General features: G+C 41.7%; 1 protein-coding gene and 1 long non-coding RNA gene across 2 annotated transcripts; one reads left to right on the top strand and one right to left on the bottom strand.

Moving 5' to 3' along the window:
- The first annotated feature begins 285,598 nt into the window (after positions 1 to 285,598).
- PLXNA4 (plexin A4) lies at positions 285,599 to 1,096,439 on the top strand. Its single transcript, XM_040413397.1, has 32 exons — positions 285,599 to 286,004; positions 404,385 to 405,607; positions 445,170 to 445,352; positions 707,995 to 708,126; positions 768,191 to 768,291; positions 863,987 to 864,110; positions 877,620 to 877,773; positions 898,332 to 898,431; positions 906,426 to 906,540; positions 940,338 to 940,538; positions 955,710 to 955,806; positions 959,145 to 959,335; positions 964,522 to 964,673; positions 966,571 to 966,688; positions 972,545 to 972,681; positions 975,844 to 976,011; positions 978,536 to 978,629; positions 984,553 to 984,792; positions 986,535 to 986,681; positions 991,076 to 991,310; positions 994,790 to 994,932; positions 1,006,460 to 1,006,728; positions 1,012,583 to 1,012,649; positions 1,015,661 to 1,015,807; positions 1,021,178 to 1,021,337; positions 1,026,767 to 1,026,870; positions 1,034,161 to 1,034,260; positions 1,069,810 to 1,070,000; positions 1,074,959 to 1,075,128; positions 1,081,821 to 1,082,033; positions 1,087,522 to 1,087,672; positions 1,093,750 to 1,096,439. The coding sequence occupies exons 2-32, from the start codon at positions 404,441 to 404,443 to the stop codon at positions 1,093,843 to 1,093,845; spliced, it is 5,667 nt and encodes a 1,888-aa protein (XP_040269331.1). The 5' UTR covers positions 285,599 to 286,004; positions 404,385 to 404,440; the 3' UTR covers positions 1,093,846 to 1,096,439.
- On the bottom strand, positions 465,732 to 484,884 carry LOC120984624. Its single transcript, XR_005775275.1, has 3 exons — positions 484,667 to 484,884; positions 476,735 to 476,746; positions 465,732 to 465,745 (listed from the first exon to the last, which is right to left on the bottom strand). It is a non-coding gene; the product is annotated as an uncharacterized LOC120984624 (long non-coding RNA).
- Positions 1,096,440 to 1,153,433: the final 56,994 nt, after the last annotated feature.

Raw genomic sequence — 1,153,433 nt, 5'->3', positions numbered from 1 at the left:
GTGCAGCGGCGCTCCTCTCTGCCCCAGCAAACGGAGTGGATCGGCGAAACGCTCTGTATCTCCCTACTTCCACTATTATCCTGAAGTCCTGCAGTGGTAATCCTGTTAGGAGCCCTTATATATGAAAGTTGCAGAGTTCACCGCAGTTTATATGAAAGTTTAGTGGTGGTGCTGGTGTACTTATCCCCCTCCCCCTGAGGAATGTAAAGATATCTGGCAGTCTACTTGGCTGTGTGGCAGGACTTGCTGAATTTAATAAAGCCTCATCTTGATTTGCTGCATGAGTGACAAACCCCAGCAGATCTTTAAAGTGTCTGTGGACTATTTCTATGGGCCGCAAAACTTCTTCTGTGGCTCCATCATCTGCTAAACGATTCATGGACGCCATGAGTCAAACTGAACAGGAAAGTGAGGGGTCTCCTGTCCCTGGTTCATCTGCTGAAGCCTCTCAAATTATGAAAGCTATAGCTGCCTGTCAAGCTGCTCTTACATCAAAGATAGACCATTTACAGTCTGACCTTAGCTGTTTGCGACACGATTTTGACAAAATACGTGAAAGAACATCTGCAGTGGAGCAAAGAGTGAGTGATGTGGAAGATGCGTCCAGAGCAGCTGGAAATGACACTAGGCAGCTGCTGCAACAGGTACAGATGCTGCAAGCCAGGGCGGAGGACGCTGAGAACCGCAATAGACGTAACAACGTCCGTATCCTGGGCTTACCGGAGCGAGCAGAAGGGTCTACCCCAGAAATTTTTGCGGAACAGCTCATAAAAGAAGTGTTACATCCCATCTCACTTTCCAGTTGCTTTATTATAGAAAGGGCACATCGGATTCCAACCAGGCCCTTACCGCCGGGATCCCCTGCTAGACCTTTCATCATGAAGATCCTGAACTACAGGGACAGAGACGCTATTTTGCTAGCTGCTCGACAGAAGGGGAATGTCAGCTATGAGAATGTCCGTTTGTCCTTTTACCCGGACTTTACCGCAGAGGTCCAGAAGAAAAGGAAGCAGTTCACTGAGGTCCGAGCGCGGCTGAGGGACAAAAATGTGAAATATGCCATGATCTACCCTTCTCGCTTGAGGGTGCAGGATGGTGAAACAGTCTGTTTTTTTTAGTACTCCTGAAGAGGCTACTGAATGGATTGAGAGAAATCTAAATGCAAGGCCTCACCGCTGATGGTTTATACTATAGTGTTGGCAGCTGAAGCAAATAATACTTGATTAAATGTTAAATTGTTTTGCTGACAAGATGGTTGGGGGAGGGGGGGAGTATCTGGTTTAAATGCACCATTATTACTCCTGTTAGATTCCCTGTTCTTTGACTTTGTCTATTGATCAGATGTTTAACCCCATATTGGTATGCTGGGTGGCAACACCCTGTATGACTATGCACTGTTGTGGGTAGACGTATATACTTGCTTCCTATCACCAACGTACCTATATGGTATATATGTTCTAATGAGTTAGGGTAGGTTATCGTACCCAGGAGTTGCTAGTTTGGGGTGTCAGGCTCAACCATGTTAGGGAGGTTGGGAATGGGTGGGTTGAAGAGAGTTTCTCTGTTGAGGGGTTCTTTGATGTGGATTGTGTGTGTGCGTGAATGTGCCTTCATTGGTCGGACACTATGGAGATGTTATCTTTGGAAGAATAAATGGCGGTAATTAAGCTACTTTCGTGGAATGTTCGGGGTCTGAATGATAAGATTAAACGGTCTTTAGTGTTCAATTATCTGAAGAGGTATAACCCTGACATAATGTTATTGCAAGAAACGCACCTGCAGGGCCAGAAAGTACTAGCTTTGCGGCGCCCATGGATAGGCCCCACATATCATGCGGTTTACTCAAACCACGCTAGAGGCGTGTCTATTTTAATTGCTAAAAGTCTTCCGTTTCAAATACTGTCTGTACAGCTGGACCCTTATGGTAGGTATGTGATTTTACATGCTTGTGTCAGAGGCCTGCAGTACCTATTTGTGGGACTATATATTCCTCCGCCATTCCGCAGAGACGTCCTAGACTTAATTACAACTAAAATAGCAGGATTTCCAGCAATACCTTATATTATTATGGGTGACTATAATGCCACTTTAGATCCTATACGGGACAGAAGGGTTCCCCAGGCCTCACACAGCAATGTCCTATCACATTGGGCTAATTCTTATGATTTAGTAGAGACGTGGCGCTATTTCCACCCCACAGATGCGCAATTCTCTTGCTATTCAGCTTCTACTGGCTCACTCTCTCGTATAGATCTGGCCTTTGTCAGCAGAGACTTATCCCCCTATATCAAGTGTAGTGATTATCTACCGAGAGGAGTTTCAGACCATGCCCCCCTCCTTCTGATACTGTCACAGCCGCTGGCTTCGACTGATAAGCAGTGGCGGTTAAACCCTATGTGGCTCGAGGTATTACCTATGGTGAGCGAGAGTCTAGATGCAATGGGGAACTACTGGGCAGAAAATGAAGGGTCTACGAATCCTCTGGTAGAATGGGATGCTTTCAAGTCAGTAATGAGAGGGGCATTGATTGCTGCTATTGCAACTCATAGAAAGGAACTGAATATCAAACGGATAAAACTAGAGACGGAACTAGCTGATAAGGAGAGGTTATATATACTAGATCCGTGCCCTGAGAAGCAGACTTTGTGGCTTGAGGCGCAGCGTAGGTTTACTTTCCATTTAACTGAATATACTGAGAAGAAACTCTTAAATCAGAGGCAAACTATTTTTTCAGATGGTGATAAGTGTGGCAGGGCCTTGGCGTACTTGACTAGATCTGAGACACAGCAAACGGTGGTGGCGGGAGTTCTGAATGACCAAGGGATCTTATTGAGGGAGCCTAGAGATGTCTGCCGACAGTTTGCCTCCTATTATGAGACATTGTATGCCCCCAAGATCACGTGTACTTTGGAGGAAATTGTCAATTTCTTAGCAGGTATTAATATTCCTTCTTTGGACAGAGATGACAGGGGAACCCTGGCGGCAGACATATCTGACCTGGAGATTAGTTCCTTAGTTCCTTAGCAACCAAGAAAACCCCGGGACCCGATGGATTTCCTGCTGAATGGTATAAGCGATTTTCTAAAGACCTGGTTAGTAGATTCGGGAAGCTGTTGAGGTATGCACTTGAAAGTGGTTCGTTGCCACCGTCCTTTCTGGAGGCAACGATAGTAGTGATTCACAAGTCGGGGAAACCATCTGACCAGTGTAGCTCTTATCGACCTATCTCACTTCTGAATCTTGACGTCAAAATCTTTGCGAAGGTACTGGCGTTAAGATTGCGGGGGGTAATTCTCTCCTTGGTTGGGGTAGATCAATCGGGTTTTATGCCAGGGAAAACCACAGATATTAATTTAAGGCGATTGTTTACTAATCTTCAGGTCAAACATGATAACAGAGGTATGAGGGCTCTTGCGTCCTTAGACAATGAAAAAGCATTTGATTCAGTAGAATGGGAATTTATGTGGGCAGTGCTGACTCAAATGGGCTTTCCGGAGAAATTTTTGTGCTGGTTACAAATGCTTTATAGATCCCCTTCGGCGGGAGTCAGGGTGAATGGGTACACATCGGACTCCTTCCCCTTGGGTAGAGGCACTAGACAGGGCTGCCCTCTCTCCCCCCTGTTATTTGCATTAATTATGGAACCTTTGTCGATACTCATATCCTCTAATTCAGGTATAGAAGGCTGGGAAATAGCTGGAATATCAGAAAAGCTTTCATTATATGCTGATGACATGCTGGTTTACCTAGCAGATTCAGGGAAATCCTTGGATACCCTTTTAGGTGTTGTTGATCAATTTGGGTGTTTCTCGGGTCTCCGTGTGAACTGGGCTAAGTCTAGTCTATGTCTGGTTGATGATGTTGACCCAGCTCGCATTTCGGTGAACAATAAGCTTCAGATTGTGGAGCAATTTACATATTTGGGGATTATTGTTCATAAAGAAGTGGCAAAATTTTATGATTTGAATGTTGCTCCTACAATGCAATCCATTACTCGAAAGCTAGAGGCTTGTGAAAACCTTTCTTTAACTCTGATTGGGCGTATCAATGTGGTAAAAATGATTCTTCTCCCAAAATTGCTATACTTATATAGGGCTGCCCCAGTGTTACTCCCCAAGAGACATTTTGTTACTTTGGATAGAATAATCGCTCCCTTTCTATGGAATAAGTCTTCTCCCAGAATAGCGAGATCCACCCTCCAGGCGTCTTACCTGCGGGGGGGGGGTCTTGCCTTGCCAAACCTGTCCATGTACTATGTAGCGGTGCAGCTGAGCTATGTGGCGTGGTGGGTACGGGCTGACTCAGGTAACCCGGCAGTAGTGTTGGAGGCAGCTTTATTGGGGTCCTATGAGGCACTTACGAACTTGGCGTATAGGAGGGGGGCTAGGTCTACAATACACTACACCCAATCGATGGCTGCTGCAGTACAGATGTGGGTCAAATGGGGTCAGAAATGTAACCCTGATGAGAATGATATTACTTGGTCGCCATATTTGCCTTTGTGGAGAAACAGAGTGCTTCCGGAGCTGTTCTCATTACTGGAGTTTGAATTTTGGCCTCAGAGGGGGGTGCGCTACCTTACCCAACTACATGATAAGGGCCTATTTAGAACCTTTAATAGTTTGAAACAGGAGTTTAATTTGCCCCAGCGTTGTTTGTATAGATATCTTCAACTCAGGCATGCCTGTCAGGCTCAGTTTGGTAGAGAACCTTTAAAGCTGGAGTGTTGTACAGTTGAGGCAGCGATTAGGAGGGTTCCGTTGGTCAAACCAGTGTCGACACTGTATGCGTCGTTGATGGCGTTGCAGGACTCCCCCCTAGACAGGGCATTTGTTAGGTGGAAAAGGGACATTGAAGGTTTGGAAGATGTTCATGTTAAAGAATCTAGCTGTACATGGAGATCTACAGTGGTAAGTGCTAGGGATCAGTTGATTCAAGTTAAATGGCTTCATAGGATTTATTATACTCCTGTGAGACTATTTAAAATGGGTAAATTGCCGAACCCTCATTGTACAAGATGTGGACATGAAAACGGTTGTCTTATACACATGGTTTGACAGTGTCCGATTATTCATGGCTTCTGGGAAGAGATCTATAAATATTTTAATGACAAACTAGGCTTTCCTAACGTCTGTACTGAACTCACTAGTCTGTTGGGAGTAGCCAATGAGATTGTTCCAACCAAATTTGGCAGGAAGCTGTATAGAATACTCTTATATTATGCTAGGAAAACTATCCTTCTCAACTGGAAACCTCCTAAGAATCCTACTGTGCAACAATGGGTACATCTAGTTAATGCTGATCTTGAATTATACAAGTTTGTGTATGAGAGAAGAGGGACCCCTGATCGCTTCATGAAGATATGGGACCCCTGGATTGGAGCCCAGACTCTAGTACCATAGATGACTGAAAGACTGTTCTGACCAATGAAGGCGTGTGTGAATGTGTGTGTGTGTGTGTGTGTGTGCAGTACTTTTAATCTTCCTTAGGATTGATATGTTGGGTACTGTTCATCCTGAAAGTGATATCTTTTTCTTCTGTCCTAAACTTGGGTCATGAGGAACTGTTATGATTGATCCCATGTATTTGATTTGTACTGGACTCAATTGATGATTGTCTGTATTTGATGTGTTTGTTATGCTTTTTGCTAAATTAATAAATAAAAAGATACTACAAAAAAAAAAGAAAAAAAAAAAAGATTGGAGCCTTAGACCCTGGGCTCAGTCCACTCTGGCAATTAATGTCATTGACCTGATAACACCTAGTAGCTACTGGCACTCAATCCATCTTCATGCGCTACAGCAGATGGGGTATGGAGTGAGACCAGATACATAGCTACATTGTATATTGGCGTGCAGTGTATCAAGTATCTATGCTGCGGTCACAACACACAGTAGCTATTGGTGCCTCATCTGCTACAAAGAATTACAATAGGTAGATGGGAGTGTAGGACAAACTACATAGCTACAGTGTGTAGGTACTTAAGGTCAAGAGTAATTTGTTTAGTGTAGGTACTTAAGGTCAAGAGTAATGTGTTTAGTGAGATACATAGGTCCTCCTGTCATTTTTTCTTTTAATGTATACCTAATAAAGTAGTGTTTTTAATTCAACGTTTCCCGAGGCAGTGACATATTGTAATATTGAAACGTAAAGTCCATTATCAATTTTGTCAGTGAATCCCTGGCATTAGGAATGAGACTAACCATCCCATTCCTCCCCTTTTGGTAGAAGAGGGCTGGTCCTGCTTCCTGCCAGGAGGAGGAGTTTAGCAAGACTAATGAGGAGGAAGGAAGCACGTGTTTGAGCTCCTGCTCCAAGGGTCTTAGGGACTAGTTCTTGGTCCTACTCTTCTGGGAGATCACTACTCCAGAGAGACTGCAAGAATAATAAAGATACATAAACCTGAAAAGCTACAGCATTTTACAGTCAGCAGAGTGACCCATCACCTAGATTACATCCAAGCCAGACCAAGTCAAGGCCTACATTTTCACTCAGTGGACACCCTGCCACAAGTGCCAGCTTATAGCTGTTAGCCACAATTTCAGGACAGAGACATCAGAAATATTGCATACCAGAGGTGCCATTATCAGCTACTTTGCCAGCTGCCTCATCTTCTGGGGAGAGAAGTTGCACTGTGTACAACTACTGCTGGATGTACTACAACTCCTATTCTGCACTCCTATTCTTCAAGTAAAGAGAGACACTGACATATCATCTCATCAGGGCCATTACCGCTCCTACTCCTGTACACAGGCTCCTCAGGGGCTCGATGTACAGGCCAATGATAACTACTAGGGAGAGCAGAAACAGAAAGAAGACTTCAGTGGTTGTAGTACACATTCAAAGCAAAACTTTAGGAAAGATCTAAAAATTCAGCTTTTAGCTTTTGATGCATCGATACAAAAAGAGTTACTTTCTGACCACCACTGTTCAGATATCCTCCACTCCACTGCACCTTGGAGCCGCATTGGAGTGCTGAAAATGAGGTATCATCAGAGGAGGAAGGCAGTGGGAACAATAAAGAGCAGAAATGATGCCCTGCCACAACCTCCCAAAGTACTGCCAGGGCCAGATCTGCTTTGGAAACTGAGGATGATGCTAATACTATGGGGGCAGCAGGCCCCAAATGTGCCAGGTTTACGGCAAGCTTTGTGGCAGCTAGCTCTATGTGAAGTGAGCAAAACATCTGCCATCGTTTTTTCCCCCATGCTGCCGGAAGACAGCAGCATTGCCATGTGCAAGCTCTGCAAGAATAATATACGCAACATTAAAAAGCACAGTGTGTTTTTAAACAGGATGTTTGCTAACAACGTCAACTATGCGTTTATCCATAGCTATATATCTCATTGGCATTTTGAAATTATTAGCTTTTGCTTTAATTGAGTTCAATAGCTTAAAAGGGGAGTGGTGAGAAAGAGCCCTGGGAGAGTGTCATATATAGGGTTGAGCGAACCCGAACTGTAAAGTTCGGGTTCGTACCAAACGTTAGTTGTTTTTTTTTTATCATCTGTGTTTTTATTGGTTTGGATATGCATAAAAGATACCCATTGTGATCAAAGCAAATTACAAGTCAATCTCCACACGGGGTAAAAATACATCAATGGGTGACCATTACACATCAATAAACAGTGTAAGACCAGTATTACATCATACCAGTACATAAGTACAATTTAACAGTGTACTAAATAACATACTCATTATACACTCACCTAAAGAATTATTAGGAACACCTGTTCTATTTCTCATTAATGCAATTAGCTAGTCAACCAATCACATGGCAGTTGCTTCAATGCATTTAGGGGGGTGGTCCTGGTCAAGACAATCTCCTGAACTCCAAACTGAATGTCAGAATGGGAAAGAAAGGTGATTTAAGCAATTTTGAGCGTGGCATGGTTGTTGATGCCAGAGGGGCTGTTCTGAGTATTTCACAATCTGCTCAGTTACTGGGATTTTCACGCACAACCATTTCTAGGGTTTACAAAGAATGGTGTGAAAAGGGAAAAACATCCAGTATGCGGCAGTCCTGTGGGCAAAAATGCCTTGTGGATGCTAGAGGTCAGAGGAGAATGGGCCGACTGATTCAAGCTGATAGAAGAGCAACGTTGACTGAAATAACCACTCGTTACAACCGAGGTATGCAGCAAAGCATTTGTGAAGCCACAACACGCACAACCTTGAGGCGGATGGGCTACAACAGCAGAAGACCCCACCGGGTACCACTCATCTCCACTACAAATAGGAAAAAGAGGCTACAATTTGCACGAGCTCACCAAAATTGGACTGTTGAAGACTGGAGAAATGTTGCCTGGTCTGATGAGTCACGATTTCTGTTGAGACATTCAAATGGTAGAGTCTGAATTTGGCGTAAACAGAATGAGAACATGTATCCATCCTCTGATGGCTACTTCCAGCAGGATAATGCACCATGTCACAAAGCTCGAATCATTTCAAATTGGTTTCTTGAACATGACAATGAGTTCACTGTTCTAAAATGGCCCCCACAGTCACCAGATCTCAACCCAATAGAGCATCTTTGGGATGTGGTGGAACGGGAGCTTCGTGCCCTGGATGTGCATCCCTCAAATCTCCATCAACTGCAAGATGCTATCCTATCAATATGGGCCAACATTTCTAAAGAATGCTATCAGCACCTTGTTGAATCAATGCCACGTAGAATTAAGGCAGTTCTGAAGGCAAAAGGGGGTCCAACACCGTATTAGTATGGTGTTCCTAATGATTCTTTAGGTGAGTGTATAACAGAAAGCAAGTAAATTGGGTGCACAAGGAGTATTGGGGAGAGTGAAAGAAGGGGGGGTATGAGTGAGAGGGGTGGTGGAGGGGGATGGACAAATGAGTATCTCGAGAACCTGTTCAAACAGATGTTATCAGGCAGTGAAATTGGCACGTGTTGCTGCACAATATGTTGACTTGAACCAGGCATCCTATATTGTGAGAAATTTGTGGTGGGCACGACTTGATCTACTAGACATCTCTTCGAATCTGCATATTTGATGTATCTTTTCAAACCACTCGTTTATAGTAGGGGGAATAGTGTTAAGCCATTTCAGGGGGATTAAAGACTTAGCTGCCGCTAAAAAGTGAGTAATCAGGGATGAGGAGGATTTGACGAAGTTCCTGTGTAGGACAACCTAGTAAAACAAAGGCCGGAGTTAATTGTGGTCCCATGATTTCTCTTGTTATGCGTTCTACTTCAGACCAAAAGGGGCGGATAGCCGGGCAATCCCACCCTATGGGTATGGTGCCCACTTGTAAGTTGAACATCCAGCAAAGACTAGTGGAGGAGAGTCCATGCGCATGAAGAAACTCAGGGGTTTTGTACCATCTAGCAAGAATTTTATAGTGAGATTCTTGTAAGTGAATACATCTTGAATATCCGTGGGAATTTTGAAGGATCTGAGTTATCTCTGACTCAGTGAGAGAGAGAGACCCAGCTCTTTCTCCCAAGTAGCAATGTACCCTGGGTTATTCAAGTGTTTTTCACTTCTAACAACATTCAACACTTTAGAGAGCTTTTTGAACTTAGGGATCAGAGTAGACAAATCTAGTTCAAAGTCAGTAAGGTCCCTAAAAGGATAGTGTGCTTGTAAGAAGTCTGTGCAACATCTAGTAAAGTGCGAGACGTGCAGAAACGCGAGAGCGAGATTTGGAAGCAATGATTGTAGGTCTGTCAGACTGGGAATCCCTCCACTCGGGAACAAGTTCGAGACTGAGATGTGCTTTAGTTGATCCCACATAGGCTTAAAGGTCAGAGATTCTCTGCCTACGACCACAGGTATTAGGCTGGAAGGTAGTATTGGAGATATCTTAGGAGCTAGAGAGGGTGAGAGTAAAGCCCAAGTATTAGAAGCCCCTTTGAAAAGCAAGTTAGTGTCAGACGGATTATATGTGTTGTGCGTTTTGGGGGGTAGCCACATATCTCGTGTCAAATCTCCTTTATAAGCCTTTGTGGACCATCGAGATATGGTTTGCGAGTCAGAAAAAGCAGTTAAGTTAATCCATCTTCCCAATTGAATCACCTTGTATATTGTTTGGACATCTGGTAAGCCAATACCTCCCTTCTTCGTAGGCCTAGTCAAAAGTTCATGCGCCAGTCGGGGGCGTTTCTGTTTCCATAGGTAGTACGAGAAAAGGGATCTTATCTTGGTAAAGAAGGCTTGTGGCAAAGCTATTGGTAACATTTGCAATTTGTACAGAACTTTGGGAAGGACATATGTTTACAAACTAAGAAGACAGGTTGGCATTAGCAGGAGGTGCTCAAACCCACATGCAGTTGTGCATATATATAGGGGAGCAAATCCTGCACTTGTGGCCCGTTGCTAATGGCAATCCCCAGCAAAATGCATACAATGGAGGATTCCCGCGGCGAACCACAAGTACCACAATAGACATCCTACACAAGGTAACAAGTGCGGATGTCATAATTAATATAACAATATAACAAAACAATTACAAACACAGGTGCACTCTGCAGTCTCACTAAATCCTCAAACTGATTTTAAAATTGAGAGATTAGTCAACATGTCCTACGGTGTAGAACATGTCCAAGCCCGGACACCACGACAAGGTTTCTCAAGTAGCCCGGGACCCTACACTCTCCTACCTGAGCCGTATGGGCGATACCAGGAGCCAGTGGGCAAATTACAGGAGCATAAGGCCGACTCACAAACAACTCACCAGTTACCTCCAGCATGTGGCCATGCTTGCAATGGGAGGAGGGAGGAGTCTGTGAGTCCCACTCAAGACTTGCTGATATGTCCCAGGCCTCACAGGTGCACCTAAATGTGACCTGTAGATGGAAAACAGGCACATTTAAATAGGAGTTTATACACCTCCAGGAATCTATATATACAAACTAAGAAGACAGGTTGGCATTAGCAGGAGGTGCTCAAACCCACATGCAGTTGTGCATATATATAGGGGAGCAAATCCTGCACTTGTGGCCCGTTGCTAATGGCAATCCCCAGCAAAATGCATACAATGGAGGATGCCCGCGGCGAACCACAAGTACCACAATAGACATCCTATACAAGGTAACAAGTGCGGATGTCATAATTAATTTAACAATATAACAAAACAATAACAAACACAGGTGCACTCTGCAGTCTCAGAGCAACGGGCCACAAGTGCAGGATTTGCTCCCCTATATATATGCACAACTGCATGTGGGTTTGAGCACCTCCTGCTAATGCCAACCTGTCTTCTTAGTTTGTATATATAGATTCCTGGAGGTGTATAAACTCCTATTTAAATGTGCCTGTTTTCCATCTACAGGTCACATTTAGGTGCACCTGTGAGGCCTGGGACATATCAGCAAGTCTTGAGTGGGACTCACAGACTCCTCCCTCCTCCCATTGCAAGCATGGCCACATGCTGGAGGTAACTGGTGAGTTGTTTGTGAGTCGGCCTTATTCTCCTGTAATTTGCCCACTGGCTCCTGGTATCGCCCATACGGCTCAGGTAGGAGAGTGTAGGGTCCCGGGCTACTTGAGAAACCTTGTCGTGGTGTCTGGGCTTAGACATGTTCTACACCGTAGGACATGTTGACTAATCTCTCAATTTTAAAATCAGTTTGAGGATTTAGTGAGACTGCAGAGTGCACCTGTGTTTGTTATTGTTTTGTTATAAGGACATATGTTTGTATGATGTTTTTCCTACCGATCCATGAAATCAGAGGGATATCATAGTCTGTAAGGATTTTTTGGATTTCTGTAAGGAGTGGGCGAAAGTTCATGTCATATACTTTGTGTATGGAGGTAGGGATATGTACGCCTAGGTATTTGAGGGATGAGGGGACCCACGCGAAAGGGGAAGTTCCCTTAATTCTCAAATAGCTTTGTTTTGTGAGGGATATATTCAGTATTTCTGATTTTGCGATATTTACTTTAAAGTTTGAGGCTTCTCCAAATCTTTCAAACAGTTTAACCAGACAGGGGAATCCAACCTCTGGGTCAGGCAGTAAGAACAGGAGGTCATCTGCAAAAGCTAGCATTTTCAACTCGCCATCTGGCATAGGAAAGCCTTTGATATGTGAATGCTGTCTTACTCTCTGTAACAAAGCTTCCATTACAAGTACAAATAGAGTGGGGGAGAGAGGACACCCCTGTATGGTGCCATTTGTTATCTCGAAAGGGGGTGACAAATAGTCATTCACTAGGAGAGAAGCCGACAGTTGGGAGTAGAGCGAAAAAAATCGCTTTTATGAAGGTAGTTGGAAAACCGAATTTCAATAGTATGGAGTGCATGAAGAGCCAGCTAACTCTATCAAAGGCCTTCTCGGCATCTACTCCGAGATGGACCAGTTGTCTAGCTTCAGCATGTGCTTGATGGATTGCTGTGAGCAGTTTGGTCGTGTTGGTCCTTTCCTCCCTCCCCGGTACAAATCCCGATTGCTCTTCACCTATCAGGTGAGGTAGAAGCTTCTTTATTCGTAGGGACAGAAGCTTCGCCCAGATTTTAAGGTCTAAATTTAGAAGTGATATGGGTCTGTACCTTCCACATTCTTCTGGATTTTTACCTTCTTTGGCTATAAGGGTAATGTGTGCTTCCTGAGATTGCTTGGGTAGTGGGTCCCCTCTGAACAACGATGAGCAGAGTTCGATGAGATGAGGCATGAGCACGTCTTGGAATTTTTTGTAATAGAGCAAGGGAAGCCCATCTGGGCATGGGCTCTTTCCTGGGGGGAAGGGGGCAAGGACCATGTTCACTTCCTTATGTGTGATAGGGGTGAGGAGGGAATTTTTCATGGCTTGATCCAAGTTTGGCAGGGAAATGTCTTGTAGGAAGGCATCAATCAGGGTTTGCTTTTGGTTTTCTCCTTGCGCATTACCTATCTTATCAATATTATATACACTGCGTGCAGAATTATTAGGCAAATGAGTATTTTGACCACATCATCCTCTTTATGCATGTTGTCTTACTCCAAGCTGTATAGGCTCGAAAGCCTACTACCAATTAAGCATATTAGGTGATGTGCATCTCTGTAATGAGAAGGGGTGTTGTCTAATGACATCAACACCCTATATTAGGTCTGCATAATTATTAGGCAACTTCCTTTCCTTTGGCAAAATGGGTCAAAAGAAGGACTTGACAGGCTCAGAAAAGTCAAAAATAGTGAGATATCTTGCAGAGGGATGCAGCACTCTTAAAATTCCAAAGCTTCTGAAGCGTGATCATCGAACAATCAAGCGTTTCATTTAAAATAGTCAACAGGGTCGCAAGAAGCGTGTGGAAAAACCAAGGCGCAAAATAACTGCCCATGAACTGAGAAAAGTCAAGCGTGCAGCTGCCAAGATGCCACTTGCCACCAGTTTGGCCATATTTCAGAGCTGCAACATCACTGGAGTGCCCAAAAGCACAAGGTGTGCAATACTCAGAGACATGGCCAAGGTAAGAAAGGCTGAAAGACGACCACCAATGAACAAGACACACAAGCTGAAACGTCAAGACTGATTTTTCTAAGGTTTTATGGACTGATGAAATGAGAGTGAGTCTTGATGGGCCAGATGGATGGGCCCGTGGCTGCATTGGTAAAGGGCAGAGAGCTCCAGTCCGACTCAGACGCCAGCAAGGTGGAGGTGGAGTACTGGTTTGGGCTGGTATCATCAAAGATGAGCTTGTGGGGCCTTTTCGGGTTGAGGATGGAGTCAAGCTCAACTCCCAGTCCTACTGCCAGTTTCTGGAAGACACCTTCTTCAAGCAGTGGTACAGGAAGAAGTCTGCATCCTTCAAGAAAAACATGATTTTCATGCAGGACAATGCTCCATCACACGCGTCCAAGTACTCCACAGCGTGGCTGGCAAGAAAGGGTATAAAAGAAGAAAATCTAATGACATGGCATCCTTGTTCACCTGATCTGAACCCCATTGAGAACCTGTGGTCCATCATCAAATGTGAGATTTACAAGGAGGGAAAACAGTACACCTCTCTGAACAGTGTCTGGGAGGCTGTGGTTGCTGCTGCACGCAATGTTGATGGTGAACAGATCAAAACACTGACAGAATCCATGGATGGCAGGCTTTTGAGTGTCCTTGCAAAGAAAGGTGGCTATATTGGTCACTGATTTGTTTTTGTTTTGTTTTTGAATGTCGGAAATGTATATTTGTGAATGTTGAGATGTTATATTGGTTTCACTGGTAAAAATAAATAATTGAAATGGGTATATATTTGTTTTTTGTTAAGTTGCCTAATAATTATGCACAGTAATAGTCACCTGCACACACAGATATCCCCCTAAAATAGCTAAAACTAAAAACATATTCAGCTTTGATATTAATGAGTTTTTTGGGTTCATTGAGAACATGGTTGTTGTTCAATAATAAAATTAATCCTCAAAAATACAACTTGCCTAATAATTCTGCACTCCCTGTAGTGTTGAATAATACTTATGGAAAGCCTCTGCCATTTCTGGTAGGGAGGAGGTAGTCTACCTGTGTGGTCTCTAATCCCATGAATGTTGCTTAGCTCTTTCTTTCTTAAGTAAAGCGGACATAAGCTTCCCTCCCTTGTTCCCGTGGGCGTATAACCTATGTCTGAAGTGTAGGTAAGCTTTAGCTGATTTGTTTTGTAAGTGAGTTAGGAGTTTTTCTGTTAAGGTTCGCAGTTTTGTCTGTGTTTCAATTAGTCTAGAGCTTTTGTGTTCTTTTTCCAAAATAGTTATCTGTTCTAATAACTCGTCTATAGGTCTTTGTCCATCCTTCTTTAGTTTGGCTCCCCAAGAGATGAAAAGTCCCCTGACAAAAGCCTTGTGTGTTTCCCAAACTATTGGACTTGAGGGGCCAGAATTTTTGTTCTGCTCGAAAAAAACGGAGATTTGCGTTTGTATGTCCGAAAGTGCTTTAGTGTTTTCTAAAATCTGTTCGTTGAGGTGCCATCTGCACATTGTAGGAGGAGTGTTAGTTAGGGTAAGGGAAAGGTGGACCGGAGCATGGTCCGAAATGGCTATAACCGAAATACCTGTGGTCGTGACGCGTGACAATAGAGACGCATGAATCAAAAGATAATCAAGCCTTTGATGTGAGTTGTGCACTGTGGAGAAATATGAATAGTCCTGAGCGGAGGGGTTCTGCAGCCTCCAAATATCTGAAAGAGAAAGGTCAGAAAGTTTAGATCATAATTTAGCTAAGGCACGTTGAGAAATATTAGACTTGGTAGTTGAAGAATCAAGCAACGGGTTCAAGGTGACGTTCAGGTCGCCCCCCAGAATTACCGGACCGTCTGCAAACAACTTAAGTTTATCTAAGGCATCCAGCAACCAAGGTATCTGTGCATGGTTGGGGGCATATATATTTGCTAAAGTAAGTTTAGTTGTATATATTTGAGCCCTTAAGAATAAAATTTGGCCCTCTTGATCCATGTATTGTTGTAGTATTTTGATCGGAAGGGATTTATGGACGGCTATGGAGACCCCCTTAGAGGCTGAAGTAGCATGACATGAATGGTACCAATTTGTAAAGTGTTTAGTGGGCAATTTAGGTATTTTGTTTTGTTTAAAAGGGTCTCTTGCAGAAAGAGAATGGAAGCTTTAAGTTTCCTGAGCATGTCTAGTACATGATGTCTCTTGTTAGGAGTATTTAAAGAGGACCTTTCACTAGAATAAAACATCTAAACTAACTAGAGTAGTAGAGAGGGGAGTGTTTAAAGAGGGGATGAAGGGGTGGAAATAATAGTGGTGGATGAGGGTCAAGATCCCCCTAGCACCCGTGGGGACAGGAAGAAGGAGGACAGTGAAAAATCTAGGTGAGGGAGACAGGTTTAGTAAGTAAACAAAAGTATATTTTAAGGCTATGAAGCCAAGTAAGAGAGTGAATTAGTGAATCAAGGATGGGGGGGTGAGAGAAGTGTTCAAAATCTGAACAAGACTTGACCTGTGGTGCACAAACACATAACATTATGCATAACATGAAAAAAAAATCGCCAATATGCAGAAACCTAAACTGTAGAAACAGCAGTACTTCAGGGAAGAAAGGAGATGATGGCAGGATTGAGGGTAAGGGAGGGTGGGGGGGGGGAGAGGAGGGCAGAGTAGTTAACTGCCTTGCTTACAGGATGGTAACTGATATATGTCATACAGTTAAGTTCACATAGAGCTATCTACATATCTGCATGCACTGCATTGCATAGTCTAACATATTACTATTGAAATAACAGCAAGTAAGAGGGTATGAAGGGATGGGGAGGGGGGGGGAAGGGATACCTGAAACATAAATACAGTGGTCGTCAGCCAATCCATGATGCTCCATTCTTTCCTCTCAAGAAGCGGTAATTATAACCTTGGCCTAGGGGACATCCACAGCATACCAGTAAGCCACTTCAACTTGCTATTGTCTCCATCCCATAGCGATAGAGTGTGGATTTGAGGGAGAGAAAAAGCATCACTCAACTTTAGTACGTAGTATTCAGCCAAAAATTTTGTGACATGTTCTTAATCATTTCTAGCTTATTGCATATACATCCTATCCTCATTGATCTAAAGCTCAACATTTGCGGTATCATGCATAGGACGGTTCAAAATTGGCTACTGGATATAATAAGGCTCTGAGGCGAGAAAAAAAGGTAAAAGGAAAGGGATAGGGATGAAAGGACAGAACGGAGAAAATTGGTCGAGAAACATATCCCTGAGGTATTTAAGGGTTAACTACACATTTGCCTGAGAAGGACTCATTGCAGACGTTCTAGATGGATCCTCCTAAAGCTAGTAAAGCATGAAATCAACAGTGAGATTCAGGTTGTAGGTGTCCCGATCGAACGTGACTCTGGAAAGTTATGAAGGGGTAAGGTCCTGAAGTCAGCGGTGTGGCGAGCTGGTGTGGGCTGAGGCCCTCTTGGTTCTCTGAGGCTTCGGACGGGTGATAGTGTGCCAATCCTCTGATTGTGGTAAGGGTGGTAAGCGTACCAAGTCCGCAGCTGGTGACCAAGACAGTATTTCTATTGGTTCTAAGTCCAGGATAGACCATGCGGTTTCAAGATCAGCTGGGGTTTTTATGATGATTCGTTTGTCGTTCTTCATTACAGAAATTCCAAAAGGAAATAGCCAGGCATATTGAAGACCCTTTGCTCTCAGCTTATCCAGCAATGGTCGTAACAGGCACCTTTTCTGGAGAGTTGAGGGTGCAATGTCCTGATACAGGGATATCTCAACTCCTTCGTGGCAAACAGGGCTTTTTTCCCTGGCTGAGCGGAGGATTGCAGCTGTGTCCACAAATGATAGCAACCCACAGATTACATCACGGGGTGGTTCATTTGGCTTGGGTTTCGAGCGCAGCGCTCTGTGTATACGCTCGATTACAACTGTCATGGTGCGTTCCGGTCCCAATAACTCAGCGAATATCTCCTGCGCCACTTTAGGGAGCGCCTCCCCTACCCAGGATTCGGGGATCCCTTTGAATCAAATATTTTTGCGGCGGCTTCTATTTTCCTGATCTTTGATCAGTGTATATGCCGTGTTCACATGTGCTTCCATCTGCTCCATTCTAGCTGCTAGTGCGGAAGCATGAGAGGTAAGCTCCGAACATGTTGACTCCAAGGCCTCTGTCCGGAACCCAAGAGCATGTAAGTCTGTCTTTATGTCGGCCAGGTCAGCTCTTACCGGTCTCAGTGCCTGGGCTAAAGCTTTCTTCAACACTGCCGCGGTGAGCGTTTCGTCTGGGGTCTGTTCATCCTCACTGCTGGAGTGATGTTCCTCCTCAGATTCTCTCTGCTGGGCAAGCTCCGGCGCCATCTTGGTCTGTGAGGAGGGAGAATGCTTGTGTCTTTTGGCAAAGAGTTTTGTGACCGCCGCTTCATTTATCTTTGTCCTGTCGGGACCTTCACCATCTCTCGGCTGGTATCTTCCTATTTTTCCCATGTTTCCAGCGATTTAACATGGTATTTCAATGCTTGTGTGAGTACGTGGCAGGAGAGCTCTCTCTCAAGCTGCCATCCAGGCCGCGGTCAAGCTCCACCCCCCCAACTTTAGGTTTTTTTGTAAAAGTTCAGGTTCGATTTAATGCCACTTGTTGACAGGCTGCAGGGCAGCCAATCAAGAAGCGTTTAACTAGTGTGCCCTTAGAAGCCATCACATCCATGCCTACTAATGGCATGGCTGTGATTGGCCAAGTGCAGCATGTGACACAGCCTCTGTATAAGCTGGAGTCACGTAGCGCCGCACGTCACTCTGCTCTTACTAGTTGTAGTGATAGGATGCTGCTGTGAGGGAGAGATTAGGAAATACTCTGATATCTGCACTTGGTGTAAGTCAGCGATCTACAGCGTTTTTTGTTTTGGGGGTGCAATGCAACATTTTTGTACCCTGCCCTGAGCCCAGTGATACTGAAAAAAAAGATTGAATCCGTCTTTTAGTTAGGTGGGCATCGGTGGCCATTTTGTGCAACAGCAGTGAACCAGAACTGCATATGTGGCAGGGACAATCATTTAATCCTGTTCTTGTAGTTCAGTGACCGACATATACCCATTTTTGAAGTGCACCTGCACTAAATATGTGCCAGGGGAAGGGAAAATAATTCCGTCGGTGAGTTCAGGGACCCAGGGGATGACATATTCCCATTTTTTTCTGTAAAGTACCCCTGTGGTGCATTTCTGAGAGTGAAATATAACCAGTTAAATCCATCTGTTCCATTGTGGTGTGACAAATTTAAATTTTTTGTTGTAAAGTACCTCTGAGGCCTGTACTGCATATGTGACAGGCAGGCACATAAATTCAGCAAATCCATCTGTTCCATTGTAGGGGTGATGTATCCACAATTTTTTAAGTAAAAATCCCCAGTATTTAATTTGTGAGATTGAAATATAATCTCAGTTAAATCCATCTGTTTCATTTATGGTTAAAGAAACCTTTTTTTTTGGGCAATAAAGTACCGTTTTGCCCTGTACTGCATTTCTAACAGTCCAATAAAACCGCCAAATACTGCAATTACATTTTTGGGTGAAAAATTCAAATTTTTGTTACTAGAAAGTACATTTGCGGCCTGCGCTGCATTCATGTCAGTCAAATAAAACCAGTAAATACTGCTGTTACATTTTTGGGCTTCAAATTCCCATTTTTGGGTGTAAAGTACCTCTAAGGCCTGCACATGTGACAGGCAGGCACATAAATTCAGCAAATCCATCTGTTCCATTGTAGGGGTGACATATCCACCATCTTTTATGCTAAAAACTCCTGTGCTTCATTTGCGAAAGTGAAATATAATCTCAGTTAAATCCATCTGTTTCATTAAGGGTTAAAGAAACCCTTTTTTTTGGGCCATAAAGTACCGTTTTACTCTGTACTGCATTTCTGACAGTCCAATAAAACCGCCAAATACTGCAGTTAAATTTTTTGTTGCTATAAAGTACATTTGCGGCCTACGCTGCGTTCCTGTCAGTCAAATAAAACCATTAAATACCGCTATTACATTTTTGGGCTTCAAATTCCCATTTTTAAGTGTAAAGTACCTCTGAGGCCTGCACATGTGACAGGCCGGTACATAAATCCAGCAAATCCATCTGTTCCATTGTATGGGTGACATATCCACCATTTTGTATGTAAAAAAAACCCTGTGCTTCATTTGTGAGAGTGAAATATAATCTCAGGTAAATCCATCATTTAGGGTTAAAAAAACAACAACTTTTATTGGGCAACAAAGTAGCTTTTTACCCTGTGCTGCATTTCTGGTAGTTAAAGAAATATAATATAATATAATCAGTTTCATTGTGTATGAGAAAAAAACCTTTTTTTTGGCAATAAATTATCTTTGCTGCCTGCACTGCATAGCAGACCAAGCAATAAGTTTAAAAAACTTGTCTGTTCCATTGTTGGGTGACATTAACCCATTTTTCTCTTTTAAAAAAACTGCTCTGCCTAGGTGACATGGACGTAAATTTCTAAAATTCGTCTGTTCCATTGTTGGGTGACATTAACCAATTTTGGCCATCAAAAAACCCCTGCTCTGCATTGTTCACAAAGAACTTCATTTAGTAAAAATGTCTGTTACTTCGGTGGGTAGCCGCAAAAAAATTAGGAGAGCGTCAAACAAGGGATGTGGCCCTGGTCGTGGTGCTGCTGGAGTTGGTGGAGCTCCAGTTGCAGGGAGAGGTCGTGGTTGATCTGTGCAAGCTACACGCCCAAGTGAAACACCTTCCTCAGGTGCGAGTAGGCGACAGAACCTTCAGTGTTATTTGGTAGGGCCGAATGCGGCTCTACGAATGGTGAGGCCAGAACAAGTACAGGCAATAGTAGATTGGGTGGCTGACAGTGCCTCCAGTTCATTTACATTGTCTCCCACCCAATCCCCTGCTGAAAGATCAGAGTTGGCACCTGCAGCCCATTGCCGACAGTCTTTCACCTCACCCCCTTGCAAATCAGCCAAGCAGTCTGAGCCCCAAGTCATGCAGCATTCTCTTCTGCTTTTTGATGATTCTGCTGGCAGGGTTTCCCAGTGCCATCCACATAGCCCTGCCCCAGAAGTTGAAGAGATTGAGTGCACCGATGCCCAACCACTTATGTTTCAGGATGAGTACATGGGAGGACCACCGCAGCACGTCTCGGATGATGACGAAACACAGGTGCCAACTGCTGCGGCTTTCTGCAGTCTGCAGACCGACAAGGAGGGCAGGGGTGAAGACTGGGTGGAAGATGATGTGGAGGACGATGAGGTTCTCGACCCCACATGGAATCAAGGTCATGCAAGTGACCTGTGAAGTTCGGAGGAAGATGCGGTGGTCGCACAGAGCCACCAGCACAGCAAAAGAGGGAGCAGGGTGCAAAAGCAGAGAGGCTGTCCCCTAGACAGTATGCCTCCTACTGCCCACCGCACCAAGGGACTGAGCACACCAAAGCCAGCTCCAAGGAGTCCCCTGGCGTGGCAGTTTCTCAGACAATGTGCTGACGACAAGACACGAGTGGTTTGCAAGCTGTGCAATCAGAGCCTGAAGCGAGGCATAAATGTTCTAAACTTGAGCACAACCTGCATGACCAGGCATCTAAGTGCAAAGCACAAGCTTCAGTGGAGTAGACACCTCAAAAAACAAGAAAGGTCTCTGGCTCCTCCTGCTTCCTCTTCTGCTGCAGTCTCGGCCTCCTCATCCGCCTTTGAAATGACAGAGGCACCTGCCACCCTGCAAACAGAGGATGTGGCAGCAACGCCACCACCTCGGTCACCAAGCATCTCCACAATGTCCCATGGAAGCGTTCAGCTGTCTATCTCCCAAACACTGGAGCGAAAGAGGAAGTACCCCCCTACCCACCCGCAATCCCTGGCCCTGAATGCCAGAATTTCCAAATTCCTGGCCTTTGAAATGCTGTCATTCCATCTGGTGGACACGGACAGTTTTAAGAATCTGATGGAGGTGGCTGTTCCCCAGTACATTGTGCCCAGCCGCCACTACTTTTCCAGGTGAGCCATCCCTTCCCTGCACAACCAAGTGGGGGACAAAATCAGATGTGCACTGCGCAACGCCATCTGTGGCAAGGTCCACATAACTAAGGATACGTGGACCAGTAAGCATGGTCGGGATGTCATATCTCCCTAACAGCACACTGGGTAAATGCAGTGGTGGCTGGGCCTAAGGCGGATAGCAGTTTGGCACATGTCCTTCTACCACCGAGGATTGCAGGGCATTTCTCTTTGCCTCCTGTTGCTTCCTCCTCCTACTCAGCTTCCTCATCCTCTACCGCCTCCTCATCCAGTCAGCGTAACACCTTCACCACCAACTTCAGCACAGCCAGGGGTAAATGACGGCAGGCAGTTTTAAAACTTATCTGTTTGGGGGACAAACCCCACACCGCGAAGGAGCTGTGGACGGGCATGGAAAAACAGACCGATCAGTGGTTGGTGTTAGTGAGCCTCAAGCCCGGCCTGGTGGTGTGCCATAATGGGCAAAATCTCATAGCAGCTCTGGGTCTAGCCGGTTTGACGCACATCCCTTGCCTGGTTCATGTGCTGAATTTGGTGGTGCAGAAATTCCTGAAAATTACCCCAATATGTCAGAGCTGCTGCAGAAAGTGCGGGCCGTCTGTGCGCGCTTTCGCGGTTCTCACCCTGCTGCTGCTCGCCTGTCAGCGCTGCAGTGTAACTTCGGCCTTCCCGCTCACCGCCCGCCTCATATGCCACCTTGCACATGCTGGCCAGACTATGCGAGCAGCAGCAGGCGATAGTGGAGTTTCAGCTGCAGCACGCACGGGTGAGTCGCTCTGCGGAACAGCACCACTTCACCTCCAATGAGTGGGCCTCCATGCGAGACCTGTGTTCCTTGTTGCGCTGTTTTGAGTACTCCATCAACATGGCCAGTGCCGATGACGCCGTTCTCAATGTTACTATCCCACTTCTATGTCTCCTTGAAAAAACGCTTTGAGCGATGATGGAAGAGGATGTGGCACAGGAGGCGGTGGAAGACGGATCATTTACAAGGGTTTCCGGCCAGTCATTCACAAGTGGCTCCGAGGGTGGGTTCCTGCACCAACATACGCCAGTTACACAATTGTCCAGCCAGGGCAGAGTTCTGGAGGATGACGAGGTGGAGGATGAGGAGGAGGAGATGGAGGAGGAGGAACCATGTTCACAGCTGGGTGGCTCCCAAACCAGCCCATGGGCATCACTGGTGCGTGGATGGGGGGATACAGAGGACAAAGACGATACATCTCCCATAAAGGACAGCTTGTCGTTGCCTCTGGGCAGCCTGGCACACATGAGCGATTACATGCTGCAGTGTCTCTGCAACGACTGCCGAGTTGGCCACGCTGCTGGATCCCCGTTACAAGGACAACGTACCGTCCTTAATTCCATCACTGGAGCGTGATCGGAAGATGCACGAGTACAAGCGCACGCTGGTAGACGCGCTGCTGATGGCATTCCCACCTGACAGCGGGGACACAGTGGAAGCACAAGGCGAAGGCAGAGAAGGAGGAAGAGGTCGCCAATACAGCTGGGGCACCGCAAGCTTCTCAGAAGGCAGGGTTAGCATAGCCGAAATGTGGAAAAGCTTTGTCAGCACGCCACAACAACCAGCACCACCAGCTGATATGGAACGTCCTAGCAGAAGGCAGCATTTCAGCAACATGGTGGAGCAGTATGTGTGCACACGCCTACACGTACTGACTGATGGGTCCTTCCCATTCAAGTTCTGGGTCTCTAAATTGGGCACATGGCCTGAGCTTTCCCTTTACGCCTTGGAGGTGCTGGCCTGCCCTGCAGCCAGTGTATTGTCTGAACGTTTGTTTAGCACGGCAGGAGGGGGTTATCACAGACAATCGCAGCCACCTGTCCACAGCCAATGTGGACAAGATCACGTTCATTAAAATTAACCAGGCAGTGATCCCACAGGACTTGTCTGTACCTTGTGTAGAATAGACATGCATACTGGCCTCACCCAGTTATTGTTGTACTCCAGCACACTTTCTCTTTGATTTATTTTTATATTTCCTAATGTTTTGGGGTCTACCCAAATTTAAACAAAAAAAAATAAAAAATTTAATAAAATAAAAGAACAAAACTAAAAACCAGTGTTGGCTACCTTCTCCTCCACCGCCGCTTCCACCTACTCCGCTACATGCACCACCTCCTCAACCTCCTACTCCACATGGACCTCCTCCTCCTAGATCAAGATTATTATTTTAAATTTTTACGTATTTTATGTTATTTTAAGTCATTTCCCTATCTACATTTGTTTGCAGAGCACTTGCCATGCTCTTAACCACATTTTGCTGCTTTTTGCAGCCCTCTAGCCCTTTCCATGAAATTTTAGTGCTCCAAAGTTCGGGTCCCCATTGACTTCAATGGGGTTTGAGGTCAAGTTTGGGTCCCGAACTCGAACTTTTTTGCGAAGTTCGGCCGAACCCGTCGAAACTGAACTTCCAGGTGTCCGCTCAACTCTAGTCATATACCAATTTTCAGGCCATTTAGAGGACTTTTTATACGTGTAGAATTGATTCAGCCACAAATCAAAAAATTTTTATATATAAATTTCAAGACCTCTGCACGTTTATAGTATAGACAGAAGACTTTAGAATAAATAGCTGCTTTCTACTACATAGTTGCTTTCTATGCACAAGAGTTGTAAACAGCTTGATCCATTCATCACAAGAAAAAGCTGTAAAAAAAATCACTTTACAGGAACTGCTGAAGTACAGGACAGCTTAAAATGATGATTTTCATCTTGCCACTGGATATTAAGAAGGCAAGGTTCATAACCCCACTTTATAACTTTACACAATCCTTCCATGGAATTAGACAGAAAACAGCCTGTCAGTAGAGATAAGCGAATTTCTCAATGATTTGATTTGCCTGGTTTGACGAATTTTCGGAAAAAATTTGGTTCAATCTGAATTTATTCGTAGCCAATTGCGTTAAAAAAAAAGGCTATTTCATGCTGCATAGAGCCTTTTATAGTGGTGTAGAACACTGTGCCTTGCAGTAACATGCATAGGGAGTCTGCTGTGGTAGTGAAACAATACTGTGAGTCAGTATGACATGTAGATGACAGGCGTCACTCTTAGAATCACTGCACACTTCACTTATTTGGGCAGTTACTGGGCCAAAACTGACCAAATAACTAAAGTGTGAACTCAACCTTACTGGTCAATGTTAGCGCCAGGTATAAAGAACCATGCAGACGCCAAAGATCCTACTATAGCTTGAAAGAGCGCACTCCTTTTTCACCAATTCACTGATTCCACATAGATCTCTACAGAACATGTTCTATTAAATGCTTATACAAGTAGAGATCCCCCGACAGGGTGGAGTGGGTGTCAGCAGTAAGTTTGTGTTGACGTCACTGATTATTTTGCCCTTCCTCTGATCCGTCAGAACAATAACCCCCAAAAAACGGAATCTGTCTGTGGAGTATCCGCCTTCACTCAGTCAGCATTTGGTCAGTAAATCCATCAGTATTGCTAAAGCCCCAAAAAAACAGGAGTGGATCCAAAACAGAGATGACACATGAATTAAATATTTGCATGTCTTTTGAGTTTTGTACCCACTCCTGCTTTTGGCTACCAAATTATAAGCCAATTCTGAATTCAAATAGGGACCATGTCATGCAGGCCTTACAGCTGTTACATAGACAAGATCCGTTGTGCGTCTCATTTTTCCTTCCTTCTGACAGATCAGAAGAAGGGCCAAATAAATGATGTCAGCCAAGCCGAAAGGCAAAATAGTGGCCCAGTCATGAAGTGGGGAGGGTGGGAACAGCATGAAAAGTCCACAGAGTGGCCTTATGACATAGTGGTGAGGTGAAAGCAGCATGAGGATACCACAGAGTGGCACAATGACAGAGTCTGGAGGTGGCAGCAACATCAGGAGGAGGTCACAGAGTGGCACAATGACAGTGTGGAGGTGGCAGCAGAATCAGAAGGCCACAGAGTGGCACAATGACAGAGTGTGGAGGTGGCAGCAGTAGCAGCATCAGGAGGAGGCCACAGGGTGGCACAATGACAGTGTTGATGTGGAAGCAGCATCATGAGGCCACAGAGTGGCACAATGACAGAGTGTGGAAGTGGCGGCAGCAGCAGCATGAAGAGGAGGCCACAGGGCGGAGCAATGAAAGTGTGGAGGTGGCAGCATCATCATTAGGAGACCTGAGTGGTTAGGTGACAGCAGCATCAGGAGACCACAGAGTGACCCGTTGACAGAGTTGGGAGGTGGGTGGCAATACCAGTACCAGCTGAAGATGGTAGGTGAAAGAAAGAGCACTTGGCATCAGATGTGTGGCATCAGGAGGGTGTCAGCATCAGAATAGTAGCTGAGGCAGGTAGCCAGAATAAACTGGTCTCTTTTGTCAAAGTGTTGGTGTGGCACCATGGATGATCTAGCCTGATGCATCAGGCATTGGTGGGTGGAAATCCTGGCTGATCCACGCCTCATTCATCTTGACAAAGGTCAGTCTCTCCAATTTTTGGACAGGCGAGTTCTTCTTGGGGTAACTATGGCCCCCGATGCACTAAACATCCGCTCTGATGCCACACTACTGGCCGAGCAGGGCAAACTCTGCCAGTTGCAGCCACAAATCCAGTTTGGCTGCCCAGTAGTCCAGCGGATCTTCAATGTGTGGTGGCAGGGTGCTGTCCAAGTATGCCACCACCTGCTGGTTCAGGTCCTGCTCCAGGTCTAGCTGCTGCTGCTGCTGCTGGTAAGTAGTTTCTTCACTAGGCGTGTGAAGAAAGTTGCTCATCAGCGACTCTAGACTCAAGTTGCTTCTGGAACTGCTCCTACCCCCCACCCTGCCACAGCAGCCATGGCAGAGAAACGTGAGCTCAGAGGGACCCCCGGTCAGACCTGCGAGAGGATGGGGCGATGGCGCAGATAGGATATCTCTATAGTAGTTCATTTTCTTCTCCCTCTCAGCGGGTGTAAAAAAGGCCCCCATTTTGGACTGGTAGCGAAGTGGAGAGCCAGAAGTCATCCCTCTGCCGAATGCTGACAATTCGTTTGTCACTACGCAAACAAGTAAGCATGCATCGGTCCATTTGCGCAAGTGACTCGAATGGACTCCCTGCCTCCGTCTCCACTGCATACTGCTACGGTGTGTCTGGGTCCTCACCTCATCTTCCTCACCGCACTGTAGCTTCTCTGGCTGCTCCTCCTCTACTGTCACCTATGTATAAAAAACACCCATTTGGCTACACATTGCTTGTGTTCCAATGTCCTCCTCCTCCAGTTCAGCCCGCACAGGGCTCATGTGGCCATGATATCTAGGCGCCACGTCTCCAGTCCACTGACCAGCTAGATTTACTTGCATCTATTCCAGGACATAAAGCAGTGAAATTATGTTGTTCATCCCGTAGTCCTGACAAATAACGTGGCCTCCTCAAAGGGCCTGAGCAAACGGCAGGTGTCGCGCATGAGCTGCCACTGGCTGACATCGAAGTTACACACTGGAGTGCTCCTGTCCGCTTGGATCATCAACAAATCGTTTATGGCCTTTCTCTGTTCGTATAGTCGGTCCAACATATGGAGGGTAGAATTTCAAAGTGTGGAAACGTCGCCTATGTTGGGGGTTGCAGTTCTGCTGCTGCAGCTCAAGTAGGGTGTGCTTTGCTGTGCACGAGTAGTGTTGAGCGCGAATATTAGAATAGCGAATATTATTCGCGAATATCGCCAGTTCGAGAATTCACGAATATTTAGAATATAGTGCTATATATTTGTTATATCGAATATTCTGCATTTTTTTACCATCTGAACACATGATTCCTCTCTGCTTCTTGCTTGTGGGCCAATGAGAAGGAAGCAATGTCAAGTTCACAACAATACTTAGTGCACCAATCAGTAATCTGTAGTCAGACCTGCTAAAATGTGAAGTTGCAAGTAGTGAGAAAAAATATTCTAATCACTGCCGATTAGCGCAATAGCGAATATATTGGAGCACTTGACTCTATCTGCATATAAAGCTATTCTAATGTTCTGCCGTGCCAACCATTTTCTCCAGTCTCAGGAGAAACTCATGAAACTTCTAGCAGCTTGAAAAATGTAGCCAAAGTGACCCACGCCTGTATTTCGCGTTACGAAATCGCATTATGCGATTTTACATTGCCAATTTTTCGCATTCAATAAAATAATCTTGAATTCTCGAAATTCGTGAATATATGACGAATATTCTACAAAATATTTGTGAAATATCGCAAATTCGAATATAGCCCCTGCCGCTCATCACTATGTACAAGTGGCTGAAGTGCATGCAAAGTTTCCTGGATATTTTTAGGATGTCTTGCAGATGGGTGGAGACTTCAAGAACCACTTGACAACCAGATTGAACACGTGTGCCATGCAGGGCGCATGGCTCAACCCTCCTTGACGCAGCGCTGACACCATGTTTTTCCCATTTTCGGCCAACATGGTTCCGATTTTGAGTTTTCACGGAGAAAGCCAGGATTCGATTTCTTGATGAAGGACATGGAGCAGTTCCACCTGGCCAAGTTGCTGGTGTGGTTGTGCAGGAACCACATTCACACAGTGTGCGGTAAAGGACATGTATTGTCCCTGACTGTAGTTATAGCTCCACATGTCGCTGCTGCCGTGCACTTTGGCAGACACTGACAGGCTTAAGGACTGAACCACCTTCTGTTCTACATGCGTGTGCAGGGCTGGTACTGCCTTTTTGGCAAAGAAATGACGGATTGGTACTCTCCACCTCGGCTCGGCTCAAGCCAGCAGTTCTCTGAAAGGTGCAGAGTCCACCACTTGGAAAGGGAGGGACTGCAGCACCAGCAACTTGGCCAGGAGCACATTCAGCTTCTGCGCCATTGGATGAGTGCACACATACTGTTGTCTCTTGGCAATCGCTTCAGTGATCGATTGCCGACAGAATGACTGACGAGGAGTAGGAGGAGGAAGAGCAGGATCATCAGGACCAGCAGATGATGGGAAGAACAGACAGCTCTCTTCAGTGGAGCCTCGACTGCCTGAAATCGGGTGCGTGCCACTGGGTGATGCAGTGGTTGCTGCGGCAGGCTGGACCACCACATCGGAGCCACGGTTCTCCCAGGCCACTTTATGGTGATACTGCATATGTTGACGCAGGGCCGTGGTGCCAAAATTGGCACCCTGGCCACGCTTCACCTTCTGCCCACAGATTCTACAAATGACCATGGTAACCTCATCTGGCGGCTTAACAAAAAACTGCCATACCGCTGAGTAGGTCATTTTACCCCCAACACTCCACACGTACTGACTGCTACCGCCGCTGCTTCCATGAACCCCTGCACCACTACTTTCCGGACAGGTAGGCTCCTGCAAAGCGGTTGGTCTACCCTGGGAACGTTTTTCTCCCGACCTCCCACTGCTTCCACCTTGCTGACTCCCGGCCACGCTAGCGACTTGCTGGCTCCGCCACTGCCTCACGGGCAAGGTACCACCCTCTTCTCCCAATGATGATGAAGCCCCTACTTCACCCGGCTCCCAAGTGCGATCAGCTACATCATCATCTAGTACTGTCTGCACGTCACTGATGTCCTACTCAATGGTCTTTGCGTCAAGAGGCTGACCGCTCGCAACACCAGCTCCCACGCCACTCTCCTCATCACTACTTGCCAGCCTACCAGAGGAAGCGCCGGATGTCTCCTCCATATCTTGGCTGGCTAGTAGCTGCTAACTGTCGTCTTGTAGCTCATCCTCGCTGTATAGTGGAGCTGAGCCCACAGCATATAATACTTGTCTGGCTGAGGGAACAGAAATAGACAGAGACAGGTTGAGGACAGGTGAGGGCACAGGGCCTGCCCCGGGCCATGCCAATTTAGGGTTGTGTCTGACGAACCCATCCACTCTTGGCTGGGGGTGTCTGATGTCACTTGAGACGAAGTGGATGACCGAGTCAACCATTCAAGAACTGCTGGGTTGCTGGTCAAGACACGACCGCTAGATGACATCGGGAGCTCAGGCCTCTTGCTGCGACTCCTGCTGCCACGCCCCCCTTACTCTGCTGCAACCTGTGCCTGAGCCATAAACATTTAGGCCTCTGCTACTCCCCTGTGCAGGGCCTGGCACTTGTCTGTCTGACATACTGTTAGATCAAATAGATAAATAAAAAGGAAATTAAAACACCCCAAAAAAGTCAGTAATTTTCTCACTTCACCACACAACGGCTAATAAGCCTTTTTTTTCCCCACTATATTTTTTTGCCACTAATACACACCAAAAAGAGCTTTAGAACACATAACTGCACCTCAGAACAGCAAGTAATATATATTTTTTCCCACTTATACATGCCTAAAAGGGCTTTAGAACATATAACTGCATTGCTGAACGGCAAATAGGCCTTTACTTTTTTCCACTTATACACACCAAAAAAGGCTTTAGAACATATAACTGCACAGCTGAACGGCAAATAATATATATATTTTTGCAACTAATACACACCATAAAGGGCTGTAATTTTCTCACTTCACCACACAAAAGCAAATAACTTTTTTTGTGTCACTAATACACATCAAAAAGGGCTTTAGGCTGGGCTCACACCTGAGCGTTTTACAGAGCGTTCCTATGTGCTGTAAAACGCTCAACAGGCAAGAACCAATGATTCCCTATGGGAATGGTTCTCACCTGAGCGTTTTACAGCGCGTACGAACGCGCTGTAAAACGCCCTGCGCCCCAAGAAGTACAGGAGCTTCTTTGGGGCGTATTGTCGCTCGTTCCCATACATAGACTTCCGGGAATGCGCGACAATGGGCGTTTGCTTGTTGCCGGCCGCGAATAGTAAACGCCTGATAAAATCGTGCATACAGAGCGCTCCTTCAGTACGCTCAGGTGTGAACCCAGTGTAAGAACATATAACTGCACCGCTGAACGGCAAATATATATTTTTTGGCCACTAATACATGCCAAAAAGGGCTGTAATTTTCTCACTTCACCACACAACAGCAAATACCTTTTATTGTGCTACTAATACATGGCAAAAAGGGCTTTAGAACATATAAATGCACCGCTGAACGGCAAATAATATATATTTTTTTGCCACTAGTACACATCAAAAAGGGCTTTAGAACACACAACTGCACCGCAAAACGGCAAATAATATATATTTTTTGCCACTTATACATGCCTAAAAGGGCTTTATAATGTATAACTGCATCGCTGAACGGCAAATAGGCCTTTACTTTTTTCCACTTATACGCGCCACAAAAGGCTTTAGAACATAACTGCACCACTGAACGGCAAATAATATATATTTTTTGCCACTTATACATGTCTAAAAGGGCTTTATAATGTATAACTGCATCGCTGAACGGCAAATAGGCCTTTACTTTTTTCCACTTATACGCGCCACAAAAGGCTTTAGAACATAACTGCACCACTGAACGGCAAATATATATTTTTTGCCACTAATACATGCCAAAAATGGCTTTAGAACATATAACTGCACCGCTGAACTCCAAATATATATTTTTTTGCCACTAATACATGCCAAAAAAGAGCTTTAGAACATATAACTGGCCCGCTGAACGGCAAATACTTATTTGTGCCACTTCTACATGCCACAAAAGGCTTTAGAACATATAACTGCACAGCTGAATGGCAAATAATATATATTTTTTTTTACACTAATGCACGCCAAAAAGGGCTTTAGAACATATAACTGCACCGCTGAATGGCAAATAATATATAATTTTTCTGACTTCACCACACAACGGCAAATACTTTTTTTTGTGCCACTAATACATGCCAAAAAGGGCTTTAGAACATATAACTGCACCGCTGAACGGCAAATAATATTGATTTTTTTGCCACTAATACACGCAAAAAATTGCTTTAGAACATAAAACTGCACCACTAAACGGCAAATATAGATTTTTTTGCCTCTAATATAACTGCACCACTGAATGGCAAATACTTTTTTTGTGCCACTTATACACACCACAAAAGGCTTTAGAACATATAACTGCACCGTTGAACGGCAAATAATATATAATTTTTTGCCACTAATACACGCCAAAAAGGGTTTGAGAACATATAACTGCACCGCTGAATGGCAAATAATATATATTTTTTTGCCACTAATGCACGCCAAAAAGGGCTGTAATTTTATCACATCACCACACAGCGGCTAATAAGCCCTTTTTTCCCACTAATACAAGCCAAAAAATGCTTTAGGACATATATCTGCACCGCTGAACAGCAAATAAGACGTATTTCCTTGTAATAAACCCTGTTAATGGCTGTATCAGCACTTGCACCCCAATAACAAGAACGGTTTAACCGCTGGAATTACAATGCTGTATAATGGCAATTTAGATCCCCAGTCAGTGTAGCAAGGTGTAATAGGATTGTTCCTATTACCCAGGCTGTCACCTCCCCTACTGAACCCTGTTCTGCTTCAATACTGTGGATTGATTTCTCCCTATCCTTTCCCTGAACTTCTATTGAGCAAAATATTAGTTATCAAGTGTTTCCCAGCACTGTCGCTAGCGCCTGCTGACGTCTCTCCCTGCACTAAGTACGCTGTAAAATGGCTGAATCCAAGATGGCTGAGGCTATTTATAGGGCTGTGACATCACAGAGGCTTACTGGCTGCTGATTGGCTGCATGCATGGCACTGTGGGTGATCCCTCGTTCCCAGAGTTCCTTGCTCCATGTCCTAACACGTGTAGCAACCATTTTAAAATACGTCTTGTTACCACGAAGCGTGAGGAAATTCGGATTCAGTGCAAATTGTATTTTACCTGAAATTCGGATCGAATTCCACTTCGTCAGCTTTGATTCGTTCATCTCTACTTGTCAGCATTCACTGAAGTAATTTGGTCATAGTCACCTTGACTATTTCGGTATTCAGCATAGTAATAAAGACACTATAGTGTGTGTTCCTACATCGATGAGTCCAGCAAAGAAAGTGTTAATTAGATGTAATCATGGCAGTGCACCTTCGCTTTATGTAGAAGTCTGTTTTATATGATAAAGGTGCATTGGTTGTCTATTACTCTGTTCAAATTCACCAGTGAGCAGCGGCACAGGTAATGGTGAAGGATCTAACTCCTTGAGAAGAATGAACCATTTTTGGAGGGAAGATATTCTCCCATAACAGATTCTTCCATCTACATTTTCTTATCTACAACTTTCAGATTATTACTCGTAAATAAGACTGTTTATCATCATGATTTCTGCTTTTTGGTGTTCAGATTGAGAAGTACCTTTTTGAAGATATTGATCTATTTTCAAATTGGTAGCTCGTTATATCTATCTTTTTATAACATCTGCATAGAGAGACCCATGGTCAGGCATTACCTGCAAAATTATGGACCCGCTTGTTTTAAAGAACTTGCATTTATCATTTTGAGTAAAAGGTCACCAATTTCAAGGACATTTATTTTTTTTATACAAAGGAAATAAAATAGAAATGCTGGCAGTTTCCAGTCATGATTTAAGCTTTTTTTTTTTTCAGAAGCTTACCTGTATTTGACAAGGGACTACAATCCTCAATGGTGCTGAAAATTAGAAGACATGAGCATGACTATTTTCCCACAACCTATTAGGCTTTTATATTTTTTGTTCTTGAATTTCTCAAATGTATATATGAGATGTTCCCATTCTATGGAGTTGCTTCCTTTTAACGAGTTTTAGTCTGTTGTTCTAAGTACATTCGTTTCTGAGGATATAATAGGCATGGTTTATACTTGCTCTATTGTCTCAAGTGGCATTTTTATGCTGCACTTTTCCTAAAGGGATTGTGGCAAGGTCGGGAAATGGGCAAAAAATGTATTTTCATTTACTTCATTTTTTCTGGTGCAAAAGAATCTAGAAATCTATGGCAGAGCTGCTATATATTTCTAATTAGGCGCCTGCACTGCCAGAGGATGCGACTAATTTATGACGAGGTGTGCGCCTTATAAATTAGGTGCCTCCTCTGGCAGCGCAGAGGTTATCAAGACCGGCGCATCTGTTTTTATCTGATTTTCAAAGCACTCTTTTTATGTTATATGTAAGTGAATACTTAATTTCACTTTATTGTAATCCTGCTTCAGCAATAAGTAATTGAAAATATACTTGAATCCGGAGCAGCTGCTTCATCTTGATTTTTTCCACAACAGTTTGCAAGGCTGAAAAATGAGCATAGAAAGGGGGAAAAGGCTAAAAGGGTGTATAACAATGAATACAAGAGATTATAAAACACTGGACACAGCAAGGTGAAAGGTATATATTGGTGGTTAAAGTCACAGTTTGACAGAAATAAAGGCATTTTAATTAGACCATATGTATTCAAGTATGATTAAGGGAATAAGAGAAGTGGAGCTATCATAACTAGGCTTGAATCCAGTCGATTTGTTCAGAAACTTTGGTTTTAATGCTGTTTCCGTGCAGCATTAAAATGTATTGGCTCCGTGGAGCCAAACTTCATCTAGGACGAAGTGGAGGAATACCGAAGTAATTCACCAATTTCTCACGCCACTCCAGCCGACATGAAGTTTGGCTCCACAGAGCCAATACATTTTAATACTGTACGGAAACAGCATTAAAACCGAAGTTATTGAACGAATCGACTTCAGATCTATGATCCAAAGCTCATTTTGCTCAAGCCTGATCATAACCAAGGGTGCCAGGCCACAATAAATAATGAAAGTTATCAAGGCTCACACTGCATAAGTGTGTTGGGTGCCATAGTTGCTGAAGTGGGTAGAAGAGATAGAGTAGAAGACATCAGTATTTATTATGAGGGGTTAAAAGATCCTATGTTTCCTAAGGCTAGGTAACCCTTTTGTATTCTAATCTGGAATGGAAAGTCAAACCAAATTGAATACATATCTGAAGATGCTTTAGAACCAGTTATAGGTTCAGCCATTCTCTAAAGGTGAAGTATTTCTTGAGCCATTCATTTGTAAAGGATATGCCTTAAATGTTACCAGTTAGGTCTGCTTCTTTAACTCAGAAGACTTGGATAAGTTGTCATTCTCACTATATGTGAAGGAGATATTGAGTTAACTTTCCCATTAACAAATATATGGGTTGTAATTTTGATTAGGACCACATCATATGTAGGCATCGTGAAGAAAAGAAAAGTATGGCTTTCTAGTAAGAAGTGTTTGATTGCATAATTACATTTTACAAGCTTTTTATACATTACACAAGATACAGTCAGCACAGTTGCCAATACATTTGACCAAAGCTCTGAGGTGCCTATGTTTGCTAAAGGTCACCTGCAGTCTTGCTGTACAGATAAAGATTTGAGTTAAGCGGACACCTGGATGTTCGGGTTCGACAGGTTCGGCCGCACTTCACAAAAAAGTTCGAGTTCGGGACCCAAACTTGACCCGAACTTGACCCCGGACCCGAACCTCATTGAAGTCAATGGGGACCCGAACTTTTGAGCACTAAAATAGCTCTAGAAATGTCATGGAAAGGGCTAGAGGGCTGCAAATGGCATCAAAATGTGGTTAAGAGCATGGCAAGTGCTCTGCAAACAAATGTGGATAGGGAAATGACTTTAAATAACATAAAATACGTAAAAAATAAATTATAATCTTGATCTAGGAGGACGAGGTCCATATGGAGTAGGAGGTTGAGGAGGCGGTGAATGTGGCGGTGTAGGTGGAAGTGGTGGTGGAGGATGAGGAGGTAGCCTACACTGCTTTTTGGTTTTAAATTTATTTAAATTTTTTTAAATTAGGGTACACCCCAAAACATTGGGAAATATAACCTGTGATAACCCCCTCCAGTCATACTAAACACACGTTCAGACAATACACTGGCTACAGGGCAGGCCAGCAACTCCAAGGGGTAAAGGGCAAGCTCAGGCCATGTGCTCAATTTGGAGACTCAGAAGTTGCAGGAGCTGACCCTTGTCAGTCAGTTCGCGTAGGCGTGTGCACACTTACTGCCCCACCATGTCGCACGTCCCCGTGATGTTCACGATCCAATTCGATATCTGCTCTATCAACTTTCGATGTTCTTTTATGCGCCTTCCATGGTGATCACGGGTGGCGGGGAATCAGGGTTCCAGGCCGCAGAGGGAGCCTGAGAAAAGGATACCACATGCAAGGGAGGTCAATGAATGAAATTTAATTGTGATCGAGCGGAAATGTGGGAGAAGCTATTAAAACGGAAGAATTTTGAGGAAATTAGGGGGCACGCGGCAATTACCCACTCCCGACTCGGGGAGGTAGTGACGATAAATAACAATACAGGACTCTTAAGATGCCCTGTTATTGGAATGATTAATAGAAAATTATAGGGAATGTCACTGTGGTATTTTTGATTTGTAAACGTTAGGCAGGAGATGCCCTGCTGCCGCTTTGTTGACTCTAGATAACTTCTGCCTGATCGCACATCCCTGTGACGTCCACCATCCATTTGGATATCTTCTCTATCAACTTTCGATGTTCTTTTCTGAGCCTACCATGTTGATCACGGTTATCGGCGAATCAGGGTTCCACGCCGGAGAGGGAGCGTGAGAAAGAGACCACATCCAAGGGAGGATTAATTGTTTCAAATTTAAAATGATAGATCGGAAATATGGGACAACGTATTAAAGCTTAAATGTGGGACAACTTATTAAAGTTTAAGCATTGAATGAAAGGATGTGGTGTGCATCAATTAATGAAGAATTTCCTAAATTTTATTCCCTGTCACCTATGCAGAGCAGGGATTTCTATCCGGCAAAATTAGAAAATTGTCACCTGACAATGTAACAGACGATTTTTTTTTATATATGTTCCTGTCACCTATGCAGAGGTGGGGCACCTCTGCATAGGTGACAGGAACATAAATTTAAAAAAATTCTGTATATACAGAAGAAAATCACTACAGTAAAGGATTAACTATTCTTATCGTCGAAAGCTGCACCAAAGGAAATTGCAGAACAGAGTGGCAACTCCCGCGATCTTTGGAACTCCCGCGAAATTTAAACCAGCTTGCTGTATGGAGCGACTGAATAAGCCGGCAAATATTTAAAGCTCCATTGAAGCAATAGGGAGAAAGCAGACGCTAGACGGTAAGCCAAATATCGATTTAAAGTTTTCTTCAATCCAAAGCTCATATCGACCATAAAAGGATATGCTATAAGAGACTTTTCACATTATCAGGATTCCTGTGGACACTTTATGAACATATTGCACTCCCAGTGAATACACCTACAGCATTTTCAGTGACATTCAGTTTCCCAAATTGGGATAGAGCGCTAGAAGATAATACCCCCTCTTTCCCAAATAACAGCATATACTTGAAGTTTCTTGGTGTGATATATATTATTGAATTTATCGACACTATTGAGTCATATGAATATAGTGTTGATCATATCTACCACAATATATGTGACTGTAATGTTGTATATTATTGCTACATTGTTCTTATAAATTTTATTACTTGTATTTTATGGGGATATAATAAATATTTTCTGCACATGTCAATTTGGTTGCCAAGTGTATGAGTGCTCGCTCATTACTCTATTACTACATTTTTTTTTACCTGTCTACTAGGTATAGCAGTGGTACATCACACCGAAAAATTGGTGAATATCACCCGAAAATGTAACTGACAAAGTAGTGAAATGACATACCGTATTTTTCGCCCTATAAGATAGCAGTGTGTCTTATGGGGCGAATGCTGCATTTTGCTGAATTTTCAATGATACGCCGCGCCACGATGCCATGCGGCGGGTGTATCAGCTGAGAGGGAGGAGGGGCTGGGGGCCGGCATCTGGTTTTATAATGACAGCGGGGCCCGTGCAGTGACTGTATTCTACTACACGTATATAATCGTATCTGTAATTGTAGGCATTGTTAATGTATAAAAATTCTGGGTAATCAGCGCCTGTATTACGGTACTTACAAGCGCTCGGTAGCAGAGAGGAAGGAGGAGGCAGTCCGGGAGGACAGGCGCTGGCAGCGTGAGTCACTACATCGCGCGCCTGCACCGCCCACTTTATGAATGAAGAAGGCGGCGTGGGCGCATGACGTAGTGACTTACGCTGCCAGCGTCTTATGGGCAGGTGCGTCTTATAGGGCGAAAAATACGGTAAAATAAAATACGTACAAAAAAAATTATAAATTTGATTTATGAGGTGGAGTTCCATATGGAGTAGGAGTTTGAGGAGGCGGTGGACGTATCGGTGTAGGTGGAAGCAGCGGTGGAGGAGGACGAGGTAGCCAACACTGGTTTTGGTTTTAATTTATAAAATTTTTTTTTAATTAGGGTACACTCCAAAAGAGTGTGAAATATCCAAAATACAAGAATGAGCAATTGTGCTGCAGTATAACAATGGCTGGTTAAGGCAGGTATACATGTCTATTCTGCACAAGGTACAGACAAGTCCTGTGGGATCCATGCCTGGTTCATTTTAATGAACGTGAGCTTGTCCACATTGGCTGTGGACAGGCGGCTGCGCTTGTCTGTGATGACGCCCCCTGCCATGCTAAACACACGTTCAGATAATACACTTGCTGCAGGGCAGGCCAGCCCCTCCAAGGCGTAAAGGGCAAGCTCAGGCCATGTGCCCAATTTGGAGACCCATAAGTTGAAGGGGGCAGACCCGTCATTCAGTACGTGTAGGCGTGTGCACACATACTGCTCCACCATGTTGCTGAAATGCTGCCTCCTGCTAAGACGTTCCATATTAGCTGGTGGTGCTGGTTGTTGTGGCTTGCTGACAAAGCTTTTCCACATTTCGGCCATGCTAACCCTGCCTACTGAAGTGCTGGCAGTGCCCCAGCTGCGTTGGCGACCTCTTCGTCTGCCTTCGCCTTGTGCTTCCACTGTGCCACTGCTTCCACTGTGTCAGGTGGGAATGCCACCAGCAGCGCGTATACCAGCATGCACTTGTACTTGCGCATCTTACGATCACGTTCCACTGATGGAATTAGGGACGGTACGTTGTCCTTGTAACAAGGATCCAGCAGCGTGGCCACCCAGTAATCAGCACAAGTTAGAATGTGGGCAACTACGCGGTCGTTGCGGAGACACTGCAGCATGTAATAGCTCATGTGTGCCAGGCTGCCCAGAGGCAACGAAAAGGTGTCCTCTGTGGGAGGTGTATTGTCTGTGTCCTCTGTATCTGAGGAAGGTGTTTCACTTGTTTGTGTAGCTGGCACAGATCGACCATGTCCTCTTCCTTCAACAGGAGCTCCACCATTGTGTTTGTTAATTGCGTCACAGACAATGCCATTGTGTTTGTGGAATAGGGTTAGTTTTTGTGTTTAAACTGTAAACCTGTAAAGGATTGGCTGCTATGTCATGTCCTCAGTTCCCAACCAGGTCCACGGGGGTGGTACCCTTGTTGGAAAATGTGTATATAAGTCAATGCTGGTGTGTTCAATAAAGAGTTCCTGTTTTACCCTTCATCATGTTGAGGCTGGTGTTTGGGTAACTGATCGACACTGGGGATTGCTATACGCTGAAGATTTGCTATACTCCCCTGGCTATAACTACTAGCTCTTGTAAGAGTTGTTCCTGGTTCCTGTGGTGATTTTGGTGTAGAGAGGAGTGCTTGGAGTCCTCGGGAAGCACTCTGAGCACCTATCAACGGAGGTACCCGGTCGGGGTGCCAGGAGATCCGTTACACTCGTCATCCTCCAGAACTGTGCCCTGGCTGGACAATTGTGTACCTGGCGTTTGTGGGTGCAGGAAACCACCCTCGGAGCCACTTCTGAATGACTGGCCGGAAACCCTACAAAATGATCCCTTTTGCTCCTCCTCCTCCTGTGCCACATCCTCTTCCATCATCGCCAGCAGCGTTTTTTCAAGGAGACATAGAAGTTGGATAGTTACGCTGAGAACGGCGTTATCGGCACTGGCCATGTTGGTGGAGTACTCGAAACGGCGCAACAAGGAACACAGGTCTCGCATGGAGGCCCAGTCATTGGTGGTGAAGTGGTGCTGTTCCGCAGAGCGACTCACCCGTGCGTGCTGCAGCTGAAATTCCACTATCGCCTGCTGCTTGCACAGTCTGGCCAGCATGTGCAAGGTGGAGTTACACCTTGTGGGCACGTCGCATATGAGGCTGTGAACGGGAAGGCTGAAGTTACGATGCAGCGCTGACAGGCAAGCAGAAGCAGGGTGAGAATGCCGAAAGCGCGCACAGATGGCCCGCACTTTATGCAGCAGCTCTGATATATCGGGGAAATTTTTAAGGAATCTCTGCACCACCAAATTCAGCACGTGCGCCAGGCAAGGGATGTGCGTCAAACCGGCTAGTCCCAGAGCTGCTACGAGATTTCACCCATTATCGCACACCACCAGGCCGGGCTTGAGGCTCACTGGCACAAACCACTCATCGGTTTGTTGTTCAAGGCCCGTCCACAGCTCCTGCGCGGTGTAGGGTTTTTCCCCCAAACAGATAAGTTTTAAAACTGCCTGCTGTCGTTTACCCCTGGCTGTCCTGAAGTTGGTGGTGAAGGTTTAAAGCTGACCGGATGAGGAGCTGGTAGAGGATGAGGAAGCAGAGTAGGAGGAGGAAGCAACACAAGGCAAACTGAAGCGCCCTGCAATCCTCGGTGGTGGAAGTACATGCGCCAAACTGCTATCCGCCTCAGGCCCAGCCGCCACTGCATTTACCCAGAGTGCTGTTATGGAGATATAACGGCCCTAACCGTGCTTACTGGTCCACATATCTGTATTCAGGTGCACCTTGCCACAGATGGCGTTGCGCAGTGCACACCTGATTTTGTCCCCTACTTGGTTGTGAAGGGATGGCTCGCACGACGTACTGTGGGACAGCCACCGCCATAAGGCCTTTAAAACTATCCGTCTCCAACATTTCAAAGGGAAGTAATTTAGAAATTCTGGCATTCAGGGCTAGGAATTGCGGGTGGGTAGGGGGGTACTTCCTCTTCCTCTCCAGTGTATGGGAGATGGAGAGCTGAATGCTTCCGTGGAACATTGTGGAGATGCTTGGTGACCCATGTGGTGGTGTTGCTGGAAGATCCTCTGTTTGCGGGGTGGCAGGTGGCACTGTCACTCCAGAGGTGGATGAAGAGATAGATACTGCAGCAGAAGAGGAATCAGGAGGAGCCAAAGATCATTCTTGGTTTTTGAGGTGTCTACTCCACTGCAGCTCGTGCTTTGCACTTAAATGCCTGGTCATGCAAGTTGTGCTCAGGTTGAGAATGTTTATGCCTCGCTTCAGGCTCTGATTGCACAGCGTGCAAACCACTCGTGTCCTGTCGTCAGCACATTGACTGAAGAACTGCTGCGGTGGGCAGTAGCAGGCGTATTGTCTAGAAGACTGCCGCTCCGCTTTTGCACCCTGCTCCCTCTTCTGCTGTGCTGGTGGCTTTTTGCGACCACCGCCTCTTCGAAAGCCACAGCAGTTGGCACCTGTGTTTCATCATCATCCAAGACGTGCTGCGATGGTCCTCCCATGTACTCATCTTGAAAGATAAGTGGTTGGGCATCGGTACACTCTATCTCTTCCACTTCTGGGGCAGGGCTAGGTGGATGGCCCTGGGAAACCCTGCTAACAGAGTCATCAAAAAGCAGAAGAGACTGCTGCATGACTTGGGGCTCAGACTGCTTGGCTGATTTGCAAGGGGGTGAGGTGAAAGACTGATGGACATGGGCTGCAGGTGCCAACTCTGATCTTTCAGCAGGAGACTGGGTAGGAGACAATGTGAAGGAACTGTAGGCACTGTCAGCAACCCAATCTAGTATCGCCTGTACTTGTTCAGGCTTCACTATTCGTAGAGCCGCATTAGGCCTGACTAAATACCGCTGCAGGTTCTGTCACATACTCGCACCTGAGGAAGGGGTTTCACTTGTGCGTGTAGCTGGCACAGATCGACCACATCCTCTCCCTGAAACAGGAGCTCCACCAGCAGCACCACGACATGGGCCACGTCCCTTATTTGACACTCTCCTCATATTTCTCAAATTTAGGATCTTGCCCTAAATGGGTGTTTAATTAATAGCAGAATAGAACGACAGTATGTACAGGGTGTATCTCACACGCCCTGATCCAGACTAGGCCTCAATTAAATTAGTTTTCCCAAAATGGCTGTATTTCAAATACCCGAATAGAACCACAGTATCTAAAGTGTGTATCTCACAATGAAATATGCAGCAAAGGCTGCAAAATCAACTTTTTTTCCCCAAACGGGTGTTTGTTTAAAAACTGAATATGACAGCAGTATATAACCCTTGAATTTCACACATTCTGATGGTGCAAAGCCAGAAAAATTGTGTATTTTGCCCATAAAAAGGTGTTTTATTAATAGAAGAATATAATAACTGTATATAAAGGGCGTATCTCACACGCCCTGATCCACACTAGGCCGCAATTATAGATTTGTGCCCAAAATGGCTGTATTTCAAATAACTGAATAGAAACACAGTATGTAAAAGCTGTATCTCACACGCCCTGACCCACACTAGGCCGCAATTAAAGATTTGTGCCCAAAATGGCTGTATTTCAAATAACTGAATAGAACTCCTGTATCTAAAGGGTGTATCTCACACGCCCTGACCCACACTAGGCTGCAAATAAAGATTTGTGCCCAAAATGGCTGTATTTCAAATATCTGAATAGAACCACACTATGTAAAAGCTGTATCTCACACGCCCTGATCCAGACTAGGCCGCAATTAAAGATTTGTGCCCAAAATGGCTGTATTTCAAATAACTGAATAGAACCACAGTATGTAAAGGCTGTATCTCACAATAACATATGCAGCAAAGGCTGCTAAATCAACTTTTTTGCCCAAAACGGGTGTTTGTTTAATAACTAAATTTGACAGCAGTATATAACCCTTGAATTTTACACGTGCTGATGCTGCAACACCAGAAAAATTGTGTATTTTGCCCAAAAAAGGGTGTTTTATTAATAGAAGAATATAACCCCTGTATATAAAGGGTGTATCTCACACGCCCTGACCCACACTAGGTCGCAATTAAAGATTTGTGGCCAAAGTGGCTGCATTTTAAATAACTGAATAGAACCACACTATGTAAAGGCTGTATGTCACACACCCTTATCCAGACTAGGCCGCAATTAAAGATTTGTGCCCAAAATGGCTGTATTTCAAATAACTGAATAGAACCACAGTATGTAAAGGCTGTATCTCACAATGACATATGCAGCAAAGGCTGCAAAATAAAAAAAAAATTGCCCAAAACTGGTGTTTGTTTAATAACTGAATATGACAGCAGTATATAACCCTTGAATTACACATGTGCTGATGCTGCAAGGGCTGTAAAATTGTGTATTTTGGAAAAAAAGTGTGTTTGAAAAAACCCAGAAAAAAATGATGGCTGTATTTCTAGCTTAAATTGCACACTGACTAATCCAGATGTTGTATATTGCCCAAAAAGTGGAAAGCTGTATATAACGTTTGAATTTCACCCATCCAGATGCAGCTAGGGATGTAAAATAATGTATTTTGCACAAAAAGGGTGTTTTAAAAAACCTAGAAAATTATGGCTGTATTTCTAGCTTAAATTGAAATAGTCCACTGACTAATCCTGCAAATGCACCAGATGTTGTATATTGCCAAAAAAGGGTGATTTTTTTAAACCAGATTATTAGTGCAGTTTTTCAAGCTTGGATTTCAATGTCACAAAAACTCAGATGCAGTGCTGGTGTACTGAGCTTGCATATAATGGCGGCGGCCGCCACCCACCTAACTAACAGACGGATAAAAGTTTTATTTTTTCGGTCAATGGGCTCAGGGCAGGGTAAAAAGATTGTGCCCTGCACCCACACAACTAAATGTATGTCGATCGCTGAGTTAGATTCACGTTCTGAACAAAGATTCTCTCCTATTCTCTCCCTGAAATCACCAGCAGCATCCTCTCCCTACACTAGTAACAGCAGAGTGACGTGCAGCGCTACGTGACTCAAGCTTATATAGAGGCTGGGTCACATGCTGCACTGGCCAATCACAGCCATGCCATTAGTAGGCATGGCTGTGATGGCTTCTAAGGTCAGACAGTTAAACGCTTGTTGATTGGCTGCTCTGCAGCCGTTCAAAAATCGCCAAGAAAGCGCCGAACACCGAGCCCGAACTTTTACTAAAATGTTCGGCTTCGGGGTCCAAAAATACTAAAGTTCGGTACGAACCCGAACTTTACAGTTCGGGTTTGCTCAACCCTAATAAAAATGAAACAGCTGTACTGTCTGAAATGTTCTCTATAAATTCTCACATTTGCAGAATTGTCTTTACCCAGTGTCCTCTCCAGCACCAACGCTAGCCAATTAGAATCCACTGTCCATTACTCAGCTTTGACTGTCACCCTTCATACTTCAACCTACTTCCAGTCTCTCTTCTTGGGTCTAATCATGGACTAGATCTTCCACACCTCACCTGTAACCCATCTATCTTGTATTTGGATCCGCTTTATCATCTTGTTTTGAGGTATTCATAAGTAGGGATGAGCGAACCCGAACTGTATAGTTCGGGTTCGTACTGAATTTTGGGGTGTCCGTGACACGGAGCCAAACCCGAATATTTTCGTAAAAGTCCGGGTTCGGGTTCGGGTTCGGTGTTCGGCGCTTTCTTGGAGCTTTTTGAAAGGCTGCAAAGCAGCCAATCAACAAGCGTCATACTACTTGGCCCAAGAGGCCATCACAGCCATGCCTACTATTGGCATGGCTGTGATTGGCCAGTGCACCATGTGACCCAGCCTCTATTTAAGCTGGAGTCACGTAGCGCCGCACGTCACTCTGCTATGATCAGTATAGGGAGAGGTTGCAGCTGCGACGTTAGGGCGAGATTAGGCAGATTAACTCCTCCAAAAGACTTCATTCTGTGATCGATCTGCAGCTGTGGATCATTGAAGTGCTATTATTGACTTGCTCACTTTTTTGAGGCTGCCCAGAGCGTTTTTAGATCACTTTTTTTCTGGGGTGATCGGCGGCCATTTTGTGACTTGTGGTGCGCCAGCACGAGCTATCACCAAGTGTATTTAACCATCGATAGTGTGGTTATTTTGTGCTATATCCTAGATCAGCTGCAGGCTGAGCCTGTGTCACCGAAGTGCATTTAACCATCAACAGTCTGGTTATTTTTTGGCCATATACTACATCAGCTGCAGGCTGAGCCTGTGTCACCCAAGTGCATTTAACCATCAACTGTCTGATTATTTTTTGGCCATATACTACATCAGCTGCAGGCTGAGCCTGTGTCACCCAAGTGCATTTAACCATCAACAGTGTGGTTATTTTTTGGCCATATATTATATCAGGGGCAAGTTGAGCCTGTCACCCAGCGCCTAAAAAATAGACCTGACATTTCTATTCAACCAAATCTGCACAGTTTTAGCTGGTCAAGTTATTTGTAGTGACCGTAAAAGCAGACTTTTTGTTCTGGGTTGAAAAAGCATTCCCAAATTTGCCATTCTGAAAATAACTAGTTTGTGGTATTTGAGGCCTACTTGAAATCTATCCCAAAAAGAAAATCTTACATTGAAGGTATTGATAGTGTCATTCAGAAAAACCTAAGACACACGCTAGCGTGCTGATAGAAGTGTCATTCTGTGATTAAACCTATAACTGTCACACAGCGCAAAAAAAAACAGGTCTCACATCTCTATTCAACCAAATCTGCACAGTTTTAGCTGGTCAAGTTATTTGTAGTGACCGTAAAAGCAGACTTTTTGTTCTGGGTTGAAAAAGCATTCCCAAATTTGCCATTCTGAAAATAACTAGTTTGTGGTATTTGAGGCCTACTTGAAATCTATCCCAAAAAGAAAATCTTACATTGAAGGTATTGATAGTGTCATTCAGAAAAACCTAAGACACACTCTAGCGTGCTGATAGAAGTGTCATTCTGTGATTAAACCTATAACTGTCACACAGCACAAAAAAAAACAGGTCTCACATCTCTATTCAACCAAATCTGCACAGTTTTAGCTGGTCAAGTTATTTGTAGTGACCGTAAAAGCAGACTTTTTGTTCTGGGTTGAAAAAGCATTCCCAAATTTGCCATTCTGAAAATAACTAGTTTGTGGTATTTGAGGCCTACTTGAAATCTATCCCAAAAAGAAAATCTTACATTGAAGGTATTGATAGTGTCATTCAGAAAAACCTAAGACACACGCTAGCGTGCTGATAGAAGTGTCATTCTGTGATTAAACCTATAACTGTCACACAGCGCAAAAAAAAACAGGTCTCACATCTCTATTCAACCAAATCTGCACAGTTTTAGCTGGTCAAGTTATTTGTAGTGACCGTAAAAGCAGACTTTTTGTTCTGGGTTGAAAAAGCATTCCCAAATTTGCCATTCTGAAAATAACTAGTTTGTGGTATTTGAGGCCTACTTGAAATCTATCCCAAAAAGAAAATCTTACATTGAAGGTATTGATAGTGTCATTCAGAAAAACCTAAGACACACGCTAGCGTGCTGATAGAAGTGTCATTCTGTGATTAAACCTATAACTGTCACACAGCGCAAAAAAAAAACAGGTCTCACATCTCTATTCAACCAAATCTGCACAGTTTTAGCTGGTCAAGTTATTTGTAGTGACCGTAAAAGCAGACTTTTTGTTCTGGGTTGAAAAAGCATTTCCAAATTTGCCATTCTCAAAATAACTAGTTTGTGGTATTTGAGGCCTACTTGAAATCTATCCCAAAAAGAAAATCTTACATTGAAGGTATTGATAGTGTCATTCAGAAAAACCTAAGACACACGCTAGCGTGCTGATAGAAGTGTCATTCTGTGATTAAACCTATAACTGTCACACAGCGCAAAAAAAAACAGGTCTCACATCTCTATTCAACCAAATCTGCACTGTTTTAGCTGGTCAAGTTATTTGTAGTGACCGTAAAAGCAGACTTTTTGTTCTGGGTTGAAAAAGCATTCCCAAATTTGCCATTCTCAAAATAACTAGCTTGTGGTATTTGAGGCCTACTTGAAATCTATCCCAAAAAGAAAATCTTACATTGAAGGTATTGATAGTGTCATTCAGAAAAACCTAAGACACACGCTAGCGTGCTGATAGAAGTGTCATTCTGTGATTAAACCTATAACTGTCACACAGCGCAAAAAAAAACAGGTCTCACATCTCTATTCAACCAAATCTGCACAGTTTTAGCTGGTCAAATTATTTGTAGTGACCGTAAAAGCAGACTTTTTGTTCTGGGTTGAAAAAGCATTCCCAAATTTGCCATTCTGAAAATAACTAGTTTGTGGTATTTGAGGCCTACTTGAAATCTATCCCAAAAAGAAAATCTTACATTGAAGGTATTGATAGTGTCATTCAGAAAAACCTAAGACACACGCTAGCGTGCTGATAGAAGTGTCATTCTGTGATTAAACCTATAACTGTCACACAGCGCAAAAAAAAACAGGTCTCACATCTCTATTCAACCAAATCTGCACAGTTTTAGCTGGTCAAGTTATTTGTAGTGACCGTAAAAGCAGACTTTTTGTTCTGGGTTGAAAAAGCATTCCCAAATTTGCCATTCTCAAAATAACTAGTTTGTGGTATTTGAGGCCTACTTGAAATCTATCCCAAAAAGAAAATCTTACATTGAAGGTATTGATAGTGTCATTCAGAAAAACCTAAGACACATGCTAGCGTGCTGATAGAAGTGTCATTCTGTGATTAAACCTATAACTGTCACACAGCGCAAAAAAAAACAGGTCTCACATCTCTATTCAACCAAATCTGCACAGTTTTAGCTGGTCAAGTTATTTGTAGTGACCGTAAAAGCAGACTTTTTGTTCTGGGTTGAAAAAGCATTCCCAAATTTGCCATTCTCAAAATAACTAGTTTGTGGTATTTGAGGCCTACTTGAAATCTATCCCAAAAAGAAAATCTTACATTGAAGGTATTGATAGTGTCATTCAGAAAAACCTAAGACACATGCTAGCGTGCTGATAGAAGTGTCATTCTGTGATTAAACCTATAACTGTCACACAGCGCAAAAAAAAACAGGTCTCACATCTCTATTCAACCAAATCTGCACAGTTTTAGCTGGTCAAGTTATTTGTAGTGACCGTAAAAGCAGACTTTTTGTTCTGGGTTGAAAAAGCATTCCCAAATTTGCCATTCTGAAAATAACTAGTTTGTGGTATTTGAGGCCTACTTGAAATCTATCCCAAAAAGAAAATCTTACATTGAAGGTATTGATAGTGTCATTCAGAAAAACCTAAGACACACGCTAGCGTGCTGATAGAAGTGTCATTCTGTGATTAAACCTATAACTGTCACACAGCGCAAAAAAAAAACAGGTCTCACATCTCTATTCAACCAAATCTGCACAGTTTTAGCTGGTCAAGTTATTTGTAGTGACCGTAAAAGCAGACTTTTTGTTCTGGGTTGAAAAAGCATTCCCAAATTTGCCATTCTCAAAATAACTAGTTTGTGGTATTTGAGGCCTACTTGAAATCTATCCCAAAAAGAAAATCTTACATTGAAGGTATTGATAGTGTCATTCAGAAAAACCTAAGACACACGCTAGCGTGCTGATAGAAGTGTCATTCTGTGATTAAACCTATAACTGTCACACAGCGCAAAAAAAAAAACAGGTCTCACATCTCTATTCAACCAAATCTGCACAGTTTTAGCTGGTCAAGTTATTTGTAGTGACCGTAAAAGCAGACTTTTTGTTCTGGCTTGAAAAAGCATTCCCAAATTTGCCATTCTCAAAATTGTGGTGAACGGGAACAATGAGGAAAACATCTATTAAGGGACGCGGACGTGGACATGGTCGTGGTGGTGTTAGTGGACCCTCTTGTGCTGGGAGAGGACGTGGCCGTTCTGCCACAGCCACACGTCCTAGTGAACCAACTACCTCAGGTCCCAGTAGCCAGCAGAATTTACAGCGATATTTGGTGGGGCCCAATGCCGTTCTAAGGATGGTAAGGCCTGAGCAGGTACAGGCATTAGTCAATTGGGTGGCCGACAGTGGATCTAGCACGTTCACATTATCTCCCACCCAGTCTTCTGCAGAAAGCGCACAGATGGCGCATGAAAACCAAGCCCATCGGTCTGTCACATCACCCCCATGCATATCAGGGAAACTGTCTGAGCCTCAAGTTATGCAGCAGTCTCTTATGCTGTTTGAAGACTCTGCTGCCAGGGTTTCCCAAGGGCATCCACCTAGCCCTTCCCCAGGGGTGGAAGAGATAGAATGCACTAACGCACAACCACTTATTTTTCCTGATGATGAGGACATGGGAATACCACCTCAGCACGTCTCTGATGATGACGAAACACAGGTGCCAACTGCTGCGTCTTTCTGCAGTGTGCAGACTGAACAGGAGGTCAGGGATCAAGACTGGGTGGAAGACGATGCAGGGGACGATGAGGTCCTAGACCCCACATGGAATGAAGGTCGTGCCACTGACTTTCACAGTTCGGAGGAAGAGGCAGTGGTGAGACCGAGCCAACAGCGTAGCAAAAGAGGGAGCAGTGGGCAAAATCAGAACACCCGCCGCCAAGAGACTCCGCCTGCTACTGACCGCCGCCATCTGGGACCGAGCACCCCAAAGGCAGCTTCAAGGAGTTCCCTGGCATGGCACTTCTTCAAACAATGTGCTGACGACAAGACCCGAGTGGTTTGCACGCTGTGCCATCAGAGCCTGAAGCGAGGCATTAACGTTCTGAACCTTAGCACAACCTGCATGACCAGGCACCTGCATGCAAAGCATGAACTGCAGTGGAGTAAACACCTTAAAAACAAGGAAGTCACTCAGGCTCCCCCTGCTACCTCTTCTGCTGCTGCCGCCTCGGCCTCTTCTGCTGCTGCTGCCGCCGCCTCGGCCTCTTCCTCCACCTCTGGAGGAACGTTGGCACCTGCCGCCCAGCAAACATGGGATGTACCACCAACACCACCACCTGCGTCACCAAGCATCTCAACCATGTCACACGGCAGCGTTCAGCTCTCCATCTCACAAACATTTGAGAGAAAGCGTAAATTCTCACCTAGCCACCCTCGATCCCTGGCCCTGAATGCCAGCATTTCTAAACTACTGGCCTATGAAATGCTGTCATTTAGGCTGGTGGACACACACAGCTTCAAACAGCTCATGTCACTTGCTGTCCCACAGTATGTTGTTCCCAGCCGCCACTACTTCTCCAAGAGAGCCGTGCCTTCCCTGCACAAACAAGTGTCCGATAAAATCAAGTGTGCACTGCGCAACGCCATCTGTGGCAAGGTCCACCTAACCACAGATACGTGGACCAGTAAGCACGGCCAGGGACGCTATATCTCCCTAACTGCACACTGGGTAAATGTAGTGGCGGCTGGGCCCCAGGCGGAGAGCTATTTGGCGCACGTCCTTCCGCCGCCAAGGATCTCAGGGCAACATTCTTTGCCTCCTGTCTCCTCCTACTCAGCTTCCTCCTCCTCTTCTTCCACCTGCTCATCCAGTCAGCCACACACCTTCACCACCAACTTCAGCACAGCACGGGGTAAACGTCAGCAGGCCATTCTGAAACTCATATGTTTGGGGGACAGGCCCCACACCGCACAGGAGTTGTGGAGGGGTATAGAACAACAGACCGACGAGTGGTTGCTGCCGGTGAGCCTCAAGCCCGGCCTGGTGGTGTGCGATAATGGGCGAAATCTCGTTGCAGCTCTGGGACTAGCCGGTTTGACGCACATCCCTTGCCTGGCGCATGTGCTGAATTTGGTGGTGCAGAAGTTCATTCGCAACTACCCCGACATGTCAGAGCTGCTGCATAAAGTGCGGGCCGTCTGTTCGCGCTTCTGGCGTTCACACCCTGCCGCTGCTCGCCTGTCTGCGCTACAGCGTAACTTCGGCCTTCCCGCTCACTGCCTCATATGCGACGTGCCCACCAGGTGGAACTCCACCTTGCATATGCTGGACAGACTGTGCGAGCAGCAGCAGGCCATAGTGGAGTTTCAGCTGCAGCACGCACGGGTCAGTCGCACTGCGGATCAGACCCACTTCACCACCAATGACTGGGCCTCCATGCGAGACCTGTGTGCCCTGTTGCGCTGTTTCGAGTACTCCACCAACATGGCCAGTGGCGATGACGCCGTTATCAGCGTTACAATACCACTTCTATGTCTCCTTGAGAAAACACTTAGGGCGATGATGGAAGAGGAGGTGGCCCAGGAGGAAGAGGAGGAAGAGGGGTCATTTTTAGCACTTTCAGGCCAGTCTCTTCGAAGTGACTCAGAGGGAGGTTTTTTGCAACACCAGAGGCCAGGTACAAATGTGGCCAGACAGGGCCCACTACTGGAGGACGAGGAGGACGAGGATGAGGAGGAGGTGGAGGAGGATGAGGATGAAGCATGTTCACAGCGGGGTGGCACCCAAAGCAGCTCGGGCCCATCACTGGTGCGTGGCTGGGGGGAAACACAGGACGATGACGATACGCCTCCCACAGAGGACAGCTTGTCCTTACCTCTGGGCAGCCTGGCACACATGAGCGACTACATGCTGCAGTGCCTGCGCAACGACAGCAGAGTTGCCCACATTTTAACGTGTGTGGACTACTGGGTTGCCACCCTGCTGGATCCCCGGTACAAAGACAATGTGCCCACCTTACTTCCTACACTGGAGCGTGATAGGAAGATGCGCGAGTACAAGCGCACGTTGGTAGACGCGCTACTGAGAGCATTCCCAAATGTCACAGGGGAACCAGTGGAAGCCCAAGGCGAAGGCAGAGGAGGAGCAAAAGGTCGCCAACGCAGCTGTGTCACGCCCAGCTCCTCTGAGGGCAGGGTTAGCATGGCAGAGATGTGGAAAAGTTTTGTCAACACGCCACAGCTAAGTGCACCACCACCTGATACGGAACGTGTTAGCAGGAGGCAACATTTCACTAACATGGTGGAACAGTACCTGTGCACACCCCTCCACGTACTGACTGATGGTTCGGCCCCATTCAACTTCTGGGTCTCCAAATTGTCCACGTGGCCAGAGCTAGCCTTTTATGCCTTGGAGGTGCTGGCCTGCCCGGCGGCCAGCGTTTTGTCTGAACGTGTATTCAGCACGGCAGGGGGCGTCATTACAGACAAACGCAGCCGCCTGTCTACAGCCAATGTGGACAAGCTGACGTTCATAAAAATGAACCAGGCATGGATCCCACAGGACCTGTCCATCCCTTGTGCAGATTAGATATTAACTACCTCCCCTTAACAATATATTATTCTACTCCAGGGCACTTCCTCATTCAATACTATTTTTAATTTCATTTTACCTTTATATTGCGGGGCAACCCAAAGTTGAATGAACCTCTCCTCTGTCTGGGTGCCGGGGCCTAAATGTGTGACAGTGGCCTGTTCCAGTGGTGGGTGACGTGAAGCCTGATTCTCTGCTATGACATGAAGACTTATTCTGTGCTGACATGAAGCCAGATTCTCTGTTACGCGACCTCTCTCCTCTGCCTCGGTGCCTGGGCCTAAATATGTGACAGTGGCCTGTTCCAGTGGTGGGTGACGTGAAGCCTGATTCTCTGCTATGACATGAAGACAGATTCTGTGCTGACATCAGGCCAGATTCTCTGTTACGGGACCTCTCTCCTCTGCCTGGGTGCCTGGGCCTAAATGTGTGACAGTGGCCTGTTCCAGTGGTGGGTGACGTGAAGCCTGATTCTCTGCTATGACATGAAGACAGATTCTGCGCTGACATCAGGCCAGATTCTCTGTTACGGGACCTCTCTCCTCTGCCTGGGTACCTGGGCCTAAATGTGTGACAGTGGCCTATTCCAGTGGTGGGTGACGTGAAGCCTGATTCTCTGCTATGACATGAATACAGATTCTGCGCTGACATAAGGCCAGATTCTCTGTTACGGGACCGCTCTCCTCTGTCTGGGTGCCGGGGCCTAAATGTGTGACAGTGGCCTGTTCCAGTGGTGGGTGACGTGAAGCCTGATTCTCTGCTATGACATGAAGACAGATTCTGCGCTGACATAAGGCCAGATTCTCTGTTACGGGACCTCTCTCCTCTGCCTGGGTACCTGGGCCTAAATGTGTGACAGTGGCCTGTTCCAGTGGTGGGTGACGTGAAGCCTGATTCTTTGCTATGACATGAATACAGATTCTGCGCTGACATAAGGCCAGATTCTCTGTTACGGGACCGCTCTCCTCTGTCTGGGTGCCGGGGCCTAAATGTGTGACAGTGGCCTGTTCCAGTGGTGGGTGACGTGAAGCCTGATTCTCTGCTATGACATGAAGACAGATTCTGCGCTGACATAAGGCCAGATTCTCTGTTACGGGACCTCTCTCCTCTGCCTGGGTGCCTGGGCCTAAATGTGTGACAGTGGCCTGTTCCAGTGGTGGCTGACGTGAAGCCTGATTCTCTGCTATGACATGAAGACAGATTCTGCGCTGACATAAGGCCAGATTCTCTGTTACGGGACCTCTCTCCTCTGCCTGGGTGCCTGGGCCTAAATGTGTGACAGTGGCCTGTTCCAGTGGTGGGTGACGTGAAGCCTGATTCTCTGCTATGACATGAATACAGATTCTGCGCTGACATAAGGCCAGATTCTCTGTTACGGGACCTCTCTCCTCTGCCTGGGTGCCTGGGCCTAAATGTGTGACAGTGGCCTGTTCCAGTGGTGGGTGACGTGAAGCCTGATTCTCTGCTATGACATGAAGACAGATTCTGCGCTGACATAAGGCCAGATTCTCTGTTACGGGACCGCTCTCCTCTGTCTGGGTGCCGGGGCCTAAATGTGTGACAGTGGCCTGTTCCAGTGGTGGGTGACGTGAAGCCTGATTCTCTGCTATGACATGAAGACAGATTCTGCGCTGACATAAGGCCAGATTCTCTGTTACGGGACCGCTCTCCTCTGTCTGGGTGCCGGAGGCCTAAATGTGTGACAGTGGCCTGTTCCAGTGGTGGGTGACGTGAAGCCTGATTCTCTGCTATGACATGAAGACTGATTCTGCGCTGACATGAAGCCAGATTCTCTGCTATGGCATGAAGAGACTGATTCTCTGCTGACATGAAGCCAGATTCTTTGCTATGGCATGAAGAGACTGATTCTCTGCTGACGTGAAGCCAGATTCTCTGCTATGGGACCTCTGTCCAATTGATATTGGTTCATTTTTATTTTTTTAATTTTAATTTTAATTCATTTCCCTATCCACATTTGTTTGCAGGGGATTTACCTACATGTTGCTGCCTTTTGCAGCCCTCTAGCTCTTTCCTGGGCTGTTTTACAGCCTTTTTAGTGCCCAAAAGTTCGGGTCCCCATTGACTTCAATGGGGTTCGGGACGAAGTTCGGTTCGGGTTCGGATCCCGAACGCGAACATTTACGGGAAGTTCGGCCGAACTTCTCGAACCCGAACATCCATGTGTTCGCTCAACTCTATTCATAAGCGATGTTGGCCCATATTGATAGGATAGCATCGTGCAGTTGATGGAGATTTGAGGGATGCACATCCAGGGCACGAAGCTCCCGTTCCACCACATTCCAAAGATGCTCTATTGGGTTGAGATCTGGTGACTGTGGGGGCCATTTTAGTACAGTGAACTCATTGTCATGTTCAAGAAACCAATTTGAAATGATTCGAGCTTTGTGACATGGTGCATTATCCTGCTGGAAGTAGCCATAAGAGGATGGATACATGTTCTCATTCTGTTTACGCCAAATTCGGACTCTGACAGTCCAATAAAATCATTAAATACTGCATTTACATTGTTGGTTGAAAAAAAGCACACTTTTTGTGCTAGATAGTACATTTGCAGCCTGCGCTGCATTTCTGACAGTCCAGTAAAACCAGTAAATACTGCTGTTACATTGTAGGTTGACAAATTCCCATTTTTGTGCTAGAAAGTACATTTGGCGGTCTGCGCTGCATTTCTGACAGTCCAATAAAACCAGTTAATACAGCTGCTAGATTGGGGGGGGGGACGGGGACATTTCCACGGTTATCAGACCAGTTATTCACAAATGGCTTGGAGGCTGTGTTCCAGCACTTCATATCTGACAGTGAAGTAATTTTATAACATTCGTCTGTTGCATTGTTGGGTGAAATAAACCCATTTCTTGCTGTGAAGTACCCCTGCATAGCATAACTGACAGGGAACTATATTCAGTAAATCCGTCTGTTATATTGTTGGGTGACATAAACCCATTTCTTGCTGTGAAGTACCCCTGCACTGCATAACTGACAGGGAACTTAATTCATTAAAATTGGCGGTTTACTTGGTTGCCTGACATAAAGCCTTTTTTGGCTGTGGAGCCAAAGATAGTCGCCAACAACACAGTTTTTTGTTTTATTTTTATTTTTATTTATTATTTTTGCTTATAAATTGGGGTAGACCCCAAAACATTGGGAAATATAAAAAAGAAAATAAAGAGTAAGTGCGCTGGAGTATAACAATGGTTGGGTGAGGCCATTATACACTCACCTAAAGAATTATTAGGAACACCATACTAATACGGTGTTGGACCCCCTTTTGCCTTCAGAACTGCCTTAATTCTACATGGCATTGATTCAACAAGGTGCTGATAGCATTCTTTAGAAATGTTGGCCCATATTGATAGGATAGCATCTTGCAGTTGATGGAGATTAGAGGGATACACATCCAGGGCACGAAGCTCCCGTTCCACCACATCCCAAAGATGCTCTATTGGGTTGAGATCTGGTGACTGTGGGGGCCATTTTAGTACAGTGAACTCATTGTCATGTTCAAGAAACCAATTTGAAATGATTCGAGCTTTGTGACATGGTGCATTATCCTGCTGGAAGTAGCCATCAGAGGATGGATACATGTTCTCATTCTGTTTACGCCAAATTCGGACTCTACCATTTGAATGTCTCAACAGAAATCGAGACTCATCAGACCAGGCAACATTTTTCCAGTCTTCAACAGTCCAATTTTGGTGAGCTCGTGCAAATTGTAGCCTCTTTTTCCTATTTGTAGTGGAGTGGTACCCGGTGGGGTCTTCTGCTGTTGTAGCCCATCCGCCTCAAGGTTGTGCGTGTTGTGGCTTCACAAATGCTTTGCTGCATACCTTGGTTGTAACGAGTGGTTATTTCAGTCAACGTTGCTCTTCTATCAGCTTGAATCAGTCAGCCCATTCTCCTCTGACCTCTAGCATCCACAAGGCATTTTTGCCCACAGGACTGCCGCATACTGGATGTTTTTCCCTTTTCACACCATTCTTTGTAAACCCTAGAAATGGTTGTGCATGTAAATCCCAGTAACTGAGCAGATTGTGAAATACTCAGACCGGCCCGTCTGGCACCAACAACCATGCCACGCTCAAAATTGCTTAAATCACCTTTCTTTCCCATTCTGACATTCAGTTTGGAGTTCAGGAGATTGTCTTGACCAGGACCACACCCCTAAATGCATTGAAGCAACTGGCATGTGATTGGTTGACTAGATAATTGCATTAATGAGAAATAGAACAGGTGTTCCTAATAATTCTTTAGGTGAGTGTATATTCATAGTTATTAGATTTCTGAATAAGGGTTATTGATCCACTGAGTTATTTTGATTGCCTCAATGGAGTCGGGAAGGGAAAAAGATGCTTCTACCTCATGGAGTTTTTTGTCTTCCTCTAGATCAACTTTGCAGGATAACAGGCTGAATTAGATGGATGGATATATTTTTTTTTCAGACTTACAAACTATGTTAGGCTTCTTTCACACTAACGTTATTAGTTCCTAGTGATGAGCGGGAGGTGCCATATTCGATTTTGCGATATTTCGTGAATATTCGATTGAATATTCATCTTATATTCGTCGAAATCGAATATTCGTCATTATTCTATTTATCGCGAATAATATGCGATTTAATTATTTGTGTATTGCGAATCTTCTTTTAACTGTATAAGGCAACTTTCCTATGGCTATGGCTAGGCTAATATGTGTATTTTACGAATATTCACTATATTTCTATAACTTCGTCTTTTAGAATATTACTAATATTCTTAAAAAATAAGTTATAGCAATATAACGAATATTCGTAAAATACACATATAGACTAATTTAGCTAATATAGTGCTATAATCTTCTGAACTTCAGTTTTGGAAAAAATGTACACTATTAGAAAAAAATACTATAGCACTATATTAGCTAAATTGCAGTCTATATGTGTATTTTACGAATATTCGCGATATTGCTAGAACTTCGTCTTTTAGAATATTATGAATATTCTAAAAAAATGAAGTTATAGCAATATAACGAATATTCGTAAAATACACATATAGACAAATTTAGCTAATATAGTGCTAAAATCATTTTTTTGGTGAATTTTTTTTTTGCCTCTTCTGAGCTTCAGTTTTGGAAACAATTGACACTATTAGAAAAAAATTCTATAGCACTATATTAGTTAAATTGCAGTCTATATGTGTATTTTTTTACGAATATTCGCGATATTGCTATAACTTTGTTTTTTAGAATATTCGTAATATTCTAAAAGACGAAGTTATAGCAATATAGTGAATATATTAGTTATTTAGAATATTCGTCTTTTTTTCCCCCAATGTGTACTGTTATTCCACTTCGGCATACTGTCACCATGGGAACGCCTGTGAGTTAGAATATACAATCTGATCTAAGTTTTCACGATCTCAGGGAAAACTCAGATCCGATGGTATTTTCTAACCCACAGGCGTTCCCATGGTGACGGGGACGATTGTCGGGGAGGAGTATGCGAACAACTGTACAGATAGGAAAAAATAATGTGAAAATTCTAAATAACGAATATATTCACTATATTGCTATATATTCGTTTTTTACAATATTGGTCATTTTATTTTCCATATGAAAACATGATTCCTCCCTTCTTAAGTTGCTTGTGGGTCAATGACTTATTGACCCACAAGAAAGAATCAGGGAGGAATCATGTTTTCAGATGTTAAAAAATTACAAATATTCGATATAGCGAATATATAGCACTATATTCGTAATATTCGCGAATTTACGAAGTTACGATATTCGCGATTAATATTCGCTATTTGAATATTCGAGCTCAACACTATTAGTTCCTCCAGGCTGTTCCGGCAGAGAACAGCCTACCGGAGCTCTCTGGATCCGGCATTTCCAGATGTTACCACAATGCCTGCCGACCTTATTAACTGTAATGGGAACCGGCAGAGATCTGGCAGCTACCCGACAAATATACCGGGAATTGGCTGTACGAAAACCTCTGCGTGCAGGAACAGCAGGAACTGCCTGCCGGAATTCATAACAGTAGTGTAAAACTAGCTTTACTATGTATGACGATGGCTTTTTGCATGTATGATAAACTGAAGTGTTCAGAAATCCTGAAAAATTAAATAACCACCTGGAATTTTCAACACATGAAAGTAAAAGATATTAAATTAAGCAATTTTATATCATTTTATGCCATTTATCTTGCAGCAGACTCTATCAGACATTCCCAGTTTTTCTCTACTCTCTTGTTGGGCACTTGCATTCAGAGTAAACATAAAGCATGCCAGAAAATACATTTGAAATAAAGAGTGAGCGAGGGTGAGCTGCCAGTATTGAAATGCTAATTTTACTCATTACAATAGGTATTGTCATGATGAAAAAAGGCTCATAATAAGACAAGACAAACGCTTGTAATATAATAAAACCTTCTTTTGGTGAGAGAGGCTTTCTAAGCACATCCAGTTGTAAAGGCATACATTTCCATTATAGATAAGTCAGTAATGTATAGTGTATTACATACAATTATATGTTCCTCATATACAGTTGATATAATGATTTTCTCTTTCTGACAGGTCTACTCTTGAACTACAGCTCCCAGAAGCATCATCTCTACTTGTTCATAGGCTGTATAATGACTATAGAAATGTAATGTGAAAAAAAAGGCTATAACTCATCGTGAACAGTTATGTGGTGGATGGAGATAGAGACTGATTATCTTGATCCCCAACCCCCATCCTCTTACAGGGAAAACATTCACAGACTGGTCTTTCTGTGTCCCATAGTCCCACTAGTTCTAGCTAAGAGACTAAACCTATAGAAAAAATATATCGATGTGAAAGGGAAATAGGGAACACTAAAACTGTGACAGCTGAAGACAATGGTGGTAGCTTCACATAACATTACAGCCGTTCTTTCTTTTTTGTTTCTGGTGTTTTCATGGTTTCCTCCTATTTGTATCTACTTTCACTTGCCTAACACCTGATTGTGCACACTAGCTCATTTAGATCTCATTATATAAGTCAGTGACAATTCTTTCATCCATTTCTCCTAAATCCCCACTTCCAGCCAGGGATGCAGTCAACAATGAATTCTTGATTTCTGAGTAAGAATAAAACGACTGTGCAGTTATTACTATCCTTGATTGTATTTGTCCCCAGCAGTTCCCATCATGTAGTGTACAAATCTTGGCACAAATTTAACTAACTGCAATTATCTAGGAAAGACAGTCATGGACCAGTAAGCTCCGGACACTGGATATATTTATCATTTAGTACTTTTGTACCTAACTTCTAGTCTTAGCAACTACCTAAATTCAGCCTAGGTGGAGTGATCAAAAATCATCCCATAGTTTTAAATTAGAGGGGCAAAGGTTTAAAAGTAATATCAGGAAGTATTACTTTACTGAGAGAGTAGTGGATGCATGGAATAGCCTTCCTGCAGAAGTGGTAGCTGCAAATACAGTGAAGGGGTTTAAGCATGCATGGGATAGGGATAAGGCCATCCTTCATATAAGATAGGGCCAGGGGCTATCCATAGTATTCAGTATATTGGGCAGACTAGATGGGCCAAATGGTTCTTATCTGCCGACAAATTCTATGTTTCTATGTTTCTATCCCTAGTCCTATCAGTACTTAAGCACCTGAATAGATAATGCAACCTAGGAGTGAGTAACCAGTCGGAACCAAAGCCAATTTTGGTTCCAAGTTTTAAAGTGGTTTTCCCCTTTAAAAGTCAACTACTGCAGTTATTCAACGAAGTCACAAGCGACTTCGCTAATAACTGACTTCAGGTGATCGGATCCTATAAATTTTAATTCTGTATGGAGACAGATGTAGCATCGAATGTAGCATCTGAAGCTCCCTTCGCTCAGCCCTATTCCCAGGTTAAGAAGTTTAGATGACAAAACCCGTGATGACATCATCATCATCATTAAAAATACTGCACCATCTAGTAAAGGAACTGCACAGAGAATGGCGTAGTTCCCAATTTAGAATGATGCATCTGCCAGAACCTGTGATGACATCATCACTGGTCCTTCAACCCCCACCAGCATGGAGAAGAACTGCAAGATAAGCTCTCCATTGATTCTAGAATGGAGTGGTAAAAGGAGGTCCTCCACTTTTCTTCTCATTTTCCCCTCCATTCACTCTTTTTACTTAGCAGTAGTACCTCATGCCTGATTGATTCTCAGACCTCAAAAGTGCCACATTATACATTGTAACTGAGTACATCATATCTCATTCATATATAGTGCTGCAGAAAACTACAACCCAAAATATCTCATGTACCATAATGTATAACTGACCACATATATCTGTACATAGTGCATCTATTATACCTCATACCTTACATATCAGTGCACTGTAGTATATGCTATTAACTATATACCTGTACACACTGCATCTATTATACCTTGGACCTCTCACATCATTACACTGCTGCATATAATATATATGGGCGTAAAAGACACAGAAAATGGCAAGAAAACAAGGAACAGGCGACCAATAAAGAAGAAAAATTAGAAAACAAGGACATTGTGGTAAATATCTCCTCTCATGTTTTATCCTCAGTACAATTGGATGTACTAACCAAAGGCTTGAGTTTTTGCCCCAATGAGAGAACAGACTGGGTGCAGGTTGAAACTTATCTGCACCAGTTTTTTAGGAGGCTGAAACTCAAGATATGGTTCTCTACACGGTGTAGTCCTTTAAATACACCTAAGCTATCTGAATTGAGTCTTTCTCAGTTTGATTTGTTCAGTAGGAGTGATTTTACCCCTTTCATTTCATCACCTGACTTGTGACTCAACTTTTGTTGTTTATATTCTGTGGTGTCCATGCAATACGTGGGTGAGACGACCTTCGATTTTAAAACAAGATCTAATCAACATCGGTACACCATTTGTAAAAAACACATGTATTTGCCGGTGTACAAACACTTCACGGATTGTGGCCATAAGGAGTGTGACCTCAGGTGCATAATCATTGATCATGTCCCAGTCTCCCGTAGAGGAGGTAATAGAGTCTTGTCCCTTAAAAAACGTGAGATTTATTGGATCTCCAAACTTAATACACTAAAACCAGGAGGGTTGAATGTGGATTATAAACCTTGGATTTTGGTCTAACCTAATCCGCACTACTTTAGCATGATAATATTGTCTGTCTTTTATCTTGTTTTTTGGTGCTGTTTTGAAATTTATTTTTATTTTTCTTGTTTTACCTGCAGTGTACAGTTGAACTCGATGGGATCGACCGAGCTAGCATGGATCTTTTGTGTTTTACAAGCTTTACAAGTGCCCCATGGCTGCAGATTTCAAGCTACTTATATTTCAAGCTATCAACATATTGTGTTTTCTCCCATTTTTAATATAAAATATGGAATTTTTAACCTAGTGGTGATTGAGTTACGAGTAGAGTTGAGCGGACACCTGGATGTTCGGGTTCGACGATTTCGGCCGAACTTCAAAAAAAAAGTTCTGGTTCGGGACCCGAACTTTACCCCGAACCCAAACCCAATTGAAGTCAATGTGGACCCGAACTTTGGGCACTAAAATGGCTCTAAAATAGTCCTGGAAAGGGCTAGAGGGCTGCAAAAGGCATCAAAAGGTGCTTAAGAGCATGGCAACTGTTCTGCAAACAAATGTGGATAGGGAAATGACTTAAAATAACATAAAATACAGAAAAATTAATCTGGATCTAGGAGTAGGAGGTTGAGGAGGCGGTGGATGTGGCGGTGTAGGTTGACGGGGCGGTGTACGTGGAAGCGGCGGTGAAGGAGGAATAGGTATCCAACACTTATTTGTGTTATTTTTTATCTTTAAATTGGGGTATCCCACAAAATATTGGGACATATAACAAAATAAATCAAAGAATAAGTGTACTTGAGTACAATAATGGATGGTTGAGGCTGGTATAAATGTCTATTCTGCACAAGGTACGGACAAGTCCTGTGGGATCCATCCCTGCTTCATTTTAATAAACGTAAGCTTGTCCACATTGACTGCGGCCTGTGATAATGCTCTCTGCCGTGCTAAACACACGTTCACACTATACACTGGCTGCAGGGCAGGTCAGCACCTCCAAGGCTGACAAAGCTTTTCCACATTTTGGCCATGCTAACCCTGCCTTCTCAGGTGCTGGCGGTGCCCCAGCTGCGTTGGCGACCTCTTCCTCCTCCTCTGCCTTTGCCTTGTGCTTCCACTGTGCTCCCGGTGTCAGGTGGGAATGCCATCATCAGCGTGTGCTTGTAGTCGCGCATCTTCCGATCAGTAACAGATGTTTTCACTAAATTTTGTTCCCTGTCAGCAATGCAGAGCAGGGGTTCATTCACGGCAAAAGGGGGTTCATGTCACCCAGCAATAGAACAGACGATTTTGAGAGAACGAGGCCCATGTCACCCAGGCACAGCAGGGGTTCATTCACGGCAAAAAAGGGTTCATGTCACCCAGCAATAGAACAGAGGATTTTGAGAGATTTAGGCCCATGTCACCCAGGCACAGCAGGGGTTCATTTACGGCAAAAGGGGGTTCATGTCACCCAGCAATAGAACAGAGGTTTTTGAGAGATTTAGGCCCCTGTCACCCAGGCACAACGGGAGTTCATTCACGGCAAAAGTGGGTTCTTGTCACCCAGCAATAGAACAGAGGATTTTGAGAGAACAAGGCCCATGTCACCTAGTCATAGCAGGGGTTCATTCACGGCAAAAGTGGGTTCTTGTCACCCAGCAATAGAACAGACGATTTTGAGAGATTTAGGCCCCTGTCAACCAGGCACAGCAGGGGTTCATTCACGGCAAAAGGGAGTTCATGTCACCCAGCAATAGAACAGAGGATTTTGAGAGAACAAGGCCCATGTCACCCAGGCACAGCAGGGGTTCATTCACGGCAAAAGTGGGTTCTTGTCACCCAGCAATAGAACAGATGATTTTGAGAGATTTAGGCCCCTGTCAGCAATGCAGAGCAGGGGTTCATTCACGGCAAAAGGGGGATCATGTCACCCAGCAATAGAACAGAGGATTTTGAGAGATTTAGGCCCCTGTCAGCAATGCAGAGCAGGGGTTTATGTCACCCAGCAATAGAACAGAGGATTTTGAGAGATTTAGGCCCATGTCACCCAGGCACAGCAGGGGTTCATTCACGGCAAAAGGGGATTCATGTCACCCAGCAATAGAACACAGGATTTTGAGAGATTTAGGCCCCTGTCACTCAGGCACAGCAGGGGTTCATTCACGGCAAAAGGGGGTTCATGTCACCCAGCAATAGAACAGAGGATTTTGAGAGATTTAGGCCCATGTCACCCAGGCACAGCAGGGGTTCATTTACGGCAAAAGGGGGTTCATGTCACCCAGCAATAGAACAGAGGTTTTTGAGAGATTTAGGCCCCTGTCACCCAGGCACAACGGGAGTTCATTCACGGCAAAAGTGGGTTCTTGTCACCCAGCAATAGAACAGAGGATTTTGAGAGAACAAGGCCCATGTCACCTAGTCATAGCAGGGGTTCATTCACGGCAAAAGTGGGTTCTTGTCACCCAGCAATAGAACAGACGATTTTGAGAGATTTAAGCCCCTGTCACCCAGGCACAGCAGGAGTTCATTCACTGCAAATGGGGGTTCATGTCACCCAGCAATAGAAAAGATGATTTTGAGAGATTTAGGCCCCTGTCACCCAGGCACAGCAGGGGTTCATTCACGGCAAAAGTGGGTTCTTGTCACCCAGCAATAGAACAGAGGATTTTGAGAGAATGAGGCCCATGTCACCCAGGCAGAGCAGGGGTTCATTCACAGCAAAAGGTGGTTCATGTCACCCAGCAACAGAACAGAGGATTTTGAGAGATTTAGCCCCATGTCACCCAGGCACAGCAGGGGTTTATTCAGAGCAAAACAGGGTTCATGTCACCCAGCAATAGAACAGAGGATTTTGAGAGATTTAGGCCCCTGTCACCCAGGTACAGCAGGGGTTTGTATACGCTAAAAACGGTAAAATGTCACCCGACAATTGAAAATAAGATTTTTTTCAATTTAGGGCACTAAAATTGGCTTTTTTTGCATTAAAATGGCTCTAAAATAGTCCTTGAAAAGGCTAGAGGGATTTAAAAAACAGTAAAATGTGCTTAAGAGCATGGCAACCTCTCTGCAAACAAATGTGGATAGGGAAATAACTTAAAATAAAATAAAATAACAAAAAAATTTAAATGATTAACCTGCAACTCAGAGAAGAAGGTGGATATGGAGTCGGAGGTTGAGGAGGCGGTGAATGTGGTGTTGTAGGTGGAGGCAGCAATGGAGGAGGAGGTAGCCAACAATGTTTTTTATTTATTTTTTATTGGGGTAGGTAGCCCCCAAAATATTGGGACAAATAAAAAAAAAGAAAACAAAGAATCATTGCACTTGACTTGAGTACAAGAATGTATGTTTGATGGAGGTATAAATGTCTATTCTGCACAAGGTACAGACAAGTCTTGTGGGATCCAAGCCTGGTTCATTCTAATGAACGTGAGCTTGTCCACGTTGGCTGTGGACAGGCGGCTGCGCTTGTCTGTGATGACGCCCCCTGCCGTGCTAAACACACGTTCAGATAATACACTGGCTGCAGGGCAGGCCAGCACCTCCAAGGCGTAAAGGGCAAGCTTAGGCCATGTGCCCAATTTGAAGACCCAGAAGTTGAAGGGGGCAGACCAGTCATTCAATATGTGTAGGCGTGTGCACACATACTGCTCCACCATGTTGGTGAAATGCTGCCTCCTGCTAAGACGTTCCATATCAGCTGGTGATGCTGGTTGTTGTCGCGTGCTGACAAAGCTTTTCCACATTTCGGCCATGCTAACCCTGCCTTCTGAGATGCTGGCGGTGCCCCAGCTGCGTTGGCGACCTCTTCCTCGTCCTCTGCCTTCGCCTTGTGCTTCCACTGTGCGGGAATGCCACCAGCAGCGCGTCTACCAGCGTGCGCTTGTACTCGCGCATCTTACGATCACGCTCCAGTGACGGATTTAAGGACGGTAGGTTGTCCTTGTAACGGGGATCCAGCAGCGTGGCCACCCAGTAATCAGCACAAGTTAGAATGTGGGCAACCCGCCGGTCGTTGCGGAGACACTGCAGCATGTAATCGCTCATGTGTGCCAGGCTGCCCAGAGGCAACGAAAAGTTGTCCACTGTGGGAGGTGTATCGTCTGTGTCCTCTGTATCCCCCCATCCACGCACTAGTGATGGCCATGAGCTGTTCTGGGTGCCACCCTGCTGTGAACATGGTTCCTCCTCCTGCATCTCCACCTCCTCATCCTCCAGAACTGTGCCCTGGCTGGACAATTGTGTACCTTGGGTTTGTGGGTGCAGGAACCCACCCTCGGAGCCACTTGGGAATGACTGGCCGGAAACCCTACGAAATGATCCCTCTTCCTCCTCCTCCTCCTCCTCCTGTGCCACATCCTCTTCCATCATCGCCATGAGCATTTTTTCAAGGAGGCATAGAAGTGGGATAGTAACGGCACTGGCCATGTTGATGGAGTACTCGAAACGGCGCAACAAGGAACACAGGTCTCGCATGGAGGCCCAGTCATTGGTGGTGAAGTGGTGCTGTTCCGCAGAGCGACTCACCCGTGTGTGCTGCAGCTGAAACTCCACTATCGCCTGCTGCTGCTCGCACAGTCTGGCCAGCATGTGCAAGGTATTCCACCTTGTGGGCACGTCGCATAAGAGGCGGTGAGCGGGAAGGCCGAAAACGCTGCAGCGCTGACAGGTGAGCAGCAGCAGGGTGAGAACGCCGAAAGCGCGCACAGACGGCCCGCACTTTATGCAGCAGCTCTGACATGTCGGGGTAATTTTTAAGGAATCTCTGCACCACCAAATTCAGCACATGCGCCAGGCAAGGGATGTGCGTCAAACCGGCTAGTCCCAGAGCTGCTACGAGATTTCGCCCATTATCGCACACCACCAGGCCCGGCTTGAGGCTCACTGGCACAAACCACTCATCGGTCTGTTGTTCAAGGCCCGTCCACAGCTCCTGCGCGGTGTGGGGTTTGTCCCCCAAACAGATAAGTTTTAAAACTGCCTGCTGTCGTTTACCCCTGGCTGTGCTGAAGTTGGTGGTGAAGGTGTAAAGCTGACCGGATGAGGAGCTGGTAGAGGATGAGGAAGCAGAGTAGGAGAAGGAAGCAACAGGAGGCAAACTGAAGCGCCCTGCAATCCTCGGTGGTGGAAGGACATGCGCCAAACTGCTATCCGCCTCAGGCCCAGCCGTCACTGCATTTACCCAGTGTGCTGTTATGGAGATATAACGGCCCTAACCATGCTTACTGGTCCACATATCTGTATTCAGGTGCACCTTGCCACAGATTGCGTTGCGCAGTGCACACCTGATTTTGTCCCCTACTTGGTTGTGAAGGGAAGGTATGGCTCGTCTTGAAAAGTAGTGGCGGCTGGGCACGACGTACTGTGGGACAGCCACCGCCATAAGGCCTTTAAAACTATCCGTCTCCACCAGACGGAATGACAGCATTTCAAAGGCAAGTAATTTAGAAATTCTGGCATTCAGGGCTAGGGATTGCGGTTGGGTAGGGGGGTACTTCCTCTTCCTCTCCAGCATTTGGGATATGGAGAGCTGAACGCTTCCGTGGGACATTGTGGAGATGCTTGGTGACCCAGGTGTTGATGTTGCTGGCAGATCCTCTGTTTGCGGGGTGGAAGGTGGCACTGTCACTCCAGAGGTGGATGAAGAGACCACGACTGCAACAGAAAAGGAAGCAGGAGGAGCCAGAGACCTTTCTTGGTTTTTGAGGTGTTTAAACCACTGCAGCTCGTGCTTTGCACGTAAATGCCTGGTCATGCAATTTGTGCTCAGGTTGAGAACGTTTATGCCTCGCTTCAGGCTCTGGTTGCACAGCGTGCAAACCACTCGTGTCTTGTCGTCAGCACATTGTCTGAAGAACTGCCACGCCAGGGAACTCCTTGGAGCTGGCTTTGGTGTGCTCGGTCCCTTGCTGCGGTGGGCACTAGGAGGCGTACTGTCTAGAGGACGGCCGCTCCGCTTTTGCACCCTGCTCCCTCTTCTGCTGTGCTGGTGGCTCTGTGCGACCACCGCCTTTTCCTCCGAACTAAATCGGTCACTCGCATGAGCTTGATTCCATGTGGGGTCGAGGACCTCATCGTCCTCCACATCATCTTCGACCCAGTCTTCACCCCTGACTTCCTTGTCGGTCTGCACACTTTCGAAAGCCCCAGCAGTTGGCACCTGTGTTTCGTCATTATCCGAGACGTGCTGCGATGGTCCTCCCATGTACTCATCTTGAAAAATAAGTGGTTGGGCATCGGTGCACTCAATCTCTTCCACTTCTGGGGCAGGGCTAGGTGGATGGCCCTGGGAAACCCTGCTAACAGAGTCATCAAAAAGAAGAAGAGACTGCTGCATGACTTGGGGCTCAGACTGCTTGGCTAATTTGCAAGGGGGTGAGGTGAAAGACTGATGGACATGGGCTGCAGGTGCCAACTGTGGTCTTTCAGCATGAGATTGGGTAGGAGACAATGTGAAGGAACTGGATCCACTGTCAGCAACCCAATTTACTATCGCATGTACTTGTTCAGGCCTCACCATTCGTAGAGCCGCATTAGGACCGACCAAATACCGCTGCAGGTTTTGTCGCCTACTCGCACCTGAGGAAGGGGTTTCACTTGTGCGTGTAGCTGGCACAGATCGACCACATCTTCTCCCTGCAACAGGAGCTCCACCAGCAGCACCACGACATGGGCCACGTCCCTTATTTGACGCTCTCCTCAAATTTTTTAAATTTAGGATCTTGCCCTAAATGGGTGTTTAATTAATAGTAGAATAGAACGACAGTATGTAAAGGGTGTATCTCACACGGCCTGAACCAGACTAGGCCTCAATAAAAGATTTTTTTGCCCAAAATGGCTGTATTTCAAATGCCTAATTCAAACCCCTGTATGTAGAGGTAGTATCTCAGAGGGCCTGAACCTCTGTAGGCCTGAAGTAAATATGTCTTTGCACAAAATGGCTGTATTTCAAATGGCTGTGTTTTAAATGCCTAATTCAAACCCCTGTATGTATAGGGGGGATCATACATGCCCTGAATCAGTGTAGGCCTGAAGTAAAGATTTATTTGCACAAAATGGCTGTATTTCAAATGGCTGAATCAAACCCCTGTATGTATAGGGGGATCACGCACGCCCTGAATCAGTGTAGGCCTGAAGTAAATATTTCTTTGCACAAAATGGGTGTATTTCAAATGCCTAATTCAAACCTCTGTATGTATAGGGGGGATCACACACGCTCTGAATCAGTGTAGGCCTGAAGTAAATATATCTTTGCACAAAAGGCTGTATTTCAAATGGCTGTATTTCAAATGCCTAATTCAAACCCCTGTATGTATAGGGGGGATCACACACGCCCTGAATCAGTGTAGGCCTGAAGTAAATATTTATTTGCACAAAATGGCTGTATTTCAAATGCCTAATTCAAACCCCTGTATGTATAGGGGGGATCACACACGCCCTGAACCTCTGTAGGCCTGAAGTAAATATATCTTTGCACAAAATGGCTGTATTTCAAATGGCTGTATTTCAAATGCCTAATTCAAACCCCTGTATGTATAGAGGGGATCACACACGCCCTGAACCAGTGTAGGCATGAAGTAAATATATCTTTCCACAAAATGGCTGTATTTCAAATGGCTGTATTTCAAATGGCTGTATTTCAAATGCCTAATTCAAACCCCTGTATGTAGAGGGGGTATCTCACAGGGCCTTAACCAGTGTAGGCCTGAATTCAATATTGGTGCACCAAATGGCGGTATTTAAAATCTCTGAATGTAACCCAAATGTATTAATGGTGTATCTCACAATGACATCGAATCAAAGGCTGCCAACTAAATTTTTTGTGCCCAAATGAGTGTTTATTTAAAAACTGATTTTGACAGCAGTATATAAGCCTGTAATTTCACACGTGCTGATGCTGCAAGGCCTGAAAATAGTGTTTTTTGTCAAAAGAGTGTGTTTTTCAAACCCCAGAAAATGATGGGTGTATTTCTACCTTAAATTGCACACTGACTAATACAAATGTTGTAGATTGCCAAAAAAAACTTTTTTTGCTAAAAGAATATGAAAGCTGTATATATTAAACTTGAATTTAACACTTGCAGATCTGGAAAATACTGTTTTTTGGAGAAAAAAAATGTGTGTTTTTCTAACCCCAGAAAATTATGGGTGTATTTCTACCTTAAATTGCACACTGACTAATACAGATGTTGCAGATTGCCAAAAAAGTCTTTTTTTTGCTAACAGAATATGAAAGCTGTATATATTAAACTTGAATTTAACACTTGCAGATCTGGAAAATACTGTTTTTTGAAAAAATAGTGTGTTTTTCAAACCCCAAAAAATTATGGGTGTATTTCTACCTTAAATTGCACACTGACTAATACAGATGTTGTAGATTGCCAAAAAAGTCTTTTATTGCTAAAAGAATATGAAAGCTGTATATAAGGAGTTCTAGAGCTGTGTATGGTTTTGTGGGAGTGATTGCAGGTGGCTGAGTGTGGATTGCAGCAGAGATCATTGAAAGTTAAGTGTTTGTATTTTTGTACTTGCATTTAAAATCGTTTTTTTTTTTTTTTTTCCTCTGCTTAATTAAGGCGAGTGCCTGGGGCAACCAGGTGCTATAAATTGAGCCACTTATACTCTTCAGAGCCTGCTCTTTCTGAGGCTTGCTCTACTAAGTGGCTTCTTATTAAGTGGAGTTAAAAAATAAGGAGTTCTAGAGCTGTGTGTGGTTTTGTGGGAGTGATTGCAGGTGGCTGAGTGTGGATTGCAGCAGAGATCATTGAAAGTTAAGTGTTTGTATTTTTGTACTTGCATTTAAAATCGTTTTTTGTTTTTTTTCCCTCTGCTTAATTAAGGCGAGTGCCTGGGGCAACCAGGTGCTATAAATTGAGCCAATTATACTCTTCAGAGCCTGCTCTTTCTGAGGCTTGCTCTACTAAGTGGCTTCTTATTAAGTGGAGTTAAAAAATAAGGAGTTCTAGAGCTGTGTGTGGTTTTGTGGGAGTGATTGCAGGTGGCTGAGTGTGGATTGCAGCAGAGATCATTGAAAGTTAAGTGTTTGTATTTTTGTACTTGCATTTAAAATCGTTTTTTGTTTTTTTTTTCCTCTGCTTAATTAAGGCGAGTGCCTGGGGCAACCAGGTGCTATAAATTGAGCCAATTATACTCTTCAGAGCCTGCTCTTTCTGAGGCTTGCTCTACTAAGTGGCTTCTTATTAAGTGGAGTTAAAAAATAAGGAGTTCTAGAGCTGTGTGTGGTTTTGTGGGAGTGATTGCAGGTGGCTGAGTGTGGATTGCAGCAGAGATCATTGAAAGTTAAGTGTTTGTATTTTTGTACTTGCATTTAAAATCGTTTTTTGTTTTTTTTTTCCTCTGCTTAATTAAGGCGAGTGCCTGGGGCAACCAGGTGCTATAAATTGAGCCACTTATACTCTTCAGAGCCTGCTCTTTCTGAGGCTTGCTCTACTAAGTGGCTTCTTATTAAGTGGAGTTAAAAAATAAGGAGTTTAAGAAAAGGAGTTTGGAAACTAAGGTTGGATATAATTTCCTTTTGTGTTGTTGGCTTAATTTTACGTGGTCCTTCAACTACAGCAGACAGGGTCTAAATCTAAATCATTTATACTGTTTTACTTTTTTACTGTTGTAATCCCCATTTAGTATGTGTTGCACAATTTACAACGCAGTCCAGTGCACATCTTGCATGATGTATGCAGTCCTGGAACAGCCGTTCGAGGGTGTATATCTTTGTTCTAGATGTGAGCAAATTACCCGTTTGGAATCGCAGATCGAGTCTCTAAATGGGCAAGTTGCAACACTGAGAGGCATTGATAATTTGCAAAAGAGTTTGCTTCTCACCGAGCAAGCACTCTTTGGGGTAGATGAGGGGGAGGGTGACAGAGAGGAGGCTGAGGAAAGTGAGGTAGCTAGCTGGGTAAAAGTTAGAAAGCGGGGTAGAGGGAAGAGTGCCAGGGAGGCTAGCCCTGATCTGACACACCCCAACAAGTTTGCACGTTTGGCAGATGAGGGGGATGTCAGTCCGGGGACGGCACTGCTGCAGCCAGACACTTCCTCTGCCAGTCAGGGGAATGTCAGCTCCAGTAAGCAGGGAACCAGGAGAGCAGGGCAGGCCAGACAGGTGCTGGTAGTGGGAGACTCCATTATTAGGGGAACAGATAGGGAAATCTGTCACAAAGACCGTGATCGCCGAACAGTGTGCTGTCTTCCTGGCGCTAGAGTTCGACACATCGCGGATCGGGTTGACAGATTACTGGGAGGGGCTGGAGACGATCCAGCGGTCATGGTCCATATCGGAACCAATGACAAAGTTAGAGGTAGGTGGAGAGTCCTTAAAAATGATTTCAGGGATTTAGGTCAAAAGCTGAGGGCAAGGACCTCTAAGGTAGTATTTTCCGAAATACTGCCTGTACCACGAGCCACACAAGAAAGGCAATGGGAGATTAGGGAGATTAACAAGTGGCTCAAGAACTGGTGTAGGATGGAGGGGTTTGGGTTCCTGGAGAACTGGGCCGATTTTTCTATCGGCAACAGGCTCTATCGTAGGGACGGGCTGCACCTCAATGGGGAAGGGGCAGCTGTGCTGGGGAGAAAGATGGCTAGAAGGTTGGAGGAGTGTTTAAACTAGGGACTGGGGGGGAGGGTAATTACGTTATAGGAGGGGAAGATAGTGCAGATAGAGACCGGGGGCAAGGTAATAAGAATGGGGGAGGAATGGAAGGAGGGACTAGAACAATTCAGAAGGAAAGGTGTAGGGTAAAAAATATACATAAACCTCTCAAATGTATGTATACTAATGCCAGAAGCCTGACTAATAAAACTGGTGAACTGGAATTAGTGATGTGTGAGGAGGACTATGACATAGTGGGAATAACTGAGACATGGCTGGATGATAGCTATGACTGGGCAGTTAATGTACAAGGTTACAGTCTGTTTAGAAAGGATCGTCAAAACCGGAGAGGGGGAGGGGTCTGCCTTTATATAAAGTCCTGTCTAAAGCCCACAGTCCGAGAAGATATAAGTGAGGGACATGAACATGTGGAGTCACTATGGGTAGAGATACATGGAGCTAAAAACAACAATAAATTACTAATAGGAGTTTACTATAAACCACCTAATATACCAGAGTCCACAGAAAATCTACTACTAAACGAGATAGACGAGGCGGCAAATCATAATGAGGTGGTTATTATGGGGGACTTCAACTACCCAGATATAGACTGGGAAACTGAAACTTGTATATCTCATAAGGGAAACAGGTTCGTGGCTATAACCAAAGACAATTACCTCTCCCAACTGGTTCAGGACCCGACTAGAGGGACGGCCATACTGGACTTAGTATTAACCAATAGACCTGACAGAACAACAGACGTGCAGGTCGGGGGACACCTGGGAAATAGTGACCATAAAGTAATAACCTTCCAATTATCATTCAAAAGAGCGTTTCTACAGGGAGGAACAAAAATACCAAACTTCAAAAAAGCTAAATTTAGCCAACTAAGAGAGGCCATAGGCCAAACTAACTGGGACAAAGTCCTCACAAATACAGACACAAAATGGGATATCTTTAAAAACATCCTAAAAACTCATTGTCAGAGGTACATACCGTATGGTAATAAAAGGTTAAGGAACAAAAAGAAACCAATGTGGATAAATAGAACGGTAAAGAAAGCAATAAATGACAAAAAGAAAGCATATAAAACACTAAAACAGGAGGGTTGCACGGAAGCACTGAAAAACTATAAGGAAAAAAATAGAACATGTAAAAAACAAATAAAAGCGGCCAAACTAGAGACCGAGAGATTAATTGCCAAAGAGAGTAAAACCAACCCTAAAATGTTCTTCAATTATATAAATGTTAAAAAGTATAAATCTGAAGGTGTCGGCCCTTTAAAGAGTAATGAGGGGGGAGTCGCAGAGAGCGACGAGGAGAAAGCAAAGCTGTTAAATATTTTTTTCTCCAATGTATTCACTGAGGAAAATAAATTGTCAGATGACATGCAGAATGCAAAAATAAATTCCCCATTAAAAGTGTCCTGTCTGACCCAGGAAGAAGTACATCAGCGGCTTAAAAAGATTAAAATAGACAAATCGCCAGGACCGGATGGCATACACCCCCGTATCCTAAAGGAATTAAGTAATGTCATAGCCAGACCCTTATTTCTGATATTTGCGGACTCTATACTGACAGGGAATGTCCCACAGGATTGGCGCGTGGCATATGTGGTGCCTATATTCAAAAAGGGGCCAAAAACAGAGCCTGGAAACTATAGGCCGGTAAGTTTAACATCTGTTGTGGGTAAACTGTTTGAAGGTTTTCTGAGAGATGCTATATTAGAGCATCTCAACGGAAATAAGCAAATAACGCCATATCAGCATGGCTTCGTGAGGGATCGGTCATGTCAAACTAATTTAATCAGTTTCTATGAGGAGGTAAGTTCTAGACTTGACAGCGGCGAATCAATGGATGTCGTATATCTGGACTTCTCCAAAGCATTTGACACTGTACCGCATAAAAGGTTAGTATATAAAATGAGAATGCTCGGACTGGGAGAAAACATCTGTATGTGGGTAAGTAACTGGCTGAGTGATAGAAAACAGAGGGTGGTTATTAACGGTACACATTCAGATTGGGTCACTGTCACTAGTGGGGTACCTCAGGGGTCAGTATTGGGCCCTATTCTCTTCAATATATTTATTAATGATCTTGTAGAAGGCTTGCATAGTAAAGTATCAATTTTCGCAGATGACACTAAACTGTGTAAAGTAATTTACACTGAAGAGGACAGTATACTACTACAGAGGGATCTGGATAGATTGGAGGCTTGGGCAGATAAGTGGCAGATGAGGTTTAACACTGATAAATGTAAGGTTATGCACATGGGAAGGAAAAATGCAAGTCACCCGTACATACTAAATGGTAAAACACTCGGTAACACTGACATGGAAAAGGATCTAGGAATTTTAATAAACAGCAAACTAAACAGCAAAAACCAGTGTCAGGCAGCTGCTGCCAAGGCCAACAAGATAATGGGTTGCATCAAAAGGGGCATAGATTCCCGTGATATGAACATAGTCCTACCACTTTACAAATCGCTAGTCAGACCACACATGGAGTACTGTGTACAGTTCTGGGCTCCTGTAAACAAGGCAGACATAGCAGAGCTGGAGAGGGTTCAGAGGAGGGCAACTAAAGTAATAACTGGAATGGGGCAACTACAGTACCCTGAAAGATTATCAAAATTAGGGTTATTCACTTTAGAAAAAAGACGACTGAGGGGAGATCTAATTAATATGTATAAATATATCAGGGGTCAGTACAGAGATCTCTCCCATCATCTATTTATCCCCAGGACTGTGACTGTGACGAGGGGACATCCTCTGCGTCTGGAGGAAAGAAGGTTTGTACACAAACATAGAAGAGGATTCTTTACGGTAAGAGCAGTGAGACTATGGAACTCTCTGCCTGAGGAGGTGGTGATGGTGAGTACAATAAAGGAATTCAAGAGGGGCCTGGATGTGTTTCTAGAGCGTAATAATATTACAGGCTATAGCTACTAGAGAGGGGTCGTTGATCCAGGGAGTTATTCTGATTGGAGTCGGGAAGAAATTTTTTTATTCCCCTAAAGTGGAGAAAATTGGCTTCTACCTCACAGGGTTTTTTGCCTTCCTCTGGATCAACTTGCAGGATAACAGGCCGAACTGGATGGACAAATGTCTTTTTTCGGCCTTATGTACTATGTTACTATGTTACTATGTTACTATTTAACTTGAATTTAACACTTGCTGATCTGGAAAATACAGTTTTTTGAAGAAAAAAAAGTGTGTTTTTCAAACCCCAGAAAATGATTGGTGTATTTCTACCTTAACCCCTTAACTCCTTAAGGACACAGCCTTATTTCATCTTAAGGACCAGGCCATTTTTTGCAAATCTGACCAGTGCTGATAACTTTAAAACGCTTTGACTTATCCAGGCTATTCCGAGATTGTTTTTTCGTCACATATTGTACTTCATGACACTGGAAAAATGAAGTAAAAAATGTCATTTTTATTTATAAAAAAATTCCAAAATTACCAAAAATGTAAAAAAAATAGCTAATTTCCAAGTTTCAATTTCTCTACTTCTATAATACATAGTAATACCTCCAAACATAGTTATTACTTTACATTCCCCATATGTCTACTTCATGTTTGGATCATTTTGGGAATGATATTTTATATTTTGGGGATGTTAAAAGGCTTAGAAGTTTGGAAGCAAATCTTGAAATTTTTCAGAAATTTTCAAAAACCCAATTTGTAGGGACCAGTTCAGGTCTGAAGTCACTTGCAAGGCTTACATAATAGAAACCACCCAAAAATGACCCCATTCTATAAACTACACCCCTCAAAGTATTCAAAACTGATTTTACAAACTTTGTTAACCCTTTAGGTGTTCCACAATAATTAATGGAAAATAGAGATACAATTTCAAAATTTCACTTTTTGGGCAGATTTTCCATTTTAATATTTTTTTTCCAGTTACAAAGCAAGGGTTAACAGCCAAACCAAACTCAATATTTATAGCCCTGATTCTGTAGTTTACAGAAACACCCCATATGTGGTTGTAAACCGCTGTATGGGCACACGGCAGGGCGCAGAAGGAAAGGAATCCCATACGGTTTTTGGAAGGCAGGTTTTAGACTTTTATCTTTGGGGTCATCTGAAGGCAGTTGTCTATGCTGTGAAGATACGAGATGTGCAGCACCTGAAACTACGGATACTGGAAGCCTGTGCTAGCATTTCTCCTGTGGTGTTGCTATCAGTGTGTGAAGAGTGGGAGAAGAGGGTTGCATTGACAATCCAACACAATGGGCAGCACATTGAACAAATTTTTTAAGTGGTCAGAAACTTTTAAATAACTCATGAAAGAATAAATTTACGTTAAAACCAAGCACACCATTGTTTTTCTTGTGAAATTCCCAATAAGTTTGATGTGTCACATGACCCTCTTCCTATTGGAAAAACAAAAGTTGGATTCAAAATGGCCGACTTCAAAATGGCCGCCAAGGTCACCACCCATCTTGAAGAGGAACAAACAGGAAGTTAATATCACCAACCATTCCCATTTTATTAAGGTGTATCCATATAAATGGCCCACCCTGTAGATTCACACTGAAGGCATCAAAACTATGAATTAACACATGTGGAATTATATACATAACAAACAAGTGTGAAACAACTGAAAATATGTCATATTCTAGGTTCTTCAAAGTAGCCACCTTTTGCTTTGATTACTGCTTTGCACACTCTTGGCATTCTCTTGATAAGCTTCAAGAGGTAGTCCCATGAAATGGTTTTCACTTCACAGGTGTGCCCTTTCAGGTTTAATAAGTGGGATTTCTTGCCTTATAAATGGAGTTGGGACCATCAGTGGCGTTGAGGAGAAGTCAGATGGATACACAGCTGATAGTTCTACTGAATAGACTGTTAGAATTTGTATTATGGCAAGAAAAAAACAGCTAAGTAAAGAAAAACTAGTGGCCATCATTACTTTAAGAAGTGAAGGTCAGTCAGTCAGCCGAAAAATTGGGAAAACTTTGAAAGTAAGGGCTATTTGATCATGAAGGAGAGTGATGGGGTGCTGCGCCAGATGACCTTGCCTCTACAGTCAACGGACCTGAACCCAATCGAGATGGTTTGGGGTGAGCTGGACCGCAGAGTGAAGGCAAAAGGGCCAACAAGTGCTAATCATCTCTGGGAACTCCTTCAAGACTGTTGGAAGACCATTTCAGGGGACTACCTCTTGAAGCTCATCAAGAGAATGCCAAGAGTGTGCAAAGCAGTAATCAAAGCAAAAGGTGGCTACTTTGAAGAACCTAGAATATGACATATTTTCAGTTGTTTCACACTTGTTTGTTATGTATATAATTCCACATGTGTTAATTCATAGTTTTGATGCCTTCATAGTCATGAAAATAAAGAAAACTCTTTGAATGAGAAGGTGTGTCCAAACTTTTGGTCTGTACTGTATATATTTTAGTATTTTATGGATTGTTTCACACTAATTGGAGGAATTGATCTATTGATTACTGCACTCCATTACTGCACTCCCTTATATACTTGTACTGGCACCATTGTTTGTTATCACTGCTTAAATAAGGTTCCATGGAGTGAGCCGAAACGTAGCACCTTATTGGTGAATAAAGCACATGTCACTTTATTGGAAGTGCCGCGGTACTCTTATTTTTTATTATATATATGTATATATATATATATATATAGATATAAATATATATATATATATATTGTGGGGATTTGCTCTGGTAGACAGGCTTGCGGACGCAGTATAAAGGCAACGACAACGTCTTTAACGTAAACAGTTCGGTGTTTATTCACACATAAGCAAAACAAAAAGTCAGTTTCAAGGAAAACAGTCACTTTGAGTCTGGTGTTTGTTCACACCATGCAGCAATGCAAAAGTCCTTGGACATAGTAAAAACCACCTGCTCTCACGCCAACAAGGTAGCAGGCCTTTACGCAAGCCCAAACTCCCAGGTCCCAACATAGAGACTGACAGAGCTTCACTGTCAGAGTCAATTCCCACCACCTGACAGTGCTGCCTGTGTTTTATAGCCCAAACCAAGACCAGGCCTGGAATGTGGGGAGCAGCCAACCATACTGCACTTTGGCTGTTCCCAGTAAGAGCTGGCCCGGATCGGCTTTACTAAATAGCAAAACCATATAAGCCAGCACTAGCTGCCGCTGACACATGAAATTACCGGCTCTTACCTCAACGAGGCCAGGAATTTTGGTGACACATACCTTCCTTTAACGATGGACCCTTGCGCCTTCCTACATACCTCCCCCCTTTGTTCAACCCTGAGGGGGTGAACACTTGCCAGACAGTGCACCCAGGACAGGGCATCCGCGTTTCCCTGTAAGCAGACTGGAGTGTGTTCCACTGAGAACTTGAAGTTCTGTAATGACAAGAACCATCTGGTGACCCGAGCATTCCTCTCTTTGGCTTGGCTCATCCACTTGAGAGGGGAGTGCTCGGTCACCAGACGGAACTTTCTTCCCAACAGATAATAACGGAGAGACTTGAGTGCCCATTTGATGGCCAGGCACTCTCTCCACTATACTGTACCTAGTCTCGACTGGGGTAACCTTTCGGCTCAGGAAAACAACAGGATGTTCCTCCCCATTGATGTCCGGAGAGAGTACAGCTCCAAGGCCTAGTTCAGAGGCATTGGTCTGTACCACAAATTCCCTCTTTAAGTCAGGTGTCACCAATACCGGGGCAGACTTCAAAGCGGAGAAAGCCTTTTCCGCCTGTTCATTCCACTGAACCGTCATTGAAGGCCTGTCAATGTCCCCTGACTGTAGCAAAATTGGGGACAAACCTCATATAGTACCCCACCATACCCAGGAACGACTTTACTTGCCGAGTAGTGACAGCTTGGGGCCAATTCCTAATTGCCTCAATTTTGTTCACCTTAGGTTTGATCATTCCGCGCCCAATTACATATCCCAGGTACTTGGTCTCTTCCAACCATATTGCGCACTTTTTTGGGTTAGCGGTTAAGCCAGCCTTCTTAAGGGAGACTACTACAGCCTGTACTTTAGATAGGTGACTTTCCCAGTCGGTGCTATGGATAACGATATCGTCCAGGTACGCCAAAGCGTACCGACGATGTGGGCGTAGTACAACGTCCATTAGCCTTTGAAACGTGGCGGGAGACGATTTTTCCTTGCCAGCCTCCATCAATGGTACCTGCCAGTACCCTTTGGTGAGGTCCAACACAGAAAAATACCGGGCTTGGCCTAACTTTTCAATAAGCTCATCTACTCGGGGCATGGGATATGCGTCAAAATTGGACACCTCATTCAGTTCTAGGAAGTCGTTACAGAACAACAATTTCCCATCCGGCTTGGGTATTAAGACTATCAGACTGGCCCATTCACTTTTTGACTCCTCGATGACATCTAGCTGGAGCATTAGCTGCACTTACTCCGCGATGGATTGTCACCCAGGCTCGAGTACTCGGTACAATTTTAACCGGACTTTTGCCTGAGGCTCAGTGATAATGCCATGCCGGATTATGGACGTGCGTCCAGGGAGGTCCGAGAACACATCCGTGTTCCGACTAATGAACTCCCTGGCTTCCTGAGCCTGTTTAGAAGAGAGTCTGTCAGTAATTTTCACTGTGGCAGCCGCATCCCTTGCTACAGACAGAGGGGCCGAAACCGCTTTCCCTAAGAACCCTGGTCGTGGGCTGTCTTCCGTACAGGTTTCCCTATCTTTCCATGGTTTGAGCAGATTAACATGGTACACCTGCTCCGGATTTCGCCTCCCTGGTTGGTGTACCTTGTAATCTACCTCTCCAATTTTTCAAGTACCTCGTAGGGCCCCTGCCACCTAGCTAGGGACTAACTGTCTACAGTCGGTACCAGAACCAATACCCGATCACCCGGGTTAAAGTTCCAGACCTGAGCCTGACGATTTATAGACCCTACTCTGGGCTCGCTGTGCTGCCTCCATATGCTCCCTAACCAGAGGTAACACTGTTTCCATCCGTCCTTGCATCTGGGTGATGTAATCAACAACACTTTTGTGTGGTGTGCGTTGGTGTTCCCACACCTCTTTGGCGGCATCCAACAGACCGCAAAAGTGTCTCCTGTATAGCAGTTCGAAGGGCGAGAACCCAGTAGAGGCCTGGGGCACTTCTCGCACTGCGAACATGAGATAGGGAAGAAGAAGGTCCCAGTCCCTCCGATCCTTAGCCACCACTCTTTTTAACATATTTTTAAATGTTTGCTTAAACCTCTCTACCAGGCCATCCGTTTGCTGATGATACACAGACGTCCGTAACTGTTTTATGTGGAGCAACTTACAGAGTTCCCTCATGACATTGGACATAAACGGGGTCCCTTGGTCAGTCAGAACCTCCTTAGGCAGACCCACTCGAGAAAACATCTCCATTAAATCCTTAGCTATGAGTTTGGCTGATGTATGACGCAGTGGCACCACCTCCGGGTACCGAGTGGCATAGTCGAGGATGACTAAGATGTGTTGGTGCCCTCTAGCGCACTTCGGTACTGAGCCTATGAGATCCATAGCGATCCGCTAGAATGAAACCTCAATAATTGGGAGAGGGACCAGAGGACTACGCAAATGTGGCTGGGGGCTGGTTATCTGGCAGGTTGGGCAAGACTTGCAATACTTTTTCACCTCATTGAACACACTGGGCCAGTAGAACCGCTGTAGAATCCGGTCCTGCGTTTTCTGCTGGCCCAGGTGTCCCCCAAGAACATGTTGGTGGGCTAACTCCAACACGAGCTTGCAATACGCCTTGGGCACCACCAGCTGTTCAATGTGCTCACCCTGTAGTTGATTTACCCGGTACAGCATCTCCTGTTGAACCACAAAATGGGGGAACATACACTCGCTCACCCTCAACTACTACCACATTCTCCCAGGCTCGGGATAGAGTCAGGTCCTGGTGCTGTGCTGTACCAAAATTATCTCCGGAGACGTTGAGGTCTGCCAACTCCGGACCCGGCGGCAAGTCCTCCATGTCTCCCACCATCACAGAGGGGTTGTCACTCCTTCTTCCACCGAAGTAGCGGTCACCCTGCTGCTGCTTGTTAGCCTCCCGCTGCTGCAAGTTAGCCTCCACGAGGGCCTTCACGACTGCCTCCATTTTCTCAGTGGACACAGGTCGTAACCTTGCCGGCTTAATGTAGAACATGCACTTGTGTCGGGGAAAACAAAAATGCGGGCTGCAATACACGGGCGCCGTTCCATGGGCATTCCGCATCACGGATACTGACCCATTCACTTGAATGGGTCCGCAAATCTGGAGATGCGGAATGGTGCGGAACGGAACCCTACGGAAGCTCTACGGAGTGCTTCCGTGGGGCTTCGTCCCGTTCTTCCGTTCCGCAAAAAGATAGAACATGTCCTATCTTTTTGCGCAACGGCCAGATCGCGGACCCATTCAAGTGAATGGGTTTGCGATCCACTGCGGCTGCCCCACGGGGACTGTGCTCGTGCATTGCGGCCTGCATTTTGCAGGCAGCAGCACGACCACGGGCCGCACACGCCAGTGTGAAAGAGGCCTAAGGATAAGCAAAACAGAAAGTCAGTTTCAAGGAAATCAGTCACTTTGAGTCTGGTGTTTGTTCACACCATGCAGCAATGCCGAATATCACGCCGGCTCTCTCTGCTGTCAAGTGGACGCACGCTTGCCTGATGAAGGGCATTCAATTTGCCCGAAACGTTGTTCAGTGTACCACCATATCCGGCTAAATAAAGACTAATCAAGCATAACAACAATTGGTGTGCTGTCTAAATTGTTTAATACAAATTGAGTTCCAAGAGGTGGAGCCAGGAACACACCCTTGACAAACACCCACATCAGCCATAATAGATAGAGTGCTGTGATCACCTTGGATTACTATATTGCAGCAATGCAGAAGTCCTTGGACATAGCAGAAACCACCTACTCTCACGCCAACAAGGTTGCAGGCCTTTACGCAGGCCCAAACTCCCAGGTCCAAACACAGAGACTGACAGAGCTTCACTGTCAGAGAGTAGTGATGAGCGGCAGGGGTCATATTCGAATTTGCGATATTTCGCAAATATTTCGTAGAATATTCATAGAATATTCACGAATTCGAATATTCGTTAAGAGTAAAGTTACTTAAGCAGGGAGGAATCATGACTTCAAATGGAAAAAAGACGAATATTCTAAAAAACTAATATATTCGATATAGTGCTATATATTCGTTTTTCGAATATTCGTAATAGCAATATAGAGAATATTCGGAAAAAAACAAATGTAGAACAATTTAGCTTATATAGTGCTATAATCTTTTTTTTAATAGATGAACTTCAGATGAGAAAAAAATTACAACTATTAGACAAAGAAGATTATAGCACTATATTAGCTAAATTGCTCTATATTCAGATTTTTTTTCCCGAATAATCGATATATTGCTATATATTCTTGTTTTTGAATATTACGAATATTCAAAAAAAACTAATATATTTGTTTTTTAGAATATTCGTCTTTTTTTAAAAAATCTGTACAGTTGTTCCACTTTGGCATACTCCTCCCCGACAAGAGTCCCCGTTACCATAGGAATGCCTGGGGGTTAGAATATACCATCGGATCTGAGTTTTCACGATCTCATTGATTCTCATTACGAAAATTCTCATTATGAAAATTCTCATTCAAAAAATTTGCATTACGAAAATTCGCAATCAACACTACTCCTAAAGTCAAAGATATTGCAGCCTTCTCATTGGCCCACAAGCTAGAAGCAGGGAGGGATCATGTGTACTGATTTAAAAAAAATCTTGAATATTCGAAATTACAAATATATATATCACTATATTCTAAATATTCGCGAATTCTCGAAGTGCCGATATTCGAGATAAAAATTTCAATTCGAATATTCGTGATCAACACTATCAGAGAGGAGTCAATTCCCACCACCTGACAGTGCTGCCTGTGTTTTATAGCCCAAACCAAGACCCGGCCTGGAACGTGGGGAGAAGCCACCCACCCTGCACTTTGGCTGCTCCCAGTAAGAGCCGGCCCGGATCGGATTTACAGCCATACTAAATGGCAAAACCATGTCAGCCAGCACTAGCTGCCGCTGGCACATGAAATTACCGGCTCTTACATCACCGAGGCCAGGAATCTCGGTGACACATACCTTCCGTCAATGACAGACCCTTGCGCCCTCACACAATATATATATATATACACACACTGAATATATTATATGGTATAATAGATACAATGGGTACGGATATATGGTATATCCAGCAGTGGACTGATATGTGAGGTACAAGGTATAGTAGATGCAGTGTGTATAGATATATGGCATATACAGCAGTGTACTGATAAGTGAGGTACAAGGTATAATAGATGCAGTGTGTACAGGTATATAGTACATACAGCAGACTTATAGGGGGTCATATACTATTCTGAAATACACCAAAATTAGGTGCATTTCAGGTGAAGATGTCGTTACAGCGGTTAGATGCGCCTATGTGCGACTTCACCCCGCTCACACCAGGTCTAAAATTGTCGCGTGGGCGGGGAAGGTAACAGGCTGGCAGGCCCATCTCATTCATCATTTTTTACACCTGTTTTAGGCATAGAAAATGGTCTAAATGTAAGACAGCAAGGAAGCTGTCTTAAATTTACAATCAACGGTGGATACGCCGAAGTGGCCTGCACCAAAATAATCTAATCATGTACCACCAGCCTAAAAAAAAATCACAGACACATCTATTTTTTCATGGACACAGGAAAAAAGACACCTATTTTTACGGACTATCCAAGAATTTTTGGATGGTTGGCAACCCTGGTCTGACTCCTAGCTTTACCTTACCCCATCTACTGTATGGTTTGCACTGCCAGTGGCTGCCAGAAACAGCTGACCCCCACTCATTTGATATTGATGAGCTATCTTCAGGAAAAATACCAGAAACCCCTTTAAATGCCTTCTGTTTTAGGAACACTTGGGGTCATTTAACAAACTGGTGTAAAGTAGAAATGGCTTAGTTGCCCATAGCAACCAGATTCTATTTTCCATCGCCCAAAGGAGCTGTCCAAAATGAAAGGAGGAATCTGATTGGTTGCTATGGACAACTAAGGCAGTTCTATTTTACACCATTTTGTTAAATGACCCTAACTGTGCTTTTTACACTACAGTATATAAGGTTGAGGGGATTTCGGGTCCTATTCACCCTAGCCTTATCCTATACTGTATAAATTTAATATACATAAATGAATGGTAGAATTAGTAGAATATGGCTCATAATGGTAGGCCATACATTTGCTGGTGGTTAACTAAGTTAAGGATATGTAAAACGATCAAACAAATCAAGCAAGTAGTGAAAACAAAAACATTAAGTACAAGCATTGTGCAAAATAAATCTGAATGTCACAAGTCTCCTGAATGCAGGCGTGGAGCATTATGTCAATAACATTCAAGGCTGGCTGCTTCCCTGGGAGACTCTGCAATATTGAGAATGTATCCCTATGCAGCCATAGGAGCAATTTCCTGGAAATATTTATGGTCCGTGAGACACATTCGATTGTAGAGTTGGATACATTATAACCTGCAAGACTTAATTATATTGACAAAACCCCATTTTTAGATAGATTTAGATGTGATGATAACGTAACACTTTTGACTTACAGCTTAAGTATGGAATTCTACTACCATATTTAACACCTTCAGTGCATACAAAATACAGATCGATGCTATATCAATGCCTGTTAGGATATGACCACATTAATTGCTTCAGTCCCAGAATATTTTGGGTCTGTGGGACCAGACCCGGTTTAGTCCTTTTTAGCATGCATTAGTTTAATGGCAATAACATTTACTTTGTGCTATTTTATCATGGGAAATACAGGTTTCTTTTTTTATATCATATTTTGCACATAATATTAGCTTTTTATAAAATGTATAGGATTATAATGGAAAAATCAAAAAAAGTAAAATGTAAAAATTCTTTTTTTTACATTACAGTTGTTTTTCTGGTAAGCATATATGAGGTCATTTATTAAGACTGGTGTTTTAGACCCCTGTGTTAATACCCACTGCACTGGCAGTGAATGAGCCTAAGTTATGTAGAGGCTCATTCGGCACATCCACCTTCTGTCTAAATCTATGCCAGCTCCTTCACTGGCGTAGATTTAGATAATTTTCTATGCCTAAAACAGGCATAGAAAATGATAATTGAGATGGGCCTGCCAGCTAGCCGGCCCCCTTCCCCGCCTCCTTTTTTAGACTTGGCTTGAGCGAGGAAAAGTCAAAGATTTGTCCCCAAATCCCCTTTGCGACCGAATCTGTGACAGATATTGGTGTATATAGTGTTACCCAAAAGTTAGACTTCAAAATATTTTTGCCATGCTATACTGATGATCATTTTTAGGGTGGTATGTACAGCTACCAACGTGACTGATGAATCTGTACTGTTACAGTTACTAGAGATGAGCAAATCGAAGTTGACGAAGTGGAATTTGATCCGATTTTCAGGAAAAATTTGATTTGCACCGAATCCGAATTTCCTCACGCTTCGTGGTAACGAATCACATTTTTTCCTAAAATGGCTGCTGTACATAAGAACATGGAGCAAGGAACTCTGGGAACGAGGGATCACCCATGATGCCATACATGCAGCCAATCAGCAGCCAGCCAGCCTCACCCATCTTGGATTCAACCATTTTCTAGTGTACTTAGTGCAGGGAGAGACGTCAGCAGGCACTAGGGACAGTGGTAGAAAAGACTTGAAAACTTGTATTGTGCTGTATAGAAGTTCAGGGAAAGGATAGGGATGAATCATTCCACAGTATTGAAGCAGAACAGGGTTCAGTAGGGGAGTTTACAGCCTGTGTAATAGTGACAATCCTATTACACCTTGCTGCACTGACTGGGGATCCAAATTGCCATTATACAGCTCTGTAATTCCAGCAAACCGTTCTTGTTATTGGGGTGAAAATTACAGCCCTTTCTGGCATGTATTAGTAGCAAAAAAAAAAAAATTTTTTTGCTGTTTAGCGGTGCAGTTATATGTTCTAAAGTTTTTTGTGGCGTGTATAAGTGGAAAAAAATAAGGGCCTATTTGACGTTCAGCGGTGCAGTTATATGTTCTAAAGCCCTTTTTGGCGTGTATTAGTAGCACAAAAAGAATGATTTGCCGTTGTGTGGTGAAGTGATAAAATTACTGCCCTTTTTGGCCTATATTAATGGCAAAAATACACATCCTAGATCTGAATTAATTAAATATTCTTCTGAAATACTTTGTTCTTTACATAGTTGAATGTGCTGACAACAAAATCACACAAAAATAAAAAAATGGAAATCTAATTTTTCAACCCATGGAGGTCTGGATTTGGAGTCACACTCAAAATTAAAGTGGAAAAACACACTACAGGCTAATCCAACTTTGATGTAATGTCCCTAAAACAAGTCAAAATGAGGCTCAGTAGTGTGTGTGGCCTCCACGTGCCTGTATGACCTCTCTACAACGCCTGTGCATGCTCCTGATAAGGTGGCGATTGGTCTCCTGAGGGATCTCCTCCCAGACCTGGACTAAAGCATCTGCCAACTCCTGGACAGTCTGTGGTGCAACGTGACGTTGGTGGATAGAGCGAGACATGATGTCCCAGATGTGCTCAATTGGATTCAGGTCTGGGGAACGGGCGGGCCAGTCCATAGCATCAATGCCTTCGTCTTGCAGGAACTGCTGACACACTCCAGCCACATGAGGTCTAGCATTGTCTTGCATTAGGAGGAACCCAGGGCCAACCGCAGCAGCATATGGTCTCACAAGGGGTCTGAGAATCTCATCTCGGTACCTAATGGCAGTCAGGCTACCTGTGGCGAGCACATGGAGGGCTGTGCGGCCCTCCAAAGAAATGCCACCCCACACCATTACTGACCCAATGCCAAACCGGTCATGCTGGAGGATGTTGCAGGCAGCAGAACGTTCTCCACGGCGTCTCAAGACTCTGTCACGTCTGTCACATGTGCTCAGTGTGAACCTGCTTTCATTTGTGAAGAGCACAGGGCGCCAGTGGCGAATTTGCCAATCTTAGTGTTCTCTGGCAAATGCCAAACGTCCTGCACGGTGTTGGGCTGTAAGCACAACCCCCACCTATGGACGTCGGGCCCTCATATCACCCTCATGGAGTCTGTTTCTGACCGTTTGAGCAGACACATGCACATTTGTGGCCTGCTGGAGGTCATTTTGCAGGGCTCTGGCAGTGCTTCTCCTGTTCCTCCTTGCACAAAGGCGGAGGTAGCGGTCCTGCTGCTGGGTTGTTGCCCTCCTACGGCCTCCTCCACGTCTCCTGATGTACTGGCCTGTCTCCTGGTAGCGCCTCCATGCTCTGGACACTACGCTGACAGACACAGCAAACCTTCTTGCCACAGCTCGCATTGATGTGCCATCCTGGATAAGCTGCACTACCTGAGCCACTTGTGTGGGTTGTAGACTCCGTCTCATGCTACCACTAGAGTGAAAGCACCGCCAGCATTCAAAAGTGACCAAAACATCAGCCAGGAAGCATAGGAACTGAGAAGTGTTCTGTGGTCACCACCTGCAGAACCACTCCTTTATTGGGGGGGTCTTGCTAATTGCCTATAATTTCCACCTGTTGTCTATCCCATTTGCACAACAGCATGTGAAATTGATTGTCCCTCAGTGTTGCTTCCTAAGTGGACAGTTTGATTTCACAGAAGTGTGATTGACTTGGAGTTACATTGTGTTGTTTAAGTGTTCCCTTTATTTTTTTGAGCAGTGTATATATATTATTTGCCGTTCAGCTGTGCAGTTATATGTTTTAAAGCCCTTTTTGGCGTGTGTTAGTGGCACAAAAAAATGTATTTTCCATTTAGCGGTGCAGTAATATGTTCTAAAGCCTTTTGTGGCGTGGAAAAGTGGAAAAAAGTAAGGGCCTATTTGCCGTTCAGCTGTGCAGTTAAATGTTCTAAAGCCCTTTTTGGCGTGTATTAGTGGCAATTTTTTTTTTATTATTTGCCGTTCTGTGGTGCAGTTATATGTTCTAAAGCCTTTTGTGGCGTGTATAAGTGGAAAAAAGTAAGGACCTATTTGCTGTTCAGCGGTGCATTAATATGTTCTAAAGCCCTTTGTGGCATGTATAAGTGGAAAAAAGTAAGGGCCTATTTTCAGCGGTGCAGTTATATGTTCTAAAGCTTTCTTTGGCGTGTATAAGTGGGATAAAAAGAGCTTATTAGCCATTGTGTAGTGAAGTTAGAAAATTACAGACTTTTTTGGGGTGTTTTAATTTCCTTTTTATTTATTTATTTGATCAAACAGTATGTCAGACAGAGAAGTGCCAGGCCCTGCAAAGGGGAGTGGCAGAGGCCTAAATGTTTCTGGCGCAGGCACCGGTTGCAGCAGTGTAAAGGGGCGTGACAGCAGGAGTTGCAGCGAGAGACCTGAGCTCCCGGTATTATCTAGCGGTTGTGTATTGACCAGCAACCCAGCGGTTCTTAAATGGTTGACTCGGTCATCCACTTCATCCCAAGTGACATCAGACACCCCCAGCCAAGAGTTGGTGGGTTCGTCAGAGACAACCTTTAGTTGGCATGGCCCGGAAGCAGGCCCTGTGCCCTCACCTGTCCTCAACCTGCCTCTGTCCTTTTCTGTTCCCTCAGCCAGACAAGTATTATATGCTGTGGGCTCAGCTCCACTATACAGTGAGGACGAGCTACTAGAGGACAGTCAGCAGCTACTGGCCAGCCAAGATGTGGAGGAGACATCCTCCGCTTCCTCAGGTAGGCAGAAAAGTAGTGATGAGGAGAGTGGTGTGGGAGCTGGTTTCGGTGAGCAGTGTAGCTGATGTAGCTGATCGCACTTGGGAGCCGGGTGAATTATGGGCTTCATCATCATCGGGAGAAGAGGGTGGCACCTTGCCCGTGAGGCAGCAGCGGAGCCAGCAAGCAGTGGGAGGTCGGGAACCAAACGTGCCTGGGGTAGACCACTCGCTTCACAGGAGTCTACCTGCCTGGATCATAGTGGTGCAGGGGTTCATGGAAGCAGCGGCGGTAGCAGTCAGTCAGTGTGAAGTGTTGAGGGTAAAATCACCTACTCGGCGGTGTGGCAGTTTTTTGTTAAGCCGCCGGAGGAGGTGAATAGGGCTGTTTTTAGAATCTGTGGGCAGAAGGTGAAGGGTGGCCAGGGTGCTAATGTTGGCACCACAGCCCTGCGTCAACATTTGCAGCATCACCATAAAGTGGGCTGGGAGAACCGTGGCTCCGATGTGGTGGTCCAGCCTGCCACAGCAACCGCTACATCACCCAGTGGCATGCACCCGATTTCAGGCAGTCAATGCTCCACCACCTCAGCTGAAGGGAGCTGTCTGTCCTTCCCATCATCTGCTGGTCCTGGTGCTCCTGCTCCTCCTCCTACTCCTTGACAGTCATTCCATGAGCAATCGATCACCAAAGCAATTGCCAAGAGACAACAGTATGCGTGCACTCATCCAACGGTGCAGAAGCTGAATGTGCTCCTGGCCAAGTTGCTGGTGCTGCAGTCCCTCCCTTTCCAAGTGGTGTACTCTGCACCTTTTAGAGAACTGATGGCTTGTACCGAGCCGAGATGGAGAGTCCCAAGCCATCATTTCTTTGCCAAAAAGGCAGTACCAGCAGTAGAACAGAAGGTGGGTCAGTGTTCATATAAGAGCAGAATAAGGTGGCACTGCTATTGCATCGAGTACTATACCCGACAATCCCCTCAGGCAAATGAGCACATCACAGCAACGAATCTTCGTATGTGGTGCTTGGCAAGCAGTAATAGTGTGAGAGCAAAATCCAAATGCAACATGAAGAGAAGAAACAAAGTATCTTGCGGCACTCACCGAAGTTGAAACAGTATAAAGCTTTATTTTTCCTCTTTTCAGGATACTTGTAAGCGGGGTGCAGGGGCGGACAGCTGGTTACAAATGATCGGCGGCTACGGCCGTTTCGTGCGCAATGTCGCGCTTCTTCTGGCCGCTCAAAGACAACGCCCCGTAGCCGTGACTATGAGTAACAGCTGAGCGCATAAATTGGTGACGTTAAAATCACATACATGAAAAAGATTGTTACATACATATTCGTACCATATACTTAATTGTGCAATAATGATTATACTGACATATTCGTATCTCGTAGTTAGCTATGCGGTGATAATACTAATTTGCGATCTCCACTGATTACTTAATGTCAGATATACAGCACAGGTGGGCATGACTATCCAGGAGGGGATCTTCCTCATAAAGAGTCCACGATCTCACCATAACAGAACCCGACACAAATAGGTTTCATCATTTCATAATTCACATCTTAGAGGAACACGGGCATGTCATTCCTATCATTCAACCCCGCTGCTCCGGTGGCTCCGGTGCGCATGATCCACCTTGCCTCCCTCCGCAGGAGCAGCCGGTGTCGATCCCCTCCCCTAGGGATGGGTCGAACCTGTTCCACTCCTGCAAAGGAAAGGCAACGTGGATGTCTCAGCCGTCAGTTTATACAACACACTACTGACCAATTTGTCTGTAAGGGTTGAACACTTTCTAAACGTAACCAATGGCCGCTGGCTAGTGAGGTTCTTCAAGGCAGGATCCCCCTTAAGCAGATCCCAATTTTCATTTATTACCCGCTTGATAATGTCAGCAGCGGGACTATATTTAAATGCGAAGGCAAAACGGGGTTGTTCGATGCTTCTACCTTTCTCAACCAGCAACGAGTCTCGATCGAGTGCTGCTGCCCTCTGCAATGCTGTCGAGACTATTCTCGGTGGGTAACCCCGGTCCAGTATCGGTTCCTGAGCTCATTTGCCTGCCGATAAAATCCGCTATTGGTGTCGTTGATCCTCTGCAGACGGACGAACTGTCCATATGGGACGGCTCCCTTCACCGATGGCAGACGAAAGCTGGTCTGGTGGAGCAGCGAGTTAGTCGCCGTGGGCTTACGAAAGCCCGTGGTGTGTAATACACCGTCCTCTACTGCAATGATTTTACCCCCAAAATTGAAAGTGAATGGCATGTTCATCCAGTTGTGCTCGTTGAGGTAGTCCACGAATTCGCGATACAACTCCTCGCCACCCGACCAAACCAAAAAAACATTGTCGACATAGCGTAAAAATAAATTTATGAACCGCAGGAAGGGGTTACCCACCGAGAATATATATGTCTCTTCAAATACCGCCAGGTACAGGTTCGCAAAAGTGCAAGACACAGACGTGCCCATCGCAGTACCTAGTACCTGGCGGTAACACTGGCCGTCGAACTGGAACACATTGCTGGTGAGAACTAAGTCAAGTGCCTCATGGATGAAACTATTGAACATAATTCCCTTGTCGCTCCTATTCAGTATGAGATTAATGGCCCGGAGCCCTAAATCATGGGGAATCCTCGTATATGGACTTTCGACATCCAAGGACACCAGGCTAAACTCCCTCCGCCACTCAAAAAGCTGGAGTGCACGGAGGAAGTCGCCTGTGTCCTTGTATGTCGGAGTACTAGAGAGGAGCGGCCTAAGGAGCCAGTCCACATAGCCAGAAAGTGGCTCTGTCACCGACCCGATCCCGGCCACTATGGGGCGGCCTGGGGGTCGGGTCAGTGACTTATGAATTTTCGGTACGAAGTACCATATGGGAGCTTTGGGATGGGTAGGAATAAGCAAGTTTGCGCGATGACGTTAGAGCGGCCAGAAGAAGCGCGATATTGCGCGCGAAACGGCTGTAGCCGCCGATCGTCTGTAACCAGCTGTCCGCCCCTGCACCCCGCGTACAAGTATCCTGAAAAGAGGAAGAATAAGGCTTTATACTGTTTCAACTTCGGTGAGTGCAGCAAGATACTTTGTTTCTTCTCTTCATGTTGCAGAAGGTGGGTCAGTCCCTGAGCCTGTCAGTGTCTGCCAAAGTGCACAGCTGCGCCGACATGTGGAGCTGTAACTACAGACAGGGACAATATATGTCATTTACAGCCCACTGGGTGAATGTGGTTACTGGGCAGCCACACCAGCAACTTGGCCAGGTGACGCCGCTTCTACCTCCATTTTCTCACGACGTTGACCCTGCGACAATGTCCGCCTCTGCCTCCTCATCCTCCACAGTGTCCTCAGCCTCCACTGCGGGATCAATTCGCAATGCCCCTTCAGCATACCACGTGTACAGGGCACAGCGGTGTCACACTGTTCTGCACCTCGTTTGCCTGGGCGAATGAAGTCACACAGGGGAGGAACTGATCCGTGTCCTTCATCAAGAAATCGAATTCTGGCTTTCTCCATGGCAACTCAAAATCGGAACCATGGTGACCGACAATGGGAAGAACATAGTGTCGGCGCTGCGTCAAGGAGGAGTGAGCCATGTGACCTGCATGGCACACGTGTTTAATCTGGTTGTCAAGTGGTTCCTGAAGTCTTCCACCCATCTGCAAGACATCCTAAAAATGGCCAGGAAACTTAACATGCACTTCAACCACACCGCAAAGCACACCCTACTTGAGCTGCAGCGGAAGAAAGGCATCCCCCAACATACGCTGATATGCAACGTTTCCACCCGTTGGAATTCCACCCTCCATATGTTGGATACTATATGAACAGAGAAAGGCCATAAACGATTTCTTGATGATCCAAGCGGACAAGAGCACTCCAGTGACAGCTCATGCGTGACACCTGCCGTTTGCTCAGGCCCTTGAGGAGGTCACGTTATATGTTAGTCGCCAGGACTACGGGATGAACAATGTCATTCCACTGCTTTATGTCCTGGAACAGATGTTGGTAAATCTGGCTGGTCAGGGGACTGGAGAAGTGGCACCTAGATCTCACGGCCACATGAGCCCTGTGGGGGCTGAACTAGAGGAGGAGGAGGAGGACATTGGAGCACAAGCAATGTGTAGCGAAATTGTAGCGGATTGGCCGAGTGAAGTGCAGTATCTCCGCTGGTAGACAGGAACAATCAGAATGAAATGCAGGTAGCGTGTATATATCCCATCCCTCCAAGAACTAGACGACACATAGCTTGGAGGTGAACTGCCTGGCCGCTAGCTTGCAGCCCTTTTTATTACATGCTCCCATGAAGGAGAGGGACACACACATTATCATACATTAAGCAATAACATTGTAGTTACAACCCACACATATTCCTCCCCTCTGTCTAGGAGATAATTGAATCAATCACTGTATCTCCCCAACTATCTCCTAAACTGAAAAGTTACTACACAATGGGACAATAGAAACCCACCCAGCATATTCCTCCCCTCTGTTTGGAGCTAATTGAGTCAACCACTGTATCTTCTCAACTATCTCCTAAGCTGCAAAGTTACTCTTATACATTTTTACAACTTTGTGAGTTTACAGGTTACATACATAAAACTTATACCAATTTAACCCGTATAACTTGAGGATAACATATCCAAAACACAGTGGCAACTTGGAATAAATGGGGGGGGGGGGGGATTGTCCCAAATACAGTCCAACAGTTCTCAATGTGGCTGGTTTTGCCACAATGCTCCCCCAGAACCAAGCCGGCATACACAGTCTGATCCCAACGGATCGGCTTGGGGAGGTCCGGAAGAGTACCCACCGATCATTGTTCAAGGTCAGTTTGCCATTCTGCGTTGCCATTCTGCTTCCCAGGGCGGTAGCGAATTGTCAAGTCAAACGGCTGCAGCGCCAAACTCCAGCGCAACAGCCGGGCATTGTCTCCAGACACCCTGTTTAGCCATACCAACGGGTTGTGATCGGTGAGTAGCGAGAACTGTTGTCCATAAATGTACGGCTGTAGTCTCTTTAAGGCCCACACCACGGCCAGGCATTCCTTTTCGATGGCAGCGTAGCTTACCTCTCGGGGTAACAATTTCCTGCTTAAGTAAGCTACAGGATGCTCGCCGCCATCAGCTCTGATTTGGCTCAGTACTGCTCCCAATCCAAACATTGAAGCGTCTGTGTGGACAAGAAAACGTTTAGTTGGATCAGGAGCGGCCAAGACAGGAGCATTTATCAAAGAGTCTTTCAGTTTTTGGAATGCCTGTTCACACTCTGGGCTCCAGGTGACAATCTTAGGGAGATTTTTACGGGTAAGGTCAGTGAGGGGTTTTGCTACGGCGCTATAATTGGATACAAATTTCCGGTAATACCCAGCGGTACCTAAGAAAGCTAATACCTGGGTCTTGGTGCAGGGGGTTGGCCATTTGGCGACAGCCTCAATTTTAGCGGGTTCTGGCTTCTGTTTCCCACTACCCACCCTGTGTCCCAGATACTGAACTTCTGCCATCCCTATATGGCACTTGCTGGGTTTTAGGGTCAGGTTGGCTTCCCTGATCCTATCTAGGATAAACCCAATATGGGTTAAATGTTCTTCCCAGGAGCTGCTGAATATGGCGATATCGTCTAAATATGCGCACGCAAACTCCTGGGATCCTTCCAATAGCCGATCTACCATCCTCTGAAAGGTAGCCGGGGCGTTCTTCATCCCAAATGGCATGACCTTAAACTGGTACAGGCCAAATGGGGTGACGAACGCCGACTTGGGGATGGCATCCTCGGCTAGGGGAATCTGCCAGTACCCCTTACACAAATCTATCGTCGTGAGGTACTGACCACGGGCCATCTTATCTAAGAGTTCGTCTATCCTGGGCATAGGATAGGCGTCTGATACAGTCTTGTCGTTCAACTTCCGGTAGTCTACGCAGAAACGGGTCGTGCTGTCCCGTTTCGGCACTAGAACTACCGGGGAAGCCCAGGGGCTGTCGGAGTGTTCTATCACCCCAAGCTCTAACATTTCGTCAATCTCCTTACGCATGTGTTCCTTGACAGATTCAGGGATGCGGTAAGGGGGTTGACGCATGGGCAGCTGACCAGGGGTCTCCACTCGGTGAGTGGCTAGGGGGGTATACCCTGGTACATTAGAGAAGGTTTCGCTTTTCTCTCGTAAGAGATCTACAATCTGGTCCCTTTCCTGTGGGTTTAATCTTTCCCCCAATTGTACCTCTCCCAGGTCTTCATTCCGGTTCCCCATTCCCAGGAGATCAGGGACAGGTAAATTGTCCATATCTTCTGCAGCAGAGGCGCAAATAGCATTTACCTCCTCTGGTCGTTCATGATATGGTTTTAACATGTTAACATGGAGCATCCGGCTCACTCCTGCTCCCGTACATGGACTGATCACATAGGTGGTGTCACAGACTTGTTCCACCACCTTGTATGGGCCCTGCCAGGAAGCCTGCAGTTTATCATTCTTAACAGGTTTAAGGATCAACACCTTTTCCCCCACTTGAAAACTGTGGTCCCTGGCACCTCTATCAGGGAGGTTAGAGCGTACGGCCTCGGTTAGCTCCTCCAAGCGGTCCCGAAACTCCAGCACATATGGTACAACAGGGGTACCATCTATCGTGACTTCCCCCTCCCAATGTTCCCGGATTAAATCTAAGGGGCCCCTTACCCTCCTTCCGAACAATAACTCGAAAGGTGAGAACCCAGTGGACTCTTGAGGCACCTCCCTGTATGCGAACAACAGGTGGGGCAAAAAACGCTCCCAGTTCTTCTGGGTCTCCATGAACGTACGGAGCATTTGTTTCAATGTACCGTTAAATCGTTCACAGAGCCCATTAGACTGGGGGTGGTAGGCCGAGTTTATAATCGGCTTTACCCCACATGTTTTCCACAACTGGCGGGTGACTTCAGCGGTGAACTGGGTGCCCCTATCAGAAATAATCTCTCGGGGGAAACCCATGCGAGAGAATATTTTAATAAGGGCCTCGGCTACGGTCTCGGCATGAATATTAGTCAATGCCACTGCCTCAGGGTAATGGGTGGCGTAATCTACTACCGTCAGGATAAACCGCTTCCCCGAGGGGCCGAGTTTAGCTAGGGGTCCAATAATGTCAACAGCTACCCTACTGAAGGGTTCTTCAATTATAGGGAGGGAGTGTAACTTAGCCTTATATTTATCTCCTCGCTTCCCTACTCGTTGGCAGGTGTCACACGTTTGGCAATACTGCCGAATGTCTTTGGAGATACCGGGCCAAAAGAAGTTCTGCGTTAGCTGGTGTTTAGTCCGACTAACGCCTAAGTGTCCTGACAGGGGGATGTCATGAGCAATGCTTAGTAACTCACGTCGGTATCTCTTAGGTACTACTAACTGTCGCATAGATACAGGAACTGTACCGGCTACTGTCTTCTCTGCATATCTATACAGTAACCCATTTTCCCACCCATATCTCTCCCCCTCTAAGCCAGTTTGGCTTCCTGCTACTTTATCTTTATATACTTGCAAGGAAGGGTCATTAGCTACCTCACTACCAAACTCTAATGGGGGGGCCAAAGGGATAACAGGGGTATTGTTCCTTACCTGAGCCTCAGAGTGATTTGCCGGTGGGTTGGTGCGGGCCTGCTGCCTGGTAACAACAGGTAAAGCTTCCTGGAGGTTTAGTTGTGGCACAAACGCCGAAGTCAGCTCCCCCAAATCGTTGCCCAAAATAATATCCGCTGGCAAATCTTGCAGGAGCCCCACTTCCACATTTCCAGACCCCGCTCCCCAATTCAAATGTACCCGGGCAGTAGGAATCTTGTAGATATTACCCCCGGCTACTCAAACAGCTACACATTCACCGGTGAGCTGGTGAGCAGGGATCAAGTGATTCCGGACCAATCATATATAGAATACAGCGGCTCACCCCTATCTCGTATGGATAGGTGCTCACCCTCTGGTCCTACCCTCAGGACCTAGAGGAAAAAAGAGAATATGTAGAAAGTGAGGGGGCACACTCACACGGGAAACACCAGATGATTAAGTATATATCATTTAATATTCTAAAAACAGACCCCTAAAATAACATAAAATATATACCATATAATGTCACAGCCCCAAAGATGCAGATATATGTCAATACTAACAGATAAAAATGCGCTGGCGTGCTGAATTCACATATAGTCCATACAGTGTCCCAATTAAAGTGCTACAGTGTAGAAACCATATATACATTGACGTAGAGGCTACTATGAGTATAATGAGGTCACACAGAGTCCATCTACACACTGTCCCAATTGGTATAGACGAGTGATAGCACAATGTGTTCCAATGGCTGTAATGTTGAGTCACCGGAGATTTTATGGACTTGGTCCAATTTTAGTGAAACACTAATGTCCAATGTTCAGAGATCGGTAAGACGTAATTGGATAAACTTCCCAGTTACTTACTGTATCCAGCCGCTTGCGCTCCCCCGGTCTCTCCCCTCCTTACTATCTGACCGCAGCGTTGATTTCTCAGGTGGCCAAACCAGGCAGACTGTGGCGTCCCACGTCACCTGGTGGTATGGGGTTCCGGGCGGAAGCTTTGGTGACGTCACTGTTGTGCGGCGGCAATTTCAAATCTGGACGCTTTGGTGACGTCACTGTTGTGCGGCGGCAATTTCAAATCTGGAAGTTTTGGAAATTAATCTCTGAAGCGCTTACAGCTCGATGTCCAGTCTCTTTGGTCTTTAGCTTGAATCCACGCTCACTCTGTGATGCCAGACGCGTTTCAGAGAGTAACTGTCACTGCAGCAGCGGCTTGAAGCGCTTCAAGCCGCTGCTGCAGTGACAGTTACTCTCTGAAACGCGTCTGACATCACAGAGTGAGCGTGGATTCAAGCTAAAGACCAAAGAGACCAAAGAGACTGGACATCGAGCTGTAAGCGCTTCAGAGATTCATTTCCAAAACTTCCAGATTTGAAATTGCCGCCGCACAACAGTGACGTCACCAAAGCGTCCAGATTTGAAATTGCCGCCGCACAACAGTGACGTCACCAAAGCTTCCGCCCGGAACCCCATACCACCAGGTGACGTGGGACGCCACAGTTGGCCTGGTTTGGCCACCTGAGAAATCAACGCTGCGGCCAGATAGTAAGGAGGGGAGAGACCGGGGGAGCGCAAGCGGCTGGATACAGTAAGTAACTGGGAAGTTTATCCAATTACGTCTTACCGATCTCTGAACATTGGACATTAGTGTTTCACTAAAATTGGACCAAGTCCATAAAATCTCCGGTGACTCAACATTACAGCCATTGGAACACATTGTGCTATCACTCGTCTATACCAATTGGGACAGTGTGTAGATGGACTCTGTGTGACCTCATTATACTCATAGTAGCCTCTACGTCAGTGTATATATGGTTTCTACACTGTAGCACTTTAATTGGGACACTGTATGGACTATATGTGAATTCAGCACGCCAGTGCATTTTTATCTGTTAGTATTGACATATATCTGCATCTTTCGGGCTGTGACATTATATGGTATATATTTTATGTTATTTTAGGGGTCTGTTTTTAGAATATTAAATGATATATACTTAATCATCTGGTGTTTCCCGTGTGAGTGTGCCCCCTCACTTTCTACATGATTCCGGACCAAGGTGATGGTGGCGCCAGAGTCTCGTAATCCCTGGCGGCTCCTGCCATCTAGGTGGACGGCCTGGCAATGTCCTTGTCTGTTGTCCGAGGCTGCCTGTATCGGGTTGGCCTCGTGTAGAATGCCCAAGGGCTCCCCTGGAGGCATTGGTACCAATTGCTGCTGGGAAAACTCATTTTGGAAGCAGTGTACTGCCGCTGGACGATGAATCTGCTGGCTAGGGTTTCCCCAGTTGGAACGGTTTCGGTTCCTGGGACAATCTTTCTGGATGTGCCCCTGCTGCTTGCAAATATGGCATCTGACCTGAGGGCGAGACTGGTATCTGGGTGCTTGTTGGTAGTTGCCCCCACTCGATCTGTAGGGTGCTGGACTGGATACTGGAACGGGGTTAGTTGTAGGGGTCCCGGAAAGGGGTCGTTGTGCAACCTTCTGTGCCCGCCGGGCATCTTGGTACTCGTCTGCCATAGTAGCTGCCACATGTACGGTATTGGGTTTGCGATCCCGTAACCAGTTTTGTAATTCGTCAGACAGTCCTTGAAAAAATTGCTCCAGTAATAGCAATTGTAACAGCTCTTCCAGCTGGGTTACCTGTGCTGCTTGTACCCATCCTTTAGCAGCACGGGTCAATCTATGTGCCCATTCCGTGTGGGTATCTCTCTCGGCTTTCTTTAGCTCCCGAAAGCGCTGGCGGTATGCCTCAGGGGTAATGGCATACCGGGTCAATATGGCTTGTTTTACCTTTTGATAATCTGTGCTGTCCTCATCTGGCATAGTCCGGTATGCTTCCGCTGCCCTACCCGACAATTTGCCGGCCAATAGGGGTACCTTATCCGCAGGATCGATTTTATGCAGCTGGCATAATCTTTCGAAGTCATGTAGGTACCCATCAATGTCCTCGGTTTCCACATAGGTTTTAAATGCATAGTGCGGTAATTTCTGTTTTTCTGATATTACCGGATATGCAGGAGGGTTTGCTCCCCCAGGTAAAGTGAGGTTTGGTCGGGTGGCCGTTAGATATTCATTAATATCAGCTGATGTCCTTTCCAGAAATTCCTGAGAATGTGGCAACGGAAAAAATGCCAGCCTTATCCTCATTTCGTTGGCCCATGCTGAGCTATATGTTTCCGTGGCTGCTGGTGTAACTGCTGCTTGATGGTCCTCCATGAGTTCTGCAATAATGACTTTTTTTTGCTTTGTTACTGGCAATAATTCCTCTGGCTTCCAGTAATGCCTTTAACGTTTCTCTTTTCAGCCTGGTATAATCCGTCCCCATTCGTCATCTGTTCGCATAAAATCTGCATACTCACGAACGATGACTTTGTACGGATGAGGTTCCTTTCCGTTCGTATCAAATAAAACAGCTGAACGGTCTTCTGCTGTGAGATTCGAATCCCGTCGCTTGCCACCAATTGTAGCGGATTGGCCGGGTGAAGTGCAGTATCTCCGCTGGTAGACAGGAACAATCAGAATGAAATGCAGGTAGCGTGTATATATCCCATCCCTCCAAGAACTAGACGACACATAGCTTGGAGGTGAACTGCCTGGCCGCTAGCTTGCAGCCCTTTTTATTACATGCTCCCATGAAGGAGAGGGACACACACATTATCATACATTAAGCAATAACATTGTAGTTACAACCCACACATATTCCTCCCCTCTGTCTAGGAGATAATTGAATCAATCACTGTATCTCCCCAACTATCTCCTAAACGGAAAAGTTACTACACAATGGGACAATAGAAACCCACCCAGCATATTCCTCCCCTCTGTTTGGAGCTAATTGAGTCAACCACTGTATCTTCTCAACTATCTCCTAAGCTGCAAAGTTACTCTTATACATTTTTACAACTTTGTGAGTTTACAGGTTACATACATAAAACTTATACCAATTTAACCCGTATAACTTGAGGATAACATATCCAAAACACAGTGGCAACTTGGAATAAATGGGGGGCGGGGGGGGGGGATTGTCCCAAATACAGTCCAACAGTTCTCAATGTGGCTGGTTTTGCCACAGAAATATATATATATTTTTTTACACAGGGGACAGGAGAGTTGAAGCAGGAGCAGTCAGAGGAGCTACAGGGCAATGAGGAAGATGAGGCAGAGGACACAGACACACCGTGGCAGTTTCAGTGGAGATGGAGGCAGGGAGTCCCTCCGAGTCTCTTGCTGTCACGGATGGTGTACAGGAAACAAGACAATACCATATAAACAATGTCTCTCTGGATCCACAACTAAGGAACAAAGGGAGACCCCTGCAATAGAGCTGCCGCTCTCCCTCACTGCTCAGCCTATGCGAACACCCCAAAGGTGGATGGCCGCATATCCACGTTCCTCGGCTATCTATTACCTGAAGACCCTACAATAGTGAAGGGACACGACCACCGGCTCCCTACACTGACACGGAGGGAGTCAGGGTCACCTGGATCCAGAAAAGACAAAAACATAAATACATAAACAGCACTTATCTGCAGACGACTGAGGACTGAGGACTGGGAACAGCATGCACACACACTCCAGGAAGTTGTATCAGTCGCACACTACTGCATTATGGGGAGGAACTTAAAGGGTAGCGATCAGTCTGACTGCATGACAGCTGAGATAGACTAACGAGATGAGAAACTAAACCAAAACAAAGAAATTCAAGGAGGAGGATCTGAGAAGCTCCTGTGAGCGCTTCTCAGCTGTCTGGCTGTGACAGTACCCCTCCCTCTAGGAGTGGACTCCGGACACTCAGGGCCCACCTTCTCAGGATGGGACCTATGGAAAGCCCTGATGAGACGAGAGGCCTTAATGTCCGTCACTGGGACCCACATCCTCTCCTCAGGACCATAACCCTCCCAATGAACGAGGTACTGGAGGGAACCGTGGACAAGATGAGAATCCACAATCCTAGAGACCTGAAATTCAAGATTTCCATCAACCATAATCGGAGGAGGAGGCAAAGGCGAGGGTACAATAGGTTGAACATAAGGTTTCAATAAGGACTTATGAAAAACATTATGGATCTTCCAAGTCTGAGGAAGATTAAGACGGTAGGCAACAGGATTGATGACAGACAGGATCTTTTAAGGCCCAATAAACCTAGGACCCAACTTCCAGGAGGGAACCTTCAATTTGATATTCTTGGTAGACAACCACACCAGATCACCAACATTCAGGTCCGGACCAGGCACACGTCTCTTATCCGCCACACGCTTATATCTCTCACTCATGCTCTTTAGATTATCCTGAATCTTTTGCCAAATAGATGACAAAGACGAGGAGAATCTGTCCTCATCAGGCAAACCAGAAGAGCCCTCTCCCGAGAAAGTCCCAAACTGCGGATGGAACCCATATGCACCAAAAAATGGTGACTTATCAGAGGACTCCTGACGACGGTTATTTAAAGCAAACTCAGCAAGGGACAAAAAAGAACACCAATCCTCCTGATTCTCTGCCACAAAACAGCGCAGATATGTCTCCAGATTCTGATTGACGCGCTCTGTTTGGCCATTCGACTGCGGATGGAAAGCAGAAGAGAATGACAACCGAACCCCCAAGCGAGAACAGAAAGCCTTCCAGAATCTGGAAACAAACTGCGTGCCCCTATCAGAGACTATGTCTGAAGGAATCCCATGCAATTTGACAATGTGGTCAATAAATGCCTGCGCCAGCGTCTTAGCATTGGGCAAACCAGGGAAAGGGATAAAATGCACCATTTTGCTAAAACGGTCCACCACCACCAGAATCACAGACTTCCCCGAGGAACGAGGCAAGTCCGTTATGAAGTCCATGGACAGATGTGTCCAAGGACGGGAAGGAATGGGCAAAGGAAGGAGAGGACCTGATGGCCGTGAATGAGGGACCTTGGCACGAGCGCAAGTCTCGCAAGCTGCCACAAAACCCTCAACCGACTTACGAAGCGCAGGCCACCAGAATCTCCGAGCGATGAGATCCAGTGTGGCTCTTGCCCCCGGGTGCCCAGCAAGGACCGTGTCGTGGTGTTCTTTAAAAATCTTGTGTCTCAAAGCGAGAGGCACAAACAACCTCCCAGGAGGACAAAGATCAGGAGCTTCTGACTGGGCTGCCTGCACCTCTGCCTCCAATTCAGGAAAAAGAGCAGAGACCACCACACCTTCAGCCAAAATGGGACCCGGGTCTTCAAAATTCCCACCTCCTGGAAAACAACGTGACAGGGCATCTGCCTTCACATTCTTAACCCCAGGGCGGAACGTGACAACAAAATTAAACCTTGAAAAGAACAAAGACCATCTGGCCTGTCTCGGGTTCAGACGCTTGGCTGACTCCAAATAGGCCAGATTTTTATGGTCAGTAAACACGGTAATAGGGTGTCTGGCTCCCTCTAGCCAATGGCGCCATTCCTCAAAAGCCAACTTGATGGCCAACAATTCCCTATCTCCCACATCATAATTTCTCTCTGCGGAGGAGAGTTTCTTTGAGAAAAAGGCACACGGTTGCCATTTGGCAGGAGAGGAACCCTGAGACAAGACCGCACCCACCCCTACCTAAGAAGCATCAACCTCAACTATGAAGGGTAACGAAACATCAGGTTGTACTAGGATGGGAGCGGAAGCAAAACTCTCCTTGATATTAGAAAAGGCCTTTCGCGCCTCTACCGACCAGGAAGAAAAATCTACCCCCTTTCTGGTCATATCAGTGAGTGGTTTAACAACAGAGGAATAATTCAAAATAAATTTCCTGTAATAATTGGCAAAGCCCAAAAAACGCATCAGCGCCTTCTGGTTCTCAGGAAGCTCCCACTCAAGCACAGCGCGGACCTTCTCGGGGTCCATGCGAAAACCAGAAGCGGAGACAAGAAACCCCAGAAATTGGATTTCTGGAACCGCAAACACACATTTTTCCAGTTTCGCATATAATTTATTCTCCCGCAGAATGAGCAAGACCTGACGTAAGTGTTCCTTATGAGTCTTGAAATCAGGAGAAAAAAATCAAAATGTCATCCAAATACACTAATACAAATTTTCCCATTAAATGATAAAAAATGCTGTTGACGAAATGCTGAAAAACGGCTGGGGCATTCATCAAACCAAAAGGCATAACCAAATTCTCAAAATGGCCCTCAGGGGTATTGAAAGCCGTCTTCCATTCGTCTCCTTCTCTGACCCTAACCAGGTTGTATGCCCCTCTTAGGTCTAATTTGGAAAAGACTTTAGCCCCAACAACCTGGTTAAACAGGTCCGGGATCAGAGGAAGCGGATAAGGATCACGAATAGTGATACTGTTCAGCTCCCTGAAATCCAGACAAGGTCTTAAAGAACCATCTTTTTTCTTAACAAAGAAAAAACCAGCGGCAACAGGTGACTTCGAGGGTCGTATGTGTCCTTTTCTCAAACTCTCAGAGATATAAGCCCGCATAGCGACCCTCTCAGGTTGGGAGAGATTGTATAAACGAGATTTAGGCAGCTTGGCGCCTGGGATGAGATTAATAGGGCAATCATACTCCCTGTGCGGAGGCAAACCCTGAACTCCACTCTCAGAGAAGACATCCAAAAATTCAGAGAGGAAAGGTGGTACAGTCTTAGTAGAAACCTCAGAAACAGATGTTATGAGGCAATTCTCTCTGCAAAAGTTACTCCAACCATTTATTTGCCTCGCTTGCCAATCAATGGTGGGGTTATGTTTAGTGAGCCAGGGTAGCCCCAACACTAGAGGAGTAGGCAAACCGCTAAGGACGAAACATGACACATCCTCAACATGAGCATCACTCACAATTAAACGGATATTGTGAACTATGCCCTTTAATGATTTCTGAGAAAGTGGAGCTGAATCAATAGCAAAAACAGGAATATCCCTTCCCAAAGTGCATACCTGGAAACCATGAGTTATTGCAAATTGATTATCAATGAGGTTGACAGCTGCTCCACTATCCACAAAAATCTCACAAAAAATGCTCTTGCTCTCTAGCGCCACCCTAGCAGGCAGGACAAAACGGGAACTACAAGCAAACGGAAAACCTTCAATTTCCGCCTCAACCCTGCCAATAGTAACAGACGGAACATTTTTTAAAGATTTTTTCCTTTTTGTCTCTTTATTACTTCCAGAAAACTGCCTGAATCTCCTTGAGGGACAAACATTTGCCAAATGATTTATACCTCCACAACAAAAACAAACCCTCCCATGCGGGCTGAATCTTCTATTGTCAGAGGCAATCAACCCCAGCTGCATGGGCTCCTGCTCAGAAGGGGCTGACAGCGACTGAGACTCCTGCGCACAGAATGAGACCGCTGCACTGTTCCGAGACTGAGTAGGACAGGAAGGAGAGATCTCTCGTCTCTCTCTAAGACGCCTGTCAATACGAACGGCCTGAGACATAGCAGAGTCCAAGGAGATAGGCCTCTCATGAAAGGAAAATGCATCTTTCAATCCCTCTGAAAGACCATGGCAAAATTGACTTCGGAGTGCAGCATCATTCCAACCAGTATCAGCTGCCCATCTCCGAAATTCGGAGCAGTATATCTCTGCGGATTGTTTACCCTGGCATAACAGACGTAGTCTAGACTCAGCCAGAGCAATACGATCCGGTACATCATATATCTGACCCAGGGCTAAAAAGAATTCATCCACTGAGCGGAGGGGCCGTGCCCCCTCCGGTAGCGAAAAGGCCCAACACTGAGCGTTACCCCTGAGCAGCAATACAATAATCCCCACCCTCCGTTCTTCATCACCAGAAGAATGGGGAAGAAGGCGAAAATGGAGTTTGCAAGCCTCTTTAAAACGCACAAAATTCTCACTACCCCCAGAGAACGTATCCGGGAGCGAGACCTTGGGCTCAGCACAAACTCCATGAACGCAAGCTGAACCGGTCACTTGAAACTGAGAAAAAATCCTATGGAGATCAGCTACCTCCAATGAAAGACCCTAGAGGCGTTCAGCCAAAAGTGAAACCGGATCCATGCTTGAGACGGTTTTGGCGGCTGATAATGTCACGGATGGTGTACAGGAAACAAGACAATACCATATAAACAATGTCTCTCTGGATCCACAACTAAGGAACAAAGGGAGACCCCTGTAATAGAGCTGCCGCTCTCCCTCACTGCTCAGCCTATGCGAACACCCCAAAGGTGGATGGCCGCATATCCACGTTCCTCGGCTATCTATTACCTGAAGACCCTACAATAGTGAAGGGACACGACCACCGGCTCCCTACACTGACACGGAGGGAGTCAGGGTCACCTGGATCCAGAAAAGACAAAAACATAAATACATAAACAGCACTTATCTGCAGACGACTGACGACTGAGGACTGAGGACTGGGAACTGGGAACAGCATGCACACACACTCCAGGAAGTTGTATCAGCCGCACACTACTGCATTATGGGGAGGAACTTAAAGGGTAGCGATCAGTCTGACTGCATGACAGCTGAGATAGACTAACGAGATGAGAAACTAAACCAAAACAAAGAAATTCAAGGAGGAGGATCTGAGAAGCTCCTGTGAGCGCTTCTCAGCTGTCTGGCTGTGACACTTGCACAATTGGCCCGATGCATGCTCACTTGCTTGTGTAGTGACAACCAAATTGTCAGCATTCTGCAGAGGGATGACTTCTGGCTCTCCACCTTGTTGGACCCTCGCTATCGGTCCAAAATGGGAGCCTATTTTACATCCGTTGAGAGGGAGAACAAACTGAACTACTATAGAGATATCCTATTTAGTCAGTTGGCTGCTGCCTATCTGCGTCATCGTCCATCCTCTCGCAGGTCTGACTGGGGGAGCCCTCTGCACTCACGTTCCTCTGCCATGGCTGCTGCAGCAGAGTGGGGGGGGGGGTAGGTGCAGTTCCATCTCCAACAGCAGCAACATGAGTCTAGAGTCGCTGATGAGTAGCTTTCTTCACCCACTTAGTGAATAAACTACTCACCAGCTAGACCTGGAGCATGTCCTGAACCAGCAGGTAGTGGCATACTTGGACAGCACCCTGCCACACCACATTGAAGATTCGCTGGACTACTGGGCAGCCAAACTGGATTTGTGGCCGCAACTGCCAGAGTTTGCCCTGGAAAACTGTCCTGCCCTGCCAGTAGTGTGGCATCAGAGCTGGTGTTTAGTGCGGCGGGGGCCATAGTTACCCCAAAAAGAACTCGCTTGTCCACCCAAAATGAGGAGAGACTGACCTTTGTCAAGATTAATAATGCGTGGATGAGCCAAGATTTCCACCCACCAATGCCTGATGCATCAGACTAGATCATCCATGGTGCCACACCAATACTTTGACAAAAGAGACCAGTTTCTTCTGGCTACCTGCCTCAGCTATTATTATGATGCTGCCACCTGCCTGATGCCACACCTCTGATGCCAAGTGCTCCTTCTTTCACCCACCATCTTCAGCTGGTACTGGTATTGCCATCCACCTCCCCACTCTGTCAATGCGTCACTCTGTGGTCTCCTGATGCTGCCACCTCACCACTCAGGTCTCCTGATGCTGCCACTTCCACACTGTCATTGTGCCACCCTGTGGCCTCCAACCTCTACTCTCTGTCATTGTGCCTGTCTGTGGCCTCCTGATGCTGCTGCTGCTACCTCCACACTGTCATTGTGCCACCCTGTGGCCTCCTCCTGATGCTGCTGCTGCCGCCACCTCCACGCTCTGTCATTGTGCAACTCTGTGGCCTCCTGATGCTGCTGCTGCCACCTCCACACTGTCATTGTGCCACCCTGTGGCCTCCTCCTGATGCTTCTGTGGCCACCAACACACTCTTTCATTGTGCCACTCTGTGGCCTCCTGATGATGCTGCTGCCACCTCCATGCTCTGTTATTGTGCCACCCTGTGGCCTCCTCTTGATGCTGCGGCTGCCACCTCCACACTGTCATTTTGCCACCCTGTGGCCTCCTTTTGATGCTGCTGCCACCTCCACACTCTGTCATTGGGCCACTCTGTGGCCTCCTGATGCTGCTGCCACCTCCACACTGTCATTGTGCCACCCTGTGGCTTCCTCCTGATGCTGCTGCTGCCACCTCCACACTGTCATTGTGCCACCCTGTGGCCTCCCCTTGATGCTGCTGCCACCTCCACACTCTGTCATTGGGCCACTCTGTGGCCTCCTGATGCTTCTGCCACCTCCACACTGGCATTGTGCCACTCTGTGGCCTCCTCCTGATGCTGCTGCCACCTCCGGGATCTGTCATTGGGCCACTCTGTGGTCTTCTAATGCTGCTTCCACCTCACCACTATGTCATAGGGCCACTCTGTGGACTTCTCATGCTGTTCCCACCCTCCCTACTTAATGACTGGGCGACTATTTTGCCTTTCGGCCTGGCTGACATCATCATTTATTTGACCCTTCTTCTGATCTGTCAGAAGGAAGGAAAAATTAGATGCACAACGGATCCTGTCTATGTAACAGCTGTAAGGCCTGCATGATATGGTTTATGATTTGGTAGACAAAATCGGGACTAGGTACAAAACACAGAAGACATGCAAATATTTTATTCACTTGTCATCTCAGTTTTGGATCCACTCCAGTTTTTTTGGGCTTTAGCAATACTGATGGATTACTGACCAAATGCTGACCGAGTGAAGGCGGATGCTCCACAGACAGGATCTGTTTTTAGGGGGTTATTGTTCTGACGGATCAGTAGAAGGGCAAAATAATTAGTGAGTGTGATGTCAACACAAACTTACTGCAGAAACCCACTCCACTCTGTCTCGGGGGGGGGGGGGGCTCTACTTGTATAAGCGTCTAATAGAACAGGTTCTGTAGAAATCTATGTGGAATCAGTGAATTGGTGTAAAAGGAGTGCGCTCTTTCATGCTATAGTAGGATCTTGGGCCTCTGCACGGTTCTTTATACCTGGCGCTAACATTGACCTGTAAGGCTAAGTTCACACTTGAGTTATTTGGTCAGTTTTGGCCCCGTAACTGCCCAAATAAGTGAAGTGTGCAGTGATTCTAATAGCGACCTCTGTCATCTACATGTCATACTGACTCAGACTCCCTATGCATGTTACTGCAAGGCACAGTGTTCTACACCACTATAAAGGCTCTCTGCAGGCAGGCAATAGCCGTTTTTCAACCCGATTTGCCGCAAATAAATTCAAATCGAACCACATTTTTTCGGAAAATTCTGCAAACCGGGCCGAATCGAAGTTTTGAGAAATTCACTCATCTCTTAACAGTTACTATTGTCCTATACAGTTAGAAGAAACAAATATATCTTCCATCTTCTCTTGTCTCTCTCTGCATTTTTATGCTCAAGATGGCTCATTCCGCTATTTTCAGTGATAGCATTCTTTATGTAAGTCTATGTAAGTATGTGTGCATAGATAGCTGTCAATCACTGATAAGACGGCCTCTGTGTATGACTGAGCTCAAAAAGAGCAGAGACTTAATTGTATAAATTACAAGTTTCACTGAATATTTTCCCATGAAACTATATGTCAATCTGCTCAGCGCCTCTTGCTCTATAACATGCTGTCTGCCGATTGCACTGGATTTTGTGGTGACAGTTTCTCTTTACGTTATCCATAGATGCGAAATAAGAAAGGCATTTAAAATGTTTTAATCCATCTATCCATCAATTTCCTATTAATGCTATGGAACTGTGGACCGTGACTGGCTGCCAGGGACTTCTAGGGCCATTTATTTAGGGTCCATTCACACGTCCGCAACGTGTTTTGCGGATCCACGGATCCGCAAAACACGGACAGCGGCAATGTGCATTCAGCATTTTGCGGACCGCACATTGCTGGCACTAATAGAATATGCCCATTCTTGTCCGCAATTGCGGACAAGAATAGGACATGTTCTATTTTTTTCGGGAACGGAATTGCAGACCCGGAGGTACGGGACACATCATGCTTCCCCATTGAAATGAATGGGTCCACAATTCCGTTCCACAAAATGCGTAACGAAATTGCAGACATGTGAATGGACCCTTAGGAGAAAACAATTGCATCAGCACACATAACTGTATGGGTATCTATCTATCTATCTCAGTATCTATCTATCTATCTATCTATCTATCTATCTATCTATCTCAGTATCTATCTATCTATCTATCTATCTATCTATCTATCTATCTATCTATCTATATATCAATTATCTATCCATTTATCTATCTATTGTCTAATTATCCATCTATCATCTATCTACCATTTATCTATTATCTATCTATCTATCTACTGTATCTATCCATCTATCTCTCTATCTGAGTATCTACAAACTGGTACAGAAATAGCAGCATTAGAGAAAACAAAAAAAGAAGGTGAGGAGCAAGCCCAAAGGAAATTGACAAAATCCCAGTAGATAGAGCAGCAAAAGTCATCATACTCCAATCGTTAAAAGACAAAAAGGTCTTTTATTCACCTAAGTGATCACTAGGGTGACTAGAAGACAGTTTTTGCCTTTTAACCATTGGAGTATGCTGACTTTTGCTGCTCTAGCTGTCTGCCTGTCCATCTGTCTATCTATAGTTCACATCCATTTGTTCATACACACAAGTTTTAATAAAGGGGTGTTTATGATTGTATAATTACTATTTAATTACTATGTACTTTCCAGTTATTAAAGGCAATCTGTCATATCAAATATTTCCTGCAGGCGATATGCTATAGAGCAGGAGGGGCAGATCAGATAAATATATAGTTTTATGGGAAAATATTCAGAATTACTTTTATTTCTTTAAATCACTACTTTCTATACTTAGGAGTCATGAAGCGATATTATCAATAACTGATACCATTCTATGTATGCCCAGTCATACAGGGAATGCTGTCAATCACTGATACAACCACCCACATGACTCCTAAGTAGTGATGGACGAACATCAGGCGGGACTGTTCGCGCGCGCGAATTCACGTTTGCAAGCAAATGTTCGCGAACAGGAAGTTTGCCGCAGGCCCCATAGACTTGAATAACAGGAGAACTTGAAAAACCTCCAGGTCATAGTTGCAGGCACAAAATACTTACTAGATGTGCACACATCGCCCCACAACATCAACACTGACATACCAGAAGTATTAAGCGAATCTGCGATCTACTAGCATTATTTTTTATATGCAAAGTTTCGGCAAAGTATTAATCACAAGAGCACATGCGCTAGGAAGGCATGGCCTACAGAAACTGGTTTGCATCGACAAGAACTTACATGGATGCGATGGTTGGAACCAAGTTTAGCGACGAAGAGGAAGAACTCCTGGTGACTGTAAGTAATCTTACATTAAAGTAGTGTATTTGATTACATTTCACCTGCATGTCTGAACAATCGCTTTATATGCATAAAGAGTGCTATAAAAATATTAGATATTAGTGATTGTTTCTGTGACATCACACCCACTATGTTAGTAGTATATGTGTATGGAAAACAGAGAAATATCTTTCACATGCACATTGCACATCCATTGTCATGCCGCACACTATATACCGCACACACACACTATATACCGCACACACACAGACACACACTATATACAGTACCGCACACACACACACTATATACAGTACCGCACACACACACTATATACCGCACACACACAGACACACACTATATACAGTACCGCACACACACTATATACAGTACCACACACACACAGACACACACTATATACCGCACACACACAGACGCACACTATATACAGTACCGCACACACAGAGACACACACTATATACAGCACACACTCACAGTTTATAGATTATAATTTGTGTCCTATTGGTCAGGACTCAGGAGAAGCTTTCTTTGTCAGACCGCTAGTATTTGCTGGTTCATTTAGAGTTACCCAGAGTGCTCCACGGGGAGGCGAACCAGCTGTACACCCCATACCGTACCGTCACTTCACTAGACAGTTACATCTCTGCTCAGCTGGACAATATCTGATAGCTCAGACCCCACCCACATACAGTCGTAATACAATCCCATCTTCTAACCGTAAGTAAGGCCGCATGCACACGTGCATGATTTTTCACAACTATGGACCGTAAAAACCCGGGCTGCTGTCCTGCAGAGTCGACGAGCGTACGGCGTCATTGATTGCAATGACGCCGTGCGTTTCTTGCCACCACCGCTTTACAGTAATACATTTGTATAGATCATACAAGTGTATCACAGTCCAGCGGCGGTGGCCGGAAGCGCACGGCGTCATAGCAACCAATGACGCCGTGCGCTCGTCCACTCTGCAGGACGGGTTTTTACGGTCCGTAGTTGTGAAAAAACACGCCCGTGTGCAGGCGGCCTAAATCTAATATTTCCACTTCAAAGACTTAAATACTTTTTGCAGTTTACTTGAGTAAATTATTTTCAATACTTTTATGTTTAAAAATTGGGATTATATGCTTGCATTTTTATCTTGCAGCGGATATTGGGGCGGGGATACGACTGCACCCAGTCCCACGCCGAGAAGCAGCGGATAGTGCGGCAGCTGTCATTTGAGCTCTGGCACAAAACGGGTGTCAAACACCGACGTCTGGCCATCATTAAAAAATGGTCAGACATGAAGCGCAGACACCCCCGGTTTATAAAAATAATCTAGGACGAAAAATGCCCAGGTAGATGCGTAAATACCTTTTGTATGTTTTGCCAACACTCTGTAATGTATACAGTACTAACCAAAAGTATTCACCCCCCTTGACTTCGTTCTTTTTTTGTTGCCTCACCCCCTGGAATTAACATGGATTATATGAGGATTTGCATCATTTAATTTGTAGAACATGCCCACAACTTAGAACTTTTTTTAAATTTGTTAATTGTAAAGCATACAACAAATTGGACAAAATACCAGAAAAAGTCAATGTGCATAATTGTTCACCCCCTAAAGTCAATACTTTGTAGAGCCACCTTTTGCAGTAATCACAGCTTCAAGTTGCTTTGGATAAGTCTCTATAACTTTTCCACATCTTACTACTGGGATTTTTGCCCATTCCTCCTTGCAAAACTGCTCCAGCCCCTTAAGTTGGATGGTTTGCGCTTGTGAACAGCAATCTTTAAGTCTGACCACAGATTTTCTATTGGATTGAGATCTGGGCTTTGACTAGGCCATTCCAACACAATTACATGTTTCCTCTTAAACCACTCAAGTGTTGCTTTGGCAATGTGTTTGGAGTCATTGTCCTGATGGAAGGTGAACCTCCGTCCTAGCCTAAGATCACGCACAGAGTGGTACAGGTTTTGCTCAAGAATATCCCTGTATTTAGCATTATCTTTCCCTCAACTCTGACCAGTTTCCCAGTCCCGGCTGCTGAAAAACATCTCCCCAGCATGATGCTGCCACCACCATGTTTCACTGTGGGGATGGTGTTCTGGGTGATGTGATGTGTTGGGTTTGCGCCAGACATAGCGTTATCTTTTATTGTCGAAAAGTTAAATTTTAGTCTAATCAGACCAGAGCACCTTCCTCCATACATTTTGGTAGTCTCCCACACGCCTTTTTGCAAACTTCCAAATGTGCCTATTTGTTTTTAGCTAAAAGTAATGGCTTTCTTCTGGCCACTCTGCCATAAAACCCAACTCTATGGAGCGTACGGCTTATTGTCGTCCTATGTACAGATACTCCAGTCTCTGCTGTGGAACTCTGCAGCTCCTCCAGGGCTACCTTAGGTCTCTGTGCTGCCTCTCTCATTAATGCCCTCCTTGCCCGGTCCGTGAGTTTTGGTGGGCGGCCGTCTCTTGGCAGGTTTGCTGTTGTGCCATGTTCTTTCCATTTGGTTATGATAGATTTGATGGTGTTCCTGGGGATCATCAAAGATTTGGATATTTTTTTATAACCTAACCCTGACTTGTACTTCTCAACAACATTGTCCTTTAGGGTACTTTCAAACTAGCGTTTTTCTTTTCCGGCATAGAGTTCCGTGACAGGGGCTCTATAAAGGAAAAGAACTGATCAGGCATATCCCCATGCAATCTGAATGGAGATTAGTCCGTTCAGGATGCATCAGGATGTCTTCAGTTCAGTTATTTTGACTGATCAGGCAAAAGATAAAACCGTAGCATGCTACGGTTTTATCTCCGGCAAAAAAAACTAAAGACTTGCCGGAATGCCCGATGTGGCGTTTTTTCCCATAGGAATGTATTAGTACTGGATCCGGCATTCAAAATACCGGAATGACGGATCCGTCCTTCCGGTCTGCGCATAAATATCATTAACTAACGTATAGAGATTTAAATCGTCAATGTGTATAAAAGAAAAAAAAAAGGTAAAAAAATTGAAAAACAGACATATTTGGTACCGCCATGTCCATAACGACCGTCTCTATAAAAATATCATATGACCTAACCCCTCAGGTGAACACTGTAAAAATAAAAAAAATAGAAACTTTTAAAAAATAATAATAATTTTGTCACCTTACATCACTAAAACTGCAACACCAAGCTATCAAAAAAGGCATATGCCCCCCAAAATAGTACCAATCTGTCAGTTCATTTGGCCAAGAATGAGCCCCTACCATTAGACAATTGCCGAATAAAAAAAAAAAATATGGCTCTCAAACTATGGAGACATTAAAACATGAATTGTTTTTGTTTCAACAATGTTTTTATTGTGTAGAACGGAAATAACAAAAAAATAAGGAAACATATTAGGGTACTTTCACACTAGCGTTTTTCTTTTCCGGCGCTGAGTTCCGTCCTAGGGACTCAAATCCGGAAAAGAACTGATCAGTTTTATCCCCATGCATTCTGAATGGAGAGTCAGTCCTTCAGGATGCATCAGGATGTCTTCAGTTCAGTCTTTTTGACTGATCAGGCTTTTCAGAAAAACGTAGCATGCAGTATTTTTACCTCCGGCCAAAAAGCCTGAACACTTTGACTGAACGCCGGATCAGGCCTTTTTCCCATTGACTTGCATTAACGCCGGATCTGGCACTGTGTGTTCAGTCAAAACGGATCCGGCTTTTGCATGTTAAACCCGAAAAATGTGAAAAAAAAGTTAAAGTCCCTAAATGGCGGATCCGTTTTTTCCAATGCATTTTTTCATTGTGATCAAAATCCTGATCAGGATTCAAATGTAATCCGTTTTCACACGTTTTTCCGGATCCGGCGGGCAGTTCCGGTGTCGGAATTGAACGCCGGATTAAAACAACGCTAGTGTGAAAGTAGCCTTAGCTCTTGCCGCATCTGTAACAACCAGCTGTATAAAAATATCACACGAAGTAACCCCTCAGGTGGACACCTTTCAAAACAAAAAATATAAACTCTCAAAAAAATATATATTTTCTTTTTACTTTTATCACAAAAAGGTGTAATAGCAAGCGATCAAAAAGTCATATGCACAACAAAATACCACAAATCAAAATGTCATCTCATCCAGACCGAAAATGAGCCCCTACATAAGACAGTGGAGACCCCAAAAAATTTTTTTGTTTTAAAATGCTTTTTTATGTAAAACTGAACCAAACAACATAAAAATTAGACATATTTTTTTATTGTCACCTCCGTAACAACCTGCTCTATAAAAAATAGGCCATCATCTAACCTTAGCGACATTTCGACTTAAGGAAGTCTTTATCAAGCAGTGCAATAGTGTACGTTATCATCCTTAACCCCTTAACGCCCAGCGCCGTACATTCCCAGCGCAACTGGATGTGACTTAACGCCCAGCGCCATAAATGTAGGAGGTATTAATATCTATTATAAAAGTAGAGACATTGAAATTTGGAAATTTGAGAATTTGTTTATAAATATAAATGAAATATTTTGACTCAATTTTGCTATTGTCATAAAGTACAGGGTGGGCCATTTATATGGATACACCTTAATAAAATGGGAATGGTTGGTGATATTAACTTCCTGTTTGTGGCACATTAGTATATGTAAGGGGGGAAACTTTTCAAGATGGGTGGTGAGCATGGCGGCCATTTTGAAGTCAGCCATTTTGAATCCATTTTTTGTTTTTTCAATAGGATGAGGGTCATGTGACACATCAAACTTATTGGGAATTTCACAAGAAAAACAATGGTGTGCTTGGTTTTAACGTAACTTTATTCTTTCATGAGTTATTTACAAGTTTCTGACCACTTATAAAATGTGTTCAGTGTGCTGCCCATTATGTTGGATTGTCAATGCAACCCTCTTCTCTAACTCTTCACACACTGATAGCAACACCGCAGGAGAAATGCTAGCACAGGCTTCCAGTATCCGTAGTTTCAGGTGCTACACATCTCGTATCTTCACAGCAAAGCCAACCGTCCCATGGCAAATTGTGCCAGCTCTGGCAACAGGTCAAGCCTGCCTACCCAGTAGTCCAGGGGTTCATCGCTTCTCAGAACGTCCACATCGGCCATTAACCCGATGTAGTCGGACAACTGTCAGTCTAGGCATTCCCTGAAGCTGTTGATGGGTTGGCTGCAAGAATGATCTCATATCCGAAGTGACCAACACATCTTGCAGGCGCTGTTGGATTGGTACCCGCAACTGTTTCTCTGTGAGCGGAGATTCCTCTTCCAGCTCCCGCAAAAGCAGAATGCAGCATTTCTCTAAGCAAGGCCTGGAAATGCTGCATTCTGACAGCCCTCTGTGATGTTGGTAACATTTCCGCCATTTTTTGTTTGTACCGGGGGTTTAAGTACGTTGCCACCCAGTAATGGTCCTTGCCCTTTATGCTTTTTATACGGGGGTCCCTCTTAAAACACTGGAGAATGAAGGCCCCCATTTGCACTAAACTGGAAGAGGTGTAGTGGCCTGGCTGCTGCTCATCATCCAGGATAATGTCGTCCTCGGTCTCCTCCCCCCATCCACGGACAACACCAGGGATCCCAGAAAGGTTTAAAGCATGCTCTTCTTGCTCCTCCTCTGCCTCTGCACCATCCTCCTCTGACTCCTCTTCAGACTCCTGTTGTTGACTTGTCTTAGATGGAGTAGCCCCCCTGGGAATTCATCCAGCATTGCGACTTCCTCATCTTCCAGCTCCTGCTCCTCGACGGCTTGATCAATGACACGATGCAATGCACGCTCCAGAAAGAAGGCGTAAGGTGCGATGTCACTGATGGCACCCTGACTGCGACTGACCAGTTTGATGATCTTATCAAATGGCCGCAGAAGTCTGCATGCGTCGCGCATGAGCAGTCACTGGCGCAGTAAAAAAAAACAAGCTCCCCAGAACCTGTCCTGCTGCAGAGTATATACAGGTAGTCATTAACTGCATGTTTCTGCTGGAGCAGCCTATCAAGCATATACAAGGTGGAGTTCCATCGCGTCGGGCAGTCACAAATCAGACGTCTGACGGGCAGGTTGTGTCGCCGCTGAATGTCAGCAAGGCGAGCCATGGCCGTGTAAGATCTTCTGAAATGGCCAGAGATTTTCCTGGCCTGCCGCAAGACATCCTGGACCCCTGGGTATTTGGTAACAAATCACTGCACGACTAAGTTCAGGACGTGTGCCTTGCACGGCACCTGTGTCATTATGCCCTGTTTCAACGCGATCAGCAGATTAGCACCGTTGTCGCACACCACTTTACCAACTGTCAAATTGAGCGGGGTTAGCCACTGATCGGCCTGTGAACGCAAAGCTAAAAGGAGTGCAGGACCCGTGTGGCTCCTGGCTTCCAGGCACAACAGATGCAGCACAGCATGGCAACGTCTCACCCAGCACGTCGAATAGGTTCTGGGGATCTGCCCTACAGGTGGGAGCCCTACTTCTGCTATCTGCTTTTCCTCCTTTTCCACATCATCTAATATCAATGAGAATATGTCATTAGGAACATCCAGCTCTTCCTCATCTCTGAATCCTGCTGACTTTTTTAAGACATGGAGAATTTAAAGGATGATTTGGAAAAAGTAATGCCCTCAAAGATGAGGATGGTCATCATTAAAACCTGACCCCTCTAAGGAGTGCAGACTGGATGGTATTGGTTGGCATGTTGGCACGCAGTAGAATAATAAGGACTTCAATCTTATTGGTATTGAAGTCAATGTAGGAATAAAAAAATAAAACTGACGCAGAATAATTCTCCCTGCAGTCTCTTAATCATTATATTAATCATTTTCAGCAACACTGTCCCTAGCATATGAGCACTTGCATTGTCTCTCCCTATGCTCAGCTCATAGGACAATGGTGGTGTAATGACCGGCGTCACGCAAAGGGAGGGAAATGGGAAGGCCCTGTCCAAGGGAGAGGGAAAGATGGTGACCCCTGACTCACCTTGCAGCTAGCACCTGACTGCCCTGACGTCCCTAGACGGGTTCCTCACCCGTACGCCGATCATGTGCCTAAACCCTGGCTTTCCCTAAGATGAGCCCTATGTAGTGAACTGGGGCGGTGGGATCACTAGTCCGCACCACTAACACTAAGAGGAAAACACCAAGGAGAGGACAGACAATACAGACAAACATATAATCCCAGGTGGGCGACAACAGCAGACCACCAAGGCCCAACAGGGATCCGGAGGGTAAAGTTCTGGAACAACAACCAGGGAACACAGCTACACAGCTCCAGTGGGTCAGTATAGAAGTCCAGGCAGGAAGCTCTATATCTGGCAACCAGAGAAGTGAGAGATGGGAATATAAGGAGGTTGGGATTGCTGGACAAGAAACAGCTGAGGAGGAGAAGCTACGGATCCCTGAGTGAGCCAAAAAGGATTGCAAGGCAAACCCAGAAAGCTACCATTAATAAATAGCACTGTCTTTAGACATAGAGCGCGCAGCCACCCGCTGCGACTTCCTGACCCCGGGTGTAACGGAGTCAGGCGTGGCTCTTGACACCCTTGTGACAGGTGGAGACAGCGCGGGATGAGGATTTTATAGGGCTGTGACATCACAGGGGATGGCCATCTGCGTATTGGCTAACTGTACGACATTATGGGTAATCCTGTGTTCCTGGGCTGGTCTCTGGTTTTGCTTTGTAACACGTTCAGCTGCCATTTTAGGAAAATCTGTTTCATTATCATGAAGTGCGAGAAAATTTGAATTCTGTGCAGATCAAAGTTTTCCTAAACTTCAGACTGAATTCCGTTTCGAATGCTTCGCTTTGCTCAACACTAGTACTTACCATTGTCTGGTGTACTTGCTTGATTTTCAATACCAAAGTCAAATTTTCTTTTACAGATTTTTTCTGGTATGTTAATTTCCTCTTAATAGACATTAGCATTTATAAAGTGTACAGCCTCTTCTACAAATACAAGTCATTGAAATAGCAGTAAATGTTAATGTATAATTGCAGGTAGTTTTAGACACTAAGGGGGTCATTTACGAACAGATATAAGCCACTTAATAGAGGCTGGCGCCTCTACATAACTTTGGCAATCCACCGCTAGTGCATGGTCTAAAATTGCTGTGTTAATAAATGTTCCCCTAAGACCTTACATGATGGATGAATGTGGATTAAGTGGTTGTGCAGGTGTACAAATAATACATTTTCACATGAAATATCACAGTGCACACAGTTCAGTAAAACAAGTACACCATATGAGTGATAGACACACAATGTTGAAAGACAGGTCAGCTCAGGTCTCATCACCAGATGTTTGAATAGATGTTTTGAGGAACCTGGGAGGAAAATAATGGAGCCCTCAATACTTTATCTGTTATACTAATACTGTTTACATGTACACAATAATCCTGGTTTGAAGCCTATATCTAAGTACACATCATTTAGTTTTATTCAATATACAGTATTTTTTATTTAATTTATTATTATGCACTTATATAGCGCTGCTATAATCCACAGCGCTTTACAGACATTAGCATCCCGCTGTCCCCAATGGGGCTCACAATCTAAGTCCCTATCAGTATGTCTTTGGAGTGTGGGAGGAAACTGGAGTACCCTGAGGAAACCTACGCAAACACGGGAAGAACATACAAACTCCATGCAGATGTTGTCCTTGGTCAGATTTGAACTTAGGACCCCAGTGCTGCAAGGCACCAGTGCTAACCACTAAGCCATATATATTGTATACAATAGGCAAAAAAAATTTGGGGAATAATGTACTGAAGTATTATGGATTGACATACCTTACTGAACAATGGCTTTCTTAGCACATACAATAATAATGTTGTGTCTGCTTCCATATACGCAAAGTAGGCAGTTCTCTAAACTGGTACACATTACTGAATATATGCAGAATATGCCACTTAATATTTTTTTCAGTACCACGACTGACCAATAAATAATAAGTAAGGTCTTTAAGAAATGAAAACATGAAGAGCTCTTAAATTATTGCTGTGTTAAATTGCTCATATTGCTAAATTGCTCTGTGCTTTTCCATCATGGAGTCAAAATTATAGATGGGTTTCTAAGCAGAGGAGCCACCATGAGGGAAGAAAAGTTGTTAATTTTATTGGTGGTGACCCAGGGCAACTCAAAATAGTTGCAGAAGCAGCAATTTTGAGATTCCATTTCACGGGAGGTAAGTTTGAACAATGTTCTCTAAATAAGCCAGACCTTGTAGTACGGAATGTATAGGACAGGAATTATCGATAGCAATCATTGCCAAATCACATTTTAATCAAGGGAAATGATGCTGTCTAACCACAGAAGTGGAAGGAATTTTCAACACACAGTTGATGGATTATTGCCATTTAAATTATGATGTACCGCTTTCATTTTACCAGTCAGTTGATGTACTGATCAATTACTCATTTTAACTCTTCTGTAATGGCTGCGAATCAAGGAAAAAACAAGTTCTATATAACATGGCCTACATAAATATTGACTTATTTGTATAATGCATTCATGAGTATCAGAATGTATGAGAGATATTGAATAGAGTTGAGCGAACACCTGGATGTTCGGGTTCGAGAAGTTCGGCCGAACTTCCCGGAAATGTTCGGGTTCGGGATCCGAACCCGATCCGAACTTCGTCCCGAACCCCATTGAAGTCAATGGGGACCCGAACTTTTCGGCACTAAAAAGGCTGTAAAACAGCCCAGGAAAGAGCTAGAGGGCTGCAAAAGGCAGCAACATGTAGGTAAATCCCCTGCAAACAAATGTGGATAGGGAAATGAATAAAAAAAAAATAAAAAAAATGACCCAATATCAATTGGACAGAGGTCCCATAGCAGAGAATCTGGTTTCACGTCAGCAGAGAATCAGTCTCTTCATGCCATAGCAAAGAATCTGGCTTCATGTCAGCACAGAATCAGTCTCTTCATGCCATAGCAGAGAATCTGGCTTCATGTCAGCACAGAATCTGTCTTCATGTCATAGCAGAGAATCAGGCTTCACGTCACCCACCACTGCAACAGGCCACTGTCACACATTTAGGCCCCGGCACCCAGACAGAGGAGAGCGGTCCCGTAACAGAGAATCTGGCCTTATGTCAGCGCAGAATCTGTCTTCATGTCATAGCAGAGAATCAAGCTTCACGTCACCCACCACTGGAACAGGCCACTGTCACACATTTAGGCCCAGGCACCCAGGCAGAGGAGAGAGGTCCCGTAACAGAGAATCTGGCCTTATGTCAGCGCAGAATCAGTCTTCATGTCATAGCAGAGAATCAGGCTTCACGTCACCCACCACTGGAACAGGCCACTGTCACACATTTAGGCCCCGGCACCAAGACAGAGGAGAGAGGTCCCGTAACAGAGAATCTGGCCTTATGTCAACACAGAATCTGTCTTCATGTCATAGCAGAGAATCAGGCTTCACGTCACCCACCACTGGAACAAGCCACTGTCACATATTTAGGCCCCGGCACCCAGACAGAGGAGAGAGGTCCCGTAACAGAGAATCTGGCCTTATGTCAGCACAGAATCTGTCTTCATGTCATAGCAGAGAATCAGGCTTCACGTCACCCACCACTGGAACAAGCCACTGTCACATATTTAGGCCCCGGCACCCAGACAGAGGAGAGAGGTCCCGTAACAGAGAATCTGGCCTTATGTCAGCGCAGAATCTGTATTCATGTCATAGCAGAGAATCAGGCTTCACGTCACCCACCACTGGAACAGGCCACTGTCACATATTTAGGCCCAGGCACCCAGGCAGAGGAGAGAGGTCCCGTAACAGAGAATCTGGCCTTATGTCAGCGCAGAATCTGTATTCATGTCATAGCAGAGAATCAGGCTTCACGTCACCCACCACTGGAACAGGCCACTGTCACATATTTAGGCCCAGGCACCCAGGCAGAGGAGAGAGGTCCCGTAACAGAGAATCTGGCCTTATGTCAGCGCAGAATCTGTCTTCATGTCATAGCAGAGAATCAGGCTTCACGTCACCCACCACTGGAACAGGCCACTGTCACACATTTAGGCCCAGGTACCCAGGCAGAGGAGAGAGGTCCCGTAACAGAGAATCTGGCCTGATGTCAGCGCAGAATCTGTCTTCATGTCATAGCAGAGAAACAGGCTTCACGTCACCCACCACTGGAACAGGCCACTGTCACACATTTAGGCCCAGGCACCCAGGCAGAGGAGAGAGGTCCCGTAACAGAGAATCTGGCCTGATGTCAGCACAGAATCTGTCTTCATGTCATAGCAGAGAATCAGGCTTCACGTCACCCACCACTGGAACAGGCCACTGTCACATATTTAGGCCCAGGCACCCAGGCAGAGGAGAGAGGTCGCGTAACAGAGAATCTGGCTTCATGTCAGCACAGAATAAGTCTTCATGTCATAGCAGAGAATCAGGCTTCACGTCACCCACCACTGGAACAGGCCACTGTCACACATTTAGGCCCCGGCACCCAGACAGAGGAGAGGTTCATTCAACTTTGGGTTGCCCCGCAATATAATGGTAAAATGAAATTAAAAATAGTATTGAATGAGGAAGTGCCCTGGAGTAGAATAATATATTGTTAAGGGGAGGTAGTTAATATCTAATCTGCACAAGGGATGGACAGGTCCTGTGGGATCCATGCCTGGTTCATTTTTATGAACGTCAGCTTGTCCACATTGGCTGTAGACAGGCGGCTGCGTTTGTCTGTAATAACGCCCCCTGCCGTGATGAATACACGTTCAGACAAAACGCTGGCTGCCGGGCAGGCCAGCACCTCCAAGCATAAAAGGCTAGCTCTGGCCACGTGGACAATTTGGAGACCCAGAAGTTGAATGGGGCCGAACCATCAGTCAGTACGTGGAGGGGTGTGCACAGGTACTGTTCCACCATGTTAGTGAAATGTTGCCTCCTGCTAACACGTTCCGTATCAGGTGGTGGTGCACTTAGCTGTGGCGTGGTGACAAAACTTTTCCACATCTCTGCCATGCTAACCCTGCCCTCAGAGGACCTAGCCGTGACACAGCTGCGTTGGCGACCTCTTGCTCCTCCTCTGCCTTCGCCTTGGGCTTCCACTTGTTCCCCTGTGACATTTGGGAATGCTCTCAGTAGCGCGTCTACCAACGTGCGTTTGTACTCGCGCATCTTCCTATCACGCTCCAGTGTAGGAAGTAAGGTGGGCACATTGTCTTTGTACCGGGGATCCAGCAAGGTGGCAACCCAGTAGTCCGCACACGTTAAAATGTGGGCAACTCTGCTGTCGTTGCGCAGGCACTGCAGCATGTAGTCGCTCATGTGTGCCAGGCTGCCCAGAGGTAAGAACAAGCTGTCCTCTGTGGGAGGCGTATCGTCATCGTCCTGTGTTTCCCCCCAGCCACGCACCAGTGATGGGCCCGAGCTGCTTTGGGTGCCACCCCGCTGTGAACATGCTTCATCCTCATCCTCCTCCACCTCCTCCTCATCCTCGTCCTCCTCGTCCTCCAGTAGTGGGCCCTGTCTGGCCACATTTGTACCTGGCCTCTGGTGTTGCAAAAAACCTCCCTCTGAGTCACTTTGAAGAGACTGGCCTGAAAGTGCTAAAAATGACCCCTCTTCCTCCTCTTCCTCCTGGGCCACCTCCTCTTCCATCATCGCCCTAAGTGTTTTCTCAAGGAGACATAGAAGTGGTATTGTAACGCTGATAACGGCATCATCGCCACTGGCCATGTTGGTGGAGTACTCGAAACAGCGCAACAGGGCACACAGGTCTCGCATGGAGACCCAGTCATTGGTGGTGAAGTGTGTCTGATCCGCAGTGCGACTGACCCGTGCGTGCTGCAGCTGAAACTCCACTATGGCCTGCTGCTGCTCGCACAGTCTGTCCAGCATATGCAAGGTGGAGTTCCACCTGGTGGGTACGTCGCATATGAGGCGGTGAGCGGGAAGGCCGAAGTTACGCTGTAGCGCAGACAGGCGAGCAGCGGCAGGGTGTGAACGCCGGAAGCGCGAACAGACGGCCCGCACTTTATGCAGCAGCTCTGACATGTCGGGGTAGTTGCGAATGAACTTCTGCACCACCAGATTCAGCACATGCGCCAGGCAAGGGATGTGCGTCAAACCGGCTAGTCCCAGAGCTGCAACGAGATTTCGCCCATTATCGCACACCACCAGGCCGGGCTTGAGGCTCACCGGCAGCAACCACTCATCGGTCTGTTGTTCTATACCCCGCCACAACTCCTGTGCGGTGTGGGGCCTGTCCCCCAAACATATGAGTTTCAGAATGGCCTGCTGACGTTTACCCCGGGCTGTGCTGAAGTTGGTGGTGAAGGTGTGTGGCTGACTGGATGAGCAGGTGGAAGAAGAGGAGGAGGAAGCTGAGTAGGAGGAGGAGGAGACAGGAGGCAAAGAATGTTGCCCTGCGATCCTTGGCGGCGGAAGGACGTGCGCCAAACAGCTCTCCGCCTGGGGCCCAGCCGCCACTACATTTACCCAGTGTGCAGTTAGGGAGATATAGCGTCCCTGGCCGTGCTTACTGGTCCACGTATCTGTGGTTAGGTGGACCTTGCCACAGATGGCGTTGCGCAGTGCACACTTGATTTTATCGGACACTTGGTTGTGCAGGGAAGGCACGGCTCTCTTGGAGAAGTAGTGGCGGCTGGGAACAACATACTGTGGGACAGCAAGTGACATGAACTGTTTGAAGCTGTGCGTGTCCACCAGCCTAAATGACAGCATTTCATAGGCCAGTAGTTTAGAAATGCTGGCATTCAGGGCCAGGGATCGAGGGTGGCTTGGTGGGAACTTACGCTTTCTCTCAAATGTTTGTGAGATGGAGAGCTGAACGCTGCCGTGTGACATGGTTGAGATGCTTGGTGACGCAGGTGGTGGTGTTGGTGGTACATCCCATGTTTGCTGGGCGGCAGGTGCCAACGTTCCTCCAGAGGCAGAGGAAGAGGCCGAGGCGGCGGCAGCAGCAGCAGAAGAGGCCGAGGCAGCAGCAGAAGAGGCCGAGGCGGCAGCAGCAGAAGAGGCAGCAGGGGGAGCCTGAGTGACTTCCTTGTTTTTAAGGTGTTTACTCCACTGCAGTTCATGCTTTGCATGCAGGTGCCTGGTCATGCAGGTTGTGCTAAGGTTCAGAACGTTAATGCCTCGCTTCAGGCTCTGATGGCACAGCGTGCAAACCACTCGGGTCTTGTCGTCAGCACATTGTTTGAAGAAGTGCCATGCCAGGGAACTCCTTGAAGCTGCCTTTGGGGTGCTCGGTCCCAGATGGCGGCGGTCAGTAGCAGGCGAAATCTCTTGGCGGCGGGTGTTCTGATTTTGCCCACTGCTCCCTCTTTTGCTACGCTGTTGGCCCGGTCTCACCACTGCCTCTTCCTCAGAACTGTGAAAGTCAGTGGCACGACCTTCATTCCATGTGGGGTCTAGGACCTCATCGTCCCCTGCATCGTCTTCCACCCAGTCTTGACCCCTGACCTCCTGTTCAGTCTGCACACTGCAGAAAGACGCAGCATTTGGCACCTGTGTTTCATCATCATTAGAGACATGCTGAGGTGGTATTCCCATGTCCTCATCATCAGGAAAAATAAGTGGTTGTGCGTTAGTGCATTCTATCTCTTCCACCCCTGGGGAAGGGCTAGGTGGATGCCCTTGGGAAACCCTGGCAGCAGAGTCTTCAAACAGCATAAGAGACTGCTGCATAACTTGAGGCTCAGACATTTTCCCTGATATCCATGGGGGTGATGTGACAGACCGATGGGCTTGGTTTTCATGCGCCATCTGTGCGCTTTCTGCAGAAGACTGGGTGGGAGATAATGTGAACGTGCTGGATCCACTGTCGGCCACCCAATTGACTAATGCCTGCACCTGCTCAGGCCTTACCATCCTTAGAACGGCATTGGGCCCCACCAAATATCGCTGTAAATTCTGCTGGCTACTGGGACCTGAGGTAGTTGGTTCACTAGGACGTGTGGCTGTGGCAGAACGGCCACGTCCTCTCCCAGCACCAGAGGGTACACTAACACCACCACGACCATGTCCACGTCCGCGTCCCTTATTAGATGTTTTCCTCATTGTTCCCGTTCACAACAATTTTGAGAATGGCAAATTTGGGAATGCTTTTTCAAGCCAGAACAAAAAGTCTGCTTTTACGGTCACTACAAATAACTTGACCAGCTAAAACTGTGCAGATTTGGTTGAATAGAGATGTGAGACCTGTTTTTTTTTTGCGCTGTGTGACAGTTATAGGTTTAATCACAGAATGACACTTCTATCAGCACGCTAGCGTGTGTCTTAGGTTTTTCTGAATCACACTATCAATACCTTCAATGTAAGATTTTCTTTTTGGGATAGATTTCAAGTAGGCCTCAAATACCACAAACTAGTTATTTTCAGAATGGCAAATTTGGGAATGCTTTTTCAACCCAGAACAAAAAGTCTGCTTTTACGGTCACTACAAATAACTTGACCAGCTAAAACTATGCAGATTCGGTTGAATAGAGATGTGAGACCTGGTTTTTTTTTGCGCTGTGTGACAGTTATAGGTTTAATCACAGAATGACACTTCTATCAGCACGCTAGCGTGTGTCTTAGGTTTTTCTGAATCACACTATCAATACCTTCAATGTAAGATTTTCTTTTTGGGATAGATTTCAAGTAGGCCTCAAATACCACAAACTAGTTATTTTCAGAATGGCAAATTTGGGAATGCTTTTTCAACCCAGAACAAAAAGTCTGCTTTTACGGTCACTACAAATAACTTGACCAGCTAAAACTGTGCAGATTTGGTTGAATAGAGATGTGAGACCTGTTTTTTTTTGCGCTGTGTGACAGTTATAGGTTTAATCACAGAATGACACTTCTATCAGCACGCTAGCGTGTGTCTTAGGTTTTTCTGAATCACACTATCAATACCTTCAATGTAAGATTTTCTTTTTGGGATAAATTTCAAGTAGGCCTCAAATACCACAAACTAGTAATTTTGAGAATGGCAAATTTGGGAATGCTTTTTCAACCCAGAACAAAAAGTCTGCTTTTACGGTCACTACAAATAACTTGACCAGCTAAAACTGTGCAGATTTGGTTGAATAGAGATGTGAGACCTGTTTTTTTTTTGTGCTGTGTGACAGTTATAGGTTTAATCACAGAATGACACTTCTATCAGCACGCTAGCGTGTGTCTTAGGTTTTTCTGAATCACACTATCAATACCTTCAATGTAAGATTTTCTTTTTGGGATAGATTTCAAGTAGGCCTCAAATACCACAAACTAGTTATTTTCAGAATGGCAAATTTGGGAATGCTTTTTCAACCCAGAACAAAAAGTCTGCTTTTACGGTCACTACAAATAACTTGACCAGATAAAACTGTGCAGATTTGGTTAAATAGAGATGTGAGATTTTTTTTTTTTTTTGCGCTGTGTGACAGTTATAGGTTTAATCACAGAATGACACTTCTATCAGCACGCTAGCGTGTGTCTTAGGTTTTTCTGAATCACACTATCAATACCTTCAATGTAAGATTTTCTTTTTGGGATAGATTTCAAGTAGGCCTCAAATACCACAAACTAGTTATTTTCAGAATGGCAAATTTGGGAATGCTTTTTCAACCCAGAACAAAAAGTCTGCTTTTACGGTCACTACAAATAAATTGACCAGCTAAAACTGTGCAGATTTGGTTGAATAGAGATGTGAGACCTGTTTTTTTTTTGCGCTGTGTGACAGTTATAGGTTTAATCACAGAATGACACTTCTATCAGCACGCTAGCGTGTGTCTTAGGTTTTTCTGAATCACACTATCAATACCTTCAATGTAAGATTTTCTTTTTGGGATAGATTTCAAGTAGGCCTCAAATACCACAAACTAGTTATTTTCAGAATGGCAAATTTGGGAATGCTTTTTCAACCCAGAACAAAAAGTCTGCTTTTACGGTCACTACAAATAACTTGACCAGCTAAAACTGTGCAGATTCTGTTGAATAGAAATGTCAGGTCTATTTTTTAGGCGCTGGGTGACAGGCTCAACTTGCCCCTGATGTAATATATGGCCAAAAAATAACCACACTGTTGATGGTTAAATGCACTTGGGTGACACAGGCTCAGCCTGCAGCTGATGTAGTATATGGCCAAAAAATAATCAGACTGTTGATGGTTAAATGCACTTGGGTGACACAGGCTCAGCCTGCAGCTGATGTAGGATATAGCACAAAATAACCACACTATCGATGGTTAAATACACTTGGTGATAGCTCGTGCTGGCGCACCACAAGTCACAAAATGGTCGCCGATCACCCCAGAAAAAAAGTGATCTAAAAACGCTCTGGGCAGCCTCAAAAAAGTGAGCAAGTCAATAATAGCACTTCAATGATCCAGAGCTGCAGATCGATCACAGAATGAAGTCTTTTGGAGGAGTTAATCTGCCTAATCTCGCCCTAACGTCGCAGCTGCAACCTCTCCCTATACTGATCATAGCAGAGTGACGTGCGGCGCTACGTGACTCCAGCTTAAATAGAGGCTGGGTCACATGGTGCACTGGCCAATCACAGCCATGCCAATAGTAGGCATGGCTGTGATGGCCTCTTGGGCCAAGTAGTATGACGCTTGTTGATTGGCTGCTTTGCAGCCTTTCAAAAAGCGCCAAGAAAGCGCCGAACACCGAACCCGAACACGGACTTTTACGAAAATGTTCGGGTTCGGGTCCGTGTCACGGACACCCCAAAATTCGGTACGAACCCGAACTATACAGTTTGGGTTCGCTCATCCCTAATATTGAATACAACAAGGTTTATTACTTCACTAATAGTCTTACTAGTATTATAACTTCCTGTGACCAGGGCCAGATTAATGGTTTCAGGACTACGGAGCTCTCCATTTATTGGGGTCCATAAACCAATGTGAGGCCCTCCTCCACCACATACTGGAAGACATTTAGTAAGACTTGGAAACTTTTTTGGAGTAGACCATGAGGAATTTATGGTGCAGTGTGCACCATACTGTATCATACTTGCCAATAGGCTTGAGCGAATCGATCTTCGGATCTTAGATCAGAAGTCGATTCGTTCAAATACTTCAATTTTAATGTGAATTACTACTGTACTCCTATCTGCGCATTTAAAAACTATTTAAAATATAAATCCGAAATGGACTTTGGTACTGAGGTACCAGCCAGTACCAAAACCCACTTTGAATTCAGATCCAAGCCATAAATTCAGATCCATACCAAAAATACAGTGCCAGCCAAAGTACATAAATACAAGCATAGAAAATATAGGTCACATGTGGCATGTCAGATTTGCAAAAAATGGCCTGGTCCTTAAGGTGAAAAATGGCCTGGTCCTTAAGGGATTAAAATTGGACCTCCACAGCAGCCCACCCCCTTAGCTTTGACCTTTACAGCAGACTTCCTCTTTAACAGTGAGTTTCACAGCACACCATCCCCTTGACAGTGACCTCCACAAGGGCCTGCCCCCTAACAGTGGCCTTTACAGCAATCTGCCCCTTAACACTGACCTCCATAGCGGACCATCCCCTTAACTGTGACCTCCACAGCAGCCTGCCCTTAGGATGGCCAGAGATCCAGTTTAAGGCCGGACAGTCCGGCTTTCAGACTCCCTGTCCTCCGTCTGGTGGAGCGCCTGGATGGATACAAGGATATACTTTTGAACAGCTAACTCTCAGACAGCAGCACTGTGCTGTCTGATTGTGAGCTGCAGGGAAAAAAGTCACCGTCCCTCCCACCCCTGCAGCTGACAGAAGTTGATTTTTAACTTCATTATTTCAATCCCTGTTGGCTGAGGAGTGGGGGCATGGGCTAACCAGATAGGGGCATGTCCTTTTGAACAGCTCACTCTAAGACAGCAGCACTGTGCTGTCTGAGTGTGAGCTGCAGGAAGAAAGTCACCCTTCCTCCCACCTCTACCAGCTGACAGAAGTAGATTTTTACCTTCATTTTTTCAATCCCTGTCAGCTGAGCAGTGGGCGTGGCCTAACCAGATCAGGGGTGTGGCTTAGCGGGACCTGGGGGAGGGGTTTTAAGTTTGTCTTTTGAGGGTGGACACATTGTGGCAGGGGGCGTGTCTGGGCTCCTTCCTGCAAGAGTGACGCCCCTCTGGGCACCTTACTGGTTCAATTGCATAACAAATAAACTGGATTCGTGATTGTAAATGCGACGGTGCGGATTCCTTTAGCGGATATGCACACACACATACACTCAGCTTTATTATATTATTATATATTTCCCCTTGCCTGCGCCTCTTTATAAATATTGCCTCTTGCCTGTACGCACTTTATATATAGTGCCTCTTGTCTGTGCCTTCTTTATATATAGTGCCTCTTCTCTGTGCCCCCATTATATATAGTGCCACTTGCCTATGTCCCCCTTTATAATTAGTGCCTCTTGTCTGTGCCCCCATTTATATTTAGTGTCTCTTGTCTGTGCCCCATCTTGCCCCCCCTCCTTATACAGTGTTCATCTCTTTTCTGTGCCCCCTTTATATTTAGAGCCTCTTGTTTGTCATTCTATATATTGCTTCTTTCTTTTTTTTTTCGATACTCATCTACCCCCGGTTCCAAGATGCAACGATGCAGGCCTGGCCTCCTCTGGACAGTTCTGCGCCAATGGAATGTCGCAGGTGGCACAATGATGTCATTGCGCAGCCTAAATCATAAAAGTGCATCAGGATGGCAGGGAAGGTAATCAATGGTTCCGTTGTCCTGCTGCCAGATGTTCAATCGTGTCTGTGTCATTTGCTGAGGTGAAAAATGCCCTTTAACAAAGACTGGGAGACAATTGTATAGTGTTACACAGACCCTTAAACACTCAATAGTGATCTCACAGATTAGATTTTCCTTAAAATGTTGATATTTGTAGGTTGTTATTGGATCATTTCCACTGGGAGACGTTCCAAATGCAAATTTATGTTGCAGAAATGCTACTTGTGACATTTCCTAAGGTTTTCCTTAAAAGACTACTTGAATATATGTGCTGACTGCTATTATTAGCTAAGTCTGCAAAGAATGAAAACTAGAAAGTGCATGCAGAATAGCTAAAGGGTGAGCTTTCAAAAGAGTGTCTCATATTTCTTTGTTTATTGCAGTTTTTGCTGCACTCCTGTTTGTATAACAAGGATTATAAATCGTGCTAGGCATACAACAGTGTCAGCACCTAGAAGACAACTTGTTCCAAGGATAACCTTTTCAATGTGCTTAGCATCTAGAACCAGTGAAGTCATGCAAGAAAATAAGTCCTCTACCATTGCCTGTTTGGAAAAAGATGTCATTCTATGTTTTGTGGATACAAAGGGAATCAAAAGTCTATAGCCACTGAAATATCTAAATAATTAACATTAGAATGATCTCATCATTTCAACTATTGCTACTATTTCTCAGAAATCCAATGGTAAAATGTATATTGAGTGATATTGACAGCATAACTCCAGTAATCAACTTTAAAATCCCTGAGGTTAATATAATATTGATATAATATCATTCCTTTTATTCCAAATACTCTCGAGGCATTAGTGTGTATGTTCATAACCAGGTGGATTATGACCCAATAGAACAATTAATTGATCAAGAGGGTCGATATATCTTCCTTTGCTGTTACTGGCAGGGCCAAAGGAATATCCTTGCGTTTATTTACATCCCACCACCCTTTTCATCCACAGTATTGGGAAGATTGATGGATTTTATCTCCACAAGGGATGAATGCCCGGTGCTGGTGATGGGCGATTTCAACTCGGTCATGGATGTAAAGATAGATAGGATGTCCGCCATCACTAACTATGAACAAAATGCTAGATCAAGTACCGTACTTTATAGAATATGCAAAGAGATGGCATTAGTTGATGTATGGCGGTTTTTGCATGGAGATAAATGTGTTTTCTCGTGCTTTAGTAACACATACAGGTCTATGTCTCGAGTTGATCTGGCCCTCGCCAGCGCCGGGTTCATTGATAGGGTTAAGAAAATGAACTATGAAAGTCACGGCATCTCTGACCATTCTCCGGTTATGGTAATTATTGACTGCTTGAAGAAAAGTAATATGAATAGGAGTTTTATGCTTAATCCCCACTGGATAGCATTAATGGGTGACACAGATCTGATCAACACTGAGATTGAACACTTTTGGACCAGTAATGCCAACTCTACACATATCCACATGGTCTGGGACTCGCTGAAGGCCTATTTACGAGGCTTTTATGCCTAGCAAATTAAGAAACAAAAGAACATTTTTGCGCAAACACAAAAAAATTTAGTGGGAAAGATCACTCAGTTAGAACTAGAGATTATTCAGGTATACAACTTAGAAAAACAACAACAATTAAAAAACGCTAGAGACGACTATAAACAATAGTTATATAAAAAAGCCCAAAATAAAATGTTTTTTTCTAGGTCAGAGAAACTTTAGCGAGTCCGGAAGACCAAGTAGATTACTATCCACATTAATAAAAATCTAAGAGAGAGTAACAAAATTAACAGCATCAAGATCGGTTCAGGGAGGGTTCTGCGGGACCCTGAGGATATCCTAGGGGAATTTACCACATACTTCTCCAGGTTATATCATGCGGGGCCTGCAGACCTTGGAGAGAAAATGGATCAATATCTTAATAATATTGCGATCCCCGAACTTGATAAACAAGATACTGAATGGTTGAACAGACCGATTCATCTAACAGAGTTACAATCCACGTTGAGATCTATTAAGGGCAATACATCCCCTGGGGCGGATGGTTTTCCGTCCAAATGATATCGTAAGCACGAGGGAGTGATTCTTCCCCGATTGCTGGAAGTATTGAATCAATCTTGGAAGGGGGGTTCTCTCTCCCCTTCCTGGATGGATGCAATTATCACTTTAATCCCCAAAAAGGGGAAGGATCCACAACTAACAACATCATATCGTCCGATCTCTCTTGAATACAGACTACAAAATCCTAGCTAAACTCCTAGCCAATAGATAAAAAACCGTAATCCATAAAATCATTCACCCTGACCAAACTGGGTTCATCCCTAAAAGGAATCTACAGGACAATATAAAGAGAACCTTTCTGAATATACAAATGGGAGGGGGGGAGGACCTCTCCATCCTGTGTTTGGACGCAGCTAAGGCCTTCGACAGGGTGGAGTGGTCCTTTCTTTGGAAAGTGATGACCCGAATGAAAATTGGCAGTTATTTTTCTGGATGGGTTAAAATTTTTACCGGAACCCTGTATCCAGAATTCGAATCAACGGGGAATACTCACCGCCTCTCTCCCTAACAAGAGGAACATGTCAGGGATGCCCCCTTTCCCCTCTGCTCTTTTCGTTGTTTCTTGAACCCCTTGCATGCAAAATTAGAGCAGATGAGGAAATATTAGGCTTTGGGTGTGAGGGAGATGTTGACAAAATAAGTCTATATGCGGACGACATTCTGCTTTTTCTGAAAAAGGGATATGTCACCTTACCCAGGCTTATGGAAAATATAGATGACTTTGGATATCTATCAGGTTACAAAGTAAACTGGGAAAAATCTAAATTCCTTCCGTTAAAACATTCAGTTCCTTCGGGCCATAATTTTAGGGTTTGTATATTAAACCCAGCTGATTCTTTGCTGTATCTTGGTATTCACATCGGGACGAAATTGGAGCACTACACGAAATTGAACATCCTTCCAAGGGTAAATAAAGTAAAGGAGAAAATCAGAACGTGGCTAAAACACCCCCTGTCACAAATCAATCGTATGGCTCTTATAAAAATGACTCTACTACCAATGCTACTATATAACCTGAACGCAAGCCCAATAATGATAGAAGACATGTTTTTTTAACAAACTAGAGAGCCTCTTTAACGAGCTAATATGGGGTCGCAAAAGGGTTAGAATCAAATTACAGTATCTATATAATAAAGAACAAGAAGGAGGACTATTTGTCCCCTTTCTTAAAGGATACTATATTGCCGCTCAATTGAGATGGTGTATAAGAAATCGGAAGAATGACTGTGTTCGGCTAATCTTCAAGGATTGTTGTAGACCCCGGGAGGACATTTGTCATATCATCGAAACTGGAACCCCGGATAAGAGAGCACTAGAAGGCCCGTTTAGTAAAATGCTCAGGGGAATCTGGAAACAGGTGTCACGGATGGTGTACAGGAAACAAGACAATACAATATAAACAATGACTCACTGGATCCACAACTAAGGAACAAAAGGGAGACCCCTGCATGAGACCTGCCGCTCTCCCTTATTGCTCAGCCTATGCGACCACCCCAAAGGTGGATGGGCGCATATCCACGTACCTCGACTATCTTACACCTGAAGACCCTACAATAGTGAGGGGACACGACCACCAGCTTCCTACACAGACACGGAGGGAGTCAGGGTCACCTGGATCCAGAAAACAGAAAATCATAAATACATAAACAGAACTTATCTTGCAGACGACTGGGGACTGTGGACTGGGAACTAGGAACAGCATGCACACACACTCCAGGAAGTTGTATAAGCCGCACACTACTGCATTCTGGGGAGGAACTTAAAGGGCAGCAATCAGTCCAACTGCATGACAGCTGAGATAGACTAACGAGATGAGGAACTTAACCAAAATAAAGAAACTCAAGGAGGAGGATCTGGAAAGCTCCTGTCAGAGCTTCTCAACTGTCTGGTTGTGACAGTACCCCTCCCTCTACGAGTGGACTCCGGACACTCAGGGCCCACCTTCTCAGGATGGGACCTATGGAAAGCCCTGATGAGACGAGTGGCCTTAATGTCCGTCACTGGGACCCACATCCTCTCCTCAGGACCATAACCCTCCCAATGAACGAGGTACTGGAGGGAACCGCGGACAAGATGAGTTTCCACAATCCTAGAGACCTGAAATTCAAGATTTCCATCAACCATAATCGGAGGAGGAGGCAAAGGCGAGGGTACAATAGGTTGAACATAAGGTTTCAATAAGGACTTATGAAAAACATTATGGATCTTCCAAGTGTGAGGAAGATCAAGACGGTAGGCAACAGGATTGATGACAGACAGGATCTTGTAAGGCCCAATAAACCTAGGACCCAACTTCCAGGAGGGAACCTTCAATTTAATATTCTTGGTAGAAAACCACACCAGATCACCAACATTCAGGTCCGGACCAGGCACACGTCTCTTATCTGCCACACGCTTATATCTCTCACTCATGCTCTTTAGATTATCCTGAATCTTTTGCCAAATAGATGACAAAGACGAGGAGAATCTGTCCTCATCAGGTAAACCAGAAGACCCCTCTCCCGAGAAAGTCCCAAACTGCGGATGAAACCCATATGCACCAAAAAATGGTGACTTATCAGAGGACTCCTGACGACGGTTATTTAAAGCAAACTCAGCAAGGGACAAAAAAGAACACCAATCCTCCTGATTCTCCGCCACAAAACAGCGCAGATATGTCTCCAGATTCTGATTGACGCGCTCTGTCTGGCCATTCGACTGCGGGTGGAAAGCAGAAGAGAATGACAACCGAACCCCCAAGCGAGAACAGAAAGCCTTCCAGAATCTGGAAACAAACTGCGTGCCCCTATCAGAGACTATGTCTGAAGAAATACCCTGCAATTTGACAATGTGGTCAATAAATGCCTGCGCCAGCGTCTTAGCATTGGGCAAACCAGGAAAAGGGATGAAATGCACCATTTTGCTAAAACGGTCCACCACCACCAGAATAACAGTCTTCCCCGAGGAACGAGGCAAGTCCGTTATGAAGTCCATGGACAGATGTGTCCAAGGACGGGAAGGAATGGGTAAGGGAAGGAGAGGACCTGATGGCCGTGAATGAGGGACTTTGGCACGAGCGCAAGTCTCGCAAGCTGCCACAAAACCCTCAACCGACTTACGAAGCGCAGGCCACCAGAATCTCCGAGCGATGAGATCCAGTGTGGCTCTTGCCCCCGGGTGCCCAGCAAGGACCGTATCGTGGTGTTCCTTAAAAATCTTGTGTCTCAAAGCGAGAGGCACAAACAACCTCCCAGGAGGACAAAGATCAGGAGCCTCTGACTGGGCTGCCTGCACCTCTGCCTCCAATTCAGGAAAAAAAGCAGAGACCACCACACCTTCAGCCAAAATGGGACCCGGGTCTTCAAAATTCCCACCTCCCGGAAAACAACGTGACAGGGCATCTGCCTTCACATTCTTAACCCCAGGGCGGAACGTGACAACAAAATTAAACCTTGAAAAGAACAAAGACCATCTGGCCTGTCTCGGGTTCAGACGCTTGGCTGACTCCAAGTAGGCCAGATTTTTATGGTCAGTAAACACAGTAATAGGGTGTCTGGCTCCCTCTAGCCAATGGCGCCATTCTTCAAAAGCCAACTTGATGGCCAACAATTCCCTATCTCCCACATCATAATTTCTCTCTGCGGAGGAGAGTTTCTTTGAGAAAAAGGCACACGGTTGCCATTTGGCAGGAGAGGAACCCTGAGACAAGACCGCACCCACCCCTACCTCAGAAGCATCAACCTCAACTATGAAGGGTAACGAAATATCAGGTTGTACCAGGATGGGAGCGGAAGCAAAACTCTCCTTGATATTAGAAAAGGCCTTACGCGCCTCTACCGACCAGGAAGAAAAATCTACCCCCTTTCTGGTCATATCAGTGAGTGGTTTAACAACAGAGGAATAATTCAAAATAAATTTCCTGTAATAATTGGCAAAGCCCAAAAAACGCATCAGCGCCTTCTGATTCTCAGGAAGCTCCCACTCAAGCACAGCGTGGACCTTCTCAGGGTCCATGCGAAAACCAGAAGCGGAGAGAAGAAACCCCAGAAATTGAATTTCTGGAACCGCAAACACACATTTTTCCAGTTTCGCGTATAATTTATTCTCCCGCAGGATGAGCAAGACCTGACGTAAATGTTCCTTATGAGTCTTGAAATCAGGAGAAAAAATCAAAATGTCATCCAAATACACTAATACAAATTTTCCCATTAAATGATAAAAAATGCTGTTCACGAAATGCTGAAAAACGGCTGGGGCATTCATCAAACCAAAAGGCATAACCAAATTCTCAAAATGGCCCTCAGGGGTATTGAAAGCCGTCTTCCATTCGTCTCCTTCTCTGACCCTGACCAGGTTGTATGCCCCTCTTAGGTCTAATTTGGAAAAGACTTTAGCCCCAACAACCTGGTTAAACAGGTCCGGGATCAGAGGAAGCGGATAAGGGTCACGAATAGTGATACTGTTCAGCTCCCTGAAATCCAGACAAGGTCTTAAAGAACCATCTTTTTTCTTAACAAAGAAAAAACCAGCGGCAACAGGTGACTTCGAGGGTCGTATGTGTCCTTTTCTCAGACTCTCAGAGATATAAGCACGCATAGCGACCCTCTCAGGTTGGGAAAGATTGTATAAACGAGATTTAGGCAGCTTGGCGCCTGGGATGAGATTAATAGGGCAATCGTACTCCCTGTGCGGGGGCAAATCCTGAACTCCACTCTCAGAGAAGACATCCGAAAATTCAGAGAGGAAAGGTGGTACAGTCTTAGTAGAAACCTCAGAAACAGATGTCATGAGGCAATTCTCTCTGCAAAAGTCACTCCAACCATTTATTTGCCTCGCTTGCCAATCAATAGTGGGGTTATGTTTAGTGAGCCAGGGTAGCCCCAACACTAGAGGAGTAGGCAAACCGCTAAGGACGAAACATGACACATCCTCAACATGAGCATCACTCACAATTAAACGGATATTGTGAACTATGCCCTTTAATGATTTCTGAGAAAGTGGAGCGGAATCAATAGCAAAAACAGGAATATCCTTTCCCAAAGTGCATACCTGGAAACCATAAGTTATTGCAAATTGATTATCAATGAGATTGACAGCTGCTCCTCTATCCACAAAAATCTCACAAAAAATGCTTTTGCTCTCTAGCGCCACCCTAGCAGGCAGGACAAAATGGGAACTACAAGCAAATGGAAAACCTTCAATTTCCGCCTCAACCCTGCCAATAGTAACAGACGGAACATTTTTTAAAAGATTTTCTCCTTTTTGTCTCTTTATTACTCCCAGAAAACTGCCTGAATCTCCTAGAGGGACAAACATTTGCCAAATGATTTATACCTCCACAACAAAAACAAACCCTCCCATGCGGGCTGAATCTTCTATTGTCAGAGGCAATCAACCCCAGCTGCATGGGCTCCTGCTCAGAAGGGGCTGAGAGCGACTGAGACCCCTGCACACAGAAAGAGACCGCTGCACTGTCCCGGGACTGAGTATGACAGGAAGGAGAGATCTCTCCTCTCTCTCTAAGACGCCTGTCAATACGAACGGCCTGAGACATAGCAGAATCCAAGGAGGTAGGTGTTTCATGAAAGGCAAATGCATCTTTCAATCTCTCTGAAAGACCATGGCAAAATTGACTTCGGAGTGCAGCATCATTCCAACCAGTATCAGCTGCCCATCTCCGAAATTCTGAGCAGTATATCTCTGCGGATTGTTTACCCTGGTATAACAGACGTAGTCTAGACTCAGCCAGAGCAATACGATCCGGATCATCATATATCTGACCCAGGGCTAAAAAGAATTCATCCACTGAGCGGAGGGGCCGTGCCCCCTCCGGCAGCGAAAAGGCCCAGGATTGAGCGTTACCCCTGAGCAGCGATATAATGATCCCCACCCTCCATTCTTTATCACCAGAGGAATGGGGAAGAAGGCGAAAATGGAGTTTGCAAGCCTCTCTAAAACTCACAAAATACTCACTACCCCCAGAGAACGTACCCGGGAGCGAGATCTTAGGCTCAGAACAAACTCCATGAACGCAAGCTGAACCGGTCACTTGAAACTGAGAAAAAGTCTTACGGAGATCAGCTACCTCCAATGAAAGACCCTGGAAGCGCTCAGCCAAAAGTGAAACCGGATCCATGCTTGAGACGGTTTTGGCGGCTTATAATGTCACGGATGGTGTACAGGAAACAAGACAATACAATATAAACAATGACTCACTGGATCCACAACTAAGGAACAAAAGGGAGACCCCTGCATGAGACCTGCCGCTCTCCCTTATTGCTCAGCCTATGCGACCACCCCAAAGGTGGATGGGCGCATATCCACGTACCTCGACTATCTTACACCTGAAGACCCTACAATAGTGAGGGGACACGACCACCAGCTTCCTACACAGACACGGAGGGAGTCAGGGTCACCTGGATCCAGAAAACAGAAAATCATAAATACATAAACAGAACTTATCTTGCAGACGACTGGGGACTGTGGACTGGGAACTAGGAACAGCATGCACACACACTCCAGGAAGTTGTATAAGCCGCACACTACTGCATTCTGGGGAGGAACTTAAAGGGCAGCAATCAGTCCAACTGCATGACAGCTGAGATAGACTAACGAGATGATGAACTTAACCAAAATAAAGAAACTCAAGGAGGAGGATCTGGAAAGCTCCTGTCAGAGCTTCTCAACTGTCTGGTTGTGACAACAGGTCAGGCTCATGGTTGGACTATCTCAAGCGGTTCAGTTCACCCCGCTCTGGGGGAATGCTAACTTACCGCATGTTATGCAGTTATTGGATGTTGAATATTGGGAAAAACGGGGGATATTTTTTATTTCACAGGTTTTTCATAAGGGGCAGGTAAGACTATTAACTGAAATTCTCCCGGACATCACATTAGGATTCATCAATATATTTTGATATGAACAGTTAAGACACGCTATAAATTATACAAAAAAATAAAACCTACTTAATAGTAGCACATAACACTTTTTTAGATTTTTGTTATGAAACGACACTAAATAGCTCCGTCACATAACATATCTATGCAAAGTTAAAACATGAACACACAAAACTTATCACATTTAAAAGTGAAGCTAAATGGGAAAAAGATTTGCAATGTAATGAGCAGATCCCCTGGGACACCGTTTATAGGAATATAAAAAAATTCACAGTTTCTCTTGCTCACATGTGGACTCTTCTTAAAATAATACACCGTCTATATTATACACCACTTTTAATTTATATTATTTATAGAGATAAAGAACTAAAGTGTTATAAATGCCATATGGATAGAGGGGACTATAAACATCTTTTATGGGAATGCTCAGGTATAAAAGATTACTGGTTTAAAATATTCAGTAAAATACAGAACAGTTCCCCTTTGAAATATGAAGCCTGTATTGAATATGCAATCCTTGGCAATCTCCCAGAGATTAATAAACATAAAAAGGAGCAATTACTTTGGTTGAGGGGGATCTCCCTCGCTAAGATTATAATAGCGAAGTATTGGGGCTCGTGCAAATACCCATCTTTCCAGGAATGGAAAGGGTATATGGATAGGGTAATGGAATATGAACTTGGCCTCGCCCGGACAGAAGGGAAGAAATCAACCTGGTTACGGATATGGGGTAATTGTAATTAGGTTGCACTCAGAAACACGACGGTGGCTCCGCGAAAATGGGGGTTGTTGGGAGGGATAGTGGGGTTAAGAATAAGAAGAAAGTTCAGTCTGTGATGATATTATGTTGCAGTATGCTCGCAAAAAGATTTTTGTACACTGTGAATCAAGATTTAAAAAAAAAAAGACAGGGGTGAGGTGGGGTACTAAACTAGACCAGTTCATTAGAAGAAGCTGCATAATGTTTATAAACTGCTTTTCTTCTTCTGTATGTATTTCTTTCTTTTTTGCCTGAACATTGTGAATTGTGATAAACAAATAAAAATCCCTGAGGTTATGCTCCTTAGGGCTCATGCACGTCATATCCGTTTTGCAGTCCAAAAATTGCGTATCCACAAAACATGGATACCGGCCGTGTGCATGCCGCCATTTATTTTTTAACTCCTGCAGAAATGTCCTATGCTTATCCACAAAACGGACAAGTATAGGGCATGTTCTGTCTTTTTTGGGGGGCTGCGAAACAGACATACGGATGCAGACAGCACACAGTATGCTGTCTGCATTATTTGCGGCCCCTTTGAAATGAATGGCTCTGCATAAAATGCAGATCGGATGTGAACCGAACATATGGTCATGTGCACGAGTCCTTAGCATGTACATTTAAATTCCTATTTCAATATGGGGTACTAGTGAGAGACTTGAGTTACTGCAGACGTTTTTACTTTTTCTAACTCTTTCTTTTAATTCACATAGCGACATAGATAATATATAGTAACTAACTTGCTAGCTATTAAAGTCCTGTGATCACAGCAACGTCTGCACTGATACAAGCATGCCGTCTTTGTGTTTTTGTGAAAGGATTGTCATTTTAGTAAAATGACTATGCCAATCCACATACTGTACTAATTATCAAATGTCTATAATATTATTTTTATGCATGTTCCCAACTCATAAATACAGTACAAGGACTTGAGTTAAACAGTAGGTAATTTTCTGACTGTAAATTCTTTAAATTTATTGCATGCAATGATAACTCATTGATTGTAAGGTGCCTATACACCTTCAATAGCTGTTGGCTCAACACTTGGTTGGCCACCAACTATCTCTCCTGACTACCCCATTCAAATGCAAATCTATTGAGGTCATTAATTAAGACCGGCGTTTTAGACGCTGGTCTTAATACACCTTCAGCTGGCGGTGGATGCGCTGAATTTATGTAGAGGTGCCGGTCTCTACATAACTTCAGCGTATCCACTTTCTGCCTAAATATACACCAGCTCTTTTGCTGGCCTAAAACAGGCATAGAAAATGATAAATGAGATGAGACTGCTGGTAGATAAGATAAGATAAGATGCCTTTATTGTCACTGTACAATACAATGTAATACAATGTACAATACAATGAAATGTTGTTTGGAGCAATCCTAGATGCCATGGACAGAGGAACAAGAACTGACATTTAAACTAAAGCATTACACTAGAAAAAAATTAAAACATTCCACTAGAAAGTATTACTATTCACAGTTCACAGCATATATATACACTCACCTAAAGAATTATTAGGAACACCTGTTCTATTTCTCATTAATGCAATTATCTAGTCAACCAATCACATGGCAGTTGCTTCAATGCATTTAGGGGTGTGGTCCTGGTCAAGACAATCTCCTGAACTCCAAACTGAATGTCAGAATGCGAAAGAAAGGTGATTTAAGCAATTTTGAGCGTGGCATAGTTGTTGGTGCCAGACGGGCCGGTCTGAGTATTTCACAATCTGCTCAGTTACTGGGATTTTCACGCACAACCATTTCTAGGGTTTACAAAGAATGGTGTGAAAAGGGAAAAACATCCAGTATGCGGCAGTCCTGTGGGAGGGAAAAAATGCCTTGTGGATGCTAGAGGTCAGAGGAGAATGGGCCTGACTGATTCAAGCTGATAGAAGAGCAACGTTGACTGAAATAACCACTCGTTACAACCGAGGTATGCAGCAAAGCATTTGTATGGTGTGCCTAATAATTATTTAGGTGAGTGTATATAGCAAGAGCAAAGTAGTCCACTCCCTACCCCGCCCACGCCATGCCCCCTTTTTCTAGACCTGGCACGAGAGGGGAAAAGTCACAGATTGAGGCACAAATAACCTTTGCACCACAATCTGCAACAGATATATGCCAAAAAGTGGCTTATATCTGTTATGTGTTTTCAATTGGGCAAAAATTGGTATTTGCTTTCAGTTGGGCAAACAATTCTACCAGCTCCATTGATTAGTGTGTATCTTCTATAAATTTAATATCCCGTAGCTAAGGCTACAGAATTTTAATAAAGACTATCGATGTTGATGTCCTATGGTGTAATATGCTTAATCCTTCAATATGGCATTAATTCTTACTTGCAGCCTTTCACTCTAATTCCATAATGGGTTCTGAAGGAAGATCATTTGACCATTTCTTTCCATCAGCATCCTCTTTTGACTAAGGCTAGTTTCACATTTGTGGCATAGCTTTCCAGCTGATTGTTCCAGCAGATAAAAGCCTCCTGGAATTCTCCAGATGCGGCATTGCCAGATGTTATCAGAATTCCCACTGGCCCCTTGACTATAAAGGGGTTTGGTGGAGATCCAGCCATCACCCAGCAAATATGCCAGGATTCGGCCAGACAAAAAACGCTGCATGCAATGTTTTTTGTCTAACCGATTCTCGGCATTCTATGCTGGAATAGCCTGCCGGAGAGCACAGCTGCACATGTGAAAGAAGCCTTAGTTGCACTGTGTATTTGCAGAGCTAGTCAAATAAGACCACTGATGGACAAGACTGGTCACATGACCTTCCATCATCTTTCATCAGGAGCGGATTGGCCATAGACCCTACAGGGAAATTTCCCTGTGGTCCGATGCCCCAGGGGGCCACCCAAGTCCTCCTCTCTTCTGCTGACCAGGTACATAATGAGCTCTCAACAGTAATTAACGCTGTGAGAACCAGGTACTCATGTACCTGGCCAGCGACATGCCTTCCTGAATTCAACTATGTCCCGCATCTCACCTCCTAAGCCTCCTGCTCAATAGACAACTGGAGGAGGACAGAAGATGGTAGCTATTGATGGCCACCGCAGAGGGCCAGCTTTTGGGGCAGTATTTTGTGCTACACTGTGTTATTTGCACTATGGTATTGTTGATACTGCCTACTTGTGTTTCCCTGACTTCTAATTTGGACCTGCCTACAAAATGGGGCCACTTTTAGTTTTTCTTTCCAGGTCCACTTTAAGTTCCCAGTCCACCCCTGGCATCCATTTTGGGACCAGAGTTCTGGGCTGCAAATAATCGATGCCATAAACAAGGATTAAGCTTACTAAACCATCTAACATAGGCGGTAATCTATAATAATAAAATCCCTGTGTGAGTGCGCTGTGTCCGTGTGTGTGTCACCAGTTTTGCACTGGGTATTGCTCCACACGGACACAGCGCTACACACAAGTTTCCCTGCAGCCTGACTGCCCATAGATACCTCTGAGGCCACATCTCCCCCACCGCCCTCCGCTCCTGCCACAGTTCCCCTGCCACCGTCCGCTCCTCTCTTGGCTTAAGAGATATGCAGAGCGCGCAGCACCCCCCCCCCCCTTTTCAGGATGGCAGAGTGGCAGCAGGCAGACTGTTAGCTGTAATGTCCAGCTAACAATCTGCTTGAAACAGCCGACACCAATGTCAGCTGTTTAACCCTTTCCATGCCATGGTCCTTAGGGACCACTGTAATGAGGGGCTAACCATCGGGTTGCTGCTCTGCCCTGGCAGCGGCCCGATGCTTGAAAGTTTAATACCCCCCCTCCACACACAACATTCCCGCCTTCCCCCCTTTCAAAATGCCAAGATGCAGAGCGTGCAGCACTTCTGCCCCCCCCTTTCAAGATAGCAGAGCGCGCAGAACCCCCCACCCTTTCAGGATGGCAGAGCGGCAGCGTGGTAGAGTGTTAGCTGTAATGTACAGCTAACGCTCTGCTTGAAATGGCTGACATCGGTGCTGGCACCAATGTCGGCTGTTTAAACCCTTCCATGAAGTGGTCCTTAGGGACCGATGTATGGAGGGGCTAACCATCGGGCTGCTGCTCTGAACTGGCAGTGGCCCGATGCTTGAAGGGTTAATGCCCCCGCACACAACACCCCCGCCCCCCACCTTTCAAGATGCCAAGATGCAGAGCGCACAGCACCCCCACCCCCCCTTTCAAGATGGCAGAGCGCTCAGTACTCCCCCACACCCTTTAAGTACGGCAGAGCGGAAGCGGGATAGAGTGTTAGCTGTAATGTACAGCTAACACTCTGCTTGAAATGGGACCGCTGTATGGAGGGGCTAACCATCAGGCCACTGCTCTGCTGTGGGAGCGGCCGATGCTTGAAGGTTAAACTGAGGGAGGGAGCTCCCTCCCCATCAGGCTGCTGCGCTGTGGCAGTGTCTTGATGGTTACCATGGCAAAATAAAAAATAAAAATGTGGCAAAATTTATTTATTTTAAACCCTACCTAAGACAATCGCCTAAAAAATATAAAAATATGGCTTTCAGAAAATGGAAACATTATTTTAAAAAAAAATTCTTTTATTGTGTAAACTAAAATAAAAAAATGCACATATTAGGCATCTCTGTGTCTGTAACAACCTGCTCTATAAAAATAGTATGTGATCCAACCCGTCTGGTGAACGCCATAAAAAAATTAAACAAAAAATGTGCAGAAGTGTAATACCAAGTGATCAAGGCCAGCAGTCTCAGCCACAGCCAGTAGTCTCAGCCACAGCCACCAGTCAGTGCCAGCAGTCTCAGCCACAGCCAGCACTAAGTGCCAGCAATCTCAGCCACAGCCACCAGTCAGTGGCAGCAGTCTCAGACACAGCCACAAGTCAGTGCCAGCAGTCTCAGCCACAGCCGCCAGTCTTGGCAACCAGCCACAGCCACCAGTCTCAGCCACCAGTCAGTGTGGTCAAGTTTCCTTGCCATTTAATATAGACTGTTCCTACTAATGTTTATGCACTACTGTTCTAGCGCCCGTTATTGTAACGGGCTTAATGTCTAGTGGTGTAATAGCAGTCTTTCACTAGTTGCCTTTATGTGCTGTTACTAGCACATGTGCAGCAATATAGATGTAGTGGACAACCCCTTTGTTACACATGAAACCCCTATTTGGGACCCCCATGTATAAAGAGTGAATACAAACAGTGTCAACTGTAACCCATCGAGTTGTAGTTTAGGAAAAAGGGGTAAGAAGAATTTGAAAAACAGATTAATGTAGGATCAGACCACAGATATTTTTATAATGACTATATGCTAAGTTTCTTCATTTTTATTTTAGATTCCATGGGGCAAACAATACAATAGTTGTACCAGTGCATATAGCCTTTATACTGACATAGGGGTCCTGCTAGGTCAACTACATTGTGATATGTCATTTTTTCATTTAGCTAATGTAATAGGACAGTAACTACTGGCAATAATATTGACAATACAATTACATTGGGCATAGTATGATAAGCAATGACAGGACGCTCTATGGTTATTTCTGTACATGTAGTCAAACTTTCTGAAAAGCAAAAAGGAACCTCAGAGTTATGAGGAGCAACCTGGATTATGCAGCCTTAAAAACATTTTGGAAAAGTTGAATGTCTTTTAAAATGATTGCACATTGACCACAGAAGGAGACTTGTTTTGTCTCTCTTTACAGTATAGGTCAGGTAACATTTTTATAAGATACCATCTCAATTACTGATAACTGGATCAGAACCATATGCATGGCATGTATTCCCGGAAAAGCTCTCTGCATATCATCCTATGTATCCATAAGTCTTGATTCAGTCAATGGAGACAAAAGATTATCCTTTGGCCTCTGTTGGGCCACTGTATGTCGGTATACCTTTTTTCCTACTGTATAGACTGTGTAGGAAAGTGGATCACCACTAAAACGAACCTTGCCATTTCCCTTTTTTAACATTATGAGTTTATGACCAATAGGCAAAGTATGTCACTACATGCCTACAGTGAAATACGTCAGAACCTTCCATTGGAGGTATACCTTAGGGAATCTTCTCCTACCTTCCCAACACGTATCTCTGATGTAGGTTTAGAAACAGAGGGGGAGATTTATAATCTCCCTTGTGCCAGAAAAAATCCCTTTAAAAAGTTGCAAGCTGTGTGTTTGAGACTTTTTAAATATGACTTTTTGAAAAAAAGTCACAAGTGCCTTTTTTTACACCATCCACACCACTTTCCCAAAAGAGGCTTGAAAAGGACAGGAAAGGGGAGTGACCGATAGCCGAGACAAATGTATAGTATCTTTATTTAGCATCCATTCACACGTCCTTAGGTGTTTTGCAGTCCGCAAATTGCGGATCTGCAAAACACGGACACTGGCAATGTGCGTTCCGCAATTTGCGGACTGCACATCTCCGGCACTATAATAGAAAATGCCTTTTCTTGTCTGCAATTGCGGACAAGAATAGGACATGTTATATTTTTTTCGGGATCGGAATTGCGGATCCGGAAGTGCGGATCCGGAAATGCGGATGCAGACAGCACATAGCATCCGTTCCGGCCCCATTGAAAATGAATGGGTCAGCAAAATCCGGAAAGGAAAATAATTTAGGACATGTGAATGGACCCTTACACTAGTTTTCTATTCCAAATGAAGCCAGAAATGTACGGAAGCTCTGAGCTGTCATACATTTCTGTTTAGGTGCACTTACTGCCAGAGGATGAGCTTAATTTATGATGAGACCTGCACTTCATCATAAATTAGGCACATCCTCTGGAAGTGCAGTGGATATCAAGACTGCCGCAGAAAGCACCAGTCTTTATAAGTCTCCCCCAGTGTGCACAAAGACTAAAGATGGCCATACACATTACAGAAAAGAAGTTCCAGCATCCAAGGTTTATTTATCCTCGGTTAAAATACAAGTATACAGACATCAACTGCCTCCACCGCCCGGATATCATGTTTCGAACTTTCTTACTCATAACCTCATGTGTTTGTCCGGCTGCTGGGGTAAAATAGTCACCACCCTCCAATGGGAGGGAATTCAAAAGGGAGAAAATTGAAGGGCGGAGACAATACTCCCCAGGCCGGACTTCACACGGTGAACCACTTGTCATGTTCAAATTCATCAAACTTCACCCACATTTAATTGTTAAATACTAAAGTACATTTCATAAGGACATGCATGCAAAAGAATCCATCCCAAATATAACATATAACAGGAAGAGGAGTATATACCTGCTGACACATAAAAAAACAGCACCCCTCCCCTGGTCAGACATACTGGATCCAAAAACCGCATGGCGTGAACAAACACACAGCACAATTATACAAAAACAGTTAAATAAAAAACACCTAAAATTAATAATAATAGATTCTAGGTTAATAGTAACCAGTCCAAGTTGTCAAAATAGCTTTTCTGCATGATCCATCCCTTATGCAAAATGATTTTATAAATCAATTTAATAATCTAGATAATTGATTATATGTATACATAAGAAATTACTACACCGTCCTCAACTCATAACATACTGTTTTATGTATTAACTTGTTAACTTAGTATTGATATAAATACATAAGTTCCTTTTTTAAATTGAGCCCCATAGAATAACGAGTATTTAATTTGAGGATCCAGTATGCTTTGCGCAGGAGGATTTTATGCTTGAAATCACCACCTCTGGGTGGCATAGACACTTTTTCAAAAGCATAAGTACGGAGACTATCCGTCCTCCTATTATTCTTGTTAATAAAATGATTGGCCATATTGGAAACGCCCGAAGCTTGAGGATTAGTGATATAGTTCAAATGCTCACGAAATCTAGCTTTGAATTTCCTGCTCATACTGCCAACATACATAATATCGCAAGTAGTGCATTTAATCACATAAATTACTCCCTTCGTATTACAGTTAATACAACTTTTAATAAAAAAACTCTGTGTGTGTGTGTGGCATTGTCAAAAGCCTTTGTTGGTAGGGCAACGTTACATGTCTTGCAGGGATGTGTCCCGCAACTAGTGAAACCTTGGTACAGTCCTGATCAAAAGTTTAAGACCACTTGAAAAATGGCAAAAAATCATATTTAGCATGGCTGGATCTTAACAAGGTTCCAACATTTCTCCAAGTGGTGAAGACGGCCGCACGAAGGCCATCTACTGTCTGGAACTGTTGTCCATTTTTGTAAGCTTCCCTTGCCATCCATCCCCAAAGGTTCTCAATTGGATTTAGATCAGGGGAACACGCAGGATGGGCCAAAAGAGTCATGTTATTCTCCTGGAAGAAGTCCCTTGTCCTGCGGGCATTGTGTACTGTAGTGTTGTCCTGTTAAAAAACCCAGTCGTTACCACACAGACGAGGGCCCTCAGTCATGAGAAATGCTCTCTGCAACATCTGGACATAGCCAGCGGCTGTTTGACGCCCCTGCACTTCCTGAAGCTCCATTGTTCCACTGAAGGAAAAAGCACCCCAGACCATTATGGCACCCCCTCCACTGTGGCGCGTAGAAAACATCTCAGGTGGGATCTGCTTGTCATGCCAGTAACGTTGGAAACCATCAGGTTTTCTCATCAGAGAATAAAACTTTCTTCCACCTTTGAAGGTCCCATGTTTGGTGCTCTCTTGGAAAGTCCAAACGAGCAGTACTGTGGTGTTCAAAGAGACAAGGTCTTTTAAGACTTTTTTATTTTTGAAGCCCTTCAGTCTGATGGTTATGGGGCTGCAGTCAGCACCGGTAAGGGCCTTAATTTGGGTCAAGGATCGTCCAGTGTCTTGACAGACAGCCAATTGGATCCTCTGGCTCAGTGCTGATGAAATTTTTTTGGGTCTTCCACTTGACTTTTTTGTTCCATAACCCTCAGGATCATTTAAGAAATTCCAAATGACTGTCTTACTGCGTCCCACCTCAGCAGCGATGGCGCGCTGTGAAAGACCCTGCTTATGCAGTTCAACAACCCGTCCACGTTAAAAAAAGGGAGAGTTTTTTTGCCTTTGCCATCACAACGTGTGACTACCTGACAGAAAATGACAATGAATCCACATCTTTGCACAGATTTGGCCTTTTAAAGGCATGTGGTCCTAAACTTTTGATCAGCTGAAAAACAGCCTGTTTCAGTTTATTTGTTGTTTTCATAAAATTGAATGCTCAAAAAATGTTTTGTCTCACTCCCATTTCTTCTTGTTGCATGTTGAAGCTCTACTTGGAACCTTGTTAAGATCTAGCCATGCTAAATATGATTTTTTGCCATTTTTTAAGTGGTCTTAAACTTTTGATCAGGACTGTACCTTAACCAGGTGTCTGCATTAGGAGTATGGATGCAGGAAAAAACTGAAGGAGACAATCAATTTCCTAACGTGCTTGGTCGCCTGGACACAATTCTACATCCATTCCTGAGGATACCATATAAACTACTGTCCTCAAATAGGATCATCGGGGAGACACTTGCGTACCGCCTGTTCTATTTGAGGGAACTGTCTACTATAAGTGAGGACATGTGTGGGTTTCTCCATGTTCCCTGTTTCCTTTATAACTGGTACTTTCCCTCTCGGTTTGAATAATAGATCCCTTCTATTTTTGTTTTATGCAATGTTATGGGCTCTGGATAACATCCAATTAGCATGCCCTATATGCTTAAGGCGATCCCAAATTACTCGAAACATTCATTGTGGAATGCAGTCGCAGTGCCGCAATTCCTCCGTGCCCGAATAAACTCACCCACCGGTATGGCCTTTATTGTGTAAATAGGGTGGCGACTGGTTGCTTTCAAAATAGTATTCTCAGAGACCCCTTTCCAGTAAGTCTCAGTACAAATATACTGGTCTATAATTCTAGTCCACCTTAAATCTAAAAAACACACAGTTTTGATATCCACATGGTGGGTGAACTTCAAACCATATGGATTAATACACATTAGTCTAAAGTTGATCAATATAGACAATTTTAACCAAAACAATAATTTGTCAGGTGAAATTTAACATACAATTATCATCTGAAAATAAGTCTGCCATGTTTGAAATTTTTTTATGATATAAGGAAGAAAGACCTATTATTTAAAGTATCCTTGGTGGATGAAAGATCTTTCATTGAAAAGAACATTTACAGAAATATCTTTCATCCAGTTTCATTGAAAGTGTATGGGAAGTTTGCAAAACTGTAATGGCCAACGTGGAATCAAATATGTATGCAAAACAAACGTCCACCAGATAATTGTTTGTTCAACTGATGTTCAACCATCAACTGTCTTCTATCTAATGTGTATGGTCACATTAGGATTGTCATGAGTGTAATGTGACAATGTATAGTAACCCATCACTACAGTGATCATGGTGATATTTATGGTGTTTTTAGTCTTTCAAGAGAACACTTGACAATGACCATTAGCAGACCGGTATTCTATATTTTTACAACGTTTAGCCGGAGCTTTTCACTGAGCTAACCAAACTATATGGTGCAAATGGTAGGGAATGATTGTATAAAGCACATTAGCTTTCGCCTAGTATTACATTTTAAAAAAGCATCTATACACAAACAGTGTATAATGAGATTTTCTACAAGTTTATTGATTGCAGAAATAAAGGCAAGTCATCTTCAATAAGCTATATCTTTATGGGAAATGTCACTTTATAGAGTTTTGACAGGAAGCCTAACATCAGAAAGCAGCCGTGTCATATTCTGAAATGAAATCTGCATCAGGAAAGATGTTGGCTAGCTAAATATGACTACAGGATGAAAATAAGAATTAACATTGTTTTGTACGTCAGTAAGCCTTTTTTTTTTAGCTTAATGAATTGTAAACCCTCCTTCTACAATGATGACCAGTGTGTTTCAATTTCACCATTATGTAAAACATTCACTGAGGTGTATTCATAAAAAGATGTAATAATTACTTTAGCAGAAATGTTGCTTTTCTTATATATTTATGCAGCTTTTATTTCATGAGAGTGGCGGTGAACCTGTAGGTGGCACTAGGATGTAGGATTTCAGAATATTAGACTCGGAGAATGCTGTCAGAGTGCACAAGCAATGCACCAGTTTGCTTTTCCGCACAACCAACGACAATTTGATCTTAACAAGTAAACAATGGCTGCTACCCGTTTAAATGGTAGCTCAGTTTCCAGCCCTGTTAGTTCAGAAAAGACAAACTTCTTGTTGCTTTTTCAATTGACTCCTACACCCAGCAATTAGGGATAATTGAGACACGAGCTATGAAAATGTAATTTTATGAGCTGTAACCCAAGGTACAATTGTATAATGAGTGATGTGTACTGCACTGCCCTCCATGTATCTGGCTAAAACGCATAGGGAGAAAACAAGCATTTCATCGGCAGATTGTTACCAAGTAATCAGAAGAAATGTAACCGAGGATGGGCATGACTCTTCTGAGCCACTCAATGTATGGCATTTATTAGCAAGCTAAACTGTGTGTTTCTTCTGCATCATAAAGATCAGATAATGTGAGTTTATATCATGGAAGTAGACCTCAGGCATACAGATCCTTCTTATTATAATATACTCAGCCACAAAACAAAGGGAGATGTTTATTGACTAACACTTTCATCCTGAAAACCTGGGGAAATCCACTTTATTGAAGCTTCAGAAAGCTTATTAAAGAAAAGACATATTGAGTTTATTGAGATGTTTTTAAAAGTAATACAAAAAGTGAAGTGCCTAGGGAAATATCAAAAGTGGAGCGCAAGTTTACTTCTTCTGAATAATTTCATTTTAGTTGTAGAGTTAAAGGGGCTGTCTCACTTCAGCAAATAGCATTTATCATGTAGAAAAAGTTAATACAAGGCATTTGTGATTCTCCATATTGCTTTCTTTGCTGCCTGGATTCATTTTTCCATCAGATTACACACTGCTTATTTCCACCCTGCAATCCAGCAGCGGTGGTCATGCTACAGGAAAAAGCACCGCCCTATGTGAGCTCCCACTGTCTCGGCCACCAGAGAAGTCACCACTTTCTCCTATAGCGTGCAAGCACGGCCACCGCTGCTGGATTGCAGAGTTGTCATAACGATAGAAACAAGCACTTATAATGTGATGGAGAAATGAATCCAGCAATCAAAGGAGGCAATATGGACAATCACAGTACATTAGTAAATGGCTTGTATTAACTTTCTCTACATAATAAATATCACTTGCTGAAGTGAGACAACTCCTTTACGAAAGAAGTGCTAGCGAACAGTGTCGGACTGGGGTACCTAGGGCCCACCAGTAAAATTTATTTTGGGGGCCCACCATACGGATACATTCAATTATAATAAATAATTTAACAAGTTTTTTATATGATCATAGACTGGTTGAGGTGCTGCACATTGAATATATGTATGTAGTGCAGTAAGTCTACTGTGTTATGTGCCACTTGTGTAGGGGGTGGGAGACTAGGGGCCCACCTTGCTCAAGGGCCCACCGGGGGATTCCCCTGTTCCCCTGTGGGCCAGTCCGAGCCTGCTAGCGAAAGAGTCACTGTACAATAATTCTAGTAAAATGTCAGAAGGACAGAAATGAATATGGCAGCATTCTGGGGATCCCATTGAGTTACCTTTTTGGTTTATCCAATGTTCCAAAATCTAGAATAACTGAGAATGAAGAAATAAAATTGATCATCATTTGAAGAACTAGCTCCAGGCCAAATTCAGGCTGCAAATAGATGGTAAAATGGAAGTTGCAGCCCATATATTCAGTTGCACTTACATGCAATACTGTAAGAATGTCAATGAGTGACAATTATATCAAGGAAAAAATATAGAGGAAAATATATTTTCTTGCAAGTTGGTTTTAAAGTTGTTGTCCACAGTGCCATGATTTCTGTGTTTAGCTCCAACTAAATGTGCCAGTGGTAGAGAGCAGACATTTTATGAGTCCCTCCCTAGACCAACACAATCCACCTTTTACCAGATTTACCCTTGGACCTGCAGTTCAAGAAAAGAAACCACCCTGAATATCATTTTATGCTCCAAGAATCAGCTTCTCCTTTTGGGGGTGGGGTAGGGGGGCATAATTACCCTTTTGCCCCTATACATGGATCTAGTCTTCACTGCAGGGGAACCACCAGGCCTTTACCCTTTGAAGTAGTCTCCATTCAATGACAGCTGACCCAGGTGGGACAAGAAACACAGATGAGTGGCACCAATGGGACAGGCAGAATCGCAGTCAGTGGATTATTATTTATTATTAAAGCGCCATTCATTCCATGGCGCTGTACATATGATAGGAGGTATACATACATAATACAGACAATTGCAATAAGCATGAACAAGACAAGTTACAAACTGGTACAGAAGGAGAGAGGGCCCTGCCCATGAGGGCTTACAATCTACAAAGTATTGAGGTAGGACACAGTAGGTGACGGTGAAGCTGGTCATGGCGGTATAGAGGCAGCAGGGTCACTAGTTGTAGGCTTGTCTGAAGAGGTGGGTTTTTAGGTTTCTTTTGAAGGATTCCACTGTAGGTGAGATGTGTTGAGGTAGAGACTTCCAGAGTATGGGGGATGCACGGGAGAAATCTTGGAGATGATTGATGGAAGAGGTGATAAGAGGAGAGAAGGAGGTCTTATGAGGATCGGAGATTACATGTGGGGATAAGTGGATAAGCCAAGGTCAGAACAGGCAGAGTTTGTTTAAAGGGAACCTATCACCTAGAAAATGCATATTAACCACCTCCGGACCGCCTAACGCAGGATCGCGTTCCGGAGGTGGCAGCCCTGCGCAGAGTCACGCATATATGCGTCATCTCGCGATGGGCGAGATTTCCTGTGAACGCGCGCACACAGGCGCGCGCGCTCACAGGAACGGAAGGTAAGAGAGTTGATCTCCAGCCTGCCAGCGGCGATCGTTCGCTGGCAGGCTGGAGATGTGTTTTTTTTAACCCCTAACAGGTATATTAGACGCTGTTTTGATAACAGCGTCTAATATACCTGCTACCTGGTCCTCTGGTGGTCCCATTTGTTTGGATCGACCACCAGAGGACACAGGTAGCTCAGTAAAGTCCCACCAAGCACCACTACACTACACTACACCCCCCCCCGTCACTTATTAACCCCTTATTAGCCCCTGATCACCCCTGATCACCCCATATAGACTCCCTGATCACCCCCCTGTCATTGATCACCCCCCTGTCATTGATTACCCCCCTGTAAAGCTCCATTCAGATGTCCGCATGATTTTTACGGATCCACTGATAGATGGATCAGATCCGCAAAACGCATCCGGACGTCTGAATGAAGCCTTACAGGGGCGTGATCAATGACTGTGGTTATCACCCCATATAGACTCCCTGATCACCCCCCCTGTCATTGATTACACCCCTGTCATTGATCAACCCCCTGTAAAGCTCCATTCAGACGTCCGCATGATTTTTACGGATGCACTGATAGATGGATCCGATCCTCAAAACGCATCCGGACGTCTGAATGAAGCCTTACAGGGGCATGATCAATGACTGTGGTGATCACCCCATATAGACTCCCTGATCACCCCCCTGTAAAGCTCCATTCAGATGTCCGCATGATTTTTACGGATGCACTGATAGATGGATCCGATCCGCAAAACGCATCCGGACGTCTGAATGAAGCCTTACAGGGGCATGATCAATGACTGTGGTGATCACCCCATATAGACTCCCTGATCACCCCCCTGTAAAGCTCCATTCAGATGTCCGCATGATTTTTACGGATGCACTGATAGATGGATCCGATCCTCAAAACGCATCCGGACGTCTGAATGAAGCCTTACAGGGGCATGATCAATGACTGTGGTGATCACCCCATATAGACTCCCTGATCACCCCCCTGTAAAGCTCCATTCAGATGTCCGCATGATTTTTACGGATGCACTGATAGATGGATCCGATCCGCAAAACGCATCCGGACGTCTGAATGAAGCCTTACAGGGGCATGATCAATGACTGTGGTGATCACCCCATATAGACTCCCTGATCACCCCCCTGTCATTGATCACCCCCCTGTAAAGCTCCATTCAGATGTCCGCATGATTTTTACGGATGCACTGATAGATGGATCCGATCCGCAAAACGCATCCGGACGTCTGAATGAAGCCTTACAGGGGCATGATCAATGACTGTGGTGATCACCCCATATAGACTCCCTGATCACCCCCCTGTCATTGATTACCCCCCTGTAAAGCTCCATTCAGATGTCCGCATGATTTTTACGGATGCACTGATAGATGGATCGGATCCGCAAAACGCATCCGGACGTCTGAATGAAGCCTTACAGGGGCGTGATCAATGACTGTGGTGATCACCCCATATAGACTCCCTGATCACCCCCCTGTCATTGATCAACCCCCCTGTCATTGATCAACCCCCCTGTCATTGATCACCCCCCCTGTCATTGATCACCCCCCCTGTCATTGATCCCCCCCCCCCCCCCCCCCCCCCCTCTGTAAGGCTCCATTCAGATATTTTTTTGGCCCAAGTTAGCAGAATTTTTTTTTTTTTTTCTTACAAAGTCTCATATTCCACTAACTTGTGTCAAAAAATAAAATCTCACATGAACTCACCATACCCCTCACGGAATCCAAATGCGTAAAATTTTTTAGACATTTATATTCCAGACTTCTTCTCACGCTTTAGGGCCCCTAGAATGCCAGGGCAGTATAAATACCCCACATGTGACCCCATTTCGGAAAGAAGACACCCCCAGGTATTCCGTGAGGGGCATATTGAGTCCATGAAAGATTGAATTTTTTGTCCCAAGTTAGCGGAACGGGAGACTTTGTGAGAAAAAAATTAAAAATATCAATTTCCGCTAACTTGTGCCAAAAAAAAAAAATTTCTATGAACTCGCCATGCCCCTCATTGAATACCTTGGGGTGTCTTCTTTCCAAAATGGGGTCACATGTGGGGTATTTATACTGCTCTGGCATTCTAGGGGCCCCAAAGCGTGAGAAGAAGTCTGGTATCCAAATGTCTAAAAATGCCCTCCTAAAAGGAATTTGGGCACCTTTGCGCATCTAGGCTGCAAAAAAGTGTCACACATCTGGTATCGCCGTACTCAGGAGAAGTTGGGGAATGTGTTTTGGGGTGTCATTTTACATATACCCATGCTGGGTGAGAGAAATATCTTGGTCAAATGCCAACTTTGTATAAAAAAATGGGAAAAGTTGTCTTTTGCCAAGATATTTCTCTCACCCAGCATGGGTATATGTAAAATGACACCCCAAAACACATTCCCCAACTTCTCCTGAATACGGCGATACCACATGTGTGACACTTTTTTGCAGCCTAGGTGGGCAAAGGGGCCCATATTCCATAGAGCACCTTTAGGATTTCACAGGTCATTTACCTACTTACCACACATTAGGGCCCCTGGAAAATGCCAGGGCAGTATAACTACCCCACAAGTGACCCCATTTTGGAAAGAAGACACCCCAAGGTATTCCGTGAGGGGCATGGCGAGTTCCTAGAATTTTTTATTTTTTGTCACAAGTTAGTGGAAAATGCTTATTTTTTTTTTTTTTTTTTTTTCATACAAAGTCTCATATTCCACTAACTTGTGACAAAAAATAAAAAGTTCCATGAACTCACTATGCCCATCAGCGAATACCTTGGGGTCTCTTCTTTCCAAAATGGGGTCACTTGTGGGGTAGTTATACTGCCCTGGCATTCTAGGGGCCCAAATGTGTGGTAAGGAGTTTGAAATCAAATTCTGTAAAAAATGACCTGTGAAATCCGAAAGGTGCTCTTTTGAATATGGGCCCCTTTGCCCACCTAGGCTGCAAAAAAGTGTCACACATCTGGTATCTCCGTAATCGGGAGAAGTTGGGGAATGTGTTTTGTGGTGTCATTTTACATATACCCATGCTGGGTGAGAGAAATATCTTGGCAAAAGACAACTTTTCCCATTTTTTTATACAAAGTTGGCATTTGACCAAGATATTTATCTCACCCAGCATGGGTATATGTAAAAAGACACCCCAAAACACATTCCTCAACTTCTCCTGAATACAGAGATACCAGATGTGTGACACTTTTTTGCAGCCTAGGTGGGCAAAGGGGCCCACATTCCAAAGAGCACCTTTCGGATTTCACAGGTCATTTACCTACTTACCACACATTTGGGCCCCTAGAATGCCAGGGCAGTATAACTACCCCACAAGTGACCCCATTTTGGAAAGAAGAGACCCCAAGGTATTCGCTGATGGGCATAGTGAGTTCATGGAAGTTTTTATTTTTTGTCACAAGTTTGTGGAATATGAGACTTTGTATGAAAAAAAAAATAAAAAAAAAAATCATCATTTTCCACTAACTTGTGAAAAAAAATAAAAAATTCTAGGAACTCGCCATGCCCCTCACGGAATACCTTGGGGTGTCTTCTTTCCAAAATGGGGTCACTTGTGGGGTAGTTATACTGCCCTGGCATTCTAGGGGCCCAAATGTGTGGTAAGGAGTTTGAAATCAAATTCAGGAAAAAATGAGGAGTGAAATCCGAAAGGTGCTCTTTGGAATATGGGCCCCTTTGCCCACCTAGGCTGCAAAAAAGTGTCACACATCTGGTATCCCCGTACTCAGGAGAAGTTGAGGAATGTGTTTGGGGGTGTCTTTTTACATATACCCATGCTGGGTGAGATAAATATCTTGGTCAAATGACAACTTTGTATAAAAAAATGGGAAAAGTTGTCTTTTGCCAAGATATTTCTCTCACCCAGCATGGGTATATATAAAATGACACCCCAAAACACATTCCCCACCTTCTCCTGAGTACGGAGATACCAGATGTGTGACACTTTTTTGCAGCCTAGGTGGGCAAAGGGGCCCATATTCCAAAGAGCACCTTTCGGATTTCACAGGTCATTTTTTACAGAATTTGATTTCAAACTCCTTACCACACATTTGGGCCCCTAGAATGCCAGGGCAGTATAACTACCCCACAAGTGACCCCATTTTGGAAAGAAGAGACCCCAAGGTATTCGCTGATGGGCATAGTGAGTTCATAGAACTTTTTATTTTTTGTCACAAGTTAGTGGAATATGAGACTTTGTAAGAAAAAAAAAAAAAAAAATCATAATTTTCCGCTAACTTGTGACAAAAAATAAAAAGTTCTATGAACTCACTATGCCCATCAGCGAATACCTTAGGGTGTGTACTTTCAGAAATGGGGTCATTTGTGGGGTGTTTGTACTGTCTGGGCATTGTAGAACCTCAGGAAACATGACAGGTGCTCAGAAAGTCAGAGCTGCTTCAAAAAGCGGAAATTCACATTTTTGTACCATAGTTTGTAAACGCTATAACTTTTACCCAAACCATTTTTTTTTTACCCAAACATTTTTTTTTTATCAAAGACATGTAGAACTATAAATTTAGAGCAAAATTTCTATATGGATGTCGTTTTTTTTTGCAAAATTTTACTACTGAAAGTGAAAAATGTCATTTTTTTGCAAAAAAATCGTTAAATTTCGATTAATAACAAAAAAAGTAAAAATGTCAGCAGCAATGAAATACCACCAAATGAAAGCTCTATTAGTGAGAAGAAAAGGAGGTAAAATTCATTTGGGTGGTAAGTTGCATGACCGAGCAATAAACGGTGAAAGTAGTGTAGGTCAGAAGTGTAAAAAGTGGCCTGGTCTTTCAGGGTGTTTAAGCACTGGGGGCTGAGGTGGTTAAACCGCCAACAGTACCTTATTGCAGCCTGTAGCATGATTATTAAGGTGTCTGTGTCTTTTCTGTACAATACTCCAAAAGTCTGAAAAAAGACTTTTATTCAACTGGCCACGCTATGTAAACGATAGTCTTGAAGTCAAGGGGGCAGTGGATTTCTCGCCTGAAGTCAAGCGTGCCCCGGCCCCTTGCCCACCCCTAGTATTTGATTGATAGGATGTCCAATTCCTTCACTGCTGGGTACTTGAGCCCATTATAGTCTATGGGCCCGTGAAAACCACGGATGCCATCCGTGTAGCATCCGTGTTTTATGGATAATTAAGAAGAGATGCTTTGAAAATTATTTTTCAGCTGTTCAGTGTCAGTGAAACACGGATGGCACACGGACAGCAAAAAACGGACACACGGATCCTTCACGGACAGCTTCATGGATGCATCACTGCCCACCTGCTCAGGGATTTGAGCACAGACACGGACGTGTGAATGAGGCTTAAAACCTTAAGGGTACGATCACAAGGCACGGTCTTGTCTTGGTTGTGATCCACTAATGAAGACTGCATGGTTCATTAGGTCTGTATTGCTAATGGCACTGCGGCACCTTCAATACTGCGCTGCCATTAAAGAGGGTTCCTGAGATTTATTTTACTGATGCGATTTTGGAATCAGTCCTACTACTATATAACTTGTAGGAGTTACTCTCCTTACTTCAGGACTCAATAAGAGCATCCTATTTTTTTTTTACACATATGTAATAAAGGCATAAACAGCATCTGATCGGGACACTAGGAAAAGCAGACCACCGCCGATCAGCTGTTTGAGAAGGCAGCCTTTTCTCTGCTTTTCCTAGGCCAGTGACTACATGTTCAACGGTCACATGACCTAGGTGCAGCTCGGCCCTATTAAAGTGAATAGGTCTGACCACGATGCCAAGCATAGCCGCTATACAATGTATGGCGATGTGCTTAGTAAGCTGCGAGAAGGCTATATAACTTTGAAGTCTATATAAAACAGATGCAAACATAAAAAAATTAAAATACTGTAAGTTTTAATTTCCCTGTTCAGTCATCAATGTGGTGTCTTCTGAAGTATCGGTGGTAGCTGAAGCAGTTTTACGGTTTGGGTGATTAAACTGCAATTCAGCCTGTACAGCATGTTACTAATGAGTCCAGCCCAGTAAGTTTAATGGCCGCATGCTACACCTTGGAGAACTGCCATTTCAAGGAGCATGGGGCAGAAGCTTGTGCAAATTAACCTTGCTCTCATGCAAGGCGTGCAATGACGGTACTTTTATCTGAATCGGTTGCCTAAGGAACCTTGACGTCTAAAGATATAGGAAATGGTCCTGCAGGTCAATATCTTGAAGGATACTTGTCATAAAGTAAGTTCCAATCCTACTGCACATGACTTGAAAAGGAGATCGTGCGGATCTTTCCACTGATGGTATCGATGGCATAGCGTGAGGGAAGACCTGGTAGTGGCTCCGATCAGCTCTCTTATCAGTGTTTTAGAGAGCTGATTGAGACTCAACTATACAGCAACCTCCAATCTCTGAGGAACTTCATGAGTACATTTAAATGTCCTTGTTAAAGAGAACCTTTCCTGACACGTCTGTTTCTGTACATACTTGTATTCTTCATGAAATAATAAGACTATAGCGTCTTATATTTCTGTGCTGTGCCATTCCTATATTATCTCTCCTAGAAATGTATAAATACATTGACAACTGGGTCTAACACTGTCCAATCAGTGCTGGCCGTATCAAACTTTGTAGGGTCGCATCCTTTTGACAAGGTGAATGGTAACACCCAGTTGTCAATGTATTCATACATTTCTATGAGGAATAAAACAGAAATGGTACAACGCAGAGTTGGAAGAAAAGGTGCTCCAGAATTGTCGTTTGCTGGTGAATACAAACAGTTATTAAAATTGACGGCACAAGTGGTGACAGGTCCTCTTCTAAGTGCAATTGTCTAATGACAGCTGCATCTTAGGGTACTTTCACACTAGTGTTATTCTTTTCCGGTATTGAGTTCCGTCCTAGGGGTTCAATACCGGAAAAAACTGATCAGTTTTATCCTAATGCATTCTGAATGGAAAGCAATCCGTTCAGGATGCATCAGGATGTCTTCAGTTCAGTCACTCTTATGGTATTTGGCCGGAGAAAATACTACAGCCTGCTGCGGTATTTTCTCCGTCCAAAATTCCAGAACACTGAATTGAAATGAATTAATGCATTAATGCCTGATCCAGCACCAAGTGTTCCGGCAAAACGGATCCAGTTTTCCGGTCTGCGCATGCGCAGACCTTTAAAAATACTAAATAAATAAATACCAGATCCGTTTTTCCGCTTGACACCGGAGAGACAGATCCGGTGTTTCAATGCATTTGTTAGACGGATCCGCATCCGGATCCGTCTACAAATGCTATCCGTTTGCACACAGATTTCCATATCCGGCAGGCAGTTCCGGCGACTAAACTGCCTGCCGGATCTTCCCAACGCAAGTGTGAAAGTACCCTTAGGCTACTTTCACACCTGCGGCAGTGTGATCCGGCGGGAAGTTCCGTCGTCGGAAATGCCCGCCGGATCCGCCGATTTTGATGTTACTGAAAGCATTTATGAGACGGATCCGGATGCGGATCCGTCTCACAAATGCATTGCAAGAACGGATATGTCTCTCCGCTTGTCATGCGGACAGACGGATCCGTTTTGTATTTTTTTTCACATTTTTACCGGTCGCATGCGCAGACTGGAAGGACGGATCCGGCATTCCGGTATTTTGAATGCCGGATCTGGCACTAATACATTCCTATGGGGAAAAATGCCGGATCCGGCATTCAGGCTAGTCTTCAGTTTTTTTCGCCGGAGATAAAACCGTAGCATGCTACTGTTTAATCTTTTGCCTGATCAGTCAAAATGACTGAACTGAAGACATCCTGATGCATCCTGAACGGATTACTCTCCATTCAGAATGCATGGGGATATGCCTGATCAGTTATTTTCCGGTATAGAGCCCCTGTGACGAAACTCTATGCCGGAAAAGAATAACGCTAGTGTGAAAGTACCCTTAACGGTAATTACATTTTTGGCAAAAAGAATTATTAATCCCTTTCTGACAGTTTACAGACAGATGAAGGGATAAATAGTAAGGAGTTTGCAAGGAAATTGAGTACATACTATAAGCCAAGGCAGTTCTGGTTCAAGCTTGGTGCTGCAAGGCATGAATGCTATCTGAGCCACCATGCTGTCCAGCTGTGGATCCTGTCATAAATAATGCATACATCTAGAATCACTGTATACATTTCCTATGGTGTATTTCCAGCATATAGATGCGAGAGGTCAAAAACAACCAAAATAGAAGAGCAGTTGGAATAAGTCTTTGTGATAAAGAGTTTTTCCCTGTATTTTCACAGATATATTATCTGTCCAGTAGTAGGACACTTTAATGTACTGCTTCACTGTAGATTTAGCACTAAAGCCTATACAGCAATGGGCATGGTGGGGCTGTAAAACTAATGCTGCCTCTCGCTACATTAGGGTAGACTATTGATCCAGACTGAGGAATGTGGGAATTTATTGGAGTTAGAAAAGGAAAGCTTGTGTTAGATTGTATAGAGTGAATACCTGGAGTTAATTGCGCAGTATTTTCGGGATAATAACATCATTTTTATATGACATATTAAAGCCTATATGGGAATAGTCTACACAATATTTTTTGTTTAACCATGTTATAAGGGAAAATAATAAAATCTACACAACACCTAACCCAAACCCGGACTTCTGTGAAGAAGTCCGGGTTCGGGTACCAAACATGCCGATTTTTCTCACGCACGTGCAAAACGCATTAAAACTCTTTGCACTCGCGCGGAAAAATAGTGCATTTTCCCGCGACGCACCCGCATCTTATCCGGCCCTCACACGCGACGCCCTTGTGAAAGAGGCCTTATTGAACCTTAATCAGGTTCCAATGTTTATCATGTGAAATCCAAATTAGTAGAAAGTTACCAAGCTCTGAGAATAATTTGAGATACAAACAGTATGTGTCCTACAAGATCATTCCACTTTAATGAAACAGTGTGTAAGATTATATAATACTTACAGATAAAGGTGGCGGATACATACCAACCTTCATAAACCACAAACATTTGACATTTACATTGATTGGTACAGAAGGGGGACGATCCCTTATTCTCCCCTCATGCTTATCTATGTTATCTGTTCATAGATGATTGGTGGGGGTGCCAGAAGTTAGACCACTGCCAATCTGATATTGATGACCTATAATGAGGATGGGTCATCAATATCATTACAGTGCCGTAATGGAAAATAAAAATAGCCCAATTTTTTAAAATAATTGCTTTCTTTAAATATTCCTTTCTGGCCAAAGTGTCCCTTAAAGAGGAACTTTCATGGATCCAGATATTATAAACTAAGTATCAGAACATGTGCACTTAAAAAAAATTTTGGGTGCCGCACCATTCACCCACTGTGGCCCCCGTTGTATTCTCCCACCTGGTATGCTAATTTTATCATCGGTACAGGGATTGAGAAACAGGGCGAACGAAGCGGCGCCCAGAAAAATATAGTAAGTGCAGTTAGATCCCTGCACTATGCCCTACGTATCCTGATACTTAGTTTATAGTGTCTGGACCCATGAAAGGCCCTCTTTAAAGATTGCATTTGATGCATTGCTACAGATTTTCTGTATTTCATGTGGAAATCAGTCTCCATTATGAACAAATTATATCCTTAAGTTATCTCCTGTATTTGATCTGGTGAAAGAGCCTATAATTCAGCTGCTTTGGGGCCCGGCGCCCCGGCAGCGTGTGTGACAGTTTATTTTCAAGTTAGTTAACTATGATCGATTCTTGTTGTTCAGGGCCCCTTCACAGCAGCAGCGGCAGCGGACCAGGCCCCCTCGCTAATGTGATCTTAATGTCTCCTGGAGTCTCCTGATGTGTCTGGGATTCGAACCCACAACCTTCATGTATCAGACGCAAAGCATTTACCCACACAGCCATAAGGGCTGCATTGAAACTGAGTGAAAAAATATGAGACTTCTACTGTTGTAGCTGGCTAAGTGTGCATCTATACACATGACAGCTGCCCCAACACACCCAGCACTGCTATATCTCTATATATGATATCTGCCCCAACACACCCAGCACTGCTATATCTCTATATATGATAGCTGTCCAAGCACACCCAGCTCTGCTACATCTAATACACATGACAACCAGCACACTCAGCTCTACTATATCTCTATATATGACAGCCGCCCCAGCAAACCCAGCTCTGCTACATCTATACACATGACAGCTGCCTAAACACACCCAGCTCTGCTACATCTATACACATGACAGCTGCCCCAGCACACTCAGCTTTGCTATATCTCTATATATCTATCTACTGTATAGCAATACTTAGAGATATATAGATGTATCAGAGCTGGGTGTGCTGGGGCTGCTGTCAGATATAGAGATATAGTAGTGCTGAGTGTGCTGGTGCAGCTGTCATGTGTATTAGATGTAGCAGAGCTGGGTGTGCTGGGGCAGCTATCATATATAGAGATAAAGCAGAGCTGAGTGTGCTGTAACAGCTGTCATATAGAGATATAGCAGTGCTGGGTGTGTTGGGGCAGCTGTCATGTGTATAGATGTACACTTAGCCAGCTATAACAGTAGAAGTCTCATATTTTTTCAGTCATTGGCAAGGCTCCTCTTATGGTTGTGTGGTTAAGTGCTTTGCCTCTGATACAGAAGGTCGTGGGCTCAAATCCCAGCAGAAACTTTTCTGAAATACAAGCACTGACTCCATATATGGACATACAGGGCGGGACACAAGAAGAGGCTGCATCGCATCGCTGACATGGAGGTAAGTAGAAGTGTTTATTTTATTTTTTTAACACCCGACTGTTACTGCCATAGGGGGAGCGGGAGGCACTTGATACTGGCACATGGGGGAGGGGGGTTGGCACCTGATACTGGCACATGGGGGGGAGGGGGGTTGGCACATGGGGGGGTGAGGGGGGTTGGCAGAAACTACTAGCACATGGGGGGGGGAGGGGTTGTAACCTGATACTGACACATGGGGGGGAGAGAGGCACTTGATACTGGCACATTTTTTTTGGGGGGGGGAGATGGCACTATGATACTGGGACATGGGGGGGAGAGGCACTTGATACTGGCACGTGGGGGGGTTGGCACTTGATACTGGCACATGGGTGGGTTTGGCACTATGATACTGGCACATGGGGGGGAGGCACTTGATACTGCCACTTTTTTTGGGGGGGGGGAGGGGGGATATGGCACTATGATACTGGGACATGGGGGGGAGAGAGAGGCACTTGATACTGGCACATGGGGGGGTTTGGCACTATGATACTGGCACATGGGGGGTGAAAAGGAGAGAGGCACATGGGGGGGAGATGGCACATGTGGGGGGGAGGAGAGAGGCACTTGATACTGGCACATGATGGGGGGGCATCTATGGGGACACTTACTGGCACATTATTGGGGGCATTATGGGGGACACTAGGCCGGCAGCCTATCAGAGGCCGGACACTGAGGGGCATCTACTGGGGCACTATATATGGGGCATTTTATACTGGTACATTATGGGGGGCACTAGCAGGAAGGGGGGAGAGGATCACTATGGGGGAATTTACTGGGGGCACTATATAGGGGTATTTTATACTGGCACATTATGGGGACATTAGCTCAACTGGAGGCATTACAAGGGAGTATTTCTTGCATTGTCACATTATAAGGAGAATTATTTCTACTGAGGGGGCATTATGGTGGGCTTACTCCCCCATGGTATGACCCCCTAGTAGCAGCTCCAGCCTCTCCCTGCTCTGCTATCCCTCTGCCCTTTCTCCAAATCCTTATTATGAAATCTTTCTCATTAGGATAAAGCACAACATCAGCTCCGCAGAGCCCCCCAGCCAAAGTGTTGAAGTGGTGTCCGAGATCCCCAAGGGCCAAGCCAAGTAACTGTAAGTTTTCATATGAAATATGTTTATGTTATACACATATAGCCTACACTGTGCCCCACAAAATACAGTATACCGCTACACTGTGCCCCACAATATACAGTATACCGCTACACTGTGCCACACAATATACAGTATACCGCTACACTGTGCCAAAGGAGTGGGGTTTACACAGGAGTAGGGATGTGCGAAGCGCACTGGGGGGGGGCCTTACAAATATTCGCTGTGGGGCCCAGTCACTTCTAGTTACGCCCCTGCTTCTCTGCATTATGTCCTATACGGTACAGACCCCTATATAAAGTGCATTCATTGTTCAGTTTAATAGGATTTCAGGGTAAACACTGGGAATATGAAATCTTTAGCTTTCATGCTTTGTGTTTGGCTAGGGCATACTATGGAATTGAACATAATAAAATTCCCTAACCCTTAATATATTCGAGCTAAGACTAGAATGCGCATTGAACATTCCTTATGTGAACTGGAACATGGAAATGTGAACGCAAAGATCAGGAGTGAAATTTGTAATTTTCCAGGTGACAGTGATCTGCAGGACAACTGACAGTAATGATATGCAAATACGGGGTGTATCACAACTCAGGCTCAGCATACGAATGAACAGTATATACATTTTACAGTCAGGTAGTCTACCGAACAGCATATAGTACCCAATCTTTACTCATCTTCCTCACAGTAAGCTGACATTGAACCCTAGGATGGTTCAGAGGAAAGCAAAAACACACTTGAATACTGCAGATCAATGTGGCAACCAGATCTGCAGATAAATATTTGACATTAATACCGGTAAATCTTGGATATTATTGTAATTGCTTTGGCTTCCAGTCTATGTATTCCTTCATGACTGAAAGCACCCCCCAAATAGAACCCAATATATACTGCTGTATTTACCCACTGGGTGCAACACTTAGGCCCCTTTCACACGGGCTAGTATTCCGCACGGGTGCAATGCGTGATGTGAACGCATTGCACCCGCACTGAATCCTGACCCATTCATATCTATGGGGCTGTGCACACGAGCGGTGATTTTCACGCATCACTTGTGCGTTGCGTGAAAATCACAGCATGCTCTATATTGTGCGTTTTCCACGCAACGAAGGCCCCATAGAAGTGAATGGGGCTGCGTGAAAATCGCAAGCATCCGCAAGCAAGTGCGGATGCGGTGCGATTTTCACGCACGGTTGCTAGGAGACGATCGGGATGGAGACCCGATCATTATTATTTTCCCTTATAACATGGTTATAAGGGAAAATAATAGCATTCTGAATACAGAATGCATAGTACAATAGCGCTGGAGGGGTCAAAAAATAAATAAAAATAATTTAACTCACCTTAATCCACTTGCTCGTGCAGCCGGCTTCTCTTCTGTCTTCTTCTTTGCTGTGTGCAGGAAAAGGACCTGTGGTGACATCACTCCGGTCATCACATGATCCATCACCATGGTAAAAGATCATGTGACGGACCATGTGATGATCAGAGTGACGTCACCACAGGTCCTTTTCCTGCACACAGCAAAGAAGAAGACAGAAGAGAAGCCGGGCTGCGCGATCAAGTGGATTAAGGTGAGTTAAATTATTTTTTTTTTTTTTAACCCCCTCCAGCGCTATTGTACTATGCATTCTGTATTCAGAATGCTATAATACAATCTATAGAACACCGATCCCAAGCCCGAACTTCTGTGAAGAAGTTCGGGTTTGGGTACCAAACATGCCGATTTTTCTCACGCGCGTGCAAAATGCATTACAATGTTTTGCACTCGCGCAGAAAAATCAAGCATGTTCCCGCAACGCACCCACACCTTTTCCCGCAACGCCCGTGTGAAAGAGGCCTTAAGGTCACCTTTCTCAAGCTTGACAACCTCTATAATGTCCATATGCCCTAGGATGGCAAACAGTAAGGTGTTGCCATAGCAAGACAACCCCTTTAATCTAGCTTGGTATTTGCTTAAAGGGATTGGTCACTTTCTGATTACTGCTGACCAATGTGTATGTCAGATGACTATATGGCAATTACTTTGTTGATATTCCTTGCCATTTGCTATATTTCATAAACTATGTCCCTTGTTGGGTATATCTTCTGTGCTGTGCACATAGAGGTCCTATCCGAAAGATGGCCGCTGATGGAGGGTCATGTGACCAGACACGTCACTCAGCCTCCTCCATTCTAACACACTGCACCCACACTAAACTCCCAACAGCGCATATGACAGGTGCAGTGTATTGGATTGGACAGCTATTTTATGGACAGGACCTCCATGCGGACAGCACAAAAGACTTGCCAAAAAGGGATATACTGTATCAAATATAGAAAATGGTGTAGAAAATCAGCAAAGATCATAATAGTAAGTGCCATATAGTCAACTTATATACACATTGATCAACAGTAACCAGAAAGTGGCCAACCCCTTTAACATTGTCTTAAAGAATCAGAGAAACATAAAATGATGCAAACTATCCTCTTCCATATCGTGCAATGTATGTAGCATGTGTCATCTGTGAAGCATTTCATCAATGGTTTTCATAATGTCTTCAATGAATGAGGCCTAAAAGAAGAATATGTGGGATGGACTCACAGAATCCAGCAAAGTAAGGCCCCCTGCACACGAACGTGTGCTTCCCGTTGCTGTATTGCGGACCGCATTTGCGAAATCCGCAATACACGGGCACCATTCCGTGGGCATTCCGCATCACGGATGCGGACCGATTCACTTGAATGGGTCCGCAAATCCGGAGATGCGGAATGGTGCAGAATGGAAGCACGGAACCCTACGGAAGCACTACGGAGTGCTTCCGTGGGGTTTTGTCCCGTACTTCCGTTCCGCAAAAAGATAGAACATGTCCTATCTTTTTGCGGAACGGCCGGATCGCGGACCCATTCCACGGACTGTGTTCGTGCATTGCGGCCTGCATTTTGCGGGGTGTTCGTGTGCAGGGGACCTAAATCTGTATGTTATACACACCAATAGATACTAGCTCCCTAATCAGTAACTGCTGTGTGTGAACAACTCAATTGCAACCCCAAAAAAACTAAAAGCACACAGTAACACAATATATAAAATACATATTTTAAAATTATAGCAGCATACGTTTCGCAGTCGCTTCCTCAGGGGCTAAAGACGACTGAAAATGCTTCAGGGTCAGGACTGCAGTGGTCGGTATAATGCTATGTTATTACTCTGCGATGTGTTGTTCACTTTATTGTACTAGGCACTTTAGTAGTTATTTAATGTGGTAACTTTTCTTTGATTTGTACCCCTTTTGTAAGCAAGGTGCACTTGGTAGCCTGGGGTTAATGTTATGCCCCTCTTTTTCCTACTGTTCATGGTGTTCCAAGGGTGAATACATGTACATCTAGGGGTTATGTAGTTTGACTTATTACATTTCACATGCAGCCCTGCTTATCTTTCCAGTGTATGTATGCTGCTATAATTTTTTTTTTGTACAATTGAATAACAAAATATGTATTTTATATATTGTGTTACTGTGTGCTTTTAGTTTTTTTGGGGTTCCAATTGAGTTGTTCACACACAGCAGTTACTGATTAGGGAGCTAGTATCTATTGGTGTCTATAACATACAGATTTAGGCCCCCTGCACCCTGTGGTCGTGCTGCGGCCCGCAAAATGCGGCCGCAATGCACCAACATAGTCCTTGGGGCAGCCGCAGTGGATCGCAAAAAGATAGGACATGTTCTATATTTTTGCGGAACAGAAGTACGGGACGAAACCCCATGAAGCATCTCTTTTTCCTACTGTTCATAGGGTTCCAAGGTTAAGTATAACATGTACTCTACCATCTAGGGGTTATGTAGTTTGACTTATGAGATTTCACATGCAGCCCTGCTTATCTTTCCACTGTATGTATGCTGCTATAATTGTTTTTTTATTTTTGTACAATTGAATAATAAAATATTTTTTTCATATATTGTGTTGCTGTGTGGTTTTAGTTTTTTTGGGGGTGGCAATTCTGTGTTATAGGTAAGAGCCACATCCATTTTGAATGCATTGGAAGAACATGTATGATAAAAATACACTGCACATTTGCTCCTTGCCATATCTTTTACAGATGATAAGATATCATAAACCACAATATGTTACTTCCTTTATCTTTGTGTAAATGTCAACCTTGGTATACTGCTCCTGCTCCTATTGTATATTATACTTCTATGTGTATTTTTTTATGTTCTTAATGTTGGGTTATAATTTTGTATTCTTCTTGAGATCCAATTCATTTCAAATTCATCTAGTAATGTGGCCTGAAGGAATCACTTGACCTCCCAATGAATAGTCTCCCAATGTCCAACCACAATCAATATTAGAAATGAATCATTTGTATTCTAACACAAATTGATGGGTGTAAACCCTCTTCGTGAAATCATTTGACAACACATTGACACATCACCAGGTTATGTTTTTGTAGAAGCCATATTTACAGCTAATGACAAGATTGTATCTCATTCTTGAAAATCAGGTAGGACTTTGGGAAAGGGGTTGGTTTCCTGTCCTTGGCACTAACTGCCAACTGTTCTATATTGCTATATTTTGTATAGTTGTAGTATTTAATCTTAACCCTTTAGTGACCAGCCAGGTGGAGTGGTGTGGAACCATTAAACCCAGTAAGAAGGAGAGTTGAAATACCCCCAAGTTCATGTAGCGGAAGGGGTCAAATTAGCCAGGAACATCTAAGAGCCCAAGTAGGAGAACCAGCAGCTGGTATCTCTCCTTACCTCAAACACGTACCACCAATGCTATGAATATTTATCACAAGTGCTTGTCCTCTCAAAATAGATAAGTAATCTTTCTGCAATCTAGATATATCCTGACACTGCAATCATATGTGTATCTTGGGAACAACTATCACACATTCTGCAACCTGGGAACTGTTCAAGTATTTAATTAAAAGTGAAATTTAGTTCACCATTGCAATTGACTAAAAGTGCTTGTCCTCTCAAGTGCTTGTCCTCTCAAAATAGATAAGTAATCTTTCTGCAATCTAGATATATCCTGACACTGCAATTAGAGATGAGCAAATTTCTTAAAAGTTCGATTCTGCTGATTTGCGCATTTTTTTGTAAGTAGCAGGTGCAATGAGAGGGAGCTTTGATAGCGCCGCCCCCATCATTGTACCCCTTAGATGCCACGTTCATACATGATCGCGACATCTGAGTGTAAAATTAACAATTAAAAAAAAAATTAATCAAACTTACCGCCTCCATTTGCTCGTGACGGGCCGGTCGCCGCCATCTTGCTTAAAGATCTTGGCCGAAATCCTGTGCAGCGCGAGATTAGGTCATCACACCGGCTGGCGTGGTGATGTATGACGTCATCATGCCAGGCGGCGTGATGATGTAATCTCGCACCGCAAGGGATTTCGACCGAGATCTTCAAGCAAGATGGAGGCTGGCGGCCCGTCGTGAGCAAATGGAGGTAAGTTTGAATTTTTTTGTTTTTTACACTATTTGAGGTTAAATTGATTCGCTGACATGAAGCACAATGAAATTCGGCTTCTAGGCGAATCGTATTTATCCTGACTTCGTGGGATTCGATACGCTCATCTCTAACTGCAATCATATATGTATCTTGGGAACAACTATCACACAGTCTGCAACCTGGGAACTGCTCAAGTATTTAATTAAAAGTAGAATTTAGTTCACCATTGCAATTGACTAAAATTCATTTAGCCCCACCTGGTGCTACCACATAACTATATAGGACAGGGTTTCTCAACTCCAATCCTTGGGACCCACCTACCGGTCAGGATTTGGGAATATCCCCCAGAATGAGTACCTGTGGTAAATTCTGATGCACTGACACTACAGGGAGTGCAGAATTATTAGGCAAGTTGTATTTTTGAGGATTAATTTTATTATTGAACAACAACCATGTTCTCAATGAACCCAAAAAACTCATTAATATCAAAGCTGAATATTTTTGGAAGTAGTTTTTAGTTTGTTTTTAGTTTTAGCTATTTTAGGGGGATATCTGTGTGTGCAGGTGACTATTACTGTGCATAATTATTAGGCAACTTACCAAAAAACTAATATATACCCATTTCAATGATTTATTTTTACCAGTGAAACCAATATAACATCTCAATATTCACAAATATACATTTCTGACATTCAAAAACAAAACAAAAACAAATCAGTGACCAATATAGCCACCTTTCTTTGCAAGGACACTCAAAAGCCTGCCATCCATGGATTCTGTCAGTGTTTTGATCTGTTCACCATCAACATTGCGTGCAGCAGCAACCACAGCCTCCCAGACACTGTTCAGAGAGGTGTACTGTTTTCCCTCCTTGTAAATCTCACATTTGATGATGGACCACAGGTTCTCAATGGGGTTCAGATCAGGTGAACAAGGAGGCCATGTCATTAGATTTTCTTCTTTTATACCCTTTCTTGCCAGCCACGCTGTGGAGTACTTGGACGCGTGTGATGGAGCATTGTCCTGCATGAAAATCATGTTTTTCTTGAAGGATGCAGACTTCTTCCTGTACCACTGCTTGAAGAAGGTGTCTTCCAGAAACTGGCAGTAGGACTGGGAGTTGAGCTTGACTCCATCCTCAACCCGAAAAGGCCCCACAAGCTCATCTTTGATGATACCAGCCCAAACCAGTACTCCACCTCCACCTTGCTGGCGTCTGAGTCGGACTGGAGCTCTCTGCCCTTTACCAATCCAGCCACGGGCCCATCCATCTGGCCCATCAAGACTCACTCTCATTTCATCAGTCCATAAAACCTTAGAAAAATCAGTCTTGAGATATTTCTTGGCCCAGTCTTGACGTTTCAGCTTGTGTGTCTTGTTCAGTGGTGGTCGTCTTTCAGCCTTTCTTACCTTGGCCATGTCTCTGAGTATTGCACACCTTGTGCTTTTGGGCACTCCAGTGATGTTGCAGCTCTGAAATATGGCCAAACTGGTGGCAAGTGGCATCTTGGCAGCTGCACGCTTGACTTTTCTCAGTTCATGGGCAGTTATTTTGCGCCTTGGTTTTTCCACACGCTTCTTGCGACCCTGTTGACTATTTTGAATGAAACGCTTGATTGTTCGATGATCACGCTTCAGAAGCTTTGCAATTTTAAGAGTGCTGCATCCCTCTGCAAGATATCTCACTATTTTTGACTTTTCTGAGCCTGTCAAGTCCTTCTTTTGACCCATTTTGCCAAAGGAAAGGAAGTTGCCTAATAATTATGCACACCTAATATAGGGTGTTGATGTCATTAGACCACACCCCTTCTCATTACAGAGATGCACATCACCTAATATGCTTAATTGGTAGTAGGCTTTCGAGCCTATACAGCTTGGAGTAAGACAACATGCATAAAGAGGATGATGTGGTCAAAATACTAATTTGCATAATAATTCTGCACGCAGTGTAATTATATCACCTGCTCAATACTAAGGAAACCCTGAAAACATGACTGGTAGGTGGGCCCCGAGGACCGGAGTTGAGAAACCCTGATATAGGTGGACTATGGTCTTTTTATAACATTTATATCATATTATTTTACTGTTTTATTTACCACTGTTTTTAATAAACTTCATTAGTAATTTTCTATCACCTGCAGGGCCAACCGGGCTATTTAATATTATTCTTTGCTTCTGCTCCTGAGTACTGGGAGCTTTGGCTGTGCACTCCTTGTGTAGGCAGATCAATATTACGTGTGAGTGAGGCGTTCACTTTGTATTGTTGACCATTTCAAAAAGTAGTAGAACATTTGAAGAACTCCCTGCACATGAAAACTAAACCAGAACACCTCAAAACTGCGGTAACCAGCCAAGCAGGAGGGTAATGGCAGAGAATCTGTGAGGTATCACTGCATAGATAACCGACTGCTTTCATATATAGGGATGAGACAGGATGCGGCAGTCTGAGGCTCACAGGAAGAGGAGTTTTCCTGCTGGATTTGTATGAAATTTATGCATGCCATCATTTGAAATATGTGGCATACAGAAGTACAGTAAGGCCCCAAATTCAAATGTTGCATGCAGCAGCCATACATCAATGTAAATGAGACTCAGCTTTGTAAGGCTGGGGCTACATGGAGATTATGGGCGCAACACCTGTCGTACGTTCAAAGATAGTTGTGTAGTAGGGCAGCCGCTGAACTGAATGGGGTGACAGCATGACTCTCAAGTTGCTATGACCTTGACCCCAGAATTGCAAAAAATCCAGCCGTGTTGGATTCTTTTGTGATTCTGGGATCATGGTTTCCGCAACTTGCGAGCAGCACTACGACCCCATTCAGTTCAATGGCTGCAGTGCTCCACAGTGGTCTTTTGTCATACAACGGGTATCGTAGATCATCATGTAGCCCAGCCTAAATTTTAAGTTCCAAACTATTCTTGAAGGCAATATGCCGTTAATTGTGTTAAATACAGGTGAAACTCGAAAACTTTAAATATCGTGCAAAAGTCCATTTATTTCAGTAATACAAATTAAAAGGTACTGCATTAATGCAGCTTAAAATTAGAGTTTTGTGAAAAGGTTCAATATTCTAGGCTCAAAGTGTCACACTCTAGTCAGCTAATTAATCCATACCCCCTGAGCAAAGGGTACCTCAAAATTGAGACTTTGGGTTTTCATAAGCTGTAAGCCATAATCATCCAAATTATAACAAATAAAGGCTTTAAATATCTCGCTTTACATGTAATGAGTCTATCTCATATATTAGTTTCATCTTTTAAGTTGCATTACTGAAATACATGAACTTTGCATGATATTCAAATTTTTCGAGTTTCACCTGTACATTCTGACCTTAAATTGAGCATGTAGAGAACTTGAAGCTCTAACAATAGTTAATAGGTCTGGTCTTTTGATTTAAAAAAGCTACAGAAAATGAATTTGTCTATACCAACAAAACATGAAACAACTGTGGGGATTCGCTCTGGTAGGCAGGGTAAGCGGACGCAGTACAGAGGCAAAATACCAATTCTTAAATCAAACTTCAGTGTTCATTCACACAAGTTTATTCACACAAGTTCAGAAAACAAAACGTCACTTTGCAGTATTGGTGTTAATTCACACACAATGGCAAGTTCATGCAGCAAAAATCACCTTGTTGGCAGTTCTGCCTCCAGCAGTCCATAGCAGGCTTTAGGGGGGCCTCTTTCCCCGGCACGCGGGACTCAGCCCTCCAGCCTTACACACAAGCCTCAGATCCCAACACAGAGATTGCTGCTGAGCCCAGCTGTCTTTTAAGGACAGCCAGGTGCTGCCAAAACCCATAACGGCACTAAAAATCTAGACCGTTGTTTGACCCCACCTAGCTGGAAATCAGCCCAGCAGCACACGCTGGGAGGAAAATGCCTGTTTTCCCAGACCATACCCTTCACTGTGTCACATACCCCCACTTTGTTAAACTCTGAGGGGGTGAACACTCGCCAGACAATGTACTCGGGACAGGGCATCAACGTTTCCCAGTAACCTGCCTGCCCTGTGTTCCACTGTAAATTTAAAGTTCTGTAGAGAAAGGAACCATTGGGAGACCCGGGCATTTCTGTCTTTGGCCTGGCTCATCCACTTGAGAAGGGAGTGGTCAGTCACCAAGCGGAATTTTCTCCCCAACAAATAGTAGCGGAGAGACTCGAGTGCCCACTTGGTAGCCACGCTCTCTGTCCACTATACTGTATCTGGTCTCGGCTGGGGTGAGCTTATGGCTGAAGAAGACAATGGGATGCTCCTCCCCGTTGACTTCCTGGGACAGTACAGCACCGAGGCCTACTTTGGAGGCATCCGTCTGTACTACAGGGAGTGCAGAATTATTAGGCAAGTTGTATTTTTGAGGATTAATTTTATTATTGAACAACAACCATGTTCTCAATGAACCCAAAAAAACTCATTAATATCAAAGCTGAATATTTTTGGAAGTAGTTTTTAGTTTGTTTTTAGTTTTAGCTATTTTAGGGGGATATCTGTGTGTGCAGGTGACTATTACTGTGCATAATTATTAGGCAACTTAACAAAAAACAAATATATACCCATTTCAATTATTTATTTTTACCAGTGAAACCAATATAACATCTCAACATTCACAAATATACATTTCTGACATTCAAAAACAAAACAAAAACAAATCAGTGACCAATATAGCCACCTTTCTTTGCAAGGACACTCAAAAGCCTGCCATCCATGGATTCTGTCAGTGTTTTGATCTGTTCACCATCAACATTGCGTGCAGCAGCAACCACAGCCTCCCAGACACTGTTCAGAGAGGTGTACTGTTTTCCCTCCTTGTAAATCTCACATTTGATGATGGACCACAGGTTCTCAATGGGGTTCAAATCAGGTGAACAAGGAGGCCATGTCATTAGATTTTCTTCTTTTATACCCTTTCTTGCCAGCCACGCTGTGGAGTACTTGGACGCGTGTGATGGAGCATTGTCCTGCATGAAAATCATGTTTTTCTTGAAGGATGCAGACTTCTTCCTGTACCACTGCTTGAAGAAGGTGTCTTCCAGAAACTGGCAGTAGGACTGGGAGTTGAGCTTGACTCCATCCTCAACCCGAAAAGGCCCCACAAGCTCATCATTGATGATACCAGCCCAAACCAGTACTCCACCTCCACCTTGCTGGCGTCTGAGTCGGACTGGAGCTCTCTGCCCTTTACCAATCCAGCCACGGCCTATCCATCTGGCCCATCAAGACTCACTCTCATTTCATCAGTCCATAAAACCTTAGAAAAATCAGTCTTGAGATATTTCTTGGCCCAGTCTTGACGTTTCAGCTTGTGTGTCTTGTTCAGTGGTGGTCGTCTTTCAGCCTTTCTTACCTTGGCCATGTCTCTGAGTATTGCACACCTTGTGCTTTTGGGCACTCCAGTGATGTTGCAGCTCTGAAATATGGCCAAACTGGTGGCAAGTGGCATCTTGACAGCTGCACGCTTGACTTTTCTCAGTTCATGGGCAGTTATTTTGCGCCTTGGTTTTTCCACACGCTTCTTGCGACCCTGTTGACTATTTTGAATGAAACGCTTGATTGTTCGATGATCACGCTTCAGAAGCTTTGCAATTTTAAGAGTGCTGCATCCCTCTGCAAGATATCTCACTATTTTTGACTTTTCTGAGCCTGTCAAGTCCTTCTTTTGACCCATTTTGCCAAAGGAAAGGAAGTTGCCTAATAATTATGCACACCTAATATAGGGTGTTGATGTCATTAGACCACACCCCTTCTCATTACAGAGATGCACATCACCTAATATGCTTAATTGGTAGTAGGCTTTCGAGCCTATACAGCTTGGAGTAAGACAACATGCATAAAGAGGATGATGTGGTCAAAATACTCATTTGCCTAATAATTCTGCACTCCCTGTATAAATTCCTGCTTGAAGACGGGCGTTACGAAAACCGGGGACCCACACAGGGCCACCTTCAAAGCGGAGAGCGTCTCTTCCGCCCGATCATCCCAGTGAACCATCTCCCTTCAAGAGCCCTGTCAATGGCGCGGCTATTGTAGCAAAGTGGGGGAAAAACCTCATATAATAGCCCACCATCCCCAGGAACGACTTTACTTGCCTAGAGGTGACAGGTCTGGGCCAATTTCATACCGCCTCTATTTTGTTTACTTGGGGTTTGATGACTCCGCGCCCAATGACATACCCTAGGTATTTCGTATCCTCTAACCATATTGCGCATTTCTTTGGGTTAGCTGTTAGTCCAGCCTTCCGAAGGGAGTCCACTACGGCCTGTACTTTGGGCAGGTGACTTTCCCAGTTGGTACTGTGAATGACAATATAGTCCAGGTAAGTCGAGGTGTACCGCCGATGTGGACAAAGCAAAATGTTCATTAGATTTTGAAAAGTGGCGGGGTGCCATGCAGACCAAAGGGTAACACCTCATATTGATACAGCCCCTCAGGGGTGATGAAGGCAGTTTTCTCTTTGGCAGCCTCTGTTAAGGGCACCTGCCAGTACCCTTTCGTGAGGTCCAAAACAGAAAAATACTGTGCTTGTCCTAACTTCTCGATTAACTCATCCACCCGGGGCATGGGATATGCATCAAATTTAGATATCTCGTTCAGCTTACGAAAATCGTTACAAAACCGTAACGTCCCGTCCGGCTTGGGTATTAAGACTATATGACTAGCCCACTCACTTTTAGACTCCTCAATGACGTCTAATCGCAGCATTAGCTGCACCTCCTCCGAGATGGCCTGTCGCCGAGCCTTGGACACCCGGTATGGTTTTAACCGGACTTTTGCTTGAGGCTCAGTGTCAATGTTATGTTGGATTGTGGAAGTGCATCCATGGAGGTCCGAGAACACATCCGTGTTCCAACTAACAAACTCTCTGGCTTCCTGAGCCTGTTTAGAGGAGAGGCTGTCAGCAATTTTTACTGTGGCAACCGCTTCCCTTGCATCAGACAGGGGCCAGAACCTCTTCCCCTAGAAAACCTGGTCGCGGGCTGTTTTCAGTACAGGAATCCATATCTTTCCAAGGTATTAGCAAATTAACATGGTAAACCTTCTCAGGCTTTCGCCTCTGTACCTTGTAATTTACCTCTTCAACTTTCTCGAGTACCTCGTAGGGCCCCTGCCACCTAGCCAGGAACTTACTGTCCACGGTCTGTACCAGAACCAAAACCCGATCACCCGGGTTAAAGATCCGGACCCGAGCCTGCCGAATATAGACGCGACTTTGTGCTTGCTGAGCTGCCTTCATATGCTCCCTTAAAAGAGGTAACACTGTCTCTATCCGTTCTGGGTAACGTACTCAAGGACACTTTTATGCAGAGTGAGTTGCTGTTCCCACGCCTCTTTGGCTACATCCAAAAAAACGTGAGGATGTCTGCCATATAGCAGTTTGAAGGTCGAGAACCCAGCGAACATTAGATAGGGCAGAAGAATGTCCCAGTCTTTCCCATCTTTAGACACCACCCTTTTTAACATGTTTTTAATGTTTTGTTAAACCTCTCTACCAGACTATCCGTTTGCACATGAGAAACGTACGTCCGTAGCTGTTTTATGTGCAGTAACTTACAAAGTTCCCTCATAACCTTGGACATAAAAGGGGTCCCCTGTTCGGTCAGAACATCTTTAGGTAGTCCTACTCGGGAAAACATCTCCATTAACTCTTTATCTATCAGTTTGGCCGATGTATGTCGCAGTGGCACAGCCTCTGGGTACCGAGTGGCGTAGTCTAGGATGACTAAGATGTGTTGGTGCCCTCTGGCGGACTTCGCTACTGGGCCTATGGGATCCATAGCTATTAGCTCAAATGAAACCTTGATGATCGGGAGTGGTACTAGGGAACTACGGAAATGTGTCTGGGGGCTAGTTATCTGGCAGATCAGGCAAGACTTAAAAAACTTGCCCACCTCTCTGAATATACAGGGTCAGTAAAACCACTGTAGTATACGTTCCTGCGTTTTCTGCAACCCCAGGTGACCCCGAGAACGTGTTGGTGGGCTAGGTTTTCACACGAGTTTGCGATAAGCCTTCGGCACCACCAACTTTTCAACATGCTCACCCCGTAGTTGGTTTACCCGATACAACATATTCTGATAGACCACAAAATGGGGAAACACCAACTCGGCCCCAGGTTGTTGTGGTTCACCATCGATTAGTAATACATTCTCCCAGGCTCGGGATAGTGTTGGGTCCCGGTGTTGTGCTGTACCGAAATTATCCCTGGAGACATTGAGGTCTGCCAATTCAGGATGCAGCGGCAAGTCCTTCACGTCTCCCATTATCACACTCAGCGAGGTTGTCTCCCCCTCGTGGCGGTCACCCCTACCGCTGGCTCTTCGTCCTCGGGTTCTCAGGGTTCTGGCCTCCCACCTGAGCAAGGCCACTCTGCTGGGGTTACCACTGACTCATGGGTATTGGTAACTCTCATAGCGGGCCACAGGGCCAGGAAGCCCGGGAAGTCTCTCCCTATTATTAGTTCATAGTGTAGATTTGTGGTGATGGCCACCTTGTGGATTCACCTGTCGGCCACCATGGTTAGACACCAGAGCGGTGGGATAGTCTTTTAAGTCTCCATGGATGCACATCACCCCAACTTTCCGGCCAGTATACTCAGCGGGCCGCACCAGGGTAGATCTTACCAGGTACACCAGACTCCCTGAGTCTAGCAGAGCCACAGCCAGAGTGTCTCCCACTTACACCTGGCACAAGTGGTTATTGTCTAGACTCTTTGGGGTACCTGTTGCACACAGCTTGCTGGCATATAGTGACTGGCGGTAGCCATAGTTAGCATCCATGGACTCAACCCGATGGGGACAGTCAGCTCTTACATGGCCAGGCTCCTGACACTGCCAGCAGACTATCGGAGCCAGGTCCGCGGTGGGTACATCCCGGGCAGGTTTTATAGGCTCAAGTTTCCAGGTCTGGGGTGGAGATTTCCGGGGTTTGACTGCCCCCTCCCAAAAGAACCCCCATTTAGATTCCTGGTAGCCTTATAGCATTCTACCAGGTCCACCATCTCAAGGGGACACCTGGCCAATCCAGTGCTGGAGAGGGTATGGCAAAGCTCTCCAGAACAAATTGGTTAACAGACGGTCCAGCATAGCAGTGGGACTCAGCACGTCGGGCTGTAGCCTTTTTTGCAAAAGGTGAAACAAGTTATAATACTGGGGTCTAGCAGGCTCAGCCGGGTTAAACTCCCACTGATGCACCTGCTGGGCCAGGACTAACCATTCACCCCCAGTCTTGCAAGAATTTTACCCTTGACCTTCTCGTAATCTGCCGCTTGCTCGTCCGGTAAGTCGAAATACACCTGCTGGGGTCCGGATGCAAGGAATGGAGCAACGACCTCAGCCCATTGATCACGGGGTAGTTTCCCAATCATGGCCACCTTCTCGAACAATGCCAGATAAGTTTCGACGTCATCCGAAGGGGGTCATCTTGGGGATCGCCGCACAGACCTCTCTCCGGGCGAGGTGGACGCTCTGGGATGCTCCTGCCGCCTGTAAAGCCATCACATGTTGTAACAGCAGCAGGTTTGTTTCTTGCTGCTGCTAATTAGCCTCCCGCTGTTGCAGGTTAGCCTCCACGAGGGCCTTCATTACTACTTCCATTTTGTCGAGTGACAGGGGTTGGAATTGAGCTGGTTTGATCCAGGACATACAACCGTGCATGGAAAAAATGCAAAAACAAAAATATTTCGGCGTTTACACCAGCCTCACTGTGGTGCCCGCATCCTCCACCAATTGTGGATATTCGCTCTGGTAGGCAGGGTAAGCGAACACAGTACAGAGGCAAATTACCAGTTCTTAAATCAAACTTCAGTGTTTATTCACACACGGACAAGCTCACAAAACAGTCTTGGTGTTAATTCACTCACAATGGCAAGTTCATACAGCAAAAATCACCTTGTTGGCAGTTCTGCCTCCAGCAGTCCATAGCAGGCTTTGAGGGGCCTGTTTCCCCGACACACGGGGCTCAGCCCTCCAGCCCGGCACAAGCCTCAGATCCCAGCACAGAGATTGCTGCTGAGCCCAGCTGTCTTTTAAGGACAGCCAGGTGCTGCCAAAACCTGGACCGGCACTTAAAATCTAGTCCAGTTTTTAACCCTACCTGGCTGCAAATCAGCCCAGCAGCACACGCTGGGAGGAAAATACTGTACTTATTTTCCCAGACCATACCCTTCACTGTGTCACACAACATAATGTGCCACTGTGTTATAAAAGTATTTCTAGAAAAATGTCCATAGGGAAATACAGTACATGAAAATGCACATTGCTGATACTTACTGATTGCTGATACTACAGTGATTTAATAAACCGAACCTGCATATTTCAACTTTCTTTAAGTATTAGAATTTATATATAAAACCTCCCAAATTTCTTTCTAATATGTCTAAGTCTAGTGTGCTGATGACATAATCGCTTAAGAAATCAGCTCTTGAACTAACCGAGCCGATAACCTCTTTCTAATCTGATCATTTCAGTATCCTCTGAAATCCTGATTATCTCCGAGCTGTTCAACAGTCTAATTCTTCATCCAGAATTCTGCTCTGCTCTATATTAACTTTTCTCTATAATGATGGATTGTTAACCTTAAGTTATCTGCTTGAATTGTACTGAGCAAGGAGACAAATGCAGAATTGATAGTCCTGTATATTTCGCTTTCAAGAATCACTCAAACATTTGAATAGATTATACTTTATAATACCCAGGGGCTTGAAGCGTTGTTTCGCTGATTTATTAATCTGCTTCCTGCATTCTAATTTATTTTGTACACAAATTGTTTTATTGTGAATTGGAACAGGCTGGAAACCTGGCCCAATGTAGACTCTGGCAAACCTAAGAAATATGCTAGAATGGCAGAATTTCACGTAGAATATGAATACTCCATGCTTTAAGGGTATATTTAGTTTTGCAGGACAAATGCTCATGTATTGGAAAATTTCATAAAAGTTGGTTGTTAGAGTTAAAATAAAAATAGCTTAATTGCAAGAAAGAGGTTAAAATAATAAAACATTAGTGTTGAGCGAGGATGCTCAACCGAATACCAGTTTGGCTCGAGCATCGCTATGCCCGGTAGATGGCGGTACTCGGCCGAGTACCACATGTGCTCGAGCGCAATGCTTGAGTCTCCTAGCCGCACATTTCGCGGCTGCTAAGCAGCCAAAAAATGTGCAGGTAAGTACTGCGCTCACTGTAATGCCAGTAGCCATGTTGGCTACTGGCATTACAGTGATTGGCTGGCCGGAACGTGTCATTGGGTGCTATATAGCACCCAATGACGCGTGTTCAGCTCATTCTGAGTCAGGGAGACCTGAGCATAGGAAGGGACAGAGAGTGTAGGGAGTGTAATTGAATTTAATTTTTCTACTAAAACGTATCATAGACCCAAAAGTCCTTGTAAAGACTATTGTGTGTGACAGCAGCAATATACACCCACCTAAAGAATTATTAGGAACACCTGTTCTATTTCTCATTAATGCAATTATCTAGTCAACCAATCACATGGCAGTTGCTTCAATGCATTTAGGGGTGTGGTCCTGGTCAAGACAATCTCCTGAACTCCAAACTGAATGTCAGAATATGAAAGAAAGGTGATTTAAGCAATTTTGAGCGTGACATGGTTGTTAGTGCCAGACGGGCCGGTCTGAGTATTTCACAATCTGCTCAATTGCTGGGATTTTCACGCACAACCATTTCTAGGGTTTACAAAGAATGGTGTGAAAAGGGAAAAACATCCAGTATGCGGCAGTCCTGTGGGCAAAAATGCCTTGTGGATGCTAGAAGTCAGAGGAGAATGGGCCAACTGATTCAAGCTGATAGAAGAGCAACGTTGACTGAAATAACCACTCGTTACAACCGAGCTCTGCAGCAAAGCATTTGTGAAGCCACAACACGCACAACCTTGAGGCGGATGGACTACAACAGCAGAAGACCCCACCGGGCACCACTCATCTCCACTACAAATAGGAAAAAGAGGCTACAATTTACACGAGTTCACCTAAATTGGACTGTTGAAGACTGGAAAAATGTTGCCTGGTCTGATGAGTCTCGATTTCTGTTGAGACATTCAAATGGTAGAGTCCGAATTTGGCGTAAACAGAATGAGAACATGTATCCATCCTCTGATGGCTACTTCCAGCAGGATAATGCACCATGTCACAAAGCTCAAATCATTTCAAATTGGTTTCTTGAACATGACAATGAGTTCACTGTACTAAAATGGCCCCCACAGTCACCAGATCTCAACCCAATAGAGCATCTTTGGGATGTGGTGGAACGGGAGCTTCGTGCCCTAGATGTGCATCCCTCAAATCTCCATCAACTGCAAGATGCTATCCTATCAATATGGGCCAACATTTCTAAAGAATGCTATCAGCCCCCTGTTGAATCAATGCCACGTAGAATTAAGGCAGTTCTGAAGGCAAAACTCCAAACATTTTTCCAGTCTTCAACAGTCCAATTTTGGTGAGCTCGTGTAAATTGTAGCCTCTTCAACACCGTATTAGTATGGGTGTTCCTAATAATTCTTTAGGTGAGTGTATGTTTGTAGCGCAACCTGGGCTAAATTGCTCAGTGTTAGAGATAGCTGTTCATAGGAAGGGACAGAAAGTGTTGGGAGTGTAAAAGGAAGATTTTTATACAAAAAACTTTTCAGAGACCCAAAAGTCCTTTTAAGGACTATTGTGTGTGTGACAGCAGAAATATATATTTTTGGCGCATCCTGCGCAAAATACAGTGTAATACGCCGCTGCGGACAGTTAAATTATTCGCTCCACATCTCCTGTGTAAATTGTGCGCATCGCATATTAGTGACATCCAGTGCACTTTTTCCATAGACGGTGTTCGCTGCAGACAGTTATTATCCACACCACGTCTCCTGTTTTAAAGTGTGCGCATCCCTGAAATATCAGTGACATCAAGTGCAGTTTTTCCGTAGACGGTGTCCGCTGCGGACAGTTCAATTATCCGCGCCACATCTCCTGTTTAAAGTGTGTGCATCCCTAAAATATCAGTGACATCCAGTACACTTTTTCCGTAGACGGTGTCCGCAAATTGTGGAACGGTTGCGGACCCATTCATTCTCTATGGGGCAGGAATGGATGCGGAAAGCACACAGTGTGCTGTCCACATCCGAATTTCCGGAGCACGCCCCCGATCTTCCGGTCCGCGGCTCCGGAAAAAATAGAACATGCCATATTCTTGTCCGCAATTGCGGACAAGAATAGGCAGTTCTATGGGGGTGCCGGCCGGGTGTATTGCGGATCCGCAATACACTATGTACGTGTGAATGGACCCTAAAGTGCATCCCTAAAATATCAGTGACATCCAATGCACTTTTTCCGTAGACGGTGTCTGCTGCGGACAGTTAAATTAATCGCGCCACATCTCCTGTTTAAAGTGTGCACATCCCTAAAATAACACTGACATCCAATATACTTTTTCCGTAGATGGTGTCCCCTGCGGATAGTAAAATTATCTGCGCAACATCTCGTGTTTAAAGTGTGCGCATCCCTAAAATATCAGTGACATCCAGTACACTTTTTCCATAGGCAGTGTCCCCTGCGGACAGTAAAATTATCTGCGCCACATCTCCTGTTTAAACTGTGCGCATCCCTAAAATATCAGTGACATTCAGTACACTTTTTCTGTAGACGGTGTCCCCTGCAGACGGTAAAATTATCTGCGCCACATCTCCATTTTAAAGTGTGCACATTCCTAAAATATCAGTGACATCCAGTGCACTTTTTCTGTAGATGGTGTCTGTTACAGGGGCTATTAGCTATTGCTATTTCTGTAAATTTCAATAGTTAATATTCATAAATAGGCGTGAGTCGTCTTATGATAGCTCCGCCTATTTATGCCTTACTTAACAACAAATCGCTACTGATTGCCCTACGCTACTCACTAAACTAGCTGCATGCGCCTTACTAACTCGCTACCAAGTACACGCTACACAAAGGGTATAAATAACACCGTATTTATTAATTCTTACGGAACATAACACATGTAATACACAGATAATACAGTACAACAATACACTACAACTATTGCTGAGGCAACTTACATATATATATGGAATATAAAGATTTGTAACTATATATTTCTATATCAAGGGTATAGACTTATATAGTTACTGCGGCCCACAGCAATATGAATACACACACTATTACAACACACTAATACGGTTCTGACTACACTAACGCAGCCCCAAGTCCTCCCCAATATCTAACTACAATTGCACTAATACACATACATACACTTTACCAGCAACCCACCCAATCCTGACAATATACTATCCCTACGGGGAATGACCAGAGGTTATTACGGGCAAGGAGGGATGTTCTAGGGGAACACAGGGAATAGAAGAGGGGGGTACTTAGGGCTGGAGAAGGTAAGGGTAACCAAAGGGATAAGGGGTGTTTCCAGGGGGGGGGGTATGTGGTAAGGGTTAACAGGATTGTGTGGAGGGAAATAGGGGGTAGCAGGGGAGTATATAGATATCCCAAGAGAACAGGGGGGATATATATATTTAGGGTAGCAGGGGGGGAATATGTATACTTATAGTATATCTGGATAACAGGGGAGTATATATCGTTGGTGGTATAGGGTAGGGTTAAATACAGGGAATATAGCCGGGGATCGTTGGTGGTATAGGGTAGGGTTAAATACAGGGAATATAGCCGGGGATCGTTGGTGGTATAGGGTAGGGTTGTGGATACTTAGCGGTATAATGCTCGTTGTCCAGGGGGGCTCGTTTGTCCAGGGATGATCCTCTTCGGCTGGGGCTCCGTACAGAAGTGCCTCAGCGTAGCGCCGCCTGACTATTTAAGTTTGGCGGCGCTCGCTCCCGAGGCAGCACGTCCGGACGTGCACGTGCGCGCCGCCGGCCAGAACACGTGGGCCGGCGCGGTGATATGACGTCACCGCGCCGGCCCGCGCATCCCGGAGCGCGCTTCCAGGCGGAGGGTTCCTTTGATCCTCCGCCTGTAGCGCATCTGCATACCATGCGGTGCGATAATTATCGCGCCGGAGGTGTGCAGATAACAGAGGGAGGGACGTTTGTTCCTCTCTCTGTTATGTTAACTATCCCCAACGGTTGGGGATAGTTAAATACCAAAAGGCATCGGATCTCTATTGATCCCATGCCTTTTGAGGTCACCAGAGGCTGGACATAATTGTCCAGCCATCTGGAGACCTTCTCATCCCCTGCAGGGATGCATGAGGGGGGGGGGGGGGCGGCACGTCTGGTTCCTATACTATATGTGTATGGATGCTTGGGGCACATCCATACACATATATATACATATATACAGTTATATTATAAGTATATGCACAATCATGGATGTTTGGGGCACATCCACAAATATGCATACACCCACACGTGACAATAAGCCCATCCATACATATATATATACATAGAGATGTATGCCTGTCAAGGAGGCCTACATACATTTCCATGTATATCCCCTGGTCCCACCTGGACGGGCCCACAGTCAAGGGCCAATATACATGTATATATGTCAGGGCATATATACATATATATTTAAATATAACACTTCCTTCAACAATCCCCCTGTTGTCGGGAATACGACAATAAACATTTTGGGGGAAGGGTTGGGAGGTATTTACCCCCTCTCAATCGCACTCTAGGTGACAATTCAGGAAGGACTGAAGTAGTATGACCCTTAGGTACCTAGACATCACCTGTCATGACTAACATCTCCGACCTGCCCTTCACCAACGCCTCCGTCCACCGAATACACCGTCTTTTCCTTGGATAACTTCCTCGGCATCTTACATTATGTTCCTCAGGTGTCAGCCACTCCCTATGTAGTCTATTTCTGACTCCGGAATGGCTTCACCCTTGCCGTCTCTCTCTTGGCCAGTGTTGTTCTTCTGGCGTCCGTTACCCCCAATGTTAGTGCCGGTAATTCATGTAGCACCTCCTTATGGGGTATGGACGGCCGTACCTTTTAACACCAGTATGATTTTCATCTTAATTGAAGACTGAGTTGTTAGAGAGGTTCTCCCATGGACAGATACATAGGTTTTTACAAGGCAGGTCAGATTTTCTGGGGGGGGGAGGTGATGTCATAGTACCTAAATTCTACCTGCGGGAAAGAACCCCGCACTACCATCATTCAATCCAACCCCTACAAAAAGTCACCATTGTCGATATTGAAGCGGCAAATACTTTAGTAGATGAGGGGCCTGACCCTAGGGAATCTACTCTACCCCACTCACACGAACATGTCATATCCCTCCCAATACAGCCCAATTCAATTCAGTGTGTACCCATAGAGACTCATGCCTTGGCCTACTCTCTATACCTCCCAAGACACTGGTAGTTAACAGACCTTTGTGTCCTTGGGGAAACGACTATAGGATGCAAGTGTGCGTCCAGCCATATTGTAGTATGGCTGTCGCACATCTACACCTAGAGTGTCCATGGGTACATGAGGACACATATATACAAATAATCAATGTAAATCTATACACAATATGATGAGGTCACAGGATGGCTTTGGATGTTCACCCTGAACCCTCATAGGAAAAACCTACTACAACACAATATTTATATACACCCACCCCCACACACAATACTATGAGGTCACAGGATGGCTTTTGGATTTTTCATCCCGACCCTCATAGGAAACAGTATGTCCATGCGATCTCTGGCTCCAGGACTTTGTTGGAGCTAAGTCCTGAGCCTCCTACGATTAACTTCGTGAAGTTCTGTCTGGTTCTGGTTTAGTTGGTCCGCAAGTCTCTTGACCCTCCTGTAGATTAGACACAGTCCCGTGTACATGATGATTACCAGAACCAGAAGAACTATCACCGGATGAATCAATAGGTTGAAGAAGGATGTTGCCTTTGGACTGTAGCCGAACAGACTTTCCCACCAGGAGATCTTGGAGTCTTTGTCCAACGCAGTTGTGATTGCCGTTATTTTATTCTTGTCGTGCATCAGTTGGATGGTGGCCTGTTTCTCTGTTTCTCGAAGATTCTTAATTATTTCGTCTTCTTGGCTGAAGTCTAGCAGGAGATGTTTGAGTTCTATCCCAAAGCCAAGAGGGATCTTCTGGAGTCTCACGGGTACGTCAGGGCGGATGTCGAGTCTCTTCTCCGGGGTGATTGGTGTCCTTCCTTGTAACTCTGCGACATCTAAACCTAGGACGGGACTAAGGGTGCAATACGCTCCAGGGAGGAGCTCTCCTCTCTCAGTGCAGTTAGTTCCATAGATTGTATAAGACATGTTTTGCCTTTGGTACCAGCACCAATACCCCTGTCCCAAGTATTTAAGGGAGGAGGGTATTGGGCTGGCCTTCATCTCACAGGACCCCTCGGTGCTCCAACATTGGTGTCTTAACACCCGATCCTGACTACCTTGACAGAGGATAGCATCCTCTTTCTTCCAACATCCCTCTGTGTCTAACTGTCACGGAACCATGAACCAGACGTACAACAAGAGATAAGTGAAAATAAGAAGGCTTTATTGAAAATAAAGCTGTAAAGCAAAAGTCCAAACGGATGGTGAAACCGAGCAGAGTCTTTGCGAAGCCAGAGGTCAGGAACCAGCAGGGTAGTCAGACGAAGCCAGGATCAGGAACCAGCAGGGTAGTCAGACGAAGCCAGGATCAGGAACCAGCAGGGTAGTCAGACGAAGCCAGGATCAGGAACCAGCAGGGTAGTCAGACGAAGCCAGGATCAGGAACCAGAAGCAGCAGCAGTCTTAGAAGCATGTGAACACAAGAGGACCAAGCAAGGAACTGAAGCCACAGACCTCCTATATATATGAGCTAGGCATCCAGCTCCTCCCAGGGGAAGGAGGAGCCGCAGGGTGGAAGGCTACAAGAAACCCAGGACCCAAGATGGCCGCCAGCACATGTCAAACGAAGGAGAGCAGCAAGCAGGTAAGACCATGACAGTACCTCCCCCTCAAGGGCCCCTCCTCCGCGGAGCACAAAACGGTTTCTGAGGGAAGCGTGCGTGGAAGGCTCGGAGCAAGGCAGGAGCATGGACATCTGCGGAGGGAACCCAGGAACGCTCCTCTGGACCATAACCACGCCAATGGACCAAAAACTGCAACCGACCGCGGACCAGGCGTGAGTCCAGGATATTGCTCACCTCATATTCCTCACGATTGCCCACTTGGACCGGACGAGGCCGAGGAACCGAGGAAGTGAAACGATTACACACCAGTGGCTTCAACAGGGAGACATGAAACACGTTGGAGATCCGCATGCCAGGAGGAAGCGCAAGGGCATAGGCTACCGGGTTTACCCTGCGAAGCACTCGGAAGGGACCAACAAAGCGAGGCGCCAGCTTGGGAGTGGGCACTCGAAGGTTGAGGTTGCGGGTGGACAACCATACACGGTCTCCGACCTGGTAGGAAGGAGCAGGCGCTCGTCTGCGATCAGCCTGGAATCTCTGGCGCTGCGCAGAGACCTCAAGGGACTTCTGGATCTGTACCCAAGAAGCACGTAGGACGGAAAGGTGATCCTCCACAGCCGGAATATCCTGGGGAGAGAATACCTCCGGTAACACGGCAGGTTGGAACCCATAATTGGCCATGAAGGGAGACGTCCCAGAGGAAGAGTTCACCGCCGTGTTCCTGGCAAACTCAGCCCAAGGCAGGAGGTCAACCCAATTGTCTTGGTGATCGGAGACATAGCAACGAAGGAATTGCTCCAAGGCCTGATTGGATCGTTCTGCGGCCCCATTGGACTGAGGGTGGTAGGCCGAGGAGAAGGAGAGATGAATCCCCAACTGGGAGCAAAAGGCGCGCCAGAACCTGGACACAAACTGACTCCCCCGATCCGACACAATCTCCTTAGGCAAACCGTGCAACCGGAAGACCTCCCTGGCAAAAATCGTGGCCAACTCTTGTGCAGAGGGTAACTTCTTGAGAGGAACACAGTGGCACATTTTGGAAAACCGATCCACAATCATGAGAATGACCGTATGGCCTCGGGATGCAGGGAGGTCCACAATGAAATCCATCCCCAGGTGTGACCATGGGCGCTCCCCGGTGGCTATGGGTTGCAGAAGGCCCAACGGAAGGTGCCGAGGGGACTTACTCTGGGCACAAACGGAGCATGCCGCTACATATGCGGCGATGTCGGAACGTAGGGAAGGCCACCAGAACAGACGTGAAACAGCCCAGGACAGCTGATTCTTTCCAGGATGCCCCGCGGTCTTGGAGTTATGGTAGGTTCGCAACAACCGAGTGCGCAACTCCTCAGGCACAAAACATCTGCCGTTGGGTCTCCCAGAGGGAGCACCAGATTGAGCCGCCAAAATCTGCTCACCCAGGGGAGAGGTCAGGCTGGTGCGAATGGCGGCCAGGATCTGATTCGGAGGTATGACCGAAGTCGGAATCGACTCCTCCCTGGACAGCTCGGAGTACTGCCGTGATAAGGCATCCGCCCTGATGTTCTTGGAACCGGGTAGGTAGGAGACCACGTAATTAAAACGTGACAAGAACAGAGCCCATCTGGCCTGACGTGGTGTCAATCTCTTGGCCTCAGAAAGGTAGGTCAGATTCTTGTGGTCCGTCAGGATGAGAACCGGAACCACCGAACCCTCGAGCAAGTGCCTCCATTCTTTAAGGGCCTGCACGATGGCCAATAACTCCCTGTCACCAATCTGATAGTTGCACTCCGCGGAAGACAGTTTCCGGGAGTAAAACCCACAAGGAAGCAGAGGACCCTCTGGTGTTCTACGCTGAGACAGAAGGGCGCCTACTCCCGTCTCAGACGCGTCCACCTCGAGGACAAAGGGCAACCCAGGGTTGGGATGCGACAGAATCGGAGCCGACACAAAGGCGGACTTTAGGGCCTCAAAAGCTCGGATGGCCTCGAGCGGCCAGACCTGGGAATTACTGCCCTTCCTGGTCAGATCCGTGAGAGGCTTGGCCAGCATGGAAAAGTCCCTGATGAACTTCCGATAATAATTGGCGAAGCCCAAAAAGCGCTGCAGGGAACGAAGACCACTGGGCTGGGGCCACTGTAAGACAGCCGAAACCTTCTCAGGATCCATGGAGAACCCCTCAGCGGAAATGATGTAACCTAAGAAGGTTACCTGGGATCGGTGAAATTCGCATTTCTCAAGCTTACCGAACAGCTTGTTCTCTCGTAACCGTTGCAACACTCGTCTGACATCCAGAATGTGGGCCTCCATGGATTCAGAATATACCAAGATGTCATCCAAATAGACTACCACACACTGCTGCAACAGGTCACGGAAAACATCGTTGATGAATTCCTGAAAGACTGCGGGCGCATTGCACAACCCAAAGGGCATAACCAAGGATTCGTAATGACCGGTCCTGGTGTTAAACGCGGTCTTCCACTCATCGCCCGCCTTGATCCTTACCAGGTTATATGCCGCCCTCAGGTCGAGTTTGGTAAAGACCGTGGCCCCTTTAAGGCGATCGAACAGCTCGGAAATCAAGGGTATCGGGTAAGCGTTCTTGATCGTGATGCGATTGAGACCCCTGTAATCGATGCAAGGCCTCAACTCACCGCCCTTCTTTTTCACAAAGAAAAATCCAGCCCCTGCCGGGGACGAAGATTTGCGAATGTGTCTGCGTGAAAGCGCCTCCCTCACGTACTCCTCCATGGCCTCATTCTCCGCTACCGACAGTGGATAGACTTTGCCACGAGGAGGAACGGCACCAGATTGTAACTCTATGGCACAATCGCATGGGCGGTGCGGAGGTAGGGCAACCGCGCGCACCTTATCGAATACATCCCGGTACTCCTCGTATTCAGGAGGCAACAGAGAGTCCGAGGAAGTACACAGCAACTTGACAGACCCATGGATGCAACTAGCCCCACACTGCGGTGACCACGAGAGGATCTCGACCGATCTCCAATCGAAAGTCGGATTATGCTTCTGGGGTACCCCAAGACCACCGAGTAGTGTGGAGACGAAATAACCTGGAGGCAGACCGACTCTCTGTGAACGGCACCAATGGCTATCCCCACTGGAAGGGTCTCATGAGTCACGTGTGGCGGCAGAAGGGGTCTGCCGTCTATCGCCTCAAGAGCCAGTGGGGAACCTCGAGCCTGCAGAGGAATGGAATTGGCGGCAGCGAACACACTATCAATGAACAAACCACCAGCACCAGAGTCCACCAACGCCTGGGTCGTCACCGAGCCCCCGACCCAGGAGAGGACAACAGTGATCAGTGGTTTGTCAACACGGGAAACCGGGGACGAGGAGACTCCACCCAAGATCTGCCCCCGACAGGATCTCAGGGTACGAGCGTTTCCCGGACGGTTCGGACATGCCAACCGAAAATGCCCACCGAGACCACAGTACATGCATCGGCCCTCGCGTCTCCGGAGTGCCCTCTCCCCCTCGGACAGGCGAGCAAACCCCAGCTGCATGGGTTCACCCCCAGACAAGTCATCCCCAGGAGGCGTGGGAGGAGAGGGAGGCACGGGTGGGACAGCAAACGTAGGCACCAATCTGTTAGAAGACCTCCGCAGGTTCTCCTTAAAGGAAGGTCTCTCCCTGAGTCTGGTGTCAATCAAAATCAGGAAAGAAATAAGAGACTCGAGCTCAACTGGTAGGTCCTTAGCTGCAACCTCATCCTTCAAGGCATCCGAGAGACCATGAGAGAAAGCAGCGACCAGAGCCTCATTATTCCAGCCCACCTCTGCTGCCAGGGTACGAAACTCAATGGCGTATTCAGCTACGGATCGTGAACCCTGTCTGATGGACATAAGGAGCTTCGCAGCAGAGGCAGCACGAGCCGGCACATCGAATACCTTCCGAAGAGAAGCAACAAAACCGGAAAACTCGGCAACCACCGGATTGTTGTTCTCCCATAAAGGGCTGGCCCAGGCCAAGGCCTTGTCCGAGAGCAGCGAGATCAAGAAGCCCACCTTTGATCTCTCAGTAGGAAAGGCATGTGGCAGCAACTCGAAATAAATGCCCACCTGGTTAAGGAAACCTCGGCACTGAGTTGGCTCTCCCCCAAAGCGCTGTGGAAGAGGGGCAGAACCGGTCATACCCCGAAACACCGCAGGCGCAACAACAGGTGTCGGGGTAGACTCTGGCGCAACAACCGGAGCGGCAGTAGGAGCGAGCCCAGGAGCGACAACCGACCCATCGGCAACGGGAGCGAAATGAGCCGTGCGTTCAAGCAGGGTTTGCAACACCACAGCGAACCGACCCAACAGGTGATCCTGCTGATCAAGTCTGGCAACCAGCGTGGGTAGCGAGGATGGCCCTGTACCGTCAGAATTCATGGCTTGGTCCTAATGTCACGGAACCATGAACCAGACGTACAACAAGAGATAAGTGAAAATAAGAAGGCTTTATTGAAAATAAAGCTGTAAAGCAAAAGTCCAAACGGATGGTGAAACCGAGCAGAGTCTTTGCGAAGCCAGAGGTCAGGAACCAGCAGGGTAGTCAGACGAAGCCAGGATCAGGAACCAGCAGGGTAGTCAGACGAAGCCAGGATCAGGAACCAGCAGGGTAGTCAGACGAAGCCAGGATCAGGAACCAGCAGGGTAGTCAGACGAAGCCAGGATCAGGAACCAGAAGCAGCAGCAGTCTTAGAAGCATGTGAACACAAGAGGACCAAGCAAGGAACTGAAGCCACAGACCTCCTATATATATGAGCTAGGCATCCAGCTCCTCCCAGGGGAAGGAGGAGCCGCAGGGTGGAAGGCTACAAGAAACCCAGGACCCAAGATGGCCGCCAGCACATGTCAAACGAAGGAGAGCAGCAAGCAGGTAAGACCATGACACTAACAGATAAGGATGGCCTCTTTCATAGGTTAGAACGCCCGGGGGGAGCTGTGGATGAAGCACCGTCTGGTTATTTATGACAATCCCTAAGTTAATTGCACTGTAACCCTGTCTAAGATGGCCAGATACAGGAGCCAATGATGAAGCAGTGCAAGTGAGATTCCTACAGCCGTGCCACTGGACTACCCACCAGTTGGTGTGATTGGCTGCAAAAGGAGATATAAGAGGACTTACCCGTTGGCGGAGGTTAAATGGGAAGTGGCCGCCGTACAATGATGATACAATATGTTTAAGGTTGCCTGAGAGTTCACTCTGGACCTGCGTACACGCCAGAGCGAGCTGAGCTCTATCCTGTTCTTCCAAGAGACCCACAACTAACCTTCTAAACTTCTCTCGTAAAGCAGAAGATAGGGAGGTAGTGGCATCTATGTGCGAATGCTGCAAACCCTCTAAGACGTGGTTTACATCAAGCTGGGTCTCGAATCCTTCTCCGGCGTGTCGCGCAACATCCCCAAGTTTACCTCTCAGGACTTCCATATCCATAGTGTTCAGGGCGCCCACTCCCAATGCACCTCCGCCTAGTCCCATGGCTATCAGATCTCTTCTTCCCCGGTGATTTCTATGTATGAGATCGTCTTTTCTTACCTCTTGCCCTGCCTCTATCCAACCTCTTATCATGTCAATTTGGTTCCTCACAAACTCCCCACATCTGTGATCCCACTGGTCGACTCGGAAGTCATCTACGGAAATTCTCCAAGTAAATAGGACGAATTTTGTCCCCGTGATGATCTTCCATGGGGATGACAGTTGAGGAGCTATAGGATCTGCCAATTGATGGATAGGGGCGTTGCAAGAGTCTAAATGCATTTTTACAGGTTGGAGACCTGTCGCTTCATAGGGGATCCTCACCACCGTCACACAAACTTGCCCTCTACCTCTGAACGGATACCATTGGTCACTTTCTCCAACCTGTAGCACTAGTTTTCCTACGGGTTTGGATTTAGACAGATAGGCCCATTGTGTAAATGTCCAGCACCCTTCATCTACTGCCTCGCAAAAAGGCCATGTAAACGAACCATCTATATTGATGTCAAAGTTAATATCCCTGCCACTGGGGTCTTTCCAATCGGAAGACACATACCTACCCCGGTATTCCTCATTCATAGGGGTACCGTCCATCCATACATCCACTGTAGGGGTATCCACCCCATTGCACACTAAATCCCAACTCCAGGGATTAGTGTCCAAGGTTACCATCTGGGTATCTTGTTCCCAGTGGGCATAGGTGACGAAATAATATCCAGTCACCTCCTGAACACAATTGTCTCTCATGATGGTGATCATAAAGGACCGTATGGATGGAGATCCCCTTAACTGAGCATACCTGGGATCCTTGGCATCTGTCCGTACTTTTAAAACGGTGGCTCGGTAAAAGCCTTCCAGTTTTACCGGACCACTCTGGTCATTCCATAGGGCCTGGCCAGAGTTACTGCAGTTTAACTTTAGCATCACTATACTGGTTCGTATGTAATCTGTGGACACATGTCCTTGAACATAACTGGATTCCCTAGTGATAATCATCTGGGAATCTCTTAACATACAATAAGCTTTTAGGGTGCCCTTTACCGGAATGGGTCTGTCAAAATATGTCCTTACCCTCAGCCCATCTTGGCTATCCCTCCTTATGAAGGTAGCTTTAAGGATATACAGTGGGGGAAATAATTATTTGACCCCTCACTGATTTTGTAAGTTTGTCCAATGACAAAGAAATGAAAAGTCTCAGAACAGTATCATTTCAATGGTAGGTTTATTGTAACAGTGGCAGATAGCACATTAAAAAGGAAAATCGAAAAAATAACTTTAAATAAAAGATAGCAACTGATTTGCATTTAATTGTATTTGAACCCTCTAACAAAAAAAGACTTAATACTTGGTGGAAAAACCCTTGTTTGCAAGCACAGAGGTCAAACGTTTCTTGTAATTGATGACCAAGTTTGCGCACATTTTAGGAGGAATGTTGGTCCACTCCTCTTTGCAGATCATCTCTAAATCCCTAAGGTTTCGAGGCTGTCTCTGTGCAACTCTGAGCTTGAGCTCCCTCCATAGGTTTTCGATTGGATTAAGGTCCGGAGACTGACTAGGCCACTCCATGACCTTAATGTGCTTCTTCTTGAGCCACTCCTTTGTTGCCTTTGCTGTATGTTTTGGGTCATTGTCGTGCTGGAACACCCATCCACGACCCATTTTCAGTTTCCTGGCAGAGGGAAGGAGGTTGTCGCTCAGGATTTCACGATACATGGCTCCGTCCATTTTCCCGTTTATGCGAATAAGTTGTCCTGTGCCCTTAGCAGAAAAACACCCCCAAAGCAAAATGTTTCCACCCCCATGCTTGACGGTGGGGACGGTGTTTTGGGGGTCATAGGCAGCATTTTTCTTCCTCCAAACACAGCGAGTTGAGTTAATGCCAAAGAGCTCTATTTTGGTCTCATCAGACCACAGCACCTTCTCCCAGTCACTCTCTGAATCATTCAGGTGTTCATTGGCAAACTTCAGACGGGCCTGCACATGTGCCTTCCTGAGCAGGGGGACCTTGCGAGCCCTGCAGGATTTTAATCCATTGCGGTGTAATGTGTTTCCAATGGTTTTCTTGGTGACTGTGGTCCCTGCTAATTTGAGGTCATTAACTAACTCCTCCCGTGTAGTTCTAGGATGCTTTTTCACCTTTCTCAGAACCATTGACACCCCACGAGGTGAGATCTTGCGTGGAGCCCCAGAGCGAGGTCGATTGATGGTCATTTTGTGCTCCTTCCATTTTCGAACAATCTCACCAACAGTTGTCACCTTCTCTCCCAGCTTCTTGCTAATGGTTTTGTAGCCCATTCCAGCCTTGTGCAGGTCTACAATTTTGTCTCTGACATCCTTGGACAGCTCTTTGGTCTTTCCCATGTTGGAGAGTTTGGAGTCTGCTTGATTGATTGATTCTGTGGACAGGTGTCTTTTATACAGGTGACTAGTTAAGACAGGTGTCCTTAATGAGGGTGACTAATTGAGTAGAAGTGTCTAACCACTCTGTGGGAGCCAGAACTCTTAATGGTTGGTAGGGGTTCAAATACTTATTTCACTCAATGAAATGCAAATCAGTTGCTATCTTTTATTTAAAGTTATTTTTTCGATTTTCCTTTTGATGTGCTATCTGCCACTGTTACAATAAACCTACCATTGAAATGATACTGTTCTGAGACTTTTCATTTCTTTGTCATTGGACAAACTTACAAAATCAGTGAGGGGTCAAATAATTATTTCCCCCACTGTACCAGCCACTATACTCTGCACCCGTGACATCCTCGGGACTCAGAACCCCCTCCTTGGTACACATCACTGTGGTAGTGTTGGCTTCCACTTGTTTGTAAGGATGTAAGTGAGGGTCCTTAGACACCCATCTTAGGGATCTCATAGGAGTAGGGTCAGAGTCCCGAAAATGTCTGAATTCTTTGAGGCAGAGTGCATGTAAATCATGTTGTATGGCAGACACATTCTCCACAGGGGTATAATGTTGAATTACACCTTGGGCAAAACTCTCCCTCTGGAAACCATACAGATACCACTGTCCTGGTGTAAATGAAAAGTTCTCGTATGGTGTCAGGATTTTGCCCTCCAAACATTCCACCATTAAAAGGCCGGGTTTATTCATAGATATGTCAGCCATATCTATATTAACTCCCAGGCCCTCCCCCAAAGAGGTTGAACCTGCCATCATCATGCTTACCATCAGTACCACAAGTTCGGGATATGCCATGTTCAGAGGATTTCTATATCTTTTCAGGCTAGTCGTAACCCTGGTGAGTCTCCCTCCCGTGATCTGTTAATTCAATGTGAATGTAATTAGCTTCATGGATCCACCTTCGACCCCACCAAAACACCCCCCCCTCCCCCCGGTCACCCAACTCTGTGAGGGTTCATGTTATTGAGTTGGGGAGGCTCGGGTGGCTTTGGCCTGGTCGATATGGATCCATAAAACTCCCTGTCGCCTACGTGACTTTTTCTTGGTCGTCATCGGCCTTTGCACCTTTAGCATGGTGTCACCCATTACTTCAAGGACCTGATAGGGTCCTTCCCAGTTTGCATCCCAGGGGCCGGCCCGACGGAAGATTTTCACCATCACTAGCTCTCCTACAGAGGGCATTGGCGTTTCCCCCTGTAGATACGGTCTGTGTAGCCGTATCGCTGCATGAGGCAATAACTCCTTCAGGTTTAGTTGTACCTGTTGGAGAAACAGGTCTCTGGCGATGGCGTTCTTCACTGGTTCTGACACTAGGGGTTCATTGGGTAGGCATAGGGGCATTTTGCGTCCGGTCATTAGTTCAAATGGGGTGATACCGGTACTAGTAGCCTCGGTAGCTCGGATTCCCATTAGCACGGCTGGCAGAGAGGTTACCCATGAGGAACCTTTCTCCAGTAGTGCTTTAGAAAGTCGTGTTTTTATGGTCCGGTTCATCCGCTCCACGATGCCCGCAGACTGAGGGTGGTAAGGCACGTGAAACCTTTGCTTTATATCTAAAAGACCACAAAGTGCTTTCATTACCTTACCCGTGAAATGGGTCCCTCTGTCCGACTCTATCAATCTGGGGATACCCCATCGTGACAGAACCTGTTCCCAGAGAACACGGGCAGTGGTTGTAGCCGAATCATTAACCGTGGGGATGGCTTCTACCCACTTAGAGAAGACATCCACTACCACCAGTGCGTAACGATAGTTACGACTTCCTGTTGGTAAAGGTCCTATAAAATCTATTTGTAGTGCGGACCATGGACCATCTGCAGGAGGAACTCGCTGCAACACCGGCTTCAGGGCTGACGCCCTTGGGTTAACCTGAGCACAAACCAGGCACTGTTGTGTTACTTCCTCTACTGTGTTGGACATTCCCGGCCAGTATAATTTGTCTCTCAGGAGAGACAAGAGTTTATCCCGGCCCAGGTGTCCAAACAGTTGGTGGTTCAATCTGGTTAGCTCTGCTTGCAGATGCTGTGGAACCACGGGAAGAGGAAGTTGCTGTGTACCGGTATCGTAACACAGGATCCCCTGCTGTATTGACCAGGGATGCTGTGGAGATGTGAGGTGTGTCATTAGAAGAGGATCTTTTGCTTGTTCCTCCTCAAATGACACCGGGCCTTTACTCAGGTTGGTACGAACTGCAATCTGGTAGGCTGGTAACGGCTCAGTGTCTGTTTCCTGAAGGATCCCAGACACTGCCGCTAGTTTGGCCAATTCATCCGCCTTGTTGTTACCCAACGTCAAAGGCTCATCCCCTTTCTGATGCGCAGGGATTTTTATGATGGCTGCTTCCGCCGTGTGTGCCATGCCCCATTCCCAAAGTTCTTTCAGGACCGACAAATGAGCCAGAGGTTTGTTTTGGCTATCCACAAATCCTCGTCTTTTCCATGTGTCCAGGTGCAGGGTGAGAGAACGAACTACATATGAACTGTCGCTATATATAGTTCGTTTCCCTGGGGGTTGAAGAAGCAAGGCTTCCTTGACCGCCTCCAGTTCCGCCCGCTGTGCCGACATGTGACCTGGTAACTTGACCAGATTCTGGGTACCTGTGGTCTCATCCAGCACAGCAAAACCTGTGACATAGGTCCCATCCATGAAAAATCGAGAGCCATCCACAAAGATGACTCTGTCTTCTGGATGTTTATCGGTCCTGAAAATTTGTGGCGCGTTGATATGCGCTGGTTGGCCACAGTCATGTTCGGTGCCAGTTAGGTTCAATAACTGGGACAGAACATACTTGGCTTTGTGGTTCACCTGCAGACTCCGGCCACTGAGATCCATAATCCACCTCCCGAATCTCTGTTGGGAGACTCCAGGGAGTGTATCACGGAGCAAGAGGGCCAATGGAGAGTGTGGAGTCTGTAAAGTGAGGGGCCTGAAGCCTACAATATGCTCAGTGGTTTTGACGGCATAGTGTATGGCTGCCAGTTGTTTGGCACACTCATCGAACCCTCGTTCAACAGGCGAAAGTAACCTGGAGAAGTATCCCAGCGGTCTAGTGTCATACCCTATCTGCTGTAGGAGGACCGCTGAGATAGACTCCGTCCCTGCATGCGCCTGTATGGCTATTTCCCCTTCAGGATGGGGAGTGGCCAATACAGGGGCAGAGGAGAGGTCCCTTTTCAAAGTAGAAAAGGCCCCTTCCTGTGCATCAGACCAACCTTTGATTGAGGGGTCTTCTCCTCTGAGGAGTTCATAGAGGGGTTTTGCTTTGGCAGCAAAATCCTCTATGAACTCCCTCATAAAATTAGCAACTCCCAGGAATTTTCTCAAATCTTGTAGAGTGCCCGGTCTAGGTAACTTTACCATGGCTTCCACTCTGGCTGCCACGATTCCTTTGGCTCCAAAAGAAATTTGGACTCCAAGGAAAGTTACCTCTGTTCTGGCCAAATTTGCCTTGTGGGGACTCAGCTTGAGTCCTGACTTGGCCAGGAGTCCCAATAGTTCTTTTAACAGAACCAAGTGTTCTTCTATGGTTTCTGTGTGTAAGAGCAGGTCATCCACGTATTGCAGAAGGCATTCCGGCCGTGAGAATACACTCAGAACGGCCGCCAATGCCTGGTGGAAATACGTGGGACTACTGTGGAACCCCTGGGGGAGTACACCGAACATGTACTGTTCGTCCCCTACTGTAAAGGCAAATTTGTACCTACAGTTTTCAGTGAGTTCAATTGAGAAGAACCCATTGGCAACATCTATGGTTGAGAATATGCGACTTTTGCCGCTTATTCTGGCCATGATGTCAGGAGTCTGTGCCACCACTGGAGCGGACATTGGGGTGTATTTGTTGAGGACCCGGAGGTCTATGGTGAGCCTCCATGCATTGGTGTCCTTTTTCTTTACTGGCCAGAGGGCATTGTTGCATTTAGAATTGCCCTCTATGACCACCCCCCTAGTTTTTAATTCTTGGACGGTGTCCAAAATTGAATGGGTGGCTTCTGGCGGAAAGCGGTATTGGCGTTGAGGTGGAGGGTCGGGACCCTGTATGTCCACCTGAACACCAATCAGTCTGCCACAATCGTTTTTTTCCCTGGGCCCACAGATCGGGGTACTCATACACAATAGCCTCAAGGTCTGGATTATGTGAGATCTCAGGCCATTTGTGTTCAAGTACTTCAGTAGAGTCATCTATTGTTGGCAATGGTGGTCCCAGAAACTGGCGTTGGATGACAAACACCTTGGATTGTCTGGGACCCTTCCATACAATACTATTTGCCAGATCTAAGATCCACCCATTTTGTGTCATTACGTCGGTTCCAATAATGTTGTCAGAACCGGGGTAATACCACATGGGGATCCTAAGGGTCGTGTGACTGGTAATCTGGACAATTACTTCTTCTATTCTGTGGGCCCTCACCCCCCCTTGTTGGTGATCAAATCCGATCACCACACACTGAGGGCTGTTGGGATGTAAATCATGTTTGACATTGGTAATGGAAATTTCCGCACCAGTGTCAAGCATGATTTCGGCATCCTGATTTTTGATTTTGGCCTTTATGTGGGGTCTCCCTGAAGAATCCAGTATGATGGGACATACTGGCGCCAGATCTTTAGGGATCCCTGATCTTCAATCAATTTCTACCAGACTCCCAGTAGGTACCTGTGAGGTACATACTGCCACTTGTGGGTTCTTGCTATGAACCCTTCGTGTGGATTCCAGGGATTCCACACTCATTACCGAACGCGCTGGGTCATTCACAACAGCCACACGTTTTGGTGTCTGGACCTGTGAATGTCCCAGATATTCCCCCACTGGTTTGGCATAATTAGGTTTCATCTTGAAACCGTTATTATTGCCTGTTCTCTCAGGATTTGTCCGGTTGTTACGTGACCATTGTGGACAATTCCTCTTTATGTGCCCGTATTGTAAACATAGGAAGCATCGAATGCCTCCCATCCTTTCCAATGGCGGGGCTGTGGGGCGAATAGCCGAGTTCCCTTTTGTGTGCTGTACCCGTTCATCTTGAGATGTATCGTGTACAGGCGCACGCTCCGTCACTTTGACGGATTTCTTATTGAGCAGTGTATCCTGTCTGCACTGCTCAATAATCATAGCAGCATCCGTGAGGGATGGCTCCCTAGCTGAACTCAACCGGATTGCAGTGTCAAGGTATGGGAATTTTTCCACAAACATACGTATCATACCCTGTGGAATTCCAATACCGTGATCTTTCGTAACCCTTCTGTACATTGCTTCAAACCGACTACACATAGACAGAGGTTCGTCATGTATAGTGGGTTTGAACTTGGACAGGATATCCGGAGTGACGTCCCAATGGCCCGTTGCCAGTCTCATGAGTATGGAGAGACGTTCCTCCTTGTCATAAAACTGTCCATTCATGGGTTGCGTCCTCCCCGTTACCTCATACCTTTGGTTTAGGTGTGTAGGTAACCATAACTTGAATAACTCCATGCGATATTCGTGAGCCACTGAATACTTGTTACAGTGACCCTCGAAGATATCACATGAAGTAAACGGATCTACACTGGGATCGTATTTTGGGATCTCCTTGCAGATCCGTAACAGGAAGTTTATCCTTTCCATACTGGAATGGTTAGGATAAAAATCTTCCTGTCTTTCCGGACGCGTTGGCGGATTGGAAGTGGTAAATGGCCAACCACTTTCCTCTCTCCAATCGTTGCCCTGTTCCTGGGATCGGTTGCTACTATTCTCCCTGGGTGTGTGGGTGAATTGTAGCGTCCGTTCCACCTGTCCCCTAGTGTCTACTGTATCGGATGTTTGATCCGTGGAAGATCTTGGCGCTGTCGCCGCTATCTCCCCCTGTGCCGTTTCCGAAACACAAACCTGTTTCGTGGGCACCATACTGTTAGCACCAGGCCGTGACAGATTCGAGATGACCTGCTGCAAATCCGCAATGGTTTGCGTTTTTGCAGCCAGGTCCTCTCGAAGTTGAACAATCATGTTATCCATAGATACCGTATTGTTCCTGAACTGGTTTATCTCAGTGTACAGTCTGAGCAGTTCCTTATCCATGTCAGAGTAGAAACTCTCCTTGTCCGAGAGTCTAGACTCTAACACGCAAATTTCCCTGCCCCTCTCGACCGTACACTGGGATTTCTCTTGTAGTTGTGTTTGTAATGTGTGTAACTGTTTAATGTTCTCAACACAACAATTGCAGTGGAAGTTTGCAGTGTTGGAAACTTCCTCTGCCTTTGACGTGCTGTTAAGTGTTTCCAGATGTTCCGGCTTCCAAATGATATCCTCAAAGGTGTGAACCAATTTGGCTAACATTTGGAGCCGTTTTTTGGTTTTTTTAAACATGCTGCGATTAATGCAGAGTTTGTCATGAGCGTATGCCTGGTCCAATAAAGTGGACCATAGCAGCTCAGTGGATTTGTAGGTGGTGGGAATGATGGGGTTGTATGTGCTATGTTTGCTGAGGTGTTGCAGTGTGGCGAAGTTCATACTTACTTTTTGACGAGAGGCCATCTTCATTGGTGTCGTTTGTTGTGCTGTGTTGCTGCGTGGAGGAGGTCCTTCAATATTCGGAACGCCTTCTCCCGACCAGCCAGACGACTTATGTTCGACTTCAATGACGACGGTTCTCTCTTCAGTGGTGTAGGTGATGACTTCTCTCCAGTGGGCGTGTAAGGGAATCAGAAAATATTAATACAGAAAAATCAGAAAAGATTTTAGATTCTCTGCTGTAGAGATTGCTCTGTGTCTGGTTCTGATTGAACAAACCGCTTTACCTATACGAACTATCAGGCAATGGACGCTCAGAATCCACTGACCGCGTCCCTCCCGCCTGACTAGTTCACAGCGTAAGCGATTCTTTTCGCCAAAACCAAACACAGAAAACAAATTCTTAGCAGTGGGCCTGGCTCGCCAATGTTACAGGGGCTATTAGCTATTGCTATTTCTGTAAATTTCAATAGTTAATATTCATAAATAGGCGTGAGTCGTCTTATGATAGCTCCGCCTATTTATGCCTTACTTAACAACAAATCGCTACTGATTGCCCTACGCTACTCACTAAACTAGCTGCATGCGCCTTACTAACTCGCTACCAAGTACACGCTACACAAAGGGTATAAATAACACCGTATTTATTAATTCTTACGGAACATAACACATGTAATACACAGATAATACAGTACAACAATACACTACAACTATTGCTGAGGCAACTTACATATATATATGGAATATAAAGATTTGTAACTATATATTTCTATATCAAGGGTATAGACTTATATAGTTACTGCGGCCCACAGCAATATGAATACACACACTATTACAACACACTAATACGGTTCTGACTACACTAACGCAGCCCCAAGTCCTCCCCAATATCTAACTACAATTGCACTAATACACATACATACACTTTACCAGCAACCCACCCAATCCTGACAATATACTATCCCTACGGGGAATGACCAGAGGTTATTACGGGCAAGGAGGGATGTTCTAGGGGAACACAGGGAATAGAAGAGGGGGGTACTTAGGGCTGGAGAAGGTAAGGGTAACCAAAGGGATAAGGGGTGTTTCCAGGGGGCGGGGGGGTATGTGGTAAGGGTTAACAGGATTGTGTGGAGGGAAATAGGGGGTAGCAGGGGAGTATATAGATATCCCAAGAGAACAGGGGGGATATATATATTTAGGGTAGCAGGGGGGGAATATGTATACTTATAGTATATCTGGATAACAGGGGAGTATATATCGTTGGTGGTATAGGGTAGGGTTAAATACAGGGAATATAGCCGGGGATCGTTGGTGGTATAGGGTAGGGTTAAATACAGGGAATATAGCCGGGGATCGTTGGTGGTATAGGGTAGGGTTGTGGATACTTAGCGGTATAATGCTCGTTGTCCAGGGGGGCTCGTTTGTCCAGGGATGATCCTCTTCGGCTGGGGCTCCGTACAGAAGTGCCTCAGCGTAGCGCCGCCTGACTATTTAAGTTTGGCGGCGCTCGCTCCCGAGGCAGCACGTCCGGACGTGCACGTGCGCGCCGCCGGCCAGAACACGTGGGCCGGCGCGGTGATATGACGTCACCGCGCCGGCCCGCGCATCCCGGAGCGCGCTTCCAGGCGGAGGGTTCCTTTGATCCTCCGCCTGTAGCGCATCTGCATACCATGCGGTGCGATAATTATCGCGCCGGAGGTGTGCAGATAACAGAGGGAGGGACGTTTGTTCCTCTCTCTGTTATGTTAACTATCCCCAACGGTTGGGGATAGTTAAATACCAAAAGGCATCGGATCTCTATTGATCCCATGCCTTTTGAGGTCACCAGAGGCTGGACATAATTGTCCAGCCATCTGGAGACCTTCTCATCCCCTGCAGGGATGCATGAGGGGGGGGGGGGGCGGCACGTCTGGTTCCTATACTATATGTGTATGGATGCTTGGGGCACATCCATACACATATATATACATATATACAGTTATATTATAAGTATATGCACAATCATGGATGTTTGGGGCACATCCACAAATATGCATACACCCACACGTGACAATAAGCCCATCCATACATATATATATACATAGAGATGTATGCCTGTCAAGGAGGCCTACATACATTTCCATGTATATCCCCTGGTCCCACCTGGACGGGCCCACAGTCAAGGGCCAATATACATGTATATATGTCAGGGCATATATACATATATATTTAAATATAACACTTCCTTCAACAGTGTCCTCTGCGTACAGTGAAATTATCCGCACCACATCTGTAGCTGGCCAGCTAAGACCTGTCCTGAGTTGCTAATAAAGCTTGTGTGTTTATATAGCTAGACCTGCCAATAACCTTAATACAGTTCCTATATTTGTGTTTTAAAGACAAAAGCTGAGTTATTTACAGTGACTTCATGTTTGGATGTCATATAACTGTTATATATTGTGTTCACAGAAGCAGAAAAGATAATATGCTTTTAAGATTCATTATATGGATGTGAGGTAAGCTCAATGACACAGCAGAAACAACAGAAAGCATAGAGTTAAACGGTTGTTGCTGGGCAGGAGTCTAGACCAAGCACAGCCAGCCTCACACATAGCAGGAGTTTTTACCAATCACAGCCAGCCTCACACACAGCCTGTGTGGGAAATTTTCATAGCAGGAGCTGCTAGAATCATTACACCTGAGGAGAGGAGCTGAACAGACATTCACTCCACTAAGAGCTGTGTTTTATGGAAGCAGAGAGGCCATAATAGGTATTTAGAACAGTTATATAATGTTCCTATATTAATGTAGTGATTATAACTGTATACTGAACCAGTTATATGTGTGTTTACTTACAGTTCCACCAATTGCAAACAAACTAATTCAAATTCCATATTGCAATTCAAATTGCATACAACCATACCAGATCATACTCAACCAATCTGCAAATAGTTACTGCTAACTGCATACTGCAAATTGCGACAAAATTCCATACAAATTCCAAACAATCATATAAATTGCATACAAATGTGGAGAAGACCGGGGTCCACAGACGTCCTTTCTGGAATACGCCCTGTGGAACACCAAAGTGCGCTAATAGTGTGAATAGCGCTATATGAATCTTGTACTAATGCTCTATTATACTCACAAGTGCAAGAAGGTTGAGGCACATCGAATAGAGTCAGGTTTTCTTTCGCTTTGCATCCGCTCATGCAATAAATGCTCCTAGGAAGACTGTTGCTTCAATAGTGAAATACCGTCAGCAGATGTATAAAAGGTAATTTATTATACTCACGAGAGTCTTGATAAAACAGGCAAATAGTAAAATGGTAAAAAGTCCCACGTTCTCCTTTTTTACCATTTTACTATTTAGTACAAGATCCATGTAGCGGTATTCACACTATTAGCGCACTTTGGTGTTCCACAGTGCGTATTTCAGAAAGGACGTCTGTGGATCCCGGTTTTGGTGAGAGTGAATACACCTGGATTCTAAGAGGAGGAAAAACGTTCTCAATTGTTTACTTTTGTTTCATGTGAGTTGAACCCACATCACTTTGGAGACTCGCTGCACGTTCCATCTAGTAACGGACTGGAAGTATTGTTTTTGTTTCATTATTACATACAAATGCGAACTGCTCATACCAGATTATAAGCAATTGTATAGAGCAAACTGCAAACCAAGTAGAGAAAGTGAACTATGAGTTAGACCTCAGATATACCTCTCAGAGAGATCATAAAGTGCTTAAATAACTTAAAGTGAAAATACAGATACTGAAGAGAGAAATATATCCACCATTTTATGTTCAATGACAAGACTGAACAGTTGAACCACCATCTTATGCATGCTGCCATTTTATGATACTTTTTTATGCGATCTGTGATATTACCTGTGGTACCTGTCCTGTATAACGTTTCTTCATCACAAATACCTTTGTAAATTCTTTTGCATATACACTTCCAAATCCTACGCTACTGTATGTGTGACATACATTTAAGCATATATCACATTTAAAATGAAGAAGGCGAGCAGTAAGGGACAGGGAAGTGGCCGTGATGCTGATGGCGCACGCAGAGGCCGTGGCCCTGGGCACGGAGAAACAGTGCCTGCTGCAAGAGCACAAGAAAAACAATCATCCAAGATACCTAGCTTCATGTCCCAGTTTGCAGGGCAGCGCAGGACACCACTCTTGAAGTCAGACCAGTGCGACCAGGTGGTCGGTTGGATTGCAGCAGATAATGCTTCCGGACGGTTAAGCACCACCCTGTCTTCCACCAAGTCCAGTCTCAATAGCCAGGAGTCTGGCTAACAGAATCCTCACCTTGATTCTCCTTCCTTCCACCATTTACAGTCTGGCCAAACAAGTGATCCCACACTTTGATATTCCGAGGACCTCCTTTCATTGCCATTACTTGATTTGTCTCTCTCGCCAAGCACGCTTGAAGAGGGACATGAGATCTTGTGCCCTAATTCCCAACATCTTGAATATCCACAGTCACAAGAACATGATGGTGGGGAATGGCAACAACCCCTTGCGGAAATCTCCCTTGCCAAGGGGTAGATGTTCCGCAGTATGGCGGTTTTTTGAGGAAAGTGTGGACGACAAAAGAATAGTAGTTTGCAACCTGTGCCATACGAAAATAAGCTGGGGCGTGAACACTAGCAACCTCTTCACCACCAGCATGATCCGCCATGACATCCAAGCACCGTAATAAGTGGGACTACTGCCTGGGTCCACAATCTGTGTCTGCTGGTCACAGCACTGCCTCCTCTTCCCCTGTGTTACGTGCTGGCCAATCCTCTATTGAAGGCGCAGGCCCGGATGCATCCCGCCCTGCACCTGGACCTTCGCAAGCACCATCAGCGACCACATCCACTTCCGTGTCCCAGCGCAGCGTACAAATGTCTTTAACCCAGGCTTTTGAATGCAAGCGCAAATACCCAGCCACCTATCCACAGGCCATAGCACTAAATGCGCAACTTTCCAAATTGCTGGCCCTGGAAATGTTGCCATTTAGGTTTGTGGACACTGAGGCCTTCTGCAGCCTGATGTCAGCGGCCGTCCCTTGTTACGCAGTCCCCAGCCACCACTATTTTTCACAGTGTGACGTGCCTGCCTTACACTAACATGTGTCCCGTAACATCACACGTGCCCTGACCAACGCAGTTACTGGGAAGGTCCACTTAACCACAGACACATGGACAAGTGCATTCGGCCAGGGACATGACATTTCCCTGACGGCACAGAAGGTGAATGTTGTGGAGGCTGGGAGAGAGTCTTACCCTGGGATGGCACAGGTGCTACAGACCCCAAGGATTGTGGGCCCTACGTCAATCAGGGTTTACGCCAGCACCTACGTTAGTGGCTCCAACCCCCACTTCTCCTCCTTTGCCTCCTTCTCCACTTCCACCTCCGAATTATCTGCGTGCAGCACCAGTCAGTCATCAGTTGGTAGCTGGAAGCAGTGTAGCACTGCAGTGGGGAAGCGGCAACAGGCCGTGCTGAAGCTGATATGCTTAGGGGACAAACAGAACACTGCCGCAGAGCTATGGCAGGGGATAAGAGACCAGACTGAGCTGTGGCTCTCACCACTCAGCCTATGACCAGGCAGGATTGTGTCTGATAATGGCCGTAACTTGGTGGCGGCTTTGGAGCTCGGCAAGCTCAGACACATCCCATGCCTAGCCCACATGTTCAACCTTGTGGTTCAGTGGTTTCTCAAAACCTACCCCAATTTGACTGAGCTACTGGTGAAGGTGCGCCATGTGTGACATTTCCGCAAGTCATCGACAGCTTCAGCCGGTCTGTCAACCCTGCAGCAGCGCTTGAAATTGCCAGCTCACCGGCTGTTGTGCGACATGAGCACGCAATGGAACTCCACGTTCCACTTGTTGGCCAGGCCTTGTGAGCATCAGAGGACAGTAGTGGAATACCAGCTGCAACATGGTCATCTTTCCAGTAAGCTTCCACTATTCACAATCGAGGAGTGGGCATGGATTTCTGACCTCTGTGAGGTTTTAAGAAACTTTGAGGAATCAAAACAGATGGTGAGCGGCGATAACACATTATCAGCATAACCATCCCACTTCTGTGATGACGCTTTGCATGTGGAAGAGGTGGAAATGGGGGAAGACATTACACAGGGTGATAGCCAGCACACCCTCAGTTCCTCTTCTCAGCGCAAATTGGACGATGAAGAGGAGGAGGAGAGGATGAGACGGTTGCCTCCGCTACAGAGGATAGTACCCATGAAAGTTTAATTCCATCTGTTCTGCGTGGGTGGCAGAAGAGGAGGAAAAGGATTTGGAGATTGAGAGTGATCCTCCTGATGACGACAGCGATGTCTTGCCTGTTGGTACTTTGGCACACTTGGCTGACTTCATGTTAGGCTGCCTTTCCCGTGACCCGCGTGTTATACGCATTTTAGACAACACGGATTACTGGTTGTTCACCCTTCTCACCCCCACTACAAAGAGAACTTCTCATCTCTCATTCCTCTGGTGGAGAGGATGAGCAAAAAATTGCTCCAAAAATTTCCATCTGACAAACAGTGCCTGCTGCCAGAGCACAAGAAAAACAATCATCCAAGATACCTAGCTTCATGTCCCAGTTTGCAGGGCGGCGCAGGACACCACTCTTGAAGTCAGACCAGTGCGACCAGGTGGTCGGTTGGATTGAAGCAGATAATGCTTCCGCAGCTCCTTGGCCAACCGAGGAGGGGAGACAAGGGGAACACACAGCAGTTTAAACAGAGGCAGGGCAACACTCTCCAAAGCCTGGGACAGTTTCATGATACCCCGCCAGCACCCTCACCCTGTTGCGTGGCCTAGTGAAGAAGTACATAGCAGACCGTGTCAGCGTCCTCAATGATCCCTTAGTGCCTTACAACTACTGGGTGTTCAAGCTGGACACGTGGCACGAACTGGCGCTCTACGCCTTGGAGGTGCTGGCCTGCCCTGCCGCCAGCATTTTGTCTGAGCGGGTATTTACTGCTGCTGGTGGCATTATAGCAGATAAGCGTATCCATCTGTCAACTGAAAATGCTTACAGGTTGACTCTTATAAAAATGAACAAGGCCAAGAACAAGATTGACCATGACTTCTCGACTCCACCAGAGGAAAGCTGATGAACATAAAGGCACTTTAAATTTGTTGTTTATAATGTACTGAATACACCGTATTCCCATGCACCCCTTCCACCACAAACAATGGTATATGGTTGAATCTTCCTTTTCTCATCCTCCTCCTCCTCTTCCATCAAATCAACATGCTTATTCGTCACATATAGTGCCCTCGCATATATGCCCTTCACATGTAATGTTTTACAGAGTCAGCTCACCAGCAGGCCCTCGCATATAATTTTTTAGAGGGTCAGCTCACCAGCAGGCCTTCACATACAATCTTTTACAGGGTCAGCTCACCAGCAGGCCTGCACCTCAAATCTTTTACAGGGTCAGCTCACCTGAAGGCCCTTGCATTCAATTTTTTAGAGGGTCAGCTCACCTGCATGCCCTCGCATATAATGTTTTACAGGGTCAGCTCACCTGAAGGCCCTTGCATATAATGTTTTAGAGGGTCAGAACACCAGCAGGCCCGCACCTAAATTCTTTTACAGGGTCAGCTCACCTGAAGGCCCTTGCATTCAATCTTTTACAGGGTCAGCTCACCAGCAGGCTCTCGCATATAATTTTTTACAGGGTCAGCTCACCAGCAGGCCTTCACCTACAATCTTTTACAGGGTCAGCTCAACAGCTGGCATGCATCTAAAATCTTTTTCAGGGTCAGCTCACCTGCAGGCCCACACCTAAAATCTTTTACATGGTCAGTAGTGATGAGCGGCATGGGTCATATTCGAATTCGCGATATTTCGCGAATATTTTGTAGAATATTTGTCAAAAATTAGCAAATTCGAAAATTCGCGATTTTTTTTATACTCAAAATCGGAAAGGTAATGATTGTGTAATATGCGAATTTTTGGAATTTATTGCGAATTTTTCAACTTACAACTATTAGACAAAGAAGATTATAGCACTATATTAGCTAAATTGCTCTATATTCGATTTTTTTCGAATATTCTCTATATTGCTATAACTTAGTTTTTTCGAATATTCGTAATATTCTAAAACAAGAATATTTAGCAATATAGCGAATATTCAAAAAAAACGAATATAGAGCAAAATTCGCAAACACTACTACTCCTAAAGTCAAGTATATTGCAGCCTTCTTATTGGCCCACAAGCTAGAAGCAGTGAGGGATCATGTGTACTGATAAAAAAAATAAAAAAATTAAAATAAATAAATTCTAATATTCGAAATTACGAATATATATAACTATATTCTAAATATTCGCGAATTTTCAAAGTACGTATATTCGCAATAAAAATTTGAAATTCGAATATTCGTGATCAACACTAATGGTCAGCTCACCTGCATGCTGCCTTGCTTGGATGTGGTAGCTGTATCTGTTTCTCAGGCTCCCTCTCCGGAATCGAGCCATGATTCCCCCGTTACCAATGGTCTACATGGTTTGGGCTGAAAATAACATCGAAAGTTGATAGGGCAGACATCCGAATGGATCGTCGCCATCACGGGGACGTGTGATCGTCCCCAGGTTATCTAGAGTCATCAAAGCGGCAGCAGGCCCTAACCCATAATGTTTTAGATGGTCAGAACAGCAGGCCCTTGCTCCAAATGTTTTTGAGGGTCACCAGCAGGCCATCAATCATAATTTTTCAAGGCTGTGTATGATGCCCTACTTTATGTGTAACAAAGGGTGTATTGGAGTGCCGGTTCCTTGTAATTTTTGGCAGCCCTTTCACTTAGTGCATAGGCTTTAGGAGTGTAGGAGTCCCACTACATGAACAATTGTACCACAATGTGAATGAGGCCCTCCTTTATGTGATATACAGGTTGTATCGGAGTGCCTCTTACTTGTAATTTTTGGCAGCACTTGCAGTTTATATACAAGTAAATATGCAGGAAAGTATGCAGTCTGTAAAAGTGGTGTACTATTCGGACAACATCATTCCCAGCAGTGAACTGTGAGTACAAGATGCATCCAGACATCCTCCCCATGCTGTTCCCATTTCGGTGGTGTTTCCATCAATTTCTGACATTTTCCTATGAACCAGGCACCCTCCCCTCTTCAGAGCAGGCAGTACCTGGTTTAATGCTCAAGTTCTCCCATTGATTTCTATTATACTCGGGTGCTCCTCCTGTTAGCATGTGACCCTCCAAATTGAAGGTGCAGTACTTTTTTAACTTTTCACTAAATCTCCATATCCATATATGAAAGTAGATAACTGGCACATTATCAAAGAGTTCCCTGGCGTGGCAGTTCTTCAGGCAATGTGATAACGACAAGACACGGCTGGTTTGCAAGCTGTGCAGTCAGAGACTGAAACGAGGCATAAATGTTTTAAACCTGAGTACCACCTGCATGACCAGGCATCTAAATGCAAAGCATGAGCTGCAATGGAGTAGACATCTGTAAAACCACAAAAGATCTGAGGTTCTTCCCCTTCTGCTGCGGTCTCGGCCTCTTCCTCCCCCTCTGGAGCAGGGCCGGACTGGGTATGAAAACCAGCCCTGGAAAAAATTACATACCAGCCCCATAGCATTCTGTAATTATACCAGCAGTCCAGCACAACGTCATTTTCTTGTTTACCCGCATGGCATCTGCTCGTGTTAAAGAGCCCTAAGCCCAATGCATGTCTACACTCACCCAGTCCTAATAAAATCTGGTCCTACCTCTTCCAGAGTGTCGCTGGCATTGGCGTGATGGTCCACTGGATTCAGAACAAGGTCCCTGTGGTGATAGAGAAAAAAAGAATAATCACATAAGGAAGAGATGGTGACTGCCCCTGTGAAATCACCAGCAGGGGGCGCTGTGCTGGTCCTGTAAGACTGAGCCATGGCAATGTATAGAAGGGAAATCTAGGACATTTCCCCTAAGTGCTACCACACTGTACTAATGCCCACATTGTGGCCCCACACAGTACTAATGCCCACCTTGTGGCCCCTCACAGTAATTAAGCCCACCTTGTGGTCCCTTCACAAAAGTTATGTCCTTCTTGTGGCCCCTCACAGTAGTTATGCCCACCTTTGTTCCTGTCACAGTAATTATGCCCAGATATGTGCCCCTCACAGTAGTTATGCCAGATATGTGCCCCCTCACTGTAGTTATGCCCAGATATGTGCCCCCTCACAGTAGTTATGCCAGATATGTGCCCCTCACAGTAGTTATGACAGATATGTGCCCTTCACAGTAGTTATGCCCAGATATGTGCCCCCTCACAGTAGTTATGCCAGATATGTGCCCCCTCACAGTAGTTATGCCCAGATATGTGCCCCCTCACAATAGTTATGCCCAGATATGTGCCCCCTCTCTGTAGTTATGCCCAGATATGTGACCCCTCACTGTAGTTATGCCCAGATATGTGCCCCTCACAGTAGTTATGCCCAGATATGTGCTCCCTCACAGTAGACATGCCAGATATGTGTCCCCTCACAGTATTTATGCCCGATATGTGCCCCTCACAGTAGATATGCCAGATATGTACCTCCCTCACAGTAGTTATGCCCAGATATGTGCCCCCTCACAGTAGATATGCCAGATATGTGCCCCCCCCCCACAGTAGTTATGCCAGATATGTGCCCCAGGGCTGGTGCAAGGATTTTTGACACCCTAGGCAAAATAAAAGCTTGCTGCCCCCCCCATGTGACATCACAATGCTCCACCCATATGATCTGCCATATTAACTAATGCCAGTGCTGCAGTGCCGCCGTGTTTACATTAAAAAGCCTGCAGAGACAGGCTATAAAGACCAGAGCCACTACATTAAGCTGCAGTGGTTCTGGGCACTATAGTGTCCCTTTAATGTGAGGTAAATTAGAGATTAGTGCCACGAATAATATACTAGATTGCCTCCTTACAACCAGATGAGGATGATGATGGGCTCTAGGTGCAGTCTGGCTCCACTGGTCTTGTGTAGAACAGGCTCTCTGGAGGCTGTTTGTAACTGTGGTCACAAAAATCTATGTTCTGGGAGAACAGGAAGCAGCTCCATTTTTTGGGGCCCTTTACACAGCTCAAGATCTGGGCCCCAGGGCCTGACGGTGAGTATGCCCATGAGGCCCACCTACATGTTCCACCCATGAGTTTGTTCACACTGGGTGAAGTGTGTAGGGGATGTGTTATGTGTTGCTGTAGAGAATCTAATGTGTGTGCTTATGGAATGTAGTGTATAGGGATACCAGTTTGTGTAGATGATGCAGTGTGTTTTCGTGTAAGGGATAGAAAGAAGTTTGTGTTTGTGTATAAGGTATGTATTGTGTGTTTTTGAATGTGTGTACGGAATGCGTTGTGTGAATCTGTGTTTGTATGTATAAGGGCTGCAAGGTGTGTTTCTGTGTATGTAAGGGATGCAGTGTGTGTGTCTGTAAGCGGTGCATTGAGTGTGTATAAGAGATGCATTGTGTGTAAGAGATGCATTGTGTGTTTCTGTGTATGTGTGCAAGGGGTGCATTGTGATGGATGTCAATCTCTCCCCCCTTGTCACTCTCTTCTCCCCCCCTTGTCACTCTCTTTCTTACCCCCCCTTGTCACTCTCATTCTCCCCCTCCCTCGTCACTCTCATTCCCCCCCTCCCTTGTCACTCTCTTCTCCCCCCTCTAGTGTAGCGTGGCCAAGCTCTGTTTGGTCCGCGGTACAGGAGCATTTGTTTCCTGTACCCGTTCGGACTGAAAGGAAGTGCACACTAAGTGAGCACTTCCTGTCAGTCCGGCTGGGTACAGGAAACAAAAGCTACTGTACCGTGGACCGGACAGAGCTCGGCCACGCTACACTAGAGGCACTTCCGTCCTGTCAGTCAGTCCCTCTCTTCATGCTGTGCCCGGGCGGTGCACCCTCATGGACGCGCCAGCCCGGGCAGTGCGGCAGCCGCCTGAGGCTTTCGTCACCCCATCAGACTGGTGTCACGTTCACCCGATGTGGGGGAGGGCCCGCAGCCGTACTTTGAAAAAAACCTTGCGTCAGGACCGGCCCGCGCCCCTGGCTGGCGGCCTACCGGGAAATTTTCAGGTATCCCGGTAGGCCAGTCTGGCCCTGCTCTAGAGTGACAGGGCCACCTGGCACCCCACAAAGAGAGGATGTGACAGCAACGCCACCACCACCTGCAGTGTCACCAAGCATCTCGACATTGTCCCATGGAAGCGTTCAGCTGTCCATCCACCAAACACTGGAGATAAAGAAGAAGTACCCCTCTACCCACCCGCGAGCCCTGAATGCCAGTATTTCAAAATCCCTGGCCTATGAAATGCTGCCATTCTGTCTGGTGGAGACGGACAGTTTTAAAAACTTAATGGCGGTGGCGGTGCCGCAGTACGTGGTTCCCAGCCGCCACTACTTTTCCAGGTAGGCTATCCTTGCCCTCCACAAACAAGTGGTGGACAAAATCAGGTATGCCCTATGCAACGACATCAGTGGCAAGGTCCACATAACCACCGATACATGGACCAGTAAATTGGTTATATTGTTAAGGTGCAATTTTAATCTGTTCAAACCCCCCATGTCTGCTGGAAGTAAATGGGAGGTGGAGTCACCTTGCTCATTTTTGCCAGGTTAGATAACATGACCCTGCTAACAATTATTTTAAGGGGTGTGGGGTTTCGCTCTGGTATACAGGATTAGCGGACGCAGTATAGAGGCAACAACAAGTTTTTTGGATCAAACAGTTCCGTGTTTTATTCACACTTTAGGCAAGCGACAAAACAAGCAGTCATAATCGAACAAAAAGTCACCTTGCGGTGTTGGTGTTTATTCACACCATACAGCAATTCTGCCTCAAAGAGTCCTTGATCATAGCAACACCAACCTGTTTTCACGCCAAACAGGTAGCAAGCCTTTATCCAGACACAAGGCTCCCAGATCCCAACAGAGAGACCTTGCTTCTGAGCTCAGCTGCCTATTTAAGGACAGCCAGGTGCTGCCAAAACCCGGACCGGCATTTAAAATCCGGTCCGGTATTTGACCTCACTTGGCTGTAAATCAGCCCAGCAGCACATGCTGGGAGGAAAATACCTGTTTTCCCAGACAAAACCTCTCACTGTGTCACAGGGGTTTCCCAGGAATACAATATTGTTTACCTGTCCTCCCTGCAACCCCACCGATCGACTGTTTGATCTTTTAGGCTGGGTTCACACAGGCGTTGCGGGTGACGTGCGGGAACAGATACTGGGGCGTTGCAGGGAAATGCACAATTTTTCTCCATGAGTGCAAAGCGCTTTAATGCGTTTTGCATGTGCGTAAGAAAAATCGGCATGTTTGGTACCCAAACCCGGACTTCTTCACAGAAGTTCGGGTTTGGGTTAGGTGTTGTGTAGATTTTATTATTTTCCCTTATAACATGGTTATCAGGGAAAATAATAGCATTCTTAATACAGAATGGTAATAAAATTAGGGATGGAGGGGTAAAAAAAAAAAATTTGAATAATTAAACTCACCTCATCCACTTGTTAGCGCAGCCCTGCTTCTCTTCTGTCTTCTTCTCTGATGCCCAGGAGGAAAAGGACCTATGGTGACGTCACTGGATGAGGTGAGTTTAATTATTTATTTAGTTATTTTAACCCCTCCATCACTATTTTACTAAGCATTCTGTATTAAGAATGCTATTATTTTCCCTTATAACCATGTTATAAGGGAAAATAATAATGATCGGGTCCCCATCCCGATCGTCTCCTAGCAACCATGCGTGAAAATCGCACCGCATCTGCACTTGCTTGCAGATGCTTGCTATTTTTACGCAGCCTCATTCACTTCTATGGGGCCTGCGTTGCGTGAAAAACGCACAAAATAGAGCGTGCTGCGATTTTCACGCAACGCACAAGTGATGCGTGAAAATCACTGCTCATGTGCACAGCCCCATAGAAATTAATGGGTCCGGATTCAGTGCGGGTGCAATGCGTTCACCTCACGCATTGCACCGTGCGGGAATCTTGCCCGTGTGAAAGAGGCCTTAGGTCAGTGACTTCAAGTGAATGGGCCTAGGCTGCAATACAAAGCACAGCCTCTATACAATAATTGGTGGCAGTGGTGGGAGTTGGACCCCACAATCAGATATTGTTGACCTGTCCTGAGGACAGGTTATACATAACGTACTGCTGGAAAACTCCTTCAGACCATTGACCTTTCTTCCAGATCAGGCACGATTTCCATTTTTTCAGTACATTTGACTTTTGGAATCCATAACTTTTTTTGTGTTGGGTTACATAAATAATTACACCTTTTATCATTCATACATGAAGCTTAATTTATATGTCATTTTTATTTTAGTATTTTTTGTCTTTATAAACAAAAAAAGTAAGAAAAAAGGGGGAAATAGTCTGTTTTTCACTTTATTTAATTTCTTTTTTTATTGTTAATTGCACAACTTGGAAATAAAATATTTTTTTATTATTTCCCCTCTTTGTAAGCCGCTTACCGGGGTGGGCTCCCCAGGATACAGCGAAGTCACGAACGAGAAAAGCACCAGCTTTTGCCAAAACAAAATTTTACTAACACATGGTAATAAACACAACCACAAATGCTGAGAACATAAAATAAATTTACATACACCCAGCCCGAAGGCTGAGACCCCTGTGTTTCACAGCATGGCGCCCTCTAATAGATGCCGTAGGAAATTTTGCAGTAATTTACCTATTGGCGGGCACAACTAAAACTGCCTCGCCATACATACTGTTACCCTGAAGCAAACACTTAGTGCTTAGTACGGGTTAGCCTGCGGTACGACACACCAGTTTACAATCTTACCGTGCTCTATAGTATTCCCCCTCCCATAACTAGTCTGGTAGCACGTGTTTGAGTATTATTTCTGAGCAAAACTGGATTGAGATTGTGGAGGTGTTTATCAGCTCTCAAATGTGCAATGTCCTTTAAGTAATGGAGTCCTTGTTGCAATAGTAGCAACACTTTAGGCCTGGCACAAAGCAGAGACCCTAACTAGCTAACTACAGGCCTGGTCTCAGTCTCTAGGTGCCAACACTGCAGTGAGGTGCGTGCACGACCTTACCGACCCAGGTCTGCTCTTTAGCCGCTGTTAACTATGAGCCGAACAACCAGTCTCTCCAGCAAACATAAGGTCCAGCAGGGTATGCAGCTTTGTTCCTCAGCTCTCATCAGCCTTTTAGGAAACAATCCTCCTTTCCGTGGACAGGATCTGGGTCTTGAACAACGATCAGCTTCACTAAGCTGCAGCTGTGGTCACTGAGGGGTCCTCTCACACCTTGATCCATCAGATCCGCTGCTCACACACAGTCTCAGCTAGCTTCTAAGATGGCTGCTGCTTCTTCTAGCCAGTTCTAAAACCACACCTCCTTTGAATATTCAAATATCTGCAGTCTATTAGCTGTGTTTAAGAAACAGCTGCATCTTGTGGCCAAACAGCAGAACAACAGTCCTGATATTTAACTTAATCCACATACAAACAGTGTTCAAACAATAAGAGCTGTTTCTCAATCTCACATCTTTATATCGACCCTTTTGATATGTGGGATGAATTGGTTATGGTCGCTGGGGTGGGAAGTTGAAACAGCGGTTTGGCGTGCGGTGGTGCTTTTTATCTTTTTATTTTGTACTTTCTCTTTATTTATTTATTTATTTATTTTTATTTTACATGTTGCACCCCTCATAAGGTCATACAAGACCTATAGACGGCATTAAACTACACTTTTACTTATTTTATTGCTGATTTCTCCTGTAACTGGGACTGACATTTCAGCCCCTGTTACAGGGGAAATATAGCCCCCAGAGAGGTTGTGTAGCACTGTATGCTGATCTGGATTTAATAAGACCCAGCAGCTCTCCCAGACTCCCAGTTCTTGGCTGTCACATTACCGCTGGGTGTGCAGCAGGAAGTGGCATTGACGCTTCCTGATTGCGGTACGCAGAGCTCATTGAGAGCTGTGTAGAGTGATGGTAAAGGCAGGAATAATAAAAAGCTCCCCTATTATATGGCGAGCCCTGCTGTCATTGACAGTGGACTCCCCACTCTCCCAGCTGCACGAGTAGTGTGCGACGTTTAAAGAAAAAAAAATCTAGTCTTTGCCAACCACCAAGACATCTATAATTTATGGGTGGTTGGCAAGTAATTAATTTAATAAGAAAAATAAACATAAAAAGGCAGACTTCACAATTTCATCTCTACAGGTAAAATTGGATATTTTTTAATGTAGATAATACCACAGCCATAGTGAATGATTCTGATAAGGATGTTATATCAGGTAACTGGTAATAAAGCATTTCCCTGGTGTATAATTTATAGCTTAGATACCTATGGTAAAAAAAAATGATACATCTGGTAAATTAATAAGAATACAATCAAGAAGAGGCTGTGTCCCAGAAAATATTAGAGAACCTGTCACGTTGTACATGAAGTCCTACTGATGGTTTAGAGCTCAGATGCTGCAGATGTACAGTCACATGTACAGTCATCTAGGGAAGCCTGTAAATCACTGAAAAGAACCGCCCACTGGACTCCTAAGCGTAGAAAGAGTAGGGATCTTAAAAATAAAATACAGAATCTTTTCCCACAAAACTATATATCAATCTGCTCAGTTATGACGCCTTTACATGGCCCGATATAACAAGCGATTGTGGGGAAAGAAACTGAGTACCATAAAGGCTGGAACAGCGGATCATTATGATATAACACCGTATTACTCCAATGCTTAGCATGATCTAAAGAAACTAAATAAATTAAGTCTGTAACTGAAGAAAAAGAAACTTCTCTACAGACTAGACAATTGTAGGTCAAGTGGTCCTTACTTGCTAGCAGAGGTTATCATACTTGTCAGGTTGGTGAGCTGGTTTGATTAAGAACAGGTACATTTTTTCAATGATTGGATAAGAAGTAATTTGGATGTTTGACACTGACAATGAAAATCTGACCTGGTTTTGTTAGTGACAGGTTTGTGTGTTTTAACTGTTTCAATACAAGAGAACCAGTATAAATGGTCCTGATGGCTTTTCAGTAGAAGATAGGTGATTGGCTTTCTTTACTGTGTGAATTGCAGTGAATGAAATGTAAGATATGGGAATTGCAACCCCCTTTGTAATATACATAAAAAGAAAAAAAAACTGTGCTTTATAGGGCAACTCTTTTTGTACAGAAATATTGGAGGTAGAATTACCCCAAGAGATCCTCTACCTCAATGAGGCCCTGCAGGATTATGCTTGGGGTACAACACCTTATTCAGCTTTGAATGAAATTTGCATGCTGTTGCCTGCCTTCACTTGGGCAGAACACCCAAACGAGCAGACAGTGGTAGTCTTGACCACCATTCAATTGTTTGTGGCCCTTTGGGCCCCTTGACAGTCAAATCAGACATCGCCACATCTTTCAGCAGGACATGGGAACTTACAGCTCCTGTCCCTACTATTCACTATAGTAGGCCTCAGTGCATTTAGTCCATCTACATCCTGGCGCGGGCTGACACAGGCACCGCATCACAGAGGGTACAGTATTGGGGATAGGAGCAAGATAACACTATTGGTAACCAGGAAGGGGAAGATGATGGAAAAGTGAAGAATATAAAATGCCCGTTTGTCAAACTCTGCATAGACGAGATGCAGCTGAAATACATTGCTATGACACTCTGGTCCGAATGGAGAAGATGAGGAAAGAGAACATCTACATCAGGACACATCACTGAATGTAAAAGGTATGTGGTGCAATATGTGATGTCCAATTCAAATATGCCTTTAGCAGTTGGGCTGCGGGGAGAGGTTGGAATGGGAATTTGGCATGGGGGTGGAGGCGCCATTTCAGCTTCTACATCAGGCAGCAGAAAGCTAGAATTGGCCCAGGTCACAACTTTCAATTGTATCTGCGGCCTAAGGGTGCAGATACAGTTGTGGACAGATAGGACCGCTGCCGGGAATAGCAATTTCCGCCTGATTGTCCTGAATAGGCCCCCCCATACATAGTTTTGCTTGGGGGCCCAGAAATATCAAGCCCGCCCCTGCGCACAGAAGGAAACAGGAAAGAATGATCGGGTGGGGCTGCTCACAGATGACAGAATGATGGGGAATGAACAGAGCACTAACATATCCCCCTTTTCATCTTTTTAGCTGTAGGTCCCATAATTGTCTGTCTCCTCTTCTGCCATCCAAGATGGTCACACCGCTTCTCAGACTGATCTGATGCATGCTGAGCATCAGTAATGCAAGACACTTCCTACTTGTGAGCAATGCTGGCCAATCAAAAGGAAAGCAGGAAGTCTATATAAAAATTATATTCCAGCTCACCATATGTTTCCACTGCATGGAACAGACCGGACAAGTCCTTCATACAGATACATAAAAAAGAAGAGATTCCAGCATCCGGGATTGTAAATGTTGCCGTCGTCTTTATTTGTCTTCGGTTAACATGTTTCGAACTTAGTAGTTCTTACTCATAACCAGGTTATGAGTAAAAACTACTAAGTTCGAAACATGTTAACTGGGCAGTGGAGGGAGGTGATGTCTACACTTGTATTTTTAACCGAAGATAAATAAAGACGACGGCAACATTTATAATCCTGGATGCTGGAGCCTCTTCTTTTTTATGTATCTGCAGGAAGTGTCTTGGGCCACCAGTATGCAGCAGGCAGTCTGAGAAGCAGTGCGGCCATCTTGGATAGAAAAAGAGGGAATTGGCTGATCTGCAACTAAAAAGAGGAAAATCAGGGCACCATGTAAGTGTTCTGTTTGTTACCCAGTTAATGTAAAAAAAAAAATCTTGAGCCAGGTGGTCGCTTTAAGTAGTAGAGCTGTTATGGTTGACCAGTTATCTGTGAGTCTCTACAGAAAGAAAAATGCCTGCCAACTGCAATTTCGTGTGTAAAGTTTTGCCTAGATTTTGAAATGTTTCTTATTTTCATATACTGAGTTGTAACAATGAAGCACCTTAATTAAAGGTGGCATTGGTGGAAGTAATGGGCTCAGCAGGGTTGCCAACCGTCCAGAAATCTCTGGACAGTTCGTAGGCAACTTTTTTTTCTGTGTCTGTGAAAAAAAAGTAGACATGTCCGTGATTTCTTTTTTTAGACTGATGGTACTTGACTTGATTATTTTGATGGTAAATATCATAATTTTACTATTCACAGTAACTGCTGGTTATTGAGCTATAGACATGTATTACATACAATTTTTATCATTCATTATGGAAAAATTGTGGTTGGCAACCCTGGGACTCAGACGGGCACATTGTTTACATAAATGCATGGGCTTGTGGTCCACAAGAGAATGCAGTGCTATTTTTTCCACACATAGTGGCCTGAATTACTAATCCTATAGATGGAATAAACTTAGACCGGCTGCCTAGATCTGCACCACATTTATCACAGTGGCTCAGGCTGGATGATGAATGTGGTGCAGGGATAGACACTATTCTCTGACCCTATACCTACTATTGGTCGGTTTACTTTGAGATAGAATTTTACAACAGAATTGTGGCACCATTTTTTGGCTAAATGTTGCATATTAGGAACTTCACCTTGCTGGTAAGCCACTCCCACCTTTCTGATAAGCCATGTCCCCATGCTGAGCTAGGTGCACAGGATTTCTCAAGAACTAGATGAGCCAAATTCCACAAAAAATGTCCCAGTTTTAATCACATTGCACCAAATTGCGCAGTTTACAGCAGTGTCTTTGTGCACTGACATTAGTAAATATGCCAGTAGGTTGAAAAACGGCTGGGTATCTTGGGAATGTCATCTCACATCTATGTACCAGGGCTAGCACAGGTCCAGTGGCAAAAATAGAAGCAAAAATGCTGTGGTTTGATATTTGCTGTTAGTCAATAGGAAATAGGAAATTCTCAACAGATGCTGCATTTTGAATTGTGCCACTTATTTGACATTTTTGATCCCAGGGCTTTTTTTTTTTTATAAACTCAGCATGTTGTGTGGATTTTTTTTTTAGAACAGTTCCTCTCCATATACATGGCTGCTACCTGAGTGAATTATGTTGTTTTATTTTTAAGGCATTATGAAACAATCCTCAAAGCCACATGTAAATTGTGGAAAGGGGTACTGGTGCTCTGTAGGTAAAAGCTGTGATCCTTTGGATTTTTTTATTCATACTCATCTATAAGGCTACATAGCTAGCAGGGACACAGAAAGGGATGGTAGCCCTGGGCCCACTGGCATTTTAGGGTGCACCAGGATTGTAGCACCACTATCAACTAACTGTATTACGACAGGTTCCCTACCCTACCATTCTACTTCTTGTAATCGCCAGTCCACTTTAGGCCTTTGGTCTACAGGACGGCAGAACCCATAGAACATTAACGTCCCTGTGCAGGAGGCTCAATGACATCACTGCATTGTGGCCCCTGCATCGGGATGCTGACATCCTGTGTACAATCTGGCCTAAAGCCCTAAAGTTTCCTACAGTCTACAGAATGCCCAAAAACACACAGAATATCAGTGTTCCAGGACAGAAGACACAATAACATAACTGCAACATGCCACTTATTCTGCGATGTTAACACGCTAACGCTAGTTGAAAGTTGACTCATTTGGTTAGTCGAGAGATCGACATAAGGTAAGTGCAAGTTTGTTTTTTTCTGGAGCCAATTGTCTGTGGGAGACAAGTAGATTTATTATTTATTCAAGGGCACATGGGGGCATTATTACCTGCTAAGGAGGCACATAGGAAATTATTACTTTATAGGGGCAATCCGGAGACATTATTACTTTTTAGTGGGCAATAGGGGGGCCTTATTGCTTTTACGAGGCACTCAGTGGGCATTGTTATTTTTAGGGGCACTCATAGACCATTATTATCTTCTAAGGGGTATACATTGGGATGTATTACTGTATATGGGTCAAAGAAGAACACTATTACTTTCTAGGGCATTTCTTTAGTTAATTACTACTTTCTAGTGGGTAAAAAAGGGTAATATTTACTTTATTTTTGCTGTCTAGAGGGCATGAAAGGGGAATAAAGTCTATGTAATTAGAACAGCAGTGAGAATTATTACTTTGTTGTTGTTGTTTTTTTTTTTTTTGGGGGGGGGGGGGCACAAAAAATGGCACTGTTACTGTCAGGATAGGAAGGGAACAGTGCAGCCCTAAATTTTTCTCACATCATTGTCCCTACCCAATCTATGCTTTTAATCATCACTTTTTCCATGGATTAATAAAGGAATTTTTGAATTTTCACAACTTCCAGTGCTGGACCTTTTTGCTCTTTTGCACAATCTGCCTTAAATGGCGGCTCCCAACTGGGTAATGGTCCCAAACATGGCTAACTGCACAGGACCAAATAAAGGAGGGTAAACGGGTAGTTAGCATCTGCCACACTCACATGCTCCTTACAGCTCCACTCCAGCTTCTGTCAATGGTATTCTCGTCCTCCTCTGTAACCTTGATGAATGGGGTTGCATGCACCACTGCAGCCAATAACTGGCCTCAGAGGTGACAGGTCCCCAAGCAGCATGTCATTGCTTGGTCACTCAGCTGGTTACAATGCTTCCTAAGTTAATGATATTGGCTGAGATGAAGTAGAAGATAGTAGAATGACAAGACCATGACCATTCTCTGCAGTGACGTTGTAAGAAATATAACTAGATTTGGAAGCTGTGTGACGGGACATACATAATATTTTTTTTTAGCAATATTAATATTTGTTACATCTAGACATTAGTGTAAATTGTATTTACTTTGGTGAAAAGCAGGTCTCTGTGAATCCCTGAGTGGATGTGTGTGTTAGACTTCAACCAAGCTGGACTTTTTCATTTCCTGGTCGGTAGAAACTTCAAAGAATTGCGTTTTATAGACATTTTACCATTGTTTTCAAGTTCGGTGTACAAGGTTCGGGTTCAGGTTATCTAAGAACTCCGTTATGGATTCCGCAACTACAGACCATAAGTTATGGTACGCCGAACTTGAAAACAGAAGTTCGCTCAACACTATTTACCATGAATGAAACTTCTTCAGTTCTTGGTCTATACAAGCTTATGGCTACTCACTACTAAAGCATATAAACTTAGCATTTTAGTATGGGGTGTTCCTTCAGGTTCGCTCCTGTGACCAGGGGCGTAGCTATAGGGGGTGCAGAGGTAGCAGTCGCTACCGGGCCCAGGAGCCTGAGGGGCCCCAAAGACCCTTGTACCACATGAGAAGACACCTGTTTTATAGAAGGTGCAAGCTGGTCAAGTTACACCTCTGGCTGGAGGGAAGGGGTTAGGTCAAGAATTCGGCATGGTAGGGGGTGCAGTTTAAATTTTTGCCTCAGGCAGCAGGAAGGCAATGTGCTTCCCTGCCCCTGGGCACAAAGCAATGAGGAATGGGGGGCCCAAGCTAAACTATTGCACCAGGGCCCATGAGCCTTTAGCTACGCCCCTGCCTGTGACTGTTGCATTGCAGCAACATTACACTGCATCCACTTATGAGCAAAGTGCATCACTTTGCTTATGGCGGAGAAGATGCAATAACACCTTATGACTTTGTAGCCAAAGTCTTAAAATTCACATATTGGTAAGCAATCAATTTTTTCGTGTTACAAAACCTTCTGCTCCTGAACTTGCCAGCTATTTGCTATTGCAGTTACAAGTAACTTTGCTGAATTAATTAACTGATGTTCAAGACACCTATCACATCAATTACAGTAATTGATTCGTCACAGCTCCTCACACTAACAAATTAAGTGAAAGTTCAGAAACTGAGCATGTTGTAATAAGCAGAATTGGTCATCTTGGAGGGTCTAAATACTGTACATACGCAGAACTGTGAAAAGTATATACCTTAATCTGACATCCATATAACGGTGCTTAAATAGAATGTGTCACGAAACATACAGTATTCTAAATTTTTTAAACCAGAATCTGAATACTTTTGTAATTGTATGTAATGAAAAATGCAGTACAGCCAGCGAGCTATTCAATACAATATATCTGTATAGCACCACCTGGTGTTTGTTCTTTTCCATATTTTTTAGTCCATCTCACTGTGCTGGTCGAACATGCTCAGTTTAAATCTTCAACTGCATTTAGCCATCTGATCTGTTATAAGCTGCTACAGTTACATGGAGAGAGCTGCAGCAGAGAGGACACATCCCTGAGAAAGGACACCACTCCTGAGCTGCCAGCCTGAAGATAATGTAGTACAGCAAGTGGAGCAGTGAATGTGGAGATCTGTGGACCCATGGTTGGTACAGGACTGGTTCTAGCTTTGTTAGAAAGGTATTATCATTTTTGCATCGATCATGGCATAAACCCTTTAACTTTGCTTTCCACAACCCCAGAGACAACTAGAACTGTAATATTTTTAATCTTCCTCTTTGCCAGTAAATCAAGCACTGTCCCCTTAATGAGAGACTGTTGTAACCATTAAGTTTCCACATTGCAGAGATATGAAAGACAGCATTCACCAGCTGCTAAAATCTTTGCTTTATCATCCTTGAACAGCATGGGGTTCAGTATGCAAGGCCTGAGGAACCGTATTGATTTGAAACGGCTGTTGCCTTGCTTGTGTAGCGTACAGCACCGGATGCCTGTTCAAGGATAATAATGCAAAGATTTTAGCTGTTGGTGAGTGCCGTCTTTAATATCTCTACAACATTGATATCGCGTTGAGCTTCCTCGACAGAGCACCACCGTGTATGCTTGTTTTCCCGCAACCTTGTGGATCTGACTACAAATGCTGAGATTGACCCCTAAGGTAGTGCTATCTCCTTTATCTACTTAAAGGGGTTGTCCGGGTTCAGAGCTGAACCCGGACATACCCTTATTTTCACCCCAGCAGCATCCCTGAGCCTAGCATCAGAGCATCTCATGCTCCGATGCGCTCCAGTGTCCTGCGCTAAATCGCACAGGGCACGGGCTCTTTTGTTTACAATAACACACTGCCGGGTGGTAACTTCCGCTCGGCAGTGTGTTCGGTGACGTCACCGGCTCTGAGGGGCGGGCTTTAGCTCTGCCCTAGCCGTTTTACTGGCTAGGGCAGAGCTAAATCCCGCCCATCAGTGCCGGTGACGTCACCGGGGTTCCTGTCAGCCCCATGGAGAGCCCCGGTACGTCACCGGAACTCCTAAAAATGCCTTTGCCCTGAGCAATTTAGCACAGGGCAAAGGAGAGCATCGGAGCATGAACTGCTCCGATGCTCATGTCAGGGGGGTTGCCGGGGTCAAAATGGAGGGATGTCCGGGTTCAGCTCTGAACCCGGACAACCCCTTTAATAAAATGAAAGAAAGCGTTAAAATCTATAATTTTTTAGAAACACAAAGCCAAAAATTTAAAACATTGTATACAATTACAACAGTGTTAGGACAAACAATATGTCCAACACACATTCCTATAATCACCAAGTCCTAAATAGGGACATATATAAGCCGCCAAAGGAGTGCAAAATTCATGATATATAATAAATATGACATCAAAATAGTATAAATACTCATCAAATGTAGAGATAGGAGGACATGGTGTAAAGGTATAACGCCCCACGCGTATCGCCCGATCAACCAGCTTCCTCAGGGTTCTCTGAAACAAAGCAATTGTGTCCAAAGTAAATATATACTGTCGCAATGTGAACATTGAGGTGTGCAGTAAAGTCCCGGGGAAGCATGATGGAAGGGGTGTTTTTTGCACCGGGAGCATGTCACCAAGGGACCCGGCCTTGGTGGATTAAAGGCCCCTAGATAGGTGGCCACTAAGTTAGCTGGTGGACACCAATATATTTAGAATAGCTGGTTCCAGCTAGTCCAGGGCGGGCTTTTACTGGGAACAGCCAATGTGCTGGGCGGGTGCCTGTTCCCCATGCTCCAGTCCGGGACTTAGGGCATGCTCACATCTAGGGATTCCATTTAATCTGGGTGTGTCTCACTCTGGAGAGTGTGCAGAAAGAGGCCTGGTGAGGCTCTGTCAGTGTGGTCTCAGCTAGGCAAGGCTGAGGGGCCATGAGGCTATGCAACAGCCTGGACTTTGGGGGACTCAGCGACGCCCGGGAACAAGTGTTGAAAGGTCAGAGTCGGGAGAACTGCTAGACCACAACCCCTCCAAAGGTACTGCACTTGTTACAGCCTGAGGGCTGGTGGCCTGTATGTCTGGAGTAAGCCGCACCTGGTTCCATGTGTGAACACTATCGTATAGCCGAGTTAGGGATACAATGTTTATTATGTTTAGGTAGAGCACGGTGTCAAATAAATCGCACTCTTTGGACCTGAAACCCAGTGATTATAAAGATAATTCTGTGAGAATGACCCCCAAAAACAAATGATCCCTACAATACATAAACAAATTGAGGGAGGCAAGGAGGTGTGGTGATTGTAAATTGCCATCCCTGGTGCAGAGCCCACATTGCCGCGCTATAGAGCAAGATGGTGCTACCCTAGATAGGCCAGCGTGTTTAAAACAGAATTACGCATGCGCAAAATGGCGTCCAACCAGAAGTATGTACACAATGCGTTCCATACACCGGAAATGTATCTAGATTGCCCTACATGTCAATATTCGCATGCGCTAAACAGTGATGCGTTCCCCCATGCGCTCCAAATACAGGAAGATTGCTTTCCCCCATAATAGACAATATATAAAGCTATATTAGCATGCATATGCAAAAAATGACGATGGTGCGCTCCACAAAGAGCCCTATATACAGACAATGCAACCAAAGTTGTTTTCGTCCATTAAAAAAATAGAGTATTTGGCAATAATCGTCATTTTGGTCAATAACTAAAATATATAATTGGCATGTACGTATGTATTCACCCCCTTTTTTAGGAAGCCCATAAAAAGCTCTGGTGCAACCAATTACCTTCCGAAGTGACATAATTAGTGAAATAATGTCCACCTGTGTGCAATCTAAGTGTCACATGATCTGTCATTACATATACACACCTTTTTTGAAAGGCCCCAGAGGCTGCAACAACTAAGCAAGAGGCATCAATAACCAAACACTGCCATGAAGACCAAGGAACTCTCCAAACAAGTAAGGGACAATGTTTTTGAGAAGTACAAGTCAGGGTTAGGTTATAAAAAATATCCAAATCTTTGATGATCCCCAGGAGCACCATCAAATCTATCATAACCAAATGGAAAGAACATGGCACAACAGCAAACCTGCCAAGACAAGGCCGCCAACCAAAACTCACGGACCGGGTAAGGAGGGCATTAATCAGAGAGGCAGCACAGAAACCCAAGGTAACCCTGGAGGAGCTGCAGAGTTCCACAGCAGAGACTTGAGTATCTGTACATAGGACAACAATAAGCCGTATGCTCCATAGAGTTAGACTTTATGGCAGAGTGGCCAGAAGAAAGCCATTACTTTTAGCTAAAAACAAATAGGCACATTGTAAGTTTGAGAAAAGGCATGTGGGAGACTCCCAAAATATATGGAGGAAGGTGCTCTAGTCTGATGAGACTAAAATTGAACTTTTCGTCCATTAAAGAAAACGCTATGTCTGGCGCAAACCCAACACATCACATCACCCAAAGAACACCATCACCACAGTGAAACATGGTGGTGGCAGCATCATACTGTGGGGATGTTTTTCAGCAGCCGGGACTGGGAAACTGGTCATAGTTGAGGGAAAGATGGATGGTGCTAAATACAGGGATATTCTTGAGCAAAACCTGTCCCACTCTGTGCTTGATTTGAGGCTAGGACGGAGGTTCACCTTCTAGCAGAACAATGACCCCAAACACACTGCTAAAGCAACACTTGAGTGGTTTAAAGGGAAAGATGTAAATGTGTTGGAATGGCTTAGTCAAAGCCCAGATCTCAATCCAATAGAAAATCTGTGCTCAGATTGCTGTTCCCAAGCGCAAACCATCCAACTTGAAGGAGCTGGAGCAGTTTTGCAAGGTGAAATGGGCAAAAATCCCAGTGGTAAGATGTGGCAACTGCTCATAGAGACTTATCCAAAGCGACTTGGAGCTGTGATTGCAGCAAAAGGTGGCTCTACAAAGTGTTGACTTTAGGGAGGAGAATAGTTATGCACATTGACTTTTTCTGTTTTTTTGTCCTATTTGTTGTTTGCTTCACAATAAAAAATAAAAAAAACATCTTCAAAGTTGTGGGCATGTTTTGTAAATTAAATTATGCAAATCCTCAAACAATCCATGTTAATTCCAGTTTGTGAGGCACCAAAATACAAAAAAAGTCAAGGGGGGAGGGGGGTGAATACTTTTGCAAGGCACTGTATATATATACACTCACCTAAAGAATTATTAGGAACACCATACTAATACGGTGTTGGACCCCCTTTTGCCTTCAGAACTGCCTTAATTCTACGTGGCATTGATTCAACAAGGAGCTGATAGCATTCTTTAGAAATGTTGGCCCATATTGATAGGATAGCATCTTGCAGTTGATGGAGATTTGAGGAATGCACATCCAGGGCACGAAGCTCCCGTTCCACCACATCCCAAAGATGCTCTATTGGGTTGAGATCTGGTGACTGTGGGGGCCATTTTAGTACAGTGAACTCATTGTCATGTTCAAGAAACCAATTTGAAATGATTCGAGCTTTGTGACATGGTGCATTATCCTGCTGGAAGTAGCCATCGGAGGATGGGTACATGGTGGTCATGAAGAGATGGACATGGTCAGAAACAATGCTCAAGTAGCCCGTGGCATTTTAACAATGCCCAATTGGCACTAAGGGGCCTAAAGTGTGCCCAGAAAACATCCCCCACACCATTACACCACCACCACCAGCTTGCACAGTGGTAACAAGGCATGATGGATACATGTTCTCATTCTGTTTACGCCAAATTTGGACTCTACCATTTGAATGTCTCAGCAGAAATCGAGACTCATCAGACCAGGCAACATTTTTCCAGTCTTCAACAGTCCAATTTTGGTGAGCTTGTGCAAATTGTAGCCTCTTTTTCCTATTTGTAGTGGAGATGAGTGGTACCAGGTGGGGTCTTCTGCTGTTGTAGCCTATCCGCCTCAAGGTTGTGCGTGTTGTGGCTTCACAAATGCTTTGCTGCATACCTCGGTTGTAACGAGTGGTTATTTCAGTCAACGTTGCTCTTCTATCAGCTTGAATCAGTCGGCCCATTCTCCTCTGACCTCTAGCATCAACAAGGCATTTTTGCCCACAGGACTGCCGCATACTGGATGTTTTTCCCTTTTCACACCATTCTTTGTAAACCCTAGAAATGGTTGTGCGTGAAAATCCCAATAACTGAGCAGATTGAGAAATACTCAGACCGGCCCGTCTGGCACCAACAACCATGCCACGCTCAAAATTGCTTAAATCACCTTTCTTTCCCATTCTGACATTCAGTTTGGAGTTCAGGAGATTGTCTTGACCAGGACCACACCCCTAAATGCATTGAAGCAACTGCCATGTGATTGGTTGACTAGATAATTGCATTAATGAGAAATAGAACAGGTGTTCCTAATAATTCTTTAGGAGAGTGTATATATATATATATATATATACAGGTGAAACTCAAAGAATTAGAATATCGTGCAAAAGTTCATTTATTTCAGTAATGCAACTCAAAATTTATTGCATTAATGCAACTTAAAAGTTGAATATTGTGAAAAGGTTCAATATTCTAGGCTCAAAGTGTCACACTCTAGTCAGCTAATTAATCCATGCACCCTGAGCAAAGCGTACCTGAGATTGTGACTTTGGGGTTTTATAAGCTGTAAGCCATAATCATCCAAATTATAACAAATAAAGGCTTGAAATATCTCGCTTTGCATGTAATGAGTCTATCTCATATATTAGTTTCACCTTTTATGTTGCATTACTGAAATAAATGAACTTTGCACAATATTCAAATTTTTCGAGTTTCACCTGTATATCAACATAATAGTAATGATCCAAAAATATTAATCATGTGTTCAATAGTTAATGAAATATAACACCATTAATAAATAAATAAAAAATATAAATACAATCCATGAAATGAAAAATCACAAAATAAAACACAAAATCCCCTTATTGAAGTACACCTAATAAATTCCTGACTTTACATCATGATTACAGAACCCGTTATTAAACACCAAATATTATAGCATTATTGTGAAGCTTATTACCATATACTAATTTATCATAATAGAAGAAGAAAAAAAAAAAGAGAGAGAGAGAAGCGGGAGGGCATTGACCAATGACAAAGTCAGGGGGAGATGGAAGGTCCTTAAAAATGATTTTAGGAACTAGGAGAGAAGTTCAAGTCCAGGACCTCCAAGGTAGTGTTTTCAGAAATACTAATAGTGCTACGGGTGTCACCAGAGAGACAACGGGAGCTTAGGGAGTTAAATAAGTGGCTCAGAAGATGGTGCAGGAAGGAAGGGTTTGGGTTCATGGAGAACCGGCCCGACTTCTCTGTCGGTAACAGGCTGTATAGTAGGGACGGGCTGCACATTAATGGGGAGGGTGTAACTGTCCTGAGGGGAAAATGGTAAGATGGCTGGAGGAGCTTTTATACTAGGATCTGGGGGAGGGTGGGGGGTCATACTAATAGGGGGTAGATGGTGTAGATAGAGAGTGGGCTATAGGAGGGGACAGTGGTGATTTAGTGGGGGCCGGGGTTAGTGAGGAAAGTAGGGAGAAGACTGGGCAGAACTATACACCGATGAAAAATAGAGCTGCTGGTAACAAGAAACTGTTACGTACAAATATCAACCAAGGTAACACAAAAATCCCAGATATTAACTTTACAGGTAATAGTAATTTAAAATGTATTTTCACAAATGCCAGAAGTCTAGCAAGAAAAATGGGGGAGCTGGAGGCTATGGTACTAGAAGAACATATAGATGTAGTTGGTGTGGCTGAGACATCGTTGGACTCTTCGCATGACTGGGCTGTAAATATTGAGGGTTTTACACTATTTAGAAAAGACAGGGTCAATAGAAAAGGTGGTGGTGTGTGCCTGTATGTGAAGAGTGATTTGAAGACGAGTGTGAAAGAGGCAATTGTGGGTGAGGATGGTGAGGATGTGGAAACCTTATGGGTGGAAGTTCAAAGGGATATAAACACTAATAAAATAATACTTGGTGTAATCTATAGACCCCCTAACATCACAGAGGAGATAGAAATGCAACTGTATAACCAAATAGAGCGGGCGGCACAGGCTGGAACAGTGGTCATAATGGGAGATTTTAACTTCCCAGACATTGACTGGGGTCATGATTCTGCCTCAACAGCAAAGGGGAGAAGATTCCTCAACTTGCTGCAGGAACACTTTATGGGCCAGTTTGTAGAAGCTCCCACTAGGGGCAATGCTCTGTTGGATCTGGTAATTTCTAATAATGCAGAGCTTGTTGGACATGTTACTGTTCGAGAAACACTAGGTAATAGTGACCACAATATAATTATATCCCCCCTAAACTATAAGAAGCAAACTCTGTCAAGCAGAGCAAAGACACTGAATCTTAAACAGGCTAATTTCCCTGGGTTGAGGGCAGCATTTCAGGGAATAGACTGGGAGCAGCTACTGTCACATAATAATACTGAGGATAAATGGGAGAGCTTAAAATCCACATTGAGTAATTGCACCCAAAAATGTATTCCTTTAGGTAACAAGTATAAACGGCTAAAATTAAACCCCCATGGCTTACAGCTACTGTAAAAAGGGCAATAAAAGACAGAAAAATGGCATTTAAAAAATACAAATCTGAGGGGTCAGCTGTAGGGTTTGAAGATTACAAAGGCCTTAATAAAATCTGTAAAAAGGAGACAAAATTAGGAAAAAATACAAAACGAACAGCAGGTGGCAAAAGAGAGCAATACAAATCCCCCAATTTTTTTAAAGGGTTTCTGTCACCAGAATTAACCCTATTAAACTGGCTGACATTAGCGATGTGCTAATGTCAGCAGACCCCATAACTATTTTTATGCTTATGGATGCACAATTTTAACTTTGATATGCAAGTTAGCCTCTAGGAGCAGGGGGGGGGGATTGCTCCTGCTCCTAGAGGCTCAGTTCTCCAACCTCATGTCACACCCTGCCGTCCTTGATTGACAGGGCCAGGCAGCGTTTGTCTTCTCCTGCCGGCCATGTGCGCTGGATAAATCTCGCGCCTGCGCAGTCCCAGCACACAGGGCCGGCAGGAGGAGACTAACGCTGCCTGGCCCTGTCAATCAAGGACGGCAGGGCGTGACTTGAGGTGGGATAACCGAGCCTCTAGGAGCAGGAGCAACGCTTACCCCTGCTCCTAGAGGCTAACTTGCATATCATCAAAGTTCAAATTGTGCAGTAACTGGGGCACCCATAAGCATAAAAATAGTACAGTTAGGGTCTGCTGACATTAGCACATCGCTAATGTCAGTCAGTTTAATAGGGTTAATTTTGCTGACAGAAACCCTTTAAATATATAAATGCTAAAAAGCCAAGGTCCGAGCAGGTAGGTCCTCTAATTAATGGTAAAGATAAGGAAAAGGCAGAGTTACTAAATGCTCTGTATATACAAAAGAAGAGAAAGGAGCTGATATCTGTGGTGCTGGGGCTGTTAGTAGATCCAGTAATATACTCAATTAGCTAACTGTAGATATGGTCCAAGACAAGTTAAATAGGGCAAATGTGAACAAGGGTCCAGGTCCAGATGGATTATACCCAAGAGTGCTTAAAGAGCTCAGTTCAGTCATTGTTGTGCCCTTGTTTAGAGTTTTTAAAGATTCTCTAGGTACTGGTACAGTGCCAAGTGATGGGCGCAAGGCAAATGTGGTGCCCATATTCAAAAAAGGATCTAGGTCCTTCACAGGTAATTAAAGACCAGTTAGTTTAACTTCTATTGTGGGAAAAATGTTTCAAAGACTTATAAGGTACTATATACAGGAGTATGTGACTGTAAATAATATTATAAGTGATAACCCACACTCCCTGAATTGTATGGTAGCCGTCATGGCACATAACAGGTAGAATTTAGTGTTAGGTTCCCGTCTTACAGAGATCACCTTGATGTGCGGCAGACGGGCTCAAATATTTTGTACAAAATGATTTGCCAAGCATCTCTAATTTATAAGCATAGCATAAGCAATATAATTCATTTTTGTACTTTATTTGGTTTGCAGAGAGCTGTTGCATTGTATGTTTTGTTCTATGTTGTGTTTTCAGCCATAGCAACGTGCACCTGCGCATTGGAATGTCCTGACTGACCCCCTTTTTTTCTTTGCAGTGATAACCAACATGGGTTTACCAAGGGCAGACGTTGTCAGACTAACCTGATTTGTTTTTCTGAGTAGGTGAGCAGTAGCATGGACAGAGGGGCGGCTGTGGATGTAGTGTTTCTGGATTCTGCAAAGGCTTTTGATTCTGTCCCTCATATACGTTTAATAGGTAAAGTAAGGTCTATAGGCTTGGAAAGTATAGTTTGTAATTGGATTGAAAAATGGCTGAAGGACCGTGTCCAGAGAGTTGTGGTCAATGATTCCTATTCAGAATGGTCCCGGGTTATAAGTGGTGTACCCCAAGGTTCATTTCTGGGTCCTCTATTATTTAATTTATTTATTAATGATTGAGGATGGGATTAATAGCATAATTTCTGTTTTTGCAGATGACACCAAGCTATGTATACTGTACAGTCTATGGAAGATGTCCATATACTACAAGCTGACTTGAGCACTCTGAGTGATTGGGCGTCAACTTGGCAAATGAGGTTTAATGTGGACAAATGAGTTACTTATAGAGAAGGATTTGGGTGTCCTTGTAGATGGTAGATTAAGTAACAGCATATAATGTCAATCAGCTGCTTCTAGGATATTGTCATGCATTAAACGACGGATGGACTCCCGGGGCAGGGATGTAATATTACCACTTTACAAAGCGTTGATGTGGTCAGTTCTGGTCACCAGTCCATAGAAAGGACGCACTGCAGCTGGAAAAACAGAGGAGAGCGACTAAACTGATAAGGGGCATGGAGGGTCTTAGTTATGAAGAAAGATTAAAATAATTGAATTTATTTAGTCTTGAGAAGAAATATCTAAGGGGGGACATGATTAACCTATACAAATATATAAATGGACCATACAAAAAATACGGTGAAAAACTGTTCCATGTAAAATGCCCTCAAAAGACAAGGGGCACTGCCTCTGACTGGAGAAGAAAAAGTTCAGTCTCCAGAAGCGTCAAAGCTTCTTTACTGTAAGAACTGTGAAACTGTGGAAAAGACTTCCTCAGGACGTGGTCACAGGAGGAACAGTGGACAGGTTTAAAAAGGGTTTAGATGAATTCTTAAAAGTAAACAACATTAATGCTTATAAAAAAGTGTAGAAATCTGAGTCTCACTTCTTTCTGAGATTAGCGTCTCCACCTATCCCTTGGTTGAACTTGATGGACTTTTGTCTTTTTTCACCCGTATCAAATATGTAACTATAATAGATGAAGAAAAAAAGAAAGAAGGGAGAGGGCACTGACATGTCAGCAGTCGTATCCATATGGAGCTGTGTGAGGGCCCGTAGTCTTCGGAGAGCGACTTCTAAAGTGCCTGTATCTGCAATCTCCTTTATCTACATTTTTAACCATTAAGTTTGTTGTCCCATATGATCCTGTAACCACCAAGTCAGTTGCCTCTTGTAAGAGCAAAGTGGGTGTGAATCGTATTGCCCCACATGTGATTAGTAAAGAGGTTATTCCAGTTGCATTTGTGTCTACCTGCTTCCTTCTGCCATCTCCACATATACCACACAAGAGCTAAAAATCCTGGTAAGGTGTCACAATGTAGGGGGAGGGGAGGAACACCAGAATGACAACAAAAAGAAAATGACCCAAAACTAGGCCTCACGGCTAGGGAAAGGAAAAAGGTCACCACCTAGGAAACCCTAAACCTAGCCCTGACTCCTGTCAGTATGAATAGACCCTGAAGGTGGCAATATTCACACACCGGAAACCAAGGCCTCGGAAACCATGAAAAGCCATAGGTGTAGTTACAGGGTCTGAGGCCTCTGGTTCCACCAAGATGAACGAACCAGCGTCTACTTGAGGCCTAGGAAACAGTGAGCAAAAGGGGAAAACAAAATACAAAGGGAAGTAAACTTATCTTCAATAGAAAATGGATGAGCAGGAACTCAGAAGAGGAAAACACACCAGCTCTTCCAACTCCAGGCAGAGAATATCAAGCGCATGGTATGAAGTGTGAGTCCAGACTAAATAGGGGAACACTAATGACCACAAGCTACAACTGAGACAAGAGGTGTGGTCATTCCAAAGAACAACACTGCAACAAGTGAAAAAAGATAGGCTGTCAGATAATCTAACGTGCAGCCAGTCTCTCAGGTCTTCTAACCTCTGTCACTGGAGGGACCGTAACATAAGGTCATGAAGTCACTGAATTTGATCATTGTTTCAAGAAGTTAAATTAGTTGATTTTCAAAAGGATTAGTTAGGTTGGGCACTGATATGGGGTGATAAAGGCTTGGGTAAAAGTCAGCGTTCCAACTCATCCCAGACATGCTCATCGGAGTAGTGGTGTGGGCTTTATGCAGACAGTTCAAGTTAAAACCATTTCTTTATGGGTCTTCCTTTGATCACATGGAAATTGTCAGGCTGAAATAGAAAACAACTTTCCCTAAAACGCTGCAATCAAATAAGAACCAAATAATTCTCTAGTATGTCGCTGAAATTTGCAGCTATTTCTTTAGTGATATCCATTCTTTAGGCTGGTTCCAGGTCTACGTGGACCTGTGTGCAAATTCCACCTACTGTTTGGCAAGTTTGATGCACCTATGTTTACTCAGCGCACTATTATGACCCCAAGTCTAGTGGGTTACTGCATCTGCCCTGGCTTCCTGGAGCTAGCAATGGCCCTGGTCATTCTAGTGCTAATGTTTGTGGAGATTACATAGCTATATGCAGTTTTGCACACAAGCCAGGGGTATAGTTTACTTAATTAAAACCTTCTCCTTTTACCTTCACTCCTCCTGGTTCATCTCCCCACCTATATATATATATATATATATATATATATATATATCTTTGTGAAAGTATTAACCCTCCTGCTGTTTTTCCTGTTTTATTGCATTACAACTTGCAATTAAAATGGATTTTAATTTAGATTTTATGTAGCAGACCTGACAACATTGTGAGTACATATTCCTCCTACAGATGTGTTTATTATCTCTAAAGAATCAAATTAGTTCTGAATTTCACAAAAAAATCGTCTGCTAAATCAGTTTATTTTATTTTATTTGGATGAATCAAGTAAAAACGGCATGCAGCACCATTTTTCTGTGAAATTGCTGAGGAAAACAGAAGGGAGTAAGACCATGAAAGATCACAAGGTGGTTCTAGCGACTCTCTCTTGGGTCAATACTGTTTAACCATGAAAGATCACATTACACCGAGAGGAAGCGGGGGGGAGATCTTACCTGAGACAGCCTAATCAGCCAATCAGGAGTCAGTATGCAGGTAGATCTTTATGCTCATTAGGAAGAAATTAAATCTCTTCCCAGCTAGGCTTGCGAAAGGATGTCTTGTGGCAGTGTCTGCCAAAAAACAATTGCTGACACAAGCCAGTAATCTAGTTGTAATAAAGGCACTATACAGGGAAAACAGGAAGATATAATTCAGTAGATTTGAGGGTTTTATCAGGAAAAGCTTAACATACACTGAACAAAAATATAAACACGACACTTTCGGTTTTGCCCCCATTTTGCATGAGCTGAACTCAAAGATCTGAAACATTTTCTACATACACAAAAGACCCAATACTCTCAAATATTGTTCACAAATCTGTCTAAATCTATGTTAGTGAGCACTTCTCCTTTGCCGAGATAATCCATCCCACCTCACAAGTGTGGCACATCAAGGTGCTGATTAGACAGCATTAATATTGCACAGGTGTGCCTTAGACTGCCCACAATAAAAGGTAACTCTGAAATGTGCAGTTTGATTACATAGCACAATGCCTCAGATGTCGCAACGTTTGAGGGAGCGTGCAATTGGCATGCTGACTGCAGGAATGCCTACCAAAGCTGTTGCCCGTGCAATGAATGTTCATTTCTCTACCATAAGCCGTCTCCAAAGGCGTTTCAGAGAATTTGGCAGTACACCCAACCGGCCTCACAACCGCAGACCACGTGTAACCAAAGAATTTCTGCACAAACTGTCATAAATCCTCTCAGGGAAGCTCTTCTGAATGCTCGTTGTCCTCATCGGGGTCTGGACCTGACTGCAGTTCGTCTTCGTAACCGACTTGAGTGGGCAAATGCCCACATTCAATGGCGCCTGGTACTTTGGAGAGGCTTTTTGTTCACGGATGTGTCCCGGTTTTCACTGTTCAGGGCAGATGGCAGACATCATGTGTAGCATCGTGTGAGTGAGCGGTTTGCTGACTTCAACGTTGTGGATCGAGTGGCCCATGGTGACAGTGGGGTTATGGTATGGGCAGGCGTATGTTATGGACAACCAACACAGGCGCATTTTATACCGTGATGAGATCCTGAGGCTCATTATTGTGCCATTCATCCGCGACCATCACCTCATGTTGCAGCATGATAATGCACGGCCCCATATTGCAAGGATCTGTACACAATTCCTGGAAGGTGAAAACATTCCAGTTCTTGCATGGCCAGCATACTCACTGGACATGTCACCCATTGAGCATGCTTGGGATGCTCTGGATCGGCGTATACAACAGAGTGTTCCAGTTCCTGCCAATATTCTGCAACTTAGCACAGCTATTGAAGCGGAGTGGACCAACATTCCACAGGCCTCAATCAACAACCTGATCAACTCTATGCGACGGAGATGTTTTGCGTTGCGTGAGGTAAATGGTGGCCACACCAGATACTGACTGGTTTTCTGTCAGTAAGGCAAAACTGTGCACATTTCTGAGTGGTCTTTTATTGTGGGCAGTCTAATATTCATGCTGTCTAATCAGCACCTTGATATGCCACACCTGTGAGGTGGGATGGATTATCTCGGCAAAGGAGAAGTGCTCACTAACACAGATTTAGACAGATTTGTGAACAATATTTGAGAGTATTGGGTCTTTTGTGTATGTAGAAAATGTTTCAGATCTTTGAGTTCAGCTCATGCAAAATGGTTGCAAAACCGAAAGTATATGACAGTTATCCTTTAAGAAACTCTAGCAATTCCAAATAAATTTATTGCATTATTTTTAACCATATTAGGAAGAGTATGATAATTTTAAGTATTATCTTACACCTTTAATGTTGCCATGGTAACAAAATGCTCTGGAATGATATTTTCAATTAATGTCTAATGTCTTTGGTGATATGAAAAGAGATTCCTTGTTACAAAAACTTCTCCTAAGGGTATGTTCACACAACTGATATTGAAAATCCACATTCAAAAATCGTCACAGACTCTATGCTGATTTATGAAGGGGATTTTTTTACACATTTTTGGGGTGTATACTGTAATGCAAAACTGCATTTTCTGCTTGAGGTTTTTTTGAAGGGAACCGCAAAAACCTGTGCGGATGCATATGGCACTTTTTTTGAGCAGATTCTGCACCAAGATAGGGCATGCTGCCTCTTTTTTCTGGGCGGTTAAACCATGCCAGAATTAAAGCCAATGCTGCTTCCCATTGAAATGAAAGGGAGACTGTCTGGAGTTATTTTTTAGCGCTGATTCTGATGCAGAAAATGCATCAAAATGAGGCCCCTATAATGCTTTATGTCTACTTTATTAATGTATTTTAAGGATTATTATGACAAAATTAATTATCTTTGAAGTCACTGATTATTTATTTGACCATTGGAAGGTAAGACCAGACCAGTTACAGGACAGTAATAGGTTAACAGAATAGAATAGTTGGTCTTCATTTGATTTAATAAAAATCTGAAATACTGTAGGAAAAAGGTAGGTTGAAAAGACGAGGAAGATGTGAAGCAACACTGAAATATACTGTGATTAGAGTCTGCCCTGCTGTGTGGTCTGCAGGTTATTTGTGATATTGGCAGGCAGGGTTTTTCACGTGATGAACCTCCTTTAGATGCCAGCTCATTCAATTTAAGCTATGACTTACATACTAAAGAACCATAAATAAAAAAAAAATAAGTGCCGTTTGTAAGTGAATGGCTTAATTTATTATTATACAAAGCTTCTGCTATGTTGGTTTGCCTGTGTCTATGTGCCTTAGCAAGGCAACTATAAGAAATGTTTTCTCCGCACGTGATGTTTTTTGTTCTTTACAACCACTTCCACTATAGAGAAATCACACTGTTAAAGCTACTTTTAGGGTACTTTCACACTTGCGGCAAAGGATTCCGGCAGGCACTTCAGTCACTGGAACTGCCTGCCGGATCCGTCAAAACGTATGCAAACTGATGGCATATTTCAGACGGATCAGGATCCTGATCCATATGACAAATGCATTGAAATGTCGGATCTGTCTCTCCGGTGTCATCCGGAAAAACGGATCCGGCATTTATATATTTTTTCTAATTTTTTGCCGTCTGAGCATGCGCAGACCGCAAAGCCGGATCCGTTTTGCCGGAACACTTGGGGCCCGATCCGGCCTCAATGCATTTCAATCGTTCCGGAATTTTGGACGGAGATAAAACCGCAGCATGCTGCGTTATTATCTCCATCCTGAAAAGGCAAAAAAACAGAACTGAAGATATTCTGATGCGTCCTTAACGGATTGCTCTCCATTCAGAATGCATTAGGATAAAACTGATCAGTTATTTTCCGGTATTGAGCCCCTAGGACGGAACTCAATGGCGGAAAAGAATAACGCTAGTGTGAAAGTACCCTGAACTATATAACATAAGGTTACCCTTTTGACCTTGTTATGAAGCCACAACACAGTGCTAGATCAACTGTATAGTGGATTTCAATGTTACATGAGGGATCCCATTGTCTTATAATGGGGTATATTGGGGTTCTGCCATGGTGTTTACTATTTTAGTGGCAAGAATAGCGCTGAAATACAATACCCAAATAGGAAGGCAATGCGGTAAAGGAGAGTGGGGGACTCTGACTCCGCCTCCCTTCTAACGCTCTGTTCCCTTACGTCCTGAAGTGCGTAGTAGGAAATAACTGAGACTCACTGTAATCTAATAAAATATATTTATTAAACACTACAAAGTCAAAGTCAGATACAATTATTGTACTATATATATATATACAGTACAGACCAAAAGTTTGGACACACCTTCTCATTCAAAGAGTTTTCTTTATTTTCATGACTATGAAGGCATCAAAACTATGTGACACATGTGGAATTATATACATAACAAACAAGTGTGAAACAACTGAAAATATGTCATATTCTAGGTTCTTCAAAGTAGCCACCTTTTGCTTTGATTACTGCTTTGCACACTCTTGGCATTCTCTTGATGAGCTTCAAGAGGTAGTCCCCTGAAATGGCCTTCCAACAGTCTTAAAGGAGTTCCCAGAGATGCTTAGCACTTGTTGGCCCTTTTGCCTTCACTCTGCGGTCCAGCTCACCCCAAACCATCTCGATTGGGTTCAGGTCCGGTGACTGTGGAGGCCAGGTCATCTGGCGCAGCACCCCATCACTCTCCTTCATGGTCAAATAGCCCTTACTTTCAAAGTTTTCCCAATTTTTCAGCTGACTGACTGACCTTCATTTCTTAAAGTAATGATGGCCACTCGTTTTTCTTTACTTAGCTCCTTTTTTCTTGCCATAATACAAATTCTAACAGTCTATTCAGTAGGACTATCAGCTGTGTATCCACCTGACTTCTCCTCAACGCAACTGATGGTCCCAACCCCATTTATAAGGCAAGAAATCCCACTTATTAATCCTGACAGGGCATACCTGTGAAGTGAAAACCATTTCAGGGGACTACCTCTTGAAGCTCATCAAGAGAATGCCAAGAGTGTGCAAAGCAGTAATCAAAGCAAAAGGTGGCTACTTTAAAGAACCTAGAATATGACATTGTTTCACACTTGTTTGTTATGTATATAATTCCACATGTGTTAATTCATAGTTTTGATGCCTTCATAGTCATGAAAATAAAGAAAACTCTTTGAATGAGAAGGTGTGTCCAAACTTTTGGTCTGTACTGTATATATATATATATATATATATATATATATATATATATATATATACAGTGGATATAAAAAGTCTACACACCCCTGTTAAAATGTCAGATTTCTGTGCTGTAAAATTTTTTAATAAAATGAGACAAAGATAAATCATTTCCAAACTTTTTCCACCTTTAATGTGACCTATAAACTGTACCACTCAATTGAAAAACAAACTGAAATCTTTTAGGTGGAGGGAAGAAAACAAAACAAAAAATTAAAATAATGTGGTTGCACAAGTGTGCACACCCTTGTTCCACACAGGTACGTGCATTCAGAAATGGCTGCAGGTGCCTGTGTGTAATACCCGCATGCACACTGTCCCCAACAATGGTCGTGGGAAGCGGGGGTGCAGTGACTGAGACCTGGTCCTTGATTGGCCTGAGTTTCTGGTCGCAATGGAGATCGAGCATTGTACTAGCCCATGGTGCTTGTATCTCATAAGGCATTACCCGTTTCTTATGCGATCACTGTTCCCGCTAAACCACGTATCAGCATGGTTACCATGGTCACGTTGTGACAACATTGGTTCTCGATCTCCCGGTCATGCGCAGTGGCTTATTGCCACTGCAATAGATATACAAACCACGGACGCACAGTGCGCGTGCGCGGGATATGGGGAGGACTCGCGAGTTTTGGAAACACCCCGGCATCGACATAGTATGTACTTTGTGCGCATGCGCGGGATGTTGCGGACTCTCGTGGTCTGCCGATGTACACGGGCGCCTGCGCAGTGAATGCCAGGGGATGCCAACATCGGATCGCATCATGGGATTTCCTGGCGTGGGTTTGTCCCTCTTTTAATTTATATAATTGATTTACATGTTTTACACAGCTGCACTTTATGTGATAATCAGCATTAATTGTGTATGTAACACCGATGTGGATGTATGATTTATAGCCTGTTTGTATATATGTACACTATGTATACACTATGGTGGTTCACATGAATAGATTCACTGTAATAGTTTTTATAATCATGTTTTATATTCATACTTGTCAAATGTATTCTTAATGAGCAATCATGTTATTGTAATGAGATTCACCTATTTAACCACCTCAGCCCCCAGTGCTTAAACACCCTGAAAGACCAGGCCACTTTTTACACTTCTGACCTACACTACTTTCACCATTTATTGCTCGGTCATGCAACTTACCACCCAAATGAATTTTACCTCCTTTTCTTCTCACTAATAGAGCTTTCATTTGGTGGTATTTCATTGCTGCTGACATTTTTACTTTTTTTGTTATTAATCGAAATTTAACGATTTTTTTGCAAAAAAATGACATTTTTCACTTTCAGTTGTAAAATTTTGCAAAAAAAAACGAGATCCATATATAAATTTTGCTCTAAATTTATTGTTCTACATGTCTTTGATAAAAAAAAAATGTTTGGGTAAAAAAAAAATGGTTTGGGTAAAAGTTATAGCGTTTACAAACTATGGTACAAAAATGTGAATTTCCGCTTTTTGAAGCAGCTCTGACTTTCTGAGCACCTGTCATGTTTCCTGAGGTTCTACAATGGCCAGAGAGTACAAACACCCCACAAATGACCCCATTTCGGAAAGTACACACCCTAAGGTATTCGCTGATGGGCATAGTGAGTTCATAGAACTTTTTATTTTTTGTCACAAGTTACCGGAAAATGATGATTTTTTATTTTTTTTTTCTTACAAAGTCTCATATTCCACTAACTTGTGACAGAAAATAAAAACTTCTATGAACTCACTATGCCCATCACGAAATACCTTGGGGTCTCTTCTTTCCAAAATGGGGTCACTTGTGGGGTGGTTATACTGCCCTGGCATTCTAGGGGCCCAAATGTGTGGTAAGGAGTTTGAAATCAAATTCTGTAAAAAATGACGAGTGAAATCCGAAAGGTGCTCTTTGGAATATGGGCCCCTTTGCCCACCTAGGCTGCAAAAAAGTGTCACACATCTGGTATCTCCGTACTCAGAAGAAGGTGGGGAATGTGTTTTGGGGTGTCATTTTATATATACCCATGCTGGGTGAGAGAAATATCTTGGTCAAATGCCAACCTTGTATAAAAAAAATGGGAAAAGTTGTCTTTTGCCAAGATATTTCTCTCACCCAGCATGGGTATATGTAAAATGACACCCCAAAACACATTCCCCAACTTCTCCTGAGTACGGAGATACCAGATGTGTGACACTTTTTTGCAGCCTAGGTGGGCAAAGGGGCCCATATTCCAAAGAGCACCTTTCGGATTTCACAGGTCATTTTTTACAGAATTTGATTTCAAACTCCTTACCACACATTTGGGCCCCTAGAATGCCAGGGCAGTATAACTACCCCACAAGTGACCCCATTTTGGAAAGAAGACACCCCAAGGTATTCCGTGAGGGGCATGGCAAGTTCCTAGAATTTTTAATTTTTTGTCACAAGTTAGTGGAAAATGATGATTTTTTTTATTTTATTTTTTTTCATACAAAGTCTCATATTCCACTAACTTGTGACAAAAAATAAAAACTTCCATGAACTCACTATGCCCATCAGCGAATACCTTGGGGTGTCTTCTTTCCAAAATGGGGTCACTTGTGGGGTAGTTATACTGCCCTGGCATTCTAGGGGCCCAAATGTGTGGTAAGGAGTTTGAAATCAAATTCTGTAAAAAATGACCTGTGAAATCCAATAGGTGCTCTTTGGAATATGGGCCCCTTTGCCCACCTAGGCTGCAAAAAAGTGTCACACATCTGGTATCTCTGTATTCAGGAGAAGTTGAGGAATGTGTTTTGGGGTGTCATTTTTACATATACCCATGCTGGGTGAGATAAATATCTTGGTCAAATGCCAACTTTGTATAAAAAAATGGGAAAAGTTGTCTTTTGCCAAGATATTTCTCTCACCCAGCATGGGTATATGTAAAATGACACCCCAAAACACATTCCCCAACTTCTCCTGAGTACGGAGATACCAGATGTGTGACACTTTTTTGCAGCCTAGGTGGGCAAAGGGGCCCATATTCCAAAGAGCACCTTTTGGATTTCACAGGTCATTTTTTACAGAATTTGATTTCAAACTCCTTACCACACATTTGGGCCCCTAGAATGCCAGGGCAGTATAACTACCCCACAAGAGACCCCATTTTGGAAAGAAGAGACCCCAAGGTATTTCGCTGATGGGCATAGTGAGTTCATGGAAGTTTTTATTTTTTGTCACAAGTTAGTGGAATATGAGACTTTGTATGAAAAAAAAAATAAAAAAAAAAAATCAGCATTTTCCACTAACTTGTGACAAAAAATAAAAAATTCTAGGAACTCGCCATGCCCCTCACGGAATACCTTGGGGTGTCTTCTTTCCAAAATGGGGTCACTTGTGGGGTAGTTATACTGCCCTGGCATTTTCCAGGGGCCCTAATGTGTGGTAAGTAGGTAAATGACCTGTGAAATCCTAAAGGTGCTCTTTGGAATATGGGCCCCTTTGCCCACCTAGGCTGCAAAAAAGTGTCACACATGTGGTATCGCCGTATTCAGGAGAAGTTGGGGAATGTGTTTTGGGGTGTCATTTTACATATACCCTTGCTGGGTGAGAGAAATATCTTGACAAAAGACAACTTTTCCCATTTTTTTATACAAAGTTGGCATTTGACCAAGATATTTCTCTCACCCAGCATGGGTATATGTAAAATGACACCCCAAAACACATTCCCCAACTTCTCCTGAGTACGGCGATACCAGATGTGTGACACTTTTTTGCAGCCTAGATGCGCAAAGGTGCCCAAATTCCTTTTAGGAGGGCATTTTTAGACATTTGGATACCAGACTTCTTCTCACGCTTTGGGGCCCCTAGAATGCCAGGGCAGTATAAATACCCCACATGTGACCCCATTTTGGAAAGAAGACACCCCAAGGTATTCAATGAGGGGCATGGCGAGTTCATAGAAATTTTTTTTTTTTGGCACAAGTTAGCGGAAATTGATATTTTTTATTTTTTTCTCACAAAGTCTCCCGTTCCGCTAACTTGGGACAAAAATTTCAATCTTTCATGGACTCAATATGCCCCTCACGGAATACCTGGGGGTGTCTTCTTTCCGAAATGGGGTCACATGTGGGGTATTTATACTGCCCTGGCATTCTAGGGGCCCTAAAGCGTGAGAAGAAGTCTGGAATATAAATGTCTAAAAAATTTTACGCATTTGGTTTCCGTGAGGGGTATGGTGAGTTCATGTGAGATTTTATTTTTTGACACAAGTTAGTGGAATATGAGACTTTGTAAGATAAAAAAAATAATAATTCCGCTAACTTGGGCCAAAAAAATGTCTGGAGCCTTACAGAGGGGTGATCAATGACAGGGGGGTGATCAATGACAGGGGGGGTGATCAATGACAGGGGGGGTGATCAATGACAGGGGGGTGATCAATGACAGGGGGGTGATCAATGACAGGGGGGGTGATCAATGACAGGGGGGGGATCAATGACAGGGGGGGTGATCAATGACAGGGGGGGTTATCAATGACAGGGGGGGTGATCAGAGAGTCTATATGGGGTGATCACCACAGTCATTGATCACGCCCGTGTAAGGCTTCATTCAGACGTCCGGATGCGTTTTGCGGATCCGATCCATCTATCAGTGCATCCGTAAAAATCATGCGGACGTCTGAATGGAGCTTTACAGGGGGGTAATCAATGACAGGGGGGGTAATAAATGACAGGGGGGTGATCAGGGAGTCTATATGGGGTGATCACCACAGTCATTGATCATGCCCCTGTAAGGCTTCATTCAGACGTCCGGATGCGTTTTGCGGATCTGATCCATCTATCAGTGCATCCGTAAAAATCATGCGGACATCTGAATGGAGCTTTACAGGGGGGTGATCAGGGAGTCTATATGGGGTGATCACCACAGTCATTGATCACGCCCCTGTAAGGCTTCATTCAGACGTCCGGATGCGTTTTGCGGATCCGATCCATCTATCAGTGGATCCGTAAAAATCATGCGGACGTCTGAATGGAGCTTTACAGGGGGTTGATCAATGACAGGGGGGTAATCAATGACAGGGGGGTGATCAGGGAGTCTATATGGGGTGATCACCACAGTCATTGATCACGCCCCTGTAAGGCTTCATTCAGACGTCCGGATGCGTTTTGCGGATCCGATCCATCTATCAGTGGATCCGTAAAAATCATGCGGACGTCTGAATGGAGCTTTACAGGGGGTTGATCAATGACAGGGGGGTGATCAATGACAGGGGGGAAATCAATGACAGGGGGGTGATCAGGGAGTCTATATGGGGTGATCAGGGGCTAATAAGGGGTTAATAAGTGACGGGGGGGGGTGTAGTGTAGTGTAGTGGTGCTTGGTGCTACTTTACTGAGCTACCTGTGTCCTCTGGTGGTCGATCCAAACAAAGGGGACCACCAGAGGACCAGGTAGCAGGTATATTACACGCTGTTATCAAAACAGCGTCTAATATACCTGTTAGGGGTTAAAAAAAACACATCTCCAGCCTGCCAGCGAACGATCGCCGCTGGCAGGCTGGAGATCAACTCTCTTACCTTCCGTTCCTGTGAGCGCGCGCGCCTGTGTGCGCGCGTTCACAGGAAATCTCGCGTCTCGCGAGATGACGCGTATATGCGTCCAGGCGGAATGAATCAACCACCTCCAGGACGCGTCTGTGCGTACAGCGGTCCGGAGGTGGTTAAACATGTTGAGAGCATTGTGTTCACTAGCTTGACAAAGGCTCCATTTAGAGAGCTGAAATGCTGCATTGCTTTTGGGTGTGAATAAACATCACCGATATTTCATCACAAGACCGGAGTGCTGCCCATTTTTCGTCAATTTTATTACATTGCTCCTTGTCCAGGAACGTTTGGGATTTGCACCTGGCATTCCTACAGAGTGCTGCTGATCATCTTTTTCATATATATATATATATATATATATATATATATATATATATATACACACAGTTGCAAGAAAAAGTATGTGAACCCTTTGGAATGATATGGACCTCTGCACAAATTGGTCATAAAATGTGATCTGATCTTCATCTAAGTCACAACAATAGACAATCACAGTCTGCTTAAACTAATAACACACAAAGAATTAAATGCTAACATGTTTTTATTGAACACACCATGTAAACATTCACAGTGCAGGTGGAAAAAGTATGTGAACCCTTGGATTTAATAACTGGTTGAACCTCCTTTGGCAGCAATAACTTTAACCAAACGTTTCCTGTAGTTGCAGATCAGACGTGCACAACTCAAACCCAGAACTGGTGTGTGTTTTTTATAGGGCAGGGTATCACGGTCGGCGTGACTATCACATACGTGACGCAGAGGGAGGGAACAAGGAAGGCCCTGCCCAAGTGAGAGGGAAGGTGGTGACCCCTGACTCACCTAGCGGCTGGCACCTGGCTGCCCTGACGTCCCTAGACGGGTTCCTCACCCGTACGCCGATCACATGCCTAAAGCCCTGGCTTTCCCTAAGCTGAGCCCTAGATAGTGAACAGGGCGGTGGGAACACTAGTCCGCACCACTAGCTCTAAAGGAAAACACCAAGGGAAGGACAGACAATACAAACTCAACATATAATCCCAGGTGGGCGACAACAGGAGACAACAAGAAGCCCAACAGGGATCCGGAGGGTAGCACTCTGGAACGACAACCAGGATTCACAACTCCAGTGGGTCAGTATAGATGTCCAGGCAGGAAGCTCTATAACTGGCAACTAGAGAAGTGTGAGGGGAGAATATAAGGAGGTTGGGAGTGGCAGACAAGAAACAGCTGAGGAGGAGAAGCTACGGATCCCTGATTGAGACAAAAAGGATAGCAAGGCAAACACAGAAAACAATCACTAAGAAACAACGTGATCTTTAGATATAGAGCGCGCAGCCACCCGCTGCGACCTCCTGACCCCGGGTATAACGGAGTCAGACGTGGCTCTTGATACCCTCGTGACAGTACCCCCCCTTTCACGAGGGGCCTCCGGACACTCAGGACCAGGTCTCTCCGGATGAGAGGTATGGAAAGCCTGAATTAACCTGTTGGCGTTTACCTCTGACGCTGGAACCCACATTCTTTCCTCGGGACCGTAACCCCTCTAATGCACCAGATACTGAAGAGAGCGGCAGACCCGACGAGAATCAACAATTCTGGCTATTTGAAACTCCAGATTACCATCCACAATAACAGGAGGAGGTGGCAGTGGTGATGGTTCTAGAGGTGGAACATACTTCTTGAGTAACGATTTATGGAAGACGTTATGGATCTTAAAAGTCTGAGGTAGCTCCAGGCGAAAAGCCACAGGGTTAATAACGGCTACTATTTTATAAGGACCAATGAACCTAGGGCCCAGTTTCCAAGAGGGAACCTTCAACTTAATATTCCTAGTAGACAACCACACATAGTCATTCACTCCTAGGTCCGGACCTGGCGACCGTTTCTTATCGGCTATGCATTTATATTTACCACTCATCTTTTTCAAGTTAACTTGCACCTTCTGCCATACCGATGAAAGAGATGAAGAAAACCTTTCCTCTTCGGGAACCCCAGAAGACCCCCCCTCTTTGAAAGTACAAAATTGGGGATGAAAACCGTATGCACCAAGGAATGGTGACTTGCCAGTGGACTCCTGATAATGATTATTTATGGCAAACTCAGCTAACGGTAAATATGATGACCACAACTCTTGGTTTTCAGACACAAAACACCTTAAATATGTTTCTAGGTTTTGGTTGGTACGCTCAGTCTGTCCATTCGACTGAGGATGGAAAGCTGAGGAAAAGGTCAAGTGTACCCCCAAACGGGAACAAAAAGCTTTCCAAAACTTAGAAATAAACTGGGTTCCCCGATCCGAAACCACATCGGAAGGGACCCCGTGAAGCTTCACGATTTCACTGATAAACACCTGAGCAAGAGTTTTAGCATTAGGAAGTGCGGGTAGCGCAATAAAGTGTACCATTTTGCTAAACCTGTCTACTACTACCAAAATAACTGTTTTACCCGCAGACAACGGTAAGTCAGTGATGAAATCCATTGACAGATGTGTCCATGGCCTATTGGGGATAAAAAGTGGCAATAAAGACCCTGCTGGACGTGTATGAGAGACTTTCGCGCGTGCACAAGTAGAGCAAGTAGACACGAAATCCATTACATCCTGACGCAACCTTGGCCACCAAAAACGACGAGATAATAGCTCCAAGGTTGCTTTACTACCCGGGTGCCCAGCAAGTGCCGAATTATGATGTTCTTTTAATAATTCAAGACGCAGGTTTAACGGTACAAACAATTTCTCTGAGGGGCAAGAGGCCGGGGCGTCCCCCTGGGCCTCTAACACCTTTCCCTCTAGAACAGAGTGTACAGCAGAGACAACCACTCCTCTTTGTAAAATAGGTACCGGATCACTAACATTACCCCCTCCAGGGAAACTACGAGATAACGCGTCTGCCTTGATATTTTTTGCCCCAGGACGATAGGTGATTACAAAGTTAAATCTGGTAAAGAATAGCGACCACCTAGCTTGTCTAGGGGTGAGACGCTTAGCCGATTCTAGGTACAGAAGGTTTTTGTGATCCGTAATCACCGTGACGGGGTGGATTGCTCCCTCTAAGAAGTGACGCCACTCTTCAAGCGCCAGTTTAATCGCCAACAGTTCCCTATTTCCAACATCATAGTTCTTCTCTGCAGAAGATAATTTTTTGGAAAAGAAAGCGCAAGGGCGCCATTTGCCAGGAGACGGACCCTGAGACAATACAGCCCCCACTCCCACCTCTGACGCATCTACCTCAACAATAAAAGGCTGGGAGACATCAGGTTGAATTAGAACAGGTGCCGAGGTAAACCTCTCTTTTAGAGAGGAAAATGCATTTTTAGCGGCGTCAGACCATTTGGAAAAATCAGTCCCCTTCCTAGTCATGTCGGTAAGGGGTTTAACGATCACTGAATAATTTTTAATGAACTTTCTATAGAAATTTGCGAAACCCAAAAACCGTTGTAGGGCTTTAAGGTTCTCAGGAAGATCCCAATCTAAAATTGCCTGGACCTTCCCAGGATCCATATGGAAACCTGAAGCAGATAATAGATATCCCAGGAACTGTATTTCCTGAACGGCGAAGACACATTTTTCAATTTTCGCATATAATTTATTCGTCCGTAGGACCTGCAGTACTTGCCTGACATGCACCTCATGTGTTTTCAGATCAGCCGAATAGATTAAGATATCATCTAGGTATATGACTACAAACCTGCCGATGAGATGACTAAAAATATCATTAACGAAATGTTGGAAGACAGTGGGGGCATTGGTCAGACCGAAAGGCATAACTAGATTTTCATAATGCCCCTCAGGGGTGTTAAAAGCTGTCTTCCACTCATCCCCTTCCCTGATACGAATCAGATTGTAGGCCCCCCTAAGATCAAGTTTGGAGAACCACCTAGCACCCGCAATCTGATTAAAAAGGTCAGGAATGAGAGGAAGAGGGTATGGGTCTCGGATGGTTATCTGGTTTAGCTCACGGAAATCTAGGCAAGGACGCAGGCCCCCATCTTTCTTTTTAACAAAGAAAAACCCTGCAGCCACGGGTGAAGAAGAGGGTCTGATGTGTCCCTTAGCCAGACTCTCGGAGATATAATCTTTCATGGCTTGTCTCTCGGGACCCGAAAGATTATACAACCTGGACTTGGGTAATTTTGCACCGGGAATCAGGTTAACCGGGCAATCATAAGGACGATGAGGTGGTAGCTTCTGACAACCCTTTTCAGAAAAAACGTCCTCAAAGTCCGAAATAAATGTAGGTAGGGAAGCTATGGAGGCGATTAAGCAATTGTTATTTAAGCAATTCTCTCTGCAATGCTCACTCCACTCCAATATCTCCCTGGCCTGCCAATCCACCACTGGATTGTGCGCTACCAACCAGGGGAGACCCAATACCACAGGAGAGGGAAGGCCCTCCAGAACGTAACATGAAAGACACTCATTATGGTGGTCCCCTACCCGAAGGTGTAAATTATGAACAATGTGGGTGAGGTTTCTCTGAGACAGAGGAGCCGAATCTATAGCGAATACGGGAATAGGTCTCTGCAGCGTGCAGAGAGACAAACCCATAGTGCGGGCAAAATGGGCATCTATCAAATTTACCCCTGCTCCACTGTCTAGAAAAAAAGAAATAGACTCCGTCTTAACACCAAAAACAATAACCGCTGGTAACACAAATTGAGATGTTCGTATGGAGGAAACGTATACCCCCCGGCTGACATCCTCCGCACAGCCTGGGGTTAGTAGTTTTCCGACGGTCTTTTGTTTTTGAGAAAAGAGGGACAGACATTAATGAAATGACCCTTCCCCCCACAGAAAAAACAAGCCCCCCCCCCTGCGGCGAACCTCAGGAGGACGGACCTGACGAGAAGTTCCGCCTAGCTGCATAGGCTCATCTAAGTCAGTACAGACTAATTGTTGTTTGGGAGAGGTAACCAATTGCTCAGGAATTTTCGATCTCTCCCTAAGACGCCTATCTATTCTGATAGAGAGGGACATAACAGCATCAAGGGAAAGGGGGGTCCTATACAGCGCCAGTGCATCCTTAACCCTTTCAGATAACCCAGAGCAGAACTGACTCCTGAGAGCCGGGTCGTTCCACTGAGTATCCGTAGCCCACCTACGGAACTCTGAGCAATATTCCTCTGCTGACCGATCTCCCTGTAGGAGTCTCCGTAACTTCGACACAGCCAGGGCGACTCGGTCAGGGTCATCATATATGAGACCCAAAGCCCCAAAAAATCCCTCCACTGACCGGAGAGCCTGGGAACCAGGGGGTAACGAGAACGCCCAGGATTGTGGGTCCCCCTGAAGCAGGGAAATGACAATCCCTACCCGCTGTTCTTCATTACCTGAGGAGTAAGGGCGCAACTTAAAGTATAATTTGCAGGCCTCACGGAACGTCGCAAATTTGTCCCTTCCCCCAGAAAATCTGTCAGGAAGAACAACCTTGGGTTCTGTAACTACCTGGTTACCCATAGCAACCGCTGGGGGTGCGGTCTGCTGCATTTGCTGCTGTTGTTGGAGGACAGACGACTTCAATCCTGCCACCTCCAAAGACAGGCCTTGAAGCTGTTTTGCCAAGGCAGCAATAGGATCCATATTGGATTCTAAGTAGAGAAAAAAAAACAACAAAATTTTTTTTTTATTTATTTATTTATTTTTTCTCAAAAAGAAAAGGCCAGTTATAATATCACGGTCGGCATGACTATCACATACGTGACGCAGAGGGAGGGAACAAGGAAGGCCCTGCCCAAGTGAGAGGGAAGGTGGTGACCCCTGACTCACCTAGCGGCTGGCACCTGGCTGCCCTGACGTCCCTAGATGGGTTCCTCACCCGTACGCCGATCACGTGCCTAAAGCCCTGGCTTTCCCTAAGCTGAGCCCTAGATAGTGAACAGGGCGGTGGGAACACTAGTCCGCACCACTAGCTCTAAAGGAAAACACCAAGGGAAGGACAGACAATACAAACTCAACATATAATCCCAGGTGGGCGACAACAGGAGACAACAAGAAGCCCAACAGGGATCCGGAGGGTAGCACTCTGGAACGACAACCAGGATTCACAACTCCAGTGGGTCAGTATAGATGTCCAGGCAGGAAGCTCTATAACTGGCAACTAGAGAAGTGTGAGGGGAGAATATAAGGAGGTTGGGAGTGGCAGACAAGAAACAGCTGAGGAGGAGAAGCTACGGATCCCTGATTGAGACAGGGATAGCAAGGCAAACACAGAAAACAATCACTAAGAAACAACGTGATCTTTAGATATAGAGCGCGTAGCCACCCGCTGCGACCTCCTGACCCCGGGTATAACGGAGTCAGACGTGGCTCTTGATACCCTCGTGACACAGGGCAGCTGTAACCAACACCTCCAATCTCATCTCATTGATTGGACTCCAGTTGGTTGACACCTCACTCCAATTAGTTATTGGAGATGTCATTAGTCTAGGGGTTCACATACTTTTTCCACCTTCACTGTGAATGTTTACATGGTGTGTTCAATAAAAACATGGTAACATTTAATTCTTTGTGTGTTATTAGTTTAAGCAGACTGTGATTGTCTATTGTTGTGACTTAGATGAAGATCAGATCACATTTTATGACCAATTTGTGCAGAAATCCATATAATTCCAAAGGGTTCACATACTTTTTCTTGCAACTGTATATATATATATATATATATATATATATATATATATGGTATCTCACAAAAGAGAGTACACCCCTCAAATTTCTTTTCATAGGACAACACTAGATATTACACTTTGATACAATGTAACGTAGTCAGTGTGAAGCTTGTATAACAGTGTAAATTTGGTGTATCCCTATCCTCAAAATAACTCAACACACAGCCATTAATATCTAAACCGCTGGGAACAAAACCGAGTACACCCCTAAGTGAAAATGGCCAAAATGTGCCCAAAGTGTCAAGATTTTGTGTGGCCACCGTTATTTTCCAGCACTGCCTAAACTCTTTTGGGCATGGAGTACACTAGAACTTCACAGGTTGCCACTGGAATCCTCTTCCACTCCTCCATGACAACATCACGGAGCTGGTGGATGATAGAGACCTTGCGCTCCTCCACCTTCCATTTGGGGATGCCCCACAGATGCTCAATAGGGTTTATGTCTGGAGACATGCTTGGCCAGTCCAGCACCTTTACTCAGTTTCTTTAGCAAGGTAGTGGTCGTCTTGGAGGTGTGTTTGGGGTCGTTATCATGTTGGAATACTGCCCTGCGGCCCAGTTTCTAAAGGGATGGGATCATGCTCTGCTTCATTATGTCACAGTACATGTTGGCATTCAAGGTTCCCTCAATAAACTGTAGCTCCTCACAGCCGGCAGCACTCATGCAGCCCCAAACCATGACACACCCATCACCATGCTTCACTGTAGGCAAGGCACACTTGTCTTTGTACTCCTCACCTGGTTGACATGGTTCCAGTAATCCATGTTCTTAGTCTGTTTGTCTTCAGCAAACTGTTTGCAGGCTTTCTTGTGCATATCTTTAGAAGAGGCTTCCTTCTGGGACAACAGCCATGCAGACCAATTTGATGCAGTTTACAGCACTGAGCACTGTCTGAGTCTGAGACTGTCACAGTCTGAGCACTGACAGGCTGACCCCCCACCCCTTTAACCTCTGCAGCAATGCTGGCAGCACTCATACATCTGCTTTGAAAAGACAACCTCTGGATATAACGCTGAGCACATGCACTCAACTTCTATGGTCAACCATGGCGAGGCCTCTTCTTGTTAAGCCGTTGTATGGCCTTGGCCACCGTGCTGCAGCTCAGTTTCAGGGTGTTGGCAATCTTCTTATAGCCTGGGCCATCTTTATGTAGAGCAACAATTATTTTTTCAGATCCTCAGAGAGTTGTTTGCCATGAGGTGCCATATTGAATTTCCAGTGACTAGTATGAGATCCCCATACCTTTACATGCGATAGTAGATTTGTGATTTACATTCTCAAATGTCCATGCGGATTATTATATGTGAGGGAAACCTCCATGAGAATAAAGGACAGACTGAGTAAACACAAATCTACTATCAGAAAAGGCAATTTATTGATTCCAATACCTCTTTATTTTCATGAAAAAAGCACAATATCGCACAGTTACGGTATCAAATAATTGAGGGATTATTTGATACCGTAAGGGGTGCGATAGAAATAAATTGTTATTCAAGAGAGAGGCCTACTGGATCAATCGTTTACAAATGATGGAGCCCAGGGGCCTCAATCGTGAATACAATGTGTCTAGTTTCCTGTGAGGTATCCTGCATATATATAGTTCACAAATGTATTTTCCTTTTTTCTAGCGGTATTGATTACCAAGTGTATTGGATTACACCCCATTATATAACTTTCATTATATGGTCATTTCCGAACTGATGACGTCAGTTCCTTTGTATTTGATTTGCCTATTTAAAGTCTGCATGTGAGATGTTTGTATGTAGTCTGAAGAAAGCACATTAGTGCTGAAACACGTCACTATGGAAAAATAATATGTGACCAATAAATCAAATTCCTGATTGAAAAGCGAAGTGCCGGTCTTTTTGCTACATAGTATGAGAGAGTGTGAGAGCGATAGCACTAAATTTAACACACCTGCTCCCCATTCACACCTGAGATCTTGTAACACTGAGTCACATGACACTGGGGAGGGAAAATGGCTAACTGCACACAATTTGGCCATTATCACTTAGGGGTGTACTCACTTTTGTTGCCAGCGGTTTAGACATTAATGGGTGTGAGTTGAGTTATTTTGAACACACATTTGTCCAGTTTCCCAGGCAGCTTTTTAGATTTTATTTATACACTGCTCAAAAAAATAAAGGGAACACAAAAATAACACCCACATGAGGTCTAGCATTGTCTTGCATTAGGAGGAACCCAGGGCCAACCGCACCAGCATATGGTCTCACAAGGGGTCTGAGGATCTCATCTCGGTACCTAATGGCAGTCAGGCTACCTCTGGCAAGCACATGGAGGGCTGTGCGGCCCTCCAAAGAAATGCCACCCCACACCATTACTGACCCAATGCCAAACCGGTCATGCTGGAGGATGTTGCAGGCAGCAGAACGTTCTCCACAGCGTCTCCAGACTCTGTCAGGTCTGTCACATGTGCTCAGTGTGAACCTGCTTTCATCTGTGAAGAGCACAGGGCGCCAGTGGCTGTTGCCAATCTTGGTGTTCTCTGGCAAATGCCAAACGTCCTGCACGGTGTTGGGCTGTAAGCACAACCCCCACCTGTGGACGTTGGGCCCTCATATCACCCTCATGGAGTCTGTTTCTGACCGTTTGAGCAGACACATGCACATTTGTGGCCTGCTGGAGGTCATTTTGCAGGGCTCTGCCAGTGCTCCTCCTGTTCCTTCTTGCACAAAGGCGGAGGTAGCGGTCCTGCTGCTGGGTTGTTGCCCTCCTTCGGCCTTCTCCACGTCTCCTAATGTACTGGCCTGTCTCCTGGTAGCGCCTCCATGCTCTGGACACTACGCTGACAGACACAGCAAACCTTCTTGCCACAGCTCGCATTGATGTGCCATCCTGGATAAGCTGCACTACCTGAGCCACTTGTGTGGGTGGTAGACTCCGTCTCCGCCAGCATTCAAAAGTGACCAAAACATCAGCCAGGAAGCATAGGAACTGAGAAGTGATCTGTGGTCACCACCTGCAGAACCACTCCTTTATTGGGGGTGTCTTGCTAATTGCCTATAATTTCCACCTGTTGTCTATCCCATTTGCACAACAGCATGTGAAATTGATTGTCACTCAGTGTTGCTTCCTAAGTGGACAGTTTGATTTCACAGAAGTGTGATTGACTTGGAGTTACATTGTGTTGTTTAAGTGTTCCCTTTATTTTTTTGAGCAGTGTATATATATATATATATATTGTAGGAAGGCGCAAGGGTCTGTCGTTGACAGAAGGTTTGTGTCACCGAGGTCCCTGGCCTCGGTGGAGTAAGAGACAGTTTTCATGTGTCAGCAGAAGTTGCTGTTTGACACCTAGCATTTTAGTATAGCTGTATAGCTGACCCGGGATGGCTCTTACTGGGAGTAGTCAAAGTGCTGACTACTCCCCACGTTCCAGGCCGGGTCTTGAATGGCCTATAAAAAATACAGCCGGCAGTGTCAGCTGGGTGTGATTACCTCTCTCTCTGACAGAAGAGCTCTGGCAATCGCTGGATTGGGATCTGAGCCGTGTTCTAGGCTAGATGTCTGAGTTTGGGAGGTCTGCTCTGTCCTGAGCAATGCCGATCGGGTGTGAACTAACACCTAGGATAAAAGGTTGCTGTATGAACTGTCTAGGTGTGAACGAACTGTTTTGTTGCCATAAGTGTGAATAAAACACTGAAGTTTTTTTGAGTTACAAACTGGTCTTTGCCTCTATACTGCATCCGCTTGTCCTATCTACTAGAGCGAATGACCACAAGTAAGGCTGGCGTGAAGGCCAAAATATTTTTGTTTTTCCGAGCACGGTTGTATGTCCTACATCAAACCAGCAAGATTACAACCTGTGTCGCTCGACAAAATGGAAGCTGTCGTGAAAGGTCTCGTGGAGGCTAACCTGCAACAGCGGGAGGCCAATAAGCAGCATCAGGAAACAAACCAGCTGCTGTTACATGTGATGGCTTTACAAGCAGCAGTAGCATCCCAAAGCGTCCATAATGCCCGGAAAGTGGTTCCGTGCGGTGATCCCCAAGATGACCCCCCGCAGACGCCGTCGAGACCTATTTGGCGATCTTCAAGAAGGTAGCCATGAGAGAGAAGCTACCACAGGAGCATTGGGCTTAAGTCGTCGCTCCGTTCCTGGCGTGTGGACCCCAGCAGGTAAATTTTGACTTACCGGACGATCAAGCGTCTGATTACCCGACAGTAAAGGGTGAGATCCTGGTTTCCATAACAACCCAGCCATTTTTCTTTACTGCTGTAGGTCAGCTTTAAAGGGGCAGGGCGCTGTGGATGACACTGTTAAGGGAGCGGAGTGCTGTGGAGGTCACAGTTCAGGGGCAGGTAGGGTGGCCATTAAGGCCACCCTGAAAGGACGGACTTAAAAATCCCGCCAACAGGTCCCACTAAGCCACGCCCCCTCCACTAAGCAGCCGATGGGGATTGAAAAAATGAATGTAAAAATCAACTTCTGTCAGCTGCAGGGGTGGGAGGGAGGATGACTTTCTCCCTGCAGCTCACGCTCAGACAGCACTGTGCTGCTGTCTGAGAGTGGGCTGTTCAAAAGAACATTCCTGTGTCTGTCCAGGCCCTGCGCCGGACAGAGGACAGGGAGTCTGAAAGCTTGACTGTGCAGCCTAAAACTGGACCTCTGGCCACCCTAGGGCCAGACTGCTGTGGAGGTCACAGTTAAGGGGATGGTCCGCTATGGAGGTCAGTGTTAAGGGACAGATTGCTGTAGAGGCCACTGTTAAGAGGACGGGTTGTTGTGGAAATCACTCTTAAGGAGATGGGGTACTGTGGAGGTCACTAATAAAGGGGCGGCCGCTGTGAGGGTCACTGTTAAAGGGGTGGGCTGTTGTGGAGGTCACTGTTAAGGGGGTGGGATGCTGTGGAGGTCACTGTTAAGGAGACAGGGAACTGTGAAGGTCACAGCTAAGGGGACAGTCCACTATGGAGGTCACTGGTAAGGGGTTGGGGTGTTGTGGAGGTTACATTTTAAGGGGACAGAGCTCTGTAAAGGTCACTGTAAACTGCTGTCTACTACTGTCTTCACTGCGCTTTGGTCCCCACATGTACAATGTTCACAAAGGAAAGAATCATGTGCGCTGCTGTAACCAATGACTTGACCCAACAGTGACGTGTCCTCCAAGCAAGGCACGTCACTACTGGGTAATGAAATGAAGCCAGTCATTGGCTGCAGCGGCGCTCGTGAACACATCGATGCTAGAAGTTTACACTCGGAGACTGAAGCTCAGTGAAAACAGCATGTTGGACAATCCCTTTAAGGATGTGGTCTAGTTTAGTAATTAATGATATAGAAACTTCTTTTTAGTTTTTTCATCTCCACATTTCAAAAGCCATAACTTTTTTTTATTTTTCGTCAATATAGCCATCTAACAGTTTTTGGGGTTCCATTTTGGGGAACATATCATGTATTTATAACTTTTATACATTTTTTGGGGGGGATGGGGGTGAATATACCACAGGGTTCTTATGGAAATACCAGAATTTATATTTTCTATATGTTTTTCTATGTCTGTCCATTAAAAACAAAACATTCTTTAAAATAATGTTTGTTTGCCACTTCATGTGTTTTTGTGATATGAATTGTAGTTTTCTTTGGTGTCATTTTTGGGTACGTTTGATTTTTTGATGACATAAATTTTTGCTTTGATTTTACAGTTTTTAAAATTAAGGAATTTTTACATTAAATTAATGATCCAGTCTAATATATTTAATTTGTCTGTTGTGGTTATCCTAACCTACTTTTAGGACGTGTGTAAAAATAGGAAGTATATGTTACAAAGATGATATGGATCCACTGTGCCACTTGAACAGATTTGGCTTGGGGCTACTACTAAGGGCATTATCTAAGTGCCTCTCCTCCCGGGTATTCATCCTTTATCCTCTGCACTAGACCTACCTACCTACCTACCGCTACCTCTTGGAGTAGTCTCTGTTCAGGTGACTGCTGACCTATGGTGGTAAAACTTGTAATTGACTGGATTCAACTGTTTTAAAATCTGAAAAGGACCAATTGAACAGTGTGCCATCTTATATGAGGGTACCTACAGATGCGAATATTTTTTAAGAATTTTTTAAGTAGATGCCTGTAGCAAGATAGCTTTAGTCTCTTGCCAGATCTGGGTATAGTTGATGACCGTAGACTTGCCAGACCTCTGGAGGAGACAGGTATCGGAAGAGGAACTACTGCACTTGATGACCGTACACTATGAAAAAAGGGGTCTTACTTGTAAACTCAATGGGATGGTTGTTGTAGGAAAATTCCACCCAGTGGAGGAAAGTAACCCTGTAAGTGATTGCAGAAGAGAAGTATCACATATAGTTGACCAGGACTTAAGTAATATGCTCTGCTTGCCCATTGGATTGCGGATGATAAACTGACAAGAAGTCCAAGTTGATGTCCAACAGTTTACAGATAGCTCTCAACAACTTAGAAGTAAATTGCACTCTCCAGTCAGACACAAAGTGCAGGGGAAAACCATGGAAATATAGAAATGTGTGTTACAAACAAGTTGACTAGTTGACTTGCAGAAGGAAGACCAGACAGCAAGCCATTTTTATCTGTCAACCACCATTCAGATTACAGTGCATACGGAGAAGGAGGGTAGAGCAATGATGAAATCTATGGCTACATGTTGGCACAGGATATGTGATACTGGCAAAGAAAGTGTGAGTCCTGCAGATTTTAGTTTTTTTGTCTTGTTCTGCGCACAAGTGGAACAGGTGGCTAAATAATCCCAGACATTCTTAGAAATTGTAGGCCACCAGTAATGGGAAATCAGGCCAGCAGTCTTGTGGAGATCTACACTCACCTAAAGAATTATTAGAAACACCTGTTCTATTTCTCATTAATGCAATTATCTAGTCAACCAATCACATGGCAGTTGCTTCAATGCATTTAGGGGTGTGGTCCTGGTCAAGAAAATCTCCTGAACTCCAAACTGAATGTCAGAATGGGAAAGAAAGGTTATTTAAGCAATTTTGAGCGTGGCATGGTTGTTGGTGCCAGACGGGCCGGTCTGAGTATTTCACAATCTGCTCAGTTACTGGGATTTTCACGCACAACCATTTCTAGGGTTTACAAAGAATGGTGTGAAAAGGGAAAAACATCCAGTATGCGGCAGTCCTGTGGGCAAAAATGCCTTGTGGATGCTAGAGATCAGAGGAGAATGGGCCGACTGATTCAAGCTCATAGAAGAGCAACGTTGACTGAAATAACCACTCGTTACAACCGAGGTATGCAGCAAAGCATTTGTGAAGCCACAACATGCACAACCTTGAGGCGGATGGGCTACAACAGCAGAAGACCCCACCGGGTACCACTCATCTCCACTACAAATAGGAAAAAGAGGCTACAATTTGCACGAGCTCACCAAAAGACTGGAAAAATGTTGCCTGGTCTAATGAGTCTCGATTTCTGTTGAGAGATTCAAATGGTAGAGTCCGAATTTGGCGTAAACAGAATGAGAACATGTATCCATCCTCTGATGGCTACTTCCAGCAGGATAATGCACCATGTCACAAAGCTCGAATCATTTCAAATTGGTTTCTTGAACATGACAATGAGTTCACTGTACTAAAATGGCCCCCACAGTCACCAGATCTTAACCCAATAGAGCATCTTTGGGATGTGGTGGAACGGGAGCTTCGTGCCCTGGATGTGCATCCCTCAAATCTCCATCAACTGCAAGATGCTATCCTATCAATATGGGCCAACATTTCTAAAGAATGCTATCAGCACCTTGTTGCATCAATGGCACATAGAATTAAGGCAGTTCTGAAGGCAAAAGGGGGTCCAACACCGTATTAGTATGGTGTTCCTAATAATTCTTTAGGTGAGTGTAGATAACTGGCAATTCTGTAGTTATGAGCCCAAAAGGGCCCATCTCCTCTTGGCTACAGAGATATATGTCTTGTCAGGTTGCATGTCTTTGAGCAGAACTTGAGCAACAGAGACATTGCAAGCAGGATTGATGATATGTTTGGATTCCTTTACACTGTCAGCAGAATCAAATGAACAGGAGGGGGTGTTGGCCTTCATATTCTTTTTAGCTGGGCGAAAATGCAGGACAAAATCAAATCAAGCACAAAATAATAGCCACTGGGCCTGACAAAGATTAAGGGTGTCATTTATCAAGCTGAAATATGCCTAAATTAGGTGTATTTCAGGCGCAGATTGTGGCGTAAGTAACCGTTTCTGTGACTTCTCTCCGCTGACGCCAGGTCTAAAAAAGTGGGCATGGCATTTACCATTTTCTACACCTGTTTCAGATGTAGAAAAAGGTCTAAATGTAAGACAGTTATAGATAACAACAGGAGGAAGGTTGCCATTCTACAAGTGGCAACTTGATGGCAAGCAGTTCTCTGTTGCTGATAGAATTGTTGCATTCTGCAGGGGACATTTAGAAAAGAAGCAATAAGTGACTATATTGTGGGAGAAAACTTTTGGGGTGAGGACAGTTCCAGCTCCCATTAGAATACATCCATCTCTAAGAAGAACTGCTTAGAGGCATCTGGTTGAATTAAAATCAAGGCTTTGAAGAAGGCCTGCTTGAGCGTCTAGAATGCAGATTACACTCTGGTGTCCATCCCTTTGTGTGTAAGTGCTGAGATAGGGGCAGTAAGGGTGGAAAAGTAAGGAATAAATTGCCTGTAGTAATTGGCAAAGCCCAAGAACCATTGGATGGCTCTAAGACCTGTGGGATAAGGCCATTCCAAAGCCATAGTGAGCTTCTCTGGGTCCATCAGAATGCCATAATCTGAGGTTTATATAGCCTAGGGAGGGATGGAAAGTCTTTTCGAAAAGGCACTTCTCAAACTTAGCAAACAATCTGTTCTGCCAAAGCCGCTAGAGAACAGTACAGATATGTTTACGATGAGAAGGCAGTTCTGGAGAGAAGACCAAGATCTCATCCAGATACACCATGTCACAGACATTAAGCGAGTCACAAAAGACATTGACAAATTCCTGGAAAACAGTGAGAGTGTTGTACAGAGTAAAAGGCATAATACTGTCCCACACAGAAGGCTTATCAATAAATTGCAGTCTTTGGGCTTGGACTCCCATATTGTTGAATGGATTAGGCAGTGGCTGAGGGACAGGCAACAGAGGGTTGTAGTCAATGGAGTATATTCAGACCAAGGTCTTGTTACCAGTGGGGTACCTCAGGGATCTGTTCTGGGACCCATATTGTTTAATATCTTTATCAGCGAAATTGCAGAAGGCCTCGATGGTAAGGTGTGTCTTTTTTCTGATGACACAAAGATTTGTAACAGGGTTGATGTTCCTGGAGGGATACACCAAATGGAAAAGGATTTAGGAAAACTAGAGGAATGGTCAAAAATCTGGCAACTAAAATTGAATGTCGATAAGTGCAAAATAATGCACCTGGGGCGTAAAAACCCAAGAGCAGAATATAAAATCAGTGATACAGTCCTACCCTCAGTATCTGAGGAAAGGGATTTAGGGGTCATTATTTCAGAAGACTTAAAGGTAGGCAGATAATGTCATAGAACAGCAGGAAATGCTAGCAGAATGCTTGGGTGTATAGGGAGAGGCATTACCAGTAGAAAGAGGGAGGTGCTCATGGCGCTCTACAGAGCACTAGTGAGACCTCATTTGGAGTATTGTGCTCAGTACTGGAGACCATATCTCCAGAAGGATATTGATACTTTGGAGAGAGTTCAGAGAAGAGCTACTAAACTGGTACATGGATTGCAGGATAAAACTTACCAGGAAAGATTAAAGGACCTTAACATGTATAGCTTGGAAGAAAGACGAGACAGAGGGGATACGATAGAAACTTTTAAATACATAAAGGGAATCAACAAGGTAAAAGAGGAGAGAATATTTAAAAGAAGAAAAACTGCTACAAGAGGACATTTTTAGAGGGGCAAAGGTTTAAAAGTAATATCAGGAAGTATTACTTTACTGAGAGAGTAGTGGATGCATGGAATAGCCTTCCTGCAGAAGTGGTAGCTGCAAATACAGTGAAGGAGTTTAGGCATGCATGGGATAGGCATAAGGCCAACCTTCATATAAGATAGGGCCAGGGGCTATCCATAGTACTCAGTATATTGGGCTGACTAGATGAGCCAAATGGTTCTTATCTGCCGACACATTCTATGTTTCTATGAGATATTCGTAATGGCTATCATGGGTATTAAAAGCTGTCTACCATTTGTCGTCCTCAGGAATTAGGAGCAAAGGGTACTTGTTCTTCATTGTGATCTTATTTACACCACGTTGGTTAATACCTGGCCAAAGAGAACCGTCCTTATTACTGAAAAAGAAATAGGCACCTTGGAAAGGAGGACCTCCAGATAAAATCCTGTCTGAAGATTCTCTTTAATGTATTCAGATATAGCTTGAGTCTCAGGCATAGACAACCAGCTATAAATGACCATGTGGGAGTGTCTTCCGAGACAAAAGATCAAGGGGGAAGTCATATTAACTCATTGCAGGACTTCGGATCCTCTCCTTAACACAAAGGCAGAGGCACATGCAGATCCAAACTGTAGCCTCCAGAATGGTGAAGCTGGCTGTGGCTGCAGTGCAGGTATAACTCGAAGTCGTCAGATAAGCCAAATGAGCAGATATAGTGTCTAGATATTGTAGGAGTAGCTTCTGCCGACTACCCTGATTAGTTAGAGTCTTAAAAACTTCAGGCAGCCCCAAACTATGCGGGCCAGCAAGATCCATGGCCTGAGCAAACTGTCACAAATCCATCATCCCCTGAGGAAGCTTAAGGCGAAACGTACGTCGGGTTGGAGCCACACTGGTCTGTATCTCTATTATACACTCCCTATGGGCTATGTTTAGATCTTGTACTATTTGAGTCTACTTGGTCTATATTTAGAGGTTGTCACTTATCCTGTATTGATTTGCTATACTCTTTTATTATCATTACTCGTTTCTTGGGATTGCACTAAGCATTTTATTTATATGAATTATATGGGTTAGGATTATAGGATAAAGCACTATATTATGATGTACTAAGCCCATGTGTGAGATATGAAGTTTTTATCACTACATATCCAGTGTATGTGTGCTGCTGTTGTAATTAATATTAAGATGATTTAATATGTACTAATAAAGTCTTGTGATTATTTCAGAGTTGGTCATTTGGTGTGTTGGTATCTAGTATTTATTGGTATGGGCTATTTGTTTTGAACCACACACGGATTTATATAGTGGGAGCCAGTTATCTGTTTTTGTGGGGGGGGGGGGGGCTGTCACAAAGCAGATAGGGATCCTATGTGTCACTTGAACAGATTTTGCTTGGGGCTACTCCTAAGTAGAGACGGCCTTGTGGTTCGCCCGGCGGTAGTTTCGCGGTGAACTTTGCTCGTTCACAGTTCGCCGAACATGCGAACATATGGCGATATTCGCGCCCGCCATATTCTTTTGCATTGTGCCGTACTTTGACCCATGACACATCCATCAGGTGGGACAGGAAAGCCAATTGAGATGTTTCAGCACATGAACACACCCCCTACCCTATAAATAAACCCGATCTGGCCGCCATTTTACATTCAGTCTTTTGCCAGTGTAGGGAGAGGTTGCTGTGTGGAGAGGAGACAGACTGTTAGGGACAGCAAACGCTAGCTAATAGGGCCACAAAAGTCCTTTGAAGGACTGGTATAGGTGTGCTATCGATAGGTGTGACAAACTAAGGGGTGTGATATACTTATAATATACTTTCTAACATAGAAAGTATATTATAGTGCATTTGTATTGTACAGCAGTTGTGTGCGGTTCTGCTGAGATACCGCAGCTATACAGAGGGACAAACGCTATTGAAACAGCTAATTGCAACTGGTGTGATGTACCAGTTGCCCTCCAAAAAAACTGATTGAGGCAGGCGTGTGATATACCTATAATATACTTTCCATATAGTGCATTTGTATTGTGCAGCATTTGTGTGCGGTTTTGCTGAGATACCACAGCTATACAGAGGGACAAACGCTATTGGAACAACTAATTGCAACTGGTGTGATTTACCAGTTGCCCCCCAAAAAAACTGATTGAGGCAGGGGTGTGATATGAAATAAACATGAAAAAAAAAAAACAGAACTAAACAGATGGGAGCCTCAACACTTGGATAGATGGATAACGGTGGGTTCACTGCTCACTGGGTCACCCACCCAGTATAAAGTGAGGGTGAAAATCAAGTCAAAAGAGCAGGCACACCACCTTCTGGAGTAGAACTGCGACAGTAATTTATTCCAATGCAATATTTGTAGACCATAAAAGGATCAAGATAAAATGTGAATATGAATAAAAACATATACTCAATACATAATAAGTGCATATATCCAATACATATGAATAAAAACATATACTCAATACATAATAAGTGCATATATCGAATACATAATAAAATCCAAAAAACTATAAAATCAAATAAATCCGCTGATCAGGGAAATGTATAATAGAATAGGTGTCTCCAGATGGGGAATAAATAAATCAAAGGCCCATTTCACTCATCAGATAATCGAAATGCAGTATAAAATGTCTCAAGAATGGAAACACAGCAATATCTGTGTAGAGGAAGTCTCAATATTGAGTGTGCAGCAATATAGTAGCTACCAATGATGATCACCACCAAATAAGTCAAGTCACAGTCCAATGTGGGTAAGCGCACAGTATAAAATAAGTGCAAATGATTCAGCGATTCAGGGTTGCCTCACTGAGGCTCTTACCACTTTGTTGATGCTGCAGTGTCCGTTCAGTGCAATGGCATAAAAGCCCACTTACGTGTGTATTCGGGCACTGGTTCCAGAGAGCGGAGAGTGAGGACAATTTTACCCAGGACGCTGGTTCCACGTGGTGGGAGCATTCAGCGCTGTTTGCTTAATAGGCGTGTGAAGTAACTGTGGAGATCAGATGATCCAGTCGAGAGGTCAGGTGATCTAATCAGCTGGTTAGTTGCTGCAGTCATGTGACTCACAGGTCCTGTAAGTCCCAGGTCCGAGATCTTCCCGTCCCTTGCTGCTCCTCCCCGGGGCATCGCTCGCTGCACTGCACGACAGGTAGGGGCAGCTCCGCAGCTTCACCAGCCAAAATGGCTTCGGAATGTTTTATGTGTGATATATCTATAATATAATTTATATATAGCGCATTTTTATTGTGCAGCATTTGTGTGCTGTTCTGCTGAGATACCGCAGCTATACAGAGGGACAAACGCTATTGGAACAACTAATTGCAACTGTTGTGATATACCAGTTGTCCCCCCAAAAAACTGATTGAGGCAGGGGTGTGATATACCTATAATATACTTTCTATATAGTGCATTTGTATTGTGCGGCATTTGTGTGCGGTTCTGCTAAGATGCCACAGCCATGCAGAGGGACAAACGCTATTGGAACAACTAATTGCAACTGGTGTGATATACCAGTTGCCCCCCAAAAAAACTGATTGAGGTAGGGGTGTGATATACGTATTATATACTTTCTATATAGTGGATTTGTTTTGTGCAGCATTTGTGTGCGGTTCTGCTGAGTTACCGTAGCTATACAGAGGGACAAACGCTATTTGAACAAATAATTGCAACTGGTGTGATATACCAGTTGCCCCCCAAAAAAACTGATTGAGGTAGGGGTGTGATATACCTATAATATAATTTATACATAGCGCATTTGTTTTGTGCAGCATTTGTGTGCAGTTCTGCTGAGTTACCGTAGCTATACAGAGGGACAAACGCTATTGGAACAACTAATTGTAACTGGTGTGATATACCAGTTGCCCCCCCAAAAAACTGATTGAGGCAGGGGTGTGATATACCTATAATATACTTTCTATATCATGCATTTGTATTGTGCAGCATTTGTGTGCGGTTCTGCTGAGATACCGCAGCTACATACCTGTTGCCCCAAAATACTCATTAAGGGGTTCTATATACCTGCTTCCACAAATACTGCTCTTCTATAGGGACTTTGTCACATTGTCATTTTGAAAATGACAGGCAGAGGAAGAGGCAGGCCATTCCGCAGGGGTGGTAGGGGTCAGGCAGCTGCACCAGGCGAGAGTCTAAGTGTGAAGTTGGAGAAGGTGCGTGCGATTAAGTCAAAGGACGCACCAGAGTTCGTTGAGTGGCTCACTCAGCCTTCCGCTTCTGCACCCTCCTCATCCTCTGTATCAGCACTCACTCTCTGCTGTGTGCACCCCCAAAGACACCACCATAGCCGTTCAACTCGAGTTAGAGGAATTATTGTCCCATCCATTCCCAGACCTTACCGATGCGCAGCCATTCTTGGCATCGGATCAGGAAGAGGAGGTAGCAACGGCCGCCAGCCAGCAGTCTGACGACAGTACCCAGATCAGCCCAAGGAGGGTGGTCCCCGCTGTTGCTGCCTACTCTGAGATCTCTAATGTCAGTGGTGGTGAAGGTGACGATGATGACGTGTCGATGGACGTCATGTGGGTGCTCACAAGAGAAGAAGAGGAGGGGAGTTCAGAGGGAGAGATGGAGCAGCAGATAGGGCGGAGAAGCATGTAGAACTTGCAGTGCACAGGAGGCAAAAAGCAAACTGCAAATGTATCTGGAGCGAGCCATCCACCATGCATGGTCACATCTGGTGCTCCCAGGACGCCGGCACATGGCTCCGCAATGTGAACTTTTTTTTAACGTGTCAGCTGCTGACAATAGTGTTGCCATCTGCAGACTGTGCTGTCAATGCATAAGTCACGTTAAGGCCAAAACTCATCTAGGGATGACTGCCTTGAGAAGGCACCTGGCCTCCCATGACCAAGCCCAGTGGGAGCAACACCATCAGAACCCACAAAGCCACACTCCCTGCACTCCACTTCCTGCCTATTCTCCTTCTCCTCTCTCCTTCCATTTGTGCTCCACTCCACCTTCCACCGTGCTGTCGTCGCGTTCATTTGGCAAAAGGCAGGCTTTCGTGGCCTAAATGTTCAAACGTAAAAAGGCCTTTAGAAAATTTGTGGCCATTAGCACACCGCAATGGAAGGTCCCTGGAAGGAAATATTTCTCCAAGAAGGGTATCCCAGAGCAATATGGCCATTTTCAGCTGCAAGTGAATGTATCTTTGGCACACAGTGTCGGTGCCAAGATACATCTGACCACAGACACGTGGTATAGCAAACACGGGCAGAGAAGGTACATAAATTTCACTGCCCACTGGATAAACCTTCTGACGGCTGTCAACATGCAACCCGTGGCACCCGTGTGGATTGGTGTTACCACCACGGATTGCATGCAGGCCTGCCTCTTCTTCTCCTCCTCCTACTCCATCCTCCGTCTCCTCCTCGGCTGACTCCTCTTTTTCCACTGCTACCGCCTCTTCCGCTGCACCCCCCCAGCTCCCCAGAACCTATTCGATTTGCGAAGTGAGATGTTGCCATGCTGTGCTGCGGCTGTTGTGCCTGGAAGCCATGAGACACACCGGTCCTGCACTGCTTTCAGCTCTGCGGCCAGGGTGTCACGACCGCTACCCCAGCAGCAGTCGTGTCGCACCAGACGGAGGGGAAGGGGGACCCTTATCTACGGATGGGAATAGTATGGCCACCCCTGACTAACCCTAAGCTGGCACCTATCTGCCCTGATACCCTAGACGGGGTGTGAACCCGTGCGGCGAGCAGGATGCCTAAACCCTCAGTCACCCTAAAAAGGCCTAGAGTGGGAAAATGCCGATGGGAGCACTAGTCACCATCACTCATGTCTAGGAGAACAGCAGGGGAAGACAGCAACAAACAAACTATATCAGAGATAGACTTATCCAGTCACGAGCAGAGAAGGCGATCCCAATCACGACAGTCCACGCCGGACAAGAGCTCCACAGCAACACCATCAAACGATCTCCTTCAAAGGTCAGAATAGAACTGGAAGTAAGGACTATATCTGGCAATGACTGAAAGTGAAAGTGAAACTAATATAGTAGCTGGGAGTGGCAGACAGGACTCACCTGAGAAGGATGCCTACAAACTCCCAGTCAGGACAAAAAGGTTCACAAGGCAAAACCCAGATGACATACCCTGAACCACGGAGCAAACTCACAAGCTATCGCGAGTAGCAAGTCGCTCCGACCTTCTCCTCCCAGACCTGTCTGGATCAGTCACAGTCGTGACAGTACCCCCCTTTCTACGAGGGGCCCCTGGACCCTCAAGACCAGGCCTCTCCGGATGGGAGCTATGAAAAGCCCGAATGAGTCTGTTCGCTTTTATCTCTGATGCTGGAACCCACATTCTCTCTTCGGAACCATAACCTTTCCAGTGCACCAGGTACTGAAGAGAGCGGTGAACATATCGAGAATCAACAATCTTTTCTACCTGAAACTCAAGACTGCCATCAACAACCACCGGTGGAGGCGGTAGTGGCAATGGTTCAGGAGGTTCTACATATCTCTTAAGCAGAGATCTGTGGAAGACATTATGGATCCTTAGAGCCTGAGGTAGCTCCAGACGAAAAGCCACCGGGTTAATGATCTTAATTACCCTATAAGGACCAATAAATCTCGGACCTAATTTCCACGAGGGAACCTTCAACTTGATATTTCTGGTAGACAACCACACCAAGTCATTCACCCCAAGGTCCGGACCTTCAGAGCGCTTCCTATCAGCCGCACGTTTGTATCTACCACCAATTCTCTTCAAACTTTCTTGCACACTCTGCCACACTGAAGAAAGTGAAGACGCAAATCGTTCCTCCTCGGGAATCCCAGACGGCCCCCCCTCACTAAACGTACAAAACTGAGGATGGAAACCATACGCACCAAAAAATGGTGACTTATCGGTGGATTCTTGACGACGATTATTAATGGCAAACTCGGCTAACGGTAAATAAGATGACCATTCCTCCTGATTTTCGGAAACAAAGCATCTCAAATATGTCTCTAGGTTTTGATTGGTACGTTCAGCCTGACCGTTGGACTGTGGATGGAAAGATGAAGAAAACGACAGATGAACCCCTAAACGAGAACAAAAAGCTTTCCAAAATTTAGAAACGAATTGGGTACCACGATCCGAAACAATATCGGAAGGGACCCCGTGAAGCTTCACGATGTGGTCAATAAAAACCTGAGCCAGTGTGTTTTACTGAATCTGTCAACAACTACAAGAATAACAGTCTTCCCCGCTGATACTGGTAGATCCGTAATGAAATCCATTGACAGGTGCGTCCAAGGCCTGTTGGGGATGGCCAGAGGTAAAAGACGCCCTGCCGGACGAGTATGATCTACCTTAGAACGAGCACAGGTAGCACATGCAGACACAAAATTCAACACCTCCTGGCGCCATTTAGGCCACCAGAACCGACGAGACACTAACTCAGAGGTTGCCCTACTACCTGGGTGTCCTGCCAGTGTGGAGTTATGGTGTTCTTTTAGTATCTCCAGTCGTAAATTTTCTGGCACAAACAGTTTACCCGAGGGGCAGGAGGCCGGGGCGTCCCCCTGAGCTTCCAACACCCTCCCCTCTAAACCTGAGTGTAATGCAGAGACCACCACCCCCTTTTGCAAAATAGGCTCTGGTACCTCAACATCACCCCCTCCAGGAAAACTTCGAGACAATGCATCCGCCTTAGTATTTTTTCCCCCCGGGCGATAGGTTATTACAAAATTAAACGTAGTAAAAAATAACGACCACCGAGCCTGTCTAGGGGTGAGACGTTTAGCAGACTCCAGATATAATAAGTTTTTGTGATCAGTAATCACCGTGACAGGATGAACCGCCCCCTCCAAAAAATGACGCCACTCCTCAAAAGCCAACTTAATAGCCAAAAGTTCCCTGTTGCCAATATCATAGTTCCTTTCTGCAGTAGACAATTTCTTCGAAAAGAAAGCACACGGACGCCATTCACCAGGGGACGGGCCCTGAGATAGTACCGCTCCCACCCCCACCTCTGATGCGTCAACCTCTACAATAAAAGGAAGCGAGACATCTGGCTGTACGAGAATAGGGGCCGAGGTGAATCTCTCCTTCAGAGATGCAAAGACAGTTTTGGCTGCATGTGACCATTTGTAAAAATCGGATCCCTTTCGGGTCATGTCCGTCAGTGGTTTGACCACCAAGGAATAGTTTTTTATAAACTTTCTATAAAAATTGGCAAACCCCAGGAAGCGTTGTAATGCCTTCAGGTTCTCAGGCAGATCCCAGTCTATAATCGCCCGGACTTTCTCTAGATCCATGCGGAAACCTGAATCTGACAACACATACCCCAGAAATGGCAGTTCTTTTACGGCGAACACACATTTTTCTAACTTAGCAAACAATTTGTTGGCCCTTCATATCTGCAGCACTTGTCTCACATGGATCTTATGTGTATCCAGATCCGGGGAATAGACCAGGATGTCATCAAGATATATCACAACAGATCTCCCGATAAGGTGACTAAAAATATCGTTGACAAAATGTTGGAATACCGCAGGCGCATTAGTAAGACCAAATGGCATGACCAGATTTTCATAATGCCCTTCCGGAGTATTAAAAGCCGTCTTCCACTCATCCCCCTCTTTGATGCGAACCAGGTTATAGGCTCCTCTGAGATCCATTTTGGAGAACCATTTAGCACCAGCAACCTGATTAAAGAGGTCGGGAATGAGAGGAAGAGGATAGGGATCTCGGATAGTTATCCGGTTTAATTCCCGGAAATCCAGGTAAGGACGTAGGCCCCCATCTTTCTTTTTAACGAAAAAGAACCCTGCAGCCACAGGTGAAGAAGAGGGTCTGATGTGTCCCTTAGCCAAACTCTCCGAAATATAATCTTTCATAGCCTTCCTCTCCGGGCCGGAAAGATTGTATAACCGGGTTTTAGGTAGTTTGGCCCCAGGTAGTAGATTAATCGGGCAATCATATGGACGATGAGGTGGTAACCCCTGACAACCCTTCTCAGAGAACACATCCATAAAATCTGACAGAAAGGCAGGTAAAGATGTTACAGAGAGTGTAGAGCACCTACTACTCAAGCAGTTGTCCTTGCAATGTTCACTCCACTCCACAATCTCCCCGGCCTGCCAATCCACCACTGGATTGTGAGTCACCAGCCAGGGAAGCCCCAATACCATAGGAGCCGGAAGACCGTCCAGGACATAACACGAGATATGCTCTTTATGGAGGTCCCCTACCTGCAGATGGATATTATGAATGATCTGAGTTAACTCTTTTTGAGTAAGAGGGGAGGAGTCGATGGCAAAAACAGGAATAGTTCTGCGTATCGGTTCTGGAGTAAAACCCAGAGCCTGAGCAAACCGTGAATCCACCAAGTTGACCCCCGCCCCACTGTCCAAAAAGACGGAACAGATCTCAGTCTTATTGCCCGCCTCAATGGTAGCGGACAACAAAAACTGAGACATGCGTATGGAGGAAACGAATACGCCCAGACTGTTATCCTCCGCACAATCTGGGGACTCTAGTTTTCCGGCGGCTCCTTTGTTTGTGGTCTCTTGGGTTCTGAGGGACAAACCTTTACAAAATGACCCCTCCCCCCACAACGAAAACAAACCTCTGACCTACAGCGGAACTTAGGAGGATTCACCCGTCTAGTGGCGCCCCCTATTTGCATTGGTTCGACTGGATCATAACAAACCGATCCCTGCCCTATAGAGGCCTCCGTAAAATTTAATAGTCTCTCCCTGAGTCGTCTGTCGATTCTTATGGACAGAGACATAGCAGCCTCCAGAGACCCAGGGACCTCGTATACCGCCAGCGCGTCTTTTAATTTTTCAGACAACCCCTGGCAGAACTGACTCCTAAGGGCCGAGTCGTTCCATAACGTATCAGTAGCCCACCTACGGAATTCGGAACAATATAGTTCAGCAGACCGGTTCTCTTGCCGAAGTCTACGTAGCTTAGACTTAGCCAGTGAGACCCTGTCCGGGTCATCATATACGAGACCCAGGGCTTCAAAAAACTCCTCCACTGATCGTAAGGCCAGAGAGTCTGATGGTAGGGAGAAAGCCCAAGCCTGCGGATCTCCTTGCAGGAGAGAAATTACAATACCCACCCGTTGTTCCTCACCGCCGGAGGATCTAGGGCGTAACCTGAAGAACAATTTGCAAGCTTCTCTGAAGGTTACAAATTGGTCTCTCCCTCCTGAGAACCTATCAGGTAAAGCCACTTTTGGCTCAGGAGTACCTTGGTTTCCCGTAGCAACGGTGGAACCCAAGGATGGCTGCTGCTGCTGCAGCACTGTTGCTTTTAATCCTGCCACTTCAAGGGATAATCCCTGTAATTGTTTCGCCAAAACCGTAACCGGATCCATAGTGGAACAGAAAAATACAAAGCAAAACAGCAAGCAAAAAAAAAAAAAGGAAATGTCACTTTTTTTTTTTTTTTTAAGAGGCCAGATATACTGTCACGACCGCTACCCCAGCAGCAGTCGTGTCGCACCAGACGGAGGGGAAGGGGGACCCTTATCTACGGATGGGAATAGTATGGCCACCCCTGACTAACCCTAAGCTGGCACCTATCTGCCCTGATACCCTAGACGGGGTGTGAACCCGTGCGGCGAGCAGGATGCCTAAACCCTCAGTCACCCTAAAAAGGCCTAGAGTGGGAAAATGCCGATGGGAGCACTAGTCACCATCACTCATGTCTAGGAGAACAGCAGGGGAAGACAGCAACAAACAAACTATATCAGAGATAGACTTATCCAGTCACGAGCAGAGAAGGCGATCCCAATCACGACAGTCCACGCCGGACAAGAGCTCCACAGCAACACCATCAAACGATCTCCTTCAAAGGTCAGAATAGAACTGGAAGTAAGGACTATATCTGGCAATGACTGAAAGTGAAAGTGAAACTAATATAGTAGCTGGGAGTGGCAGACAGGACTCACCTGAGAAGGATGCCTACAAACTCCCAGTCAGGACAAAAAGGTTCACAAGGCAAAACCCAGATGACATACCCTGAACCACGGAGCAAACTCACAAGCTATCGCGAGTAGCAAGTCGCTGCGACCTTCTCCTCCCAGACCTGTCTGGATCAGTCACAGTCGTGACACATGGGCCGATCAGTGGCTAACCCCGCTCAAATTGACAGTTGGCAAAGTGGTGTGCGACAACACGTAAAATGACACACGTGCCGTGCATGGCACACGTCCTGAACTTAGTTGTGCAGCGATTCGTTGCCAAATACCCCGGGGTCCTGGACATCTTGCGGCAGGCCAGGAAAATCTCTCGCCATATTAGAAGATCTTACATGGCCATGGCTCGCCTTGCTGATGTTTAGCGGTGACACCATTTGCCCGTCAGACGTCTGATTTGTGACTGCCTGATGAGCTGGAACTCCACCTTGTATATGCTTGTTAGGCTGCTCCAGCAAAAATGTTCCGTTAACGACTACCTGTACGAACTCTGCAGCAGGACATGTTCTAGGGAGCTTGTTTTTTTTTCACCGCATCAGTGGCTGCTCATGCGCAACGCATGCAGACTTCTGCGGCCATTTGGTGAGATCACCAAACTGGTCAGTCGCAGCCAGGGCGCCATCAGTGACATCGTACCTTACACCTTCTTTCTAGAGCGTGCATTGTGTCATGTCATTGATCAAGCCGTCGAGGAGCAGGAGCTGGAAGATGAGGAAGTCGCAATGCTGGATGAATTCCCAGGGGGGCTTCTCCATCTGAGACAAGTCAGCAGGAGTCTGAAGAGGAGTCAGAGGAGGATGGTGCCTAGGGGCGGAGGAGGAGGAGCAAGAAGAGCAGGCGTTAAACTTTTCTGTGATCCCTGGTGTTGTCCGTGGATGGGGGGAGGAGACCAAGGACGACATTATCGTGGGCGATGAGCAGGAGCCAGGCCGCTCCACCGCTTCCAATTTAGTGCAAATGGGGGCCTTCATGCTCCAGTGTTTGAAGAGGGACCCTCGTATAAAAAGCAGAAAGGGCAAGGACCAGTACTGGGTAGCAACCTACTTAGACCCCCAATACAAACACAAAATGGCGGACATGTTACCAGCATCGCAGAGAGCTGTCAGAAACATTTCCAGGCCTCGCTTCGAGAGATGCTGCATTCTGCTGTTACGGGCGCTGGCAGAGGAATTTCCACCCACAGAGAAACAGTTGCTAGTGCTAATCCTACAGCACATGCAAGAAGAGGGCAGTTTGAAGATGTGTTGGTCACTTCATATATGAGATCATTCTTGCAGCCAACCCATCGACAGCCGCCCTCCAGATCCAGCCTCAGGGAAGAACTAGACCGACAGGTGTCTGACTATATTGGGTTAACGGCTGATGTGGACGCTCTGAGAAGCGAGAAACCCCTTGACTACTGGGTGTGCACGCTTGACCTGTGGCCAGAGCTGGCACAATTTGCCATGGAACTTTTGGCTTGTTCCTCGTCGAGTGTCCTGTCCGATAGGACGTTCAGCGCAGCAGCACACTTGCCTAGCTCACGACAGTGTGGACTACCTCACATATTTAAAAATGAATGAGGCATGGATCTTGGAGGAATTCAACACCTGTGACCAGGGGTGGACACAGACAGAAGAGGGCCCCTGTGCAAAGAATGTGCCTGGGCCCCCCCCCAAGCCAAATTCGCAACCTAACCTATTCCGTCCTAACATTACTTATAGCAATACAAAACATACAGGTTAAGGCTACTTTCACACTTGCGGCACAATGCTATGGCCACCTGATCCGCCAGAAAATGCAAGGAATCGGCCGGACACAAACCGCAGCATGCAGCGGTTTGTTTCCCGCTGATTCTCTGCATTTTTGCCAGATTGTGGCCGGATCTCTGCCGTACCCCATTATAGTCAATGGGGCCGGCGAGCATTCTGTCTGCATCCAGCAGTGCCGAATCCAGTGAATTCCAGCAGGCTGTTCTCTGCTGAAACAGCCTGCCAGAATCACTAACGCAGATGTTAAAGTAGCCTAATACAGGTCCACATACCTTGTACATCCAGTGACGTCTTCTTAGATCTTCTCTTTCCTCATCTTCTCCTTTCAGACCAGACCACCATGATGATTTCTTTCAGCTATCTCTTCTCTCTGCAGAGTTTGACAGACATCTTAGTTTCCTACTTTTCCATCATCCTCCCACCTTCTGAACACCCCATCCTGCCACCCCCAATACTGTGCCCTCTGTGCTCCCTATACAAGTTACACACAGATAGTTCCTCTTCATTAATTATTGGCACACAGTGTCCTAAAAAATAACTGTGCCCAGGAAACAGTGTCCCTGACACTAATAGTGTAAACATAATGTTCCCCAAAAATAATTGTGCTAAGCTGATACCGTGCCAGGGTGCCCCTCACAGTAATACTGCTCTCCAATGTCCCACCAATAGAAATAATTATCTACCAGACAACACGTAGTAGTAATAGTGCCCCTACAGTAATAATTTCCCACTGTGTCCCAGAAGTAATAATGCTCCCATAGTGTTTATACTAGTATTCATGTTCCTCATAGTCCCTCAACTGTAATAAAGCCCACCATAATGCCCCCGGTAGTAATAATTCTCTTTATAATGTGTTACAGTAAAAATAAAAATGCCCTGTTGTGTGGCAGTATAAAAAATACCTCCTCTTAGTGCCCCCTGTAGAGCCAATGTCCCCATAGTACCCTCATAATGCGTGCCAATGCCCCCTACTGTGTGCCCAAAAAACCCTCTTAGTGCCCCCAGTTGAGACAAGGTCCCCATAGTGCCCTATAATTTGCGCCAGTATAAAATATTCCTATATCGCGCCCCCCCTTATCCCCATGGTGCCTGACAATGTGCCAGTATAAAATTCCTCCATAATGTGTGCCAGTATAATTCCCCTATATAATGACCCCAATAGTGCTCCTCTCCCCCCTTCTCCATAGTGCTCCCATGTGTGCCAGTATATAAGATAGGGTCCCCAGTAGATGCCCCCATAGTGCTCCCCCCTTCTCCAAAGTGCCCCCAATGTGTGCTAGTATATAAGATAGGGCCCTCAAAGTGCTCCTCCCCTCTATAGTGCCCCCATGTCTGCTAGTATATAAGATAGGGCCCCAGAAGATGCCATCATAATGCTCCTTTCCCCCCTTCTCCATAGTGCTCCTCCCCTCTATAGTGCCCCCATGTGTGCCAGTATATAAGATAGGTTCCCCATAGTGCTCCTCACTCTCCATAGTGCCCCCCATGTGTGCCAGTATATAAAATAGGGCCCCCATATCCCCCCTCCATAGTGCTCCCATGTGTGCCAGCATACATGATAGGGCCCCCCATAGTGCTCCTCCCCCTCCATAGTGCCCCCCATGTCTGCGAGTATATAAAATAGGCAGGCCCCCCATATGTCAATTGCTCAGGCCCCCCCCCCATATGTCACTTGCTCAGATAGGCCCCCATATCTGTTGCTCAGGAGGACCCCCCTCCCATATCAGTTGCTTATTCAAGCCCCCATACATCAATTGCTCAGATAGGCCCCCATATCTGTTGCTCAGGACCAGCCCCATATCAGATGCCCATTCATGCCCCCATATCAGTTGCTCAGACCCCCCCCATATCAGTTGCTCATTCAGGCCCCCCATATGTCACTTGCTCAGGACCCCCACCCATATCAGTTGCTCAGGGGGACCCATCTTTCCATAACAGTTGCTTATTTAGGCCCCCCATATGTCAGTTGCCCAGGACCCCCCCATATCAGTTGCTCAGGAAACCCCCCCAATATCAGTTGTTTATTTATTCAGGCCCCCCCATATATCAGTTACTCAGGCCCCCCCATATTCTCATTTAGGCCCCCAAAATGACACTTGCTCAGGAACCCCAGAGTCAGGCCCCCCCCATATGCTCATTCAGGGCCCCCATATCGATGTGACAGACCCCAGGGCCCCCATCAGAAACATAGAAACATAGAATGTGTCGGCAGATAAGAACCATTTGGCCCATCTAGTCTGCCCAATATAATCAGACCTCAGATAAGACAAAAAAAATAATAATTAAAACTTACCTCTCCTGCTCCGCTGCTCTCCGTGTCCTGATGTGAGTGCCTGCCCTGCTGGTCTCCAGCAGCCCGCGCTGTACAGTCACGTGACCGGACTGCGTACAGCGTCAGGTCATAGTGCGCGCTGTACGCACTATTATTATTTGGGTTTTTTTCAACAGGGGGGATTTTGTTAGCCATGTTTTTAATCCAATTTTATATTTTTTGTTCTTTTAAACAAATGTATTTGACATGTATTTGTACTGGCCTGCAGTAAAATTGATATCCAATGACCGTCTAATATACCTCCAGCCACATAATCACTTGATCTTTTATGTACGGTAAATTAATAATTATTTGGGGCCTGTAGTCCACTGGCCTGCAGTAAAATTGATATCCATTGACCGTCTAATATACCTCCAGCCACATAATCAATTGATCTTTTATGTACGGTGAATGCATAATTTTTGGGACATGTAATCTAACTGGCAAACAGTAAAATAGTTATACGGTGACCGCCTAATGTACCTCCAGCCACATTATCAATTGTTCTTGCCTGTACGGTAAATTAATAATTTTTGGGGCCTGTAGTCCACTGGCCTGCAGTAAAATTGATATCCAATGACCGTCTAATATACCTCCAGCCACATACTCACTTGATCTTTTCTGTACGGTGAATGCCTAATTGTTGGGGCCTCGGAGGAATTCAACACCTGTGATGACCATGTGTTATCGAATTTCACCTATTATCATTTGGGGTTTATTCAAGAGGGGGATTTCGTTAGCCATGTTTTTAGTTCTTCTAAACATATGTATTTGACATTTATTTGTACTGGCCTGCAGTAAAATTAGTATTCAATGACCGTCTATTATACCTCCAGCCACATAATCACTTGATGTTTTCTGTCCAGTGAATGCCCAATGTTTGGGGCTTAAAATAAAAAATTTCTAGGCTCCAGTAGGCCACATTTTTGACATTTTCCCTTTAAGACGCTTAAAAATTGCCCTAATTAAAAAAAATTGTGGGAATTTTCGCCAATGTTCCCCCTCTGGTATGTCACTGTCCATGTTGTGGGATGATTTCTGCACTTCTTGTAAGTATTTGGTGGCTGCAATAATGACCTGAAGGTTTTTCAGGTTCGCCTGCCATTAAAGTAAATGGGGCCCGTCGCGAACTTGATCGTGTCCGCCCGATCGTGTTCGCGAATCGTCCCGGCTGATGTTCGTCCATCACTACTCCTAAGTTCATTATTTAAGTGGCTTCCTGGTTTTCACCCTTTAATCCCTGTACAGGGATCTGGACTTCACTGTAGGGAAACCACCAGGCAACTACCTCTTGAAGTAGTCTATTAAAGTGACTGCTGACCCACGGGGGTCAAGAGACACTGATGCAGAGCACTAAGGAATCAGGCAAAAACCACACTTAGAGACTTAGGAAGAGGTCAGAGCTAGCAGAGTTTGTGTGATCTGATAAAAAGTTCAAGGACAGGCCAGGCAGCTCAGGGTTAAAATGGAGATCTGGCAGAGATCAGGTCAGGCAGCGAAAACTCATATTCAGGAAACAGTCAGAAGTTGATACATGGTCAGATGAACATAGAACAGCATACCTTAGCAGGTGATTAGCGAACTAAAACCTATTGCTCAGGTACCTTCCTATAGGGGAAGGTGCCTTAAGTACCTCATGGTAGCTGACCACTGACTGGAGAACAAAAGGGTGCAGGTGTGTTGGACCTTATTGAGCTGGCGGGAACCCAAACACATGTGCCTTATGAGCAGAGAGTTCTAGCCGTCAAGAAGCAGTCGATGGCCTGCATGGAGGGACAGAGCTAGTCTAGCAGTGGGGACCCCCAGATAGGAGAAGAGAGAGACTGTGGGGTCCAAGCAGGGCCAGCATTAGCACCCGGCATACCCGGGCAAGTGCCAGGGCCCACTGCTCCTGGGGGTCCCCACTGAACTGCTATGAGCACTTCCATCAATGACACTGCTGTCATTTATATTGTATAGGGGCCATTGGGGGTCATTATACCGTGTGGGAGCCACAGGGAGACATATAAATTTAAAAAATGCCTCAAGGGGGCCCACTGGGATTTATCACCCAAGGGCCCACATGAACCTGGAGCCGGCCCTGGGTCCAAGCCACAGGAACTCGAAAGAATCAGAGCAGGTGAGCTGAGCAGTGCAACAGTATGCATCTAACTCCTGGTTTTGTATATGCCCATTTTTATATTTTGTGTCGAAAACATTTTTACAGGGGTTGCCATCACATTACTAAGTTGGGCATTCAAAATATCTGTTGTCTACTGGAAATCTGCAGAGAATGTTATCAGCCTTGATCATTAAAATGGGCGGCCATGTTAGGGCATGGGGGGAAAAAAACTGTCAGGGCGGAGGGCAGGGACAGCGAGCCTTATTGGACCCATCTCCTCGCAGTGCTGGCACGTGCTGTGGTGTTTAGCATGTCAGTGGTCAAAAAGTACTAACTGCCAGCCCAGAAGTGACAGACCGCCTAAATCAGTGTGTCTGGCACCACACTATGATGCCCTCAGTATGGCAGAATTGTACAGCTGACAGGTTCTTTTTAGCTGCTTTTCCCCTATGAATCTGCCATGTGAAAAAAAGAAAGTAAAATGCAAGTACATAAGATGTACACTTTGGGAACTACTATGGCAAATGTCAGCAACCTGTACAGAGAAAATACATGATAACATGCAACTTGTAACAACCCATAAAGTCATATGATGGCATTTATAAAAAGTTTTACGCCGCAATAGTGGTGTAAAAAAGTTAAAAATTATGGCACATGCCATATTTGCACCATAATTTGCTACTCTTAGAGGTTCTCTGCACTTTTGTAAAGTGGCAAGAAAAGGGATGGGGCCTAGCGTGATGGGAGGGGCTTTGCACTGCCTGCCGGATTTACCCCCTAGTTAGCGGTTCAGGTGCACGGAGTGACGGAAATCTGCCTCTTGATAAATTAGGTGAATCTCACTCCAGCACAGTAAGATCAAGACTAGTGTATGGGAATGCCAGTCCTGATAAATGTCCCTCATACTCCTGATACTGTCTTAGTAGCATCAGTAAAGTCCTAAAAGTAGATAAAGATGTCAAAATCAAACAAATGAGTAAAAAGTAGCACCAGCATAATCAGGGGCGGATTGGGAACCTAAAGTGGCCCTGGAAAAAATACCTAAAAGTGTCCCCATATTGTAAGAGGGTCTAAATTGACAGGGGGCGGGGCAACAAAAGTAGGGGGGGGGGGGGGTCAGCAATATCATAGAGCAATATGCCACATACCACAGTACCGCACAATATATTGCCCCAAAAGCTGTCCCTCTGAGTTGGCCATCAATACTGGCCATTTTTTCTCCTCCTCTTCCGGTTGTCTCTGATTAATATATGGAAAAGGGGGCTTAAGAGGTGAGATGTGGGACATAGCTGAATTCAGAAGGGTATGTGTGGTCGCTCGCCGGGTACATGAGTACCTGATTCATTAATTACCACTGCTAGCTTAGGCCTCATGCACACGACCGTTGTGTGCATCCGTGTCCGTTGTTCCGTTTTCCGTGATTTTCAATGGGTCCGTTGAAAACTCGGGAAATGCACCGTTGTTCATCCGCGTCCGTGATCCGTGTTTCCTGTCCGTCAAAAAAATATGACCTGTCCTATTTTTTTGATGGACAACAGTTCACGGACCCATTCAAGTCAATGGGTCCGTGAAAAAACACGGATGCACACAAGATTGTCATCCGCGTCCATGATCCGTGTCCGTAGGCTACTTTTACACAGACGGATCCGCAGATCCGTCTGCATAAAAGCTTTTCAGATCTGAGTTTTCACTTTGTGAAAACTCAGATCCGACAGTATATTCTAACAAAGAGGCGTTCCCATAGTGATGGGGACGCTTCAAGTTAGAATATACTAAGAACTTTATACATGACTGCCCCCTGCTGCCTGGCAGCACCCGATCTCTTACAGGGGGCTGTGATCCGCACAATTAACCCCTCAGGTGCCACACCTGAGGGGTTAATTGTGTGTATCATAGCCTCCTGTAAGAGATCGGGTGCTGCCAGGCAGGAGGGGGCAGACCCCCCTCCCTCCCCAGTTTTAAATTCATTGGTGGCCAGTGCGGCCCCCCCTCCCTCTCTCCCCTGTATTAAATTCATTGGTGGCCAGTGCGGCCCACCCTCCCTCCCTCCCCTGTATTACATTCATTAGTGGCCAGTGCGGCCCCCCCCCCTCCCTCCCCTGTATTATATTCATTGGTGGCCAGTGCGGCCCCCCTCCCTCCCTGTATTAAATTCATTGGTGGCCAGTGCGGCCTCCCCCCCCATCATTGGTGGCAGCGGAGAGTTCAGATCGGAGTCCCAGTTTAATCGCTGGGACTCCGATCGGTAACCATGGCAACCAGGACGCTACTGCAGTCCTGGCTGCCATGGTTACTTAGCAATTTTAGAAGCATTATAATTACCTGCGCTGTCTGTGACCGGCCGGGCGCTCCTCCTACTGGTAAGTGACAGGTCTGTGCTATAAGCAATGCACCGCACAGACCTTTCACTTACCAGTAGGAGGAGCGCCCGGCCAGCCACAGACAGCGAAGGTAGGTATAATGCTTCTAGAATTGCTAAGTAACCATGGCAGCACCTGATCAAGAGATCAGGGAGCTATGATACGCACAATTAACCCCTCAGGTGCGGCACCTGAGGGGTTAATTGTGCGGATCACAGCCCCCTGTAAGAGATCGGGTGCTGCCAGGCAGCAAGGGGCAGTCATGTACACAGTTCTTAGTATAATCTAACTTGAAGCGTCCCCATCACTATGGGAACGCCTCTGTGTTAGAATATACTGTCGGTTCTGAGTTTTCACGATATAACTCAAATCCGATGGTATATTTTAACATAGAGGCGTTCCCATGGTGATGGGGACGCTTCAAGTTAAAATATACCATCGGATTGGAGAAAACTCTGATCCGATGGTATAATAGGGACTCCTGACTTTACATTGAAAGTCAATGGGGGACGGATCAGTTTGCAATTGCACCATATTGTGTCAACGTCAAACGGATCCGTCCCCATTGACTTGCATTGTAAGTCAGGACGGATCCGTTTGGCTCCGCACGGCCAGGCGGACACCAAAACGACTTTTTTTTTACTTTCCTTCATGTCCGTGGATCCTCCAAAAATCAAGGAAGACCCACGGAAGAAAAAACGGACACGGATCACGGAACTACGGAACCCGTTTTTGCGAAACCGCAAAAAAAAAAAAACGGTCGTGTGCATGAGGCCTTATTATGTACCTGGCCAGCGGCAGTGATGGTGGCTTGGGCAGCGGCCCACTGGGAAATTTCCTTGTAAGGTCTATGGCCAATCCGCCCCTGAGCATAATCTTTCTAGCAGTTTTGGAACTTCTGATTTCTCAACCAGTAACATAGTATTTCATTTTGGACCTGGAAAAGGGAAAGTCATTATTGAAATATGGACATTTGTAGGTGAAGCAGACATTTTTTGGGGAGAGCTCACTGCAAAATTCCCTAAGGAGCTGATTAGGAGAACCAGTATGATGAAGAGTTGATGATGAACTTATGTGGCATCTTCCAATTCCTTTGAGAACCATATTGACCAAAGAGCAGTTTTAGAGGTCCTGGAGTGAGGGCCCTCATGTGGGCCCCAGATCAGATCCTGGATAAGCTGTCCTGGAGTGAGGGCCCTCATGTGGGCCCCAGATCAGATCCTGGATAAGCTGTCCTGGAGTGAGGGCCCTCATGTGGGTCCCAGATCAGATCCTGGATAAGCTGTCCTGGAGTGAGGGCCCTCATGTAGGTTCCAGATCAGATTCTGGAAGCTGTTTAGAGGGTGGAGTTATATCTAACAGATCGTTTACCTATAGAACATGCCTTCATTTACAAAGGTTACTTATAGATCAACTCTTTATGGGGGTAGGGGGGGCTTTACAACATAATAAGTCAACCAGCACCGTGTAATTACAATGTCTTATAATGATAATACACACATAGGCTCTTTACTTTACTGTCCTATCTTCCAGTACGTCTACAGGGCTGGGGAATGTTACTGATGTGCTGCTGCTGCTGCTGCAGGGTATGGAGTACAAAAGCCATTAAAGACTATTGTTTTGGGATGCTGCAGTTATTAGTGCCCCCCATGCCATCATCTCGCCAGCCTTTCTATTCATTCATGGACATCCTTTGCTCAGGTGATGCCACTGTAGGCGCCCACCTTGCCAGTTTTGTCTGAAGATGCGAAGTGCAATAACCATGCAGTTTTATAGAATTGCATTTTCAAACCAATTCTGCAGAAAAGAGAAGAAAGGAAAGCATATGTGTCTCCTTTCCTGAGATGCTGGCAAAAAAAAAAAGTACAATTAGCCCAATCAGACTGCAGATCCTAGATGTCACTGGTGAGTAAGGAGGAGGAGGACTCTAGCACAAGCCAGCAGCTGGAAGTTCTGAGCATTGCCAGTGTCTCGGTGCAGCAGAACACATCCATCCATGTAGCTGCACTCACCCTGCAAACTTTGCCATCCGTGCGTGGAAGCCTAGGGGATGTATGGAGGTGGCTGTGTGAGCCGGAGCAGGAAGCCTGGCACCGGATCCCCGATCCCTGTGTGATCACATTACACGATCGCTGTATATTTGGGCAGCTGGTGCTTATTGGCTGGATCTATCCCCCCCGAGAGCAGAGAGGAGGCAGCGGGAGCTGGAGCTGGAAGCAGCCGCCGCACATGCTCTGAGATCGGATCCAGCAGCACAGAGGACGGGACCCTGAGGGATCCACCGTGTGTGCGCTACCGCCAGGCTGCTGCAGAGGATCTACCTGCCCGCTTCCTTGGAATATTAGTGGATTGTGATGTTGGGGAAGGGACCATCTGCAGTGTCAATGCGGCTGCACTGAGAGCACATCTCCCAGGTAAGTCCCGGGGAGAGGGAGGTGTGTATATTTAGCCACACGGCATGCCAGGGGGCAGAGGCACCTGCACGTTGCCCTGGCGACTCCCGTGCACCTGGCTCCGGGCTGGAACGGAGTATTGCGGTATCAGCCTGCTGCTGTGCCACCTACCTGCCTACCTACTGTCCCTAATGTCCTTCACATTGTATGCCCGCACCCCACTGCAGGGTCTGCATCCTGCAATCAGTGCCCAGCCATGACATGGCAAGGAGAACAGCTCACTGCATTGTAAAGGCACATTAATATGGCCATACCCACCCCGGGGGTACAGTATGTGCCCACTGTGGGGCCACTCTGCAGTACCACTGTCACTGGCCATCAACTTACCTCCAGTAGTTCTGTATGTTATAGTAGTCCCCTGAATTATACATACATATAATGTATAGGAGGTACACTGGACCTAAGGATATACTATACCCATATAGACCGATTATATTATACATACATACAATGTATAGGATGGAGCACTTCTACTTGGAGCTAGAAGACCTGCCTCTCAGGAGCACCCCACTGGACCTTAAGATATACTATTCCCATACAGCCCCTTTATATTATACATACATACAATGTATAGGATGTAGCACTTCTTCTTGGAGCTAGAAGATCTGCCTCTCAGGAACACCACACTGGACCTAATGATATACTATACTCATATAGACCCATTATATTATACATACATATAATGTATAGGATGGAGCACTTCTACTTGGAGCTAGAAGACCTGCCTCTCAGGAGCACCACACTGGACCTAAGGATATACTATACTCATATAGACCCATTATATTATACATACATACAATGTATAGGATGGAGCACTTCTACTTGGAGCTAGAAGATCTGCCTCTCAGGAGCACCCCACTGGACCTAAAGATATACTATACCCATATAGACCCATTATATTATACATACATACAATGTATAGGATGGAGCACTTCTACTTGGAGCTAGAAGATCTGCCTCTCAGGAGCACCACACTGGACCTAAGGATATACTATACCCATATAGACCCATTATATTATACATACATACAATGTATAGGATGGAGCACTTCTACTTGGAGCTAGAAGATCTGCCTCTCAGGAGCACCACACTGGACCTAATGATATACTATACCCATATAGACCCATTATATTATACATACATACAATGTATAGGATGGAGCACTTCTACTTGGAGCTAGAAGACCTGCCTCTCAGGAGCACCACACTGTACCTAATGATATACTATACTCATATAGACCCATTATATTATACATACATACAATGTATAGGATGGAGCACTTCTACTTGGAGCTAGAAGACCTGCCTCTCAGGAGCACCTCACTGGACCTAATGATATACTATACTCATATAGACCCATTATATTATACATACATACAATGTATAGGATGGAGCACTTCTACTTGGAGCTAGAAGACCTGCCTCTCAGGAGCACCACACTGGACCTAATGATATACTATACTCATATAGACCCATTATATTATACATACATACAATGTATAGGATGGAGCACTTCTACTTGGAGCTAGAAGATCTGCCTCTCAGGAGCACCTCACTGGACCTAAAGATATACTATACCCATATAGACCCATTATATTATACATACATATAATGTATAGTAGGTAGCACTGTACCTAATGATATACTATACCCATATAGAACCATTATATTATACATACATATAATGTATAGGAGGTACACTGTACCTAATGATATACTATACCCATATAGACCCATTATATTATACATACACTGCATAGGACCAGTGGGTAACTTTGACTTGCGGCTTGACTTGAATGTCTACCTGGGGCAGGATGCAGAACTGTATGTAAATGCTCTTTTTCCAGTAGTATTTGGACATGTGTGTAGTATAGGACAGACCCCGGCCCCTGACATCTAACCAGGCCATTTCATCAGGGAGAAAAGTTCCATATTCTAAACCTTCAGCACTAGGAGAATCACATGCTAGAAATCTGCTCTGTGCAGAGAATACAAAGACTGGGACTGTACAGTAGATGTGCAAAGCCTCTCCGCACACAGCTCCAGCACCGAATATCTGCAGGACCCCACTAATAGCCAGTAGTACTGGATCTAGTCAGGGGTATGTGGATTACTGTATTAGATAAGTCGATCTATCTAATATCTATATATCTCATATCTATCTATCTATCTATCTATCTATCTATCTATCTATCTATCTATCTATTATCTATCTATCTATCTATCTATCTATCTATCTATCTATCTATCTATCTATCTATCTCATATCTATCTATCTATCTATCCATCTATCTCATATCTATCTATCTATCTAATATCTATCTATCTATCTATCTATCTATCTAATATCTATCTATCTATCTATCTATCATCTATCTATCTATCTATCTATCTATCTATCTATCTATCTATCTATCTCATATCTATCTATCTATCTATCTATCTATCTATCTATCTATCTATCTAATATCTATCTATCTATCTCATATCTATCTATCTATCTATCTCATATCTATCTATGTATCCATCTTCTATCTATCTCCTATCTATCTCATATCTATCCATCTATCTATCTATCTATCTCATATCTATCTATCTATCTATGTATCCATCTCCTATCTATCTCCTATCTATCTCATATCTATCCATCTATCTATCTATCCATCTATCTATCTATATCTATATCTATCTATCTATCTATCTATCTATCTATCTCCTATCTATCTCATATCTATCCATCTATCTATCTATCTATCTATCTATCTATCTATCTATCTATCTATCTATCTATCTATCTATCTATCTATCTCATATCTATCTCTCTATCTATCTCATATCTATCTATCTATCTATCTCATATCTATCTATGTACCCATCTCCTATCTATCTATAGAAAATCTCCCCCATAATATGAAATGGATGATGTGTACATAAGCCTGTGGTCCGGACTCCTCCAGAGACACGGCTTGTGCACACAGATTGGGCTATGCATTGCTAGTGCTGGAAGCAGATCTCCTGCTCATTCCCCAGTCACAGAGAAGTGGGCGCCTGTGTGCAGACGCTGTGGCCCCTTTTACTGCAGCATGCCCCCCGGCTATGGGCCGGCACAGTGCAACCCTTCTCAAACCTCCCACCGATCTGTGACCACCAGGAAAACAGCCCTGTGCTGAAGAGAGGTGTCCTGGGGTGCGAGGAATGATGTATGGCCTAGCCGCATATTTATTGCACTGTACAATCTGCTTTATGCTGATGCTGCCATAGATTACATCTGTGAAAGGCAATTATGATTTAAGGAGCCATGTGTACGGCGCAGCCACTTCCATTTCCATTAGCCAGCCCTGCTCGCCCGCTCAGTGCAGACAGGATGGGTTCTCCAGACCTGTGCCATGCTACACTGACCCTTGGTTTCAGGGCCTCACTGCCAGTATAAGCAGGTGGCACCTGTATTTCTGTGGGATGTTGGCACCTTCCGCCTCTCCCTCTGTAAGGCAATCTTTAGCTCTTCCACTCGGCTGATGTTTTATAGATAAGCCTGGTTGCTGTGCTGCGAGCCTCTACAGATCCGTTTTATGCCTGTGCCAGGGACTCTCCGAGCCGTCACCTCTTAGCATTAAAGTTCAACCTGAAATGAATTATTTGAGGGACGTAATGTAAATGTTTAAGTGGTACAGATGTGCCTATTTGTCAGTAAGAGGTTTGCTAATAGACGGCTATTGCTATTCATTGCATTTGTGCTCTCGGACATGCATCAGCAAACCTCCCAGCCGCACCATTTACAGCACACATGATTAGCGGGCTTTCCTGGAAGAGATAGCCAGCCGATGCCGAGTTGTATTTGTTCCATGTGCCGTAGGATTTAAGATATTTATTGTCACAGTGCCACTTATGTACCATAGCGAAATCCAGAACTGCATTGCTGATGTAATAATGCCATGTGCTTCTCTAATGGTATGGTGCATGGAATGGCAGAGCCAGGAACATAGCACAGGTTAGGAGTTTTGTCTAAGGATACCTTGTGCTCCACCAGTAGGAGAGGCAGCGATAATATTCACTATGACTGCAGTAAAATACTCCGATATATGACCATCTGTTATAAGCAAAGACATCGTCATTACCTCCACCACAAACATTCCATGTGCATGAACTTGACGTGTGGCTTTTATTAGAAATTTCCACTAAAACCTAAAAAAAAAAAAATTAGGGGAAGAATTCATTTTAGTACCTTGATTAGATTTTACAAGCACTGCTGCAGAGGATAATGGTAGGGGGCCAACACAAAGGTGCTATGTACCCTGACTCTTTCAGCGTCTCATTTGCATACTGATGGCACTAACAGTTGGCATGACATTGATACCAGTAGAGTTAACATGTTCAGGAACATTCAAGAACCGTAATGAACCCTTTTGGAATAGTTGTGAAAGAGTGTGATCTAGGCAATGGCAGTTGCTGACATGTTGAAATAGGATTCGTCATGAATAGAATTAATATTATATCCTCATTTTTATTGGAGGTTGACTCATGATGACAACAAGCCCTTTTACACGTGAAGCCAACCCACATGTATCCAGCTCGAACCGCTGGCAGGCAGCCGTAATCGTTGGGTGAAGCTGCAGCCAATTTATGCCAGCCGTTCAAATGGCTCTGGTTCATAGAGTGAGGCACTAAGCTGGGTAGACCCCTCTACGATCATCCAATTCTGTAATAGGGCATATGAGCAAGAGTTGTGACCAAGTGTGACCAAGTCAATATTCATTACTTGCAATACTATGGGTCTTCTTTTTCGTCTTGGGGTTTCTCAAGAGTGCCCGTGTCCGAATGTCTGTGTCCATTCATATACAGTGAAACCTCTGTGGAAAAAACCAACCTTATTGTAAAGTGGTCTACTTGTGTGGTCTTCTCAAAGAAGATGGGCAGTAATATATGGTGAAACATAAAATCTTGGCTTATCTGCTCAAAGGGGCGGCCTTTTTAAAAAGTGTAGTTAGTTTTCTTCTTATGTTTATGCTTTTAACTCTTTCAAACATTATTGTCTCCAGTTGGGCTTTCCCATAACATGTCTATAGTATGGTAACTGTTTATTGGGCTGAATTCATCAACAGCAAGCATCAATCACATACGTACTTCTCCAGTGCTTCTTCACTGCTAGATGTTCACTTACCATAGGGAACATGAGTAGATCATGGTGCAGTATGGTTCTCAGTTGTTGCGATATGATTTGTATTACAAGTCTGAATGTTCATGATACATTCATGGTTATATAATACACAGTGAGGGTCACTAACTTTTCAAAAACCTTTCTATATGTCATAGAGACATCTCAAAAGTTGAGATCGATGGGGGTCTCAGCCCTTGAACCCCCAGGGGTCTAAACTTTTAATATGTCTCTATGACATATATAAAAAAAAAATAATAGTTGAACCTTAAAAGTAATCATACATATTATTTTTTGAATTTGTAATGAGATGGTGAACCTATATCGAAAGTCTACTTTCCCTGCTACAGCATTAAGTCATTCTTATAACTCTATAAATTCACAGATTGTTGGAATTACTTGTTACCAAGAAACACAGCTCTAGGTTGATAGCTATATGGTGGTCATAGAATAACTTCCACAGATTGCTAACATAAATGGAAGGCCCGTTTACACTAGTTGTATTACTTATAACTAGTTTTATAATATGATGTCTATTATTGCTTCTCATCATTTAAGTTTATGCTACCTTCTTCCAGGTCTAAGGATTCTTCTGAATGCCCAATGTTTTTGGAGCTTACTTTCTCCAGTAGCTATGTACTGATCACCCTGATGTAAACCTTTTTTCCCCACACTGCCCCAGTCTCCAATATGGCCCACATTCTCATTTTCCAAGGACACCTAAATTCTCACAGTAAATTTTTGGAGTGTGGATAGAAACCCATACAGTCATGAGGAGAGCATGCAAACTTCATCTGATGATCCTTGGGTGAATTCGAGCTTAGAACGTTAGTCCTGCAAGAAGCAATGCAAACCTCTGAGCCACCATGATACCCAACTGTTATTGAGAAACTGTAAGGGTAAACAGCCTCATGGTTAGATTTCCTGATGCAGTTTTGGAAGCCAAAATCATGAGTGGGCCATAAAAGAAGAGAAAATATAAAGGACAGATATGATGTCTCCTCTTTTTTGAGTTCACTCCTGTTTTGGCTTCTAGACCTGCCTCAGGAAACTTGACCGTGTGGCAGTAACCTAAGGAAAAACTAATTAGATATCCATGATCAAATTAAATTAATATGTTTTGTACAAGGTTGGGTTTGAAGGTTCTCTAAGTCATTTTGATTTCAGTGAGCATTTGCAAGTGAATGACTTAGGCGCAGTTTTTGCAGTCAGTGGACTGCATTGCTGACAGTTGGAGGTAAATAGCTGCTATTTTGTCTTTTGTGAACTTTCCACCAACATTCGCCTAGTAATAGGGGAAACAAAACCTCTACCATATACTGCGTGCAGAATTATTAGGCAAATGAGTATTTTGACCACATCATCCTCTTTATGCATGTTGTCTTACTCCAAGCTGTATAGGCTCGAAAGCCTACTACCAATTAAGCATATTAGATGATGTGCATCTCTGTAATGAGAAGGGGTGTGGTCTAATGACATCAACACCCTATATTAGGTGTGCATAATTATTAGGCAACTTCCTTTCCTTTGGCAAAATGGGTCAAAAGAAGGACTTGACAGGCTCAGAAAAGTCAAAAATAGTGAGATATCTTGCAGAGGGATGCAGCACTCTTAAAATTGCAAAGCTTCTGAAGCGTGATCATCGAACAATCAAGCGTTTCATTCAAAATAGTCAACAGGGTCGCAAGAAGCGTGTGGAAAAACCAAGGCGCAAAATAACTGCCCATGAACTGAGAAAAGTCAAGCGTGCAGCTGCCAAGATGCCACTTGCCACCAGTTTGGCCATATTTCAGAGCTGCAACATCACTGGAGTGCCCAAAAGCACAAGGTGTGCAATACTCAGAGACATGGCCAAGGTAAGAAAGGCTGAAAGACGACCACCACTGAACAAGACACACAAGCTGAAACGTCAAGACTGGGCCAAGAAATATCTCAAGACTGATTTTTCTAAGGTTTTATGGACTGATGAAATGAGAGTGAGTCTTGATGGGCCAGATGGATGGGCCCGTGGCTGGATTGGTAAAGGGCAGAGAGCTCCAGTCCGACTCAGACGCCAGCAAGGTGGAGGTGGAGTACTGGTTTGGGCTGGTATCATCAAAGATGAGCTTGTGGGGCATTTTCGGGTTGAGGATGGAGTCAAGCTCAACTCCCTGTCCTACTGCCAGTTTCTGGAAGACACCTTCTTCAAGCAGTGGTACAGGAAGAAGTCTGCATCCTTCAAGAAAAACATGATTTTCATGCAGGACAATGCTCCATCACACGCGTCCAAGTACTCCACAGCGTGGCTGGCAAGAAAGGGTATAAAAGAAGAAAATCTAATGACATGGCCTCCTTGTTCACCTGATCTGAACCTCATTGAGAACCTGTGGTCCATCATCAAATGTGAGATTTACAAGGAGGGAAACCAGTACACCTCTCTGAACAGTGTCTGGGAGGCTGTGGTTGCAGCTGCACGCAATGTTGATGGTGAACAGATCAAAACACTGACAGAATCCATGGATGGCAGGCTTTTGAGTGTCCTTGCAAAGAAAGGTGGCTATATTGGTCACTGATTTGTTTTTGTTTTGTTTTTGAATGTCAGAAATGTATATTTGTGAATGTTGAGATGTTATATTGGTTTCACTGGTAAAAATAAATAAATGAAATGGGTATATATTTGTTTTTTGTTAAGTTGCCTAATAATTATGCACAGTAATAGTCACCTGCACACACAGATATCCCCCTAAAATAGCTAAAACTAAAAACAAACTAAAAACTACTTCCAAAAATATTCAGCTTTGATATTAATGAGTTTTTTGGGTTCATTGAGAACATGGTTGTTGTTCAATAATAAAATTAATCCTCAAAAATACAACTTGCCTAATAATTCTGCACTCCCTGTACACCCATCTAATATATACCGTCTTTATTTTTGTGTGCATTATATGTAATTATTAACATTAAATGGTTGTTATATGTTTTCTACTACTTCCTACTACTGATTGTCGAATATTACATGGAGAAAATAAAAGGAAGATAATGAGATTCTTGCCAGTTTTAGTTATGTTAATTAGACTTGTCTAATAGATCAGTAAATTCAATAGGTAAGGGAAAAGTCTGGAACTACTATATAATGTACATACAATAATAATAATAATAATAACAATAACATTTGTAAAACGCTTTTCTCCCATAGGACTCAAATACATATGTATAACATATACTTAGATAAAAATTACATTTCATTTTCTGGCTCATGTGTCAACACTGTGATGAATGCAGCTTGAATGTTAACACATCATGTTTTATGTTCATTACATTAACTGATGCAATAAAATTGGCTTCATCTGTACGTGTAGCTGATAGGTCATTGGGTCATTTAACAGGATAATGGAAAGCCTGCCTTGTAAATGTTTATTGCATTCTAATGTGGAGTTTTACATTAGCTTTGGATTTTAGCAATCCCTTATATAATGAGGATTTGGTTTGGTTTTCTATTGACAGTTTATTGAGATAAAGGAGTTGGAGGCAGTTGGTTAAGAGTTTGCATAGAGTAGGACAAATTTGTAGCAAAGGTCATTAATAGTATCTGCCATGAAGTGACATAGAGTAATGTGCTATTGGCATAAGCTGTTGCTAACTGATGTTGCTACACGTTGTCACTGTTTGTCATATGCCTTCAACATTAGGGGTTTCACAGAGTTTGAAGGCATTCAAGGTTGACCATTCAAGGTCAACACGTTATGCATTTCTTTCTGGTGATGCTGGTAATCAACATGATGAGCTCTTATCGATGATGTAGACCTTAAAGGGGCTTTCCTGATCATCAGATTCAGGCAGCCGCCAGTGCTGGAAATACAGTGTATGGAGAGGGCTCTGTACACTGTTTAGTGGCCATGCCGGAAACTGCTCCGTGCACAGAGCCTACCATGTATAGTTTCTGGCTCCACAGCTACCCATAACAGCTGATTGGTGGTGGCACCAAGCGATGGACCCCCATCAATCTTATATTCATGACCTATCCTAAGAACAAGGTTATCAATATCTGTAGCCCAAAAAACTATTTTAGTGCAAATGCTTGTATTCAAATGCTTGCTTTGAATGTACTTCTAAAAACCGGTGCAATTGGCAGAATCTTGGAGCAAAAAAGCTCAAGCTTTCAAGGTCTTAAATTGGTCATTAAGTGTATATTAATATACTTTTTACTAATCCAAGTTTGGAGGTTGCCCTGATGGGAAAGAAGGATTAAATGCAACGGGGGGGGGATGACTTCTGGGTATTTCTTTGAGAAATTACTTTCGGAATCCAGTGAGAGGAGGCTCCAGACGCATGTGAGCCCTCAAGGTTGCATGGGCTTCTTGTCTATCCCACTCCTGGCTTAACAAGCATATAGCATGTTTACCCAGATTGCCCATTTGTCTTCAGTGTAAAAAGTAATAAAAGGAAATCTATCTATCTATCTATCGTATCTAATGTATCTATCTATCTAATCCATCTATCCATGATTTGATGAGAGGATAGGAAGTAGATAACTCATGCAAAGTTTATCTACTGTGTTACTGACATGATGAGATGACCATATTGCAAAGCAATTATCTCCAAAGGCATTCACATTTTATTTTAATGATGGGATATACCTTGGGAATTACCGTTCCAATTCATAGATAATCCTGCCAATGTAAAACTTCCCCATTCCCTTATATGAGATCTCACGCTTCTGATTATCAGCTGAATATAAACGCAGTCCTCAGCTCAGAAACTCATGATAGAAATCTAGCATCAATAAGCTTTACCACATTAGTTCCACAGGAGATATACGTGCTTGGCAAAAATGGGACAGTTCATCATATGATTGATATATCTTATGAAAGATAATATCACTTTATGACAATGATACATCAATGTCTGAAATAGCTTACCACCCAAGAGATAAACTTGATTATTTCATATCATCTGTTCTCATAAGCTTAGAACAGGAAGACAAAAACCTCCTATCCCATATGGGTTTTACAGTACTGTACTTTCAGAAAAGTTTTTGAATGTCATCAGTATCTATGAGGCTGTGATTAAAAAATATAGCTATAACTGCTAGTTGCTTTTTTATGACCACTAGGGGGCGATGTAGTTTTCCTATTAGGTTATGGGGTTGCATAGAAAAAGGGCAATGGGGCCTCACTCAACCAAAATCACCTTCCTAAAGGGTCCGTGTGTCCTTTCCCCCTTTCCATCATCTCTCGGTGATTGGTTTTAGCTTTTTCCACGGAAATCACTAACAACATGAGTGGAGCTACTGTGACTTCTACCCTGAAAGTTATAAGCATGGAGTTTTGTGCCAGTCATAAGAAACCCTGACCAAACCATATATTATCTTGCACATTAATGTTTGCCTCCACTACACATCAGGTTCTCACAAATATGACTCCTAAAACCCTTGGTGTTGAGCTTCTAGTCTCTCAAGTCTTAACAGAAAATAACAACAGTGTAGAAAATCACAGCAATCATTTGTAATATCTAAAAGGTTAGTAACAGCATAAATCCAGGACAGCTGTTTCTCGGGCCTAACAGTCTGCCTCATATGACCCTGCAGAGACATATATAAACATGATACATCTACTGTGAGGTTATGTTATGCCTAAGGCCTTGTTCACATCTCAGTGTTTTTGGTCAGTGACAGTGAGCCAAAAACAGGTGCAGGTCAAAAAACGTAACAGGTGCAAATCTTTCCATTATACATTATCTTTTTGGAGGCTCAACTTTTGGTCTTGGCTGACCAAACACTAACCAAAACACTGTTGTATGTCATAATCTGCACGTCAAAAAGAGCATCTCAGTGTTATGTGCTGCCTGGAATCAGAGAGCTCTGTTTAATGGGCTCATTACAAAACAATGGACAGATGTGTATTCAACACACTAACAGCCCCTTTAAGCCAATTCATTCAGGAACAGGAGATGGAAAACTCTCTTTATTAGGTGGCTTTATTTAAATGCACGTTGCTGGGACATTTTGAAATAATCGTTAGGATTATACAATGTCTTTTTGTTCAACATGATATTGTCTGGAACTGTGTCAAACCCTCTCTTATAAGGAACCACTACTTTTATCCAAAAGCTAAATTAGAATATCATGGCTAGCAATTAATGGGAATGCACAGTTATTTCACTTTCAGTTAAAGAACATTTTCACTTAAATATCAATTATTCTGCATGGAATATTCACTGATTTCAGAAAATGTCCCCTACTGTGTCGTTGATTGGCCTCCTATGAAATTAGGCCTAATGTGTATAACTGTATGTCTGCACAATGCCAGTGACTGATCGACTCTAGGTTGTACCAGGCCTTGTTCATCTTTGTTGTTTTCTGTAGAAAAGTTTGATAAATAAATTGCTAAATTATTATTTGCCTGGTCAAAAAAAATGAAAAACAGATCATTTCCCTAAGATCTAAAAATCAAATGTCAGTTGTGTTGTAAATTCTATCCCTGATTGAGAACTCCTCCCTCTATCATCATGATAGATAAGTCTCTGAACAGTGGGGATCTGAGCACTGGGACCTCCAATGATCATAAGAATGGGGATCCTATGTCTCTGAATAAAGCAGTGGTTGAATATATACACTTCCATTCCATCTTTCCATTTAAATTCTGCAGGATTATCAGATAGAACCAAGCACAATGCTTGACTTTCTTTGGCAATCCCATAGACAATGGCAAGGCGCATGCTCCATCCAAAAAGAGACAAAGGATCCCCATTCTCACGATCAGTGGGGTCTCAGTGGTCAGATCCCCACCGATCACAGTCTTATCACCTATTATGTGGATGGTTGTCATTCTGGAACAACCTCTTTAAAATAGAAAATCTGAATTATTCAATGATACATTCCCACATCCCTACATCACTCCAAAATTAGGTTGAATTGCCACTCAGATGGGTAACAAATTATGGAATTTTGGCTTATATCAAATAAAGAACTTGACAGTAAAGAACAACTCAAAGACTTGAATGAACAGGTGGCTGTATTTAATAAGCATGCTCAGATTAAGTTATCTAATTGGAACGTATGATGTAATGTTTAACTGCTGGTAACGGAGGGTGAACGACTCTACAACTGATCGTATTTAGATGCCCAATTACTCTTGTTATAAATAGACAGTATAACTGCAGTTTTATCCAAGAATGACTTTTTCCCTCTGTTTCCCAGTTGCACTCACTAAAAGCTGATTATTTCCTGATACATATTTCACAACCTAATTTATCATATTTCCCACTGCTAAAATAATCTAATAGGCGAGCAATGAGATATTTTGTTGCAGAAGGGACTAACGGCATCCCACCAGCTGGCTAAGCCTGCTGGTTAACATCAAAGGAGACAGGAGCTGTGAGCGCACATTGGTCATTTCAAATATCCTTTTTATTCCATTATACAGAGCTTTAAATCTGAAATCCGCAGCTTAGAAATATGAATTTTGTGGCAGCTGTTTCTGTTTTACAAAGTTTGCATGTACAAATTATCACATTAGTTGATGGCAGAGTTATTTCCTTGAGTTAGATGTCCCTTTTTATAGTTTATGCTGTGGCCATTGTGGAGTAATCAACTTGTCTTGAGCTTTAATAATTTTATAAATGGAAATAGAAGTCCTCCACTGTTGAGGAACACAACAATAAAAACGTTGTAATATGACAGTATTTTATTCAGCACCTATCTCTACCCAAAACCAAAACATAATAGTTTTGGGTCAAGTAGTATGTATATACTGTAATAAAAGAACATAATGTGTCTCAGTTCTACCTCTACAATATTAGGTTGTGATTGGGACCTTATCATGACACCATGGAAAGTCAGAAATGGAGAACCTTTTTTGTTGCAGACAAATCCCTTCCTGAGTAAAATAGGCCTAAAGTATTTTATCAGCCACATTCTGAATTTATTGTTAAGTTTTGTAAGAGATTATAAAGAGCTATTTCACTAGTCTGATCAATATACTTGCTGTATTTTCTAGAACAGGATGCTGTAGCTTACAATACGATAAGTCATGGAGTCTGATAACATTAATAATGGTAATGTGTCTTGTAAAACACGTTTGATAAAAATGTAATAGATATCTACCTTTTTCCCTACACAGACACCATAATCACCCAATGTTCTCGACACGTCATACATATGCTAGCTTTAGAACATGAAATGCCTTTTAGCACTAGCTTATACTACAGAGTCATTAACATAAAGTTCAAAAATTTAAAGGGAACCGGTCACCATGAAAATGCAATGAGAAAATTGATATATACATAGTTTTATGTGATTCAGTAAACATATAATTTATTCATTTCAATTCCTGCTCATTCTGGGCTTTGAAGTCAAGAAGACGGTCCTATCAGTGACTGACATCCTTCCCTCTATGACTGTGTATACAGAGATAGCTGTCAATGACTGATAGGACCGCCTCCTGGACTTCACAGTCCAGGATGAGCAGGAACTTAAATGAATGAAATACAAGTTATAACTTTTTCCACAAACCTATATATCAATTTGCTCAGCCGCTCCTACTGTATTACATGCTGCCTGAACATCAAACACTATGTTCAATGTGACAGTTTCCCTTTAAGAACTGTTCACATTAGCATTATGGTTTTAGTTATTTACTGAGCCATGTCAGCTATGTAGGACCAGCTGTGACAAATCTTGATAGACCCCATTGACTTTTAAAGTGGTCAGTTAGGCTTTCATTGGTAACGTCTTCTGTGTTCTTATATATGTTATCTATTGTAATAAATCTCCCCCAGAAGGATCATATCATATCAGCCAAGCCAGAGACTTCTCCAAAAGAAAGAGACCTACACCTCTAGACTACTGATTCATGGTTCTTGCCCCTTGTCAATACAAAGAAGGGTACTTTTTGGCTGTGTGAGATGTCTTTGATGCAGCTAGGGGTGAAGGGTGAAGGAACTGGTTCTTATTGAATAGATCCAGTTGGTGTAAGTATGTCTGCACCTGGATCTTTTAAATGGGAACCAATCCCCCCAAGAGATAAATCTGCCCCAATACGTTTCAACTCAAATCATTTCCAGCGCATGAATTACTAAAGGTTGCATCTAACAGCAGCTTCTGTGTGTTCATATGTGTTGTGTGACTCTCTAAAGAAAAGATTGACAATGACTCAAAGTCAAATTGAATGAATATCACAAGGCTTGAGTTGCTTGGCACTCAATTTCATTATTTCCAATCCCTGCTGCTATTGATGGTAGAATACAAGGTTCTAATTCATTCATATGTGATGAATTAATGAGATGAGATTCCAGCTATATGGCAATCAAAGTAAGACTGTGCAGACCTGTATTTGGCTTTGTTGGGTCACTCACATTGCGCAATACAATACAAGTCTATGGGCTGAGATTGCTCACTGTTTCAGTTCTTTGGCACTTTATAAGTCCATTGTAGAGCTGAGTATTCAAATGGAACCCTACAGTGAAAAACATACATTGGAAATACTGTAAAGTGCATGTATGAAACCCAATAGAACATCATGGACTAGGTCTTAGAAAGTACTGTTTCTTCTTGTTGAGATCACCAGATCTGGCAAACAGAGCCTTTAAGGCCATGCAGTGCTCCCTGGGAGAAGGTGTATGCAGATGGCCTCATTTGCAAGAGAAAGAAAAGTGTCTCTGTAGTCCCACCTTCTGGAGGTAGCTATAGACTGTAGGTTAGCAACCTCCAGTAGGTAACACTACAAAGAAAGCTTTCTTTCTCTTGACAGTGTGCTAATCTGCTTAACAGAAAGATATCTTTCCATAGACACTGCTTACATACAGTCTCAGGCCTGCTTTATCCTGTTGATGAAGATTACAGTTTCCTAAGACTTGTCATAAGTAGACATCTTCGGAAATGTGCCTAGGTCAGAGGATTCCTGCAGATGTTCAAGTATGGGCAATTGTACGTTACAGTATGACCACTGATCAACACGAGCATCAATGATTAGGAGAACGGCAGGATCAGACACTTAGTAGACCAGTAGGGGCAGGCATATTGATTAACACCCACTTAACATACAGGTGAAGCCCACATGGAGCTAATTGCACGGTTATGGGAAGTCTACAGAAGAGGATTGTCATCTTCTACTATAATAAATACATAAAAGAATCTAGCTTGCTGGGCAGATTCGATTTTCCTGCAAAGACAATCTGCACATACCCACAAGTGGACTCGCTGACAGAAATATGCTCCACGTCGGCTTCTCACACCTGTGTTCCAGTTGCAGACACAAGACCCTTGTTGTCTGGTTTTTGTAGGCAGTTTAGCTAGAAATGAAATCAGGTTGCAGCAAAAAAGAAAAGCTGAAAAAGAATTCTCATCTGTCGTATATGGTAGGCTTATCAGCAGAATCGTCCAAAATCAGTTTAAGTGATGTGTACAGGGAATGAGAATTTTTTGGATACCAAATAATTGCGTTATGATGACATTGGGACGCTTCATTATATTAAAGGGGCATTGAAACCTAAATCATTACAGAGGTATCACAGGTGAACATAATGCTAGTGTTTGTATCGTAGAAACCTACAGCTAGATATGGAAGCTACTTTTGGGATAAAGTTTGCATTATATCCTAGGACAAGTAGAAAAGCAGATATGTTGTGAGAATAAGTTGCCTTATTTAAGAGCAGCATAGTTTGGGGACAAGTCCACTGAGCTATTATACCAAACAGCACAAACTATAAAGGGGTTTGATGACCTATTCTCAGGATAGGTCATTAATATCAGATCAGCAAGGTTCCAACTCCTGCCATCCCCACCGATCAGACTCCTCGCGATTTACCAACCACAGCTCTGTCCATTTGGTAAGTGGCTGTACTTGGTATTGCAGCTCAAGCCCCTTTCACTTGAATGGGACTGCCTAGGCCACGTGACTGTGCCTAGGCCACGTGACCGATGAACGTGATGTCACTGGCTTAGGAAGAGGGCTGCAGCACTCAGCCCCGCGGCCTCTTCAAACAGCTGATCAAACTGCCTGAGGATAGGCAATCCATATGAAAACCCCTTTAGATATTAAATAAATAAATATTAAATAGATTAAAATTATAATTACATTCCGCTGTTAACATCTCACCATCTTAAATCACATAATAATTATATTTTTAAATGTAGTATATTAAATGTTAACTACTGTGCATGAGCCAAATGTTAACCACCTTTAAACCATCTGATTACCTGTATGGATTGCCGTTTACAATATGTGGGGTGTACATCTAATCAGATAAAAACCAGGATACGCAAGCACATCTCTGATGTGCCACACCATGAAAACCGCAATGTGTCTGCGGTCAGTTTGCACTTTGCGGTTTGTCATGATGGGGACACTTCTAAATTGAAAGCACAGGGCATTGAAAGAGTTGGGGTTCCAGTCAGAGGAGGGGATCACAGAAGAAAACTGTTAAATAGGGAGGCATACTGGATGTTCCAGCTAGCCATACGTCACCCACAGGGGTTAAATATAAGACATGATCTTATTCTGCAGTATTAGGCTATGTGTTAGATATTTTTCATAGTATCTATTTATTTGCCAGCCTTAAAGGGAACCTGTCACCTGGATTTTGGGTATAGAGCTGAGGACATGGGTTGCTAGATGGCCGCTAGCACATCCGCAATACCCAGTCCCCATAGCTCTGTGTGCTTTTATTGTGTCCAAAAAATGATTTTATATATATGCAAATGAGGCTATTAACGTTTCCGGCGCCCAGCCACGCCCACTGTGAAGGAGCACAGCACCACCCCACATCCCCCGAATCTCCGCCTTGCTCCCAACGTCACAAAGCTAGAGCGCCGTAATCTCGTGATGCGTGTTCCTTCCCTGTGCTGGCATCAGCCTCAGGAAACTAACTGCGCATAGGTGTGGCTAGGCTCAGAGTCAGAGAACACTGGACTCATCTCTCAAGCATGGAGGAGACAGGACTCATCTAAGGTTCATTTACATATATATAAAATATTCTACAATAAAAGCACACAGAGCTATGGGGATGTGCTAGCGGCCATCTAGCAGCCCATGTCCTCAGCTCTATACCCCAAATCCCGGTGACAGGTCCCCTTTAAGCAACGTACAATATTTGTTTTACTTTACTATTGTGAATTTAGTGCATTTTAATACATTTTTCACATTTGTATTTTGTACACTTTTAAATATCACATGTGGTCCTGATTGCACTTTGTTTGCCCTGGTCACGGTAGTTGGTGGGGCACATATGGTGCAATCTTTTGAGCTTTTCTATGTCATGAAGGACCCATATTGAGAGTGGTCTGAAACGCGTAACAAGATTATAAGTGTACTGGAAGTTTTAAAACCGCTGAAATAAAGTTCTCTTACCTTGCTCATTGGAGCTGGACTTTTGACTTTTTTGGAGTCTCCTATTAATAGCGCAGTCCAGGTGATATGTCCGCGCTCATTGCGAGGAGACGCAGGTGAGGGCTGCCTCTTTTTTCATTTTTTAAGCACAGCTACCAGGTATTAAGTCCTTTACCACTTTACATCCCCAGTGAGGGAGATATATCACTATCACTAAACCCTAATGGGCTCATGCACATAACAGTATTTTTCGTCAATACGCTATTTATATTTTTTTCATTGACCCATTTATTTCTATTGGACCACACGCAAATCTGTGTTTTCCATAGCTCCGTTTGCTCATCTCAGCTCAAGTCCAATTCCTGCCTGATGTTAATAGTGCTTTCTATTGAGAGTGGGAAAAAACGATCCGATTTTCAATGATCAGTTTTTTTGCGGACTGAAAGTTGGATATGGCCACATGCATGAGGTCTCACCCATTCTATGTGATCTAGTACACTGAGAAGAGGGTAAGGCATCTCTGGCATCAACCACTTTCTTACTTTCAGTGAATGTCCCAGTGGTGGAGCCCCATAGGTCAAATATTTAAGAATATACTGAAGGTCAGGTGCAGGTTATCTAAGCTGGAATTATACAGCAATAACCAGTGCTGCTACATGAAGGCATGCTGTACCATGATTACATGAGGTTTTGCAGATAGAGCATCATAAAGGATTACACCAGTGATTTTATCGACATTAAACTGTTTGTGGCGTTCAGAACGAAGGGATGCAGGGCAATGAATTAGCAGTGAATCAAGTCCCAGCTGATGTAATGAGAGCAGGAGCAGTTTACTGTAAATTAAAAATATCTGGCAGGGCCAAAGGGAACATAACTCAGGTCCTGGCGCTCTTATAGATATGGCTTCAGTTATGTAGCTGCTCTCAAAGCAAATGGTGACACTGCTAGTGATTGATCGGCTCTATTATTTGGAAATGGCTATGTAAAAAAAATTCTGTTATATCAGCTAAATGGCACATTTTATTAATAACAGGCTACCTCTGCCCCTGTATATGGCTATGCACATATCTGCTGAGGAGGTCTGCGCTGAGAAAACTGCAGCATACACCATTTAGGTCAGAAGGAGAAAGTTTCGCCCATTTGCAGTCTGTTAAAAAATGTGTCTATTCTTTGCGGCGGGTACACAGCTGAGTTTATGATCACTTGTCTTAAGGAGCACTTAAAGGGTTTGTCCAGTTTCAGAGCATCTATGTGAGTAGATATGGGACATGTTGGCATTAAATAAATTAATAACATAAATTTCCTTAACTTGTGAATTGCTGAAAAACAAATATGGAAAGAGTGGGCTCTGCTAAACTAAACTGGGTCTAATCACAGCCTGATGGGACGTTAAACAACAAAAAATAATAAAATATTTTTTTAGGATGATACGTTAAAATGGGGTATATTATTCACAAAAATCGATAAACATCAGGCAACCAGGAACCCCACTGAAGAGAGGGATAGAGGAAACAAACCGTCTACAGGTAGGGGACCTTGGAAAAAAGTCCAACGTTTGCTAGCACACACCGTGCTCTTGATAGCTGCAAACAGGGACTAAGACTATGCTCACTAAGACAGAGAAAAGTGGGTGCAACCGGTCACTAGTCTAATAGATGGCTCACTAAAGACCGCTGCGTAGCCACACTGAGAAACAATGGAGTTAGTGATTCCTATATGTGAGATACCGCAGCCACCCCATATACAGTAGGTGAACCCGATTTTGTGTCAATCTCGCTCTCTTTCTCGGCGAGATTGAGCACCTACGAGCCCCATCGCGGGAGCCAGCGCCGAGCTGGCTTGCCGCGATAGAGACAGAGCCGTCATAGAAGCGACGGGAGATCCGACTTGGATTCCCGCCAATTCTACACGTGTGCGGCGTTTGTTATGAATCCTGAGGGGGAAGTCCCCGCCGGATTTTAAATAAAAATCCGGCCTGGGTCCCCCCCTCAGGAGCATACCGGGCCCTTAGGTCTGTTATGGGTTGTAAGGAGAGCCCCCCCTACGCCGAAAAAAACGGCGTAGGGGGTCCCCCTACAATCCATACCAGACCCGTATCCAAAGCACGCTACCCGGCCAGCCAGGAAGGGAGTGGGGACGAGCGAGCGCCCCCCCCCCCCCCCCCCTCCTGAGCCGTACCAGGCTGCATGCCCTCAACATGGGGGGGTTGGGTGCTCTGGGGCAGGGGGCGCACTGCGGCCCCCCCACCTCAGAGCACCCTGTCCCCATGTTGATGAGGACAGGGCCCCTTCCCGACAACCCTGGCCGTTGGTTGTCGGGGTATGCGGGCGGGAGGCTTATCGGAATCTGGGAGCCCCCTTTAATAAGGGGGCCCCCAGATACCGGCCCCCCACCCTAAGTGAATGAGTATGGGGTACACCGTACCCCTACCCATTCACCTGCAAGAAAAGTGGTAAAAACACAAATAAACCACACAGTGTATTAAAATATTTTATTTTTCTGCTCCGGAGGCCGCCCCCTGTCTTCTTTATTAGCTCTTTTACCAGGGGGGGGCTCTTCTTCTTCCGCTATCCCGACGGGTCTTCTCCGCTATCCGGGGGGTCTTCTCAACTCTCCGGGGTTCTCCTTCTGTCTTCTCCGCTATCCGGGGGGGTCTTCTCAACTCTCCGGGGTTCTCCTTCTGTCTTCTCCGCTATCCGGGGGGGTCTTCTCACCTCTCCGGGGTTCTCCTTCTGTCTTCTCCGCTATCCGGGGGGGTCTTCTCAACTCTCCGGGGTTCTCCTTCTGTCTTCTCCGCTATCCGGGGGGGTCTTCTCAACTCTCCGGGGTTCTCCTTCTGTCTTCTCCGCTATCCGGGGGGGTCTTCTCAACTCTCCGGGGTTCTCCTTCTGTCTTCTCCTTCTGTCTTGTTGACTCGGCGCACCCCGGTTCTTCGTCTCGCGAGACTCGGCGCACCCCGGTTCTTCGTCTCGCGAGACGAAGAACCGGGGTGCGCCGAGTCAACAAGACAGAAGGAGAAGACAGAAGGAGAACCCCGGAGAGTTGAGAAGACCCCCCCGGATAGCGGAGAAGACAGAAGGAGAACCCCGGAGAGTTGAGAAGACCCCCCCGGATAGCGGAGAAGACAGAAGGAGAACCCCGGAGAGTTGAGAAGACCCCCCGGATAGCGGAGAAGACCCGTCGGGATAGCGGAAGAAGAAGAGCCCCCCCCTGGTAAAAGAGCTAATAAAGAAGACAGGGGGCGGCCTCCGGAGCAGAAAAATAAAATATTTTAATACACTGTGTGGTTTATTTGTGTTTTTACCACTTTTCTTGCAGGTGAATGGGTAGGGGTACGATGTACCCCATACTCATTCACTTAGGGTGGGGGGCCGGTATCTGGGGGCCCCCTTATTAAAGGGGGCTCCCAGATTCCGATAAGCCTCCCGCCCGCATACCCCGACAACCAACGGCCAGGGTTGTCGGGAAGGGGCCCTGTCCTCATCAACATGGGGACAGGGTGCTCTGAGGTGGGGGGGCCGCAGTGCGCCCCCTGCCCCAGAGCACCCAACCCCCCCATGTTGAGGGCATGCAGCCTGGTACGGCTCAGGAGGGGGGGGGGGGGGCGCTCGCTCGTCCCCACTCCCTTCCTGGCTGGCCGGGTAGCGTGCTTTGGATACGGGTCTGGTATGGATTGTAGGGGGACCCCCTACGCCGTTTTTTTCGGCGTAGGGGGGGCTCTCCTTACAACCCATAACAGACCTAAGGGCCCGGTATGCTCCTGAGGGGGGGACCCAGGCCGGATTTTTATTTAAAATCCGGCGGGGACTTCCCCCTCAGAATTCATAACAAACGCCGCACACGTGTAGAATTGGCGGGAATCCAAGTCGGATCTCCCGTCGCTTCTATGACGCGCTTGCTGGGATGTGCTGTCACTATTCCAGTGAGTGCGAGATCTCGGCACCATGTTGCCGAGTATCAGCGCGACGCTGTCGTGCTAAAAGCACAATCTCACAAACACCTACTGTATATTCACGGAGTGGTACAGGTAGGTCTCTACACTATGCACCCACTCCTCAGTATGTGTAAGACAGTGGGTTACAGGGACCTAGAACCTGACGATAAATAATATAGGGAGAATCCCCCACGAGTGTAGCAATTTGCCCTGCCAATTGCTAGGTTCTAGGTCACTGTAACACACTGCAACCCACTGCCTTACACATACTGAGGAGTGGGTGCATAGTGTAGTGTATTTTTTGTGAATAATATATCCCATTTCAACGTATCATCCTAATAAATACTTTATTATTTTTTGTTATTTAACGTTCCATCAGGCTGTGCTTAGATGTATTACTAGTGAACGTCTACTACTGGTATTAGTTTTGTGTTGTGTTTTAAACTAAACTGGGTTCTAATAAGTTAATACGTTTCTACCACTAGATTGTTATATACCAAGTTTAAATCTCAAATGAACTTCTTAATCTCAAGGGGAAATTGGTTCCAAAAGGGAAAAACTGTAATAATTTTCACCACTGCCTCAAGGGGAAAAGTCATTTTTGACTCTGACAACGAGTGATTTCTTCCCGGATTACCATTGCATGGGTCATGAAATTACTTGTCATCTATTCTTTTATGAGTTCACGTCTGGAGTAAACACAACTCTACAGAATTTGTGTTCTTTTCTGTTTTCTTTCATCTCAGAATGATGGTAAGTGTTGCTTCATATTGAATTAGTGATATTTTGACAGTGAAGCATCTTCATTTGGTCTACAGACATTTTGTAGTAAACAAGATGTATATTTTATGCATGAGTTCTGTGTATTCACTAGGACTATTGTCTAAGCATCAAAGTCAAGTTTGCATTTGTTTTACCACTACATTATAGCTTGAAATGCATTCAAATATGACAGAACACACCAAACTACACCAGGGTATTAAAAGGAAGACATTAATGGGGGTGGGGGAGTTATTAAAATTGATGTAGAGGAAAATTGGCTTAGTTGCCCATAGCAACCAATCAGATTCCACCTCTTATTTTTCAGAGCATCTCCAGTCAAGCAATCAGATACAGCCGCGTATGTTCAAACCCTACAGACAGGGATGAACTCCTTGGAAACCCCAAAAAGACATTTTTGAGATACCATCCAATAACAGTGGAAAACCCAAATTGCCAGAGCCACCAGACTGCCAAGGAGTGAGCTCCTACAATATAAAACAAGAAAATCATTGGATACCTAGTAGTCACCTACAAACCAAATCTGGAAATTCTAAGGAGGGTTGCTCAGATACTACAAAAAGATAACTGAAATCCATATCTCAATATCCCCCACTCCTGTGATATAGACAGCTACCTAATCTCAAAATCATCATCAGAAGCTCACTGTCCTCTCCAACAACAGGAACATTCCCCTGCAAACAGACCAAATGTAAGACTTGTCTATACATAATTACCACTGACAAGTTACAGGTCCTCAACACACATCAGAACTACAAGATCCCAGGGTCCTTCACCTGTGTCGTGCTAAATGTGGTCTATTTGATTTTATGTACCAAATGTCTCTATGTCAGTGAAATTGGTCAAAAGCTTAGAACAGAACGTACCAAAAAACTTTTGCAGCCATGATCACAGACATCAAACATCATAGACATGAAGGTATTGATATTAAAAGGGAATTTCAAATCTCAGAAGGACAGCAGAATCTGGGAATACAAGTTCATGTCAATCTTTGACACTCAGCTCAGGAATGCATGTGCCTCATGGATTTATGTCCTTTTACTTCTCTTAAAGGGAATGTGCAGTGATCAAGTAAAGAATGACCAATGAACATTTGTTGCTGATCACATCTTTTTTTATGTGGACATTAAAATCAGTATTTGTTGGCAGCATATCTCCCACAGCATCCCATGTAAACAGGAAATACTGTATGGGGCCAACAATCATACAGACTGTGGGGAAGAAATGATCGTACAAACCAAGACACCATAATAATTGCAGCATGTAAATATTAATAAATGAGCGATTGACTTGCTTTATTGTTGATCGATGCTTGTTACGGGCAAACCTTATACTTGTGTGACATCCATGGTAATAGTATAAAACTATTATTTTTTTCTTCAAATATGATTTTATTGGTCCACAAGGACATAAAAAACAGGTCAACCATGGTAAAAAAAAAACCACTTAAAACATGTCCTGAACAGAAAGAAAACAGAAGTTTTACACAAAATGGACAAGTTTATGTGAATAAACCCTTAGGCTACATTCACACGACCATGAAAATAAAGCGTGCCTTTCCGAAAAATAGCCCATAAAAACAAACAAAATAGGATATACCCTATTTTTTTTTACACCCGTCATTCACGGGCTGTTTAGAAAATGGCAGTGTGAATAGACCTATAGACAGCAATGGTTCTGAAAAGGGACATGTGACGGCCATTTTTCACTGTTGAGTAAATGTACCCTTAAAGAGGTTTGTTTCCCAAATCACAAAAAATACCCACAGAAGGATACTTACGCCTCTCGCTACTAGTTCATTACGTTTTTGTAAAATGATACATATTATTATTTTTAAAAGTAAGTGAACCATTTCTTTATAAATTGTCTTATGAGGATGTATAGTTTTTAGATTTTCTTTTTTTGTAATGGTTCTAAATCATACATGATTATGAGCATGCTTTCTGTTATTGCTGTAATGCCACTAAGTAGTTTTGCTTCTATCCCATAAGCAAAAAGCTGCTTTAGATCTGGTGTCCATTACTGCTGCTTTTTACCTGCATGAGAGTCCTCAAGGGTGATTTATTGAAGGGTCAGGCATCTCAGTTAGTAATCCTATGGCCTTCCATTATATAAATCCCAGTGCTATAATAGAGCAGAGCCTTCTGTCAGGAATGGGTTAATGTTGAACAGCCTAATTTTTTGCTAACACACACTTGTCTGGGATTCCTCCGAAACAACCATACTACTTCTGCCCTTTGTGTCCCAGGAGACCTCTGAGTAAACGAGGCTTTTAGAGGAAACGTGGCCTCCCCCTTAGGGAGAGAATAGAAGACACTAAATAATTAAATAATCCTTTCACTGCTCCATGACTGTGAGCTTTACCATATTGAGTGAGAGAAGCAGAAGAGACTCCCACACCATCTGGGCTGACTGCTAATCTTTTGGTAACCCACAAACACTTATATTAAACACAGTACTGTTGACTGGGAATCATACACTGACAATGGACCTTGGTGACTATGCATGAGTAATTATCATAGCTCTCCAGACTTTTCTATGTATAACCAGAAGTTAGGATAAAGTATTCTTATTTACTGTCTACGGTGAAAATGATAATTCTAAACTGTTGACTTACTATAGCCATTGTTGCCTATGTACGATAGTAGCTTAATCCTTGCATCTGAGTTATTAATGCACTGAAGGCCTAGAATTTGCTCAGTGAATAGATCTTTTTGTGAAACATTCAAGTAAATATCAAGCCAAATGAGAACCTTATTCTGAGTATTAAAGTGAATTAGTGAAAATGTCATCTGCAATGTTAACTGTAGAAATGATCTGATCGCTTCACATGTATAACAAATATTAATTCATAAACAATAAAATGTGTAACACATATCTAGATATGAGTGAATTGATTCTAAACAGATCAACTTTGTTTCTAATTTCCCCAAAATTCGGATTCCAGAATCTGAATCTTTTGGGATTCAATTGGGACACTAATGTAAGGGTCAGAAGACAGAGAAGAATGCATCTGCAAACAAAAAGGGAAGAATTGAAGACCATGTTTTGATTTAGAAATAAAATCTGACAGTGCAGTGTTTTACTAAACAGGCTGTTTGTTACCACCGGCTTCCATCCATTTACCCGTAGCCATATATGTCACTGTGGCTTTGACATTACTAATGCTGTCTTGCTGTTAAAGAGCTTGAAAGTTTAGGATACAGTCCTACGTGACCTCAGAGTGTCATACAGAACCTTTCAGAACAATCTGGGCACTTTTGATTCAGGTTGCCTTTATTTGTACTCAAAATTGAATCTGCTGACGACTTGTTAGAATTGGACCTGGAACAAATTTCAAGAAATTCGCTCATCTCTACACAGAGCCCAATGTTGGGTACAACACTGAGCCAGACCTACTGTAGAAAACAACAAATTCAAAATAGCTTGTGCAGTGACTACCTGGATCACGGCTAAAAAGTTAATTCTCAAGTTTACTTCTTTAAAAGGTTTACTGTTATGCTAACTCCGATTTATACACCCTGTGATCAAGAATTGCTATATACGAGAGGAAATAGTTAAACTGGCAACCATGATAACAGTTGCCAGGTGGTGGGATGACCCCATCTTCCCTTGGCTGGATTATGGAGAAAGGCAGGATAGATTAAAGACCTGTTTGGTGTATGTTGTAGCCAAGTAGGCTTAAGCAGACCTTGAAATTTGTGGTTACTACTTGCATTTGCATATTGACACCCATTATCCTCAGTAAAGAGGCTGTTACTCATCATATCCAAGCCAGCTTGGCTATTTCTTCCATTATCCACACCAGCCCTAGTGCCTATTTTCCTGGCTTGCACTCTGCCAACCATCCACCATCAAGGGCACCCTAGCCACCATGAAGCAGAAGCCCGCAATCCATGGTGTATTCCTAAGAGGAACAAAAGGTACACCCCTCCATCCACTGCAGCTGTGGACCAGGGAAGAACCCGAGAAAAATCAGCATCTTTCAGAACTACTACCCCCCTTTTTGCCACTGCAGCCACTCTCATCGGCACCTCCACCTGGGCCGCACCCACTGCAAGTATAATGTGCAATTACCAATATAACAGTACTACTTTAATATGGCATTGGGTGCACGTCCCAAATATCCTCTCCTACCAACAGGGTGTAGTCTCCATTGTGGTGACAGTACCCATGTGGCCTTTTTCTGTTTTCTTTTTTTGTGTGCGCTTGACTTAAACATGAGACCCATAGACTCTTAAGTAAAACTGCCTCAGAGAAAATATGAGCTCTGACTCTTAGGAAGAACAAGGCCAAGGCCTAGTATGTTTAATGTTGAGAGTGTGTTTGCCAAAGATTATGAAATGATGTGTATAATATGCACATGGCAAGGGCATACTATTTAAATATAACACATATCATTTCATAATTTATGGCAAATGCGCTCTCATCATTAAACACATTGGGCCTTGACCTTGTTCATCCTAGCAAACAATCATGGCTCACATTTTCTCTGAGACAGTTTTAGATACATAAGACACAGAAGGCCTCATGTATAAAGGTAGTGCACACTAAAAGACTACAAGGCGACATAACGTCATAAGGCGACATAAGGTCTGTCGCCATCTTGATGATTACACCATGCTGATGGAAGAGGATGTTTGGTAAGTGCACCAACATGATGCCATATTGTGCCGTTGCTGGCTTATTGCCCACGGTTTGCTGATAAAGTATTATTTTAGGTGATCAGCTGACAAACTGGTTGGTTTGTGAGTTGGTTGGTGGGGTGTTTAGACAGACCAATCTATGTTCTCAATAATTGACCTATGTAAAAGGTCTTTAATTCATGGAACTGATAAGTACATGTTACTTATCTAAAGTAGAATATTTGTTATACTGTATTACCCTAGTTACCCAGTAAGATAAGTATAAGGAGATTTACTATTTAAGCGTCCTTTACACAGTCTGACAATTGGGGCAGTGATCAAGAAGGAGCGTTCCAAGTGCTTGTCCCTGATAATTGGCCTATGGAGAGGTCCTGCTGATCACCCGTTGATCGAGCAAAAGCTTGTTCATTGAGTGAAAGCTGGTGCAGACACCTAAATCATTGTAAACAGTAATCTGCTGCCCAGAACCAATGATTCTCTATGAGGTGAGAGATCCCAGTAGCGATCTTTCTTCCCCACATGGCAGAAGTGATTGCTGTAAGTAAATGCAGCTCTCAACTCCTCCGATGAGCAAGCAATTATCAGGAATGAACAGATCGTTCCCACTAATTGCCTGTTGTGTCGGCTGGTCTAAATGTTCTTTGTTATATACCTTGTGACATATATCTAGATAAATATACATATTCAGTGTTAGGTAGAATTACTCTACATCCAGGTCAGTTTCTGACTACATGTAAGCATGCCATGTTCACTGTTGAAATACATATGTGTAGGTGGTGAGGGCCCCATGTATCAAGCTGTCTCGACTTTAAGTAGTCTTGTTGCCCCTAGGAACCATTCAGTGCCACATTTTAGTTTTATAGTGCAGCTTTGATACATAAGATCCTGTAGTTTTGATGCTACCCTATCAGCTTTATGGGGTTAGACATGTCACGTTAAGATTTGCTGAGTACAGTAACCCAGTCAGTGCCAGTAGGAAACTACCATGTGCAGCCAGCTATGGATTCTGTGGCTCTGATCCAGCTGGAATAGTATCTTTTCAAATGACTGCACATTAAAAAAGGATAAAATATCTCAGATAAAGTAGATGATTAAAAATACATTCTCAGTGTAGTACGATGGGGACATGAATCACCAAAACATCAGCTTCACAATAATTATATTTCCTAGGAGAAACTGTGGTAGAACATCTTCATGTCTCAGGAGCTTACAGTCCAAATAATATTGGGAATTGATACAATAGTGATGATAAATGCTTCCAGCTGCAGTCTTCTCTGAAATGCCCCTCAGGAAATGTAAGCTCACGAGTCCAGCTTTGCTTTTTCAGCTTCATATAATAGCTCACCTTTATATAAATTTTCTGCCTCTCAGTTCAGCAGAACTAAATTGTGAAAAAAAAAAAAAAAAACTCAATATTCCTTGGACATTTCAAAACCTCATTTAAGGAAATGGAAGACGAGGACTGTCTTATTGTTTCACCCTCCAGGTACAGCATGAAAGTGAAAAAGTATGAGTTTTAAAAGAAGCTTCAGATATAAAATCATGCATTTGACCAGGTCTTTTTAGGAGGGAGCATTTCATTTCATCTACTTTATTTCATTTACATTGTATGTTTATCAGTGCATCTAGTATGACATTCTTTTTACTGTTCTCGTCGTCATATTTAAAGGAGTTTTCCAAGATTGTAATATTGCTTATGCCTGATTGTCGAGGATCTGACACCCCGGACCCTCGACAATCAGCTGTTTGAAGAGGCTGCGGTGCTCTGACATCACATTCATCGGTCACGTGTCCTAGGCACAACTCATTCCCATTCAAGTGAATGAGGCTAAGTTCAGGAATGGCCACTATCCAGCGGATGGTGCTGTGCTCTGCAGTCTCCTCAAACAGCTGATTCCATCAATATGAGATCTGCAGGGGTCTAACACAGGGGACACCCGGAAATCTGATATTGATGACCTATTCTTAGGTTAAGTGATACGTAGCACAATCTAAAAAAAATCATTTAATTTCAGTCAAATATCTCAAAAGCGTTGGTTGGACATGTACTAAGAAATTTATGTTTTATCTACAGTGCCTTTCTTCTGGGGTGAGGCTTACTGTTTCTTCTTGCACAGACCTCCAGCTGGTGAAGAGAGTCTTATAGGCAGTGGTCATTGGAAAATAGTACAGTGATCCCTCAAATTACAATATTAGCTGGTTCCAGGACAACCATTGTGTGTTGAAAGCTTTATAACTTCAGTATTCGGTTCCAAAGCCCCACAATTATGGATGAGCGAACCTGTGGAAGTTCGGGTTCGCCGGGTTTGGCCGAACTTCAAGTCAAAGTTCAGGTTCGGGACCCGAACTTAACCCTGAACCCAGACCCCATTAAAGTCAATGGGGACCCGAACTTCACTTTATTATTTTCCGTTATTCTATCTTCGTTCAGCAGGACCTGCGGTGACGTTACCACGCTTACCACGTAGTGAGCGCGGTGATGTCATCGCAGGTCCTGAAGAAAGAAGACTTGCGCGATCAAGTGGATGATTTTTTAAATAATTTTTAACCCCTCCATGGCCATTTTAGCATTCTGTCTTAAGAATTATGTTATTTTCCGTTATAACCATGTTATAACGGAAAATAATAAAATCACCAGAACACTGAACCCGAACTTCAGTGAAAAAGTCAGAGTTTGGGTACTTTGCAGTTCAGCTTCACTCAACCCTACCCACAATGTCATCCAAGATAAGAGAAAATGAAGATTTAAGAAAAATAAGAAGATAACTAAGACTGATAAAACAAATCCTTACATATAACAGTCAGAAATAGCTGCTAACTTACAACTAATACAGTTATTTTACCAGAGAAGTGGCCTTGATTGGTTGGATCTGAGTCTGAGGCTTTGTATGTTGAGTCTAGTTTCACCTTACGATGGGTCATAAAAGGCCATTGTAGGCTGAAAATATTGTATCCTGAGGGATCACTGTATAAAAATGATCCAGAAGGAAGGAAACTGTCTCTCTAATATCTATAGGTAACTATTCAATATGTCAATGACTGACCTATTAAAGAGCCTTGGGACAAAAGTCTAGAAAGAGACATTTATTTGTAGACAGCTGTTCTTGACCAGCATTAATACAGAGCTGACTGTTAGGCTACTTTCACACTAGCGTTCTGCTGTCCGCTCATGAGCTCCGTTTGAAGGGGCTCACGAGCGGAGCAGAACGCTTCCGTCCAGCCCTGATGCAGTCTGAATGGATGCGGATCCGCTCAGACTGCATCAGTCTGACGGCGTTCAGCCTCCGCTCCGCTCGCCTCCGCACGGCCAGGCGGACAGCTGAACGCTGCTTGCAGCGTTCGGGTGTCCGCCTGGCCGTGCGGATCCGTCCAGACTTACAATGTAAGTCAATGGGAACGGATCCGCTTGAAGATGACACCATATGGCTCAATCTTCAAGCGGATCCGTCCCCCATTGACTTTACATTGAAAGTCTGAACGGATCCGCTCAGGCTACTTTCGCACTTAGAAATTTTTCTAAGTTATTAATGCAGACGGATCCGTACTGAACGGAGCCTCCGTCTGCATTAATATGATCGGATCCGTTCAGAACGGATCCGATCAAGCGCTAGTGTGAAAGTAGCCTTAGTTGGCTTTTGGAAAATCCCTCAATGTAGTTGTTGAGGGAGGACTGTTTCTTGTTGCAGAGATCGTCAGCTAGCATGACGAGTCTTATGGACAATGTTGCTGGGAAAAGGTATGTTAATTAGATCTCTTCTGGAAGGAAGAAAAGCGTAGTATCCCCTTGGCAGTTGTCAGACAGTCAATAGTCAAATAAAGCTTTGAGTGATCTTGGAATATGTTTGGTCTCTTACATAATGCTGAGCCCTGAACTTTGATCTCTAATGATGGACATCTTAAGATGCTGACTGGTATGGAGTTGCTACTCATCACAACACTTATAACAAAAATGTTTTTGTATTACATTTTACTGATAAGAAATGGTAGTATTGTCTAATGATAGCAAAATGGTATGTAGTGCATTACTATTGATTGATGAAAGGTCTTTAAGTCAAGGGCTCAGTGAGAGAACTGGATTCATTTCAAAGTCTTCATTTTTATACCACCTGCCTGACATCTGGTTACTGTTAGATGCATTATGTTTGGGCATGTCTATAACTCTATGATCTAAGTTTTAAATCCTGCTGGAAATCAAGTTTGTGCGCATGCATTGTATTTGTATTCTCAGCTTTAGTGAGTGTCACTAGGACTCTGGGACAATGCCTTGTAGGGCTATCTCAGCTACTTTTCACTCATTCAGCTAGCCCTACTAGACATTGTACCTGGTTTAACAGTTAAAGGTTCCCTTTAAATAGATCCTCCAGTTCAAGAAAAAAAAAACCTCACATTAACTTGGGAATGAACAGAACACTTATCTAATGCCATCTTTTTCATCTTTTACTTGCATTTTACTTGCACAATTCTAAGGCTCCTCTTCTGCCATCCAAAATGGCCGCACAGTGTGCACTGTGCTTGGATGGTGGGAAGGGAGCCTGGGAATTGGCAGATCTGCAGCTAAAAAGATGAAAATGATGGCACGCTGTAAGCGTTCTGATCTTTCCCCAGTTAATGTGATTTTTTTTTTAACCAGAGTGTCGTTTTAAATAAAGAAACAATCTGAAGAAATGTAAGTGAGCATGTGTCTTATTAAACCAAATGTTCTCTGAATACTGTAATATGTATACGAAAATCTGATCTGTTAGATGGGAGGAAGTCAGAATATAGCTGATAATTAGGCCCCCATGGGAGATTATCTGCTGCTTCTGTATACAAGACTAACAAACAGAGAGGTGATATGGTTAAGTATCTAAATCATAATCCTGGCACTGGCTCGTGTAATCTGCATTTGATGTTCTACTTGATATTCCTTTTATGCAGGTTTATTTATTGCTTTAATAACTGCTGCCAGCGGCGGAGCATGCCTCGCCTTGTGTGTTCTGTGTGATTAAATGTATGTTAGAACCTGCACACCTATTAAAGTCCACTAACTGTCAGACAACCCGCATAGCATTGATTTCCTCAGCAGTAATAATGTGCCAATAAACAGACAACAAGATGTGATCAATTGTAACCTAGGTTTCCTCGTTAAGTTTCCTTCACTTGTCTGGTACTGGAAGGTTTGCAAGTTTTTGTAGAACTTGGTCCTTTCCCAAAATATACACATCATTTTATGTTTCTTATGAAAAGGTTTAAGTCTGCCAGGAAGCTCCGTGCTAATGAATTTCCTTAGATTTTCTGTTAGGGCATGTTGGGGTTGACAACTAGCTTGATGGCATATAGTACACATATCATATAAGTGCATTTTTAGAACTCTAAGCAAAGCATCCAAGCAATCACTGAGTAGAAATAAAACTGCCTGATGAGAAAGCAATTCTGTTCAATAATTTATTAAGGGGTGCTATTAGGTATGTGTCCAGCATTTAGAGGCATTGTTATAGTCAGGAAAGCCACAAGCTCTGCCTAATGTCAGCACTGGGCCAAGAAAAACCAGGAGGTTATAGACAAATGTGATGATCAAGATAGGTGGTCGTCCCAGTCACTAATGGGATCCAACTCTTAAAACTTCTTTAAACTGTGGTTCACAAATAAGTAATCCAAAAAGACCATCTATGCAGGCTTAAGCTCCATTAGATGTTCTATCACCTGAATCACTCCTTGGCTGGACTAAAGAACGTTTTTAAGGATTACCCATTTATTAACCCCTTCTCCATTGTAGTCCATATAAGAACTTAATAGGAATCTGTCAACAGCAACCTCCCTGTCAATGAGTGGAGCTTGGGTGCAATAGGAGCAATGGTGATGCCCTTGTTTCATTAAAGACCTAATTTGAATATTAAGAAAAAGTATCAGAGCATTTAATCAGGTGAACCACAGCTATGTGTCTATGAAAACAGTTGATAGGGAGGTTGCTAGTGACAGACTCCCTTTAAGGGCCATGATGGCTGTCTCATCTAGAACTGTTATGAAAAATACAAGACACTTGTAAATTTTTTGCATAGAAAGCTCATAAATGCTTCTGAAACAAACGTATTATCAACGGAAGAATTTTGCACTCCAAAAATGAAATTTTTAAATTTGTCTAAATTATATTTTCTAAGAACATACTAGTATATTGTTAAAGGGGTATCACTATCTCAGGAGGCCCTTACCTCTTCCTGCTTGGAGGTCATCTGGACTATGGAAACCGTAAAGTGGGCTTTTCTACTTCGTTTCCATAGCTCCTGTACAAGTAAATGGGAGATACTGAAACAGTGTAGCAGGTGGGACCCACATCTGTGAATATACCGTAAATCTCTGTGATGGTAATAACCCTATATGTTCTACATGGAGGAAAATAACCTAATTATTGTGTAAACTAACATTAAAAAAATGTGTTCTCTCCAGACAAAAAGGAATTGTGACATTGTCTTTCTTAACCAATAAATTCTCGTGCTAATTAAAGCTAAAAAAAAAATGTACTAATCAAATTGATTCAAATTAACCAACTTACTAATTCTGTTTAATATTTAGACAGTCTAAACTTAGACAAGGAATTCAGACTATGCACTAAATTTATCACAGTAGCTCAATCTGTGTGATAGATTTTCTGCATCCAGCTAGAAGGTAGACATTTTTCTCACACTTTTCAGTATAATACAGTATTATGGCTTTGGTCTGGGCATAAATGTAGATTTGGGTGCAGGTTAAGGTGAGCTGCAGGCTATGGGTGTAGGCCTGGGGTGATGGTGTTGGTTATCCATTTTCTTTTCATTGCTTTGATGGTTTGAAGGAGTTTTTGGCTCAAATAGAGCAGGTTTGGAGGATAAAGCACACTTCACTGTGCCACAGTGTCTGGTAGTTCTGCAAGGGCTGGTGGGAAAGCCAAAACTTAGGGGCTGAGCCCACGACTGTGTCCATGTGCAGAACTTGACCAAAGCTGGGAAATAAGTGAATCAGAAGGTATGCTTTGGTTGCTGGAGAGATAAGCAGTGGTGGCATCAGGCTACACTCCCCTAGACACTTTTCCTTACATAAGCTCATGGCTATCTTCTTGTACACCATTATTTTGTGGTGAAAATGGTGAAATTCATTAATAAGTCTGTTTTATGTTACAAATTCACTAAAGGGTCCTTTACACAGGACTATTTAGCAGGCAACGGACAGCAAGCACCTGCTTGTCATTGAAGGGCATCACTTCATTTGCATGCAACGATCTCCTCCACAGTATAGGGAGGAGTGAACGCTCATGCCATCGCTCGTTCCCATACAGACTTGCTGTTTGCCGGCAGGAGAGGATGTTTAGACTGCACGATCTGCTGCTGGCAAACAATGATTTAGGTGCCTGCACAAATGAGTATATTACCCGACAACAGAGTGGTTCGCTCGTTCATCAGGTAATCGGCGGCACCTTTACACCACCAGACAATCGATAACGAGTGCTCCTATGAATGCTCGTTAGCTATTACCTGGTAGATTCTCAGCCTGTGAGAGACACTTAGCGGTATTTGTATCTCAGACATTGGTGGCGGTGTACTCTCCTTCAATTCAGGTGCCCCATTCTGGAGATAGGTGCATGTTCCAGATTTAGGACCCGCACTTATCTGACATTGGTGGCAAATGATATGCCACCAATGTATCAGATGAGTTTCTGTAGTCCTTTAATACAGCAAATGTGTCAAATGAGGTGCAAAAAGTATTGATGTGTGCATCAGAATTCAGTCAGTTTGATTAGTAGATTTTCTCAATTTTACCTGATAAATAGTAAAATAATAACGTCACTATAAAATTGAGTATTATTCTGTAACACAAGACAGCTTCCATGTCATTGCTTCATTCCTTCTGGAAATTCCTGGTACTAATAATGCTCGGGTTGTCTGTCATTCTGTAAACTGTTTCTACTCTATCTAATCTTTTTAGAGATATGACTTCGAGAAACGACATTGATATCTGAAATGATGCCCCACCAGTGATCCGTAAAGGGGTATCACTGCTCCATTATTTGCAGTGGTAATATGTCTAGATAGCCCCTTTCTCTGACTTCCAGAGGCTTACGTTCAAACTGATGAACACACTAATCCTGGGGCCACAAATACTCAAGGCCATGTGTTTTGTGAAAGGTGCCTAAAGCAGCAGCGACTTACCCTAGATTAATATGTTTCACCTCCAATGCTTCAGGTACTGCAGACTTCTCATATAATGGATTTCTTTTTGTTCTTGCTCCAAGTGCTGGAACAGTGTTTATATTATTTATCTGTGACCTTTTAGAGCTCAGTTGGATCCTGTGATTTCTCGCTCTGTCTCCCAGGCATGGATGACAGTACATGTGGTAAAGATTGAATGCCTCTCTTCATGTGCAGGACCGGCATTACCTGAATTACCCATGTTGAACTCAACTTTGAGAAGATTGTTCCTAGCAGATACCTAAACTACCTAGATTTGTTTCATTTAAGAACAGTGATAGTAATCACAATGCTTAAAGGGAACCTGTCACCATGAAAATGCTGTTTAATCTGCTAGCGGGATGTTATAGAGCAGGAGGAGCTGAGCAGACTGATATATAGCTTTATGGGAAAAGATTCAGTAAAACTTGTAATTTATACATTTAAATTCCTGCTCATTCTGGACTTAGAAGACAAGGAGTCGGTCCTATCAGTGACTGACATCCTCCCCTCTATGACTGTGTATACAGAGATAGCTGTCAGTCACTGACTGAAGACAAGGAGACGGTCCTATCAGTGACTGACATCCTTCCCTCTATGACTGTGTATACAGAGATAGCTGTCAGTCACTGACTGAAGACAAGGAGACGGTCCTATCAGTGACTGACATCCTTCCCTCTATGACTGTGTATACAGAGATAGCTGTCAGTCACTGACTGAAGACAAGGAGACGGTCCTATCAGTGACTGACATCCTTCCCTCTATGACTGTGTATACAGAGATAGCTGTCAGTCACTGACTGAAGACAAGGAGACGGTCCTATCAGTGACTGACATCCATCCCTCTATGACTGTGTATACAGAGATAGCTGTCAGTCTCTGACTGAAGACAAGGAGTCGGTCCTATCAGTGACTGACATCCTTCCCTCTATGACTGTGTATACAGAGAGAGCTGTCAGTCACTGACTGAAGACAAGGAGTCGGTCCTATCAGTGACTGACATCCTTCCCTCTATGACTGTGTATACAGAGATAGCTGTCAATCACTGATAGGACCACCTCCTGGATGTCAAAGACCATAATGAGCAGGAATGTAAAATAATGATATACAGGTTTTACTGAATCTTTTCATGCAAAACTATATATCAATCTGCTCAGCTTCTCCTGCTTTATAACAGGCTGCTAGCAGACTGCACTGCATTTTCATGGTGACAGGTTCCCTTTAAGGCTGAGTTCACATCATTGTTTAGCTTTCCATTCTTCTGACCCATCAGAAGAAGTGAAAAAAAAATGGATCCTGTTGCATCAGTTATGCATAGGATTGCATAGGATCCGTTTATTTACAGGATCATCCGTTTTTTAGATGGAAAAAAAAAGTACTGCATGCAGGACTTTTTTTCCATCTAACAAAACGGATCTCAGATGGAAATGGCTCAAACGGATGACAAATGAAGCAAGAAGATGGTTTCTTTTTACAGGATACTATATTTTTTTTCTTTCTCTTCTTCTGACGGATTAGAAGAACGGAAAGCTAAACGATTATGTGAACTCAGCCTAAGGGTCCATTCACACGTCCATAGAATGGGTCCGCATCCGTTCTGCAAATTGCAGAACGGGTGCGGACCCATTCATTCTCTATGAGGCAGGAATGGATGCGGACAGCATACAGTGTGCTGTCCGCATTTCTGCAGCGTGCCCCCCCCCGGCTCCGGAAAAAAATAGAACATGTTCTATTCTTCTCTGCAATTGCGGACAAGAATAGGCAGTTCTATGGGGGTGCCGGCCGGGTGTATTGCGGATCCGCAATACACTACGGAAGTGTGAATGGACCCTAACATATATATCACACAATGAAACTTGGAGAAGAAGCAAGCTCCCTCAGATTCATGGAATGTGCATCTGAAATAACTACAGAAAATAAAAATTTGGATGCATTTTAACTTAGCGGTTATTTTTTCTCATTAGAAAGATGCCACAAGCTGAACCATTGTTATTCATGCTGACTTTCTCATTTTTCAGACAGGCACTGTATGGCGTGTTGAATAACCACTGCCTCGAGTGCATGCTAGAGTCAGAAAAGCAGGGCTGAATAAAGTGAGAGGAGGGGGAAATGAGCTCTGAAAGTCTAGGCCCAGAAAATCATCAGTATTATTAACACCATCATTATCATTTGTAGACCTGTAAGTTATAGTAATAATTTAACCAGCTTTACTATTTTGCATGTATCTGGAGGTATCAGCTACAACATTGACTTTATTCCTTACAAACAGAGCAGTTATACAAGGGAGGTAACTATAGTGGGTACAGACATTTATCTTTGGGGTCATCTGAAGGCAATTGTCTATGCTGTGAAGATACGAGATGTGCAGCACCTGAAACTACGGATACTGGAAGCCTGTGCTAGCATTTCTCCTGCAGTGTTGCTATCAGTGTGTGAAGAGTGGGAGAAGAGGGTTGCATTGACAATCCAACACAATGGGCAGCACATTGAACACATTTTATAAGTGGTCAGAAACTTGTAAATAACTCATGAAAAAATAAAGTTACGTTAAAACCAAGCACACCATTGTTTTTCTTGTGAAATTCCCAATAAGTTTGATGTGTCACATGACCCTCTTCCTATTGAAAAAACAAAATTTGGATTCAAAATGGCCGACTTCAAAATGGCCGCCATGGTCACCACCCATCTTGAAAAGTTTCCCCCCTCACATATACTAATGTGCCACAAATAGGAAGTTAGTATCACCAACCATTCCCATTTTATTAAGATGTATCCATATAAATGGCTCACCCTGTAGTTCTTTATCTTGATGAAGCTGATCACACATCTGATCTTGCTACTTGAATGCCACTATATTATGTATTTGTCCTAGAGCCATCAAATTCTAAACAAATTGATAATGACCACTTTAATTGTCCAACATCATTGAAGTATAATTGACATGAATGGAGTTCTCTGTGTAGATTTTATAGTGCTAAGAATAAGTCCAAAATTTACTACTTTGCCTGTAGCTATGGACAATAATTGTCCAATTGTGTCCATAAGCAATAGACATTGAATGTTTCCCATCACCCGGCATGAAAAAGGCTGCCTTTGTTTCTTACTCTCTCCATAGCCGTTCCTAATAAGTTCTCTTTTTGACACCTACAATTGTGTTGTGAGAAGGCTTGAAAAGAATGCATAGATATATTTTATAGTCTCCATGAATTTACTAGGAAATGTAGTTCACCAAACACAGGTATCACTGTGTTGATCCAGAAGAAGACAAAAATCTGTGAAATGTGGTTGGATTATACAGTACACAACCATAATCTTCCATAAGAAAAAAGTTGGAATAATCTCCTAAATCTTCCTGTGCCTCAGTGTCTAGGCCAGTACTGGCATTTGTAAAAGGGAACCTGTCAAGTTGAACTTAGCGTTTTCAGCTGAAGACAGCATATTATAGAGCAGGAGGAGCTGAGCAGATTGATGTATAGTTTTATGGGAAAAGATTCAATATAATGTATATTTCATTCATTTGAATCTCTGCTCATTTTGGGCTTTGAGGTCAGGTAGGCGGTCCTATCAGTGATTGACAGCTATCTCTGTATACACAGTCATAGAGGGGAGGATGTCAGTCACTGATAGGACCGACTCCTTGTCTTCAAAGCCCAGAATGAGCAGGAATTTAATTGTATAAATTAAAAGTGTTACAGAATCTATTCCTACAAAACTGTACATCAGTCTGCTCAGCTCCTCCTGCTCTATAAGGGCTCTTTCACACCTGCGTTCTTTTCTTCCGGCATAGAGTTCCGTCGTCGGGGCTCTATGCCGGAAGAATCCTGATCAGTTTTATCCTAATGCATTCTGAATGGAGTGAAATCCGTTCAGGATGCATCAGGATGTCTTCAGTTCCGGAACGGAACGTTTTTTGGCCGGAGAAAATACCGCAGCATGCTCTGCTTTTTGCTCCGGCCAAAAATCCTGAACACTTGCCGCAAGGCCGGATCCGGAATTAATGCCCATTGAAAGGCATTGATCCGGATCCGGCCTTAAGCTAAACGTCGTTTCGGCGCATTGCCGGACCCGACTTTTAGCTTTTTCTGAATGGTTACCATGGCTGCCGGGACACTAAAGTCCTGGCAGCCATGGTAAAGTGTAGCGGGGAGCGGGGGAGCAGTATACTCACCGTCCGTGCGGCTCCCGGGGCGCTCCAGAGTGACGTCAGGGCGCCCCAAGCGCATGGATCACGTGATCGCATGGATCACGTCATCCATGCGCATGGGGCGCTCTGACGTCATTCTGGAGCGCCCCGGGAGCCGCACGGACTGTAAGTATACCGCTCCCCCGCTCCCCACTACTACTATGGCAACCAGGACTTTAATAGCGTCCTGGGTGCCATAGTAACACTGAACGCATTTTGAAGACGGCTCCGTCTTCAAATGCTTTCAGTACACTTGCGTTTTTCCGGATCCGGCGTGTAATTCCGGCAAGTGGAGTGCATGACGGATCCGGACAACGCAAGTGTGAAAGAGGCCTTACATACTGCCTGTAGTTCAGACACCATGTTTAATGTGACAGGTTTCCTTTGAGGTTCAATACTACCATGCAGTTTTTTGTTCACTGATTTATACTCTATGTTGCCTGTTACCTTCCCTGACATGTATGTTTTAGTGAATACCATAATATAACAATGCTGGATTATATCATTATTATTATATCGTTTCTTAAAACTCTTTACAACTCCCTACAGCTGGATGTGTCCCTACACACACTGTCCATTTACTGCTGACAGTGTCGGATTCACAAAAGAATTGGTAATGCTTAGCTGACAATATATTCATACATTCCAGGAGGAATTACAGAGGTTCAGCACAATGCACATTTCTATGAAAATGTTTTTGTTTTTTTTCATGGGGAATACAAGTATTTACTAAAGAATGGGTCAGAAGTGATGACAAACACAGATAAGTGGACTAAGTGAAGAATAGTCAGATAAGAACTGTAGCAAGGTTAAATATATATATGGATCATTTGAGAGCTGGTCCATAAATGTTGTGAATAAAACCTTTTTTTTGTTTGCTATGATGTGTATTACATGGTATTGCAGCTTTGTCTCATTCATTTCAGTGGGACTGAGCTGCAGATAGTTGCATTTGCTTGCATGTCATAGCCTTTTCAGTGTGTGGGGTGGGGGGAGTCAGACTTTCACCAATTTGATGGCCTAAATATCCTTTAATTTTGAACCCCCTCCAGTCAGACGTCTGCTGAGCTGTTTTTTGATTACAGTTGTATTCATTCAGTTAGGGAGGCAGTCTCAAGATGCTCGGATAGTGGTGAAATTCCTACAGATTCCTTTTAGTACTGTTATTACTAAAGTTCCTGCTAAAAAATGGAGGCACCGTTATACTTGTCTCCTAAATCCGGGAATTGGATAATACCATCTGTCTACATGCATACAATAATTCTTTTATTTTTCTTCATCTATTTTCACGTTATTGTCATATAGCGTCTATAGCCAGTGAATTTCATACTATTCGAAGCAGGATTTATAATGGACTGTAGAGCGGAAATTAGAAGCCTATGTATACCCCAGATGTTGTTAAACTATATATCCCACCGTACTCATCAGAGTCTTTAGACTACTGATGATATGTCCACAAATAAGAGACTAAAGCATAGATCTTGTCTTGATCCTCTCTAATTTCAGCTTGCCAAGTCATCCCTATTAAGATCACGCCAAACTGATTCTTCTATTGTAAGAATGAGAGTGCAGCAGCGTGAAATTTTGCATATAAACATTCATGTTGCTCTGTTATTGCTTCCTTGTCAAATTGTCTGTCTAATTTCATGACATCACATGGCTCTCAGCGGCTGCTTTGTATGGCTTTGGTGTTCAGCATTGATTTTAATTGCTTTGTGTAAGTTATCATTACTGTACTTAGTAGAACATTTTGCCTTTTTACCATATTATTTGTCATGGCCTCCTTCTGACTGAACATGCTATGTATTGTTGAGAATTATCATGTGAATGTGCACAATTTCTTCAGATCAACAATATGCTCTTCACTTCTGGGTGATGGTAATTTAAGTGAAATTGCAAGAAATACATGCAGTAGGAAAACTAGTATGAAAACATTTTCAAAGACAACCTCTATCATGCCAAGTTAACCGCACAGTTTAAAAGCTACCCTTGCTTAGGTAAAGTCTGTTCCCATTCAGATTACATGAGCACTCTCATTATTTGTTGGGGCAGAGCATTCTTGAGTTGTCTTGGCCAATCATAGAGAGAACTGTGCAACTATACAGTTACAGCTGCACAGTCCTCTCTCTACCCTATCTGCACTCATCTCTATGAGCAAGGAGGGAATGGAAGCCGAACAATCAAGGTTCAGCTTCCTTTTACAATCTGGACAGCTCTGGAGCAATAAGAGAGTAACCACTGGACCCCAGGTGTGAGGGAGCAATCATTCAACTGCACTCCACCACGGATCATAAAATTAACAAGTTAACTGCCCTAGACCACTATGGATTGGCACATTAGCCCCTTCACTGACTGGACCACAAGGGATACTGGAATGAATCCTTTACTGCCCTAGACCTTCTGGTACACTGACATTAATATCTTCACTACCCTAGACCACCAGGGATCTTTACACTAATCACTTCACTACCTAATACCACCAGAGGTGATGAAATTATAATTCTCTCACTGTGTTAGACCACGAGAGATTCAGACATTAACCTCTTGACTACCACCACCAAAGATATAAACAAAAACCTTTGTTGCACTTCCTTAGTTCTGTTTAACACTATCTTACTGGATGCTATGTGGCAGTATATATTTGGCTGCTTTATAGATAATCACAGATATGTACACTATCTTGGACTACATTTCTTGTGATAAAAAGTTGATACATTCCCACAAAGACACATATAACATGAACTACACCCAACAGTGAAATGGAGATTTTATTTTGTTTTAAAACGGGTCATCTTGTGCCTCTCGGGCTCATCCTGAGCCAAGAGAAAAGTTAATAAAGGACACATTTGTACATTCCCTATAAAATAGCAATTGTAGAACATCATTTCTTCTATCTTTACCAAAGGTAAGCAGTGGGTCCATTTGGGGGCATGTCCCTGCACAGTCCACTACTATGAAATCATTGCTGCCAGTGCCAGGCTGTGCAGGGATACAACCCAAACTGATAACAATCAGTTCTGATAATACTCAGGAATAATAGAACAAAGTAGAGCCATAAAAACTGATGCTTCAGCATTGGCGGGAGCGGATTGGCCATAGACCTAACAGGGAAATTTCCCGGTGGGCCAATGCCCAGGGGGCTGCCTGAGCCCTCCTCACAGCCGGCCAGTGGAAGTTTTTGGGGATGTATTTTGTGCTGCTGGCAGTATTTTGTGATAGACTGTGGTATTTGTATTTGTGTCTGTTGGGGCGGTATAATGTGCCACAATATGGTATTGCCGGCCCTGCCTTCCGTGAATTTGGACCCAACTACAAAACAAGGCCACTTTTAGTATTTTTTCCAGGGCCACTTTAAGTTCCCAGTCAGCTCATCTTTGTTATTTACTTGTTAAAGTTCTGTATGTTTTATACAAAGGTCCTCCAAACTGTTTTGTGCTGTGTGCTCTTTGGCCCTCATGCTCCAGGGCCCACCCTAAAAAATACCTGTTTCACAAAAACAGCCATGTCACTTGTGGCAGTGGTTAAAGAGCGATTAAAATTGTGTATGGTTTAGGGTGGGCCCAGTTCTTGTTTAAAAACAATCCTTATAAAGATATTGTACATTAAACATTTCAAAAAGTATCCTGGTGTCCTGTGGAGTCCTTATAGTTTTGACCGCTACAGGGATTCTGTCATAACTGAAGATTATTATGCATTGCACCATGGTGGCTCAGTGGTCCTAGGTTTGAATCCGACGAAGGAAAACATCCTCATGGAGTCTGTATGTTCTCCCCGTGTTTTCATGGGTTTCCTCACACACTCCAAAGTTATTCTCATAGGGACTTAGATTGTGAGCTCCACTGGGGACAGAAAGCGATGTCTATAAAGTGCTTAATAAGTGAGTAAAATAAATAAAAAATACAGTGTGTGATGATGACATGTGCTATCGTACCTAACCTTTTAAAATTTACAGGTGGAGAATATTCTCTATGTCCCCATGGCTGAAATCCTACCGAGTTCAAAAAAGGTGCATCAGCTCCGCTGTTCCTTTTGTTATCTTTAAATCAATGTGACAATTATATTGTTACAGCTATTAAATAGCCAACCAGATAGTCTGTCCTTGGCATTCAACACGTACAGAAAATAAATAATGCATGTCTGCAATCTTGGCTTTTGGTTAGTGAATAAATTCTTTATCTGCTCTAATACAGAGCTTTCTTAGGGCACAGCCCTTAACCCTTGCAATGCTACTTTTCAAATTACTATCACTAAACTATCTCTAAAGCATTTGACACATTGCAGGGTCAATAAGAGAGCATTCCCATTCTTGACCAGAATTCCAAGAAGCAAGCTCGCATTTAATTATGCCACAAATCTATATGCAAATGCTAAGTTTCTAGAAAGGTCAAATAAACTTGAGAAGGCAGGGTGCTATTATTTTAATACTAAAATGTACTCATAATCTCAGAGCATGTATCAATGAGCTTGATTACATCTAATCAGTTTTAGGCTGAATTTATACATGCTGTTTTTGATGCAGTTCTTTAGTCAAAGCCAGGAGAGAATTAAATAAAAAGACAAATGTAAAGTCTTTGGGGGTCATTTATCAAACAGAAATACGCCTAAATTAGGCATATTTCGGGCGCAGATTGCGGCGCAAAGGTCCTTTGCGTCGCAATCTTTGACTTCTCCACGCTCACGGCAGGTCAAAAATAATGTGCGTGGTGTGGGGGGGAAGGGGGCAAGCCAACAGACCCGTCTCATTCATCATTTTTTACACCTGCTTGTCATTTTCTAGGCCTTACATTTAAAAGTGGCAGAGGATCCGCCAAAGTAATGTAGAGGCCGGCGCCTCTTCATAACTTAGGCGGATCCACCGCCAGGTGTAGGGGTTATTAACCACATAAATTGAAGCTGGACTGATGATCAGTTGATCACTGCAAAATTGGCTTCAGAAACCACTGGAGAAAGACTAGCCATACATTTCCCCCGCACTTATCGTATTACATAGCTTCCATTCACATGGCTATCGTTCGGAAGTTGCTAGCTGGTTTACATCCTGACCAAAGAGATCCCCTCAGTAATGTCTATATGCCCTGTTAGGGTATATGGAGAGGGGTTGTCTTGATGAGACTCTTTAAGGTATTTACTGTCACTGAACAAAGATAGAAGGGGTGAAAAACTAAAGCAGTAGTGGCGGAACATAAATGTAAGAATACCTTTATCCACCTATTGAAGGACCTGTCAAGTACTACAGTATGTCCACTTCTTTCATGGGGACATGTGATTCACCTGAACAGATTTCATAGAAGAGATTTAGTATACAGTAATTAAAAGGGTTGTCTAGTTCCCCACTGCTCCTGCTCCGGTGCTTCCTGGATTCCCCTGTTCTCTGCCATCCGATCCCTTTCCACCAATAGAAAATGATCACTCAGTAAATCATTGTTCACAGTGCTGACCTGCCTCAGACGGCAATTAGGTGACCATTCATTTCTTTTGTGTCAAGAGGGACAAGGAATGGATCCAGAAAGCAATGGAACAGGGTATGCATTTATGCCATTCTGACTCTGTCCATTTGGGTCATATGTAACCACATTGTAGCACCAATGTTCTTTTGGAATAGTAGTTGGGTAATGCAGTCCTAGTTGGGTAATGCAGTCCTCATTTTCTTATCATCTATTTACTGACCAGACTTTTGCACAGGCAATAGGCCCTGATGGACTCAATATTGTTTCGAGTAATTTATGAATGGGCTAGCAAAAAAGTTAAGAAGCTCAATCTGCCGATTGCTACACCGGCTCCACGATATAAACCGTCAATTTAGGATAATGTCATTAAAGAGTAGTTATTGCAAGTTGTCTCTCTTTAAATCCTAGGTTAAGCATGAGCTGATAAACCACTAAAATCCCTGCCAAAGTTATATGGCAAGTTTTCCTCATATTAATAAATGGCAATTTTTAAAGAAATTAGACATTGTGTGCAGAATGATTTATACTCATGGGTCTAAGAGAAACCTACCTGTCAGCACAGCTTGTTGTGATAAATGAGACAGAAGCACAATGTTGAATATTGATTAAGGTATACTTTTATTAGATTTTTCCGCATTGCATTATAAAGGGAATTTGGTTTAGATATATAATAAACATGATAAGGTAGAGACGTGACTAGAGTAGGTCCCTTTAATTTGGGACATAGAAATCCTGAAACTGTTTTATAAGGAGGAACTAGTTTTAAAAGTGTCTATGAGTGTCTTCTATGACTACATGTAACCATCCAAAGCACACAATTGTAAGAAAATATGATACATTTTTAAAGTAAAGTTTTCTATGCCTTTGTAATTTTTGTATGTTTGCAGCAACCCAGCGAGAGAGGAGGATGGGAGTGATAGTGGTGGTGGTAGCATTTGTCACGGTACTCACAGTGGCTGGTTCCTCCTCCCTCACTCCCAGGACAGGCACAGTAATAGGAGTAGTACTGGCTTCCCCTGGGACACACCCTGTGTGTGGAGTCTCCTGGCCAATAGAATGTGGGGTTCCCTTGATGGTAAGGAGCCAACTTGATATGGATTTGATATTGATATGAATATGACTTGGAGCCAAAAGATTTTTTATCCAATGCTGTGATGTCCATTAGCCATGGACGCGTGTTACCCTCACAAACTAAATCCTTGCACTTGCTCCTCAGCTACTCAATAATCTCTGGGATTCTTTGGCCACGTACAGTCTTAGGGGTTCAAAACAGTCCTCTGGGGTCAAAGCTGACTGATGTTGACTGACAGAATAGCTGTCTTGTTTCAACTACAACTCCTTCTGACTGAACCAAAGAGAGGCCAAGCCCATGAGCTCCACCTTCCTTCTAGAAACATCTCAGAGGTGGGATTAACCTATAGTTTAGTTTACATCCTATATTTTAAGTCATAACACAGTCATTTCTATGCAAATGCTATAAATCTGTGCAAAACCTTAGGAACATATCACATTACATAACTCATCATAGGATATTCAAGTTTTATCCAGAAACAGTGGGTCACTGTATATTTTTAAAGAGGTTTTCCATGACTGCAATTAAGGGTCTGCTTTTTTTTCCATAGTGTCAGTATCTGGTATTACAATGCATCCCCACTCTTGAATGAGGATTAGCTGCAGTACCAGAAACAGCTATGGACAGACATGGCCCTCTTTCTAGAAAATGGGAACTTCTTGTTTCTTGCATTGGACAACCTCTTTAATCTAGACAATGCTAATCTAAATTGTCAGATCCACTTTAAATGCGTTGTGCAGCAGTGCATTCATTATACAATGACAAATTTGCGTTCTCTCCATAAAAGTTCAATATCAAAGCTTGACTCATCCGTGTCCTGCGCATTCTGGCTGTGTACAATTTCAATCAATCCCATATTGATCAGGAAGAATGGTCTGAGACTTAATTTATTCACTGAACAGGATAACACAGAAACAAACAAACTGTATGACCTAAAGGACACTGATTATTCTTTTGGTAGATAATCTTCCCTCTCGTCGCCATAATCCTTAGAGATCAGGACTAAGGGCGACTAATTATAACTATTCTACAAATTATTTCATAAAATCCTTTTAAATATGCAGTGTTTGTAGATTAGAGGGAGCTAATTGTCCTTATCTCTTCAATGTTCAGTCCCCTGTTGATTAATTGACGAGCACAAGATTTAAACTGATTATATCCTATCATCTTGGTGAAAAACATGATTAATAAATTGCAGATTTGCATAGCGGCCCCTCCTTGTTGTGCAAGGATCTGAAGAACTTTCAATGTACTTTACACCTGTGACATATTACTTGACACGTAGAAGATCTTAACTGTGATTGTTTGATATGAGATCTGCAGGTTTCCATGCTCCAAACTTATTGAATGTTTTGCATACTTACTATTGATACATGGTATCCCTATGGAGGGGCGTAAATAGAATCAACCAGCAGCATAATGAAAAGGTGTGGATATCAGAGAACCCATGTAGTAGTACTAGATAGCATAACCGAGCCACCAACCTCCTATACCAAGGTACAATATTCTTGTATTTGATGGACCCCCTGAACCATTGGGCCCTATTGCAGCTGCCATGACTGCTACGGCTATAGTTACGTCCATGATCCTATCAGTTTCATTCAAAGTTGGAAGCTGGTTGATGATGAGAAATGAGACCCATCCCTCCTGTCTACTGAAAGGCTAATAAAATATGTCACGGTCATATTGGTGTTTGACCGTGACGCGGTTGCCGTGCAGACTGGTTGCCAGGGGCAATGTGTAGTTTGTGGTTTGCACGTGCACTTCCCCTTTAAGGTGTGCCTCCCTGCTGTTTGGTGAGCATTGGGTTAATAGTGTCACGGTCAAAGCTTGATATATACCTGTGGCTTGTTGGCTGGGTGCAGTTGTACTACAGCCTTGCTTGGTGTTGGAGCTTTGTTCCTTGCCTGGGTGTTCCAGCCCAGTCCTTGAGGGCCACCTTATGGAACATAAATTGTCCTCCCTTTTGTACCCTCCTTGTACATTTACCTTCACTTGTTGTATGTGTGGTGTGGGTTTATGTTCTGGGTGTGTGTAGCGTTTTGTTGGTTGTTACATGTCTGGGCTTTTGTTGGTGTTGGTCCCTGCATGTATGCTATACGTCACCCGGTATGTTGATACCTCTATGAGGGGGCTGGTTTCCCGGAGGGGTTAACCATTAGTCTGTATGCAGTGCTGCCTGGGGCTGCCGTGCCCCTTGCGGCATGGGGTCCAGGCAGTATCAGGAGTGCTGGATACCTGTGTTTGTGTGTTGTCTATACGGTGTCCTGTTTGGTGTGTGGGCACCTGTACTTATGCACGGGTTCCAGTCGTGGTGGCTGCGGCAGGTAGGTGTGTTTCCGGTGTTCTTACCTGCCGATCCAGATGCTGCATATGGTCATTTTCCTTCCACCTGTTACTAGACAGCTGGAGACTCCGGTTCGTCTGAGTCCCTGAGGAATCGGTTGTCTCCTATTCCTGACTCCTATGTCAGGGACCGTCAGGGTCAGCAGGATCTAGGTTCCAGTGCATGAGCCCTCCCACCTTCAGGGTTTGCTCATGCGGTCAGGAGATCAGAGTCAGGATTAGGGCGGCTGTAGGTTGTGGCCTGCTCCCTTCATTGTTGTCTGGCCTAGTAGCAGATCCTACTATACAGTGGGGAGTTTCCCCCACTCCCCACCGTGACAATATACAAGAAAAAGGCCCCTAATAACACACTGATAATACACTATTAACTGAAAATAGAACGCTTTTTATAGGAGGTAATGGGAAACATTTCACAAAATGAAAAGAAAAAGAGCCCATATTGTTGTGGTTGAAAGTGATACAAACTTTTACGTAATTTTCTTTTGATGGTCTCCAAGGAAGAAAAGCAATCAGCTTTTAAAGCAATGGTTCACATTTAAAACAACTTTTTTTGATGGTGCAAAACTCTGTGCTGATAAAGCTTTATTTTTACTTATGCAGGGCTTTCTTTTTACAGCAGCTTTCATAGTTACATACATGTAGATTTGAAAGATATAATTCCAGCTGCCTGGAACTACCACTAGTGGAAGTATAAAATGAAACTCCTAAGCTCCCTCTAGTGGTTGCTGCAGACAGCCAGAACTTTATACTTTATCATAATTCTCCATTCTTTCTGTACAATCGATGTGGAGCTCTGTATCAAAAATATGGGCAAATTAACATCAGCATCAATTAAAATGACTAGAATTGCGGACCTATTTAAATAATAAAAAAAAAAAGAGGAAAAATGTTCTACAAAACATTACCGTAATGAACTATTTGAAGGGTTCGGTGGACTCACTTGTTAGCTTCTTTGAGCTATATACACCCATTCATATTTGCGAACTATAAAATTTCTCTATTCGTCTTTTATATCTGACAGTACTAATGTATTGTGATTGTCCATATTGCCTCATTTGCTGTCTGGATTCATTTCTCCATCACATTATACATTGCTAGTTTCCAGGGCTTACAGCCACCCTGCAATCCAGCAACGGTGGCCGTGCTTGCACACTATTGGAAAAAGAGTCGGCCTATGTGCACTTGCACAGTTCTGGCCACCAAAGAGGCTGTTACTACACAAGTTCAACTTTCCCCCCAGAAAACAGGACTAAAAGTTGTTCATACTAGGAATCAGGAGAAATCTCAGGAGTTGGAACCCCACTGATCAATGTTTCATGACTTATCCTACAGGACACAAAACATGATGAGAAATCTTATCTTTGTTGATTCATGGCTATATACAATAGATAGTTGTCAGCCAATCACTTGTTTGGCCGACTGCTGTCTATCCTGAACCCTCCATGCACTTGCAAGATCAGTTTGGCAATGGCTTATCTCCCTGAGAACAAGCTAATTGAGCAGTTGCCTGTCTGATCCTTATCTCATCCAACATCTGCCATCGGGAGGAGTTGGAAGACTTCCATAAACATTAGATGGTTGGCCAGTCTCGATCTCATGTGTATGGCTAGCTTTAGGGTATGTGTATTCGTTCAGGTTTCCTGATGCAGTTTTGGAAACCAAAATCAGGGGTGGATTATAAAAGGAGAGGAAATATTAAGGACAAATATGACTTTTGTGACTTCACCCCTGTTTTTTTGTCTTCCATAATTGAATCGTTGCATTGTTGGCCGTACTCTTACGTAAGTTTATTTGCCAGCCATTTGGCATAAATAAAATGTAGTTAGCTATATTGTTGTACGCTTGACTGTGCGGCTCCGTCAATGCTTTGTGCAGTGAAGTGAATGCTGCATAAACCGTCTGGATGTGGGTGATGATAATGAGATTATGAAGTGGTTGCCTCTGGTGTAGAATACCCTGCTTCTCCATACTTCATGCATTTTATTGCTATCTGATACCTTGGCCTGATGAGAACATTAGATTAGGCATAGTTTGTATTGCTTTAGGAGATGTGCCTTGCCATCTGGACCAGGACATAAGTCAGTGTCATTGTTACTGCACCTTTGTTCACCTCATAATGATATATGTTTAGTACGTCTGCTCGGTTATAACAGCAGACACTTCCACCTGCTCCTGTAGATGGAAATACACAAGACACTCTAGCACATTTTTTTCTGCATGTGCTTCTGTCTTGCTGGAAAGAAGAAGAGTTGTTTGACCACTGGGAACACTCAATATATATTTTTCAAATGATCTGTCACGGGAGCAGATGGCTATAGAGAATGAATAGAGGAGGAGCTCTCTCATCTCGCATTTAGAGGCTTCAGATATAGAGAGAGAAAACAGCTCACTCTCATAGGAAACACAGAATGAGAAGGATAAAACATAACCGTACCATGCAAACAGTGACAACCATAGACATTAACACGATGAAGACCCATTCATTTAAAGGGGTTGGCCACTTTGTGGCTACTGTTGATCAATGTGTATATAAGTTGACTATATTGCACTAATTAACCACCTCCGGACCGCCTAACGCAGGATCGCGTTCCGGAGGTGGCAGCGCTGCGCACAGTCACGCATATACGCGTCATCTCGCGAGACGCGAGACTTCCTGTGAACGCGCGCACACAGGCGCGCGCGCTCACAGGAACGGAAGGTAAGAGAGTTGATCTCCAGCCTGCCAGCGGCGATCGTTCGCTGGCAGGCTGGAGATGTGTTTTTTTTAACCCCTAACAGGTATATTAGACGCTGTTTTGATAACAGCGTCTAATATACCTGCTACCTGGTCCTCTGGTGGTCCCCTTTGTTTGGATCGACCACCAGAGGACACAGGTAGCTCAGTAAAGTAGCACCAAGCACCACTACACTACACTACACCCCCCCCCCCCGTCACTTATTAACCCCTTATTAGCCCCTGATCACCCCTAATCACCCCTGATCACCCCTGATCACCCCATATAGACTCCCTGATCACCCCCCTGTCATTGATTACCCCCCTGTCATTGATCAACCCCCTGTAAAGCTCCATTCAGACGTCCGCATGATTTTTACGGATCCACTGATAGATGGATCGGATCCGCAAAACGCATCCGGACGTCTGAATGAAGCCTTACAGGGGCGTGATCAATGACTGTGGTGATCACCCCATATAGACTCCCTGATCACCCCCCTGTCATTGATTACCCCCCTGTCATTGATTACCCCCCTGTAAAGCTCCATTCAGATGTCCGCATGATTTTTACGGATGCACTGATAGATGGATCGGATCCGCAAAACGCATCCGGACGTCTGAATGAAGCCTTACAGGGGCATGATCAATGACTGTGGTGATCACCCCCCTGTCATTAATTACCCCCCTGTAAAGCTCCATTCAGATGTCCGCATGATTTTTACGGATGCACTGATAGATGGATCGGATCCGCAAAACACATCCGGACGTCTGAATGAAGCCTTACAGGGGCATGATCAATGACTGTGGTGATCACCCCATATAGACTCCCTGGTCACCCCCCTGTCATTGATTACCCCCCTGTCATTGATTACCCCCCTGTAAAGCTCCATTCAGATGTCCGCATGATTTTTACGGATGCACTGATAGATGGATCGGATCCGCAAAACGCATCCGGACGTCTGAATGAAGCCTTACACGGGCGTGATCAATGACTGTGGTTATCACCCCATATAAACTCCCTGATCACCCCCCTGTCATTGATCACCCCCCTGTCATTGATCACCCCCCCTGTCATTGATCACCCCCCCTGTCATTGATCACCCTCTGTAAGGCTCCATTCAGATATTTTTTTGGCCCAAGTTAGCGGAATTATTTTTTTTTTTTCTTACAAAGTCTCATATTCCACTAACTTGTGTCAAAAAATAAAATCTCACATGAACTCACCATACCCCTCACGGAATCCAAATGCGTAAAATTTTTTAGACATTTATATTCCAGACTTCTTCTCACGCTTTAGGGCCCCTAGAATGCCAGGGCAGTATAAATACCCCACATGTGACCCCATTTCGGAAAGAAGACACCCCCAGGTATTCCGTGAGGGGCATATTGAGTCCATGAAAGATTGAAATTTTTGTCCCAAGTTAGCGGAACGGGAGACTTTGTGAGAAAAAAATTAAAAATATCAATTTCCGCTAACTTGTGCCAAAAAAAAAAAATTTCTATGAACTCGCCATGCCCCTCATTGAATACCTTGGGGTGTCTTCTTTCCAAAATGGGGTCACATGTGGGGTATTTATACTGCCCTGGCATTCTAGGGGCCCCAAAGCGTGAGAAGAAGTCTGGTATCCAAATGTCTAAAAATGCCCTCCTAAAAGGAATTTGGGCCCCTTTGCGCATCTAGGCTGCAAAAAAGTGTCACACATCTGGTATCGCCGTACTCAGGAGAAGTTGGGGAATGTGTTTTGGGGTGTCATTTTACATATACCCATGCTGGGTGAGAGAAATATCTTGGTCAAATGCCAACTTTGTATAAAAAAATGGGAAAAGTTGTCTTTTGCCAAGATATTTCTCTCACCCAGCATGGGTATATGTAAAATGACACCCCAAAACACATTCCCCAACTTCTCCTGAATACGGCGATACCACATGTGTGACACTTTTTTGCAGCCTAGGTGGGCAAAGGGGCCCATATTCCAAAGAGCACCTTTAGGATTTCACAGGTCATTTACCTACTTACCACACATTAGGGCCCCTGGAAAATGCCAGGGCAGTATAACTACCCCACAAGTGACCCCATTTTGGAAAGAAGACACCCCAAGGTATTCCGTGAGGGGCATGGCGAGTTCCTAGAATTTTTTATTTTTTGTCACAAGTTAGTGGAAAATGCTTTTTTTTTTTTTTTTTTTTTTTTTCATACAAAGTCTCATATTCCACTAACTTGTGACAAAAAATAAAAACTTCCATGAACTCACTATGCCCATCAGCGAATACCTTGGGGTCTCTTCTTTCCAAAATGAGGTCACTTGTGGGGTAGTTATACTGCCCTGGCATTCTAGGGGCCCAAATGTGTGGTAAGGAGTTTGAAATCAAATTCTGTAAAAAATGACCTGTGAAATCCGAAAGGTGCTCTTTTGAATATGGGCCCCTTTGCCCACCTCGGCTGCAAAAAAGTGTCACACATCTGGTATCTCCGTAATCGGGAGAAGTTGGGGAATGTGTTTTGGGGTGTCATTTTACATATACCCATGCTGGGTGAGAGAAATATCTTGGCAAAAGACAACTTTTCCCATTTTTTTATACAAAGTTGGCATTTGACCAAGATATTTATCTCACCCAGCATGGGTATATGTAAAAAGACACCCCAAAACACATTCCTCAACTTCTCCTGAATACAGAGATACCAGATGTGTGACACTTTTTTGCAGCCTAGGTGGGCAAAGGGGCCCACATTCCAAAGAGCACCTTTCGGATTTCACAGGTCATTTACCTACTTACCACACATTTGGGCCCCTAGAATGCCAGGGCAGTATAACTACCCCACAAGTGACCCCATTTTGGAAAGAAGAGACCCCAAGGTATTCGCTGATGGGCATAGTGAGTTCATGGAAGTTTTTATTTTTTGTCACAAGTTTGTGGAATATGAGACTTTGTATGAAAAAAAAAAAAAAAAAAAAAAAATCATCATTTTCCACTAACTTGTGACAAAAAATAAAAAATTCTAGGAACTCGCCATGCCCCTCACGGAATACCTTGGGGTGTCTTCTTTCCAAAATGGGGTCACTTGTGGGGTAGTTATACTGCCCTGGTATTCTAGGGGCCCAAATGTGTTGTAAGGAGTTTGAAATCAAATTCAGGAAAAAATGACCGGTGAAATCCGAAAGGTGCTCTTTGGAATATGGGCCCCTTTGCCCACCTAGGCTGCAAAAAAGTGTCACACATCTGGTATCCCCGTACTCAGGAGAAGTTGAGGAATGTGTTTTGGGGTGTCTTTTTACATATACCCATGCTGGGTGAGATAAATATCTTGGTCAAATGACAACTTTGTATAAAAAAATGGGAAAAGTTGTCTTTTGCCAAGATATTTCTCTCACCCAGCATGGGTATATATAAAATGACACCCCAAAACACATTCCCCACCTTCTCCTGAGTACGGAGATACCAGATGTGTGACACTTTTTTGCAGCCTAGGTGGGCAAAGGGGCCCATATTCCAAAGAGCACCTTTCGGATTTCACAGGTCATTTTTTACAGAATTTGATTTCAAACTCCTTACCACACATTTGGGCCCCTAGAATGCCAGGGCAGTATAACTACCCCACAAGTGACCCCATTTTGGAAAGAAGAGACCCCAAGGTATTCGCTGATGGGCATAGTGAGTTCATAGAACTTTTTATTTTTTGTCACAAGTTAGTGGAATATAAGACTTTGTAAGAAAAAAAAAAAAAAAAAAAAATCATCATTTTCCGCTAACTTGTGACAAAAAATAAAAAGTTCTATGAACTCACTATGCCCATCAGCGAATACCTTAGGGTGTGTACTTTCAGAAATGGGGTCATTTGTGGGGTGTTTGTACTGTCTGGGCATTGTAGAACCTCAGGAAACATGACAGGTGCTCAGAAAGTCAGAGCTGCTTCAAAAAGCGGAAATTCACATTTTTGTACCATAGTTTGTAAACGCTATAACTTTTACCCAAACCATTTTTTTTTTACCCAAACATTTTTTTTTTATCAAAGACATGTAGAACTCAAAATTTATAGCAAAATTTCTATATGGATGTCGTTTTTTTTGCAAAATTTTACAACTGAAAGTGAAAAATGTCATTTTTTTGCAAAAAAATCGTTAAATTTCGATTAATAACAAAAAAAGTAAAAATGTCAGCAGCAATGAAATACCACCAAATGAAAGCTCTATTAGTGAGAAGAAAAGGAGGTAAAATTCATTTGGGTGGTAAGTTGCATGACCGAGCAATAAATGGTGAAAGTAGTGTAGGTCAGAAGTGTAAAAAGTGGCCTGGTCTTTCAGGGTGTTTAAGCACTGGGGGCTGAGGTGGTTAATATGGCCTTTATTGATATTCCATGCCATTTTTTTATATTTCATAAGATATACCCCTGGTTCGCCAAGTCTTTCAAGCAGTCGATACAAAGGTTCTGTCCATAAAATGGCTGCTGACGGAGGGTCATGTGACCAGGCACATCAGTCAGTCTCCTCCATTCGAATACACCTCTACTTGCCATCTGCACTTGCACTGTTGGGAGTTTAGTTCAGGTACAGTATGCTAGAAAGGAAGAGGCTAAATGATTTGCCTGGTCACATGACCCTCCATCAGCGGCCATTTTATGGACAGGACCTGTATACACACAGAACAGAAGATTTGCCCAACAAGGGGATGGACATGGGTTAGGAATTTAACAAAGGCTATATATGTAAGCGTCATATAGTCATCTTACATATACATTGGTCGACAGTAGCCTGCTCCTGTAGATAGAAATACAAGTTCACAAGAAATTCTAGCACATTTTTTTCTGCATATGCTTCTGTTTTGCTGGAAAGAAGAAGAGTTGTTTGACCACTGGAAGCACTCAATATATATTCTTAAAATGTGGCCAACCCCTTTAAACAGATATAACATCAAAAATGCAATGTTCAGTTCTGCATTAAAGTACTCCACTCATAATCATATAGAAAAAACGGTGAAAGGGGGTATCAACACTCCCGTGTTGCTTGAATGGTCAAATAGTAGAGTCAAGTTAACACCAGCTATATTATGTTAAAGCAGTGGTTCAGTCTTGCTGAGATTTTCTGCATGACCTTTAAAATTCTGTCAATTGCTCCTTTTTTATGTCCTAGCAACAGCCAGCAGGTTTACACTTAGTCAGCATTGACTCCAGTTAAAAACTGTAAATTCTTGTTATTACCAGAGCAGGGATGTAGCCATAGGAGGCACAGAGAGTCGGAGAGCTAACAATTACTGCCACGTGAAGTAGGACCATGGGATTGGGGTCCAGGAGTTTTGAATTACACCTCTGGATCAGAGTTATGGAGCTATATGCTACTAGGAAAGTACTAGATATGTAATGAAGCCTGGCCTCGCCTTTCCAACATGACAAGTGATTAGAGGTGTCATGAACTGTCTAGAAGTTTGACCACTGATAGTGCCTATTACATGTATAGACAGTGTGTTCATCAGCCTACTCGGGAGGAGGAAGCGTCAGAATGTGTAGAAGCGGTAAAGGCAAAGTAGCAGAGGACAATGTATTTATTGTCCCTAGATCAAGTGATGTTAGGGTCTTTTTACACATGCAGATATTATGCCCATAGCAACCAATCAGATTCCACCTTTCATTTTTCACAGCTCCTTTGGAAAATGAAAGGTGGAATCTGATTGGTTGCTTGGTTGCTATGGGCAACTAAGCCAGTTCTACTTTACACCATTTGATAAATGACCCCATAAGTATATACCAGTCAACAATCAACAATATAGCAAGTCCATCATTGCTCATTTAGCTCTTTTTACATGGAGTAATAATCTGCAAGTTTTGTGCCCAAAAAATGCTTTGTGCAACAAGTTAGCAAATAAATGATTTATTTTTTTGGCAGCACATTGTACTGGGCAATGTGCTGTGGACAAATGACAAAAGAGCATGTGCCTAGTGGACAGTTTACACTCTACAGTTATCAGGAACAAACATTCAAAAGAAATGAATCTGCAATATGACTGGCCCATGTGAAAGAGCCCTTAGGATCTAATGGGTTCATTTATCAAACTGGTGTAAAGCAGAACTGGCTTAGTTGCCCATAGCAATCAATCAGATTCCACCTTTAATTTTTCAAAGCTCCTTTGGAAAATGAAAGGTGGAATCTGATTGGTTGCTACGGGCAACTAAGCCAGTTCTACTTTGCACCATTCATTGCCTGATGCCTATAGAATGGGATGGGGTGGGATGTCAACTTCTACTTGCCTCTTACATTCTGAAGCAATGGCTGGGAGGGTAGTTGTGGAGGAAAAAAGGATAGGTGAAAATGTGATCCACATGGCCAGGTTTCCTGATACTGTTTTGGAAGCCAAAATGAGCAGGGTATCATAAAAAGAGAGAAAGTAGAAAGGACAGATACACTTTTTTTTTCAGAAGGCCTGAAAGTGTGGCTGTACCCTAATGGTTGATCAGTCAGGGAACCCATTTGCTTTCAACCATTTTTGGACTGTTCAGAGAACTTCATTGATGCAGATGTTACACAATGGCCGTTTTTTTCTAACGATTTCTTCCTTCTCCACACCCAAAAAGGATTTTACCCAGGTAAAGGCCGAATGCACACGGCCATGTTCCGCAGCCGAGAGCGGTCCGTGGTATGCCGGGCTGGATTCCTGTTCAGAGCAGGAGCGCACGGCGTCATTGGTTGCTATGACACCGTGCGCTTCATGCCGCCGCTGCACTACAGTAATACACTTGTATGATCAATACGAGTGTATTACTGTACAGCAGTGGCGGCATGAAGCGCACGGCGTCATAGCAACCAATGACGCCGTGCTCTACTGCTCTGAACAGGAATCCAGCCCGGCATACCACGGACCGCTCTCGGCGTGTGAATTCGGCCTAAGGCTAAATACACATAGCATTTGGGCATTGCGTTTAATGTATAAAATGGGAAGAGCCGCCAGCATATATGTCACTCATAGGCCACCATTTAACTGACAAAGTCCAAACAACTGTCCCGTTTTCTCCATCATCGGCATGCTTTATTTGATTGCATAGGGAAGCTTAGCAAACTGCACTTGCTTATACAGTCACCACAAAAACAATTATGCTGCAGTTTGTTTAATGAGTGAGCCTATGGGTGACGTATGCCACTGTATGGCATTAGTCACAGGATTCTGTTGTATTCTACATCAGGAGCGTATATGTTCGATAGAAGGCTAAGACACTGTGTATACAGAGCAAAAGTTTCCTTTTACACAGACCAAGGACCTGACAATTTATTAGGAACTAAGCAGATGAGGCAGGCAGCATGTTCTAGAGCAGGAAGAGCTGAGCAGATTGATCAGTTCTCCTGTTTATGTAACAAGAAATAATAGGGCACCGACTGTAAGAGAGGATGCGGAAAGCTGCAACTAATTCTATTTTATGAAGTCTTCTCATTTATACATATCATCTTCCTCTTTGCGATGTGTATATATCATACATTAACATCTCTGTCCTTTCTGAGCTCAATTCTACAGCATAGCTGTCTTATCAGTGATCAGTGATGTCTGTATACTCAGTTATACAGGGAATAATATGAATCACTTATAAGATGGTCCCTGTGTACAACTAGGCTCAGAAAGAGCAGAGATCATTTTATGAATATTTTCCCAGATATATATTTATTCTGTTTTGTGACCAAAGATTTGGAGGTCCCTCTTTTTTTTACACCTCAGGCCATCCAGAAATGACAAAAACCAGGCCATGTACTGTCAGCTAAAGACAGGATTATGTTACAATACATACAGTAGATAAGAGGAAAATATGTGCACAAATTACAATGTCTGATCTAGGTATTTGTGAAATCAAGTAAGATAGATGCCGGACAAAACAGCATATGTATAAACGAGTAGAAGACTTCATCAAATGGATTTAGTTGCAGCTTGCCGCATCCTCTCTTGAAGATGGTGTCCTACCATTTCTTGTTATATAAACAGGAGAACATTTTTACACTCCTGAAACGGTAATAAACAGATGGAGTGTAGCAGCATGAGGGGAAAAACAACATAGAGCTGGAAGAAGCTGGAATGTGCTGCAAATTTTGTGCTTCTCACTTTCTATTTTTAAAAGCCTTGACTGTAAGAAATTCCGAAATGTGATTCAGTCTTTGATCAGAACATTATTGTTATTTTAAAGCTAGGATAGAAATTTGCATAACTCTTGCTTAGTATCTTTTATCATGCAAACTTATTATGAGCTGAACCATGTATGATATATGGTCTATATATATGGATAGATAGAAATCTGTTCGAATAAAAGTAATCCTGTAAAAAAAATTATTGGCTAGAGACCTTGAGTTGCTGAGCTGAATAAAGGCGTTATCAAGAAAGCAGAGATAAGGACTATATACTCGATGCTGGTAGTGATCGTGCTTCTGTGATTGAGGGGGGATAGCAGTAGATGACTGAAGAAAGCCCTGTACATAAGTTTGAATAGCTGGATTATAATAGGAGATTGTTCACGTGCATCAGTTTTTGGAGCATATTGAAAATTTTGGGGGTTGAAAATTCATTCCATCAATATGTGCAAACCCCATTCAGCTGGACAGGACGTTCTGCAGATTGGCTATGATTACTCCATCAACCTGAAATAGCCCCCAATAAGTGCCCGTTCATATCCATAGTGCCTCTGGCCATGGGGCGGATACCAATACCATACCCTATCTGTCCTTCCTTCCCATGTGACTACTGCTGGCTTCAGTTCTGTAGAGCTTTTAAAGAGGTTGTCCAGTCCTATTATATTGATGGCCTGCTCAGGATAGGCCAGTGGTGGGCAACCTTTTTTTTCAACTGAGCCAAATCTCGCCAAAACCACGATTGAAATTTATTTTGAGAGCCACATTTTTAAAACCGAAAATACAGTCAGTGACGCCTCCTTTGGCCTGAGCGCCGCACGGCACACATGTAGGCAGGACAGCCGCAGGCTGCCGCCCCTGAGAGGAGGGAGGGGAGCGGGCGCCCGGCACACAGAACAGTGCTCCAGACTAAAAAAAATTCCTAGTAGCCATTGGCTCCTGAACTGAAAAATTTAGGAGCCAAATCAAATTTTTAGTCGCCAAATCGAAACTGAATCAAAATTTTGGTATCGTGACAACGCTACGCCGATCAGATCGGCGTAGGGTTGTTTTGAAACCAAAATTTTGATTCGCTTTCGTCACCATAAAAAAGTATTGTGATACTCAATACCGTGCAAAAAAAAAAAACACCAAAAAAAGCTGCGTGCATTTCGCATTTTATGAAACATTCGGCCCATAATAGAACAGTCCTATCCTATTTTTTGGGGTGACAAGGTGACTAAAAAGGCTATGTAATATGTTTATTTATTTATTGTTTATATATTTTATATGTAAAATTGGGAAAGGGGGGATTTAAACTTAATATTTTAAAGTACTTTCACATTAGCGTTTTTCATTTCCGGCACTGAGTTCCGTCACAGGGGCTCTATACCGGAAAATAACTGATCAGTTTTATCCCCATGCATTCTGAATGGAGAGTAATCCGTTCAGGATGCATCAGGATGTCTTCAGTTCAGTCATTTTGACTGATCAGGCAAAAGATAAAACCGTAGCATGCTACGGTTTTATCTCCGGCGAAAAAAAAATGAAGATTTGCCTGAATGCCGGCTCCGGCATTTTTCCCCATAGGAATGTATTAGTGCTGGATCCGGCATTCAAAATACTGGAATGCACCCGCACTAAATCCGGACCCATTCACTTCTATGGGGCTGTGCACATGAGCGGTGATTTTCACACATCACTTGTGCGTTGCGTGAAAATCGCAGCATGCTCTGTTGTGCGTTTTTCGCGCAACGCAGGCCCCATAGAAGTTAATGGGGCTGTGTGAAAATCGCAAGCAAGTGCGATTTTCACGCATGGTTCCTAGGATGAAAGTCTATTCACTGTATTATTTTCCCTTATAACATGGTTATAAGGGAAAATAATAGCATTCTGAATACAGAATGCATAGTAGAAGGTCAATATAATAAACATTGGTGGCGCAGTGCGCCCCCCCATCACCCCAATATAATAAACATTGGTGGCGCAGTGCGCCCCCCCCATCACCCCAATATAATAAACATTGGTGGCGCAGTGTGCCCCCCCTCAATATAATAAACATTGGTGGCGCAGTGCGCCCCCCCATCACCCCAATATAATAAACATTGGTGGCGCAGTGCGGCCCACCCTCAATATAATAAACATTGGTGGCGCAGTGGGCAGTGCCAATGAGGGTTAAAAAATAAAAAAATAATTAACTCACCTCCTCCAATTGATCGTCTCCTGTTCTTACTTCTTTCTAGTTTCTTCAGGACGCAGGACCTGTGGTGACATCACTGTGCTCATCACATGATCCATCACCATGGTAATGGGCCATGTGATGAGCTCAGTGACGTCACCACAGGTCCTGAAGAAACTAGAAAGAAGTAAGAACAGGAGACCGGCAGCTACCTGATCAACTGGAGGAGGTGAGTTAATTTTCTTTTATTATTTTTAACCCTCATTGGCACTTCCCACTGTGCCACCAACCTTTATTATACTGGGGGGGGGGGGGGAACCGCACTGTGCCACCAACGTTTATTATACTGGGGGGGGGGGGGCGCACTGTGCCACCAACGTTTATTATACTGGGGGGGGGCGCACTTATTATACTGGGGGGGGGGCGCACTGTGCCACTAACGTTTATTATACTGGGGGGGGGGGCGCACTGTGCCACCAACGTTTATTATACTGGGGGGGGGGAACCGCACTGTGCCACCAACGTTTATTATACTGGGGGGGGGGGCGCACTGTGCCACCAACGTTTATTAAACTGGGGGGGGGGCGCACTTATTATACTGGGGGGGGGCGCACTGTGCCACCAACGTTTATTATACTGGGGGGGGGGGGGCGCACTTATTATACTGGGGGGGGGGGCGCACTGTGCCACCAACGTTTATTATACTGGGGGGGGGGGGGGGCGCACTGTGCCACCAACGTTTCTTATACAAATACAGGAGGCGGGTGCCGGAATCAAATAGCCGGCACCCGACCCGAATCTTTGATTCCGGCACCCGCCTCCTGTATTTGTATTAACAGGTCAGTTTTCTTCATTGGTGGCGCAGTGGCCACAGCCCCTCCCCTCCTCCTCCCGTCTCTTCTTATTGGCAGCGGCGGGGGCAGCAGCACAGGGGGGAGGGAGAGACTCCTCCTGCGCTGCTGAGAACGATCATCTCCTGTGCCCGCCGCTGTATTGAGCAGAGCTGCGGCGGCGGGTCCAGTCGCAAATGGCATCTGGAGCCCTGCAGAAGAGCCGCATTAAAGTGTGTAAAGAGCCGCATGTGGCTCGTGAGCCGCGGCTTGCCGACCACTGGGATAGGCCATCAATATATGATCAGCAGGGGTCCTACACTCATGCGCATTCCCTCCGATCAGCCGTTCTGTAGTGGTTTTGGTGCCGGAACTACTCAGATCCATCCACTGTGTAGTGAACACCATACCATGGACGGAGTTGTGTAGCTCTGCCGCCTACTCCGCCAGTGGAGCAAGTCCCAAACAGTTGATTGTTGAGAGCGCAGGGTGTCTGACCCCCGCTATTTATGGCCGATAAATACTATTGGACTGGACAACCCCTTTAAGGTAACTACCACTATGCAGTGTACCCCACCGTTTTGTACCCCTTGTGACTTTTAACCATTGTTACAATTTTATTAATTATTTTATTTTGATATATTTTGATTAAAAATGACAGATTTATTCACCACAGAGAAACAAGATCTTGATTATGTTTTGTAATTTTAACAAGGAAAGTCGTATTTGTTTCTTCAGCCAAGGCTAGGATGTGTTTTGTGTTTAATATATTTCTGCTTGCGCATTACCCAAGGCGTACTTTTATTGTGTCATTTGCATCAAACTTTTAATGTTGTTTTAAGCACTGTAAACTGTTCTACACTTCTCTCCAGTTGCAAATCAGATTTTTTTTTTTTATAACTAGCTCATAAAATGATCAGAGTAGTTTATTACACAATTTATTCACATGGTGATTATCAATCATGTTTCTGTCGTAACTTTTCTAAATTGGAGCTTAGAAGAGCCAGGTATAGAATGTGCAATCATTTTACAATGTTCCCTTTACATGTGCTGCGGAATGACCCAGTTCACCCAGCACACAGCGCTCTCATTTTTGTAATACTCTAGGCTGAATTAAATTGCTGCTGTTTTTGTGATTTTACATTGTCTATGTAATTAAATGCTGTTGTTATTATTTCTATTATTATCTATTATTGTGATGGAATAATTTAGATATTTAGAAAATTAAGAAAATGTAAGGATAGCCGTGGCATTCATTAGTAGAAATACAATTTTAACGTTTATAGATGTATATAGGTATACTATATGGTGCATTTATACTACATAGTTTTATAGAGATAGTCTCTCCTAGAAACACTGCTTTATACCGAAGCTAAAAAGGGCATCTGTTCAACTCCTCATGAAATCACAGGCATACAGAGGTGCAGTCCATGGAAGTCTGTGTGGATCAGACCTGCTTTGAGGATTGTAGGACCCCACTTGTATTTAGACAGTTTCTAAATAATACTGGCATAGCATAGGGTGGCAAGATAATAATGTCATATACTGTCCTCATTATACTACTACATAGTGCCTACATAACATGCAGAATTATTTTTTAAAGGTCCAAGAGTACAATATTGATGTCTTATCCCCAGTATAGGTCATCAATATGTAAACTGTGGGGACCCAACTCCCGCCAGCCCTGCAGATCAGCTGTTTGAAGAGTCCGCTCTGCTATGGTGATTGCAGCATCTCTTCCTAGGCCAATAACAATATGGTCATCAGTCACATGGCCTAGCAGGAATTCAGTGATAGCTAACTTCCGGCACTCCAGCTGGGATGAAACTATGACTCCCAGCATGCTCTATTCATTCCGTTTAGTTCTGAGGATAGCCAAGAAAGTGTGCATCTTGGGGGTTGTAGTTTTACCACAGCTGGAGTGCCGGAGGTTAGCCATCACTAGCTGGTGCTCAGTCCTATTCAAGAGAATAGGTCTGGGCTGCAATACCAAGCATGATCGCTATACAATGGCACTGTGCTTAGTATGCTGTGAGAAGATCACAGCACTCACTGAAGCACTGTGGCTTGATCTCCATTCATTTCTATGAGTATTCCAAATTGCAGAGTGAGCACACTTGGCTCTTTTCAGAAGTCCCATAGTGGTGAATGAGAGTGCCCTGCGCAAGCAAGACTACCACTCCATTCGCCGCTATGGGAATGCCGGAACTAACCATAGCGGTGAATGGAGGATGGCTGGGCATGAGTGGCTGCGCTCTGTTCACTTTGGGTCGCCGTTCTGGAGATAGAGCGGTTCACAGAGGTGGGACCTGCACCTATCTGACATTGATGGCATGTCCTAGCAATATGTCATAAGTGTCCCAGATGGGCCAACCCCTTTAATGATAGATCATAAAGAATTGGTTATATCTGTCATAAATGTCATAAAAATATAAGCTATGACACTAGTGTGAACAGATTCTTGCATATTAAGGCTTTTAATAACTGTTTAACAAGTACAACACAGTTATTGCCTTACAAAGTTAATATGGTTGAAAAAAGATATCCATCAAGTTCCTTAACCCCTTAGTGACCACCCATACGTGTTTTTATGGCGGTCACTAAGGGGCCTTGGGCTGGAGCAGCACTTCAGCCCAAGTTAGCGCTAAAATCATGCGCTGTAGCTCTGATCAGAGACCGAAAATGCCGGCAGTAAACTTTCTCCCTCCTCTCATGTAAGAGGAGGATGTCTACATGCTCACCACCGTGCATGCAGACACCACAGTAGCAGTTAGGGAGAGGGGGGCTACTGCGGACAAACACAAACCGGTCTGTGTGACAGACTACAATAAATTTATGGGAGGTGTAGACCTCTCGGAACAGGCGCTTCATCCCTACCTGGTGAAGCGAAAAAACAGGGCCTGGTATAAAAGTAGCAATCTACCTCATTCAGATTGCTACTTATAATATTTATATTTTTTTTAAAAGGCCCAAGGAATCATCAACTTCCTTGAGTTCCAGGAGAAGGTGGTTGAGAGTCTCCTGTTTGAGTCCCCGCACCTGGGCAAGCCTTTGAATCTGAGGACGTTCGAAGGCTTTCAGAACGCCACTTCCCTCACCCCGTCCCTGCCACTGGCACTAAGGCCTAGTTCACACGAATGTTTTTTTTGCGAGTGTACGGCCCGTTTTTTTGTGTTCCGTATACGGTCCGTATACGGACCGTACATTTCAATGGTTCCGCAAAAAAAAACTGAATGTACTCCGTATGCATTCCGTTTCCGTATTTCCGTTTTTCCGTTACGTTGAAAGATAGAACATGTCCTATTATTGCCCGCAAATCACGTTCCGTGGCTCCATTCAAGTCAATGGGTCCGCAAAAAAAACGGAACACATACGGAAATGCATCCGTATGTCTTCCGTATCCGTTCCGTTTTTTCTGAGCCATCTATTGAAAATGTTATGCCCAGCCCAATTTTTTCTATGTAATTACTGTATACTGTACATGGCATACGGAAAAACGGAACGGAAAAACGGAAAGGAAACGGAAACACAACGGAACTCAAAAACGGTACAACGGATCCGTGAAAAACTATAAAAGCCATACGTTCGTGTGAACTAGGCCTAAGGGATATCCTCAGAAACTATGCCGGGTGTGTAGCAAACATGGAAGGAGGAGGGACTCCCGAATTTACTGCCCCAGTTGCCCATCACAACCAGGCCTCTGCAATTACCCCTGTTTTGAGACGTACCATACGGTTGCTGGTTATTCATTTTATTTAATACCAAAAAGGGTGGGTGGGGGGGTCTTTTCAGGAAGTCGATTTATTCTAACTTTCTGTTTAGTTTGTGGGCTTTCCAGGGAGGGAGGGAGGGATCCTTTTGGGATGGGTTTTGGAGCAAATTTTTTTTTCAGACATTGGAACAAATTTTACCTTTTCTGATTTTTTTTTCTTAATTTTCCTAATTTCTGATTTTATGTCCTGCCACACAAAGCTGTTTATTCCATTCACATTACTGTATCATGATATTGGCATGATATTTTTTTATTTGGAGGATCTCTAATGATTGAGTTGTTCCTCACCAGTACACTAAGGGTTTGTACAATAAGGGATGTCTAGAAATCCTGACATCATTTTGGGAATTAGTGATCCATTACTGTTCCTACAGACGGTTCTGGACACTGTCCTTTTATATATTCTGTAGGTGACTGGTTGATTGTGTGCATAGCGGTTTCTACCTTGCTGGGCAGAGGCCTGTTATGGTGCACAGCGTCACTTAGCACGTTCGTCTCTCATATGGGGATTGATGGGGCTAAAGAGACGTTGTACGACCAGTCACTGTCTTTGAGTGCCAGCTTGTAATTATAACCCTATCGGTGTTCTTGTATCTTGTGAACAAACTGGAATTTACAACATAGTTGGAGACATTTTGCTCAGTTTTCTTGGACTTGTTGCCTTTCACTACAGTTCAGTTTTTTTCCTTTGTTTTCAGTTTGATGAGACATAGTCATATGTACTTTTTAGAAATCTGCCTCCCTTGTAAGTGCATAGCTTCACTTCTCATCTGTATGCGCCACAAAGATTAGAATGTGGCGGATTTATAAGACAGTAACAGGGTTACCCATCTAAAAATATGTTTTCTCCAATTTCCTGTGAAAACTTTATTATCAATTTGAATAAAACCATATATACTCATTATTTTATCCTATAATAATTTTGCCGCACTCAGCATGCTTACTACACCACTAGATGCATGATTTAAGGGATCTAGTTTTTAAAATGGGGTCATTTATAAGGGTTTTCTATCATTTTGCATCTCAACGTCATTACATGTGTGCAATGGGGCCTGAACCATTTTCAGTTAATTATCTGAAAGGCCCCAGGTGCTCCATTATGTTTGGGCCCTGTCGTGTCTCAAGACATAAGATTAGGGTCACAATGGGGGTATTTCTTAAGAAAGGAGAAATGGGGTGATACATTTTGGGGTGTACTTCTTTATTTTCATGTGCTCTGTAGAAATAAATCTGTCTTTAAATTGACACTTTTGTGTAAAAAATCAAAAATATTTTTTTTTCACCTGCTTAGTATTAATTTCTACAAAAAACTAGGGGGTCTAAAAGCTCCCTACACCCCTAGATGAATACCTTAGGGGGTCTAGTTTTCAAAATGGGGTCATTTATGGGGCTTTTCTATTGTTTTGGCAGCTCAACGCCATTACAAGTGGGCAATGGGGTCTAAAACATTTTCAAGCAAATTTTGTGTTCTGAAAGCCACTGGGTGCACCTTTATGTTTGGGCCCTGCCGTTTGTCAAGACATAAGATTAGGGCCACAATGGGGGTATTTCTGAAGACAGGACAAATGGAGTGATACATTTTAGGGTGTACTTCTTCAGTTTCATGTGCTCTGTAGAAAAAAAATCTGTCTTTAAATTGACACTTTTGCATAAAAAACACATTTTTTTTTCACCTTCTTAGCGTTCATTTCTTTAAAAAACTAGGGGGTCAAAAAACTCATTACACCCATAGATGAATACGTTAAGGGGTCTAGTTTTCAAAATGGGGGTCACTTTTGGGGGGTTCTATTATTTTGACACTTATAAGCCTCTGCAAACTTGGCTTGTTGCAGGAAAAAATATGTACTTAAAATTTTTTTAAATTAATGTTAAAATGGTAAAATGGTCTCCTAAATCTTAAATTTTTTTTAACATTTTTGTAAGTGCAGCGAAAATAAAGAAATATATTTCGGATAAAAATATTGAATAGTATTTTTGTATGTACAGTGCTGCCCATAATTATTCATACCCCTGGCAAATTTTGACTTAAAGTTTTATTTTAATTTTAAAAATATTACATACCGTATTTTTCGCCCTATAAGACGCACTGGCCCATAAGACGCACCTAGGTTTTTGGGGAGGAAAATAAGAAAAAAAAATAGGTGTGCTTTTGGTGGGTTTGGAACTAATGGTGGTCTGTGGATGGCACTATTACTGGGGATCTGTGGATGACGGACACTGTTATGGGGGGATCTGTGGATGACGGACACTGTTATGGGGGATCTGTGGATGACGGACACTGTTATGGGGGGATCTGTGGATGACGGACACTGTTATGGGGGGATCTGTGGATGACGGACACTGTTATGGGGGGATCTGTGGATGACGGACACTGTTATGGGGGGATCTGTGGATGACGGACACTGTTATGGGGGGATCTGTGGATGACGGACACTGTTATGGGGGATCTGTGGATGACGGACACTGTTATGGGGGAGATCTGTGGATGAAGGACACTGTTACAGGGGGGATCTGTGGCTGGCACGGTTACAGGGGGATCTGTGGCTGGCACTGTTACAGGGGGGATCTGTGGATGGCACTGTTATATATGTGCCATCCACAGACCCCCCACCCCATAACAGTGCCATCCACAGACCCCCCCAGCCCATAACAGTGCCATCCACAGACCCCCACCCCTTAACTGTGCCATCCATGGATGTTATTCACAGATCCCCCCCCCCCCCCGCCGCCCCAGTATACAAATATAAAATGTCTTATTCAATTAAAAATGATTACACATGCCCCCTCACTCCTAATAGTACCGTACATCCTAATAGCTTCTGTATAATGCCGACAGGCAGGCCGGGCGGCCGGCGCGTCACTCACTGACGTCACTTGCCTGCGCCGCCTGCTTCATTCATAAAGTAGGCGGCGCAGGCACGTGACATCAGGGAGTTACGCTGCCGCCCGCCCGGCCTGCCTGCCGGCATTGTACAGAATCTATTAGAATGTACGTTACTATTAGGAGTTGGGGGGCATGTTTAATAACTTTTAATTGAATAAGACATTTTATATTTGTGCTGCACTGGAGTGGCGGGGCTATAGTACAGTGACTGCACCGCCCCGCCGCAATTGCCGGGCCCCAGCACCTCCTCCCAGTCCCTCCCCTGCTAGTTCGTACATCGCAAACTGCGATGTTAAACTGTCAGCATTCGCCCCATAAGACGCAGGGGCATTTTCCCCTCATTTTTTTTGGGGGGGGGGAGTGCGTCTTATGGGGTGAAAAATACGGTAGGTGTCTCCCGAAAGATAATAAGACGATGTACAAGAGGCATTATTATGAGAAAAAAAAACATTTCTCAGCTTTTATTTTTCAATTTGAGCAAAAAATACAAGATGTTCCGCACTGTGGAAAATCTCAGAGGACGTGGTCGGAAGCCAAAAGTGATACCTGTGCTGGCCAGGAGGATAGTAAGAGAGGTGAAAAAGAATTTCAAGGATCCATCACCAAGGCCATCCTGGTGAATCTGGGCTCTGCTGCTGGCAATGTCTCAAGGCAGACAATCCAACGGACACTGCACACTGCTGGGTTCCACTTCTCCAGATAAGGCACACAAAAGCTCGCTTGGCCTTTGCAAAAGCTCATCTGGACAAAGAAGAAGACTTCTGGTCTTCTGTGTTATGGTCAGATGAAACAGAAACAAAAATTTTATTGTTTGGTCACAATGATGTTTCCTTCATTTGGCGTAAAAAAGGAGAAGCCTTCAACCCAAAGAACACCATCTCCACTGTCAAACATGATGGTGGGAACCTAATGCTTTGGGGGGGGTTTTCAGCCAATGGACCAGGGAACCTAATCACAGTAAACGGCACCATGAAAAAAGAGCAATACATGAGGATTCTCAACGACAACATCAGGCAGTCTGCAGAGAAACTTGGCCTTGGGCACCAATGGACATTTCAGCATGACAATGACCCAAAACACACAGCAAAAGTGGTGAAGAAATGGTTAGCAGACAACAACATTAACATTTTGGAGTGGCCCAGCCAGAGTCCAGACTTGAATCCAATTGGGATTGCAGGGTGATGGCAAGAAGACTCCGCAACCTGAAAGATTTGGAGCTCATTGCTAAAGATGAATGGGCAAAAATACCTGTGGAGACATTCAAAAAGCTGGTCTGCAATTATAGGAAGTGTTTGATTGCTGTAATAGCCAATAAAGGCTTTTCTATTGATTATTGAGAAGGGTATGAATAATTTTGGACTGGACACTTTTTGCTCAAATGTAAATAAAAGCTGAGGAATGTTTTTTTTCCCCAAAATAATGCCTCTTGTACATTGTCTTATTATCTTTTGGGAGACACCTATGTCATTTCCCGTCAAAAAATTACTTGCTGGTTGAATAAAAGTAACTTTAAGTCAAAATTTGCCAGGGGTATGAATAATTATGAAGCACTGTATGTGACATATTGCAGTTGAAAATAGGAAAATATGGCAATTATTACAGATTTTTAAGTTTTTTAATAAAGATACGCATATTTTATCAGTAAAATGTTGCCACCTAAGTAAAGTACAATATGTGAAGAGAAAACAATGTCAGAATTACTTTGATGTGCAAAATCTTTACGAAGTTTTATCTATGCTAAAGTGACACATTAGTGACGCTTAGTCATTAAGGCCCAAACAGGCTTGGTCACTAAAGAGTTAAAGGGAATTTGCCACCAGTGACCTCCCTATCAAACTGTTTGCATAGACAAAGCTGTGGTTTATCTGGTTAAAGATGACCTTTCATGGGTCCAGACATTATGAAATAAGTAGCAGGTTATGTAGGGCATAGTCCATGGATGTAAGATCGCTTACTATTTTTTCTTGGCGCCACTCCGTTCCCCTGCTGTGGTCCCAGTTCACTTTGCCCGCCAGATATGCTAATAAATAGCATCGGTACAGGGAGGAGGAGACTGCCCTGTTTCTCAATGGGCGTCTCCTTCTCCCTCGCTGTAGCGCGGTCCAATCACAGCAGAGAGAATCACAGCCAGGGAGAAAAAAATGCTCACCTTCTCCCTGGCTGTAGTTAGTAAGTGATCTTACATCCATGGACTATGCCCTACATAACCTACTACTTATTTCATAATGTCTGGACCCATGAAAGGTCCTCTTTAAAACGCTGTTTTTGTTTGGTTGATCCGCAGCTCTGTTCCTGAGTTATGATTCGTTTTCAATATGAAAATGAGGTCATTACCGTTGCTCTTGTTGAACCTAAGGTCCACTCACTTCTGTGGCCAGCCCTTCCCTGGCAGCTTTGCCACCATCTGGTCCTGTCAATCAAAGCCATGGAAAGGAGTAGAGCTTCGATGCAGATCACATTAGTTAACTTTTTATATATATATATATTTTTTTTTTACAGAGTTAGGTGGAAATTCTTAGTGTATCTTATAAAGCTGCTGCAGGTGAAATTATCTTTGGTGACAGCAAATAAACATTTTAACTGATGTAGCTGTTACAGAAATCTTTATAAACGGCCTAATATCAAACCTCACGCAATGTTTATTTCCCTCAAATTAAAGGTGACATCTCATACGTGTATCAGGTCCGCTGACAGATAAAAGAAAATTATAGAGAATAGTTTTAGTGATTGCTAAGGACTACTCAGAGTACATCATAAAAGGGCCACTTTGACAGTCTCTGCTCCGCCCTTACAGAGATGGTAAAATGTCAAACATTTGCAGTCTGAACTAATTGTATTTCTCTCTGTCGTAATGGCAGAGCTCCCTGGCTTGATAAACACTGCTTGAAGCAATGTTAATAAAGGAGACACACTCGCAGCTAATGTATATTTATCATTTTTGTTCAAATGTAAGGAGATAAAATGGCAAATGTGCATAATTTCCAAGTATTATGCACTATGCCTAGATTGCTGGCTCCAACCTTTAACTATTTCATTTTGAGACTCTGTTCATGGAAGTATTCATTTTGCATGTGTATTTCTGCAGCAAATGGGAATCATTTAATTAAGAGCTGATTTATTCATTAGATAACTTTTTTGTTTACTAAATAAGTATTAATTATCCTGGCGGCTTTTATTCCAGAACAGTTTATGGAAAGAGTTACAATTCACAGTGAGGTCACCAGTGTAGTGATACAGGGGTTACAATAAGGGGCAGGCTTGGCATTTCTGGGGCACCAAGCAAAGCAATGTCTGGGGGCCCTGATCAGGAATCCTTAGGCCGCAGATGCAATTGAAAGTTGTGGCCTGGGCCAATTTTAGCTTTCTGCTGCCTGAGGTATAAGCTGAAACGGCGCTCCTTCTCCAATGCCAAATTCCTAGTCCAACCCCTCTCCCCCAACTCTACTGCTAAAGGCATATTTGAATTGGACAGTACATACAGCACCTCCTATCTCCTACCTTACATCCATTAATATCTCCTCTAATGTAGATGTTCTCTTTCCTCGTCTTCTCCATTCAGACCAGACAACCATGACAAAGTATTTCAGCCGCATCATGTCTCGACACACAGACATCTTAGGTTCCTCACTTTTCTATCATCCTCCCCCAACCTTGAGTCCCAACAGTGTTATCCTGCTCCTACCGCTGTGCTCCCCAATTCCTCCAAATAGCGTACTACAGAAATAAAAGTGCCAAAGTGCTCCCAGCAGTGCTCCTCTTTATATATAAAGAGGGCACTTCTGGGGGACACAATAACTAAGGAGGGGACTGCTGGGGGACACTATAAATAAAGAGTGGCACTGCTGGGGGACACTATAAATAAAGAGAGCACTGCTGGGGGACACTATAAATAAAGACGGTACTGCTAGAGGACACTATGATTAAAGAGGGTTCTGCTGGGGGACACTATAAATAAAGAGGACACTGTTGTAGAACACTATAAATAAAGAAGGCACTGCTGGGGGATACTATAAATAAAGAGAGCACTGCTGGGAGACACTATAAATAAAGAAGGTACTGCTAGAGGACACTATGATTAAAGAGGGTGGTGCTGGAGGACACTATGATTAAGGAGGGTTCTGCTGGAGGACACTATAAATAAAGAGGGCACTGTTGTGGAACACTATAAATAAAGAAGGCACTGCTGGGGGACACTATAAATAAAGAGGGCACTGTTGTGGAACACTATAAATAAAGAAGGCACTGCTGGGGGACACTATAAATAAAGAGACCCTTTTGGGGGACATTATCAATAAGGAGGGCTCTGCTGGGGGACACTATAAATAAAAGAGGGCACTGCTGGGGGACACTATAAATAAAGAGGACACTGCTGGGGGACATTATAAATATAGAGTGCACTGCTGGGGGACACTATAAATAAAGAAAACACTGCTGGGGGACACTATAAATAAAGAGGACACTGCTGGGGGACATTATGAATAAAGAGTGCACTGGCTGGAGGACACTATAAATAAAGATGGCACTGCTGGGGGAGACTATAAATAAAGAGGACACTGCTGGGGGACATTATAAATAAAGAGTGCACTGCTGGAGGACACTATAAATAAAGAGGGCACTGCTGGGGGACATCATAAATAAAGAGGACACTGCTGGGGGATGCTATGAAAAATACAAGGGCGCTACTGTGAGCATTATAAATAAAATGGGCATTGCCGGGGAACCCCAACAGTGTCCTCTTTATCTATAATGTCCCCCAGCAGTGCCCTCTTTTTTTTTTAAATGCCTCCCAGCTGTAAGCTCCTCTGGCAGTTATGGTCCCCATGCAATTGCGTGGTTTGCGTAATGGTCAAGACCGACACTGGTTACAGAAGGTGGCATAGTACGATATTGGTCCCAGAGGGCATTTATTGCCTTATATGGTGAACATAGGGCTGTTAGCCTGATTTTAATGAGAATTTAAGTAGCATTTTCTCAGGCAGTGATATTCAACAGTTTATGGAGGCCGTACTCTGCACACCTAATCTGTTGATATCTGTTGTGGTTAAAGCATGTTGTTGCCCATATGTATGTACTGCAAAATCTCAAAAATCAGGCCACATACACAAGGCAAAGCTCTATGCCCAGACACCTGTATGGGGACCTTTGCCGTCTCAATGCCTCCCTTACAGACCCATAGGTGCTACATGTGCAGCGCTATGGAATTTCTATAAGAAGAACAGTGGAGAAATATGGCATGTAGTAGTACAGTTTGTGTACATGAGAAATAGCACTATTTCTGACCACTTGTATCTGGCATTTTGTATTAGTTTTCCCTGTGCATGCTAGAAGTCTAGCTTGCACTTCTCTCAGACATGGTGGATGCCATACACTGCACACAGAAAGTGGAGGAGAATCTGCATCCTAACCTTTTACTCACTCAGAAGCATCCTTAGCATCACGGAGGACATTGTAGAGAAGTACTGACCTGTATGTGTGTGAATAAAGCAATTGTGCTGAGATACAAACTTCCTAACTGCAGCAGTCTCTTAGTCTGTGTGTCTCATTCAGCTCCTGCTCACTCCCCCTCCCCCCTCCATGGACATATATTGACATGTGTAATATTATTCCTCCTGGAGGAGTTTAACACATTTTTCAAAGTGATAAGCAATTAGCAAGGCGAGAGGGAGGTAAACAGCTCATTTCTCACTGATAAGACATATTACAAAATTTCTTATGGACACGTACTTTTTTTTTATTTTTGCAAAATTGTGTGAAAAGTTAGTGACCAAACTGTCAAGTCAAGGTGCCAATCAAAGTCAGTATGGATTATTGATTCTATCAATGGAGCTGTTTCTAGTTAATAGTCCTTATTGGTGCTCCTGTGTTGAGCTTCCTTTAATTGTCAGAAGTGATGTATGGACAACTATTCCCAATGGCGAGCACCAATGTACCACAGCAGCCATTGTGGGTTCAAGAGAAGACTGTGGCGGTCATTTGTCAAATCTGCTATACCGGTTTTATGGCGTAAAAAAGTTGCAAGTGATGCCCGCATGCAAATTTTGCGACATTTGCCACTTTTAGAAGTGGGATGAAAAGTAGCTCACCTTTAAGTCTCGTTTATGATGTGTGACGTTTTAAGTAGTCACAAAAATGTCGCACCTCCACATCAGGCAAGCACTGACACCAAAACTCCCCCAAATGATAAATATCACCCTGTGTTGTTAAAATTTCACTTAAATGGTATTTAAATGCTGGAAGAATAATGCAATATGATATCCTTCCTAGCCTCATGGCTTATTTATTCAGTCTTGAAGTGCTTTTGATTATATTAAACTATAATGCTTGTCTGTAATGTTGCATGTTTATGTACATTTGCTAACTTTAAAGTGAATATCCACTTTTTTTGGTCTAAACTGAACCAAAATTGTGCTGGTTAAGTTCTTAGGATCGCTCCATATCGGTCAGTGCTTGCTTCTTCTGATACAGAGCTCCAAATTCCCTGAATAGAATAAGAGCTAAATGGCTTGCTGGCCTGCAGCCACTAAACGGACCTTAATCCATACTGCATTATTATTGAGGTCAATGTATAAGTTGTAAGCAGTAGGCTCCTAGGATCTCTGTAGTGGAGGCTGCAGACATACAGAACTGTTTCCTTTAACTCTTTGGCTGGGGATTTGGAGCACTGACTGCTATAAAGATATATTAAAATATCATGAAAAAGTTGAAGTTTCACTGTAAGGAATAGTAAGGCATAATACTTTATTATTAAGTTTGGTGTATGTGAAGTACAGTACAGTAAAACCTCTCCAGAAGACCACCACCACTGGCTATTACCCAGACCAAAATTCCTTTGGCAGATTTCCAATTCTAAAGTCATACTGGCCATCTTGTTGGAGAAGACCACCCACTTAGGATACCTCTTTTCATTGCTAGTTTGGGTGGCGATCTCAAAGAGGTTTCACTGTGTTTAATAAGCTCCTGAGATCTCTTTAGTGGAGGCTTCAGAAAGATTTATATCATTTAAAGTGAACGTCCAATTAGGGCAACCCCTGGACATATGCCCTATTAGGGTATATGAGCTGCCAACCTCCAGCAGTCCCATAGAAGTCAGTAGACTGGTGGTCATGGATGCATGCCACCTAACTTCCCAGAAACCCATTAAGAACCGTGCACACCCACCTGTGTGTCGTGATTGGACCAGGCAGTAGAGATCAACAGAGCCCTGGTAAGCAACAGGTGATGGGTGAGTAGTACTTCTCTTATTTTTTACCATGTCTTCCTTCTTTTCTAAAACATTTATACTGCTGGAAAACCCCTTTAAATTTGACGTATCAATTTTGCTATGTTACTGTACATGGATTCAGAATGAATGAAGGTTAGAAACAATAGTTCATAGTTTTTATGTAACAATAAACGAGTGAAACGCTGTATAACATTCTGAATACAATGGCAATGCTGGCAAGTTGGCCTTCGTTCCTTTTTTGTTTATAAGTGTTGAATATAAAATTTCTCCCAAGACTCTTTTGTATGCAATGTTTTTTTATGTTCTGTATCGAAGTAAAGTGGTTTTCTAGATAATGTTCCAACAATGCAGAAATCTAACCGCATAGATAGATGTATTTATCACTGAAGATAAATGATCTTTTCAAATTCACAAACCATTAAAAATATAGACAGCTTAGTAAATATGTGAGTGGCTGGGAGCCAGGACATTCATTGGCAGTGAAAGGAGCTTGCTCCAAGCAGTCTGCAGACTAAACACAGCAGCCACATCTCTGCAGCATCTTCTCGCTTCCTTTGTTTGCTCTGCACACTTAATGATACTCTTGGCACATCTGACCTACTGTAGTTCTGTTTAATTGTAAAACAAATCAACTTTCTGCAGTGTAGCATTATGTATGCAAATCAGAAAGTGACGATGGGAACATTCTTTTGAAGATGAAATGGACATTAGGAATCTTTTGTGCAGTGGGTGTAAGCCGCAGAATGCCGCTTATCATCTGACTTTCTTCACGTGCAGTATTAAAAAGCGTTGCTGTAGTGGAACATTCTGTAAAATATTTCACTGCTTGATACAGGTTCACCTTCACTATAATAAATTGTAAATTGTTACAAAATGCCCAAGGGGTTTTTTCTGATGTCAGGGTTAGGAAAATACCCTTTTACATGGGCCAATTAACATTAATGACCATTTGTGCGAATACTTGTTCCTAATAATTGCCCCATGTAAAGGCACCACCAGTCACCTGGTGAACGAGCAAAGGGTGAAAGCATTGTCTATAGGTCACTCAAAATCATTGTTTCTGGGCAGCAGATCATTCTGTGTACACAGGAATCTGCTGCCCAGAAACAATGGATCTGCATGGGGACAATAATGGCCTATACAGTAGAGGTGAATGCGGAATATACAATAAGGAACAGAAGTATTTGAACACCCGGCAATTTTGCAAGTTCTCCCACTTAGAAATCATGGAGGGGTCTGAAATTCACATTGTAGGTGCATTCCCACGCTGAGAGACAGAATAATAAATTAAAAAAAGCAGGAAATCACATTGTATGATTTTTAAAGAATTTATTTGTCTTGCACTTGAACACCTGAGAAACAGCAAGAATTCTGGCTCTCAAAGACCTGTTACTGTGCCTTTAAAAAGTCCACCTCTACTCCACTCATTAATCTAACTTAGTAGCACCTGTCTGTGCTCTTTAAAGACACCTGTCCACCCCACATTCAGTCAGACGCCAACTACTACCATGGGCAAGACCAAAGAGCTCTCAGAAGACACCAGAGACAAAATTGTGGACCTCCACAAGGCTGGAAAGGGCTATGGGGCAATTGCCAAGCAGCTTGGTGAAAATAGATCAACTGTTGGAGCAATTGTTAAAAAATGGAAGAGGCTAAAGACGACTGTCAGTCTTCCTCGGACTGGGGCTCCATGCAAGATCTCACCTCGTGGGGTATCACTGATGATAAGAAAGGTGAGGAATCAGCCCAGAACTACAAAAGAATGAGCCGGTCAATGACATGAAGAGAGCTGGGAACACAGTTTCAAAGGTCACTGTCGGTAGAACACTACGCCGTCATGGTTTCAAATCATGCATTGCACGGAAGGTTCCCCTCCTCAAGTCATCACATGTCCAGGCCCATCTGAAGTTTGCCAATGACCATCTGGATGATCCAAAGGAGGCATGGGAGAAAGTCATGAGGTCAGATGAGACCAAAGTAGAACTTTTTGGTCTAAACTTCACTCTTCGTGTTTGGAGGAAAAAGAAGGATGAGTTGCATGCCAAGAACACCATCCCTACTGTGAAGCATGGGGGTGGTAACATCATTCTATGGGGGTGCTTTTCTGCGAAGGGGACAGGACGACTGCACTGTATTAAGAAGAGGATGAATGGGGCCATTTATTGTAAGATTTTGAGCAACAACCTCCTTCCCTCAGTCAGAGCATTGAAGAGGAGTCGTGGCTGGGTCTTCCAACATGACAACGACCCGAAGCACACAGCCAGGATAACCAAGGAGTGGCTCCGTAAGAAGCAAATTAAGGTTCTGGAGTGGCCTAGCCAGTCTCCAGACCTAAATCCAATAGAACATCTTTGGAGGGAGCTGAAACTCTGTGTTGCTCAGCGACAGCCCTGAAACCTGACAGATCTAGAGGAGGTCTGTGTGGAGGAGTGGGCCAAAATCTCTGCTGCAGTGTGTGCAAACCTGGTCAAGAACTACAGGAAACGTTTGACCTTTGTAACTGCAAACAAAGGCTTCTGTACCAAATATTCACACTGATTTTATCAGGTGTTCAAATACTTATGTTCAGCAGTGCAAGACCCAAATTTTTTTTTAAATCATACAATGTGATTTCCTGAATTTTTTGTTTTATTCTGTCTCTCAGAGTGGGAATGCACCTACAATGTGAATTTCAGACCCCTCCATGATTTCTAAGTGGGAGAACTTGCAAAATTGCAGGGTGTTCAAATACTTCTGTTCCTCACTGTAAGTGCAGCTCTCACCTCGACTCATAATTATGCAGTTAACGGGACTGAACAGTTTGTTCCCGATAATTACCTCATGAGTAGATTTGGGCGCGAATATTCGAATAGCGAATATTAATCGCGAATATCGGCACTTCGAGAATTCGCTAATATATAAAATATAGTGATATATATTCGTATTTTCGATTATTCTCGATTTTTTTCATCTGAACCCATGATCCCTCCCTGCTTCTTGCTTGTAGGCCAATGAGAAGGCAGCAATGTCTTTGTCTGTGCTTAGCAACATCCCTAGCAACCAATAGGAAAGTTGTCTACCCCTTACTATATAAGAACCTCCCCAGCAGCCATTTTCTACAGTTTTTTGCAGTTGTGAGAGAGAGAGCAGTGTCATTGCTGTACTCTGTGCTTTCCACTCATTACATTAGATAGATAGTTAGATAGCTTATATATATATAATACAGATAGTCAGTGTAGGTTACATCCTGATATAGTCTAGCTGTTGCAGTGCAGGGTGTTAGGTAGTGCGATAGGTTCTGCTGTCCATACATACTGTACATGCTGCAGACATAGTGCTGTGATGTCACAACAATACATAGTGCACACATCTGTAATATATAGTCAGACCTGCAAAAATATGAATTTTCATATATTGCGCCAAAATATGCACATCATTAGTGCCGATAAGCGCAATCGCGAATATATTGGAGCACTCTATCTGCATATAAAGCCATTTTTAATGTTCTGCCGTGCCAACCATTTTCTCCAGTCTCAGGAAACTTCTAGCAGCTTGGAAAATGTAGCAAAAGTGACCCACGCCTGTATTGCGCACGCTTTACGCAAATATTACATTGCAGATTTTCACAATCAAGAAAATAATAGTGGGAAAATAATAGCGAATTTGTGAATATATGACGAATATTCTACAAAATATTCGCGAAATATCGCAAATTCGAATATTGCCCCTGCCGCTCATCACTACTAATGAGTCGACATGTGTAAAGAAGCCTTAAAGTGTTTTTAGGGTAAAAATAATTTCTTATCAAGTGCCCGCATTATAACTCTTGAAACTGTATATTTAACTGTATATTTAACTGCCACATGCTGCTGTGGTCCTCTGTACTGTGCCCATCTTCCAGTCCCAGCACTGTTTACATCTGGCTGGCCATGGGTATGGCCTGCAAATGACTGGCTTCAGCTGTGATGTGGCCACAAGCAGCACGTCCCCGCTGAAGCAAGTCATTGACTGGATCAGTGCATGTGACCATACCTATGGCCAGCCAGGTGTAAACAGCGTATTGACCGAAAGATGCAGAAAGCATGGTAAGTGCGGAAGACTGGAGAGGTGTTGGGCAGGTAAGTATCGATCTTATGTTTCAAGGGACATGCTGTAGGCAATTGATAAAGATAATTATACCAGGAAAACTCCTTTAAGATTAGTTGAAAATTAAGGAGACTGTAAACGATTTGGAGGGTTGGTAGTTTGATTAAGACAATGGATCCCAGTATTGTAATAGTAAAATGAACAGTGCAGAATGGACATACCCTCTATGGTAGATGTCATAAGATAAAAGCAGCATTGTTCACCTACAAGATCCAGTTTTCAGCACCAAGCTTTTCTTACATGGCTGCAGTGAGATCATATGACTGCTGCAGCCAGTCACAAGACTCAAAGGTCTACATGCGCTGAATATAATAGGGAGTAATGCTGCTTTTATAAAATTTGATGCCATTTCCAACCAATGCCTAGTTTGATGTTGAAACTAGACAAGCCCTTTAATTACAAAATATTGACATGAAGTTTTTTTTATCATTAAAAAATTTATGAAACCAAATGTGACCAAAAATGAACACGCGACTATGCTCCTTATTTCTCATGGACTCTTCCCATTTTAAGTGCAACCTTTGCTGCACCCTTTTCTGCCTTCAGATTTTTGGATGGAAGGCTCTCTGTCAGCTATAGTATCTCTTATTGAACGAATATATTTGTTATGTGGTCACCAAGAAAGTTGTACTCACTCTCTCCCTCTTTTTCTCTCTCCCTCTTCTCTTAGGCTCAATTCACACCTGAGCGTTTTACAGCGCGTTCCTACGCGCTGTAAAACGCTCAACAAGGAGAAACCAATGCTTCCCTATGGGAATGGTTCTCACCTGGGCGTTTTACAGCGCGTACGATCGCGCTGTAAAACGCCCGACGCTCACACAAGTACAGGAGCGTTTTTTTGGGCGCTTGTCGCGCGTTCCCGTACATAGACTTTCGGGAACGCGCGACACTGTGTGCACACTTGTCTCTGTATGCGCGCTTGTAAACGTCCGTACAATCGCGCATACAGAGCGCTCCTTTCAGAACGCTCAGGTGTGAATTGAGCCTTAGGCTGGGTTCACACTTGAGCGTTTTACAGCGCGTTCAAACGCGCTGTAAAACGCTCAACACATGAAAACCAATGCTTCCCTATGGCCCTGGTTCTCACTTGAGCGTTTTACAGCGCGTTTGAACGCGCTGAAAAACGCCCTACGCTCAAACAAGTTCTTGAGCTTCTTTGGGGCGTTTTGACGCGCGTTTGTGGCCATAGGACACTGCAGTCAATCACACAAACGCGCGTCAAACGCGCGTTTACTATTGCAAAAAACGCGCATAAAAACGCGCAACAAAACGCGCATATAAAATACGCTCAGGTCTGAACCCAGCCTTAGGCTGGGTTCACACCGGAGCGTTGTGAAAGGAGCGCTCTGTATGCGCGATTGTACGGGCGTTTACAATCGCGCATACAGAGACAAGCAAACACACATTTTCGCGCGTTCCCGAAAGTCTATGTACGGGAACGCGCGACAAACGCCTGAAAAAACGCTCATGTACTTGTTTGAGCGTCGGGCGTTTTACAGCGCGATCGTACGCGCTGTAAAATGCCCAGGTGAGAACCATTCCCATAGGGAAGCATTGGTTTCTCCTTGTTGAGCGTTTTACAGCGTGTAGGAACGCGCTGTAAAACGCTCAGGTCTGAACTGAGCCTTAAGGCTGGGTTCAGACCTGAGCGTCTTTGATATGCGCGTTTAACGCCCGTTTTTGACGCACGTTTTTGACGAGCGTTTTTTGCAATAGTAAACGCGCGTTTGACGCGCGTTTGTGTGATTGACTGCAATGTCCTATGGCCACAAACGCGCGTCAAAACGCCCCAAAGAAGCTCAAGTACTTGTTTGAGCGTAGGGCGTTTTACAGCGCGTTTTTTCAGCGCTGTAAAACGCTCAAGTGAGAACCAGGGCCATAGGGAAGCATTGGTTTTCATGTGTTGAGCGTTTTACAGCGCGTTTGAACGCGCTGTAAAACGCTCAAGTGTGAACCCAGCCTTAACCTGTCGCCGTACAGGTGGATGATGAGTGACCACATTTTACTTTGTCCATCAGCAATGTGACAAATCTATCACCTTAACATATACTGTAGCTTTTGAGTTCAGAGTTTACAAGGTGAACTCCATTAATGTTGCTCATACCTGGGACATTAAAATAAAAGTAAGACAATGGGTAAAAAAAAACACCATAAACTAATGAGCATATGCAGTCTTATTATATACCCTGAGACCTGTATCCTAAACAATGTGTCTTCAGCTCTTTGGATATACACTTTAGGCTACTTTCACACTAGCGTTCGGGGCTCTGCTTGTGAGCTCCGTTTGAAGGGGCTCACAAGCGGCCCCGAACGCATCCGTCCAGCCCTAATGCATTCTCAGTGGACGCGGATCCGCTCAGAATGCATCAGTCTGGCGGCGTTCAGCCTCCGCTCCGCAGGCGGACACCTGAACACTGCTTGCAGCGTTCGGGTGTCCGCCTGGCCGTGCGGAGGCAAGCGGATCCGTCCAGACTTACAATGTAAGTCAATGGGGACGGATCCGTTTGAAGATGACACAATATGGCTCAATCTTCAAGCGGATCCGTCCCCCATTGACTTTCAATGTAAAGTCTGGACGGATCCGTTCAGGCTACTTTCACACTTAGAAATTTTTCTAAGTTATAATGCAGACGGATCAGTTCTGAACGGATACAAACATCTGCATTATAGGAGCAGATCCGTCTGATGAAACATCAGACGGACCTGCTCCGAACGCTAGTGTGAAAGTAGCCTAAGGCTCAGTTCAGACCTGAGCGTTTTACAGCGCGTTCCTACGCGCTGTAAAACGCTCAACAAGGAGAAGCCAATGCTTCCCTATGGGAATGGTTCTCACCTGGGCGTTTTACAGCACGTACGATCGCGCTGTAAAACGCCCGACGCTCAAACAAGTACATGAGCGTTTTTTTGGGCGTTTGTCGCGCATTCCCGTACATAGACTTTCGGGAACGCGCGACAATGTGTGTTCACTTGTCCTCTGTATGCGCGCTTGTAAACGCCCGTACAATCGCGCATACAGAGCGCTCCTTTCAGAACGCTCAGGTGTGAACCCAGCCTTAATGACGGTGCAAAGGCCGGTAAGAGATGCAGGGGATATTTGCCACCAGGGCTGCATCATTTTCCCTAAGCAAAATAGATTATTTTTTTTATCTAGCAACCCTTCTTAGTCCTATAGCTCTATAGGTAACTATATCTATTGTTATCATTAAAATCAAGAAAAATAATCTTATCAATGTCCCTGCTTCTATGTGCCGTCCCTGATATTCGATCATTCTCTTCTGAATCCTCCCAAATCTTTTTAATCCCGTTGATGTGCTTATTTACAGGCACATAAAAGTCCACATAGCACAATACCAGCTAATCCATTGCCAAGACAAATCGAGAATGTTTGCAGCCAAGAGATGCTAGTAATTCAGGCATGTCGAGAAGTCATGAATGCTGTTTGTCAACAGAACCTCTAGGAGCTTTGCAAACAATAAGGGTATGTCCACCCAGGAAGCAATTACAGCAGAAAAATCTGCAATAAATCAGCTGCAGGGTCCCGTGTCTTGCATTTTACTGTGCATTTACTATGGATTTCACCCCACGCATTCAATTTCCCACAGTGTGATCTCATCCACTTTGCAGGATACACTGTGGTTTTGAAATGAAATTCCAAGGTTCAAAACCCGCAGACTACCCACCACCTGTAAACATTCCCTAATGCATTTTTTTTTTATTCTTGCTCACGTTTGGAAGATAATAGTTTAGAGCTAACATGTCATAATGGGATGAATTATTAATTTAGCATTATTAATGTGGCAAATTACTTGAGTGTTCTGTATTAAAGCATCTACATATGATCTCCAAAAGGATGAAACCCCAAAGTAATGTACCTAGTCCCTGGTCTTCTGTCAATTATATTGGGAGCTTAAAAAATGAATGGATGCACTGGAGAATCTTGTTGGCAGCTGTTAATACCCTGCCTATAATCAGCAAGTATCTAGCAGTCAGTTCCCCTCACTATGAATGAAACTTGACATGCTTATGTATGTAACAAGTCCTCTCCACATTTAGCTTTAGAAAATATTGCACCTTCTGCTTAAGGAATTGATTATTTTTTTGGCATCTAGTAGAATTTTTCCACGCAGATTTATACAGGTGATTTTTAACACTAATTCTCACACTACGGTTTTAATACATACTAATGTATCTATTTGACAGCTGTCACTGTATGCTTTGGGTTAAAGTTAGTGACTAACATATTTTATTAGTTGGAAATGTTATGCACATTTACACCCAAAAATTGTGGAGAAGCTACGTGTATCATGTATACTGCTGCACACGGGAGACAGTACCTATGGCTCACCATAAAAAATACCCACAATTCTAGAGATTGATATTCCACAGGTTGTCAGTCAAAGTTAGGAAACCTTTGGTCCATTACTCTTTTTGTAAAGCCAGAATAGTTTTTGTCCCAGAGGAGCATCTCACCATTGACATTCATCACGATGACCACTGCCAACTGTCTAGCTGAAAAAAAAAAAAAAAACATTTAATTACTGGTTTCTTTAGTTCTTAGATAGGTGTTGTGAGGAAGCTCATTTGTGGTTAGGAAGTTAGGGGCACATTTATTAAGACCGGCATTTTACATGCTGGTCTTAATAAAGCCCTAAGGAGGCAGTGTTCCGCCAAAGTTATGAAGAGGCACAGGTCTCTTAATAACTTTATTGCATCCTGGACCCGTTCTAAGCTTTCTAGCTGTCTTATAGACCGTATTGTACACCTAAAACAGGCGTGTCTCTTCCTCCCCCATGCCACACTCGCGATTTTAGACCTGGCATGATCGGGGCGAAGCCGCACATATCTTAACTAACTAACAGTTGCGCCACCATCTGCGCCTGAAATACGCCTAATTTAGGCATATTTTAGAATAGTAAATTACCCCCTTAATTTGTAATACCCTAAAATGTTGGGAACTCATCCAGTTTTGTTTAGAGAATATGGCATTAAAGAAAAGGGGTATCACACAACAATACTTCTAGTGGTATAAATATAAGTATATAGCATGCGGTCTTTGTTGAGTCAGGATTTGAAGAGGCATTACACAGCAACGGTAGAGGATTTGTCAGAGAAATTTTGGGGACTGAAAATCCATTCAATATATAGAGATATTTTATGAAAATTGAAAATGTGCTTGGAATGACCCTGGCCAAGTATATAGCCAAGCATACATGGGAGATTGCACCAGTATAGACTTTGAAGGCCAGTGGTATTCACTGTGATAATTGCAAGTCAAATCAGAAGTTCAGCATCAGTAGAGAAAAATATCAGAGATGATGTCGAACAGATTTCACGGTAGAGTGGACCATGATCAGGGCTCACACAGAAGAAAGAGTTATAATTGGCACCATGCTGATACTAAAGGAAGAGGATGAATTAAAGAGGAAGATTGATTGGCTGAGCAGGCAGAACATACTACTGTATATATGCCTTGTATGGCTTTCTAATCCGCTACCTGCTTTAAGCATGATCATGGCCAGTACAAGTTCACTTCAACTAGGTACATTTGTACATTGCAGAGAATCCCTATTTTGGTCATTTACGAAGAGGTGCCAGATCCACAGTCACCCTTTAAAACTAAGACAATGGCCCTTCATTCTGAAACAAAGAAGCTGAATTCTGTTCACTTGCCACCTATAAACCTTCACACAGAGACACCTCTCATATTGTCTTCATTAAAGTCAATTAAATGAAGTTTGACACTTAACTCAGCATTGATTCATCCTATGTCCATAACTACTGGTCAGGGAAGAGTGTCGCTGGTGTATATGAAAATGGTTCATTATTGCTATCAAAAGGAAGCGTTGGACGGAGACAAAACGCCAGAAGAAATGATACCTTTTAATGGCAATTTCACAATTCATTTTTTATGATGCTTTCGATTTTCGTTTTTTACTTCCTTCTCAGCAGATAAATGCTGTGACACTGATTCTTTGTGATTTGCATCAGTGCTGAGACTGCTTGTTTGGCTCCTCAGACAGTGATGGGCACTTTCTTAACAAGGTAGTGCCTCGGGTACAAGGAGAGATTTCATTTCCAGCAACATGCAGCTGCCAGACTCTTTCAGTTCCAGAATGACCTATAGACACAGAGCGACTGAGATCAGCCCTCGGCGCAGTCCTCAGGACCTGAAAGAGCCACCTCATTGGGATGCTATGAGCAGCCTCTGTTTTTACTGTAAAACTCAGCATGCTGTCGAGTCTGCCTCCTATGTGGCTTTTCCCTCTTTTTAGCTTGAGCAGCAAAGGCTTAATATGTGGGCAGATGCATTACCGGCAGCTGATTATATCATGCTTTTATAAGGAAAATGCTCACGAGTATCATTAATGTATTACATAAGGCGACAAATATATTAGTAGGATGCTAGTAATTCTGGCTGGACACAAGCCCTGTGGTTCATCATTGCCGGTAGCGGTGGTTTTCAGAAACATTTCCAAGAACATTTCTGCATTACTTGATGCATTGCATTACTGTAACCATTACATTTTTCTTCTAGCCTTCTTGAGCATGTAATGTAAAATGCATTCTTGACATAATGATATCATCTAAGTGGGAACACAGACCTTGATGTGGCATTATGGGGAACCCAAAAGAGAACTATCGCTATATATAAAATACATCCATAGAGTAATACTCATCCGTGCTTTAGATCATGAAGAAAAACTCCACTAATTATCTCCTAAAGAATGAGAGTGACCATAGGGCTAGTACTATGGAGATGCATAAGGCTTGAAAGGAAGTCATTTTGCCAAATTTTCTCAAAACTGTGTATGAGTTTTGATTAATGATTGGGAAAAAAATTGTTTTGCTGCTTCATATGGAATTGAATCTCGGCCAAGATTGATTACAGCAATTAACTGCCTACTGGTACTGTTTTTGGACAAGATTTGATTCCATAGGGAACAACAATTTGATTATCTCCAATCACTGATCCCTATGGGCCCTTCTGTTGCCTGGGATGGACCCACAGCAGCGCCTTGTTATATTTACGCACCAAGCACAACTATTCCACGTAAGCAGAACCATTTATGTGCCCTTAGATAACCAAACCATGTGAGATGATGCCCTATAAAACACCTTGTGTTTGTCCCTATTGGGCCATTCAGTAGTAAATACAGGGAGAACTGTTACAATTAAAGAGTCAAAAGACTTTAGTAGTGTGAAGTTACTAGTAGCCAATGTTTTTTGGTTATATATTATTTACTTACAGGTAATCGATCATCTTTTCAGAAAGCATAGGAAAGCAAAGGAAATACAGCTATATTGGTTGATGGCATTTAATTAGCTTCCCAGATCTTGAAGACCAAGTTTTATTTACAGACTAAGTATTACTACATCAAAAAGAAAGTGACAGATTACTTCCATTTGTCATTTTGGAAAAATGGCAGCCACAACTGAATAGAGAAAATCCAATATCTCTGTAAGTAAAACAAACTTAGGTTACTGCTCCAACTTCTGATTTACCATGGTCGTGCTATTTGCTTAATGAAATGGCCATTTACATTTAACTTGAGATGCACCAGTTCTTTGGAATGCCCTACCCCAAGCAGTTAGGTTAATTCTCAACGTACACAGTTTTAGGCGCTCCCTAAAAGCACATATTTTTAGGGTAGCTTATCACATCTCTAATCTAACTCTCCACCATTCACCCCCCATAACACCATCCTTCAGAACCTGATCCATCATCAAATACCATCCATCATGCCCTGAGAAGCACTACAGATATTGGCTGGTGACTGGCTCATGCACATTTGTATCTAGTGTTCAGCGAAGCAAAGCATTCTAAATGGGATTCGGTCAGAAGTTTAGGAAAACTTTGTTTCACAACTAATCTGAATTTTCTCGTGCTTCGTGGTAACAAATCAGGTTTTCCTAAAATGGCGGCTCCAGGTATTACAAAGCGAAACTAAGTATAGAGGAGACAAGCCCGGGAATGCAAGATCACCCATAATGCTGTGCAACAAGCAAATCTGCAGATCCCCTGTGATGTCACAGCCCTGGTGGTCTCCACCATCGTGCTGTGAGCTGGGCATAGGGAGAGATGTGGCAAGCGCTCATGTGCTGGGGATAGTGTTAGTGAAAATGATTAATAGAAGAATTCAATACCAATAAGTTAGAATCCTTTATTTTTCCACTGCCAGTGTGCCAACTAATTCCATAAAGTCTTAATGATGACCATCCTCATCTTTTGCTGGCTTTACTTCCCAGAAGAGGTAGCAAGATGCGGAGAGAGGAGGAGCTGGATGTTCCTGATTAGAGTTGAGCGAACACCTGGATGTTCGGGTTCGACGAGTTCGGCCGAACTTTCGAAAAATGTTCGGGTTCGGGATCCGAACTCGACCCGAACTTCATCCCGAACCCGAACCCCATAGAAGTCAATGGGGACCCGAACTTTTGGGCACTAAAAAGGCTGTAAAACACACCCGGAAAGGGCTAGAGGGCTGCAAAAGGCAGCAAAATGTAGTTAAATCCCCTGCAAACAAATGTAGATAGGGAAATGATGAGTTAACATAAAATAAATAAAAATTAAACAATATTAATTGGAGTGAGGTCCCATAGCACAGAATCAGGCTTCAAGTCACCCACCAATGGAGAAGGTCACTTACTATTATTTTGACCACAGCACCCAGACAAAGGAGAGAGGTCCCACAGCAGAGAACCAGGCATCATATCACCCACCACAGGAGTAGGCCACCATTTAGTTACTTTGACCCCTACACCCAGACGGAGGAGAGAGGTTACACAGCAGAGAATCAGGCATTTAGATCACCCACCACAGGAGTAGGCCACCATTGAATCAGACCCCGGCAACCATGTCAGATGGCACAAGCATAAGCTTTATATCAATCAGCACAGGAGAAGGCGACTTTGACAGACTTTGACCCCTACACCCGGACGGAGGAGAGAGGTTTCAAAGCAGAGAATCAGGCATTTAGATCACCCACCACAGGAGTAGGCCCCAATTTAATGGGACCCCGGCAACCATGTCAGATGGCACAACCATCAGCTTCATATCAATCAGCACAGGAGAAGGCGACTTTGAAAGACTTTGACCCCTACACCCAGACGGAGGAGAGAGGTTTCACAGCAGAGAATCAGGCATTTAGATCACCCACCACAGGAGTAGGCCCCCATTGAATCAGACCCTGGCAACCATGTCAGATGGCACAACCATCAGCTTTATATCAATCAGCACAGGAGAAGGCGACTTTGAAAGACTTTGACCCCTACACCCAGATGGAGGAGAGAGGTTTCACAGCAGAGAATCAGGCATCATATCAACCACCACAGGAGAAGCCACCATTTAGTTACTTTGACCCCTGCACCCAGGAAGAGGAGAGAGGCACCACAGCACATATTCTGGCATCATATCAGCCACCACAGGAGAAGCCACCATTGAGTTACTTTGACCCCCGCACCCAGGAAGAGGAGAGAGGCACCACAGCACATATTCTGGCATCATATCAGCCACCACAGGAGAAGCCACCATTGAGTTACTTTGACCCCCGCACCCAGGAAGAGGAGAGAGGCACCACAGCACATATTCTGGCATCATATCAGCCACCACAGGAGAAGCCACCATTGAGTTACTTTGACCCCTGCACCCAGGAAGAGGAGAGAGGCCCCACAGCACATATTCTGGCATCATATCAGCCACCACAGGAGAAGCCACCATTTAGTTACTTTGACCCCTTCACCCAAACAGAGGAGAGAGGTTCCACATCAGAGAATCAGGCATCATATCAACCACCACAGGAGTAGGCCACAATTTAATGGGACCCCGGCAACCATGTCAGATGGCACAACCATCAGCTTCATATCAATCAGCACAGGAGAAGGCGACTTTGAAAGACTTTGACCCCTACACCCAGACGGAGGAGAGAGGTTTCACAGCAGAGAATCAGGCATTTAGATCACCCACCACAGGAGTAGGCCCCCATTGAATCAGACCCTGGCAACCATGTCAGATGGCACAACCATCAGCTTTATATCAATCAGCACAGGAGAAGCCACCATTGAGATACTTTGACCCCTGCACCCAGGAAGAGGAGAGAGGCCCCACAGCACATATTCTGGCATCATATCAGCCACCACAGGAGAAGCCACCATTGAGTTACTTTGACCCCCGCACCCAGGAAGAGGAGAGAGGCACCACAGCACATATTCTGGCATCATATCAGCCACCACAGGAGAAGCCACCATTGAGTTACTTTGACCCCTGCACCCAGGAAGAGGAGAGAGGCCCCACAGCACATATTCTGGCATCATACTAACCACCACAGGAGAAGCCACCATTGAGTTACTTTGACCCCTGCACCCAGGAAGAGGAGAGAGGCCCCACAGCACATATTCTGGCATCATATCAGCCACCACAGGAGAAGCCACCATTGAGTTACTTTGACCCCCGCACCCAGGAAGAGGAGAGAGGCACCACAGCACATATTCTGGCATCATATCAGCCACCACAGGAGAAGCCACCATTGAGTTACTTTGACCCCTGCACCCAGGAAGAGGAGAGAGGCCCCACAGCACATATTCTGGCATCATACTAACCACCACAGGAGAAGCCACCATTGAGTTACTTTGACCCCTGCACCCAGGAAGAGGAGAGAGGCCCCACAGCACATATTCTGGCATCATATCAGCCACCACAGGAGAAGCCACCATTGAGTTACTTTGACCCCCGCACCCAGGAAGAGGAGAGAAGCACCACAGCACATATTCTGGCATCATATCAGCCACCACAGGAGAAGCCACCATTGAGTTACTTTGACCCCCGCACCCAGGAAGAGGAGAGAGGCACCACAGCACATATTCAGGCATCATATCACACACCACAGGAGAAGGCCTCTTTCAGTGATTTAGGCCTTTGGACCCAGACAGAGGAGAGAGGCACCACAGCACATATTCTGGCATCATATCAGCCACCACAGGAGAAGCCACCATTGAGTTACTTTGACCCCTGCACCCAGGAAGAGGAGAGAGGCCCCACAGCACATATTCTGGCATCATATCAGCCACCACAGGAGAAGCCACCATTTAGTTACTTTGACCCCTGCACCCAGGAAGAGGAGAGAGGCACCACAGCACATATTCTGGAATCATATCAGCCACCACAGGAGAAGCCACCATTGAGTTACTTTGACCCCTGCACCCAGGAAGAGGAGAGAGGCCCCACAGCACATATTCTGGCATCATACTAACCACCACAGGAGAAGCCACCATTGAGTTACTTTGACCCCTGCACCCAGGAAGAGGAGAGAGGCCCCACAGCACATATTCTGGCATCATATCAGCCACCACAGGAGAAGCCACCATTGAGTTACTTTGACCCCCGCACCCAGGAAGAGGAGAGAGGCACCACAGCACATATTCTGGCATCATATCAGCCACCACAGGAGAAGCCACCATTGAGTTACTTTGACCCCTGCACCCAGGAAGAGGAGAGAGGCACCACAGCACATATTCAGGCATCATATCACACACCACAGGAGAAGGCCTCTTTCAGTGATTTAGGCCTTTGGACCCAGACAGAGGAGAGAGGCACCACAGCACATATTCTGGCATCATATCAGCCACCACAGGAGAAGCCACCATTGAGTTACTTTGACCCCTGCACCCAGGAAGAGGAGAGAGGCCCCACAGCACATATTCTGGCATCATATCAGCCACCACAGGAGAAGCCACCATTTAGTTACTTTGACCCCTGCACCCAGGAAGAGGAGAGAGGCACCACAGCACATATTCTGGCATCATATCAGCCACCACAGGAGAAGCCACCATTTAGTTACTTTGACCCCTTCACCCAAACAGAGGAGAGAGGTTCCACATCAGAGAATCAGGCATCATATCAACCACCACAGGAGTAGGCCACAATTTAATGGGACCCCGGCAACCATGTCAGATGGCACAACCATCAGCTTCATATCAATCAGCACAGGAGAAGGCGACTTTGAAAGACTTTGACCCCTACACCCAGACGGAGGAGAGAGGTTTCACAGCAGAGAATCAGGCATTTAGATCACCCACCACAGGAGTAGGCCCCCATTGAATCAGACCCTGGCAACCATGTCAGATGGCACAACCATCAGCTTTATATCAATCAGCACAGGAGAAGCCACCATTGAGTTACTTTGACGCCTGCACCCAGGAAGAGGAGAGAGGCCCCACAGCACATATTCTGGCATCATATCAGCCACCACAGGAGAAGCCACCATTGAGTTACTTTGACCCCCGCACCCAGGAAGAGGAGAGAGGCACCACAGCACATATTCTGGCATCATATCAGCCACCACAGGAGAAGCCACCATTGAGTTACTTTGACCCCTGCACCCAGGAAGAGGAGAGAGGCCCCACAGCACATATTCTGGCATCATACTAACCACCACAGGAGAAGCCACCATTGAGTTACTTTGACCCCTGCACCCAGGAAGAGGAGAGAGGCCCCACAGCACATATTCTGGCATCATATCAGCCACCACAGGAGAAGCCACCATTTAGTTACTTTGACCCCTGCACCCAGGAAGAGGAGAGAGGCACCACAGCACATATTCTGGCATCATATCAGCCACCACAGGAGAAGCCACCATTTAGTTACTTTGACCCCTTCACCCAAACAGAGGAGAGAGGTTCCACATCAGAGAATCAGGCATCATATCAACCACCACAGGAGTAGGCCACAATTTAGTTTATTTGACCCCTGCACCCAGGAAGAGGAGAGAGGCCCCACAGCACATATTCTGGCATCATATCACACACCACAGGAGAAGGCCTCTTTCAGTGATTTAGGCCTTTGGACCCAGACAGAGGAGAGAGGTCAGAGATTAGCTTCATATCCCCCAGCACAGCAGAAGACCGCTTTATTTGACTTAGGCCTCAGCACCCAGACAGAAGACAGAGGTAGCATGGCAGAGGTTATGGCTTCATGTCACCCGTTAGTTTAACCGGCCACTTTCATCTGGTTAGGCCCCGGCGCCCAGACAGAGAAGAGTTTCATTCAACTGTGGGTTTCATAAAATTTGTATCAAATAAAGAAGTGGCCCGTAGCACAACAAGACATGTTTTAGGCAGTTAATAAGGACTACTCTGCACAAGGGAGGGACAGGTCCTGTGGGATCCATGCCTGGTTCATCTTTATGAAGGTCAGCTTGTCCACGTTGGCTGTGGACAGGCGGCTGCGCTTGTCAGTAATGACGCCCCCTGCCGTGCTGAATACGCGTTCAGATAAAACGCTGGCCGCCGGGCAGGAAAGCACCTCCAAGGCATAACATGCTAACTCTGGCCACGTGGACAATTTCGAAACCCAGTAGTTGAATGGGGCCGAACCATCCGTCAGGATGTGGAGGGGTGTGCAGACATACTGTTCAACCATGTTAGTGAAATGCTGCCTCCTGCTAACACGTTCCGTATCAGGTGTCGGTGCAGATAGCTGTGGCGTGGAGACAAAACTTTTCCACATTTCTGCCATGCTAACCCTGCCCTCAGATGAGCTGGCCGTGACACAGCTGCGTTGCCGACCTCTTGCCACTCCTCTGCCTTCACCTTCCACCTGTTCCCCTGTGACATGTGGGAATGCTCTCAAGAGCGCCTCTATCAGCGTGCGCTTGTACTCGCGCATCTTACGGTCGCGCTCCAGTTCAGGAATTAAAGTGGGCACATTGTCTTTATACCGGGGATCCAGCAGGGTGGCCACCCAGTAGTCTGCACACGTTAAAACGTGGGCAACTCTGCTGTCGTTGCGCAGGCATTGGAGCATATATTCGCTCATGTGGGCCAGGCTACCCATGGGTAAGGACAAGCTGTCCTCTGTGGGAGGCGTATCGTCATCGTCCACCGTATCCCCCCAGCCACGCACCAGTGATGGGCCTGGGCTGCCACCCCGCTGTGAACTTGCGTCATCCTCGTCCCCCTCCACCTCCTCCTCCTCATCCTCCTCGTCCTCCAGTACAGTGCCTTGGCTGGCGACTTGTGAACCTGTCCTCTGCTGCTTAAACAAACCTCCCTCTGAGCCACTTCGAACAGACTGGCCCGAAAGTGTTAGAAACGAGCCCTCATCCTCCTCCTCCTCCTCCACCTGGGCCACCTCCTCTAACATCATTGCCCTAAGTGTTTTCTCAAGGAGACATAGAAGTGGTATTGTAACGCTGATAACAGTGTCATCGCCACTGGCCATGTTGGTGGAGTACTCGAAACAGCGCAGCAGGGCACACAGGTCTCGCATGGAGGCCCAATCATTGGTGGTGAAGTGGTGCTGTTCGGCAGTACGACTGACGCGAGCGTGCTGCAGCTGAAACTCCACTATGGCCTGCTGCTGCTCGCACAGTCTCTCCAGCATGTTCAAGGTGGAGTTCCACCGGGTGGGCACGTCGCATATGAGGCGGTGAGCGGGAAGGCCGAAGTTCCGCTGTAGCGCAGACAGGCGAGCAGCGGCAGGATGTGAACGGCGGAAGCGCGCACAGACGGCCCGCACTTTATGCAGCAGCTCTGACATGTTGGGGTAATGGTGAATGAACCTCTGCACCACCAAGTTCAGCACATGCGCCAGGCAAGGGATGTGCGTCAAACCGGCTAGTCCCAGAGCTGCCACGAGATTTCGCCCATTATCGCATACCACCAGGCCTGGCTTGAGGCCCACCGGCAGAAACCACTCGTCGGTCTGTTGTTCAATACCCCGCCACAACTCCTTTGCGCTGTGGGGCCTGTCCCCCAAACATATGAGTTTCAGAATGGCCTGCTGACGTTTACCCCGGGCTGTGCTGAAGTTGGTGGTGAAGGTGTGTGGCTGACCGGATGAGCTGGTGGAAGCAGTGGAGGAGGAAGCCGAGTAGGAGGAGGAGGCTACAGGAGGCAGAGAATGATGCCCTGCGATCCTAGGGGGCGGAAGGACGTGCGCCAAGGAACTGTCCGCCGGGGGCCCAGCCGCCACTACATTCATCCAGTGTGCAGTTAGTGAGATATAGCGTCCCTGGCCGTGCTTACTGGTCCACGTATCTGTGGTTAGGTGGACCTTGCCACAAATGGCGTTGCGCAGTGCACACTTGATTTTATCGGACACTTGCATGTGCAGGGAAGGCACGGCTGTCTTGGAGAAGTAGTGGCGGCTGGGAACCACATACTGCGGGACAGCCATGGCCATCAGCTGTTTGAAGCTGTCTGTGTCCACCAGCCGGAATGACAGCATTTCAAAGGCCAGCAGTTTAGAAATGCTGGCGTTCAGGCCAAGGGCTCGAGGGTGACTCGGGGGGAATTTGCGCTTCCTCTCTAAGGTTTGAGATATTGAGAGCTGAACGCTGCTGTGTGATATAGTGGAGACGCTAGTTGACGGTGGCGGTGGTGGTGGTGTCGGTGGCACATCCTCTGTTTGCTGCTCGGCAGGTGGCAACATTCCTCTCGAGGCGGAAGCCGAGGCAGCAGCGGTAGAGGGAGCAGGGGGAGCCTCAGCGAGTGCCTGGTTTTTAAGGTGTGTACCCCACTGCAGTTCATGCTTTGCATGTAGATGCCTGGTCATGCAGGTTGTGCTGAGGTTCAGAACGTTAATGCCTCGCCTCAGGCTCTGATGGCAGAGCGTGCAAGTCACTCGGGTCTTGTCGGTAGGACATTGTTTAAAGAAGTGCCATGCCAGGGAACTCTTTGAAGCTGCCTTTGTGGGGCTGGGTCCCTGTTGGCGATGTCCAGTAGCAGGCGAACTCTGGGGGCGGCGGCTCGTCTGCTTTGGCCCCCTGCTCCCTCTTTGGCTTCGCTGTTGTCTCGGTCTCACCACTACCTCTTCCTCTGAACTGTGAAAGTCATCGCCACGACCTTCAGTCCATGTGGGGTCTAAGACCTCATCGTCCTCTGCATCGTCTTCCACCCAGTCTCCCTCCCTGACCTCCTCCTGTTCAGTCTGCACACTGCAAAAAGACGCGGCAGTGGGCACCTGTGTTTCGTCATCATCAGAGAGTCGGTGACTCTGCTGTGGTGGTATTCCCATGTCCTCTTCATCTGGAGACATAAGTGGTTGTGCGTCAGTGCATGGTATGTCTTCCTCCACTGGGGAAGGGCTAGGTGGACGCCCCTGGGAAACCCTGGAAGCAGAGTCTTCAAACAGAAGAAGAGACTGCTGCATAACTTGTGGCTCAGACCGTTTCCCTGATATGCTTGGGGGTGATGTGACAGACTGATGGGCTTGGTTTTCAGGTGCCACCTGTGCGCTTTCCGCAGAAGACTGGGTGGAAGACCATGTGGTGAACGTGCTGGAAGCACTGTCGGCCACCCAATCGATTAATGCCTGTACCTGCTCAGGCCTTACCATCCTAAGAGCGGCATTGGGCCCCACGAGATATTGCGGTACATTCTGCCGGCTAGTTGAGGGAGTTCGTTCCCTACTGTGTGCGCCTGGGGCCGAACGGCCACGTCCTCTACCAGCAACAGAGGCTCCACGGACACCACCACGACCGCGTCCTCGTCCCTTAATAGTATTTTTCTTCATTGTTGCGATTCAACTCGCACCACAATGAAATATATTATTTTTTATAAGCAAAATCCCCTCACTGGAATACTTTCAGTCTTTTGACTGTATGGATTACAGATGGAATGACTGTTATATGTGAGTACCGCTTTCTTTGACAGATTCTAGTATGGGTACATATATGTTTTCCCAACCCCAGCACATTACACTGCGTGCAGAATTATTAGGCAAATGAGTATTTTGACCACATCATCCTCTTTACGCATGTTGTCTTACTCCAAGCTGTATAGGCTCGAAAGCCTACTACCAATTAAGCATATTAGGTGATGTGCATCTCTGTAATGAGAAGGGGTGTTGTCTAATGACATCAACACCCTATATTAGGTGTGCATAATTATTAGGCAACTTCCTTTCCTTTGGCAAAATGGGTCAAAAGAAGGACTTGACAGGCTCAGAAAAGTCAAAAATAGTGAGATATCTTGCAGAGGGATGCAGCACTCTTAAAATTGCAAAGCTTCTGAAGCGTGATCATCGAACAATCAAGCGTTTCATTCAAAATAGTCAACAGGGTCGCAAGAAGCGTGTGGAAAAACCAAGGCGCAAAATAACTGCCCATGAACTGAGAAAAGTCAAGCGTGCAGCTGCCAAGATGCCACTTGCCACCAGTTTGGCCATATTTCAGAGCTGCAACATCACTGGAGTGCCCAAAAGCACAAGGTGTGCAATACTCAGAGACATGGCCAAGGTAAGAAAGGCTGAAAGACGACCACCACTGAACAAGACACACAAGCTGAAACGTCAAGACTGGGCTAAGAAATATCTCAAGACTGATTTTTCTAAGTTTTTATGGACTGATGAAATGAGAGTGAGTCTTGATGGGCCAGATGGATGGGTCCATGGCTGGATTGGTAAAGGGCAGAGAGCTCCAGTCCGACTCAGATGCCTGCAAGGTGGAGGTGGAGTACTGGTTTGGGCTGGTATCATCAAAGATGAGCTTGTGGGGCCTTTTCGGGTTGAGGATGGAGTCAAGCTCAACTCCCAGTCCTATTGCCAGTTTCTGGAAGACACCTTCTTCAAGCAGTGGTACAGGAAGAAGTCTGCATCCTTCAAGAAAAACATGATTTTCATGCAGGACAATGCTCCATCACACGCGTCCAAGTACTCCACAGCGTGGCTGGCAAGAAAGGGTATAAAAGAAGAAAATCTAATGACATGGCCTCCTTGTTCACCTCATCTGAACCCCATTGAGAACCTGTGGTCCATCATCAAATGTGAGATTTACAAGGAGGGAAAACAGTACACCTCTCTGAACAGTGTCTGGGAGGCTGTGGTTGCTGCTGCACGCAATGTTGATGGTGAACAGATCAAAACACTGACAGAATCCATGGATGGCAGGCTTTTGAGTGTCCTTGCAAAGAAAGGTGGCTATATTGGTCACTGATTTGTTTTTGTTTTGTTTTTGAATGTCAGAAATGTATATTTGTGAATGTTGAGATGTTATATTGGTTTCACTGGTAAAAATAAATAATTGAAATGGGTATATATTTGTTTTTTGTTAAGTTGCCTAATAATTATGCACAGTAATAGTCACCTGCACACACAGATATCCCCCTAAAATAGCTAAAACTAAAAACAAACTAAAAACTACTTCCAAAAATATCCAGCTTTGATATTAATTAGTTTTTTGGGTTCATTGAGAACATGGTTGTTGTTCAATAATAAAATTAATCCTCAAAAATACAACTTGCCTAATAATTCTGCACTCCCTGTAGTTTGCTAATTCCAGATGTATGAAACGCAGGCCTAACTGTATCTAGTATATTGAACGCCAGATAAACTAACTTGGCCTTTTTTAAATAAAAAAAAAATTCCCTCACTGGAATACTTTCAGTCTTTTGACTGTATGGATTACAGATGGAATGACTGTTATATGTGAGTACCGCTTTCTTTGACAGATTCTAGTATGGGTACATATATGTTTTCCCAACCCCAGCACATTAGTTTGCTAATTCCAGATGTATGAAACGCAGGCCTAACTGTATCTAGTATATTGAACGCCAGATAAACTAACTTGGCCTTTTTTAAATAAAAAAAATCCCCTCACTGGAATACTTTCAGTCTTTTGACTGTATGGATTACAGATGGAATGACTGTTATATGTGAGTACCGCTTTCTTTGACAGATTCTAGTATGGGTACATATATGTTTTCCCAACCCCAGCACATTAGTTTGCTAATTCCAGATGTATGAAACGCAGGCCTAACTGTATCTAGTATATTGAACGCCAGATAAACTAACTTGGCCTTTTTTAAATAAAAAAAATCCCCTCACTGGAATACTTTCAGTCTTTTGACTGTATGGATTACAGATGGAATGACTGTAATATGTGAGTACCGCTTTCTTTGACAGATTCTAGTATGGGTACATATATGTTTTCCCAACCCCAGCACATTAGTTTGCTAATTCCAGATGTATGAAACGCAGGCCTAACTGTATCTAGTATATTGAACGCCAGATAAACTAACTTGGCCTTTTTTAAATAAAAAAAAAATTCCCTCACTGGAATACTTTCAGTCTTTTGACTGTATGGATTACAGATGGAATGACTGTTATATGTGAGTACCGCTTTCTTTGACAGATTCTAGTATGGGTACATATATGTTTTCCCAACCCCAGCACATTAGTTTGCTAATTCCAGATGTATGAAACGCAGGCCTAACTGTATCTAGTATATTGAACGCCAGATAAACTAACTTGGCCTTTTTTAAATAAAAAAAATCCCCTCACTGGAATACTTTCAGTCTTTTGACTGTATGGATTACAGATGGAATGACTGTTATATGTGAGTACCGCTTTCTTTGACAGATTCTAGTATGGGTACATATATGTTTTCCCAACCCCAGCACATTAGTTTGCTAATTCCAGATGTATGAAACGCAGGCCTAACTGTATCTAGTATATTGAACGCCAGATAAACTAACTTGGCCTTTTTTAAATAAAAAAAATCCCCTCACTGGAATACTTTCAGTCTTTTGACTGTATGGATTACAGATGGAATGACTGTTATATGTGAGTACCGCTTTCTTTGACAGATTCTAGTATGGGTACATATATGTTTTCCCAACCCCAGCACATTAGTTTGCTAATTCCAGATGTATGAAACGCAGGCCTAACTGTATCTAGTATATTGAACGCCAGATAAACTAACTTGGCCTTTTTTAAATAAAAAAAATCCCCTCACTGGAATACTTTCAGTCTTTTGACTGTATGGATTACAGATGGAATGACTGTTATATGTGAGTACCGCTTTCTTTGACAGATTCTAGTATGGGTACATATATGTTTTCCCAACCCCAGCACATTAGTTTGCTAATTCCAGATGTATGAAACGCAGGCCTAACTGTATCTAGTATATTGAACGCCAGATAAACTAACTTGGCCTTTTTTAAATAAAAAAAATCCCCTCACTGGAATACTTTCAGTCTTTTGACTGTATGGATTACAGATGGAATGACTGTTATATGTGAGTACCGCTTTCTGTGACAGATTCTAGTATGGGTACATATATGTTTTCCCAACCCCAGCACATTAGTTTGCTAATTCCAGATGTATGAAACGCAGGCCTAACTGTATCTAGTATATTGAACGCCAGATAAACTAACTTGGCCTTTTTTAAATAAAAAAAATTCCCTCACTGGAATACTTTCAGTCTTTTGACTGTATGGATTACAGATGGAATGACTGTTATATGTGAGTACCGCTTTCTTTGACAGATTCTAGTATGGGTACATATATGTTTTCCCAACCCCAGCACATTAGTTTGCTAATTCCAGATGTATGAAACGCAGGCCTAACTGTATCTAGTATATTGAACGCCAGATAAACTAACTTGGCCTTTTTTAAATAAAAAAATCCCCTCACTGGAATACTTTCAGTCTTTTGACTGTATGGATTACAGATGGAATGACTGTTATATGTGAGTACCGCTTTCTTTGACAGATTCTAGTATGGGTACATATATGTTTTCCCAACCCCAGCACATTAGTTTGCTAATTCCAGATGTATGAAACGCAGGCCTAACTGTATCTAGTATATTGAACGCCAGATAAACTAACTTGGCCTTTTTTAAATAAAAAAAATTCCCTCACTGGAATACTTTCAGTCTTTTGACTGTATGGATTACAGATGGAATGACTGTTATATGTGAGTACCGCTTTCTTTGACAGATTCTAGTATGGGTACATATATGTTTTCCCAACCCCAGCACATTAGTTTGCTAATTCCAGATGTATGAAACGCAGGCCTAACTGTATCTAGTATATTGAACGCCAGATAAACTAACTTGGCCTTTTTTAAATAAAAAAAAAATTCCCTCACTGGAATACTTTATGGCTTTTCACTGTATGGATTACAGGTGGACTGGTATTATTAGGGGTGACACAAGCACACCCAAGTCCCTGATGTAGGATTTCTATGGCACAGACCACTATTACAAGTGATTAATGGACGTTGGGAGAGATTGTGCTGCAGCACTAGTCCCAAGATGGCCGCCGCCTATCAGCCCAGTAACATGTGCCACAAAATGGTCTGCACAACCTTTAAAAAAAATAGCCTTGGACTGTGCTGCTAAATCGCTATTGGTCTGAATCCCAGGTGTAGATGTCTGACTTGTTTGGAGCTTTGGAATGCACACTGTGGCAGCTTCTGCTGCAGCACTACAAGTCGCAAAATGGCGGCCGGCGGTCAGCCCAGGTACATGTGGATGGAAAAATCACTCTGGCCACTCTAAAAATAGCCAATCCCTATCAAAAAAGCAGCTCAGCTGCAGTTGTTCAGATGAATCACAGGTGGAGGAGAGAAATTTGCTTCCAGTTATTCAATTATCCCTGCCTATTCTCGCCCTAGCATCAGCTGCGTCTAACCCTGTTCTATTCACATCGGGAGTGAGCACGTCCCGACGTGCGCACAAGCTTATAAAGAGGCTGAGTCACATGCTGCACTTGGCCAATCACAGCCTTGCCAATAGTAGGCATGGCTGCGATGGCATCTTAGGGCAAGTAGTATGATGCATGTTGATTGGCTGCTTTGCAGCCTTTCAAAATGCGCCAAAATACATGCCGAACGACGAACCCGAACCCGAACTTTTACGAAAAAGTTCGGGTTCGGGTCCGTGTCACGAACACCCCAAAATTCGGTACGGACCCGAACTATGCTCGAACTGTTCGCTCAACACTATTCCTGATGCCATATTATCATCGATATTAGATGATGTGGAAAGGGAGAAAAATCAGATGGCAGGAGAAGGGCTCTAACCTGTAAGGCAGGAGTGCGCTGGGGTTGGAGAAGTGGGTATACCAGCATATTGTGCCCTTACCTAACCAGCCAAATGCCATACTAGCAACAGCCCCTGTTTAAAGGTGGTGTATTAAAGGTGGCATGTTTCATCACCGAAGGAACCCCTAATTTTAAAGCGCTGCAGAACATGACTTTTGACATATATGCAACATTTTTTTGTCCAGATGAAATCCAGCATGTATACCCCGTAAAGCAGCCGGATCCCTGCCGGATCCCATTATCGTGAATGGGGATCCAGCGGCGCGCGGAGCTATCGGGCTGTGTCAGATACAATGAGCTCTGGCAGTCTGTTCCTCCTCCAGAACAGCCTGCCGGAGCTCACAATGCAGATGGGTCCGTGTGATATCTGTTCTTGTAAGACAAGACAAGAGAAAAACTTTCAGACAGCGTTGAATATTGCCTATTTGAATAATGCGTATTACTTATTTCCTGTTGTGTTTGCTATTGCTCACTTTACGTCCTGCACTTACACACATTGTTAGTAAATGAACCGTTAAGTATAGGTGCGTTCCCATGTTTTTCAAGGGTATGACACATTTTCCATAATGTGTAATTTCGTTTGTATTTAATTTTCTGCCTTCATTGTAAAAATCTACATTCCTCTCATCTAGAGGAATATTGGAATTGCTGCCAAAAAATTCCACTTTTTACATACCGATTGTCAGTTTATTAAAAGCCTTTGCTAATTGTTAAATCCCTCAATTGAAGGTTTGATAAGGCACAGACAGGTGAGCCAACAGATAGCTGTTGTCACCTGCCAGGTATGGCAAAGCTACATGAAATGTTTACCTGTCTCCTTGCCAGCCATGTTTTATTCAAGATAGAACACCTAGTCCCATTGCCAATATAGCCTTTAGTAGAATTATTATTTTTTTGTCCACAATAGCCTTGCACAGTTTTAAAGCAAACAAGATGAAAATAATATCACAGATAGACCTGTTAAAATGCCATTTATTTCTGGTTCCCGAGGTGAAACACAAGAGGCTGGAGTCTATCGTCTAGGACAGCAGAAATTGGCCACCTCTCTTCTCTTAGCATAACTTGAAGTGTCTTTTCTTCCCCCAGCCACCTGGAAAGGTTATGGCTGTTAAAAATCCTCAAACACCGTTGAAGCAGGGGTGCTAATTATACTTCAATTAGTTGAGAGACTTTGCCAACAGCCCCCAACCTTGATAAGTGGTAATATCAACTCCATCCAGAATTTGTGGTAAAGGGAAATCAAAAAATGCTAACATTTAACTCCGCCAATTTCCCATTTTTATTTGTGTGTTCATAGCGCATGGACTAAAGTCTTTCAATTTTATGCAAGTCTGAAAACATCAAGTAATATTTGCTTTGTGGAGAATATCTGGACAACATCAAAAAATGTAATATAAAGAATGTACTGTATTAGACATTAACCCCTCAAATCCCTACCCTACAGTACTAGAAACCTTAACCTGCCTATACCCCTCTCCTTTTGTCCAAAGGTTAGGATAATAGTTGATTGGGTATGGTTGTATCAGATTGTATAGGGGTTTCACATATATTTAAGGGCTTATGCACATGACCACACCATGTTTTGCGTTCTGCAAAACACGGAAGCCGGCCGTGTGCGTTCCGCAGTTTGCGAAAAAGAACAGATGCCTATTCTTGTGTGCAAAACGGACAAGAATAGAACATGTTAAAAAAAAATTGTGGGGCCACAGAACGGAGCAACAGATGCAGACAGCACACGGAGTGACGTCCGCTAACCGCGCACCTAAACCTTCACGCAGTGCCGCCCGACTATTCGTAACCAGCACACGGAGTGCTGTCTGCATCTATTTTGGCACCATTGAAGTGAAGGGGTCTGCATCCGAGAAGCAAAAAAACGCGGCTTTGATGCGGACCCTAACAATGGTCGTGTGCATGAGCCCTAATACTGATGATCTATTCTCAGGATAGGTCATTAGTATCTGATCGGCGGGGGTCCGACATTAGCTGTTGGAAGAGGGAGCACCACGAAGGATTAGAATAAAATGTTCTGAATCTTTTATTTTCACGGGTGTAAATTACGGTAATAGCTTGTGTTCAATGTATATATTCTCTAACCTATCAACCTATGAACAGACATAGGTAAAGGTTCACTAATATAATCCTATGAACCAAGTCAATCCCTTTATGTTTGGAAGCAATGAGGGTAAATAGGGGAAAGCAACCGCTTAAAGCCATGTGGATAATAATAGTATGTAAGGCAAGTTCTGAAACAAGTCATATCAGTCAATATATATTTATGTATGTGAACAGCATTGGTATTATATAACATCATAATATTACTTTCCTATAATTAGTGGCATCCAGTGTTAGCATTTGTGTTCCTGCGTTTTAGCACTCCTCTCTTGATAAAAATAAGGAGAAGCATCTTCCTTTTCTTGCTGGGATTTCTCTCTTCACTGGCTTGATAAATGATGGCAGAAAAGATATGAAGGCTCTTTTGTTATATTGCATAGAGGTACCCGCCTGTGCATTTCTGTGTGAAATTGGTAGAGTGAGATGTGACTGAGAGAATAGCTTGATCCAGATAAAAAGTTCCGCCTTGAACTTCCCATTCATGGAACTGTGACAATATAGTCAGCCTTTCACACCAAACCCGTCAGCCGGACATTTGGAAAAACCATAACAGTAGCTGCAAGAAGTGAATTCCAGACATTCGGGAAAGGTGTTGTCTGTACGTTCCTTAAACAAAATTAGTTTTGCAGATTTACAACCAAAGTATACATAAAATTATGTAAATGTTGAATTAGGCTGTAGGTGAAATGTGATATTTGCAGCTGTATATGCATAGCCTGTGGAAGAATAGCTATAGGATTGTGTTAAGAATAACTGAACAAGAATTCTGATGACCCCAATTAGTAAAGGGATCCCAATTAGTTAAAATGTTGTAATTTATTATTGTCTGTGATATACCGTAGAGGAAATGGAGAAGTACAATGTAGAAGACAGGATTTGGCGCAAAGGACCAGTTGGATACACCACAAGTCAAATTGTCACCGTCCAGCAGTTTTTCCGGGCAATAAAAATCCCCTTCGACATACGTGTCTGACCAGAAGGTTGTTTTTGCCCAAAACCTATTGTTTGAAAAGATTACTACAAGAAAGACAATCACAATTTCACTTGTGACGCATCCAACTGGTCCTTTGGATAGAAAGCTGTCTTCCACATTCTACTGTTCCGTTTCTAGTTCTGATTCTTCTACGAAGGTGGGTAACTTTGGCAGGGGCTTGAAAACCCCAGCTGCACATGTCTTTCCTAGAGTTGAGCCTATGGTAGAACAACCACATAAAATGAGCCTTCAGTTTACAGAGTGTGTATACCATCCTGTATCGATGTGCTCACCCTATCAAGCTGTTGTCTTTCTCTCCCTATTTTTTTTTAGCCCACATGCCAATTTCATATACTGTAGATCCTGCATATTCTGCAGTGCTACATATCATGATCTGCCCTAGTGGAACATATAAATTTCCTTATGACCAAATATTATGGTAAGTGAATTAACCTACCATTTAATGGACATTATGGACACCCCTATGAATATATACGGTAGTTATTGCCTGGGTTAGTCATAGATCCTATGGCACCAAGTTAAATGCAATAAAATTATTATTTTTAGAAGATTTGAACTTTTTTTTTCTTTTTGTTGAAATTAAATCAGGTTAGCATGGTACTAAATAGGCAAATCTACTTCCTGGCTGCATGGCCCTAGCACTGTAACACAGTGGTGTTTAAAAAAATAAATTTAAAAAAAGACAGAAATACATATAGCTGAACATGCTCATCTGCAGTGTTGATCCAGAGGACAGCAAAAACCATGGGCAGAAACCAGGTTTCGTCAAAAAATTCCATCCCAACTCCAAATATGAGGACATTTATCCCATTTCCAGTTATCAAATGCCCATTACGTATAATATCATTTACTTCTATCATTTTGAAATGAATTAGGTCCAACCTGTTATGGCTCATAGAGCACTTGAGAGGGCTGGGCCCCTTTTTAAAAACCATATTAATTGCCCCCCTTATGATGGTGCTAATCTGCGTTTTATACTACGGGGCACATTTATTAAGACCAGTGTTTTAGAAGCCCATCTTATTAAGCTCTTGCGCTGGCGGTCGATCGCTGTCTTCCTTGCTGTCTTAAGTTTAGGCCATTTTCTACGCCTAAACCAGGCGTAGAAATTGATGAATAATACGAGCCCGCTGGCCAAACCCCTTCATCATCACACCCCCTTTTTTAGACTTGGTATGAGCATGGAGGAAGTCGCAGATTCTGCCGCAACATAGCATGTGACAGAATCTGCACCAAATATACTGTATGTCTGTTCGTAAATGACCCCTATGTTTTTTGAGTGGGGTCTAATTTAGGGGAGTTCTGTAAGACAGAAATAGCAACGGAATTGCGTTTATTAGACTCCACCACTTATGTTTCCAGTTAGACAGTATAGAAATTGAGAAGGATGAAGGAGAATAATTTACATTCAGTATTCAGCTAGATCATCAATTAAAGACCTGAGGACAAGATGTGTCCCTCATTTGCCAGATCTGTGGCCCCAACTGTCTCCCTGAGAACATTGTTCAGGCATGAGCATTCATGTACTGTATGCTGAGAGCTCTGAGCCATAAAGAACTGAAGAGCTACACTAGGATATCTTTTCCACCCATAAAACTTGTCGTTTGTATGGGTATGTATTATATATGTTTATGTATAGGCGTTTTTTTATGTCTTTGCTCTCCCGTTTTTATTTTCCAAAAACAAGAACAGAGTCCACACTTGTGTCTAGTTAAAGAGGTTATCCTGGAAAAGATAATGATTTTACAATTCCACCTGGTGTATATATATATATATATATATATATATATATACACACACACATCATCAAAAGACACATACATAAGTGCATTTTACAATTCCACCTAGTGTATAAATGATAATCACAAAATACAAATTAAGGAAATAATTTAAATAGGAGAAGAAAAAGAAGGAGAGAGAAGAGAGAGGGAGGGAGAAAATGAGGGGAAGAAAAGGAGAAAGAAAAGAGAAAAAAAAAAAAGGGGGGGGGAGGGGTGGAAGGTGGGAAATAAAGGGGTGACTGCCTGATGAAAGTGTTCCACTATATCCCAAAAGGAATTACGAAAAGATAATGATGACCGCGGAGGTCGAAGTCGCGGCATCCCCACTGCTCAGCTGTTTCGGTGAGCTGCTGTGCTCACTGGAGCTCTGGTGACCAATGTAGGTTCCCGCCAGCTTTTCAAGGACAACGCTGTACATCATATAGTGGCAGTGCTTTGTATTGCAGAGCGGCCCCATTGACTTGAATTGGGTTGAGCTGCAATGAGGCCATGTCACCAATATACAGTGATGTCACTGGCCTAGGAAGAGACTGCAGCACTCAAGGCCTCTTCTAACAGCTGATCGGTGGGGGTCCTGGGTGTCGCACCCCCGCAGATTTGATACCAATGACCAATTTTGAGGAGGAGTCATAATTATCTTTTCCTGGATAACCCCTTTAAGTATATCTGCAAACACTGGCTACCTTGTGACCCTGCCCTGGTTGAATGTGAACCGCAGCCATCTGATGGAGCCAGGATGATCACTGATCTACTTATTATATGTTCACCAGAAGATATTGTTGTTATACCATTTCAACGGCCAGGTGGAAAGTACAAAAAAGTGTCTGTTGGCCACTGAGGAGTATGTGTCCACTTGTCTCATCCACTACTATCTGAAACATATAGGTATCCTCCATATGTATCAACAGCCAATGACCACAATAAAACCAAATATTAGAACCAAACATTTACGAAAGTGTGGGACTACAAATTCTCCATTCTACAAGATATGGAATCCATGTTAACATCTAGATTCTACACATTAGAGATAAGCGAATTTCATTTTTTTAAATTCGTTCAACCTTCGTTTCCTGGTAAAAGGTGAATTGCGTTATGAATTCCGTTACCACGGACCATAACGTAATTATATGACGGAATGCATAACGGAATGCCTTTAGAGGCATTCCTTTACTCATTCCGTCATAATAGAAGTCTATGGGCTGCATAACGGATCCGTCCTGTTTCCGTTATGTAGGGGAGGACTCCCCTGCATAACGGAAATGGAACAGATCCGTTATGCAGCCCATAGACTTATATTATGACGGAATTAATACCGTTATGGTCCGTAACGCAATTCACCTTTTACCACCAAACGAAGCGTGAACAAATTTCATAACCTTCTACTACACATATTCAGTTCAATTAATGTTTTGTGGCTCAGTGAGAGATCCAACGCAGTGTGAAAGCATAGTTGCCTGGTCTGACAATGGGCTATGTTGACATTCTGTTCCACGATGCACATTAATCACCTCATTATGCTGAATTGCTAAATAACATAGTAAAGAACTTTTTATGCATCCATTTCATTACGAATATGGAGAGAGATAACATCATCTCTCAGATGTGATGAATTATACTGTAATCTGTGAGACTGTAATTGACATAGGTGTGGACAAGGGGATATTCATTGTGATGATAATTCATTCATTGAAACAGATTATTCAGGTTTTTATTGCTATAAAAACAGGTATGTAAAAACATGCCCTATGCCTGTGTACGTCTTGTTTTGCAAGGTTAAATATGGTTTCTGAGGTCCAAACCCTGGGACTGTGGGCACAGTGGCTACATTATAAGGAATTGTGTGGGAAGTAAAGAAGCCTGCAGCTACGATTCACCAATTAGTGGTTTCAGCAGTCATGTGCCATGCATGCGAGTATCAGTAACTTGTGTTACTTGTATATATGATTTTGAACTCTGGGAAGGATCCATCCGTGTGTAGAGACTTATATTATATATATTAAAATATATGCCAAAAATATTGTGCTGTACTTCCAGCCTTTAATTAAAAAGGAACAAGCTCAATTCTTATCAAACTGATAGAAATCGGGCTTAAATAAGTGTTTATGAGGTCAGGAGACCAGAGATAAAAACTACACATGAGCCATCAGATGACGGGATTAAAAGAAAACGGTAATAAGGTGACAGCTCGCAAACAGACTGATTTTTAACTCTTGTTTCTCAGAAGCAGCTGAACATTTTTAATAAAGACTAATTGAAGAATAGATTTGTAGCCCAAAATGAGTTAAATACAATCATAAAAAAATGGCCCCAAAGGTGTCCGCATAGCCATAACTGCTTGTTGTACTGTAAAATTTGGTCTGCTCTCATGTTTGGTCAGCAATATGGGTTTTCCCACCTGGTCTGTTGAATAATAGATTTAACCCCTTAAGGACACGGCCATATTTCACTTTAAAGGGAACCTGTCACCTGGATTTTGGGTATAGAGCTGAGGACATGGGTTGCTAGATGGCCGCTAGCACATCCGCAATACCCAGTCCCCATAGCTCTGTGTGCTTTTATTGTGTAAAAAAAAAAAAAAGATTTTATACATATGCAAATTAACCTGAGATGAGTCCTGTATGTGAGATGATTCGGGGACAGGACTCATCTCAGGTTCATTTGCATCTAGCAACCCATGTCCTCAGCTCTATACACAAAATCCTGGTGACAGGTTCCCTTTAAGGACCAGGCCATGTTTTTCAAATCTGACCAGTGTCACTTTATGTGTGAATAACTTTAAAACGCTTTTACTTATCCAGGCCATTATGAGATTTTTTTTTCGTCACATATTGTACTTCATGACACTGGTAAAATGGAGTCCAAAAAATTTAATTTAATTTATAAAAAAAAATAAAAAATTACCAAAGATTTGCAAATTTCCAAATTTCAATTTCTCTACTTCTATAATAAATAGTAATACCTCCAAAATTAGTTATTAATTTACATTCCCCATATGTCTACTTTATGTTTGGATCATTTTGGGAATGCCATTTTATTTTTTGGGGACGTTACAAGGCTTAGAAGTTTAGAAGGAAATCTTGAAATTTTTCAGAAACTTTCTAAAACCTACTTTTTCAGGACCAGTTCAGGTCTGAAGTCACTTTGTGAGGCTTACATAATAGAAACCACCCAAAAATGACCCTATTTTACAAACTACACCCCTCAAGGTATTAAAAACTGATTTTACTAACTTTGTTAACCCTTTAGGTGTTCCACAAGAATTAATGGAAAAAAACTTTTTGGGCAGATTTTCCATTTAAATCAATTTTTTCCAGTTACGAAACAATGGTTAACAGCCAAACAAAACTCATTGTTTATGGCCCTAATTCTGTAGTTTACAGAAACACCCCATATGTGGTCGTAAACTGCTGTACGGGCACACGGCAGGGCGCAGAAGGAAAGGAATGACATACGGTTTTTGGAAAGTAGATTTTGCTGGACTGGTTTTTTTACACCATGTCCCATTTGAAGCCCCCCTGATGCACCCCTAGAGTAGAAACTCCAAAAAAGTGACCCCAGTTTTGTTGGTGGTATTTTAGGGTACATATGATTTTTGGTTGCTCTATATTACACCATTTGTGAGGCAAGATAGCAAGAAATAGCTGTTTTGGCACCGTTTTTATTTTTTGTTATCTACACCATCATCTGACAGGTTAGATCATGTGGTATTTTTATAGAGCAGGTTATTACGGATACCTAATATGTCTACTTTTTTTTATTTATGTACGTTTTACACACTTGTTTCATTTTTTAAACAAAAATAATCATGTTTTAGTGTCTCCATAGTCCGAGAGCCATAGTTTTTTCAGTTTTTGGGCAATTATCTTGGGTAGGGTGTGATTTTTGCGGAATGAGATGACGGTTTGATCGGCACTATTTTGGGGTGTGTATGACTTTTTGATTGCTTGCTATTACACTTTATGTGATGTAAGGTGACAAAAAATGGCTTTTTTTACACCGTGAGCTGTGATAGGGAGAGAGCATGGACACACCCCCTGAGCTGCAGCAGAAAAGACACGCCCCTTGAGCTTTCAGCTTGGTATAAATCTAGTAGAGCAATGAATGGGGATTTCTCTGGATCCATATGAGATACAGCGCTGGTTCTTTGTTAGAAAGAGATTGGCATGTACTATATGATGTCTCATTTTCATTTTTTATCTTAGTCATTTAATGCAAATTGATAAAAACTCATTCCATTTTTGGTACGGTAGAATGCTGCGCATTTGCCAAATCAAAATCTGCAGCAGCTAATCTACAGCATTTTAGTCGTGTCTGAACATACCCTTAGGGGGGAATTTATTAACAGAAATTTGCTTATTTTTGGTGTATTTTTGGCACAGATTTAGGCACAAAGGCTATGTGCACTGCCGGGTCTAAAAAGTGGGTGTTACATGGGCGGGGAAGGGGGGGGGGGTCAGCAGGAACGTCTCATTTATCATTTTCTACACCTGTTTTAGGCGTAGAAAATGGTCTAAATTTAAGCCAGCAAGGGAGTTGTCTTACATTTTGACCAGCAGTGAATGCGGCGAAGTTATGTAGAGTCTGGCGCCTCTTCGTCTAAAACGCTGATCTTAATAACTGACCCCCTTAGTGTATTAAAGATTTCCACAATTTTTTTTGCACAGTGTAATGTGAGGAGGCACAGAGAAGGGTTTATACTATGGCTAGTATATGAGCTGAACTTTTACAAAATGTGTTGCAATTTACATGTCAGTATTGATCTGTGCCTAATGGGGGACATTAAGTAAGACCGGTGATATTAATATATCCTGCCCTGGCATCAGATGCATACCTCTTAATAACTGTGGTGCATCTGCTCAGGCAAAATGGAAATCTACGCCACCAAGGGAAGTGGTGTAGATTCCCGGTATAATCAACGCTAGTTTCCTGGTATAGATTATAATAGATGTGCCAGGCTGGTTATGGTGGCCACCATACCACCCACAAGTAGTGAGCTCTAAACTCCCAAAAAGTCGCAAAATATTGGGAATTTATGGCATGCACCAAGGTGAACCTTTTTTTATGCCAGTTTTTGGCACTTAGTGGCTGTTAAATATCTCCCGGTGTGTCTATAGGGAAAGAATACATGCAGAGGCCTTGGTGTAATGAATTAAACTAGATGGAACATGTTTCGGCAAGAATTTTATGGAATGTGCTGAGCTGTATTGCCATATTATGTTCCTGTGATATCAAGCATGATTTTTATTTTGGTACTTTGAAAATGTATAGTTTAGATTCTTTTATGTATGCGACTGGTACAAGCCCATTATCTCCCCACAAATGTGCAGATGTAAAAATATATTTAATAATTGTACTTGGATAGGTTTCCTTTTTTTATGAAAATGTATATTAGTGTCAACACATTTTCATGTGGGAAGGTAAGATAAACAGCTGAGATGTCAATGTCCCCTAAGTTATGTTAGCATTGCGAGTTTGCATTGCAGCTGCGACAGAGGTCAGGCCAGCCATCATCCGTTCACAGCCTCCTGTGTCCCAGGAAACTACATAGCTATGCAAGCAGAGGGTGAAAATAAACACTATAATGCACTGGCAGATTAGCAGTAGGCATACTGCTGGGTTTTATTTACTTCATAGCTCTTGCTTTAGGTGTCCTCTGGCAGAGTCACTAAGCTCCTTCTCCATTGCTTGCTGGAAGTGATCTGAAACCGATGCTCAGTGTGCTTTCCCAGGAACAGCTGGCACTTTCTGGCATTGCCTTTTTCCAAATGCAAACTGGATACAATCGAGCGATTACAATGGTTGGTGTCTTAGCATCAAGGGTTTTATTCCCCAAACTGAATACAGCTTCATGTTCAATGTGACCAAAGGACTTCATTAAATATTGGCGAATCCTAGGATTAGGTCTACATACATTTGAAAAGATCTTACAGAAAGGCAGGATCGTATGTATGCATATCTTTTGGGTTTTATTCCAGTCTTCTTGGGTATGAAGCCACAAGGTTTGCTCACCTGGATTTAATGATTGTCTGCTATTCTTCTCTGCAGATCCTCTGGAAGTTGGGGTTTGTGAGTGGACAGCTTTTTTTTAGGTCTCTCCAGAGATGTTGGGTTGTGTGCTTAGGGTCATCTTCTTGTTGGAAGGTAAACCATTCTGAGGTCCAGAGCCCACTAGATGTTTTCATTAAGAATATATCTGTAATTTGCTCCATTCAGATTTCTATCAACCCTACCCAGTCTCCATATCCCAGCCACTGTAAAACACCCGCAGAGCATTATGCTGGCACCAGCATGCTTCACTGTAGGGATGGTATTGGGCGGCTTATGATAAGTGCCTGGTTTCGTACAGACATTATACAGTACATAGAATTGAGGCCAAAAAGTTTAATCTTGGACAAGAGAATCTTGTTTCTCACAGGCTAACAGTACTATAGGTGCTTTTTTGCAAACTGGAGGCCAGCTTTCCTGTGTGTTTTTCTGAGGAGCGGCTTCTTTCTAGCCTCTCTGCTATAAAGCCCAGATTGGTGGAGTGCTGCAGTGACCGTTGACCTTCTGGAAGTTTCTCCCATCTACACACAGATTCTTTGGAGCTCAGCCAGGGTCACCATTGGGTTATTTTTCATCTCTCTTACCAAGGCCCTTCTTCCCTAACTACTTCGTTTGGTGAGGCAATCTGCTCTAGGAAGAGTCCTGATTGTTCCAGACTTCTTCCATTTAAGAATTATGGAGGCCAAGTGCAGCAAAAATGTTTATGCAAACACAAATAAACACACAGGCTCATACATGCACACATATACACACACAGGCTCATACATGCACACATATACACACACAAACAAACATATACTGTATACACACAGACTCATGCACACACATATACACACACACACAAAAACTCATACGCAAACATATACTTTATACACACAGACTCATGCACACACATATATACACACAGACTCATGCACACACATATATACACACAGACTCATGCACACACATATATACACACACAGACTCATGCACACACATATACACACACAGACTCATGCACACACATATATACACACAGACTCATGCACACACATATACAGCCAGGTCCATAAATATTGGGACATAGACACAATTCTAACATTTTTGGCTCTATACACCACCACAATGGATTTGAAATGAAACAAACAAGATGTGCTTTAACTGCAGACTGTCAGCTTTAATTTGAGGGTATTTACATCCAAATCAGGTGAACGGTGTAGGAATTACAACAGTTTGCATATGTGCCCCCCACTTGTTAAGGTACCAAAAGTAATGGGACAGAATAATAATCATAAATCAAACTTTCACTTTTTTAATACTTGGTTGCAAATCCTTTGCAGTCAATTACAGCCTGAAGTCTGGAACGCTTAGACTTTACCAGACGCTGGGTTTCATCCCTGGTGATGCTCTGTCAGGCCTCTACTGCAACTGTCTTCAGTTCCTGCTTGTTCTTGGGGCATTTCCCCTTCAGTTTTGTCTTCAGCAAGTTAAAGGCATGCTCAATCAGATTCAGGTCAGGTGATTGACTTGGCCATTGCATAACATTCCACTTATTTCCCTTAAAAAACTCTTTGGTTGCTTTTGCAGTATGCTTTGGGTCATTGTCCATCTGCACTGTGAAGTGCTGTCCAATGAGTTCTGAAGCATTTGGCTGAATATGAGCAGATAATATTGTCCGAAACACTTCAGAATTCATCCTGCTGCTTTTGTCAGCAGTCACATCATCAATAAATACAAGAGAACCAGTTCCATTAGCAGCCATACATGCCCACGCCATGTCACTACCACCACCATGCTTTACTGATGAGGTGGTATGCTTAGGATCATGAGCAGTTCCTTTCCTTCTTCATACTCTTCTCTTCCCATCACTCTGGTACAAGTTGATCTTGGTCTCATCTGTCCATAGGATGTTGTTCCAGAACTGTGAAGGTTTTTTTTAGATGTCGTTTGGCAAACTCTAATTTGGCCTTCCTGTTTTTGAGGCTCACCAATGGTTTACATCTTGTGGTGAACCCTCTGTATTCACTCTGGTGAAGTCTTCTCTTGATTGTTGACTTTGACATACATACACCAACCTCCTGGAGAGTGTTCTTGATCTGGCCAACTGTTGTGAAGGGTGTTTTCTTCACCAGGGAAAGAATTCTTCGGTCATCCACTACAGTTGTTTTTCGTGGTCTTTCGGGTCTTTTGGTGTTGCTGAGCTCACCGGTGCGTTCCTTTTTTTTAAGAATCTTCCAAACAGTTGTTTTGGCCACGCCTAATGTTTTTGCTATCTCTCTGATGGGTTTATATTGTTTTTCAGCCTAATGATGGCTTGCTTCACTGATAGTGACAGCTCTTTGGATCTCATCTTGAGAGTTTACAGCAACAGATTCAAAATGCAAATAGCTCACTTGAAATGTACTCTGGACCTTTTATCTGCTCATTGTAATTGGGATAATGAGGGAATAACACACACCTGGCCATGGAACAGCTGAGAAGCCAATTGTCCCATTACTTTTGGTTCCTTAACAAGTGGGAGGCACATATGTAAACTGTTGTAATTCCTACACCGTTCACCTGATTTGGATGTAAATACCCTCAAATTAAAGCTGACAGTCTGCAGTTAAAGCACATCTTGTTCGTTTCATTTCAAATCCATTGTGGTGGTGTACAGAGTCAAAAATGTTACAATTGTGTCGATGTCCCAATATTTATGGACCTGACTGTATACATACAGACTCATGCACACACATATTTACACACTGACTCATGCACACACACATATATACACACAGACTCATGCACACACATATATACACACTGACTCATGCACACACACATATACACACAGACTCATGCACACACATATATACACACAGACTCATGCACACACATATATACACACAGACTCATGCACACACATATATACACACAGACTCATGCACACACACATATACACACTGACTCATGCACACACACACATATATGCACACAGACTCATGCACACACATATATACACACAGACTCATGCACACACATATATACACACAGACTCATGCACACACATTTATACACACAGACTCATGCACACACATATATACACACAGACTCATGCACACACATATATACACACAGACTCATGCACACACATATATACACACAGACTCATGCACACACATATATACACACAGACTCATGCACACACACATATACACACTGACTCATGCACACACACACATATATATGCACACAGACTCATGCACACACATATATACACACAGACTCATGCACACACATATATATACACACTGACTCATACACACACATATATACACACAGACTCATGCACACACATATATACACAGACTCATGCACACACATATATATACACACACAGACTCATGCACACACATATACACACACAGACTCATGCACACACATATATACACACAGACTCATGCACACACTTACATACAACAACATACATTTTCTTAGATTTCATTATTTTCTCACTCATTGAAGAATCTGTTTCTCAGTGTTGCTCAGGGATCTGTCTCTTCAAAGTGCAGTCACCACTTTACATGATGTGGTTTTATAGGTCCCACCGGAGACCTGGTTACTGACCCAAAACCGTCTCCATTCCTCGGAATCTCAGGGTACAGAGAAGTTTTACAGACTATAGAGATGTTTTGACAGCCACATAACAATGCCACAGGGATCCTTGCAGTGATACATAGCCTTAGCTTGGCACTCTAACCCTTTCACCCCAACACTGCCCATAGCATCTGTGTGGAGTTGCTTGGCAACAGAGGTTATTAATCTTTCTTGGTCTGTTAAATCTAGTAGTGTTACCATCTGGTTCCAGATTAATGGGCATGCTTTTTCCAGGAGAAAAGAGGTTAACCGGATTGATGATATCTGTATTCATATAACTGAACCTGTCTGCCCGGGGAGAATTATTCTATGCATTGTGCATTATTATCATTATTACTATTATTGTTATTATTAGTAGTATTATTATTACAACAGATTGCAGTCGTTCGCTACAAATTAGTTTACAATATGAGGTTTATTCTGGAAGCTGGTTGCTGTTAATTTAATAAGTGCTTGGCAAACTAATGATAGGATCCAGTGAAAACCACAATGAATATTAAGACCATTTTAATTTACAAGAATACATTTATTTTTAATTACAATGTAGAAGAATAATTAACAGAAGTGTTTATAGCAATTATTTTCATTAAAAGCATTGCCCTCATATCACTAATAAGATGATATGTGTCAGTAATGAAGTACCTGCCTTTCAGGTAGACCAAGGATTTCTTAATTAACCATTAAAGCCAAGTATATTAGCATGGACTGATTTTCTGAGAAAGCTCATACCAGTGACCTCATGGCTGGCCTTTATACACAGAGTCTGTATAGAGGTACACCGCATGCTTGTGGCTTGAGTGGCCCTGAATTTCTAATATATTCTGGTCATATGGTATCTACAATTTTTTAAAATATTTTTTGGGATTCCATGACAATGCAACAGAAAAACACTCTGGGTGGAATTTATCAATGGATTATTGCCAGTCTTTTGACATAAAAAAAATATTGGCACACGTCCTGTATGCACAGAAATTTAGTGCTTTTCTCTCCTCCTGCCATTTTGAAAAGTAGAGAGGAAAGTGTATGGGATAATCCAAAAAATAGATGGATCCAGCAAGGTTCCCAACAGATTTATAATTTTTTAAGAGAGATAATGGTGCAAACTGTAATGTGAATGTACCCCTGTAAAGTCACATATTTCATTTTCTGTATTGAGGACAGAGGTGGGTCTTCGTAAATGTGGCGCATTTCACTCTGAGAAACTTCAGTTTAAGACGGGAGTATAAAAACAACCGTCTTAATAAATGATCTCAACTGAGCTTCATTTTAAAATCAGGGATACAGAGGCATAGTACAGGGTCTTGTTGATTTCTTAGGGTGCAGTGTTATGGCTCAGGAAGTTATCATATATTAGTCATACTTTAGAAACTATGCTTGAGAAATCTTTCCTTTTTTACATATAGTTTTATAGTTTTAAACGCTAAGGAATATGTATAAAAAAAATACTAATGATTGATGTAAAAAAAAAAAAATTGACAATGCCTTTCTAACAATGCTAGGACCAGCTGTGTACCTCACATGGATCTTGAGATCTTCCTGTTCATTGCTCCATTTGTTCTCCTAGATTTATTTCAAGCTAGCAGCTCATTGGGCGTGTCCTTTCTCAGGGGTTGTGTCATTTTGCTGCCGTTGGTGGCAGTTGAAGGATGAAACTGAGCATGTGCATCAACCTCACTGAGGACGATAGAGAAATTAGAAATAGAACAAACAGCAGGTGGTGCTCTACAGATGGATTTCATAGCATGACAGTAGCTCTAATACATGTTTATTACATGTATTACAAAAGTATTCAGATCTAGGTGCCAATCTGATAATGATGATCTATTCCTGAGGATGGATCATCATTATATATTACTGGATGACCCCTTTAAGGAGCCCAGTACAGAACCTGGCACCTTATGAGATCATTGTTTTATTTTATTTTTTTATTTTTGTGTACAAAGTTGATGATTATGAAAATATTAAATTGAATATAAAATTCATAAAAATAGTGGGACAGATTTACTAATGAAAAGGCACCATAATCCTGACGATTTTCCAACTGGTTGTATTACCAAGGATTACATTAAGACAGTTATTTAAAATTAAGTAATCAGTATTGGCCTGTGTATTGACCTGTGTTCTTATTTCTTGACAGGACCAAAGGGAGCAGACGTATTATATTGAAGATCATAAAACAATTTGGCTACAAATATGGCATCTGTGAGATGGAGCTGGGTTTGCACCATCTCCCACTTCATGTTATTAGCCACCGTGTCAGCTATCTCCCAAAAGACAAAGAGAAATTTTACCACTTTCTATACGGAACAAGCTGACTGGACTTTCAATCACTTGGTAGTTGATGAAAGAACTGGACACATTTACATAGGAGCTATTAACAGGATCTACAAACTTTCTGAAGACTTGAAGGTCTTACTGACCCACCAGACTGGACCAGATGAAGACAACCCAAAGTGTTATCCTCCTAGGATAGTCCAGCCTTGCAATGAACCGTTGGTATATACTAATAATGTAAACAAAATGCTGCTAATTGACAATAAAGAAAATAGGTTGATAGCCTGTGGAAGCCTCTATCAGGGTATCTGCAAGCTTCTGAGATTGGAGGACCTCTTTAAACTTGGTGAGCCATTCCATAAAAAAGAACATTACCTTTCAGGGGTTAATGAGAGTGGCTCTGTTTTTGGAGTTATTGTTTCAAACAACAATTTAGATGATAAATTGTTTATTGCCACATCTGTTGATGGGAAACCAGAATACTTTCCTACCATTTCGAGCAGAAAACTCACCAGGAACTCTGAAGCTGATGGAATGTTTGCATATGTGTTCCATGATGAATTTGTTGCATCAATGATAAAAATACCTTCAGATACTTTTAATGTTATTCCAGATTTTGATATTTACTACATATATGGCTTTAGTAGTGCAAACTTTGTTTACTTCTTGACACTTCAGCCAGAGATGACGTTACCACCTGGTTCCGGTACAAAGGAGCAGGTCTACACATCAAAATTAGTCCGTTTGTGCAAGGAGGACACAGCTTTTAATTCATATGTTGAGGTTCCAATTGGATGTGAGAAAAATGGCGTGGAGTACAGACTTCTTCAGGCTGCTTACTTGTCCAAAGCTGGATCAATTCTTGCAAAGTCTTTAGGAATCAAACCTGGTGATGATGTTCTATTTACCATCTTCTCTAAGGGTCAGAAGAGGCGAACAAAGTCACTGGATGAGTCTGCCTTGTGTGTGTTTGCTCTTAAACAAATCAATGATAGAATTAAAGAAAGACTACAATCTTGCTACAAGGGTGAAGGCACTTTAGATCTTGCATGGCTGAAAGTGAAAGACATTCCCTGCAGTAATGCGGTAAGACAACGTTATGGATTTAATGAAATGACTTGTATGATATAAGAACAACTATGAATATACAATAGAAATACAATTGTCAGTAATCTTCAAAATATTAGGAAATACATTTGCTGCTTGTCTTTTAAAATGTTTCACATGTTACTAGTTGTTCATTGAATACCAGTTGAATTGAATTGCATCCCTTCCTATTTTTTTTGCATTTCAGTGTTAATGCCCATTTCTAAAAAATCCTTCTCTAGTTGTATGACAGTAAATAAAAAATAGTCAGTAGTAACCTTGTCAGACACCGTAATACACAATGTGGAACTTGCTCCTAGTTTAAGATTTTTTTCACGTGGATATGTCCCTTTCAGTAATACATGCTGGGTGTAAATTCTCTGGCTGTGATTTATCATGACTTCACTCCAGAATTCTGTCTTCAAAAGGTTGCAAATTGGGGCTTTTGCGACTTTTTGGACTTTCTTGCACAAGAAAAATTGCACCTTTTTGCATTTTACACCACTCACTCCAGTTTTAAAATATGGGTAGGAGAGTGTGTTTAATTAGCTATGTGAATGAGTTTTACTCCAGATTTATCACTGAGACTTTTTACAAAGTTGCAATCTGACTCCAGGAAGAGGCAGGAGTAGGAAAAGTGGAGTAGTTTTTCTAGACAAAAGTGTTAGGTTTAAGGATAAAACTAATTTATCAAGCAATATGTGGCATTTGATAAATGATAATTCTCTCCCTGTGTGTCCAGGATGCTGCTATCTTCACTAAATCTCCATGGACTGCTTTGCTCTTCTACACTCCACAAGGGATCTCTTCTTATTATTTTAAAAGACAACATATAACTTAGCCCCTTCCACTGCTGACTGCAGTGTACGCTTTTTCCCAATATCTATATATATATATATATATATATATGTGAGAGAAAGTAGGGAAGCAGGAAAAGATGACACAGCTAGCAGTGTTCTGTCACATCTATGTCAGATTCAGCAGGACAGCTAGCTGGGTGAGTTTTTATAAAGTCTGTATTTAGAACGTTGCTCAATTTTCATTTCAGTGCAAAAGAGTCCATAGCCTTTAAATCAGCCTAATAGTTCATCATTTTCAGTATTCATATGGAAAATGAAGAATCCAGGATCATCTAATAAATGGCAGGAAACAGTTAAGAAAGTCAAGTGTTTAAAACAACTGGAACATTATATCATGTGCCAAAGATGACATTGGTTAGACCTTCAGAACTGTAGCCACTAGCCAGTAAACTCATAAAATCTGGTGAGCTACAGACATGGACTATGCAGCACACCAATAATCGCTCCCAGTAACTAATGTAGAGATGCCTAAAGACAAAATCTAAATAAAAGATTTCTTTTATAAAGAGGTCAACATCTAGAATATAGGTAGGCGGCATATTACCCAATGGATTTGATGTTTTGATGACTGCCACTTCACTATACTGCTGCCTGTTCAGATCATTGTACAGTATAATTTAGTCAAGTATGTTGGGCTACTTGGTTGGTGTGTTTGTGATGGAAATAATTATATGTTAGAACTGATTTATTTTTTCAAATATATGCCATTAGAAAGAGGATAGATGTTTTCCCTGATAAATGACTCACATTGCCAAGACCTTTTTTAATTTCAGCCACTTTTTGCAGAGACTCTTCTAATGCCAGTAACATTAAACAGGCATCCTATGTATCCTGCAGTGTTGCAACCACCCCCCACCCAAACATTACCAGGTATATGTGGCACAGGTAACTGTGTATGAAGAAATTAATCACACAGTCCCTTGGTTACTCAGAGTTGCTGTTAAGATCATTTATGATTTAATTTGTATTATGGAAAACACAATAGTTGGTCTCAAATTAAAAAAATTGGATTTTGTTTTCACAGAAAGAGTGACATTTTTTCACATCTTGTATTGCAGTTAAGCCCTTTTCAAGTGAATGTGAGATGCAACATTGTAATATGCCATATAGTATTTGCTATACTAGACACAACTTTTAAAATATCATTGTAGGAAACCCCTTTAAAGAGGACTTTTCACCACTCCTGACATGTATGTTTTAATAACTTCATGCATCCCCAAATGTAACAACAATTCTGGAGCATCTATTCTTCTGGCTCTATGTTGTGCCATTCCTTTATTATTTCTACTAGAAGTTATAATTGAATTACTAGAAGTCTGCAACAAGGGTACAGAGGGGTGGTAACAAGTTGGGTGTGTGTACCTGAACAGTCTGAAAATGGCAGCACTGATTGGGTAGAGGGAGACTGCGCAGAGCCACACCCCTAACTGGTTACCGCCCCTCTGTACCCTTACTGCAGACTGCTAGCAATTCATTCATAACTTCTAGTAGAAATAATAAAGGAATGGCACAAATAGCCATACAAATAGCTGCTCCAGGATTGTTATTACATGGGGAATGCATGAAGCTATTAAAACAGGCATGTCAGGAGTGGTGAACGGTCCTCTTTAAGGTCACCATAGGTCACCTATAGGTGTTTCAATAATTATTAGACAGAAGCAAATAATAATTATTAGGTCTTTGGTACTACACAATTGGCATTATATTGTCAGTATAACACCAAAGAATAGCAACAACCGGAGATATACAAATAAATAAATCTTTATTATCACATGATTTTAAAAACACACATAAAAAATAACAATCTCAGGTTGTCATAGAAAACATGGGGCAAAACGCCCTAGCAAGTAAACATGTACTCATAACATATCAATCCTATCACAGCCACATCAATCACAGTACAACAATATCACAATATCATAGCATCATACCAACCACGTGTCCTGCGCCCCGACTCGCGTTTCGCTCAATGCTTCATCACCCCCTGCATTCACCCCCTGATGAAGCATTGAGCGAAACGCGCGTCAGGGCGCAGGACACGTGGTTAGTATGATGCTATGATATTGTGATATTGTTGTACTGTGATTGATGTGGCTGTGATAGGATTGATATGTTATGAGTACATGTTTACTTGCTAGGGCGTTTTGCCCCATGTTTTCTATGACAACCTGAGATTGTTATTTTTTATGTGTGTTTTTAAAATCATGTGATAATAAAGATTTATTTATTTGTATATCTCCGGTTGTTGCTATTCTTTGGTGTTATATTTTGGGGCATGTACCCGGAGCACATGTTTTTTGGCCCTTATGTGTGATAGGTGTTAATTATATTGTCAGTGCAAATCTGTTAAGATACATATAGTGTCCCTAGTCCCTAGTCCCCTATTACACCCAATAGCTATAATGCCCATCTGTAGTGCCACAGGAGTTATAATGCCCCCTGTAATGCTCTCAATAGATATAATGGCCCTGTGTAGTTCTTCCAGTGGGTATAATGCCCCTATTAAGTGTAATGCTCCTAGTTCTCCCTACAGTGCCCAGTAAGTGTAATGTCCTTTATTCAGTAGTGCCCCGGTAGTTATAATGTTATATAATATGTCTGTAGTGCCCCTAGTAGGAGTAATGCTCCCCTTTAGTGCCCCCAGTTAGGTATAATGCCCCCTGTAATGTACCCAGTATTATAGTGCACCTCTGTTGTGTCTCCAGTACTTACATTGTCCCGTAGTGTCCCCAGCAGTATTATAGTGCCCCCAGTATTTATAGGCCCCCTTTAAATATTAAGCACACGCTAGCAAACATTAAAGTTATTTTTGGTGGATTTGTATTTTATTATTATTAGAGATGAGTGACTTTTTAAAAAATTTGAATCGCCGATTCGCCAAATTTTCCAGGAAAAATTTGGTTTGATCTGAATAAATTTGCAGCGAATTACGTTAAAAAACAGTTATTTCCTAGCTGCAGAGAGCCTTTATAGTGGTGTAGAACACTGTGCCTTGCACTAACACGCATAGGGAGTCTGCTGTGGTAGTGAAATAATACTGTCAGTCAGTATGACATGCAGATGACAGGTGTCGCTCTTAGAATCACTGCACACTTCACTTATTTGGGCAGTCACGGGGCCAAAATTGACCAAATAACTCAAGTATCAACTCAGCCTTTCAGGTCGATGTTAGCGTCAGCTAATTCCACATAGATGTCTACAGAGCATGTTCTATTAAACGCGTATACAAGTAGAGCATCCCAGACAGGGTGGAGAGGGTGTCAGCAGTAAGTTTGTGTTGACGTCACTGATTAATTTTCCCCATTCTCTGATCCGTCAGAACAATTACTCAGAAAAAACGGATCCTGTCTGTGGAGCATACGAATTCACTAGGTCAGCATTTGCTCAATAATCCATCAGTATTGCTAAAGGCAAAAAAAAAAAGGAGTGGATCTAAAACAGAGATGACTCGTGAATGGAATACTTGCATGTCTTCTGTGTTTTCTACCCATTCCTGCTTTTGGCTACCAAATCATAAGCCAATTCTGATTGGTTCATACAGGCCTTACAGCTGCTACACAGACAGGATCCGTTGTGCGTCTCGTTTTTCCTTCTTTCTGACAGATCAGAAGAAGTGTCAAATAAATGATGATGCCAGCCAAGCCGAAAGCCAAAATAGTGGACCAGTCATAAAGTGGGGAGGGTGGGAACAGCATGAGCAGTCCACAGAGTGGACCTATGACATAATGGTGAGGTGAAAGCAGCATGAGGAGACCACAGAGTGGCCCAATGACAGAGTCTGGAGGTGGCAGCAGCAGCATCAGGAGGAGGCAACAGAGCGGCACAATGACAGAGTCTGGAGGTGGCAACAGCATGAGTAGGCCACAGAGTGGCACAATGACAGAGTCTGGAGGTGACGGCAGCATCAGGAGGCCACAGAGTGGCAAGATGACATACTGTGGAGATGGGTGGCAATACCAGTACCCGCTGAAGATGGTGGGTGAAAGAAGGAGCACTTGGCATCAGATGTGTGGCATCAGACGGGTAACAGCATCAGAATAGTAGCTGAGGCAGGTAGCCAGAAGAAACCGGTCTCTTTTGTCAAATTGTTGGTGTGGCACCATGGATGATCTAGTCTGATGCATCAGGCATTGGTGTGTGGAAATCCTGGCTGATCCACGCCTGATTCATCTTGATGCAGTGTCCCACTATGTGCTATATGTGGGCACTTTAAACTCTTGCTAAATGTCATATCAAATGTGTTGTGGTATCATGCTGTAATTCCCTTTAACAGGCTGGCAGTGTCATTTACCTTTATTTGCCCTAGGTGGTGCTTGCACCACTTATATATATAGCTGGGGGGACGGCGGTGTAAAGTTAGTGTGTCCGATGCTAATGAAGAGATAAGGAAGTTAATGGAGGAGGTGGAAATTTGTATTTCCACCCAAAAATTTCAAAAAAGATTTTAACGCATATAAGCGTAGCGCTTAATGCAGAATACAAGATTTTTTCTCGAACTATATAATTCAAAAAAGATTTTACCGCATATATTCGCAGCGCTTAATGCAGAATACAAGATTTTTTTTACCACCTAAATAATTCTAAAAAGATTTTACCGCATATAAATGCAGTGCTTAATGCTGAATTCAAGATTTTTTGTCCACCGAAATAATTCAAAAAAGATATAACCCCAGCACTGACCGCTGAATAAATTTAGTTTTTCGACCGAAATACTTCAATAAATATTTTGCCACATATAAACGCCGCACTGACTGACTGCTACTACCATGAACCCCTGCTACTTCCTGGGTAGGTAGGCTGCTGCGAATCAGGTGCTCTACCCCGGGCACATTTGGCTCCCGACCTCCCACTGCTGCCACCCTGCTGAATCACAGCCATGCTTTTAATACATGTAACCGCCAACACATCTAACAGCCACCGATGTAAACTGAGAATGCATTTTTCTGTTTGTGCTGAAATAGGCCACTAAACGCTTTCAACACATCTAACCACCGCCGATGTGAACTGAGAATGTATTTTTCTGTTTATACTGAAATACAAAATAAGACATATAACTGCTGCACCGACTGATTGCTACATCCGCTACTTCCATGAAACTCTGCACCACTACTTCCCAGGCAGGTAGGCTGCTGCGAAGCAGGTGCTCTACCCCGGACACGTTTGGCACCCGACCTCCCACTGCTGCCACCCTGCTGAATCCCAGCTATGCTTTCAACACATATAACCGCCAACGTGAACTGAGAATTTATTTTTCTGTTTGTACTGCAATAGGCCACTAAACGCTTTTAACACATCTAACCGCGTATATATATCTAACCGCGTATATATATATCCAATAGTGCATATATATTTTTCTTAGTTTACTGACATACACCCCTATACGCTTTCACCAGAAATAACTGCAACAGTGCAGTGTATATATATATGTATTTTTTTGTGTAATACGCCCCTATACGCTTTTAACAGAAATAACTGCAACAGTGCAGTGCGTATATATTTTTCTTTTTTTTTATGAAATACGCACCTATATGCTTTTACCAGAAATACCTGCAGAAGTGACCTGAGAATATATATTTCTTGTTGGAAGTAAATAGGCCACTATACGCTTTAACCAGAAAACAATTAAGTAGTGTAGTGCGTATATATTTCTCTTATTTTACTGAAATACACCCCTATACGCTTTCACCAGAAATAACTGCAACAGTGCAGTGCATATATATTTGTCTTTTTTTACTGAACTACGCCCTTATACGCTTTGAACATAAATAACTGCAACAGTGCAGTGCGTATATATTTTTCGTATTTTACTGAAATACGCCCCTATACGCTTTCACCAGAAATAACTGCAGAAATGCACTGAGAATATATTTTTCTTTTTTTAATGTAATACGCCCCTATACGCTTTCACTAGAAATAACTGCAACAGTGCAGTGCATATATATTTTTCTTATTTTACAAAAATACGCCCCTATACGCTGTCACCAGAAATAACTGCAACAGTGCAGTGTGTACATATTTAATTTTTTTTTACTGTAATACGCCCCTATATGCTTTCAACAGAAATAACTGCAGAAGTGAAATACATATATATTTTTCTTGTTGTACTGAATAAGATACTAAGATATAAGCCACTAAAGGCTTTCCAACATAACACTTGCAGCCCAGTAACAAAATGCTGGAATGACAGAGCTGTCTAATGACTATTTGGATCCCCAAATAATCATTCCCTGAACTTGTAAATCACTTTCCTATCAATGTCCCTAGCGCCTTCTGACGTCTCTCTCTGCACTAAGATGCTGTGAAATAATTCTTCCCTATCCTTTCCCTGCACTTATAAATCCTTTTTTCAGTTTTTTTTTAAACATAGAGGTCTTTCCAATAGCTGCCCTTAGCACCTTCACATGTCAGTCCCTGCACTCTGAACGCTGGAAAATGGCAGAATCTAAAATGGCTGCCGTATTTATAGGGCTGTCACATCACAGGACTGGCTGGCTGCCGATTGACTGTATGCAGGCATGTCAATATGGGTGATCTTGCCTTCCCAGAGTTCCTTGCCCCATATCTTCAGTCCTCACACGTGTAGCCGCTGTTTTAAGAAAATTGCGATTCGTTACCACAAAGTGTGAGGGAATTCGCATTTGTTCCGAATTGAAGTTTTCCTGAAATTCGGATCGAATTCCACTTCGTCAACTTCGATTCGCTCATCTCTTATTATTATACACTCATTATACACTGCTCAAAAAAATAAAGGGAACACAAAAATAACACATCCTAGATCTGAGTTAATTAAATATTCTTCTGAAATACTTTGTTCTTTACATAGTTGAATGTGCTGACAACAAAATCACACAAAAAAACAAAAAAAAAGATCTAATTTTTCAACCCATGGAGGTCTGGATTTGGAGTCACACTCAAGATTAAAGTGGAAAAACAAACTACAGGCTGATCCAACTTTGATGTAATGTCCTTAAAACAAGTCAAAATGAGGCTCAGTAGTGTGTGTGGCCTCCACGTGCCTGTATGACCTCCCTACAACGCCTGTGCATGCTCCTGATGAGGTGGCGGACGGTCTCCTGAGGGATCTCCTCCCAGACCTGGACTAAAGCATCTGCCAACTCCTGGACAGTCTGTGGTGCAACGTGACGTTGGTGGATAGAGCGAGACATAATGTCCCAGATGTGCTCAATTGGATTCAGGTCTGGGGAACGGGCGGGCCAGTCCATAGCATCTATGCCTTCGTCTTGCAGGAACTGCTGACACACTCCAGCCACATGAGGTCTAGCATTGTCTTGCATTAGGAGGAACCCAGGGCCAACCGCACCAGCATATGGTCTCACAAGGGGTTTGAGGATCTCATCTCGGTGCCTAATGGCAGTCAGGCTTCCTCTGGCGAGCACATGGAGGGCTGTGCGGCTCTCCAAAGAAATGCCACCCCACACCATTACTGAGCCAATGCCAAACCGGTCATGCTGGAGGATGTTGCAGGCAGCAGAACGTTCTCCACGGCGTCTCCAGACTCTGTCACGTCTGTCACATGTGCTCAGTGTGAACCTGCTTTCATCTGTGAAGAGCACAGGGCGCCAGTGGCGAATTTGCCAATCTTGGTGTTCTCTGGCAAATGCCAAACATCCTGCACGGTGTTGGGCTGTAAGCACAACCCCCACCTGTGGACGTCGGGCCCTCATATCACCCTCATGGAGTCTGTTTCTGACCGTTTGAGCAGACACATGCACATTTGTGGCCTGCTGGAGGTCATTTTGCAGTGCTCTAGCAGTGCTCCTCCTGTTCCTCCTTGCACAAAGGCGGAGGTAGCGGTCCTGCTGCTGGGTTGTTGCCCTCCTACGGCCTCCTCCACGTCTCCTGATGTACTGGCCTGTCTCCTGGTAGCGCCTCCATGCTCTGGACACTACGCTGACAGACACTGCAAACCTTCTTGCCACAGCTCGCATTGATGTGCCATCCTGGATAAGCTGCACTGCCACTTGTGTGGGTTGTAGACTCCGTCTCATGCTACCACTAGAGTGAAAGCACCGCCAGCATTCAAAAGTGACCAAAACATCAGCCAGGAAGCATAGGAACTGAGAAATGGTCTGTGGTCACCACCTGCAGAACCACTCCTTTATTGGGGGTGTCTTGCTAATTGCCTATAATTTTCACCTGTTGTCTATCCCATTTGCACAACAGCATATGAAATTGATTGTCACTCAGTGTTGCTTCCTAAGTGGACAGTTTGATTTCACAGAAGTGTGATTGACTTGGAGTTACATTGTGTTGTTTAAGTGTTCCCTTTATTTTTTTGAGCAGTGTATTTTAGTGCTTTAAAGATTTTTCTGTTTTTCTATTGAATCAGTCATGTTATCCAGTACTATTATTGGAAGCAAGGTGCTGTATAGCTTAGGCTTGATATATAAGAGCATCAAGCAGGGAATCCTTTTTTCTTCTTAGGATACATGAACACAAGAGGTTTAGATAACATTTGCATGAAAATAGAGTAAAATGTATACTTTCCTTATCCCAAAGAAGAATAGGATATTCATTGCAAAATGTGGCAGAGGAATTAACAAAACAGATAAAATTAATATACCGCAAAACCTAGTAGACTTGCAAAGCCTTGAAGAGTTGCAGTGTTGGGAATAATACCTTCAGAAATCATGATTTATTATTCTTCCACTTGTAATTGTTCCACCACATGGCCATACACACACACCATTATTAGAAATTATTTTACCTGTTTTATTGTAAGAATTTATTGATGCAAACTAAGAATTGCTTTCAGGATTTTGCTCATCTTAAAGTTGAATTAAAGCATTGAACATGACTTTATCATATCATAATACATATTTATAGTATTTCACTAGAAATCCGTAATTAAACAGTATGGATAAACAGGAGATAATTAAGCTATGCTTGAGAAAGACTGGGGTGTATTTTTACATATACCCATGCTGGGTGAGAGAAATATCTCTCTAAAATGACAACTTTGTATAAAAAAATGGGAAAAGTTGACTTTTACAGATATATTTCTCTCACCCAGCATGGGTATATGTAAAAATACACCCCAAAACACATTGCCCTACTTCTCCTGAGTACGGCGATACCACATGTGTAACACTTTTTTGCAGGCTAGGTGCGCAAAGGGGCCCAAATTCCAATGAGAATCTTTACGATTTCACAGGGCATTTTTTACGCATTTGTATTCCAAACTACTTCTCACGCTTTAGGTCCCCTAAAATGCCAGGGCAGCATAAATACTCCACAAGTGACCCCATTTTGGAAAGAAGACACCCCAAGGTATTCCATGAGGGGCATGGCGAGTTCCTAGAATATTTTTTTTTTGGCACAAGTTAGCGGAAAAAGTTTTTTTTTTTTTTTTCTTTTACAAAGTCTCATATTCCACTAACTTGTGACAAAAAATAAAATTTTACATGAACTCGCCATGCCCCTCACGAAATACCTTGGGGTGTCTTCTTTCCAAAATGGGGTCACATGTGGGGTATTTATACTGCCCTGGCATTTTAGGGGCCCTAAAGCGTGAGAAGTCTGGAATATAAATGTCTAAACATTTTTACGCATTTGGATTCCGTGAGGGGTATGGTGAGTTCATGTGAGATTTTATTTTTTGTCACAAGTTAGTGGAACATGAGACTTTGTAAGAAAAAACAAAAAAAATAAAATCTATTTCCGCTAACTTGTGACAAAAAATGTATAAATATTCTATGAACTCGCCATGCCCCTAAAAAGTGATCTTTATAGTGCCGCAGCGATTTTACGGTGTTTTTGCAGTTATCAGAAAAAAATAATATTCTGTCACTGCGGTGGGGCGGACTGAACGCAAGTGTGCGCACAAGATCAGGCCTGATCGGGCAAACACTGCGTTTTTTGTAGAGCCTATAAAACATGTCCTATTCTTGCGGACAAGAAAAGGCATTTTCTATATAGTTCTGGCAATGTGCGGATCCGCAAAATGCGGAAAGCATATTGCCGGTGTCCGTGTTTTGCGGATCCGCGGTGTCCGTGTTTTGCGAATCCGTGGATCCGCGGATCCGCAAAACACATACGGACGTCTGAATGGAGCCTTACAGGGGGGTGATCAATGACAGGGGGGTGATCAGGGAGTCTATATGGGGTGATCACCCCCCTGTCATTGATCACCCTCCTGTAAGGCTCCATTCAGACATCCGTATGTGTTTTGCGGATCTGCGGATCCGCAAAACACATACGGACGTCTGAATGGAGCCTTACAGGGGGGTGATCAATGACAGGGGGGTGATCAGGGAGTCTATATGGGGTGATCACCCCCCTGTAAGGCTCCATTCAGACATCCGTATGTGTTTTGCGGATCCGCGGATCCGCAAAACACATACAGACATCTGAATGGAGCCTTACACGGAGGTGATCAATGACAGGGGGGTGATCAGGGAGTCTATATGGGGTGATCACCCCCCTGTCATTGATCACCCCCCTCCCCTGTAAGGCTCCATTCAGACGTCCGTATGTGTTTTGAGGGGTGATCAGGGAGTCTATATGGGGTGATCAGGTGTTAATAAGGGGTTAATAAGTGACGGGGGGGGGTGTAGTGTAGTGGTGTTTGATGCTACTTTACAGAGCTGCCTGTGTCCTCTGGTGGTCGATCCAAGCAAAAGGGACCACCAGAGGACCAGGCAGCAGGTATATTAGACGCTGTTATCAAAACAGCATCTAATATACCTTTTTGGGGTTAAAAAAAATCGCATCTACCGCCTGCCAGCAAATGATCGCCGCTGGCAGACTGTAGATGTACTCGTTTACCTCCGGTTCCTGTGAACGCGCGCTCCTGTGTGCGCGCGTTCACAGGAAATCTCGCCTCTCGCGAGAGGACGCGCCGGCGCGTCAAGGAGGAATAACAGGGCCGCCGCCAGGACGCAATCCTGTGTGCGGTGGTCCTGAGGTGGTTAAAGGGGTTTTGTCACTTCAGCACGTAGCATTTATTATGTAGAGAAAGTTAATACAAGGCACTTACTAATGTATTGTGATTCTCCATATTGCTTCCTTTGCTGGCTGGATTCATTTTTCCATCACATCATACACTGCTCTTTCCATTATTACAACCACTAACCATGTGCGCTTCCACGATCACGGCCACCAGAGAGGCCGGTGCTTTGTCTTTCAATGTGCAAGCATGACCACCACTGCTGGCTTGCAGGTTGGTCATAACAATGGAAACGAGCAGTGTATAATTTGATGGAAAATGAATCCAGCCAGCAATGGAAGCAATATGGAGAATCACAATACATTAGTAAGTGGCTTGTATTAACTTTCTCTACATGACAAATGCCACTTGCTGAAGTGACACAACCCCTTTAAGCCATATTGTTGCCAGTTTGGTAAGAATTTAGCTATAGTGAATGTTTATGAGCAGTCAGGAGTTCAGAGATAAGGGCTTGACATGAGCGGCTGAACAGCAACATGACAAAACGGAAAGTGAACATAAACATTCCACCCAAGGTGTTCATTTTTAAGTTCAGAAAACTGCATTGTATATGGTTTACATAAATGCAGCAGAGCTGACTATGTGATTTGGCACACTTATTCATGCAATATAAATGTGCTGTATGTGATTCTGCATAGGACGTATAGTAGTCCACCTTTACTAATGCTTTAACAGTCCAGTCTACTATAGATGAAGCTCCTCTGCATCTTTATATCTTCCTGCATATTCCTTCTCCTTATTTTAGAGACAGAGCAAAAATTTTAAAAAAAATCTGTATTTGTCCTGACCAACAAGCCAGGGAACATAATGATCAGAAGCAAGCGAAGAAAAATTTAAGACGTGTAAGCCGAGCAGACAATTGCCTGAGGTTTACTTACCAAATAAAACATGCATAAGTAAGAAATCAAAGATAATTTTCCAATGTTGCCGTCCATTTAATGAAGCACTTACATTTACTATTACTTCACAGGAATAGTTAGGCTCCCAGGAGGGGAAGGAGATCAGACATTCACTTACACAGTCCCCTCTGGCAGTAAGGGGGTATGTCGATTTAGGAAAGTTGAACTCAGTTAAGTTTATCTGCTGTCAATTTTCCAGCAATCAGATTATCACCTCTGGCTTCTGTATTTCCCTGGGGTTATCAAGGTCACATCAAGTGAAAGCTAAAGATATCTCCCCATATACTTCTTGTACTAATAATGAAGGGATAAGCTAAGCACCACAGTGACGACAGCCCAGGAAGCACTAAAAATGTTAATATTTCTTTTCTGCTTCGACACTGATGTACCGCTAATGACGGGAAGCTGAATGCAGGCAATGATTATAATAACCCATAATGCACTATAAGTGTAAGCTAAAAAAAGCTGACCTCATGAACGTGTTAAAATAAGCCTTGACGTGACAGAAGAAAACATATATACTTCTTATTTAGGAAGATAGCGAATGGGGTACATTTAAAATTGGTGTGTGGTCTGTCTGCTTGTCCTATTCACTTAAATGGGACCAGCACTTATAATTAGATTGTGCTCACATGAGCGCCTCCCCCTCTGCAAAAAGCTGATCTGTAGGGGTGTTGGGATAGGTCTTCAGTATATACCGGCTGCACAACCCCTTTAACTTCTACTTCTACAGTGGCTGCCCAATCCCTTTAACTTCTACAGTAGTGTTTCCTGACTCCCAGATCCCGTTCCTTTGAATAGTCACTTATTCCCAGTGGATAGACATTAGTGAAGAATCTATAGCAAAGTCCAGAATATAGCCAGGGGTTGCAAATGCAATAGCAATCAGGATATAGCAAAGCAGATAAGACAGAACCATAGTCAGGACACCGGCCAGAAGTCAGTACCAGGAGAAGAAGGGCCCAGGCTACAAAACCAAATAGCAAGGCAGGAGTACATAATTGGGGAACAAGATCAAGGTCAGGAGTCAAGAATAGAGTCAATATTACAGGGATAAATAGCCATTCAGGGTACCTTAAAAGGATTGTCTGGTTTCAGTAAGAAACATGACAACATTGGGTAATAGGCTGCAATAAATAAGTTAGATGTACTTACCTAGCAAATCCAGTGCCACTATTCTGGTTCTTCTGGCTGGGTTTTGTTTACTCAGCCATTGACAACATGTGACTGCTGCAGTAAATCACTAACCTCAGCGGTAGGCCGAACAAGCCAGTGATTGGCTGCAGCAGTCAAGTGTTGTCACAGCTGCAGTCAGGTAAACACAGCACTAGATCACTAGGTAAGTACAGCTTACTTCTTAATCAGCTTATTCCCCCTTGATGTCTGTATTTTTTTTATTTTTTTTTATTGAAATCAGACAATCCCTTTAATGTGCAGGCAAGGAATCCATAGCAGCTTCTTCTACATCAGTGATTGCCAATGGTCCTAGCACTCTGACACAGCTGATAAGAGCAGTGAGCCATGGCATTGCTGGAGCAGGAGTAGAAGAAGTGGAGGTGTCTGGTTGCCATAATCTTGACGTGCGGCTGTTCGCTGGGACTCGTCACTGGAGCCCAGAGAGCTAATATTCAGAATATGGAAATCCACGCAAAGGAAAAAGAATAAAATAGTATGTTGTTAAACTGTTCTTTCAAACTGCTCTATGGAATTGTGTAAAAGGTGAACCTACAATCTACATAGGTCCAGATTAGGTAAGATTTACAGGGTACAAATGTTCTAAATAACGGTGATCACTGAAAGGTCACCCACTTTACTTTTATTGCTCTATTTGAGATAATACAGTGATATATATCCAGGGTTTAAAGCCGAATAGAATTGTTATTGTTCCATGTCCGGTAAAGATGTATTACTTCACTACGTGTTGCTGCCCCCACCGGTAGATTAAAGGTTACATGCAGCAGTTCCAGGAAACCACTTGATTTTACATTTCACATTATCTGTTTTTCCATCTATCTAAACTATCATCTACCTATTATCTGTCTATCTATCTATCTATCTATCTATCTATCTATCTATCTATCTATCTATCTATCATTACATCCATCCATTATCTATCTATCTATCTTAATCATCATAATTATTATGTAGGGTAAAAAATATCCAAAAACGTCAAAATTGTATGTATACTAATGCCAGATTCCTGCGCGTTTTTGTAAGGCCGATTCCTGGAATTCTACGATGGAACAGCCTGCCGGAAGGCTGTACAGCAGATGAACTTTACAGGGTTACCGTCTGTTTAGAAAGTATCATAAAAAACATAAAGGGGGAGGGGTCTGCCTTCATATAAAGTCCTGTTTAAAGCACAAACTCCGGGAAGATATAAGTGAGGGACATGAACATGTGGAGTCACTGTGGGTAGAGATACATGGAGCTAAAAACAATAATAAAATACTAATAGGAGTCTACTATAAACCACCTAATATACCAGAATCCACAGAAAATCTACTACTAAAGTAGATAGACGAGGCGGAAAATCATGAGGTGGTTATTATGGGGGACTTCAACTACCCAGATATAGACTGGGAAACTGAAACCTGTATATCTCATAAAGGAAACAGGTTCTTGGCAATTACCAAAGACAATTACCTCTCCCAACTGGTTCAGGATCCGACTAGAGGGGCGGCAACACTGGACTATACAGGGAGTGCAGAATTATTAGGCAAATGAGTATTTTGACCACATCATCCTCTTTATGCATGTTGTCTTACTCCAAGCTGTATAGGCTCGAAAGCCTACTACCAATTAAGCATATTAGGTGATGTGCATCTCTGTAATGAGAAGGGGTGTGGTCTAATGACATCAACACCCTATATTAGGTGTGCATAATTATTAGGCAACTTCCTTTCCTTTGGCAAAATGGGTCAAAAGAAGGACTTGACAGGCTCAGAAAAGTCAAAAATAGTGAGATATCTTGCAGAGGGATGCAGCACTCTTAAAATTGCAAAGCTTCTGAAGCGTGATCATCGAACAATCAAGCGTTTCATTCAAAATAGTCAACAGGGTCGCAAGAAGCGTGTGGAAAAACCAAGGCGCAAAATAACTGCCCATGAACTGAGAAAAGACGACCACCACTGAACAAGACACACAAGCTGAAACGTCAAGACTGGGCCAAGAAATATCTCAAGACTGATTTTTCTAAGGTTTTATGGACTGATGAAATGAGAGTGAGTCTTGATGGGCCAGATGGATGGGCCCGTGGCTGGATTGGTAAAGGGCAGAGAGCTCCAGTCCGACTCAGACGCCAGCAAGGTGGAGGTGGAGTACTAGTTTGGGCTGGTATCATCAAAGATGAGCTTGTGGGGCCTTTTCGGGTTGAGGATGGAGTCAAGCTCAACTCCCAGTCCTACTGCCAGTTTCTGGAAGCCACCTTCTTCAAGCAGTGGTACAGGAAGAAGTCTGCATCCTTCAAGAAAAACATGATTTTCATGCAGGACAATGCTCCATCACACGCGTCCAAGTACTCCACAGCATGGCTGGCAAGAAAGGGTATAAAAGAAGAAAATCTAATGACATGGCCTCCTTGTTCACCTGATCTGAACCACATTGAGAACCTGTGGTCCATCATCAAATGTGAGATTTACAAGGAGGGAAAACAGTACACCTCTCTGAACAGTGTCTGGGAGGCTGTGGTTGCTGCTGCACGCAATGTTGATGGTGAACAGATCAAAACACTGACAGAATCCATGGATGGCAGGCTTTTGAGTGTCCTTGCAAAGAAAGGTGGCTATATTGGTCACTGATTTGTTTTTGTTTTGTTTTTGAATGTTAGAAATGTATATTTGTGAATGTTGAGATGTTATATTGGTTTCACTGGTAAAAATAAATAATTGAAATGGGTATATATTTGTTTTTTGTTAAGTTGCCTAATAATTATACACAGTAATAGTCACCTGCACACACAGATATCCCCCTAAAATAGCTAAAACTAAAAACAAACTAAAAACTACTTCCAAAAATATTCAGCTTTGATATTAATGAGTTTTTTGGGTTCATTGAGAACATGGTTGTTGTTCAATAATAAAATTAATCCTCAAAAATACAACTTGCCTAATAATTCTGCACTCCCTCTATACTGGACTATATTAACCAATAGACATGACAGAACATTAGATGTGTAGGTTGAGGGACACCTGGGAAATATGGACCATAATATAATAAACTTCCAATTGTCGTTCAAAACAGTGCTTTTTCAAGGACTGACAAAACCTGATAAGCTGAATTTGATGAGCTTAGAGAGACCATTAGCCTCACTGACTTTAACAATGTCCTAAAAATTAAAAATACATTCACAAAATAGGATATCTTTAAAAGCATCTTAAACTCTCATTGTGAGAGGTACATACTTTATAGGAAAAAAAGAGTCAGGAACAAGAAAAAACAAAGTCGGAAAAATAGAAATATAAAGGAGGCAATAATTGAAAAAAAAAATTGAAATGGCTAAAACAGGAAGGTATCGAGGAAGCACTACAAAGCTCTAAAGAAAAAAAAGAATACATACAAGACAGCTAAAAGCAGCCAAGATTGATAGAGAGAAGCTCATTGCCAAAGACAGTAAAACTAACCCTAAAATGTTCTTCAATTATAAAAATGGTAAAAAAAAAAGTTTAAACCAAAAAATTTTGACCCTTTAAAGAGCGATGAGGAAAAAGAAAATGTATTAAATATTTTAATCTCCACTGTATTCACTGAGAAAAATGAAATATCAGATGAAATGCAGAGTTTCAAAGTAAATGCCCCATTAAATGTGGCCTTTCTGTCCCAGGAAGAAGTGCAGTGGCATCTTAAAAAGATTAAAATAGACAAATCATCGGGTCCAGATTCCATACACCCCCTTATCCTAAGAGCATTAAGGGATGTAATAGACAGGATTGACATTTGTTATGCCAATATTCGAAAATTGGTCAAAAACAGAACTTGGAAACTATAGGCCGGTAAGGTTAACATCTGTCATGGGTAAACTGTTTGAGATGCTATTCTGGAGTATTTCCATGAAAATATATCGTATATTGTATAAAACCTATTCAGCATTGGTTTATGAAGGATTGGTCAAGTCAAACTAATTAAATCAATTTCTTTGCTGGGGTAAGACCTAGGAGAGCCAATGAATGTTGTATATCTGGACTTCTCCAAAGCATTTGATACAGTAGCACATAAAAGGTATATAAAATATAGAATATATATATATATATATATATATACAGTCAGGTCCATAAATATTGGGACATCGACACAATTCTAACATTTTTGGCTCTATACACCACCACAATGGATTTGAAATAAAACGGACAAGATGTGCTTTAACTGCAGACTGTCAGCTTTAATTTGAGGGTATTTACATCCAAATCAGGTGAACGGTGTAGGAAGTACAACAGTTTGCATATGTGCCTCCCACTTGTTAAGGGACCAAAAGTAACAATTGGCTTCTCAGCTGTTCCATGGCCAGGTGTGTGTCATTCCCTCATTATCCCAATTACAATGAGCAGATAAAAGGTCCAGAGTTCATTTCATTTGGAATCTGTTGCTGTCAACTCTCAAGATGAGATCCAAAAAGCTGTCACTATCAGTGAAGCAAGCCATCATTAGGCTGAAAAAACAAAACAAACCCATCAGAGAGATAGCAAAAACATTAGGCATGGCCAAAACAACTGTTTGGAACATTCTTAAAAAGAAGGAATGCACCGGTGAGCTCAGCAACACCAAAAGACCCGGAAGACCACGGAAAACAACTGTGGTGAATGACCAAAGAATTCTTTCCCTGGTGAAGAAAACACCCTTCACAACAGTTGGCCAGATCAAGAACACTCTCCAGGAGGTAGGTGTATGTGTGTCAAAGTTAACAATCAAGAGAAGACTTCACCAGAGTGAATACAGAGGGTTTGCCACAAGATGTAAACCATTGGTGAGCCTCAAAAACAGGAAGGCCAGATTAGAGTTTGCCAAATGACATCTAAAAAAGCCTTCACAGTTCTGGAACAACATCCTATGGACAGATGTGACCAATATCAACTTGTACCAGAGTGATGGGAAGAGAAGAGTATGGAGAAGGAAAGGAACTGCTCATGATCCTAAGCATACCACCTCATCGGTGAAGCATGGTGGTGGTAGTGTCATGGCGTGGGCATGTATGGCTGCCAATGGAACTGGTTCTCTTGTATTTATTGAACATGCGACTGTTGACAAAAGCAGCAGGATGAATTCTAAAGTGTTTCAGGCAATATTATCTGCTCATATTCAGCCAAATGCTTCAGAACTGATTGGACGGCGCTTCACAGTTCAGATGGACAATGACCCAAAGCATACTGCAAAAGCAACCAAAGAGTTTTTTAAGGGAAAGAAGTGGAATGTTATGCCATGGCCAAGTCAATCTCCTGACCTGAATCCGATTGAGCATGCATTTCACTTGCTGAAGACAAAACTGAAGGGAAAATGCCCCAAGAACAAGCAGGAACTGAAGACAGTTGCAGTAGAGGCCTGACAGAGCATAACCAGGGATGAAACCCAGTGTCTGGTGATGTCTATGCGTTCCAGACTTCAGGCTGTAATTGACTGCAAAGGATTTGCAACCAAGTATTAAAAAGTGAAAGTTTGATTTATGATTATTATGTCCCATTACTTTTGGTCCCTTAACAAGTGGAAGGCACATATGCAAACTGTTGTAATTCCTACACCGTTCACCTGATTTTGATGTAAATACCCTCAAATTAAAGCTGACAGTCTGCAGTTAAAGCACATCTTTACGTTAGTTTCATTTCAAATCCATTGTGGTGGTGTATAGAGCCAAAAATGTTAGAATTGTGTTGATGTCCCAATATTTATGGACCTGACTGTGTATATATATATATATATATATATATATATATATATATAAATATTTATAGTATATAAAATGAGAATGCTTGGTGTGGGAGAAGATGTCTGTATGTGGGTAAGTAACTGGCTCAGTGATAGAAAACAGAGGGTAGTTATTAACGGTACACACTCAGATTGGATCACTGTCACTAGTGGGGTACCTCAGGGGTCAGTATTGGACCCTATTCTCTTCAATATATTTATTAATGATCTTGTAGAAGGCTTCTACAGTAAAATATTTTTTTTTGCAGATGACACTAAACTGTGTAAAGTAATTGACATGGAAGAGGACAGTATACTACTACAGATGGATCTGAATAGATTGGAGGCTTGGGCAGACAGCTGTTGCCAAGGCCAATAAGATAATGGATAGTATCAAAAGGGGCATAGATTCCCATGATGATAACATAGTCCTGCCACTTTACAAATCACTAGTCAGACCACACATGGAGTACTGTGTACAGTTCTGGGCTCCTGTGAACATGGCAGACATAGCAGAGCTGGAGAGGGTCCAGAGGAGGGCAACTAAAGTAATAACTGGAATGGGGGGACTACAGTACCCAGAAAGATTATCAAAATTAGGGTTATTCACTTTAGAAAAAAGACAACTGAGAGGAGATCTAATTACTATGTATAAATATATCAGTGGTCAGTACAGAGATCTCTTCCCTGATACCCCATGACAAGGGGACATCCTCTGTATCTAGAGCAGTGAGACTATGAATGGTATTGCATGATGGATAAGTACTGTATCTGCGTGTAGGGTGGTCGCACCAAATATTGATTTGATTTAGATTTCCCTTTTCTTTTGTTAATTGATCAAAATAAACTATTAACACTTTATTTTTCTTCACCTGCCCAACATGTTTGCACAGTACTGTATATGTCCAATGTAGGCTCTTAACTTGAGCTTAATATACCAACAATGAGGCCATGCCTAGGTCATATCACATGTAAAAAATGTATTGTACAAGTATAATAACACATTGAATGTTCCTCTGAACAGCAGAGGTCTGCCCAGAACAGTACAACAGATGTCTATGTAACATATATATGAGCTGATTTGCTCATTTTTCATAGTACTTGGAGGATGTTAGAGCGGGTAATCATTATATAGCTCCACAATGCCAACCTTCTGTGAAATTAACAAAACGATGTGAATTAAACTTGTTATTCTGTTCTAAAATAATACATAAAACTCCATTAAGCAGTCAGGCATGGATAACAATAGAAGTCAGACCAAAAAGTGCTTTAAGAGTGGTTGGAAAAATAGAAAATTGTTCTGTAGAAGAAAGATAGATATAATATAATTTAACGGGAGTTGAGTCCTAAGACGAGAAGGTGTCACCTTTCTTCGTGCTAACAGTATTTTCTAATGATGCCTTGTCCGAGTAAATGATACGCTGGTCAAAAAAATGGTACAACAAGTGCACTGTTCTCACTTTTCTAGCTCGGGATCATGTTTTGACAATTAAATTACTATATTCAAGCCTTTCCTGTTTGTTAGAATGCTGCAAAAATATAGGAAAGTGGTTGAATAAGTGAAAAGTACAAGAGAAAAATGTAGTAAACGATATAAAAAAAGAGTTGACAAAAATTTTACTAGAAAGTAAATGGATAAGAAAATGTATTTCTTGTAAATCATGCTTATGTGAAAGGTAAAGAAAGTAATACTCAGTATGGTATAGGGTTGCAAAAGATGGTTCGCCACTATTGTTGTATACATTTATATGGCTTTATGTGGGCCTTTACACATTTTAAAGTGACCCCCAGGTTTTGCCCTACTAAGGCTCATTTTTCAGCAGAAATTGTTATAATCATCTTTTTCTGACGGCTTGTTTACCAGTCTGCGTTTTATAATACTTCAGCCCTGGCTGTAATAGAAATCCGTACACCCTCCTGGTGAGCCTGTGATAGGCCTATGTTCATACACAGCCAATCTAAACCAATGATGAGGCGGGAGGTGTATCTCAGACTACCTCAGACTCCATGTAGTCACAAATCACAGCTAATGGAGTTGAGCTAAAAAGCAACCAAAGCAGGTCTGAAGAAAATAAATAGCAGGTAATCACCTCCTTCAGATACAGACTTACATATAATTGTTGAGCTACTGATTGGACGGTTAAAGTTTTTTTTGGGGAGTGCAATATCGATGGACTAGTCTTAGGATAGGCCATCAATATCTAATCAGTGAGGGTCCGACACCCTGCATCGCTGCTGATAAGCTGTTTGAAGAGGTCCCAGTGCTCCGGTGAACGTTTATGACCTGTTGCTAGGCCAGTGACATCACTTTCATTGGTCACATGGCCTATTTGCAGCTTAGTCCTTTTCAAATGAATGGGCCTAAGCTGAAATACCAAGCAGAGCTGCTATACAATGTACGGCACTGTGTCTGGTAAGCTGCAGGGAGGATCACCACAGCGTCTTCAGCAGTGGTGCCGGGATCAGATCAGATTTCTATGACCTACCCTAAGTATAGGCCATCAATAGTGAGCTCCTTTTTTATTAATGTGGTAATGTGCAATAAAAATATATTTTGAAAATAAATAATTCATGGGTAACAGGTGTGATCCTATAAAATGATGGCCTTTGGCCATAGAAGTGTGGTCTTTCTCCTCACTGAAACATTTGGGTGGAGAACATTTAGTGAACTGGTTTACTTAGTGTTTTTTTGCCTTTTTTCTTTGTAGTGACCGCAAACAATGTTAGGTGAGATTTGCAATTCTTCAGTAGAGTGCTCCACATTCCCATCACATCACTCCCATCTGCATTAAGCAGATCCAGCAGGCTGTTCTGGTCAAGAACATCCTGCCAGATGCGTCACTGCCGTACTGACATACTGCCCAGCTGGTATGGTAGTCCTCCTCTTACAGTGCATCTATGAAAAGTTGATGTTTTGCCTTTTCCATGCATTTCCACCAGAAGTTTTTTTCTTAAGATCCTGAAATGTATGGTAATTGCAATTGAATGAGCATTTAAAGGGGCTGTCTCATCATGGACAATGGCGACATGTCGCTAGGATATGCTCCCATTGTCTTATAGGTGCGGGTCCCACTGCTGGGACCTGCACCTATATCGAGAACGGAGCACCGCAAGTGAAGGAGGGCGCACTGCGCATGCACAGCCAACCTCCATTAATTTTCTATGGGGCCAGCGAAAATAGCCGAGCGCTGTCTTATCTATTTCCTTCGGCCCCTCAGAAATGAATGGGAGCGGGGGCCGCGCATGCGCTGTACGCTCCCATTCACTTCTATGGGGAGCCAGCATTGTGGTGTCCACCACCTTTCGGGGCTCTGTTCTCGATATAGGTGCGAGTCCCAGCGCTGGGACTCGCACCTATAAGACAATGGGGGCATATCCTAGCTATATGCCCCCATTGTCTATGATGAGACAACCCCTTTAACAGATTCCAACTCCACTAGGGAAAGATTTGTAATATAATGTTAATGTATAAATACGAAGTCCACTAGTGATGATTAGTGATGAGCGGCATAGGCAATATTCGTTTTCACGATATTTCACACATATTTCTTGCATAATATTCGCAATAAATTCATGAATTCTAGAATTCATGATCTCTAGTCATTATTTTTGCGATTGCGCAAATCGGCACTAACAATGCGCTTATTTTTTGTGCAATATGTGCAACTTCATATTTTATCAGGTCTGACTACATAATGCTGATTGGTGCACTAAGTATTGTTGTGACATCACAGCATTATGTCTGTAGCATGTATGTATGGACAGCAGAGAAACAGTAATTCCTATCACACTACCTAACACCCTGCACTGGATCAGCTACACTATATCAGGATGTAACCTACACTGACTATCTCCCACTAACTATCTGTATTATATATAGAAACTATCTAATGTAATTGAGTAAGGAATAGGATCCAGATGAAAGCACAGAGCACAGCAATGTCACTTCTCTCTCTCTCAGAATAGCCAAAAAAACTGAAGAAAATGGCTGCTGGGGAGGTTCTTATATACTAAAGGGGTAGGCAGCTTTCCTATTGGTTGCTAGGGATGTTGCTAAGCTCTGACAAAGATATTGCAGCCTTCTCATTGGCCCACAAGCAAGAAGGGAGGTTACTGATGGAAAAAAAATCTAGAATATTCGCGAATACAAATATACACTCACCTAAAGAATTATTAGGAACACCTGTTCTATTTCTCATTAATGCAATTATCTAGTCAACCAATCACATGGCAGTTGCTTCAATGCATTTAGGGGGGTGGTCCTGGTCAATACAATCTCCTGAACTCCAAACTGAATGTCAGAATGGGAAAGAAAGGTGATTTATGCAATTTTGAGCGTGACATGGTTGTTGGTGCCAGACGGGCCGGTCTGAGTATTTCACAATCTGCTCAGTTACTGGGATTTTCACGCACAACCATTTCTAGGGTTTACAAAGAATGGTGTGAAAAGGGAAAAACATCCAGTATGCGGCAGTCCTGTGGGCAAAAATGCCTTGTGGATGCTAGAGGTCAGAGGAGAATGGGCCGACTGATTCAAGCTGATAGAAGAGCAAAGTTGACTGAAATAACCACTCGTTACAACCGAGGTATGCAGCAAAGCATTTGTGAAGCCACAACACGCACAACCTTGAGGCGGATGGGCTACAACAGCAGAAGACCCCACCGGGTACCACTCATGGCTACTTCCAGCAGGATAATGCACCATGTCACAAAGCTCGAATCATTTCAAATTGGTTTCTTGAACATGACACTGAGTTCACTGTACTAAAATGGCCCCCACAGTCTTCAGATCTCAACCCAATAGAGCATCTTTGGGATGTGGTGGAACGGGAGCTTCGTGCCCTGGATGTGCATCCCTCAAATCTCCATCAACTGCAAGATGCTATCCTATCAATATGGGCCAACATTTCTAAAGAATGCTATCAGCACCTTGTGGAATCAATGCCACGTAGAATTAAGGCAGTTCTGAAGGCAAAAGGGGGTCCAACACCGTATTAGTATGGTGTTCCTAAAAATTTTTTAGGTGAGTGTATAGCACTATATTCTACATCTTCACGATTTCTCGAAGTGACGATATTCGCGATACAAATTCACAATTAGAATATTCGCGATCAACACTAGTGATGATTCTACTAGTATGCAAATTTGTCATTTAATCTTCATGTAAATAAATGTACGGCATATGGCAAATAAAATTACAGGCCGTGGAGTGGTTACTTGTATACAATATATTATAAAATACATTGCTACACTACGCCCCCCCCCCCCCCTTCCCTTCTATTGTAAAGTAAAGGAAAGTGTAAGGTTTCTGCTGGAATAATAAAAATCCTGCAAACAGATGTAGGGACTTGTACGACTTGTATGTGCACCGTTTTCCAGATATAATAAGTGAGAAAGGGTGGTCTCTTAAAATCCAATTTATTTCTGCTAATGAGGAAATGACATACACGAATCAGAATGACTGATTGGGAGGTCAGCCCAGCAAGCATATAATTTTATTATTGCAGCCACCCGGATTCTAATTATTTCCCTAAAGGCTTGTGTTCAATGTCACAAATTCAACAATAGAAACATGTAAAAGGAAGGACTGTTCCAAGCTTGGGAGACATTAATTTAATTACTAAATGACTCATCAGTGTGCCTATAAGCATCTGGATTTCAGGACTCTGTTAAAGTGTAATAGAAATAGAAAACATATAATAAGAGAAAACACAAAGATATGTTTTGTGCTGTGACTGTCTTCTGAATCCAGCAACACCAGATGCTACATTGACATTCAAAATTCACTTAATTTTGTGATGCTAAAAAGATATTACCTAATCAAATAATGTAGCAAATATGACAGATCAGGAAGCTTGGTAGATATACATTAGTGTACAGGTGAAGCGCCACCTTGGAGTGACTTTACAAGATTTATTAGGGAATTGTAATAGCAAATTCTGAAATCGAATATCATAATAAATGTCTGTAAAATATACAGCCTTTACCAAAAACACTGAATCATGAGATGCTTGTCAAATGACAACTGTCCCTCCCCATATACACAGTTGGCCAAGCATGCATGTGTTCTGTATGTGGAATAAGCAGCTGCCAGACATCTATTATTCATTTTATGCTTTCATATAGCCCTACTATATTCCACAGCGCTTTACAGACATTAGCATCAAGCTGTCCCCAATGGGGCTCACAATCTAAGGTCCCTAACAGTATGTCTTTGGAGTATGGGAGGAAACCCACACTAACACGAGGAGAACATACAAACTCCATGCAAATGTTGTCCTTGGTCAGATTTAGTGTTGTTCGAGCACCAAAGAGTAGAACACTTCCCGATGCTTTACAGAGCACCCGAGCACAATGGAAGTCAATGGGAGAACCTGAGCATTAAACAAGGCAGTGAGTACCCCCTGCTCTGAGAAGGGGAGGGTGTCTGGACTCTAGTTCAGCTTAGGAGTCCCTGCTGACTCCATATATAGCTATGTCAATATATGGAGTCAGTGCTTGGGGACACCCAGTGTATTTAAATCTAATTTAGCCTCTATTTCTGAAAAGTTTTTGACGGGATTCGAACTCACAAACTTCTACATTATAGCCCAGAATGTTAACCACTACACTATAGAGCTGCATGGTCAGTTACAAAAAAAAATAAAAAAAAAAAAATAAAAAAATATATGAGACTTCTGCTGTATAGGAATACTTACTACTTGTTTGTAACTGACCATGCAGCTCTATAGTGGTTAACATTCTTGGCTGTAATGTAGAAGGTTGTGAGTTCGAATCCCGTCAAAAACTTTTCAGAAATAGAGGCTAAATTCGATTTAAATGCACTGACTCGAGCACACGCGATATTTGGCTGAACACCACGATGTGCCGAGCGCAAACTTTTGTTCGGCCGAGCATGCTCGTCCAACACTAGTCAGATTTGAACCTAGGACCCCACCACTGCAAGGCAATAGTGCTAACCACTGAGCCACTGTGCTGCCCGTATGGCAGAGGTTTATCTCACTGAGAAATCCAACAGCCCAATCCTTATCGCCACCATATCTGCTGTGAGGAGGCAATGGAGAATGAAGGGGCCCCCACACACATTAGATGGTTAGCCAGTTCTACTGTCAGATTCGGCCAATATACCTCTAATGTGTATGGCTAGCTTATCTCCACTTAAAATGGGACATCCAACCTTTAACTCTTCCATGATTAATACAGGGTCCAAAAAGCTAAGTTATGAAGTATTGTTTACAAGGGCATCACACAGTAGAACTAATTTAGCTGCCCATTTGTCTGGTCAGTTAAATTAGGTTTCACACTAGCGTTAGTCATTTCCGGCAGGATGTCTGGATGCGGCACTGCCAGATGATACCTGACACCCGCCGGCCCCATAACTGCATGAACTGTTATTCATCTGGCCGATTCTCTACATATTTGCCGGGTTGTGTCCGGATCTCTGCTGGTCCTCATTATAGTTAATGGGGTTGGATGGAGATACGGTTCCTTCCGGCAATAGCAAAATGCTAAGATATCAAAGCCAATCTCAAAACTCTAGTGTGAAACCAGCCTTAGTCATGAGATTACATGGATATGGGTAAAATATGTGGTCACTGGTTAGTTTCCTTCTGTGATAAACAAAATAGTGAAGCTTAAGAAGTCAAAACAGATTTGAAATAAGCAAAACTGCCCCAGGGTGAGAACGTATCACTGGTGACCACTGTTTTCTCCTCCATAGCACAGGCAGACACATAGTTTGAGTGTTGTCCATTACAACCTATTAGATTACGGTACTTCTTTGACTTTCAAATAGATTTAATGCACATTGCCCAAACACCGGATTGTCCTCAAACATGTCCCAGTGCATCCCAGACCTTATCTGTATGAAATTGGGGTTAGGTTAGATATGTATTTTGTAGACATTTACTTAGTATGTAAATTTTACCATTGATAATATATTGGATTCGCTTATTGTATATAATTGTTTTTACCCTTTTTGGATTAATATTCTTAAACTGCTATTTTATTTATGAACAAATGTATTATTTCAGGGCCACCTTGTCCCGTAAGACAACCCGTATCCTAGCATTTTAGCTTCCATTCTCTTACATTACTGTGGAATAGCCATGGATTCTACCTTAATCCTGAGAGAATCCTGAAAGTGGGCCTTACTAATCTTGGACTGATTGCAGTTAAGTGACATTCCATTATTTTCCTCATCAATTGTCACACATTTAAAAAGCCAATCTGAAGCATAACGCCAAAGTGGTGTCCACTCCGCTGAAAGCTCATAGCAGCTCCACACTCATTAAGGTTCTAGACATCCATAGAAGGTATTGCGGTTTCCAAGAAAGAGCCCATTGTATATAACGCTGTAGTGGAAAGTGTTAAATCAATAGCAACACTTCTCCACGAGCAATCTAATACTGCAGCTTGAGCACAGTTAATAGCTCTAAAATAGGGGATGATGTTATGTAGCGCATCCGTGCATCCCAACTGACGCTCAGGTAACATCAGGTGAATACTGTGACATTTTATGCACTTGCGTGTAAGTATGTCGTGACTTCAGAACTATTTGCTGATGATCAGCACTATCTGATAAAGCTGCAGGCTGGGCGCTCATAACTGTGATGACTGCTGCTCCACTCACTATTAGTGATGAGCGGCAGGGGCAATATTCAAATTCGCAATATTTTGTGAAAATTTGGGCGAATATTTGTCATATATACTCGAATTCGAGAATTTGCAATTATTTTCTTGATTGCGACAATCGGCAATGTAATATGCGCATATTGCGCGGCCATTACAGGCATGGGTCACTATAGCTACATTTTTAAAGCTGCTAGAAGTTTCCTGAGACTGGAGAAAATGGTTGGCACGGCAGAACATTACAATAGCTTTATATGCAGATAGAGTGCTCCAATATATTCGCGATTGCGCAAATCAGCACTTAATGGTGCACATATTTTGGCGCAATACGTGAAACTTCACATTTTAGCAGGTCTGACTATATATTACAGATGTGTGCACTATGTCTTGTTGTGACATCACAGCACTATGTCTGCAGCATGTATGTATGGACAGCAGAACCTATCGCACTACCTAACACCCTGCACTGCAACAGCTACACTATATCAGGATGTAACCTACACTGACTATCTGTACTATATATATATATAAGCTATCTAACTATCTATCTAATGTAATGTGGAAAGCACAGAGCACAGCAATGATACTGCTGTCTCTCTCAAAACTTTATAAAAATACAGAAAATGGCTTCTGGGGAGGTTCTTATATAGTAAGGGGTAGGCAGCTTTCCTATTGGTTGCTAGGGATGTTGCTAAGCTCAGACAAAGACATTGCTGCCTTCTCATTGGCCCACAAGCAAGAAGCAGGGAGGTTACTGATGGAAAAAAATCTAGAATATTCGCGAATACGAATATATAGCATTATATTCTAAATCTTTGCAAATTCTCGAAGTGGTGATATTCGCGATTAAAATTCGCAATACTAATATTCACGCCCAACACTACTCACTATGTGTCTGTCTGTCTGTCTGGTGTGTGTGTGAACAGGAGCTTACTTCTGTGGATCTCACCTCAGGTTGAGCACTGCAGGCTTTGTGTGTTGCTGTCCAGCTGCTGACTGACTAGTTCATCCGCTCCCTTATAAATACTTGCTTGGCTGTGTCACCCTATGCCTGATCACCACAGGTCCTGCTAGCCTGCCTTAGGGCTCATGCACACAAACGTTTGTCTCCCGTGCAGTGCATTGGGGAACGCAAATTGTGGTCCCCAATGCATGTGCGCCATCTGTGGGGCCAGCACAATCTTGAATGGATTCGTGATCCGTCCCCACTGCAAAAAAAATAGAGCATGTTCTATTTTTTCTGCGGTGCGGAGGCACGGACTCGAAATGCCACAGATTCACTCTGTAGTGCTTCCGTGGCCTTCCGCTCCGTCCCTCTGCACCGTATTTTCCAGATTGTGGACCCAAATGAATGGGTCCACATTGCTGCGCACACTCCTGGTGCCAGTATATTGCAGACCCATTGTTCGCGAGTTGCAATTCGGCTACGGCCGTGACACGGTCGCGTGCATGAGGCCTTACTTTGCTCTGTGAGCTATATTCCGTTTGCCTGTCGGTATTCTGCCATTTGCTTCCTAGACTTTGACCTCAGCCTGTTCTACGAGTCCGCCTGATTCCTCTGAAACTCCATTCTGGTATCCCTGATCCCTGTGGGTCAGCAGCCTTCCAATCCTTGGTGGTTGGTACAGTGGATCCACATATCGTAACGGTAACGGAGCACCAGTTTGTGGCTACCAATGGAATGCAAAGCTGCACCTTCAGGATTTATGTGCGGACAATCCTCACTGAAATCTGAAAGTGTTCGCAGGGAAATCCGTGTCAATTGGTGCAGATTTACATGCGGATTTGGTGTGGATTTGCATTGACATAAATGGAGAAACTCTGGACAGGAAAAATAAAATAAATTAAAATGCTACAGATATAAAAATCCACACCATAGGTCAAAATCCCAGCAGAAAAAAAATTGTGTGCATTAGAATTTCAAATTCTCATAGAATACAATGTACATGACCTACGGTGCGGTCCTGATCGTGTGCATTTAGCCTAAAGAATCGAATGCAACGTGAAGTTGATATATGTGTGTGTGCGGAGAATAATGGAAGAAATGCTGCCTATGTACTGTAGACGCGGTCAGAGGACAAAAACCTGCGCGTTATTATTTCTACATTTCAGTAGGAGACTCAAAGTGCTTGCGTTTCCTCATAAATTCTTTCAGGGTTGATTTATGAGGATCCAGATCATCACAGCGGCTGTAAGAAGATTGTATGACTTACAGTATGTCATCCACATAAAGGCAGAGCATAATAAATGCCTGGAAACAACACCTGACAAATGCAAAAAAAAGGCTCATTGTTGATGTTCCATCTTTGTGGCTGCTTTAACTAAGGCTACTTTCACACTAGCGTTTTGGTTTCCGTTTCTGAGATCCGTTCAGTTCTCTCACAAGCGGTCCAAAACGCATCAGTTTTGCTCTAATGCGTTCTGAATAGAAGAGGGTCCGCTCAGAATGCATCGGTTTGCTTCCGTTTCGTCTCTATTCCGCTCTGGAGGCGGACACCATAACGCTGCTTGCAGAGTTTTGGTGTCCGCTTGACGAAACTGAGCCAAACGGATCCGTCCTGGCACACAATGTAAGTCAATGGGGACGGATCCATTTTCTCTAGCACAATCTGGCACAATAGAAAACGGATCCGTCTCCCATTGACTTTCAATGAAGTTCATGACGGATCCGTCTTGGCTATAGAAGGCATAATACAAACCGGATCCGTTTATGACGGATGCATGCGGTTGTATTATCGTAACGGATCCGTTTTTGCAGATCCATGACGGATCCGCCCAAAACGAAAGTAGCCTTAACCGATACGTTGTAACTATACATGCATACATATATACAATGGAGCCGCTGTGTTGGGAATATAAAAACTGGTCCTGTCAGCAAAAAAAAATAAAAAAAATAAGTAAGTAAAAAAATAAGCCTTCAGCCTTTATAATGCGCCATGATGATCTATGTTTAGTTCAGTAGGAACGAAAAGTATAATATAATTCAGCCAGATCCTTGTATTAACCTTGGATATATTTATATACTCTAATTAGGTTAAACCCAGTCAAATATAGGCTGGCGGCAATAAATGGGATGGGACCAAAGTGTCTTCCTATTGGGGAATTAAAGTGCCCTTTGATTCTTACATCTGGAATGATAGAAACTTCGGAACTCTGAATATTTGGTTTTATATATGAAAAAAGAAAACCAGAAGAAAACACACTAATAGTATCTTATATATATGCCATGCCAGAGACACATGTGATAAAGCATGTAACATATAATATCCTTCAGTTTGGCTTTCCTGACTTGTCCGTTTAAGGCTAGTTTCACACTTGCGGCAGGACGGATCCGACAGGCTGTTCACCATGTCGGATCCGTCCTGCGGCTATTTCGCCGTGCCGCCAGACTGCCGCTCCGTCCCCATTGACTATAATAGGGATGGGGCGGAGCTCCGGCGCAGCGAAAGCCGCCGGACTAAAATTACTGCATGTCAGGTTTTTTAGTCCGGCGGGTTCCTCCGTGCACCGCCGTGCTGCGCCGGAGCTCCGCCCCCGTCCCCATTATAGTCAATGAGGACGGAGCGGCGGCACGGCGGAATAGCCGCAGGACGGATCCGACATGGTGAACAGCATGTCGGATCCGTCCTGCCGCAAGTGTGAAACTAGCCTTAGTAAATAATTGTGTTCTACGTCATATAACAATTCTGCTACTCCTCATTTAATCTCTATTAGTATTGACGAGTGGGTACTACCAGTTAGGGTGTGTTTCTTCACACTCTGACGCTATCCATTCAGCCACTGTCTGGGAATGCCCCCCTTTGATAAGGGGAATGGTAACGCCCAGTTTTCTAGGGGGAATAACAGAGGAATGGCACAATACAGAGTAATAGGAAAAGATGCTCCCGGCTTGTTATTGCACGGGAAAGACGAGTGTTTACTAAAACAAACATTTCAAGAAAGCTATTTTCACACTTGCGGCAGTGTAATCTGGCGGGCCGTTCCGTCGTCGGAACTGCCTGCCGGATCCGCCGATCTGGATGTGACTGAAAGCATTTGTGAGAAGCATCCACATGCGGATCCGTCTCACAAATGCATTGCAAGAACGGATCCGTCTCTCCGCTTGTCATGCGGACAGATGGAGCCGTCTTGTATCTTTTTTCAAATTTTTACCGGTCTGCGCATGCGCAGACCGGAAGGACGGATCCGGTATTTTGAATGCCGGATCCGGCAGTAATACATTCCTATGGGGAAAAATGCCGGATCCGGCATTCAGGCAAGTCTTCAGTTTTTTTCGCCGGAGATAAAACCGTAGCATGCTATGGTTTTATCTTTTGCCTGATCAGTCAAAATGACTGAACTGAAGACATCCTGATGCATCCTGAACGGATTACTCTCCATTCAGAATGCATGGGGATATGCCTGATTAGTTATTTTCCGGTATAGAGCCCCTGTGACGGAACTCAGTGACGGAAAAGTAAAAACGCTAGTGTGAAAGTACCCTAAGGGTGATTGCGATCAGGAATTGAACCCCAAGTGAGTCTGCCACCAGTGTTATTTGCCCTATCAGACGGCAGCATAAATCCTGAGCAAAACACTGGGTCACTGATTGCAATAGGGAAAAATATGTCAGTCTGCAGCAGGGAGAGCCAGGTCCTCATGAATAGGAGGACTTCCCAGCACACACTGTGTATTGAACATCCCCAGCAGAGTGGGGAAGATTTATTAAGCGTTTGTAAGGAAAAACTGTCTTAGTTGCCCATAGCAACCAATCAGAGTCCACCTTTCATTTTCCAAAGGAGCTCTGAAAAATGAAAAGTGGAATCTGATTGGTTGCTATACACCAGTGTTGATGAATCTACCCCATTCTCTTTAAAGAGCATAAACAACTGCCTGGTAGGGTTGGTCATGCTGATTAAATCGAAAGCTTTGTTATATACTGTATGTAGGTAGAACCATTGCTGAGATAGCTGCGTTTTTATCAATATGCAAATGAGTTTATTGGATTACAAGGGGCTGGACTGAGATATTGGAGCACTGCTCTTGTAACACCCCTCTGCTCTGGGCACTCCCCCTCCCCTTCCTTAATTAGCTAGCCCTGTTAATCAAGGGTAATGGGGGAGTGCCCAGCTCAGAGGGGTGTTACATGAGCAAGGCTCCAGGGGCCCAGTCCTGCCTCTTGGTGCTCAAACCAGCTATTAGAAATGCAGATATCTCAGCAACAGTTCCACTTACAGACATAACAATCATTCTAATCAGCATGACCAACCCTGAGTAAATATGAACATAGGATATAAAAGAAAACAGTTGTTTGCTGCAAAAAGTTCCTGGAAAAACAGCTAGAAAATGCTAGGACAGGGGGAACCATTGATTTGTATGCCAGCTCACCTATGCTGTCTACATCAACAACCGTAAAGAACACAGTTCATGAAAGCGATGTCAACATCCATTTGGAAAGAAGCGCAAGAAAACGTGCATAAGTCTGCAAGCTGAGATGAACACAATTGTTATTCATACGGCAAAGGCAATATTCTTAGTGTGTGAGTCTCTAGGGGCAGATCCATGCACCAGAGGTTCATTGCCCGTACAACTTAGAACTTTTTTCAGTCGTTGTACCAATCTCTTTTCCAGACCGTTAAAGTAATGAGAATGCAGCCCTAGAATTTTGCTAAAGCAGCGATCACATTTTTGATTCAGATGTATGTGTCAGTTTTATTACACTAACCCGTGGGAAACGCCTTAAACGTTTTATAGCACTGTATGTTTTCATTGATTATGAAAGGTAATAAGTAGTAAATTGGGTTCTCCAAAACTGCTCCTAAATGTGATAAAATTATATATATATATATATATATATATATATATATACATACTTATACAATTCACATAGGGGCTGCTGGGTCCTGTCTTGACTATCCATAGAAGTGAGGGTTTTACAGGAGGACCGGATTGCAAATAAGTTGCTGGGGGGCCCCGTTCAAGAACTTGCTGTGGGACCCACTCATTTCTAGTTACGCCACTGGAACTGGTCATCTCAATCGGTGGTCCCATTGCAGAGATATTCACTATTTTATGCAAATAAGATCCCTTGGTGCAAGGAACACGTTGCTGGTGCACCTAAAGTTCATCTCTCTTTCCCTGCTGGCCTAGCCCCCCACTGTGAGTGACAACAATCACACCTGGCCCTGAACTCTCGCATCTGCGCGTTCACCTCTGGGATCGAAATGCATGCGGCACAGGCCTGCAGCTCGGCGAGCAGGAAGAACCTGGACCATGTATGCTCTGTGAACGGCAGCATTGCAGACAAGGGGAAGGAGTTGCCTCTCATATGCACAGTACAGATTCCTTCCGCCCGACAAGACCCAGGCCTGTACTGCGTGTGCGCCAATCCCTGAGGCGACAGCGCAGGTGTGAGAGTTCAGGGCCAGTCGTGATTACGTAGACACTGCCTGGGGGGCCGGCATGGCCTATAGAGAAATTAAGCTGAGCTTTAGAAAATGTGAATATCTCTTCAGTGCGGCCACCAATAGAAATAGAGCAAAGTGTGTTGAAATCATATGGCAAGCGCAAATCTAAAATATCATTTGGAGCATAGGCGTGCGCAGCCTATTGCATTAGGGTGTTCACCCTAAAGCACAAACACACACGCCGCGCGCGTGTATGTATATATTATATACACATATACACACACACATATATATACACAAATACACTCTGCATGCATACATACAGACCCTGCTGTGTGGGCGCGCATAGTGTGAGGTCACAGCGCAGCCTCACACTGCGCGCAGCCTTCACAGTTGCGCGCCGAGGACCAGGAAGGAAGAGGGGAGTATAGCGCTTTCAGCGCTTCCCGGCCCTAACTGAATCTCGAGTCGGCTTGATTAGGGTGTGCCCAGGCACACCCGGCACACCCTGTGCACACGCCTATGATTTGGAGTGATATGCAGGCATGGGGTGCCAGATTCCCTTGAAAGGGAGTGTGTCGCCATGAAATTCACTTGTGAACCAGGCACAGTGCCTTGTAGGACTGAATATAATGAAACCTTTCACTTCCATTGCTTCATTCTGCAAAAAAAAGTATGTTTCATCCATATGCAAATGAGCGGTTAAGTGCACCAAGGGTGGGCCAAAGCCACTCTGTGCACCCTTGCTCCGACTGTCCGTTCCCTATAGGTTGTATGTATGTCTGGGGGAGTATGTCTGGGGGAGCCCCTCTAATGATGAATGTAACACGTACTGGGAGGACCTTCACCCAATGACAATGTTAGTATGCCTGGGTTTGAGGTACCTATATTTTATCTCTTCCATTAGTCACTGATTTGGGCAAACCTTCCATGTTCTGTCTAATCTCTGCCTTTATATTGCTCTGAACATCCGCTGATAGATGACTTGCCTCTGAAAACCGTACAAAACATATGTATCAAAGGTACTTCAGATAGAAGAGCGAGCTACATATCAACCTCACGGAGCAGCATTAATATCGCAGGCCGTACGTCCCAAGACAGCGTTGTTAGTATTCTGCCCTCGAAGACTGCCATCCCACAAGCTTTCCACCAGCTTTTTGATTTATTTATTTCTCTAAATCAAATGACAGCAGAATCCCGAAAGACAAAACATACTTCAATTCGAACGCCTCCTCTGCACAGATCCAGACTGGAGAAGCAATAATCTATGTAGATTCAGCGCCAACACGTACAATTGCCTAAATATATTTTAGTCCTAATGTTTCAGTCCCGTCATGCCTTGCACAAGTTCAGTAAGATAGCTCTCTTTTATTAATAATAATCTTTATTGAAAGCCACATAATATGTAGCCTCCATGCACAATTGATACCAAAATCTTAAAGAAACACATAAAGAAACACATAAAGAAAAAAAATAGGGAAAAAAGATAGCAGCAAATGAAACCCCCCCAAATGGGGACTAAGAGGGAACGGCAGAGCCGGCCAGTCGCAACAGGTGGAAGGTGGAAAATAGAAGAACAAAGCTCCTTGTATACAGCCAAAAAACCCATACGATGAAACTAGATGAATAAGTAAGAGGGGAAAGTAGAGTATCACAAATTTATAATACCATGTGTGGCACGCCGACTCGGCAGCCACCTCCTCCCAACGCCGTTTCGCCTCACAGGCTTTTTCCGGGAATACCAGCGCCAACACATTCTGCAGTGCTTTACAATACAGGGGGGTTCATGTACAAACAGTCATAGATTACATAGCAACAGACAAGAGGAGTGAGGGCCCTGCTCACAAGAGCTTACACTCTATGAGGAGATAGGGGTGACATAAGGTAACCAGTGCCGTTTTTGTACCATGGTCCGGCCATCTTAACACAATAGAGGAGTAGATATAAAGGTGCATGACCCAGCCGCCAGCTGATATCTGTAGTGCTTCTGAATGCACGGGGTGTGCTGGACACTGATGGATGATGGATCAACCTCTGAGGGGGTGGATGGAGCAGAGTTAGATTAGGAGATGTGTTAGGCCACTCAAAAAGATGTCTTTTTAGGGAGAGCCTAAAACTGTGGAAAAGCTTTGCATTCTAACAATATATGCTTATTTTGTGTAAAATCGACATAACTGGTAAAATAGGTGTCACTAAAGCTGATGGTCGGCTTTAAAGGTTTATAAAGGTTGTCGGGCAGTCATAATATTTCAGGAGCTTTCTATTAGAGGGGTTTTCCAACCCCTATAATGATCCCCCTAATGCCCGGGAACACCTCATATAGGTTATACTTACCCTGCTCCCCGTCACCTGCGTCTCTTCTGATCCCCGAACTGCTATATCTCCCCGTTGTGCGGATCAAAATATCTGGTGAGAGGGGGGTTGGGAATAGCCAATAGCAGGACGAAACGGGGACGAACCTCCCTAGCATAGAGGGATGCTATGGAGGCTCGCCCTCGTCTATAGTTTACATTAACGATTCAGTGACAGCTGTATTTTATGCCTGTTTTATACTACAAATATAGAACCATGGAAGATAATGTAAATTTACAAATTAATTATTTAAAGGGGTTGTAGTTAGAAGAATTTCCTTAACTTAAAGGGGTTGTCGCACTTCAGTAAGTGGCATTTATCATGTAGAGAAAGTTAATACAAGGCACTTACTAATGTATTGTGATTGTCCATATTGCCTCCTTTGCTGGTGGGATTCATTTTTCCATCACATTATACACTGCTTGTTTCCATGGTTACGGCCATCCTGCAATTCATCAGTGGTGCCTGTTCTTGCACACTGAGGAAAAAGTGCTGACCTGTCTGGTGACTGGGACCATGGGAGCTCACATAGGCTAGTGCTTTTCCTATAGTGTGTAAGCACGGCCACCGCTGATGGATTGGAGGGTGGTCGTAACCGTGGAAACAAACAATGTTTAATGTGATGGAAAAAGGAATCCAGCCAGCAAAGGAAGCAATATGGACAATCACAATACATTAGTAAGTGGCTTGTAGTAACTTTCTCTACATGATGAATGCTATTTGCTGAAGTGAGACAACCCCTTTAATATAAGTAGATGAAGACGTGCCTCCCTTACTGGACCCACAGCAATCCCTTGCTGCAGCGCCTCCACATACACCGTACCTATCATAGGACTTTATGCGTAATGCACAGATGTGCTGGTCTTCCCTGCATGAGAGATGATATTTGTAGAGGGTCTCTACTTTGGAAAATATGGGATTAGCTCCAAATTCCTTGGTAGGTCATTAATATCCGATTGTTGAGGGTCCAACACCCTGCTTCCCTACGATCAGCTGGTCCCTGCAGCATCCGGCGCTGGTACTAGCACTGAAAATGGAGTAGGAAGTATATGGGCTGTGCTGGGTTACTGCAGCTCAGCTCCCATTCACGTCAATCAAGCTTAGCTGCAGTGCCCCACCACAACCACTATATTCTAGCCTTTCTGCTCCCTCAGGCAAAAGAAAATGTAAATGGCGGGACCTGCTCCCATCGTGCCAGATTTTCAATCCAACCTCTTCCCCCAGCCCTATTGTTAAAGACATATGTTTATGGATACTACATACAGCGCTATGAAACATACAGGACAATACAGCACCACTTACCTGTTACATACAGTGATGTCTCCTCTGATGTAGATGTCCTCTTTCCTAAACTTCTCCATTTTCGACCGGACCGCCTTGACAACTTCTTTCAGCCGTGTCTTGTCTCTGCAGAGTTTGACACACATACATCTTAGATTCCTCACTTTTTGATCATCCTTCCCTTCCTGGTGCCCCAACATTGTCATCGTGCTGCTATACCCAATGCCCGCTGTTCTCCCAAATGCCGCCAAATACTATACTGCTACAATAACAGTGCCATACAGTCTAGTTACACCTGCCTCCATCAGATTAGTACTCCCAGACTATTCTCAACAGTAATAGTGCACCCTACAGTACACCCAATAGCAACTGCATTAGTAGTAATACCCTCTATATTGCACCCAATAATGATGCCCCCAAGTATCCCTGATATAAATAATGCTTTATTAGGACCTCTAGTAGAAATAAGGCCCCACTATAATGCTCCCAGCAGTAAAAAGGCCCTTCTATAAGGCACCCCATTAGGGCCCCCAGTAGTAATAATGTTGATCTATAAGGCAGCCCTATGGAGCCACAGTGTTATTAAAGCCTCCTATGGTGTCTCCAGTAGTCATAATGCCCCCTGTAGTAGCCCCAGTATTTATAAAGCCCTGCTGCAGTGACCCTGTATTAGAATCCCCTCGTCAGTGCCAATACATATAATGTGACCTCCATGTAGCGCCCTTAATGCCCCCTGAAGTGCCCGCCTATGGCCTGAATTGCCACTTCCCGGCACAGGTGGCGCGATGACGTAGTTACGAACACCTGCGCCCTGATGCATGGCGTTCATGACTACATCATTGTACTGCCCATTACCCAGCACAGGAAGTTGTGGTGATGTCATTGAGACCTCCTGCACTGTTCTACTCCCTCATAGGCTTCAGGCCTAGTGGCCTGAGGTCTATGAGACTGAACGGCGTGGACTATGGTTCTCGCCCCCCCATAAACTGCTGCCCCCTGCAGAGGCAGCTCATCTGCCGCCTGAGGCGAGATACTCATCTCGCCTCATGGCAGAAGCGGGCCTGGATTCCTGCTCCATGCACAGGGCTGGAGGCTGCAGGCAAGCAGGGTGTTGGACCCGCATCTATCAGAAATGATGAACCTATCCAGATGATAGGTCATCAATATCAGAAGCCTGGAATACCCCTTTAAGCAAAGCAATATATTATGTTGGTTTAGGTGTACATGTTAAATACTTTTGTTAATTTCTCTTCTTTGTAATGACTTTGTATTTCTCCTTCTCTATTTTTACAGCTCATAACAATTGCTGATGACTTCTGTGGCTTGGACATGAACGCCCCACTGGGAGTATCTGAAATGGTTCGAGGGTACCCCGTCTTTACAGAGGATCGGGACAGGATGACTTCCGTTATAGCCTATGTGTATAAAAATCATTCTCTTGCATTTGTGGGGACCAAAAGTGGCAAAATCAAAAAGGTAGGATCACTGTTTGCTTTCAATTATAGAGTGGATGATATTATCTCATATTGTCCAGTAAATTAAAGGGCACAAGAAATCAGAGACAGCAATGTGTACTCCGTGGCATAGTTACATATGTTCTATCAGGGCCGGCCTTAGGTGTCCAGGCGCCCTGTGCGAGCTAACCTTGTGGCGCCCCCCCCAAAAAAAAAACAAAAAAAAAAACACTGCTTGTTGCTGGCATCATGGCATAGGCTGGCTGACTATCCAACCAAGTAGTTACCAGCCCACACACCCCAAAGGCTGGTGTAATGTCATACTTCCCTACTTCGTGAGATTTCCCTACCCTCGTCACTTCCGGTCGCACCGGACATGACGTGAGGAGGTGTGCAGCGCCGCGCAGGCGCACAACGTCAGGTTAGGGAAGTTTCACAGCAGAGTGCGCATGCGCCAGGAGTCTCGCCGGCGGTTAGGGAAGGGAAAAACTATGGGCCAGTGCGCCCCCCGCAATATAATAAACATTGGTGGCGTAGTGCGCCCCCCCTCAATATAATAAACATTGGTGGCGCAGTGCGCCCCCCCTCAATATAATAAACATTGGTGGCGCAGTGCTCCCCCCTCAATATAATAAACATTGGTGGCGCAGTGCGCCCCCCCTCAATATAATAAACATTGGTGGCGCAGTGTGCCCCCCCCAATATAATAAACATTGGTGGCGCAGTGCGCCCCCCTCAATATAATAAACATTGGTGGCGCAGTGCGCCCCCCCTCAATATAATAAACATTGGTGGCACAGTGCGCCCCCCCTCAATATAATAAACATTGGTGGCGCAGTGGGCAGTGCCAATGAGGGTTAAAAAATAAAAAAATAATTAACTCACCTCCTCCAATTGATCGTCTTCTGTTCTTTCTTCATGACCTGTCAAAGGACCTGTGGTGACATCACTGTGCTCATCACATGATACATCACATGATCCATCACCATGGTAATGGGTCATGTGATGAGCTCAGTGACGTTACCACAGGTCCTGAAGAAAGACCGGCAGCTACGCGATCAACTGGAGGAGGTGAGTTAATTTTTTTAAATTATTTTTTAACCCTCATTGGCACTTCCCACTGAGCCACCAATGTTTCTTATACTGGGGTGTTGGGGGGGGGGCGCACTGTGCCACCAACGTTTCTTATACTAGGGGGGGGCGCACTGAGCCACCAATTATGTTTCTTATACTGGGGTGTTGGGGGGGGCGCACTGTGCCACCAACGTTTCTTATACTAGGGGGGGCGCACTGAGCCACCAATTATGTTTCTTATACTGGGGTGTTGGGGGGGGGGGGCGCGCACTGTGCCACCAACGTTTCTTATACAAATACAGGAGGCGGGTGCCGGAATCAAATAGCCGGCACCCGACCTTTGTGACAGGGAGCTGCGATCAGCGGCAGTTAACCCCTCAGGTACCGCACCTGAAGGGTTAACTCAACTGCAGCTGATCGCAGCTCCCTGTCACAGAGGTTGGGTGCCGGCTTTTCGATTCCAGCACCCGCCTCCTGTATTTGTATTACAGGTCAGTTTTCTTCATTGGTGGCGCAGTGGCCACAGCCCCTCCCCTCCTCCTCCTGTCTCTCTTCTTATTGGCAGCGGCTGGGGCAGCAGGCAGGTCAGACAGGGGAGGGGGAGATGGAGGGGGCGCCCCGAAGGAGAACACAAGTACAGCCTCGCCTGCCGCAGATTACATTGCGAGCTGTCGGCCGCCCAGCGCCCCTGTTACTATGGCGCCCTGTGCGGCCGCACAGCCCGCACACCCCAAAGGCCGGCCCTGTGTTCTATTAATCTACAGTTCAGCTGGCCAAGCCAGTCTTTCTGTTCTGATTTGACTATGGCCATATTATTATGTACAGTATATTAGATCACAACATATTAATAATCGGTAGCTTTCTGGAGATCTGCAGCATCTCCAATATGTAACAATATGTCATTTATTTCCAACTTTGCAATCATATGTGGCCACATTTTAAATTGTTATACTTGGTAATGTCATATTATTTTGAAATCAATAATGGAAACAAAGTAGGATTAGTAAAATCGATTCTCCGTCTCTACATATAGGCTTCATAGAAGGTAGGTCTAGTAGTATGGTTAAAGGGATTCATCAATTTACAGAAGTTTTCCAGGACTTCTGTGTTGATTGAAATCAGATCAGTGGACATCTCCCTCCAGTCAGATGCCTTCAAAGCTCCAGTATGTGCCATGTCCCCTCCATTGTTTACCAGGTACAGTTCTGTTGTTTTGGTAGTGACTGTTCCTGATATTGCAGCTCAGTCCCATTGAATGTGGGTGTAAGGGCAGGACCACACGGTCAGATTTCCTGATGCAGTTTTGGACGCCAAAACCACTATTGAATTAAAAAAAGGGTAGAAGTCGTATCTGTCCTTTAGGCTACTTTCACATTAGCGTTTTGGCATTCCGGTTTTGAGAGGATCACAAAACCAGGCCAAAACGGTTCAGTTAAGGGCCAATGTATTGTGAATGGGGTATGCGCCACATCAGGATGTCTTCCGTTACGGTAGCATTCCATTTTGTGACCTGACACAAAACATCTGAAAGCTGCGTTTTTCTGTGTCCAGTTATCGAAACGGGACAAACCGTATCCGTCACAAAAAAAAAACTATGTAAGTCAGTGGTGCCGGATCCGTTTTTTTCCTGGATCCTAAAAAATAAACGGATCTGTCACCCATTGACTTACATTGTTTTCAGTGACGGATTCGCTTTGTTCAATTTTTGAACGGAACGGATGCACCCTGATGTGTTAAATCGAACGGAACCATTTTGGTCAAGTTTTGAGATCCTCTGCGGGTCTCTCAAAACCGTAAACCGAAGCGCCGATGTGAAAATAGCCTTACACTTTCTCTCTTTTTATGATCCACTCCTGATTTTGGCTTCCAAAACTGCATCCGGAAACGTGACCGCGTGGCCGTACCCTATCACCGGACAGCCATTACCAGAAGTGCAGAGCGGTTCTTGGTAAACAATGAAGGGTAGCACCATGGCCCCTTCAGTCAACTGATCTGCAGGATGGGGGTGCCAGTAGTTGGACACCAAACGATCTGATATGGAGGACTATTGATATTGTAGTCCTGAAAATTTTCTTTAGAAATAGGTTCCTGGTGGACCGTTGCGCATTAAGAAAACTATACTTTCCTTTTTCCTACCTTTTTTTTTATCCTGCATTGAGCCCATGAAAGTGGTCTGGCCCTGCTGCAGACAGGTTCCTCGAGAACCCATCTAAACCCAAGCTATGTTGTCACAAGAATAAAGCCCCCTTAGCCCCTAATGAGCCTAAAAGACATCTTTCCATAGCACGCATATACTATTCAATGTGTGTCCCATGGTTATGGCGACAATACGTTAGAACCATGCGACTATTAATAAGGGGCATGGTATCCTAGTTGTTATGGCAGATGACTGCAGTAAGACGTGACATGTCTACTTGTTAATCCAGCATTAGAGTATAGTAGTCACAAGGATGAGGAGGACAGTTTATGCATATTTTATAGAAACAGCATGTGATTTCACAAGAAGAACATTTGAACAAGAAATTGCTTGCTATGCCCAACTGATAGCATGTAAATGTCTGTGCAAATGGTTTCTTGTACACCACAGCCTTGGATGTCTCTGATTTATTTGTGACCTACTTTTGGTACAAATCGCCATAACCGTAACTGTAATAAAGCGGGACCTGCTGTCTAATGAGCTCCTTCTTGTCATAATGGGGATTTCTTCTGCCGCACAAATAAGAAGAAAAAATAAGATTTTTCTCTGCTGCTTCTCTGCTGTATACACAATGTATTTGCTTTCAACCCTTGTCACCTAATTTGATACTAAAAGGAAAAATACATCAGTGATGCATTTTTGGGCCAATTTACAGTCTACGGTGAGGAGGAACAGTGTGTGAATATATTGCTGTGCTACTGTTTCGTCCACGATTATAAAGCCAATTAGATATGTGCTCTATTTTTGTAATACGACTTTTGAATCACTTCTTGTGCAATGAAAGGGGACATGGGTGGCATATCACTAGGATCAGTGTCAGATAGGTGCAGGTCCTACCTCTGGGAGCCACTCCTATCTCCAGATCTGGGTCCCCGAAGTGAAGGGAGAGCAGCCGCACGTGCGCAGCCACCCTCTGTTCACCGCTATGGGAGTCCTGAAAATAGCGCTATTTCCAGCAATCCCACAGTGGTGAACAGAATGGGGACCACGCTTGTGCGGTGCACTCTCCATTCACTTCTATATGCGCTTTTTCAGCTATTTTTGGAACTGCCATAGTAAGGAATTGAGAGCGCACTGTGCAAGTGGGCTCACACTCCAATCATCGCTATGGGGCTGCCATAAATAGCCAAGACAGTGCTCAGCTATTTCCAAAACCACCATAGTAGTGCACATAGGGTGTCTGCGTGATGCGCTCTTTTTCACAGGAGCTTGTCCCAGAGATGGCTGCACATGCATTGATAGCATATCCTAGTAATATATCATAGGTGTCCTTGATGGGCTCACCCGCTTAAATCTAGGTTTGGGGGTTGATCAATCCAACTTTGGTTCTGACACTGCTAAGACACCTATTTGCCTTAAATGTGGCAATAAAGTTTTTAAAAATCTTACCACTCTGGTCTTCAGAATACAAGGATGCTTAGTGTCAGGAAATGACTCATATTGGACCAATTATGAAAAACATACGTAATAAAAGTTTGGGTACTTCAGAGCAAATCCATTAACATTTGAAGGTAGAAAGATGATTTCAGGATAATAGACCTCTTGTCATCTGTGATAAGAGATGTTGACGCAGGGGAACGTTACAAGTAGGCTGCTCAAAATCACAGTATAAAGGTTAATTGACTTTGTAAAAGTGAATCATATCTCAGCAGCAACCACAATGGTGTTTGTACGGGAAGCAGACTTTTTAGTATTACAAATCCATAATGTCCAATCTATAACCAGATGCAGGCACCTTGGTTTCGTTAATGCATCGGTATAAATGCATTAGGCCTCTTTCACACAAATGTATTGGTTCCGTTCCGTGCAATGGGGACCGCAATTTGCGGTCCCCAATGCACGGGCAATGTCTGTGCGGCGGCCGGAACGGATCCATGATCTGTCCGTTCCGCAAAAAGATAGAGCAAGTTCTATTTTTTTGCGGAACGGAAGCACAGATCGGAACCCCACGGAAGCACTTCTAATTGGTCTGTTGAGGGTGTTGGTGAGTACTGGCTCTGGTTCACACCCAATGTTTCCATATTACCAGCTGTAAAGGCTCCTTTACCCTTTAGCAGGATACAGATTCTTCTGGTTTGTTAACCAGTGCCCCGTGTATTGCGGAACCGCAATACAGCCACGGGAGCACTACGGCCGTGTGAAAGAGGCCTAAGGACAAAAGGCAGTCCAGGTGGCATCTATAAATAACGGGCTCTCAGGGTTACTAATGGCTTATGAAATATACTATAGACACCGCTTCTTGAAGTTCTTTCAACAGCATTAACAAACCAGAAGAATCTGTATCCCCCTCAACAGACCAAATAGAAGGCCGTATCCACATGGACAGCATCTAAGTTATCTGTGGTCTTCTCCAGCTCTGTTCTTTCATTTTGAATGTACATTTGTGATAGAATGAAAGAAGTATATATAGACGCATGGTGGCAGTTATGATTTTTGACTGGTATGTTGCTTGCAAATGGGCTGGTAGACTTCTGTCTTTATCAACAACCGCAAAAACAGAAAGAAGAAAAAATAGCATAAAAGAGAAAAGAGAAGGTTAAGTCATTATGTTCAGCACTGCATTTGCGGTTGAAATCTTAATGCACTTATAGCTGATATTGGCTTGGCTGGAGTCCACACTATTGTATGTGGCTTTACAAACCCCAGCTGATTGAATTCTAACAAAAGCAGTTGATTAAGCAAGGGACAAAGTGCAGACTGCAGAAGGTCTACAAATAGGTATGTTCTCAGGTAGAACCATAAAAATAACAGAAAGCCACCACAAAAAGGACTGTACAAAAATAAAGACATTGCCATCTTGGGATCTTGAAAGTTACTTTGCCCTATTTACTTTTGGAGAGGTTATTGATTTTAAGGAAGAAGAAGAAAAGCTGTTAAAAAGCATACAGGAAATATGGATCTATCTATCTATCTATCTATCTATCTATCTATCTATCTATCTATCTCATATCATTAGTGTTGATCGAGCACCAAAGTGCTCGGGTGCTCGAGTAGAACACTTTATGATGCTCGGGTGCTCTACAGAGCACCCGAGCACAATGGAAGTCAATGGGAGAACCCGAGCATTAAACCAGGCATCCCCTGCTCTGAAGAGGGGAGGGTGTCTGGTTCACAGGAAAAGGTCAGAAATTGATGGAAACACCACCAAAATGGTTCGGGAACAGCATGTGCTGCCAAAAATTACAAGGAAGAGGAACTCCAATACAACCTGTATATTACATAAAAGAGGGCCTCATTCACATTGTGGTACAATTGTTCAGGTAGTGGGACTTCTACAGCCTATGCACTAAGTGAAAGGGCTGCCAAAAATTACAAGTAAGCACTCCAATACACCCTTCATTACACATAAAGGAGGGCATCATACACACCCTTGAAAAATTATGATTGATGGCCTGCTGGTGACCCTCAAAAACATTAGGAGCAAGGGCCTGCACTTCATAGGTGGAAGTGGAGGAGGAGAAGGGGGGGTTGCAGCCACTAAGGTAGGTGGTGGCGGAAATCCTGATGGAAGTAGGGCCCGCAATCCTTGGTGTCGGTAGCACCTGTGCCCTCCCAGGGCACAACTTGCTCCTGGCCTGCACAACGTTCACCAAGTGTGCCATCAGGGAAATGTAGCTTCCCTGGCCACAAGCACTTGTCCAAATGTCAGTCGTTAAGTGGCCCTTCCCAATAACTGCGTTGGTCAGGGCACGGGTGATGTTACGGGACACATGCTGGTGTAAAGCGGAGACAGCACACCGGGAAAAATAGTGGCGGCTGGGGACTGAGTAACGATGGACCGCCACCGCCATCAAGCTGCGGAAAGCCTCAGTGTTCATAAGCAATTTGGAAAGCTGCGCATTTAGTGCTATGGCCTGTGGGTGGGTGGCTGGGTATTTGCGTTTTTGTTCAAAGGCCTGGGGTATGGACATCTGTACGCTGCACTGGGACACAGCAGAAGTGAATGTGCTAGCTGATGGTGCTTGCAAAAGTCCAGGTGTAGGGCGAGAGGCATTCGGGCCTCCGTCTTGGACAAGGGGATTGGCCAGCACGTAACACAGGGGAAGAGGAGGCAGTTGTGTGACCCGCAGACACTGAGTGTGGACCCAGGCGTTCGGCCAACCTATTAGGGTGCTTTGATGCCATGTTGCGGATCATGCTGGTGGTGGTGAGGATGCTAGTGTTCACTCCGCTGCTCATTTTGGTACGGCACAGGTTGCAAATGACAATTCTTTTTATCGTCCGCACTTTCCCCAAAAAATCGCCAGACTGCGGAACACCTACCCCTTGGCAAGGGAGATTGCCGCAAGGGGGTGCTCCAGGCAACAGTTGTGGGCCTGTTTGGTGTGGCCTGCCTTCTCCCTTTTGCCACCTCACTGCCTCTTCCAGCCTGTTGCGGTGCTGCAGATCCCTCCCCCTCTGTACTGCTGTCATCGCTCGGCTTGCCACCTTTCCAGGTTGGGTCAATGATTTTATCGTCCACCACCTCCTATTCCACTTCCTCACTCTGGTTATCATCCTGACTTGTTGACCTAACAAGAACCTCACTTATTGACAACTGTGTCTCATCCTCATCATGAACCTCTTGAGACACTAATTGCGGTTGACTTATTGGCAACTGTGTCTCATCATCATCATCCACCTTGTGAAACACTAATTGCCTTTCCCTATCGTTATCGTTTTCTGACTGTGGATGCTCAAGAGTTTGGTAATCAGTGCACAAGATCTCCTCATGTCCCTCTTCAAGCGGGCTTGGCGAGAGGGCCAAATCAAGGAATGGCGCTGAAAAGAACTCCTCAGAATATCTGAGTGTGGGATCACTTGTTTGCCAAGACTCTCCATGGTGGGAGGAAGCAGCATCAGCGTGAGGATTTTGTTGACCAGACTCTTGGCTACTGAGACTGGACTTTGTGGAAGACAGGGTGGTGCTTAACCGACTGGAAGCATTATCTGCTGCAATCCAACCGACCACCTGGTCACACTAGTGTGACTTTGAGAGTGGTGTCCTGAGCTGCCCTGCAAACTGGGACATGAAGCTAGGTATCTTGGATGAGTGTGTTTCTTGTGCTATGGCAGCAGGCACAGTTTCACCGCGACCATAGCCTCTGCGTGCACCATCAGCAGCATGGCCACTTCCCTGTCCCTTACTGCTCGCCTTTAGTATATTAAATGGTATATATGCTTGAAAGTATGTCACACGTACAGTAGCGCAGGTTTTGTAAGTGTATGCGCAAATAAATTAAACTGAATGTCACAGATATTTAGGATGGACAAACGTTATACAGATGTAGCGCAGGTAATGTCGCTGTCACCAGCGGCAAAAAAATTAAACTGAATGCCACAGATATTTAAGATGCGCAAACGTTATACAGGAGATGTAGCGCAGGTAATGTCGCTGTCACCAGCGGCGAAAAAATTAAACTGAATGTCACTGAAATTTAGGATGCGCTAACGTTATACTGGAGATGTAGCACAGGTAATGTCGCTTTCACCAGCGGCAAAAAAATTAGACTGAATGTCACTGATATTTAGGATGGGAAAACGTTATACAGGAGATGTAGCGCAGGTAATGTCGCTGTCACCAGCAGAAAAAAAATTACACTGAATGTCACTGATATTTAGGATGCGCTAACGTAATCCTGGAGATGTAGCGCAGGTAATGTCGCTGTCACCAGCGGCCAAACAATTGCGCTTAATTTCACAGCGCAAATGTAACACAACAGATGTAGCAGAGGTTGTGTCACTGTCAGCAGCGGCCAAACAATTGCACGCAATTTAGCACACGTTGCGCTAATAATATATATTGCAGCCAGATAAAACAATAGTCCTTAAAAGGACTTTTGGGTCTCTAACACTTTTTACCAATAAACCCTGCCTAAAAAAAAACTATTCTTGTCCCTACACTATCTGTCCCTTCTGCTGCAGCTCTCCCTGACTAAGACTGAGCCGAACCACGTGTCATTGGGTGCTATATAGCACCCGATGACGCGTTCCGGCCAGCCAATCACTGTAATGCCAGTAACCAACATGGCTACCTATTACAGTGAGCGACAGTACCTCCGCGCACGTTTATTGGCTGCGTAGCAGGCAACAAACGTGCGGGGAGGAGACTCGAGCATCGCGATGCTTGAGTAAAGAAGTGTTCGGCTGAGCATGCTCATCCAACACTACTATCTATCTATCTATCTATCTGGTTCTACTAGCTTCATTGTACACTTATTTGATTTTGTTCATCCCCTTAGTGTAAGGCCGTGTTCACATCAGCACTTTTAACTCCGGCAGTCTGTTCCAGCAGAAGAGTTGGAGTTTACATTATTCGGCACATTCGGATACCACAGTGCACCGCCGGATACCCATTCACTGTAATGGGTTGGGGGGAGGGAGGGATCCTGCCGCTTTTCGGCATATATATGCCTGCCTTCAGCATGAATCAAAATGCTTTGTGTACTGTTTTTTTGTCTGGCTATAAGCATACCGGTTATAGTGAATTCGGGCAGTCTGTTCCTCCGCCGGAACACACTGCCTTCATTAAAAGCGCAGATGTGAACCAGCCTAACTTTGTTATTTTCCGCCATAGATGCAGGTCACAAGACACATTTGTATATTTACTGATGTGTCCTCCATACTTACCTTTCCTCTTGGCTGAACATATCCTTAGGTGACACAAGATGACCAGTTTTCTAAGACAAAGATAATTTTGTAATGTGCCCATCCGATATTTGTCTACATGGTTGTGTTGTGAATGTCAAGGATTATTTTATCAGAGATTTGAACTAAGTTTGGGGCAAAGACATCGGCATATGGAGACTACGAAAGTATGGACTACAGAAAGTGTACGTTCTGACAATACACTACGCCATTACTCTGCAATAGTATCAGTAAAGCCATAAAGAGTTTTATAGGCAGGCGTGCTGGGAGGGAGCTAAGAAGTCTCCTGCTAACAACTTTCAGGGAGCTGTCATCCACAAGGTGCCCCATGGGAGCTGTGAAAGGTGTAGGATTCTCTATATATTCCGGAATCAAGCTGTGCACTTCAATAGGCAGGGATCACTACGTGTCTCTGCAATTAGCTGCAACCTACAATCTTGTTCTGACAAATTAGAGCATTTTCATGAGCTCATTTTTTACACACTGTCAGTCCTGTAGAAAAAGCTGGGGGTGGGTAATGTTATGGAATTGGTAGAGCATCCTCGCTATCAGAACCTATCTATAGATAGATGAAAGGGCCATAGCATCCAATACACAAGCTTGCGATAGGGACCATACTGACTTCATTATGTGCTTCCCAGACAAAATATAAGCATATTAAAATGTACAATCAGATTTTTACATTAATAAAGGCTGATGATGAAAAACTGCAGGGTGTACTAGTTCCGCAGCTGTCCACAGTGTGAAGGTTTCCATAATTCCTTAATATAACTGAAGGCAGTCTCTTAGAAATAGTCTATGTGCAGATTCAGACCAGCATGTTGTTGAATATTTGCCAGCAATTAGCTGCGTCATTATGTTTTAAAATGTATGCGGGTTCATTTTTATGTTACCTATGGTCTTAAAAAGGCAAATTTACCATGAAAGGAGAATAGAATATTCACATGGTACATCGTTTCATTCCACAGTATAACAGGATAATGAATAGTGCTCAGTATTGTTGAGCTAGCATGCTCGGCCGAACTGCTGTTCAGCTCGAGCATCGCTATTCTCGGCAAATACGAGTGCTCGGCCAAATGCTGCGGGTGCTCGAGTACAATTTAATACAACAAAAGTCAATGGGAGACCCAAGCATCAAACCAGGCACCCCCTTCTCTGAAGAAGAGAGGGTGTCTGGTTCACAAAAAAAGGTTAGAAATTGAGGGAAACCCCTTCAAAATGTGTACTATGAGACATTCCAAAACAGCTCTCATCTGACTGAGAGCCAGTAAGCCTCAAAGTTACTTCAGATCTGTTGGATGGCTTGGGTGGACCTGCGCACCTAGATCAATATCATTAGGGAGACAAATTTTTCTGATTGGCCTAGCATAATATTCAATAACCTTTCTATACAGTTTTGTCATGTAAAAACGAATTTGCATAAACATGGGCATATGGGAAATACATGTAAATTAGCAGAATCTGCCTTGTTTTTCAGCTAAAAAAACATTTGCATGGAAAATTTGTGATCTACACTACTCATGAACAGCGCCATTTATTGGTTTCATAGTCATATGACAAGAGTAATAGTCTTGTCATAAGACTATGAAACCAATTGATGGCGCTGTTCATGACACATCTGCATGGACGCCTCTTTTCCAGATTCCATCATATTTGATGAAAAAATAAAGCAGCATGCAGCACTTATTTTTCTGCTAAAATGACAGACATTATAGCAGAACCCAATGGACACCATTATGAGTCAGTATAGTCCAAATGATGGGTACCTCACAGTTTCAATTCCATTTTTCTACTCCTATGATGGAACTGAAAAAATATAAGTTGCAACGCTGATATGAACTTGATCTTATTTGCTTGTGAGTCCGAGAGGAGCTGTAATACTTTGGTAGAACATAGAAACGTGTGAGAAGATCCATTCTTTGACAATTGCTGGAATTCCTTGATTGACCTTGCCATCTTGGCTACAGCTTCTGCTGGTTGATCATAGGATTGTGTTCATGGCTTTGCTAAAAATCATGTGCTTATATTTCATTGGAAAGCTCTGAGTAGAACAGGGAGATGAATTTGAAGGCTTCAGCCTGATTTCTACAAGTAAAGTAGGAATTATGAGTTCTGACCACCATCAAGTGATGTGTAGTGATGCAATGTCTCCAAGATCAAGTAACCATAAACAGAAGTGTAATCTGGTATACTTAGTTTCTCCCCTTATTAGGTGACTAGTACATCTATATTTAGTATGTCCACATATACACTCATAACTGTGACTACTACTGCGTTGGTAGGCCTAACAGGGTTGCCAGGGATAATTAAACATTTCTGGACAACCCCTACAATGACTTGAAAAAAATCATGATATACTCACCCGGTTCTCCAGTGCTGTTCTGTGCAGGCTGGTCCTGTACTTCTGACACAATTTGCTTACAGACAGGAGCGGCGGTGTACCAGGATACTGCATGTGACCTGTCTACAACTGAGGACAGTGATTGGCTGTAGCTTTCATGTGCCGAATCCTGGCATGTCACTGTGCACGGCATTGACACTGTGATGTGCACAGAAACATGCACGTACAGTATACTGGATGTCACTGCTGCAGCCCATCACTGTCCTCACCGGTACACTGCCAAGGACAGTGATTGGCTGCAGCTGTCACTGCTGTTGCTTGCAAACCAGCAGGACTTCTGGACCACCACTGCAGGGAACCACACTGAAGAAAGGGGTCATTATATCACGTTTTTTTTTTTTTTTTTTTTTTTTTTTTTTTAAGCAATTGTAGGGGCTTTTAATATCAGGTCAGTAGTATAAAAGGAGGACATCAGTAATGCTTGCATACAGTGAGTACAGTGTTATGCTGTATAAGTACAATATTGGAGATGTTGATTACCCATATGCTTTTTAGCAGCTTTTCTTCTTCATCCACAAAATCAATAACCCTTCCAAGAGTAAAGAGGCCAAAGTAACATTCGGGAGTCAGATCCATGGTAACAATGTCTTTCTTGTTGGACAGTCAGTTCAATGTTTTTCCGCATATCCAACTTTCATGGTGATCCAATTCAGCTCTCTTGCTCTAATCAGAATACTTCAGTAATGTTCATGGTTTTTATACTGGGAATCAAAGTATGGAGCTGATGTTCACTGTGTGTACTCCCCAGGGTGTTACCGAAGTTTCTAGTTATATGTTCCAAAGCCAACTATGATGAGGGAAGAGGAATGACAACCCTGTAGTTGCTGGGATCTTGCAGAAGGGACTGTTCTTTAGAGGAGGATACGAGGAGTTTTATGTAAAGTGAATAACGAGCATTGAAAACGCAATGTATTTTTGTACCTCCGACATGCCAGAGTCCATATCTTCCCAACAGACTATCATTAGCATATTTGATTAAACTTCATACTTATCAGCGACTTAGAACAGCACAAAAGCAGAGATAAAACGCCCGTGTCCCAGAGCTTGCTGCTTCTTCTTATCCATTGATCTGTTTATCCTTGTCTTACTGTTGACTGTCTCATCTGCATCATCCTAGCATTTAATTCACTCTTTAGCAGTTTTACACTCATTTTCTAATGATCTATATGCTACCCATGCGTTGGTATGGAGGACTTTTTTATATGATGTACCAGATGTGGACAATGAGAATCTTGGAGAAAAAAAAATGCACTTAGGTCCCTTTCACACGAGCGAGTTTTCCGTGCGGGTGCAATGCGTGACGTGAACGCATAGCACCCGCACTGAATCCTGACCAATTCATTTCTATGGTGCTTTGTACATGAGCATTGTTTTTCACGCATCAGTTCTGCGTTGCGTGAAAATCGCAGCATGTTCTATATTCTGCGTTTTTTACGCAGCCCTGGTCCCATAGAAGTAAATAGGGCTGCGTGAAAAACGCATTGCATCCGCAACAAGTGCGGGTGCGATGAGTTTTTCACTGATGGTTGCTAAGAGATGTTGTTTGTAAACATTCAGTTTTTATAACGCGCGTGAAAAACGCATCAAAACGCATTGCACCCGCGCAGAAAAAACTGAACAACTAAACGCAACCGCAGACAAAACTGACTGAACTTGGTTGCAAAATAGTACGAGTTTCACTGAACACACCCTGAACGCATCCGGCCCCAATCCGCAACGCCCATGTGAAACCAGCCTTAGATGCACAGTAAGGCCTCTTTCACACGGGCGTTGCGGAAAAATGTGCGGGTGCGTTGCGGGAACACCCGCGATTTTTCCGCGCGAGTGCAAAACATTGTAATGCGTTTTGCACTCGCGTGATAAAAATCGTGCGTGTTTGGTACCCAAACCCGAACTTCTTCACAGAAGTTCGGGCTTGGGATCGGTGTTCTGTGGATTGTATTATTTTCCCTTATAACATGGTTATAAGGAAAAATAATAGCATTCTGAATACAGAATGCAAAGTAAAATAGCACTGGAGGGGTTAAAAAATAAATAAAAATAATTTAACTCACCTTAATCCACTTGCTCGCGTAGCCCGGCATCTCCTTGTGTCTCCTTTGTTGAAAGACCTGTGGTGAGCATTAATTATAGTTCAAGGACCTGTGATGACGTCACTCCGGTCATCACATGGTACGTCACATGATCTTTTACCATGGTGATTTTGTGTGAGTTTATTTCTTTTTTAAGCTGGATTTACACGGGTTGACAAAGTAATTCGCCACAAAGCGAATCTCTTTGGGCCGAATTGAAGTTTTGAGAACTTCGCTCAGCTCTAGTGACTGTGCGCCATTTCATAAATTTCACCAAAGACAAACTCAAAACCGACACAAAAAAACACCACAAATGATAAATTCCCTCCATAGTTTTTTTTTTTATACAGGCATTTTGAGATTTTGAGTTTTTGTGCATTTTTTGTTCCTAGGCATTTTTTTGTTTTTTTGGACATCCTAGCATGCTCTGGGTGTAGAGTTTTTTGTAGACCTTTTCTCATCGACTTCTCTATAGATAAAAAGTCACATGTGTTTTTCACAAGCCAAAAATGCGAAGAAAAAGATGTAGTGTGCAGCACCCTTCTGAAAGGTGAGGGTACAGTGATTCCCCTTTATAAATGTAGAAGCCATTTGAAAATTCAGGTTAAAATGCTATTTCATTGTTGCTTGGAAGTGAACTTGAGTTCGGATTATTATAGTGTGGCGGCTTGAAGGTAGCCAAGCTCTGGACACATGTACTATCCATCAGATTCTCCAAGTGAATGTGTGAAGCTGTGGAAATATTTAGCAGCTAACATGGGAAGGTGTTGACTCGGACTCCCAGCCGTTTATTTGGAACTTTTACGTCTGCCTTTTCTCTGTTGCCCTGTTACTGCTTTCACTGTACAGTATATAGGACACCCATTGTTGTACAGAAAAAAACATATTCCCTCTTTTTTGTGTAGGTTTTTGAAATCTGTAAATTACAAATTGTTATGTACTCGACGATTGCTGTATCACTTACTTAGGGTTTATGCACACGGCCGTTGGTCGGCCTTTCCGTGCATTGAGGTCTGCAATTTGCGGTCCCCAATGCATGGGCAACATCCATACGGATTCCACAGACGTATCCAGACCCATTCAACTTGAATAGGTTTGTGATCCACCCGCACTGCAAAAAAATAGAACATTTTCAATTTTTTAGCGGGGTGGAGGCATGGACAGAAACCCCACGGAAGCCTCTGTTCCGCACTTACCTTCCGGATTGCGGACCCATTCAAGTGATGCGGGGTGCACACGGCCGGTGCCCGCATATTGCGGACCCGCTGTTTGCGGGAAAATGGGTGCTTACCTATTACCCCTGCTGATTTCAGCTGTGATACCTATGTATCAAATGATTTGCCGAAAAAAGCAAAAATCTCTTTCAAGGGAATGTGTCATCAGAAAATGACCTTTTGTTTAAATCATGTTTTTATGTTAAACATATTTTTTTTTTTACATTTCAATTTATTTTAATTTTCCATGTCACTATATTTAAAATAAATTCTTAGAATCAAGCAGTGTTTGCAGTAGCTACTAGGCTTATTAAAAGGGTTGTGCCATGAAAAATATTCTACAGCACCTGGATCTGAATACTTTTGTAAATGCATGTAATTAAAAAGTTTGTATAGCTGCTGAGTTATTCAGTAATATGTATTTGTATAGCGCCACCTGCAGTTTGTTCTTATCCTTATTTCTTGTCCACCTCACTGAGATGGTCGCACACGCTCAGTTTAAATCTTCGATTGTCACCAGCCATATCTTCTGTTAGTAGTTGTGGCAGTTGCAGGGAAAGAGCTACAGATGAAAGGGCACACCCCTGGAAAAGGACAGGTCTCCTAAGCTGCCAGCTTGAAATAAATCTAACAGAGCAATGAATGGGGAGGTCTCTGAACCCATGTGAGGTACAGGGCTGGTTCTAGCTTTGTTAGAAAGAGATTGTCATGTACTAAATCATGTCTGATTTTCAATTTTTTACATCAATCATGGGATAACCCTTTTAATATGTCGAGACTTCCTGTTGTTTACAGGTAGCTTTCAGTAGCATCTCATTATTATCACAGGCATCTCAATAAAACACAGGATACACCATTGGTGTCATAGGTGATGTCATAGCTTATCTACTCCCTCCTGACCTCTGCACAGGTCACAAATTTAGAGCATGGTGTTCCTACTCCAAAGTTGCATTTAGGCCACGTCCCTTTCTTATGAAGCCACTCCCCCTCATTGGACAAGGCGGAAAAAGCTTAGAAAAGTGTGCAAAATAGTTGGTAAATATGATGCAAAGCGTGCAAAATACACCAAAAAATGACGCGTTTTCAATAGTAAATCCGATGCACGTTCCCTTTAACGTGTTTGTCAGATTTTGCTCTCACAAAGGTATAGTACTTTATATCGATCAGTGTCTTACGTAGAAATGGGAGCCTAGAAATAATTATGGAGGGCAGACATCATAAACGAATAGTTACCTCAGAGGTCTGGACATGAGTCGGGGACTTGATTTATCATGGCCACTATTACTAACCACCATGGCAACTAATGGGGTCATTTATCAAACTGGTGTAAATTAGAACTGGCTTAGTTGCCCATAGCAACCAATCAGATTCCACCTTTCATTTTTCACAGTTCCTTTGGAAATTGAAAGGTGGAATCTGATTGGTTGCTATGGGCAACTAAGCCAGTTCTACTTTACACCAGTTTGATAAATGACCTCACTGTGGTAGCGAATATCACTGGGTTTTCAGTGTATAATATGACAGCTATCAGTGTTCCTGCCAGATATATGAAGTAAAGCTTTGCCCTCACTAAGGAGAGAAGGCTAAAGGCATAGTAAAACCACACTGCACAAAGACAATGCATTTCTTTCTGACTGAATGGCTGTTGGCAGATGTTCCTTTAGCACAGCGCCATTGCTACAATAGTTTTTCACACATCAGATCTTGGGAGCGGCCATAGCGAGCTAGTAGAAAAGTGTCACTGTGTAAAGCCTGAGCCGAGTTCCTGATCACAAGTTATAGAAGAAAAGAACGAATGGCCCTACACCCCCACACAGTGCAAATCAGATTAGAGGGAACGGTAGAAAAACAGCAGACCTTCTGCGGGGTGTGGGAACAGAGGGACCTATCACCCTATTAGATAGGGCTAATAGATCAGATGTCAGTTGTGCCGAGGAGCGTGCCATGGTAGAATCGCACTAAAACGTATTAGTGGCACTGGTGACCGGATCACATGCTGCCAGCAGACAGATGGTAACACAACTCTAATTCATAACGACATTTTAGTGGTTTTATTCATGAGTCTTGTTTGTGACTTTACGATTTTTACCATAATTGGCTTACAATGAATCTTTTCAAGTAGATTAGCATTCTAAATATCCATAGTAATGGAGAAGTCACAGTGCCTTCCAAAAGTATTCATCGCCTCTGGTATTTCTTTCTTTTTTGTTGCATATGATCTGAAATTAAAATGGATTATAATTTAGATTTTATCTCAAACATCATGTGGGACACTCCTGAAACACATGGAAGAAGGTTCTCTGGTCAGATGAGACTACAATTGAACCTTTTGGCCACCATGGGCTGCGGAACGGAACAACGGATGTGGACAGAACACGATGTGCTGTTTGTATCTTTTGTGGCCCCATTGAAATGAATAGGTCCGCACCCGTTCCGCAAAATTGCGGAACAGATGCGGACCTATTCATACGATCCTGTGAATGGTACCCCCGTCGATCAGCTGTTTGAAGAGACCACAGCTCTGGTATGAGCACTGCATTCTCTTCACTGTTTATCTGCTTACTGTCGGCACTGCAGCGTTGAGCAGGTGTAATTACAACTCTGCCGTCCCATGCACTTCATTGAGAATGAGCAGTTGTAGTTACACGCCGTCCCATTCAAGTGAATGGGACAGAGGAGCTGTAATTACACTGCTCGCCGCTGCAGTGCTGACAGTGAAGAGAATACAGGGCTCATGTTAGCGGTGCCGTCTCTTCAAACAGCTGATCAGCAGGGGTGCTGAGAGTCGAACCCAGATTTCAAGTGACCTCTCAGCACATGTCAACGTTTTCTAATTTAGCGAACTAACAAGTGGTCCATCTGGACCTATTTACGTCTTTTTGAGAGTCGAACCCAGCCCATCTGATATTGATGACCTATCCTGAGCAGTGATGGTCAGTTCGCAGTGTTCGCCAGCTGCCATCTTTTGTAAGGTAGACTCACCCATCCGGCGATGCACAGGTAAGCCCTTACCTGTGCCTGTGCCGGAAGCTGGTCTGAAATCAAATGCAGTCACCGGGAGCAGGCAGTTCGGAGAACAGCCCAATGAAGGCCCCCGGCGGCTGTTCTCGGAACTGCCTGCTCCCGGTGACCGCATTTGATTTCAGACCAGCTCCCGGCACAGGCACAGGTAAGGGCTTACCTGTGCATCGCCGGACGGGTGAGTCTACCTTACTAAAGATGTCAGCCCGCATGTGTTCGCTGGCGAACACTGCGAACTGACCATCACTGATCCTGAGAATAGGGTAAAGTAATTAAAGCAGCACTCCAAACCTAAATAGGGTATAGTTCATTTCAGAAAAACTCCACTTGGTACCTGGTAATGGTCCATGGGGTGAGTGGTGCACGCGGATGGGGACAAAGGCTGATTGTCCCACCAGACGTAGAAAATGTAGAAAATCCACAGCACTCAGTATAATCAGATGATCTTGTGGTTTATTGAAAAGCAACAAACATAGCGACACTTTTTTTACTCAAGAATCACGATGCTCGGCACATCGCAGTGTTCGGCCGTACACCGCATGTGCTCGAACGCGATGCTCGAGTCTCCTCCCTGCATGTTTGTTGGATGCTATGCAGCCGTAGCTACTGGCATTACAGTGATTCGCTGGCCGAAATGCGTCATCGGCTGCTATGTAGCCCCCGATGACACGTGGTCCTGCTCAGTCTTAGTCAGGGAGAGCTGCAGCAGAAGGGACAGACAGTGTAGGGACAGGAATTGGCTTGTTTGTTTGTTAGGCAGGTTTTACTGGTGAAAGGTGTTATGTTAGAGACCCAAAAGTCCTTTTAAGGACTATTGTTTTATCTGGCTGCAATATATATTATTAGCGCAACCTGCGCTAAATTGCGTGCAATTGTTTGGCCGCTGCTGACAGTGACACAACCTCTGCTACATCTGTTGTGTTACATTTGCACTGTGAAATTCAGCGCAATTGTTTGGCCACTGGTGACAGCGACATTAGCTGTGCTACATCTCCAATATAACGTTAGCGCATCCGAAATATAAGTGACATTCAGTGTAATTATTTTGCCGTTGGTGACAGCGCCAATACCTGTGCTACATCACCTGCATAACGTTTGCCCGTCCTAAATATCAGTGACATTCAGTCTAATTTATTTGCGCATACACTTACAAAACCTGCACTACTGTACATGTGACATACTTGCAAGCATATATACCATTTAATATGCTGTGAACGATGTTGCCTAAGTAGTACGCCACTTTTACAGACTGACAATAATACGCACAAAACCAAATATAAAATTGTTAGGAAACATTCGTTCCTGTATATTTACTTGTATATAAAGTGCAAGTGCTGCCAAAAATTACAAGGAAGAGGTACTCCGATACAACCTGTATATCACAGAAAGGAGGGCCTAATTCACATTGTTGTACAATTGACCAGGTAGTGGGACTCCTACACTCATAAAGCCTATGCACTAAGTGAAAGGGCTGCCAAAAATTACAAGGAACCGGCACTCCAATACACCCTTTATTACACATAAAGGAGGGCATCATACACACCCTTGAAAAATGATGATTGATGGCCTGCTGGTGACCCTCAAAAACATTAGGAGCAAGGGCCTGCTGGTGACCCTCTAAAACATTAGGGGCGAGGGCCTGCTGCTGATCTGACCACCTAAAACATTAGGGGCGAGGGCCTGCTGCTGATCTGACCACCTAAAACATTAGGGGCGAGGGCCTGCTGCTGATCTGACCACCTAAAACATTAGGGGCGAGGGCCTGCTGCTGATCTAACCACCTAAAACATTAGGGGTGAGGGTCTGCTGCTGATCTGACAATCTAAAACATTAGGGGTGAGGGTCTTCTGCTGATCTGACAATCTAAAACATTAGGGGTGAGGGCCTGCTGCTCAGCTGACCATCTAAAACAGCAGGTTCTCCCATTGACTTCCATTGTGCTCCCAAAGTGTTCTACTCAAGCACCCGAGCACTTTGGTGCTCGATCAACACTAAAAGCGATGTTTCAACCTGTGGTCTTTATCAAGCCAAGCGCTTGATAAAGACCACAGGCCGCAACGTCTCTATGTTTGTTGCTCTTCAATAAACCAAAAGATCATCTGAATATACCGAGTGCTGTGGATTTTCTACATTTTCTATCCTGAGAATAGGTCATAATTATTGGTAATCGGTCAACACCTTTAAACCACACCAAATAGCCGATTGGTGGGGCTGACTTGTGTTGCCCCCCTTCCCCCCCACACTCATCTGATGTTGATGACATAATATGAGGATAGATCATCAGAATCTATGAACTGGAAAACCCATTTAAATATTATTTGTGTCACAGCATTAAATATTTTGCATCTTCAAAGTGTTATTCATATTGTGTTTATCAGATGATAAAAGCCCCCCCAGAACTCTATTTTATTTCCAGCATATAAAGCAACAAAACAGGAAAAACACACTGGGGCAAGGTTAATAATTGCGCAAGGCACTGTATATCAGTCTGTAATTCTGGAAATCTTTGAGGATTAAACAATTAGCATAGCCACTGAGTTATTCAATTAAATGTATCTGTATAGCGCCACCTGATGTTTGTTTGTTTTTTATTTCTTTGTCCTGCTCACTGCAATGGCCGCACATGCTCAGTTTCATCCTTCCATCTGCCTCCTGAGCTGTGATAGGGAGAGCTGAGACACACCTCCTGAGCTGTGATAGGGAGAGCATGGACACGCCCCCTTAGCTGCAGCAGAAAAGACACTCCCCTTGAGCTGCCAGTTTGATATAAATCTAGCAGAAAAATGAATGGGGAGATCTCTGGTTCCATGTGAGGTACAGGGCTGGTTCTAGCTTTGTTAGAAGAAAATTGTGATGTACTACATGATGTCTGATTTAAATTTTTTACATAAGTCATGGGATAACCCCTTTAAATATGATTCCATAAAGTATTTTGTTTTTAAGGAAGTTTTGCACTGCTGGATACAAAATTTGCATTGTATGCCTGACACACTTTGTACACACTTCCTCAAGTTGAGTAGGTGGAGTGGTGGAGCTGGTGTTTTCATGCTGTTTTTTCAGTTTTTTCTTTTCTTCCTACACACTACAAACACATTACATTGGGCATTTGTTTCATAAATTTTTAGCAGGCATTTCATCATGCTCACACAACATATGCATGCTAGGTAGACATTATGCTATCAACCTTATGTTCAAAATGAATCAGAAGTTTTGGAAGCTTTATCCATGATGTATTATGGTACCATCAGAGGTTCTCAGGTCGTAATCTAGATTAATGTATGCATACATTTATTATGCTGCGTCTAACTAACTATTGTAACATAATCTACATGTAATAATCGATATGAAAAGCTACTTGAGCTCACTAAGAATGGCCGAGAAGATTACAAGTAGAAAGTATAATATTTTTTTAGTTATCCCAGAGCAATAGCTAGGCTGTCCTTTGTTCAATTCAGTTTGCTGCCCTAGTCCTGTACTCTATCTATAGACCCTAACAAAAGGCAGAGGGGATTACTGGAACTCCCATCCCCTCCATCCCCCCTTCCCTTGGTCCACATAACCCAAAGCTCATTCCCCTCCAGTTCTTCACTAGATACAGTCTTGGTTCTGCTCACTTAGCTTTAACTAAACTGTTTGTTACATTTTGTGTGGTATTGGCTTTTTACAAAAAAATAAAAAAAATACCACCCTTTTCTCCAATTATTGAATTTTGAGCTAATCATTTTTGGGCCATGTTTCAGTTAACATCTATAAGTATCATTTTCTACTACATTTAAGCTTTGCATTATGGTTTATTTTTATAATGAAATCCAAAAAGCACTGCTGGATCCATTACTTGCTAAATACTAGCAGCACCCCATGGACCCCATTGACTTAGAATGGGATATGTTGAGGAGTCAGTTGTTATTCACATCAAGTGCGGCAGGCAGGGCTAGTTTCCCCATTTATCATGATGGAATCTGTGATGGAGACACCTTCAAAGATGTGAAGATATGATGTGAGCCTTACCAACCTACGGTAATGCATAATTAATTTTTACTAATTATTTAATATATAAATATTTCATTTATCAAAAAACAAATCATAATATTTCCATACAGATTCAAGCATCAATAGTTATTATTTCCATTTTTTTGAACCCTTACCCCCCAATTCCCTACCAACCCCACCACCCTTTTGCGATGCATCTCCCAGCCCCCCCCCCCAAAAAAAAATACATTTTTACTAATTATAATTATTAAATTGTTTAGAGAATGCAGAGCTCTTATCATACTGTCATTACGTGTTTGTGCTTCTTCCATCTTTGATACTAGAGGCCCTAATATGAGCTTCCAAACTGAAGAAGAGGGCTACAGTTAGGGCTTCCATCTCTGATATTGTAAGCCCTAATATGAACTTCCAAACTGAAGAACAGGGCCACAGTTAGGGCTTCCATCTCTGATATTGTAAGCCCTAAAATGAACTTCCAAACTGAAGAACAGGGCCACAGTAAGGGCTTCCATATCTAATATTGTAGGCCCTAATATGAGCTTCCAAACTGAAGAACAGGGCCACAGTTAGGGCTTCCATCTCTGATATTGTAAGCCCTAATATGAGCTTCCAAACTGAAGAACAGGGCCACAGTTAGGGCTTCCATCTCTGATATTGTAAGCCCTAATATGAGCTTCCAAACTGAAGAACAGGGCCACAGTTAGGGCTTCCATCTCTGATATTGTAAGCCCTAATATGAGCTTCCAAACTGAAGAAGAGGGCCACAGCAAGGGCTTCCATCTCTAATATTGTAGGCCCTAATATAAACTTCCAAACTGAAGAAGAGGGCTGCAGTTGTACTTCTGCATCATTCATGCAAGTCTGGTCTTCATGGCTTTGTTTTCCAAGCAGTTGAACTTCATCTAATATGAAATACATGCCTTCTCCTGAGAGGTTACAGGAAAGGCCAGCAGAAATCTTTCTTATATTAATTTTTGCACCTTTCAGATGAAATCTAATTAAAGCTATGAGCTAGTCAATTGAAAATCTCTCTGTGTTTGCTGCTTCTTGTTATATTGATGAGGAGAGCATGGATGTACCAGGCAGGGATTAGTGTTGTGCTGGAGACTCCAGAATACTCCAGACACAATCAATGGCCTCGCTGTCCTGTCTGTTGTCTGTGATTTTATCTTCAGATGGTAGATCACACACCTTAGGAGACACTGGCAAGAAATAAAATCCTGCTTGTACGTGCAAAAGTCAATATCCAGCGTCTCTGTGCCAACAAGGTGAATATTAACTACTCATACATCTGAAATTCTTCATATTTGTGTTCATGGAAGTTAGCAAAATCAGTTCTTTATTAATCCCATCTGTGGTTGTAAATGTTTCTTTAGATGTTGCCCCCATCTCATTTATGGTTTTAATTATGAACTAGGATCTACATTTCCATTTTTACTTTACGTTCCTTCCGAAGATAACGTATGCCTCCTCCTCATTCACTTGTCTTGTCTTCAAGTCAGCTTCTTCCCTCTTCCCATTTTGTCAGCATAATATGCTTTCTGAAACATGTAATTCTTTGCTCAAACATGACATTGATTCGTGCTTTATGTTAAAGTGCATTTTCCCCTGACAATAAATATTTGACGGAGGCAAAGAGACACATCGGCAGAGGATAAAATCTGTACCTAAGCAGCCTAAGCAATGCATTCTGGGTAGTAGCCTTCACAAAAGTGGTGGATGAAAAACTCAAGGAAGACCCAAAGGCTGTGAAACAACACCACTCTCTTCACGTGTGATGGAAGTTCAATGTCATGCGTACTTCACGCCGCTGCCCCCCCCATCCATCGAGCTAGCAGTGACATTCCAAGCTTTTTCCAAGCTCCTCATAAATTAGGTTAGGTGCTAGGAGATTCATGTCAACCCAAACCCTATACAGTCACATCTGTGCTAGCTCTAGCAGCGATGGCCGGGAGAGATGGAGTCATAAAATCCATCATAGTTATGTTTTAACCTCCTGCCCCTGATTTATCTTACAACAATAGAGCTCACCAGAGCTTATAATAATCGTATAAAATCTTCAGGATGTAAAAGAAAAAAGAATTAAATAATATCGAAATAGATCAAATCTCTCCCTTTATGCTTCAAGTGGGCGTTTTATTGCAGCACTTCAGTAGGAACAGACAATTTAGGTAATCAGGAGACGAATCAGGACCTTGACTACTTCAGTTATATAGGATATAAGCTGCAAAATATTTGCTTATGTGCTTATGTGCATATCACACATGATCAGACTGGAGATGTAATAGGCAGATGTCATATGGAGTTTATGTAGTGCCGTTATTGAGTAACAGAGTAAGAGCTTGTTCGCACCAGCTTTGTGTTTTCCGTATTTCTACTCCATCAGAGGAAAAGCTCTTTCTGTTGTTTCTTATTTAACATTGAAGGCAATGAATGACAAACAGAAATGGAAGGTGTTCTGTTTGTATCCTCCATTCAGTCTGTAATGGATGTATTTTTGTATTGTGGAACAGAAATATGGAAAGCACAATGTTGTGTTTGTAAGGAAGAAAGAAGACATTAGTAATATTATTACACTCTACTATCTATCTATCTCATATTTATCTCATATCTATCTATCTATCTATCTATCTATCTATCTATCTATCTATCTATCAATCTATCTATCTATCTATCTCATATACGGTGAGGAACAGAAGTATTTGAACACCCTGCAATTTTGCAAGTTCTCCCACTTAGAAATCACGGAGGGATCTGAAATTCACGTTGTAGGTGCATTCCCACTCTGAGAGAGAATAAATAAAATAAAAAAATCAGGAAATCACATTGTATGATTTTCAAAGAATTTATTTGTCTTGCACTGCTGAACATAAGTATTTGAACACCTGAGAAAATCAGTGTTAGGGTCCATTCACACGTCCGTTTTTTCTTTCCTGATCTGTTCCGTTTTTTTGGAACAGATCTGGACCAGATCTGGACCCATTCATTTTCAATGGGTCCTGGAAAAAAACGGACAGCACATTTAATTTTTTTTTATTTTTTTTTTTAAAGAAATCCAAACAACTTTATTTGCTTATTAAAATTTATACATGTCCGTATGACATACGGATGACATACGGAAACATTTTCAGGAACAACGGATCCGCAAAAAACGGACCGAAAATCGGATTATAGAAAAAAACTGACGTGTGAATGTAGCCTAAATATTTGGTACAGAAACCTTTGTTTGCAATTAAAAAAGGTCAAACGTTTCCTGTAGTTCTTGACCAGGTTTGCACACATTGCAGCAGAGATTTTGGCCCACTCCTCCACACAAATCTCCTCTAGATCTGTCAGGTTTCGGGGCTGTCGCTGAGCAACAAGGAGTTTCAGCTCCCTCCAAAGATGTTCTATTGGATTTAGGTCTGGAGACTGGCTAGGCCACTCCAGAACCTTGATATGCTTCTTACAGAGCCACTCCTTGGTTATCCTGGCTGTGTGCTTCGGTTTGTTGTCATGTTGGAAGACCCAGCCATGACCCATCTTCAATGCCCTGACTGAGGGAAGGAGGTTGTTGCTCAAAATCTCACAATAAATGGCCCCATTCATCCTCTCCTTAATACAGTTCAGTTGTCCTGTCCCCTTCGCAGAAAAGCACCCCCAAAGCATGATGTTACCACCCCCATGTTTCACAGAAGGGATGGTGTTCTTGGGATGCAACTCATCCTTTTTCCTCCAAACACGACGAGTGAAGTTTAGACCAAAAAGTTCTACTTTGGTCTCATCTGACCACATGCCTTTTTCCCATGCCTCCTCTGGATCATCCAGATGGTCATTGGCAAACTTCAGACAGGTCTTGACATGTGATGACTTGAGCAGGGGAACCTTCCGTGCAATGTATGATTTAAAACCATGACTGCGTAGTGTTCTACCGACCTACTGACCTTTGAAACTGTGGTCCCAGCTCTCTTCATGTCATTGACCAGCTCCTTTCTTGTAGTTCTGGGCTGATTCCTCACCTTTCTTATAATCAGTGATACCCCACGAGGTGAGATCTTGCATGGAGCCCCAGTCCGACGGAGACTGACAGTCGTCTTTAGCCTCTTCCATTTTCTAACAATTGCTCCAACAGTTGCTCTATTTTCACCAAGCTGCTTGGCAATTGCCCCGTAGCCATTTCCAGCCTTGTGGAGGTCCACAATTTTGTCTCTGGTGTCTTTTGACAGCTCTTTGGTCTTGCCCATGGTAGTAGTTGACGTCTGACTGACTGTGGGGTGGACAGGGGTCTTTAAAGAGCTCAGACAGGTGCTACTAAGTTAGATTAATGAGTGGAGTAGAGGTGGACTTTTTAAAGGCACAGTAACAGGTCTTTGAGAGCCAGAATTCTTGCTGATTCTCAGGTGTTCAAATACTTATGCTCAGCAGTGCAAGACAAATAAATTCTTTAAAAGTCATACAATGGGATTTTCTGAAAATATTATTTTTTATTCTGTCTCTCAGAGTGGGAATGTACCTACAATGTGAATTTCAGACCCCTCCATGCTTCTGTTCCTCACTGTATATCTCATATCTATCTATCTATCTATCTATCTATCTATCTATCTATCTATCTATCTATCTATCTATCTATCTATCTATCTATCTATCTATCTATCTATCTATCTATCTATCTATCTATCTATCTCATATCTATCTATCTTATATCTATTCTATCTCATATCTATCAGTCTATCTATCTATTTATCTATCTCATATCTATCTTTATTTCTATCTATCTATCTATCGTTTACCTGCAGTGTAATTACATCTCGGCCATTCCATTCACTTTTATGATCTTTCTCAGAAACCTATTTTCCCATTGACTGCATGGGAAATGAGATTCCTAACTGCGTCATGACTGCATCACTACTGCGCTGTGTGGTCGTACCCTTATACCATATGGCAGTCTACCTTTTAGGAGGATATCATTGGCACATTTTCTGTTCTTTTCACAGAGTATGCTTTTCTTGTGGCTGTCATTAGTCTGGATAAAGTTTGTTTTAGCTCTTGAAAGCTCTTTGGAATGGAACGGCGTACTGCATATGTATTTCTGCCATAGTTCTAGACAGAAATATTTCAGTTTGTTCTACAGAACATTCAGTGATGTCAGGCATTGTTTAGTCCTGCTGTTCTTCTAGTGGCTGAATATATATATATATGCTCACAAGTCACAACCAATCAATCCCACAGATTTACCCACAAATGAATCAGCAGATTACCTATGGTTGTGTATAATGCATTCTATTCCTAGGCTGAGATTACATATTCTTCTGATGCGCTGACTGGAAGCCTTTGAGGACATGTAAGAATGTTCCTTAGGTTGAAATGAGGGATTTAAATTAGGTCCAGATAATACACTTTAATTACTCTTATACAATTCCCTTTTTCCTATTTGACTGACATAATAAAAATGCAGCATGGATCTACAGAAGTACTCCTCCCTGCATAAAACCCTGAGAATACTGAGAAGTTCAGGTCATCTGGTTAAGTGCTGTAATGATGTCAGGTACAAACATCAGAGATGTTCTGTATGACAGCATCATGAAATGTACCCTCCACCACCTCCACACCAGGGGAGCAACTACGGTGTGAATGGAGAGCAGCTCCTCACTGAGAGCCAGGGAGATCGGAGGAGCCATGTTCTCCCAGCCACAGGAGAAGCAAATAGGTAGCGTCTCAGCTTCTGGTCCAGGGAATGGGATGTTTGACTGCAACACAGAGGAGTCACAGAGTCAGACATTTCATAAAATCTATTTCTCCTATCTATCTATCTATCTATCTATCTATCTATCTCATATCTATCTATCTATCTATCTATCTATCTATCTATCTATCTATCCATCTATCTATCTATTATCTATCTATCTATCTATCTATCTATCTATCTATCTATCTATCCATCTATGTCATATCTATCTATCTATCTATCTATCTATCTATCTATCTATCTATCTATCTATCTATCTTCTATCTACTGTATATCTCATATCTATCTAATATCTATCTATCTATCTATCTATCTATCTATCTATCTATCTAATATCTATCTATCTATCTCATATCTATCTATCTAATATCTATCTATCTATCTATCTATCTATCTATCTCATATCTATCTATCTATCTATCTATCTATCTATCTATCTAATTAATATCTATCTATCTAATATCTATCTATCTCATATCTATCTATCTATCTAATATCTATCTATCTAATATCTATCTATCTCTATCTTCTATCTATCTATCTATCTATCTATCTATCTATCTATCTATCTATCTAATATCTATCTCCTATCTATCTATCTATCTATCTATCTATCTATCTATCTATCTCATATTTGTCTATCTATCTATCTATCTATCTATCTATCTATCTATCTATCTATCTATCTATCTATCTATCTAGCCTTCCCATATTCGATCACCTCCTTCTCATAGTAGCCTTCCCTGTAGTTCCTGCTATATATGGGGTACAGAGTTGATAGTTACACTGAGCTGTAGTGCCTACGGGGACCCAAAGGTCCACCTGCCACCTCAAAAGACACACACCAGTATTATAAATTACCCATGGTAGGTAGGAGGACCTGTTGCAGATTTTGTTCTGGGGCCCAGAAGCTTCTACCTCTGATATACATCTCTGTGGAATAACATGTGGCTAAACAACTACTGTTCTTAAATGATATCTACAAAAAGAATGGCGCCTGTGTCATCATCATATACTTTAGGCTACTTTCACACTAGCATTTTTTGCGGATCCGTCATGGATCCGCCAAAACGCTTCTATTTCTGATAACACAACCGTGTGCATTGGTTATGAACGGATCCGGTTGTATTATCTTTAACATGGCCAAGACGGATCCGTCATGAACTCCTTTGAAAGTCAATGGGGGACCGATCTGTTTTCTATTGTGTCTGAGAAAACGGATCCAGCACCATTGACTTACATTGTGTGTCAGTACGCACCACATTGCAGGCAGAAATGGGATGGGGACACAACCAAACGGAACGGAATGCATTTTGGTGCATTCTGTTTAGTTCAGTTTTTTCACTATTGACAATGAATCGGGACAAAATGGAAGCATTTTCTTCCGCTATTGAGATCCTATGGAATTGAAAACACTAGTGTCAAAGTAGCCTAATAGTAAAGCAGGAGCAGCTAAGACATTTCCAGTGTCTTATGAAATACTAGATCCTAATCTTTTGTTAAGTCTTATAACATGACGTATAAGAATTATTTTGTAGTTATTTAGCTCTGACATAGGGAAGCAATGGATGGAAAGAAAGTTCATGCCTGAATACGACTCTCAGAACTTGCAGAGAAGAGTAGATCTTACGTGTTCGCACTTACAGCCTTTGGGAATAACATGGTTTTTAAGGATGACTGTGCTGGATATTAGTGCTAAGTCTCACATCTGCCACATTATCCCAGGCTCCATCAAACTTTGCCCCTTGATTAGTGTAGATCTGTTTTGTAAAACGATTAACCCTGCCACTGCATCAACCAAATGCCAAAGTCTAATCCCCTAAAAGTTACAATTCATGTTGCCTTGGTGCTCTGCGGTCCATCTGTGCGAACCCGACCAAGGACAACATCTGCATGGAGCTTTTCTGCCCGTGCTCTCCCCGTGTTCTCCCCGTGTTCTCCCCGTGCTCTCCCCGTGTTCTCCCCATGCTCTCCCCGTGCTCTCCCCGTGTTCTCCCCATGCTCTCCCCGTGCTCTCCCCGTGCTCTCTCCGTGTTCTCCCCATGCTCTCACCGTGCTTTCCCCGTGCTCTCCCCGTGCTCTCCCCGTGCTCTCTCCGTGCTCTCTCCGTGCTCTCTCCGCGTTCTCCCCGTGCTCTCCCGGTGCTCTCCCCGTGCTCTCTCCGTGCTCTCTCCGTGCTCTCTCCGTGCTCTCTCCGTGTTCTCCCCGTGCTCTCCCTGTGCTCTCCCCATGCTCTCCTCATGTTCTCCCCATGTTCTCCCCGTGTTCTCCCCGTGTTCTCCCCAGTTTCCTCTCATTTCCTCCCATGTTCCAAACACATACTAATAGATTCCTTGGATTTCCTTAAAACTGACCCTAGTGAGAATGTCCAGGGCCAACGTGAATGGAGGATATACAGTACAGACCAAAAGTTTGGACACACCTTCTCATTCAAAGAGTTTTCTTTATTTTCATGACTATGAAGGCATCAAAACTATGAATTAACACATGTGGAATTATATAAATAACAAACAAGTGTGAAACAACTGAAAATATGTCATATTCTAGGTTCTTCAAAGTAGCCACCTTTTGCTTTGATTACTGCTTTGCACACTCTTGGCATTCTCTTGATGAGCTTCAAGAGGTACTCCCCTGAAATGGTCTTCCAACAGTCTTAAAGGAGTTCCCAGAGATGCTTAGCACTTATTGGCCCTTTTGCCTTCACTCTGCGGTCCAGCTCACCCCAAACCATCTCGATTGGGTTCAGGTCCGGTGACTGTGGAAGCCAGGTCATCTGGCGCAGCACCCCATCACTCTCCTTCATGGTCAAATAGCCCTTACTTTCAAAGTTTTCCCAATTTTTCGGCTGACTGACTGACCTTCATTTCTTAAAGTAATGATGGCCACTCGTTTTTCTTTACTTAGCTGCTTTTTTCTTGCCATAAAACAAATTCTAACAGTCTATTTAGTAGGACTATAAGCTGTGTATCCACCTGACTTCTCCTCAATGCCACTGATGGTCCCAACCCCATTTATAAGGCAAGCAATCCCACTTATTAAACCTGACAGGGCACACCTGTGAAGTGAAAACCATTTTAGGGGACTACCTCTTGAAGCTCATCAAGAGAATGCCAAGAGTGTGCAAAGCAGTAATCAAAGCAAAAGGTGGCTACTTTGAAGAACCTAGAATATGACATATTTTCAGTTGTTTCACACTTGTTTGTTATGTATATAATTCCACATGTGTTAATTCATAGTTTTGATGCCTTCAGTGTGAATCTACAATTTTCATAGTCATGAAAATATAGAAAACTCTTTGAATGAGAAGGTGTGTCCAAACTTTTGGTCTGTACTGTATATCTGTACCGAATATATCTGTGCTGTATAAGTTTCGATGCATATGTTTAATGATAACCTTAATTTTTTCTTGAAACTATAGAGCTATGATCTCCCCTGGCTAGTGTTGATTGAATCAAGGTCCACTAAGTGAACTTTGATCCGAATTTCAGGGAAAATTTGATTCTCCGCAAAATGGTGAATTTGCTTTTGCTTCGTAGTAGCGAATCGATTTTCACTCAATGTCGAAAAAAAAAAAAAAATATATCATACTTACCTCATCCATTTGATCGCGATGGGCTGGCTGCCAACATCTTGATTGAAGATCTCGCACGCAATCCTGTGTGTGGTGATGTATGACGTCACCACGTTGGCCAACGCCGATATTTTGTGCTAGATTTTCAATCAAGATGTCGGTAGCTGACTCTTTGTGAGCAAATGTATGAGGTGATTATGATTTTTTTTATTATTTTTATTTATTTTACACTGTGTAATTACTGTCAGATTCCACGATCAGCTATGAACGCGGCATCTGAGGGGTACAATAACGAGGGGCGGCGCAATTGCCGTTTCCTGTCATTGAACCCATTACTTACAAAGAAATGCGCTTCTTTTTTTTTGTCAAATTCAGCGAAGCAGCCAAATTTAATTTTTGAATACTTCGCTCATCTCTACTACTGGCATATCTAATTTAGTAAATTCTGGTATTCTTCACGAATTCTGGAACATTTATTCCCATAGAACTGTCTTATACCGTTCTTCTTAGGAATTCATGAATACATTGAAGACTGGATGTTACCGTTCCCCTTGTGTCCTTATATAGTCTGACACTGACAGCACTGATTGGACAGTATCCTAGTATGCAGGGAACGAGTTGTAACTTTATTCATACATTTCTAATAAGAATAATAGAGGAATGGCACAACATATAATTCTATGAATAGAGAAATGTCCCTAAAATACTATGAAAGTACTATTACCACTGCTAATCAGTACTGGTTTTCGATTGTATGCAAACGTGGTAGCTGAATTCAGCAAAGCACTTGTGTATTGGACATGGCAGCCATACCGATTATAGGTCAAAAGAACACAGTGACCTGTATTTTTTGAGAGTATCTAACCTTGGGGTATGATCCTCTATAGCAGGGATGCTCAACCTCCAGCTGTTGTAAAACAACAACTCCCATCATGCCCTGCTATAGGCTGATAGCTGTAGGCTGTCTGGGCATGCTGGGAGTTGTAGTTTTGCAACAGCTGGAGGGCCGCAGGTTGGGCATCCCTGTTCTATAGGGTATAGACATTATGAGTAATGGTGGCATAATGTATTTCTGTATGGTATGTCAGTCCTGCGATTTGATCATTGTGATTAAGCTGTGTATATCACATTTCAAGTGGCAGCAGAGCTATCATTACAGTTTTGCATTTTTAGGCGGAGAGGGTTAAGCTGATGGCAGCAATCCACTGTGTATAGGAATCCCTTTGCTGTGCTTGGCAGACAAGGTAGTGCTGGAGACAGTTCCCAGGTGTCATCACGCTGTGCCTCCTGTGTTAAGCTGTCACATGAGTGCAGGGCAGAGATGCTGCTAGATGTCACCTAGAATTCACATGCTTGTCACTTGACGTGATTCCCATCTTGAAAGAGAGTGTCAGCTGGACGCTGTTGAGGATTATCGGTAAAGACTTATCTTCTAGAACCTCAGAGCAAAGCACAGAGTTAGTATGAGAACATACAGTGGCAGTAAGGTCACCTCGGCACGGTATTTGGGAATGGTGACAGGGGGGGTTATGTTTTTGATATCCCCTTAGCCACTTAGCAGTGTTGATATTGTACCGGCTGAAATGGAACCTAATTGGGAGCCAAGAAAACGTCTACACTACATATATTTAAAGGGCATGCTGGCTTTAACCTTTTAATTGGCAAAACTGCTCTTTTTGCAGTGTATTAGAAGCCATTTAAAGTTTAAAATAAAGTTACGTTATATAGTAGTAGAGCTGAATTATAGCATACTGTAGGCAAAAGCTCAGGCCTCCACCATATGGGGTCTCCAGCAGCTCTAGACTAGAGATGAGCAGATTTCTTAAAGGGGATGTCCCATGATTATTGTAAAAAATGAAAATCAGACATCGTATATTACATGACAATACCTTTCTAATAAATATAGAACCAGCCCTGTACCTCACATGGATCCAGAGATCTCCCCAGTCATTGCTCTGCTAGATTTATATCAAGCTGGCAGCACAAGGGGGAGTGTCTTTTCTGCTGCAGGTCAGGGTGTGTGTCTTAGCTCTGCCTATCACAGCTTAGGAGGCGTGTCCATGCTCTCCCTATCACAGCTCAGGAGGCAGCTGAAGGGTGAAACTGAGCATGTGCGGCCTTCTCATTGAGCAGGACAAAGAAATATGAAAAAAAAAAACAGCAGGTGGCGCTATACAGATAGATTTTATTGAATAACTCAGTGGCTATGCAAAATTTTTAATAACATACAATTACAAAAGTATTCAGATCCAGGTGCTGGTTTGAAAACTGTAGAATTTCTGGTCTCTTGACAGCTCAGAAACACTCATATAAGTCATATATGAATGTATCTATAGTGATTGTTGAAGAGCTGTCAGGAGTTCACAGATAAGGGTTACAGACTGGGCCGTCAGAGCTCCTGTCAGATAGGACTCAGTGTAAACAGAAAGCAAAAGTCTGCAAATACATAGAAGCTGGCAGCTGCAGAGGGAAATGGCTGAAAAACCAGTTGAAAAAACGATTTTGAGCCCCAAATCAGTAGAATGCAATAATAAAACAATCCCCTAAAAATGCCCATATCCTTTAAAACTTGATTTGCATCTGATTTGATTCACTCATCTCTGCACTAGACTTGTTTCCTGACTTGTAGCAACAACTGTCATCTATAACACTGTTATTTGGGCACTGTATAGCACTATCATGCGTTGTATGGTAGTTCTATGTTAGGACTGTATAGCAGTACTATTATTTATCACCGAGTTGTGGTCTTATTCTCTATTTTCCTAAATATGGACTTGTTATACACTTTAACAGACTTTAATCCTGCCTTTCTATAAAAGCAGGGTGTAACGGGCAGAGGGGTGGAACCACTGTGCCAACTAACTGGTTTGGCTTTAGGCTATCCCTAAGGGCGTTGTCCTGGTGATACCCTGGTTTTTACCCTTTAACCCCTGTACAGGGGACTTCACCCCTTCAAACAGCTGATTGGTGGGAGTGGTAAAAGTAAGACCACCAGTGATCTGATGCTGATGGACTATAACTGTAGGCCATCAATTTCTGAAGCCAGAATAATCCTTTAAATCAGACTGACAATTTTTCTCAGATTTCAAACTAAGTTTAGTTTGTAGGTGCGACTGTCCAAAATATTCCGTATTAAGGTGTGAACAGACTTTAACGTATGAAAAAATTTCACAATGTGTTAAAAAATTCGGAAAAGCCAACATAAGGGTATTTTCACACTTGCGGCACAGGATTCCGGCAGGCAGTTCCGTCACCGGAACGGCCTGCCGGATCCGTCAAAACGTATGCAAACTGATGGCATTTGTCAGACGGATCAGGATTCTGATCCATATGACAAATGCATTGAAATGCCGGATCCGTCTCTCCATCTCTCCGGCATTCTGGCAAGTGTTCCGGAATTTTGGACGGAGATAAAACCATGGCATGCTGCGGTATTATCTCCGTCCTGAAAATTCAAAAAGACTGAACAGAAGACATCCTGATCGGATTGCTCTCCATTCAGAATGCATTAGGATAAAACTGGTCAGTTCTTTTCCGGTATTGAGCCCCTAGGACGGAACTCAATGCCGGAAAAGAATAACGCTAGTGTGAAAGTACCCTTAATTCATGTGTTTATTTTATTCATCAGCTTTTATATGTGGCGGTCTGCCAAAAGTCTCATACCTAAGCACGATCAACAGTGGTACACATTTGCCATTTTGCTACTGATTTCTTTGGCAAAATACCTTTGCTTCTTTTGCAAAACAATAGAGTAATTGGAATCTGAAGGCCAACCATCCCTTTGAAGGTCTTAAACAGTTATAGCCAGACTGAGGATTCACTTGGCAGGTGCAGGCCTGTGTTAATGATAAGAGAAGGGATGCAGTTTTTGGTTGTGCAGCTGTCAGCTATAATAGTCACATAACAGAAATCCTCAGTTGATACTGAACAAAAGCAATGCACTGTAGAAGTTAGAAAGGTGTCTGCCGATGGTCTGGTTACATGGATGTTACTGTGTGGAGATAAAGAAATATGTAAATTACATCAGCCAATAAAATTTGTGACTGAAGTCAACATTGAGATATCAATATAGCATAAAGTTCCTCAAATGGAAATGTTCTTGTAACGTCTGATAAATATTCCCTGATGTCACATATATAGGGAGTAGGAGGCCATTTGTTCTTGAGGTAACTGGAGGGCCTAGTGACCCTGTGATGGCTAACCTCCGCCACTCCAACTGTGGTAAAACTACAACTCCCAAGATGCACACTTGCTTGGCTGCTCTCATACCTCCACAGAAATGGAGCTGGGAGTCGTGGTTTCGCCACAGCTGGAGTGCTGGAGGTTAACTATCACTCGGCTCTAGTCTTTCAATATGGTGGCAAAACACCCTTGGCGGATCATGATTATAAAAAAATACTGTTAAGAGTACATGATTGCATGGTTGCGCCAAGATTACATGTGTATGGGGGATCAGGAAGAATAGCTGCCATCTATCTAAAGTTAATGTCCTGCTCTGCCCTACTTAGGTTCACTCCACTCATGATGAAGAATAAGGATTTGCAATTCCCCCTTTTTCTGTAGGCCCTAGAGTAACAACAGTTGGGGCCTTCCTTCTCTTGGCTCTTTTCTCAATATATCCTAAGATTTGCACGTCTAAATGAACCTTTTCTTTTTAATTGAAAAAAGTACAATTTAGTGATACTGTGTCATGAGGTGTCTACCTAGTGGTTGTATAGTGAATTGGAGCCCGTCAAGGTTTTTGCTAGCATGTTGTGATGTATTTGTTTCATGAGAAATTGGAGTTCTTTTTCTACCAAATTCCAGCTGAGATGAAGATGGACACATCTGTTTAAAAGCAGAGTTTATGGTTCATGCAGTCTTGTTGCCCACTAGTCAAAATGTTTTATCCTTTTTGTCCGACCTTAGACTGTTTAGCTTTTTTCCACCAGTTTTCAGTGGTATTGGGCTTTTTTGGAACTTCTTGCTATTTTCATTACATGAATTTTAACTTCTTTACTGTGCCAGCATATTATGCAGAGCACACCGGAGAACTTTATCCATTCATGCTGATCCCTACAGAGTTAAGCTTACAAACTACTGCAGAAGCACACAAATGCAAGAGCCAATTCCATGTGATGCTGGTTAACTCCCTTAATATTTTCAGCTACGCGATCAAAGCCTTGGTAGAGAGTGCCCTCATCAGAACTCAACCAACAACTCCAGCATGGCAGGGTTGCAATTCTAACCCGGCAGCTTCTGTGCCACTCAATTATTTCACTGTGCCATAAAAGGGGAAAGACAATTAAAATCTAGTTTTTGAGTTACATGAACTTAACAAATAAGAACTTTTCTAGGGCTACTTTCACACATGCTGCACCGCAATCCGGCAGGCTGTTCCGGCAGAGAACCGACAGGGATATGGCCACTCTCTGGCATGAATAGAGGGATTCCACCAAAAACCGTTGCATGCAGCAATTGCAATTTTTGACTGGCCAAATTCCAATATTTATGCCGGGGAGCGGCTGGGTTCCCACTGGTTCCCCTTGTAGTCAACAGGGTCCGACGGCCACGCGCTACTATCTGGCTATGCTGGATCCATACAACTCCGCTGGGCTGTATGTGTGAAACTAGTATTATTTGGTTGATAGGTTCATACGATTATTTAGAGTTTAACCTGTTGTGTGACAATGCATTCAATAGTAAAGAATCTATAAAGTAAATACATTGTTAGCTAATGTGTACGGTTGAGATGGTTCATATATTTGGATCTGTTTTGCTTCGGGGCTTTAATGCAAATCAAAGTAAATACCCTTCCACAATTCCTCATTGCCAGCGTTTTTAGAAGATTTGCATAGGTTGACATACTGTAAGCACAGAAACCTCTGAAAAGCATGGATAGAAGTACACAACGGTTACTACACAATAGAAGCACACCCATGTTGAACTAATTTGAGTAAATTATGAATAGACACACTACCCATTGCCTGCAGTGCTGTAATCCTATCAGCTTTGGATGAAATGGATTTAAAATCTTGGCACAAAAGCGTAAAAAGACAAATTCAGAGATTGCATTAATGTGGGAGAAAAAGAGCCATACAGAGGAGGAAAATGAAAAGTTATTGTATGGCAGCTATTCTCTGAAGTCCTGCTGGCAGAAGGAAACTAATAGAAAAGGTGGTCATGAAAGTGATAAAGACTACCAGACAAATAAGGTCACATTCACTTAGCACCGTTGTATGAGGGAGGCTGAAGTGTTACTCAAGTTGTTGCAGTTGCTGAGGTGGTAGATCACAGCTGGGACATTCTGTTTGTATGAAAACACTCTTACTGTTTTACTGAAAATCTTTAGTATTAGATAGTAGAAATAGTACAAAAGAACAACGATATCAGCCCACAAGATAAAAGCATGTTTCCTTCATGTAGGGTCATTGTCATGCTTTTCTCCTATACTATCAGTCTCTTACTGTCTCATATACTAAGAGAGCCTTCATTATTTTTATTCTTCCGTCTCATTCAGTTCATATGTTATTTATCTTATATTATGTTTATATATCTTACTATATACAAACCAACAGAAAAAATGGTGTGGTCCCAAGGCGTGGTGCTCGGGCTCAGACATGTCCTCCACAGTAGGATAGATTGGCTAATCTCAAAATTTTAACATCAGTATAAGGGTTTAGGAAGACCGCAGAGTGCACCTGTCTTTGCAAGTGTTATTATATTGGTATATATCTTACTAGCAGGCAAAAGAGCATATTAAAATGGTGGAAATCCTAAAGATGATCTACAGATCTTAAACAGATTTTCCCATCTGGAACTTTGGTGGCATGTCGATAGGATATACCATCTATGTCAGATAGGTGTAGGTCCCATGTCTAGGAATGGCTCCAATCTCTGGAATGGGACCCTTGAAGTGAACAGAGAGCAACTGCACATGTGCGACCACCCTCCTTTCACGCCTGTGGGAATTCTGAAAATACCTAAGCCCTGGTTCCACTATTTCCGGCAGTCCCATAGCAGTCAATGGAGAGGTGACCGTGTTTGATCGGTTTGCTCTCCATTCCATGCTAAGGGACTTCCAAAAAATAGCTTGGTGCACTCACTTGGCTTTTTGGAACTCCCATCGTGATCAATGGAGTGTGGTCTCCCATGTGAGGTGTTCTTTTCTTCACTTTAAGTCCTATTCTCTAGGTGGGAGCAGGTCCCAGAGGTGGGACCTGCACCTATCTTACACTGATGGCATATATATCAGCGATGTGCCATCAATGTCCCAGATGGGCCAACCCCTTTAAAGGGGTTTTCCGGGACCAGCATATTGATTGCCTATCCTTAGGATACACCACCAATATCAGATCGTTGGGGGGACCATACTCTTAGCACCTCCACTGATTAGCTGATTGAAGGGGCTGCAGTGCTTCTGTACTCCTTTGCTGGCTGGATTTCTGTTTTCATCACATTATACCAATGATGGCGAACCTATGGCACGGGTGCCAGAGGCGGCACTCAGAGCCCTCTCTGTGGGCACCCACACCCTGGAAAACGTCTATGTTGTACCAATATGCCTCAGACTTCCTCCTGTCAGTCATTAGCGCAGGGCGCACTATGAACAGCACAGGCAGCACACTGAATGCAGGCAGGCTATTGTAGATAAATGATAAAGTACATGGAAGATATTCTATATTGGACCGTAGTATTCAGGGTAAATTACTGTGTTGGCACTTTGCGATAAATAAGTGGGTTTATGTTGCAGTTTGGGCACTCGGTCTGTAAAAGGTTTGCCATCACTGCATTATACACTGCTCATTTCTATGGTTACAACCACCCTGCAATCCATCGGTGGTGGTTGAGCTTGCACACTTTTTGCTATAGTGTGCAAGCACGACCACCACTGCTTGATTGCAGGGTGGTCGTAATTATGAAAACAAGCAGTGTATGGAAAAATGAATCCAGCCAGCAAAGGAGGCAATATGGATAATAACAATACATTAGTAAGTGCCTTGTCTTTTTAACTTTTTCTACATGATCAATGCCACTTGCTGAAGTGAAACAACCCCTAACTGTTACACAGTAATTTTTATTTCTGTACATATTTAAAAAATTTGTTCATTTCCATTACAAATCCATCATCGGAAGATCACTTTGAAGTAAGAGCCTCTATTTGCCCTGGAGCTCCTTGATTGTTCCAAGGCCCAGCTTTCAGTCCATTTATCTAGCAGATAAAGACATCTCCTCAGCCGACCCCTAGCCCTACCTTTCTTCCTTTGATTACTTCCTAAATGCATGCTATGTTGGCCTCGCCTGCGCCTCTCCCCCCGTTATCAACCTTCCACACATTTATCTTGCAGCTGTAAAAGCATCATAATAGCGTTTGTCATCTGCCTTAATTCCATCAATGTCAGTCCCATCAGATTATGTTCCTCCTTATTCTGTCTGCTACAAAATTGACCATAACCTTCTTAATGCCGCACTGTAAAATTGTGTCTTTTATCACCAGTGTTGCCTGGCAGCAATCAATAGAACAGAAACTGTCTAGAAATGCCGGAGAGCAAAGTGCATGTTGTAGTTTGCTTTCCATCCTGGGGCAAGACGGATCCGGCATGACCCCCAGTGTAATTCAATGGGGACGGATCCGTTTTCTCTGACACAATCTGACACAATCAAAAACAGATCCGTCCTCCATTGACTTTCAATGGAGTTCATGACGGATCCGTCTTGGCCATGTTAAAGATAATACAACCGGATCCGGTCATAACGGATGCAGATGGTTGTATTATCAGTAACGGAAGCGTTTTTGCTGAACCCTGCCGGATCAAACACTAGTGTGAAGGTAGCCTTAATAAATAGCCCCCATACTGCATATAAATGAGAACCCATAGTGCTTGTATTTTGTAATATATCTAAATACCTGCGTACCAAATTCGGGGATGGTAGTGAGGCAAGGTAGGTTTACATGCTGAACCATAGAACAAACCGCCATACATACAGATCAGTGTGTGTTACCGCTTTACGAAGGATACACGCGCATATCCTGGGCTATTCCACTGCTGATATCATCAGGGCTATGTAATATCTCAGGCTCCACAATTAGATTTCCAGGCTATCTGGCAGGGATAATATGCTGAGCTAGCCTGTGAGCAGCGTTCGCCTCTCTGCAGATGTTTTCGGCCGCAGGGTACCGTACACCAGCTGATTTGGTCATTTCTCATTTCTGTCATACGCAAGCACATAAAATGTTTAAGAAATAAAGCCAATGACGCGTGCACCAGAGATCCCTTTTAGATTTGGCTTGATTCAGCAATGCAGGATATAACTTCTAGCTTCCATGGAGTTTGGCACTAATGCAGCGTCTGGAAATGTTAAGGCCGCTGCTGGTCTTTCTGATTAGCGCTTACTGTACTGCAGCTGCTTTGATGATTGCCTTTTGTGGAAAAACAATGTAGTTCATTACAATAAGCACAGTCCTAGGTTTTATGCTGTATAGGGTTTAAATGTAGCTTAGCCAGTCTTATCATTAACATGAGCCAGGGACAAAGATTCGGGAAACAGGGGGCCTATAGAAAACAGCACTGCAGATATACCGCCATAGCCTATGGATTTATTTCTGGAGATCGATCATCTGTATGCAGCTTTCACTCGACTATAACCTGGAAGATCTGTAAAATGGGAACTGCAGGTAAAGGAGTCACATAAAGGGGCGTAGCAGGGGGCACAGAGGTAGTAGGACCTACCGGGCCCAGGAGCCTGAGGGGGCCCAAAGACCCTTGTGACACATAAGAAGACACCAGTATTATAGAAGGTCCATGCTGGCCAAGTTACACCTCTGGCTGGAAGGAAGGGGTTTGGTCAAGAATTTGGCATGGGGGGGCCTCAGGCAGCAGAAAGGTTATGTGCACCCCTGCCCCTGGCCACAAAGCATTGAGGGAAGGGGGGTCCAAGCTAAACTCTTCCACCAGGGCCCATGAGCCTTTAGCTACGCCCCTGATCATTTTAGTGTCCAGATAAAGTATATTTGTGGCCTATGCAGAACCCTACAGTTCACACCTTAATATCACGTCTCCGAAAAACCATAAAAATGATCAGGAGTCTATAACAATGGGTAACCTACCATAAAAACAGGTTTCAGCATATTTAGGCATTCCAAGGACTAAGGGACCTTCTTTGCATTTGGAGGAAATGCATTGCAAGCATCTATATAGGAAAGGGTTCTTCACAGTTAGAGCAGTGAAACTATGCAGTGTCCTATTCCTAGAGGTAACCTGCCTGTCTAATGGTAAATGGCAATTGGGGGTTATAAATAATCTCGAAATCAATGAAACTGATTGAGAATGGCTAAGCTTAATGGATCTGTGCTATTTCTAGCCTTTATACCTATGTAACAGTGTTATGAGGCCTGGAAGACTGATGAAATGTGGATATCTTAAAGGGGGTGTCTGGGCTCCAGATACAATGGCCTATCTTTACGATAGATCATCAATATATGATTAGTGAGGGTCCAATATCTGGTGCCCCCATTGATCAGCTATTCACAGCAGCCACTGGAAATAGGACAGTGGATGGAGCTAGAAGCAGAAGGCGCCATCCACTGTGTATTGGCACTGCTGGGTTGCTGCAGCGCATGCACGAGTGTGGCGGGTTTCAGACCTCCACTGATCTACTATTGATGACTGATCCTAACAACAGGTCATCAGAGACCAGACAACCCCTATAACTGCAGATTCACGATTCTAGAATAGATGGCATTGATAGAAGTGTTGTGGCATAGAGTCTCCCTGGTGTCTCTAAAACTATAGCACAGTGCCTACACAGTGCTGTCCGTCGCAGGATGATTTGGGCCTATTGATTCCTTCATTCTTATATATATTTATATAATGTTCTTGGAGAAAAAGTAACACTACAGAAGCTTGTGAAAGATTAGAGTGTCTCCAGCATGTCCCGTTATCAGTTTCATTGTAAGACCTAGTTTTAGCTAGGATTAAGAACTATATCGTTTTAATGGTGTCAGGATATGGCTCACATTGTTATAACAATATTGCTTAAAGAGGACTTGTCACCTGTCACTGAATTACTAGCAGTTTGCAATATTGGTCCAGATGGGTGTTACCAGTTAGGGTTGTGTCCCTGCACAGTCTGACACTGACAGCACTTATTGGATAGTATCAGACTGTGCAGCGACACATGCCCAACTTGGTAACACCCATCTGTACCTTCATTGCAAACTGCTGGTAATTCAGTCATAACTTCAGGCAGGATTAATAAAGGAATGGCACAACCTAGAGCCGTAAGAGTAGATGCTTCAGAATCCTTTACAAGGGGGATGTACAGCAGATAGTTACTAAAACAGACATACCAGGAAATGTTACAGGTCCTCATTAACAGATGTTATGCATAAATGATGGTTCTTTGCTTGACTGGTCACCTGCAGGGCAAGTTTCAGACCTACAGTTGCAAGAAAAAGTATGTGAACCCTTTGGAATTATATGGATTTCTGCACAAATTGGTCATAAAATGTGATCTGATCTTCATCTAAGTCACAACAGTAGACAATCACAGTCTGCTTAAACTAATAATGTTTTTATTGAACACACCATGTAAACATTCACAGTGCATGTGGAAAAAGTATGTGAACCCCTAGACTAATGACATCTCCAACAGCTAATTGGAGTGAGGTGTCAGCCAACTGGAGTCCAATCAATGAGGTGAGATTGGAGGTGTTGGTTACAGCTGCCCTGCCCTATAAAAAACACACACCAGTTCTGGGTTTGCTTTTCACAAGAAGCATTGCCTGATGTGAATGATGCCTCGCAGAAAAGAGCTCTCAGAAGACCTACGATTAAGAATTGTTGACTTGCATAAAGCTGGAAAGGGTTATAAAAGTATCTCCAAAAGCCTTGCTGTTCATCAGTCCACGGTAACACAAATTGTCTATAAATGGAGAAAGTTCAGCACTGCTGCTACTCTCCCTAGGAGTGGCCGTCCTGTAAAGATGACTGCAAGAGCACAGCACAGACTGCTCAATGAGGTGAAGAAGAATCCTAGAGTGTCAGCTAAAGACTTACAAAAGTCTCTGACATATGCTAACATCCCTGTTAGCGAATCTACGATACGTAAAACACTAAACAAGAATGGATTTCATGGGAGGATACCACAGAGGAAGCCACTGCTGTCCAAAAAAAACATTGCTGCACGTTTACAGTTTGCACAAGAGCACCTGGATGTTCCACAGCAGTACTGGCAAAATATTCTGTGGACAGATGAAACCAAAGTTGAGTTGTTTGGAAGAAACACACAACACTATGTGCGGAGAAAAAGAGGCACAGCACACCAACATCAAAACCTCATCCCAACTGTGAAGTATGGTGGTGGGGGCATCATAGTTTGGGACTGCTTTGCTGCGTCAGAGCCTGGACGGATTGCTATCATCGAAGGAAAAATGAATTCCCAAGTTTATCAAGACATTTTGCAGGAGAACTTAAGGCCATCTGTCCACCAGCTGAAGTTCAACAGAAGATGGGTGTTGCAACAGGACAACAACCCAAAGCATAGAAGTAAATCAACAACAGAATGGTTTAAACAGAAGAAAATACGCCTTCTGGAGTGGCCCAGTCAGAGTCCTGACCTCAACCCGAGATGCTGTGGCATGACCTCAAGAAAGCGATTCACACCAGACATCCCAAGAATATTGCTGAACTGAAACAGTTCTGTAAAGAGGAATGGTCAAGAATTACTCCTGACCGTTGTGCACGTCTGATCTGCAACTACAGGAAACGTTTGGTTGAAGTTATTGCTGCCAAAGGAGGTTCAACCAGTTATTAAATTCAAGGGTTCACATACTTTTTCCACCTGCACTGTCAATGTTTACATGGTGTGTTCAATAAAAACATGGTAGCATTTAATTCTTTGTGTGTTATTAGTTTAAGCAGACTGTGATTGTCTATTGTTGTGACTTAGATGAAGATCAGATCACATTTTATGACCAATTTGTGCAGAAATCCATATCATTCCAAAGGGTTCACATACCTTTTCTTGCAACTGTAAATGTGAATGGACTTTTATACTAAAAAGGTTTATTATAGAGTAAATGCCAAATCTTTTCAGAGGTGTTCATAGATATAGGTGCTTGCCAATTCTCTTATCACAGACCTTCAAGAAAAGCACTAGGCACAGTGCCCCTATATAATTGCCATAGTTGTACTCTCTAATCAACAGTGCCTCCAAGCTCCATTCATGACGCCACCAAACAGTGCCATCCGGAATGTTCCTTGAGATGCGCCAAAGTTAGAGTGCGGCCTCATTTTTTATATATTACCTTAAAGCAATGGGCCAGTAGTTTTTGGATGATTTGTAACTTATTTGTATCTTATTGTTTTGTGCTCTATCTATCTATCTATCTATCTATCTATCTATCTATCTATCTATCTATCTATCTATCTATTTATCTCATATCTATCTGTCTATCTATTATCTATCTATCTATCTATCTATCTATCTATCTATCTATTTATCTATCTATCAATCATATATCTATAATATATCTATTTATCTATCTATTATCTATCTATTATCTATCTATTATCTATCTATTATCTATCTATATCATATCTATCTATTTGACTATCTATCTATCTCATATCTATCTATCTATCTATCTATCTATCTATCTCATATCTATCTATCTATCTATCTATCTATCTATCTATCTATCTATCTCATATCTATCTATTTGACTATCTATCTATCTCATATCTATCTATCTATCTATCTATCTATCTATCTATCTATCTATCTATCTATCTCATATCTATCTATAATACATCTATACACATTCACATGTTCTCTTGCCATTGATGTTCCCTTCACGCCTCTGCTCTCCGGTGTAGAGGAATGAGCTGCTCCATATACAGTCATGTGCCCTATTTTTCCAGAACTTTACTAACAGAATGCAGTAAAAAGTCCTCTTTGAAAGAGATGGTTTTGTGAAAAGTGTTCATTTAAATTCTGCACCTTGTGATTCTGTGCATTACTGTTACACATTTCTGGCTCTGAATAGCTGATATGTGAGGATCCAAAAATAAATCTATGATCCCTTCAATGGGATTGTCAATGCTTTGGTGTATGGCGGACGGCATTCATTCATTTTCCCATAGTTTCCCACAATGAAGTAGTCCCTTCTAATACAGAATACAGTTGGATAGATGGAATCTTGTGTAAGACCTAGCAGAGAATAAGGAATACAAAGGCTGGATCCAGCTTCCAGCCCGCCAGGTCCCCTATGGGCCCCCTCAGGAGCGGCAGCAGTTTACTGTCATATCTATTTGTTAATTAATTGCATGTTAATTTGACAAGCTGCAGGCATGCTCCTTTCTGGTGCTGGAAGACGCCATGGCGGTTCTGTATTAAACTGATGGTTTATCTGGAGATCAGCATTTAAATGAATCCAATTAATAGAGTTCATCATTCATTTATGAGAAAAGAAGCTGTCTGTGGAGCAAAGTTTTAGAAAGCACGTGATCCAATGGAATGAAGTTTGGGTAGGAAACGTTTCACTGATTTCATCTGGATTCACGCTGTGAAAAAATGTATTCCTTTTACAAGATGAATTAAGTTTTTGTGTAATAGCTTTGACTTTTTACTATTTATTGTGATGTTCCAGACATTGGAAATATCACGTTTCAGCGCATAGTCAAATTAACCTCACCCTGAAATTGTTCTTCGCAGACCCCTTCTACCTGGTGTAAAATTATATGTTCCTCAACTTCCTGCTTAATTTCTTCTTGAAATTATCTTTCTTGAATTAATTAACTGATGCTGAAAAATTGTGTTCTCCTGAATTCATTAATCCGTTCCAGGTAATTGCTGAAGCAACTCACTGGGCTTGTGAGGAGAAGAACATTTCTTACCTGTTATCTTGTGTGAAGGGAATTGCACCTCTGTTTGTCTTAAAGAGGACCTGTCACCGCTCTTGACTTGTCTGTTTTAGTAGATACTTGTATTCCCAATGTATGTATTTTTCTCATTTCTGTAGCACTGTATAGAGATAGTAGACACACATTAGTACCTGTCCCTATTGGGGCTCACAATCTAAACTCCAAATCAACCTATCTGTATTTTTTGGGGGGAAACCAGAGTCGCCAGAGGAAACCCATGGAAAACATGCAAACTAAATTCAGATGTTGCTCTTGGTTGGTTTCAACCCCAGGACGTCAGTGCTGCAAAGCAAAGGTGCCAATCACTGAACCACCGTGATGCCTTCAAATAATACTGGAGTATGCTTTCTTTTAAGTACATTGTACCAGTTTCTACCATGGAGCTACATACCCCCAAAAGTAGTCATTTTAACATTTTTGTATGAGTAGCAGAGGAACAACAGCATCAATGGGGCGGGTTCAGATATGGGGTCAGTGCAACTCAACAAACTGTTCCATTGAGAATATCTCAATGTCTGGGGGCAACAGGATCTATAAGTCTCTACTAGATACCACTGAATTTTGGTTAAGGGTGGTGTTCTAACTTTCCATTGCAATTACTACATTAAAAGATAGCATCAGCGTGGCCAACCAGAAGATTAAAAGATCCACCAGAAGACCCAGATTCTGGTACAACATCAGGATCCAGCCACAGTAGCCATGGGGACTTATTGAAATAAAACCAGTAGTGCAAGCTCGCAGTCAATAGGGTCGCTTTGTATTATTTGCTGAATATGCCTTAAAGGGGTTATCCAGGAAAAGATAGGTCATCACTGTCATATCAGCAGCGATCCGAGTCCCGGCACAGCTTTACACGGACAGCGCTGTACATCGTATCAGTGGCGTTGCTAGGGCTGGTGTCACCCGGTGTGGTAGAAAATGGTGTCACCCCCCTGGGACGAGTCACGTAGGGGACGTCCATCAAGCTCCGCCCTGCCGCCGCCGCGCCGCTGACATCCCTTCACGTCCTTCACTGAGCCTGCCGACCGACCCAAGCGATAACTCGGGGGAAGGGGAGGGTTTGGATAGTAAACAAACTGCTGACGTGGGGGATGGGGGGCTAAACAGACAGATGATCGTATAGTGGGAGTGCTCAGTATTGTAGCTCAGCCCCATTGACTTGAATGTGCTGAGCTGCAACTAGACCATTTGACCGAGGTACAGTGATGTCACTGACCTAGGAAGGGGCTGCAGTGCCCAAGGCCTCTTCTAACAGTTGATTGGTGGGGGTCTTGGGGGTCACACCCCAGCAGATCTGAATCTGATGACCTATCCTTAGTATAAGTCATAAATATCTTTTCCTGAATAAACCCTTTAATATTGGTAAAAACAGATGTAAAATGGTAAAAGTAGAGTTCACCAAGCAATGGAAAGTAGACAGTACACTTGTTAGATACAACTTGCATATGGGCACCAGCTACTACACGTCTACATTGGTTGAGGATAGTGTCTTACCATTGTTGATATGTCAAAATGTCTCCCTTCCCAGTACATTGTATGTGGAGCTTGTATGTAATCTAAAGTGCGGTGTGGAACAGTGAAGGTTAAGCATCATTCATTTGTTTCCACAGTGATATCTCTCATTCAGCTTCTTCCCTAGAGATACACCTGACGTCCCTCAGGTGCACAGCTAAAATATTAGCTGTACAAATGGCTGCGGTGGATCTTCTTGCAATTACTATAATAACAGAAAACCCTGCTGGCCAGAGGCACATTCGTGTTCCTAGCACAAGTATCAATTTATTCTCTTCTTGCTGTACCCCGGTCTGCACCAGAGATATCACAAGGCATGACTAATAGGCTTACTGCACATCATATTTTTTCTTCATCAGTGTAGAATTAAAATGCTTCTACAGTACACACAGTAGGGAGATTACACAATTTCTTAGATATGTCTTTGTATTCTCCGTAAATGCTAGCTGCTTCTGCATTTATGCCTTGCTTTAATTGATTATTAGGCTTGACAGGTCAACCATTTAAAGGCAAAATGCAAGCTTTCATTAAAGTGACCAAATGAATTGCAGAATATCTCCTTGTATAATTCCATTTCATGACCAAATTGTATTCGAAAGAGCACCGTGGTCCTGCCGCCTCCCTGCGGCTGAGCTACGAAACAAAGCATATTATGATTTTCAGTCGCCACATCGTGGAAGCGATTCAGAATGAATCCCTACAACAAAATCTATCTTCTACAATTCCTATCATCAAACAGATGTTTTGAAGATACAAATTGTAGTTTCTTCCTGCATGCCACGGGAAGAGCCTGCGTCCCCTTGAGGTTTTTTCGACAGTTGCCAGGGAACTGTCCTGTAATACACTTTTTCTTGATTATAAATGTGTGAGAAGAATGTCGCCTTTTGTGCCATTTAGAATGATCAACTTTCAATTCCATCTGTTTCCCAAATCTCACAAGCAACACGTATTTGAATGTGATCACCTGATGAGGATATATGGCCACCTCTTCCTTCATCTATTACATTTAGTAAGCTAATGACACTGTTTCCACACAGCCAGAATATCAGGACCATATGTGGCTACAAGCTCACTATGAACTTCAATTGGCACCGCGCCTCATCCACAATCTCAATTTTGGCCAGTGTGAAACGTACCGCATCAACAACATTTAGCCTGGGCATTGAGAATCGTATGTGATCTAATGATATTATTTATTTATTTATTTTATGCACTTATATAGCGCTACTATATTCCGCAGCGCTTTACAAATGTTAACATCAGGCTGTCCCCGATGGGGCTCACAATCTAAGGTCCCTATCAGTATGTCTTTGGAGTGGGAGGAAACTGGAGTACCCCGAGGAAACCCACACTAAGGCATCTTTCACACTGGCGTGTGCGGCCCGTGGTCGTGCTGCGGCCCGCCAAATGCGGGCCACAATGCACGAGCGCAGTCCGTGGGGCAGGCGCAGCGGATCGCGGACCCATTCACTTGAGTGGGTCCGCGATCCGGCCATTGCGCAAAAAGATAGGACATGTTCTATCTTTTTGCGGAACTCCGTAGTGCTTACGTAGGGTTCCGTTCCGCATCTCCGGATTTGCGGACCCATTCAAGTGAATGGGTCCGCATCCGTTATACGGAATGCCCACGGAACGGCGCCCGTGTATTGCGGCCCGCATTTTGCGGGCCACAATTCATCAACGGGCCGCACACGCCAGTGTGAAAGAGGCCATAGACGGGGAGAACATACAAGCTCCATGCAGATGTTGTCTTTAATCTACATATACAATAATGTGAGAGTTATATCTGGATACAAGTAATGCATCCAGTCAAAAGGATGAAGAACTTAGCACTGATTTGCTCCTCATCAGGGGTGGGCTTAGACCTCTGTGCAAGAATAGTATGTGGACAGCTACTTTATCAAGACTGTGGGGCTCATCTTAGTGCTCCTGACTCTAGTCAGTCCTTCATATGATGGATCAGAAAGCACAAGTAGTTTTGAGCCAAAAGAATCTTGGTGCCCTTTTTTTTTTATTGGGGTAAAGGCTCTTCTGGCCTAAAAGACCCTTATACAGCTGCACAGGCAGCACCAATGGTATGAACAGCATCATAAGAAACAGTCCAGAACCTGTTACAATCATGGGGTTGCTAATTGAATGCTGTACTGCTAATATATTTGAATCAAGATGAAATCAAGCTATGATTCTTCAAGTTTACTAAGTTCTGGATCATTTCTTGCTGTTTGACACAAGTCTGGTGGGATCTGTGCACTGGGAGGTTGCATAGATGTGAGAGGGTGCTCTAATGATATATCCACCCCTTCTCCTCATACTTTATGTGGCCAACGACATGGGCAAAGCTACATAAATGATACAGAGCACCACCCCATTCATTGGGCCCTGTACAATAGACGGTTCCCCATCAGTGCCTAGTGACTGACCCATCCGATGTAGGAAAGAAGAATGACTTGAAGCTGGAGACCATGGGGAAAATGGATGTGGTAATCTAAGCTGCCCTTCCCTACAAACATAGTCTTCTTGTATGGTAGGATTGCATGTGGCAGTGTGGCAATTTTGCATAATGTCTTGAGTTTACCATTCATGGTTCCTTTACCCGTAATGGATCACTGCAACTCCAGCAGGCCTCACATCTACTCTCTATTGAAAGAAATGTAATTTGCAAATGAAACTAATCCAGTGCAATAAGAAAACGTAACAGCCACAGCTGTAGGTTGGATGCAGATCGCCTTCCATGTGCCATATTAATCTTTGCATGCTGTGCACCACTGTATATATAGTATTTGTAGTTCTTCTCTTAAGCAATGAGGTATTTCCCAAGAAACAGAACCAACTGGCCAGTGCGAGCTATTGGAAATGGCTCCCTATGAGTCAAAATCAGACTTTCCAACAAGCCTCGGGTTTGCCAAGGGAATATAGCCAGGCCAGATACTCATCCGTAGATGTGAGCTGGTTCTCTTTCTTGGATATCTGTTTCTCATGGAGCATTGCCTATAAGTCTCCATACAGGACTGGTCACTTTGAGGAGATTCAGCACCGTGCCTAAGCCTAGTTCTTCTCTTAGCAGTATGGAATGCCCCATAATTAATTGCATTGTCATGACTTTCAACAAATGCTGCATATTCCACCCCAGAAATGGCAATGGACACATTTAGAAAACCCTCATGTCCAGATTGGTGCCCATAAAATGCATGTGCTACATACTTTACTACTGAGCATATTAAAAGAGGAGGTATGTAACATACAGGTAGATTTTCAGAGAGACATAAGCGATGAAATTGATGTGTAGCTTCTGGGACCTTTTAGGGAGTGTTCTCGCAAGTGTCAATTTATCCGCCAACTCTGTGGATGTAGGAATTGAATCTGTTTTGTTGAGCTCTACCTGGAGCGGGGGAGAGGAAATGGTCCAGTGTGCGCATGAGTGTGCTGATATGATTTTTCAGATTATTACTTTTATTTCCAGGGCTTGTGGAACATAAGTGCTAGGAGCGTTGTTATAACAATAACATTCAAGAGATAGAGTGAACGGGAAATGAGGCAGGCAGAGCGGGCAGGCTGAGATACTTTATGATATTCCCCGCGCTATAGCTGCAATTGCTCTGAAGAATTTATTCCTAGGCAAGTTGGGGGTGATTACCATTTCCCAGCGTTCTTCTTTGCTTCAGATCATTCTGTTTCTCTACAATAATGCTCCAAATGGTGAATTATTGGTTACTAAATGATCAGAGTGATACTGTTATTATAATCATTTTATTATTGTATTGTGCTAATGGTGTGTACCGGCAATCCTAATATACACTTAGTAATATATTGAATTGCTTGTCAAATATTGCGGAGTAATGGGGACTTTATTACAGGATATTCAATTATTTATTTCTTTTGCACATGCACAAAACATAAATAAATCCTGTTTAGTGGAGGGAAGTAATGCAGCTGGGCTCTCTTATGTGAACGGAGCTTTTACCAGACGTCCAAGGAATTTAAATGAAACTGACTTTTTTCTTCATAACCAATTTCACTTACAATGTTATGCTTTGCACCAATTTCTGTTTTTCAGCGACAGTAGTAAAAATAGCATTATGCCATGCTCAGTACATACGTGTTTCATGTTTTGTATTTGCCTTAGATTCCTCTGGATGTTCAGAAATGTTTCAAGGATATCCTGGGGCATTTTACTAAGGCTACCTTCACACTCACGTTTTGTGCGGATCTGTCTTGTATCTGCACAGACGGATCCGCACCGATAATGCAAACACTTGTATCCGTTCAGAACGTTTGCATTATTCTTAAAAAAATAAAAGTCTAAATCAAAACGGATCCGTCCTGACTTACATCGAAAGTCAATGGGGGACGGATCTGTTTTCAATTGCACCATATTGTGTCAGTGAAAACGGATTCGTTGGCTCTGCATCGTCATGCGGACACCAAAACGCTGCACGCAACGTTTTGGTGTCCGCCTCAAAAGCAGAATGGAGACCAAACGCAGCCAAACTGATGCATTCTGAACGGATCCTTATCCATTCAGAATGCATTGGGGGTGAACTGATCTGTTTCAGGCCGCTTGTGAAAGCCCTGAAACGGATCTCACAAACGGACCTAGAAACGCCAGAGTGAAAGTAGCCTAATAACAACTGTCTGCATCTGTTCTGAACAGATCTGTTTGTATTATCTGTAACATAGCCAAGATGGATCCATCTTGAACACCATTGAAAGTCAATGGAGGACGTATCCATTTTCTATTGTGCCAGATTGTGTCAGTCCCCATTGACTTACATTGTGTGCCAGGATGGATCCGTTTGGCTCAGTTTCATCAGATAAACACCAAAACACTGCAAAGCGGAATTGAGGCAGAACGGAGCCAAACTGATGCATTCTGAGCGGATCCTCTTCCATTCATAACGCATTAGAATGCAAACTGATCCGTTTTGGACCGCTTGTGAGAGCCCTGAACGGATCTCACAAATGGAAAGCCAAAACGCGAGTGTGAAAGTAGACTAACATACATGTTCAGGTTTCTTGATGCCGTTTTTGAAGCCAAAATCAGAAGGAGAAAAAATAGTAAAGGGGTTGTCCCATGTCAACATTTCTGAAATATCATTAGGATATGCCATAAATATCAGATAAGTGCGAGTCCTATCCTGGCCACCTCTCCATTTACCACTATAGGAGTTCCAAAAACAGAGGAGCGCTGATTCAGCTATTCCTAGCAGTCCTAAAGTGGTGAATGGAGAGGTGACCACGCTTGTGCAGCTTGCTCTCCATTCAATGCTGTGGGATTTCCAAAGACACTTGACCATGCTTGCTAAACCATTTTCGGAAGTCCCATAGCAGTGAATCGAGAGGACGGTGCTGATGTGCGGTGTACTCTCCTTCACTTTTGGCACCTCGTTCTACAGATAGGAGCGGGTGGGACCCCACTTATCTGATATTTTTGGTATATTCTGGTGAGATGCCATAAATGTTGGGATGTACAACCTCATTTAGGGCTGTTTTACACCAACAGATTATTTGACCAATTTCTGTCCAATCAGACCAATGGTTGGTGTGTATAACAAAAGGTCTGTGTGTGTAATAGTCAATCTGACCATGATTGGTCAGAAAATCTGTCAGATAATCTGTTGGTATAATACAGCTCTTAAAGACAGATACTACTTCTCTTTTTTAATACAGTACTATTTTTAGCTTCAAAAACTGCACCAAAACCCCGTGTGGATGACCTTACCCTTAGACCTCTTTAACACGGGCGAGATTTCCGCACGGGTGCAATGCGTGAGGTGAACGCATTGCACCCGCACTGAACCCCGCACCCATTCAATTCTATGGGGCTGTGCACATGAGCGGTGATTTTCACTCATCACTTGTGCGTTGCATGAAAATCGCAGCATGCTCTATATTGTGCGTTTTTCACGCAACGCAGGCTCCATAGAAGTGAATGGGGCTGCGTGAAAATCGCAAGCAAGTGGGGATGCGGTGCAATTTTCACGCACGGTTGCTAGGAGACGATCGGGATGGGGACCCGATCTTTATTATTTTCCCTTATAACATGGTTATAAGAGAAAATAATAGCATTCTTAATACAGAATGCTTAGTACAATAGGGCTGGAGGGGTTAAAAAAATAAGATAAAATTTAACGCACCTTAATCCACTTGTTCGCGCAGCTCGGCTTCTTTTCTGTCTTCTTCTTTGCTGTGCACAGGAATAGGACTTTTGATGACGTCACTGCGCTCATCACATGGTCCGTCACACGATCTGCCACTGTGGTGATGGATCATGTGATGGACCATGTGATGAGCGCAGTGATGTCATCAAAGGTCCTTTGCCCAGGTCCTGAAAAAAGAAGAGAAGCTGGGCTGCGCAAACAAGTGGATTAAGGTGAGTTAAATGTATTTATTAATTTTTAACCCCTCCAGCCCTATTATACTAAGCATTCTGTATTAAGAATGCTATTATTTTCCCTTATAACCATGTTATAAGGGAAAATAATACAATCTACACAACACCTAACCCAAACCCTAACTTCTGTGAAGAAGTTCGGGTTTGGGTACCAAACATGCCGATTTTTCTCATGCGCGTGCAAAACGCATTACAATGTTTTGCACTCGCGCGGAAAGATCGCGCATGTTCCCGCAACGCACCTGCATCTTTTCCTGCAACGCCCGTGTGAAACCAGCCTTAGGTTTCTGTGTAAACGCATAATAGCTGGAAGAAGGGCTGGTTTCCTTGTGCTGGTGGTGGTCAGGATGGGGCTTAAGTACCCACTCTGCCCTAGCCACAGTATTTAGATGGAGGCTTGGGTTATAAACTGAATCTTAGCCCCAAGCAACCTAGGAGTCATACATACATCATAGATAAAATGCACATGTTTTCCTTAGGGTTCATGTACATGACCATATTTTTCATCCGTGTGATATTCACATTTTTTTTACTGATAGCACACTAATCCATTCATTTCTATGGGGCCATCGACACATCAATTTAATCATGTCCCATTCTGGTCCGTATTGTGGATGATAGAAGTCCTTTCTATGCACATTGTGGATTTATTAAGGCTCAGCACCAGCTGCGCTTTGCAAACTAATATTTTATTCACCCTAGATATATGCTCTGTCCATTACAGCTGCGCTCTGGTAAATTAGATATACTGTTTATTGCCTAGACTAAAGGCACAATATAATATCTTGGTTTTTATGGGAACTACTCAACTCAGAATCAAATTATGGTCAGACTGGGCAAAGTTTGAATGATCCTCTTGACATATGGGTCCAGGTGGTTAAGCATGAGTTGACATCTCTAGTGAACTATCTATGTGCATTATTGACTTTGCAATGGAGACTTGGGATGTCATGGGGGACAAAGAATGGGCTGAGTGTTGCCCCTGGAACCAAACGATATGTCAGTATAATTTATTTCCTCTTTGTAAGCTTTCAAAATTGCTTTTTTCCCGGCTTTATATAAAACAGCAGGCTAGTGGTCCTCCTTTAGGTGGCCAACTTTTGCCTTGGCTATTACTTATTTTTACTTCAGGGGTAGGGTTATATATTATTCAAGTGAACGGTAACAAGCAATCATAAATTAGACTACCTACAGATGACCATATGAGGTATGGAGGGAAATAAAACTCTACAGGCAGCCATTGTGTGTGCATAGCTGGTGTTCCTACAGAGCAATGTGCTGTATGTTACCACCATGTAGTGATACCTGGAGATATGTTTTACATTTACATATGCTACTGTACCATGGGGACAGTATAAAACATGAAACTACTGGGGTTCCTCAAGACACAGTGGCCTCAGGATACAATATTTTCAGCATACAATAGTCTTTCATGGGCCATTGTAACGCGAAACCAGACTCAACATAAAATGTCTCAGACACTATAGAAGCCCATCAGCATTGGCATTACTCTGGTAAAATACCGTACTCAGCGGTAAATAAGATTGTGATGACATTTCTCTGATTTATACTATACATTTAGAATGGGTTATCTGTTATCTGTTCCTAGTTCTGTGGTTATTATGTACGGTAGATACATTGATAGAACATGTACCTTTTGATTTGTTTTACATGCGTGTTTGGTGATAGTGACAATATGCATGCATACTGTTATATTCTGTCTTGGTATTATCAGATTCTCTAGTTTCTAAGGCGCTGTCTGCTACACCAACATGGCATGTTTGGTCTCAGTCCCAGACTTGTGCTGGGAACTAGAACTGAAGTGGGTGTTCAGAAATGTTAGTGTATAAAAATAGCAGACCAACTGTGTGACATCTGATACACAAGGAAAGTGGTGTCCAAAAAGCTTGAGATTGTGTAATGCAGACCTGCATGATGTTGGTTTATATCCTTAACTGAGAGATCATGTCTCAGTCAATGATGTGCATACCATTTAGTGAAGGTGTCCTACTGCCTGTCATAACCAAACTATGTCCTAGCTTCCTTTAGTATCTCTCATGTTACAATTTACAGCTACCTTTCGCCATCTGTTCAGTGCCAGTCCTTTCTTGGACTGAATGTGATTTTCAGACTAGTTTTAGAGTTCAGACTGAGTTTTTATTACCTGGTTGGAAGACCTGAAGAAATCTAATCGCACTGCAAGCATCGGAAATAAAGATGAGCGAATTTCTTAAAATTTGATTTGGTTGTTCGATTCATTTGGGGTCAGAATAAATTCAACCCAATTGTAGTTGCCCCGATGGCATGGAAAACTCTCTCTTGATAGATTCTCATGAAACAAATTTTTAAATTCTTTTGAAACCTTTTTGAAGTTTTTGGAAAATGTTGATTGAAATTCCAAATTTTAGAATTGATTTGCTCTTTTCTAATTATAGTTGTAAGACTCTATTTGTTCTGCATCGGGGCTAGACATTTTGCAGATATGTTTGAGCACTGCAGTCAAAAATATGCCCCAAATGTATGCAATTTTATGCTTATACTGTATCTCTATGAAACTATGCTTATCAATGTGACTTATGCTAGCCAAATGCACAGTTTCCAGAGGGTGAAGGATGGGGATGGGGTTTTGGAACATTTACCAGTGCTTTATGGAAATTCCCTGGGCATTTTGGGGTCAGTCCCATGGATTGAGGCTTAAGTTGTCCCAACTACACAGAATCATACTACTGTAAATGGACACTCTTTAGGCTACTTTCACACTTGCGTTTTGTGCGGATCCATCATGGATCTGCAAAAGCGCTTCCGTTCAGATAATACAACCTTCTGCATCCATTCTGAATGGATACGTTTGTATTATCTTTAATATAGTCAAGACGGATCCGTCTTGAACACCATTGAAAGTCAATAGGGAATAGATCAGTTTTCTGTTGTGCCAGAGAAAACAGATCCATCCCCATTGACTTACATTGTGTGCCAGGATGGATCCGTTTAGCTCAGTTTCGTCAGACTGACACAAGCAGCGTTTTGGTGTCCGCCTCTGAAGTGGAATGGTGGCTGATCGGAAGCAAACTGATGCATTCTGAGCAGATCCTTTTCCATTCAGAATGCATTAGAGCAAAACTGATCAGTTTTGGACCTCTTGTGAGAGCCCTGAACGGATATCACAAACGGAAAGCCAAAACGCGAGTGTGAAAGTAGCCTAAGGCATAAATCTGATGATTAGAAATGTTAAGCACATTAGATGTATACATTATGAGCATTTTCCTTATATATCCCAAATGCAGTATGAATAAGGCTCAAAGGGATTTTATGGCAGTACGGTATAGATAACCTATTCTTCCAACTTGCAGGATAAGCCTTTCCCTTGGTCACCACAACACTGCTTGATTGGCCTTAAGCCGTCTTACACTAAAACGCATACAAACTGCCTTCATCAACATCTCCTGGCAGTAGCCAGAATTCTTATTGCCTCAAATTGGAAATCAAGAAATGTACCTGCTGTTCATCATTGGTTAGCTCGCTGTGATCAAGTTTATAGGCTAGAACAGATAGCACACTGGGATAGTAATAACACCTCTAAGTTTGAGAAAGTCTGGGGGGGGGGGTGGAAGAAACTAAGGAAATTTACTTAATTGTACTGTACCGTGTCATGTATATGCTCAAATATCTCTCGAACTGAGTGACACCTAGCTAGTGTTAAATACTTTATCCTAGAAACAGTAATAGGAGGGAAGATGGTTTCGCTATTATGACATTATCCTCTGTCGGATGTTACAGTTGTTGTTCTCATGTGGCATTATAAAATGGATGACTCTATCTATATGTCAATGTCAATATTAATGGGCGTTATGCTGTGTCATAATGTAATGCTAATGTTGTCCTTAAAGTATGACATTCTTCTTGTTTTGAGCAATAAAATATTTTACAAACTAAAGATAGGTTATCCATATCTGATTGATGGGGTCCAACTCCTAGCACCCCCACTGATCAGCTGTTTGAAGAGGCTGTGGTGCTCTTCTTAGACCAGTTACAACGTGTTCATCAGTCATGTGGCCTAAGCACAGCTCCGTCCTATTTAAGTGAATTGGGCACAGCTGCAATACCAAGCACAGCACTATACAATGACACTGTGCTTGGTATTATATAAAAAAGGCTGCAGGGCTCACTGGAGCACCAGGACCTCTTCAAACAGCTTATTGTAGGGTGTCAGATCCCCACCAATCAGATATTGATGACCTATCCTGAGGATAGTTCATCAGTGTTCTACTCCTGGAAATCCCCTTTAAGATGCATTTGCATGTTCTTATGCATAGGCTAGATGCTCTTTGAGACCATCAGAACATCTCAGGGCATTGAATATGGATGCCATCATTTCCCCACCTCCATTTCAAGCCCTCTGTCCACACTAGTCCTATACATCCACTGTAGATGTCATGATGTGGTTAAATGGATGACCCTGCTGTGAAGCAGCCTAGTGGTAAACTGACAATGACTCTAGCGATCATATTTCTTTGTTTCCAAATCCTGAAACATCAAACACATCGGTTACGTAGATATGAGCCACATTCATCCTTATGAGAGATATTCACTACAGTACGGTATTTGTTGAAGATTTTGATCAGCACGTGATATCCCTTTACGTGCTTGAAAGCGTCTAAAATATTTGGCATACCCGCAAACATACAGTATAACATCTTATTATGCTTGCTAGAAAACAGACTAATCACGTTGCAATGTCAATGCAGTTCAGATATCAGAGCAGGCCGAAGCCTTCGTTAATGTGAGAATGAATTGTTGTCATGGCAACAGGTTTTATGGCCTTGTGTTTTGTCTTACTGTACTGTTTTCTCTTTCTTTTAATCAGTTCTTGGCAATAAATACAAGACATGCTGTAGCATGAAAGTGGCTAAGTGTAGCTTCACTATTTAACCCTTTCATAAGAGTGCTGTCAATCATTATGGGTCGTGTTTATCAAGCATATGGCATTCCCCATGTATAGCATGTTTGGTTTATGTTTTTCACAAGATCCAGCACCTCAATTGTCTTTTTTTGTGTGCAGAAAGAGCACATAATGTTAAAGAATAGCAAATGTAGCATTGAAATATAAGAAGGACGTTACAGACAGGCTGGAACTGTTGTAGAGCTGTCATCAGAGTGATGCACTTCATGCAGTCCTTAGTAGATATCAGTTGTTCTGCTCCCTGTACTCCGGTTTAGATACATGCCTTACTTAATGTTGCTATCATTGATATTGCATTCCTACCTTAAAGGGGTTGTCCAGATGTTACTATGTGACGGCCTATCCTCAGGATAGGCCATCAATAGCGGTGCAGCGGGGATCCGATACCCCACACCCCTGCCGATCAGGTGTTCAGGTGTAGCCCTGTCACTGCAACTATATAGCACAGTCAACCTTGTAGTGGAAGAAGCTTGTTACTACAGTCTACAGCACTGCTTACATTCATTTCAATGTAATGAGCTCCTTCCACTACAAGGGTGGCAGAGCTGTATACTTCTGGTGGGGGGTGCTGGGTGTCAGATCCTGCCGATCAGCTAGTGATGCCCTATCCTCAGGATAGTAAAGGCTGGACAACCCCTTTACTGTCACAACAATTCATTTGACTCTTCTTCCCTCTGAATGTTGAAGTGATGCCTTGAAGTATGGAAAGGGTTAATCCACTATCCTGGGAGAAAAGTCACAGTAAATTGTCCAGCTCTTTTAATTTATTATTATAATGTACCGGTTTTAATGATCTTGGCTCTTTAGATCTATATGTGTTTTTTGTTGTAGATGTCATAGTAATACATACCTTTTTAGACTTAAAAAAAAATAAAAACGGTTCCTAAAATCTTTTTAACTATTTGTTACTTGATCATTGTCGGTATTTTCAGACAGAATTTTCTTTAATTTATCTAGCAGTTTTAATGAGATTTCCTAATCTTAAAAAAGGATTTATTGCACTGGATTAAGTAATGACTCCACCAACTGGGTGGATACAGAAGCTTTACACTATCACAGCACAGATTTCGTTTTAGACTTCCCGTGTAGAGGACGGTAATTATGTAATTATTTCTCGTTATTCTCTTAATTGTTCTCTGCACTGTTTTTTAACCTTATTAGAAAGCAAGTGCAGCCCAGGAAAAGACAGGAACATAAGACAACTGTGTGGCATGGTGCCACGTTTATGCAGTTCTCTCTGGGACAGTATACATTATCTCTTGTTGGCTAGCCAACTATTTAGGGCATGCTTGTGCCACACGGGAGATGGTGAGGTTGCAGCTCATGACAGAATTAAATCCAACAAATGCCAGATCTGAAAGCTCTTAATGTTTCTGTTCTTTCCCTAAGGGCTTAATGACGTGTTTTGGGTCCGTCAGGATCCCATCCATTGTCCTCCGAGATTAACGTTTTAGCCTCTTGCTGATGTCTTGTTTGTGTTTTCAAGCCAGGGAAATTCGGTCTTCCTAATCCCTCTGAGAAATAAACTATGCAAAAAATCAGGTGTGCCACTTCTGTTTTCCTTTGTTGTAACTGTGATAATTGATAGGATGGACACATCAATTCTTCCAGGAACAGCACGCTCAAAAGAAGATTGGCAGTTATTGTGCTTTCATAAATTGTGCTCTCTCGCGATAGCCTCAGCAGATATTTACCTTTATATTTTTGCCTGCTTTATCAATATGCACATGTCAGATAAGAAATGATTAATGCAGCCAACAAAAGCACATTTCTCTAAACCTTCCTCATCAATGCTTGGAAGTGACTCCAGCTTTGAGTGAGGTCTTATGATAGTTTTGAAAGAGTGCTTATTCACCCAAAGAGAAACTGTTGGAAAAGCCCTACAGAAGAGAAGTCCCTCCGCTGGTCTTATGAGGATTCCAAAACATCTTGCAACTTTTTTTATCTGCATTTCTCATCTGCTCATTATTTTCTCAATGCTTCTGTTAGCTTGGCTTTTAAATATATGCATACTGTATAACTTGCACAGAAAAATCTACTTTACACATTGAAGTGCTTGTGTCATAGGCCAGGTGCAATTCACTTCAACAAAAAACTAGTGCAAGGGTTTTGGCAGCACTGATTGGAGTAGATCCACCATCAGGCATGGCTAAACTGCTCAGCCATTCAATTCAGGACTCAGGAGGTCAGAACCCACTCAGTTAACACTTTGGGGAATGACAGATCCAGCATATGGGTTCAGAATGCAACAAGTTCATGATATTATCTGAATAACCTACACACACATATTTATACATTTATTGTCAGATCAAATTTGAATAGAGATTAGCAAATGTTTTAAATTCGGGACCAATTGGCCATATTAGCCGTCCTATTCCAGTCCAAATAAATTCAACTCGAATTGAAAGTGCTTTGATTACCTGGAAATCTTTCTCTCTACCTCTTTCTCTCTGTCAGATTCTCTTGAATCGAATCAAAATCAAAGCTTTTTAAGAAAAATTGGGTCGAACTTCTGAATCTTATAATGGATTCTCTTATTTTTTTATTTGAGTACTTAAGTGTTGAGTATATAGGCTTAAGAAACTGGAAATACATTATTGGTGAGTTATTTACTTAGGGAAAGCAGAAACATATTATGAATGGCACATAGGTCATTATAATTTAAATACTACACCCTAGAGACATTTAGTCATTATAATAAACACAATAATGAATTTTTATAGCTTTTTCTTGACATGTGTATTTCAGTAACCACCAGAAATGTATGGTTACAGTTGGAAAGTATCAGTGAAATATTTCCTTTTAAGTTTTAATGTAATATTTAACGTAGCATAGATGCATATTCTGTCAGGTCCTGGTATTAGTGGTGGGCACCGTAGAAATGTATGCAGCTTTTGCTGCAGTCACAGGGTTTACATTTAAACAAGTTGTTCTACATTGTGGTATAAAATGTAAAGGACTTGTTTCATATTCTCCATAACTGATAATGAAAAATACTATGATAGTTGCATTTAATAATTCTGTGTATGTCATGAGGCGGCATCATAATATAACTTGATTGCCTCTTTCTTCTGTCAGTAACTATTGGAAGTTAGAGAACTGCACATTAGAGTACTCAGAGGTCACAATAACTCCTGTACAAGCATCTGTCACGGTACCTTCTGTGACAGAGGTTAGAAGATCGAAGAGACTGACTGCACTTGAGGTTAACTGACAGTGTCTTGATTCTCAGTGTTGTGGTTTGGTAATGACCACACCTCTTGTCAGGTGCAGCCCATGGTCATTACTGCATTCCCTACTTAGTTTGGTCTCACACTTCATACCATGCGGTTGATATTCTCTACTTGGATTTGGAAGAGTTGGTGTGTGGATCTTATCTGTATTCCTGCTAATCCATTTTCTATAAGATAAGTTGTACTGCTCTTTGTATTTGGTTGTTTCCCTGTGCTTGTTGTTACGAGGCCTCAGGGAGACGCTGGTTCATTCACCTGGGAAGGAACCAGTAGTCTCATTCCCTAGGGCATTTCAGGGCTCCTAGGGTCCAGGTTCCGGCATACAGGGAGTGCAGAATTATTAGGCAAGTTGTATTTTTGAGGATTAATTTTATTATTGAACAACAACCATGTTCTCAATGAACCCAAAAAACTCATTAATATCAAAGCTGAATATTTTTGGAAGTAGTTTTTAGTTTGTTTTTAGTTTTAGCTATTTTAGGGGGATATCTGTGTGTGCAGGTGACTATTACTGTGCATAATTATTAGGCAACTTAACAAAAAACAAATATATACCCATTTCAATTATTTATTTTTACCAGTAAAACCAATATAACATCTCAACATTCACAAATATACATTTCTGACATTCAAAAACAAAACAAAAACAAATCAGTGACCAATATAGCCACCTTTCTTTGCAAGGACACTCAAAAGCCTGCCATCCATGGATTCTGTCAGTGTTTTGATCTGTTCACCATCAACATTGCGTGCAGCAGCAACCACAGCCTCCCAGACACTGTTCAGAGAGGTGTACTGTTTTCCCTCCTTGTAAATCTCACATTTGATGATGGACCACAGGTTCTCAATGGGGTTCAGATCAGGTGAACAAGGAGGCCATGTCATTAGATTTTCTTCTTTTATACCCTTTCTTGCCAGCCACGCTGTGGAGTACTTGGACGCGTGTGATGGAGCATTGTCCTGCATGAAAATCATGTTTTTCTTGAAGGATGCAGACTTCTTCCTGTACCACTGCTTGAAGAAGGTGTCTTCCAGAAACTGGCAGTAGGACTGGGAGTTGAGCTTGACTCCATACTCAACCCGAAAAAGCCCCACAAGCTCATCTTTGATGATACCAGCCCAAACCAGTACTCCACCTCCACCTTGCTGGCGTCTGAGTCGGACTGGAGCTCTCTGCCCTTTACCAATCCAGCCACGGGCCCATCCATCTGGCCCATCAAGACTCACTCTCATTTCATTTCGTCCTGAGATATTTCTTAGCCCAGTCTTGACGTTTCAGCTTGTGTGTCTTGTTCAGTGGTGGTCGTCTTTCAGCCTTTCTTACCTTGGCCATGTCTCTGAGTATTGCACACCTTGTGCTTTTGGGCACTCCAGTGATGTTGCAGCTCTGAAATATGGCCAAACTGGTGGCAAGTGGCATCTTGGCAGCTGCACGCTTGACTTTTCTCAGTTCATGGGCAGTTATTTTGCGCCTTGGTTTTTCCACACGCTTCTTGCGACCCTGTTGACTATTTTGAATGAAACACTTGATTGTTCGATGATCACGCTTCAGAAGCTTTGCAATTTTAAGAGTGCTGCATCCCTCTGCAAGATATCTCACTATTTTTGACTTTTCTGAGCCTGTCAAGTCCTTCTTTTGACCCATTTTGCCAAAGGAAAGGAAGTTGCCTAATAATTATGCACACCTGATATAGGGTGTTGATGTCATTAGACCACACCCCTTCTCATTACAGAGATGCACATCACCTAATATGCTTAATTGGTAGTAGGCTTTCGAGCCTATACAGCTTGGAGAAAGACAATATGCATAAAGAGGATGATGTGGTCAAAATACTCATTTGCCTAATAATTCTGCACGCAGTGTATGTATTTTCCCACCTTCAGGGTCTATACATACTGACAGGAGTCAGGGCCAGGTTTAGGGGCTTCCTAGGAGGTGACCTTTTCTCTCTCCCTAGCCTTGAGGCCTAGTTCTATGTCCCTCCCCTCCTCTGTATTTGTGACATTATCAACGCCAAAAACTGCCATTTTGTTCGGATCAGTGGATCCTATGTGTGCACTGGTCGGACATCTGCAAGGTCTGTCTTTGGAGATAGCTGACCTCCGCGCGACCATCTTGCAGATCCAGAGACCACAGGCGGCTGGTTCCAGTGGTGGGTACCAGGCCTACCCTGAACCTAAGGTTGCCCTCCCGGACATATTTTCCAGGGGTAGCAACAATTTCATTCATTTCAGGGAGTCATGTAAATTGTACTTTAAGCTGCATCTGTACTCTTCTGGGGATGAGAGTCAACGTGTGGGTATGATCATTTCATTGCTTAAAGGTGATGCCCAGTCTTGGGCTTTTTCTCTGCCGACTGGATCACAGTCCCTCCAGTCGGTATATGAATTTTTTAGAGCCTTGGGTCTTATTTACGATGACCCAGATCGGATATTTTAGGCCGAGACCAAATTACGTGGTTTACGGCAGGGAGAGCGCTCCGCGGAGATCTATTGCTCTGAATTTAGGAGATGGTCTACTGATACGGAGTGGAATGATCCTGCTCTCCGTAGCCAATTCTGTCAGGGGCTATTTGAGAGGCTGAAGGACAGATTGGCCTTTCATTAAAATCCTGAGTCATTGGAAGCAGCTATGTCCCTTGCTGTACGTCTTGATAGATGCCTGAGAGAGAGATCTAGGGTTCCTCATCCTGAGGACGTACTATCGAATAATGTGGCCGCTTCATTTGACACTTATGGTGGAGAGACACCTGAGGTTATGCCTTGTGACGAGCCTACGCAGTTAGGAGGAGGTACTCCTGGAACTGCTGGCAAGAGCTTTGGTCATATGAAGGGAGTCTGTTTTTGTTGTGGAAAGAAGGGAAATTTTGTGAATATATGTCCGTACGTTCAGTGTCAAGGTGAAAACAAAAAAAAACTTTAATCCCCAACTTACTATTGGTGGTATGGGTGGGGAGCCAGAAAACATACTTTTTTCATTTAATTTTAGGTGGCGCTAGTCTCCAAAACTGTGGGAATAGAGGTATTTATTGACAGTGGGGCAGGGGTTAACCTAGTTGATGGTCAGTTTATTTGTATGCATGGTTTCACAACAAATGCATTAGACAAAAATATTTTGGTGTTTACAATTGATTCCACTCCACTCACTCAAAAATGTTTATCACAAATTGTGCAGGACATCAGTTTAAAGGTGGGTGATCTTAATCAAGAATCCATCTGCATGTTTTGTACTGGAGGCTCTGCCTGCTGCGGTTGTGCTAGGTTTACCATGGTTAAGTAAACCTAATCCTACCATTGATTGGCAAGTGAGACAGATTCTTGATTAGAGTGATTATTGCATAGACAACTGTCTTAGCACATCTCTTTCTGTTGTAACCACTAAAGCTGTACCTTCCTTTATTTCTGATTTTGCAGATTTATTCTCAGAAAGTGGAGACCAGGAGTTACTCCCACATCGAGAGTATGATTGCCCTATCAACCTTATTACCGGAGCTAAATTGCCCAAATCTCGGTTGTGTAATCTTTCTGAACCCGAAAGAGCAGCCATGCAAGAGTATATCACCAAGAGTTTGGCTAAGGGACATATTAGACCGTCCAAATCCCCAGTTGATGCAGGGCTTTTCTTTGTTAAGAAAAAGGACGGAGTTCTTAGGCCATGTCTGGACTTCTGTGAGCTTAATCGCATTACTGTCCGTGATCCTTATCCCCTTCCTTTGATCCCGGATTTGTTCAGATTGCCAGTGCCAAGGTGTTCTCTTAATTGGATTGGAAGATTTAATTTAATTGGAATGGAAGAAGGCCTTTAAAACCCCTGAAGGTCATTTTCAGAATTTGGTCATGCCTTTTGGGTTGACCAATGCTCCTGCTGTTTTTCAACATTTCATTAATGACATCTTTTATCATCTGGTAGGCAGGTTTGTGGTGGTGTATTTGGATGATATTTTAATTTATTCCCTCAACATGGAGAAGCATCAGGATCACGTGAGACAGGTCTTACAGATTCTAAGGGAGAATAAATTGTATGCTAAGATGGAGAAGTGTGTATTTGCGGTTCCGGAAGTGCAATTCCTGGGTTACCCACTCTTATCTTCGGGTTTTCGTATGGATCCGGAAAAAGTCAGTGCTGTGTTGGACTGGGATCGTCACGAAAATCTGAAAGCGCTCATGCGATTTGTGGGGTTCACCAACTACTACTGTAAATTTATTTTGAATTACTCGACTATTGTTAAACCATTAACAGATAGCACTAAGAAAGGTGTGGATTTCTCAGTCTGGTCTGATGAGATATTACATGCCTTTTTAGCAGCAAAGGAATGTTTTGCTTATGCTCCTATACTGGTGCAGCCAGATGTGTCACAGCCATTTATTGTGGAGGTTGCCCCAATCCGAAGTAGGGGTTAGAGCAGTCTTGTCGCAGGGTCCTTCACCTAGTAAATGGCGCCTATGTGCTTTCTTCTCTAAGAAACTCTCGGCTGCTGAAAAAAATTATGGCAATAGAGAATTGCTGGCCATTAAATTGGCTTTTGAGGAATGGCATCATTGGTTGGAAGGAGCAGTTCATCCCATTACAGTAATTACCGATCACAAAAATATGAACCCAAGGCAGGCCAGATGGTCGTTGTTTTTTTTACCAGATTTTATTTCATTGTCACCTATCGCCCTGGGATTAAAAACGTCAAGGCGGATGCCTTGTTGCTTAGCTTTCCTGGGGGGAGGGGGAGGGGTGATTCAGAAGATATTGGTCCTATCTTGTCTGAAGGGGTAGTAATATCCGCTCTTTATCTCGAACTTGAGGCAGAGGTGTTGGAGGTCCAGGGAGATGCACCAGATTCTTGTCCTCCAGGAAAGTTGTTTGTTTCTTCTGAATTACGGCACAAGGTGTTCGAGGAACATTACTTTCAGTTACAGTTCTTACAGGACACCCTGGGAGCAGATCCACGGTCCATCTCATCTCTCATAGATTCTGCTGGCCGGGGTTGCGTAAATGTGTGGAGGGCTATGTGTCAGCCTGCAGTATTTGTGAACGCACTAAGGTGACACATACTCGGCCTTCAGGATCTCTACTTCCGTTGTCCATCCCGTTCAGACCTTGGACTCATTTGTCCATGGACTTTATCACAGATAAGCCGAATTTCTCAGGAAAAACTGTGATTCTAGTGGTTGTTGATCGCTTCAGTAAGATGTCGCACTTTATAGCATTACCATACATCGTGAAGCTACATGGTATTCCCTCTGATGTGGTATCTGATTCCAGATTCTGGAAGGTGTTTTGCACTCGCTTGGGGGTACAATTGTCCTTCTCTTCGGCATATCTCCCTCAGTCGAATGGACAGACTGAGCGCACTAACCAGAATCTGGAGACTTATCTGAGATGTTTTGTCTCAGAGAATCAGGAGGAGTGGTCTTCTTTTTGTCTTTGGTCTAGTTCGCCATAAATAACCGTAGGTCGTTTTTTGGGCATATGGGTTCCATCTGCAGTTTGGCACATTTTCTGGTACTGATACTTCTGGTATACCTGAAGAGGAAAGATTTTCCTCTTCTTTGTCACCTATTTGGCGGTAAGTTCAAAATAAACTGAAAAAGATGGGCAAGAAGTATAAACAATGGTTGACAAGAGACGTATGAGTGGTCCAGACCTGAGAGTGGGTGATTCTGTGTGGCTGTCCACAAGAAACATTAAGTTGAAAGCAGTGATGAGCGGCAGGGGCAATATTCTAATTCGCGATATTTCACGAATATTTGGGCAAATATTCGTCATATATTTGAGAATTCGTGATCTCCAGTCATTATTTTCTTGATTGCGAAAAAAATTTGCGATACAAAAATTCGCGATCAACACTACTCCTAAAGTCAAAGATATTGCAGCCTTCTCATTGGCCAACAAGCAAGAAACAGTGAGGGATCATGGGTACTGATGAAAAAAATCTGGAATATTTGCGATTACCAAGATATTTGCGAATTCCCGAAGTGCCAATATTCGCGATAAAAATTCGCGATTCGAATATTCGCGATCAACACTAGTTGAAAGTACCTTCGTGGAAGTTGGGCCCAAGGTTTATTAATCCATATAATATCTCTGCCATTATTAACCCGGTTGCCTTTCGTCTTGACCTTCCATAGGTTTTAAAGCTTCATAATGTTTTCCACAAATCATTACTGAAGAGATATGCCGTACCTGCTGAACCGTCTTCCCTGCCATCTCCTCCTGTCATGGTGGATAGTAATCTTGAATTTCAGATCGTCAGGATAGTGGACTCCCAAATTCTCCGTAAATCCCTCCAGTATCTTGTTCACTGGAAGGGTTATGGTCCAGAGCAGAGAATGTGGGTTTCAGCGGCCGACGTTAATGCCAGTCGCCTTGTGAAAGCCTTTCACAGGGCTAATCCGGATAAGGTTAGTCCTGGGTGTCCGGAGGTCACCCGTAGAAGAGTGGGTACTGTCATGTTACCTTCTGTGACAGAGGTTAGAAGATTGGAGAGACTGACTGCACGTGAGGTTAACTGACAGTCTCTTCTTTCTCAGTGTTGTCGTTTGGTAATGACCACATCTCTTGTCAATTGCAGCCTGTGATCATTACTGAATTCGCTACTTAGTTTGGTCTCACACTACCATGCGGTTGATATTCTCTGCTTGGATTTGGAAGAGTTGGTGTGTGGACCTTATCTGTGTTCCTGCTCATCCATTTTCTATAAGATAAGTTGTACTGCTCTTTGTATTTGGTTGTTCCCCTGTGCTTGTTGTTACTAGGCCTCATGGAGACGCTGGTTCGTTCACCTGGGAAGGAACCAGTAGTCTCATTCCCTGCCACTACCTAGGACATTTCAGGGATCCTAGGGTCTAGGTTCCGGCGTATGTATTTTCCCACCTTTAGGGTCTATACATACTGACAAGAGTCAGGGCCAGGTTTAGGGGCTTCCTAGGAGGTGACCTTTTCTCTCTCCCTAGCCTTGAGGCTTAGTTCTGTGTCCCTCCCCTAAAAAATGTAAAGTGCCCTGCAAAAAACAAGCCCGTCAGAAAAATAAAAAAGTTATGGCCAGAAAACAAAACAAAAAAAAAACACAGCTTTTATTGAACAGATCAAGAGATAGATGACAAAGCACAACAACTGATAGCAATGTACATATTGCCCCCCAAAAAATCAGAAAAACTAAATACTGGGAACTGGCAATGCAATTAACACCTATCTTTATGCCAGTTTGTGTTCCTCTAGTTGACCCTGAAGTATCTTTAGTGGAAAGCTTGCATTCAATAAGATCATAGGCCTACACAATAATTCTTTGGTAGCCTTTTCTGCAACAGACCTTGTTGTATTGTGGTTACAAAGCCAGGCCAGCTGTCATGTTATGGCATTGACTGTATGTGTGTGTTTTACATAGAGAGCTGATTATGGAGCTAGAAAATGTGAGATTTTAGATCTTGGTGATAAACTCAGGATACAAGCTGGTTGGACCTGACTTCAAGTTCAGAGGCCAAAAAACAAATACATGTTGGAGAATCCAATTAAAATGGAATATGTGGAGACGAAAGGAGAGAACTTTTTGATTATTATTCATTTCATTTTTTTGCCAAATTAGATCAATGAATAATGTATTTTCAGCTCACAAAGTGGATGCCTTCCTCTGTCCTCAAAGCCTGTGATTTGCTTGAAGATGTACTGTAAGTGCACGAGAGATAACACTGTGACCCATTGCCTTATAGGAAGTTTATGAAAGATACTGGTTGCTGTGTCGACATAATAACTGTGTTAATGATTTGGATTCTTTCACATTTTTTTCCTTAACAATCTGCAGTAGGACTCACAAACATCTCGTTCAATTGAATTAAGCATTGGAGAAATAAAAAGTCGAAGAAAACACACCATCTGTGACACTAATGTGTCTTTATTATGATCTTAACTATGAAATTTTGTTATTCCAAGATATGTTTGTACCATATATCCTGGGTATAATTGTATGATTATTTAGACTTCTATACCCATAGGGGGACATTTATCAACAACTTGGACAAGAAAAGTCATGTCAGAAAGTTGCTAAGTGTTGTGCTTTCCTCGCTTGCGCAAAATATTGTGACTTTTTGGGGGGTTTACGTCTTGCTTGCCACGTTTCTAAAAAGGGTGGCGGGAAATGGGCAGTGCAGGGCAAGGCATAGCCAGCCTGGAACATTTATTATAATCTACACCAGGAAACCGGTGTAGATTATCAGTACCAGCAACCTTGCTGTTGTAGGTTTCAGTTCTGGCACATGGACCTGAACAGAGGTGTCCCAATTATTAAGCGACATGTACTTCTTAAAAACTGTGGTAAAACTAACGCCAGTTGGGGGGATAGATTAAAACCATTGTGTAAAATGTCATTCTTCATGAATGTGCCCCATACAGTATTGTAAATGTAATATGTCTGATATCTTAAAATGGATCTGAAAACAATTAGCATTTCCATTGGTTCCTCAAAGCTCATCACAATATTTTCATAATCATATAATTTAAAGAGGTTCTGCAGGCTGAATATATTGATGACCTTTTCTCAGGATAGGTCATTAATATCTGATCAGCGAGGATCCGACCCCTGTCACTGTCGCTGATCAGCTGTTTCCTCTTCATTACATTGCCGTCATCTTGGAAGTGCAGTGTAATCACAAGTACTCTCTTCAATCACTTGAATGGAGCAAGTACTTGTAATTGCTCTATACCACCGCTAGAAGGGAGACAACACGCAGTGTAATGAAGAGGAAGCAGCTATCCCTTGGAGCACTGCCTTCTCTTCAAACAGCTGATCGGCAGGGTGCTAGGTGTCGGCCCCCCGCCGATCAGTTGTTGATGACCTATCCTGAGAATAGATCATCAATATAAACTGCCTGCACAACCATTTAAACAAATTACAAGATTGTGCTGTTTTATGTAGGTATTTTATTACATGTAAACAGTCAAGTTGGTGTTACAAAGGACCTGTCACCATTCCTGACTTAGGGTTAGTAAATACAGTATATGTATTCCCCATGAAATCACAATTCTGGAGCATCTTTTCTTATCTTTTCTGATCAGCATTGTGACATTCCTCCTACAAATTTGTAAATAAATTGACAACTGGGTGCTACCATTCCCTTTATCAAAGAGGTGTCCCTAACATGGTCAGTACAGGTTGGTAATTGACAATGTGCATAGGGACACAATCTCATCTGGTAATTATATAGTAAATTAGATATATCATGTACAGGTGAAACTCAAAAAATTACAATATTGTGCAAAAGTTCATTTATTTAAGTAATGCAGCTTCAAATAAGAATATTGTGAAAAGGTTCAATATTCTAGGCTCAAAGTGTCACACTCTAGTCAGCTAATTAATCCATATCCCCTGAGCAAAGGGTACCTGAGATTGTGACTTTGGGGTTTCATCAGGTGTAAGCCATAATTATCCAAATTATAACAAAGGCTTGAAAATATCTTGCTTTTCATGTAATTCTTGAAATTTTTCGAGTTTCACCTGTATATGAAATTTTTCCAAATACATAAACATGTAGTGATATTTTTTCCTGTGGATGTTGGTGCATGTTAAGGCAGCATTGTTTGAAGTTAAAAATAGTCTTTTGCATCTTTTATGTTACCTCTTCAGCCTGGATTTTGTGTGGTGTATGAGGCAGAATGTCTTTCTTCTCTGGGGATGTTAGAGTAGAGAAGCCAAAAGTGTACATTTCTCACCTTTAATAAGCATGCTTAATAGGGCAGCACCTTTGAGGATGAGGGACATCATATGATGTGTACTTGAGAACCACTGTTTTACTTATTCAGTCATATGAATGAAAATATAAAAATGTATCTGGAATATTTACCATTGACATGTCAAAAGATAGCTAACATTGTTTGAGGCAATATCTTTGTAAGTTTAAAATCCTGGTGGAAATTATGGCAAGAATTGAGTGTACATTTTTGTTTCATTAAACTCTTGAATGTTTTTGTACTTCTGTTGATATAACTGGAAAAATAGCCCTGTAGGATGGTCATCTCTCCATTGAAATCAGTACTAGTACTTGATGGATTCCCACCTATGATTCTTCTCACGTTACAGAAGCCTATTATCCCAATGACCCTCTAAAACAATTACTCCCTGTTTTTTCTGAAGTAACACAGAGTGAACCATTAACAATTAACTTCTAGATATATTCAATATAGTCAGTTTATTTTTGGAAATCTATATAATGAATATAAAGTGCAATGACTTTACAGAGCAATAGCAGGGTACATGATATCACCTGGCAGAGGGCATATGCATGAAGTGAATGTCATTTAATATGCTGGTGTGTTCACAATAACCAGTGATACACATAATATTATGTCACCGGTAATCTAGTAGTATGCAAAATCTATTCATAAGATCATACATGAAATAGGCAGATGTATGAAAAAAAATTAAGGTGAACCACTGACGGAAGAAGTGAATAACATTGATTATCTTGTGAAAGCGGCACTTGTCAGGGGTGGACTATATTAGGTAGTTAAAGGTGATGTGTTGCAAAGATGTAAGATCTGAGTGACTTTGACAATTGGCAAATGGCTAGACATCTGGGACAGAGCACCTCCAAAATGGTAGGATTTGTGGGGTGTTTCCAGAATGTAGTGGCTAGTATCTACCAAAAGTGTTCTAAGAAAGTACAACTAGTGACAACCAGCAAGAGCATAATGGGTGCCCAAGGTTTATTGAGCTACTGGAGTGCACATAGCTGAAAAATAAATTTGAGACACCTTATCAGGTCTTGTGGAGTCTGTTTTGGGTGCTCTAGGGGACCTACAAAATATTAGGCAGGTAGTTTGTATGTTATCACTGATATTGTGTATATAATTGTGTATGATGCAAATAAATAAGTTGGATAAATGCAATAGACTAATACACGCATTGGTTCTAAATGTAGGTTCTTCTTCTTTGGTTATACTCATACATTAGGAATGTCGGTTTTAGCTATGGTTAGTTACATCACTTAAAATACAGGTCATAGATGGCTCACAGGCATTGGCTCTGCAGAAACATGTTATTGCCCACCATTATGAGCTAGTTATTGTTTTAATCCAAAACATGTTAATTGTTAATGGAGTTTTTAACTTTGGATAATAAAGACTGAATTTTTCATTGGATCTTTTTGATGCACTTGACCTTATTCACATTATATTATTGTTGTTATATTTATTTCTGATGTAGCTATCAATGGCAAAAAAATACTATTTGGTGATGAAAGCAGGTTCTGCCTGAGTACTAATGATGGCCACATCAGAGGTCATAGTTGGGCTGAAGAGCACCTACTGCCATCATGCATAGTACGGAGACACACAGGACCAACACTTGATGTCATGATGTGGGGCATTATTAGCTACCATGGCTGTACTCATCTGGTATTCATGGAGGGAACATTAATCAGCCTTCAATATGTCTAGGACTTTGTGGAACCAGTCCTATTCCTTTTTTTACTCAATTAGTAGACCAACAACATAATGCCTACCCACACACTGCCAGTACTATACAACATGCTCTTAAGGGTATCCAGCACCTCCTCTGACCAGCTCGATCGCCTGATCTCTCACCTAATGTCTGGGACTGGATGGGGCAATGGATCTCCCATGCACAGCAGCCAACAACCACACTGGCTGAAAGTAAAAACATCCAAATTTTCATTTTACATTCAAAAGTCTTTCATTTTGACAGTTCAAGCTCAAGCTGAAAGCCTTCATGTTGTATGCTATATAGCTCAGGCAAAACACTTAAACAGTTGAGCTTTTAGGTAGCAGCATTTTGTAATGTATGGTTTCGTGGGATAGTGCTCTGATTCTTGGAGGTGCCTTATCAGATCTAGCTGAGCTGTCCATCAAGTCACAAGCAAAAAGAACCATTAACTTTAACATCACAGTAAGTTAGTATGTAATGCCTGTAGCCACATTGTTTCCATTTTTGTATTTCTATAGCAGAGTGAGTGGGCAAATGAAACCTGCGACAACCATCACTTTGTTTTGCATTAAACTGACATTTGAAGGTTGCTATTAAATGGAGAGGCAGAAGACAACGTGTCAGAAGCAGAATAATATTTACTGAATATACACACCGGTAAGAATAGCTTGGGAAGTGGGCAGTGAAAGAAACTACGAATAAGTCAAATCTCAATTTTGCTAAAGCAGAGATGGTTTTCCTACTAGAAAACTCCAAAACGATTAAATATAGATATTCTCTTCAACCATATCAAACGTCCTTGAGTTTTTATAGCGTTGTACAAGCCATAAGGACTACCAAGAATTCCTAGGTCTGGCCAGCTAGGGCAATGCACTAGATCTCAAGCTCTGTTCCTGACCCCCATGTGTAACCACCAATTACTATACAACTGCAGGTTTTGTGGCTACATTGTATAGCTACCATATTGTATTGGGACTGAGCTGTAGAAGGTTGCAATACCAGACACACCTGCTACAAAATGTCAAAATGTATGGAGCTGTAACAAGTAAAGAATTCAGTGGCCACATCATCGGCTCAGGGAGTTGCCCCCCACCAAACTGATATTGACATCCTTTCCTAAGGATAGGCTATCAATGTAAAAGTCCCTGAAAACCCCTTTAACTCTTAGCAGATTTAGTAAAAAGATTAAATGGCATAAAACAAAAGTGCGCCTCATATTTCTTCTATTGACTGATATCGTTAATATTCACCTTAAATATAAATGGAGATTGGATATTACGTGTGTAATAAATGCTGTGTAAAAAAGCCATCCGCCAATCTAAGTGTACACAATATAATAAACCTTGGAAAATGTTTCCGGAGATGGGGAGAAAAGACTGATAGTTACAAGTTAGTAAATTTTAGTAGACTGTTTAAGTAAAATGGGGGTCTTGATCCCGAGGCAGTCACATTCTTTCTTTTTTTTCTTCAGATGGAGACCACAACGTATTGAGAGTTGATGAATAGTAGTCCTTGTTGAAATGGAATAAAGTGACAGGTTTAGTACAGTTACAGGGCGGAACAAAAGGAGAACATCAATTAGGCAGTGGGGCTTCAAGAAGAAAAAATAAAGCTATCCATAAAAGACCCTCTAAGCTAACAACACCCCCCACCTATTGCCAGGAAAGTGGGGTTGAAGCTTTTTGTGTGTATGCACATCTATTCTTATGCCTGGTCCCATTTTCTATGCTTACACAGTACAGGGCTGGATGAAATTGGCAGCTTTAAAGCAACTGTTACAGTTTTTTCTTCTCTTTCAACAGTTTAATAATGGAGTGTGTATATATGTATTTATTGTTGTGTCAGCTTGCAGGTCTACAGTAAGTAAAGCAGATCGGTCTGGCAGGTCCCTTCTAAGCTCCTTGTTCTGTGTCTGCATGCAGGAAGTCTGGGGTTACTAGAACATTTATAGCTGTCGTCTACTCCAGTGGAAGCGTGTTCAACGCCGAATAGACGATAACAAGGGGCTTGAATTTCACCGGAGCTGGCGTTTAATAGAAAATATAAAACAAAAGCAGGTCTGAAATTCCAGACGGAGCCTTCCTTTTATGTTTCCCCCCATTTTTAACAATCACCCTTTCTTCCTTTTGTGCTAATGAACAGGAGCTGGATAGAGATGATTTGGATTATGCACATGCCAGGTACCAAGTGCCAAGGGAAGAAAGGCAAAACCCAGCTTTTATTATCCATGTCTGAGAATAAGCTTATAAAACTCTATAAAGAGCCAGATGTCCAAAAGAAGCATTGGTTTTCCTAATATTATAATATACACTCACCTAAAGAATTATTAGGAGCACCATACTAATACGGTGTTGGACCCCCTTTTGCCTTCAGAACTGCCTTAATTCTACGTGGCATTGATTCAACAAGGTGCTGATAGCATTCTTTAGAAATGTTGGCCCATATTGATAGGATAGCATCTTGCAGTTGATGGAGATTTGAGGGATGCACATCCAGGGCACGAAGCTCCCGTTCCACCACATCCCAAAGATGCTCTATTGGGTTGAGATCTGGTGACTGTGGAGCCATTTTAGTACAGTGAACTCATTGTCATGTTCAAGAAACCAATTTGAAATGATTCGAGCTTTGTTACATGGTGCATTATCCTGCTGGAAGTAGCCATCAGAGGATGGATACATGTTCTCCTTCTGTTTACGACAAATTCGGACTCTACCATTTGAATGTCTCAACAGAAATCGAGACTCATCAGACCAGGCAACATTTTTCCAGTCTTCAACAGTCCAATTTTGGTGAGCTCGTGCAAATTGTAGCCTCTTTTTCCTATTTGTAGTGGAGATAAGTGGTACCCGGTGGGGTCTTCTGCTGTTGTAGCCCATCCTCCTCAAGGTTGTGCGTGTTGTGGCTTCACAAATGCTTTGCTGCATACCTCGGTTGTAACGAGTGGTTATTTCAGTCAACGTTGCTCTTCTATCAGCTTGAATCAGTCGGCCCATTCTCCTCTGACCTCTAGCATCCACAAGGCATTTTTGCCCACAGGACTGCCGCATACTGGATGTTTTTCCCTTTTCACACCATTCTTTGTAAACCCTAGAAATGGTTGTGCGTGAAAATCCCAGTAACTGAGCAGATTGTGAAATACTCAGACCGGCCCGTCTGGCACCAACAACCATGCCACGCTCAAAATTGCTTAAATCACCTTTCTTTACCATTCTGACATTCAGTTTGGAGTTCAGGAGATTGTCTTGACCAGGACCACACCCCTAAATGCATTGAAGCAACTGCCATGTGATTGGTTGACTAGATAATTGCATTAATGAGAAAGAGAACAGGTGTTCCTAATAATTCTTTAGGTGTATGTATATATATATATATATATATATATATATATATATATATACTATACTATACTATACAGGGAGTGCAGAATTATTAGGCAAGTTGTATTTTTGAGGATTAATTTTATTATTGAACAACAACCATGTTCTCAATGAACCCAAAAAACTCATTAATATCAAAGCTGAATATTTTTGGAAGTAGTTTTTAGTTTGTTTTTAGTTTTAGCTATTTTAGGGGGATATCTGTGTGTGCAGGTGACTATTACTGTGCATAATTATTAGGCAACTTAACAAAAAACAAATATATACCCATTTCAATTATTTATTTTTACCAGTGAAACCAATATAACATCTCAACATTCACAAATATACATTTCTGACATTCAAAAACAAAACAAAAACAAATCAGTGACCAATATAGCCACCTTTCTTTGCAAGGACACTCAAAAGCCTGCCATCCATGGATTCTGTCAGTGTTTTGATCTGTTCACCATCAACATTGCGTGCCGCAGCAACCACAGCCTCCCAGACACTGTTCAGAGAGGTGTACTGTTTTCCCTCCTTGTAAATCTCACATTTGATGATGGACCACAGGTTCTCAATGGGGTTCAGATCAGGTGAACAAGGAGGCCATGTCATTAGATTTTCTTCTTTTATACCCTTTCTTGCCAGCCACGCTGTGGAGTACTTGGACGCGTGTGATGGAGCATTGTCCTGCATGAAAATCATGTTTTTCTTTAAGGATGCAGACTTCTTCCTGTACCACTGCTTGAAGAAGGTGTCTTCCAGAAACTGGCAGTAGGACTGGGAGTTGAGCTTGACTCCATCCTCAACCCGAAAAGGCCCCACAAGCTCATCTTTGATGATACCAGCCCAAACCAGTACTCCACCTCCACCTTGCTGGCGTCTGAGTCGGACTGGAGCTCTCTGCCCTTTACCAATCCAGCCACGGGCCCATCCATCTGGCCCATCAAGACTCACTCTCATTTCATCAGTCCATAAAACCTTAGAAAAATCAGTCTTGAGATATTTCTTGGCCCAGTCTTGACGTTTCAGCTTGTGTGTCTTGTTCAGTGGTGGTCGTCTTTCAGCCTTTCTTACCTTGGCCATGTCTCTGAGTATTGCACACCTTGTGCTTTTGGGCACTCCAGTGATGTTGCAGCTCTGAAATATGGCCAAACTGGTGGCAAGTGGCATCTTGGCAGCTGCACGCTTGACTTTTCTCAGTTCATGGGCAGTTATTTTGCGCCTTGGTTTTTCCACACGCTTCTTGCGACCCTGTTGACTATTTTGAATGAAACGCTTGATTGTTCGATGATCACACTTCAGAAGCTTTGCAATTTTAAGAGTGCTGCATCCCTCTGCAAGATATCTCACTATTTTTGACTTTTCTGAGCCTGTCAAGTACTTCTTTTGACCCATTTTGCCAAAGGAAAGGAAGTTGCCTAATAATTATGCACACCTAGTATAGGGTGTTGATGTCATTAGACCACACCCCTTCTCATTACAGAGATGCACATCACCTAATATGCTTAATTGGTAGTAGGCTTTCGAGCCTATACAGCTTGGAGTAAGACAACATGCATAAAGAGGATGATGTGGTCAAAATACTCATTTGCCTAATAATTCTGCACGCAGTGTATATGCCTTTACTTGAATTTAGTTTGTTATTGACTCCAAATTCACATGAAAAAAATGCAATACAACATTGTGGCATGCTATCAAAACCATTGATAGACTGCAATTCATATCACAACCACTGGGTGACTACACATAGACACACAGAGGGGTATTTATCAAACTGGTGTAAAGTAGAACTGGCTTAGTTACCCACAGCAACCAATCAGATTCTACCTGTCATTTTTCACAGCTCCTTTGGAAAATGAATTGTGTAATCTGATTGGTTGCTATGGGTAACTAACACAGTTCTACTTTACACCAGTTTGATAAATCTCCCTCATAGTGTATACATCTTGTGATAGAGTATCATGAAAGCATGTTTTTTCTTAAAGGAAATGTGTCACCAAAATTGTTTTTCTGACACTTAAAACCTGATAGTTCCACTTACAAGATAGATCCTAAAATTGTATGTTGAATTAATCCGGGAGCCACTGCATAAAAGATGAATAGAAAATCAACATTGCTATTTACTAACACCAGCTTTTTCATACAAAAATCCAAGCCCTACATAAGGTGTCTTGATGCTCTTTTTGGGGTTCAGTGCACCTCAGCTGACCAATTTTGCATCTAATTATTTTGTCACAAAGTAGTAGCTATCTAAGTTTTATTTTTCATCTTAACAACTACCTTTTTTTGACTTAGCCTTTTCTCGGTTGCACATTCTGTTGATGAATCTCACCAATTACAGAAGTGGGAAAAAAATCCAAGCATGAAATTGGAGTGAATCTAAATTATACCAGTATTTGTCCCCAGTGACCCGGTGCTCAGACAGCCTTCTTCACTAAGATCCAGGTTCTCGAATCTTACGCTCTGACAGTGCTTTAGTTAGGAATTGATGATGGCAACTTGAGACTTTACTGCATGCACAAAATTGAATTAGAAACCCAACTGCAGGTTTAATCAGCTGCATTAAGCATAAGAAGAACACTTTCGTTGACCTTTGCATTTTGCATTGTGTAGTTCCGCTAATAAGGGAAAACTTTTTTTTTTGTAAAGCATAATTAGCGTTTTTCTTTAAATTACAGATTTGAGAAATCTAGCTAATTAGCTGGTTACAAAATCACAGCAATGGCTTATGTTCTGGCGACTTCAGAAAAACAGTCTGCATGTGCTTATGCATTAACCTTTCTCTTGCTGATCTGCAATTTCTATGATACATGTTAGATGCCATGTCAGTATCCATTCGGTTTCTGTGTAAGGAGTGTAAAATAATTTTCTATATTACATTAAATCCTGTTGGTAAGTGATTTGTACATTCAGTTTTTAACCTAGTTGATATATCAAGGTACATGATGTCTTATGATAAAGTCTAAATTTGAATCATAATTCTGCTGCTGTAAAATAAGGACATAATTGATACCTAATGCATACATCCCAACAGTTCCAATTTGGGGGATTTTTTGACATTTTGTAGCTGTTCCTGGTTGGATCTGGAGAGGGATTCAAGTGTCTGCTGACTTTGAATTTGAATATTGGCACATATGTACAATGTTAGCTCCTAATTTGGGATCTATGGTTCCTGCTACAAGCACAAACATGATTATTGGGGTATTTTATTCCCCTTTCACTCATGGAGGGGACAAGAGGTTGAACTGGGAGGAGCCTGCATTATTTGTATGTATCCTTTGTAATATTACACAGGTTTTCCGAGATTCTGATGCTGATGTCCTATTCTTAGGACAGGTCATCAACATCAGATCAGCAGGAGTTGTACCCCTGCCAATCTGATATTGATGACTTATCCTGAGAATAGGTCATCAATGTCAGAATTTTGGAAAAACCCTTTAATGTTGTCAATAAAATGTTAAAAGAAAAAAATAATAATGCAAAAATATTGTATAGCATTGTGAATGTCTAGTGCAGGGATGGCCAACCTGAGGCTCTCCAGCTGTTGCAAAACTACAACTCACAGCATGCCCAGACTGTCTACAGCTATCAGCCTACAGCAGGACATGGTGGACTGGTGAGCCGTAGGTTGGCCATCCCTGGTCTAGTGTATGCATTGACAGCCAATATGAATATATAGGGAGGTCTAGTTCTTTTTGAAATATAAATAGGGGACAGTTAAGCACATTAACCATTCCTTAGCAAATGAATATCTGCCTCTAAATTACAAATATATGGTTGTCCTAAATGGAGTCTTCACACTGCCATAGAAGTCCTCAAACATAACTTGGGCATTAGCTAAACATAGATACCCAACAGAGAGATGATGTTCCTGTCTTCTGGGCCCTGCCAGCTGAGAACAGGGATCTAGTTAGTTATTTGAGATGCTTTGGATACAGACTCAAATCATATTTTCCCTATGGAATGCCAGTATTTCACTGGGGATATTTAGAAGTTAAGTGGTTGATTGGTAAAGGGTTCTCCACTTCATCTACTGATGGAGCAGAGCTGCAGAAGAAGAGCTACTTACAAAATATTGCTGTCAAAATCATTGATTTCAGTTGGTTCAGCGATGCTGCAAACATATATGAGATATTCCCCAGCAAAGAGAATATCGTCATGACCTGAAACAGTTTTTTTTTGGGGGGAAGACTTAGAAAAGAAAAGAAATGGCACAAGAGAAAGGACATCCACATGAGTCTCAGTATTCTTTGCCAATAGTTCCATGTTGTAGGCTAGTTATGAATCCTTATTTTGAAGGTGTATGGTATAGATTAAAACTATATGTATGATTTAGTGATTTTATATAAATTCATATCTGCCTTCTAGTTAGGAAAGCTTACCCCTTGGAAGACATTTCTCCGTAGTGTATGAATGAATGCGTTCCACTAAATTGCATTGCAGAAAATAACTATTTTTAATACATATAGAATAGTCTGCCTGTACTTTGCCCCCGTCCAATGCATTATTTTATTCCCTAGTTCATTAGTGTGTATATTCAATGACACTTTTTGTTTCGACTGTAGCAGCTAGGAGGCAATTCCTCCTGTGCAGTGTTCTGCTTCTCACTTCTAAAGATGACTAAGATCCCTAATTAAAAGAAAAAAGAATAATATGCTTTTCCTCCCAGCCGAGGCTAATGATTCCACCACGTTTACCATCGTTCGCAGGGTTTCTGAGTCCAGCTCTAATTGCTGGCAGAAATCCAGACATTGCCTCTTCTAAAGAGCAGTTTGTATCAGTGACAGAGGGGCATTTCAATTCACCTCCATTAAGAATTGATGGAAAGTGCAGTGGCTACAGTCTAGGTGTCTACTCTGTATTCAGGGATATATTTATAAAGACTAAAAGCAGATATTACCCCATGTAAAATCGGTGGAAGTGTTATTTGTTATGTATGCAGCGACTGCATTTCCTATGTATGCTTCATTTTATCATTGTTTAATGTGATCATGCAAATTTTATATTATACGTGTGTATATTAACACGATGACGATACTAATTAGTGGAAAGATACCAACTGGAATACTACCAGTAAAGTCTGGTGAATATATGCTCCTAGGAGTTCTTATTTCACTGGCTATACAAATTTAGTAGCTGTCGGCCAAAAGATCATTTGGCTGACAGCTATCTCTCCCGAATCCCTCCTGACTCCCCCATAGACGTACATGTTAGGTTTGGCTGAGCATGTATGTGTATTTAATGGGGAGAGAGGAGAAAGCCACTACCAGACACTTCTTCTCGAAGAGCAAAAGATCAGCCAAAAATATTCAGTTCATCTAATCAATCGCTCCTCCAACATCTTCTGTTGTGGGAGAGTTGGGACTTTCCCATATACATTAGACAAGTTTGGCCGACAGTACACTAATGTGTATTGGGGCCTTAACCCAAATAGTCTACCTACATATAGTCTACAGTCTAGAGTCCGATGGCGTGTCCTAGAAATATAGGTTATACTAAGGCTGGCGTTTCAAAAGTCTGTTGAAGTAAGATGACCTCCATTTACAAAGAGCCACAGGCCTCTTCACATATTTGCCACATGCTGAGCTATCCATATGCAACAAAGAGAAATCTACTCCATCTATGAACTAGTTTAGATTTTAGCTAAGATTTGTGCCAGAATTCTCATGAATTTGTCAGGCTCTGAGGCCTAGTTCACGTTGTTTCGCAAGTTGCGTGAGGGACAGAAAATCTTAACTGTTGCAAATTTTTGTGCTGATTGTGACTTGTACAATAACTGGCGAATTTAGTGTGCCAGAAACTGGCCTACAGCATTGATCAATTCTTCCCATATAATGCACATATAGTACCATTTAGTACGATGCCTATTTTCCCTATCTTAGTTTTCAATGTGTGTTTATTTTCTAGTGTTTAATTTTACAACTTTTACTTCATACCTATCCTTATCCATATTTTTGCATATATCAGTACTATCTAATAAATACTTGAAATTTATAAGGGGAAACGGAAACTTCCTCCTGTAGTTCGCCTTTCCCTGCCTGCTGGTTGCCTATAAACATTTGTAAATTTAGTTGGAAGGGAAGGGCTGCTGCAGCATTTCTCCCTCAGTGTTTGTACTTATACATAATGTGAGACTGGATTGCGGAGGAGAGGGACCATGTTACAGTGTCTCTGCCTCAGACCTGAAATTAAGTACAACGTATGTGAATGCACTGCACTTAATATACATCTATAGCTTTCTTTGGGTCCATTGTGATTCATTTTTTGTAATGATGGGTATACTGTATTTGCAACATTGTCTGTTCGTCTAAAAACTACACATTAAGGGGCTCATTTAAGAACTATGCAACGCCTGTTTTATGGTCTAAAAAAGTCGCAGATGGCATTTTTGCTGTCTTTTTTGTGACTTTTTGTCGTTCGTTGCAATATTTTGGTCTCTACGTCAGTTCTGCAACATATCCATTTTCTACACGAAAAACTCCAGATGACACCAGGATTATGGCACATTTACAATGTGTGACTTTTCCAAATTTCTAAAAATTGTTGCATCTCACACCAGGTAATCCCACTGTCTACTTTTACACCTAAATGTGTAAACCACATTACATTCAAACCACATATATTATTAAGATGCACCAGTTTGTAAATTTGGTGCAGGCACACAAAGTAAAGCCAGACTTGAAGGGGTTTTCCAGGCTTTTGATATCAGATTGTACGACAGCCGGCACCCCCACTGATCAGCTGTATGAAGACAAGGCATGTTCCGTCCCATCTCCTGTCTCTCTTCCTGCTTGTCATAGACGGACCCCAGCTGATCTGATATCGATGACCTATCCTGATGATAGGTCATCAATACTAAAGGGCCAAAAAAACTCTTTAAAACTGACACAAAAACAACCTTAAATGATAAATGAGTTCCCAAAGTATTTATATATGTACGGATAGGCTCTAGAGTTCACGTAGCCCATATTTACTCTTATGCTAACTTTTCCTTTCATGGTTCATGTAGACTTGTAAAGCCTATCGGTTGTTTCCTTTTGATATCTGGGTACCTGTCAGCCGACTGACCATGAATTTGGTTTGGTTTCAGTAACACGTTATACTTCTTATTATTGGTGTATTCCATGTGGGGACACTGATTCTTCAAGTTCCGCTTAATGCCTTGCCAAGTAATGAATGTCCTTGGTCAGACATTTGTTCTTAGTGGTCATCATTGGCAGCATGCAGACATTTCACTAATGAGGTTAATGGAAATATGTACTTGTAGACAACATGGTAACTGTTGACAGATATAGAAAAGCTAAACGAAGGGTTGGAAACTCTATGAGTCAAGGATAAAGTTTGAGACACAGAGGTCAAACAGTAAACTCAACGTGAAGAAATTTCCATTTGTTTTTGTTGTTGGCACATACTATGTATTTATTTGAAAACAAAAAGGGTAAATTCGGAGAGTAAGGGTTATACAATTCTGTCCTAATTTCTTCCATCAACTGCATATCTGAAAGATCAGAGACAGGCAGGTTGCTAGAGATGTATATTCTGACAACCCTGTTGGATAGTGTGGTTGCTTGGTATTTTTGAATAAAAAAAAATAAAAAAAGAGGAGGAAAGTTCCTACAAGAGAACAATACTCACCTGTTCAATTTCCCAACGGTCCACCATGGTTGCTCCGATGATCCCCAGTGGTAAAGTCTACTTCAAAACAGTAATGCCGTGCCATACATACTTGTATCACTGGCCTCAGTGGCATTGCATATAGTTATGGCACGTGATAACTGAGGCATTGATTGGCTGCATTAGTCACATGCATGTACAGCTTGTCATCACTGCAGGACAAGTAAACACAGACTGGTAGAGAGAATCAGGGGATTAAACGGGTGGGTATTTAGCTTTTTTGATTTTATCAACTTTTAGACACCTAGCCGATTTTTTTAAAATCCTGATAACCCCTTTAAGACTGTTAGACCAGACTTGGCTGATCAGTTCAATTCTGAAAAACAGATCTCATTGAAGGGGTTCTCCAGGAATTAAGAAAATAAAAATACGTACATATTACTTTATGATCAATAAATTCCCAAATACCTTTCATTTGTTATAATGGCTCATTTTGTCTGGGGAGCAATCATTAGGAAAAATAAAATGGCTGCCGTCCTATTAGTGCACACAAAACCTATCCTAATCACACAGAAGGACAAGTTACTTCAGAGCACTGAGATAAAGAGCTGCCTCATCCTCCTTTCTGCTCTACATGTCAGGGATTATGGTCCTGAATACAGTTCAATATGATCTTCAGCTGAATCTCTGTATGAATGGAGTTCATGAGGAGACATGAAGAAGAGAGGAGGTAGGGTTGTGGCTGTGTTCTGATATGTGATTAGGACAAGTTTTGTGTGCACTAATAGGACAGCAGCCATTTTATTTCTCCTAATTATTGCTCCCCAGACAAAACAAACCATTATAACAAATCTTATAATGAAAGATATTTGGGTATATACCAATATTTGTAATAAAGTAATATTTAGGTATTTTAATTTTCTTAATTCCTGGAGAACCCCTTTAACATGGATTGAAGGTGAGGTTCTCTTCTCCCAAAGTGTCACCTGTATATCATATTTAAAAGGACTACAGAAGTGCTGCGCAACACCTCAAATTCTGATATCAAAAGCCATCAAGAACATCTGGAAGGCGGAAGACTAAACATCTACGTAAAGGGGGTATCTGGGAATTATTTAAAAAAGCCACAAGCAACCTGTCCTAGAATGTGAGTTGGACTAGTTTCCTCCACTTGCAGAGCTGCCTAGGGAGTGACACTGCACTGCTCTACAGGGAGTGCAGAATTATTAGGCAAGTTGTATTTTTGAGGATTAATTTTATTATTGAACAACAACCATGTTCTCAATGAACCCAAAAAACTCATTAATATCAAAGCTGAATATTTTTGGAAGTAGTTTTTAGTTTGTTTTTAGTTTTAGCTATTTTAGGGGGATATCTGTGTGTGCAGGTGACTATTACTGTGCATAATTATTAGGCAACTTAACAAAAAACAAATATATACCCATTTCAATTATTTATTTTTACCAGTGAAACCAATATAACATCTCAACATTCACAAATATACATTTCTGACATTCAAAAACAAAACAAAAACAAATCAGCGACCAATATAGCCACCTTTCTTTGCAAGGACACTCAAAAGCCTGCCATCCATGGATTCTGTCAGTGTTTTGATCTGTTCACCATCAACATTGCGTGCAGCAGCAACCACAGCCTCCCAGACACTGTTCAGAGAGGTGTACTGTTTTCCCTCCTTGTAAATCTCACATTTGATGATGGACCACAGGTTCTCAATTGGGTTCAGATCAGGTGAACAAGGAGGCCATGTCATTAGATTGTCTTCTTTTATACCCTTTCTTGCCAGCCACGCTGTGGAGTACTTGGACGCGTGTGATGGAGCATTGTCCTGCATGAAAATCATGTTTTTCTTGAAGGATGCAGACTTCTTCCTGTACCACTGCTTGAAGAAGGTGTCTTCCAGAAACTGGCAGTAGGACTGGGAGTTGAGCTTGACTCCATCCTCAACCCGAAAAGGCCCCACAAGCTCATCTTTGATGATACCAGCCCAAACCAGTACTCCACCTCCACCTTGCTGGCGTCTGAGTCGGACTGGAGCTCTCTGCCCTTTACCAATCCAGCCACGGGCCCATCCATCTGGCCCATCAAGACTCACTCTCATTTCATCAGTCCATAAAACCTTAGAAAAATCAGTCTTGAGATATTTCTTGGCCCAGTCTTGACGTTTCAGCTTGTGTGTCTTGTTCAGTGGTGGTCGTCTTTCAGCCTTTCTTACCTTGGCCATGTCTCTGAGTATTGCACACCTTGTGCTTTTGGGCACTCCAGTGATGTTGCAGCTCTGAAATATGGCCAAACTGGTGGCAAGTGGCATCTTGGCAGCTGCACGCTTGACTTTTCTCAGTTCATGGGCAGTTATTTTGCGCCTTGGTTTTTCCACACGCTTCTTGTGACCCTGTTGACTATTTTGAATGAAACGCTTGATTGTTCGATGATCACGCTTCAGAAGCTTTGCAATTTTAAGAGTGCTGCATCCCTCTGCAAGATATCTTACTATTTTTGACTTTTCTGAGCCTGTCAAGTCCTTCTTTTGACCCATTTTGCCAAAGGAAAGGAAGTTGCCTAATAATTATGCACACCTGATATAGGGTGTTGATGTCATTAGACCACACCCCTTCTCATTACAGAGATGCACATCACCTAATATGCTTAATTGGTAGTAGGCTTTCGAGCCTATACAGCTTGAAGTAAGACAACATGCATAAAGAGGATGATGTGGTCAAAATACTCATTTGCCTAATAATTCTGCACGCAGTGTATAATATACTGTAAGGTAATGATGTGATCCTGCCTACCATAGGCCATCATGGCTGAGCAGCCTGACAGAAAAACTCACCAATATGGAGTATATGCCAGAGCATATTATTAGTGAGGCCCTGCCCCCTCACTCCCCCAGGCATCTCTGCAAGTAACATAGTACATAAGGCCGAAAAAAGACATTTGTCCATCCAGTTCGGCCTGTCATCCTGCAAGTTGATCCAGAGGAAGGCAAAAAAAAAAAAACCCTGTGAGGTAGAAGCCAATTTTCCCCACTTTAGGGGAATAAAAAATTCCTTCCCGACTCCAATCAGAATAACTCCCTGGATCAACGACCCCTCTCTAGTAGCTATAGCCTGTAATATTATTACACTCCAGAAATACATCCAGGCCCCTCTTGAATTCCTTTATTGTACTCACCATCACCACCTCCTCAGGCAGAGAGTTCCATAGTCTCACTGCTCTTACCGTAAAGAATCCTTTTCTATGTTTGTGTACAAACCTTCTTTCCTCCAGACGCAGAGGATGTCCCCTCGTCACAGTCACAGTCCTGGGGATAAATAGATGATGGGATAGATCTCTGTACTGACCCCTGATATATTTATACATATTAATTAGATCTCCCCTCAGTTGTCTTTTTTCTAAAGTGAATAACCCTAATTTTGATAATCTTTCAGGGTACTGTAGTTGCCCTATTCCAGTTATTACTTTAGTTGTTCTCCTCTGAACCCTCTCCAGCTCTGCTATGTCTGCCTTGTTCACTGGAGCCCAGAACTGTGCACAGTACTCCATGTGTGGTCTGACTAGCGATTTGTAAAGTAGTAGGAATATGTTCTCATCACGGGCATCTATGCCCCTTCTGATGCAACCCATTATCTTATTGGCCTTGGCAGCAGCTGCCTGACACTGGTTTTTGCAGCTTAGTTTGCTGTTTATTAAAATTCCTAGATCCTTTTCCATGTCAGTGTTACCCAGTGTTTTACCATTTAGTATGTACGGGTGATTTGTATTATTCCTTCCTATGTGCATAACCTTACATTTATCAGTGTTAAACCTCATCTGCCACTTATCTGCCCAAGCCTCTAATCTATCCAGATCCCTCTGTAGTAGTATACTGTCCTCTTCAGTGTAAATTACTTTACACAGTTTAGTGTCATCTGCGAAAATTGATACTTTACTATGCAAGCCTTCTACAAGATCATTAATAAATATATTGAAGAGAATAGGGCCCAATACTGACCCCTGAGGTACTCCACTAGTGACAGTGACCCAATCTCAGTGTGTACCGTTAATAACCACCCTCTGTTTTCTATCATTGAGCCAGTTACTTACCCACATACAGACGTTTTCTCCCAGTCCAAGCATTCTCATTTTATATACTAACCTTTTATATGGTACAGTGTCAAATGCTTTGGAGAAGTCCAGATATACGACATCCATTGATTCGCCAGTGTCAAGTCTAGAACTTACCTCTTCATAGAAACTGATTAAATTAGTTTGGCATGACCGATCCCTCACAAAGCCATGCACCAGAGCGCAATGAAACTCATATAGACTGAATTACAATTGTAGTCTATAGGAGATTCAATGTGTTTCTAAGGAGCTGTGTCACAGGCAGCGCTTATCATGGACAATGGGGTTGTCTTATCATAGACAATGGGGGCATATCACTAGGTGGCAACTAGTCCTGTTCACATTCTAGATCAGGTTGCTGGCAGCTATTTTAAATCATTCCTGGAGAACCCTTTTAACCAAGGTGATTTTAAAGAAGACCTTTCAGAACTCCTGGCTTGTCTATTTTACTAAATATTTTTATTCCATGTGATCAGGATTCTGGAGCATCTTTTCTTATAACTCTATGTTCTGTCCCTCAATTATTGCACCTAGAAGTTTATTATTGAATCTGCAACTAGTAGGGGGGTGTCCTTGCACAGTCTCACACTGACAGCAATTATTGGGCATGGTCATAATGTGTGGGACACCCCCCCCCCCCCTTCCCAACTGTTAACAGCCAGTTGTAGATTCAACTTCTAGTGACAATAACCAAGCAACTGAACAACATAAAGTTACAAGAAAAAATTCTCCAGAATCATCATTGCATGGAGAATAAAATAATGAATTAAAACCGACATGTGTGGAGTGGTGATGAGCCCTCTGTACACAAGGAGGTATGTATAAGGCTGACATTTCTGGATGGACTGTATGAACTCCTAATATCACAGGTCTATAACTTATCTAAATATTCAGTCATGTCACATACGTTGTATTCATGTCACTTGGTCCTTATTGGTCTTCATAACTAACGGAAGAGCAGAATTTTATCCTCATTAAAACGAGAGCAGCATGGACAACAAAAAGGTTAACAAGTCTGGATGAAGCGAGCGTGTAGGTGGAAGGTGTCTAGAGGATGCACACATTCCTTGCTGCCCACCGCCAGCTGTCTGCCCCAAATGCCAGTGAAGTTTAATGATCTGCCAGGCTACTGGAAAAGTGCCCTGTCTTTAAGCCAGTGTCATGAGCCTTGACTGCGGTCCTGATGGAGGCCCTCAGCTGCTGACTTCTGTTCAGACTATATTTGGAATGATTGCTGGCGATCTGGGACCGAGGGAGGAAGGTAGAGGCGACTCTGCTAAAAATAGAGACCTCATTATGAAAACTGAACGTCTCCCAGAAACACAGGATTAATATTAATTGAGGAAGAGCTGAAGAACGCTCACACAGTATATAGTGGTAACGGCTGAATGCTCTACGCCAGTAGTATATGCATTCTGATATCTATTTACAGTGTACCGAAACCTGCAATTCACTCCAAATACCCTAGAGTTCATCAGCCAGTGCACGCTTTATTCTGGCACAGGACCCTTGCATAGCATATATTAACCCCTTGAGGACATCCGCTGTACCTGTAAGGCAGCTATCTGTACTTTATAGATGGTGCCCGCTCTGGAGCTGATCTCAGACATTTAACCCTTTGGAAGTGATGGTCCATTGCCCCATGGTGATCGGGGGAAGCTGTTCGCTCTCTTGGCTCGAGGCTACCACAGCTATACATTCCTATTAAAGGGGTTGTCTCATCATGGACAATGGGGGCATATTGCTAGGATATGCCCCCATTTTCTTATAGGTGTGGGTCCCACCGCTGGGACCCGCACCTATATCGAGAACAGAGCCCCGCAAGGTGGTGGCTCCCCATAGAAGTGAATGGGAGCGTACCGCGCATGCGCGGCCCCCGCTCCCATTCATTTCTTAGGAGCTGACAGAAATAGCCGAGGCTATTTTCGCCGGCCCCATAGAAAATGAAAGGAGGGCGGCTGCGCATGTGCAGTGCACCCTCCTTCACTTGCGGGGCTCCGTTCTCGATATAGGCGTGGGTCCCAGCCGTGGGACCCACACCTATAAGAAAATGGGGGCTTATCCTAGTGATATGCCCCCATTGTCTATGATAAGACAACCCCATTGTCCATGATAAGCCCTGCCTGTGACACAGCTCCATAGAAACGCATTGAATCTCCTATAGACTACAATTGTAATTCAGTCTATATGAGTTTCAATGCGCTCCGGTGCCCACTCCAGAGCTGATTGCAGACACTTAACCCCTCAGATGCCATAGTCATTTGTGTAGTGGTGATTGGGGGAAGCTGTTCGTTCTGAAGCCTCAAGGATACCAGAGCAATACATTCCTATTGAGGCCTGTCTGTGACACAGCTTCATAGGAATGCATTGAATCTCCTATAGACCGCAATGGTAATTCATTGCAGTCTATGGAGAAACGATCTAACAATCACATGTTAAAGTCCCCTAAGGGAACTTAATATAAGTGTAAAAAAAAACATTTAAACAAAAAAGGTTTAAAAAAAAAAAGAATGAAAATTAAAATCACCCCCCTTCCCTTTCCCCAGGCATCAAAACACATGTGGGAAATGGGCTTAAATGAAATGTAATTCAATGCAACTTTCTTGAAAGATGGAGTCAGCGTGTAAATCTGAACTTGTTTCTCAGCCATTAAAGAACATGTAATCATACAGTGAATCCATCATGTAATGCTCAGTGGGGGTCAGGGATCAACATAGTAGCTCCGACATGTACATCCTAACCAGACACAACAGACATGTAGATCTAAAAGCTTCAAGTATATGGCACATTCATTAGGCTCTCTTCCATGACAGTATTCATGATACATGAGCATATGACAGGCCTGTATGTTGTCAGGGCACAGGTGAGGTCCCCACTGCTGAATGGACATTGAGTCAGGCAGCATTGTTGGAAGGTATCTACAGCAACCTGAGGCCCTGATGGCTGATTCCCTCAGGATGGGAGATAAATGAACGGAGAGAGTCACATTTCCTGCAGGAAAACAAAGAAATCTGCTTTGTGTTTGCTGCCGAGTAAACACATCCATCCTTGCCAACTTCACCTACAGCTTGGGACATGGTTTAAAATACCACAGCTGCCTGCATCGCCTGCTTTATACCACTTAATTCAGGCTTGTAAGGACGGTAGGCCTTTCTGGAATGAGACGTAGCAATATGGGAGGATCTAGTGTACTGATACATGAATTTCAATAATGTGTATATCTATCCATCTATCTATCCATCTATCTATCCATCTATCTATCTAATATCTATCTATCTATCTATCATATATCTATCCATCTATGTCATATCTATCTATCTATCTATCTATCTATCTATCTATCTATCTATCATATATCTATCTATCTATGTCATATCTATCTATCTATCTATCCATCTATGTCATATCTATCTATCTATCTATCTATCTATCTATCTCATATCTATCTATCTATCTATCTATCTAATATCTATCTATCTATCTATCTATCTATCTATCTATCTATCTATCTATCTATCTCTCTCATATCTATCTATCTAATATCTATCTATCTCTCTCATATCTATCTATCTATCTATCTATCTATCTATCTATCTATCTATCTATCTATCTATCTATCTCATATCTATCTATCTATCTATCCATCCATCTCATATCTATCTATCTATCTATCTATCTATGTCCTATCTATCTATCTATCTATCTATCTATCCATCCATCTCATATCTATCTATCTATCTATCTATCTATCTATCTATCTATCTATCTATCTATCTATCTCATATCTATCTATCTATCTATCTATCTATCTCATATATATCTATCTATCTCTATCTATCTATCCATCTCATATCTATCTATCTATCTATCTATCTATCTATCTATCTATCTATCTATCTATCCATCCATCTCATATCTATCTATCTATCTATCTATCTATCTATCTATTTATCTCATATCTATCTATCTATCTATCTATCTATTTATCTCATATCTATCTATCTATCTATCTATCTATCTATCTATCTATCTATCTATCTAATATCTATCTATCCATCTATGTCATATCTATCTATCTATCTATCTCATATCTGTCTATCTATCTATCTATCTATCATATATCTATCTATCTATGTCATATCTATCTATCTATCTATCCATCTATGTCATATCTATCTATCTATCTATCTATCTATCTATCTATCTATCTATCTATCATATATCTATCCATCTATGTCATATCTATCTATCTATCTATCTATCTATCTATCTATCCATCTATGTCATATCTATCTATCTATCTATCTATCTATCTATCTCATATCTATCTATCTATCTATCTAATATCTATCTATCTATCTATCTATCTATCTATCTATCTATCTCTCTCATATCTATCTATCTAATATCTATCTATCTCTCTCATATCTATCTATCTATCTATCTATCTCATATCTATCTATCTATCTATCTATCTATCTATCCATCCATCTCATATCTATCTATCTATCTATGTCCTATCTATCTATCTATCTATCCATCCATCTCATATCTATCTATCTATCTATCTATCTATCTATCTATCTATCTCATATCTATCTATCTATCTATCTATCTATCTATCTATCTATCTATCTATCTCATATATATCTATCTATCTCTATCTATCTATCCATCTCATATCTATCTATCTATCTATCTATCTATCTATCCATCCATCTCATATCTATCTATCTATCTATCTATCTATCTATCTATTTATCTCATATCTATCTATCTATCTATCTATCTATTTATCTCATATCTATCTATCTATCTATCTATCTAATATCTATCTATCCATCTATGTCATATCTATCTATCTATCTATCTATCTATCCATCTATGTCATATCTATCTATCTATCTATCTATCTATCTATCTATCTATCTATCTATCTATCATATATCTATCCATCTATGTCATATCTATCTATCTATCTATCTATCTATCCATCTATGTCATATCTATCTATCTATCTATCTATCTATCTATCTCATATCTATCTATCTATCTATCTATCTATCTAATATCTATCTATCTATCTATCTATCTATCTATCTATCTATCTATCTCTCTCATATCTATCTATCTAATATCTATCTATCTCTCTCATATCTATCTATCTATCTATCTATCTATCTCATATCTATCTATCTATCTATCCATCCATCTCATATCTATCTATCTATCTATGTCCTATCTATCTATCTATCTATCCATCCATCTCATATCTATCTATCTATCTATCTATCTATCTCATATCTATCTATCTATCTATCTATCTATCTATCTATCTATCTATCTCATATATATCTATCTATCTCTATCTATCTATCCATCTCATATCTATCTATCTATCTATCTATCTATCTATCTATCTATCTATCCATCCATCTCATATCTATCTATCTATCTATCTATCTATCTATTTATCTCATATCTATCTATCTATCTATCTATCTATCTATCTATCTATCTATTTATCTCATATCTATCTATCTATCTATCTATCTATCTAATATCTATCTATCCATCTATGTCATATCTATCTATCTATCTATCTCATATCTGTCTATCTATCTATCTATCTATCTATCTATTTCTTATCTATCTATCTATCTATCTCATATCTATCTATCTATCTATCTATCTATCTATCTATCTATCTATCTATCTCATATCTATCTATCTATCTCATATCTATCTCATATCTATCTATCTATCTATCTATCTATCTCATATCTGTCTATCTATCTATCTATCTATCTATCTATCTATCTATCTATCTATCTATCTCATATCTATCTCATATCTATCTCATATCTATCTATCTATCTATCTATCTATCTATCTATCTATCTATCTATCTCTCTCCTATCTATTATCTTTCTATCTCCTATCTCATATCTATCTATCTATCTATCTATCTATCTATCTATCTATCTATCTATCTATCTATCTATCTCTCTCATATCTATCTATCTATCTATCTATCTATCTATCTATCTTCTATCTATCTATCTATCTATCTATCTTCTATTTATCGCATATCTATCTATCTATCTATCTTCTATCTATCTTCTATCTATCTTCTATCTATCTCCTATCTATCTATCTATCTATCTATCTATCTATCTATCTATCTATCTATCTATCTATCTATCTATCTCATATCTATCTATCTCCTATCTCCTATCTATCTCATATCTATCTATCTATCTATCTATCTATCTATCTATCTATCTATCTATCTATCTATCTATCTATCTATCTATCTCTATCTATCTCCTATCTATCTCATATCTATCTATCTATCTATCTATCTATCTATCTCTATCTTCTATCTATCTCATATCTATCTATCTATCTGTCTATTTATCTATCTCCTATCTATCTATCTCTCCATCCATCCATCCACCCATCCATCATCTCTTTCACAAAGGATGTTCATATTGGTAATGTATGACGCTGTGTAGGATCGGATGTACAGAACATTACCTGTGACCTGGATAAGCACACAGCTTCCCACAGCAGGGCCTGACCTGCTCTCCAGGGCCGGAGGTTTGTTCGGTGAACTCGGAGATTAGCCTCTTTAGTTTTCTGGTTGTCCCTCGATGGTTCTAAACTGTACGCAAACAGATCCAGTCATTAGAGGTGACACCTCTTGTTGTGTTAAAATCAAAGTGGCAATTAAGACGCCTACTGCTGTATTGCATTTCTGTAAGTCCAGCAAGATGCAGAGCAGCTCTGTATCCTGCAGGGGGAGCCAGACAGAAATATGATGTATGTCTATGTAAGCCATGGTCGTGATATTCCTAATATTCCTAAGTCACTGTTTCTTATACTATTTGTAGTCACTGCTTATCTTTAGCTGGCAGTTTGTATTAGTATTATGTTTATTCTCTCTATCCTGGGTTTATGGTGAAGATGTGCAAAGAAGATGTGCAAAGATTAAAACTTGTTTTACTTGGTACAGAAGGGATATTGCTGCCAGGCAAACACAATACAGTAACAATACTTGCCTTAAAACACTAGTGAATATGACATACAAGTGTCCGATGTCAGTGATGGAATTCTGTCATATGGAAAATGTTGACAGAGTTCAACTTTTTCAATAATTTTTTTTTATTGAATCAAAAATATCAACATATAAAAGTTAATAGCACAATGGAGGAATATTATTAATAGTGGTTTATTTTGCCCCAGAATATTTTTCCTCATTTTATTTCCTTCATGGCACTTTTGATAAATCTCCCCCAGTGTATTCTGTCTTTGTTAAATGTCAGAAATTGTGATGATGCATAAAAGGTGCTTATGTTGTTACATGCACTCAAGATTGTATCGGTGTTTGGGAGGACGCGGCCAACTGCACCATGTGATGTGGCGATCATGGGCCACCATACCCCACAAGGATGCTTATTTGTGACACAGTGGGGGTAATTACAGCAATCTTGATCCCTCAGCGCCAGAGTAAGATGTGGCTAATTTATTAAGAGTCAGATGCCTCTTAATCCATTAGTCGCATCTCTGAGAGTCCGCGCATCAGAATCTTGGACTGGCGTAGACTTCAGCTGCACGACTTTTTGGGGGTCACGCCCCCTTACTATTGCGTGTCCCCCGAAACGTCGCGCAGCTTGGGATAGCAATCAGTTCAGCGTTCTCAGAACTATGAAGCATTGCAGCTACAATTGTATATAAAGAATAAAGAGATTGAAAAGTACAAAGTACGCCTCTAAAGCGTGAGTATTATTTATATCTCACGCATAAGCTTGGAATAAGACTGATACGACCGAACAGAGTGTATATGTTCGTGAATAGAGCCAGAGTGAGGCTCTGAATCGGTTCGTAGGTGGAATTATCGTTGGAGCACCATTGTTAATTGAGATACTTTTAGACAACCTGATGCAACTCAATGTGGCTTAGACAAGGACAAGAAGAGGCACAAATTATGTTTAGACATAAAGCCCTATTTTGTGACTTTTTGAAGACATAATTGTGGAGTGCAGGGTGTGAAAAATTCTCCCCAAAGTGACCTAAAAAGACATGTCCGACATGGCGCACTTTGTAACACTTTTAGATGTAGCACATTAACATATGCTATGTAAGGGACGCGCTCCAGAAGAACTGGCATAATGGCCGATGGCTTCTAAGTCCAGGTGCTATCATATATCTGCTTTATGGTCTTAGACATTTTGAGTTCTTCTAAGCAAAGATGAATGGACAACAATACTCAATATGTTGGAGTCCAAATATAAGAAATGCTTATTCAGACAAGTAGTAAGGCTTATTCAGCCTGATGGCATACCTGGGATATTCACCCATCAGTGCCCACAAAGCTGTTGGCAATGGTACTGAATTCTTTGATCAATTAATTCCATGTACACCAATGTGTCTTAAAAGTGTCCAATAAATAAAGTTCGATGTAAGGTTGCTCAGCAAATAAGATTACTCTCATCATTGTATGTCTTGTTGTACATATTGGATTGGACCAAATATAAGAGGAAAGAGGCTGAAACAAGCTCACAGGTGCCAGCTGGCACAGTCAGTAGGTATGCCAGAATTTCACACCAAGCATATGCTAACCCCTTTACCCATTGTTGTTCTCAATTATAGAATTAATTACGAGATTATAATTATGGTAGGATAAGTAATTGAGAGCTGCTAAAAGGAATATTTATTTTGTTCTATATCAAAAGTATTATGCTGGAATTGGATAAAGCACCTTCACTGCCATCTGCAAAAATGAGCCTGCTGACACTTCTATCAGAGGTTTGGCCCAAGATATCTCCCAGAAGATGCAGGTCCTTTTCTCCAGACTATATTCTCTGGTAGCGCATTAGCTCACTATCATAAGGTACATACGGGACCTTTGTGGCTTTGTTAAGGGTACATCTCATGAGACTGTTGGACACCTTAAACTGGTGGCACCTTAAACAAGAGGAGCTCCATTTTATAAGGTGCCATGATATATTCTGTGTATTGGTGAAGACGTGCAGTTATATATGTGTATGGTGCAGCCTGATACCAGGCTAGTCTGGATTGTTTGTGACTGCGTTAACCTTTATTGGTCATCATCCTCTTCTTTGTACAACATTTCTACACTTGGTCCTGTTCTGTGGAACTCTAAGGTTATTTCAAACCTGGTCAGAGGTTCCCTGGAAGACAGCAAGGGCAGCACTGTCCCTTTAACAGTAAGCAGGGTCCACACTAGTCAGATTTGTTCTGCAGGAGATCCACCATCATTTGCTTTAGACTCTGCACCAAATCATGGAGATTTTGTTGTGCCACTAGGGATTCAGCTGTGGATTATAAAATAAAATAAAAAAAATCAGTATAGTCACCGTACCAACCTTCTGGCATGCTTCCCTGGTGCCCTGCTTGTCTCTGTTCTTCCGGCTAAAGACCACTGAAGCCTGTGATTTGCTGCAGTGGTCACGTGTCAACAAGAGACATCATAACGGAATTCAGTAAGCAAAGATCAGACGGAGTACCCGGCAAGTTGTGACACAGGAGCGGCAGAAGCTCCCATGCAACATCTGGAGCTGGCAGCTTATCCTAAAAATGCCAGCAAAGAGAAAACGCAAAAAAACACAAAATGGACCAAAAACCTAGGTGTGACACCAGCTTAAGGCCTTGTTCAAATTTCAGTGAATCACCGATGTGTGCTGTCACATATCCATTGACTTTTGATCTGTTTGTTCACAAATCAGTGGGAAGAAGATGTTCTAGAAATTAATTTTCAGCTGAGCTGTGTCCGTGAAATACACAGCGGGCATAAAACAGACACATGGAAAAAACACGATCTTTCATGGGCATGTTCACGGATGAAACACAAACTAATTTTTTCACGTCAAACAGACATGGAAATGTGAACCTACCAAATATGCTTGATATGGAACAAGGCAAATAAATCACCAGACCTGGGCCAAAAAAAACGGCATTGACTAAGAATTATGGAATGATTTGTCTGCCCAGACATCACTTTCGTTTAGTAGTAGTAGGTAGTAGTAGTGGTACCCTTGGGTGTGAACATTTTAATCTATGGTAAAAAATATTAGGAATCCTTGTACTAGGACACTATCACAAGATTAGCTGCATTAGATACAGTATATATCTGAGTGTTTAATACTCATAAGGCCTATTCAGAGGTCATTAGTATCTGATTGGTGGGGATCCGACTCCCGTTAACTCTGCCGATGAAGAGGTCATGGCGCATCAGTGAGTGTCACAGCCTCCTTCCAGATTACCAAGCACAGCCCCAACCATTTGAATGGTGAATGTACTTGGTATTACATCTCAGCCCCATTCACTTGAAAGGAACTGAGCTGCGCCTAGACCACGTGACCAATGAACTAACCCATGGAGAGTGACATCACTGGCTGGGAGTTGGACCCCACCAATCAGATACTCACTGTACATTATAGGAACAGCATGATGCAGCCATTCTTCATTTTAATGGCAGGATTTCTCTTTATGTATGGCACTATAAGAGAGCAATACAGGTGAAGGAGTCCAGGTGGACTGTACAATGGTTATCCCTTGGATTTATGAGCATATGGGTAGATGGAAAAAAAATATATAGCTCTATTATTTCTAGCGCCAGAGCACAGGATCGCTATGAATTAGAGCTGCAAATATGTTTAATACTATGTGCTACAATATACTGTAGATTCAGCAGACATTTCCATATGCTGGCAGCCAGGGTTGTGCTGCGAGGATTTCCACGTATACTGTGCAATGCAGGTTTTATTTGAATGGAGCACTGAACGTACAATCTACACACTACTGTGCCTGGTCTCCTTTAAAATCCCAATGCATCACAAGGGACTAACAATATATGTGTGATTTAAAAGATGAAGAAAAGGCAGAAAGTGATACATTAGAGCAGCTAGCGGTTTGCAAAATGAATGTGGCCCACTTGCGAATTTTGAATGGCTTGAGGGCTCTAGCAGTTTTATTATAGGAGATCATTCCTTTTATTGGATCTGGTCCGCTAGAGTACAGGGCTAATAGGGAAAGTGCTCCACTGCTTGAAAATAGAGAGAGTTCTTTGTGCCAACAAATATCTAGCAAAACATCGCCGTAAATGTATCTTATCTTAATACAGAAAAATGGAATTGTGCTTCCTATTCTAAGGCCTCTTGCACACAAATGTCTTTTGTTTCCGTTTCCGTTCTGTTTTTGTGCGTTCCGTATACGGATTGATTTCAATGGATCCGCAAAAAAACGGAAGGTACTCCGTATGCCTTCCGTTTCCGTATATTTCCGTTTTTACTTTCCGTTCAAAGATAGAACATGTCCTATTATTGCCCGCATAACGGACAAGGATAGTACTGTTCTATAAGGAGCCATCTGTTCCGTTCCGCAAAATACTGAAAAAGCCATACGGTCGTGTGCAAGAGGCCTAAAGCCTCATTCACACGTCAGTGTTTCACGGACAAGTGCTGTATGTGTTCTCCACGGACAGCACACAGCCCCATTCATTTTAATGTGTGTATTCAGACATCAGTGTTTTAGCGCCGTCCGTGGGTCAGTGTTTTTAGCACGGATGCATGCTCTATTTTGTCTGTGTTCACAGATCCATCCGTGTTGCATCCGTGTTTCACGGATCATGAAGAAGAGATGCTTTGAAAATTATTTTTCAGCTGTTTAGTGTCAGTGAAACACAGATGCAACATGGACAGTAAAAAACGGACACACGGACCCAACACGGATCCTTCACGGATGCATCGCTGACCACCTGCTCACGGATCTGAGCACAGACACGGACGTGTGAATGAGGCTTAACAGAAGCAACAAAAGTCATAAAACTTTCTGTGCAGACTACTGTAATTGGAAGGGGTTAAAACAGATTATTTTGTAGAAGACAGACAAACCTGTGAATGGTGTTTGAAAGTTGTATCTTTACATTTTTGGAACATTTCTTTCCATTCCAGTATTTGTGAGATACTGTATGCGTTCTCTTTTTTATACTTTTAAAGGTTTGTAATGCACTTGCAATATTGCTGTCATACAGAGTCATAGCACGTCAGCGTAACTAAAGCCTCTCAATCTTTGACAATGTGACGCAAATCCCAATGCGTAAGGCTAGGTTCACATCTGTTGCGGAGGTTCCGTTAGGAGACTGCGTCACAGATAGCATGCAGCAGTCGTCCAGCAAAGTGCCAGCATTCATGCCGGACACCCAGCAGACAGGGTCGTTTTCTGAGGACACATTCCATGTAAAGGGAACCTGTCACCGTGAAAATGCAGTGCAATCTGCAGGCAGCGTGTTATAGAGCAGGAGGAGCTGAGCAGATTAATGTATCGTTTTCTGTATTCTATACATTTATATACCTGTTCATTCTGGATGTAAAGTCCAGGAGGCGGTCCTATCAGTGACTGACAGCTATCTCTGTATACACAGTCATAGAGGGGAGGATGTCAGTCACTGATAGGACCGTCTCCTTGTCTTCAAAGTGCAGAATGAGCAGGAATATACGGCACGTGTGTATCTATTGGCATTCTATTATTGGTATTACACCCAAGGATTGGCTTGCTGTGATGCGTTGAGTAGTGCTCCAGCGGATGTTTGCAGGTGCAGCGGTTCATGTCTCCAGACTTACTTCTTGTGATTAATAGCACTCTCTGCTCTGTTCTCCTTATCAGCAGCACAGTTCCCGCGTCCTCTTATGTGCACACCATAGCAAAATAACAGCATTGGATTTTTTTTCGCATTTGCCTGAAGTTATTTGGACATTTGCAATTCATGTTTCCATTTTACTTAAGCGTCGCGGTGTTGGGAACATATTAGTGAGAGCCTGTGTCTCTTCTGTATACTTTCCTCTTCTGGCATTGACGGAAACAGATATGGATGTAGAAAATACTAAAATGAAAATCTCTGCCCCTCTGGAGAAAGCAGAATAATACAACTTTAACTAATTTTCATGGCAGTGAAAGCTGTGAACTGTTTTCTAGTAGCATTGTTAGCTGTTATTTAGGGAAGCTGTGAGACCGCTAATTATATCATAAATCTTATGGTTACTGGCCATGTTAGTGGGAATGGAGAATGTAGAATGAAACAAATGGAAATCCGTTAAGGTTTCAATGTTTTAAGTAGAATAGGCGAGGAGCCCCCTATTTGCTGATGTTAACCAAAACTGGCACCTTGAAGATCTGATAGTAGTGAAAAGTGACAGGGGAAAACCAGGTACCAGGAACATTTCTACCTTAAAGAGGTTTCCACATATATTAAAGAGAGTGCTAAATGGGCTCGCACTTTCAAATATATAATGTGTAGGCATAACATCCAAGGACCATGCCTGAGAATGCTGGTGTATTAGTTTACATACAGTACATCACATTCACCATGAGGAACATGCATGCAGGTGCTACTTCCAGAAACCTTGCACTCCAGAATTCAGTCTTCAAAAAGTCGTATTATGTTTTTTTTTGGGCTTATTTGTGCAAACATTTTGCATTTTTACATCACTCATTCCAGTTTGGAAATGTAGGGGGTGGTGTAAGTGATAGATATTTTACACTTCAGATTTGTGAACTTCAGATTTATTTCTCTTCAGATTTCTAAACTGAGACTTTTTGAAAAGTCTCAAAAATGATCTTAAGCCACTTTCACATTCAGTGTTTGATCAGTGATTTTCATCTGTGATTGTGAGCCAAAACCAAGTGAGGGTCAAAAACACAGAACAGGTCCAAATCTTTCCATTATACCTCACCTCTGTGTAGCTTCCTCTCCTGGTTTCATGGACACTGACAATGTAAATAGGGACAATAGTCTACAAAATAAGAGCTACATACAGTTAGGTCCATATATAAAGGTATATATTGGACACTGACACAAATTTTGTTTTTGTTACCTGTTTTACTAAACATATTCAAGTTATAGGTATATAATGGACATAAAGTCCAGACTTTTAGCTTTCATTTGAGGGTATCCACATTTAAATTGGATGAAGGGTTTAGGAGTTTCAGCTCCTTTACATGTGGCACCCTGTTTTTAAAGGAACCAAATGTAATTGGACAATTGACTCAAAGGCTGTTTTATGTTCAGGTGTGGGCAATTCCTTCATTATTTCATTCTCCATGAAGCACATAAAAGGCCTGGAGTTGATTTGAGTTGTGGTGCTTGCATTTTGAAGATTTTGCTGAGAAGAAAACATGTGGTCAAAGGAGCTCTCCATGCTGGTGAAATAAGCCACCCTTCATCTGTGAAAACAGAAAAAACCCATCCGAGAAATTGCTGCACTATTAGGAGTGGCAAAATCTATAGTTTGGTACAGTACATCCTAAGAAAGAAAGCAAGCACTGGTGACCTCAACAATGCAAAAAGACCTGGATGCCTACGGAAGACAACAGTGGTGGATGATCGCAGAATAATTACTATGGTGAAGAGAAACCCCTTCACAACAGCCAACCAAGTGACCAACACTCTCCAGGATATAGGCGTATCAATATCCAAATCTACAATAAAGAGAAGACTGCATGAAAGAAAATACAGAGGGTTCACTGCACGGTGCAAGACACTCATAAGCCTCAAGAAAAAGAAGGCTAGATTGGACTTTGCTTAATAAAATCTTAAAAAAACAGTACAATTCTGGAAGAACATTCTTTGGACAGATGAAACCAAGATCAACCTCTACCAGAATGATGGAAAGAAAAAAGTATGGCGAAAGCACGGTACAGCTCATGATCCAAAGCATACCACATCATCTGTAAAACACAGCGGAGGCAGTGTGATGGTTTGGGCATGCATGGCTGCCAGTGGCCCTGGGTTCCTAGTGTTTATTGATGATGTGACACAGAACAGAAGCAGCCGGATGAATTCTGGGGTTTTCAGATACATACTGTGTGCTCAAATCCAGCCAAATGCAGCCAAACTGATTGGTAGGCTTTTTTATAATACAGATGGACAGTGACCCAAAACATAAAGCCAAAGCAACCCAGGAGTTTATTAAAGCAACAAACTGGACTGTTCTTGAATGGCCAAGTCAGTCACCTGATCTGAACCCAATAGAGCTGCATTTCACTTGTTAAAGACTAAACTTCAGACAGAAAGGCCCACAAACAAACAACAACTGAAAACTGCTGCAGTAAAGGCCTGGCCGAGCATAAAAAAGGAGGAAACACAGCATCTGGTGATGTCCATGAGTTCAAGACTTCAGGCAGTCATTGCCAACAAAGGGTTTTCAAAGTATTAGAAATTAACATTTTATTTACAATTATTTAATTTGTCCAATTACTTTTGAGCCCCTGAAATGAAGGGGTTGCGTTTAAAAAAAATGCTTTAGTTCCTCACATTTTTATGCAATCATTTTGTTCAACCCACTGAATGAAAGCTGGAAGTCTGAACTTCAACTGCATCTGAATTGTTTTGTTCAAAATCCATTGTGGTAATGTACAGAACAAAAATTTTAAAAATTTTGTCTCTGTCCAAATATATATATGGGCCTAACTGTATCTAGGCAAGTGTTGGGTTTAAAGATGTGCCAAATATATAAACCAATGTGCAACATTCAATAGATTTGGTACAGCTTATCCCAATGCATACTCAAGAGAGAAAATAACTACAAAAATTCCCCTCATGTTAAATTTCCCCTTTGTCTAACTTTACGCCATCCTGTTGGTGCAATGTAGGTGCACATTGTCACAGTTTAAGCACTACCCCTTCTATGTTAGCTACAAACCTTTTCAGCTAAGCCATAACTCTTTTATAACTTTTTTCTAGTACACTTAAGTGTTCTCTACAATGAGATTGTCCAGAAGCAAATCTGTTTTTACTACTCCATGGTAATCTAAGGTAATAGGTCATGACTTGGTCATGATGTACAGTATATGTATCTCGGAAGACTTGTTTGATAACTAATGAGGGCAATATGATAGTATGCATCATTTATGTATATGAGCCTGAATTCCATGAATAAACAATGTATAATGCCCTTTCAGATGAATTTTGGATATGTGTCAGATGCCTGGCTTTATATAGATGTCGTATTTGAAGATCAGGAGGTTCCACCACTGTTTTACACTCTTCCCTTCACTGTGATTGAGGGGAAACATTTATGGTACAGCTGTAGCATACTTGGTCGATGCTGTTTTTATATCCATCTATTAAGAATAACTAGCGTCTAGCAGGAGAACGCAGACATATAACATCATTTTATGAAATTATAAATTCCTAAAGCCTTCATTCTCCAGAAAAATATATCAGACCTAAAATAAGTGAATCTGCACCACCAATGAAGAATGTCAGAGGCAATGGATGACCTGTCCTGCCTTAACCTTACATCAAGCAAGCAAAAGAGGATTGAAGGGATCCTGAACATGTACTGCCTTTTTTGGGAACCCTTTATTCTTGTCTTAAAGAACCTCTGTCAAAATGATCAACCATATTTAACCAGGCATATTGCCTAGTAGGGCTCATCATGCTGAGTAAAACTATAACTTTCTTTTCTAGAAAGGGTTAAAAACAGCCTGTTTATATAAACTTTAATATTTATGTTAATTATTTAGTTGGAGCACCAGGTGGCTGACCATAGTGCTAGGAGCATCGATAAACACAATGCCCCGTGTGCTCTCTCTACTCCCACTCTGAGAGACAGGGCTGCCGTGTGATGAATCCGATACTGGTTCCTGAGCTTGGTAAGCAGCAGAAGGTCTATGGCACAATCACCGATTTGGTTTAGTGCATGAGCGCCTCAGCAGTGGATCTGATGTTCCCAAGTTTATCAGAATCACTGCACAGGCGCCGAGTCACTTAGACTTGGTGCTGCTGAGGGGAGGAGGGAGTACAAAGAGCACAGGGGGTGCTGAGCAAGCGGTGCTCCTAGTACTGTAGCCATCCCCCTGGTGTTCCTACTAGGTAATTTACATGAATGTAAAATTTTAGATATTTCTGCCATTATTAACCTTTTGTATAAAATAAAGATATTGTTTTACTCAGCATGATCAATGCTGCCAGGCAATATGCTTGGTTTAATAGAGTTGATTATGCTGACATAATCTTTAAAGGGTCACAAATTTTTCAAAAATAAATGTCATAGAGACATATCAAAAGTTTAAATCAGGGGCTCTGAGTGCTTAAACCCCTAACGATCTCTAGAACAAGGAGAGAGAAGTACTTGCATATTGTGCTCTCTCTAGCTGTCTCTCGAGTGCGCTGTGTGTGTGCTTCTCTCTCCCCTATGATATATCAAAAGTTTTTGAAAAGTTAGTGACCCTTTAAGTGTCTCAGCAGTAGGAACTACTAGCAAACCCTGACTTCCTTTCTGCCACAGATTAGGACAACCCCAGATGTTTCTATGGGACCCTATGAATACTTGTTTTGTAATTGTCGTGAAACATACTTCCAAACTAGGTGAGGAAAGGCAAGTTGGCTGAGTTATTTTATTAACCAGATGATAAGGCAGGGTCTACAGGTGTTACTTGCCTTTGGCAAAGTGAAATTTACAAGATTAGTCCATATGTTTTTTGAGCAGAGCTGTGAGCAGATTTGGGCCATTATTATTTTGCGATGTAACCTGTAGGAGGCTAAAAATGTGATAAAAGGTTAAAAAGATTTATAACTTTGGGGACCTTAGATTTTGTAGTAAGAGAACTCTGCAGGGACAGGAATAAGATAAGGAAGGCAGGGTCATGTAGCAGGAGCATGGTCTGAGGATGGGGTGTTGAAGAGAGCAGAACAGAACTGCAAGGAACATGCCAGAGTGCTGGAGAGAGAGATTGATGCAAGAGGGTACCTGCTGGGCCAACAGCACAGTGGTGTGGAGAGCTGTTTGGGTACTGTAATGTTGATTTAGGGTGCTCTGTTATTCCAGGGTCCAGTATCAGAACCCACGTGGTCTAATTCCAGATGATTCAAGTCAGGAAAGAACTCTTCAAGGACTACTGTGTTACCATTATTCAGGATCTGTTTTTCTGTTAATCCCTGTTAACCCTAAGAGTGCTGAGTATCAGTAGTGGCTGTTGTATGCTTCTGCTGCATGCTTGTTGTGGACCTGGAATTCTAGGTATCTATGCAGCCAGTAACTGCTAGACATACTAGAAGAAAGAGGACCTCTCCATGCCCTACGGAGGCATTTAGGTGGCAATAGATGGGTGACTTTCCCTAGGTCTTGGTAACGTCCTGTTAGCTTTACAAGTATCAATAAAGTTATCAAGAAATGTCACCATACACATATTACATTTCCAGCCAAAAATGTTGCTTGCATGCAAAGTAAGTTGTTACTAGAAACCTGATGAGCAGATTGTGTGTGACTAATGTTTGGTATGGTTATGTTTTTGACATTACATTTTAACAATTAGCTCAATAATCAGAAATGCTTTTTTAGTTTTCATTTGCCATTCATGTGGTCTTTTTTTTAACATTCTGTCAGACATGGTTTGCATCTGAGAAGGATTATAGAGCCCGGGGTTTAAGACATAGTTTACTTTCTCAAGATGTGGTGTCCAGATGTAAGATTGATCTTAGTGTTCCAGGGAATGCCATGAAGGGTAGAGCAAATGTCTGCCCTTTTCTTTTCTTTTGGGAGCCTTTATTCAATGAGCAGCAGGTACAAAATATGTGCATTTACTCTTCTAGTCTGCAACCTGGTTTAAGGAAGGAACATTGGACATTTGATGTATTGAAAGCTCTTACTGTGACTTTCATGTATGCAGATGAATGGTTCATTTCCAGGGATATTATAAAGAGGGGAATATGTGCCATATACTGAAACAGATCATATTTAGGCTACTTTTCCACCTGCGTTCGGTGCGGATCCGTCTTGTATCTGCACAGACGGGTCCGCACCGATAATGCAAACGCTTGTATCCGTTCATAACGGATCCATTTTCATTAAAAAAAAAGTCTAAGTCAAAACGGATCCGTCTTGACTTACATTGAAAGTTAGTGGGGGACGGATCCGTTTTCAATTGCACCATATTGTGTCAGTGAAAACGGATCCGTCCCCATTGACTTACATTGTAAGTCAGGACGGATCTGTTTGGCTCCGCATCGTCAGGCGGACACCAAAACGCTGCAAGCTGCGTTTTAGTGTCTGCCTCAAAAGTGGAACGGAGAACAAACGCAGCCAAACTGATGCATTCTGAACGGATCCTTATACATTGGGGCTGAACTGATCCATTTTGGGCCGCTTGTGAGAGCCCTGAAACGGATCTCACCAGCGGACCCAGAAACGCCAGTGTGAAAGTAGCCTTACATCAATGTTTTAACCTGGTTTGCCTGGGTAAGGACATTTTGTGGATTTCTACATGGTGAATTGGACATAACCGCACAATGCATATTGTGGTAGCACAAAAATCCATTCCTGTAAGATATTGCTTTTTTAGCTCAATACAATTCTTAATACATTTCTAAAATCTTGATATTACAATGTTTGAAGAATTTGCTGAACATCAACGATGATCAAAACTATCTTAAGTTGAATGGTTATCTGCATTATATGGGCACATCCATGTCCATTGCCTCTGTACAGTAGTTATGTCACTAGCCTATTGGATACTTATTATATTCTAGTGTCTGTTGGTAGTATCATTAAAACATACTACAATAATAATTATAATTACCATGGATGATTTCAGAGTTCATGTTTAAAGGGTTGGCATGTTTCTGGCTATTGGTGACCAGTACAGTCGTGGCCAAAAGTTTTGAGAATGACAAGAGTTCATGTTTAAAGGGTTGGCATGTTTCTGGCTATTGGTGACCAGTACAGTCGTGGCCAAAAGTTTTGAGAATGACAAAAATATTAGTTTTCACAAAGCTTGCTGCTAAACTGCTTTTAGATCTTTGTTTCAGTTGTTTCTGTGATGTAGTGAAATATAATTACACGCACTTCATACGTTTCAAAGGCTTTTATCGACAATTACATGACATTTAAGCAAAGAGTCAGTATTTGCAGTGTTGGCCCTTCTTGTTCAGGACCTCTGCAATTCGACTGGGCATGCTCTCAATCAACTTCTGGGCCAATTCCTGACTGATAGCAACCCATTCTTTCATAATCACTTCTTGGAGTTTGTCATAATTAGTGGGTTTTTGTTTGTCCACCCGCCTCTTGAGGATTGACCACAAGTTCTCAATGGGATTAAGATCTGGGGAGTTTCCAGGCCATGGACCCAAAATGTCAACGTTTTGGTCCCCGAGGCACTTAGTTATCACTTTTGCTTTATGGCACGGTGCTCCATCGTGCTGGAAAATGCATTGTTCTTCACCAAACTGTTATTGGATTGTTAGAAGAAGTTGCTGTTGGAGGGTGTTTTGGTACCATTCTTTATTCATGGCTGTGTTTTTGGGCAAAATTGTGAGTGAGCCCACTCCCTTGGATGAGAAGCAACCCCACACATGAATGGTCTCAGGATGCTTTACTGTTGGCATGACACAGGTGGCACTCCGATCCCGCAGCTGAATCCTCTTTAGGAGACGATCCTGGCGCTTGCTGGACTTTCTTGGACGCCCTGAAGCCTTTTTAACAAGAATTGAACCTCTTTCCTTGAAGTTCTTGATGATCCTATAAATTGTTGATTGAAGTGCAATCTTAGTAGCCACAATATCCTTGCCTGTGAAGCCATTTTTATGCAACGCAATGATGGCTGCACGCCTTTCTTTGCAGGTCACCATGGTTAACAATGGAAGAACAATGATTTTAAGCATCACCCTCCTTTTAACATGTCAAGTCTGCCATTTTAACCCAATCAGCCTGACATAATGATCTCCAGCCTTGTGCTCGTCAACATTTTCACCTGAGTTAACAAGACGATTACTGAAATGATCTCAGCAGGTCCTTTAATGACAGCAATGAAATGCAGTGGAAAGTTTTTTTTGGGATTAAGTTAATTTTCATGGCAAAAAAGGATTATGCAATTCATCTGATCACTCTTCATAACATTCTGGAGTATATGCAAATTGCTATTATAAAAACTTAAGCAGCAACTTTTCCAATTTCCAATATTTATGTAATTCTCAAAACTTTTGACCACGACTGTATTTATGTAAGATGACTATCTGGCGCTTACTTCTGAGCTGGCAGTCAGTATTTTTACAGTAATGACATTCCAAACCCCAGCACCGACAAGTCACACTGTCCGCACCCTCACCCGCCTGCAGACGATGACTGGCAGGTTTCTTTCTTATGTCAATCATTGTCCAGAGGCAGGGGAGGGAAGGGGCAGCGAGCCTCATCGGATTTATCTCCCTTGCAGCTCTGGCGTGCTCTGCAGGTTTCGGGATGTCACTACTAATTGCCAGCTCAGAAGTGACAGACCGCTGAAATCAGCAAATCTGTCACTACACTATGCTGCCCGCAGAAAGGACGTCATTGTACAGGTGACAGGTTCCCTTTAACAGGTTGGAGTAGGAAAAGTTTTTATATTATTTGCATTTTTTTAAACAGCTCAAAGGGTTTTTTTAATGCCAAGCACTTAGTCACCATCAATAAATCATTTTACGGCGATCAGTAACGGGCAGTAGGCTAGACCGCCGCCTTTTTATGGCGGCATAGTCTAAGTCTGCAATAGTCCCCCGTGCAGTGAAGAGCAATAGCTTGGCCCTTGCTCTGAAGGCCCGGATGGACAGAAGCACCAGTCCCATCTGTATAACCCCTTAGATGCCACATTCAATAGTGATCGCGGCATCTAAGTAGTTTCAGAGGGAGGGGACTCCTGTCACCCATCAGCACCGCTGTAAACGTTGCCATAAAGTGAATGTCGCAAATATTGCTATTTCATCCCAGTAAGAGTTGATAAAAGTTGATCAGTGAGTTATATGTGCCCCAAAATGGTCCCATTAAAAACTACAACTTGTCCCGCAAAAAAAACAAGCCACAACAATGCAAAAATGAAAAGAAATTGCATGGTCACTAAAGCTCCGATACAGTATACAAACGCATACTGCCAAAGATGTATAGAACAATAGTTCATCTTTATTATAGCAGTATATTAAAATATGGCCTAGCGCAATGTAAAGGAGGCATTAGTTTATGGCTAGCACCTGACTGTCACTGCTTATAGACTGAGGCCGGAATGGCCTAGCGCATTCATATACTGTAAAGGAGGCATTAGTTTATGGCAAGCACCTGACTGTCACTGCTTATAGACTGAGGCCGTTTATGATAGGACTTCATTTTCCTACATAAACATAATTTCATTTGCCTACAATAAAAAATATCTTAAAATGATACATTGCCATTCTAAAGGTACAATATCTGCAGCTGTTACTGACCTATGAGCTCGGAGAAGACATTTCTAAGCATTCTTTTCTATAGAACTTCTCAAGGTCAACATGATCATTTCAAGGTGAATACAGAGTGAATAAAAAAGAAAGACTTGAACCTCAGACTGAACTCTGATGAACTTCCCGTACAATAATCTTTGGGTCTGAAAAGGTCTGTTTGTCTGTATGACATTATTAATATATTTTCTCCTTAAACAGAAGTAAATCCTCAGGCTTCCAGATTTCGTCATGTGAATGTCAAACCGTTTGCAGTATACTGCCGTGCTGTTTATTCATGTATGATAATAATAGAGGGGAAAGCTGATGCCAAGTACATTTCACAAGCTGCATCTGGTCTGATAGGGGAAGCGATCTGCAAGGTCTTTAGCAGTATTCTTTACATTTCATAGGTATCTGAGTTGTGACTTGGCATGCAAGACTTGCCTTGGGAGCTAAGAATTGATAAAGTCAAACCGATCATTTAACAAATCCCACATGGTTGAGAGCAATCAGGAAATGATGTTATAAAATTAATGTATTAGTTTCCATATGGTTGTATCCGTATGAAGCAAATGTGCATTATGAGTGCTTTAATTTTTGGGGAATATTTGTTCTGTGGAACAGAAGTAGATTCATATTTCCCTAGGCTTCAGCAGTACTCCAACCAAAGGTCTTGTCACGGCTTTTTATTGTGTTGTGAAGTAGCCAAAATATTTCCCAAAGCCATAGTGTGCAGCTTTTCCTTTTTCCTAAGTCTCGGATCAGTGGAAATGGTGTATCTCTAAAGCCTAGACAAAAACTCCATGAATGGATGGACTGACACTGAGAATTCAGTTTTAATGTCCAGTTAAAGGGGGTTATACAATGATGTTAAAAATGAAAATCAGACATCATACAATACATGACAATGTCTAACAAAGCTAGAACCAGTACTGGACCTCACATGGATCCAGAGATCTCTCTATTCTATGCTCCAATTTCTCTGCTAGATTTATTTCAAGCTGGCAGCTCAGGAGGTGTGTCTTTTCTGCTGCAGCTCTCTCCCTATCACAGCTCAAGGGGCATATCCTTTCTGCTGCTGCACTCTCCCTATCACAGCTCAGGGAGCATATCCTTTCTGCTGCAGCACTCTCCCTATCACAGCTCAGGGGGCATATCCTTTCTGCTGCAGCATTCTCCCTGTTACTGTCACAGATATGGCTGGTGGGCAGTTAAAGGATGTAACTGAGCATGTGCGACCAGGCTCATCCAGCTCATTAGGTGGACATTACTATGCAGATGAAACACAAGTAGGCACCATTATATTGAAGTAAGGAGAATATCTCACAAGTAAATTACATAAGTAAGTAGTTTTTCACGCTGAATTATATTACAATAATGTTTAAGGTTGGCACAACCCTTTCAGGTTATAAGTAACTTATCGTACAGCTTTGTATAGATCTACTATTTATATGTATGAATTTCTGAAAACTTCCGAAACTCTAATTACCAGGACACATTTTGATGGTCTTTGAGTTGGCACCAGGATTGAGCGAGGCTGCCTTGGGCTCTTGAGTGGTAACATTACTTTATCCACAATATGTCACTAATTGGAGTTTTAATTCCTCCACCACTTGCTCCATATATTTACAGTGGAAGTAAGGTCTTCAAACATGGCGCCTGCTGTTTTGCACAGCAGACAGCTGGAGGCAATGTCTGTGATTGGCAATAATGCAGATCATGGACATTCAATCCAGCAGATGCCATGGTCAATTGTGAGCACAGCATCTGAGAGATCTTTCCGTGAGAGTGCTGTGCTCCAAGGGCTAGAACTGATCCCCCATGTCAATATCCATGGAGCCATTAGTTTGCTGTGGAACATTTGGAACTTCTGAATGCTCCGAGGCCTGACACAACTGTGGCAGGGCTGCATAGGGACATATGGTATGGTATCACTGTAATTGTACTGAACCAGAGGGAATACTGCAGAAACGAAACCCATAAACCTATGACAGAATTATGTTTTATTTCCAATTCCACTCCATTTGGAATTTTTTTCTAGCTTCCCACTACATTACATGCAATATTAAATGGTGCTTTGGAAAGCACATCTTGTCTTGCAAGAAAATAAGCCCTCATACATCTATGTGAATAGAAAAATAAAAAAGTTATGGCTCCGGGAAAGTAGGGAGTAAATATAATGAAAACGCAAAAATGGAAAATCACAGGGTCTTGAAGGGGTTAAAAGCTGAAACTGACAATATCAGACAGGGCTCTACCTTGTTGTTTTCTCCTCAGCTGTCATAACCTAATGCTGGCCATACACATGTGATAAGCTGAACGCTATCATCCCTGGGGACAGTTAGGTTATTTTTCGGCACATTTTTGTTAATTTAAGTGATGCAATATGTTAGAAAAGCATAAAACATGACAGACATTATAAATCTCTTTCTTCCAATGCATTGGGCAGATAAAGATCCAAACCCCCAATTGTTTTGCAGACAGAAAATGAAAAATAATGAACTTACAAAATTCATATTTTATGATGAAGGGATTTTCTTTTCTCTTTATGAATTTTACTGCTTTCCCTATGGTCTCAGAAAGAATACACAACCACAGACATTCTTTCTGCATTGTTCTGTTGGTTTTATCATACCATGCTGCACTTTCCTAGCATCTTCATGCTTTTATGAAACAGCTCCTGTAGTTTGCTGGCCGTCTGGTCCGGCAGGAGAGATTGCCAGCTGAATCTGGCTGGGAACCAGCTCTCATATTTCGGACTGCTGACAAGAAGGGCAACCAAGAAATGAGCAGGCAGGCAGCAGATTGCTATTCTGTTGGGTCAGACATTGCATTTGGCAGAGAAGTCTGAAAAGGCCTTTGGTGTAGGCAGTGTATTCCTGTGTGTACACCCACTGCAGAGGCTTTCCAATGCCCCATCCACAGAGCTTAGCGGGAGGATATTAGGCAGAATATGGAGGTCTTGCTGTGACTGGTATCTTAGTCTATTCATATGTTATTCTCCTTCTGGGAGCTCCCATTGAAACTCAGTACAATACTTAAGCTCAAGAGCTCTAATGATTCAGCATGGACAAAAGGGCATATACATAGTTCAGTGTGTACTACAGTATATAAACCATACAGAGCTGCTATGAGCATGTCATGATAAGAATTGCTTTATACTGTATTTGTTCTGAAATGGAAATAAAATGTACCATTTACAAAAATGATATGCAAAATAAATACTTGGGAATTCATGTATGTGTCCTCTAATAACTGCTCCATCAGTGTAGATGTATGACACAAAAATTGTCAAATGTATTCAAGCTATAGCTAACTTGTTAAATATATTATCCATAGTTCGGATTAGGGGGCATGTTTGGTGCTCTGCAAATTGCAGGTCCACAAAATACACATGCGGTACATGTGTATCCCACACTTTTTGTGCGCCCTCTTGAAAAAATGCCTATTCTTGTCAGCAAAATGGATTAGAATCGATGACATCCATGAGCTGTCAACATTTTTTTGCAGCCCCAAAAAAATGAATGGGTCCTCCTAGGGTCCGCAAAAAATGCGAAATTGGCCAGGTCGAAATGTGAATGAACCCTTAAGCTGTTAAACTCATTTGTATTGAAGGGGTTTTCACGGACTCAGCCACAGGCAAGATTGCAGCTCCCGTAATCATGTACAGAACAAAAAATGATCATATTAAAAACTCTGCAATCAAAAAATGAAAACAGATTAGAAAAAAGCATATGTGTCTCTCGTCTGGTTTTAAATGGCAGGAAAAAAAAAATGTGACACATTCCCTTTAACTATTCCAAGATGATTGCATTTAGTGAATGCTAGACGTTGGGGAGACTTATCATCTCTCTGAGCCACTTTTCCAACAATGCTGGAAATGTATTAAAACTGATGTAGGAAAACTAACTTAGTCGCCCATATCAACCAATCAGATTCTACCTATTATTTTCCAAAGCAGCTTTGAAAATGAAAGGTGTAAGGTGATTAGTTGCTATGGACAACTAGGCTAGTTTTCCTTTACACCAGTTTTGATAAATCTCCCCCAATGTCTCCTCCCTTTTTTACCAATGCCAGATGACTAATGCTAGAGATTGTTGGGGAAACATGTAACAGCAGACAATGGAATAAACTGTCCATCTGACAGCTATCATGATGATCTTCAGGCACCATGGGTGGTGGCTGCATTCTAAAACCACCATCTTAGAAACATAGCGTAGTCCTGCCCCTGATAGATAGTGCTGTGAAATATTGAGCTGTTATCAAATGCATTGAATGGAGGCTTTTTGGGTAATTAGGTCTCTGAGTGATCATTTGTGGTATACTGTGCGTTCTGGGAAGAGTTAATTGAAGAAACCCAAATGTCATATCAATGGCATAATCATTGCACTACTAAGCCATTTTGTAACATTCTTTATGTATTGCAAGGCTAGTTCTATTCAGGTAAAACAAGCACACTGAGAAAGTTAAATTTTTCAGATCCAGAGAAATGTGCTTCAAGAGGTTTTCCCACCATGAGAACATATCACCTTGCCACAGGATAGATGATCAGTATCTGATCTGTGGAGGTACAACTGCTGGGACCCCAAGGATCATGAGAACGGGAGGAACAGGAGTAAACAGGGCAGCAGTTAAGCATGCACACTGCTCCTTCATTCAACTCTATGGAACTGCCAGAGGCTTACATCACTTGTCTATCTCTGGCAGTCTCATAGAGATGAATGGAACATTAGTGTGTACCGATCAGTGGGGGACCCAAGCAGTCAGACCCCCATTGAGTAGATACTTATCACCTATCATGTATATAAGTGATATGTTCTTGTGGTGGGAAAACATACCCTACTGAGTGTATATAACCACTGTAAATATGTAATAATTGTCCCCACATTTATATACAACATCTCTTACCTGAATATATTGCTGATCACTGCTGCCTTGACATTCATACTCTAGATTGTGTCCTGGGCTATAAATTTACTTGCCATTTATTTTCATCTTTAGTATCTCAGAACCTTCAGCTACATCAGACAACCACATTTATGTTGTAAAAAAGGAAAATAACTGTTCTAGCAAACGTCGCGTAGAACTCTGTTTTCTCATGGATCCTCTTCAAGGGACCTATAAAGACTATCAATAGTTTTAAAAAGGAGAATAATAATTAGTGGCCCCAAACTGAAGCTGAAAGATTGGGGTCTGATCAGAGGTCTGAGGTCTTATTTTCCTCCTCTAAAAGCAAGGGCGTGTTATGGTCAGGTGCATCTTATAGAGTGAAAAATCAGTTATATATTTCTATGAATTTAGAAGTAGGGATAAATGAATGCTGTCTAGACCACTTCACCTGCCTGTCTTTGAGATCACTACAGCTGTACTGAGGGGCAGAAGAGAGCAGAAAGGCTACTGAGCGTGTTAGTCCACCTGTGTATGCAGGAGAAGGTGGACCAGAAGGGTGAGCTTGCAGGAGAAGGTGGACCAGAAGGGTGAGCTTGCAGGAGAAGGTGGACCAGAAGGGTATGCAGCAGTCGGAGCTAATAGAGAGGAAACTGTAAATAATACTTCAACAGAAATGCCCAGTTCATTGCATAGTAATACATTTTGTCGGATAACCCATTTAAGTGTTGGTTCTACCCATGTGGTGCAAACTATGTCCTGTATATATTGTCATGCCAGGTTACCTACATGCTTAATATATGTGAGCACTGTAGTTCTTCACAATTGACTGTATTCCAGACACAAGTAAAACCGTGAACACCATATATGCATAATTATAAAGTTCATCAAAGATGGATTGTTGTTATAGTCATAAAATAAAAGTCTGCTATAGTTTGAAACCAATTTGACACGCGGAATCATTTGTGATATGGCGTCCAGCACAGCTCGGTTCACAACACTGAGCTTTAGTGGGAAGACTTTAAAGCTCGTGTTCTGCCACTGAACATCTCGTCACGGAACATAAAAACATGACAGCTTATTTTGCAGTGATTTCTGCCGTTTGCGTTCATGCACTGTGTTAAAAATGAGACATTTTGTCTGAATGTGTAATATGCCGGTTCACAATAAATTAAGAGGCAGAACAGCCTGGAAGCTGCAGGGAGAATCTATATACTAATTTCTTGTTTGATTTTGTAAGAGTTTGATGTTTGTATATGGAGACTCCTCCTGAGTAATTGAGGTTTTCTGAGAGAATAAATGGAGGATAGCCTAGCTGTAGATAGAATAACAAGAAACACGGCCAGTGGCACCACAAATACAGATATAAATATATGCATGTTAAAAAAATTTAAGAGGTAAAATGCAACCTAATAAAACGGTAAGATATGTCAAAACAGGTATACAGTTGATATAGAGTTGACTTCTGTTTGTTGGATGTAATGTCTTCTTAAAGAGGTATGTTCAGTAAATTGACTCTCTTGCTGACATCCATCTGGAGATAGCTGCTTTAGGGGTTCATGCTCCTTGTTAGTACTGAGCAAGGTATAGGTTGACTGGATGAGACATCTTTGATGTAATAGTAGGGGAACTGGTTCTCATTGAATAGATCCAGCAGTGAATGGAGCCTTTCTTCAGGCAATGCTTCATGGGAAAATAGTATGTAAATCAGCTCCAAACTAGAGGTTCCACCAACATGAAGAAACATAAGGTTATAGACAGCTTTTTTGATTGAAAACACCTTTATTCAATCAATCGTTATGCATACATACTTTAGTACTGTGACTCAGCACAGGCCACGAGGCAGCATTTAATAAATTACTTACAGTCTTCTTTTACTGAGAAGGAGCAACAACCTCTGAGTTGTAGACAGCTGACTCATAAGTTGTTGCTCCTCCTCAGTACTGAGCAAGGTATAGGGTAGCTGACTAAGATGTCTTTGATGTGGCCCTGGGGGGACTGGTTTTCATTGAAGAGATCCAGCAATGAATGAAGCCTTACTTAAGGCAATGTTCCATGGAAAAATAGTATGTAAATCAGCTGTAAACTAGAGGCTCCACCAACATGAAGAAAGACCCATTTGCAGAGAGCTGTTTCAGAGGTTCTTGCTCCTCATCGGTACAGAGAAAGGTATTGGTTGGCTGGCTGAGATGTCTTTCATGTGGCCCTGGGGGGACTGGTTTTCATTGAAGAGATCCAGCAGTGAATGGAGGCTTACTTCAGGTAATGCTCCATGGGAAAAATGTATGTTAATTAGATTCAAACCAGAGGCTTCACCAACAGGAGGAGACACCCATTTGTAGACAACAGTTTCTTAAAGTGGAAGTATCTTTTTTTCCTTTCTTTTCAAATGTATACTGTGCAAGCTTTGCGAAAAAATATATGCACATGTGTGGATCTATCTGCTATTCACTGCCATTATAAAAAAAAAAAAATTTACATTTTAACTTCTATATGTTTTGGAAATTCAGCCTGTGCTTTTCAGTACTGTAAGTATCCTTGCCAGCTGTTAATGCTTAGCGTCAGTGCCAGACATAGGCTATGGACAAGAATGGTGCTGGTTTTGGAAGAGCAGCCATATTTTTCAACTGTTTTCGGACAATAAGGCTTAAGTATAAGAGTCTTAGAGAGTGAAGGCTATATAAAAAATTGATGACAAATCCAGTTCTTCTACATGTGTTTACAGATATGATTCTGTTTTAAAGGATTTTTGCAGATTTATTGCTAATAACATGTCTTATTGGTTAAAGTAAGATTATAGTTTTTGGTGTACTGCCCAAAAAAACAATAAAGCTTAATATGTACTCTATATATTTTTGTATAATAAATACATTGGCTACAAATGCATGCTGTGCATAATATTCCAGCATCAACATGTTCAACTGTGGATGTTATATGGGCAAATGATAATGGCACTGAGACCAATCGACTTTCCTTCCACATGGCTTCACAGCCCCTTAACCCACACAATGAAATTATCCTTCCATTTGCATAATGGGATTACACTTCCCCAGTCTACTTGACCTTTGTTTGGCAGTAGATTGGTTACAGTCATTTGCTGTCCATACTAAGTAAAGGGGGTAGTTAATTTGCTGGGATAATAATAGTGTCATCATCTCATCATTACATGTCCATGCTTTGGCCTAACCTTCATTTTTTTATGTTTTTTTGGCTCATTAAAATTTCATTCTAATTCAGTAAGAAGTAAAAAATACAAATAAAATATTATATTTAGTGATTTTTAATTTTTGATGAGAACCTTTAAAAAAAAATATATGCACAGTTTTAATTGTGGAAATCCGGCCGCAGTTTGTAATTGTTTTGAAAGTGAACCCCAATCGCTGTTTTGTGATACGTGAATGTGACCTATGGGAGTACAATGATTCTACAGTACATACTGTTCATTCAGTCAGCAACAGCCAAACTAATCTATTCAGTATGAATACCCTGCAGCATCCACAAAGAACCATATGAGCATAGTCCAACAGAAATGAGGGGACTGTTCACATGAAGCCAACATACAATGCAGACTTTACTTATATAGAATGTACAATGGAGTTAAAACCACCAGCCATTTATCTCCATGAGCATGCTGGCCTTTATTAACCTCCTAAGCAATGGGGAGGTCAATGGGATCAAACGACAATTATATAGGTCTGTGCTTCATGACAACATAAGAGAAAATTCTCAATTATTCTTCAACATTTTGAAATAAGCTCAATTTACTGCTATCAATAGAGGCAAGTAAGCCTGATTTTCAGTGTTTGACCTACAAATATTGGTAGGCTTGCAGTAGGTACTGCAGATGGAAAATTAAAAAATAAACATACCGTATTTACATTGTGTATGTATGTGGAAGATATATATATCACAAAAGAAAATTAAACCAACACCTCCAAAATATATATATAAAAAAGGGGCACGCTACCTTGGCTGCAACAAGATGCGTAAGCACACTGCTTAATGCACAAAGATATAGGTAAATGGTGAAAATGGTGAATACATGAAATTGTAGAGGTTCTTTGCGCATATTTTTGATCAAGAATATGTCAGGCCCATCTACCAGTGACAAGGTGGCTTCTAACAGATGAAACCTACAATAACAGTCTTGTCTCTCCTGGGCTTTTGGCCTAAAATTTTCAGGGCAAAGTAGTATATATATATATATATATATATATATATATGTTCTGTCCACACATATGTTTTGGGGAAAAAAACACCACTAAAATATGCCACAAAAATGCATGCTTTTTTTTATTTTATTGGTAAAAAAAAATTATGTGCAAAGGAATCCTTATTAAAGTATATCTTTTTTAAATTAGGGCGTCATTTATCAATCTGAAATACACCTAAATTAGGCGTATTTCAGGTGCAGACCGTTTCACCTCAATCTGCGACTTCTCCCCACTCACGCCAGGTCTAAAACTGTGGGCCCTGGTGTGGGCAGGCAAGGTAACGGCCCGGTAGGCCCGTCTTATTTATCATTTTTTACGCTTGTTTTTGGAGTAGACAAAGGTCTAAATGTAAGATAGCTCGAAAGCTATCTTACATTTAGACCTGCCAGAGGATCCACCGTAGTTATGAAGAGGCCTGCGCCACCTTATGGCTTGATAATTGTGCCCCTTAGTTTTTTTTCCTGCGTTAATAGATTAATGAGGTGTCACCATGTATGTATACAACCTATAGGAATCAGCTTCATAAAGTGTGTTACATAAAGGGTGCTTTAAATATTGGTGCTGTAGCCCTATATACAAGCTATTTTAGATCAGATGCAAAATTATATTGTGTCTGCCAAGCAATGACAAGATGTAAAAAGAAAGATCCCCCCCCCCCCAATCAAAATAAGACAAATAGCCCTATGGATTTTAAAACAAACTCATCATATATTTTATGATAACTATTGTCAGGTGACTGACAGCTGAACAGCAGGGGATCGCTATACTGCTGGAAAAGTTAATGGTTTCCAGTGGCAAGAAGCAACGGTGGCGTTCATTAGCGCCAGGTTCTGCATCTAGTACTTTATTTCTTCTATTAGTTCCTTTTTTCTTAATAAATGGTCAGAACACTATCCTGAGCTTAATTATAGAAATAACATCAAGACACTTATGTGCTGTGTTCGTCTTACACATATTGATTCCGTCTCTTGACTATCAAAGTGTCTGAACTACTGATCCTTGTAGGATGCAGCTGCAAAATTCAAGTGTTACACATTAGAGGTGAATAAGAACAGCAGGAGACATTTATAAAACCAAGGGCTAGGAAAATAACTGCAATGAGACTGAATTACATTCAGATTAATCAAACTCTTGGAAGGAAAGTAAAGTACACATTGCTTCCTGCGGTTGACTGATCCTTCATACCTGTTCTTAAGGCCTCTTGCACACGAACGTTGTGCATCCGTTCCATGCATTGGGGGACGCAATTTGCGGTCCCCAATGCACGGGCAACGTCCATACGGCGGCCGGGACAGATCGAGACCCATTCAAATTAAATGGGTCAGTGAACCGTCTGCACTGCAAAAAAATAGAACAAGTTCTATTTTTTTGCGGTGCGGAGGCACAGACAGAAACACCACGGAAGCACTCTGTATTCCGCGGGGTTCCGATCCGTGCTTCCGTCCCGCATCTCAGTGATTGCGGACCCATTCAAGTGAATGGGTCTGCATCCGTGATGCGGAGTGCACATGGGCCGGTGCCCGTGTATTGCGGACCCACCGTATGCGGGCCGCAATACAGCCACGGGCACACAACGTTCGTGTGCAAGAGGCCTAATACTTATGGTTCAGTTTGAAGCTAAGAGCAGCTACTGTATACGCTATAACTTCAGATCTTTATGTACCTTGATTCCTCACTATTGTAATACCACAGGAAGCCACTAGAGGCTGTTCATTTTTCTTCAGATGTATCTCCTCTTGTATAAGGGGTGGCCTAGATAAGATATTTTAAAAGTATGCAGTCAGTAATAGAATATACCTTTTCAGTGTTCTAAGTACTTATATAGGAGCACTTTTACCATTTCTCTTTGCCAGTTCTCTGGCGTCAAAAAGATGGAAATTTTTGTGCAAGCCCAATAGGCCTCAAATTCAGTTTTATAATACTTTGTAATAGAGTGTTCTATTTTAACTTATAGGGTTTGTTCAAATGATAAAAATGCTTTTAAAAAGGGTCAAAACTGCATAAAGAAAGCAAAAAAAGAGTTACTCATGGATTCCTGATTCTTCCTGGGTTTCCACTGATCTCTACTTCCTGGCCATACAGGAAATGGCTGTTCAGCCAATCAGTTGTGACCATTCATTTTCTGAGCAGTCATTTCTTGTGTGAGAGGGATCTGGAAGTCAAGACTAGTGGGGACCCAGGAGGTCTTAGAATGAAAGTGGCAGGGGTTTGGTAAGGTATCAGTTTTTTTAAGGAAAAGTTTCACCATCAAGATAAAGTGCAAGGTGCAGGCAACATGGTACAGAGCAGGAAGAGCTGAGCTGATAGATATATAGATTTATGGGAAAAGGTTCAGTAAAACTTGTAATTTATTTATTCCTCTGCTCATTCTGACCTTAGGAGTCATGTGAGTGGGCCTATCAGTGATTGTCAGCTAGTTCTGCATGACAAAGCATACAGAGATAGCTGTCAATCCATAAGTGGATCTTCCCACATGACTTACAGTATAAGCATGATAAGAGCAGAACTGCATTTTCATGATGACCAGTTCCCTTTAGCATGAGTTTGGCCTTTTAAAGGGGTTATGCCTAGATCCATATAAAAAATTAAATCAGATAGTAAGTACATGGCAATCTCTATCAAAGCTAGAACCAGCTCTCCCGATTCATTGCTTCAATTACTCTGCTTGATTTATTTCAGCTCGGAAGTGTGTCCTTTTTTCAGGGTGCATGTCCTTTGCAGCTCTCTCCCTGTAACTGTCATAGCTTCTAACAGTTCTAACGCACTGATACAGTTATTGGCAGTTGAAGGATAGAGCTGAACATGTGCGACCACTGCAGCGAGGTGGACAGGGAAAAGGAAGATAACAAACAGCAGGTGACACTATACAGATACATTTTATTGAATAACTCAGTTTCTGTACTCAATTTTTAATTACATGTAATTACAAAAATATTCTGATCCCAGTGCTTGTTTGAAAAATGTTGAATATTTTTCATGGGACAACTGCTTTTGAGCAAAAAAATATTTGTGTCGTAAACCTTTTAACCTATTGTGTTAGGATCCTCTATAACATCTGATAAAATTACGATGACAATCTTACACTTAAGGGGCCGAAAATTGAACAGATCATCACTTACCAGTATTACTAGAAACTTTTGTTCGCGATGATCTAGCAGTGTAAGTGCACTGCCGATTACCAGATAAACTAGCAAAATACTCATTCATCGGTTAAACACAATCTGCTGCCGGTAAACGAGTCTGTATGGGGAAGAGCGATGGCATTACCGATTACTCCTCCCCATACTCTGAAGGAAATCACCGCATGTAAATGCACCTCCGCTAGCGATCAGCAGAATTACGGGAAAGAAAGCTTCCTTCCAGACAACCTGCTAGATCATCGGCCCGTGTAAAGGGACCATTAGTGCTTTTGTTATTCCTGATGCTAGTAATTCATAAACCTTCTTTTATATGTTTGATTTCCATTTTGTGCCTCTACTTGTTTTTATGGTCGGTACAATGTCTGCTCCAGTAGTTCCCGATAGTAGTGTTGACATCTTTAAACAGATGGATGTAAAGGGAATAAGGAAGGTTCCTGTTGGGTGTTTCAATACATCACCTCCCTAGCACGGGATCATTGCTGTTTTGTACTAGCAGCATCGGCTTCAGTTCACAGAACTGGAAAACCATTTAAGGCACAAACAAGATGCATCCATCTTTTTCAGTGACTGAGGAAGGGGAGTGTTAGCAGGGGCTTGTTATACAAACCCTGCACCATGATTACTGTCTTTTTGTCTATGAAATGAAAATAAGAAAATAAAATAGGAAGAAAGCTAATTTTCTGCAAGAGCACTAGAGCCCACGAATGGCAAGTCTACCAGAAGCAAATGTCATTGCCACATCGGAAGCATGTTGCATGGATTACCGTGGACAGGCATTTATTGGTTTTCCGTGTTTAAATCTAACACGTGTCAGTATATCATCTCTTCCAATGTGGTGATAGTCAGTAAATACGTTTGTACCATGCTAACCAGCATTATAAGTATCATGTTAAATGCTGTCTGAGAAAAAGACCTCTGTGCCTCAAGAGTTGGTATTTTTCTGTGTGCTCCCTTTTCATAGTAAAGCATGATTTTTAATATACTGTAGTCCAGCAGCTCTAGTGGGTTGCCAAATTCTCATTTTCTTTAGATATGTATAGTTGGATAATACAGATAGTGGAGAAAAATATGGCAACGCAGGCAAGTTTTGGAGAGCAACCAAAGCATTCCAAGGTTAGATTTCCTTTTAAGTACCAGAGGCCTGTGCCTATGGATGTGAAAAGGTCCCTGGTCCTCATGGTCAGTGTGGGATAATAGGTCATGCAGTGCAGGCACATGTTCATTCAAAACTTATATACATCAATCTAGCTCTATGCTACAGGCATTGATAGTAGAATAATTAGCTGGACTGCAGAAAACTGAACATGAGTATCTTTGAGTAAGGTCCAGAAAAAAGGCCTTTAGTTAAGGGGTTACTGCATGACTAATGTAAAAAAGGAAAATCAGACATAATCGAGTACATGACAAGCTCTATCTAACAAATCTAGAACCAGCCCTGTACCTCACATGGATCCATAGATCTCCCCATTCATTGCTCTGCTAGATTTATATCAAGCTGGCAGCTTAAGGAGAGTTTCTTTTCTGCTGCAGCTAAGGGGGCGTGTCCATGCTCTCTCCCTATCACAGCTCAGGAGGCGTGTCCATGATCTCCCTATCAAAGCTCAGGAGGCAGTTGGAGGATGAAACTGAGCATGTGTGGCCATCTCAATGAGCAGGTCAAATAAATAAATAAAAAGTACAAACAGCAGGTGGCGCTATACAGATACATTTTATTGAAATTGCTATGCAAATTTTTATTAAATGCAATTACAAAATAATTCAGATCCAAGTGATGGTTTGAAAACTGTTGAATATTTTTGGTGGGACAACCCCTTTAAGTGAAATATATGACTTTCTTAGGTCTTTCTTAAAGTTATTTTAATAGACTATAGGAACTATTAGGGTCATTTATCAAACTGGTGTAAAGTAGAACTGGCTTAGTTGCCCATAGCAACCAATCAGATTCCACCTTTCATTTTTGACAGCTCCTTTGTAAAATTATCGGTGGAATCTGATTGGATGCTATGAGCAACTAAGCCAGTTCTACTTTAGACCTGTTTGATAAAATTACTGTGTTTTATTCCTGTGTGCTCCTCGAAGGCGGTCCATCATACTGAAATGCTGCTTGCATTGAGTTGCTTCACAGCCCTTCCTCTCTGCCTTGAGTGATACAACTCTTAGGCCTCATGCACACGACCGTAGTTATGGTCCGCATCCGAGCCGCAGTTTTTGCGTCTCGGATGCAGACCCATTCACTTCAATGGGGCCGCATAAGATGTGGACAGCACTCCGTGCTGGCTAGCCCCTGGCTAGCACTGTCAACAGTTTAGCAGGATAAAAACTGCTGACTGACTCCCTTTAAAATATAGTACGCTAAAGAAGCACACCATCTACAACATCTATTGGTACTAAATCCTCCCCTTTAGAGAAACATTTCAAGTCAACATTCAAGCCTCGATCAATCATGGTAGACTTGAGTGAAGTGCTCAAGCATTCAAAAGGGCAGGTGAAGATTTCTTCATGGATGCTTTCACCTCATTCCTTGTGCCAGGTATCATCAAGTAATTAATGTGGAATACATAGTTGACTTTCAAATGCTAAATGACATGTTTTAGTGGATATATTTGACCATATAAGGTTATTTAATGAATATTTTCATTCACATTGGTCCGATAATGGATTGAAAGATTGCATATCACTGAGCAAAGACATCATTAGAGAAATTGTGTCAGCAGGATCTATAAATAAAGGTAAAATATAGATGTGGCATTTTATTAAGTAGAGCACACTTGATCTAGCAGTGTTCTTGTGAATAGTACATATACACTTTAGGCTACTTTCACACTAGCGTTCGGAGCGGGTCCGTCTGATGTTTCATCAGACGGATCCGCTCCGATAATGCAGACGTTCGCATCCGTTCAGAACGGATGCGTCTGCATTAAAACTTAGAAAATTTTCTAAGTGTGAAAGTTGTCTGAGCGGATTGAGCCATATTGTGTCATCTTCAAGCGGATCCGTCCCCATTGACTTACATTGTAAGTCTGGACGGATCCGCTCGCCTCCGCACGGCCAGGCGGACACCCGAACGCTGCAAGCAGCGTTCAGGTGTCCGCTCACTGAGCGGAGCGGAGGCTGAACGCTGGCAGGCGGATGCATTCTCAGTGGATCCGCCTCCACTGAGAATGCATTGGGGCCAGACGGATGCGTTCGGGGCCGCTCGTGAGCCCCTTCAAACGGTGCGCACGAGCGGACACCCGAACGCTAGTGTGAAAGTAGCCTTAGTTGTATGATTGCATTTTTTACATACAGTATCTCAACACAGCTCTATCCTTGTAAAATCACTTACATCACACCGCATACATTACAATGGCAGTTATACTATTTTCTCATGTTTATGTGATATTAGAGAAAAATGTATTCCAGGCATACAGTAAAAATTCCATAAATATTAAATGTTTTTTTATTTAATTCGATGACATTATTGAGTTTCTGGGAGGTGGTAAAACCTCCAGAGGACGTTCTGCTAATGGTGCCACTGTTCTAAAATTATAAGAATGAATTAACTAGAGGAGGAGTGAATTTAGCGTGCCTTTAATAGGGTCACACTAAACTCCCTCCATAAGAGTCCCTCTAATGAACTAGGCTGTTCTGTCAAGGCTGCCTCTATTGGCTCTTTTCACTAATATATTCAATTATGAGACTTGTCAGAACTGTTTATTTGACATTGTGTATGGTGTATGCAGCTAGCCCATGATGTGATAATTAACCAGTGACTGGATTCTTTCTCGTCAGTAAAATGCCAGCTCGCTAATGTGACATTTTAGGCTGTAACCCGATTCTGTATTATAGCTCATTGTGCCGTTATGAAATAATGGAGATAGTGTTTCGATTTTGTACAAAGAGGCCAAGGCAGAGTGCATCAATTTACTTATGACTAATAGCTAGAATTTTTTGTAATTTTGAGAGCCGACACCAAGGCTTATTAAATTTATATGTGCTAAGTAAGAACGCCCTTGAGCTCCCAGTACTCCTTCTGAGTTGTTTTTACTTGGGCTCCAAGAGATACATATGGGAAGAGTTGTAAGGAAAAATAAGAGCACTTTTAATCAATAAAGTGGTTATGATGTAAAAAATGAAAATCGTACATCGTATAGTACATGAAAACCACTTTCTAACAAGCTAGAACCAGCTTTGTACCTCACATGGATCCAGCGTTCCCCTATTCATTGCTCTTTTCTGCTAGATTCTCTGTCCTTTCTCAAAAGACGTGTCCTTTCTCAGGAGCTGTGTCCTTTCTGCTACAGTTCTATCCCTACAGGGAGTGCAGAATTATTAGGCAAATGAGTATTTTGACCACATCATCCTCTTTATGCATGTTGTCTTACTCCAAGCTGTATAGGCTCGAAAGCCTACTACCAATTAAGCATATTAGGTGATGTGCATCTCTGTAATGAGAAGGGGTGTGGTCTAATGACATCAACACCCTATATTAGGTGTGCATAATTATTAGGCAACTTCCTTTCCTTTGGTTAAAATGGGTCAAAAGAAGGACTTGACAGGCTCAGAAAAGTCAAAAATAGTGAGATATCTTGCAGAGGGATGCAGCACTCTTAAAATTGCAAAGCTTCTGAAGCGTGATCATCGAACAATCAAGCGTTTCATTCAAATTAGTCAACAGGGTCGCAAGAAGCGTGTGGAAAAACCAAGGCGCAAAATAACTGCCCATTAACTGAGAAAAGTCAAGCGTGCAGCTGCCAAGATGCCACTTGCCACCAGTTTGGCCATATTTCAGAGCTGCAACATCACTGGAGTGCCCAAAAGCACAAGGTGTGCAATACTCAGAGACATGGCCAAGGTAATAAAGGCTGAAAGACGACCACCACTGAACAAGACACACAAGCTGAAACGTCAAGACTGGGCCAAGAAATATCTCAAGACTGATTTTTCTAAGGTTTTATGGACTGATGAAATGAAAGTGAGTCTTGATGGGCCAGATGGATGGGCCCGTGGCTGGATTGGTAAAGGGCAGAGAGCTCCAGTCCGACTCAGACACCAGCAAGGTGGAGGTGGAGTACTGGTTTGGGCTGGTATAATCAAAGATGAGCTTGTGGGGCCTTTTCGGGTTGAGGATGGGTCAAGCTCAACTCCCAGTCCTACTGCCAGTTTCTGGAAGACACCTTCTTCAAGCAGTGGTACAGGAAGAAGTCTGCATCCTTCAAGAAAAACATGATTTTCATGCAGGACAATGCTCCATCACACGCGTCCAAGTACTCCACAGCGTGGCTGGCAAGAAAGGGTATAAAAGAAGAAAATCTAATGACATGGCCTCCTTGTTCACCTGATCTGAACCCCATTGAGAACCTGTGGTCCATCATCAAATGTGAGATTTACAAGGAGGGAAAACAGTACACCTCTCTGAACAGTGTCTGGGAGGCTGTGGTTACTGCTGCACGCAATGTTGATGGTGAACAGATCAAAACACTGACAGAATCCATGGATGGCAGGCTTTTGAGTGTCCTTGCAAAGAAAGGTGGCTATATTAGGCCTCCTGCACACGGACGTTTTTTTTCTCCGTTTACTGGCCGTTTTTTGCGTTCCGTATACGGTCCGTATACGGAACCATTCATTTCAATGGTTCCGCAAAAAAAACGGAATGTACTCCGTATGCATTCCGTTTCCGTATTTCCGTTTTTCCGTTCCGTTTTAACATAGAACATGTCCTATTATTGCCCGCAAATCACAGTCCGTGGCTCCATTCAAGTCAATGGGTCCGCAAAAAAACGGAACACATACGGAAATGCATCCGTATGTCTTCCGTTTCCGTTCCGTTTTTTGCTGAACCATCTATTGAAAATGTTATGCCCAGCCCAATTTTATCTATGTAATTACTGTATACTGTATATGCCATACGGAAAAACGGAACGGAAAAACGGAACAGAAACGGAAACACAACGGAAACAAAAAACGGAACAACGGATCAGTGAAAAACGGATCGCAAAACACTGAAAAAGCCATACGGTCGTGTGCAATAGGCCTTAGTCAGTGATTTGTTTTTGTTTTGTTTTTGAATGTCAGAAATGTATATTTGTGAATGTTGAGATGTTATATTGGTTTCACTGGTAAAAATAAATAATTGAAATGGGTATATATTTGTTTTTTGTTAATTTGCCTAATAATTATGCACAGTAATAGTCACCTGCACACACAGATATCCCCCTAAAATAGCTAAAACTAAAAACAAACTAAAAACTACTTCCAAAAATATTCAGCTTTGATATTAATGAGTTTTTTGGGTTCATTGAGAACATGGTTGTTGTTCAATAATAAAATTAATCCTCAAAAATACAACTTGCCTAATAATTCTGCACTCCCTGTACACTAGTTTTTATAATTCTTCTCCGTTGTGCATAAAAAATGCTTTATATTTTATGTTTAGTACATTGCTAAGTCCACTGTACTCAGTTGGATTTATATGTCTCGTGCATATGTAGAGAGAGTTATATCTTCTTCTTTTTTTACATTGACATCCGACATGGCTGCCATTATCTCTAGGGCAATATTAAATCTCACACTCATTGAGCTAATATTGCTGGGTTAATGCGACTAGGACTTCGTTTTTCTCCTTGGGAAACAAAGTCTTAAGTAACCTTCACAATAGGCCCCTACTCTTAAAGGGGTTTTCCATGATTTAAATATTGATGGACATGAATATATGATTGGTGGTGGTCTAGCTATAGGCAACCCCTGCTGATTAGCCTGTAGGCCTGAGACGTCAGTAGGCCTGAGACGTCATGTCCATTGGTCACTTGACCTTTTTGCAGCTCAATCCCATTCAAGTGACTGGGATTGAGCTGCAATACCAAGCGCAGCCACAATACAATGTATGGCAATGTGCTTGGTGTACTATGAAGAGGCCACAGGTCTTGTCCAAGCACTGTGATCTATTCAAGCAGCTGATCGGTGGGGGTGCCGGGAGTCAGATCATCACCATTCCGATTTTGATGTCCTGTCCTGAGGCTAGATCATCAGTATTGCATTCAGGAAATTCCTCTTTAAGCGGTAGATCCTTTACACCCATTTGGCAGCTTAAGTGTGCAGGTTTGACAATTATGATGACAGTCATGTTAGTTGTTGGCTTCAATTGAATAGGTAGAAGCTGGATAACTGAATAGAATTCTTAACGGCTTGACAGAAGAGGACAACTGAAGGACTTACATTCACCTTTGAATATGTTTCCTTTTTTCCAGAGGAATTTTTCTAACCCTTCTCAGTAGGTTTGTGTGATAGACTATTCCACAGCAGTCTGCAGTCTTTATATTTCAATATTAAAGTGCATAACACAATTACAGATAAAGTAATGGCTTTTCCGGCAGGAGATTATCATTTCAAACAGCAGAAATGGGAATATCTAAATGTGACTATTACTCAGGCACTCTTTAGAAAGTTTAATTCTTATTTCGCTCCATCTTTTCTTATCATAGCGTTTTCCTTTAAATCTGCGATATATAGGCTGTAGGAAGCACGGGTGTCATGCCGGTGTACAGAAAACAGCTGCAGGAATGGTAGCTATCAAAAATGCAGTATAATGCTTTGGTGAGTGTTTGAAAACAAGACAAACAGTGACAGCAGCCTGAGCACAAACCTGAAAAACCACGCTCGGAAGGAGCCTGGGCAAAGTGATGCTAATATGGTAATTGTAGGCAGTTTGATTCCTCTAAGCTGACTCTTTAATGATTCATGTTGCACAGGAGAGCTGCAAGCACAATAAGATATGTACCAGCTTGCTGGCATCGAAGAGTATGATAAAGACACAAGCTTTTACTTGGATATTTTAAAGCTGTTGCCTACTTGTTGAGTATTTCTTTCTCAGAATGACTGGCTCATAGCATTGCATGTCAAATGTGCTTCCATCTATTTCTATGTGTATGGTCAGATACGATATGAAAAAGAAACCTGCATGCAACCTAAACCAGGGCATGGTAGAAACAAGAGATCTCACGCTCACCACTAGGTTGGAGAGACCGTTATGTAGACAACATATGACTTCATCACTATGTACTAAAGTAATCATCCAGTTTCTTGATGTCATCCCTATTCATTTAAAGGGGTTATCTGATATCTAAAATATCCTCCCCAATGCCTGGACCTCTTGTATGGATTATACTCACCTGTTCCTCGGCACCAACGTCACTCCGGATCCCTGCATGTCCACAGCTGCATCTCTCTTGAGGCTGGTCATCATCGTGCCCTGCTATTGGCTGCTTCCCCCATCGCCAGATATTTTGATCTGAGTGATGCGGAAATGCAGCGGCAGCCGTGAAGGGTTCCGGGTAAGTATAATCCATACAAGGGGCCAGACATTGGGGGGGGGGGGGGGATATTTTAGATATCGGATAAGCCCGAGGCTCTGAGTTGAATTATCTCATTACCATATATATGTATAGCCAGTTGTTTTGTGTGTAATTGACCAGTGCTCTGACTTTCTACAGTCTCGAGTCTCTTCATGCTTCAAAGTCACTTTAGATTTAAATGTAACTTGACATACTGTAGCAAGAACCTTGAATGAATTGGAGTAAGGCTACTTGCACACATGTGTTAAAGGAGTTCACAAACTGTCCGGATCCCCGCTGGATCCCATTATGGTCAGTGGGCTCTAGTGGTAAACACAGTGGTATCTGGCTAAGCTGGATCCATTGAACTCTGCATTTGTGAAACTAGCCTAACTGTATTTTTTCCTGTGCATCTATAGACTGGACATGGAGGGCAGACAATTGGTTCCCAGTACAGTATGTGGGCCTTAAGGAATTTCCCATTATCTTAAAGAGCATCTATCAGCATGATCAACCCTAGCAAACCAGGCATGCTGCATGGTAGGCTTGATGTTGCTGAGTGCAAGGACCCCTCTCTTACATCAAATCTATGTGTGTTAATTGAGAAACTCCATCTTTAATGTTTATTCTAAAGAATCCCTACAGTTTCCCAATGAATCCATCATATTATAAATGGCATCCAGACCACAGTGTACATTAGTAAGGTCTGCTCCTGGGTTTCTAGGGGAGCTGCATAGAAAATGACCTCCTGCATATTGTTATAGGGCGAGACCTAAAGGGTCAGCTAAAGGGACCCCTAGCAATGCCAAAATTATTATAGGCTTTTGCTGTATAAGCAGTTCTTTAATTTTTTTTTTTTTTTTTTTAAGTTTTAGCCACCCACTCACCTTACTCCTATGTCTTCAACAGTTTTACTTAATATATTTGCTGTTTGTTAAATGAAAAAAAAAAAAAATAATAATATTAGACTGATTCTGTTGATTGAAAAGTTCAAAATAATAAAAAACCAAATTACAGCTCCATTTCTGAAGCCTGACAGTTTAATAACACTGTACCCGTTGAGCGATTTGAAACATGTAACCTTCTTTCTAATAAATTCTAAATAGTGTTGAAAGAACATCAATGAACACAAATACTCCAATTATGTGCTCTACAATTATTTGTGTGCTGCAAATTAGAAAAGTTTATACATTCATGAAGAATGAGAATAACAGTTTGGATCTTTGAAAAGAAAGCAATGTATTGCATTGTGGATCCAACTGCATACAGTCTCGGAATATACTTACAGGAATACTTTTGCTTAGCAATATGGTTCCACGTAATAGCTACCTGCTGCGCCCATGACAGTTGTCAGGTGACTATTCTACTCCAGCCAGGGTTGCCCTGGCAACATTAAGATATTGTCCCCTGGACTATAAAGATGAGAATGAGAGATCGGTTGAATAGACTATTAGAAGCACGTCCGTCGTGAAGCACAGACAAAGCACATTTATATACAGAGCCGAACGTATCAAAAATATCTATGAAAGATGTTAAGAAAGGAACCTCCTAAATTGGTGGATTTGATTAAATTCTGAGTCCGTGTCAAGATAATAACATTTGGAATGGAATGAATGTGTTAAGCTCTCCTATAGGGGCCATGCTACCTAATGATGATGTAAGAAATATGGCGAAGTATGGTATAAATCCATAAATAAGTTCCATCTGTGATCAAACTGCTAATTCTCCTTGCATTTGGCGACACAGCTCATAAATGAAACAACTAAGCTAAATAGGTGTGCAGGACGGAAAGATCATATGGAAAGCATTAGAAAGTTGGAGGACATGTGGGATGGATCAGGTTCTTGGGATTTTATGGCTTATGTATGTTGGCTATTTATCACTCTTTTAAGAGGTCTAATGAATAAACCAGTCCTATATCCAGCAGAACATTTCATAAATACATTTGTTCTATGTTATTTAAAGCGGGGTTCATAGTACTGTAACTTAAAGTTCTGTAGATATTTTTGTAATGGAGGGGGTTTTAACATTCTCAACATCCTTATTTTGTTACATACTTATGAATGTCAATTCAAAGGTGTTATCTAATGAGTAATTATAAAAAAAATGAAGATCAGACATCATATATTACATGGCAATCTATTTCTAACAAAGCTAGAACCAGCCTTGGACCTAACATGGATCCAGAGATCTCAACTGCTTCTCCTTTCAGTTTCTTCTAAGTGACACCTTCACCTCTATGTAAGCAACCGTCAGGGACATTAGTGGGGGAAAGAGTATCATATATCAGAAGAGTCTGGTGCTTGTTTTCCTGCTTCACACTTTTTCATGACCTTTGGGCCAGTTCCACTCTCCTTCTGGAGTCTTTTTTATGATCTGGTAGCAAAGAGAATGGGGGAATCACCAATGGCTGGCCCACTTCTCTCCAAAGACTTCATAGAGACCTATGGTCTCCATCTATGGTATCTATGATAGCGTTTTCTTTGGAAAGATCCTTACAGTAGGGTTATTTTCTGGGATTTTTTGGTGTCAAATTTGTGGACCCATCTCAAGTGTATAATTGGGACAAACACATCAATATATAATCCTTGTTCATTTATTTTAGATTTAAATATGTGTATGTGTTTGTCTCCATTATACACTTGAGACTGGTTTGTGATACGGAAAGTGGAACTCCATGTGTAATAGGGACCTGACTGGCAACATTTAAAGTTATTTGTCAGAGTTGTGGTTCCATATACAATTAGTGCAATATATCATAATACTTGATACAATGCATAATTGTGCTAAGACAATATTCTTTCTGACACCTGTTTAGTGAAATTAAATGGATGACTTATTTTATGGATATGTGGTCTTTCTATGATCACCTGTTCTTAACCTGGTCACATCATGAGGAGCACATGTGCTCTATGGTATATGAATGCTGGCTTCGTGTTTGCTTATAATATAATTTTTGCTTTCAGTAAAATGCAGTATGCAAAAATAATGTGCTATCCTGCCTGCTCTTCCCTGTGTTGAGGTGAGGAACCTCGATTTCCTGACTAGCTTTATTTAGCAATGCAAACCCAGTTTCTAGGCAACGGACCCTACTGACCTCCATCTTGTGTAGAAAGTCATTATATAAAATGCAGTAGAATGAGCTAATATTTAGCTGTCCCCACACATTTTTATTGTTAATTGCAGGCTTTGCCAGACTTGAATTTCAAGGGCATGGGTGTAAACGAGTTTTCAGAGATGGCGAGTCTTAACAGACAGGAACATTTTTTATTTGCCTTGAGCACATTTTGTGGTGTTGAACGCTGAACAGTAAGTGATGTTTTAAATTCATACAGCATAAATGTGCTAGTAAGACATTAAAAGTTTTGTAAAAATGTTACTACTTAGCTTGACTTAAAAGGCATGGTAATATCATTCACAGAGCAGGAAATGCCAGTTGAGTCATACTGGCATGAATGCCTTAGTAGAGAGGCATCTCAAAACATATGACAATAAGAAGAAAAGCTTTGATGATTTCAGATGTTTAGTATCAGATTTATTAGACTTTTTATATTTCTTGTGTTTCTAGTCTACTCTACTTTCCAACAAAAAATTAAGGGAACAGCAATCCAAAGAAGGAAAATTATGTGGGTGTCTGTCTCTACTAGGTTTGGTCCAGCTTACCCCAAATATGTGATCCAACGTAGAATGTTGAGACAGCACTTCAAAGGATTGGAATAATATGTGATTTATTCTAGGTGCCACTTTTAGGTCTTTACCCTGCTTTTCAGTGAGTCTTCTTTGGGTCGGCACCTAGTGCCATGTCCGGGCACTCATATTGTACCCATGTGTAAAAATTACTGTATTGTAGCAACTTGACCAGTTCAGTAGAACTGCGATGGATCCAGTTGTTATATACGAAATAGAAAATATTAAGCATGTTCTCAACATGCCTGTCTGAATGAGAAAATCCACACATGCTGAAAAGAAGTGTTTATCCACTAAAACAGCAGCATCATACACATTAACCCCAAGATTTTGAGTCTGCAGCTGCATATTTTGGGGGTGCTCCTTTAAAGTTTTAGGTCCTACAGTCTAGCAGGAGCAGTAGGGTTGCTTTTAGTGTTGAGCGAAGTTTTGAAAAATTTGATTTGGTTGCTTCGCCAAATTTTACAAATAAATTTGCTTTGTGTACTTTGTAAGTAGGGGGCGCAGTGACAGGGAGTGACGGAATGCTGTGTTGATTCATTACCACGAAGCGAGGGGAAATTCCACTTCGGATACTTTGATTCGCTCAAAACTAGTTGCTTTATAAGCGCTTCTGTCTTCATCTGTGAAGTATATATAGCAGTCTATGGGGGTCATTTGCAAAGATTGTATGCCAGTTTTCTGTTGTACAGAAGCATTTTGCGCCAAACATTTGAAACTTATTGCCTTTTTCTGCTGCTCTTGGCACTTTTTAAAATAATAGGTGAAATTATGCAGAAGGGGTTAACACATTATGATTTATGCCAGAAAAGTTGTGAAAAATTTGAATATGCATAAATTATAACAGAAAGATTCAGTTTCGGGTGGCACAAACATCACAGATGCGACACATTTCTTAAGAGGCTTGAGGCTTGGTCATGACTTATACCAGCAGGCTTTTTACTAGCGTGTGAAACCCAGTCTTTAGTGGGTCGAAGTGAATAGGGGAAGCACCAAAGCTGCTGCCTCTACTGGACCCTGGCACGGTAGAATATGCCAGTACCCCCTGTTAGTGTTGTTGGGTTATACAGTAGAAAACTGCTAAATAAAAAAATGAGGTCTTTTCTGACTTCTGAGGAGATGGTGGGAGAAAAAGCTATACATACCTAATTAAAAAAATTATAAAATAAGAATTAAATGGAAAAAGCTCTCAAATGCAACAGCCCAAACCATTGCCCTAGTCACCCCTTTCATCAGAAATTATACATAATAGATGGAGGAGGTGCAGTAGACATCGCTTATCTAGACTTTAGTAAGGCTTTTGATACTGTCCCACATAGAAAGCTTATCAATAAAGTGCAGTCTTTGGGCTTGGACTCCCATATTGTTGAATGGATTAGGCAGTGGCTGAGGGACAGACAACAGAGGGTTGTAGTCAATGGGGTATATTCAGACCATGGTCTTGTTACCAGTGGGGTACCTCAGGGATCTGTTCTGGGACCCATATTGTTTAATATCTTTATCAGCGAAATTGCAGGCCTCGATGGTAAGGTGTGTCTTTTTGCTGATGACACTAAGATTTGTAACAGGGTTGATGTTCCTGGAGGGATACACCAAATGGAAAAGGACTTAGGAAAACTAGAGGAATGGTCAAAAATCTGGCAACTAAAATTTAATGTTGATAAGTGCAAGATAATGCACCTGGGACGTAAAAACCCAAGAGCAGAATATAAAATCCGTGATACAGTCCTAACCTCAGTATCTGAGGAAAGGGATTTAGGGGTCATTATTTCAGAAGACTTAAAGGTAGGCAGACAATGTCATAGAGCAGCAGGAAATGCTAGCAGAATGCTTGGGTGTATAGGGAGAGGCATTACCAGTAGAAAGAGAGAGGTGCTCATGCCGCTCTACTGAGCACTAGTGAGACCTCATTTGGAGTATTGTGCGCAGTACTGGAGACCATATCTCCAGAAGGATATTGATACTTTGGAGAGAGTTCAGAGAAGAGCTACTAAACTGGTACATGGATTGCAGGATAAAACTTACCAGGAAAGATTAAAGGACCTTAACATGTATAGCTTGGAAGAAAGACGAGACAGAGGGGAACAGTTAGACCAATTTTAGTACTTTATACTTTTACTTACAGTTATAGAATGTAAAGAATAGCATAAATCATTTTTAAATGAGTTTTTTTTAACATTTTCGTACAGTTTACCTTGAATAACGTTGAAAAAGAAAACAAAATACTTAGCTAAAAGGTATTAAAAATACTTCTATGTGTCACTAAAAAAGCACAATTAAAAAAAAATATATTCTCAAGACAGTTACACCACCAGGTGGACAAAATTGCAGTAAAGTATCTGACAATTAAGTAAGCAGTATGATAATTTTATCTCTCATCACAATTCTTGGTGTATCATTATATTTTATTATTTAGTATTTTTATTATATTATATATTATTTATTTGCACTATTATTTTATTATTTATGTTTAATATATTATTATATTTTATTGGTTTTATGTCTATTTTTGATAATTGGTTTTGACAGTAGCTTGAGAAGTCTATTGAATTTCTCATAGACATTGTAGAGGGACAGAGTTAATACTACACTTGTTAAAACAGCAGGGAGCAAATGTGACAATCATACACTGCCATCTAAATAGAAATGAGATAGCACGAGGCCATGGCATAAACAATATAATTAAGCCCTGGCTGACACCAGTTCTGTTAAAGGAAAGCGATGTGTCAGGAAAAATTCACCTCTTTGGTCAACCTGCTATTGACCTCCTATTAACATCTGTCATTGGCAGCTGGCTGACTGTGACAAACCGTATTGAAATGTATTTTGTCAGTGTTTAACTATTATAGGAAACTTATTTAACATAATTATTTTTTTTCATTTTTTTGTGCAATACCTAAATGATGGGCCTTAATGCCAAGGGGTGCAAAAACCTTTCTTTGTACGATGAACACTAAAAAACAGTGGTGTATTAAGTCCTCAGTTTCTAATACAATTACATGAAGTAATTGGCACTTAACTGCTGTGACTGAAATGCAAATGCATAACCATGCAAAGAAATAGCAGAAGCTTACCGCAGGTGGTAACCTATATATGGATTAGATATGTTTAATGTTATTCATGTAACAGTGGTATTAAGGGAGTCAAAAGCCATAATTACTATACAGTAATATAATTTAACATGAGTATACTGTAAGCATGAGTTCCTTCTATTATACCGTGTACCCCTGCCCCTTGCATCTTTCCTACCTACATGAGCCTCTTAACACTCTAAATGTCAGCTTCATCTGCTTCGTCTCATTTCCTTCTGCATGATCAGTTTCTTCCTTCTTTTGGATGTCCTCCTTTCTTAAAAAATTAACTGCCCCACACAATTGACATTTATTTAGCAAAATAGTTGGCTGCTCAGTTTCTTGTGCCTGATGGTGGTGGTGGTGGACCTGCTGTCCTATTAGTTACATTGTATTAAAATCGGTCATACACATTAGATGGCAGTAGGTTGATAGTTGAACAGCAGTTGAACAAACAAACATCTGGTAATCAGTTGTTTTGTAGACACATTTTACTTCATATCGGCTGTTACAGTTGTTCGAGGTGGCTATACATGTTCAGTGAAAATGGGTGGTGGACGAAAGGTCTCTCTGGTAACGTTCTTTCTGTTCATGAACAATCTTTCTTTGAATTAAGGATATTTCATCTGACAAAAATATTGGCGACGACTTATTTTCAAACAATAATGGTCTATCATCGGTTGGCTAAAATGATTGTTCGTTGCTAAATTTTAAACGTTGATTTTGGTTGAAGTCATCCATTTGGCTAGACTAATGTGTTAGGCCACCTTAGGTAAAAAGTGAATAAAATATTTCATGAGTTACATGTGCTTTATAGATTTAGCATCAAACACATATATCTATAGATATCTATATAACACTATATCTAAAGATATAAAAAATTTGGAATGATAAAGCTATGTAGTTCTGTTGCCAACTTGAGGTGCTGAAGCTGCAGCTGTTAGACTCCTCCAAACAGCTATTGATGGCCTATCTTGAGGTTAGGCCATTAATAATAACGGATAAACATTATTCACATTCACATTTTTTATTTGTTTAGCCAAAACTAAGATAATAATTGTGTATTGGTATTTAATTGATGACAACCCTTAGTTTTTACAGTAACATTTACCAAAACTAGCGGTCTTTGAGTTGCATTGCTATACTCAGCCTGAAAAGTTAATTTTGAAATAATATACCACATTTTATATGGGAAATGTGAATGATTAATATTCTATTAATAACTATAGCCGAGCAACAGCAGACTGCACTCACAATTCTCCAAATTACCCAAAGTACAAGAAATAATCATACTTTATTTTAAATGCATTTATTTAAATCTTCCATGTTGCTTTGATCCATGGCAGGTGTTGCTCTTTCAACATGTTGTTGGCTTTACGTGGATTAATGAGACACCACTGAGAATTTGGATTTAGAAAAGTCATTGGTAGTATAGAGATTCTGTTCAAAATGTAAAATCCATCATGTGTCTGTGGCACTGACAGAGAGCATGCCATAATCTCCAGTGATTGTCCTGTCTTATATTAGTCTTGCTTAATATTTTCTACTAGATTGTAAATTAAACCTTTTTCTGTTCTATGATGAAAAGTGCTGGGAAGCCTTTTATTACAGAACATGTGCAAGGTCATTTCAATTATCACTTGTGGAAAGTGCATTACTTTGATGGGTTTGTTGTATTGTACTGTTGTATTATTGAAATATGTGCATTTTGTTGGGGAGGTTGTGCTTATAGACTGCAACATAACAGTGAATAAATGAACTGTGAATGGATCAATCCAAAAGTAATTAGTTCTTAAATAATATACTTTATAATATAGTATATTATTTTAAACTATTTACTGGAAACTTTTGAATTAAGTTAGTTCTTAAATAGAAGGAAATATTTCCTGTATAGAGATGAGTGAATTGATAGTGATTGCTAAGAATAGATTTGTCTCATCAGGCAATGTTCTGCACCTGCGATGATGTGTTCTTCCAGGTAGCGGCACACAAACAGTCACTGCTCCAGTAGCGGAAGCAGAGCCTCTGGTCTTGTGCCGATACTCAGAGCAACAGTGTAGGCCAAAATGTCCGGTCCTGTCAATCAAGTGGCAGGTGGAGTGTCCTCTGCTTGGAGACACCCCATTGTAGATGCAGAACCCTGCTTGATGAGACAAATTGATTTTTATAAAAAGATCTCTTTTCCTTTACAATGCAAAAATATTCCAAGCTCTCTGGATATCTAGGTATTTCTCATATTGAAGACACCAACTGGCAATGCTCCCTGGGAAACATATGTAAATTATTTGTCTTCGGAAGGAAGAAAACTATCTCTCTGATGCCACTAGTAGAATAACTGATCTATATTTGTCAATAGGCTCTAGTCTTTCCATATACATCTTCAACCAGACATAGGATATGAAGTATGGTAAACATTGATATATCGATACACCATCTGCATTTAGACCCTTGCACTAGAGGATCACCTTCCCAAAAAGAACAATGAAGGATCGGGTATATCAGAGATGTATTTTTTTTCATACTTTAGCCATATACTTTGATGATAGGTATCTCCACAATGGGCTCAAATTTTGCAGCTTTTTGACAAGTGGTTATCTATACAGTAACATTTTAAAATGGAAGCCTGCTCTCAGTTAGAGGGGGGTGGTACTTTTCTCCTTGTGGAGGTGCCAGCTTGTGCAGGGAGTCTTACAAACATTGCTCCATTAGAAAAAGCATGCAAACTTGTTCTCCTCCGGAAGCAAAAAACTCTAATGCCACCTATAAGTATTAATTCTGTAAGCCAATGTCCGATCCATTAAAGAACTTTAAAATATGACTGGGACATGAGCCAAACCAAAGTCTGCTCCAAAAGAAAAATACACTAATTTGTAGACACCTGTTTCAAGGTCCTTTCCCCTCATTCGTACAGAGCAGGGTAATGGTTGGCTGCTGAATGAGAGGTCTTGTAGTTGTCCTGATGTACTGTTCTCCTTGCAGATACTCCAGCTGTCCACGAATCAGAAGCCATAGTACACTACTAACAACCTCAACCAGGCTTGACATGTTCAGTCACCCCACCAACAACATAATGTATTATCACAAGAGGAACATCAATGTTTCCTTGTCTGATTAGTGCAATAAGCCAAGGATGAAGCAATGTAAAGACCTGTGTTCTTGTAAATCAGGCTGGTTGACATCTAACTCTCATTGACCATCATCATTGACTTTTTCGTGTTCTTGCTTGACATTGAATCTGATGAAATCACATTACTGCTTATTTTAATTGACCTTGGTTTGCAAAACGGTATTTTAAACGGCATTCTATAAGGGACATTGTCTATAATTACCATCCGTCACTACAGTATCCCATGAGAAAATGCATTGTTATCATAATGGCCTTTGCCTTATTAGGTTGCTGGAAACCAGGTTGAAAGAATGTGTTAAATCAATAGGTTCACAACTTTACAGTTCAATTGTTAAATATGTCAACAGAAGGGCTAATTACACTGCAATAGTGAAGAGCATCATCACATAATCTCTTAGGATATGTTATTGTACACTTTCAAAAGCTAGCACATGTTGCAACCTTCTTGTTTTAATGTGATGTTGTGTACAATTAATAGATTATGACGCTAAAACTCAACCTTTTGAAATGTTTACTAAATGAATGTCAAGCTGATGAGTAAACAATTCCTAGGCAGGAAAAACATGCAATAAAGGGACCCCCCACAATGAAGACACAATAAAGGCATGTGGGGAAATCAGCAAAACACTATTGTAAACAATTGCAAAGCACAGCAATAAACAATATTCTAAAACATAACCTGCTTTCCAAATAGTCCTTCTGCATGCAAATGTCTGCGTAGAATTCTGGGGCTACATGGTGGACTTTCATTTAAACATATGACAATACTTGACTGTATTCGAGCCCTTGCATACATTATGTCTGCCTATAATTCTAGGGCTACCAGGGGATTTTCATCAGACATATGATAAGATGTGGCAGCTTTATTCATTGCAGTCATTGAAATATTTCCTTTGTGTATATATATATATATATATATATATATATATTATTTTCCATGCAGGACCATGATCATGTACAATATCGACAAAAGAAAATATGATAGACATGAAAGAGAAAGTAATAGATATGACTGCTGCCAAAATATCTGGCTAATAAAAGCCCAGTCCCAGTATCTATGAACCACCTCCTATGAATAAAAGTAATTATTTATTGACTGCTGTAGTGCAGTCTATTCATATTGTTTTGGTGAAACATGCAAATGACAATTTACTCATATTAAATTCAATTAAAAGTATATTTTGTTTAGATATCAGAAGCTATTAAATTTCAATAACTTCTTATACTTTGGATCAGTCCATAGTACAGGCAAATGTAAAGAATCTAGAAATATATTTTAGCAGAGAAATATGCTTCTTTCCCTTCTTATCAGCGCCTTTATTAAATTAACATTACTTTCACTTTTAGCTGAATCTGTCTTGAGAGACTAAGGTGGATTGTCACCTCACTGAGGGATCAAATTACAGCAATCCATAGAAGTCTATGGATAGAGGAGGTGAAGGAGGCGGGAGCTGCAGTGAGACAGACACAGAGGCTGCAGCAGCTAATTGTATGCACTATATCTCACCCCAAGTGCTTTATTCACATCACATCTTTGCTTGTCTATAATGTCCTATATGGCGCCTCTTTATGATTATGAGAGAGTTACAGAGCAGAATCTCCTGATTTATCCACATGCAGTCTATGGACGACATCACAACAGCTAGTCTTTACCTACTAGCTACGGGACAACTGAGATTTAGAGATAGGGCCTGCAGAGAATAAAAATGCTAACAAATACATACGTTTTATAATGACCGGAATAAAATGCTAGTAATCACACACATGTATGCACACAGCAGTGTATTCTAAAAACTCATCTAAAAGTGTAGGTATGCTTTACATAGTTGCATAGTTATTAAGGTTGGAAAAAGACAAAAGTCTATCAAGTCCAACCTGTAATTTTCTTTTATGGAAGAGGTGACCCAAAGGGAAAGGGCATGTAGAACAAGATTTCTATACATTTTTATAAGCCTCAAAGTTATTTTTAAATAAAAAGTAATCCAAACTTTTTTTAAGCCATCTACTGTATTTGCTGTGACCGGCTCCTGCGGCTATTCCAGAGATTGAAGTATGAAAACTATGCATTTATACAGATCATCTGGATAGAGGCAAACAGTTGTCACAGAACTGCATACAATACAAAGTTCAGCTTGGGTTAGTAAAGTTTAATAAAGCTCATTTACTAACGTTTGTGTGATGTCTGTGGCCTTCAGAACACAAAGCTGTTTGAAGCTGCAGATAAACAGCCAAGACCAGAATGTGCATAAATATCGATCAAGGCTGTTTCATGTCTGGGACTTTGCCAGAGACCTGGACTCAATCTACAGGTCCTGTACGGCCTCTACTGGTGACTCTCTCTGCAGGAGGTTTGATGGCTGTAGTTTATCAAAAACTTGGAGAAGACATGCCCAGTGAATTGAACTTTGTGCTCTGGATGCCATGACCTCCTGCTTTTAATTGCAGTGAATTTAGCTTAATTGAATGTCTAGGAGCCATGAGTGCCATAGATAATTAGACAAATTAATGTCAAACTGTGTAATGCCAAATGCCAACTGAATCTACTATTTGAAGGGTTAGTTATCTGGCTTACACTTGACAAGATGAAAGAAGCTATTTTACATTAAGTGGGTTTGTCAAAACATTTGGGGATCTTCTTGAAAGCTTTCTCAATGAATACTGTTTAGATGCAGTTCCACAGGTGTCAAGAAACAAAACCCAGTGCACGGCTGCTTATTGTGCATGACAAGTAGATTCATTATTACAACTGAATATTTATTTGCATTTATTACATTTCTGGAAAGATGTTGGGTTATCAAACGCTACACTGCTGACAATGCCATATCGTATGATACCACAAACACATTCTATTACTCAATAGTATATCAGATAGATGGATGAATGTATAGATACTGTAGATATACTTTATTCCAGCTAATAAAAGTGAAAATGCAGAACTTTATTCACTCATAGCGCTGCAAAATTTCACCTTTTCTTAAGAGCCTTTATCAAGCTTGAAAAAAGGCTCTATAGCAGACCTTAAAGGGGTTGGCCACCTTCTGGCAGCTGTTGACCAATGTGTACTATATGAATGACACTTACTAATACAGTCTTTGTTCATATTGTGTGCCGTTTTCTATATCTCATCAGCCATGTGTCCATTTTAGGCAGATCTGTGCTGTCAGCATAGAGGTCCTTTCCATAAGATGGCCGTTCATCGACGGTCTTGTGACAAGACACATCACTCAGCCTCCTCCATTCAAAGAAACTGCACCTGCACTAAACTCCCAACAGTACAAGTGCAGATGGCAGATGTAGTGTATTTGAGTGATTTTTCTGGTTACATGACCCTCCACCAGCAGCCATTTTATGGACAGGATCTCAGTGTGGACAGCACAGAAAATTTGCCCAATAAGGGGCCTATCTTTTTAAATATGGAAATGGTGCAGAATATCAACAAATACTATCTTAATAAGTGCCACATAGTCATCTTACATACACATTGGTAATAACCAGAAAGTGGCCAACCCCTTTAAACATTGTATCTAAATGGGTTAATAGAGTTACACATTTTCACAGTTATTTGCTTGAATGCAGCTTTTTTGTCAATTTGCATAGAAAGATAGACAAATAAACAGATATGATAAATAGATAGATAGATAGGGTCCCTCTACAGAATCTCATCAACGTTAAGACCCCCATACACATTAGTGTATTGTCGACTGAACCCACCAAGAACGGCAGGTTTGGCTGACAGTCTAATGTGTGTGGGGAACTCCCAACTCTTTCCCAACAATACCTTTGTTCTCCCAAGAGATAAGCCAGCACCAGTAGTGTCTGGCAGTGGCTTTCACCCGTCTCCCCACTGACTATACATACACACTTGGCCAAACCGGATGTGTATGTGGGAGTAGGGAGATAACTGTAGGGCAAACAATGTCCGACAACTATTCAATGTGTGTGGGCACCTTTAGAATAATGGATGCAACCTGGTCTGCACTCCCCTGTATCCATCGAAGTCCATTGAGCTGCCTTTAGGGTACACTGGCCTTCGTACGGTATTTAGCGTGTGTCAAATGGCTATTTCCATTGCCAAATTGATTAATTAAAAGTTCACATTGACATTACAGGATGGATATTTAAATAGTGCAATGAACATCCCTTTGTAATATATAATTACAGTCTATTTTTTACCGTAAATTACAAGAAGGGTTTTAGAGAAATTAGAAGGATTGGATACTTTTAGAATATAGACTGCATGAACAGCCATAGTTTATACAATGCTGTGTATGCAAAACTGTTCTTTCTAAAGAAACACTCGTTCTTTTGCTCACAATGGGCATAATGTACATCCTTCTGAACACAATAGAGTCATAATTGCAGAAAAGGACCTGATAAGTGGGAAAGTGAACTTCAAATTTCATCTGAGTCATGAAACCATACCACATCTACTGGAGCCACCTGACTGCTGCCGCTCTCAGACTCTACTTATTTGCTTTAATTCTATGAACTTTATTTGTCATTATTTGATAATGCTTGGATAGTAGAATAGAAATAAATGTGTGTGGCTTAGATATCTCTAGTCTTCTGGCCTCAGATATCTCTGTTACCCGTGTGAAACCAGGATAATATCAGTAAAGCTTATGTCACCATAGACATCTTCCGCATGGGCATAGCTGAGGGTAGGGCTGACAGACAAGTGACAAGGGTGCTGGGTGTCAGGAAACTGGGTGTCAATAAGACATTCTGCCTTGATTGGAGTATTTAGATACAAGGTTAGGCAGTGATCTAAATCTTTGTGCAAGGTGAAGATAAACCAAACTATGCTTTTGAATTATTTGATATTATTTAAAGTGACACTATCATCAGAAAGGGATGTTTTTTAAAGTCAATATTCATATTAAGCATTTATTTGCAAGTTTTGACTGGTGCACAAATGGAATAACGGTATGACACAAATTTTTCTCTTGGTTGGCCTAGATAAAGATGCCAACCGAGGAGCATTGTACTTATTTATTTAATATATGATACTCTGAGTTACTACAGGGGGCTCACTCTGGTTGCAGTGGTTGTTTGCCATACTAAAAGTCCAAGCAAAGAGAAAGGTAAAGAGACAGGACAGGAAGTAGAATACAAATATTATATCCACCTTTTTTTAATGAAAAAAAGTACATATAATATTCACATATAGATGGTTAATGTGTGGTAAAAAAAAGACAGTGATGGAAGTATTCCTTTAAGTGTTTTCATACGTATAATGTAAATTTACTAAGGTCTATATTCCGTTTGACAGCACTTAAAGATCCTGTGACATTTGTCCAGTCTGATTTGAGTATAGTGTTCATTATTTGTGAAGTTATTTTGAAATTAATGAGGAAACTTTGTAATAAGGATTGTGCAACTTGTTAAAAGAGGCATATAACGGAGGCCATCTTCAGCAGAGTTGCATGTGTCCTAAATGGGGAAAGTTAAAAAAGCCACTGCCAGACCCTTCTGGTAGGAACTTATTTCCCTTGAGAACAGAGAATCTGGCATGGCTGATCTTTTTTAACCCTATCATAAGCCCAAAGAGCATCAGCTGAACATAAAATAGACATTAGATGATCACCTGGCACTGTCTAAACTTGGCTGATCTTAATCTTATATGTATAGCCTTAAAAGTTGCAAATTGTATACATTCAGGGGACGTTTATTAAGGCTGGTGATTTTTTACGCCGGTCATAGTCTCTCTGCGCTGCCCATGGATGTGCCAAAGCTATGTAGAGAGCTGGCCTCTACATAACTTTGATTCTTGCTGACGCTGGCCGTGCGACATGCTTCCTCCCTTTCTTTCGTAGTTTAAGCTCATTTTTGAATAAGTCTAATATTTTATTAGTTTCTTATGTTATATTGGTGGACTGTGCCCGCAACTGCCTCACTACTTAAGGCTGGCAGTGGCGCCGCTCCACTCATCCTGTGGCTGACGCAGTTCCAGCATTCCTTCAACTGTCCCTCTGTGTCTATTGGAGATATTCTTCATTGAATCTCACCTAATTCTTCAGTATTACAAGGGTTAACCCTTTTTTGGATCTGCATCTGTTTCTAATGTGTTAATCACCTCTGCTATATATGCTGTTCTCTTTGTCTCATTCACTGCCTGAATAATACATTTACTAACTTGCTAAATCCTGCAAAGGTGTTATAATCTGTTTGTCTGCCCATGTACCAACTTCTGCCTGATTCCTAGATTACACCCCTCTGCCACCTCTCCTGACCAGTGCCTGATCACCGAACTGCCCCTGAGCTGCCTACCCTGACTATTGGACTTGTTTCATCGATTTGCATGAACTCTTCCAGCCCTGATATTGGCCTGTTACTGACTACAAGTTTTGCCTGATCCTTGTGACCCCATTGGGCCTGGGACTACTCCAGACAGTAGTGGTCTGGTGTCTTCCCTGTGGCAAAGTCCTAATTCTTATACAGGGTTAAAAGTGTCAATACTGGGGACTTTCAGGATAACTCCCTTATGTTTAGCCAAAACTCAAACCAATTGGTTGACACAGTGGCTCCACATCCTCTGTTTGTTACATTATTAATATTATAGTTATCAAAATTTGCAAGTTAATATTTTTCTGAGAATTTGTGAAATTGTAAATAGAGTAAAAATAGCGGTCAAGCAGTGTATTGATACAAGTGGTGAAAAAGGATATGCTGTTGATGGTGATGTACTACTTGATGGCTTTCATTCTCCACTAAATCCTAGAGGTATTGATGCCATCTGTTTACCCTCTCCTGACAGGGTGACAAATGATAACACAGGTGATGGGACATTGACAGCTGCTTATCTTCGTATGCCCAATAATTTCGTTACCACACATTAATTAGTTTGCATCTGTTTTCATAACTAAACAGCATCTGCTGCTAGTTACTATTGTGTGCTGTGGCGGATACTGGACTGGCAAAGATGAAGATGACAGACAATTGGAGCAAATGCAGGTTATGAGTGCTAAATGTGTTTCTGGATTGATTCATAATTATAGTGGACCCAAAGGAATAGTGGGACTTAGGCTGAAACTTTTCCAGGCAGTCATTATACAGGAACATTACCATGAACATCATAAATAGCCCTTGCTGCCATTTATCTTTCTCTGAGCTCATTCGACATCACAGAAGCAGTCTGCCCAGACTGGAGTAAACTCTAATGGGCCGTATTACTTCCATGAAGCCAAAAATCATGACACATCCATGAGGCAAAATATCTGAGAACTTACTGTGGAAGAAGTTATTTTTCAGTGTGTGAGTAACCCTACTGTGCAGAGTAAATAGTCATAAAATAGTTTGTGACCGGGTTTATTTTATTATGTGTCTCTTATATGCAATTATTTTCACCGCTGTAGAAAAATCTGAAGATTGTGTCTCTTTTAAACTAGAATGCCCTCACAGACTTCTATGTCTACGTATGTCCAACAGTATATTTTCCTTACAACATGGTTGTGTCAGACCATAAAAAGTTGACTGCAGCATTTTTCCATCCGCTAGTGGACAAATCCATTGAGGTGCCCCAAGTAAGTCTACAGAGAGCCTATATAAAATACTTCAGGTGCCACACATCCAACTTTTGTCTCCTGGCGTTCTTATCTGAGATGGTTCAGAATCACCATTACTTATGTGAATGCAATCTTTCATTCCCCTATTATCGATATAGTGATATAAAATAGTGTCGTTTAACACTACTATGGTCTTTTTTAGTCTTTATATAATATATAGCTGTCATGGTCTTACCTGCTTGCTGCTCTCCTTCGTTTGACATGTGCTGGCGGCCATCTTGGGTCCTGGGTTTCTTGTAGCCTTCCACCCTGCGGCTCCTCCTTCCCCTGGGAGGAGCTGGATGCCTAGCTCATATATATAGGAGGTCTGTGGCTTCAGTTCCTTGCTTGGTCCTCTTGTGTTCACATGCTTCTAAGACTGCTGCTGCTGCTGCTTCTGGTTCCTGATCCTGGCTTCGTCTGACTACCCTGCTGGTTCCTGATCCTGGCTTCGTCTGACTACCCTGCTGGTTCCTGATCCTGGCTTCGTCTGACTACCCTGCTGGTTCCTGATCCTGGCTTCGTCTGACTACCCTTCTGGTTCCTGACCTCTGGCTTCGCAAAGACTCTGCTCGGTTTCACCATCCGTTTGGACTTTTGCTTTACAGCTTTATTTTCAATAAAGCCTTCTATTTTCACTTATCTCTTGTTGTACGTCTGGTTCATGGTTCCCTGACATTAGGACCAAGCCATGAATTCTGACGGTACAGGGCCATCCTCGCTACCCACGCTGGTTGCCAGACTTGATCAGCAGGATCACCTGTTGGGTCGGTTCGCTGTGGCGTTGCAAACCCTGCTTGAACGCACGGCTCATTTCGCTCCCGTTGCCGATGGGTCGGTTGTCGCTCCTGGGCTCGCTCCTACTGCCGCTCCGGTTGTTGCGCCAGAGTCTACCCCGACACCTGTTGTTGCGCCTGTGGTGTTTCGGGGTATGACCGGTTCTGCCCCTCTTCCACAGCGCTTTGGGGGAGAGCCAACTCAGTGCCGAGGTTTCCTTAACCAGGTGGGCATTTATTTCGAGTTGCTGCCACATGCCTTTCCTACTGAGAGATCAAAGGTGGGCTTCTTGATCTCGCTGCTCTCGGACAAGGCCTTGGCCTGGGCCAGCCCTTTATGGGAGAACAACAATCCGGTGGTTGCCGAGTTTTCCGGTTTTGTTGCTTCTCTTCGGAAGGTATTCGATGTGCCGGCTCGTGCTGCCTCTGCTGCGAAGCTCCTTATGTCCATCAGACAGGGTTCACGATCCGTAGCTGAATACGCCATTGAGTTTCGTACCCTGGCAGCAGAGGTGGGCTGGAATAATGAGGCTCTGGTCGCTGCTTTCTCTCATGGTCTCTCGGATGCCTTGAAGGATGAGGTTGCAGCTAAGGACCTACCAGTTGAGCTCGAGTCTCTTATTTCTTTCCTGATTTTGATTGACACCAGACTCAGGGAGAGACCTTCCTTTAAGGAGAACCTGCGGAGGTCTTCTAACAGATTGGTGCCTACGTTTGCTGTCCCACCCGTGCCTCCCTCTCCTCCCACGCCTCCTGGGGATGACTTGTCTGGGGGTGAACCCATGCAGCTGGGGTTTGCTCGCCTGTCCGAGGGGGAGAGGGCACTCCGGAGACGCGAGGGCCGATGCATGTACTGTGGTCTCGGTGGGCATTTTCGGTTGGCATGTCCGAACCGTCCGGGAAACGCTCGTACCCTGAGATCCTGTCGGGGGCAGATCTTGGGTGGAGTCTCCTCGTCCCCGGTTTCCCGTGTTGACAAACCACTGATCACTGTTGTCCTCTCCTGGGTCGGGGGCTCGGTGACGACCCAGGCGTTGGTGGACTCTGGTGCTGGTGGTTTGTTCATTGATAGTGTGTTCGCTGCCGCCAATTCCATTCCTCTGCAGGCTCGAGGTTCCCCACTGGCTCTTGAGGCGATAGACGGCAGACCCCTTCTGCCGCCACACGTGACTCATGAGACCCTTCCAGTGGGGATAGCCATTGGTGCCGTTCACAGAGAGTCGGTCTGCCTCCAGGTTATTTCGTCTCCACACTACTCGGTGGTCTTGGGGTACCCCTGGCTCCAGAAACATAATCCGACTTTCGATTGGAGATCGGTCGAGATCCTCTCGTGGTCACCGCAGTGTGGGGCTAGTTGCATCCATGGGTCTGTCAAGTTGCTGTGTACTTCCTCGGACTCTCTGTTGCCTCCTGAATACGAGGAGTACCGGGATGTATTCGATAAGGTGCGCGCGGTTGCCCTACCTCCGCACCGCCCATACGATTGTGCCATAGAGTTACAATCTGGTGCCGTTCCTCCTCGTGGCAAAGTCTATCCACTGTCGGTAGCGGAGAATGAGGCCATGGAGGAGTACGTGAGGGAGGCGCTTTCACGCGGACACATTCGCAAATCTTCGTCCCCGGCAGGGGCTGGATTTTTCTTTGTGAAAAAGAAGGGCGGTGAGTTGAGGCCTTGCATCGATTACAGGGGTCTCAATCGCATCACGATCAAGAACGCTTACCCGATACCCTTGATTTCCGAGCTGTTCGATCGCCTTAAAGGGGCCACGGTCTTTACCAAACTCGACCTGAGGGCGGCATATAACCTGGTAAGGATCAAGGCGGGCGATGAGTGGAAGACCGCGTTTAACACCAGGACCGGTCATTACGAATCCTTGGTTATGCCCTTTGGGTTGTGCAATGCGCCCGCAGTCTTTCAGGAATTCATCAACGATGTTTTCCGTGACCTGTTGCAGCAGTGTGTGGTAGTCTATTTGGATGACATCTTGGTATATTCTGAATCCATGGAGGCCCACATTCTGGATGTCAGACGAGTGTTGCAACGGTTACGAGAGAACAAGCTGTTCGGTAAGCTTGAGAAATGCGAATTTCACCGATCCCAGGTAACCTTCTTAGGTTACATCATTTCCGCTGAGGGGTTCTCCATGGATCCTGAGAAGGTTTCGGCTGTCTTACAGTGGCCCCAGCCCAGTGGTCTTCGTTCCCTGCAGCGCTTTTTGGGCTTCGCCAATTATTATCGGAAGTTCATCAGGGACTTTTCCATGCTGGCCAAGCCTCTCACGGATCTGACCAGGAAGGGCAGTAATTCCCAGGTCTGGCCGCTCGAGGCCATCCGAGCTTTTGAGGCCCTAAAGTCCGCCTTTGTGTCGGCTCCGATTCTGTCGCATCCCAACCCTGGGTTGCCCTTTGTCCTCGAGGTGGACGCGTCTGAGACGGGAGTAGGCGCCCTTCTGTCTCAGCGTAGAACACCAGAGGGTCCTCTGCTTCCTTGTGGGTTTTACTCCCGGAAACTGTCTTCCGCGGAGTGCAACTATCAGATTGGTGACAGGGAGTTATTGGCCATCGTGCAGGCCCTTAAAGAATGGAGGCACTTGCTCGAGGGTTCGCTGGTTCCGGTTCTCATCCTGACGGACCACAAGAATCTGACCTACCTTTCTGAGGCCAAGAGATTGACACCACGTCAGGCCAGATGGGCTCTGTTCTTGTCACGTTTTAATTACGTGGTCTCCTACCTACCCGGTTCCAAGAACATCAGGGCGGATGCCTTATCACGGCAGTACTCCGAGCTGTCCAGGGAGGAGTCGATTCCGACTTCGGTCATACCTCCGAATCAGATCCTGGCCGCCATTCGCACCAGCCTGACCTCTCCCCTGGGTGAGCAGATTTTGGCGGCTCAATCTGGTGCTCCCTCTGGGAGACCCAACGGCAGATGTTTTGTGCCTGAGGAGTTGCGCACTCGGTTGTTGCGAACCTACCATAACTCCAAGACCGCGGGGCATCCTGGAAAGAATCAGCTGTCCTGGGCTGTTTCACGTCTGTTCTGGTGGCCTTCCCTACGTTCCGATATCGCCGCATATGTAGCGGCATGCTCCGTTTGTGCCCAGAGTAAGTCCCCTCGGCACCTTCCGTTGGGCCTTCTGCAACCCATAGCCACCGGGGAGCGCCCATGGTCACACCTGGGGATGGATTTCATTGTGGACCTCCCTGCATCCCGAGGCCATACGGTCATTCTCATGATTGTGGATCGGTTTTCCAAAATGTGCCACTGTGTTCCTCTCAAGAAGTTACCCTCTGCACAAGAGTTGGCCACGATTTTTGCCAGGGAGGTCTTCCGGTTGCACGGTTTGCCTAAGGAGATTGTGTCGGATCGGGGGAGTCAGTTTGTGTCCAGGTTCTGGCGCGCCTTTTGCTCCCAGTTGGGGATTCATCTCTCCTTCTCCTCGGCCTACCACCCTCAGTCCAATGGGGCCGCAGAACGATCCAATCAGGCCTTGGAGCAATTCCTTCGTTGCTATGTCTCCGATCACCAAGACAATTGGGTTGACCTCCTGCCTTGGGCTGAGTTTGCCAGGAACACGGCGGTGAACTCTTCCTCTGGGACGTCTCCCTTCATGGCCAATTATGGGTTCCAACCTGCCGTGTTACCGGAGGTATTCTCTCCCCAGGATATTCTGGCTGTGGAGGATCACCTTTCCGTCCTACGTGCTTCTTGGGTACAGATCCAGAAGTCCCTTGAGGTCTCTGCGCAGCGCCAGAGATTCCAGGCTGATCGCAGACGAGCGCCTGCTCCTTCCTACCAGGTCGGAGACCGTGTATGGTTGTCCACCCGCAACCTCAACCTTCGAGTGCCCACTCCCAAGCTGGCGCCTCGCTTTGTTGGTCCCTTCCGAGTGCTTCGCAGGGTAAACCCGGTAGCCTATGCCCTTGCGCTTCCTCCTGGCATGCGGATCTCCAACGTGTTTCATGTCTCCCTGTTGAAGCCACTGGTTTGTAATCGTTTCACTTCCTCGGTTCCTCGGCCTCGTCCGGTCCAAGTGGGCAATCGTGAGGAATATGAGGTGAGCAATATCCTGGACTCACGCCTGGTCCGCGGTCGGTTGCAGTTTTTGGTCCATTGGCGTGGTTATGGTCCAGAGGAGCGTTCCTGGGTTCCCTCCGCAGATGTCCATGCTCCTGCCTTGCTCCGAGCCTTCCACGCACGCTTCCCTCAGAAACCGTTTTGTGCTCCGCGGAGGAGGGGCCCTTGAGGGGGAGGTACTGTCATGGTCTTACCTGCTTGCTGCTCTCCTTCGTTTGACATGTGCTGGCGGCCATCTTGGGTCCTGGGTTTCTTGTAGCCTTCCACCCTGCGGCTCCTCCTTCCCCTGGGAGGAGCTGGATGCCTAGCTCATATATATAGGAGGTCTGTGGCTTCAGTTCCTTGCTTGGTCCTCTTGTGTTCACATGCTTCTAAGACTGCTGCTGCTGCTGCTTCTGGTTCCTGATCCTGGCTTCGTCTGACTACCCTGCTGGTTCCTGATCCTGGCTTCGTCTGACTACCCTGCTGGTTCCTGATCCTGGCTTCGTCTGACTACCCTGCTGGTTCCTGATCCTGGCTTCGTCTGACTACCCTTCTGGTTCCTGACCTCTGGCTTCGCAAAGACTCTGCTCGGTTTCACCATCCGTTTGGACTTTTGCTTTACAGCTTTATTTTCAATAAAGCCTTCTATTTTCACTTATCTCTTGTTGTACGTCTGGTTCATGGTTCCCTGACAATAGCTCAATATGTCTAGGATGTTACTGAGGTATATTATTGCGGTGTCAGTTTATTTATAAGCTTATTGACAGTGAGATATTATTATTACAATTGGCAATTTCATATAAAATCAGAATGGCAAAGTAAGTGCAAAATCACCCTGTGGTGAACTGAATTAGTTGCCTCTGCTATTATATAGGGAAAAAGCAGAGTATTGTGGTTAGTGAACAAGACAGAATGTTGAGTGACGCACTTAAAACGTACCAAAACTTTCAGATAACTTTTCAGAATAAGTGTATATACATGAGTGATAGCACTATGACCATAATATAACTTGCATCTGTCATTTTAGCAAATTTCACCTTTGCAGGTGCTTCTATACTTCTGCAGTTGTCTCTGAGCTGGTGGGTGGACACTAGCTGCTCATTATGTCTTCCCATGGAATACACACAAGAGCTTATGCTTCCTCACAATCACTCATAAGTACCATATAGGACATTATAAGGAAGTACTGAGTTGTATAGATGTAAATAAAGCAGTTTGGGTAAGATAGAAAATGTACTGCTAGCTACTGAATCATTCCTGTGCCGTCTGGCCTCTGTACACTTCCTCCCTCCTTCTCCCTCTCTCCTCTCCATATACTTTTGAGGGATGGTGTAAACGGATCCTTCAGTGAGCAGGCAGTTCATCTTGGTCTCACAAGACCAAATTCTAGTTTAGAAAAAGGAGGGGAACAAGGTATTTTTCTTAGAAAATATATATTGTAAAGTTTTTTATATTCACATATACTGCTGATTTATGAAAGGTTGTTTGGAAGTACAGTGACCAATTAATCATTGCTTGGACTGAATTTTGTAAGTAAGATTATGTTTATATCCATAAAAATAAACTGTATAGGAGAGAAAGGAAAAGCAAAGGAAAAAACCCTAGCTAGTTTAAAAAATCTCAAGCTTTGAAATCTATATTCCTCTACCAATTGTCTTCTTCATTTTCATAAGGCAGCACCACAAGGACGTGTAACATGCATGAGATTTGTAGGAAAATGGGAAGAACTCTTCTTACTGTCAGACTTTCAGTTTGGTTACTTGTCTCAATGGAAGCACCAGGAACTCAGCCGAGATCCAACCACAATCTATCCAAAGGTCCAAACAGAAGCTATAAACTGCACAGCATTGTGGGATAAGCAACTATAAATAAAGTTAAATGACCCTAATAGCCACACCTGGGGAAAGAAGGTGTGGCAAGGACCAGAAACAACACAGATGTCATTTGACCCAAACGGAAAATATGTCAGATCAAGCCACGTGTTGCCAGTCTCACCCATCTCCTGCCACCTGTCGCGGGAATGTCCGTGACAGCGTTTCAGTAGAGTAAAAGTCAATATCCAATACCTGCTGCTTCCGGCAGTTGTATTCTGCTGACAGATGGGAAAACATTGGACAATTTTTATTTTCTTCTCTTCTGCTCCACAACCTTACTACCCATCTGGCGGATCAGGCATAATGCTATAAGCCATGAGACTGACATCTCCTATTGAACATCTTCACTGAAAACATTTCAGGGAATCAGTTTGCTAGGTAAAGCAAAGTAGTGAAGAAAATGGATTAAACAAGCCGCAGACATCTGCAATTGAATTATTTGTATATAAGAAGTATCATCATGTTTGCTGTTTCCATGGAAACCTTTTTGCCCATTTTTATAAAGACTAGGAAGCTTAACAAAGACTTTCCACACAGCATGCTGCTCCGTCTCTTTTAAAGCCTTCCCACAAATTCTCAATCACACTATACAAAACAGGTAGAACGTGGACTTTCATTTCCACATTTAATTTGTAAAGTTTTAATTTGCTTCAAGTAAGAGTGTTACGAAATCTTTGCCTTAATCGTTTTCAACTCAATGCACCTTACAGTCTAGCACAGTAACCCTTCTGATTTAATAAGTGTTCGTAATGACATGCAAAAGCTAATAGAAATTAAAAAAAGGACCCAGATAAGTGGTAACCTCTATGGTATCAAAACAAATTGCCAAAGGCAAAAAGATTTTACCCTTGTTCCACACAATATACAGCCAGGTCCATAAATATTGGGACATCGACACAATTCTAAAATTTCTGGCTCTATACACCACCACAATGGATTTGAAATGAAACAAACAAGATGTGCTTTAACTGCAGACTGTCAGCTTTAATTTAATGGTATTTACATCCAAATCAGGTGAATGGTGTAGGAATTACAACAGTTTGCATATGTGCCTCCCACTTGTTAAGGGACCAAAAGTAATGGGACAGAATAATAATCATAAATCAAACTTTAACTTTTTAATACTTGGTTGAAAATCCTTTGCAGTCAATTACAGCCTGAAGTCTGGAACACATAGACATCACCAGACACTGGGTTTCATCCCTGGTGACGCTCTGCCAGGCCTCTACTGCAACTGTCTTCAGTTCCTGCTTGTTCTTGGGGCATTTTCCCTTCAGTTTTGTCTTCAGCAAGTGAAATGCATGCTCAATCGGATTCAGGTCAGATGATTGACTTGGTCATTGCATAACATTCCACTTCTTTCTCCTAAAAAACTCTTTGGTTGCTTTTGCAGTATGCTTTGGGTCATTGTCCATCTGCACTGTGAAGCACCGTCCAATGAGTTCTGAAGCATTTGGTTGAATATGAGCAGATAATATTGCCAGAAACACTTCAGAATTCATCCTGCTGCTTTTGTCAGCAGTCACATCATCAATAAATACAAGAGAACCAGTTCCATTGACAGCCATACATGCTAACGCCATAACACTACCACCACCATGCTTTACTGATGAGGTGGTATGCTTAGGATCATGAGCAGTTCTTTTCCTTCTCCATACTCTTCTCTTCCCATCACTCTGGTACAAGTTGATCTTGGTCTCATCTGTCCATAGGATGTTGTTCCAGAACTGTGAAGGCTTTTTTAGATGTCGTTTGGCAAACTCTAATCTGGCCTTCCTGTTTTGATTGTTAACCTTGACACACATACACCTACTTCCTGGAGAGTGTTCTTGATCTGGCCAACTGTTGTGAAGGGTGTTTTCTTCACCAGGGAAAGAATTCTTAGGTCATCCACCACAGTTGTTTTTCGTAGTCTTCTGGGTCTTTGGTGTTGCTGAGCTCACATGTGCGTTCCTTCTTTTTAAGAATGTTCCAAACAGTTGTTTTGGCCACACCTAATGTTTTTGCTATCTCTCTGATGAGTTTGTTTTGTTTTTTTAGCCTAATGATGGATTGCTTCACTGATAGTGACAGCTCTTTGGATCTCATCTTGAGAGTTGACAGCAACAGATTCCAAATGCAAATAGCACACTTGAAATGAACTCTGGACCTTTTATCTGCTCATTGTAATTGGGATAATGAGGGAATAACACACACCTGGCCATGGAACAGCTGAGAAGCCAATTGTCCCATTACTTTTGGCCCCTTAACAAGTGGGAGGCACATATGTAAACTGTTGTAATTCCTACGCCGTTCACCTGATTTGGATGTAAATACCCTCAAATTAAAGCTGACAGTCTGCAGTTAAAGCACATCTTGTTCGTTTCATTTCAAATCCATTGTGGTGGTGTAAAAAGCCACAAATGTTAGAATTGTGTTGATGTCCCAATATTTACGCACCTGACTGTATATATATATATATATATATATATATAGCAGTGAACAAAAAAATTTGCAAAAAAAAAATTACACAGCAGCACTAGTCTAATAGCACCGGTGCAAAATCCTCCCAGCCGCAGGCTCAACGGCTAATAGATAGATTGCTTGATAAAGACTGCATTGAGCGGTTGAAACGTTGCAGTGGGGTCAATAAAGGGTCCATCGTTTTTCACTTTACCTCTGGAGTGCTGCCTCATCTTTTGAACATATATCTATATAGATATATAGTTCAGGAAAAATGGCGGCACTGGTGTGAATGAGTACAGAGAATAAGGTGCACGGCCCAAGGGGAATAGGCTTCTTACCCCGATGTATAAATCTGGAAAAACGAGCGGCACTCCAGTAGATGAAAATAAGTGAACCTTTATTCACCCAGGTGGTGCAACGTTTCGGCATCTGCCTAATTTTGTTTAAAAAATTATAGCACACTTTCTGTAAATCCAATAAACTTAATTTCACTTCTCAAATATCACTGTGTGTGTCTCCTATATGATATATTTAACTGACATTTTATATCGTAACAACCAACGATTTATACAGGAAAATCATGACCATTAACAAGGTTGCCTAAACTTTCGCATCCCACTGTATATATACGGTATATACAGTGGATATAAAAAGTCTACACACCCCTGTTAAAATGTCAGGTTTCTGTGCTGTAAAAAAACGAGACACAGATAAATCATTTCAGAACTTTTTCCACCTTTAATGTGACCTATAAACTGTACAACTCAATTGAAAATCAAACTAAAATCTTTTAGGTAGAGGGAAGAAAAAATAATAATAATAATAATATGGTTGCATAAGTGTGCACACCCTTAAACTAATACTTTGTTGAAGCACCTTTTGATTTTATTACAGCACTCAGTCTTTTTGGGTATGAGTCTATCAGCATGGCATATTTTGACATGGCAAGATTTGCCCACTCTTTGCAAAAACACTCCAAATCTGTCAGATTGTGAGGTCATCTCCTGTGCACAGCCCTCTTCAGATCACCCCACAGATCGGATTCAGGTCTGGGCTCTGGCTGGGCCATTCCAAAACTTTAATCTTCTTCTGGTGAAGCCATTCCTTTGTTGATTTGGATGTATGCTTTGGGTCGTTGTCATGCTGAAAGATGAAGTTCCTCTTCATGTTTAGCTTTCTAGCAGAATCCTGAAGGTTTTGTGCCAAGATTGACTGGTATTTGGAACTGTTCATAATTCCCTCTAGCTTAACTAAGGCCCCAGTTCCAGGTGAAGAAAAACAGCCCCAAAGCATGATGCTGCCACCACCATGCTTCACTGTGGGTATGGTATTCTTTTGGTTATGTGCAGAGTTGTTTTTGCACCAAACATATCTTTTGGAATTATGGCCAAAAAGTTCAACCTTGGTTTCATCAGACCATAACACCTTTTCCCACATGCTTTTGAGAGACTTCAGATGTGTTTTTGCAAAATGTAGCCTGACTTGGATGTTTTTCTTCGTAAGAAAAGGCTTTTGTCTTGCCACTCTACCCCATAGCCCAGACATATGAAGAATATGGGAGATTGTTGTCACATGTACCACAAAGCCAGTACTTGCCAGATATTCCTGCAGCTCCTTTATTGTTGCTGTAGGCTTCTTGGTAGCCTTCCAGACCAGTTTTCTTCTCGTCTTTTCATCAATTTTGGAGGGACGTCCAGTTCTTGGTAATGTTACTGTTGTGCCATATTTTCTCCACTTTATGATGACTATCTTCACTGTGTTCCATGGTATATCTAATGCCTCTGAAATTCTTTTGAGAAATTCAATGAGATCCCTCAGATGTTTTGGAAGCTCTCTGTGGACCATGGCTTTTGCTGTGGGATGCGACTAAGAACATTTCAGGAAAGACCAACTAGAGCAGCTGAACTTTATTTGGGGTTAATCAGAGGCACTTTAAATGATGACAGGTGTATGCTGACTCCTATTTAAAATTATTTTTAATGTGATTGCTTAATTCTGAACACAGCTACATCCCCAATTATAAGAGGGTGTGCACACTTATGCAACCACATTATTTTTTTTTTTTTCTTCCCTCCACCTGAAAGATTTCAGTTTGTTTTTCAATTGAGTGATACAGTTTATAGGTCGCATTAAAGGTGGAAAAAGTTCTGAAATGATTTATCTTTGTCTCATTTTAACAGGGGTGTGTAGACTTTTTATATCCACTATATATATATATATATATATATATATATATATACGCAGAGAAAGTAGGACTGCACTCCAAATAGTGATGAAAACAAAAAGTTATTCACCCATAATGTGGCAAATCTTGCGACGTTTCAGCTCACACGAGCCTTCCTCAAGGCCTGAGCTGAAACGTCGCAAGATTTGCCACATTATGGGTGAATAAAACTTTTTGTTTTCATCACTATTTGGAGTGCAGTCCTGCTTTCTCTGCGTATATTATTGGGGATTGCCGTTACCCCATCCTGGACTCTGCACCCACACCTTGGCTGGTGCTCCCGTTGGACTTTTTCTTTATATATATATATATATATATATATATATGAAATTCCCCCCAAAAAACTCCAAGGGTTAAAAACCCAGGTCAAATTAATGAGCCATAAACTACTCTTTACTACTGGGTTTGTGCGTAAACTACACTTCACTCTAAAGTTTATTTTCTTTAACCCCTCCTTGGATTGTGTTTTTTTTTCTTTTTTTTTTTTTCAAATTTACCTCATTTGCAGTTCTCTCTTATTTTGTATGTTTGAATTCTACCTCCTTTTGTTGTGTGACTGCTTTTCCATCATGCCTTAGGGCAGTGAGATGTGTCCTGACATCAGCAAGACTTGTACTACTAACCACGACCCTTGTTCTTACTAATGACAATTGTGCGTCCTACATTACAAGCCTCCAATGCAGGACATTACCTACAGCAACTGAATAACAAAACAGATTTACCAGAAGGTGCAATGGTAGGTTAATTACTTTAGAATAAGGCATTTTTAATAAATAGCGGAGTTTGGGGAAAGTGATAGTGATTAATGTCTGAACCACAACAGTAGTAAAATATTAACCTCCTCGTGTTTAGTTAAAGAGACTAAAAGAACATACCAGCAGCCATCAGCCACTAATATAACATTCAGATACTAGAATTCCCACATGCATTAAGTCTAACTATGCACAGTATACTGTAATCACTCAGCCCTAAGCTTATAGCAAATGCATCACTAGTTTGGACCACCCAAAAGTGCTAATACCACTAGTGATGAGAATGCAAGATATCATCAATCATGCCAAACATATAACTGTTATTCAAGAACAGAGAGGAGGAGTTGGAGAGTGAAGTCTTGCTCACCAAACACTTAGCATCTCAACATTTGAGCTAATCAACTTCTTTTTCTCACTTATACAACTGTATGGTTGCCAATACAGATATATGAACCCTTGTGTCTTCTTCACCTGTCTAATGGTTTTAGCACTTTGGGGAAGTGGGTTAAAACTGATGACAAATCGGCTTTAATACATTTATGGCTAGTTACCAATTCTATCCCCTTTTAGCACCTCTTCCTCTTCTTTACCTTTGGTCTTCACTACTGTTCCTTGCAGGTGATGTCCTCAAAGTAATCATCCTCAATGTAGTGTCAAAAATCTTACACTATAGAATGCACATTCAGCTAAGATGGATGTGTATATATATGAGGAAGTCAGGAAAGATAGCTGTTGGCTGAATCACTGTTAATGAATGTGTATAGGGGCCTTAACATTTGCACTACACCTAGATAGATGTCGGGCTTTGTTGGAATTCATGTGTTCTCAATAGGGATAGTGGAGTAAACCACATCCAGACTCCTCTGGTACCAGCTTATCTCCTGAGAACAGAAGGATGAGGCACGTTGAAATCCAACAGCCCGATCTAACTTTCCACCGACATCATCCAAGATGATTATATATCACTGCATGCCCTTGATCTCTTGTTGAATTGTTGCATACCATTAAGTAGTTTGGCTTCCAACAATAGAAGTACAGAAAAGAAGGCAGTTGTAGTGTATGCCACAGTATACACTTGTAGGTAGATTCAGCTTTGTCCATCAGTGTGCGCCATTTACTTCTAAAAATAATGAATTGTAGAAATAAACATTTTTTCACTGTAGATTTGCTTTGTAACTAGAAGCAGATAGCTTTGTGTATTTCTCTATTAAACAGCAGCAATTTGTTTTCCTGTGCAGTTTAACAGAAACATGTACTTTCAGGGAAGAATAGCAAGCATCCTTATCAGTGACTAAGCCTTAATTACAGTATCTTCCTTTCATGTGCTCCAGCCGCATGCTTAAAACTTGTAGCCTTAGATACAGACAGAGAAATAACTATGTGGGGCAGATGTTTGACTGTTAGCCAGATGTTTGTGGATTGTAGGAGGGCTATTCAGCTTTACTATCTTGTCAGGGCTGAGTTTCCTTCAAGAAGTGATTAAATCTATGCAATCAATCCCTTCTAGAACATGACCAGCATTTTCGATGGCCAGTGCAACAAAAACACTGATTGAGAATGCCAAAACTGTACACGGACATAGAATAATTGTAGGTAAAGTATCCATAGGGAAGCAGTGAACACCTATGACCCCTATTAAAATTCATGTCTAGCTCAGCTAAACATGCTTGGTTGGTTGGTTGGTTGGTTGAGTGAGGTGGCTCCCAGACATGTACAGTTGTCTTGGGCATGGGGCATTTACAATACAAACAAATAATTATGTTGGTAATCCAAAAACGAAGCTTCAATTTTTTGATGGTTATGAAAATGGAGTCAGAAGGGTATCAGCAACAAACAGAGGTATATCTAAGATGGCCTTATAACATAGATCCATGACCCTTGGGCCAGTTCTACTACATTAATTTATGAATAATGTAGTTCTTCTTGTAAGAAGAGTTCTGTACAGGCTCTGTCCAACCAGTAGCAAAAGGGATAGGACCCTTCTCTCTCCAAAGGCACCATACCTGCTGTTTGGTATTCATCTATGGTGTCTATGTCTCTCCAGTTAGATGTCATTCAGTTAAATATCGCAACAGAAATGTATTATCTAAAATCATCTTTACGGGAGATGACCATGTTGCATATGTACTGTACCCCTTACCATGGCAGACATGTTCCTCCCCCCCTTACCATGGTGCTCTTGCCTATTGTAGTAATGTTCAGTTGCAATATATCACAAAGTGTTATTGTGCAGGCTATCTTGTGATATCAGTCGAAACAGATATCTGATACTACACTACGGTAAACTCATTTAGCTCTTCACATTTATATTAGAAAAATACCTTAAGTGAAAGTAGATTTTGATAAGTCCAATTGATTAGAAGGTGTTCTGGTTTTCTTGCCTGATTTGAACAACATGATAATGGGCCTGTGTCAGATTAACTTTTATTGTTTTATTGTATTGTACAGAAAATAATGGGCAATTTAAGCGACTGGAACTTGCGTGGGGGAATATAATACAATAACTCATAGCAAAAAGCCGTTTAAATTTAATGAAATACAGTTTCAGATGGTCAGATAACTGTAATAGTAAACTGAATGACTGTTTCTTCAAGTTTAAGATATACACTTTTATGGCATTGTGTTTACTTGGATTGTGTTTTAGCCAAAAATCCACTTAGATTAAGTATTTAATAGTAGATATATACCATGCAAATGTAAAACCAGCACTAAGTCCCAGCATGTCCCATGCCCCAAGACTTTTACATGTATGCTTGGCAGTGAGAACAGAGCCATAAGCCAAAGATCACTCCCTTTCTTCCTCCTGCCGGTGCCAGGAGGAGCTTAGTCGCTGCTGTCAATATGTTGAAATATCATCCTGTTTCATAGTGCACAGTGCCTACTTGGAGATCTAAAGTTTTCTGCTGCTAGACTTTACTCTTTGGAGTATTTCTCCTACAAAAATGAATATATCATTAGATTGTTAAGCATCTAAGACCCATAGAGGCAGCAAACTTTCATTCTTATCCACTGAGTCACACTCCTTCCATTTTAAACCTATAGCTTTAGAAATGAAGACTTGTGTTAGAATTGTGTAAGTATTTGCTGCTCTCTAAAACTAAGATATCATTTAGTCTTTAAAGGCCACCATGTGACCGTTCAGTATCTAAGACCTATGTAGGCAGTGTGGCAGTCTTTCATTGTTATCCACTGTGCTAGGCTCCTTCTGCATCTAACCTGTTGGGATTCTGAGCTAGTTTTTCTCAGCCTCTCTTAACCCCTTAAGGACTTAGGACGTATCGGTACGGCATGGATCCCGAGTCCTTAAGGACCCATGACGTACCGGTACGTCATAACTTGAAATCTGTATTCCGGCGCCCGAGGGGTTAATCGGAACGGGATTTCGGCTGAAATCATTCAGCCGGCATCCCGTAACAATGCAGGGGGGGGTCATTTGACCCCCCCGCATCGGCGATCGCAGAAAACCGCAGGTCAATTCAGACCTGCGGTTTGCTGCGCTTTGTGCAGTTTCTGATCCCCGCGGGCCCTGACCGCGGGGATCAGAAGCTTTAGTGTCCCTAAAATATATATTTTACACCCCCCCCTGCACCCCTGCATGATTTTTTGCCGGCGGGTGGTGCAGGGGGGGAGTTGTGGGCGGTGGGGGCGGTGCGGGAGGCGGGCGGTGCGGCAGGCGGGATCGCGATCCCCCGCCCGCCTCCCTTTGTATAATCGTTGGTCTCTAGTGGGTATACCAGGGTGCCAGCACATTGCTGGCACCCTGGTATAAACGGCTGACATCGATGATGCGATGTCAGCCGTTTAACCCTTTCCATACAGCGGTCCGTACAGACCGCTGTATGGAAAAAGTTAACAGTAAGAGGGAGCTCCCTCCCTCTCCCATCGGGGGGCTGCTGTGCCTTTGCAGCCCCCCGATGGAGAGGGAGAGAGCCCCCAGACAGCCCCCCGAGAGATCCCCTCCTTACCCTTCCCCGTCTGCGAAGTTCTGAGCAGACGGGGAAGGTTCCCATGGCAACAGGACTCCTCTCAGGCATCCTGCTGTCCATGGTGCTGAACAGATCTGTGCTAAAGGCAGAGATCTGTTCAGACAAAGTGTAAGTAAAATACAGTACTGTACAATATATATTGTTCTGTACTGTATTATACAGACATCAGACCCACTGGATCTTCAAGAACCAAGTGGGTCTGGGTCAAAAAAAAAGTGAAAAAAAGTGAAAAAAAAGTAAAAATCCAAAAACACATTTATCACTGATTAAAAATGAAAAAAATAAAATTCCCTACACATGTTTGGTATCGCCGCGTCCGTAACGACCTGATCTATAAAACGGTCATGTTACTTTCCCCGCACGGTGAACGCCATAAAAATAAAAAAATAAAAACTATTAGGAAATTGAAATTTTGCCCACCTTACTTCCCAAAAAAGGTAATAAAAGTGATCAAAAAAGTCGCATGTACGCCAAAATAGTACCAATCAAACCGTCATCTCATCCCGCAAAAATCATACCCTACCCAAGATAATCGCCCAAAAACTGAAAAAACTATGGCTCTTAGACTATGGAAACACTAAAACATGATTCTTTTGGTTTCAAAAATGAAATCATTGTGTAAAACTTAAATAAATAAATAAAAAGTATACATATTAGGTATTGCCGCGTCCGTATCGACCGGCTCTATAAAAATATCACATGACCTAACCCCTCAGGTGACCACCGTAAAAAAATAAAAATAAAAACGGTGTAAAAAAAGCTATTTTTTGTCATCTTACGTCACAAAAAGTGTAATAGCAAGTGATCAAAAAGTCATATGCACCCCAAAATAGTGCCACTCAAACCGGCATCTCATCCCGCAAAAAATGAGACCCTACTTAAGATAATCGCCCAAAAACTGAAAAAACTATGGCTCTTAGACTATGGAGACACTAAAACATTTTTTTTGTTTTAAAAATGAAATTATTGTGTAAAACTTACATAAATAAAAAAAATTGTATACATATTAGGTATCGCCGCGTCCGTGACAACCTGCTCTATAAAATTACCACATGATCTAACCTGTCAGATGAATGTTGTAAATAACAAAAAAAAAAAACGTGCCAAAAAATCTATTTCTTGTTACCTTGCCGCACAAAAAAGTGTAATATAGAGCAACCAAAAATCATATGTACCCTAAACTAGTACCAACAAAACTGCCACCCTATCCCGTAGTTTCTAAAATGGGGTCACTTTTTTGGAGTTTCTACTCTAGGGGTGCATCAGGGGGGCTTCAAATGGGACATGGTGTCAAAAAAACCAGTCCAGCAAAATCTGCCTTCCAAAAACCGTATGGCATTCCTTTCCTTCTGCACCCTGCCGTGTGCCCGTACAGCGGTTTACGACCACATATGGGGTGTTTCTGTAAACTACAGAATCAGGGCCATAAATAATGAGTTTTGTTTGGCTGTTAACCCTTGCTTTGTAACTGGAAAAAAAATATTAAAATGGAAAATCTGCCAAAAAAGTGAAATTTTGAAATTGTATCTCTATTTTCCATTAAATCTTGTGCAACACCTAAAGGGTTAACAAAGTTTGTAAAATCTGTTTTGAATACCTTGAGGGGTGTAGTTTCTTAGATGGGGTCACTTTTATGGAGTTTCTACTCTAGGGGTGCATCAGGGGGGCTTCAAATGGGACATGGTGTCAAAAAACCAGTCCAGCAAAATCTGGCTTCCAAAAACCATACGGCGCTCCTTTCACTCTGCGCCCTACTGTGTGCCCGTACAGCGGTTTACGACCACATATGGGGTGTTTCTGTAAACTACAGAATCAGGGCCATAAATAATGAGTTTTGTTTGGCTGTTAACCCTTGCTTTGTAACTGGAAAAAAAATATTAAAATGGAAAATCTGCCAAAAAAGTGAAATTTTGAAATTGTATCTCTATTTTCCATTAAATCTTGTGCAACACCTAAAGGGTTAACAAAGTTTGTAAAATCTGTTTTGAATACCTTGAGGGGTGTAGTTTCTTAGATGGGGTCACTTTTATGGAGTTTCTACTCTAGGGGTGCATCAGGGGGGCTTCAAATGGGACATGGTGTCAAAAAACCAGTCCAGCAAAATCTGGCTTCCAAAAACCATACGGCGCACCTTTCACTCTGCGCCCTACTGTGTGCCCGTACAGTAGTTTACGGCCACATATAGGGTGTTTCTGTAAACTACAGAATCAGGGCCATAAATAATGAGTTTTGTTTGGCTGTTAACCCTTGCTTTGTAACTGGAAAAAAAATATTAAAATGGAAAATCTGCCAAAAAAGTGAAATTTTGAAATTGTATCTCTATTTTCCATTAAATCTTGTGCAACACCTAAAGGGTTAACAAAGTTTGTAAAATCAGTTTTGAATACCTTGAGGGGTGTAGTTTCTTAGATGGGGTCACTTTTATGGAGTTTCTACTCTAGGGGTGCATCAGGGGGGCTTCAAATGGGACATGGTGTCAAAAAAACAGTCCAGCAAAATCTGGCTTCCAAAAACCATACGGCGCACCTTTCACTCTGCGCCCCGCTGTGTGCCCGTACAGTAGTTTACGGTCACATATGGGGTGTTTCTGTAAACGGCAGAGTCAGGGCAATAAAGATACAGTCTTGTTTGGCTGTTAACCCTTGCTTTGTTAGTGGAAAAAATGGGTTAAAATGGAAAATTAGGCAAAAAAAAGAAATTCGCAAATTTCATCCCCATTTGCCAATAACTCTTGTGCAACACCTAAAGTGTTAACGAAGTTTGTAAAATCAGTTTTGAATACCTTGAGGGGTGTAGTTTATAGAATGGGGTCATTTTTGGGCGGTTTCTATTATGTAAGCCTCGCAAAGTGACTTCAGACCTGTAGTGGTCCCTAAAAATTGGGTTTTTGTAAATTTCTGAAAAATTTCAAGATTTGCTTCTAAACTTCTAAGCCTTATAACATCCCCAAAAAATAAAATATCATTCCCAAAATGCTACAAACATGAAGTAGACATATGGGGAATGTAAAGTAATCACAATTTTTGGGGGTATTACTATGTATTACTGAAGTAGAGAAACTGAAAGTTTGAAATTTGCTAATTTTTCTAAATTTTTGGTAAATATGGTATTTTTTTATGCAAAGAAAATTTACTTTTTTGACCCAATTTTAGCAGTGTCATGAAGTACAATATGTGACGAAAAAACAATCTCAGAACGGCCTGGATAAGTCAATGCGTTTTAAAGTTATGAGCACTTAAAGTGACACTGGTCAGATTTGCAAAAAATGGCCAAGTCCTTAAGGTGAAATAGGGCTGAGTCCTTAAGGGGTTAAGGTGGAGGTGTGGAATCCAGCCTGCAGCAAGGTTTGCTTAAAGAATAAATCTTGCCTGCGTGTTCTCTATTCATCAAACATGAATGTCAACAAAACCTCAATTTCCAGACTCATGCATTTTGCAAACCCTTCTTTTTTCATTCCTTTTTCCCTCTAGAGCTAGTGTTGTGAAATGTGAAATCTTGACTTGCAGATGTTTTGTGATATAATTAATATGCAGAAATTCATAGCTTTACTTTGAGCAAGGCTGTGTATTGATACAAGCCTATTAGCAAGCACAATCAAGCACATTAAACATAGCCTGTTCCATTCACATGTAATATATTGTGTGTCTATTCATCCCGATTTATTCTTTGCATACTTTGTACTCATGCTATCAATACTTTTTAGTAATAGGGTTTGTTCTCTGGTGACTTGTGAGCGCCAAGAAAACTTAAAGGGGCTTTCTGGAAACCCAGTGGGTCCTGCAAGCCCACCTTAATTACTCAGAACACACCTGTAGGAGAACGTTTGCAATATTCATACTGTTCCGAAGTTGTGTGGATCTGCCTTCAAGGAACCTGGCCAAATGGTGCTTCTCTTCTAAAAAATTCAGCTTTTGCCGATATCACGTCCTTTACCAGGATAGGTCATCACTTCCACTGTGGACAGGACCAGGACTATTCCTCTCCATGGCATGTACGGGGATGAGGTGGATTCTGGAGTTTCTGCAGGGAGAGGATTAGTTCTGGCCCTGTAAGTGACATTTTATCCATGGCCATTCCAACCAGGATGTGGCATCGGTGGAAGCTGTGTTTTCAGAAGAGGAGTGTCACGTGATTGGATTCCCAGGCGGCTGATCCACACAACTTTGGAATAGAACGTATATTACAGACTTTATCTTGAAATGTGTAATTAAGGTGGCTTTGCGGGATCTGCTGGGTTCCCGAAAAATGCCTTTAAAATCCCATTAATTCATTAGAAACTGCACTATTCACAGTCAAATTGATAGTACTCTGAGAGTATGTCATGGGGATTTTGGGGTCAAATGCTATTGTACCTTTATCTATTTTTTTATGGACTTAAGCATTGCAAGGCTAGATTTAATGTCATATATAAATGTATACAAAGCAAGCAGGTAGTACATTTATATGGCATCCAGTTTTACATTTATAGGCCTTTCCGCTCTATTAAATTCAAGATGAAGCATCTTACTTTTCTTTATTTACTGAAGTCGAACCATCAAATTTCCCAGAGTATTATATCTTATGTCATAGATATGAGATAGGAAGAGAAGAGCTACACGGAGTACCGTCAATTACAGCTGTTTGGTTTATGCTGTGTAAGGTGTGAATAATACTCTTTAAGTGAATGTACTGGGCTGACATCTCTAAAGCGTGTGTCCATGTGAATCATAGTCTCTATAAAACATTCAAATGGTGGTACAATACTGCAGGGAAAAGAATGCTAGAAATCAAAGTAAATGCCGCATGTTAAGTAGTGGAAAAAAAATGTAGCTACTGGTGTTATGGCATGGAGAAGGAGAGAGGCAGTTGTGGAGCCATACTGCAATGGATTTACACTTTATTTAACATTCATAATAGTTTTTTTTCTTTATAAGGGATTGCGCTAAGTTGTAAACATATCCCATATTCACTGGATCATCCCCATTGGACTACCAAAGAGAAACTGAGTACAGTGCTTGACAATCTCCAACAGTTAAGAAAGGAATTCCGGCACTGAATACATTTATCGTTGCATCGTCTTTATTCTCCGTTTAACATTATAAGTTACATATAATGGACATCACCTCCCACCACCTCCGGTTAGGTTGACATCTTTCGAACTACAATGTTCTTAATCATAACCTTAACCATATAACCTTATATTTGAATCTCCAACAGTTCCATAGAGATGAATAGAGCACGAGCGAGCTACTTCTTTCATACAGTGATACAAAAGACCCCCATTCTCATGATCGTGGGGGTCCTGGAAGTTGGATCCCACTGATCAGATACTTATAGTATAGCATTTTAGGACTATATACTTAACCTAAAGCTCTCATTCATATTAAAGCAAAGTTGGCTGGCCAACTATCTTATGTGTGTATGGACTTTCTGACTTTTGTTCCACAGATGAAGTCAGGGTAAGGAATGGTCAGGCAAGTTGAATTTCAAAGCCCGATTCTTTTGTTCTCAGACATACCTGGCAGTGGCTTACACCTCTCTCATGGGGGGATATGATTGTTTAGCTACTGAAGGTAACTTAACTAGTTGATATACTTCACATTGTACAGTGATAATTATAGCTGAATTACATCTATTATTGTATTGCTTGTAGGACAGACTTTATACAGTACTTGACCATGGTCTATGAGAAGAAACTCAGGATATACACTCTTCTCGTCTATGTCTCAAAGAACATGGACCTGGAAACCATTGTAGACAATTGTCTCTGGTGGTCTCCAGGTCTATGTCGTACACAGACATAAGACCTTAAAAATTGTTGTACGCCCTAGAGATTGAGATCAGTGTATTTTATGCAATTATCCCCGATGTAAGATATATATTATCAATTTGTATTGTATGCTAGTGTTTTCCTACTTTATTGCAATCACATGTGGAACACATACCACATTATTACTAAACTCTACTTTTGGATTTATCCATGTTATACAGCTGCTATATCTTAATTTACATGTACAGCGTGACCTTGAAAAGCAATCCTACTTCTATGGATCAAGCTTTCCTGAGACATGCCAGCAAGTTTTCATTATGGCAAAGTATTTAAATGAACCTGCAGGCTGGCACAGTGGTGCAAACTGGGAATTATAATCAAAGAGGTGGCTTATTGTGGAGATTAGTTCAGTCTGTGCGACTGATTTTGCCTAAAGGAGAAAAGGAAAAGTTGAAAGAAGCTGTATCAGACATAAACTGGGGAGAGATCTTCCTTTCTTTGGAAAACCTTTCAAAGATGGTGCTACATTGGGATTGATTCAGCACTCAGTTGTCACCCACTTTCTTTTATTCAGAAAAATATTTGCACATCTAGAAATGTACTGAATGTTAGATGCAGTGTAGCTAATGGGAGGAATGAACCCATTTCTAAACATATGCTCATCATTGCTATTAAATGCCTGACTGCTCAAAGAGCTAGTCATTTTACATTTATGAGACTGACTTAGATAGATCTAGGTTTACAAATGCTTTGTCCACATGTTGCGTTTTAGCTATGTTTTTACCATTTTTTTGTAGAACTTACAGGAAATGATGTTACAAAAGCAAAGACAAAACTGAGTCAAGAACATCACATGTTAAAACCTACAAAACCAACCCTGGTTGAAAAAAAATTATAATCTTGGTATACCCGTTAATGAGATTTCCCTTTTTGGAAACCTCTTTTGATATGTCCTATTATCTGGGGGGGACTATTGTTCCCCAAATCGGCGTAAGGCGGAGTTTACTTCAGCGTTCAGCCTTTCTGTTCTCCTGCTCCATTATAGAAGCAGGAGAATAGAAAGGATGGATTTGGCACAAAACTGAGCCGAACAGAGCCTACAGACCCCATGGTGGACTATAATGGGGTCCGTAGGCTTCATTCGGCTCAGTTATGTGCTAAATCCGTCCTATCCCTTCTCCTGATCCTATAACGGGGCATAAGAACGGAAAGGCTGAACGCTGATGGGAACTCAGTCTAAGGAGTTCATAGGCCACGCAATACTTAACTGGGGAAAAATATGTGCAAGTTAGCTCTCTTTACAAAAAGAGGATAAGCCTCTTTTGGCGCTAGAGGCACAGCTTTCATTTCCTTTTGGAAAGAGAGCTAATTTGCTTACATATGTCCTTTAACAGAGGGAAGTCCTCAACTTGGAACGTCTTTCTATGAGTCAGAGCAGAAAAAGTTGCCCTTGCTCTGGTGTATGTACTATGTGTACCGTGTATTGCATGGTCACTCATACACCATATCATACTAGATTTTGCCAGACAACACACAGCTTACAACTGGGGGGTAAAAGAAGCTAGACTAATCAGCTGATCCATTTTAAAGCATTTTTCATTGATTTGCCCTTAAAGGGGTGACTAGGACTAATGTAAAAATTAAAATCAGACATAAAGTACATGAGAATCTCTTTATAACAAAGCAGCTAGACCCAGCCCTGTGTCCCAGAGATCTCGACATTCATTGCTTCAGTTGTTCTGCTAGATTCTCTTCAGTCTGGCAGCTCAGGGGTGTTTTCTTTCTTAAGGAGCATGTATTTCCCACTGCAGTTCTCTCCCTGTAACTGCCACAGCTTCTAACAGAAGATAGCGCTGGTGACAGTTGAAGATTTAAATTGAGAGTGTGCGACCATCTCAGTGAGGTGGACAATAAATAAGGAATAGAACAAACAGCAGGTGGTGCTATACAGATACATTTTATTGAATAACTCAGTGGCTATACTACATTTTTAATTAGATGCAGATGCTGGTTTGAAAAATGTTGATTATTGTTCATGGCACAACCCCTTTAACTATCTAAGTTTTTTTTAGAATACAGTAGATACAGAAGATACCTGTTACCAGTGCTAATAATTTTGTGTTTGGATAAAACCCACTACAGTAGGAATAAGCCATTCTGTTACTTAGGATTTTTGACCATCCTCAGTATTTTAGCCTATACGTATACTTGTGTTTTCAGCCGTTGCATACCCTTGATTTTTTGTGGCTGGTAGTAAATACTTTCAGAACAATGATATTTTGTAAGAACATTAGTAGGATGACTAACTAGTCAACATAAGGAAAGATCAGAGAGATCGCTGACTTGCAGTGCATTTAATAAGCATCCACCATCTGAATTTGTAAAGCATATTTTAAAGTAGAAAACAGTCACACTTACATCTGAAATAACTATGCAATGCTCTCTCGGGAAAGGATAACAGTTTTACTGACAGATTTGCGGCTAAGTTTTATGAAAAATAGAACAGATGGTTCCTGCATAGAACTAGATGCACATATTCCTCTAATTTCTTTCATAACGCAATCGCACAAGAACTGCTGTGGATGTTGGCTGCAGAATTAATGGTTTAAGTAACTCATGCCGAGTTGTAGGTATATATGGCTCAGACATGTCACTGGTCCCATGTACACATTAACATCTGGATCTAAAATATGTTTAATCAGAGAGAACAGATATATACACCAGACACAGTTTATGTCATTTGGATGTAAAGCTTGTAAATGCAAGAGATGAAGGAAAATCAAGATCAGCTGGTAAAGAAAAGCTGCAGTTGAGTTCTCTTAGGTTATCAGGGTTATAAAAAAAAAAAGGGACACAAATATTACATAAGAAAAAAACACTAATACCTCTACCTCGTCCTCGACTGATCCAGCAGAGATGTTCCAGCTGAGCCAAGGGGCTGCTCATCGATGAGCCATGATGACATTACCTAGAGCATGTGACCGCTAGGGCTAGTGATTGGCTGCTGTGGTGACAAATAATCATTGAAGAGGTGAATAATGTGTGTTTTTTACAACATTTACCTCCTTTGTAGTTTATTTTTCTTAGAAACAGGATAACCCCCTTTAAAAGGATTGTACCATCAAGAACCCCTCTTTCTACATGAGCCCCCTAATCACAGGACAGCAAGATCTGGAAGACTTAAAGGGGTTATCCCATGATTATTGAAAAAAATGAAAGTCATACATAATCTAGTACATAACAATCTCTTTCTAACAAAGCTAGAACCAGCCCTGTATCTCACAAGGATCCAGAGATCTCCCCATTCATTGCTCTGCTAGATTTATATCAAGCTGGCAGCTCAAGGGGAGTGTCTTTGCTGCTGCAGGTCAGTGGGCGTGTCTCAGCTCTCCCTATCACATTTAGGAGGCGTGTCTAAGCTCTTCCTATTACAGTTTAGGAGGCGTATCTCAGCTCTTCCTATCACATTTCAGGAGCCATGTCTCAGCTCTCCCTATCACAGCTCAGGATGCAGCTGAAGGATGAAACTGAGCATGTGCGGCCATCTCAGTGAGCCGGACAAAGAAAAAGAGCAGGTGGCGCTATACAGATACATTTAATTGAAAAGCTCTCTGGCTATACTACATATTTAATTACATGCAGTTACAAAAGTATTCGGATCCAGGTGCTGGTTTGAAAACTGTAGAATATTTTTCGTGGGACAATCCCTTTAAGTTGGTTTGATTGTGGTTTCATTACTGCAGTAGTTAGAGGATCATGAAAATAAAACAAACATCACGCACAAATCTATGTAAGGTGTCATTATTCTCATTGTATAGTGATACAGTTTAAGTACAGTAGGTCTTTGAGGTGGGAAAGTGATTTGCTATATATATAGTGGATCCAGCAAGAATGAAAAGTAGAAGTCCATCCTTTATATTTCTCAGTCCCTTCCAACCCACTTCTGTCTTTCGCTCAGACAACTGTGCCAAAAAGCTGTGTGTGACCACCCTAAAGGTGGCTTTATGAAGGTGAAGAAAAAAGGGGCAAGTGTCTTTGTCTGTTCCTCCTGGAAATGTATACATAAATTGACAACTGGGTGTTATGGTCTGGGCCAGGCAGCGGTGATTGGACAGACTAGTAACATTTGTCAATTTATTAATAAATTCTAGGAGGAATATCAAAGGAACAGCACAATGCAGAGTTTGAGGAAAGATGCTCCAGAATGTTTATTTCATGAGGAATGCAAGTAATTACTAAAATAGACATGTTAGGAGAACTGAAGATACTCTATAAGTAGTTTAAAGGGGTTACTCAAATTTCAACTTCTTAGACCCCTTCAGAGTGGTGGACCTGTGGAAAGATTTTTACTTACCTGGTCCCTGCCGCTGGGTTCCAGCTCCATCTCTCCATGGCTACCTCTGCAGGTCTTGGGTCTCTGGGAATCAACGTCCTGTTGACGAGGAGGCCACATGACCACTGTGGCCAATCACTGGCCACAGTAGTGATGTGTCACCCATGCGGCATGTCTCTGGGTCACATCTCTTGGCTGCAGTGGTCATGTGATACCTGTCAACAGGATTTTGTTTCTCAGACACCTGGGACCTGCAGAGGTGGCCATGTAATCGATGATGTAGGAACCCAGGCAAGAATGAACCCCGCCACCCCGAAGAGTTCTGTTTAAATTTGGATAACCCCTTTAAGCTTTTAGATGGTTTCCTCCTGCATACCAGCTGAATGAATGCTGTACATAAAATATTTCTACAACTTCCAGACGCACAGCGTTCTTGTGTATACTTGCCAGGTTGCTGATCAGAAGCTGTAGCTGCTGTATGTAAAGTAAGATATAGTATAGCTAAATATGTGTTAATGGTCAATCATGGCAAATGTAAAGTTAAGCACTTAATATATATTAATGTTATAGAATTAGCCATCGTTTAGGATGATTTTAAGAACATGTGCGTTATCAAGTATCAAAATGAGTTTGCAGTCCTCGATTTCCTCTGCCTGGGAGTGATTACTGACATTACCGCCGATGCAAGTTTCAGTGTGAGGCTGTTTTTTTTTAGCTAGATCTACTAATAAAATGTGCTTTGTTACGTCTCCGTGCAGATTTGATGTTTGATTGTTCGCAGGTTTACACATTGCCTGGATTACGGGAGTATTTTCCTATATAGTACATTGCAGCCAGAATCCGAACAGACTGCCAATTCTTAAACACCAATCCATGGCAGCATTATGAAAACAGGCCTCCGCACGCTCTGGCATATGGCATTTAAACCACCTTCCAGCTGATATTTGCAGACAGAAAGGTCAAGGAATTTGCAGGATTTCTCTGTTCCAAGTGCGGCTTTTCTGATGTCTGCTGACCAACTGGAAGGTTTCTTGTTATTCATCGCCGACTTTAAAGCAGCTTTACGTACGCCCAACATGTTCACTCCACATGTTTCATTTTTACAATGCAAATATACGGCACGTAATATGCCAGTGGAAGCCCCCCACCAAGGGTAATCCGCAGGGTAGCGTCTCAGTGTGGTGCTCATTAACTGTTCTGCATGTCAAAGAGGACCTTTAATAGTGTCACGTCTAACAGTACGACATTGGGAGCGATGCATGATAAGAGAAGCGCAGGTGGGAAAACGCAAGACACAGATGTGAAATCTGTTCACAGCTAAGGTGTATGGGAAGCATCATGTTACACTAGATATTTGCGTGCAGGAGCTCATTACCACATAGGAAATAAGCCACCATGTGTTGCATGTTATACCGCATTTTACAGCGTAAAATAAGCTTCCATTTATAGAGAAAGTAAGTATAGTTTTCTTTAGTATAGTAAATCAGTCAGATAGAGCTGCATTTTATTAGTATATATGAAAACCAATTAGAAGTAAGGCTACTTTCACATCTGCGTTTTTCTTTCCGGTTTTGAGATCTGGCAGAGGATCTCAAAACCGGAGGGAAATGCATCCATTTGAATAGTACAACCGGCTGCATCCTTTCAGAATGGATCCAGTTGTATAATATCGAAAATGAACATGCCAGATCCAGCATCAAAAACCATTGTAAGTCAATGGGCGACAGATCCGTTTTTTTCATGTCCGAAAAAAACCGAACCTGGCACCATTGACTTACATAGTTTCTGATGCAAGATCCGAAATGTTCAGTTGCCCATACCGCATGCAAAAACGCTGCAACAAACCGGAATAGAAGGCATTCTGGTGCACTCTGTTCCGGTTTGTTCAATTTTGTCCCCAATAACAAGGAATGGGGACAAAACTGAAGCGTTTTCCTCCGGTTTTGAGATCTTCTGCCGGATCTCAAAACCGGAAAGGAAAACGCGGATGTGAAAGTAGCCTAACATAGTAACCTAGTTTATAAGGCTGAAAAAAGATCTTTGTCCATCCAGTTCGGCCTGTTATCCTGCAAAGTTGATCCAGAGGAAGGCAAAATACCCCATGAGGTAGAAGCTCATTTTCTTCATTTTAGGGGGAAAAAATTCCTTCCTGACTCCAATCAGGCAATCAGAATAACTCCCTGGATCAACGACCCCTCTCTAGTAGCCATAGCCTGTAATATTATTACGCTCCAGAAATACATCCAGGCCCCTCTTGAATTCCTTCTTTGTACTCACCATCACCACCTCCTCAGGCAGAGAGTTCCATAGTCTCACTGCTCTTACCGTAAAGAATCCTTTTCTATGTTTGTTTACAAACCTTCTTTCCTCCAGACGCAGAGGATGTCCCCTCGTCACAGTCCTGGGGATAAATAGATGATGGGAGAGATCTCTGTACTGACCCCTGATATATTTATGCATAGTTATTACATATCCCCTTAGTCGTCTTTTCTAAAGTGAATAACCCTAATTTTGATAATCTTTCTTGGTACTGTAGTTGTCCCATTCCAGTTTTTACTTTAGTTGTCCTCTCTAGCGCTGAGGGCAGATAATATGGAGGGAAACAGCCTCAAGAGCATTCTGCCTCCCATGTGCTCTCCTGTAGTTCCCAGAAAATCCTGTCCCTGAAGGTCTGCTTAATAGGGTCATACATACATCATTGCTACATGTAAATATGTTCTCCAATCATCCAACCAATGAGCAAAAACTCATTTGTCATTGATCACATCTTATATGTGGACATAAGAGTGATCATTAGTCAGCAACACATCTGATTGTGTAAACTGTATGGGGACGACTGATCGTACTAGTGATCATTTGTCCCCATGTGGTAGGATGATACATTTGAATGTACTAAACAAGTGCCAATCGATAGGCTATGTCGTTTATTGCCGCTCAGATTATCAATATCCAGGTATGTAAAAGAAACTCTAACTTCAGACTCACTATATGGCAGATTTTAGGTTTTGGGTAGAAGAGTAGCGGCTGCAATTACAGACACGTAAATGACACGTACATGCAAAGAGCTCCTTGGTCTGTGTTTTACCATTGTTATGCTTGTATTTGGTCATTTTGGATGTAGCATACACTGTAGCATTTAATTGTCTGATTGTACTGTAACCGGGATGTCTTATTCAGCCATAACCCAATTTCACAGCTCTTAGTCTTAAAATGTGGTAATTTTGAAGGTGTACAGATGTGTAAATTACCTATAGTTAGCTACTAAAGTTATGATGTGTGAATTACATGTGTTAAAATTAGTCACAAAAGTACTCGGCTCTCTTGGATAATTCAGCAGTATATTCTATCATAATTTGAACATGCTGCAACATGGAAATGTCACTGCTTCTATCTCCATCCCATGAAAATGCAGTAATCATAATACTTAGGCCAAAAATGGCAGAGATAGATACAGATGTAGCAGTGCTAAACTGGGGTGTGATAGCACATCACAAAAAAGCTAAAAATAAAATTAAAAGTTTGTTGATGTTGTTTTCTGACTTTTTTTATACTGATGACCTGCCTTCTGGATAGGTCATCAGTATCTGATCAGTGGCGTCCTTGAACCAAAAACCCCACAGATCAGCTGTTTCTGAAGGCTATGGCACTCCTGTGGGCAATGCGGCTTACCTTAGGCCAGTGACATTATGTTCATCGGCCACATGACTTAGGCAGAACTCAGTCCCATTCAAGTGAATGGGGCTGAGCTGCGATACTATGTACAACACTGTGCTTGCTGAGCTGTGAGGAGGCAACATCACTCACAGGAGCTTCACGGTCTCCTCAAGCGGCTGATTAGCTAATCGCTGGGGGTATCTTCAGGATAGTTCATCAGTCTAAAAAAATCTGAAAACCCCTTTAACTCATTAAGATTTAAGATGGGATCTGTGTGCTGTCTCATTTTTTGTTCATGTGGATATCTTAGTGGACCTAGTATCCAGGGTTCCTGAGGCATTGTACCCTCGACTTAAATGACAGTTTTTTGTTTTTTTTCATTTAGTTTACATCTGTAGATAGATAGATAGATAGATAATAGATAATAGATAAATAGATAGATAGATAGATTATTGTTGCTTTAAGGGGGTTCCATTGAGAGAACCGAAACGTCGCACCTGGTGTAATAAACACATCAACTGTTTTTTAGAAGTGCCGTGGATTTTCTTTTTTAGATATATAGATAGTCACCCCCCTTGACTTTTTCGTATTTTGGTGCCTCACAACCTGGAATTAACATGGATTATTTGAGGATTTGCATGAAGATGTTTTTTTATTTTATTTTTTTATTATGACGCAAACAACAAATAGGACCAAATAACAGGAAAAGTCAATGTGCATAACTATTCACCCACCTAAAGTCAATACTTTTTAGAGCCACCTTTGCAGCAATCACAGCTCCAAGTCCCTTTGGATAAGTCTCTATGAGCTTGCCACATCTTACTACTGGGATTTTTGCCCATTCCTCCTTGCAGAACTGCTCCAGCTCCTTCAAGTTGGATGGTTTGCGCTTGTGAACAGCAATTTTTAAGTTTGACCACAGATTTTCTATTGGATTGAGATCTAGACTTTGACTAGGCCATTCCAACACATTTACATGTTTCCCCTTAAACCACTCAAGTGTTGCTGTAGCAGCGTGTTTGGGGTCATTGTTCTGCTAGAAGGTAAACCTCCGTCCTAGCCTCAAATCACGCACAGAGTGGGACAGGTTTTGCTCAAGAATATCCCTGTATTTAGCACCGTCCATCTTTCCCTTAACTCTGACCAGTTTTCCCAGTCCCGGCTGCTGAAAAACACCCCCACAGCATGATGCTGCCACCACCATGTTTCACTGTGGGGAGGATGTTCTTTGGGTGATGTGTTTGTTGGGTTTGCGCCAGACATAGCGTTTTCTTTGATGGCCAAAAAGTACAATTTTAGCCTCATCAGACTAGAGCACCTTCCTCCATATATTTTGGGAGTCTCCCACATGCCTTTTCGCAAACTCACAACGTGCCTTATTGTTTTTGCTGAAAGTAATGGCTTTCTTCTGGCCACTCTGCCATAAAGCCCAACTCTATGGAGCGTACGGCTTATTGTCGTCCTATGTACAGTACAGATACTCAAGTCTCTGCTGTGGAACTCTGCTGCTCCTCCAGGGTTACCTTAGGTCTCTGTGCTGCCTCTCTGATTATGCCCTCCTTGCCCGGTCCGTGAGTTTTGGTGGGTGGCCGTCTCTTGGCAGGTTTGCTGTTGTGCCATGTCCTTCCCATTTGGTTATGATAGATTTGATGGTGCTCCTGGGAATCATCAAAGATTTGGATATTTTTTTATAACCTAACCCTGACTTTTACTTCTCAACAACATTGTCCCTTACTTGTTTGGAGAGTTCCTTGGTCTTCATGGCAGTGTTTGGTTAGTGATGCCTTTTGCTTAGGTGTTGCAGCCTCTGGGGCCTTTCAAAAAAAGTGTGCATATGTAATGACAGATCATGTGCACACAGGTGGACATTATTTTACTAATTATGTGACTTCTGAAGGCAATTGGTTGCACCAGAGCTTTTTATGGGCTTTCTAACAAAGGGGGTGAATACATACGTACATGCCAATTTTCTGTTTTCTATTTCTAAACAATTGTTTTATTTATATATTTTCTCATTTCACTTCACCAACTTAGACTGTTGTGTTCTGATCAATCACATAGAATTCAGATTAACAAAACATTGAACTTAAGGCTGTAATGTAACAAAACACGAAAAAAAATCAGGGGGGTTGAATACTTTTGCAAGGCACTGTATATAGATAATATATATATATATATAGATAGATAGATAGATAGATATGAGATAGAAAGATATGAGACAGATAGATAGATAAATACATAGGAGATAGATAGATAGATAGATAGATAGATAGATAGATAGATAGATAGATAGATAGATAGATAGATAGATGATAGATAGATAGATAGATTTGAGCTAGATAGATATGATATAGATATGTAGATAATAGATAGATAGATATGAGATAGATAGATAGATAGATAGATAGATAGATAGATAGATAGATAGATAGATAGATAGGAGATAGAGAGATAAATAATAGATAGATGATAGATAGATGATAGATAGATAGATAGATAGATAGATAGATAGATAGATAGATAGATAGATAATATAGAAAAAGATAATAAGTACATGATAGATATTAGATAGACAGATAGATAGGAAATAGATGAAAGAACAGCTCTGCATCTGCTTCTTTATCATACAGCATACTGGTATGATCAGATGAAGTATGGTTAAGGTTTCCATTCTAAATTATCAGTCTGCTTGCCTTGGGTGGTATCATGTGCTAGAAGAGATTTTGGCATCTGATGCTCGTGTGCATGTTCTGCCACCACAGCACCCCTAGAATTATTTTATTCAAATGAAAGGTAGTGGTGTATGCAGTAACATGATAAGCCACGGTTCAGTAGAATCTGTATTCCATATTGCTCCATACTAGCTCCTTCTGAAACATGTTTAGAGCTCCCTCATGACCTTGTTAAGACAGAGCTGTCCCCTTTTTCCCGCCCTAAATCTTACAAACCCACTACTGGTAATTGCTATAATTTACCAAAAGTCCCAAAACAAGTTGGAGTCATTTGTTAAGAGCTTTAACTAGAGGGAAATAATTGAGGACTTTATACTTTAAGTCTGCCTAACTTCAGGTGGGTGGCCAAGCCTTTCATTTATTCTGTATGGTAGTACACTAAAGTACAGGAGGGCAATCTAACTGAACGGATTTGTGCTTGTGTATGCAGCATAGTTATACCCTTCCATACTAGATAGTAGAATCATTTGTTAGGTTTCACTATTATTTTATGAGGTTTATGGTGATGCTCAGGGATGTTCCACAAACTCCATTATACTGGCCTATAGCAGAGGTTGAGGACCATGCAAAATTTTAGGTAAGTAATGCAAAGTCTTAGTTGCTTGCACAGATTTCTGAGTAAACACATTGTGTACTACTTGAAGCCAAGTAAACCATTATACAGTCAGTATTTTGCTGTGATCTAGAATTTCTAATGATATGGGTCAGTGAAGGGACTTGAATCTGTTCACTGAAAGCTCTAAGATTTTCCCTCTGGATTAACAAATGGGGCACAAGAAGAGCCAAAGCAAAAACTGATCTCCATTAACCAAACATGTTCCTTCAGATCATGTTACAATATTACTAAAAATCAAGAGCTGTAATCAAAGAACTAAGATAACCATTGCCAAAAAAAGAGCTTCCTTAGGGTGAAGGACTTTAAATCTGGGCTCCTGTTCAAGCTTATAAACCATGTACAAAGCTGAATCCAAATTCAAGGATGCAGAAGGAGCTGTCATGACAACAGGGAGTGTATCTCCTGGCTATATTGATTAACATTGCCAACAGCTTGTATTATTTTTCTTAAACATTCGCTTATTTAAATGTGGGCACTCCTGTGTAACATCACTTAAGGCACTAGATGTCATAATTCATTTTGTCTGCTGTGCGTCTTGTCTCCACTCTTAATAACCTCCAGGAGTAAATGCCTAGAAGTGCTGGTACCCTGGATACAGTTTTGATGATCTCAGCCATAACTGGTATGCAGCCTCAGCAAACTGATAGGACATGCCAGATGAATCACTTCTTGGAGAAGTCATTTGCCCATTAGCTTAGTTTAATGTATTTTTTATTGCATTGCTTTTTTTTTTATTAATTTCCTCATAATGCATGCTGTTGTTCAGGGTGCCAGATCATTGGAAATCACCACTTCTAGGAAATAGTGACCAGGAAGGTTAATGGCCATTATATACTAAAACCCATCAGCTGTCACCATGCACGGAAATACATTTCCCAGCATATTCCTTTCTGATTTATTGTTTTCAATTAACATATATATATTAAGTGGTAACATTACATGTTAAAGGGGTTGTCCAAGTTATGAAAATAAAAATATATAGCACTATAAATCTGATGGTCAGCAATATATAACTAAGCTAAGCAAGTTTTCAGCAAAAAATATATATATATTTCCTCATTTCCCTGGTTCTCTTCTGGCCCTTTGTTTACCTTTGTGTAGGACTACAAGTCCCAGCTGTACAATGACACTGCTAATACACACAGGATCTTCCCCCTACCTGTTCTTGTGCAATGCTCTGCAGAACTCTTCTGTCAGCTCCTGTGCCCAGCATTTGTCTCCTCACTGCCTGCAGCTATTCAGTAAAGCCTTCAGCCCTAAATCTGTGCTGATGACGGGGTTAAAAATCCAGGGAGAGAGCAGACGGCAGTGCAGGGGGGGCATGGTCAACACAGTAGCGTCTCCTGTACAGACACATATCTGATCTCTCAGGCTTGTGCATGAAACACCATCAGAGCAGGGAGAGAAGATGACATCACAGGTCATGTGACATTTGCCTAGTTAGAAACCTACAAATAACAAAAAAAATAACTCAGACAACCCTTTTAAGCATAAAGGTTTGTATAACCATAGCATTCCTTCAAGGTCAATGGCAGTCTTAAAACTTTAACCAGTTCGACTGGGCCAGTTACAGTACCTCCCTACATGATAAGGCGCATTTTCCATTTTTTTTAGTATGTGTGTGTTGGGAAGCCGTAACTTTTTTTCTGTTTGACTATGGAAATATATTTATGTTTTTTAGGTGATACTTGGGGGTTTCTTTTCGTTTCATTTATATTTTTGTATTTTTTTTTACAAAAAGGAAAAAAAATTAAATTTGAAAAAATTGAATGTTTTTCACAATTTGTAAAAAAATGTATTTTGTTAAAAGTGCAATGTGCAACAATTTTTTTTTAAATGTCTTCTTTCCAAATCTTACATTTTAATATATGGGATGTATCTTATGGTGGCTGGGAGGTGGCTAAAAGCTGCCTTTTTAATTTATTTAATTTATTTATTTTCTGTTCATTTTTTAACTATTATTATTATTGCTGATTTCTCCAGTAACTGGGGCAGTCATAGTAGACCAATTACAGGGAGAATACAACCCCCAGTACATTGCTGCACAGCCTTAGTGCAGAGCTGATCTTGGTCTATAAGACTGAGCAGCTTGCGCAGTCACCCAGCCTCCAGCGATTACATAACCACTGGGCCGAGAGCAGGGGGCTGCATTGCCACTTCCTGATCTTTATACTCATTGAGCGCATATTGAGCTCTGTGAATAGAGAGTCGGGGAAGGCAGAGATGATGAAAAAACTTCCCTGCCTTCTGTCTGTTGAGCCCTGCTGTACCCAACATCCTGCTCCCACAGCTGCATGATAAGCATGTCTCTAAGTGGAGGTAGGTGCCAAATAATTTCACAACTGAGTGTCCCTACACAGTTTACACTGATTGGGCAATGTCATACTGTACTGGGACTTATCCCCAACAGGTGGCATCCAATTGTCAACTTATGTATACATTTCTGGGAGACGTGACTGCGGAAGGGCACCACATATAAAAGATGCTCCAGAATTATTATTGTACGGGCAATACAATTATTTACTAACACAGGTATGTCGGGAAAAATGACCAATCTTCTAAGTAAATAGACTTTGATATTTTTGGTAAGGTAGTGGTGGCACATTGGCAATAAACTTTTAGTAATCCACAATGTTAAGGAAGATGGAGCACCCTGTATAGTAACATTATGATTAGAGGGAGCAAATCAATTCTGAAATTCAGAAATTTGACCAGAATTTTTGAAAAAGATCTGGTTCTACTGAAGCCGAATTTTGTGATTCGATTCAGGAGGATCAATGAGAGTCAAGAGAAATAAAAACTTTTCTAGGCAATCAGGGCACTTTCATTCGCCGGCAGAATTTATTCAGACCCAAATAGAACAGGATGACAATTCAATCAAATTGGACTTCTTGTCACATGAGTAGCTCAGGATGCTGCTTCATTATACTTACAGTATATACTGCATCTCAGCCTGTTCAGATAGCTTGCTGTGCATATGCAGGAGCCCACCATAAGCACCCTAGAATATGCAAAGGCAGAATAAATAAAAAAACATCAAAGATAAAAAGTTCATGTAGTAGCCTCCACCTAAAGCCTAATGTAAATGAGCCTTAGTAAGGGGGGAGCCAGGAGGTCCAATTTAATTAAAGGTGCATACTGCAAAAAAAAACTGTTGTGATTATAACTTAAAGTGGACAACTCCTTTAAACAATCCAATCCAATTCTTATATAAAAAGTTTGTAATAATTGTTTGCTATGCTAGGAAGATGGTGGCGTTTATTATAATCATTAAAGGGGTTATTTCGGATTTTGATATTGATGGTTTATCCTCAGGAGGGGGCATGGAAGCGGCAGGGAATCCCTGAACCTCCACTGACCAGGCCGTGATGCTCAGGTGAGAACTGCAGCATCCCAATAGTTTACCAAGCACAGCACCGTACATTGTATAGCGGCTGTTCTTAGTATTGCAGCTCAAACCCTTTCACTTGAATGGGACTGAGCTGCACATAGGTCATGTAACTGATGAATGTGACATCACTGGCCTAGGAAGAGGCTATGACATCCACCAGAGCTCTGTGGCCTCTTCTTACAGCTGATCACAAGGGGAGCCGGGAGTTGGACCGCCCCTGTCGGCCAACAATATCAATATCTTGGAAAAGCCCTTTAAGTGAACATGCATTGACTCAAATGAAGATATAAGTCAATGCAGATATTACATCTAAAGGAATAATTAGTATATGATATCTATTATTGTGATAATATCTTTTTTATGTTGAATTTTAATTCTACAAATTCAATTGAAAAGCAGGTCTTTGTCATGCATTGCATGATATTAGTCATATTTTGTGTGCAGTACATAGCGTCCAGAAACTAATTAGATATTAACGTGGGTGTCATTTTTATCTGTTTACTTCGAATGAAACATCAAACAAAAGCAAAGTAAATGGAGAAGACTCTCATTCCAGGGATTGCACAAGTCCCCTATCTGCTAAGCTTAGCACAACTGTATGTATATTTGACCACATCGCTTGGTAGAATGTTGATTTTTTTAATGGATGACTATCCTATCTATAAATGATTATCTTAAAGTTTTTCTTCACCTGTAGTTTTTTATGAAAAGGTTAAAAACGATGTAGAGGCATATAAAATACAATAGATGCCCAGAAAGTAATAGAATGTATCATGTTATGGGTTGTTTTAACAAGTAGTAATTCTAAACTTCTGTTGATAACCTTGCCTGCTAGGTTATATTCACACATGCAGGTTTTAATTAGTTTTTTTAATGAAGTTATTGAAGCCAAAACCAGATATGGATTAAAAATGAGAAGAAGTATCTGTCCTTAAAGGGGTTGTGCAGCTTATATTACTAGCTGCACTCGTGCTCGTAACAGCACATACATGCATCTAGTAATAATCATTATCACACAGCACTGATGTCCGATAGTTTAATATGAATAATTCAGACATGTCCTCCAGAGTAGGATGTGTTGGCTAATCTCTCAATTTTACATCAGTATGAGGGTTTAGTAAGACCACAGAGTGCACCTGTCTTTTTATATGTTATTGATATTTTGTATGAATAATTCATGTTCACATGCAGGTGAACATGGCACTGCGCTCAGAACATGGCCGCTAATAGAGGATTCTCCCTTCTAGCCAGATCAGTTCATTGGAAGAAGCATATTTGAATACCCAGCCCTCATGGGATTGTGTTTGCTAAACATTATAATTAACCTCCAGTGATGAATTTCTCAGCTCGTAAATCCACAATGATACACATTACCATGTTTAGGATAGATGCTATCATTTACATATGACACACAATTATACATCTTGATTAGGTCAGCGTTCCCGGGTGGCTGCTTTTATTAACTAGGATTGTCCCTTACGCAAATAATGTCGCCACTCTGATACAGTAAAGATGAAATGTCTTAGCATTGTGAATGACATTAGATCCTTCCTTGTCTTTCTAGGCCTATCCTTCACACAAAATGCAGTTAATTCAGATTGTATGGAACAGTTCCTAAGACTTGCTTCAGATTACACTGAGAATGAATAATGACACTTTTTTTTCAATTGAATAACTTTGAGAGACAGAATAAAGTTTCTTTACCTAGCTGACAGTCATGGGAATGAGGATAGGTCACCAAATGAGATTCCATTTTAGCTAGAGGTGAGCGAATTTCGGGACATTTAATTTGAGTCCGATTCGATTTGGGCCCAAATCAATTCGACCCGAATTGAAAGCACAAGTCTTTCAGAAAAGCTCTGAATAACATTCTCTCTATGACTCTCTCTCTCGCTCTTCAAAAATCAAATCAAATCACATGAAATTCTCATTCAGTCAGAATTTTTGCGGAAAAAAATTGATTTAATAGAACCAATTGGCTCATCTCTACTTACTGGACATGCAGTTTTTTGAGCCAAAGTCAGAAGTGGGTTGGAAGGAAATAAGGACTATAAAGTAAGGACATATACTTCTGTTTCCTACTTCACTTCTGGTGTTGGACTTTGACTCATAGGAAACCACTTCCAAGGGCTGGCCCCCAAGATGCCACCCAAGATGGTTCCTTGGAAGATACCTCTTTGCATATTGTTATTGTCCTTCTATTAACAGATATGGTCTTATAGTGTAATGATCCACCTAACTTTGGCTGACCATCCCTCCGATAGCTATAGATTGCTGTCAGACTTCTATCCATTAATTCAGATCTGAGTACAAGTTACTGTCCAGCTTTGACATCCTGCAGCTTCCTGGTGAAGATAGCTAGTGATACAATATCTTTCTTTTCTTTTTAATATATCTTTATTAGTTTTAATAGATACAAGTATATCAGTAATTAACAATCTTTTTCATTTTTTCAAAATTTTCTCTTTACATTAACAGTATAAATAATTAACAGCAGTATAAATTTGCGAAACCCTTGTACCTTGCCTGTTGCTTTATCTTATTCTGGAGGGGTTGGAGAGGGGAAAAAAAAAATGTATATTGATACAATATCTAATACAATTATATTAGGAGATTGCAGATTCCTGTCATTTAGTGAAATATGAACCTACTCCATCTTCCCTATGTTTTCCTTAAACAGAAGCTGTCACCGTGAAAATGCTATCTCCATCATATTATAGAGCAGGAGGAGCTGTTATAGTGGGAGAAGATTCCATAAAACTTGTGAAATCCATTTAAATCTCTGCACTTTCTATGCTTAGGAGTCCATTGGGGGCTTCACTTAATGACTGGCATCCACAGAAGGCTACATAAAGATATGGCTGAATAGGACCATCCACTGGACTCCTAAGCACAAAAAGAGCAGGGACTTCAGTCAGTAATCAAGTTACAAATTGTGCCAAATTTTTCTCAAACTGTATATCAATCTACTCAGCCTATGCTACTCTGTAACCTGTTGACAAATTGGGTGACATGTTCAACATCACAGGTTTCCTTTAAAGGGGTTTTTCCATGATTAATCTCTTTCTAAGAAAGCTAGAACCAGTCCTGTACCTCAAATGGATCCAGAGATCTACCCATACATTGCTCCATTTGCTCTGCTAGATTCTATTCTGGCTGGCAGCTCAGTGGGGAGTGTCAAAACTCAGGGAAATGTCCTTTCTGATGCAGATCTCCCTATCACATCTTAAGGGGCATGCCCATTTTGCTGAAGCTCTCTCCCTGTAACTGTCACAACTTCTAACAACAAACATGGCTGGTGGCAGTTCATTCTTCAACTGCCACCAGCCATAACTGTTAAGCATGTGAGGTGGACCGAGAAATAAGGAAAAGAGCGAACAGCAGGTGGCGCTATACAGATAGATTTCAGTGAATAACTCAGTGGCTGTATTACATTTTTAATTACATGCAATTACAAAAGTATTCAGATCTTTGTGCTGGATTGAAAAGGTAAAATATTTTTCACGGGACAAGCTCTTTAAGGCTGTTGTCTTTTTACAACTCTTTAGAAAAAACCTCCTCTAATATTTTGTAATATTGACTTTTAAACTGTAGTAATATGAGGGTGAAGGATGGAGTAAGGCTTTTTTTATTTACCACTCATCCAAAGATAAGGGAGATGTAGATACATTTTGTTCAGTGAGTTCCATGGGTTTTATAATGAATTTAGAAGCTAACCTGGTCTGGAACATCATAGTTTATAACGCAAGCATCTCTAAGTGACATGTCCACAGCTCAACCTAAGCTGCAAACCCAAATTTGAAGGAACTAAATAAATGCAATGACACTAGAGATCCCCTTTAAATGTTTTCAGTGACGCTGTGTTTGACTTTTTACCCAACAGGATGGTTGCTTGTGTGTTTACTGCTGTAAAGGACAGTAGGTTCTACTGTATATTTGCTTAGCCTATGGGGATTATTGATTTGATCCACACAGTCTCCTTTGTTTTCTAAGAAGCTGTCAACTGGCATACAAAGCATTGTACACAGCATTTTTTATTATTAACCAGCATGGTGCAAACCTGATTTTTCAGCCATTCATAGCCATTTTTTAGTATGTGCACATTTTGTGAAAAGAAGTAGATATATGTTGTTTTTACCTTTAATTTTTTGAAGTAATTCTTAGAGTAAGTATTAAAGGGGTTGTTCAGGTGATTAAAAATTGAGTAGAAAAGGCTTAAGATGGCTAAGATGATAAAATATGTTATAATAATCTCAGTGATTCCCACACTACTTCCAGTCTGATGCTTCCCGGGTCACTGCTGGTTTCTGCTTCTTGGTCCATGGCCTAGACCCTGAGACCGGTCAGCACTGTGGCCAGTGATTGGCTGAGTAGTCATATTTCCTGTGTCAAGTGGGAACAGGAAGTAGAAACTGGCCAGAAAGCATGGGCAATGGAATGATGGGCGATCAGCAACATTTTTATTTGTTTATTTATTTATTTATTTATTTTACACCATTGTGAATATTTCAAAAAATATAAACTTTTAGAGCCATGGACGATGGCCCGAGAACATGGCAAACTGGTATACATCGAATCCCTTGGTCAGCTATTGTAGTAGCCTGCTTTCCATCCCCATGGATACATTGTTAGAAATACATTTACCACAGATGAATAGATGGCGCCAGGAGACGGCAATATATTCTGATCATAGATAATGGGTGGAAAATAATTCCCGTCTATAAAGATCTATTACATTTAATTGTTCCTTTCAGGATAAATTGTCACTGCCGCTTGCTTAAAATAATATGTTTTTAAAATTTGATTATGCATGAAGGTTTATGGATAATTTGGCTATTCATAAGACGCTTAGTAATGTTTACCATACTATAATTGGTATCATTAAGTCTAGTTGAAGTTATTAATATTACTAATTAAGATGCTGTAAACCTCACACCAGCACACAGCAACTTTTTATGCGGTTAAATTTTTTATAAGAGGGTATCAGGGGCCACTATAACTAGGATAGTGGAATATGTGACCACGGGGACAGGGAAGCGCAACGGGTCTGCATTGTATCGGTCATCCAGAATGCAGATTGGTGCTATGGTTTCTGATCATTATTGTCAAGGTAATAAGCTGTTACTACTGCAGGAAATCTGTGGTATGGCGGATGGATTTTGCAGTGTTCCAGTATGACCTGTAAACCACCAGTGTGAGCTTCACGAGCCCTGAAATCCAGTTACTCAGATGCTGCACTTGCCGTGCTGTTATATGTAATGCCTTTATCACATGGAATAATATCTGTTTATACATAATCTCAACTAGTGGTCTCATCATGGCAACCAGTTCAGTTATGAGAATGCTGATCTGTGCTTGGATACCCCTAGATGTCATTATTAAAGGGTTTGTCTATGCTATGCTTGGATATGCTTAGATCTCATATTAAAAGGGTTGTCTAATGCTATCCTTAGACATCATTATTAAAGGGGTTGTCAAATATGCTTGGCTGTGCTTAGATATCATATTAAAGGGGTTGTCTAATGAATATGCTTAGACATCATTTTTAAAGGGGTTGTCTGATGCTATGCATAGTTATGCTTAAATATCGTTATTAAAAGGGGTGTCTAATGTTATGCTTACATATGATTATTAAAGGGGTTGTCTAATGTTATGCTTATGCTTAGATATCATTATTAAAGGGGTTTTCTAATGCTATGCTTACCTATACTAAGATATTGTTGTTAAATGGGGTTTTCTAATGCTATGCTTAGCTTTGATTAGATATCATTATTTAAAGGGCTATCTAATGCTTTGCTTAGTTACCATTATTAATGGTGTTGTTTAACTGGAAGCCGTGCAGCGATCAACGTTATTGTTGCATCAGTCCAGATATTTCACATGAAATTCACATGAACAGCCATCCATGTAATAAATGGAATGGGTAGGTCCACTAAAGCAGGAGCCACAAGGCTCTGGCTCATAGAGAGTAAAGGCGGCCATACACATTAGATAGAAGGTGGTTCTTGGTTAAACAGCAGTTGAATAAACAAACATCTGGTGAACATTAATTTTACAGACACAGTTATACACATTTTAGCCCGTATCGCCCATTACAGTTGTTTAAAATGCCCATACACCTTCAATGAAACCGGATGATGGACGAAAGATCTTTCTGGGAACGTTCTTTCATAGAAAGATCTTTCATCCATGAACAATATTTCTTTGAACTAATGATCTTTCGTGTGACTATTGTATGAAACTATTAAACATAGCCGACTTCTTTTCAAACGATAATGGTCTGTCATCGGTCGGCAAAAACTATTGTAAATTGCCAACCAACCATTGTCAACAAAAAACTAAATTTTTATTGAAATCTTCCGTTTTGATCAACTGTTGACTAATGTGTATGGGTAACCTTAAGTTTCAAATGGAGGAACTATATTCTGTGTTCTATTAGTGCATATAGAATAAGTTGTTTTTCATGAGACAACCCCTTCAGATTTGACAGTAGCAGTACCAATACTTTTCTTTGCTACTCTACATTTTGTATTATTTGTAATCACTAAATGACATCAAAAAGGGCCAATGATAGGTCTGAAAGATTGCCTGCTAAGTTCCCAAGTTCACCTCCCTAAGCCCTTCCCTTCTATTATGAAGAAGCCTTGTGGAGGGTAATGCGGCATATGTCCCTGCAGGCCTGCTACTTTGGAAGCTTGGGGGGGGGGGGATTTATCTTTCTCCTGTGTTTCAAAAACTAAAACACTAAGGGGGTCACTTATAAAACTGGTGTAAAGTAGAACTGGCTTAGTTGCCCAGAGCAACCAATCAGATTCCACTTTTCATTTTCCAAAAGGAGCTGTCCAAAATGAAAGATGGAATCTGATTGGTTGGGCAACTAAGCCAGTTCTACTTTACACCAGTTTGATAAGTGACCCCCTAAATGACTATGCCCAGTAGTATGATTCTTTTAAGGATGTCTTTGGATTCAGTAACTAAGGCCAGGTGTGTTATGAACTCTGGCACTCTGATCCAATCACTGTATCCAACGTATATGCCAGCTTTCGGCTAGACACAAAATACTAAATTTTTTGTCCAGCCGAAAGCCAGCATATATACCGGAACGCAGCTGGATCCCTGGCGGATCCCAATATAGTGGATGGGAATCCGCCGGTGCACTGTGGTATCCAGCTATGCCAGATGCAGTCAATTCCGGCAGTCAGTTCCTACGTTGGATCATGGCCTAAGACTGATAGTAAGCTTTGTGGTCCAGGACATTTGGTTTATTGTTTTATCAGCTATCAATCATTTTGTCAGAATAATGGCTTCATTTCATGTTTATAGAGAACGCCTGTTCTGCTCAGCCTGAAAAATAAGTGTTTTAGACAAAAAGCTAAATCTTTTGAAGGTTTTTTCTTTATTTCATACAATGGAAAACAAGTACAAAGTAAAAAAAAGAGAAACTGTAAGTCCTGTGTGTGTTTTTCTGTGACTTCAATGTGATTAAATAAACGGTCTAAGCCTTATAAGGGGGAACAGCTCCATCATACATTAGTCGTCCTGCCATTGTACTCTGCGCTTTAATTACGCAATAATGTGGAAATTAACTAGCTGGGGAGCTAATGGAAGCTAAGATCAATGACATCAATGCACATTCTCAATCATTTTATTGTCTAAACCTGGGAAATCAAAATGTAGGAGTAAAGTGAATATGTCAGCCATATTTATAAGTGTCTTCTCCGCTAGTGACATGATTTTAATAATGTTGTATTAGCTTTATTGTGCTCAGCTTGGATGTGAAGCTATTATTATTTCTATGGTGTGTGTTCAGTATTTGGCAGCGGTGCAAACAATATTTTACCATAGACGACAGGTGGGTTGGTGAGGCCCAGTGCCAGGGTGGCTTTGCCAGACAGCAAGGGCGCTGTTTGACTGTTGGGTCCCGCTGCCTGTTGGTGTGATGCTACGGCATCGGTGGTCGCCGTGCAGCGCTGCGCCAAATTTAGAATAGGGTCCGATTCAAAGAGGCAGCCTTGTCGCAGTGAGTAGGCCTATGCTTTTTGATTAAATTGTATACAAATGCCTTATGTACATCATGCAGCATAGGGGTAGGTATACGATCAATTGCGCTGAGAAGTGATGTTAATTATGTTGAGAAGCAGTTATTAGATAAAAGCATAGTATTGAGGATGTGCGATCCAGTTCTTTTTCTTATATTTTACAAAAATATATATTATTTGGCATTCAGCAGTGCAGTTATATGTTCTAAAGCCCTTTTTGGCATGTATTAGTGGCAAAAAATATATATTATTTGCCGTTCAGGAAGTTATACGTTCTAAAGCCTTTTGTGGCGTGTATAAGTGTTAAAAGTAAAGACCTGTTTGCTGTTCAGCAGTGCAGTTATATGTTCTAAAGCCCCTTTTTGCGTAATAGTGGCAAAAAATATATATATTATTTAATATGATTTCTTGATGATCCAAGTGGACAGGAGTACTCCCCTGTGTAACTTTGATGTCAGCCAGTGGCATCTCATTCGTGACACCTGCCGTTTACTCACGCCCTTTGAGGAGGCCACGTTATTTGGCAGTCGCCAGAGCTACGGGATGAACAACGCCATTCCACTGCTTCATGTCCTGGAACAGATGCTGGTAAATCTGGCTGGTCAGGGGACTGGAGACGTGGCTCCTAGATCTCATGGCCACATCAGCCCTTTGGGGGCTTAATTGGGGAGGAGGAGGAGCACATTGGAGCACAAGCAATGTCTAGCTAAATGGGTGGTTTTTATACACAGGTGACAGGAGAGGAGGAGCAGGAGCAGCCAGAGGAGCTACAGGGTGATGAGGAAGACAAGGCAGAGGGCCCAGACACATTGTGGCAGTATGCAGTGGAGATGGAGGCAGGGAGTCCCTCTCAGTCACATGCACAAATGGCCCGATGCATTCTCACTTGCTTGCGTAGTGACAGCTGAATTGTAACCATTCGGCAGAGGGATGACTTCTGGCTCTCCACCTTGTTGGACTCTCGCTACCGGTCCAAAATGGGGGCCTTTTTTACACCTGCTAAGAGGGAAGACAAACTGAACTACTATAGAGACATTCTATGTAGTCAGTAGGCTGCTGCCTATCTGCACCATCGTCCATCCTCTCGCAGGTCTGACTGGGGGGTCCCTCTGCCATGGCTGCTGTGGCGGGGTGGGGGAATAGGAGCAGTTCCAGTTCCATCAGCAGCAACTTTGGTCTAGAGTCTCTGATGAGCAGCTTTCTTCACCCGCATAGTGAAGAAACTACTCACCAGCAGCAGCAGCAGCTAGAACTGGAGCATGACTTGAACCAGCAGGTGGTGGCATACTGGATAGCACCCTTCCACCCCACATTGAAGATCCGCTGGACTACTGGGCAGCCAAACTAGATTTGTGGCTGCAACTGGCAGAGTTTTCCCTGGAAAAGCTGTCCTGTAGTGTGGCATCAGAGCAGGTGTTTAGTGCGGGGGGGGGGGCATAATTACCCTAAGACGAATTTGCCTGTCCACCCAAAATGTGGAGAGACTGACCTTTGTCAAGATGAATCAGGTGTGGTTCAGCCAGGATTTCCACCCACCAATGCCTGATGCATCAGACTAGATAATTCATGGTGCCACACCAACACTTTCACAAAAGAAACCGGTTTCCTCTGGCTATCTGCCTCAGCTACTATTCTGATGCTGCCACTCGCCTGATGCCACACATCTGATTCCAAGTGCTCCTTCTTTCACCCACCATCTTCAGCTGGTACTGGTATTGCCACCCACCTCCCACTCTGTCACCAGGTCACTCTGTGGTCTCCTGATGCTGCTGCCACCTCCACCCTATGTCACCTTGCCACTCTGTGCTCTCCTGATGCTGCTTCAACCTTCACACTATGTCACCTTGCCATTTTGTGGCCTCCTGATGCTGCTTCTGCCACCTCCACACTCTCATTGTGCCACCCTATGGCCTTCTCTTGATGCTGCTGCCACCACCTCTACACTCTTCATTGTGCCACTCTGTGGCCTCCTGATGCTGCTGCTGCCACCTCCACACCCTGTCATTGTGCCACCCTGTGGCCTCCTCCTGATGCTGCTGCCACCTCCACACTCTGTCATTGTGCCTCTCTGTGGCCTCTTGATGCTGCTGCTGCCACCTCCACACTATCATTGTGCCACCCTGTGGCATCCTCCTGATGCTGCTGCCAGCTCCACACTGTGTCATTGTGCCACTCTGTGGCCTCCTGATGATGCTGATGCCACCTCCACACTGTCATTGTGCCACCCTGTGGCCTCCTCCTGATGCTGCTGCTGCCGCCACCACCACACTCTGTCATTGTGCCACTCTGTGACCCCTTGATGTTTATGCTGCCACCTCCACACTCTGTCATTGTGCCACTCTGTGGCCTCCTGATGCTGCTGTTGCCACCTTCACACTGTCATTGTGCCACTCTGTGGCCTCCTCCTGAGGCTGCTGCTGCCGCCACCACCACACTTTGTTATTGTGCCACTCTGTGGCCTCCTTATGCTGCCACCTCCACACTGTCATTGTGCCACTCTGTGGACTTCTCATGCTCTTCCCACCCTCCCCACTTCATGACTAGGCCACTATTTTGCCTTTCGGCCTGGCTGACATAATCATTTATTTGACCCTTCTTCTGATCTGTCAGAAGGAAGGAAAAATGAGATGCACAATGGATCCTGTCTATTTAACAGCTGTAAGGCCTGCACGACATGGTCCCTATTTTGCATCAGGCTTATGATTTGGTAGCCAAAAGCAGGAGTGGGTACAAAACACAGAAGACATGCAAATATTCCATTCACGTGTCATCTCTGTTTTGGATCCACTTCAGTTTTTTTTGGGCTTTAGCAATACTGATGGATTACTGCCCAAATGCTGACCGAGTAAAGGCGGATGCTCCACAGACCAGATCAATTTTTTGGGGGTTATTGTTCTGATGGATCAGAGGAAGGGCAAAATAATCAGTGACGTCAACATAAATTTACTGCTGACACTTTCTCCACTCTGTCGGGGGATCTCTACTTGTATAAGCGTTTAATAGAACAGGTTCTGTAGAAATCTATGTGGAATCAGTGAATTGGTGTAAAAAGAGTGCACTCTTTCACACTATAGTAGGATCTTCAGCCTCTGCACGGTTCTTTATACCTGGTGTTAACATTGACCTGTAAGGCTGAGTTCACACTTGAGTTATTTGGTCAGTTCTGGCCCCGTGACTGCCCAAATAAGTGAAGTGTGCAGTGATTCTAAGAGCGACGCCTGTCATCTACATGTCATACTGACTCACAGTATTGTTTCACTATCACAGGAGACTCCCTATGCGTGTTAGTGCAAGGCACAGTGTTCTACACCACTATAAAGGCTCTCTGCAGCCAGGAAATAGCCGTTTTTTAACACGATTCACCACAAATAAATTCAGATCGAACCAAATCGGCAAACCGGTCGAATCGAATATTTGAGAAATTTGCTCATCTCTAATTAGAACCTCGCTGCTAAACAACTGTGCTAAGTGTATGTATTCTATTCATGTATCACAGTTGTATCTACACAAATAAATCCAAGTCTCTTGTAAAACAGTAATTAAGTGCACTAACATATTTAACCCAGACATGTGTATTTTATTAAATTCTTGACAGTGTTGACTTCATATTTTCCACTTCTGTTCTCACCATTGACACCAGTAATATTATCTAGTTAGCAGCGCAGGAAGAGTAACGTTTATGAATAAAGACGATTTACATACATTTGCATAGAATTTATCCCTCACATTTCATTTGGAATACATATTGCTGTATAACTATACAGTAGTGTAGTGCATATGGTAGATGCTGTGACTATGCTGACTTCATTATGTGGGAAAATGAGGAGGGAAAAAGAACATATGAGAAAGTGTTTTATTCTGTGGCTTAGTTTGGAATATTACAGCGGATGCTGGGAAGGAACATTTGCAGTCTGGAAGGTTTTATAAAAAAAAAGTCACATAGGCAAGAAAATGAAGCCACACGTACGGCAGACCCTGATAGGAATCGTGCTGTAGTTAATGATGATATCAGACCGCGTTGAGAGCTACTGTAGGTAATTTTTATTATCCATGGGTTGTTCAATGTTGCAGCTGTTTCGGTCCCAAGTGGTGAAAGCTGAAATGAATTTCCATTGTTAACGTGGCTTCTTTATGTTCTCTGTGAGCAGTGTGTTAATCAGTCATGACAATATATGCATGATCTCATCTAATTAAAAATATAATACCAGCCAATTTGAGGTCACGAAAAAACCAAGAATGTTGATGTTGTTACATATTGCAATATCAATTATACATGCATATCTGTTCCCATCATTGCTTTTTTTCTTTTGAATGGAACAAGCAGCATTTGCAATAAAAACAGTTGGCGTAACGCAATGCAGAAAATGGGAGAGAATGAGCCAGTTGTTAAGCTGAATGCAAAGTCCGCGATTTTCATGGGAAGGATTATATGCAGAACTTTGCCATTTGACACACTGTGACACATATATTAATGCAATCGTGCTTGTTTCGTGAATTAACCCTATATGTTTTGTTATCCTCTGCCAACATCTTTAATATTGCTGAAGGTGTCAGGAAAAAGAGGCATTTCCTTCAATTTGCAAATCCTAAAAAATGTTAGAGAAGTATGCCAGATAAAAATGCAAAATATTCCTTAAGGGCGAGTTCACATCTGTGTTGGAGGCTCTGTTTGGCATCTTCTTTGTAGATTCTGTTAAAATGGCCGAACAAAAAAGTCCTGCATGCAGAACTTTGGATAAAAACAGGATTCCGAATGGAAACTGAATGGACTCCATTGTAGTCAATGGAGTCTTTTCAGCTCCGTTCGGGTCAGTTATGCGCCCTATCCGTTACTTCCTTTATTTCCATTGTTCTGCTCCTCTATGAGAGCAGAACAACAGAAAAAAAGAGAGTTGATATGAATGCTTAACCGACTAGAAGCATTATCTGCTGCAATCCAACCGACCACCTGGTTGCACTGGTCTGACTTCAAGAGTGGTGTCCTGCACCACCCTGCATACTTGGACATGAAGCTAGGTATCGTGGATGAGTGTGGCCACTTCCCCGTCCCTTACTGCTCACCTTGCGCATATTAAATGCAATATATGCTTGCAAGTATGTCACACGTACAGTAGCGCAGGTTTGTAAGTGTAAATAAAGTACACAGAATGTCACAGATATTTTTAGGATGCGCACACGTTAAACAGGAGGTATAGCGCAAGTAATGTCGCTGTCACCACCACCTAATAAAAAATGACACTGAATAAATGTCACAAAAATTTAGAATGCGCACACGTTATACAGGAGGTATAGCGCAAGTAATGTCGCTGTCACCACCGCCTAATAAAAAATTACACTAAATGAATGTCACAGATTTTTAGGATGCGCACACGTTATACAGGAGGTATAGCGCAAGTAATGTCGCTGTCACCAGCTGCTAATAAAAAATTACACTGAATGAATGTCACTGATATTTAGGATGGGCAAATGTTATACAGGAGATGTAGCGCAGGTAATGTCGTTGCCACCAGCAGCAAAAAAATTAGACTGAATGTCACTGATATTTCAGATACACAAACGTTATACAGGAAATATAACTGTCCGCAGTGGACACCGTCTTCAGATAAAGTACACTGGATATTTTTAGGCTGCACACACGTTACACAGGAGATGTAGCGCAGATAATGTCGCTGTCTTCAGCGGCCAAACAATTGCAAGCTATTTAGAGCAGCTTTGTTGGCTGGTACGTTTATTGGCTGCGTACCAGCCAACAAACTTGCGGGGAGGAGACTCGAGCATCGCGCTCGAGCACACGCGGTATTCGGCCAATCACCACGATGTGCCAAGCATAGCGATGCTCGAGTAAAATTTGTGTTTGGCCGAGCATGCTCGCCCAACACTAAATATTAGTCAACGACTAACATTCAACGACTGGTATTCAGCCATTTTTTATTTTGTTTTCTGTTGGTTGCTGTGATGCTGTGATCTTGGGCTGGAGGAGAAATCTGGTGCAGTGATAGACATTTTTCTCTGACTGTATACCGACTATTTTTCCACAAAATGAATACATTTTGACATTAGGTCACCCCCTTAGCAAACAAGGCGAAGTGGATTTTTCTAAAACTAGCTGTGCCAAATGTTGCTACATTTTCCAACAAGGTCTACAGTATTTGACCTCACATTAATAAATGTGGGCCAAATGGGAAGGTAAGCAGCTTTCCTAGTCCCCTGATCAGCTTAGCTAGTTGTATATATAAGAGAACTGGCTTCTGCTCGGATGCTTTATGTCCTGTGTACTGTAGTCTAATCTATTGCACTCAACGAAGTACAAGATTAATGTGTTGCTTTTTTACTGACAGTATTTGACAAGCGAACTGGCTTGTTAAATGGAGTATAAATTAGAGTTTCTAATATAATGCAGATACCTTCTGAAATTAGGGGTGAAAAGCTGATTGGACTTAAATGAAGATTCTCTAGCCCTTATTGCAATTAAGCATCTATATTATGCCAGAGTCAATGTATGTCAATCCTAATATAACATAATAAGACTTAAAATAGAAGCCTGCTTTTCAAAGCCACAAGGTTTAATTGAATTTCCAAGATCAGCGTAAGCGTAGTATTATATAATTATTCCTCTCTAAACAGTTTCTGGACATACTGCTAACGGACAAAGAACATCATCTAAGTCTTGCTTTATGCTAATGCTGGTAATTATAGTATATCTATCTAAAGGAAAAGCAAAGAAAAGAGATCATACACATATACATTAGTCTAAGGTTGATTGAAATTTACAGTGTCGATCAAAATGATAGTTCATTGGGTGAAATTTAATAACGGACAATCGTTTTAGGTGACTGATGACTCAAAAGAAGTTGACCATGTTTGAAATTTTTAAATCTTTTGCTCAAAGAAAGATCATTTGTCCTTTGCCATTGTCACTAAATATGTAAGGCCAGTGTGGACTATAATGTTTCTGTGAAATGATCAGTCACCAGATGATCAGTTGACCAGTTTTTCAACTATCAACCTCCTTCTAAGTAATATCTAAGGCCACCTTACCAGAAAGACAGATTTTATAGCCCACAGTAGGTTGTCAAAATGGCATGGTTGTCAACAGGGCTATAGGAAGTAAAATCCAGGTGGGAGAAAACCTAGGCCCTGATTTATCAAGACTGGCGTGTGCTACACCCCCAGAGGAGGCATTTAATTCATTAGGACTTATGAGGTCCACATCTCATTATAAATGTAATGCCTCCTATAGAAGCCTATGCGCCAGACTGAAATCTACTCCATCTTGTAGCTGGCATAGATTTCGCTCCTCACTTAAGCCAGATTCCGGCGTAAGTGATAATAAATTTGACGGGTCTACAGACCGTCCTACACCCATCTTCCGCCATACCACCTTTTCGGAAATTAGTGATAAAGGTGTGAAAACACCAGTTGTGACTAGATTTAGTTGCAATGGTGTTTGAAAAGTCAACTAGATTTTGCAACTTTTTCACACCAAAAACACCGGATGAACTTCCCCCATAGTATTTTCTGTCATAAATTGGTCAGAATTTGTGGAAGAGGTAAAGGGAGATCTTTGGAAACTATATCAAAAGATAGTCTTCAGATTTTAAGTGGAGCTCTCCTCTGGGTTGTGCATGTATGACATCAACATTACATATTGTCTGACTCATGTTTTGTAGAATTGTCTATGGAATGTGTATTCATGCTAATTCTATTATTTTTATTTTTCATACATATTAGTTGATCATTGGAAAAAGTTCTGGGCATCCCCAAACCAGCTCCTTGTCACACGGGCATTGGGTACTTTATCTGCAGTCATCAGTCACTTTATACTACCGTTAAAAAAAAACATAGCTGCCATAACTGTACTAGAACCGTAAATGTTCTCTCATTGCTTTATATGAGAAATTTCCATATGAAATTATCATAGTAGTCTGTAGTTGCCATGGAAATATCAAGGTCACATTTTATGCTGTTTCCTAAACAGTTTACTCGAAATCCTTTTATTAAAGGCATAAAACAAAATCATGCCAGACAATGCAGAAGAGTCAAAAAGGTAACATTGCTCTTGCTTTTTGTGTTTTCTGCTTATTGCAGGCGGTGACAAGCAGTGAAATGAATTAGATGTAACTTTGTGATTTTAGTAGTATTTATCTTTTGTTAACCATTCCCATCATGTAAAGTAGGATTCCGTTTCACACCATAGGTTATGCCATGGCTATGGGGCCCATTAGAGCAGGATGTGTATCATTTGTTCCTAGCCCCTTCTCCTCTCCCAAGCACAATTATCACACACTTACTGTGGATGAGTGATTACTTACCACTTGTCTCAGTAGTAGTGTACCATATACAAAAAGTTTCCATCTTGAAACTAAACTGTAGAAGACCAGCTCTACTTGCATACTCACCCACATTGTAGTTGGTAAATTCAGGCATATAAGCCCTGCCCAGAAACACCCAAACCCACCCAGGAACTACTACTTATGGGCAGGGCTTACATTACATTCATTTTTGGCCTTGGATAGCCCAAAATTGCTGATAGTGTCTCTGATAGTTAGGGACAGTCTCTGGAAATTTATAACTGTTGGCAACTCTTTATTCAAGATGCTGCAGTTTAACTGGTACATTCATGGTATATTATTTTCTGAACAGGGTAGCTTTGTTGTCTGTGATGAGGTACTCCTTTTAGCTGACACTTTTATGAGGCATCTAGGTACTGTTATGGAGACCTTGACAATGGCTGGAACTAAAAATAGTGGAATCACCTGGGTACTATAGGATCACTTTATTATGTGGGTACTTCAGCTCTTTATCCTGTTAATGGGGGGTATTTTATGGCATTAATTTTTGCAATCATGAAAATAAGCTTTGTGTAGACCACGAAGGAGCAGGTAATGGTGCATTTCATTTCTCAAGTCTGCATAATTCTAAATGCAGCTCTCGGCTATAATGCACCCATGGGGTCAGAATGTATTTCTAAAATTACTCAATATTTGATCTGTTTATTGCAAAGGTCATTGGTGTTCAAAAGGATATATATGCATTTTAAAGATGAAAAGGTATCTGACATGATCCACAACCTTTTTCTGATAGCAATTAGACATCAGTGGTAGGCATTCAGAGGAGTTCTCCAACTTATACCTCACACGGATGGCAAGGTATAGAATGGCAAGGTATAGACATTCAGTGAAATCTGTCATCCATAGGTTCCCATTGTGAACCAAAAAATATATATTTACTGGATGCCTCTGTTTTATTTCTGACAGCAAGTACTAGTTGTAATATACCAACATACAGTATACCGGCCAGACAGACTCCAAGGAGGCTTAATGACATCCTTTATATATATTAATATCATCATGTTGATATTCACATTATTCTGGGAACACCAGGTACTGTACTTGTTCTCTTAGTACAATAATAAATCAAATTTTTGGAAATCTTTTGCATTTTTACTGTGCAATTATAATAATATAATGAAAATATGACTTATGTGTGGAATATAATATATGCTCGCTTCTAACAAGTTACATTTGCTTAAAAGATGAACAGAACAGTTGACAATGAGTGAGTTGTGAAGCTTTTTTTTCTTTTTGACCTACATTGCAAATAAAAAGAAAGCAAATAAACAGCCACCACCATCTATTCACAGCCTACCGTTTATTCTAACACACCTCTCTAAGGAATTAATAGTACGAAGAAAGTAAGACTGAAAACAGAAGAGGATGATCATCACTTTAATAATGCCTTTACTCAATGAACAGCACTTTGTTGCTTTTCATGGTACTGTCTATATTTTCTGAGAAAGAAAAAAAGATTCAAGTATAACTATAGACTCAAACTTAAAGGGGTTTTCTGGGGCTTTGATATTCATGACCTATCTTTGGGATTGAAGGAGCTTCATTGTTTACCAGCCACAGCACCGTACATTTTAGCATGTCGGATACTGAATATCAAGCACTTGAATGGGAAATAGCTGCAGTATCGGGCACAGCCTCAACAATATAGATGGAGCTGTGTCTTGTAAACAATTAAAAAGGACGTAGCACTAGCCAGAGTACTGTGGCCCCTTCAGTCAGCTGGACCTCTACCAATCTAAAATATAGATTACCAGCTTAGATTTAGTGTTTGGCCAGACTCTAGTTTTTTTTCCAATGAATTACATATTGACAGTATGATTACTGTACACCCCTGGTATGTGCCACTGATGATACTCCAACTGCCACTACCAGTGACCATGGATATTGTGCCTATTACATGTATAGACAGTATGGTCACCAATAACGGAAAGAGACACCAGGATGTTCAGAAAGAAGGTTTGAGCAGTAAATGCACAGCAAGAGGGCCAGATATTTTCTTGTTGTTGTAGAAAAGTGGTTTTCCTAGTGGAATCAGACTTTCATATGATAATTTACTGAAATTGCCAAGGTCAGGAAAATGCAGCATTACATTTGTTGGTTAGCAGGAAAAAACTTGAAATGTACAGTACATACAGTTTGTTTTTTATTTCCCCCAAAGAAACCTTTTCCAATATAAGGCTATGTAAGCTACCTGTTTCCTTGTTCAAATTATGGCTGCTTTTTGGTGCCACTAGAAGGCTGAACTGTGGCCCACTCATATTCAGGTCAATTAAAATGTAAAATATGTCCTAATTTAACTAGCGACCATAAGTTGTAGAACATCTGGTTATGTAGGATAGAAGTCTTGTATATTGCCCTTATATAATTACGTCAGAGACTTTGGTGCATATTTATTAATCCTATACATGATGAAATACTGTCTATACCAGGGGTCGGCAACCTATAGTTTCACAACAGCTGGAGTGCGAAAGATTGCCTCTACCTACTTCAGATTTATCACAGTGGCTCAGGTTAGATGATACATGTGGTGCATGGCTAGACACTTTTGTCTAACTTTATACCAACTACTGGTTGGCTTAGTGTAGACCCACGTTAGTCAGGTTTTCTGATGCATTTTTCGAAGCCAAAATCAGGAGTGGATTATGAAAGGAGAAAAAGTATAAAGGACATATACAAGTTCTACTATTCTTTGAGTTCATTCCTGTTTTTGGCTTCCAAAATTGCTCCAAGAAATTTGTGGCCTTACCCTTATTTTGAGACAAAACTTTACGCTACAACTGTGGTGCAATTTGGCGCTAAATGTAGCATATTATCCACACCTCCATTGTGAGGCCACACCCCTTTCCAGTAAGCCACAACCCCTTGTCGGACTGGGTGAAGATAATTTCTTTAAACCTACATGCGCTAAATTGGGCCACATTTTGGTGCAGTTTACACCAGGATCTAAATGCACTCACATTATTAAATGTGGGCCAGTATTTTTACTAAGAGGTTCCACATCTATTTCTCAATAAGAAGCATACTATAAATTTTTGCTGACAGCTCATGGTCCATCAGGACTACAAGGAACTTATGTAAATATGACGTTAATATCAAAAAGCTATTTAATGTAATTGTAATCATTCAAGTGGAATTATGTTTAAGCATCACAACACTTTCTGTAATAGCCTGAATTATTAAGACACATGGCCATTGAGTCATTTGGCTGCAAGAATTAAGACTCAGATCACCCACAATGGCTTCACATTTTTCAAGTTATTTCTGAGCTTGCCACAATTTATTCTGTTTGCATTTTTGCTGCATTAGTTTACAGCTTTGTGCTCTTCCCGATCCCTCTGGGACAAAGATCAAATGGCAAAAATATAAACATAATGAAAAGCGTAAACACATTGAAAATCACAAGAGGAGAATTAAAATTGTTTATAGACATGACAATATAAAACACATTTAACTGCCTATGAACCAAAATGTTATAATATTACAACGCACAGTAATTCTCCAGAAACAACAAGCACGTGAAGTGACCTCTCTGCCCTTAGAGACCCTGAACCTGACTGTTGCTCATGGCTGAATATCAGATAGCAAATCTAACAGATGAAGACCTATTGACTTTCACTGCCTCTTTTTTCACTATTGTGTTGTGACATGAGCTATCATAATGTTGTCCTCAGCTGATCTTATGATATCTCTGACAGTAATTATGCTATATATTTCAATGTCATGATTACAGCCTTGTCCTAGGTATAATAAAAGACTCATAGTAGAGGCCGTATACACACATCACAAGTATTGTGTTTTACCTTCAGCAACTACTTAGCATATGATTATTTAATATGTCTATTACTTTGAATTGAAACAAGTGTAGACAACCATTTTACAGCTTTTATTTTATTTTAAAGGGATTGTCTGGGCTGCAGATATTGATGACCGATTCTCACGATAGGTTATCAGTATCAGATTGGTGGGGTTCCCACACATAACAGCCCCCACTAATCAGTTGTTTTGGGCACCGAGACTATACAGTGTTCTGAGCGGAAGCAGAAGGTTCTGTACGCTGTGTAGGTTCTGTTGCTGGCGTACTGCAGTCCAGCTCCTATTCGCATGTTGAGCTGCAGTACCCCAGCACTGGGAGTTGAGCTGCAGTACCCCAGCACTGTCACTATACCATGCATGGAGCTGTGCTCCATACACAGGATGGTATCTGGCACTATGCCTGCCCAAAACAGCTGTCAGGTGTTGGAGCCTCACCAATCTGATATTGATGACCTATCCTGAGGATAAGTCATCAATATCTGTAGCCTGGAAAACCCCTTTAAGGAAAAATAAAAATAGGATTCTTGTTCATTGCTGTGCACATCATCCCAATATTTGTCTCTGCTAGTTTTAAGAAATAATGTCATATGTCAGGATAGGTCATAATTTCTCCCAGCACTTTCTCTGATCAGATGTTGGAAAGGGCCGTGGCATTTGGGCGAATGCTAAGGCCTCTTCCTCAGCCTGTGACATCATGGTCATCGGTCACATGACCCAGCTCCACTTTTGGCTCTGCTAGTTTTTAGAAATGATGTCATAGGTCAGGATAGGTCATAATTTCTGATCGATGGGGGTCAGTTTCTCAGCACCCCTTCTGATCAGCTGTTGAAAGGGGCCATGGCATTTGGGTGAGTGCTAAGGCCTCTTCCTCAGCCTGTGACATCATATCCATCAGTTACATGGCCTTTGTGCAAGGAGTCCGATGCCCACTGATGACATGAGGATAGGTCATCAATTTTTAAGTTCTGGGAGCCCCTTTAAAATAACTTAACTATAAAATGGTACATTTTGTGAATTAGGCATTGCTTCTGCTCCACAGGCTCAAAAGCATTGAGTGCTCTTTCCTTTACCTTTCTACTGTAGTTCATAGCATAGTAGAGAAAACAGAAAACTCCAATGGGGCAAAAAATAGTAAAAGACTATATAACACCAAAAAATGATATAGAATTTTTTTAAATCCTTTTTTGTATTTTGATTGGGAGTTTGTATATGTATATGCTGTTCTCAAACACCAGTTCGCCTAGTGTGACAGAGCACATATTTTTCCAATGTACTGACGTTGTTTTTGCCATATCCTTGCACCGTGTCATGTTTAAGGATATTAAGACTAACATATGTAGTCTCTTTCCCCCCAGCAAATTCTGAATGGTTACATGGAGCAAGTCAGTCTCTCAGAACAATTAAACACAAGGAAATAATGCAATATCTTGCTGCCAGATGCTCAAAAATACCAGACAATAATCTGACATAAATTAAAAGTAAGCTGAGCCAGATGTGTTTAAGAAGAAAGAGCAAGTTAGCTTTAATTACATTTTTAATATGTTGTTTATTTGCTTAAAGGCACTATTCTAATACAGAACCGTGCTGCGTATACTGAGAGATAGCAACCTTCAAAACAGGGAAAATTTTTATTCCTTTTGGGTAATTAGCAGTGTACTCGATCTAAGGTTCACTTCCCAATTGCCTAAATATGAATAGAATGCTGTAAACCACACCATACAAAAAGACTCCAAACCCACTTTGCGATCTAAAGCTCATATGCACAAGCCTATTTTGACTCCATGCAAGCTCTGTGTCTTAAAGGGGTTGTCTCTCCACTGCTGTGTTCTAGATCCCTGGGTTCCTGGTTCCCTTCAGCATTCTTCCGGTCCCCATCCTGTAAATTTCTGGACAGACAGGGTCACGTGCATCCTACAGCCAATAAATGGCCTCAGTGGGGACTTGGCATTTGTCCCCAAGCAGCATGTCACTCTTGAGTCATAAGCATTTTGGGGACACGTTACCACTGAGTCCAGTAATTGACTGCAAGGTACACGTGACCCTGTCTGCCCAGAAATTTACATTTTACAGGAGATTGGTAAAAGGAGTCAGAATGTGGAAGGTGGGGGGTAGGGGGTCTAGGTGAGTATGAAAGTTTCAGCAAGTACAACATGCATGGGGTCAAAGCCCCAAAAACTGGACAACCACTTTAAGATGTCCATATAAATTAGATAAATGTCGTCCAAACCCGCTGATTTTGGCAGCAGCAGCCAACCATTTAATGTGTATGGGACCTCCCAACTCTCCAGGGATGGCAGATGTCTGGGGAGATATAGTTTAGGCAGTTGGATTTCAAGATCCCAATCCTTTTGTTCTTGGATGTTAAGCTGCTACTAGAGGTGTCTAGCAGTGGATTTCTCTTCTCTCCCCATTGAAAGCATGGATGCATTTTACCAGAGGTGCCAAAAAAGTGAAAGGAATTTTGATCACGCCCATTAGGGTGCTTCATTTTTCCATAGATGTGATTTTCATATGACTTTGCTTACGCTCAGTGATGTAAAAGATACATATGCCAAATTTCAAGAAGATAATATTTAGGGGTTGCACACATTGATCACTTTATTACTACGCTCACTCCTGTACCTAGGAGGTTGTTCTAAAAATGACTTCAGTTTCAGAATCCCAGGGGCTCTGCATTATGAGAGGTGGAGGGCAAAGGCAATATATGCACTTAAAATTATCCTCTTCACTAAACAGTTGAATATTCCTCAACGAGAATTGAAAGGAATGAAACGAATTGCACATTTTGTCAGCCTCATATATGTTTGCTTTTTGCACAAGGCAATTGTAAGTCGATGGGCTCCAAAGAACGATTTGGATATGCTACAGCTTCTGAGCACTTACCCAGATGTAGACGTCAAAAAAAGTGCTCTCATAGTTGCTAAGAGACACCTTTGGTATCTGTCAGAAACAAACGTAGGATTGGCTTTTTTGGACAAACATATTACTCAGGCTGTTAAGAAAAATATGACAAAAAATTTAGAAACCAAAACTGCAAAGAAAAAAGGAAATGAAACGATTAGACGGTAAAAACCTAGTTTTTGAAGGAAAAGACCTGAGCCATTTCGTTACTAATAAAACAAAGACGTTCTTTGAATTGTTTGGGATCCACGATGTGACAGAATACTGCAGTGATTCTCTAAGAAGCCATGTGAACACTCTTAAGGTGGTCAATGATACTGCAGATAGAGGAATTGCCCTGATAAAAAAGTTTAACGAATCGGTCAGGGACAAACAACAAAAGCTATTTTTGTTGAGGGTAGTCGAGCATCACAGAAAAGTCATCACCAAGCTAACAAAAGAAGGGATTGCATCGTTCAAAGTTGATTAATATAACATGTTTTGCCTATCAGACTACCTATTAATCTTAGTGTCCAGTTTTAATACTATTTTAAGTTTTTGAAGTGATTTCTAGTTTTCCCAATAAAAGTAATTAACATTGAAAAATCATATTTTTTGCCTACTTTTACAAAACTGATCAAAGTGTGCAACCTCTAAATATTATCCAATCTTCTTGAAATTTGGCATACATCACTGAGACTTGGGGCGTAAGCAAAGTCTGCAAAAATGTAACATTTTATTTTTTTATTACAAAATGAAACACCCTAATGCCCATCCATACATTGGTTAAAGGGACCCCTTTAGAATTTTCCGTTTTTTTTTTACTGTTTTTATACTGTAGCTTGTTCTAGGTAGTTCTTTTCTGGTTATAGAAGATTAAGTCTGTTTTTATAAGCACTACTCTTCGAATCCATTCACACACAGACATAAATATATAAATGCATGTTCCTGTGAAGAAGACGTATACACATCTGTCTCATACAAGTTGTTCTACTCTAATTATTGTGGGATATCTGATGATGTCCTGCAGTTACAGATTAATAATTGAAGTGACTTGTGACCTCGAAGCTATTCTATTTCAGGGCCAGATTCCTTTGATATCCCCTACCTTTCCCTTGCAGCAACGTCTGCACATGGTTAAAGGTTGGACTTATGTGGATCCTCCCTCCCTCCAAACCAAGAATATACAGCACAGGGTGAAAATCCACTTAAAAATCCAGCTTTTATTAACACCATTAACTCTCATTACTTCCACTGTAATTATTTATTAAGAAATCCCTTTAATGTGAGAAGCAATGAAGGGGCTGAAGTACTGTCCTACAGATTACATAAAGTATATGCCCTTCATGGATCCTTATATGCAAATTATATTAAATCATTTCAACTGCTGTAGAATACCTCTAGCAACATATTTTCCTGACACCAGCGTGACAGATACACAGAAAGATTATGGTGCTGGGTGTTTGAAGGCACCATAAATTTGACAAAATTAGGCAGCTGGGAACCAGCCCAGATCTTAACCCTTCTCTAATGTAAATAGTTCTTTCTAGTCTTCTATATAGAATAATTTTTTTCCTAATGTAAATTAGACAATAGATTTTGATTATGGGCAGGAAATCTATACTTGAAAAGAACTGTGTACAGGGATGCATGTATGTTGCATCATTAGTGTATTGACAGTTTATTTAATGAGTAAACTCAGCATCCACCAGCACCTCATCTGTTCTGAAACTACAACTCCCAGAATCCTCCTTTCACTTATATGGGAGTTACAAGAACAGTTAAGCAAGTGTGCATGATGGGAGTTTCCCAGCAGCTGGACTGTCAAAGATTGCTTACCCCTAGTCTAGGATCAGTAGAGCAAAAAAACAAGTCAAAAGTGATAGTTTCATCATATGATGGACCCCAACAGAGCCTAGCTGCCCCCCTTGACTATAATAGGGTCACCTCGTTTCCATTATGGGCACCGTAATGGCAACTGGACAACCTTATTATAGTCAATGAGTAGTCTGACTTCCATTATCGTGTCCATTATGATGGACATTACTGTATGGACTACTTGACCATAATGAGACTGCTTGGTTTCCATTATGATGTACATCAGTCTTCCAAGCAAAATAGTGCAACATGCTACAGTATTTTTCCTGCTTTTTCACTAGAATCTATGGCAGCACCTTTACCAGAAATATGAAACTAGCTGTCTCAGCAGTAGCTTAGGCATACAGTATGCCTCCACCACCATTCTTTATACAGCAGATCATTTTGCTTAAAATGACCCAGCACAATATCACATGTTGAGGACAGAATGATTTTCAACTACAACTACTTAAAGAGGACCTGTGGCCACCCCCTGACATGCCTGTTTCAATAGCTGGATGCATTCCCCATGTAATAACAATGCTGGAACATCTATTCTTGGGGCTCTATGTTGTGCCATTCCCTTATTATTTTCACTAGAAGTTATGAATGAACAGTGAGCAGTCTGCAGTAAGGGCACAGAGGGGTGGTAACCAGTTAGGGGTGTGTACCTGCACAGTCTGAAAATGGCAGCACTGATTGGATAATGTCAGACTGTTCAGATACACACCCCTAACTGGTTACCTCCCCTCTGTATCCTTACTGCAGACTGCTAGCAGTTAATGCACAACTTCTAGTAGAAAAAATAAAGGAATGGCACAACATAGAGCCATAAAAATAGATGCTCCAGGATTGTTATTACATGGGGAATACATGAAGCTATTAAAACAGGCATGTCAGGAGTAGCGACAGGTCCTTTTTAACCAGCATTGAGAAAAGTATTTGTTCCACTATGTCTTGAAAAATGTAGTAAGGTTGGCTTTCTTCAATATCTCCTAATTTCCTTAATACGCTATGCAAAATAACATGGGCAATTGTCTGTTATTAATAAAAGCCGATTCAAAGCAGTGCCATTCTAGTTGGTATAGATAAGAATATTCCATTGTCTAAGGTGCTGCTCTGTATCCGGCAGCTGCTGGGGATAAAAAGGAAGGTGTGATGATGTAAGCAGTTGCTGTGTTGGGTTCTGTTGTCCTCGTGCTTGTATGGAAGTCTTGGACTGCTCAGTAAATGCATGCATTTGTCATTGTCGGGACGATTTATTGTCAAAGCAGAACCATTCAGAGTCCTCCCTACTCCTGCTTTTCAATTAATGCTGCAGTCTGAAAATGGACTTAGCCAAGGTCCTTTGGGAAAAAAGTGTTACTGTCCCTGATAAACCAGCTTTTCTCATTTTCTTGTGCAGAATTTTGTGTTAGAAATTGTATGTAGGTTGGATTAACCATTTCCATGAATCGCACAAGCTATATGGCTATACATGGGGTGGGTTAGTCATATACATCGACTGGGTTATGTGTATTTCTCATAGAAACAGATGTGATACAGAAAATATAACGGCGATTAAGGAAGTAGCTATAATACTAAGTTTCTTTGCTCTCTAGCACATTAATGTTATATTTTATATCCCCATAAATAGAGATAGCAGCAGTATATTCCAACAATAGACATTTAATTACCATATAGCACTGGGACATAACATGATCCTCTCAGTGTTCGCAAAAAATAATCAACTGCAGTCACAAACACACATCAATTAAAATATGTGCTAGCAAGCAAAACTGGCAGCTCGTGAGCCTCGTCCTAATTATGAGAGTAATGCAAACGTGATGGTTTTTCACTGTATATGAGATTTGGATCGTTACAGTTAACCAGTATGCCCTTGTGGTTTCATTTTCTATGGAATCATTGAGATTTTTGGCTGATCCGGCTGGATGATCAATGTAGAATACAGGAGAAATTTAATTGTGAATTAAAGGGGTCCACAGGGAAGGATTTAAAAAGGCCACCAGAAACCTGTCCTAAAAAGTGAGCAGGACTGGTTGCCTCCACTTCCAGTGCTGCCTAGGAATGGATGAGGGGCAGGGTCTTACTACAAGTTTCTGGTGGCCATTTTAAATAATTCTCAGAGAACCCCTTTAACTGTATTTATTCATTAGCACATATGACAGGGATATACGGGGATCCCGCTATAAGGACTTATCTATATGCCCCACAGCAGAGAATCTTTAACAAATCGAAGATCTTGCTCTTGTGAACTCGAGTCTCGAGAACTGATCATCTGAATGGCCACCATGTACATTTCCTGTTAGGCTTAAATCAGTTTCCTATGATGCGGCTTCAATTAATTACCCATTACTTTTGTAGTGTTCACATATTCAGCAGTGCAGGAATCATCTAAAACCATCCCTTTCCTCAGTGTGAATCACAATCGAATTTCTTGTAAACTTATTGAAAAGGTTCAACAGTATGAGATCTGTCCATCACTGTACAAGGAAGAGGGCCCCCTTCTAAAGGTGTGAGAACCATGGAGACATCACAAAAATCTTACAAAGATAGCCAGGGCTGTCCCATGTGCAGGGCATACTTGTAGTGTGCCCAAATTGACACCAATGCATATGCATGGGCATATGCAATAGGGGAGAGTTATCAAAAGTGGTGTATTACACAAGTAGTTAGATTCCACCTTTCATTTTCAAAGAAGCTCTGAAAAATGAAAGGTGGAATCTGATTGGTTGCTCTGGGCAGCTAATCCAGTTAGTCTAATCAGAGGGGGTCCAACCACTGGGACCTACTGATCAGAAGAATGGAGGTCACATGTTCTCCTTTGAGAATGGAACAATGTTCATGCATGTCTGCTACTGCTCCGTTCACCACAATATGACTACCTGAGATAGCCAAGTACAGCATTCAGCTATCTCCAGCTATCCCAGGCTATAGAGGCTAAAAGTGCCTGGTTCTTAGAGATTTTTTACAGAATTTTAATATTGATATCATCTCCTCAGGCCATAGGCCTTCAATATCTGATCTGTGGGACTCCATGCAGTACGCAGCCCTGCAGGGTATTGCGATGTGGGGTCACGGTTACTTAGGCAAACGAGGGTTACTATGGGTTACTCACAGTTTGTAGGAAGACCCTGGGCAGGCGTACAGCAGTGATGGAGAGGCTGGCACAGAAGTCCTCTGGGGCACTCTCTGTATATAGGCCTGATGATGGGTGAGGTGCCCTGGATGTTGCAGATGTTTAATGTGCCGAGGGCAAGGTCCCTTTAAGGTTCATGACGCCAGTGCCTGTAACGGTGGCACACCGGTTGATGATAGTGGTAATAAGTGAGGAACACGTTGTTGTGGTGAACCAAACTTTTCTTTACTGGAAACAGTTCAAACTTTATACAATTTAGGTTCAGTTCCACTTTGCACCATTAATCAATAGCAGGCTCTTACAACAATGGCAGGTAATGTTCTTTGCAAGATACTCAGAGGGTAAAAACATTACTCACAGACCAGGCTGCACTATTTCCTAAGATATCCTGGCTGTCTGTATCCCAAGGCCCATATGCCCTAATGCTGGCTTTTATCCTTTGATAGCAATCCTCCTCAGGTATATATCCCTTGCTTTAGTTTAATGATCCTTCTGCCCTTCAGCTTACCTGACTAGCTGGAACACTGGCTCTGCTCTGCTTTGGTTAGGGAACTGCAGGTTTCTCCCAGGAGGAAAACTCTTCTCTTGGGGTGAATCTTCTGAGCTAACAAAGGCTCAGGAGCTTCAGGCAGGCTATAATCCTTCACTAGCCTCCTGGTGGCAACTAGAAGCCTGGACTGTCTAGCTGCATGTCAGGAGGAGGCCCTCAGCTTGTCTCTCCACAGACTCCTGACTACAGACCGACTCCTCCCTGTCTGGGCCTAAATATATATACTAGGGGTTCCCTAGCTCCCTCTAGTGCCTAGGATGCTGAACTACACCCTAATAGGCCTGCTACACATCTCACAGGAAAATACACATAAATACATATTAAAATGCATTAAAATGTACTGTGAAATACACTGCCACTGTCCCACAGGAGGTGGAGAACAACGTGGCCCAATTGACCCTTGTGTAGTGCCCACATTTACCTAGTAGGACACTACATCCATACCCAGCAGCTCCTCCTCAGCTGTTTTTCAGTACCATGTACGGAACTACACAGCTCTGTCCATTGTGTGGACAGAGCTGGTTACCGTAGTGTTTCTCTCATTCATTTCCATGGGAGCAGAACTGCAGTCTCCTGTGCACAATGGACAGAACCGTGTATAGTTCTGGTGCGAACTTCCGAGTGTGGGGAGTCAGATCCCTGCTGATCTGTTGCCGACTTGCAGTGGGGGGATTCAGATCCCGATCATAAAACCCTTAAAGGGAAACCTTTGAAAGGGGTTATCCAGTTTATATAAAGATTTTTACATATCATATTAGGGAATTTTAAGGTATTAGAGCTGCATCTACCTTTCAGAACCTTCATAAATAATGGTTAGTAAGAACGAACAGCCAACACTGAATTGATGCTGGAAGAGAATTAGTACAAACGTCTATTTTTTTGTATTGACCATTGAATTGTGTAGGTCAAGACACCTGCCCACATGCTTATATGGCAAATGTCTTTGCATGTATCAGTGTATTAGTAGCTGCCTCGGAGTGTGACCAATAAAGGCCCCTTTACACTGCACGATGTTTGGGCAGATTATCGCTTGTAGGAACACTCATTAACGATAATCTGCCAGTGTACAGGTGCCGATTACCGATGAATGAGCGAAGCGATTTGTCAGCAGCAGATTGTGCCATCTAAACAGACTCTGTTGCCGGCAAACAATGATTCTTTATGGGGACTAGTGATGACATTAGGGATCACTCCTCCCCATACTGAGGAGGAGATCTCTGCATGTAAATATAGCTGTCACCTCCACTGACGAGCAGGCGATTGTCATGGAGGAACACTTCCTTCCCTACATTAATCGGCCTTATCTGTCAGTGTAAAGGGGCCTTTACTATATGCCTCATTTCCACATGACTCTTTAGGGGGAGAAGCAATGGCATTAGCGATCACTCCTCCCCATACTGAGGAGGAGATCTCTGCATGTAAATATAGCTGTCACCTCCACTGACGAGCAGGCGATTGTCATGGAGGAACACTTCCTTCCCTACAGTCGTCAGCCTCATCTGTCAGTGTAAAGGGGCCTTTACTATATGCCTCATTTCCACAGATTTGGGTTCTTTACAGACAGGAAACACTGCCAGCTTCTATATGTTGCACAAAGTCACTGCCATACTGCACTGATGTAATATTCCTAAATTCATCACTGTGAAAATATCCACCAAGAACACATCAAAGGCTTCTGACTTCCTGGCCTCCACAGGCACTTCTAATTGGTTTAAAGACATGTAAAAGGCGATTTGTTTCCATGAAATAAATGATTTGATTAAATTTCATGTGTCTGCAGCAGAGGACGGATCAGATGCTTCTCTTAGGGATTGTGCGTGCGCCGGAGGGTCAGTGTTATATTCAGCCAGAGACATTAATAGTTTCTCTGCGGCTTTCAAAGAGCGCTGAAGATCACTTCGATTTTCATGAACAGTGACCTTGCTGCAGTTGTGCAGTAATCCTGTGTGACTCAGCCAGGGATATTGCATTAGTATGCTGTGGAACTTCAACCTTGTCCTTCTTAAATCCCATCTGAAACGAGAGGTTCAGCTCGAAGCAATCATTGTGTGAGATATTAAGAGGGTGAAGGAGGGAAGCTACATATCTGAAGGAAGATCAGAGCAGCAAAGTCTTTGTATTCCTCTTATAGATGCAATTAAGCTTTTGCAAAGAATCGTTGCAGGTTTGGTGCTTCACGTTCTCTAGAAGTGAGCGTGCTGCGAGATAAAGCAAAATTGATTTTGGCTGCACAATACAAACAGTGCAAATGCTTCTCATTTATAGAGCATAACGTGATGGAAAGTGACTAGTAATTGTCTATACTGACCCACCAGTTTATTTATAGCTGTTGGTGGGGGCAAGACACAATGTGAATGTATTCAGGATTCACTATTCATAGGGAACTCCGCATATTTTCATGCTGCATCCACCTTCCCCTGAAGTATAATACAAGCTGAGCTCAGATTCCACACTAACAATGGCCATATAACGGGGCTGGCTGACTGATGGGTGGGGGCCTCCTGACTCTCCCCTAGATTCTACAGTTGGATATCAACGTTCTGAATCCTTTTCTTCTTGGGGAGATAAGCTGCTGCCCCAGGTTTATGACATTGTCTTCTTCTACTATCACCATTCAGAAGACATGCATGCTCTGTCAAGCTGAGCATGTGTATGGGGGGTGGGTAGAGATAGTTGTTGGCCGAACTAGTTAAAATGTATGGCTATGCATTAGAAGGAACTTCTGTCATGATCACCCTATGTCCCAGGACCACACAGATTTCTGGCCACAGGTTTGGACTGTATAATCGAGCAGACGATCAGTTGATGAATGAGCAAATTCTCATTTGTTGACTGCTGGGCATTCTTCACCAGGACGAAACATTCACGATTATCGGCAGCACTTCTCCCTGTGTATTTAGGGATGTGCTGCCCATCATCTACAGAAGAAAAGGAGGGATGAATGACTGCTGTATTAATCATTCCTCCCACATTCAGTTTGCATCAGCCTGTGGAATCAGGCCAGTGCAAACGAGCGCCGATGGATGTGTTTTCATCCTTCGGCGCTTGCACTGACCAAAGACCTGCCATTGAAATATGGCATTTAGCTATGTCTTCTATGGTTTAACTGAGGTTTGATGATGATGCAACATGTAAGCACACTGGTGATAAATTTGGAAACTATTCAGAAAAAAGACACTTAAAGGGGTTGGCTCACATCAGCAAATGGCATTTATTATGTAGAGAAAGTTATTACAAGGCACTTACTAATGTATTGTGATTGTCCATATTGCTTCCTTTGCTGGCTGGATTCATTTCCCCATCACATTATACACTGCTCGTTTCCATGGTTATGACCACCCCGCAATCCAGAAACGGTGCCCGTGCTTGCATACTATAGGGAAAAGCCCCTTTTTCCTATAGTGTGCAAGCACAGCCACCGCTTCTGGATTGCAGGATGATCAGAACAGCGAAAACAAGCAGTGTATAATGTGATGGGAAAACTAATCCAGCCAGCAAAGGAAGCAATATGGACAATCACAATACATTAGTAAGTGCCTTATATTAACTTTCTCTACATGATAAATGTAATTTGCTGAATTGAGACAACCCCTTTAAGGTATGCTCCAGGTATATTTCAATAGTAATATGATTTGCTAACAGTTTGTACTAGTATATTGGACTAGAGACATTTCTCTCAGTATTGATTTTGCATCCACCAGAATGGTAGAAGCACCTAATTATCGAAGCCGGGATACACACCAAATCTGTATAGTGGGGAGATGAATACTACTGTAGATTGGATAGCCCATAATAAAAATATTCCACTTTGTATGTTAACAATTATACTTTATTAAAATAAATAAATAGTACAAAGACATAAATTGGCGACAACTAGAAATCCAAAAGAGGACAAAGAGGGCACCGCGATATCAGTCATGTATAATCCATTTATCACTTCAAATGGTACAAATATCAGAGAGTGTAGCCCAACAAGTGCATAATATATATATAGGGCTAAAAATTGAAAACCCAGCAAAAACGTCTGAAAGACAAAAATAGATCAATAAACATGGGTAACAAACCGATAAAGCGGCACCCTCCTCCAATGCTGTTTCGCCCTAGGGCTTCTTCTGGGGGTAAAGAAAAAATTATTCACTCCCACTCTTTTTATATCAGGAACAATCCATTATCATTAGCGATTTATTACCTATATTATGCTGGCACCTGTACCCCTTGTGCTAAGACCGCGCGGCCGGATAGGAGTCTATAACAAATAGGAAGTAGTGGGGGTTCGCGTGGCGGGTCAAAGCGAGGCCCGGAACGCGGGCCACCAATTACATCGATCGCGCTGTAATCTAACATGGCTGTGCGTTCCATGCTGGAACTCACCTACAATATTTGAATAGCTTGATTTTGTGTTTCATGCTGGAACGCAAATAGCGATCCTTTGTGAGTTGTAAACCCATAAATTGGACATCGCAAATGACAAACGTATATATGAAATGCGAAATCCCTTTAAAAAATAATAAATATGAAAAAGGGATGTCGTGAATTCATTCCTAATATACTCTTATAACATGATATATAAACCCACACAATGAGAAAATGAATATGACCAGTGATTGTGACCTTATAAATTAAGAGAAAAATTCATACATAATATTGTATACCATGATCTTTTAGGTCCAATTCAATTAATTATAAAACCAAATACATGATTATAGTGAAAGAAGCAAGTGAGCGCCAAAGCAGATCCACCAGAATGGATATCAAGGCCATGCTAACCAAGGAGGCGGCAAAAATACAGTTTAGCCACAGCCACCTTTAATATACATGGCGTACACATGTGTAGCCCCCTTCTCTACAGGAACTGCACTATAGTAATGCAGAAGAGAAGTGACACAGGCCTGTTGTTTCCTTGCGCACATACTTTACTATTGCATGTCCTTTCTCATGTACTATATGTCTTTTTGGATCAAGGAGAGGATGGCGAGCATGGCTCAAGGGAGAAGTCAAGAAAAACATGGAGATGTAATATGTAATGGGCCTTATACAGGGGTGCCGCACCAAGGAGGCGAGGCGGGCCGCAGTATAGTATTGGGAAGCACAGTGGGCACAGCATGTGTTGCTGTATTACCCTGTATATTTTGTGGCTCTGTATGTAATGTTCTCCAAGTATGGTTTTAACAATAGGGCTGGAGGCAAGGGGTTAGGTTAAATTATTGGCATTGGGGGGGCGCTGTTTCAGTTTTTGCCTCAGGCAGCAGAAAGGCTAGGTGCACCCTTGACTGATACATGCATTAACTGGTTAAAATCAGCATAAACATCCCAAATCAACCATTTTCCTATAACCCATACTGTAGTACAAAACACAATATATAATACAATAGGTAAGCTGAATGAGGACGTTGGCGTGTAGTAAGACTATATTGTATGGTAGAAGTTATTGTAATGTCTGTTATCCCTGTATTCTTTCCACATACTGTATGCTCGTTCCCTTTGTACATCTTCGTTTTCTGCTCTGCTTGTATTTGACTCCTAGGTTACTAGTTACAGCTCATTGAATGTCAATTGTATGTGTGACTATAGTGTTTGTCTGTTTCCCTACTTAGCTGACTCTCTCTATGCCTGACTTCAGTTTACTGCCCATTGTGCCATGCTAAGCGTTCTGCCAGGAGCAGCTCTGCACCTGTGTGTCGACTATGCCATCTTTGCCTGCTGCGTTTAGTAGGCAATCTGCTATATGATTTGTAGGATCTCTTCAGCTCCAAACCTCACCATTTACTGCCAGCGTCTCCTGGAAGGATGAGCTTCTCTAAGCTATAGGTTCAGTCATTGCATATTAATGGTTCCACCAGCAGCTGCATTGCAGTCTTCTCTAATCTGCCTGTAAAGAAAGCATGGAATCCCCGATTCATTTCGGTTCTTTGTAGTACATTATCTACAGTGATTAGAAAAGAACCTATTCACATTGCATATATATCTGAAGCATTGTATCCATTTGCATATCCACAGTGGGCTATGTCTTTTACCACGACAAAAATCATATCATTTCTATACTATTTTGTCCAAAATAATTTCATTCATGAGCAAACGACATTCAAATAGTATACAGGATCGAAACTTGAGTATATAACAGGTAAATTGACATATTTTGTGTGCCCAAGGACTTTAATCACTCAATAATGCCTGTTATATGCATGCAAATGACTTAAAGGGGTTGTCCACCTTATAGATATGGATGACCAATCATCTGGGTAGGTCATCAATTTCAGATCGGGTGGGGGGAGGTGTTGAGGTTGCTGGGCCACCATCCATCTGATATTGATGACTTATCCATTCCGATCTGATATTAATAACATTGAATGGGAGCTGGACTATAGTATCTCAGCATGAGCACCACACTATGGATAGAGCCTTCTGGTTCTGGCCCAGTCTACTGTTATGTTTCCAGCATTGGAGGCTGCTGCAAACAGATGATCAGTGGGATGCCACATGTCAGACCCCCACCGATCTGATATTGATGACTAGGGATGAGTGAAACTGAGGGTTTTCAGGTTCAGGTTTGAGTTCAGTGTTCGGGTTCTGGTGGAAATCTGTTATGGATTGTGTTAGCACTGAATATAACGGAATTCTATGACGGAATGCCAAACATGCCAAAGGACAGGACTCCTTCATAATGGAAACCAGCCGGATCTCCTATGTGGCCCATAGACTTCTATTATGATGGAATGCCTCTTAAAGGCTTCCGTCATAGAATTCCATTATATTCCGTGATACTGGAATCCATAACTGTATTCCACCAGAACCCAAAGCTGAAACTAAAAACCTCAGGTTCGTTAACCCCTTTAAGCTCAGTACACCTAATATGTTATAGTTACATAGTCAGTAAGGTGGAAAAAAGACATGGGTCTATCTAGTCCACCCTATAATCCCATGTGTTGATCCAGAGGAAGGCGAAAACCCCTATGAAGTGGTCACCAAACCCCCCTTTAATTGTCAAATCTAGCAGAATAAATCCTTCCATCATCATCTTATGTCCAGAAATTTTATACCCATAACTTATTATATTTTTCAAGAGGAGCTTCCGGGCCCTTCTTGCACTTGTGCAATGAATCAACCATTACAACATTATGTGTCAAAGAGACGTATAGCCGGATTACTCTCGCAGTAAAGAAGGCCAGTCTATCAAATAACGACTCTTCAAGGAGTAATGGTACATTTCCAGACATCCAGTTATGATTTCCCTCTATATGCCAGTTTGGTTTTTTATTCCTTTGCTCAAAGTCTAATTGGAGATCATATTTAGTTTTCAATGTCAACGTGTATCTATAATGTAATAAAATACAAATGGTTCATCCTGTCTCCTATTGATTCAGTTGTTGTCAATGCAAATATTTCATACCCATTTTGTAGAACCTTAAAAGGAGCTGTTTCTACAAGAGGAACTCAAAGTATCTCCTTACAGCACTGCTGAAAAGAAATTGAGTTTGTGTCTGCCCGGCTATGGCTGATAGGGTTTTATTGGTCAATGTTAAACATTAACCATCTGGGAATTGTTAGATGTTACACAAAATGTCTTCGCTTTGTTATGCTTTGCCCTTTTTCCATCTGCAGAAGACCCTCACATGAAAATTAAAATTCAATTTGCCAAAGAAACAACGAGACACAAAATAACGTCAATTTGAGCAAAGGAAATCAAATATATTTCCAATTTCTCCAATGCATTTTGTGAACATGTTAAAAAGATGAGATCTTGTTTCCAGAGGATCTTTTAATGCATCTATTATGTCTCATTCTTCTTGATTATTATATTTAAAACCATTTAGCCGCATCATGATGAATGAAACATTGTGATATCGGTGAACAGTCCTGAGCTTTTTATTGTTGTAGATAGGATTGCTGCTGATACTATGAATTCTTGAGTTACACTAATAAAATGGGCCCAATTAGGGTGTGTTATGGACGTAATGAGGTTGTCAGATCAATTTCAGTTCATCTGTTATTAAAGATTTCCATATTCCTTCAAAATCATGTTTCATGGGTCGACAACATGAGTATAGTATATAGTCCTTGGACTTCTTGGATGATTGTAATATGTTTTACCTTGTTATTCTTCCAATATATAGCAGGAAGGAAACATCTACAATTTAAATGATGATACGTGTTCTGCTGTGGGCATCTGTAGGCTTTTTTATCCTAAAGTAGCACAATAGGGAAACCAATGTTACATCTTCCTTCTTTAACTTTCCCCCTGATGCACAGAAACATGAGACAGATTTTGTGTTAGTTTATTGTGTAATGAGAAGAGGTGGAATTTGTAGTTTGCTTTAGGCATGTTTGTGTAAAGAATTGATTCCAAAGTGAAGTGTTAAGTAGAACCATTTGGGATATGCACTAAATCCTGGTCAATTCCACTACCTCGGAGACCCCTGCTGTACACATCCAGCCTGGAGTGCCTGCTGTATAATTCCCCTTAGTCTTAAAAGCATAATTGTCAAGGGACGCTGAACAAGGATTATTTTTTAGAAGATCTTATAATTAACGTTTGCTGCATAGAGTTTTATATTCCCTGCACATGACTATGATCATTAATAAATTCAGCCTACAGAATAATCCTGTTTTTCACAGCTTGTAATATGTAGGACTGATCTTACTGTCACACAGCTTACCATGAGCATTTAAATTCTATCATATTACATCTTACACTTAAAGGAATTGTCTAAGATATAAAAAAAAATTGTTATGTAAAAAAAATACCAAACAGCTAGTTGATAAAATAAAACTTACAGTTACATGTTCAATCCTGTACCACTTCAGCCTCTGGGGGAGGGATATCTCCTTTTGGAACCATGGCCAATCCTTTTGTCCTTAACATGCCCGATCCTTCTTTCCTCAACATGCCCGATCCTTCTTTGTTGCGAGATCAAAAATATGCCTAATGCTTTTGCCCTCAACATGCCCAAACCTTCTGTACTCACAATTTCCTCAACATACCTGACCATTTTGTCCTTAATATGCCCATTCCTTCTCTACTCAACATCCACAATCCTTCTATCCTAAACATGCATAATCCTTCTTTCCCCTAACATTGTCTGATACCATCAAGACATATGAGGCATGGGAGGGATGAAATCACAGGACATACAGTAAGTAGGGTCGGCAACAACCCTGTATTAATATAGCGGGTGACAAGGTGACAACTACATAAGAACATCTGTGCAGAATGGTTAAAGTTCAAGGGTGGATCAGAAAGGAGTTACAGATCAGTCACTGAAAAAAGTAGAAATATATAAAGGGTCAGCTTCACTATACAATTTTTCAAGCAGCATACAGCATACTGGGTCTGTGATTGTTATGATGGGTTTAAATCCAAGTTGCTAAGAATAGTTGGCTAGGCATGGACCTTCATTACACACTGCAGGTAATTAGTTCATAAACTCCTAGTACGAATAATAGAAGAATGACACAACATAGAGTCATAAGAATAGATGCTCTAGAATTGTTATTACATGAAGATTGCAGGTAGTTACTAAAACAGACATGTCAGGAGAGGAGACAGGTCCCCTTTAAGGAACATAGGGGGAGATTTATCATCTCCAGTGTGCCAGAAAAGTGACTTAAAAAAGTAGCAAGCTGTGTGTTTTTGACTTTTTAAAAGCAAATTTTTGAAAAAATGTAAGTTGCAAGTGCCTCTTTTTACGCCACCCACACCACTTTTCTAAAAAGGCGTAAGAGGGGCAGGAAGGGGGCATGGCCTGCGCCTCATCATAAATTAGGTGCATCCCCTGGCAGCGCAGGGCATATCAAGACTGGCGAAGAAAGCACTGTCCTTGATAAATCTCCCCCATAGGGTCTGGCTGGGCATGCGGTGTCTGTGAAGTTGTGCAGAGCAGTGCAGTAGTGCAATCATAAAAAAATAGATGCTCCAGAATCCTTAGTGATACATTGTATAATATGATAACGTAGTTCCCAGTTTGCAGCTCTGGGTTTTTTAGACAGGGTAGAGTTTGCCATTCCATGCACGTTATTATGATAGCCTCATGTGGAGAGATGAAATCAGGGAGTCAATGAGTTATCCTGATGTATGAAAGATGCTGCCCTAAAGACATGCATTCACCTCTGCTACACCTGTATATGTTGATCCTGTAGGCTCACAATAAAATATTAGGCTACAAATATTCCCAGACGCTGGCGCTTCAGTCTTAGACAAGCTGCTGGTTACAGATGTTTTGTGTGGGCAGCCAGCAAGGTACTGTGCTGTTACCTGACTTCAACTAATGCGATTGAGGCATTTCCATTCATAGGAGTATTACCCTCCGCAGATAGTGAGGTCAGGAATGACTGTGCAGAACTTCTCGCTGTTTGATGATAGGCTTCTACTAGTACTTTTTATCACCTCAGAATTGGTTGGCGGTCTGCCAAGGCATAGGACAGTCTGGCAGTGCTCCAGGAGAAGAGGTTTGATATATACCACATGCAGGGCAAGCAAACAGAAATATAAAGTGCTACTGATATAACCTAGCTATACCAAAAGCCGTATTGTACGTGGCAATATTTTCTTTTTTCACACTGATAAGTCCTAGATTTATCCTTTTCTAAAGAAACAATACATATATAATATATAATGAAGGAGGCACTGTGCCAGTCCAACTACAGTTATGCCTGTAATATATTTTGCCTCGGTTTTCTAGGCAGAGCTCAGCAGTTAAAAAGATAGAAACAGGTCTGAAATCTGCTATAAAGTGGCAATATATCTATAGCTAAATCAGTATGTAAAGTTCTGTCATGTCATTTACTTTTACCAATTGTGTTACTAATGTTCATTACCGTTGTCTGAATAGATAGCTATGCTTTACTAACCTGGATTATAGCTCAATACAGAAGTAGCTGAGCTAAAATTGACTCTGATGTCTCTGATAACATACGTCACAGTGTTATCTTGTGCCATCTTGTGACAAAAGCCATTGAAATACATTGAAAGAGTTGGTCAGCCGTTTGTGCCATTTTTTTACTTAACGGGTTAACCATCAAATTTAGCTTGGCTGTTATTGCTTATGCAAAATGTGACCATCTGCTTCATTGTTGGTGTTACAGTCACTCACAACTTGTACAAGTGATATAACCCTAAGCTTAGCCAAGCATAGTATCTGCATGAAAGTAGTTAAAGTGGTTATCCCATGATTAATGTAAAAAATTTAAATCAGACATCATATAGTATATGACAATCTCTTTCTAACAAAGCTAGAACCAGCCCTGTACCTCACATGGATCCAGAGATCTCCCCGTTCATTGCTCTGCTGGATTTATTTCAAACTGGCAGCTTAGGAGTTATGTCCTCTCTCAGCTGTCCCCCTATCACATCACTGGTGGTGTGCCATTTTTGCTGCAGCTCTTTACATGGAATGGTCACAACCTCTAACAGAAGATACAGCTGGTGGCAGTTAAGGGATGTAACTGAGCATGTGCGTCCACCTCAGCAATTTTGATGCATAGCAGTCACCAATTATTGTAAAGCAATTCTTTGTTGTCAGGGCCTGACACTTCTCCTGAATTGTCCGTTTTAGTAATATTGCCCTTAAAAAACCATTTCTGGAGCGTCTTCTGTTTCTGTTTTATCTTTTAATAGTCCAGCTGCTGTTGTGTTTGAGAAGGAAGATGTTCTGACATCTATGTATGGGTCTTATATAACTTCCTGAAATATTCTACATTTATATTGTAGCATAGCCTTTATACAAGCTCTCCTTTGTGAGAAGGAAAGACCAAACCATGATGTCATGAAAAATGCAGAAATAGAGGGCTGTAGTATGATCTGGAGAAGCGTGCCATGATTTAGGAGGAAGGACTTTGAAAATTCTATGCCTGTGGCTAATATTCCTCTTTGAATATTGCAGTCCATTTATATTTGGAAATCTAAAGGGAAGAACGATTTTATGCCTGTGTGACCCGGTTGACCTTCTGCCTTAAGGATATATTCTGGAACATATTGTAGCATTCATAAATTAATTGAAGGCAAGAACGCAGTAGATTGTGTTGTGAAATACTATTTTTTCAAAGGAATTCACAGTTTTTTAAGTTTAACTATGATGCATGCAAGAATGATGCAAAATCAAATCAAGTCTTTTAGGCTCTGAACTTGTAGTTCTTTAATGATTTCAGGACAGTGTTTTGACAAATCTTAGTCTCTGACCAGTCAAGTTTCCTTTGCTTTTTGACAGCTAGAATAGCTTCATCTGTTATACACTTCAGATGTTGGCAGAATGCTCGTTTGTCCAACAGCTATTCTTCCCAATCCCATGATACACAGGTATGCTTGGCCACATGTACTGTATATACAATCTCAATAAGGATAGGGAAATAGACAACTGTAGGAATGGACTGTCAGGGGAGTTGAGACACGACAACACGCATTATGTAGTTGGCTGGTCCCCCAAAATTGTTAGGTTCAGCTAACAATTATCTATGTGTAGGGCCACCTTTAATCTGCAGCATTGTATATTGGCTGTAGAAGAGAATAGAAACCCAATAGAATTCTGACCATAGACCATAGAGCCATAGGTCAATGGAATCCATCAATATTTATTTGGATCTGTTTCAAAACAGATCCCTCAAGCTATTATGTGAAATAAGCCTAATGCAAGATGACAGAGGATCAAAAATTGTTTGTTTCAAGGTCCATGGCCTATTCAACTTTATTCAAAGTTTTAGTATCAGATATAATTACTCCTTATACCCGAATTTCCTCTAACCTTTTGAATGAAACTCATAGGTGAAACAAAAGTTGCAACGATGAACATTGGCCCTGATTTATCATGCCCTCACTTTAGAATTCTGGCTTCAAAAAGTTGCAACATGAGGCTTTTATGACTTTTTGGAATTGCACAAAATGTTGTGACTTTTTGCATTTTTATATCACTCCAGTTTTGAAATATGAAGTCCCCACCTCCTCCTAACTTTTCTGGACAAAAGTGTTAGGCTTGAGGATAAGACAAATTTATCAAACAACATGTGAAATTTGATAAATGAGGCATAAGGTACTCCAACACAGAGTCAAGCAAAACTAAATTCAGATATTCCCCTCATGATAAATTGCCCCTAGTATGTTATTGCATGGGATACTACAGTATCTTTACATGGCAGTATAGACTATAGTGAACCTATGTGGACAACTTTTCCATCCTAAGGTCATTATTTGATTTTCTTCCCTTTTGCTTGTTGGCCTATAAAAAAAAAATCACTTTGACATTTATATTGTATAAAAGAGAATTGTCTCCCAACCACTTCCTCCATTAGTAATTTAGCGCTTCAATAATTCGAACAATAATCTGCCATTAAAACTTTTGTTGTCCTGGTAATAAACTCTTCTTCTTTCTTGTATTCCTTCTATATTTCCACTCTATCATTGCCCTCAAGCTATATTTCATCAACCAGGTCATAATTGTGCTGTTTATTTCAGCACAAATCATGCCAAGCATTTCTTGCTTAGGGAAAACCTACCATTTTACCAGTTAGCTGATGCCCCTAGATAGATCTCTATCATGGATTGGATAATCACGGCTGAGTTCAGTCTACACTCAACAGATTGCACAGCTAATTTAATGCTAATTTGGATCTTTTAATTCAATTATGATAAATGTTTTATATATGGGCAAATGTTAATTGTAGAATGTTGAACTGAGGAATAATAAGTGAGTATATTGCATTTACTGTATATATTTTATATAATTCATATTAAAAAAAAAATCCAAAGTGGAAACTGATGGAAAAGTAGGCACATTTTTTGTATTCTTTAAAAAAGTAAAGAGATAATAACAGTTCATGGAGGATAAAAGTTGTGGAGTAGAGTAGGTGGTAAAACTTGTACCCATCCTGGCTCTGTATACTGCAGATGGTCTCTTTTTGTTCTGTACTTACTCCACTCATATCTTTGAAAGGACACCTTCTAGTGTTGGGCGAGCATGCTTGGCCGAACACCAGCTCAGCTCGAGCATCGCGGTGTTCAGCCGCATATTGCGTGTGCTTGAGTCAGTGTATTTAAATCTAATTTAGCCTCTATTTCTGAAAAGTTTATGGGTGGATTTGAACTCACAACCTTCTACATTACAGCAAAGAATGTTAACCACTAAACTATAGAGCTGCATGGCCAGTTGCTTAAAAAAATAAATAAATTACTTCTGCTTTATAGGAATACTTACTTAATATTTTTTTTTTTTTTTTTAAGCAGCTAGCTATGCAGCTCTAAAGTGTAGCAATTAACATCCTGGGCTATAATGTAGGGGGTTGTGAGTTTGAATCCCGTCGGAAACTTTTCAGAAAATAGAGGCTAAATTAAATTTATATATTTTTAGTAATTGTAAAAAGTGTGTAATTACTCATATATATATATATATATATATATTCATACTTCTGATATATATATGAATGCATAATATATAGGAAACTACTACTGATGTTTTAGCCATAATATATTTACATATATTATAATAATAATAATAATAATAAAATGTAAATATGTTATGGCTAAAAACTTAAATATATGTTTAAATTAAATTTAGCCTCTATTTCTGAAGGGATTCGAGCTCACAACCTTCTACATTACAGCCCAGAATGTTAACCACTACACTATAGAGCTGCATGGCCAGTTACTTAAAAAAATTAAATAGAATATGAGACCTCTGCTATATAGGAATACTTACTACTAGTAAGTATTCCTATACAGCAGAAGTCTCTTTTTATTGTTTTGTTTTTTAAGTATCTGGCCATGCAGCTCTAGTGTAGTGGTTAAGATTCTTGACTGTATTGTAGAAAATTGTGAGTTTGAATTCTGCCAAAAACTTTTCAGAAATAGAGGGTAAATTAGATTTAAATACACTGGGTGTCCCCAAGCACTGACTCCATATATGGACATCGCTATATATGGAGTCAGAGCAGGGATTCCTAAACCAAACTAGAGTCCCAACACACTCCCCTCTTCAGAGCAGGAGGTGCCTGGTTTAATGCTCGGGTTCTCCCATTGACTTCCATTGTGCTCGGGTGCTCTGTAGAGCACCCGAGCATCGGGAAGTGATCTACATGAGCACTTTGGTGCTCGCCCAACACTAGCACCTTCCACTTACATATTTGCTTGTAGTATAAGTTTATATAAATGCAGTTTATTATGGTTGGGAAACTTATATAAATTCCAAAGGACCCTACAAAGCTGTGGCTGGACACTCATTTGGTTGACAGTGATTCCTCCAAACCACCCATGAATTTGTTCTGAAAGGAAATTAAAGAAGCACTCCCATATTTATTTATTTATTCCTCTGGGCTATTAGAAAGGTGCATGATGTAAACTGTAGGGAAGGTCATTTTCTTACCAATGACTGTTTTTGTGAGTTATAACCTCCCTTCTGCTTCTCGGCTGTGTCATGTCACCAGCAATCAGACTTTCCAACACAGCATTTTATGTGTGAACAGGAAGCAGTTTCTCTATGTATTCCTATAGGAGCCTCAATGTTAGTCTCATAGGAATGAATAGACAAATAACTGACTTCCTGTCCTGTGTCAGCTGGAGAGCAGAGTGTTGGTCACATGACACAGCTGAGGATCATAAGGGAGATTATAACTCACAAATACAGTCACTGGTAAGAAGATTACCTTCACTACATGTACCCTTCTAACAGGTCAGAGAATACAAATGTTTATAGGAGTGCTACTTTAAGCTACTACAGGGCACCTACACCAGATTATCTCCCTTGAGAACAATCAGATTAGACATGTTGAAATCCTGCCTTTAGGAGGAAAATTGTGACACCTCCATATACATACCATACACAGATGGTTATCTGGTAGTGCCAAAATTGTTGGGTTCAGCCAAAAATTTACGTGAATGACCAAGTCAAATCTGACAACTGTAGCATGTTTATTAGTGACTTTATTAAATTCTGTTATGTTCTACAAAATTATTTCATAATAACATAAGTTTGACTATTATATAAGCCTAATAATCTCAAATGTTCTCTTGACACCATCACATATTTGTTGTGGATCAAGGGCTCCTAGCCCTATCAGGTAGCTCTCATAGTCCAAGGAAAAAAAAGGCACTGTCCCAAGCTCAAAATCCAAAAGTCCACTTAATTCTATACATATGCAGTAAAGGTGATGTTTCAGCCATAAAGTGGTTTTTGTCGTGTCTGAAAATCTTGAAATGTAACCTTCAATGTATGTTTATCTGCTGTATATGGAATAAAGTGGACTTCAGTCATAATGTATGCCATTTGTAAATGGCTGATCAGGACCGCTGATGCTCATCTGAATTTTATCCTTGGTGCTAGTCCGGATTTTTTGTGAATTATGCTAATATTCACAGAAAGGAAAGTACTCTCTGTTCCTTGTGTTTGCACTATTTATTCTTCCCAATTAAAATGAGCAAATTAAACACAAGGGACCAGTTACTACAGTCTAAAGAAAAAAAAAAATACCCACAATAACCTGCTAAATTATTATTTAAAAAAACACCATAATCTGGTAAATATTCCGGATACATTGGGATATTGTTTAAATTGGTAATAATCTTTTTATCTCCTGCTAAAATTCTACTTCCACTATGTTTTGTTTTTTAATGTAAAGTGTGATTCTATCCATGCCGTCATAAAAATTTAGTCAACTGCTGATTAAATTCAGAATCTGAGCATCTATAACTGAAACATTTGCTCAGTGTGTAACATATAAACGTGAAAGGATGTGATATTCATATAAACTTCAAGAGAACCTGGCAAGAAGCCAGTTCGACAAACTCTTAACCCTTTCAAGCTGGCTCATTTAGATGCGGATTTCAGGCATAAGGAATACAAAAATCAATACTAGTGGTTTTAAAATTATCTTATTGATCCCATTAAAAAGCTTTTTAGTTTTAACAGAGCGCCTCTGAATCTGTAGATAGTATGTTACCTGGCTAGATAAGACAGTAGGAGAGCATTTTACCGTATGTTCTTCCATCCTATTGTAGAAGGTGTACCTTACCATTCATTCATTACAATGGATGTGTTTACTAGATTGGGAAATCTGGCTGCTGACTGCTCTAGGAACTATAAGGGTGGTGTCACACATACTATAGTATATTTTAGGAAAACCCCACATTTTTTGCCATGGCCAGATGAAACAAACTACAAAGAATGGCTCATATTTACTATTGTGGCTAAACCATAAATCTGGCATCATTTGTGCCCAAATTTGGCAAATTTTTGCCACAATTTGAAGCATCTTGTTTGAGACGTATTTAGGAAGAAAGTAAACCAAAAAGAATAATCCACTATGCCTTGTCTGTGTGGCTTCATGGGTAAGAGGTGTGGCTTCATGGAGAAGGAATGTGACATGAGGCACCATTTTGCGCCAACATTTTGGCACAAAGTAAGCCAAACCATAGATGGTATATACTTATACTAGACCATCTTATCTAGCATCAACCACTGGAATAAATCTGGTTACTCTTTAGATTGTCTAAAGGTAACATTACATGGGCCAACTGTGCAGCAATTATAGGAAACCAACCATTTATTCCCAATAATTGCCTGATGGTGATGGAGGGGAGAACTGCACTTACATGCTGCAATCACCTCTGCTGTATAAGGATGAATGATCACTTCTGCAGTCGCTCATCTCCATAAGAATTATTGTTTCTGGGCTACAGACAGTGACAGACTGTCCATAGCCTGTACAGGGCAACTTCCCGGTGGGCCGTCCAAAGGGCTTCCAGGCCCCACTCACCAGCCAGGTAAGTAATCATCTGATGCTCCCTGAGTGGGAGTGTCAAGAACCTATTTTGTGCTGCTGGTATTTGTTTCTGCTGGGGCAGTATTTTGTGCCACTATATAGTATTGCTGGTCCCGTTTAATTGTGTTGCCCTGCCTTCTGTCTTTTTGTCGGTTTGGACCTGCCTACAACATGGGGCCACTCTTAGTTTTTTTCAAGGCCACTTTATGTTCCCAGTCCGTCCTAGTTGCAGATGTCAGTTTAAATAGAATGATCTACTGCCTAGAAATGATAATCTTGGTAACTGCATCACCCGATTAGGGAACATTTTCTCATACATTGGTTGATCCGCAGCAGAACAATTATTGTGAATGAGCATTCTTAGGAACACTCTTTTCCGCTAAATACCCCTGAAAAAATAAAAATAAAAAATTCCACAGAAGATACTGTTGAATTTTTTATTTTTTATTTTTTTAGAACACAGCACGGTCTAAGTATGGTGTTTTTTTTTCAGGTGTTTTCCTATACACTTGAAAAAAACAGCTATCAAAATATGTGACCAAAACTCCAAAAAAAAAATGCTAGTAAAAAAATAATGCATTTAATAGCATTTTTAGTAAAAAAAAAAGTCAAAAAAACTGCTACAAAAATTGTTTGAAGGAGGTCTTAGTGCAGTCATAATGACTGAATACATTTTTAACAACTTGACAGGAGAGGACAATGCAAGGACATCAATTTAATGGTGATGCTTTAGTATAGAAGCAGGTAATACATAGATTTTGGGCACAGCATACAGTAAATTGCGTGATCCTCTAAGGTCACATGAAACATAAGTTTAAGCCTACACTTTCCACTCTTGCTGTGGACAAAGTATCAATTAAAGAAGGTAATGGAAGTGATAATACAGGGTTTGTCGCCGTGTCTATTAGGCATGAAGCATATGTGACATTTTTCAGAGAAAGCATTAATATAAAGCAGTAGGTAATGCAAACACAATGCACTCTAGCTATTATAGGCTGCGATTTATTACTATTATTCAGCAATGCGCCGTGAAGCAGCGGCAGTAATAATCACTCGCAACGCCATTATCGTATACCCACGCTTAACTCCATTTATTCGTGTATCTCTGTGATCTCTGAAAACACAAGCGACTGGCATCCAGTTGGGAAGAAGGAGTTATATGTTAAACCAGTGACATCCATTTTGGAAGCAGCAGTTATCACAGGGGGCACGCTGAATTCTACAGCACAGTGGTGGGAGGAAGTAGAGAAAAACATTTGAACTTTGTGTAAATCATTATTTTAGTGTTGTTCTTTCAAATTCTATCAAAGGGAAATGCCAGAAACTTTGTGAGAAATATGTTTAGTATGGGAACCTTTGGGTTTTGGATGTGAAATTGATGGTGCAATGTTTGTGATACCTTTCACCGCACAGAGATAAATGAGCTTCATAGATGTTGTGATATATGAGCTTTGGAGGCTGCAAATGCTGCTTCTGAGGATGTGATAAGTTAGGGACAGAAGGCTAGTGAATGGGACCTGTGAATAAATGGTTCCCACCGCGTGAGGCTGAATCACTGTCAGCTGATCCCATATATCACAACCTCAGGCTTTCTTTTGATGCCAAGTTATAAATTTCATGGTTGCCAGAAAAGTGAAGAGGATATTTTATTTCAATGCCGACTTGGTATTAAGTTTTTACTCACCGTATGGGATGAAAGGATGTGATTATGCCCGGTGTGGCGGCGACAAAGAGCAGTCCCGTTTGTAATAGTGTATTAATTGTTGTTCCAGCACACTGAGCCTTGTAGAAATACTCTTATCCTGGGAGATTACCACTGCCTTGAAGAGAAGAAGACAAAATGAATACCAACGACCAAAAATATAATGTAGAATTTATGATGGCATCCTCTCAAACATTTAGGCCAAGTAGAAATCCCCACAATTGTGTGAAGGCAGGATTTTATGTTATGGGACTATGCAAACTATAATCTGAGACTGAAAGATGTTAAAATGTACTCTGCATATTGCTTATTGCAATGGCTGCAGTGGTTTGGCTTTCTAGTTCATTTAAGGCGTCGTCTAAGATTTAAAGTAATTACCCCATAATTAATATAAAGAATTATGTACTACAGGACAATATACTTCTAACAAACTTAAAACCAGCCCTGTACCTTACATGGACCCAGAGATCCCCCATTTATTGCTCCAATTGTTTTGCTAAATTTATTTCAAACTGGCAGCTCACAGTGAGCCCTGAATGGAACCCAACCCGCTTTCCCTGCCTACTTGCAGTGCAAACCTTAAGCGGCAAGTCCACAACTGGTCGACGTTCCCTGTTCTGCTAAGTGCAAGACAGATACTGAGATGCCACCACACAGAGAAGGGTCATACAAAAATAAGTCAAAACTGGGAGGACAATACAGTACAAAATCAGAGGATGGAGGATAGTCAAAATAGCTAACCCAAAGTCAGAACCACACGGGTATCATGGTACAAAATCACAAGACAGAGGAAGGTCAGAGGCAAGCCGAGGTCAATATACTAAACAATCCAAAACACTCACAGCCAGAACCAGCAGCACAGTATGGAAGCAAACCTATAATGGTAAGGGGGAATTGCCAGCAAGGGGTTTAAAGGGTTTCTATCAGTTTGTATCACATAATTAGCTGTCAGACACTAGCGATCCGCTAGTGTCTGCTCTGGCCAACCATCCTACTATAATCGCTTGTGGGGCAGCGTTTTTGCTAAAAAACGAACTTTTATAAATATGCTAATGAGCCTCTAGGTGCTATGTGGGCGTCATTAGCACCTAGAGGCTCCGTCTACCTTCATAAACAGTCGCCGCCCAGCGCGTCCCTCCAGCCCGCCCATGTCCTGCTGAATGCGATCCTCCGTGTGACGCAGCGGACGAATTCTCGCGCATGCGCCGTGCGCGGCTGTATTCGGCTCATTTGAGATGTCTTAGCTAGCGGACGAATTCTCGCGCATGCGCCGTGCGCGGCTGTATTCGGCGCATGCGCATTGAATGTCTGCTCCCAGCTCAGACGTCTCAAATGCGCCGAATACAGCCGCGCACGGCGCATGCACGAGAATTCGTCCGCTGCGTCACACGGAGGATCGCATTCAGTAGGACATGGGCTGGCTGGAGGGACGCGCTGGGCGGTGGCTGTGTATGAAGGTAGACGGAGCCTCTAGGTGCTAATGACGCCCACATAGCACCTAGAGGCTCATTAGCATATTTATAAAAGTTCGTTTTTTAGCAAAACCGCTGCCCCACAAGCGATTATAGTAGGATGGTTGGCCAGAGCAGACACTAGCGGATCGCTAGTGTCTGACAGCTAATTATGTGATACAAAGTGATAGAAACCCTTTAAATAGAGCACAGAGTCCCAGGATCAGAACCTGATAGTTTATGACTCAGCACTCCATTAGTCAGACACAGCACACAGGAATAGATGAATAATCCAGAATGGCTAGTTTTCCTCCAGCACACACCGTTTATGAGAGAAATAGAGCAACAGGTGTGAGGCTCCGTAGTGCATTTCCCCCACCGCGGTCGTGCTATAGCTGGATATCTCGACATTGGAGCCTGAACAGGTAAGTTAGTGACATAAAGTTTATTAGATGACCAGCACAAAGTGAAAGTAAAAAGTACCATTCGCACATATAGAAAAACAGTTAAACCTTTGTGTAGACTGGCTCAATATTTTTAATAAAGACCAATTAAAAAAAGTTTTTTAACCCCAAATTAGTAAAATGAAATCATAAAAAAAAGCCCTCCGAAGGTGTCTATAGCCTTTAAGGTGGCAGACTATACGGAAATATTTCAGGAGAGTAACAATACAGCCAAAGCCGCTCTTCCCATAACTAATATTGCTTTTATGTGCTGGAAGAAGCTTTTTCAAAGAAAGTTAATTACAAAGCCTTTGATCAACTTATTGAAATGAAAGGAAAGCTGAGGCAATTTAGACCTTTTTGTCTGCGATTAATAGTATGGGCGCATTACTCAGGCTTTGTGAGTAAACAAATTTCAACGAGTCTTTTTTGATAGAAGCACAAACCTGTACTATGATAAATGCCACTTGATATTTTCATTATTTTGGCTCTAATTAAGATTTGTATTAACCTGTTCTTGACTTGGGGTAGTGTAAACACCAGCTGCTTGTTAGTTGATGTGGAATTTAAAGGAATATTTCATTTTTTTATAGCTAAAGAATATTCATCATACAATGAGAATTTCTGCAACTTTCTAGTATGCTCTGTGTTCAAAGTTTCCAATTTCATATGCTGTTAAATGCCTCTTATCTTCCTTAAAGGCTTCACCATTTCATCACCAATTTCAAGATCTTTCAGCAGCCAAAACCATGATCATGGCTATCTAGTTTACATGAGGCATTAAATAAATCTACGTTTTGTATATAGTTCATTTTTCTTCTTCTGGATTTAAAAAATTACTCAACTTGCATTAAATCTCATTAATGACTTCAATTTATCAAAATACAGAATTGAAACCCTTTCATGCCATCCGGTAAGAAAAGTACAGTTGAAACTCAAAAAATTAGAATATCGTCTAAAGTTCATTTATTTCAGTAATGCAACTTAAAAGGTGAAACTAACATATGAGATAGACTCATTACATGCAAAGCGAGATATTTCACGCCTTTATTTGTTATAATTTGGATGATTATGTCTTACAGCTGATGAAAATCCCAAAGTCACAATTTTGAGGTACCCTTTGCTCAGGGGGTATGGATTAATTAGCTGACTAGAGTGTGACACTTTGAGCCTACAATATTGAACCTTTTCACAATATTCTAATTTTAAGTTACATTAATGCAATTCTTTTTAATTTGCATTACTGAAATAAATGGACTTTTGCACGATATTCAAAATTTTCGAGTTTAACCTGTATATGTTTAAAGTACATTGCAGCCTATGGTTGATGTGCAGCTCTCGCATGGCATCAGTTGGAAGCATCATTTTTTTTTAAATGGGAGTCTGTGTCACTCACTTGGCATCTTTATTTCTGCTTTTCAGTGGGTAGACTGGATTTAAAAAATCCACAAGGCCCCATTGTTTGTGTTCTGAGATGCACATTTGTTAGAGGAAGCTTGACTTTCTAGGAATCATGGTAAATCATGATTAGCCTTTATGTTAAAAGGTCAAATATTAAGAATTAAACATAAAAAGGCAAGATCCTACAGGATCCTAAAACTGTACTGTAGGCGTAGTGGTCAATCACTGATTAGCCTTAATTTTGTAAACTGTGCCGAGAAGAAAACATAGATAGATAAATATGAGAGAGATAGATAGATAGATATGAGATGGATAGATAAATAGATAGATAGATAGATAGATAGATATGAGATAGATAGATATGAGATAGATAGATAGATAGATGAATAGATAGATATGAGATAGATAGATAGATAGATAGATAGATAGATAGATAGGACATAGATAGATAGGACATAGATAGAAAGATAGATAGATATGAGATGGATGGATAGATAGATAGATAGATAGATCATTTTAGACGTGATATAACGTTAGAGTGATAGAAATAGAATAGCTAATAGATACATAGATACTTTCCAGATAGATAAATTGATATGAGATTGACAGATACATGTATAGATAGATAAATATACAGATAGAAAGATATGAGATAGCTAGATAGATGGATAGACAGATAGATAGAAAAACAAATAGATATATTATATTTTTTCGCCCTATAAGACGCTCCAAAAGTGGGGGGAAAATGGCAGCGCGTCTTATGGGGCGAATGCTGCAGTTTACACTGATACACCGCTGACCCCATGTTGTGTTGCACAGTGCGGCCGGAGGGTGTATCAGCGGGGAGGGAGGAGGGGCTGGGGGCCGGCATCTGGTTTAAGAATGGCAGCGGGGCCCGATGCAGTCACTGTATTCTATTGCACCGGTCCCCGCTTACTGTAGTAATCATATCTAAGTGTTGGCATTGTTTAACAATCGAATTAATCTTCATGCCAGCAGCCTGTACTACCGTACTTACTAACTCCCGTAGCAGGCAGGAGGGCAGATGGCTGTAGCATAACTCACTACGTCACTCGCCTGCTGCTCTCACTTTATGAATGAAGCAGGCGGCGCGGGCGCGTGACGTAGTGAGTTACGCTACAGCTGGCCGCCCTTCCGCCCGGCCTCCTGCCTGCTACGGAAGTTAGTAAGTACAGTAGTACAGGCTGCTGGAATAAATATTAATTCTATTGTTAAACAATGCCTACATTTCGATAAGATTACTACAGTGAGCGGGGACCGGTGCAATAGAATACAGTGACTGCACCGGGCCCTGCTGCCATTACAAAACTATGTGCTGGCCCCCACCCCCTGTATTGGGGGTCATTAACACTACACAGGGACACTATTATGGGGGGAATCTGTGGATGCTATTTATGTGTCATCCACAGACCACCCCAATAGCAGTGTCATGCCATCCACACATGCCCCCATAACAGTGCCATCCACAGATCCCCATAACAGTGCCATCCACAGATCCCCATAACAGTGTCAGCCACAGACTTCATAACAGTGTGTCATTCACAGATCCCCCATAATAGTGTCATCAACAGACCACCATTAGTTCAAAACCCACCAAAAGCACACCTTTTGGTTCAAAATATTTTTTTTCTTATTTTGCTCCTCAAAAACCTAGGTGTGTCTTATGGGCCGGTGGGTCTTATAGGTTGAAAAATACGGTATTATAAAATATCATTTTATTCAGCCATGCAATGTCTAAGTCCTGCTCAAAGGGGCCTTACTCAAGCTTGAGAAAGGCCCCATTGAGCATGTGTAAAATGTCGCATGGTGAATAAAATAAATCTTATATTTTTTTTAACCATAGTACCTAGAGTGCCTTTTTTATATAATTAGCAGGATAGATAGATAAATAAACGAATAAGGATATATATACACTGCTCAAAAAAATAAAGGGAACACAAAAATAACACATCCTAGATCTGAGATAATTAAATATTCTTCTGAAATACTTTGTTCTTTACATAGTTGAATGTGCTGTCACACAAAAATAAAAAAATGGAAATCAAATTTTTCAACCCATGGAGGTCTGGATTTGGAGTCACACTCAAAATTAAAGTGGAAAAACACACTACAGGCTGATCCAACTTTGATGTAATGTCCTTAAAACAAGTCAAAATGAGGCTCAGTAGTGTGTGTGGCCTCCACGTGCCTGTATGACCTCCCTACAACGCCTGTGCATGCTCCTGATGAGGTGGCGGACAGTCTCCTGAGGGATCTCCGCCCAGACCTGGACTAAAGCATCTGCCAACTCCTGGACAGTCTGTGGTGCAACATGACGTTGGTGGATAGAGTGAGACATGATGTCCCAGATGTGCTCAATTGGATTCAGGTCTGGGGAACGGGCGGGCCAGTCCATAGCATCAATGCCTTCGTCTTGCAGGAACTGCTGACACACTCCAGCCACATGAGGTCTAGCATTGTCTTGCATTAGGAGGAACCCAGGGCCAACCGCACCAGCATATGGTCTCACAAGGGGTCTGAGGATCTCATCTCAGTACCTAAAGGCAGTCAGGCTACCTCTGGCGGGCTCATGGAGGGCTGTGCGGCCCTCCAAAGAAATGCCACCCCACACCATTACTGACCCAATGCCAAACCGGTCATGCTGGAGGATGTTGCAGGCAGCAGAACGTTCTCCACGGCGTCTCCAGACTGTCATGTCTGTCACATGTGCTCAGTGTGAACCTGCTTTTATCTGTGAAGAGCACAGGGCGCCAGTGGCGAATTTGCCAATCTTGGTGTTCTCTGGCAAATGCCAAACGTCCTGCACGGTGTTGGGCTGTAAGCACAACCCCCACCTGTGGACGTCGGGCCCTCATATCACACTCATGGAGTCTGTTTCTGACCGTTTGAGCAGACACATGCACATTTGTGGCCTGCTGGAGGTCATTTTGCAGGGCTCTTGCAGTGCTCCTCCTGTTCCTCCTTGCACAAAGGCGGAGGTAGCGGTCCTGCTGCTGGAGTGTTGGCCTCCTCCATGTCTCCTGATGTACTGGCCTGTCTCCTGGTAGCGCCTCCATGCTCTGGACACTACGCTGACAGACACAGCAAACCTTCTTGCCACAGCTCGCATTGATGTGCCATCCTGGATAAGCTGCACTACCTGAGCCACTTGTGTGGGTTGTAGACTGCGTCTCATGCTACCACTAGAGTGAAAGCATCGGCAGCATTCAAAAGTGACCAAAACATCAGCCAGGAAGCATAGGAACTAAGAAGTGGCCTGTGGTCACCACCTGCAGAACCACTCCTTTATTGGGGGTGTCTTGCTAATTGCCTAGAATTTCCACCTGTTGTCTATCCCATTTGCACAACAGCATGTGAAATTGATTGTCACTCAGTGTTGCTTCCTAAGTGGACAGTTTTATTTCACAGAAGTGTGATTGACTTGGAGTTACATTGTGTTGTTTAAGTGTTCCCTTTATTTTTTTGAGCAGTGTATATATATATATATATATATATATATATATATATATATGTAGATAGAAGGTAGATAGAAGATAGATAAATGGGATAGATACATAGATTTAAGATAGATAGATAGATAGATAGATAGAGAGATATAAGATAGATAGATAGATAGATAGATAATATTAGTTAGATAGGTAGGTAGATAGATTGATAGATATGATATAGATAAATAAATATGAGATACATAGATAGATAGCTAATACATAAGATAGATAGATAGATAGATAGACAATTAGACAGATAGATAGATAGACAATTAGACAGGTAGGTAGAAAGATAGATAGATAGATAGATAGATAGATAGATAGATAATTAGATAGATAGATATGAGATAGATAGATAATTAGATTGATAGATAGATAGATAGATAGATAGATAGATATGAGATAGATATATAGATAATTAGATAGATAGATATGACATAGATGGATAGATAGATAGATAGATAGATATGAGATAGATAGATAGATAATTAGATAGATTGATAGATAGATATAAGATAAATAGATAGATAGATTGATAGATAGATATAAGATAAATAGATAGAGAGATATTAGATAGATAGATAGATAATTAGATAGATAGATAGATAGATAGATATGAGATAGATAGATAGATAGATAGATAATTAGATAGATTGATAGATTGATAGATTGATAGAAGAGAGAGAGAGATAGATAGATATAAGATAAATAGATAGATAATTAGACAGGTAGATAAATAGATAATTAGACAGGTAGATAGAGAGGTGAATGGATAGATAAATACATAATGATTCTAGAATAAATTATTAATCAGTATATTCTATACATACTACATTTCCTCTGCAACCCATTTTCAAAACTGCATGATTTGTCCTCCTGGCGCCAGCAGACATAATAAAGAAATGGGTTAAATATTTTTTTCACATTTTGTACCAAACCCATTCACAGATAAATAGAATTAAAAATTAAAACTGTGCATTTATCACTCTCACATTGTGAAAGCATAGCGACAAACTGTCTTTTCGCTTCAGCTGGACATCTGGCTTGTGTGAGACCTCTAGTGGTCAAAGCAAAGAAAATATTGCCTAGAAAACAATCTCCTTTAAGTCATTACAGCTTTATATAGTCTCAAATTGCTTTCACATGCATCAGATTTTGTTGCAGAAATTTCTAAGACTGAAAATCTATTTCATTCATCTTTATGGGGCTTGCAGAAATCCATGTGCTTGCCACCAAAACAACTCCATGTATATGAATGGAACTGACTTTTAGTGACAGAAATTTCCGTAAGAAAATATGCTGTGTGTGAAGGCACCCTGAGCACAGTCACACTAGCGGCAGGGGAGTCCAGCAGGCTGTTCCGGTGGGTGAACAGCCTGTCGGATCCGTCCTGCCGCTAGTTCACATGTGCCCCCGGACTGCCTCTCTGTCCCCATTGACTATAATGGAGGCGGGGGCGGAGTTACGGTGGCAGCACGGCAGTGCACGGCGGGAGGCACCCGGACTAAAAGTACTGCATGACATACTTTTAGTCCGGCTGCCTCTCGTCATGCGCTGCTGTGCTGCCACCGGAACTCCTCCCCCGCCCCCATTGTAGTCAATGGGGACGGAGCGGCAGTCCGGGGGCACATGTGAACTAGCGGCAGGACGGATCCGACAGGCTGTTCACTCGACGGAACAGCCTGCCGGAGTCCCCTGCAGCTAATGTGAAAGTACCCTTATACTTCAGCTTCATACGGTATAGAAACTAAATTGGTGTTTTTTTTTAATGTGTGTGCCTTTAGGTTGTGATAGGCTTGAGGGAATTTCCGTCAAAAAACTTCCTGTGGGTGGCGTGATAAATTTATGATTCTTAGAGACCCCTCTGCGAGAACCCCCCCCCCAGCGATTTAATAAAGCAGGGGCCCTGTGCCTCTGTTTCTGAGGAGTTGAGTGGAGCAGTGGTAACATAAGTGAACTGCCACTTTCTTCAAAGTCCATGGGATTGGCTGAGATACTCTAGTTCAGAAGTTGAATGACCCTGTTCTACTGTTCAGTGTAGCCCCCAGCATTCATAAATTTATCACCTATTCACCGGGGTAACCAATATAACACAATAGTAATGAATTTGTGGACATGTTAGTTCTAGAATCATGGTGTCCACCATCGTGGCTCTCTGACGTCACGACTAGTATTAATGGCCTGGACGGGTGTAAGCCCTGTTCACTTGAATGGAGCTTAGCAGCGCCCAGGCCAGTTGATACTAGTCGTGACGTCACTGGGCCTGCGTAAAACAGCGAGAAGGCTGCGGAGCTACTGCCAGAGCCGCTGCCTTCTCAAGCAGCAGATCGGCGGGGGTCCCGGGTGTTGGACCGGCGCCGATCAGATGCTGATGATCTATCCAGAGGATAGATCATCAGTTTAAAAAAACTGGAGAACCCCTTTAATGCAACTCCTTTTAAGTTGCATTACTGAAATAAATAAACTTTTGCACGATATTCTAATTTTTCGAGTTTGACTTGTAATAGTGCTGGTAGACTTTCATATCATTGTCAGCCACTTGAAAAATGGACTCTAAACCTATATCAATGTCCTGTAAAGACTCAGATTCAGTGTTCCCTTGTAGACAAAGGATGAGGCAGCAGGTAAGTACTTTACCATCCTCTGACTTCATTTACATAATGTTTCACAGCCTACACGTCAACCTGCAGAATATATTAAGGGGCAGATGGGCCATAGACCCCACAGGGAAATTTCCGGGTGGGCCAAGTCTCAGGGGATTCCTGGGCCCTCCTCATGGATGTCGGCTAGGTATATAACAATCTGATACTCTCAGCATTAATTAATGTTAGGAGCATCAGGTACTCATACTATATCCTGCTGCACACAACATTTTTGTTCAGCCAAAAGTCGGCATATATGCTGGAAAGCAGTCGGATTACCACGGATCACATTACAGTGAAAGGGATTCAGCAGTGCATAATATTATCCGGTAGAGATGAGCGAATCGAAGCTGACAAAGTGGAATTCGATCCAAATTTCAGGAAAAATTTGATTTGCACCGAAGCCGAATTTCCTCACGCTTCGTGGTAACGAACCACATTTTTTCCTAAAATAGCTGCTGCACGTGTGAGGACATGGAGCAAGGAACTCTGGGAAGGCGGGATCAGCCATAATGCCATGCATGCAGCCAATTAGCAGCTAGCCAGCCCTGTGATGTCACAGCCCTATAAATAGCCTCAGCCATCTTGGATTCTGCCATTTTCCAGTGTACTTAGTGCAGGGAGAGACGTCAGCAGGCGCTAGGGACAGTGGTAGAAAAGACTTCATTGTGCTAAAAAAACAAAAACGATTTATAAGTGCAGGGGAAGATTATTCAAGGTGTAAGGAAAGGATAGGGAGGAATCATTCCACAGCATTTATGTAGAACAGGGTTCAGTAGGGAAGGGTACAGCCTGGGTAATAGGAACAATCCTATTACACCTTGCTGCAATACACAATTGCCATTATACAGCTCTGTAATTCCAGCAAACTGTTCTTGTTATTGGGGTGTTACAGCCATTAACAGGGTTTATTACAAGGAAATATTTATATGCTTATTTGCCCTTGTGGGGCGTATGTTCTAAAGCATTTTTTGGCTTGTATTAGTGGGAAAAAGGGCTTATTAGCCATAGTGTGGTGAAGTGAGAAAATTACAGCCCTTTTTTCCGTGTATTAGTGGCAAAAGAAAAATATATTTGCCGTACAGCAGTGCAGTTATATGTTCTAAATCCCTTTTTGGCGTGTATTAGTGGGGAAAAAGAAAAAGGGCTTATTAGCCGTTGTCTGTTGAAGTGAGAAAATTACAGCCTTTTTTGGTGTGTATTAGTAGCAAAAAAAATATTTGCCATTCAGCAGTGAAATTCCATTGTACTACAGCCATTTACAGGGTGTATTAATAGGATAGATACGTACTAATAGATTACTGACCAAATGCTTACCGAGTGAAGGCGGATGCTCAACAGACAGGATCTGTTTTTTGGGGGTTATTGTTCTGACGGATCAGAGGAAGGGAAAATAATCAGTGACGTCAACACAAACTTACTGCTGACACCCTCTCCCCTCTGTCGGGGGGGGGGGGGCTCTACTTGTATAAGCGTTTAATAGAACAGGTTCTGTAGACATCTATGTGGAATCAGCTGCTGACTGTGTAAAAGGAGTGCGCTTCTTCTTGGCGCTAACATCGACCTGTAAGGCTGAGTTCATACTTGAGTTATTTGGCGTGACTGCCCAAATAAGTGAAGTGTGCTGTGATTCTTAGAGCGACACCTGTCATCTGCATGTCATACTGACTGACAGTATTATTTCACTACCACAGCAGACTGCCTATAAATTCGGACCGAACCAAATTTTTTCTGAAAATTCGGCGATACTGCCGAATCGAATTTAAAAAAAATTCCCTCATTTTTAGTGTCTGGCTATGCCGGATACGGTAAACTTCAGCAGTCTGTTCATCCGCCAGAACAGACTGCAGGAGTTCACAGCGCAGATGTGAACCCAGCCTTAAAAAGACCTATCTGTGACCATGGACTTCAACGATTTCACAGAATTCTTCAAATGTTATGACCTTTACTCAGAAAATAAATATTTACTCTGTAAACGGTTTTGTTTCCTACTGTAAATAAATCAGAGAAATATAGCAATAAAAAACAATCATGTGGCGGCAGCAGGAGCCTCCACCTTCTGCCCATTCTCCAGTTGTCCACTGCCTTAACTAGGCTCCACTGCATAGGTGTTCCTTTAGCCTAAAATGGAATAGATCATCAGGAAATTATCCCCTGTGTTCTCTGATGTATACAAAACTGTTTCTGGAACCTACAGAAAACTGCAGATTGACAAACAGTAGAGGCATGATTATCTCCTGTAACTTGTATCATTTATTTCCAGGTTTAAAGGGACTCTGTCACCACTTTCTAACCCCCCCTTTTCAAAGTATTGTTATCTGCATGGCGCCCCTGTGATTATAAATGTGTTGTTAGAAGTTAAATTCGCCGTCTCCTTTTGATAAAAAGAGCTTTTATCTAACCTGTCAATCTTCTTGATAAGGTGCCCAGGGCGTTTCTTTTCGTCTCAATCTGCCGCCCGCCGCCGCCACCGTTGGTGCCCAGCTCCTCCCCTCATGCTTTCAGCGCCGCCTGAATGTAATCAAATACGCCTCCGGCTCTCTCTCAGTGCCCCCTCCTCCTTTTCAAAGATCCCGCGCGTGCGCACAGGGCTGTGCCTGATGCGCCCGTGCGGACATTTACAATCAGCCTCATTGAGCGAAGTGCGCATGCGCGCACTTCGCTCAACCTCCTCATCAGACGAGCACTGCAGCCAGCCGGCTGCAGTGCTCGTCTGATGAGGAGGTTGAGCGAAGTGCGCGCATGCGCACTTCGCTCAATGAGGCTGATTGTAAATGTCCGCACGGGCGCATCAGGCACAGCCCTGTGCGCACGCGCGGGATCTTTGAAAAGGAGGAGGGGGCACTGAGAGAGAGCCGGAGGCGTATTTGATTACATTCAGGCGGCGCTGAAAGCATGAGGGGAGGAGCTGGGCACCAACGGTGGCGGCGGCGGGCGGCAGATTGAGACGAAAAGAAACGCCCTGGGCACCTTATCAAGAAGATTGACAGGTTAGATAAAAGCTCTTTTTATCAAAAGGAGACGGCGAATTTAACTTCTAACAACACATTTATAATCACAGGGGCGCCATGCAGATAACAATACTTTGAAAAGGGGGGGTTAGAAAGTGGTGACAGAGTCCCTTTAATGTTCCTTTTGAATGCCAGCTTTCCTCTCCTTATATTATATATTAGTTGGTTAAGGTTCACCACTTGCATAGGCCTATATCTTCAGTTGCCTTGTGATAAAATGAAAAGGTTACAGTGGATGTCATTTACAGGCCTTCATAAACGTGTTGTAAAACCCATACCATATAGCTATAATTAATGAATAGTGCCAAAGGGAAGTAAAATAGGTATGAAACACATCACAGAGAAACTGGCTGTGATGTACTTAAGGTCAAATCCAGACTACTGTATACATCAGTTAATTCATATGTAAAGAAACTGCCGACACACATTAAGCTTCAAACACTTTTCAATGTGTAGATAAAATTAAACCTAAAATAAAGGAGTTTTTTCACATAAAGCTAATTCTATTGACATCTAGAAATCTTTTAAAACCATTTTGTAAACATGATTGGGTCTAGATTGACAAACACAGTAGACATTTGTCTTAAAAATGGACTGTCTTATCTCCTCCCTACAAACTCAAAACTGTCCTCTTTAAAGCCAAAATGCATGGCTTCTTGGTACCAAGCATACCTATAGCAAATAGACAGCCCACGTGACCTTTAAATTGTAATAATTTTCACAAAAGATGGCGGAGACAGCACACCTGGTGAAGTTGCTATTTAGGCTTTATTCGTACAGTAGTACACACAATTACATTCATGGCTAATGCAATGTTTCGGGCCCTGATATGGTGCCCTTTATCAAGCTTAAGGCTGGATTATGGCGGACATGGCGTGGTGGCACCCACAAAAGCCTTATACACGAGTGCTGTGGTCACCATTGATTGGAACTTTAAATTTTAATAATCATAGCCAGCTAATTGGAGAGTGTTTAGTCCAGTTGTTCAGGTTGGTCATGTTCTGCATGTCCTCACTACTCCAAAAAATGAGTATGAGTTTCTAAAAAATAATTAAGGAAGACTTTATCTTCATGAACTCATGGCTAACTTGCCGCCCAGTTGGCCACCACCTTCCTTCCTAATTGAAGCCACATTTGTAAGAAAATTATGAAATTCACAGAGTTCTAAATCTATATACGTTGTTTGCTCAGTCTTACCCAGAAATCTGATGCATTGTTAGGTAAAACAAATCTGTAACCAGGAACTAAAAATTGATTAAAACCCAATTTCCAAAACCCATTCCATAGGACCCACCTTACCAGGGGTGCCTTATCTCCTATATGCTTCTGGTTCCCAATCTGCCCCAGTAAGATAGAAACCTGCTGACCTCCTATGTGCATTGTAAGTACTAGTTCTGCCCCTCAGTAGAGCCCAACATAGCTTTAGGCAACATAAAGATTTGGTAGACAGATGGTGTACCATGAACCAGCGGTGCTGTATTAGTAGGAGATTAAAAAGGTGAGTATGGGCTTTCTTCATTATCTTATGATATTAGAAAAACTTTAATGTTTTATAGACAAATTAAGGATTTAATCTTGTAACAATCTCTAACAATTCTGATGCCTGCTGAAGTTGTAGAACTTTTTACCCTTGTTGTACGACATAGACCAAAACCACCATCGTAGTTTTTGTCCACGTCTGATCTGCATTTTTTGCGTATTGCATATGGACTCATTCATTTCAATGGGTTCACAAAATATGCAGAAAGCATACGAATGTCTACTGTGTGAAGTCCATGACCGTCTGGCCGTTCCGTAAGTTACAGAACATGTCCTATTGTTGTCTTGTTTTGTGGATAATAATGGCTAACTCTAGTATAACATTCCAGCATCCACATGGCTGGTATCCGTGTTTAGCTAATTCTGAGTTTGCAGACCACAAAATGGATATGGTCGTGTGCATGGGGCCTTATTGGTAAATTAGGAAAAGCTGCAGTGTGTGTGCCTTACATATTACAATAAGTTGAAGCTACCTTCTGGTGTGTTACACTAAGCGTTGATTTATGAAGTTTGCTGCAAGTACCTGGAGCAACTTGTTGGAGTTACATAGGAGCCGTGTGTTTATGGAACGAGGCGTGCAAGACAGACGGAGCAGAAACCTTCTCAGAAAGCTTATTGAGTACATTTTAGGGACATTTAGAGTGGCTGTATGAGCCAGGAATAGCTTTGAAAGTCTCTTATGGTAAGAATCAGCCATTAGGTGTAAGAACCTTTTCATTCATAGGCAGCATTTGATAGGTGTATTCAATTCTCAGCCTTTGTACGATAGACACTTGTTTTGTCTCTGAACTTCTGACCTTGCCTTGTCTGTCTCTGACCTCCTGTTGAAACCGCTTTATCTTCAGTTACACTGACCGGGTTACTGTGGCTCCCTGACAGAGGATCTCTGCCTCATCCAGAGTTCACTTTGTAACATATACTTCACTGGCAATAAGGTGAAAGCATCGGGGACATTTAACACTTTCTCCTGCAAAGCTAATTGATGCGAGTGTAAAATGTCACATTGCTATTAGCAGAATTATACATTAACTATGAAATGTAGACAACATACATAGCTTGTTGTTATTGCTGTGGAATGGGAGCGGATATCATTACATCAATTGCCATCATTTCATAGATGAAGATGCAGCATTCTAGTTTTGTAAATTTCAGCTGTGATATCTAGTCAATGTCATCATCATTTATCAGTAGTGGTTTTACTTCTATGAATATTTTTCTTTTTTACAAACTGTGTAGAAAACTAAAAAAATAAAAGGAACCAAGTCAAGTACATTAGGGAATGACAAATAGTTATCCTGTAATATATTTCAGTTCTCTAGATAACTCCTTTTACCCACTGCAGTAATCTGACATTTGTAAATACATTGCATATATTCCAGATAATATATGCAGATCAGAAGGCACAATTCTACTTGTCACTATTAGAAACAGTCAACAAGCTTGTAGTCAGGCACGTCCATAAAAACTTTGTCAAACTGCTGTAAAGAAGTGAAGCAGTCAGTTGTGTACGTCTGAGCAATGTCTGGCAAAGAATGCTCAATGATTTCAGTTCTTAAAAGGCTTGTATAGGATTTAAAAAAAACTTTTTTAATGTCTTCTCCATGTTTGTTCATGGGTTGTGTGGGGTGTTTAGGCTCAACCCCATTCCCTTCAATACCACTGAGCTGCAATAGCAGGTACTTATTGAAAGGAAACAGCCATGTTTTATAATGCATTAAAGGGCTTATGCCATGACTAATGTAAGAAATGAAAATCATCGTATAGTACATGACAATCTCTTTCTAACAAAACTAAAACAAGCCCTGTACCTCACATGGATCCAGAGATCTTCCCATTCGTTGACTGTCCTTTTTGCTGGGGAGGGGCATTTGATGGAGGAAACTGAGCATGTGCAGCCTTCTCAGTGAGCAGGACAAAGTACAGTAATAATAATGGGAAAAAAAACAACAGGTGGCGCTTCACCGATACGTTTTATTGAATACATCAGTGGCTATACTACATTTGTAATTACATACAGTTACAAAAGTAATTTGATCTATCTATCTATCTGTCGCTATCTGCTAATTATCTTTGTATCTATTATCTATTATATTACTCTAAAGTTATCTAAATATCTAGAAAATAAAATAAAAAAAGCAGCACACATTAATGGCGGGTGCAAATCCTTACAAGGACCTGTGACCAAGGTCCCATATAAATATGTATAAAAAAGACGGCAGCACTCCAGAATTGTGATGAAAAAATAAGTGGATGGTTTATTAACCCATCTAGCAGCAACGTTTTAGCTCTCTCAATGGAGCCTTTGTCTAGCTGAAACGTTGCTGCTAGATGGGTTAATAAACCATCCACTTATTTTTTCATCGCAATTCTGGAGTGCTGCCATCTTTTTTATATCTATCTATTCTCTCTATCATGCTAAAGCTATCTATCTATCTCTCTATCTCCTATCTATCTCCTATCTATATATCTATCTGTCTAATATCTATCTCTCTATCTCCTATCTATCTATCTATCTATCTATCTATCTAATATCTATCTCTTATCTATCTATCTATCTATCTATCTATCTATCTATCTATCTATCTCATATCTATCTATTATCTGTCTATCTCATATTTATCTATCTATCTATCTATCTATCTATCTATCTATCTATCAATATCTATCACTCGAATGCAATCTATCATCTATCTATATACATATTATCTATGTATGTATTATTTTTTCAATCTCTATCACTCTAAATCTATCTATCTGTCTATCTATCTACCTAAAACCAATAAATTGTTGTAGTCACAAGTCAATTACACTTTAAATGTAAAGTCTTCTAACGTAAAGTAACATTTCAGTAGACTGAGTTTCTTTTTATTTCTCATTTAGGAATGTGCCACCATTAATTAGCCCAGACTAGATTGTGCCATCATGTTTTCCTACTAGTTTAAATTTCAAAAGACAAGGGCAATGAGAGAGAAACATTGCGCTACTCTGCTGGCCTGACCCTGAAAACGTCTTTTGTTTTGAGATTTGGATTGAGTGACTGAAACATGATCCGAATCCCACTGTACGATAGAAAAGTACCAGTCTTTGCACAGCTGCCTGAGAATACTTAGGACACCTTCATGATGTCTTACCTAGGTCACTATATACCAATACACGTTAACATATGAAATATGTCATGTTATACAACTTAGGGATAAATATTAGCAAAGCAAACACTACTACCAGAAGAACAATCAGTTGGCTATAGCAATAGCTTGGCTATATTCCCATATTATTTTGTGGCAGTTGGCAAGAAAACCATTCACTTACTTAAAGGGGTTATGCCATAAAAATGTTATATATTTTTTAAACCAGCACTTGGATATGAATACTTTAGTACTTTCATGTAGTTAAAATTTAAATATAGACACTGAGTTCAATAAAATCTATCTGTATATCGCCATCTGCTGTTTGTTCTTTTCTCTATTTCACTATCCACCTCAGCAACATCACTGAGGTGGTCGCACGTGCTCAGCTCCATCTTCCATCTGCCACTAACCCTATCTACTTTTAGAATATGTGAGAGTTACAGGGAAAAAGGTGCTGAATAAAAGACCCATATGAGCTTTAGCAAAAGGGACATTCTCCCTGAGCTGCCATCCTGAAGAAAACCTAGTAGAGCAAGTGACGCAATGCATAGTAGGAGCTCTGGATCCATGTGAGGTACAAGGCTGGTTTTAGCTTTGTTAGAGTTTGTCAAGAGTTTCACTTTTTACATTCATTTGGGATAAATAACTTATTTGTGGGTATGTTGAAAAATATTACATATAAGTACTATTATGCATTATTTATTTATTATGTGATTAAGAATTTGATTTATATTTCTAATTCATGTGGTCATCTCAGCTACCAACTGCTCAGGACCATGCCTACTATACCTGTATGGTGAAGACAACACTTCCACACAATACTTTTCTTACTTTTTGCCATGGTAGCGTAGTTTACATTGCCCTCCAGCTGTATCTTCTGGTAAGAATTTTTGTGAAAGGTTCACATGCGTACATACTCTAGAAATTGTATGTGAAGCTTTTTCCCAATTTTGTAGCCAGGTGCCATCTTTTAATTAAACCCCAAGCTATTAATTAAACTATGGAGGCTTTTTCTTGCCTCTCTAGATATCTTGAAGTAATGCCCAGTGCTCTCCAGCCTGTGATCTGCAACCAACCCAACTCAGGAATAAAATTATAAGGCAAAAACAGATTGAATACATGTATAAGTGTGACATTGCTATACCAGAAAAGTGGACTCTGTAAAAGTGTATGGCAGCAGTGCAGACAGAAGACAACACATTGTTACCCCAGTATGGTGAATGACTTTGGGTCTATTTAACTACATTGTCATATCCAATGCTGTTTGCTAGCTACAAGACAAATTAGCCGTCACATAAAAAAAAAAAAAAAACCCAGACATGTTGCAGAATACATTATTTCCAATATCAGTAGCTAGAAAATGTAGACAGTTATCTTGTTGGTTAACATGTAGGCCTTCATGATTTCTTTCCACTATATTATACGGTATATACAGATGGGTCTATCATCTGTTTAGTTATCTACAGATAATAATGATAACTCTGATAACATATGTCACAGTGTTATCTTGTGCCCTCTTTGACAAAAGCTATTGAAATACATTGTAAGAGTTAGTTTACCTTTTTGTGCCATTTTTTACTTAACGCGTTAACCATCAAATTGAGCTCGGCTGCATCTGTATTTGTACTTAACTTTTTTTTTTTTAAGGACTTCAAGTTTTCAGGATACAAAGTAGAAAAAGTTTTGTGCCATTGTTTATAGGGTTTAATTTTTATGGTATTCACTATATGGTAATAATGACATTTTAACTTTATTCTGCGGGTTTTTGTTTTGTGTTACTACTTTTGAAAAATTGAAATGCTCTAAAATAGAAAGTGTCATGGGAAATCTTTGTGTCTGTGTCAGCTTTGGTCATTACAAAAGCTTTGGGTTTTCATAGCATACCAATATAGAGAACCATAGGTTAGAGTGGTGGTATAATATTATCTTTCATTACCATTTATTGTTTCGATACAATATGTAGGATACAAGCTGTTTATTCATGTTACTTTGTGACCAGTATTGCTTATACAAGTGGCGATCATCTCATTCCATTCCGGTGGTATTTTTTCCATAATAATCTTTATTTGTATAGCGCCAACATATTCTCCATCACTTTGCAATTTAGGGGTTTGTGTAATAAGTACCATAACAACAAACAAGTCAGCAATTAAAACAAGAGGAATGAGGGCCCTGCTCACAAGAGCTTACAATCTATGAATGTACATAATGTTATCTGAGTATTGAGTAGAAGCCTAGGTATTCAGCTGGTGATGTATTAGGCTAAACTACAATATAAGCAAGGTAGATGTATATGGAAGTAAGGGGGTCAGCACTGAATTAATTTCAGTCAGAAATTCACCACTTTCACTTCATTTGTGGTGTTGACAGTAGCTGGTGTGAAGGACATTTGCTGACTTGGGTCCCTTGGGAATCTACTGTCTTTTTTGTCTTAAATACAATACTAAAGTGATAAGCCCTTTGCTAACAGTGGCTAAGCACAGGCTACAAAAGGTTAGGAAGACTTCAGTATATGTTTTTTTTTAACAAGATCTGATATTTATTGGTGGTAATAGGTTACCTTGTGCTGGTTATTTCAGTTTATGGGACCTGGGGGATTGGATCATATTTAACCTTTCTTTTATTTGTGGTTGAACAAAGGGTATTTCATCTGTTTCATTCCCAATGATAAATACAATTGTGTATCCATGTACTATATTTATTTGTCTTTGGAATCCTCAAAATGTCATATATTCTTTATGAAGATTCAATAAATAAACATGTTCTTTGTTACCCTTCATGTCCTCTTACTATAGCTGGTAGGGCTAAAACCTTATGTTAGTAGGGCTAAAACCAGCAAAGCGACTGTTAGCTGTTGTGACTTCTCACAACAGTTTTTGGTAAGCATAACCAGTATTACCTTACCTATAAGCCACCCCGACGATACCACGCATGAGGCACTGTGTTTTTTTTGTTTCCTTTTTCCTCTTTATATCTTACTAAAGCTGGCCATACATACTAGACAGTCTAGGCCGAACCCTGCCAATTTTGGCAGGACAGGCCAACCATCTAATGTGTATGGGAGCTTCCCGACTCTCCATGATGTTGGAATTGGTCAGAGGTGTCTGGCAGGAGCTTTCTCCCTTCTCCTGTTTATGACACATGCATGCTAATTTGTATGGCTAGCTTAAGAGTACATATATCTAGATGCTCTGAAGGTCTCAATATGGAGATAAATAAAGGGGTATTCCCATCTCAAACATTGATGGCATAGCACTAGAATATGCCATCATTGTCAGACAGGTGCAGTTTTCACTTTTGGGACCTGCTTCTATTTCCAGAACGGGTTCCGTTTACACAGTGGAAGTACCGAAAACATACAAGCACTGGCTTGACTATTAAAAGTGAATGGGGAGGTGACTGTGACTATGCGGTGCGCTCTCCATTTGCTGCTATGGGACTTTGAAAAATAGCCAAGTACACTCACTAGACTATTTTCGGAACTTAGTAGTAATAAAGTAGTGGAGGGCACTCAAATTTGGTGAGGCATGGATTAGAACAAAATTAAAATATTATGTCAGTTTATTCATAAAAAAACGAATGTTACTGAAAATAAATAACATATAAAATAACCTTGTCTCTGAATATTAAAATGCCCTGGAATGAAGTGTAAGTTCCACTGGTTCCGGAACAGACCCAAATAACTTAGATAATTAGGAAAAAATTGAGTATAAGTTAGATGATCACCTACAGCTGATTAGCTGGTTACAACTGGCTGGAATAAAATATATCTCTCTTTCCCATAGAGACAAGGCAGTTATATGTCAGAATATATATATATATATATATATATATATATATATATATATATATACAGGGTGGGCCATTTATATGGATACACCTTAATAAAATGGGAATGGTTGGTGATATTAACTTCCTGTTTGTGGCACATTAGTATATGTGAGGGGGGAAACTTTTCAAGATGGGTGGTGACCATGGCGGCCATTTTGAAGTCGGCCATTTTGAATCCAACTTTAGTTTTTATCAATAGGAAGAGGGTCATGTGACACATCAAACTTATTGGGAATTTCACAAGAAAAACAATGGTGTGCTTGGTTATAACATATCTTTATTCTTTCTTGAGTTATTTACAAGTTTCTGACCACTTATAAAAGGTGTTCAATGTGCTGCCCATTGTGTTGGATTGTCAATGCAACCCTCTTCTCCCACTCTTCACACACTGATAGCAACACCGCAGGAGAAATGCTAGCACAGGCTTCCAGTATCCGTAGTTTCAGGTGCTGCACATCCCGTATCTTCACAGCATAGACAATTGCTTTCAGATGACCCAAAGATAAAAGTCTAAGGGGGTCACTGGATATGTGAAATTGCTACATGATGATGTGTTTCCCTCTTTATGCACTGAAGCTGGCACATTCCCTGAGTTTTTCCAGCAAGATGGTGCACCACCACATTATGGGTGTCAGGTCCGAGCATTCCTAGATGAACAGTTTCCTGGAAAGTGGATTGGTTGTCGTGGGCCAGTTGAATGGCCCCCAAGGTCTCCCAATCTGACCCCCTTAGACTTTTATCTTTGGGGTCATCTGAAGGCAATTGTCTATGCTGTGAAGATACGAGATGTGCAGCACCTGAAACTACGGATACTGGAAGCCTGTGCTAGCATTTCTCCTGCGGTGTTGCTATCAGTGTGTGAAGAGTGAGAGAAGAGGGTTACATTGACAATCCAACACAATGGGCAGCACATTGAACACATTTTATAAGTGGTCAGAAACTTGTAAATAACTCATGAAACAATAAAGTTACGTTAAAACCAAGAACACCATTGTTTTTCTTGTGAAATTCCCAATAAGTTTGATGTGTCACATGACCCTCTTCCTATTGAAAAAACAAAATTCAAAATGGCCACCCGTCTTCAAAAGTTTGCCCCCTCACATATACTAATGTGCCACAAACAGGAAGTTAATATCACCAACCATTCCCATTTTATTAAGATGTATCCATATAAATGGCCCACCCTGTATATATATATATATATATATATATACAGTCTGAATCGGGTCTGAAAGTGGCTGGCAACCACTCTGATTTGGCTCCGTATAAGGGTTTGTGCCTGGTCAAAAAATGTTATACTATCAGATTTTAGATATATCCTGTCCTGAATCACAAGTCCTCCCCCATATCTAAAAAAAATTTTTTTATGGTAATCATTAGTGACGATAGTTTGTGTACATTACCGCTCCCTGTAGACTCTGGTGTAGTCCCGTGCTGACTTGTCCTGCAGAGTGAAGCTGAGTTGCGGTTCCAGCTGGTCTTGGCGTCCCACGTGGCGTCCTACATGGTTCGCCTCAGCCTCTTTATGTTCACTGCTTGATTAGTAAATCACTCACAGCAGGTGAGCGTCGGTATGTTTCTCTGGGGTTCACTTTGGGTTAAATGTGATATTCCAGGACCAGTGAAGATATATAGGGCAAAAGTACTTTTAAGTTAGAAACAGAAAGTTCTTGAATGAATCAGAAAATGGCCACTTCTGAGGTAAATAAATATATAATTTGTCACGTTATGACAAGTTGGCTAATATGGTCTAGTATTGGTCTTATTTATTTTCGGAACTTCATAGAGAGCACACCACGTTTGCACAGTGTGCTCTCCTTCTCATCACTGGCCCTGTTCTGAGACATGAACGGGTCCCAGCTATATCCCTAGCGATATGCTATCAATGTCTGAGATGGGTAAACCCCTTTAAGACTGTAGAAAATGTGAGGCTTTCACTACAGTGAAACTGTGAACATTTGCTTTGCCTGACATATCTACTGTATACAGAACCATATTCTGCACATATAAGATAATAAAGTTGCATTATGGATCTATATTTTAACCAAATATAACTTAAATAATCCTAATATGGTTCCATAATACAATACTGTTATAAGTGGATAAAAGGATTTTTGCACAAAATCCAAGACTGGAAAGGGACATGAAGTTTCATGAGCTAATTATTTTTGGTACCTCTTTCAAACCGTTACAAACCAGAACACATACTGTTCAATTATGTATTTATATGAGGGCATTTTGGACAGAAAGATCTTAGTAGATTTTTTGCATAGCAATCTAAGACTGAGGGAGGAAAATTGGGCATAATGATTGGATCAATAGTACAAGAAAATGGAACTGAAATCAATGAAACAACATGAATTCATCATCATAATAATAATGTTCTGACATTGGATTAGAGCACAGTTTCACCTGCTCTATGTGTGACGAGGCAATAGCCATATTATTCCTATTATTAAGGAAATTAATATTGTAAGGAGGTTATTAGCTTTTCAATGTAGTATTTGCTCTCCGGGCTACAAGACTGTAGGAGTTTAGTGACTGGAGTTCTTGCTAAAGTACTATACATGATATCAGCAAATGCCTTTGTAATAGACTGGCCAACTTTCTTAATATTTTTGTTTGTTTTGTTGTAGGTTTTATCATTTTTCATTTCATTATATTGACCCATGTCCCCCAAAAGCCATTTTGAAACAAAGATTACATGTGATTCTATACTTTAATCAGACAATTGTCCATCAACTTTATTTTTATTGTTTGCCAATTAGTTGCATGGAGTCTATTACTCTATAGATGTCAGGATATTTTAATTAGTACCTGGAAAAATCTACCCAAACACATATGATACACACATTGACAGTGTCCTACAAGGCTGCAGTGCTAACCATTCTTTCTTAGTGCCACCCTGAGTTACTGCTTTGACCAAATTCTTTTGGGAAGCTATTGAGATCTATAAAATATGTCAAAATTGCTGACATTTTCAAAAGTTTAATGTAATAGTCCTCAGCTGAGGGACCACGGTTCAAATCCTTACTGCTGTGGACACCAGTTCACCAGATCAAGCCAGAATCAGGGCATTGTGTGCAGCAAAGTCCTGATGCTTGCCAGTTAGTAAAATATTAATTATGTATATTATAAGCGTATATTAACTTTTTGTCTGATCTAGAGTCTGAATTAATTTTAGAGGATAGTCTGGAGTCTGGTTAATCTTAGATGGCTGATCTCAAGTCAAATTCATTATTGGGGACTGGTCTGAGGTTTGATTAATTTTAGAGGCTGAAATGGGGTGTGCTCTATTTTTAAAAGTCCAAATTAATTTTAGGGCTCAAAGTCATTTTAAGGGCTGGTCTGGGATCTGATGAATTCTAGGGGTTTGGTCTAGGGTTTGAACTAATTTTAGGGGCTGAACTGGGGTCTGCTTAATTTTAAGGATCTACTCTATTAAGTGTAGGGGTCTAGTATAATAATAATAATATAGATCCATTCACATGACCATATTTTTAGTCCACATATGATTTGCATTTTTTGCTGATCAGATGCTGGCCTATTCATTTCAATGGGGCCACAAAAGATGTAGACATTCGGAAAGTATTTCTGTTCCACGACCGGCAAAAAAATAGAACATGTTCTATTCTTGTGTGTTTTGTGGAAAAATAGGCTTTTCTAACATAGAGCAGAATGTGCGGGACACACACTGCTGGTATCCATGTTTTGTCGACAGCAAAAATAATACGGTTGTGTGAATGGACCCTAATAATAAGTCTTCATGCAAATAGTGCTATAAAGTTTGTGAAACATTAATAAACAAAAGGACAGCTCAGATCTTCACCTGACCACAGATCCAGATAGGTGGACCTTTACTAAAACTAGTTGAGCATCCATGGTTTAGAGTCTGTACAGTAAAAAGTAGTCTGGAAGGACAACTTTTGAGAAAAGTTATGTGATGGAAAGGTTGGATGCTCATCCAGACCAACAAAGCCAAATGTTTTTATAAATGATTAAAGGAACTTACAAGTATATGAAAAGGGAAGGATAATTAAAGTCTAAAGGGCTCTTTACACGGGCCGACAATTTAAAAGATTATCGCTAATAACGCTCGTTAGCGATGATCTCGCTGTGTAAATGCACTGCCGATTACTCAATAAACAAGCAAAATGCTTGTTCATGAGGTAATTGGATCTTTTGTGCAGCACAAAAGATCATTGTCTCCTAGTAGCAGATCGTGCTGTGTAAACAATGAGACAGTATGGCATTAGTGATCGTTCCTTTCCATACTCTGGAGGAGATCACTGCATGTAAATGCACAGATCTTCTCCGCTAGCGATCAGCAAAATATCAGGAAGGGACGCTTTCTTCCCGACAATGTGCTAGATCGTCGTTCCCTGTAAAGGGACCTTTAGATTTTGCAGTGCATTGGGCACAAAAGGTTAAACTACACCTTTTGCTTGTTCTATGGGCTACTTGGTTGACAGTTGTCCCACTTAATAGAATCTATTCTTTCTATTTTACACCACTTTTGTTTCCTTATCTTTGACATAAAAACAATTAAATAAGAAGGAAATGCCCTTCTGTTTTTTTTTCTGAAAGGACATTGTGAAGCATGAGCGCTGTTATGTCACGATGCCTCCTAATCTCTGTCTTGAGTGACACATGATAAGGAGGGTGCTTTGATGCATAAATACAGAGAAAGGCAATTATTGACATTAAAGCTCTGCTATCTGTTCCAACTCTGGAGTTCAATTACAAGAAAGTAGACAGTCAGAACTGTTAACTTTTTGAATGGCCTTTTCCATCATGACACATTTAATTAACAGGCATATTAACCTTTTTCAAAGACTAAAATAGCTATAAAACAGCAATGCCACTTAGTCAAGTGATTTCATAGGTAGAAATGTTCATTTATGGAAAGTCTAGTTTCCTCTTTTATTATATACCATGAATCAGTATATAGTAAATTGATGTTCTGTTGTTTCAGCTCAATTGGTGCAATATTTCTTTACAAATTATTGAAAGGATCATTTTCATTATAAAACATATTGACAACATCTAAGATTAGATGTACAAATAGTATTCCTAATAAAAAAGAATTGTAAAAAAAAAAGCAGGTACCATTATACATTTTTTTTTCTGAGATTTTATCACTAACGCTACTGTGAATCTACTAGTAAGGAGGACTGGGGTTCCCCATATTTGTGATTATGGGGGTCACAAGAGTGGAACACCCGAAGATGTAATATTTATCAACTATCGTGCACTAGCCATGGCTACATTTTGTTCTATACAGTTTTTTAATTCCAACCTAAATAGGGAAGGCTATACAAAACTTTATTTAATATGCACTAAGTTATAAACTGAAATCATATTGACACCATTTTCAATAGTAACACAATGGTCACTCATCCAGAATTTGTGGATGGATCTTCCATATAGGCACCTCAATTTTACTTCTAAACTCAGGTTCTGAGTTCTAGGCATATTTCTCGAAAACCATGCTTTTGCTTCTCAATGGATTTTAGTAACCAGCTTCTCTTCCTTCAGCTTTGTACCTATTACATAAATGAAACCTTTTTCCTAGACTTAAAAAATAACAATTGTCTATTGTCCAGCCGATATTGAGATCAACCATAGTACAAAGCTGTGACTGGCAGCAGTGAAGTGGTTTTTGGGTTAAAGGCCCAAGTCAAGTTGACTAGTGGCAACTTGAGAACACAAAGCTAGACGCAAAGCAGATGTTCTCTCAATAGTCATCTTATGTTCTGTTCTGCTTTGATAAAGCTTTCAGCATTTCTCACCTGCTTACTTAGCTTGTAGTTTTCCTGTACTGTTACATTGCAGATCGAATTTCACATTCCTGTTACTGCATATCTCTTGCAACGCCTTTTTGAGCCTAGCAATATTAAATCTTAAGGCATGTTTGGCTTCATATAATAAAAGTGAAGACTTATTTCAAAAATAAATTTTGTGGTGAAATAAACTATTTAGCCTGACTTTGAGTTCTAGAAAGAAGGATAAAGGCAGTAGACATCTCTGTTAAGGTGCCATACACTTTAGAAAGCTTTTGGCCTACAACTATTTCTCCTCACTGTCATCAACATGCATGGTCAGGTCTCATGTGAGTGTGGATGTGTTCTCAGTGGAGAGAGCGGGTAAACTGCTGTCAGATGCCACTGCTTTTTTTCAGTGAGAAAAATAAGCATCAGGCATGTTGAAATTCATGGTAGGCCAGTTCCCACCAAAATCAGCAAGTTTATCTAATATGTGTGGTCACCCTTAGCTGTCACTTTGTCCCTTCCTATTACAACTTTCATTTTCAGCTTGATTCCTTAAAGCAGTGCACCAAAATGGAATTTTCTTATATTTTCTGTCACATCACTCCTCTATGATAGTGGGTCCTTGAACATAAACTACTTATTACCTGGACCCAATAATTGCTGGCCTCTGCAGGCAGGTCCTCAGAGAGAGTGGATTATAAGGCAGGGACAGAGAAAGAATATCTGAATTCTGATTTTAACTAGAAGAAGTAGATGCAGAAGAAAAACATTACCAGGATTCGAGGTGAAAAGATAAAGATAGATAGATAGATAGATAGATAGATAGATATACTGTTGACTCTGCTTATTGTACTTTATAAAAAGTACTTTATAAAAAGTTTATTAGCTGAATATCTAGCTTATACATAACTCCAACCCAACTGAATATACATATTAGGTTTTACTTAATATTTCAAAGTTGTTTCATGATTTGCCATTATTATCCATAACCGAATGGACAAGCCACATTTTTGTTATACTTGAATCTATCTTTGACTACAAAAATTTTAAGGATCATTTCTAAGGGTAACCCTCTGTCAATCAAGCAGTTTTACCTGCTGAGATCTATGTGTATGACTTTCAATTTTTGTTCTTTATAAACTGATCAGGGACTATGAGACTTTTTTGGCAAGTTAAGCTTTTAAAAGTGCTGACATCTTATTTTGGCCTCAGCATTGAAGTGAGTGACCTCTGTAAGTCTTAAGAGTCAATATGAATATGACAGTAATTTTCTTTATATTGTGCAAGGATAGCCAATCCAGGCTCGGTGCAGTGAGAATGCAGCACCTATTACGTATTCTAAAAGTGTTATGAGGTTTAATTTATGCAATAATCTAAAATATTATCATTGAAAATGTACTATGGGAAGAAAGATTAGTCACCTCTCAGCAGTCACAAAATATACTTATAAAATTAAGTCATATTTAAAATTCATTATCATTGTATCTTCCCATTGTTGATAATTCTATGTTTTGTGTTTGATAATATTGCAATAATTATCATAATTATTCTGTTAAGTTAAATTGTTTTTCTACAAAGCGATAGTTATATGCAATTGATGCTAAACTACAAACCCTGTCTGTCTTTTTCATTTTAGATTCGAGTTGATGGTCCCATTACTGGAGCAGTACAATATGAAACCATACAAGTGGTAGACTCTGGTCCTATTTTAAGGGATATGGCCTTTACAAAGAATGAGGAACAGCTCTTTGTCATGTCGGAGAAGCAGGTTGGTTGATTTATATAGTATGTCAAAGCAGTCTTTCATTAAACAACATTGCCTGAAAGAACAATGTCGGCAATCACAGTTTAGAAAACCCATTTTCATATACCCTGTTAGATAATTAATATGACGCGTCCTGTGTTCAGGGCTCCCGTCTCTCACACTGTGGACAATGAGTTTCTTTAGCTCTGAAGATCGTGTTCTGTCCTGTATTACACAGACAATCCATTGATTTGAATGACCACTGTGTAATACTTGATGTCCCCTGTTCATGGTGCTCAGGGGGGATTTGAGCACTTAAAGGGGTTCTGTCCCTTTTTATTACTGATGACCCCCACCAATCAGATGCTAATGATCTATCCAAAGGATAGATCATCAGTAATGAAAAGGTTTATAACCCCTTTGATGCTAGATTTCTACACAGATCACAGTGGATTGCTTGGGGTCCCAGGGGAACATCTGTTTATTGTCAGGTGACCCTTTAATGTCAGGCAGGGATGGATTTCCCCATCTTTCCATGTGATCCTGTGCAGTAGAACCAGCTTCTCTGGCCATGTGTCTGCCGCGTTTCTCATTTTTTTTCAGCCAAATGCTTGTGGCAAGCAGGGAGTGCCCTTATCTCTGGAGCCCCTATCATTGGCTTGATTTGCATGGTGGTAAGGTCCACTACTGATGTCAGCTATAACCAATACTGTAATTGCCAATTTCTTTAAATGGAACTTACCATCAGAATTTAGGCCTCCAAACTCCCAACAACCTGTAATCCAAGATAGTATCGACTTAACAGTGATAGTTGTATATTCTGAGTGATTTGGCATAAGGTAGGAAAATAAATTTGAATTCCATATTCCAATGCATGTAAGGAGTTATGGGGAAGGAGCTGCTCCTTAGAAGAGTTACACTGGCCAGTCCCCCTCCTAGCTTGATTTACATTCTGGCTTGACATCCTGTAGGCAAGCCACCTCCAGCAGCATACAGTACATGTGGAGTGAAGCGCAGTGCACTGGCCTCCCTCAGAATTTCCAAGATCATCATTTTGAAGCTGTCATCATCCTGAATAACAGGATGGTGGCAGTTTGGGGGCCTAAACTCCTGAAGACAAGCTTGCTTTCTTTCTTTAAAAGAAGAACATCTAAATTTTTTTTTTTTTTTACCTAGAGATGTACTGTACAATAAACATGATAACAATTATCCAGTGATGACCTGTATGATTCATCTTTCCTTTATATGTATTTTGTAGTTAAATTGTCCTTTGCCAGATGCCTGTGGTTAAACAAAACATAACACCATGTGCTCTGGGAAGTCTAAAGCTGGCAAGACTCCAGTCATGCCTTCTGTACTAGGACAGAGACACATGGTTTTACACCCATCATCTGCTTAAAACTTCAAATAAACATGACAGCTGATCTATGTGCACCAGAAGAGTTGCCCTTGATAGAAGTTGATGGGTAGGACATGTATGACCTACCAGTACAGGCAGGTTCAACTTCATCTTAGAGAACCTGATCAGGGAATAACGTGGACACTATTACTAATGAGATTTTGAGAGCATATGTTCAGTAGGCTATTTCTTAGTGCACAATACCGTCTGATTCTCCTATGAGAACAACAACTCTTCAGGCATTGCCATGGTTACTACATGAAGTCTGGTGAAAGCAACGATGAGGTGTCAGGAATGGGAAGGACACAGTGGTGTGAACAGTAGGGAAATGCAGCAAAATGTGTTGCATCCAAAGAAGTTTTAAAATTAATGAGGACCTTAGAGCGGAATAATTGCTGTTCTGTATTCTGGTTTATGTTTCGTTTTCTCTTGATAATTAATTATGAAGGGACCTTTTCTACATGTGATATACAGAGTGCATTGATGGCTCGCTGTTAGCTTTTTTCGCACATGATCAAGGAAAAAATTTTGTTAGCCATTTGCAAACAGCATTGAACAGCAAAAGCAAATTCATTATTTCTAATGGTTTAATTCATTTTTGGAGTCTAGCTGTTCTGTTTCCTTTTATTGGTAAAAGGTAAAGGATTGTACATTTCTTCCAAAGACATTTTTTAATGCTCAAAATTATAAGGCAGTTTTACCTGAAAATGGAAAACTGCTAGAGCAATTGTAATAGTCGCGCTAGGTGTAAACGTATAGGTTTTAAAACTGGCATTTGACAATTTGTTAATTAGACTTAATTCACAGTGAATTAAAGAAAAATGTATGTGTGATTCATCTAATAGATAATATAGAATATATAAAGTGCGCAACTGGTATGTGTCAGTCTAATGTTAACTATAAAGTTCTGCTAGTGAATTGGAAAAAGAGGGTTGGTGAATCACTAAAATGTTTATGGTTCTGATTTATGAAAATAGATATTCCTGATCTTAAATAGCCATCATTTCCCATTTTAGCTCTGACATTCTGTATAGATTAATTTCTTAATATATTGATAGTAGTCAGAACAAAATTTTTCTGAAACAGAGCTCCAAATCATCTGCCTGCCTGCCACATTTTGCATAAATCAATAGTGCTTATGAAACTTTGTAATATATCTTATCAGAGAAAATGCCTCTTTCTCCACTTATCAGGTTCCTTTGCCCTCCTGCTCCCTCCAAAAGTGTTCACTAACTATGAATTCACTAATTAATCTGCCTTGGGAGATGAGATGGACCTTTAGCTCACTGAGGGATCATATAGAAGTCTATAACAAGGGGAGGAGGGAGGAGGAACTAAATTAAAGACAATTAGCCCACAAACATGCAGCTAATAGTGTTTTACTGTCTCTCAGCTTCTGGATTCACATCTACAGTGCTAAGTACTTATCTGTAATGTATTGTTCTGCTTATCTATATCAGAGATAGTGATAGGGGAGCTTAATCTCCTCTATAGGCTGTGTATGGGAGACATCATGGCAGCTAGTCTTCACCTAATTAGAGATGGCAGAAATGGCAAACTAAACATAAAGGGGCTTATGGGTTAAGGCTGGAAATTGAATAATTGAATAAAAATTGTGGTATATGAGGACTCACCTTCTATGATTGTGTTATATTAGACACAATGCCAATGTGGGTTTATATGAATTGGTGGCTGATGTGTCCAGATACTTTGTGTCTGGATGCCATCATCGTCTGAGTAAGTAGAAGAACCAAAGGAGAGATGACATTGCTGTCACACTGTTGCACCTCACAGTGTTGACTGCAGCGGTGACTGCAGTGTCATCCATCCTTCAATTACAGGTGAAACTCGAAAAATTAGAATATCGTGCAAAGTTCATTTATTTCAGTAATGCAACTTAAATGGAGTCTTTCACCTAATCTGAGCGTTTTAGACTGCTCAGATCAGTTTATAGACTCTTTGACACTCATTACAATGGTACCTTTGTTTTTTTGTTTCTCGTCCAGATCATAAAAAAAAACACTTTTTAAACGTATGCAAATGAGCTTCTGAAGGTTCCCTGGGGCGGCGTTACTGGGTGATGTGCCCAGAAAAACACACCTCTTTTTAGCCCTCTGGCCCGCTCTTCTGACAGATGTCACGAGTGGCAAGAGAAGAAGTCAGGCTGGGAACTGGCCCGCACCTGCGCACTGCTCTGCCCATTATGGCTTTTAGTTTGCCAACCCATGCGCAAAATGAAAAGCTGTTCCTTTCTCCCATAATGGGCAGAGCAGTGCGCAGGTGCGGGCCAGTTCCCAGCCTGACTTCTTCTCTTGCCGCTCGTGACGTCCGCTGTCTGGAGGCAGAGGAGAAGGCAATAATAGGACAGGAGGACGGGCCAGAGGGCTGAAAGAGGTGTTTTTCTGGGCACATCGCCCAGTAACGCCGCCACTGGGCACCTTCAGAAGCTCATTTCCATACATTTAAAAAGTGTTTTTTTCATGATCTGGACAAGGGATACAGAAAACAAAGGTACCATTGTGATGAGGGTCAAAGAGTATATAACCTGATCTGAGCGGTCTAATACACTCAGATTAGGTGAAAGACTCCCTTTAAAAGATGAAACTAACATATGAGATAGACTCATTACATGCAAAGCGAGATATTTCAAGCCTTTATTTGTTATAATTTGGATGATTATGGCTTACAGCTTATGAAACCCCAAAGTCACAATCTCAGGTACTCTTTGCTCAGGGGGTATGAATTAATAAGCTGACTAGAGGGTGACACTTTGAGCCTAGAATATTGAACGTTTTCACAATATTCTAATTTTAAGTTGCATTAATGCAATTCCTTTTAAGTTGCATTATTGAAATAAATAAACTTTTGCACAATAGTGGTGGGTAAAATATGTGAAAATGTAATGTAAAAATCACATAATGGCCAGAAAATTCACCTGAACCCACAGGTATGATTTAGGAGTATAGTCATAAAATTCTGATTACCTATAACTGAACTGGCATGGATTTAAGCTATGATTTATTCCAGTCTCTAGGAATCGTAGTAAATTTGCTATGCCCTGGACCCCCCACCCCAGCTAAACTGAAAAAAACTTTTGAGTAAATAAGGCATACTCAAATTTGTCAGTTTCCTGACTTAAAGCCAGTGATAAATTCCCTCCTATATCTATACCGGGAATTTTGTGCTCTGTATCAGAAAATTGCTTTAAAGATAAATGGAGGTATTTATCATATCCAAGTCCTTTTAATGTCATAAAAAAAAAAAGATTCTGGCAATCAGCTGGTTTTAAATTCAGTGCACAAACAATGTAGCTGCACCTTTGTAAATGACAGTATGCCAGGGAGTTAACTGGTGTCCTGTGAATCTGACTGCGGCATTTTTGCGACATTTAACCACCTCCGGACCGCCTAACGCAGGATCGCGTTCCGGAGGTGGCAGCGCTGCGCACAGTCACGCATATACGCGTCATCTCGCGATGGCCGAGATTTCCTGTGAACGCGCGCACACAGGCGCGCGCGCTCACAGGAACGGAAGGTAAGAGAGTTGATCTCCAGCCTGCCAGCGGCGATCGTTCGCTGGCAGGCTGGAGATGTGTTTTTTTTAACCCCTAACAGGTATATTAGACGCTGTTTTGATAACAGCGTCTAATATACCTGCTACCTGGTCCTCTGGTGGTCCCCTTTGTTTGGATCGACCACCAGAGGACACAGGTAGCTCAGTAAAGTAGCACCAAGCACCACTACACTACACTACACCCCCCCCGTCACTTATTAACCCCTTATTAGCCCCTGATCACCTCTGATCACCCCATATAGACTCCCTGATCACCCCCCTGTCATTGATTACCCCCCTGTCATTGATCACCCCCCTGTAAAGCTCCATTCAGATGTCCGCATGATTTTTACGGATCCAATGATAGATGGATCGGATCCGCAAAACGCATCCGGACGTCTGAATGAAGCCTTACAGGGGCATGATCAATGACTGTGGTGATCACCCCATATAGACTCCCTGATCACCCCCCTGTAAAGCTCCATTCAGATGTCCGCATGATTTTTACGGATGCACTGATAGATGGATCCGATCCGCAAAACGCATCCGGACGTCTGAATGAAGCCTTACAGGGGCGTGATCAATGACTGTGGTGATCACCCCATATAGACTCCCTGATCACCCCCCTGTCATTGATCAACCCCCTGTAAAGCTCCATTCAGATGTCCGCATGATTTTTACGGATGCACTGATAGATGGATCCGATCCGCAAAACGCATCCGGACGTCTGAATGAAGCCTTACAGGGGCATGATCAATGACTGTGGTGATCACCCCCCTGTCATTGATTACCCCCCTGTAAAGCTCCATTCAGATGTCCGCATGATTTTTACGGATGCACTGATAGATGGATCCGATCCGCAAAACGCATCCGGACGTCTGAATAAAGCCTTACGGGGGCATGATCAATGACTGTGGTGATCACCCCCCTGTCATTGATTACCCCCCTGTAAAGCTCCATTCAGATGTCCGCATGATTTTTACGGATGCACTGATAGATGGATCCGATCCGCAAAACGCATCCGGACGTCTGAATGAAGCCTTACAGGGGCATGATCAATGACTGTGGTGATCACCCCCCTGTCATTGATCAACCCCCTGTAAAGCTCCATTCAGATGTCCGCATGATTTTTACGGATGCACTGATAGATGGATCGGATCCGCAAAACGCATCCGGACGTCTGAATGAAGCCTTACAGGGGCGTGATCAATGACTGTGGTGATCACCCCATATAGACTCCCTGATCACCCCCCTGTCATTGATTACCCCCCTGTCATTGATTACCCCCCCTGTAAAGCTCCATTCAGACGTCCGCATGATTTTTACGGATCCACTGATAGATGGATCGGATCCGCAAAACGCATCCGGACGTCTGAATGAAGCCTTACAGGGGCGTGATCAATGACTGTGGTGATCACCCCATATAGACTCCCTGATCACCCCCCTGTCATTGATTACCCCCCTGTAAAGCTCCATTCAGATGTCCGCATGATTTTTACGGATGCACTGATAGATGGATCGGATCCGCAAAACGCATACGGACGTCTGAATGAAGCCTTACAGGGGCGTGATCAATGACTGTGGTGATCACCCCATATAGACTCCCTGATCACCCCCCTGTCATTGATTACCCCCCTGTCATTGATTACCCCCCTGTAAAGCTCCATTCAGACGTCCGCATGATTTTTACGGATCCACTGATAGATGGATCGGATCCGCAAAACGCATACGGACGTCTGAATGAAGCCTTACACGGGCGTGATCAATGACTGTGGTTATCACCCCATATAGACTCCCTGATCACCCCCCTGTCATTGATCACCCCCCTGTCATTGATCACCCCCCTGTAAAGCTCCATTCAGACGTCCGCATGATTTTTACGGATCCACTGATAGATGGATCGGATCCGCAAAACGCATCCGGACGTCTGAATGAAGCCTTACAGGGGCGTGATCAATGACTGTGGTGATCACCCCATATAGACTCCCTGATCACCCCCCTGTCATTGATTACCCCCCTGTAAAGCTCCATTCAGATGTCCGCATGATTTTTACGGATGCACTGATAGATGGATCGGATCCGCAAAACGCATACGGACGTCTGAATGAAGCCTTACAGGGGCGTGATCAATGACTGTGGTGATCACCCCATATAGACTCCCTGATCACCCCCCTGTCATTGATTACCCCCCTGTCATTGATTACCCCCCTGTAAAGCTCCATTCAGACGTCCGCATGATTTTTACGGATCCACTGATAGATGGATCGGATCCGCAAAACGCATACGGACGTCTGAATGAAGCCTTACACGGGCGTGATCAATGACTGTGGTTATCACCCCATATAGACTCCCTGATCACCCCCCTGTCATTGATCACCCCCCTGTCATTGATCACCCCCCTGTCATTGATCACCCCTCTGTAAGGCTCCATTCAGACATTTTTTTGGCCCAAGTTAGCGGAATTTTTTTTTTTTTTTCTTACAAAGTCTCATATTCCACTAACTTGTGTCAAAAAATAAAATCTCACATGAACTCACCATACCCCTCACGGAAACCAAATGCGTAAAATTTTTTAGACATTTATATTCCAGACTTCTTCTCACGCTTTAGGGCCCCTAGAATGCCAGGGCAGTATAAATACCCCACATGTGACCCCATTTCGGAAAGAAGACACCCCCAGGTATTCCGTGAGGGGCATATTGAGTCCATGAAAGATTGAAATTTTTGTCCCAAGTTAGCGGAACAGGAGACTTTGTGAGAAAAAAATTAAAAATATCAATTTCCGCTAACTTGTGCCAAAAAAAAAAAATTTCTATGAACTCGCCATGCCCCTCATTGAATACCTTGGGGTGTCTTCTTTCCAAAATGGGGTCACATGTGGGGTATTTATACTGCCCTGGCATTCTAGGGGCCCCAAAGCGTGAGAAGAAGTCTGGTATCCAAATGTCTAAAAATGCCCTCCTAAAAGGAATTTGGGCCCCTTTGCGCATCTAGGCTGCAAAAAAGTGTCACACATCTGGTATCGCCGTACTCAGGAGAAGGTGGGGAATGTGTTTTGGGGTGTCTTTTTACATATACCCATGCTGGGTGAGAGAAATATCTTGGTCAAATGCCAACTTTGTATAAAAAAATGGGAAAAGTTGTCTTTTGCCAAGATATTTCTCTCACCCAGCAAGAGTATATGTAAAATGACACCCCAAAACACATTCCCCAACTTCTCCTGCATACGGCGATACCACATGTGTGACACTTTTTTGCAGCCTAGGTGGGCAAAGGGGCCCACATTCCAAAGAGCACCTTTAGGATTTCACAGGTCATTTACCTACTTACCACACATTAGGGCCCCTGGAAAATGCCAGGGCAGTATAACTACCCCACAAGTGACCCCATTTTGGAAAGAAGACACCCCAAGGTATTCCGTGAGGGGCATGGCGAGTTCCTAGAATTTTTTATTTTTTGTCACAAGTTAGTGGAAAATGCTTATTTTTTATTTATTTTTTTCATACAAAGTCTCATATTCCACTAACTTGTGACAAAAAATAAAAACTTCCATGAACTCACTATGCCTATCAGCGAATACCTTGGGGTCTCTTCTTTCCAAAATGGGGTCACTTGTGGGGTAGTTATACTGCCCTGGCATTCTAGGGGCCCAAATGTGTGGTAAGGAGTTTGAAATCAAATTCTGTAAAAAATGACCTGTGAAATCCGAAAGGTGCTCTTTGGAATATGGGCCCCTTTGCCCACCTAGGCTGCAAAAAAGTGTCACACATCTGGTATCTCCGTACTCAGGAGAAGGTGGGGAATGTGTTTTGGGGTGTCATTTTACATATACCCATGCTGGGTGAGAGAAATATCTTGGCAAAAGACAACTTTTCCCATTTTTTTATACAAAGTTGGCATTTGACCAAGATATTTATCTCACCCAGCATGGGTATATGTAAAATGACACCCCAAAACACATTCCCCACCTTCTCCTGAGTACGGAGATACCAGATGTGTGACACTTTTTTGCAGCCTAGGTGGGCAAAGGGGCCCATATTCCAAAGAGCACCTTTCGGATTTCACAGGTCATTTTTTACAGAATTTGATTTCAAACTCCTTACCACACATTTGGGCCCCTAGAATGCCAGGGCAGTATAACTACCCCACAAGCGACCCCATTTTGGAAAGAAGAGACCCCAAGGTATTCGCTGATGGGCATATGGAGTTCATGGAAGTTTTTATTTTTTGTCACAAGTTAGTGGAATATGAGACTTTGTATGAAAAAAATAAATAAAAAAATCATCATTTTCCACTAACTTGTGACAAAAAATAAAAAATTCTAGGAACTTGCCATGCCCCTCACGGAATACCTTGGGGTGTCTTCTTTCCAAAATGGGGTCACTTGTGGGGTAGTTATACTGCCCTGGCATTCTAGGGGCCCAAATGTGTGGTAAGGAGTTTGAAATCAAATTCTGTAAAAAATGACCTGTGAAATCCGAAAGGTGCTCTTTGGAATATGGGCCCCTTTGCCCACCTAGGCTGCAAAAAAGTGTCACACATCTGGTATTGCCGTACTCAGGAGAAGGTGGGGAATGTGTTTTGGGGTGTCATTTTACATATACCCATGCTGGGTGAGAGAAATATCTTGGCAAAAGACAACTTTTCCCATTTTTTTATACAAAGTTGGCATTTGACCAAGATATTTATTTCACCCAGCATAGGTATATGTAAAAAGACACCCCAAAACACATTCCCCACCTTCTCCTGAGTACGGAGATACCAGATGTGTGACACTTTTTTGTAGCCTAGGTGGGCAAAGGGGCCCATATTCCAAAGAGCACCTTTCGGATTTCACAGGTCATTTTTTACAGAATTTGATTTCAAACTCCTTACCACACATTTGGGCCCCTAAAATGCCAGGGCAGTATAACTACCCCACAAGTGACCCCATTTTGGAAAGAAGAGACCCCAAGGTATTTCGTGATGGGCATAGTGAGTTCATAGAAGTTTTTATTTTTTGTCACAAGTTAGTGGAATATGAGACTTTGTAAGAAAAAAAAAAAATCATCATTTTCCGCTAACTTGTGACAAAAAATAAAAAGTTCTATGAACTCACTATGCCCATCAGCGAATACCTTAGGGTGTGTACTTTCAGAAATGGGGTCATTTGTGGGGTGTTTGTACTGTCTGGGCATTGTAGAACCTCAGGAAACATGACAGGTGCTCAGAAAGTCAGAGCTGCTTCAAAAAGCGGAAATTCACATTTTTGTACCATAGTTTGTAAACGCTATAACTTTTACCCAAACCATTTTTTTTTTTACCCAAACATTTTTTTTTTTATCAAAGACATGTAGAACTATAAATTTAGAGCAAAATTTCTATATGGATCTCGTTTTTTTGCAAAATTTTACAACTGAAAGTGAAAAATGTCATTTTTTTGCAAAAAAATCGTTAAATTTCGATTAATAACAAAAAAAGTAAAAATGTCAGCAGCAATGAAATACCACCAAATGAAAGCTCTATTAGTGAGAAGAAAAGGAGGTAAAATTCATTTGGGTGGTAAGTTGCATGACCGAGCAATAAACGGTGAAAGTAGTGTAGGTCAGAAGTGTAAAAAGTGGCCTGGTCTTTCAGGGTGTTTAAGCACTGGGGGCTGAGGTGGTTAAAAATGTTATACATCATAGATGCGTCATAAAAATGATCTATTTGCCAAAACAGACCTACTTTTCATACTACTTTTGAATGTGGTGTAGCTCACAAAAATTTGCTTGATTTAGCAGAAAAAGTAGCATGTAGCAACTTTTCCAAGCCAGAAAACTGCCTTAACAGTCTTGATAAATGTTCGCCATACATAATTAGCAGAGAAGTTTAGATTGATTAAGAGGACTTCCTGTTAGAGGGGATAATTATTAGATCAGTGGGGGTCCCACTGCTTGGATACTCACAGATCATGAGAATGGGGGCCCCACACTCTCAAAATTAATTGAGTGGTATATTGAGCATGTGCACTACTAGTCTATTCATTATCTATGGGAATTACAGAGATAGCCAAGTACATTTCTCAGCAATTTCCAGCAGAATAGGGGATAACTTCATCCTTCATCTAATCTGCATACCTGTTTAAGAGCAAAAAGATGGGGAAATTTATCATAGACTGGCTTTTTATGCCAGTCTATGATATCCCCTGCGCTGCCAGAGGATGCGCCTAATTTACGACGGGTGCATCCTCTGGCTGTCCATGTGCCTAAACTGAAATCTATGTAGCTAGGAGCTGGCATAGATTTAAGTCTTCTGTTACGCCTTCTATGGAAAGTGGCAGGAGCAGCGTAGAAATTATTTTGCTTAAATATAAACAGGAGGTTTGCGACTTTTTTACGTCATAAAACTGGTGTGGGGTGAATGATAAATTAATGTTGTCCATGGTGTTCACTGCAGAATAATATTTTAAAATCAATCTATTACAATATGCAGTGTGTACTTTTTGCTCAATTAGAACATACCTGAGATCGGCCATATAGCTTCTATTTATAATAAACCCCTTTTCAATCGCAATATTGTTTCATTATGGCCTAAATATATAGAAACATTACAGTAATTGCATTTATTTAGTAACTAAACTAAGTAAGGAAATTAAAAAGGTACTTATTAAGTTTTTTCTCTATATTAGTTAAATGTGTGTCTTCTAAAAATGAAGACACAAATCATTTTTTAATGTAAAACATATTTTTTGTTAAATTTTTGGGTGATTTTTGTTTTAATTTTCCATATTACTATTGCTCCTTTATATATATAAAAAAAAAAACAGCAGCCATCAGATAATCATCACAAGCAGGAATACAATGATGGATATGACCTATATAAAGATGACACAGGATCCACTTTTACAAATAGGTGATATCATAGCTTGTCTTCTCCCTCCTGACGTCTGTACAGGCCACAGGGCATTCCTAGAAAAGTCCCCATAGAAGTCTATGAGGTACCCTCCAGTCTATTGTGTCTGTGGTTCATGTGGCTGATGTCAAAGAACAGGAAGTCTTATTTAAGCCTAGTGACCAATGCGAAAACTGCATGCTTTTAAAATATAGATAGAAACATAAAGCTTATTTTAAATCTCCAAAGAATTATCCCTGACATGGAAACTTGATTAAAACAATTGGCCATGCTTTGATGACATATTTTGCCTTTAAAAGGAATATGTCATCAGAAAATGACCTATTGCTTTAATCACTTTTTTATGTTAAACATTTTTAAAGTTATCTTTAATTTTCCATGCCAATATATTTGAACAAAAACCATAAAATCCTGCAGTTTTCGCTCAGGTTCCTAAGCTTAATAATAAATTCCACTTTTTGGTATGTATAGATCACTTAACTGCAGTTACCTGCTTATCTGTCATTCTTATTCTGCCTGAAATGATATCACCTCTGTATATAGATAAGACAGGGTCCACCATTCACAATAGGTGATTGTCAAAGCTTATCTATTCCTTGCTTGTAAAATTATCTCTGCTCAGGTCACAGAGCATGCCTAGAAAACTCTCCCGTAGAAGTCACGAGGTCCCCTCCTGACCATTGTGTCTATGGCTCATGTCACTGCCATAAAGCAGTCTTTAAATGCTTTCTAAACACTGTTAAAAACAGCTCAGGCAAAATGGCCGCCCCCATAATAATGTTCATGCTCCTCTAATCAGAAAATAAAAATGATTAGAAGAAAAGGATATGTTTTGTTATCTGATTTTAACAAGCAGAAAAAAATTTGGTGACACATTTATTCAAGGTCCAGAAGGACTGAAACATTAGAAGAGTTGTTTATATGTGGCTCTCTATTTCTTTGGCTATAGTGAGTATATCTAGCACTTTTGCATCAATGTTAAAAAAAAAAAATCCTGCAGTACCTACCACCTCCCACTATTGTGTACAGACTTATTTGAAAGGAGTCCACCTTCACTCAAGTCCTCCACACCCAATCTTACAGGTTACCATTCTGTATAGAAATATAGGACCTAATATACTATTATTCATGCAGTCTTATACAGTCTTTGTGTTGTTCAATCAGAAGAAAAGTTCTCTGTATCATTTTTCCCATCTTTAGAGATTTTATGTTGAACTTGAATTGTATTGTCAGGAGACAAATTTCTAATCACACAGTGAGAATCGTCATTTCCATTCTTTCCCTGTTATGTTATGGGTTCATGTCGTAGATAAGTGTCCAAGATAAGCAGGCATTTCCCCAACAGAATCCTAGAAACTAATCAACTTTGACATTGTTTGTTCTGCCCTCAGGATCATTTGATGTTCCAGATAGTCTTATAAAGTAAAAATATATAACTATGTTGAGAAAATGTACTGTTAAATCACAGAAAGAATTTAAAGTCTCACATAATCTTTAATATTCTCCTTTAATTGTTAATATACAAATATCCAACTAGAATAGGAATTTGTGTAAACCATAGGATGCCAAACTGCAGAAGAACTTTCATAGGTATATTATCGGGTATTATTATTATTATTATTATTATTATTATTATTATCATTATTATTAGGATTTTCTGTTTATTTTACTAACTTAGATTAGAACAGCAATACTCTTTTGTGCTTCTTAGGTTGGGTACAGCTGCAAACGTCATCATCACATCATCAGCCAAAAATAAATAAATTAACTTAGTTTTCCTTTTCTCATTTTGGAAAGCCCTGATGAATTGATAATCTCTATAGGTCTTTGGTATGTTATATATATATATAGCGTCACTAAAAGATTTATAGACCTAGGTTATCCATGTGTGCCCTCATAAAAGAAAACAATGGCACAGCTGACATAGTGGGGATCTACTAAGCTACATTTGTCAGAATTCTTTCTTAATTTGTACCTACTTATTGGTGTACTTGATTCACACATTATATTTATTAGACACTCGATTGAAAATTGGTGTAGCAGCAAGAAAACCAATAGGTAATGCAAAGTAAGATTAAACAAAAATGTCTAAAAAAAAGACACAGTGATCCAGTAATCTGGAATGAAAATAATTAGCATGCCTAACTGTGCTCACTTCCCCATCCACTTTTTAAAAGTGCAAAAGTGGTGTAAAACAGCAAAAAGTCACACATTTTGGAACAAAACGGAATTTGCAACTTTTCTATGATGTTATTTGTTGGCATACAAGATTGAAATATACCGTACCCTACGTAGTGACCCCTAAGTTTACACTGTCTAAATATTTGTTACTTAATGGGAAATGTAACCTAAAACAGATTTCTGTTACACAGTTATAAAGAAGAATATCATAGGTTAGTCAGTCTCCACAATTTCCTAACCAAGCTAAAGTGGTGGAATTGCTAGGTAGTGGCTGGAGAGAGCACTACAAACATACTTTTAGTTTAGTTTTTCTCATCAGGAGTAGTGAGTATATGAATGTTTATTCTGCTATGCTGCTGCAAGTGTCCAGGGCAGAGCTTCGCTGCAAAGTGCTCACAGCCAGCTTTGACATCCAACCAGGAGATGACTACAGCTTTCACTGAGAGCAGGAGGAAAGGCTGTCAAACAGCTGAATACAAAGACCACTCACAGTGAAGCACCACCTTCTGGGCACATGCAAAAGCAGAATCTGACAAAATGAAAGTTCATATTCACACTACTCTTGATAATAAAGGTTCTATGTTCTAAGTGTGCTGTGTTGCTTTCCCATGCCCCTCGCTAGCATCAGCAGTTTAGCATGGTCAAAACTGCTGACAGTCATCTTTTAATGAAAGCAGAGGGAAGAGGAAAAACTATATAATTGGCCCATGTTAAAGTGTCGCAAGGCAAAAGTAACTTGGCTAGTCAAAGTTCTGAAAGAAACACAAACGTTGAACAGATATGAAAGAATAAGCATGTAAAAATATGGATTGAGGATCGGTGATGAGCGGTAGGGGCAATATTCAAATTCTCAATACTTTGCTAATATTTGGGTGAATATTCGTTATATATTTGCAAATTCGAGAATTTGTGATCTCCAGTCATTATTTTCTTGATTGCGAAAATCGGCAATCGGAAAATTTGCAATAAAAATTCACCATACAAAAATTTGCGATCAACACTACTCTTAAATTCAAAGATATTGCAGCCTTCTCATTGGCCCACAAACAAGAAGCAGTGAGGGATCATGGGTACTGATGAAAAAAAATCTAGAATATTTGCGATTACGAAGATATGGCACTATATTCTAAATATTCGCGAATTCTCAAAGTGCCAATATTCGCGATAAAAATTTACAATTAGAATATTCGCAATCAACACTATTGAGGATATTGCCTTGAGATTTTTGAGGCAAAGCATTTGAGCATGCAGACCCTAGTACAATGCTTTTTATACTGCACATAATAGAACTAGCAACAACAATAGAACAGTAGATGAAAATAACCCTGACGTCTAAACACGGTAACTGTGAAGAACAGCTCTACCAACATGGTTCAATTGACATAGTCATTTGACTGTGTGTGTCCAAGGAGTATCTGCGATTATATTTTTGATCACTACAGAAACAACTCATTTCTGCTCTGGTTTAGTAGATATAATGCTAGTAAATTTTTACTTAAGGAAAAAAGAGGTTAAGGCTTTGTGTAACCATAAAGCAATGTATTTATTTCCCTGGTTGTATTTTCTTTATGCCGAATTGCCGACATTATCAGTCGCATCTTTCCAACAATATAAGGATGGTTGACCTTGATATTATGGCATGTTTCTGACTTTATAGCCATCACAACTACTTAGCACCAGTTTGACTTCAACACAGTATATCACAAGCCTCCATATTTCTTTTTCTCTGGCAGACAATTATCTCCTCACACGTTTTAGGATGAGATAATCCTGGTTCTCAGCAGAAAATTCCCCTCTTCACCTTTTTTATTTGCCCTCAGAGAGCCATCATAAGGGGCCCTGCAGAATTGATTTATCATATTGAGTGGTCATGGTGTGATAAGATATGCCTGATTAATCTTGTAGAGGCAAAATCTAATAATTAAGCTACAGTGTTTCAATCCTATTCAGAGAAATATGCTAATGTGTATTGATCTCAGGCAGGGCTTTTCTTTTTATTAGCACATGGAGAGTCGAGGATATGGAATTTTAATTGATGGGAAAGCTTCTTTATGAAATGGTTAGGACAATGGGCATGTGTAAAAGCAGACACAAATGAAGTCACTTTTGGAATAGCTTGCTAGTTATAACACGATTACTATGTCTACAGAATTTAAATGGATTAATTGCCAATTCTGTTTTTTATTTCATCAAAGGTTAAACTGTTCACATTTATCTATAATACAAAAGGCCTAACAGATACTCAAGAAGACTTTTCTGTTAAGTATATCAATACATTAAGTTTTGTTCCATATCTCTTTTATTAATATCAAAGCAAATGTTTTTTTCCCCTAATGCTGGTAAACATTTCCAGTGCTTTGAATTTATCATCCCAGCTAGAGATGAACAAATTTCAAAAAAATTTGATTCGGACGATTTGCCAAATTTTTTGAAAAAATTTGGTTTGATATGAATTAATTTGCGGCGAATCGCATAAAAAAAATTGCTATTTCCTGGCTGCAGAGAGCCTTTATAGTGATGTAGAACACTGCGCCTTGTAGTAACCTGCATAGGGAGTCTGCTGTGGTAGTGAAACAATACTGTGAGTCAGTATGACATGTGGATGACAGGCGTCACTCTTAGAATCACAGCACACTTCACTTATTTGGGCAGTTATGGGGTCAAAACTGACCAAATAACTCAAGTGTAAACTCAGCCTTGCAGGTCAATGTTAGCGTCAAGAAGAAGCGCACTCCTTTTACACAGTCGGCAGCTGATTCCACATAGATGTCTACAGAATCTGTTCTATTAAACTCTTATACAAGTAGAGCCCCCCTGACAGAGTGGAGAGGGTGTCAGCGGTAAGTTTGTGTTGATGCCACTGATTATATCCGCCTTCACTCGGTCAGCATTTGGTCAGTAATCCATCAGTATTGCTAAAGCCCAAAAAAACTGGAGTGGATCCAAAACAGAGATGACACGTGAATGCAATATTTGCATGTCTTCTGTGTTTTGTTCACACTCCTGCTTTTGGCTACCAAATCATAAGCCAATTCTGATGCAAAATAGGGACCATGTCATGCAGGTCTTACAGCTGTTACATAGACAGGATACGTTGTGCGTCTCATTTTTCCTTCATTTTCACAGATCAGAACAAGGGTCAAATAAATGATGTCAGCCAGGCCAAAAGGCAAAATAGTGGCCCAATCATGAAGTGGGGAGGATGGGAGCAGCATGAGAAGTTCACAGAGTGGCCTTATGACATAGTGGTGAGGTGGAAGCAGCATGAGACTACAGAGTGGCCCAATGACAGAGTCTGGAGGTGGCAGCAGCATCAGGAGGAGGCCACAGAGTGGCACCATGACAGTGTGGAGGTGGCAGCAGTGCATCAAGAGGCCACAGAGTGGCACAATTACAGAGTGGGGAGGTGGCAGCAGCAGCATGAGGAGGAGGCCACAGAGTGGCACATTGACAGTGTGGAGGTGGTGGCAGCATCAGGAGGCCACAAAGTGGCACAATGACAGAGAGTCTAGGCTGCGGCAGCAGCATCAGGAGGAGGCCACAGGGTGGCACAATGACAGTGTGGAGGTGGTAGCCGCAGCATGAGGAGACCACAGAGTGGCACAATGACATAGTGTGGAGGTGGCAGCAGCAACATAAGGAGGAGGCAACAGGGTGGCACAATGGCAGAGTGTGGAGGTGGCAGCAGCATCATCATCAGAAGGCCACAGAGTGGCACAATTACAGTGTGGAAGTGGCATCAGCATCAGGAGACCACATGGTGGCACAATAACAAAGTGTGAAGGTGGCGGCAGCAGCATCAGGAGGAGGCCACAGGTTGGCACAATGACAGTGTGGAGGTGGCAGAAGCAGCAGCATGAGGAGACCACAGAGTGGCAAAATGAGTGTGGATGTGGCAGTAGCATCATCAGGAGGCCACAAAGTGGCACAATGATAGAGTGTGGAGGTGGCTGCAGCAGCATCAGGAGGAGGCCACAGGGTGGCAAAATGACAGTGTGGAGGTGGCAGCAGCATCAGGAGGCCATAGAGTGGCAAGGTGACATAGTGTTAAGGTAGCAGCACCATCAGGAGACCACAGAGTGGCAAGGTGACATAGTGTGGAGATGGCTGCAGCATCAGGAGACCACAGAGTGACCTGGTGACAGAGTGGGAAGGTGGGTGGCAATAGCAGTACCAGTTGAAGATAGTAGGTGACAGAAGATGCACTTAGTATCATATGTGTGGCATTAGACATGTGGCAGTATCAGAATAGTAGCTAAGGAAGGTCTATGTTGTCAAAGTGTTCGTGTGCCACCATGGTTGATCTAGTCTGATGCATCAGGCATTGGTGATTGGAAATCCTGGCTGATCTATCCATCTTGACAAAGGTCAGTCTCTCCATATTTTGGGTGGACATGAAAATTCTTCTTGGGGTACCTATGGCCCCCGCCGCATGAAACACCCGCTCTGATGCCACACTACTGGCTGGGCAGGACAGCTTTTCCAGGGCAAACTCTGCCTGTTGCGGCCACAAATTAAGTTTGGCTGCCCAGTAGTCCAGCGGATCTTCAATTTGGGGTGGCAGGGTGCTGTCCAAGTATGCCACCACCTGCTGGTTCAGGTCCTGCTCCAGGTCTAGCTGCTGCTGCTTGTGAGTAGTTTCTTCACTAGGCAGCGACTCTAGGCTCAAGTTGCTGCTCATGGAGCTGGAACTGCTCCTACCCGCGCACCCTGCCACAGTTTAGTTTGTCCTCCCTCTCAGCGGGTGTAAAAAAGGCCCCCCATTTTGGACCGGTAGTGAGGGTCCAACAAGGTGGAGAGCCAGAAGTCATCTCTCTGCCGAATGATTACAATTCGGCTGTCACTAAGCAAGCGAGCATGCATTGGGGCATTTGTGCAAGTGACTCGGAGGGACTCCCTGCCTCCATCTCCACTGCATACTGCCATGGTGTGTTTGGGTCCTCTGCCTCATCTTCCTCATTTCCCTGGAGCTCCTCTGGCTGCTCCTGCTCCTCCTCTCCTATCACCTGTGTATAAAAACCACCCATTTTGCTACACATTGCTTGTGCTCCAATGTCCTCCTTCTCCTCTAGTTAAGCCCCCACAGGGCTCATGTGGACATGAGATCTAGGCGCCACGTCTCCAGTCCCCTGACCAGCCAGATTCACCACGTTGTTCATCCCGTAGTGCTGGCGACTGACAAATAACGTGGCCTCCTCAAAGGGCGTGAGTAAAAGGCAGGTGTCACGCATGAGCTGCAACTGGCTGACATCGAAGTTACACAGGTGAGTACTCCTGTCCGCTTGGATCATCAAGAAATCGTTTATAGCCTTTCTCTGTTCATATAGTCGGTCCATCATATGGAGGGTTGAATTCCAACGAGTGGAAACGTCGCATATCACCCTGTGTTGGGGGATGCTGTTCTTCCGCTGCAGCTCAAGGAGGTCTGATGTCACTTGGGACGAAGTGGATGACCGAGTCAACCATTAAAGAATCGCTGGGTTGCTGGTCATGACATGCCCGCTAGATGACACCGGGAACTCAGTGCTCTCGCCGCAACTCTTGCTGCCACGCCCCCTTACTCTGCTGGACCAGAAACATTTAGGCCTCTGCCACCCCCTGTGCAGGGCCTGGAACTTCGCTAAATTGCAAATATATGTTTTTTTGTCACTAATACACTCCAAAGGGGCTGTAATTGTCACACAACGGCAAATACTTTTTTTTGTGTTACTAATCCATGCCAAAAAGGGCTTTAGAACATATAACTGCACTGCTGAACGACAAATAGGCCCTTATTTTTTTCCACTTATACACGCCACAAAAGGCTTTAGAACATATAACTGCACCCCTGAACGACAAATAGTATATATTTTTTTGCCAGTCTAATACATGCCAAAAAAAACTTTAGAACATGTAACTGCACCGCTAAATGGCAAATAATATATGTTTTTTTGCCACTAATACACGCCACAAAAGGCTTTAGAACATATAACTGCACCGCTGAACGACAAATATATATTGTTTTTGCCACTAATACATGCCAAAAAGGGCTGTAATTTTCTCACTTCACCACACAACCACTAATAAACCCGTTTTTCCCACTAATACAAGCAAAATAAAGCTTTAGAACATATAACTGCACCGCACAAGGACAAATAAGACATAGAAATATTTCCTTGTAATAAACCCTGTTAATGGCTGTATCAAACAGCACCCCATTAACAAGAACAGTTTGCTGGAATTACAGAGCTGTATAATGGCAATTTGGATGCATGAATGGCATTGTGGGTGATCCCTCGTTTTCAGAGTTCCTTGCTCCATGTCCTAACAAGCAGCCATTTTAGGAAAAAATGCAATTCGTTATCAAGAAACGTGAGGAAATTCGGATTCGGTGCAAATCAAATTCTTCCTGAAATTCGGGCCTAATTCCACTTTGTCAACTTTGATTAGCTCATCTCTAATCCCATCCTATAAAGTAGCTAAAGACTAGAGATGTGCAAATTAATTCTAAGCTGATTGGATTCGACCTAAAAATTCGTAAAAATTCTAAGTGGATCTGAATCCGAGTTTACAGGGATTCCATTTGGTTAAATGACAGAGAGAGATAGAGAGAGAGAAATGTATTTAAAAAAATTGGTTAAAATCAATAATATTCCAGCTCACCATATGATGTAAAGGCTTGGCTCCTGGTAATCCTGGGTGGTGCAAGGGAGGCAGAAAGACACCTCCCCCTCTCATGCTAGTTCATGCAGACAAAAGAATGTTGGCTCCAACACTCATGCCTTGAAAAAATAGCACTACTTATTGTTATTGGATTGTTAGTGTTATTGTAGTATCATTGTAGTGTTTGACTAAAAAACCTTAACTGTGGTTTGAAATGGCTTGGGCATGTATATTTTTGTATTTTAATATGCTAGAATTAATGGTGTTTTTTTCTTTCTTTCATGGAATGAGTCCTAGAGCCAACATTTCTTTGTTTACATTGAAATGTTAGCAACAGTGAAAACTCCCAATTTTATTTTTCTAATAGAAACTAAGAAAAACACTGGATAGAGCCATCATGTATTACCACCACATCAATATAAATTTATTTAAGATGACAGTGATTCTCATACTTTAATGATAAACATATCTATACAATTATGCACCTCAGATTTGTTTTTAAAGAGGTTCTCCAGTCATAAATATTCATTTGGAGTGTTTGGCAAAATTGTAGAAATGTATTGGTTATACAGTGATATTTTAGTTCACTGATTATCAGAGGGGATATTGTCTTCGCTATTGACAAGGTAAGCAGTTGCTTGTCTACAACCTCTGTTCTATGAATTTATAGAGGTGGGATGGCACATTCAATTTGACTGCAACGTTTACAAATACATTAAGTATCTAAAATATTGATATTATCCTCTTAACATTTTAAGCTAAATGTTCCCAAATTCTGTTTGATATTTAGAGATAAAAAGACAGATCTTCCAATCTTTCATGGTGCTGGTTTCTTTGAAGCAGGCATCCTCAAATTGCGGCCCTCCAGCTGTTGTAAAACTACAACTTCCACAATGCCCTGCTGTAGGCTGATACCTTTAGGCTGGAATGGTGACTGTTCGGAAGCAAACTGATGCATTCTGAGCGCATCCTTTTCTATTCAGAATGCATTAGGGCAAAACTGATCTGTTTTGGACCGCTTGTGAGAGCCTTAAACGGATCTCACAAACGGAAAGCCAAAGCGTGAGTGTGAAAGTAGCCTAAGTGACTACCTGGTCTTCACTAGAGCCTCTGATGGTGAGGATTGGCTTGGGTCATTAGGGTAGCTGCCAGGTGCCACTTTAGAGCAGTCCCCAAATCAGTGGCAGCTGACCAGGGGTCAGAGATACCGGTGCAAAGCACCAAGGAGAATGACGCAGTCAGGAAGTCTGGGATAAGGGCAGGCAACGATCAAGCAAAGTCCATAAACTAAGTCCAATGTCAGAGGCAGGCGGCAATCAAGCAAAGGCTGTTGAATCAAGAAGCAGGGTCCGGTACACAGAAAACCAGAACTACAAAACACCTTGACACAAAAAACTAGACAAGCTAGTGACCAAGATTCCTGCGGCACCTTCCTGGAGCAGGAAGTGCCCTTAGATACTTTCTGAAACTCAGCCATAGGCTGGGCAGATAGAGGACTTGTATGTGCTGCCTCACATGGGAGAAGAGACACACCCATGCATGCCCTAACAACAGTACAAGACTAAAGCAGAAAGTAAACTCTGGCCCAGAGCACAGATGCAATAGTTAAGCACATGGCAGCAGAAGGGAATGAGGGAGCCATGTGCCAGTGCCCACGTGTAGTGGTAGCAGTGCAGGCACAGAGCGCTGAGCTAACACAAGTTTAGTATGTCATTCATGTTGCATTGAAATTTATACATAACTTCTGAACTAATTAATGACAATCCAATGAAGTAAAATGGACATTAAATTACAGTAGGTCAGAGGTTTGACAGCGAGACTTATCATTAATTTACTTTTAGGTGTACATATTTGAAATATTCAGAAAATCTGAAAATTAATTAAATCCCTAAAAGAATATCTTTCAAAAGTTCAGTTAGCCAAAACATTATATCATTTCATCTTGATGGTTAAAGGCTATGAACATGGACATTTTTTTTAGGATTGCATTTTACTTATTTTAGGCTAAAAATCTTTTTTTCAATTGGTCTTTATTTCAGCAGCTTTTGCCATAAAAGGTTAACTCTTTGCATAGCTGTGAGCTTCTTACTTTCACTTTCACTTTGAACGATCCTATATTACTGAAAGATGCACATACAGAATACATAGTATGTTCATTTATTCACTATAGAAATGGTTTCAGCACCATGTTATGTGAACAGCTCATATGTGTATGTGCTTCTTCTACAAAGACACTTACAGTATCTATAGAGTCGTGGACTGACTTCATGGTAAGAGATAAGGACACAGATAATAGCTACTGCGGTATAATTATAAAAGCATTCACATTTCCATGTTGGTAAATAAAACAAAAAAGACAGAGATGGTATAGATCTCTATCTTCCTCTGTTGAGCCCAGAGTACTAGTCACAGACACTTCTATTGAACTAGGGTCTCATTTTATCTTAACAGGCTGTTCTATGGATATACCTTGTGTTAATTTACGGTATTAGTGCTTATACATCGTGTTATTATGCAAATTATATTTTTCTCAGATTTTCCTAAATGGTCGATGCAAATGACAGTCAGTAGGGGTGAGCAAATGGAGCTTCGGGTCCAAGATCTGAAGTTGATTCATTCAAAAACTTCATTTTAATGCTGTATGGAGACCTGTTTCCATACAGCATTAAAATGTATGTGATTCGGTGAGGCAAAATTTGTTAAGTCCGAAGTCCGACAAGACTTCGGTGCATAACATTGGGCTTCGATTCTACGATTTTTAAAACTTTTTAAAACTGGAATCTGAAGTTGGCTTCGGTACCAAAGCTGACTTTGAATTCCTGTTTTAAAATGTTTTTAAAGTCATACAATTGAAGCCTGATGTTACTCCCCGAAGTCTTGTACGACTTTATGACTTAACAAATTTTGCCTTTCCAAAGCACATACATTTTAATGACAGGTCTCCGTAAAGCATTAAAATGAAGTTTTTATAAACAAATCGACTTCAGATCTGAACCTTGATTCCTAACAGTCAGTATAATTTTCAAGTCATCAACTGTTAGAGTATAAATCAAATTTTATTGAACAAACCGCCCAGCAGTATTTTTTTCACAAATTAAGAAAAAACTCAAAATTCACTGTTCAAAATTATTATACACAACAGAGTTTCAAAACATTTCATAGGTTGTAAAGAACTGAAAATGGTAATTTTTTTAAATTTGTAGCATTAAGACCTTCACAATTTCGCATCCATTGAACTTGTGATTTTTGGAGAGTTTCTGCTTGAATTTTTTTTTGAAGGATGTCAGAATAGCCTCCCAGAGCTGCTGTTTTGATGTGAACTGCCTTCCACCCTCATAGATATTTTGCTTGAGGGTACTCCAAAGATTCTCAGTAGGGTTAAGATCAGGGGAGGATGGTGGCCACACCATGAGTTTCTCTCCTTTTACCAGTAAAAATGAAGATAGTCACGGCACTCCAAAAGCTTCCTTAGTCAGTGTTCTTTATTCCACCAAAAGTACAGCAGCAACGTTTCGACAATAGTCTTTATCAAGCTATGTAGCTTGATAAAGACTATTGTCGAAACGTTGCTGCTGTACTTTTGGTGGAATAAAGAACACTGACTAAGGAAGCTTTTGGAGTGCCGTGACTATCTTCATTTTTACTGGTAAACTCTGGGGGTCTCTGAGGCCGAGACCTGACGCCACGAGCACCGCCGCTAAGTATTTTTGAGCTTATAACAAGTAAGTGGTGCTGTCCTACTACGCATTTTTTTCTGTTTCTCTCCTTTTATGCATATAGAAGCTCTTTGCAGCATGAGACTGTGCATTGTCATGCATGAAGATGAATTTTCTATGGAAGGTCATCTTTTTGTACCATGGAAAAAAGTGGTCAGTCAGAAACTCCAAATACTTTGCTGAGGTCATTTTCACACCTTCAGGGACCCTAAAGGCCTGTTTGAAAATTAGTCTTCATGTATGTCTGGGCCCACTGCAACTGTTTCTTCTTGTGAGCACTGGTTAGGGGTGGCCAAAGAACACAATTCCAAGCCTCTGGAGGATCTTACACCTTGAGGTTCATGGGACTCCAGAGGCACCAGCACCTTCAAATAACTGCTGCTTTGTAATGGCATTTTAGCAGCTGCTCTCTTAATCCAATGAATTTGGCTGACAGAACCCTAACTCATTATGCCTTTATCTGCACGAATCCATCTTAGTTCTGAATCAGCCACAAATCTCTTCACAGTACAATGATCATACTTAATTTTTCTTGAAATAGCTAATGTTTTCATACCTTGTGCAAGGCATTGCACTATTTGACACTTTTAAGCAACAGGGAGATCCTTTTTCTTTCCCATATTGCTTGAAACCTGTGGCCTGCTTAATAATATGGAATGTCCTTCTTAAGTAGTTCTCCTTAAATCTTTAGGACACTTAAATCCAATTTGCATAATAATAAGGAATATGCTGTAGATGAACCATGTGTAAGAAACCAGGACACTTCCTGCTGTCTCTGTGATCAATTGTAACCAAGTGTCAGTACAGTGGGGCAATTACTAATAAAAATGCACCATAATTCTGGAACAATGTACACCGATAACTGTTGTAATTTCCTTTCACCATATTTATTAAGTATTTTAGATACTCTTTTTACAACGGACAAGAGAAAGAGCCTAGTAGGAAAGGCTCATGGCCTGTCAGAAAGGGACATGGCACCAAGATTATGCCATAAAATGGTCAACTAATAGATTACCATACACATTAGTGTATTTTTGGCCAAAAGCACAGAGAACAGCAGGTGTATTTTTGGCCGAAACCACAGAGAACAGCAGGTGTATTTTTGGCCAAAACCACTGAGAACAGCAGGTGTGCCTGATCCTTTTGTTCTACCTCAGGATAAGCCACCACCAGAAGTATCTGGCAGTAGCTCTCTCTCTCACTATTGAATACACATAGATGTTCGGCCAATCCAAACATGTATGTGTATGGAGGAGCCAGGAGGGATTTGGTAACAGTTATTGAATGAGGACACCAAAGAAGAAAAGTGTATTCTGCGAACACTATATATTTAAAAACATCAGCTTTACTGTACATCATAATAAAAAATCACATATATTTGGTAAAGACAAAAACCACCACATGACAAGATACCTACTAGGGTCAAAATTAACACAATTGGACTAATACAGATACATCATACAATGCAGTAGGCACCACAGACACCAACCTCAACAATTGTTTTGCGTTGCTTCCTCAGGGGGACAGATATTGAATGTGTATGGCCACCTTTGGACTAGACCAGGGGTCTGCAACCTTTAAGACATAAAGAGCCACTTGGACCCGTTTCCGAAGGGAAAAAAAAACTGGGAGCCGCAAAACCATTGCGACATTTAAAACAAATATAACACTGCATATATTGTTTCTTACCTTAATGCTATATACAGGATCGTGCAGTCAGCTGTCAATCTGAAGAAAAAAAGGACTTTTTCACTTAACAATGTAAAATATATTTTTGAAAATTAATAGCTAATTAAAATATTTAATTTACCTTTACCAGACCACCCCCAATCATGTGCCAGTAATACCAGACCCCCCCCAATCATGTGCCAGTAATACCAGACCCCCCTCCAATCATGTGCCAGTAATACCAGAACCCCCAATCATGTGCTAGTAATACCAGACCCCCTCCAATCATGTGCAGTAATACCAGACCCCCCTCCAATCATGTGCCAGTAATACCAGACCTCCCCAATCATGTGCCAGTAGTAATACCAGACCCCCCCCAATCATGTGCCAGTAGTAATACCAGACCCCCCCCCCCAATCATGTGCCAGTAATTCCAGGGGCCCCCCAAATTCCCCAATCATGTGCCAGTATAATACCATTATGTGCCAGACTGCCAGTTAAAAAAAAAAATTATTAACACTTATACTTACCTCTTTGGAGCGATGCGATGCAGGCCTCTTCCGGCCTGTGTCCCGACTCCAGCGCTGTACGGCTCAGGTGGCGCGATGAAGTCATCGCGCCGCCTACGCCGGCCTCTGATAGGCTGCCGGCCTAGTAGTGCCGGCAGCCTATCAGAGGAACAGGAAAGGGACACACCTCCCGCACAGCCTCCTTTTGTATCGCTGTCCTGAGGACGGCGATGCAAACAGATCACTATGGAGATGAGCGCTTCGCTTCCACAATGGAAGCGCTCATCTCAGTGCCTGCCCCGCCGCCGCCGCACACACACTGCTCATGCCCATGCCAGAGCCGCGGCAAAGGTTCAAAAGAGCCGCATGCGGCTCCAGAGCCGTGGGTTGCTGACCACTGGACTAGACTGTCTCAAGCTGGACCAAATTTGTAATCCAGCATGAGGTACAGTGATAAATCTGGCACATTTTTATATTCTACAGTCCAAAGTTACACCGTCTTAATCATAGTATTATAAACTCTGACCCAGTGTGCATCATGAAGGCAGTTCACCCTGTGGATTTTTAAAGGGGTTGTCCAGTCAAAACGGAAACAAAAAGTTGGGGTCTCACTACTGGGGTCTCAAGTAATCAACTGTTATTTACCTGGGACTGAAATATAAATGTTTTTAGCTAATGGCCTTATAGCCACTATTAAAACATCACTAGTAAGTGTGAGTCCTGATTAGTGTACCTCGCTCTTTCAACTCAACATACCTTAAAAGGGTATTCCCATCTCAGACAATGGGGGCATATCGCTAGGATATGCCCCCATTGTCTGATAGATGCGGGTCCCACCGCTAGGATCCGCACCTACAATGAGAACAAAGCGGGGAGCGCTGTGGCTGGAGGACCCCGGATTTCCCGGGGTACGTTCACCACTAAGCGCTGCATAGAAGTGAATGCGCTGCCCATGCTCCCATTCATTTCTATGGGGCAGACGGCAATAGCCGAGCCAGCCCCATGGAAATGAATGGAGGGCGGCTACACATGCGCAGTGCACCCTCCGTTCATTTCCCGGCTCCGTTCTCATTGTAGGTGCGGGTCCCAGCGGTGGGAGACTTTCACCTATCAGACGATGGGGGCATATCCTAGCGATATGCCCCCATTGTCTGAGATGGGAAAACCCCTTTAATAAGTCACCTACAGTGACTCATGTTTACAGTTTTCCAGAACATGTTTGGAGTTGTAGTACTGCAGAATTGGATGTCAAATAGCTTTTGGCTTCCAGAGGTAGTTGTTCAAATCTAGTGATTTAAGTATTGCGGAGAGAGTATGCCAGTGAACATTCATGTAAAACCTGCTAATAGCTGAACAGGAGCAGGTGCACTGAGTATTTTCTTATTACAGAATTTCACTATCCATTTGGTAATGCACAAGATGGGACTCATCAGTAATGCTCTTCAATACAAGTGACCATTCTATCCGGAAACACTCCCCTAGACTGTAAGCTCTTGTGAGCTTGTGTAGTCTTTTTTTTTTTTTATTAGTGTGTTGTTTGCTCCCTGCGTTATAAACATTTGATAACATAACACCCTGCTAACATTTCACAGACATATTGTGTTTAGAAGTCCTTGCCACCGCTAGCGTACCAGATGCTAAATTCTGTCTTTTTTATTGATCTGTAATTTAACCCCGTAATCGTCTGAGCTTCAAGAAAACCAATGTGTCATGTATGATTTTAATTGATTTTCAGTTAACATTATGTAATGTGAAAGAACCACAAAATAGACTTTTTTTCTGTTTTGAAAAAATAAGCCAAATGCCCTGGGGGGAACGGGGAGGGAGGGGGGAGATATCATTGGCTGCTCCCGCATTCTATTGTTCCATCAACACAATACTATGCACGCTTCTTATGGGTTACATGCTTTATTCTTTTGTTATGCACTATATTCAGAGGCATGGCAGTAATGGAAGGAACAATTCACTGTGTTGTCTATTTAAATGTAGTTTCAGGAGGGTGATTCATGCGTGTATACATAGGGAGAAAGTAATAAGTGAATCAGGATATGCATTACAAAAGTGCCATTATTAGGGCAATCAGTGTCGCTCCAGACTATAAGGAACAGGTTGCGCTATTTCTGGCTTTGTTCTTTTCTGTTACATTTTACCTGGGGGAAACAGCAGCAGCTTCTATTGAAGGTAATTGTTACAAACTAAGGATGTGATGAGCCCAGCTCTGCTACTCATACAGTTATCAAATTATTTCTGCATGAAGTTTGCTGCATTACGCATTACAGAGCACTGGCTAGTGTTTTATCTATAGCGTCTGTGTTGTTTGTGAGCCTTTACAATATAAATGTGCACATTATGGTATATTAGCACAGTTTATGTGCAGTTATACAATAATGTGGTCAATTTTGTATTGCTAAAAGAGGTATTAGCTTCCAAAAGAAGTTATTCTGATGACAAATACTGATTGTTGGTATAGAAATAAAATAATACAATATCAAGGACATTAATCCATTTGCTGTCAGCAGTCTGTACACAATTTGAACATTGGATATTCTACCTATTTTCTCTGCTATGTCTGTCTCTTGTAGCTTATGATACTTTATGCTAGCAGTGATCCTAGATGGCTGATATATTAGATCTCTCCTACATGATAACCTGCTGACTGTTTCACCAGAGGCAGGATCAGTGCTGGCCCAATGTAAGGTTTAACCCTATTGCTGACTTAGGCTTCATGCACACGACCGTTGTTTTATTCCGTGTCCGTTGCGCCGTTTTTCGTGATTTTCTGCAGACCCGCTGATTTTCAATGGGTCAGTTGAAAACTCGGCTAATGCACCGTTTGCCATCCGCGTCCATGATCCGTGGTTCCAGTCCGTCAAAAAAATATAACCTGTCCTATTATTTTCGCGAAAAACGGTTCGCGGACTCATTCAAGTCAATAGGCCCGCTAAAAAACGCGGAGGCACACAAGATTGTCATCCGCGTCCATTTTTTTTTCCTATCATTTGCATGGCAAACCTGTCTTAGACTTTTTTTTACTTTCCTTTATGTCTGGTGGTCCTCTAAAAATAAAGGAAGACACACGGAAACAAAAACGGATCTCGGAACAACGGAACCCCATTTTGCGGAACAGAACACAACGACGGTCGTGTGCATGAGGCCTTAGGCTGTTCTTTTCGCCATATCAGAACTAAGTTATACAGCAAAATTTTACTGAATGTGCTGCAATGGACCTGTACTGGTCACACACAAGATCCTTCCCAGACAAATGGAAGGATTCAATGATTAGTCCTACACTTTGTGCGTGGCTGTTCCATAAGGGTTGCCATGCTTGCTCCGGCTGGTTGACCTATCAGTGAGTCTAGACGCTGGGCCAATCAGGTGCCTGGCTCGGTGTCTAATCCAAGAGTTCAGTGGAGGATTTAAGTCTGGCACTTACTGCTTGTCAGTGCCTGTGATTTTGTTTTCCTGGCTGCTGTTAGTTCTTGTATTCTCAGAACAATGCTGCATTTCTGTTGAACCTTCCTGTGTATTGAACTTTGTTTCAGGATTTACCCCTTACCTACTTATTAGGTTTCTACTGATTCTCCAGGCTTGACTACTTGGTTTCTTTCTAGAGTAATCCATGTATGCTGATTAGACTTCTACTGTTTCTCCTGGCTTTGACTTTTCCGCTTGCTTCTGGATTAATCCCTTGTCTTCTGTTTTAGTTTCTACTGACTCTCCTGGCTTCTACTTCTTGTCATCTCTGCTTTTCAGATCATACAAAAACCAGATAGTAACAGCAGCACAGTTTACAAAAAGTAATTAGGGTGCAAGATCCTCTGAAAAGGTGGACAACCTTTCCTCCAATATAGTGTATCCAAAGAATAGGCAGTACTCCAAATGTGATAAAAGGTGATGACCCGTTTATTCCCAGGCAACGTTTTAGCCCACACACTGGACAAAGGCCCCAGTGTGTGGGCTGAAACGTTGCCTGGGAATAAACGGGTCATCACCTTTTATCACATTTGGAGTGCTGCCTATTCTTTGGATACACTGCTTTTCAGATCAGCTATCTGTGAGCCCACTGCTGTTGTCTTCCACCTTACTCTGCAGATATAATCTGGATCCCTTGCAACCAAGTGCAACTGGCCTTGAGTCAAGCCCTGATGAACATCTATGGATAGCCTTATTTTGGAGTGGTGAAGGAATATAGGTAGCATCTTTAGAGTTTGCTGGCAGTGGTGTCAGACAGTGAACCTGTTTGTCTTCTTCTATACAACCATACTGGTCCTTCTCACTGTTATGTGTATGTATGTAAGAGAATTGGCTAGATCAGCAATCTCCTCTGTCCGTGCCTGTCTGCAGTAGGACAAAATTATTGTTACCTAGGACCTGTCAGCTCCCTCAACAGTTTTGTTACAGTAAAAATGTATTTTCTCCATAAACTAACAATTCAGGAAGCACCTTTTGCTAGAACTCTGATTTGAACTGTATCTCTGTTTTTTTGTACTAGAAATATAACAGAAAATTGACAACTGGATGTTACCAGACGGAGAGTGCCACACTGTGGTGGCATTCTCCTTTGACAAAGTTAATGGAAACACCCACTTGTCACTGTGTTCATAAATTTCAAGGTGAGATAGCAGAGGAACAGCTCATAAAGATTTCTATAAAACATTATTTGGGAATGTTATTTCATGGGGAATACAAGTATTTACTAAAAATACCTTTCAGAGAGTTGACAGAGCCTCTTTAATTCTCTCTTTCTCTTGGAAAACTCCCACGCCCACAGACCAGTAGGAGATTAATAGTGATGGCCTTGCGGTTCACCCTGCGGTCGGTTCGCGGCAAATTTTGCTCGTTCGCGATTCGCCGAACATGCGAACATATGGCGATATTCGCGCCCGCCATATTCTTTTACATTGTGAAGAACTTTGACCCATGACACATCCATTAGGTGGACAGGACAGCCAATTTAGACGTTTCAGCACATGGACATACCCCCACCTTATAAATAAACCAGATCTGGCCGCCATTTTACATTCTGTCTTTTGCCAGTGTAGGGAGAGGTTACTGTGTAGAGCAGGGGAAGGCTGTTAGGGACACCAAACGCCAGCTAATAGGGCCACAAAAGTCCTTTTAAGGACTGGTATAGGTGTACTATTGATAGGTGTGCAGTACAGAGGGGTGTAATATACTTATAATATACTTTCTAACATAGAAAATATATTATAGTGGATCTGTATTGTGCAGCAATGGTGAGCTGTTCTGCAGCGATACTGCAGCTACACAGAGTGACAAACGCAATTAGAAAAAATTATTATAACTGGTGTGTTATACCAGTGGCCCCCCCAAAAAAATGATAGAAACGGGGTGTTATATACCAATAATGTACTTTCTATATAGTGCATTTGAGTACAGCAGCATTTGTTTGCGGTTTTGCTGCGTTCCCTTTGCTATACACAGTGACAAACGGTATTGGAAAAAAAAATTATAACTGGTGTGATTTACCAGTTGCTCCCCAAAACAGCTGATAGAAGCGGGGTGTTATATATCAATATACTTTCTTTATAGTGTATTTGGGTACTGCAGCATTTGTTTGCGGTTCTGCTGCGTTCCCTCTGCTACACACAGTGACAAATGGTATTGGAAAAAATAATTATAACTGGTGTTCGCATGCGCGTACGTGAAAATTATATTGCTAATATCTCGCATTGAAAAAAATAATGAATGGAGATCACAAATTCGAATAATACATCTGGTATGTCACTGTCCATGTTGTGGGACTATTTGTGCACTTCTAGTAATTATTTCTTGGCTGCAAATATGAGCTGAAGGTTTTTCAGGTTCGCCTGCCATTAAAAGGAATGGGACCCGCAGCGAACTTGCGGTTCGCGAACCTTTGATCACGCGATCACGTTTGCGAACCATCCCGGCAGATGTTCTTCCATCACTAGAGATTAACTCCTGTGTTTTCAGCAGGATCTTTGCAAGGCAGAAACAGTGCAGACAAACAATGGAGGCAAGCTTATCTCCTGTTTACATTTATCATTCGTTTCTAGGTTTTTTGTTCTTTTAGATAAATTTTTGTAAGACAGCTTCTGTAAGTCGCTGTTCTGTTTATTAGATACAGCAGCATCAATATAGTGGCTGGCTCATAATGATGAGCCATAAAGTGTAAAACCCCAGTTATGTTTTGTAAGGTTTTGTAGGACATTGCAGCTTCAGTCTTAGAAGGCTAAATCATTGCATTTTCAATTAATTGTTCGCACTGCTCTCCTTTCTTAAGGAGCCTAATTAGGTGGGATCCAGACTTGGGCTCTCACATAGACATGTTATGTTAAGCCACAGGCCATATTTTCATATAAATAAAAAAGTTAACACATAAAATAGTTCCCATAAAAAACTTACAAATAATGCCCATATATAATTCCAGTTTTAGAGCCTATGCAATGGTATTAACGTATGAAGTAATGAATAAGGTAACAATTCACATGGCTATCCATACGTTAGTTTATATCTGGGTGAACATTGAACCATACATTGCATTGACCTTTTTTTTTAAAATTAATTTCCTTTTGTGCAATTTTTATCATTTACATGTTTTAGTCGCCATCTTAAATTATCTACAACAAAGTATAACTTACACAGTTGTCTAATATGTCTTCGAAATGTGTCAGTCACATCATGGTTCTAAATATTGATTTGAACATGACTTTCTCCTACATCTTCCATCGATTTTGCTCATTTCATCTTGTTAACGCTGTCAAGATGGTACCACGATTAATAGGTAATACTATATATACGTCTTATTCCAGAGTGATAATGTAGATAGACAATCCATGACTTTATCAGCTGCTCAGTTCATGTTTTCCTTTGTTGTCCCCAACTCACCATCCTGCTTAGGAGATTTCAGTCTAGAACCTAGGCACCATTCAAAGAGATCAACTGAGCCAAACTTATAGATAGCAAGTCATTCATGTAATGGGGATCTTTTCTATTGGTTGGATCCACGCAATTGATTGCTTGAACGACTTAACTAGAAATATTTTGTTTAGTAGAAAAGAGGTCCTTAGAGTCAAATCAGAAATAACACACTGTAACTACAAGATATTTTAGAATTCAGTGCCAGATATTGTACATTTCTATTTAATCACTGAAAAGGTCAAGCAGGTCACAAAGGATTCTCTTGTCAATCGTGTAGCAATTCTTTTTTTTATCCCAGCATGTTCAGTAGGCTGCATTTTATCATGGCATAGGTAATAAGGAAGGAAATGATGAGCTTTGCCAAGTTACAGTAGCTTTGCTTATCTAAATTAAGCAGTGAATAAGTGTGAGATAAATGCTGTCACCATTGATGTACTGTCAAATACTGTTTCATTTAAACTTAGCTCTTGAGCAGATATGTGGCTTTTCCAGTTGCAGTTTATTGTCTGTCTTATCATGGCTTTTTGTTGAATAAGAGTAGAACTAACCTAAACTACTATATGGTGTATTTTTCATATAAATATATTGAAAATATAGTGAAAATGTTAAATGCACTAAAAACATAAAATTTCATCTTCACATAGAGGTTGAGTGTGCTTAGAGGGAACTAATAAAAAAGACTTGTACTCCAGTCTTCAAATCTACTGCACCACTGGAGGGTGCATTTAATTTATGACATGGAGCAAATCTCATTACAAAAAACAAAATGGCTGCACACCGTTTTATATACAAACAATAGAGCTAAGAAATGGGGTCATTCTAGATAAAAGTGGTACAATACCGACTATAAATGAGTATACATGAATAATGGAAGCTCTTAGCGCACATACATGTCGGGCCCACCTACCAGGCGTCAAGGTGGCTTCTGCAGATGGGTCCCTAGCACTAAAGAAACTGCCTCACTTTGTACTTACTTAAGCCTACAATATTCAGGGCAGTGTAGGAACCAGCTACAAACATTCTGCTCAGAAGTCCCAGGTAGATGGGTGTATTCAGTCTAAAAGAGGTGCTACCCTCAATATACTGCAAGAAAATTTAGACTAGAACCTTCCGAATCACAGGTGCATATCCATGAAGCAAACATAATTACAAAAAACAAAATGGCTGCACACCGTTATATATACAAACAATAGAGCTAAGAAATGGGGGTCATTGTAGATAAAAGTGGTACAATACCGACTATAAATGAGTAATGGGCCCGACACATATGTGCGCTAAGAGCTCATTTATAGTCTGTATTGTACCACTTTTATCTAGAATGACCCCCATTTCTTAGCTCTATTGTTTGTATATATAACGGTGTGCAGCCATTTTGTTTTTTGTAATTATGTTTGCTTCATGGATATGCACCTGTGATTCTGAAGGTTCTAGTCTAAATTTTCTTGCAATGGAGAAAACCTCATCATAAATTAAATGCATCCTCCGCCAGTCCATGTGCCTGGTTGAAATCTATGCAATCCTCTTTTATGCCAGAAAATTTCCATAAATTATGATAAATGTGCCGGGCCTATAGCCGCGTCCACTCTCATTTTCAGAAAGTGGTGAAGGCAGTGTAAAAGCACCAATTGCAACGATATTTAGTTGCAACGGTGTTGCAAACTTGGGGTTTGTCACATTTTTAGCCTGAAAAAGTGACATATGGGGTAGGTAAATCTACCCCTTTTTTTCTGCTCTTTTTATTTTCTGTACACATGTTATGCTATTTTCCATGCAAGATTATCGGGGCAGCCATTTTGTGTGAACTGTGGCTCTACTCTACTAACAGTAGTTCATAAATATGCTTTACAGCAATCACATGGACGCAGAACCTATAAATTGGAGATGCTCATTGACAGTTTTCAAGACATGCTCTGTGACCTGTGCAAAAATCATTGTGTTAATAGTGTTATCCTATAATAGAGATGTTAACCTTCACTGTAATTTTGCCTATGATAATAAGGAGCTTGCTGAAATGGGAACTGTAGAAAGCAGGAAGTTTTAACCTGTTACTGAGCCAGTAGTCAGTGAGAAAACCAAGATTTCAGGATATTTTTTTTTCTGTAATAATACAAATATAGAAAAATGCAAATAACATAAAATTTGATTTAAACAACTGGTCATTTTCTAACATTTCCCTTAAAACAAGGTAATTGTTTGCAGCTCTGCCTAGGTGACCCAGTCACCAAAATAGTGACCTCACTTTTTATAAAAGGAAACTTGTTCTACACCCGGCATATAGATAAGAAATGTTTGCCTTTAGGTAACTTGAAAAACATATTCATGTTTCTATAGTTTGGAAACTTCCATTTTTAAGTAAAGGGATTGTTGGTCCCCATAGATGACAGAAATAATTGAAGCAATGGGGAGTGTAATGGGGAGTGTAACACCAACAAATAGTAGTGAACATTGGATTACCAATCAAATTGCACCAATGTTAAAGAAGCATTTTTATTCTCTGACCTGTTAGAAAGGTACATGATATAAAGTGAATGTAATTAACTTACCAGTGACTGTATTTGTGAGTTAACACCTTCCTTCTGATACTCAGCTGTGTCATGTGACAAACACTCTGCCTCTGCAACTGACACATGACAAGAATTCAGTTTCTCTATGCATTCCTATGAGTCTGATATTGAGGCTCTCATAGGAATACATAGAGAAACTGTCTTTCTGTCCAGACATAAGATGCTGAGTCAGTTGGAGAGAGTGTTGGTCACATGACACAGCTGAGGTTCAGAAGTGAGGTTATAACTCACGAAAAGAGTCATTAGTAAAAAAAAAAAAAAATGACTTCACTACAATTTACATCATATACTTTTCTAATGGACCATGAAATAAACATTTTGTGGGAGCATTTCTTTAACACTGCTTTGTTGGAATAGAATTAAAATAATAATGATAATGCTTTTACTTAGAAACCTATATACCTGTTGTAATTAGAGATGGCCGCTGTCCAGTTATACTTATATAGGTTGTGTGCGGCTCTAGATATTGTGTACGTAATACTTTGCATTCTTATTGCCTGTTTAGGTTCACTAAACGCAAACCTGAGCCTGCACGTTATGCTTAGTCAGCCTGAAAGGGTTGTGGAGACATGGACAGAGGATGCAGCATCAGTAGCTGATTGTGTAACAGCACAGAATGTCTCCTTGGCACAATCAGCTACTGATGCCTCTAACATCATGTCAGGCTGACTGAACACAGGATACATGCTCAGGTTTGCTTCTAGTCTAGAAGCAGGAATGATGTACAGTATTCTCCATCCTCTCCTAGGTCTTAAATACAACACAACCCATACAGAATGGTGACCATCTTCATAACAGTGACACCCTCCTAGACAAAATGAGCATATGCTCCTAATTTATTTATGTTGGCATATATTTTTTTTCCTTGCAGAGCTCCTTTAACCTGAGCTTCAGATCATTCATCAGCTTTATGTCACTAGTGAATAGTGATTCCTAGTATTCCATCTGTTTCCAACTCAATGGCGACAGAAAAAAACTAAAAAAACAACAACATATCTTTCATAGTTACATAGGTTAAAAAAGGACACAAATTCATCATGTCAATCAAGTCAATCTATATTACCAGAGGAAGAGATAGTAATAAAAATGAGCCTCAGTAAAGAGGAGCCAAGATTATGAAAAAAAGTGAGGAGGTACTCTAAAGTCCGATTTTGGCTGTCAGATTTGTTTCGGTCTGGATAAATTCAACTAAAATTGAAAGTGCCCCAATTACTCTGAAAAGTTGTGTATTGCACTCCTAGGACTCCTAGGACTATATCCAATCCCTTTCAACATCTTTAATGACATAGATAGCACTAGTAACAACAAAGTGGCATATACAGTGTATGGCTACAGTTAAATGGATGGTAGCCGGTGGTAACAAACATCCTGTTTAATAACAAACTGTACTGTGAGATCTTTTTTAAGATTAAAAAACGGTCCAAAAATTTACTTTTTTTGTGGCCTTCTTCTCTGTCTTCTGATCTGTATAGTGGTGGCCACCATTTTCAACGATTTGTGCGGGATTCCCCTAGATTAGATTCTTTTGGTAAATCAGTAACACATTTTATTCATGTGGAATCAATTTGCTCATCTCTGGTATACTCCAAAACGTTCAAATAATGTGCGACAGTTCTTTGAATTTCTAAATTGTATGACATACTGTATCTCTGTATGACAAAGGCAGCTCTCAGATAACTAGAACTCTGGGGCAAAAATAGCTGTGTTTACAACTGTATGCAGTTACTATACATGAATAATTACATGGTACATTTGCAACAGGTTGTATAAAAATTTTATATTTTTATGGTACTGACATGTTATAGATGTGCAATGTTATTTTCTTCTATTCTATTCATACAACCACTTTGTATGAACTCTTTTAATCAAAGCTACCTCTAATGAATCAATCCACAAAATGTCCCTGAAAGCATTTAGCTTTAATTTTTTTTAGCTTTTACGGATAACCAATGCTCCATTCTAAGTCACAGTGCACTTATTCTAAGCGCATATATTTCATTTTTCCCTTTCACTCTAACCAATAATGTATTTCAGATGCATTTTCAGTGGTTATAGCAATAAGTGATTCCCATTTATATAAAACTTCCACCCCACAACATTCAACTAAATTACACATAAATGTTCTTAGCAAAGAGACTGTATTCCACTTTGTATGCTTGTCAATATGAAATATGCAGTGTTGTTTGGAGCAGGCCTTTGTGAACATCATCAGATTGTAACACTCATTTATTAAAAGGTTTCTCCGGGAATTTAATATTAATGACCATCAGGATAGGTCATCATTATCAGATCGGCCTAGGTCTGAGTCCCAGCACCCCCACAGATCAGCCATTCAAAGAAACTGCGGCACTACATGAACACTTAGGCATCTTCCTAGGCCAGTCACATCTCAAAACATAACGTCAGTCCTTATCCATGGCGTATTTATAACACAAAATGTTAAGTCCCAACATGCTTGAGCAGTTTTCAGTTTTCATATAGTCAAATGTCTTGCTGTTAAATAGACACATCCTTGGAAGGTGGAGCCTTGATACTGCAGGTGGTCGAGTGCCAACTTAAGTGAAGTGAGTAGTCTAAGGAATCCTCACTTTCTTCACCAGAAACCTTGACAAGGACAAAGTCAGATCCCAAAGTCATAATCCCAAGAGTGGTCACAGAGGGAAGTCACAACAATATCATTGCTAGCAACACATACAAAATGCAAAGTCCAGAATAAGAAGGCTGAGTCTATACACAGGCAAGCTATAGTAGGTATGAGTAGGATAGAAGCGGCGTGCAGAAACAAGGATCAGCCAAAGGTGAGAACGCTCTTTCCTGCTTAAAATAGGCACTGTGGTGGTCATGGCAATGTGCCACACCTATTCATAGTGAAGTGACAGTGGAGGGAACCACTAATGTAATGACTACTAACAGATAGGGGATTATAGGCTCTTTAATTGGCTGTATAATAGCCCCAGCTTACCTTTGCGGGAGTTCTGCGAGTTTGGCTCCCACTGATCTGATATTGATGACCTATCCTGAGGATAGGTCATCAATATGGTAGTGCTGCACAACCGCCTCAACTAGCCTTGCCGAAATCTCAGTTTTATCTCAAATACAGTGCTGCCCATAATTTTTCATACCCCTGGCAAATTTTGACTTAAAGTTACTTTTATTCAACCAGCAAGTAATTTTTTGACAGGAAACAACACAGGTGTCTCCCAAAAGATAATAAGACGATGTACAAGAGGCATTATTGTGGAAAAAAATAAAATTTCTCAGGTTTATTTACATTTGAGCAAAAAATACATGATGTTCCGCACTGTGGAAAATCTCAGAGGACGTGGTCGGAAGCCAAAAGTGACACCTGTGCTGGCCAGGAGGATAGTTATAGAGGTGAAAAAGAATCCAAGGATCACCACCAAGGCCATCCTGGTGAATCTGGGCTCTGCTGGTGGCAATGTCTCAAGGCAGACAATCCAACGGACACTGCACACTGCTGTGTTCCACTTCTCCAGATAAGGCACACAAAATTTCGCTTGGCCTTTGCAAAAGCTCCTCTGGACAAAGAAGAAGACTTCTGGTCTTCTGTGTTATGGTCAGATGAAGCAAAAATTTAATTGTTTGGTCACAATGATGTTTCCTTCATTTGGTGTAAAAAAAGGAGAAGCCTTCAACCCAAAGAACAGCATCCCCACTGTCAAACATGGTGGTGGGAACCTAATGCTTTGGGAGTGTTTTTCAGCCAATGGACCAGGGAACCTAATCACAGTAAACGGCACCATGAAAAAAGAGCAATACATGAGGATTCTCAACGACAACATCAGGCAGTCTGCAGAGAAACGTGGCCTTGGGCACCAGTGGACATTTCAGCAAGACAATGACCCAAAACACACAGCAAAAGTGGTGAAGAAATGTTTAGCAGACAACAACATTAACGTTTTGGAGTGGCCCAGCCAGAGTCCAGACTTGAATCCAATTGAGAATCTGTGGAGGGAGCTAAAGATCAGGGTGATGGCAAGAAGACCCTCCAACCTGAAAGATTTGGAGCTCATTGCTAAAGATGAATGGGCAAAAATACCTGTGGAGACATGCAAAAAGCTGGTCTGCAATTATAGGAAGCGTTTGATTGCTGTAATAGCCAATAAAGGCTTTTCTATTGATTATTGAGAAGGGTATGAATAATTTTGGACTGGACACTTTTTGCTCAAATGTAAATAAAAGCTGAGAAATGTTATTTTTTTCCACAATAATGCCTCTTGTACATCATCTTATTATCTTTTGGGAGACACCTATGTAATTTCCCGTCAAAAAATGACTTGCTGGTTGAATAAAAGTAACTTTAAGTCAAAAATTGCCAGGGGTATGAATAATTATGGGCAGCACTGTATATAGCTATATATACAAAAAAAAAAGCTTTTGGCTGGAAAGAAACACCATTGGGCACAGTTTCATGCCAGTGGGACTATTTCATGGTCATGTATTTATTATTCTACAAACTTCACTTTCTAATATTGTGATTTGGCAAGACCATCATTATCACCTACCTTTGCTGTTATGTGGGGTTTTTACGTTCATCTGTTATTTCTGAAATAATAATTAAGAAATTGTACAGAAATTCTAAGGAGGTGTTTTTGTTCTTTCTAGTTTTCAAGTACTTTAATACATCATCAACTAAAGGAATGCTCAAAGCTGGATACCAGGGATTTGTGTACCCACAAATCTTAATGTTTGGCATGTATATTTGATGAATTGTCTTTGTGAAATGCTGCTATAAATAACTTAAACAGGTAGATATGCAGCTATATTAAATGCATAAATCATGTTCAATTCACTCAATAAATAGTAATTCAGTATCCAAAAAAAACCATTAAAAATGAAATAATGCTGCAGTGAAAATAAAAGAAACCTAGTTATACATGTATTCTAGTTATTCTGTATATGTATTCTAGTTATTCTGTGTATATATCTATGCAGACAGTTAGTGTGCCATTTTTTCTGAGCCTATTTTTTCCATCCCCTTTTTCCCAATTGTTTTTGTTGTTAAATTACCAACTTTATATTTTATCCACCCATTTGCCTAATTTCAAAAAAATTTTGGTTGCCTAAAGGGCTCTTATGTCAAATCTTTGACATTTACAAAAATAACAGTTTTTACATACAGCATTTTTGTTTAGGTATTTTTTTTTTCCCTTTTTTGTTACCTACACAGTAGGGTATACAATAAGTTTATATCCTTTTGAGAACATAAAATTGAATACATAGTGCTTGTATAGTTCTCATGGTCCTAGATTTTCATTATATTGTGTCCACTTAAGAGACCTTGAAGATTTTGCCTTAAAATTGAAGTACTTCACTTTTATTTTCCATTCCCTTCTATTTGATAATTTAAGTAGACTGATATTGTAATATGTTCGGTACAGTGGCAGAACTGATGAAATCCTGGAAATTTACCACTTGCTGCGAAATATTGCTTGCGCAGAATAAAACCTTGAAATCAATAAAATCTTGAACTGGCTTTTATAGATTTTTTGATCATCCGTCAGTTACTAGCAAGTGCTAGAGAAGGGAAATGATGAATAATTTCCTTCTGCCTCTTGCAAAAGTTGTATGCAGAGTGGAAAGATGGTGCATGCATCTAAGAGAGCAAATGGGACATGCAACAAATGTCATTTTACTGGGGGAGGATAAGAATATTTTGTAATCAAATAATTGACTACTGCTGCATTAAAAAAAAAAAAAAAAAAAACATTTATCAGTCTTGATTCCTAAGGGAAGCCAGTGAATGAGCATGGCAAAAACCCAATAATCCAATAAATTGAGATATATACAAAGAATTACTCGAAGGTCAAATTTGAGGTCAGTGACACTTTCCTTTAGGCCCCATGCAAACTACCATATTTTTGGTCTGCACCAGATCCACATATTTCAATGAGGCCATGCAGACAGCACATTTGCATCCGTATGTGTATATATATATATATATATATATATATATAGCTGAAAAATAGAGCAGCACTCCAGGATTGCAGTAAAAAAAATTGTGTGTGCCTCAAGGCTTGAGAAAGGCTTCATGTTGGAGCCAAAACATTGCGTCACTAATGGGTGAATAAACACAATTTTTTTTTTCTGCAATCCTGGAGTGCTGCTCTATTTTTCAGCAATACATTTTGGGTAAGCCTCTCCCCTTGAGCTAGCACCCACTTCCATTAATGGTTGGTGCTGACATACTTTTACCTTTGTATATATATATATATATATATATATATATATATATATATATTGATACACAGTGAGAGGTTTGGTCTGGAAAAAATTGTATTTTCCTCCCAGCCAGGTGAGGTCAAGTACCGGATGGGATTTTAGGTGCAGGTCCGGGGTTTGGCAACACCTAGATGCCTTTAAAAGACAGCTGGGTTCAGAAGAAGGAATCTCTGTGTTAGGATCGGATGCTTGTGCCGAGTTGGAGGTCTGAAACCCGGGTGTAGGGGAAACAGGCCTCCTAAAGCTTGCTTATGGACTTGATGAGGCAGAACTGCCAGCAGGGTGTGAACTATCACCCAGGAGATAAGGTGACTTTCTTGCTTTGTGAACTTTTCGTGTGTGTGAACAAACAACAAGACTCCAAAGTGACTTACGTTTTGTGCAATACCTTATGTGTGAATAAACACCAAAGTTTTCCTTTTCAAACTGGTTTTTGCCTCTGTACTGTGTCCGCTTACCCTGCCTACCAGAGCGAATCCCTACAATATATATAATATCACTTTGACATTCCTAATGCTGCCTTGATGTTAGAGACCTTGAAAGTGGTTGGAAAAATTCCCAGAAGACCTCAGATTGCTATGCATTTTCAAATCTGATGGCTGATACGACCAAATCAAATGGGAAGCAAATTTTGGCAAATTTGCTCATCTCTACTATTGTCTTTTTCTCCAATACCATTTTATGTTATTTATATTGCATATAGGTTCAATATCTATACCTACTGTATTACTAGATGTCCGTATTTCTATGAATTTGTTATTTTTCATGAAGAATAACTAACATATGCCAGGAATAAACTGTGCTATTAGACCTATCAAAAAATTAATCAGGAAGGAAAAAAATGGTGCATATACAGGTATAACCATCGCAGATGATACTAGACCCAAATATTTGGTTCTATTACATGGTAAATTCAGTGCAGAGTAACTGACAAGGGCAGCTTCATCCACATTCATGGCAGGAATCAGTTCAGCAACCCTGCAATCAACAGAAAACAATATATCGGCAGCATTTACTGATTCGTAATAAACCCTTCCTGGGAGAAGCCTTTTTTTTTATTAGGCTGTTTTAAAGGAATAAATTGCTGATGACAGAACGGACAACGTTACAGCATTTTAAATAACAATCTGAATTCAATTATTGCAAGAAGCTTTTTTTCTGCATGGTTTGGGGACTAGGAGCCTGCATCACAGTTTGAAGGGCTTGTTGATCTGCCCATGAGGATTTACTTATGCTATGTTGTTTTGAGGTCTTGTGAGTTTCATATTAAATTACTTTGTTTCTTGAAAACCATGAGCAACAGTTGCAGAAAGTACAGTATACAGGGAAATTGCAAAAAGAACAAAAAAAAACCTTCATGTTTAATTTATAATTATTGCGTTGTACGCACCATTATCTGTGATGATGGTGCAGATAGAAATACCCATATGATCATTTGTGGATGGCCTTAAATATATTGTTTTGTTTAAATGCAACTTTAGGTTAGTACTGGATACAATAGCAGAGATTGGAAACAAGGATCCAGTTCAATCATAAACAGTGATACTGTACTGATATGCAAAACATGAGTTATTACTGAAATTCATGAAATTGTCTGCTTATTCTGGTATATCTTGCAATGGCCTAGACAATTTTTCTGTATAGTCCGACTGAGGACCAACTAACAAAGTACAAGGGAAATGATGGCTTCTAGTTGTATTTCTCGGTAACAATTTAATTAATAATCTCTAAAAGATTGTAAATCAGAACACATTAGATTATGCTTCAAGTATACAGAATTTGGCGCTAGGTTGGTCCATATTATTCCTTGTAAGGTCACTTTCTTATAATATGTCCATTATGCCTACTGAACCTGTAGAACAAATTGGAATTATTATCAGCTATGATAACTTCCAGGTATTGGTACCTGATTCAGATCTGTGTTTTGCATATCTGGGAGGCTGTTCCGGACGGTAACAGCCTGCCGGATCCATCACTGCCAGTAGATGCCGGAGTTCCGTCTGGCCCCATTCACAATAAATTGGACCTGCAGAGATCTGGCCGCAACCCAGAAAATATGTATACCAGGTTGCTGATGGATCTCCACCGGTCTGCATTATAGTGAATGGGGCCAGCGGGTGTCAGCTAGCATCTGATGCCTAACGCTAGTGTGAAACTAGCCTAAATATTGTGTTGTTGTATATTACATACGCATATGAGCACAGTCAGCCAAACCTGCTGATCTCAATGGGGTCAGATGATTATCTTTGTGTATGGGATGCTGCCAGTTCTCCCGGCCGGATTAATCTGATGAAAGAAGGAATGGGCAGGTATAATTTTTTGTGCCTGATCCTTTTGTTCTTAAGGGAGTTAAGACACCGTCAGAATTTTCTGGCAACCAGATGTGCATGGCTATGTTAGAGTCAGTAGGAGTAGCTGTTGGCCTCTCAATTTTTAAAGGCAGGGGCAGACTGGCCATAGACCTTATAGGGAAATTTCCTGGTGGGCTGAAGCCCAGGGGGCCACTTAAGCCCTCTTCACTGCCTGCCAGTGGAAGTTTTTGGGGATGTATTTTGTGATGGACTGTGGTATTTGGCTCTGTTGGGGTGGTATAATGTGCCACAATATGGTATTGCTGACCATGCTTCTTGTGTTGGCCCTGCCTTCCATCAGTTTAGACCCAACTACAAAACAAAGCCACTTTTAGTATTTTTTTCCAGGGCCATTTTAAGTTCCCAGTCGGCCCCAGTCAGATTGAAGATGTATGGCCAGCTTAAATTAGGTCAGGCAGTCGTAAAGAAGAAGAAAGAAAATGGATTTCTGACATCACATTACACTATTACACAAAACATTATACAGCTCACTTTTGTACAAAGTTCTCAGATTTCTTAATGGATATTCATTCTTTAGTTCGTGTTATTGTGTCTTTTGTGTGAAAAGAATTGGAGATAATCCACTTCTGCACTCGTAGTAAGGGAATATCAACTATTACATGATTTTAATTACAAAGAATAAAATGACAGCTCAGGATTTTCATGGTGATTCTCAGGTACGTTGAATCTTGATTAACCTGCAATCTAAGTGTACTGGGCATACTGTTCAACACAACAGGGTGTAGATAATCTCATATATCACATAATTGCCATGATCATTCTTGATATATCTGTCACTCATAAAAAAGCATGATTTACGATCTTTGCGGTTTCTCTGTTAGAAACTGGAACTCCCCAATCTCTACGTGCCACCTGGGAGTACATTAATTTTCCTGGCATTGATTTATTATTAAGACGTTAGAGAATGAGAGAGCTATGGGAAATATAACATTATAAGCTTAGGTAGGTGAGAGAAGAATGAGAGGTGGAATATCAATCTGCTCCATAAACATGGGGAAAAATAGGGCCAGGTAACCAAAATTGTATACAGAAACGGGATACAAATGCATGTTCCCCTATATGATTACAATATAGATAGCTACCGCTTCTTCATTTTAAGCTAAATTTTTACACGTTGTAAAATAATTGTAATATTTTATTCACTAAAAATGGTTTATAGACGAATGAAGGAATTCCATACAGGTGTAAATCTGCCATTTGCATCTTAATCGCTGTTCTTAAAGGTGCCACAAACTAGTCTGAACTCTGGATAACCTTAGAGCTAGACAAGCAGATAATACTGGAATGGTTGAGTACTGATTGAGTAATAAAAATGCAGCATGTAATAGAGTCTCTGATAAATTATAAAAAGTCATTCCTGAACCCTCATTAAATCGCTAGTTATGTCCCCACATTGATATTGTGCATATCAATTTTCATGGTCGCCAAGAGCTCTTCAATTGTCATCCAATATAGAAGTGGCTCAGTGAGGCTTAAATAAAAGATATTGTGTTGTTTTCTCTATTAAAAATACATGTCCTACAACGTAGGTTATGTCTTTAGGGGGGCTGGCAGACAAAGGCAGTCTTTAAATCTCATCCAGTCGTTTACCACTACATATGTATAAGCAAAGCAGCTTTTGTGAAGTGTGTGCATTTTTACAGTGTTTTATTTTTCCAAAAACGAACCAAATTGTTCAGTAATTGTCTATATACACATTGGGCTAATGATATACTTTATCCATTTATGTGGAGCTTTGGGCATGCTTCTACAAGAGCAGTAGTGTACAATATTTGGTGAATAGAAAACATATTTTTCTCTCCATTAAACTCTGAAGCCGCCTTCAAAGGAACCTTTGTACCTAGAAGGAATGTGTTGCCTGCTTTTGTTGTCCTCCAGAGGAATGTGGTGTGGCTGCGTTCTTGCCCTGCAATGCTGTTTCTTGAATTATCTTGCTCCGTACTGAATTTAAGCCCCGTGACTTCTGCCTTTGCTTTTATATTCAAGACTAAACTGCAGGTGCTCTTCCTATTTCTAGAAAACATCAACGTACACGTATTTTTTGCTTTGTAAGATGTACTTTTCCCCCCTAAAAGTGGGGGGGAATGGCCCTGCATATTATAAAACGAATACTGATGAGCGCTTCCATTATGGAAGCGCTCATTAGTACCGGAGGACCGGGAAGCGGTGAAGGCTCTGTATTCACCGCTTCCTGGTCTTCGGCTGTCATGCTGAGCATGCTGGGTCACAGCATAGCTGCAGCAAAAAGAAGACAGAGCGCACTGGAGGTGAGGAGCGACAGTGTCCAGGAGCAGGAGAGGTAAGTGTTTTTTAATTTTATTTGATCTGTGGCATGGGGGCTATTAAATAGCAATGGGGGCTTGCAATGGGTGCTAATAAATGGCACTGGGGGCTCATAATTCGGGCTAATAAATGCCACTGTGGGCTCATAATGGGGGCTAATAAATGGCACTGGGGCTGATAAATGGCATGGGTGCTCATAATGGGGGCTAATAAATGGGACTAGGGCTGACAAATGGCATAGGGGCTCATAATGGAGGCTCACAGATGGCATGGGGGCTCATAATGGGGGCTAATAAATGGCATGGGGGGCTGATAATGGCATGGGGGCTAATAAATGGCATGGGGGCTGATCTGATTCAAGGGGAGGCTGATCTGAGGCATGGGGGGATGATCTGAGGCATGGGGGGCTGATCTGAGGCATGGGAGGCTGATCTGAGATCTTACTGGGATTTTATTAACATTGGGGGTCTGATGAAGGGTCTTATTAACATTGGGGGTCTAATTGGGGCTGTCAGGTGAGGTCTGATTAAAATTGGGTGTCTGATTACTGGCCTGATCTGAGGTCTAATGAAAAATATTTTTTTGTTATTGTCCTCCTCTAAAACCTAGGTGCATCTTATCATTATTGGGTCTGTAAAGTTTTAGAAATTTAGCGCAGGTTACACTAAAAATATATATTGCTGCTGCCACACACAACAAAAGTCCTTAAAGGGATTCTGTCACTCCTTTTGCGATTTTAAGCTGGCACCATCGCTATGTTGACTAAAGTAGCTTATTTCCAGGACTCTTCTTTTTACTTTATTTTGTTTAGTAGTTTTGATGTAAAAGCGATTTTTATGTTATGCTAATTAGGGTCCAAGGTGCCCAGAGGGGCGTTTTTCTCACTCTCCGGTGCCCAGTGACGCCCCCCTGCAGTGCCCAAGGACGCCTTCTGATAGTCAAAACACCTCCCACAGCCCGGCAAACGGTTCCGCCCCCTCCGCACGTCATAATCTACCTTATAGATAAGCCCCGTCCTCCTTCCTGTCTGCGGCCAGAAAACTCGCGCAGGCGCAGTACCGCCTGCGGCCTGCGCCTGCGCAATCATCAACCTCCTGAGGGCAACAGCCTCAAAAGTCTCACTGGGCATGCGCCGAGCCCAGTGATGTGACCTGAGCGCTGTTGCCCTCAGGACGTTCATGATCGCGCAGGCGGTACTGCGCCTGCGCGAGTTTTCTGGCTGCAGACAGGAAGGAGGACGGGGCATATCTATAAGGTAGATTATGACGTGCGGAGGGGGCGGAACCGTTTGCCGGGCTATGGGAGGTGTTTTGACTATCAGGAGGCTGTCTTGGGCACTGCATGGGGGCGTCACTGGGCACCGGAGAGTGAAAAAAACGCCCCTCTGGGCACCTTGGATCCTAATTAGCATAACCTAAAAATCGCTTTTACATCAAAACTACTAAACAAAATAAAGTTAAAAGAAGACTGCTGGAAATAAGCTACTTTAGTCAACATAGCGATGGTGCCAGCTTAAAATCGTAAAAGGAGGTGACAGAATCCCTTTAAAAGGACTTTTGGGTCTCTGACGTGTTTTTTAAATGAAAAAAAGAAAATTTGACTCCCTACACTATCTTTCCCTTCTTCAGCACAGCTCTCCCTGACTAACACTGAGCCTAACACATTTTATCGGGGGCTATATAGTACCCGATGATGCGTTCCGACCAGTCAATCACTGTAATGACAGTAACCAACATGGCTATGGCATTACAGTGAAGGGCAGTACTTACCTGCACATTTATTTGCTGTGTAGCAGCTAACAAACGTGCGGGGAGGAGACTACCGCCGAATACCTCCATGTGCCGAGCATCGAGATGCTCAAGCCGATCTGGTATTCAGCCGAGCATGCTCGATCAACACTAATAAACATATAAACATCCACACAAAATATAAAAAAAAAAGGAAAAAAAAATATAAAAATGAAAATATTATAATGCACTTAGGGTGATATTATGTTTTCCAGTCCTGCCCAGTTGCAGGTTTGTGTTGTGTGGCTATAGCTGGGGGGGGGGGGGGGGCAGGAAAACATCCCATCATGTTACACACTGTAAATGAATCCAAGGAGAAGGGAGTGATATATATTCTTGTAATATCTATTTATCCAATAAGCTCCCCTCATAAGAATAAATAGATAAAAGTATCCTTTTTGTAGAGAGAGAAAATTAATGTCGCACAATGATGTTAATTTTCCATTATTTCATTTCACTTCCTGGTTAATAACCATGATATATTTAATAAAAGTTCATTTCATCCGAATATTGTGTTATATTCTTTGCAGTGTGGACGATAGTATAACCAGTCAATAATCAGTTCATGATTCAATACACATGATTATTAGCAGAGAAAAGAATCAATAACACTCAACTGTTAGTGAAGAAGTTAGTCCGATTTCATTCATGAAACAATGTATATGAAGGTAAATATAATTAAGGGTACTTTCACACTTGCGGCAGAGGATTCCGGTAGGCACTTCTGTCGCCGCAACTGCCTGCCGGATCCGTCAAAACGTATGCAAACGGATGGCATTTGTCAGAATCCTGATCCATCTGACAAATGCATTGAAATGCGAGATCCGTCTTTCCGGTGTCATCCGGAAAAAACTGATCCGGCATTTATTTTTTTCACATTTTTTTAACGCACATGCGTTTTTAATGTGTTTTTTATGAGTTTTTTTCGCAAACAAATTTAAATTGACCTATTTTAGGCTTTAAAAACATGTTCTAGTCCTTCAAAACATATAATGAACAATTTTTTACTCTCGGAATTGGATAATTGTACATGCTATTATTTAGTAGGAAAGTGTTTGCATCTCTGCCATTAATATCTCTTCCCATCTTATCATCATATCTACATTTCTATATTCCTCTCATTTCCTTTCTTTCCCGTTTATCTCTTTTCTTTTTTCTTTTATATTTCTTTTCTATTTTGTGTTCTCTATTGTAGGTGGAGTATAATATCCATATTATCCATCCATCTCTGCCAGTCCCTATTATAGTTCATGTGACCTGACGGGAATGCAATAGCTTCTGTCAATGCTGGATACAGACAGAGCCGGCAGGCTATTCCCTGCCAGAACAGCCTGCTGGATATAACTAGTGTTAAACTAGCCTAAGCTCACCAACAGTTGGTATGGATCAGACAAAATTATTGAACCATGCAGCAGATAAATCTTGTGCCTAAGTTTATGCCATCTATAGCATTAATAAATCTGCCCTAAAGCATTAAACTATGACTACTGCCAGGAATACTTTTCCATAAAATACAGTATATGTAGCCTGCAACTTTTCAGATGCAATATAGTATTTAACATTACATTTAAGCGTTGTGTGCATTCAGCAAAATCCTCCCTTATCTTTATTGAAGAGTGGGTTGATTTTGACCCAATGCCCCAATGGCTTCCATCCATCCAGACTGGCGGTGCGGCTAACAGCCGGCACTCAGTATGCTCGGGTAAATACTATCCTAACAGGACCCAGCCAACTGAATAACCAGAGCAGCAGTTCCAGCAGCCCTGACACCAAAAGCTTCAGGCTGTTTTCACGGTGATAATGAAGAGATTCGGATAATAAAACATACCATAACTTTGAATTACTATCTTAACGGAGAAGAGATGTCTGGAAGTCTAGAAGGGACGTTATATGCGCTATTTTTCTTGGCAATCGTTGCCAATATCTGCTAGGGAGAAAAGCAATTATTCTCATATGTTAACATTATAAAACATTAATGAAGCTTGCTGAAAGGACTCCAGGAAAAGAAAAAAAAGATCAACCCACTGTGATTTCATATCTTCTCTTATATTCCGCTCAGGATTCTGCTAGTTACAGGCGTCTTGTTATATTGTTTCCGACATGTGGCTGCAGACTAACACATTCAGCTTCTTCATTTTTTTATATTTTTATACCTACTTGATATCCGTGTTGAAGAATTCACCAACCTGAAGGGCTAAAGCCTGCATGTCATGCATGGGAGTAGCAATTCCCTTCCTGGCTCTCTCGCTGCCCTACTGTAGCCAAGCTAATTAGTTGACGTTGAATCCTGGCCTCTGAATTTTTTGGCTCTTTTCACTGTGGTTACCAGAAGCCGCTGTCTTTCTTACTTGAGCTCATTCCATCTTCATTATATGAGACATTTCACTTTACCTTTAAGGGTGTGCTCATACACAGCATAACAATTATTCTGTGAAACTGGCCTAAAATTATGCACAAAATCTTCAATAATATCCACGGTTCATGGTTGATTTTGGGGCGTACTGATCATCAGATTTCATTCATGGCATGAATAACATTGCTGTGAAATTCTGTGGCATTTATACAAGAGGCAGGGCCTCCTACAGATTTGAGAATCTGAAGCATGCCTGGTTGTTAAAACCCTATTTACTAACATTGTACTGTCCTTAGTTATACAATGTCAGTGAGGATTCCAAATCCAATGTGTGAATCCACCTTTAAGCAGCTGATTTCAACCTAGGGCATTCCCTGCTGTTTTGAAACTATGACTCTTAACGTGCTCATTCAGTCTGGGTATACTGAGAGTTGTAGTTTTACACTAGCTGCAGAGCAATAGGTTGAAAATACTTGTTTTAACAAAGGCATCGAGATAAAACACTTCTAGAAATCTCTGCTCAAGTAATCCATACTTATCGATATTTAAGAAGTATAAAGAGAAAAATGTCAGCCTTGCCCATGGGACCATCCAAGAATGCTCACAGAATGACTGAAACAACCACAAAAACGCCCACTTTGGACCTTTTGCAGACTGTTATGCAGGATTATCCTGTCAAAATCGGGACTGTTGATAACCATGTGATATTCAGTGTGTTTATCGGTTCTATGCATCCGGTGAGTTTATGTGGATTTTAAATCTGCCACTTTTGTCCAAATTTTGTCCACTTTGATTTTGACTCTTTACACTGCATAAGCTGAAATCCACAGAAAATACCCATGTAACTCACTGTATGTGGATTGTGCCATGGCTTCACTGCCTGTGAAGATGTACCTTTACTGATAAACTGTTCTAACTTAGCTTCCTTATATATAAAGCTCTCAGGAAAACAACATGGAAAAAGTTTTATATATAACTGCCTTTTTGCCCATAACAAACAGAAATCAGCTTTTATTTCTTAAACTGATCTGGGGAAATAAAAGCTGTGATTGCTGCTCTGCTTACCAGTCCACAGTTTCTTCATCCACCTCCTGCTCTCCCCTTCATGCAGGCTGAGGTCTGCTTGCTGCCAAATTCTCTGCTCCTGTGCCAGTAGGGCACGTGCACCCTCCGACTTATAAAGGGCAAGCGCATGCACCCTAATCTGCTCCAGCCTATGGCTGGCTGCCTTGGGCTTCCTTAAGAACATTCCCCTGTGGGAGGAGGATGCCTGATCAATAAGTTTATAGCTTGATAAGCTTTTGAAAAGGTGTGCTGTTCTGTTATCTGCTCTTGTACTGGTCTTCTGCCTGTTTACTGGATTCTGACCCTCTGTTGCCTGACCTGACCTGTGCTCGACTTCCGTGCTGATCCTTCACTTCCCGTCCTGATATTGGACTGTTTACCATGTTGCTTGTAATCTGCCTGCCCTGACCCTGGCCTGTACCTGACTACAATTTTACTTGATCCTTCAGTGCTCTGCACCGGTATCTCTGCCCTCGGTGGGTCAGCTGTCCGTCATACAAAGTCCACTGGCCTGGTGGTTCCCCTGCAGTGAAATCCAGATCCCTGTACAGGGTTTAAGGGTGAATACCAGTGACTGCCAGGATAATGCCCTTAGAAGTAGCCCAAAGCCAAGTCTGTTGGTTGACACAGTAGTTCCACACCCACTGCCATAACAATGAGAGATCTAGGACAATTGCATGCATTGATTTACATATAAGTAACCAATAAGCAAGTCAGTGCCATGAAAAGGGCAGTAGTACATTGGTCCATGAAGATCTCATCTAAATTGTGCTATTTTAAGAGCCCTTTTTTCCACACACAGTACAGGATACCCTTACCACTACCACACCCTCCCAGGTTGTGTTAAAAGCATGTTATATTCCATTTTATAAAACCTGACAGCCACCTTAATTAAATTGATATACAAATGTTTGCAGAATGTCTCGGACAATAGGCCTCAATACCATTTAATGCATTATTATTATTATTACACTGCCATTCGTAGAATATAATATCTTCAGGGCATTTTTCTACTTTACACATTCTCTTGTGCCTTTTCAAGAAAAAAAAAAAATGCTTTGTAGGAGTTTTGAAAAGAAAATTGCAGCTGTTCACCCTGGTTTTCCCCAGCTAAAAGACCTGCTGTTTAGTTGAACATAACTCTAGGAGCGAGACGCTCTCACAAGTAAGAGAGTAGAGTGGGAGTAGTGCATAACTCAACAGAAAAACACTTTGTTCAGTTCAAACCCATGAAGATTATTTTCTGCATGCCAGTAATTAATACACCTTACAAGAGAGATGTTTGATTGAAACACTCTTTAAATTGGCCACGTTTTAAAGATATAGCTCATAATTCAATGACATGTGGTTGCCTTCCTATTGAAATATACTCTCATCATAATATATTGAATACTACATAACTAAGTCTAAGAGGCATCATATAAGGCAGCTTGGTGTCTTAATGCTAAATGAATTTGCAAGCACTTATTTTTAACTGATCCTAAGTTTCTGTAGATATTACTCATGAAGGCAACCCCTGATCATCTGCCCTGTTAGAGCATGTGAATGTCATAGACTTTTTGGAACTCCCCTCTATGAGTCAGAATGGAGAACCATCCTTCTATTATATGGATAACCATTCATCCGAATGGTCATCATGTAGTGCTTCATTTGCAAAAGACATTCTGCTGCTGAGGGGGCTTAGGCACGGTGCTGAATCTCTTTAAAGAGACCAGTCCTGTATGGAGACTTACTGGAAGTGCTCCTTGGTATGAAAGCATAATCAAAAGCAGCATGCAGTAGAATGGAAGGGATTGTGTGTCATTTTTGTTTTCTTCTGCATTTCGTAGACACTTTCATTGTCATTTCCGTCACTCACTACAATGGTCCTAACTCTGGCATGAGCAGTAGTGTTGATCGCAAATTTTTTATCATGAATATTGGCACTTCGAGAATACACAAATATCTAGAATATAGTTCTATATCTTCGTAATCGCGAATATTCTAGCTTTTTTTTTCATCAGTACCCATGATGATGACTGGAGATCACAAATTCTCGAATTCGCGAATATATGATGAACATTCGCCCAAATATTTGCGAAATATTGCGAATTTGAATATTGCCCCCGCTGCTCATCACTGATGAGCAGCAGCATAGAGGGCTACAGAATGTGAAAAGAAGAAGCTAGTTCTTTGTAAGAATGATGATTTCTGAGCTTGTGTCTTGTATTCTTATGACTCCTAACACTAGGGAAAAAGATGATTGCTATAGATTAAATAAGTGCACAGGTTTATTTACTTCAGTGTAATTTCCTAGTAACCAATTTAAGTAATTCGTATTCTGCATCTGACAACACTGCAAGAACTTACCCAGCATGCTTTGCTTATGGAGTTGGCCATAAATTAGGTAATTTGGGACAACAGTATAAATGAATACTGCGCAATTCCTTCATAAAATGTGATGTTTGTATATATTCCCTCAGCCACAATACTAACAATGGGAAATAAATATTGCTTCTACAAATAGCAGTCATTTAAAAGAAACAACTGTAGTTGAAGTCGTATTTGGTTTGTTCTTTCTGGACTTCATCTGCATGTATATGGAATAAAGAAGGTGCCAGTATAGGTTGGAAGAACTGTACAGATTTGAGTTTTGCGCAGATTACCTTACCATATCAATGGCCACAGTAAGGTCATTCATTATCCAAAACCACATATGAGAAAGTCCTTATTACCCAATGGATTGGCCCACTCCTAATATTATTAAAAAAAAAAAAATAAATCACTGAATGATCTTATTTTCATTTCAACAAATTACCTTTTATCAGTTCAATAGAAATGTCCCTATTGTGACTGAACAATAATGGATATATATGTCACTACCGCCCCAAAAAAAACTCTTTATAGGAGTTGTGTGACTTCACAGAGTTGCCAGACCCACAGCTGTGATCATACTTACCTGGTCCCACTGCTCAGTTTTGGCTCCATTGCTGCACGGCCAGGTAATCAACATCCTGTTGACAGAGGTCACATGACCACCGCAGCCAATCACTGGCCTCAGCGGTGACCTGTCACCCATGTGGTAGGTCATTGGGCCACTTACCGCATGGGTGACAGGTCACTGCTGCTGTCTGTGATTGGCTACAGTGATCACGTGACCTCCGTCAACAGGATTTAGATTCCAAGACATCTGGGACCTGCGGAAGCAGCCATAGAGTGATGGTGCTGGAACTTAGCGGCGGGACCAGGTAAGTATGATCACCATTATAGGTCCAGCCAAATTCTGACGTCTGCTAAAAAAAAAAAGTTTAAAGTTGCACAACCCCTTTAACCCAATTTTGGGTAATTTGCTCAATTTTGGGAAGCACTGCTTTAGATAATGGTCTCTGAATAAATTTCCAAACCGCAGGGTAATAGCTACACAGGGTTCTTAGGCCCAACCCACCCCCTCCCATGTCACATAAATAGATATCAGCATTATGAATAACATGTAGTAGTTGGGGCAATCTACTATAGATTTTTACAATTGTGCCGGATAACCTGAAAAGGAATCTGCCACCAGCGACCCCTCCTATCAAACGGTTTGCATAGACACATAGCTGTGGTTCACCTGATTAAAACACTGTGTGTATTTTGTTGACATGAGGCTCCATTCCTGAGTTATACTTTTTCTTAAGATGCAAATTAGGCTTTTGATGCAATGAGGGTGTCAGCATTGCTCTTGTTGCTCCCAAGCTCCACTCATTTCTGTGGCCAGCCCCTTCCTGAGGATAGGCCATTAATATTGTATCCCCGGAAAACCTCTTTATCTGCACCAATGCACAATATCTGGCACATATTGTTGCAGATATCTTATGATGAATTCCCTTTTAAGACCAGTGAAAGGTCAGATACAGTAGTCTGTGTATGGCCATCCTAAATCTGATTGATCTTTATAATAAAATTTAAAATCGCCTGGAATAAAATCAAGAATAGACCAACTGACACATGATTGATAGGCTTAAGGCATATACTCTATTTTATACTAAACACAGATGATACTGTATATTGTTATTGTCACAGAACAGAAGCATAGGTGATGCAAAAGTGGTAAAGCAGGACAGATATAAAACAGATTTGCTATTGATGAAGGTAGCAGCCTTTAGAGATTAGATTTTGCTGAGATGCAGCAAGACGTGAGCTCACAGAGTAGCTCCCGCTGAGGCTTCCTCATTCTATCCAGGCCATCAGCCAAAGGGAATCTAATCAATACAGACAGACAGACCCAAGCAATGGTAATAAGAGCAGCCAACTAATGAGACAGTGGGTATAGCCTGCTATCTGCTTTCAGCATGAAGTAGGGCCTGAAAACACGTTCTCGCTTGTCATTAAGTAATGATATCCTTTATTTAGTTGCCAATAAAGATGATGGTGAATGAGCAGCGCAGTATGAAATATACGATATATAACTGCAGTACGGACTTATATATTGCTGTTCAATTACTAGGTATTAGAGGTTTGTACTAAGAGGAGAACTTCACATATGGATAATTGATCAGACAGCTCTGAAGCACAGTATAGAAATGGATGTCAATTTGTTGATCGAGCACCAAAGTACCCGTGTGCTTGGACCAAACACATCGGTATGCTCATGTGCTGTACCGAGTACAATGGAAGTCAATGGGAGAACCCCAGGCACCCCTTGCTCGGAAGAGAAAAGGGTGTCTGGTTCACAAAAAAAGGTTAGAAATTGATGGCAACCCCAACAAAATGGTTTGGAAACAGCATTAAGAGGATGGCTGGATGCGTCTTGGACTCCTATTATCTACGCCATACAATAGACAACCAGACAAACGCTATATGCCAAAAGTCAGGTATGTGCAAGCCATCAATCTATCCATGAGACAGATGACAGGCTTAGTCAGTATACCTTACAATGGCAACCTTGCGCACTATGGGACATTCTAAACCAGCTCTCATCTGACTGAGAGCCAGTAAGCCTCAAAGTTACTTCAGATCTGTTGGATGGCTTGGGTGGACCTGCGCACCTAGATCAATATCATTAGAGAGACAAAAAGTTTTCTGATTGTCCTAACATAATATTCAATAACCTTTCTATACAGTTTTGTCATGTAAAAACTCATTTGCATAAACATGGGCATATGGGAAAGACATGCAAATGAGCAGCATCTGCCTTATTTTTCAGCTGAAAAACCATTTGCATGGAAAATTCGCAATCTACACTACTCATGAACAGTGCTAGATTACTTCACTTTTTGCATTTGCCATTGTAAGGTATGCTGACTAATAGAGATGGCCTTGCGGTTCGCCCGGTGGTCGTTTCGCGGCGAACTTTACATGTTTGCGATTCACCGAACATGCGAACATATGGAGAAATTTGTGCCCGCCATATTCTTTTATATTATGAAGAACTTTGACCCATGACACATCCATCAGGTGGTACAGGACAGCCAATTGAGACATTTCAGCACATGGACATACCCCTACCTTATAAATAAACCTGATCTGGCAGCCATTTTACATTCAGTGCTTTGCCAGTGTAGGGAGAGGTTGCTGTGTGGAGCAGGAACAGGCAGTTAGGGACACCAAACTCTAGCTAATATAGCCACAAAAGTAATTTAAAGGACAGGTATAGGTGTGCTATCTATATGTGTGATACACAGAGGGCTGCGATATACTTATAATATACTTTTATAATGATTCAAAAACACATAGATCTATATAGTGATCACCTGGAAGTCAGGGGGCTAGGGGCTTACTAGGGCCATTTTTATATAGGGTAAGGTTCCGGACGGGGTTGCTCTTATCAGGGCGGGTGGTCTGTGGTTAGGCTATCAGGGCCAGAATACCACCTCCCTGTAGGGCAATATCAGGGACAGTTCTTTGCCCACCCTGTCCTTCAATACCACATCATCATCTAGCCCAGGGATAGATGGTTTTTGCTTTCCCTCCTGGATTCATGGATGCGCACTGGAATCCCCCGGATTGTGGTAGGACATATGGTTTCTGATTTGGTGCCGCCGAGCACTTGTTATTGCCTACCACATCTATGCTTTTTGCTTAAAGGGGTTCTGCACTCCTCTGGATAGATCATCAGCATCTGAACGGCGGGGGTCCGACACCCGGGACCCCCGCCGATCAGCTGTTTGAGAAGGCAGCAGTGCTCCAGCAGCGCCACGGCCTTCTCGCTGTTTACCGCTGGCCCAGTGACGTCACGACTAGTATCAACTAGCGTGGGCGGGGCTAAGCTCTGTTCACTTGAATGGAGCTTAGCCCCTCCCACGCTAGTTGATACTAGTCGTGACGTCACTGGGCCGGCGGTAGACAGTGAAAAGGCCGCGCCGCTGCCTTCTCAAACAACTGATCGGCGGGGGTCCTGGGTGTCAGACCCCCGCCGATCAGATGCTGAAAAACAAAGTGCAGAACCCCTTTAACTTTAATAATTTAATTTATTTTCATTTTGAGGGATATCTTTTCCAGTCACTTGTCTGCAAAATGGGTCCGCATCCACTCCACAATTTTTCACCCGTTCCGCAATTTTGCGGAACGGGTGCAGGCCCATTCATTTTCAATGGGGCCCGAATGTGCTGTCCGCATCCACATTTGCAGATCCGCATCCTCATTTGCGGATCCGCACTTCAGCATCTGTGCTTCTGTTTCCGCCAAAAAATAGAACATGTCCTATTATTGTCCTCAATTGCAGACAAGATTAGGCAGATGTTCGTCCATCACTACTGACTAAGCCTTTCATCTGTCTCATGGATAGATTGATGGCTTGCACATACCTGGCTTTTGGCATATAGCGTTTGTGTGGTTGTCTGTTGTATGTCGTAGATAATAGGAGTCAGAGACGCATCCAGCTATCCTCTTAATGCTGTTTCCAAACCATTTTGATGGGGTTTCCATCAATTTCTAACCTTTTTTTGTGTACCATACACCCTCTCTTCTTCAGAGCAGGGGGTGCCTGGTTTGATGCTCGGGTCTCCCAATGACTTTCATTGTATTAAATTGTACTCGAGCACCCACAATATTCGGCCGAGCACTCGGATGTGCCGAGCATAGAGATGCTCGAGCCGAACAGCAGTTTGGCCCAGCATGCTCGCTCAACACTAGATGTCAACAGTGATATTGTACACCCACAGTATTCGGCCGAGCTCTCGGATGTGCCGAGCATAGCGATGCTCGAGCCGAACAGCAGTTCGGCCGAGCATGCTCGCTCAACACTAGATGTCAACAGTGATATTGTACATCCCCTTGTTATGTTACAATTACTTAATAGAACCTTGAAGATATTAGTATGAAATTAGTAGAGACTTGATCATAACAAAGATGATCATCAGCATCATCACCGACACCATTAACATTTAGTTCTTACTATGGATGCATTTTAATATTGTCATCTTCTTCAGTACTGTCATACATAATAAGAAACATTCCTCATGCTACAGCTAAATCTGAAAACTTCAGTATACTCCAAAAATAAATATGCAAATGATCCCTATTAGTCAAGAGTCATGTTATTCCCAAGTGACTTTCTGGTGCCCACTGGGCTACCACTGTGGTGGCTTTAGGTCATCTAGAGGCCGCGATTAACCCAGTCTGTGTACATGCAGTTCTAAACCTGCCTGTGCATATTGTACTTGTCTATCACCAATGGCCCAGTCCTAAGCACTGAGAAGAACATACAGTATATAATATGCTTGCTCTGGTTACATCCCTCCTTTTTTACTATAGACTGTGTTAAGCAGCAGAGCATGCCCCATTGCCAAAATCATAGCAGTGTTATATAGTTAGGGGGGGGGGGACATCTTGTATTAATGTTGGTCTCCTTTCTTACAAGGAGTGTGATGGAGTAGCTCACTTTTGAACATTACACATTTTCTTTAACACTTTTGTAAGCTGTGTATTATGGTATTTTATGCAATTACCATATTTAATAAACAAAAATTTTCATGTATTACAATTTTTGTGATTTCTTTCTACCCTTATTCTGCAGCTAACAAGGGTCCCGGTTGAGTCTTGTGGTCAGTATACTACATGCAGTGATTGTCTGGGCTCTGGAGATCCACATTGCGGCTGGTGTGTGCTTCATAACACGTAAGTACCAGGCAAACTTGACATATTGTATTTGGAGGCAGGTGTTTCCTTCCAGAGGTTTTGCCCATTAATAAGTTTAATGTTTACATATTTTTTTTGTGCTTAGATTTATCTACATATATTTCTCTCATGAGTAACCTCAGAGAGAGTGTCTTTTACTTTTCCAAAGTCATATTTGAGAGGGGTTTATGGCTATGTATACCTTCGGGGCAATTTTGCTATGATTGCATTTTAATCATTTTGGTTTACAAATCATTTTCCCATTTGTCTTTATTAAAAATATTGAGCTGTTCTGCCACAAAGGGTTATCTTTCTCGCTGTGTGAATCATACTTTTTATTTTCACTTTGTGCTGGTCTTTAAATTACTAAAAGGTCATATATACTTATTTAAGCCACATTCTTATCAGTATGATAAGAATTGATCTATTATGAGTGTTTATAAGTTCAGAGATCAGAGATAAGGAGCCGTCAGCTGAGCTGCCTGACAGAACAGAGTGAAATCAGACAGCAGGCTAGTAGAGAACCTCAGTGCTATAACAGAGAAAAGAGCTCAAAATTTTTTCATAAAGTCCAATAGAAAAATGTATTTTTAGCTCATAATGAGTACGATGCAATAATAAAAAAAAAAAATTCCCCAAAGGTGTACATAGCCTTTAAGAATGTCTCTTGCCCAGGGCAAGCTTGACTCTCATGACTATAGCATCTCACACATACTCTTGTTTGGGTGAACTTGCAATCTCTAAAGCTGCCCATACACCTTTAAAATGACAATGGCTATCTCTCCTGACTCCACTATACATCTACGAACTTAATTAAGACTAACCGTCACACGTCCGCAAAATGAGTCCGGATCCGTTCTGCAACCGCACTTCCGTTCCACAAAAAAATAGAACATGTCCTATACTTGTCCACAGACACGGACATGAAAGGGATTTCTATTTAAAGTGTCGGCCATGTGCGGTCCGCAAAATGCGGAACACACATGTCCGGTGTCCGTGTTTTGTGTATCGGCAATTTGCAGACCGCAAAACACTTGTGGACGTTTGAATGGACCCTAACCTGTATTCATTTTTAGTGAGGAGAGGGCAGCTTGCAAACATCTCTGGCGGTGACTTACCTGAAGTGAGAAAATTACAGCCTTTTTGGCGTGTATTAGTGGCAATTTTTTTTTATTATTTGCTGTTCAGCGGTGCAGTTATATGTTCTAAAGCCTTTTTTGGCTTGTATAAGTGGGGGGAAAAGGGGGCTTATTAGCCATTGTGAGGCGAAGTGAGAAAATTAAAGCCCTTTTTGGTGTGTATTAATGGCAAAAAAAAAATATTATTTGTCATTCAGCAGTATAGTTATATGTTCTAATCTAAAGCCTTTTTTATCATAGTGGCAAAAAAAGTTATATTTGCCATTCAGCGGTGCAGTTATATGTTCTAAAGCCTTTTTTGGCACGTATAAGTGGGATAAAAAGGGCTTATTAGCCATTGTGTAGTGAAGTTAGAAAATTACAGCCCTTTTTGGTGTGTATTAGTGGCAAAAAAAGTATTATTTGCCGTTCAGCTGTGTAGTTATATGTTTTAAAGCCTTTTTTGTCGTATATTAGTGGCAAAAAAGTATTATTTGCCATTCAGCGGTGCAGTTATATGTTCTAAAGCCTTTTTTTGGGGTGTATAAGTGGGATAAAAAGGGCTTATTAGCCATTGTGTAGTCAAGTGAGAAAATTACAGCCCTTTTTGGCATGTATTAGTGGCAAAAAATATATATTATTTGCCGTTCACTTATATATTCTAAAGCCTTTTTTGGCGTGTATTAGTGGCAAAAAAAAGTATTATTTGTCATTGTGTGGTGAAGTGACAAAATTACAGCCTTTTTTGGGGTATATTAATTTCCTTTTTATTTACTTATTTGATCTAACAGTATTTCAGACAGAGAAGTGACAGGCCCTGGACAGGGGAGGGGCAGAGGCCTAAATGTTTCTGGCGCAGGCACAAGTCACAGCAGAGTAAGGGGGTATGGCAGCAGGAGTCACTTCGAGAGGCCTGAGCTCCCAGTGTCATCTAGCAGTCGTGTCTTGACCAGCAACCCAGCGGTTCTTGAATGGTTGACTCGGTCATCCACTTTGTCCCAAGTGACATCAGACACCCCCATCCAAGAGTCGGTGGGTTCGTCAGACACAACCCTTAGTTGGCATGACCCGAGAGCAGGCCCTGTGCCCTTACCTGTCCTCAACCTGCCTCTGTCTTTTTCTGTTCCTGTTGTAGATGTGAAAAATTGTCTAAATTTAAGCCAGCAAGGAAGCTAGCCTACATTTAGACCAGCAGTGGATACACCAAAGCTATATTTTGGCTGGCGTATAACTTTGGCAGGTCCACCGCCAGCTAAAGGGCTTATTAAGACCAGCATCTAAAATGCCAGTCTTAATAAATGACCCCCTATATTCATTCAGATGAAGATAGTATATTGAAAACTTCTACGGGTGGAGTATCATGGCTATTAAGAGCTGACATAAGAAAGTAATTGCAATCAGCATGTCGGTAACAGAAGCGTAAAACCAATCACAGAAAGATTTCCATCACAGGAAGTTCTGTAAAAACCAATTTATCTTACCTGTCTTTCCATCCATCTACCTGATGTGATATACAATACTTTCCACAATGGTTCATAACTTCCTTAAAGTGTAACTGTCATATTTTTATTTTATTTGCTGGTTTATTAGAGCTAGGCATGTATACCTGAGTTAGTCTGTCAATGATTGTCAAAAGATCTTTAATTTCCCTATAATAACAGCTTTCATTAATGTCCTCTGTCCCTTTCCACTGCTCCCTTAAAAGACAATTGCTATGGCTTGCTAAGAAAACAGATAGACAGAGGGTCAGTCCTTCACACTGCATGCCTGCATTAGGGTCCATTCACACATCCTCAAGTGTTTTGCAGCCCCAAATTGCAGCCATGTGTGTTCCATCCGTAACTAAGGGATAAACTCAAGGAAAACAGTAGTATGTGAAGAAACTAAAGATTGTTTTATGCATAATGCTGCTGCAGCAGTAACATATGCTAAAATTGATTTTTTTATGAAAACATGACAGTTACCCTTTCAATTATTTGTTGACTTGGTAATGTCGAACATTTTACTATTATAATATCATTCTCTATATTTCTTACAATTTGTTACAGTAATTCTATCAATTAGAGATTTGTCTTTCAAGGCTGTTATCCCAGATGATCTTTACGGTTAGCATTCAGCATTGACTTATAGGAACCCAACATGAAAAAAGCACAGTATCCCTTTAACCCCTTCAGCCACCGTGACATACATACTGTTATGTCATGGTAGCTGAGGTAGTGTATGGAGCAGGCTGCTGCAGTGAGCCCTCTCTATACACGGTGGGTGCCGGCTGTATAATAGAGCTGGCACCCGGCTACAATGATGGAGAACAAGGATCACACCAAACCCCATCATTGAACCCCTCAGATGCCAGGATCATGGCATCTGTGAGGTAAAGCAGACGGATGCGGCTCTCTCTGCCTTCTCATCAGACCCCCGCAGTGAAATTGTGGGGCTCCAATCAGTTTGGTTTAATATTAAATATATTTGGTTTAATATTTTATAATCTAAATATATATTTATTGTTTATATAAATATATAAACAATAAAAAAATAAACATATCAGGTATTGCCGAAAATGTCTGAACTATTAAAATATTTTTAAAATTTTTCTGTGCCGTGAACACCATAACGGAATCAAAAAGTAAAGAAACACAATTCGGCGCTCACCAAAAAATACTCTTTGCAGCTTTATTCAAATAAAAAGGTCAGCATCATGCGGGCAAAATACAGCTAGAAGGCGACCTTCTTGCCCGCATGCCGCTGACCTTTTTATGTGAATAAATCTGCAAAGAGTATTTTTTGGTGAGTGCCGCATTCTTTTTTTCTTTTCTCTCCTTTGTTGTAAATTAAATGGTGCCCTTAAAAAATACAACTTGTCCCACAAAACAAGCCCTCATATGGCTATCTGAACGGAAAATTAAAAAGGTTATAGTTTTCACAACGTGGGGAGTTAAAAATGAAAATACAAAACCAAAAATTAACCCAATACTTAAGTTAAGGGAATATCAATGAGAAATGGTTCTATATGTCAAATTTTGAACACACCTTTGTAATAAAGACATCTGAATAAACTACAGAACCAAGATTTCTCAGGAGTCTCATAAAATACTTCAATTGAAGTACAAGACATCTGGAGAGGAAAAAAGTAAATTTTACTCCTAATTCTATTGTCTTTTATACTGCAAATTACAATGAGCTCCTTTTTTTATATCAGTGTTTGTGCTGAACCCCTTTCCCTGGTACCAAGAGGCTGCTGGATTAATTTGCTCCTATGTGCCTTTGCAGCAGGATGAGGGCACAGGGCGGGCGCTCTGGTGACGGCTGTGCTGCTTTGATTTGAACTGTGATACAGGCTTCTCTGTGTGAAGGCTCCTTGCCAGGGAGCTGTCATTGATTTTCACCAACCTTACTCTTGTCCTAACTCTACAATGGGAAACCTGACTCTAATGAAAGAAAACAGCAGAAGATATTGACTGCTTTATAGAACATTAGACTTGGGAACTAACGTAAGAAGGGGACACATTTTTTTCAATTCTTAACCCACTAAGCTTTGTTTGAGTTATATGTTGTATTTCTCTTGTAAAGATACATTTATATGCAGTATGAGTTTCTGAAATATGGTAATAATTTACCTTGCTTTCCCTGATAATACAATATTATGTATATTATAATCTGTCAACATTTTGGATGCAGTCTAGCAGGTGCTGTACACCACTTTCTCTTTGCTTTTGGGATACTGCATAAGGTTGCTGTACATTTTACTGTACGCTAACATTCACAAAGGAGGTAGGACAGGAGACAATCAGAATCATGAGAAATAGATTATTATGAATAATAATAATAATAATACATTTTCTGAATTAAGCATTATCCTTCAGTCTACGCCCTTAAGTAATGCCAGGTTTGTGCCAACCACTAGCTCTCAGCTCTGGATGACCACAAAAATGTACAGAAAATCATGTACACCTATTCATTTTAATGGTGCTCTAGTTTAGTGCCATTAACACCAGCATAGTATCAGCATAGGCACCCCCTTTATGTAGCCTTTGGGATATTGTGAGAAGGATACATAACCAGTATATAGGACTACAGAATTATAGACCATTTTTCTGTCAGAGGGATAACTAAAGCATTCGGGAATGAACTAGGCTGACTTTTGAACCTACAAACTATGGAGAGGATTATGTTAGGTCCCATTCACAAAGTGAATTTAGCCTCTGCAGTTTTTAACTTAGCCCAATGAATGGAGCCAAACCATTAGGAGACACCTTCTGAAGCATCCAGCAGTGTCTGTCTGGACACCGCACTAAGAAGGAACATGTTCCTTTTTGGCATGGTCGTAGCTTTAAACTGCCTGCCTTCCACTGAAACTTGGACATGATGTGGCTGCAGGAATTTTGATGTGGAATCTGGGGCAAAATTACAGCAGAAAAAGACACCATGTCAATGTACCCTTAGAGTTCACATCTATGTACAGCATTCGACTTTTGTTACATCATCATACAGGTACAGAAAAAAGAAAATGAAGGAGAGGTATATATGGCATGTGATGGACACCAATGGTGCCTAATTGACCCATTGACACATAAAGAGTATATCTATCAGGATCCTTCATGGTAGCTGTCACTTTTCCAGAAAAAATTGTGTTGCATTTCTGGAAAATAACACAGAAACTTCAGGGCAGATGTGAACAATGCCTTAAATGATATCTATTGCCCTCTTACTTATTACCTCTTGCCTTCACTTGATCTAAGCTTCATGGCTGTGGTCTTGAGGGCGTCATGTTCAAAAGAGCAAATGAGTCATATCCCCACATACAAAAAAAAAAGAAGAAAAAATTAGAAGTTGTCATGGAGTATGAATGAATCTGAATGAAAACATAAAACTTAACTCTCTAAATCAAAAGTAAAAAAGAATGTAGTTCTATAATCCAATTTCAATGCTTCTTGAAAAAGCTTTTCTCTTTATAGTGTCTAGAATGTACTGTGACATTGTCGTCTTTTCAGTGAAAGAAAATCAGCATTCATTTTATTGCTTAGTCACAATCCTGCTCAAATCATTTATTTTAAATGATTAATCCTTCCAGATGTATTGGCTAAGCAGCCTCTAAAACTCCGGCCAGTACATGTCCATTATTTCAAAATAACACTAATGTCTTCTGCAGTTTTATAGCCAAAGCTGTTCCTTGTATTTGTGTAGGAAAAAAATGACAAATAATCACAATTAGCCAAACCAAAGCCCCTTCTAAGGACCTTAAAAAGTGGTTCTGAATCCTGGCCCATACAGCGACTCAGATAAATCATTTAGATGGTGTGAAATGAAATCGTGGAGCTTGGCTGCTGCCGGATTCTCTTGGGACTTAAAGGAGACTGCCAGGTTTAAACATTAGCTGGCATGAAGTAGATGCTGTGCCTAGGTCTTATACAACTGGCAGATCAAGGACAGCGTCAAGGACGCGAGAATATCACTGAACCTGACCACAAAGGTTATGGCTGGCTGGGAAAGAATGAGAAGGCAGGAGAAGAGCACTGTGGAAAAGAGGCAATCAATAGTGTCTTCTAATGAAGGGAAAATGTTTCAACAACATGTGATAAGCCGACAAATGCCACATACATGCCAACATACAGATCTCCCTGGTTCTACATTATTGTCCTATAGCATACACACACAAAAATATTGTACTAAATAATTAAATAGGCTCCAGTTGTGCTATACATGCAGGAAATACTTGTTTGCTATAATTTCCAGGTAAGCAAAGCCGGCCATACACATTAGATAAGTATCAGTTGGGAGAGAAATGGATAGGGTGTGAATTTTAACTGCCCGATCCAGGGTCTGGCAAAGGTTTTTGGCAGTGACTTCCTTCCAACTCCCCATTCAACCTTGATCTAAGTTTCATAGTTGTGGTCATGAGTGTACCATATCCCCACAAAAGAAACGGGAAGAAATGAAATGTTGTCATGGAGCATGGATCAAGGTACATCCATGCAGAGCTTTTATGTGTAGGAGGAGCTTGGAAGAGATGGCTATCGGCCAAACAAACGCTTAACCTAAAGCTATCGAATGTGTACAGACAGTTTAAGTGAAACTTTAAGGGAATTGGTTTTACGCTGCTGGGCTCTAACAGCTCCAGCACATCCTAAAGAGTCCAGATATTCATGAGCCTCTGGCTTTCCCAACCTTCTGCCACCGATTGACAACTAAATTAGTAATAAGGGGTGGAGAAAGCCAGAAGCTCATGAAAATTCAGGACTTATCAGCATGTGCTGGAGCTGTTCAATTCAAGATTTTAGCAAAATGGCTGGATCAGTTAAAGAAAATGACCCAGCATTATGCTAAGGGATCCATAACAAGCTTATGCTGCCCATAAAACTAGTGACAGATTCCCTTTAAAGGTCTTGCAGTCAAACTCTCAGGACAGAAGGATTCAATGACGCATATATATGATTTAAAAGGGTTATAAATGATATCCTTATGCCTGCTAGAGGCAGTCCATAATAGGCATCAAGCAAGCATAGACACATATTATAGTGGACCTGCTTCCCGAATATGCTGTCCTATGTACCGCAAGAGCAGACTAATACAGGGACAGGTCTGCTCTACTGTTAGCCCAAGCAGTACAAATAAAGTATTTTACTATTTGGGCTAATAGGAGAGTGAACTGTCCCTAAATGAAAAAGCATATTCAGTTGACAGATGTACTGTACTCTGAATAAGACTTGTGACTCTCTTATGCTAAGACACCTCTTTTTTTAAAATTACATGGACCAGCACTGGTTAATACTGTATAAGACAGTTTAATTCCACCCTTAGGATGGTTCATCTCAGCTGCTGTATTTGTTAAACTTTTCATGCATTGTTTCACATTTAATGATGTTTAATAGTTAATATGGTCCAATTAATAAGGAGCTGTAAAGATGCCATATGGATGCCTTGTATAAAGTATCTGAAGTTAAAATTTGTTTCCAGAGCCTTCTTCATGAGACCATTTAATAGAGGTAGTTTAAGAAGGTAAAGTAATTCTGAAGAACAATAAGTCCTGCCGCTCTTCCTTTTAGAGTTAACAGAGGACTCCCATGGTAGCTGTTTAACCTAATGGATGGAAACAGTGCTGCCTGAGAAAGAGATTGATCGTAGTAGCTTCTGATAAGCTCACTGTCTTAGATATTTAACCCTTATCATACAGGATGGCTACCAGTCTTGTGATACCTTTTTGAAGCCAGTTAGGCAAGTACAGTACTCTATGACAGGGCAAGGGCATTACAGTTTTTTTTTTTTGCTTCATTGATTCTGTTCATATTCCTACACTTTTGAGTGCTGCAGACACCATCTCCTCTTGAAACAAATGTGTTGGCCTTTTGTGTCACTCCCTAGAGTGCACTACCTGAAGGTTAAACTATTTCTCTAACAGAGACTTTGCAACATCGAATGCAGAAATATCAGGCTATGAGTAAGTTGAATTTCTTCCAAAAATCCAGAAAATGCATTGGGGGAGAACATGTTGTCCTTAGTTGGATTCAAACCCAAAACTGCAGCCCTCCAAGGCAAAAGTGCTGACAACTGAACCACTGTTCAATTAGTGGACTTTCTGGATCATCCATGGTCATCCTGAGTCCTCCAGGGCAAGAAAAGCTCCTTAAAACTGAGCCTGTCTCTCCGTAATGGATAAAAGTTTAAATTGGGACACCATTGCCCTCTCTACTAACTGACAATTCCATACTAGAGGTTTTAAAAATAAAATCAGGCAACTGCTTTGGACATTCCGGTTTCAACAAATACATGCTATACATTTTAAAAAGATAAGTAAAAAAAAAAATCCAATATACTTTCAGTATCAATTGCTCATGGTTTTCAGGATCTCTTCTAGTAGATAAAAATCTTTATCATGTGATCAGCTCACAGATTAATAAACTGTGCTCATGTACGAAATTCTCATTCTCTCATATTGGAGCATTCACCATTACTGTCAGAAGTGCTGATAAGGTTTTTGTGCTAGCAGAATATCACCTCCGTTTGACATCTTTTTGAACACTAACCCAAAAAGTTTAGCACCATATTTTCAATATTTTTCCTCAATACCATCTACTACTGTATGTTAAAAATTATAACAGCAGACAAAAAAATTGTGACTTTGGTGGCTTTAAATTTAAACTTGTTAATACTTAGTTATGACTTATTCTTACATATACTGGATATAGTAATATTCTACTATGAATTAAGTTTATATCCTTAAAGTGTGTCATTTTGGGCATTTTTTTTTAAATAAGCTGCTGTGCATTTTTCGGAGCTCATGGGTGGAGTCTAGCTGAATTCATATCTGCCAATACCCAGGACATGAAGAACTAATCAGCTTAAGTTGCTTTCACACTAGAGGCAGCCTTCTCCGGCAGAGCAACAGCCTGCTGGATCCGTGCTGTCGCTAGTGCACCGTGCTGCGGTGCTACATGTCATAGTTTTATTCAGGCTGCCTCTCGGCATGTTTGCCATGCTGCGGCTGGACCTCCGACCAGCCCTATTATAGTCAATGGGGCAGGAGCGATCTTCCGGCGGCACGGTGCACAAGTGGCAGTATGGATCCAGGAGGCTGTTCCTCGCTGGAGAAAGCTGCCACTAGTGTGAAAGTAGCCTTAGATGTAAAGATAGCAGTGAAGTCAGATAGTAAATCACTAAGAAATCAGCAGCAGCCTCTATGTCTTTCTCTCTGCCTGTCTCCAGTCCCTGAATTCGCTTTCTCCTTCTCCCACTCTTGTTTCCTTGAGACTTATATGAAATCTGATACTTAAGTGAGCAGACAGCCCATCTTCACTAAAAAAAGATCTAAGCATCAAATTGAGAGTAAGTAAAGAGGAGAAGGGAGCAGGAGAGGAGTCTGATATCTCACGGAGGGGGTGGGGGGGGGAATAAGTGAAACCTAAATTCCACCCTCACCTCTGTCCCTGCCTACTTGTGTGACCGTCCTAAGTGGCAGACCACAGCTGTTCGACGGTCCCTGCTTATTTACGTGCTGAGGCTTACCAGGGAAAAACAGAGGGAAAAAACAATAAACAAAGCGACAGTCAGACACACAAATACTGAGAAAAACCCAGAACCAAACTTCTCAGAGTCAAGCATACCAGATCAAAATCAAGACAGAATAATGAAGCCAAATCAGAAATCAGATAACTAACCAATACCAAGTCAAGGTCATACACGAGCCATTAAGTACAGGTCCTAATATGTCAGGCAGAAATGAGTCCAAGAATCAAGCCAGAGTCAAACCAGGAGATGCAGAAAAGCCAAATCAGAATCCAAGAATCACGGTCAAAAGGAGTAGCCAAAGTCAGAAGTCAGGAGATCAGAACAATCCATAATCCAAAGAGCTGGTGAGGTAGATTGCCTGTTTAAATACCTTGCACTTCCTGGTCACATGATGCACTGCCTGGTCAGGTGACATGCCTGGCATCATGTAACTTATGACGTCAGAATACCTGACATGGGAGATCAAACTGTTTCTCTGAAAACTGGGTGTCGGCAAGTTGCCAGCGTCCAGTTGCCAAAATAGCATCTGCCGATGCTATTAGTGACATTATAAAGGAAAAGGAAGTATAATTCTCAGATAAGATATATTACAAAGTTTATGTTATTCGCCTATACTAATAATTTATGGAGAGAAAATTAAACAATAGTCACCTTTTATTATTATTTGTTGTTTTTTTAATAAATCAATTGCTCATCTTCGAGCAGCTGTATGTTCCCTTTTTAATGCCAGCAGGCTCTTTGTAAATGTTCACTAACCTTCTCAAACCCTAAAAATCGTCTAATCAGTGTAGAATACTACTGATATAGACTAGGCTTGAGCGAATCGAGCTTCCGATCATACATCTGAAGTCATTTCATTAAAAAACTTTGTTGGTAATGCTGTTTCTGTACAGCATTAAAATGTATGGGCTCTGTGTAGTAAAACTTTTGGCCAAAGTTGCGCCAGACTTTGGTGAATGACTTCAGCATTCATATCTGCATATTTAAAACTGTTTAAAAAAGAAGTCGACTTTGTTACCAAGCTACAAGCCAGTACCAAAGCCGACTTTGGATTCCTATTTTAAAATGTTTTAAAATATTCTGATAGGAATACTGAAGTCATTCACGGAAGTCTCGTGTGACTTCGGCTGAGACGACACGGAGCTGCTACACGGAGCCTAAACATTTTAATGCTGTACGGAAACAGCATTAAAAAACAAAGTTTTTTAACCAATCAACTTTGGATCCGAAGCTTGATTTGCTCAAGCCTACTATAGGCTACTGTTAGCAAAGAATTTCCACAATGGATTGTGCAGCAAATTTGTACTGCAACAGAAGCAAAAACCTCTGACATTTTCACAGATTTTCTCTAACTCTTTTGAAGGGGATAAGAGATAGGTTTAGTCCAAATATACATCTTCAAAATGTATACTGAATAGAGATGAGTACATTTCCTAAATTTATTTTTTGGTCTGAATAGTCCAAATCGGACAGGAAATTCGATTGGGGGTAGTAATTGATTCTACCTGAATCAAAAGGGCTTTGAATGCCTGGTAAATCTCTCTCACTCTCTTTCTCTCTCTCCCTGGAAAAAAAATCTACCAAGCTATTCTTAAGAATTTCTGATTCTAGGAATCAATCTCTCATCTATATGTTGAAAAAACTCCCACACCACAACACAGACTAAACACGTTCTGGTGCCACTATATGTAATATATAGCTGTTTACTCATGAGCAAGGCTGCCAACAGTCCATAAATTCAAGCATAGTCCATAAAAAATAGGGAATTTTCTTTCCAGTGTCCTTTATTAAAATGGACGTGCTTTCAATTTTCTGGGGCTGATCGGTCATATACAGATAGTTGTAATTGTAAGTAACACCATTTTACAGTTCAGAGTGAATGCTATGAATGTGGTCATGTCAGTATACTAGGCTGGTGTCATGTATCACTTATCACATTTATGACTTATTATGGGTTTCCAGTGTCTCTTCAAAAATATTTGCTATCTGCGATTTTTTTTGTATAAGATAATCGAGAAAAAAATAAGAAACAATTAGATTGACATCCCTATGAGTGAGTGTGATTTTTAAAAAAAATCATTTAACTTCTACTTTATACTGTACATTTCTGGTGTACTCTAAGACCCCTCATTTCTTAATAATGAGGCTAAGGTGGAACCACCTCTTTCTAGCTCTAGGAGGAAAAACAGTCCATTCACTCAGGCATGATGTAATTGATTGACCCTGGGTTTACCTTTCTTAGTCAAAGTCTTCTGAATTATAGCTAATAGATCTCAGGTAACTCAAGACGTCTACAGAGAGTAAGATAGAATCTCACTCTATCTTTTTAACCATGTGGCTTGGTTGACTTTCAGCCAGCATAAAAAGGCACTGTCTTTGATTTGCCTTTTTTCTTTCTTTTTAAACTTCTTAGCTGGAACCAGAGAGGAAAAGCAATATGTGATGCATGATTGGCTGCAAAAGAACTACAAAGGCCTTTGTCTGCATTTAATGTTCTTAAGAGGGAGGGTTTAGAGGCCAGCTATCCAATCCAGCAGGTAGGCAAGCAAAGCGATAGATGTTTCAAATGCTCATTGTGGCACAATGTCAGTGTGTGCTTCAGAAGAACAAAATGACCATCTATTTCTAGCCTGGCTGTTACATGAGTAATCAGGAGTTTTTTTTTTTACCTTTCATAGAAAGACATTCCTAACTTAGCTCATTAGTACTTATTGTTGTTAGTTATTATATAAAAGCTAAGGGCAAAACTAGAACAAAATGTGACTGTAGGAGGCTGATTCTACCTTAATCACATTAACTGGGGAGAGAAAAGTCCACTCACATGGTGTCTTTCTCTTTATCTTTTTAGCTGCAGGTCAGCTAATTTTCAAGCTCTTCTACAGTCATCCAGGATGGCCGGCACTGCTCCTCAGACTACCCGGTGTAAACTAGGCAGCCCTCAAATTGGTTAGCCAATGCTGGTCAATCCGAGGGCAGAGCTGTACAAGAGGAAGCTTCTTGTTCTTACAAATGCACAGTGTACATCATGCCGTCTGAGAAGCGTTGAATGACAGAAGAAGAGCCTGGAAATAAGTGGGTCTGCAGCTAAAAGGATGAAAGGAGGACACCAGCTAACTGTTCTCTTCACTCCCCAGTTAATGTCATCTTTCTTACTGAACCAGAGGGTCACTTTAACTTTTCTGTAGTGAAGCAGGGCTACTCCTTATTGTAATCTGTATTGGAGCTGTATGTGCTGCTCAACTGTAAAATGAACAGTTATATCTAGACTACAAGCTTACTTTACTCATGCTGTAGGCATAGTCCTCCACATGTACACATATTAATGACATGCCACCAACCCTTCTATGACCTGTATTTCTGTAGAGAGAAGGAGTTTTGATTGAGAGCTTTTGTTTTTTTTATTAAGTATGTGTAATACACTTCATTGTTTGTTATTAGTTATTATTAACCCTAAAAGATATAAATCATAATGACATCAAACGGCCTTATTTCTGAATCTTAGGAAAAACACCATGACAGAAACATAAATGTACTATGCTTCACATTTAAGAATGAACTTTGCGCAGTAATCATCAGCTTTTCAAGTGAATTATGCTATAGACATAACCGTATAAAATAACTATAAACACCACACTGATTGCTTTTGTTTATGTGCTACTAGAAAACCTGATGATTTTTAAAAGTGCAGCCGAGAGATGTAACCTGGCAAATTGGCCAGTACGAGAAAATGGCAGATTAAATGAGTTTTCCCTCAGGATACATGTCTTGGCTGGACTTCGTTACTGTTGCTGACATTTATCTGTTCCCAGTACCAATATTCCGAAAAAAAATCTACAGGAAATAGTTTTCTACCCTGAAATACCCTGTGAGATTTTGACCTTTGTAAGTTTTAACTTTGTGATAATGAACTTGCTCTTATACTGTATACCTCAAAGAACCGAATGAAGCACATAGTAGCCTATCACATAGCATTCCTTTTCTTAAAGCCCAAGTAAAAAAGTATATTCTGGTCTCTATGAATTTACATTCATTAAAATGTGTTTTCCAGGAGTTTAATATTAATGTCCTCTCCTCAGGAAAGGTCATCTAATTAGTGGCGGTCCATCTCCCAGCATTCCCCGTGATCACTTGTTTCGGGAGACTGCAGTGCTTTGTGCTTACCAAGCACAACATTGCACATTGTATAAGCTGTTGTGCTTGGTATTGCAGCCCAGGCTCATTCAACTGATTGGGATTTAGCGGTGCCTAGGCCATTTGACTGATAAACATGAAACTGAAGGCCTAGAAGGAGGCAGCAGCATTCACCAAAGCTCGGAGGCCTCTTCAAACTGCTGATTGGGTGAAGCGTCGGGACTCAGACCCACACCTCTCAGATATCAATGACTTATTCTGAGGATAGGCCATCAATATTGTACTCCTGTACCCTTTAATTCAGTTTCGTTCTACCTCTTACAAACACAACTGCATTGACAGTTTCTTGTGACTTCTCCACTTCCCTTTTCACCAGTTTGCTTCTGGATAATTCATCCCAGATAAATTTAGGATTGATTTCCATGTTAGCCAGACACTGTGTGCTGTCTGCATCAGTATGTCCGTTCCGTAGCCCCGCAAAAAAAATAGAACTTGTCCTATTCTTGTCCGTTTTAGGCATTGTTACAATGGATCCGCAAAATAAAAAACGGATGCCATACGGATGGCATCCTTTTTTTTTGCGGATCCGCTATTTGCGGACCGCAAAACACATACGGTCGTGTGCATGTAGCCTAAAGCTGTTGTATTTTACATGTGTCTGTACCTTCAGGCTTCTTGCTGAACAAATGGCAAAGCTTCGAAATGGTAGAAGTTAAGCTGGTATTAACTACATGTATAAAATAAAATAAAGATTCTGACATAATATCAATTAAAGAATAATAGGAACAAAAAGGAAAGTCCCTGCTTGCTGCATGTCACGTAGTTACAGTCAAATTATCGGATTCAGAAAGACAAGTTCCTTTCATGTGAAATATATACCTTATGGCCAAGGTAATTTGCATAGATTAGTGTAACGGAACATCTAGTTAATTTTTGGTCAATGTTTTCCATGGAAAATAAAATGGAAACGAGTAGAAGCTTGTTTCCATTTTGACGTACTGTACACTCGCTTTTGCATTGTAAAAGTCATTCCTTAAGGGCAGGTTATTTCTTGTAGACATTTTTCTGAATTACTGTATTTCCTGGAGAAATCATAACTGCAAAGTAATCTGCAATGGCCTTTTTCTCTTTGTACTGGTTACATTGTTTTATTTCATTGCTTAGAAAAGCATTGTGAACAGAGAAGTGTAATCTGTAGTTTGAAACTGAATATATGGCGAAGATCTATTAAAGGGGTATCCTATGATTGAGGTTAAAAAGGAAAATCAGACATCATATAGTACATGACAATCTCTTTCTAACAAAGCTAGAACCAGCCGTGTACCTCACATGGATCCAGAGATCTCCCCATTGATTGCTCCAATTGCTCTGCTAGATTCTCTTCAGCCTGGCAACTCAGGGGTCATGTCCTGTCTGCTGCAGCTCTCTCCCTGTAAATGCCATAGCTTCTAACAGAATATATGGCTGGTGGCAGTTGAAGATGTAAACCAAGCACATTTGACCAGCTCAGTGAGACAAAAAATAAGGAAAAGAACAAATAGCATATATATTTTATTGAGTAGCTCACTGGCTATACCTCCCCTTTAAGTGAAATCCACCAGAATTCTCACTCAATTTGCACAAAACAATGTTGTATGTACCTTGTAAGTATGTGTGTTAGACAATGTTTGTACCTTGCTAGTGTTCTTTAGAGGAAAAGAAGGCATGCCTTAAAGGGAGGGCATACATAAAAAATCTGAATTACTCCACAGAGTTGCACCAAAATATCAGCACAATGTAAGCAAAAAAATAGGTGATGTAAAGATAAAAGTGTCTGCACCAAATTTTACAGCTAGATCCACTGTGATAAATTCGGTGCATCTTGAGACTGTCCGATCTAAGTTTACAGTCTACAGGAGTCATTTATTATGATGGCATTTTTTAAAAGAGGTAGTTTATTGGGATTGGATTGGGCTACTTTTCACCAAATTTGTCATTAATCCTAACACTTTTGTCTAAAATTGCTGCTCTATTTTTTTTACGCCACCCTGTACTGGAGTGATTTTTTGTAACTTTTTTTTTTACAAAGTGACAGTGATAAATCTGGTGAAACTCACTAATATACCTAACCATGCCTACTTTCTCCCCTACTTTAAAACATGGCATAAAGCTGCAAAAGGCAGCACATTTTCTATGCCCCGAACACCTAGCAGGCCCTTTGCTGCTCCCCTAAAATGACCGGAGCAGCCAGTCGCACATGTGTGCGGACACTCCATTCATTTCTGTGGGAGCTCCGAAGATAGCTGAGTACATAGAAATGACTGGAGTGGCCGCGTACATGTCTGACCAGCTGCTCCGGTCATTTTAGTGGAGCAGCAAGGGGCCTGCAGGGGGTATGGGGCCCCCATTCTTGTTATCGGTGGGGGTCCCAGTGGTAGATGTGATAGATGTGAAATAGATACTATGGGGGTAGAAAAGGCTTAATTGCCCATTGCAACCAATCAGATTCCACCTTTAATTTTGGACAGCTCCTTTATAAAAAGAGAGGAATCTGATTGGTTGCTATGGGCAACTTAGCCCGTTCTTCTTTACACCAGTTTGATAAATGACCCCCTATATGTATAGATAGATAGATATATAGATCAACTGGACAACACATAGAAGTATGGCACAGAACAGGTTAATCTTGCTAAACTGTGTGGTCCTCTCTCCCTAGAAAGGGGAATGGATGCAGGTCAGGGACCATGTGTTCACTTATTGAGTGGCACACTTAATACAATATTGATTTTGGCATGTGTAATGAAACCATAAAAAGGCATTCCTCCAAAGTAAATAGATAAAACAAATAGGAAGAGCAAGGCATTGCAGCATGCAGGCTTGGCAAGTGCGCTGTGAGCATAAAGAAGAGATGGAAAAATCAATGTACAATAATAGTAACTATTAAACCCATTATGATCTGAAACTTTATTGGTCTGGAAGGGATGGGTAATAAAGCTTCTGCAATGATTATGACATTATCACCATGATATAAGAAGAGGTATAATCACACCATGCTTCTATGCTTTTGCAGGAATTGAATCAATAGCTTTAGAATGCTTGTGATAAATGGGCATTTTTGTCAAGTGTAAGGTTCTTGATATTTGCATAAAATGTCATAAAAATAAATAAATATTTAGCTTTATCACGATGCAAGTCAAGGCATACTCAGGTAGGACTAATAGCCCAATCTTATTTAAACAAGCACATACACTTAATAAAATACATTTTGTAATTTTTAACATTTTTTTTATAAATTTCATGACCAAGAGTTAAATATATGCACAGATAATGAAAAAAGTTGTTTTTGCTCACCAAGCCGGAAATCAGTTCCACTGTTCTCTTGTTTCCCTGGAACAGTATATTCTTAATTTGAAACAAATTAAAAACTTCTAAAGCTGTAAAAGTGTGATAAAAAAAAAAAAAAAAATACGCATTTCAGATGATGAGATGCATCCTTATTCATGGTTTCCTAAAATTTAGGGATCTTTTTTTTTTATCACACTCACGCGACTGTGGATGTTTTTAATTTGTTTCAAATAAAAAATATATAGGTTTTTCTGGACAAAATAATTATTATTAAGTGTTATCTGGTGCCATTTTTTTTATATATCCTAATCCATATAAGACAATGGGCCATTTTCATAGTATACATCTCTACTACAAATTCAGCCACATTGGCAATATATTTTCTGACTTCTGACCTACCCTGGGTATAAAAGAAGCAAAAAACAAAAACTATTAGTAAAACAGAAAAACCTAATCACTGATCATATGCGTCCACTTGACAAGTTCAGTGCTGAGTGTACTTTGAATTAATGTGTTGTCATGTCTATTGATGGACAGTGGGGACAGGGCATGACAAAAGGATTCAAGGAACACCAATATTATACAATTTTACAATACCCCCTCAGGCAAGGAACTAGGCATAACACATGGTATGACTTTTGCCTACAGTGTTTCTTTTTAGATCATACATCTTATTTATTGTCACATCTGGCAACTGTTTTGGCAAGTACAGTATTTTTGCAAGATATTGGTTCTGCCAGTGAGTGTAAGATTGTAACTGGAACCCTGCTCTGGGTTTAGGGTTGCTTGGTAAGGGTATATTTTTTTATGTTTTAGAAGTTTAGAAGTATACATTTATCTAGGAGAATGAGAAACTTAAAATAGGCACTGTACCTTTATCAAAACGTTTAACAAATCAATAGCACAAACAAATATAAGAAAGATGCCTCTTTCCTCACTTATAGGACATTTCTCTTCCCTCCCCTACAGAAGTGAACATTCATCCTCAATCCCTCTTGAGCGACAAGACAGAGTTAGGCCTCCTGCACATGACTGTATGGCTTTTTCAGTGTTTTGCTGTCCGTTTTTCATGGATCCATTGTTCCGTTTTTTGTTTCCGTTGTGTTTCCGTTTCTGTTCCGTTTTTCCGTTCCGTTTTTCCGTATGGTATATACAGTATACAGTAATTACATAGATAAAATTGGGCTGGGCATAACATTTTCAATAGATGGTTCCTCAAAAAACGGAACAGAAACGGAAGACATACGGATGCATTTCCATATGTGTTCCGTTTTTTTGCGGACCCATTGACTTGAATGGAGCCAAGGAACGTGATTTACGGGCAATAATAGGACATGTTCTATCTTTAAACAGAACGGAAAAATGGAAATACGGAAACGGAATGCATACGGAGTACATTCCGTTTTTTTTTTGCAAAACCATTGAAATGAATGGTTCCGTATACGGACCGTAAACGGAACGCAAAAAATGGCCAGTAAACGGGGGGAAAAAAAACGGTCGTGTGCAGGAGGCCTAACAGTTCGCGGAGAGATTAGGGTCTATAAAGAGGGTAGGGCGGAGGATAATTAAGCTTCTGGGAGAAGTTAGAGGCACAAGCACACAAAGACACTTTTGCATGCTCTGATAACTTTTCTATATCACCCTAGTGCTATATTCACAGCTATACTACTCAGTACTGCTGTATAACATCCTGCTGCTTGTGAGCATTTGCTATAGAGAGGTGGGGGAGCAGGATCTCTTCTTCTGTGTGCGTGCTGTGTATTGAAGACATCATAACAGCTAGGCTTCCTCCACTAGCTCAGGAAAAAACTGAGATGGGCATATATTTATAAATGCCATTATACCCATTTTCTGATATAATTGAATTGAAAATTAATGTGTTTTATAATCGCGAAGCCCCTCACCACTTTTTCTGACACTTACAAATCTTCCATATCTGTTGAAAAAGGAGGCCTTACCTTTAAGTCTCCTATTAGCTATAACTTTGTGGAGGAACATGGCACAAATTAAACTAAAATCCCATACTGGTGGGTACACCAACACTACTGCTCTTAAATATTGTCTTAATTTCATATTATGGGGTCATATCAGTTATAGTGTTATAATTAATATGTATTACTTAATGATGACACGGAAAGTAGTATTTTAGAATATTGTCCTATTTATATGTGTACATTTATTAATCTGTTAATAAAATGTAACACTTAGGTTGAACAGCTAATATCATAGTTGCTAGCAAGTTCTATCTACTTAAAATACTTTTTATGCTTGTAGAATATTTTGTGCACATATTCAATAAGGCATTTCAGCTGAAGATCAATGGAAATTTATCACAATACAAGACATAAATGGGCAATTAAGCCCAGGTCGTATTTTAATTAAAACAGACTTTCATTACCGATGAAAAAGCAATCTTCCTTGGATATATGCTTCCTTGTCGCATAAGCCAATATTCTCTCTGTGAGACTATCGACCCTAATGTATTGATTTTCATCTTTCCCACTTCTCTTTCATCTCCTCCCAAGATAATCACCGATATTCTAGATCAGCGCAGCCCATAGAAGCTGTGGAATAATGTTGAATTGCCTTTAGAACTTAGTGTAAGTGAACCTGAGGAGGCATAAAACAACAGGTATTAATGAGAGATCATGAACTGGTGCTTGTTTTACCGTGATCTCTTCTATTTACCACTTAACATCACTACTTGGCGTCCATTGCACACAAAAGAGAAGATATATTTTACAGAGAAAACTTTGATCTTGTAGTAGGAAAATTCTTCTTGCTTGCATCTATGTCAGGCAGAGCAGCAAATCACTAGAAAATGGCACTAGTAAAATCTAAAAAAAAATATATACATACAAGTTATACACAATGTAAACCTTTGAGTTTTTTTTTAAAAATATATACTTTATACAAATTAAAAAAATACTGATCATAGTGATAAAAACCCAACCTATATATCATTATATGGCTTCAAAAACAAATTCTAATTCATTTAGATATATTTTACTTTACTTTTGAAGTACGTTTACACTGGGAAACGTAAGGTTTCCTGTACTTGATCATATTACAACTCCATTTATTTATATGGCTTCAAAAACAAATTCTAATTCATTTAGATATATTTTACTTTACTTCTGAAGTACGTTTACACTGGGAAACGTAAGGTTTCCTGTACTTGTTCATATTACAACTCCATTTATTTAGAGCTATGGCACATGCTATATTATAACTATATGTACTGGGCTTCCTTTTAGCCATTTCTAGTTTTAAGAGTAACATGCAATATGGTCACCAGCATTTTTGGAGCTCAAGCCAGAATTGGATCCATCAAGTAGAAGACATATAAGCCCTTCCTTTTTATTTTCCACTCCTTTTGAATCTGCTTCTCACTTTGGCTTAAAAAACTGCATCAAAAGCTTCCATAAAATTGTGGTAATTTCCAAAAAAGTGTCAAACCACAAATAGATAGATAAATAGATAATAGTGTTAAGCCCGAATATTCTAATCACGAATATCGGCACTTTGAGAATTCACAAAGATCTAGAATATAATGCTATATCTTCGTAATTGCAAATATTCTAGATTTTTTTATCCTTATTATGTTATCTATCTTCCATATTTTTTTAAGTTATTATTTTATCTATCATTAATATATTATTATTAGAAGTGTTTTTAACCTATCATTAATAAAAACATTTTTATAGATGTTATATTATTATTAAATCATTACATATAATAAACATCACACAAAGGCTAGGCTGTATGCCAAAAGCTGGGTATGTACAAGCCAACAACCTATCCATGAGACAGGTATAGTCAGTATACCTTACAATGGCAGCCTTGTGCACTATAAAGCAACTAGAAATAATCACACCTCGGATAAACCTCATGGGTTATGATATTGCCAGGACCAGCTTTTTTTCCCCTCAGATAGGAATATTTACAATCTATTACTTATAAATGTTCCATCCCATCATCATCAGACTTTATTGCATACTTTCTTATCAAGTTCTATAACTCATAAATGTTCTATCCCATCTGAGGCATTCCAAACCAACTCTCATCTGACTGAGAGCCAGTAAGCCTCAAAGTTGCTTGATTTAAGTTGGATGGCTTCGGGGGACCTGTGCACCTAGATCATTTTCATTAGGGTGCCAAAAATGTTAATTTTTTTTCTCTTCTCTCACTGCTTAGGAGGGCTGCATAATAATTTTCAGTTTTCTGATTGTCCTAATATTATATTCATTAACCTTTCTATACTGTTTTGTCATGAAAACTCATTTGCATAAACTTGAATATGGGAAGGACATACAAATAGTGTTTCAGCTGAAAAACAAAGCAGATTCTGCTAATTTGCATGTCTTTCTCACATTCTGGTTTATGCAAATGAGTTTGCATGACAGAACAGTATAGAAAGGTTATTGAATATAATATTAGGACAATTAGAAAACTTTAAATTTTTATGCAGCCCTCCTAAGCAGCAAGAGAAGAGTTAGCTGGCATAAAAAAATAAAAAAAATTACAATTTTTGTCACCCTAATGATAATGATCTAGCTGCACAGGTCCACCCAAGCCATCCAGCTTAAATCTAGCAACTTTGAGGCTTACTGGCACTCAGTCAGATGAGAGCTGGTTTTGAATGTCTCATACTGCACAAGGCTGCTATTGTAAGGCATGTTGACTGTACTTGTCTCATGGATAGGTTATTGGTTAGATCATGCCTGGCTTTCAGCATATAGCCTTTGTATAATTGTCTGTTTATTATATGTTAAAGGTAATGAAATTGCGCGTGCAATATGTGCATATTACATTACTAATTTTGGCAATTTCGAATTCGCAAACTTATGGTGAATACATGGCCGAAATATTGCAAATTCGAATATTGCCTATGCTGCTCATCACTAATAGATAATTGATAGATAGATACAAAAACGGCCTCCGGACCGCCTAACGCAGGATCACGTTCCGGAGGCGGCTCACCCAGGCAGAGTCACGCATATACGCGTCATCTCGCGAGACGCGAGATTTCCTGTGAACGCGCGCACACAGGCGCGTGTTCACAGGAACTGCAGGTAAGCGAGTGGATCTACAGCCTGCCAGCGGCGATCGTTCGCTGGCAGGCTGTAGATGCGATTTTTTTTAACCCCTAACAGGTATATTAGACGCTGTTTTGATAACAGCATTTAATATACCTGCTACCTGGTCCTCTGGTGGTCCCTTTTGCTTGGATCGACCACCAGAGGACACAGGCAGCTATGTAATAAGTAGCACCAAGCACCACAGTACACTACACCCCCCCTGTCACTTATTAACCCTTAATTAACACCTGATCACCCCATAAAGACTCCCTGATCATCCCCCTGTCATTGATCACCCCCCTGTCATTGATCACCCCCCTGTAAGCCTCCATTCAGACGTCCGTATGTGTTTTACGGATCCACGGATCCATGGATCGGATCAGCAAAACACATACGGACGTCTGAATGGAGCCTTACAGGGGGGTGATCAATGACAGGGGGGTGATCACCCCATATAGACTCCCTGATCACCCCCCTGTCATTGATCACCCCCCTGTAAGGCTCCATTCAGACGTCCGTATGTGTTTTACGGATCCATGGATCGGATCCGCAAAACACATACAGACGTCTGAATGGAGCCTTACAGGGGGGGTGATCACCCCATATAGACTCCCTGATCACCCTCCTGTGATTGTTCACCCCCTGTAAGGCTCCATTCAGACGTCCGTATGTGTTTTACGGATACACGGATCCATGGATCGGATCCGCAAAACACATACGGACGTCTGAATGGAGCCTTATAGGGGGGTGATCAATGACAGGGGGGTGATCACCCCATATAGACTCCCTGATCACCCCCCTGTCATTGATCACCCCCCTGTCATTGATCACCCCCCTGTAAGGCTCCATTTAGACGTCCGTATATATGTTTTGCGGATCCGATCCATGGATCCGTGGATCTGCAAAACACATACAGACCTCTGAATGGAGCCTTACAGGGGGGTGATCAATGCCAGGGGGGTGATCACCCCATATAGACTCCCTGATCACCCCCCTGTCATTGATCACCCCCCTGTAAGGCTCCATTCAGACATCCGTATGTGTTTTACGGATACACGGATCCATGGATCGGATCCGCAAAACACATACGGACGTCTAAATGGAGCCTTACAGGGGGGTGATCAATGACAGGGGGGTGATCACCCCATATAGACTCCCTGATCACCCCCCCGTCATTGATCACCCCCCTGTAAGGCTCCATTCAGACGTCCGTATGTGTTTTGCGGATCCGCGGATCCGTGGATCCGCAAAACACGGACACCGCGGATCCGCAAAACACATACGGACGTCTGAATGGAGCCTTACAGGGGGGGTGATCAATGATAGGGTGGTGATCACCCCATATAGACTCCCTGATCACCCCCCTGTCATTGATCACCCCCCTGTAAGGCTCCATTCAGACATTTTTTGGGCACAAGTTAGCGGAAATTGTTTTTTTTTTTTTTTTCTTACAAAGTCTCATATTCCACTAACTTGTGATAAAAAATAAAATCTCACATGAACTCACCATACCCCTCACTGAATCCAAATGCGTAAAATTTTTTAGACATTTATATTCCAGACTTCTTCTCACACTTTAGGGCCCCTAAAATGCCAGGGCAGTATAAATACCCCACATGTGACCCCATTTCGGAAAGAAAACACCCCAAGGTATTCGCTGAGGGGCATATTGAGTCCATGAAAGATTGAACTTTTTGTCCCAAATTAGCGGAAAGGGAGACTTTGTGAGAAAAAAAAAAAATCGATTTCCGCTAACTTGTGCCAAAAAAAATAAAATCTTCTATAAACTCGCCATGCCCCTCATTGAATATCTTGGGGTGTCTTCTTTCCAAAATGGGGTCACATGTGGGGTATTTATACTGCCCTGGCATTTTAGGGGCCCTAAAGCGTGAGAAGAAGTCTGGGATCCAAATGTCTAAAAATGCCCTCCTAAAAGGAATTTGGGCCCCTTTGCGCATCTAGGCTGCAAAAAAGTGTCACACATGTGGTATCGCCGTACTCAGGAGAAGTTGGGCAATGTGTTTTGCGTGTCATTTTACATATACCCATGTTGGGTGAGATAAATATCTCGGTCAAATGCCAACTTTGTATAACAAAATGGGAAAAGTTGTCTTTTAGAGAAATATTTCTCTCACCCAGCATGGGTATATGTAAAAAGACACCCCAAAACACATTTCCCAACTTCTCCTGAGTACGGCGATACCACGTGTGACACTTTTTTGCAGCCTAGGTGGGCAAAGGGGCCCACATTCCAAAGAGCACCTTTAGGATTTCACAGGGAATTTTTTACACATTTTGATTTCAAACTATTTCTCACGCATTAGGTCCCCTAAAATGCCAGGGCAGTATAAATATCCCACAAGTGACCCAATTTTAGAAAGAAGACACCCCAAGGTATTCCGTGAGGGGCATGGCGAGTTCCTCGAATTTTTTATTTTTTTTCACAAGTTAGCGGAAAATTATGATTTTTTTATTTTTATTTTTTTCTTACAAAGTCTCATATTCCACTAACTTGTGACAAAAAATAAAAACTTCCATGAACTCACTATGCCCATCACAAAATACCTTGGGGTGTCTTCTTTCCAAAATGGGGTCACTTGTGGGGTAGTTATACTGCCCTGGCATTTTAGGGGCCCTAATGCGTGAGAAGTAGTTTGAAATCAAAATGTGTAAAAAATGCCCTGTGAAATCCTAAATGTGCTCTTTGGAATGTGGGCCCCTTTGCCCACCTAAGCTGCAAAAAAGTGTCACACGTGATATCGCCGTACTCAGGAGAAGTTGGGCAATGTGTTTTGGGGTGTCTTTTTACATATACCCATGCTGGGTGAGAGAAATATCTCTCTAAAAGATAACTTTTCCCATTTTTTAATACAAAGTTGTCATTTGACAGAGATATTTATCTCACCCAGCATGGGCATGTGTAAAAAGACACCCCAAAACACATTGCCCAATTTCTCCTGAGTACGGCGATACCACATGTGTGACACTTTTTTGCAGCCTAGGTGGGCAAAGGGGCCCACATTCCAAAGAGCACCTTTAGGATTTCACAGGGCATTTTTTACACATTTTGATTTCAAACTACTTCTCATGCATTAGGGCCATTAAAATTCCAGGGCAGTATAATCACCCCACAAGTTACCCCATTTTGGAAAGAAGACACCCCAAGGTATTTCATCATGGGCATAGTGAGTTCATGGAATTTTTTATTTTTTGTCACAAGTTAGTGGAATATGAGACTTTGTAAGAAAAAAATAAATCATCTTTTTCCACTAACTTGTGACAAAAAATAAAAACTTCTATGAACTCACTATGACCATCAGCGAATACCTTAGGGTGTCTACTTTCCGAAATGGGGTCATTTGTGGGGTGTTTTTACTGTCTGTGCATTGTAGAACCTCAGGAAACATGACAGGTGCTCAGAAAGTCAGAGCTGCTTCAAAAAGCGTAAATTCACATTTTTGTACCATAGTTTGTAAAAACTATAACTTTTACCCAAACCATTTTTTTTTACCAAAACATTTTTTTTATCAAAGACATGTAGAACAATACATTTAGAGAAAAATTTATTTAGGAATGTAGTTTAAAAAAAAAAAAAATTACAACTGAAAGTGAAAAATGTCTTTTTTTGCAAAAATTTCTGTAAATTTCGATTAATAACAAAAAATGTTAAAATATCAGCAGCAATGAAATACCACCAAATGAAAGCTCTATTAGTGAGAAGAAAAGGAGGTAAAATTCATTTGGGTGGTAAGTTGCATGACCGAGCAATAAACCGTGAAAGTAGTGTAGTGCAGAATTGTAAAAAGTGGTCTGGTCATTAAGGGTGTTTAAGCTAGGGGGGCTGAAGTGGTAACAATATGTGTGTTGGCTGGTATTTTCTGTAGACAAAAACAATTAGTGCAAAAAAGAACAGAATATCTTATAAGCAAGTTATTCCTGAAGAACAAGTGACACACTGTAGTCTAGAAATACATGGGAAGCCAGATGAATCAATTGTCCTATAATTTCTCAGCTGTCATAGAACCACAATTCAATTATCTATGCCATAGTATGAGGCATGAAGTAATTTACACAAACTTCATCACTTGACCATGCAGTGGCTTCCACAAAATGTGCCAAAGTATGCCCCAATTTACCATAGTCATTTAGAATAGTGGGTAATAATCAAGAAATGCTATACCAAGTGCTAGTCACCAATGGTTTCAGTGCTGCTTTGCTTCTTTTTTACCAATCCTTCCTAGCAATCCAATGATTTGGTGTATGGTCAGTCCATTACTAAGTTATTGATGACAGCATAAAACATAGTTATTTGTAACAATATACCAAACGCCTCCTAACTACATAAAGCATTTTTCAGGGTAATGTTATTTTCCTTGCACTGATCAGCATTTCTGCCATTGTTTGTATAGCCTGTCAGCTTTGTGGGCTTCTGTGTGGATTAGGTTCTAACTTCTAACTAATTGGTTTCAATGAAGTCTAATTATATAGCTATGGGAATAAGGGTTTTCTTTAAATCAAATAAGCACTGGAGTGAATCAAATTTTCTTTAGTTTCAGAGGGATCAGTGTACCTTATATTAAGTAATGATGAAAATGAACAATATGTTAAAATGCCTCCTATTTGAGGCTTGTTCTTTATAGATCAGTAGAACAAAAACTCAGATGAGGGGTGAAAATAACTTCCTTTGTATCGCTCTAATAACTGGATAAGCAAGATTTTACTATTAGTGACTACTAGTGAATTAGTGAACGCTATTAATGAATTTGTTAAAAATGTGATTTTTCAGAATAACTTATTGCGTGTGTATATGAGGAGTAGTACTACATCTGACCATTATATGACTTCTGTCTGCATTTATTACAATTTTCCTCTCTCAAGCTCCATATGTTAGTTTTCCTGATTTCAACTTTATGAGGGCCAAAAACCAGCTGCTATTATGTCTCCCATATATTACACAAAGAAAGGAGATCTCTCTCCAATCTCTATCTTACATACATACAGACGCAACAGCAGCATGGAGGTTATACAGTAATAATGAGCATTGTAGCTGTGAATCCAGCACTGTGGTGAGATAGAAAACTTACTGGAGCCAGCAGCAGTATCTGTGTATCTCTCTCTCTCTATCTCTTGGCAGCTCCTGCATTCTCCTTTACCTCACCTATCAATTAACTTCTAACAGCATTTGTAACCTGATTCCTCAGTGAAGCTGAAAATATTTCTAATTTCTGCCTCCACCAAGAAAGATATTGCCAGTGATGATCAGTGCAGGAGGCATGAGGGAAGAAAAAAAAGCTGATTAATGGAGAAAGAGGCATTTTTCTCTAATAAGATATACTGTATTAGAAGTTTCTTATATTCACCTGTACTAGTAAAGGGGTTGCCCACTTTTTTATATGTATGACCTATCCTCAGGGTAGGTCATCAATATAGGATTGGTGGAGGGGCCGACTCCCAACCCCCCGATCATCTGTTTGAAGAGAAAGCAGTGCGTGTACAAGCACTACCTTCTCTTCTCTGTTTATCCTGCTCACTGTCGCAACCACAGCGATGAGCATGTGTAATTAACTGTCAGCTCTCCCCTTCACTTCTATGGGATGGTTCTGTAGCATACACTTGACACTTGAACAGGAAGAAGATGTTCCATTGAATTGAATGGAATGTCTGGGATGACATTTGTGAAAACAGCAGTGTCTATTTAAATTACTTTTCAATCACTGTAAAAACTGCCATGAAATTGACATGATTCAGAACTTTTTCATAAATCATACAATTATCAAGCAGTGATACTTTTGTTTGGTTGCTATTCCATCTGCAGTATCTCTTGTCCCTAATTGTGACCTAGTTGCAATTAATTAAATCTATATTATATTTTTTTATTTTTGAAAACTACAGAGGATCTTCTACCTCTTAAATGATCAAACACCACATGAATCCATCTCAGCAGAGTCTGGCTGAGAGCCAATCTTTTTTGTCTTGTTATAAAAGTTAAAACTTTAACAAGACTAAAGTCCCAATGCAGAACTTCAGTGATTGCCTTCTGGCTATGCCTGGAAATTGATTTTTTTTTCTTTGTAACTTTGTTTGAAATAAATCTGAGATGAAACAGAAGTGGTTTCTTGTCCACACTGTTTGGACAGGTATGTTTGAGAAGAGTGAAAAGATAGGGGAAAATGGCAATGTTCTTCTACACTTTTGGCTTGTGAAGCAGAAGAGCTATTTTTATATAAGATTTAGAGGGCATCTGTCAGCAGATTTGCAGCTATACCTGCTTCATGTGCGCTTGGCAGCTGAAGACATCTGTGTTGGTCCCATGTTCATATCTGCCTGCATTGCTAATAAAAATTATGTTATACTATATGCAAATGAGCCTCTAGTAGCTCATTTACACCTAGAGGTTCTATTCTCTCTGCAACTGCCAAACCCTCTCCACTTTGATTGACAGGACCAGGCGGTATAAACATCATTTCACCTGCCTAGACCTGTCAATAAAAGTGGAGAGGGTGTGGCAGTTACAGAAAGAGAGCAGAACCTGTAGGTTCATTTGCATATATTTTTCTTAGCAATGCAGGCACATATCAACATGGGGCCAACACATATACCATAAGGTGCAAAGAGCACATGTAACAGGTCAGTCAGTTTCATAGGTACAAATCTGCTGATAGCTGCCCTTTACATAGCCGATAGAGGACACATGCTTTTTTGGACTAATGCCATATTCATTACTTTCCTTAAAGTAGATTTCTTATTCTTTTTTAACCCCTTAAGGACCTAGCCATTTTTCATCTTAAGGACTAGACAGATTTTTGCAAATCTGACATGTGTCACTTTATGTGGTAATAACTTTGGGACGCTTTTACTTATTCAAGCCATTCAGAGATTGTTTTCTTGTGACACACTGTACTTCATGATAGTCATAAATTTGAGTCAATATATTTCCCCTTTACTTATGAAAAAATCCCAAATTTACCAAAAATTTGGAAAATTTCGCAATTTTCAAAATTTCAATTTCTCTGCTTTTAAAACAGAAAGTGATACCTCATAAAATATTTATTACTTAACATTACCCATATGTATACTTTATGTTGGCATTATTTTGTAAATGTCATTAGAATTTTTTAGAACTTTAGAAGGCTTAGAATTTTAGAAGCAATTCATAAAATTTTTAAGAAAATTTCCAAAACCCACTGTCACAGCCGAGGATGGGGAAAACCCTCAGCCGTGCGGTGCCAGAAGATGGAAGGTCGCTACTTGGCCAGTACCACAGAATTAGGGAGCAGGTCACCTCCTAGAGCTTCCCTAATCTGACCCTGACTCCTAGCTGCATGAGCTGCCCTTGAAGTTAGGAGGGCTCATGCTCAGGAACCTCGGATCCCTATTAACCCTCTGCCAATCCCTGCGCTAGGAGCTGGGTAGACAGCCCGTTCCTCCTGGACACGGAGAAACAGGAGTCTAAAGTGGCCAAGCTACAAGGGGAACAGAAACAACTTATGGCAATGGCAGGTTAATGCAACAAACACAACACTAACCTGCCACAGACAACAAAGCCTGGAACCCATGTGCAAGTGCTGCTGTCCAGAACACAAACGAACACAGCACACACATCACACAGGAACCCAGGTGCATAAGCTGCAATAACAATGAGACCACACACACACCTTCATAACACCATGTAACGTAATTTATGACCACAAGGGTGGCCCTCACTGACAGATGGTATTAGCCAGGAGGATGACTTCAGCTAACCATGGCTGAAGTACCCCTCAGAGTCTGGCTTCCAGCAGGAGCTAAATAGCCCCAAGTGGCCACACCCACACACACACCCAGTGTTCACAAACTAAGAAGGGAGTTAACCCTTCCTACACCAGGCAAGGGAAAAAGCCACTTAAAGGGGAAGTGTCCAAATAAACATCACACTGCAGCTGTTACCGCAGGCAATGACATGCGTGGCAACTATGTCCTGGGAGTCAGCCAGAAGGCCGAGACACTGCCACCACATGTACACAATACCAAACGTTGCCATGGCAGCCACAGTGAAGGGAAGTGTCACAGTGCACACCTACATAAACCTTGTGCACACCAGACATACAAAGTGCATACATACACACACACCCAACCAGGTGTAACCGCATGCACTTGACAACAAGCTGCCCAGCAACAGCTCAGGCTGCTATACTGCCAAGTACAAAATCATGTTGCCAGCAGCAACCACACGTGAGGCAACATACCAGCAGCCCTCACCATGTGGTTGACAATAAAACCAAACTGCAGGCAACTGCATGCGGATCCTGAGTCACGACCATGACCATGGTCGTGACACCCACTTTTTAAGGACCAGTTCAGGTCTGAAGTCACTTTGTGGGGCTTACATAGTGGAAACGCCCCATAAATGAAACTATACCACTCAAGTTACTCAAAACTGATTTTACAAACTTTGTTAACCCTTTTGGTGTTCCACAAGAATTAAAGGAAAATGGAGATGACATTTCAAAATTTAACTTTTTGGGCAGATCTTCCATTTTTATCCATTTTTTTTCTTTAACACATCGAGGGTTAACAGCCAAACAAAACTTAATATTTATTACCCTGGTTCTGTGGTTTACATAAACACCCTACATGTGGTCGTAAGGCACATGGCAGGGCGCAGAAGAAAAGGAACGCCATGTGGATTTTGGAAGGCAGATTTTTCTGAACTGGTTTTTAGATGCTATGTCCCATTTGAAGCCCCCCCTGATGCACCCTTACAGTAGAAACTCCCAAAAAGTAACCCAATTTTGGAAACTATGGGATAAGGTGACAGTTTTATTGGTACTATTTTGGGGTACATATGATTTTTAATTCCTCTATATTACGAGGCAAGATAACCGTTTTGGCACAGTTTTTATTTTTTATTTTTTACAACATTCATCTGAAAGGTTAGCTCATGTGCTATTTTTATAGAGCAGATTGTTACGAACGCGACAATATCAAATATGTCTACTTTCTTTGTTTTTTGTTTCAGTTTTACATAATAAAGCATACTTATGTTTTTGTGTCTCCATTTTCTGAACGCCATATTTTGTTTATTTTTCTGCCCATTGTCTTGTGCAGGGGCTCTTTTTTGCAGGAAGAGTTGACATTTTTATTGGTGCCATTTTTGGGTACATATGATTTTTTGATCATTCATTATTACACTTTATGGGGCAATGTGACCCAAAAATTGGTTGTTTTGGCACAGTTTTTATTCATTTATTTTTACAGCGTTCACCTGAGGTATTTGGTCATGTGACATTTTTATAGAGCAGATCATTACGGATAATACCTAATATGTATACTTTTTCTTATTTAGTTAATTTTTGCACAATAATAGCATTTTTGAAACAAAAAAAAGATGTTTTAGTGTCTCCATAGTCTGAGAGCCATAGATTTTTTATTTGTTGACCGATTGTATTAGTTATGGTCTAATTTTTTGTGGGATGAGGTGATGGTTCTATTGGTATTTTGGGGGGCATATGCCTTTTTTGATCGCTTGGTGTTGCACTTTATGTGATGTTAGGTGACAAAAAAAGGATTTTTTTGGCACTGTTTTTATTTTTATTTTTGAGGTGTTCCCCTGAGGGGTTAGGGCGTGATATTTTTTTAGAGCATGTTGTTACAGATGCGTAAATATGTCTATTTTTTTTTTTTCACTTTAACACAATAATAGCAGTTTTGAAGAAAAAAAATCATATTTTAGTGTCTCTATTGTCTGAGAGTCATAGTTTTTTTATTTTTCATTGGTACCATTTTGTGGGACATACAACTTTTTGATCACTTGGTGTTGCACTTTTTGTGATGTAAGGTGACAAAAATGGCTTTTTTTACATAGTTTAAATTTTTTTTTTATGGTGTTTATCAGATAGGGAGGATCATGTGATATATTTATAGAACCAATCGTTACGGATGAGGCGATACCTAATATACAGTACAGACCAAAAGTTTGGACACACCTTCTCATTCAAAGAGTTTTCTTTATTTTCATGACTATGAAAATTGTAGATTCACACTGAAGGCATCAAAACTATGAATTAACACATGTGGAATTATATACATAACAAACAAGTGTGAAACAACTGAAAATACGTCATATTCTAGGTTCTTCAAAGTAGCCACCTTTTGCTTTGATTACTGCTTTGCACACTCTTGGCATTCTCTTGATGAGCTTCAAGAGGTAGTCCCCTGAAATGGTTTTCACTTCACAGGTGTGCCCTGTCAGGTTTAATAAGTGGGATTTCTTGCCTTATAAATGGGGTTGGGACCATCAGTTGCGTTGAGGAGAAGTCAGGTAGATACACAGCTGATAGTCCTACTGAATAGACTGTTAGAATTTGTATTATGGCAAGAAAAAAGCAGCTAAGTAAAGAAAAACGAGTGGCCATCATTACTTTAAGAAATGAAGGTCAGTCAGTCAGCCGAAAAATTGGGAAAACTTTGAAAGTAAGGGCTATTTGACCATGAAGGAGAGTTGATGGGGTGCTGTGCCAGATGACCTGGCCTCCACAGTCACCGGACCTGAACCCAATCGAGATGGTTTGGGGTGAGCTGGACCGCAAAATGAAGGCAAAAGGGCCAACAAGTGCTAAGCATCTCTGGGAACTCCTTCAAGACTGTTGGAAGACCAATCAAAGCAAAAGGTGGCTACTTTGGAGAACCTAGAATATGACATATTTTCAGTTGTTTCACACTTGTTTGTTATGTATATAATTCCACATGTGTTAATTCATAGTTTTGATGCCTTCATAGTCATGAAAATAAAGAAAACTCTTTGAATGAGAAGGTGTGTCCAAACTTTTGGTCTGTACTGTATGTGTCTTTTTCGTTTTTTTCAAATTTTTTTCATTAAATAATTTCTTTTTTTTAAACTTTATTTCTGTCCCACTCTGGGACTTCAACTTTTGGTGTCTGATACCCTCTGCAATGCATTAAAATACATCTGTATTGTAATGCATTGCTTGTTAGTGTATTACTCTGAGTAATACACTAACAGGTTGCCCAGGAGAATGGGCCTGAGGCTGGATCTCCTGGGCACCCATAGAAGGCAGGTCCTGATGCTGTGCAAGGCATTGGGCAGCCTCTGCATGACATCAGGCTGCCTTGTCACACATCGGGTCCCTACCACAGCAGCGCGGCGACCCAATGGGCTCCCTCAGCCGCGGCAAACCCCTTCTATGTCGCAGTCAGCGCTGACTGTGGCATAAAAGGGGTTAATATACCGGCATCGCTGTAAACAGCACCCGCCTGATCAGCCCACCGTGCATGTATGGAGGAATGCATTCTGGCACAGCTTCCCCTGCCATACATGTACAGCGTTTTGCCTTAAGGGTTTAAACCAAGTGCAATCACTGGATTTACAAAGAGAGCCATTTAAAGCATGTTAATCTACCAATTTATCTTGCATGAAGAAGCAAATCTACTACTGAAAAATGTACATTGTATCAGTCTATCCATCTAAAACTCCCAATTCAAAAAAAGTTGGGGGCGCTACGTAAAATGTAAATAAATGCAGAGTTCAATGATTTGCAAATCTCATAGACAGATATTTTATTCACAATAGAACACAGAACACAGTTTACCATTTCATGAAAAAACTTTATGGCAGCAGTTTGGACAGGGGGCCACAAAAGGCTGAGAAAGTAAGTGGTACTTATAAATAATAACTGGAAGAGCAATTTGCTATGAAATCACAAGACTGGGTATAAAAAGAACATGTTAGAGAGGCATATTCTATCAGAAGCAAAGATGGGTAAAGTCTCCCAATCTGCAAAAAACTGCTGGCATTAGAGATGAGTGAATCGAAGCTGACGAAGTGGAATTCGTTTAGAACTTTAGGAAAAATTTGATTTGCAACAAATGCGAATTTCCTCACGCTTCGTTGTAACGAATTGCAATTTTCCTAAAATGGTGGCTACACGTGTGTGGACTGAGGACATGGGGCATGGAACTCTGGGAAGGCAGGATCGCCCAGATTAACAGCCAGCCAGCCAGCCATGTGATGTCACAGCCCTATAAATACGGCTGACATTTTAGATTCTGCCATTTTCCAGCGTTCAGAGTGCAGGGACATACGTGAAGGCGCTAGGGACAGCTATTGGAAAAACCTCTATGTTTAAAAAAAAAACTTAAAAAGGATTTATAAGTGCAGGGAAAGAATTGGAAGGAATCATTTCACAGCATCTTAGTGCATGGAGAGACATCAGAAGGCCAGAAGGCGCTAGGGACATTGATAGGAAAGTGATTTACAAGTGCAGGAAATGATTATTTGGGGATCCAAATAATAATTAGACAGCTCTGTCATTCCAGGTTTTTGTTATTGTACTGCAAGTGTTATGTTGGAAAGCCTTTAGTGGCTTATATCTTAGTATCTTATTCAGTACAACAGTTAATTCTGTTGAAAGCATATAGGGGCTTATTACAGTACAACAAGAAAAATATATAGGCACTGCACTGTTGCAGTTATTTCCGGTCAAAGCATATAGGGGTGTATTACAGTAAAAAAGAAAAATATATACGCACGGCACTGATGCAGTTATTTCTGGTGAAAGCATATAGGGGCGAATTACAGAAAAAAATATATACAGTCATGTGAAAAAATTAGGACACCCTTTGAAAGCATGTGGTTTTTTGTAACATTTTTAATAAATGGTTATTTCATCTCCGTTTCAACAATACAGAGAGATTAAAGTAATCCAACTAAACAAAGAAAACTGAAGAAAAGTCTTTTCAAGATCTTCTGTAAATGTCATTCTACAAAAATGCCTATTCTAACTGAGGAAAAAGATAGGACACCCTCACATGTATTCCCTCTTAAATTGGCTCAGATCTCACACAGGTATATCACACCAGGTGCACATAATTAGTAGATCGTTACTCTGCATGTTGAATGAGGCTTGCCCTATTTAAACCTCAGACATTTAGTTTGGTGTGCTCCTGACTGTTGAAGTGAGAGTGAGCACCATGGTGAGAGCAAAAGAGCTGTCAGAGGACTTCAGAAAAAAGATTGTAGCAGCCTATGAGTCTGGGAAGGGATTTAAAAAGATCTCAAAAGATTTTGAAATCAGCCATTCCACTGTCCGGAAGATAGTCTACAAGTGGAGGGCTTTCAAAACAACTGCCAACATGCCCAGGACTGGTCGCCCCAGCAAGTTCACCCCAAGAGCAGACCGCAAGATGCTAAAAGAGGTATCCAAAAACCCTAAAGTGTCATCTCGAGAACTACAGCAGGCTCTGGCTACTGTTGATGTAGAAGTACATGCCTCTACAATCAGAAAGAGACTGTACAAGTTTAACTTGCATGGGAGGTGTGCAAGGAGGAAACCTTTGCTTTCCAAGAGAAACATCGAGGCCAGACTGACATTTGCCAGCGATAAAGTTGACAAAGACCAGGACTTCTGGAATAATGTTCTTTGGACAGATGAGTCCAAAACTGAATTATTTGGACACAACAGCAGAGGACATGTTTGGCGTAAACCAAACACAGCATTCCAAGAAAAGAACCTCATACCAACTGTGAAGCATGGAGGTGGAAGTGTCATGGTTTGGGGCTGCTTTGCTGCAGCAGGACCTGGTCAGCTCACCATCATAGAATCCACGATGAATTCTACTGTGTATCAGAAGGTGCTTGAAGAACATGTGAGACCATCAGTTAGAAAATTAAAGCTGAAGCGGAACTGGACCATGCAACATGACAATGACCCAAAACATACTAGTAAATCAACCAAAGATTGGCTGAAAAAGAAGAAATGGAGAGTCCTGGAATGGCCAAGTCAAAGTCCAGATTTGAATCCCATTGAGATGCTGTGGGGTGACTTGAAAAGGGCTGTACGTGCAAGAAACCCCTCAAACATCTCACAGCTGAAAAAGTTCTGCATTGAGGAGTGGGGTAAAATTTCCTCAGACCGATGTCGAAGACTGGTAGATGGCTACAAGAACCGTCTCACTGCAGTTATTTCAGCCAAAGGAGGTAACACTCGCTATTAGGGGCAAGGGTGTCCTATCTTTTTCCTCAGTTAGAATAGGCATTTTTGTAGAATGACATTTACAGAAGATCTTGAAAAGACTTTTCTTCAGTTTTCTTTGTTTAGTCGGATTACTTTAATCTCTCTGTATTGTTGAAACGGAGATGAAATAACCATTTATTAAAAATGTTACAAAAAACCACATGCTTTCAAAGGGTGTCCTAATTTTTTCACAAGACTGTATATATATATTCTCAGTGCATTTCTGCAGTTAATTCTGGTGAAAGCGTATAGGGGCGTATTTCAGTAAAATAAGAAAAATATATATGCACTACACTATTTAATTGTTTTCTGGTTAAAGCGTATAGTGGCCTATTTCATTCCAATAAGAAATATATATTCTCAGGTCACTTCTGCAGTTATTTCTGGTGAAAGCGTATAGGGGTGTATTACAGTAAAAAAATAAAAATATATACACATTTCACTGGTGTGGCAAAAGCGTTCAGTGGCCTATTTCAGTACAGAAATAAAAATATATACGCTTTTATTTCTGCTGAAATCATTTACTGGCCTATTTCAATACAAAAAGAAAAATATATGCTCAGTTCACGTCGGCGGTTATATGTGTTGAAAGCATGGCTGGGAGTCAGCAGGGTGGCAGCAGTGGGAGGTCGGGAGCCAAATGTGCCAGGGGTAGACCACCTGCTTCGCAGGAGCCTACCTGGGCGGGAAGTAGTGGTGCAGGGGTTCACGGAAATAGCGGCTGTAGCAGTCAGTCAGTGCGGTGGTTATATGTGTTTTTTTGTATTTCAGTACAAAAAGAAAAATACATTCGCAGTTCACGTCAGTGGTGGTTAGATGTGTTGAAAGCGTTTAGTGGCCTATTTTAGTACAAACCGAAAAATACATTCTCAGTTCACGTCGGTGGCGTTTAGATGTGTTGAAAGCGTTTAGTGGCCTATTTCAGTACAAACAGAAAAATTGATTCTCAGTTCACGTCGGTGGTGGTTAGATGTGTTGAAAGCGTTTAGTGGCCTATTTCAGTACAAACAGAAAAATAAATTCTCAGTTCACGTTGGCGGCAATTATATGTGTTGAAAGAATGGCTGGGAGTCAGCACGGTGGAGATCGGGAGCCAAGCGTGCCCGGGGTTGACCACCTGTTTCCCAGCAGCCTATCTACCCAGGAAGTAGCAGGGGTTCATGGAAGTAGCTGCAGTAGCAGTCAGTCAGTGCGGTGGTTATATGTGGTAAAATCTTTATTGACGTATTTCGGTCGAAAAACAATATGTATTCAGCGTTCAGTGCTTCGGTTATATGCAGTTAAATCTCCATGATGTCTCCATGATAAATCTGCAGCGTGGGGACCCGTGTGGCTTCTACACACTTTCAAAATAATCCTTTAGCTGAGAGAATAGATGACAAATAACCGGGACGCTCCATGACCTTCCCAGGAGCTGCTATCGGGAACAGCGGTTCATTTCTGAGACGTCCGTATAGTGCAGGGGGAATCCGAAGACCCTTTCCATCTCCGTGCTCCATTATATGTGGTAAAATCTTTATTATCTTTAAGTATTTTGGTGGAAAAAGAAATTTTATTCAGTTATCAGCGCTGCACTTATATGCGTTAAAATCTTTCGTGACTTATTTCAGTGGAAACAAAAATTGTATTCAGCGTTAAAATCTTTTGTGACTTATTTCAGTGGAAACAAAAATTGTATTAAGCGTTAAGCGCTGCAGTTATATGCGGTAAAATCTTTTGTGACTTATTTCAGTGGGAAAAAAACATTGTATTCAGCGTTAAGTGCTGCACTTATATGCGGTAAAAGCTTTTTGGACTTATTTCGGTGAAAAAAAAATCTGATTCAGCGTTAAGAGCTGCACTTATATGCGGTAAGATCTTTTGCGACTTATTTTGTTGGGAAAAAAAATTGTATTCAGCGTTAAGTGCTGCACTTATACGTGATAAAATCTTTGTGAATTATTTTGGTGGAAAAACTAATTTGTATAACAACAAATATTTAAAAAGTACATGAAAACAATGACAACCTCTTGATGCTGCCCCCACCTCCAGACTCATCATACTGCTGCCATCTACAGACTCTGTCATTGTGCCACTCGGTGGCCTTATCATGATGCTGCTGCTGCATCCGCCACCTCCAGACTCTGTCATTTTGCCACTCAGTACCCTTCTCCTGATGCTGCATCTGCCACCTCCAGACTCTGTCATTGTGCCACTCGGTGGCCTCCTCATACTGCTGCCACCTCCAGACTCTGTCATTGTGCCACTCGGTGGCCTCCTCATACTGCTGCCAACTCCAGACTCTGTCATTGTGCTACTCGGTGGCCTCCTCATACTGCTGCCAAATCCAGACCCTGTCATTGGGCCACTCTGTGGTCTCCTCATGCTGCTTCCACCTCACCACTATGTCATAGGCCCACCCTGTGGACTTCTCATGATGTTTCCACCCTCCTCACTTCATGACTGGTCCACTATTTTGGCTTTTGACCTGGCTGACATCATCATTTATTTGACCTTTCTTCTGATCTGTCAGAAGTAAGGAAAAATGAGACGCACAATGGATCCTGTCTGTGTAGCAGCTGCAAGGCCTGTATGGTCCCATCAGAATTGGCTTATGATTTGGTATCCAAAAGCAGGAGTGGGTAGAAAACCCATTCATGTGTCATCTCTGTTTTACATCCACTCCGTTTCTTTTTTTGGCATTAGCAATACTGATGGATTATTGAGCAAATGCTGACCGAGTGAAGGTGTATGCTCCACAGACAGGATCCGTTTTTTGTGGGTTATTGTTCTGACGGATCAGAGGAAGGGCAAATTTATCAGTGACTCTGTCCGGGGTGCTCTTTTTGTATACGCATTTAATAGAACAGGTTCTATAGACATCTATGTGGAATCAGCTGGCGACGGTGTAAAAGGAGTGCACTTCTTCTTGGCACTAACATCGACCTGTAAGGCAGAGTTCATACTTGAGTTATTTGGTCAGTTTTGGCCCCGTGACTGCCCTAATAAGTAAAGTGTGCAGTAATTCTAAGAGCGACGCCTGTCATCTGCATGTCATATGGACTCACAGTATTTTTTCACTACCAAAGCAGACTCCCTATGCGTGTTACTACAAGGCACAGTGTTCTGCACCACTATAAAGGCTCTCAGAAGCCAGTAAATAGCCTTTTTTTAATGTAATTCGCCGCAAATTTCCCCAAAAATTAGGCGAACCGGCGAATTTTTAAAAAATTTGATCATCTCTAGCTGGCATATTAATATGGGTGCACATCTCGGCCGGCGGTCGTGTTAATCTCATGTATGTAGTTTTCTGTTTTCTATAATGTCTAATAACCAAGAATGTATGATAAATTATATTTGTCATATCTCTTTAATAATGAGCATTTATGGTAATGTGATGGAAAGTAAGGATGAGAAAAATCGATTGGTACTGTTTTATTCATCTGATTGAATTTACACTTTTTAAGGATGCACCCTCTGCGGGCAGATTAATATGGCCGCACATCTTGCGCAGCCTTGTCAATCTCGCGCATGTGCTGTTACTGCGCGTATTGGGTCATTTGAACAAATCAGCATCAACAAATTTGCATGTGCCACTAAATAAATTTTAGAGGCAGGTGCACAATCACTGATTCATTTATCTAGTCATATCATTTCTGCATGCACAAGTATATCATGGCCGCGCAAGATGTGCAACAGTGTAAATCTACCGGCACATTAGTTAATTGTCTGTAGAGAGACACTCCCTTACAGACTTTGGATAAACAAATCAATTAACTGATGCCTAATGAAAATGCATAAAATCTTATTAATTGAAGAGATTTACCTTTTTTTTTTATCTGCTTAAGGGTTTTTTCCACCTTTTAGATATTGAGTGTTGACCTATCTTTTGTTCCAACATCTGGCACTTGAATTGGAGATGACCTGTAGTGCAACAGCATGGCCATTACACAGTAGACAAAGCTTTCTCTTTCTGGCTCTGTCCACTATTATGTTTCCTGCACCGGTGACTGTTGCAAACAGCTAATCGGAGGGTGTGCTATATGCTAAACTCCTTTAATGTACACATTTTTTTAGGTTACTCTGTGTTTTTGCTTATTGAGGGAAAAGTAAGAGATGCTAGTACCATACAATAAGAATTTGAAACTATTATTATTGTGCTACGATTTTTGCGCTCTTTGTGATACCTGACACAAATCCTGACCACCAATATTTTACGAGTAATGCAGGAGCGTCTTTTATTCCCACCTCAATAAGACAACTCAAGCACTTAAACCTTACCTCCAGACAAAACTGAAAATTTACTGTTCTCCTTTATCCTCATGTGCAATAACTTTATACAGCCCTAAGCTTAGTTGTTTGAGCTCCAGACTTCTTTTATTTTCAGGAAGTACTGTCTGACAACTACTATTGTCAACCACATTGGTTGTTGTGAAGCTGCTTTTTTTTTTCTTTAAAGGGAACCTGTCATCTGGATTTTGGGTATAGAGCTGAGGACATGGGTTGCTAGATGGCCGCTAGCACATCCGCAATATGCAGTTCCCATAGCTCTGTGTGCTTTTATTGTGTAAAAAAAACTATTTCATACATGTGCAAATTCAGAGCTTGAAAATATGACTCTTCTCTGGTCACACAAGTAAGATATGACTCTTTTATGTTAATTTGGATTAAAGGCAGGAAGTACAAAAGTGCATAATACTTATTGAATTTGTCTGCAAATTAAATTAAAAGTGTAATTTATATGTTTAGGGTAACACAATGAACATTTAGAAACGCTCACTGAGGGTAGCATAGTATTGGTGACAGCTTTAAGAGTCTTCCACTTTTCCGAGATCTTCCTGGTAGTCACTTTGAGAGACCTCCACTCTTCTACTGTACATAACAACAATTGATTTAATCTACACGTATGCATGGAGACTTTGAAACATGGTCTGATATCAGTAACCCTATCTTTATGTGTCTATCATGTCAGAAAGATCAAAAGCAGAACCACCTACCTGAGTTATAGTCTATGGAACTATTGTGTATTCATGTAAAGCCAATTTTCTCTCCTATGCCACCCTTTCCAAGATAACTTACAAAAGAGCTGTAGCTTGTCTTTCTTTTACCCACAGCACAGGTTCAGTTTAGTGGCCTAGCTCTGTATCTAAGTATGGTGGTGAGACACCAAGCTTGGGAATGTGTATTTTTAATGATTTTGTTCAACATTTTCATGTGAAAAGAAGGTCCAGTCATGATAGAATGATAATCCTATATTCATCATCACTATGTTGTCCTCAGATAGGGCAGCATAAGGACACCTTATGGAACAAGTTCACAAAACGATAGTTCAGTGGTGACATCCATGAGGGATGATGTTTTCCACTTGGCCTCCTAGTTCTGTTTTATAAGTATAGGTGGGACATAAGTGGGGAGTGGCCTGGGCAACCAGGTGCTATAAATTAAACCACTGAACTCTCCAGAGCTTGCTCTTCCTGAGGCTTGCTCTACTAAGTGGGCTTCTTATTAAGTGGAGTTAAAGAAAGGGACTTTAAGACAAGGAGTTGGAAACTAAGGTTGGATATAATTTCCATGTGTGTTGTTGGCTTAATTCTAGGTAGTCCTTCAACTACAGCAGACAGGGTCTAATTCTAAATCATATTTACTGTTTTACTGTTGTAATCCCCATTTAGTATGTGTTGCACAATTGACAACACAGTCCAGTGCACATCTTGCATGATGTATGCAGTCCTGGAACAGCCGTTCGAGGGTGTATATCTTTGTTCAAGATGTGAGCAAATTACCCGTTTGGAATCGCAAATCGAGTCTCTAAACGGGGAAGTTGCAACACTGAGAGGCATTGACAATTTGCAAAAGAGTTTGCTTCTCACCGAGCAAACACTCTTTGGGGTAGATGAGGGGGAGGGTGACAGAGAGGAGGCTCAGGGAAAGTGAGGTAGCTAGCTGGGTAACAGTTAGAAAGCGGGGTAGAGGGAAGAGTGCCAGGGAGACTAGCCCTGATCTGACACACCCCAACAAGTTTGCACGTTTGGCAGATGAGGGGATGTCAGTCCAGGGACACACCTCTGCCAGTCAGGAGAATGTCAGCTCCAGTAAGCAGGGAACAAGGAGAGCAGGGCAGGCCAGACAGGTGCTGGTAGTAGGGAAATCTGTCACAAAGACCGTGATCGGTCAGTGTGCTGTCTTCCTGGCGCTAGAGTTCGACACATCGTGGATCGGGTTGACAGGTTACTGGGAGGGGCTGGAGAAGATCCAGCGGTCATGGTCCATATCGGAACCAATGACAAAGTTAGAGGTAGGTGGAGAGTCCTTAAAAATGATTTCAGGGATTTAGGTCAAAAGCTTAGGGCAAGGACCTCAAAGGTAGTATTTTCCAAAATACTCCCTGTACCACGGGCCACACAAGAAAGGCAGCGGGAGATTAACAAGTGGCTCAAGAACTGGTGTAGGAAGGAGGGGTTTGGGTTCCTGGTGAACTGGGCCGACTTCTCTATCGGCTACAGGCTCTATCGTAGGGACGGGCTGCACCTCAATGGGGAATGGGCAGCTGTGCTGGGGAGAAAGATGGCTAGAAGGTTGGAAGAGTGTTTAAACTAGTGACTAGGGGGGAGGGAAATTACATTATAGGAGGGGAAGATAGGGCAGATAGAGACCGAGGGCAAGGTGGTGGGACTGGGGGAGGAATGGAAGGAGGGACTAGAAAAGTTCAGAAGGAAAGGTGTAGGGTAAAAAAATATACATAAACCTCTCAAATGTATGTATACTAATGCCAGAAGCCTGACTAATAAAACTGAGGAGCTGGAATTAGTGAGGAGAACTATGACATGGCTGAATGATAGCTATGACTGGGCAGTTAATGTACAAGGTTACAGTCTGTTTAGAAAGGATCGTCAAAACCAGAGGGGGGGGGGGGGGGTTTACCTTTATGCAAAGTCTTGTCTAAAGCCCACACTCCATGAAGATATAAGTGAGGGACATGAACATGTGGAGTCACTGTGGGTAGAGATACATGGAGCTAAAAACAACAATACAGGGAGTGCAGAATTATTAGGCAAGTTGTATTTTTGAGGATTAATTTTATTATTGAACAACAACCATGTTCTCAATGAACCCAAAAAACTCATTAATATCAAAGCTGAATATTTTTGGAAGTAGTTTTTAGTTTGTTTTTAGTTTTAGCTATTTTAGGGGGATATCTGTGTGTGCAGGTGACTATTACTGTGCATAATTATTAGGCAACTTAACAAAAAACAAATATATACCCATTTCAATTATTTATTTTTACCAGTGAAACCAATATAACATCTCAACATTCACAAATATACATTTCTGACATTCAAAAACAAAACAAAAACAAATCAGTGACCAATATAGCCACCTTTCTTTGCAAGGACACTCAAAAGCCTGCCATCCATGGATTCTGTCAGTGTTTTGATCTGTTCACCATCAACATTGCGTGCAGCAGCAACCACAGCCTCCCAGACACTGTTCAGAGAGGTGTAGTGTTTTCCCTCCTTGTAAATCTCACATTTGATGATGGACCACAGGTTCTCAATGGGGTTCAGATCAGGTGAACAAGGAGGCCATGTCATTAGATTTTCTTCTTTTATACCCTTTCTTGCCAGCCACGCTGTGGAGTACTTGGACGCGTGTGATGGAGCATTGTCCTGCATGAAAATCATGTTTTTCTTGAAGGATGCAGACTTCTTCCTGTACCACTGCTTGAAGAAGGTGTCTTCCAGAAACTGGCAGTAGGACTGGGAGTTGAGCTTGACTCCATCCTCAACCCGAAAAGGCACCACAAGCTCATCTTTGATGATACCAGCCCAAACCAGTACTCCACCTCCACCTTGCTGGCGTCTGAGTCGGACTGGAGCTCTCTGCCCTTTACCAATCCAGCCACGGGCCCATCCATCTGGCCCATCAAGACTCACTCTCATTTCATCAGTCCATAAAACCTTAGAAAAAACAGTCTTTAGATATTTCTTGGCCCATTCTTGACGTTTCAGCTTGTGTGTCTTGTTCAGTGGTGGTCGTCTTTCAGCCTTTCTTACCTTGGCCATGTCTCTGAGTATTGCACACCTTGTGCTTTTGGGCACTCCAGTGATGTTGCAGCTCTGAAATATGGCCAAACTGGTGGCAAGTGGCATCTTGGCAGCTGCACGCTTGACTTTTCTCAGTTCATGGGCAGTTATTTTGTGCCTTGGTTTTTCCACACGCTTCTTGCGACCCTGTTGACTATTTTGAATGAAACGCTTGATTGTTCGATGATCACGCTTCAGAAGCTTTGCAATTTTAAGAGTGCTGCATCCCGCTGCAAGATATCTCACTATTTTTGACTTTTCTGAGCCTGTCAAGTCCTTCTTTTGACCCATTTTGCCAAAGGAAAGGAAGTTGCCTAATAATTATGCACACCTAATATAGGGTGTTGATGTCATTAGACCACAACCCTTCTCATTACAGAGATGCACATCACCTAATATGCTTAATTGGTAGTAGGCTTTCGAGCCTATACAGCTTGGAGTAAGAGGATGATGTGGTCAAAATACTCATTTGCCTAATAATTCTGCACGCAGTGTAAATTACTCATAGGAGTCCACAAAATATACCAGAGTCCACAGAAAATCTACTACTAAACGAGTTAGACCAGGCGGCAAATCATAATGAGGTGGTTATTATAGGGGACTTCAACTACCCAGATATAGACTGGGAAACTGAAACTTGTATATTTCATAAATGAAACAGGTTCTTGGCAATAACCAAAGACATTTACCTCTCCCAACTGGTTCAGGACCCTACTAGAGGGACGGTCATACTGGACTTAGTATTAACCAATAGGCCTGACAGAACAACAGACGTGCAGGTTGGGGGACACCTGGGAGATAGTGACCATAAAGTAATAACCCTCCAATTATCATTCAAAAGAGCGTTTCTACAGGGAGGAACAAAAATATCAAACTTCAAAAAAGCTACATTTAGCCAACTAGGAGAGGCCTAACTAACTGGGACAAAGTCCTCAAAAATAAAAATACAGCCACAAAATGGAATATCTTTAAAAGCATCCTAAAATCTTAATGTGAGAGGTACATACCATATGGGAATAAAAGGTTAAGGAACAAGAAGAAACCAATGTGGATAAATAGAACTGTAAAGAAAACAATAAATGACAAAAAGAAAGCATATAAATCACTAAAACAGGAGGGTAGCACGGAAGCACTGAAAAACTATAAGGAAAAAAATAGAACAAATAAAAGCGGCCAAACTAGAGACCGAGAGATTAATTGCCAAAGAGAGTAAAACTAACCCTAAAATGTTCTTCAATTATATAAATGTTAAAAAGTATAAATCTGAAGGTGTCGACCCTTTAAAGTAATGAGGGGGGAGTCGCAGAAAGCGACGAGGAGAAAGCAAAGATGTTAAATATTTTTTTCTCCAGTGTATTCACTGAGGAAAATAAACTGTCAGATGACATGCAGAATGTAAAAATAAATTCCCCATTAAAAGTGTCCTGCCTGACCCAGGAAGAAGTACATCAGCGACTTAAAAAGATTAAAATAGACAAATCGCCAGGACCGGATGGCATATACCCCCGTATCCTAAGGGTATTAAGTAATGTCATAGCCAGACCCTTATTTCTGATATTTGCGGACTCTATACTGACAGGGAATGTCCCACAGGATTGGCGCATGGCAAATGTAGTGCCAATATTCAAAAGGGGTCCAAAAACAGAGCCTGGAAACTATAGGCCGGTAAGTTTAACATCTGTTGTTGGTAAACTGTTAGAAGGTTTTCTGAGAGATGCTATCTTAGAGCATCTCAACGGAAATAAGCAAATAACGCCATATCAGCATGGCTTCATGAGGGATCGGTCATGCCAAACTAATTTAATCAGTTTCTTTGAGGAGGTAAGTTCTAGACTTGACAGCGGCGAATCAATGGATGTCGTATATCTGGACCTCTCCAAAGCATTTGACACTGTACCACATAAAAGGTTAGTATATAAAATGAGAATGCTCGGACTGGGAGAAAATTTTGTATGTGGGTAAGTAACTGGCTCAATGATAGAAAACAGAGGGTGGTTATTAACGGTACACACTCAGATTGGGTCACTGTCACTAGTGGGGTATATCAGGGGTCAGTATTGGGCCCTATTCTCTTCAATATGATTATTAATGATCTTGTAGAAGGCTTGCATAGTAAAGTATAAATTTTCGCAGATGACACTAAACTGTGTAAAGTAATTAACACTGAAGAGGACAGTATACTACTACAGAGGAATCTGGATAGATTGGAGGCTTGGGCAGATAAGTGGCAGATGAGGTTTAACACTGACAAATGTAAAGTTATGCACATAGGAAGGAAAAATGCAAGTCACCCGTACATACTAAATGGTAAAACACTCGGTAACACTGACATTGAAAAGGACCTAGGAATTTTAATAAACAGCAAACTAAGCTGCAAAAACCAGTGTCAGGCCTCTTTCACACGACAGTATGTCTTTTTCAGTGTTTTGCGGTCCGTTTTAAACGGATCCGTTGTTCCGTTTTTTGTTTCCGTTGTGTTTCCGTTCCGTTTTTCCGTTCCGTTTTTCCGTATGGCATATACAGTGTACAGTAATTTCATAGAAAAAATTGGGCTGGGCATAACATTTTCAATAGATGGTTCCGCAAAAAACGGAACAGATACGGAAGACATACGGATGCATTTCCGTATGCATTCCATTTTTTTTGCGGACCCATAGACTTTAATGGAGCAACGGAACGTGATTTGCGGCCAAATATAGGACATGTTCTATCTTTAAACGGAACGGAAAAACGGAAATACGGAAACGGAATGCATACGGAACACATTCCGTTTTTTTTGCGGAACCATTGAAATGAATGGTTCCGTATACGGACCGTATACGGACCGCAAAAAACGGCCCGCAAAACGGAAAAAAAAAACGGCCGTGTGAAAGAGGCCTCAGGCAGCTGCTGCCAAGGCCAATAAGATAATGGGTTGCATCAAAAGGGGCATAGATGCCCGTGATAAGAACATAGTCCTACTACTTTACAAATCGCTAGTCAGACCACACATGGAGTACTGTGTACAGTTCTGGGCTCCTGTAAACAAGGCAGACATAGCAGAGCTGGAGAAGGTCCAGAGGAGGGCAACTAAAGTAATACCTGGAATGGGGCAACTACAGTACCCTGAAAGATTATCAAAATTAGGGTTATTCACGTTAGAAAAAAGACGACTGAGGGGAGATCTAATTAATATGTATAAATATATCAGGGGTCAGTACAGAGATCTATCCCGTCATCTATTTATCCCCAGGACTGTGACTGTGACGAGGGGACATCCTCTGCGTCTGGAGGAAAGAAGGTTTGTACACAAACATAGAAGAGGAGGTGGTGATGGTGAGTACAATAAAAGAGTTCAAGAGGGGCCTGGATGTATTTCTGGGGCGTAATAATATTACAGGCTATAGCTACTAGAGAGGGGTCGTTGATCCAGGGAATAAGTCTGATTGCCTGATTGGAGTTGGGAAGGAATTTTTTATTCCCCTAAAGTGGGGAAAATTGGCTTCTACCTCACAGTTTTTTTTTTTGCCTTCCTCTGGATCAACTTGCAGGGTAACAGGCAGAACTGGATGGACAAATGTCTTTTTTCTGCCTTATGTACTATGTTTCTATGTTACTAAGTAACACATGGGATTGTTACCAAACCATTGTAGAAGTTTTACCATACCCCTGGGAAACATACTCTGAATAGTTTTTGTTTGAATATCTAGAAATACCATACATTTTAATAAAGTTATAGAATTATTAGCCAATTTACCTAAAAGTATATAAAACATAACCACTGTGTTTTGCTTATCAGTAGATGCATTCTCACAGTTAATAATTTCACTGTTCACACGGTCAGCATTTGAGCATGGCTGCTGTAGTTATTCAAAGTCTAATGGAGATGTAAGGTGCTGTACTTTATTTTGACACATGCAATCTGAGCTACATTAAAGAGAAAAAAATAGTTCAGCAGCACAGCAAGAATAACAGAATGAAGGAAAATTGCCTGTGATTGGACTAACATTTGATTAATATGCTTTTAGAAGGCGTACCTTTGGGAGTTTAACGGAAATGCAAATTCAACTGAAATGTTCTTTGTGCTGGGAAGTTAAAATGGAAAACACCAACCAAAAAGTTGATCATTTGAAGCAAAGTACTGTTGGAACCACAGATGTACACTTGGCCTAAACACTATTCTACCAAAAGAAACAGGTTTCATCAAATGATATGCAGTACATATCACTGCCATCCAGAATGATTATGTCTAAGAAAGCCCACAAGGCATTGATTTCCTAGTCTAAATCTTAAATTCACGTGAAATAAGATTCTTTGTGCTAGTGAAGGAAATCCAGCTGTTTGTTTGCCTAGCCCAGCTGCATGATGGACTAGACCTCCCCAATGATTGTTTTGGCAGCGCCATTTCCAGGCTCAAGAACAAACCAATGATCTTGAAGCAGTATGGATCTTGTTTACTAGGACATTGGAGTTAACCATATTGCTGTTGGTAATGATGCAAATGCAGTGCACATTGTTTTGTATGATATTAGTTTAATATATGGCCTATTCAACGGTATATCAGTAATTTTTCTATTGTAATTTGATACCTTGTAATGGCTAACTAAAATAAATTCTGTTATAAGGCAAGCTTTTGAGACTCTGAGGTCCCTTCTTCACGGCCAGAAGAATCGACCTCAGAGTCTTGAAAGCTTAAAGGGAACATGTCACCATGTTCTGACATATAAAACCAAATGTACCTTAATGCTTATTTACCCTGATAGTTCCCAGCAATCGATCCATAATCTTTTCAGGACTAACCTGTCCTATTTTATCGCCCTATAACGCTTTCCTTTTATGCTAATTAACAGAAAAGAGTCATATCTTACATGCTTGACCAGAGAAGAGTCATATTTTCTCCAAGTCAAGCTCCTCAGCAACGCCTTAAGAAACACCCCTACAGATAAAATCTTGCGTGAGCTTCCTTGTTTCGAGCACGCCCCCTTGACAGCCTGCAGTGTGGCCGGGATCGCATAAGTCTCGTGCATGCTCCTTGGTAAGGCGCGATCCTGTCTTCTGCCGCTGTTAGCCGGGTTTCAGCGGCGCACTGCGCGTGCGAGAGACTTGTGCCATCCTGGCCGCGCTGCAGGCTGTCAATCTAACAAAAGAGGGTACGGTTAGGGGGCGTGCTTACCTAGACTCGAAGCAAGGAAGCTTCATTTGCATACGACCTGCGGGGGAATAAAAGTTATTTTACAGCGATCATGCGCCTCGGATATCTTACACAAGAACATCATTAGAAGCCGGATGTTAACAGCTTTAAGGTACTGCTGGCGGTTTATGATCCATTTTGGTGCTGACAGGTTCCCTTTAAAAAAGGGACCTCGGAGTCTCGAAAGATTGCCTTATAACATCATTTATTTTAGTTAGCTATTAAAAAGGTATCAAATTACAATAATTTATATTATTTCTCTTTTTGAGAGCATCTATATGCCCCATGTGCATGCGGCCTCAGTGTTTGGGATAGTAAAGGAGATATCTATTGTTTAGAACTGAGTATTTAGCAGCATAAACATTTATCATGAATTACTTAATTAACATTAATAATTATTTATGGCATTTGGATGCTTAACTATTATTGTTACATCTTCTATCCCATTGAGGAGGTGTACCAAATGGTGATGACATAAAGAAGTCAATGGTCTCCACTCTCTACAAAATTTGGGAGTAATAAGGAAAATCCTGTTTGTTGAAAATCTTGGGGTCAAAATATCACTTGTCTTGGGTGGGACAGTTCGTTTATTCATTCATTATTCATCCATTTATGAGTATGTGTATGCAACAACACACAACATTACAGAGCTCACCATTGAACAGTCAAATCTATGTATACTGGATATACCATGCATCAGATTACTATCATTAGCATAAAGTTAGCCCTAGTGCTTGCCTTCTAGCATCCGTAAGATGGTGACTTGAGTCACAATAATTAACATATGCCTTTTTCCGATGCTGAGGCTTTTAATTTTTCCTTACAAGTGGTCTCTTCACTCCATCTATGCTAATATTAACTAACAGCTATATGTCACATCTCACTAGTTAGCCATTTTTCAGTACAGCACAGAATTTAGTGCAGAGACTTTGTTGGCGGGGAAAGTGCTATGTAAAACTTGATTGAAATCAATCAAGATAATTACTGCAAACTGGAAATGTAATGGAAAATAGTGTTGGTTATTAGTGGCCCTTTTATGGAGTGAATGGATTAATCTGTGTGTTTGGCAGCCATGACAACCAATAATATACTGATCTATCATACATTTCATTAATGTCTTGGCTGGACGTCCAGGTAAATGGGCAGCGGTAATGCTGCAGACATGCTCATATATTGCAAACAGCAGTAGCAGCTTGTTTAGTTTATGAAAGGAAATTGTACCATTTCCATTCTTGATCAGGTCTCAGTTTATATTTTTCGCCTTCCTTCTCTGCTACTCATTAGGTTTTATTTTCAGCGAAAATACAGTACATGATGAATCATGATGATTTAGAGAACCAAGTCGGGGCTAAGTAGATGCTTTTTTTCTCTTTATGTCATTGACGAAGATCTGTCACATAATGAACAGCAGTGTCTACATCAAATGAATGATTTAACTAGGTATTGTTTATGAATAATCCCTATATACTGTCGTTTTACTTGTATAAAAAAGCAGAAATGTCTAAAACTGTAAAGAAAAGATACAAAAACTGAAAAAATATAAACATAATATAGCATTTTATATTTTTATAGAATACTTTTCCTTTTCTGTTTCCTGATTTTCATTTTATTACTGTATCTGTTTATGAGGTACCATACCGCTCCCATGAATGAGCCCAATAAAACTGTTGCAAGAGTAGTAAACATAATGGTTCCATGAAAGCATTTATTTCTTTCATAGCAAAGCATTATGAGCAATAGAAACCAGAGGATGCATATGTTCTGGGCATTGAGATCTGCCACAACGGCACACAAGTGAGATAGTTTCGGCACTGTGAAGGTGGAACTGAACTCATTGCCATCATTTTCAAGGCTACAATATTATATTCGTTTTTTTCTATTGCTTAAGCCTGGCACCAATACTGTACACTTTAAATATTCATTTAGGGTAACAGAAATCTTCAGCGCATCAGAAAACAGTAGTGCAGATAGTTTGCTTAGAGATGTGGTATAAATATTATGCAGTGAATGTGGATCCACTGTGTCACTTGAATAGAATTGACTTGGGTCTTTTCCTAAGGGCGTTTTCTAAGAGCCCCCCCCTCCCTCGTATTACTCCAGTTCAGGGATATGGACTCTACTTCAGGGGAACCACCATTTCACTAATTCTTGCAAGAGACACCAGTGTGCAGCCCCAAGTGACCTGGGAGAACCGTAGTCAAGGACAAGCTGAGGTTAGAGAAGGCAGAATTTGTGCAATCTGGTAAACCGTCCTAGGTTAGAGTGGGAACTCAGGATCAGAATGGAGATCAGACAAAAGTCAGGTCAGGCAGCGAAGTGTCAAATCCAGGAAAAGGACAAAAGCTGGTACACAGGCCGACAAACATAATCAGCACACCTTTGCAGGAACTTAGTGTGCTAGAACATATTGCTCAGGTACCTTCCCATAGGGACACTTTCCTTAAGTACCCCTAGGTGGTCAGCCATTAGCTGGGAAATATTAGGGTGTGCTGGCTTTCAAGAGTTGGAGGAAGCACATACACACCCAGCAGGTGCAGCCAATGAAAGCCTCAGCCTGCAGGCAGGAGAGGAATCGTATCTGTCCTCTATTTATCTATGCATCTTAAAGAGGTTTTCTGATTATAATGATTTTTAAGCAAGTGCCTGCAGCCTGCTTCCTGAAACAGAAGATTCAGACTTACTTGCTCCATGATGCTACAGTCCTACACTCTGCCTCCACTGCCTCCATCTTCAAGTCCCCAGACTGTTTTCTTCCGGTGGTTCATGGGCATGGACATATGCATTGCTCCAGCCAGTGACTGGCTTTGTTAGTGATGTGGCCACAAGTAGCACATTACCACTGAAGCCATTGGCTGGAGCTATGCCCATTACCACCAGATACAAACAGTGCGGGGACCGGAAAAATAGAGGCAGCAGAGGCAACACAGAGGCCCAGAGCAGCGTGGAAGAGGTAAGTATGAATCTTCTGTTTCAGCAAGCAGGCTGCAGGCACTTGCTTAAAAATCATTATAACTGGAAAACCCTTTAAGGCCGTTTTCCAAAGAATGTAATATGGTCAGATTTATATGTCTGTATTATAGCTGCAATATTTGAGCCTCCTGTGGTTTTGCTGAAGAGGAGTTACATTAACATAGGATCCTGTGGTGCTCTAATTCTTGTGCAGTAGAACTGCTGGACCCCCGAGTATTGTGGCAATAGTAAGAATGCTAAAATGCCTAAGTGACACAACAAAAATATAATAATTTTCTCCTTATGTAGTTTTCAGGTCAACTAATTTCATACCATTTCTACATCTTATATTACACTTTAGTTAGAGCTATTCAATTAATTATGGTGAGGATGGCTTGATGATTGATTGTTATCAATCCAAGAGCTTCATTAGGGCACTGCCACATGGGCAGGTGTCTGCAGGCAATTCTGGAAGCCAAAATCAGTAGTGGATCATCAAATGAGTGACCATATACAGGACAGATACGACTTCTCATCTTTTATTCAATTCATTCCTGGTTTTGGCTTCCAAAACTCAATCAGGAAACCTGACCGTGTAGCCATGCTTTTAAAGTGGCTATCCCCAGTAAGAAAACCCCTTATGATCTTCCTTATCAGGGCATGTGAAGGTTTATTTATGATGAACTCAGCAAAGCTGTTCCCAAATAATCTTTAACTCAATAATTTCACGCAAATGCATTTTCTTACTTTTAATTTAAAGGCAACTTCTCCATAATTAGGATTTTATTCCTTCAGTTTTTTTCTGCTTTCGGCTATAATATATGACATACTGTATACGTAGTATATGAAATACCTAATATTCATGTGCCTGTGGAATTGCTAGGCAAATGAATGGATTAATTCAGTCTGCTGTTATTTTGGCTTCATTTTAATAAAGCTCTCCAGTCACTCTCTGTACAGAGCACTATTAACCTTTAAAACAGAATTCGATTTTGCACAGTACAGGCGTAATAACAATCGCATTTTATGAACCTGCACTATATTGAGGGGAAAAATCAAACATATTATTTCAGTAGAAAGCTTTCTAGATTGTAAATTATATAAAATGATGAAATACCCCACAGAAAACACAGAGTTGAATAATCACTGTAAATCTCCCCCATAGTATAATATACAGTTAGAGAGACCTACTATTCAGTTGAAGTTTTTTTGTTTTGTTTACAAATTATATATTTAAATGTCTCTTTCAAGAACTACTAGAAAAAAAATCTAAGCTTGCTATTATACACATATATTGCTTTAGTTATACTTGAAATAGAAAAACATTTTCCTACTTATGTATCCATGTACACACGTGTATCCTCTCCCAATAAGCTTACACTCTAATCTCACTGCATATCAAGTGTTGATTCCTCCGCAAGATATGCTAAAATTGGCAAACTGTAAAAAATACAACATACTTTATTGATTCTTGCTGTTCCCATGTGACCAGTCTCAGCCTTATTCTTGTCTAAAAGTTGAATATAATGACGTCACATCATGTGCTGGTTATTGGCCTCCACAACCCTGCAATATCACATCCCGCTTATGGCATGTTGCTGGAAATTGCAGAGCAGATTTGTCTCTTAATAGTTCACTTTTAGTGTATGGTCACATTTAGCGGATTTGCTGCAGATTTTCTTGCAGTGTGTGGATCAAATTTCATAAAGTCTCATCCACTTTTTTGGTACTGTAAAATGCTATGGATTTACTGCATGCAGTTGAGGGGTGGTAAATCTGCAGTGTGTCTCTCTTGTGTGGATGTACCCATAGAGTGAAATGATAAGATTTTGGCTATAGCCACCACTAGGAGGGATTAGGAGCATACTTCATACTTTATAATTATTGATGTCAATATATCATCTGCATGCAGTAAGATCCTGAGCAGCCTCTAGTGGCGGCCGCTTGCAGACAGATTTTTTTTTCCATTTAAGTCTTCATTTATGGAATAGAATAGGAGCTCAGAATCAGAAAAATTAAACTTTGAGGGCTGTATAACATATTTTTTGGACCTTAAGACGCACCTAGGATTTGGAGGAAGAAAATAATAAAAAATATATATTTTCCATCAGAACTCAGAGCAGACCCCCAAATCAGATCACCATTCTTCATCAGACCCTAAAATCAGGCCCCCAAGCTCCATCAGCCTCAGATCAGACCCCCATCAGACTCCCTCAGCCTCCTTTAGCCTGAGATCAGCCCCCCATCAGACCCCCTAGCCCCATCAGACTAAGATCAGACCCCCAATCAGTGTTAGAGCAGACTCAATCAACTTCAGATTGGACCCTCCAGCCCCCATCAGTTTCAGATAAGCCCCACCAGACTTAAATCAGACCCCCAATCAGACCCTATTGGCCTCAGATCGCACCCCCAGCCCCAATTAGCCTCATATCAGACCAACCCAGCCCCAATCAGCCTCAGATGAAACCCCCCAGCCCCTGTAAGCCTCATATCAGACCCCCAATAAGACCCTATCAGCCTCAAATTGCAGCCCCACTAAGCCTCAGATCGGACTCCCAAGCCCCCATCAGACCTCAGATCAGATGTAAAAAAATAAAAATAAAAATTAACTTACCTCACTTGCTCTAGAAGGCGCCGCAGATCCAGGACACACCGCTTCATTGCTTCTTCCAGCATCAGGTTATACTGCGCGCCTACGTGTTCTGCATCCTGACGGTGTGTGCGGTCAGAACACCACTGTGGGACCCAGAGAAAGAACAGGGAAGATGAGTACAGCCAGCGCAGCATTACCCTCACCTCACTGAGCATCCTGCATGCTAATGACCACTTCCATATTGGAAGCAGTCATTAGCATTCTGACTATAAGACACACTGCCACTTTTCCCTTTTTTGGGGGGGGAAAGGTGTCTATTATAGTCTGAAAAATACGGTAGATATCTTCAGAATTTATCAGCATCAAACCTTTGGACTTTCAGTACTTTTTTGCACTTAGGTAAACTGTGGCTGTTATACTAATCTAATATATAAAGCTGAGTGTATGTGTGTGTATGTCCACTAAAAGAATCCGCACCGTCGCATTTACAATCAGAAAATTTGGTACACAGGTACATCAGGTGTCACGGAAGGTTTTAGACCAGGTCTCAGCTCTCTAGGACGTACCGTTCCTGAAATATTCCCAAAAAATGCATCAGCCAATAGAAGCTTGGTCACATGACCATTATCAGCCCATAGAAGCTCGCAGGTCCTCTAGTCTCCACATACATAGTTTTACTCCAGGTTTCCATAACAACCCAGCCATTTATCTTCACTGCTGTTGCAGAGCTTTAAAGGAAATGTGTCACAAGGATAATTGCTATTGAAGTAAAGCCATGGCCTAATAGCACTTAGTACCTTATTTGTAGATGTGCCTTTGTTGCAGCAATAGATGTTTTTATCCTCTGAAAATCCAGTTTATTTGGTATGCAAATGAGCCAGTAAGGTGTCCAGACACGCCCCCTGCCACAATGTGTCTCACTAAGCCATGCCCCTTATCTGGTTAGGCCATGCCACCTCCCACTCCTGAGCCGACGGGGATTGAAAAAAATGAAGGTAAAAATCAACTTCTGTCAGCTGCAGGGGTGAGTTTCTCCCTGCAGTTCACACTCAAACAGAACAGTGCTGCTGTCTTAGAGTGAGCTGTACAAAATGCCACGCCCCTGATCTGGTTAGACTACGCCCACTCCTAAGCCGACGGGGATTGGAAAAATGAAGGTAAAAATCAACTTCTGTCAGCTGCAGGGGTGGGAGGGAGGGTGACTTTCTCCCTGCAGCTCACACTCAGACAGTACAGTACTGCTGTCTTAGATTGAGCTGTTCAAAAGTACACGTCCCCGATTCAGAAAAGGCCACTGTTAAGGCGGCGGGCCCCTGTGGAGGTCACTGTCAAGGGGGTGGTATGCTGTGAAAGTCACTGTTAAAGGGGAAGGCTTCTGTAAAGGTCAAAGTTACGGAGGGGGGGCTGCTGTGGAGGTCCAATTTTAAGGGATGGGGCGCTGTAGGGGGGGTCAGTGTTAAGGGGTGGGGGTTGTGGAGGTCACTGTTTTGGGGGCGAGGTGCTGTAGATGTATCTGTTATAGTGGATAGTGTTGATGTCTTTTAACGACACACACAAACATTAAATGAAATAGATTAAATATACCCGAGCGAAGCCGGGTCCTTCAGCTAGTATATTTAATATTTTATAATGTTACTTTTGACCAATAAATGATTAAAACACTATGTGGTTTCATATCATATAAATGACCGTGTAGTTCAACTAAAGTGCTGTAATAGCTAACCCTTCGGAGGTCGTCTTTTGTACCTGGAGTTTCCTGCCATTGAGACAGAAAAGAGAATGATATCGTTGAAGGCTAATTGGTTTTCTCAGTCCAAGTGCAGCATAACAAAAGCATGCTGATTGATTTGCTCTATTTGCAGCCTGATGTTGATAGCCCAGTAAATAGATCCACAGGAATAACAATGCAAGGATATCTGGACAAACGTGGTCAAAATAAATCAAAGACAACTTCACATGATTCTCAGAGTAAATATCAGAAAACCTACAGATGTTGATAGCCCAGTAAATAGATCCACAGGAATAACATTGCAAGGATATCTGGACAAACGTGGTCAAAAGAAATCAAAGACAACTTCACATGATTCTCAAAGTAAATATCAGAAAACGTACGGTATAATCTTCATAGGATCCTTTCATTCATAAGTTTTGTGATGCAGATAACATGGAGAGTGATATAACATCTTATGATGGAAGATGAAAAATCACATCCTAAAGTTAACTATAGTGAGATATTAAAAGCAAAAACATTGCCCTATCTGTTAGGCCTCGACTCTATTTTCGGTCTGCAACCGATTAGCATTTTTGTTGAATCGGATGCAGACCCATTTATTTCAATGGGTACGTGAACAATGCTGACAGCGCAACATGTGCTCTCCGCATCCATATTTCCATTCCGCTGTTCAGCAAAAAAATAAATAGAACATGTCCTATTCTTGTCCATTTTGCAGACAAAATAGGCATTTTTAACATTGGTCAGGGCCTGCGGAACAGGATATTGCGGAATGCACATGGTCGGTATCTCTGTTTTGCGGATCTGCAGTTTACAGACCCCAAAATGGATAAGATCGTGTGCATGAGGCCCAATACTGTATAATGTATTCCATTACAGGTCTTAGGACTAAAGTTACTGTGCTGCTATTAATATATAGATTGTTGTACTGAACATCCCTTTCTATAGAAAAAAATATTTTTCCTCAATATTCTATTAATATGTTGTTTCCTTAACCCACCAAACAGTCACATAAAATTTGGAAAAACCCTATAAATTTTTTTTTTCACTTTTTTATTGTAGATATGTCTCAACTAATTATAGCTGGCGCACATCTAAGGTTGCTGAAGTGCATTTTAACCCCTTAGCTACATAACTAATTTTAATAATAAAGTACTATAAATCTGATGGTCTGCAATATATACATAAGCTAAGCAAGTTTTAGGCAAAAACAAAACAAAAACAAACAAAAATAAATAAATAAATATATAGTGTGTTTCCTCATGAATATTTGTGGATGTTGACAAAGACTTCCTTCCCCTGCTCTGCAAAAGGAGTGATTAAAATTGCTGCCCTGCCCACAGGGATACTAATGTTTCAAGCTGTACAGTACAAGAACTGTAACGGGGTTCCGAAGGTGCACTCGATCCCCCATTAGCCGCAGACCTGCTGCTTAGCTTCGGGAATGAGGATCTGTGTTTTACCTCGTTCCCAGGGCGGCTTTACTAGCTGGGTGGCTCCTTGCTCCTAAGTCTGCCTTGAGCGCCGAGCTGATCACTCGGTGCTCGACTGGTTGGTCTGTCGGTCATGTGACGCTGGCCACGTCACATGACCCTCACTCCCCACTATAAATACAGGCAGCCTGCTGGCCACAGGTTGCCTGTTAATTTAGGTTCCACCTGTGATTTGGTCTTTCCTGGCATACTTACCTCCTGCTGAATTCCTGACGATCCTCTGCTGACTCCTTTGGTATTTCACGTCTCTCCTGGTATTTATGACCCCGGCTTCTCCTGACAATTCTCTGCTTGCTCCATTTGTACTTTGTAGCTTTCCTGGTATTGACTCTGTCCGTTCACGTCCTGTTGTTTGTCTGTCTGTCATCCCTGCACTTATTCAAAGTTAGGGATTGCCGTCCAGTTGTCCCCTGTCAATAGGACTCGCGAGGCAAGTAGGCAGGGCCAGGGGTGAGGGTGGAGCGCAGTGGTCACTTCCCTCCCCCCTGTGTGTGTGTACGCGACCGTTACAAGAACATTGCTGATACACACAGGATCTTCCCCCTACCTGTTCTTGTATAATGCTCTGCACTTCCTCACAGCCAGCAGCTTAAGAGTACTGAGGGGAGAACTCCTCCGGTCTTTGTCAGCTCTGTGTTTGCAGGGTGGGAAGGGAGGGAAAATCCTGTGCACAGAATTTATCTCTTGGAGGCTCTGCTTTCTCAGCTACTGCCGCGCCCTCTGCAATTTGACAGGGTCAGGTGTGATAATGTTTTCACTGCCTGGCCCTGTCAAAGTGCAAAGGGCGCAGCAGCTGCAGAGACAGCAGAGCCTCTAGGTGTAATGGCAACGCCCCCGTTGCTCCTAGACACTCATTTGCATATAGTAAAACATTATTTTTCTCATTAATGCGAGCACATATGAACATGGGACCAACACAGATGCCTTCAGCTGGCAAGTGCACATGTAACAGGTCAGCCAGGTTCATAGGTACAAGTCTGCTGACAGATGTCCTTTGAATTTAGACCTTGAATTTTGCACCATTAGTTGCAGGTTTTTTTTTTGTATAGACAATTTTTTTTACTTTTAGACCAAAATACTTTTTTAAGAGCATGAGGTTACAGCAATTTGAGTAACAAATATTTTTTAAGCAATCAGGTTAACAATGGCACCAATTGAGTATCTAAATATGGTTATACAGAGAGTAGTGAGAGGGTACATTGGAAGTTGTTTATGCAGAAGTCAAAAGGAAATATATTTCCATAAGGATAAAATAGGTACATGTGTAAGAGACTTGGAAGACCAGACAAGTTATGAGAAATTTCTGTAATTCCTCCAAGAGGACCAAGTAGAGAGGAACTTATTTCTTGTCCCTAATTCCCAGTTGGGAGAGTTCTTCTAAGTGATAAAGTTGGTCTACTCTGTTTTTCCATTGTTCAATGGAGGGGATTTCAGCAGAGCGCCACATCATAGGGATTAGGAGGCAGGCTGCTGAGAGCAAGTAGGATATCAGAGAGGTTTTTTGTTTACCAGCATTTACTATGCCAAAGGATAAAAGGGCAATTTCAGGGGTACAGGGGGACGATTTGTTTCCACCATGTAGATATTGGAGGGCAATTCCACCAAATATGCATGAAGGTGCCTCTTTTAGAGCCGCATCTCCAACATCTATCGGGGACGTCGGGGTACAGGAAAGCTATTTTATCAGAAGTTTTGTACCACCTAGACAATACTTTATATCCGTTCTCCTGTACCCGGACGCACCTTGGGAGTTTATGTGGAATGTAAAGGAGAATATTGGTCTCTTTATCAGAGAATTGTCTACCTAAATCTCTTTCCCATAGACCAACAAAGGCTGGTTTAACCTTTTTGGGATGGAGATTACGTTTTTTGTAGAGAGATTAGATCAATTTGGGGGGATAACAGACATTAGTTATCTTTAACACAGAAGTGGACAGAAGTCCATGTTACCCTCCCCCTGGCTGTTTTGCCACTGCCACTGCCTGTTCCTGTTAATCAAAGCAGTGACGGAGGGACTGGACACAAAATCACAGAAAAAAAAGATTAAAAACAAAGATAAAACATCCTACACAATATGATAATTAAATATGCAGATGTTCATGGCTATATTTATGAAAAAAAGCACAGAAAACAAATAATAATGCACTAATGCAATAGATGCAAGCATTATATATGGACTAAGCCATCATTCTGATATAATAAAATCTGAGACTCTCAGACAATATAATTAGATCAAAACACATCTGTGCCCACCTACCCCCGCCAAGGTGATCTCAGTCAGGCAGATCCTACTCTAAACTAGTGATAAGCGGCAATATTCAAATTCACGATATTTCATGAATGTTTGGCCGAATATTCGCCATAAATTCGCAAATTCGAGAATTTGTGATCTCCAGTCATTGTTTACTTGATTGCGAAAATCAGCAATGTAATTTATTCGCAATAAATTAGCGATTTGAATATTCAACACTATTCGCGAATACGAATATATAGCACTATATTCTAAATATTCGTGAATTCTCGATGTGGCGATATTCACGATTAAAATTTGCGATTCGAATATTCACGCTCATCACTACTCTAAACCTATCTATGCCGTTGGGCATCTATACTCAGGAGACCCTGCACATATAGGGTGCTGCTCCTATTCACCTCTATGTGCATCCAGCAACCAATGAGAGGAGGAGCAAGTACAGCTATATGTACCACCTAATCCAGGCTATCTGTTTGATAGGAAGGGCAAAAGTGTACAGGAATGCTACTCCCAGAATAAAATAGAAGTGTCTGGACACAGAAATGAGTGAAGCTTGGGTGCAACAAGAGCAATGGTGACACCGCACCCTCATTTAATCAAATACCTAATTTGCATATTAAGAAAATGTATCATAACTTGTGAACGGCACCTTGGATCAACTAAAGAAAAATAGCATTTTAATCAGGTGAATTACAGTTATGTGTTTACACAAACAGTTGGATAGCGAGGTCACCGGTGACAGATTCCCTTTAAAGGATGTTGATGCAAATCAGGAGACCTCTTTAAAGAGTAACTGCAGTTTCATTCCTTTTGCATTTAGCTGAGCTAGTCCTGGAGGTCAGTGAACGTCTTGGTGACAAATTACCTTTAACTAATTAACAAAGCAGGACAAGAATGTTCATCCTGAGTAGAAGGCAGTTGCATCAGACAAGCATACTTATCCAGTGCGGGTGTGCTATGCAAACAAGTGAGTGCTATTGGACGTAGAACACAGCCACAGCCATGTTCAGTGGCGAGAGTGGGGAAGAAGACCCTTTTGATCACATCACAGGAAATCTCTGTAATGTGACTAAGGCCTCATGCACACCGCGGATCTGCAAAAAAAAACGGAAGCCGCCCATGTGCCTTCCGCAATGTGCAGAACGGAATGGGCGGCCCATTGTAGAAATGCCTATTCTTGTCCGCAAAACGGACAAGAATAGGACATGTTCTATTTTTTTTGCAGGGCCACGGAACGGAACAACGGATGCGGACAGCACACAGAGTGCTGGAGAATGAAAGAAAACCGGCACTCCCAAAAATCTTTGCTGGTGATAGATTTATTGGTCACTCATATGACGCGCAGCGTTTCGGCACTCACAGGTGCCTTTTTCAAACAAGAAGTGAGCAGCAGTATGCTCACTTCTTGTTTGAAAAAGGCACCTGTGAGTGCCGAAACGCCGCGCGTCATATGAGTGACCAATAAATCTATCACCAGCAAAGATTTTTGGGAGTGCCGGTTTTCTTTCATTCTTCTGATTTTGGGATTACCTCCACACAAACCGAGCACCCCTCAACCAGTACGCTGTGCCGCCTGACTTCATTACACAGCACACAGAGTGCTGTCCGCATCTTTTGCGGCCCCATTGAAGTGAATGGGTCCGCATCCGAGCCGCAAAAACGGCGGCTCGGATGCGGACCCACACAACGGCCGTGTGCATGAAGCCTAAAGCACATACAGGGATAAACTGACTATAGAATTTCCCTTTGGCAGCCTGAGAACTCCTCATTGTTATCAGCCGTACATATAATTATCTAATGCTCTCAGTATTAATTAATTTAGGACTATCAGGTACCTATGCACCTGACTGATGACATTGTGTTATTTGGTTCTGGTGGGGCAGTATTTTATGCTGGACAGTACAGTATTTTTGGCCTGCCTATTTCTGGTAATCTTACCATATTTCCTGTTGTTAGACTCACTTACGTATGCCCTGACAAGAGCTTGTGTACTTAGTATGCAGGCTGATTTGCTGGCATATATATATAGTATTTTTTTTAAGGACAAAATGAATTTAAAAAAGGTATGTATTGTGACAGGACCAGGGGGAAAGTGGTAGAAGGAGTCTACATTTCACCTAGGTTCCTGTCTTATACATTCTAAGTAGCAGCCAGGGAATTGAAACAGCAAGGAAAACTAGGTTTTCTGTTTGTAATGGTTTTATAAAAAACCTGGTTAGAAGGGCCTGGCTGCTTGGACTAGGGAGAGTTGGGTGGGTCCTTGCTCAGATTAGCTACTCCAGGTATTTGTGGTACAGTAGCTGTGGCTAATCACCTGAGAACCTGGGTGTTCTATAATAGCAATATCTGATGGCCTCTGCTCCTGGGAAGCTCTGCTGTGAGTAAAAAGCAACCGTGTGTCTTGTTTATGGTGCTGGGTACAAGGCTCAGTTTCCTTTAGTTAGAAATTGCTTGATTTATAGAGGTAGCCAGGTACTTCTTTTATTTTGTCCTTTTTTGTTAAATACTTTTGTCTGCAAAAGCCAATAAAACTGGGTGAGGTCAGTTGCACCATACTTGCTTGGACTGGACTGTGTTTTGTTTGCTAACAGCACCCGTCTATCCCAGGAGACGGCGGTCGCGTGAGCTAATCCTATTACATATGGTGGAGGCTGCGCTGGCACAAAAATCCAGCAAGTTTTATGTCCTGGGTTAAGTTAGCTATTCTTGCAAAACCAAACACTGCAGATATGTAAGAAGTTGTTAAACGGGCTGATCCAGGCTTACATTCAGCTCCAAAAGGCAAATGCAAATTAGCAGGTGACGAATGCTAACCAGCAAGAAAGCAATTGGTTGCTCATAGAGACTACACAAGCTGTTTTCAGAGAACAGCAATCAGTTAAAAAAAAGTCTGGTGGAGCAGATAAAGATGCTGGATGAAAGGCCCCAAGTCCGGGAGGAATCCATCTTTGCTGGTAGGAGAGTGCAATCTTCCCTTCAAAAAATGACCATAGTGGATGATGTGGAGACATACCTCACCATTTTTGAAAGAACCGCTAAAAGAGAGAAACTTCCAGAAGAACCGTGGGCATACACCCTTGCTCCATTCCTTAGTGGAGAACCGCAGAAAGCCTACTTTGATTTAAGTGAGCAGGATGCCAGACAATACCACAAACTGAAAGCAGAAATTCTCGCTCGCTTAGGTGTAACATCTGTGATCAGAGCCCAGCGGGTGCACAACTGGACTGTCCAAATGGATAAACCAGCGAAGTCGCAAATGTATGACCTTTTCCACCTGGCTAAAAGGTGGCTGCAGCCTGAGGCCTCTACAGCTGCTCAGGTTTTTTGTGCTCTTCTAGTTTGGATACAACGCTGTGTGGGACAAGTGGACCCCAGGGATGCGGATAAGCTTGTCACCCTAGTGGAGCGGTATCTGAACACTGAGGAGTATCTCAAAACCTCTCTCCTACTCGGCCGGCCCCAAGGAGCCAGAAGAGTACTGATCTCGGTAAGACTGTTCCTAATATAAAAGGGGCGAAGGAGGGCCATAAAGTAGGAAGTGGGACAGACCTGTCAGCCAGGCCTCTAAATCCAGTTAGCCCTAAACAGCCTTTTGCTGTCAAAAACATAGTTTGCTGGCATTGTCAAGGACTATGCCACATGGCTGCCAATTTCCCTCTGGTTGATGAGCCTATGTAGTGTGACAGTGGGCGGAAAAAATCATTCTTTGCGAGAGCGACAAACTTGCAGCTTGGTGGTTGAAGGACACTCAGTTAAAGCTCTGTTGGACTCTGGTAGCCTAGTGACTCTTGTGCATACCAGCCAGGTGGACAATAGAAAGCTGCAAAAGAGACAGATGGGGGTCATCTGCATACATGGGGATGCAAAAAAAAACTGCCCCACTTCTATAGTGTCTTTTGAAACCCCATGCGGAAAAGTAACCCATGAAGTGGGAATTGTAAACAGTCTGATGCATAATGTCATTGTGGGGTGTGATTTTCCTCTGTTTTGGCAAATGTGGAATATGCTTGAAAAGTGTTTAAGTATATTTGCTGTAGAACCTTTCCCACTGGCTGAACCAGAAAATGTGCAAGCTGTAGGGGTGAGCCTGAGTGAAATCGAGAGTTTTCCCTTAGCAGTGCTTGCAGGTGATCCTTAGCAGTGCTTGCAGGTGATACTGATGATGTCCCTGAAATTGATCTCCCTGACTTGCCAGTCTCCAGTGATATCCTTGGGACAGCTCAACTCAGGGACCCTACATTAACCCATGCATGACAAAGTGTGAAATTAATCAATGGGGGTGTTTCAAGTACCTAGGGGAGAAAAAATATTTCCACATTTTTCATTAGAAAATTAACTCTTGTATAGAGTTAATGAGCTAAATGGACAAGTTGTGGAGCAACTTGTTCTCCCAAAGTCGCATCGCCAAAAGGTGATGGATCTAGAACATTCACATGTGCTTGGGGGGCACTTGGCTTATAAAAAACAAAGAGCGTATTTTGCATCGGTTTTATTGGCCATGGGTACATAGAGAAATAAAATAATACTGTGCTTCCTGTCCAGAGTGACAGTTACACAACCCTGTAGCACCCTTTAGGAGTCTGTTAGTGCTACTACAAATTATTAAAACTCCCTTCGAGAGGATTGTTAAGTCTGCTAGAGGTCACCAATACATTTTGGCTGTCCGTTATTATGCTACCCGCTATCCTGCAAAGGCTATAGCAAAGGAGTTGATTCAGATGTTTACCAAAGTGGGCATACCTAAAGAGGTACTCACTGAGCAGGGGATACCCTTTATGTCAAAGGTTACAATGGAGTTGTGTAAACTATTAAAAAAAACTCACTTGCATACTTCAATTTATCATCCCCAAACAGATGGGCTAGAGGAGAGGTTCAATAAAACCTTGAAAGGAATGCTCAGAAAAGTGGTGGCAGAGGATGGGAAAGACTGGGATTGTCTTGTACCGTATCTTATGTTTGCTGTATGGGAGGTACCTCAAGCATCTACAGGATTTTCTCCCTTCTAGCTAGTGTATGGTCGACACCCTTGGGGCCTTTTGGATGTTGCCAAAGAGAGTGAGGCTACACCCTACAAAAGTGTGATTGAACACATTGCCCAAATACAGGAAAGGATTGAGAAAGTAATGACCATTGTAAAAGAACACTTGCTGAAAGCTCAGGAGAGTCAGTCCCGGGATTACAACTAGGCTGAGGTCAGTTGCACAAAACTTGCTTGGACTGAACTGTGTTTTGTGTGGCAAAAGGAGACGGTGATCCTGTGAGCTAATCCCGTTACAGTATATATATATATATATATATATACCTTAATTCAGGTATTTAAATGTACCTCTGAGCAGAATGCTCATTGGACATCAGAAACCAAAACTGAAATGTATCAGTTTTCTGGCATGAAAAAGTTGCTAATTTTGTCGTAAGTGCCACTTTGCACCAAATTGTGCAACTTTTTATCATTTTACAACACCTTTGCCATTTTTGAAAGGTAGGTGGAAAAGTGGGTGTCGTTAGGTATGGTAATTAGTTCCATGCCAGATTTATTATTGCAACTTTAAAGAAAAAAATCACAAAAACAGTTACTAAATCACTCCACTAGTGGGATGCCATAGGAAAAGGGGAATAGCATTTCTAGACAAAAGGAGGTTTAAAAATGTGGCTAATTTAACAAGCATCATGTGAATTGTGATAAATTTGGCAAACTTTTCACCAACTCAAAGTCAAAGCAGTGCTTTAAAATATCCCAGGTTTACTGGATTTACTGTTATTACATTTCCATGTCAGTTCATGTGAAATACATATGAAGGAAATATTGCCCATTACTGGGGTCTCTTCTCTCATTCTCATAATAAAAAACTAATATTTTTATTTTCCACCTCTTACGATGTCAATGTTTACTATGTGTTAAAGGGGTATTCCCATCACATACAATGGGGCATATTGCTAGGATATGCCACCATTGTCTGATAGGTGCGAGTCCCTATCATCTACAGCGAGAACGGAGCGAAGAGAGCTGTGGCTGGAGGACCCTGGATTTCCCGGGGTCCTTCCACCACCAAGTGATGCTCCCCGCTGCTCCCATAGAAGTGAATAGGAGTGCACTGCGCAAGCGCGGCCCCTGCTCCCATTCATTTCTATGGGGCAGACAGAAATAGCGGAGCCAGCTCTTGGCTATTTTCAATGCCCCCATAGAAATGAAACGAGGGTGGCTGCGTATGCGCAGTGCGCCCTCCTTTCCTTTCCCTGCTCCATTCTCATTGTAGGTGCGGGTCCCAGAGTTGGGACCCGAACCTAGCAATATGCCCCATTGTCTGAGATGGGAAAACCCCCTTAATATTTGGTAACAGTCAATTTGTCTTCAGCATCTACTGCATCAAGACCTCAAATGCACTGAAGTGCTCATTGCGTAAAGGGTTTTTACAGGACTCAGCAACCCCGCAAACCCACCTTCATTACACATAACACACCTATAGGAGAAAGTTTGTAATATGCTTACCGTTCTGAAGTTGCACAGATCAGCCTCCCTGGAACCCAGTCATGTGAAATTCCTTTCCTAAAAATCCTGCTTCCACCAATTTCACGTCTGTTATCAGGTTTCCAGCCTGGGCTATGGATTTCAAGTCACCTCTTTTGTGGACAGGGCAAGAACTATTCCTCTCCTTGGCTCCCAGGGTGCTGATCCACACAACTTTGGAACCATAAACATATAACAAATATTCTTCTACAGGTGTTTTCTGTGTAATTAAGGTGCCTTTGGGAAACCTATCTTAAAGTGCCACTATCATTGAAACCTAAAAGGTTTCTATGACCAATTAGAAAAGCAGCACCAAGCATCATTTTCACTGCCACCAACCTTGAATTTGGTGGTGCAGTCCTGCAATTTCTAGTTTCTATAAAAAAGGCTTCTACAAATGAAGAGAGGAGCCCTACTATTAATGGTGCCTTCTACAGAATGTAAAGTATACTTTTATTTAAAATCCCAATTCCAAAAAAGTTGGGACAGTTTGTAAAATGCTAATAAATGTAATTTAAAACAATGCAATGATTTGTGAATCTAAAAGACCAATATGTTATTCTCAATAGATCATATAACATTGAAAGTGAGACATTTTACCATTTCATGAAAAAAATTACTAATTTTGAATTTGATGGCAGTAACACAAAGGGACATGGTCATGTCTACCATTGTGTAGCATCCCCTTTTCTTTTAGCAACAGTATGTAAATGTCTGGGGAATGAGGAGACCAATTGCTGGAGTTTTGGGAGAGGAATGTTGTCCAAATTGTTGTCTGTTATAGGCTCTTAGCTGCTGAGCAGTCCTGGGTCTATTTTGACAGATTTTTCATTTCATGATGTGTCAAATTTTTTCTAAAACCTCTATATACTGTTCAGCATTGATAGTGCCTTTCCATATGTGTAAGCTATCCATGCCATAGGCACCAATGCAACGTCATTCAATCGGAGATGCAGGCTTTTGAACTGGATTGTCCGTCTTCTCTGGAGTCCAAAGGTCTCAGCATCTGTGGTTTCCAAAAAGAATTTCAGATTTTGTTTCTTCTGACCCACAATAGTTTTCCATTTTACCTCAGTCTATTTTAAATGAGCTGTGGCCCAGAGAAGACAACACAGTTTCTGGATCATCCTGACATATTGGTTCTATGGCACATAGGTCTAGGTCTATGGCATATAGAAAATACGTAGGTCTCAAGAAAAAAAAACAAGCAGGTCAAATGGAGTCCTGTCCATTGTTTCTCCCAAGCAAGGAACCCCTATCTATCACAATGTACTATTAGATAATTTAGAAGGAGGTTTTCTAAACCAGGCCATCCTTCTTTTTATTTTTGGCTTTCTTCCTGAAAGTTTTGTACCATTACAATAAGTATTATATGCTTTTTTATGTGTGTCCAATAATCCGTAATATTTGAAGTTCAGCAGCATCTATTAAGTCAAGATTAGTTTAATCTTCTCCAACACTGAACAGTCTTGATGTGGAAGCTCCTAACATGACTGCAAAGAATAGGTGAACATACTAGAACTGACGTTTATGGACTGCTGCTGTGTATTTCCAGTAGAGATGTAAAGACTTGTTGGAGAACAGTTTTCTAACATAGTCGTGATCTCTCCAACTTGAAAGTCATCAGTTACATGCATGCAGAGATGAATAATGTATGTGTGTATGTATATATAAATGCCATTCATCTCACTTCTGACAGCTCTGCCTGGGATTCCATGCTATAGGTGCCCTATATTCAAGCCTCTCAAAGTAAAGGGTTCATACATCAAGTGTTGAAAGCAAATTGGTCCCAGTCTGATTTTTCCCTTGTTGTTACTCTGTCATTGCTGTCAGTAGAAATCAAGATGGATGAATGGAAAGAGCGCATGTAGGCTTGAAGACACATCCATAGGCATTTATAGCTTATGACATCGTATTCAAAAATGACTGAAGCATTTGCCATTACAGAATATAGAAATATGCATTGCATACTTATTTTCATTTCTTAACATCCCAAATCTGTGTAAGGTAGAATGTGAATCAGTGGTCTAATGCTAGTAGCATCCCTAAACCCTCATCTATCTACCATGTGTTATTCATCTATGAATATATTCTTCATGATAGAAATGTATACTTAAAGGGGTTGCATCACAAAACATATTCTACATTTTTCAAACCAGCACCTGGATCTGAATACTTTTGTAATTACTTTAAATTTTAGTATAGCCAGTGAGCTATTCAATAAAATGTATCTGTATAGCGCCACCTGCTGTGTTTTCATTTCCTTATTTTTGTGTCCTTCTCACTGAGCTGGTCGAACATGCTCAGTTTAAATCTTCAATTGCCACCAGCCATATGTTCTGTTAGAAGCTATGGCAGTTACAGGGATAGAGCTGCAGCAGAAAGGACACATCCCCTAAGGTGGCAGGCTGAAGATAATCTAGCAGAGCAATTGGAGCAGTAAATAGGGAGATCTCTGGATCCATGTGAGGTACAGTGCTGGTGCTAGCTTTGTTAGAAAGAGATTGTCATGTACTATATGATGTCTGATTTTTTAAATCAATCATGGCATAACCCCTTTAACTGTTTAATACATTTCTAGGACCGTTTTGTAGAATATCTCATGTCGGTGAAGTTGTTTTATTGTATGTGTGGCTTTATACATTAGTTGTCTATTTCTTCTCATCTGGCAGTGAGATCGATTTTAGTCATTCCGGGCTCTTCAAGGCCTCACCAATCTTGATATGTATATTCTGCACACTTTATTGAATGACTTTTATTTTCAACCCGGGAAACGCTATTGAAAAATATATGTGATTCTCTTCATAAAATTACTTGGATCTATATAAATGAAAGTGCTGGCATTGCAGGACCATCAGACAGCGTAACATACTCTGTACTTACTGGAAGGGCGATGAACTGATCAGTGTATTAATCCATCACTATTTCTGATTACATATTTCAGTATGTGTAAGCTGCACTGTATAACCGCATACCTGTCACCTTAGATAACTTTAATACTAGTCAACGACCTAAATATTATACAGTTTTATACACACATGCATGCCGGGGTCTTTATCACTGGTGGCCTCTGGCACTTTCCTTTTATTTGCCTTAAGCCATTACTGCTTGATAGAAATATTCTGACCAGAAGCTTATATTCTGTAAGTGCTGAGATATCCCTTGCTGAAACTGGGAATTGTTGGGTATAATATAGATGTAGCTGAATAAATCATGTAGGATAAGGGACAGTCTAAGAGCAGAGCATTACAGTTCATGTAAGTACAAATTGCTTAGGTACTTAGACACATATAAACAAACATACTAGCATAAACTTATATGCACACATACACACTTTATACATAAACAAACTCATAAAAGAATAATATAATATACACCGTTATTCAGTACATATACATACACACAAATATTCTTTACAAACATAAGCTGATATACACACTTATACACACATCCACACACAAACATACTTTATATACATACACACTTATACACATACATACACACATAAACATAAGTCATAAGCTCATACATACATACATACAGAAACATACCTTAAATACATGAACTCATATATACACATGCATACACACTTAAACCCACACAAACATACCTAGAAAACTACAAACATAAACTTATATAGAAACAAACACTGTTATATGCACACATCCACAAACATACATGCAAATATTTTAGCACAAACTCACATACACACTTATACATATACATACAGTTAGGTCCATATATATTTGGACACTAACATAGATTTTGTTTTTATTACCTGTTTACTAAAACGTATTCAAGTTATAGTTATATAATGGACATGGACATAAAGTCCAGAATTTTAGCTTTAATTTGAGGGTATCCACATTAACATTGGATGAAGGGTTGACGAGCTCCTTTACATGTGGCACCCTGTTTTTAAAGGGACCAGAAGTAGTTGGACAATTGACTCAAAGGCTGTTTCATGGTCAGGTGTGGGCAATTCCTTCATTATTTCATTCTCAATTAAGCACATAAAAGGCCTGGAGTTGATTTGAGGTGTGGTGGTTGCATTTTGAAGATTTTCTAAGAAGTAAACATGCTGTCAAAGGAGCTCTCCATGCAGGTGAAACATGCCATTCTTCATCTGCGAAAACAGGAAATAAACATCTGAAAAATTGCTGCACTATTAGGAGTGGCAAGATCTACAGTTTGGTACATCCTAAGAAAGAAAGAAAGCACTGGTGACCTCAACAATGCAAAAAGACCTGGACGCCCACGGAAGACAACAGTAGTGGATGATAGCAGAATAATTACCATGGTGAAGAGAAACCCCTTCACAACAGCCAACCAAGTGACCAACACTCTCCAGGATATAGGCGTATCAATATCCAAATCTACAATAAAGAGAAGACTGCAGGGTTCACTGCACGGTGCAAGACACTCATAAGCCTCAAGAATAAGAAGGCTAGATTGGACTTTGCTAAAAAAACATCTTATAAAACCAGTACACTTCTGGAAGAACATTCTTTGGACAGATGAAACCAAGATCTACCTCTACCGGAATGATGGAAAGAAAAAAGTATGACGAAGGCATGGTACAGCTCATGATCCAAAGCATACCACATCATCTGTAAAACATGGTAGAGGCAGTGTGATGTCTTAGGCATGCATGGCTGCCAGTGGCACTTGGTCCCTAGTGTTTATTGATGATGTGACACAGGACAAAAGCAACCTGGGGTTTTCAGAGACATTGTGTGCTCAAATCTAGCCAAATCCAGCCAAACTGATTGGTCAGCGTTTCATAATAGACATGGACAGTGACCAGAAACATAAAGCCAAAGCAACCCAGGAGTTTATTAAAGCAAAGAAGTGAAATATTCTTGTATGGCCAAGTCAGTCACCTGATCTGAACCCAATAGAGCTGCATTTCACTTGTTAAAGACTAAACTTCAGACAGAAAAAAGGCCCACAAACAAACAGCAACTAAAAACCGCTGCAGTAAAGGCCTGGCAGAGCATTAAAAAGGAGGAAACACAGCATCTGGTGATGTCCATGAGTTCAATACTTCAGGCAGTCATTGCCAACAAAGGGTTTTCAACCAAGTATTAGAAATTGACATTTTATTACATTTATTCTATTACAATTATTTAATTTGTCCAATTACTTTTGAGCCCCTGAAATGATTGAGTTTAAAAAATGCTTTAGTTCCTCATATTTTTATGCAATCATTTTGTTCAACCCACTGAATTAAAGCTGAAAGTCAGAACTTCAACTGCATCTGAATTGTTTTGTTCAAAATCCATTAGAAACATATCCTACAATTAGAGGCAATTAGAAAAATGTTGTCTCGGTCCAAAAATGTTTGGACCTAACTGTACATACACACAAACAATACCTTACAAACATAAGCTCATATACACACTTATGCACACTAGGGTGGCCATTCAGGCCACCCTCAAAAGACAGACTTAAAACCCCACGCCCCAGTCCCACTAAGCCATGTCCATGACCCAGTTATACCACACCCCCTCCCACCCCGCAGCCGACGGGGATTTAAAAAATGAAGGTAAAAATTAACTTCTGTCACCTGCAGGGGTGGGAGGGTGACTTTCTCCCTGCAGCTCACGCTCAGACAGCACAGTGCTACTGTCTGAGAGTGAGCTGTTCAAAAGGACATCCTTGTGTCTGTCCAGGCCCTGCGCGGAACAGAGGACAGGGAGTCTATAAGCTGGACTGTCTGGCCTAAAACTGGACCTCTGGCCACCCTAATGCACACACAAACATACCACAAACCTGCAAAAATATACACGCATACTGCGTATACACATACAGTCAGGTCCATAAATATTGGGACATCTACACAATTCTAAATTTTTTGGCTCTATACACTACCACAATGGATTTGAAATGAAATTATTAAGATATTCTTTAACTGCAGACTGTCAGCTTTAGTTGTAGGGTATTTACATCCAAATCAGTTGAACGGTGTAGGAATTACAATAGTTTGCATATGTGCTTCCCACTTGTTACAGGGATCAAAAGTAATGGGATATAATATCATAGATCAAACTTTAAATTTTTAATACTTGGTTGCAAATCCTTTGCAGTCAATTACAGCCTGAAGTCTGGAATAAATAGACATCCCCAGACGCTGGGTTTCATCCCTGGTGATGCTCTGCCAGGCCTCTACTGCAACTGTCTTCAGTTAGTGCTTGTTCTTGGGGCATTTTCCCTTCAGTTTTGTCTTCAGCAAGTGAAATGCATGCTCAATCAGATTCAGGTCAGGTTTTTCCCTTAAAAAACTCTTTGGTTGCTTTTGCAGTATGCTTTGGGTCATTGTCCATCTGCACTGTAAAGTGCCGTCCAATGAGTTCTGAAGCATTTGGATGAATATGAGCAGATAATATTGCCCGAAACACTTCAGAATTCATCCTGCTGCTTTTGTCAGCAATCACATCATCAATAAATACAAGATAACTAGTTCCATTGGCAGCCATACATACCCACGCCATGACACTACCACCACCATGCTTCACTGAGGAGGTGGTATGCTTAGGATCATGAGCAGTTCCTTTCCTTCTCCATACTCTTCTCTTCCCATCACTCTGGGACAAGTTGATCTTGGTCTCACCTGTCCATAGGATGTTATTCCAGAACTGTGAAGACTTTTTTAGATGTCATTTGGCAAACTCTAATCTGGCCTTCCTGTTTTTAAGGCTCACCAATGGCTTACATCTTGTGGTGAACCCTCTGTATTCACTCTGGTGAAGTCTTCTCTTGATTGTTGACTTTGACACACATACACCTACCTCCTGGAGAGTGTTCTTGATCTGGCCAACTGCTGTGAATGGTGTTTTCTTCACCAGGGAAAGAATTCTTCGGTCATCCACCACAGTTGTTTTCCGTGGTCTTCCGGGTCTTTTGGTGTTGCTGAGCTCACCGGTGCGTTCCTTCTTTTTAAGAATGTTCCAAACAGTTGTTTTGGCCACGCCTAATGTTTTTGCGATCTCTCTGATGGGTTTGTTGTGTTTTTTCAGCCTAATGATGGCTTGCTTCACTGATAGTGACAGCTCTTTGGATCTCATCTTGAGAGTTGACAGCAACAGATTCCAAATGCAAATAGCACACTTGAAATGAACTCTAGACCTTTTATCTGCTCATTGTAATTGGGATAATGAGGGAATAACACAGACCTGGCCATGGAACAGCTGGGAAGACAATTGTCCCATTACTTTTGGTCCCTTAACAAGTGGGAGGCACATGTGCAAACTGTTGTAATTCCTACACCGTTCACCTGATTTGGATGTAAATACCCTCAAATTAAAGCTGCCAGTCTGCAGTTAAAGCACATCTTGTTCGTTTCATTTCAAATCCATTGTGGTGGTGTACAGAGCCAAAAATGTTAGAATAGTGTAGATGTCCCAATATTTATGGACCTGACTGTACATACATACATAAATGCATACACACATACATATGTACAGTATGCCAATTTATATACACATGCATATAGGCAGATGCAAAACATTTATACTGACACACATATGTATAAATATAAATGCATACATGCTGACATTGTAAAAGGAAAGAATTAGTATACCAAATAAAATAATGAAAACTTGAAATATCGCTGAATCTTTTACTTTTTTTAATGTAATTTTTTAGACAATGTGCAGGCAATGTGTGTCAGTGTGTGTGCATTTGTTAGTTTATATTTGAGGTGAACTGATTTCTCTTTGGTGGCCTTTGAGCAAAGTGGAATGTCCCCGCTAGGAAAGATGGTGGAACAGCTGTTTCTCATTTCCTTAATGTTGTGCAAAAGCAAAACAGATGCAGAGCAAGCGAGTGTAATCCTGAAACACTGGCGTCTTAATAAGTTTAGAACTTCTGAACATGCCATGTCAGTTCCATCAAGCATTCCTTGTATGATAGAAGCCAAAATAGTAACCAAGAGACAAGTAGACACCATGCCTCACACTAAGTGTAATGCAGAATTGTAATAGTCATGTATTTTAACTTGTTATATCGAATCTAATATTACTTATATGGAGAGAAACACTAATAATTTAAATGCATATGTTTTCTATATCTGCATTCCTTTTACTTTTCACATTGTTTTACACATCACATGTATTGTACTTTTTAGCATCTTGCAAACAGTTGACGTGTGTTAGAAGTTCAAGTGTCTGAGACGCATAGAGTGCCAGGTTATAAACCAGGGATGCCCAACCTGCGGCCCTCCAGCTGTTGCAAAACTACAACTCCCAGCATGCTCAAATAGCCTATAGCGATCAGCCTACAGCAGGGCATGGTGGGAGTCGTAGTTTTACAACAGCTGGAGGGCCACAGGTTGGGCATCCCTGTTATAGACTCATGATTCTTAAAGGGGTTGTGTTATTAAGTGATAGCCTATCAGGATAAGCCATTACTAGCTGATCGGTGGGCCTCTGACACCTTGCACCCCTGCTGACCAGCTGCAATCAGCGACTTCATTGTGATCAGTACTCCAGTGATGAACTCAGTCTACCATAAAGTAGAAAAGCTGAGTGTGGGGCGTCAGACCTCCACTGAACAGCTTTTTCTGGCCTATCTTGAAGATAGGCTGTCACTTAATAAAAGGTGGATAATCTCTTTACCATTAGTTGACTGTTGAGTATATATGATGTTACCCACTTCTTGCTCAATCCATGTCAATTAAAGCCCTTACCTGTGCCTGTGCGCGAGCTGGTCTGAAAACAAGTGCGGTCAGCGGGAGCAGGCAGTTCCGAGAACAGCCACCGGGGGCCTTCATCGGGATGTTCTCGGAACTGCCTGCTCCCGGTGACCGCATTTGTTTTCAGACAAGCTCGCGGCACAGGCACAGGTAAAGGCTACCTGTGCCTTGCCGGACTTGTGAAAAAAGATGGCAGCCCGCATATGTTCGCGGGCGAACAATGCGAACTGGCCATCACTGATCCTGACAGTGCTGTACTATGAGAGAACTTAAATAATCATTTTCCTGTCCCTACAACCTAAGAACGCAGTGCTTCTATTGAAACATTCAGGTGGATGCTACGTAACTACGTGGAGTCAAAAATAATGTCTCAGGGATTACCTTTCACTCAGGGCTTTTAGGTGTTCAGAGGAGAAATGCCAGGCATTTTGCTAATAATGGCAATTACCAGATGAGTTGGTAGGATTTTTGTAGTGTATATAAGGTATGGAAAGAAGCTCTTCATGTACTCAATCAATGGTCCCATTGGTTAGAGGCCACCATGATGTCGACAATTATCATTCACTATAAATACCAAGCTTTGTTTCAATTGAAGTCCCTAGTGCCTCATTGTTTGAGTAAAGCTCATATCTTCCCCAGTTTGTGTGTCATTTCTCTGCTGGGAATTAAACAACCATTGCCCCATTGCCTACCAAATCTCTTGTCCATTACAACCCAGATGATAAAATCACAATTGAGACCTTTTTGCAATTAAGCTAAAAATGGGTGAACTAAATCACAAACCGTGAACCGATTTGCCAACTGTGACACACAAATTAAAAAAATCGATCTCCAGTCATACGAAGATAGGCACAAATGGCAAATCTTGAAAGTGGCAAATAAAATCTTAAACATGGCAAATCTATGGTGTTTGCTCATTTGAAGTTCTTAGTAGTATCTAGTTGTCTGACGCAATCATCTTCTGGGATAAGAATCATCACAGCTCATCAGTTGCATATAAGAATTTTTAGTGAAGCATCATTTCAAGGAAATAAAGCGCTGAGTGCTACTGCTGAACTGTGAGATTACAGTGGCAGTGCCAACTGTTGTTCACTGTTGGCAAGACAGTATTAGGACAATTACAGATTATCGAATTTGATAACTGGAGATATTTGCACTAGAATCCATTGGCTTCATTTGTATACCTGCAACAAGGTTGCATTGTTTTTTTCTAATCTAGTTCACTACACAAAGGTGGCGTCTAAGGTTCTACAGCATCCAGTACATGTGTCGGGCACAACACATTATCCCATAAAGCTGAAGGTTAATGATATCTGTATCTCAACATTTATGGCACCATTCTCCTTTCCCAAGAAGACAGTAAATGTCAAAGTGTTGTTGTAGCTGACTTTAAATGTCAATAATACTGCAATGCACATAAGACTCTGTGCTCAATTTCTCTGGTAATGAATACGGCAATACATTTGAATTCACTTGGTTTGTCATTTGTGATGTAAAAGCAACAAGAGTAAAGCTAGTGCTTTTCAGATATAGTCAGCTATGTGCCAGTGGCAGGAAACATAATATAGCTATTTATCAATCGTTTTTATTGCAATGTATATTCCTTTTTGAATGCTATATTAAATGTTATCTAAGATCACAAAAACATTAGTACTTTTTTCCCCAAAATTAGTGCCACACCTGCCTAGAGGTTGTGGGTGGTCTTGCAACTCAGACCCATTAATTTCAATGAAGCAGAGCTGCAGTACCAGACACAACCCATGGTCAGGTATGGGGTTGTTTCTATTGTTTCTAGAAGAATACAGCCATGTTTTTGTAAGGCCTCATGCACACGGCCATTGTGCGGCCGTTCCGTGCATTGGGGACCGCAATTGCGGTCCCCAATGCACAGGCAACATCCGTGCAGCGGGCCGGCCCCATTCAACTTGAATGGGTCTGTGGTCTGTCCGCACCACAAAAAAATATGACATGTCATATTTATTTGCGGTGTGGAACAACGGAAAGAAACACCACGGAAGCACTCCGTAGTGCTTCCGGTGTTCCGTGGCTCTGTTCCGCATCTCCGGAATTGCGGACCCATTCACACGGCCGTGTGCATGAGGCCTAACCCTATATAACACTTTAAATGTAGGGGAACAAAAATGTAAAACAGGGAAGGAGTGATACAGAAATGCAAATGTATTTACTTACAATATAACAAAGAATATTAAATAATAAGGTATGACTTGAACATGTAAAAAACTATTTTCAGAACCAAAATCTAGTCAGTAGTATCTTAGAAGCCAATAGACATAGCAACTTAAATGTGAGGGGGTAAAAGATATAGTCTATAGCTTACCACCTTCATGGACATCACCGTCAGGGAATGCACAGCTTCTGGATTTCAGTTTCAGGCTCCTTTTCCATGGTCTCCTTTGAATGATACATACTGTATTCTCAAAATCAAATATTATTAAAAAATAAATATATCTATGGCTCATTTTTTGGAGGATAAGGACTTCCTCCTTCCTTCACTGATGACGTCATCACACATTACCACTTGAGAGATTTTGCACGGTTTCTTCAGTCAAAATGGGCGCAACGGCCTCTCCACGAGCAAATAGATAAGGTGAGTATGTATCCCTTTTTCCGCCGTTTCAGGAAAAATCGATTCATTACCACAAAGTGCGAATAAATTCAGCTTTGTGGCAAATCAAATATTTCTTGAAATTCGGATCAAAGTTAATTCATTTGACCTTGATTCGCTATCTCTAATCATAACAATAAGGCCTCATGCATAGGGCTCCCATTTTAATTATATAGGAATCAGACAGAAAAAGAATTACGTACTCTATTGGTTTCCATATGTATGGTTACAAAGTCAGAAAAAGAGGGTACCATATAGTCAGAGTTTTTTTATTGAAGCATCACTGTTATATAGCTACACATTACAGGACCAACTGGTCCCTTTGTCCAGCCAAATACTGTACACCAAGTTAGTGTATTTGTCCTGAAGTGTGCAGATCTACTGTTGTATTCAATAAACTTTGAATATACACTACAGGTACTTGAAGCCATCTGGTGGTCATCTGGAACCACAGTGCTTACTGAATAAAGCCTGGTCAGCCCATGAGGACCAATAGCAGCATTGATAGATCATCTAATCTGATTTTCTCAAATATGTTATGCTCTCAGCAAAACACCACAAAGTGAGCAACCAGCCACATGGGGAGACAACCCCTACTGGTTCCTTAGATCTCTTATATACCATATATATTCCGGTCACTCTATCAAGCTCTGTGTTGTTTCTTTTTATAGACAATGTGCATTCATACAGTATGTATGTAGGTAATAACCCCTAGAAGCCTTGCTTGTAGGAGAACATAGCTCTGTTTATAGAGCAGCACATACAGAGCCTGTGCAGTAGCACAAAGAAGCCATGCCATGTGTATTGTAGTCAGAGGAAGATAGCTAGAGGGAAATCAATCAAAGTCATGTCTGAGATGCACATTGTTCAATGCATGTTTGAAAATAGGATTGGTGAGTAAAAATTTCCAGTATAATCACTTTTTCTATTTTACACATTATGTCAACTTTTTTACTTCCAGTTTCCTTTTTCATTCATATAATGGAGCAGTGTGAAAATGCAGATTGTACTGAGTACAGACTGCTGTAATTGGGAATACTTTAGAGTATATGTTTAAATCCATCAAATTTAGATACAATAAATGGGATCTATTAAAACTAGAGAAAAGGAAGAGTAAAGCAATGGCCGATAGCATTTAATTAGATGGTAGCTTTTGTCTTTTTTTATATGCCTTTGGAAACATAAAAACTGTAACCTGATTGGATGCTATGGACAACTGCTCCACTTTGCCCTTTCACTAGTTGATAAATCTCCCTTAGAATTATTTGGAAATATACAAAAACAGTTGTGTGTGATTCAAATGTGAAAAAACAACAAGATCTAAAAAAAAATATGGATAGGTTTTGTCATCTCTGAAATAAGATGTAAATATATAAAATAATTAAGAATTACCCTGTCTGATGTGAAATTCCCAGTTTAGCCCCAGGTGAACTATTGTCAGACATATATCTAATGCTCAGTGAAGCGCTACTTGCCATGGTTGTATTTCTTTAATGGAAATGACAATTTCTTGAAACACAGAAGCCTATCAGATTGCATTCAGAGCCATCATGAGCAGAGCTTTTATAGTCAGAGCCCCTTGGGCAGTAGCGCTTTGGGTAAAGAAAATGTAACTCCCTATTTAATAGAACTACTCTATGCTTTTCGGTGTATGTGTATGTGTTGTGGATGAAGTCTGGGATTTGCATAATTCTGTATGAACAGTACAATATCTGGTTATTCACGCTCCCATGGCTAATGTTTGACTTTAGCTGAGCAATCCTAAATTAGTGGAGAATGTAAAGCTTATTATATTTCAAAAACATGAAAAATGGGACATATTATACAGCACTTAATAACATTATGTACTAGAACCAAACCCCTTTACACCCAAGGCTTGAATTACTGTATAAACAGGAATAATATTTATGAAGAATAATTCCATGGTTATTATGAGAACAGCTCACAATGTAAGAAAGTAAGACACTAACAGGTTTATCTGAGAACCTAGTATGCCAACTTTCTTTTTTTTAAGAAAGGGCACTATATATATATATATACAACAATGACAGCACAGCAGGCCATATATAAATATGGAGGTGTAGGCCAATTGTCATTATGGAGTATTACATGCAGAATTCTGACAACCAGTAGGAAACTGCACAACACTTGGGATTAGCTTGCAATAACGAACTGGTAATTACTTACCTGACAGATCGCATGCCCCCGCTCTGGTTCTTCTTACCAGACTCTGTTTACCTTGCTGCAACGGTGATATTGCATCAACAACATGTGACAGCTGCAGCCAATCACTGGCTTCTTTAGGTGCACTGCTGAGGCCAATAATTGGCTACAGCGTTGACATATTTTTGATGTAATGTCACCACTGCAGCCAGATAAACAGAGCTTCGGACTGGGATCTGACAGGTATGTTTTTGTCAAATCTTTATTGCAGGCTGATCTTGAGGTTTCTCTGGCTTCCTCCTCAAAGTAATTGCATATATTAAGTATATATATATATATATATATATATATATAAAAATATATATATACAGTAAATTTATATTTACCAGTAATATTTGAAATGACCACCACAATTGCATTAAAAAGGTATTTAGGGGTGATTTTTGTATAAACACTGAAACTGGTCAGGAAATCTGGTCTGCAGCTTTTTGAATCTTACTTAGAGCTTTATACAGTATGACTAAAGCAGTAATATTCCATGTTTAAAATATGCCCTTGTGTTTAAGCTGGCAGGGTCTATATTACTTCTTTGTCATTTCTTATTGTCTATTGTCATTTTAAAACCAGCGAGAGGTCACTGTATCCTAAAGGTTTATGGCAGTAACAAAAGGACTGTGTGTGCATTGATATTAATGGCCTGAGCTGGCCTCATTCTTCTGATTCTGCAGGAAGTACCCTTGTGTCTTCTTACTATATTGTTTGCCAACAATATTATTCTCCCCTCCACACTTTAGTGTTCAAACACCTTAGTAATAAAGAAATATCTGATCCCTTATACAGGCACTGAAATCACAAACCTGTCACAGCCTAGACATAAGATTAAGGAAGCAATATGGTGTGAGTTGAGATAAAATGGCTCTCCTCTTGAGCTAATAGTCAACTGAGAAAGAGAAGCAGTCATTTTTGTAAATACCCATGGACTCCTTTCGAGTCTGAAAATTGTAGGATTGTTAACCATGTAATCGACACATTACATTTCTGATATGTTGGTGTTAGGGATTTGTCTCACTAGCAAAGGAAACAACAGAAATATGTTATCTATTGTAAGATGTGACCTAAGCTATCTTGTAGAAAGTTGGGACCACAAATCATAAATTAAAAATGTATCTACCTCCTTCCCATAACTGAATCCGGTGTACGGAACCCGTAGTGCAGTGCAGGTAGCCTGGACAACTCCCATGTGCTTCTAAGATAGAATACCATTATTTTCTTCTATTGATTTAAAATGGAATCTAGCAGAAAAGGACCTTCGGTATGATTTTTTTTTATTATTATTATTTTAAAGGCTATGGACACCTTTTGGGGGATTTTTTAACATTTTATTGCATTCTACTTATCTTGAATTAAAATTATTTTTCCAATTGTTCTTTTTTAAACATTTTCAAGTTGGTCTTCTACAGCTTTCATTTTCACTGCATCTGTAGCCTGTTGCTTTTCCCTCTCACTAAATTCCATCAGAGAGCTACTCTGATGCCTTGATCTGTACCCTGAGTTAATTCCCTAACAGCTCATAAACACTCATTTAACCTGAATTCTTCTCATAATGATTTTAGCTTAATTCGGTTTTAATGAGCTATGAAGTCATGAGTGAAGAGATAAGACCTACATTTCCAGTCATCAGAGCAGCTCTCTGATGGAATTCAATGAAGGGAATAGTCTTCAGATTCATTGAAAGTGAAGGCTGTAGAAGACAATCTTTGTAAAGTTTTAATGAAGACCAATTTTAATAATGCTTTTTGCCTAAGATTATTAAAATGCAATAATAATAATAATAATAATAATAATAATAATAATAATAATAATAATAAAAATGAGCAATTGCCCCCGAAGATATCCAGGAGTGCCAGGTTTCCTCAGTAAAGTTAGTTTGCTGGTGCTTTTGGTGTGTTTATTTCTGGGCTTGAATCTTTAAAGAAATAGTGGGAAGGGTAGAGGGGGCCTGGTATTTTCATTCCTTCCAGTAAGGGTTCGTGTAAGCAGTTTTTTTAAGCTTAGCTGAAACTACTAGATTAACTACTGGGCTTTCCAGAGTCTAAACTAGAAGGGAATAGTATTTTACCACATCACCTCTTCCCAGGCCAAATTGGCCAAATTGGCAACATCAGAACTGAAGAATTGTATCCATCAATTGTATTCTCTGCCTAAAACCATAAGCTCTACTGTTTGAACTTTAAAACCAATATATCCATTAACACAGGAACATTGTGAATTCAGAATTCTTATGTTTTTCAAACCAATCACATGGTCCTTCTTCATCTTGGCTATGATTAAGGACCACGAGCGTGGTGTGAAATGTATTAGTATCCTGAACAATGTACCCGTACTGATGGATAGTAAAGATTACTCAATGATGCGTATGGTATTATGAAGAGGATAAGAGTGCTGGATACATTTCTTCAGCTTTGCTATATAGAATCTGCAGTAAGTTAGAGACTGGTGCCAGAAATGTCAAACAGAGCTGGTATGGGAAGTCTGATCAATCGAAGACTGCACCATTAGGCTAGGGCTACACACAACGTGAGTCACATCTAAGGCTCCATTAAGATGTCCATAGTGCATTGCGGATCCGCAAATTGCGGATCTGCAATACACCCAGCCTGCACCCCCATAGACATGCCTATTCTTGTCTGCAAGAATAGGACATGCTCTATTTTCTTGCGGAGCTGCGGACCGGAAGATCAGGGCAGCACTCTGGAAATGCGGATGCATAGTGTGCTCTCCGCATGTCTTCCGGCCCCATAGAGAATGAATGGGTCCGCACCCGTCTCGGATAATTGCGGAACGGATGCGGACCCATTCTATGGACATCTGAATGGAGCCTAATGATTGTCCATGGAGTCACATGACTGTGACTGTGATGCAATAATTGCAAAAAACACTGTAGAACTTCTGGACGTAAGTCACAAGTCACACATAGCTTTTCTACCAAAGACTACAATGCATTTCGTCACACATCGCAGTATAGCCCCAGCATGACACTTATGTGTAGGTGAGGGGAAATGTTTTCTTATGTTTAGTGAAAGCCCATATGCAGAAGTGTTGGTTATGTTATTTGCTATATATATTACATATATATATATATATATATATATATTACAGTATAAAACACGGACATGTTCCATTCCCTGCTTCAAAACATTGCCTCTACAAATATATCTATAAATTTTGAGTTATACTTTTACAACCCTGGAAGATTGTTCATTCTCAAACATTTGGCGAAGTGGGATTAGTGCTACAATGTAACATTTGCAGGTGCACATTCGCCCTCATTACACTGCACAGTAATCATCAATTTTGCTAAACTTATTAACTTCAGTCACCATAAAGTCAAGAGTGTGAAATGCTGACATTTCAGCTCTGAATTTTACAACTTTTACTCCCCTAAATCTGGTCATTAAACTCATGAGTAATAACATTTTATAGTCGCATAGTATCTTTTTTATTTGTATTTGAAGGGGGCGGAATATAAACTTGTTTAGGCAATATTTATTTTTATTCTACAGTATGAGACACAGCACATAACTTATGTAATTCATAGCATTAAACATAAAAAAAACATGCCGGGTTATAGCAATAGTAGAAACTTCACATTCCATAAAATGCCCCTATCTGTACTTTTGAAGAATCATATCAAAAGCTGGGTTAAATGTTACAGCAGTTTTTAATCATCACACTCACAGATTTTATATGATCCCTGTAAGGCTTCATATACATTGCATGGTAATAATCTGCTTTTTCTTACTATGTGAAACTGCATAGCAATTTTAATGCCTCAATTTTGTCCATTAAAATCTATGACAAATTGCTGACATAGAACGTGCTGCAATTTGGACTGAAATAAAAGGGTTAGTGGTCAACATACCGATACTGGCCTGACTACATAGAAATCTGAATGTTTCAATTACCCTGGGCCTGTTTACACTCTCCAGTGATCAGTAGGAGAAAGGATCATTTATCCTTGATTTTCATTGTTCATGCCAATGTAAACCATGCCACGATTTGTGTACGTAATTGTGGATCATTACACAAAACTTTTCTGTATAGGGTCATGACCACACGGTCAGGTTTCCATGCAGTTTTGGAAGCCAAAATCAGGAGTGGATCATAAAAGGAGAAAATATATAAATATATAAAGAACAGATAAGACTTCTCCTTTAAAAAAAGAAGTCTTATCTGTTCTTTATATATTTTCTCCTTTTATGATCCACTTCTGGTTTTGGCTTCCAAAACTGCATCAGTAAACCTGACGGCATGGACGTACCCTAAAATCACAGCTTTTGCAGAAATCTGTTCTAGGCAACAACAGTCTAAAATGGCCAGTTATCCTCTTTTATGAGCATCTCAGTTACAGGTAAAACTGCAGAGCAAGTACAGATAGCTTATAGTTTACGTATAGCCTTTAAGTAAATACGATGAATAGGTGGCTTGGTAGGAGTCTCCTGTTAACATTCTCATACACGTTGGTGCTAGCAATACTTTTGTGGGACAGAATATTAAAGAAATCCAGAAGCAGATAGCTATATTAACAAACTGCAACACTACACTGTACCTATTTAAAGAGCTTTGTAAAGATCTACACGTTCCTCTTCTGTATGATTTGAGGGCTGATCTGGAAAGACATTATACGGAGGAGTGTTACAAATGATGTGTCAGTTCCCCCTCCGATCAGCACACAAGACATTCATGCAGAGCCAGAATTCTCACTTTTCTGGAGATGGTCTGCAGGCGCCCTCATTATTTGTAACATTTCTGCACAGTAAGGGGCTGCCTGAAAACAGGAGCCAAGTATTTGGCTGTATATAGTGTTCTTTGGAAAATTATTGCAAACCTAAAATTGTTACAAATAATATTGAGATAATAGCATAATCGCTCGACGCAGGCCAACTCTTTATTGTCCAATGGTTAATGGTACAACAGGAAACACAGCTATCTGCATTAAGTAGAGATAAGTAGAAGCTGTATAATAGCTATGCAGTTGCCAGAAAAACAAGATTGAAAAGTGCTGCCTGTTTACATTCCTGTGTGGTATACATCAAGCTTATTAAAATGTGCCATCTAAAAATAAAAAGAATGTAAAACATTTTCTACAAACTACACACCAAACTGTACCTGTGCTTATTTGTTAAAATGAACATATTATGTGCAACTTAGTAGCAATCCTAGGGTTACATTATTACACTTTTCATGTTACTTTTCTATAAACGCCTCATTGTTGTAGGTCCAGAGCAATCTCTTCACTGATGGCAAATATTAGGTTTTCTGCCTTGGCCCTTTATCTAAATTCCCTAGCCAAGAATATAATGGCTAGTTGGTGCTTCACTAGTACCAAGCTTTGAGGGGGACTTGACTACTAGATACCTATCTATCTGTGTACCCTGTGTTAGTGAGAAGCTAACACTATGAGTGACACACTGTATCAGATTAGCAAATCCAGTTGAGACCTAATCTTAATCTATATTCCCTATTAGGGTATATGAGTATCATAGAGAGGCATCTCCCTCTTGAGACTTTTTATGAGTCAGAATGGAGAGCCACTTGCATTACAATCAGATGAATCACTGCCATGTAATGCTACGTTTTGCTACAGGGGCTTCCCCCAGCAAAACCATGTGTAACCATTCACCTTAGTCATATTAGTATGTGAGAAAGAGATCATTTCATTTATAAGTTTCAAGAGTTTTTTTTTTATCAGATAGGGACCACATGAAAAACCTTTGATAGGTAGGATTGTGGAAATTAAAAGACCACTTTGAATAAAAGTATAGCGGAAAGTATGGTATATGGGAAAAATACATTCTATTAATTGTAATTGTAGTCACTGATGACTTTTTCACTAGATAGATAGATAGGAAACTTCAATATAGATAGGTAATTTACTGCTGCTGTGAGGGAAATATGTTATCTGAAAGCAGCAAATCAGCCCCAAACCATGATGCCCCCACCACCATACTTCACAATTGGGATGAGGTTTTGATGTTGGTGTGCTGTGCCTCTTTTTCTTCACACATAGTGTTGTGCGTTTCTTCCAAACTCAACTTTTTTTTCATCTGTCCACAGAATATTTGGCCCGTACTCCTGTGGAACATCCAGGTGCTCTTGTGCAAACTGTAAACGTGCAGCAATGTTTTTTTTGGACAGCAGTGGCTTCCTCTGTGGTATCCTCCCATAAAATACATTCTTGTTTAGTGTTTTACATATCGTAGATTCGCTAACAGGGATGTTAGCATATGCCAGAAACTTTTGTAAGTCTTTAGCTGACACTCTAGGATTCTTCTTCACCTCATTGAGCAGTCTGCGCTGTGCTCTTGCAGTCATCTTTACAGGACGGCCACTCCTAGGGAGAGTAGCAGCAGTGCTGAACTTTCTCCATTTATAGACAATTTGTCTTACCGTGGACTGATGAACAGCAAGGCTTTTGGAGATACTTTTATAACCCTTTCCAGCTTTATGCAAGTCAACAATTCTTAATCGTAGGTCTTCTGAGAGCTCTTTTGTGCTAGGCATCATTCACATCAGGCAATGCTTCTTGTTGATTTGACTCCAGTTGGCGGACACCTCACAATAATTAGCTCTTGGAGATGTCATAAGTCTAGGGGTTCACAAACTTTTTGCACCTGCACTGTGTATGTTTACATGGTGTGTTCAATACAAACATGGTAACATTTAATTCTTTGTGTGTTATTAGTTTAAGCAGACTGCGATTGTCTATTGTTGTGACTTAGATGAAGATCAGATCACATTTTATGACCAATTTGTGCAGAAATCCATATCATTCCAAAGGGTTCACATACTTTTTCTTGCAACTGTACCTGATTCCACAAAATACTGATTGAGGGCTGGGATATACCTGCTTCCACAACATACTGATTTAGGGAGTTTGACATACCTGTTTCCACCAAATATTAATTGAGGCCTGTTATATACCTGCTTCCACAAAATACCATTTAAAGGGTTTGATATACCTATTTCCACCAAATATTGATTGAGGCCTGCGATATACATGCTTCCACAAAATACTTATTATGGGGTTTGATATGCCTGCTTCCACAAAATACTGATTGAGGGATGCAATATACCTGCTTCCACAAAATACTGATTAAGGGGTTTGATATACCTGTTTCCACCAAATATTGATTGAGGCCTGTGATATACCTGCTTCCACCAAATACTGATTAAGGGGTTCGATATACCTGTTTCCACCAAATATTGATTGAGGCCTGCGATATACCTGCTTCCACAAATACTGCTCTTCTCTAGGAACTTAGGCACAGGGTCATTTTGAAAATGACAGGGAGAGGAAGAGGCAGGCCATTCCGCAGGGGTGGTAATGGTTGGGCAGGTGCACCAGGCCGGACCTAAGTGGGAAGTTGGAGAACGCGTGTGCGATTACTTCAAAGGGCGCACCAGAGTTGGTTGAGTGGCTCACTCAGCCTTCCACTTCTGCACCCTCCTCATCCTCTGTATCTGCACCTTCCTCACTCTCTGCTTTGTGAACCCCCAAATACACCACCACCATCACCACCATAGACCCTACACTCAGGTCAGAGGTATTATTTTCCCATCCATTCCCAGACCTTACCGATGCGCAGCCATTCTTGATATCGGATGAGGAAGAGGAGGTAGCAATAGCCTCCATCCAGAGGTCTGACGACAGTACCCAGATCAGCCCAAGGAGGGAGGTCCCCGCTGTTGCTGCCTACTCTGAGATCTCAAATGTCAGTGGGGGTGACGGTGACAATGATGACATGTCGATGGACGTCACATGGGTGCCCACAAGAGAGGAAGAGGAGGGGAGTTCAGAGGGAGAGACGGAGCAGCAGAGAGGAAGGAGAAGGGGGAGAGGCAGAAAAAGCTTGCAGGGCACAGAAGCCAAAAGGCAGACTGCAAATGTATCTGGAGCGAGCCATCCACCATGCACAATCACTTCTGGTGCTCCCAGGACGCCGACACATGGCTCCGCAGAGTGGGCTTTTTTTAACATGCTCCTGCTGGCAATAGTGTTGCCATCTGCAGCCTGTGCTGTCAACGCATAAGTCAAGGTAAGCCCAACACTCACCTAGGGACGACCGCCTTAAGAAGCCACCTCGCCTTCCATCACCGAGCCCAGTCGGAGCAACGCCGTCAGAACACACAAAGCCAAACTCCTGGCGCTCCACGTCCTGCCTCTTCTCCTTCTCCTCTCTCCTCCCATTTGTCCTGCTCTCAACCTTCCACCGTGCCGTCGTCGCGCTTATCTGGCAGAAGGCAGGCTTCTGTGTCCCAAATGTTCGAGGGTAAAAAAATTATGACGCCCGATAACCCTCTTTCCCAATGGCTGACCGCTGGCTTGTCGGAACTGCTAGCCTGACAACTACTGCCATATAAACTGGTGGACTTGGAGGCCTTTTTAAAATTTATGGCCATTGGCATACAGCGATGGAAGGTCCCCAGAAGGAAATATTTCTCCCAGAAGGGCATCCCAGAGGTATATGCCCATGTTCAGCGGCAATTGAATATATCTCTGGCACACAGTGTCAGTGCCAAGATACATCTGACCACAGACACGTGGTCTAGCAAACACGTGCAGGGAAGGTACATAACTGTTACTGCCCACTGGGTGAACCTTCTGACGGCTGTCAAGCATGTAACCTGTGGCTCCCGTGTGGATTTGGTGTTACCGCCAAGGATTGCATGCAGGCCTGCCTCTTCTTCTCTTTCTTCTACTCCATCCTCCGTCTCCTCCACGGCTGAATCCTCCTTTTCCCCTGCTAACACCTCTTCCGCTGCGCCCCCCAAGCTCCCCAAAACCTATTTGACGTCCCAGGTGAGACGTTGCCATGCTGTGCTGCGGCTGTTGTGCCTGGAAGCCAAGAGCCACACTGGTCCTGCACTGCTTTCAGCTCTGCGATCACAGGCCGATCAGTGGCTAACCCCGCTCAATTTGACTGTAAATAAACTGGTGTGCGACAACAGTGTCAATTGGGGGAGCCCCGTATATAAAGCATAAAGGGCAAGGACCAGTAATGAGTGGCAACTTACTAAGAACCCTGATACAAACACAAAATGGCAGACATGTTATTAGCATCACAGAGGGTAGGCAGAATGCAACATTTCCAGGCCTTGCTGCGAGAGATGCTGCATTCTGCTGTTGCAGGCGCTGGCAGAGGAATTTCCACCCACAGCAAAACAGGTGCGGGTGACAATCCTACCGTGCCTGCAAGAAGAGGGCTGTTTGAATATGTCTTGGTCACTTCGGATATGAGATCATTCTTGCAAACAATCCATCGACAGCCGCACCTCCGGATCCAGCCTCAGGGAACGCCTAGACCGACAGGTGTCCGACTACATCGGGTTAACGGCTGATGTGGATGCTCTGAGAAGTGAGGAACCCCTGGACTACTGGGTGTGCAGGCTTGACCCATGGAACTCTTGGCTTGCCCCTCATTAAGTGTCCTGTCCAAAAGGACGTTCAGCGCAGCAGGGGGTGATCGTGACCGAGAAGCACACTCGTCTACCTCACGACAGTGTGGACTACCTCACATTTCTAAAAATGAATGAGGCATGGATCTCGGAGGAATTCAACATCTGTAAAGACCACGTGAAATAGAATTTCCTCATGCCAGCCCACACATATCCACCAACACCTAGAACAAAGAATGGTCCTTGTCTTATGTATATACAGCGGCTTAAAAGGCCTTTTCTGTCAGATGAATGCATAATTTTTGGGGCCTGTACTCCAGTGGCGTTCAGTAAAATTTGTATCCAGTGACCGCCAAATTTACCTCCAGCCACATCATCACACGTTCTTTTCTGTCAGGTGAATGCCTAATTTTTGGGGCCTGTATTGGCCTACAGTAAAATTTGTATCCAGTGACCGCCTAATGTACCTCCAGCCAGTTATTTTCTGTCAATTTAAAGCCTACTGTATTTTACGGCGTATAAGACGACTTTCTAACACTAGAAATTATTTTCAAAAGTTGGGGGTCGTCTTATACGCCGGGTATACTCAGATCCGATGGTATATTCTAACCCCCAGGTGTTCCCATGGTGACGGGGACGCTTGCCTGGGGGTTAGAATATACTATCGGATCTGAGTTTTCGCGATCTCAGTGAGATCGTGAAAACTCAAATCCGATGGTATATTCTAACCCCCAGGCGTTCCCATGGTGATGGGGACGCTTGCCTGGGGGTTAGAATATACAGGGCCACGCCGCTCACAGGAGTACATTTATAAACTGTAATCAAAAACTTTAACTTTAATCATCGCTCATCTCTTTACTAGGATACCTTACTCTCAGCTCCGGTAACAGCAGGCAGTGCGGGCGGCTCTCACTCACTGATGTCACGTGCCTGCTCCTCCCACTAGGCGGCGCAGGCGCGTGACGTCAGTGAGTGAGCGCCGCCCGCACTGCCTGCTGTTACCGGAGCTGAGAGTAAGGTATCCTAGTAAAGAGATAAGCGATGATTAAAGTTAAAGTTATTGATTACAGTTTATAAATGTACTCCTGTATGCGGCTTGGCCCTGTATATTCTACCATCGAATTTGAGTTTTCACGATCTCACTGAGTTTCACAGTTTATAAATGTACTCCTGTGAGCATTGGGGAGGGGGATCTGTGGATAGCACTGTTTAGGGGGGATCTGTGGATGGCACTGTTTAGGGGGGATCTGTGGATGGCACTGTTTAGGGGGGATCTGTGGATGGCACTATTTAAGATGCTATAAAGTGTCATCCATAGATCCCCCATAGCAGCGTCATCCACTGATCCCCCTCCCCATAGCAGTGTCATCCACAGATCCGACTCCCCATAACAATGCCAACCACAGATCCCCCTCCCCATAACAGTGCCATTCACAGATCCCCCTCCTCATAACAGTGCCATCCACAGTTCCCTGGACTGGAGAAGATTGTCTTGAAGACAGGGAGGGCTGGGCATTCAGGGGTAGTCTTATACGGCGAGTATAGCTCAAAACCTTTATTTTAAATGGAAAAGTTGGGGATCGTCTTATACGCCCGCGGTCGTCTTATACGCTGGAAAATACGGTAATTTTTGTGGCCTGTACTGACCTACAGTAAAAAAAATTTACAGTGACCGCCTAATGTACCTCCAGCCACATAATCACAAGTTATTTTCTGTCAGGTGAATGCCTAATTTGTGGGGCCTGTACTTGCCTACAGTAAAATTTGTATCCAGTGACCGCCTAATGTACCTTCAGCCACATAATCGCAAGTTCTCTTTTGTCAGTTGAATGCCTAATTTTTGGGGCCTGTACTCCAGTGGCATACAGCTAAATTGTTATCCAGTGACTGCCTAATGTACCTCCAGCCACATCATCACAAATTCTTTTCTGTCAGGTGAATGCCTAATTTTTGGGCCCTATACTGGCCTACAGTAAAATTTGTATCCAGTGACCGCCTAATGTACCTACAGCCACATAATCACAAGTTCTTTTCTGTCAGGTGAATGCCTAATTTTTGGGGCCTTTACTCCTGTGGCCTAAAATAAACTTTCTAGGCTCCAGCAGGGCAGATTTTTGAGTTTCCCTTTAAGACACATACAAATGGCCCCTGATTAAAATACATATTTTTTGTGGGAATTTTTGCCAATGATCCCCCTCTGGTATGTCACTGTCCATGTTGTAGGACTATTTGTGCACTTCTAGTAGGTATTTGGTGGCTACAAATATGACATGAAGGTTTTTTCAGTTTCGCATGCCATTAAAGTCAATGGAGCCCGCCGCAACCATCCTGGTCGATGTTCGTCCATCACTATTGATAATATGTTATTAAAGTGTCCCATAAAAGATATGTCATGAAAAGCTGGCGTAAAAATTCTAACTTTACATTTTTATTAAACATATCTAACCACACATTATCAATATTGTGTATGGGTATTTATCATTTAATGCACTAGATAGTCTTTATTACGGATTTCTCGCTTCTTTTTTTATTTTTGGTTTATTTCCTGTACAGAAGAGTTCCAGGATGAAACATTCGTCTCAATTTCTTGAAGCAATTTTTTTTTAAATAAATAAAATAAACATTGCCATTAGCATAGATTAATTGACCAGGGATTTCTAATGAGTTCTGCATTTGAGGAGGCATATACCAATAATGCATTCCTCTGACTTTCTACTAATTAAATCATATCTGATTGGTAGAATTTCAGTGGGTGTCTCTGCTGTGCCAAGCTCCCTCTTCTCTTTGAAAGATCTGATGAGAGCGGTTTTGTTTTCACGGCTAATAGCTCCCCTGCTGCACTATCGGCATCTGTCTCGGTTTGCAAGAGTTTTATACACTTAACCCAGTACAGTGGATGCATTGCCTCTGAGAATTACCATTAAGAACTCTTGCATATTTATAAAATACAGCAAAAGATGTTTTTTTCTACATCTAGATGCTGGTGGAAAAAGTCACTTGTGTGCAGCTTTCTGTTGCTCCAGTGTCTGTCTTATAGCTTGCAGTAGCTATACCAAATAAAGTCCTTGGATTTTTTCTCATGTCTTCAAATTGCCCTGTAAAGCTGCCTATATCATGGCCACATTTTAGCATCTGTATTATGGCTGCAATTACCAGACTTCCCAACGTTCTCTCTGCACTGAACTAAGGCTACTTTCGCACTTGCATTGTTAATTCCGGTATTGAGATCCGGCGGAGGATCTCAATATTGCAATTAAACGGATCCGTTTTCATTTTTGCACATCCGGATGCATCCGTTCCGTTACGATACGGTTATGTGAAATCAAAATGGAAAAGCGGATCCGTCACTACATACATTGAAAGTCAGTGGGTGACAGATCTGTTTTTTTTAGGCTCCTAAAAAAACGGATCGGTCACCTTTGACTTACATTGGTTTCAGTGCCGCATCAGTTTTTTTCCTGGACACAAAACCGCAGCTGGCAGAGTTTTTTTTTTTCCGGTTACAAAACGCAATGCTGCCGGAACAGAAGACATCCTGATGCATCCTGAATGGATCTCTTTCCATACATAATGCATGGAGACAAAACGGATCCATTTTTTCCGGTATTGAGATCCTGTGCTGGATCTCAATACTGGAAAACAATGCACGCGTGAAAGTAGCCTCAGATAGCCATGGGCAATTTCTCAAACAGGGTTCCCAGGAGTCTTGGGGATTCTTGAGCCCTGATCAGGGGTTTTCCAGAACACAGCAACAACTCCAGTCACCTTTATAGCAGAAAACTGCCTTTAACCTGCTCAAAGATGCAGTAAACATATCTGAACCAAATTATAGCACTGGACCAGAATCATAGAAGGTTTACCCGGCCGTAAACCAAACTTTCTTGAGGCAGGAATAGCATTGGTTCCCCAAGAGTGAAACATTTGTCAAGGGTTGCTCTGCGAAAAATGTGGGAATGACTTACATATGGTAATAGGGACTCTAAAATGTGGTGGCATATTAACATCCAGATATGTAGTGATTATACTAGACTGGGTTAATGATGAGGATGAAATGAAATGTTAAAAAATTAGCAGTCTACAAATAATTACCAGCATTAAATCTATATATAAAAAATGACTCAAGCTTTTTACGAATGTAATAATTGAATTCACATTAGACATAAAATGTGATTTCTGCTTGGTTGCTATGATAAAGAGAAAATTATGCAACATATTCATTGCTGTTGAGCAGCTCTCATGGCCCACGGTGCATCCTCGTGTAACCAATATTGAATAACATATGTGACTACTGATTAGGACAAATCGTGTATTTTTTAGGCATACAGTATGGATATAGGCAATGTTATTTTGACTGTCTTAAAGGCAGCCAGTGACCAGGAAGTCCACTTTTAAGCTAGGTACAATACCTATTAGGGCTAGATCAGCTAAATGTAATAATAGCTTTCAATTAGCGGTCTGTTGCCTCATTCTGGAGAAAATGTACTTTTAATCTATGTGCAGATGAGCAATTAAGTTCACTGAGGGCGGACTCAAACTACTTCTTCACTCTACTTGATGGTCAGGACCAGGTTCCTGTATAGTCATCATGCCTGGCCTGTCACTCAAGAAGGGGGGGGGGGGGCTAGCAGAGGAAGCAGGAGGGGCAGGGGTGCACAGAATGGCTTGGTCCCACCCTTAGTGCACTTAACTGTTCATTTGACTATGGATTATAAGTACTTTTTCTCCAAAATAAAGCAATGGATTGCTAAGTGAAAGGTATCATTACATTCAGCTGAGATGGCCCTACAAGGCATTATTCCTGGTTTAACAGTGAATTACCTGGTGAAAAAAATCACATTACATTAATGCAACCATTCGTATTAAAGTGACAATTCTGATGCGTACTAGTGACAACATTGGCTACATATGTATATCATGAAATAACCCAACAGACTTGTGCAGGTCATCTGAATACACCTGGTGGAACACCAAATGGTCCCAGTGGAACTCTATCTACCACTCCTCCTGCACACATCTCTACCATGGACATGAGGTCCACAGCTACCAAACTGTCAAAAGGTTTTACTTACAGCATGTTGTAAGGGAATTCCATTTTACCTTGTTATAGTGACACATTATTTGCTGCAGAAATTGTTATTTTTTAGTCTTAGCTGGCCATTTTATCTAACTGAAGAACTGCAAAAGGGCCTCATTCAGCTGTATTTAGCTTCTAATTTCTAAACCTTCTGGTTCACAGTGAAGTTTCTTCTGCTTGGGGAATTGTAGAAGAGTTGATTTTATCGTTAAATACTTGATAAAATGTTTTTTTTTTCCTTTCCTGTTTATAGCTGTACAAGAAAAGAGAGATGTGAGCGATCTCATGAGGCCAGAAGATTTGCATCGGAGATGAAGCAATGCGTCAGACTCACTGTCCATCCAAACAATATATCTGTCTCCCAGTACAAAGTCCTGGTAAGTATCTGCTTTCATAATGATTTTTTGCAATGGTCATACATTAGTCAACATTTTACAACCTAAGGTGTAATATTTGATCTAACATTCAAGACACCTGCTGAGTTACCCAGGCGCATGAGCAGTCAAGCAGACTAGGAACCTCAAGACACAGGAAAATATGTTAGAGCTGATTGCCTCATGTTTTATTTACAGTCTGAAACTAGACTAAATGTGACCATTCTCAAGTCATCCATATGCACTACTATGTGTTGGGTGGTCGTCCTATCAAATTCATGTGTAGGCACAATGAATAATAATTAAATTGTACAAATAATGCAGTCCTATAGAACTGTAATTGATTCTATTTCTGTTATTACAATTTCCATAAGTTAGTATATATGCCATTTTTCAATGGCAATAATTCAATAACTCAGGCCTTTTTACTCCAAATGAGAACTGTCTGCTGAACAGTAGATATCCTATTGGGGTTTCAGGTATAATAAGTACAATTTGCAGAAAGATTTGCCTAATAGTCAAACAATTGCTTCGAAATTGAATCTATAGGAAGACAGTCCTGTCATTCTGTGTGTTAAAACAACAGTCCGTATTGGAAATTGAGACAAGTCTCGTGGGGTTTAAGCCATTCACTTGCGATTGGAAGCAGAGAAAGGTTCACATCTCACATAGCCTGTACACCACATCAATTCATTACCATCGGACAAGCTGAACTACACTGGCATTAGAAACGTAGGTCTTTTACAGAATTTTAAAATAGACTTGTTTTGCTGCAGCTATATCTAATGGTTATCTCTTCTTGGATGATTTTAGGAAATGTTGAAAATAACTTTCAAAAAACTGTTTTACATAAATTAAAAACGTGATAGTGTGGTATATTGGAGAACACCAAACTTTACATAATGGTAACACAACACATAATATATATGACATAAATAAGTGTTCTTAATAACAACATACTAAGAACACTTATTTATGGCATATATATCACAGTGTTCAGAATATTGCATGCCGCCATCCATGTCCAGAATGAGGATACCACACATTTACTGCACTGTATACAGTACGATGTTATATCAAGATGTAATGGCATATTTGACTACTACATACATCCTTTTGACTTAAGGACATACATTGTACCCATTTGACATAGATTTGGCTGTTAATGTCTATGACCATATTGGCATATATGTTGGAATCTTTGGAGGATATATATGCTGAACATTTTTGATAGAATTGTAGTGAATTCAGCCTAAGCCACTTTGCGCTTCTAAAGTCTGTACATTATTATCACCCTTTTTCTAACATTGAGCTAGACCTCACATGCAGCAATGGGGTTTACAGGAATATGTGCAAATGCTGGAAAAATATTTGAGCATACATACTATAGTGAGACTATGGGTTGACCACACCATGCCTCTTCAATTTATGTTATGCTCAATAGAGATGGCCTTGCGGTTCACCCGGCGGTCGTTTTGCGGTGAACTTTGCTCATTCACGATTTGCCGAACATGCGAACATATGGCGATGTTCGCATGCGCCATATTCTTTTGCATTGCACCAAACTTTGACCCATGACACATCCATTAGGTGGAACGGACAGCCAATTGAGACGTTTCAGCACATAGACACACCCCCACTCTATAACAGAACCCGATCTGGCAGCCATTTTACATTCTGTGTTTTGCCAGTGTAGGGAGAGGTTGCTTTGTGGAGCAGGGACAGACTGTTAGGGACACCAAACACTAGCTAATAGGGCCACAAAAGTCCTTTTTAAGACTGGTAGAAGGGTGCTATCGATAGGTGTGATATACTGAGGGGTGTGATATACTTTTAATATACTTTCTAACATAGAAAGCATATTATAGTGCATTTGTTTTGTGCAGCAGTTGTGTGTGGTTCTGCTGTGATACCGCAGCTATATAGAGGGACAAACGCTATTGGAATAACTAACTGCAACTGGTGTGATATACCTCTTGCCCCCCCCCCCAAAAAAAAAATGATTGAGGGGTGTGATATTCCTATAATATACTTTCTAACAAAGAAAGTATATTATAGTGCATTTGTATTGTACAGCAGTTGTGTGCGGTTCTGCCGTGATGCCGCAGGTATATAGAGGGGCAAGCGTTATTGGAACAACTATTTGCAAGTGTGATATACCTGTTGCCCCCAAAAATACTGATTGAGGAGTATGATATACTTGCTTCTGCCGAATATTGATTTAGGGGTTCTATATACCTGTTTCCACTAAATTCTGATTGAGGGGTGCGATATACCTGTTTCTACAAAATACTGATTAAGGAAATCTATATACCTGCTTCCACAAAATATTGATTAAGGGGTGTGATATACCTGCTTCCACCAAATATTGATTAAGGCCTACAATACACCGGCTTCCACAAAATACTGATTCAGGAGTTCTACAGTATATACCTGCTTCCACAAAATACTGATTGAGGTGTGCGATATACCTGCTTGCACCAAATATTGATACAGGTGTTCTATATACCTGTTTCCACAAAATACTGATTAAGGGGTTTGATATACCTGCTTCCACAAAATACAGATTGAGGGGTGCGATATACCTGCTTGCACCAAATATTGATACAGGTGTTCTATATACCTGTTTCCACAAAATACTGATTGAGGGATGTGATATACCTGCTTCCACAAAATATTGATAGAGGGTGTGATATATCTGCTTCCACCAAATATTGATTCAGGTGTTCTATATACCTGTTTCCACAAAATACTGATTGAGGGGTGCTATATACCTGCTGCCACAAAATACTGATTAAGGGGTTTGATATACCTGCTTCCACAAAATACAGATTGAGGGGTGCGATATACCTGCTTGCACCAAATATTGATACAGGTGTTCTATATACCTGTTTCCACAAAATACTGATTAAGGGGTTTGATATACCTGCTTCCACAAAATACAGATTGAGGGGTGCGATATACCTGCTTGCACCAAATATTGATACAGGTGTTCTATATACCTGTTTCCACAAAATAATGATTGAGGGATGTGATATACCTGCTTCCACAAAATATTGATAGAGGGTGTGATATATCTGCTTCCACCAATTATTGATTCAGGGGTTCTATATACCTGCTTCCACAAAATACTGATTGAGGGGTGCTATATACCTGCTGCCACAAAATACTGATTAAGGGGTTTGATATACCTGCTTCCACAAAATAAAGATTGAGAGGTGCAAAATACCTGCTTGCACCAAATATTGATTCAGGTGTTCTATATACCTGCTTCCACATAATACTGATTGAGAGGTGCGATATACCTGCTTCTACATAATACTGATAATGGGGTTCTATATACGTGCTTCCACAAAATACTGATTGAGGGGTGCGATATACCTGCTTCCACATAATACTGATTGAGGAGTTTGATATACCTGCTTCCACAAAATACAGATTATGGGGTTCGATATACCTGTTTCCACAAAATACTGATTGAGGGGTGCAATATACCTGCTTCCACCAAATATTGATTCAGGTGTTCTATATACCTGTTTCTACAAAATACTGATTGAGGGGTGCAATATGCCTGCTTCTGCAAAATACTGATTAAGGGGTTCTATTTACCTGCTTCCACAAAATACTGATTGAGGGGTGCGATATACCGGCTTCAACCTAATACTGATTGAGGCGTGCTATGTACCAGCTTCCACAAATACAGGTTTTCTCTAGGGACTTTGGCACAGAGTAATTTTAAAAATGACACGCAGAGTAAGAGGCAGGCCATTCCGCAGGGGTGGTAGAGGTCGGGCAGGTGCACCAGACCTAAGTGGGAAGTTGGAAAAGGTGCGCGCGATTACGTCAAAGGACGCACCAGAGTTGATTGAGTGGCTCACTCAGCCTTCCGCTTCTGCACCCTCCTCATCCTCTGTATCTGCACCCTCCTCACTCTCTGCTGTATGCACCCCCAAATACACCACCACCACCACTATAGCCCCTCCACTCAAGTCAGAGGAATTATTTTCCCATCCATTCCGAGACCTTACTGATGTGCAGCCACTCTTGGCATCAGATGAAGAAGAGTAGGTAGCAACAGTCGCCACCCATCGGTCTGACAACAGTACCCAGTACCTAGAGGGAGGTCCCCGCTGTTGCTGCCTACTCTGAGATCTCTAATGTCAGTGGTGGTGAAGGTGATGATGATGACGTGTCTATTGACATCATGTGGGTGCCCACAAAATAGGAAGAGGAGGGGAGTTCAGAGGGAGAGATGGAGAAGCAGATAGAGAGGAGAAAAAGGAGAAATAGGCAGAACTCGCAGTACACAGGAGGCAAAAAGCAGACTGCAAATGTATCTGGAGCTAGCTATCCACCATGCACGGTCACATCTTGTGCTCCCAGGTCGCCGGCACATGGCTTCGCAGTGTGTACTTTTTTAACGTGTCAGCTACTAACAATAGTCTTGCCATCTGCAGCCTGTGCTGTCAACGCATAAGTCGCGGTAAGCCCAACACTCACCTAGGGACGACCGCCTTAAGAAGGCACCTGGCCTACCATCACCGAGCCCAGTCGGAGCAACGCCGTCAGAACCCACAAAGCCACACTCCCAGCGCTTCATGTCCTGCCTCTCCTCCTTCTCCTCTCTTCTCCCATTTGTACTCCACTCCACCTTCCACCGTGTCATTGTCACGTTCATCTGGCAGAAGGCAGGCTTCCGTGGCCCAAATGTTTAAGCATAAAAAGTTGATGACGCCGTATAACCCTCTTTCCCAACGGTTGACCGCTGGCTTGTTGGAACTGCTAGCCGTCAACTACTGCCATATAAACTGGTGGACTTGGAGGCCTTTAGAAAATTTGTGGCCATTGGCACACCGTAATGAAAGTCCCCGGAAGGAAATATTTCTCCCAGAAGGGCATCCCAGAGCTATATGGCCACGTTCAGCTTCAATTAAATATATCTATGGCACACAGTGTCGGTGCCAAGATACATCTGACCACAGACACGTGGTCTAGCAAACACGGGCAGGGAAGGTACATAACTTTTACTGCCCACTGGGTGAACCTTCTGACGGCCGTCAAGTATGTTTCCCGTGGCACCCGTGTGGATTTGGTGTTACTGCTACGGATTGCATGCAGGCATGCCTCTTCTTGTCCTCCTCCTACTTCAAGAAGAGCAGGCTTTGAGGGGGACTTTAAACTATTTCGGGATCCCTGGTGTTGTCCGTGGCTGGGGGGAGGAGACCGAGGATGACATTCTCCTGGTCGATGAGCATTAGCCAGGGCACTCCACCGATTCCAATTTAGTGCAAATGGGGGCCTTCATGCTCCAGGGTTTGAAGAGGGACCCCCGTGTAAAAAGCATAAAGGCAAGGACCAATACTAGTTGGTAAAAGTGGCAGACTTGTTAACAGCATCACAGAGGGCTGTCAGAATGCAGCATTTCCAGGCCTTCCTGCAAGAGATGCTGAATTCTGCTGTTGTGGGCGCTGGCCGAGGAATTTTCAGCCACAGCAAAACATATGCGGGTACCAATCCAACAGCGCCTACAAGAAAAGGGCGGTTTGAAGATGTGTTGGTCACTTCGGATATGAGATCATTCTTGCAGCCAACCCATCGACAGCTGCCCTCTATATCCAGTCTCAGGTAATGCCTAGACCGACAGGTGTCTGACTACATCAGATTAACGGCCGATGTAGACGCTCTGAGAAGCGAGGAACTCCTGGACTACTGGGTGTGCAGGCTTGACCTGTGGCCAGAGCTGGCACAATTTGCCATGGAACTTTTGGCTTGCCCCTTGTCGAGTGTCCTGTCTGAACGGACGTTCAGCGCAGCAGGGGAGATCGTGACCGATAAGCGCACTCGACAGTGTGGACTACCTCACATTTCTAAAATTTAATGAGGCATGGATCTCGGAGGAATTCAACTCCTGAGACGACCACATGTAATTGAATTTCCTCATGCCTGCCCACACATATCCGCCACCACCCAGAACAAAGAATGGTCCTTGTCTTATGTATATACAGCGGCATAAAAGGCCTTTTCTGTCAGGTGAATGCCTAATTTTTGGGGCCTCTACTCTAGTCGCCTACAGTAAAATTTTTATCCAGTGACCGCATAATCTACCTCCAGACACATAATCAATTGTTCTTTTATGTCCGGTTAATGCTTAATTTTTGGGGCCTGTACTCCACTGACCTACTTTAAAATTGTTATCCATTGACCACCTAATATACCTCCAGCCACATAATTAATTGTTCTTTTCTGTCAGGTGAATGCATAATTTTTGGGGCCTATACTCCACCGGCCTACAGTAAAAATGTTATCCACTGACCGTCTAATATACCTCCAGCCATATAATCACTTATTCTTTTCTTTCTGTTGAATGCCTAATGTTTGGGGCCTGTACTCCATTGGCCTACAGTAAAATTGTTATCCACTGACCGTCTAATATACCTCCAGCCACATAATCACTTGTTCTTTTCTGTCCAGTGAATGCATAATTTTTGGGGCCTATACTTCACTGGCCTACAGTAAAATTGTTACCATTGACCACCGAATATACCTCCAGCCACATAATCATTTATTCTTTTCTGTCCAGTGAATAAATAATTTTTGGGGCCTGTACTGGCCTATAGGGAAATTTTTAGCCGGTGACCTCCTATTGTACCTCCAGCCACATAATCAATCACTTGTTCTTTTCTGTCAGGTGAATGCCTAATGTTTGGGGCCTGTACTCCACTGGTCTGCAGTTAAATTGTTATCCACTGACCATCTAATATACCTCCAGCCACATAATCACTTGTTATTTTCTGTCTGTTGAATGCATAATTTTTGGGGCCTGTACTCCACTGGCCTACAGTAAAATTGTTACCATTGACCACCTAATATACCTCCAGTCACATAGTCACTTGTTATTTTCTGTCAGGTGAATGCATAATTTTTGGGGCCTGTACTCCACTGGCCTACAGTAAAATTGTTATCCACTGACAACCTAATATTCCTTCAGCCACATAATCACTTGTTTTCTTTTCTGTCAGGTGAATGCATAATTTTTGGGGCCTATACTCCACTGGCCTACAGTAAAATTGTTATCCACTAACCGTCTAATATACCTCCAGACATATAATCACTTGTTCTTTTCTGTCAGGTGAATGCATAATTTTTGGGGCCTATACTCCACTGGCCTACAGTAAAATTGTTATCCTCTGACCGCCTAATATACCTCCAACCCCATAATCACTTGTTCTTTTCTGTCCGGTCAATGCCTAATATTTGGGGCCTGTACTCCCGTGGCCTAAAATCACACTTTTATAGCCTCCAGCAGGGCAGATTTTTGAGAGTTTCCCTTTAAGATGCATAAAAATACATATTTGTTTTGGGAATTTTTGCCATTGATCCCCCTCTGGTATGTCACTGTCCATGTTGTGGGACTATTTGTGCACTTCTAGTAAGTATTTGGTGGCTGCAAATATGACCTGAAGGTTTTTCAGGTTCGCCTGCCATTAAAGTGAATGGGGCCCACCGCAAACATTTGATTGCAAATGCGCGTTCGCGTACGCGAAACGTCCCGGCCGATGTTTGTTCATCACTAATGCTCAATTCACTGGATGATTGTCAGTTAAAATAAGGTACAATTTGCTTCCTAACTGTGACCTAGTAATGGATAATATGAAAGAGAAGTGATACAGTGTTGGTACATATGTAGTCACTACACCTTTGTACCATACAGAAAAAGGGAACTGGTATATATCATATATATGGTAGGATGTTCATCCTCGACCATAACACCTTGCACAGTCCTGCAGAATTCAAGTTAAACTTTAAAAATCTAAATTTAGCATTCACCTCCACTTGTTTGTGATTACTAAATCAGCCTTCATGTTTTGTCTATGAAAAGTCCAATTCTTACTTTTAAATTGCTCATAATGTTGATTGCTCCATTATTTGCTACATTCTTTTGATTATTTTGTAAAGACCCTGTGCTCAAATGTCCTTCAAATGTGTTTTTGTTAAAGAAAACTTGCAACTGACTTTCCTAAAGGCTCTCCCATCTAACTGTTATCTCTCCAAGTACACTGGTAAAATAATGACTTAAAGAGGACCTTTCATGGGTGCAGACTTTATAAAGATAAGTAGCACGTTAGGTAGGGCATAAAGCAGGGATCCTATAATGCTTACTATTATTCCTGGGCTCCGCTCCGTTCGTCCGCTGTGCCCTCCGGTATTTTCCCCGCTCAGTATGCTAATTACTAGCATTGGAACAGGGAGGAGGATACGCCAGGGTTTCTCAATGGTCGCCTCCTTCTCCCTGGCTGTAGTGCTGTCCATTTGCAGCACAGAGCGTCACAGCCAGGGAGGAAAAAACTCCCTGGCTTTGACGCTCTGTGCTGCGATTGGACAGCGCTACAGCCAGGTAGAAGGAGACGCCCACTGAGAAAGACTCAGTCTCCTCCTCATTGTTACGATACTCCTCATTATAATACAAGGCGCCAAAATCAACGGGGGGCCACACCGGATGAATGGGGGGGTCTTTTGAAAAACAAAAACAAAAAACTGCCATGGCATCAGTGGGGGCCTCCCTATAAGGTAACACCCTAATTAGACTTTTGCTAAACGAATGAAAGGTCCTCTTTAACTTTCTGATCCATTATTTGGGATTAGAGGCTACAGGTGCATCTCAATAAATTAGAATATAATCAAAAAGTTAATTGATTTCAGTAGTTTAATTCAAAAATGAAACTTATGTATGTATTCATTACACACAGAGTGATCTATTTCAAGTGTTTATTTTAATGTTGATGATTATGGCTTATAGCTAATGAAAACCCAAAAGTCAGTATATTAGTATATTGTGAAAATGTTCAATATTGTAGACTTTCGGTGTCGCAATCTAATCAGCTAATCAACATAAAACACCTGCAAAGGTTTCCTAACCCTTTAAATTATCCCCAGTCTGGTTGAGTAGGCTACACAATCATCGGGAAGACTGCTGACTTGATAGTTGTCCAGAAGACGGGTCATCTACACCTTCCACAAGGAAGGTATGCCATAAAAAGTCACTGTTTAAGAAGTTGGGTGTTCACAGAGTGCTGTATCCAAGCATATTAATGGGAATTTGAGTGGAAGGAAAAAGTGTGCTAGAAATAGGTGCACAAGCAACAGGAGTAACCAAAGCCTTGAAATGATTGTCAAGAAAAGGCAAATCAAAGATTTGGGGGAGATTCACAAGGAGTGAACTGTTGCTGGAGTCAGTGCCTTAAGAGCTACCACACACATACGTATCCAGGACATGGGTCAAACAACTCATGACCCAGAGACAATATTAGAAGAGATTTACCTGGGCTAAGGATAGAAACGACTGGACTGTTGCTCAGTGATCCAAAGTCCTGTTCTCGGATTATAGTCCCAGAGTCTTAAGGAAGAGTGGAGAGGCCAAGTTGCTTGAGGTCTAGTGTGAAGTTTCCACAGTTGATGATGGTTTGGGAAGCCATGTCATTTGCTGGTCTTGGTCCACTATGTTATATCAAGTCCAAAGTCAGCGAAGCCGTCTACGAGGAAATTTTAGAGCCTTTCAAGCTTCCATCTGCTGACAAGCCTTATGGAGATTCTGATTTCATTTTCTAGCAGTACTTGGCACCCACACTGCCAAAAAGTACCAACACCTGGTTTGATAATCATAGTATCACTGTGTTTGATTGGCCAGCAAAGTTACCTGATCTAAACCCCATAGAGAATCTATGGAGTACTGTCAAGAGGAGGATGAGAGACACCAGGTCCAACAATGCAAACTAGCTGAAGGCCGCTATCAAGGCAACCCGGGCTTCCATAACAACTCATTGATGCAGTAATTCATGCAAAAGGAACCCCAACCATGAATTGAGTGAATATACTGAACTTACTTTTCAGTAGGCCAAAATTTCTGTATTAAAGATATTTTTTTAATTGGTCTTATATAATATTCAAAATTTCTGAGATACTGACTTTTCTGTTTTCATTTTTTTTAAGCCATAATCATCAACATTAAAAGAAATAAATGCTTGAAATAGATCTCTCTGCGTGTAATGAATCTATAGATCATAGTAGTTTCACTTTTTGAATTGAATTACTGAAATAAATTAACTTTTCTATGACATTCTAATTTATTGAGATGCACTTGTTTTGACTACTTCAATAATGAAATTAGCCATGCCATTCCAGGATAGTTTCCCTATTGCTACACATAGCATTCTAAAGCTTAAAGAGACTTTTTTTTATTCCAAATTGGTACTGGATCCACAAAATTGAAGTATTATTTTCTCCTTCATACTTTTCCTTATGGAGATAATACAAAAAAAACTGCACCAAACTGTCTTGTGTGAACCTGGTGTTAAGGTTCTTTAAAGTTTCCCTCAAAAGGAAGATTGACTGCCTTCTCCCTGTGACAGCGAGAAAGCTGTCAATCAGTGTTGGATGGGCAACCTTCCTGCAGCTCCCCACAGTGCAGCTGTGCTGAAATGAATAAACTATAATTTCTATAAACTGTAAACATATTCACATTTAAATGACACCCCTGTCAATACTTTATGACCTCAGATGCAGATAACTGGCTGATAGTCTCCTGTAAATTCATGCCGATCTGCTTGTTGAATAGTACTACATATAATAAGTAGAGATGAACAAATTGATTTCATACTAATCAAATAGCCACCCAAATTTTGAAAAAATTCAAGATGGATTACATTTTTGGTGATTCGATTAGGGACAATTTGGGGGAAGGATTAAGGGAGATGGAGGTAGAGGTATAATAATATAATAGAAAGAAAGGGAGAGATACAGTAAGAGTAAAAATACGAATCCTAGGAGTCCTCAGAGTAAAATCCACATATGTTGAGGCCAGTTGGAGCACTTTAAATTTGGGTAGAGTAGATTCAGACCTGAATCGAATCGGTTGACAAATTTGGCCAAATCTAAAGTGTTTTGAATATTGAGAGATTCACTGATTTCTAATAATAAGCAGTAAAGTATAAGGGAAAGTATAACTCTATATTTCTGCTGATGTAAACTATGGTGAAAACAGTTAATGGTAAGTTAGGCCTTACCACAATTTGCCACTGAATGATGCCAGTATCTTTGTACTTTATTGCTCTTATGCTGAATATCTTATAATGACAGAAGACTCCATGAAAAGTCCATTTAACTAAAGATAATAGAGTGACTCTGTAATAACCGGTCTCTTGGCATGTAGCAATTGCATTTTTCAAGACTCTACCGCGTTAAAAAGAGTAATTGATTTTCTTTTTCAAAATGCACTTGATTGCAGTGTTCTGGGGTAATTATTTGCAGAAGAATTATTTTAAAGATTTACAAGATCTATTTTGAATGGATCTTCTGCTCTCAGCAGCGAGGAATAACAATACTATTTCAGCATAATGTGCTCATCCTTGAAATCGTCAATTTCTTTGAGCGTCTCATCATTTCTTGGTCTGAGCGGACCAATTGTATCTATATTGCATGAAGCATCGGATTTTTGCAAATAATATTGTGCTTCTGTTCTTCAGCACAAAAAAAAAATATCATATTCAATATTGAGCAGTTCTGTTTGAGCTGTAGTTAAACAGAAACACTGTGAAGACATTTTAATTGTGCTTCTTTTAAATGTCCAATTTTGGATTGTGCGTCTTTCAAATCTCTTCCAATGCAACAAGTACACGCTGGAGCCTTTATTTTATTGTATTGGATTTTTTTTTTTACTAAAGAAAAGTTTAAAAAGTTAACATATTACTTAGGTAAACTTTATGTACCAAACAACAAAAAAATCTCAGTTTATCACTAAATTAAATACAGTACATTGGATCATAAAAGTCAGATAACTGCCATTAGAGTCAAACAGACCTCTCAGAGTTGCCAACCTGCAGTGGAGATCATAGTTATCTGGTCACTGCCGCTAGATTCAGTGTCTATTGCTCCCAAGCTGGCTTTTCCTCATCCTGGCACGCTGTGATCAACATCCATCACTGGAGGGGGGGGGGTCGGTTTAGGGTTGGGGAAGTGACCTGCTCCCCTTGCGTCACAATAACTGATCACTTGATGCAAAGGGGAGCAGGTCACTGCTGCAGCCTGATACAGTAGCCACATGCCCCCCTCACAAGTGGTGGAAAATGGCAAATGGCAAAATGGTATAAAGTGAATAAGCACTTCTATTATGAAAGTGCTCATCAGTATGCAGTAGGCACGGCAAGAGGTGCATGTAGCACTTCTAGGGCTGGATGTACTCACCACTTCCTGGTCTTCTCTGAGCACTGCTCTGCAAGGTCCTGACAGTGTACAACATCAGTATGTAGTGCACACACCATGACTTGACGCAGTGCAACATCAGGTCACAGTGCAGCACTACCCCGGAGAAGAACAGAGAGCAGTGAGTGCAGGGAGAGCAGCTGAAAGTGCAGAGAGGCAGCACCATCTGAAGAGATAAGTTAATGTTGTTATTTTTGGTCTGATTTGAGGTCTGATATGGGGTTCTGATATTGGTGTCTGATATAAGGATTTGATCTGGGAGTCTGATCTGAGGTCTGTTCTGAGGTCTAACATGGGAGTCTGATATTGGGGTCAGATATGGGGGTCTGATATAGTAGTCTGATATGTGGACCTGATCAAGGTATGATAAAGATTGGCGGTCTAATTTTGGAGTATGATGAAGATTGGGGTCTGATGTGAGGTCTGCTGAAAAATATTTTTTTCCTGATTTACCTCCTCTAAAACCTAGGTGTGTCTTATAACCCAGTGTATCTTATTAAGCAAAAAAAAAAAAAGGTATAAGCTGCTTTATAACCAAACAGCAATATTTTAGCATGCAGTCATTTCTCATGCTGTGTACATTTCTCAAGCTGTATAAGGAAGCACTATTGGTACCTTTTGATGACAAGTAATTGGTTCCATAGACCTCTGTAATAGGTTATTGCATATTATATCTCTGTTTTACTTTTAACTCACTGCTTCATTAGAATAGGAAATAGTACATACAATACATAAAGTCATATCAAATGTAAAATGTCCCTTAAGATGCTTTTGAATTTTGGGTGATACAATATATGGACATACAAATATTTCTACATACATAGGCCTGTCCAAAATATTCTAAACACTACACTACTTTACAAGTATCAAAATGAATGTAATGTCCTGGAAAGCATAATGTACATTTTAAAAAAGTGAATACAATGTTAAAAAGATTGTTTCTTTTTTTGATTTTTTCTTTACTTTTTTTGCTAAAGCAATATACATTTATATTGCTCAAATAAAAAGCATAAAGAAATCTGTCCCCAAAAAGTAAAAAGAAAAAAGCAAAGTCACCTTAGTAGTCCAAAACAGAAGAAAGAAATGGATGTAAAACCAATACATATACAAATTGAGAGAAGTACCTCAGTCTTAAAATTCCTATATGCTCCATGACCTTATAAAATTATGATAATTTTTTCTTTCTTCTTTCCACTCTTTTATTTTATTATGTGTTATTTGTATTGTGTTGATATTTTTATATCTTATGCTTTATAGCTGGTGTTAGAAGCTTATAATGTACCAGAACTGTCTGCTGGAGTCAACTGCACATTTGAGGATCTTTCAGAGATGGATGGAGTTGTAGTTGGAAACCAAATCCGATGCACTTCCCCAGCTGAAAAGGAAGTTCCACGCATCATCACAGAAAATGGTAAGATTTTCCTTTCTTACAGAAAATTTTATTTTATGAACATTGTTCAATTTCCTAAAATTCCTTTAATCTATTGAAGTCTGGAGTAGTGTTTGCATAACTGTTGGCACAAATGAGTCTGATTGAGCCACAGACTTAAATTTTTTCCAAATGGAGGAAGTTTTAGCCAAGTCAAACGTATTGTTTATGAATATATGCATTTTTATAAAAGATGATCTTTATAGTGTGTTTATATTAACTCAATTGAACTCTGTATAATATGACATTTTTTATATTGATGTGCCAGTGATGATCCCTGATTTATGAATGTGTCCATTTAGCATTACTATTGCATTTCTTTTTTTATTTCCCTTTGATATTGATTTTAAATGGTTTTCCTTTGTAGCTAGTACCTAGAAGGCTTCCTATGCAATAGGACTTATAACAAAAGTAGAACAGCAAAGATGATATAAAATATTAAGAACAAGGAAAAGGTCAGTTTCAGTCAATAACAGTAAAAGAAGCAAATATGTTGGTTTCACACTGTGAGAGAAAACAGAGAACAGAAAATGGCTTGAAAGGTTCTTAGGCCTTGAAGGTGCATTCATGCTAAATCGAGGTTAGAATCCAAGTTTAAAAAGTAAATCCTTTAATATCCTCTCCCTGGGCTCCATCTTTGAATAGCACTTGGCTGAAATAAAAATTATATAGATTACTGTGAATTTTTTGTAGGATATATACACATTAAATGCACTCAGTGGACATACAATTAAACCTTCAATAGGTTTGCACTAAATAGAGATATAGGGGGAATTTATCATTGTAGGTGTGTGTGAGGCAGTTTTTTAGACTGGAGTTGCTTCGCACACCTGCACCAAATTTATAAAGATGGGACTTGGTTTTATTAAACTTGGTATAAGTGTGATGTGGTTTCACCACTGTCAGTGAAAGAACACCTGGGTTTGCACCATAAGTGAGACATAAAAGTGGGCTCTGGGACTATGGACGTATTTATATTAATGCGGGAATATTGTGTGTTAATTACATCCAGCACATGAGTATACACCAATCTACAAGTATCTTTCTGGCTCAAACAGTGTACCTGTAATGTAGACTCCTGCTTGTGCTCTGATGCTCGATGCGGTGGTTCGCCTTCCTGAGATCAGGGATTGTTGATTATATTAATGTCGATCGCCGAATCACCGATGCTGGAGTCCGGGATGTAGACCAGTCCAGGTTCCGTATAGTTTGGCGTGCTGCTTCGCACCCTGGCCGGTGGTGCGATGCTAAAGCAGGTAGAGGTTGGACAAAGTTTTGCGCTCACTAGGAGCAGCGAGTGACGTCACTACCGCGGTCGTCAGTGACCACAGGTGCCAGGGGTGTCTTCTCCAACGCGTTTCGAACAGACGCTGTTCTTCATCAGGGAGTGTTACATGGCTACTAATGCTCTATCTATTTATGCGCTCATGTCCAACTTCCAAAATATTAACCCCTTCTATGCCATTGTTATACGGATCTGTTACTGGCCATCATTCAAAAGCAAACAGCTCTATTTCAGCATTTAAACCATTGGGCATTAAGTTGTCCATGTTAAATATCCATTTCGCTTCTATTTTGGACATTTCTTTAATGTAATCACCCCCCCTATTTGTTTCTCTGTATTGTTTTTACCCCACAGAAATTGGAACCCACAAAACTTCCTCCATGTTTTATATTGTAGTGAAGGGACACTGGGTGACCTTCATACTTTCTATTTATGTTGTATATATGTTCCCCTATCCTTTTCTTTAGGTGTCTTTTAGTACGGCCCACATATATCTTTTTAAAGGGGCACGTTGTTGTGTATATGACTCCCTTACTGTTGCAGGTTATGAAGTCTTTTATGGTTTGCTTGTATGTTTCCTCCATGTTACTTATTTGCGTTTTAATAAGTAACATGGAGGAAACTGTTTATCTAAACGAATTCCAGGCCTTTATAGGAGTCAGAAGGTTTATAAGACGCCTAGCGTTGAAAAAATACTTTATAAAAAAATCTATAAAAAAACAAGCAGTATTGAAACAAAGTCAGCATGATGAAAAACAGGAAATAAGGGAGGAACCTATAAACGGCTTCAAACATACAGATTTGAAGTCAAAATCAAAATATAATCCACTACAGGAATATTCCTTGTCGTTTAACAGCTTCATGAACCAGGTAAATAGGGGTATAAGAAAAATTCCCTCCCCAAAAAACCCCCAATATATGTGCAATATTACTGAAGAGGAAAATGAAGCTATCACCATTATGCAGAAAAATCATGACATCATTATTCGCCCAGCCGATAAAGGCGGGGGCATAGTCATAATGAACATCAAAGACTATAAAGAGGAAGCAGATAACATTTTGAGCGATAAAAGAACTTATAAAAAACTATGAAGTGACCCAACTGAAATTTTTAAAAAAACAACTTAAGGGGCTAGTCCAAAAAGGGAAAGACACAGGTATTCTGAATAAAAAAGAAGCTGTGTTCATAAATAATGAACATCCAAAAATCGCAGTGCTATACCATAACCCAAAAATACATAAAGATACCCAAAAACCACCAGGGAGACCAATAGTGTCTGGCATAGACTGCCTCACCAGTCCTCTTTCTAGGTATATTGATCAACAATTACTGCCATATGTACAGGTACTTCCAACTTATCTTAAGGATACCAAGCACACTTTACAAATTTTAAATAACATAGAATGGAGAGAAAATTACATCATTGGTACACTAGACGTAAAATCCCTATATGTCCTAGAAAATAAAAAAGGGGTAGACGCTGTTCAACATATTTTGAGAACAAAAGGGGAGATGCCAGAATCACAAATAAATTTATTGGGGGAGTGTATCATGTTTATTTTAACTAAAAACTATTTTTTATATAATGAAAATTTTTACCTCCAGACATGGGGGACCGCGATGGGGACGAGATTCGCACCGGGGTTCGCAAATCTATATGTCGGATGGTGGGAAAAGCTTTTCATCCACCCTGATGGCGCCCCCCATGCGGGTCTCGTCCTCTGGCGGCATTTTATTGACGATATTATTTTTATATGGGATGGGGGGGAAACAAAATTGCAGGAGTTTTTAAAGGAAATCAATAAAAATGATTTTTATTTAGAATTTATATCAACATACAGTAATAAAGAAATACACTTTTTAGATTTAGCTATCTATGCGGAGGGGGACAAGTTATTCATTAAGACCTACAATAAACCCACTGACGGAAACAGCTTTATTGCCATGGAGAGCTGCCATCTCCCTAGATGGCTAGAAAACATTTCACGGAGTCAATTTATGAGACTAAAAATAAATTGCACAGAAAAAAAAGAATACGAAAGGGAGGTGGAGATTTTACAGAAAAAAATTTGAATATAAGGGTTATGACAAAACAAAACTAATACAACAAAAATTAGAAATAAACCAAATAAACAGACAGACCCTATTAATGGAAATAAAAAATAAAGGAAAAATAATGGAGAATGAAATTGAAATAACAATCCCGCCCATCATACATACAAGCAAACCATAAAAGACTTCATAACCTGCAACAGTAATGGAGTCATATACACAATAACGTGCCCCTGTAAAAAGATATATGTGGGCCGTACTAAAAGACCCCTAAAGAAAAGGATAGGGGAACATATATACAACATAAATAGAAAGTATGAAGGTCACCCAGTGTCCCGTCACTACAATATAAAACATGGAGGAAGTTTTTTGGGTTCCAATTTCTGTGGGGTAGAAACAATACAGAGAAACAAAAGGGGGGGGGGGGTGATTACATTAAAGAAATGTCCAAAATTGAAGAAAAATGGATTTTTAACATGGACACCTTAATGTTCAATGGTTTAAATGCTGAAATAGAGCTGTTTGCTTTTGAATGATGGCCAGTAACAGATCCGTATAACAATGGCATAGAAGGAGTTAATATTTTGGAAGTTGGACATGAGCACATAAATAGAGAGAGTGTTAGTAGCCATGTAACACTCCCTGATGAAGAACAGCGTCTGTTCGAAACGCGTTGGAGAAGATACCCCTGGCACCTGTGGTCACTGACGACCGCGGTAGTGACGTCACTCGTTGCTCCTAGTGAGCGCAAAACTATGTCCAACCTCTACCGGCTTTAGCATCGCGCCACCGGCCGGGGCGCGAAGCAGCACGCCAAACTATATGGAACCTTGACTGGTCTACATCCCGGACTCCAGCATCGGTGATTCGGCGATCGACATCAATGTAATCGACAATCCCTGATCTCAGGAAGGTGAACCACCGCATTGATCATCAGAGCACAAGCAGGAGTCTACATTACAGGTACATTGTTTGAGCCAGAAAGATACTTGTAGATTGGTGTATACTCATGTGCTGGATGTAATTAACACACAATATTCCCACATTAATATAAATACGTCCATAGTCCCAGAGCGCAGTATCATAATTATTTATTACAATGCCTCCCTTTATGCGGCAGATTTTGCAGTTCTGCTACGATAACGCTGCCACAATATAGCGCACTCACGGAGCGCCTTTGAAGCATCTTTAAAACAAAGAGACATAAAAGTATTCTAATCTGTAATCCAAACCAAGTTTTCATTCCACATTTGAAAGTGAAGCTCAATAAAAGTAACAAAATTTCACCAAAAGTCGCAATAAAAATTGCACAAAATGTTGGTGCAACATCACTTACAATATTTTTACGCCACAAAACTGGCACACCATATTTGATAAATGTCCTCCATAGCATTTTTCATGTTAGAAAATGTATTAATTGGACGTAATGCACATGTGGATTAATAGCAATGCTGATTTTGGTATTCAAGAATATTTACCATTTACTATGCTTTAAATCTTCTACTACATTTGTTGTTTTATGATACTGTATGTGTCACCTGCCCATATATCATGCATGGATCACACATGAATCCTTGTTTGGCTCACACCCTGTGGGTCACAAATTAATTATTATTTGTGATCAGAATTGCCATTTGTTTTTTCAGACTTGTCAGATTATATGCATTGATGGTAAATTCATTAACACTTTTAAATAACATGAAAATTCCTTAAAGCAGTATCCCACTTAAAAAAAACTCTTAGGATACACTGTGTATATTCAACTTTCTGCTCTAGGAATTTTAATATAGGTAGAGTAGGAGGACATTTCTGTTACTGAAGCCCTTTACTTCTTCCCTGCTGATATCAACTGCAGGGTAGATAGATAGATAGATAGATAGATAGATAGATAGATAGATAGATAGATAGATAGATCTAAGTTGAGTAACGTAATCATAATCTATGTTTGCTTGTCTATGATTACAGCAGCATCGGCACTAACTACAACAGTGTTAAGGTGTGAATAAACAGGGGGGACAGAATGTCAGAGAAGTAAAAAGTGAGCTAAAAGGCTTGTAGAATCATTGAGTACTAACTAGGCTGCAGTATCACCATTATTTTGACTGCCAATGTGTTAACACAACAAAAACACGTTACAGTAATACAATAAATCATGTTGAAGTGGTCATCCTGGTTAATCTGTATCTGTAAAGTGGCAGAAGAGGAAGATTTCTTATTATGGTATGTTAGTCAGTGCCACACAAAACATCTAGGAAAGTATATAGAACAAAACTTGTGGATATTTAACCGACACCATGTGGACAAAAGCAAGCCAAGCGTATGAAACATATATCCCCTAATGCTAAACGTATCATTCCCTGATTATTTTCATTGTATGAATGAACTTAGTATTAAGGAAGCATGTTATTACAATAACCACAATCAGGACTTTAAACCAGTTGTTTAGTACAATACAGCACAATCTACCAGTATCACTCATGAAGTGGTACTTCAAAATCATTATTTCAAAAACTTCAGCATTTAGGTTAAATTTACTGTCTCAATATTTCATGTTTGCAAAATATTAGGAGCTATTTGTGATGAGTGACCAGTACTATTGTGCATGTGAGAACCTCATTAGACATTCATCACTGATTGGTAGGCTCACAGTGTTTTAGTAATGTTCTCTGTGTAGCTGTGTGATATGCAGGGAATGTACAGTATTATACTGCTGCAGATATCATACCATAAACATGTCATCCTGCAACTGACAAACTCCTCTCAAATGTTGCGTTGATTCATATTGGTTCATACTGTAGATGATATTACTGCCATATATTTCAGCATTATAATCTGAAGTTTTTCCTATAGGATTAGACTTTTCTTTTTGTGCTTTATTCATTTTGACATCTGTTAAGAATTTGTACTTAGTGCTATAGACCTAATGTAGGGTGTTCATCCTTTGAAATCTTGACTAAAGAATGGAATGTTATTTTGGGCCTTTCTCCAACTATCTATCTACAGTACTCTGTATATGTATTCTGACAAGTGGAGTAAGGCTAGGGCTAAACTAATACTTGAGCTGCATGTTGGAATTCATTTTTAATCTGTTGCTTCATTCCTTTCTGAAGAATACCACACCTGGTATTGCTGTTTGCCTTCTTTTAGGAACAGCAGTGATCTGTGACTACATCTACTAAAATACTAGACCATATACCAACATATACACATAATACAAATTCACGATCTTTGGGCCAAATAAGTAACCACATCAAAATAATCAGTGTAAATAAATAAATAACTTTATTCGTTCATAACAGTATTATCAAAGATACAGTCACAGTTAAAGAATTAAAAAACAATTAAAATTAATATCTCATGAGAAGTGGTGGTCTTAGGGCAGGAGAACATTGAACAGCATGATGCACAGACCCATATAATGAAATAAAGGATACAAAAAAATATGGAGGCAATCCTAAATTAAAGCAAAGTAAAAAATATACACATGATATGAATTATATACAAAAAAATCCATGTGCAATATGTAGTATCACAGATACCAACCTATAAAAATATACTGAGCCTCTGCACTGAACCCTCATCACACCGACGTACGTTTCACGGTCAGCTTCTTCCTGGCGTAGGGAGGTGTTGACATACAGGTTGGCCTTATATATTGTATCGACAGGGTAGAGAGACAAATGCAAACAATAAAAAAATACTATAGGGATACATAATTCAATAGTAGCTGGTATAATTAACCTCCTCAGGACCGCCGTACGCAGGATTGCGCCCTGGCGGCGGCCCTGCTATTCTGGGAGGATGCATATACGCGTCCTCTCGCGAGAGGCGAGATTTCCTGTGAACGCGCGCACACAGGCGCGCGCGTTCACAGGATCGGAAGGTAAGTGAGTGGATCTCCAGCCTGCCAGCGGCGATCGTTCACTGGCAGGCTGGAGATGCGATTTTTTTTAACCCCTAACAGGTATATTAGACGCTGTTTTGATAACAGCGTCTAATATACCTGCTACCTGGTCCTCTGGTGGTCCCTTTTGCTTGTATCGACCACCAGAGGACACAGGCAGCTCAGTAATAAGTAGCACCAAACACCACTACACCCCCCCGTCACTTATTAACCCCTTATTAACCCCTGATCACCCCATATAGACTCCCTGATCACCCCCTGTCATTGATCACCCCCCTGTCATTGATCACCCCCTTGTAAGGCTCCATTCAGACGTCCGTATGTTTTTTACGGATCCACGGATACATGGATCGGATCCGCAAAACACATACAGACGTCTAAATGGAGTCTTACAGGGGGGTGATCAATGACAGGGAGGTGATCACCCCATATAATTGTAACAATGGTCTGTTGAGACCTGAAATCCCTGTAGGGGTCTTTAACTAATGTTAAAATTTTTGTCTTTATTATTTATTGGACAAAACGCACTGTAAAGAAAACAATTCACTTTAAAATTATCAGTGTACCAGTGTATATATGGGATTGTGCCGGAGTAGTGTGATTTCGTTCGCAAGGTGTGATTACATGCACAGTAATTTGATGGGATCCCTTTATAGGGTGTACCTCATCCCACCATCTGGTATGGGATGGTATTACCACTAGCAGTTCTAGTTCGGATTACTAACAGTGGATCACCTACGGAGAACTGGTGAATATGTCTCTCCTGCCAAGGTTCTCTGCTATCTGGTCCCTATATCAAGGTTACCAAGCAGCTAGCATGATTGCTAATCCTCAGTATTTAATGGCTGTTTGTCTCAGCCGCAGGGCTATCATGATATCACCAGTCTCCCTTGCCACTGTTTTCCTCCTCTCTCACACTGAATTCAGACTGCACTCCGTCCTCTATTACTGTCTCATAGAGGCATCAATTACCGCTGTAGTCAGATTCCTATACTGTCACACTCTCCTTGTCTAGTCGGCTGCTGACCGCCGCGTGCTAGTATCAATTTCCCTTTCACTGAACACTGTGCTAAAAGGTGTGCCGCTCTATACCACCCCTCCCGACATGTTTCGCCACTAGTTGTGGCTTCGTCAGGGGATGCGGGGTATATATCACATTTTGATTTCAAACTACTTACCACACATTAGGGCCCCTAGAATGCCAGGGCAGTATAAATACCCCACAAGTGACCCCATTTTGGAAAGAAGACACCCCAAGGTATTTCGTGATGGGCATAGTGAGTTCATGGAAGTTTTTATTTTTTGTCACAAGTTAGTGGAATATGAGACTTTGCAAGGAAAAAAAATAAATAAAAAAAATCATCATTTTCCGCTAACTTGTGACAAAAAATAAAAAGTTCTATGAACTCACTATGCCCATCAGCGAATACCTTAGGGTGTCTACTTTCCGAAATGGGGTCATTTGTGGGGTTTTTCTACTGTCTGGGCATTGTAGAACCTCAGGAAACATGACAGGTGCTCAGAAAGTCAGAGCTGCTTCAAAAAGTGGAAATTCACATTTTTGTACCATAGTTTTTAAACGCTATAACTTTTACCCAAACAATTTTTTTTTTACCCAAACATTTTTTTTTATCAAAGACATGTAGAACAATAAATTTAGAGAAAAATTTATATATGGATGTCGTTTTTTTTAAAAAAATTTACAACTTAAAGTGAAAAATGTCATTTTTTAGCAAAAATGTAGTTAAATTTCGATTAATAACAAAAAAAGTAAAAATGTCAGCAGCAATGAAATACCACCAAATGAAAGCTCTATTAGTGAGAAGAAAAGGAGGTAAAATTCATTTCGGTGGTAAGTTGCATGACCGAGCAATAAACGGTGAAAGTAGTGTAGTGCAGAAGTGTAAAAAGTGGCCTGGTCATTAAGGGTGTTTAAGCTAGGGGAGCTGAGATGGTTAAAATACCAAGATGGAAGGATCAGTTTCACTGGACATCTGAATATGCACATACTTGACTGATAATGAAAGAGGGGCTACTTACTATCTGGTGCAGATGTCCCTGAATGAATCCTTGCATCCAAAAGATGTGAAGTGTGGATATCAAATGCACTGTTCGCATCATCCTTGAACACTGGAACCCAGTCCAGAGCAGCACCCAAAACATGGTACAAAAAAATGTATAGGGCATCTTAATACTACATAACTATTTGAACCATTGACACATGGAAGATATGGTTTCCCCTTTTGTTTTAGGCTTTTCTGCTCAACCTACAGTTTGTAAGTTTGTCTTCAATCTCCACCTTTTGTATCACATAATATTTGTAGTCAATCATCTAAGCCATTAAATGAGAACCTCTTAGCCTGGTTGTCAAAATAACAAGTGGCAGATGGGCAGCAGAATAATACTTTGACAGGTAAATTTACACAGTAAACTTCTTCTAGATAGATTAGTTGTCAAGGTCAATTTGAAATGATTGATTAATGAATCGTTTGGAAGAGAAAGAAAATAATTGAGGTAGGGGGTCAGATGGGTCAAAAGCTTGCATTTAATCATGTGCCGCTTTATGGAATTATTGTCATTAATTAATTGTAAAGGTTCCCTAAAGCCAAGGCTATGTTCATGGAATCCTTAAAGATTCCAATTAATGCTTGAACAACAATATATGCGAAATATGCATATAGAAACATTCACACTTCAGAACTTTTTTCATAAGTATAAATGATGCTCTATAATGTTCTGTGTCTCATATGAAGCAATACTGTAGAATAATAGTATCTTCTGCTGTAGTATTGAGATGTGGCAGGCAATAGTTATAGGGATTTAGAAAAGCCTATACCAAAGAGATCCATTTCGAAAGGTATCAAACACAATAGCTGACATTTCTAATGTCCACCTGCAGAATATAGAAAAGGTTTGAGACAAATCTGCTAAAATGCAATGAATAAACAATTATGACCAGAAGGACAATTCAGACATTAGACCAGACTATAGTAGGGGCTGTCAAATAAAAATTTTGCTTGGTACATTTTTTGACATAAGGGTTTTTTCCAGGAACACTGATGATTTATCCTTAAGAATAGTTAGACTCTACTATGGTCCATGCTTTTGAATGCCCATGTTTTGTAAGTTCTTTATAGCATGAGAGCATGGTCGTCATCCAGTCTGCTGACTTGTCAACTTTTTTGTGTTAAAATGATAGGTAAAGGTTGAGAGGTTTTGTGGAAATCACCATTTTTGTTGTAGGGTTTCCCTTTAATTGCTTTCGCTGAAACAGGAAATGCATTTTAGGCACAGTAGCTATTTCATTTCAAGTCATACTGTGTGCCTGGTCTGAATAACTATTCATCATATGGAGGTCTCACACTTGGCTGCCCTTAGTGTTTTGTTAAGATGTCTTTCTAAAGAATCCTGCAAAGCCTCCCGGGAAGAGATACCAAGTGCAGGGTCAGTGTCTGATAATGACAGAAAGTTGGCAAGTACAGATTTTCAGTTCCCTGTGGTAAGAGTTGCTGTTGCTCACAAAGCAAAGGATACGGAATAATATGTGTGCTGAATAAATTGAAGACAAAGCTGAGGCGCGCACCATGTCTTTAATAGATGTATTCTTTATAGTCATTTAACTTGCTAACTTAACTCTAAAGTGCCATATTTTTGTCCCGGAGTATGAGAGCAGACTTGGCAACACCATTAAAAAAATGCATATAACTCTAGTGTCTATCTATAACTCTAGTATCACTGTACAGGTCCCTAGTCCTGAACAGTACATCCATTACCATTATCTTCATGACATGCACAGTCTCAGAGTGATGTGTCTGTAGATATTTAAGGTGGATCTAGACGGCTCGATGGAGCAGACAATTATCGGGAAGGGACTGTTCCTGACTGATAACTGTCTGCTTGTCAGTGGAGGTGAAGAGCTGCATTTAAGTGCAGCAATCACCTCCAGCGTATGAGGACGAGTGATGGCTACTGCTATAGCTCATCTTCAAATAATTAATTGTTTCTGCGCAGCGCACAGCATGACCTGCTGCCTACAAACAATGATTGAGGTGTCCACATGGAAGGTTAACCTTCTAACAGTCACGTTAAAATTGGAAAAACCCTCCCAAAAGTGGCACTTTTTTATTGTAGATTTTTAATATGTGTCTGAAGTAAATATTGTTGCCGCACAACTCTGGGGACACACTTGCATTTTTAACCCCTTAGGGACATAACTAATTTTGCCTTAAGGACCAGAAACATTTTCTAACTCTGTGTTCCAGAAGTCATAACTTTAAAAAATTTTCTTCTTTTAAATTTTGCTGGATGAAATATAGGTTTTTTTAGGAACCATTTCAGGTAGATATAGTGTATTAAATAACTTTTATTATTTTATTTTTAGGAAAAAAAAAAAAAAAAAAAAACGGCAATTTTAATATTATTTTGTGGAATTTATTTATGGTGTTCACTGTGTAGTATAAGTCAAATGAAAGCTTCATTCTGTGGGTCAGTACAATGATGATAATGCCAAGTTTATATATAATTTATATACTGTATAATATTTATATATTTTCTTCCACAGGCTGTCAGCTCCCCACCTGTGCCCTGTGCTCCTCCAAACTGAAGGGAGAGGGCTGCTTAAGATGCTCATATATTGGGATTGGTAGCAGCTACAGATATGGGCCTGGTCTTGTTTAAAAGCTAGCACTCCAAGCATTCAACCAGAATTGCAGCTTCTTCACTACATTAGAAGATATAGCTGTTAGAAATCGGGATGGCAGTGAATGTGGCAGAAAGTAAAAGGAGTTGTCATTGCTTTCATTTCTGACCCAGCTTTATCTCCCATTGTAGTGGAATGTCATCTTTTTAACAAGGCCCATATCTCAAGCTGCTACCAATCCTGAGATATGAACATCTAAACAACTCCCCCTTACCCTGCTACTCTGCTGAATTGTTAAGTGCTTTTCCCAAAGCCCGGGCACAGCTCAGGCAAAACTGTTAGGTGGTTAATTTTCCCGATGATCAAACACTTTGGGACACATTTATTAAGAATGGCGTTTTAGACATCAGTCATAATAACCCCTATACCTGGCGGTGGATCCGCCGGAGTTATGAAGAGGCGCCGGCCTCTACACAACTTTGGTGGATCCTCCGCTACTTCCACTTCTTACATTTAGACCATTTTCTACGCCTCCAGCAGGCATAGGAGATGGTAAATGAGACAGGCCTGCCAGCTTGTCCCCTTTCCCACCCACACCATACCCCCTTTCTTAGACCTGGCGCGAGTGGGAGAAGTCTCAGTTTGCAGGGCAAAGGACCTGTGCGCCACAATCTGTGCTAGAAATACACCTAATTTAGGCGTATTTCTGTTTGATAAATGGCCCCCTTTGAATCATATATTTGCATTTATGGTACCCTTTACAATCAGTAGATAATACAAAATATAAAAAAGAGAAAATACCTAAAAGGAACATTGCCTCTCTTTGCTTTACTAAGTCATATCAATCTTTTAAAACAATCTATACAGCTTCAAAACGAAATTTGCTTTTTTTTTTTTTATAAAATGAAAGCTAAACAGTTCCATATGAAAGAATGTGATGCAATGTTTATCCCAATTCTACTTTGTAAGTTTATTTCCGCAAATAATGACAGTAAAATTTTTATTTGCCCATGTGCATCCCATATGCGAGTCTGTTCGGAGTTTTCATCATCTTGATCAACACGCAAATAAACTAAACGCTGAATGAACTAGAACTTTGCATGAACATCCAAGTACTGTATGTTCTTTAAAGGGGTTATCCAACATTATATAGTACATGGTGATCTCTGTAACAAAGCTAGAATCAACTTTGTACCTCACATGGATCACATGGATATCCTCATTCATGCTTTGCTAGATTTATTTAAAGTAGGGGGTATATCCTGTCTGCTGCAGCTGGTGGCAGTTGAAGGAAGGAACTGAGCATGTGGCACCACCTCATAGAGGTGGACAGAGAAATTAAAAAAACAACGAACGAACAGATAGATTTAATTGATTAATTCATTGGCTATACAAAATTTTTAAATGCATGCAATTACAAAAACATTCAGATTCAGGTGCTAGTTTGAAAACTATTGCATATGTTGTGTGGAACTAAGGCTGCCACGGATTTCCATTACCCAAGATCCCATCTTTAGTTGTAGTTTATCCCATTTCTTTTTTTCTTATTGCACAGCCTATCAAAAAGAGCATACTCTTGGCATTTTTACCCTAAACATGTGACATTGAATTGTATACATTATGTTACAATAAAAAAAGGAAAATCACTTGGTATACTTTTTTTGAGGGACTCCCTTGTATTATGTAATTACATAGTTGACCATGCTTTTCACTACAGTTAATAATTTATGCTAACCTATACCATTCAGTCTGTATGCCAACAATACATTATTTTGGTGTAAGCTAGTCATGAGCATTTTCTGATGTATACACCAAATATATGCAAAATAAAATGTTAACATAATGGTATGCATTTGGTTTTAGATGGTGGTAAACCTTATGTGGAGACTCTCTTCCCCCTCATAGTGTATAGTCTCACTTAGCTACTAATTAGCTACAGATTAAAACAGAGTGCATGGCACATACTTGTTTGGTGCGACTGACCAACCATCTAATGTGTATAGGGGTGTCCCTTCTTTGCCCCTATGGCAGATGTACAGTCGTGGCCAAAAGTTTTGAGAATTACATAAATATTGGAAATTGGAAAAGTTGCTGCTTAAGTTTTTATAATAGCAATTTGCATATACTCCAGAATGTTATGAAGAGTGATCAGATGAATTGCATAGTCCTTCTTTGACATGAAAATTAACTTAATCCCAAAAAAAACCTTTCCACTGCATTTCATTGCTGTCATTAAAGGACCTGCTGAGATCATTTTAGTAATCGTCTTGTTAACTCAGGTGAGAATGTTGACGAGCACAAGGCTGGAGATCATTATGTCAGGCTGATTGGGTTAAAATGGCAGACTTGACATGTTAAAAGGAGGGTGATGCTTGAAATCATTGTTCTTCCATTATATAGGTGAACAGGGCACTCAAGGATAGCTGCGACCGTGTATTTAAGGCAAAGATGAGCTTTATTGATAATATAAATATATTTGATGCATATAACAATCAAGAATGCAGTAGAATAAATAGGTTATTAACAAATAAATATAATGAATATTCGACAGAGCAAAGGCTATTATTCGATTAATCAGCAAATATTCAATAGTCCAATATTGTAAATCTTGGATCCAATGATTGTGAACATCCAAAGACTTGTTTGCAATAAGTCTATTCGTTTTTTACTTTCATATTGAGACAACAGTCATATGCTTTGCAGTTATTCAAATAGTCGCGGCGGCGTCCCGCCAAAGCGACGTGAATGGCAGCAACTCACTGCTGAAAAGCTTGCAAGCGAATTAAGTCCATTACCTTTGTATCGACCAAGTGTTCGTCCGAAATAATCACAAGAGCCTTCAAGTGTACTTACTCCCAGGATCTGCCTTTAGATATTTGTAGCAGTATTCAATCAGGAGATTAAAGCCGGCTCTCTGTTCGGTTATGGTCGATTTAATGGTAAGGTAGGTTTTTCAGTACAAAGATGGGGTGTAGCACCAGACGCGTTTCGGGGTCCAACCCCTTCCTCAGTGGTAATATTACTCAGTGGTAAAATTACTCAATTTTACATTGTTCTTCCATTGTTAACCATGGTGACCTGCAAAGAAACGCGTGCAGCCATCATTGCGTTGCATAAAAATGGCTTCACAGGCAAGGATATTGTGGCTACTAAGATTGCACCTCAATCAACAATTTATAGGATCATCAAGAACTTCAAGGAAAGAGGTTCAATTCTTGTTAAGAAGGCTTCAGGGCGTCCAAGAAAGTCCAGCAAGCGCGAGGATCGTCTCCTAAAGAGGATTCAGCTGTGGGATCGGAGTGCCACCAGTGCAGAGCTTGCTCAGGAATGGCAGCAGGCAGGTGTGAGCGCATCTGCACGCACAGTGAGGCGAAGACTTTTGGAAGATGGCCTGGTGTCAAGAAGGGCAGCAAAGAAGCCACTTCTCTCCAAAAAAAAAATCAGGGACAGATTGATCTTCTGCAGAAAGTATGGTGAATGGACTGCTGAGGACTGGGGCAAAGTCATATTCTCCGATGATGCCTCTTTCCGATTGTTTGCGGCATCTGGAAAAAGGCTTGTCCGGAGAAGAAAAGGTGAGCGCTACCATCAGTCCTGTGTCATGCCAACAGTAAAGCATCCTGAGACCATTCATGTGTGGGGTTGCTTCTCATCCAAGGGAGTGGGCTCACTCACAATTTTGCCCAAAAACACAGCCATGAATAAAGAATGGTACCAAAACACCCTCCAACAGCAACTTCTTCCAACAATCCAACAACAGTTTGGTGAAGAACAATGCATTTTCAGCATGATGGAGCACCGTGCCATAAGGCAAAAGTGATAACTAAGTGGCTCGGGGACCAAAACGTTGACATTTTGGGTCCATGGCCTGGAAACTCCCCAGATCTTAATCCCATTGAGAACTTGTGGTCAATCCTCAAGAGGCGGGTGGACAAACAAAAACCCACTAATTCTGACAAACTCCAAGAAGTGATTATGAAAGAATGGGTTGCTATCAGTCAGGAATTGGCCCAGAAGTTGATTGAGAGCATGCCCAGTCGAATTGCAGAGGTCCTGAAAAAGAAGGGCCAACACTGCAAATACTGACGCTTTGCATAAATGTCATGTAACTGTCGATAAAAGCCTTTGAAACGTATGAAGTGTGTGTAATTATATTTCACTACATCACAGAAACAACTGAAACAAAGATATAAAAGCAGTTTAGCAGCAAACTTTGTGAAAACTAATATTTGTGTCATTCTCAAAACTTTTGGCCACGACTGTACACTATTAGGAAGGAAGGAAGGATTAGACTATTGGTTCTCAATATGCCCAATCATCGGCCAAGCCAAGCTGAACATGCCTGATTATGGGTTGTGGGGAGGGTTGTCGATTGGCTGTTGACCGAACAAGCATTTGAGTGATAGATTAACACAAACAGCACTGTCTAATTCAAGGAAGTTGTTCAAACTGGACAACTTCTGTTCTGAAAAATACATTTTTATGACATACTAGCAGAAGAACCTGGATTTGCACGGGTATATTTCATCTGTTTCATTTAATGTTTGTGTGTGTCATTAAAAGATATCAACAGTATCCACTATAACATTGACATCTACAGTACCACGCACCTTTAACATGACCTCCACAGAAGCCTGCCCCCTTAACAGTTACATCCACAGCACCCTCCCCTTTAACAGTGACCTCCACAGCGGCCTCCCCTTTATTACTGACCACCACAGTACCCTTGGATTAGTAGAACTACAGGTAACAGCACTCTGCTAGTCAATTGCACAAAGATATAAGCAAACACTGAAAGAATAAATGCTTGGTGGTCATACTTACTGCAAATGCAGATAGAAGCTCTTTGCGAATATAATTGATCAAAAATATTTCGGGCCCATCTACCGGTCGTCAAGGTAGCTTCTAATCAGATGGGTCCTACTCTAACATGCCTCTCCTGGGCTTACAGCCTACAATCTGGGCAAAGTAGTACCAAGCTGTATCCTACGCATGCCTCTCCCAGGCTGTGAGCCTGCAGTATGGGCTGGGTAGAATACAGCTGTACAAGCTATCTGATTAAAAGCACATGGTAAATGGTCTGGTGGTGCACGGTTCAATCTCACCACCAGGGGGAGCCACTCCCCTAGTGGCAGTGACAATGGGGAAAAAAATAAACGAACCAGCACCTCCACAATAAGTGAATATGAGAACGCAGGTGCACGCTACTTTGGCTAAAACACACTTGGATTAGTAGAACTACAGGTAACAGCACTCTGCTAGTCAATTGCACAAAGATATAAGCAAACACCACAGTACCCTGTCTCCTTAACAGTGATTTCCACAATAACCCGCCCCCTTAACAATGACCTCCACAGAGCTCTGTTTCCTTAAAATGGGACCTCTACAACATCTTGCCCTTAACAGTGACCTCTACAGCACCCTGCCACTTTAAAACTAACCTCCACAGAGACCGCACCTTTAACAGTGACCTCCACAGCATCCCGCCCCTTAACAGTGACCTCCACAGCAGCCCACCCCTTTAACAGTGACCTCCACAGCATCCCGACCCTTTATTAGTGACCTCCATAGTACCCCATCTCCTTAACAGTGATTTCCACAACACTCCGCCCCCTAACAGTGGCCTCTACAGCAATCTGCCCCTTAACACTGACCTCCATAGAGGACCATCCCCTTAACTGTGACCTCCACAGGAGCCTACCCCTAGGGTGGCCAGAGGTCTGGTTTTAGGCCGGACAGTCGGGCTTTCAGACTCCCTGTCTTCCATCCGGTGCAGGGCCTGGGTGGAGACAGGGATGTCCTTTTGAACAGCTCACTCTCAGACAGCAGCACTTTGCTGTCTGAGCATGAGCTGCAGGGAGAAAGTCACCCTCCCTCCCACCCCTGCAGCTGACAGATGATTTTCACCTACATTTTTTCAATCCCTGTTGGCTGCGGAGTGAGCGTGGCTTAGTGGGACATGGGGGCGGGGATTTTAAGTTCTTCTTTTGAGGGTGGCCTGAATGGACACCCTACCTGCCCCCTTAACTGTGACCTCCACAGCACTCCGCTCCTTTAACAATATCATCCACAGCGCCCTGCCGCTTTAAAGCTGACCTACAGCAGCTGGATTGTTATGGAAACCTGGTGTAAAACTGTGTGTATGTGGAGACTAAGGGCCGGTGAACTTCTATTGGCTGATAAGGGTCATGTGACCAAGCTTCTATTGGCTAATGCATTTTTTGGGAATATCTCAGAAACGGTATGTGCTAGAGAGCTGAGACGCATTGTAAATGCGACGGTGCAGATTCCTTTAGCGGGCATACACACATACATACACTCAGCTTTATATATTTGATTAAGGCCTCATGCACACGGACGTTTTTTTTTGCGGTCCGCAAAAACGGTTTCCGTTGTTCCGTGATCAGTGTCCGTTTTTTCATCCGTGGGTCTTCCTTGATTTTTGGAGGACCAACGGACATGAAAAGTGAAATAAAAAACTAAGTCAAGTTTGCATTGAAAATTATAGGAAAAACGGACACGGATCACGGACACGGATCACGGACGCGGATGACTATCTTGTGTGCATCCGTGATTTTTCACGGACCCATTGACTTGAATGGGTCCGTGAACCGTTGTCCGTGAAAAAAATAGGACAGGTCCTATTTTTTTCACGGACTGGAAAAACGGATCACGGAAGCCAAACAGTGCATTTTTTCCGATTTTTCCACGGACCCATTGAAAGTCAATGGGTCCGCGAAAAAAAAACAGAAAACGGAACAACGGCCGCGGATGCACACAACGGTCGTGTGCATGAGGCCTAATAGCCAGAACAGAGTGCCTCCATTAAAGACAGGGCCCCTTTCTAAAAGGACTTTGCAAGAATATGTTTTACACGGCCAACTGAAGCTTGTCTTGGTAATCAGCTGAGGAAATGTGGTTGTCCAGTTATTATAACAGCTAGAAAGTTGGAAGTAAATTAGATGAAACATTGAATTACTAGGTCACTGTTAATTTAAAGCATCCTAAGACATAGAGTACAGTTAAAAAAAGAATTTTCCATTTTGAAATTCGGATGGAGGTTGGCAGCATGTGATGTGCTTTCTAGTAAAATCTAGCAAAGAGCTGCTGCGTGTATAAATAGTTTGAGACTCTTCCCCAAAGCAATAATTATTCTAAAAATATGAAGCATTCAGCTGAAGTGAATTTGCATTGGATTTAATGATTCTGCTGAATGTGTAAAATATTGAATCTCCTCATTCATAGCAGGAGGCTAGAGGTGCATGGATACAGTACCCCACTGAAAGGGGGGTTTGAAATAACAATGCAGAGAATATATTTGCATGTAGAAAACTGCAGTGAAGGATTCTATTATAGAAGCTGAATATTATTAGTAAAAATAATTTTAATATTGCTTATTTTTTCTAGGAGACACTAGAGCTGGCAATAATTGTCATGTAAAAGGCTATATTTCTAACATTATGTGATATAGGAATGGTCTGTATGCTGTATTAGTCAATGTTCATATTTTGGATAAAAAGTACAGTATAAAGTGAAACTGCTCCAAAAAGGAGACCCTGTTTGAGAAGACCAACCCCATTATCCAGACCAGATTTGCTGTCATAGAATTGCAGTTCCAACATATATTATGAACACTAGCCATCTCCTTTAAGAAGACCACGTTTCAATTACATTTGTGATGGTCGATTCAAAGACATTTCAGTGCACTAAAGGCTATGGACTATGTGAATGCAATTTTTACTGATTTTGGGCTAAAGAAATTTTTTTTCAGTTGGCCTTTTTTTTCACAGTTTTTGTCATACAGGGTTAAGTTTCAGCCTCTCTGCAGAGTATCTTGCTTTTAGTTTCCCACTAAATCATCAGGTTGCTGCTCCAACGGCTCCATGTATAGCTCTTATCTCTGAACTCCTGACAGTTTCTAAAAACTCTAAATTCTTATCAAACAGATAAGACTATGGTGTATATGAGTATTTATGATCCGTCAGGACTTCATAGATAAGGGTTACATCCAGCCATTAGAGTAGCAACCTAATGGTTCAGTGTCAACATGAGAGTAAGATACTCTTCAGATTGAAACTTAACCCTGTAGCAAAGAAACTGTTGACCAATTGAAAAAGTGTAATTGAATCACTTTTCTAGTACAGGCACATAAATAAAGGTGGTTTTCTATAAATCAGAAAACTTCTTGAAATTCCCACAAATAGATATATTATTCACTTTATATACTTACTTCTCAACGGGTCCCCATAAGCTTATTTTCATTTCTGCTTCCCTAATGTTTACATGCCATGGCAACATTATAACTTTATATCCTGTGATGTGGTAATTTTTGTTACTGTGGCCACCAACATTAGTTGGCCTCTGAATTATGTGATGCGACTTAATTATAGACTACATATCATGTCTCCGTAAAGTAAACACTAGGACGGCATGAACCAGAGGAGGTTGATGGAATCCGGTGCCAAAGCAAGATTTCAGTAGCTACCTATTTTTGTAGTTAATGTTCCTTTTGTCATGTTTAGTTACTTTGTTTTTAAACAATGAAATGTTGGATGAAATGTTTTCAACTGCATGCTGTCTTCCCTGACTATTAAATATTGCAGTACACAGTTTTTCCACTAGGGTATACTAACTGCTAATTCCTCGGTTCCCTTCCTAGGTGATCATCACATTGTCCAGCTCCAACTTAAATCCAAAGAAACTGGGATGACATTTGCCAGTACAAACTTTGTCTTCTATAACTGCAGTGTTCATAACTCGTGAGTAGCAGGTTTAATAAATATGTAAATGTGCAAATTACATGTTTACAGTTTAAGTTTTAGTCTTTTCATTATGACATTGAAAACACATTTAAGTCTATATGTAGTCACAGGCCAGAGAGACAAAGAATAATTCAATCTGCTTTTTTTTTTAAACATTTTTCGTGCCTTTTAGTGTACTGTTTGGTTTCCATGACGATCTCAAACATTGAATTGTTGTGTCTGACTGCCTAGTCATATGCCATAAACAATGTTCTACTCCCTACTTCTCCATTCATGTTCTCAGCAGTTTTTTTTCTAGCATGAGCCAAAGCATTGTGTGTCATATTGGTTGTTTCCTGCAGTTTTCATGTATGATATGTGTGATCTTATGTGATATTGACAGGTATAGGTTATAAATGGATCCTTAACCATGAATTATTACCACTGAATTTAAAACACATATATTTAATGCCTACATTGTTATCTCACTTGAATAGTTATACGTAGTATAAGTATCCTGTAACCCTATTAAAGGGACACATCCACCAGAAAATAATATTTTTTAAACTAAATATTTATTGAAATTTTTTTTTTTTTTTTTTTATTATTGGTCATTTTCATTTTGGTAACACTACGGCATTTATTTTAATTAAATAAAACATGTTGTCTTTCTGTAGAAGGTCAACATAAACAATAAGAATTTTGATATAGAAAATCCATATTCTGTTTACTACTACTGTGAGTGGAAGATGTTACCCAAAGTTTAATTCTCATAATAATAGTAGGTGTAACATTGGAATAACAGTATGATTTAATTAAATACAACATGTTGGCTTTCTGTAGAAGGTCAACATAAACAATAAGAACTCTGATATAGAAAATCCATATTCTGTTTACTACTGCTGTGAGTGGAAGATGTTGCCCAAAGTTTAATTCTCATGATAATAGTTGGTGTAACATTGGAATAACAGTATGACAGCCATATTGTTCCTTTGACATGCCTAGGTAAAGATGCCCATAGAAGAGTACTGCATTGATAAGTGTAAAGGCACCTTTTAAATGGCCCTATAGAGCAGACATTTGTCGGAAAGGAAGCTTTCTTTCCTGACAATTGCTTGCTCGTCAGTGGAGGAGAAAACTTCATTTACATGCAGGGATCTCCTTCACAGTATGGGGAGGAGCAATTCCTGCTGATGAGTGGTTTGAAGCTTATGTGTCCTCTTCAATGTCTATCGGCATGCTGTCCAACCTGTAGCAGTGGTACCATGTAATTACACCTTCCTCTTCATTTAAAGAGAAGAAGTTGCAATTACACGTCACCACTGCTACAGTCTAGATGGCATGCAGGTAAACATCGAAGAGAAAGCAGTGCTGGCAATAGTGCCAAGGCCTCTTCAAACAGCTGATCATTGGGGTACTGGATGTCAGATCCCCGTCTACATGATATTAATGACTTATTGTGAGGCTAGGTCATCATACAGTAGCACTGTATAGTCCCTTTAAAAATGTCTGCACTGTTTGGGTTCTGCAGATTTTATGTTTCACAGTACAGAGCTGGCTGCAGAATCTCATTTACAGTGAAATACTAACACATCAGTCTTCATTTTAATGATTATTTGACATAAAGCCACATAGAATATCATTCAGGAGATGAGATGGGGGGTCTGGAGACTAAGCTGTCAGACAAGCTCTGTTTCTGTGAATGACATTATGCAACTTGCTATGTACTGTGATACATAAAAGCAGCGGAAGCGACGTGCAACATCTTTAGGCCTCATGCACACGACCGTATTTTTTTGCGGTCCGCAAAAACGGGTTCCATGACCGTTTTTTCGTTCGTGGGTCTTCCTTGATTTTTGGAGGATCCACGGACATGAAAAAAAGTCGTTTTGGTGTTCGCCTGGCTGTGCGGAGCCAAACGGATCCGTCCTGAATTACAATACAAGTCAACGGGGACGGATCCGTTTGACGTTGACACAATATGGTGCAATTTCAAACGGATCCGTCCCCCATTGACTTTCAATGTAAAGTCAGGAGTTAATATACCATAGGATCAGAGCTTTCTCCAATCCGATGGTATATTTTAACTTGAAGCGTCCCCATCACCATGGGAACGCTTCTATGTTAGACTATACTGTCGGATATGAGTTAGATCGTGAAACTCAAATCCGACAGTATATTCTAACACAGAGGCGTTCCCATGGTGATGGGGACGCTTCAGGTTAGAATATACTAAAAGAACTGTGTACATGACTGCCCCCTGCTGCCTGGCAGGTGCTGCCAGGCAGCAGGGGGAAGCCCCCCCCCCCCTGTAGTTAACACATTGGTGGCCAGTGCGGCCGGCCCCCCCCTCCCTCCCCTGTAGTTAACTCATTGGTGGCCAGTGGGCCCCCCTCCATCCCCTGTAGTTAACTCTTTGTTGTCCAGTGGGCCACCCTCCCTCCCATGTAGTTAACTCGTTGGTGGCCAGTGGGCCCCCCCTCCCTCCCCTGTAGTTAACTCATTGGTGGCCAGTGGGCCCCCCATCCTCCCCTGTAGTTAACTCATTGGTGGCCAGTGGGCCCTCTCCCCTCCCTCCCCCTCCTAATTAAAATCTCCCCCCCTATCATTGGTGGCAGCGGAGAGTACAGATCGGAGTCCCAGTTTAATCGCTGGGGCTCCAATCGGTAACCATGGCAACCAAGACGCTACTGCAGTCCTGGTTGCCATGGTTACTTAGCAATTTGTAGAAGCATTATACTTACCTGCGAGCTGCGATTTCTGCGTCCGGCCGGGAGCTCCTCCTACTGGTAAGTGACAGGTCTGTGCGGCGCACTGCTTAATTAGGAGGGGGAGGGAGGGGAGAGGGCCCACTGGCCACCAACGAGTTAACTACAGGGGAGGGATGGGGGGGGCCACCAACGAGTTAACTACAGGGGAGGGAGGGGGGCCGGCCGCACTGGCCACCAACGAGTTAACTACAGGGGAGGGAGGGGGGCCCACTGGCCACCAATGAGTTAACTACAGGGGAGGGAGGGCGGGGCCGGCTGCACTGGCCACCACCAGCACCTGCCAGGCAGCAGGGGGCAGTCATGTACACAGTTCTTTTAGTATATTCTAACCTGAAGCGTCCCCATCACCATGGGAACGCCTCTGTGTTAGAATATACTGTCGGATTTAAGTTTTCACGAAGTGAAAACTCATCTCTGAAAAAGCTTTTATGCAGACGGATCTTCGGATCCGTCTGTATTAAAGTAACCTACGGCCACGGATCACGGACACGGATGCCAATCTTGTGTGCATCAGTGTTCTTTCACGGACCCATTGACTTGAATGGGTCCGTGAACCGTTGTCCGTCAAAAAATAGGACAGGTCCTATTTTTTTGACGGACAGGATACACAGATCACGGTCTCGGCTGCAAAACGGTGCATTTTCCGATTTTTCCACGGACCCATTGAAAGTCAATGGGTCCGCGAAAAAAAAAGGAAAGCGGCACAACGGCCACGGATGCACACAACGGTCGTGTGCATGAGGCCTTAATAAAATGCTATAGCAAAAAGGCTTTCCAGCCAAACATACATGAATTTAAGTGAAAAAAATAAAAAATAAGATTACACACAACATGCCACTGTAGTTTTGGCACCAAAGCTAGGATGAATTCCAAAGAAATCAGAAATACAGTATAAAAGAAAGCCTCTTAACAAATCAGGTGCTCTCTGCCCTGCTGTGCACCAGAAACTGAAGTCTATGCCAGCTATTGGCTAGTGTAGACTTCAGCTATAACTTCTGCCACTTTCTGGCAAAACTTATAGTAAATGCGGTGGGCTATGTGAAGTCCCGCCCCCTAAAAAGTCTAAAAAGTGACAAATTATGGCTCACATATGGCGTGTGCCATAATGTTTGATTTTTTACACCACAATAGTGTCCCTCCCTTGTGTACACACAGCTGGCTTCGGATGCTACGTTATGGATTTGTACATGCATCCATAATATAAACTAAACATACGATATGCATAGACTTGTCAAAAGTTTTTCATGTATGATCCCTATGAAGTTTTCCAGTATTTATACAGTTTGGGGAACTTTTCAGTGTCTACATTTGCAAATCTAGTAGAAACGTTTAAACTCTATATTATGTGCTGCAAAAGATACCGCTACCACATATTGAGTGGAAAGGGGTTGATATTTATGCATTGCATTATTTTGTGTATCATAGGTATAATAAATGTAGATCACTTTAAAGAACTGTTTAATTTATTCCTAGCATATCTACTGGATATGCCAGAATTTCCTGACCCAGGACCCTCAATTATCAGTAGAATGGGGGTACATTGACCCCTGTTTGGTGATTCCCAGATATTGTCTTTTGATTTGTGTGCAGACACCTCTTCACTGTACTGTGTGGCATCTGGAAGTCTGAAAATGGGGGTCACTGGCCACCTCATGACCCCGCACCTAGCAACCTTTTTTTAGCAAATACATTAAATATACCATAAATGCTTAAGATTTGAATACCCCTTTATATACTGGCTTATAAAGCTTATTATTCTCCAGCCATTTCTCCAGCATCACTTACTGTTCTATACCTTATTTATTGTTTTCATCTGTGCTCTTTTTCTCATTTGTGGGAAATTTCCTCTTTCATGTTAGCAGCATTTTCAACGAAGAAAGAGAAAACGCCCAAGTACTAGTGTATCTGAAACAAGATTCTGATTTGCTTTTGTAGTTTCATGATGGGGAAAATTGATAATGCCAAAACAGTCTTCCATACGCTTTATGAAAAGCATATTTCAGAACGAAAATGTTGGGCATACATGAAACTACTGAACTCCAGAAAACTTTATTTCCCATTGGTATTTTCCGTTTTCTACATTGAGACCTTTTAGAATCCCTTATCTACTAATGATTACACTAAAGCCTTAATACATTTGTACTAGATCCATGTCTCCAAATAGGGCTTTGTAGGAGTTGTAGTAATAATCCTTCCTTTCCTAAAAATGTCTATGACAAAGAAAGCAATTTTCTTTGGATTTTATTATTGAGGACCTATCCTTAGGATTAGCCATTAATATTAGATCAATGGGTGTCCGACTACACCACCAATTAGCTGATTGAAGGGGCCATGATGCTCCGGTGAGTGCTCCTCACACTTATATGTACTCACACTGTACATATATTTGCCATGTTGGGTATTGAAATCTTGTCCCATAGAATTCAGACCCCCACTGAACAGACCCCACCGATCTGAGGATGTAATTAATATTAAAATCCCAGGAAACCCCTTTATATTTACCTGCAACTGGCATTAACAGCTTTGACTACTGTGTCACAGTATTTATTTTTTCAAAGGAATAAAGCAACAATGCAGTGCATCCTATGAGGATTTAAGTAAGATGCATATCCTTAAGCGTGCCAAATAGGACTGATATGTTAATGCAAATAGCTACTTAGGGACTGTTCACATCTTGTTTTTGCTGTACGTCAGGCAGATATGTTTAGACATACAGAAAAAAACTAAAATAAATTATACAATTTTGTGGTCATCTATACTTTTTTGCAAACGTTTGTAAAATTTAATTTATCTGTCTTCCATTCACTGCAATGTAAAAAAAAGTATACGTTTCTATACGTTTTTTTGGCAGGACAGAAGTGTGGTATGCTGTCAGGCAAAAAAAAAACAACGTATTAAAAAGTAAACAGTGACAAAAATATGCACTTTTGAACTATGTCCGCCCAATAATCCTTCGGGTAGGACATCAATATGTGAGCAGTGAGTGTCCAACTCCCAGGTCCCACACTCATTCAGTAGGATGAAGGAAGTTGTGGACCCTTCACTGCAGCATGTAAGACAGTGCGGTATATGTATGTGCAGGTACTGCACCTTAGCCATATACCAGTGAGATGTAGCTGCGGCATAATATCAGATACTGCTGCATGGATGAGATTACTACTGTGTTGGTGCTGCAGTAGAAGGGCCAAAGTGCCATCTTCCCATCTGTGTGCTGAGTTAGAACAGTGGTCAGACCCCAAACAATCACACATTGATCATCCTTAGAATAGGCCATCAATGTTAAAACCTGGAAAGTTTCCACCGCTGTGGAAAATCTACAACAGAGACTGTGTAAGTGTGGCCGTACCCATGTGGTAGTCTCTAAATCATAGTGTGCACTGTCTAGCATTCCCATACAGGTATATTTCTTCCCATACAGGTACATTATCAGTGATAATTTCATTACATGCCATTCTATGTCCCTGCTTCTACGTACTGGGGCAGAAATAAAGATTTAAGACAGAAAAATTCAATATTCATGACAGACTATGTTATGAGTTGACAGACTATGTTGTGAGTTGACAGATGCAGTAGGCATTTTAAATTTATCATAGTGAATACTTGTTATCAATTTGAATAACAAATATTTAATTGAATCTACATTCTATTAGCCTAGACTTTTACTGAGGAGCCATCCTCCACTCCCTCCTACTGACTGAGGGTGGCATCTATGTATTCATGTATTTTATATTAAATTGCTACAATCAGTGCAGCCACGTGGATTGTAATACATAAGAACTGTTTGTATTGGTTTAGAGGCCATTAGTGCATCCTACATGACATGGACAATTGGTCTTGAGTAATATCAATCGAATGGCATAGGCAGTGACTATTGGTTTAGTAAATATTAGTTTTCTTCATTAAGCAACAATTCTGTAACATCTTAGAACAGAGGAGTGCCAGAGGTTGAAACTACAATTTCCAGCATGCTCCATTCATTCCTATGATATTTCTTAGAAGAGCAGAGCAAATCTGCATGCTTGGAGTTGTAGTTTTACAACAGCTGGAGTGCCGGAGGTTGCCTACCCCGTCTTAGAATGTGGTTAGGTGCTGTTCCTCTGCTATGCCTCTGAGAAATGTATGAATAACTTGACAGCTTGAGTGCTCCTAGCTGGAAACATGTCTCTGCACACTCCATAGTTTATATCTTTAGATATACAGTACAGACCAAAAGTTTGGACACACCTTCTCATTCAAAGAGTTTTCTTTATTTTCATGACTATGAAGGCATCAAAACTATGAATTAACACATGTGGAATTATATACACAACAAGTGTGAAACAACTGAAAATATGTCATATTCTAGGTTCTTCAAAGTAGCCACCTTTTGCTTTGATTACTGCTTTGCACACTCTTGGCATTCTCTTGATGAGCTTCAAGAGGTAGTCCCCTGAAATGGTCTTCCAACAGTCTTGAAGGAGTTCCCAGAGATGCTTAGCACTTGTTGGCCCTTTTGCCTTCACTCTGCGGTTCAGCTCACCCCAAACCATCTCGAAACAAACTTCAATAAATAAATATAACCTATCTCGACTTACTTTGTTGTGCCGCTGCTACCTCCTGCAGCCTCTTCTTCTCTGTTTCCAATCAGTGCTGATAGTATCAGATTGTGTATTAACATACCTCTTTGACAAGGGGAATTGTAACATCCAATTGTCATTTTTTTCATACATTTCTAAGAAGAATAACAGAGTAAAGGCACAACATAGGGTTATAGGAAAAGATGCTTTAGAATATTTAATTAAGAATGCACATATTTACTAAAATAGACATTAACAGTAATATAGTAATATAATGAGCAACGGACAGGTTATCCCATTGCATATATTAAATACTGAAGAGGAAATGACTAGAGATTCTGGTTCGATTCGATCAAATCACACAGGCAATTTAATTCAGGTCAAATCAATTCTACCCAAATTGAAAGTGCTGACGTTGCCTGGTTAGTCAGTCTCTCTCTCCCTTTTTCTCTCTTCAAATTTCCAAATTTTTTAATCCATTTGCTCGTCTCTAGAAATGACTATAAGTGTCCCATCTCTAAACCTTTTAAAACAAGCATGCAATGCTTTTCGACAATCTGTAAATCTTATTGATTGCTAACTACAATGACATTTTCCTAGCAATAGTTTTTATAGATTACATTGAATTTCTTGAAGCTCATATCATTTGTACTTTGAATTTCATATATTCTCTTTATATTCTCAGGTGCCTATCTTGTGTGCAAAGTCCATATCAGTGCCATTGGTGCAAATATCGACATGTGTGCACCCATGACCCTCAGACCTGCTCCTTTCAGGAAGGAAAAGTCAAGGTGCCAGAGGTAAAGATTCTATGTCCAATTCTATTGCAGTTTGCTTGTAAATAACTAATATACCAAAATCAATGTCAGTAGGTAGACTGGTAACACAGTAGTTTTTATGAACTACAACATTAATTTGATTTGATTTAAAGGGCATCTGACAGCAGATTTGTACTTATGAAACTGGCGGACCTGTTCCATGTGCACTTGACAGCTGAAGACATCTGTGTGGGTACCATGTTTATATGTGCCCGCATTACTGTGAAAAATTATGTTTTATTATATGCAAATGAGCCTCTAGGAGCAATGGGGGCATTGCTGTTACACCTAGAGGCTCTGCTTTCTCTGTAATTGCCTTTGATTGACATCATGTCTGCCAGCCCTGTCAATCAGAGTGCAGAGGGCCGGCAGTTGCAGAGAGAACAGAGCCTCTAGGAGTAATGACAACGCCCCCATTGCTCCTAGAGTCTAATTTGCATATTTTAAAACATAATTTTTCTCAGCAATGCTGGCACATATGAACATGGCACCAACACAGATGTCTTCAGCTGCCAAGTGCACATGTAACAGGTCAGCCACTGTCAAATTGATCACAAATCAAATTGATATGTCCACCCTTACCTTTCTGAAAATTTAGTGAGGACCCGTCACTCTGTTTATTTCAGAGGGCTGCAATGGATACAAAGCCCCTGTTCTCCTGATCGATGGGGGTCCCTATGATAGGAGCTATACACTCACCTAAAGAATTATTAGGAACACCATACTAATACGGTGTTGGACCCCCTTTTGCCTTCAGAACTGCCTTAATTCTACGTGGCATTGATTCAACAAGGTGCTGATAGCATTCTTTAGAAATGTTGGCCCATATTGATAGGATAGCATCTTGCAGTTGATGGAGATTTGAGGGATGCACATCCAGGGCACGAAGCTCCCGTTCCACCACATCCCAAAGATGCTCTATTAAGTTGAGATCTGTGGGGGGCATTTCAGTACAGTGAACTCATTGTCATGTTCAAGAAACCAATTTGAAATGATTCGAGCTTTGTGACATGGTGCATTATCCTGCTGGAAGTAGCCATCAGAGGATGGATACATGTTCTCATTCTGTTTACGCCAAATTCGGACTCTACCATTTGAATGTCTCAACAGAAATCGAGACTCATCAGACCAGGCAACATTTTTCCAGTCTTCAACAGTCCAATTTTGGTGAGCTCGTGCAAATTGTAGCCTCTTTTTCCTATTTGTAGTGGAGATGAGTGATACCCGGTGGGGTCTTCTGCTGTTGTAGCCCATCCGCCTCAAGGTTGTGCGTGTTGTGGCTTCACAAATGCTTTGCTGCATACCTCGGTTGTAACGAGTGATTATTTCAGTCAACGTTGCTCTTCTATCAGCTTGAATCAGTCGGCCCATTCTCCTCTGACCTCTAGCATCCACAAGGCATTTTTGCCTACAGGACTCCCGCATACTGGATGTTTTTCCCTTTTCACACCATTCTTTGTAAACCCTAGAAATGGTTGTGCGTGAAAATCCCAGTAACTGAGCAGATTGTGAAAAACTCAGACCGGCCCGTCTGGCACCAACAATCATGCCACGCTCAAAATTGCTTAAATCACCTTTCTTTCCCATTCTGACATTCAGTTTGGAGTTCAGGAGATTGTCTTGACCAGGACCACCCCCCTAAATGCATTGAAGCAACTGCCATGTGATTGGTTGACTAGATAATTGCATTAATGAGAAATAGAACAGGTGTTCCTAATAATTCTTTAGGTGAGTGTATATCACTCTTTATATTTCCTGCTAGTTTATCTTGACATTTTCCTATTGCTGTCTACCCATTGCAGCCAAGAATAAATATGTCAAAATGATAATGTCAGCATAGCTTCGGCTAAAGTGACATATTTCTGTTAATACTTCTTATTGGCACATGTGTCAGTCCTCCACACAATAAATTGGACATTGAAAATGTCTTGGAGCAATAAATGGCCTTTGTGACTGATTTGAATTGACTAAAAACGTGGTGGGAAGCCAATGGCGTATCATTTAAAAGACAGGTTATATAAGGAACATGCAGCTTGTCACCACAAGAAAATGTCAGCTGAGACTCATCGGTTTTAGATGTGCCTCCATTCCCTTCCCTTTTGGTAAATGTTATTTTTCTTATTTTGGACAAGAAATGTAAAAATTCTGGAGGATTGCAGCTCCAGATGTGTGTTGTGCAATAATGGCGACACAATATTGCCAAGTTCTAAATGTCTATAATCTATGTGATAACAGCATGGTTGTGCTCTACGGCTGCCTAAAATGATTCTCTGAGGAAGCTATTATTGCTGTCATAAACTGCAGCACAAGAAAAGATAAGCAGAAATAAAAACATCTTTCTGCACAGTTTCTTTTTTTCTTTTAATTCTTTCTTTGTAGCTTTTAGTATTGTCACCTGAAGGTGTTGTCATGGTAACAGTTTTTGTTGCTTTCCTTGGTCCTCAGCAGAGGTTCCGGCAGTAGGGTCACACTCGCGGTTTCATTATTATTATCCACTGTAAATGGATCAGATGGATAAGAAAACAATGCAAGCAATTGGTGCCAACTTACTGCGTTTAGTTTCTAGTATACAATCGCTGACATATTTACAAAGACTGAATGCTGTGAATGTCATAAGCAGTAATGTTTGTGTGATTTGTCCCTCAGGATGAATAGCTTTCTTTAGTTACAAAGTGCAGCTATTAGCTAAATAATATCTCATCGGGATTTTCTTAGTGAATAGCATCCATACATACAGGTTATACTTTGTATATGTACTATTATCACCGCTGTTTAGGAAAACCGTAAGTAATTTACCAACATATAAAGTTGCTTTATGTGTTAAAACTTTATATGTTAGTTTATGTTCTAACAAAAAAAAAAGTAAAACATAACAGTGAAGTCAGGGGATCCTCCGCACAGCCATTTCTAAATAGAGAAAGCTGCTTTTCAGGTTCAAACCTCGGAATCCCAAATGATGTATTTTGGTAGTTATTTATGGCTTATCCTCAGGATAGGTCAACAATATCAGATCTGTGGGAGTCCGACAACCAGCACCACTACCGACCAGTGCTAGAAACTATGCAGTGAATGGAACCAGAAGCACAAGGTTCCTCCCACTGTATAGCGGCTGTATCATGGTACTGCAACTCAAGTGATTGGGAGCTGATCTACAGTATGCCGGTGCCGGAAACTACACAGTAGATGCTAGCGTCTCCCCGAAACAGCAAATCAGTGGGGTTGCCAGTTGGTGGAACCCACAGTCTAATATTCATGACCATAGGTAGAGATAAACAAATTTCCCCAAATTCATTTAGGAGCCAATTCAGTAGAATCAGCTGTCAGATTCGGTTCAGTCTGAATAGAATTGGTATGAAAAGTGCCCCAATTGCCCTGAAAAGTCGTGTATGACATTCTGAGGTGTCCTAGGACTTTATCCAACCTCTTTCAAGCTCTTTAACATCAAGACAGAATTAGTAATGTTAAGGTGACAGTGACATACTTGACTATTGGTAATTGAATAATACCCAGTGGTAACAAACAGCCTGTTTATTCTTAATTTGGCCCATTTATTTGGTCCAAAAATTATCCAAAAGATGCCTTCCTCTGTGTCTTCTGATCTGTAAAATGGTTTGAGTAATGTTTCGGATTAACTGAAATTAGGGTCTTTTGGGACCTTTGGGGCCTGGAATCACCTAGAACTAATTCGCTTATCTATAGCTATCAATATCTAAGTACAAGAAAACCCCTATAGTTACTAGCTTGAAATGCCCTCATTGGACATTTAATCACAGGTGGTCTTTAGCAGACAAGTCCAAAATGAACTTTCTTTTGTGGACAAAGTATATATATATATATATATATATATATATATATATAGATAATTGCTCTCTGCATATTAGCAGCACTCATAACCAAATTTCCAACTTTCATGGAAATATTGCCTTGTAATCAATAAAATGACCTTGTGGAAATACCAGGATAAAGGAACTATTGCAGGTTTTTCCCTTTACAACTTAAAAACAATAGACAGATGTAAGGTCTGGAACTTTAGGGATGTGCAAAGAGAACTTGAATATGCACTGTGGTGTTGAAATGGAGTCCCTTGGGCCTACTGGACTTTTGAAAATCTCTTTTAATTGCATTATAGTAATTTCTGCTAGGTTGCTATTACACAGAGAGGGTGACCCATGACAACCAGATACTGTTTACCACTAATTGAAAGGACAGGTGAAGTACATGGTGTTTATGTTCTTCACATGTACTTGCCGTGGAACCACATGTACAATGTGTAACTGCATCCTTACAATTGCTTACACATGGCATCAATAATAGGTTATTTCAGAATAAACCCATACAAAATAGGGTTAAGTGAGTGGCTTCAGAATCAGCTGGAGTTGTCTTCTGCTGGATCTTTCAGGCCATATTGTGTAATGATCCTATTGTTGAAAGAGGTATGACCTCACCAGTGGATCCTTTGGTACTTTGGTAGTCCAATACATCCCTGAAATAGTATTTTGAAAATGTGTTCTTTTTAATTCAAAAGCAGCCATTTGTCTTATTATTACAACATTTTTGGCTAAACGTCATTGACCTCTCTAAGGCTGTGTGTAGAATCAATAACAGACCTCAACATGTAGACCAGGCATGCTCAACCTGCGGCCCTGCTGTAGGCTGATAGCTGTAGGCTGTTTGGGCATGCTGGGAGTTGTAGTTTTGCAAAGGCTGGAGGGCCGCAGGTTGAGCATGCCTGATGTAGACCCTAAAAATCAGAGACCAAGCCTTGGTTTAAAACAACAACCTGTTGAATCAGTCCTTGACTGATCCGATTTGGGCACATGCTATGATATTGATGGTTGTCTTTTTTCCACCACTGCTGATGAGTGGTTGACTGAAATTATGTATTTATGAGTGAATTAAATACTACAGAGAAAATATATGAAGCCTGTAATATCCTGTAAAGAAAAGAGAATTGCGTAAAGCATGATCATCTTGTAGCATCATCCAAAAGGGTGCACAGAATGAACATAAGAACAGAATGGGAGTAGGGGAATTTATGACTGGGGTTACCGCAGAAAACTGGCCTACAGAAGCAGCAGATGCTATCGCAAGCCTCATTGGTGCAATAATTTGCGACTTTTAGCCATTTTGCACCACCACCACCACCAGTGGTGTAGATTTGATTTCCTGCTGTAAATTTCCTGACATAAATTTCCTGATATATGGACAGCTAGCTGTGACAGATTTATTAAGAGGATTGTGCCTCTTAGTAGATTTGTTGCTTCTTCCTCTAATGCACTTTTTATTAAGACTGGTGTATAAAGCACCAGTCTTAATATATTCTCCCCCCAATATGTTCAGACATCGGTTGGTAATAGGTTATGTCAATTGATAGCAACACCTATCCTTCACACGGGGTTAAACATAGAGAGGTGCTTGTAAAACATCTCCCATGACAGATTATTTAGGTGATAAAACAGCCCTGCTGAGCCCGTTAGATTCTCCCAGTGTTATGCCAAACTACCACGCTGTAAAATATAACTGTTGTTCATTATTGCAATGAATGTGCTGCCAATATTAGAGACTTAAGATCTCATTTTTCCCTCTTTCTTATCCACTGATGTTGGCACCTGTCTATCATTAAAAGGGGCGATGAGAGCTAAGTGCTGTTGTTATGGAAACCTGCAGACTTCCCACTGTGTTTAGGGACGATAAAATGGATGGGTAATAATGTTTGTCAGAGGCCTGTTTGAACGAACGCAAGAAAACTTATATTGGAGAAATAGAAGTGTCTTAAACATACACTGGTGAAATTGGATCGTTATCATCCTGGGGTTAGAACTTAGGTGATATTTAGAGGCACAAATTGTGGAAAATTGAAAGTTATCCCTTCAAATGGATTCAGAAAAAGAAAAATAGTGACTCGAAGAACCAATCTCTTTTATCATGTGTAAATTGTAAAGATGAGCCATCTTACGGGTTTTGGGCATATTTATGTGGATGTACATTGTAATTTTAGGAATCGTTTCTTTATTTTCTCTGATTTTATGGTACTGTAACATACAGTACTGTGTAAAAGTTTTAGGCAGGAAAATGCTGCAAAGTGAGAATGTTTTTAAAAATAGAGATGCTCATTATATATTTTCATTAATTAACAAAATGCAAAGTGAATGACCAAAAAGGAAATGTAAATCAAAACAATATTTGGAGTGACCACCCTTTGCCTTCAAAACAGTATCGGTTTTTTAGGTAGAACTTGCACACAGATTTTGAAGGAATTCGGCAGGGAGGTTGTTCCAAACATCTTGGAAAATTACCTACATATGTTCTGTGGATGTAGGCTTGTTCAAATCCTGTATCCCCATGTATTCCCAGATAATCGCAGACAAACTCAGATCCTTGAGGACTTTGTAAGGGCTATATCATCACTTCCAGGACTACTTGTTCTTCTTTAACCTGAAAATAGTTCTTAATGACACTTGCTTTATGTTTGGGGTCATTGTCCTTCTGCAGAATACGTTTAAATTTATACTATTAACACTACTATTTTGGAAACCATTCTTACTTTGTAGCACTTTTCCATACACCTAAATCTTATGAACTGTACTGCATGAGTATATTATATACATGACGGCTTCTAACTTTTCCCTATTTTTTCATTGCTTTCCATAATTTGTCAAGAAAAATAAACTGCCACTTATTGGGATGTTGTCGATCAAAACTGAAGTTCGGCTTTCCTTTACTGTGAATTGTTAGTGTGGCCTCTAGCGCCCAACACCTGAGGCACATGCCCTGCTAGCACCCCTTATAATTACCCACCCCTCATCATTACCCAGCACAACTTATATAACACAGGTTACTTAAGGTTCACTGAATAGATGCAAATAATTACAATTATTATTTCAGCAATTAATTAAATATGCCATCTGCTTGACGAACCAGCATTAAATAGTTTCATATCTCATATGGAAAGTAAACCTCTGGTCTTACTAGCTGGTATCCTATGTACATTTACATTCTCCCTTTTAAATAGTCAGCTAACTTATGCCACCTCCTAGGGAATATTCTACCAAGTCTGATACGCCCCAGTTAAGGGGCTGTTTGACATGAAATGAGGAAATAGTGATCAACTTTTGAAATAAGATACATTGTGTGTCTGTAGGATGAGACGATGCACTGTAAACTATTTTAACCAGAAAAATGTCCACCTTCTGCTTTAAACGTGATCCCTACTTTTCAAGTTCAGTGAATTTTCCTGGCAGATTAAAAAATGAAAGTTGAATTTATATTATATTTATATTCCTATGAGAAATTATTCTCATTTTTAAGCACTGCAAGGTTATTCAGTTATAATTTAAAGGGGTTTTCTGGAACCTTCTAAAACTCAGAATAAGATCAGTTTCACACAAGAGTATTACTGGCACAAATCCAGGCATAATCATTGTTCCAATGACCCAAACTGACTGCATCATAGATCCCAATGATGCTATGATTTTTGGTCTGTAGAACTGTGGCATGGCCAGGACACTCAACTGTAATATGTCCACTTAAATGCACCTTTATTAAACTTATGTGAATTTGGCATAACAGTAGATAGTATGATACAGAATAAATAATATTGACCACTCCTGTACGTCCACATGACAGTCACTGGCCTTAGTGATGATGTTTCCATGTACAACACAAGACCACTGTACGTAATGCAGGACAAGTACGCACAAAAACATTGTGTTGACCACCTGAGTATCATTATTGGTGCTGTGGGTGTGTAATAGTATTACATGATTTCTATTCTGATATGCTGAATCGTCAAGGTTTGGAAAGCGAAGTAGTCCAGTGACTGTGACATTCTGGTTGACTGGAGTTTACTGAAGCAATGTATAGTCAAATAACAGTACAAGTTGCTTAAAAGATGAATGGCAATAGTCGTAGCATGAGGCAAAGGTGTGGTCAAATAACAGTCCAAGCTTGTAGGATGCTCAGAAGCAGTAGCTGGGCCAGAGACTGAAAGCAAAATAATCTGGCAAGGAGGATGTGGCAAGGCCTGGCTAAAATAGGAAGTCCAAGGGTAATTCTATTTTGGCAATCAAGGCAAGACTATCAAGGAGCAAAAATCTGTCCATCAGATTCAGGAAACAGGCTGCCTAGACTTGCCAGTAGCTCTGTGAGAAGAGCTATTGCCTTGGACTTAGACATTTCTGGTTTCATATCCTGACAGGAGGGTTTAACAGGTCACTTTATTATTTTTTTTCTACTGTTATGCAAACTTTTAACACCCCATGAAGCTTCCTTTTAAGTGTTATTCTCTAATTTACTCTGATGTAATTTGTCTTCCAAACCCTGATCATGGGCATTTTACTAGCTGGAGGAGCACTATTTTACGATCTTTTTTAGTATTCATGTGGATGACATATATCATTAAAAAGACACTGCTCCCCTGCTCAACATGGTGCTAGACATGATTAAACTAAGATATAGCGCTACATCTATTCTGAAACTACAGATGAAGTTTAAGAATAAAATTGAAGCTGTAGCACAGGGATATTCAACATATAACTCTCCAGCGGTTGCACTGCTACAACGTTTATTATGCCTGGATTGCCTTCAGCTATCAGCATGCTGGGAGCAGAGGTTTCACCACCAATGAGGCGAGGTGAGGCAATCGTCAGGCAGCACCAGGCAAGAGGGGGGCCATCTGAAGGGCCATGAGCTGAAGGGAAGGGGTTAGGTTAAGAAATTGGCATTGGGGAGGGGGAGGGCACTGTTTCAGTTTTCGCCTCCGGCAGCAGGAAGGCTAGATGAACCCCTGGCTGGGAGCTGTAGTTTTGCAACTGCTGGAGGGCCAAAGGTTGTACATCGATGCTCTAGCAGATGACAGAGGTCAATGGCTATTATCTACTCTAGTCCAGGTAAAAATCATTTTCCGTATTCAGACACAAAAACTCTTGGCTCACTGCTCTCTTTGTCCATTTCGCTACTTTGAGCCTCTTAAATAATAGTGAGAATGAAGGGCTGCCAGCAGAAACCCCTCTATTACAGAACCCTGTTGAGTCTCATTGAGAATCGTAAGAGGCTGATTAAACACGACTCCTCATGTAAGGTATGACTGCAGACAAGCAGCCACAATTAATTTCTGTGCAGCCCGCAGAGACAGACAACACTCCTGCTGCTTTGTCCATGGGCCTATAGAAGGGGCTTGTGCTCTCATTGAACATGTAAAGGGGTCTCAAGGGCTTTATTGATATAAATCAAAAAAAGGAACTTTTTGTGCCTCTTGGACACAGCATCTTTCAACTGACGATGCTAACACACGGTGCATTATGAGCCATTAACTGGCTAATCCATGTTAAAAGGATAAAGAATCAAAGGAAGTTGTAGAACAAAGACACAAACCTGTGGATGGAATAAGCCAGTCATAAAGTATAATGGAGGGCATTAAAGCTGGTAAAAGGATGCGCACGGCAAAAGGATTTAGTGAAGATGTCCTCATATGCTAAATGTATAAAAGTGGAATCGGCTATATTGAACCGCTTAAAATAATATGAAGCAGCATTAAAGAAAACAGAGCTGTGAACATGAAAGCTGAAGATGAAGACTTGTGAAGTCAACCTCTTATACTCGGCTTTTATACTGTATGTTGGATAAATACTATTTGCTTGAATGGAAAAGCACATTTAAGAAAATGATTGTCGCTTTCTTAGCATTGAACATTATCTGTAGAAAGATTACAAGCAAAGGCTAGAATGGGGAAATGATTTCTCCAAAGGTCCCTTATGTCTAGGAATGTCTCTTCTATTCTGGGTGATAAAATAACTTACTTTGTGCAAAGAATAGGAACTGCTACCATTTATGATTTGGTTATTAACAAGTAAACCTTTAAGGTCTGGATGATTTTTTTTTTATTAAGAAGATAGCAGTTGCACTTAGGCTCTATGAGGGAGTCAAAAGGGGGGGGCACCAATATTATAAATGGTACATAGAAGCTGGAGGTCCCTTAAACAGATTATGCACTAGGGTGCAGAAGTTTCAGGTTACACCTCTCGATCCATCATCACAAATAGTTATAGAAGAAAAGGAAAAAGTACTGATAGAAACACTACCGATGATAAAAAAAATCTCCAGGAGTCATAAAACTTTACAATCATAAAAGGGTTCTCCCACAATTAAGGCCACAGTCACACTAGAATTTTCTGCTGATCCGTCAAGGATCTGCAAAAACTCTTTCTTTACATTAATACAACCGCATGCATCCGTCATGAACGGATCCGGTTGTATTATGTCTTCTATAGTCAAGACGGATCTGTCATGAACCCCATTGAAAGTCAATAGGGGATGGATCAGTTTTCTATTGTGTCAGAGAAAACAGATCTGTCCCCATTGACTTTCATTGTGAGTCATGACAGATCCGTCTTGCTCGGCACCACATCACAGACAGAAAAACACTGCTTGCAGTGACCCAGAGTCTAAAGATATTATTTGTACCGAAAAATAAACGCCGTAAAATTTATAATGTAAAAACGCAGTGGCAGTATTGCTATTTTTCCCCATCTCCCTCCCAGAAAGAGTTAATAAAAGTTAATCAGAAAGTTATGTGTACCCCAAAATGGCTCCATTAAAAACTACAACTTGTCCCGTAAAAAAACAAGCCCTCATAAAGCTATATAGACGAAAAAATTAAAAGTTATAGCTCTTGGAACGAGACCATGAAAAAAGGAAGAAAAACGCTTGGTCATAAGGCCCAAACAGGCTTGGTGACTAAGGGGTTCATTCTGAACACATCTACATCCCCAGTTGTAAGAGGGTGTGCACACTTATGCAAACCACATTATTTTAGTTTTTTTTTTTTTCTTCCCTCCACCTAAAACATTTCAGTGTTTTTTTCAATGAGTTGTACAGTTTATAGGTCACATTAAAGGTGGAAAAGTTCTGAAATGATTTATCTTTGTCTCATTTTTTTACAGCACAGAAACCTGACATTTTAAACAGGGTGTGTAGACTTTTTATATCCACTGTATGTAGCCTATTGTACCTACTTGACTATAAAGTAAAGTTTCTGCATATCACAGATGAGATTCTCTGTACATTGACTGATAAGACTGTGCGTAGACTGATGGACTCGGAGACCGATGGAACTGCAGAAGTCATTAGTACTGATATACAGTAGATGATTTTGTGGTGGTTTAGTCCTATATATGATCTTTTCATTAATATACCCAGTTAAGAAGACAATTTAGCATGGAAAAGTTGTTCTGTAGGCGTATATCTGTGCATAATTTATTTACTTTCCTTGAAAACATGTAAAAAACCTTGTGACATGGCTGTTTGTAAGCTCGACAGGACCAGACACAGCATGAAATAAAATATTTCAGATATAAATCATATAGTTCCATATGAATTTGAATTTGCTCTGCAGGAACTATTATTTTCTGATGCACTATAGGGGGCAATTTACCTGCCGACATGAAGCATAGCCTATGACAATGAACGAGGTACTGTATGTATCACATGCTGGATATGCTTCCATTCAATTACTAGCTTTCATCTCACGTGAAGCTCACACTTCCCATAAATCCCTGAGATGTCCCCTCACAAGACCTTCTAGTCATAACCACCCATAGCTAAACCAGGAGATTTGTGTGCAGTCTATCAATGTAATGATATTGCAAAGTTCAGGAACAGAGATAAAATATATGGTGCATTGTGCATTCGCTGGCCACTTCCATGTCCTAGCGGTTTGATTGCTAGTAACGGTTATGTAAATTTCATCAAGGAGTGAGACAAATATGTTCTGAAATTTATGGAGCTTGGAATTCTGCCTGGATTACATTGACCTGTTCTGTTTTACAACTTAATAACATCTCTGATACCATGCTTGTACTCTTGTCTGTGGCTTTATGGCAGTGAGAATTAATAGTGCCATAATGTGTACATCCAGAAAAAATAATAATATATATATATAGTGAATGTAGTTGAGTTTGACATGATATAATAGATTTTTTGTGCCTAGCAGAATTAAAGGGAGTCTGTCGCCAGGAAGATCAGCGGAATGTAATGAGATCTTTCACATAGTGATCCGTTCCTTCACTCTGGGGAAAAAGTACTTGTAATCTATATGAAAATGGGGGTTAAATGCACAGAGGGCAGGCCCAAGCCGCTCTGTGCACCCTTGTTACTCTACTTGCCCCTCCTCTCTTTCTTGATTGACAGGGCCAGGTTACTGCATAATCAACTTGCCAGGTCCTGTCAATCTAGAAGTAAAGGGAGGGGCTAGAATGGGATGTAAGTGTGCACAGAGTGGCTTGGACCTGCCCTTGGTGCACTTAGCTTCTCATTTGCATATCAATTACAAGTAATTTTTGTGAAAGGTACATTCGGCTGAACTAGCCCTACAAGACATTGGGGGAGAGTTATCATTCCATTTATGCCTGAAAAGAGGCGTTAACAAGTCGCATCTCCCCTTTTTTGCCGTTCTCATCACCTTTCTAAAAGTGGGTGTGGCAAAAGCGGAGACACAACGACACAATTATCTTCATTTAAGCCAGTTTTCTGGCCTAAAGAAAGCCAGAAATCTATGGCAGCTCTGAGCTGTTGTAGATTTCACATTAAGTGCACGAACTACAGGAGGATGCACCTAATTTATGATAGGGTGCGCGTCTCATCATAAATTAGGCGCATCCTCCGGCAGCGCAGAGGAAATCAAGACACTTGATAAATCTCCCCCATTGTGTCTGGTTTAACAGTGAATTTCCTGATGGCAGACTTATTTATTTGTAAGTGACTAAGATTACGTTAGGATTAGAATTGAGAAATTCCATGTTTGTAGCCTTATGCATGTAGTCGTTTATAATAAAATACTCTATATAAATACTCACTTTCATTACATCACTAAAAAATCCCTATAAGAAACATAAGAACACAAGAACTGTTACACCCTCTGAGCAGTCCATGTGATATTGGGTGGAGAGACGTTGCTGAACAATAAACAAGGTCATTCCATGAAAAAATATATCATGCAAATAGATTGTAACTTTGTAGCTAACTTCTTTGGGGAATGTATTGTACCCTAGTACCATACATATTGTTGTAACCTACTTGGCTTAAAGTGAATTTGTCACCACAATTCTGGACTATTATCAGTAGAAATTCATGAGTAGCACTGTAAATAAAGAGTCCAGATTGCTATTATGTATTTTCCTACAGCCCCCCACGCACCCGCTGTTAGCACTCAAAGCTGCGCTAAAATACACATTCTGGACTGCTGTGAGGTGCTAATAGAATGGAGTGGACTCCTGTGTGCATGCACAGTAGTTCTGATAATGTATTTCAGCACAGCTTTAAACGCTGACAGCGACGAAGCAGAGGGTGGTAGGAAAATAAAAAGAAGCAATCTGTACTCCTTATGTACAGTACTACTCATTAGTGATAGACGAACATCAACCCGGGACGATTCACGAACGCGGTCAAATGTTCGCGAACCACAACTTCGCGGCGGGCCCCATTCACTTTAATGGCAGGCAAACCTGAAAAACCTTCAGGTCATATTTGCAGCCACCGAATACTTATTAGAAGTGCACAAATCATCCCACAACATGGACAGTGACATACCAGAGAGGGATCATTGGCAAAAATTCCCACAAAAAATATGTATTTTAATGAGGGGCCATTTTTATGCGTCTTAAAGGGAAACTGTCAAAAATGTGCCCTGCTGGAACCTTGAAAATTTTATTTTAGACCACGTGTGTACAGGCCCCAAACATTAGGCATTCACCGGACAGAAAACATTAATTGATTAAGTGGCTGGAGGTATATTAGACGGTCATTGGATATCAATTTTACTAAAGGCCAGTTACAATACAGGCCCCAAAAATTATGCATTCACCATACAGAAAAGATCAAATGATTATGTGGCTGGAGGTATATTAGACAGTCAATGGATATCAATTTTACTGCAGGGCAGTGGACTACAAGCCCCAAATATTATTCATTCACCGTACAGAAAAGAACAATTGATAATGTGGCTGGAGGTAAATTAGGCGGTCACCGTATAACAATTTTACTGTTGGCCAGTTACATTACAGGCCCCAAAAATTATGCATTCACTATACAGAAAAGATCAAGTGATTATGCGGCTGGAGGTATATTAGACGGTCAATGGATATCAATTTTACTGCAGGCCAGTGGACTACAGGCCCCAAAAATTATTCAATTACCGTACAGAAAAGAACAAGTGATTATGTGGCTGATGGTATATTAGACAGTTATTGGATATCAATTATACTGCAGGCCAGTAAAAAATACATGTTAAAAACAAAATGCCCCCCCTTGAAAAAAAAACAAATGATAATAGTTGAAATTCGATAACACGTGGTCGTCACAGGTGTTGAATTCCTCCGTGGCCCCAAAAATGAGGCATTCACCGGACAGAAAAGGCCTTTTATGCTGCTGTATTTACATAAGGCAGGGACCATTCTTTGTTCTGGGTGGTTGCGGATATGTGTGGGCTGACATGAGGAAATTCAATTAAATGTGGTCGTCACAGGTGTTGAATTCCTTCGAGATCCATGCCTCATTAGGTGAGTGTGATTATTGGTCACGATCCCCCCTGCTGCGCTGAATGTCCTTTCGGACAGGACACTCGAAGAGGGGCAAGCCAAGAGTTCCATGGCAAATTGTGCCAGCTCTGGCCAACTTTGAAGAATCAACACAGATGGTGAGCGGTGATAGCGCTATTATCAGCGTAACCATCCCACTTCTGTGTCTACTCAAACGCTCGCTGCTCACAATTAAGGCTGACGCTTTGCATGTGGAAGAGGTGGAAATGGAGGAAGACAGTACATAGGGTGATAGCCAGACCACCCTCAGTTTGTCTTCTCAGCGCAAATTGGATGATGATGATGAGGAGGAGGAGGAGGAGGATGAGGAGCAGGAGACGGTTGCCTCCGCTACAGAGGGTAGTACCCATTGAAGTTTTATTCCGTCTGTTCAGCATGGATGGGTAGAAGAGGATGAGGAGATTGAGAGTCATCCTCCTGATGAGGACAGCATAGTCTTGTCTGTTTGGACTCTGGCACACATGGCTGACTTTATGTTAGGCTGCCTTTCCCGTGACCCTCGCGTTGTACGCATTTTTGCCAAAACCGATTACTGGTTGTTCTCCCTTCTTGACCCCCATTACAAAGAGAACATCTCATCTCTTATTCCTGTTGTGGAGAGGATGAGCAAAATGGTGCAATACCAGAAGATCCTTGTGGAAAATTGCTCCAAAAATTTTCAGCTGACAACGCTGGCTACAGAGTACGTAGTTCCTTGGCCATCCAGTTCCAACAGAGGCAGGGCAACACTCTCCAAGGCCTGGGTCAGATTTATGACACCCTCCCGGCACCCTCAACCTGATGCGTGGCCTAGTGTCACAAGGAGGGGAAAATTTTGGAAGATGGTGAAGGACTACGTAGCAGAGCGGGGTGTCTAAGCTGGACACGTGGCACTATGCTTTGGAGGTACTCGCCTGCTCCTCTGCCAGTGTTTTGTCAAAGCGTGTATTTAGTGCTGCTGGGGGCATAATAACTGATAAGCGTATCTGCCTGTCAACTGAAAATGCTGACCAGTTGACACTTCTCTACTCCACCAGAGGAAAGTGGCTGAACATAAAGGCACTCTAAATGTGGCTTTAATGGTGTATTGAATACACTGGTCACCAGCAGGCCTTAGCCCATAATGTTTTTGAGGGTCACCAGCAGGCCCTCGCCCATAATGTTTTTGAAGGTCACCAGCAGGCCCTCGCCCCTAATGTTTTAGATGGTCAGCTCAGCAGCAGACCCTCACCCCTAATGTTTTAGATGGTCAGCTCAGCAGCAGACCCTCACCCCTAATGTTTTAGATGGTCAGATCAGCAGCAGGCACTTGCTCCTAATGTTTTAGATGGTCAGATCAGCAGCAGACACTAGCCCCTAATGTTTTAGAGGGTCAGGTCATCAGCAGGCCCTCGACCCTAATGTTTTAGAGGGTCAGCTCAGCAGCAGGCCCTCACCCCTAATGTTTTAGATGGTCAGATCAGCAGGCCCTTGCGCCAATAGTTTTTGAGGGTCACCAGCAGGACATCAATCATAAATTTTCAAGGGTGTGTATGATGCCCTCCTTTATGTGAATGAAAGGATGTATTGGAGTGGCGTTTCCTTGTAATTTTGTAATTTTTGGCATCCCATTCACTTGCATAGGCTTTATGAGTGTAGGAGTCCCACTACCTGGACAATTGTACCACAATGTGAATGAGGCCCTTCTTTATGTGATATACAGGTTGTATCAGAGTGCCTCTTCCTTGTAATTTTTGGAAGCACTTGTACTTTATATACAAGTAAATATACAGAAACAAATGTTTCCTAACAATATTTCCTCTAAAATCTATTTTATCTTTGGTTTTGTGCATATTATTGCTAGTCTGTAAAAGTAGTGTACTACTCGGACAATATAGTTCCCAGCAGCGACCAAGATGTCCAAGATGCATCCAGACATCCTCCCCATGCTGTTCCCGAACCATTTCAGTGATGTTTCCATCGATTTCTGACCTTTTCCTATGAACCAGACACCCTCCCCTCTTCAGATCATGGGGTGCCTGGTTTAATGCTCGGGTTTTCCCCTTAACTTCTATTGTGCTCGGGTGCTCGGTTCTACTCGAGCACCCGAGCACTTTGGTACTCGACCAACAGTAGTTAACAGACCAAAACATTTTGTGGATTGGAGGAGGGCCTTACTTACTTTTGTAGCCTTCTGGAATCTTACTCTAGATCAGGAGTAGGCAACCTCTGGCACTCCAGTCATTGTGAAACTACAGCCATTGAGATAATAGATACTAGGTTACCATATATTATGAACTTGAGAACTGACCTGACCTGGGGGTTTCTCCTGTGTTATTGCACTATTGGGGTTCATCATATGCAAACCTTTTATGACATGTATGAAATTTTTTTCTCCCTATGCTCTACATTGCTCTTGCGTCCAGACAATAATTAGCTACGACTAAGAATCAGTACCAGGATCGACACTGATAAGCATCATTCAAGTAAAAAATGTCTATTCAGCATTCAGAAATTGTGTTTAATGCCAACTGTATACACTTTTATGTGCTGAGCTCACCTTAGTTTTATTATATACTATATAAAAGGAAGAAAGGGTTGGAGCTGCATGGGGGAGACTTAGCAGTGCATTTACGCCACTTGTCTGGTGTAAATATATTGAGGCAAGTGGTGTTCTGAATGAGCGCCATATTTTTAAAGCACCTGTTCCACTTTTTCTGACATACAAGTGAAGTAAAATAGGTGAGGGGGACACAATTTTTAAAGATTTTAAAATCCTCTATTTACTATTATGTTTTTCTATGATGCCCTCTCATATCTGTTCATGCACCTGGTCACAGAATAACCAGTTTGGTTATGGTATACTTGAATAAAAAGAACTTAATGTCCACTATGCTATACCAGTGTTGCAGAATTTGTTATTGTGGTCAAAATAAATGGTTTGCATGTTTACCTCCAATTGGTCTTTTTTGCTGAACATTTTTCAGCAGTTTTTGTGCTACAGGGTTAAGCTAAGTTCATGTCACCGTTTAGCTTCCCGTTCTTATAATCCATCAGAAGAAGAGAAAAAAACGGATCCTGTTCTATCAGTTGTCATCCGTTTGAGCCATTTCCATCTGAGATCCATATTTTTTATATCTGGACTTTTTTTTTTAGCAGGACTTTTTTTCACATCTATAAAAATGGATTTCAGACGACAATGCCTCAAATGGATGACAACTGATGCAACAGGATCCGTTTTTTGACAGGATTCTGTTGTTTTTTTTCTTCTCTCTTCTCCTGAAAGATCAGAAGAACGGAAAGCTAAACGGTGCTATGAATTCAGCCTTAAATGTCAGCCTAGCAGCAGAGTATCTTAGTTTCATTTTAACACTGAGCCGTAATTTTTCGGTTCTGACGGCTGTTCATAGCCGTTATCTCTGAACTCCTGACAGCTGATAAATACTCATTTAAACCATATTGTTATCAGTTTGATACGAATTTAGCTATAACCAGTGTTTATGAGCTTTAAAAAATTCATTGATGAAGGCTATAGATCCAGCTGTTAGAACAGAAACATGGTGGCTCAGTGTGAAACTGAAACAAAGATACTCTGCATCTAGAGTAATTAGCCCTATAGTACAAAAACTGATAAAAAAAAAGAAAAACACTAATTGAAAAAAATTATTTTTAGCCCAAAATGATAAAAATGCAATCATAAAAAATATTGCCCCTAAAGGTGTTAATAGTCCTTAAATTAGGAGTTAAACTGTTGCTTTTGAGCTTTGTGTTGATATACGTTCTGTTATTAGCAGGCCTATGTTCAATAGGTTGACTTTGGTTTCTTTTATCCTACCAATTCATATTTTACTGGTGGCTCTGTCTAATAAGAAATATGAAATAGATTTTTTAATTTGAAATGTATAGAATTATAAAACATATAGCCTCAAATAATAGACATAGTATAAATAAAAAAACATATTCCTTGTTGTATCGGTATATTATATATATATATATATATATATATATATGTGATGTGATAAAATAAAATCCAGCTCACAGATAGCAGAGCAATGCAGCACACTGCAGCACGGATCCACAGTGAGTTCACGCCCAGGATAATCCAAGCAGAAATAAAGGGGACTGGATCCAGTGATTAAAATCTTCTTTATTCCATATTAAAAAAGGCACATAGTCAGTGATCAGCAGTCTGAAGACTCATAGATTGACCTGGTCTCTACCAAAGTCTATTGACCGAAACATATCAGACTGATGGTCACTGACTATGCGCGTTTTTTAACATTTGATGCAGAATAAAGATGATATGTGATTTTTACTCGCTGGTTCCAGCCCCCTTTTTTCTGCTTATATTATATATATGGCCCAGGATATATGAGCCATAAGTCTACATCTCACTGTCATGTTACAGTCTCAGAAATTGTCCAATTTGTGGTTTGTGATCTGAAGCAGATGAAGATATTACAGCAGATGCTGACACAAAGCAAATAAGGGATTGTGATCGATGTCTGTGTAATTGCTATTAAAATATAAGAAGGTTTGATTACTTCCTGGAAGCTGTGTGATTTTAATAGATTGAAGGTGTGTCAGCAGATAAACAGCGAGGTAGAGTGATATGTGAAACAGACAGCCGTTATACTCCCTGGAAGGCAATTTGTAAATTTGAGCAAAACCACTAATTGTTGTCTTATTATTTTTCCTGGAGATCCGACAAACATAAAACAATTTCCAAAGAGTATAAAAAGTTGATCTCTGGGTATTACACCATATTGTAATTATCATAAGCTTTGAAGTGAGAGCTGAAGACGTATCCTTAGCTCTCTAAGGGTAAATGGGGCAGGACCATGAATTTGTCATGCGGTAAATCATCTAAAACAGTTACCCATAACATTTAATTAGAAGAACATTAGGTTAATCAGATAGAAACATAATGAAAACGTACATTTTTAATGAATCTTGCCTTTTCAATTATCTACCGCAAACTTCTTAAGAGTTTCAGACATTTTTCTATTCATGGCAATGTGGTTTGTTTGCAATCAAAGCATGCTAATGAGTTTGATACAAGTGCAGTTTTATCAGGACAGATTTCAATGTCGATAACAATACAGCAACCAATTATTAACTGCTTCATTACTGGAATGTTTACCCCCTTTCCTTACCAGCCCAATTGATAACTTATTCATTTCTGGGCCAACCTACATGTATATATATATACACCGTATTTTTCAAACTATAAGACACACTTTTTTCCATGAAAAGTGAGGGGCATGGCAGTGCATCTTATAGTCCTAATGTAGACCAACACTGCACTGCAATTTACATTGCCGGCATTTGTACATTGCAGGCTGTGCTGCGGGCTACATTCAGACATGTACACTGCAATGCTTCCTGACCTGCTGCCGAAGGAAGAAGGTTCCCTGTGCGCTAGATGGAGATGGCGGGCAGTGCTGGAGGATTGCTGGCATATGTATATCACAGGCTGCATTATGCAATGTACACTATTGTGCATCCTGTCCTCCTTCCCCAGGAGTTTTCCATGGGATGGTGGTGGAAACGGCAGGCAGTGTGGTGCATCAGCAGCAGCTCCCCCCATAACAGTGCATCAGCAGCAGATCTCCCCCGTAACAGTGTGTTAGTTGCAGATCTCCCTCATAACAGTACGTCATCCACTGATGTTCTAGGCTACAGTGCCCCCATAATTGTGAAGGACACAGTGCTGATAGTTCATTAATTACTGCATTTTGTAGCAGAAAAATAGTGCAGTCTCTTGGAAAGATCTCAAATATGTCAAAGCAGAAAAGGCTTTCATATAAAAATTTATTTTAAGGTAGTAAAATACACCAAAGAGCATGGAAAAAGGAAAGCTGAGAGACATTTTGGACCGCCTCCAACTGAAAAAAATGATTCAGAAATGGAGAAAAAAGGAGGATCAGCTGCAAAAAGTGGATAAAACTGAACAGTTTTTTCATGGCCATTCTGCAAAATGCCCACAGTTAGAAGTGGACATCAAAGTGTTGATCACACATCACAGGAACAATGGCTTTTCAGTCTCTACAAAAATGATCATACAGATGTAGCCGAGCTAAAATTAACTCTGATAACACACGTCACAGTGTTTTGTCAGTTATCTCGTGACAAAAGCCAATGACATCCATTGAAAAGTCAGTTAACTTTTTCTTGCTATTATTTACTTAACACGTTGACTATCAAGTTTAGCTCAGCTGCATCTGTATGTGAAGCCAAGCATCTTGCTTCAGAGAAAGGCATTGAGGACTTGACTGGATCACTATCATGGTGCTACAGATTCATGAAGAGATCTGGCCTTGCTATACGCACTAAAACTAGAAGTGCACAAAAAATGCCTAAAGAATATGAATTCAAGATTGTGGGACATATTTATCATTAGTTCAAGTCAAAATAATGGAGTTAAAAAGTCCCAAAAATTTGCACAATCGCTAAAACTGCGCAAAAATGTGCGACTTTTATTGGCTCTGCGCTATGCTCATCAGTTTTCTAAAAGTGGGCGTGTTTGCTTATGTAAATGAATCTCTAGACAGATTTACTATTGCAACAATTTAAAAAATCACAAAAAATTGCGCAATTTCACTCCAGTGAGGACCATGCTTATCTAATGCAGCTTTTTAACCACCTCCGGACCGCCTAACGCAGGATTGCGTTCCGGAGGTGGCAGCGCTGCGCAGAGTCACGCATATACGCGTCATCTCGCGAGACGCGAGATTTCGCTCCAAGCCGGCCCGCGCATGCGCATCGCGGGCCGGCAAAATTAAAAGAAGTATTTCGTCACCAGCCTGCCAGCAACGATCATTGGCTGGCAGGCTGGCGATTTTCAAAAAATCCAATCCAAAGTCATATAACAGATCATATTAGTAAATATGATCTGTTATATGGCTTGTCTGCTCCTGTGCTGGTCCTTTTCGTCGGTTGGATCCAGCACAGGAGCAGACTGAACTGTGAGTAGCACCAACACTACACCTTAGCCCCAGATCACCCACCTGCACCCCAATTAACCCTTTGATCACCCCTTTGATCGCCCCTGTCAATCACTAGTGAAAGGAAAAAAAGTGATCAGTGTAAACTGTCACTTTTTTTTTTTCACTGGTATTGGCTGTTAGGTTTTAGGGATAGTTTAGGCCCCTTGGTTAGGTAGTTAGCGTCAGTTAGCGCCCACCCCACCGCACCGCAATCACTTTTATTCGCTGTTTAGCGTATCGCTAATCAGCATTTGTACTTTTATAGTATCTGTAAGTGATCAAAACTGATCACGGTCAGATCTATAATAGTATTAGTGTCACTTTAGTTTGCCCTCCACCCAAAACGCAGTGTTTGCCCGATCAGGCCTGATCGGTCGCCCACACGTGCGTTCACCCACGCCCGCCCCACCGCAGTGACAAAAAATTATTATTTTTTGATCACTGCACATTCATTTTACACGCACTGCGGCGATAAAAAAATCAGTTTTGATATTTTTATCAACCGCAGCAGCCTCCGGTACTTCGCTAGCCTCCCCTTTGTAAGACAGGTTTGCTTTTTTTCTTGGGTAGTCTCAGGGAATACCCCTAAATTTAGTAGTCCAAAATGTCAAACAGGGGGTATTCTTCTGAAGAGGCCTACAGGATTCTGACCCAGTCGGATGAGGAGTGGGAACCCTCATCTGACGAATCTAGCGGGTCAGAATATGAACCTGTGGAAAGCAGTGGCTCTCTGACCCAAAGTTCAGACGAGGAGGTGGAGGTCCCTGGCAGCACCAGGCGTACCCGGCCCCATGTCGCTAGACCACAGGTTACGCAGGATCCGCTTCAAGAGCAGCAGAGTGGGGCTGTCGCTGCCGGATCACGTGGTGAGGCATACACCAGCAGCGCAGCCCTTCCTGGACCTAGTACCAGCACTGCCGTACAACATGGTGAAGTAGCGAGCACCAGAAGGGCAGTTGAAGCTGGTACGGTGGCACGTGCAATAGTTACCCCGTCGCAGCCACCGCAAAGACAGGCCCGTAGAGCCCCTAGAGTCCCTGAGGTGCTGGCAAATCCTGATTGGCAGTCACCAACTTCAGCCGCACCAGTAGTTCCCCCTTTCACCGCCCAGTCTGGAGTTCGGGTTGAGACGGCTCAAATCGGTTCGGCCCTGGGATTTTTTGAGCTGTTCTTGACTGCGGAGCTCTTGGACTTAGTCGTGGCAGAGACCAACCAATATGCCACACAATTTATAACCGCTAACCCGGGAAGCTATTATGCCCAGCCTTTCCGGTGGAAACCAGTCCAAGTTTCCGAACTTAAAATTTTTTTGGGCCTTCTCCTCAACATGGGCCTGACAAAAAAGCATGAATTGCGGTCATATTGGTCAACGCACCCAATTCATCACATGCCCATGTTCTCTGCTGCTATGTCCAGGACACGATTTGAGACCATCCTACGTTTTCTGCATTTTAGCGACAATACCACCTCCCGTCCCAGAGGCCACCCTGCTTTTGACCGGCTCCACAAAATTCGGCCCCTCATAGACCATTTCAACCTGAAATTTGCAGATTTGTATACCCCTGAGCAAAACATCTGCGTAGACGAGTCCCTAATACATTTTACCGGGCGCCTTGGCTTCAAACAATACATCCCAAGCAAGCGTGCCCGGTATGGGGACAAATTGTATAAGCTCTGTGAAAGGGCCACAGGCTATACCCACAAATTTCGGATCTATGAGGGAAAAGATCAGACCCTGGAGCCGGTCGGTTGCCCTGACTACCTGGGGAGCAGTGGGAAGACAGTCTGGGACTTGGTGTCACCCTTATTCGGCAAGGGGTACCATCTTTATGTGGACAATTTCTACACAAGTGTGGCCCTCTTTAGGCATTTGTTTATAGAACGGATTTGCGCCTGTGGCACCGCGCGAACTAGTCGCGTGGGCTTCCCCCAACGGCTTGTAACCACCCGTCTTGCAAGGGGGCAGAGGGCTGCCTTGTGTAACGAAGAACTGCTCGCGGTGAAATGGAGAGACAAGCGTGACGTTTACATGCTCTCCTCCATTCACGCAGACACGACAATCCAAATTGAGCGAGCAACCCGTGTCATTGAAAAGCCCCTCTGTGTCCACGACTATAATGCGCTCATGGGAGGGGTGGACTTCAATGACCAGATGTTGTCTCCGTATTTAGTTTCCCGCAGAACCAGACGCTGGTATAAGAAGGTGTCTGTATATTTAATTCAATTGGCGCTCTACAATAGTTTTGTTCTCTACAGTAAGGCTGGGAGAACAGGATCCTTCCTCAAATTCCAGGAAGAGATCATCGAGAACCTCCTTTACCCAGGAGGTTCCGTGGCCCCATCCACCAGTGTAGTTAGCCGTCTACACGAGCGACATTTCCCCAGTGTCGTTCCTGGTACCTCAACCCAACCGTCACCCCGAAAAAGATGTCGTGTCTGTAGCAGGAGTGGAATAAGGCGTGACACCCGCTATTTCTGTCCTGACTGTGCTGACCACCCTGCCCTATGCTATGGAGAGTGTTTCCGGAAGTACCACACACAGGTACACCTAGCATAGGGATCACATCTCACCAGGACAGGCACACAGGGCTATTAGGGCCCCTTCACTCACAGCTGCTGCAAACCTCTCCTTTCACCTGGGATAAAGTGCATAACGTACTTCGCCACATCTTTGGGCGATTTGCGCTTTGCACATTGTCCCATGGGGAAGGAGAGGTTTGTTCTATAAAAGGTAAAAAAAACTAAACAAAAAAAAAAATACCGGTAAGTAAAAAAGTTAAATGTTCAGTTAAAAAAGTTTAAAAAAAGTTTCTATGTTCTGTTCAACAGTTAATAAAGTTATTGCTTTGCGGCCTGGTTTTTTCTTTTTTGTTTTGTTTTTTTTACCTTTCAGGTGGACCAACCGATCGACTAGCTGCAGCACTGATGTGCATTCGGACAGAAGCATTGCGCTGCTGTCAGATTACACGCAAGTCGGTGTATGCGGCGCTGCAAGACGAGATTTCTCCTCTGCAGTAAAAGATACGTTTGCCGAGGCATATGAGCTGAGGAGGTGGCGGTGTTCATATACTTTGGCAAACACTTTGTATATATAAAAAAAAAAATCCCGGCAATGATTTATTCATCCACATCGATTGATGTGAATGGAGAAATCTGGTTTGCCAGGGCATACGAGCTGAAGTGGGTATGGATGTTGGGCGGAGCTCCTATGTCCTGGCAGACGCCTTTCCCCTCCTTTTTCTTTTTTTGGCAGAGATTTTTTCATCCACATTGATCGATGCGAATGAAGAAATCTGTGCCGTTCATTTTTTTCTTTCAGCCCAGAGGCTGAACGGAAAAAAAAAATCTCATTACCCGTATGCTCAATATAAGGAGAATAGCAGAAACTCCTAATGCTGGGCATACATGTAATGATTGCGGAGACCCTCAAATGCCAGGGCAGTACAAACACCCCACAAATAACACCATTTTGGAAAGAAGACACCCCAAGGTATTCGCTGAGGGGCATATTGAGTCCATGAAAGATTGAAATTTTTGTCCCAAGTTAGCGGAAAGGGAGACTTTGTGAGAACAAAATCAAAAAAATCTATTTCCGCTAACTTGTGCCAAAATTTTTTTTTTTCAATGAACTCGCCATGCCCCTCATTGAATACCTTGGGGTGTCTTCTTTCCAAAATGGGGTCACATGTGGGGTATTTATACTGCCCTGGCATTTTAGGGGCCCCAAAGCGTGAGAAGAAGTCTGGTATCCAAATGTCTAAAAATGCCCTCCTAAAAGGAATTTGGGCACCTTTGCCCACCTAGGCTGCAAAAAAGTGTCACACATGTGGTATCTCCGTATTCAGCAGAAGTTGGGGAATATGTTTTGGGTGTCATTTTACATATACCCATGCTGGGTGAGATAAATATCTTGGTCAAATGCCAACTTTGTATAAAAAAAATGGGAAAAGTTGTCTTTTGCCAAGATATTTCTCTCACCCAGCATGGGTATATGTAAAATGACACCCCAAAACACATTCCCCACCTTCTCCTGAGTATGGAGATACCAGATGTGTGACACTTTTTTGCAGCCTAGGTGGGCAAAGGGGCCCACATTCCAAAGAGCACCTTTCGGATTTCACAGGTCATTTACCTACTTACCAGACATTAGGGCCCCTGGAAAATGCCAGGGCAGTATAACTACCCCACAAGTGACCCCATTTTGGAAAGAAGACACCCCAAGGTATTCCGTGAGGGGCATGGCAAGTTCCTAGAATTTTTTATTTTTTGTCACAAGTTAGTGGAAAATGATGATTTTTTTTTTTTTTTTTTTCATACAAAGTCTCATATTCCACTAACTTGTGACAAAAAATAAAAATTTCCATGAACTCACTATGCCCATCAGCGAATACCTTGGGGTCTCTTCTTTCCAAAATGGGGTCACTTGTGGGGTAGTTATACTGCCCTGGCATTCTAGGGGCCCAAATGTGTGGTAAGGAGTTTGAAATCAAATTCTGAAAAAAATGACCTGTCAAATCCGAAAGGTGCTCTTTGGAATATGGGCCCCTTTGCCCACCTAGGCTGCAAAAAAGTGTCACACATCTGGTATCTCCGTACTCAGGAGAAGGTGGGGAATGTGTTTTGGGGTGTCATTTTACATATACCCATGCTGGGTGAGAGAAATATCTTGGCAAAAGACAACTTTTCCCATTTTTTTATACAAAGTTGGCATTTGACCAAGATATTTATCTCACCCAGCATGGGTATATGTAAAAAGACACCCTAAAACACATTCCTCAACTTCTCCTGAGTACGGGGATACCAGATGTGTGACACTTTTTTGCAGCCTAGGTGGGCAAAGGGGCCCACATTCCAAAGAGCACCTTTTGGATTTCATAGGTCATTTTTTACTGAATTTGATTTCAAACTCCTTAACACACATTTGGGCCCCTAGAATGCCAGGGCAGTATAACTACCCCACAAGTGACCCCATTTTGGAAAGAAGAGACCCCAAGGTATTCGCTGATGGGCATAGTGAGTTCATGGAAGTTTTTATTTTTTGTCACAAGTTAGTGGAATATGAGACTTTGTATGAAAAAAAAATAAAAAAAAATCATCATTTTCCACTAACTTGTGACAAAAAATAAAAAATTCTAGGAACTCGCCATGCCCCTCACGGAATACCTTGGGGTGTCTTCTTTCCAAAATGGGGTCACTTGTGGGGTAGTTATACTGCCCTGGCATTCTAGGGGCCCAAATGTGTGGTAAGGAGTTTGAAATCAAATTCTGAAAAAAATGACCTGTCAAATCCGAAAGGTGCTCTTTGGAATATGGGCCCCTTTGCCCACCTAGGCTGCAAAAAAGTGTCACACATCTGGTATCTCCGTACTCAGGAGAAGGTGGGGAATGTGTTTTGGGGTGTCATTTTACATATACCCATGCTGGGTGAGAGAAATATCTTGGCAAAAGACAACTTTTCCCATTTTTTTATACAAAGTTGGCATTTGACCAAGATATTTATCTCACCCAGCATGGGTATATGTAAAAAGACACCCCAAAACACATTCCTCAACTTCTCCTGAGTACGGAGATACCAGATGTGTGACACTTTTTTGCAGCCTAGGTGGGCAAAGGGGCCCACATTCCAAAGAGCACCTTTTGGATTTCATAGGTCATTTTTTACTGAATTTGATTTCAAACTCCTTACCACACATTTGGGCCCCTAGAATGCCAGGGCAGTATAACTACCCCACAAGTGACCCCATTTTGGAAAGAAGAGACCCCAAGGTATTCGCTGATGGGCATAGTGAGTTCATGGAAGTTTTTATTTTTTGTCACAAGTTAGTGGAATATGAGACTTTGTATGAAAAAAAAAAAAAAAAAAAAAATCATCATTTTCCACTAACTTGTGACAAAAAATAAAAAATTCTAGGAACTCGCCATGCCCCTCACGGAATACCTTGGGGTGTCTTCTTTCCAAAATGGGGTCACTTGTGGGGTAGTTATACTGCCCTGGCATTCTAGGGGCCCAAATGTGTGGTAAGGAGTTTGAAATCAAATTCTGAAAAAAATGACCTGTCAAATCCGAAAGGTGCTCTTTGGAATATGGGCCCCTTTGCCCACCTAGGCTGCAAAAAAGTGTCACACATCTGGTATCTCCGTACTCAGGAGAAGGTGGGGAATGTGTTTTGGGGTGTCATTTTATATATACCCATGCTGGGTGAGATAAATATCTTGGTCAAATGCCAACTTTGTATAAAAAAATGGGAAAAGTTGTCTTTTGCCAAGATATTTCTCTCACCCAGCATGGGTATATATAAAATGACACCCCAAAACACATTCCCCACCTTCTCCTGAGTACGGAGATACCAGATGTGTGACACTTTTTTGCAGCCTAGGTGGGCAAAGGGGCCCATATTCCAAAGAGCACCTTTCGGATTTGACAGGTCATTTTTTTCAGAATTTGATTTCAAACTCCTTATCACACATTTGGGCCCCTAGAATGCCAGGGCAGTATAACTACCCCACAAGTGACCCCATTTTGGAAAGAAGAGACCCCAAGGTATTTCGTGATGGGCATAGTGAGTTCATAGAAGTTTTTATTTTTTGTCACAAGTTAGTGGAATATGAGACTTTGTAAGAAAAAAAAAAAAAAAAAAAAATCATCATTTTCCGCTAACTTGTGACAAAAAATAAAAAGTTCGATGAACTCACTATGCCCATCAGCGAATACCTTAGGGTGTGTACTTTCCGAAATGGGGTCATTTGTGGGGTGTTTGTACTGTCTGGCCATTGTAGAACCTCAGGAAACATGACAGGTGCTCAGAAAGTCAGAGCTGCTTCAAAAAGCGGAAATTCACATTTTTGTACCATAGTTTGTAAACGCTATAACTTTTACCCAAACCATTTTTTTTTTACCCAAACATTTTTTTTTTTATCAAAGACATGTAGAACTATAAATTTAGAGCAAAATTTCTATATGGATCTCGTTTTTTTTTGCAAAATTTTACAACTGAAAGTGAAAAATGTCATTTTTTTGCAAAAAAATCGTTAAATTTCGATTAATAACAAAAAAAGTAAAAATGTCAGCAGCAATGAAATACCACCAAATGAAAGCTCTATTAGTGAGAAGAAAAGGAGGTAAAATTCATTTGGGTGGTAAGTTGCATGACCGAGCAATAAACGGTGAAAGTAGTGTAGGTCAGAAGTGTAAAAAGTGGCCTGGTCTTTCAGGGTGTTTAAGCACTGGGGGCTGAAGTGGTTAATAGAACATGCAACTTTTTCGTAAAGACGTGCGACTTTTTCGTAAAGACGTGCGACTTTTGTAAAGCCGCTTACTGAAGGATAAACTGCTACCGTCAAACAACATTTATCACAGTATTAAAGGACCATTAATAATTCTGACTTAGCCAAAAGTGACTTTGAACATATGTAAAAGTGGAGTAAGATGTAAGTGTAATGATAAATCTGGCCCTGTGTCTTTTCTTAAATTTGTACTTGATGCAAGGAAGAAAAATGGCTTTGAAATAGACCAGATTGGGAACATGGATGAAGTACCGTTAACCTTTGATGTTCCATTTGAACAGGACTGTCGATGTGAGAGGTACAAAAACCATAACAGTGAAAACTTCATGACACAAGAAAACCCATTACATGGTTGTGTTGTCCTGCTGCATAGATGGCCCAAAACTGCACAACTTTAGCACAACTCTTTATTCAAAACTTTTTTTTTTCTGATGGTATATATATATTTGGCTTCCAAAACTGAATCCAGAAACCTGATTATGTGTCGTACCCTAAAAGAGAATGGAGTCACTGTCTGATTACTGTCAGGTTCCACTCTACCTATTCCTGCCAGTTGTATTAAAGGACCAGGGTGGATGTATATTTTTCTAATTCTTGTAGTCATATTTTGAGTAATGCAGTGTTTGGATAGCTCTGCATATTCCATGATAAGTGACCTAACACAAAAGATCAATCCCTATACCTACAGTACTGGTAGAAGGAGTGACAGCATTTGCATGAGTGCTGTAAAATCAAGTAGGGAAAAAAACTCTAAACCTACAGCACCAACCTACAGCACCAACTGACTGAATACAGGGTGCAAAGCAATTGAAGAAACAATTTTACATTGGACTGTAATAACCACATAATAGCCGGTAGTAGATCGGTAGTAGAGATGAACAAATTTCTTAGAAGTTCGATTCGGCTGATTTGCCTAATTTCACCCAAAAATTTGCTTTCTGACTAATTACTTTGTCACGAAGCACATTTTTTTTGTAAGTAGAGGGTGCAATGACAGGGAGCTGCGATAGCGCCGCCCCCGTCATTGTACCCCTCAGATGCCGCGTTCATACATGATCGCGGCATCTGAGTGTAAAATTAACAAAAAAAAATGTAATCAAACTTACCGCCTCCATTTGCTCATGATGGCCCAGCCGCTGCCATCTTGCTTGAAGATCTCGGCAAAATCCGGTGTGGCGCGAGATTCCGTCATCATGCCGGCTGGTGTGGTGATGTAATCTTGCTCCAAGATCTTCAAGCAAGACGGAGGCTGGCGGCCCGTTGCAAGCAAATGGAGGAGGTAAGTTTGAATTTAGTTTTTTATACTATTTCAGGTTAAATCAATTTGCTGACACGAAGCACGAGAAAATTCGGCTTCTAGGCGAATCGAATTTATCCTGAAATTTGGATCGAATTCCACTTCCTGGGATTCTATTCGCTCATCTCTAATCTGTAGCATTAAATATTACCTACTGGAGAAGGTTTTTTTTTTATATTTTGCAAAATGACTACTAAAATTGTTGCCTGCTTAGTTCATAAAATTGCCTCTCAGAAAATGGATTTCTTTGCCGTTTATGATTTTTTTTTCACTTGAAGGTTGAGAAAGAAGAAACCTTTTTTGCTTAAGTTTAAAGAATTGGCTCTAAGGATCCATCAATAAAGGAGAGCAGAGCCTTGTAGGGAAAAAAAAAAAGCTTTTACTCGCAGAATATTGAGCTCTAATCATGACTGAGAGCTTGGCCATCACCTGACTTCCTGCCAGCTTTCTATTTCTTTCCCTTAAATTGCTCTCTGAGGATACAAGACCAGGTTGGTTCAATATCACAGACTTCTGTTAGAACATATCAACAAAGAGCTACATTTCAAGCAAATTAAATAATGTTTAGAAGGAGCCAGATCAGAATGTGCACTCACAAGCTGTGAGGCTGAGAATTACATTTAAATTGAAAAGTTATATGGGTACATGGTAAGAATGTACAGCTAATGTGCAGATTCATTAGGCTGCACAGCTTTCCAATATAAGGTCCCCTGGCATTCAGATAAACTTGGTTCACCAGTTGGTTTCTGGTTTCTTTTGTGACATGAATACTAATGTTTATCCTGAGTTCCTTATTAGGTGTTTTTTAAACCAGCAAGTCAATGAAACCAAAGAAATTGTTGTTTTCTGCAGTTTGCTTGCAGATATTAAGCCCATTTTTATTCGTGCAAAGCAATTTCTGGTCATAGTGAGCCATTTACTACCTATGGAGGCCTGAATTGTACTACCTAATGTCTACAAATTGGCCAAAAAAAGAGTCACAAAGGCTGGACTTCAAACTGCAGTAACATATTTCACATTACTATTTAAAAATGCTCACCAATGACATCAGTCCTTGGGGGTCGCAAACTAACAGCCCATTATCAGACACACATCTTAAGAAGCAAATTTGAATTATGTTTTATAGGTGTTTAATATTCATGATCTCAGGATAGGTCATCAGTGTCAGATCGGTGGTGGTCCAATACCTGGCATCCCTGCCGATCCACTGTTTGAGGAGGCTGGGCCACAACCTCCTTGCAGCTTACCAAGCACAACACCATCCTTTGGATAGCAGATGTGTCTTGTATTGCAGCTTATCAAAATTTTGGGCAACCTTTTTTTTTTTTAAAAGCGGCACTTACCATCTTAAGGCATTATACATAGAACTTTTTCTCATAAGTCAAAAGAAGGGCATAAAGTGCTGTACACATATGCTGGTGTGCTATTGTAGCATTTTTTTTTTTTTACATTTCTGCAAACAAAATACTGTACACATGCAAAAATTTAAAAATTTGTTAGTAAGGGTACTTTCACACTTGCGGCAGAGGATTCCGGCAAGCAGTTCCGTCGCCGGAACTGCCTGCCAGATCCATCAAAACGTATGCAAACTGATGGCATTTGTCAGACGGATCAGGATCTTGATCCATCTGACAAATACATTGAAATGCTGGATCCGTCTCTCCGGTGTCATCTGGAAAAACGGACCCGGCATTTATTTTTTTTCACATTTTTTGCGGTCTGAGCATGTGCAGACCACAAAAACGGATCTGTTTTGCTAGAGCACTCGGGGCCGGATCCATGCATTTCAATGGAAAAAATGCCGGAAAAAGTGTTCCGGAATTTTGGATGGAGATAAAACCGCAGCATGCTGCGGTATTATCTCCGTCCTGAAAAGGCAAAAAGACTGAACTGAAGACATCCTGATGCATCCTGAACGGATTGCTCTCCATTCAGAATGCATTAGGATAAAACTGATCAGTTCTTTTCCGGTATTGAGCCCCTAGGACGGAACTCAATGCCGGAAAAGAATAATGCTAGTGTGAAAGTACCCTAAAAATGCTGGTAAAACCTGGATTTCAGAGACTTATTTATCTTGAAATTAGCCTCATATTTTTCAGTCAGTGAAAATAACCATGTAAACATACTGTTAAGGTATCAGTATCAGTGTAGAAAAAGATCTGAGTACCCATAGAAAACTCACAAGAAGAACATACAGAATGCAACGCATACCTTTGCTCGCTTTGAGAACAGGCACTCAGGTTTCTACTTGACCGCATAGGTGCTGTCACATCTCCATTCACTTTTTATGCTCCACACCTGATTTTGGCTTCAAAAGTTTGAAAAAACTTATGACAACATCCTGCAGTATATTATATGTTTACTCTTTTGGCTTCCCTATGAAACTGTTACATTATTCCTATGCCATTGCTCCTATAGTCAATGGAAATGTAGTTTACGGTAAAAGTAAGCCATTTTTCTTTTTTTCTACCTATGAATATTCCTCTTTTACAAAATTAAATTTTGCCTGTAATAAGTTCATGCTATTATCACATGGTTTGCTATTACTGGGCTGTAATGGTAGCTTATGTTAAATACATTTTCCTCCAGAATAATGTTTCTTCTCAAATGTGTAATTACAACTTTCATAGGTAAAAGAGGACTGAATGGTTCAGCTACATGTGTGAAAATGTAGTAATTGCCACACTGAGAGATCCAATTATCTTGTCGATTTGCCGGTTATAATTGTTTTCCATGAGGGATGAACTTCTAATCATAGTGTTGCAAACACCTCTATTGAATATAGAAGCATAGCTATTATGATTTGAGATGCGATGTGAGACTTACTCACTATGAAGAACGTCAGAATAAAAATGTAAATTACACGAAAACAAGATGTTGTGGACAATGGTACTATTTGGTAAAAATGTCCACTTCTGAAGAGCAATGGATATCATCCAAGTATAGGGATTTTTCAGATCTTTCTTTTAGTAGTCAAATGCCCTGGCTAATTTCCTTCATTACATTCTTCTAAATCATGAATATATATGTCTGAAGGTATATCATTAGTAATAAGTCAGAGCAACTGGAATTTTTTTTTCTTCAAGACGAGACAAGTCATCTAACTGGCTTTCTCATTTAGACTGGCTTGTATAAAATCTCTAGCATTAATACTGGTGACTTGTGTTTCAGACATGGAGGTAAGATTTTGATGGTGTTTGCATGAAGCTATTAGATGTGATTAAGCTGCCTCAGGAGAGGTGTTAGAACAGCATTGTAAGTGGCAGACAATAGCTGTCACACTCTTCCACCCGTATTAAAGCACACTTTCTCCAATTTAACATAAAAGCTTCTTTTACACCTCTTTTGAACCAGTAATCCTTGACTTAGACACAGAGGAGGATTGGTTCATCATATCTCCATGACTAAAGCATGAGACACCACCATTAAATGCCAGAGATTTCTTGTACAAGCCAGCAAAATGTCTTCAAGAAAGAACAAAAACTATACCTGACCTGGATGAATGGTTTATCATGATGCTGAAACAGAGCTTTTCCGTTTGTTTAGATATGCAGGCATTTGCAATCAGCAAAAAGTTAATTGTATCAGTATGTGTTATGATGTGGTATTAATTAGGCCAGTTTAGTTAATCTACTATTCTATGCTCTTCTTCTCTTTCAGGAATGCCCTCAGCTTCTTCACACTGAAAGAATTCTGATTCCAGTTGATATTGTTAAACCCATCACTTTAAAAGCAAAGAATTTACCACAGCCTCAATCGGGGCAGAAGGGCTATGAGTGTATCCTGAACATCCAGGGGAATGAACAGAGGGTCCCTGCACTGAGGTTCAACAGTTCAAGTGTTCAGTGCCAAAATACCTCAGTAAGTCTTTCATTCTCTACAGTATCTGGGAGAGAGGGGGTTGACTGTATTTTTCTTTCTATGATAACAATTTTATTCTAGTATTGCAGGAAATCGATGTTAAACTGGTACAGAAGATCTATCGTTTTTTTGTTAGTTTTTTTATTTCTGTTTTAACTGTGTACCTATGTAAAAAATGAATATTATAGTGGTTGCTATGAGGGTCTAAGTGTCCTTGTGATAATATTGAGATTCCAAAAACCAATATAGGCCTTTAGGTTTGCTTTTTGTGAATGCCTATTAGGCTGTGCCAGTGGCAAGTTTCTACTGACAGCATAGTACACTGTTCTACAGTGTAATATGTGATCAATCCAAGGAACACATGTCAAAATCCCCTTGTGGGACTACTAAGTCGTAAACATAAACAATTGAATAAAGTTCTATAAAAAAGAATATCTACGTTAAAACGCACACACACACACACCTTTTCCATGGAAAAAAATTAGAAATTAAAATCCTCTAAGCATAATTTACTTTTGCCACATCAATAACGACCTGAACTATACAATTATCATGTACTTTATCCTCCATGGTGAATACCATTACAAAATACAAAATGACAAAATTGCCTTTGCCAAAACAATGAAAAAAGCCTTATATAGCCCTAAATGATACCAATGAAAACTACAAGGCACACCACTAAAAACACGCCCTTATACAGCTCCATAGAAAAAGAAAAAAAAGAATTATTGGTCATGGAATGTGGTGATGCGCAAATTTTTTTAAAGAGTTTAATTGTGCAAAAGTAGTAACATATATATATATATATATATATATATATATATATAGATAGTGATCCCTCAAGATAAAATGGCCTCAAGATACAATATTTTCAACATACAATGGTCTTTTCTGACACATCGTAAGTTGAAACTAGACTCAACATATAATGCCTCAGATCCAACCAATCAAGGCCACTTCTCTGGTAAAATAACTGTATTAGTTGTAAGTTAGCAGCTATTTCTGACTGTTATATGTAAGGACTTGTATTATCTGTCTTAGTTATCTGCTTATTTTTCCTAAATCTTCATTTTCTCTTATCTTTGATGACATTTTTGGGGCTTTGGAACCAATTACTCAAATTACAATGGTTTTAACATACAATCGTCATCCTGGAATCAATTAATATTGTAAGTTGAGGGACCACTGTAAATATATAATCATACTTACCCAGAAAGTAATGCTATCATGTGATTTATGGCTCAAAATTTCCAATGTAAAAAAACAATGATGGTATTACTGTTTTTTTCCATTCTTCCCCTGAAAAAATTAGCTTTGTCACTAAGGCCCAATATATATACGGGGGAAGGGGTTAATGCCTCATAGCACTGGATGACTCAATTGTTCCAGGTAGTTTAGACTTATTATGGCTCCTTACTGATTTCTTTTGGTAATGACTCCTATCAGAGCTCAGAAATATTAATAAGAGTCTATGTTCTTCACATGTTCATATTGTTTAGTTTTTTACTTCCATCATCATCATTGTTTTCTTTCTTTTGTTTCTGTTCCCTTTACAGCGTCAAAAATATAAAATTGACATCAATTATTTGAACAATTATTCAACAGTATTTGCTGTATTGTTGTTATTATCTGCTTGGAAAACCAAGTATAGAATTTTATAAGCTGATACAAATGAGAAATTAGAAAAAAATATATATATACTGTTACTTTACAGGTTATTGGGATGTGAACATCTTGTGGAAATTCATAGGGGTTTATGGTTTGAAAAATTGAGTACAAATTACAGTTTTCATAGTGCAGCCTCTGGGCAGAATAGAATTGTGAGACAAGGCAGATGATCATCTTATTCTGGAGATACTGAAGAGAACAGCTTTCTGATGCTTTATAGACTACATAATTAGTAAATTGTAAAGTTTATTGGAGACTTAATTATCAGGTAGATGCTTTATTATGAGTGATCTCTTTGAACATCAGAATTGCTTCACACTTAATAAAGGATTTGACTTTCTAGGCATTTTTTTAAATTCATACTTTGGGGACACAGTTTTATCAGTATGTTGTTTGATAATATGTAGCAGCTGTGTAGCATTATACTCCAATGAAGTGAATAGAATGTACTTAGATATTGGTGTCTTATCCTCAGTATGGTTCTTAAATATCAGATCAGTGGAGTTCCGACACCCAGCATTCTCCAGCCGTTGTTTCAGGCATTTGTCATCACCAAAAGGATACAGAGGGCTCCATCCACTGTATATTTTCTAGAGCCAGCATACTGTGACTTAGCTCCCTTTCACTTGAATGGGAGTTGAACTGCAGTGACCAGGCATGACAAATACTGATTGGCCCTCTGTGCAGTCTCTGCTGCTAATAGGTACCTGAAATGGCTGATCAATAGGGTTGTTGGGAGGCAGACCCCCACCAGTCTGATATTGATGACCTATCCTGATGATAGGTCATCAATATCAAAGTATATACACACACACACTTTATGACACACGCATAATGTAATATAATATGAATTGGTAGAAGTAAGCGTATGTAATATACAAGTGTAGTATCGGATGATGATAAACACTCAATTATAAACAATCCAACAAAGGAAGATACTTAAATCCTTTCCTTTGGAATAGTAGTAATAGAGGTTTCACTGGCTATCTGATAAAGTATATAAAGATCCACGCTTGACAAAATGAGGTGCAACATGTAAAGATCAGGACTTATGAGATGTATTACTATGTTAACATGAAAAACAATTTTCATTGTAGGATTGGTTAAATCATCATTTTGCTATATTTCCCAAAAAATCTCTAAACTACCAATCATCAGATCTCTTGGTGACCTTTATTTAATTTTCTGTTCTGATCTCAAATGTCAGCAGAATGTAATCACGTCTTTGGGATAATAGTGAATACAGCACAATTAAATAAGAACTACTGGGGTCATTTATTATCCAGAAATACGCCTATATTAGGTTTTTGTCTGGCGCAATCTGCGACTTTTCCCTGCTCACGCCATATCTAAAAAAGTGAGTGTGGTGTGGGCAGGAAAGGGGATGGGCTGGCAGGCCGTCTCATTCATGATTTTCTAAACCTGTTTTAGGCATAGAAAATGGTCTAAATATAAGACAGCTAGGAAGCTGGCTTACCTTTAGACTGGTGCTGGATGTGCCGAAGTTATATAGAGGCTGGCGCCTCTTTTATAACTTCGGCGGATCCACCGCCAGAAAGAGGGGTTATTAAAACTGGCGTCTAATATATAATTAGACATGACAAATGAATTGTAGATAGATCACAGAACCATACCTGAATCATTCCTGTAGGAGTTGACTTGTTCCAGTAGTCCTTAAACATGGAATATAGGCAAGGCATAGGGTACTTTCACACTAGCATTAAAGTTTTCCGGTATTGAGTTCCGTCATGCATTCTGAAAGGAAAGCAATCCTTTCAGTAAGCATCAGGATGTCTTCAGTTCAGTCCCTTTTATGGTATTTGCTAGAATGTCAAAATGTTGTATTGAATTTGTTTTGTGATAAATTTGAGCCAAAATTCAAGAAGAGGTAAGAGAGTTCACACCTATATTACTGTATGTATGTGACCTAGATAACAGCTAGAAATCAATGCTTACAAACAGAACTACTCAAATATTTTAGCTTCATTTCATAACATTTGTTTGGGTATTTAAGCTGAATCAGAAACCCTGAATTGCACTCATAAATGAGGTCAGAACCTTTGGAACCTTGTGTATGATTTCTGTAAGCTCAAACCTAAGTGCCATTTATTGAAATGTTTTTTTTCTCTTTTTTTTTGTCAGGCTCTCTGTCTGAGTTATCATGTTATGGCTTATGGCAATCTCTGTTGATAGATGCAGTAATTTACAAAGGTCATGGCCCCTGTTGTCCAGGCATCAGTGAGTTTTTAAGTCAAGGATCCTCCCAATATTATGTTCCAACACAATTGGCAGAATACAACACTAAAAGACTGTCACTGTCTTTAAAACAATCTTTGTATAAATCAATAGTAATATAAAATATAAAAAATAGTGATACGGTATATCGTATTAAAGAAACTGCCCTTTGTTCACTTATCAGACACTTTCTTATCCCCCTGACTTCTGTGCCCTGCTAAAATCCAATAAGAGATAGATTATCAGCTCACTGAGAAGTTATACTTTAAGTTATACTTGTTCAAAGAATTCTGCAGAGGTTAGGGAGGTGGAATAAGCAGCTGCAGAGTGAGAGATACACAGAGACACATACAGAGATGCTGCTGATGGCACTAATACTATAAGTTTTATATCTAGCTTTGGTGCTTGATTCACATCCAAACTGTTCATTACTGCCATATAATGCCCTCCATGCTGCTTCTGCAGGTTTGCTAGAGTTTGGAGATAGGGGTGTGTGTGCTGTGTATGGGAGACATTATAGCAGCTAGTATCCCACAAATAGCTTTGGAAAAGATGATAATTAGAAATAAAGCATTCTGAATTTAAAAGCTGAAACATTGCTAACTGCGCTGTTTTTGATGTATATACACTGCTCAAAAAAATAAAGGGAACACAAAAATAACACATCCTAGATCTGAGTTAATTAAATATTCTTCTGAAATACTTTGTTCTTTACATAGTTGAATGTGCTGACAACAAAATCACACAAAAATAAAAAAATGGAAATCAAATTTTTCAACCCATGGAGGTCTGGATTTGGAGTCACACTCAAAATTAAAGTGGAAAAACACACTACAGGCTGATCCAACTTTGATGTAATGTCCTTAAAACAAGTCAAAATGAGGCTCAGTAGTGTGTGTGGCCTCCACGTGCCTGTATGACCTCCCTACAACGCCTGTGCATGCTCCTGATGAGGTGGCGGACGGTCTCCTGAGGGATCTCCTCCCAGACCTGGACTAAAGCATCTGCCAACTCCTGGACAGTCTGTGGTGCAACGTGACGTTGGTGGATAGAGCGAGACATTATGTCCCAGATGTGCTCAATTGGATTCAGGTCTGGGGAACGGGCGGGCCAGTCCATAGCATCAATGCCTTCGTCTTGCAGGAACTAATGACACACTCCAGCCACATGAGGTCTAGCATTGTCTTGCATTAGGAGAAACCCAGGGCCAACCGCACCAGCCTATGGTCTCACAAGGGGTCTGAGGATCTCATCTCGGTACCTAATGGCAGTCAGGCTACCTCTGGCGAGCACATGGAGGGCTGTGCGGCCCTCCAAAGAAATGCCACACCACACCATTACTGAGCCAATGCCAAACCGGTCATGCTGGAGGATGTTGCAGGCAGCAGAACATTCTCCACGGCGTCTCCAGACTCTGTCACCTCTGTCACATGTGCTCAGTGTGAACCTGCTTTCATCTGTGAAGAGCACAGGGCACCAGTGGCGAATTTGCCAATCTTGATGTTCTCTGGCAAATGCCAAACGTCCTGCACGGTGTTGGGCTGTAAGCACAACCCCCACCTGTGGACGTCGGGCCCTCATATCACCCTCATGGAGTCTGTTTCTGACCGTTTGAGCAGACACATACACATTTGTGGCCTGCTGGAGGTCATTTTGCAGGGCTCTTGCAGTGCTCCTCCTGTTCCTCCTTGCACAAAGGCGGAGGTAGCGGTCCTGCTGCTGGGTTGTTGCCCTCCTCCAGGTCTCCTGATGTACTGGCCTGTCTCCTGGTAGCGCCTCCATGCTCTGGACACTACGCTGACAGACACAGCAAACCTTCTTGCCACAGCTCCCATTGATGTGCCATCCTGGATAAGCTGCACTACCTGAGCCACTTGTGTGGGTTGTAGACTCCGTCTCATGCTACCACTAGAGTGAAAGCACCGCCAGCATTCAAAAGTGACCAAAACATCAGCCAGGAAGCATAGGAACTGAGAAGTGGTCTGTGTCACCACCTGCAGAACCACTCTTTTATTGGGGGTGTCTTGCTAATTGCCTATAATTTCCACCTGTTGTCTATCCGATTTGCACAACAGCATGTGAAATTGATTGTCACTCAGTGTTGCTTCCTAAGTGGACAGTTTAATTTCATAGAAGTGTGATTGACTTGGAGTTACAATGTGTTGTTTAAGTGTTCCCTTTATTTTTTTGAGCAGTGTACATTGGCCCTGATTTATCTGTCATTCCTTCACTCCAGAATTATGGTATCAAAAGTCACAAAATACGGCTTTTGCAACTTTTTTGCACTAGCTTGCGCAAACTTTAAGCGCTTGCGCAAATATTTGGGACTTTTTACACTCACTTGTTCAAAATTTTGCGACTTTTTGCATTTGTACACCACTCACTCCAGTTTTGTAATATGGATGGAAAAGTGGGTTTCGTTAGCTATGTTAATGCGTATGTTAAAGTCGCAATCTCACTCCAGGAGGAGGCTGGAGTAGCTTCTCTAGACAGAAGTGTTAGGTTTAAGGACAAGCCAAATTTATCAAACAACATGAGACATTTGATAAATGTGGAATAAAGTGCTCCAACACAGACTCAAGCAAAACTGACTTCAAATATTCCCCTCGTGATAAATTCCCCCCTTTGTTTTGCTGGATCCTTACTTAATGGGGGAAACAAACTCACTTACAGCAAAAATGTATGCATGCAATAGTTTTTATATTCAAATTGTAAAAACATGCTCTGTTATTAGCGGATGACCAGCAATGTATTATTATGCACTTACTTTTTGTGTGACCACTGGTGTCTTCATAGTCCAAAACCCTACCTCTCAACATTGGGACAGTCAAGGATGCACTCTTTCAGTTCATAGTTAAAAGTATCATAGTAAATGTAAAATAACTGCAGAAGCAATAGAGATTTCCTGTTATATTTCACTATGATGTAAACCAAAAGGGTTATGAGTTAATAAAACATAATCCTTTCCACTCAGCGTATAGCACAGTTTGTTACACTTGTACGTTAGTGAGAAGAAACTACCCTCAGGAATAATAATCTCATCCTTAATCTTCTGCTAGTACATATATAGTTCCTTAGGTAGATTCAGAGTTTGGATGGCACCCAAGTCAGACCTGTGTGTTATTCTCTCTGTACTGCGTTCCCTCCTGGAGGTTCTGCCGGAACATCTTGAACAGCTGTACCTCCTGAAAAGTGCCTTTTGTTACATGAATAATTTGCTAATATAAAGAGGCAGCTGGCGGCAGATTCCCTGTGTAAGCCTCAGTGAGCATTAAAGACAAGAAATCAGACTGTGAGCAGGTTACGTATGGCTCCCTTCGAACCGGCAAAGCTACACAGTTAATGCACACATTCTTTCATCTCCTAGCCTTCATATAATGATCGTGCTGGAATGGGATAGGAAAATAGATTCTTTCAAAATTGTTTTATGTAGTCTGGCCTAAATTTTTTCGTTAACATGTGCATTCAATCCACTTATAAATCATCCATATTACTTCCATGTTTTTACAGATTATACTTTTAAAGGGGGTGTCCACGTTCAGCTGAAGTCAATATGGCTTTATAGGATACCTGCAACCATTATTATTTCTGTTGACACAAAGAAAAATGTTAAAACATTGTAATATATATATATTTATATACTGTATATATATATATATATATATATATATATATATACACTCACCTAAAGAATTATTAGGAACACCTGTTCTATTTCTCATTAATGCAATTATCTAGTCAACCAATCACATGGCAGTTGCTTCAATGCATTTAGGGGGGTGGTCCTGGTCAAGACAATCTCCTGAACTCCAAACTGAATGTCAGAATAGGAAAGAAAGGTGATTTAAGCAATTTTGAGCGTGGCATGGTTGTTGGTGCCATACGGGCCGGTCTAAGTATTTCACAATCTGCTCAGTTACTGGGATTTTCACGCACAACCATTTCTAGGGTTTACAAAGAATGGTGTGAAAAGGGAAAAACATCCAGTATGCGGCAGTCCTGTGGGCAAAAATGCCTTGTGGATGCTAGAGGTCAGAGGAGAAATGGCCGACTGATTCAAGAAGAGCAACGTTGACTGAAATAACCACTCGTTACAACCGAGGTATGCAGCAAAGCATTTGTGAAGCCACAACACGCACAACCTTGAGGCGGATGGGCTAATACAGCAGAACACCCCACCGGGTACCACTCATCTCCACTACAAATAGGAAAAAGAGGCTACAATTTGCACTAGCTCACCAAAATTGGACTGTTGAAGACTGGAAAAATGTTGCCTGGTCTGATGAGTCTCGATTTCTGTTGAGACATTCAAATGGTAGAGTCCGAATTTGGCGTAAACAGAATGAGAACATGTATCCATCCTCTGATGGCTACTTCCAGCAGGATAATGCACCATGTCACAAAGCTCGAATCATTACAAATTGGTTTCTTGAACATGACAATGAGTTCACTGTACTAAAATGGCCCCCACAGTCACCAGATCTCAACCCAATAGGGCATCTTTGGGATGTGGTGGAACGGGAGCTTCGTGCCCTGGATGTGCATCCCTCAAATCTCCATCAACTGCAAAATGCTATCCTATCAATATGGGCCAACATTTCTAAAGAATGCTATCAGCACCTTGTTGAATCAATGCCACGTAGAATTAAGGCAGTTCTGAAGGCAAAAGGGGGTCCAACACCGTATTAGTTTGGTGTTCGTAATAATTCTTTAGGTGAGTGTATATACTGTACTATGTACTATACTATATACAATCTACATAAAAAGTGAAATTCCTTTGAGATGACCATCATCTAAAATTTCAGTGTTAGTGGGTATTCTAGGCTGTGGTCTTTTTAACCACTTCTGACCTACACTACTTTCACCGTTTATTGCTCGGTCGTGCAACTTACCACCCAAATGAATTTTACCTCCTTTACTTCTCACTAATAGAGCTTTCATTTGGTGGTATTTCATTGCTGCTGACATTTTTACTTTTTTTGTTATTAATCGAAATTTAACGATTTTTTTGCAAAAAAATGACATTAAACTTTCAGTTGTAAAATTTTGCAAAAAAAACGACATCCATATATAAATTTTGCTCTAAATTTATTGTTATACATGTCTTTGATTAAAAAAAAATGTTTGGGTAAAAAAAAAAATGGTTTGGGTAAAAGTTATAGCGTTTACAAACTATGGTACAAAAATGTGAATTTCCGCTTTTTGAAGCAGCTCTGACTTTCTGAGCACCTGTCATGTTTCCTGAGGTTCTACAATGGCCAGACAGTAGAAACACCCCACAAATGACCCCATTTCGGAAAGTAGACACCCTAAGGTATTCGCTGATGGGCATAGTGAGTTCATAGAACTTTTTATTTTTTGTCACAAGTTAGCGGAAAATGATGATTTTTTTTTTTCTTACAAAGTCTCATATTCCACTAACTTGTGACAAAAAATAAAAACTTCCATGAACTCACTATGCCCATCAGTGAATACCTTGGGGTGTCTTCTTTCCAAAATGGGGTCACTTGTGGGGTAGTTATACTGCCCTGGCATTCTAGAGGCCCAAATGTGTGGTAAGGAGTTTGAAATCAAATTCTGTAAAAAATCCAGTGAAATCCGAAAGGTGCTCTTTGGAATGTGGGCCCCTTTGCCCACCTAGGCTGCAAAAAAGTGTCACACATGTGGTATCTCCGTATTCAGGAGAAGTTGAGGAATGTGTTTTTTGGTGTCATTTTACATATACCCATGCTGGGTGAGAGAAATATCTTGGCAAAAGACAACTTTTCCCATTTTTTTTATACAAAGTTGGTATTTGACCAAGATATTTATCTCACCCAGCATGGGTATATGTAAAATGACACCCCAAAACACATTCCCCAACTTCTTCTGAATACGGAGATACCACATGTGTGACACTTTTTTGCAGCCTAGGTGGGCAAAGGTGCCCAAATTTCTTTTAGGAGGGCATTTTTAGACATTTGGATACCAGACTTCTTCTCACGCTTTGGGGCCCCTAAAATGCCAGGGCAGTATAAATACCCCACATGTGACCCCATTTTGGAAAGAAAACACCCCAAGGTATTCAATGAGGGGCATGGCGAGTTCATAGAAAAAAAAAAATTTTGGCACAAGTTAGCGGAAATTGATTTTTTTTATTTTTTTCTCACAAAGTCTCCCTTTCCGCTAACTTGGGACAAAAATTTCAATCTTTCATGGACTCAATATGCCCCTCAGCGAATACCTTGGGGTGTCTTCTTTCCAAAATGGTGTTATTTGTGGGGTGTTTGTACTGCCTTGGCATTTGAGGGTCTCCGCAATCATTACATGTATGCCCAGCATTAGGAGTCATTTTACATATACCCATGCTGGGTGAGATAAATATCTTGGTCAAATGCCAACTTTGTATAAAAAAATGGGAAAAGTTGTCTTTTGCCAAGATATTTCTCTCACCCAGCATGGGTATATGTAAAATGACACCCCAAAACACATTCCCCAACTTCTCCTGAATACGGAGATACCACATGTGTGACACTTTTTTGCAGCCTAGGTGGGCAAAGGGGCCCAAATTCCAAAGAGCACCTTTCGGATTTCACAGGCCATTTTTTACAGAATTTGATTTCAAACTCCTTACCACACATTTGGGCCCCTAGAATGCCAGGGCAGTATAACTACCCAACAAGTGACCCCATTTTGGAAAGAAGACACCCCAAGGTATTCGCTGATGGGCATAGTGAGTTCATGGAAGTTTTTATTTTTTGTCACAAGTTAGTGGAATATGAGACTTTGTAAGAAAAAAAAAATATTAAAAAAAAATCATCATTTTCCACTAACTTGTGACAAAAAATAAAAAATTCTATGAACTCGCTATGCCCATCAGCGAATACCTTAGGGTGTCTTCTTTCCAAAATGGGGTCACTTGTGGGGTAGTTATACTGCCCTGGCATTCTAGGGGCCCAAATGTGTGGTAAGTAGGTAAATGACCTGTGAAATCCGAAAGGTGCTCTTTGGAATGTGGGCCCCTTTGCCCACCTAGGCTGCAAAAAAGTGTCACACATGTGGTATCTCCGTATTCAGGAGAAGTTGGGGAATGTGTTTTAGGGTGTCATTTTACATATACCCATGCTGGGTGAGAGAAATATCTTGGCAAAAGACAACTTTTCCCATTTTTTTATACAAAGTTGGCATTTGACCAAGATATTTCTCTCACCCAGCATGGGTATATGTAAAATGACACCCCAAAACACATTCCCCAACTTCTCCTGAATACGGAAATACCACATGTGTGACACTTTTTTGCAGCCTAGGTGGGCAAAGGTGCCCAAATTCCTTTTAGGAGGGCATTTTTAGACATTTGGATACCAGACTTCTTCTCACGCTTTGGGGCCCCTAAAATGCCAGGGCAGTATAAATACCCCACATGTGACCCCATTTTGGAAAGAAGACACCCCAAGGTATTCAATGAGGGGCATGGCGAGTTCATAGAAAAAAAAAATTTTGGCCCAAGTTAGTGGAAATTGATTTTTTTGATTTTTTTCTCACAAAGTCTCCCTTTCCGCTAACTTGGGACAAAAATTTCAATCTTTCATGGACTCAATATGCCCCTCAGCGAATACCTTGGGGTGTCTTCTTTCCAAAATGGTGTTATTTGTGGGGTGTTTGTACTGCCCTGGCATTTGAGGGTCTCCGCAATCATTACATGTATGCCCAGCATTAGGAGTTTCTGCTATTCTCCTTATATTGAGCATACAGGTAATGAGATTTTTTTTTTCCGTTCAGCCTCTGGGCTGAAAGAAAAAAATGAACGGCACAGATTTCTTCATTCGCATCGATCAATGTGGATGAAAAAATCTCTGCCAAAAAAAGAAAAAGGAGGGGAAAGGCGTCTGCCAGGACATAGGAGCTCCGCCCAACATCCATACCCACTTAGCTCGTATGCCCTGGCAAACCAGATTTCTCCATTCACATCAATCGATGTGGATGAATAAATCATTGCCGGGATTTTTTTTTTTTATATATATACAAAGTGTTTGCCAAAGTATATGAACACCGCCACCTCCTCAGCTCATCTGCCTCGGCAAACGTATCTTTTACTGCAGAGGAGAAATCTCGTCTTGCAGCGCCGCATACATCGACTTGCGTGTAATCTGACAGCAGCGCAATGCTTCTGTCCGAATGCACATCAGTGCTGCAGCTAGCCGATCGGTTGGTCCACCTGGAAGGTAAAAAAAACAAAACAAAAAAGAAAAAACCATGCCGCATCGCAATAAATTTATTAACTTTTGAACAGAACATATAAACTTTTTTTAACTTTTTTAACTGAACGTAAATTTTTTTTTTTGTTTCGTTTTTTTTACCTTTTATAGAACAAACCTCTCCTTCCCCATGGGACAATGCGCAAATCGCCCAAAGATGTGGCGAAGTACGTTATGCACTTTATCCCAGGTGAAAGGAGAGGTTTGCAGCAGCTGTGAGTAAAAGGGCCCTAATAGCCCTGTGTGCCTGTCCTGTGAGATGCAATCCCTATGCTAGGTGTACCTGTGTGTGGTACTTCCGGAAACACTCACCAAAGCATAGGGCAGGGTGGTCAGGACAGTCAGGACAGAAATAGCGGGTGTCACGCCTTATTCCACTCCTGCTACAGACACAACATCTTTTTCGGGGTGACGGTTGGGTTGAGGTACCAGGAACGACACTGGGGAAATGTCGCTCGTGTAGACGGCTAACTACACTGGTGGATGGGGCCACGGAACCTCCTGGATACAGGAGGTTCTCAATGATCTCTTCCTGGAATTTGAGGAAGGATCGTGTTCTCCCAGCCTTACTGTAGAGAACAAAACTATTATACAGCGCCAATTGAATTAAATATACAGACACCTTCTTAAAATTCTATAAAAGAAAATTATATCTGTTCCCCTCCATGCAGTTTTTGAGCAGCCCTTTGACATATAAAAAATAAGCTTTAGATAGCTTATGTGTCCTATGGGTTGAAATGTTCACTTTCTCCAGGGCTGATTTGGCTTCATGGCTTTACAATGACTGAATGAAACAACAGAAGAGCAGATAATGGCAGCCCTCCGGCAAAACCTAGTGTGCACACTCCTTGTCATTAGGCATACATGTGTTGCTCTTGTTCCTATGTAGGTCTGTAATTGTATTAGATGTCATTTATTTTTAAAGGCTTTCACTGCAAACCCAATATTTCCAAGATTTATTTACTTGACAAGTAGTTTGCCCTTGCAAAAGCTCACAGGAAAGTATAAAAATACGTATATATATTGTAAAAAAAATCTCTAGAGATCAGTCTTATCTTTTTTGCTTTGTGTTCATTGTGCTTTCCTTCTACAGTGCATCGACCGGAAAAATATACACTAAAAGTTTCCTTGAATTTGAGTTGAAAATACACTTACAGAAGGTTTTTGGTGTACCTACAGTATAGGGGCAGAGATACTAACACTGTAATTGTAAATTTATGCTGGACAGTCTAAAACTCCACCAGATCGATCGCAGTGAATGATGCCAGATGATAAAATCTGGGGCACCTTTAAACTATTAGGGGGCTTACTTTATGCTTTACAGAATTATGCTCCAAAATTCTCTCTCAGTTTTGGTGCATAGTGTGACATCTTAGGTCATGCCCTTATATGGTGCATTTCCATTAGTAAATCTGTCCCGTAGTTTTTCCTCTGCAAAAGTATGTGCCAGGCGCTCATTTATTAGCTGTGCTGTGTTTGTCAGTGCAGAGGAGCTGAGGTTATCATTTGGCACAATGTGTCGCAATATTGTGCTATGTTATCATTTTCCATAGAAATGTCTTATGGTCAGTATTTATCACAAGCACAAATAACCCAGCAAACAAGCCTATGTCAGCTGATATATTTGATGAATTATTTTACGATACTGCAAAATATTGCAAATATTTAAAAGGTTCATTTTCTCCAAAGAGGCTTTACAGAGATAAGGTATAATGGAAAGATTTGCACCTGTTCTGTGTTTTTAGACCCACACCTGGTTTGGGCTGATAGAAATCACTGACCAAACACTGATCGTGTGAAAACAGCTTAAACGTGGATGTATCCAATTCAGCCATTTCCAAAGCTGACAACCACAAATGGAAGTAATCATAGGGGTTGTCAGGGCATAATGCAGACCATGGATGACATATACAGTACACGTACATTATCATTCTCTGTCTCTTTCTGGTACTTCTCTGACTGTGTAATTATCACCGAAGATCTGGAAGTTACATTTTAAGGCATTTTAGCCATTAATCTTGGAGCTCAGGATGAAAAGTACTGCAGTTTCTTTCCAGAAAGTGGTTTGTTGTAGTGCCTTGAATTATTAACATATATAGAAAAGTGATATTATTTTCTTAACACATGATTCTCATCAGAAAGCAAGGCTTAAAAACTGACTCACCAAAAATTAGTAATTAGTAAAATTTAAGATGAGTTTTCCAAGTTGTTATCCTTCACATTGAACCTTAATTTGTTAGCCCTGGTGTCCTTGGTAGATGATATGTCAGGTCTATGCTCCAGAATAGTGTTGAGCGAATCAAAGTATCTGAAGTGGACTTCGATCCGAATTTCAGGAAAAATTTGATTTGCCACGAAGCCGAATTTCCTTGCGCTTCGTGGTAATGAATAAATTTTTCCTAAAATGGTGGCTAAAAGTAAAAAAATATATACTCACCTCATCCTCTTGATCGCGTAGAGGCCGCCCGTTCCCGTCTTGAATGAAGAAAACCCGCCAAAGACCTGCAGAGAGCATAATGACCTCACCACGTGATCACGCTGGTCGCACGCGGCGACGTCATCACGCGTGCTGTAGGTCCTTTGGCAGGTTTTCTCCAATCAAGATGGGAGCGGACGGCCTCTCCATGAGCAAGTGGATGAGGTGAGTATAATTTATTATTAATTTTTTATTTTCAGCCACCATTTTAGGAAAAATTGATTTGTTACTACAGTATAATTACTACAGTGATCAGTGTTGAACGCGGCATCTGAGGGTTTAAATGATGGGAGGCAGCGCGATTGCTGTTCCCCATCATTGCACCCGCTCCATACAATAGAAAGTGATTTGTGATGAAGTAATAACAAATCAAATTTCTTGTTGAAGTTCGGTGAAGTAGCCAAATCTAATTTTTCAAAACTTTGCTCACCTCTATGCCCAAAATCATAGATTCGCAGAGCTCTGTAGAATTCTTTAGAGACATGTAACCCTTAATGAAAAAAAAAATACATTTCAAGGACCTTTCATCTCTAAATTTCCTTTTTATTTTCCTTTAAGTATGACTACGAAGGCATGGAGATTGACAGTCTCCCAGTGGAGCTGACCGTGGTATGGAATGGGGATTTCAGCATTGACAATCCAGCTCTGAACAAAGGTAAAGTGGAACTTCCGTTTGGGCGAATATAGCTATGAAAATAGTTTCCATAGCAACATCACTTATCTCCTGTTAAGTATCATGTGCCTAACCTTTTCAGGACTCATTTTTTTAATAGCTCTCATTGCAATTGAATCACTCTATAGTCACACATTTCCATATCATTCATTTTCTGTGCCTACTGCTAGTAAAGTCACTCACCATCAAACAATTTTCAGCTAAAATATATTCAAGATTCTTTTTTTTTTAAAGTATGTTATTCTGTAAAATCTTATGTCTACAGAAAACGCTGTGGTAATATTTTATAAGCTAGTGGTGTTTTCATGTACCAAGAAAGTACGGACCATAAGACTTACCTAAATCTTGATAGCCATTGAAGGAATTTTTTAATAATTGGAAAATTGACTTCCTTTCAAGAGGACAAAGCACTAGGTCTTCTATTGTAATTCTATTATCCAGTTTGGTTGCTGCTTTCGTGTGTCATACTACATTCGAATAAATTCCCTTGTGTGCATTGACTATCCTAACATTTAAAATGGTATATGCTGTCCCCATTGTACTTGAAGAAATTAAAGGGCATCTTTGACACTGGCTGACCTGTTACATGTGCACTTGGCAGCTGAAGGCATCTGTGTTGGTCCCATGTTCATATGTGCTGTCAATCAAAGTGAAGAGGGCGTGGCAGTTGTACAGAGAGGAGAACCTCTAGGTGTAATGGCAACTCCCCCATTGCTCCTAGAGTCATTTGCATATAGTAAAACTTCATTTTTCTCAGCAATGCGGGCACATATGAACATGGGACCAACACAGATGTCTTCAGCTGCCAAGTGCACATGTAACAGGTCAGGCAGTTTCATAGCTACAAATCTGCTGACAGATGCCCTTTAAAGAAAATTTTAATAGACTGTTTGTCTGTTTTGTCTGTTTGTCTGTCCTGCTTGTACCCAGTGCTCCTGATGAGCTTTAGGCGAAACGCATCGAGCAGAAGATAGTGCAGGGATGTTAGCACAGACAATATGATAGTATATACTAGGGCAGATAGCCAATCTAATGCCAGGCACTACTCACTGGTCTGAACTGTAACCAGGAAAAAAGTAGGGAGTAGAGATAATCACACCCTCTGTGGCAGCCCTCCATAGGGCTCTGGTGTTGTGATTATGCTTCTTTACTGTAGATCAGCCTGACAATTATTAACTTTTACGCAATTTATCAGCCGTTGCTATTCTCTGATCTATCTATGCTACAATACAGAGAAAGCAGCGAACTGTAATGGGACCTCATGACACAGCGCTCTGAATTACATACGCTGTATAAGTGGGGGTCCATGTAAAAGAACGGACCTCTGGTTGCGGCGCCATTAATCTGCACGCCGCTTCAGAACGGTGACTACTGGATTCTCACGGTGCATCCAAGCTAGATAGTGCGGAAAGGACCAATGCTTCAGGCACCATTCATTTATTCATAAAAGGCCCATATACACATACTTAATCACGCTTTTTGAGTTTTATTTGGTGATATAGTGGTCCCTCCTCTTTTTTAACGCATATCTAATAAAATTTTTGAGTTTTACTTCCTATTCAACGTTTCTTAGTACCATTAGCACAATTGATATTGAAACGTAATACCCAAGTATCTTTTTTCAGTGAAATGTCCTATACCTGGCACACTGAAGTGTGTGATGCGTAAGAAAAATTACGTACTGAGACCTCCCATCCCTTACCCAATGCCAAGCATCAGGGGAGAAAAAAAAACACTCTTCAATGCAGTGCCCTTCCCCAACCGCATCATTCAACATCATTTCTAAGAAATATTAAGAGCGGAGCAGTGGGGGGTTTAGGATGGATTGTTTTCATCATGCCAGGGCACTTCAATGAAGAGTGGACGCCAAGCGGATTATTTATGATGTATTATCATACAGTGTCTACAGTGAATAAAACAGCATTTTCTCAGGTATGCTTACATTTTCAAAGCAAATATGGGAATGTGTGAACTACTTTCTCCAACACCCATTCAGCATTATTAACAACTTGAAGCACGTTTTGTAGAACTGCTTTAAAGGAAACATGTTATGTGGTATATTAGGCATGAGTTTCCATATTGGGGATTTTGTCATTGACTTATCCTTATGATAGGTCATCAATATAAGGCAGAGTCCATCTCTAAGCACCCTCATCGATCAGCTGTTTTCACACAGCCACTACACACTGAAGAGAGCTGTGAAGTTCCAGTGCCTGATTCTAGCACCAGAGCTCAGATTTGATAAAGAAATGTCAAATCCTGGACAGACCCTTTAAATATTATGTCCATCTTTGCATCCACATTTATATGTTGTACCACCATGATTTATATATTTAAGGGTAAGGCTAGTTTCACACTAGCCAGTATTCCATAAGCTACCGCATTGCGGTTTGGCCCCATTATGTGGCCTGGCAGAGATCTGGCTGCAACCCGGCAAATTCACAGTGAATCGGCCAGATGAAAACAGATGCACGCATCGGCTTTCATCCGGCCAATTCTTGACATACTTGCCGGGTTGTGGACGGATCTCTGGTAGTCCTCATTATACAGTAGTTAGAGGTTGTTTGCTTTTTATATGAAGATATGTAAACTGCAGTGGAGAATTATAATCTGCATTTACACCCTGCTGTTTATGTGCAATTGTTATTCTATTATAATTGGAAATCTAGTAAAAATGCTAATCTTATCCAGTATGTTGTAGGTATAGGTAAAAAGATTAAATTGGTAACTGCCGACCACCAAATAGTTTGTTTTTTGAATGAAGTGCTATATAGACCTTAATCTCTTTTGGCCTTACATTGAAATTTCTTATACTGAACGGTTGATGCAGACTATTAAGCAAACCGACATTGATGGCTTAGAAGATCGTACTTAGCAAATTGCCATTGATTTCATTGGCTTAGAAGATCATGTCAAAATTTCAGTATCAGAACTTTCTGCGTAGTAAAGTGGTTACATATTTGGGTAAGGTTGGAAAAACACAGTTCTATCAAGTCTAACATTTATTTCTAAGGAAGGCAAAAAAATCCCTATTAGGCATTGCTCCATATTAAGGGAGAAACATTCCTTCCTGACTCCATATATGGATCGGATCAACATCCAATCTCCAGGTTATAAACTCTAAAGGGAGCATTCATTCTGGGAATGGAGGTGGGTGATTACTGACTTTACCAAAGTGATCCTGTAACATCTCATGATGAAATCAGATAATATTTTTTTACTAGATTCCCCCTTTGTGATTGTTTTAATCAATCATACCATATGTTCTAACTCCTAATCAGTGGATATGCTTCATTTATTTTGTCTTCTATTGAACTTAGTGCATCTGTACAAGTGTGGTGCTACCAGACCCAGCTGCGGCTTGTGCTTAAAGGCAGATCCCGACTTTGAATGTGGTTGGTGTGCCGGAGAATCCAAATGTACGCTCAAGCAGCACTGCTCAACCTTAGAGAAACCCTGGCTTGAGCTATCGGGGACCCATGCAAAATGTGAAAATCCCAGGATAACACAGGTATGTACATGTAATCTTTTTTTATCACGCTTTCAAGAGTAGAGTACATATTTAGAGTGGCTTTTTGAGGTGTCGTTAGAGAGGAGGTGATCAAATTGATATACTGTATACACAGCAGCTAACAAGTCTGGATACATTAATGTTTTTTATTGGGTTGCTTCCAGAAGAAATACTCTATGCAGGGCAATGAAATGGGAGGAGAGAAAAATATTATCAGCCCAGGTTATTTACTGATGACTACATTTATATTGACACTCCTTGAAATTAGAGCACTATAAAATTGCCTAGATGCAAACTACTTCCCGAAGATGACAAGCAAAGCTGTAACATTATGCTGCTGTTAGCAGCGGGTGTAAAGTCTGACAGCTTGTTATGATCCGGTGCATTTATTTCAACGCTACAGCACCTCAGCAGACATTGATGCTGGTAGACGCCTACTCTTTCTTAAACCCTGTGTTTAAAAATGTAGTTCACTTTACAATTGAAGTAGAGGCTTCAACATTTAAGCCTCATTTTTTTTTTTCCATTTCTTATAATAATTGTAATTTATTTCTATATCACATTGACACTAGGCTATTTCAATTTGTCCATATCCAGGAAGTCACTTCCCTCTTGGATAAGAAATGTTTACATCAGTAACAATAGAAAATACCATTTATTAGCATTATATCCATGGTATAATTGGACTTTGTTTACAGCAGCCACTGCAGACTTCTGTACATTAATTAATATAAAGACTTTTTAAAAGGGGTTGACTCATCTCAGACATCGATGGCAGATTGCTAGGATATTCCATTGATGTCAGATCGGTGCCGTCCCTCTGGGACCTATTCCTATCTCCATTCTTTGCTATGAGAGTTTTGAAAATAGCAAAATGAGCCGGCTCAGCTTTTTTGGCAACTCCCGTAGCAGTGAATGGAGAGCGCACCACACAAGAGGGGCCAGGGCTCCATGTACCATGGGACTGCTGGAAATAGCCGAGCTGCTGAGTAGCTATTTTCAAAATGCCTATACCGGTGAACAGAAGGTGGCTACAAATGCGTGGCTGCTCTCTGTTCACTTCAGGGGCCTCATTAGGGGAATAGGAGTGGGTCCCATAGGTAGGACTAACACCTATATGGCAGTATAAATTGAATGGCTGGAACTTTATCAGTTTTACCCTAAAGATGACAATGATTATTAAGGTGACCCATAGGTTGACAATAATAATTGCGTAATACATAGCAAAAATATCCCATGTGCTTCTATTTAACCATGGTTCTTCCAATCCCTAGCTGTTCAGTTCTTTTCTCAGAAGACAGTATGCACAATGTCCTTTGGTAGTTTGAGATATGTCCACTACTTTTGGACTAGAGTGCAGTTGATCAAACAATGCAAAGATCACAAATCAAGACTGTATGTCTGACTTTTGGCAATGGAAAAGGTGGCACATATATCTTCACATAGGCAAGCAGGAACCTAAAGACACATTAGAGCTCCACTGTGACCTTAATTAAGAAGATAAGAAAAATTGTGAGAAAGATACTTCTTAAGCTACATTCACATCACCGTATGTGTTTTGATTTCCGCAAATTGTGGATCCCCCCAAAAAAAAGGATGACGTCCGTATGGCATCCGTTTTTTTGCCGATCCATTGTAACAATGCCTATCCTTGTCCGCAAAATGGACAAGAATAGGACATGGTCTATTTTTCTTGAGGGGCTGCGGAACGGATATACGAATGCGGATAGCAGACGGTGTGCTGTCCGCATTTTTTGCGGGCCAATTGAAATGAATGGGTCTGCATACTATCTGCAAAAAAAAAAAGGAACAGACACGGAAACAAAATACGTTTGTGTGAATTTAGCCTTAGTTGAAAACACTTTGGATAGGTTGCAAAACTAATATAGGTACTGAATACCCTTAAGCTGTGGGAGCTACTCTTTGGAACGTTATCAAGGCATCATTTGCACCCCTAGCCCATGCAGTCAGGCTCAGAACAATGAATTGCCTGGAAATGTAGCCCCTACATGCTATCCTAATAGGCTGTACTGATATTGATGGATTTGTAATATATTTAGTTATCAAGTAACCAGTAAACTAGTTGTAAACTAATGCTTTATAAAGTGTAATGCTAGTAAGTTTAGCTATGTCCTCTCCATATTGGGCATTGAGACCCCTCATCATGGTAATTATGCTAAGGTTAATTTTTTTTCTCAAACCTTAACCTTTGGTGCTATACAATATACCTATGATAAGATACTGATTTATTTCTTCATTAACTTCTACTTAGGTCCCTTTCACACGAGCGAGTTTTCCGCACGGGTGCAATGCGTGACGTGAATGCATAGCACCCGCACTGAATCCTGACCCGTTCATTTCAATGGGTCTGTGTACATGAGCGTTTTTTTTTCACGCATCAGTTCTGTGTTGCTTGAAAAACGCAGCATGTTCAGCCCTGGCCCCATGGAAGTGAATGGGGCTTCAGTGGAAAACGCATTGCATCCGGAAGCAAGTGCGGATGCAATGCGTTTTTCACTGATGGTTGCTAACAGATGTTGTTTGTAAACCTTCAGTTTTTTGTCACGCGTGTGAAAAACGCATCAAAACGCATTGCACTTGTGCTGAAAAAGCTGAACAACTGAACGCAATCGCAGACACAACTGACTGAACTTGCTTGCAAAATAGTGCGAGTTTCACTGAACGCACCCTGAACGCATCCAGAGCCAATCCGTCACGCTCGTGTGAAAGAGGCCTTAGGGTACATCAATCATCTTATTACAATGACACAGGGATAGTTCAACCTAACTGTTCCCTTACCTGCATCTTTTGTATACATACAGTAAAAATGCACATCTTTAATGATACTTTAATAACCTTTGAGAACTAGCATGGATCATTATGGATTGTCAGCTGCCTCAAGAACAGTCTGAGTATCCTGGAGTGCAACCACTTCCAATATTGGCTCAATAGATTAGTGCACAGCTAAATTCTCCATGTAGAAGATCCTGTTAAGATGTCGCTGCTCAACTTTTACTCATAATTAGAAAATGAATGGCAATTAATTTCTCTATTAGCATTTATTTGATATGATAGACCTCCATTAATTATACTTTGCTTAATATCCAGCAAATGCATGAAAAGTGGTCTAGAGTAGGATGAAAAAGGGGAATATGGTACCTTTGTGAAATGTTTAATGTAACTAAAGTCCTATTCAGAGAGATTAGGAATAAATCAAATTAGTTTATTGAATAATATATGATATTGGATAAGCCTCCTCGTGGCCCATTAATTATTGAACTGTAACGTACATGCCACATTATCAGTTTGCTAGCAAGGCATTAGCATGGAAATGTCTCTTAATTAAACTGCACTTTCTGAGCAGACTTCTCAAATGATGATAACACAATAGTTATATTAAATCAGGTATATCACACTTGTCACCTTTTTGTCTGAATTATTGAAAATAATTGGGGTGGGGGAACAATCATGGGACAGCCATAGGCGCAGTTGTCCCACTTCAAACCTAAGCACACATTAAGGTAGTAGATCTCAGATGAGCAAACTAGCTTCAAAAGTCCTATTGTAGAGCTGATTTGAATGGAAAAAAAATCCATATTCTGTTGCTATTTCATATTAATTTACAATGTAGTAAATAAAAATTGTATTATTAACAAGGCATTTAGACTATGTATGCATCATTAGACTCTGACCGATTTGACCCTCTTGTCACTCTTAAGTTCAACTTATAGTCAGCAGAGGCGGATTGGGAACTTAAAGTGGACCTGGAAAAAAAAAAGTTAAAGTGGCTCAATGTTGTAGGTGAATCCAAACCCTGCCACAGTATTCATCTATATCACCTTCCTGAGGACAATGATACAGTTAAATTCAAGGGGCACCTATGGCCGCCGGCCACATGCATAAGTACCTTGTGCTCCTAGCATTAACTAATGCTGAGAACATCAGATTGTTATATACCCAGCTGATGGCCATGAGAAGGGGTTAGGTGGATTAATGGGCTTCGGCCCACCCGGAAATTTCACTGTAGGGTCTATGGTAGCCAGTATGGTGGGGATATCATGGACATTAGGATGAAGTAATTGTCATAGGCAATGCCTATAGACCCAGTTACAACTAAATGACTTCCCATATAAATACTGCTATTCTATTGTCTCTGACTCCTTCATTAGCCATTACAAATGAAAGGTCCTAAATGCTAAAGAGGTTCAAACACATCTTGATGAAAACCATAGACTTTTGTCTATGTTGTGTGTTAAAGAGGTTTTAACTCAGGACCAATCCAAAGAATAGGTTATAAATGTGTGCTTACTGGTGGAATAACCTCAGGGATCCCCATTAGTTCTGAGAATGGGTTCCCCAAGTTTTCTGAGTGAATGAAATGGTAGTATAGATGCATGACCACTGGTCCATTCACTCCTTTGGGACTGCAGATACAGCGGCCTGCTGTACTCCACCAGTCCCATAGACCTGAATGGAGCATTGGTCTCACATGCCTACTACTGCTTCATTCACACAAGGGATTTTGAGATGTCTGTTCTTGGGATTGTTGAGAGTCCTGTTGGATGGACCCCAGTAATCATACATTTAAACTTGTCTTGTGGATGTCCGTATAAGAAAAACCCATTTAAGTTATGGTATATTCCTTTAAAGCATTTCACTCTTTTACTAATTAAAACATAAGTAGGGAAGCAATCCATCAAAGTGTAGTGTATTCAATAACATCCTATAAAGGTTAGCATTGCTTGTAGAGGAGTTGGAGGCTATGGAGCTCAATAAAAGCTTATCACAAGTCTCAGGGGCCGCAGACTTCCACCAGAGAGCTAATTATGCATGCAGCGCTTAAACCTACAAGGGTTTGTGTTTGGCTTAAGGCTACAGAGAAAGATGATGTTACAAAATCTACATCTTTTCCATAACCTCTACTTGCACCAGTATGTTTTCTCATCATGAGATAGGAATTTTAATTTTCTATGTTACATTTCTAACTAATTCTGTTTGTGACGAATTATGTCAATGTCTAGTAAACTGTGCATTCACTGTATAGTAAGGCGACATACTGTAGGTTATAGAATGATTAGCTGAGACATGTCTAGGTCAGGCTGGAACTTTGAATTGACCCACTGACAGCTTCTTCATCCATGTAATATATTTTAAAAGATAAAGTATCTCTCTTTCATTTCGTGTAGATTATTCCGGTAACCGGTCCCCGTGATGGAGGCACCAAAGTAACAATTAGGGGAGAAAATCTGGGCCTGGAGTTTTGGGAAATTCAGCATAATGTGAAAGTTGCAGAAGTGAAGTGCACTCCTTTGATTGAAGAATATATCCCTGCAGAGCAGTGAGTTGCGCTTGATAATTATATGTGGCTATGCTTTTGAAAGAGGACATTTCTTCTAGAAAAATAAGAAACTATTTAACTGAAAATATCTATTTACTGACCATAAATATTTTCAACTAAAAGTATATATTTTATAAAAATTTTAAATGTCTGTTTGGGTGTCTCAAAAATGATTATCTACTATCCTGTTTTTACCGATGTGGTATGTATGTTACATATACTGTAGTATCACACAGATCCTGCATGTGATGATTTCAATGGGTCCATGTAAACTTACATATATCATCATGTCGATGCTGGTGCATTCTTTTTCAGACACTAGAAGCTTTGTTTACAGTTTTTCTAGTCTAAAACATGGCCCAAGATACCATATCCCACATAGAATTATATGGCATGAGATATAGGGGATCATTGACATACAGATATACGCCACTTTTGTGGTGTATATCTGGCGCAGATTATGTCACACGCCACATTGCGGTAGAATCTGCGACTTCTTCCCCGCTCATGCCAGGTCTAAAAATGGGGCGTGGCATTGACAAAGAAGGGTACAGGAAGGTAGATGGCTGTCTTAGATTTAGAATCGGCGGTGGATACTCAAAGTTATGTAGAGGCCAGTGCCTCTACATAACTTTGGCGATCCATTGCCAGTGCAGGGCCTTATTAAGACTGGCACCTAAAACACCGGTCTTAATAAATGTGCCCCATAGTGCCTAAATGAGTTATCCCTACATGACAATTCTGAGTCATCTATTCAAATCGGGCACTTGGAACTCTCTTCTCATGATCGGTGGGACCCCGGTAATCACTTATCAGCAAACCAGTGGATGGGCGATAACTTGTTATGGTAGAACAACCCCTTTAATATACTTTGTATATTAATTCTTCATTTTGGTGTCAATAAATTGAAACGTTTAGTTTCACATGCAGAGATTAAAAACCTGTTGCTTATGGATCCAGTTTGTTAACAGAGATCTTGGATTCGGTAGACAAGCCGTGGGACATGATTAGATTAGGTTTTCAGCCTCAAATTGAAATGGAGAAATGTTCCCATTCAATTAGAGTAAGAATTAATGTACATAAGGAGGGATTATAATTTATCTTACTTGTAGAGATGAGTGAATTTCATAAAACTTTATTTGGGTATTAATTAACCGAATCGGTTGTCGGATTAGATTCAGGCAAATGCCCAAATTGCCTGGAAAATCACTCCCTCTCTCATTCCTTCCATCTCTCTCTCTCTCTCTCTCCCTCTCTCCCTCTCTCTCTCCCTCTCTCTCTCTCTCTCCCCCTCTCTCTCTCTCTCTCTCCCTCCCTCCACACACAGTTCTCCTGAGAGGAATCCCCAAAATATAGAACTTTTTGAAAATTCAATTTGAATTCCAAAATGTTAGAATTTATTTGATCTCTACTTAGTTGCATTAGTGTTCTGCGTCCAATGACCAAGCTTAATTCTTATTTATATAAAAAAATATATTCATATTTATTACATTTCATCAAGTCTCTTTAGTATTGAGTGCTGAATCTCCAGTCCCCTAATAGTGCTTGGATATTGATCCGTATATAGCTGTATTCAGGTCAATAAGGGGTATATACAGTATACGTTTTTACAGATCAGGATGTTGCCCAAAGTTTTGCAAGCATTTGTGTTAGGGTTCCAGAGAATCAGTGCTCCGTGCTAAAGAAATTCAGAATATATATTAAAAATCACGGATATGCTCTTTATTTCATAGTCCATTTTAATAATCTCTGTTTGCATGTACATCATCCGTCTTACTGAACTACTGGAAAGAAACAAATGTCACTTACTTATTCTCCCATAAAAATCTTTACAGCCTCTTTTAATACTGTACATATTATTGCACACCCTTATGTATTTTCTTTTCACTACTTACAGAATTGTGTGTGAAATGGGAAGTGCCCAGCAAAGCCAGCATGCTGGATTTGTAGATGTCTGTGTGGGAGAATGCAGAGACGGCTTTATGGTGAAATCCTCATTGCTGTACTACTTTGTGGTAAGTTAAAATGCGTACACTGTATATAACTGCTGCTTGTTATAGCAATAACGCCTTATGCTGCTGATTTTATATATTAGCTACCATTAAGTGGTGAACGCAAGCTTTCTCCAAGGTAGAAATGGTATAATAACCATCAGACTATAGCTTGCAAATGTGCCCACAAGTAAATGACTCGCTAAAAATATCATTTTAAAATTGCACTGCACGAGTCGTGAATGCTATGATGAAGTCCCCCCGGCCATAATTACAAGGATATTAAATGCATAGACAATATATTATAGACAATGCTGCCATGGGGTGCAAAATGGAATATTTCAATTAATCTCTCATTTGAATTTATTAGTCATTTTGCCATAAAGAAATCAATCTGTGAAATCAATGCAGTGATTTTCAGTTTTTTACTCCCTGCCTTCCAGGAGCCATAACTTTTTTATTTTTCCAGATACCTAGCTGAATGACGGCTTGTTTTTATTTATTTATTTATTTTATATGTGCAGGCCAAGTTGGACTGTCTAATGGCATCATTTGATATTGCAGATGATGTAGTGGGAAGCTGGAAAAAAATCTACTGTACATTAGGTGGAATTTGAAAAAAACAAACAAACCACAATTTCACCATAGTTTTATGGGTTTTGTTTTTTTAGTGTTCCCTGAGCAGTGAAAATATGTTTACTTCATTCTGTGATACAGTATGATTACAGCGATTCCACATTTTTATTTAGTTGAGCAAAGGCTCTGCCACAGTTTAAAACAGCAAGCACTTGAAGGCTATGGCACCCTCTCAGCTCCTGAGCAGCTACCATCCTTAAAGACCCAGCATCCTCTGTACATGTTCGCGGTTGACGGGAAGGGGTTAAAGGAGTGTTCCCATCCCAGACTTTTATGGGTTATGCACCAGGTATGCCATAAAAGTCTGACTCACTTTTAAGACCGGCATCTATCTCAAGAACAGGGCTCCATTTGCCAGCTGCAGTGTAGCCTGTGGATATGTCATAAAAGTTCAAGATGAGAATACACCTTTAATCTTGAGGTATTACAGTCAATAGTCATACAGGCACAGTCTATCAATATCAGTCTATCGAGGTCTCCGTACTCAATACTTTAGATCCATAAACCACAATGATCTAAAATGGAAACTAATATGCAATTGAGTCTTAAGGACGTAGGAAGCTGAGATTTGGTGTACCTTGTGCCTGGATCCTCACCATGTAGAACCATTTAAGCTGTCCCAATGCAGTCAGAAATAATGGCCTAAAGTAGTAATTGGTAAAGGTATTTTCCTGAAATAATTGTGCAGGTTCTGATTGCTATAAGTCTTCTGACTCAGTTTTAAGTGGTGTTTCTTAGTAACCTTTGCCATGGATGGTCATGCATAGCAGTGGAAGCAAGCCAACACATTAAAAGGTTTATACAGTCTGCTACCTTGTGCTGTCTGTATTCAGATATTAGTTCATACAAAATTTTAGGTCAGCTAAAGCCAGTAGTAAATCTCTTGACTCGTGTACTGTAGATAGATCAATAATTCAACAGTGGTTGAACTGCAGATGGAATGAAAGACGGGAAACATCTCAACCAAAGCTGAGGACCATTACCTTACAACCACACAGGTCTCTGCAGTCTCAGAAGTGTTAAACATATTGGGAGGTTAGAATTGCATGCTTAGCTTTTCTAATCTTCGGTATATTTGGGGCATATGATAAAAATGCTGAATGGAAGACTGATTTTTTTAATGCAACTTCATAGTTCATCACATCTATTGTTGCAACAACTTAATCCGGAAGTGTTTTTAAGTGTTCATTAACACTAAATTGTATTGGAATGCCTGTGGGAAAAGCATGCGAGATCTGCACAAGCATCTAATGAGTTTGTAATGATGGAACATTTGAAGTGAAGTGTTACTGAAAATTGACTGCATTGCACACTTTCCTTAATTATTTCATCTGAAAAGGGCACATTAGGAAAGAGAGTTTATCTCTTGGAGAATTTGCATTGCCTCTTCATGGTGATGGGTAATGCAACTTGATTTGAGTAATTCGTTTCCTCATGAATAGCACTAAGCAGGAGTAGGATTGGCACCCAATGAGCCCGCTGAGCTCAGCAATGTTTCTTTCAAATTCATTGCTTGTGTTAACTATAGCAGTACCAGAGCATCAACCTCCCAGCATGTGGTGCAGAGTATACAGGGCATGAGGCGAGTAACTGATACCAGGGAAGCAGAGCTGCGGCTTTTTTTGTTACAATAAAAGGGTGGTTTCACACAGCAATTTTTTTTTAAACAGTACACTTTTAGGGGCAGGTTTCCAAGCAGTTTATAAGCCAAAGCAAGAAGTGGATTCAAAAGGAAGGGGAAATATAAAGTCAGGGTTATACTTCTCCTTCCTACTAGATCTACTTTTGGTTGGGGCTCAAAACACTGCATCAAAAACAGTGGCATTTTAAAAAAATATTCTATGTGTGCAATCACCCTAACCAGTCAAAAAATGACTGTGTGGTTTTACATAGTCCAATGTGGGTACAATTGATAATAAAACAAGTCAATTGACGCTCTTTCAAAGGGCCTTCACACTAGGCAATGGAAACTTCATGAATTCATAAAACAATTGAATGTCAATTGGGGACGGATCCGTTTTCTATTGTGTCCGAGAAAACAGATCTGTCCCCATTGATCTACATGGTGAGTCATGATAAATTCATCTTGCTCCTCACCACATCGCGGACAGAAAAATGCTGCTTGCAGTGTTATTCTGTCCACGTTGGGGACGCAACCAAATGGTATGGAATGCATTCTGTTGCTTTCTGTATCGTTCAGTTTAGTTTTCTCCCTATTGACAATTAATGGGGACAAAACGGAAGCGTTTTCCCCTGCTATTGAGATCCTATGACGGATCTCAATAGCGGAAAGGGAAAGCGCAGATGTGAAAGTAGCCTTATTTAATCAATATAATACTTCTGTGTGATGCATACTTTAGCTCTTGATGGATTCCTGCCTCCCTGGCCTCCTGCCTCTGAGTTGTTGTAGTAGTTCTTCCCTTTTTTTTGCACAGCTGAGTTTGTCTCCTATGCAATGGCTGTGTGGTCTGATCTGGGTCAGTGTGAATGGCAACACTTAAACTTATAAAGTTTCAACTTAAACAAAAGTCTTCCCTGTTATTCCATTTGATCTCTCCCAGAGGTATTCTCTTGTTGTCTGAATTGAACAATTAAACAAGATAGCTCCCTCTCTGATCCTATTGCAAATAGTCATTTAAATATTCATAAACTTGAATAATTTATATTTCTTTATATCTGAGTTTTCCACCTAACAGCTCAATATTCAGCCAATCACAAGCATTTATAATCTTGCGTACATGGTATTTATAAATTGTTGAGTAAATGCTTGTATTGTTAAGCTGTATGGGTAATGTCTGTATTAAAGACCCTGTTCATCAAGAATTACAGTAGCTTCTATAAACCAGCCACTTTCTGATTCTAATACTAGCAATGCAACTTCATGATCTGAGTGATACTCTATAAAGTAAACTCTCTACATACCAAGGTTCCATATGCATGTCAGTTTACGTCAGCATCACCTGTAACCATCGATCTGTTTGGATAATATAGAATGTTTGTAGATATAATGATCCAGTTGGATGGAAATTTTTTGAGGGTGAAAAATTTGGCTGTATGAAAAGTATTACTATTCCAAGTTGATGTTTCTCCTTATGGAGACCATCATCTGGTATACATGCACAGTGCTTTCTGGGAAAAAGTATGTAAATTAACTCTTCTCCAGAAAGAAGACAACTGTATATCTAGTGCCACCTATTGGAGGTAGCTACCCAGTGAGTCAGTGTTTGACCCAGTAAAGTGCCTTTAAAAGAATTGCCCGCTTTTTGGTTATTGTTGACCAATGTGTTTGTAAAATAATTATATGGCACTTACTAATATAGTCTTCACCATTTTCTGTATTTCATAAGGTATGCCCCCTTGTTTACAAAGTCTTTTCTGCTGTCCACACAGAGGTCCTGTCCATAAAATGGCTATTGATGGAGGATCATGTGACCAGGAAAATCACCACCATTTGATGTCTCCTCCATTCAAACACACTGCTCCTGCCATCTGCATTTGTTCCATTGGGAGTTTTGTGCAGGTACAGTGTGTTTGAATGGAGGAGGCATCGCATGAAGCTGATTTGTCTGGTCATATGATCCTCCATTAGCAGCCATTTTATGGACAGGACCTCTGTGTGGATGGCACAGAAGACATTGTAAACAAAAGGGCATATCTTATGAAATATAGAATATGGTGCAGATTCTCAACAAAGACTATACTAGTAAGTGCCATATAATCATCTTACAAACACATTGTTCAACAATAATCAGAAAGTGGCCAACCCCTTTAATCATTCTTCCTTCTGCAGGAGAGCTTATTTATGAGAATTACTATGACATGTTATCATAAAAATACTCCACCATTTAAATACAGGACCCTCATAAATCCATCCACCAGAGTAAATTATTTGGTTTACAGTAGTTTCAATAGCTCTTGGTTTCAAGTCATGGTGAAATAGACATGTAGAAACCTCACTTAGCACATACTAAGCAGTATATGTTCAAGACACAGGCCCAGGCAAGTGACCATTGATTTCATAGAGATGCTGATATCTGGCCTGTCTGGAAGCTCATTGAAGGGCATTTATCGTGAGGGGAATTTTTGAGGCCAGTCTTGATTGAGTCTGTATTGATGTAATTTGATCCAAATTAGAATACTTTTGTCTAGAGATATTACTTTTATGCCACCAACCTCCTGGAGTAAGTGTCTTCCTTTTTTTTTTTACACTGCTAAATCTGGTAGGCACCTAATTAACATAGCTAACCACAACCCTTTTCCACCCAGTTCTTAAAAGTAGTAAGAATAGCGTAACATTACAAATTGTTGCTCAAAAATTCAGAAAACAGATGCTAACTCAATTATAAATTCCCTACAGTGTCTTGTGTTTTCTGTGCTCGGATTACCTTATATCTAATCACTATCATTTTATACTCTTGTCTAGAATTTATGGTCATTTTTTTGTTAGATGCCTAAATATTGTCATGCATTTAATGTTAGAAATAAATTGAAACACAAAGTTAAGAACATGGTCAATAATATAATTCAGATAAAACAATGGTCCTTTACTCAGAACAATATAATGATGTGTTATGTTATGTAGTCTGATCTTTTTATAACTATGTCTCGGTTTCCATTAATATTGCACATATGGCACTAAAACTGCCACTTATACTTTAAGTTGAGTTGATATTTCCCAGATCAGAACGAAGCAACTCACAAACAGTCACGAATATGGAGTTTAGCTTTCATATAGTAACTGACTCCATTGTTTTTAAATATCCTGTCACTACTGCCTAACTCATCACTTGAATGCAGATGTTCTCCTGCAGTCCTTAGGAGTTTTTCTATTAAAATGCTAATCTAAGTGTACACTCTACATTCTCATTTCTGAAATAGTCATTTTAATGGTTTATTTTTGTATCATTGTGAACTTCAGTGTTAGATTGTAATCATATGTTAAGACATTACAAATACAAAAATGAATCCCTTAGGGCTTATAGTTTTGCTGGTGGTGGCAAGGTTAAATCCACAACAGGGTACACAAAGCTGCAAACGGATTTGCGTTTTAGCAGATATATGTTTGGATTACCATTACTAGGACACACAATAGGACTACAGTTTACCATTATATAGCATAAAACTTGATATAGCTATAAACTTAGAAAATTATCTGTTCAATTGCCTTACAACGAATACTAGTGTAAACTATGCAGATGCAAAAAAAAGATATTTTACTCATATATAATGCCTTTTTGTTTCTAGAATTTGGCTCTGTCTAAATTAGAGCCCCTACAAGGACCAGTCTCGGGAGGGACACAAGTCACAATCACTGGAACCAACTTGAATGCAGGAAGCAGTGTCAATGTCATGTTTGGGGAACAACCTTGTATTTTTGATAGGTATGTTGACTTTCTGAATATACTACTCATGTAGTGTAGAGAATGTATTATTTGACATACAAATTACAGATTGAGGATGCTGGTTATTTCTTAATGTTTCATGAAAAATCCTTTAAGAATATTAGTACGTTTTATGCTATTTAGTAATAGTGTTTCAGCTTCATCTTAGGAGAAATAGAGACTAATAACCATAAATTCCTAAACTGTGGAAAATGAATACAATTATTGTGGTAGATGTATATCATGATAGTTCCAAATCCTCACTATACAGAATTACATAAAAAATCTGTGTCTTCACTTCTGCAACTTTGTAAATGCGCAAACAATTGTCTCCTTAAAGGGGTATTCCGGTTTCATGATATTGAAGACCTATTGTCAGGATCAGATCGGTGGACGTCCAGCTCCCAGCACCCCACAGATAAACTGCTTAAAAGGGTTGTCGTGCTAGTCCGAGCGACAAGTCATTTTCAATGTTTGCCGTCTACATTGTAACGGCAGTACAGGATATTACAGCTTTATATTTGATTCACTTGAATGGAAGAGGAAGCTATAATTACCCTGTACCTCTTCTACTTTGTAGACAGTGTCCAAGTAAACAAAGAGGAGAACATAGCCCTCACATGAGCATCACAGGCCCTACAAATAGCTGATCAGCAGAGGTGCGGGCGGTGAGAATACTACAGATCTGATAATGATCACCTATCCTTCATATAGGTTATCAAAATCATGAAACTGGAATAATGTATTTTTATTAAGAAATATTCTACATGGTGAATAGTGTTCATTGAGCACCAAAGTGCTCAGACTGAACACATCAAGATGCTCGGGTGCTCTACGGAGCACAATGATAGTCAATGGGAGAACCCAAGCATTAAACCAGGCACCCCCTGCTCTGAAAAGGAGAGAGTGTCTGGTTTACAGAAAAAGGTTAGAAATTGATGGAAACACCACCAAAATGGTTTGAAAACAGCATGGGGAGGACATCTGGATGCATCTTGGACTCCTATTACCTATGACATACAATAGACAACCACACAAAGGCTATATGTCAAAAGCCGGGTATGTGCAAGCCAACAATCTATCCATGAGACAGATACAGTCAGCACACCTTACAATGACAGCCTTGTGCACTATTAGACATTCAAAACCAGCTTTGATCTGACTGAGAGCCAGTAAGCCTTAAAGTTGCTTCAAATCTGTTGGGTGGCTTGGGTGGATGCGCACCTAGATCATTATCATTAGGGTGACAACAAGTTTTCTGATTGTCCTAACATAATTATCAATAACCTTTCTATACGGATTTGTCATGTAAACTAATTTGCATAATCATAGGCATATGGGAAAGACATGCAAGTGAGCAGAATCTGCCTTGTTTTTCAGCTGAAAAACATTTGAATTGGAAAATTCGCGATTACAATATTTGTGATCTACACTACTCATCAACAGCACTATCTATTGGATTCATAGTCTTGTCATAAGACTATGAAACCAATAACATATAAAGCATCGATCTTTACATAAAGATGCACTACCATGAGTCTACACTACAATAAATCCACATGAACTCCGAAATGAGACACTGTACACCTCCAGGAATACCTATAATAAAAATAAAACTTTAAACCACATCACCTGTATAGAAGGGGGGAAGGGAAATGTTTAGGGAAAGGATTATTGCACTGTTTATTTGTGTTTTATCTTTGTTTTCACTGCACATATCTGTAAAAAAAGGAATATGACCTGTAATTTGATCCAATATGTACATTTGAATGTAAATGTGCAAATTATATCACAACCTAATAAAATGTATTTTAAAAAAATACAATGAAACAAATTGATGGCGCTGTTCATGAGTCATGAACAGCGCCATCTATTGTATTCATAGTCTTATGAAAAGACTATGAATACAATAGATGGTGCTGTTCATGTGCAGTGTTGATTACGAATATTCTAATAGCGAATTTTTATCACAAATTTTCCATGCAAATGGTGTTTCAACTGAAAAACAAGCAGATTCAGCTAATTTGAATATCTCCATGATTATGCAAATGAGTTTACATGACAAAACTGTATGGAAAGGTTATTGAATATTATGTTAGGACAATCAGAAGACTTTTTGTCACTCTAATGATAATGATCTAGGTGCACAGGTCCACCCAAGCTATCCAACAGTTATAAAGCAACTTTGAGACTTACTGGCTCTCAGTCAGATGAGATCTGTTTTTGAATGTCTCATAGTGCACAAGGCTGCCATGTTAACATTTGCTGACTGTATTTATCTTATGGATAGATTGTTGGCTTGCACATAACTGGCTTTTGGCATATAGCTTTTGTGTGGTTGTCTATTGTATGTCATAGGTAATGGGAGTCCAAGATGCATCCAGACATCCTTCCCATGCTGTTTATAAACCGTTTTGGTGGTGTTTCCATCAATTTTTACCCTTTTTCTGTGAACCAGACACCCTCTCTTCGTCAGAGCAGGGGGTGCCTGGTTTAATGCTCGGGTTTCCCATTGATTTTCATTGTGTTCAATTGTGCTATAGCATACACAGTATTCGGCTGAACACTGCGATGTGCTGAGTATAGCGATCCTCAAGCCAAACTGCTGTTTGGCCGAGCATGGTCGCTCAACACTAATGGTGAACTGTATTACCGGCATCATATTCTCATTATTAGGCTTAAAGCACACAATAGAGCTTTAACACCTCACTTGCCAGTGTCTTGTCTCAAGATGGTACCATATTACTAAGGTATTCCCTGCTAGATGCAGAATACTTCCATAATATGGTGAACAGTCTAGCACCATGTGGAGGCATATGGTGGTAGAGTATATCCCCATCAAACGCTATGGGTGCCATACAACACAAAGGTTTTAAGCCACAATATGCCTGTAATGTATGTACAATACATTACAGTACATTAAATTTGTTAAGACAATTTTATATTTTCATTATTATTATTATTATTTTTTTAAAGTTAAGTACCCTGAGGGTGTAAATACACATATATGTTCAAGTGGGAAATGATCTTCTTTCAGAATTAAAATGAGAAAGTACTAATAGTGTTAGGACAGAAATGTAACTCACATTTCCTGCTGTATTTTAGTATTAATTATATTTTTTGACTGCTTGATTTTTTCCCCCGCATTTATTGTCCTTTCAGGAGAACACAAACTGAGATCTTCTGTAACACCACAGCTTCTCTTAAAGGTTTGCAGAAGGTAGAAGTCACTGTGCAAATAGACAGAGCCAAGATCCATCAAGAATTACAATTTGAGTATGTGGAAGATCCTAGAATTGTGAAAATTGAACCTGAGTGGAGTATTTTCAGGTACTGCAATTTAATAAATGATACACAGGTTCTAGTTTTAAAGAGAATCTGTCACATTGAACATGGTGTCTGATCAGCAGGAGAAGCTGAGCAGACTGATATATAGTTTTATGGAAAAAGATTCTGTAAAACTTGTATTTTATACATTTAGATTCCTGCTCATTCTGTACTTTAAAGACAAGGAGACGGTCCTATCAGTGACTGACATCCTTCCCTTCTATGACTGTGTATACAGAGAGAGCTGTCAATCAATAGAACCGTCTCCCTGACTTCAAAGTCCAGAATGTGCAGGAATATAAGTGAATGAAATACAAGTTTTACTGAATCTTTTTCCATAAAACTATATACAGTATCAATCTGCTCAGCTCCTTTTGCTCTAAATTTGTGTGCCTGTAGCTTACATTGCATTGTCATAATGACAGGTTCCCTTTAGTTTTGGCCATTTATGGTTCTATAGAAAACCATGAAAGACACATGGGCATAAACCAAACTGATAAAAGATGATGTAATGATGAAGTATGACAAACAGCAGCATTATATCTACATCAAGTCTCGTCTGCTACATCATATATAAAACAGCAATTGAAGCAGCGCAGGGATATGAAAAAGTAAAAGAAAATCCAAAAAAAAAGGGAGGCAGCACTCCAATGGGGGTCAAAACTTTCATTCACCCAGTGTCAGCCATTGGAGAGCGGCCTCCCTTGTGTGTGTGTGTATATATATATATATACATATATATATATATATATAGTACAGTATATAATCTGTCTCCCTTGAAAAGATGTATTGTCATGTGAAAACATTAAGAACACTGCATTGTTGTATAGTGTAGCACTTATTGGCTTTTGTCACCTCATTGATTGCTGCTAAAATGTAAGATCTAAATATAGAAGCCTTTGAAGAGGTAAGAAAGGGAACAGACCATATTATTGAAACGCTATGATGTTTCAAACAGCTCTTTGCTTTGTACCTGTCACTTCTTTCCTTTGGAAGGAAAACAAAACTAAAATAAGTATTTAGCATTGCGTGCCAAACCAAAGATCTGAGCAGAGCAATATGTGACATCTCTACAAATCCTTCCAATTAGTGCATCATGCACAAAGAAAAGCCAGAAATGTGTTTACATCATTTCATTTAAAGGCATTAGAGCCATTTACAAGCTGGAGATGCTGCATGCCTCTGTACAATATATCCAACCAGGAGGATATCACAGACTTCAACACCGGCCTTCAAACAACAGATAACATGGGGAAGAATTTCCTGAGTTAAAGGGGTACTCAATTTTTTCTATCTTGATGACCTATATCCTCAGGATAGGTCATCAGTATCAAATCGGCAGGGGCACAACTGCCAGGATCCCTGTTGTTCAGCTGTATCAGAGAAAGCAGAGCAAAAACAGTGCTTGTACGATTCAAGTGAATTGATCGGAGCCGCCCCATAGATGTTGATGACCTACCCATAGAACTCATTCAGCACTGATCACTGTGGTTATCTCTAATATTGGTCTCAGTGCATAGACCAGCTTCCCCATCTGGAGGATTTTATGTGATTGTACAGCCAAAACTGGATGATTAGTGGCTAGAGTGTTATAGAGTTATTAATTTGCTTTAGAAGTGGTTATCTATGGGATCTGTTTGGCATGGCAGCTTAACACCATTCAAGTGGATGAGGCTAAGCTGCAATGCCAGATACATGACATCAAGGTTATGACTAAGGCTATGCGCTGAAACTCGTCAACTTGATTTTGCTGTTTTGCTCCATCATGTTTTAGGTCAACTGGAATAAAGATATATTTTAACACCATCATAGGCTGGATTTGGCATTATATATGGATGGATATGGTGCTCTTTCTGGATAAAAACAAAATCCATTAGCATTATGGCTTCCATTAACAATAGAAGTCATCGAGGTCTCCTGGATATATTATCTGTGTTGATGGGGATCGTAGTTTGGATAGGAAAAATAATGCTGTGTGCACATCCGGAATCTTCCACAACCTAAACATAGGCAATCCCTATAAGCAATATTTAACTATTGACCATATATCTTACATTGTGTTCACATTTTCTATTTATTGTAAATCACTGCAATATTTTACAGTACAACATACCAAAAGTCAAAATGCCCATTTATACATCTCTTATTGCCTTACTTAAAATATTAGAATGAATGCTTTAACTATTTTTTATATTGCTGTTTCCGGCTGAGAAAATCACCTAGTATAATATATGATCCTACTGCTGCCCTTCTATTATTAGCCAGGACTAAAGCTGGTGCATGAATAAACTGCAAGGCTGAACTGATTGGGCATCTGTAGTGCTCCATGAATATATGAAATATCTCGTCCACAGATCCTCTATACTGTATTCTAATTAACCATCATGTATCACATTTTAAGAAAGGGGAAGATTATGGTACACTCATACATTTAGATCACTATATGTTATGTAGCATGCTGGTTTTCTTTCCAATAAAGTCTTTTCTCCTTACAAATGTATATCTCTTATTACAATGTATTTTCCAGTGGGAACACCCCTATATCAGTGTGGGGAACTAATCTGGACATTATAAGAAATCCCCAAATACGAGCCAAGTTTAATGGAAAAGAGCACATCAATGTAAGTGGTTCGCAATATATGTTGTTTGCTATGTATTTATGTGTTTTATAGACTTTTCTTGATGTCACTCGGGATTGACACTTTTTACTATACAATGTACTATGTTCAAATGTTATCTACCGAGTGCAGCTATAGTATAGAGAAATAGTTCCATGGATTATACCACCCTAAAAGGAGAATTTAACTTTTATGTATCTAGGAATCATGGTTTTCATAGTGTTTAATGCTAAGCAGTAGGTCCTCAGATGTAATGTCACAGTCTTCAAAGAGGATCCAAATCATATATATGACCATTCTGAATCACCAAAATATCGTATTTATAGTAAATTCCCCACATACAGAATTCATAAAATCCTGTGATATCATGAAAAGATCTATCCTTTGTAGATAAACTGACACAGTGAACCCCATGCATAGACATATAATCACAGAATTGGCAAGACTAGAGACTATCATGTTATTTCCAATGCAACACTGCTTGAAGGCAGCATAGTCCTAAATTGCAGGACCATAAACATATTCAGTCTATGAATATATTGATATCTATTGCATCTTTTCCCCTTAGGTAGGATTAAAAAAAAAGAAAAAGAAAAGGAATTATGCTAAATAAGTTGTGTCCATTGGCTCAGCTTTATAACTTTAACGAGATATAGGAGTTCCTTTTTACTAATTCCAGACAGTCTTTTTAATGTATCTACTCACCAGGACTGAATTACTATAGAAAATATATAAGATAATGTGAGCATCTATAGTTCTATAGCGTACTCCCAATACTTTACGGCATGGCTACAAAATATGCACAAGAATAGTACAAAGCTGAATAATAAAACCAGCAATGACACATACACATACACATTAGTCTTAGCAGAGTAGCTGCATAAGCTTTCCTCATAGCCTGAAACTATATACAGATGTGACATTGCTCATTCTCAGTCCCTCACATAGAATTATTGTCACAGTAATGAAGGCCATTAAGATGCTTTGTATGTCACATCTGGCTTGTCACTCTCCTGACATGTGAGCCAAATGACTTTATGGCCATGGTGATTTGTTTTGGAGTGATTCCAGCTTTATAGTAAGGCATCATCTTCTCTCTCAAGTGTTGTATGAATATATATATACAAGTGATTAAAGGCTTAAGGTGAGGATTTCAGAAAAAATACCTATGAATACTTATAGTGTGTACAAGGCAACAGTTTCTTGGTAGTTAAAAGGGTTATATTTGAATATTTTTGCAAATATAATATGAGCAAGTAAGTTCTACTGTGTCAGCATTTTCAAGAATAAAAAAAAAAAATAAATGGATTCTAATGAACCCAAATTTCTTGTGGTTCATTTCAGGTGAATGAGAATGAACCACATGTAATACTGCACTCGAAATGAGACATGCAAGCCACTTCTCCTTCTAAAAGGACAAGAATACTTAGTGCCTCAAGATAAAAGTTCTCTGGTTAGCTGAGTTGCCTTTGGGGTACTCTTGAAGGTGCTATTTCTCATTAGAAAGACCAACAAGAATGGATGAGGAGTATTGTAGTCCTGCCTGTCTCAAACATATATGCAAGTTTTAGTATCTTATATCTACTTTCATCAGAGAGGCTAGGTGTTCTTTCTTTTTGAGAGGAAGGCTGATTTGCATACTTTTGAGTTTCTTGGAAACATATTCAAAATAGCTTTCCTTTCAAAAAGAAAAGAACACTAAGCCTATCTGATGCCATCAGATGTCAGATACAAAAATTTGCACATATGTTTCCCAGAAAGACTAGACTACAGTATTCCTCCCTGATGAGAAAGAGCCCACCCAAGAGTGCCCCAAATGCCACTCACCTAACAAGGGCAATTTCTCTCTATGTGCTTTATATACTGAAGTAGTACACAGATTTTTAAATATTAGTGCAAGAATGCTTGTCTTTTTTTTTTCTTTTTTATTACTCAAATTATCTGGAAGACTTGTTTCTTCCCTTTTTGGGTGGAATGGGAGGAGTGCATTGCAATCAGCTCTTAAATCCTTATTCCCCTCTGCACAGAGATTCTAGTAATAAATAGAACAGGTATGCAGTGCAATTTCCCTATACTCTGTCTAGAGAAATATAGCTATCCAGTATATTTCTGTGAATTTAGAAGTTATGGAGGATGAATACGTGAAAAGTGCCTGGGCTGCTTTACTTGCTTTACTATCAGCTCACTACATAGACACAGAGAGAGGAAGAGAGCAGGGAAGCTACTGAACATGTTATTCTTCCTGTGAAGGCAGGAGAAGGTGGGACAGAATTTTGGTCACAGTAAGGTGCATTACCAAAGAAGAAGATGTAATGTACAGTACAGACCAAAAGTTTGGACACACCTTCTCATTCAAAGAGTTTTCTTTATTTCCATGACTATGAAAATTGTAGATTCACACTGAAGGCATCAAAACTATGAATTAACACATGTGGAATTATATACATAACAAACAAGTGTGAAACAACTGAAAATATGTCATATTCTAGGTTCTTCAAAGTAGCCACCTTTTGCTTTGATTACTGCTTTGCACACTCTTGGCATTCTCTTGATGAGCTTCAAGAGGTAGTCCCCTGAAATGGTTTTCACTTCACAGGTGTGCCCTGTCAGGTTTAATAAGTGGGATTTCTTGCCTTATAAATGGGGTTGGGACCATCAGTTGCGTTGAGGAGAAGTCAGGTGGATACACAGCTGATAGTCCTACTGAATAGACGGTTAGAATTTGTATTATGGCAAGAAAAAAGCAGCTAAGTAAAGAAAAGCGAGTGGCCATCATTACTTTAAGAAATGAAGGTCAGTCAGTCAGCCGAAAAATTGGGAAAACTTTGAAAGTAAGGGCTATTTGACCATGAAGGAGAGTGATGGGGTGCTGCGCCAGATGACCTGGCCTCCACAGTCACCGGACCTGAACCCAATCGAGATGGTTTGGGGTGAGCTGGACCGCAGAGTGAAGGCAAAAGGGCCAACAAGTGCTAAGCATCTCTGGGAACTCCTTCAAGACAGTTGGAAGACCATTTCAGGGGACTACCTCTTGAAGCTCATCAAGAGAATGCCAAGAGTGTGCAAAGCAGTAATCAAAGCAAAAGGTGGCTACTTTGAAGAACCTAGAATATGACATATTTTCAGTTGTTTCACACTTGTTTGTTATGTATATAATTCCACATGTGTTAATTCATAGTTTTGATGCCTTTATAGTCATGAAAATAAAGAAAACTCTTTGAATGAGAAGGTGTGTCCAAACTTTTGGTCTGTACTGTATGTAAAAAAGGAACAATATTATTATTGAATGTATTTTGCAATCACTGGTATTATTTTGTCTCCTAGTGTTTCCTAGGGATATTCCACCAATGTTTATCCTAACATACCGTATATACTCGAGTATAAGACAAGTTTTTTGGCACATATTTTTGTGCTCAAAAAGCCCCCTCGTCTTATACTCGAGTCTAGGTCTGTATTATGGCAACTTACATTGCCATAATACAGACCATGACATGTTGGGGGCCGGAGAAGCTGTTACTTACCTTTACAGCTGCTCCGGTCAGCTCCCAGCACGTCCGCACGGCACCTCTGTTAAGCTCCCAGTGTAAATCTCTCGAGACACGCGGGCCGCGAGATTTACACCGGCAGTAAGTACCGGCCCCTGCACAGCCTCCCCTCCCCCTGCACAGCCTCCCCTCTCCCTGGACAGCCCCCCCTCCCCCTGGACATCCCTCCCTCCCCCTGGACAGCCCCCCCTCCCCCTGGACAGCCCCCCCTCCCTGGCCAAGTATGAAGTAGGGAGGGGGGGGGGACAAAAAAATAAAAATAAACAACCTGATAAATATAAAAAATAAATAAATAAATGCCCAGTTGATGGGAGTCTGACTCCCTGTATTTAATGCAGAGTGTGTGTGTATATAATGCACACACTCTGCATTAAATACAGGGAGTCAGAGTCACCCTCTTGCAGATGTGTGTATATATATAATGTAGAGTGTGTACATTATATACACATACACTCTGCATTATAGCTGCATTTCCCACCCTAGTCTTATACTCGAGTCAATAATTTTTCCCATTTTTTGGGGGTAAAATTAGGGGCCTCGGCTTATATTCGGGTCGGCTTATACTCGAGTATATACGGTAGATTCTTTAATGTTTAATTTAGCTGTCCTAGTAACTATGTGCAGTTTAGAAGTGAAAAAAAATTTAAGGTTGCCCCTGAAATTCTTTCATTAAGTAACAAAATAGCATTCACCCTATGACATATTTTTCTTAACAGAATGGCACCTGGCACCATAGCAACACAAATATATCCTTGCAGAAATTATAATGGTAGGATGTATGGCCAACTACAATATATTATAATCTAACTCTTAGGCCAATTATGTCCAACTTCACTGCCCAAGTTTATTTGCCCATCAATCTGTTCAGAAGGTACAGTATAGAGTTACATCTGGCTTAGTCATATACATTGGCCATGTAGAGTAAAAATGGTCATACCATTCAATGTCTAACTATAAAAGGTGTTGTCTGAGTTTTTATTTTATTTTGTTATTTTGTTATTTTAAGAGCCAGGATCCTGATGTAAAAAAATATTGTGAAACTTAGCTTCCTGCTCTTCCTTGGGTCCAGCGCTGCTGCTTCAACCTCATCTCATGCTGCAGCCAGTGACGTATTGTTGTGGGTGCAGTGGTGATATATCTCATATACTGTTGCAGCCAGTCACTGACCTCAGTGATGCATAGCCTGGGGCTGCTTTGGACAATGATTGGTTGCAGCAGCATATGGAATGTCACCATTGCAGCCACAGCTATACATCACTAGTTGCAGCCTTGGTAAGAGGATGTAGAGATGACATTGGATCCGAGGAGGGAACACAGGAAGTTAAAAACAAATGATTTCATTATTTTACTAGGTGCCCAGCACTTTGATAAAATTACGAAAAAATAATTCTAAATTGTGTTCACGTTATACCAAAGTGACTAAATAGCAATTTCTTACACTAAAGCTGGCCATACACATTGGTCTTTTATGTGTGAAGAGCAACCGACTTTAACCCAACAGATGGTGTTGGGGGAAGCAATGATCGGACAAAATAAATACTTTCACCTCATCCTTTTGCTCTCCTGGGAGATAAGCTAATACCAGAATTGTCTGGCAGTGGCTTTCTCTGCTCTCCCCATAGAATACATACGTATATGGGTTCGGCCGAGCCAAATGTGTATCATGCATGGGCAGCTTAAGTCATCTAATAACAGTTAAACAATGTCCAATTAAGGCTGTTACACATTTGATATTAAGAAGCAAGGTGGTTACAAGCCTCAGGCAGCAGGCATTTTGTGGTACCCTTATAAAGAAAGAACAGTTGCTGTACCCTATGCACAAGGGAGCACACCTGAATTCTGGCCCAGCTGTTATGTTTCAAGTATTATTCTAGCAAGATCATAATTAATAACCCAATGACTGATCAGCAATGTTTGGATAGACATGGCCAAACAAAGAGAAAATCCTGAATTTCAAATCACTCTGCCACTTAGACATTAGACAAACTTCATCATGGCTCTTTCTGTAATAAAGGATATTTAATATGCTTATTTATCTGAGAAAATATATACTATAATAGTGGATCTTGCCCGGTGACATACTGTAGATGTTTTATTAAAGTAGCCATGCCCATCTTTTTAAGAAGTTCTGTGGCTGAGTGATTTCATCAGGGCTTGCAATGGCTCTGATGTAAAGAGTACCTTATTAATCTTCAATCATTTTGTTTGCAGAATGAAATGTATTATAGTACCTCTATAAAGAAAGATGAATTATACTGAGGTATCGAATATCAAGAAAACTATACCAATATGATCACATTCAGTTTACTTGATGAAGAAAATGCATCAGAACTGAATTCTTGTGTTGACTAGTAAATTGACATGTATTTATCATTGCACAGAACTGTACAGTGCTGAACTCTACAGAGATGACCTGTCAAGCTCCAGCCGTAGCTGTAAATTCTAACAACCAGCTTGACGTCACCGAGCGGCCAGAAGAGTTTGGCTTCATCATGGACAATGTGCAAGCATTACTGGTCCTCAACAAAACCAATTTTACATATTATCCAGATCCAGTGTTTGAGTCCTTCAACCCTTCTGGGATTTTGGAACTAAAGCCAGGAAGTCCCATAATATTAAAGGTATCTGAATTGGTGAAGTCCCAATCTTTCAGTCTTGTTATATGTGTAGGTCGCATGAAAACTGAAGAGAGATAATGCAAAGACAGATTTGTCTTTGAACTGCTTATTTTGTGCAGTGGTGGTAACTCACATAGTTTTAGTTAGAAAATCATAGATGACATGTTATGCCAAGGGGAAACCTAGTTCTGCTACATCTATATAAAGATACAATGAGAATACGTGTTTATACTGTAAAGTTCTCATGATTTCCATATTTCACCGAGCTGATTGATCAATACATTCTACTAGAGATTCTTATAAGCTATTGTACAGTTCATTTAATTCTGTTAGATTATTTACTTGCTTTCTCTTAATTGGCTATAAATAAGTTTCACGTTATTTTCCCAAATTACATTTTATCAAATAGTTTATGGGAATGTACTAAATCCACCCTTATTGTTTCCAGAAGTTCCATTTATACAAAAGCATAGCCATTAATAATATGCAATTCTTAGACATTGTGCTTCTATTATCTCTATTAGACATCTGAGTTCAATGTATTTTTTACTAGTCCAATGTCTTTGTGCTATCAATCTCTTTGTATCTTTAGTACACATGGGGAATATTTCTTTAGGATTAAGTGTGCTAGTTTTAAGGGTAACTGAGTTTTAGAGCTTCTCACAAATTAACTTCCCAAGTTTTAGTTTTGTGCTAAGCTATCACAGGCAGCCCCATAGAGAATGCTCAACCTGCTCAGGATGGGGGAATGGGACCAGTGTTGTTGGGATCAGTGGGGGTTCCAGTGGTTGGACCCCTACAATTAGCTAGTTTTTCTCTATCCTGTGGATATTGAATAACTTTAAAACTTGACATATCCTCTTTAAGTCAGTATTTTGTAACTATGCCACCCCCACAATTTAACTTTTTAGGATTTCCATAGTATTGAACAGAATATACTATTATTGCTTTTGGTAAATCTTCAAATGATGATCTGTTGGGTTACTTAAGGATTCGAGTTCGAATCACTTGTAGTTGGATATTGTAATTAATCCTTCAAGTATACAGCATCTAGTCATGAACAGCCATATATAAAAAGAAGTTACAAATAGGGCAATTCCTTATACAAAGCAGTTTGTAATATTTTTTCTTGAAAGTATTGTTCTTACAATAATCAGAATTAAAGGGAGAGATTTATCAAAACGGATGTAAAGAAAAATGGCTTAGTTACTCATAGCAGCCTATCAGATTCCACCTGTCATTTTCCAAAGTATCTCCCCCAAAGTGCCAATGTACTTTCAAAAAACCTTTGATATGTCACAATGACATATCAAAGGTTTTAATGAGTGCTGGTCTATATGGTGATTGCCAAAACAAGTAGATAGAAGCCTTTGGACAGAGCACCATCTCTCTTCACTGATGAATATGGACTGGAAACAGGATCATAACGTTTCTGTTGAGACAGTCTTTAGCAGCACTCTGTGTGAGCGCTTTTTCTCTTTGTTTGAGAGAAAGGATCTCAGCATTCATCCCCCAACCACTCAAAACCTTTCATAGGTCACTTTGACATATCAAATGTTTTTTGAAAGTACAGTGACACTTTAAGTTCACTGAAGTGGTGAATATTCATGAACAGAAGTCTGTAGTAAGTAATCATTATTCTTACCTATTGCAAATGAACCTCTCCCTCTTAAAGGTGAACTCTTTAGTCAACCCCTTATTAGCATTTGTGGCAACATTTCATATCTGTGCATAAACCATTGCAGGGAAAGAACTTAATTCCACCAGTTGCTGGAGGCAACATGAAACTGAAGTACTTCATGTTCATTGGGGAGAAACCATGCACAGTAACAGTGTCTGATGTCCAACTTCTTTGTGAGTCCCCAAACCTCACTGGTCGTCACAAAGTAATGGTAAGCACTTCAATTATCCTTAATGGAAAAATAATACTAATATTCCATTTCCCTATATTGTATATTGAATAGATATCAGTGAATATTTTTAGTGATGATTATTAGTTTTATTATTGATATTCAAAATCTCAATTTTATTAACGACAATGTCTGATTATTATTTATCATAGCCATCATAGCAATAGCTACTCAAATTACCAACAAATGAAACAAAAAAAGGGCTTTAGTTGAGGTTGTTAAAGGGACTTCCGTGAAAAAAAGATTAGCTTTAAAGAAGCATCCTGGCCTGTTAGAAAGATATATGATGTAAACTGTAGTGAAGGTAATTTTCTTACCAGTGACTTTATTATTTGAGTTTTAACCTCCCTTCTGTTCCTCACCTGTGTCATGTGACCAGCACTCAGACTTTCCAAATAACTCAGCATCTTATGTGTGAACAGGGAGCCTCTATTTGTATTCCTATGGGAGCCTCAATGTTAGTCTCATAGGAATGAATAAATAGGTCACTGACTTCCTGTCCTGTGTCAGTTGTAAATCAGAGTGCTAGTCACATGACACAGCTGAGGATCAAAAGGGAGGTTATAACTCATAAATATAGTAACTGGTAAGAAAATTACCTTCACTATAGTCTACATCATGTACCGTTCTATCAGATCAGAGAATAAAATTATTTTTGGGAGTGCTACTTCAAGTCACTTACACTTCAACATACTACATGTATTGATTCTTGAGAGGAAACTAATGAAGTACTTGATGGGAAGTCTTTGCAGATTTGAAGGGGTAAGCAATCATCATGGCATGAAGCTAGTACTATCTATGAGACTATGGTGCACTGTTCACCCATTTAGGGTGGAAGCCCTATTAGAAGTAAAGACACAATTTTAGACATGCCTACTGTAAATGGTCATTTATAATATATTATTCATTCAATTGCTAATGCTCATGTATCTTAATCTGATTATAACAAGGGTCTGAGTAGAATTAATATATAGACAATTGAAACATAGGCCCAGATTTACTAATCCTGTACATGGAGAAAACATAGGCTGTCTAGACCGGCACCAGATGTATCACGGTGGCTCAGGCTGGAAGATAAATCTGGTGCAGAGATAAACATTTTTATGTAATTATATACCAACTATTGGTTGGCTTACTTTGAGACGCTGAGAATTTTATGCCAGAATTGTGGCACATCTAAGGCCACATGCCATTTCCAAATAAATCCCGCCCCACAAGTTGGAAAAATTCTAGAAATCCTAGATTTGACAAATTGCACAATTCGTGACACTTTTTAGACAGATTCTAGGTGCAGACACATTAGTAAATCTCGGCCACAGACTTATGATATGGTTTAGAACACCCACTTCCTCATTCATTTTTCAAAACTGGAGCGAGTGGTGTAAATATTCTAAATTTCACACATTTTTATAAGCAAGTCAAAAAAGTCACAAAATCCCTATGAGACACCTTTTTAAATCCAGAATTCTTGAATGTAGGGCTTGATAAATTCCCCTTCCCACGGATGTTTTTATTTTTTATATTTTTTTAAAACTACTATTATTATTATTACTACTACTATTACCCAATTTCAAAGGCTTCTTCCTCATTATCAGTTAAGAGGGAAGACCATACCTACACTAGGTTAATAAAAGTTATATTAAAGCCCATAGAGAAAAAATTATACAAAGTATGAAAATAATAACATTAAAACATGTTAACGACTGTCATTAATATGACTCACAGCACTCAATCTGAGTTAAAAGTTTGCCATGAAAGTAGATATAAAACCATTGGTGTACCAAAGTGTTAGCTTCAAATCAAAGGAGACAAGGTTATCAGTTAAAAATGCTGGTAAAGGGAAGACAGATAAGTCTGGACAGATTTCAGCTTACTTATTGTATCTTGTCTCTGATATACAGCCGCACTGTCATATCCGTCCCAATGACTTTCTGCTATTGTCCAAAGGCCAAAGCTGATTTAATCCCAGAAGTGCTGGAGGACAGCTGAACTTTTCTGGTCAGCTATAAAACAGTCTTTTTATCTTGGTAAATTATATAGGAAATCTGCAGATCATTTAACACCTGAAAAATAATCTTTTTACTACAGTTCAGTGTCCATGATTTTCATCCGTTGTCCATATGCATTTGATTCAGAAGGATCATCAAAAAGCTAGGTGCAAAAGAAAAAACCCTAAAGGCCATAAAAAGATATGGTATCTGCACCATTTAAAATGCTCTTCAAGTTGTTCTTTAATTTTAAATGATTGTTGAAATGTGTAGCATTATATACAAGTACTTCATATGTATTTGTGTTCTTTGGTAAAATCATTTAGTGTGGATAGTGCTTTGAGAGTGCTGCCTGTTTGCATTTTTACCTTTTGGGCAATAGTCTAGTCCCTTTGGGCTTGCACCTCTATTGTCTCTTTTTGATGTTTGATTCTGGTGCTGCAGTTTTTCTGCTTTTGTAGATAGATAGACATATTTTTTTTCCACTGTACTTAAAAGCATAGCTGACTGAGGTATACTTTTATATTACAATGGGAATCAAGAAACTAGTTACATATATTAAGGCTAGACATTTAGGAGAATATTTATCAATCCTGGTACACCAGAAAACTGGCATCAAAACGTTGTAGAGTTTGGCACAGAGTATGGAGGGTTGTGACTGGGTGGAATAGGAAGGGGAATGGGCAGTTCTGGTGCACGGACCTGCACATTCATGCAAAAATTATAAACACCTCTTAATATTTGTAGAACGTCTAACGCTAGTAAGAGTGTAAAATGCTGGCCTTAATAAATGTCCCCTAAAATGTGCATGTTAGTAGATTTTATGGTATGTGCACTTGGTTTGAGTGTGAGTAGAACTCACGCAGCACATAGATGATCTTTCCCTTTAACAAATTTTAACAAAATGTTTTTATGAATCGTAATGAGCATTTGCTGTAAAATGTATTGTGTTGCAAAATTTTATTGTAGATAGTGATGCTTGTTGGACTGTCACATGTAGATTACATAACTTAACCAGAAAGTAATTTGAAGCAACCCTCTGGTTCAAGAAAAAAGTTCCCATTAACTGGGAAACATAAAGAATACTTACCTGGTGCCCTCCTTTTCACCATTTTAGTTGCAGATTCACTAATTCCAGTGCTCCTCTACTGCACCGCTTCTCAGACTTCCTGACGCACACTGTAGATTTGGTAACCAAACACTTCCTACTTGTCCAGCATTGGACTTGGATTGGGCAGCACTGTTCACATGAGTAGTGCTGACAAATCCAGAGTAGTGATGGCCAGTAGGAAGTGTTTTGGATCACCAAATATATAGTGTGCATCCAGGCAGTTTGAGAAGTGGTGCAGCCACTGTGGCACTAGAGAAGCCTGGGAATTAGCGGATCTGCAGATAAAATATGAAAATGATTGCACCATGTCAGTGTTCTATTCATTTCACAGTTAATGTGAATTATTTTTCTTGCAATTACACATCTTTGGCAAAATCAGTAGGAAAAACCTATGCATGTATGTAAATTTAATAGAAAAGAAAACTATGAAATGTCAGCAGCTTGTTGAAACAGTAAAAACTTTCTGTATGTGTGGTAACCCTAAGTCCTGGACCAATTTCTTAATCTCACAGAAAATGCCACTGTATATTTATCACTAAGAACAATGAAGGTGATCTGTGGCACGTCTCACTAAGCTCTAAGGATTTTGCCTGGACTAGTGAAGTAGCAGATAGTTTTGTCATAACTATATTCCTGTGGTTTTAGCCGCTTGGTGGATGGCAGGGGGCTTAGTCAAACAGTCCCTATTAATAACATCTATTACTTGCTGCGGTGAAAAGTTTTTACAAAAGATCTTTTCTGTTTTTCAGGTAGTTGTAGATCTTAGGAACAAGAAAAAAGACAGTTTGGTGGCTTGTCATAGGCTACAACAAACCAACTAATCAATGATGTCAAGGGTACAACCCCACAATGTGACTGGCTGCATGCGGCCAAGCCGGGACCACCCATGACAGCAAATGGGCACACATTTTTTTAATGAAAAATTGTATGGCCATTGGCTGCCATGGGTGAGCTTGACTTGATTGCATGTATGTGTTTTACCTAAAAAGGGGCATCACTATTATATTTTATCCTCGGGTATACATATAACATAAAATGTTCAACATTCATATTTGAGTATCTTATTGGCATACATATATCACTTAAAATATAATTAATGATAGTGTTCCAATGGTATTACTATCATAAAGCACAACTGAAATGCTAAAGCTGTAACAGGTGATACGATCTGTGCCATGGGACAATAAAATGGTAATTGGCATAATATTTTGTTCATGTTTTACATTGTTTATGTTTTAAAAAATTTTTTTTTTTCTTCATCTAAAATTTTCATGTAGGCTCGAGTTGGTGGGATGGAATTCTCTCCTGGCATGGTTTACATAACTCCGGATAGTCCTCTTAGCGTACCAGCAATTGTCAGTATTGCAGCGGCTGGTGGACTACTAATAATCTTCATTGTGGCAGTGCTCATAGCCTACAAACGCAAATCTAGAGAAAGTGATTTGACTCTCAAAAGATTGCAAATGCAGATGGATAATTTGGAATCAAGAGTGGCACTGGAGTGCAAAGAAGGTATGACATTGACCACATTATATTACTTTCTAAACTGCCTTCTTTTGAATTCCCATAGCAAATAGTTGCTATTAAAGTGCTTCAATGTATACCATATAGATTATCCAGACAGATACATATTAGGGTGGGTTATCTTGTTGACTTTATTCTAATCCCAATTTAATGAAATTGAGTTATTCTGAAGATACAAGAATTCCTATTCTTCCAATTGAAGTCTAGCTAGTCTACGAAAGTTGATCTGTTCTTTTAGCCCTTATGCATGTGGATGAGCTATGGACATGGATCCTTACAGAGGCACATAAAGTCCCTACAGGTTTGTAGTATGGAGTTGTATTATACGCGCTCTGTATGGCACCTATTACAACTCTCTATTTTGGAGATAATCTGCCCTAGAAGCATCTAGGAGAGAAAAATTGTAATATGGCTTCAACTGAAGCCTGCCACAGTTTCACATAGAGGGTACCAAAGAGTTCTAGGGTTGGTGAATTGTGACAATGTGGAGCTTGTACAGAACTGTAATACAGTAGTATGAGCCGTTATATGATTTTTATAAGGGGAAGTAAAGATCCACAAAAACATGCACATTCACGTTTTGGCTTCACCAAAAGAAATTTAAGAGTCTCAAAAACAATAAAATCCACCTTTAGTAGAAGAGATGCGAGCTAGCCAATATCAAATTAGGTGACACAAAAGTCAAAGGAAATGTATTAATATTCAACACTGAAGAAAGATCACTAATATGATTTATTTTCTGCCATAGCAATTTCCCATGCTAGTTGGTGATATGCAATCATTTTCAATTTTATTTTGTTGTTTTTCTTATTTTTGTGTTAAAATGTTCATTGTACAGGTGGACATTGCATTGGAGAAAAGAAAAATCAACATTCTTTGAAACATATTGTTATTTTAAATGTTATACTGTATATTAAATATTGAACTTAGTAACTCCCTCCAGAATGCCAGATTTATAGAAGGCTCGGTGCCCAGCTGTAAGCATTTTAAAAGCCCTTCAAGAATTTAATCGCCTTCATAAAATAAAGTCTACACTTCCATACCATTCTTTAATTCCACCATACTTTATTATTTCTAAACACTAGGACTGATTGGGTATTGTACATCATTGAAGTCAAAGCACATGTTGACTTAGTTTCTCTAAAACATGTAACTAAAATGCTTAACAAATACATATTTTCAAAATGGGTTCAATGTGACAACCTTTAAGTGTTTCCACATAAAGTATTTTATTATTATTCCTCAACCTGCTTTCAATTTTATTTTCAATGTTATTAGTGAGAGTAAAGCTGGCAATAATGTGTTGTCATGACAACCTGGTGTCGGAGAGGCAGGGCAGGCTTTCCATGGCTTTATGGACACTGTGAAGGTTAAAGCGTTAACCTAGGATTTCTGTGTATTTTTTCACATATCCTGCTAATGTTATGTCTCTTTTTTCTGTCCATCTTTACTGGTTACTTCATTTCTCTTTATCCCATTTCTCTTGCTCTCTCTTCTGTATCTTTACCCTTTTCAACCACACTCTGGGGGAATTTATCACGAGGGGAATATTTGAAGTCAGTTTTTCTTGAGTCTGTGTTGGAGTACTTTACACCAAATTTATCAAACATCACACCTTTTTAAATTTGGAGCATCTTTAAACACAAATGTTGTCTAGAAGTGCTACTCCAGTATTTTATGCCACCTATTACTGGAGTGACATCGCATTATATTTTTTTTATATATATATTGCAGTGATAAACCTGGAATAAAATTACTGTATTTTTCACTTTATAAGATGGACCTGATGATAAGATGCACCTAAGCTTTAGAGGAGGAAAATAAGAAAACAATATTTTTCATCAGACCTCGGAACAGACCCCAAATCTTCATTAGACCCCTAATCTTCATCAGACCAACACATTAAACCCCCAATCTTCATCAAACGACAAAATGGACCCCATATCAGACCTCAGATCAGATTTTCATATCAGACCTCTGACCGGATCCCCATACCAGACCTCAGATTGGACCCCCATCACAGCTCAGATAAGACCCCCCTTGTCAGACCCGATATCAGACCCTCATCAGATCTCAGATCAGACCCCCATCAGAACTCAAATTGGAACCCCATATCAGTCCCCCATCACAGTTTAGATCAGACCCCAATGTCAGACCCCCATCAGAGATAAAATAAATTATCTAGCGGTCTCTCCGGCACTCACCACTCCCTGGTCTTCTCTGGGCCTGTGCTCCACTGTGATTGACTGTGTACAGAGTCATGTCATAGTAAGTGCACTATGTCCTGATGCTGTATGCAATCAGGACATATAAAGCGCTGCATCCAGAGGAAGACCATGGAGCGGTAAGTACAGGCACTGCTACTCTCACCGCTCCCCGCATCTCCTGCATACTAGTGAGTACTTCCATTATAAAAGCTATGTTAATTATATTTTTCACTTTATAAGACACACTAGCATTTCCCCTCCACTTTTGGGGAGAAAAAAAGTTTGTCTTATAAAGTGAAAAATATGGTAATTAACATAGCTAAGCACCGTCAATTTACCGCACAGTTTTTAAAACAGCTGTGTGTGGTGTAAAAATAAAAATAAAAGTATCAAAAATGTTTTTGCAAGTAAGCAAAAAAAGTTGCAAAATGTTTAGTTCAAGTAAGTCCAAGTCCAAAAAGTAAAGAAAAATTCTGAATACAAAATTCGGAAATGCAAGGCTTGATAAATCTCCCCCCCCCCTCCCCCACCATATCTTTCTAACTCTCCATTTCACCTCACTCCACCTTCTCATGTTTTTACTCACTCTTTATATTTTCTTTTATTTAATATTAAATAGCATTTTAATTATTTTTTTATATTTGAAGTGTTTAGCCAGATGGCATTTCTGTGACATAATCATTTCATAATTAAATTGGATCTGTAATGAACTATAGAACCCACATGCTCTTCATTTTATTGTGTGTTATATTGGGACTGGATTAATTTTTTCACTTACTATCATTATAATCCAGTAATGTAGTGCTATCAACTCATTTTCTGGAAAATATGCTTCCATATTGATTTCTTTTCCCTGTTTGTTACATTATAGCATTTCTAATTGTAAGATCCTGTTGATATGCAAATGTAGCAGAAAGAATTTGTCATTTTGCTATTTTGTGACCTGTGAGTTCATCCGTAATCTTGTGGGAAAAACACAAACAGTATACTGCATCTCACCACAATGGTCCAAGTCAAGCATCTTTTAAATATGTGGCTTGAGCTATGATTCTTACAAGTATGGTGATGAAAATTATAATATTATACCATCTGGAGGCAAACACTGGCATTCAAAAAAACACATCTGAAATACTTGAAATGTCAGATTCTAGAAGTAGCCACCAAATAGTATAAATATTGCACTTGAGAAAGAGCACTTATAATTTTCTTTCCATCTTTAACGATGAGGCTTTCTTTGAACAATTATACCTTGTCTTTTAGCTTTTGCCGAGCTACAAACAGATATCCATGAGCTGACAAGTGACCTGGATGGAGCTGGCATTCCTTTCTTAGATTATCGTACCTATACTATGAGAGTCTTGTTCCCTGGAATTGAAGATCACCCTGTGTTGAGGGACCTAGAGGTACTTATATAAATGCTATATTAAGGAATATTCTAAAACTGTATATTTTATATTAATTCATGATAGTTTCTTTAATAATATTTTTTTACTTCAATTAGAATGAATGTTACAGATAAAATGCTAACATAAAATGCTGTGAATGGCAGGGGATGCTTGAAACACCTCTACACCACTACCTATATACAGGTGAAACTCGAAAAATTAGAATATTGTGCAAAAGTCCATTTATTTCAGTATTGCAAATTAAAAGGAATTGCATTAATGCAGCTTAAAATTAGAATTTTGTGAAAAGGTTCAATATTCTAGGCTCAAAGTGTCACAGTCTAGTCAGCTAATAAATCCATACCCCCTGAGCAAAGGGTACCTGAGATTGTGACTTTGGGGTTTCATAAGCTATAAGCCATAATCATCCAAATTATACCAAATAAAGGCTTGAAATATCTTGCTTTGCATGTAATGAGTCTATCACATATATTAGTTTCACCTTTTAAGTTGCATTACTGAAATAAATTAACTTTGCACAATATTCAAATTTTTCAAGTTTGACCTATATTTGAAAAACAATCTCTGTCACACTCTCCCTTCTTTCGTAGTCCTCCAAAGTTATTTACTTCTCAGAACTCACCATGCCACCGGAGGGCTCAATAGTACCCTAAAGAATACAGCCAGATCTGAAATAATACAAATATGAAAAATGATATGTAATCCTACAATACGTATTGGCCTGTCATTTTGTATACATTTCCCATAATTATTCCACAATGTTACAAAAGTAGTATCTCATAGTTCCTACATACACATAACTTTACTAACTCTATTAGCCACAACCAAAGCTGTTACAGTTAGCAGTTCTCACTCCGGAGGACCTGGTTTATTCATGCACCACACCGCAGTCCATGGATTTCCACAAGCACCATGTAAAGTGACACTGCAGGGGAAATAGCTGATTGAGGAGGATCCCTGCAGATATTAACAAGTCAATACTCTCCACTGTGACTGTCAACAGTAAGGCTGAGTTCACACGGGCGTTGCGGGAAAAGGTGCGGGTGCGTTGCGGGAACATGTGCGATTTTTCCGCGCGAGTGCAAAACATTGTAATGCGTTTTGCACGCGCGTGAGAAAAATCGGCATGTTTGGTACCCAAACCCGAACTTCTTCACAGAAGTTCGGGCTTGGGATCGGTGTTCTGTAGATTGTATTATTTCCCTTATAACATGGTTATAAGGGAAAATAATAGCATTCTGAATACAGAATGCATAGTAAAATAGCGATGGAGGGGTTAAAAAAAATAATAATAAAAATTTAACTCACCTTAATCCACTTGCTCGCACAGTCCGGCATCTCTTCTGTCTTCATCTTAGCTGTGTGCAGGAAAAGTACCTGTGGTGACATCACTCCGGTCATCACATGGTCTGTCACATGATCTTTTACCATGGTGATGGATCATGTGATGACCGGAGTGACGTCACCACAGGTCCTTTTCCTGCACACAGCTAAGAAGAAGACAGAAGAGAAGCCGGGCTGCGCGAGCAAGTGGATTAAGGTGAGTTAAATATTTTTTATTTTTTTTTAACCTCTCTAGCGCTATTTTACTATGCATTCTGTATTCAGAATGCTATTATTTTCCCTTATAACCATGTTATAAGGGAAAAAAATAATGATCGGTTCTCCATCCCGATCGTCTCCTAGCAACCGTGCGTGAAAATCGCACCGCATCCGCACTTGCTTGCGGATGCTTGCGATTTTCACGCAGCCCCATTTTACTTCTATGGGGCCTGCGCTGCGTGGAAAACGCACAATATAGAGCATGCTGCGATTTTCACGCAACGCAAAAGTGATGCGTGAAAATCACAGCTCATGTGCACAGCCCCATAGAAATGAATGGGTCCGAATTCAGTGCAGGTGCAATGCGTTCACCTCCCGCATTGCACCCGCGCGGAATACTCGCCGGTATCTTTAATTCCCTATTCCTCAGTCAGAGTAGGTGATTTTTCCGGCCACAGAAACAGATTTTGAACGGTTCTATCATGATAGTCAATAGTTCTACCATGTGCTTGTATAAAAGAGCGTACACTGGAAAATATTTATAAAGACGACAGAGCAATTCTAATGGAAATTATTTTGTTACAGTCTCCAACTAATTGCCTCACAGTAATTAGTACAAACAAGAACACTTCCCTGGAAGGAATGTCTTTTGAAGTTAATTGTTGGAAAAAGGCTCCTCTGCAGCTTACAATGTAGACAGGTTATGCGGCCCACTCAATTTTTGCATATGTTCTAATTACAATAGCTTATGGCAGATTTGTACTGCGTAGAAAAAAAGAAAACTTTTTTTTTCTGGTAAACAAATGCCCCTATTTTTATTCCATCCAACTTACGTCTCATCAGCCTTTCTGTAATTAGTTCAGTTATCTAAAAAAATATAGCAGAAAAAAAAACAAAACATACTGCAAAATATAATATATATTATTATAATACATTTGATTTATTAAATAAATAAATACAATTATAATACATTCTAATTATAATATACCAAACAGATATTTGTATACTCTCTGCTTCTTAAAGGGTTTGTGTTATGAAACATATTGTACATTTTAAATTTTTCAAACGAGCACATGGATCTGAATACTTTTGTAATTGCATGTAATGGAAAATTTAGTATAGACAGTGAGTTTCAATAAAATGTATCTGTATAGTGCCACCTGCTGTTTGTTATTTTACTTATTTTTTGTCCGTCTCACTGAGCTGGTCGGACGTTCTCAGTTTAAATCCTCAACCGCCACCAGCCATCTGTTCTATTAGAAGCTGTGGCAAATACAGGGAGAAGCTGCAGTAGAAAGGACACGACCCCAAGCTGGCAGGCTGAAGATAATCTAGCAGATCAATTGTAGCAATGAATGGGCAAATCTCTGGATCCATGTGAGGAACAGGGCTGGTTCTAGCTTTGTTAGAAAGAGATTGTTTCATTTTAACATTAATCATGGGATAAGCCCTTTAACCCTGTGGCGAAACCAACCTCGCCACTGGGTTTTGGAGAGGACTGGCTGCTGGCCTCTTGCCCCTGGATTATGGGCCATATACTAACTTTTAAACCCCTGAACCTATTCAAGTGAATTTTGGATAGGTTTGTCCCCAAGTTATACTGTTTAAATTGATGTTAGTTATATGTATGGCCAATGTAAACTCACAAAGTTGTAACAATTTATAATAAGTGTAACTTGTCAGCTTGGGAGGAAATGCTGGGTGTGTTTCTATTGTGCCATTGTGTGTTTAAATGGTAATGTCTGTTCTGTTGTCCTCACATGTGTATTGGCGATCTCCCTTTGTCCTCAGAGATAATTGGATTGCTCCTCAGGTTGTCTCCGGGACAGAGAGGAGGAGACCATGATGCATTGTGGGGATATCTTGTCCTATGTCACAGTCTTCATTCTGGTCCTCTGGGGGTGTGAACGATTGGTTGCTGTAGTTACATTGTATGTGTTGCAAATTACTGATTGGTTGTATTTCAAACCCCTGTGGGCAGTACTATGTTTGTGGTTTGTGAATAAAAGAGGCTGTACGTGAAGTACAGTCAGACCACTGCTTGACCCTCAACACGGAGCCTTGTCTCGTTATTGGGGGGATTCACTGTATGCTGTTAGAGGACCGATTGCCAGAAGTGTAAGCTGATCCCTGTTCGTCTGCTAGCAGCTATTCGTGAGGTTCCAGTTTAGAGTGCTATTTTGTATCCAGTTCGGGAATTTGGTGTCCTGCAGTAGCTGTGCCTGTCTCTCAGAAAGGGGCACATCGCCTAAACGGATTTTAACCCCTTGTCTGCTGAAACGGTCCGTTACATTGGTGGCAAGCAGCGGGATCGTTCCTACAGCCAGAAGGACAGCTACAGGAGACACCATTTCTGTGGATTCTACAATTTAAGGACAACGCATGTCCCAGTACAGCGTCCCTGACAGCAGCAGGGTGGAACCAGCAGTGTTATACGAGGAGGAGGACCTGGATGGCCGGGATGCATTAAGGAAAGGCATCTGGTACCAGGCCCTGGATAATCTACAATACCAGCGGGTGAGAGTCTCCCCAGTGAAGAGCAGCGGTTGCAGAAGCAAGTGGCCCTGCAGATGCCCTTCCTGGGAGAGCAGCCCCTGGAGGAATGGGTGAAGGAACTAGAGCACCGGGTATGGTAGGAGCTATGGCTGGAGGATGCCTACCAGGCGCTTTGGTGGTATATGGCACAGTATATACCCTGGACAGCCGAACATGACAAGCCAGAGGGAGAGGAGTTTTATGGTCCTGGCTTGTTATGGGAGTCCTTTGCAGAGCCTGACTTCGGGAGCCCTGTACAGTCCAGACTTCAGGACATTTTCTATGAGAGGGAGGCTAGGCATGAGTGGGATGACCCCCATGAGGTAGAGCAAGACTTGGCTCACCTAGCAACCCTGGAGTGGGAACTGGAGCAGGACTACCGAGATCTCTTCCACTCCATTGAGAAGGCTCAGCAGGACGGTAAGGTGACAGACCCAGATCCAGACCCATTCAGCTGGGCAGATATTGTAGAGTGTTACTGGGAAGGACCCCAGGTGGCCGGTAGAGATGGGACCGAGGTCTCTCCACCGGTCCTGCAGGGAATTGGGAGCCCAGTCTCCATTCCCCAGCGGCAGTGTGAAGTGCAGGGAGAGGAGAGCAGCGCCCTCCCTCCCCAGCGGCAGGCTGAGTTACAGGGGGCAGAGGTAGTTGTTCCTGCCCCCCAGCAGCAGAGTGATATGTCGGGAAGGCAGTGTGAAATGCAGGGAGAGGAGAGCAGCGTCCTCCCTCCCCAGCGGCAGGCTGAGTTACAGGGGGCAGAGGTAGTTGTTCCTGCCCCCCAGCAGCAGAGTGATATGCCGGGAAGGCAGTGTGAAATGCAGGGAGAGGAGAGCAGCGTCCTCCCTCCCCAGCGGCAGGCTGAGTTACAGGGGGCAGAGGTAGTTGTTCCTGCCCCCCAGCAGCAGAGTGATTTTTTGGGAATTGGGAGCCCAGTCTCCATTCCCCAGCGGCAGAGTGTCCAGCAGGGAATAGAGAGCCCAGTCTCCTTTCCCCAGCAGCAGGACACTGTATTGGGAGCGGAGACGGTCGGTCGCCCTCCCCAGCAGCTGGAAGTATGTATGGGAGAGGAGCTCGTTACCCCCTCTCCCCAGCGGCAGCTTAACGCACCAGGGGGAGACAGTAAGCCCCACAACAGTGCAGATGGGACCGTGGTCTCTGCACTTACAGCACAGGGGGTAGAGACAGTCGGTCTCCCCCTCCAACAGCCAGACTCTAAGCCAGGGAGCAACACAGAGACCGGGAGTGCCAGCTTCCAGCATAACCTTGGTGGACTCACTGGACAGAGACAGGCTATCCAATGCAACAGGTCCAGTATTGGGTTGTGGGTGGGCTGCCAGACTAACTCAGGTACCGACCGGCGTGAGGTCAGGTACCTGGTTAGTCTTCCCTGGGGAAGGGAGATGTGTGGCGAAACCAACCTCGCCACTGGGTTTTGGAGAGGACTGGCTGCTGGCCTCTTGCCCCTGAATTATGGGCCATATACTAACTTTTAAACCCCTGAACCTATTTAAGTGAATTTTGGATAGGTTTGTCCCCAAGTTATACTGTTTAAATTTATGTTAGTTACAGTATATGTATGGCCAATGTAAACTCACAAAGTTGTAACAATTTATAATAAGTGTAACTTGTCAGCTTGGGAGGAAATGCTGGGTGTGTTTCTATTGTGCCATTGTGTGTTTAAATGGTGATGTCTGTTCTGTTGTCCTCACATGTGTATTGGCGATCTCCCTTTGTCCTCAGAGATAATTGGATTGCTCCTCAGGTTGTCTCCGGGACAGAGAGGAGGAGACCATGATGCATTGTGGGGATATCTTGTCCTATGTCACAGTCTTCATTCTGGTCCTCTGGGGGTGTGAACGATTGGTTGCTGTAGTTACATTGTATGTGTTGCAAATTACTGATTGGTTGTATTTCAAACCGCTGTGGGCAGTACTATGTTTGTGGTTTGTGAATAAAAGAGGCTGTACGTGAAGTACAATCAGACCACTGCTTGACCCTCAACACGGAGCCTTGTCTCGTTATTGGGGGGATTCACTGTATGCTGTTAGAGGACCGATTGCCAGAAGTGTAAGCTGATCCCTGTTCGTCTGCTAGCAGCTATTCGTGAGGTTCCAGTTTGGAGTGCTATTTTGTATCCAGTTCGGGAATTTGGTGTCCTGCAGTAGCTGTGCCTGTCTCTCAGAAAGGGGCACATCGCCTAAACGGATTTTAACCCCTTGTCTGCTGAAACAGTCCGTTACATTAACCTCTTCTACCCTAGGCCTGTTTTCACCTTCCTGCCCAAGCCTATTTTTTGCAAATCTGACTTGTGTCACTTTATGTGGTAATAACTTTGGAATGCTTTTACTTATCTTACCAATTCTGAGATTGTTTTCTCGTGACATATTGCACTTTATGTAAGTGATAAATTTAAGTCAATATTTTTTCCTTTATTTGGGAAAAACATCAAAATTTACTGAAAATTCAGAAAAATTCGCTATTTTTGAAATGTTAAATTTTGTACATTTAAGACATAGTAAAACCTAATAAAATAGTTATTAATCATCATTCCCCATATGTCTACTTTATGTTGGCATCATTTTATAAATGTCATTTTATTTTTTTAGGATGTCAGATGGCTTTGTCAGATGCAAATTTTAGATTTTCCAGAAATTTTCCAAAACCAATTTTGTTAAAGAACTAATTCAGCTATTAAGCCATGTTTAGGGGTTTACATGATATAAATTGACAATAAATGACCATTTTAGAAACTACACTACTCAAGTTATTCAAAAATAATTTATCAAACTTTGTTAACCCTTTGGGTGTTTCACAAGAATGAAATAAAAAGGAGATCAAAAATCAAAATTTAGCTTTTTTAGGCAGATTTTCCATTTTCATATATATTTTCCTGTAACACAACAAGGGTTGACAGCCAAACAAAAGTGAATATCTATTACCCTGATTCCGCAGTTTATAGAAGCAACTCATTTGTGGCCGTGAACTGCTGTATGGGCACACAGCAGGGCGCAGGGTGCAAGTAGCAACATATGGATTTTGGAGCGCAGATTTCACTGTAATAGTTTTCCGGCGCCATGTCACTATTGATGCACCCCAACAGTAAAAAATCCCAAAAAGTGACCCCATTCTAAAAACTACACCCTCAAGGAATGGTTCAAGGCATGTAGTGAGCACTTAGACCCCAAAGGTGTTTCATAGAATTAGGAAACACTTGACTGTGAAAATGGAAAATTATATATTTTTCTAGCAAAAGTGATTTTAGACCCAATTTTTTCACTTTCACAAGGGGGAACTGGAGAAAATTCACCTCATAAATTGTTGGCCATTTTATCCTGAATAAGGCAATATCCCACGTGCTTGTATACAGCTTTATGGGCGTACTACAGGGGTCAGAAGGAAAGGAGCACAAAATGGCTTCCGGAAGGCAGATTTCTCCTGAATAATTGACAGGCACCATCTCGTAATTGAACACACCTTGATGTACCCCTAGAGTAGAAAAAGATGACCCCATCCTTGAATCTTTCAAGGTGTGTAGTAAGCACTTTGACCCATCAGGCGTTTCACAGAATTAGGAAGCACTTGGCTATGAAAATAAAAAAATAAAAATAAAAATCCAGAAAAAGTTGCTTTACACCCACATTTTTCACTTTCACAAGGGGTAACAGGACAAAATGCACCCAACATTTTGTAACCCATTTTCCCCTGAATACGGAAACACCTCAAATGTGCTTTTAGACTGCTGTATGGGCAGCCAGCAGGGCTCTAGAGGCAAAGTGCAAAATATGTTTTTTGCAGGCTTGAATAAACAGACATGGATTTTATGTTTATATTTCATGTCACATTTAAAAAATTCCAGAGGTCCCCAGAAATTAAAAACCCCAAGAAGTGACCATTTTGGAAAGTGCACTGCCGTACGAACATTTTAAGGGTGGAAAGGGCACTTTTGACCTAACAGTTGTCTCACAGAAAAGAATATGTACAGTAGTGGTTGTTGGAAAGTGGGTATGCAAGGTATGGACTAAATCAGACATATAGAAATATTGCAGGGAGCATAGGGCATACAGGGAGAAATATTACAGGGAGCATAACCCATGGATGAGTGGTTGGTTCGGAAACAATCCTTTATGTAGAGGCCAGGTTTATCAGGGCAGGTGTCGCACTGATAAATGGTGTCCATTCGTATTCCACTTTTGTAACAAACCCGGCATCTTTTTTGGGTCTTTCCCCTCTTCACTGTTTGTGGGACTTCACCAGGAACACGGGCACCATGAAGTAATCGGGCCCTCCCATTCGTGACTTTGGAAAATTAGGGCCTTGATGACCACCTCTTGGAACTGAAGGAAATTTCCTGTGTGGCCTGTAGCTTGATGTAAAATGTATGCATTGTGCAGTGCCATCTGTACAATGTATACGGCCAGCTTTTTGTACATACCACACCTTAGTTTTACGCATGGCACTGTAAGCCTTGTTGACAGTGGTAGTGGTACCTCAAACTCGGGCAGGAGAACTGATGTTAGTGTGAATGATGGTCACTACAAGGAAATCCCTCTTGTCCTTGTACTTAACCGCCAGGATGTTCTCATGGCGGAGAGCCTTACTGTTGCCTTTGTGGAGTAGTTGCCCTACCAGGGATCTAGGGAGGCCTTTCTTATTTTTGGCACTGTGCCAATCGCAGCGCTGGGAGGGGACACCTGTGTCTGGTGTCCCCTCCCTGACCTAGGAGGAAATCAGTCCCTGCCACCTCTAGCCAAGCCCCCCTGCAGCACCATACTATTGCCGGTGCTGCAATGGGCCGGTCTTCACTAACCAGCCAATCGCAGCGATCGGGGCTGCAGGGGGGTGGAAAAGCTCCTGTTCGTCCTCAGCTAAGATGGCTGCCTGCCGATTAGCGCAGCCATCTTATTCTGGTCACCGCACGATGCAGCACGGTGACCCGAGTTAACCATGACGTACGTGACGTAATAGTACGTCATGTCTAAGGGATTTAAGTAATTCACAGCTGTATGGGGAGAAGATTTTGATCAATTTTGAAAAAACCTGTGTCCATTGGCATCAAGATTATATATGTTGTCTTAAAATTGGACTTATGCAGTATATATATATATATACAGGGTGGGCCATTTATATGGATACACCTTAATAAAATGGGAATGGTTGGTGATATTAACTTCCTGTTTGTGGCTATGTGCTATGTCCATTTCAATCATGAGCAGAAATAAAGTTACTTTAACACACCTGTAAAAACCAACCTGTATGTCTCCAGCTAGAGTCTTACAGTTCTGAACATGCCCTGAGAGCCTGTGAATTTTTATATTCTAGACTTATAACAAGAAGTAGATACTCTCTCCCTCATCTTAGAGTCTTTCCAAAAAATAGGAGACCAGGGAGGGTTATACACCAACTTTCAGGGCAACTAGAGCATATTTAATTTTGGTAGATTCGATTCAAATCCAAATGAAACAATATAAAAAAAATCTGTGAATCAGACCTGAAAATGATTCTCAAAAAATTCGCTCATCTCTAATATATATATATATATATATATATACAGGGTGAGCCATTTATATGGATACACCTTAATAAAATGGGAATGGTGATATTAACTTCCTGTTTGTGGCACATTAGTATATGTGAGGGGGGAAACTTTTCAAGATGGGTGGTGACCATGGTGGCCATTTTGAAGTCGGCCATTTTGACTCCAACTTTTGTTTTTTCAATAGGAAGAGGGTCAAACTTATTGGGAATTTCACAAGAAAAACAATGGTGTGCTTGGTTTTAACGTAACTTTATGCTTTCATGAGTTATTTACAAGTTTCTGACCACTTATAAAATGTGTTCAATGTGCTGCCCATTGTGTTGGATTGTCAATGCAATCCTCTTCTCCCACTCTTCACACACTGATAGCAACACCCAGGGAAAATGCTAGCACAGGCTTCCAGTATCCGTAATTTCAGGTGCTGCACATCTTGTATCATCTGAAGGCAATCGTCTATGCTGTGAAGATACGAGATGTTCAGCACCTGAAACTACGGATACTTGAAGCCTGTGCTAGCATTTCTCCTGCGGTGTTGCTATCAGTGTGTGAAGAGTGGGAGAAGAGGGTTGCATTGACAATCCAACATAATGGGCAGCACATTGAACACATTTTATAAGTGGTCAGAAACTTGTAAATAACTCATGAAAGAATAAAGTTACGTTAAAACCAAGCACACCATTGTTTTTCTTGTGAAATTCCCAATAAGTTTGATGTGTCACATGACCCTCTTCCTATTGAAAAAACAAAAGTTGGATTCAAAATGGCCGACTTCAAAATGGCCGCCATGTTCACCACCCATATTGAAAAGTTTCCCCCCTCACATATACTAATGTGCCACAAACAGGAAGTTAATATCACCATTCCCATTTTATTAAGGTGTATCCATATAAATGGCTCACCCTGTATATATATATATTAGAGATGAGCGCATTTTTTAAGAATCATTTTCAGGTCTGATTCACAGATTTTTTTTAAATTGTTTAATTTGGATTTGAATCGAATCTACCAAAATTAAATATGCTCTAGTTGCCCTGAAAGTTGGTGTATAACCCTCCCTGGTCTCCTATTTTTTGGAAAGACTCTAAGATGAGGGAGAGAGTATCTACTTCTTGTTATAAGTCTAGAATATAAAAATTCACAGGCTCTCAGGGCATGTTCAGAACTGTAAGACTCTAGCTGGAGACATACAGGTTGGTTTTTACAAGTGTGTTAAAGTAACTTTATTTCTGCTCATGATTAAAATGGACATAGCACATTGCACTTCTGTACATATTAGTAGACTATTGTATTATATTTGTTCTCTACAGTTAATTAAAAAACACAGTCATGCAGTGTCTGATGACATCAATGGAGGAATCACTGAGAACACATAGATAAAAGCATAATGCGAGCATGACAAACGTTTGACTAATCCATCCATAAATATTGTAAAAGTTATAACCAATATGATTTAACTGTTGGCTTTTCACAATTGTTATGAGCCTCATCATTGATACATATTTACTATGTATAATCACTGAATGGATTTTTACAATAAGCAGAACTATTGGCAGATCTTAAAGAGATTTTTTGAACAGATTTTAATCTGTTCACTCTCCTGACTTCTCAAACCTTGTTCACAAGGGAAATGGTGCTGCCAAGTTATCAATGTATTAATATATTTTTTAGGAGGAATAACAGAGTAATGGGCACCATGCATCATTACAAGAAAAGATGCTCCTGAATTGTTATGCCATGCTGGTTTCAAATGATTTTTAAGACCAATACGTCAAGTTAGACCAGCTCATCTTATCTTTTAGCTAAATGAGCTCACTCCATACATGTTGCTGTCCACAGTCAATAAAAATCACAAATTCCATATTAAATCCTATATTCTGTGTGCTCACAATTTATTTTGTTTGTTTCCCCCAGGTCCCTGGCTACAGGCAGGAGCGTGTAGAGAAAGGCTTGAAGCTATTTGCCCAGATGATTAACAACAAAGTTTTCTTACTCTCATTTATTCGGACCCTTGAGTCTCAGCGCAGCTTTTCCATGCGCGATCGTGGCAATGTGGCTTCCCTCATTATGACAGTTTTACAAAGCAAATTAGAATATGCCACGGATGTACTGAAACAATTGCTCTCAGATCTTATAGATAAAAACCTGGAAAGCAAGAATCATCCTAAACTTTTGCTGAGAAGGTGAGTCTGTGTAAATGGATATTGTTATTTCAAATATAAACTGTACATACCCGTTGTAAAGCACTACATTTACTATCTGTGCCATTCTTAAAGAGATTGTCCAGGTTCAGAACTGAACTTGGACAGATCCCCTTCTTCACCCCTGAGAGATAATAATCGGGACATTTCATGCTCTCCCTTTGCGCTCCACTGTATCACACAGGACAAAGGCTTTTTTGTTTACAAACATACACTGCTAGGTGGAGGCTTCCAACTAGCAGTGTTCCTGGTGATGTCACCGGCACTAATGGGGGGTCTTTAGTGCTGCCCTAGCCTGTAAAACAGGCTAAGGCAGCACTAAAACCCACCCATTAGTGCTGTAGACATCACCAAGAACACTGCTAGGTGAAAGCCTCTGCCTAGCAGAGACCTGGTACATCACCAGATCTGCTGAAAAAGCCCTTTCCCTGCGCAATCTCAGACGGGCTGCCTGGGTGAAGAAGGGGAAATGTCTGGGTTCAGTTCTGAACCTGGACAACCCCTTTAACTAAGGGGATGGCTCATAGTGTAGGAATTCAGACAAAACAAATAATGCTCGGGCCTTACACTTTGTATCAGTCCTTTCCTGGAGGATTTCATTAAAGGGTCGGTCTTGGATTTTCAAAATGGCACTTCGGTGGTCCCATCCATCACCTTAGCAATTATTTCATGTACATTATTCACATATAGCAGGGACAGGACATGACTGCTGAGGCCTATGATTGACTGCAGTGGTTTTGTGAATGATATGCATAATGTCATTACTGTGGGATTGATGTAATTGCTGTGGGACAGGGACAGAAATGTACTGGGGCTTTTCTTTTTTTTTTTTTTTTACAGGATTTACCCCTCCTAAGCCAGTTTCTTTAAATTCCAGACAGCACCCTTAATGAGCTTGTAAAGGTTCATAAAAAGAACTTAACAAGCTTTAGGTCTCATTCACACTACTGTATCCGTTCCGTGGTCCACAAATCACAGATCTGCAAAATAAAGCTACCATCTGTGTTGCATTTGCATTTTTTTTGCAGAATCATTGACTTCAATGGGGCTGTGGTCCACATTCTGCACCCAAGAACGTCCTGTTCTATCTTTTTTAAAACAGACATACTGGTGTGCTAAGCACACAGAGATCTTCTGTATGATTTCCACATCTGTATGTCTATTCCACAAAAGATAGGACATTTCTTGGCCGCAAAATACGGACCATGCTCAAAAAATGCGGATGCAACATGGACCGTATCCATATTTTGCGGATCTGCGATTTGCGGACTGCAAAATGGATATGGTGCATGAGGTCTTAAACTCGAATTATCTAGACTAGAAGTCTCAAACAAGACTAATACAAACAATATAAAATGATCCAATTCATGACAATTCATGGCTGGAATGTGCCTATTATGCATTATTGCATAGTATAAGATTGGTAGTATTTGCTCCTAAGCTTGTCAAAATACCCCAATAAACATATCACATTTGAAGAACATTTTGCTACAAACAATAAGCTGAAGAAGTTGCTGACAGATGCTCACTTTTCACTATGCTGAAACAAAAGTTTTTATGATTTAGTTTAAGGAAAAGAATAGTGTGCAATGCTGCGAATACTTTCTGGATATTGTTATGCGTGTATAAATATTTGACAGTGTAAAAACAATTTAAAACATATTTTCACATAGAGGAAAGGAAGGCAGCCAGCAGATTTCTAGTCTTACTAAATTCCAGAAATGACAGCTATACATGCATCTTTTATATAATACATAGATATGCTCCATGTATACAAACTGAAATTCTCATCCAGTTTAATGTTCAACCAAGTCTTACATGTTATAATAATATTATGCATGGTGATAATAAATAGTATTACAGCTTTCTTCATTTCTACATTTGGATACTATGTTAACAAACTGCAGGTTTATGGAGCTGGGATTCTAGTCATCTATAATCTCACCTAAACATTGGAGTGGTTGCATTTTAGGATATATGCCTTCCATAGACTGCAAGAGAGACAGTGACATCTAGTGTTACAAGGAGGTATTTAAAAAAAAAAATAATAATAATAATAAAAGTTTCAAAATAATAATTGAAATAAAAAAGAATTAAGAGAGTGAATAGTTACTGTTTATAAAAAAAAATCCTCAAACTGCAGATACCTTCCATGTGCAATCCACATTTTTCTCAGTCCCATTACTAGAAATGGCTTTTCTTGTCCGCAAACTGGAAAGTAATAGAACATGTTCTATAATTTGCAGGGTGGAAATACAGATGCGGACAGGACACGGATGACATCCGTGTTCTGTTTTTTTGGGGGACCCATAGAAATTAATGAGTCGATTTTCGATTTGAAAAAATGTAGATTGGATCTGAAATACAGTCATGTGCATGAGAGCTAATTAAGAGATTCATTTTATACAGTGCTTTACGTTTAATTATAACGTCCTGCAGTTAACTATAAGAAACATATAGATGATCCAAATAAAATGATAAAAATGATAGTACACTTTGTTGTTCACCCTATTTTTAATTTGTATTCCTTTTGTGAGATATCGTCTAATCCAGGGGTCAGCAACCTTTGGCACTCCAGCTGCTGTGAAACTACAACTCCCAGCATGCAAACATGCTTGGCTGTTCTAATTCCGATAGAAGTGAATGGAGCACTCTGGGAGTTGTAGTTTCAGAACAGCTGGAGTGCCGGAGGTCGCTGATCTCTGCTCTAATCCATCAGCTACAGTATTTCATGTTTGTTTAGTTTATAGCACTAAAGGCTGTTCATACAAAATCATTCTATTTACAGCTGCGAAGCAGAATGCTGAAATGCTAATGGAGTATTCCTCACCAGGAATATCCACCACTGCTTCAGCACAGTAGCTCAGATGTTCTTTTGCTATCCTGCCGCGCTGACTTTGTGACCACCCAGATGTGACCACTGCACCAAGTCAACGGACAGTGATTGACTGCAGTGGTAATGTTTGGATAGGCACAAGATTTCTTTTTTTGCTCAAGGTGTCCTGAGATGATTAGCACGAGATGAGCCGCTTAAAAAAAAAATTACAACAAAAAACATTTTTGGTACATCTCAGGATATTTCAAGCTAAAAAGATAGGGAAAGAAGGGCAAATCTGTATGTCTCTGGATTCACAAAGAGCATTTATCAGTGTGAATTATAATAATAATTCAAATCATTGGCCTAATAATTAAGTATAAATGGTGATTTTCTTATTTGGCAAAACTAAAATAATAAAAAACAAAACAAAGCAAAGAATAGAGGCAAGCACCTACTTAAAAAGGGTTTTAAGATGTTATCCTCTGGATAAGTCATGAGTATGTGATCTATTAGGGTCTGTCACTCGGGACCCCCGACAATTAGCTATTTTGAGAAGGCAGCAGAGGTTCTGTGAACGCTTTCTCACAGCTTACCAAGCACAGCGCCGTACATTGTGGTATCGATATTGCAGCTCAGCCCCATTCGTGAACGTGTCATCAGTCTAGGAAAAGCAAAGAGAAAGCCACAGTGCTCACAGAAGCGCCGGTGCCTTCTCAAACAGCTTATCGAAGGGGGTCCTGGATGTCAGACCCCACCGAGCAGATACTCATGATCCATCCACAGAATAGGTCACCGGTAAAATAAATCTTGGAAAACCCCTTTAAATGTTTACCAAGTGTTTTACCTTTATTTGATATATAAAGCACCAAGCATAATGTTTCTTAATCCCTGCATTTAATGAACCTATCACTCTTCATAAGAATAAACTGTCTTTGGTGCTGAATTAGCTCTTGATGGTTATCTGAAAGTTCCAGTCCTTGCCAAAGGCAACAGATGTAAAAGATATTGTCACGGCTGAGGATGGGGGAAATCCTCAGCCGTGCGATGTCCGTTGATGTTTTGGCTGCTCGGCCAGGACAGCAGGATTAGGGAGCAGGTCACCTCCTACAGCGTCCCTAACCTGACCCTAACTCCTAGCTGCATGGGCCGACCTTTAAGGTAGGAGGACCCATGCTCCGGAACCTCGGATCCCTAACTCACCCTCCGACCGGTCCCTGGACTAGGAGTCAAGGTAAGACGGCCTGTTCCTACTGTACACGGAGGAACAGGGGTCTCACTGGCCAAGCTGCAGGGAAAAAGGGAACACAAACAAACTTACGGATATGGCAGGTGAACTATCCGAGTTCCACCTACCTGCCACAGCCCTGCTGACTGGATCCCTGTGCAAACAGGCATCCAGATCCATAAGCTGCACTAAACAACATAGGACAGGAAAACATCAAATAGACATCACACATAAACTTAACATAAACTAAAATGTGACATATGGTTTATGAACCACAAGGGTGGCTCTCACTGGCAGTTGGTAAACACAGGAGGCTGCTATCAGCTAAGCATGGCTGAAGCAACCTCCTGAGCCCTGCCAAACACCAAGGCTATATAGGCCTAAGAGGCCACACCCAACGGTCAGACACACCCAGTGACATCACACACACTGGGAAGGGAGTTAACCCTTCCAGAACCACAGGAAAGGGAAAACACCAACTAAAAGGGAAAGTGACCGACACAACAAACACACTGTGGTTGTTGCCGCAGGCAACGACACGGATGGCAACCGTGTCCTGGGAGTCAGCCCCAAGGCCGGGACACTGCCACCACATGTACACAACGACAAACGTTGCCACGGGCAACCACAGTGCAGGAAAGGTGTCCGTGCACACCACACACTACACAGAGTGCACACAGACAAACGACAGTGCATACATACACGCAAACTCCAAGGGAACCGCACACAAAGCTGTTGTCCGCGGCAACCGCACCTGAGGCCCACAACATTATGCCTCCAGCTGCGGTTGACACTACAACCCAAACCGCGGGCAACTGTATGCGGCTCCCAAGGAGTCACGGCCAAAACCGTGGCCGTGACAGATATTATATCCAAAGCAATTGGTGATAATACTTAAAATGTCACTACATTTCAACAAACTTTGCATTAATCAATAGTAAAGCGTGTGCACATGAAGAATAACACTATTATGTCTGGTCATTGTATCAGTTGTATCTGGAAGAGAATAGCTGCCATCCATTGCACACAAATAGTAGATAAGTATCTGCTTCCTAACCTCCTGCAGGATCATGGAGGACATTACAGAGAAGACCTGCATGTTTGTGAATTTAGCACTTCTGCTGAGATTGAAAGCTCCTATGTAGCGTCTCTCTTTAGTGTCCTGTCTGACTCCAGCTGCTGCTCACTTCTCCCCCTTCTCCTCTGCATAGACTTGCATTGACATGTGAAGTATAATACTTCAGCAGAGCTGGTCTGCCTCGAAAGAATAATAACATTTTCAAAGGGAAAAGCAATAAACTGTACTATACTATATAAACTATACTATACTTATGGCACACAAGTAAATCTAAACCTTGGCTTGGTCATTTTCCAATTTCTCCTGCTATTAACTTAGAGTGGCCTTTAAAGAAACACTTGAGGTGTCTTAAAGCCTTGAACTAGGAATCAGCATGTTAACTGCTTACCGTACAGGGAAAAGTACAAGGACATGAGGCTATCCATCTACACTTTATATAGCAGTGTGTTGCCTGTCCTAGACTAGCAGAGCTTTTTATTCAGTAAAGACTGGCACAGTATCACAATGTATGTATTGTATACTTTTCATCAGTGTAGTACTATTACGTGTGAGAACCCCTTATCATTTGTTATAGTATCTATATAGTGGTTTCCAGACCTAAGATGGAATGAGTCCTCTAAGATGTTTTTTACACAGTGCTGATTCAGCTATAACACCATCACTGTACATTCTGCTCTTATGATAACACTGCATATATTGCTTTCATCTATTTTAGAACAGAGTCAGTTGCAGAGAAGATGTTGACCAATTGGTTCACATTCCTATTGTACAAGTTCCTCAAGGTAAGAATTTTCACGCAGATAGTATTTAAACATGAATGCAATAAACTTGATATATGACCATTTTACAGTTAGGAACATCCGGGGACACTGAGGAAAAATTGTAAAAAATGTAATAGGATGGATGAATTTAGAAGTCAGAGAAAATGGCACAAATGGTGCCAAATTTCTTATAATCAGAAATGTGCCATGATAAAAATGTATCTTTGAGAAATTCATCTTTTACAATGCTTCTCTCCTTTTTACTAGACATAGTTGTAGCAATAAAAAAGTGCCTAAAACACTTAATATATTTTGCCCATTTAAACAGACTTACTAATGGTGTCTAATAGACAGTGTAAATATAGACTAGAGAGTCTAAAGATGTTGGGGCATCCTTAGACATCTTTCTCTAGGTCTACACCACCTAATTTCTGACAAAGACGGCACCAAAATTTTGTTCCAAAACAATTGTAATTTTGGTCCATTTTGTTAAAGCGGTTGTGCAGGTTTCCTTTCTATTTCAGATTCTGTGAAGGGTCTTAACTGCTCCCCTATGGCAGGTTACAGCTCCCTGGCTCCACCGCTGTCTTCACGGCACTTTGGTTCCTGCTTATAAACTTCTGGGATGGACATGCTTCTGTGTACCACTGCAGGTAGTGATGGCCTGCAGTGGTGACGTTTCCCCCAAGTGACATGTGACTTGGAGACACATTACAACTGCTTCAATTCATTGGCTGTAGCAGCGCGTGTAACCCCATCCATTCTGTAAGTTTACATGCAGGGACCAAAGATAGCTGTGGACCCAAGAAGCCAGTACAGAGACGCAAGGAGCAAGTAAATCTGCTTTCCCTTCATGGGGGGAGCGGGGGTGTTAAAATAAAGAAGAATCCTGCACAACTCCTTTAAGCCACATCCCTTTCCAATGAAGCCACACACCTTCAAGTGAAGTACATAAGGTGCCTAAAACACATAATAAATGTGGTAAATGTGGTGCTATGCCAGTTTTTAGGTGAACATTATGGCAGAATTCTCCCATATTCTGTTTTTTAACTCTCCCCAATAAGCTGTGTGCAACAAACCTATTTCAGAAAAGTGATCTTGATGCCCATAAAAACCTATCTAGTCCTGCCTTCCAATTTTGAAAAATAGAAAGTGAACCCTCACAGTTAGCTATCAGTAACTGAGTAGTCTTTTCCCTGTGGTAGTGTGAAACCAATTAGTATTAGGCTAGAGTCCCATATGCAATTTTTCATGCAATCTTTTGAGCTGGTCACAAACGTAGATACAGAAAGAAGGAAAAGTATAAAGGACTTATACGTGTGCATGTAAGCAATGTAACTGACTTGTCTCTCCCAAGTGCTGAGCTGTCCTTGGTTCTGAACTACTGTACCTAACAAATCAGAATTTATAGTGCTGCAAATTATATTGCATTGCATTGATTTCTGTAACATTAGTGACTGTGTCCATCAGCCATGAATGAATATACTTATGGAAATAACCCAAATGTCTTCATCCCAATTCCAGTTCCCATAGACTTCTCCATGAACGTCACTCATAGTGACGATATAATGATAAAGTGACGACCTGGGTATTTTTTTTAAAGACTGTGTCATATGTTTTTACCCAACACGTTGCACAAATAATATACATTTTATGACATGGATGGAATATAAAGAAACAGTAGTAATTCAGGTTAAATATTTAAAGACAAACATTTTAGACATTTGAGACATTGGCCCAGATGTATTAATGTGTCTGCGCCACAAATCTGTCTAAAAAAGTGGAGCAAATTGGTGCAGTTTGGGGCATCCAGAGCTCTTACACTTTTTTTTTCCCAAAATGCTTATCAAGGGTGTGGGTCTTAGCAGAAAGAAGTGGGGTCTCACAGGAAAAGGGCAGGCCTAAGATGAACTATTGTGCGCCAAAATTGTGCCACAATTCTGGGGTAAAAATCTGTTTCAAAGTAAGCCAACCAGTAGTTGATATATGTAGAAGGAGAAGTAGAGAAAAGTGTCTATCCCTGCACCAGATCTTTCCTCCAGTCTAAGACAACCGGGATAAGTTTATGCCATCTATAGGATTAGTAAATCTGGGCCATGGATTTTTATTCATATATGATACAGAAGACGATATTGAGAGTTAATCATTGACAGACGTGAGTCAGAGAAAAAATACTCTCATCACTACCCTTGCTGAGGCAATTTTCCAATTCAGCTGGAGGATGATCTCATACAGTTTAGACTCGGTGTGCATAAGAAAATGTAACTTTTCTATCCTTCTTTTCTTGCTGAGTTGTTGATGTTTTAGTAAATTAACTTTACACTGAATCATGCTAACATCGCTTTATTTACATCACGCTACCAGCACGGATCATGCCGTAATTTCATGCAGCCTACTCCACACTGCTGTGCCTAAAACCATGAGCAGCCGGGTATTGTCCTTGGCACCTGCAATGGCAGCGTATCTTATTTGTCAGACCGGCTCTCTATGCCGTTAGCTGCAAACAGGATATCAGCAAACAACTCAGGATCTCACACAAGCTGGAATATGTATCTTAAATGAGTTTTCTGAGTCCCACTGTGCCCGGGCATTTCTACAGCTTCCGTGCCTATGTAAACACAGTGCAACATATAATCATCATGTAATTTGTGTCAGTGCCCTTTAATTACCTAGTGATAACCAGGCCACATTTCCATACAGATCTGGGTAGATTATCCAACTAAAAGCCGACCCTTTCAATAGCAGACAATTTTGAATAGATTTGAAGACACCTGTCAGTAAACGTAGACTTGTGCAGATGCAGAACTAGATAGAGCAATCATTATATGATGATATGTAAAGGTATATTGGATGTTATTGTTATCTTCAGTGTTCTTTGATCAATGATTTTCATAATCAATTTTAATGGATGTTAGAGTCAAACCTTACGATCTGTGTCTCTTCAGCGATTGCTAAACTACTGTACAACTCTCAGCATTTTCTGACAACAAGCAGTAGCTATATCTACATAAATCTAATCCAATGTCTTTTAGGAATGTGCAGGGGAGCCTCTGTTTTCTCTCTTCTGTGCCATCAAGCAACAAATGGAGAAAGGTCCCATTGATTCCATCACAGGAGAAGCACGTTATTCACTGAGCGAAGACAAGCTTATCAGGCAGCAGATTGACTACAAGACACTGGTAACCTCAACTTTTACTCTACCATATGTTCACTTATAGACGTTAGCTCCAGAGGTTGTCTCATGATAGACATCTTTTTTCAGAATGGAGCCTTAAACAGGGAAGCTAAAGAGATGTTGTAATAAATGGCGGTCATTTAGATATAATACATGTCAGATTGTAGTCTATAGTACCGCGGGATGCTCGTACAGAGTAGTTCTCTATTCTGGCTTATATAAGGGGGTCGTGAGGGCAGACTTTTCCCATGATGTCCATATACCCTAATTTTTTAACTAAAGCCTGCAATAATATGGTTTAATGTTTGTCATATGTATTACACAGTAAATATTTTTATTTGTATATTTATTATGTAAACTATGTAACCTACAGTTATAAATAGCCTGAGCTGAATGAGACAGTAATGTATTAAAGGGTTTCTGTCATCAGAAAAATCGTTATGTAGCAGTCTGACATTAGCGATGTACTAATATCAGCAGTACATAACTTTATGACTTATATCTCCCTGCCTGCCGCCTTTCACGCTAAATAATGACTTTTATAATATGCAAATGAGCCTCTAGGTGCTAGTGGGGCGTTGCTGCAGCACCTGGAGGCTCCGTCCTCTAACCGTTTGGTAAACCCTTGTAAAGGTGATTGACATCCTCGATCTCCTCCGTGCCCCGCAAATCCCATGCCTGCGTTGTCCATTTTAGTATTAGGCGCAGGAGCAGTGAGGGAAGGACGCTCACCTGCTCGCCTGCTAATACTAAAATGGACGGCGCAGGCACAGCATTTGCGGGGCACGGAGAAGACCGAGGATGTCAATCACCTTTACAAGGGTGTGCCAAATGGTGAGAGGACGGAGCCTCTACAGTCGTGGCCAAAAGTTTTGAGAATGACACAAATATTAGTTTTCACAAAGTTTGCTGCTAAACTGCTTTTAGATCTCTGTTTCAGTTGTTTCTGTGATGTAGTGAAATATAATTACACACACTTCATACGTTTCAAAGGCTTTTATCGACAATTACATGAGATTTATGCAAAGAATCAGTATTTGCAGTGTTGGCCCTTCTTTTTCAGGACCTCTGCAATTCCACTGGGCATGCTCTCAATCAACTTCTGGGCCAATTCCTGACTGATAGCAACCCATTCTTTCATAATCACTTCTTGGAGTTTGTCAGAATTAGTGGGTTTTTGTTTGTCCACCCGCCTCTTGAGGATTGACCACAAGTTCTCAATGGGATTAAGATCTGGGGAGTTTCCAGGCCATGGACCCAAAATGTCAACGTTTTGGTCCCCGAGCCACTTAGTTATCACTTTTTCCTTATGGCACGGTGCTCCATCATGCTGGAAAATGCATTGGTCTTCACCAAACTGTTGTTGGATTGTTGGAAGAAGTTTCTGTTGGAGGGTGTTTTGGTACCATTCTTTATTCATGGCTGTGTTTTTGGGCAAAATTGTGAGTGAGCCCACTCCCTTGGATGAGAAGCAACCCCACACATGAATGGTCTCAGGATGCTTTACTGTTGGCATGACACAGGACTGATGGTAGCGCTCACCTTTTCTTCTCCGGACAAGCCTTTTTCCAGATGCCCCAAACAATCGGAAAGAGGCTTCATCGGAGAATATGACTTTGCCCCAGTCCTCAGCAGTCCATTCACCATACTTTCTGCAGAAGATCCATCTGTCCCTGATGTTTTTTTTGGAGAGAAGTGGCTTGTGTGCTGGCCTTCTTGACACCAGGCCATCTTCCAAAAGTCTTCGCCTCACTGTGCGTGCAGATGCGCTCACACCTGCCTGCTGCCATTTCTGAGCAAGCTCTGCGCTGGTGGCACTCCGATCCCGCAGCTGAATCCTCTTTAGGAGACGATCCTGGCGCTTGCTGGACTTTCTTGGACGCCCTGAAGCCTTCTTAACAAGAATTGAACCTCTTTCCTTGAAGTTCTTGATGATCCTATAAATTGTTGATTGAGGTGCAATCTTAGTAGCCACAATATCCTTGCCTGTGAAGCCATTTTCATGCAATGCAATGATGGCTGCACGCGCTTCTTTGCAGGTCACCATGGTTAACAATGGAAGAACAATGATTTCAAGCATCACCCTCCTTTTAACATGTCAAGTCTGCCATTTTAACCCAATCACCCTGACATAATTATCTCCAGCCTTGTGCTCGTCAACATTCTCACCTGAGTTAACAAGACGATTACTGAAATGATCTCAGCAGGTCCTTTAATGACAGAAATTTTTTGGGGATTAAGTTAATTTTCATGGCAAAGAAGGACTATGCAATTCATCTGATCACTCTTCATAACATTCTGGAGTATATGCAAATTGCTATTATAAAAACTTAAGCAGCAACTTTTCCAATTTCCAATATTTATGTAATTCTCAAAACTTTTGGCCACGACTGTAGGTGCTGCAGCAACGCCCCACTAGCACCTAGAGGCTCATTTGCATTTTATAAAAGTCATTATTTAGTGTGAACGGCAGCAGGCAGGGAGATATAAGTCATAAAGTTATGTTCTGCTGACATTAGCACATCGCTAATGTCAGCCAGCTACATAATGATTTTTCTGATGACAGAAACCCTTTAAAGAGAATCTGTCAGCTCCAAAACACTCCCCAAACAGTTGGCGCTGTATAGTGTAAGTGATGCTGAGTCCGATTATGTAATTTTTTTTCTTCATACTCGCTTCCATTCCAACTCAGTAAAATCCATTGAGCGGACTCCTCCTTGAGTCCTCTACATTATGTGCGTAAGCTCAGGAGTCCTCTAAGTGCAGTTTACTCCTGGTTTGTGAGAGCACAGCGTCAAAATGGAAGCGAGTATGAAGATAAAAGTTACATAGTCGGATTCAGCATCACTTACACTACACAGCAGTATTACCAGCCAGCATTCACAGCAATTCACCATAAAATGCCTCTAAATATAAGTTTACAATGCAAATTACATGCTGACCAGACAGCAGCAGTGACTCTACAGAGACTAAAAGCGGTTATCCAGACTTTCTTAAATGATGGCCTATCCTCAGGATAAGCCATAACTAGATGCTCAGTGGGGGTCTGACACCCGCACCCCCGCATATTCGCTGTATAGATATAGCTCTGTTACTGGATATCAGCACTGGAACTACACTGCTCATCAGCTGTTTATTGATAAGAGCTTGTCACTGTGGCACTGCTCCCATTGACCTCAATGGGAGTAGTACTATAGTAATAAGCTCCCTCCACTACAAGGTTGATGGAGCTGTGCAGCTCTAGCTCTGACTTTTCACTTATCACCACCTGGACAGCTGATTGGCGAGGGTGTCGGAGTCCACCAATAAGCTATTGATCGCCTGTCCTGAAGATAGTCATCATTTAGTACAACCCCTTCAAAGAGAACTGAAAAATAATTGAACTGAGAATTAGAATATAGTAGTCATTATGTCTTACACTAAGTTGAAGTTGTTACATTCTATTTCGATGACCTGTAGTCGAGCCATCTTTGCCATGTTCCGTCCACATTCAGTAGCACCCTTTTACACACATATGCCTTGTATACAGTAGGTAATGTTGCATATACTGATATTTTAATCCTATGTGGATGCACTAAACCTATGTCTGCAGGCATAGTCAAATGGTTGAAGAAGAAAAATAATTTTTTCAATTCTTGCCACAATTACTTCTAACTTCAGACAAAGTTCATGATTCCACAATGTTCTGTAAATGTAGAGAAAAGTATGTACCCCAATGAGAAGGTAATACTCAGATTATGTTAATAATCTGAACATACTGTGAGCCAAAATTAAAAAGCACCTTAGAAATAAGTCATGTATTGACTTTTAATTGTGCCACCAAATCTCTTTATACTTGAGTAGGTTTACAATTTGTAAGAAACTTGTAGGATTTAGAAATTAGTACAGTGCCACTTGAATAAATAATACCTTTGATAAATATATATGAATCCTGGAATGTTGCCAGCAGTTGCTTAAGTTTCTTCATAATTTCTCTGGCAAACTTTTGTCAAATGGATTGTGTGCAAAAGTTTGTTGAGGTGAATTTAAGTGATTACTCACCAGTCTGTCTTCTGCCATGGAACTCAAGTACAGCAAACATTTCAACAATTTTTGTCATATTCCGAAGGTTTTTTTTTTTATATCGTGTGCTGCAGAGAGTACATTACAGGTCTCAGTAACTAATTGAAATCCCACCAGGCTCTTTAAATGAATAGGTCAAATTACAGAGAGCTGGCTATGTCTGAATTGATGAATAGGATGTTCTGCTGCAGATGAGAGATACCCACCTACGATGGAAATGACTGAATGAGAAAACACATGAAGCCTGAGGGAAGAAATACTGGAGCTATCAGTCCAGAAAACAGACTATCTTTTAAATATTAACATGCCATTTGCAACTGTTATTTAAATAAATCAGAAAGTAGTTGGAATGTCTAAGTTCCTTGAAGCGAGGTTTCTTCACTAATATCATTCTCAGTAGCCGTATACCATTAAGAAGATGCATTCAAATACCAAGCTCAAGTCCGTATGCTGACTCCTGTGCAAGGCAATAGTGTGGTCTACTATATATTTTGCGTGAATACTGCAAGTATGTCATAATGAATTGATGCACAATGTACCTTAGATTGAGGGGTAGCAGAGCTGAGGTTATCTTGGTTCACTGGACGTATGACTATGCATAAACTTATTGCATTATCACAATACATGTACATTAGTTAACAGCCATGATATATAGGGCATAGAAGGAGTAATTCATTAAGCTTTAATAAAACATGACAGGAGTGGATCCATAAAGAAATAAAAGCATAACGGAAAGACTGCTAGAGATGAGTGAATTGCTAAAAATTTTATTCATGTTCAATTTGGCTGAATTGGTCAACCAACATGATTCAGGTTTGAATTGATTCGACTTGACTTGAAAGTGCTGCAATTGGCCTGAAAATTTGTGTATGACATCCTGAGGACTCACTTTTACAAAAAATATCTTCATTTTTTGCACCCTCTTTGTCTCTCCAAAATTTTCCAGAATTGAATCACCAAAAATTTAGACAAAAAATTCTGATCCACCTTTAGAATCAATTTGTGTTTCTCTATTCTCCTCCCTTATGTATCTCTTGTGTTTGACTCAAAAAACTGCCACCAAAGCTACATGTGTGATTCCAGTATTAGAATTTTTTTTGTAGTCATATCTTTTGTGGACTTGGTCTAAATAATTATGATTGTGCAAAGCTTCTCCAGGATTTGCATCTGCAGCTCCTACCGCGAGATTGTTGACTGCGGTGATCAGCTATTCAATTGGCAGTTTGCTTTAGAGAAGGGGTTAGGACAATTCCTTTTAGATCCCATAAAGTTGAACTTGCATAAATGTTCATTAACTTTATTTTATATTTAGGTCCTTAATTGTGTTAATTCTGATAATGTGAACAGTCCCATGATTCCAGTGAAAATCCTCAACTGTGACACAATTACTCAAGTAAAGGAGAAGATACTGGACACCATTTTTAAGAACCTTCCGTGCTCACATCGACCTAAGGCTGCCGATATGGATTTAGGTAAATAGATATGTATCACATTTTAGTTACAAAGAAAGAAAACACATTGCCACTGCTCTACAACTACCACATGGCTGATTTATAGACCCTTTGGAAAATGGGTGGTGATCCCTGGGGAATAGATAGACTGTGGGTATGGACAGTAAGCAAAAGGCAATGGCCAGTTCATATGCATGTTTCCTCTGGCCTCTTTAACATCATAGCATCAGCATCCTACCGCTATGGAAACAATAAACACATTTTCCAATATTTAAAAACACAGTAGCAAAACATTAGAACATGATGAGATCATTATGATCATTAAAAGGCCTAGTGTAGACAAGGCAATTGTCTTCATTATACACCACACTCCTCTCTTCAGAAGCAACTTGTGGTAATCATTAGAATTGACTTCGATATGAATTTCAGGAAAAATTTGATTCACCGCAAAGCCGAATTTCCTCACACTTTGTGGTCACAAATCTATTTTTCCTGAAATTACAGTAAAAAAAAAAAAAAAGAACAGAAAAAATTGATACTTTATTTGAACATCAGTCGTGCTCAGTTAGCATCAAATTGCACAAAAAAAAAAAATGATCCGTCTTTTTTTCAGCATCAATTATGATCAGTTTGCATCCATTTGTGGTAGTTCCATCAGAGATTTGTTATTTTAGATGGGAGAAAAAGTCTGCAAGGAGGAGTTTTTCTTCCGTCTAAAATAATGGATCTCTAACTGAACTGACAAAAACGGATGCAAACTGAACAAAACGGATGCTCAAAATAACAGATCCTTTCTTAAAAAAAAACATTTCTGTTCTGACTGTTCAGAAGAACGGTAAACAAAACAGTAATGTGAAAGCACTCTAACTTATCCCTTTGCCTCCAAGTTCACTATGTTCACTTCATTCAAATGTGAACATGTATATGAAAAATAAAGACGAGAAAACCAGTACTCCAATACAATAAGCAAGTTATTTTGCTAAAAACCCCTTTGTAGAGTGGACAAAGGATATGTTCTCTCTCTTAGCATGTAATTGCCAATCACAGAATTGGTTTCTTGAGTTATCACCAGCGTCCATTACATATTGCCTAGAAATACAGTCTCATGCATGGTCCTTGCAGTCACCATGAGCATTGTAGTATGGTACAATTACTGCTTTTCCTGCCATGTAGGTATGTTCAGCAGCACTATTGTAGAACCAAAATCTATTTGAGTACTTATCAATAGAGATGTCCCTAACTATTCGCCGGCGAACAGTTCCCGGCGAACATAGCTTGTTCGCGTTCGCCCCGGCGGGCAAACATATGCGATGTTTGGTCTGCCCCCTATACATCATCATTGAGCAAACTTTGACCCTGTACCTCACAGTCAGCAGACACATTCCAGCCAATCAGCATACCCTCCCTCCCAGACCCTGCCACCTCCTATCAAAAAGCAAGGACAGCATCCATCTTAGATTTATTCGGAAGCTGCAGTGTCACAAATTTGGACTAAGTTGTAATCGCAATGCGATTAATACAGGTTATATTAATCGCATTGCGAATTCAACTTAGAGCTGGGTTCCTAATGGTTGTATTGCTAGAATATAACGAAGATTGAGAATATAGTACTATATTCGTTATATTCGTCAATTCTAGCAATACAACCATTAGAAACTCAGATCTAAGTTGTAATCGCAATGCGATTAATACAGGTTATATTAATCGCATTGCGAATTCAACTTAGAGCTGGTTTCCTAATGGTTGTTGTATTGCTAGAATATAACGAAGATTGAGAATATAGTGCTTTATTCGTTATATTAGTCAATTCTAGCAATACAACCATCAGGAACTCAGATCTAAGTTGTAATCGCAGTGCAATTAAGGCTGAGTTCACACGGGCGAGATTTCCGCGCGGGTGCAATGTGTGAGGTGAACGCATTGCACCCGCAATCAAGTGCGGATGCGGTGCGATTTTCACGCATGGTTGCTAAGATGACAGTCTATTCACTGTATTATTTTCCCTTATAACATGGTTATAAGGGAAAATAATAGCATTCTTTGATACAGAATGCTTAGTAGGTGGTCAATTGAGGGTTAAAAAAATCAAAAATAATTAACTCACCTTCCCCTCTTGATCGCGTAGCTGCCGGTCTCTTCTTACTTCTTTAATCATGAGCTGCCGGCTAAAGGACCTGTGGTGATAACCGTGGTGATGGACCATGTGATTGGACCATGTGATCTGACGTCACCACAGGTCCTTTAGCCGGTAGCTCATGATTAAAGAAGTAAGAAGAGACCGGCAGCTACGCGATCAAGAGGAGAAGGTGAGTTAATTATTTTTTTATTTTTTAACCCTCAATTGACCACCTACTAAGCATTCTGTATTAAAGAATGCTATTATTTTCCCTTATAACCATGTTATAAGGGAAAATAATAACATCTACACAGCACCGAACCCAAACATCTACACAACACCGAATCCAAACCAGTTTTTTATCACGCGTGTGCAATACGCATTGCACCCGCGCAATAAAAACTGAACAACGGAACGCAATCGCAGTCAAAACTGACTGCAATTGGGTACCTACTCGCGCGGGTTTTCCGCATAGCAACCAGACCTTATCCGGACACTCTCGTGTGAACTCAGCCTAATACAGGTTATATTAATCGCATTGCGAATTCAACTTAGAGCTGGGTTCCTAATGGTTGTATTGCTAGAATATAACGAAGATTGAGAATATAGTGCTATATTCGTTATATTCGTCAATTCTAGCAATACAACCATTAGGAACTTAGCTCTAAGTTGAATTCGCAATGCGATTAATGCAGGTTATATTAATCGCATTGCGAATTCAACTTACCACACTCTGCATCAACTACGTCATTTTCCATGGGAGTTTTGCCATGGATCCCCCTCCGGCATGCCACAGTCCAGGTGTTAGTCCCCTTGAAACAACTTTTCCATCACTATTGTGGCCAGAAAGAGTCCCTGTGGGTTTTAAAATTCGCCTGTCTAATGAAGTCTATGGCGGTTCGCCCGTTCGCGAAAATTCGTGCAAATTTGCGTTCGCCGTTCGCGAACTGAAAATTTCATGTTCGCGACATCTCTACTTATCAACAAGGATGATGTACAGTAGTTTGGAGAAATTTTAACAGGCAACTGCCCTGTGCTGTCGCGACATACAGTATACCTGCAACTCTTATTCCATGTATAATTCAGAATTAGAATGTCTGTGTATGGCTGACAATACATGTCTGGAGCCCATTGTATTTTCTCAATGTGAGGAGCAATGTAAAAGCTTGTTATTGGCAGTGCCCTTGGCTTTTATTAAAAATATTCTCTGAATTGGAGCTTCCTGCAATACTTGAGGTAAAGAAATTCAGCAATTCATGTATGCAGTGAAAGATACACTATCTTCTGAATGAAATATAAAGAGTTCACAGCTGCTGTCTTCTGAGTTTGCCTTCACTGGCACTTCTGATTGGAAGGAGAGATAAAGATAATGGGATTTTTACTTACCTCTCTCTCTACAGGGTAGAGCTAAAACAGATTGGACTGGAGGGTGTCTGTATTTAGTGTCCCTGCTTAAAGGAGCTCAGTGATCTGATGACAATGTATAGGACATACTTTCCTTTTCTTCGAGTTGGTGAATATGAATATCTTGTGGAGGTCACCTTTAGCTAAGTTTTCTAAGTAGTTTATTGGATCATTCATTAGGAAGAAAGACATTATCGAAAAATAGGTGTCTTAAGTGTTCTGCTGCAATAATATATTTTTAATCAAGTCTGAAATACCATGTAACCTTGAAAGTTAAATTTAGAGAATCTTTTACCATTTCTAATAGATTTGCTGCAGCGTACCATTTGACTTTTTCTATAATATTTTAAAATGTGGCAGTAACTGCACAATCATTTGCCCATAAACTATTCTTTCCCTTTGTAATGCAAAGGATAATAATATAGTAATTGTAGTAATAGTGTAAACATGATATAAACCGGACAATGCAAATGTTAGTAGTATTAGACCCATAATATAAACCTGAACATGGAAGTGTTATTATTTCTTTTTGACTTAGCTACTGTATTTTGCTGGGTCGCATGAAGAGGTCTAGCAATGTAGTACTGGGTGGTGTGACTGGTTGTCGTGTAATCCACTGTGCTTAGCCCTGTTAAAAAAAATTGTCATATCTTAATTTAGTGTAGTTTGGACTAAGACTAGCTTCAAAGTAGAGCTTAATATCCGTCAGGTTGCTCAACTTTTTTGTTAATGGGGCCGGACGGCGACACTTTAGCTTCCAGCAATGCCAGAATGCAGAGAGATCCGGAAGGGAATAGCTGGATATTAAGCACTAGTGTGAAACTAGCCTAAGACTAGAGTATGAAATGTTGGTCTTAGTAAATTCCCCCTGAGACTATGAACTGCTCTGCTTCCCCGGCTCTACTGGGACAGTACTGCAAGGTCCACTAACTCCTGGGACTCCCAGTCTTCCTGCTCTATAATTTAGAATGGCAAAACTCTAGAAGTAACTGCTAATAACACAGTAGCAATACTAACCTCTCCACTGTGTGGTCTGTCATGTATGTGGGCTATACCTACCTGTTACATCCTCCACCATTCCAGTGCAGATGCATCAGTGGACCCTCACCATCCTTGTTTTCATTGCAGCGTGGTTGATGGTTGTAATTGCTTGTGACTACTACTGCCAATCACTGGCTGCAGAATTACAGCCATCACCATTAGAGATGAGGGAATTTTTAAAAAGTTCAATTCGGCTGATTCACCGAATTTCCCCCCAAAATTTGCTAAGTGAAATTTTGTAAGTAGCGCGTGCAATGACAGGGAGCTGCGATAGCGCCACCCCCTGTCATTGTACCCCTCAGATCCCGTGTTTATACATGATCGCGACATCTGAGTGTGAAAACAATGTAAAATTAACATTAAAAAAATTAAATCAAGTGTACTGCCTCCATTTGCGTGTAACGGGTTGGCCACCACCATCTTGCTTGAAGATCTGGCGCGAGATTACATCATCACCCCGGCCGGCGTGGTGATGTCATACGTCACTGAGCACAGGATTTTTCGGCCGAGATCTTCAATCAAGATGAATATTTTAGTTTTTTACACTATTTCAGGTTAAATCGATTCGCTAACACAAAACACGAGGAAATTCAGCTTCTAGGAGAATAAAATTTATCCTAATATTCGGATCAAATTCCACTTCGCTCATCTCTAATTATCATACCATATACTTGGGGGAGGGGGTCTGATGTTTTCTAGAGCAGCTCCACTCTCGTGAAGTGAAGGCAGTTTCGCTGCAATGCTATAAACGAATGCTGGTGTTCCTGGGGAAAACAAGAAAACTTTTTTGATATATAATAAAATCCTGCATTCAGTGTAACATTCCATTTTACTGCAACTTTTGTAAAGGTCATAGACACCGTTTTCTGATATCATTTATATTTTTCAGAATGGAGGCAAGCAAGTGGAGCTCGAATGATCTTGCAAGATGAAGACATTACAACGAAAATAGAGAATGACTGGAAGAGACTGAATGTTATTGCACACTATCAGGTTGGTGATTCATTTTCAATTTATGAAAAACACTTTTTTGATGAAAGATATCATGGTGTCTATAAAATACAGTATGTATTCATAGGGCCATGTCTATTTTGAATATTATAATGCAGGACTGTTTGTTTAATGCTACAGCAATTGCAGTACAATTTTTCAACATTTTGATAAATTATGTAAAATATTGCTCTCCACGTTAGTATTAAAAATCTGATGTCTATTATAGAACTGCGCTTTCTTCTACCGTGTGGATTATTATGTAGTTCTGCATGGGAAATGAACAATTTTGGGGCCTGATTAGAGATGAGAAAATTTCCTAAAACTTTTTTTGGGTCCGTTTTATTCTAATCGGCCAAGAAATTCGATTCAGGCTCAAATCAATTTCAACTGAGTTGCCCAGAAAATGACTGTAAAGAATCTATTCATTCACCTTTAGGCTTGACCTTTGTAATACATATTTAATGTTTTTTTACATATTATTATCATTTATTATAATATCCCTAATGATTCATAATCATTTATGGACGGTGGCCTATTTGAATCTGCTATAATTATGGATATGGAAGGGGACCTATGTAGAGGACTGCAGAATCTCAAGCAATAACACATACCTATAGCCCATTGAATGCGAACCTATGTCACAGGTGCCAGAGGCGGAACTCTCTGTGAGCCCTCTCTGTGGGCACCCACGGCCTGGAAAAAGTCTATGGTGTACCAATATGCCTTAGACTTTTCCTGCCATTCATCAGCGCAGGGCGCACTATGAACAGCACAGGCAATATATTGAATGTAGGCAGGCTATTATAGCTAAATTATAAAGTACATGATAGATATTTTATATTGGTATTCAGATTAAATTGCCGTTTTGGCACTTTGTGATAAATAAGTGGGTATTTGGTTGCAGTTTGGGCACTCGGACTCTAAAAGGTTCACTATCACTGCTATAGCCTATCCAACATGGCAGGTTGAAATGGTTAACTAAAGTTCCTGCTTCCATTTGTGGAGATTGTTAAAAGAAGTACTTTTATTATCTGATAATATGAACATTGAAAGTGTGAATGTCTTATTCTCTCTGTCATCATATATTTACTTGGTTTGAAGTTGTCATAATTATGTGCAATTAACTTGTACTCGCACTGAATATTTCATGTCATTAGATCCTTCGATGTAGGTGTACATGAAAGCACATTTTTGCTAATTCTACTTAAAGCAACTAAAGTGATAACATATTAGCGATTAAGATCAGTCTATATGCTTTTAAAATATTGAATTAATAAAAAAATTGCATCAGAATTATAAAAATAATATTAAACCTTCATATGGAGGTATGGGACATATGTTTAACTGGCCTCCCAGCGTTAATTTGCTATGGTTTTAGCCTTTTACAAGATTTAGTTGCAGATGCTAGTTTGTCTGTTAGACAGCTCAAATAAATGAGTCTCAATGTGATTTATATTTTACTAGGGAACACAGTGTTCCAAGGCATGCATATTTGCTTCCATAGTGAAGAGTAATAATTTGAAAAGTAGGAATTTGTATACTTTTATTTTTAGATTTAGTGTCTATAAACTTTTTGTATTCCACAAAGTTTGTATGTAATTCAATGAGTTTGTATTGAATGCCTCATTGTTTGGGCATCCACTTATCAAAACAGATTCAATGTGGATAAATATAAAGGTATGCATCTGGGTACTAATAATATAGATGCATCATATGTCCTATGGGGAGTAACGATGGGAGAGTCCTTTGTAGAGAAGGATTTGGGTGTACTTGTAGACAATATTAAATAACTTGTATAAATGAATAAATCCAGCTCACCAGTTCAGTCGTGCGACGGAAAAGCCAGGTCAGCTCAGCGTAAACTTCATTCAAATAAACAGATTTCCAGCACGAAGGAGATAAAATCTTGCATGTTCTTTCTTAAATATTCCAAACGTACACACGGTGCAGTGAAACAGGGTCCCTCTATGTCCCTGGTCAGACCGACATGTTTCGAGCTAGCCAGCTCTTATGCACGATCTTGAGCCACCTGGCTCGAAACATGTCAGTCTGACCAGGGACATGGAGGGACCTCTTTCACTGCACCGTATGTACGTTTGGAATATTTAATGAAGAACATGCAAGATTTTATCTCCTTCATGCTAGAAATCTGTTTATTTGAATCATATTAAATAACAGCATGCAATATCAATCAGCAGCTTCTAAAGCTAGCAGGATAATGTCATGTATTAATTAACATATTGACTCACAGGACATAGATTTAATATTACCACTTTATAAAGTTTTGGTGCGGCCTCATTGTAAATGTGACGTTCAGTATCTGTACCCAGTTCACAGAAAGTACAGTATGTCCTGAAGCTGGAAAAGTACAAAGAAGAGCTTAGTTATTAGATTAAAAAGAATTAAATGTATTTAGTCTTGAGAAGAGATGTCTAAGGAGGGACATGATTAACCTATACAAGTATATAAATTGTCCATACAAAAAATATGGTGAAGAGTAGAGCTGAGCGAACCAGACAAAATTATTTTCCTTTGAAGTTCAATTTTTTTTTGCATATATTTTACGCATAAATCCAAAGAAGAATTGTCTAGCCTATAAAGGTTGTTATGTGTATCAACTGGTCTTCATAATAGAAATAGTACCCACACAGAAGTTCCCCCAAAGGCCTTGCATTGATAAATGTGGTCCTCATCTGCTTTTTTTCTGATTAACACTTTGGCTACCTTTTCACCAGATAGATCTCCTAAGTAATGTTTAAACTGAAAGTGATACAAGAGAACTACAACATCCGACAAAACGTATTCATCTCTCAATGAAACATTTATGCTAGTTCTCTTTCTAGAAGAACAAGAAACATATCTTACTTGCCTTGTGGGGTTCTCTTTATCATTAGGGAGACCAATAAATAAGCATGTGTATTGTATGGCTTGCAAAACTACTCTTGGCTTCTAGGAAGAGTATATAACAAATTGCATATCTTAATTCTTCTGGCATTAGATAGGATATCCCCTCTTTTTTTTTTTTTGTCAGGCAAGCTAATTTGCATTTCTTTGGTTTTCTTGGAAAGATATTCAAATTAGCTTTTCTTTCAAAACAGAAAAGAATGCTCTCTCTCCAAAAAGTTTGGGTTTGACCGAATCAGTACTTTTTGAGAGTTTGGGCATAGAACCAGTTCGCTCATCCTTAGTGAAAAGCCGCTATATATAAAATCCGCTCAAAATACAAGGGGGCACTGCCTCCGTCTGAAGAAGAAAAGTTCATACTCCAGAGGTAACAAGACTTCTTTAACATGAAAGTTATGAATCTGTAGAATAGTCTACCTCAGGATCTGGTCATAGAAAGAACAAGTGACTTCATAAAGACATTCTTTCTTAGAACAGAATAACATTAATGCTTATGTCATGTGTCTGGTTTCCCAAACTTTTGCTTTCATCCACATCCTCTCCCATTCCTTGGTTAGACTTGATGGACATATTGTCTTCTTTTAACCATACTATGAAACTATGCAAGAAGTAGTCTACTCCTGAGAAGAGATGCTTGTGAAGGAACCCACTTCTCAATTGAGTGCTAAAAACACTAAAGAACTCGATTATATATTTTTTACATTTTAGTTCAATATCAAGACCTATCTCAAACAATCATGTTGCTGTAGGTAATCTGAAAGCAGTGGCTCATAAAAGCATCCATTATTACTACAGAAGTAATCTGGTTGTTAGGAAAGGTGTTAATATTAAACAGAAAAGTATAAAACATAATAATTTTACAAGAAAAGTATAAGCAATTCATTGAACATGGAGTACTTATTCTGTATTCTTACATTGACTCTTTCTCCTCTTACCTACAGTACAGAATATTGGCAATGTGAAAATTCAACATACAAAGTCCTTGCTAAATATTAAAGATAAACCTTTCTTTCTCAGTCCAGCTGTCAATCGTCTAGAATGGCCTCTCTCCCTAATGCTGCTGGCATAGTTTGTCTCCTGCTTTTGCCAGCCTAGAGCCTGATAAAATCTCACTTTGTTCATTAATGTGCAAATAATTTTGGAGATAAGCCGACTGGCCTCTAGAACAAGAGCCCTGGGTGCTGTTTTGGCACCATCATGCAATTAAATGTCAGGGTGTTGTCTTATGGCATGGGGTACCAACTAGAAATGAAAGAGCAGATTAGAAAATAATAAGCATCTGTCCTTGAAGCACAGGGGAAATACAATACTGTATGGTACAGTATATATATATATATATATATATATATATATATATGTAAAGCACACATTGTATCAATATTAAGGATAATGAATACAATTTATTGTAGTGCAGTGTAGTCCTCATTGTATAAGCCCTGTAGTACTTTATGGAACAGATAGGCATCTGGAAATTGGGTGTAAATATAATAGTTTTTTTAAAGGGGTGTTCCACAATTTAATTATTGATTCTAAAATAGGTAATCAATATCTGATCGATTGTGTTCTCACTCACAACACCCCCACTGATCAGCTGAGCCATACATTATATAGTGGCTGTGCTTGATATTGCAGCTCAATCCCATTATCTTAAACGGGACTGAACTGCACAAAGGAAATGTAACCGATGGATGTGACTTCACAGGCCTAGGAAGAGGTGGGAATGTCGAGAGGCAAATCGCCACCAGTCAGATGTTAAATCTCGATCAACTCCTTTAATTTAAAGATTGCTCAGATTATTTCATTGGATCTAGACCAGTTCTGTGGTGAAAATTGCCTGAGGAGGTGGTGATGGTGAGTACAATAAAGGAATTCAAGAGGGGCCTGGATGTATTTCTGGAGTGTAATAATATTACAGGCTATAGCTACTAGAGAGGGGTCGTTGATCCAGGGAGTTATTCTGATTGCCTGATTGGAGTCGGGAAGGAATTTTTTATTCCCCTAAAGTGAGGAAAATTGGCTTCTACCTCACAGGGTTTTTTTTTGCCTTCCTCTGGATCAACTTGTAGGATGACAGGCCGAACTGGATGGACAAATGTCTTTTTTCGGCCTTATGTACTATGTTACTATGTTACTATATCTCCTCCAATATATTGTATCTTCAGCAGACAATGTGAACTCAACAGTTTTAAGTGTGTTCAAAGGTCATCTCCTCAAATGCTACAGTAGTTATAATAAGCATGACCAAAATATAAAAATATCAATGCCACCATTCATGGAACAGTCTTCAGAACACTATACCACTTTGAATATGTATCCTCAGTTAAGATGTTCATCTGAGCTGGAGTACAGCCCCAAATGTTCAGCCATGTATACTCCTGGGCCCATGATCATCTGACATTCATGAGGCATCCTCTGGAGAAGTGTATCTTGACTAGTCTTTTATCACCTTTACGGCCAAGATAAAAACCACAGTGGGAGAATACATAAGAAGACCTATACTTGGAAATATTTTTATTATACGTTTATGTGACAAGCTTTGGCTTTTATTGTTGTATATGTTGTAATAAATGTTTGTCCAAGTATATAGAAAGATATATTTCAAAGAAATAGTATAGCAAGCTAATTCGCATGGATTATTAGGAAAAATAAAAACTATATATATTTTTGTTTTGTTTTCTGTATTGGTTAATGTTTGCTGCACATTTCATGTGCTGTATTCCCTGTGGCACAGCTTTAACCCTCTCTTCCGCTGTATCCATTGCCCTCTGCTAGCATCTTGTATATCACATATAAATGTAAAGTATTTTGTGGACTCCTTGGTTGAAACTTGGAAGCTAGCCCCTGTTGTGTGCCAACCTCTGGTGTCAGACCTAATGCTACAGTGTATTTCAGCAAGATTACATGTATTACTGCTTTCAGTCGATGGGATTATCACTTAAGCAGTAATAATATCAAAATTACATGCTTAAGCAGCCTATTATTTTCACATTTTCCTATTTAGCTCTGTATTGTAGCCGGTTCTGTTTTATTATTCATATTTTCCACATTCTGTTGCAGAGGGAGCTGTAAAATGCTCTCTTTATAAAAAATAACAGTCATAAAAGTAAAGAAAAAAATTTAATATAGACAAAATACAGAGAGTATGCGTTATATAGAGAAGTTACCAAGCATCTGTATGTAAAATTTAGATGATGGCCATTCCACAGTTACTGTAGAAATGCCATTAAATTGTGTCAGATAAATAGTGTATTTCGTCTAGGGGAAGACCCTAGCATACAGTAGATCTGGGTTTCCGGTGAGCTTCTCATGACTGCATGTTTTTTTGCATAGTGATAATAACGTATATAATGACATTATAATAGGTTATGTGTGAACCTACAGATAACACCGTCTTACCTAGATAAGTTGTGCTGCAGCTGTGTTTCTGAATGATACATATCAAACTTAAAGGGATTATCCGGTCTTCATCATCATCCTTTAAAATTCTCATTTAAGAAGCCAGCTATAATTGTTAATGTATTTATTTTACCTTTTTTGCTCCTATCTTGATTTTTGGGCTGTAGTCACATGACCATGTCCATGCAGCTCTTATTTCCTGTGATTTTATGTCCATGGGTGTGTCAAAGCAGCAGTGGGGTCAGTGATAGGAGAGTGCCTATATAACTAGCTGGGTAGCAGAAGCTATAAACCAGCTGGGTGTTAGGTGTGGCAGAAAAAGGAGAACTGTATTTTGGGTTTGATTGCATACAGCAGCAGGAAGTGCTATGTACTGGATGGAAATGAGCCACAGTGATTTGTTTAGATTGTAAAAATGATTCAGGAGAACCTAAATAAAAAAAATTAAAGAAATGTACATGAGGTAAGCAAATACGTAAACATATATGTTAAAAAAACATAGTAATCCCATAAAACCCCTTTAAGCTGGCTATAGACTTTCATTTGGCAGGCACATTCCAACCCCTCATTCTCCATACACATTCAAGGTCAGGTTGACTGAGTCTGTAGGTGTACTGAATGGTGGTTGGGTTGGTAGTGGTAGTAAGCCACTGCCAGACACCTCACCGTGAAGGGAGATTTGGGACACCACTATACACAGCAGATGGAAGGCCAGTCTTACACAAATCAATGGGTTCAGCAAACATTTGTCAAACTTGTGTAGCGAGTTATAGATTACTTAATTTTAATTTTTTGATAATAGTGCATTGCATATCATTTGTAATAATGGTGTGTGCCCTATACAGTACTGTACATGGCAAACAGTTTTCCCTTTTTACTAGCGTCAAAATAAACACAGGTAATTTTTCATATCTATGTACAACGTTTGTGTTGGATAGTTCACCAGTAAAGAAGCAATTGACTTATGATTGCATTTTCTTTCCTCACCAGGTTCCAGATGGCGCAGTGGTTGCATTAGTATCGAAACAAGTCACGGCATACAATGCTGTAAATAATTCTACTGTGTCAAGAACGTCTGCCAGTAGATATGGTAAGAAAATATATTTAGATGGGGTCGCTAGTTTGAAAAAGTCCAGTGAGTTCAAACTATTGTATTATTACAACCCAAGCTGTTCATAAGAAAAATAGTTTTCTTGGAAAAATATGGTGATATTTGCCTTAATAGTGGAAATATCCCTTTCTGGCAATAGGTCCTAGGATTTGTATTGCTTACTGTCACAGAATATGATATTCAATGATTCTTGTTTGTGAAGAAGAATAGGGATGCTTATCTTAAAGAGGATGGACCATAAACAACATTTATCACCTATTCACAAGATAGGTGTATGATCACTGGGGTTCTGACCACTGGGACCCCCACCAATTTTGAGAATAGGAAGTCACTCTTGTGAATGAAGCAGTTATGTACATGGGTGACCACCGCTCCGTTCACTTTTATGTTACTGCTGAAGATAGCTGGGCCCTGTACTCAGTGGTCACACATGCATAATACCTCTGCATTCACAGTGGGGACTTAGTGGGGATGCTAGCATTCAAACCCTCACTAATCATACATCATACAACTATCCTGTGGGTCTGTGATGGCTAAGCTCCAGCACTCCCAAGATGTACACTTGATAGAAATGAATGGAGCATGCTGGGAGTCATAGTTTCACCACAGCTGGATTGCTGGAGGTTAGCCATCACTGCTATAGGTGATAGCAGTAGTAGATGTAGGTGACATCTACTGCTATCACCTTTGTATGACACTTAACTATATCGCTAGAAAAGAGGTTCTCTTAGGGTAGACATTCATCCATTGTGAAGCAGTGCTAATCCTTATGGATGAGCAGCTTACTTCCTCATTTTAAAGCATCGAAAACACCTTTTCCTTTATCCATAGCATGGGAAATACTTTATGTCCTTATTTTAAATAATATACCTGCATAATTTGGTGGGTTTAAAAAAATTGTTGTTTGTTGCTTTGCAAAATTGTGGCATACTGGTGTTTTTTGCTTCTAGAACTTCTTGCAAGGACCTGGTTTAGGCTCTAACTCATATCCATTCAACTATATGGATAAAGTTAATAATACAATTGAGAGGAACATGTAACATTCTACCCACTGTCGGCATAGGATGTAATTGTCACATGAGATTATACTAAGCAGTTTCCCTTTTTGCTTCTTCTCTACTAATCAAAGCAAAGGGCCACTTTTTCTTAACATCATACATCAGGCATTTTCTTGTTGTAAGGGTGCCCTTATATGTACAAGCCCAGTTCATGTTAGAGCTCTAACATTCATTCAGCATACTTATGTTTTAATGGCTGTGCAGCATTAAATTGTCAGGAAGATGCACTCTGCTATTACCAGGAGAATAACCAAGTGTCCAAGCCAAGCTCAGTTTGTTGGAATATTAATTGGCTGTGACAGTAGCTATTATCCATTTTTTATTCCTCATATCAGTATAATGCTTAGACTGAGGACAGTTAATGTCAGTTTTGATGTAGATTCCGAGTTTGATGTCTAACACAAGTTTTACATCTCTCAACTCATGACTAAAATGATTCAGAAAGAATGGTGCAAAATTATAGGCTTAGTATTCATAAATCAGAGCATATAGCGCAAATTTTTTAACATGAAAAGACACAGTATCCATCCAAGTTTCATCTATACAGTACAAATGTTCTAAGTGAGTGCCATTGGTCATAAAGGCAGATGTCTAGGCGGTAGTCCAGTTCTGTGAACTCCACGTTTATCCTGTCGCTGATACTCTAAGGTCTTGATGTAGCCTACAGAAATGTAGCCTCCACAATCTGGTGATTGTGGAGACCAATGCAACATTGGTGAATCATTTATTCTGGTGCGGCTGATCCAAAGTTCCGGTACAGTTTCATTAAGGTATTGGCAAACATCCAATTGGAAATAAGGAGGAACACCATCCTATGGATAGACTACATTTGGCATTTCTTCCTTTACCTGTGGTATAAGCCATTCCCTTACCATTTTCAGGTACGAGTGGCCGCTTACAATGTCCTTGGTAAAAAAAGAAAGGATTGTACATTTTGGGGCTATTCATTTAACAGAACATGTTTACTTTGATGAGTGCTCAATAAGGGCAGAAGGGTTTTCTGAGCCCAAGATTCTAATGTTGTTTAGATTGACCTTCCCACTGAGGTGAAAGGTAGCCTCATGACTGTACACCAGCCTGTCAGTGAATTTGTCCTCTTCCAGTTGGCCCTGCAAATCAATGCAAAAGTTGTTTTGGTTTGTTGTCCGGTTTAACCCCTTCTACCCCGGGCCAGTTTTCACCCTCCTGCCCAGGCCAATTTTTGCAAATCTGACATGTCACTTTATGTGGTAATAACTTTGGAACACTTTTATTTATACAAACCATTCAGAGATTGTTTTCTCGTGACACATTGTACTTCATGACAGTCATAAATTTGAGTGAATATATTTCTCCTTTAATTATGAAAAAAATCCCAAATTTACAAAAAAAAATTGAAAAATTAGCAATTTTCTAATTTTTTATTTCTCTGCTTCTAAGACAGAAAGTGATACCTCATAAAATATTTATTACTTAACATTCCCCATACGTCGACTTTATTTTGGCATCATTTTGTATATGTCATTTTATTTTTTTAGGATGTTAGAAGAATTTTACAAGCAGATTTTAACATTTTTTAGAAAACTTCAAAAACCCACTTTTTAAAGACCAATTCAGTTCTGAAGTCACTTTGTGGGGCTTACATAGTAGAAACCCCTCATACATAACACCATAAAATACACCCCTCAAGTTACTCCAAACTGATTTTACAAACTTTGTTAACCATCTAGGTGTTCCACAAAAATTCAAGGAAAATGGAGAATACATTTCTAAATTTAACTTTTTGGGCAAATTTTCCATTTTAATCCTTTTTTTCTTTAGCACATCGAGGGTTAACGGCCCAACAAAACTCAATATTTATTACTCTGATTCTGAAGTTTACAGAAACACCCCATATGTGGTTGTAAACTGATTTCAGGGCACAAGGCAGGGCGCAGAAGAAAAGGAGCGCCATATGGTTTTTGGAAGGCAGATTTATACTGGACTGGTTTTTTGACACCATGTCCCATTTAAAGCCCCCCTGATGCACCCTTAAAGTAGAAACCCCATTTTGGAAACTACAGGATAAAGTCACAGTTTTATGGATACTATTTTGGGGTACATATGATTTTTATGTAATAGTTGACAGGCACTCTCTCACTCGGATATATGTGGATGCAAAAGTATTTATTAGACTAAAATATAGTGCACATAGATAAAAATAAAATATGTAAAATAAAATATATACATTAAAAACAATATATCCCAATGGTTGTAAAATTGAGCAGGTGAAAATAACCCACCAGTATTAGATAAAAATTTTCTCAACATATAAGTAAATATTCACATTCAAGTTAGAAAAACGCATGGTGACTCGTCATTTCATATGCACAATCGGATCAACTCAGGATCAGTTAGGTCCCATTATATGCAGGATAAAACAAATGCAGTCGACTAATTCAAGTCACAGTTAGGGAATTTTATATTCAACTGAAAAATGATGTGGATTAGGAAAGTAAATGTGCCCTATTTTAAATCAGTGCCATAATCCCATAGCCGTTATGTAGTCTACTTCAACTACTTCTGCATTTGCAGGCTGTTACTCACAGTTCTGTAGTTTACATGCAAGGAGTGAGTTACTGTGCCTCGGCATGGCGTCCAACGTGGTCACCGGCACAGATGTCTCTTACCTCCGCTTCTTTTCTTTTCGCTGTGAGCGCCACAGTTGCAGTGTTCAGCCCGCTGCTTTTATGTTGTGGCTCGGGAGTATGGTGTCCCACGTGGTCTGAGGTCAACGCAGGTAGTGTTGGGCTTTATGATTGAGGCAACATCAAAAATCAGTCCCAGATGCTTTTCAAATCGTGATGTAAATCCTCATATAGCGCTCCACTATATTTAATTCTTTCAATGCGGTCAGCACATATATACTCATAAGGGGGTCCCCAGCTCTACCAAACACGTTTCGGAACCATAACTTGTTCCTTCTTCAGTGGTAAGGACCTCCATCTTATGGGCTCCCTTATACATTGTAATCAAGATCCACCTAAACTCCGAACTGGATCTCAGTTGGGAAATAGAGTCATACATAATCACCATGTGGATTATAATTGCAAATCATATCCCCTGCAGTTTACCGTTTGTTTTCTGGAATATTAATACATATATAATTTCCATCATCTTTCAGAATTGCACATGTGGTTCTCATGCGTCTTTATTGTGCTTTATTATTTTTTGGGTTGAAAATACATTAGTGCTGCGCGAGCACCAAAGTGCCTGTGTGCTCGAGTAGAACACTTTGCGATGCTCGGGTGCTCTACCAAGCACCCGAGCACAATGGAAGTCAATGGGAGAACCCCATGCACCCACTGCTCTGAAGAGGGGAGGGTATCGGGACTCTAGTTCGGATTAGGAGTCCCTGCTCTGACTCCATATATAGCTATGTTATACGGTGTTGCTCTATTGGGTTGAGATCTGGTGACTGTGGGGGCCATTTTAGTACAGTGAACTCATTGTCATGTTCAAGAAACCAATTTGAAATGATTCGAGCTTTGTGACATGGTGCATTATCCTGCTGGAAGTAGCCATCAGATGATGGATACATGTTCTCATTCTGTTTACGCCAAATTCGGACTCTACCATTTGAATGTCTCAACAGAAATCGAGACTCATCAGACCAGGCACCATTTTTCCAGTCTTCAACAGTCCAATTTTGGTGAGCTCGTGCAAATTGTAGCCTCTTTTTCCTATTTGTAGTTGAGATGAGTGGTACCCGGTGGGGTCTTCTGCTGTTGTAGCCCATCCGCCTCAAGGTTGTGCGTGTTGTGGCTTCACAAATGCTTTGCTGCATACCTCGGTTCTAACGAGTGGTTATTTCAGTCAACGTTGTTAATACAATCAAGAATTTTCTAGGAACACCTATTCTATTTCTCATTAATGCAATTAGCTAGTCAACCAATCACATGGCAGTTGCTTCAATGCATTTAGGGGGGGTGGTCCTGGTCAAGACAATCTCCTGAACTCCAAACTGAATGTCAGAATGGGAAAGAAAGGTGATTTAAGCAATTTTGAGCGTGGCATGGTTGTTGGTGCCAGACGGGCCGGTCTGAGTATTTCACAATCTGCTCATTTACTGGGATTTTCACGCATAACCATTTCTAGGGTTTACAAAGAATGGTGTGAAAAGGGAAAAACATCCAGTATGCGGCAGTCCTGTGGGCGAAAATGCCTTGTGGATGCTAGAGGTCAGAGGAGAATGGGCTGACTGATTCAAACTGATAGAAGAGCAACGTTGACTGAAATAACCACTCGTTACAACCAAGGTATGCAGCAAAGCATTTGTGAAGCCACAACACGCACAACCTTGAGGCGGATGGGCTACAACAGCAGAAGACCCCACCGGGTACCACTCATCTCAACTACAAATAGGAAAAAGAGGCTACAATTTGCACTAGCTCACCAAAATTGGACTGTTGAAGACTGGAAAAATGTAGCCTGGTCTGATGAGTCTTGATTTCTGTTGAGAAATTCAAATGGTAGAGTCCGAATTTGGCGTAAACAGAATGAGAACATGTATCCATCCTCTGATGGCTACTTCCAGCAGGATAATGCACCATGTCACAAAGCTCGAATCATTTCAAATTGGTTTCTTGAACATGACAATGAGTTCACTGTACTAAAATGGCCCCCACAGTCACCAGATCTCAACCCAATAGAGCATCTTTGGGATGTGGTGGAACGGGAGCTTCGTGCCCTGGATGTGCATCCCTCAAATCTCCATCAACTGCAAGATGCTATCCTCTCAATATGGGCCAACATTTCTAAAGAATGCTATCAGCACCTTGTTGAATCAATGCCACGTAGAATTAAGGCAGTTCTGAAGGCAAAAGGGGGTCAAACACCGTATTAGTATGGTGTTCCTAATAATTCTTTAGGTGAGTGTACAATACATATTTTATTATTTATTTTAATCATTTTAAGCTAGTGTCATTTAACTCGGTAGCAGACCTAACTCTTTTAGTAATATAAAAGTAAGGTTGTCTGTCATTACAGCTATATATTTTTATTGTTTCAGTGAGTTGAATATAAGAAAATTAAACAACTTTGTGAATGGCTTGACTTACAAATATCCTAATGTTCTGAGTATACCATTGAATGTTACAGACTACAAACAGACTGCTCAGTTGTCTGAACCTGCAGACATACTGTATTGCCATCTATCTCTCCTCAACTACATCTATTATTTACAATATACAGTATGTTAGCAGGATCTAGGGGACCTTCTAGTGTTTTGTATGTGTACTCAGAGCACTAGCGAGTACTGACTTCCCTTCATTGTTTACCCAGCAAAGAACTATACATTTCATATTACCTTAGTCCTATACATATAATTGTATATATAGCATCTTGCTTATATAACTAATAAAGGGGAGAACACTAGAAGGTCCTATTATTTAGCTGATTAGCTGGGATACCAAAAGTTGGTCACAAAACTAATGAATTATTGATGGTCTATTACAGTACAGTAGTTGTAGAAAACCCCTTAAAGCGCTCCTGTGTTTATAGAGATTATTTATAAGCTTTGAAAGAACAAAGCTTAAAGGTGTTGCTTATCCCTTTTGGACCATCATAACATACACCACACACCCCTATATATGAGCCATTATACAGTACTGTAGCTTCCACTGAATTAAGTGGGACCAGTGCAGCAGTAACCAGCTCCATTCACTGCACAAGGACAGAGCTGTATAGTTCAGGGCCACATCTACTGCTAAAAAGCTGATTGTACCTCAGATAATGATGGTGTATCCTAAATATAGGCCATCACTTCTTAAGGATTGGACAACCCCTTTTAGTTAATCATGTTAACTTCCTGTATGATTTTTTTTTTAAATCCCCTAAGACTAACTGAAAAGCTCCCTAATAGGGAGTTTGGGTACCTGGACCTTAAAGTACCTGTGATGACAACACCGCGCTCACCACGTGGTGAGCACGGTGATGTAATCGCAGGTCCTTTTGCAGGTCCCGCAGAAAGAAGAAAGAAGCGGATACCGGCTGTGCGATCAAGTGGATGAGGTGAGTTTTTAAAAAATTATTTTTAACCCCTCAATGGCCATTTTATTTAGCATTCTGTCTTAAGAATGCTATTAGTTTCCGTTATAACCATGTTATAACGTAAAATAATAAAGTTAAGTTCGGGTCCCCATTGAATTTAATGGGGTCCGGGTTCGGGGTCAATTTCGGGTCAAGTTCGGGTCCCGAACCTTTACCTGAAGTTCGGCCGAACCAGGGGAACCCGAACTTCCACACGTTCGCTCATTGCTACTCCCTAAGCATATTCAATGTGTTGCTCCTATTTTAGTAACTTCTTGCTGCCTATGGGTACTGATGAGACAGCACACAGGACTCTGCTGGAATGCTCATTCAGTTGCTTGAGTGTGCAGCATAGTTGTGTAGCAGGATCCAAAAGGAAGGAGGACTCTGCTAACCAACTACACTTCAAAACTCATAATAACTAATGAACATGTCATTTTTCATTCATAACTGGAGGTACACTTGAAATAATTTACTAACCCATTTAGCATCACAACTGAACATGTATGGCGGAAGTGCGGGGTTTAAAAATGGTGCCCACTTACAAGTATAGCAGGCACCATAGTTACTTGTTTTTTATGTTTTAAACAGAAGAGACCTGGGACTCTTGTCTGCAATCACCAATAATGCTGATTGCAGATAATTAACCTCTCAAATTCAAATAAACTTTGCATCATAGGCATCACAAAGTGCGATTGCCCCACCCTGTCATTGAACCCCTCAGATGCCGCATTCATTGAATTTTTCCTGAACTTCGTGAACTTCAATTCTTCACTCAACACTACTGACCACCAAAATTGGAAAAAAAAAGTCCAATTGGCAGTTTTTTCATTGCTTCATCTCCCTCAAAAAATTGGTTAAAAAGTGATCAAAAAGTCATACATATTGCCCCACAAAAAACATCCCTCACACAACTCCACAGACATAACTAAAAAAAAAATTGGTCAATTTGTAATCGTACTGACCCAAAGAATGAATGGCACCAGTCAGTGTTATCACATAGGTAATGCCATAAAAATGAAACCCAACTACAGTGATATTGCTTTTTTCCCCATATCCACTCCATTTCGAATTTTATTTCCAACTTCCTGCTATATTGTATTGAATATTAAATGGTACCATTAGAAAGTACAACATGGTCCAAATAAAACAAGCCCTACATGAAAAACTAAGCTATGGCTTAGCTTAAAGGTGTTTCCACCACATCCCAAAGATGCTCTATTGGGTTGAGATCTGGTGACTGTGGGGGCCATTTTAGTACAGTGAACTCATTGTCATGTTCAAGAAACCAATTTGAAATGATTCGAGCTTTGTGACATGGTGCATTATCCTGCTGGAAGTAGCCATCAGAGGATGGATACATGTTCTCATTCTGTTTACGCCAAATTCGGACTCTACCATTTGAATTTCTCCACAGAAATCAAGACTCATCAGACCAGGCTACATTTTTCCAGTCTTCAACAGTCCAATTTTGGTGAGCTAGTGCAAATTGTAGCCTCTTTTTCCTATTTGTAGTTGAGATGAGTGGTACCCGGTGGGGTCTTCTGCTGTTGTAGCCCATCCGCCTCAAGGTTGTGCGTGTTGTGGCTTCACAAATGCTTTGCTGCATACCTTGGTTGTAACGAGTGGTTATTTCAGTCAACGTTGCTCTTCTATCAGTTTGAATCAGTCAGCCCATTCTCCTCTGACCTCTAGCATCCACAAGGCATTTTCGCCCACAGGACTGCCGCATACTGGATGTTTTTCCCTTTTCACACCATTCTTTGTAAACCCTAGAAATGGTTATGCGTGAAAATCCCAGTAAATGAGCAGATTGTGAAATACTCAGACCGGCCCGTCTGGCACCAACAACCATGCCACGCTCAAAATTGCTTAAATCACCTTTCTTTCCCATTCTGACATTCAGTTTGGAGTTCAGGAGATTGTCTTGACCAGGACCACCCCCCCTAAATGCATTGAAGCAACTGCCATGTGATTGGTTGACTAGCTAATTGCATTAATGAGAAATAGAATAGGTGTTCCTAGAAAATTCTTGATTGTATTAACAACGTTGACTGAAATAACCACTCGTTAGAACCGAGGTATGCAGCAAAGCATTTGTGAAGCCACAACACGCACAACCTTGAGGCGGATGGGCTACAACAGCAGAAGACCCCACCGGGTACCACTCATCTCAACTACAAATAGGAAAAAGAGGCTACAATTTGCACGAGCTCACCAAAATTGGACTGTTGAAGACTGGAAAAATGGTGCCTGGTCTGATGAGTCTCGATTTCTGTTGAGACATTCAAATGGTAGAGTCCGAATTTGGCGTAAACAGAATGAGAACATGTATCCATCATCTGATGGCTACTTCCAGCAGGATAATGCACCATGTCACAAAGCTCGAATCATTTCAAATTGGTTTCTTGAACATGACAATGAGTTCACTGTACTAAAATGGCCCCCACAGTCACCAGATCTCAACCCAATAGAGCAACACCGTATAACATAGCTATATATGGAGTCAGAGCAGGGACTCCTAATCCGAACTAGAGTCCCGATACCCTCCCCTCTTCAGAGCAGTGGGTGCATGGGGTTCTCCCATTGACTTCCATTGTGCTCGGGTGCTTGGTAGAGCACCCGAGCATCGCAAAGTGTTCTACTCGAGCACACAGGCACTTTGGTGCTCGCGCAGCACTAATGTATTTTCAACCCAAAAAATAATAAAGCACAATAAAGACGCATGAGAACCACATGTGCAATTCTGAAAGATGATGGAAATTATATATGTATTAATATTCCAGAAAACAAATGGTAAACTGCAGGGGATATGATTTGCAATTATAATCCACATGGTGATTATGTATGACTCTATTTCCCAACTGAGATCCAGTTCGGAGTTTAGGTGGATCTTGATTACAATGTATAAGGGAGCCCATAAGATGGAGGTCCTTACCACTGAAGAAGGAACAAGTTATGGTTCCGAAACGTGTTTGGTAGAGTAAAAGGCTTGGAGTAAAAAACATAAACCCAAAAAAGAAAAATTGCCGGGTGCTGAAATGGTTAAACAGTATAATAGCATGGATCAGCTGAGGCCATGCATCCAGCTGCTTCTTCCTGTGCAATAAAAGACAAAGTTTTCTTCTTTGCCTCCTATACCACAGTCCCAAGTATGAAAACTAGTGCAGTAGGACACAGATCAGCAACCTTTGGCACTCCAGCTGCTGTTAAACTACAACGCCCAGCATGCACACTTACTCGGTTGTTCCTATAACTCCCACCGAAGTAAAAGGATGATTCTGAGAGTTGTAGTTTCCGAGCAGCTGGAGTGCTGGTAGTTGCTGATCCCTGCTGCAGGATGTAGTACCATATTGACCATGGGAGCCTAGAAGATAGTGCAGCCAGGATGGCTTCGACCATGGTCCACTTGACTATTTAAACGAAGAAATAATTAAGAAAAATATTATTTTCCAGTCAGCAGTATATATATTTTTCTATATAACTTTTTCCTACAACAGAATACAATTTTTATTAAAAATGTTCTTACTTATTGATTTAAAAAAGTGTAGCATTTCTTTGTAAAGAAATATGTATATGATTATTCTGATCATTTGTTTCCGAAGTTCCGTGCAATGTTTTCTATCTACATCTTGGGTTGAATAAGTGAGAAATCTGCTGCTAAAAACTGTCATTAAGTTGTTTGTGATAAGGATCCTGAAAGACGTACAGGCTGACATGCTATGTCTGTAAACAGCCCAAGGATCATTAGTTTCTTCTTTTAAACCCTCATCCTTTTTCCTAGGACTGCAACTTACAAAACCAAATGTAATGAGGCATTTGTGATGTCAACATAGCAGAGCAGAGAGCCTCACTGATCTTTTCAATTAATCTCCCTTGGTACATTAACCTATGGCCTGAAACCAAACCAACTTTCTTCACTGTCTGCTAAGATTGCGACTGTACAAAATATTGATTACTTCAGTTTCTGAAATACATTTCTCTTAATTTCTAAAAATAAAATGTATTTGACGTGATAAACTTGCATTGCTATCTGTGCTCTTATTAAAAATAGTATCACCTTCTCAGACTACTTTCACAGCTGCGCTTTGTATTCCGGATTTGAGATCAGGCAGAGAATCTCAAAACCAGTGCAAAATGCTTCTGTTCAATTTAATACATCAGGATGCATCCGTTCCTTTTGGGTGCGGTTGTATTAAATTGAAACTGAACAAACCGGTTCCGTCACTAAAAATAATGGGTCAATGGGTAATGGATCTTTTTTTTTTTAGGATCCAAAAAAAGGTATCCGTCACCTTTGACTTACATTGTTTTCAGTGTTGGATCTGGTTTGTTCTGTTTTACAGACCGGGCACAAAATTGCAGCTTTCAGCAGTTTTGTGTCCAGTCACAAAATGGAACAAAATCGGAATGGAATGTATCCTTATTCATCTTGATCTGTTTTGTCCCCATTGACAATGCATAGTGACAAAACTGAAGCGTTTTGCTCTGATTTTGAGATCCTCTGCTGGATCTCAAAATCGGAATACAAAGCGCAGATGGGAAAGTAGACTTAGAGTCTTCCTAAATTTACATTAAAGCTCTCTGGACCCTTCTCAAAGAAATGACACCAAATCAATGTCCCTCCAAGGCTATGATCATGCTGTACATATTAATGGCACAGCATGAGAACAGTGCAAGTATCCCTTACATACATGTGCTTCCCCCCCCCCCCCCCCGTGCCCAGTAATACTGAGAACCTAATTTATACCAGAATTCTGGCCCATTTCCAATAGTAAATCAAACCCATTATTTTGGTATAACTGAAGTTTCACACACTATTGGAAGTAAAACATTATGGAATAATTTGCAGGTTGATAAAATGGTTAGAAATATATTAAAATAACATATATACTATTGGGTTTCATAATCTAATTTGATCATTAGCATTTGCTAATAATGTTCATGTGCTGAGGATTGGGGAATTATTGGGGATGAGTATTCCTCTGACCGCTTGTTCCTAATAATTGTCCCATGGAAATGTACCACCTATCACCCAACGAATGAGCAGCAGGTGATCACATCTTTTATGCGACATATAAAATCCTTGTTTCTGGGTAGCACAAATATGAATGAGCTGCCAGCCAACAGTGAATCTGTTTGAGGATGAGCCATCACAGTAGCGATCATTCATTCCCATACATAGGGGTGATAACAGCATTTAAATGCAGCTCTCCCCTCTGCTTAGTGATTCATTAACAGTTTGTTCACATTAATTGCCTGTTAATCGGCCAGTGTACAAAGCCTTTACCCATTCATAAGTGAAAAATCTGTATTATCAAAAAGCCAGCTTATTCTCCCTACAATAATTGAAATTTCCTAATTCAAAGGTTAATAAACTGTATAATTAACAGTACACCATTCATTTATGGTCGCATCACTGCATGTTATGAAGCTTATTTGTAGAAAAAGAATTGTCAATTAAATCCTTCCAAAATGGAGCTCTGTAGTTTTTCTGTTGCAAAGGTTTCTAAACCACTTCACATAAGGAGGATTTGAGGCCTTAACAACCAATGTTTTCATCTTTAGAAGTAAAAAGTAGATAAAAATTTGACATATTCTAATTTTTTTTATTGAAATCCCTTTTATTGCCCCTTAAAGAAGGTCTTAACTAGAGATGAGAGAATCGATTCTACTGGTTTAGAATTTGTCCCGAATTGTATTTTGTTTTGGGCATACTAGACGTTCTCTATAATGTTAAAGAGTAACTCCCAAACAACACATGCATTTTACAAAAAAAAAGACACAGTAGAATACTAGTCTCTGTCTGAATCCATTCGTGTTTGAAACAATTTTTTTTTAAAACTTTGGCTATCCTGAAGCAAACCAAATCTTAAAAGGTTTACTCTTCTCTAGTCTTAACATTGATTGGCTTTTGTCCAATATACCAGATAATGTACAGTCCAAAGTTTATTAGTTAAGCTTATGTTTGGTTTTATTATGTTCAGCAGCTTTCCTAACATAATGAATAGTGATGTCGCGAACATAAAATTTTCAGTTCGCGAACAGCGAACGAGAACTTCCGCAAATGTTCGCGAACTGGCGAACCGGGCGAACCGCCATAGACTTCAATAGACAGGCGAATTTTAAAACCCACAGGGACTCTTTCTGGCCACAATAGTGATGAGAAAGTTGTTTCAAGGGGTCTAACACCTGGACTGTGGCATGCCGGAGGGGGATCTATGGCAAAACTCCCATGGAAAATTACGTAGTGGACGCAGAGTCGGGTTTTAATCCATAAAGGGCATAAATCAACTAACATTCCTAAATTGTTTGGAATAACGTGCTTTAAAACATCCAGTGTGTGTATACGATCAGGTATGATGTTGTATCGATCAGGTAGTGTAAGGGTTACGCCCGCATCACAGACATTGACAGACCAAACTCCCCTTTTAATGCACCGCAAACAGTTCATTTGCACAACCGCAAACTCCCCATTTGCACAAGGTTGGATACCAAGCTAGCCACGTCCCGGTGATGTCATTGAAGGTTTCTTCCTCCACCCAGCCACGTACAACACCAAGGGTCCCCGAAAGGTCAATTGAATTGATTTTTCGAACGGGGAGATGGTTAAAAAAACGCTGGCTCCCTCCCCTTTGTTTTTATCCACGGTGACTGCGTCTGCGCCGTGCAATTTACTGTCACACCCGATATGAGTGGTATTTTCTGTAGTACTATTCTCATCAGTTTAATCCCTCTAACGTCCCCAATCTGGGTGCCATTTATTGAATAGATTTTTCGAACGGGGAGATGGTATCAGTGGTTGGCACTGGCAGTGGGCACACTACAGTCAGTAGAAGCGGGCCTGACACACACTGGCAGCAGGCAAGCAACTGAAATTACACTAAAGTGTAAAAATTAAATGCCTTATTTATCGCAAGCTACTGTGCCACCCGGTATGAGTGGTTGGCACTGGCAGTGGGCACACTACAGTCAGTGGAAGAGGGCCTGACACACACTGGCAGCAGGCAAGCAACTGAATTTAGACTACTGTCTAAAAATTAAATGCCTTATTTATCGGCAAGCTACTGTGCCACCCGGTATCAGTGGTTGGCACTGGCAGTGGGCACACTACAGTCAGTTGAAGTCGGCCTGACACACACTAGCAGCAGGCAAGCAGCTGAAATTACACTAAAGTGTAAAAATTAAATGCCTTTTTTATGCAAAGTCCTGTGCCAGCCGGTATGAGTGGTGGGCACTGGCAGTGGGCACACTACAGTCAGTGGAAGTCAGCCTGACACACACTGGCAGGCAACTAACCTTAGATTAAAGTGTAAAAATTAAGTGCCTATTTTTTAAGCAAAGTCCTGTGCCACTCGGTATGACAGGGGTGGGCACTGGCAGTGGGCACACTACAGTCAGTTGAAGTCGGCCTGACACACACTAGCAGCAGGCAAGCAGCTGAAATTACATTAAAGTGTAAAAATTAAATGCCTTTTTTAAGCAAAGTCCTGTGCCAGCCGGTATGAGTGGTGGGCACTGGCAGTGGGCACACTACAGTCAGTGGAAGTCAGCCTGACACACACTGGCAGGCAACTAACCTTAGATTAAAGTGTAAAAATTAAGTGCCTATTTTTTAAGCAAAGTCCTGTGCCACTCGGTATGACAGGGGTGGGCACTGGCAGTGGGCACACTACAGTCAGTGGAAGTCAGCCTGACACACACTGGCAGGCAACTAACCTTAGATTAAAGTGTAAAAATTAAGTGCCTATTTTTTAAGCAAAGTCCTGTGCCACTCGGTATGACAGGGGTGGGCACTGGCAGTGGGCACACTACAGTCAGTTGAAGTCGGCCTGACACACACTAGCAGCAGGCAAGCAGCTGAAATTACATTAAAGTGTAAAAATTAAATGCCTTTTTTAAGCAAAGTCCTGTGCCAGCCGGTATGAGTGGTGGGCACTGGCAGTGGGCACACTACAGTCAGTGGAAGTCAGCCTGACACACACTGGCAGGCAACTAACCTTAGATTAAAGTGTAAAAATTAAGTGCCTATTTTTTAAGCAAAGTCCTGTGCCACTCGGGATGACAGGGGTGGGCACTGGCAGTGGGCACACTACAGTCAGTTGAAGTCGGCCTGACACACACTGGCAGGCAACTAACCTTAGATTAAAGTGTAAAAATGAAGTGCCTTTTTTTTAAGCAAAGTCCTGTGCCACACGGGATGACAGGGGTGGGCACTGGCAGTGGGCACACTACAGTCAGTTGAAGTCGGCCTGACACACACTGGCAGGCAACTAACCTTAGATTAAAGTGTAAAAATGAAGTGCCTTTTTTTTAAGCAAAGTCCTGTGCCACACGGGATGACAGGGGTGGGCACTGGCAGTGGGCACACTACAGTCAGTTGAAGTCGGCCTGACACACACTAGCAGCAGGCAAGCAGCTGAAATTACACTAAAGTGTAAAAATTAAATGCCTTTTTTATGCAAAGTCCTGTGCCAGCCGGTATGAGTGGTGGGCACTGGCAGTGGGCACACTACAGTCAGTGGAAGTCAGCCTGACACACACTGGCAGGCAACTAACCTTAGATTAAAGTGTAAAAATTAAGTGCCTTTTTTTTAAGCAAAGTCCTGTGCCACACGGGATGACAGGGGTGGGCACTGGCAGTGGGCACACTACAGTCAGTTGAAGTCGGCCTGACACACACTAGCAGCAGGCAAGCAGCTGAAATTACACTAAAGTGTAAAAATTAAATGCCTTTTTTATGCAAAGTCCTGTGCCAGCCGGTATGAGTGGTGGGCACTGGCAGTGGGCACACTACAGTCAGTGGAAGTCAGCCTGACACACACTGGCAGGCAACTAACCTTAGATTAAAGTGTAAAAATTAAGTGCCTTTTTTTAAGCAAAGTCCTGTGCCACACGGAATGACAGGGGTGAGCACTGGCAGTGGGCACACTACAGTCTGTGGGCCTGCAGCTCCTCACACACAGGCAGGCCAGGCAACTGCAATATGTATATAAAGGAAAAAAAAAAAGCAGACTAATGTTGCAGCCCTAAAAAGGGCTTTTTGGGGTGCTGTCAGGACGCTGTCCTTACAGCAGAGATCAGATGAGTCTTTCAGGACTGGAGTGGACACTGAATTCACTAGCCTAGCTATCGATTTCCCAATTAAATCAGCAGCAGTTACAGTCTCCCTCCTCTCACTAAGACTGCAGCTTCAGAATGAATCTAAAATGGATGCTGTGCAGGAGGTGGGAGGGTCTGGGAGGGAGGGTATGCTGCTGATTGGCTGGAATGTGTCTGCTGACTGTGAGGTACAGGGTCAAAGTTTGCTCAATGATGATGTATAGGGGGCGGACCGAACATCGCATGTGTTCGCCCGGCAGAGGCGAACGCGAACAAGCTATGTTCGCCGGGAACTGTTCGCCGTCGGATAGTTCGGGCCATCTCTAATAATGAATAGACAAGGGTCACATGATCACTAAGGGTGCTACATATTCTGTAATTTATGTTCAGTGATCATTGTGTGTACATAGAGATCTGGAAAGCAGGATGTGGTGAAAACATGATTTATCGCTGCACACTTATTCATATAGACACTAAGTTCTCAGAGATCCAAAGAATGTTTTCAAGAAAAAAACTGTATGGACTGTTACTAGGCATGAAGTTAACAAAAATTCCATTTGGCTGCTTCACCGAACTTCTCAAAGAAATTTAATTTGTTACTAATTACTTTGTCACAAATTGCATTCCATTGTATGTAGCAGTGCAATGACAGGGAATGGCGATCACGCCGTCCCCTTCATTTAACCCGTCAGATGCTGCGTTCATTGCTGATCACTGCATCTGACATTAAAATTAAGGCCTTTCCGGGGGTTAATCAGGCTTAAACAAAAAATACGCACTCACCTTATCCATTTGCTCACAGAGAGGCCATTGCGGCCATCTTGATTGAAGGAACCATAAGAAAACTTGTGCAGTGATGTGGTGACTAGAGATGAGCGAACTTTGATTCGCCTGCTTCGCCGAATTTCACAAAGAAATTTGCTTTGTGACAAATTACTTGGTCATGAAGCGCATTTCTCTGTAAGTAGCGGGTATAATGACGGTGGAAGAAAGCTGCTGCCAGACCTTTTTGGTAGCAGCTCATCTTCTGGGATAACAAATTGATTGGTTGAAAGTATTCACATCGCCTGATCGTTTTCATCATTTGTCGGGGGAAAGTCTGGAGCTCCCCACGCTCAAGATCCACTCCTTTCTGTGGCCAGATCCACCCTGTGCGACTGCCTGGTCCTGTCAATCAAATAGCCAGGGAAGGGCTGGCAACAGAAATGAGTGGAGCATGGGTGCATCAAGAGCAATAGTGGCACCCTCATTGCACCAAATGCCTAATTCGTATAGTATAACTCAGGAACAGAGCCTCGCATCAGCAAAAGAAAAACAATGTTTTAATTAAGTGAACTGCAACTATGCAGTTGTGTAAATGCCAAAAGCCACCTGAAATCTCCTTCACTCCTATACGTGCTTCTGTGGAAAACCAAAGGTCGCAGCAATTGAAGCACAGTCACCAAGGGTCAAATGCAAATGGGGTTTATTATACTCCCAATATTTCAATGAGATAAAAGCAGTGGGTGACTGTGCTTCACTATTTCCGCGACCTTTGGCTTTTCACAGAAGCACGTATAGGAGTGAAGGAGGCTTCAGGTGGCTTTCAGTGTTTACCCCTGTCCATTAGTTCGAATGGCTCTGACTTGATGAATTTCTTCTGGGACTTTTAGAGGCACCGCAGTCCAAGCAAAAACGCAACTAGACTATATTGATGAATATCTACCCACTTAATAATTGGGTACCTGTGATGCCATATATTGTATATAATGTACAAGGGGCAGTTTTTTATTATTATTTTTTTTGTATGCAGTTGTGTAAGGAGGTTGCTGGGAGAATGCAGTATGACAATTTGTCATTGTGCATTTTCCATTTTGGATATTTAACAAATATTTTATATTTCTTACTACATAGTTCTGTTTTGTCTTAAAATGAACTGTTGCTCAGCAGCTATTCAGGGTTATTCACATACAATGCACATGTTATCATCTCTGTAGTAGACACAGAACTGCGAAAATCCCCCCACACCCACCCCCCCATTAACAGAAATACTGCAGTCACTTAATCTCCTGGGGAGCGCCATCCACTGATGTGAATGAGCCAAGAAAACTCATTAATATTCATTTCTGAAGTGTTGCTGCAATTAATGAAAGACATTGTGACCTTTTCAAAGATATTTCCCCTTCCTTGTAATTGTCAAGTTGGGGAAAAAAGTTAGAGGATGAAAAATCATCAATTTCCGTATACAGCAGTCCGTGTGTAAATGATCATGACACTTACCCAGTAATTATAATGGAACTCAGGAAGCATTAACAGTGCTCTTTAAGAGAATGTGAGAATCATCTGTAATGTTGCTGTGTGTTAATAACCATCTAAAATACACCATTAAACATGGTTAAACATTACAGGGATGTAATTAGCAATATTAATTTCATTCAGTGGAGCATTGCCATAAAAACAGCACTGCTACTGCCCCATTTTTTTTAGTTTGCATAATGATCTGACCTCGCTGCATTGGGATTCTTTGTACAGCATGTGAATACTTCATTTAGACTAAGAATGTCTCATTGTTTTATTACCCTTTTAAAGGTCTGAGGAATATGTGTGATCTGAAATGATAAACCACTGTAGTTTAACAGGTGTGAAGAAATGTAGAGGTTATAAGATTCAGTGGTGTTAAAATAATATCCCAAATGCTACATTTAGTAATGTTAATATCCTCATTAATCTTACCCAACTCAGTGAAATATATTATATTCTGTAAAGTAGATGGTTCTCAGCGCAAAAACACATAGTAACACAGTGCAAATGCATATACGTAACATATTCATATTATTCAATGTGATATTCATATAATATTCGTTATTCGTTCATTCAATATGTAAAAACATTGATGAAACGAAAACTGTATTACAATGGAAAACATCATATGCTGGGTCTTTCAATACATGTGCAACTATTTAAAAATATTTGTACTACTGAACCTCCTGTACTACTAATATGACAAAATGTGAGGATACGTTCATGTAAGATCAACAAGGCTATAAGTCCTTTTTTTTTTTTTTTTTTTACTTCCAGCCTTCCCAAAGCCATAACATTTTTATTTTACCTTTCACATGGGATTGGGATTCCAAATAGGGGGAATTCTAAAAAATAAAAAATAAAACACAATTCTACTACAGTTTTATGGGTTTTGTTTTTACACCATTTCATGTGCGGTAAAACTGACCTGTTACTTTAATTCTAAGGGTCTGTACAATTACAACAATACCACATATGTATAGTTTGTCTTGCACTTTCTAATACTGAGAAAAAAATAAAAACTTGAATTGCCATATTCTGACCCCCATAGCTTTTTTATTTTTATGTATATGGAGCTATGTTAGGACTCAGTTTTTGCAGAGCAATCTTTACTTTCATATCTATATGTATTCTGACACCCAGTCTCTGTGTCAGGTCTACCCGTAAGATTCAAACTAATACTGGTGAGCTGGGAACTCTTTTAGAAGATATAAAACTTAGCTTTTACTTTGTTATACAGATAAAATAAAATGAAAAAGGTGCTCAAAGAAGTATAATATATAATGGAGGGTCAGATCAGGTACCGCTTGGTGAGGCTAAATGGGTCAAATAAAGCTCACAAGTCTCAGTGGTGGTGTGAACTCCACAATGCAGCAATATAGCAAAATATCTAGGTACACTATCCCTCATAGACCCTAGTCTGTTGATGGGGAATACCTAAATGGCTGCAATCGGAGCACTCGCCCTGAAAAGAGTGACCCTCAGCCTCTGAAACCTCTGACCTATCTAATACACCCTAACATAGACTAACCCCCGGCTCATCAGAGGGCAACGTTATTGGTCAGTGCATTACTGAGCGGCAGTGTCAAGCGAACACTGCCTGCCACTTCCTTTTGCACACCTAACTCCGCCCTCAAAAGGGTCTTGTCGACACAATCAACCAATGGCAAGCGGAGGGAGGAGACCAGCCAGGTTAGCTCAGTCTCTCTCTGCCCACTCTGATGCGGCCAAGGCGTCACGGGGGCGGGGAGGTAACCATGGGGATCAGAATACGCTTTCCCTGCAGATTCATCCACACTACAACTCGGGAGAGGCATGGCTTAGCAAAAAGAGATAAACAATTGGGTAATAGGTGATTTTAGGGTACGGGCCAATGACTGCTTTCAAATCTGGATCATCGAAAAGGATATTCCAATATTTGCTGATGATCCGTCTTGCCTCAACATGTGCAAGATGGTTCATATAGACCAATGATTCTAATAGTACGTTCAGAGGGGCTATCTGTTTTTTTCTGGATTAGTAATTCCTCCCTTTTAGAATTACAGGCGAATTCAAACACCATCCTCAAGATATTATCTGGATAGCCCCTCTCTAAAAATCTCTGATACAAACCACTGGCCTGCTCCTTGAAGATTCGAATATTAGAGCAATTCCTCCTAAGTCTAAGATATTGGCCCTTCTGGATTCCTCACCTCAGAGGGTATGGGGTGGGCTCTTTCCCACCTGAGTAGACTCTTCGAGGCTGTAGTTTTTCTAAATACTTCAGTAATAATCGTATTATTTGGTCCTCTTTGAATCATTAAATCAAGAAATGACAATCGGTGTACCTCACACGTTGAGGTAAAATGAAGTCCAAGGTCGTTCTTGTTGATGACCCCTATAAAATTAGAGAAGGACTCCTTGGTGCCTTTCCAGAGAACAAAAATGTAATCTATGAATCTTAGCCATAGGCAGATGTTTTCATGCCAGTGCCTGAGATCCTCTGCCCAGATGACATTGGCCTCCCACCAGACCAGTAGTGTTGAACGAACCCGAACTGCAAAGTTCCGGTCCGTACCGAACTTTACGAGTTCGGGTACCCGGACCTGAACTTTGCAGCAAAATTTGGGGGTTGAATTCAGTGTTCGGGCATTTAATAAAGCTTGTTGAAAGGCTGCAGGGCAGCCAATCAACAATCTTTTAAGCTATGGGCACTTAGAAGCCATCACAGCCATGCCTAGTAATGGCATAGCTGTGATTGGCCGGTGCATCATGTGACCCAGCCTCTATACAAGCTAGATCATGTGTAGCACCTCCCATCAGCTCTGAGTAGTGCAGGGACAGGAAGCAGGCATCTGAAGTAAGGGGAGAGTGTTAGGAATCTCATCTGGCTATTTATTCTGTGGGTGACCTATAGTGATTTTTTTGTGGGTGCAATACACCAGCTTTGCTCCCCTGACACAGAAATATAATAATTAATCTGGCTGTTAATTCTGTGGGTGGCCTATAGCGATTTTTTTTATGGGTGCAATGCACCATCTTTGTACCTTTGACACAAAAATATAATAGTTAATCCGTCTGTAGTTCGATGGGTGACATAAACCCGTTTTTGGTGTGAGCTACACCTGCACTGCATCCGTGACTGGAAAAGTAATATAGTTAATCCATCTGTTAGATTGGCGGGTGACATATACCCATTTTTGGAGTGAGGTACACCTGCTCTGCATACATGACAGGGAAATTAATATAGTTGATCCGTCTGTTAGTTCGGTGGGTGATATATACCCATTTTGAGTGTGAAGTACACCCGCACTGCATCCGTGACAGGGAAATTAATATACTTAATCCATTTGTTAGATCGGTGGGTGACATATACCCATTTTTGGTGTGAGGTACACCTGCACTGCATCCGTGATAGGGAAGGGGAAATTAATATAGTTAATCTGTCTGTTAGATCGGTGGGTGACATATACCCATTATTTGTGTGAGGTAAACCTGCACTGCATCCTTGACAGGGAAATTAATATAGTTAATCCGTCTGTTAGTTCGGTGGGTGACATATACCCATTTTTTGTGTGAGGCACACCTGTGCTGCATTTGTGACAGGGAAATTAATATACTTAATCCATCTGTTAGATCGGTGGGTGACATATACCCGTTTTTGGTGTGAGCTACACCTGCACTGCATCCGTGACTGGAAAAGTAATATAGTTAATCCATCTGTTAGATTGGCGGGTGACATATACCCATTTTTGGAGTGAGGTACACCTGCTCTGCATACATGACAGGGAAATTAATATAGTTGATCCGTCTGTTAGTTCGGTGGGTGATATATACCCATTTTGAGTGTGAAGTACACCCGCACTGCATCCGTGACAGGGAAATTAATATACTTAATCCATTTGTTAGATCGGTGGGTGACATATACCCATTTTTGGTGTGAGGTACACCTGCACTGCATCCGTGATAGGGAAGGGGAAATTAATATAGTTAATCTGTCTGTTAGATCGGTGGGTGACATATACCCATTATTTGTGTGAGGTAAACCTGCACTGCATCCTTGACAGGGAAATTAATATAGTTAATCCGTCTGTTAGTTCGGTGGGTGACATATACCCATTTTTTGTGTGAGGCACACCTGTGCTGCATTTGTGACAGGGAAATTAATATACTTAATCCATCTGTTAGATCGGTGGGTGACATATACCCATTTTTGGTGTGAGGTACACCTGCACTGCATCCGTGATAGGGAAGGGGAAATTAATATAGTTCATCTGTCTGTTAGATCGGTGGGTGACATATACCCATTATTTGTGTGAGGTAAACCTGCACTGCATCCTTGACAGGGAAATTAATATAGTTAATCCGTCTGTTAGTTCGGTGGGTGACATATTTCCATATTTTGTCTGAGGTACACCTGCACTGCATCCGTGATAGGGAAGGGGAAATTAATATAGTTAATCTGTCTGTTAGATCGGTGGGTGACATATACCCATTATTTGTGTGAGGTAAACCTGCACTGCATCCTTGACAGGGAAATTAATATAGTTAATCCGTCTGTTAGTTCGGTGGGTGACATATACCCATTTTTTGTGTGAGGCACACCTGTGCTGCATTTGTGACAGGGAAATTAATATAGTTAATCCGTCTATAAGTTCGGTGGGTGACATATACCCATTTTTTGTGTGAGGTACCCTTGCACTGCATCCGTGACAGGGAAATTAATATAGTTAATACGTCTGTTAATTCAGTTGATTGACATATACCCATTTTTGGTGTAAGGTATACCTGCACTGCATCCATGTCAGGGAAATTAATATAGTTAATCTGTCTGTTAGTTTGATGTGTGACATATACCCATTTTTTGTGTGAGGTACACCTGCACTGCATACATGACAGGTAAATGAATGTAGTTAATCTGTCTGTTAGTTCGGTGGGTGACATATACCCAGTTTTGGTGTGAGGTACACCTGCACTGCATCTGTGACAGGGAAATTGATTTAGTTAATCTGACTGTTAGATGGTTGGGTGACATATACCCATTTTGTGTGTGGGGTACACCTGCACTGCATCTGTGACAGGGAAACTAATATAGTTAATCCAGCTTTTAGATAGGTAGGTGACATATACCCATTTTTTGTGTGAGGTACACCTGCATTGCATCCGTGACAGGGAAATTAATATAGTTAATCCGTCTGTTAGTTCGGTGGGTGACATATACCCATTTTTTGTGTCAGGTACACAATATGTTAGATCGGTGGGTGATATATGCCCTTTTTTTCTGTGAGGTACACCTGCACCGCATCCATGACAGGGAAATTAATATAGTTAATCTGTTTTTTAGATTGGTGGGTGACATATGACTATTTTTTATGTGAGGTACACCTGCACTGCATCCGTGACAGGAAAATTAATACAGTTTATCCATCTGTTAGTTCGGTGGGTGACATACCCAATTTTTGTGTGAGGTTAAACTGCACTGCGTCCGTGACAAGGAAATTATTATAGTTAATCCATCTGTTAGATCGGTGGGTGACATATACCCATTTTTTGTGTCAGGGACACCTGCACCGCATCCGTGACAGGGAAATTAATATAGTTAATCCGTCTGTTAGATCGGTGGGTGACATATACTCATTTTTGGTGTGAGGTACACCTGCACCGCATCCATGACAGGGAAATGAATCTAGTTAATCAGTTTTTTTGATTGGTGGGTGACATATACCTATTTTTTGTGTGAGGTACACCTGCACTGCATCCGTGACAGGGAAATTAATATAGTTTATCCATCTGTTAGATCGGTGGATGACATATACCCATTTTTTGTGTGAGGTACATCTGCACTGCATTTGTGACAGGGCACTTAATATAGTTGATCCGTCTGTTAGATTGGTGGGTGAAATACCCAATTTTTGTGTGAGGTTACACTGCACTGTATCCGTGACAAGGAAATTATTATAGTTAATCCGTCTGTTAGTTTGGTTGGTGACATATACCCATTTTTTTTGTGTGAGGCACACCTGTGCTGCATTTTTGACAGGGAAATTAATATAGTTAATCCGTCTATAAGTTCGGTGGGTGACATATACGCATTTTTTGTGTGAGGTAACCCTGCACTGCATCCGTGGCAGGGAAATTAATATAGTTAATCCATCTGTTAGTTTGGTGGGTGACATATACCCGTTTTTGGTGTGAGGTACACCTGCACTGCATTCGTGACAGGGAAATTGATTTAGTTAATCCGACTGTTAGATGGTTGGGTGACATATACCCATTTTGTGTGTGATGTACACCTGCACTGCATCTGTGACAGGGAAACTAATATAGTTCATCCAGCTGTTAGATAAGAAGGTGACATATACCCATTTTCTGTGTGAGGTACACCTGCACTGCATCTGTGACAGGGAAACTAATATAGTTAATCCTTCTGTTAGTTCGGTGGGTGACATATACCCATTTTTTGTGTCAGATACACAATATGTTAGATCGGTGGGTGATATATGTTAATTTTTTGTGTGAGGTACACCTGCACCGCAGGGAAATTAATCTAGTTAATACGTTTTTTAGATTGGTGGGTGACATATCCAATTTTTGTGTGAGGTTAAACTGCACTGCGTCCGTGACAAGGAAATTATTATAGTTAATCCATCTGTTAGATCGGTGGGTGACATATACCCATTTTTTGTGTCAGGGACACCTGCACCGCATCCGTGACAGGGAAATTAATATAGTTAATCCGTCTGTTAGATCGGTGGGTGATATATGTTAATTTTTTGTGTGAGGTACACCTGCACCGCAGGGAAATTAATCTAGTTAATCCGTTTTTTAGATTGGTGGGTGACATATACTCATTTTTGGTGTGAGGTACACCTGCACTGCATACCTGACAGGGAAATTAATATAGTTAATCTGTCTGTTAAATGGGTGCGTGACATATACCTATTTTTTGTGTGAGGTACACCTGCACTGCATCCGTGACAGGGAAATTAATATAGTTTATCCATCTGTTAGTTCGGTGGGTGACATACCCAATTTTTGTGTGAGGTTAAACTGCACTGCATCCGTGACAAGAAAATTATTATAGTTAATCTATCTGTTAGATCGGTGGGTGACATATATCCATTTTTTGTGTCAGGGACACCTGCACCGCATCCGTGACAGGGAAATTAATATAGTTAATCCGTCTGTTAGATTGGTGGGTGACATATACACATTTTTTGTGTGAGGTACAGCTGCACTGCATTTGTGACAGGGAAATTAATATAGTTGATCCGTCTGTTAGATTGGTGGGTGACATACCCAATTTTTGTGTAAGGTTAAACTGCACTGCATCCTTGACAAGGAAATTATTATAGTTAATCCATCTGTTAGATCGGTGGGTGACATATACCCATTTTTTGTGCGAGGTATACCTTCACTGCATCTGTGACAGGGAAATTAATATAGTTAATCCATCTGTTAGATCGGTGGGTGACATATACCCATTTTTGGTGTGAGGTACACCTGCACTGCATACGTGACAGGGAAATTAAAATAGTTAATCCGTCTGTTAGATCGGTGGGAGATATGTACCAATTTTTGGTGCTCTGCATATAAATGACAGGAACATTAATATAGTTAATTCAGTGGGTGACCGTAAAGAATGAAGAGAGCATCAAATAAGAGATGTGGCCTTGGTCGTGGTTCTGCTGGGGTTGTTGGAGCTCCTGTTGCAGGGAGAGGATGTGGTCGATCTGTGCCAGTGGGTGGAAGATGATGTAAAGATGATGAGGTCCCACATGGAATCAATATCATGCGAGTGACGTGTGCAGTTCGGAGGAAGAGGTGGTAGTCACACAGCGCCAGCCGCATAGCAATAGAGGGAGCAGGATGCAAAAGCAGAGTGGCCATCCCCCAGCCAGTACGCCTGCTACTGCCCACCGCACCTAGGAACTGAGCACAACAAAGTCAGCTCCAAGGAGTTCCCTAGCGTGGCAGTTCTTCAGATAATGTGCTGACAACAAGACACGAGTGGTTTGCACGCTGTGCAATCGGAGCCTGAAGCGAGGCATAAATGTTTTAAACCTGATCACCACCTGCATGACCAGGCATCTAAATGCAGGAGCTGCAGGGAGTATACACCTCAATAACCACAAATGATCTCAGGCTCCTCCTGCTCCCTCTTCTGCTGCAGTCTTGGCCTCTTCCTCCCCCTCTGGAGTGACAGTGGCACCTGCCACCCCACAAACAGAGGATGTGGCAGCAACAACACCTCCACCATCGTCACCGTCACCAAGCATCTCCTCACTGTCCCATGGAAGTCCCATGGAAGTGTTCAGCTGTCCACCCCCCAAACACTGGAGAGAAAAAGGAAGTACCCCCCTACCCACCAGCAATCCCTGAATGTCAGTATTTCAAAATTTCTGGCCCTTGAATTACTGTCATTCTTTCTGGTGGAGATGGAGACTTTTAAAACCCTTATGGCGGTGGATGTCCTACAGTACGTGGTTCCCAGCCGCCACTACTTTTTCAGGTGAGCCATCCCTTCCCTGCCCACATAACGACCGATACATGGACCAGTAAGCATGGGCAGGGACGTTATATCTCCCTGCATACTAGGTAAATGCAGTGGTGGCTGGGCCTGAGGTGGAGAGCAGTTTGGCACATGTTCTTCCGCCACCTAGGATTGCAGGACGTTTCTCATTGCATCCTCCTCCTACTCCGCTTTCTCCTCTACTGCCTCCTCATCTTGTCAGCGTAACACCTGCACCACCAACTTCAGCACAGCTAGGGGGAAATGACAGCAGGCTGTTTTGAAACTAATCTGTTTGGGGGAAAAAACCCACACAGCACAGGAGCTGTGGACGGGCATGGAACAATAGACAGATGAGTGTTTTTATGCCATTGAGCCTCAAGCCCTGCCTGGTGGTGTGCGATAACGGGCAAAATATCGTAGCAACTCTGGGCCTAGCCTAGTCCTTAATTACGTCACTGGAGCATGATCAGAATATGCGCGAGTACAAGCGCACGCTGGTAGACGCGCTGCTAATGGCATTCCCACCTGATAGAGGGGGCTCAGTGGAAGCACAATGTGAAGGCAGAGGAGGAAGAAGTTGCCAACGCAGCTGGGGCACCGCCAGCACCTCAGAAGGCTGGGTTAGCATGGCCGAAATGTGGAAAAGCTTTGTCAGCACGCCACAACAATCAGTACCACCAGCTCATACGGAACGTCTTAGCAGGGGGCAGCATTTCAGCAACATGGTGGAACACTACATGTTCACACACCTACACGTACTGACTGATGGGTCTGCCCCATTCAACTTCTGGTGGGTCTCCAAATTTGGCACGTGGCCTGAGCTTGCCTTTTACGCCTTGGAGGTGCTGGCCTGCCCTGCGGCCAGTGTATTGTCTGAACATTTGTTTAGCATGGCAGGGGGGTGATCACAGATAAGCACAGCCAACTGTCCACAGCCAATGTGGTCAAGGTCACGTTCATTAAAATGAAGCAGGCATGGATCCCACAGAACTTGTCCTTACCTTGTGCTGAATAGACAAGTATATCGGCCGCATCCAGCCATTGCTATACTCCAGTACGCTTTCTCTTTGCGTTCTATTTTCTGTTTCCCAATGTTTTGGGGCCTTCCCAAAATTCTAAAAAAATAAATAAAGGGAAAAAAAATAAACTAAAACAGTCTTGGCTATATCCTCCTCCACCGCCGCTTCTACCTACACCACCACGTCTACTGCCTCCTCAACCTCCTACTCCACTTTGACATCCGCCTCCTAGTTCAAGAATATAATTTATTTTTATTTTTATATTCTATGTTATTTCAAGTCATTTCCCTATCCACATTTGTTTGCAGGGCAATTGTATTGCTCTTATCCCCATTTTGCTTCCTTTTGCAGCCCTCTAGCCCTTACTATGACTATTTTACAGCCATTTTAGTGCACCAAAGTTCGGGTCCCCATTGACTTCAATGGGGTTCGGGTTCGAGTTCTGGTCAAGTTCGGGTCTCGAACTCGAACTTTGACTCAAAGTTCAGCCGAACCTGGCGAACCCAAACATCCACTGGTCCGCTCATCCCTACCCAGGAGCAAATTAGCGTAAGACAGCACACAGGGACTACCCATCGCGGTGCCCCTGAGCTGGTTGTAGTAGCGGCCATTGAATATAAAAAAGTTTCTGGTCAGGTTAAAGTCAATCCTTACTTTCCATTAAATATTTAACATTTAATTTTCAATGAAATAGTACTGCTGAAACGAAAATGAAAATGTTAGAAAATATTTTCTATAAATATTGAGTTAAATTTTTTTTATTTTTTGATGGAAGTGCTGTAGATTAATGAAATGCTTTGGAGGTATGAATTGGAGATGGACATCCTAAGGAGTAGAAGATTCTTTAAGAGATTATTCCAAGTTTGTATGCACTGATGTACTGGAGCTATTAAAGAGGACCTTTCATTAGTTTGTACTAAGATAAATATCTGTACCTGCGGGGTACCCCCCGCGGTGCTGCCACCCTGCCTGTTTTTTTAAAATATCGCTCCTGCACTCCGTTATGGCCCCTCGCAAATTTTGCGCTCAGTATGCTAATACTGAGCATCGGAGCAATGGGGAGGAGATGCAGTCTTTCTCTGTGGGCGTCTCCTTCTCCCCTGGCTGTAGCGCTGTCCAATCTCCGCGCATAGCATCATTGCGATTAGACAGTGCTACATCCAGGGGTGAAGGAGACGCCCACAGAGAAAGACTGCATCTCCTCCCCAAAATTTGTGGAGGGTTATAACCGGGCGCAGTAGCGATATTTTAAAAAAACAGGCAGGGTGGCAGCACAGCTGGGGGTAACCCGCAGGTACAGATATTTATCTCACTTACAACAAACCCATGAAAGGTCCTCTTTAAGCTTAATAGCATGTCAGTGCATCTCAACAATAAACTGTTGATTGATTAGGACCAGAGTATAATGCAAGATTCATATCAATACAATTTGTCATGAGTTGGAGGTCCCAGGAGAGACCTCTGCGTCGTCAAGCAAAAACAAATGGAAATCAGGTACAGACACACAAGAGTTTATTGCACAAACAGAATCCAAGGAGGGAAACACAGGGAAATGAGAGCTCTATGTACCGTCCGCACAGTGGGAGGAAAACCCCCACTGCGCCACTGTCTAGTAATACTCCAGAGGGGCGTGACTAAGCAACTCCTGGTATTCACTAGGGCCCCAGATGGTAGGGTTAGGCTTTGCCGCAGGGAGTTGCCAGGGTTCACCCTGGAGCGTGAACTAGACAGTGACAACAGGAGCAAACGGACAACAGGTACCAGAAGGTACCGACGGTACATAGGCAAACATAACACACAGGCAACTAAAAATACAAGCAGGAGTTCACGCAAGGGAACAGGAGTGGCAATGAGCAGAGAAGGACTAGCTCCACCAGTGGTATACTGTGTGGCCTTGCCCATAGCACTCTGCAGCTAGGCGCGCTGCAGCAAGGGCTTGCTGAACAGAGACATATGAATACACACAAGGTAACTAAAACATAACTGGCAGAACAGATAACAGAAAGACAGGAAAGAGGACGGAAATGAACAAGTAGGAAACCCACAGAGCACAGACAGACACAGATCCTATTGGTCAGCAGCATGGGAGAGTGAGTACAAACAAGGAGCAGGACAAGACAACACACACCAGGAGAGCTGACACAGAACTGAGGAAACCTCAGCTTTAAATACAGGTTCTATGGGTGCAGCAGAGAGGCCACACCCATGGAGCAGACAGAGAGGATTAACTCCTAATAGGCACACAGGGGAGTTAACCCATAAAGAACCATAGGTCACAGCCAGAGGTAACGACTGTGACACAATTAATGGATTCCCAACACTCATCTTATTTATCAATAGTGCCCCCTAGTTGCACCTTAAGTTCTGATTTTTTTTTTTTTATATATTGTTCTTTTCAACATTCCATTCACCATTAAAACACTGGATATATCGCTAGATTTATTCTCATTTATTTCCACTGAGTGGTTTGACATTGATGTCCTTTCATTTAATAGCAAACCCAATAATAATGTACAGTATTATACAATAGAAAGCCACTTTGAAAATGATTACTACTTTATATGTTAGACTATAATTATATGGGAATTATTTTATATTTGTTTTTGACATTGAAGCCACCTTTCTTTTCATCATTCTTGCTTATTATTTAGTTTTCAGACTGAGTGCAGCTTGATAAAAGAAAGGATTTTCGTGTGGTACAGTATATCAGGGCCATTCCTCATGCTGATATTTATTGTATAATCTTTATGTTGTGCAGGTTGAAATAATACTAAGTGCTTATAATCAGGGTCAGTCGAAGCTGAACTCTACAATACTAAGTAAAGTTATAATAGGTTTGACAAGCTGTCACAGACACATTCACTTTGTCAGGGAGGAGACAGAGAGCTGTTAAATGAAACCACTCAAGGCTTGTTCAATTTGGAATAATAATGATACTGTATCATTTCAGAGCATGGTATCTGTTATCTATACAGTTAATCGTTGCCTTCTGTCTCTACTAGAATGATTTGTCATGTGTTCTTCTAGTGCTTTATGAAACTATTGTTTTAACTGTAATGAAGATGAAGTTATAGTAACAATTTGCTCAATGTGTGGAGTTTTACATATTATCATTATAATTGAAATCTTTATTTACAGGGTTTATCCCATGATTAATTTAAAAAATGAAAATAAGACATCATATAGGACATGGCAGTCTCTTTCTAACAAAGCTAAAACAAGCCCTGTACCTGTAATTCATTGCTTTGATTATTCTGCTAGATTTATTTGAAGCTGACAGCTCGCAGGGTGTGTCCTTTTAACAGTAGATACAGTGGTGGGAGCTGGACGAGAGAACAGAGAAATAATGAAAAGTACAAGCAGCAGGTGACACTGTACAGATATATTTTATTGAATAACTTGGTGGATTTACTATTTTTTTAAGCGCATTATGCTACAGAAGTATTCAGATGCAGGTTTTGGTTTAAAAAATATAGAACATTTTTCATGGGTCAACCCCTTAAATGACTTTTGTAGCATTACATTCAGTTTTGAACATTTAGCTGATTTTTTTTTTTTATTGGCAATGTACATATATGTACATATTTAAGTTGTGAAATAATTTTTTTTCATTATAAGAGAAGTGATATTTAAAAAAAAAAAAAACTTGAAAATGCAATGCTGAAACCTAATTGTTGCCAAAACAGAATGGAGATCATCATCAATGGGTCCGCAATTCAGAGCTTGCGGTACGGAACGGAGGTGCGGAACCCTACAGAAGCACTAAGGAGTGCTTCCGTGGTGTTTCTGTCCATGCCTCCCCACCGCTAAAAAATAGAACATGTTCTATTTTTTTGCGGAGCGGATGGATCACGGACCCAAGTTGAATGGGTCTCGATCCATCCTGGCCGCCGCACAGACGTTGCCTGTGCATTGGGGACCACAAATTGCGGTCCCCAATGCACAGAATGGCCGCACAACGGCCGTGTGCATGAGGCCTAACTTTGGAGATTTGCTCAATACTGGCTGTGTTATGTTAACAGAAGACAGAGGATCGTTGCTAAGGCTCAAAATGGGCCACTTTACAGCTATTTTTATAATAGAAATGTATGACTTCAGTAATTAAAGTATATTGCAAAAATGGTCAGTATCACTGCCCCTACACATATTTACAGAAATAAAATAAGAATGACAGTTACACTTTAAATTAAAGTACAGATACTTTCCACTTAGGAGTGGGCAGATAATGGAGCTTTGGATGTGTATATAGTGGACATTGAAAGCAGAACTTTTGCAAAAGATCTCTATGGGCAGCAATACCGCAGCAGCATAAATAGCTGTATCAATGTCAAACTCAGTAGACACATTGATGACTCCAAATAATTAACAGGCTGGTAATATTGGAAAGCAAGATTGTAAATCAGTTTTAAACTAATCAATGTCCCGTTGCAATTACCATTTTTGTTGTTCTTTTTGTCTTTGATGAATTAGTTGTCTCATCTGTTCTATCGTTTTGTATGCCTTGTTGTAAGAAATAGTTTCTTCAGGGCCACATCTTAAAACTGTGGCTTTCATCCCCACGTACCGTACTTACAAGCATTAAGCATCTGCTTTTAATTACAAAGCTGTATATACACAGAGCTTGTACTGATGATTTTGTCTCAGATTTTTTGCTTATCCCAAGGATTAAGAGTAGACAAAATACCCAAAGTGAACTATGAATTTCCTTAGATACACTCTGGATTTCAGTTAATCAATTCCCTCTGTCATGCTTTATTCCCAGTCACCAGAATAGATGGCTTGAAGTCAATTATCCTTTAGCTTTCATAAACAAATGTGCAAATGAAGATTGTGTCTTGTGTTCATACAGTAAAATATGGATTGATTGCTTAACTTCAGATTCCACATTGATTAGCCAATTTGGCTGCCATTCCTTTTAAGATCACTCGTAAGTAAGATAGTGACTAGAGATTAGCGAATTTCTTAAAAGTTAGATTCAGCTGATTCGCCGAATTTCACAAAAAAATTTGCTTCTTGACGAATTACTTAGTCAAGAAGCGCATTTTTTGTAAGTAGCGGGTGCAATGAAGGGAGCTGCGATAGCACCGTTCCCATCATTGTACCCCTCAGATGCCGCATTCATACATGATCGCAGCATCTGAGTGTAAAATTAACAATAAAAAAATAATTCTAGAAACTTACCGTCTCCATTTGCTCGCGACGGGCTGGCCGCCACCATCTTTCTTAAAGATCTCAGCTGAAATCCTGTGCAGCGCGAGATTAAGTCATCACGCCGGCTGGCTTGGTGACGTATGACGTAATCATGCCTGCCGGTGTCATGATGTAATCTCGCACTGCACAGGATTTCGGCCGAGATGGAGGCCCATCACGAGCAAATGGAGGCGGCAGGTTTGAATTTTTTTCTTTTTTATACTATTTCAGGTTAAATAGAAGTACGAGGAAATTCGGCTTCTAGGCAAATCGAATTTATCCTGAAATTCTGATCAAATTCCACTTGGCATTTGATTCGCTCATCTCTAATAGCGACCTTCAGCAAGTCACTTTCAGGTCATCTTAGAGCTAAAAGGTCTATAGTTTATCTATTTTGTATCTTATTTCTAAGCCTTTTATTGATATGTTTTTGTTTTTGAAATTGTATAGAGTCAGTTTTATATTCACCTGTAACAAAAGCACATTTTAGAAAATAGTCACTGGGCTTTCCTCCCTGCCTCTGAAACCTCTGATTAAAGATGAGCAAATTTCTCAAAATTCGGTTTGACTCTACCTGAATCGAAAGTGCCCTGATTGCCTGGAAAAGTGTCTCGCTATCCTCTTCTTGATTCTCCCAAATTGAATCATCATACATTCGAACTCTGTATAATCAGAATTTTGGGGTCAAATTTCCAAATTTTACAGTTCATTTGGCTCATCTCTACCTTTGATATATCTTAAAAGTGCCCACTTATTTGATATTGTTGATGTTGTTATAATAGGCTTAATTGGCTACAGGAATACCTCTGTGCTGCTTCTTTTGCTGCATGTGGTACCTTCATGATAAGACTGACAACACCATGCAAAGTTATGCAAACAGAAGAAGATGGATCACTTCTACGAATGCATTTATAGATTTATTAGTTAATTTACAGATTAGTTACAAGATCTCCTTTCAATCAATTCTGAAAATCGATAATACACTGTTGAAAGGCATTTGTTTATCTCGTACTCTGTTGTCTCTTAACCAATGCAATAGCAAACAACACTGACAAGGGAAACAAAGGCTACAAGTTTAGTATTTTGTATTGCAGCCATGGTACCATGCACCTGTACTCTCTTTATATACATTTTGCAGTGCTCATTTTTGGCATAAACATGATAACTTTACTATCTTGGTGATTATGATTACAGGAATACCAAATATATATGTAGTTTTTTTAAGGTTTTTCTAATTTTGCACAATAAAAAACCTTAAAGAAAATGTTTTTGCATCTTCACATCCAGAAACCCATAACTTTTTTATTATTCTTTCTACTGAGCTGTGTGAGGGATTGATTTCTGCTGGATGACTTATATTTTTCATTTTTATCATTTTGTGGTACCTAATTATTTTTTATTGCTTTTTATTTTTATGCCATTCACTGTGTGGTCATTAAGGTTGCCGTAATACCAAATATGTGGAGAGTTTATTATTTTTACAATTTTTTTTCATTGAAAAGCTTTTTTCAAAATGAAAATGGTGTATTTTTTAAATTGTAGATTTTTTTATTTCATAAAAATTTGTTTAACATTACCATTAACTAGTCCCACAAGGGGATTTTGACAAGCAATCTTTTGATCGCTCACATAGTAAACTGTACTACTAAGGGAACATTCATACGAAAGAATGGACATGTGACAGATGTTTTTTTAACGGCGTTACACATCCATCTTAAGAACAGCTGCAGTCTATGAGGTCATTCAAAGACAGTTTTTTTTTTTGATGACCAGTGAATAATGGACATCAGAAATAGAACATGTTCTATCATGTCTAATTTCACCGACCAACAGCCCCATAAAATTGAAGGGGACCGCTTTTAATGTCTGTTTCTCAGAAAGGCATCAGTGAAAAACACGTTTGCTAAAAACTGACAGTTTATCCATTTTTAACTGAAGTTTCTTTTCACTGTCGTGTGGATGTAGCCTTATGTAGTACAGTGTCCTGTATACTGTCAGTCAGATACTGACATGAACTACCGGGCAGTCCCCCTGTGCTATTATAGTAGCTAGCATGTTATTGCCAGGCTCCTATTCTCCACTGCATGGGAGGCATGGGCAGTGCTTAGATAAGGCCTCCTAAAAATGCAGTGCCCTATCCTAAGGTTCCTTAGTGACCACCGTAAACAGCCATATTGGCAGTCATGGGTTATAGTAAAAAAAAAAAAAAATAATCCTATTTTGTTGTTTGCTCCTATCTTCATTGCTATCAATTGTATAGATAATTCATAAGCAAAATGTAGGCCATATGGTTAAAAACATTCATATCTGAAGTTCTGAATTTTGTTGTTATTGCAGAAAATATGATTAAATACACTGGAAGTCCTGACAGCTTGCGGTCTCGCACACCCATGATAACACCAGATTTGGAAAGTGGAGTCAAAGTTTGGCATTTGGTCAAGAACCATGAGCATGGAGACCAAAAAGAAGGGGACAGAGGAAGTAAAATGGTATCAGAAATATACCTAACAAGATTGTTGGCTACTAAGGTATGCAAAAAATGTCCCGATATACCATACTATAATATCATAATATATTGTATTGTTCTACAATGAATGTTACTGATTTTTATATGCATTTAAAATGTTTAGTGAATCTGAAAGTCATCATGGTGAAGTTTGATATAAAATATTAATAGATTATATGCATGTCAAACAAGTTAGAGAAGGTTTGAGATTAGCAGGTTAAAGGTTTATTTTTTTCCTACCCTTTAACATTATATTATTTGAAGGACCAACATTGTATACTGAGCAATGTCTTAATATATCTGGAGAGATACAAAGCCTTTTTTATAGACACAAATTTGTGGTATCTGCATCTGTTACTAGAGGAGTTGCTAAACTACCCCTAAGTGGTATTGTCTATGAGAATTGAAATCTGCTCAGCAGATTTCGAGCTCTATTAGAAATGGTGACATGATATTAAGAAATGAATTATTTAAGAACTATTACATTGTTATTGTTATCACTATTTATTTTTTTTACTTTCCAGGCATTTCTTAGCTATTTGTATGTTTTTCAGAATAATCCACCTGTCATTACAGCTCCCATAGGAGTTGTATACCAGAATTCTTATACTACACAATGGAAACTCTTCCTAACTATGCACAGTAGCTATACGTCTGCTTCTTTGGTTAGGCAGGTTCTATGGTGGGTATAAGAGAGCCCTCTTTTCATCACCTACTAGGCTTACTGTACCTATATGTTGATTTGTGAACAATGTCTTTACATTAACAATGGCAGTCTTGGATGCTATTTATTTGTTCCTGTATACTTTATCTTTTGTTATACCTTGGCGTACCAAAAAAAATTTAAACCATTGCAAAGTAATAACACAAAATAACGACTGACGGGGCAGACCTTTTATAAAGTACTCAAAGCTGTCAGACAAATAAATGGCATCTTTTGGAAAAAGCTTTGTCTATCCCTGCAAGAATTTCTTTATAGAAAATTATTGCATGACAGCTCTATAACTTTACGCTGTTGACATCTCATTTCTTAAATGCCAGCAACTTGTATTTCCGAGCCGCCACACCCCCTCACATTATTCTTTAAGCATAGAACTGAGTACAGTAGACACTGCATAGGAGGAAGCCGCCTTTGTAACATTTCATTATAATAAAGACTTTATTAGAAGTACGATTATGATGCTGAGAATAAGGCTTATTCAAGGGAATCTGCTCAATGCAGTACTGAACAACAGGACTCTTACCTCAACAGGGTCATCTATACTGCAGATACAAGCTCATTGAAAATTGCAATGTACAACATAGTCGGGAAAACTCTTTTTGAAACTATAAAACTTGGTCGAACTTTAACTGCATTAAGCCAAGTTTGTACAACAGACCAAATTTAGTCATTTATAGGTGGAACAGCAACAGTCACTAAGGCATCCTGCAAACAACTGTATCCGTTTTGCAGTCCACAAATTGTGGATCCGCAAAATATGGATGTGTATCCCACAATTCTTGCGGGATCCACTGTAAAAAAGCCTATTCTTGTCTGTAAAATGGACAAGAATAGGGCAAGTTCTATAATTTGCAACCTGGCCAAATTAAATGCAGTCCCATAGAAATGAATGAGTCCAGGTGCAATCCACAAAAAACACAGATCGGACACAGAGAAAAAATACGATCGTGTGCATGTGGCCTAAAGTAAACTTTCAACCCATCTTTTCTGACATACATACACCATTTTTGCTCTATAAAATCTTAATGCAAAAGGTCTAGTGGGGCTTAGAAACAATAACCAACATGCCAAGTTGACCACTGCATATTGTGACAGTATATTTTGCAAGGTATAATTTGCATATTAATTTTGTCTCAGCAAGGCTTGGTTCTTTTTATGTATAATATGTATCTTTTTATGTATTTTTTCAGTGTGACTTTTTTTCATCAGATAATTTTATTTTTATTAAATTTGATTTGGAATAGGTATTGGAATAGCTATGTGTGCCTTTCTGCCTGTGTATACAAAATCTAGGGCATAGCTTAATTCTGATGAACATATAGATCTTCTCTCTTATGATCCAGCAATCTGGGATCACAGTTCGGCTATACATGTATGTGTATTTAATGGAGAGAGGGGAAGAAGACATTGCCAGACACTTATGGCGGCAGTTTATCTCCTGGGTGAACAAAAAGATTGGGCAAAAATATTAACTTCTCTGATTCTTCTATCCCCTACAATTGTGAGTCAGGGGAGAGTTAAGAGCTACCTATATACGTTAAACCATTCTCTTCATGTTCAGTGGCCTTTACTCCAAGAAGCTGTAATTAAACTTAAAAGTACATAACTTATGTTTACAGCATATGTCTCTTACTTTTTTCCCTAACTATAAAATGTACTGTTTCCTAACTACTTGGAACTGTGAGATTCTCTCATTGACAAAAGAAAAATCACGCATCTAGATAGAAATGTCAGATTGCTACATAACTTGGTATGCAGTTACAGCATATCTCGGGCAACAATGTAAATGATTACAGGTGTGGTCTGATTAGACACTGGGGCTTGCCAGAAAAGGGCATAAAAGGGCTTTCCCCTGCCCTATATAAGAGATCATTTACTACTAGACATACTTATATTTGAAGAAATTGCCCAGGTGACAGGATCTGAGAGTAGCAGGATGGTTGTACTAATGTAACAGTTAATAAATGTTGAGAACAGTCATTACATGAGGGAACAAACACGGCAAACAGACTCCGGTTGGCCCAAACAAACCATTAGTAAAAAGGATTTTATGAACCACTGAAAAGTACAGTGGATCATCATCATGACTTAGATGGCACTCAGAGGGCACATTAAACACCCCTGCCTATGCCTGGACTATTTCCATGCACTTAGCAAAAGGAAATTTGGTGTCTAGCCACCGTTGCCTTAATTTACAGTGTGTAACGGTCGCGTACACACACACACAGGGGGGAGGGAAGTGACCACTGCGCTCCACCCTTACCCCTGGCCCTGCCTACTTGCCTCGCGAGTCCTAATGACAGGGGACAACTGGACGGCAATCCCTAACTTGGAGTAAGTGCAGGGATGACAGACAGACAAACAACAGGACGTGAACGGACCGAGTCAATACCAGGAAAGCTGTAAAGTGCAAATGGAGCAAGCAGAGAATTGTCAGGAGAAGCCGGGGTCATAAATACCAGGAGAGCAGAGAAGTACAAGAGGAGTCCTAAGAGAGTAGTCAGGTGGGAGCCGAGGTCACAATACCAGGACGGATGCGCAGTACAGGAGGATCAGGCAAAAGGATGGTCAAGGAACAGGATCAGGTAAGTATTCAGCAGTCCAACAGATAGCCAGGAACATAGAAATTAACAGGCAACCTGTAGCCAGCAGGCTGCCTGTATTTATAGTGGGGAGTGAGGGTCATGTGACGTGGCCAGCGTCACATGACCGACAGACCAACCAGTCGAGCACCGAGTGATCAGCTCTGCGCTCAAGGCAGACTTAGGAGCAGGGAGCCACCCAGCTAGTAAAGCCGCCCTGGGAATGAGGTCAAACACAGATCCTCATTCCCAAAGCTAAGCAACAGGTCTGCAGGCGATGGGGGACCGAGTGCACCTTCGGAACCCCGTGACACAGTGGTTTTGTGAATGAGAAACCTGGACTGCCACAGACTGTAAACCATATTATCTTTAGCAACAAATCCAAGGTTCTTTTTGGCATCCCATAACGATCGGGTTTGAGTATGGAGGCCTCGTGGTGAGTGCTTTAATCCTACCTTTGCTGTGGAGTGTCCCACTGCCCCAACTGCTGGTGTGATGATCTGGGGAGCCAACGAATATGACAGTTAGTCACCTCTAGCAGTGATATGAAAGATATTTATAGCTCAGTGATATTTGCAGGACATCCTGCCGCCACATGTGATTTCTCTCATAGTAGGGTTTCCAACTGGCATTTTTTAGCAGGATAATGCCCGCACATGCACAGCAAGAGTTTCCCAGGAATAAATTCACCGGATTGCCACATTTTCTTGGTCTGCCCAGTTGCCAGATTTATCGCCAGTTGAGCATTTATGGGATGAGTGTGCAGGATCTACAGACCCAGCTGCAACATCTGTGTGCAAATGTCTCCACACGAGAGGCGGCCCAACAGGATACTAGAACCTCCTTTCGCTTTAATATTGTAATCACTTACATAAATTATTATTATTTCACACATACAATGTTTCATTTGATTTCAACAACTCGTTCTCTGTGTTTTTTTTTTTGGTCAATGAGTGTATATAGACAGAATCTTATTTACATGCATCGGCCAGAATCCATGTATTGAAATATTAGCTGTGTTGAATAGTATGCAAAAAGGATTCACTGAGCGCAGGTGTCTTCCGAACTAGAATATTCATATCTTTAAAACTTGCATAACGCAAGCAGGTGTTGTCAGAATCTACTTTGATTAAATTTATTCCTTTGCTGGTCCCAATAATTAGTTTTCATCTTCATAATATAGTTGGATTACCATTTTCAGAAAGTACATAATTTTATTTTAGTTTTTCTAGTATCATATTAGACACACTAATATCACTCAGCATTTACACTTTGTCCTACTTTATCTATATTGTTTTCTTTAGAATAAAGCTAACATGAAACTGACTCTACACAGTATAATAAGTACACAGTAGAACACACAGTTAATGGAAGGCTACCAAATCTATTTCATGAACCATATCTATTACACAACTTTTTACCACCATCTTCCTGGCACCCATGCAGAACTATTTCATAATGGATGTATAGATTTCCCTTACTGGATATTATATGTTACATTCAGTTATTTCTACTATAACACTACTTATTTTGTCCATATGTGAACTGTATTCTCTATGTTGTTTGGTTACCTTGGTATTATAATTGCGAAATTAAATATAAATGTAACAAAAAGCTGGAACTAATTATAATTTATAAAACATCTTACTTTATTCTTCAATTGTATTTTGTTAACAGGGCACATTACAGAAGTTTGTGGATGACTTGTTTGAAACCATATTTAGCACAGCACACAGAGGCAGCGCTCTTCCTCTTGCCATCAAATATATGTTTGATTTTCTGGATGAGCAAGCAGACAAGCATAACATTCATGATCCTCATGTACGACACACCTGGAAGAGCAACTGGTAAGTAAGAAATTGCAAAAATATATATATATATAGATATATACTGTATATATAGATATATACTGTATATATAGATAGATACTGTAGATGATAGATGATAGATTCTTCTGTATGTTTCAAATTTAATATGAAGGCAAAAAGAGGTTTTCCTGACAGATTGGCCAACATAATGCTGTCTAATAGTAAGACATATATAAAGTTAGACATACGGTTATAAACTCTACCAGATTTATTACAATAGCTGATGCTGATTGATAAATCTGGTACACCTATATTGGCTGGTCTGACTTTACATCACCTTATATGATGGCATAGTTTACTCCAAAAAATAGGCAGTGCAATTTTTTGGCACACAGCACCAAATTAAATTCATGCTTCCTTTTTGCCCCCTTTATCTAAGCCATGCCCCTTATTGGACAAGTGATACAATGGATAAAAAACTGTCTAACACAAGTTAACAAATGTGGTACAAACCATATACACTATTTTTGGACACAAATGGCACCAGAATTCTAGTGCATCTTGATGAGTAAATCACCCCCTGTGTATTTAAATCCAACAAAAAAAAGTGTAGCATGTTCCATTGGATGCCAAATTATGGCTTGTTGGTTTCAGAGAGCCTACAGCTATATAATTTAGAACCATATATAATTCAATATCCAATAAATAATAATAAATGTTTGGCTGGATTCAAAGGTTTTTAGACTGTACAATTTTTTATGCTAATAAGTTAAATATTGTAAATATTCCTTTTCCTACTAGAATACTATTACTTTATAGAATACTATTAATACTACTACTACTAGACTAGTACTACTTCAAACTACTAGAATAAATAGTATATCATTGTTTCCAGTAAGGGAGGTAAATCATTGAACTTCTAAACAAGACTTTACGGGTATCAGGAGTAGTGGAAAATGATCAGATACTGGATATTAAAATCTACATGTAAATCTACATGCAAATCCTCAATTTCTCAAGCTGAATTCACACTGCTATCTGTTTTCATGTATGTGAGAGAAAATCTCTGAAGTATTACTCAAATGACAGAGAATACGTTTTATTTCAAGTTATGCGTACTGCCACACACTGCAATTGTGCTGCATTTTGCACGCAACAAAAGAACGCACAAAAAAAAAAACAGAAAACATGAGCTTTTCAAAAAACGTATGCAGTTTTTGTAACAGCATACCTATATGGCATATTGGGAACACAAATACATCTATGGCGACATAGATCCCTTTATTGGGTCACTGGGGTGGTATAGGCGATACATCGATGACCTGCTTCTTGTCCATACCACTACTGGAATCTTACTTCAATAATAATTGTCTCAATTAACTATTTTCTTTTTCACATCATTCATCAAGCATTGATATTTTAGATTTAACTCTAACAGCAGTTAATAGCTCTAATAGTGTGGAAACTGGTATGTTTTGTAAAGAAACTGCAGGCAGTGTTATTTTAAGAGCTAATTTGTGTCATGTGTCGTGCTGCACACGATTAAAAGTATGCCCATGGAAGAATTAACTGGCGCTAAACGCAATTCTCCTACTATTGATAAATATAACATTTTAACATATGCAAACATTTGTAGCGTCGAGGTTACCCTAGATGGATGATAGATCATGCATTAAATATGGTGGAGGATAAAAATAGATTGGGTTTGATTTCTCCTGCACAAACTAATAAGAGTTCTGTTTCAAATGAGAATAATACCCCTGTGTTTTTCCCACCGCCTATAGTGCGAATATTCATCCGTGTACACAGTATACAATCAATACATATGAGAATTAATACAAGTAGGATAGGGGTCTCATATAGTTTACTAGTGGAAGACTGCTGTACCTATGTGGCGGTACGCGTTTTTGGTTTGTTTCGCACATTTATACAGTGTCAGTTACTTTGTTTGTACATTACAGTGTCAGGTACTTTGTATACTTTATAATTATATTGATTCACTTCCAATTGTTCTGAAATGCATTTATCTACAAGCATATTATATAAATGTGGAAGTGGAGTGTGTGATTTCTTAGATTATATTTGGCTTTGGCAAAATATACATATCGCTGAAACCCAGCACCATCCACTTGGTGATTGAGGATGGCAGTGTATTTTCTCTCAAGATCAAGGGCTCAGTGATGCCTCATTGACGAGGAGGTCTGTAAGAAGTGACTCAAAGTTAATTTAATCTGATTGCAAGGAGATCATTTCTTCATTTTCTCTCTTTCCTCCCTCCACCCCTTTAAATAAACCTCCTGTTCATTTAGCCTGAGTGGCTGCAATCAGTTTGAGATTAAAAGCGCAGATAATGTTAATAATATGCTAATGCTTCATTAGTCAGACACTTAGTGGTTCCCAGGCTGTGTGTACATGTCACTGCTGTGTACAGAACCAGCTCGGTGTCACTGGGGACAGGAAGAATCCCACTTGCCTAGTCCTCTGCTCGTGCTTATTATCTCTATAGTACCTACTTGAAATGGTTCCTGATAGTAAGTTGATAGCAACAGGCTGGACAGTAAGATGCAGCTATAAGGTTATGGATTATATACTTTATGCAGGTCAGAACAACAATACATAATGCATAGTATGGACTGCTTTGGCTAATTAAACAGTTGGGCTCTTTATTACTGATAAAAAAAAAAAAATGAAACAAAAATGAGAAATAGTAATACAATGCCATCTCTAATTTCTTATTTTTATTTATCAAATGTCCTATCAATTATATGTTAGAGCCAGTTCACAAATGTTCATTTGTTGAGTGATCTTTCATGTGGAACTAGAGATGAGCAAAGAATTGGAAAGTTAGATTTGGATGCTTCTCCGAGGTTTACAAAAAGTTAGCTTCATGATTAATTACTTTGTCACAAAGTGCATTTATTTGCGCAAGTAGTTGGTGTAATGACATTGTACCACTCTGTGCCCATCAGATGCCGCGTTTATTGCTTATTGCAGCATCTGGCATTAATATTAAACTGTAAAATAGAAAATAAAAAAATAAAATCCTACTTACCTTATCCATTTGATCGTGAAGAGCTGGACACCGCCATCTTGATTGAAGATCCAGCGCAAAATGTTGCGTGGCCTGTGATGACATCATCACCCTAAGGGGTACAGATTGGATGGTATTGGTTGGCAGTATCCCTGCATTCTCCCTCTTCAATATTCTTCTATTAATGCTTTTCAGCAACACTGTCCCTAGCACATAAGCACTTGCCATGTGTCTTCCTGTGCTCAACTCATAGGAAAATGGTAGAGATTGCTTGGGATGAGGGTTTTATAGGGCTGTGACATCACAGGGGATGGCTATCTGCGGATTGGCTGGCTGCACTGCATTACTGGTGATGATGTGTTCCCGGGCTTGTCTCCTCTACACTTAATTTCATTTTGTAACAAGTGCACTAGAGCCATTGTAGGAAAACCTGTTTTGTTATCACGAAGCATGAGAAAATTTTAATTCATTTCAAATCAAGGTTTTCCTAAACTTCGGACCAAATTCTGCTTCGAACGTTTCACTTTGCTCAGCACTAGTGGTGATTAATCATCTCCATACAGAATGATTGATTAATGTAAATGTGGCTCTAGTGCACTTGATTGATTGGCGAATAGGGTTGAGCGAACCCGAACTGTAAAGTTCAGGTTCGTACCGAACTTTACGGTGTTCGGCACCCGAAACCGAACCCGAACATTTCAGTAAAAGTTCGGATTCAGGTTCGTGTTCGAGTAATATTAATATACTCTCAGATCTGAGTTTTCTCCAATCCGATGGTATATTTTAACTTGAAGCGTTCCTATCACCATGGGAACGCCTCTATGTTAGAATATACCATCGGATTTGAGTTAGATCGTGAAAACTCAGATCCGACTGTATATTCTAACACAGAGGCGTTCCCATAGTGATGGGGACGCTTCAAGTTAGAATATACTGAGAACTGCTCCCTGCTGCCTGGCAGCACCTGATCTCTAACAAGGGGCTGTGATCCGCACAATTAACCCTTCAGGTGCGGCATCTGAGGGGTTTATTGTGCGGATCACAGCCCCCTGTAAGAGATCAGGTGCTGCCAGGCAGCAGGGGGCCAGACCCCCCTCCCTACTCAGTATTAAAATCATTGGCGGCCAGTGCGGCCCCCCCTCCCTCCCTTCCCAGTATTAAAATTATTGGTGGCTAGTGCAGCCCCCCCCACCCCCTCCCTATTAAAATCATTGGTGGCTCGTGCGGCCCCCCACCCCCTATTAAAATCATTGGTGGCCTGTGCGACCCCCCACCCCCACCCACCTCCTATTAAAATCATTGGTGTCCAGTGCGGCCTCCCCTCTCCCCCCCTAATTAAAATCATTGGTTAACAACCCCCCTCCCCCCCATCATTGGTGGCAGCGGAGCGGCAGTTCCGATCGGAGTCCCAGTTTAATTGCTGGGGCTCCGATCGGTTACCATGGCAGCCAGGACGCTACTGCAGTCCTGGCTGCCATGGTTACTTAGCACTTTTAGCAGCATTATACTTACATGCGCTGTCTGTGGCCGGCCGGCGCTCCTCCTACTGGTAATTGAAAGGTGTGTGCGGCGCATTGCTTATAGCACAGACCTGTCACTTACCAGTAGGAGGAGCGCCCGGTGTTGTGTTTTGAAGAACTCTTGATTAGAGATGAGCAGCATAGGCAATATTTATTTTCGCTATATTTTTGCAATAAATTAGCAAATTCTCGAATTCGTGATCTCTAGTCATTATTTTCGCGATTGTGCAAATCGGCACTAATAATGCTCATATTTTTTGCGCAATACATGCAACTTCACATTTTATCAGGTCTGAGTAGATATTACTGATTGGTGCACTAAGAATTGTTGTGACATCACAGCACTGTCTGTAGCATGTATGTATGGACAGCAGAGAAACAGTAATTCCTATCATACTACCTAACACCCTGCACTGGAACCTATCAGCTACACTATATTGATATCTATTAATCTCTCAATAGTCCAAAACACTTCAACAAAGGAAGTATATCGGTACACTCCTCAGTACACTAATAAACCCCACAAAAATGGAGTGCAAAAACACCTTAACGAATACAAATTAACTTTTATTGAATACAATATTAAAAAATGATAATTATAGCATCATATATTAGTAGGGAAAAACAACCGCACACACACCTAATACTCCCACAGAGCATCAATAAAAAGGAAGAAGAAAGGCAGTTCATAACATTGATAATGACCGTAAACAGAGCTGGCCCGCAGCTAAAATGTTTGATGCATACTGCAATCCTTTATATGCTAAGGGATCACCTAGGATTGTTCCTATGGGTGACAAAAAACATGCCTAACTACATGTGCATGTAACCTAAATACTGACATCTGGTAAACATACCTAATTATAAACAGAGGGTATAGAGGTGGTGGCTCTCCTCGACGCCCGTTTTGCGTATTATGGCTTCCTCAGGAGGAGTGGTTGAATAGGGGAAAGTCATCACTTAAAACAGGAAGCCATATCAATAGCGAGTCCGGACTAAAATCATGTGATATTCATTACACTGCGTCATCACAAATGCGGCGCATGACCAATCATAGGCCCATAGGCTTTCAGGTTAATACTACTATTCTGAGAGCTTAGTTGCTTACTTCATAATATTATTGTTATACTGAACTACATAATATAGAATTTATATATATTGAATAATTTATCAGCACAGGCGATTTAATTTATTTAGCAGATGAACAATATAGTGCTCAAGGGTGGAAAATCACTTTAATGGTTACATTGGTGGCCTGTGTCCATCGCTGTCCTTCTACTTAGGAACTTTATTAATTGAACTACTGCTACCCCCATTTTTATCTTCACCACCACCCACCCTCATCTCTATGCTCTGTGTAAAGTTGCACAGCTGCTTCTAATTGTTAATGTGCCTCTGCTGTAAATGCTGGACTGCCCTCTCACTCCTTGCCTGAGCTTAGGTTCCTAGTTTACCAGTGAAAGTATGCTATTCTGATTGTCTGCCCGTGTACTAAACTTCTGCCTGTTAACCAACTCTGATACTCCACTGCCAGCTCTGACTACCTACCTAGCCTACCTACCCATCCTGTCTACCGTACTGATCCTTTGCTGCCTGCCCTGACCAGTTTCAGACAGTTTCATGGAATCCATATATTCTACCTGCCCAGACCTCTACCTATTTACTGACTATGAGTATTGCCTGACCCCTTGGTGCATTGCACTGGGTCAGCTGACAACTACACCGAGACTATTCCAAAAGGTAGCAACCTGGCTGGTTCCCTGCAGCAAAAAGCAGATCTCTTTATATGGTTTAAACGGTGAAAACTAGGGCATCACCAGAATAACGCCTTTAGGATTAGCCTAGTCAAAATCGTTAGTTGTTACATCCACTGCTTGATAGATGTAATCTGTAGAGGTAATCTGTACCTTGATAATAGTTTCCATTGGGTATATGACATTCTAGAGTAAACTTTTCTAAACTTTAATTCAAGCACCTATCTAATTACCCTGAACCCCTGCTTTTAGACCTATAGTGCTATTGTAAAATGTATTCATGAGATGCAGCTTCCCTCTTCTTTTATGCTATACCTCTGCTTATGCAATTATGATGGGAGTTCTCTGTAAGCATTACATAAGCTATTCAACTTAACATTGTAAAATATTTGTTTGGTGCTAAATAGGTTTTCTTTCTTTTCTCAGCTTACCATTGAGGTTCTGGGTGAATGTCATAAAAAACCCTCAATTTGTCTTTGATATCCACAAGAACAGCATTACAGATGCTTGTCTTTCTGTGGTGGCACAGACATTTATGGACTCCTGTTCTACTTCAGAGCACCGCTTAGGGAAGGACTCACCTTCTAACAAGCTCCTTTATGCCAAGGATATCCCAAGTTATAAAAACTGGGTAGAAAGGTGAGTTGTAGATATTGATGTTGCATGTAATCAGAAAATGACTTATTGTTTTTGGAGACGTTTTGATGATTTCTATATCTAAATTGTGCAATTTTTGCACTGACCATTAGGCCTAATAATATGTTGAGAATTTCTGTTCTGTATGTGGAACTTTTCAGTAGCCATAACGTTATCATTACAGGCAAAATTACAATGACAGATATAATCTATAAATCTATAGATAGATAAATACATAGAACACAGGATCTACCATGCACTGGATTGATTATTCACAATAGGTTATATCTAAGTTTATTTACTCCCTCCTGATCTCTGTACAAGTCACAGAGCATTCCTAGAAAAATTTCACATAGAAGTCAATTAAGTCAGCCCCTGTCTATTGTGTTGATACGGCTGTTGTCAAAGAACAAGAAGACTTAACATATTTTAAACCTAGTGGCCGGTGTGAAAACTGCAAGATCTAGTTTTTTTTATGTTTTTATTTTTAAAACATAATTTCAACAATAGGTCATGTTGCGATGACACATTCCCTTTAATTTGTATTCCACAAATACAGTTCTAAACTTTACACTCATTAAAATATTTATACGCATAAATGCTATAAACCATGTCTAATAGATCAAAAGATCTCATGTATTGCTACTATGCTCTAATAAAGTTTAATAAATGGGGATAGACGGCTTAACAGAGAATAATATAAGGAAGGTTTATCGCTGTGTAGGAAATGATGATGTCATAAGTCTGTTTGGTTCTCCCTATCCATCAGAACTTAAGAGAACATTTATCAAAACTGGTACACAGGAAAACTGTCTTAGTTGCCCATACCAACCAATCAGATCCCACCTTTCATTTTTTAGACTTCTTTTGGAAAGTAAAAGATGGAATCTGATTGGTTGCTTTGGACAACAAGGCCAGTTCTACCTTACACCAGTTTTGATAAATGACCCAAATGGAGTTAGTAATGTATTGTGATGACGTGCACAGCATGCTGGAGTCACATCTATTCCTGACTTGCACAACCATACCTAGAGACATATTGAAAAGATGTTCCTCTTGCACATATGTTGTAAACTTCTGGCCTGATAAAATGGTGATAACATGCTGAAAACCCATCTGCCTTCCTTTTCTTGGATGCTTAATACATTGTGAATTGAAAGAACATTTGGTGTCGTATCAGACATATTGTGCTGGCGCATACCATTGCTAGTGTGTGCAGTGCCATTTCTATATAGTACATCTACAACATACATGCTGAGGTTCATTTTTTATATTATGAATAAAAGGTTCTTAGTCTTCAAAAAGGAAAGAAAAAATTAGCATGGCTGCATTTGATCTGACATTTTATTAAATGAAGAATTTGCAGTTGGTGGTAATTATGTTTTACATTGAAATAGAAAATAGTGATTTTTCGAGCTTCTGTGCTCCCACCTGTACCACAGAATCAAAGTACAGCCTGCTAATTCCAGCTTGGACGTATTCACTGCTGGGTTTTCTTGAATACAAATGAACTTACAGACTTGCGATTGCCAAACGAGCATTCATGAGACCAGGTCACAGCTCAGTATTTTACTCCTTGCATAGGATGGGCTTTGTGCTACGACTATTTGTAGTCCTGGGGGGGTCTTACATTTAATTAAAGGGGTTGTCCCATGAAAAATATTCTACAGTTTTAAAACCAGCATCTCCATCTGAATACTTTTGTAATTGCATGTAATTATAAATTTAGCATAGCCACTGAGTTACACCTCATTCATACGTCAGTGTTTTGGTCAGTGATTTCCATCAGTGATTGGGGGCCAAAAACCAGGATTGGAGCCTCCACAGACATAAGGTATAAGGGAAAGATCTGTTCCTGTTCTGTGTTTAGAGCAGCAACTGGTTTTGGCTCAAAATCACTGATGGAAATCACTGACCAAACACTGACTGTGTAAATGAGGCATTATTCAATAAAATGTATCTGTATAGCGCCACCTGCTGTTTGTTCTTTTTCTTATTTCTTTGACCTGCTCACTGAGATGGCCGCACATGCTCAGTTTCATCCTTCAACTGCCTCCTAAGCTGTGATAGGGAGAGTTGAGAAACGCCTCCTGAGTTGTGATAGGGAGAGCATGGACACGCCCCCTTAGCTGCAGCAGAAAAGACACTCCCCTTGAGCTGTCAGCTTGATATAAACCTAGCAGAGCAATGAATGGGGAGATCTCTGGATCCATGTGAGGTACAGGGCTGGTTCTAGCTTTGTTAGAAAAAGATTGTCATGTACTATATGATGTCTGATTTTCATTTTTTACCATTATTCACGGGATAACCCCTTTAAGGCACAGATTGTCAGGAAACAATTGTTCCTTCCCGAGAATCAGCTGCTCATTAAGTGAAGGTGAAGTGCTGCTTTTTTAATGCAGAAATCCTCTCCACAGAGGACGAGCCAATGCTTCTGCTATCGCTTGACCCATGCAAAATCATTGCTTCCGGGCAGCAGAGTGCTGTTTAGAAGGCATGATCTGCTGCATGCAACCTTTTCACAGGCCGATTATCGAGAATCATTGGGTTTACAGTAGGGTCCATATTGGCTTGCATAATAGGACCCTTATAGTTTTATCTACTGACCTATGAAAGACCACTGATAATGCTCATTGTGATATCACATCACATAGCATTTATAGTAGCACAAAAAGTCTGCACCGGGAACTGCACATAACTTGACATGTGGTGCAGATTTTCTTTTCACAGTACAGTATATCAGCTTATGTCGTAATGCAATGCAGAGGGTGAAATCTGTGGCAAATCCACATCATATCTGCACTGAGGTCCACAGCAAAATCCTCACAATTTGGTGCTGCTGCTATTGACCAGATATACAGCAGACCCGCTATGTGTGGCCATAACTTTAAATATAACTTTGCTGAATCTGTATAGATATTAGTCGACAAATGTTGCAAAATATGACATGTTTGCTCTTTATTGTACTGTATACTGGTGGTTACATTTTGTTTGCGATACGTCACCATTTTAAGTGATTTAGAGTATTTCCTAATACCAAACACTTCTCCCATGTACTAGTTCACACAGGAGTCATATATAAATGAATATGTATAATATTAGTGTTGAGCACGAATATTCAAAAAGCTAATTTTTATCTCGAATATCGCCACTTTGAGAATTTGTGAATATTTAGAATATAGTGCTATATATTCGTTATATAGAATATTCGTCATTTTTTCCGTCTGAACACATGATTCCTCCCTGCTTTTTTCTTGTGGGCCACTGAGTCATTGGCCCACAAGCAAGCGTTCAGATGAAAAAAAGAACGAATATTCTAAAAAAATGAATATATAGCACTATATTCTATAGTGCTATATATTCATTTTTGACCCACGCCTGAATTGATTGCGTAATATTCGCATATTACGCGATCATTACCTTGGCGATTTTCGAGTAATAGAAAAAAAGAATGTAGAATATAACAAATATTAAAATTCGCGAATATTCTATGAATATTCTACAAAATATTCGTGAAATATCATCAATTCGAATATGACCCCTGTAGCTCATCACTATATAGTATACCGTAGACTTTATTTGGTTGAAAGGTGAATTATGATCTTAATGTTCAGTAATGCAGTGTATATCTGCACTAATTATTATCAGACGTGCCCGTGTCCAGTACGACTTAAGTTTTTATACAGTATCAGCAGGTATCACTGCGATATCTACAGGACACCTGTCAGCTATTCTAGTAACAGACTTTTGCTCCTAATTATAAAATCATGTATCATGTTGCTGACTTATTTGGTGCACAGAATGTCAGAACGAAGAAATTAAATATGTAAATGATTGAGTCTAATTAACTAGTTGACAGCAAAGCACAGATGTGAATGGCAATGACTGATTGCTTTCCTCATGCTACGTCCGCTTATCCTGGAATTACATGAGGGATGAAGGACATAGAGAATACAACGTTCCTTAATGAGTCAAAAGATATTAAAATCTTTAGGGAATTAAATACAATGAAGCCCAATGAAGCCCAAATATCGAAGGATACAATTCACATTTTCGTCCCATGTTTAACATTTACGTTGGGGGGAAAAGAGAATTAAAAACCATAGTACACTACGTATCTCCATCCTGCAAAACCCAGCAAAGAATGGATACTGGTGATGGATACTATTGACCATGACATCCATCTGAGGCATGCATTTAATATATACGTCATGTGTATAAAATAAATGCGTAACAAAAACTTGATGTGAACAGAGCCTGAGATAACTTTTATCTATTGGGATTAATGTAAATTTGTCAATTGGAGGAAAACAAAGCACATCTACATCTTCAATCTTATTTATGTATCTGCTGATCCTAAGAAGCTGTATAGAAATCTTCCATCCTTTAGGTAATTGCACAAAGCATTATTGTACCATGACACCTAATATAGGAGGATCTTGTGATATTTACTATACAGTGATGCTCTATGTGCTTTAAAGGGGTTCTCCAGGAATACTGATATTTTAACATGCAGCCTGTCTCTGTGAACAGTAGTTTCATACTTACCTGCTGCCTGCCATTCCATTCCACTGCCTGTGTCCATCTTCTGGTCCCCAGCTTGTTTTCTCCTAGCGCTGCATGGACATGACCTCATGCTCCACTGAAGCCAGTGACTGGCTTCAGTGGGGGCGTGCTGCTTCTGACCATGTCCATGGAACAACAGAAGAAAACAAGCTGGGTACTGGAACATCGACACAGTGGAGGCATCGAGGAGGACTGGAGCGGTGTGGAGCAGGTAAATATGAGTCTTCTGTTTATGGAGGCAGGCTGCAGGCACTTAATGAAAAATCTGTATTCCTAAGAACCCCTTTAAAAGTTGCATAATATAGGAAGCCCCTGCAGTTACTAGTGAACCAAATGAAAACCACTTTAAAAAGTACCTGTAAACCCCCCCCCCCCTTCATTTACATGTCTGCTTTAGTAACTACTTGCATTTCCCATCCTGGAGCATCTATTCTTATGACTCCATGATGTGCTATTCCTTTATTATTGCTTCTAGAAGTTATGATGGAATTGCCAGCAGTTTGTAATGAAGTTCAGTCTGGGTATTATCAGTTAAAGATGTGTACCTGCACAGTCTGATACTGTCCAATCAGTGCTCCCAGTGGCATACTGTCGAGGTGCCCCCCCCCCCCCCCCCTGTAACATGTAACACCCATCTGGATCTTCATTGTAAACTGCTGGTAATTCATTCATAAGCTTCTAGTAGGAATATAAAATGATAGGATCATAAGAATAGATGCTCCAGAATTATTGAATAAAGAATTAGTAGTATTTGCTAAAACAGATGTGTCAGGAGAGGTTACAAATCATCTTTAACATTGAAATAAGTGTAATAGTTCAAATGCTGTATTTTTACAAGTTAACATCATTGCTCTCTAAGCTAAATTAAGTTTTGTGGATTTTGTGGATTTTTTTACAATTAATTTGCATGATATTCTGTTTCCAGGTACTATTCTGACATTGCCAAAATGCCAGCTATTAGTGACCAAGATATGAATGCTTACTTGGCAGAGCAATCGCGTATGCACATGAATGAGTTCAATACCATGAGTGCACTCTCAGAGATCTACTCATATGTTGGAAAATATAGCGAAGAGGTAAGTACATACACATACAGTAGTTACTGGACCACATGTAGGCTATTCATTTCTCTTAGTATTATTTTCAGTAACAGAGTATGATGTATCTTCATATATTGTTTTTTTTTTTTATATTTTGATGCTCTATTCCACTATGGCAAAACCATACTTGAGAGGATTTTTACTAGGTATTATGCAGTAAAACACCACGAGGCAGTGTATAGGATCAAGAAAGATGTTGTCTCACTTTAGCAAATTGCATTTATCATGTGGAGAAAGTTAATACTGACTAATGTATTTTTATTGTCCATATTGCTTCCTATGCTGGCTAGATTCATTTTTCCATCACATTATGCACTGCTCGTTTCCTTGGTTACGATCATCCTGTAATCCAACAGTGGTGGCCGTGCTTGTACACTATAGTAAAAAAAATGGCCAGCTCCTGTCCTGGCCACCTTGTATCTGTGCTGCAGCATTGACCATAACACCTGGAAATGAGCAGTATATAATGTGATGAAAAAAATGAGTCAAGCCAGCAAAGAAGGCAATATGTCATGAGACAACCAGGATATTGTCATGCATTAATTGAGGCATGGACTCGTGGGGCAGGAATGTAATATTACCACTTTACAAAGCATTGGTGGGGCCTCATCTGGAATATGCAGTTCAGTTCTGGTCACCAGTCCATAGAAAGGACGCACTACAGCTGGAAAAAGTACAGAGGAGAGCGACTAAAATCATAAGGGCCATGGAGGGTCTTAGTTATGAAGAAAGACTAAAATAATTGAATTTATTTATTCTACAAAAGAGACGTCTAAGGGGGTAAATGATTAACCTATACAAATATATAAATGGACCATTCAAAAAATATGGTGAATATGGTGGGCACTGCCTCTGACTGGAGAAGAAAAAGTTCAGGCTCCAGAAGCGTCAAAGCTTCTTTACTATAAGAACTATCAATCTGTGGAATAGACTTCCGGACGTGGTCTTAACAGGGACAATAGATAGTGTTAAAAAGGGTTTAGATGAATTCTTAAAAGTAAATTACATTAATGCTTATGAAAATGTGTAGAAATCTGAGTCTCACTTCCTTCTGGGATTCACGTACCCACCTATTACTTGGTTGAACTTGATGGAGTTATGTATTTTTTCAACCGTATTATTTATGTAACTATGTAACTATGCAACCCCTTTAAACATTTTCTGCATTCTGTGTTCATGGAAAGGAGAGTTCAGGGAAATATAGTTAAACAACCATAGATAGGCCTTAAACAACCAGGAATCACAAATTATCATATATCCACATGATATCTGATCAGTGAGGAGCCAACTGCTGGGGCAACCAATAATCTTTGTGACACTCTTTTAAAACTCTATGGGACTACAGGAGATAGCCAATAGCCATATTGCTTATGTCAATGCTGCCCCATGTGGATGATCTCCTCTGGCTAACTGGCCAATGGACAAGCTTACATTTAGTTAATGTTAGTATGATGTGTTTATTTATCTATAAAACACCTTTGAGAATTGAAAACGTGACCACTTAAAGTGTCACTATACTTTGGAAAAACTTTTGATATATCGGTAAGTGTCCGACTGCTGAGACCCCCAACACTTGCAAGAACAGGGAGAGAGAAGCGCTCACATAGCAAGCTCTTTCTCTTCACTGCAGGAGATGGGCTCAGTAGAAAATCTTTCAGCCTCTCTTGATTCTGTCTCCTGCAGTGAGTAGAGACTCCTCTTTATGCAAGTACTTCTGTCTCGTTGTTCTAGTGATCGGTAGGGGTCTTAGCACTTAGCCCCCCACTAATAAAAAGTTTTGATAAGCCGCTATGGCATATCAAAAGTTTTTACAAAGTACATGCACACTTTAAAGTTATGAGGGTGCTGTTTTTTATTTCAAGGCCTGTAACTGTTTTGCGCACGTGGCTAATAAGTAGACAGAAATCATAACATGACTTAAAAAACATCCTTATCCAGCTCATTCACTGATATGGCACTGTTAGCATAGACGATCAATGTATAGTGCGTCTGTTATTGGTTAACTTGATATTTCGAATTTAGAAAGTGAGAAACGCTTATGAAGCGATGCCAGCTCTGTGATGAGTATAGCATCTGAGACTGACATAGAACATCTGGGGAGCCATCGACATATCAACAAAGAAATTAAGAAAACATATGGACCCTGTTCAGAAATAAACTTGGATACATACTGATAAAGAGACACATGCCGAAATAGTACATATTGTATGCTTTATGATAATGAATCCCTGGATAGTAAGTAATTCATATGGTGCGATGATTTCCTATGCAGCCAGCAAAGTCAAATATAACTTGCGAGTTTTAATCCCTAAGCGTTAATGGCTTTCCCTGCTTTATGGCAGGATACATCTCATTGCACAACACATCTCATTGCTCAGCCCATCACAAATCTAGCAGGAAATTCTTCATTCTAATTAAAAACTTACTTAATTATTGGCTGAGGGAAATTAATTGGCTGCTGATATCAGCTTGCCAGCTAAACAGCTGAGAATAGTTGAGCAAAATGCATAGTCTCACTTTGCACATATGTGCAGTTCCTGAATATAGAAATGATGTTTGGTAAGTATGGTTATACTGCAGTTTGTTTGGGTTGTTTTGCTAGTTTTTTTATTTTGCGCATAAAGTTCATTTTTATGAAATTTTATTTGGATGGTGCTGGTAATTTAAGAATAAGTTATCAATTCATGTTGTATCTCTAAATTAATGCATATTAAGTACATTAGGATTGCAGAATATGACATACATATAAGAATAATGAGTGAAAATGTTGATTTCACAGTAAGTTTTCTATTTCTGGGGTTCAAAAGAAACAGGAAAGATTAACACTCATTTTGATCATTGTAATTAACTGTTGGTTATTCATTATTTTGAAAATGAAATCTGTAGACTATCAACCTAACTGGAATTTGAATATCATATTTAGATGCTTTGAAAATTCAATATTGGGTTAATGATAACCTCAGTTTTTTTCCCCACAATGTAATAATAATCATAATAATAATAATAATCTTTATATATAGAGCACCAACATATTCTGCCTTGCTTTATAATCAGGGGGTTCATGCACAAACAAAAATTATAAATTAAATAGCAACAAATAAGTCAACAATTAAAACAAGAAGAGTGAGGGCCCTGCTCTCAAGAGCTTAGAATCTACATATAATGTACTAAAGAGTTGGTTTTAACATGGATGGTGTAATGGACTGATTTATGCCGGGAAACTCATGTGATGGCTGTCTTTAGTGGCATCTTTTGCCTTCATTTGAGAGTTATTCTGTATACACTTACAGTACATTTACTAAAAGTATTGACTTATTCAACTTACTTCCTCATAACTGCTGCCTGCTACGTCAGGCAGAAGTCTTTAGATTTTTATAGCCTTCTGCCTGTCAACTTGCCGTAAAAACAAAACCCATAAACTGTTGGCCTAATTATGTTTTTTTTTTCGATTCCACCCCATTTGGATTTTTTTTTCAAGTTTACCACTACATTATATGCAATAGTAAATGGTCCCATTTACTATACCCTCATATGACTATGTGAATGGAACAATAAAAAGTTGTGGCTTCGGGAAGGGAAAAACAAAAATGGAAAATTACCACAGCCTGAAAGGGTTAATTTTTCAGATTCCCTTCAACTTATATGGAGGGAGAACATAGCATTTTACAGTCATTACTTGATCATTTACTAGAACTATATCTTTAATTAAAACTGCAACAGCACAACAGCCATTTTAAATTCACATGCAAGTTCACCACAAAAGTTGTGGTGCAGTATTGAGCCATACCACTTGTCAAGGATAGAGCTTAATTGGTTGAAAAATTGAGAATTGGTAGTGTTGAGAATCCAGAGGGCCTCCTCAGGACTGCAGATGACTGTGATCAGCATCAATGATCCTCGCACTTTATGTTATTTTAAGCCAAGGCTTGCTGCAGCAACAGTCATATGGTGTATCATGTTGACACTTGCTATAACCTGTAATTCAACTTCATAAATTAATATAAAAAGATCTAGGTCTATACCATTGTTACCGTCTTAATTATAAAGCAATAATTGCTATGCTATCATATCTTGTAAAAATCTAATTAGAAATGGCAACATAAAAAGCTTGTTTTTGTACGTTTCAATTCATAGACCGTAACCATTGTCATGACCACACAATCAGAGTGACAATCTTAATAACAGAGGCCGAGTAATTTGAAAAGCTTTGCAAAATAAATAAAAAACAATAAATGCTGCACATGCTAGGCAACTAAAGCAAGGTTATAATTAATATTTTGTGCATTTAAACCACCGTAATTAAAGAACATTGCAGACCTCCAAATACATAATTATATCTTTGTATGTTTTTTTTTTTTCCACTAAGTTCATACATTTGCTGTGTTTATGTTTGGTGCTTATATATATTTTTGCCCATTGCACGTAGAACTGCAGGACTTGTTTGAAAGCTTCTATCTGGCTGTTGATGAATTCATCTCATTACAACTAGGTTGCTTCTTTTCTTCTCTATCTCTTTTTGAGCCACGTGTGCTCCTTTTGAAAGCTGTCAGATCCTGCCAGACATTTGCCACAAAGTAATTAGTCATTACATACTGCAATTTTCACTGGTTGATGTTGCCACCAAATCCTAATTGATTTTGGAGAACAAAATAAAAACTTGCTTAAGCTAGTGATAGTGCTCGCAAACTTGTGAATGATTTTTTAACCAATGACAGAGGATTCATATATGTTAGACAAACATTTTCTTAAAAGTCTGGTCCTTTAGTTTGGCAATGTCAATAGGATCCATGGCATTTTACATTTTTAGAAAGTTTATGCACTTAAAGAATGTTATCCCTTAGAAACCACCTAAAAAAAGGAAGTAATGTAAGGCAAGATGATAAAGTTCAAGTCATCTTTTTCTGTCAATATCCTATGTTTCTTCAAACTAAACAGATCATTTCATAAGATAACACAGATTCAGGATAATCCAAGATTATTTATTGTACTCTCATTGATTAACTGACAATAATGTGAGGCTCATTGAAGAAATACAGGAAAAAACTGTGGCACTCCAGCTTCTCAAAGAATTTTGGCGTTTATTGTTCACCCAGCATGCAACATTTCGACTCCACTGAGCAGTGGAGTCGAAACGTTGCATGCTGGGTGAACAATAAACACCGAAATTCTTTGAGAAGTTGGAGTGCCACGTTTTTTTCCTGTATTTCTGCATCGCGGGATCCAGGGTCACATGATCTAACTGCCAAAAGTAATGCCTTATTCACACAACAGTGTTTTGGTCAGCAATCTGTGATTATGGGCTAAAACTAGGTGTGGGTCTAAACCAAGGAACAAGTAAAAATCTTTCCATTATATCTTTTTTCTGTGGTTTTGGCTCGCAAACACTGATGGAAATCCCTGTGTGAATGTGGAATAATAGAGGCTGAAAATATATCAATATGTCCATATGCAAATTTGTTAAACAAATGATTGTGTATGCCAGCATATTTACAAATGGGGTCAGGCAAAAAATGTGTAATTGTTTTGTAATTCACTGACAAATAGCACAGGTGTTGAAAACATAGAAAAAATTAAACACTCAATAAATCAGAAAAGAGCAGTACATTTCAGTAGTCAAGAAATTTACCTTTATTTGTATAAATCAGTTAATCATATATTATACTGCCCAATTTTTCAGTAGATAATCGCTAATGAGCATTCGTATGAACGCTCATGTGTGATTATCTGGCAGTGTAATACTGCTGCTGATTGCCCAAGGAACGAGCAAACACTTGATCATTGGGCAAGCCAAATCTTTTGACGTGTTAAAACACTATCATTTGCAGATTGCAGATCGTGGTGTCTAATAACCACTACACAGCACGGGGACGAGCGATGGCATAGCGATTGTGTTTTTTTTGTCATTATATATGGTGTACAGGAACTGGCCCTATGTAATATATTTTGCATATATTTACCTATTGAAGTCATGTCAGACTAAGGTGAAAATAAATTTCAAACTTTCTATAACTCTGTATGTATGTTAAAACTTATATGTTTCTTCTTTTTCGCAGATTTTAACAGCTTTAGATCAAGATGACCAAGCTGGAAAGCAAAAACTTGCCTACAAATTAGAACAAGTTATTGCCCTGATGAGTATAGACAGCTGAAAACTGCTCTTCCAGGTTACCCTGGAAGGGATAAACCAAGCCGTGCCTCAGTCAAGATTGTCATCTTTACCAAGTGCAAGTTCGGATTGGCTGGATGCAGGGTCTTCTGCTTCATCTTCTTCCTTCGATGAACCTCATGGATAATACAAAATGTCCAGTGGATTAAGGGAAGACATAACATGTGGAAAACATTGGGATACAAAAACAGTCTAGTTAAGACCTCTGCTTACAGATAAACTAATACACTATCCAGTACGGAAAGCTAGAAGGTCTGTGCTGCTTGTGGCTTCTTTCCCTGCCATGATTTGGTACGGATGGAATATGAACCTAGTATTAATGAATTTAAACCATAAAAGATGGAATCCTTCTTCAGCAGAAAAAGGCATTATTGATATCCCAGCTACATGACTCAAATTGTATCTTCATGTAAATCTTCAGCATGGAGAAGAAAGCAAGAACATGTAAAATTCCTTTAATCTATCAGAGGCCATTAGAAGAAAGAGGTTATTCTACTTTTCTTATCATTCTCCCTGTTCAAAAAACCCGAATAGGTTATTGTCCTGCAAGCTATTCTATACATCTGCTTCACTTCAATGTTCCCAAGAAACTTTTTTTTTTTTTTTTTTACAAAATCACAATATGAGGCAACAAAAAAAGACCATGGTGATGGTTCAATATGCATACTAATGACTTTATAAAATAGGTATAAAAACACATCATACTACAGATCCCAGTTTTATCTTACAATTCATTGACCCTTCATTTTCTTTATCTACAATTTTCATCATATGACACAAACACAGATAGTTTTCCTATAGGTAAATGTGCATCATCTTAAGTTTCAGGTTTTGAAATTGGTTGGTTTAAGTGAAGTCCTCACATTCCAAATGGTACAATGAAAGCTTCAAGGTAATTAACTGTAGTGTAAAATAATGAAGTATTATATGCTTAGACCCTGTAAAAATATCAGATATATAATGTATATTTGAGCATATGGATTCATTGATTTACATACAGACAATTACTGTTTAAGGCTTTTCGTGGATCAAGGTAATTGAATAAACCTTAGCACAATTCACTTTAGACCTAACATGTAATGCAAAATAGGAGAAAGGACAACTGGAAAACTATCATCTACTTTGATATGGCTGAACTATTTTTCTTCATCCAGTCTTGGGAGGATTAGACATGTTCTTGAAATATAAAAGTGCATCACTTGTTTTGAAACTGCCATTTGGAAAAAAGGAGCACAAAATTACAATAGTCATGCAAAAAATAAAAAAACAATATCAGCACAAGTTTTATTTGGAATGACAGAAGAAAATGTCACCAATTGAAAAGGTTAGCATTGCCTGAGAATGCAACTAGCATGAGTGACAAGTAGCTACTTATTTTAAGGCTGAAATTCCAGGTTATTCCAACTTCTTTCCAAGGTTACTCTAACTTGTTTTGTAATTTTGAAAAATTTACAGTTCAGTATTTTAGAAGGTGAGATTGTACTTTTTTTTTTGTTTTGGGACAGTAATACAAATCTTTCTATTCTGTAAGACTTATTTTTTAGACTATTAATTACATAAAGCTCAATTAAAGGAATACACTAGGATTAAGTCAAGTTTGGAACAACTCGGAATCTGATATAAAACAATTGGTCCATGTCTATTCATTTTGAGAGCTCTTAATCCCTTATGCACTTTATTTGAACTTTTCCTAGAATTTGCGTTAAATTAGCTGATGGTTACTGAACTATAACTGGAGTCTAAAGCTTTGGCCGGCTACTACTTTTACCAAGGGAAAGAAGAAGCATTACACTCAAAGAATTGTAGACAAAACCAAAGGTTATGGTGACACAACATTGTCACATCTCAAAGGCTTTCTTCTCATCCTTCTAATGATAATGATGAAAAGGACAAATTGGTATGCATCTGTATCTGCTCCAGTCCCGATATCTAGCATGAAATGTAAGAAGATGATAAGTAAACAATTGGATTTGCACAGCTGTACAGAAAGAATACATGTAGACCACTATGCTATGTAATTCAAACAATCTTATGTTTATTTCCAATTTCTTTCAAAGAAAAATGGCAACCTCAGACAATTAAAATATATTTAAAAAAGTACATATAGAAAAATGTAACTTTTCGTGTTGACCATTGTGAGCTTCAAAGCTGTCTTTATTCCTGTTCCTTTTTTTTTTATTCTGAACTTCTTGCCTTGAGTTCTGCCAGATTTGTGCTGTGAATGTGTAGGGTCTTGGCCCTGGAGTTCCAGGGGTACAAACCTTAGTTTTCAGGGTTTTTCTTCTTTTTTTTCTTTCTTTTCTTTTTTTTTTTTTAACTTAAAATAGTGCATGTTAATACAGTTAATGCTGAGAGAAAAGTAAAGCCTTGCTGATGATGTGGATGTGGTTTCCATTTTATTCCTTCCATTTTAATTCTTTTATTTTTTGTCTGCCTGAGAGCATTGATCTGAGTGATTTGTCATGTGACTATATTCAATATTAGGGTGGGTTCACACTAGCATTAGGGATTCTGTTATGGCTTTCCGTTATAACATAGTTATAATGGAAAATAACGGAAAATAACGGAATGCCCAGACAAAATGCAAAACGGAAGCCGTTAAAAGGCATTCCGTTTGCTTTCAATTCTAATAGAAGTCTATGGGAAAGCATAATGGATCCGTCTGGGTCCCGTTATGCAAGACGGAAAACAAAGTCTTGTCGACAGGACTTTGTTTTCCATCTTGAATAACTAGACCCAGACGGATCCGTTTTGATTCCCATAGACTTCTATTAGGATGGAAAGCAAACGGAATGCCTCTTAAAGGCTTCCGTTTTGCATTCCGTCATAATATAAGTCTATGGGCAGAAGAACAGATCCATCCTTCCGTCTTATGGAATCCGTTATTTTCCGTTATAACCATGTTATAACGGAAAGCCATAACGGAATCCCTAACGCTAGTGTAAAACCCACCCTTAAGGTGGAAACTTTATCAAAGTCTTCAAAATTATTTGGGTTCATGAAACGAATACACAGTTCCCTTGGAAAACTGTTTAATGCTTTAACTTAATCCATACACTTATAGCTTCAAATTTGGCTTTTAAATAATTATAGCTATAAGGCTCCAGAATATATACAAAGGTTGAGGTCCTAATCCAGAATAATTAGTTGCTCTAGAATTGTTAAAAACCAAGAGTATTCCCTCATGGGGGACCATTGAAGCCTATTGTACAAAAATAGAGACAAAGTGGACTTCAACGCAGGGGAAATGAAAAAGTATTCTGTATTACATTTCCTGGTCATAAAATATTGTAATTATTCAAATCATTTTTCATTTAAAAAGAAAAGGTGGCTTGCAGTAAGGATTTAAACGAAGAGATTAATACTTTTTGAAAATGTAGCTAATATCTTTAATTTATATAAAATGCCTAATTTGATTAACATTGGGTTTAGCTTCAGAGAATGTGAAATCTAGCATCTTTGTCATATTAGTTAATTTTTGCTCTGTAAAACAAAAAAAAATCTATCTATAAACTACAAGCTGCTGTGATCATAATAAACATAACAAAGCAATCATTAAAGTGTATAATGCTATCAGCAGTGAACGGGATATGATTCTGATTGAATCATTAAAACATAAATTTTTTTTTTTTACTTTTTCCACTATAGTGTATTCTTAGGATAAGTAATCAATGCGTGAAAAGTGAGATCCTATATATATAAACCCTCTATAAATAAAGAAAATAAAGGGGCGACAGAGCACCACAGCCCTCTCACTGCTGTGTTGACATAGTGCCAAACACATCTTTGCTGTTGTGTCTTTTACTGAAGCTCAGTTCCATTTATTTGAATGGGCTGCAGTACTGAATACAGTTTCACATTCATTGCCAATCCCAAAAATAAGATATTGAATTATTTAAATTAATTCTTTAATACCAATTGCATTCTTGATCATTAACAGATTACTAGTCCATGGAAGTATTAGGTATTTATATTATAATGATTGCTTGGATTGTTATTTGTCAGTGAACTGAGTTGTAGAGGTACTAAGCTACTATGTGTTAAAACATGGTATACAGTATAAAGCCTGCCCTATTATTTCCTCTTCATTATATCTATATTAAAAGGACTCTTTCATTAGAACATTTTATTTTTAAACTCAATAGTAATAGAAAACATTTTCTTTTTTCCTCCTTTTTCTTTTTCTTTTGGCAGTACTGTACCATTGAAAATTAAATACAAAATATTGTTCTTCTATAGTAGAAAAAAATAAAACTTTATCCATTGTCAGTTTACTGCAGCTAAGAGAATAAGATGCTATTTAAAGTGTAATCCTCATTGTAATAGTAGGTGTAAACTTGGGATAACAGTATTATAGCAAAAAGAAATTTTGTGATTGGCATAGATAAAAAGATCCACAGGAGAGCATTGCATTGATTAGCATAGTGTTTGATGGTCTAATTGAGTCTTTACAGGAGGCTTACTCTTGCCAGGATGATGACCTGACTGAGAGAGTTAAGTGAGACTCTCTGCTGTGCTAAAAGTTTGAAAAGAGCATGGACAAGAAGTAGAATACATTGGGCGACTACAAAAAATTATATCCAGAGACCCATTTTCTCATATTTTTAAATAAAAAATAAATAAATAAATAGAATATTCACAAATAAGTTGCTAATATGTGATAAAAATGTAAAGGATATGTCTCTTTAATGTACATAAAGCACAATAAGATTTATAAAGATGTATCTGGGCTGCTCTAGAACATGGTTTGTATCTCTAACTTGTACATTGTAAAAACAAATGAATAAAGGAAATTAAGATGCTAGATTTTACTCCTGAAGACTATAGTATATAGTCAATGTTTGAGAAAAGACTTAAAAATGCTCGTAAAGTAGTATGTTACAGATGTAACCAAAGTTTGGCCATTATGTTTGTTTTAGAGACATTTTTATCTTTCTGTTTTGAAATGCGACATGGGTTATAACTTTTCACTTTTGCTTTCATTTCTTTATAAATTATCACTTCTTCAACATGCTGAGTAAAATCTCAGTTGGTTATCAGTTTGAGAGGCTATTTCAAAAGTGACACAGAATATTATTGCGTTTTCGGTTGTGACTTTTGAAAAAAAAAATGTCTGCTACAACAGAAAAACCAAAGACAATATTAAAGAGGTTCTCTGGACTCTTTATAAAAACTGGTCTCTCTTCTAAACTGTGAAAGAAAGAATTTTAGTTTAACACCCATCTCTTGCTCCACTGATTCCACCATCTCCATTACACTCACATAGGCTGCAGACTCTTGTGCCCAGGTCCCAACAGTATGTGTGCACCTCTTAACTTGTTCAGCTGCACTTACTATTAAGCAGTTGAATAGAAAAAGAAGTCGACACATCCGGTCAGGACCCTGGCGGAAGAGCCCGCATCCTGTGCAAATGTAATGGGAATGCCAACATAAGCAGAGCGAGGGGTGGTATTAGCCTAATGATCTTTATTCCACATGTTATAAGAAAGAATAGTTTTTACAGCCAGCCTAGAGAATCCCATTAATGTAAGTAAAACAAACAGAATTGCCAAACTTTGACTATTGCTCTAAAGTTAGCCATACATCTTAAGATAGCTGTCAGCAACCCTCTGTCCTCTTCCCCCATACACATGCTTGCTTAGTTCAGCAATCATATATCTTCTCAACAGGAGAAAGGGAATAAGCCTCTGCCAGACACTTCTAGTGGTGGCTTAGAGTTACTCCATTGAGAACAATGGATCATGCATCTTAAAAACTAACACTCCCAACCCTTCTTTCCCCTGACATCTTCTATCAGGAAAAGCAGGACACTCATCTTACGCATTAGATGGATGACTGGTCCAGCCTAAATCGTCACGTTCAGTCAATATTCGTCTAACGTGTATGACCATCAAACCTCTATTTAAAGGGAACCTGTCTACTGGTTTGGGGTCACTAAAACACCTTCATACTCATATGCAGCTGGAGTTTAGGGTCCCAAATCTGCCCATTTGTCCCTACAAATAATAATAAATGAAAATTGAATTTACTGGGAGAAGAGTCCGGTATTATTCTCTAGCACCATTGACCACATATGCACTACACTGATGAAGCAGAGGATAGCGCACCTCTCTTCACTACATATGCACTGCAGATCAGGAGAAGTAGGTGTACCATCCTCTGCTTCATTTCCACAGTGCGCATGCATCTTGTTTTTCATTTACTATTTTTTACAGAGACACATAAGTTTGCTTTGAGCAGATTTGGGAACCTAATCCCAGCTGCATTGCAGCATGCAGGTTGTTTAGTGGCCCATGACCAGGTGATAGGTTCCCTTTAATAATATATAGCAATTTTGGTTCAAAATTCTCTTTAAATTAGCTAAGCAGATGATTATCTCATACTGAATGTAACACCTTATGTATGTATGTGTAGGCTCACATCTTATTTTTGTTTTAATTTACCAATTAAAACAGATTTAGAAAGGTATAATGTTTTTCACTGAAACTAAACTGTACATATGTATTCATATAAAATATAAAAAGTCATATAATTAAGATGTATAATGAGGAGTAATTCCCAAATGTTTAATGCAGGGCATTGAACTTCACTTAGAACAGACTATTTCCTTTAGTGTGATCATTCAATTAAATTGTACAATCAAATGTATAATATGGTCATTTTATATTATATGATTGACTATGAAGTGTTACAGTTTGATGCTAACTTTGTTGAATCAAAACTTCATATTAAATGGATTTCTAGCATTTAAAAAAAAAAAAAAAAGCTTTTTGTATCCGGAAGCAAAATCTGCCAGTATGTGTAATTTTAGGTGAATTCTTGTAAGTGTAAAAAAAAACATTTCTCTATACAGGGAGTGCAGAATTATTAGGCAAGTTGTATTTTTGAGGATTAATTTTATTATTGAACAACAACCATGTTCTCAATGAACCCAAAAAACTCATTAATATCAAAGATGAATATTTTTGGAAATAGTTTTTAGTTTGTTTTTAGTTTTAGCTATTTTAGGGGGATATCTGTGTGTGCAGGTGACTATTACTGTGCATAATTATTAGGCAACTTAACAAAAAACAAATATATACCCATTTCAATTATTTATTTTTACCAGTGAAACCAATATAACATCTCAACATTCACAAATATACATTTCTGACATTCAAAAACAAAACAAAAACAAATCAGTGACCAATATAGCCACCTTTCTTTGCAAGGACACTCAAATGCCTGCCATCCATGGATTCTGTCAGTGTTTTGATCTGTTCACCATCAACATTGCGTGCAGCAGCAACCACAGCCTCCCAGACACTGTTCAGAGAGGTGTACTGTTTTCCCTCCTTGTAAATCTCACATTTGATGATGGACCACAGGTTCTCAATGGGGTTCAGATCAGGTGAACAAGGAGGCTATGTCATTAGATTTTATTCTTTTATACCCTTTCTTGCCAGCCACGCTGTGGAGTACTTGGACGCGTGTGATGGAGCATTGTCCTGCATGAAAATCATGTTTTTCTTGAAGGATGCAGACTTCTTCCTGTACCACTGCTTGAAGAAGGTGTCTTCCAGAAACTGGCAGTAGGACTGGGAGTTGAGCTTGACTCCATCCTCAACCCGAAAAGGCCCCACAAGCTCATCTTTGATGATACCAGCCCAAACCAGTACTCCACCTCCACCTTGCTGGCGTCTGAGTCGGACTGGAGCTGTCTGCCCTTTACCAATCCAGCCACGGGCCCATCCATCTGGCCCATCAAGACTCACTCTCATTTCATCAGTCCATAAAACCTTAGAAAAATCAGTCTTGAGATATTTCTTGGCCCAGTCTTGACGTTTCAGCTTGTGTGTCTTGTTCAGTGGTGGTCGTCTTTCAGCCTTTCTTACCTTGGCCATGTCTCTGAGTATTGCACACCTTGTGCTTTTGGGCACTCCAGTGATGTTGCAGCTCTAAAATATGGCCAAACTGGTGGCAAGTGGCATCTTGGCAGCTGCACGCTTGACTTTTCTCAGTTCATGGGCAGTTATTTTGCGCCTTGGTTTTTCCACACGCTTCTTGCGACCCTGTTGACTATTTTGAATTAAACGCTTGATTGTTCGATGATCACGCTTCAGAAGCTTTGCAATTTTAAGAGTGCTGCATCCCTCTGCAAGATATCTCACTATTTTTGATTTTTCTGAGCCTGTCAAGTCCTTCTTTTGACCCATTTTGCCAAAGGAAAGGAAGTTGCCTAATAATTATGCACACCTAATATAGGGTGTTGATGTCATTAGACCACACCCCTTCTCATTACAGAGATGCACATCACCTAATATGCTTAATTGGTAGTAGGCTTTCGAGCCTATACAGCTTGGAGTAAGACAACATGCATAAAGAGGATGATGTGGTCAAAATACTCATTTGCTTAATAATTCTGCACGCAGTGTATACTAGTGTTACTTCAGATATATACATACATACTTGAACTAAGTTACATATTTTTCCATGAAGCATTGCCTGAAAATAAATCTCTGTATACCCACTGGGTCTCTTCAATAAGAGCCATTAACCTCATAAGATATATTTCTCATAAAACCCTACAAATCTTATTTTTATATTGCTAGTACAGTTACTTTCTACTTCCTTGAATTTGGGGGGTACTATCTTTCCTTGGGGAGAGAGCGCCTTAATCGGCGTGAGGAGACTTATACGCCATTCATGCTCCTCTGGAATTCTGGGAAGAAATAGATGCAAATGAGCTCTTAACAAGCTCTGCCTCTATTCCCACCAGATGTACTTCCTTGAATGTAACTCATATTCCTCTATTGCAGTAACAGGTATTCTGCTCTGGTATAATGTTCTTCTTTACAAATTCATCTCATTGACATAGGGCTCTTTTTCACAGGCTGAGGATCAGGATAAATTTTGGAAAAGAGCTTTTGTATGAACACTTTTTCCCAATAGTTGCCCCATTTACAGGTACTATTGATTGCCCTTTGGAAAAAATCCAATAATTCTGAACTGCACATTGCGCTATGTAAACAGCGATGTGCTCCCAACAAACAACAAAACTTTATCAAGGATGAAGGATCACAGTAACAATTATTAACCCCCTTGCAGAGGGAATGATTGCTGTATGTGAATACGGCTAAATGAGTTGATAATGATTGGGAATGAACTGTTATTTCCCAACCATTGTCCTGATTATTTTTGTGCTCAATTAATAAACAAGTGTCTTCCAGGTTCATAGATGTCTAAAAGAAAATGAACAATCCCAAGTAGTAAAGACAAGAAATACATATCTGTCAAATGCTTCTTCTATTAAAGTTCTTCTGTTGTCTTCCGGTCATATTGTATTGAATCTAATGATCGTAAATGTGAATTATAAGACGCCTTCATTCCCATACTCACTACAAAGTATTGTATTATATAGAAACTGTGCACATTCTGGAACTTGCAATATATCTATGCAAGACTAAATCTCTTCTGACCAGAAATGCTATTGAATACTCTTCAAGGCAAAAACTCTGCACAAATGAGTTTGGCTACGATAGTTTTTGATAAAGTTTCCACCTATATAATCATTAGAGTCCAGTGTTACCGAGAGCCTCAAAGAGATAAAAAAAAATGCATATTAGAATGGAGGTTTTTATTATCCTAGATATACTATTTAAATTGGAAAAAAAGAGTTGTAACTTGGTAAAGGCAAGCTTCTGTAACTTTGTTATAATTAATTGTATACCTGTGTATGTAAATATGATGCATTCCTATTTTGCAGTCCAAATCAAATAAAAAAACAAACTATTTGTAATATAGAATAAAGTTTATTTAAAAAAATGTTATTTTTTGTCTTATTATATGTCATTGTGATAAACTAGCTAAAATAAAGCATCAAGATCAAGACTAATGCACTGTGTTGCCAATCTTGCAGGGCCTCAGTGGCAGTGCATGACTCAGGGCTGCTTTTTAGTGTTCTTCTGGATCCCTGTATCATGCACCAAGCCATCAGGCCTGCACTAGGCTTACAGCAGTATTTCTATCTTAAAAAGTGATGACATCTTGCCTGGGTATACCATTAATTTATGATTGTGGGCTTCTGACTTCTGGGACCCCACTATGCATGAGAATAATGGAGCCACAGTGTGGCTAGAAGTATTTCCTTTACAATGGCTTGCAGAGAAACTGATGTGCAGGGAAAAACAGTGATGGGCCACAGTGACCAGGTCACTGGTTCTGCAGGGTATTGCAGAATTGTGTGGTCCCAGAGGTTGGACCTATGTATATAAGAATACAAGATGGCAATATCCCATTAGTGCATCTCTTAAAGTATTGATCCTTAAAATTATTGAATTCAAATCATATGCTAGAAATCATTTATTGTATGTAACAGTGTTTCTCAAACCTTTCTCGTCAAGTACCACCTAGTGACGAGCTGCAACCAAGTACCCCTAAGGATTAGTGATAAATGTTACCAAAATAAAGCTACTGTCATGCAGCTGTCCAAGGCTCTGTTTGAACCTCTGCTAGCAGTTCCTTTAGATTTGAAAGAAAGAATAGTGCAGCATGACACCACATTTGGAGCCATGATAGATGGCTATCATGTCTTAAATTACATTATTTGCTAGAAAAAATACAGGAAAGTACAGCACTACATAGCTTTTACATCTTCTCTATTCGGTCCAGACCACCATTTACCTTTTCATCCCACCATGTCTTGTCTTTGAAGTGTTTACTAAACAGACTACTTAGGTTCCTCACAATTCCATCATCCTCCCCACCTTCTCAAGACAACATCCCCATCTTGCTGTTCCGACAGTTTCATCCTGCTGCAACCCAAATTACTGTGCCCACTGTGCCCCCAAATACTACCAAATAATATACTGCAAAAACAGTCCCTTGAAAATACTAGTGTCACACAAATCGTTCCTCATTCAATAATTATCACAAAGTAGCCTTAAAAATAATTATGCCCAGCAAATAGTGCTCCTGACAGCAATAGTGCAACAAGCATAGTGTCCCCCAAATAATTGTGATAAGCTGACACTGTACCAAGGTGCCCCAGTAATAATGTTTTCCAAAGCCCCACATCTAGTAATATTTCTCAAAGTGCCCTCAATAGTAATTGTATCCCCTATAGTGTAATAATAATTCCCCCATAGCAACTGCAGTAGTAATTATAACCCCACAGTGCATATAGTACTAATTCCCCCATATAGTGCACCCAGCAGTAGCAAAGCCCACTATAATGATCTCCGTAGTAATAAGCCCATAGTGCTCCAGTGATAATAATAATGTCCCCATAGTGCTCCCAGAAGTAATAACACCCCTTTTACTTCTGCAGTAGTAATAATGCCACCTATCGTGCCCCTAAGTAATAATAGCCCACCATAGTGCCCCCAGAATTAAAAATTGCGGTCATTTATCAAACTGGTGTAAAGTAGAACTGGCTTAGTCACCCATAACAACCAATCAGATTCCACCTTTCATTTTTGACAGCTTCTTTGGAAAATGAAAGGAGGAATCTGATTGGTTGATATGCGCAACTAAGCCAGTTCCACGTTACACCAGTTTGATGACCCCAAAATTCCTTATAGTGTAGCCCAGTAGTAAAAAGGTCCCCTATAGTACCCACAGAGGTAATTAAGACCACTATAATTCCCTCTCCTGAAATAATAAAGCCCACCATAATGTTTCCGGTAGCAAAAGAGACCCCATGGTGCCCAATAGTATCCTGCTCCAAGGTGGCAAACGAAAATAAGAAAATTAAATACCTCCTTCCCTTTCCAAGCAACTGTCTGTGATACCATGCAGGACACTTATCTCTTCCGGCCTGTGCCCAGAGCTCCTTGCATCCATCATCACATCATCAGGTCTCGTGGCTTGTGGCTTTTGAGAGTGAATGGCTGGAAAGGAAGGCTATATAGTTGAAGATGGAGCGACCGTAGCAACAAGCAATGAAACATTGCTGGATACTAGGGCAGTCTTGCATACCTCTCAACCTGCAGTGCATACTTCTGGGTTATGTGTACTACTGGTTAAGTAACAGTGATACAGAACAGTCTTTCAAAGCATTGAAGTAATTGAATATGAAATAATTTGCTACAAAAATCATTGAAATTGCTTAAAAAATGCAGTCCCTTCAAATGTCCGGGGGCCCTGAAGAACCCCCTCCCCTCCTCCATCAACATTACGTTTTATTATTTTAACATTTTTATTTAATCAAATTAGTCAAAAATTATATACATCCATATTACAGTCCTGATCAAAAGTTTAAGACCACTTGAAAAATGGCAAAAAATCATATTTAGCATGGCTGGATCTTAACAAGGTTCCAAGTAGAGCTTCAACATGCAACAAGAAGAAATGGGAGTGAGACAAAACATTTTTTGAGCATTCAATTTAATGAAAACAACGAATAAACTGAAACAGGCTGTTTTTCAGCTGATCAAAAGTTTAGGACCACACCTCCAAAAAAAAACTAAACCCCCCCAAAACAGAAATCCAACTTCCAAACATGAACTCAGTAATGAGTAGCTCCGCCGTTATTGTTGATCACTTCAAAAATTTGTTTTGGCATGCTTGATGCAAGCGTTTCCATGAGGTGAGTGGGAACATTTCTCCAAGTGGTGAAGACGGCCGCACGAAGGTCATCTACTGTCTGGAACTGTTGTCCATTTTTGTAAACTTCCCTTGCCATCCATCCCCAAAGGTTCTCAATTGGATTTAGATCAGGGGAACACGCAGGATGGGCCAAAAGAGTGATGTTATTCTCCTGGAAGAAGTCCCTTGTCCTGCGGGCATTGTGTACTGTAGCATTGTCCTGTTGAAAAACCCAGTCATTTCCACACAGACGAGGGCCCTCAGTCATGAGGAATGCTCTCAGCAACATCTGGACATAGCCAGCAGCCGTTTGATGCCCCTGCACTTCCTGAAGCTCCATTGTTCCACTGAAGGAAAAAGCACCCCAGACCATTATGGCGCCCCCTCCACTGTGGCGCGTAGAAAACATCTCAGGTGGGATCTGCTTGTCATGCCAGTAACTTTGGAAACCATCGGGACCATCAAGGTTACATTTTTTCTCATCAGAGAATAAAACTTTCTTCTACCTTTGAATGTCCCATGTTTGGTGCTCTCTTGCAAAGTCCAAATGAGCAGTTCTGTGGCGTTCAAGGAGACGAGGTCTTTGAAGACGTTTTTTGTTTTTGAAGCCCTTCAGTCTCAGATGCCTTCTGATGGTTATGGGGCTGCAGTCAGCACCAGTAAGGGCCTTAATTTGGGTCGAGGATCGTCCAGTGTCTTGACGGACAGCCAATTGGATCCTCCGGCTCAGTGCTGGTGAAATTTTTTTGGGTCTTTCACTTGACTTTTTGTTCCATAGCCCTCAGGATCATTTAAGAAATTCCAAATTACTGTCTTACTGCATCCCACCTCAGCAGCGATGGCGTGCTGTGAGAGACCCTGCTTATGCAGTTCAACAACCCGACCACCTTCAAAAAGGGAGAGTTTTTTTGCCTTTGCCATCACAACGTGTGACTACCTGACAGAAAATGACAATGAATCCACATCTTTGCACAGATTTGGCCTTTTTAAAAGGCATGTGGTCCTAAAATTTGGATCAGCAGAAAAACAGCCTGTTTCAGTTTAATCATTATTTTCAATTAATTGAATGCTCAAAAAATGTTTTGTCTCACTCTCATTTCTTCTTGTTGCATGTTGAAGCTCTACTTGGAACCTTGTTAAGATCCAACAATGTAAAATATGATTTTTTGCCATTTTTCAAGTGGTCTTAAACTTTTGATCAGGACTGTATGTCTTTACAGTCCTCTTCTTCCCTTCATACAGCCACATTGTCTGTCTACTTCCACAATAAAGTCTGTGTAAACTCAATTACAGTAAGCTCCCCCCCACTGCAGCAAGATTCCTTGTATTTAAAGTGGTTTCCCACATAGCACATTACGACATATGCCAAGGGCCGTCTGTCACCAATCACGCTTATTCATTTGGTGATCACATATTTTATATGGCACATCATCCTCGTTGGGTGGCGTATTGTCCTATGTAAAAAGGATCTGCTGCCAGAAAACAAAGAATCTGTATGAGTAAGATCGCAGTAGCAATCTCACATCCCCATGCACAGGAGATGATTGCTACATGTAGTTATCAGGAACGCTCGGTTTCTTCCAGATAATGTAAAGGACATTAAGCAAAAATAAATCAAATGATTGACTTATCAGAAAAAGTTGACCATTAACACAAACATTTGTTAAAACACAATTTTTTACATTTACATTTGATTTTGTAAAATACAGTGGTTATGGAACACTTGTTTTCATTCCATATTGCATCTTAACATTCTGACACTGCATATATTTGGTTAGCCAGCACATATCTAAGCTATCAAGAATCTTTGATTATTTTATACAGCTTTTTTATTGAATCACACATTTTATTAAGATTTGGATACACACAACAGACTTTTTATTACATGCATCATTATACTCACTAATGCTTTTCACATTTTCATAGAATTCCTTAATTACTTTATCCAAAGCATCAATGTTGGCTTTTCATTTGATGTGAATTAGAGTTTACACATTTTTATTAATTTTAAAAAATATTACAACCACAGAAAATAAATAAAAACAGTGTTCTTCAGCAAAGTTATCCATTTCCCAGCGGATAGAGTCTCACTGCTTGGAACCATGGAGCATTTTGATGACACATTCAAATGTAAATCATACTTGAAATCAATACTTGAATCTGATGCACAATGTGTAGTGATAGAATGCAACATGTAAAAACACCCATAAGAACTAATCAGATCTGCCACAGAATTTCCACCAAACAATTATAGCGCTTTTATTACAGTCCCTTGTAAAAGTATTCACTCCCTTGAGACATAGACAATTAGAGATGAGCGAAGTTTTGAAAAACTCGATTTGGACGATTTGCAGAACTTTGACAAGAAATTTGATTTGTTCTGAAATAATTTGTCACAAATATCTTTAAATCTGGTATACCAAGGCCACTCTGCCTAATCATATTCATCCCACTTGGTGGCCCAATATCAGTGTCAAGGCTTGGAATTTAAACTGTAGGGAGATTGCAGGAAGAGGTAATCAATGTGTGTGTTGCATTCTAGTGCACCCACATTCATAGTTAATCTGTTCTGTAGCTACTGTGCTCTCAGTATTAGGGTCTATTCACACGTCCGTTGTTTCTTTCCTGATCTGTTCCCTTTTTTGCGGAACAGATCTGGACCAGATCTGGACCCATTCATTTTCAATGGGTCCTGAAAAAAAATCAGACATTGAGCTGTCCGTTTTTTTTCAGGACCCATTGAAAATGAATGGGTCCAGATCTGTTCCGCAAAAAACGGAACAGATCAGGAAAGAAACAACGGACGTGTGAATGGACCCTTATAGGTGTAATTTATCGCTGTCTGCATCACTGTGCAGTGCACCAAGATTCTTAGCTAATCTCTTCTGCTAAACAAAAAATAAAAATAGCATACAGCACCCTTCAGTGAAGCAATGCTATGGCTACTTAGTTGAACAAAATAAAGAAATGAAAGCAGAGCCAATAAAGTAGTGGAGAAAAAAAAAATTATTTTAATACATGTTGTATATTTAATGTGCATGGCCCCATGAAAAATGTGGCAGCAGGGTAGCAGCAGCAGTGGCATTAACGGTGACAATTGTGGCCCCATTAGTGGGGAGGGTGGCAGCAGCACTGACAGTGATGATAGGGGTCCCATGACATAGTGGGGATGGTGGCAGCAGCAGCAGTAAAAGTGACAATAGTGGCCCCATAACAGAGTAAGGATGGGGCCAACAGCTGTGGCAGTGACACAGACAATAGTGGCCCCATAACAGAGTGGGGAGATGGCAGCAGTAGTGGCAGCAAGGCTGTGTTCACACTTATACTTATATTTCTGTTTTTCTGATCTGTAAGAAAACTGAAAAAAAAAAACAAAGCCTGTATTTTGAGCATCCTCTTTCAGATGGTCAGTATTTGATCAGTGATTATAAGCCAAAAGCAGGAGTGTGCACAAAACATTGATAAAATATAATATAAATATTTGAATCTCTTCTGTGTTTTTGACCCACTTCTGCTTTTGGCTTACAAATACTGATCAAATACTAATGCAAAATACTGACCATGTGAAAGAGACCTTATGCTCAATTTGCATCCATTTTGACCATTTACGTCTAAAAGAACTTTTTTTCACACAGTCAGTATTTGGTCAGTATTTTTCAGCAGTATTTGAGACTGTGTTTTGAACCCACTCCTGCTGTTGGCTTACAAATACTGACCAAATACTGACAGCAAGAAAAAGGCCTCAAAATTTAGGATCCTTTTTTTTTCTTCTGTTCTTTTGACAGATAAGAAGAATGGACAAACAGGGAAAATGGCGGGCCCATAACAGAGTGAGGATGCAGTCCAACAGCAGTGGCAGTAACACGGACAATAGTGGCCCCATGACAGAGTGGAGGAGGGGGGGTAGCATAATTGACAGTGACAATAGTCACCCCATGACAGAGTGGAGAGGGGGGCAGCAGCAGTGGCATTCAGCACAAGATGGTGGCAGATCACAGTAGTATCAGAACCCAAAAACAGCAGTGTGATTGCAAGGCCCAGTGGCATGCATATCATTTGCAATTTAACATGTACATATCAGTAGGCAAAAAAGCTCCTTTGTAGGAATTGCAGAAGAGGCAGCAGGCGGGTGATATAAAGTGGGTGGCAGCATCAGAATGGTGGCAGCAGGACATGGCCAGAAGTAATGGCCCATTTTGCAGAATATTCCCGTGTGTCAGCATACCACAGTATGATCATTAGTGGCAGAATGATCTATTCTGTTGCCTCAGGCACTGGTGTCTGGAAATCCTGGTTGATCCAAGCCTAATTCACCCTTATGAAGTTTAGTCTCTGAACATTTAGGGAGGAAAGACGAGTTCTCTAGGGGTAACTATGCCCCCGCCACACTGAACACTCGCTCTGATGCCACACTATTGGCCAGGCAGGAAAGCATGCCCATGGCAATTGGGACCAGTTGTGGCCACTCTTCAAGCTTGCATGCCCAATAATCTAGGGATCTTGGATCATGGGTGACAGGGTGCAGTCCAAGTATGCCACCACCTCAAGATTGAGTTTCTGCTGCATGTCCTGCTGCTGGGTGGTTTCTTCAGTAGATGGCTGAAAACTGCTCATCATAGACTAAAGACTTCTGCAGTGGTGCTCCTGTTCCCCCCTCCCCCAACAGACATGGCAGTGGAGCGTGAGCACTGAGGGCCCCCCGGTCAGACCTTCCTGAGGATGGTTGATGGTGCTTCTAGGCAGCAGCCACCCGACTACTTACCATGTCTCTATAGTAGTCCATTTTTGCATATTTCTTAGAAGGTCTACAAAATGCCCCCATTTTAGCCCATTTGCTGGGGTATAACAATGTGGATAGCCAGTAGTTATCCCTCTGCCGAATCCTGACAATGTGGCTGTCACTAAACAAACATGACAGCATGCATCTGGCCATTTGCACAAAGGACTTCAAGGGTCTCCCTTCCTCTATCTTCACTGCATACTGCCACGGTCTGTCTACCTACCATATTTTTCACCCCATAAGACACACTTTTTTCTCCCCAAAGTGGGGACAAAATGCCCCTATGTCTTGTGGGGCGAATACTAATGAGCGCTTCCATTATGGAAGCGCTCATTAGTACCGGAGGACCAGGAAGCGGTGAAGGCTCTGTACTCACCGCTTCCTCGTCTTCGGCTGTCGGGTGTGACCTCACGCTGTGTGCCAGTTTACAGCACAGCTAACAGAGAAGGAAGAAGATCTCAGGCAGTAAGGAACAGCGGCGTCCAGGAGCAGGAGAGTTAAGTGCTTTATTTATTTTGTGATCTGAGTCTGGGGGCTGCTGCATTATGGCAGGGGGCTGCATTATGGTTGGGGGCTGAATTATATATGACTGGAGGCTAATTATATATGGCTGTGGGCTGATTAGCAAATGGCTGGGGGCCGATTCACATATGGCTGGGGGCCAATTAACATATGGCTGGGGGCTGATTAACATATGGCTGGGGGCCAATATGAGCCATGGAGGACCAATATGAGGCATGGGGGCATCATCTGAGGTTTGATTGGGGGTCTTCTTTATATTGGGCTCTGATCTGAGGTCTTATTAACATTGGGGATCTGATTGGGGCTGTGAGCTTAGGTCTGATAAATATTGGGGGTCTGAGTGGTGGTCTGACCTGAGGTGTAAAGAAAAATATTTTTTTCTTATTTTCCTCCTCTAAAACCTAGGTGCATCTTATGGGCCGGTGCGTCTTATGGGGCGAAAAATACGGTAATTGTGTATAAAGTTCCTGGGTGAATAAAAGTCCTGGGCGATATATTAGACTGTCTAGTATACTGAGGCACAGTAAATCTATGTATAAACCAAAAAAAAAACTGGGAATATGGCAGCAGTTCAACAAGATGCACACGCCAATATATCGGACTGCTCTTTAATACCGAGGCACAATAATTCTATGTATAAACTAACAAATTAACTGGGAATGTGGCAGCAGTTTAACAAGATGCACATGGCGATTACACTCAACCTGCATTGTCCCTGCTGTCTGCCTACAATCTCTCTACACTATCCCTGCACTCTCCCTGCACGCTTCCTATCCAATAATTTTCTATTAATAGCTTTCTGCAACACTGTCCCTAGCGCATAAGCGCTTGTCACATCTCTCCCTAAGCTCAACTCACAGTGAAATGGTAAAGACTGCAGGGGATTATGGTTTCATAGGGCTGTGATATCACAGGGGATGGTTACCTGCGGATTGTCAGGCAGCATGGAATTATGGGTCATATCGCTTTCCAGAGCCTCTTACTTTCACTTTGTGCAGAAGCCATTTTAGAGAAAAAAAATGATTTGTTACCAGATTCATGGCAAATCAAATTTTTCCTAAACTTGGTTCAAAATCCACTTTGGATGCTTTGATTCACTCAACACTAGGGACAATATTTAAGCCAAAAGAAAAAATGAACTTTAATGTGCATATGAATTCACAGTTAGTGATGGACAAACATTTGCCGGGACGGTTCGCGAACGCGATCGCGCGAACGCAATCAAATGTTTGCGAACCTGAAAAACCTTCAGGTCAGATTTTCAGTCATCAAATACTTAGTAGAAGTGCACAAATAGTCCCACAATATTGGCAAAAATTCCCACAAAAAATATGTATTTTAATCAGGGGCCATTTTTATGCGTCTTAGAGGGAAATTCTCAAAAATGTGCCCTGCTGGAGCCTAGAAATTTTTTATTTCCTATCGGTTTGATGTATACAAATGTGCAGCACTCCACGTTTTTGTATCCTGCAGAGTCTATTAAAAAAAATGCATATGTTAACATAAATTTTATTTCTACCATGGAACTGTATGGTGAACGGACGCCACTGTACGGCATCAGCCTGATGCATCTTTTAATGCAATACATTTTTGCTATGCATTAAATGGATGGCAAAAATAGGATGTGAACCCAGCCCTAGTATCAGAATAAGCACTAGTACAAATCAGAGCAGCGGGGCGGAGAGGGGAGGCCGCCATGTACTGACAGAGCGCTAACTGATCCTGGTGGTCAAGGATGAGGACTGTGTTTCACAAGGCTCATTTTCTACTGGGAAATACAGGTCAAAGTATAATACACTAGAATCTATATAATATAAAGATATTATCCCTACCCCGAATGATAATATAATTAGGTGATCATTTATTATATAGAAATACATCTATGTTAGGCGTATTTCTGACACAGATTGTGGTGCACAGGTCCTTAGCACCACAATCTGCATATTTTTCCCGCTCATTCCAGGTCTAAAAAAGGATGGCATGGGCAGGGAAAGGGATACAGTTATGGCCATCCAGATATTGGATACCACTGCCATACACTGACCAGAAAACACCTCTGCACAGTGACCGGATAACACTGCCATACCGTGACAGGATAAAAGGGTAGAAGAGGGCATAGTACAGGGAATGACTAAGGGCACTGCACAAGGTGTGGTAAGAGGGCACAATGCATGTTATAAGGGGGCAAAGTACACGGTGAGGGGCATAGTACAGAGTGTGGTGCACAGTCACTTGACCCTGTGATATTAGAAGGTCCTTATGGTTAATGCGGTTCATACGCCGTCATAATGAGAAGCAGAAGAGTGAGACAAAGGTGTGATTATGTGGCCAGTAAAGGCTGGAAAAATGAGCCAATAGGCATTCACCTGACAGCAAAGAACTTTGGATTCTGTGGCCGGAGGTACATTAGGCGGCAATAGGAAGAAAATAAATTAACTGTGAGCCAGTACAGGCCCCAAAAATTAGCCAATAGGCATTCACCTGACAGCAAAGAACTTTGGATTCTGTAACTGGAGGTATATTAGGCGGTCACAGGATAAAAATGTAACTGTCGGCCAGTACAAGCCCCAAAAATTAGGCAATAGGCATTCACCTGACAGCAAAGAACTTTGGATTCTGTAACTGGAGGTATATTAGGCGGTCACAGGATAAAAATGTAACTGTCGGCCAGTACAAGCCCCAAAAATTAGGCAATAGGCATTCACCTGACAGCAAAGAACTTTGGATTCTGTGGCCAGAGGTACATTAGGCAGTCACAGGATAAATACAGTTGCAAGAAAAAGTATGTGAACCCTTTGGAATTATATGGATTTCTGCACAAATTGGTCATAAAATGTGATCTGATCTTCATCTAAGTCACAACAATAGACAATCACAGTCTGCTTAAACTAAAAACACACAAAGAATTAAATGTTACCATGTTTTTATTGAACACTTCATGTGAACATTCACAGTGCAGGTGGAAAAAGTATGTGAACCCCTAGACTAATGACATCTCCAAGAGCTAATTGGAGTGAGGTGAGGTGTCAGCCAACTGGGGTCCAATCAATGAGATGAGATTGGAGGTGTTGGTTACAGCTGCCCTGCCCTATAAAAAACACACACAAGTTCTGGGTTTGCTTTTCACAAGAAGCATTGCCTGATGTGAATGATGCCTCGCACAAAAAAGCTCTCAGAAGACCTATGATTAAGAATTGTTGACTTGCATAAAGCTGGAAAGGGTTATAAAAGTATCTCCAAAAGCCTTGCTGTTCATTAGTCCACGGTAAGACAAATTGTCTCTAAATGGAGAAAGTTCAGCACTGCTGCTACTCTCCCTAGGAGTGGCCATCCTGTAAAGATGACTGCAAGAGCACAGCGCAGACTGCTCAATGAGGTGAAGAAGAATCCTAGAGTGTCAGCTAAAGACTTACAAAAGTCTCTGGGATATGCTAACATCCCTGTTAGCGAATCTACGATACGTAAAACACTAAACAAGAATGGATTTATTGTGAGGATACTACAGAGGAAGCCACTGCTGTTCAAAAAAAACATTGCTGCGCGTTTACAGTTTGCACAAGAGCACCTGGATGTTCTACAGCAGTACTGGCAAAATATTCTGTAGACAGATAAAACCAAAGTTGAGTTGTTTGCACAACTATGTGTGGAGAAAAAGAGGCACAGCACACCAACATCAAAACCTCATCCCAACTGTGAAGTATGGTGGTGGGGGCATCATGGTTTGGGGCTGCTTTGCTGCGTCAGGGCCTGGACGGATTGCTATCATTGAAGGAAAAATGAATTCCCAGGTTTATCAAGACATTTTGCAGGAGAACTTAAGGCCATCTGTCCACCAGCTGAAGCTCAACAGAAGATGGGTGTTGCAACAGGACAACGACCCAAAGCATAGAAGTAAATAAACAACAGAATGGCTTAAACAGAAGAAAATACACCTTCTGAAGTGGCCCAGTCAGAGTCCTGACCTCAACCCAATTGAGATGCTGTGGCATGACCTCAAGAAAGCGATTCACACCAGACATCCCAAGAATATTGCTGAACTGAAACAGTTCTGTAAAGAGGAATGGTCAAGAATTACTCGTGACTGTTGTGCACGTCTGATCTGCAACTACAGGAAACGTTTGGTTGAAGTTATTGCTGCCAAAGGAGGTTCAAGCAGTTATTAAATACAAGGGTTCACATACTTTTTCCACCTGCACTGTGAATGTTTACATGGTGGTGTTCAATAAAAACATGGTAACATTTAATTCTTTGTGTGTTATTAGTTTAAGCAGACTGTGATTGTCTATTGTTGTGACTTAGATGAAGATCAGATCACATTTTATGACCAATTTGTGCAGAAATCCGTATGATTCCACATACTTTTTCTTGCAACTGTATGTAACTGTCGGCCGGTACAGGCCCCAAAAATTAGCCAATAGGCATTCACCTGACAGCAAAGAACTTTGGATTCTGTGGCTGGAGGTACATTAGGTGGTCACAGGATAAAAATGTAACTGTCGGCCAGTACAGACGACAAAAATTAGGCAATAGGCATTCACCTGACAGCAAAGAACTTTGGATTCTGTGTCTGGAGGTACATTAGGCAGTCACAGGATAAATATCTAACTGTCGGCCAGTACAGGCCACAAAAATTAGGCATTTAACGGACATAAAAGGCCTTTTTTGCCGCTGTATGTACCTAAGACAGGGACCATGATTTGTTCTGGGTAGTATATAAAATCCAATAGGTCGGCACTGCTGGTTATGAAGTTTGTGGTGCTCGAATCCTAAGATTGGCATCCCATAAAGCAAGAACAGTAAGTATCGGCACTCACGAAGTCGTCTGCAAAATTCTTGTTTATTGTCACATAATCGAATATCCTGTGACGCGTTTCGACACGCACAGGTGTCTTTGTCAAACAGCAATACACATGTTACAAAAAAACACCATTAGCCACTTAAGGACCACAGGTTTATACCCCCCTAGTGACCAGGCTCTTTTTTACAAATCGGCACTTCACAACTTTAACGGTTTATTGCTCGGTCATGCAAGTTGGCACCCAAATGAATTTCACCTCCCTTTCTTCTCACAAATACAGCTTTCTTTTGGTGGTATTTGATTGCTGCTAAGATTTTTCGTTTTTCCAATAATAATCAAAATAGGCCGCAATTTTCTAAAAAAAAATGTATTTTTAACTTTCTCTGGTTAAATTGTTCAAATATAATTAAATTTCTGTACAAGTTTGTGTCAGAATTTATTGTGCTACATGTCTTTGATAAAAAAAATCCAATAAGTGTATATTTATTGGTTTGCGCAAAAGTTATAGCGTTTACAAACTATGGTACAAAAATGTGAATTTCCGCATTTTGAAGCAGCTCTGACTTTCTGAGCACCCATGTTTCTTGAGGTGCTAGAATGCCAGGATAGTATAAATACCCCACAAGTGAACCCATTTTGCAAAGTCTCATATTCCACTAACTTGTGACAAAAAATAAAATTTTACATGAACTCGCCATGCCCCTCACGAAATACCTTGGGGTGTCTTCTTTCCAAAATACGGTCACTTGTGTGGTATTTATATTGCCGTGGCATTTTAGGGGACCTAAAGCGTGAGAAGTAGTTTGGAATCCAAATGCGTAAAAAATGCCCTGTGAAATCCTAAAGCTACTCTTTAGAATTTGGGCCCCTTTGCGCACCTAGGCTGCAAAAAAGTGTCACACATGTGGTATCGCCGTACTCAGAAGAAGTAGGGCAATGTGTTTTGGGGTGTATTTTTAAATATACCCATGCTGGTTGAGAGAAATATCTCTTTAAAAGACAACTTTTCCAATTTTTTTATACAAAGTTGTCATATTACAGAGATATTTCTCTCACCCAGCATGGGTATATGTAAAAAGACACCCCAAAACACATTGCCCTACTTCTCCTGAGTATGGCGATACCACATGTGTGACACTTTTTTGCAGCCTAGGTGCGCAAAAGGGCCCAAATTCCAATGAGTACCTTTTAGGAGGGCATTTTTAGACACTTAAATTCCAGACTTCTTCTCACGCTTTAGGGCCCCAAAAATGCCAGGGCAGTATAAATACCCCACATGTGACTCCATTTTGTAAAGAAGACACCCCAAGGTATTCCGTGAGGGGCATGGCGAGTTCATAGAAGATTTTGTTTTTTGGCACAAGTTAGCGGAAATTGATTTTTTTTTTCTCACAAAGTTTCCCTTTCCGCTAACTTGGGACAAAAAGTTCAATCTTTCATGGACTCAATATGCCCCTCAGCGAATACTTTGGGGTGTCTTCTTTCCAAAATGGGGTCATTTGTGGGGTGTTTGTACTGCCCTGGCATTTGAGGGTCTCCACAATCATTACATGTATGGCCAGCATTAGGAGTTTCTGCTATTCTCCTTATATTGAGCATACGGGAAATGAGATTTTTTTTTCTGTTCAGCCTCTGGGCTGAAAGATAAAATGAACGGCACAGATTTCTTCATTCGCATCGATCAATGTGGATGAAAAGATCTCTGCCAAAAAATGTGCAAAAAAAAAAAGGAGGGGAAAGGCGTCTGCCAGGACATAGGAGCTCCGCCCAACATCCAAACCCACTCAGCTCGTATGCCCTGGCATACCCGATTTCTCCATTCACATCAATCGATGTGGATGAATAAATCATTGCCAGAATTTTTTATTTATTTTATTTTTATACAAAGTGTTTGCCAAAGCATATGAACACCACCCCTCAGCTCATAAGCCTCGGCAAACGTATCTTTTTTTACTGCAGAGGAGAAATCTCGTCTTGCAGCGCCGCATACACCGACTTTTGTGTAATCTGACAGCAGCGCAATGCTTCTGTCAGAATGCACATCAGTGCTGCAGCTGCTTGATCGCTTGGTCCACCTAGAAGGTAAAAAAAACAAAAAAACAGGCCGCAACGCAATAAATTTATTAACATTAACTTTATATAACATTTGAACAGAACATTAACTTTTATAAACTTTATTGAACTTTTGAAACAGAACATTAACTTTTTTGCTTACCTGTGTTTTTTTTTTTTTTACCTTTAGAGGACAAATCTCTCCTTCCCCATGGGACAATGTGCAAAGCGCAAATCGCCCAGAGATGTACATTATGCACTTTGTCCCAGGTGAAAGGAGAGGTTTGTGGCAGCTCTGTGTGAAAGGGCCCTAAGACCCCTGTGTGCCTGTCCTGTGTCACGCAATCCCTATACTAAGTGTACCTGTGTGTGGAACTTGCGGAAACACTCCCCTATGCATAGGGCAGGCTGGTCAGGACAGTCAGGACAAAAAAAGGTGGTGTCACGCCTTATTCCACCCCTGCTACAGACACGACATCTTTTTCTTGGGGAACGTTGAGTTGGGGTACCAGGATAGTGTCTGCCATGTAGCTGGCTCACTACATCAGGGACTTGGGGCACGGACCCTCCTGGATACAGGATTTTCGAAATGATCTCTTCCTGGAATTTTAGGAAGGATCCTGTTCTCCCAGCCTTACTGTAGAGAACAAAACTATTATATACAGCCAATTGAATTAAATATACAGACACCTTCTTATACCAGCGTCTGGTGTGGCAGGACACTAAATAGGGAGCCAACATCTGGTCATTGAAGTTCACCCCTCCCATGTGAAGGTTATAGTCGTGGACAGAGAGGGGTTTCACAATGACTCCAGTTGCTCTTTCAATTTGCACTGTCGTGTCTGCGTGAATGGTGGACAGAAGGTAAACGTCCCTCTTGTCCCTCCACTTCACCGCGAGCAGTTCTTGGTCACACAAGGCAGCCCTCTCCCCCCGTGCAAGTCGGGTACTAACAAGCCGTTGGGAGAAGCCCCGGCGACTAGGTCGCGCGGTGCCACAGCATTGAATTCCGACTAGATGTAAGTGCCGAAAGAGGGCCACGCTTGAGTAAAAATTGTCCACGTATAAGTGGTACCCCTTGTGGAGTAAGGGTGACACCAAGTCCCAGACAATCTTGCCACTGCTCCCCAGGTAGTCAGGACATCCGACCGGCTCCAGTTTTGAGTCTTTTCCCTCATAGACCCTAAAACGATATGTATAGCCTGTGGCCCTTTCACAGAGCTTATACAGTTTGACCCCATACCGGGCGCGCTTGCTGGGGATGTACTGTTTGATGCCAAGGCGCCTGGTAAAATGTACTAGGGACTCGTCTATGCAGATGTTTTGATTGGGGGTATACACATCTGCAAATCTGGATGACAAATGGTCTATGAGGGGCCGAATTTTGTGGAGCCGGTCAAAAGCAGGGTGGCCTCTTGGATGACAGGTGTTATTGTCAGCGAAATGCATAAAGCACATGATGACCTCAAAACGTGCCCTGGACATTGCAGCAGAGAACATGAGCATGTAATGTATTGGGTATTTAGACCAATATGACCGCAATACATTTTTTTTTGTTAGACCCATGCTGAGGATGAGGCCCAAAAAAAATTAAAATTCGGAAACTGTGACTGGTTTCCACCGGTAAGGCTGGGCATAGAAGCTTTCCGGATTGGCGGTAATAAACTGTGTGGCGTAGCGGTTAGTTTCTGCCACAACTAGGTCATAGAGATCCGTGGTGAAGAACAGCTCAAAAAACTCGAGGGCTGATCCTAAATGAGCTGTCTCCACGTGAACTCCAGACTGGGCGGTGAAAGGGGGCAATACGGGTGCAGCGGAAGCAGGGGAGTGCCAATTAGGATTTGCCAGCACCTCCGGGAGACTAAGGGTTCTACGGGCCTGTGAACACGGTGGCTGCGATGGGGGAGTTACTGCACGTGCCACCGTACCAGCTTGAACTGCCCTTCTGGTGCTCGCCACTTCACCAGGGAATACGGCAGTGTGGTAGAAGGTCCAGGATGTGCTGCGCTGCTGGTGTATGCCGCACCATAAAAAAGATCAGCGCTAGCACCACTCTGCTGCAAATAAGGCTCATCATGCTGGGTATGCAGAACACTGACATGGGATCGGGTACGCCTGACCGTAGCAGGGACCTCAACCTCATCATCTTCGCTAGCGGTTAGAGTGCCACTGCTGTCTACAGGTTCATATTCTGAACCACTGGATTCAGTGGGTGAGGCGTCCCCATCACTTTCATCCATCACGGCCAGAATCCTGTAAGCCTCTTCAGTGGAATACCCCTTGTTTGACATTTTGGGCTCACTAAATTTAGGGGGTATTCCTCTGAGACTACCTAGGAAAAAGAGCAAACCTACCTAGTAAAAAGGAGTGCTTGCGAAGTAAAGCTGCGATCGCTAATAAAGATCCAAAAAGCTCAAAAGTGATCTTTATAGCGGCGCAGCGATTTTACGGTGTTTTTGCAGTGATCAGAAAAAAATAAATTCTGTCACTGCGGTGGGGCGGACTGAACGCAAGTGTGCGCACAAGATCAGGTCTGATCGGGTGAACACTGCGTTTTTTGTAGAGCCTAAGGTGACCCTAATGAACTTATATAGATCTGATTGCGATCAGTCTTGATCACTTACAGATACTATATAGTACTAGTGCTGATTAGCGACAGCGATGACGCTATTCAGCGACTAATCAGTGACTGCGGTGCGGTGGGCTGGGCGCTAACTACCTAGCAAGTAGCTAACTACCTGGCAGTGATGAGGGACCCTTACAGGGGGGTGATCAATGACAGGGGGGTGACAGGGGGGTGATCAGGGAGTCTAATATGGGTGATCAGGGGCTAATAAGGGGTTAATAAGTGACAGGGTAATGTGTAATGTGTATGCGCTCCTGTGAGCGCGCGTTCACAGGAAATCTCGGGTCTCACAAGATGACGCCGATCGGGGTTAGTGTGACCTGAGGGAGCCGCCGCAGTCACGCCTTTCGGTGTTAGTGTGACGGGAGGTGGTTAACCACTTAAGGACCACAGGTTTATACCCCCCTAGTGACCAGGCCCTTTTTTACAAATCGCGCACTTCACAATTTTAATTTATTGCTCGGTCATGCAACTTGGCACCCAAATGAATTTTACCCAAATGGAGCAGCCTATCAAGCAAATACAAGGTGTAGTTCAATCGCGTCGGGTAGTCACAAATCAGACGTCTGACAGGCAGGTGGGGTCGCCGCTGAATTTCAGCAAGGCGAGCCATGGCCATGTAAGATCTTCTAAAATGGCCAGACATCTTCTTGGCCTGCCGCAAGACGTCCTGGACCCCGGGGTTTTTGGCAATGAATCGCTGCACGACTAAGTTAAGGATGTGTGCCATGCACGGCACGTGTGTCATTTTGCCCTGTTTCAGCACGCTCAGCATATTGGCACCGTTGTCACACACCACTTTTCCAACTGTCAAATTGAGCAGGGTTAGCCACTGATCGGCCTGTGACCGCAGAGCTGGACCGGTGTGGCTCTTGGCTTCCAGGCACAACAGCCGCAGCACAGCATGGCAATGTCTCACCTGGCACGTTGAATAGGTTCTGGGGAGCTAGACCACGTGTCTGTGGTCAGATGTATCTTGGCACCAACACTGTGTGCCAGAGATACATTAACTTGACACTGAACGTGGCCATATAGCTCTGGGATGCCCTTCTGGGAGAAATATTTGCTTCCGGGGACCTTCCATTGCGGTGTTCCTATGGCCACAAATTTTCTAAAAGCCTTCGAGTCCACCAGATTATATGGCAGTAGTTGGCGGGCTAGCAGTTCTGACAAGCCAGCGGTCAGCCATTGGGCAAGAGGGTTATTCGGCATCATCATTTTTTTTCACTCTAACATTTGGGGCAAGGAGACCTGCCTTTTGCCACATGAACACGACAACGCCACGGTGAAAGGTGGAGTGGAGGACAAATGGGAGGAGAGAGGAGAAGAGGCAGGACCGGGAGCACCGGGAGTGTGGCTTTGTGGGTTCTGACGCTGTTGCTCCCACTGGGCTCGGTGATGGGAGGACAGGTGCCTTCTTAAGGAGGTCGTCCCTAGGTGAGTGATGGGCTTACCGCAACTTATGCGTTGACAGCACAGGTTGCAGATGGCATCACTATTGTCAGCAGCGGACACGTTAAAAAAAGCCCACACTGCGGAGCCATGTGCCGGCGTCCTGGGAGCACCAGATGTGACTGTGCATGGTGGGTGGCTCGTTCCAGATGCATTAGCAGTCTGATTTTTGCCTCCTTTGCACTGTAAGTTCTGCCTGCTTCTCCTCCTTCTCCTCCCTATCTGCTGCTCCGTCTCTCCCTATGAACTCCCCTCCTCTTCCTCTCTTGTGGGCACCCACCTGACATCCATCGACATGTCATCATCACCACCACTGACATTAGAGATCTCGGAATAGGCAGCAACAGTGGGGACCACCCTCCTTGGGCTGATCTGGACACTGTCGTCAGACTGCTGGGTGGCGACCATTGATGCCTCTTCTTCCTGATCCGAGGCCAAGAATGGCTGCAAATTGGTAAGGTCTGGGAATGAATGGAAAAATAATTCCTCTGACTCAAGTGGAGGGGCTATGGCGGTGGTGGTGGTGTCTTTGGGGGTGCATGCACACAGCAGAGAGTGAAAAGGGTGCAGATAGAGAGGATGAGGAGGGTGCAGAAGCGGAAGGCTGAGTGAGCCTCTCAACCAAGTCTGGTGCGTCCTTTCACATAATCGCACGCACCTTCTGCAAATTCCCACTTAGGCTGCGGCCTGGTGCACCTGTCTGACCCCTACCACCCCTGCGTAAAGGCCTGCCTCTTCCTTTGCCTGTCATTTTCAAAATGACCCTGTGACAAAAGTCCATATAGAAGAGCAGTATTTGTGGAAGAAGGTATATCACACCCCTGCCTCAATCAGTTTTTTTGAGGGGCAACTGGTACATCACACCAGCAAAATTATTTCTTCAAATAGTGTTTTTCACTCTGTATAGATGCGGTAACGCAGCAAAACCGCAGACAAATGCTGCACTACCTAAATGCACTATAAAGAAAGTTTATTATTGGTTTATAGCACCCCTACTTCAATCTGTTTTTTGGGGGGCAACTGGTTAATCACACCAGCAGAAATTATTGGTTCCAATAGTGTTTTCCACTCTGTCTAGATGCGGCAACGCAGCAAAACCGCAGACAAATGCTGCACTACCTAAATGCACTATATAGAAAGCATATTATTGGTATATAGCACCCCTTCTTCAATCATTTTTTTTTTTTTTGGGGGGGGGGGGAAACTGGTAAATCACACCAGTAGAAATTATTTTTTCAAATAGTGTTTTTCACTGTGTAGATGCAGTAATGCAGCAAAACCACTGACAATTGCTGCACTACCTAAATGCACTATATTATTGGTATATAACACCCCTGCTTCAATCAGTTTTTTGGGGGGCACTGGTAAATCACACCAGTAGAAATTATTTGTTCCAATAGTGTTTGGCACTCTGTGTAGCTGCAGTTTTGCAGCAGAACTGCACACAACTGCTGCACAATACAATTGCACTATAATATACTTTCTATGTTAGAAAGTATATTATAAGCATATCACACCCCTCAGTAAGTCACGTCTATCGATAGCACACCTATACCATTCCTTAAAAGGACTTTTGTGGCCTTATTAGCTAGCGTTTTGTGTCCCTAATAGTCTGTCCCTGCTTCACACAGCAACCTCTCCCTACACTGGCAAAAGACTGAATGTAAAATGGCGCCCAGATCAGGTTTATTTATAAGGTAGGGGGTATGTCCATGTGCTGAAACGTTTCAATTGGCTGTCCTATACTACCTGATGGATGTGTCATGGGTAAAAGTTCTTCACAATGTTAAAGAATATGGCGGGCGCAAATTTTTCCATATGTTTGTCCGTTCAGACGACCACCAGGCGAACCGCAAGGCCATCTCTAATTGATATACCTGCTTCCACCAAATATTGATTGAGGCCTACGATACACCTGCTTCCACAAATATTGATTGAGGGGTGTGATATACAGATGGAGCAGGGTTAGCACTCCAGCTCTTCACTAAAATGTCTTAACTCATCGCGTTATCTTGAGACAAAAGCCATTGAAAAGCAATTGAAGGTGTTTGCTTAGATTAGATAACACAACTCTAACTGCTTCCACCAAATATTGATCAAGGGGTTCTATATACCTGCTTCAACAAAATACTGATTAAGGGGATTGATATACCTGCTTTCACAAAATATTGATTGAGTCCTGCGATACACCTGCTTCCACAAAATACTGATTAAGTGGTGCGATAGAACTGCTTCCACCAAATATTGATTGAGGTGATTAATATACCAACTTCCACCAAATATTGATTGAGGCCTGCGATACAACTGCTTCCACAAAATACTGATTAAGGGGATTGATATACCTGATTCAACAAAATACTGATTAAGTTGATTAATATACCTACTTCTACAAAATATTGACTGAAACCTACGATACACCTGCTTCCACAAAATACTGGTTAAGGGGTTTTCGATATACCAGCTTCCACCAAATATTGATTGAGGCCTGTGATACACCTGATTCCACAAAATACTGATTAAAAGGTTTGATATGCCTGCTTCCACGAAATACTGATTGAGGCCTGCGAGATACCTGCTTTCACAAAATATTGATGAGGGAGTTTGATATACCTGCATCCACAAAATTCTGATTGAGGGGTGCGATATAGCTACTTCCGCAAAATATTGATTAAGGGGTTCTATATACTTGCATCCACAAAATTCTGATTAAGGGGTAAGATATAGCTACTTCCGCAAAATTTTGATTAAGGGGTTCTATATACTTGCTTCCACAAAATACTGATTGAGGGGTGCGATATACCTGCTTTCACCAAATATTGATTGAGGCCTGCTATACACCTACTTCCACAAAATACTGATTAAGTGGTTGTCACGGCGGACAGGAACTCAGATACACAGACAACCAAATACACAAGTGTCTAGGCTAGATGCTGGGGACAGGTCACCTCCTAGCACATCCCTGACTTCTCTCCCTATGCTGCTAAGCCCACATTCAGACCTTAATGGTAGGAATGAAGTGTCCTCGTGCCTGGACTGCAAACACCCTAGAATCCCTGAGATGGTGAAAGGGGAGAAGGGGCAGAAGACACACAAATAGCCTAGACCGCAAACAACACAAACAGAAATCAAACTTATCTGAGCTGGAACAGACAATCCTTCCTTCCTTGAATCCAAGGCCAGACTGAAAGCTATAACCCGCACAGCCCTCTGGGATTGAAGGCAATTTAAGCCAATGACCCCACCCAGAGCACCTGAAGGAAGGCGTATCCAGCATGATTCCAAAACAAACAAAAGGTTAGACATGTGCTGCCAATCTGACAGACCTCCGCACACCGTCTGAGCCGGGCATGACAGTGGTTTGATATATGGTAACTGCTTCCACAAAATACTGATTGAGGGTTGCGATTTACCTACTTCCACCAAATACTGATTGAGGCCTGCAATACACCTGCTTCCACCAATTATTGATTGAGACCTGCGATACACCTGCTTCCACAAAATACTGATTAATGGGATTGATATACCTGCTTCCACCAAATATTGATTGAGGCCTGCGATACACCTGTTTCCACAAAATACTGATTAAGGGGTTTGATATAACAACTTGCACCAAATAGTGATTGAGGCCTGTGATACACCTGATTCCACAAAATATTGATTGAGGGGTGCGATACACCTGCTTCCAAAAAATATTGATTAAGGGGATTGATATAACTGCTTCCACAAAATATTGATTGAGGGGTGCGATATACCTGCTTCCACAAAATAATAAATAAGGGGTTTGATATACCTGCTTCCACAAAATACTCATTTAGGGGTGTGATATACCTGCTTTCACCAAATATTGATTAATGGGTTCTATTTACCTGCTTCCCCAAAATACTGATTAAGGGGTGTGATATACCTGCTTCCACCAAATACTGATTGAGGTCTGCGATACACCTGCTTCCACAAAATACTGATTAAGGGGATTGAAATATATGCTTCCACAAAATACTGATTAAGAGGATTGATATACCTGCTTCCAAAAAATAATGATTGAAGCCTGCAATACACCTGCTTCCACAAAATAATGATTAAAGGGTTTGATATACCTGCTTCCACCAAATATTTATTGAGGCCTACGATACACCTGCTTCCACAAAATACTGATTAAGGGGTTTGTTATACTTGCTTCCACCAAATACTGATTGAGGCCTGCGAGATACCTGCTTCCACAAAATAGTGATTATGGGGACTGATATACCTGCCTCCACCAAATATTGATTGAGGGCTACGATACACCAGCTTTCACAAAATACTAATTAAGGGGATTGATATACCTGCTTCCACAAAATAATGATTAAGGGGATTGATATACTTGCTTCCACCTAATATTGATTGAGGCCTGCGATACACCTGCTTCCTCAAAATACTGATTAAGGGGTTTGATAAACCTGCTTTCACAAAATATTGATTGAGGCCTGCGATACACCTGCTTCCACAAAATATTGATTATGGGGTTTGATATCCCTGATTTCGCTAAATACTGACTGAGGCCTGCGATACACCTGCTTCCACAAAATACTGATTAAGGAGATTGATATACCTGCTTCCACCAAATATTGATTGAGGCCTGCAATACACCTGCTTGCACAAAATACTGAATAAAGGGTTTGATATACCTACTACCACTAAATAAAAATTGAGGGTTGTGATATACCTACTTCCACCAAATATTTATTGAGGACTGCGATAAAACTGCTTCCACAAAATACTGATTAAAGGAATTGATATACCTGCTTCCACCAAATATTGATTAACCCCTCGATACACCTGCTTCCACAAAATATTGATTAAGAGGTTTAATATACCAGCTTCCATCAAATACTTAATGATTACAATAGGTTGCGGTGGCTCACTCGTTATTAATTATGGTATGGTGCTACCAGCTCAAGTAGAGGGGATCACCCAACCCTCTATAGAAAAGTGGAAATAGAAATAAAAAAAATGGGCGAGCACTCATACACATGGTCCCAGATTGAAGTATGCAGAAAATTTATTGATCTCTATATATATCCCCATAAAATATCTAAAACAATAAAAGTAATACAACATTCAAGGTATACAATGGCATATAATAAAACAATCAAGGTATCCTGTGGCATATAGTGCGCAAAATTATTCTGGTTATACACCTGGACTTTATATATCACTGTTGCTATATACTGCCGTTTCTAAATGCAAAAAGAAAGAAAAAAGGGAAAAAGAAAAGGGATTTCCTTTATATTTTTGTCCCAGGGTGGAAAAGTGAATGTCACTTCAGGTGCTAGTAATGCGCTTTTCACAGGAACGCAATATGTTCATGTATCATCCGATAAATTTAAGTGGTGCTGTGCTTAGAGTCTCTCTTTAGATATCCTTTAAGAATAAGGTAAAATCTTTATCAATATTCGGCTTACCATATGGTGCCAGTTGTCTCTCGATTGCTTGGTATGGAGCTTTAGGTATTTGCCGGCGTACTCGTTATCTCCTTGAGCCAAGCAAGTTTAGATCTCGCCGGAGTTCCAAAGATCGCGGGATTTCACACTCTGTACCGCGAATTCCTTCGGTACAACGTTCCAGGAAAATAATATTTGTTACTTTTCTTTAAGAATTTTTCTGTATGGCCATACAGTTTATAGGAGGACTTTCAATGCAGGTACGTCCACTTGTTTCACCAAACGCGTTTCGGGTAGATTCACTCTCCCTTCCTCAGTGGTTAATTGACCGTGGTCGATCTGTGCCAGCTACACGCACAAGTGAAACACCTTCCTCAGGTGCGAGTAGGCGACAGAACCTTCAGCGGCATTTGGTCGGGCCTAATACGGCTCTATGAATGGTGAGGCCAGAACAAGTACAGGCGATAGTAGATTGGGTTGGTGACAGTGCCTCCAGTTCATTTACATTGTCTCCCACCCAGTCTCCTGCTGAAAGATCAGAGTTGGCACCTGCAGCAGATGTCCATCAGTCTTTCACCTCACCCCCTTGCAAATCAGCCAAGCAGTCTGAGCCGCAAGTTATGCAGCAGCCTCTTCTGCTTATTGATGCTAGCAGGGTTTCCCAGGCCCATCCACCTAGCCCTGCCCCAGAAGTGGAAGAGATTGATTGCACCGATGTCCAACCACTTATGTTTCAAGATGAGTACATGGGAGGACCACCGCAGCACGTCTCGGATGATGACAAAACACAGGTGCCACAGCAGAAGAGGGAGCAGGGTGCAAAAGCAGAGCAGCCATCCCCTAGACAGTACGCCTGCTACTGCCCAACGCAGCAAGGGACCGTGCACACCAAAGCTAGCTCCAAGGGGTTCCCTGGCGTGGCAGTTCTTCAGACAATGTGATGACGACAAGAAACAAGTGGTTTGCACGCTGTGCAAGCAGAGCCTGAAGTGAGGCATAAACGTTCTCAACCTGAGCACAACCTGCATGACCAGGCATCTAAGTGCAAAGCACGAGCTGCAGTGGAGAAGACACCTCTAAAACCAAGAAAGTTCTCTGGCTCCTCCTGCTTCCTCTTCTGCTGCAGTCTCGGCCTCTTCATCCACCTCTGGAGTGACAGTGCCACCTGCCACCCCGCAAACAGAGGATCTGCCAGCAACACCACCACCTGGGTCACCAAGCATCTCCACAATGTCACACTCTCCATCTCCCAAACACTTGAGTGGAAGAGGAAGTACCCCCCCTACCCACCCGCGATCCCTGACCCTGAATGCCAGCATTTCAAAATGAATGTCCTTTGAAATGCTGTCATTCTGTCTGGTGGAGACGGAGAGTTTTAAAAGCCTTATGGTGGTGGCTGTCCCACAGTACTTCATGCCAAGCCGCCACTACTTTTCTAGGCATGCCATCCCTTTCCTGCACAACCAAGTGGGGGACAAAATCAGGTATGCACTGTGCAACGCTATCTGTGGCAAGGTCCACCTAACTACCGATAAGTGGACCAGTAAGCACGGTCAGGGACGTTATATCTCCATAACAGCACACTGGGCAATTGCAGTGGCGGCTGCGCTTGAGCAGTTTGGCGCATGTCCTTCCACCACCGAGGATTGCAGGGCGCTTTAGTTTGTCTCCTATTGCTTCCTCCTCCTACTCCCCTTCCGCATCCTCTACCGGCTCCTCATCCGGTCAGTGTAACACCTTTCACCACCAACTTCAGCACAGTCAGGGGTAAATGACAGCAGGCAGTTTTAAAACGTATCTGTTTGGGGACAAACCCCACACCGCGCAGGAGCTGTGGACGGGCATTGAACAACAGACTGATGAGTGGTTGGGGCCAGTGAGCCTCAAGCCTGGCTCGGTGGTGTGCGATAATGGGTGAAATCTCGTTGCAGCTCTGGGACTAGCCGGTTTGACGCACATCCCTTGCCTGGCGCATGTGCTGAATTTGGCGGTGCAGAGGTTCCTTAAAAATTACCCCAATATATCAGAGCTGCTGCATAAAGTGCGGGCCGTCTGTGCGCACTTTCGGCGCTTTCACCCTGCTGCTGCTCGCCTGTCAGCGCTGCAGCGTAACTTCGTCCTTCCCGCTCACCGCCTCATATGCGACGTACCCACAAGGTGGAACATTACCTTACGCATGTTGGCCAGACTGTGCGAGCAGCAGAAGGCGATAGTAAAGTTTCAGCTGAAGCACGTAGGGGTGAGTCGCTCTGCGGAACAGCACCACTTCACCACCAATGACTGGGCCTTCATGCGAGACCTGTGTTCCTTGTTGCACTGTTTGCAGTACTCCACAAACATGGCCAGTGCTGATAACGCCGTTCTCAGCGTTACTATCCCACTTCTATGCCTCCTTGAAAAAACACTGCTGGCGATGATGGGAGAGGATGTGGCACAGGACGAGGAGGAGGAAGAGGGATAATTTCATAGGTTTTCCGGCCAGTCATTCACAAGTGGCTCCGAGGGTGGGTTCCTGCACCCACAAACGCCAAGTACAAAATTGTCCAGCCAGGGCACAGTACTGGAGGATGATGAGGAGGATGAACTGTGTTCACAGCAGGGTGGCACCCAAACCAAATCATGGCCATCACTGGTGCGTGGCTGGGGGGATACAGAGGACACAGACGATACACCTCCCACAGAGGACAGATTTTCGTTGCTTCTGGGCAGCCTGGCACACATGAGTGATTACATGCTGCAGTGTCTCCTCAATGACCCCCGAGTTGCCCACATTCTAACTTGTGCTGTTTACTGGGTGGCCACGCTGCTGGATCCGCTATACAAGGACATCCTTAATTCCGTCACTGGAGCGTGATTGCAAGATGCGCCAGTACAAGCGCACGCTGATAGACGCGCTCCTGGTGGCATTCCCACCTGACAGCTGAAACACTGTGAAAACACAAGGCGAAGACAGAGGAGGAGGAAGAGGTCGCCATCGCAGCTGGGGCACGACCAGCACCTCAGAAGGCAGGATTAGCATGGCCGAAATGTGGAAAAGCTTTATCAGTACGCCACAATAACCAGCACCACCAGCTGATATGGAACGTCTTAGCAGGAGGCAGCATTTCACCAACATGGTGGAGCAGTATGTGTGCACACGCCTACACATACTGAATGACAGGTCTGCCCCCTTCAACTTCTGGGTCTCCAAATTGGGCACATGGCCTGAGCTTGCCCTTTACGCCTTAGAGGTGTTGGCCTGCCCTGCAGCCAGTATATTGTCTGAACATGTGTTTAGCATGGCAGGGGGCGTTATCACAGACAAGCACAGCCGCCTGTCCACAGCCAATGTGGACAAGCTCACATTCATTAAAATGAACCAGGCATGGATCCCACAGGACTTGTCCGTACCTTGTGCAGAATAGACATTTATACCGGCCTTAACCAGCCATTGTTATACTACAGCGCAATTGCTCATTGTTGTATTTTGGATATTTCCCACTCTTTTGGAGTGTACCCTAATAAAATAAAAAATTAAACCAAAAACTAGTGTTGGCTACCTTGTCCTCTTCCACCGCCGCTTCCACCTACATCGCTACGTTCACAAACTCCTACTCCATATTGACCTCCACCTCATAAATCAAGTTTATTTTTATTTTTTCATTTGTACGTATTTTATGTCATTTCACTAATTTGTCTGTTACATTTTTGGGAGAAATTCATTCATTTTTGGATGTGATATACCCCTGCTCTACATTGTGCACACGGAAAAAAAATTCACTAATTTGTCCTTTACATTTTCGGGTAATATTCAACAATTTTTGGGTGTGATATGCCACTGCTATACCTAGTAGACAGGGGGAAAAAAAATCATTAATTTGTCTGTTACATATTCGGGTGAAATTTACAAATTTTTGGGTGTGATATACCCCTGCTTTATCTAGTAGACAGGTAAAAACATTTCACTAATTTGTCAGTTACATTTTTGGGTGAAATTCAACAATTTTTGGGTGTGATATACCCCTGCTCTACCTATTAGACAGGTAACATTTTACTAATTTGTCTGTTACATATTCGTGTGAAATTCACAAATTTTTGGGTGTGATATACTCCAGCTGTACCTAGTAGACAGGTAAAAACATTTCACTAATTTGTCACATTCTTGAGTGACATTTGACCATTTTTGCAGTGATTAAACCCCTGCTCTGCATAGGTGATAGGGACATAAATTTCAAAAAATTGTCTGTTACATTGTCAGGTGACATTTTACCAATACAAATCCCTGCTCTGCATAGGTGACAGGGAATTCAATTTCTAAAATTCTTCCTTAATTGATGCGCGCCCCCTCCTTTTATTCAATGCTTAAACTTTAACAACTTGTCCCACATTTGCGCTTCAATAATTTTTCCCACTTTTCTGCTCGATCATATTTAATTTCAAACAATTAACCTCCCTTGGATGTGGTCTCTCTTTCTCATGCTCCCTCTCCGGCGTGGAACCTTGATTTGCCGCTAACCGTGATCAACATGGTAGGCGCAGAAAAGAACATCGAAAGTTGATAGAGAAAATATCCAATTGGATCGTGGACATTACGAAGACGTGCAACATGGTGGAGCAGTATGTGTGCACATGCCTACAAGTACTGACTGATGGGTTTGCCACCTTCAACTTCTGGGTCTACAAATTGGGCACATGGCATGAGCTTGCCCTTTACGCCTTGGAGGTGCTGGCCTGCCCTGCAGCCAGTTTATTGTCTATACGCTTATTTAGCACGGGGGTTATCACAGGTTATATTTCCCAATGTTTTGAGGTGTACCCAAATAAAAATAATAATAATTAAAACCAGTGGTAGCTTCCTCCTCCTCTACCACCGCTTCCACCTACACCGCCACATCCACTGCCTCCTCAACATCCTGCTCCATATGGACCTCGTCCTCCTAGATCAAGATTATAATTTTTTTATTTCTAAGTATTTTAAGTCATTTCCCTATCCACATTTGTTTGCAGAGCACTTGCCATGCTCTTAACCAAATTTTGCTGGCATTTGCAGCCCTCTAGCCCTTTCCATGACATATTTAGAGCCATTTTAGTGCTCAAAAGTTTGGGTCCCCATTGACTTCAATGGGGTTCGGGGTCAAGTTCGGGTCAAGTTCAGATCCCAAATTCGAACTTTTTTGTGAAGTTCGGCCGAACTGTCGAACTCGAACATCCAAGTGTCCGCTCAACTCTATTAGTTAGGTGCAAGTCATATACCCATTTATTGCGTGAAGTACACCTGCACTGCATACATGACAGCGAAAATAATATAGTTAATCTGTCTGTTAGTTAGATGCACGCCATATACCCATTTATTGCGTGAAGTACACCTGCACTGCATACATGACAGCGAAAATAATATAGTTAATCCATCTGTTAGTTAGGTGCACGTCATATACCCATTTATTGCGTGAAGTACACCTGCACTGCATACGTGACAGGGAAATTGATATACTTAATCCGTCTGTTAGTTAGGTGCACATCATATACCCATTTTTTGCGTGAGGTACACCTGCACTGCATACGTGACAGGTAAATTGATATAGTTAATCCGTCAGTTAGTTGCACGTCATATACCCATTTATTGTGTGAAATACACCTGCACTGCATACGTGACAGGGAAATTGATATAGTTAATGTGTCTGTTAGTTAGGTGCACATCATATACCCTATTATTGCGTGAAGTACACCTGCACTGCATACATGACAGGGAAAATAATATAGTTAATCTGTCTGTTAGTTCAGTGGGTGACCTCAAATGAGGAGAGCATCAAATAAGGGACGTGGTCGTGGTGCTGCTGGGGTTGGTGGAGGTCCTGTTGCAGGGAGAGGACGTGGTCGATCTGTGCCAGCTACATGCCCAAGTGAAACACCTTCCTCAGGTGCACGTAGGCAACAGAACGTTCAGGGTTATTTTGTAGGCCCGAATACCGATGTACGAATGGTGAGTCCAGAACAAGTACAGGCGGTAGTAGATTGGGTGGCTGACAGCGCCTCCAGTTCCTTCACATTGTCTCCCACCCGGTCCCCTGCTGAAAGCGCAGAATTAGCACCTGCAGCCCATGGGCATCTGTATTTCAACTTACCTCCATGCAAATCAGGCAAGCAGTCTGAGCCCCAAGTTATGCAGCGGTCTCTTATGCTTTTTGATGACTCTGCTGGCAGGGTTTCCGAGGGCCGTCCACATAGCCCTGCTCCAGAAGTGGAAGAGATTGAGTGCACTGATGCCCAACCACTTATGTTTCAGGGTGTTGTCATGGGAGGACCACCGCTGCACATCTCTGATGATGACAAAACACAGGTGCCAACTGCTGCGGCTTTCTGCAGTGTGCAGACCGGCAATGAGGGCAGGGGTGAAGAGTGGGTGGAAGATGATGTGAAGGATGATGAGGTCCTAGACCCCACTTGGAATCAAGGTCATGCGAGTGACGTGTGCAGTTCGGAGGAAGAGGTGTTGGTCACAAAGCACCAGCCGCCCAGCAAAAGAGGGAGCAGTCTGAAAAACCAGAGTGGCCATCCCCTAGCCAGTACACCTGCTACTTCTCACCGCCCCAGGGAATGAGCACACCAAAACCAGCTCCAAGGAGTTCCTTGGCGTGGCAGTTTTTCAGACAATGTGCTGAGGACAAAACGCAAGTGGTTTGCACGCTGTGCAATCAGAGCCTGAAGCGAGGCATAAATGTTCTAAACCTGAGCACCACCTGCATGATCAGGCATCTAGATGCAAAGCACGAGCCGCAGTGGAGTACACACCTTAAAAACCACAAAATATCTCAGGCTCCTCCTGCTCCCTCTTCTGCTGCAGTCTTGGCCTCTTCCTCCCCCTCTGGAGTAACAGTGGCACATGTCAACCCACAAACAGAGGATGTGGCAGCAACACTGTCCCATGGAAGTGTTTAGCTGTCCATCCCCAAACACTGGAGGGAAAGAGGAAGTACCCCCCTACCCACCAGCAATCCCTGGCTCTGAATGCCAGCATTTCAACATTCCTGGCCTTTGAAATGCTGTCATTCTGTCTGGTGGAGACGGAGACTTTTAAAAACCTTATGGCGGTGGCTGTCCCACAGTACGTGGTTCCCATCCGCCACTACTTTTCCAGTCGAGCAATCCCTGCCCTGCACAACCAAGTGGCGGACAAAATCACTGCGCACCACCATCTGTGGCAAGGTCCACATAACCACCGATACATGGACCAGTGAGCACGCGCAGGGATGTTATATCTCCCTAACTTCACACTGGGTTAATGCAGTGGCAGCTGGGCCTGAGGTAGATAGGAGTTTGACGCATGCCACCGAGACAGGACATTTTTCATTGCCTCCTGTTGCCTCCTCCTCCTACTCTGCTTCCTCCTCTACTGCCTCCTCATCCGGACAGCGAAAAACCTGCACCACCAACTTCAGCACAGCCAGGGGGAAACGACAGCAGGCTGTTTTGAAACTAATCTGTTTGGGGGGGGTGGGGGGGGTGGGGTGGGGGGGAAACGCAGGACCTGTGGACGGCATGGAACAATAGACCAATGAGTGGTCTGTGCCACTGAGCCTCAAGCCCGGCCTGGTAGTGTGCAATAACAGGCAAAATCTCGTAGCAACTTTGGGCCGAGCCAGTTTGACGTACATCCCTTGCCTGCCACAGGTGCTGAATTTGGTGGTGCAGAAGTTCCTGAAAAATTACCCCGATATGTCAGAGCTGCTGCAGAAAGTGCGGGTCATCTGTGCGCGCTTATGGCGTTCTCACCCGGCTGCTGCTCGCCTGTCTGTGCTGCAGCATAACTTCGGCCTTGCGGCTCACTGCCTCATATGCAACTTACCCACAAGGTGGAACTCCACCTTGCATATGCTGGAGAGACTGTGTGAGCAGCAGCATGGGATAGTGGAGTATCAGCTGCAGCATGCATGGGTGAGTCGCTCTGCGGAACAGCACCACTTCACCACCAGCAAGTCGGCCTCCATGCGGGACGTGTGTGCCGAGTTTCACTGTTTTGAGTACTCCACCAACATGGCCAGTGCCGATGGCGCCATACTCAGCGTTACTATCCCACTTCTATGTCTCCTTGAAAAACCGCTTCGGGTGATGATGAAATAGGATGTGGCAGAGGAGGAAGAGGAAGAGGGAATATTTATACGGTTATCAGGCCAGTCATTCACAAGTGGCTCGGAGGGTGGGTTCCTGCACCAACAGAGGCCAGGTACACAACTGTCCAGCCAGGAAACAGTTCTGTAGGATGAGGAGAAGGAGGATGATGATGAGGAGGAACAGTGTTCAACAGCAGGGTGTCACCCAAAGAATCTCATGGGCATCACTGGAGCGTGGCTGGGGGGATATAGAGGATAAAAACGATACACCACCCACAGAGGACAGCTTGTCGTTGCCTCTGGGCAGGCTGGCACACATGAGCGACTACATGCTGCAGTGCCTGTGAAACGACCACCGAGTTGCCCACATTCTAACTAGTGATGATTACTGGGTGACCACCCTGCTGGATCCCCGCTACAAGGACAACGTGCTATCCTTAATTCCGTCACTGGAGCATGATTGATAGATGCACGAGTACAAGCGCACGCTGGTAGACGTGCTGCTGATGGCATTTCCGCCTGACACCGGGGGCTCAGTGGAAGCACAAGGCGAAGGCAGAGGAGGAGGAAGAAGTCGGCAACGCAGCTGGAGCACCGCCAGCACCTCAGAAGGGAGGGTTAGCATGGCCGAAGTGTGGAAAAGCTTTGTCAGCACTCCACAATAACCAGCATCACCAGCTGATATGGAACATCTTAGCGGGAGGCAGCATTTCAGCAACTTGGTGGAACAGTACGTGTGCACACGGCTACACGTAATGACTGATAGGTCTGCCCCATTCAACTTCTGGGTCTCCAAATTAGGCACATGGCCTGAGCATTCCCTTTATGCCTTGGAGGTGATGGCCTGCCCTGCGGCCAGTGTATTGTCCGAAGGTGTGTTCAGCACAGCAGGCGGGGTGATAACAGCAAGCGCAAATGCCTGTCCACAGCCAATGTGGACAAGCTCACGGTAATTAAAATGAACCAGTCAAGGATGCCACAGGACTTGTCCGTACCTTGTGCAGAATAGACATGTATACCGGCTGCACCCAGCCATTGTTATACTCCAGCGCACTTTCTCTTTGTTTTCTTTTTTCTATTTCCCAATGTTTTGAGGTCTTCCAAAAAAAAAATATATCTACAAAAATAGTGTTGGCTACCTCCTCCACCACCGCTTCTACCTACACCCCCACGTCCACCTCCTTCTCCACTTTAACCTCCGCTTCCTAGTTAAAGATCATTATTTTTTACTTTTTTTTAAATTCTATTATTTTAATTAACTTACCTATCCACATTTATTTGCAGGGCAATTGTTCTACTCTTACGCCTATTTTGCTTACTTTTGCAGCCCTCTAGCCCTATTTTTAGAGCAATTTTAGTGCCCTAAAGTTCGGGTCACCATTGACTTCAATGGGGTTCGGGGTCAAGTTCGTGTCCCGAAACCGAACTTTGCAGCAAAGTTCGGCCGAACCCGCCGAAATCGAACTTCCAGGTGTTCGCTCAACTCTACTACAGTAGTAACAAATATCTTGGCTAACTTCAGCTAAGTTGCCGAATAAAATTTTTAAAAACTTTGTTCATCTCTAGGTCCAATAAACAAAATGTAAAACAAAATCCATAAAATTTTCAGGTGGTAATGAAGCAAAACAGGAAAACCACCATTGGGACAAATACTTTTGCAAGACGCTGCATATTGTGATTCTATCACGTCTAAGGGTACTTTCACACTAGCGTTATTCTTTTCCGGCGTTGAGTTCCGTCCTAGGGGCTCAATACCGGAAAAGAACTGATCAATTTTATCCTAATGCATTCTGAATGGAGAGCAATCCGTTCAGGATGCCAAAGGATGTCTTCAGTTCAATCTTTTTGCCATTTCAGGACAGAGAAAGTACCGCAGCATGTTGCAGTTTTCTCTCTGGCCAAAAAGACTGAACACTTGCAATAATGCCGGATCCGGCATTAATTTACATTGAAGTGTATTAGTGCTGGATCCGTCATTAAATGTTGCGGCAAAATGGAACCGGCATTCCGGTCTGCGCATGCGCAGACTGAAAAAAAATGCAAAAATAATTTATACCGGATCCATTTTTCTGGATGGCACCATAGAGACGGATCCGGCATTTCAATGCATTTGTCAGACGGATCCACATCCGGATCTGTCTGACAAATGCCATCAATTTGCATACGTTTTGCCGGTGACAAAACTGCCTGCCGTGAATCCTCTGCCGCAAGTGTGAAAGTACCCTTATTTTAACAGCATTTTAGAGCCTCTACTATGTGTCTTTTTTCCACCCATGACTTTGATGATACTGAATGTATGTGCTTTTGTTTCACTTTTCATTGTAGTTACTATAGTTACTGCTTTCTTATTGAAAATGCCTAAACAAATACCTTAAAACAATTTGTCCTTCAGTAAAGCCAGCACAAAGAGATAAAACAAGGCAGGAAGTGGAATAAACGGAGTGACTTAAAAAATATATATCCAAAAAACTATCCCCCCTTTTTTGTAAAAAAATAAAAATAATAATATTCACATATAGGTTGTTAATATGTGATAAAAAATTTTTATCAAGCGTCCCTTTAAAAATGATTGAAGCATAAATATATCAAAAAATTAAGGAACTTTACTCCTATTGAAGTATTTTGATTTTCCCCTTGATTGCTTCTGTTTTTGTCATCATTTCCATATCTTTTTATGTTTTTTGTCAATGTAGTAGTATTGGTGCCTTTTTTGTCACACAAGTCTTATTATTAATGGCACCATTTTGGGGTAGACAAAAGGTTTTACAGTGTTCACTGTGTGGTAAAAATCACATGTTGACTTAATTTCAGCGTGATTACGGCAATACCCAATGTATATAGTTTTTCTATGCTTTACTATTTTGCACAGTAAAAACACACAAAAATATTTTTGTGAGATGAAATTCAGTTTTCACTTCACTGGTGCCATTTTGGTGTACATGGAACTTTTTGATTAGTTGCTTAATTTTATTCTTTTTCACCCATATTTTATGGAGTTTATGATGTAAAGCATATCAGGCGCTAGGTCTTATTCACACAAAACACAATTCCCATATGCAAAAAAACTAACTTTTCATTCATATGAATTTCTTTGTTGCATCTGTGTGGGTTCAGGGTGTGTTTCCCTGTTTTCCTTGTCCACATAAAAAACATAGAAGAACGCCCAATTTGCGAGTGAACAAGCCCTTAGTCTGTCAATGAAATAAAATAAAATAAAGTGTATTTTATTCTACAAAAACAATAGAAAAGGGTTCATGTGCCCTTTTCTATTGTTTTTATAGAATAAAATACACTTGATTTTATTTTATTTCAATGTCACTTAGCAATGAATGCACATAAAATGGATTGCATATGAATGATTTGAAGGTTTGGTCTACCAAAACAGACCAGAATAGACCATGCATTAAGTTTTCTGTCAAAAAAATTATGTGTGAATAGCCTCTTTAGCATGTAGGGACCATGTGCTGTCTGTTAAAGCGGACAGCACACAAGATAAAGGATAACTGTAATTTTTTCATCAAAAAATCTATTTTAGCATATGTTACTGCAGCAGCAGTTTCTTCACTTGCCACTGTTTTCCTTAAATTTTCACCTTAGTTATGGCTATTTTGAATCCTACATTATGAGGATCTTCTCAAGATGGCTTCTCTGCCAGTTCTCTGAGCAAAATCACAGAAATATAGTGGTAAATATGGGGGAACTGCTCAAACCCCAAACACTGTAGCGTGTTTCTCATTGGGGGAGCAGTCCCACCGCATGTGGACCGCAGCAAACGACCATCCCCAGCAAAAAATGCGTACAATGGAGGATGCCGGCGCGGTCCACATGCACCACAAAGGCATCCTACACAAAACGGAGCATTGTGAGGATGAATATATAATCATATAAATCACAGAAAAAATGCACCAAACGGATATGCCACTGACTATACTAGCTAGTCATACAAGCAGATATTAAAAGCTGAGACTTTTGCCAATATATTCCTCTCAGGAACACATCGGAGCCCATCATGCACCACGTCACGGTCTCTCAGCATGGCAAGGGTCCTACCACTACGCTAACTATGGTGTGAACACGGTCTGAAGGTGATGAAATCCAGCTCACAGCCAAGCTTCCACACAACCGCATAGCAGGACAACTAATGCAATGTGAACAAAGCAAGACTGTAAGCCACACCCATATCAGACCGTGTAATGGAGGTTTCCAGGTGCAAAAGAATGTTTAAATGCCAGGTAAAGGCACATTCAATACATATAAAACAAAATCACTGAAATATAGTGGCAAATATGGGGGAACTGCTCAAACCCCAAACACTGTAGCGTGTTTCTCATTGGGGGAGCAGTCCCACCGCATGTGGACCGCAGCAAACGACCATCCCCAGCAAATTTTTTGCCAGTAGCTATAGCCTGTAATATTATTACGCTCCAGTAATACATCCAGGCCCCTCTTGAATTCCTATATTGTACTCACCATCACCACCTCCTCAGGCAGAGAGTTCCATAGTCTCACTGCTCTTACCGTAAAGAATCCTTTTCTATGTTTGTGTACAAACCTTCTTTCCTCCAGACGCAGAGGATGTCCCCTCGTCACAGTCACAGTCCTGGGGATAAATAGATGATGGGATAGATCTCTGTACTGACCCCTGATATATTTATACATATTAATTATATCTCCCCTCAGTCGTCTTTTTTCTAAAGTAAATAACCCTAATTTTGATAATCTTTCAGGGTGCTGTAGTTGCCCCATTCCAGTTATTACTTTAGTTGCCCTCCTCTGGACCTTCTCCAGCTCTTCTATGTCTGCCTTGTTTACAGGAGCCCAGAACTGTACACAGTACTCCATGTGTGGTCTGACTAGCGATTTGTAAAGTGGTAGGACTATGTTCTTATCACGGGCATCTATGCCACTTCTGATGCAACCCATTATCTTATTGGCCTTGGCAGCAGCTGCCTGACACTGGTTTTTGCAGCTTAGTTTGCTGTTTATTAAAATTCCTAGATCCTTTTCCATGTCAGTGTTACCGAGTGTTTTATCATTTAGTATGTACGGGTGACTTGCATTATTCCTTCCCATGTGCATAACATTACATTTGTCAGTGTTAAACCTCATCTGCCACTTATCTGCCCAAGCCTCCAATCTATCCAGATCCCTCTGTAGTTGTATACTGTCCTCTTCAGTGTAAATTACTTTACACAGTTTAGTGTCATCTGCGAAAATTGATACTTTACTATGCAAGCCTTCTGCAAGATCATTAATAAATATATTGAAGAGAATAGGGCCCAATATTGACCCCTGAGGTACCCCACTAGTGACAGTGACCCAATCTGAGTGTGTACCATTAATAACCACCCTCTGTTTTCTATCATTGAGCCAGTTACTTACCCACATACAGATGTTTTCTCACAGTCCGAGCATTCTCATTTTATATACTAACCTTTTATGTGGTACAGTGTCAAATGCTTTGGAGAAGTCCAGATATACGACATCCATTGATTCGCTGCTGTCAAGTCTAGAACTTACCTCCTCATAGAAACTGATTAAATTAGTTTGGCATGACCGATCCCTCACGAAGCCATGCTGATATGGCGTTATTTGCTTATTTCCATTGAGATGCTCTAAGATAGCATCTCTCAGAAAACCTTCAAACAGTTTACCCACAACAGATGTTAAACTTACCGGCCTATAGTTTCCAGGCTCTGTTTTTGGACCCTTTTTGAATATTGGCACCACATTTGCCATGCGCCAATCCTATGGGACATTCCCCGTCAGTATAGAGTCCGCAAATATCAGAAATAAGGGTCTGGCTATGACATTACCTAATTCCCTTAGGATACGGGGGTGTATGCCATTCGGTCCTGGCGATTTGTCTATTTTAATCTTTTTAAGTCGCTGTTGTACTTCTTCCTGGGTCAGACAGGACACTTTTAATGGGGAATTTATTTTTACATTCTGCATGCCATCTGACAGTTTATTTTCCTCAGTGAATACATTGGAGAAAAAAATATTTAACAGCTTTGCTTTCTCCTCATCGCTCCCTGCGACTCCCCCCTCATTACTCTTTAAAGGGCCGACACCTTCAGATTTATACTTTTTAACATTTATATATTTGAAGAACATTTTAGGGTTAGTTTTACTCTCTTTGGCAATTAATCTCTCGGTCTCTAGTTTGGCCGCTTTTATTTGTTTTTTACATGTTCTATTTTTTTCCTTATAGTTTTTCAGTGCTTCCGTGCTACCCTCCTGTTTTAGTGATTTATATGCTTTCTTTTTGTCATTTATTGCTTTCTTTACAGTTCTATTTCTCCACATTGGTTTCTTTTTGTTCCTTAACCTTTTATTCCCATACGGTATGTACCTCTCACAATGAGCTTTTAGGATGTTTTTAAAGATATCCCATTTTGTGGCTGTATTTTTATTTTTGAGGACTTTGTCCCAGTTAGTTAGGCCTATGGCCTCTCTTAGTTGGCTAAATTTAGCTTTTTTGAACTTTGGTATTTTTGTTCCTCCCTGTAGAAACGCTCTTTTGAATGATAATTGGAAGGTTATTACTTTATGGTCACTATTTCCCAGGTGTCCACCAACCTGCACATCTGTTGTTCTGTCAGGCCTATTGGTTAATACTAAGTCCAATATGGTCGTCCCTCTAGTCGGGTCCTGAACCAGTTGGGAGAGGTAATTGTCTTTGGTTATTGCCAAGAACCTGTTTCCCTTATGAGATATACAAGTTTCAGTTTCCCAGTCTATATCTGGAATGTGAATATAAAATGAGTGCATTTAAATAGACCACCGGTTACCACGTCAGCGGAAGTGACATTCCGTAACCACGTAAACATACAAACAAAATAAATCGAGAGTTCATGCAAAAAAATCGACAGGGAACATAAAGAAAACATAACAAATGAAAATATTTGAAACAATAAAGTTAGTTATTATCAAAATTCAGATTCTTGTACCTCTAGTTACAACGTCAGCGGAAGTGACGCTACGTAACCAGGGAAACAAGTAAACAAATATATCGGACATTTATCCTGGGGCCTGGCGAGAACATATACAGAACATAGGATCAAAATACCATGAATGACCAAAATAAACATTGTTGCAAACAATAGATGCTGAATATCTCGATGTATGGTATACCAAATAACACCATAATTGACATTGTTAGTATTGTTAATATTATAATAGATTAAAAGTAAAGGGAGACCTGTTAGGGTAATGTCTTTTCACATCTGGTTTTCTGCAAGCAAAACAAAAGTATATAAGTTAAAACCTATAGAAAGGCATTTAATTAATATTCGCGATTTAGGCCTACTGGCTCCAAGGTTTGTAAACCTATGGATCCAGAATGCCTCGCTTTTTAAAAAAAAACTGGACTCTGTCACCTCTCCTGCGAAGAGGTTGTACCTGTGAATAATTTGAAACCGTAATTGGGAGATGTTGTGGCGACAGCGATCAAAATGAAAGGGTATAGGTAACAATAAATTCTTCTTCCTTATTATCGATTTATGTTTGGAAAATCTGTTTTTCATTCTGGTCGATGTCTCCCCAACATACAATAATCCACAAGGACATTTTAAAATATAAACTATGAAAATGCTGTCACAAGTGAAAAAAACTTTAATTGGGAATCTCTCTCAAGAATGTGGATGTACAAAATATTCCCCTTTTATTACACTTGAGCAATGTATACATTGTAGGCAGGGAAATGTGCCTCTTTTAGGTGTAGGAAGTGTCATTTGTCGTGATAAGGTCTTATTGCTGCCTACATCAGCCCTGATAATAATGTCCCTAATGTTCTTCGATCTTTTGTAACAAATCATAGGTAACTGCTGCAATTCTGTTACTAATGGGTATGCCTCTCTTATAATGTTTCAGTGTCTATTTATGATGTTCCTAAATTTATTAATCTATGGGTGGTATTTTACCACCAATGGAATTCGTGGTTGTTTTTTTGGTAGACCATGAATTGATGTAGAAGTATTTTTCAGTTTATCCTGTTCTTTTTCCAACAATGGTTGTGGGTATCCTCTCGCCCGAAATTTATTTGACATTTCATTAATTCTCATTTCTTTAATTGCAGCATCTGAAACAATCCTATCAACACGTCTATACTGCGAATAAGTAAGGGATTTTTTTTTTGTTGCAGGTGAGTGATTGCTAGTGAAATGTAGAAGGCTGTTACGGTCAGTCTCCTTGACGTATAGGTCAGTTTGTAAGGATCCATCATCTTTTTTCATGACCCAGGTGTCAAAGAAACTGATTTTCACATTATCCCAATGCATTGTGAATTGAAGTTCCTGCCATACTGAATTCAGATGCATAGAAAAATGCAGCAAGGATTGAATACTACCCCGCCATACGCAAAAGACATCGTCAATAAAACGCTGCCACAATATACAATGTTTTCTATATAACTCATGATTGTAAATATACATATGTTCAAACTACGCCATGTAACTATTTGAGTACGGCGGTGCGGCATTCGAACCCATCGTGCTACCGCGACATTGTTGATAAAAACTATCCTGGAATAAAAAATAGTTTTCCCTTAACACAATCTCAAGGAGTTTCAAAAAGAGCTCTTTTTTCTGAGATGAGTAGTTGGAGAACTCAATAATCCATTCCACAGCTATAATCCCTTTGTATGTTGAATTGATGTGTACAAACTGCACACATCAAAAGTCATTACTATATCTTCTTTACTAAGGGAGCATTCACACGACCGTGTTGGTTTTGCGGTCCGCAAATCACGGATCCGTGTGTTCCATATGTCTTCAGTAATACGGACATGGTGCTTCCATGTGTCATCCGTTTTTCACGGTACGCAAAAAAAAACGGAAAGGTTAAAATGTACTAATTTATTTGTCCAACCCCTTTCAAACTCACATAACAAGGTCACATGATCACTCAGGCACCATTTTCTACTGATTTTAAAGCGTAGTGTGCTTTTTTAGAATCCTCAGTTTGGCTTGCATAGGTTTCTGGCGATTTTTGTTGGTTCAGCATGACCAAAACACGTTCTCCTGTACTGGCTTCTCTCTCGGCAATACAGACAGCAGTCACAAATGTTGGACGAGGAACCGAGTAGGAAGCGCCTTTGGGTTCACCCCATTGTCTCACAATGGTGCAGGAAGGGCCACTTTCATACTTTGTACGCCGACTTGAGGCAACACCCAGAGAAATTTCATCTATTTTGCCGGATGTCAGTGTCCACCTTTGACCGTCTGCTGGAGTCTCTTCGTCCTGGTCTCATCTTCCAGAACACTAATATGAGGCGCAGCATATCACCTGAAGAATCGTCACCTTGAGGTAAATACCAATATTCTAAAGTATGTACACTTTTATTTTTTTCCACCTCCTCATATATGTATGAGTTAATTTAAAGGGAACCTGTCACCAGGATTTGGTGCATAGAGCTGGGGACATGGGCTGCTAGATAGTCGCTAGCACATCTGCAATACCCAGTCCCCATAGCTCTCTGCGCTTTTATTGTGTTAAAAAACCTTTTTGATCAATATGCAAATGACCTGATATGAGTCCTGTATCCGGAGATGAGTCAAGCGGAAAGGATCCCAGCACCGCCCCGCGTCCTCCGAATCTCCTCCTTGCTGGGTGACGTCACAGAGCTGGAGCGCGGAAATCTCGCGATGCGTGAGCTAGCGCATGTGTAATTCGTTCCCTGTGCTGATGCCAGCACAGGGAATGAACATGATGCCGACACTGCGCATCGCGAGATTTCGGTGCTCCAGCTCAGTGACGTCACCCAAGGAGGAGATTCGGAGGACGCGGGGCGGTGCTGGGCTCCTTTCCGCTTGACTCATCTCCGGATACAGGACTCATATCAGGTCATTTGCATATTGATCAAAAAGGTTTTTTAACACAATAAAAGCGCAGAGAGCTATGGGGACTGGGTATTGCAGATGTGCTAGCGGCCATCTAGCAGCCCATGTCCCCAGCTCTATACACTAATCCAGGTGACAGGTTTCCTTTAAACCTTTTTTTTTTCAACAAGATTCCTGGCAACAGGCAACTCTTTTGCCTCACTGCACTTTGAGTTCTTGCTGGGGATTTCTAACATTTCTACGATCGTTCCACACTTGTAAAGTTATCTGGGATCGACTTTGAGAGATGGTGATGCCGGAGCCCAGAGTGCAAGATTGTGTCACGGCCACGGTTTTGGCCGTGACTCCTTGGGAGCCGCATACTGTTGCCCGCGGTTTTGGGTTGTAGTGTCAACCGCGGCTTGAGGCATAAGGTTGTTAGCTTCAAGTGCGGTTGCCGCGGACAACAGCTATGTGTGCGGTTCCCTCGGAGTTGTGTGCGCGTTTGTAAGCACTTTTGTATGTCTGTGTGCACTTTGTTTATGTTTGGTGTGCACTGATATTTTCCCTTCACTGTGGCTGCCCGTGGCAACGTTGGGTTGTATTATGTACATGTGGTGGCAGTGTCCCGGCCTTCGGGCTGACTCCCAGGACACGCTTGCCACCAATGTCGTTGCCTGCGGCAACAGCCACAGTGTGTTTGTTGTTTTGACACTTCCCCTTTAAGTTGTGTTTTCCCTTCTGTGGTATTGGAAGGGTTAACTCCCTTTCTGTGTGTCTGAGTCACGGGGTGTGTCTGATTGTTGGGTGTGGCCTCTTGGCCTATAAAGCCTCAGTGTTTATCATGTCTCAGGGGGTTGCTTCAGCCATGTGTAGCTGGAGCAGCCTCCTGTGTATATCACCTGCCAGTGGGGGCCACCCTTGTGGTCATAGGTTTATCTGTGAAGTATAAGTTATGTTAGCATGAGGTTCAGTTGATGTTTCCCTTTGTTTCCTGTTTAGTGCAACTATGGATGTCCTGGTAACCTGTGTGTTATGTGTGCTATGTCCCTTTGTGTTCTGTGGACATGAGTAGTGCATGCATGGGTTCCAGTCAGCGTGGCTGTGACAGGTACATGTGGAACTTGTTTAGTTCCCCTGTCATATCTGTATGTTGTATGTGTTCCCCCATTCCTTGCAGCTTGGCCAGTGAGACCCCTGTTCCTCCGCGTCCAGAAGGAACAGGCCGTCTTACCCTGCTCCTAGGTTAGGGCCATCTTGAGGGCTAGCAGGGACTTCAAGGTTCCGGTGCATGAGCCCTCCTACCATCAAGGTCGGCTCATGTAGCTAGGAGTCAGGGTCAGGTTAGGGATGCGTTTAGGAGGTGACCTGCTTCCTAATCCCGTCGTCCTGGCCGAGCCGCCTTACATCTTCTGGCATCGCACGGCTGAGGATTTCCCCCATCCTCAGCCGTGACAGATTGGCTACGTATTGCTCAGGGATTTGAACAATGTGCCCAGTTTCCAAACTGTATTGGGGCGCTGGATGGGAAGCACATACGTATGAAGAAGCCGGCTCACTCAGGGTCCCGATTCTTCAATTATATGCAATATTTTTCTGTGGTCCTGTTGGCCTTGGTTGACAGTGACTACAAGTTTATAATTGTCTACATCGGGGCCTATGGGAGCACTTCTGATGCACGAATATTTCGTGCTTCCAGAATGGGTGAACGGCTTCAGTCCAACCAACTCGACCTGCCACAGCCAAGAAGACTGCCTGGATCAGCCAGATGTCCGGCTCCTTTTGTCATTGTGGTTGACGAAGGTTTTGCACTGACACCACATGTGATACGGCCCTTCCCAAGACATGATTTAGATGAAAGGAGGTCTGTCTTCAATTACAGGCTGACTCGTGCACGTTGTTATGTTGAGTGCGCTTTTGGACTACTTTCCAATAAGTGGAGGGTCTTTATGTCAGCTATACAAATGGATTCTGAGAATGCTACCCTGGTGATTCAAGCGTGTGTTCTTCTTCACAATTTCATCAGGATGTACGATGCTTCCTTCGATGCAGACCTGGACCAATACATGACTTCTTCATCGTTTGGCCTGGACCAGACGCTGCATGGAATACGAGGATCATCAGGCCTGATTATTCGTGATTTATATACTGACTATTTTATCAGCCCAGAGGGCACATTGTCATGGCAGTTAGAACCAATTCATGGCAGGCACTAAATGAACATTGAACCATGTTGATCGTTTAGTTTAGTTTAGTTCATTTCCAAGTTGTTATTGTTAGAGTAGGGACTCGCAAGAGAATGAGGACCCTTGATGCGGGCTTGCGGGCTGGGGTATCTTTTAATGGCAAATTCAAATTGAATTCTCTACTGAATTTGTATTTTTTTTCTAATCTAAATTTTAAAAACAATTTTGTCTACATATTAAAAACAAAAATTTGATTTTGCCATTAGATACCCTCTAATACCTCATTACTATCAACCATTGCCATGAAATGATTCTAATAAAAATCAGTACTTCATCTCATGTATGAGATGGGGCATATCATCATGATATGGTCCCAGTATGTGATAGGTATTGGTGTCACCCGTTGGATACATACCTATCATACACTGGGACCATATCCGGGTACTATGTCACCTATGAGGTTGATGTAATAGAAAGCTAAAATATACCATTTGGATATACAGAGATAGGTTTCTCTATATTTATTCTGCAGGACCTGCAGTGACATCACCGTGCTTACCACACGGTGAGCGCAAATACATCATGGAAGGTCCTTTTGCAGGTCCTGCAAGAAGATACAGAGGAAACCGGCTGCGTGATAAAGTGGATGATTTGAATTTTTTTTTTAAACACCTCAATCACTATTTTAGTTTGCATTCTAAACCCAAACACGAAGCAAACAGAAGTGTGGGTTTGGGTATGGGCAACAACATTCAGTTTTTTCTCACACGCGTGTAAAACGCATTAAAACATTTTGCACCCGCCTGTAAAAAAACAAAACAATGCAATTGCGTCACATACTTTGGGGTACATTGGGGGGGGGGGCGTCACATACTTTGCATACCATTGTACCATTGGGGGGCGTATCATACTGTGGGGTGCACTTAGGGGGGGCACGTACTTTGGAGTGCACTTGGTGTTGTAACATACTTTGGGGTGCACTTAGTGTCGTCACATTTAGTGTTGTCATATACTTTGCGGTGCACTGGGGGGCATCACATACTTTGTGGTACATTGGGGGGTGTATCATACTGAGGGGTGCACTTGGGGGGGCACGTACTTTGGGGTGCACTTGGGGGGCACATACTTTGGGGTGCACTTAGTGTTGTCACATACTTTGGGGTGCACATGGTAACATCACAGGTCTACACATACCCATGTTCTTTCGCTTGACCTTGCTTGCTTTCTCCCACTCCTCGGGATGCAGCTCCTTTGTTAGATCCTCCCATGCCGCATCTTTTCAGACACTGTCATGGTATAGTTCGGACCTGGTGTCTCGTAATAGGGGTCGTTCTTGTACAAGAATGATGAGCTTCTCAACATTGATGATGGCCATGATTCTCTTGCAGCCTCATTTCTCTACTTCCTAGTCCTAGGTGCAGCCACATGTGACTGAATGGGGTTTCCTAGAATGTTTTCAGTCCAGGACCTATTGACTTTCTATGGTGCCACGGGCCGCAATTTGCGGCCAATTATATGACATGTTCTAAAATAAAAGGAACGGACACATGGAATGGACAGCACACGGATGACACTGAAAGGCATTCCGTAATTTTTGCGGACCCATAGAAATGAATGGGACCGTGCATTGTCCGCAAAAATTGCGGAACGGACGCGGAAGAAAAACACGGTCGTGTGAATGCTCCCTAATGGTGAGTTTTTTATTTCACTTAGAAATTGGCCAGTATCTAATAAGAAAGATGGCATCTCTTTAGTTATAGGTGTCAGAACTTTTTCTAAAAGAATGGCTGGTTGAAACAAGATGGAATTAGTAGACGCCACTATGGGGTGTCCCGCAGGTTGTGTTAGAGACTTATGAATCTTGGGCAAGGTATAAAAAACTGGAGTAATGGGGTGTTGGTTGATTAAAAAGGTACAAAGCCCTTTCATCCAATACGCCTCTGTCCCTAAATTCACTAACAATATCCATAAGCTTACGTTTTATATTATAAACCAGATCATGTTCAAGGGGTATATAAGTATTGCTATCAGCTAATTGACCCAGAATCTCTGAGATATAATAGTCTTTATCCACGAGGACAAGGGCTACCCCTTTATCCACAGGTTTAAATATAAGTGAATCATCGTCTAATAAAAGTATATAAAGCATCACGTTCAATAGATGATAAATTATCAGATAAAAACAATTTGCCATGTTTACAATCCTGCAATAAATGTGTCATATGCCTTTGAACGAGTGAGAAGTGTTGTAATGTCAATTGAGCAGTATCTACTGACACCATCTGTGCAGACATTCCCTCACCCTCTGCAAAGTGTGCTTTAAGACGTATATTAGGAAAAAAATCGTTGACAGTCGATTTCTAGATCGGAAGTATCTAACTGTTCCGTTGGACTAAACGAGAGTCCCCTCTGTAGTACCTGTAATTAAACAGGGCTGAGGTTTTTGGAAGAAATATTAAAGACTAAATTGTCCTCTATACCTGTGACCACGTTATCCGGGGAGCATTAATGTCTCCTATGATGTCGTCCCGCCCTTCTTGTGTTCTTTTTGTCTGTCTTGATTTTCTCCCTAAAAAAGGGGATGAATGACGGGTGGTAGAGATGTAATCGCTCCCAGAGCTGGAAGATTGGGAACCTGTTCGGCGCATAGGGCGTCTGGAGGCCGGAGTAGCGGTGCCTAAGGAGTTTTGCCATTTATAGATTCTTTTGCTCTGATAATCCTCAGCGTCTCTTGCAAATTTATTGCATTTTGTAACTTGAAAATCCTTTCTGAGGTCAGAACAAGTTTTTTCGATCCTGATCTTAAGAGCAGTAAGGTCCTCAGCTGACAGTGTATCACAAAGTTGTTTTTAAATTGATAAAATCTCTGCCTTCGTTTCAGAGATGGCATTAGCTAAATGTTCGATAGTGAGGACCATTAGATCGTGTGAGAATTTGTCTAGAATGCTGTCAAATTTAGTACAATATTCAATATTTTCACAAAAGAATATTGGTCTAAGGATTACCCGCAGTCCACGCGGAATCCTCTTTAATCTGCAATATTCCACCAAGGTAGCCTCGTGAAGTTCACACGCTATCAGCTTCTTGGATTCCCTCTCGAGTTCTCTACACCGCAGTGTAGCTGGAGGGGTCTTCAAGAATTCGACACTGGTGGTAACTAGGGACAACATTTCACTTGCCCTATCCTCAATGTATATCTGAATGGATTCATTGAAATGAATTGTTAAATCGGGTGACCACTGTAGAGCCAGGAAATTTGACAAATCGATCAGTCGGCACTCCGTATTGTTAATTGGCGGTGCACGTGTCCAGGGCCGGCGTCCCACACGCATCCATATAGAAAGGACCGGCACTCGCTGATATCAATGCAATATTCTTTTATTGTTTCACATGGACGAACAATAATAGATCAGGTGACGCGTTTCGACTCTACATGAGTCTTTGTCAAACCAATAAATGTGAATATAAAATTAGTGCATTAAAATAAACCGCCGGTTACCACGTCACACAGAGTGTTGTCCGCATCTTTTGCGGACCCATTGAAATGAATGGTTCCGTATACGGACCGTATGTGGAACGCAGAAAACGACCCGTATACGGAACGCAAAATACGTTCGTTTGAACGAACCCTAACTCAGGTATACATGCCTAGCTCTAACAAACTAGCAAATAAAAAAATAGGAGTTATCCTTTAAATACATTCATGTGTATAAGGCAATAGTTTTATAGTATGTTTTTTTTTTTTTTTTTACAGCTGCAGTGATACATAGAAACATAGAAACATAGAATGTGTCGGCAGATAAGAACCATTTGGCCCATCTAGTCTGCCCAAAATACTGAATACTATGGATAGCCCTTGGCCCTATCTTATATGAAGGATGGCCTTATGCCTATCCCATGCATGCTTAAACTCCTCCACTGTATTTGCAGCTACCACTTCTGCAGGAAGGCTATTCCATGCATCCACTACTCTCTCAGGAAAGTAAGAGTTCCTGATATTACTTTTAAACCTTTGCCCCTCTAATTTAAAACTATGTCCTCTTGTAGCAATTTTTCTACTTTTAAATATTCTCTCCTCTTTTACCTTCTTGATACCCTTTATATATTTAAAAGTTTCTATCATATCCCCTCTGTCTCGACTTTCTTCCAAGCTATACATGTTAAGGTCCTTTAATCTTTCCTGGTAAGTTTTATCCTGCAATCCATGTACCAGTTTAGTAGCTCTTCTTTGAACTCTCTCCAAAGTATCAATATCCTTCTGGAGATATGGTCTCCAGTACTGCGCACAATACTCCAAATGAGGTCTCACTAGTGCTCTGTAGAGCGGCATGAGCACCTCCCTCTTTCTACTGGTAATTCCTCTCCCTATACACCCAAGCATTCTGCTAGCATTTCCTGCTGCTCTATGACATTGTCTGCCTACCTTTAAGTCTTCTGAAATAATGACCCCTAAATCCCTTTCCTCAGATACTGAGGTTAGGACCGTATCACTGATTTTATATTCTGCTCTTGGGTTTTTACGCCCCAGGTGCATTATCTTGCACTTATCAACATAAAATTTTAGTTGCCAGATTTTTTACCATTCCTCTAGTTTTCCTAAATCCTTTTCCATTTGGTGTATCCCTCCAGGAACATCAACCCTGTTACAAATCTTTGTGTCATCCGCAAAAAGACACACCTTACCATCGAGGCTGTCTACAATTTCGCTGATAAAGATATTAAGCAATACGGGTCCCAGAACAGATCCCTGAGGTACCCCACTGGTAACAAGACCTTGGTCTGAATATACTCCGTTGACTACAACCCTCTGTTGCCTGTCCCTCAGCCACTGCCTAATCCATTCAACAATATGGGAGTCCAAGCCCAATTTATTGATAAGCCTTTTATGTGGGACAGTATCAAAAGCCTTACTAAAGTCTAGATAAGCGATGTCTACTGCACCTCCTCCATCTATTATTTTAGTCACCCAATCAAAAAAATCTATAAGATTAGTTTGACATGATCTCCCTGATGTAAACCCATGCTGTTTTTCATCTTTCAATCCATGGGATTTTAGATATTCTACAATCCTCTCCTTAAGTATGGTTTCCATTAGTTTCCCCACTATTGATGTCAGGCTTACTGGCCTATAGTTGCCCGATTCCTTCCTACTCCCTTTTTTGTGAATGGGCACAACATTTGCTAATTTCCAATCTTCTGGGACAACTCCTGTTGCCAGTGATTGGTTAAATAAATCTGTTAATGGTTTTGCTAGTTCACC

This window comes from Bufo bufo, chromosome 1, assembly GCF_905171765.1.
Source record: "Bufo bufo chromosome 1, aBufBuf1.1, whole genome shotgun sequence".
NCBI lineage: Eukaryota > Metazoa > Chordata > Amphibia > Anura > Bufonidae > Bufo > Bufo bufo.
Note: the sequence above shows the minus strand (reverse complement) of the source record. Positions and strands in the feature narration are given on the sequence as shown.

Excerpts from the sequence above, each read along its gene's own strand:
- PLXNA4 (XM_040413397.1), top strand. The coding sequence starts at position 404,441 with ATGGCATCTGTGAGATGGAGCTGGGTTTGCACCATCTCCCACTTCATG. Across the intron at positions 877,774-898,331 it reads ACGCATCATCACAGAAAATG|GTGATCATCACATTGTCCAG; the intron begins GTAAGATTTTCC and ends TTCCCTTCCTAG. Across the intron at positions 1,006,729-1,012,582 it reads CCTAAACTTTTGCTGAGAAG|AACAGAGTCAGTTGCAGAGA; the intron begins GTGAGTCTGTGT and ends CATCTATTTTAG.